This window comes from Schistocerca americana, chromosome X (assembly GCF_021461395.2).
Source record: "Schistocerca americana isolate TAMUIC-IGC-003095 chromosome X, iqSchAmer2.1, whole genome shotgun sequence".
Lineage (NCBI taxonomy): Eukaryota > Metazoa > Arthropoda > Insecta > Orthoptera > Acrididae > Schistocerca > Schistocerca americana.
In genome coordinates this window covers 180419991-181573423 of record NC_060130.1, presented here as the reverse complement: position 1 = coordinate 181573423, position 1153433 = coordinate 180419991, and the positions used below count along the sequence as shown (strand labels likewise).

The window sequence follows — 1153433 nt, the reverse complement described above, 5'->3', positions numbered from 1 at the left end:
TTTTGGCAGTTCTCCCCACCAGTGTTACAGTCAAAACTTTCTTCCCAAGAAATACTGACATGAAGTGGTATTGATGACCTGTGTAAGTTTTTTCCATTTGAAATGCATTGTAGGATGTTTTAGATTATGTGATCTGATGGCCAGTGTGAATTAGTCCTCAATGAACCAATTTTGGCACCTTTTACCTTATAAATTTAAGTTTTTGTCTAATCAAAAAATGACGCTTTTCACGATCATGTAACCTGGGCCTGTAATCTGTTGGGATCTGGAATGAGAACACAGGCATGACATGTAATTTATTACAGAACAGCTTTATTCATAACTCACTGCACAGAGAAAACACAAAACTGGTGATGTTCAGTACACAAGACTTCATGCAAATGTGATGTCATTTTGACGTCGCATACAGTTCTCAAAGACTGCAGCAACTGCTATTGACTTTCATCAGTGTTCAATGCAGGATGCTTTGGAAACACCATATGGCATGCTGGATTCCGTAATGTTGTATAGCAACTTACTTGTTACCAAAATATGCCATTTCAGTGCAATGGTATAGGAAGATCGATAAAAATAGGTCACTCTTGATACAATTTGTTATAATTAAATGTCATGTAATGGTGTATCGATGGTTAAAAGCTTCATAAGGTCAAAATTACCACAAAAAGGCCAAAATTTCGCTTATATGTGTGGTGCAATGGTCACATTACATGTAAATTTAAGGTGGAGAGGGAGAAAAAGGAAAAGAAAGGGATTACTGATATCAGCTGCCTCAGGTCATTACGTGGAATCAGTGGTGATGGGTGAAAATGTGTACAAGACCAGGATTCAAAACCAGGATCTCCTGATTTCTAGTTAGGTGGGTTAACCACTGCACCACCCAGGACACACTGTTATTGTAACTGTGTGGACTACCTCAGCACACCTCACAGCCAACCCACATTCCCACCTAGTGCCACTTATCAGCAGTCCCTGTCCATTTTCTCTATTCCTGTAGGAAGTCGGATGTACTTGTGCATGTGTAGTGAAGAAAGGTGGATCAATTGTCCATCTAGGTGAATAAATTATATGAATGTGTGGCATCTGTTCTTTCAACCATGTCCAAAAGAAGACACCATGCATCCATATAATGGTTATCACTGTGGAGTATCAAAACAAAAACAAAGTAGCTAAGAAGCTGATCTGCATCTTGCCAGATCAAAAAATATTTTTTTCCCCTTTCACATTTGTAAAACATTTCTGGGGCTTCTTTATTAATTTAACAGAAGTATGTTCTGTAAGATCCGATGTTATGTACACATAGGAGTTCTCTCTCTCTCTCTCTCTCTCTCTCTCTCTCTCTCTCTCTCTCTCTTAGGAGTGAGTTGTCATTGTCATTAATTTCAAATTAAGCATGAAATATGAATTAGAATAAATATTCAAAACACATTGATCATCTGGTAACACAAAGGAACAGTCAGAATAAGAAGAACAGAAAAGACTAATGCATTTGCAAATGAATTAAAAGGTAGCTTAGTCTCAGCCAACAACAAAGTATACAAGACAATTGAAAATCTAGTTCTTTTAGAACACTTCTTTTCCAAACAAACATGTTTATTTAACGTACATCTTTAATCACCAGTACAACATCTTTTGACATTTTACTACAACAAATTTTACCTATACCAATGCATTTTTTGAGAGAATGTCAATATATCATTGTTTTGAAACAGCATCTATTTACTGGGCATAATATAAATGAGCTGCTCCTTTAATTCATCTGCTAGAAAGGCTACCACCCTTTCTAATTACAGACCAACTCTTGAAACTAGTTTTCAGAAACATATCTTGTTGAGACATCTTGATGAACATTTGAACATATACATTATTCAACTCAAGGCTGGCTGACTTCAGCTTTTTCTTTACATGTAAATCAGTAAGTCATCTCAATTGTTGAGGTTATGAAGGTATATTATGAAATAACAGATAGTAGAACTTTCTCCGTAAGTTTCGGAGATAATTCTTACCAACGCTTTAATCTCTTCCTTATCCACAGTCCAGTCGACTTGAATGTGGGCCTTCACACATTTACAAACAATGAAATTTCAAGGTTAACATATCCTGCAGCAAAGAAAAAGCATAACCTCCAGTCCTCTATACTTGAGGTAAATGTTATTGGTTTGAACGACATGTTCGCATCACATGTTGTGAACTAAATGATCACCAAAGTCAATAGACAGCTCTTTTCATCTTTGATATAGCATGCAACGTCAAAATGATATCATAAATGCATGAAGTCTTGTGAACTGTAGGTTATCAACACAGTACTTCTAACAATTGCCTTGAGAACATACGGAGAGCAACATTTATAGACACCAAAGATATTAAATAGTGATAAAATTTGAATCTCAAGCATCATTATTCTTGCCAGTTTTTAATTTTTGCACATGTCCTTCAAAACATATCAAACGGTTTTATTTAACTTAACATATACTATCACACTTGTATTATCATTTGCTTGAAATTCTCACCTTGTCTTTAATGGTTGCTTTGTTTTATTTTGGATTTTCTCATCATTTGCCTTCTTTATTTATGTAACATCTTGTGCTGTTTGGCTAGTCAGTTTTGTTACATAACTGTTACTTCATCTGCATCGGTACAACCACAATTTTCTAACATGCTAAACTTACTGCTAAATTTATCTTTCTTCTAGCTCTGTATCCATTTATTTTCTCTGTATCTTTTGATTCAGCAGTCACTTGTATCGGAGTTCACTGAGATTTATCAGTTGCTATAACTCTTTGCAGAAGGCTTCAACTTCCTTATCAGAATATGGATATGTTAGTGCATAGATGAGGATGATTTTAATGAAATATCTTTTAATTATTTTTACAGTGATGCATAACAACCTAAACAAAGACTATGCTATTTACTGCTAAAAAAAATACAATAGGAACATGATAAATTATGGAGACCCGAATTTCAGTATTATTAAATATGGAGTTACTATGAAATCTATAACTAGTAATAAAATAAAGAATGCTTTTTAAGATGCCATATTGGGCGATCCTTCTTGAGCATTTGCTCTAATGTATGAGCAGATATTTGGAATTGTGTCTCCATGGAGCACAGATGGAGGGAAAAAAACTGCTCATCTTATGTTCCATGCAGGAGTCAGTATCAACTGAGAATGTCAACTTGTTTCTCCATAGAAAAAAAGTTTTTAAAGTAGAATGTTATGTGACCATTCAGTAGCCTAGTGCAATATTTGGTTTAACAATATTTATTAACAGTGGCAGAAAATCACAAGAATAACCAATACTCCAGCAGCAAATGACTAGTGGTAATTACGGAAATTGAAACAGAAGGCCATAATGTAAGGAAGACATTTTGAAACTGACCCTGTTCCATCAGAATTATTACTGCGTCTACATGGGTTACTCTCAATCCGTTGGTAGTTCACTTGATAATAATAAGAGATACCAAAAGTTCGAATAAGATTTGTTCACCATGTCTTCCTTGCTCAACTTGCCCCATTTCATCTGTCTGCTACCAGAATGCAGCAGTGCCACTCCGTGACTGCTGGAGTACTGGTTATGCGCCATGTTTTGCTATGCCTATCAACACATATTGTTAAACCAAATATCACACAGTAGTCACTGTCATGTAACCAGACACTCACAGCTGCATGTGTTGGCCCCTTACGCCTTGCCCTGTTTTGTCCCTTTTTCAGAGGTTGTAGGTGGTAGTGCTGTCTTCTATTTACTATGAAGTGGATATAAATGGGGAAGCTGATTTACTCAGATGGATGACTTTAATAAAAATAAAAAATAAAAACTGGTCCACAGGACTGTGTTAGAATACTATAATAGAGGGAAGTATCCTCCAGCCACTTAAGAGTCCATGCCCAACTACAACACAAAATTGGGTATGTCCATCCTTTGCCTTATAAAAGTATTGGTTTTAACTTCAGAAAAATTGAAAATGGATGCAAATTTCTTATGGGATGAAGGAATAGTGCCACCTTGGGAGCTACATTTTTGAGGAATATGCATTATTTTGCACGTGGAGGACGATAGCCCCATGGTTTATTTGGATGAAACTTGGGTTCACAAAAACCTTATGAACAAATATATTTAGTACAACTCCAAGGGAAATGGCAGCCTGAAAGTACCTGCAGATCTGCAGATACTTTCATATAGTGTATATCAGACTTTGGGGAAAGTACAAGTATGCTGTGATGAAGAATCTGTAACAGCTACAAATATAATGTTTTCACGAGGTAAGGATCTATTAAGGTGAGTCCTCAGAACAAAAATACTTGTGGTGGGATGCAAGCCCCCATGAATTTCCATACACAGAGTCTCTCATAAATAAATCATGTTTAAAGGTGACATGATAGAATAATGGTATTTCAGATCTTACCAAAATTAATTTTAAGAATGTAGGAAAAGATATATTGCTACTTTCCATAAAGATGACATGTTAAATTGCAAACATGTAAAATTAAAAGGCACTTACACATAAGGTTTTGGCCACAGACTTCACCAGAAAAAGAAAGAGAAACACACACCATTCATTCATACAAGCAAGCACACCTCGTGCACATATGACAGCCAACTCTGGCAGACTGCCACTACAATTCCACGAGACTGTTGCATTCTGGTCCAAGCTGCAGGGAGTAGGTGTTCATGTGTGTTTGAATTGTATTTGCTTGTGTGAATTAATGGTGTGTGTTTTTCTTTCTTTTTCTGATGAAGCCTTGTGTCCAAAGGCTTATGTATAAGTCTTTTAATTGTGCCTGTCTGCAACTCAACATGTCATTTTTATGAAAAGTAGCAATCTGTCTTTTCGTACATTGTTGATATTCCAATCTGGAGTTTCCATTGTATCAAAATTAATTTTAGAAATTTCTCAGCAGCTTTCAAATTGGAAGTTTCCAAAAGATCCAACACAATGCAAATTCATCAGCAATGACATTGTTCATTGCACACATGAAACAGTTTCATGCCTCTTACAGTATTTTATCTTAGAATACTTTTATGCGTTCATGGCAATATATGTATTGCATAGTCTTTAAATTTTGAAAATGTTCTTATCGTTTTTTCAGTCCAGTGCTTCAGGCTTTTTCCACAGGCTGGAGCAAATAAATATTTTCCTTGAAAATTTCTTGTAATGTTAGTTTTTTGTGACTGGCAAGAGTTTTCTTTTGAAAAGTACTCCATCATATTCTAGACTTTTTTTTTCAGAATTTTTACTGACATTGCAGACTATCACTAATTGGCAATACCTTAGTGGTATGCCCTTTACCTGCTTAATTCCATGAAGACAGTTACTGGAAAATTTAGGATTAATCTAAAGGCTGAGCATGTAAAATTCCACTTTAAAATGTATTTGTGTGTAACAAGAAAGAAACTAATGATTTTCACTGATATTGCATAATGCATAAAGCAGGCAAAGAGAAGTACCTGTTTGGTCTGTGTATCAACACAATGCAGAAACAAAACTGCAACTATCTATCGAAACACCACAGAAAACACACCTCACAACTCATAGCAGAGATGCCTGACACAAGCTCAATATTTGGAAAGAAATATTAAGAGAAAAGACTATCAATATTAGACAAAAGACTATCAATATTACAGTTTGAGTCTTTCCAGATGAAATACTTACTTGACTCCTTTGAGCATTGCTTCTTTGCCTGCTTCAATAAGTGGGTATGGACGACCATGACACTTGCCTCTGAAATCATCATTGTCAATAGCCCAAAACATAATTCCTCCAAGGCCATTGTCATTCACATACTGTGCCTAAAAATTTACAGAGTCTCATTAAAGTGATGAATTTTGAAAACTCCCTCTCTGATGACACTTTAGACCCTGTGAAAAGATTGACTGAGAGAAATACAGGCACAGAAGGAAATTCATGGATTAGTCACTTCTGTACAACTCCTGAAAAATAATAGTATCCTGTTCCACATTGCTAACAGTACTGCATAAATCTAAAATGGAATAATTGTGTTGATTGTATATTGCACTCCCTCATTAATGTAGAGACAAATAGTATATTTCCAATTTTTCAGCAGAAATATTGTGCTGTACAATGGACTGTCAGTTCTGCAGGAACACTGAGCCTCCTTGTCATCATTTTCATGTAATGCCCAAAATTACTTCATTTTCTGTCCTCCATTTTCTTCTTTCTGAATATCTTACCTTCATCATGCCTATATATGCATCAGTAAAATAGGAGACCTACATGCCATGGAATTTTACTTCATTCTAATTACCATTCAAGATGAAAATAGTTATGAGCCATATTTATTTTAATGAAGATCTCAGTTATCACACACTCACAGAATTTCCCTGATCCAGCATTCTAATTTGATCAAAATTTCCCTTCAAAAGCTGCTACTGACTGAATATTTTTCCTGATAATTGTATTTCCCTGCTCCTTTTGTTAAGTGATACCCAAAAATCCATGAACTAAAGAACTCTAGACATGATAAAAAGGATTCACTGTACACAACAAACATTACCTTGCCTTTCTGAACCATCATCATAACACAAGAACTAAGAGAAATCCTTTATCATGTGAGGAGGTGAAGAAAATGTATGTCTGCCATCACATCCAGAGCACCATGTGATGCTGACCAGCAATAACGAGAGCAGGTTCAAATCATGGACAATGTAATTAAGTGTCTGTTCCTTTAACAAAGAATATCAGGCAAATACTTGAACCAATTATTTTATCAGTGTGACATTAAAAGCTAATGACAAGAAGAGAAAAAACTCTTTTTATCTCCAATGTGCAAAACATTTTATGTGATTCATCCATGGCAATAACATCCACGAACCTGACTCATCTTTCTTCTAGAGGCCAATGAATAATGTATGGAAATTGTAGTCACTTGTGAGAAACAGCTATATCATTTATCAGCTATGGTGCAAATATTACTCACCCCTCTTTCCAGGACAAACACCATCTAGTATTAGCATTGTGGTTTATTTGATACAACCCATCAAAATATATCATCTCTATCTCCCCTACAGCCTTGTATTTATTGCAATGAATAAAATTACATTCAATATTCAACAGGTTTCAAATAAACTTTGTACATTAAAACCATATCCTTAATCTGTTCCATGAATAAATTTCAAAGCCCAGATAAATGAACCCACTGTCACCAGCACTACCATAATTCAAGATGAACTGAATGACGGTATGGATCCATTCAGATTCTAATGAATGACAGACATTATAGGTAAAGCACTTATTATTCATAAACAAGTGAAACACTTACATTGTAAAACACTTGTTCATCCTTTATCATATAAAGCCATAAAAAGTACTTATTCATTTGGGGATGTGTCGACTACACCTTTATGACAAAGCACCTGATTGTGATAGTGTCCCCTACTGTTGCCTCATAGGGATGTAGGTGGATCCTTGGCTGAGGTTCCCTGCTGATTAATGTCTCTCATGTAAACATAACTTCTAAAGAGGGCAGCCACCTCAGGTGGATTGATTAAATTTAGTAACTGAACAACATATAAAAACCACTTGTATTCTCAAGATCAGTGTTTCACCCTTGAGACAATCCATATAACATACTATTATGATCTTCACAATACATTCCGTTCCAATCACCTTCCTCTTTGTTCATGTACTTGCTGTGCAACATACGTTGTGTGAATGCCCTCTACACTCCAGACATTGCATGTTCATTTCAAAATCTATGAAACGTATAATCACTTGTGATAACATCTGTCATTTACTAGCTATGATACAAATATTACTCAGTTTTCTACTCTATATGAAAGTAAACCTATGATATTCGACTTAACCTTAGTCAGTTTCATGCTCACCTACATTTCTTTACTTTCTGAGTGCACACAGCCATGGTAATCTGCCTCAAAGTGGCTCTTCATGTCAAAGTGGCTCTTCATGTGCTAATGTTTTCATGTGTCATTTAAAGAAGGTTCTTGTTATGACCACAAAGTATCACTTCCTCATTTGATATCAACAAATTGGCAATGTTTACACAACCTGGAGCTACAGTATCTCCTTAGCTCCTAGTCTGCAGTGTTCTTGTCAGGCAAACCTGTTTGCTTACCAAACTGTTTATATCTGTGAGATTGTCTGAACTGCAAATATTGGCCTAATACAGGGTTACTCGTAAGCCCGTCCACAGTTTCAGAAGATGACTGTGTGAAAACTGCATGTCAAGTACAAAAATGAGATATATCAGAGTATAGAGCACCCCCCCCCCCCCCCCCTCACCAAGCTTTGGTTCACAATACGCACTGTGACATGATGGCAGAATGAACAGCAATGCATGCATTTTTGTGTCCTCAGATTTGCTGTGATGATTCAGTGACATTTTTGTACCATATCTCAGGTAAGTACTTCAACATACAAAACATTCAAAAACGACACATTCTGTGAAACTCGCTGCTTATGTGGTGTGAAGAAAACAGGCCAGCCAGGCCCGGCAGCAAAGAAGGTGAAGTGTGTGAGGGAGTCATTCATCAAAAGCCTGAAGAAATTAATGACACATGCTAGCAAGTAACCGCAGAGACCACAGTCAGCTATTTGGGTAATTCAGTATAATGTCTGCATGTAAAACTACACTGGTTGCAGTTGTTAGATTCACTGACTACCTGGGACAATGAGCTTTGTTCTGACTTTTGTGTCACAAAAAGTACCCACCACCTGTAATGTGAGTTAAAAGACTCAGAGAGATGCTCCACTGGTATGTGTCTGTTTTCTGTACAACTTGCAACTTTTTCACAGGTGTCTTCTGAAACCCTGGAGGTACTTATGAATAGTCCTGCACCTTCCTAGAGCTGCCTGCCAATGCACTCTCTGGCTCTTCACACCTGTATTACAACACTAAAATGCTAATGACTGACTACCCTTTTCTTCATATATATTTATTTAAAGTATTTTACTATGGTTTACATTCAGTAATTTCTCATGTTGTTGTCATTGATTTCTTCCCCTCCATTTAATTCATCTCTCATTTTCATCCATTGATACCTATTTCTGTGATGTCAGTGTATCACTTTCCTTGACACTGATTAGAATGCATGCCACTTTCAAATCTGGCTGTGGTATTTCATTGCACCTTGTTCTGCTCTTTTTCTGTGTCTCCCTTGACACAGGACAGATAAGAACTTCAGTTTCAAGCCAGTTCATTTCCTCCAGATGAACAAAATTGGCACCAAAAGCCAACACTTGTGTCACATTTTGTTTCTTTTGGCAGATGGTGATTAGCGATCTTTTTTATAACTTAATGCAGTTATGACCTCTTCTTGCGGAAAATAATGTTGCAGAAGTCCTTCATGTTTTGTACATGTCTGTCAATCTGCTGACATCTGTTAATTAGGCTACACTTTTCTCTGACATTATTTTTGCATTTTAAACAAAAACACAGTAGGAATCAAGGCTAAAATTCACATAGAAGGTTACAGAAACTAACCTGACAACCACACAAGGATTCCATGATGCAGATACTGCAGTCTAATGCACTCTGTCAGGTCATTACCAATTTTAGCAACTGAGGATGTGTTGTACTCGATAATCAAAAGTCTTGAAATATAACTCATTCCAATTTGCAGTAAATTTTTAATCTTCATAGCTACAGTAGGAATGATCTTTTAAAACTAATGAAAGTAAATTAACTTTTCTCAGTCACAGATGTTTTATTTTTAGATTGTTTAGACAGTGAAAAATTTCTGCCAGACCAGGACTTCAACCCTGATTTCCCATTTATCTTTAACTATTATGCTACCTGAACATGTCTGCAGGCCTGGCTCAAACTTTCACTGTGAGTAATGTTTCCACCTTTGATTTCCAAACACAGCTACCTGTCATTCCCCCATGTGGTATGTTGGAATCATACCACTGAGGACTGGAGTTGATTGAGAACCATGGCTTACCCTGCTACAAGAGATGTACACAAAATGAACTAAATGTACAGAAATTAAATTAATGCATCAATGGTAATTAAATCTGTGAAGACACAATCATATAAAATGATATCAGTGCAGACCATTCAGATAGACTGAACCTGCAGGAAAAGCCATGACCCTCCACTGATCCATTCCCCAGTAGTGCTAATCCCACATACCACACAGGAGAACCCCTGGTGGTACAGGTTGAGCAATGTGGTGCAATGGTCAGGCAAACATCCAGATTTAAGTTTTCTACAGCTTCCTTAAATGGCTTAAGGAAAATATCAGGATTATTTCCTTGAAAGGATATGACCAATTTCTTTCCCGGTCCCTCACCAATTTGAGCTCATCCTTTGTCTCTAATGGCCTCTTTGCCAACAGGCTGTGGCCCAAATCTTACTTCCTTTTTGTAGTAGTGTTTGGAAATCATAGGTGGAAACATCATTGATAATAAAAACTTGAGTCAGGCCTGGAGGTGAGTTCAGACAGTGTGAAATGGTTAAGGATACTGCTTACAATAAGCAGGGAGTCTCGATTTGTGTTCAAGTCTGGCACAAATTTTCAGCTGTCACAAGATATTCATTGTACTGCATGTTCAGCATATCTGAATAGTTATGTACTGACATTATTTCATTGGATTATATTTTCAATGATGTCATCCTCATTGATCCAGTCACCTCATTTCAATTCATATCATTTAATTCTTCTCATATATATCCCTGACAAGCCACAGCCCTCTGCTGATTCCATTGTCCCAGTAGTGCGATCACCATGTACCCAGTGTGACAACTCTGGCAGTAGTGTCTGGAAACATCAGTGGCAATGAAAGTTTGAGTCAGGCCTGAGAGCATAATCAGATAGTCTAATGGTTGGGAACTACTTACAATAAGCAGGCAATCTGGGCAGGGTCTCAGTTTAGAACTAATTTTCAATACCTGATGTAACTTCACTCATGATGTGCACAATTACAGAGAGCATGCATCCATATGGTTCACAGGCTTGCATCACCTGGGTCGGTCCCCTGGTGCACTCTAGTGAGCCACCAAAGAAACAGCATTATTTAAGCAGTTGCAAACAAGTGCTCAGTCTACTCTTTATGCTGTATTACTGTTGTCCAGTCAATGTGTTCATTGCTATGCACAACCTGTATGTCATGTGATGCTTTATAAAGTACTTTGTTTCATACATCGTTGCTATAACAAACTTGGTGACAATTAAGGGTTACATTTTCTCTCTGTGTTAGTGTCAGTGCTAAGTCACCCAACAAACATTTCAATGGAAGAAATACTCCAATGTCTTATTGCCAAACAGCAAGCTTACGTGGAAAAACAGCAGGCTCTTGTCACCACTCTCAATGAAGTGGTGTCTGTATGTTCATGGTAGGTTACTCTCCTGTCAGTGCAACTGTTGCCCTTCTGGCATGCTGAAGACTGGGACTCCCATGAGACATGGTTATACCAACATTTCCAGGTTTTTCATGTGGGCGATGCAAACCTGAGTAGGGCTTTCTTTCTTTCTTTCTTTCATTGCGGATGTATCAGTTGTTGTACCAACTTGTGACTTTGCAAGTAATGGCCAGCTTATCATTTAATGAAATTTGCAAGCTTCTCTCAACTTGTTACTGTGGCAGAAAGAATGTCACTGTGATGTGTGTAGAATTTTGCCATTGTCAGCAATGCCCAAAACAATCTTACAAAGCCTTGGCTGCAATTTACATGTGTTGAGCTGTCATAAATTTGTCACTGGTACCCATCATAAATCCTATGCCATTCACATAGTGCATGATGTTATTATTTGTCTGGTCCCAGATAAGTAAGTCCTCAAAAATCACACCAGTGTGAGAATCTGACAATCACAGATGTGCCCACTATAGCAAAGTCTTTTGAAGTGTCACAGGCCACAGGTGATCAGATTGCTGCATGGGAGAAGGTATCGGAAGTTGTTCAGTCAACTCCTCTTAGGCATGCTGCTAAGTGTTCAGGATGACAGGGAAATTGCTGCAGCAGTACAACCTTCAACTCAGTATTGCATGGGGCAGCATTGGTTATGGCCACAGCAGCAACAGGCCACACCACAGCAGCAGCTGCATGTTTCTCTTCTGTCTTCCTTGTACTGCTTCATACAGCATGAGTGTGCTGTGTGCCCTAAGCATTGGGTGGTTTGCAACAAGTGTGAAAAGAAATGCCACATTGCATTGGTATGCAACTCCTCTTCAAATGTGTCAGACATAGTAGTACCGATGAACATAAACTGTATCTTTATAGTGACTCTTTCCCCAAACAAACTGTTTATTGAATTGCATGTGTTTAATAAACTGCTAAAGACACAAGTGAACACAGGAGCTGCAGCAACTTTAGTAAACACACAAACATATGTGGGCTTGGGCTCAGCTCCCCTCCCCTCACACAGGTTTCACAGAAGTTGGTTAGCTACAATAAACAGCAGATTCCGATCCTAGGTCAGTTCTCTGTTCCCATATCTTCCAACTATGTTTTTGCTCTCTCACCTTCTTTGTTAAGGATAATTCCCATGCTGCAAACCTGTTTGGATTAGATGCATTTAAAGCTTTCAGTTTCTCCAGTGCCGATGAGGTCAGATCAAGTTCTGTATCAGCAACTGGAGTCCTTCTGTTTTCCCCTGGGCTGGGTTATGCTAGTAGTTTTCAGCCCCCCCCCCCCCCAATTGTTTTTGGACACGACAGGTGGCTGTTGCATTGCACAACTCTATCAAACTCAAATTAGACCGTTTGATGTCACTCTACATCATTGTTCCAGTGAATGGGCTACACCACTGGTCATCATTAAGAAGCCAATAGATAAGCTTTGTCTCTGCAGCGACTTCAGTTTCACCATTAATGCACAGTCCATGACAGATACATACCCTTTGCCCTACCCTGACGAGCTACTTGCAAAATTCTCAGGCGGCCACTAGTTTTCCATGATGGATTTGTTGGAAGCATACCTTCAGCTGCCCTGTCAATACACCTTTCAGCCTACACCAATATCAGCACTTGCCTTTGGTGTTGCTAGCACGCCTCCAACTTTTCACCATTTTTTAGAACAGCTGACAGTCTCTGTACCCTGCTGCATCAATTACCTTGACAATATCTCTGTTTTGGGTCCTCCTGCTGAAGACCACCTTGGCAATCTCCGATCGTTGTTTTCTGTTTTGCAGTCTGTGGGTCTCAAGTACAATCTTGCCAAATCTCAATATTTTCAGCCATCAATTGAGTACCTAGGTTTTGAGGTTTGTTGCACAGGGGTCAAGCAATTATGTCACCATGTTGACGCAACTGTGGCTTTACAACAGACAACCTCCATTAAGGAACTGCAAGCATTTCTATGTAAAGCTGCATACTACCGCAAGTTTTTACTGGATGCATCCACTGTTGCTTAGCCATTGCATGTGCTTTCGCATAAAAATGTGCCTTTTTTCTGGTCTCCCACTTGTGACTGAGCCTTTGCTTTGCTTAAATCAGAGTTCCAATCTGCTCTGTGCCTGGCCACTTTTCAGCTGCGTCAGCATCTCATGTTGGCTACAGACGCCTCTCAGCACAATGTCGGCATGGTGTTGGCACACAAACATGTGGACACTACACTTTAACTCCCACTCAGCAGAGGTATTCTCAGATTGAAAAGGAGGCTTTACTGATTGTGTTCGCCCTCAAGCAATTTTACGTCTTCTTGTATGGTTCTAAGTTCCATTCAATCATGGATCACAGGCCGTTGGTTGCTCTTTCTAACCCTTCAGTTTCCATGCCGGACAAGGTAGCACATAATTTGCAGCTGTGGGCTCTCTTCCTCTCTCATTATCACTGTCAGATCCATTACTGGCTGATGGCACAACACACCAACACCAATGTCTTATATTGCCTTTTGAATGGGCCAGGCTTATGGATCATGATGAGTTGCTTTGTTTTTATTAAGAAATTGAGAACCAGAATACAGTTGATGGTTTTCCCATCACTAGTGCCACAATGGCATTAGCCATCGCAGTGGATACCGCACTTAGTCGGTTCCTCTCTTTTGTGCAGCACAGTTGGCTGGAAAACCCCCCGAGCTGTGCCATGGATCCCTTGCATAACTACTTCTCCCTTCAGCACCACCTTTCTGTGTTTGAGAAGGTTCTTTTGTTAGCTATGGAGGACGCTGCTTCCCATGTTGCGACTCCCGCTTCTTTACGCCCTAATGTACTGTGGCTTCTGTCATTGGGGGACCTCTCACACCAAAAAACAGGAAGTCAAATTAAACACCTTACAGCCATCAAATTTTCAACCTTATTTTATTTGGCAACCAATGTCAGCATTTTACTATGCCATCTTCAGGCCCCTGACAGATGTGTGGGTTTAATCTACTTCAGTTCTGATCAAAACAGGGGCCAGCAGTACTGGTATTAGTAGATTGTTGCTACAGTGATCACTTCAACCATCACCTGCTGACTCACAACCGAGGTAGATTATTCCTACAAATTGGTCAGGGGCCTGAAGATGGCATGGTAAAACTCTGAAACTGGCTGCCAAATTAAATAAGGTTGGAAACTTGACAGCTGTAAGGTGTTTGACATCCTCTATCAAACAGCTGTGTCCCACAATATCTCTAAAAAGATGGACATACAGAGTCTCGCACTAAAGGTTTGGGCCACCAGCATGTGTATTCGCTGGGCATCGATGGGGACATTACATAGCTTATTGCCACTTGCACTCACTGTGTTCAGCAACAGGTGGCCCTGTGGTCATATTTTTTCTCCCTAGCCGATGCTGCAGTGCCAGTCGCAGTATCTACATGTCAATTTTGCTGTGACCTTCCTAAATCAGTATTGTCTCATTGTAGTGGACACCTATTCCAAATTTCCCTCCATTGTGCATTGTCTGTCTATGACCATGGCAACCACTGGTTTGGCCTTGTCTAAGATTTTTGCAATTGAGGGACTTCTGTATACCGTGGTTACCAATAACAGCCATCAGTTTGTTTCTCGAGAATTTGAATCTTTTTGTCAGCATAGTGGTTTTTCCCATTTCACAGCTTCTCTGTTTCATCCTCAGTCTAATGGTGAGTTCAAAAACATGGTTCACACATTTAAAACTCAGGTATGGAAGTATGTATCTGGCAGGACCACTAAAGCTGCTTTAGACCATTTTTTGAGTTCATACCAATTCACACTGGTGGGGGCAAGAGCAGAGCTGCTACATGGACACCAACCACAGACACTCCTTTACCTGCTGCATTTGATGCCACCATCCACCGGCGTTACTGGCACCATGACGGTTCCAGCTGGGTGCACCTGTTTGGGCTCGTTTCAGCCACTGGCCAAACTGGGCTCCTGCCATCATCAAGCATCACCAGAGCCGGTGCCTGTGCATCGTGCACACTCCTGATCGGCAGGCATGCTGGCACTTTGACCAGCTGTGCCTGCACATGGTGGGGCATGTTCTGGAAAGCCCACTGCCTCTCCTAATCCAGTTGCAGCTGGTGCCTGTTCCTGTGTCACAGATGGTCCACTACATGTCACGAGGACATCGCTGCCTGGCAGATTGCTGCCTGAGGTTCTTGCCTCCACCCGCACTCCTCAACTGACATTGCTGATGCAACCCCCACTACGTCTGACGCCACAACGGCCACCACCACTTCCAGTGCTGTATCCTGTGAGGCAGTCATCTATGATACCTTTGCCGACACCTCTGGTGCCAATTTCTCATCTCAATGAGGAATGTCACTATGGAAACACGGTCCTGCCCTACAGCCTCTCATGAGTGGGGAAATGGTGCACCAACTTGCCCCCTCATCACCTCTGCCCCTACTGGCCCCTACTTGCCAGCACCTGCCTGCCACATGCAGCAGCAACCACTGTTGTCGGGCAATGAAATGGATGTCTGTGCCATCATTGGTGTTCTCCATGATTCATCAATCTCAGTGCCTTGTGAGATTGGTGTTTTCTCCTCCCATGGTACCACTGCTATTTCAGTGCCAGTTCTTTTCTTTCTTTACTACGCATTTTTCTATGCCTAGTGTTTTTATGTATGTATGTGGTTTTCCAGCCCCATAGAAGGAAGGAGTGATGTACCTGATGATTTCAGAGAGCGCTCAGCCATACAGTTCACAGGCTCGCTTATAGAGGCCATTCTAGTGAGTTACCAAAGAAACAGAATTTTTTAAGTGATCACAAATGAGTGCTCGATCTATTATTCTGTATTACTTTTTTCCAGTCAATGTGTTCAGTGCAGTGCACAACCAGTATCTTATGTTTTGCACCATAAAGTACTATGTTCCATACATTGTGGTTGTTCTTGCTATAACAACAGCCACAACATATTCATTACTCTGCAGGTTCACCACATCTAAATGGTTTACACTGATATCATTTCATCTCACTGCATTTTCAACAGTTTCCTCTGTGTCAATCTATTCTTTTCATTTTGGTGCATTTAATTCACTTCGTACAATTTTTTTTTCTTTTGAAATTACCTGAGAATTATTCCGTTTCATGAATCATACCTTTGTCAATACAGTTAGAGTGATTTACATCATAAAATTAGTTGTAACCAAATTCTAGAGTATAAAAGCAAAATTACTTAAAGCCCAAACCTTCTTCTTAATGATATCCATATCATCATAGCTAACCCATTGGTTGCCTTTATATGCATAAGGTCCCATAGCACTTGGATTTGGTTGTACCACTTTCCAATCATCAGACTGCAGGTTTTCACAGATCTGTAACAAGACAACCAGTAAAAAAGAGAGAGCTACTTTTAAAGCATCATGTATATTGAAAAAACAGATAAACAAAAATAGTACACTAAAATTATAGATTAGTTTTTTAAATGAGTCAGTACATACACTGCAGGCCTTAAAATTAAAGCTTACCTCATAATATGCAAGATATCCTTTTTCCCTGGTGGAGTCTCCTTGTTCACCTGGGCCATCTGCAGGTGATCCTAACTCTGTAGCAAGGGGGTTGAAAAGCGTGTAAGAGCGGCCATAAGTTGGGATTCCCAGTACAAGCTTGTTGCGATCTGCACCAGACTTCATGTAATGGTTCACCGTGTGATCCTATAGTATATAATTAGCACTGATGACTCTGTTTCCATAAGTAGCATTACAAATAAAATTATTTTAACTATATTTACAGTTATGTTACACATTTATTGTAGTTACATAACAAAGAGAATAATCACATAAAAATGGTTAATACAAATGTAGTGGTGTGATGCACAATAAAGTATAAAAAGCAATATTTATCAAAAGAAATGTATTGTTATGCTCATAGAGTTCTGAATATCTGGTTGTTATCGTAGTTCTTTGATAATTCTTAACTGGAATCTGTTTAACCAGTCAGTCAGTGGAATCAGGTCAAGCGAATGAATGATCTACAGTGCAAGTTATGATGGTGACTAATTTAGCATTTCTAAAAGTTATTTATGTTATACCTCCAAATAAAATTTTGTGTTGGGTGCACAATTGAGTGGTTGCCATTATTTGCAGCTGATGTAGCAGATGAGTTATATGAACAATGCAAACTCCAGGATGGAATGTATCAATATTATGAAAAGGATAGTTGCTACGCTGAGTCACAGATGGGCACAACAAAAAGACTGCCGCAAAATAAGCTTTCAGCCTAGATGGCCTTTGTCCAAAACAAAATAGACGACACACACACACACACACACACACACAAACACACACACAGTTATGCAAACACAATTCACACATGACCACAGTCTCTTGCAGCTGAAGCCAGACTACGAGCAGCAGCACCAGTGCACGATGGGAGAGGCAACTGGGTGGGGGAAGGAGGAGGCTGGGGTGGGGAGGGGGAGGGAGACCATGGTAGGGGTGGGGGACCGAAGCACAGCTGGAGAGTGTGCAGGGACGAGGTGAAGACAGGGTAGGGCAGCTATGTGCAGTCGGAAGATTAGATGGAGGGCGGGGGAGAGAGGGGAGGGGGGTAGCAAAAAAGGAGAGAGGTGAAAAGACTGGGTGTGTTGGTGGAATAGAGGGCTGTGTGGTGCTGGAATGGGAACAGGAAAGAGGCTATATGGGTGAGGACAATGACTAATGAAGGTTGTGGCCAGGAGGGCTACGGGAACATAGGATATATTGCAGGGAGAGTTCCCACCTGCATACTTCAGAAAAGCTGGTGTTGGTAGGAAGGATCGACATGGCACAGGCTGTGAATCATGGTGTGCTCAGCAACAGGGTGGATCAGGGTGGCCACAGTTCGTCAGTGACCATCCATGCGACAGCTTGTTGGTTGTCATGCCTACATAGAATGCAGCACAGTGGTTGCAGCTTAGCTAGTACACCAAATTACTGGTTTCACAGGTAGCTCTGTCCTTGATGAGATATTTGATGTTTGTAACCAGACTGGAGCAGGGCTGGTGGGAGGATGTATGGAACAGATCTTGCATCTAGGTCTATTACAGGGATGTGAGCCATGTGGAAAGGGGTTGGGAGCAGGGGTTGTGTAGGGATGGACGAGTATATTGTGTAGGATTGGTGGAAGGTGAAATACCATTTTGGGAGGAGTGGGAAGGATAGTGAGCAGGACATTTCTCATTTAAGGGCATGATGACAGGTAGTTGAAACCCAGGAGTACCAACACCAGTCCTGGGTGGTACTGAGAGACAAGGGGAATGCTCTTCTGTGGCCAAATGGTGAGACTTTGGGAGGTGGTGGGTGACTGGAAAGATAAGGCATGGGAGATTTGTTGTTGTACAAGGTCGGGAGGATAACTATGGTTTGTAAAGGCCTCAGTGAGATCCTCGGGGTATTTTGTGGCAGACCACTTGTCACTGCCGATGTGACGTCCATGGGTGGCTAGGCAGTATGGAAGGGACTTCTTTGTATGGAACAGGTGGCACCTGTTGAAGTGAAGGTATTGCTGGTGGTTAGTAAGTTTGATATGGACAGAGGTACTGATGTGGCCATCTTTGAGGTGAAGGTCAACACCTAGGATTCAGTAGAATCAGGTCAAGCAAATGGGGGAGAAGGTGTTGAGGTTCGGGAGGAATGTGGATAGGGTATCTTCACTTTCACCCTCACTCCAGATTGCAAAGATGCCACCAATGAATCTGAACCAGGTGAGGGGCTTAGGATTCTGGGTGTTTAGGAAGGATTCCTCTAGATGGCCCATGAATAGGTGGCATAGGATGGTGCCTATAGCCATACCCTGGATTTGTTTGTAGGTAATGCCTTCAAAGGAGAAGTAATTATGGGTGAGGATATGGTTGGTCATGGCGACTAGGGAGGTTGTTGTCTTGGAATCTGTCAGGTGTTGGGAAAGGTAGCGTTCAATAGCGGTAAGGCCATGGACATTAAGGATTTTAGCATAAAGGCAGGTGGCATCCATAGTTGTAAGCAGGGCACCATGTGGTAAAGGAACAGGAACTATGGAGAGTCAGTGGAGGAAATGGTTGGTATCTTTTAAACAGGAGGGTAGGCTAAAATGGTTCAAATGGCTCTGAGCACTATGGGACTCAACTGCTGAGGTCATTAGTCCCCTAGAACTTAGAACTAGTTAAACCTAACTAACCTAAGGACATCACACACATCCATGCCCGAGGCAGGATTCGAACCTGCGACTGTAGCGGTCTCGCGGTTCCAGACTGCAGCGCCAGAACCGCGCGGCCACTTCGGCCGGCAGGAGGGTAGGTTCCAGGTAATAAGCTGAAGGTGTTGGTCTATGAGAGCAGAGAATGGGGTGTCCTGGGTGGTTGGGATTATGAATTTTAGGAAGCATGTATAAGGTAGGAGTGCAGGGAGTGGTAGGAGTGAGGAGAGATATGGACTCCAGGGAGATGTTGTGGGATGGACCTAAGGATTTGAGGAGAGACTGGAGATCCTGCTGGATTTCTGGAATGGGATCGCTGTCTGTAGGTGGATGTATCTGACAGCTACCACAGTCCTTCTGCCAGGTAATCCTTGTGGTTCAAAACAAATGGTGGAGAGCCTTTGTATACCGGTAGGATTATAGGGCCAGGATTAGGTTTTATGTGGTGGACTGCACTTCTTTCTGCAGATATAAGATTCGTTTGCAGGATGAGGGATTTGGAGAATGATGGTGAGGAAAGGTTCAAGGTTAAGAAATTCTGTAAAGTTAACAGGGGGTGATTTGGGGGCAGTGGAGGTGGATCACGGTTGGATGGAGGAGTGAACTGAGACAGGCAGGGTTCAACATTGGTCTTTGGTTGAGTCTGACTGGTAAGGTTTATGGCAAAAAAGTGTTTCCACTGTAGGCACTGGGAGAAGGAGAACTGACAGACTGTGGGCAAGAAACAACCAGACCACCCTGTTGCTGAGCATGCCACCCAACACGACATTCTTCATTTCAATGACTGATTCACAGCCTGTGCCATATGGATCCTTCCCACCGACACCAGCTTTTCTGAATCACACAGGTGGGAACTCTCCCTGCATTTGAATATCAATGTACACAAGTGTAATGTTCTATGAATACATAGAAAGAAAGATCCTCTATCATTTAGCTACAATATAGCAGGTCAGCAACTGGAAGCAGTTAATTCCATAAGTTATCTGGGAGTGGGCATTAGAAGTGATCTAAAATGGAATGACCATATAAAATTAATTGTCGGTAAAGCAGATGCAAGATTCATTGGACGAACCCTAAGGAAATGCAGTCTGAAAACAAAGGAAGTATGTTACAGTACAGTTGTTTGCCCACTGCTTGAATACTGTTCACCGGTGTGGGATCCATACCAGATAGGGTTGATAGAAGTGGTGGAGAAGGTCCAATGGAGAGCAGTGCGCTTCATTACAGGACCATTTAGTAATCGCAAAAGAATTACGGAGATGATAGATAAACTCCAGTGAAAGACTCTACAAGAGATATGCTCAGTAGCTCGGTATGGGCTTTTGTTGATGTTTCGAGAACATACCTTCACTCAGGACTCAATCAGTATATTGCTCCCTCCTACGTATATCTCACAAAGAGACCATGAGGATAAAATCAGAGAGATTAGAGCCCACACAGAGGCATACCGACAATGTTTCTTTCCACAAACAATACAAGATTGGAATATAAGGGAGAACCAATAGAGGTACTCAAGGTACCCTCCGCCATACACCGTAAGGTGGCTTGCGAAGTATGGATGTAGATGTAGCTGTAGAATATATCCTACATTCCCCGAACCATCCTGGTCTCAACCTTCATTAGTCATTGTCCTCACCCATCTAGCCCCTTCCCTGTTCCCATTCCAGCACCACACAGCCCTCTATTCCACCAGCGCACCCAGTCTTTTCACTTCTCTCCTTTTCCGCTACCCTGCTTCTCTCCCCCACCGTCCATCTAACCTTCCGACTGCATCTAGCTGCCCTACCCTCTTGTCCCTTCACGCTCCCCACCAGCAATTCACTGTCTCCCACCCCTACCCCACTCTCTCTCCCCCTCCCCACCACAGCCTCCTCCTTACCCCCACCCAGCTGCCTCTCCCATCATGCACTGGTCCTGCTGCTCGTAGTCTGGCTTCAGCTGCCAGAGACTGTGGACATGTGTGTGTGGGTTGCATCTCTGTGTGTGTGTGTGTGTGTGTGTGTGTGTGTGTGTGTGTGTGTGTGTGTGTGTGTGTGTGTCGTCTACTTTGGACATAGGCCATATTGGCCAAAAGTTTATTTTGTGACAATCTTTCTGCTGTGCATGTCTGCGACTCAGCATCTCCACTATAAGATAATTTATTTGCATGCACTTTTGCCTTAGAGATGTAACAATTTATTGGATGAAACCTTAAATTAAGTATTTTGTCCATGGAGTTAGTCCAGAATGCTTAAAAAGTCTGTGATCCTCAACAGCCTGATTTACAGCATAAGTGCAAAAAAAGCACAGAAAAAATTTTCACAGCCATATGCAGTAGCCAATAAGAGATGATTCCAGTAAGAGATCTGAAATGGGAAGACATATGAGGTTATTAGCAATTATGAAGGATGTACCACAAATATATTATGTGATATTGTTGTTTTGGTTCATGTTAATATCTTGTAGAATCCATTTGCTAAAGTTCACTAATTTCACCCATGCAATGCATTTGTGTGCAAAATAGAGCTAATGTTGACAATTCATAATCGTTTCAAGTTGGAGAGAGCCAATGAGAGCTTGTTATGTAGCAGGCAATGGCAATCTGTTAACCAAATACCTGGAAATATTAATTATGTGGATGACCTTTCACTTCCTTAAGCACAGATTGCTACTCACTGCACAGAGGAGGAACTGAGCTGCAGACAGGCACAACAAGAAAGAATACATGAAACATTTAAGCTTTTGGATAAGTCCTTCTGAAGTAGTACTCTCACACATTCACGCAACAGCTCACAAACACAAGGCAACTGTCTCCAGATGTGTGACTCAGTGCCTTCTCTATGTGGAGAGTAGCAATCTATCCGTATTGCTTTTATTCCATCCTGGACTTTCCATTATTTCATTTTGTCTACCAGTTTCCCTTCCATCCCACAACCCACAGCTGTCACCTCTGTTGCTACTCTCTTCGCATTATATTTCTAAGTATCTGTTGCTTTCTTTCTCTACTTCCATGTGTTTTATTGTTATCTCCTGAACCACACATGCTGTGACTTCAGAGCCACCATGTATCAATGGTCACATCCATGTACAACACTCTGTTACATGACTGCACAGATTGTAGATTTGTAGATGCAGTCTCTTATGTCCCACATTCTTCCTGCCAACATAATTATTCCTGAATTTTCACCCTCATGTATTTTCAAGTGATTTCCTGTACCCTTCTGTGCCACACATACTTCATCACACCCTGTGCCTAAAAAACCCTCTTCCCTCAGTCAAGCACACAGCTTACTGACCTTTTTATCTGTTATTATGGTAGTCAGAACTTAGTGCCTGGGTGATTATAATTGAACTTCCAGTTTCGAAAAGCTGTATAAAAATAACCTCTGCTGAGAATGATCAAATTTGAATGGAATATTATCCTAGAATGGGGAAATGTTATGGAAACAGAAAAACTTAACGAAAATTTTACCACTAGACGGTGCTTTAGGCAGCAGAGTGTGCAAAGTAAAAGATATGAGGTACACAGTTGTTCCTCAGTTTGAATCTGAGATGCTCAGCATGACTGTCTATCTCAATGTGGGATAACACACTGCTGGTAAATCTCTTTTAGAAGAATGGTGACTGTGCGCCTAATAGCTCTGAAGAAGTACTGGGCACTCAGGGGTAGGAAAAAAGGCACTGGGCCAGTGTTTACCAAGGGTCTGGAGTAAATGGTTACAAAATTCAAAAACACAGGTTTGAAGTGCAGTGTGACAGGAGGAGGAAAACAATAATGATCCAATATCAGTAGATGGGGCCACTGCATTGCAGTAGGGATCGAGCTGTGGTGCGCAAAAATACGGTGCATGGGGAATTGCCCAAACTTTGAGCACAGTGCATAAAATTCTACAAAACAGCCTGTATTGCTCTTTACACAAAGTTAACCATGTTAAGGAGTGGTTCATTCTGCGGTATCAGCTACTATCTGGTTGCCGCACTTTCAAATACGCATGCCCTTAGTTACACAACCACGTTTCCTACAGCTGCAATTGTGGCATGCTGCCACGAATGATTACACCACTGGCAATGAGATGCAAGCATCGCCTCTCTTGAGCTCCAGCAGCGGGTGTAGTTAGGTTTGAACAGTCCTGCGCTGAGCCCCTTTTTTGTGTGTTTGCCAGCCAAATAACATTTGCAGACTCCCATAGTGACCAGGGTTCAACATCTTCTGAATAGACATTGTACTGAAGAGTGAGAAATTTATAAATCTTTTTTCTCTGGATATAGTATGTCTATGTTCAGATATATTAATAGCAACTGACACTGTTAATATGGCAACAAAGTTCTGTATTATTTTTACTATTTATATTAGATGTGAACTAAATTAATATTTGAATTCTGTGTTCACGAACGGCTTCTGTTGCTCATTTTTGTATTCATTAAAGAACCACACAGAGTGCAAAGGAAGACATAACACATGCTGACCTGCCAGTAAGACAAACGTTTGCTCTAGGATGCCTTGCTGACATGGAAGAGGACAATGAATGGTCATGGAATGTTCTGCGGAAAGACAAAAGTCTATTTCCATTTCCAAGGATGTGTCAATACACAAAATTGCAGAACACGGGCAATGGAAAATCTGCTTGCACATCAACTGGTACCGCGTCATTCTGCAAACATAAATGTGTGGAGCGCCTTAAGAGCATGGTTTACCGTAGGGCCACAGTTCTTCGAGGAAATGGGTCCTGTTACCTGTACTGTGATTAGAAAACATTATGGGAGTCTTTTCTGCACCAACATCACTTCAACCCTTCAACAGTGTCGATGCGTGAGTAGGATCATTTCTACGCAAGTTGGCGCTCCTCCGCACATTGGACAGCCAGTGAATCAGCTGCTGCAGATAAATGTTGGAAATGTTGGAATTACCAGCCGTCATTTTCTTACAGCCTGGCCGTTCAGTGCTCCGATTAGAAATATAGCTGAGGTGAAGGCAACATTGCGCAGTGCATTCTGAACATGAGCCTGAGGCACTCTGATATGTTGAGGAACATGCTGTTTCTCAATTTCAGTTTGAGGCAGAAGACGGTGGACAGCATATTGCATATGTCTTGTGTCAGTTTCACAACAAATAAAAACCGATTTCATTTTCGCTCTTTAAGCGGTTTTTGGCCTCAGGACAATTAAAAATCAATGTAATTGTTGCTTTTTATGCGATTTGTGGCTTAAGGACACTTAAAAAACTGATTTTCCCATCCGATGTGATACGATGTTGCCGTGATAGATGGAATTACCTTACTACCAGTGCCACAACAGTTGAATACCGAGCTTCTGCGGTCATTTAAACGGCTAGTGAAAAGTGCAACTCACACCATAGCCCTCATATTGTTATTCATCTGTCATTTGTGACCGAACCCGTTTACGTTGTGAAGATTCAGCACCATCTAGTGGGAATTTTATTTTATTCGTTTCTATAATGTTTTCTCCTTCTTCGATAATATTCCGTTCAATTTGATGTCACTCTGAGTGGCAATGTATATACAAAGGGTGTGTCATGTAAGATGTTACACCCATTTTATTTCATGAAATGTTCCAGATATCAAAATGAAGTTTTCGGCAATTGATAGTACGTTAAGGGGCATATACTTTTCTTATCTGATGAAGAGTCTTCACTTTTGTATCGACTAAGAGGCTCAAACAAGTTTTTTTTTTTTTTTTTTAGTAGAATGATATACCGTAGGTTTTTCACGGTATTCGAAAGCGCTTAAAAGGCGTCCACAGTGGTATAATGTTCGTTAATTTTGAGGTTGAAACTCTTCGCGGAAGAATGCGAGAAATACTCTATAATTGAAAGGCAAATCGTCCAGAATCGGCAACAGCGTTGCAAATTAGCTAATGCCAGGCTACGCCGTTGTATCAAGCCTTTCGACTGGTTACTTGTCTGCACTGCACAATTGACAGGAACTGTGCTGTCTATCGGCAAATCATTTGTGCTTCAATTTATTTTTTTTTTTGCATCTGGACACGTACACCAAAGAGCAGAAGTTGGACATGCTATTTTGATTCGGCGAATGACACAGAAATGCTACAGAAACAGTACGGCAGTATGAGGTTATCTATCCTGAACATCGCTGTCCGCCGTCCCAGGCACTTGCACGAATTATTACGTCACTAGTGCGAACAGGCAGCTTCAACATCTAACGGATGATGAGGACAAAGACTGCGACTGACTGAGCACACGAAGAAGCTGTTTTTGCTACAACACTTATCAGTCTGGATGATGGCACGAGACATTTTGCCAAGGTATGTGTCATTCGCATCTTGCATCAGCTAAATTCCACCCGTATCATACCTCTTGATTTCGGAAGTCGTGTAGAATTTGTTGGTTTGCTGTGCAGCGCCTTGGAGACGACTACATGATTATCCAACGTGTGCTCTTTACCGGCGAAGCAATGTTCTTGAACCAAGATAATGTACATGTCTGTAACATGCACTGCTGGGCAGTTGAAAATCCACGCTGGCTTCGTCAGGTGCAACAACGACGGCCTTGGAGCGTAAACATATGGTGCGACATTATAGGAAATTCCATTGTGAAACCTTACTTCATCCCAGGTGTGTCAAATGTAAATAATTACCGGTATTTACACTTTCTTATGAACACTCTAGCTGTTCTTCTAGAAGAGGTACGGTTGGACACTGTGTATATAGTTCCAACCAGGGCTTAATTACTAAAATTTTGTGTACCAGAACGCACCACTTCAACCACACAACCCCCCCCCCCCCCTCCCTCCCTTCGCCATAAAAATCGCAAATTTCGATTTTTGAAAACTTGTGATAAGACGTACAATATCAGTACTTTTCAGTTCTTGCACGACTGTCACTTTGTATGGAAAAAGTTCTAATTTTTTCCTTACAGCTGTGTGGGCCGTTCCGACACTAACATCGATTTCCTGGGCGAGTTTTCTTACTGACTTGTTCGGACTTATGGACACTTTACCGGAAATATCGAGTAGTTTATCCTCAGACAAAACGCTAGGACGACCACTTCTCGGTGCATCTGTCACTGAACCTGTACTTCGAAATTTGTTAATCAAATTTGGCACAGTATCGCGATGTGAGAATTTTGTCTCAGGGAAAACTGAATTAAATGTTTGACGAACTGAAACTGTGTATTTACGCCAGCTTTGAACACTTGTTCGGCCAAAAACACACGTTCTTCAATGGTTAGCATTTTAACATTGACAAAAACGAACAAAGGAACTGTTCTTAAACGTTCACGTCAACACGTAACGACACATATCAACGATACTACTGACACTGGCTGAGATAAACGAATCAGTGGAATGGTGGTAGAGTTCACTTGAAGGGAAGTAACCCAGACAGGCGAACAATCATACGTCACGCGCGGCTATCATACGGCACTGCGGAGAGACTTTTTGAACACCCGGCCCACAGCACATGACTGCCACTGGAGCACAGATAGTGCGCTTTTTGGTTGCAGGTACATAAGAGTGACGTTGATCTGTGTCGTATTTTCTTTCGATGGAACACGTATGTTTCATCATGGCGGAAGTAGAATAAACAAGAATGCAACTATTTTGTTTGCACTGTACAAACTACGTACATTTTCCGTGTGCAGCGTACGAAACAGCAACGAACTTTTTCCACATGTCACTCTTTCTCTTCTAGAGCACGTTCGAAATTACGTACACTCTATCGCGCAGTTTTCGTTCTACATCCTCAACAGTATCAGAAACCACAGCTTCGTGGCAGTCGGTCATTTTCACCCTGTCAATGCTACAAAACACAGCAATGGCATGCACTCAACTTGTGTATTATGTCACGGCTAGACTTACACTCCTGGACGCTTCAGGAAGTGGGAAAGAGCCGATGAGTATGAAGCGACCGCAGTGCCACCTTCTCAGACTCATCGTCTTCGCGGAACGAGGAAAGTAAGTTCCGATTGGTCGCTAAATGGAAATCGCAGTGAAAATCAGAAACATATTATTTGCAAGAATTAGCTCCACCTTCCAGGTACTTCTCTACATAGTCGCCGCTCCGACTTAGACATTTGTCAGAGCGTTACCAAATTTCCAGCAATGTCGTCACGGAAGGCAGCCGCCTGTGCTTTCCGATAATTCTCTACGCTGGTCTATAGCGCGTAGCCTGCGCCCAAGTGTTGTCTTCGTATCCAGTGTTTCATGTGAACTGAGATGATACTCAGGACGAGCAATTAGGGCTGTGTTGTGGGTGATCGAACACTTCCCATCGAAAAGGCTGCAGGAGCGTCTTCACTGCCCCTGCAGAGTGCGGCTGAGAATTGCCATGAAGAAGGAAGTGCGTGGCAGTTGTGTTAGGTGGGTTGCATTCAGTAAGGCGAAGCCTGTCAGTTGGCCCTTCTACTTGGCGGAAGACATCGTTGCTCTAGGCACCTTTACTCGCTCACAGTGCGCTCACATCTGAAAACAGCGCCTTAATACGATCGACGGTCATACTAAAGACAATACCCAACACATCTGTGAAAGCTTCATCGGGTTTTCACTGTGGTGTCCATTTCGCGACCGATCGGAACTTACTTTCTGGACAACCCTTGTACTTTGGCAACAGAGGTAGCGGGGATAGCAGCGGGGCCTCAATTTCTAGTATACACAACCTGCAATGTTGGATTCGTACCCGCTGTTTCTCATCTCTAGTACCCGTCACAGCTTAGAACACAAATACGCTCGTAGTTCAGTGTTATCTTACAGTGCATATTGTGTAGGGTCGTACTAGACAAACAGAAAATGTGTTGGTGTCAGGGATATCACTAATAGTTTCAGGTACAATAGATTTTGAGTCCCCTTACTCCCTTACTCTCATGGACTGTGTGGCTGGTCCCGGCGGAGGTTCGAGTCCTCCCTCGGGCTTGGTGTGTGTGTGTTTGGCCTTAGGATAATTTAGGTTAAGTAGTGTGTAAACTTAGGGACTGATGACCTTAGCGGTTAAGTCCCATAAGATTTCACACATCTTTGAACATTTGAACTCCCTTACTCTCTAGCCCCTCCCCCCCGCCCCCAAATCCCCCTCCGCCAGTCCCAAACAAGTAAGCCAGTTGAATTTGCATTTGGCATAGTCCTGGAACTGTATTGCAACAAGACAATCTATTGATTACTATACGGTTGGCTCATGTCTGCAGTTGAACATACAGTATACGATACACTGGCATGCAGTAACGAATCACTTTCTCACTGCTGTCATACAACACTGTGAATTTAGATTAAGGTAATCTATCCCACACCCAATGCTCCTTTTATTCTATTCGTCAACATAGATTCGCTCTGCTTTGCAGCTTGAGAAAATATTTACATAGCTTATTATTAGAAACCATCCCACGAAAGCCCACTTACAATGTCGAGAACCAGTATTATGTGACGAATCTAGGAAGATACTACAATCTCCTCTGCATTGTTCTCATACGCACCGTGTAGACAATTTTAGACTAATTACAGTACGCTCATAAGCACTGAAACAGTCATTCATCTCGCAGTCCAGATGTGAATGGGATGGGAAGAAAACCTGATATGTGTTAGGGTCTGCAATGGCAAGTAACCTCATCTATGCACGTCACACTGGTTTTCAAAGTATAGATATAGTTGCAGTGTTACTAGACATACACTTCGTTGATCTTTTTGTCTCTTCTGTGATGACAAAAGTCTTATAAACTTTACTCTTAATGAGGAAGAGTTCTGATCCAACAAAATCACAACTAGACTGTCGTTGAAATTCATTCTATCCAGAAACTAATAGGTCTGTTGAGGAAACACTACGGAGTATAACAGAAATCTGACGATTCTGAGGCTTAGTGCCACAAGACGATAAATTGTTACTTACAATCGTCAACTGTGCATCAAAGTTGTATTCATCATCTTCTTCCATGGAGTAGAGTGGTGAATGATGATTGACTGCTGGCTCAAATGCGGAATGATAGTCGTAGCTCAGGATGTTCATGAAGTCCAGATGCCTGTTGGACAGATATTTTATGATGTTGTGCTGGCTTTTAAAATATTTTTATACATCACTTCAAATTCTTACACTAGTAGGTGCTTCTCAAAGTTCTTTATGACTACAATTTGGAGATGACAAGAAATTTCTTTCCTACTGTTAACTGTAAACAGAGATTGTTCTGCATACATAGATATGGAAATTATTTTACAGCCGCGTGAGCAATGATTCTCTCCTCTCGAGCGCTAGACACGTGGGACCCTGCACAGTGTTAAGGATGGCCCTCCTGAATCTGCCGAGCGCATATTCGTGCGATACTCACGGCACCATGACTGATCCGAGCAGTAATATTGCAGAACCACTAACTGCACTCTAGACAGACTACTGTAAAATCCTGTGTGCTGGTAGATGTTTCTCCTTGTTACATCAGGCACAACATGATTTTATCACAAGCAACCAACATTCGAATGCGATTACTGAATGAGAAACCCGCTACATAATCTTTCTTTATCTACAGAGGCCTACTTTATGTGGTTGTACTGAAAGGATAATCATTTTTATACCTCAGCATGTCAGTTTGACATTTTTCGCATACCGTCTTTATGGTATTGCAATTTTAATGCCCAGCTGTATATATTAAGACCATTATAAAACATAGTAACAGTACATTTGGACATATATAGCATATTGGTGAACATACTTCATACGATAATATGACAATGTGTTGCAGTGTCAAATACATTTTGAAAATCTATGACTAATTACGTGTATTTTGCACAACCTAACTAAAAGATTGGATTCATAGTTTTCAGATACTCTCGGTTGCAAGGAAAGACACGGGGTCGCAACTGTCGAATGTTTACTCCTTAAAAATTAAAGAGGATCCTGTAGAGGCGGAGATCCTGAGATTCAACACGGTAACAGAAAATAATACTTTACACTAATTGTATGTCGTTTACTTATAGCCTGATGGCTTCACCTGATACTGTCAGCACCCAGGTGCACATTCAGGATTCGATTCCGGAGGGGTTGGGGAACAGTTATTCATTCTATCCCATCAACACCCCAAAAGATGTGTAAAGACAGAGTACTGCTCTGTATGCATTTAGAATTCGGTTTTTGCTTTTAAAGTCCTATCTCATCCATTTACATTCATGGCTTGCACTACACATTTTAAGTAATGACTAATGCAATATGGTGGTTTAAACAATTTTAACCCTTCATCCGTGAAGATGGTCCAAGACCAAAACCGGTAGAATTTGATTATAAATAAAAAAATTAAAAATTAAAACAGCTGATGGTTCCAATGTGCATTTTATACACCACAAATATAATTTGCCCTTGACCCTACACTTAACATGCCATAGATGCCTCGGATTGTAATAATGACAACAATGAAATATATTTAATGCTTTGATATAATCATAACAATTGGTTTTCAACAGTGGTTGGTACAGTACTTCTGATCTTTTATGATCCCTACGACTCCCCCTCGGAACGACGACTGCTAGCACCACGGTACAATCGTTTTGTAACTTAATGTAGACGTTAAGTACACCACTGGCCATCAAAATTGCTACACCACGAAGGTCACGTGCTACAGACGCGAAATTTAACCTGCAGAAAGAAGATGCTGTGGTATGCAAATGATTAGTTTTTCAGAGCATTCACACAAGGTTGGCGCCGATGGCGACACCTACAATGTGCTCATATGAGGAGAGTTTCGTACCGATTTCTCATACACAAACAGCAGTTGACCGGCGTTGTCTGGTGAAACGTTGTTGTGATGCCTCGTGTAAGGAGGAGAAATGCGTACCATCACGTTTCCGACTTTGATAAAGGTGGGATTGTAGCCTATCGCGATTGCGGTTTATCGTGTCGCGACATTGCTACTCGCGTTGGTCGAGATCCAATGACTGTTAGCAGAATATGGAATCGGTGGATTCAGGAGGGTAATACGGAACACCGTGCTGGATCCCAACGCCCTCGTATCACTAGCAGTCGAGATGACAGGCGTCTGTAACGGATCGTGCAGCCACGTCTCGATCCCTGAGTCAACAGATGGGGACGTTTGCAAGACAACAACCATCTACACGCACAGTTCGACGACGTTTGCAGTAGCATAGAATATCAGCTCGGAGACCATGGCTGCGGTTACCCTTGACGCTGCATCACAGACAGGAGCGCCTACGATGGTGTACTGAACGACGAACCTGGGTGCACGAATGGCAAAACGTCATTTTTTTTCCTTATGAATCCAGGTTCTGTTTACAGCATCATGATGGTCGCATCCGTGTTTGGCGACATCGCGGTGAACGCACATTGGAAGCGCGTATTCGTCATCGCCATGCTGGCGTATCACGCGGCGTGATGGTATGGTACGGAACACTTATTATGATGATTAAGTAAGTGGCCATTTTACCGAGTATTACGTTCGTGACACTATGCTGGTTTATCAAACTAACAATATATCGTCTTTTAATACTCAAAACTTGGTTCAGAATAATTAGTTTTGATTGTTGTTCAACTGCCATCCTTTGCTTCCCTGTGCTCCTCTATCCTATAAATTGGTCATTAAATAACTGAAGACTCAACGGAGACAACACACTAAAAGTAGATTTTGATAACGTAGAACTGGCGACATTTAGGCAAAAGGTTTGTTACGAATCAGTATCCTCGACAACTTCGAGGTTTGAATGTGGTTTTTTGACTGTTGTGTATTCGCAGAGTTTAAGTGTGAAAAAAACGAGTGTCAGAAGTAAACAGTGCTAACTGACTCATTATTTCTATAAAACACCAACATAAACATGTGAGATTTATCCGTTCGAGTGTGACATAGATATTATATATCCACCATCGTTATAAAAACAAGAATCTTAATTGTTTTTCACTGTAAAATGTAAGGAGAAGGAGATTAGTGTTTGACGTGCCGTCGACAACTAGGTCATTAGAGATGGAGCACAAGTTCGGATTAGGGAAGGACAGGGAGGGAAATCGACCGTGCCCTTTCAGAGGAATCACCCGGCATCTGCATGAAGCGATTGAGGAAAATGGCGGAAAACTTAAATCAGGATGGCCAGATGCGCAATGAACCGTCGTCCCGAATGCGAGTCCAGTGTGCTATGTAAAGACTAGTCCGGTGTCAAACTCTTTCTGGGGTATTGGTTGATGTGTAACTCGTAACACTCTGTGAAGGATATGGGCCATAATATGGAAGTTTTTATCATTCCACGGAAAGGGAGGTTACTCGTTGATGAGAAGACACTGAAAACGGTCGTAAGAAGAACAATGCGACAGAGCGAATCCTGAACGAACAATGAGAGTTCAGTCAGAATCTTAATTTTAAAGTTCTTCATTAATTGCCCCTGACAATGAATATTGTCGTATATCTGATTCAGCTAAAGAACTGAGCAAGTTTCGGCTGTAGGTCGTGCGAACTACAGCTAACTCACACGAATCTCAAAGAACATTTTACTAAAAGCGTTTACAGTTCTACGTATGTAAATTACCAAGTTTCTCAGCTTACTTCCGGGAAATAAAGTGTCTCAACAACGATAAGGAATCAAAATCTCGCGAGCTATGTTTAACTCGGGATACTTTTCAGCTGTGCGGCTGAGGCTGTGCTTGCTGCATGACCGCCTGCACAGAACATTCCAGACAAGAATATGCGCACCAACAGCAAATCCGACACGATTTGTAAAATTACAAGAAGCTGCGCAAAGCAAGACAGAAAGGAACAAAAAGTGTCTCGGAGGGAGAAACCACTCAAAGAACCGAAACCCCACCCCAGTACACGCTCAGCCACAATTACGTACCGAGCTGGGTGGCGCAGTGGTTAGACACTGGACTCGCATTCGGGAGGACGACGGTTCAATCCCGCGTCCGGCCATCCTGATTTAGGTTTTCCGTGATTTCCCTAAATCGCTCCAGGCAAATGCCGGGATGGTTTCTCTGAAAGGGCACGGCCGACTTTCTTCCCCATCCTTCCCTAATCCGATGAGACCGATGACCACGCTGTCTGGTCTCCTTCCCCAAACCAACCAACCAACCAACAATTACGTGAAAGTTATGGGGCTCTGTTGCTATTACAGTCCTTAAGTTAATTACTCCACATGTGACCTTCTCAACTTGTCGGTCGAATTCTTTCAAAGTGATGTATTTTTCGGAATAACAATTTATTGTGGGTTATGCTGAAACAATATACGAGGGTGAGTCAAATGAAAACCTTAAATTTGTAATAACAAATCGAAATTTCGCGCCGTTATCCTGTAAGTTGGTGAGCGTGCTACAAACAGCCTGCAGAATGGCCTGTAGGTGGCAGCATAGTGCATATTAACACATACCGTCGCAGTATCAGTATAAAGATGGCCGCCCCACTTGCGACTTGCACCAGGGAAGAACAGCGTTCTGTTATTCTGTTTTTGCGTACTGAAGGTGTGAAATCTATTGAAATTCATCGACGAATGGAGGTTCAGTACGGTGATGCATGTTTGTCACAGCAGCAAGTCTACGAATGGAGTAGGAAGTTCGCAAATGGTGTGACTTCAGTGGAAGATGCTCCTCGTCCAGGTCAGACACAGCGAGTTGTGACTCCACAGAACATTGGAGCAGTTGAAGCCATAGTGAAGGAAAACCGCCGAGTGACACTGAACGACATTGCAGCATGTTTACAGATTAGTCATGGGTCAGCACACCACATTGTGCATGATGTGCTCCAGTTTCACAAAGTGTCCGCAAGATGGATGCCACGGCAGCTGACTCTTGAAATGAGGGAACGACGTGTTGATGCTTGTGAAGAACTTCTTCGGCGCTTTGAACGAGAAGGTGATGGCTTCCTTGCAAGAATCGTTACTGGGGACGAAACCTGGGTTCACTTCCACCAACCGGAAACGAAGAGAGCGAGCAAGGAATGGCGTCATTCCTCATCACCACGTGATTTCCACATGTTTGGACCACTCAAACACGCAATGGGAGGAAAGAAGTTCCGTTCTGATGAAGAGGTATGCCACACGGTGCGTGAGTGGTTGCGCGGACTACCAAAATAATTATTTTCTAAAGGAATTTATGCACTTTGTAAGCGCTCGAGCCGGCCGGAGTGGCCGTGCGGTTCCAGGCGCTACAGTCTGGAGCCGAGCGACCGCTACGGTAGCAGGTTCGAATCCTGCCTCGGGCATGGATGTGTGTGATGTCCTTAGGTTAGTTAGGTTTAATTAGTTCTAAGTTCTAGGCGCCTGATGACCTCAGAAGTTAAGTCGCGTAGTGCTCAGAGCCATTTGAACCATTTTAAGCGCTGGAGGACTTGCATTGAGCGTGGGGGAGATTATGTTGAAAAGTGATACAGCTTTGTACCACATCTGCACAGTAAATAATATTTTAAAAAAATATTTAAGGTTTTCATTTGACTTACCCTCGTACTAACCACTAATGTAAACAAATAATACTAGAACATTTTATACGTTTTTGTTGTTGTTATTAATTAAGTCCTAGGTATCTGTGGTATGTTAAAAGTGGGGGATGACCGCCAATTATATTGGAGAGGCAGGGGGGAGCAAGTAAAAAACTGTGACGCACTACAACTTTACAGCTTCCTCAATATACAGATCGAGTAGCATTGAAGGTAGCCTATAATCATAAAGTAGGTATTACAAAATGCATTTTTCGAAACATATTGAATGACAATTGCAAAAAAATGTTGCGTGAGATGGCTTTTTACTATCGTGCTAAGATTCAGTACACTAAAACCCCAAGAATAAGCTACATTCATTGAAAATGCCGTTTGATTATCGACCTTTGAAACTAGACTGAGAACTTGTGTACCGTGTATCTGAGACAACTCACTTGTTCATGGAAGCGATGTCGAAGCCCTTGTCGATGTACTCGATGCCCGCCGGCACCGCCATTGTCAGCAGCAGGCGAGGACGGCCCGTTTTCTCGGACTCGCGATCGAACTCTTCTCTAAGTTCCTGCAACAAAGCAAATCACACCAGTAATGACATACAGAGTGATTCATTTTAGTACTTATATCAAAAGACAATAAGCAACCCGTATAAAAAAACCCCGCTTCTAGCTTGGATAATGGAGAGGAACTGATCCACAACTTTCTTCTTTTTTTCCATATGCAGCTGAAGCTGGGATGTTGTTTGCTACATTTCACTTGCTGTTTCAAATAATACCATACAAATTGTATTCTATTGGTAATGTAGCGGTCTAGTAAATGTGCGACGTGACCTTTCAGGCTGCTCTGTGAACACCGCTGTCATCATCTCTGAAGACGGAACTGTCTACAGCACACTCACCACGAAGATTTATAAGCGCGGATAACAATTCGTTGAAATAATCGTCCTTGTTAATCAAACGATATTCTGAATGAGTCGCCCAAGCCACGGGACGAAGAAGATACCTAAAACGTCACAAAACCATGTTCAGGTTAAACCGCACCTTGCACCGTTCCAAAAGAGGCAAAATTGCGACTCATCAGTCCACACTTCACGTCTCCAGTCAGGTAACGCCCACTTTCTGTGTCGCTAGGCCCACTGAAGGCACGTAGCTTCACGTGCCCCTGTGAGCAATGGCGTTATTCGGAGTACATAGCTAAAAATGTCCGTCGCATGCAGACTCCTTCGCTTCGCTCGGAAACTGGTGTAGTGGACCTACATTCCCTGGCAGCAACAATTCCTGTCGGGTTGGAAACCGACTGTCATTGACGAGGTGTAACACTCGTCTCCGAATCACGTCGATTACACTACTGACTATTAAAATTGCAGCCGGCCGAAGTGGCCGTGCGGTTAGAGGCGCTGCAGTCTGGAACCGCAAGACCGCTACGGTCGCAGTTCGAATCCTGCCACGGGCATGGATGTTTGTGATGTCCTTAGGTTAGTTAGGTTTAACTAGTTCTAAGTTCTAGGGGACTAATGACCTCAGCAGTTGAGTCCCATAGTGCTCAGAGCCATTTTTATTAAAATTGCTACACCAAGAAGAAATGCAGATGATAAACGGGTATTCATTGGACAAATATATTATACTACAACTGACATGTGATTACATCTGCACGGAATTTGGGTGCATAGATCCTGAGAAATCAGTACCCAGAACAACCACCTCTGGCCGTAATAACGGCCTTGATACGCCTGGGCATTGAGTCAAACAGAGCTTGGGTGGCATGTACAGGTACAGATACCCATGCAGCTTCAACGCGATACCACAGTTCATAAAGAGTAGTGACTGGCGTATCGTGATGAGCCAGTTGATCGACCACCATTGACCAGACGTTTTCAGTTGGCGACAGATCTGGAGAATGTGCTGGCCAGGGCAGCAGTCGAACATTTTCTGTATTCAGAAAGGCCCGTACAGGACCTGCAACATGCGGTCGTGCATTATCCTGCTGAAATGTAAAGAGGTGACCGAGACGTGTAACCAACGGCATCCATACCATCACGCTGGGTGATATGCCAGTATGGGGATGACGAATACACGCTTCCAATGTGCATTCACCGCGATGTCGCCAAACACGCATGTGACCATCATGATACTGTGAACAGAACATGGAGTCACACAGAAAAAATGACGTTTTGCAATTCGTGCACCCAGGTTCGTCGTTCAGTACACCATCGCAGGCGCTCCTGTCTGTAATGCAGCGTCAAGGGTAACCGCAGCCATGGTCTCCGAGCTGATAGTCCATGCTGCTGCAAACGTCGTCGAATTGTTCGTGCAGATGGTTGTTGTCTTGCAAACGCCCCCATCTGTTGACTCAGGGATCGAGACGTGGCTGCACGATCCGTTACAGCCGTGCGGATAAGATGCCTGCCATCTCGACTGCTAGTGATACGAGGCCGTTGGGATCCAGCACGGCGTTCCGTATTACCCTCCTGAACCCACTGATTCCATATTCTGCTAACAGTCATTGGATCTCGACCAACGCGAGCAGCAATGTCGCGATACGATAAACCGCAATCGCTATAGGCTACAATCTGACCTTTATCAAAGTCGGAAACGTAATGGTATGCATTTCTCCTCCTTACACGAGGAATCACAACAACGTTTCACCAGGCAACGCCGGTCAACTGCTGTTTGTGAAGGAGAAATCGGTTGGAAATTTTGCTCATGTCAGCACATTGTAGGTGTCGCCACCGGCGCCAACCTTGTGTGAATGCTCTGAAAAGCTAATCATTTGCATATCACAGCATCTTCTTCCTGTCAGTTAAATTTCGCGTCTGTCAGCTAAATTTCGCTTCTGTAGCACGTCATCTTCGTGGTGTAGCAATTTTAATGGCCAGTAGTGTAGCATCTTTTGATGACCACTGTTTTTTCGCCATGTCACGCGACTGCGAGTGCAGATACGTTGGACATATCGGGTAACTTCATTCACTGTGTGGTCATGGTCACGTCTAAACTCGATAGAATATTTCTGCCATTCTATCACGTCCCTACACAGAGCCATGTTACTGCTCTAGTTCCATACATGCGACTGGTTCATATCAAGTGAGCGGTGGAGGGCCACACGAGCACCTGTTACCAGGGGTACACTTCCATCCCACATGCCTTAGTCAAACAACTGACTCTAGAAACTGACTATCCGCTTATGGCAGAAGGCTTTCCTCGTTCAGGTTCCATATACACTCCTGGAAATGGAAAAAAGAACACATTGACACCGGTGTGTCAGACCCACCATACTTGCTCCGGACACTGCGAGAGGGCTGTACAAGCAATGATCACACGCACGGCACAGCGGACACACCAGGAACCGCGGTGTTGGCCGTCGAATGGCGCTGGCGCTAGCTGCGCAGCATTTGTGCACCGCCGCCGTCAGTGTCAGCCAGTTTGCCTTGGCATACGGAGCTCCATCGCAGTATTTAATACTGGTAGCATGCCGCGACAGCGTGGACGTGAACCGTATGTGCAGTTGACGGACTTTGAGCGAGGGCGTATAGTGGGCATGCGGGAGGCCGGGTGGACGTACCGCCGAATTGCTCAACACGTGGGGCGTGAGGTCTCCACAGTACATCGATGTTGTCGCCAGTGGTCGGCGGAAGGTGCACGTGCCCGTCGACCTGGGACCGGACCGCAGCGGCGCACGGATGCACGCCAAGACCGTAGGATTCTACGCAGTGCCGTAGGGGACCGCACCGCCACTTCCCAGCAAATTAGGGACACTGTTGCTCCTGGGGTATCGGCGAGGACCATTCGCAACCGTCTCCATGAAGCTGGGCTACGGTCCCGCACACCGTTAGGCCGTCTTCCGCTCACGCCCCAACATCGTGCAGCCCGCCTCCAGTGGTGTCGCGACAGGCGTGAATGGAGGGACGAATGGAGACGTGTCGTCTTCAGCGATGAGAGTCGCTTCTGCCTTGGTGCCAATGATGGTCGTATGCGTGTTTGGCGCCGTGCAGGTGAGCGCCACAATCAGGACTGCATACGACCGAGGCACACAGGGCCAACACCTGGCATCATGGTGTGGGGAGCGATCTCCTACACTGGCCGTACACCACTGGTGATCGTCGAGGGGACACTGAATAGTGCACGGTACATCCAAACCGTCATCGAACCCATCGTTCTACCATTCCTAGACCGGCAAGGGAACTTGCTGTTCCAACAGAACAATGCACGTCCGCATGTATCCCGTGCCACCCAACGTGCTCTAGAAGGTGTAAGTCAACTACCCTGGCCAGCAAGATCTCCGGATCTGTCCCCCATTGAGCATGTTTGGGACTGGATGAAGCGTCGTCTCACGCGGTCTGCACGTCCAGCACGAACGCTGGTCCAACTGAGGCGCCAGGTGGAAATGGCATGGCAAGCCGTTCCACAGGACTACATCCAGCATCTCTACGATCGTCTCCATGGGAGAATAGCAGCCTACATTGCTGCGAAAGGTGGATATACACTGTACTAGTGCCGACATTGTGCATGCTCTGTTGCCTGTGTCTATGTGCCTGTGGTTCTGTCAGTGTGATCATGTGATGTATCTGACCCCAGGAATGTGTCAATAAAGTTTCCCCTTCCTGGGACAATGAATTCACGGTGTTCTTATTTCAATTTCCAGGAGTGTAGTTACCAGTATTGTAGCGATAAGAGATGCAGCCACTCCATCATTAGAGGCTCCACGTGCATTTTTATGGTGTTTTGGTAGATATTTGTAATCTCGTTTCTGCACTTTGTAGCTGGATTTAGGCCAGTCAAATACTGATCATCACGTCTTTCATGCGACGATCGGTGTCGATGGAAAGCGCCGGTTTCTTTCCCGTTACGAACAAAATTATTTTAAAGCGGAATTTTATATGCTCATTCGATAGTGCAGTCCCAAATTAGTGTAGTGTGATTTTCGTTTAGTCAGTGTGTCTTAACAGGGCATTAAACATGAAGAACAGCCAGTGCAGCAGTAGAACAAGTTTAGATATTAACACCCCATGCCACTAATATACCCATGTCAGCTAATATCAAATAAGATCGGATGTGTAATACGGACGGCATCCAGTCCATTAGGAGTACATCCTCTAGCTATTTGTGGATTGTATAGGAAACTTAAGTTAAAGTTGTTATGTGGTACTGCTTTTACCTACATTGTTGTTACAGGGTGTACATAAAGTCCGGGAATACTTTCAATTATTTATTGCACAAGAACGAAACGTTGTACAGATCTCATACATATTGCATTCTGAAGAGAAACTCTGAAAGTTTTTTTTTTTTTTTTTTTTTTACGAACATTCGATATGCGGACCATGACTGACCCGGCAGAAGTCAATACGGTAATCGAATTCTTGCCATACTCACTCAGCATGGCATCGTCGACTGTGGCAGCCGATTCCCGTAGCTCTGCTACATCACGTGATAGAGGCGGTACATACATCAGATCTTTAATGTGTCCCCACAGATAAAAGTCACACGGAGTGAGATCTGGTTATCGGGGAGGCCATTTCATGAAACAACTGTCCCCTTCTGTAGCACGGCCGATCCATCGACTAGCGCTGACTATCGGCAAATTACCAAACTACGCTGTGGCGGTATACATGGAAAAAAAAAAAACTTTCAGGGTTTCTCTTCAAAATGAGATATATATGACATCTGTACAATGGTTGGTTCTTGTGCAATAAATAATTGAAAGTGTTCCCGGACTTTATGTACACCCTGTATTAACAAATATTCCACTAAAACTTTCATCATCCTGAATTTGAAAAGCAGTTCGACTATTATTGCCGTCAGCGCTTCTCTTTCTGCAATTGTTACATCACAATTTGGTAATAGTCCAACAGTGTATTCATCCATCATTATTTTTCTATAGGGTTAAACTGCTTCAACAAGTACGAAATTGAGAGGTTCCTGTGACTTATGCACGACAGAAAAGAACGACTATATATTATGAAAGTTCATTCGCACTCAATACTAGCACCAATATCACTGCCAACGTCAGAGCCCTCAGGTGGAGCACTACCCTCTTGATGAGGTACTACCCCTTCCCTGATTTAAGTTCCAAAATGCTAACACTATTGTAGCAGATATAGATACAGTGTGTTCCTCCTAAGAATCGTCAGATGCATTTTCTCTAATGTTTTGGCATATATTTGCAACTGTGTTTTTACAATTTGCAGCTGGAGTCAGCACAAAAAAATTCTTCTCATTACATCTTTAATGCATCGCTTACTGTCTAAGGGAAGTGTTTCTTTGATGCTTGTTATTAAAAAAAAATTAAAGTGGAATTTTACACGGTCATTCGACAGAGCTGTCCCAAATTTGTCTAGTACAATATTCATTTAATCGATATGTATTAACAGGGACATTAAAAAACGTACAATAGTCATTACTCTAGCATACTTGATAGTGGTCACCACACAATCTCTGATATTAACAACCACATCACTAATCTACCACTGTCAACTAAGCACCATATGGTATGGGATGTGTAATACAGATTTCCACAATTCCATTAACAATATATCCTCCCATTAACAATGTCTCATGCAGTAAGTTGAGTTAGTTATAATTATACAAAGCTTATTATAGTATCTGCATGTAATTGAATTCGATTAGGGTATGGATACTGCAAATGACAGGCTTGATAGTGCACTGTGTGATCTGCAGGAAGCATATACTATCCGATCAAAAGTATCTAGCCACTTATTAGCGAAGATTAATATTGGGTGTGTTTTCAACCTGAAATTCAGACCGTATTTGAACAAGAAAATCGCAACTGACAAGTCAGTTAGTTACCTATCCCATAACTCATTTGAACGATTCTTTTATCGAAATGATTTAGAACGAGTCACTTCACGGGATATTTGTAAGTGAATAGTGTTAATATTCACGAACACATTATTTGTAGTCCTTTTTATGCCGTTACACTTAAAAACAATTTTTTCGCAGACTTCAAGTTTTCCAGTAGAAACTCGTCAATGGAATAGAACTAGTTGCCCGGGAGAAATGGTGTTAAATTGGATTTAAAACTGGCTTCACTACCTGTCAGAAATTGTATTGTATAGGGCAAATGATCAAAAAATTGAGCTGTTCACAGCTTTAATAATGGAAAATAAAGGTTATATTTTTCTCCAGTGTTGTTGGTATGTACATCATTGTTCTTCTGAAATTGATGTGGACCATTTAGGACGAATTTCATTAGTGAATATATTTGTTCTGACGGCACTGTTAAAATGTCTAGCTCCTAGAAGATGTACCTACATGACATCTGTTGTGTGAACACCACATTTAATTCTTACTGCTAAGTTTTGCATTCTAAGTGAAGAGTTGCCCCCAAAAGTTATTCCATAAGACATTATTGAGTGGAGATGTGCAAAACATGTCACGAGGTTAATTCCTTTGTTTCCAACCTGAGCTTTTATGTGAGAAGCGAAAGTACTTAGTTGTTTCAGAAACTGAACTACTCTAGTTCAAGTTTTCATCAATACCTACATCCAAAAAAATTGGAGCATTCCACCCTACATACTGACTCTTGCTCATGTGCTACATAAGTTGTTAGTATGACTGTATTTATTGTACAGAATGGAATTTAGTGTATTTTTTAAAATTTATGGAGCATTCATTTTCTGAGAATCACTTTACAATTTATATTTACCATCTCTTCTGTTGCTTTATCTCCAATGGGATTTATTATAACACTAGTATTGTCTGAAAAAAGTACTATCTCTGCTTGTTGAACGTTAAGTGGAAGGTCATTTACATATATAAGGAATAGGAATGGACCCAAAATTGAACTCTATGGGACTCCTTTCATGATCTTTCATCAGTCACTATAATTTTCTACTCTTCCAACACTGAGTTGTTTAGCACCTTTTCTGTTCTGTTTGTTATGTAAGGTTCAAATGAGTTGTGCAAAAAACAATTAAAGCCATAAAATCTGAGTTTTTATGAGAAACTAACATGATCTACACAATCAGATATCTTGGAAAGATCACAACAAATATCAGTTGGTGATATTTTATTATTTAAGGCTTGTGCTATTTGATGAGTAAATGTACAGATACCCTTCTGTCAGGCAATCCTTCTGGTATCCATACTGTGGTATGCTAAGTAAATTGTTTTCACTTAAGAATGAGACTAGTCTTGAGTATATTATGTTTTCGAATATTCTGGAAAAAGAAATCAGTAAATGAAATTTGATGATAATTGTTTAAGTCTGTCTTGTTACCTTTCTGGCGAAGAATTTCAACAATAGTATATTTTAACCTATCTGGAAAATTCTCTGTGCTAGTGATGCATTACATATATTACTATGGACATTACTTATTAATTTGGAACTACTTTCCAGAATTCTGTTTGAAATTCCATCAACATCCATCACCTTTTTTTTTTTTTTAATTTCTATAATACAATTAATTTCAATGAACAATCTTGGTGCTACTTCTACTTGCTTGAAGTTTTCGGAATGCCATTTTTAATGTGTTATCTTAGTTCTTCCACTGAACCATTTTCTTGCGGCTAAATTTAGAAAGTGATTGTTGACAGTACTCACAGGTTGTGCGTTATCAGCCACTACATTGGCATTTAGTTTAATTGTTATGGTATTTTGTACACTGACTGGCTGTCCTGTCTCCCGTCTGACAATATCCCTTGTAGTTTTAATCTTTTTATCTGCATTACTTATTTCTGTCAGAATGTGCACATTTCTGTACATTTGAATGAATTTCCTTAAAATACAACAATATTTGTTGTAGTATACAACAAGGCTAGGACAAGTGTGCAGAATTTTTGACCGCTGGTCTTTTACATAATACAGGTCGACTTGACAGTCATTTTGACATACACATATGCAGTTACTGAGGCTGGTTTCTCATCTCTCGATTATAAATATTCTGGGTGATTTAAATCATGATGCAATAGTGTCATTCCAATCATTTAACATAGCCACTATATGGAGCGTACTTTGTATCACTGCTGTCACGCCTATTCATCTCACATGAGTCAGTGCACATGCACGTGGCAGAAGCTTAAATTAAAATACATTTCCATTGTACAGTTGGTATGTCTCAGAAAGCATGGAACAGAAGGATTACGTTTACAACTCAGTTGTAACGGATACCACACAGACACACCAGAATACCTACAAAATATAATTTGTGACTGTTAGGAACTATACATGTGCATATTATAACACTGTACACCAGGTTTACGAGCAATATTCAAAAATCTGTCAAACAAGCGTTTTGTAAGTCACTTCCTCATACTGGATGAAATATATTTCTCTAAGACTTCTCTCGGCCAGACATCTCTTTTTGGTATTTACTGTTCCACCACGCACTATGTAAATTGTCGTATAACTTAGAATGCTTCGACTTCCCTGCATTACAGTATACACATGTGGCGTCATCTCCCTACTACATCTAGTACTTATATTAAAGCTCCACAGCTTCTGCTACAAATTCCGACTACTTTCTTTGTATACCGATTTTTATAAGTGTATTTATAAATCACGTTAGTATGAATTATGGATGTAGGCAACGAATGACAATTGTATGTTAAGGGGGGTGGGTATCGAAGTCTAATACTTTTCCATACAGTTCGCTTTGATACAGCATCAAGTCGTTTCTAGCTTAGCATAGTGCAGAAGTTGCCTTTGGAGTGCTATTCATGTATTGCAAAGCACTTGTTAATGGATGATATGAAACTGTGTAGGACAGGTTAGTTTTATCGAAAGAAGTGTTATGATCATGGCGTAGTCCTAACCATCATATTAAGAATTACCTTTCCCAAAATAGTATGTCAATGTATAGTGTTCCACTTAACAAAAACAGGACCATCCATTGTATAATTATACAGCACTGTTTGCTAACTCTATCTTAGGATTTATGACTGTGGATTATTAATGCAGAATATCCGAAAAGTTTACTTATCCTGTATCTTTCCCACGTTCAATGTCTCATTTCAACTAATGCGTATTGGCACATGTGACAGTAGTACCACATTTTGCTACTAGAACAAGTAGAAGATGTAGCAAAACTGTTAAAGAGAGACAGCGTACGCTATGCTTACCATTGTATGCATACTGTCACTACCCCAGTGGTGCCAATAAGTGAGCTATTGGTATTTTTTACTGATATAGGACAACTGATTGTGATAGATGACGCTGTAATAGTCACAAACATATGGCTCACAATTTTAGACGAACAGTTGGTAACAGTTAGGTTATTTAAATTAAAATACAGAACGTAGGTACGTTTGGACATTTTATTTCGGTTGTTCCAATGTGAGATACGTACCTTTGCGAACTTATCATTTCTGAGAACGCATGCTGTTACAGCGTGATTACCTGTAAATACCACATTAATGCAATAAATGCTCAAAATGATGTCCGTCAACCTCAATGCATTTGGCAATACGTGTAACGACATTCCTCTCAACAGCGAGTAGTTCGCCTGCCTGTTACCAACTGCCAGCCGAGCGGTTCTTGGCGCTACAGTCTGGAACCGCGCGACCGCTACGGTCGCAGGTTCGAATCCTGCCTCGGGCATGGATGTGTGTGATGTCCTTGGGTTAGTTAGGTTTAAGTAGTTCTAAGTTCTAGGGGACTGATGACCTTAGAAGTTAAGTCCCATAGTGCTCAGAGCCATTTAAACCATTTGTTACCAACTGTTCGTCTAAAATTGTGAGCCATATGTTTGTGACTATTAGAGCGCCATCTATCACAAAGCGAAAAAAGTGGTCCAACTAAAACATTCATATTTCTTTACGTACTACACGAATATGTAATAAAAATGGGGGTTACTATTTAAAAAAACGCAGTTGATATCCCTTTGACCTATGGCAGCGCCATCTAGCGGGCCAACCATAGCGCCACCTGGTTTCCCCGTTCAAGCTAGACTAGTTTCGTGCTTTGTAGTTTTTTCGTTTGACGCTTATTTCGTGAGATATTTGGCCCGGTCACGATCGGTGGACCACCTTGTATACAACTTATATCGTTTCTGTTGGAGTCTAAGTTAAAAATCTCTGTGTACTTTATAGGTAATAATTAGAACTGTAGGTTGACAGAAAATAGTTTATAACCTCCTCAGTCTTGTCTGGAAAGTTTACTTGCACACCATTCAAATTCCATGTGTTACTGCCGCAGCAGATAAATTGCAAAACCCTTTTAAATGTAGAACAGCAGTAGTTTTGTAATCTAGGGTCAAACATGTACAGTGCATTCCATAGTTATAAATCGCAGCTTAAAACAATGTTCTTTACCTGAGGAACCTGTAAAAGATTCTGCACTCACGGAAAAAGAATCGCAACTCCAAAAAGTAATTAATGTAGAGTAATGAAATTTTGTGAGTACATTTGTCTAGGTAACATATTTAAGTGATTAACATTGCAAGATCGTAGGTTAATATAAGTACGAGATAAGTGATTGCAAACGTGAAATTCTGGTACTTTAATAACTGGTGTAACCACCAGAATGTTGATTGCAAGCAAGCGAACATGCATTCATTGTGTTGTAGTACAGGCGCTGGGTGCCAGTTTGTGGCACGGAGTACCATGCCTGTTGCAAGTGCTCGGTCAATACAGGAACGGTTAATGTTGTTTGTGGATGAGGCTGGAGTTGTTGCCATATGATGTCGCGTATGTGCTCAACTGGAGACAGATCTGCTGATCCAGGGCAACATATCGACACTCTGTTAAAAAAAAAAAGCCACAGGTAGGCTAGAATTATCCTGTTGGAAAACACCCCGAGGTATACTCCTCGTGCATGGCAACAGAACAGATCTAATCACTAGACTGACTTACAATTCTGCAGTCAAGGTGGACGGGATAAACACGAGAGTGATCCTGCTGTCATATGAAATCGCAACCCAGGTCATAAATTCCGGTGTAGGTCCAGTGTGTCTAGTACCCAAACAGGCTGGTCGTAGGCCCTCAATTGGCCTCCAAACCAACACAAGGGCCATTACTGGCATGGAGGCAGAACCAGCTCTCATCAGGAAACGCAGCAGATCTCCACCCAGCCCCAAATGAGCTCTCGCTTGACACTACTAAACCTGCAAATAACTGTGGTTTGAGGTCGGTGGAATGCACACAACAGGGCATCTGGCTCGGAGCTGTCAAACAAGTAACCGATATGTAACAGTTCGTTGTGTCACTGTGGTGCCAACAGCTGCTCAAATTGCTGCTGTGGAGTTAGCGAGAAATGCTCTATAATTTTATATGTCCAAAAGATCCAGCTGCTTTTCGTAAAGTGATATACCACACATAAACATCCTATATTGAAACAGATAGGACCTAGTTAGGACATTTCTAAATATGATTACATCCTGATCATAACACTTCCTTGGACAAAACTGACCAACAATAAAGGATCATGTTATAAGTGTTAAAACATAGAACTGACAGACAGTACCACCAGTTGTCGAGTTAGACAGATCTCCAAAGGTTTAAAAAGAACGCCATTTCATTCCCTGCAGACTTATTGTTAAGTCCTGCAATACACAGTTCTGTATAATTTTGTAACAAGTGCTTTCCGCTGTGGGAATAGTATGTTGAAGGCAGCCTGTACACTCCACTAACCTAGTAATGACTTGAGGCTGCAGCGGGAAACATACCATGGGAAATATCCGACTCCATTATGTAACAAGTATAATTCGTTTCCTAAACCCATATGTCACGTCTGTACTACACAGTTTCATGTCATCTGTTGACGAGTGTTTTGCAAGTGGGAACAGCACTCTAAGAGGCACATTGTACACTTCACTACGCTAGCAGTGACTCAGTGCTGTATTGGGGCATATCGTACTGTATGGAAGAATATTCAGTCCGTTAACACACAAACCATCCATAGCATACCAATTATAATTAGTTGCATGCACCTGTATGGTACATTACTTTAGTATTACTACATTGATTTTATAGGTACACTTACAAAGGAATTATTCAGTGGAGTTTGTGATAGAAGCTGTGGGTAGTAGATACAAGATCTGCATAGAAAACGATACATTATAGAGATATGGTGTCAAGATGAAACTACACTCCTGGCCATTAAAATTGCTACACCAAGAAGAAATGCAGATGATAAACGGGTATTCATTGTACAAATATATTATACTAGAACTGACATATGATTACATTTTCACGCAATTTGGGTGTATAGATCCTGAGAAATCAGCACCCAGAATGTAGTAACCAAAACCAACTGCGTGAACGCCTTGGGCTGCGGATCGGAGCCGCCAGGCGGAGAAGCAGCCGGCGGTGGAGCACGCACCACCGGGTAAACACAAGGTGGAGTCAGTCGACAGAGCAACGACAACTGACAACAACCGACCACGACCGACTATAACCGATACAACAAGGAAGAGATAAACAACAGAGGCTTGTGGAAAGCACAACACCAAACACCAAATACCAACAGTAATCCACTCGGAACCAGAGCCAGGCAAATGTCAACACCGAGCAACGACCAGTATGCAGTACCACCGAGGTAGAAACGAAATCCAGAGCGAGTACCAGCCTGACTGGACTTGGGCAGAGCGGGTCTCTATTTACGAAACTGGAGGGAGCGGCTATTGGCCGCTGTCTGCACGTGGCGTAGCGGTGGCGTCCTCGCTGAGCGAGAACCGCTGCGCGGAATAGCCGCCGCGGAGGCGGAGGCCTCTATGGGCTGACCACATCCATTTGTTCTGGCGTGTGTTCGACTTCCGCGACGGAAGGTACTAGACAGAACAACCACATCTGGTCGTAATAACGGCCTTGATACGCCTGGGCATTAACTCAAACAGAGCTTGGATGGACGATACCACAGTTCATCAAGAGTAGTGACTGACATATTGTGACGAGCCAGTTGCTCGGCCACCATTGACCAGACGTTTTCAATTGGTGAGAGATCTGGAGAATGTGCTGGCGAGGGCAGCAGTCGAACATTTTCTGTATCCAGAAAGGCCCGTACAGGACCTGCAACATGCGGTCGTGCATTATCCTGCTGAAATGTAGGATGGCGTGTACAGGTACAGCTGCCCATGCAGCATCAACACGATACCACTGTTCATCAACAGTAGCGACTGGCGTATTGTGACGAGCCAGTTGCTCGGCCACCATTTACCAGACGTTTTCAATTGGTGAGAGATCTGGAGAACGCGCTGGCCAGGACAGCAGTCGAACATTTTCCGTATCCATAAAGGCCCGTACAGGACCTGCAACATGCGGTCGTGCATTATCCTGCTGAAATTTAGGGTTTCGCAGGGACGGATGAAGAGTAGAGCCACGGGTCGTAACACATCTCAAATGTAACGTCCACTGTTCAAAGTGCCGTCAATGCGAACAAGAGATGACCGGGACGTGTAACCAATGGCACCCCATACCATCACGCTGGGTGATACATCAGTATGGCGATGACGAATACACGCTTCCAATGTGCGTACACCGCGATGTCGCCAAACACTGAGGCGACCATCATGATGCTGTAAACAGAACCTGGATTCATCCGAAAACATGACTTTTTGCCATTCGTGCACCCAGGTTCGTCGTTAAGTACACCACCGCAGGCGCTCCTGTCTGTGATGCAGCGTCAAGGATAACCACAGCCATGGTCTCCGAGCTGAAATTCCATGCTTCTGCAAACGCCGTCGAACTGTTCGTGCAGATGGTTGTTGTCTTGCAGACGTCCCCATCTGTTGACTCAGTGATCGTGACGTGGCTGCACGATCCGTTACAGCCGTGCGGATAAGATGCCTGTCATGTCGACTGCTAGTGATACGAGGCCGTTGGGATCCAGCACGGTGTTCCGTATTACCCTCCTGAACCCACCGACTCCATATTCTGCTAACAGTCATTGGATCTCGACCAACGCGAGCAGCAATGTCGCGATACGATAAACCGCAATCGCGATAGGCTACAATCCGACCTTTATCAAAGTTGGAAACCTGATGGTTCGCATTTCTCCTCCCTACACGAGGCATCACAACAACGTTTCACCAGGCAACGCCGGTCGACTGCTGTTTGTGTATGAGAAATCGATTGGAAACTTTCGTCATGTCAGCACGTTGTAGGTGTCGCCACCGGCGCAAACCTTGTGTGAATGCTCTGAAAAACTAATCATTTGCATATCACAGCATCTTCTTCCTGTTAATTTTCGCGCCATAGCACTTCATCTTCGTGGTGTAGCAATTTTAATGGCCAGTAGTGTAGATCACACAGGACACTGTCAAGCAACTAATGGGGGCCAAGTTTCTCCACCCGCAATATCCATATGTGATGAGATACACTCTACCCTAGTCGAAATCCGATATCATGCAGATACTATAATAAACACTGTATAATTATTAGTAACTGGAGTTATTACACAATAAATTATTAATGAGAGTATGTACTCTTAACAGAATGATGGAATTCTATGTTACACATCCAGTATCATGTGGTACTTAGTTGACAGTGACAGATTAATGGTGTGGGTTGTTAATATCAAAGATTGTTTGTTGACCACTATCATGTGTGTTGGAATACTGGCTCTTATTCAATGTGGCAGAAATGCACCCCCCTCTGGAAATTGCCGCAGATTTCAATGCTGATAAGTGTCAGCAAGCGAACCATTCAATGAAACATCATCGATATGGGCTTTTGGGGCCAAAGGCCCACTCGTGGCCGGCCGGAGTGACCAAGCGGTTCTAGGCGCTACAGTCTGGAACCGCGCGACCGTCAATGTGTGTGATGTCCTTAGGTTGGTAAGGTTTAAGAAATTCTAAGTTCTAGGGGACTGATGACCTCAGATGTTAAGTCCCATAGTGCTCAGAGCCATTTGAACCATTTTTAACCTATCCATTTCCCTTTCTAAATTTTCTAACCTACCTGCCCGATTAAGGGATATGACATTCTACGCTCCGATCCGTAGAACGCCAGTTTTCTTTCTCCTGGTAACGATGTCCTCCTGAGTAGTCCTCGCCCAGCGGTCCTAATGATGGACTATTTTACCTCCGGAATATTTTACCAGCCGCGCGGGATTAGCCGAGCGGTCTTCGGCGCCGCAGTCATGGACTGTGCGGCTGGTCCCGGCGGAAGTTCGAGTCCTCCCTGGGGCCTGGGTGTGTGTGTGTTTCTTCTTAGGATAATTTAGGTTAAATAGTGTGTTAGCTTAGGGACTGATGACCTTAGCAGTTATGTCCCATAAGATTTCACACACATTTGAACATTTGAATATTTTACCCAAGAGGACGCCATCATCATTTAACCATACAGTAAAGCTGCATGCCCTCGGGAAAAATTACGGCTGTAGTTTCCTCTTGCTTTCAGCCGTTCGCAGTACCAGCACAGCAAGGCCGTTTTGGTTAGTGTTACAAGGCCAGATCAGTCAATCATCCAGACTGTTGCCCCTGCAACTACTGAAGAGGCTGCTGCCCCTCTTCAGGAACCTCACGTTTGTCTGGCCTCTCAACAGAAACCCCTCCGTTGTGGTTGCACCTACAGTACGGCTATCTGTGTCGCTGAGGCAAGCAAGCCTCCCCACCAACGGCAAGGTTCATGGTTCATTGGGGGGGTGGGGGGGGGGAGAGACCATACAGATATCATACCTAAATCATTTTTAAATTGATGTTGATCTTCTGATTACTTTACCCTGAGGTATTTCACAGTGCTGAAACACAATATATGATCCAAAATCCCGAGGCAAATAGTAATCAATGATAACCTGTGCAACTTTCCAGTCTTTAGGTGCGGATCTCTCTTTGAGTGGGTGCTTGTATAGGATTCGTAAATTGTGAGGTATTTCATCAGAATACTTCAAAAGGAACCTAAATGTACGCAGTCTGGACCGAAAGACTTTACTGAGCTAAGAATGCTGTCTCTCTCTCTCTCTCTCTCTCTCCCCTCTCTCTCCTGTGTGTGCGTGTGTGCAGAAGGAGTGAGACAGTTTATGTGTTGTGCTGCAGCCGTTTACACGCTTGATAACAGGAATTCAAATCTTCTGTCAACTGGCAGAGCAAACAACGAGCTCGCATTTGTGCAAGAATAACAAGGAATACAGCTGTGTGCAGCCAGGGAGAGAGTGGGGAAATTATTAATTCCACAAAAGCACAGTGAGTTGCCATGTAGATTAGATAGCTCTCAATCTGTGCAGTTTGTCTGACTGTAGTAACTGTAAATACTAGTACTAAAAATCAGTGCGTTATGTTGCAATTTTTTTTCATTTCATATCTTTTTAAGGCGTAATAATTATTTCTGAACTGGCAGCAGTGTAATTTAATGTAATACTTTTTTCATGTCTGACTGTGGCAATTGTAGACAACATAAATTCAGAGTTTCACCATCGGGGATGACTTTCACTACCCAGCATAGAACACGAGCGATAGTTAATGTGCCTGGATAAGTGGTGAGAGTAAAGCGACTGCAGCTTTCTCGCCATTTTTTAGTACTCAATTGGTCTAAAAAGGAAGGGGAGTGGAGGGGGGGGGCGATTTGGCAACCATTCTTGACTAATAGGAAAACACATTTTTTCATTTCCTACCATATTTTAGTCACCCAACTGACCTAGATCGAGTGGTGGTAGGGGAGGGGTTTGGGTGAACTCGACCCTTGACTTTTTCAATGATCTGCCAACACTGCAGAGTGAGTTGAAAACTGCCCGCTCACGACATGATAAAACCTTTTGCCAGAGACGGATTCGTCTGCTCGTATCAAACTTTCTCATTCTATTACAAACCATTCTTTGACGTCAACGTGGAAATTGCTTTCATCCTTCTACATCTCTGACTTTTCTTGGCTGCTTCAACTTCCGTATCTACATCTATACTCTTCGAAGCACTGTGAAGTGCACATTAGAGTGTCCGTCCCATTCTAACATGTATTAGTTCCTCTCAGTCCATTCGTAATGGAATGCGTGAAGAATGAGTGCTTCAACGTATCTGCGTTACTCTAATCTTGTTTTCGCTATACCTACGGGAGCACTACATCGAGTGTCAGTAAAGTGCTAAATTCGTTATGAGCACAAAGTTGGAATAGTATCGATTTCGAATTCTTCCAATTGCACAAAGAGGGCACTACAAAGCCATGCTCCTACGAATTCCTTCATTTATTGCTGGTGCAGTATTGTATACACGATGTTTTATATTCCACCAGCCACTGTTAGCTGTGTTTCTGTGGTAGCGAGGTAACATCTTCGTGAATGCCGTGTTGAAAATACCCGCCTTCGAACACAACTTGTTTATTATACACTACTGGCCATTAAAATTGCTACACCAAGAAGAAATGCAGATGATAAACGGGTATTCATTGGACAAATATATTATACTACAACTGACATGTGATTACATTTTCACGCAACTTGGGTGCATAGATCCAGAGAAATCAGTACCCAGAACAACCACCTCTGGCCGTAATAACGGCCTTGATACGCCTGGGCATTGAGTCAAACAGAGCTTGCATGGCGTGTACAGGTACAGCTGCCCATGCAGCTTCAACACGATACCACAGTTCATCAGCAGTAGTGACTGGCGTATTGTGACGAGCCAGTTGCTCGGCCACCATTGACCAGACGTTCTCAATTGGTGAGAGATGTGGAGAATGTGCTGGCCAGGGCAGCAATGGAATATTTTCTGTATGCAGAAAGGCCCGTACAGGACCTGCAACATGCGGTCGTGCATTATCCTGCTGAAATGTAGGGTTTCGCAGGCATCGAATGAAGGATAGAGCCACGGATCGTAACACATATGAAATGTAACGTCCACTGTTCAAAGTGCCGTCAATGCGAACAAGAGGTGACCGAAACTTGTAACCAATGGCACCCCATACCATCACGCCGGGTAATACGCCAGTATGGCGATGACGAATACACGCTTCCAATGTGCGTACACCGCGATGTCGCCAAACACGGATGCGACCATCCTGATGCTGTAACAGAACCTAGATTCATCCGAAAAAGTGACGTTTTGCCATTCGTGCACCCAGGTTCGTCGTTGAGTACACCATCGCAGGCGCTCCTGTCTGTGATGCAGTGTCAAGGGTAACCGAAGTCATGGTCTCCGAGCTGATAGTCCTTGCTGCTGCAAACGTTGTCGAACTGTTTGTACAGATGTTTGTTGTATTGAAAACGTCCCCATCTGTTGACTCAGGGATCGAGACGTGGCTTCACGATCCGTTACTGCCATGCGGATAAGATGCCTGTCGTCTCGACTGCTAGTGATACGAGGCCGTTGGGATCCAGCACGGCGTTCCGTGTTACCCTTCTGAACCCACCGATTCTATCTTCTGCTAACAGTCATTGGATCTCGACCAACGCTTGCAGCAATGTCGCGATATGATAAACCGCAATCGCGATAGGCTACAATCCGACCTTTCTCAAAGTCGGAAACGTGATGGTACGCATTTCTCCGCCTTACACGAGGCACCACAACAACGTTTCACCAGGCAACGCCGGTCAACTGCTGTTTGTGTATGAGAAATCAGACCGCGAGACCGCTACGGTCGCAGGTTCGAATCCTGCCTCGGGCATGGATGTGTGTGATGTCCTTAGGTTAGTTAGGTTTAACTAGTTCTAAGTTCTAGGGGACTAATGACCTCAGCAGTTGAGTCCCATAGTGCTCAGAGCCATTTGAACCATTTTTTTGAGAAATCAGTTGGAAACTTCCCTCATGTCAGCACGTTGTAGGTGTCGCCACCGGCGCCAACCTTGTGTGAATGCTCTGAAAAGCTAATCATTTTCATAGCGCAGCATCTTCTTCCTGTCGGTTAAATTTCGCGTCTGTAGCACATCTTCGTGGTGTAGCAATTTTAATGGCCAGTTGCGTACTTATGCTAGTTAAGTACTTGTATATTTTACATATTGTATGAACAAGTATTATGTGCACTGTTGTGTTTGCATTGTTCTTAACCATGACAACTAGGCCAGCACTCTGAAGTATTTACAGTTTGACCTCCGAATACGCGGAGAGCCGGAGGAAGGCAGCGTTACGTGGCGTGTTTGATAAAACCTGTCACCATCACGACTCAAACGGTGGGAGAGGTGAGTACCAGTTGCACCGCGTGTACTGTCTTGCTTGATGTAGTCAGAAAGGGTGTTGCATTATTAGAAGGTACTCAGCCGTCTTTGGCTCAGTTATTGCGTCTGCACGCGACGATGGACCACGCTGCCAACAGGGTTAGTGACCTCTGTCACGCGTACAAAGGTACCAAGGCAATTTTAAACATACAGGCACAAAAAGGCGAAGTCATTTCTGTGCAAAAGCAATTAGCAGCCTTGAAGTGGCAGAAAGGAAGAGAAGTTGATGGCGAGATAATACCTACAGAGCAAGTAGTCCCAAGTAAAGGAGATAATTTGTCAAGGCAATTTAATAAACTTTCGAATACTCTGCTGGCAGTTATTCAAGGTATTAGTGTTCGGTCAATCAAAAAAACTGTGCGTATTAAAGGATTTATCCTTTAGCTGAAGGGCAAGTAAGGAGATTAATTGCTGATGTAATGAAACTTCCTGGCAGATTAAAACTGTGTGCCGGACCGAGACTCGAACTCGGGACCTTTGCCTTTCACGGGCAAGTGCTCTACCAACTGAGCAACCCAAGCACGACTCACGCCCCGTCCTCACAGCTTTACTTTTGCCAGTATCTTGTCTCCTACCTTCCAAACTTTACAGAAGCTCTCCTGCGAACCTTGCAGAACTAGCACTCCTGAAAGAAAGGATATTGCGGAAACATGGCTTAGCCACAGCCTGGGGGATGTTTCCAGAATGAGACTTTCACTCTGCAGCGGAGTGTGCGCTGATATGAAACTTTTGGCAGATTAAAACTGTGTGCTGGACGGAGACTCGAACTCGGGGACCTTTCCCAGGAAGTTTCATATCAGCGCAGACTCCGCTGCAGAGTGAAAATCTCATTCTGCTGATGTAATGGTTGAAAAAGGGTCCTTAGTATGGCTAAGAGAGTGGATTTTAAGTGAATGTTTGTGTCCGCAGAGGCGTAGAGATGGGGTTGAAGAATGCTATTATAGGGTAGAGGAGAACATGAAGCACTGGCCGATCATATTGAGCGAGTAAGAATCGCTATGGTAGCTGTATGTGTGGATATTTCTGAAGAGGAGGTGGTGGTCACTATACTTGCAGGAATGTGTCTGCAAGATCGTTCACGGATCATGTTTATGGACCAGCCAAAGTCATTTACCGGCCCTTCTAGGTTATTAAATTAATACTCCGTTGAGAAATTTGTGGTCCATCGACGATCTTTTGCCTGCACGTAATCGTGGACGATCTCACGGACAAGTGGAGGGCCGCATGAAGGAATATTATCCATGCCCATCAAAGGGAAGCTCGAAGGTAGAACTAAGGGAGATGAACGGTATCCTTGACGATGGGTGATACGGTGTATGTCCGGAATGTCTGGGGTCAGAGCAAAAAGGAACAGGGAGTGACAGAAAAATGATTGCCACAGTATGTTTGTCCATGCACCATTGTCAGAGTTATGTCCCCAGTCAATTTCTTGGTTGAGGACCTGCAGTCACAGTGGTGGATTAGAGGTCATTTAAGCCAGATTCAGCTTGGTGGAAAGGAAAGGGTGGGTGTGGTAGGGGAGTAATGGCAGAGTTCTTTACACCTTTTTTCACCTCCCCCCCTCCCCGGGTTAGATTTTTTGGGGGGATGTAGATAGGTGTTATCGATTGGACCTGACAACCATCCGTATAAGTGTATCGATGTGGCTAGAGTCAGAGATCACACTCGTTCCGAGCATATAGAAAGAGCCCCTGCTTGGGCGCTTGAACAGTGAGCTGTGGGCCGTCAACGGAAGAGGCTTCTTGCAACTAGGTCTGACTCAATCAAGTGAGGTTGACGTGGCCGCACCTCGGCAGTCGGTATTTGGCAGTAGTTTTGATGTACTGGAGATGGTTCAAATGGCTCTGAGCACTATGGGACTTAACTTCTATGGTCATCAGTCCCCTAGAACTTAGAACTACTTAAAACTAACTAACCTAAGGACATCACACACATCCATGCCCGAGGCCGGATTCGAACCTGCGACCGTAGCGGTCGCGCGGTCCCAGACTGTAGCGCCTAGAACCGCTCGGCCACTCCGGCCGGCTGTATTGGAGAGCAGCGACCGCGGGACAGAGAGGTGCCTGTGTTCGACTGGGATAGCACCAAGAGTCTGAGTTGGTACTGTGTTCTACTTCGATCCAGCGCATTAACTGCATGTTGAAAATTTTATTGCTCATGCTTTGAGGTGTGTGGCGGACGTCTTTCATGCTCCACTGTGGATTAACTTTTCTTTCTCCTATCTGTTGAAGAAGCAGGAACGTTTGTATGTAAGCAACGAAACGTCCTGAGTGTGAAGCTTGCTTAACGTTAGCAGCTGATGGGTTGTGTTTACCGAAGGTCGGTTGCTATGCTGACAGCAGAGCGCGCTGGCAAACCGTCTGCAATGGTGGGGGTAATATAATTTTGATTCTCGAGTGGTGTAATGTAAGTGATCACGTATTCTTGTTTCATCATTCCCATGAGTGAAGTTGTGGGTTATTCTATTGGTTGATAAGTACGTAAAGTTCAAACTTGAGTGCTTAAATTTTAAAAGGAACAGACAGTCGACTCTTTAATGACAAAAACTCAAAGCACCAACTGAAGTGTTAAATTTTAGGGGAAGCGACAGTTGTCAGTGTTGCTCAATGTGGCTGCTGATTTCAAACTGAAATTATCTTTACTCTTGTTACTCACGTAATAGTGCTTAAGGAAAATTGGCCTATTAACCAGTAGTAGGTCATTTACAGTCCGCATCTATAAGTGCGTGCTGTAATTTGTCTTGCTTCAATATTGGTCATGTGTATTGTAATATTAAAAGGGTTGGATCCCAGGGTCATTTCTGAAAACTTGCTAATTTGAGACTTAAATTTTGGGTCGTTAATTCATGCAGTTTGGTGTGAAATTTCATTTGTCCTAAGCAAATTGTCTTTAAACGTCCTATGGCTTGCTAAAGGGGCTTATGCCCATGTTTTGTAGTCCACAGATTTTGCTCAGTAAAATAATACATTTTAAAGATGTTACTGTTTGGCATTGTTCAACCATTGCAGTGCATACTTATTATCCAGTTCCGTTCCCTAATTGCTGTTCTCTTTGTTTTAGGTTGAAGATAATACAGCGGGTGGCCATCTCGCAAATCTGAACCTGTACCCATTGGATTTAGTCGACCTTGTTTTTCTAAATATACACTCCTGGAAATGGAAAAAAGAACACGTTGACACCGGTGTGTCAGACCCACCATACTTGCTCCGGACACTGCGAGAGGGCTGTACAAGCAATGATCACACGCACGGCACAGCGGACACACCAGGAACCGCGGTGTTGGCCGTCGAATGGCGCTAGCTGCGCAGCATTTGTGCACCGCCGCCGTCAGTGTCAGCCAGTTTGCCGTGGCATACGGAGCTCCATCGCAGTCTTTAACACTGGTAGCATGCCGCGACAGCGTGGACGTGAACCGTATGTGCAGTTGACGGACTTTGAGCGAGGGCGTATAGTGGGCATGCGGGAGGCCGGGTGGACGTACCGCCGAATTGCTCAACACGTGTGGCGTGAGGTCTCCACAGTACATCGATGTTGTCGCCAGTGGTCGGCGGAAGGTGCACGTGCCCGTCGACCTGGGACCGGACCGCAGCGACGCACGGATGCACGCCAAGACCGTAGGATCCTACGCAGTGCCGTAGGGGACCGCACCGCCACTTCCCAGCAAATTAGGGACACTGTTGCTCCTGGGGTATCGGCGAGGACCATTCGCAACCGTCTCCATGAAGCTGGGCTACGGTCCCGCACACCGTTAGGCCGTCTTCCGCTCACGCCCCAACATCGTGCAGCCCGCCTCCAGTGGTGTCGCGACAGGCGTGAATGGAGGGACGAATGGAGACGTGTCGTCTTCAGCGATGAGAGTCGCTTCTGCCTTGGTGCCAATTATGGTCGTATGCGTGTTTGGCGCCGTGCAGGTGAGCGCCACAATCAGGACTGCATACGACCGAGGCACACAGGGCCAACACCAGGCATCATGGTGTGGGGAGCGATCTCCTACACTGGCCGTACACCACTGGTGATCGTCGAGGGGACACTGAATAGTGCACGGTACATCCAAACCGTCATCAAACCCATCGTTCTACCATTCCTAGACCGGCAAGGGAACTTGCTGTTCCAACAGGACAATGCACGTCCGCATGTATCCCGTGCCACCCAACGTGCTCTAGAAGGTGTAAGTCAACTACCCTGGCCAGCAAGATCTCCGGATCTGTCCCCCATTGAGCATGTTTGGGACTGGATGAAGCGTCGTCTCACGCGGTCTGCACGTCCAGCACGAACGCTGGTCCAACTGAGACGCCAGGTGGAAATGGCATGGCAAGCCGTTCCACAGGACTACATCCAGCATCTCTACGATCGTCTCCATGGGAGAATAGCAGCCTGCATTGCTGCGAAAGGTGGATATACACTGTACTAGTGCCGACATTGTGCATGCTCTGTTGCCTGTGTCTATGTGCCTGTGGTTCTGTCAGTGTGATCATGTGATGTATCTGACCCCAGGAATGTGTCAATAAAGTTTCCCCTTCCTGGGACAATGAATTCACGGTGTTCTTATTTCAATTTCCAGGAGTGTATGTGTCTTGTGCCTCGAAGTAATTAAAGAAACATTGCCAGTTTTGTTAAAAACCTTCTAAGTGGTGTAGTGCCCCCAATCGCTAATGTTTACTGATTTTTTTATATTAGTAAAAGAGATCATGAGTTGGAATCACGATATAAGAAATCCTGCTGAATGCTTTTAGTAGCAGTGTATGTTCTTTAAATGATCTTGATAAATGTTTTGTAAGTCTCTCATCCAGTGGCTTTCCACTCAAGGATCACAGTATCCAAGCTATCCCACACTAAAGGTTTTATAAGGCTCATTAGCTCCAAAGTAATTCCATCTAGCTCCACCAAGCTCGACCGCCCCCTTCTTGTCAGACACCTTATGTGATCCTGCGGCCATGCAAACACTGTTGAAAGAATTTAGGCACCAGGATGAATCAATGGTAACAGGTGAAAATTTGTGCCAGACTGGGACTCGAACATGGATCTCCCATACAACACAAGCAGTTGGTTTAACCACGTCGCCCATCCCAGCACACTTGCCAGCTGGCCTTAATTCCCAGCCTGTTAGGCATCTCAGCATACCACCACAGTAACTGTGATATACAGGGTGGTCCATTGATCGTGACCGGGCCAAACATCTCACGAAATAAGTGTCAAACGAAAAAACTACAAAGAACGAAACTTGTCTAGCTTGAAGGGGGAAACCAGATGGCGCTATGGTTGGCCCGCTAGATGGCGCTGCCAAAGGTCAAATGGATATCAACTTCGTTTTTTTTTAATAGGAACCCGCATTTTTTATTACATATTCGTGTAGTACGTAAAGAAATACGAATGTTTTAGTTGGACCACTTTTTTCGCTTTGTGATAGATGGCGCTGTAATAGTCACAAACATATGGCTCACAATTTTAGACGAACAATTGGTAACAGTTAGGTTTTTAAAATAAATATACATAACGTAGCTACGTTTGAACATTTTATTTCGGTTGTTCCAGTGTGATACATGTACCTTTGTGAACTTATTTCGCAGAACGCATGCTGTTACAGCGTGATTACCTGTAAATACCACATTAACGCAATAAATGCTCAAAATGATGTCCGTCAGCCTCAATGCATTTGGAAATACGTGTAACGACATTCCTCTCAACAGCGAGTAGTTCGCCTTCCGTAATGTTCGCACATGAATTGACATTGCGCTTACGCATGTTGTCAGGCGTTGTCTGTGGATCACGATAGCAAATATCCTTCAACTTTCCCCAGAGAAAGAAATCCGGGGACGTCTGATCCGGTTAACGTGCGGGGCATGGTACTGTGCTTCAACGACCGATCCACGTGTCATGAAATTTGCTTTTCAATACCGCTTCAACCGCACGCGAGCTATGTGACGGACATGCATCATGTTGGAAGTACATCGCCATTCTGTCATGCAGTGAAACATCTTGTAGTAACATCGGTAGAACTTTACGTAGGAAATCATCATACATTGCACCATTTAGATTGCCATCGATAAAATGGGGGCCAATTATCCTTCCTCCAATAATTCCGCACCATACATTAACCTGCCAAGGTCACTGCTGTTCCACTTGTCGTAGCCATCGGGGATTTTCCGTTGCCCAATAGTGCATATTATGCAGGTTTACGTTACCGCTGTTGGTGAATGACGCTTCGTCCCTAAATAGAACGCGTGCAAAAATATCTGTCATCATCCCGTAATTTCTCTTGTGCCCAGTGGCAGAACTGTACACGACGTTTAAAGTCATCGCCATGCAATTCCTGGTGCATAGAAGTAATGGTACTTGTGCAATCGACGTTGATGTAGCGTTCTCAACACCGACGTTTTTGAGATTCCCGATTCTTGCGCAATTTGTCTGCTACTGATGTGCGGACTAGCCGCGACAGCAGCTAAAACACCTACTTGGGCATCATTATTTGTTGCAGGTCGTGGTTCACGTTACACATGTGGCTGGACACTTCCTGTTTCCTTAAATAACGTAAGTATCCCGCGATCGGTCCGGACACTTGGATGATGTCGTCCGAGATACCGAGCAGCATACATAGCACACGCCCGTTGGGCATTTTGATCACAATAGCCATACATCAACACGATATCGACCTTTTCCGCAATTGGTAAACGGTCCATTTTAACACGGGTAATGTATCACGAAGGAAATACCGTCCGCACTGGCGGAATGTTACGTGATACCACGTACTTATACGTTTGTGTCTATTACAGCGCCATCTATCACAAAGCGAAAAAAATAGTCCAATTAAAACATTCATATTTCTTTACGTACTACACGAATATGTAATAAAAAATGGGGGTTCCGATTTAAGAAAACGCAGTTGATATCCGTTTGACCTATGGCAGAGCCATCTAGCGGGCCAACCATAGCGCCATCTGGTTTCCCCCTTCAAGCTAGGCGAGTTTCGTTCTTTGTAGTTTTTTCGTTTGATACTTATTTCGTGAGATATTTGGCCTGGTCACTATTAGTGGACCACCCTGTATCTCCCATGGAAACCTGACACTCATTTCAGATACCTGCAAGAGATTGGGCATTGTGGGCATACACACTGAAAGAATGGATTGTTGGTCATCATACTTGGCTGATACAGAGCGAAACAAAATTAAAGGGTCACTTTTTCGGAAACCCCCGTTAAAACTTTACATGTCAGGATCCTCCACCCCAAAGAGGCTTGTGGCTGCTCTAACACCTGAGGATTATGCAACCCCTTCGACACCCCTTAAGTGTAGTTTGCCTTCTTTCAGGCGCTAGAGCAGCCGCGAGACTAAACTTGTGTTGAAGTTGTCGAGGGGTACATTTTTAAAATGGTTAATAAAGGTGCTTCGTTGGCACTGAGGCTGTTACCGAACACGGCCATGATAATTAATCACCCGCCCCTCCCCCTCCTGCCTCTCCCTCCTCCCCATGATCTAGCCATAGTAGGGCGTGAATCAGGAGTGCTGAAAAAGCGTAAAACCTCTTTGCTGTTTCAGATCACGTTCAAATTCCGTTGAATTAATGTGAATGGTCCCTAGTGGTTCCATTCTGCATACCAGAGGAAAATTTATGGTCACAGTACGCTCGAAAGGGGCCAGACCACTTTAAATGGGCCTGCAGTCCCACGACGTCCTTACAGCTAGACTGAAACGCAGAGGGGGTGGCAGCAGCGTCTAATGTTGTCCTGTTGCGAGTTGTCGTTTTCGACCGCGATATGAGTGGAAATCAACGTCCCAAGGAAAGGGCTGGTTTCGTTGACGCCCTTTATGCTACCCGATGAGGCTTTGAGGCTTCTTCTTACAGTGCAACCGAAATGTATCTCAGTTGTTGGCAACTAATACCATCTGCGATGCACACAGCAATGGGGAGCACAAAACCCTTTTTGAGCCAATAAATGAAAAATATTATTTTGACACTGTCCTTTGCTCCTGTAAATGTTTGTTTCTTAGTGTTCAGCTGTAAATCTCTTCTTAAGAAGTTGACATAAACGCATCATAACTCGCCACCACTTTATTTCTTTTGCTACTGCCTTTATCCCACATTGTGCGCAGGGTCGGCAGGGTTAAGTACGGAATTGGCATGGTTAATTTTAAGGGGTGGCCAGATGCCCTTCCTGCCGCCACCCCATACCCCCCGGGACTGAAGTAGTGTACCCCATACTGTCTGCGTCTAGCGTAAATCGTGAAATAGCGTGAATGTGTTCCAAATGTCTGCGAGTCGTGTAACTGAGGCGGCACGTGGGGACCAGCCTGGTATTCACCTAGTAGGATGTGGAAAACCGCCTAAAAACCACATCCAGGCTGGCCGGCACACCGGCCGTCGTCGTTAATCCGCCGGGCGGATTCGATCCGGGGCCGGCGTGCCTACGCGAGTCCAAGAAGCAGCGCGTTAGCGCTCTTGGCTACCCTGGCGGGTTAACTCGCCACCACTAACAGTATTGTATACCAATGCTCAATCAGCGAACTAATGACGTTCAAGATAATATGCAGTAATATTCACACGTTCAGTTTTTGTTGCTTTGCATTAGTGCCTGCAGTACTCCTAAACCAGTCTTCTAAATCTTGCCTATTAAATTCAAATGTGGCGCGACGGTTAAATAATCCCTGTTCATCACGTATGCCAGTCGAGACTTCCTAAATGTTGAGAATCATTCGTGCCAGAACGATCTTCCTTGAAATCACAAATCCTTTTCTGACGTGTTTTGCCCGAAAGGACTCGCCCCACACGCAATACAAACGATTCGAGCTGATACCGCCCGTGGCTCTACCCTTCATTCGATCCCTGCGAAACCCTACATTTCAGCAGGATAATGCACGACTGCATGTTGCAGGTCCTGTACGGGCCTTTCTGCATACAGAAAATGTTCGACTGCTGCCCTGGCCAGCACATTCTCCAGATCTCTCACCAATTGAAAACGTCTGGTCAATGGTGCCCGAGCAACTGGCTCGTCACAATACGCCAGTCACTACTCTTGATGAACTGTGGTATCGTGTTGAAGCTGCATGGGCAGCTGTACCTGTAGACGCCATCCAAGCTCTGTTTGCCTCAATACCCAGGCGTATGTATCAAGACCGTTATTACGGCCAGAGGTGGTTGTTCTGGGTGCCGATTTCTCAGGATCTATGCACCCAAATTGCGTGAAAATGTAATCACATATCAGTTCTAGTATAATATATTTGTCCAAGGAATACCCGTTTATCATCTGCAATTCTTCTTGGTGTAGCAATTTTAATGTCCAGTAGTGTATTTGGTGAGTCGACTTTTGAAACCTGAAGTTGAAACTTTGAATTGTCACCTTCACAAAGCCTCTGTTTGACAGGTACCAGAGCTCGAGATACTACCCAATGGGGGTCCACTGGGAAGTTGTGACCTTCCGAAAGCCCACTTTAGATTCCTACAGCAGAGGTATAGGTGTAGACATGCTCAGTGCCATTGCCCAGCATCCACCACCACCGCACCGCACTGCAATCCTAACCATCGGGGCAGCATGTGACAAACACCAACATAGCATCGAGTGTACTGCATTACATTGTTATGACCTGACGAAACTACAGTCGCCATAACTATGCGTTCTTTGATTGCTCTGGGAGTCAGTTGATCTGAACTACAACGTATGAAATATTATTCTTTATTACAAGAATGGCCGCCCGGAGTGGTCGAGCGGTTCTAGGCGCTTCAGTCTGAAACCGCGCGACCTCAGCTGTTAAGTCCCATAGTGCTCAGAGCCATTTGAACCATTTACAAGTATGATAAAAAGATTTACTTTGTACAATCCATTGCCACAGGAGTGTCTTTGAATATTAAGGCGTCACTTAATGCACACATTTACTAAACTCTTCTCTCGAATTACAAAGTTCAAGTACAGCTACATCTAAGACACGAGAAACTCACGAGCGTTAAGTACTCGATGTTGTCTGCTGGAGCAGAGGTTTCCTCATATCGGCTGTATATCTGCAGAGCTGGGAGCGAGGGTGTGGTATCACCAGCACCTCCCATTCATCACTGACGATTGCAGTGAGACGTTGCTAGCTCATGTGGTATCGATGCGAGTTGCCGACTTTGGACGACACCTGATCTTTGGACGATACCACTCAAATGATTAGCTTTATAGCACAGCCGCACAAAGTAGGTACGAGCAACATCAACTACATACCACACATAAGGAAAGATTATGTAGACGGTTTCTCGTTAACAAAACGATTTTGAATGCTAGTGGTTTTTGCAAAGATCGTGTCTACTAACATGTATCAGTATGCGGCAATGGCAAGATAGTGACCTATCGATCCTGTGGTATATTGTTCCACGATATTGTTGCTCGTTTTAGTCTGAACTGTCATGCGAATATGGCTCTTACAGGTTCAAGAGGGCCACACTTAACGCCATGCACGATTCCAGCAGCCCCATGCATCTAACACTTGAAAATACAGACTAATATTCACTTGGATGTGCAGGATCATACAATCACATGACTATCTTGAGTCAGGAAAGAAGCTTGTTTGCAACAAGGTAAGTATCTTTCAGCTATTTATTCATTCATATATTACATTATAGCCTATCACTTGTAATGTAAACGCTGGCTGTGTTCATTCGTACTCCAATTCTACTGAAATATTGCCTGTCGGCTTGTCTTGGGATCTTCATCTGTCATTTGTTTAACGATTTTACTGACGTTTCGCTAGCACGAGTGACTGATACAGTCAAACCTTCACCCTCCAAACTATCAACAGTCAGTTCCTTCTTACAGAGCGGAAACTAATGATACGCATTCTATTGACAGCGTAATACCATCTGGAACACCACAGACTGTTTGCATGGTGGCCACTGTTGTGGATTCCCCCGATGGGGCAGCAGAATTAGGGCCATGACAGTGGTGAGCCTAATAACAACACTAGACGCAGCAGTGGCACCACTTCGTCCTTTGAGATAAGCCCGAACTCTGTGTACAGCCTCACAGTGGATGTACTGATGTGTGGAGGCCCCATGGAGAATGAATATTGCCAGATTGCATTCGTCCTATTTGTATGGACCCAGCACTTGGCATCAGGGTACGGGGTACCATCGGATTTGCAATACGATCACATCTCGTACGTATAGCCTCTATACATCACACGAGTTCGGATCCACTCCACCCCCAGAAGGGGTAAAGTCGTACTAAAGTGCACACACACCCGCATTACCTACAAATTTAATCTCGTGTCGTTTGTGTTATACTTTATCAGCACAATAAATAAATAAGTAAAGCGTCATTACTTGCTATACTTCATGGTACTGCAATTTTAATGTCCTGACACTTCACTGGAATAAGTGTTAGGAAAATTGATTCACGAAAGGAAAGGGATACATAATACTCATTCGATCAGTTTGTAACTGTCACTCTTCAGTTTGGGACAAAGATTGTACTCGAGAGAGCTGCAAAAACTGCTAGCTGTTTCAACCACATTACAAAGATAATAAAGAAGAACGGGTTAAACGTAGCTAACTTTCGAAAGCTTCACTACTTCGGGAGAGATGCGAACTAAGGAGAATATTGTACGCACTCTGTCTTCAGGCCACAAGTGGCCCATCGGGACCATCCGACCGCCGTGTCATCCTCACTTGAGGATGCTGATAGGAGGGGCGTGTGGTCAGCACACCGCTCTCCCGGTCGGTATGATGGTTTTCTTTGACCGGAGCCGCTACTATTCGGTCGAGTAGCTCCTTAGTTGGCATCACGAGGCTGAGTGCACCCCGAAAAATGACAACTGCTCATGGCGGCCAGAATGGTCACCCATCCAAGTGCTTCGGTGATCTGACGGGAACCGGTGTATCCACTACGGAAAGGCTGTTGCCAGAATATTATATGTTTAAGTAATATTGACAAATGAGTCCTCAGCGGACTGACACATAATTTCCACATGACACGCATTCCCTATTTCACACTGACAGTACCGTAATAAGTGACTTTATTCGCCATGCACCCTTTTTGCCCTTATTTCGTTTTGGGAAATTTCCCTCCGGCAGCCCCAAATCGGAATTGTTTCATTTTACTTGATCCTCAGTTCGTGCGGCTATTTCTTTCTCTGTACGCTAGAGAGAAACTATTGCCTCTGAATGTCTATATTTGTCAAATTATCGGTTGTACTGTTGTAACCCATTTGCCGCGCGGGGTAGCCGCGCGGTATCGGGCGCCTTGCCACGGTTCGCGCGGGTCGCCCGTCGGAGGTTGGAGTCCTCCCTTGGGCATTGGTGTGTGTGTGTGTGTGTGTGTTGTCCTTAGCGTAAGTTAGTTTAAGTAGTGCGTAAGCCTAGGGTCCGACAACCTGGTCCAATAGGAACTTACCACAAATTTTCTAACCCATTTACACGAACATTACCAGCCCTTGTTAATCAGCCACCATTACTGGATATCCAGTTGGAACACACTTGCCGAATAACTGGCACCACACAAGGAAGCTGTACCGTACACCACATGCAGAGAAGCTCCCCCCCCCCCCCCCCCACACACACACAGTGAGATGATCTATGGCCGATCTCCCACTAATATATAACGACCCTGATTGTTCCAGGAAGGCAGCGGCTGCAGCAAACTTGGATACATCGCCAGCCACGGTAATGATGCATCGTACCCATACTAACAAAACCAACCTTGCATGAACTATCGCAGCTAGTAAGCCACCACTGTTCTTACTGTTGAGTTGGCAGAAGAGCCAACACCGTGTTACTAGTGGGGGCCAAAATGCACGCGTTTTAGCTCACGCAGGCTGGCGTGAGGAGGGAAGGACTATACTGACGTGACGTCTGGAACATGACAAGGAATTAGAATTCAGAAAGCGGACGTAATTAATATGATACTTAACTTTAATCCATTAATGATGAACGTCGCTCTTGACGGTACATGAGTCACAATATCATCTGTCCAGAAGACATAGTAACTGAATATGGCGCCTTGCTAAGCCGTAGCAAATGACGTGGCTGAAGGCTATGCTAAACTGTCGTCTCGGCAAATGAGAGCGTATGTAGGCAGTGAACCATCGCTAGCAAAGTCGGCTGTACAAGTGGGGCGAGGGCTAGGGAGTCTCTCTAGACTAGACCTGCCGTGTGGCGGCGCTCGGTCTGCAATCACTGATAGTGACGACCGCGGCCGATTTAAAGGCTACCACCTAGCAAGCGTGGTGTCTGGCGGTGACACCACACTTACTACCCATCCCACTGTCGCAGAGGTTTCTGTCCCACGGCACGAGCCTTGGCACTTTTTTCCCTCTGCTCTTCAAATCGCTACCCTCATTCGCGTTTCGTCCACTGTCACCTGATGGACCGTGTTAATGCGCAGTCTTACCCAGACGCACGGATAACATCACAGCCCAGCATCCTGTGATCCACCTATTAGATAACTAACATGTTGACGGAGATGACAGTAGAACTTTTGGTTTGGTCACCACGTTGGTGTGGGCGTGGAGGGGCCCCATCTCTATTTAGACAGCATTTCCCCTACGGTGCTATGACTCATCTCAATGGGGCCACCCACCACTGCCGTCGCCCCTCCCCTACTCCGCCGCCTGCACTATTTTGTGCGCACTCTACTACAGTTGTGTGCGAGAGAGCAAAATCGGTGACCAGTCGGAAGCGCGCTTCGCTCGGGAGACAAAGTCGCTGGTGAGTAATACTTGCCTTGACGAGGAGCGCATAGTTGTCCCGGTCACGCGACTTGCCGCCGTCGCGAAAGGCGGGGTATTCCCAGTCGAGGTCGAGGCCGTCGAAGTGGTTCTGCCGCAGGAAGCGAAGCACGTTCTTCACGAACTCCTTGCGCCGCTCCGCGTCCGCCACCAGCGGCGAAAAGCGCGTCGAACCCTCGTTCCAGCCGCCGATTGCCAGCATTGTCTTCAGGTCCTTGTTGTACGTCTTGAGGCCGGTGAACTTCGCGTAGCCACCTGAAACACCAGCAGCCGCCGCTACTATCGAAGTTCTCTACGCTGCAGTCTGTCAACTCGAATGATGCTGTCCCAGGGTCCATTTCTTGGGGAACCAGCAAGAGATCCGCCAATAATGAAAAATTTATTATTAACAAAGAAACAGAAGAGATAGAATTCCTCAGACAAGGGGAGGAGAACACTTCAATTTTTTCTTAATGTAAACCGAAGATTTCTGATAACATACACTACTGGCCATTAAAATTGCTACACGAAGAAGAAACGCAGATGATAAATGGGTATTCATTGGACAAATATATTATACGAGAACTGACATGTCATTACGTTTTCACGCAATTTGGGTGCATAGATCCTGAGAAATCAGTACCCAGAACAACCACCTCTGGCCGTAATAACGGCCTTGATACACCTGGGCATTGAGTGAAACACAGCTTGGATGGCATGTACTGGTACAACTGCCCATGCACTTTCAATACGATACCACAGTTCATCAAGAGTAGTGGCTGGCGTATTGGGACGAGCCAGTTGTTCGGCCACCATTGACCATCCGTTTTCAATTGGTGAGAGATCTGGAGAATGTGCTGGCCAGGGCAGCAGTCGAACATTTTCTGTATCCAGAAAGGCCCGTACAGGACCAGCAACATGCGGTCGTGCATTATCCTGCTGAAATGTAGGGTTTCGCAGTGATCGAATGAAGGGTAGAGCCACGGGTCATCTGAAATGTAACGTCCACTGTTCAAAGTGCCGTCAATGCGAAGAAGAGGTGACAGAGACGTGTAACCAATGGCACCCCATACCATCACGCCGGGTGATACGCCAGTATGGCGGTGACGAATACACGCTTCCAATGTGCGTACACCGCGATGTCGCCAAACACGGATGCGACCATCATGATGCTGTACACAAAACCTGGATTCATCCGAAAACATGACGTTTTGCCATTCGTGTACCCAGGTTGGTCGTTGAGTACACCATCACAGGCGCTCCTGTCTGCAATGTGCCGTCAAGGATAACTGCAGCCATGGTCTCCGATCTGATAGTCCATGCTGCTGCAAACGTTGTCGATCCGTTCGTGCAGATGGTTGTTATCTTGCAAACGTCCCCATCTGTTGACTCAGGGATCGAGACGTGGCTGCATGATCCGTTACATCCATGCAGATAAGATGCCTGTCATCTCGACAGGTAGTGATACGAGGCCATTGGGATCCAACACGGCGTTCCGTATTACCCTCCTGAACCCATCGATTCCATATTCTGCTAACAGTCATTGGATCTCGACCAACGCGAGCAGCAATGTCGCGATACGATAAACCGCAATCACGATAGGCTACGATCCGACCTTTATCAAAGTCGGAAACGTGATGGTACGCATTTCACCTCCTTACACGAGGCACCACAACAACGTTTCACCAGGCAACGCCGGTCAACTGCTGTTTGTGTATGAGAAATCGGTTGGAAACTTTTCTCATGTCAGCACGTTGTAGGTGTCGCCACCGGCGCCAACCTTGCGTGAATGCTCTGAAAAGCTAATCATTTGCATATCACAACATCTTCTTCCTGTCAGTTAAATTTCGCGTCTGTAGCACGTCCTATTCGTGGTGTAGCAATTTTAATGGCCAGTAGTGTATTTGAGCAAAGAAGAGGACCGGTTCGCTATCTTTCTGCCCATGGGCCATATCTGGATACAATAGGTAATAGGGAAACAACCAGCTGTTACTGTAACGAAATCAGCACACCAGATCGTTAAAGATAAACCGAGGACTGCTAGAAAGTCTTTAAGAGGTAAAACTGTTTTCAACATAATTGAGTAAAAGAGGAATTTAATATCCCAAACCTTCCAGCTAATACTGTCTCAGAAAAAGCAAGACACCATAGCACAGACGAGTTAGATCTGTAGATGAGTCTGTTCTTGTGGTCTTCAGTCCAGAGACTGGTTTGATGCAGCTCTCCATCCTATACTACCCTGTGTTAACTTCATCTGAGAGTAACTGCTGCAACCTACATCCTTCTGAATCTGCTAAGTGTATTCATCTCTTGGTCTCCCTCTACGATTTTTACACCCCACGCTTCCCTCCAGTACTAAATTGGTGATCCCTTGATGCCTCATAACGTGTCCTACGAACCGATCCCTTCTTCTAGTCAAGTTGTGCCACAAATTCTCCCCAGTTCTACTCAGAACCTCGTTATTAATTACGTGATCTAGCCATCTAATCGTCACAGCATTCTTCTGCAGCACCACATGTCGAAAGCTTCTGTTCTCTTATTGTCTAAACTATTTATCGCCCATGTTTCACTTCCATATATGGCTTCACTCCATACAAATACTTTCAGAAAAGACTTCCTGACTCTTAAATCTATACTCGATGTTAAAAAATTTCCCTCTTTCAGAAATGCTTTCCTTGCCATCGCCAATCTACATTTCATATTCTCTCTACGTCAACCATCATCAGTTATTTTGCTCCCCAAACAGCAAAACTCATCTACTACTTTGTCTCATTTCCTAATCTAATTCCCTCAGCATCAGCTGATTTAATTCGGCTACATTCCATTATCCTCCTTTTTCTTTTTTTAATGTTCATCTTATACCCTCCTTTCAAGACACTGTCCATTGCGATCAACTGCTCTTCAAGGTCCTTCGCTGTCTCTGACGCAATTACAATGTCATTGGCAAACCTCAAAGTTTTTATTTCTCCTCCATGGATTTTAATTCCTACTCCAAAATTTTCTTTTATTTTCTTTACTGCATGCTCAATACTCAGATCGAATAATGTCGGGGACAGAAACGAAGCCCAAAAGCTCTACGATCTCTCGGCCCAGTAATGGAAGAGTGAAGCGAGGTGGCCGTAAGAATATCCAAGAAGAACGAGAAGAATCAGTGAAATATAAGTGATGTGCTCTGATCCATTGCCATACTGTCTGGAGGCAAAAAAGTCTTGCTCTCAACCCAAAATGGTGGCAAATCTGTTACGGAACAACGAATCTAGATACTTTCCGATAGTAGTAAATTGTGTTTTGTGTGTGTGTGTGTCCATCGCAGGCTGCAGTAGCGAGAAACAGTGAAGCTGCATAGGAGAATATACTTCTTCACTGTTCTCCAAAGGTTAGTGATCCTAACATTATCATATGTTACTATAGTAGAAGTATTAGTATTAATGTTAGTGAGAACATAGGTAACTTACATTTAAATATCCTCTGTGTAGCGAAGGAGCTTAAAACATTTAAGAAAGGCAAGACCTCCGCTCCACATTGAATACCAGTCAGGTTCCTTTCAGAGTATGCTGATATAACAGCTCCATACTTAACAATCATATACAACTGTTTGCTCTTAGAAAGATCCGTACCCGGACACTGGAAACTTACGCATGTCATACCAATACACAAGAAAAGAAACAACGGTAATCTGCTGAATTTCAGACCCATATCAGTAACGTCTATTTACAGCAGGATTTGGGAACACACGAGCGTACTGAATTACCTCGAAGAAAACGATTTATTCACAATTAGCCAACACGGATACAGAAAACATCATTCTGGTGAACCACAGCTAGCTCTTCAGTATCAAGAAGTAATGGATGCTATCGACAGGGGACGTTAAATTAATTCCATATTTTTAGACTTCGAGAAGGCTTTTGACTCCGTTCCTCAGAAGCGACTTCTAATCAAATTGACTGCCTATAGAGTATCATCTCAGTTGTATGACTCGATTTGTGATTTCCAGTCAGAAAGCTCACAGTTCGTAATAATTCACGAAAAGTTAACGAGTAAAACAGAAGTAATATCTGGCGTTCCCAAGGATGTTATAGGCCCTCTGCTGTTCCTGATCTAAATAAACGACTTAGGAATTAATCTGAGTAGCCCTCTTACAGGGTGTTTCAAAAATGACCGGTATATTTGAAACGGCAATAAAAACTAAATGAGCAGCGATAGAAATACACCGTTTGTTGCAATATGCGTGGGACAACAGTACATTTTCAGGCAGACAAACTTTCGAAATTATAGTAGTTACAATTTTCAACAACAGATGGCGCTGCGGTCTGGGAAACTCTATAGTACGATATTTTCCACATATCCACCATGCATAGCAATAATATGGCGTAGTCTCTGAATGAAATTACCCGAAACCTTTGACAACGTTTCTGGCGGAATGGCTTCACATGCAGATGAGATGTACTGCTTCAGCTGTTCAATTGTTTCTGGATTCTGGCGGTACACCTGGTCTTTCAAGTGTCCCCACAGAAAGAAGTCACAGGGGTTCATGTCTGGCGAATAGGGAGGCCAATCCACGCCGCCTCCTGTATGTTTCGGATAGCCCAAAGCAATCACACGATCATCGAAATATTCATTCAGGAAATTAAAGACGTCGGCCGTGCGATGTGGCCGGGCACCATCTTGCATAAACCACGAGGTGTTCGCAGTGTCGTCTAAGGCAGTTTGTACCGCCACAAATTCACGAAGAATGTCCAGATAGCGTGATGCAGTAATCGTTTCGGATCTGAAAAATGGGCCAATGATTCCTTTGGAAGAAATGGCGGCCCAGACCAGTACTTTTTGAGGATGCAGGGACGATGGGACTGCAACATGGGGCTTTTCGGTTCCCCATATACGCCAGTTCTGTTTATTGACGAAGCCGTCCAGGTAAAAATAAGCTTCGTCAGTAAACCAAATGCTGCCCACACGCATATCGCCGTCATCAATCCTGTGCACTATATCGTTAGCGAATGTCTCTCGTGCAGCAATGGTAGCGGCGCTGAGGGGTTGCCGCGTTTGAATTTTGTATGGATAGAGGTGTAAACTCTGGCGCATGAGACGATACGTGGACGTTGGCGTCATTTGGACCGCAGCTGCAACACGGCGAACGGAAACCCGAGGCCGCTGTTGGATCACCTGCTGCACTAGCTGCGCGTTGCCCTCTGTGGTTGCCGTACGCGGTCGCCCTACCTTTCCAGCACGTTCATCCGTCACGTTCCCAGTCCGTTGAAATTTTTCAAACAGATCCTTTATTGTATCGCTTTTCGGTCCTTTGGTTACATTAAACCTCCGTTGAAAACTTCGTCTTGTTGCAACAACACTGTGTTCTAGGCAGTGGAATTCCAACACCAGAAAAATCCTCTGTTCTAAGGAATAAACCATGTTGTCTACAGCACACTTGCACGTTGTGAACAGCACACGCTTACAGCAGAAAGACGACGTACAGAATGGCGCACCCAAAGACTGCATTGTCTTCTATATCTTTCACATCACTTGCAGCGCCATCTGTTGTTGAAAATTGTAACTACTGTAATTTCGAAAGTTTGTCCGCCTGAAAATGTACTGTTGTCCCAAGCATATTGCAACAAACGGTGTATTTCTATCGCTGCTCGTTTAGTTTTTATTGCCGTTTCAAATATACCGGTCATTTTTGAAACACCCTGTAGTTTGGTTTCAGATGATGCTGTAATTTTCGCCTTATAAAGTTATCAGATGATCAAAAGGAATCGCAAAATGATTTTTCCAAATAATGAAAAGCGTGAAGCCATCCACATGAGTACTAAAGCGAATCCGTTATATTTCGGTTACAAGATAAATCACACAAATCTAAACGCTATAAACGCAACGAAATGCTTAGGTATTACAATTAGGAATAACTTAAATTGGAACGATTATGTAGATGATGTTGTGGGGAAAGCAAACCAAAGACTGCGATTTACTGGCAGAACACTTAGAAGATGTAACAGATCTACTAAAGAGAGTGCTTACACTACGCTTGTCCGCCCTCTTCTGGAGTACTGCTGTGCGGTGTGGGACCCACATCAGATAGGCTTGACGGAGTATGTCGAAAAACTTCAAAGAAGAGCAACTCGTTTTGTATTGTCGCGAAATAAGGGAGAGAGTGCCATGGATATGAAACACGAATTTTGGTGACACTTATTACAACAATGGCGGTTTTCGATGCGGCCGGACCTCATGAATTTCGATCACCAGCTTTCTCCTCAAAGTGTGAAGATATTTTATTGGTGACCACCTGCACAGAGAGAAATGATAGTAATTACAAAATAAGAGAAACCAGAGCTTGCACGCAAAGACAAATTTTCGTTTCTCCGCGAGCTGTTCAAGAGTGGAACGCCAGAGAAATAGCCTGAAGGTGGTTCGATGAACCCTCTGCCAGGCACTTAATTGTGAGTAGCAGAGGAGCTCAATGAGGCCGTTTGCCGATGAACTGTGGTGTGTAGAGAAGCCGCAACGCTACGAAATTGTAACGAAAATTGTAACTAAAAGCAAGAATAGTCTCTCATATCGGCATCCACGACAAGCGAAACCGTTACTTCTACCAGACTAAGACCACGTCAAATAAATACGAGGCCTGTTCAGAAAGTAAGCTCCAATTGATTGCCAAATTGAAACCACGGTGAACATCAAAAATGTTTTACTTGTAACAATTAGCTACACCTTTCAGCTACTTCTCTACATAGTCGCCGTTCTGACTTAGACTTTTGTCATAGCGTTGTACCAACTTTTCAATAGCCTCATCATAGAAGGCAGCCGCCAGTGCTTTCCGCCAATTCTCCACGCTGGCCTACGCCTCGTTGTCTGTGTCAAAATGTTGTCTTCAAAGACAGCGGTTCATGTGACCAGAGATGAAACTCAGGGGGAGACAATTGCGGACTGTATTGTGGGTAATCTAACATTTCCATGTGAAAACGATGCAGGAGCATCTTCATTGCCCCTGCAGAATGCGGCTGAGAATTGTCGTGAAGACGAAACAGCACGACAGTTATGTAATGTTAGCTGCATAGCTTCAGGCGAAATTTCTCACCAGGCCCTCGTACTTGGCGGCAGACACTATTTTCTAGACATCTTTACGCACTCACTGCGAGCTCAGAAATGAGAAGAGCGACGTGATGCTAACTGGGGTTATACTAGAGACACTACCCAACACATCTGTGCAAAGCTTTATCGGATTTTCATAGTCGTTTCCATTTTGCGACCGATCGGAGCTTACTTTCTGAACGCCCCTCGTACTAATAAAACGAGACATATGTTAAAATTAATCCCCTCTCCATGCTGTGATTCCGTACACATTGACGAGGTACTGTACATAAACTAACAGATTATCATAAACACAAATACCCAAGAACAGTTATACTGTGCAATACTTTAAAAATTAAAGAAAAAATGGTTCAAATGGCTCTGAGCACTATGGGACTTAACTGCTGTGGTCATCAGTCCCCTAGAACTTAGAACTACTTAAACCTAACTAACCTAAGGACATCACACACATCCATGCCCGAGGCAGGATTCGAACCTGCGACCGTAGCGGTCGCGCGGTTCCAGACTGTAGCGCCTAGAACCGCTCGGCCACAACGGCCGGCTAAAAATTAAAGACTACTTTTCTCTCAGGATAGCTCTTATTTTCATGAAAAGGTCCGCTGCCAAATGTATTTGACATTTGATCCATGTCTGTGAAAGGGAACTTTAAAATTTGAGGCTCCTATCTTATTTTTGATTAAGTATGTACATATACGCTGAAGAGCCAAAGAAACTGGTACACCTGCCTAACATCGTGTAGGGCTGCGCTAGCACGCAGAAGTGCCCCCACACGACGTGGCATGGACTCGACTGATGTCTGAAATAGTGCTGGGGAGAATTGGCACCATGAATCCTGCAGGGCTGTCCATAAATCGGCAAGAGTACGAGCGGGTTGAGATCTCTTCTGAATAGCACGCTGCTCCAGAAATAGGGGGTCCATAGAAGCATCCGATGACCATATTTGATTCATTTTTAACACTTGTCTTCGTCCAAATTATTATGGGTTTGAAATCTGTGCAAGCGCCACAATACAGCGTAGTATTTTTTACGGTTATAAATACGATTTCATCGCCGGAACTCAATCTTTCTTTGAGACGTACATTCCAATCGGAATTCAAAATTTCATTGCTGTGAACATGTGATTTCAACCAGCTTTCTGTTAATAGTACTGTGCGTGGGTATTGTCACCGTTCATAAGCGAAGTTAGTTCTGGGACCTTTCCATAGACGCTATTGCAGTACTGTATTAATATAGTCTTTCTCCCAACTGCCGTAGCGAATGCCATTGTCTTTATTTAATACAAGTATTATTATTCTCTATCTAAAATCTGAACTTATCTTATCGGCCCTGTGGAGAGATTTCTCCATCCTAAAAAAAAAAAAAAAAAACCACATATGCATGCCATACGTATTTTGCTAGTCTAGTAGTCACTTTCTGCGTGTAGTGCACGTCTGACCTAGTAAGGTGAGTCCTAGAATACACTACCCGATGATGGAGGTTGAGAAATCTGCATTCGAGATAGTAACAGAATCGTCTGAGAGTTTGGTTTAAATACTCGTATCCTACTCGGCTCCAAAATAGAGAACCGCCACAGGTTCTCGGAACGATGCTGCAAAATATGAGCTCTCTTCCATCCCAACCACCGCCTAATGACCTCAGAACCCTGGTGGCAGGCGTCATGAGACACAATTTGCACCCATTGCCCTGCCGACAGAGCCTCCTCCACATCTCTTGACGTGACCCCCGGTAAGCAATATTTCCTTAACCCATTACTGGCCAAAACTGTATCGGATCATTTTTTGCAAACTTTTATACATAAATACGTTACATTGAGTGATTAATTGAATAAAAAGTTGTTTTGAAAGTTTACAGTTTATTAGAACAAAAACTATACACCGACCCATTTTTGGGACATCGGCCAAATGCGCTATCCAAATTCACAACCTTATTCTCCATGCATGATATTGTGAGAAACAACACAAACAATAAATAAAGAATGTTTTAATATTATTGAATGTCTATTCAGTATGAAATGAAGCAAAACACTTGTGTACACCAACATTGCACCTATCACAATTTTTTTTTCTTGCAGTAAGCACATCTCTTCTGTGTTTTACTTGGCCCAATGAAATGATTTCCACGATCTAGTCGTACAACTGTGCTCACCAGTCCTCCCATCAATTTGCTTCCTTGTGGTCCTCTGAGTTTTGGTACTGATCCTGTTTCCTTTGATAGGTAAAACATCACTATTCTCCGTCGGACATCCAAAAGTGAGAGCTTCTCATTAGTTTTAGCTATTTGGTATGCACGCCACGCGTTTACTATGCAGATATCTATCATCTGTGTGAATAATGGCCACCACCATTTCTTTGACCTTATCCTCGTCCTATAAAGTGATATCTGCTTGTCCAGTAGCTCCACGCCACCCATATGGTCACATCAACAATAAATGATAGTGATTAATTGGCACGCATAAAATATATCGATACTGCACTTACTTGAAAAAATCTGAAGTATACGTAATCTTACACGGACATCCACATCGCATTCGGGAGGACGACGGTTCAATCCCGCGTCCGGCCATCCTGATTTAGGTTTTCCGTGATTTCCCTAAATCGCTCCAGGCAAATACCGGGATGGTTTCTTTGAAAGGGCACAGCCGGCTTCCTTCCCTAATCCGATGAGACCGATGACCGCGCTGTCTGGTCTCCTTCCCCAAACCAACCCAACCCCAACATCCACATGTTCATAACAAACACGCCCAGACAACTAAATCACAGCTCATTGTCGTCTAGGAACTACCAGCAGACATACAGTGTTGCCAAGTGCGACAACAAAAAATCGGCAAGTTTATAAGTTTCCTGGCATGAAGTACTTAGAAAAAAGTTATTTATTTTACATTTACAGGCATTATAACAGTTAGTTGAACCTACAGGTGCCACAATAAAGGCTAAAATCTCCATTGATTACGTATAAATAAGTAAAATATACGCGTCCCAAAAAAGGGACAACGGCCAGTAATGGGTTAAGGTGCTCCATCACCCGTCTCATGCTGGAGCTCCCAATGACAAGGAGTCCCACCCTCTGCGCCCGTTTGAACCCTTCGCGGTGATTAACACCAGCCAAAACAAACGTCGCATCCCGTGCTGGCTCAGACGTACTTTCAACAGTGAGCAGTTCTTCAAATCTGGTTTGGAGGCGATAGGGCGGCAGCCGTGCGGCCAGTGCTCACTTTCGCCTTCCGCCCAGAGTTTCGCAATCCCGCCACTTTTCGCCGTTCACCGTCCGGGGTCCTAGGTGACGCTACGAGCTCCAGGGATGCCAGAGCATTGGTCTCGGGACCTCCGGCACCACCGCAGCCCGAGCCGACAGCCCGACGCCCGTCGACTGGGGCCGACACAGCTTCCAGCTGTTCATGGACAGTGGCCAATTCCTCTCGCATCTGTAAAAACAGGCGCAGTACCTACCAATCCTTAAGCAGTTTTCGTTTGTACGAGAAGTAGTATAATACTAACCCGAGCAGTCGCTCTCTGCAGTCCAAGTTCTGCTGCTAAGCTCCTTGTGGTTTTTATTGGACTCCAAGCTCAGGTCACAAGATACACTACTGGCCATTAAAATTGCTACACCTCGAAGATGACATGCTAGAGACGCGAAATTTAACTGACAGGAAGAAGATGCAGTGATATGCAAATGATTAGATTTTTAGAGCATTCACACAAGGTTGGCGCCGTTGGCGACAGCTACAAGGTGCTGACATGACAGAAGTTTCAGTCCGACTTCTCATACACAAACAGCAGTTGACCGGCGCTGCCTGGTTGTTGTGATGTTTCGTGTAAGGAGGGGAAATGCGTACCATCACGTTTCCGACTTTGATAAAGGTCGGATTGTAGCCTATCGCGATTGCGGTTTATCGTATCGCGACATTGCTGCTCGCGTTGGTCGAGATCCAATGACTGTTAGCAGAATATGGAATCCGTGGGTTCAGGAGCGTCATACGGAACGCCGTGCTGGATCCCAACGGCTTCGTATCACTAGCAGTCGAGATGACAGGCATCTTATCCGCATGGCTGTAACGGATCGTGCAGCCACGTCTCGATCCCTGAGTCAACAGATGGGGACGTTTGCAAGACAACAACCATCTGCACGAACAGTTCGACGACGTTTGCAGCAGCATGGACTATCAGCTCGGAGGCCGTGGCTGCGGTTACCCTTGACGCTGCATCACAGACAGGAGCGCCTGCGATGGTGTACTCAACGAGGAACCTGGGTGCACGAATGGTAAAACGTCATTTTTTCGGATGCATCCAGGTTTTGTGTACAGCATCATGATGGTCGCATCCGTGTTTGGAGACATCGCGATGAACGCACATTGGAAGCGTGTATTCGTCATCGCGAAACTGGCATATCACCCTGCGTGATGGTATGGGTTGCCATTGGTTACACGTCTCGGTCACCTGTTCTTCGCATTGACGACACTTTGAACAGTGGACGTTTCATTTCAGATGTGTTACGATCCGTGGCTCTACCCTTCATTTGATCCCTGCGAAACCTTACATTTCAGCAGGATAATGCACGACCGCATGTTGCAGATCCTGTACGGGTCTTTCTGGACACACAAAATGTTCGACTGCTGCCCTGGCCAGCACGTTCTCGAGATCCCTCACCAATTGAAAACGTCTGGTCAATGGTGGCTCGTCACAACACGCCAGTCGCTACTCTTGATGAACTGTGGTATCGTGTTGAAGCTGCATGGGCAGCTGTACCTGTACATGCCATCCAAGCTCTGTTTGACTCAATGCGCAGGCGTATCAAGGCCGTCATTACGGCCTGAGGTGGTTGTTCTGGGTACTGATTTCTCTGGATCTATGCACCTAAATTGCGTGAAAATGTAATCACATGTCAGTTCTAGTATAATATATTTGTCCAATGAATACCCGTTTATCATCTGAATTTCTTCTTGGTGTAGCAATTTTAATGGCCAGTAGTGTAGAAATGCACTAAAATTTTCGCACAATCTTAACAGTGACAGTGGTACGTCAGCCATTCTCTGCCACGCACCCAATGTTGTGTATATGTAGGCTTGAGATCAGCAGAGGTCTTCTGAAATTAACTTACTCATATAGCTCTTCTCACTGTTATGAAATTTCCTGCTGTTTCATTGTATGGCTACTTAGTAGTGTCCCATAAATCTCAAAAAGAGAAAAATAAAATAATAAATCGCCGATTTAATATACTCTAAATAAAGGTCGGCGCATTAGTTAGCTCACTGGACCACTGTGTATAAGCGAAGGCAGATGTATTCGACAGAGGAATGATGTATGTCGGCGAATAATGTTGTTGTTGTCTTCTCACCGTACTAGTCTATCTTGCGCAAGTCTCTTTATTTCTGCACATCTACTGCATCCTACATCCATTTGAAGCTGTCTGTCTCTGCAATTTATTTTATCTTATTTATCTACAGCGTTCACGCAACAGCTACAGTTCATTGTTGCGTCGTTTTCTTCAGCAATCTTCCATGTTTTCTTAACGCTGTCTTTTGTTTTTAGGCCTTTTTTTGTAATCTTCTAAATCGAGCATTTATGTCAGACAGGAGTTTCAATCTGTTGTTTCTGATTTTTCGATGTTGTTTGTTTCCAGCACTTCCCTTATGTCTCTGAACCAGGATGTCGTCTGCTTCTTCTACTAGAAATACAGGAAATTTTGTTTCGTTAGCCTTTCCTCTTTCTTTCGGTAGGGATATCAAAAAGGATGTAATCTGCACGTTGCTATAATTTCCGGTGTTTCATATGTTTTCCGTAGGTTTCTTTCTTGTTACTCACGTTCCAAACGCCGTTCTGTCTGTATTTCACCCATTATTTTTGTAATGATCCACTTTTCAAGTATATCTAGTCTATCTGTGTCTTGTTTTTTAAAGTAAAATAATGTTGTGACAGCACCAGTGTAAGTATGTAACTTAAAGAGTTATGTAACAGCTTTACGGCAGAAGTAAAGCTGTGAGTACCGGGCGTGAGTCGTGCTTCGGTAGCTCAGATGGTAGAGCACTTGCCCGCGAAAGGCAAAGGTCCCGAGTTCGAGTCTCGGTCGGGCACACAGTTTTAATCTGCCAGGAAGTTTCGTTACTTGGTAGCAGTTCGTAGCCTAATTTGTATGCGGGGCTGTTCCTACAGTTGACAATAAGCTACTTGGGACAATTTTCGTTATTGGTTGTGTTGTGCAACTGGATTCATAAAGATGTAGTCGCGTGTTATCCATTTCATCAGAAGGAAGTTGGAGTTGCCAAGTACAATTTTTTAAAATTTTGGCTTGGATCGAAGTCTAATTAGGTTACTTTGTTATTGTTCAATATTTCATGACCTTGTCAATATAGCCTTTTTCAATTCAGTTTTGACTAATAAGACTTTGCTTTTAGAGGGCTTAGAATTAATTCATTGCCGGCCGGGGTGGCCGAGCGGTTCTAGGCGCTACAGTCTGGAACCGCGCGACCGCTACGGTCGCAGGTTCGAATCCTGCCTCGGGCATGGATGTGTGTGATGTCCTTAGGTTAGTAAGGTTTAAGTAGTTCTAAGTTCTAGGGGACTGATGACATAAGAAGTTGAGTCCCATAGTGCTCAGAACCATTTGAATTAATTCATTTTAGAGATTTATGTTGTTAGGTGACTGTTCTTTCGGAAATAGTTCCATAACATATGTAAAATCAGAATGCAAAGATCCATTACATCGGAATCATTAATCGACACCGAGTAATGTGATACATAACAGTACTAGTGATCGTCGGTGGCTGACTAATGTAAATTACTCTTCACTTACTCATTTATTCGAATTTGCATGCCCTATTTAAATAAAAGTGTACGTTGAAAACAGACTGGGACAAAGCAACAGAGCCGTGGAGCCACGCAGGCCGCCACCCTTGGAGCGGTTCTCCAAGCGAGCGCTGGGAAGCACGCAGGTGAATGGCTCGCAGGCCACTGGACAGTCTTCTGTAGCGCTGCCGCTGGTCGCCCAAACCATTACAGATAAGATCTCCTGTGGCGTAAGGTCCCGAGCCGCAACCACTTTTACAACCCAGAAGTGGAATGAAAGGAAATGCTGTTTTTAACCAAGCCACTATTGTGTGCAAAACACAGAAAGCTGTTTTCTCCGGAAAATGTTGGATACCATAGATACTATCTCTATAATGGAGTGGGAATCTGCATTTTTTGGACCCTCTGGAGGCGTGAGACACTGCTGGACGTTGATTTCACAAAACCAACTGTTTTCGCAACACAAGAACTACCATAGTTGGCTAATAAGAATAAACTGGAGGTTAGCCGAGAGCGCTAATGCGCTGCTTCCTGGACTCGGGTAGGCGCACCGGCCCCGGATCGAATCCGCCCGGCGGATTACCGTCGTCGGTCGGTGTGCCGGCCAGCCTGGATGTGGTTTTTAGGCGGTTTTCGGCATCCCGCTAGGTGAAATCTCTTCACTGTCTGATATTTGCCGGCCATTGTGGCCGAGCGGTTCTGGGGGCATCAGTCCGGAACCGCGCGACTGCTACGGCCGCAGGTTCGAATCCCGCCTCGAGCATGGATGTGTGTGATGTCCTTAGGTTAGTTCGGTTTAAGTAGATCTAAGTTCTAGGGGACTGATGACCTCAGATGTTAAGTCCCATAGTGCTCAAAGCCATTTGAACCATTTTTGGAACTCGACTGTGCTGACAAGGACCTACGTCACTGCCCATAGAGAGAGACAGAAAGTGAGTGAGGTGCCTTTTTTCAGTATTAAATGGTAGGACATACATTCAGAAGGAGAACTCTGCAGTGGAGTGTGCGCTGATACGAAACTTCCTGGCATATTAAAACTGTATGGCGGATCGAGACTCAAACTCGGGACCTTCACCTTTCGCGGGCAGGTTCTCTACTAACTGCGCTACCCGAGCATGACTCAGAACCCGTCCTCACAGCTTTACTTACGGCAGTACCTCGACCCCTACCTTCCAAACTTCACATAAGCTCTCCTGCGCAGGAGAACGCCGGCACGGCAGCTCAGGGTGTTCGATCAGAAGGTTTAGCTGCCCTCCGCAATAAAAAAAACCTGAGTTAATGGATCACCGATAAACTTGAACAAGCGTCATGGGACGTCCGCCACGAACAAATAGAACGAACAATCACGAACAAAATGAGATTACAAAAAAAAGTTGGTAAAGCACTTGCCCGCGAAAGGCAAAGGTCCCGAATTCGAGTCTCGGCCCGGCACGCAGTTTTAAACTGCCAGGAAGTTTCAGGACACACATTACTGGCTTACCACCTAAAGAATAGCCCAGGGAGGGGAGCAGCGTTTTCTGTTGAACGCTTTTATGGTCGGCGCTCCGAATTTCCATATTCCAGCCAATCTGAATAGAATAAAGAGCAAAAAAGTAGAAATGCGAGTTTTCTTTTAGTGAACACTTCTTTTGACGTCTTTCGAGAGAGACTTCTCACTTATTCTCCGGAGCGAGTATCGACCACCAGGGTCCACAGCCAGAGCAGATGTCTCGAGGAACTTACATTTCCTGCTGATTCGCAATTAGCTGTCGGCGAGTCATCAGTGTGCCACCAATAACTGATTCTACACCCACTTTGGCCTCCACCTACAGTTTACTACTGTGAGATAGAGCCGCCAACGTGAGACGATGTGTTGTGACATTAAAGCCATTTTATAGAATTTCATAACTTCGCGCTTCACTTTGAAGCTTTACATTCAGATTCAATGACCACCTCTCTCTTTACTCTGCCGACAGATTCAAAACATTCTCCTCTTTAGTACTCTCTGTCTTTTCTGCTAACATCATGATAATCACAGTACCACTTTACGATTGCAGTTGTTACACTTACGCCATTATTTGAATCTTATCCCAGCTCGTTTGTCAGACGTGTCAAACCTTTACCAGAATAATATCATTGCTGTTTAAATGTTTTCTTTAATGAGATACACCGAATTAACTGTGATTCTTATTTCATTTAGTAATCATTCAGTTCCAAAATAGGGTGAATAATTAGCATATGTCAGATACAAGGCCAAATTTCGTCACCTCCAACATTGAATCACACGACCGTATCCTAGCACTGTTCATTGTTGTAATGGGAATTTTTATAATTTTTATGCCTCGTTACTGGTTCTGAAACCTAATGCGCTTTTATGCATATTTTAATTTGCCAATTACATTTTTATAATGTGGGTTGTTCTATATTCGTACTTCTAGTGACCTGATTTAATTTTTTTCTAATTTTACGACGAATTCAAAAGTATATATTATTTTCCTGTGCTCTTTGTATACCCGTAGAGTACCGAAACAGCTGCAACGATCTCTCGCGGAAACAAGATACGCTTATAAACGACAATTCAGAAAGTGCGTCAAGGAGGAAATGTACATCCTCCATTACGACATAATAATTCCACACTGTTAGAGCTCTGTCTCTGGGAAATATCCACTGGCCATTAAAATTGCTACACCAAGAAGAAATGCACATGACAAACGGGTATTCATTGGACAAATATATTATACTAGAACTGACATGTGATTACATTTTCACGCAATTTGGGTGCATACATCGTGAGAAATCAGTACCCAGAACAACCACCTCTGGCCGTAACAAAGGCCTTACTACGCCTGGGCATTGAATCAAACAGAGCTTGGATGGCGTGTACAGGTACAGCTGCCCATATATCTTCAACACGATACCACAGTTCATCCAGAGTAGTGACTGGCGTATTGTGAGTTTGTGACGAGCCGGTTGCTCGGCCACCATTGGCCAGACGTTTTCAGTTGGTGAGATATCTGGAGAATGGGCTGGCCAGGGCAGCAGTCAAACATTTTCTGTAACCAGAAAGGCCCGTACAGGACCTGCAATATGCGGTCGTGCATTATCCTGCTGAAATGTAGAGTTTCGCAGGGATCGAATGAAGGGTAGAGCCACGGATCGTAACACATCTGAAATCTAACGTCCACTGTTAAAAGTGCCGCCAATGCGAACAAGAGGTGACCGAGACGTGTAACCAGTAGCACCCCATACCATCACGCCGGGTGATACGCCAGTATGGCGATGACGAATACACACTTCCAATGTGCGTTCACTGTGATGTCGCCAAACACGGATGCGACCATCATGATGCTGTATACAGAACCTGGATTCATCCGAGAAAATGACGTTTCGCCATTCGTGCACCCAGGTTCGTCGTTGAGTGCACTATCGCAGGCGCTCGTGTCTGTGATGGAGCGTCAATGGTAACAGCAGCCACGGTCTCCGAGCTGTTAGTCCATGCTGCTGCAAACGTCGTCGAACTGTTTGTGCAGATGGTTGTTGTCTTGCAAACGTCCCTATCTGTTGACTCAGGGATCGAGACGTGGCTGCACGATCCGTTACAGCCATGCGGATAAGATGCCTGTCATCTCGACTGCTAGTGATACGAGGCCGTTGGGATCCAGTACGGCGTTCCGTGTTGACCTCTTGAACCCACTGATTCCATATTCTGCTAACAGCCATTGGATCTCGACCAAAGCGAGCAGCAATGTCGCGATACGATAAACCGCAATCGCGATAGGCTACAATCCGACCTTTATCAAAGTCGGAAACGTGATGGTACGCATTTCTCATTACACGAGGCATCACAACAACGTTTCACCAGGCAACGCAGGTCAACTGCTGTTTGTGTATGAGAAATCGGTTGGAAACTTTCCTCTTGTCAGCACTTTGTAGGTGTCCCCACCGGCGCCAACCTTGTGTGAATCCTCTGAAAAGCTAATCATTTGCATACCACAGCATCTTCTTCCTGTCGTTTAAATTTCGCGTCTGCAGCACGTCATCTTCGTGGTGTAGCAATTTTAATGGCCAGTAGTGTAGTAGTTCTGTTCGTTTCATGCGATAAATCATCGTAATCAAGCACCGTACCGCCCCTCAGGACGCAGTAAACTTTCCCTTTCACTGGTGGTTTGAAGACAGGACGACGGCGTTACTCGCAGTTCACTAAGACGCTCCAGTCGTAATTTCAGATCTTCGTGTGGAGATGCTGTCTGAACATGGTCGATAATTGCTCGGAGCGCGATGACACTAATTTTAGCGCTGTATTCAGTGGAAAGCACGGGGTGCTGAGACAATTTCACGAGTAGAAACAGAAAACAATGACTCAAATACAGAAACGAGGTTCAACAGACACGACATTTACTTGAACTACTTAAAAAAACAACGCCATAAGTATTGCACTGGACAAAAAATGAGTGAACACCAAAGACATCTTGCTAATACCATCTGTAGCCGTCATAATGGTCACAAATCGGCAAAGAAGAGAGTCGACAAGTTTCCTCAGGCAATGCATGTCCAGCGCGAGCGACTAATTCATAACTGGATCCTGCAGAGCTAAGAATTTGCGGGGATGTTCCACTCGGTATTGTGAACAGTTCCAGACATGTGTAGGGAATTGAGATCTAGTGATTTAGGGGCCAGTCGAAGTGAGAAAAAGTGCATGAGAATTCGTCAAAAGGGAACGTTTGAGTGCAGCTCTTATCTTCGAAGACGGGAGTGTCCACAACACACACATATTATGAAGATGTAGAAAGAAGGGCAACCCTTGATCACCGATTGTTATAACCAGGAATAACACAATAACCTCTTCAGCCTGGTTTATTAAATTACAAATCACTTTTTAACAATTATGTTAGCCAAGCGTCTACCCAGGCTCACACTCAGAAGTAATGCAGAATTAAAGTTTGGTTATACCAATGTCCGAATGTGTATGGTGGGGTGCACGTCCCGTAATTATTCCCAAGTCCAGCGAAGTTCAGTCTCTCCAAGTGAAGTCGCAAGATTTTCCGCCGAGCAGCCAGGTAACCTCGAGTGGTGCGGCGAGTCATCCACAAGCAGCTGGAACACGGCGTACTGCACTTCCCGATGAGAACTGTAGTTTGCGGCGGCGGCCGGGTTTATATATGGCTTGCTAGTTAATGGAGCCGTCGGCTGGGGTCGCTGTTTTCCAGGGAAAACCAATCGCAATGTTTCCTGGCGTAGCCAATTGCTGTGTGCTGACAAACGCGCGCGCGCGAAGGCGGCCAGCGATGGTAGCCGCGAGCCGCCCGGAGAAGTGCGGCCAGCGATGTATTTCTCGGCCACGCAAGGGAGCGTGCGTGTGAAGACGGCCAGCGATGGAAGCAGCGGGCCGCCCAGAGACGTGCGGCCAGCGATGTATTTGGCGGCCGCGTACTGGAGCGCGTTGTTCGGTGTTTGTTAGAAGTGGTGTATACCACACCGATAATGTTGATACAAACACTCATGTACCTATTCGCAGTAAACTACATGAGTGGATCGTAGTGAAGGTACGAAAAACAGGCCGAATCCCCTCCGTGCTGACACTCACTGGCTCGTCGGTGCGATCAATGTCTTGTTACTTTAGAAAAGAGGCAAAACTGCAGGCGACCCAGTCTGCGGGATGAGTTCTTATACTTGCAAATAACTTCTGCACCCCGCCCTCCCTCCCTCCCCCCCCCCCCCCCCCCCCCCACTACAACACACAAAATATAACAACGCCAGGCTCTACAGTGGACAGCGGGTTCGCAGTGGCGAAGGGTGGCATATTTTTGTAGGGTAGTCTGAGAATTACGGATTTCGAAAAAAGAAGAAAAAACTTAAAACAAACCTTGTAAAATAGAAATAGTGCAAAAGTAACTTAGTTACATATTTCTACTAAGACTGAAACAACTACAGAAATTGTTAAAAATAAATGCATAAAAATATTACATAGTTGGAAATGAAGTCCAATGCATCTTTACAGAGCGTAGGGGAACGATGCGGGAGACCCGCACCGCTTTACTAGGCAAGGTCCTAGCGGAGGTGGTTTGCCATTGTCTTCCTCCGACCGTGATGGGGATGAATGATGATGATGATGAAGACGGCACAACAACACCCAGTCATCTCGAGGTAGGAAAAATCACCGACCCCGTCGGGAATCGATCCCGGGACCCCGTGCTCGGGAAGCGAGAACGCTACCGCGAGACCACGAGAAGCGGACGTTACATAGTTACACATTCATAAAAATGTAACTCATAGTAACGCACCTTACATCTTTTTATAAGTTTTTTTCTATTCTCCTGTCCCTTTTCTGAGCGTAAACATCGATGACACGAGATATGATAGACTGACGATTGGTTGATTTCACAGTTACCTTCTCTATAGCCAATATCGTCAAGTTTGACAGTCTGTTCTTTGTCATTGTGTGGCGAAGATAGGCTTTAACGCGTTTTGATGTACTCACGCTTATTTTGCAAGACGCATTGGTTGCTGGAATTGCAAGAACCAACGACAGTAATTTCATACACTAAGAGAACACGTATTTTAATCCATTGTTTATAATTGATTGAAGGAGGTCCTGACGCTCTAGACGTTAATCCTTACTGCTGTGAATAAACGTAAGTTCGCTTTTTCAGCTTTTCATTGTCAAAAAAGGATATACTTTAACTAATTTTTCAACTTCACGTATAGAGAAAGTGTTTGGCTTACTATAACCTGAGAACTTCCCTCATTTACAAGTTTTGTAGAGTCTGTTTCATGGAAGTCTTTGAATCTAGTTTCGATATTTACTACTACTGTGCCAATTATTTCGAATATTAACCTTCTCAATTTCTGAATACTTACTTTTGTTCCGTTAATTTCAGATGCTCCTGCAGAATTTATAAGGCTCTTAGCTTCCACTATGAATTTCAGAACAATTTCCTCACATCTTAGTCTTTCAACAGCCTTAATGCAGTTTTCAGTTTCAAGCTTACAACGTTTTATTTCCAGAGTTTTACTTTGCAGGATGTCAAACAAGATACTTGTATGCTGGAAAATCGATTTGTACAGCTGTTGCAGAAAAAGAAAAGTCTGGGCACCCAGTGTACTTGTATTAAGCCCAACTGCTTGATGTGAAGAATTATTACCCCACCCTTCACTGCTTATCACATCATTAAATGCTGCTCTCAGGTCTGCATAGTGAAGAATAATGGTTTGTACAGCGCGTGAATGAAGTTCAAATCCCCTTTCCACCAGAAGTTCGCTTCTTTTATAGTAACGGCAAAAAACAGCGTGGAATCCTGATAGATTTGCCGAAAATTTTAATTGCAAAAATTTTTTTTACAAACTTAGAGCAGTACTAGGTACAAACTGCTGTGCATAGCAGTGGATAAGAGAGCGTGAGGATACGCTTGTTTGACAACAGAATGGGCACCATAATTTTTCCATGCCATTGCTCTGCAGCAGTCGTATGTTTGCGATACTAATTTGTTTTTATCATTATTCCAACTGGTTAGCACTTGCAACAAAACAGTGGCTATGCCTTGTGCACTCCGCTCTTTAGATAGTCAAGAAACTCTACGAATCTCTCACGCATTTCTCCTGACTCGTTATTTGGAAAATGAAAAATTACACTCATTTGACTTCTAGTTGAGACATCCGTTATTTCGCTGGCTTGTACTGATATAAAAGGACTATTTTGAACATCACTTGAAAATTGTTCTTTAATAACATCCGTAATACAAGCTATTCATTCATTCTGTGTATCAGAGGAGGTGCCTTTAAATACTCCATACGATGAATATTTCGCTCATAAGAGATGGCATTATGAGGGCTGCTACTGTTGATTCATACAAATAAAACAGTTACTGCGTCAGTCACTTACCAGATGCTAAATGATTTTTCGTGTATTGTTGCTTCTGCGTTACCTTTCTTAAGCAAAGAAGACAGATTAATGAATTCCTGAATAAATACAGTCTTTTAAGCGAATCACAGTTTGGTTTCCGAAGTGGCAAAAATACGGAGTCAACCGTAGTAGAATTCACAACAGTTGTACTTGATGCTGTTGACAAGGATGAGTGTGTCACAAGCATATTTTCCGATCTTTCTAAGGCGTTTGATACAGTCGCCCACAAGATTCTATTAAATAAATTAGAAGCATTAGGAATAAGAGAGGTAGCTAATGACTGGTTTCGTTCATACCTAGCAGATAGGGTACAAAGAGTAGAGACAACACATTCTTCAAATAGATCCAAACATTTAGTAAAACACTTATCAGAACCAAAATACATTAATATAGGGGTTCCGCAAGGTAGCATATTAGGACCAATGCTGTTCCTGATACACATCAATGAATTTCCCAGTAGTGATGCTCATGGTGAAAAAATCCTCTTCGCTGATGACAGCAATATTATAGTCACTGAGAAAACAAGAGAACTCCTTGCAGAGAAAGCAAATGAAACTCTCAAGTAAGTCTACGATTAGTCAATAAGCATTGAAGTGACATTGAACATAAAGAAAACTAATGCCATGAATTTCAGTTTGAAAAGGGAAAATGACAATGTTAAATTAAATTTAGATGGCACCTCTATAGACTGTGTAACAAATGCAAGATTTCTAGGAATGAATATTGATTCTCAGGTGAAGTGGTGTGAACACACAAAGGTACTTGCAAACAGAATGTCATCAGCATGTTGTGACCTTAGAGTCCTGTCATCAGTGTGTAGCATGCAGTGTCTTTTAGTTACATTCTATTCATATGTACACTCAGTTCTTAGCTATGGCATTCTTTTTTGGGGAACAAATGCACAAAATATGAACACAATTTTCAATCTCTAGAAAAGAGTCATAAGAATAATAACGAAAAATAGTAGTTGAGCTTATTTTAAAGATCTGTTCCAAACACAGTGGATTTTAACTGCTCTGTATGAATACATTCACCAGTTAGTTGTAGACATCAAAAATAACATTGGTAACTACTGCACAAACAGCTTTGTCCATGACTATGGAACAAGAGCTAGACTCAGCTTACATTTCCAAGAAAAAATAAACATGAAATTCAAAACAACATTTCAAATGGCTCTGAGCACTATGGGACTTAACATCTATGGTCATCAGTCCCCTAGAACTTAGAACTACTTAAACCTAACTAACCTATGGACAGCACACAACACCCAGCCATCACGAGGCAGAGAAAATCCCTGACCCCGCCGGGAATCGAACCCGGGAACCCGGGCGTGGGAAGCGAGAACGCTACCGCACGACCACGAGATGCGGGCAAAACAACATTTTCTAACAAGGAATAAAAGTACAATAAATTACCAAGAAATTACAAAAGCACGTAAAAGGCAGCTAAAAAGTACCTATTATGCAATACATTTTATATATTGAAGGATTACTTAGATAAAACAGAGTAGTGGATTGGTAAAAAAAATGTTATACAAATAATAATTACGATTATAAGACATCCAACATACCACATAAAACACTATGTTTTTTTTTCCTAGAAAAACTTACCCCCAAACTATTCATAGCAAAATACTACCTCCTCTTCCTCTTTCCGAGCTCAACTTCTCACTCATTATAAAGGGATGCTGACTCAGTTTTTCGGGATAACAAATAGGAAGTTGCGGTACAGAAAATGGCCCAGAGATCACCTGTGTGTGTGTGTGTGTGTGTGTGTGTGTGTGTGTGTTTGTGTGTGTAGTGAGTGAAGTGTTGTGAAACAATGTGTGTATAGTGTGTGCAGTGACTGATAGTGAGGTTTGAGTGAACAGTGTGGTATTACATTATTCAATAAGTTATTTGTAAAAAAAAATATTGTATACCAGGAGTAAATCTAATGATTGTCTCTAAGTAGAAGTCTGTAAATGTACAGGGCTATTACAAATGATTGAAGCGATTTCATAAATTCACTGTAGCTCCATTCATTGACATATGGTCATGACACACTACAGATACGTAGAAAAACTCATAAAGTTTTGTTCGGCTGAAGCCGCACTTCAGGTTTCTGCCGCCAGAGCGCTCGAGAGCGCACTGAGACAAAATGGCGACAGGAACCGAGAAAGCGTATGTCGTGCTTGAAATGCACTCACATCAGTCAGTCATAACAGTGCAACGACACTTCAGGACGACGTTCAACAAAGATCCACCAACTGCTAACTCCATTCGGCGATGGTATGCGCAGTTTAAAGCTTCTGGATGCCTCTGTAAGGGGAAAACCGATGGATCGGTCGTGGTGGAGATCATGATCAGCAATTCATGTCATGGCCTCCACGCTCTCCCGACTTAACCCCATGCGATTTCTTTCTGTGGGGTTATGTGAAAGATTCAGTGTTTAAACCTCCTCTACCCAGAAACGTGTCAGAACTGCGAGCTCGCATCAACGATGCTTTCGAATTCATTGATGGGGACATGCTGCGCCGAGTGTGGGAGGAACTTGATTATCGGCTTGATGTCTGCCGAATCACTAAAGGGGCACATATCGAACATTTGTGAATGCCTATAAAAACTTTTGGAGTTTTCGTATGTGTGTGCAAAGCATTGTGAAAATATCTCAAATAATAAAGTTATTGTAGAGCTGTGAAATCGCTTCAATCATTTGTAATAACCCTGTATGTATACAGGGTGTTACAAAAAGGTACGGCCAAACTTTCAGGAAACATTCCTCACACACAAAGAAAGAAAATATGTTATGTGGACATGTGTCCGGAAACGCTTACTTTCCATGTTAGAGCTCATTTTATTACTTCTCTTCAAATCACAATAATCATGGAATGGAAACACACAGCAACAGAACGTACCAGCGTGACTTCAAACACTTTGTTACAGGAAATGTTCAAAATGTCCTCTGTTAGCGAGGATACATGCATCCACCCTCTGTCGCATGGAATCCCTGATGCGCTGATGCAGCCCTGGAGAATGGCGTATTGTATCACAGCCGTCCACAATACGAGCACGAAGAGTCTCTACATTTGGTACCGGGGTTGCGTAGACAAGAGCTTTCAAATGCCCCCATAAATGAAAGTCAAGAGGGTTGAGGTCAGGAGAGCGTGGAGGCCATGGAATTGGTCCGCCTCTACCAATCCATCGGTCACCGAATCTGTTGTTGAGAAGCGTACGAACACTTCGACTGAAATGTGCAAGAGCTCCATCGTGCATGAACCACATGTTGTGTCGTACTTGTAAAGGCACATGTTCTAGCAGCGCAGGTAGAGTATCCCGTATGAAATCATGATAACGTGCTCCATTGAGCGTAGGTGGAAGAACATGGGGCCCAATCGAGACATCATCAACAATGCCTGCCCAAACGTTCACAGAAAATCTGTGTTGATGACGTGATTGCACAATTGCGTGCGGCTTCTCGTTAGCCCACACAAGTTGATTGTAAAAATTTACAATTTGATCACGTTGGAATGAAGCCACATCCGTAAAGAGAACATTTGCACTGAAATGAGGATTGACACATTGTTGGTTGAACCATTCGCAGAAGTGTACCCGTGGAGGCCAATCAGCTGCTGATAGTGCCTGCACAGGCTGTACATGGTACGGAAACAACTGGTTCTCCCGTAGCACTCTCCATACAGTGACGTGGTCAACGTTACCTTGTACAGCAGCAACTTCTCTGACGCTGACATTAGGGTTATCGTCAACTGCACGAAGAATTGCCTCGTCCATTGCAGGTGTCCTCGTCGTTCTAGGTCTTCCCCAGTCGCGAGTCATAGGCTGGAATGTTCCGTGCTCCCTAAGACGCCGATCAGTTGCTTCGAACGTCTTCCTGTCGGGATACCTTCGTTCTGGAAATCTGTCTCGATACAAACGTACCGCGCCACGGCTATTGCCCCGTGCTAATCCAAACATCAAATGGGCATATGCCAACTCCGCATTTGTAAACATTGCACTGACTGCAAAACCACGTTCGTGATGAACACTAACCTGTTGATGCTACGTACTGATGTGCTTGATGCTAGTACTGTAGAGCAATGAGCCGCATGTCAACACAAGCACTGAAGTCAACATTACCTTCCTTCAATTGGGCCAACTGGCGGTGAATCGAGGAAGTACAGTACATACTGAAGAAACTAAAATGAGCCCTAAGATTGGAAATTAAGCGTTTCCGGACACATGTCCACATAACATCTTTTCTTTATTTGTGTGTGAGGAATGTTTCCTGAAAGTTTGGCCGTACCTTTTTGTAACACCCTGTACACGAATTAGGTTATTTTAAACTGGCGTAAACTTGTAAATACTTTGACATGTCCAATATCCTTGAAAAAAGAGATCTAGAGATGAATAAAGCTGCTACTACTACTACTACTACTACTACTACGTGATGCGGTCATACGGGAAAATCCCCACTTCATCGCTACCTCGGAGAAGCTGTGCCCCATCGCTCGTGCACCGACTATAATTCCATGTTCAAACTCACTTAAATTTTGACAACCTGCCAGCAGTAACCGATCTAAAAAGTACGCCAGACACTTGTCTTATATAGGCGTTGCTGCAGCGCCGTATTCTGCCTGTTTACACATGTCTGTATTTGAATACACATGCCTATACCAGTTTCTTTGGCGCTTCAGTGTAAGTTCAAACGCAAAATATTTGAAAACATACATGAGGTTATGTGATCACGACGAATTATTTTGGAATCTTTTGGGTACGCTCAGCCTTAGAGCCTTACTGGACCTTCACCACTGCGGGTGTGATCTTCTGTACTTTGGCCAGACGACACATACTGATGGACGGAATTTGCGGCTCTTACTGCCCAGTAATTCATCCGACGGGGAGCACTGCATCGACACTTTATCATTCCATGCCGTGTGACAACTCGAAATTGTAACCTCGGCTTCATCATTCTGGCAGACGATGGAGAAGCAAGCAGTGTAAATTGGTTTAAGGAAGGATTTAATTAATAGCCCCAACGGAGCATGGAATCCGAGGTATTCTTCGATCGCTTCACAAAGAGTGTACCTTCTATTGATATATCGATGTCTCAGCACGGATCGAGCGTCGAACCACAGATTCGATTCAAACAAAGTTTTTACCGTCGAAAAACATCTCTCGCTCTTGTGCAATCTGTGGTGACGCGCCTCTCATGACAGATGCAGCTCACTTGTACGAGGGGCGTTTGAAATATCCGTGCAAAAATAAAAACTACTTACGTGTCTGGGGTAAACCTTTTTTATTTTTCGACATAGTCTCCTTTCAGACTTATACACTTCGTCCAACGTTGTTCTAATTTGTTGATCCCTTCCGAATAATAGGAACTGACCAAGTCTGCAAAATAGCTATTAGTTGAAACTTCCTGGCAGATTAAAACTGTGTGCCCGACCGAGACTCGAACTCGGGACCTTTGCCTTCGCGGGCAAGTGCTCTACCAACTGAGCTACCGAAGCACGACTCACGCCCCGTACTCACAGCTTTACTTCTGCCAGTACCTCGTCTCCTACCTTCCAAACTTTACAGAAGCTCTCCTGCGAGAAGGAGAAAGTTTGGAAGGTAGGAGACGAGGTACTGGCAGAAGTGAAGCTGTGAGTACCGGGCGTGAGTCGTGCTTCGGTAGCTCAGTTGGTAGAGCACTGGCCCGCGAAAGGCAAAGGTCCCGAGTTCGAGTCTCGGTCGGGCACACAGTTTTAATCTGCCAGGAAGTTTCATATCAGCGCACACTCCGCTGCAGAGTGAAAATCTCATTCTAGCTATTAGTTGCTGCAATAACCTTCTCGTTAGAATAAAATCTTTGTCCCGCTAGCCATTTCTTCAAATTGGGGAACAAATAGTAGTCTGAGGGAGCAAAGTCTGGAGAATAGGGGGAATGTGAAAACAGTTGGAATCTTATTTCCATTAATTTTACGACCACAACTGCTGAAGTGTGTGCTGGTGCATTGTCGTTATGGAAAAGGACTTTTATGCGGACCAATCGCCGGCGTTTCTCTTGCAGCTCGGTTTTCAGACGGTCCAATAACGATGAATAATATGCACCTGTAATAGTTTTACCCTTTTCCAGATAGTCGATGAGGATTATCCCTTGCGAATCCCAAAAGACACTTGCCATAACCTTTCCGGCCGAAGAAATGGTCTTCGGCTTTTTGGTGCAGATTCTCCCTCGGTAACCCATTGTTTAGATTGTTGTTTGGTCTCAGGAGTATAGTAATGTATCCATGTCTCATCCACAATGACGAAACGACGCTTAAATTCCTACGGATTCTTCCTGTACAGCTGAAAACCATCCTTGCAACACTTCACACGATTCCGTTTTTGGTCAAGCGTGAGCAATCGCGCAACTCGTCTTGCGGATAGCTTTCTCATGTCCAAATGTTTATGCAAAATATTATGTACCCGTTCATTCGAGATGCCCTCAGCACTAGCAATCTCACGCACCTTAACTCTTCTGTCAGCCATCACCAAATCATGGATTTTATCAATGATTTCTGCAGTTGTAACCTCCACAGGGCCTCCAGAACGTTCAGCATCACTTGTCCCCATTTGGCCACTCCGAAAATTTTGAAACCACTTATAAACTGTTCTAATCGAAGGAGCAGAGTCACCGTAATGTTTATCAGGCTTCTCTTTAATCTCCTGAGACGTTTTGCCTTTCACAAAGTAATGTTTAGTCACCACACGAAATTCTTTTTCGTCCATTTTTTTAACAATCGCTCGACTTCCTTGATTCACAAGAATTCCAAGCACAAATAAATAGACCAATATGGCTGAAACTTGGTGTGCGTTCTTTCCAAAGATGCTACTAACTAAACATGACCTCGATACGCGACGGTGGTGTCATCTCTCGGAGTCTGGATGGACTTTTCAAACGCCCCTCGTAAGACGGCCGAGAATTGGCTGCACAACCCAAATCTAAGGATCAATGAATACGCCAGGAAAACATAAAGACCGTACGACAACTCTTTTCTGCCATTCTGTAACGTCTTTTCGTTGGGCTAGCTTAATGCACTGATTCTGGGACATTCACACAACTTCAGTCATAATGGAGGATGACATGAGCGCCTCGTACCAGTTTTACGCCACCTACAGTGCTGAAAAGGAACCGTTGTGCTCTTTCAAAGGGGTAATTAATATTTTATCCAGTGAACGTGTTTATACAGAGTGTTTCAAAAAGAATATACGTATTACAAAGTTGATGTCAAAACTAACGACTGCTGAGCCACAGCTCGGTTATTGAGGAACGAGTAGATCGTTTAGTTTATATTCATTGGCGCTAGATGTCGGTTGTCTTTTCTTTGCTCGTTTACCGTCACATGTTGCAAAATGGCTACTTCGCAGCAGAAATCTTTTGTGTTTTCGAGTTTTCAAAGTGTGATTCCTGGATTATAGTGCAAATGTAACAGGACGAGGCACCAAACTGAACCTCCAACTGGATGGAATACTCGCAGAAGTTATCGACAGTTTTTAGGTGCGTGATGTGTATGTAAAGGGAAGAGCCCTGGCCGTCCTCGTGTTTCTGACGAAAATGTCGCACGAATTCAAATCACTTTCGAAACCAGTGCCACAAAACCAATTCGTCTGCCAGTCTTGAATTACAACTGCATACAACAATAATTTGGCGTGTTTTGAGACGTCGGTTGGTTATGAAGACGAACACGTTACAGCTGTTACAGGCTCTACGTCATGACGACAAATGCAAAATGTAATTTTCTGATGTCCTTGAGGTAACTATTGACAATGATAACACTTCCACAAAACTCATCGTGTTCAGTGATAAAGCAACTTTCCAGATAAGTGGGAATATTAACAAATACAGCGTTCGAATTTGCTGTCTCCAAAACCCAGAAGCACGCACTGAACATGTATGAGATTCACTCAGTGTCAATGTGTTTTGTGTAATATCCCACTCATCTGTTTACACCCCATTCTTCTTTGATGAAACACGGGTAACGGTCGCAGTTTCGAATCTTGGCTCGGGCATGGATGTGTGTGATGTCTTTAGGTTAGCTAGGTTTAAGTAGTTCTAAGTCTGGACCTCAGATGTTAAGTCCCATAGTGCTTCGAGCCATTTGAACGGGTAACGGTCATAAGTATCTTGCTATGTGACAGAACTGGTTGTTTCCGAGGCAGTAAGAGGACAACTTTATTTTTCAACAAGATCGAGCACCCCCCCCCCCCCTCCCCCCAACCTTGGACAGCCGACGACTTAGCATTTCTCAGCCGGCCTCCAAGGTCACCGGATTCGACGCCCTGTAACTTCTTCCCGTGGGTTTCATTAAGGACAACGTTGATGCGCCAACGCTTCACAGAACCTAGAAGAGTTAAGAGTTGGATCCGTACTGTCATAACATCAGAGACGATGGACATTCTTATCCGAGTATAGGAGGAATTCAAGTATCGATGTGATATTGTTCGTGTCACTCTTGGAGAACATAACGAATATTTGTGATCTAAATGCCGGCCGGTGTGGCCGTGCGGTTCTAAGCGCGTCAGTTTGGAACCGCGTGACCGCTACGGTCGCAGGTTCGAATCCTGCCTCGGGCATGGATGTGTGTGATGTCCTTAGGTTAGTTAGGTTTAAGTAGTTCTAAGTTCTAGGGGACTGATGACTTCAGTAGTTAAGTCCCATAGAGCTCAGAGCCATTTTTTTGTAATCTAAATTTGAGAGATTAGTAAATGTGTCTCCCGAGTTTCATAGTTGTATGTCTTATATGCGTTCGAAATCCGTATATTCTTTTTGAAACATGCTATCGAGCATAATCAAATAATAGTTCGTTTGCGACCATCATTCGCACATAATTTTAATTTGGACATAAGTGTATCCCTTTGTTATTTGTCCGTGTCAGTTATTAACTACAGTTAATAAAAATTAACACACAGTGTCTTTACTGAAGACTATCAGTTTTAGAGGTTTAATCCTTCTGACATTTTAAGTTAATGCCTGCATCAAACTGCCCATTTTAAAAGGCGGGACCAATCCTCCGAACCCGGTAGCACGTAACAAATGGCATTTTGACCGTCGTGGAATTTAAATTACTCTCATTTTGTCGTTATATTCGTGAAGAATGACAACTTTCTGCTGAGCATCGTGGTTTAATAGCGCCACTAACAGTTTTCATGGGTTCTTTGCAACAGAATAATACACGCCCACTTACCGCTGTCGTAACCGAACATGCCCTATAGTGTGTCGATATGTTGGCTTGACCTGCTCGATCGCCATATTTGTCTCCAATAGGGCGCAATTGGACATCACTGGGCGACAAGTCCTGCATCATTCAAAGACATCATTAACCGGCCCTGTATTGACCGACCAGCTGGAACAGTTATGCAACTCATCCCACAAACGGACATCCTTCACCCGCACGAGACAACAAAAATGGCTCTGAGCACTATGGGACTTAACATCTAGAACTTAGAACTACTTAAACCTAACTAACCTAAGGACATCACACAACACCCAGCCATCACGAGGCAAAGAAAATCCCTGACCCCGCCGGGAATCGAACCCGGGAACCCGGGCGTGGGAAGCGAGAACGCTACCGCACGACCACGAGATGCGGGCGCACGAGACAACACTTTTGCATGCTTGTATGCAACACTCCGGCGGTTACTCCGATTGTTAATGTACCAGCATTTCGCATTTGCAAAGAGTTATCTCTCGCTTACATTGGCCTGTGGTCTTCCAATATTAATCACTTAAATGTGTTACCTAGGCAAATGCATTCCCGAGATTTCACTACTTTACATTAATTACACTACTGGCGATTAAAATTGCTACACCACGAAGATGACGTGCTACAGACGCGAAATTTAACCGGCAGGAAGAAGATGCTGTCATATGCAAATGATTCGCTTTTCCGAGCATTCACACAAGGTTGGCGTCGGTGGCGACACCTACAACGTGCTGACATGACGAAAGTTTCCAACCGATTTCTCATACACAAACAGCAGTTGACCGGCGTTGCCTGGTAAAACGTTGTTGTGATGCCTCGTGAAAGGAGGAGAAATGCGTACCATCATGTTTCCGACTTTGATAAAGGTCGGATTGTAGCCTGTCGCGATTGCGGTTTATCGTATCGTCGAGGTCCAATGACTGTTAGCAGAATATGGAATGGCCGGCCGAAGTGGCCGTGCGGTTAAAGGCGCTGCAGTCTGGAACCGCGAGACCGCTACGGTCGCAGGTTCGAATCCTGCCTCGGGCATGGGTGCTTGTGATGTCCTTAGGTTAGTTAGGTTTAACTAGTTCTAAGTTCTAGGGGACTAATGACCTCAGCAGTTGAGTCCCATAGTGCTCAGAGCCAGAATATGGAATCGGTGGGTTCAGGAGGGTAATACGGAACGCTGTGTTGGATCCCAACGGGCTCGTTTCACTAGCAGTCGACATGACAGGCATCTTATCCGCATGGCTGTACGGGTTGCGCAGCCACGTTTCGATCCCTGAGTCAACAGATGGGGACGTTTGCAAGACAACAACCATCTGCACGAACAGTTTGACGACGTTTGCGGCAGCATGGACTACCAGTCGGAAACCATGGCTGCGGTTACCCTTGACGCTGCATCACAGACAGGAGCCCCTGCGATGGTGTACTCAGCGACGAACTTGGGTGCACGAATGGCAAATCGTCATTTTATTCGGATGGATCCAGGTTGTGTTTACATCATGATGATGGTCGCATCCGTGTTTGGCGACATCGCGGTGAACGCACACTGGAAGCGTGTATTCGTCATCGCCATACTGGCGTATCACCTGGCGTGATGGTATGGGGTGCTATTGGTTACAAGTCTCGGTCACCTCTTGTTCGCATTGACGGCACTTTGAACAGTGGACGTTACATTTCAGATGTGTCACGACACGTGGCTCTACCTTTCATTCGATCCCTGCGAAACCCTACAATTCAACAGGATAATGCACGACCGCATGTTGCAGGTCCTGTACAGGCCTCTCTGGGTACAGAAAATGTTGGACTGCTGCCCTGGCTAGCACATTCTTCAGATCTCTCAACAACTGAAAACGTCTGGTCAATGGTGGCCGAACAATTGGCTCGTCAGAATACGCCAGTCACTACTCTTGAACTGTGGTATCGTGTTGAAGCTGCATGGGCAGCTGTACCTGTACACGCCATCCAAGCTCTGTTTGACTCAATGCCCAGGCGTATCAAGGCCGTTATTACGGCAGAGGTGGTTGTTCTGGATACTGATGTCTCAGGATCTATGCACCCAAATTGCGTGAAAATGTAATCACATGTCAGTTCTAGTATAATATATCTGTCCAATGAATACCCGTTTATCATTTGCATTTCTTCTTGGTGTAGCAATTTTAATGGCCAGTAGTGTATTATCGTGACAGGTGCAGCAGCTGGAGAGGTCTGTCTCATATCCCATATAGCAGTGATACTAACCATTTTTACATGCATTTTAAGCGACTTCAACTCCCAATCAAGGCTTCATTTACAAGAACAATAGAGAAGGCTCAAGGTCAGAGATAGTGTCTGGAAGGGAAGATGGACACAGAAGGGTAGGAAATGAAGGTAGAGAGGGGGCAGGAGGAGATGGACAGAGATAGAGGGAGGAAAAAATGGAGAGAGAGATATGAGGGATGAGGAGGAGGAGGAGGAGGAGGAGGAGGAAGAGGGGGAAATAGAGAAGGAGATGGGGTCAGTAGGAGATTAGAACTTTTACGCTATTTCCGTACATCTTTAGCAATTGAAAATGTGGCTGGGTTCGGTAGTGCGTAGTAAAGTTAACGACTTGAAAACAAGATGTTAACGTTCAAATGAAACAACAAAGAATATTAATTAGGAATGATTACTTAATAAACGACAAAATGGTATTAAACAGTCTGTAACAGCGATTATGAGAAAAAATTACAGTGGCGCAAGTGATTGTGGTCATATGTGGAACCAAAAGACGCCACTAGGTCTCTGGCCGAGGGAAAGCTCGATAATTGGACTAAATCGTGATTGTGCCCTTTTATTTGTTTTTATATATGACCTGCACAATAGAGCGCGAAGTGCCCTGAGCTGTGACGTAGCCAGCACGCGTTGGAGAACGAGGCCGGTAAGCTACGTAGCAAGGCGGTGGCCGTCTGGCATTTGAAGGCCGCCTGGCAACGCTCCACCAGGCCAGGTCAAAATACACTCCCGCTGCGCACGCCAAGGGGCTGGCGGTCAACTGCCACTGTGAATGGGTCACTGACGTCAATGATCGAGTGCCTGTGGAGAGTGAAGAGTTCTAAAATCCTCAAACAGGGGGCTATGGCGTCGTATGTCAACATAGGACGCCACGGTCATTCCCGATATCGTAATGGATTTTGTGCTTTTGTGTCTCCTTAATTAGTATGTTAGTGTTTGCTTTATTTTCGTGACACATTACAAACGTTGCACGAATACTCAATATTTTCTCTTGTAGTGTTCTCTCCTAAATATCTGCACGTGGAAAGGTATTTGGATTTTACAATACCTGGCCAATACTGTATGTAAATGAGAACATAAGCAGGTGAAAAACGTTTTTTAATGATAATTGCTTCCGCAGTAAAAAAAGTTCTGCCTATCGATTGAGAAAAACAATAGTCGATATTATTTGTCACTTGCAAAGAAGAAATCTTACAAAGGATAAAGTAAAAAAGGCGCTACTTACTGCTTTCTAAATATTGTTTGATATGTCTGTATGCGTATATTTTCTCAACTAAATTTTGATGTTTCTAATTGTTTGGACGACACCTTTCCCTGGCCTTTCATTTCTCAGCAGTGTGGAGAGTTTACCATACGACCTTTTTCGAGAATATCTACTGTAAATTGCGCATTAATTACTAATAAACTCTGTTGTCATTGCTAGTTCCTTTATTTCAATACTACATGTCGCCTTTTTGTAAGAAGACTGGCCCTGTTATAACCATTTCCACGGTTCAGGTGCAAAACAGCACACCAGACAGCTCTAACAACAGACGCATTTGGGTGTCGACTTGCAAACAAACACAAACTCGTCACAACCGAGATTTAGTAAAGTAAGAACACGCCAGGGGCGCTGCAGTAGACTTACTTGTCACAAGTAGTCAATTAAGACACGAAAGTCGCTCGAATAAACGACGCTTACTTCTCTCTCATCATGATGCTGTAAACAGAACCTGAATCCATCCGAAAAAATGACGTTTCGCCATTCGTGCACCCAGGTTCGTCGCTGAGTACACCATCGCAGGCGCTCCTGTCTGTGATGGAGCATCAAGGGTTACAGCAGCCGTTGTCTCCGAGCTGGCCGGCCGCTGTGGCCGAGCGGTTCTAGGCGCTTCAGTCTGGAACTGTGCGACCGCTACGGTCACTGGTTCGAATCCTGCCTTGGGCATGGATGTGTGTGATGTCCTTAGGTTAGTTAGGTTTAAGTAGTTATAAGTTCTAGGGGACTGATGACCTCAGCAGTTAAGTCCCATAGTGCTCACAGCCACTTGAACCACTTGAATCTCCGAGCTGATAGTCCATGCTGCTGCAAACGTCGTCGAACTGTTCGTGCAGATGGTTGTTGTCTCGCAAACGTCCCCATCTGTGACTCAGGGACCGAGACGTGGCTGCACGATCCGTTACAGCCATGCGGATAAGATGCCTGTCATCTCGACTGCTAGTGATACGAGGCCGTTGGGATCCAGCACGGCGTTCCGTATTACCCTCCTGAACCCACCGATTCCATATTCTGCTACCAGTCATTGGATCTCGACCAACGCGAGCAGCAATGTCGCGATACGATAAACCGCAATCGCTATAGGCTACAATCCGACCTTTATCAAAGTCGGAAACGTGATGGTGCTCGTTTCTCCTCCTTACACGAGGCATCACAACAACGATTTACCAGGCAACGCCGGTCAACTGCTGTTTGTGTGTGAGAAACAGGTTGGAAACTTTCGTCATGTCAGCACGTTGTAGGTGTCGCCACCGGCGCCAACCTTGTGTGAATGCTCTGAAAATCTAATCCTTGCATATCACAGCATCTTCTTCCTGTCGGTTAAATTTCGCGCCTGTAGCACGTCATCTTCGTGTTTGTAGCAATTTTAATGGCCAATAGTGTAGATTTAATGAAAATATTTTACACAGTTTTAATCTGCATAAGGGTAAGATTAGAACATTTCAGATTCTGTAGTAGTATTGCAATCTTAAGTCAATGAGCAAGAAAATCTCTTTTCCTATTTTCTGTTAACACTTTGCCATCCGCATGTCTCGTACAAATTTATTCGCTTGGCGCCGGCAGCGCTAAGTAGGATTACTTGGCTCGTCACCGGCCGCTTGTGACCTTTCCGTTGATGACAAGCTTCAAAGGCACTAAATTTTGCTCGCTTTAATCTGCCGGAAATCCTCTATTTTGCCGTACCGTTCCACAAACTCGAATTTTCATTTCAAGTAACTTCACTGCAAGTTCTACATTGTTATAATAATTATTCATGCAGAGGTGATGCCACTTTCCATCAGAAGGTGTCAATAGTTCCGTCACTGTTTTTGCTAAAGGTTGTCCAGCGCCGGAATATATCTTGAACGAGAAAATGTATCCCGTACTCGAATCGTACAGCATCCAAATGAGTATGAGGTATTTCGAAATTTTCGACGGATTGTGAACTTTAAAATTTAACCGTCCACGCCACGGTATCATTCCTTCATCAACTGAGATGTTTTGACTTAGATTAAACGTTTCTTTAAACTTTTTGGAAAAATAATGAATTACGAATTGCACTTTGGCAAGCCGGTCGGCACTATCCAGTTCCTTATTGCTGTCGGAAAAATGATAATATTTCTCTGAATCGGTTACAGGACATCGTTTTGCGAAATATCGGTCTGTCTGTGAACGGATTCGTTGACCAATAATCACTGATCCCATTTTCTAAGATCGAGTCTCGTAACGTCCACAAATTTCACATTTTTAAATCCAGTTACCTTGTATTGTAATTTTGACTGTAATACTTTTTGGTTTCGTTGCTAATATATTCAAAAAGATCGTGTATCTTTGGGAAATGTGTTTGGACCCGGGCATCCATCAAATTTATTATTGGTCCAAAAATGGTTCAAATGGCTCTGAGCACTATAGGACTCAACTGCTGAGGTCATCAGTCCCCTAGAACTTAGAACTACTTAAACCTTACTAACCTAAGGACATCACGCACATCCATGCCCGAGGCAGGATTCGAACCTGAGACCGTAACGGTCGCGCGGTTCCAGACCGTAGCGCCTAGAACCGACGGCCACCCTGGCCGGCTATTATTGGTCCTCAGGAAATCGAAGTCTGACCTATGTGCACTGTCTTTTTCGTCTGATTCAGCCGAATCAGTTGGCAATCGTAGCATTCGCCGAATTCTTCTTGGACGTATTTCACTATCGTCTACCATGATGAAAGGGCAAATGTACTTATAAAAACAAAACACTTGTTCACGTGTGTAACTTATTGTTACCTAAACAAAACACCAACTGAATGCAAAAGACACTAACATCCTGTCGCCGGCCCCTGCACGATACCATGCTCACGATATCACTGTGGTGTCGCCGGCCACTGCGCGATATCATGCTCACGATACCACTGTGGTGTCGCCGGCCACTGCGCAACAGCATGCTCACGATACCACTGTGGTGTCGCCGGCCACTGCGCAATAGCATGCTCACGATACCACTGTGGTGTCGCCGGCCACTGCACGATACCATGCTCACGATACCACTGTGGTGTCGCCGGCCACTGCGCAATAGCATGCTCACGATACCACTGTGGTGTCGCCGGCCACTGCGCAATAGCATGCTCACGATACCACTGTGGTGTCGCCGGCCACTGCGCAATAGCATGCTCACGATACCACTGTGGTGTCGCCGGCCACTGCGCAATAGCATGCTCACGATACCACTGTGGTGTCGCCAGCCACTGCGCAATACCATGCTCACGATACCACTGTGGTGTCGCCGGCCACTGCGCGATACCATGCTCACGATACCACTGTGGTGTCGCCGGCCACTGCGCAATAGCATGCTCACGATACCACTGTGGTGTCGCCGGCCACTGCGCGATACCATGCTCACGATACCACTGTGGTGTCGCCGGCCACTGCGCAATAGCATGCTCACGATACCACTGTGGTGTCGCCGGCCACTGCGCGATACCATGCTCACGATACCACTGTGGTGTCGCCGGCCACTGCGCAATAGCATGCTCATGATACCACTGTGGTGTCGCTGGCAGCTGCGCAATACCATGCTCACGATACCACTGTGGTGTCGCCGGCCACTGCGCAATAGCATGCTCACGATACCACTGTGGTGTCGCCGGCCACTGCGCAATAGCATGCTCACGATACCACTGTGGTGTCGCCAGCCACTGCGCAATACCATGCTCACGATACCACTGTGGTGTCGCCGGCCACTGCGCGATACCATGCTCACGATACCACTGTGGTGTCGCCGGCCACTGCGCAATAGCATGCTCACGATACCACTGTGGTGTCGCCGGCCACTGCGCAATAGCATGCTCACGATACCACTGTGGTGTCGCCGGCCACTGCGCGATACCATGCTCACGATACCACTGTGGTGTCGCCGGCCACTGCGCAATAGCATGCTCACGATACCACTGTGGTGTCGCCGGCCACTGCGCGATACCATGCTCACGATACCACTGTGGTGTCGCCGGCCACTGCGCAATAGCATGCTCACGATACCACTGTGGTGTCGCCGGCCACTGCGCGATACCATGCTCACGATACCACTGTGGTGTCGCCGGCCACTGCGCAATAGCATGCTCATGATACCACTGTGGTGTCGCTGGCAGCTGCGCAATACCATGCTCACGATACCACTGTGGTGTCGCCGGCCACTGCGCAATAGCATGCTCACGATACCACTGTGGTGTCGCCGGCCACTGCGCAATAGCATGCTCACGATACCACTGTGGTGTCGCCGGCCACTGCGCGATAGCATGCTCACGACACCACTGTGGTGTCGCCGGCAACTGCGCGATAGCATGCTCACGATACCACTGTGGTGTCGCCGACCACTGCGCAATACCATGCTCACGATACCACTGTGGTGTCGCCGGCCACTGCGCGATACCATGCTCAGGATACCACTGTGGTGTCGCCGGCCACTGCGCGATACCATGCTCACGATACCACTGTGGTGTCGCCGGCCACTGCGCGATACCATGCTCACGATACCACTGTGGTGTCGCCGGCCACTGCGCAATAGCATGCTCACGATACCACTGTGGTGTCGCTGGCAGCTGCGCAATACCATGCTCACGATACCACTGTGGTGTCGCCGGCCACTGCGCAATAGCATGCTCACGATACCACTGTGGTGTCGCCGGCCGCTGCGCAACACCATGCTCACGAAACCACTTTGGTGTCGCCGGCCACTGCGCGATAGCATGATCACGATACCACTGTGGTGTCAACGGCCACTGCGCAATACCATGCTCATGATACCACTGTGGTGTCGCCGGCCACTGCGCAATACCATGCTCACGATACCACTGTGGTGTCGCCGGCCGCTGCGCAACACCATGCTCACGAAACCACTGCGGTGTCGCTGGCCACTGCACGATACCATGCTCACGATACCACTGTGGATTCGCCGGCCACTGCGCAATAGCAAGCTCACGATACCACTGTGGTGTCGCCGGCCGCTGCGCAACACCATGCTCACGAAACCACTGTGGTGTCGCCGGCCAATGCGCGATAGCATGCTCACGATACCACTGTGGTGTCAACGGCCACAGCGCAATACCGTGCTCACGATACCACTGTGGTGTCGCCGGCAGCTGCGCGATACCATGCTCACGGTACCACTGTGGTGTCGCCAGCCACTGCGCGATAGCATGCTCACGATACCACTGTGGTGTCGCCGGCCACTGCCCAATAGCATGCTCACGATACCACTGTGGTGCCACCGGCTACTGCGCAATACCATGCTCACGATACCACTGTGGTGTCGCTGGCAGCTGCGCAGTACCATGCTCACGATACCACTGTGGTGTCGCCAGCAACTGGGCGATACCATGCTCACGATACCACTGTGGTGTCGCCGGCCACTGCGCGATACCATGCTCACGATACCACTGTGGTGTCGCCGGCCACTGCGCAATACCATGCTCACGATACACTGTGGTGTCGCCGGCCGCTGCGCAACACCATGCTTACGAAACCACTGCGGTGTCGCTGGCCACTGCACGATACCATGCTCAAGATACCACTGTGGTGTCGCCGGCCACTGTGCGATAGCGTGCTCACGATACCACTGTGGTGTCGCGGGCCACTGCGCGATACCATGCTCACGATACCACTGTGGTGTCGCCGGCCACTGCGCAATAGCATGCTCACGATACCACTGTGGTGTCGCCGGCCACTATGAGATACCATACTCACGATACCACTGTGCTGTCGCCGGCCACTGCGCAATAGCATGCTCACAATACCACTGTGGTGTCGCCAGCCACTGCGCGATAGCATGCTCACGATACCACTGTGGTGTCGCCGGCCACTGTGCGATAGCATGCTCACGATACCACTGTGGTGTCGCCGGCCACTGCGCAATACCATGCTCCCGATACCACTGTGGTGTCGCCAGCAGCTGCGCGATACCATGCTCACGATACCACTGTGGTGTCGCCGGCCACTGCACGATACCATGCTCACGATACCACTGTGATGTCGCCGGCCACTGCGCAATACCATGCTCACAATACCACTGTGGTGTCGCCGGCCACTGCACGATACCATGCTCACGATACCACTGTGATGTCGCTGGCCACTGCACGATACCATGCTCACGATACCACTGTGGTGTCGCCGGCCACTGTGCGATAGCATGCTCACGATACCACTGTGGTGTCGCCGGCCACTGCGCGATACCATGCTCACGATACCACTGTGGTGTCACCGGCCAGTGCGCAATAGCATGCTCACGATACCACTGTGGTGTCGCCGGCCACTATGAGATACCATACTCACGATGCCACTGTGCTGTCGCCGGCCACTGCGCAATAGCATGCTCACAATACCACTGTGGTGTCGCCAGCCACTGTGCGATAGCATGCTCACGATACCACCGTGGTGTCGCCGGCCACTGCGCAATACCATGCTCACAATACCACTGTGGTGTCGCTAGCAGCTGCGCGATACCATGCTCACGATAGCACTGTGGTGTCGCTGGCCACTGCACGATACCATGCTCACGATACCACTGTGGTGTCTCCGGCCACTGCAGGATACTATGCTCACGATACTACTGTGGTGTCCCCGGCCACTGCGCAATAGCATGCTCATGATACCACTGTGGTGTCGCCGGCCACTGCGCGATACCATGCTCACGATAACACTGTGGTGTCGCCGGCCACTGTGCGATAGCATGCTCATGATACCACTGTGGTGTCGCCGGCCACTGCGCGGTACCATGCTCACGATAACACTGTGGTGTCGCCGGCCACTGCGCGATAGCATGCTCACGATACCACTGTGGTGTCGCCGGCCCCTGCACGATACCATGCTTACGATACCACTGCAGTGTCGCCGGCCACTGCGCAATAGCATGCTCACGATACCACTGTGGTGTCGCCGGCCCCTGCACGATACCATGCTTACGATACCACTGCAGTGTCGCCGGCCACTGCGCAATAGCATGCTCACGATACCACTGTGGTGCCGCCAGCCACTGCGCGATGCCACACTTACGGCACCACTGTGGTGTCGCCGGATGGCATAGTGGTAAGACCACCTGCGAGCAAGAAAACTAAACACTACATTGCTGTGTATACAATTGTTGTTTAAAATTATATATAAAGAGGAAGAATATATTTTAGAGAAACCATTTGTCTTATGGTATCGTACCAACTGTTATCTTAGTTAACCTGACTGTGAAAAAGTTAACGAAACTGCATATTTTCACAGGACAGCACAATCTTTTCTTTCTCACAGTCAGTTTAAACAGAAAATCTGTATATCGTTGTTTAAAAAATATGTAGTTTATGTCAGTATGAATGATTATTTGAGCATTGCGTAAAATTTTGAAGTAAATTGGTCAATCTCTTTTCAAGGTTTCTACTAACAATGTATCCCTTATATACATATAGGGCATGTCCATCCAAATGTTTATTACAGTATTGCGTAAAAATCGGCCAATAGTTGCTGATAAAATTTCCTGTTTTTATACTACATATATATTTAGAAAAATATAGCCCATTTCAATCTCATTTATTACAGTATGGTGAAATATTTGGATTAATCGGTCAAAAACTTCCTGAGATCTTTGCTAACTATGTCTACCTTTTATATATTACATGTGCAAATTCATATACACTCCTGGAAATGGAAAAAAGAACATATTGACACCGGTGTGTCAGACCCACCATACTTGCTCCGGACACTGCGAGAGGGCTGTACAAGCAATGATCACACGCACGGCACAGCGGACACACCAGGAACCGCGGTGTTGGCCGTCGAATGGTGCTAGCTGCGCAGCATTTGTGCACCGCCGCCGTCAGTGTCAGCCAGTTTGCCGTGGCATACGGAGCTCCATCGCAGTCCTTAACACTGGTAGCATGCCGCGACAGCGTGGACGTGAACCGTATGTGCAGTTGACGGACTTTGAGCGAGGGCGTATAGTGGGCATGCGGGAGGCCGGGTGGACGTACCGCCGAATTGCTCAACACGTGGGGCGTGAGGTCTCCACAGTACATCGATGTTGTCGCCAGTGGTCGGCGGATGGTGCACGTGCCCGTCGACCTGGCATCGGACCGCAGCGACGCACGGATGCACGCCAAGACCGTAGGATCCTACGCAGTGCCGTAGGGGACCGCACCGCCACTTCCCAGCAAATTAGGGACACTGTTGCTCCTGGGGTATCGGCGAGGACCATTCGCAACCGTCTCCATGAAGCTGGGCTACGGTCCCGCACACCGTTAGGCCGTCTTCCGCTCACACCCCAACATCGTGCAGCCCGCCTCCAGTGGTGTCGCGACAGGCGTGAATGGAGGGACGAATGGAGACGTGTCGTCTTCAGCGATGAGCGTCGCTTCTGCCTTGGTGCCAATGATGGTCGTATGCGTGTTTGGCGCCGTGCAGGTGAGCGCCACAATCAGGACTGCATACGACCGGGGCACACAGGGCCAACACCCGGCATCATGGTGTGGGGAGCGATCTCCTACACTGGCCGTACACCACTGGTGATCGTCGAGGGGACACTGAATAGTGCACGGTACATCCAAACCGTCATCGAACCCATCGTTCTACCATTCCTAGACCGGTAAGGGAACTTGCTGTTCCAATAGGACAATGCACGTCCGCATGTATCCCGTGCCACCCAACGTGCTCTAGAAGGTGTAAGTCAACTACCCTGGCCAGCAAGATCTCCGGATCTGTCCCCCATGGAGCATGTTTGGGACTGGATGAAGCGTCGTCTCACTCGGTCTGCACGTCCAGCACGAACGCTGGTCCAACTGAGGCGCCAGGTGGAAATGGCATGGCATGCCGTTCCACAGGACTACATCCAGCATCTCTACGATCGTCTCCATGGGAGAACAGCAGCCTGCATTGCTGCGAAAGGTGGATATACACTGTACTAGTGCCGACATTGTGCATGCTCTGTTGCCTGTGTCTATGTGCCTGTGGTTCTGTCAGTGTGATCATGTGATGTATCTGACCCCAGGAATGTGTCAATAAAGTTTCCCCTTCCTGGGACAATGAATTCATGGTGTTCTTATTTCAATTTCCAGGAGTATATTATATTTATTAAAAATATGTAGCCTATTTCTGTCCAAATGTTTAAATGAATATGTGAAAAAATTAGAAGTAAATTGGTCAAGATTTTTTTCGACATTTTTGGAAACAGTATTTTCCCTTAATAGATTTAATATTTATCTTTATATTTTATAAATATTAGAAAATTTATAGCCTATGTCTTTCTGAATGTTTATTAATGTATCACGCAAAAATCTGAAGTAATGAGTTAAGAACATTTCGGATTTTTGGCAATAACACTAAGCACCGTTATATATATATATATATATATATATATATATATATATATGTATATATATATATACATATAAAATTTAAATGTTGGTATATACAGGGTGGTCCATTGATAGTGACCAGGCCAAATATCTCACGAAATAAGCATCAAACGAAAAAACTACAAAGAACGAAACTTGTCTAGCTTCAAGAGGGAAACCAGATGGAGCTATGGTGGCCCGCTAGATGGCACTGCCATAGGTCAAACGGATATCAACTGCGTTTTTTTAAATAGCAGCCCCATTTTTTATTACATATTCGTGTAGTACGTAAAGATATACGAACGTTTTAGTTGGACCACTTTTTTCGCTTTGTGATAGATGGCGCTGTAATAGTCATGTAATAGCCGCGTGGTTCCGGACTGAAGCGCCTACAAACGCTCGGTCACCCCGGCCGGCTTTCTGCCATTGTTGCAGCAGTAACCGATCTAACAACTGCGCCAGACACTCGTCTTATATAGGCGTTGCCGACCGCAGCGCAGTGTTCTGCCTGTTTACATATCTCTGTATTTGAATACGCATGCTTGTATACCAGTTTCTTTGGCGCTTCAGCGTATTTCGAGGTCAGCTGGTACTGCGTGGCTTAATACGCAACATTTATATACAGAGTAGTCGAGCTGCCCTAATTAAACTTTCCGCTGTAGCAACTCTGAACTAGTATTACAAAAATGGCGCGTACTTTCAATCAACGAATTGGGTGTTTCAGCAGGCCGAGATAATGTAAGCCGTTGTCAAATCGTCAGCAACAGCTAGCATTTGAGCGCAAGTTTCCACACTTGTTTACCGTAATGAGCTTGTGACTGTGAACTGAGACCAAGGAAGCTACTGTTCCATTACAAAAAGGAGGCGCTCTTCATCTACGTCTAAATCTATACATATACTCTGCATATAACAGTCAAGTGCGTGACAGTGGCTACTTTTCAATTTGCCATATATTATTAAAATTTAGTCCCGTTCAACTCACGAATGCGTAGAGGGAAGAATGACTTCTTGTACGCTTGTGCGAGTTATTATTCGGGCATTTAGTTCTGGAAGAAATATACACTACTGGCCATTAAAATTGCTACACCACGAAGATGATCTGCTACAAACGCGAAATTTAACCGACAGGAAGAAGATGCTGTGAAATGCAAATCATTAGCTTTTCAGAGCATTCACAAAAGGTTGGCGTCGGTGGCGACACGCACAACGTGCTGACATGAGGAAAGTTTCCAACCGATTTCTCATACACAAACAGAAGTTGACCGGCGTTGCATGGTGAAACGTTGTTGTGATGCCTCGTGAAAGGAGGAGAAATGCGTACCATCACGTTTCCGACTTTGATAAAGGTCGGATTGTAGCCTATAGCGATTGCGGTTTATCGTATCGCGACACTGCTGCTCGCGTTGGTCGAGATGTAATGACTGTTAGCAGAATATGGAAACAGTGGGTTCAGGAGGGTAATACGGAACGCCGTGCTGGATCCCAACGGCCTCGTATCACTAGCAGTCGAGATGACAGGCATCTTATCCGCATGGCTGTAACGGATCGTGCAGCCACGTCTCGAGCCCTGAGTCAGCAGATGGGGACGTTTTCAAGACAACAACCATCTGCACGAACAGTTCGACGACGTTTGCAGCAGCATGGATTATCAGCTCGGAGACCATGGATGTGGTTACCCTTGGCGCTGAATCACAGACAGGAGCGCCTGTGATGGTGCACGAATGGCAAAACGTCATTTTTTCGGATGAATCCAGGTTCTGTTTACAGCATCGTGGTGGTCGCATCCGTGTTTGGCGACATCGCGGTGAACGCACGTTGGAAGCGTGTATTCGTCATCGCCATACTGGCGTATCACCCGGTGTGATGGTATGGGGTGCCATTGGTTACACATCTCGGTCACCTCTTGTTCGCATCGATGGCACTTTCAATAGTGGACGTTAGATTTCAGATGTGTTACGACCCGTGGCTCTACCCTTCATTCGATCCCTGCAAAACCCTACATTTCATAAGGATAATGCACGACCGCATGTTGCAGGTCCTGTACGGGCCTTTGTGGATACAGAAAATGTTCGACTGCTGCATTGGCCGGCACATTCTCCAGATCTCTCACTAATTGGAAACGTCTGGTCAATGGTGGCCGAGCAACAGGGACGTCACAATACGCCAGTCACTACTCTTGATGAACTGTGGTATCGTGTTGAAGCTGCATGGGCGGCTGTACCTGTACACGCCATCGAAGCTCTGTTTGACTCAATGCCCAGGCCGTTATTACGGCCAGAGGTGGTTGTTCTGGGTACTTATTTCTCAGAATCTACACTCCTGGAAATTGAAATAAGAACACCGTGAATTCATTGTCCCAGGAAGGGGAAACTTTATTGACACATTCCTGGGGTCAGATACATCACATAATCACACTGACAGAACCACAGGCACATAGACACAGGCAACAGAGCATGCACAATGTCGGCACTAGTACAGTGTATATCCACCTTTCGCAGCAATGCAGGCTGCTATTCTGCTGGATGTAGTCCTGTGGAACGGCTTGCCATGCCATTTCCACCTGGCGCCTCAGTTGGACAAGCGTTCGTGCTGGACGTGCAGACCGCGTGAGACGACGCTTCATCCAGTCCCAAACATGCTCAATGGGGGACAGATCCGGAGATCTTGCTGGCCAGGGTAGTTGACTTACACCTTCTAGAGCACATTGGGTGGCACGGGATACATGCGGACGTGCATCGTCCTGTTGGAACAGCAAGTTCCCTTGCCGGTCTAGGAATGGTAGAACGATGGGTTCGATGACGGTTTGGATGTACCGTGCACTATTCAGTGTCCCCTCGACGATCACCAGTGGTGTACGGCCAGTGTAGGAGATCGCTCCCCACACCATGATGCCGGGTGTTGGCCCTGTGTGCCTCGGTCGTATGCAGTCCTGATTGTGGCGCTCACCTGCACGGCGCCAAACATGCATACGACCATCATTGGCACCAAGGCAGAAGCGACTCTCATAGCTGAAGACGACACGTCTCCATAAGTCCCTCCATTCACGCCTGTCGCGACACCACTGGAGCGGGCTGCACGATGTTGGGGCGTGAGCGGAAGACGGCCTAACGGTGTGCGGGACCGTAGCCCAGCTTCATGGAGACGGTTGCGAATGGTCCTCGCCGATACCCCAGGAGCAACAGTGTCCCTAATTTGCTGGGAAGTGGCGGTGCGGTTCCCTACGGCACTGCGTAGGATCCTACGGTCTTGGCGTGCATCCGTGCATCGCTGCGGTCCGGTCCCAGGTCGACGGGCACGTGCACCTTCCGCCGACCACTGGCGACAACTTTGGTGTACTGTGGAGACCTCACGCCCCACGTGTTGAGCAATTCGGCGGTACGTCCACCCGGCCTCCCGCATGCCCACTATACGCCCTCGCTCGAAGTCCGTCAACTGCACATACGGTTCACGTCCACGCTGTCGCGGCATGCTACCAGTGTTAAAGACTGCGATGGAGCTCCGTATGCCACGGCAAACTGGCTGACACTGACGGCGGCGGTGCACAAATGCTGCGCAGCTAGCGCCATTCGACGGCCAACACCGCGGTTCCTGGTGTGTCCTCTGTGCCGTGCGTGTGATCACTGCTTGTACAGCCCTCTCGCAGTGTCCGGAGCAAGTATGGTGGGTCTGACACACCGGTGTCAATGTGTTCTTTTTTCCATTTCCAGTAGTGTATTTACCCAAATTGCGTGAAAATGTAATCACATGTCAGTTCTAGTATAATATATTTGTCCAATGAATACCCGTTTATCATCTGCATTTCTTCTTGGTGTAGCAATTTCAATGACTAGTAGTGTACGCACAGGGCTAAAAATGGTAGTTCCTTAGCTGAAGTTTTCTCTGCCAGTTAGGATTTTTGAACGCTTTCTCGTCAGCTAAACGTACGCATTCTCACTGCTTTTTTACAAAAGACGGAAAAACATCGCGTTCAATTCTTCGCCATGCGATCCCCATGCAGTATACTTAAACCTACATCCATACTCCTATTTGGCACAAGTTGAGAAATATTCTAGAGTGGATCGCATGACTGATTTGTAAGTAATCTCCATTTTAGATTGATTTCATTTTCCTTGTAGTCTATAATGAACCGTTGTTTGGCACATGCTTTACCTACCATTGAGCCTAAGCGACCATTCCGTTTAACATCCCTACAAAATGTTACACCAAGGTATTCGTTTGAGCTGACCGATTACAATTGTAAACCGTTGATACTGTAGTCATAGAAAGCTACAGCTTTATGTTATGTGAAGTGCACATTTTTACATTGTAGAATGTTTATAGCAAGCTGCCAGTCTTTCTACCTCCCTGAAATACTTTGTATTAACAACACCGACTGCATATCTGAGCAGCTTTTTTCGACAGTACTTCTTACAGATAACTGCATCATCTACGGAAAGTCTGAGGTTGCTGTTAATATAGTCTGTACGGTCATTAACACCGTCCCAAGACGCTTCCCTTGGGCAACCTGAAAATAATTCATTTTTCGATGACTCTCCTTCCAAGAAAATATGTGTCCTCCCTACCAAGAAATCCACAATCCAGTCACAAATTTCGCTTGACACCCCATACGATCGAATTTCGATAATACACAATGATGTGGTACTGAGTCAAATGCGCCTACCTGACTACCTTGATCCATGGCTTTCGCGACGTCATGGGAGAATAGTGCGAGTTGGATATCCCATGTTCAATGTTTTCGAAGCACATGATGTTTGTCATAGAAGATCTCATTGTATTCGAGATACCTCATTACGCTCGAACTAAGAATATTTTGAAGATCCTACAACAAACAGATGTGAAGGATACTGAACATGAGATTTGTGGATTACTTCTGCTACCATATGCATAGACGTGTGTCACCTGCTTTCTTTCAATTACTGGGCACTGTGTTTTGCTCGAGGCCCTATGTTAAATTATAGTTGAAAGAGGGGCTACGTCTCCCGCAAATTCGGTATATAGTCTGATAGGGATTCCATCGGGCTGTGGAGCTTTGTTCAAATTCAGAATGTCAGATGTTTCTCAACAACACTGATACTAATATCTACATCACTACTGTTTGCAAGGAATAAATTGGAACAATAGCTCTGCATTTTACTTTGTAACGGAACGTTTAAAAACGAAGTTAGATATATCTGCTTTTGCTTTGCTACCCTCAACTTCACTCTCATACACGTCCATGAGCGTCTGTACACAAACTGTGATGCCACTAACAGCCTTTAGATATGAGCAGAATTTGTTTGGGTATTTTGGTAGATACTTCGATAATATTATGTTACGATTGTCGCTGAAGGCTTTGTTCATTGGCCTACTCACAGCCAAAAGTGTTTCATTCAGCATCTGCCTATAGCCCCTTCCTTTGTTTTACACCTCTTATGCAATATCCTCTGTTTCTTTAGAAGTTTCTTTAGAGTGACTGTATAACATGGAGGGTCCCTTCCATCGTGTAACTGGACCCGAGAGTGCAGCCGATCTGATACAGAACGTACACAGGGTAAAAGCGAACTCCATCCGTAAAATGTCGGAGGTTGTTGCGAAATATCTCTTAGTATTTTGGTTTAAGGGGCCAGTGGTCTCTAGTGGCTCGTTACAGGGTAATCATGTGATTATGATTTATTCGGCTTGTTTACCCAAATACCTTTTTCTCTGGGAAAATACCTGCACAGCAGTGAGGAAGCCTATAATATGCACACACCAAAACATACAGCACAAACCTTATAGTAATGCGATGTGACTGCCGTCACAGCGGAGTCAGTTCAGCATTGCGACGTTGTGCCACTCTTTCAATGCAATCAGTGAATGTCGGGTCTCTTGGTACAGAGCACGCCTGAACACCAAAAGGCCGCGGGATCGAATCCCGATCGGACCACAGAAGATTTAAGTCTGCCCTTAACCTAGCCTTCATCTGTCAATGATGTGAAGATTCCCCAAGAACGACACATGGTACGGGTTCCACGTTAAACTGCAGGTCCCTTTTCCCCGGCAGGAATACTGAGGTATACGAGATGTGATTGGAAAGTTTTAAGAACGGGCTTGTAATTGTTCAATGGTGATACTTACATGCTACTGTGATACATCTTCATCAAAATAGTCCCCTTTTGACTGAACACACCGACTTCAACGGTATTTCCACTTTTGGAAATATTCCTGGAATTTTTTTCTTTTCCTGAAGTGTGTTAAGGATGCTCTACGTATTTGCCTGGATGCCTTCAATCGAGTAAAATCGCTTCCCTTTCAGTGAAAATTTCAGTTTAGGAAGCAGGTAGAACCCCGCAGGGGCCAAACCAGGGGAATATGGCGGTTGTGGAAGCACAGGAATTTTGAAATTGGTCAAAAATTCAACGATGGAGAAGGCACGATGGTGTAGCACACAACTCCTGTCTTTCCAAAATGCAGGCCTTTTCTTCCGCACCTTTTCGTGTAAACACTCAATGACACATTTTTAGTATTCCTGGTTAATTGTCTGTCCTCCAGGAGTAAATTCATGATGCACAATACCGGTAGAACCGAAAAAAATCACCAACATTGTCTTCACCTTCGACCGACTTTGCCGTGCTTTTTTTGGTCTTGGTGAACCTGGAGTTCTCCACTGCGAATACTGCACTTTGGTTTCAGGATCATATCCATATATCCATGATTCGTCACCTGTAATTACCCTATTTAACAAATCTGGGCCATTTTTAGTCCGATTAATCATTTCTTGGCACACATCAAGTCAGTATTTTCTCTGGTCTCTTGACAACACTTTTGGAATGAATTTTGTGGACACTCGACGCATGTTCAAATCTTCAGTTAAAATTTACTGAACTGCATAGAAACTTAAATTAAGTTCATCAGCCATCTCCATAATTGTAAGTCTACAATCAGATCGCACTAAGTGGCGAACTTTCATAACATTTTCATTCGTTTTTGAGGCGGAAGGTGTGGCCGTGCGGTTCTAGGTGCTTCAGTCTGGAACCGCGCGAGCGCTACTGTCGCAGGTTCGAATCCTGCCTCGGGCATGGCTGTGTGTGATGTCCTTAGGTTAGTTAGGTTTAAGTAGTTCTAAGTTCTAGGGGACTGATGACCTCAGAAGTTAAGTCCCACAGTGCTCAGAGACATTTGGAAAAGGGGGAAGCAAGAAGGTGCTTAAAACATCAGTGTAGGCCTGTGCTGTGATAGTGCCACGCAAAACAACAAGGGGTGCAAGGCGCCACCATGAAAAACACGACCACACCATAACAGTGACGCCTCCGAAATTTACTGTTGGCACTTCACATGCTGGCAGATGACGGTCACTGGGCATTCACCATACCCACACCCTGCCATCAGATTGCCACATTGTGTACCGTGAATCGTCACTCCACGCAACGTTTTTCCACTGTTTGATCATCCAATGATTACGCTCCTTACACCAAGCGAGGCGTCGTTTGGCATTTACTGGCGTGATGCATAGCTAATGAGCAGCCGCTTGACCATAAAATCCAAGTTTTCTCTCCTCCCGTCTAACTGTCATAGCACTTGCAGTGGATCCTGGTGCAGTTTGGAATTCCTGCGTGATGGTACGGATAGATGTCTGCCTATTACACATTCTTCAACCGTCGGCGGTCTCTGTCAGTCACCAGACGAGGTCGGCCGGTGCGCTTGTGTGCTGTACGTGTCCCTTCACGTTTCCACTTCACTATCACATCGGAAACAATGAACCTAGGGATGTTTAGGAGTGTGGAAATCACGCATACAGACGTGTGACACAAGTGACACCCAATCATCTGACCACGTTCGGAGTCCGTGAGTTCCGCGTAGCGCCCTATTCTGCCCACTCACGATGTCTAATGACTACTGAGGTCGCTGATATGGAGTAACTGGCAGTAGGTGGCAAATGCACCTAATAGCGAAAACGTATGCTTTTGAGGGTATCCGGATACTTTTGATCATATAGTGTAGCTAGCCACACGGTCCATGTGAAGACTACAGACGCAGAACACTGTGAAAGGGTCATAGCCTCAACGGAAAGACGATTTAAATTCAACCATTGTGAGTGGAATGTGGAGGAAATAACATCTGAAATGGCGGGATTCGGGATCAAACACGTGAGGATCTTAGAACTACTTCCTTTCGAAGTGACTCCAGAGCAAATCAATTTAATTCTAAATGCTTATAGAGGAACACAGCGGAAAAATGAACGATTTTTCAAACCGTCCCCGTCCTAAACGTTGTCGGACAAGTTAAGATTGACCTCCAGCGACATGTCTCCTCATATATTGACATCTACGGATACAGAGCGATCGCAGTGTACGATGGGCAGCCCCGAACGTGTTCAAGGATGTGGGAAGGAAGGACATGTACGATATGAATGTGTGCGCACGAGGGTGACCCAATTACCGGCGGGAGAAGCAGTTGGCCTCTCGCAAATGTCGACACTACCAGTGACTTAACGTTGTAGCAGTTAGGGGACAGCACTAGATCCTTCACAGGCCTAGGAGGAGGCTCTAAAGTGCGCGTCATTTACGACGGCGCCCGAGTTTAGGTTCGTTCTGCGCATCTGACGTCACAAAACACAGTCAGCCAATGAACAGAGAACGACGTTGCCAGAGCTCGACTGCAGTGCAGAGCACGGACGAGTGTCTTCAGTTTTAGAAACGTTCAGTCATAAATAAAGTAATTGAACAAAAGCAATGTCTTGATAGCAGACTTTCTATGAAAGAAAGTTTGGAAAAAGCATTCTTTATACTAATTGCTTCATATTCTATTAATAAATTAAAGCAAACAAGCAGTAAGCCTCCTAATTCAGGTGATAGGAGGGAAAGGCGTTCGTATCATTCTCACTAACCGCTTTTTCGCAATAAAGAATAGCGGTATTTGTTTATTTCCTGTTTTACTTCGACGAAACGTGAGTAATTCACAGTCATACCAACAGTATTTGTCGGTATTTTGCGTGATAATTTAAAGTCTTTCGGGAGATTATTGTACGACAAGTTGCGTTAGCGTAATAGTTAAAGTGTTTGAATGATAAGCAAAAGATTCTAAGTTCAAACCTTGTTCTGTGCTTAATATTTTCTTTATTTAAAAACAATATCGAAGTGTCTTACTTCATGAATTTTATTCATTTGAATGTGATTTTTTGAAATTTCTAGTGGCAACTAAAATTGACCATACGGAAAGTATACGCTTTTGACTGTTACCTCTGCAAACTCTTCAAAATTTCCTGCAATGGTTTACTACATCTAATGCTGCACAATAACTGCGTTGAACACCGAAACAAAATTAAGTAAGTTATGGGGGGAAGGTATCCGTCAAGAAGATGTGTAAAAACCAAATTTTGGGGGCAAATAGTTTTTGTGAAATCGAATGATAAAGTGTGTCAAAGCAGTCGAAACACCATTTGTCTGCACAGGCGAACAGTGCAATGATGACAAAATCGCGCACATCGCGGAATGCGGGGAGCACGTCTCTGTAGCAGCGAGAGCGTTAATGCGGCCGTGGTGGCTTTACTTCATAAATTGCGCGCTCACCCCTAAACATAAGTTTGCGAACTATACTATGGCGCTCCTTCTCTTGGCGCGTACAACTGGCAACGCAGCAATCTCCCGCGTCTGGGCGGGCATGCGCGAACCGCCAAGATAAAAGAATTGAGCTATAGCAATAACAGCTACTGGGGAACGTGTCACGCCAATGCATAGGGATGAGAGATCGCTGTCGAACATGACGGGCGACAGGAAGTGGAAGACCCGAAGCCGCTGGAACCGAGAACAGTCTCAGATGATGACACGGACAGACAGTGGCACCGACCACGAAAACACAAATAACAACGGACCCCTAAAAGCGGACCAAAAAGCGATGGAAATGCATGAGAGACTGCAGAGGATCTCCCGCACCCTGAGAGGCACATCGAATGGCCACCAAACGGAATCCACGTGATGCCTCATCCGGCGGCCATCACTGAGTCGACCGAGCCATCAGACAGAAGTGGACGAGACACAACCGGCGACACTGAACGGGTTAATCGCGAACTGGCGCGATGGTGGGATGGCGTCGAGCTGCCACAGGACGACGGGCAGCTGGGCAGATGAAGTGGAACGTGGTGCGTTGAATGAAGAAACGGCGGTAGGTGTCGGGAGAGGGGAAGTGCACGGAGTCACAGGTGCACGGATGGGCAATGACCCGCCTGTGTGAGTCAAAATAAGCAGGGAGCTCAGCAAAGGGCGAGGACACTGAGCCTTCCCTCGAAGAATGATTCCAGCACAAGCATAGAAACATGTTTACGCCGTCGCGTTAGGTGAAGTCCTACTGCAAGAGGTGTCGAGCATAGACCTTCGTAAGATTAGTGGATATACAAGGCGACCCACTGATCGTGACCGGGCCAAATATCTCACGAAATAAGCGTCAAACGAAAAAACTACAAAGAACGGAACTTGTCTAGCTTGAAGGGGGAAACCAGATGGCGCTATGGTTCGCCCCTCTAGATGGCGCTGCCATAGGTCAAACGAATATCAATTGCGTTTTCTTAAATAGGAACCCCCATTTTTTAATTACATATTCGTGTAGCACGTAAAGAAATACGAATGTTTTAGTTGGACCACTTTTTTCACTTTGTGATAGATGGCGCTGTAATAGTCACAAACATATGGCTCACAATTTTAGACGAACAGTTGGTAACAGGTAGGTCTTTTAAATTAAAATACAGGACGTAGGTACGTTTGAACATTTTATTTTGGTTGTTCCAATGTGATACATGTACCTTTGTGAACTTATCATTTCTGAGAACGCATGCTGTTACAGCGTGATTACCTGTAAATACCACATTAATGCAATAAATGCTCAAAATGATGTCCGTCAACCTCAATGCATTTGGCAATACGTGTAACGACATTCCTCTCAACAGCGAGTAGTTCGCCTTCCGTAATGTTAGCACATGCATTGACAATGCGCTGACGCATGTTGTCAGGCGTTGCCGTTGGATCACGATAGCAAATATCCTTCATCTTTCCCCACAGAAAGAAATCCGAGGACGTCAGATCCGGTGAACGTGCGGACCATGGTATGAGGCTTCGACGACCAATCCACCTGTCATGAAATATGCTATTCAATACCGCTTCAACCGCACGCGAAATATGTGACGGACATCCATCAAGTTTGAAGTACATCACCATTCTGTCATGCAGTGAAATATCTTGTAGTAACATCGGTAGAACATTACGTAGGAAATCAGCATACATTGCACCATTTAGATTGCCATCGATAAAATGGGGGCCAATTATTCATCCTCCCATAATGCCGCACCATACATTAACCCGCCAAGGTCGCTGATGTCCCACTTGTCGCAGCCATCGTGGATTTTCCGTTGCCCAATAGTGAATATTATGCCGGTTTACGTTACCGCTGTTGGTGAATGGCGCTTCGTCGCTAAACAGAACGCGTGCAAACAATCTGTCATCGTCCCGTAATTTCTCTTGTGCCCAGTGACAGAACTGTACACGACGTTCAAAGTCGTCGCCATGCAATTCCTGGTGCATAGAAATATGGTACGGGTGCAATCGATGTTGATGTTGGATTCTCAACACCGACGTTTTTGAGATTCCCGATTCTCGCGCAATTTGTCTGCTACTGATGTGCGGATAAGCCGAGACAGCAGCTAAAACACCTACTTGGGCATCAACATTTGTTGCAGGTCGTGGTTGACGTTTCACATGTGGCTGAACACTTCCTGTTTCCTTAAATAACGTAACTATCCGGCGAACGGTCCGGACACTTGGATGATGTCGTCCAGGATACCGAGCAGCATACATAGCACACGCCCGTTGGGCATTTTGATCACAATAGCCGTACATCGACACGATATCGACCATTTCCGCAATTGGTAAACGGTGCATTTTAACACGGGTAACGTACCACGAAGCAAGTATCGTCCGCACTGGCGGAATGTTACGTGATACGACGTACTTATACGTTTGTGACTATTACAGCGCCATCTATCACAAAGCGAAAAAAGTGGTCCAACTAAAACATACATACTTCCTTACGTACTACACGAATATGTAATAAAAAATGGGGGTTCCTATTTAAAAAAACGCAGTTGATATCTGTTTGACCTACGGCAGCACCATGTAGCGGGCCAACCATAGCGCCATCTGGTTTCCCCCTTCAAGCTAGACAAGTTTCGTTCTTTGTATTTTCTTCGTTTGACGCTTATTTCATGAGATATTTGGCCCGGTCACGATCAATGGACCACCCTGTATAGCCTTCACTCGTCCAAGAATTGCACACAGCTCTTGGGACAGCAGTACTTACAAAAGAAGGAATTGTCGTGAAAGACCTGAAGTACCTGGCACCAGTCCGAGGTAATGCGCTCACCATCCCAGGACACACGTTACATTAACATACCTTCAGGCTCTGGTAGTAGACGTACAAGGGCGGAATTTTTCAACGAAGAAGTGGCCCCCTTACTCTTTGGCGCTTACGACCGCATTATCTTGGGGGGGTGACTACTGTGGCGTCTGTCCCCGAAAGATCGAAAGACCAGATATCGCATAACAATAGCCAGGAATTAGCAACTATCATCGAGACGTGCGTTTGATTGATACTTGGGGGCACGAAAACGGCGATCTGACAAGATTTAAGCACATCACCAACCATTCAGCAAGCAGACTTGACAGGAGTTACGCGACACCAGTCTTAAGTCACGAAATTTTACAGCCAGAGATATGCTTGACAGTTTTTTATGATCACACGGCGTACATTTGTACAGTCAATCTGCAAAGACAAGAGACGTACCGTGAGAGGGGATACAGAAATTTGAACGCCTCGCATTTGGACGAACCGGAATGCCATGAAATATTTCACACGACATGGACAGTTTGTGAAAGGAAGTTTCCTCAGTATACATCAGCGTTAGGGCGATGGTTAAATTGTGTAAGATCCGGTCGGAGGCTCGAGACCTCCCTCGGGCATGGGTGTGTGTGTTTTTCCTTAGGATAATTTAGGTTATGTAGTGTGTACGCTTAGGAACTGATGACCTTAGCTGTTAAGTCCCATAAGATTCCACACATTTGAACATTTGAACAAATTGTGCAAAACTGCCGATCAGGAAGGTCCTCATGAGACATTCCAGTGAGAGAATGGATTGGTACAAACGAACAGTGAATTTCTATATTATATTTACAGGTCCTTCGTGACTTATTCCGGCCAGAGGCGTCGGTCGTCGACACTCACCGGAAAATACAACGGGTAAAGGCCACGATTACAATGTTAACACGATAAAAATTATAATTGTGCCAGATTACAGAGCGATAACGAAACGGTGTCTCAACCGAACAACCATCCATATGTCAGGCGATTAAGGAGTGAATGGGTAGCCGCAGGAAGCTCGTCACCGAATTACGAATGGCAGACGCACGAATCCCGATGCAACAGCAAGAGCTTAAAGCTGAGCTGAAGCGATATTATGACACGCTCTGTTCTGCTACGCCTCTGTACTGGGCGGCGATGGAAGCCTACTGTCGGGTATAACCTGCACGATCGACCAGGCAGAGGAAACTACACTACTGGCCATTAAAATTGCTACACCACGAAGATGACGTGCTACAGACGCCAAATTTAACCGACAGGAAGAAGATGCTGTGATATGCAAATGATTAGCTTTTCAGAGCATTCACACAAGGTTGGCGCCGGTGGCGACACCTACAACGTGCTGACATGAGGAAAGTTTCCAACCGATTTCTCATACACAAACTGCAGTTGACCGGCGTTGCCTGGTGAAACGTTGTTGTGATGCCTCGTGTAAGGAGGAGAAATGCGTACCATCCCGTTTCTGACTTTGATAAAGATCGGATTATAGCCTGTCGCGATTGCGGTTTATCGTATCGCGACATTGCTGCCCGCTTTGGTCGAGATTCAATGACTGTTAGCAGAATATAGAATCGGTGGGTTCAGGATGGTAATACGGAACGCCGTGCTGGATCCCAACGGCCTCGTATCACTACCAGTCGAGATGACAGGCATCTTATGCGCATGGCTGTAACGTATCGTGCAGCCACGTCTAGATCCCTGAGTCAACAGATGGGGACGTTTGCATGACAACTACCATCTGCACGAACAGTTCGTCGACGTTTTCAGCAGCATGGACTATCAGTTCCGAGACCGTGGCTGCGGTTACCCTTGACGCTGCATCACAGACTGGCGCGCCTGCGATGATGCACTCAACGACGAACCTGGGTGCACGAATGGCCAAACGTCATGTTTTCGGATGAATCCAGGTTCTGTTTACAGCATCATGATGGTCGCATCCGTGTTTGCCGACATCGCGGTGAACGCACATTGGAAGCGTGTATTCGTCATCGCCATACTGCCGTATCACCCGGCGTGATGGTACGGGGTGCCGTTGGTTACACGTCTCGGTCACCTCTTGTTCGCATTGACGGCACTTTGAACAGTGGACGTTACATTTCAGATGTGTTGCGATACGTGGCTCTACCCTTCATTCGATCCCTGCGAAACCCCACATTTCAGTAGGATAATGCACGACCGCATATTGCAGGTCCTGTACGGGCCTTTCTGGATACAGAAAATGTTCGACTGCTGCCCTGGCCAGCACATTCTCCAGATCTCTCACCAACTGAAAACGTCTGGTCAATGGTGATCGAGTAACTGGCTCGTCACAATACGCCAGTCACTACTCTTGATGAACTGTGGTATCGTGTTGAAGCTGCATGGGCAGCTGTACCTGTACACGCCATCCAAGCTCTGTTTGACTCAATGCCCAGGCGTATCAAGGCCGTTATTACGGCCAGAGGTGGTTGTTCTGTAATCACATGTCAGTTCTAGTATAATATATTTGTCCAATGAATACGCGTTTATCATCTACATTTCTTCTTGGTGTAGCAATTTTAATGGCCAGTAGTGTAATTTGCAGGTTGAATTGACGGACGAGGAAGTGGACGATGAGCTGATGAAATGCCAAAGAACAACTCACCCGCGCCAAATGGTACACTGGTGTTCTATCGCAAATTAAAACATCAAGTGTTACCGAAACTAACGTGTACATGCCATGAATTGATGGACCGAAACAACGACATCTCACAAAATTTTAGCGTGTGCATAATCATACCGGTTCCTAAAGCGCCAAAGGAGAAATCCTCACAACATTACCGTCCATTAAACCTCCTTAACAGTGACTAAAAGGTATTTGCTAAGATTACGGCTGGGAGGCTGAAACCAGTAATGAACACAGTCACAGTCCGGAAACAAACCAGTGTCGGTAAAGAGTTCCGCATTCACGATACCCGGAGTGGTTATTCCGACGTAATCACCATAACGGCCGCCTGTCGCATCCCGTGTGCCGTGGTTAAGCTAGATTTTGACAAAGCCTTTAACAGGATAAACTAAGAGTATTGGCTGAAAACCATACAGGCAATGAACTTCCCACAACGTTGCGTCACAATCATTGTACGTCTTCTGCCAAACTCGCAGTTCACAGCATTGATAAACGCTCGACTGCTCGGTCGATAACAGTCAATAGCTCAGTTAGACAAGGATGCCCCAAGGCAACTGCTCTATTTGTCCTACAGCCATTGAGCCATTGTTAACTACGTTGGACAGACAACTCCAGGGACTCTTGACGCGGAGTCATAAGTTCGTCTGTCGCGCCTACACAGATGACGTGGCCTTACTAGTCAAAATCACCACTCATATACAAACGGCGATGAGCACAGTAGAGCAGTATAGGAAGCTGGCGAGAGCTAACTCAAATGTGATGAAGTCCGGTGTCCTGAATATTGCCCACAAACTACACTACTGGCCGTTAAAATTGCTACACCAAGAAGAAATGCAGATGATGAACGGGTATTCATTGGACAAATATATTATACTACAACTGACATGTGATCACATTTTCACGCAATTTGGGTGCATAGATCCTGAGAAATCAGTACCCAGAACAACCACATCTGGCCGTAATAACGGCCTTCATACGCCTGGGCATTCAGTCAAACAGAGCTTGATTGGCGTTTACAGGTACAGCTGCCCATGCAGCTTCAACGCGATACAACAATTCATCAAGAGTAGTGACTGGCGTATTGTGACGAGCCAGTTACTCGGCCACCAATGACCAGACGTTTTCAATTGGTGAGAGATCTGGAGAATGTGCTGGCCAGGGCAGCAGTCAAACATTTTCTGTAACCAGAAAGGCCCGTACAGGACCTGCAACATGCGGTCGTGCATTATCCTGCTGAAATGTGGGGTTTCGCAGGGATCGAATGAAGGGTAGAGTCACGGGTCGTAACACATCTGAAATGTAACGTCCACTGTTCAAAGTGCCGTCAGTGCGAACAAGAGGTGACCGAGACCTGTAACCAGTGGCACCCCATACCATCACGCTAGGTGATACGCCAGTATGGCGATGACGAATACACGCTACCAATGTGCGTTCATCGCGATGTCGCCAAACACGGATGCGACCATCATGATGCTGTAAACAGAACCTGGATTCATCCGAAAATAAAATGACATTTTGCCATTCTTGCACCCAGGTTCGTCGTTGGGTACACCATCGCAGGCGCTCCTGTCTGTGATGCAGCGTCAAGGGTAACCGCAGCCATGGTCTCCGAGCTGATAGTCCATGCTGCTGCAAATGTCTGCGAACTCTTCGTGCAGATGGTTGTCGTCTTGCAAACGTCCCCATCTGTTGACTCAGGGATCGAGAGGTGGCTGCACGATTCGTTACAGCCATGCGGATAAGATGCCTGTCATCTCGACTGCTAGTGATACGAGGCCGTTGGGATCCAGCACGGCGTTCCGTATTACCCTCCTGAACCCACCGATTCCATATTCTGCTAACAGTCATTGGATCTCGACCAACGCGAGCAGCAATGTCGCGATACGATAAACCGCAATCGCGATAGGCTGCATACAATCCGACCTTTACCAAAGTCGGAAACGTGCATACGCATTTCTCCTCCTTACACGAGGTACCACAACAACGTTTCACCGGGCAACGCCGGTCAACTGCTGTTTGTGTATGAGAAATCGGTTGGAAACTTTCCTCATGTCAGCACGTTGTAGGTGTCGCCACTGGTGCCAACTTTGTGTGAAATCTCTGAAAAGCTAATCATTTGCATTTCACAGCATCTTCTTCCTGACGGTTAAGTTTTGCGTCTGTAGCACATCATCTTCGTGGTGTAGCAGTTTTAATGGCCAGTGGTGTAGGAGCTCCTGTACAAGGACAAATAAAGGAGATCACGGTCATGAAGTGCCTGGGAGTGAAATTCACTCGAGACATTCGATGCATGGTTGTAGTCAATTACAAAGATTTACTTAATAAAGTATGCGCCTGTATATGTGATCATAGCCTCTAATCCCTGGACGAACTACAACGGATGGCCTTTGTGAACGTTTATCTCATATCTAAATTAAACTTTGTCAACTGCGGCCACATTTTCAAGGTCAAATACGTTGACTCTTTCAACTGCAGTAAGCGGACTAAACCTCACTGACGTACATACAAACAAGGGCTCTGTATATGACTTCGACATACAATAGGTGGAAACTTTCGCCAAATATTATCGTCACTTTTTTGTTGAACTAAATAATGCCTTCCAACCCTGTAGTACAAGTGGACGTTCACCACATACCAAATGACCTGACCACATGCCAAATGACATCTGAAATATTGTTTGATTCAATACAGCTACACCAGCAGGGGAATGCCTGAGAGGCATCTTGCCACAGTCCGAGCAGTGTAAAAATATCTGATCACGGCGCGTGCCAAGAAAATAAGTACCTGGAGGTCGATATGCACAAGCATCCGCCGCCCAAATTTGCTAAAGAGTGCGAGAGCCTTGTGGTATTATGTGGTCAGTAGGAATCTCCCTACAAAGTCGCGATTGCAAGCAATATATTTGGCACAGTGACCTCTCTGTGCAACCTGTCACGAGCGAGATACTGATGAACATCAATTTGTATGTTCAAATGGTTTAAATGGCACTGAGCACTATGGGACTTAACATCTGAGGTCATCAGTCCCCTAGAACTTAGACCTACTTAAACCGAACTAACCTAAGGACATCACACACATCCATGCCCGAGGCAGGATTCGAACCTGCGACCGTAGCAGTCGCGCGGTTCCGGACTGAACCGCCTAGAACCGCTCGGCCACCGCGGCCGGCAATTTGTATGTAGAAGGGCGCACGAAATATGGAAAGCAGTCAGCACCTCTTGGCGTTTCTCCAACATAAGTCACCACACGCAGTAACCCTTAATAGTCCATTATTCCCGGAAGATGATCTTTACTCTAATACGAAGAGAAACGCCATCAATTGGCTGAAAGGACAGGCAATCTATTATATTCTCTCCAGTGTGGAACATAGTGTGCGGTAATTTTGATCATATCTGGAAACGCAGCACTATCGACTTAAACGAATCATATACTTGGACTTTCTCATAAAAGTAATTATGGAACCGCTAACGAACTGGAGAGCGTAGAAGTTATGGAAAACGACTGCGGGAAGAACAGGAAGGAAAACGGCACAATAACTAGACGGAAATACACCGGGGTGAAGACAAGGTAGCCTAAGAAGACGAACTTCACAGTTTCGCTGGGCGCCGGTAGAAATTACGATGCGACACCAGAAATATCAGACAAATGGTTTAAATGGCTCTAAGAATTATGGGACTTAACATCTGAGGTCATCAGTCACCTAGACTTAGAACTACTTATACCTAACTAATCTAAGGACAACACACAAATCCATGCCCGAGGCAGGATTCGAACCTGCGACCGTAGTGGCAGAGCGGTTCCGGACTGAAGCGCCTAGAACCGCTCGATCACAACGGCCGGCAAATATCAAACAGTGAAGAGACACGAAGTTACCAATGCCTGCGGAGACGGAGATTCGGAAGGTTTCGTCGAGAGAGGGGCAGTATTACATTATGTTATACATTTTCAACACAAAAAACCTAAAGCTAGCCACAGAAGGCAAAAAGCTGAGCGTATGGATGGGTTGTGAGGGTAGAATTGAGGGAAAAAAGTAGGTAGACCGTGAGACTTTTGATCTCAGGGTCTTATGTTCGAGCCCCACGTTGGGCGAACTAGAATTTTATCTCCCTGCAGATGCGAGTTACCTAACGTAACTGCTTAAGATGGAACCTAGCTCTACATCAGTATCAGTGAATGGTATTTCAAGCTGAAGTTGGTTTGGTGGCGAGTATGGCAACCACCTGGATAGAGGCCCCAGTTTTGGAGAAGCACAACAACGGCGTTACATGTACCCTGGCAAAGTAAACAGAGAAAAAAACCCATCACTTTTGCAAATAAAGTACTGAGAAAAATATATGGACCAGTGAAAGAAAATGAACAGCGAAGAATAAGGAAAAACAGAGAACTCAGACAATTATACACACTGCCTGACGTCGTAGCGAGTGTGAAAATTAAGAGACTAAGATGGTACGGGCATGTGAGGAGGAGAGGGGAGAACACGGTAATAAAGTGAGACCTTAACTTTTCCCGGCGAATGGGTATAGTGAGAGGCAGATCAAACGTGCGTTGCGCTATCAGCCTTCTGTGCAACGGGTGAGGGACGATAGCAACGAAGTGGCATCTAAGTCTACGGCCTTTTTGCCTTACGCAGGAAGCATTTCCAACAGGATTGGCCGTATTTTGCGGAAATATGATGTGAAATGTGTTTTCGACCACCTTCTAAGATTAAGGCCCTGTTGGCGTCCGTAAAAGATGATCTTGGTTTGCGTAAGGCTGGTGTATTCCTTGCAGTTGTGGCATGTCGTATATTGGTCAGACAATCAGGACTGTGGAAGACCAGTGTATTGAACATGAGCGTTACACACGCTTACAACAGCCGAGCAAATCCGCTATTGCAGAACATTGCCTTGACACCGGTCATCCTATGGAATACAACAACACGGAGATTCTGGCTTGCACGTCCAGCTATTGGGATAGTGTTATTAAGGGAGCTGTTAAAATCAAACTATCAAGTGCCGGCCGGAGCGGCCGTGCGGTTCTAGGCGCTACAGTCTGGAACCCAGCGACCGCTACGGTCGCAGGTTCGAATCCTGCCTCGGGCATGGATGTGTGTGATGTCCTTAGGTTAGTTAGGTTTAATTAGTTCTTAGTTCTAGGCGACTGATGACCTCAGAAGATAAGTCGCATAGTGCTCAGAGCCATTTGAACCAAACTATCAAGCAACCTTATAAACAGAGATGGTGGATTTTGTTTAAATACTCCTTGGAATCCGGCTCTGTCTCTCATAAAAAAACAGAGGGACAGAATTAGTGCTAACTCACTGTTGATTAACAGTCACTATCTATATTTCTGATGTTGGTTATCTTTGGTTGTGTGTTGACTCTGCGGTTACTTGTTCTGTGTGTGGTATCTTCCTTGTTTCTCCTCTGTGAACCGAGGTATTAAATTCCCTTGCACATTGCTTCCTCCTTGCAGTTGTGCGTTGAGAATGGCAGGGTGTGCTCCTGTCGAAATATCGGCGGTGGTCGACGTCGTCACCCGGCAGCAAACCCGTAAGTTATTTGAATGGTAATAAAGGATGTAATAGATGGAGACGCTGAAGAAATGAGACCACCGGGACTGCCGAGAATGAGATGGAAGGATAATGGGTCTGGGAGATGAAGATGCAGATGACAGGAAAGTGTGGGAGGCTGGACTGAGTGAAGCCAAGCTGCGGTTTGTGTCACAAGAATAAGTAAGTACGAGGGCATTTCAATAAGTAATGCAGCACATTTTTTTTCTGAAACAGGGGTTGTTTTATTCAGCATTGAAATACACCAGGTTATTCCCCAATCTTTTAGCTACACAACACTATTTTTCAACGTAATCTCCATTCAATGCTACGGCCTTACGCCACCTTGAAATGAGGGCCTGTATGCCTGCACGGTACCATTCCACTGGTCGATGTCGGAGCCAACGTCGTACTGCATCAATAACTTCTTCATCATCCGCGTAGTGCCTCCATCGGATTGCGTCCTTCATTGGGCCAAACATATGGAAATCCGACGGTGCGAGATCGGGGCTGTAGGGTGCATAAGGAAGAACAGTCCACTGAAGTTTTGTGAGCTCCTCTCGGGTGCGAAGACTTGTGTGAGGTCTTGCGTTGTCATGAAGAAGGAGAAGTTCGTTCAGATTTTTGTGCCTACGAACACGCTGAAGTCGTTTCTTCAATTTCTGAAGAGTAGCACAATACACTTCAGAGTTGATCGTTTGACCATGGGGAAGGACATCGAACAGAATAACCCCTTCAGCGTCCCAGAAGACTGTAACCATGACTTTACTGGCTGAGGGTATGGCTTTAAACTTTTTCTTGGTAGGGGAGTGGGCGTGGCGCCACTCCATTGATTGCCGTTTTGTTTCAGGTTCGAAGTGATGAACCCATGTTTCATCGCCTGTAACAATCTTTGACAAGAAATTGTCACCCTCAGCCACATGACGAGCAAGCAATTCCGCACAGATGGTTCTCCTTTGCTCTTTATGGTGTTCGGTTAGACAACGAGGGACCCAGCGGGAACAAACCTTTGAATATCCCAACTGGTGAACAATTGTGACAGCACTACCAACAGAGATGTCAAGTTGAGCACTGAGTTGTTTGATGGTGATCCGTCGATCATCTCGAACGAGTGTGTTCGCACGCTCCGCCATTGCAGGAGTCACAGCTGTGCACGGCCGGCCCGCACGCGGGTGATCAGACAGTCTTGCTTGACCTTGCGGCGATGATGACACACGCTTTGCCCAACGACTCACCGTGCTTTTGTCCACTGCCAGATCACCGTAGACATTCTGCAAGCGCCTACGAATATCTGAGATGCCCTGGTTTTCCGCCAAAAGAAACTCGATCACTGCACGTTGTTTGCAACGCACATCCGTTACAGACGCCATTTTAACAGCTCCGTACAGCGCTGCCACCTGTCGGAAGTCAATGAAACTACACGAGACGAAGCGGGAATGTTTGAAAATATTCCACAAGAAATTTCCGGTTTTTTCAACCAAAATTGGCCGAGAAAAAAAATGTGTTGCATTACTTATTGAACCTCCCTCGTAAGTACAACAACGGTGTTCCCCCCGCGTCACGGTGTGAAGCTCCAGGTCACGGATGATAGTGATTGAGGTAACTCTGACGGCTCAGTGGTACAAAATGGCTCTGAGCACTATGGGACTTAACTTCTGAGGTCATCAGTCCCCTAGACTTACAACTACTTAAACCTAACTAACCTAAGGACATCACACACATCCATGCCAGAGGCAGGATTCGAACCTGCGACCGTAGCGGTCGCGCGGTTCCAGACTGAAGCGCCTAGAACCGCTCGGCCACCACGGCCGGCGCTCAGTGGTACATCAGGATATTTTGCAACAGTATCGTGGTGCCATTTATGAACGCTGCGATGCTCGTCCACATATGCTACGTATCTCTATGCACTGTCTGTTGGCTGTTGAGGTATCCCTGTCGCCAGCAGGATCCACAACTCTGTCCGCTACAGTAAATGTAGAGGACCAAGCTCGGACATTGACTCCGTCCCAGTGCCTGCATCCAGGATATCGAGGAGTAGTTACAACAGCTCTGCATTATCTTGCGTCAGGAGAGAGCAGAACAGATAGTGACATCATTCCCAGTCGAGTCAGTGCATGCCTCCAGACTAGATGGGGTGCAACATCATGCTGATGTGTTGAGTCACATTAGCAAGTTCTTTATAAATGCAACTCGAGTTTGTATTCACAGAAATAACGTTACATACCATCTCAACCCATAAGGTTTCGTTTCCTCCTCATCTTTTGTGAGCCGCGTTTGATTAGCCGAGCGGTCTGAGGCGCTGCAGTCATGGACTGTGCGGCTGATCGCAACGGAGGTTCGCGTCCTCCCTCGGGCATGGGTGTGTGTGTTTGTCCTTAGGATAATTTAGGTTAAGTAGTGTGTAAGCTTAGGGACTGATGAGCTAAGCAGTTAAGCCCCTTAAGATTTCACACACATTTGAACATGTCCTGTGAGCTTTACTTTTTTGCCTTTGCAGCTGCAAATGTCAGATGGATCTCCACTCTTGAAATCTACCACTATCGTTTCACAATGTTCCTTTCTCGTGTTACCCGCAAATGTCGAAAATTGCTAAAAAAGTGGTGTGGACGCAAAGATAAAAAACAGAGCACCACCTTCACACACCCAAACAAAGATAAAAAAATTACACACACACACATACAGAGGGAGAGAGAGAGAGGGGGGGCGGGGGGATAGAAGGGAGGCAGAAACAGTTGTATACATAGGAAAACTCAGTTGAATAGAAGGCCTGGCACATTCGCAAAAACACAACGAAAGATGTTCACAATCCAAAAAGCTGAAACATATGAGGGTCACTCCAAAAGAAATGCACACTATTTTAGTAAACACACAGTTTTCATTCTTCATGTGTGAAAGTTTTAGAGTGTGTAGATACATTCTTCCCGCTTCTTTTCAAACTTAGTTCAACCTGTTCCCGTGAGAGGCGCAGTCACATCATGTCTTCAAGATGGCTGCTACACTTGACGTTCGTCAGAAGCAACGTGCTGTCATAGAATTCGTGTGCTGTGAAAATGAGACAGTGGGAAACATCCACAAGAGGTTGAAAAAGGTGTATAGATACGCTGCTGTCGATCGCAGTACAATTAGTCGGTGGGCAGTCAGGTTACGTGATGAAAGCGGGCACGGCAATATTGAGGGTTGTCCTCGCAGCGGCAGGCCTCGTACTGCACACACTCCAGACAATGTGCAGAAACTTAACGAATTGGTGACTGCTGACAGACTCATCACAGTGAACGAACTGTCGTGCTACGTTGGGATAGGGGAAGGAAGTGTCTGCAGAATACTGAAAGTGTTGGCGTTAAAAAAGGTTTGTGCCAGGTAGGTTCCCAGGTTGTTGACAGTGGCTCACAAAGAAACAAGAAAAACGGTATGCAGCGAACTTTTGGAACAGTACGAGAATGGTGGAGATGAATGTCTTGCAAGAATTGTGACAGGTGATGAAACATGTCTCCGACATTTTTCACCAGAGAAGAGGAGGCAATCAATGGAGTGGCATCATGCAAATTCACCCAAGAAAATAAAATTCAAAACCACACCTTCTGTTTGAAAAGTTATGGCTACGGTGTTTTTCGATTCCGACGGACTCTTGCTTGTGGACATCATGCCAAGTGGAACTACCATAAATTCTGATGTATATGTGACGACACTGAAGAAATTTCAAGCTCGACTGAGACGTGTTCGACCACATCGCTAAAAGCAGGATGTTTTGCTGTTGCACGACAGTGCACGGCCATATGTCAGTCAAAAACCAATGGAAGCGATCACAAAACTCGGATGGACAACATTGAAACACCCGCCTTACAGTCCTGACCTGGCTCCACGTGACTGTCATCTCTTTGGGAAACTGAAAGATTCTCTCCGTGGGACAAGGTTTGAAGATGATGACTCCCTTGTGCACGCTGCCAAACAGTGGCTCCAAAAGGTTGGTCCAGAATTTTACCGTGCGGGTATACAGGCGCTGGTTCCAAGATGGCGTAAGTGGCGCCAGGTACATATAGTCTGCGGCCGTGAGCTCGGCTCCAGTCCACCACCAACAGTGGAGGGTGAAGCTTTGACAGTACCAGCCACTTTTCCTCGCGAAACAACAGAAAAATCATCAGGCGAACGTCGGCAAAAGAACCTGAGACAGAAGGCAACAGGCAGTTCGTTAACATCAATGCCTTAAAGCATTCGTATACAATTACGTCTTCTGTTAATCTGGATGGTACATTGGCTAGGAAGTTATTTATTGTGCTTCAAAAAGTTGGAGGTGCTCTACCCCCTACGATTCTTTCTTTTGTGCGTCATCTTGCAAGGCCAGTGGGATATATTTACGTCAGAGCAAGAAAGAGCAGGAAAATGGTCGTAAGAGAACTACAACTATGGTACAAGTACTGCTTTTGGCCAGTAGCTGGCCAAAATAACTTGATTTTGCTTGATTCTTGGTCTTCGTAAAAATTCAGACTCTTTTAGGGCAAAATACAGAGTGTGTCAAAAAAAATGTATACACACTTTGAACTGTCATAGACAATTTATTTCCCGTTCTACAAGGTTAAATATCTGTGAGAAAGTAATGTTATGTTTCTTCAACAGGTGGCAGCAGTGGCAAGGAAGTAACTGCAACATGGCGGACGTACGTTTGAGCTTTGAAGCGCGGAAGCCGATAATTAAGTGGTACTGGAAGTTTGAGAATGAAGCTGCGGTTCGAAGACAGTGGAGAAGTGAGTATGGTACAGAACCACCTTCAAGGTTAACAATTACACACCTACGAGACAAATTCGAAATTCGTGGAACAGTGTGTGATGTGCATAAAGGTCGATCAGGGCGACCTCGTACAGCTACAAGTGATGATTCCACAACTGCGGTCTTGGAACTGTTTCAGCGTTCGCCTCAAAAATCTTCAAGGCAAGCGGCACTTGAGAGTAATGTAAGTGCTAGTAGTGTGCTACGCATGAAGAAAGGCAAGTTTCGTGTGTACATTCAAAGGCTGGTGCAACAGCTAAGTGACGACGATCCAGATCGAAGGTTAGAATTTTGTGAATGGGTTCAGGAGATGGTGAGACGTGAACCAGGATTTATGGGTAGCATAATTTGGTCGGATGGAGCCCGATTCTAACTCAATGAAACTGTCAATAGGCACAATTGTGTGTACTGGGCTGAAGATAATCCTCACATTACAGTTGAAAAGGCTGTGAATTTGCCTGGTGTAAATGTGTGGTGTGGTTTGTCTGCAAGGGGACTCACTGGGCCTTTCCGCTTTGAAGGTACTGTTACTGGAGAAACGAACCTAACAATGCTTGCTGACTCCATATTCCCTGCCATTCGTGCATTATACGGTAATGATGAGTTTTATTTCCAACAACATGGCACCCCGCCACATTATCATAGGGACGTACGAGCATACCTGGATCGCAATGTGCCAGGCCAGTGGATAGGACACAGGGGACCAATCGAGTTACCTGCACGCTCTCCAGACCTCACGCCGCTGGATTTCTTCTTATGGGGCACAGTAGAAGATAAGGTGTACAAACGTAAACCACATAACCTGGACACACTTTGGAATGAGATTCAGGCGGTGTGCGCAGAAATCTCATTGGACACTTTGGTACGATGTACGGAACCAGTGGTGACTCGTACTCAGAAATGTATTTATGCTGAAGGCCACCAGTTTGAACATTAATCACATTTGCAAAGTACATTTATTTTTCCAATTGGACTTTAGGCTTTCCATTTCCAGAAATTTAACATTGTAGAACGGGAAATAAATTTTCCTTGACGCTTCAAAGTATGTATACATTTTTTTGATGCACCCTGTATGCCTCCTGAAAAGTATGTACCGTTGCGGTTGATACCACCTGGAACCACTGAACGAATTCAGCTTCTGGACACTTTTTTTCTGTGTCTATAAAACATGTTATCGCACTATCTGCAGCTAAGCACTAAAGGACAGCCAGATTCACGATAAGCTCCACAACAGACTGTTTCTCATTCGGTTGCATGCCATTCCGTCAGATCTCATCACGCTGTTACACCAACATGATTCTACACGCATTCTTTAAGACTGGATACCTAGTTGAACGTCCTGCACGGTTTGTAACTCCCAAGAGTTCGCCTTCAATCTTGATGGTGCGAACCTTTGCAATCACTGTGGGTGTTCATGGTACAAATTAATGTTTTTTTTTGTACATTTGTTGAATTTCGACTAATGTCCATTTTGTGAAGTATAATACATACATCTCATAGAAGGTTCATCTCAGCACTTCCCAGACACTCAATTTCTGTCGCCCTACTGATGCACATGGTGAGTCATTAGCAGCTAATATTTTTCTGTCATAACTGTTAACACAATTCTTTCAAATTAGCATTAATGAAGATTGAGCTTGCGGCCTCGCACTCGATGAGTACCTTGTTATACGAGGCGTGTTTTTTAAGTAAGTACAGTTTTGAAATTAAAAAAAGACGTGCTAAGATATCTCAATAATTTTATTTTTACATGAAAGCCTATACCTTAATCTACTTTTCTACATAATTTCCGTCAATATTGAGGTACTTGTCATAACGTTGTACCAGTTTTTGAATACCCTCCTCATAGAAGACTGCCACCTGACTTGTTAACCACTGCATCACCACTATTTTGACTTCGTCATCGTCTTGAAACGCTGACCACCCAGGTGTTTCTTCAAGTGCACGAACAGTTGGTAGTCACTGGGCCCAAGATCGGGGCTGTACGGAGGATGATCTAGAGTTTCCCATCGAAAAGATGTGATGAGATCTTTGGCCTGATTCGCTACATGCGGACGGGCATTGTCTTGCAGCAAAACGATGCCCTTGCAGCAAAACGATACCCTTACTCAACCTGCCACGTATTTAGTTCTGAATTGAACGGTGCAGATTGTGCAATGTCTTATAGTAAGCTGCTGCATTGATTGTCTCATTACGATGCAGAAATTCCACAAGCAATACTCCTTTTCTGTCCCAAAAAACTGTACACATGATTTTCCAGGCAGAAATTGTTTGCTTAAACTTCACTTTTCAGGGTGAATCCGATTTCCACTATTCGATGAACTGTTGCTTTGATTCTGGTGTGACGTAGGCCACCCATGTTTCATCACCCGTAACAATTTGGCTTAAGAAATCATCACTGTCATTCTGGTACCGCTCAAGGAAAGTCAATGCACTGTCTAAACGTTTGGTTTTGTGCACATCCGTCAACATTTTTGGTACCCAACGTGCGCACAATTTTCAGTAATTCAAGTGCTCGGTCACAATGCCATACAAAACACTACGAGAAACATTAGGAAAGTCCTTCCGCACGGAGGAAATCGTAAACTGTCTGTTTTCTCCCACCTTACTGTCCATTTCCTGCACCAAACTTTCATTAACAACCGAAGGAAGCCCACTCTGTAGTTCATCGTGCACATTTGCGCGGCCATCTTTAAATGCTCTCACCCACTTTCTTACCATTCCATCACTCGTAATGTTTTCTCCGTAAACTGCACGGATCTCACGATGAATATCGATCACTTTTAGGCCTTTAGCACTAAGAAATCTTATAACAGCCCGCACTTCACAGTCGGCGGGACTCACGATTATTGGAGGCATCTTAAACACTCAGTACACAACCTAAACAAGGAAGAATCAGACTGTAATGGCGTCAGTGCGTAGACAACAGATGTAGGTACCCAGTGCGCATGCGCAGAATGCCGACCGCAGCGCTGCGGCCGCGGTGTGGCAAAACGGTACTTACTTAAAAAACACGCCTCGCACATCCCTGACTCTTTAAATGTGGGCGTGAAGGCAAGTTATATTTGTGAGCAGTAACAAACCCACCACTATAGATGGGTGCACGGAGTTTTTGGCAGAGGTGAAGAGCAGAAATGTGACGTACCTTGCTCGATGTCCTGGTACTTGTCAAAGGGTCTCAGGCCGTTCTCCCTGGAAAGGCCTCCGAAGGCGTAGATGAGATGTGTGCAGAGGTAGGGGTTGATATTCTGCGGGGTGAACTTGGCGGTGCCGGGCCGGTACACCGACCAGTTTGTGTAGTAGCACACCACGCGCTTCCCGCCGCTTGCAGCCGGCGTCCGCTCAGCCGTACTCTTCTTGGCTGCAACATGTTGTGACATTATTGATAAACAACCAGCAGGCGCTCTTAATAAAGCTAAGCAGCTCGTTACCGGTTTCTAATCAACAGATTCATCATCAGACGGCTCCTCATGTTTAAAATTACGAGGGTCACTCCAAAAGAAATGCACACTATTTTTGTAAAAATACAGTTTTCATTCTGCATCTGTGAAAGTTTTACAGTGTGTAGATACATCCTTCGCGCTTGTTTTCAAACTTAGTTCAACCTGTTCCCGTGAGTGGCGCCGTCACATCATGTCTTCAAGATGGCTGCTACACTTGACGTTCGTCAGAAGCAACGTGATGTCATAGAATTCCTGTGCTGTGACAACGAGACAGTGAGAAACATCCACAAGAGGTTGAAAAAGGTGTATGGAGATGCTGCTGTCGATCGCAGCACAGTTAGTCGGTGGGCAAGCAGGTTACGTGATGAAAGCGGGCATGGCAATATTGAGGATTGTCCTCGCAGCGGCAGGCCTCGTACTGCACACACTCCAGACAATGTGCAGAGAGTTAACGAATTGGTGACTGCTGACAGACGCATCACAGTGAACGAATTGTCACGCTATGTTGGGATAGGGGAAGGAAGTGTTTGTAGAATACTGAAAGTGTTGGCGTTAAAAAAGGTTTGTGCCAGGTGGGTTCCCAGGTTGTTGACAGCGGCTCACAAAGAAACAAGGAAAACGGTATGCAGCGAACTTTTGGAACAGTACGAGAATGGTGGAGATGAATTTCTTGGAAGAATTGTGACAGGTGATGAAACATGGCTCCATCATTTTTCACCAGAGACGAAGAGGCAATCAATGGAGTGGCATCATGCATATTTACCCAAGAAAAAAAAATCGAAAACACACCTTCTGCTGGAAAAGTTATGGCTACGGTGTTTTTCGATTCCGGAGGACTCTTGCTTGTCGACATCATGCCAAATGGAACCATCATAAATTCTGATGCATATGTGACGACACTGAAAAAACTTCAAGCTCGACTGAGACGTGTTCGACCACATCGCTAAAAGCAGGATGTTTTGCTGTTGCACGACAATGCACGGCCACATGTCTGTCAAAAAACCATGGAAGCGATCACAAAACTCCGCTAGACAACACTGAAACACCCGCCTTACAGTCCTGACCTGGCTATATGTTCTCTTTGGGAAACTGAAAGACTGTCTTCGTGGAACAAGGTTTGAAGATGATGACTCCCTTGTGCACGCTGCGAAACAGTGGCTCCAACAGGTTGGTCCAGAATATTACCGTGCGGGTATACAGGCGCTGGTTCCAAGATGGCGTAAGGCAGTTGAGAGGGATGGAAATTATGTGGAGAATTGAAAATATTGTTCCTAAAGGATGTAACTACACACTGCAAAACTTTCAAACATGTAAAACAAAAGATGGACTTTTAAAAAAATAGTGTGCATTTCTTGTGAAGTGACCCTCGTACACAGGTGTTATGTTGCGCATGCGCTCTACATCTACAGCGACACTCTGCACGCTACCTTAAGGTGTGTAGCGGAGGGTACTTCTGGTGTGTACCACCAGCTTGCCCCCCCCCCCCCTCCACACACACACACACTTTCTAGTTCTACCATCAAATGGTGCATAAATTTGTAATCTCCCAGATTTTCCCGTTGCAGTAATTTCGCGATACGTATTTTGAAGGAAGTAATACATTACTCGCCCCTCCTGGAACGTACTCTCAAGGAATTTACATCGTAAACCTCTCCGCTGCGCGGGATTAGCCGAGCGATTTAAGGCGCTGCAGTCATGGACTGTGCGGCTGGTCCCGGAGGAGGTTCGAGTCCTCCCTCGGGCATGGGTGGGTGTGTTTGTCCTTAGGATAATTTAGGTTAAGTAGTATGTAAGCTTAGGGACTGATGACCTTAGCAGTTAAGTCCTATAAGATTTCACACACATTTGAACATTTTTTTTTTAACATTTTGAAACCTCTCCGTGATATACAACACGTCTCGTGTTGTTCAGGAGAAACTGCCAGTTCCAGCATCAATACTAAACTATCGGTGGCAATTAGCTACGACCTTCTGGCGTTGCTGCCTTTTTATAGACATGAACATCAGGGTGATTCCGACGTCATCCACCAGGTTTTTTATACAGGGTGGTCCATTGATAGTGACCGGGCCAAATATCTCAAGAAATAAGCATCAAACGAAAAAAATGCAAACTACGAAACTTGTCTAGCTTGAAGGGGGAAACCAGCTATGGTTGGCCCGCTAGATGGCGCTGCCATAGGTCAAACGGATATCAATTGCGTTTTTTTTTTTAAAGGAACCTCCATTTTTTTATTACATATTCGTGTAGTACGTAAAGAAATATGAATGTTTTAGTTGGGCCACTTTTTTCGCTTTGTGATAGATGGCGCTGTAATAGTCACAAACATATAAGTACGTGGTATCACGTAACATTCCGCCAGTGCGGACGATATTTCCTTCGTGATACGTTACCCGTGTTAAAATGCACCGTTTACCAATTACGGAAAAGGTCGATATCGTGTCGATGTATGGCTCTTATGATCAAAATGCCCAGCGGGGGTGTGCTATGTATGCTGCTCGGTATCCTGGACGACATCATCCAAGCGTCCCGACCTTTCGCCGGATAGTTACACAATCACAAAGCGAAAAAAGCGGTCCAACTAAAACATTCATATTTCCTTACGTACTACACGACTATATAATAAAAATAGGGGTTCCTATTTTAAAAAAAAAAAGCAGTTGATATGCGTTTGACCTATGGCAGCGCCACCTAGCGGGCCAACCATAGCGCCATCTGGTTTCCCCCTTCAAGTTAGACAAGTTTCGTTCTTTGTAGTTTTTTCGTTTGACGCATATTTCGTAAGATATGTGGCCAGGTCACGATCAATGGACCACCCTGTATATTCACTGACTTTTCTTTGTTGCGGAAATTCCGTAGAGTGCTAGTGTTCTACAGAAAGAAACATGTAAGAAGAAGGGCTACTTTATTGTAACCGGAACAACCAATTAAAAAAAGTAAACAGTTTTCTACGATTAAAGCTGAATTAGTTTTGTATCACTTACATTGAAAGTGATGTGTCTTTTTATACCAGTGTTCACTACTATAGAAGAATTTCATTTTTAAGACGAACAGTAACGAAGATTAAACTCTTTTCTTAAATTTGAAGCACAGACAGTGTAGGTCACCCCACACACCTAAATATGACGCCACGTGGATGTATGCGAAGATGGATGTAAAAAAAGACGAAACAATTCCAAAGCATTTAAGTCGCCATCACTGTGTAAACATCCCTCAACACTTACACGGAGCACCTCACACTATTTTATTGCACTGGCTCGATTGGCACGTTCGTCACCAATCTAACATCTCGTCTAAATAATGTTGTGATTCGTTTTGATCTTATATTGAGAACACTAGACGGTAAACAGTGTCATCACTAACTTCCTGGCAGATTAAAACCGTGTGCCCGACCGAGACTCGAACTCGGGACCTCTGCCTTTCGCGGGCAAGTGCTCTACCAACTGAGCTACCCAAACACGACTCACGACGAGGTACTGACGGAATTAAAGTCGTGAGGACGGGTCGTGATTCGTGCTTGGGTAGATCAGTTGGTAGAGCACTTGCCCGCGAACGGCAAAGGTCCCGAGTTCGAGTCTCGGACCGGCACACAGTTTTAATCCTCCAGGAAGTTTCATATCAGCGCACACTCCGTTGCAGAGTGAAAATCTCATTCTGGAAACTTCCCCCAGGTTGTGGCTAAGCCATCGTGTCTCCGCAATATCCTTTCTTTCAGGAGTGCTAGTTCTGCAAGGTTCATATAAGAGCTCCGGCGAAGTTTGGAAAGTAGGAGACGAGGTACTGGCGGAATTAAGGCTGTGAGGACGGGTCGTGAGTCGTGCTTGGGTAGCTCAGTTGGTAGAGCACTTGCCGGCGAAAGGCAAAGCCCCCGAGTTTTAATCTTCCAGGAAGTTTCATATCAGCGCACACTCCGCTACAGAGTGAAAATGCCAGTCTAGAGTCATCAGTAAGTAGTGCAATTGCTCAGATTGCCTCCTAAATCATCTAAAAAAATCAAAAGCACGAAAGCCTGGAGAGAACGCCAGATATCTAACTTGGGTTTTGCTACACTATTTCCTATCAGTTGCTACATTCTGTGTGGCTGGCGTTTGTGACAAATCCAGTCGTACAACTGAGACCAGTCTCAATTATACTGAAAGGCTGTCTCATAATTTAAACACTCGTATAATATGGAGATAGTGGCCTTGGTAGTCAAGTGAGCAGAGCACTAGACTCCACCTATGGATGACCCGGGCTCAATCGCGGATACAACCACGGGTTTCTCCTCGTTCCAATCCCCACAGGACGGCCCCAGGACAACTCAGCCTGCTATCATGTGAGTTCTGGGGATCTTTCTAGGGGTAAAAGGCGGCTGGGGCGACGAGAGTCTACACAAAGTACCGTCAGACCAAAGCCCGCCCACATACCTGACCTCGGGCTCTCTCCCTCCTGGTGCCGCATCGAATAGAAAGGACGCGCTCTGCCTGCAGTGAGGCCGATAGTCCGGCTGCGGACTTGAGTTACAGCCCTTACCTTACACAGATTACACACAGTGCTTCTAACAAAACTTTACGACTTCGAAAATATACAAAAACTTATTCATATGACTATCGCACATAGTCCTGGCATAATTATGTTGAAACATAGATCAATTTTCGACTCACATTGTACCCTAGTAACAAATCACACCCCCAAGCGTTAGCACAGATGGCCACCTTCACTGATACCGACCATACTTGCAGTGTGTTTTGGCTTGAAGAATCAAAGCCTGCGACAGCTATGAAACGTAATTTTCGTATCGATTAAGGCATAGGTCCTCAAATGGTTCAAATGGCTCTGAGCACTATGCGACTTAACGTCTGAGGTCATCAGTCGCCTAGAACTTAGAATGAATTAAACCTAACTAACCTAAGGACATCACACACATCCATGCCCGAGGCAGGATTCGAACCTGCAACCGCAGCGGTCACGCGGTTCCAGACTGTAGCGCCCAGAACCGCTCGGCCACTAAAGCCGGCCATAGGCCCTCCTACTAGCCCTACAATTTATAAGTGATTTATCTGTTTTGACGAAACTGGGAACTCGTTAATCAATACACTACTGGCCATTAAAACTGCTACACCACGAAGATGACGTGCTACAGACGCGAAATTTAACCGACAGGAAGAAGATGCTGTGAAATGCAAATGATTAGCTTTTCAGAGCATTCGCACAAGGTTGGCGCCGGTGGCGACACTTACAACGTGCTGACATGAGGAACGCTTCCAACCGATTTTTCATACACAAACAGCAGTTGACCGGCGTTGCCTGGCGAAACGTTTTTGTGATGCCTCGTGTAAGGAGGAGAAATGCGTACCATCACGTTTCCGACTTTGATAAAGGTCGGATTGTAGCCTATCGCGATTGCGGTTTATCGTATCGCGACATTGCTGCTCGCGTTGGTCGAGATCCAATGACTGTTAACAGAATATTGAATCGGTGGGTTCAGGAGGGTAATACGGAACGCCGTGCTGGATCCCAACGGCCTCGTATCACTAGCAGTCGAGATGACAGGCATCTTATCCGCATGGCTGTAACGGATCGTGCAGCCACGTCTCGATCCCTGAGTCACAGATGGGGACGTTTGCGAGACAACAACCATCTGCACGCACGAACAGTTCGACGACGTTTGCAGCAGGAAAGGCAAACCTACGTTTCTAGCATTTGTAGACTTAGAGAAAGCTTTTGACAATGTTGACTGGAATACTCTCTTTAAAATTCTGAAGGTAGCAGGGGTAAAATATAGGGAGCGAAAGGCTATTTACAATTTGTACAGAAACCAGATGGCAGTTATAAGAGTTGAGGGGCATGAAAGGGAAGCAGTTGTTGGGAAGGGAGTGAGACAGAGTTGTAGCCTGTCCCCGGTGTTATTCAATCTGTATATTGAGCAAGCAGTGAAGGAAACAAAAGAAAAATCCGGAGTAGGTATTAAAATCCGTGGAAAAGAAATAAAAACGTTGAGGTTCGCCGATGACACTGTAATTCTGTCAGTGACGGCAAAGGACTTGGAAGAGCAGTTGAACGGAATGGATAGTGTCTTGAAAGGAGGATATAAGATGAACATCAACAAAACAAAACGAGGATAATGGAATGTAGTCGAATTAATTCCGGTGATGCTGAGGGTATTAGATTAGGAAATGAGACGCTTAAAGTAGTAAAGGAGTTTTGCTATTTAGGGAGCAAAATAACTGATGATGGTCTAAGTAGAGAGGATATAAAATGTAGACTGGCAATGGGAAGGTAAGCGTTTCTGAAAAAGAGAAATTTGTTAACATCGAATATAGATTTAAGTGTCAGAAAGTAGTTTCTGAAAGTATTTGTATGGAGTGTAGCCATGTATGGAAGTGAAATATGGACGATAAATAGTTTAGACAAGAGGGGAATAGAAGCTTTCGAAATGTGGTGCTACCGAAGAATGCTGAAGATTAGAGGGGTACATCACGTAACTAATGAGGAGGTGTTCAATAGGATTGGGGAGAAGAGAAGTTTGTGGCACAACTTGACTAGGAGAAGGGATCGGTTGGTAGGACATGTTCTGAGGCATCAAGGGATCACCAATTTAGTATTGGAGGGCAGCGTGGAGGGTAAAAACCGTAGAGGGAGACCAAGAGATGAATACACCAAGCAGATTCAGAAGGATGTAGGTTGCAGTAGGTACTGGGAGATGAAGAAGCTTGCACAGGATAGAGTAGCGTGGAGAGCTGCATCAAACCAGTCTCAGGACTGAAGACCACAACAACAACAATAACATTTTAGTTCTTGTGGTAGCTTACTGAAAATGGATACGGCAGAATATTGTGCGCCTTTTTGTACAAGAGTCAACGAGGTACTATCGGAATGCAGATTGGACATCCGCCTAGTATTAACTGAATGAAACCGGCTAATTCTTGGGAGTAAGCTCGTATTGTTAACAACAAACGACATTAAATAAAATACATATTGAGAGATCAGTGTCAAAATTCCCAGGCTCCTGAACAGGGGTCGATAAGAGGTTCGTGAACTTACACCATATTGCTCGAAGTGCCCGTTTCTGAAGCAACAATACCCACTGTGAATGGTAAGAGTTATCCTAGAATATAACACCGTATGTCATAAGCGAATTAAAATAAGCAAAGCAGAGTAATTTTTATGTTGAGCTATCACTTACTGCAGTTACTGTTCCAATGGCAATTATAGCAGCATTCAGGTTTTGAACAAGCTCCTGAAATAGGGCTTCCCATGGCAGCTTACCATCTATCTGATCACCTAGTAACTTTACCGAGCGAGGTGGCGCAGTGGTTAGCACACTGGACTCGCATTCGGGAGGACGACGGTTCAATCCCGTCTCCGGCCATCCTGATTTAGGTTTTCCGTGATTTCCCTAAACCGTTTCAGGCGAATGCCGAGATGGTTCCTTTGAAAGGGCACGGCCGATTTCCTTCCCAATCCTTCCCTAACCCGAGCTTGCGCTCCGTCTCTAATGACCTCGTTGTCGGCGGGACGTTAAACACTAACCACCACCACCACCTAGTGACTTTCATTATTCGGATTCACTAATGACATTACCATTCTGTGTAACAAACACGTCGGTGTCGGTTTTAGGTAAATTTTGAGTTAAAACTATAAAAGCCGAATCTTACTGCGACTTAGCATCAATTTACTTTCTACAAGCCATGAACATGTCTTGAATTGTACTATTTGATACAATGCCTATGTTGCATTCAACACGCTTCATTACTAAGCTAGTGCCATCAGCAAACAGAAGTATTTTAGAATCACCTGTCATACTGAAAGGCACATCATTTAAATGTACAAGAAGGAGCAGTGTTCCTAGCACTGACTCCTGCGACACTCCCAGTTAACCAAGCCCGAATCACACTACATGTCGTAGCTGTTCTTATTACCGTGGGGAATGACCTTTTGCTGTCTGTTCTTAAAGTAAGAGAAGAACCAATTTTGAGCTATTCCTCTTTTTCCATAATGGTCCAACTTAAGGAGCAATATTCTGTGATCAAAACAGTCAATCACCCTAGTTTAGTCAAAAAAGATGCCTAATGTTCACAACTTCTTGTTTAATACGTCTAGTGACACGCAGAGAAAAGAGAATATAGCATTTCCAGTTGTTAAGCCACTTCTAAAAGCAAAATGTACGTTTGACAGCAAATTATGTGAATTGAAATAATCAATTATCCTTATATATATACAGCCTTTTAAATAACTTTAGCAAACACAAATGGCATATAAATAGGTCCAAAATTGTCTACATTATCCCCTTCTCCTTTTTTATAAAGCGTTTTCACTATTGAGTACTTTAATCGTTCGAGGAAACTGACTGTTCCCAATAGAAACATTACAAATGCGGCTAATGACTAGGCTAACATACGCAGCACAGTGCTTTAGTGCTCTGTTACATACTCCTACAAATCCATCAGAGTCCGTAGTCTTCAGCTATTTAATAATTGTCTCAATTGCCACTGACAAGTATTTCAGATAGCCGTCTTAGAAAATCATTTTCAAACAGAGTTAAATTATTCTATGTAGAAACTAAGTTTTTATTTTGTTCACTTGCTATATTGCGAAAATTATTGATAAATAGTGTGCATATACCTAATTTATCACTAACTAAAACATTTTTACTACGAACTGGCTTTACATCCTCGACCTTGCGCTGTTGGCTAAGCACTTTCTACTTGACTATCCACATGTTTTTAATTTTTTCCTGAGAAGTAGCTTTTACATTTGCATACCACATACTTTTTGCCTTCCTAATAACATTTTTAAGCGTATTACAGTTCTGTTTGTAATGGGCTACTGCTGCTCAACTGTGACTATTTCTAATGTTTTGAAATAAATCACACTTGATCCTACATGATATCCTTATCCCACTAGTCAGCCTCCCAGACTATCTGTTAGTTCTAGTTCACAGTTTAAAATGTCCTAATGGAAATCGTCAGTGTTATCAGCACTATCAACGCCCAGTCACTCTTATTCTTTAATGAGGTTTAAAAACGTCTCAATTGCTACTGTATGAAATTTATAAATAGTTTGTAATTACGTTTAACATGTGTGGATGTACACAAATTCATTTTAGTGTTAAAATTTCTGCATCATTGTCTGAAAGCCCACTTATCCGTTTACTTGATGAACGCCCTCTAGTAATGAAGAATGAACGAAAATGTTGTCTGTCCATAGTTGTGCTATTGTTCCTCTGCATTCTGGTTTGACACAATACAGTCGGCCTAAGATGATATGGATTGAGGAGATACTGTAACGTGCACAGTTACTTTAATATTAATTTTATAAGTCACCACAAACAACTAATTTTAGTATTTTCTATAAATTGTAGTAAGAAGTGAACAGGAATGTTCTGAAGCCAGCCTTAGGGGACCTACAGATAACTATAATTGAAAGTTTAGTTTCACTAAATTGTACTGCTCACGTACAAAATTCAGTGCCTTTTCAATGCAGTGCTTTGATACGGCACTAGATTGAAATGGAAAACTGTTTTTCAAGAACATGGCAAATCTCTCACTCCGCAAAGGTGTCCTCGAAAAACAGCCAGTTAGTGCTTATTGCGGTATAGGAAGCCTCTGAATTTTCATATTGTTTACGTCAACATCTACGAGTATAAACAGTTCACTAACTTTATATCGAATACCTCTTATATTTTCTTGAAATATGCTAATTCCCCGCTTATTTAGGTGTATGACATTTTTGAAGGTGGTTTCTTTGTTAGAGAGACTTCCCTTAAGTAGTAATACTTGTCAGTTGATTTCAACTTTATGATGTGTGAAATATTATCCGTTTTGATGTAACTGGAATTTTTACGTATCCCGAAAAGGTTTAATCGGGAGTCGGGTTTTCAGCATTAAAATGGGGAAAATTGCGCCTGATTCAGGTTACTTATCAGCACAAGCGATATAAACTGAAAAGACGATCAAGCACTCGGTTCCCAGTTATGTTTGTTCACGGACTTTCTTCGCTCTCGACGCTGGCTAATGGCGGTTGCGAACGGAATGGGGACGCTTGCGTAAGTCCGGACGCCCAGTATGCGTGTGGCGGTAGTCGCAATCCAGCAGCTATAAAAACCTGTGTTTGTCTACCGTTTATGATCCTCTTTATTTCAACAGCGATAAAATGGACTAAACTCAGGAGACGTATCCAGTCGACGCGCCACCACTTAACGGAAGGCTACCACACGAGCTCTTCCACACAATTTACATTTTGGCTGGAGTTTTGAACATTTCCAGACCTCTATCTTATAATCTTATATTAGAGTACTATTGCAAGAAAATAATCGCTTTAAATTGTGTCATTTCATTACGCCAGTGCATCACGGGAAGAAACATGTGAGCAAAGCCGTCCTCACTGAAAAAAAGAGAGACTAACGAACGTCACAGTTTCTGTTTTAAAGCTAAATTGTATTTAATACCTGTGTCATTTTTGTTGCAGTTGCGCACAGAGAAAACTTAAAATCTTGTTGCGAGTATTTAATTGACAGTTCAGAAGTGAAGTTTACGTGCTTGTAAAACTGTCATCGGAGGCCAAACTTGCAAGGTAAGTCAAACTTCACAGCGCAATACCATCAGAACCAGCTCTCAAAAGATGAACTGTTTTCTCTTCATAATATCACTGGTAGAATGAGAAATGTTAACAAGGATTTTTATGTATAAAGAGAATGTGGTGTATCTAAGGTAGGCTATTTCCCCAGACTGAATGACATCCATAATAATGAATGTTATAGTTAACGACAGTAGTCCACATACGTTGTGAAGGAACATAATTTAGAAGTGAATTTAATACGCAACGCTTCATTTCGCTGTTCTGAGAGAAAGGCTGAGCCTATTTTTATTGGTTTTCGCATGAGTTCATTGTCATCTACATACATAATTATCTGAAGGAAATATATTATAATGATACATAATACACAAGTACATAATTATAGAAACTTAATAAGCAGTACACAAATGCAGCAAATGTTGTTACATTCAGATTACAGTACTAAAATCACTGCTGTACATTTCATAAATGTCTCATATAAAGTGCATATCATAATTAATAGCGAGGGCTGACATGGGTAAAAGTAAAGGATAATAGTAGCTCGTTTCCGAGATAATTACGAGTCTATGGTTACCATCCGCCACTGGTAACTACAAATGTATAAGGGTGTGCTGGAAAGTAATGCCTCCGAATGTTTTGAGTGAAAACTCGTAGAGATTTTGAAAGAAGACAAACGTATTAAGATTCAACATCTTCATTTCCATGTCTACTTATTTATTTTCCAAAATAGTCATCATGGTGACCAACACATTCGTCCCAACGAGAGACCAGTTTGTTGATACTGTCAGTGTAGAATGTTTGATTTTGTTGAAGCAGCCGCCACAATCTCACCTCTGCTTGCACCGCCCCATCGATATGTAAATGATGTCCTCGAAGGTGTTCTTTACGTTTTGGAAACAAATAAAAATCGGATGGGCCAAGTCAGGACTGTGACGTGAATGACTGATGACACTGGACCCAAGGTGTCGGATTGTTGCAGTTGTCGCAACGCTAGTGGGCGAGGTGAGGATGCTCCACGTGTGGACGAACTCTTCGAATTCGAAACTCGATTACAGCACGCTGTTGTTCGCGCACCGACGTTGTTAGGTTACAAACCGCTATCTTATACGCTACAATTCGGAGGCCTACAGCGACAAATGGTTGAAAATACGCAGACATGAAAAATAAGGCTGTACACTATTGGCCATTAAAATTGCTACACCAAGAAGAAATGCAGATGATAAACGGGTATTCATTGGACAAATATATTATACTAGAACTGACATGTCATTACATTTTCGCGCAATTTCGGTGCATAGATCTTGAGAAATCAGTACCCAGAACAACCACCTCTGTCCGTAATAACGGCCTTCATACGCCTGGACATTGAGTCAGTGCCGTCAATGCGAACAAGAGGTGACCGAGACGTGTAACCAATGGCACCCCATACCATCACGCCGGGTGATACGCCAGTATGGCGATGACGAATACACGCTTCCAATGTGCGTTCACCGTGATGTCGCCAAACACGGATGGGACCATCACGATGCTGTAAACAGAATCTGGATTCATCTGAAAAAACGACGTTTTCCCACTCGTGCACCCAGGTTCGTCCTTGAGTACACCATCGCAGGTGCTCCTGTCTGTGATGCAGCATCAAGGGTAACCGCAGCCATGGTCTCCGAGCTGATAGTCCATGCTGCTGCAAACGTCGTCGAACTGATCGTGCAGATGGTTGTTGTCTAGCAAACGTCCCCATCTGTTGACTCAGGGATTGAGACGTGGCTGCACGATCCGTTACAGCCATGCGGATAAGATGCCTGTCATCTCGACTGCTAGTGATACGAGGCCGTTGGGATCCAGCACGGCGTTCCGTATTACCCTCGTGAACCCACCGACCCCATATTCTGCTAAAAGTCATTGGATCTCGACCAACGCGAGCAGCAATGTCGCGATACGATAAACCGCAATCGCTATAGGGTACAATCCGACCTTTATCAAAGTCGGAAACGTGATGGTACGAATTTCTCCTCCTTACATGAGGCATCACAAAAATGTTTCACCAGGCAACGCCGGTCAACTGCTGTTTGTGTGTGAGAAATCGGTTGGAAACTTTCCTCATGTCAGCACGTTGTAGGTGTCGCCACCGGCGCCAACCTAATGTGAATCCTCTGAAAAGCTAATCATTTGCATTTCACAGCATCTTCTTCCTGTCGGTTAAATTTCGCGTCTGTAGCACGTCATCTTCGTGGTGTAGCAATTTTAATGGCCAGTGATGTAGAATGTTAAAACGTTTGTTTCATTTAAAAAGCCTTAACAGTTTACTCATAAAAAATTCGGATGCATTACTTTTCAGTATTTTCTCCCATTTGAAATATAAACTTTTCTATTACGTCCTCATATAATTGGCTCACATTTTACCCATGGTGTCCGCAGCTCGTGGTGTTGCGGTAGCGTTCTCGCTTCCCGCGCATGGGGTCCCGGGTTCGATTCCCGGCGGGGTCAGAGATTTCACATGCCTCGAGATGACTGGGTGGTGTTGTGTCGTCTTCATCATCATCATCATTCATTCTCATTACGGTCGGGGGAACGCAATGGCAAACCAATTCTGCTAGGACCTTGCCTAGTACAGCGGTGCGAGTCTCCCGCATCGTCCCCTACCCTCCGCGGAGGATGGGACCTCATCATCATCATTATCATCATCATCATCATCATTACCAATGGTTCCTTGTCGGAGAATGTAATTCATTTATTATGAGACAGTAGAACTTTTTGTTAGTGATGTAAGACAACAGCTAGGGCGCCAGTGCGGTCAAACGTAGATAGCGCCTACAACTTGGTCTCTAAGACCACCTGAGCTCACTCGTCTGGAGTTTTAATACTGTTGAAGGATAGTTGTATAATCTTTATGAGATGATCCGGAGTTGCTTGAAAGATTTCGTAACTCAGTACAGGGACAAGCACAATATTGCAGCCAAATCTCAGACAGAAACGTGAAACACCTCCTTCAACAGATAATAAGACCGTACAATAAATTGTAACGTAGAATGTATTGTTAAGACAGACCGTGATTGAAATCTGCGTCCAGTTACATGGGGATTTAATCGAAAAGTTTACAGTTGTTGTAACCAGGGCAATATTTGATATTAAGCCCGTAATCACACATCCAGAATTATCTTGCAAATGGCTTGTTTGAGAACTCACGATTGCTGGAACATTTTTTTCTTCTATTAGTACGTATTTCCACACGTGTAAGTATTCGCTATTACTTAAGAGAGACCCTATGAAGTTGCTTTTGCTTCAAGTAAGAAAATTACACGATATTACATACAGACCATTACCGGAAATGTATCGTTTGGATATTAAATAAGCTTGAATATCGGATCACTTTCGAATATGCCGCTTCACGGTACACAGAGAATTGGGTAGAGGGCGCCGCCAGCAGTTCCTTTTGTAATTAAGACATCATGTAACATTCTCGTCCGACTACAACAATGACAGAGAAATTGGTCGCACGCAACTACGCGGGCTGGCCGTGGTGTTCCATGGATGCGCCGGACTCTCGCCCTTGAAGAAGACGCTCTTCACCACGCAGAAGCGAACCGGACTATAATACTCTAAACATTGCCCATGCTACTGGCACACAGATCAGCGCACATTTTCTCCCCTGTGCGCGTACCGTAAGGCGGAAGGTTTGAAACTGACCCGATCTTTGAACTTATTTTACAATTAAACGTTACATTTCCGGGCATGGGTTCCTTGTCAAAACTTCGTCTACTGTTTCCCCCTATAACTTCTAGAACAGCGCTTCTCGAACTTTTTTGGAGACGGAACCCTTTTGAAGTACTAAATATTATATTGAGCCCCAAAAACCTAGTTTTACACTCCTGGAAATGGAAAAAAGAACACATTGACACAGGTGTGTCAGACCCACCATACTTGCTCCGGACACTGCGAGAGGGCTGTACAAGCAATGATCACACGCACGGCACAGCGGACACACCAGGAACCGCGGTTTTGGCCGTCAAATGGCGCTAGCTGCGCAGCATTTGTGCACCGCCGCCGTCAGTGTCAGCCAGTTTGCCGTGGCATGCGGAGCTCCATCGCAGTCTTTAACACTGGTAGCATGCCGCGACAGCGTGGACGTGAACCGTATGTGCAGTTGACGGACTTTGAGCGAGGGCGTATAGTGGGCATGCGGGAGGCCGGGTGGACGTACCGCCGAATTGCTCAACACGTGGGGCGTGAGGTCTCCACAGTACATCGATGTTGTCGCCAGTGGTCGGCGGAAGGTGCACGTGCCCGTCGACCTGGGACCGGACCGCAGCGACGCACGGATGCACGCCAAGACCGTAGGATCCTACGCAGTGCCGTAGGGGACCGCACCGCCACTTCCCAGCAAATTAGGGACACTGTTGCTCCTGGGGTATCGGCGAGGACCATTCGCAACCGTCTCCATGAAGCTGGGCTACGGTCCCGCACACCGTTAGGCCGTCTTCCGCTCACGCCCCAACATCGTGCAGCCCGCCTCCAGTGGTGTCGCGACAGGCGTGAATGGAGGGACGAATGGAGACGTGTCGTCTTCAGCGATGAGAGTCGCTTCTGCCTTGGTGCCAATGATGGTCGTATGCGTGTTTGGCGTCGTGCAGGTGAGCGCCACAATCAGGACTGCATACGACCGAGGCACACAGGGCCAACAACCGGCATCATGGTGTGGGGAGCGATCTCCTACACTAGCCGTACACCACTGGTGATCGTCGAGGGGACACTGAATAGTGCACGGTACATCCAAACCGTCATCGAACCCATCGTTCTACCATTCCTAGACCGGCAAGGGAACTTGCTGTTCCAACAGGACAATGCACGTCCGCATGTATCCCGTGCCACCCAACGTGCTCTCGAAGGTGTAAGTCAACTACCCTGGCCAGCAAGATCTCCGGATCTGTCCCCCATTGAGCATGTTTGAGACTGGATGAAGCGTCGTCTCACGCGGTCTGCACGTCCAGCACGAACGCTGGTCCAACTGAGGCGCCAGGTGGAAATGGCATGGCAAGCCGTTCCACAGGACTACATCCAGCATCTCTACGATCGTCTCCATGGGAGAATAGCAGCCTGCATTGCTGCGAAAGGTGGATATACACTGTACTAGTGCCGACATTGTGCATGCTCTGTTGCCTGTGTCTATGTGCCTGTGGTTCTGTCAGTGTGATCATGTGATGTATCTGACCCCAGGAATGTGTCAATAAAGTTTCCCCTTCCTGGGACAATGAATTCACGGTGTTCTTATTTCAATTTCCAGGAGTGTATGTTCATTCTTTAATTGCAATAATTTAATGAAAATCGTACAAAAATAGATTATTATTTACTACTGACTTCTACAGCTATATACAAAACAACGCACAATATATACAATGACACTGTACTGATTCCATTGTAAATTGAAAAGCTGTTTAATGTTAGGCCTTCTCAGAATTTTCGTGTGTCAATCGAAATTTTCGATTTCATATAAATTTTGGCCAGAATTTTCGTACTCAAACTAAATATTCAGAAGAAGATATTTTTGCCTATATTTGATCGCCAAAACACTATTTTTCTGGTAATATATTTTTATTTTTCAAATCGATTCATTTCGCAACATCGATCTTGAACTATGAAAATTAGTAATCACAGTTGTCAACAACGCATGTTGTACTATTACGGATAAAATGGATGGTTTATAATGCAGAGCAGTTATTCTACTCTGCTCAACAAAAGTTTGGAATACTATCATAAAATGTAGTCTACGAAACTAGAGGTCTCACTGACCTAGGTATTTCATGCATTATCCAATTAGAGCCCATATACTGGACGCCGTTTTCTAGCCGTTTCCCTGTCACGTGAACACTCCGCTGCCGCAGTGGCACACTGCGAGTAGTCCAGTATCAACAGCTTCATTCAGTTTGTGTTCAGCACTGCAGTAACATGCTACATAGAGCCATACAACACTTTGATGGAGTCAGGATTGTGGATTTATTTTCAGCAGGCCATACACAGCAAGATGCTGCTGGTTGGTTACATGACACGCAAAGTGTGTCTAAGGTATGGGGAAAGTACAGATAGATGGGAAACGTGAACGATAGACCTCGCAATGGTCGTCCTCGTACAACAAGACCAATGCAGGATAGTCTTCTCCAACTGTCGGCTCACAGGCGCCCAACATCAACTGCCAGAAATATTGGGAATGACAGCTCCCGGGCAACAGGAATTCATATCTCAGACCAAACAGTGCGCGCTGATATGAAACTTCCTGGCAGATTGAAACTGTGTGCTGGAGCGAGACTCGAACTCGGGACTTTGCCTTTCGCGGGCAAGTGCTCTACCATCTGAGCTACCCAAGCACGACTCACGCCCCGTCCTCACAGATTTACTTTTGCCAGTACCTCGTCTCCTACCTTCCAAACTTTACAGAAGCTCTCCTGCGAACCTATTGAAATGTTCGATTTCACATAAATTTTGGCCAGACTTGAGTTAATTTACGTACTTAAATTATATAGTCCACATCTGAAGATATTTTTGCATATATGTAATCGCCAAAACACACTTTTTTATAACAGATTTTTATATTTCATATCGATTCATTTCAGAACATCGATCTTGAACCACAAAAATTAGTAATCACAATTGTCATATTAAATGATCGAAGAATTACTTTACAGTAAAGATAGTATTATTATGCCTCAGTTTTCATTAAAAAAATTTCTACTGTCCTTTATAATTTTACTCTTGATTATATAGTCGACTGCGTACAATTGCAGGAAGCTCCTATTTTTTATATTGTAAAAATTTTCAACCTTTGTTATAGATCTTTAGGTGAAAAAGTCTTTACATAAACGATCATTTCTAGAAAACATTATGTTTGTTTCAATTAAGACAGTCGTGTTAACACTAATTTGGATTAATCCGGTTCTAGAAGGATCTGGAAGCTATGTACGTAGTATATAAAGTAATTTTGGCGCCATGCGCGCCAGAGTTGCTTTAGATTAGAGTCAGATAGCATCAGAGTTGCTTCTACATTAAACGAGGATGATTTTGAGATTTCTGTACGTCCATCCTTCTGATTGGAGGTTTGAGGGACTTCGGCCGTTCACTTCTGTAATAAAATGGAACAGCTGTCCTTACGATGTTATTATATGGCTACCAGTTTCGGTGCTTCAGTACACCACCATCAGGCCTTAACTTACCCTGAGGGGGTTCACTTCAATCGTACACACGATTCCTCTGTGGTCAACGTCTATGAACTACACTCCTGGAAATTGAAATAAGAACACCGTGAATTCATTGTCCCAGGAAGGGGAAACTTTATTGACACATTCCTGGGGTCAGATACATCACATGATCACACTGACAGAACCACAGGCACATAGACACAGGCAACAGAGCATGCACAATGTCGGCACTAGTACAGTGTATATCCACCTTTCGCAGCAATGCAGGCTGCTATTCTCCCATAGAGACGATCGTAGAGATGTTGGATGTAGTCCTGTGGAACGGCTTGCCATGCCATTTCCACCTGGCGCATCAGTTGGACCAGCGTTCGTGCTGGACGTGCAGACCGCGTGAGACGACGCTTCATCCAGTCCCAAACATGCTCAATGGGGGACAGATCCGGAGATCTTGCTGGCCAGGGTAGTTGACTTACACCTTCTAGAGCACGTTGGGTGGCACGGGATACATGCGGACGTGCATTGTCCTGTTGGAACAGCAAGTTCCCTTACCGGTATAGGAATGGTAGAACGATGGGTTCGATGACGGTTTGGATGTACCGTGCACTATTCAGTGTCCCCTCGACGATCACCAGTGGTGTACGGCCAGTGTAGGAGATCGCTCCCCACACCATGATGCCGGGTGTTGGCCCTGTGTGCCTCGGTCGTATGCAGTCCTGATTGTGGCGCTCACCTGCATGGCGCCAAACACGCATACGACCATCATTGGCACCAAGGCAGAAGCGACTCTCATCGCTGAAGACGACACGTCTCCATTCGTCCCTCCATTCACGCCTGTCGCGACACCACTGGAGGCGGGCTGCACGATGTTGGGGCGTGAGCGGAAGACGGCCTAACGGTGTGCGGGACCGCAGCCCAGCTTCATGGAGACGGTTGCGAATGGTCCTCGCCGATACCCCAGGAGCAACAGTGTCCCTAATTTGCTGGGAAGTGGCGGTGCGGTCCCTTACGGCACTGCGTAGGATACTACGGTCTTGGCGTGCATCCGTGCGTCGCTGCGGTCCGGTCCCAGGTCGACGGGCACGTGCACCTTCCGCCGACCACTGGCGACAACATCGATGTACTGTGGAGACCTCACGCCCCACGTGTTGAGCAATTCGGCGGTACGTCCACCCGGCCTCCCGCATGCCCACTATACGCCCTCGCTCGAAGTCAGTCAACTGCACATACGGTTCACGTCCACGCTGTCGCGGCATGCTACCAGTGTTAAAGACTGCAATGGAGCTCCGTATGCCACGGCAAACTGGCTGACACTGACGGCGGCGGTGCACAAATTCTGCGCAGCTAGCGCCATTCGACGGCCAACACCGCGGTTCCTGGTGTGTCCGCTGTGCCGTGCGTGTGATCATTGCTTGTACAGCCCTCTCGCAGTGTCCGGAGCAAGTATGGTGGGTCTGACACACCGGTGTCAATGTGTTCTTTTTTCCATTTCCAGGAGTGTAGTTTCCGCAGACCAACTGTAACAAAAGTGTTGTGTTTCCATTTGAGTTAATCGTTGGAGACACAACACCGTTGTTACAGTTACTCAGCGAAAACCAATTCATAGATGTTGGCAACTGAGGAATCTTGTATGAATTGGAGTTAACCCCCTCAGGGTCAGTTAAGGCCTAAAGATGGTGTACTGAAGCACCGAAACTGGTAGCCATATAATAAATAACATCTTAAGTACGGCTGTAGGTGTTCCATTTGATGACAGGCCACTGAAATTGATCCACGTGACTGACTGAGAAATTGAGTTATATGTCTTGTGTGGAAATATTGCACAATGTATTTACTTAACAATTGGGATTGTAGAAAATGTGTCGAGAATGAAAAATTAAATTGATATTGCGATAAAAATTAACAAGCGACTTATCATTGAAACATCTTGGACCCACAATTTTGGAAAGCTTATATATGATCAAAGAAGGCTCCCTAGACAACGAAATAGCCCTGGCAAGATAAGTAACATTTATCTGCTAATATATTGTACCAACCTTACTAAGTTACAAGAACAGTGATAGAACTGGAAGGAGCATAGTCAGTTGAATGTTGTAAATTTAACTTCTGTATATCCATGATCATTTAGTAGAAGGGAGGAACATTATACAATGCAGCAGATATTTCGTTACAATATTAATCGTAAGTCGCAATATAATCCTCCGATGACATACAGCTTTCAGAATAACAGGAAGCACTCTCAAGAAGAAGCTGCAAGGTCCTGATAAAGAAGTGAGGATACCTAAGCAGCTGAGACGATGAATCAGAGGATACAGTCTCCAGCTTCAGATCCGAATCGAATCCTTTGACAGGACACCCTAATGGGCACGCAAAGTATACGCTAATAGCTGCCCTGACTCAATATTAACTGAGAGTTGCTATTAACTTTTGCAGCCCTGCAAACAGTAAGACTGTGATCCTGTGAGGCGAATGTATTCCTTACCTGCGAAGACGCCGTACGCGAGGCAGAGGACTGCAAGCAGCCGAAGTAACTGCCGCATCTGGAACAAGGAGGCACACCTCGTCATTCTCAAGCCTTGCATGTTTACTCACACAGACGAAGCTGACAGATTGATGCTGTATACAAACAATCAAGGCCGATCCCCTGCCAGACACGCAGCTTCAATCTGCTAGTTACTCATTCGTACATCACTAGTGTGGTCTTCGGAGATGTGGAATGAGTGTAAATATGCGGCGTAACACAAAAGTCACTTCACACCTAACAAACTAGGAAAGAAAATGTATGCATGTGCATGAGTTTAATAGATAATACACAAAAAACCGGGGAAACATCGCAACCAGCCATGGCCATGACAGTGACAAAAGAAATGCCAGACTGGACTGAGGTAGTAAATTTAATTAAAGTCTTAAATTAGACAGCCAAAGAACAGAGTCAAACGCTCAAATTGCGACTTTAAGTGAAAAATTAGATGCACAAACTAAAGAATTCACAGCTCAAAATACTTCTATAAGAAAGGAACTAAATACAACTCTAAATGCTCAGTCCTAAATCAGATTCAGTGAACACTCAATTAAATAATAAATTGGATGTTCAGAATGAGTCTTTGGGATTGTTAAGTGCTAGAATAGATGAACAAAGTAAAGAATAAAGTCAGTTAAGTGAAGGCATGGGAAATTTGAAGACTGAATTTCACGTTTTAACTACTAAAGTAGAGAATTTTAAAATAGATTTGAGAGAGGAGTTATCTAGCTTGTTAAGTAGTCATGTAACTAACTGTTCACTGACTTGAGTCAACACAGAGTAACCAACTTCAGGACTTAGTTAAAAAGTTAGAATGTGGTGCTGAAGATAAATATAATAATGTAGAATCTGAATTTAGTGAAAAATTAAACTCCAGCAGTGTATTAATGCAGAAGGGTAAAATTTTGAGGATGGGTGGAAGTGAAACATTTGTAAGCACTTACTTCCTACTTTACTACCAAGAGAAGTACCTCAGCTCCAATGGCTAAAACAGACCTTTTTAAAAAAAAAAAAAAAAAAAAAACACAGAGATGTATGTCTCGACGTTTCCGTTTGCACCAACACTTTCCGATAGAAAAATTTTAATGCAGGTTTTTGTGTTGGGTCAAGTCGCCTTCAGAACAACTGGTGAGTCACTTCGAAAGCCGCATTTGTGACATGCTGGGGATGCATGTGTCTTCCTAGGAGAGCAGATAGTAACTGCTGTAGTGACAGCTACAAGGGGTGTGTAAGTACGTTAACGGAAGGACGCACTGGTCATAATGGTGCAGTTGCTGCAGATGTCGAATAGGTAACTACATGAATCTAAAATATTAAAAGCAGTTCACTGTTAAGAAACCAAGATCCAGAGAAGGTCTCAGTATTAATAAAAAGAAGCCACAGTGCTACGGATATCAATAATAAATACAATTTTACGGTAAAAATTGGGGATTGCATTGTAACCCGATCATCCACGAAAGTTTGCGAAGATATACGAAGAGCAATTAAAACTCATAATGATACTGATCTTAATGTGAGTCGAGTTGGGGCCTCCATAGACAGCAGATGCAATGGAGGCGAGGGATGGCTTACTTCGGAGTCGGATGCAATGTAATTGAAATATTCAGCTTTAGACGGTTAATTCTATAATCTGTGTGCAAGTAAAATCAGGCGAAAAATCTCGCATGTCGCTCTAGCAGTGCGACGATGATGATTCTGTGTATTTTATGGCTTATCTACATCTACATCCATACTCCGCAAGCCACCTGACGGTGTGTGGCGGAGGGTACCTTGAGTACCTCTATCGGTTCTCCCTTCTATTCCAGTCTCGTATTGTTCGTGGAAAGAAAGATTGTCGGTATACCTCTGTGTGGACTCTAATCTCTCTGATTTTATCCTCATGGTCTCTTCGCGAGATATACGTAGGAGGGAGCAACATACTGCTTGACTCCTCGGTGAAAGTACGTTCTCGAAACTTCAACAAAAGCCCGTACCGAGCTACTGAGTGTCTCTCTTGCAGAGTCTTCCACTGGAGTTTATCTATCATTTCCGTAACGCTTTCGCGATTACTAAATGATCCTGTAACGAAGCGCGCTGCCCTCCGTTGGATTTTCTCTATCGCTTCTATCAACCCTAACTGGTACGGATCCCACTCCGGTGAGCAGTATTCAAGCAGTGGGCGAACAAGTGTACTGTAACCTACTGTAGCCGTGCGGTCTAAGGTGCTACTGTCATGGACTGTGCGGCTGGTCCCGGCGGAGGTTCAAGTCCTCCCTCAGGCATGGGTGTGTGTTCAAATGGTTCAAATGGCTCTGAGCACTATGGGACTTAACATCTATGGTCATCAGTCCCATAGAACTTAGAACTACTTAAACCTAACAAACCTAAGGACATCACACAACACCCAGTCATCACGAGGCAGAGAAAATCCCTGACCCCGCCGGGAATCGAACCCGGGAACCCGGGCGTGGGAAGCGAGAACGCTACCGCACGACCACGAGCTGCGGACATGGGTGTGTGTGTTTGTCCTTAGGATAATTTAGGTTAAGTAGTGTGTAAGCTTAGGGACTGATGACCTTAGCAGTTAAGTCCCATAAGATTTCACACACATTTGAACTTTTTTTTTTACCTACTTCCTTTGTTTTCGGACTGCATTTCCTTAGGACTCTTCCAATGAAGTCTGGCATCTGCTTTACCGATGATTAATTTTATATGGTCATTCCATTTTAAATCACTCCTAATGCCTACTCCCAGATAATTTATGGAATTAACTGCTTCCCATTGCTGACCTGCTAAATTGTAACTAAATGATAAACGATCTTTCTTTCTATATATTCGCAGCACATTATCGCTGATACTGAACTGTCATCACCAAACGGTGCGATGCAGAGTAAAAGTGTTATCTGTAAAAAGTGTCCTATAGTCCGTACAGTAGCATACCCGCTTATCAAGCATCGTCATTCATGTATGACATTAAAGAGCAACAGACGCCGCATAGTGAGTGACAAGAACAGTGCATCGTCGTAGCGTGAGCAGTACTGTACCTGTATTCCGGTCAATAAGTCAGTAGGTGTCATTGGCGCACAGTGGCTTAAGGAATAATAAAAGCAGCGTGTAACCTTGCTAGGTATCAGGAAATTGCGATATGACGGGTGCTATGAGGATACAACAAAAAGCATCCATTACACGGACTGACGTTGTAGTTCTGTTCTACCACCCATCAACGTAATTTATCTGTAGAACGCTGTATTTATTCGTCGGTGTCTGGAGACTAACAAATCTATATATTACAGAACCACATGCCAGCGCACAAACAATGCCGTGTAACAGACACTTACCGCCACCAGATTCACAAGAATAATGAACGAACTACTGTTTGGCAGAGAGGTACATATTTGACTGAAATAATATATGCAGTACTTACAAACGCGAAACTTTGCAAATAAGTACAATGAGATCTGGTACAGAAATGATATAAGTTTGGTGCCAGAGTGCATACCCACAGACCCTGCAGTGGCATTGCAATCGTGTAGGGGGCCCTATTTAAACAGTGCATGATGGACGAGTCATACATGTGACGATCACGTCCCGACTCGAGGAGGTCGTTAGTATGCATAGAATGCCGAGTAGACGTGTTAAACGACATTTCTCACAGTTAAGCCAGTTTGAGAGGGACCTAATCGTCGGCATGAAAACCATAGGCTGGTCGACACCCCATATGTCTCGCCAGATCGATTGTTCGGAGTGCCCCATCAGACGATACTGGGAGCAGTGTACACGAGATGGCACCCGCGTGCAACGTACTGGGTCTGGAGCGACCAAAAAGACGAGGAGGAGTGAGGGTCTAAGGATCATGTCGCAAGTGATTAGGGATCCTACAATGACTCGCTCCATTATACAAGCAGATGTACGGCTGCCAGTTGGGTGCAGCAAATGGTTGTCCAACGAGTTATTAATGCTGCAATGTATTTGTCTAATTGTCAAGACATGTCAGAAAGAACAGACACCACATATATACAGGGCGAACACTAATGAAACCGACAAATTGCAGGGACGTATCCTGGTTGGAAATGGAAGAAAAAAGGTCCTATGAATATGTGTCCTGAAATGCATCGTTGCCACGGAAGATGGCGCTGATGAATGAAACTTCCTCTGACCACGTGCTGTGTGTTCCTTGCGTGTTGCAGGCTTTGTGATTGACTCAACGTACTGTACGCAGCAGAATGGTCCGTTATTCAAGTCGGGAACAAGCCGAGATGGTGTTTGTGTACGTCCAAGCAGATAGAAACTGTAGAGAGGCAGCACGGCTATACTGAAATGCCCTTTATGGGCGTTTGTGTAATCGTGGGTTCTTTCAGACTAACGTGCAGGGAGGCGGTTGACTGTGCGTACAGCAGATTTGGAGGACCGAACTAACCCTTGACAAGCTCCAGGCAAGCGGCCCGCCAACATGGTGTAAACCAAAGTACGATTATGTGTGTCCTGCATGACATTACATCCCATGGAGACCACTTTGAAGATCTGTTGTCATATGGATATGACACAGCTCTGTACTGTGTTCTGACATGATATGTTGTCGTTGCACGCACACCGTCCCTTTCTGGACACATGTACATAGGACCTTTTTTCCATCATTTTCAGTCAGGAACCCATCACTGCAGTTTATCGGTTTTATTAATGTTCGCCCTGTAAATGTGGTGTGTGTTCCTTCATGCGTGTCCAAAAGAACTGACACCACATATATAATTATGGTGAGGATGGCCAATGATCCCTTCAGTGCATTTGCACACCACGCTCGAACTCCTACGGGAATCGGCGAAACGCTGCCCGTAACGACGACAATAGGCTGGGACAATACGTCAGCAGTGTGTGGATGACTTGGAAATTTCAGTTGGTCAGGGACAGTGTTCGGATGTCTGAGGCGGTCTGTGCAGCCGTTCGCGATAAACTAAAAGTTAATATTCGGTCAGGCACACAATGACATTATTTCCTTTGGATTTGATCTTGTATGCATCTCCATCCAGCATGGTATGCTTGCTTTTATAACTAGGATAACGTAGACAGTTTTTATATTCATATTTTATTTCTGTGTGTGTGTTTTTTCTGAGCCATTTCGCCTTTGTCTCCTGAGTTTTGTAGGTTTAGAAGCACTTGGTTGCTCTTCTGTTGGTTGAATATGCATGTCTTGTTCATTAGATTCCACAAACATTGGCTATACTCTATACTACTATACAAAGACAAGTTGTTGTTTGACTTTGTACCCAAAAACTTCAAAAGTACTTGACCGATTTACTTAAAATTTTTAATGGCACTTTAATGAGCATTTGGACGAATATAGACTACATATATTTTTTAATATGCAGTGTGGTCATAAACAGTCTGGAAATAACTGTCAAGAAAAAACTTCGATACGTTGTGCCGTTTCTGAGTAAATTAGAACTGAAGTTAGCCAATCAATCCGTTTTGTGCGCACATTCAAGCGGCCCGCCAGATGCAGTTCGTGTCAGTTGTTCTCTTAGCGGAGATGATAGCGTATGAGACTACTCGGCCTTTGGCTTGGGTTCGATCCTATCTACCGTCCCATGTCCAGTTTCTGTATCGCTCTCTCGTTCGGTTTTAGGAAACCAAGCGAACTACGCGTTTGGCGACAGCGCCTTTGGCGGACCGCTTGGATTTGTACACGCAACGGCCTGAGTGCCTAACTTAAATGCTAATTAACTCGTAAATCGCAACGTATTGAATTTTTTTCTTAACGGTTATTTCTCAGCACAACCAATCTTACAACACCCTTAGAAGCTCTCCAGACTGTTTCTGAACACATATAAATATACATTTAATGTATGAAGGGGAAATGCTTTTTCCAAAAATCCGAAAAGTTTTTGACCGAGTATTCCCAATTTTTTCAAGATATTCTAATGAACATATATTATTAATAAATATAATATATAAAAATATATACATATGTATATGGCGAAAAGCTGTTATTAAAAAGTTTTTGACTGAATTTCTTCAAATTTTTACACATTACAGTAATGAAGGTTGGGACGGTCATAGGCTGTATACTTTTTAATACATATAATATATAGTCATATATGCAATATGCATATAAAGGGGAAAGGTTGGTAGCAAAAGTCTCGTAAGTTCTTGACTGATTCACTTCAAATATTTACACAACACTCTAATAAACAATGAGATGGACAAAAGGCTATATTTTAGTAAACAACAATGAGCAGGTTGTCTGTTAAAAAAGACTGCAAGAAAGAAAATGCTGTTCTCCTCTATGCTGAGAAAATGTACGGTTCTGTTTTCTTTCTCGCAGTCGTTTGACTTAACGATAGCAGGCATTTAAACCATTAAACAAACTGTTTCTCTGATACGGATTTCATAAAAACGAAAATTGTATACACAACAATATGCTGTTTTGTTTTCTTCTTCGCAATCGGTTATAATAGAAAACAGGAATTTGTAGTTGTCGCTTATCGGCCTATGATTAGAATACTATTGCGGAATCTGAATTTGCAATAACAGTAAAGAAGCCTCAAAATGTTCAGATCTGAAGATGATTGAGTTTATCAACCGAAACTCGTTATATAATTATTGTCATCTAATTGTCTAAGTTTTTAAATAATTGTGAAGAAAATTTTTGAATATAAAACGTAAGAGCCGGCCGCAGTGGCCGAGCGGTTAAAGGCGCTACAGTCTGGAACCGCACGACCGCTACGGTCGCAGGTTCGAATCCTGCCTCGGGCATGGATGTGTGTGATGTCCTTAGGTTAGTTAGGTTTAAGTAGTTCTAAGTTCTAGGGGACTTATGACCACAGCACTTGAGTCCCATAGTGCTCAGAGCCATTTGAACCATTTTATAAATCGTAAGAATCGGTGTGTCGAGTGTTGTTTAAGTCAGTTGTTTCGTGGATGAATTACATTTCCTTAACATTTTCGCAATGAATCTCAATCAGGCATCTGTTTTTCTTACAACTAGTTTTATGTGGTCATTCCACATTAGTTCGCTTCACACGATTACATAGGTTACTGGGTAACGGCCCTTTATGGTACCCCTGAATTACGTTTACCTTTGTCGATTTCGTACCGTTACGAACGACGTTTTGAGTTCTGTCTTGAAGTTCTGAATCCAATTACAAATCTGGTTAGATGCTCTGCGAGTACCAAACGGGAGTTCGGAACTGTATAGAACGGAACACAGTATTAGCGGACAAGGACAGATAACATACACGTCACGAGTACAGTATTATTTTTCCTCGCACGTGACTTCTGCTGCTACTTTAAAAGCGAATGCAGGAAGTTGAGTCCAGACGATGCGGCCCACGATTAGCGAGTGGGCAGTAAGGAATGCGGTTGTAGTCGAGAATAACAACGCAACTGCTCGGAAAGACGTCCAGCAGAACGATACGGCAAAAACGTGTGAAATAATTCATCATTAATATTTTACTTCTGACGTAGGTAAATGTTTTCTGCTAACTACATTAGATGTCACAGTCGATCTGTTCGTGAAAAAAAACTCCTCGCGATATAATTTGCGCGAGGGTGTGAGGTTCGAGCCCTCATCGAGAGCAGCCGCCTTAATCAATTAGGTTATCCGATCATGGCTTCGGAACCAAACCATGCTTTCATAGTAACTGATGTCTGTTTTTCACAATAAAAATGCTGGGGTTCTCTGCTCGGGTATAGCACCATCAGAAGGCAGGTATGATGAAGGGCCACAGGTGCAAAGGACTTGGAAGATCCGTGAAATGCAACAGACAGTGTCTTGAAAAGAGATTATGTGGTGTCACCGCCAGACACCACACTTGCTAGGTGGTAGCCTTTAAATCGGCCGCGGTCCGTTAGTATACGTCGGACCCGCGTGTCGCCACTATCAGTGATTGCAGACCGAGCGCCGCCACACGGCAGGTCTAGAGAGTCTTCCTAGCACTCGCCCCAGTTGTACAACCGACTTTGCTAGCGATGGTTCACTGACAAAATACGCTCTCATTTGCCGAGACGATAGTTAGCATAGCCTTCAGCTACGTCATTTGCTACGACCTAGCAAGGCGCCATTACCAGTTACTATTGATGCTGTAAAACATGTACCGTCAAGAGCGATGTTCACCATTTACGGATTAAAGTTAAGTATTCCAACAGCTACGTCCTTTTTTTGCTAAACTCTAACTTCCTTGTCCTGTTCCAGACCTCACGCCAGCCTGCGTGAGCTAAAACGCGTGCCTTTCGGCTTCCTCTCATAGTGGGTTGGCTCTCTTGCCAATCCACAACAGATTATATCACGAACATGAACAAAAGAAAAACAAGTGAAATGGAAGGCAGTCGAATTACACCAGGCAACGCAGTGAGAATTAAGATTACGAAATGAGACACTGAAAGTAGTAGGCGAGTTTTGCTATTCGGCTGCAAAATAAGTGATGACGGCGAAAGCAATTTTTTGAAAATATTTGTCTGTAGTATAGCCCCATGTGGGAAGTCAAACGTGCACGAAAACAGTACAGACAAGATAAGAGTACAAGGATGCTCAACATCCCCAGCACTATCTTTTCCCTCGGGTGGGCAGAACAACAGGCGGGAATCCTCAGCATCAGCTGCAGTCACCCTATCTCGTCGTCGTCATATGGTGAGACTATGCAGTGGGAAGTTATATGTTGACTGACTCTTCCTGGAACGTATTGTCTCTGGATTTCAACAATAAACGTCTACGTGATGCATAACGTCCCTCTCGTAAGGTATGCCAACTTTGTTGAGCAGCTGACTAAATGATCATGTGACGAAACGCGCCGCATTACGTTGCATCTTGTCCTGAAAAGGGAATCTGACTGACGAGCAGTACTCAAGAATGCTTTGAACGTGTGTTTTGTAACGCACTTCTTTAGTAGATGAATTACACTACTGGCCATTAAAACTGCTACACCAAGAAGAAATGCAGATGATAAACGGATATTCATTGAACAAATATATCATACTAGAACTGACATGTCATTACATTTTCACGCAATTTGGGTGCATAGATCCTGAGAAATCAGTACCCAGAACAACCACCTCAGGCCGTAAAAACGGCCTTGATACGCCTGGGCATTGAGTTGAACAGAGCTTGGATGGCGTGTACAGGTACAGCTGCCCATGCAGCTTCAACACGATACCACAGTTCATCAAGAGTAGTGAGTGGCGTATTGTGACGAGCCAGTTGCTCAGTCACCTTTGACCAGACGTTTTCAATTGGAGAGAGATCTGGAGAATGTGCTGGCCAGGTCAACAGTCGAACATTTTCTGTATCCAGAAAGGCCCGTACAGGATCTGCAACATGCGGTCGTGCATTATCTCGCTGAAATGTAGGGTTTCGTAGGGATCGAATGAAGGGTAGAGCCACGGGTCGTAACACATCTGAAATGTAACGTCCACTGCTCAAAGTGCCGTCAATGCGAACAAGAGGTGACAGAGACGTGTAACAAATGGCACCCCAAGCCATCACGACGGGTGATACGCCAGTATGACGATGCCGAATACACGCTTCCAATGTGCGTTCACCGCGATGTCGCCAAACACGGATGCGACCATCATGATACTGTAAACAGAACCTGGATTCATCCGAAAAAATGACGTTTTGCCATTCGTGCACCCAGGATCGTCGTTGAGTACACCATCGCAGGCGCTCCTGTCTGTGATGCAGCATCAAGGGTAACCGCAGCCATAGCCACCGAGCTGATACTCAATGCTGCTGCAAACGTCGAACTGTTCGTGCAGATGGTTATTGTCTTGCAATCGTCCCCATCTGTTGACTCAGGAATCGAGACGTGGCTGCACGATCCGTTACAGCCATGCGGATAAGATGCCTGTCATCTAGACTGCTAGTGATACGAGGCTGTTGGGATCCAGCACGGCGTTCCGTATTACCCTCCTGAACCCATCAATTCAATATTCCGCTAACAGTCATTGGATCTCGACTAACGTGCGCAGCAATGTCGCGATACGATAACCGCAATCGCGATGGGCTACAATCCGACCTTTATCAAAGTCGGAAACGTGATGGTACGCATTTCTCCTCCTTACACGAGGCATCACAACAACGCTTCACCAAGCAACGCCGGTCAACTGCTGTTTGTGTGTGAGAAATCGGTTGGAAACTTTCCTCATGTCAGCACGTTGTAGGTGTCGCCACCGGCGCCAAACTTGTGTGAATGCTCTGAAAAGCTAATCATTTGCATATCACATCATCTTCTTCCTGTCTGTTAAATTTCGCGTTTGTAGCACGTCATCTTCGTCGTGTGTCAATTTTAATGACCAGTAGTGTATATTTCCTTGAGATTTTCCAGTACATTTCTTCCTGGCACCTGCTTTTCCTACAATTTGTTTTATGTTATCATTTCACCCTGGACCGTCATTCCTTGCTTATTTCACAATACTTACTGTTTCCAGTAATTTGCCACCACGTGTGCAGTACGTTACATTTATACACGTTCTGGAGCAACTGCCAGTTCTTGTACCAATCAAGGACTATTTTCGTGTCTTCCTGCAAGTCTGCCGTTGTAACCTTCCTATAAAAGCCTGTGACGGGCCTCATGTTGCTTCGGTCGTCATACACTACAGACAAAGTAAACAGAAATAAACGAACAATATCCAGATCGATTTTCTATCACCAAGAGTAGGTCACCCTGAGTAACTTCGGTTTGAATGTCACCGTACAGAGACTGCATTCCGTTAAATGCATAAAAAATATGTAATGACAAATAACTCCTTAAATGACATGTATCCACCCACGTACATTGTATTTCACTGTCTGCTGTATTTGCAAACGCTTTAGTACAGCAGCTACCCCTGTCCGTGCATTTCTGGAATATGGGATCCTTAATGGATAGGTTTCACGGAAGACATCGAAAAATTTCAAAGAAGGGCAGTTCGTTTTGTATTATCTCGAAATAAAGGAGAAAGAATCACGGGTATGGTAAGCGGGTTGTGGAGACAATCATTGAAACAAAGGCGTTATTCATTGCGGCACTATCTTTTCACAAAATTTTAATCACTATATTTCTCCTCCGAATCCGAAAATACTTTGTTGACTCCCATTACATAATGAGAAATGATAACCGTAATAAAATAAGAAAAATCAGTACCCTCACAGAAAAATTCGGTTTTTCATTTTTACACATGCTGTTTCATAGTGTGACGGCAGAGAAATTGTATGAATGGGTTCCAAGAACCCTCTGTAAAACACGTAAGTGTGAATTACAAAGTAATCGAGTAGCTGTACAAATATTCGAAGGGAGAAAGACGGTATCTCAGTAAATTAATATAAGTGTTTTGGACTAAGACGAGTCACACCGGTAAACGTGTATGAGCTGGCGCAAGCTGGGTGCAGAGAGTGCCCTTGAACTGATTGCCTACATTGGCTGCAAACACTGTCCGTAGTGTGACACAACCGGCTAACATTCAACAGCGAACTTTATTTTGGCCACGGTGACGACATATCCGTCGTAAAAATGGCCTGATTGTTAACACTGGCACAGTTCCTCATTTCTGAAGTCAACGAGAAATGTTTTCTTAAAACTGATCTCGATTTCAATTTTCCGTCTTTAATACTAACACGAATTCTTTACAGACGAATGGAAAAACTGGTAGAAGCCGACCTCGGGGAAGATCAGTTGGGATTCGGTAGAAATGTTGGAACACGTGTGGCAATACTGACCTTACGACTTATCTTAGAAGATAGATCAAGGAAAGGCAAACCTACCCTTCTAGCACTTGTAGACATAGAGAAAGCTTTTGACAATGTTGACTGGAATATTCTCTTTCAAATTCTGAAGGTGACAGGGGTAAAATACAGGGAGCGAAAGGCTATTTACAATTTGTACAGAAACCAGAAGGCACTCATAAGAGTCGAGGGGCATGAAAGGGAAGCAGTGGTTGGGAAGGGAGTGCGACAGGGTTGCAGCCTCTCCCCGATGTTATTCAATCTGTATATTGAGCAAGCACTAAAGGAAACGAAAGAAAAATCCGGGGTAGGAATTAAAATCCATGGTGAAGAAATTAAAACTTTGAGGTTCGCCGATGACATTGTAATTCTGTCAGAGACAGCAAACGACTAGGAGGAGCAGCTGAACGGAATGGACAGTGTCTTGAAAGGAGGATATAAGATGAACATCAACAAAAGCAAAACGAGGATAATGGAATGTAGTCGAATTAAGTCGGGTGATGCTGAGGGAATTAGATTAGGAAATGAGACACTTAAAGTAATAGAAAAGTTTGGGTATTTGGGGAGCTATATAACTGATGATGGTCGAAGTAGAGAGGATATAAAATGTAGACTGGCAATGGCAAGGTAAGCGTTTCTGAAGAAGAGAAATTTGTTAACGTCGAGTATAGATTTAAGTGTCAGGAAGTCGTTTCTGAAAGTATTTGTATGGAGTTTAGCCATGTATGGAAGTGAAACATGGACGATAAATAGTTTAGACAAGAAGAGAATAGAAGCTTTCGAAATGTGGTGCTACAGAAGAATGCTGAAGATTAGATGGGTAGATCACATAACTAATGAGGAAGTATTGAATAGGATTGGGGAGAAGAGAAGTTTGTGGCACAACATGACAAGAAGAAGGGATCAGTTGGTAGGACATGTTCTGAGGCATCAAGGGATCACCAATTTAGTATTGGAGGGCAGCGTGGAGGGTAAAAATCGTAGAGGGAGACCAAGAGACGAATACACTAAACAGATTCAGAGGGATGTAGGCTGCAGTACGTATTAGGAGATGAGGAAGCTTGCACAGGATAGAGTAGCATGGAGAGCTGCATCAAACCAGTCTGAGGACTGAAGACCACAACAACAACAACAGCAGCTAAATGTCATTAATTCCTTGGTGTCGGGTTACGGTTTGTTTGTATTTGTTAATTCCTGCGTGGTAGGCTGTACAGACACTATTTCCAGTACGTCTCGCACAAAGTAATTCTAAAACAGATATGAGAGTACTACCGTTTTTATCATTCCACTTTTAAAGACTTATTTTGTTTCAGTTCTTTTACCACCCAGTACTCTATTTGATGCTCATCGTTAAACTAATAGCCATGTTTACCACGGCTCTCTCCCCAAAATAAAAAGCACCAGTTTTATCCATCTCAGTTTTTATTTATCCGTTTTTCTCTTCTACACTTTTGAATTCAGACTTCTCCTATGTAGGACGCCGTCAACCTAAATCATCACTTAACCACACGATTTAAGTCTACTGTTTCGCACCACTTCAACTGTTACCAGATTTTTTAATACCCTCCTGTCATTTGTTTCACAGATTAGTATTAACGTTCTTTTTCCTTACATGTCCATTATACTTAGTTGAGGCATTACGTCACCAGTAGTGCTTGCATTCCACTACGTAGATTTGTTAACAATTTTTGTTGATGCTAAGTAGCGACGAATTAAGAATGTCAGCTTTCATTCTGATAAGTGTGGGCTTTTCAATAAACGTCTCCATGCTTTATTATAATTATTAGGTACTTCGACGGAAATTTCCAGAAATCTCGTATGCTGATGTAATTTGAAACTGAACATTTTGGGGCTGGCAGGGCCGGGTAGAATAAGGCAGAACAGAAATCGTAAATGAGACGCGCAGCCGATGGGTTGTTGGGAACATTATGCGTTCCCATGGCCCCTACTCATTAAGCGCTAATTATTCATCAGCATTCTGTTTCCACATATAGATTCCGAAATCCACTGTGGCGGCGTGTACATCGTACCAATAGTATCGATTTTCATTCTTAATTCATTCGCGCATTGAACGACGGAGAAATAACTTGTATATGTGACCTCATCTCTCTCATGATATGCGGAATGGTGGCAATATCTCCCTCGAATATTCTTTCTCTACATTTACCTAACAAAAATTTGAGGAGCTCTTGGTCGTCTTTATTCCAAAGAATCTTATTTAAGTTCTAAGAGCATTTTTTTTGCAACACCGTGCTGTTGTGATCCTCGTTCGATGTCTAACAACACTCTAGAATTGGTCACAGCAGCATCTTGTTTGTAATTTCTTTTACAGATTCACTGCACTTTCCAACAAGCCGTTCAGCAAATGCACGTCTTCCGCTCGCCTTCCATAATACCTGTTTTGCGTGTTCATCTCATTTCATATCATGTTCCCACCAAATACTTTTACGATATTCACTACTAGTCTTGTCATGGCATACTGCCAGATTCTTCCTCTTTACTATAGACATTATCTTGCGCTTATCGGTACTTACAGAGATCTGTTACACTAGCCGGCCGGTATGGCCCTGCGGTTCTAGGCGCTTCAGTCTGGAACCGCGCAAACGCTACGGTCGTAGGTTCGAATCCGGCCTCGGGCATGGATGTGTGAGACGTCTTTAGGTAAATTAGATTTAAGTGGTTCTAAGTTCTAGGGGACTGATGTCCTTAGAAGTTAAGTTCCATAGTGCTCAGAGCCATTTGAACCACTCTGTTACACTACTGGCCATTAAAATTGCTACACCAAGAAAAAATTCAGTTGATAAACGGGTATTCATTGGACAAACATATTATACGAGAACTGACATGTGATGACATTTTCACGCAATTTGGGTGCATAGATCCTGAGAAATCAGTACCCAGAACAACAACCTCTAGGTGTAATTACGGCCTTGATACGCCTGGGCATTCAGTCAAACAGAGCTTGGATGGCGTGTACAGGTACAGCTGCCCATGCAGCTTCAACACGATACCACAGTTCATCGAGAGTAGTGACTGGCGTATTGTGACGAGCCAGTTGCTCGGCCACCATTAACCACAATGTGCTGGCCAGAGCAGCAGTAGAACATTTTCTGTATCCAGAAAGACCCGTACAGGACCTGCAACATGCGGTCGTGAATTATCCTGCTGAAATGTAGGGTTTCGCAGGGATCGAATGAGGGGTAGAGCCACCGGTCGTAACACATCTGAAATGTAACGTCCACTGTTCAAAGTGCCGTCAATGCGAACAAGAGGTGACCGAGACGTGTAACCAATGGCACCCCATACCAACACGCGGGTGATACGCCAGTATGCGTTCACCGCGATGTGGCCAAACACGGATGCGACCACCACGATTCTGTAGACAGAACATGGATTCATCCGAAAAAAATGACGTTTTAACATTCGTGCACCCAGGTTCGTCGTTGAGTACACCATCGCAGGCGCTCCTGTCTGTGATGCAGCGTCAAGGGTAACCGCAGCCATGGTCTCCCAGCTGATAGTCCATGCTGCTGCAAACGTCGTCGAACTGTTCGTGCAGATGGTTGTTGTCTTGCAAACGTCCCCATCTGTTGACTCAGGGATCGAGACGTGGCTGCACGATCAGTTACAGCCATGCGGATAAGATGCCTGTCATCTAGACTGCTAGTGATACGAGGCTGTTGGGATCCAGCACGGCGTTCCGTATTACCCTCCTGAACCCATCGATTCCATATTCTGCTAACAGTCATCGGATCTCGACCAACGCGAGCAGCAATGTCGCGATACGATAAACCACAATCGCGATAGGCTACAATCCGACCTTTATCAAAGTCGGAAACGTGATGGTACGCATTTCTCCTCCTTACACGAGGCATCACAACAACGCTTCACCAAGCAACGCCGGTCAACTGCTGTTTGTGTGTGAGAAATCGGTTGGAAACTTTCCTCATGTCAGCACGTTGTAGGTGTCGCCACCGGCGCCAACCTTGTGTGAATGCTCTGAAAAGCTAATCGTTTGCATATCACAGCATCATCTTGTCAGTTTAATTTCGGGTCTGTAGCACGTCATCTTCGCGGTGTAGCAATTTTAATGGCCTGTAGTGTTTTTATATCGAGCTGAAATTTTATTATGTCTCCAAAAGTGTTTTAAAAATCTTTGCATGATTGACTTGCTCAATAAACAGCAACAGACTCGCTGACCTCAGTCCCACTTATCACACTCATCTCCACAAATTTGTACTACAATATAATTGTTATACTGTACTTTGTTTCTCCACAGACTTACACAATTCGTATATTTTTTAATATCGTGTGTTGTCGTTGTCATACTATCCATCTTGTAAATTGTAATTCATCGTGTTTGGTGCATTACGAGCGACGCTTGATTTTTCACATATCTCACCTAATATTGTGTCCAGATGTGTGAGTTCACAGTATTTTTGTTTGTAATGTTTGGTTTCCCCCACGTTATTGTCTTTCGCGGATGTTATCAGTTGTTTCCTAAGGATTGCCCAACTGGTTCGAAATTAACAAATATTAGTACCGGGTGATCAAAAAGTCAGTATAAATTTGAAAACTGAATAAATCAAGGAATAATGTAGATAGAGAGGTACAAATTGACACACATGCTTGGAATGACATGGGGTTTTATTAGAACCAAAAGAATACAAAAGTTCAAAAAATGTCCGACAGATGGCGCTTCATCTGATCAGAATAGCAATTATTAGCATAACAAAGTAAGACAAAGCAAAGATGATGTTCTTTACAGAAAATGCTCAATATGTCCACCATCATTCCTCAACAATAGCTGTAGTCGAGGAATAACGTTGTGAACAGCACTGTAAAGCATGTCCGGAGTTATGGTGAGGCATTGGCGTCGGATGTTGTCTTTCAGCATCCCTACAGATGTCAGTCGATCACGATACACTTGCGACTTCAGGTAACCCCAAAACCAATAATCGCACGGACTGATGTCTGGGGACCTGGGAGGCCAAGCATGACGAAAGTGGCGACTGAGCACACGATCATCACCAAACGACGCGCGCAAGAGACCTTTCACGCGACTAGCAATATGGGGTGGAGCGCCATCCTGCATAAACATCGTACGTTCCAGCAGGTGTTTATCAGCCAGGCTGGGGATGATGCGATTCTGTAACATATCGGCGCACCTCTCACCCGTCACGGTAGCAGTTACAAAACCATAATCATGCATTTCCTCGAAGAAAAAAGGCCCGATAACGGTAGATGTGGTAAATCCAACCCATACCGTGACTTTCTCGTCGTGCAGTGGAGTTTCCACGACAGTTCTAGGATTTTCGGTAGCCCAAATTCTGCAGTTGTGGGCGTTGACAGACCCTCGGAGCGTGAAATAAGCTTCGTCGGTCCACAACACGTTACTCAACCAATCGTCATCTTCCGCCATCTTTTGAAACGCCCACATCGCAAATGCCTCCGCTTCACTAAATCGCCAGCTAACAGTTCATGATGCCGATGGATTTTGTACGGATAGCATCGGAGGGTACGCCTAAGTGCCAACGAAACAGTAGTGTATAGAATGCCGGTGCGACGTGCGACTGCACGAGCGCTGACTTCCCCGTGCATAGACGAATCCGCTACAATCTCCATTTCTTCCTGAACTGTCTCAGCAGCATTACGCCTTGTGCTCGGTCGGCCACTACGGGGTCTAGCGTCTAAACAACCCGTGGCTTCGGACTTCGAAATCATTCTCGCCACAGCTGCATTTGTCAACGGACCTTTACCCGTTCGAACCCCCTTCCTATGGCGATTGGATCGTAATGCTGAACTAGCACATTCCCCATTCTGATAATACAGCTTCACTAAAAGCGCCTTTTCAGGTAACGTCAACATGCTGCGACTGCTGGCGCATCTGATTCTCTCTCTCATTACAACTCCTTTTATACACGATTGTCAAGCGCAGTCACTGACGTTTTGCTGTCCAACGCCATCTGTCGGACATTTTGTGAACTTTGTTTTTTTTTTTTTGTTCTAATAAAACCCTATGTCATTCCAAGCACGTGTGTCAATTTTTACCTCTCTATCTACATTATTCCGTGGTTTATTAAGTTTTCAAATTTATACTGACTTTTTGATCACCCAGTAGAACAAAAACGTAGTTTGTTTTCAACCTTTTTAAAAAAGATCACTTAATAGTCCAGTTTAACCAATTGATGTTTATATCCATACAAGCGCCACAAAAGGAACCTGTAACGACGTGCGTTAGAAACAACAACCCGCAGCGTTCTGGCGGCGTCGTTCCCACACTTTCTTACAAGTAGGCCAACACGTGGGAGCGCCATCCCCAGTTTCCTTCCTGCCACTTAGCAACTGCAAGGTGGCCGAGAGCTGGACAGAAACGTATTTCTTCACTAGTGCTACTATCGGAGCTCGACTGTTGACAAATCATATTGAACAATAGAAAGAAAGAAGGAATTAGTTTTGATGTCCAATAGACGGCTAGCTCATAACAGACGAAGCACAAGCTCGGTTACGGATCTATATGTAGACCTGTACCCTGCAAGCCAGAGTACAGAGAGTGCTTCCATTTGTGCACTTTATTACGCCTTCTTTCGTTCCATTCATACACTGAGCGCGGGATGAGTGATGCCTTAAATTCCTGTGTGCCCGCTGAAATGAGTATAACCTTATCTTGTCGGAACCTATGGCAGCGAGGCGTACAGGATTGTAGCGTATTGCTGGTTCTTGAAATACAGGTTGTTTCAAAACTGATGGTCAATATTCATGGATATGACAGGAACGATCATTCGAAATAAAAGAGTCAAGTGAACATGAACTCTAAAACGCTTACCTTAAGGACTATGAGCAATTCTTGATCTTCGATGCTGTGAAACAAATCTCTTCTACTGCAAGCTCTTTGGTTTCCATATTTTGGGACGTGATAGTATGGACCGAAACAAGAAAAAAATGTCAAGTAAACATGTGCTCTTAAATGCATACCTTTAGAGCTATGGGCACTTCTTCATCTTCGCTACTTTGAAACACAACTCTTCTAATGAACCAATGCTCATAACTTTTAAGGTATGCACATTAGAGCATAAGTTTACTGGTCTTTTTTCTTTTCTTGTTTTGCTCGCATTCGGGAGGACGACGGTTCAATCCTTGAATTAGGTTTTCCGTGATTTCCCTAAATCGCTCCGGGAAAATGCTGGGATGGTTCCTTTGAAAGGGCAAATTTCCTTCCTCATCCTTCCTTAATCCGATGAGACCGATGACCTCGCAGTCTGGTCTCCGCACCCAAGCAACCGCCCCCCCCTCCCCCCTTTGTTTTGGTTCATACTACCACTTCTCAAAATATGGAAAGCAAAGAGCTCGCAGTAGACGAGATTTGTTTCACAGTACCGAAGATTAAGAATTGCTCATAGTTCTAAGGTATGTGTTTTAGAGCCCATGTTTACTTGACTTTTGGCCGGCCGGAGTGGCCGAGCGGTTCTAGGCGCTACAGTTGGAACCGCGCGACCGCTACGGTCGCAGGTTCGAATCCTGCCTCGGACATGAATGTGTGTGATGTCCTTAGGTTAGTTAGGCTTAAGTAGTTTTAAGTTCGAGGGGACTGATAACCTCAGAAGTTGAGTCCCATAGTGCTCAGAGCCATTTGAACCATTTTTACTTGACTTTTCTGATTCGAATGATCTGTCCTGTCACATCCCTGAATATTGACCATCACTCCTGCAACACCCTGTACATTAAAGAGGCGTCTGCCAAATAAGGTTCTTCAGCATCTCCGTGACCCTCTACCATGGACCAAACAGAATTGTGACCATAGATGCTACCCTTCCTTGTGTACATTGATATTCGTATTTGGTATGAGTCACATTCACATGAGGAATATTTTAGAACTGGTCGCAAGAGTGTTTTCTAAGCAATCCCTTTAGTAAACTGATTGCATTTTCCTTGAATCCCACAACAAATGAAAGTCTGCCACCTGCTTTACGTACGACAGAATTTATGCCATCACTCCATTTCATATCCTTGCAAACTGTTATACCCAGGCATTTGTGTGAGTTGACTGATTCCAATCGTGCCTCGCTGATATTTTAAGTAGCGGCATATTCGAGGTCACGATGTAACCTGATACCCCGCCCACATCTCTATGACAACCTCCGGCCGGGGTGGCCGAGCGGTTTTAGGCACTATAGTCTAGAACCGCGCGACCGCTACGGCCGCAGGTTCGAATCCTGCCTTGGGCATGGATGTGTGTGATGTCCTTAGGTTAGTTAGATTTAAGTATTTCTAAGTTCTAGGGGACTGATGACCTTAGAAGTTAAGTCCCATAGTGCTCAGAGCCATTTGAACCATTTTGAACAACTGCGTGTGGTAAATTCGAGATCACGATGTAACGTGATACCAATCAGGTGCCAACAAAGCGGTTCCATCCTTCCACCTCTCATGCCTGTAGATCAGTGGCATGACATAAAAACGGCCGTAAAAAGAAAGTCACCCATCCACTGTGGGCATATTAGTTTACTTTCAAGGTCATGCTCCCCCCCCCCCCTCCCATTAAATCCAGCCTAATTGTGTGAATTAAAAATGACGGGCCGACCGCTGTGGCCGAGCGGTTCTAGGCGCTTCTGTCCGGAACCACGCTGCTGCTACGGTCGCAGGTTCGAATCCTGCCTCGGGCATGGATGTGTGTGAAGTCCTTAGGTTAGTTAGGTTTAAGTAGTTCTAAGTCTATGGGACTGATGACCTCAGATGTTAAGTCCCATAGAGCTTAGAGCCATTTGAACCATTTTTTGAAATATGACGGGAAAATCGAGATTCCCCCCCGCCCTCTCATCGTTTCCCGCTTCTCTTTTTAGGCCGATTGTGTGTGTCACGTCATGCGAGGTCTGTACATCGTAGTGAAAGGATAATCGTGAATTGCCAGCAGAGATAAAAAGAGTAAGAAGACTGTCACATTCGAATAAAAGCGTGAGTCCATCCATATCACTCATTATCATTCATTTATAAATATTCTACGTGTTTTTGCAAATACTTAGATTTTTCGTCTTTTTTCCAACGATTTTTCAACAGCCCCTTTGATGGAGAGGAACAGGATATGATGGACCAGGACACGTAGCTGTTCTATTTTCTATTGTCTGCGCTACAGTAGCTGCACATACCTAAATTATGGGATCAGGAAACGCATCTAATGTATATACCACAGAAGCTGAAGCACAGCGATGAGCCATGTGATATACAAAGCCGCTCTCAGAGATTGAGTTCCCATTATCATCATCATCAACACAGTTCGTCAGACCACTATCGTGGCATACATTGCGTATTAAAATAATGTCATTCTCTATATCGTACGATCTGACAGTGAATGGTAGTTAAGTTCATTTGTAGGTTTGACCTTAGATCGTGCATTCAACTTAGTGGTAATGATTAAAAGTAGCCAATCTAGTGGTATGAATGTAACGATTTCACATTGTGAATGTCGCGTTGTAAGTAGGCTGTTTGGGTTTTTATGTTGGTAATGCCACGTAGCGCTCTGTATGAAAATCACCTCACTGTGCTGCTGTGCTGTGTGCAGTCTGTGGCTGGTTGGACTCATCGTTGGAACATTCGCTTGTGTAGTGTTGGGCAGTTGGATGTGAACAGCGCGTAGCGTTGAGCAGTTGGAGGTGAGCCGCCAGCAGTGGTGGATGTGGGGAGAACGATGGCAGCATTTTGAGATCGGACGATCTGGACGTGTGTCCGTCAGAAAAAGGAAATTTGTAAGACTGGTTGTCATGAACTGATATATATATAATGACTTTTGAACACTATTAAGGTAAATACATTGTTTGTTCTCTATCAAAATCTTTCATTTGCTAACTATGCCTATCAGTAGTTAGTGCCTTCAGTAGTTATAATCTTTTATTTAGCTGGCAGTATTGGCGCTCGCTGTATTGCAGTAGTTTGAGTAACGAAGATTTTTGTGAGGTTAGTGATTCATGAAAGGTATAAGTTATTGTTAGTCAGGGCCATTCTTTTGTAGGGATTATTGAAAGTCAGATTGCGTTGCGCTAAAAAAAATATTGTGTGTCAGTTTAGTGTTGATCAGAATAAGTAAAGAGAGAAATGTCAGAGTACGTTCAGTTTTGCTCAGCTGTTTGAAAATCAAATAACGTAAGAAGTTTATCAGCACAGCCATTTATAAATTTTTCTAAGGGGATGTTTCAGCGTATTATGTCAGAAATTGTCGTAAGGTAAGGAAAGGGGGTTCTTTGCTTTCAGCTACGTATTTCTAGCCACTTTTCAAGATTGTCCAACCACTCATTTTTTAATGATTAAACAGTAACTTTTTTTAAAAAATGAAGGGTATCTATGTTCGCCTCAGACAACATTATCAGCGCTAGCGATGTCTACATTTAATGCTTAAACCACTGCTGGGATAAGACAGTAAAAATTGAAATGTATTTACTCGTCTTTACTTAAGATAAACAAAAAAAAGTGAGGAGACCAATGAGTGGTAGTGTCTGGGATCACACACTCTTCTTCACGATGTTAGCCGCTGCTCCAATGCTAGTCCCATATCGTAATGTGCTGGGGACGGAAGCAGTTTTGGTTCTAAGGAGACAATGCCAGCCGCATCCATGCGTCAGCCACACGACCTATCACATGCTCACCCGTAGAACCAGCGGATCTCTGTGGGTAGGCGTGCAGCTAATCAATTCAGCGTGCAACTAGATGCTACTTGTTTAAACGCCAAGCTCTCCACAAAGAGTGACTCTGATAATTTTTATAACACAGCCATAAGTCGTAGGAGATATTGCTAGAAATGAAGCTTTATTAACACTCCCTGACATATTTTTCCGTAACAGGAGGTGTGCACATCACTTTTACATTGGCTGTAACTTTTCATTCTCTGACTGCATACATTATCTGATTAAAAGTATCTGGACACCTACTAGTGGACATTAGATGAGAGGGTGCTGGAGCTATGATGTGAGACACGTGATGATAATATGCTTTCCAGTGCTTACCTATACTGTGCTGCAGGAAGGCGATTTGGTGGTTATAACTTTCCACAGATAGAGCACCATACACTTTTTGATCAAAAGTATCCGAACGCCCTCCACTATCTTAGCGATCCCAGGATGTTGACAGTTGCTCACAAAGAAACAAGAAAACCGGTACGCAGCGAACTTTTGTAACAGTACACGAATGGTGGGGATGAATTTCTAGGAAGAACTGTGACAGGTGATGAAACATGGCTCCATCATTTTTCACCAGAGACGAAGAGGCAATCAACGGAGTGGCATCAGGCAAATTCACCCAAGAAAATAAAATTCAAAACCACACCTTCTGCTGGAAAAGTTATGGCTACGGTGTTTTTCGATTCCGAAGGACTCTTGCTTGTGGAAATCATGCCAAGTGGAACCACCATAAATTCTGATGCATATGTGACGACACTGAAGAAACTTCAAGCTCGACTGAGCCGTGTTCGACCAAATCGGCAAAAGCAGGATGTTTTTCTGTTGCACGACAATGCACGGCCACATTTCAGTCAAAAAACCATGGAAGCGATCACAAAACTCGGATGGACAACACTGAAACACCCGCCTTACAGTCCTGACCTGGCTCTATGTGACTATCGTCTCTTTGAGAAACTGAAAGTCTCTCTTCGTGGAACAAGGTTTGAAGATGATGACTCCCTTGTGCACGCTGCGAAACGGTGGCTCCAACAGGTTGGTCCAGAATTTTACCGTGCGGGTATGCAGGCGCTGGTTCCAAGATGGCGTAAGGCAGTTGAGAGGGTTGGAAATTATGTGGAGAAATGAAAATATTGTCCCTAAATGATGTATCAACACACTGTAAAACTTTCAAACCTGTAGAATAAAAATTGGATTTAAAAAAAATAGTGTGCATGTCTTTTGAAGTGACCCTTGTACATTTTCCGGTCCCTACACATGATCGTTCCATTTTTTTGTGGCGAAACGCCGCAGGCGAGCGAATCGGAAGCGAGAGGTTAGTGAGCCCGTCGGCGCAAGAACAAGATAGAAAGCGGCTTTCCTGCCACGCTCGCCTCAAGTCTGCCAAGACCGACGTGTCTCAGGGATTGCGTTCCCTCTCTGGAGAATTTATTGCGCTATGCCCTCGGTTCCAGTGCGCGGAGGTAGTAGCGTAGTAACGGAGAAGGCGTCAGAGTTTATCCTCTGACAAATGAACTGCAAAACAGCGTGTCAACACACGGTATGGAGACGCCGCAACGAAAGTGTAAACTACACGACTGCATAAATCCAATAAATAAGCGGGAGCCGGCCGGAGTGGCCGAGCGGTTCTAGGGGCTTCAGTCTGGAACCACGTGACTGCTACGGTCGGAGGATCCTGCCTCGGGCATGGATGTGAGTAATGTCCTTAGGTTAGTTAGGTTTAAGTAGTTTTAAGTTCTAGGCGACTGATGACCTCAGATGTTAAGTCCCATAGTGCTCAGAGCCATTTTTGAATAAGCAGGAGCTTTCATTGTACTGTCAGCATCGAAACGTTAACTCGCAAAGGCATATAAGCGTTACTTTTCAGTAATTTCCGATCGTTTATTTATCGCATTAGAGTTACAATTCAACTGCGGAATTAATGCAGTTGCTCTAAGTTCTGCGAAGAACTCAATGAGTCGTCCTTAGCCGAACAGGATCGACAGATGTAAAGGTAATCTAGGAGCACTCGAAATGAGTGTTTATATTAATGATTTAGTAAATAACAGAAAAGGCTCTGAGCTCTATGGGACTTAACATCTGAGGTCATCAGTCCCCTGGACTTACAACTACTTAAACCTAAGGACATCATACACTTCCACGCCCGAGGCAGGATTCGAACCTGCGACCGAAGCAGTCGCGCGATTCCGGACTGAAGCGCCTAGAACCGCACGGCCACCGCGCCCGGCTAGTAAATAACACAGGAGGCTCCGTGAGTCTATTTGCGGAAGAACGTTGCAAAGCGAAATACAGGAACACCTGCAGACGATCGACGGTTTGTGCAAGAATTTGCAGTTGACGCTGAACGTAAATAAATATAACGTACTGGGAAAATACACTCCTGGAAATTGAAATAAGAACACCGTGAATTCATTGTCCCAGGAAGGGGAAACTTTATTGACACATTCCTGGGGTCAGATACATCACATGATCACACTGACAGAACCACAGGCACATAGACACAGGCAACAGAGCATGCACAATGTCGGCACTAGTACAGTGTATATCCACCTTTCGCAGCAATGCAGGCTGCTATTCTCCCATGGAGACGATCGTAGAGATGCTGGATGTAGTCCTGTGGAACGGCTTGCCATGCCATTTCCACCTGGCGCCTCAGTTGGACCAGCGTTCGTGCTGGACGTGCAGACCGCGTGAGACGACGCTTCATCCAGTCCCAAACATGCTCAATGGGGGACAGATCCGGAGATCTTGCTGGCCAGGGTAGTTGACTTACACCTTCTAGGGCACGTTGGGTGGCACGGAATACATGCGGACGTGCATTATCCTGTTGGAACAGCAAATTCCCTTGCCGGTCTAGGAATGGTAGAACGATGGGTTCGATGACGGTTTGGATGTACCGTGCACTATTCAGTGTCCCCTCGACGATCACCTGTGGTGTACGGCCAGTGTAGGAGATCGCTCCCCACACCATGATGCCGGGTGTTGGCCCTGTGTGCCTCGGTCGTATGCAGTCCTGATTGTGGCGCTCACCTGCACGGCGCCAAACACGCATACGACCATCATTGGCACCAAGGCAGAAGCGACTCTCATCGCTGAAGACGACACGTCTCCATTCGTCCCTCCATTCACGCCTGTCGCGACACCACTGGAGGCGGGCTGCACGATGTTGGGGCGTGAGCGGAAGACGGCCTAACGGTGTGCGGGACCGTAGCCCAGCTTCATGGAGACGGTTGCGAATGGTCCTCGCCGATACCCCAGGAGCAACAGTGTCCCTAATTTGCTGGGAAGTGGCGGTGCGGTCCCCTACAGCACTGCGTAGGATCCTACAGTCTTGGCGTGCATCCGTGCGTCGCTGCGGTCCGGTCCCAGGTCGTCGGGCACGTGCACCTTCCGCCGACCACTGGCGACAACATCGATGTACTGTGGAGACCTCACGCCCCACGTGTTGAGCAAAATCGGCGGTACGTCCACCCGGCCTCCCGCATGCCCACTATACGCCCTCACTCAAAGTCCGTCAACTGCACATACGGTTCACGTCCACGCTGTCGCGGCATGCTACCAGTGTTAAAGACTGCGATGGAGCTCCGTATGCCACGGCAAACTGGCTGACACTGACGGCGGCGGTGCACAAATGCTGCGCAGCTAGCGCCATTCGACGGCCAACACCGCGGTTCCTGGTGTGTCCGCTGTGCCGTGCGTGTGATCATTGCTTGTACAGCCCTCTCGCAGTGTCCGGAGCAAGTATGGTGGGTCTGACACACCGGTGTCAATGTGTTCTTTTTTCCATTTCCAGGAGTGTATAAATTAATAAAGATGTCTCCTACTGTTCGACAAATCACAGGAAACGGTAACTACGTAAAATCCCTAGGAGTTACCATCCGGATCGACCTCAAGTCGCGCGACTACATAAAGCAAATTAGAGGAAAAGCAGACGCCAGACTGAGATTCATTGGAAGGATTTAAGGAAATTTAACTGATGACGAAAGAAGTAGCTTACAAAAAACTCGATCCACCGATTCTCGACTGTTATTTATCACTCTAGGATCCTTCCAACTACCGTACGATTAAAAGGAGAGAGATACAAGATCTAACGAAGATCGGCGCGTTTCGTCTAGGGATCCTTAAGCCAGAGCGAAAGCATTACGGAGATACTCAACAAACTACAGAGGTGCCGGGAATCACATGCAGGTGTAGTATTTATGTTCCGAGAGACTACATTCAGGAACAGTCGGGCAACAAATGGTTCAAATGGCTCTGAGCACTATGGGACTTAACTTCTAAGGTCATCAGTCCCCTAGAACTTAGAACTACTTAAACCTAACTAACCTAAGGACATCACACACATCCATGCCCGAGGCAGGATTCGAACCTGCGACCGCAGCGGTCGCGCGGTTCTAGACTGTAGCGCCTAGAAGCGCTCGGCCACCCCGGCCGGCTCGGGCAACACATTGCATGCTTCAACATACGTTTTGCGAGCTGACCATGGCGAGAAAAAGATAAAATCAGAATAGAACTCATACGGAGTTTCACCGACAATCAGTCTTCCCTCGTGCCATTCGTGAACTGCACAGGTAGAAAGAGGGAGGGGGGGGGGGCGATGGTGGTACCACATAACGTAACTGTCTTGCAGAATAGAGCTGTAGAAGTAGAAATGCAGGAAATCCCAAGGTGTGCAGCGTGGGAGACGAGAGAGGAGAAATTAATGAATTGATCAAGGATGTGAGAGTGCGAGGGTAAACGGATATGGAGACCGAGGCGGAGAGCATGGTGATCGAAAATTCGGAGGGACTGGTAGTGGAAATCTAGGCGATACTGGCATCAGAGAGAATAGATCAGCTTACGGGTTTGTAAGAGTGCAATATGGTCGAGGGATGCAATCCAGTTCCTGGACCAGTTAGTAGTTTCAAATTATTGTGGACTTTTTGTTGAACAATTAACAGGTCGGGTTTCAGTTTTAGTCTACAGTCGAGGGTTAGTACCAGGTATCTTACACTACTGGGCATTAAAATTGCTACACCACGAAGACGACGTGCTACATACGCGAAATTTAACCGACAGGAAGAAGATGCTGTGATATGCAAATTATTAGCAGCATTTCAAAGCATTCACACAAGTTTGGCGCCGGTGGCGACACCTACTACGTGCTGACATGAGGAAAGTTTCCAACCGATTTCTCACACACAAACAGCAGTTGTCCGGCGTTGCCTGGTGAAACGTTGTTGTGATGCCTCGTGTAAGGAGGAGAAATGCGTACCATCACGTTTCCGACTTTGATAAAGTTAGGATTGTAGCCTATTGCGATTGCGGTTTATCGTATCGTGACATTGCTGCTCGCTTTGGTCGAGGTCCAATGATTGTTAGCAGAATATGAAATCGGTGGGTTCAGAAGGGTAATACGGCACGCCGTGCTGGATCCCAACGGCCTCGTATCACTAGCAGTCGAGATGACATGGCTGTAACGGAACGTGCAGCCATGTCTCGATCCCTGAGTCAACAGATGGGGACGTTTGTAAGACAACAACCACCTGCACGAACAGTTCGACGACGTTTGTAGCAGCATGGACTATCAGTTCGGAGACCATGGCTGCGGTTACCCTTGACGCTGCATCACAGACAGGAGCGCCTGCGATGGTGTACTCAACGACGAACCTGGGTGTACGAATGGCAAAACGTCATTTTTTCGGATGAATCCAGGTTCTGTTTACAACATCATGATGGTCGCATCCGTGTTTGGCGACATCACGGTGAACGCACATTGGAAGCGTGTATTCGTCATCGCCTTACTGCCGTATCACCCGGCGTGATGGTATGGGGTGCCATTGGTTATACGTCTCGGTCACTTCTTATTCGCATTGACGGCACTTTGAACAGTGGACGTTACATTTCAGATGTGTTACGACCCGTGGCGCTACCCTTCATTCGATATCTGCGAAACCCTACATTTCAGCAGGATAATGCACGACCGCATGTTGCAGATCCTGTACGGGCCTTTCTGGATACAGGAAATGTTCCACTGCTGCCCTGGCCAGCACATTCTCCAGATCTCTCACCAATTGAAAACGTCTAGTCAGTGGTGGACGAGCAACTGTCTCGTCACAATACGCCTGTCACTACTCTTGATGAATTGTGGTATCGTGTTGAAGCTGCATGGGCAGCTGTACCTGTACACGCCATCCAAGCTCTGTTTGACTCAATGCCCAGGCGTATCAAGGCCGTTATTACGCCAGAGGTGGTCGTTCTGGGTACTGATTTCTCAGGATCTATGCACCCAAATTGCGTGAAATTGTAATCATATGTCAGTTCTAGTATAATATATTTGTCTAATGAATACCCGTTTATCACCTGCATTTCTTCTTGGTGTAGTAATTTTAATGGCCAGTAGAGTAATAAGAGTTCTTCCCCTGTAAAGATCTCCGGTATGCTCTTTACGATACATGTACAACTCAAATTTTCGGACGAGTGTTTCATTTTACTTTCAGCTCCTTGAAAATTGTTCTAAAACTATGAACTAAACACTGATGTGAATAAGGCCGATTAAAAATCATTTTACTATATAACATAGAAATGGAAATATTTTCATAATACGTATGTAAAATACTATTGAAGGTAACATGCATCAAAAGTCCTATTGTAATGATTGCTGATGTGGCCATTAGTGTGGAGGTTTATCTGAGACAGCTCTCCTCGCTATTTATCCGCAACTCTGTGTAACTAATGGAACCTGCATCCACTGGACCCTACTTACAATATTTGAGCCTTGGTCGCTCTCTACAAATTATACCCCTCTCACTTTCTTTCGTTACCAAAGTGACCATGTTTTTGTGTCCCACAATTTCTCCCATTAATCGATCTCATATTTTAGTCACGTTGCGCCATACATATTGTTTTTTCCACACTTCGATTCAGTGCCTCTCGTCTTTAGCTATTCGACCTGCGAGGGGCGTTTGAAAAGTCCGTGCAAAAATAAAAACTACTTACGTGTTTGGGGTATACCTTTTTTTATTTTTCGACATAGTCTCCTTTTAGACTTACGCACTTCGTCCAACGCTGTTCTAATTTGTTGATCCTTCCGAATAAAAGGAATTGTCCAAGTCTGCAAAATAGCTATTAGTTGCTGCAATCACCACATCATTTGAATAAAATCTTTGTCCCGCCAGCCATTTCTTCAAATTGGGGAACAAATAGTAGTCCGAGGTAGCCAAGTCTGGACAATATGGGGGATGTGAAACGAGTTGGAATCCTATTTTCATTAATTTTACGACCACAACTGCTGAGGTGTGTGCTGGTGCACTGTCGTGATGGAAAAGGACTTTTTTGCGGTCCACTCGCTGGCGTTTTTCTTGTAGCTCGGTTTTCAAATAGTCCAATAACCATGAATAATATGCATCTGTAATAGTTTTACCCTTTCCCAGATATTCGATGAGAATTATCCCTTGCGAATACCAAAAGACAGCCGCCATAAACTCTCCGGCCGAAGGAATGATCTTCGCCTTTTTTGGAGCAGATTCTCCCTTGGTAACCCATTGTTTAGACTGTTGTTTGGTCTCAGGAATATAGTAATGTATCCATGTTTCATCCTCAGTGACAAAACGACGCTAAAAGTCCTGTGGATTCTTCCTGAACAGCTACAAACCATCCTTGCAACACTTCACACGATTCCGTTTTTGGTCAAGCGTGAGCAATCGCGGAACCCATCTTGCGGATAGCTTTCTCATGTCCAAACGTTTATGCAAAATATTATGTACCCATTCATTCGAGATGCCCACATCACTAGCAATCTCATGCACCATAACTCTTCTGTCATGCATCACCATATCACGGATTTTATCAATGATTTCTGGAGTCGTAACTTCCACAGAGCGTCCACAACGTTCAGCACCACTTTTGCCCATATGGCCACTCCGAAAATTTTGAAACCACTTATAAACTTTTCTAATCGAAGGTGCTGATTCACCGAAATGTTTATAAAGCTTCTCTTTAGTCTCCTGAGGCGTTTTGCTATTCATAAAGTAATGTTTAAACACCACACGCAATTCTTTTTCGTCCATTTTTTGGCAATCACTTAACTTCCTTGATTCACACGAATGCCAAACACAAAGAAATATACCAGTATGGCTGAAACTTGGTGTGCGTTCTTTCCAAAGATGCTACTAACTAAACATGACCTCGATACGCGCCGGTGGTGCCATCTCTCGGACTTTGAACGGACTTTCCAAACGCCCCTCGTACCTATCTTATCTTTATGAGTCTTCTGTATTATCACATTTCGAAAGCTACTATAAATAAAACGATTCGTATTATGAAATTATAGATCATATGTTTTGTTATGACGTAAAACGAAATTTTTAAATGAATCTGTAGTAAGGAAGAAATCAGAGAATAATGTATGGTGGCATTCACGTCCATCTTTGACGGTTTCCAGGATGGCCTTGTTTAGCCCACTGTGGCGTACTTTGGGAAAAGGATACAGTTGTCCTTGACGTCATTTATTGAGAGCTGAGTACTGTTTGCGCTTGGCATTCCACATATCCAGACCTGAATGCCATGTCCGTTTCAACATATGAAAACAGCGTTCAAAAGGGACAAATCGAGAATTTAGTTGGACCTAACTGTTTTCATGTGTAATACCTTTCGATGGAGTGAAACGATTTGGTGGTAAAAATCTATCTGGCTAATATTCTAAAGTCTAAACCTCTAAGTTGCTATATCACATACTGAAGAAGATTGTGGATGACGGTAACTGTAACTACAAGCGTGGAGGATGTACAGTAAGAGTAGCCTAGACACTGAAAAAAAAAGAAGAATCTAGAGGGTGGTGCCGCAATTACTTTCATCCTTCCCCCTCCCCTCCCCCTCCCAAGAGAGACGCAGATGACAAAACTCCTGTTAAAACTAAATCAGAATTAACTGCTTTCGGAACTATATACGTGTTTGATACTCAGACAGAAGTATACCTTTAGCTCCTCAAAACCGCTCAATACTCAGTTGTCTTTAATCAGCTTTGCGATCAACGGGAATTTTTCTAGAATGCATATTTATATGTAGCATGTTCAGCGCCCTTGAATCTACTGAGATCTCTGCAGTGCTCTCTGAGATTTTCTCCATCCGTCTTCGTTAAATTCTGTTAAGAGACGATATTTAATTTCTTTAACTTGCGAAAGATGTAGAGTTGTTTTAGTGATTGTCTGATCCCATGTCCCTTTAGAGAATTGCATACACTGTGCAGAAATAACATTACACTGAATGCCCTTAAAATGGTGGTTTCTCTCATCACTGATGAACTGCGCAGTAGTATCAAAATACTTTAGTAAGACGCTCTAATTTGACCGAGAGAGATATATTCTGAGTATTCCCGTTAATTTTTCCATCTTATGAGATTGTTTCCATTTAAATGAAAATAAATTAAGTGAGCTGTGCTTCGATAAGTCTAAAACCATTCTGAAAAAATGAAAGTTGAGTGTGGCATTAGTCACGTACCTCTGTCGGTAGAAGTTACGTATAGACCTCTCTCCCCTTGTATCTTGTAATTATGAACGAAATATTTACGTAATATGCATCAAAATACTTGTCGGAGAAAATGGTTCAAATGGCTCTGAGCACTATGGGACTTAACATCTATGGTCATAGAACTTAGAACTAGTTAAACCTAACTAACCTGAGGACATCACACAACACCCAGTCATCACGAGGCAAAGAAAATCCCTGACCCTGCCGGGAATCGAACCCGGGCGCGGGAAGCGAGAACGCTACCGCACGACCACGAGCTGCGGACTCTTGTTGTAGACCGGTCCATTATTCAATATAAGTTTTGTGAATTTACCTTGCAGTTATATCTTTTATAACGAAAATTGTGTAAAATATAACAGAGAGCATTACGTATGAGGCTATAGCTGTAGTTGTCATCAGGCTAAGCAGTAGCCCAGTCTGTTTGCGCAACCTTTATTTCGCATTAAAATTTGTTGGCTTCGCCAGCCCACAACCAAATTACCACCTTCCAACCCAACTTAGAAACCTAGACCTAGGTGTACGCTAATGATCCGTCCGTCACCACAACCAACATTTCAGGCGTGTCCCCTATTTAGCTGCCACATATGTAAAATGTCTCGAAGGGACAATACGGAACATAAAAAGTTTAATGGAGCGGCCACTTCCCGCAGAAGCTTAATAAATATTCGTTTACAAACAAAAAGCCTTTTTCGCGATACTTTTTCTCAGACGCGTCTCGCCTTTTCTGTCAAAGACATATTAAGTGGGTACTGTTTCATCTTTAGCTATGTTAAGTATCGACTTAAAATAGTTCATGGCCTAATTTTTTCACGTCAATAAAATAGTATTTACAACTTTTTTGCTCGTTCTGTCGAGTTCTGTGTTTTGTCTCATAGGGTCAGAGAGTATAAGACGCACTTGTACTTCACTTACAAAAATTCGACGCCTATTCACTTAGAAGAAAAAAGAAGAAAAGAAAAGAAAAAGACGATTCTACACGCATTTAAGTCAACAAATGCCAAAAAAAAAAAGGTTCAAATGGGTCTGAGCACTATGGGACTCAACTGCTGTGGTCATCAGTCCCCTAGAACTTAGTACTACTTAAACCTAACTAACCTAAGGACATCACATACACCCATGCCCGAGGCAGGATTCGAACCTGCGACCGTAGCAGCAGCGCGCCTCCGGACTGGAGCGCCTAGAACCGCACGGCCACCGCGGCCGGCAACAAATGCCAAGGAAGCAAAGATTTCAGTTATAAAAACCACCACTTTTCGCGCGTTAAACAACCTAATTGATTGCAAGATCGTCAGTAAAGTGATCACGTCACATGAACGTACAAAACAAAGTCTGAAAAACCAATAGAACGCTCATTTCCACGTGACTTACTTCCTAAGTAAGCTGGAAATACGTGTTTCAACGTGTAAGTACGTGACACAAGGCACAGAAATGGTCAGGACGAGCAAAAAATAACTGTAAGTTCCATTTATTTATGTTAAAAATTATGACAACCATCGGTTTAGTATCAATGATTTATGTTTGTAGAAACAAAACTGTGCGCTATTCCAGAACCCCGAAGATGCCATGTACATAAAAGACGAAGCACGTCTGAGAAATTAAATACCAATATTCCTGTACAAAAATGATATGTTTTATAAAGGAATTTAAAAATACGAAAGGTTACGAAGCAGTACGATCACGCAGGTTTAGCTCCGCAGCAGATTTAGGCTGAGCCAAAGAAAGATTCTGCGAAAGTTCATGAGTGAACTGGCAGCAAATGTCAGGCGGATACAAGGAAGGCCATATGACTGAGTGTCCCTTGCCTAACACGACGCGACGTATCTGATTCACGGAACTGCTACAAGGTCTGAAATGAATACAGTTATTGTCTCACTAAAAGGTAGGAGCGAGATTCTCAAAAACACTTAGTTAAAGCCAACCTGTTTTTTTCACCGGCACTATCCATATACTATGAACACGAAATTTCACGTGGCAACACTGTAAAACTCGTTGCGCTCCACAGTGACTTTTCGCCTCAATGGCTAGCAGTGGTTCAGCCAGTACAGTCAATGTGGCCGCCGGGCAAAATTAGAATATTGATCACCCCTCGAAAGAGCGCAGCCGGCCGCGGTGGCCGAGCGGTTCTGGCGCTGCAGTCCGGAACCGCGGGACTGCTACGGTCGCAGGTTCGAATCCTGCCTCGGGCATGGGTGTGTGTGATGTCCTTAGGTTGGTTAGGTTTTAGTAGTTCTAAGTTATAGGGGACTTATGACCTAAGATGTTGAGTCCCATAGTGTTCAGAGCCATTTGAACCATTTGAAACAGCGCACTGGTCGCTCTGGAGAGCTATAGGTAGAGTAAAATTGCTACCAGTCGGGCATGTTACCCTTCATAACCGAATCAGGACTGCAAGATAGGCCGACGAAGAGACTTGACAGAGTGGTCGAAAACATCTATTGTGTTAGGATGTGCCCATGAGCATTCTGTGAACCAAGTTGCCCGATTTGTTGCTTTATCAGTCCAACATGTCTGTACAACACGCAGCCACGTAACAGCGAGTAACAAGAGCGGCCGTAAAACGTCCTAACCGACAGAGAATACGAGGTGCATTCAAGTTCTAAGGCCTCCGATTGTTTTTCTAATTAACTACTCACCCAAAATCGATGAAACTGGCGATACTTCTCGACGTAATCGCCCTGCAGACGTACACATTTTTTACAACGCTGACGCCATGATTCCATGGCAGCGGCGAAGGCTTCTTTAGGGGTCTGTTTTGGCCACTGGAAAATCGCTGAGGCAATAGCAGCACGGCTGGTGAATGTGCGGCCATGGAGATTGTCTTTCATTGTTGGTAAAAGCCAAAAGTCACTAGCAGCCAGGTCAGGAGAGTAGGGAGCATGAGGAATCACTTCAAAGTTGTTATCACGAAGAAACGTTTGCGTAACGTTAGCTCGATGTGCGGGTGCGTTGTCTTAGTGAAACAGCACATGCGCAGCCCTTCCTGGACGTTTTTGTTGCAGTGCAGGAAGGAATCTGTTCTTCAAAACATTTTCGTAGGATGCACCTGTTACCGTAGTGCCCTTTGGAACGCAATAGGTAAAAAATCATTTTTTCAGCACTGGGGGTTACCCGAAATTTTTTTGGTGGCGGTGAATCTGTGTGCTTCCATTGACCTGACTGACGCTTTGTTTCTGGATTGAAAAGTGGCATCCACGTCTCATCCATTGTCACAACCGACGAAAAGAAAGTCCCATTCGTGCTGTCGTTGCGCGTCAGCATTGCTTGGCAACATGCCACACGGGCAGCCGTGTGGTCGTCCGTCAGCATTCGTGGCACCCACCTGGATGACACATTTCGCATTTTCAGGTCGTCATGCAGGACTGTGTGCACAGAACCCACAGAAATGCCAACTCTGGAGGTGATCTGTTCAACAGTCATTCGGCGATCCCCCAAAACAATTCTCTCCACTTTCTCGATCATGTCGTCAGACCGGCTTGTGCGAGCCCCAGGTTGTTTCGGTTTGTTGTCACACGATGTTCTGCCTTAATTAAACTGTCGCACCCACGAACGCACTTTTGGCACATCCATAACTCCATCACCACATCTCTCCTTCAACTGTCGATGAATTTCAATTGGTTTCACACCACGCAAATTCAGAAAACGAATGATTGCACGCTGTTCAAGTAAGGAAAACGTCGCCATTTTAAGTATTTAAAACAGTTCTCATTCTCGCCGCTGGCGGTAAAATTCCATCTGCCGTACGGTGCTGCCATCTCTGGGACGTATTGACAATGAACGCGGCTTCATTTTAAAACAATGCGCATGTTTCTATCTCTTTCCAGTCCGGAGAAAAAAAATCGGAGGCCTTAGAACTTGAATGCACCTCGTACAAGCGAGTGTCAATGACATTGGCTGAAAACTCGACAGGAATTGACATTTTCGTTGAATGCAGGTCAGTCTCAACCAGTTTCAGACTGAACATTTCGAAAGGAACTGCACGCAGTGGATATTTGGAGTTGACTATCTCGTAGAGGCCGCTGCTCGCAGGGGTATATAAAGATGCACGTCTTCAACGGGCCAAACAACATAGAAACTGGACAGCAGTTGCCTCGATACCTGTAATGCGGTCGGGCGAATTGCCACTTTGCCTCTTAAATGATGCAAGGTGTCGGGTGCGACAACAGTTACAGCGCGTGGAAGGTGGAGATCAGGCTAGAGGCGTTTTTCGTACCATAACTCGGGTTATTGTGAATATGAACCAGGATGAATATTTTAACATTCTCAGTGAGCACGTGTTTCCTTTTCTTCTACATCTTCACGATAAGTAAGTTGTGGATCCTACCGTCTTCCAGTATGACAATAGCTGTGTTCGTAGTGGTACGCACTTACAAGGTGCATTCAAGTTCTAAGGCCTCCGATTTTTTTTCTCCGGACTGGAAAGAGATAGAACCATGCGCATTGTTTTAAAATGAGGCCGCGTTCATTGTCAATACGTCCAAGAGATGGCAGCACCGTACGGCAGATGGAATTTTACCGCCAGTGGCGAGAATGAGAACTGTTTTAAATACTTAAAATGGCCACGTTTTCCTTACTTGAACAGCGTGCAATCATTCGTTTTCTATATTTGCGTGGTGTGAAACCAATTGAAATTCATCGACAGTTGAAGGAGAGATGTGGTGATGGAGTTATGGATGAGCCGAAAGTGCGTTCGTGGGTGCGACAGTTTAATTAAGGCAGAACATCGTGTGACAACAAACCGAAACAACCTCGGGCTCGAACAAGCCGGTCTGACGACATGATCGAGAAAGTGGAGAGAATTGTTTTGGGGGATCGCCGAATGACTGTTGAACAGATCGCCTCCAGAGTTGGCATTTCTGTGGGTTCTGTGCACACAATCCTGCATGATGACCTGAAAATACGAAAAGTGTCATCCAGGTGGGTGCCACGAATGCTGACGGACGACCACACGGCTGCTCGTGTGGCATGTTGCCAAGCAATGTTGACGCGCAACGACAGCATGAATGGGACTTTCTTTTCGTCAGTTGTGACAACGGATGAGACGTGGATGCCATTTTTCAATCCAGAAACAAAGCGCCAGTCAGCTCAATGGAAGCACACAGATTCACCGCCACCAAAAAAATTTCGGGTAACCGCCAGTGGTGAAAAAATGATGGTGTCCATGTTCTGGGACAGCGAGGGCGTAATCCTTACCCATTGCGTTCCAAAGGGCACTACGGTAACAGGTGCATCCTACGAAAATGTATTGAAGAACAAATTCCTTCCTGCACTGCAACATAAACGTCCGGGAAGGGCTGTGCGTGTGCTGTTTCACCAAGACAACGCACCCGCACATCAAGCTAACGTTATGCAAACGTTTCTTCGTCATAACAACTTTGAAGTGATTCCTCATGCTCCCTACTCACCTGACCTGGCCCCTAGTGACTTTTGGCTTTTTCCAACAATGAAAGACACTCTCCGTGGCCGCACATTCACCAGCCGTGCTGCTATTGCCTCAGCGATTTTCCAGTGATCAAAACAGACTCCTAAAGAAGCCTTCGCCGCTGCCATGGAATCATGGCGTCAGCGTTGTGAAAAAGGTGTACGTCTGCAGGGCGATTACGTCGAGAAGTAACGCCAGTTTCATCGATTTCGGGTGAGTAGTTAATTAGAAAAAAAAGAAATCGGAGGCCTTAGAACTTGAATGCACCTCGTACATACCTGGGTTGACGAATTCTCGTGCATGCTGTCTCGAATAGCATCCGATGCTGCCCGATTTTAACCCCACAGAAATGTCTGGAACTATTTGGAACTGCGAGAGAATCTCGCAATTTGGTACCTCTACGAGTTCAATGGACACGGCATATATGAAACTTGTGGACACACTTCATCTCGAACTGAGGTCACTACCGGCGGTGTTACACGTTGTCAGCGTGCGCTAATTTTTTGCCCGTTGTGGTTATGCACGCTGGAGGAAGCTGTGAAGTTTTAGGATAACAATCGCAGTGACTGCAGTCCGGTGAAAGCTGGCGATCGCCGGTGACTGCGCAAAACATCCGGGACGCAAGGCCGAGCTAGCCGCTCACTACTAGCCGACATTCTCCACTCCACTGCTCAACACAAATTATGGAAGAGTCACTAAAATAGCTACATCGTACGATAGTAGCGTCGGCATACCTTAAGACGGTCTGCTAGGACCATAGGCATTTGCCTTACTTCCATACATTAATCGCACTAATCCTGTAACTGATTATGTCATACCTACTCCTGGACTCGCATTCGGGAGGACGACGGTTCAATCCCGCGTCCGGCCATCCTGATTTAGGTTTTCCGTGATTTCCCTAAATCGCTCCAGGCAAATGCCGGGATGGTTCCTCTGAAAGGGCACGGCCGACTTCTTTCCCTGTCCTTCCCTAATCCGATGAGACCGATGACCTCGCTGTTTGGTCTCTTTCCCAAAAACCAACCAACCAACCATACCTACTCATTGAATGTATAACCAGACTATATAATTTTATGTATTGACTGTTAATATGTTGTTTAAAAGTTTTCTGTGGGGGAAATATCACATTGTACGTAAAGCCGTCTAGTGGTTAAGTTCTTATGATCGTTGCGCGCCTAAATAACATCCTGGCGGCCGACCCAACAGAGGGCGCTGATCATTGATCTGTCTTTTTTTTCAGCTGTTGTATAGACATTTTATCTTTCATAGGGAATTTATAGGTTTCTATAGGCATTGTGTTACGTATATTAATTGTTGACCGTGAATTCACGTTAAAAAGGATCGATCCTATTCTATTCATATATTTTCTTTTTAATAATTTTATATGGGTAACTGTATTCGTCTTTTAATGTATCACAATTGGTTTCTATGATAGTTATCAATTTTAAAAGTCTGCTCATGTATTTTACATAATGTGTTTTTATCAGATTATGTCTTTTGCGTAAATGATGACTACATCTAAGCCCACAGTAACGACAACAAGGGAGGACGTATGCAAACAGATTTCTGGCAGCTACTGCACTTCAGTAGTCAGTTGCAATAATGACTGTGCGGACGATGTGGCCTATTCTACACCTTATTTTAGATCTATGTGACGATGCTGTGCTGATTATATTTCTATGTTTTGACGATGCCATTATGACCTTATCACTTAAGGACATGGTGTAAAAAAGGTACGTTTTACCGTATTCTATCTGTACATTTCCCTGGCTGTATGATAGTATATTGTGATATGTATTGCTGTATTATGTTGAAAGACACACTGCTCACTAAGTGTATATATTTTTATATTATAGATCTGAGGTTGGTGATTACGGACTGAAACCGGTCATCGTCTAAAGAACTGATATTGTGATCAAAGACTGGAATAAAAAACACTTAATCACTCTATCTGCATTCAGAAAAGTAGCACGAAACAACCAGAAATGCATACAGTACACTGAATTATACATGACTTTGTATTACCTAGTACTTATAAAGCTCATATTGTAAGCCAGTGAGATGTCCTGTCATATCAATAGGATACTGGACATCAAGAGAACCGACAGATATCCGTAGTCAAGAGAGTGAGTGCCAGATGGGAAAGCATATTAATAACAGATCACCAGACAACTGTAAACAAGTCATAGAGTAGTGTTATGAAAAACAAATCAAATCAAAGATATAGGTAGTGATACTACATGCATTCAATGTGGAAAATTAATAAAACATGTTACATAAAATCGACTGACTCCAGACACAGAAGTAGCATAAGTGTATAGCGCATAAGTACAAGTGAGTCGTACGCTTGTATAATGAAAAAAGGAAAACTGCTAACATTTCAGAGCCTAGATTGGACAAATGTAAAAAGGATAACAAAATAAGTAGGTATTAAGGTGCAGATAATGAAAATACGGAAGATTCGAATAGTAACATTACATGATGATTTTTTTTTTTTGTCATCAGTCTGCTGACTGGTTTGATGCGGCCCGCCACGAATTCCTTTCCTGTGCTAACCTCTTCATCTCAGAGTACCACTTGCAACCTACGTCCTCAATTATTTGCTTGACGTATTCCAATCTCTGTCTTCCTCTACAGTTTTTGCCCTCTACAGCTCCCTCTAGTACAATGGAAGTCATTCCCTTATGTCTTAGCAGATGTCCTATCATCCTGTCCCTTCTCCTTATCAGTGTTTTCCACATATTCCTTTCCTCTCCGATTCTGCGTAGAACCTCCTCATTCCTTACCTTATCAGTCCACCTAATTTTCAACATTCGTCTATAGCACCACATCTCAAATGCTTCGATTCTCTTCTGTTCCGGTTTTCCCACAGTCCATGTTTCACTACCATACAATGCTGTACTCCAGACGTACATCCTCAGAAATTTCTTCCTCAAATTAAGGCCGGTATTTGATATTAGTAGACTTCTCTTGGCCAAAAATGCCTTTTTTTGCCATAGCGAGTCTGCTTTTGATGTCCTCCTTGCTCCGTCCGTCGACCGAGCGAGGTGGCGCAGTGGTTAGACACTGGACTCGCATTCGGGAGGACGACGGTTCAATCCCGCGTCCGGCCATCCTGATTTAGGTTTTCCGTGATTTCCCTAAATCGCTCCAGGCAAATGCCGGGATGGTTCCTCAGAAAGGGCACGGCCGACTTCCTTCCCCATCCTTCCCTAATCCGATGAGACCGATGACCTCGCTGTCTGGTCTCCTTCCCCAAACAACCCAACCCAACCCCGTCCGTCATTGGTTATTTTACTGCCTAGGTAGCAGAATTCCTTAACTTCATTGACTTCGTGACCATCAATCCTGATGTTAAGTTTCTCGCTGTTCTCATTTCTGCTACTTCTCATTACCTTCGTCTTTCTCCGATTTACTCTCAAACCATACTGCGTACTCATTAGACTGTTCATTCTGTTCAGCAGATCATTTAATTCTTCTTCACTTTCACTCAGGATAGCAATGTCATCAGCGGATCGTATCATTGATATCCTTTCACCTTGTATTTTAATTCCACTCCTGAACCTTTCTTTTATTTCCATCATTGCTTCCTCAATGTACAGATTGAAGAGTAGGGGCGAAAGGCTACAGCCTTGTCTTACGCCCTTCTTAATACGAGCACTTCGTTCTTGATCGTCCACTCTTATTATTCCCTCTTGGTTGTTGTACATATTGTATATGACCCGTCTCTCCCTATAGCTTACCCCTACTTTTTTCAGAATCTCGAACAGCTTGCACCATTTCATATTGTCGAACGCTTCTTCCAGGTCGACAAATCCTATGAAAGAGTCTTGATTTTTCTTTAGCATTGCTTCCATTACTAGCCGTAACGTCAGAATTGCCTCTCTCGTCCCTTTACTTTTCCTAAAGCCAAACTGATCGTCACCTAGCGCATTCTCAATTTTCTTTTCCATTCTTCTGTATATTATTCTTGTAAGCAGCTTCGATGCATGAGCTGTTAAGCTGATTGTACGAGATTCTCGCACTTGTCAGCTCTTGCCGTCTTCGGAATTGTGTGGATGATGCTTTTCCGAAAGTCAGATGGTATATCGCCAGACTCATATATTCTACACACCAACGTGAATAGTCGTTTTGTTGCCACTTTCCCCAACGATTTTAGAAATTCTGATGGAATGTTATCTATCCCTTCTGCCTTATTTGACCGTAAGTCCTCCAAAGCTCTTTTAAATTCCGATTCTAATACTGGATCCCCTATCTCTTCTAAATCGACTCCTGTTTCTTCTTCTATCACATCAGACAAATCTTCACCCTCATAGAGGCTTTCAATGTATTCTTTCCACCTATGATGATATCACATCTATATTATTATACACTGAAGAGCCGAAGAAATTGGTTCGCCTGCCTAATGTCGTGTAGTGCCCCCGTAAGCACGAAGAAGTGCCGCAGTACGACGTGGCATGGATTCGACTAATGTCTGAAGTAGCGCTGGAGGGAAATGACACCGTGAATCCTGCAGGACTGCAGCTTGTGACACAACTTGTCTAGAAAAAGGCATCTGTTGGTATGACACGTTCTGAGGCATCAAGGGATCACCAATTTAGTATTGGAGGGCAGCGAGGAGGGTAAAAATCGTAGAGGAAGACCAAGGGATTAATACACTAAACAGATTCAGAAGGATGTCGAGTGCAGCAGTTACTTGGAAATGAAGAAGCTTGCACAGGATAGAGTAGCATGGAGAGCTGCATCAAACCAGTCTCTGGACTGAAGACCACAACAACAATAACAGTAGCCAGTGACGTCACGCTCTGCTCGGAGGCAGCAATTCCAATTCTGGTAGTAGAAGAAACTTTCACAGCCAGTGAGACACGATATCACTTCAACGTCCTGGATTAATCTGCAAGCCTCCCCGCAATGTCTCGTGAAGTGAATTCTTGTGACGTTGTTGACGGTGACGTGGCCGTTGAATGGGGCGCTAAGCACGACTGCCCCCCCTGTCGGTATTCCAGGCAAGTAAGTAGTCTTTGCGTCGGCACCGGGTTTCTCCTTTTCTCTCACGTCGTCCAACACAGATCAGGCATTACAGTACACTCTCATCCATTAGAGCCACCTACACGCAACATATACACTTAGAACGCAACTCACAAACAGCGAGGAAAGGGGACATTGAGGGCAGGAAATAAAACCCTCTTCTGATTAGGCAGGATTAGGTAGCAGAACCTACTCCTCAGGGTCTCTCTGTCAGCATTTGTAGAAATGGTAGAGGAGCGCTTGCAGTAATTAAAGAACGTTCGCCGAAACTTTCTCGCTGCAACAGGTCCCGCTTCCACTACGTTATTATGTTTTCTGCGGTGAGAGCGCATTAACATTTTTTCACAGTTTCGGTGCTCTAGTTGCAGCTTTTCTGCTCCACAGATCTGAGGAATGAATAGCGTGCTGTCGTGAATCCACTATACAAGTTTCACTCTATACTCATTTTGATACAGTTTAGCGCGAGTCAGAGATATGTGTCACTGGAAAGTGTCAAGTGCATCTGCGCAGCACAGGCCATTATCTAATCGCGTTTTATCCTAAATGATCCTCGTTAATACTTACAGGCCTTTTACATATACACGAGTACTCCGTCAACCACCGTACGGGTACGTACGAAATGTGTTAAAAAGTAACAGACCGAGCGAGGTGGCGCAGTGGTTAGACACTGGACTCGCATTCGGGAGGACGACGGTTCAATCCCGCGTCCGGCCATCCTCATTTAGGTTTTCCGTGATTTCCCTAAATCACTCCAGGCAAATGCCGGGATGGTTCCTCTCAAAGGGCACGACCGACTTCCTTCCCCATCCTTCCCTAATCCGATGAGACCGATGACCACGCTGTCTGGTCTCCTTCCCCAAAACAACCAACCAACCAAAAAGTAACAGCAGTTTTGTAATTTCGCGCGTTGTATTAGTCCTATTCCCAGCATTCTTTCGCTGATATGTTGGTTCAAATGGCTCTGAGCACTGTGGGACTTAACTTCTGAGGTCATCAGTCCCCTAGAACTTAGAACTACTTAAACCTAACTAATCTAAGGACATCACACACATCCATGCCCGAGGCAGGAGGCGACCGTAGCGGTCGCGCGGTTCCAGACTGTAGCGCCTAGAACCGCTCGGCCACCCCGGCCGGCGATATGTTGGTAATCATGTGTGAAAAGGATGTTTACTGTGGTAGTCATATCGAACATTTCGTCTGTTGACAGGTTTCGAAAAAGCTTCATTTGCTTTGGTGGCATGGTGACTATTTATTTTGTATAAAATGGATAGGAGATTCGCATTAAATTTTCGGTAGAAAGTAAACAAAATCGTTTGCAAAATAATTTCCGTTACTTAACGCACATCACCGGCCGGAGTGGTCGAGCGTTTCTAAGCGCTTCAGTCTGGAACCGCGCGACCGCTACGGTCGCAGGTTCGAATCCTGCCTCGGGCATGGATGTGTGTGATGTCCTTAGGTTAGTTAAGTTTAAGTAGTTCTAAGCCTAGGGGACTGATGACCTCAGAAGTTAAGTCCCATAGTGCTCAGAGCTATTTTTGAACTTAACGCACATCCTCGGATAAACTACAATTGATCTATTTTTAGCATCGAGATGATTACGTTACATATACTTTGAAGAAATGTATAAGTTTTTTGACACTTTTTGATTGCGAGCTCATGGAACTTCTCCACAATACCAATCAGGGGGAGGCCCTACAGTTTAATGTGGATTCCGGACCACTTCTCAGATCGCTATCTGTCACATACGCGAGTACTTGCCAATAGCGAAACCCTGAAAATATCCTAGGGCCAATAAAGGGTTGAACACAGATCATTTAGATTAGTTTTCTGCTAGCCACCGAGTCACCGAACAACGCACTGTGTCACACCTGTCCATCTTCCAGTAACCGTCCGAAATACATCGACCCGTCTTTCGTGGATTTGTGGTTCAACCGTGGTGGACCACATGCTTCGACTCTCTTAGGGCCGTATTACAGTGTAAATGCTGCAGGGAATAGGTAAAATAATGTGAACACCTGTACTTACTTGGGAACGGTTTATTAATGATGGGTTGGACCCCCATTTGTCCGTAATACAGCTGCGATTCTTCTTGGAACACTGGCATATAATGATTGTATAGTCTCCAGTGGAATGCTATGCCACTCTTCGATCAGAACCTCTTCTAACTCATGTACTGATGAGAGAGGCGTAAATCTGCTCCGGAGTCTGAGCTCCAATACCACGCACAAGGGTTCGATAATGTTTAAGTCCGGGGACTGGGATCGACAGGGAAGACGCTGCAGTTTAGTTGCGTGTTCCATATACCACGACTGTACTGTCCTGGCTGTGTCAATGGGTGCATTATCGTCCTGAAATATGGCATCATTGTTGGGGAACAACATTTGAATCATCGGGTGCACCCGATCATCTCAAATGTTCACATAATCGTTGGCTGTAAAACGGCCTATGAGAGTAACGATAGGATCAGCAAAATACCATGATACGGCCGCCCACAGCATCGCACTTCCACCTCCATGCTTAACCGTTTGAATCAAGCAATCAGGATTGTGGGCTTCTTTTGGTGTTCTCCAGACGTAAACCCGGCCCGATGTTGGAAACAACAAAAACGTTGACTCGTAGGACCATGTGACTTGTTTCCACTGATGAGCCATCCAGGATTTATGCTCCTGACACCATATTTGACGCTCCTTTGCGTTGGTTGTCGTCACTAATTGTTTCGGTATAGCAGCTCGTCCATTAATAGTCGCTTCATGGAGTTCTCGGCGGACAGTGTCGATAGATACGGGGTCTCGAAGGTGGCTATTGAGCTCTGCAGTCGCTTTAGCCGCTGTAGTTTTGTGTTGTTTTGACACAATTCGTGTTAGCATACGACGATCTCTGTCATTTAGTTTTGATTTGCGCCCACTATTACATTTACACTATGATGTCTTTCCATATTTTGTGTAGGCTGTCATGACTGGTGAAACGTGCCGTAGCAGCAGTGCGGTTCCGGACTGAAGCGCCTAAAACCACTCGGTCACAGCTGCCGGCCCATAACCTCGGTCGATTGTCTCTGAATAAAAATTTCATTTTTATTCGTCTCATTGCATATTTCTTGCAGTTACATTCTGTACTATGCTGCAGCAGTTTTTTTCTATGTATGTTCCAAGTTTCATGAAGCTACGTTACATAGCAGTTACGCATTATGCGAAAGTTACTGTCGCCCTTACGTTTTGGACACCAATCTATGGAGTTTGACGCTCGTTTCAGCACCTAGTAGTTAACGTTACAAAGCGATTTCAAATGTGACGATCACGTGAAAAAATTGGAAACAAAAGGTGAATTGTTTGGACGGCACTAGCGTAATGTTTCATTCCCCAATCAGTTGCGCCTCGTAATCCTTGCGGGAAATTTTTGCTTGTATTAGCGTATACATTCATCCGTTTCAGTTTTCGCTATAAGTTATCATACGTCCCGTGCGTGTGGAATGACACTGCATGTGGAATGACACAAGGTATGGAGTGGCTGGTGTTCGTTCTCAGCACTTTCTGCCATTTACTGTAGAGCGCGTTACGGAGGATATAAGTAGGAGATATACGAGGCGTGTTTTTTAAGTAAGTACCGTTTTGAAATTAAAAAAAGACGTGCTAAGATATCTCAATAATTTTATTTTTACATGAAAGCCCGTACCCTAATCTAAGCACTGACGCCATTACAGTCTGATTCTTCCTTGTTTACGTTGTGTACTGACAAGGGAACCTCCCCATCGCACCCCCCTCAGATTTAGTTATACGTTGGCACAGTGGATAGGCCTTGAAAAACTGAACACAGATCAATCGGGAAAACAGGAAGAAGTTACGTGGAACTATGAAAAAAATAAGCAAAATATACAAACTGAGTAGTCTATGCGCAAGATATGCAACATCAAGGATTATGCGAAATCAGTAGCGCCGTGGTCTCGTGGTTGGCGTGAGCGGCTGCGGAACGAAAGGTCCTTGGTTCAAATATTCCCCCGAGAGAAAATTTTAATTTTTTATTTTCAGACAATTATCAAAGTTCAGGTACTCACACATAATCAACTTCGCTCTCCAAAATTCCAGGACATGTTCAGATTTGCTTGGACATATGCAGGATTTGACAGTCTACACACGGAACAATTTGAAAACGTTAAAAACATATGTTTTGACAGAGCACAGGGAAAACTGTGCGACTGTGAAACTGTTGCATTCATTTGTTGCAGTTTATGTGACAAACTCTTAAGTTTTCATCACTTTTTTGGGAGTGATTATGACATCCACAAGAAAACCTAAATCGGGCAAGGTAGAAGAAGCTTTTCACTCATTCGCCAAGTGTACAAGTTAGGTGGGTCGACAACATATTCCTGTCATGTGACGCACATGCCGTCACCAGTGTCGTGTAGAATATACCAGACGTGTTTTCCTGTGGAGGAATCGGTTGACCTATGACCTTGCGATCAAATATTTTCGGTTCCCATTGGAGAGGCACGTCCTTTCGTCTACTAATCGCACGGTTTTGCGATGCGGTCGCAAAATACGGACACTAAACTTATTACAGTGAACAGAGACGACAATGAACGAACGGACAGATCATAACTTTGCGAAAATAAAGAAAGTAAAAATTCATACTCGAGGAAAGACTTAAACCAACGACCTTTCGTTCCGCAGTTGCTCACGCTAACCACGGGACCACGGCGCTACCGAACCCACAATACCCTTGATGATGCTTATGTTCCGCATGGACTACTCAGTTTGTATATTTTGCTTATTTTCTTCATAGTTCCACACAACTTCTTCCTGTTTTCTCGATTGATTTGTGTTCAGTTTCTCAAGGACTATCCACTGTGCCAACTTATAACTAAATCTGAGGGGGGTGCGATGGGGAGGTTCCCTTGTGAGTGTTTAAGATGCCTCGGATAATCGTGAGTCCCGCCGACTGGAAAGTACGGACTATTATAAGATTTCTTAGTGCTGAAGGCCTAAAAGCGATCGATATTCATCGTGAGGTCTGTGCAGTTTACGGAGAAAACATTATGGGTGATGGAAAGGTAAGAAAGTGGGTGACAGCATTTAAAGATGGCCGCACAAATGTGTATGATGAACAACGGAGTGGGCGTCTTTCGGTCGTTAATGAAAGTTTGGTGCAGGAAGTGGACAATATGGTGAGAGAAAACAGACGCTTTATAATTTCTTCCTTGCGGGATGACTTTCCTGATGTTTCTCGTAGTGTTTTGTATGGCATTGTAACCGAGCACTTGAATTGCCGAAAATTGTGCGCACGTTGGGTACCGAAAATGTTGACCGATGTGCACAAAAACAAGCGTTTAGACAGTGCATTGACTTTCCTTGAGCGGTACCACAACGACGGTGATGATTTCTTACGCCAAATTGTTATGGGCGATGAAACATGGGTGGTCTACGTCACACCAGAATCAAAGCAACAGTCCATGGAAGTTGAGCAAGGGCACCGTTTTGCTGCAAGACAATGCCCGTCCGCATGTGGCGAATCAGACCAAAGATCTCATCACATCTTTTCGATGGGAAACTCTAGATCACCCTCCGTACAGCCCCGATCTAGCGCCCAGTGACTACCAACTGTTCCTGCACTTGAAGAAACACCTGGGTGGTCAGCGTCTTCAAGACGATGACGAAGTTAAAACAGTGGTGATGCAGTGGTTAACAAGTCAGGCGGCAGACTTCTATGAGGAGGTTATTCAAAAACTGTTACAACGTTATGACAAGTGCCTGAATATTGACGGAAATTATGTAGGAAAGTAGATAAAGGTACAGGCTTTCATGTAAAAATAAAATTATTGAGATATCTTAGCACGTCTTTTTTTAATTTCAAAACGGTACTTACTTAAAAACACGTCTCGTACTTAGGTTAATTCAGTAAACATCTGTGCCTCACATAAGTGAGCTGTTGGCTTATTATGAAGCGTAGTCGTACTTACCACGCTTGTGAGGCGACTAGGCGAAATGGAGCTGGGGAATCAGTTTACGATTCGTCTAGAGGAGGGCAGTAATCCACCTTCACATACACCCTCAGGCCAGCAAGAGATCTCTTCTGCGTGGGGCGAGCCTAATCGCCTCCCAGTGATCCAAAAGTGGGTTTGCCGTGACGTGACGCAAGGAGTGAGGTAAAAGCAGCCAGACAGTGCGTGTGTAGGAATGCAGTCCTGGCCGGTGAACCACTCTCCTTAGGAAGCCCCGTTTGACCGAATAACCGCAGCGCGCGACACTCGCGACCGAAGAAAGCCAAGAGGCATGAAAGCAACTTGGCCGGTATGTGTGTCTACTTTCGCTGGCGCGAGCGTGCGCTACGGGAGGAGGTTAAACTGGTTCGCGCTATGGCTTTCCGGGCCCCACTCATTCCCAGTAGCAACGGCGGCGTTGCCGGTGCGTGACGTGGTAAGGCAACTAGACAGGGTGGTCCATTAATAGTGACCGGGCCAAATATCTCACGAAATAAGCATCAAACGAAATAACTACAAAGAACGAAACTCGTCTAGCTTGAAGGGGGAAACCAGATGGCGCTATGGTTGGCTCGCTAGATGCTGCTGCCATAGGTCAAACAGATATCAACTGCGTTTTTTAAATAGGAACCCCCATATTTTATTACTCATTCGTGAAGTACGCAAAGAAATATGAATGTTTTAGTTGGACCACTTTTATCGCTTTGTGATGGATGGCGCTGTAATAGTCACAAACGTATAAGTATGTGGTATCACGTAACATTCCGCCAGTGCGGACGGTATTTGCTTCGTGATATATTACCTGTGTTAAAATGGACCGTTTACCAATTGCGGAAAAGGTCGATATTGTGTTGATGTACGGCTATTGTGATCAAAATGTCCAACGGGCGTGTGCTATGTATGCTGCTCGGTATCCTGGACGACATCATCCAAGTGTCCGGACCGTTCGCCGGATAGTTACGTTATTTAAGGAAACAGGAAGCGTTCAGCCACATGTGAAACGTCAACCACGACCTGCAACAAATGATGATGCCCAAGTAGGTGTTTTAGCTGCTGTCGCGGCTAATCCGCACATCAGTAGCAGACAAATTGCGCGAGAATCGGGAATCTCAAAAACGTCGGTCTTGAGAATGCTACATCAACATCGATTGCACCCGTACCATATTTCTATGCGCCTGGAATTGCATGGCGACGACTTTGAACGTCGTGTACAGTTCTGCCACTGGGCACAAGAGGAATTACGGTACGATGACAGATTGTTTGCACGCGTTCTATTTAGCGACGAAGCGTCATTCACCAGCAGCGGTAACGTAAATCGGCATAGTATGCACTATTGGGCAACGGAAAATCCACGATGGCTGCGACAAGTGGAACATCTGCGACCTTGGAGTGTGGAAATCAAGCCTACAGACGTATGACCCAAGTGATAGACGATCACTCGGCCACGTTCGAAGTCCGTGAGTTCTGCAGTCGCCCCATTCTGCTCTCTCTCGATGTCTAATGACTACTGAGGTCGCTGACATGGAGTACTTGGCAGTAGGTCGAACTGAGGCCCTTACCACCGACACATGCGGGAAGCTGAGTAATATTTGGCCAGAGCAGTTCATTGTCACACTTGTACGAGAAATCATTTTAAACCGTAATTACTGTATAATTAGTATGCTTCAAAACTGTTTTAATCGTTATTTGACCTCTATTTAGTCAACTAAATTGTTATTTCATGTGTTTACAAATTACGTAATCATTTGGTAGTTTTACAGTGAAGTTTAGATACACTTATCTCTCGTTGTAATTCAAAATACCAGGCATATAAACTTTTTTCTTTGATTGGTGATATACCAGTTTTGCAATTAGTAATTCTGACAACTTGTTACAAACCCCTGTTCAATTTTTTTGGAGCCATAGCCTCTAGTACTCGTCTTGTCCCGCAAGACGTAATTTTACAGGACAACCCATAATTAATACTTCTTTTGAAGTCAACGGACTAACACTCACGTTTTTGTATTACAGTGTTTTGGGCCGCAACTTTCTGCCTGCAACTTGGTTTTGTAAAACCGATTTAAGCCCACGAACCGTTCACTTGATGGTCGATTCCAGACTCTGTCTGGATCTTCTCCTGCAGATAATTTGTTTGTAAAAAAATGGCTCTGAGCACTATGGGACTCAACTGCTGAGGTCATTAGTCCCCTAGAACTTAGAACTAGTTAAAGCTAACTAACCTAAGGACATCATAAATATCCATGCCCGAGGCAGGATTCGAACCTGCGACCGTAGCGGTCTTGCGGTTCCAGACTGCAGCGCCTTTAACCGCACGGCCACTTCGGCCGGCAATTTGTTTGTACCACGCACGTAGGAAGTCAGTATAATCATCACAGTACTGTACGGTAACCTTTAAAAACAGAAGATTAGATGCAGAAATTGACGAAAACATGCTACAGGATCAGTTTGGATTCAGAATCGGAAGAAAACACGAGATGCTACAGGTTGTTTGAAGATGACTGGACAAAGAATGCTAAAAGGTGAGAGGGATATGTGGGTAAGTTATGATAATTGGGAAAACCTGTTGAAGAAAGTGGACTGGAGTATGTTCCTAAAGCCCTTATACTGGAAGGGCACACGAGTTATAAAGAAACTCTGTACAGGATAGAGTGTGTTAGTATTAAATTGAAATGACGAAACAGGCATGACCGTTATTACAAGAGCTGGTACCCAAAGGTGTTGTCTGTCATCAACATCTTTCATTAGTTTTATTTATAGTGAGAAACTAACACGCATTAGAAAAATCATTAGGCGTAACAGTAGGAGGAGAAGGGATGAAGGCAATTAAGTACGGACATGATCAACCCGCGTTGGCTGAGTGAGTGAACGAGCTACAATTTATGATGGAGAGGATCGTAACAGGAGGAAAAGAGTACAGAATGAGGGTGAGGTATGAAAAGACCAATATGAGAAGAAACAGTAAACGTGAAGATATCACTGGAAGGAAATACTTTGGAACAAATAAAATCTGCCACGTACACAAGTTTGTTCACAGAAAATCGAAGGTGTACGGAAGAAATGAGAAGTAGAATATCTTAGTACAAAAGATATTTTGAAAATTTGAAAGGCTTGCTGACTGTAGAAAGAACTGCGACGGATTTAAGGAAGAGATTCGTCAAGTGTTTTACCTGTACCTTGATATAAGCATCAAGAACAACTATTAGGCATTTCTCAATTTCATGAATAATCACTGAAATTCTCTGTTTTGGAGAGAGACATAAATAGCTCAAACTGGCACATTAGTCTAGACTACATTTTATTATCAGCCTTATCGCTGCAGAAATAGCTTTCCGCATAATATTACCTTGCCTAGAGATACATGTTCGCTGTTTCCCAAGCAGAAAATCAAAATCCTGCTTCGACATTCTCCTGAAATTTGTAATCTAAGCGTCGCCGTCACTTCGTATTTCTCTCTGTTCTCTCTGTTGATACTGTTGTACAGGCGGTCGCCATTTCTCTTTCTGTCGCCTTACGTTCGCGATAAACACAACACAAATTGACGAACAAAGATGTGGATGCGTTGCACACTGCTCGAAGAGTGAGGTAACGTTCGGACACACAGTTACGGATTACTAAAAGTATTATTGAGTGATGGAGGAACAAAATTCCTTAAATTCCTTAATGACACCCTAAAGAGGATACGTCGTTTATTGAAGATGGAGAAGATTCAATCTTGTGCATACCATTCACAGAAGAACGGAGCACACGAAAGACCACAACGAAGACTGACATAATATCTACACCATTATATGAGAATGAAGCAAGTAATCTGGGATGAATGAATACATTCTCGTACTTTCCTACACCACACTGTAGTCATCAAATGGGTTCACTCCATTTGAGCTATTTTATGGGAGGACATGTATCATTCCTGGGGTCCTACAGTACAATCCGACCAAAGTACAATACAGTTATGATGATTAAATAACGGATCCTATTGCGGTTTATCGTATCGCGACATTGCTGCTCGCGTTGGTCGAGATCCAATGACTGTTAGCAAAATATGAAATCGGTGGGTTCAGGACGTGCTGGAACCCAACGGCCTCGCATCACTAGCAGTCGAGATGACAGGCATCTTATCCACGTCTCGATCCCTGAGTCAACAGATGGGGACGTTTGCAAGACAACAACGATCTGCACGAACAGTTCGACGACGTTTGCAGCAGCATGGACTATCAGCTCGGAGACTATGGCTGCGGTTGCCCTTGACGCTGCATCACAGACAGGAGCGCCTGCGATGGTGTACTCAACGACGAACTTGGGTGCACGAATGGCAGAACGTCATTTTTTCAGACGAATCCAGGTTCTGTTTACAGCATCATGATGGTCGCATCCGTGTTTGGCGACATCGCGGTGAACGCACATTGGAAGCGTGTATTCGTCTTCGCCAGACTGGCGTATCACCCGGCGTGATGCTATGGGGTGCCATTGGTCACACGTCTCGGTCACCTCTTGTTCGCATTGACGGCACTATGAACAGTGAACGTTACATTTCAGATGTGTTACGAGCCGTGGCTCTACCCTTCATTCGATCCCTGCGAAACCCTACATTTCAGCAGGATAATGCACGACCGCATGTTGCAGGTCCTATACGGGCCTTTCTGGATACAGAAAATGTTCTACAGCTGCCCTGGGCAGCACATTCTCCAGATCCCTCACCAACTGAAAACGTCTGGTCAATGGTGGCCGAGCAACTGGCTCGTCACAATACGCCAGTCACTACTTTTGGTGAGCTGTGTTGAAGCTGCATGGGCAGCTGTACCTTTACACGCCATCCAAGCTCTGTTTGACTCAATACCCAGGCGTATCAAGACCGTTATTACGGCCAGAGGTGATTGTTCTGGGTACTGATTTCTCAGGATCTATGCACCCAAATTGCGTGAAAATGTAATCACATGTCATTTCTTGTATAATATATTTGTCCAATGAATACCCGTTTATCATCTGCATTTCTTCTTGGTGTAGCAATTTTAATGGCCAGTAGTGTATATTGTTTCCATTCGCTCACGGTAATGTTGATGACTGCAGTAATGTCTCCTTTATCTTGGTGACCTCAAGTTTGCATTCAGTACTGCTCGGTTCTGTCTATGGTTTTGCTTCCTGGCAGAGTCAGATGTGTTTTAACTGCGATACGCAGCGGTACTATGGATAGGTTCACTGATGAAGAGTTGGCCGATATGTATCTCGTATTTGGGTTCACTGAACGTAATGGAAGAACGGCTCAACGACGCTATGCTGATCTGTTTCCGTACCGACGGCAACCAGTTCACAGCACTGTTGCATCAGAGGGTTTTGGTATTACTCTGTGTTGTGTGTTGCACGTTTGGTTATTGTATTTTACAAGATTATTCACCGTTTCGGAGCTATTTTCACAGAAACAAGGTTCATTGCGGTAAGAAGCCGAAAATTCATAATTACGTTATTAGTTCAAAAAATGGTTCGAATGGCTCTGAGCACCATGGGACTCAACATCTTAGGTCATAAGTCCCCTAGAACTTAGAACTAGTTAAACCTAACTAACCTAAGGACATCACACACACCCATGCCGGAGGCAGTATTCGAACCTGCGGCCGTAGCAGCCTCGCGGTTCCGAACTGCAGCGCCAGAACCGCACGGCCACCGCGGCCGGCTACGTTATTAGTCTGTAGACTGTGGATCCCTCAGAAGGTATCTCTGAACAACCTCTAAAAGTTTGTCGGTGAAATTCAGGTTCAGCCTGTGTAAGCGATTTGTTATATGGAGCCAGGACCATTATCAAATTGTGGCCTGTCGATGCTGTCTGTTGGAATGTATCGTCGTTGCGCTTTCGTAAGAAAATGCCATTTAACTTCGGAAACGTGTAGCATACAGAGTTCCTCACGTCGATTGGTATGATACTAACCACAAAGGCGGTAAATTATAGATTATATTTTACTCGTTATATTTTAGAAATAAATTTTTCCTTACAGAAGTTTATCATAGATCACTAGAGCAATAACTGGAAAATATTCCAGGACTTTCCTGTTTCCAAGAAGGCGTACACATAACTAAAAGCTAATATCGCTGACGTCAGTCTCTTGTACAACTATGGAATTTGTTTTAAATGCCTCATTATGACATTTTTCCACAATGGAAATGAATATGACAATGAATATGGGTTTCTCAAGCAAAGATCCTCTGAAAGTCTGCTCACTCCGTTCGTCCATGAGATCTTCTAGAGCGCCGTAGACAACACCTTCCACGTCCACACTGTGTTCCTTGACTTCAGGAACGTACTTTACGCAGCTACCTAATGTCGGTTAGTGAACAAAATACGAGTTTAGCAAGTGTTACACCAGATTTTTGACTGGACTCTAGACTATTCGAGACATTGCTGATATCTACAAGAAGATTGCTACGCTGGAAGATTGGAGCGGAATGCAGGAAGAGCTACGGAAACAGTTGGATCTGAAAGTAACTAAATGTTAAGTATTGCGCAGAAATAGATGAAGGTATTAATTATTTCTAGATTGCACCGTTGGGAACAAATCACTAGCATAAATACTTAAGAGTAACAGCCTGGAGCAACCTAAAGTGCAGTGACCACATACATCTACATCTACATGGATAATCTGCAAATCACATTTAAGTGCCTGGCAGAGGGTTCATCGAACCACCTTCACAATTCTCTGTTATTCCAATCTCGTATAGAGCGCGGAAAGAATGAACACCTATATCTTTCCGTACGAACTCTGATTTCCCTTATTTTATCGTAGTGATCGTTCCTCCCTATGTAGATCGGTGTCAACAAAATATTTTCGCTTTCGGAGGAGAAAGTTGGTGATTGGAATTTGGTGAGAAGATTCCGTCGCAACGAAAAACGCCTTTCTTTTAATGATTTCCAGCCCAAATCCTGTATCATTTCTGTGACACTCTCTCCCATATTTCGCGATAATACAAAACGTGCTGGTTTTCTTTGAACTTTTGACATGTACTCCAACAGTCATATCTGGTAAGGATCCCACATCGCGCAGCAGTATTCTAAAAGAGGACGGACAAGCGTCTCCTTAGTAGGTCTGTTACATTTTCTAAGTGTCCTTCCAACGAAACGCAGTCATTGATTAGCCTTCTCCACAACATTTTCTATGTGTTCCTTCCAATTTAAGTTGTTCGTAAATATAATACCTAGGTATTTAGTTGAATTTACGACTTTTGCATTAGGCTGATTTATCGTGTAACCGAAGTTTAACGAGTTCCTTTTAGCACTCATGTGGATGACCTCACAGTTTTCGTTATTTAGGGTCAACTGCCACTTTTCGCACCATGCAGAATTTTTTCTAAACCGTTTTGCAGTTTGTTTTGATATTCTGATGACTTTATTAGTCGATAAACGACAGCGTCATCTGCAAACAACCGAAGACGGCTGCTCAGATTGTCTCTCAAATCGTTTATACAGATAAGGAACAGCAAAGGACCTATAACACTACCTTGGGGAACCCCAGAAATCACTTCTGTTTTACTCGATGACTTTCCATCAATTACTACCAACAGTGACCTCTCCGACAGGAAATCGCAAATCCAGTCATATAACTGAGACGATATTCCATAAGGACGCAATTTCACTAAAAGCAGCTTGTTTGGTACAGTGTCAAAAGCCTTCCGGAAATCCATGAATACGGTATCGATCTGAAATCCCTTGTCAATAGCACTGAGCACTTCATGTGAATAAAGAGCTAGTTGTGTTTCGCTGGAACGATGTTTTCTAAACCCATTTTGACTGTGTGTCAAATGGCTCTGAGCACTATGGGACTTAACATCTATGGTCATCAGTCCCCTAGAACTTAGTAAACCTAACTAACCTAAGGACATCACACAACACCCAGCCATCACGAGGCAGAGAAAATCCCTGACCCCGCCGGGAATCGAACCCGGGAACCCGGGCGTGGGAAGCGAGAACGCTACCGCACGACCACGAGATGCGGGCGACTGCGTGTCAATGGACCGTTCCCTTCGAGGTAATTCATAATATTCGAACACAATATATGTTCTAAAATCCTGCTGCATATCGACGTTAACGATATGGGCCTGCAATTTAGTGGATTACTCCTACTACCTTTCTTGAATATTGGTGTGACCTGTGCAACTTTCCAGCCTTTGGGTACGGATCTTTCGTCGAGCGAACGGTTGTATACGATAGTTAAGTATCGAGTTAATACATCAGCATACTCCGAAAGGAACCTAATTGGTATACAGTCTGGACCAGAAGACTCGATTTTATTAAGTGATTTGAGTTGCTTCACTACTCCGAGGATATTTACTTCTACGTTACTCATGTTGGCAGCTGTTCTCCATTCGAATTCTGGAATATTTACTTCGTCTTCTTTTGTGAAAGCATTTCGGAAGTCTGTGTTTAGTTACTCTGCTTTGGCAGCACTGTCTTCGATAGTATCTCCATTGCCATCCCGCAGAGAAGGCACTGATTGTTTCTTGCCGCTAACATACTTCACATACGACCAGAGTATCTTAGGATTTTCTGTATACAGTACAGTCTTCCCACTAATTTTTGCAATCGCTCTCATGTTCCCACGTGTCTGTGACGAAAGGGGCTCACCAGGACACACGTAGAGTGTCTGTATTTCAATTTCCAAACGCAATACGCCACACAGTTTCATCATCCCACACGCCCAGTTCCAGGAATTGTTCTGCTGAGTTAGGAAAGCGAGGGATGTCGGCTATTTGCCGTGTCGGTTACGCGAGATACCTTGGCGCACCAAGCTTCCGGCGTTTGTCTCACATTCTACGTACACCGGCTTGTAGTCACCACAGAGCTGGACCTGTGATACTGAATCAATCAGGTATTTAGAGACATATTTTTAAAATTATCGCAAATGCAGGAGGCATGCATTTCGCGAGACATGGTCTTTGGTTGCACAATGGCGGTTTCTCTGGATAGGTACACTCCCGGAAATTGAAATAAGAACACCGTGAATTCATTGTCCCAGGAAGGGGAAACTTTATTGACACATTCCTGGGGTCAGATACATCACATGATCACACTGACAGAACCACAGGCACATAGACACAGGCAACAGAGCATGCACAATGTCGGCACTAGTACAGTGTATATCCACCTTTCGCAGCAATGCAGGCTGCTATTCTCCCATGGAGACGATCGTAGAGATGCTGGATGTAGTCCTGTGGAACGGCTTGCCATGCCATTTCCACCTGGCGCCTCAGTTGGACCAGCGTTCGTGCTGGACGTGCAGACCGCGTGAGACGACGCTTCATCCAGTCCCAAACATGCTCAATGGGGGACAGATCCGGAGATCTTGCTGGCCAGGGTAGTTGACTTACACCTTCTAGAGCACGTTGGGTGGCACGGGATACATGCGGACGTGCATTGTCCTGTTGGAACAGCAAGTTCCCTTGCCGGTCTAGGAAAGGTAGAACGATGGTTCGATGACGGTTTGGATGTACCGTGCACTATTCAGTGTCCCCTCGACGATCACCAGTGGTGTACGGCCAGTGTAGGAGATCGCTCCCCACACCATGATGCCGGGTGTTGGCCCTGTGTGCCTCGGTCGTATGCAGTCCTGATTGTGGCGCTCACCTGCACGGCGCCAAACACGCATACGACCATCATTGGCACCAAGGCAGAAGCGACTCTCATCGCTGAAGACGACACGTCTCCATTCGTCCCTCCATTCACGCCTGTCGCGACACCACTGGAGGCGGGCTGCACGATGTTGGGGCGTGAGCGGAAGACGGCCTAACGGTGTGCGGGACCGTAGCCCAGCTTCATGGAGACGGTTGCGAATGGTCCTCGCCGATACCCCAGGAGCAACAGTGTCCCTAATTTGCTGGGAAGTGGCGGTGCGGTCCCCTACGGCACTGCGTAGGATCCTACGGTCTTGGCGTGCATCCGTGCGTCGCTGCGGTCCGGTCCCAGGTCGACGGGCACGTGCACCTTCCGCCGACCACTGGCGACAACATCGATGTACTGTGGAGACCTCACGCCCCTCGTGTTGAGCAATTCGGCGGTACGTCCACCCGGCCTCCCGCATGCCCACTATACGCCCTCGCTCAAAGTCCGTCAACTGCACATACGGTTCACGTCCACGCTGTCGCGGCATGCTACCAGTGTTAAAGACTGCGATGGAGCTCCGTATGCCACGGCAAACTGGCTGACACTGACGGCGGCGGTACACAAATGCTGCGCAGCTAGCGCCATTCGACGGCCAACACCGCGGTTTCTGGTGTGTCCGCTGTGCCGTGCTTGTGATCATTGCTTGTACAGCCCTCTCGCAGTGTCCGGAGCAAGTATGGTGGGTCTGACACACCGGTGTCAATGTGTTCTTTTTTCCATTTCCAGGAGTGTAGTTCCACACTGGCGTTTTGTGAACAAAATACCTACATACCAGATTTGTGATTCAATTCGGGGCTTCCTTACAGATAGTACTCGTAACGGAACAATATCGAGAAGTTTATAGGAAATTTCTGGAGTGTCGTACGACCGTTACTGTTTACAATTTCTATAACTGATCAAGAGGAGATAGTCGTGGTTCAGCTGTTGTCTATAGGTAGCCTGCAATTGAGGAAGACCTACAGAGAACTGGCTGTTGGCCCCGAACATAAATATAGTGAATCTAATGTATTGCTCATAAACAGATCCACTACTGTTCGATTACACCGTTGTTGACAAATCACTACCGTCAAATATGTAAGAGCAACAAGTGGAATGTCCACACAGAACCAATAGTAAGAAAAGCAGATGCCAGGCTAAGATTCGCCGGGAGAATGTTAAGGAATTGTAATGCATGCACGTCTGAAGTGGCTCAAAAAACACTTGCAACACCGATTCTTGAGTATTTTGCAGCAGTATACTACTCTTAGCAAGTAGAATTAACTGAAGATTCAAATAAGAGCAACGAGTTTCGCCACGGGGTCATTTACTCAGTGCGAGAGCGTTACGTACATGCTCAACGAACTCCAGTGACAGACAGTACAAGAGAGGCATTGTCAGTGACGAAGAGTCTTGGCGTTTCATCCTTTCGGACCCGAATTCTTTCAGAAGGAGGAAAATTTTTTCTTTTATGTGGTTATGCTCTTAGCTGACTTTTTAATGATCTTACACTACTGGCCATTAAAATTGCTACACCAAGAAGAAATGCAGATGATAAACGGGTATTTATTGGCCAAATATATTATACTAGAACTGATATGTGATTATATTTTCACGCAATTTGGGTGCATAGACCCTGAGAAATCAGTACCCAGAACAACCACCTCTGGCCGTAATAACGGCCTTGATACGACTGGGCATTGAGTCAAACAGAGCTTGGATTACGCGTACAGGTACAGCTGCCCATGCAGCTTCAACACGATACCACAGTTAATCACGAGTAGTGACTGGCGTATTGTGACGAGCCAGTTGCTCGGCCGCCATTGACCAGACGTTTTCAATTAGTGAGAGAATTCGAGAATGTGCTGGCCAGGACAGCGGTCGAACATTTTCTGTATCCAGAAAGGCCCGTACAGGACCTGCAACATACGGTCGTGCGTTATCCTACTGAAATGTAGGGTTTCGCAGGAATCGAATGAAGGGTAGAGCCACGGGTCGTAACACATCTCAAATGTAACGTCCACTGTTCAAAGTGCCGTCAATGCGAATAAGAAGTGACCGAGACGTATAACCAATGGCACCCCATACCATCACGCAGGGTGATACGCCAGTATGGCGATGACGAATACACGCTTCCAATGTGAGTTCTCTGCGATGTCGCCAAGCACGGATGCGACCATCATGATTCTGTAAACAGAACCCGGATTCATCCGAAAAAATGACATTTTGCCATTCGTGCACCCAGGTTCGTCGTTGAGTACACCATCGCAGGCGCTCCAGTCTGTGACGCAGGGTCAAGGGTAACCGCAGCCATGGTCTCCCAGCTGATAATCCATGCTGCTGCAAACGTCGTCGAACTGTTCGTGCAAATGGTTGTTGTCTTGCAAACGTCCCCATCTGTTGACTAAGGGATCGAGACGTGGCTGCACGATCCGTTACAGCCATGCGGATAAGAAGCTTCTCATCTCGACTTCTAGTGATACGAGGCCGTTGGGGTCCAGCACGGCGTTCCGTATTACCCTCCCGAACCCACCGATTCCATCTTCTGCTAACAGTCATTGGATCTGGACCAACGCGAGCAGCAATGTCGCGATATGATACACCGCAATCGCGATAGGCTACAATCCAACCTTTATCAAAGTCGGAAACGTGATGGTACGCATTTCTCCTCCTTAATCGAGGCATCACAACAACGTTTTACCAGGCAACGCCGGTCAACTGCTGTTTGTGTATGAGAAATCGGTTGTAAACTTTCCTCATGTCAGCACGTTGTATGTGTCGCCACCGGCGCCAACCTTGTGTGAATGCTCTGAGAAGCTAATCATTTGCATATCACAGCATCATCTTCCTGTCGGTTAAATTTCGTGTCTGTAGCACGCCATCATCGTGGTGTAGCAATTTTAATGGCCAGTAGTGTATTATCTATAGGGCTAGATGTATAAGTGGGCTCAGCAAAATTTGCAGTTTCTGCCCTTAAGGATTGTTTATGAAGTTTCAGTTGGATTTGCACAGTCTTTAGATTTGTCACACTCGCACCGCACTTCTTTTTATGCGTCCGATGACGGTGAAAACGTTCGAAATTAAAAAAAAAAAAAAAAAACTGAATCCAACTCGGGCCACTTTCTAACAAGGTTGTGAACTGTACTAATGCAATGTCAATACACTTAGTCATGGACGGAGTACAGTTATCTTTTGAAATTCTATACTGCGTCACGGTGTAAGAAGCTAAAACAGGGAACTGATTCGTTGCGATTCCCCGTCATACAAGGCACGGTGGTTTCGCAGTATGAATATTGAATGAGCTAGAAAAATGTAAATAAAAAATTACACTCGCTACTTTAGAGTAGGAGGTGAAATAGTGGATAGCGTTGGGAGAACCACGAGGCCATTTGGTAATACTCGTAATGCTGTCATACACAAACACGCGAAATAATTGTAGCGAAATGCAGAAAAGACCTAAAGTGAATCGACGTTTGGTACAAGTATTGACAATTCATCCATGCCATAAACAAATGTAACGTACTGCAGATAAATAGGCGGAAAAATCAGTTATAGCTTGATTACACGTTGCTGAATAATCACTGGAAACAGATGCACGTATTAAACATCCAGGGGTGTGGGTACAGAGTGATTTAAAGTGGAACGAGCACATAAAACTAATCATATGAAAGGCAGAAGAATCCTCAAGAAAGCCACCCACCAAGGAGATAGATCTCGTTCGACAGGTACTTGTGTATTGCTCCTCAATGTGAGATGGGTCTGATAGAGGAAATAGAGAAGACACTATGAAGAGCAATGCGCTTCGTCGCGGATTCGTTTAGTGGGCGTGAAAGCCCCACGGAGAAGCTCAGGACTTTTGTGTAGGCTATATCGATCAGGCAGACCAAGTAGCCTCGTAACAGGCGTTGAAGAGTGTATGTGTAGGGGCAGCGCAAAATTCCGGCACTCAAGCATTGCTTTAGTTGGTAGAAACGTACATCAAATTTAAACTTTTCTATTTATTCCCCATCTAATTAGCTTCAAATTTCAAACTTTACACTGTGTCAAGTAATAGTGATGAATGTGACATCAGTGGGAAGTAACTAAAGGATGAAGTTATGATTTTGCTAACCATTCTACCTACTGGAACTTCTTCACAAAGCTCATTATCTTAGATTACAAAAAGGAAATATTATTGAAATTTTTCCCAATACTTTCGTAAAATTAGAAATCCTAAGTTTACCTATATCTGTAACAAGTGGTGCAAGGGGTTTTACGAAATTCAAGTTGATTAAGACATACCCTAGGTGAAAACTTTCTCAAGAACGATTGTGTGGTCTGTCAATTTCAGCCATTATAAGCGATACTCTGAAGCTAATAGACTCAAATTCAATTTTCAATGATTTTACTACCTTAGAGGCTAGACAAAATTCAATATAATGTTTCTATCCGAGGAAAAAGTATTTTTGACAGTACATACACCGAACAACTTTAAGTATTATATACAAGTTTATTGATGCAATATTTCTCTTTCGTATCACAGACAAGCTTGTGTTTCCTTTTGAGTGACTCCAAACTGCCAGGCGGCCTCACTTAGTTGACAGCCATGACTTCTTTCACGTCTGTTAATCTAAAAAATGTCAAACTGCACCGTGCTTCGGAAACTGTATGTCTCCCTATAACCAGCTGGGTAAGTCAGTTCGAAGCACTGCTAACAGCTTTTCTGCTACATACTGCACTGAGGGCCGAACCGCACAATAACCCTGGGTTCGGTGTGGGACGGCGTTTACAGCGTTAGGGTGGGTCGACTGCTGTGGTCTGTTGTAGGGTTGTAAACTACTGAGGGCTGCATCGGGACGAAGCCTCTCCGTAATTTCCAGGTCCCCGTTTTAATACATACACTGTATTGTATTGTATGGTTCAGTGATTAGCGCACTGGACTCACATTCGAGAGGTCGACGTTGCAGACCCGTGTCCGGCCATCCTGATTTAGGTTTTCCGCGATTTCCCTCAACCACTTCAGGCGAATGCCGCGATAATTCCTTTGAAAGAGCACGGCCGAATTCCTTCCCTAATTCGATGTGACCGATGATCTCACTGTTTCGTCTCCTCCCCCAAATCGACCAGCCAGCCAACTAACCGGCCTTAGTGACCGAGCGGTTCTAGGCGTTACAGTCTGGAACCGCGCGACTGCTACGGTCGCAGGTTCGAATCTTGCCTCGGACATGAGTGTGTGTGATGTTCTTAGGTTAGTTAGCTTTACGTAGATCTAAGTTCTAGGGGACTGATGACCTCAGAAGTTAAGTCCCACAGTGCTCAGACCCAGAGCCAGCCAACCAACCTTCCCGCGTTCCACACGCAAATGGAACGTTAAAAAATGGCTCTGAGCACTATGGGACTTAACATCTGAGGTCATCAGTCCCCTAGAACTTAGAACTACCTAAACCTAACTAAGCTAAGGACATCACACACAACCGGCCGGTGTGGCCGTGCGGTTCTAGGCGCTTCAATCTGGAACCGCGTGACCGCTACGGTCGCAGGTTCGAATCCTGCCTCGGGCATGGATGTGTGTGATGTCCTTAGGTTAGTTAGGTTTAATTAGTTCTAAGTTCTAAGCGACTGATGACCTCAGAAGTTAAGTCGCATAGTGCTCAGAGCCATTTGAACCATTTGAACATCACACACATCCATGCCCGAGGCAGGATTCGAACCTGCGATCGTAGCGGTCGCGCGGTTCCAGACTGAAGCGCCTAGAACCGCTCGGCCACACCGGCCGGCCAAATGGAACGGGAAGGAGGCTAGATAAGTCGTACATTTTAAAGTACCCTCTGCCTTGCACTTCATAGTGGTTTGCTGGATATCGATGTAGATGTGATAATCAGCGGAGCACAAGCTCATACCAATCTTCTGCGCTAGATACATAATGTTCTATACAGCCACCCTACCAAGATCTCGGTGTCGGTTTTCTCGGTGAGGTAACAAGTTCTCCTCCGCTAAAAATAACTCATTTCCACTCTGTTGCATAGAGTGAAGCGCATCGAGAAGTCGAAATGCTAACAAAACAGTAGTGAAGATCTTCTTCTTGGACGCTTGGCGCTCGGACTCGCAGCTGATACTCAATATGAGCCAATGTTTCGTTTTGGACACGAACAATTAAAATCATACATAATTTTTAATCCTATATTACTACAGTTGTTAATAAATATGTACCTATTGTGGGACAGAGTGGCAAAATGGAACTACGTAGATGTAAGAAAAACAGTTGTCAGGCAGATTCATGGGAAGAACCGCAAAGAAATGCAATTCATCACATATGCTAATCATAATTTGATTGATACACCACTATCTGAATTTAATACCAGTTTTTTAATAAAAATATTTAACAAATGTAATGATTAACCTCAGTGACTGCCAGACGAAGCCATCTAAGTCTATATTAATTCCTTTTCTTGGTAAAGGTCTTGCACGAATTTTTCTGCTGTTCAGTTGTACCACGCCGGACGGGCGATCCCCAAGGTGTTGAGGACTGCCTTCTCAGAGGACTCTAAAACCACAGTGACCGTGAGGAAGCAGGACTGGGCACTGGACCCCGCGTCTTCCTTCTGATTTTGCATAATGCTTTGCCCTCTGTGTGGAGTAGGTCTAAGTCTCCAGTCACAGAAATACTTAGCGTGGCATGACGAACACCTGTGCATGTTAGAAAGTTGCGAGATTTATGAGCAATGGCGTCTGGGCCAAACAAGTTTCAAAGGAACTTCGTTTGGTGCCAAGGACCCGCTTTCCATGAATGCTGTGTGAGCGACAGTCAGAGACATGTGATAAGTGGCTAGAGTCCTCATTATTTTCTCCTCCGGACGTCTCTCTGAGATCAGATAATTGGGAGGTGGATGACCCTGGCCTAAAACGTTGTAAAAGGTTTTCTTATTGTCTCACCTAAACAAATTGCAGACCGGGGGAAGCCGAGGCAAAAATTTGTGAGAAATGTGTATGTGGAGCAACCGCATTAGCTAGAACATCCAACGGCAGAAGAGTGAGAGAGGTTCTAACAGCTCAAATTTGACCAAAATTTTATATAAATTTTTCGATTAACCACCAAAATCGATACTTCAGGTATCGATGTTTCCAAACTGTGTTAAATGTCTTTAATGATCTGGTAAAAGGAAATGATGTACCGAATATTATGTAAAGAAACCAACAGAATAATAATGAATGTTTTAATAGTTATAATGACGGTTATATTGATAGATTATTTAAAAATGTATAACACTTTTGACAGAGCAAATAAGAAAGATAGGGATCCACTTTGGGTTTTCAGCCTGCACCTGTGTGGATGACGTTGGCGTCGAGTGGTGCAGGAAGGACGGAACAGAAAGCAAAGTCGACAGTCGCAGGCAAGTAACCTGGTGTATGCACGTAGCTGGGTCAGGTCTGGCGATGTTGATATTTTTTGAGTGCTGAAACTATGCATATTAGAGTGAAGGTTTTTGTGGCAGCGACATTTGCGTCATAAAGTCGTCTCCAGAAATTGTGTATTTTGAAAAGCAAGATTGTTGTCGTTGTGGTCTTCAGTCCAGAGACTGGTTCGATGCAGCTCTCCATGCTACTCTATTCTGTGCAAGCTTCTTCATCTCCCAGTACCTACTAAAACCTACATCCTTCTGAATCTGCTAGTGTAATCATCTCTTGGTCTCCCTCTACGATTTTTACCCTCCACGCTTCTCTCCAATACTAAATTGGTGATCCCTTGATGCCTCAGAATATGTCCTACCAAGCGATCCCTTCTCCTAGTCAAGTTGTGCCACAAACTCCTCTTCTCACGAATTCTATTCATTCTTCTGTAGCACCACATTTCGAAAGCTTCTATTCTCTTCTTGTCCAAACTATTTATCGTCCATGTTTCACTTCCGTACATGGCTACACTCCATACAAATACTTTCAGAAACGACTTCCTGACACTTAAATCTATACTCGATGTTAACAAATTTCTCTTCTTGAGAAACGCTTTCCTTGCCATTGCCAGTCTACATTTTATATCCTCTCTACTTCGACCCTCATCAGTTATTTTGGTCCCCAAAAAGCAAAACCCATTTACTACTTTAAGCGTCTCATTTCCTAATCTAATACCCTCAGCATCACCCGATTTAATTCGACTACATTCCATTATCCTCGTTTTGCTATTGTTGATGTTCATCTTATACCCTCCTTTCAAGACACTGTTCATTCCGTTCAACTGCTCTTCCAAGTCCTTTGCTGTCTCTGACAGAATTACAATGTCATCGGCGAATCTCAAAAAAATGGTTCGAATGGCTCTGAGCACTATGGGACTTAACATCTATGGCCATCAGTCCCCTAGAACTTAGCACTACTTAAACCTAACTAACCTAAGGACATCACACAACACCCAGTAATCACGAGGCAGAGAAAATCCCTGACCCCGCCGGGAATCGAACCCGGGAACCCGGGCGCGGGAAGCGAGAACGCTACCGCACGACCGGCGAATCTCAAAGTTTTTATTTCTTCTCCATGGATTTTAATACCTACTCCGAATTTTTCTTTTGTTTCCTTTATTGCTTGCTCAATATACAGATTGAATAACATCGAGGATAGTCAACAACCCCGTTTTACCCCATCCCGACCACTGCTTCCCTTTCATGCCCCTCGACTTTTATGACTGCCTTCTGGTTTCTGTACAAATTGTAAATAGCCTTTCGCTCACTGTATTTTACCCCTGCCACCTCCACTATTATTCTGTGATGAAATTGGAGCTAACACGACATCAAGGAACATGGCTACCGCAAGCAACGTAGTAGTAATAAATTAATTGCAGCTCGTAAGAGACGTGAAGAGCCTAGCCAGTTATCATTCACCAGCATCACGACAACAGCTATGATAAATAAGCCAAGAAGTTTTTATAGACCTAAGTGCGTAGAACTATGCTAAATATTACACCCGATATTTCATACAAGATTATTCACGATTCAGTTATTTAACAATATCTGTTAAAATCATTATCCTAAAGTCATAAACCAAATCCAGATTTCCTTGTCCTGTTTTTTATAAGTTGTGTAAATCGAAAAGGTCAGGAGACTGTATAAAATATTTTCAGAATCACGACAATGAAAGACTGTCACAAAAGTATTTAGCTGTGAAAGATAGCTTTATATGTATGTTTGCGGATGTAAAATTGTCTGCTCACATTGGTAACTAAATTGAAACTTTAGGTCTTGAGATTAGCTTTATTTACTTTTCAGTCATTTAATTTTCGTTAGTACATAACTTCAAAATTTAAAGATTGCAGAAATTCAGTTATATAATAATGTCACAGTTTGCATCTATATCTTTACAGCATTACAAATTAGCCGTGATACATTAAATGTATTTCAGTAACAGTTAAATAACTTCTGAAAGAATGAAGTTAAATTCCTCCTTCAGAGGTGGCGACCGCAATTCTCCATAGGATTAATATCTTTCCCAGAGCGACTGTCACACAATAAAATTATACCAGTCTACAAACTGTTCACCACGGTGATGAGGATAAAACTAGCAGGTAGGCAGTGAAGTGCCTATTGAGTGAAAAATCGTTTGTTGCGTGCCGAAATTGTTGCAAATCGAGCCCCGTTATCCTCACTGAGTTTTGGGAAAGGTCCAAGATAAAAATAACTGCCTAAAAATTAAATGTATTCCGTTAGGGTCCACATGGTCAAATCAGTGAAACTTCCTGGCAGATTAAAACTGTGTGCCGGACCGAGACTCGAACGCGGGACCTTTGCCTTTCGCGGGCAAGTGCTCTACCAGATACTGGCACAAGTGAAGCTGTGAGAACGGAACGTGAGTCGTGCTTGGGTAGTTCAGATGGTATAAAAAAGCTGGGTGAAAGGATCAACAACGAACTTCAACAGATGCCATGTGACGTCCGCTACGACCAAATATAACGAACGAAATGAAAAAAAAGGATGGTAGAGCACTTGCCTGCGAAAGGCAAAGGTCCCGAGTTCGAGTTTCGGTCCGGCACACAGTTTTAATCTGCCAGGAAGTTTCATATCAGCGCACACTCCGCTGCACAGCGGAAATCTCATTCTGGTCAAAGCAGTAATTAAATATTTTTAGAGTCAGCGAAACAGTAACGGTTATAAAGTCGAGATTAACTGCCAATGCTCAACTGAGCGACGAAAGGCTTCAGTTTTCTGGGAAGAGAGAGGGGGGAAAGCGTTAAACGATTTTTTGTTAGTGGATGAAGCAGCAGCAGGGGCGCACGCCGCGCGGCCCTATAAAAGAGCGATACAGAGACGCCTGTTCTTACACAGCGCCGAAATATTTTTCTCCAGTAGCTTAAAACATTATTTTGTACCATATTAAAGATCGTAGAAGAAAAATTAGGACATACATAAACAAAAAATATTAAGTAAGTGGGTACTGGAAAATAGCTTTAAATGAAACAATATACAATAAACGTATTTCATTCTTTGGACATCTGATGAGAACAACAGAAAACAGAATTAGTAAGGAAATAACAGAAAAAATGTCGAATAGTTAGAGTAACATGAAACGGCTGACAGAAATTGAGGAAGGAGTAAGAGAATCCAAATTACCGTAGATTAGCCAAAAAGCAAAACAGAATAAACTAGAATACTGTAAGCCACACAAACCTAACTACAAACGAAGATTAGTAAAAGGATTACAGGAAGATTGTTCTTAGGCGAAGAAAGAAAGAAAATATCTGAAATAATGCAGAAGTATTGGGCAGACAGAAGAACAAAACACCCCTCATATAATAATAAATTGTAATAATCTTTCTATAACTACCGTACTATTGAACTGTCTTACTGAATTATTATTGAACTGAATTGTATAACTGACTAACAACAACTTGTATGAACCTTTGTATGACTGACTAGAGTGGTCCAACGAAGGCCATAAAATAAAAATAAAATAATGATAAAATAAATAAACATCGTAGAAACCAAATACAGCTATTATAGTAGCTAAACATGGCTATTTTCGTAGTTACGTAGCTGCTCACTACAGTAACACGCGGACAACGGACTAGCTTCACCGTTACCGGGAATCTCATTCCAGGTGTCGGGCCATAACAATCAGTCCTTTGTCAAAGTTGCTTGTATCAGTGCATTTCCCATTTGACGCTCGAATGCGCCCCCACCGGTCTCTGCTCGGAAACGCCAGGTTCGCTGCGCGCAGCCCTCGGCTCATCACCCTGCGTTTGTAGCAGAGAAGACGCGCTGCCAGCTATTCCGTTATGAACAGGTAGGAAAACGCACCGGTGTTTAAGTGTGACTCGACTGCCAGCACCTCACCTTGGCCTTCAAGGCCTCCGTCTGTGCCGCCTTTAAATAAAAGACACTTGCCTTGACGTCTTACGGTGTCTCTGCAAGTATGAGCTCATCTCTCTGTAGTACAAGTAGCCGACTTCACCGTAGCTTCTGTACCGGAACATTTTCCTTCGCACGTGAACGTATGATAATGTAGCTTTCCATTTAATACACACGTAGACTACACTCGAAAATAAATGGAAACAACGGGTAAACCCTGCAATAAAATAAGTACAGTTAAAGTGTTAGACATTCTTTTAAACTCTCACAATGTTAATACTACAAATAAAAATAGCAGATCACCTCCAAAAGACCAGATTGTAAGTTCTAGAAAGACAGTTCCAAAATCCATTCATATTGCTTTCCAGGTAAATATAGCATCCGATAAAAGACACTTAATGCACAGACAATATACTTTTGCTATTTAGGGGGTGCCAGGAGTTGCAAGCACAGAGATGTAGAAATAAAAGTATAATGTTTAGAACGTATATGTGGGACCATCAGCTGACCGCTGAATAGCGAAACCAGGAAATAAACAACAGGTACAACGACTATTATGAAATAATGACGTTTGGGGACGAGAATCCACTTCCAGAAGGACTTGAACAATATCCATATAACTGAAATGGGGTGAGGTAAACATGTATCATATATATTTTCTTTTTCAGTTGTCGAATAAACAAGGTGATGTGCACCTTCATGTTTTCGAGGCGTAAAGACCGTTCCATAAAATTTCGGGCGTGCAGCGGCATAAATTCAGTTTCTTCTTCTAATATTTCGGATGAATACCGTCCAGCCATCTTCAGAGTGAGCCGAGGTGATTAACGCTCCAGCACTTGCTCCGGTCCTATTAAACTCGATGATCGAAGCACTATGTATGCGGCCAAAGTTACACAAGACGCCAGAGACGTTGACAGGCGGCAAAGAAATGTAACATATGCATGTAAATTAAATCTATGGCTGCGCAGTCGATCCACACGGTGATATCGATTTGTCCGATGTATGAACGGCCACACTCACATCGGACACACGACACATACAGTCCAGGAGAGATGCACAGGGCACTGCAGGTACACCTGTCTTACAATCTAGTAAATCTGCGGTGTCAGAGCATTGTATTGACACTGGGCCCTCTATGGTGTACGATATTGTCGAAATTTTATCATCGACTTCGTCTTTCTGGGACTCGGTAGTGAAAGAAGCAATTGAAATTCGGTTGGCGACGAATTTAATTAATAATGATAGCGGCTTCTGCTTGGGCAAATCATGGAATCCGGCAATTTCTGTAATTAAATCACGAAGACGTCGCAACGGTACAGCTCTCCGTGACACATCGGTATCGCCGTGTGGATCGACTGCGCAGCCATAGATTTAATTTCTATGCATATGTTACATCTCTTTGCCGCGCATCAACGTCTCTGGCGCCTTGTGTATCTTTGGCCGCATACGCTGTGGTTCGGTCCTCGAGTTTAAAAGGGTGGAGAAAGTGCTGGAGCGTTAGTCACCTGGGCTCACTCTGAAGGTGGCTGGACGGTATTCAGTAGAAATATTAGAAGAAGAGACTGAATTTAAGCGGCTGCACGCCCGAAATTTTATGGAACAAACAGGGTGATTTTTCTAAATTGGGACATACTGCAGGGAACTTTCCCTGCGACAATACGGAGAGAAAAAGGCCATACTGACATATGTCCGGAAATGTGCAAAAATTAAAGGTAGAGATAAAAGCTCCTTGACAGTGTAAATTTCAGTGATTGAAAGGACACGAGAGAACACACCAGGCAAGTGGTTATGTTCTATCTGTACTAGTGTTTTAGCTTTACACGTGGCGTGTATACTACAGGGTCACTATAGAGGTACGTTTGTAATTAATAAGGCCTGCACATGTTCTAAGTGGCAGTTGTTGTACGCAACGTTACTGCCCTCTCGAGACTGGAGCTACAGCACCAGTACAGACAGGATATTGGTTCTTGTTTGCTATGATCGCATATCTGTATACAGTCACTGAAAGCTACACTGCCGGCCGCGGTGGTCTCGCGGTTCTAGGCGCGCAGTCCGGAACCGTGCGACTGCTACGGTCGCAGGTTCGAATCCTGCCTCGGGCATGGATGTGTGTGATGTCCTTAGGTTAGTTAGGTTTAAGTACGAGGGCAGTTCAATAAGTAATGCAACACATTTTTTTCTGAAACAGGGGTTGTTTTATTCAGCATTGAAATACACCAGGTTATTCCCCAATCTTTTAGCTACACAACACTATTTTTCAACGTAATCTCCATTCAATGCTACGGCCTTACGCCACCTTGAAATGAGGGCCTGTATGCCTGCACGGTACCATTCCACTGGTCGATGTCGGAGCCGACGTCGTACTGCATCAATAACTTCTTCATCATCCGCATAGTGCCTCCCACGGATTGCGTCCTTCATTGGGCCAAACATATGGAAATCCGACGGTGCGAGATAGGGGCTGTAGGGTGCATGAGGAAGAACAGTCCACTGAAGTTTTGTGAGCTCCTCTCGGGTGCGAAGACTTGTGTGAGGTCTTGCGTTGTCATGAAGAAAGAGAAGTTCGTTCAGATTTTTGTGCCTACGAACACGCTGAAGTCGTTTCTTCAATTTCTGAAGAGTAGCACAATACACTTCAGAGTTGATCGTTTGACCATGGGGAAGGACATCGAACAGAATAACCCCTTCAGCGTCCCAGAAGACTGTAACCATGACTTTACCGGCTGAGGGTATGGCTTTCAACTTTTTCTTGGTAGGGGAGTGGGTGTGGCGCCACTCCATTGATTGCCGTTTTGTTTCAGGTTCGAAGTGATGAACACATGTTTCATCGCCTGTAACAATCTTTGACAAGAAATTGTCACCCTCAGCCACATGACGAGCAAGCAATTCCGCACAGATGGTTCTCCTTTGCTCTTTATGGTGTTCGGTTAGCCAACGAGGGACCCAGCGGGAACAAACCTTTGAATATCCCAACTGGTGAACAATTGTGACAGCACTACCAACAGAGATGTCAAGTTGAGCACTGAGTTGTTTGATGGTGATCCGTCGATCATCTCGAACGAGTGTGTTCGCACGCTCCGCCATTGCAGGAGTCACAGCTGTGCACGGCCGGCCCGCACGCGGGAATCAGACAGTCTTGCTTGACCTTGCGGCGATTATGACACACGCTTTGGCCAACGACTCACCGTGCTTTTGTCCACTGCCAGATCACCATAGACATTCTGCAAGCGCCTATGAATATCTGAGATGCCCTGGTTTTCCGCCAAAAGAAACTCGATCACTGCCCGTTGTTTGCAACGCACATCCGTTATAGACGCCATTTTAACAGCTCCGTACAGCGCTGCCACCTGTCGGAAGTCAATGAAACTATGCGAGACGAAGCGGGAATGTTTGAAAATATTCCATAAGAAATTTCCGGTTTTTTCAACCAAAATTGGCCGAGAAAAAAAATGTGTTGCATTACTTATTGAACTGCCCTCGTAGTTCTAAGTTCTAGGGGGCTGATGACCACAGCAGTTGAGTCCCATAGTGCTCAGAGCCAAAGCTACATTGTCAACGATCTTTCAAGTGTGAGAACCTCCCTTGGAACGCATTTCCGGTCATTTTTCATCTGGTCTTTTTTGCTCCTTATCCTCTGGGGGTCATTTCCTGCAGTTTTTCGCCATTTAGCAAACTCACCCTGTGTCCAGTATATCGAGTGGCTGAATTAAACTTGCTCCTCAAAATCGTTTGCGGCAGTTTGTAACAGCGTAATCCAAACATCAAAAAGATAATTAGACATCTATCGTAACCTAAAAGGAAGGAAGATTGGTGAAACTTCCTGGCAGATTAGAACTGTGTGCCGGACCGGGACTCGAACTCGGGGCCTTTGCCTTTCGCGGGCAAGTGCTCTACCAACTGAGCTACCCAAGCACGACTCACGCCCCGTCCTCACAGCTTAACTTCTGCCCGCGAAAGGCAAAGGTCCCGAGTTCGAGTCTCGGTCCGGCACACAGTTTTAATGTGCCAGGAAGTTTCATATCAGCGCACACTCCGCTGCAGAGTGAAAATCTCATTCAGGAAGACTGGTGTTTGACGTCCCATCGACGGCGATGCCGCTAGGGATGGAGCAGAAGCTCGGCCGAGGAAAGCAAATCGGCGGTGCCCTTTCGAATGAATCATCCCAGCATTTGCCTCAAGGTATTTAGGGAAACCTAAACCTGTAGGTTCGGGACACGAATTCGAACCGTCGTCCTCCCGAATGCAAGTCCAGTGTCGTACGATGGTGACAATGGCTCGCTTATCTAAGGAAGAACAGGATATGTGCTTCGAGCGAAATCCTGCGGTAAAGTCTGACAAAACTGAATTGCCTGTCAGCTGTGCAAGTCCTGTTAGCTGTAAAAGTCGTGTCAGCACATTATCGTTAAGACCCTGCGTCCTTATCTTCGTAACTTTTCTTTTGTGCATGACGTAACGCTTCAAGGTCGACTCGTGCATTTTCAGTTCTGCCCATCATATATAAAATAAGCGGTGATGAGGCGTTTGGAACCTCAGCATTTCATTTCTTCTCATTAGACCTGGTTCAAAATATCTACGTTTGTGAACTCACAAAAGACGCACCATCGAGCATTACAAAATTCATATCAGAGCGTTGGATAAGCACTGCATAATATTACAGTTCGAGTTTGGTGCATAATTCCCGCAGCAGTTCCCCACATCTCGTGGTCGTCCGGTAGCGTTCTCGCTTCCCACGCCCGGGTTCCCGGGTTCGATTTCCGGCGGGGTCAGGGATTTTCTCAGCCTCGTGATGGCTGGGTGTTGTGTGCTGTCCTTAGGTTAGTTAGGTTTAAGTAGTTCTAAGTTCTAGGGGACTGATGACCATAGATGTTAAGTCCCATAGTGCTCAGAGCCGTTTTTGAACCCGCAGCAGTTTTATTTTCTGCGGGGGTGAATCGGACATGAGGTATCACCGAACACTAAGTATTACCGTACACTGTCATTCAGTGTAAGCGTACCGGACAAAAAATTAAACACTCTTGTTTGACAGTTCTCCTCTCACACCGTCAAATGGTTCAAATGGCTCTAACCACTATGGGGCTTAACATCTGAGGCCATCAGTCCCCTAGACTTAGAACTACTTGAACCTAACTAACCTAAAGACATCACACACATCCATGCCCGAGGCAGGATTCGAACCTGCGACCGTAGCAGCAGCGGGGTTCCGGACTGAAGCTCCTAGAACCCCTCGGCCACAGCGGCCCGCCTCACACTGTGACAGTGACAACTCTGAATAAAGTATCACGTGTCTGAAAATATCGTTGGCCCTGTTAATTCTGATGCTTCAATTTTTCGTAAACATCTAGTATGCCTTCTCTGAAACTATGTCGTCGTGCTGCTGTAAGCAGTCGCCAGCACTCCGATCGGCAAAGAGGCTGCGAGAAGATCGATAGCCGGCCGGTGTGGCCGTGCGGTTAAAGGCGCTTCAGTCTGGAACCGCGTGACCGCTACGGTCGCAGGTTCGAATCCTGCCTCGGGCATGGATGTGTGTGATGTCCTTAGGTTAGTTAGGTTTAATTAGTTCTAAGTTCTAGGCGACTGATGACCTCAGAAGTTAAGCCGCATAGTGCTCAGAGCCACCATTGAAGATCGATAGTAGCCATCAGAGCAAGCGAGCCTATCAGGAAAGGCCAAAGATAAATTCGCAAGAAAGCCGCCAACGCCCTCTCGACTGCCAGTATTTAGATCGCCGCCGCCGACCGAAGGTCTCAGTCAGTCACCCAGTAAATCAGTCGCAGACCGAGTTGAGTCATCAGCCACAGCCCAGTCACTTGCAGTCGCAGTCTCAATCAGAGTCTCTGTCTCAGGCAGCCCATGACGACCTGAGTAGTGTAAATAGCGGGAGACTATTACGGAAGAGCTTGTACCACAAGACAACGACGAACTTATATGTAACTTCACTCCTGCCCATTAAAATTAACTAGACCATGAAGATGACGTGCTACAGACGCGAAATTTAACAGACAGGAAGACGATGCTGTGATATGCAAATGATTAGCTTTTCAGAGCATTCACACAAGGTTGGCGCCGGTGGCGACACCTAAAACGTGCTGACATGAGGAAAGTTTCCAACCGATTTCTCATACACAAACAGCAGTTGACCGGCGTTGCCTGGTGAAACGTTGTTGTGATGCTTCGTGTAAGGAGGAGAAATGCGTACCATCACGTTTCCGACTTTGATAAAGGTCGGATTGCAGCCTATCGCAATTGCGGTTTATCGTACCGCGTCATTGCTGCTCGCGTTGGTCGAGATCCAATGTCTGTTAGCAGAATATGGAATCGGTGGCTTCAAGAGGGCAATACTGAACGCCGTGCTGGATCCCAACTGCCTCGTATCACTAGCAGTCGAGATGACTGGCATCTTATCCGCATGGCTGTAACGAATCGTGCAGCTACGTCTCGATCCCTGAGTCAACAGATGTGGACGTTTCCAAGACAACAACCATCTGCACTAACAGTTCGACGACGTTTGCAGCAGCATGGAGTATCAGCTCGAAGACCATGGCTGCGGTTATCCTTGACGCTTGCATCACAGATAGGAGCGCCTGCGATGGTGTACTCAACGACGAACCTGGGTGCACGAATCGCAAAACATCATTTTTTCGGATGAATCCAGGTTCTGTTTACAGAATCATGAAGTTCGCATCCGTGTTTGGCGACATCGCGGTGAACACACATTGGAAGCGTGTATTCGTCATCGCCATACTGGCGTATCAGCCGGCGTGATGGTATGGGGTGCCATTGGTTACACGTCTCGGTTACCTCCTGTTCGCATTGACGGCACTTTGAATAGTGGACGTTACATTTCAGATGTGTTACGACCCGTGGCTCTATCCTTCATTCGATCCTGCGAAACCCTACATTTCAGCAGGATAATGCACGACCGCATGTTGCAGGTCCTGTACGGGCCTTTCTGGATACAGAAAATGTTGGACTGCTCCCCAGTCCAGCACATTCTCCAGATCTCTCACCAATTGAAAACGTCTGGTCAATGGTGGCTGAGCAACTGGCTCGTCACAATACGCCAGTCACTACTCTTGATGAAATGTGGTATCGTGTTGAAGCTGCATGGGCAGCTGTACCTGTACATGCCATCCAAGTTCTGTTTGACGCAATGCCCAGGCGTATCGAGGCCGTTATTATGGCCAGAGGTGGTTGTTCTGGGTACTGATTTCTGAGGATCTATGCACCCAAATTGCGTGAAAATGTAATCACATGTCAGTTCTAATATAATATATTTGTCCAATTAATATCCGTTTATCATCTGCATTCCTTTTTGGTGTAGCAATTTTAGTGGGCAGTAGTGTATGTAACTTCATGTCTCTTGTGAATAAAGAACCCTGTTAATACATGCATGCAGTTGTGTTATAGAAAGAGGATACCCGCCTCCAAACAACATCCTCTCCTAGCTTCCTACTGTACAAGCCTACAGTGACGAGACGACGCCCAAGTCATCTCATTCATACATGATCAGTCACTTACTATGGAACCTTTTAAAGCTAAGCCCCAAACACGCAACATTGTTCACGGAGTTACCTTAAAGGCCTTGACGTAAATGTCTGTGCAGTAAATCTATGAAGTATTCACGAAGTTGGTAGGTCTTTGTGTTGTTTATAATATCGTCAATGGGATTTTTTATTGTGTGCACTTCCTTTCTTCTCCTTTAGGATGGATACTCGAGAGACAATCTGCTCGGGCACGGTGCCCCTCCCACCGTAATTCGCCAAGCATCGACCTATTCAACTGTACCATCTTGATTGCACGTTGTGTCACCTTTTCCTTTCTTCTTCTTATCTTCAATAATTTTAATGACATTAAGTGTGGTGCCGTCCAAAGAACGAGGTCACATGTGAAAGTTGGTACCTCATGACGGAACCAGAAGTAAGAACAGTGAGTGTCTGCCTGATACAGCAACGAATGACTCAGCGAAGACGCGCCAACAACAGGTTCCATAGGCCACCGCAGCTGGATGCTTGCTTACGTCAGCGCGCTGCGCCGCTCAGCCCATTCATTTATCATCTCTTACGACGACAGCATCATCTTACTTCAAGTCCAACAGTGGGAGTTGTAGTAGAAGCCGAAACTGACTATCAAACTCTATGGTCAATTCCACATTGAGATATGACTATCATTCTGTACCGTATCGAATGATAAGTTATAGTGTTCAGCGACAGTAACAAATACAAATATACAATTCTGTGGACATGGGTCGATTTCAAGTGTTTCAGGTTGTTCAAGTTTTAATTATGTGATCTAATATTTTGTGTGTGCTGCAGTATCTGCTCGTCCTCCTCCAGAAGTACCGGGTGGTCAAAAAGTCAGTATAAATTTGAAAACTGAATAAATCACGGAATAATGTAGATAGAGAGGTAGAAACTGACACACATGCTTGGAATGACATGGGGTTTTATTAGAACCAAAAAATACAAACGTTTAAAAAATGTCCGACAGACGGCCTTCATCTGATCAGAATTGCAATAATTAGCATAACAAAGGAAGACAAAGCAAAGTGATGTTCTTCACAGGAAATGCTCAATATGTCCACCATCATTCCTCAACAATAGCTGTAGTCGAGGAATAATGTTGTGACCAACACTGTAAAGCATGTCCGGAGTTATGGTGAGGCACTGGCGTCGGATGTTGCCTTTCAGCATCCCTAGAGATGTCGGTCGATAACGATACACTTGCGACTTCAGGTAACTCCAAAGCCTATAATCGCACGGACTGAGGTCTGGGGACCTGAGAGGCCAAGCATGACGAAAGTGGCGGCTGAGCACACGATCATCACCAAACGACGCACGCAAGAGATCTTTCACGCGTCTAACAATATGGGGTAGTTCTAATAAAACCCCATGTCATTCCAAGCATGTGTGTCAATTTTTATCTCTCTATCTACATTATTCCGTGGTTTATTAAGTTTTCAAATTTATACTGACTTTTTGATCACCCGGTATATCTAGAATTGGTACAACACCACTCCATTAACAGCAAGGCGTCGTGGCTGCTTGAGAAGGCTTTCCAAGCTAGCAGAGTAACAAGACAACTGAAATGTTGCTGTATCTAGTTACGTGACCAATTAAGTTTCCGGTTCTACAGTTTGCTTTGTCAAGTAATACATGCCATATGGAAAAAATAGTACAACTCTCCTTCTTAGTGCAACACACGTGTAGTCAAATGCACAATGCGCTTTGAACATAGAACCATGTAAGCTGCTTCATGATGAAATAGCAAATTCGACACCGGTAATGGTGCTCTTAAACTAAAGTGTACCAACACCAAATTGTGAGCCGGTCGTTGTGGCCGAGCGGTTCTAGGCGCTTCAGTCTGGAACTGACCGCTACGGTCGCAGGTTGAATCCTGCCTCGGGCGTGGATGTGTGTGATGTCCTTAGGTTAGTTAGGTTTAAGCAGTTCAAAGTCCTAGGGGACTGATGACCTCAGATGTTAAGTCCCATAGTGCTCAGAGCCATTTTGAACCAAATTATGGTTAGTTGCTGAGCTATGTTTATAAATATTCTGTTTCGCCAAACGGATTCAGTGTTCCCAAAATGTGTTGTGCTGACAAAACAAAACAGCATTAAGTTTAGTAGGTTCAGTGTCTACACTCCTGGAAATGGAAAAAAGAACACATTGACACCGGTGTGTCAGACCCACCATACTTGCTCCGGACACTGCGAGAGGGCTGTACAAGCAATGATCACACGCACGGCACAGCGGACACACCAGGAACCGCGGTGTTGGCCGTCGAATGGCGCTAGCTGCGCAGCATTTGTGCACCGCCGCCGTCAGTGTCAGCCAGTTTGCCGTGGCATACGGAGCTCCATCGCAGTCTTTAACACTGGTAGAATGCCGCGACAGCGTGGACGTCAACCGTATGTGCAGTTGACGGACTTTGAGCGAGGGCGTATAGTGGGCATGCGGGAGGCCGTGTGGACGTACCGCCGAATTGCTCAACACGTGGGAAGTGAGGTCTCCACAGTACATCGATGTTGTCGCCAGTGGTCGGCGGAAGGTGCACGTGCCCGTCGACCTGGGACCGGACCGCAGCGACGCACGGATGCACGCCAAGACTGTAGGATCCTACGCAGTGCCGTAGGAGACCGCACCGCCACTTCCCAGCAAATTAGGGACACTGTTGCTCCTGGGGTATCGGCGAGGACCATTCGCAACCGTCTCTATGAAGCTGGGCTACGGTCCCGCACACCGTTCGGCCGTCTTCCGCTCACGCCCCAACATCGTGCAGCCCGCCTCCAGTGGTGTCGCGACAGGCGTGAATGGAGGGACGAATGGAGACGTGTCGTCTTCAGCGATGAGAGTCGCTTCTGCCTTGGTGCCAGTGATGGTCGTATGCGTGTTTGGCGCCGTGCAGGGGAGCGCCGCAATCAGGACTGCATACGACCAAGGCACACAGGGCCAACACCCGGCATCATGGTGTGGGGAGCGATCTCCTACACTGGCCGTACACCACTGGTGATTGTCGAGGGGACACTGAATAGTGCATGGTACATCCAAACCGTCATCGAACCCATCGTTCTACCATTCCTAGACCGGCAAGGGAACTTGCTGTTCCAACAGGACAATGCACGTCTGCATGTATCCCGTGCCACCCAACGTGCTCTAGAAGGTGTAAGTCAACTACCCTGGCCAGCAAGATCTCCGGATCTGTCCCCCATTGAGCATGTTTGGGACTGGATGAAGCGTCGTCTCATGCGGTCTGCACGTCCAGCACGAACGCTGGTCCAACTGAGGCGCCAGGTGGAAATGGCATGGCAAGCCGTTCCACAGGACTACATCCATCATCTCTACGATCGTCTCCATGGGAGAATAGCAGCCTGCATTGCTGCCAAAGGTGGATATACACTGTACTAGTGCCGACATTGTGCATGCTCTGTTGCCTGTGTCTATGTGCCTGTGGTTCTGTCAGTGTGATCATGTGATGTATCTGACCCCAGGAATGTGTCAATAAAGTTTCCTCTTCCTGGGACAATGAATTCACGGTGTTCTTATTTCAATTTCCAGGAGTGTATTTGCATTACTTGGATAAGTGGGTGCTAGGTAAATGTGTAGATTTCGTACGAAGAACTGATGTAATTTGTACGCAAAAAAATTGTTAATACCAAAATTAGGTGCTGTCAATGAAGACTAGTGGAGTTTGGGAGCGAGGTTAACACTGCCCTTCAGCGTCGGCTGGGGCTAGTCAGCAAATAAGCTAGACAGTCCTCTCGGGCTAGAACTGGTTTTCTGTGAGGGGAAGCACACAGTTACGTCTACCACTAGACACTGATGATTAATTACATCTCTTACACATAATTAGTCATGTCTAAGAATTTAATCACTATCCTGGAAAGTGCGATGATGCTTTTGATAGTTACAGGTTCAGTAGATGCAGTTATTTGATTTGTGAACAAAATAAATTATTCCACAAAAGGCGGAGTATTGATAAATGAATGTGGAATTGATCCTATTTACCTTTTGAAAGCTGTGTGTGAAAATATGCTTTGATGTTAGTTGTTCACGAATAATAATAATAATAATAATAATCCTCGTCGAGTGTTTGACATTTACTGCTGAAAAAATGCCTCTTGCAGAGTTATGAATGCATTACTTCAGTAGCAGGCCGTGGTGGCAGAGCGGTTCTAAGCGCTACAGTCTGGAACCGCGAGACCGCTACGGTCGCAGGTTCGAATCCTCCCTCGGGCATGGATGTGTGTAGTGCCCTTAGATTAGTTGGTTTAAGTAGTTCTACGTTCTATGGGACTGATGACCTCAGAAGTTAAGTCCCATAATGCTCAGAGCCATTTGAGCCATTACTTCAGTAATACGCATCCACGTTTGTCCCACTTATTTTGTAGACGGAAACAACAGAGGAAACTACGTCGTTCTACGTTGCTGTTTGTAAAATAATACCCCAACGGAATATTATAGATATTCCCCCCACAATACATACGAATCAACTGGTAGGTAACGTTGCAAACTCTACGAAACTGTTCGCAGGTGATTTTTATAGCGAAGTTGTGACGCTAGAAAACTTTAGCGAAATGCAAGGAGGGTGCCCGGGAGCACAAGGACTGGCAGTTGACTCTGAATGAAACTGAATCAGCGTATTGCGTATAAATGGCCAGAAAGACCCTTTACCGTTTCTTCACACCAGTGACGTTAAAACACTAGAAACAGTACCGACTTACGTTTGCAGGAGGTGCTGCCACTGTTGTTTGTTGTGTAATATTAACACGTTAATTATAAACCTGCGAATACTGGTGACTGTACCCGAGTCGGAGACGAACTGCATTCGAGGAAATAAAAATATGGCGAATGATAAAACGTAAAAAAAATGTTCAAATGTGTGTGAAATCTTTATGCGACTTCTAAGGTCATCAGTCCCTAAGCTTACACACTACTTAACATAAATTATCCTAAGGACAAACACACACACCCATGCCCGAGGGAGGACTCGAACCTCCGCCGGGACCAGCCGCACAGCCCATGACTGCAGCGCTTTAGACCGCTTTTTTTTTTAAATTCTTTGTTGAAATCATTTTGTTCGTTGTACAGGGCTATTACAAATGATTGAAGCGATTTCATAAATTCACTGAAGCTCCATTCATTGACATATGGTCACGACACACTACAGATACGTAGAAAAACTCATAAAGTTTTGTTCGGCTGAAGCCGCACTTCAGGTTTCTGCCGCCAGAGCGTTCGAGAGCGCAGTGAAACAAAATGGCGACAGGAGCCGACAAAGCGTATGTCGTGCTTGAAATGCACTCACATCAGTCAGTCATAACAGTGCAATGACACTTCAGGACGAAGTTCAACAAAGATCCACCAACTGCTAACTCCATTAGGCGATTGTATGCGCAGTTTAAAGCTTCTGGATGCCTCTGTAAGGGGAAATCAACGGGTCGGCCTGCAGTGAGCGAAGAAACGGTTGAACGCGTGCGGGCAAATCTCACGCGTAGCCCGCGGAAGTCGACGAGTAAAGCAATCAGGGAGCTAAATGTACCACAGCCGACGGTTTGGAAAATCTTACGGAAAAGGCTAAAGCAGAAGCCTTACCGTTTACAATTGCTACAAGCCCTGACACCCGATGACAAAGTCAAACGCTTTGAATTTTCGGCGCGGTTGCAACAGCTCATGGAAGAGGATGCGTTCAGTGCGAAACTTGTTTCCAGTGATGATGTAACATTTTTTCTTAATGGTGAAGTGAACAGACACAATGTGCGAATCTGGGCGGTAGAGAATCCTCACGCATTCGTGCAGCAAATTCGCAATTCACCAAAAGTTAACGTGTTTTGTGCAATCTCACGGTTTAAAGTTTACGGCCCCTTTTTCTTCTGCGAAAAAAACGTTACAGGACACGTGTATCTGGGCATGCTGGAAAATTAGCTCATGCCACAACTGGAGACCGACAGCGCCGACTTCATCTTTCAACAGGATGGTGCTCCACCGCACTTCCATCACGATGTTCGGCATTTCTTAAAACAGGAGATTGGAAAACCGATGGATCGGTCGTGGTGGAGATCATGATCAGCAATTCATGTCATGGCCTCCACGCTCTCCCGACTTAACTCCATGCAATTTCTTTCTGTGGGGTTATGTGAAAGATTCAGTGTTTAAACCTCCTCTACCAAGAAACGTGCCAGAACTGCGAGCTCGCATCAACGATGCTTTCGAACTCATTGATGGTTCAAATGGCTCTGAGCACTATGGGACTTAACATCTGTGGTCATCAGTCACCTAGAACTTAGAACTACTTAAACCTAACTAACCTAAAGACATCACACACATCCACGCCCGAGGCAGGATTCGAACCTGCGACCGTAGCAGTCGCGCGGTTCCGGACTGAGCGCCTTAACCGCGAGACCACTGCGGCCGGCGAACTCATTGATGGGACATGCTGCGCCGAGTGTGGGAGGAACTTGATTATCAGCTTGATGTCTGCCGAATCTCTAAAGGGGCACATATCGAACATTTGTGAATGCCTAAAAAAACGTTTTGAGTTTTTGTATGTGTGTGCAAAGCATTGTGAAAATATCTCAAATAATAAAGTTATTGTAGAGCTGTGAAATCGCTTCAATCATTTGTAATAACCCTGTATATGATCGGGGCGGACGTCTCATGACACCCGTTCAGGTTGTTCATTGATCCGTTCACTCAGTTTATTATTACAGTGGGTAGTTAAACTCTCTGACCGAACACGCTGAGCTACCGTGCCGGCTACCGCTCGGCTAATCCCTCGCAGCGATAAAATGTATTCAGCACTCCATGTCACAGACGACTCGGTCCGTTGAGAAACCAAACTGGGCCGCGCGGGATTAGCCGAGCGGTCTAGGGCGCTGCAGTCATGGACTGTGCGGCTGGTCCCGGCGGAGGTTCGAGTCCTCCCCCGGGCATGGATGTGTGTGTTTGTCCTTAGGATAATTTAGGTTAAGTAGTGTGTAAGCTTAGGGACTGATGACCTTAGCAGTTAAGTCCCATAGTATTTCACACTCATTTGAACAACAAACCAAACTGGTGGAATATGAAAATTACTGAGTCGGAACGAACCTGCGGGAAAGTTGGCAGGCGAATAACTAACGGTTCCGTTACTCCAGCTACGCTGAGGGTAACGATTGGAGCAATACAAAACTAAAGACTTGGTCCGAATTGGGCAGGTTCTAAAATAACATGCTATTAACGAGGTGTTTACTGCAAAAACGAAACGATACCTCCATTCTCATGCAATACATACGATATGCTACAGCCCTATACTGGGTGAAGCCTACCCGGGAGTTTGGGCTCGCATTCGGTTAATCCCGCGAAACTTGCAGCAGCAGAAACCATCCACGGTTTCCATACATTTATCCTCACCATTCCAATACTTGCCACTTACATAGAACAACCATGTCCGCCCCCGGTAGCTGAGTGGTGCCGGCACGGTAACTCAGCGTGTTCGGTCAGAGGGTTAGCTGCCCTCTGTAATAAAAAAACTGAGTTAATGGATCAACGACGAACTGAAACGGTTGTCTCGCGACGTCCGCCCCGAGCAGATACAGCGAGCAAAAACGAACAAAATGAGATTAAGAAAAAAAAGTGGTCAGCGCGACGGAGTGTCAATCCTAAGGGCCCGGGTTCGATTCCCGGCTGGGTCGGAGAGTTTCTCCGCTGAGGGTCTGGGTGTTGTGTTGTCCTAATCATCATCATTTCATCCCCATCGACGCGCAAGTCGCCGAAGCGACGTCAAACCGAAAGACTTGCAGCTGGCGAACGGTCTACCCGACGGTAGGCCCTAGCCACACGACATTTTTTATTTTTTATGGAACAACCATGACTTGCAGCATACTTCAGTTTGCTGTTCGATGTAATTATTATTATTTTCATTTCTTGTGGTAATTTTATTTCTCGATTGTGTTATTTCTTGAGTGACGTTAACATGTTAATTATAAACCTAGCTAGCTCGAAATTAATCCACACTGACGACCACGTACGTCTCGAGCGAGTCACATTTAACTCAGTTTACCTCGTTTTAGAGATCGCGTGACCAAATTCCGTTTTGGAGCAGATGAAAATAAGATTTACTGTCAAGATTTCGTTCGCATAATGCGTACAGCTATCTTCAACAACAAAAAAGTTTCTCGCTTGCCGAAAATTCGGTAACGTCGTCGGGAAATATATTTTGATTAACTTTCCGTAAATCGCATGAAAAGTTTACCGCCGTAAATAAAACTAAAATGAAACCATAGCGCATTCCTTTCAGAAACATTGATGCCAGTTCCATCTTTATACATTGAATACTTTGAAATTTTGTGCGAGTTGAATGCAATGTAAGACTTCCAAACCATATCCATATGTGGCATACAGCAAACCAGTGCTTAACAGTATTGGTTAAAAACAGTCTTCGTTGCAATTTTTTATTTTTTATTTTTCAACGACGCGTTTCACCTTATTTAGGCATCTTCAGGTTATCTTTTCTAGATAAGATCTGCATAACGCGTTCCCGTTCACAGGAGCGACTAACAGAGTAAGAAGGGGGCTCAGGTAGTAAGCATAATGCACCACAGCGTCGTGTGCTAGTACATCTAGAAAAGATATCCTGAAGATGCCTAAATAAGGCGAAACGCGTCGTTGAAAAGTAAAAAACTAAAATTGCAACCAAGGCTGTTTTTTACCAATACTGCAATGTAAGATGACACGGGTATTACGTACGGTATCTACATCTACATCTACGTGATTACTCTGCTATTCACAACAAAGTGCCTGGCAGAGGGTTCAATGAACCGCCTTCATGTTGTCTCTCTACCGTTCCACTCTCGAACGGCACGCGGGAAAAACGAGCACTTACATTTTTCCGTGCGAGCCCTGATTTCTCTTATTTTATCGTGATGATCATTTCTCCCTATGTAGGTGGGAGCCAACAGAATGTTTTCGTAATCGGAGGAGAAAACTGGTGATTGAAATTTCACGAGAAGATCTCGTCGCAACGAAAAACGCCTTTGTTTTAATGACTGCCATTCCATTTCACGTATCATGTCTGTGACACTATCTCCCCTGTTTCGCGATAATACAAAACGAGCTGCCCTTCTTTGTACTTTTTCGATGTCATCCGTCAGTCCAACCTGATGCGGACCCCACACCGCACAGCAGTACTCCAGAATAGGGCGGATAAGCGTAGTGTAAGCAGCCTCTTTGGCAGACCTGTAGCACCTTCTAAGTGTTCTGGCAATGAATCGCAGTCTTTGGTTTGCTGTACCCATAATATTATCTATGTTATCGTTCCAATTTAGGTTCTTCCTAATTGTAATCCCTAACAAGGGAACCTCCCCATCGCACCCCCCTCAGATTTAGTTATAAGTTGGCACAGTGGATAGGCCTTGAGAAACTGAACACAGATCAATAGAGAAAACAGGAAGAAGTTGTGTGGAACTATGAAAAAAATAAGCAAAATATACAAACTGAGTAGTCCGTGCGCAAAATAGGCAACACAAGGACAGTGTGAGCACAGGAGCGCCGTGATCCCGTGGTTAGCATGAGCAGCTGCGGAATGAGAGATCCTTGGTTCAAGTCTTCCCTCGGGTGAATAGTTTATTTTCGCAAAGCTATGATGTGTCCGTTCGTACACTGACATCTCTGTTCACTGTAATAAGTTTAGTGTCTGTGGTTTGCGACCGCACCGCAAAAGCGTGCGATTAGTAGACGAAAGGAGGTGCCTCTCTAATGGGAACCGAAAACATTTGAGCGCAAGGTCATAGGTCAACCGATTCCTCCACAGGAAAACACGTCTGGTATATTCTATACGACACTGGTGACGGCATGTGCGTCACATGACGGGAACATGTTGTCGACCCACCTAACTTGTACACTTGGCGAATGGGTAAAAAGATTCTTCTATCTTGCCCGATTTAGGTTTTCTTGTGGATGTGATAATCACTCCCAAAAAAATGATGAAAACATAAGAGTTAGTCACAAACTGCAACAAAACAATGCAACAGTTTCACAGTCGCGCAGTTTTCCCTGTGCTCTGTCAAAACATATGTTTTTAATGTTTTCAAATTTTTCCGTGTGTAGTTACCTCGCATCGGACGAACGGACGGACAGATAATAATTGTCTGAAAATAAAAAAATTAAACTTTTCACCCGAGGGCAAACTTGAACCAAGGACCTCTCGTGCCACCGCTGCTCACGCTAACCACGGGACCACAGCGCTTCTGGACTTAACTCTCTCCTCGGTATTGCCTATCCTTCGCATGGGCTACTCAGTTTGTATATTTTACTTATTTTTTCATAGTTCCACACAACTTCTTCCTGTTTTCTCGATTGATCTGTGTTCAGTTTTTCAAGGCCTATCCACTGTGTCAATTTATAACTAAATCTGAGGGGGGGGGGGGGGGTGCGATGGGGAGGTTCCCTTGTAAGTATTCAGTTGAATTTACAGCCCTCAGATTTGTGTGACTGTAGTAGCTCCCACGAGCTTGTGTAGAGCCGTGAAGCACAAAGTAATTTTGAGAACGGTTACAGGCGACGCTGGGCGTAGCAAGCAGGTTGAGGTTCTGTGAGCGGCAAAGCGAGTGGTCAGCGACACGAATGCTAACGGCTCTGCGAGCGTGCTGCGCCAGCCAAACTGCACAGTTGCTACTGCTACCGCTCTGCACGACGCATGGCCTTGTTTGCCGTTTTCGCTAAGGCGACACACGACAGCGTAAGAAAACGTAACAAAAGTGGAAGAGGCAGACACTGATGAGCCAGAAATTTACAATTTTTCGCTTACCAGTTTCGAACGTATTAGACAAGTCCTCGGCAGTTTTCTGGAGGTGTGTGGCGCCAGATACCTACGCACAGCTCACGCAATTCGCATAAATTACGTGGCGCTGGCTTCTGGGCCCTATAGTGTCCCAGATGTGCACTAGTGGGTTGCGATTAGGCGTAGTTGGTGGCCAAGACATCAAGGTGAGTTCACTGTCACGTTCTTCAAACCACTGCAGTTGTGACACCGACCCGAAATTGCGCTAGCCGTCGTCCGTGACGGGGTTCGAGCAGCCGATCGTGAGGATTTCGGCGTATCCGCAGACTATGGACCAATGGAGACGTGTACGCCCCGACAGCTGAATGGTCGGCGTGACGGACGGCCGACGTCAGGGGCCCGGGATCGATTCCCGCCTGGGTCGGGGATTTTCTCCGCTTAGGGACTGGGTGTTGTGTTGAGTTTATCACCATTTCAATCCCATCCGGCGCGCAGGTCGCCCAATGTGGCATCGAATGTACACTACTAGCCATTAAAATTGCTACACCATGAAGATGACGTGCTACAGACGCGAAATTTAACCGACAGGAAGAAGACGCTGTGATATGCAAATGATTAGATTTTCAGAGCATTCACACAACGTTGGCGCCGGTGGCGACACCTACAACGTGCTGACATGAGGAAAGTTTCCAACCGATTTCACATACACAAACAGCAGTTGACCGGCGTTGCCTGGTGAAACGTTGTGATGCCTCGTGTAAGGAGGAGAAATACCTACCATCACGTTTACGACTTTGATGAAGGTCGGATTGTAGCCTAACGCGAATGCGGTTTATCGTATCGCGACATTGCTGCTCTCGTTGGCCGAGATCCAATGACTGTTAACAGAATATGGAATCGGTGGGTTCAGGAGGGTAATACGGAAAGCCATGCTGGATTCCAACGGCCTCGTATCACTAACAGTCGAGTTGACAGGTATCTTATCCGCATGGCTGTAACGGATCGTGCAGCCACGTCTCGATCCCTTAGTCAACAGATGGGGACGTTTGCAAGACAACAACCATCTGCACGAACAGTTCGACGACGTTTGCAGCAGCATGGGCTATCAGCTGGGAGACCATGGCTGCGGTTACCCTTGACCCTGCGTCACAGACAGGAGCGCTTGCGATGGTGTACTCAACGACGAACCTGGGTGCACGAATGGCAAAATGTCATTTTTTTCGGATGAATCCAGGTTCTGTTTACAGCATCATGATGGTCGCATTCGTGTTTGGCGACATCGCGGTTAAAGCACATTGGAAGCGTGTATTCGTCATCGCCATACTGGCGTATCACCCGGCGTGACGGTGTGGGGTGCCATTGGTTACACGTCTCGGTCACCTCTTGTTCGTATTGACGGCACCTTGAACAGTGGACGTTCCATTTCAGATGTGTTACGACCCGTGGCTCTACCCTTCCTTCAATCCCTGCGAAACCCTACATTTCAGCAGGATAATGCACGACCGTATGTTGCAGGTCCTGTACGGGCCATTCTGGATACAGAAAATGTTCGACTTCTACCCCGGCTAGCACATTCCCCAGATCTCTCACCAATTGAAAACGTCTGGTCAATGGTGGCCGAGCAACTGGCTCGTCACAATACGCCAGTCACTACTCTTGATGAACTGTGGTATCGTGTTGAAGCTGCATGGGCAGCTGTACCTGTACACGCCATCCAATCTCTGTTTGACTCAATGCCCAGGCGTATGAAGGCCGTTATTACGGCCAGAGGTTGTTGTTCTGGGTACTGATTTCTCAGGATCTATGCACCCAAATTGCGTGAAAATGTAATCGCATGTCGGTTCTAGTATAATATATTTGTCCAATGAATACCCGTTTATCATCTGCATTTCTCCTTGGTGTAGCAATTTTAATGGCCAGTACTGTAGTAAGACCTGCAGCAAGGCTAGCAGACCTGCCCCGTAAGGGGCCTCCCGGCCAATGACGCCAACGGCTCATTTCCCTTTCCGATGGAGACGTGTCGCCTGGCCGTATGAATCACGTTTATTGTTAGACCAGGTCGACGGTCGGGGAATATGACGAGAATGAAGGGAAGCACGCGATCTGCACTGGCCAGTATTATGCCACGGGAGACAGTCACTTAGGCTTTCGTGGGATGTGTGGTAGTAATCGAAGACAGTACGACAACGGTCCATTTTCAATGGTACCTGTTTATTGCAGTAGTAGTTACTGAAGTTGTGGGGTCAACTTAGGTACACGAAGAGGTTATTGGTTTTAGGACCCCATGTTCAACAATGCAGTCCTCCGAAACACTTGTGTCTGCACCGGCATTTTACTCTGTCGACAGATCTGCTTCAGATCGCCGCCAGTCCTGCTATACACGGTGGTCAAGCCTCGGATATCCATCTTCTGAGACGAGGCGTAGTCCTCCAACACCGTATACACTTTCCTTTACGTGTCACGTGAGCGCAATATCGTGGAGGATAATTTGATTTATCAGTGTAGGCGACTGACACTTCAGGTTTCGACTGGTAAAAATTGGGGCTTTTGGAAAATACGAGGGGCGTTTCAAAAGTCCGTGAAAAGTCCGAGAGATGGCACCACTGGCGCGTATCGAGGTCATGTTCAGTTAGTAGCATCTGTGGAAAGAACGCACACAAAGTTTCAGCCATATTGGTCTATTCCTTTGTGTTTGACATTCGTGTGAATCAAGAAAGTCGAGTGATTGTCAAAAAATGGACGAAAAATAATTTCGTGTGGCGAAAGGCAAGCTTACTTTATGAATCAGGAGACTGAAGAGAATCTTGTTAAACATTACACATTAGAAGAGTTTATAAGTGGTTTCAAAATTTTTGGAGTGGCCATATGGGCACAAGTGATGCTGAACGTTGTGGACGCCCTGTGGAGGTTACGATTCCAGAAATCATAAAGAAAATCCATCATATGGTGATGGACGACAGAAAAGTTACGTTGCGTGAGATTGCTAGTGCTGTGGGCATCTCGAATGAACGGGCACATAATATTTTGCATAAACATTGGACATGAGAAAGCTATCCGCAAGGTGGGTTCCGCGATTGCTCACGCTTGACCAAAAACGGAATCGTGTGAAGTGTTGCAATGATGGTTTGCAGCTGTTCAGGAAGAATCCACAGGACTTAAGCGTCGTTTCGTTGTTGTTGTTTTAACGTCCCGTCGACAACGAGACGGAGCGCAAGCTCGGGTTAGGGAAGGATGGGGAAGGAAATCGGCCGTGCCCTTTCAAAGGAACCATCCCGGCATTTGCCTGAAACGATTTAGGGAAATCACGGAAAACCTAAATCAGGATGGCTGGAGACGGGATTGAACCGTCGTCCTCCCGAATGCGAGTCCAGTGTGCTAACCACTGCGCCACCTCGCTCGGTTGTCGTTTCGTCAATGTGGATGAAACATGGATACATTACTATACTCGTGAGACCAAAGAACAATCTAAACAATGGGTTACCGAGGGAGAATTTGTACCAAAAAAGGCGAGGACCATTCCTTCGGCCGGAAAGGTTATGGTGATTGTCTTTTGGGATTCGCAAGGGATATTCCTCACCGACTATCTAGAAAAGTGCAAAACTATTACAGGTGCATATTATTCATCGTTATTGGACCGTTTGAAAACCGAGCTGCAAGAAAAACGCCAGCGATTGGACCGCAAAAAAAGTCATTTTTCATCACAACAATGCACCAGCACACACCTCTGCAGTTGTCGTCGCAAAATTAATGGAAATATGATTCCAACTCGTTTCGCATCCCCCCTATTCTCCAGACTTGGCTCCCTCGGACTACTATTTGTTCCCCTAATTTGAAGAAATGGCTGGCGGGACAAAGATTTTATTCACATGATGAGATGATTCAAGCAACTAATAGCTATTTTGCAGACTTGGACAATTCCTATTATTAGGAAGGGATCAACAAATTAGAACAGCGTTGGACGAAGTCTAAAAGGAGACTATGTCGAAAAATAAAAAAGGTTTACCCCAAACACATAAGTAGTTTTTATTTTTGCATGGACTTTTCAAACGCCTCTCGTATATAGCGTTCCAGCATTATGAGACAGCTCGGAGATAACGTTTTATTGACACATAGCCAACACGAATTGAGATAACATCGCTGTTGCGAAATTCAACAAGTTCTTTTTTCACATGAAGTAATGGGTGCTAACGGCAGCGAATCTGAAGATGATTCCATGTTTCTAGATTTCCAGAAGACAACTGATACCGTTCCCCAGATACAGTTTCTAATCAAACTGCAGCGTGCCGAGTAGTGTCAGCTGTGCCACTGGATTTGTGATTTACTGTGAGAAGGGGCACAGGTTGTAGCAGCTGACGGAAAGTCTCCTAACAAAACCGAATTTACATCTGACATTCCTTGTGGAAGTGTTTATTTTATTCGAGTCACAAACAAATACAATACACAGTAATTACGATTACAAAGAAATGAAACAAGGAATTATCATATGGCTCTGAGCACTATGTGACTTAACTTCTGAGGTTATCAGTCCCCTAGAACTTAGAACTACTTAAACCCAACTAACCTAAGGACATCACACACATCCATGCCCGAGGCAGGATTCGAACCTGCGACCGTAGCGGTCGCGCGGTTCCAGACTGTAGCGCCTAGAACCGCTTAGCCACTCCGGCCGGCAAAAGAATTATCGAACTACGCTCCTATTGACCAACATCTTCCAGCTTCAACTGCGTTCGGAGTCGCAAGCAGAAGAACTTCTGTGCAAGATGCAGAACATAGTTGTCAATCCAGTAGGCGCTCCACGCTCTGAAGTTCTCCAGTCACGTTTGGTGGGTGTCACAGGAAGTGCCATTTCTGGAGGTTATTGCTGGATCTTCCAATTCCAGAACCAAGACGACTGAGTGACCTTCATATGATCCAGTTCTGCTCGTATCGAGGTGGAAGGGTTTCCGATGGGAGAGACCAGCTAGTGTTACTTGTTTCTTGCCGTAGCTGCTGTGGTTCGCTAGACTAAAGTGATCTTGAGAAAACCTCTGTACCTCAACCATTGGTCTATTGGGACGTGCCCATGTAATGAACAGTTTTCCTGCTGAGCCTAATTTGTTCTCTCCGCGTTGGCAGTTACTTCACGATATTAGGCATGTGTATGAGGTTTTTGGCTCTTCAGTGGAAATAGCAATCAGTAGGAGTATTGTAAAGTACGAACTTTGAGAGCAGTATTCCAAGAGAGAAAAACAGACATTGAGCTCTGGCGACGAGCGAGAAAGAGTTGGCGCCGCAACGGTATGACTGAGAACTCTGTCTGAGTACAGGGCCATGGGTTCTAGGAGTGCTGGGGCAGCGAATCCCCGTCCAATACGCATTTTCCCTCGTCACCGCTGATTCCACTTAATTTCCCACTGCAGCTGATAACAGTGATCGCCCTCAAATTTACACACAGTGTTTCACAGCTGCTGGATCTGCGTGGTGTCTGTTTCTTCCGAAGGGACAGACACCATGCATTAAAAAAAAAATAGCTAACACATTTGCCTGCTCTCTGTTTTCCTATCGTGGAGTGCCCTCGTTGTATTCCAACAGCCCTAAGTTTAACAGTGTAAAAGTAAATAAATTACAATGAAATGAACACCCTTAGCTGCTTACAGCGTTGACATACGTCAACGGGGACAGATGAAAATGTGTGCCCCGACCGGGACTCGAACCCAGGATCTCCTGTTTACATGGCAGACGCTCTATTCATCTGAGCCACCGAGGACAGAGAGGATAGCGCGCCAGCAGGGATTTATCTCTGGCACGCCTCCCGCGAAACCCACATTCTCAACGTATTGTCCCGCACTACATTAGTAGTGCCCCACCCCATTATACTCATTTACTCGCGGGGCGTTGCTGATTCCCGTAAGAGTTCGGGCACTGTTTGTGCATTCGCACAGAAGAAGAAGATGGTCAAGTGGCCGGTGAGCCTTAACTATATATATACTAATATGGTATCTGTTCTTTCGGACATGTCCGAAAGAACAGATACCATCGGTGACCATGCAGATCGTTAGAATGAAATTACAATGAAATGAACACCCTTAGCTGCTTACAGGCGTTGACGTACGTCAACGGGGACAGATGAAAATGTGTGCCCCGACCGGTCGAGCTGCATGGTCGGACATGTCCGAAAGAACAGATACCATCTTAGTATATGTATAGTTAAGGGACACCGGCCACTTGATCATCTTCTTCTCCTGTGCGAATGCACAAACAGTGCCCGAACTCTTACGGGAATCGGCAACGCCCCGCGAGTAATGAGTATAATGGGCGGGGACACTACGAATGTAGTGCGGGACAATAAGTTGAGAATGTGGGTTTCGCGGGAGGCGTGCCAGAGATAAATCCCTGCTGTCGCGCTATCCTCTCTGTCCTCGGTGCTCAGATGGATAGAGCGTCTGCCATGTAATCAGGAGATCCCGGGTTCGTGTCCCGGTCGGGGCACACATTTTCATCTGTCCCCGTTGACGTATGTCAACGCCTGTAAGCAGCTAAGGATGTTTATTTCATTGTAATTTCATTCTAAAGAGCTGCATGGTCACCGATGGTATCTTCTTAGTATATATAAAAGTAAATACGTCACCAGTTTATCACAGTGCGTCCAGTTAAACTTCTGGACATATCGTCTTTTTCCAGTTCTGCGTGCAGCGTCACGATCGACGTAGCCATCTGTACAGGCTCAGACGTAAACGAAAGTTGCCAAATTGCATTCGTCATCGACAGGCACCGGATCTGGCGTGATGGAAAGGGATACAAAATACTACCACCCCTGCTTCACATGGCCGGTAATTTGGACAGCAGCCGTTGCATTTCTGATGTATGGAGGACGGTGCGTTACCTTATCTTCGAGCTCTCCTTGGCGACATCTCTCAACAAGGTAGCACAATAGCAAACATTTCCTGTGCTGTCCTGACCTACTTCGATACAGAGGGAGTTGGACTTTTGCACTGGCCGGCACGTTCTCCAGATCTGCCATCCACTGAAAACATCCGGTCACCGGTTGCACACGACCACTCGCCAGCCGCTACGATTGATCAGCTTCTGCATAGAGTCCGTGCAGCCTGGAATGACTTACTCCAGTCTGTCATCCGGGCTCAGTCTGACTCGGTACCCAGCCACTGCTGCTGCCTGAGCTATGTTGCGCACTTTGTATGTCGCCAAATAATCCACAGATTTATCCGTGTGTTCTAACTATACTGCATTGCATAATAAATAAAATTTCGTTATTTGCTGTCCTTGTTAGTGCTGCAGTTTTAATAGCCAGGGTATGTAGAAAACGTTGTACTCCCAGCTGAGTGTAACCTTCGTGAAAATGTAAGCGGTATGGCGGCGAGAGGCAACGTAACTGGGACACATTCCACTCCCAGCGCGCCACTGCCTTTCATAAGCGTTCTGCGTACCCTTGCTTCACAGCTCCTTATGTTGTGGATTTTACTGACAGATCAGTGTGTCAAGTACTTTTTAATACTATCCATCCGTCTACAACAGATATGTGATTCTTAACGAATCATAAGTATGGGCATAAAGTAACTGCGACCAGACGTTTAGAGCACGGGTAGCAAACGTGTCAGTGGCTGAAAAGGAGACTAAATGAGTTCACAATTATTAAGGAGATAGCAGTGAACAAAGGTTAACGGTTATGGTACAGTACGGTTAATTACCTTACGAAAAAGCAGAAAAAGAGGGTAGTAACCGAACAAAACAAGGATAAAAGAAGGCTTGTCACTGCGCAATATTATGGTAAAATCACGGAGAAATTTACTAATATATCCAAGCTTTACAATATAAGGTTGGCATTCCAAGCACAAAACGTAGTGATATACAGTTTGAAAATTTGGCAATTTGTGGTAAGTTCCTATGGGACCAACTGCTGAGGTCATCGGTCCCTAGTCTTACACACAACTTAATCTAACTTAAACTAACTTATGCTAAGGACACCTATGCCCGGGGGTGGACTCTAACCTCCGACGGGGGGAGCCGCGCGAAACTGTGGCAAGGCGCCTTAAATCGCACGGCTACCTGGCGCGGGTACAGAGCTTGAAACGCGACATCTGTATAGGAAGAGTAAATGAGAACAAACGGGAGTGTACACCATACAACGATCATCATCCGATTCAAGATACATTTGGCAGATTTGGAGAACATTTTCGACTTCGTATGAAGCACATAGAGAGTGGGCAGCTACGACTGATCCGTAGCACTGAAGTACATACAGTGTGGGGCAGCTACGACAACCCACTGCAAATACATCCGGAATGAATAAAAATATCGAGGTTTGGTTTTTGCCAGGTCATAGAAGACAATATGATGAATTTCCTGACGTTCACTAGTAACTGTTATCGTTTATAGTCGCCGAATTACGACACCTACTTCCTTTTTTTTTTCTTTTTCTTTTTTTTTTTTTTTGTAATGGAACTATATACTTAAATGTGTCGCATTTGAAAGAAGCTTCTAAAGGAATATCAGCAACATAACATGAATCGGACTTGATCGAATACTATCAAGATAGCGCCACAAACTGCTGTCCTGCCGTCAGGAGAAGAGGTTCGACAAAATGTGCCCTATTATACCAAATGTAAGCAAACTCAGGTTCAAATGGTTCAAATGGCTCTGAGCACTATGGGACTCAACTTCTGAGGTCATCAGTTCCCTAGAACCTAGAACTGCTTAAACCTAACTAACCTAAGGACATCACACACATCCATGCCCGAGGCACGATTCGAACCTGCGACCGTAGCAGCCGCGCGGTTCCGGACTGCAGCGCCTAGAACCGAGTGGCCACCGCGGTCGGCAAACTCAGGTATGGTTTGCGTGTTTATTATCACGGTTATCATACCAAGTGCTTAAAATGTTGGTCCTGACCATGGGTTTTTTTTTTTTTTTTGTCATCAGTCTACTGACTGGTTTGATGCGGCCCGCCACGAATTCCTTTCCTGTGCTAACCTCTTCATCTCAGAGTAGCACTTGCAACCTACGTCCTCAATTATTTGCTTGACGTATTCCAATCTCTGTCTTCCTCTACAGTTTTTGCCCTCTACAGCTCCCTCTAGTACCATGGAAGTCATTCCCTCATGTCTTAGCTGATGTCCTATCATCTTGTCCCTTCTCCTTATCAGTGTTTTCCACATATTCCTTTCCTCTCCGATTCTGCGTAGAACCTCCTCATTCCTTACCTTGTCAGTCCACCTAATTTTCAACATTCGTCTATAGCACCACATCTCAAATGCTTCGATTCTCTTCTGTTCCGGTTTTCCCACAGTCCATGTTTCACTACCATACAATGCTGTACTCCAGACGTACATCCTCAGAAATTTCTTCCTCAAATTAAGGCCGGTATTTGATATTAGTAGACTTCTCTTGGCCAAAAATGCCTTTTTTTGCCATAGCGAGTCTGCTTTTGATGTCCTCCTTGCTCCGTCCGTCGACCGAGCGAGGTGGCGCAGTGGTTAGACACTGGACTCGCATTCGGGAGGACGACGGTTCAATCCCGCGTCCGGCCATCCTGATTTAGGTTTTCCGTGATTTCCCTAAATCGCTCCAGGCAAATGCCGGGATGGTTCCTCAGAAAGGGCACGGCCGACTTCCTTCCCCATCCTTCCCTAATCCGATGAGACCGATGACCTCGCTGTCTGGTCTCCTTCCCCAAACAACCCAACCCAACCCCGTCCGTCATTGGTTATTTTACTGCCTAGGTAGCAGAATTCCTTAACTTCGTTGACTTCGTGACCATCAATCCTGATGTTAAGTTTCTCGCTGTTCTCATTTCTACTACTTCTCATTACCTTCGTCTTTCTCCGGTTTACTCTCAAACCATACTGTGTACTCATTAGACTGTTCATTCCGTTCAGCAGATCATTTAATTCTTCTACACTGTCACTCAGGATACCAATGTCATCAGCGAATCGTATCATTGATATCCTTTCACCTTGTATTTTAATTCCACTCCTGAACCTTTCTTTTATTTCCATCATTGCTTCCTCGATGTACAGATTGAAGAGTAGGGGCGAAAGGCTACAGCCTTGCCTTACGCCCTTCTTAATACGAGCACTTCGTTCTTGATCGTCCACTCTTATTATTCCCTCTTGGTTGTTGTACATGGGTACACGCTATAAACTGGTTCTGGTGAAACGATACTGCACCGTGAATTTCATCTGGAGTTAACGCAACAAAGGTACGTGCTAGAAGGCATTCAGTGCCTTCGGAAGGCGTCAGTGGTTCCTGATAAACCTCTAATTTTGATTTTCGCCACAGATAGAAAAACAGAATGTTAAGTTTTCAGCAGTTTGGTGCAGACCATTTTGCGTTTCCTACAAGATCGTACCAATACTCTCCAAATGTTCCCTCAGAGAGGATCTGTCATTACATGGGCAGAATGGGAGAGAGATCCGTCATGTTGGTACAATACTGATTGCCTTACAGCCAGTGGGATGCTTTGTAATAACTGCGGCAGCAACTTATCTTAAGAACTAGAGATACTTGACTGTATTTAGATTCCCATCGATAAAGCTGGGACCAAAGATGCGGGTGCTGACAAACACGCACCAAACGTTGATAGAACAAGAGCGTTGTTTTTATCCACTTCTTTCCGTCAGCGTGGATTTTCAACTGACGATTACTGCATATTGGAGATTGACTTGCCATGGTTTGTTTGCAATGTTTCTTCCTTAATAGAAATTTTGCGTACATATACCACATTACTTTTACGTTTTCGTAGATAACATTCGGAGAACCCTAACCAGTTTTGAAAGTCATGAAGCAGTAGTTGCAGCGAAATGCGAAGAGAATGGAATGGGATGGAATATAGTGTCTACAGAACACCCGTTTCCTTGATTCCTTTCGTACTTCCGAGATGCCTCTTACTGACATTTGCATTGCGTGTTACTGCTGCTAAAACGTTAGTTTAATTTCTTTCATCAGTCGCTCTTCTTTTTCCTTAGTGTCTTTCATTCTCCACGCTTCCACTTTCTAGAACTTTTTCATAATGTTTGCAAATACAGACCGTCAGCTCTTGGCACGATCTGAGGGTACCATTCAGCATACAACTGTACCGCTGCTCTAAGTTAGACGAATTTCTCCATAAACGATATTCACTTTTTCGACTGTCGTAAACAATGGAATGTCTCAATAGATTTACAAGCAAGTTATCCGGTTGTTACAACAGCAAAACACAGACTGATGGGCTTCAAGCGTACGGGTAAACTCAAGAAGAAGTTTCTTTCACGTACCACAAAAAGTAGTATGTAGTTGACACAGAAAAAATCGAAGCAGGTGTCGGAATTCGGTGACTATAAACGACAAAAATTACTAACGAACGTCAGGAAATTAGCCACATCGTCCGTTATAGGTTGAGAAAAACGGCACCTCAAGATTCTGAATACATCTGTGGTGTCCTCTCTCAGCTACGTACAGATGCAAAACTACTGTGATACAGAATGAGATTTTCACTCTGCAGCGGAGTGTGCGCTGATATGAAACTTCCTGGCAGATTAAAACTGTGTGCCGGACCGAGACTCGAACTCGGGACCTTTGCCTTTCGCGGGCAAGTGCTCTACCAACTACCCAAGCACGAGACAGAACCGAGCATTACTGAATGCTAGACAGAGGACGACGAGTTAAGTGGATATTACTGTTGTCAACAAGTCTGCTGAGAGTGGTACAGCCGGCCGTTGTGGCCGAGGGGTTCTAGGCGCTACAAATGGCTCTAAACACTATGGGACTTAACATCTTAGGTCATCAATCCCCTAGAACTTAGAACTACTTAAACCTAACTAACCTAAGGACATCACACACATCCATGCCCGAGGCAGGATTCGAACCTGCGACAGTAGCGGTCGCGCGGTTCCAGACTGAAGCGTCTAGAACCGCTCCGCCACGCTGGCCGGCTCTAGGCGCTACAGTCTGGGGCCGCGCGACCGCTACGGTCCCAGGTTCGAATCCTGCCTCGGGCATGGATGTGTGTGATGTCCTTAGGTTAGTTAGGTTTAAGTAGTTCTAAGTTCTAGGGGATTGATGACCTAAGATGTTAAGTCCCATAGTGCTCAGAGCCATTTGAACCATTTGAGACTGGTACAAATTTGTTTCTAAAGAGGCCACACGACACAGAGAGTCGAAATTTGCTCTGCTATGGAGATATTTTCACTGTAAGACAGAGACAAAGATAAATGGGAGTAAGGAATCAAACGACGTGAAATTAGTTTGTAACGAGCCACGGGAGACCCGTAAGTCAAAATACTCAGAAAATATCCCTGACGAATGCCTCGGATGCTCAATCTTCCTCAACTACCGGCTGTCTAAATTTTCGCAAGAGGATTTCGGGACAACAGACTCTCATTTCTTCCACAGATTCGCATTTACGTTGTTCGAATATCTCAGTAACATTTCTGCACGAGATTTAGCGATCCCAGCAGCGGGTCTTCTGGATTCGTCTCATGTCTGCTGTCATCCCTACACGGTAACAATGAAAGAAGACAGCAGCGAGTTACCAGAGCTATGCTCTCATCGTATGGCTGCTCATGCTTAAAACATTAAACAGATGCGCCCTAACATGCTAAACAGCACTCACTAAATAAATCTAGTCGGACAAAAATCCGTCGTCTCGCATAGTAGCATTAAAAGAAAAGTGCTCCTGTTCCATTTACGTCCGTCCACTTGCGTCTTTTTAGGTGCATTACACTACCGTTAGACTCCCAATGTGCCCACAGATCTTCAGCAATGCTTCCGGCCGCATCCTCTTGCCTTTCCGGCTGAGTTAGCAGAACAGCATGTACTGGATCATAGTGTGCAGCATCATATGAATGCACCCACTAACTGACAGTCCGTTTTAATTCAAACGGAGCACAACAAATTTAATAGTTATCTCTGGAAAATATCCAATGTTTACACTGTTATTACGAAAGGTCCACGGAACACTTGAGCAATGCGTTGTGTCCGTCTCCAGTTCGTACATTAAACACATTATCAAAATTGTGGTGGTGGATTGCTATGTCGAGTCGTTTGAGCAAGTACAACTTTCTTCCCTTCGTGTAGTGTGGCTAAGGCGACTTCACTATCTTTTAGCGGGTGGACTGTCTCATAGATAGGGTGAAATAGGGAATAGAGTGTCACAGATATTGTACATGTGTTGCAATCATTAAAACAAAGGCGCTTTTCGTATCTTCTCACAACATTTGAATCACCAACTTTCTCCTCCGAATGCGAAAATATTTTTCTACGGCAACCTACACAAGGAGAAATGATCATTGGAATAAAATAACAGAAATTACAGCTCACACGTAAAAATTTAAGTGTCCGTTTTTGCCTCACGCTGTTCTTGAATGGAAATGGAGAAATAGTCGGAAAGGGGGTCGATGAACACTTTGACTGACACTGCAAAGTAGACATGTAGATGTAGAATATATCACTGGACAAGTTAAAGAATTTTGTCCGAGCGTTCGGCGTTCACCGTGTAGAGTTGTACATAGTCACTTTTTGCTTCCTTACGTACTAGATGACCTCAACGAGACAGGCTTCAGCTGCTGCGCCAAAATTTTACAATGCACAGGGAACTGAATGTGTGAATGTACACTTTTCCAGAGTATACTACTGAGGAAATGTTATCTGGGTGTCAGTGCTGGGATATGGCGACGTTTTGACGAGTGTCGTAGGTACCATTTTCTGGCATTGCTGCTATAACAATTTGGCAACATTCGCTATAAACAGAAACCACATCAACTTTTTCCACTGTCGTATACATTGTGGAGGTCTGAATAAGTTCACGAAAAAGTTATATGGTCGCTACAGCAACAGAGCACTGACTGGTGGGTTTAAGGTGAACACAGAAACACACGAACCACACCACAGTAAAGCTTACATTTGGTAAACTAAGAAGACTTTCGTGGTATCTTTCTTCCTGACTGCGGGAGAGTGGCATGCGGCGCTGTTATTTTGTTGCTGTTTGATCAATTTTTCGCACGTACTACGCCCTTCAAGTCCTTTTCGAAGGCTCTTTCCAGTGCCACAGAAAAAGAAACTCGATGTCGTAATACGGCAACTATAAACGGAAAGTCAAAGGCGAACGTCAGAAAATTCGCCACATAATCTGATGTAGCTTAGCGAAAACCCCTCCTCCATGCATTTTTCGTTCTATGTATACACTGAAGAATCGAAGAAACTGGTACACCTGCCTAATACCGTGTAGTGCCCCAGCGAGCACGCAGAAGTGCCGCAACACGACGTGGCATGGACTCGACCAATGTCTGAAGTAGTGCTGGAGGAAACTGACACCATGAATCCTGCGGGGCTCTCCATAAATCCGCAAGAGTACAAGGAGATGGAGATCCCTTCTGAACAGCATGTTTGAAGGCAGCCCAGATATGCTCAGTAATGTTCATGTCCGGGAAGTTTGGTGGCCAGCGGAAGTGTTTAAACTCGTAAGGGTGTTCCTGGAGCCACTCTATAGCTGCTCTAGACGCGTTGGGTGTCGCATTGTCCTGCTGGAATTGTCCAAGTCCGTCGGAATCCACAATGGACATGAATGGATGCAGGTGATCAGACAGGAGGCTTCAGTACGTGTCATCTGTCAGAGTGGTATCTAGACCTATCAGGGGTCCCCATATCACTCCAGCTGCAAGCGCCCCACACCACTGCAGAGCCCCCACCAAACTGAACAGTTCCTTGCTGACATGCACGGTCCATGGATTCATAGGTCGTCTCCATACTCGTACACGTCCATCCGCTCGATACAATTTGAAACGAGACTCGTCCGACCAGGCAACATGTTTCCAGTGATCAACTGTCCAATGTCGGTGCTGACAGGCCCCATCGTGGCGTAAAGCTTTGTGTCGTGCAGGCATCAAGGATACACGAGTGGGCCTTCGGCTCCGAAAGCCCATTTCGATGATGTTTCGTTGAATGGTTCACACGCTGACACTTGTTGATGGCCCAGCATTGATATCTACAGCAATTTGCAGAAGGGTTGCACTTCTGTCACGTTGAACGGGTCTGTTCAGTTGTTGGTCCCGTTCTTGCACAATCTCTTTCCGGCCGCAACGATGTCGGAGATTTGAAGTTTTACCGGATTCCTGATGTTCACGGCACACTCGTGAAATGGTCCTACGGGAAAATCCCCACTTCATCTTTACCTCGGAGATGCTGTGTCCCATCGCTCGTGCGCCGCCTAAAACACCACGTTCAGACTCACTTAAATCTTGATAAACTGCCCTTGTAGCAGCAGTAACCGATCTAAGAACTGCACCAGACCCTTTTCGTCTTATATAGGCGTTGCCGATCGCAGCGCCGTATTCTGCCCTGATATATCTCTGTAATTTGAATACGCATGCCTATACCAGTTTCTTTGGCGCTTCAGTGTATTTTGGGTGTACAGTTTTGGCTGCTCGTGAGTTTTGCTGGAAGGTTGAAAGTGTTAATTATATATCTATGCCGCTCAGAATTGCAATGAACAATAAGAAGAAAAGTCTCACAGTGAACACGGGAATCTGGCCAGTACGTAAGCGTTTCCCACGGCGGAACAACGGCCTACGTGGGATCTGGTACTGTGGCCTTGGTCGGCTTTCTCCGTATAACAACATCGCCAGCTTGCCAGGTTCACTCACCGCGAATCACAAGTCCGTGTCTGCCAGCTGTACACGATGCACTTCCTGTCGAACACGCAAATGCTCTCCATTACTTACAATGTTTTCGTTGTGGTAGACATGGGCACTCAAACGAGACATTTAAGACATAATTGCAAATGTGTAGCCACTGACCTCAGTCCCCTCTATACCTCATCTTACTGATTTTCTGATCAAACACTATATGCTGGTTATTAATATTAACTACAGTCACATGAAAAACAGGGAATGATGTTGGAGTCCTAGTGACTGGTAAAGAGTGGTGATAATGCTACATAAGCGCTAGTAGGTCACACGGGATGAAAATTTATACATAAATTGATAGAATAATGGCTTTTAAAAAACAGTGAAAGCCTTCCAGAAAAACTAGCACGGCTTTCAGAAACAGTTGTACAGAACAATAACTGAGTTAGGTCTAATCCTTAGTCCTGATCGCGAGCTTGATCAGCAAACTGAAAACAACTGAGTAACCAAAAAATCTGAAGTCTGTTAATTATAAAGTGTACAGACACGTCGAAACTACAAACAAATCCGAATCCGTAGGCAAGGTCGTCAATGACGTAGAAAACTTAAAACTGAAACTGACAGCCAGAACAGAGCCGACTTTCTGGACGGAGAGTACAGTTATTTATACAAACAACGAATATTCTGGATGCTAGTATTTATACAACCAACGATTGAACAACCCAGATATACAAACATTACAAACGTAAGATATTTCAAGAACCATCTACAACTGCCAAGTATGAAATTACAAATATAATTGCTGGTCGTCAGGTCTAGACCGGCGACCTGCAGCATGCGACGCAAACCGACACACCACACAACGTGCACTAAGCTGGCAACATTGTTCCCAGCCCTGGTCAAACAGCGACGCACGGTTTCATAAGTCCTCTTTGAAGCCGAATCCAGCACCAATCTTGGTAATCGTGTTCTGTATGGTGGTGCTCGTGAATCTTCGCATTCTGTTCGTGTTGTTACACCCTCATAATTACACTACTGGCCATTAAAATTGCTATACCAAGAAGAAATGCAGATGATAAACGGGTATTCATTGGACAAATATATTATACTAGAACTGACATGTGATTACACTTTCACGCAATTTGGGTGAATAGATCCTGACAAATCAGTACCAAGAACAACAACCTCTGGCCGTAATAACGTAATAACTGGGCATTGAGTCAAGCAGAGCTTGGATGACGTGTACAGGTACAGCTGCCCATGCAGCATCAACACGATACCACAGTTCATCAAGAGTAGTGACTGGCGTATTGTGACGAGCCAGTAGCTCGGCCACCATTGACCAGTAGTTTTCAGATGGTGAGAGATCTGGAGAATGTGCTGGCCAGGGCAGCAGTCGAACATTTTCTGTATCCAGAAAGACCCGTACAGGACCTGCAACATGCGGCGGTGCATTATCCTGCTGAACTGTAGGGTTTCGCAGGAATCGAATGAAGAGTAGAGCCACGGGTCGTAACACATCTGAAATGTAACGTCCACTGTTCAAAGTGCCGTCAATGCGAGCAAGAGGTGACCGACACGTGTAACCAATGGCACCCCATACCATCACGCCAGTATGGCGATGACGAATACATGGTTCGAATGTGAGTTCACCGCGATGTCGCCAAACACGTATGCGACCATCATTATGCTGTAAACAGAACCTGGATTCATCCGAAAAAATGACGTTTTGCCATTCGTGCATCCAAGTTCGTCGTTGAATACACCATCGCAAGCGCTCCTGTCTGTGATGCAGCGTCGAGGGTAACCGCAGCCATGGTCTCCGAGCTGATAGTCCGTGCTGCCGCAAAGGTCGGCGAACTGTTCGTGCAGATGGTTTTGTCTTGCAAACGTCCCCATCTGTTGACTCGGGGATCGAGACGTGGCTGCACGATCCGTTACAGCCATGCGGATAAGATGCCTATCATGTCGACTGCTAGTGATACGAGGCCGTTGGGATCCAGCACGGCGTTCAGTATTGCCCTCTTGAAGCCACCGATTCCATATTCTGCTAACAGACATTGGATCTCGACCAACGCGAGCAGCAATGACGCGGTACGATAAACCGCAATCGCGATGGGCTACAATCCGACCTTTATCAAAGTCGGAAACGTAATGGTACGCATTTCTCTTCCTTACACGAGGCACCACAACAACGTTTCACCAGGCAACGCCGGTCAACTGCTGTTTGTGTATGAGAAATCGGTTGGAAACTTTCCTCATGTCAGCACGTTGTAGGTGTTGCCACCGGCGCCAACCTTGTGTGAATGCTCTGAAAAGCTTATCATTTGCATATCACAGCATCTTCTTCCTGTCAGTTAAATTTCGCGTCTGTAGCACGTCATCTTCGTGGTGTAGTGTGTAATGAGCATCGAGGTAGCCCCTCCCCTCGAAGCGTCACGTTCGTCGAGTGGATTTTTAGTTTCCTTGAGCCACTCATTGTCGATCTGCGCCTCTGGACTGTAGTCGGACTCCTTACAGAGGAGATGGGCGACGTCTTTGCGCTTTCGTTTTTTCGACGAAGAGTCATTAACCTAGTCTTCATATGTGACGTTCGTCAAGCGACGAAGAATACGATAACGCCCAATGTATCGCATTAGTAACTTTTCTGACAGTCGTACTTTCCGCACAGGCATAAATATGCAAACCGCGTCTCTGGGACTGTATCCCACTTATCGGTGCTTGCAGCGGGAGTGATCACGGCCCTTCTTCTGAGCGTGCAGAGTCCACTGTATGCCAGCTGTCGTCCAGTTACTTTGCTTCACTGTGTCGTATGAGAATCTGAAGATGGGCAGTATTGCATCCCAATCTCTCTGTTTGATATCAGTGTACTATCGCTTGCGCCTTGTCCCGCAGTTACGCAGGGTCGGCCATGGTTAATCGGATTTGGCATGTTTATTTTAAGGGGTGGCTGGACGCCCTTCCTGCCGCCACCCCGTACCCACCAGGACGGAAGTAGTGTACCCCAACTGTCTGTGTCTGGAACCGCGCGACCCCTATGGTCGCAGGTTCGAATCCTGCCTCGGACATGGATGTGTGTGATGTCCTTAGGTTAGTTAGGTTTAACTAGTTCTAAGTTCTAGGGGACTGATGACCTCAGAAGTTAAGTTCCATAGTGCTCAGAGCCATTTGATCAACTGTCTGTGTCTAGTGGAGCCCACGAAATAGTGTTAATGTGTTCAGATGTCTGCGAGCTCTGTAACTGAGGCGGAACGTGGGGACCAGCCCGGTATTCACCTAGCGGGATGTGGAAAACCGCCTAAAAACCGCATCCAGACTGGCCGGCACATCAACCCACGTCGTCAGTCCGCCGGGCGGATTCGAACCGGGGCCGGCGCGCGTACCCGAGTCCAGGAAGCAGCGCGTTAGCGCTCTCGGCTACCCTGGCGGGTGTTTGATATCAGTGTACGTCGAGATCATATATGCCAAGGTCTTATTAAAATATCCTGTCAGGGCATTCCTGTGTGGATGGTAGGCAGTTGTCATCCTGTGGGTGATGTTGCAACATGATATTAATTCTGATAGCAATCTCGAAAGTAAAACTTTGTCATCATCAGAGATCATCATGCGGGGCATTCCATGCTTCAAAATCATGTCTTCTACAATGAACTTCACAATTTATTGAGCTTCGGCAGTTGGACAGGTTTAGTGACAGCAAAGTAGGTGAAGAAGTCAGTGCAGACTATTATCCACCGACTTCCGCTCCTCGACTTTGGGAATCTCCCCAAGAAGTTCAAATGCTTCAAATGGCTCTAAGTACTATGGGGCTTAACATCTAAGGTCATCAGTCCCGTAAACTTAGAACTACTTAAATTTAACTAACCTAAGGACATCACACGTCCATGCCCGAGACAGGATTCGAACCTGCGAACATAGGAGCAGCGCGGTTCCGGACTGAAGCGCCTAGAACCGCTCGGTCACCGCGGCCGGCTACGCAGTACGCACCAACCATATCAGTGTACTCACTCCAGGTGTATCGCTCCATTAATAAACAGAAACAATGCACTACTACACTGGTGGACAGCAGTTGCCTTCAACTGAAGAGCGTAATACGCCCTCCAACGATTTAAATAATCCTAATAGGAAAAAATGACATTAGGGAAAAATATTTGTTTTGATGTCCCCTACAACCTCCCAGAGTTTGTCGGTTTAAATACTTTTCACCCTGTACATGATAAAAACTGGTCAACCACCTTGGTCGAGTCTGAATCTGACTGGCTGTAACGGCGATAGCATTTCTGTGTTTGGAACGTGCCGCTTACCTGCAAGATACAGAAGGAAGTCCTTTCACTGTAGTCCCAAATATTTTCGGCATGGATGCGTTTGATTCCTTCCGATTAGACATATATGATGTGCATACCGTAGACACAAAAGTTTCCCATGCCGCAGTTCAACAACTCTAAGACAAGTATCAACATTTGTTCAACGTTACTCTAGAACGTGCAAAACATTTTCACGCTCACATTACGCTGAAAGCTAAAGCGCAACCCTAGTCTTGCCGCGCATGCCCTGTGCCGCATGCATTACGCGACGACATGGCTGCGGGAATTCCAAGACTGGAATCCGTTGGTGTCTTAAAACCTATCTCAGTAAGTCAGTGGGCATCACCCTTAGTAGTCAGTCGTAAGCCAAATGGGAAGATTCGTCTTTGTGCGGATTTCAAACGCACTGTAAATTCGTAGTCACTGATTCTCATCCGTTCCCATGTATAGAGAAAATTTAGAATCGCCTAGTGGGTGGGCAGTTCTTCTCAAAAACTGACCTACGGAAGCCTGTCTTCAATTACCGTTGGACGAAAAGGCAAAGAAAATTTTTACTGTGAGTACTCATGTCGGCTTGTTTGAATATCAACGCCTATCTTTCGGAAGTGCTTCCACGCCTGCGTTGTTTAAAAAATTTCTTGAACCAGTAATGTCCAAGGAGCCGTCTTGTTTTAAATATCCTGACGACCTTATCGTCTCAGGACAAACACCGGAACAACACCTTAAAAACATAGACAGTATTTTTCCAGTTTTAACTGAGGCAGACCACAAATGTAACTTGCAGAAATGTTCTTTTTCCAACACAACGATTGAATACCTAGGGCATATCATCGACGCAAATGGTGGTCGTCATCGACGAAATATGGGCAGGCAATTCATCTCCTAAGAATTTACGTGAACTACAAGCTGTTCTTGCGAAATTGACTTACTGCATGAAGTTCACTCCTAATGCGGCGCAAATTGCAGCGCCTATGAACCGCCTCAGAGGTAAAAATGTTCCGTTCCATTGCACAAATGACTGCGACCAAGCATGTCAAAGACTGAAAAATGCATTGTGTCAACCTTGCCTTATGCACTACGATTTGCTCAAACCATTTGTGCTTGCGGTTGATGCCTCGTTCCACGACATCGGGGCGGCTTTGTCGCACAAAATTGGCAAAACAGAACAGCCCATCGTGCCGGCTGAGTGGCCGTGAGGTTCTAGGCGCTACATTCTGGAGCCGAGCGACCGCTACGGTCGCAGGATCGAATTCTGCCTCGGGCATGGATGTGTGTGATGTCCTTAGGTTAGTTAGGTTTAATTAGTTCAAAGTTCTAAGCGACTGATGACCTCAGAAGTTAAGTCGCATAGTGCTCAGAGCCATTTGAACCTGGCTTTCGTGTCACCAAATTTCATCATTACCTGCACGGCAGAAAATTTTATCTGGTCACGGACCATGAGCCTTTGACTGAACTGTTTCATGCAACCATGAGCCTTTGACTGCACTGTTTCATCCGTCGAAATGAGTTCCCGACCGCACGGCGCAGAAGTTTCAACGTTGGCCGCTACTGTTGTCAAATTACCAGTACGATATCCTGTATCGCCCGGCGGCGCAAACGCAAACGTCGATACATTGTCTCGTTTAACTGTCGGCACAGACGCATGGGAAGCTTTTTGTTTACATATTGATTTTTCTGATTCGCAAGCACTGGATTCTTTTCCTATCGATTCACAGCGAATCGCACAAGCCACAGAGCATCACCAAACACAACGATTGCTAATAAGTTACATTCGCTAAAGTTAGCCGCTCTCTCAGAAATGTATTCCCGATCCCTTAGTGCGAAGATAATTTATGCACCGCGACTGTTTATCTCTTCTGACAGATGTGATTCCTTTTCTCACCTTTTACGGACAGAGAAGAGTGTTGATTCCTGCCTCGGTGCAACAACGGGTGTTAAGTCTTCTACATACAGGTCATTGGGGAACACTTCGTACTAAGTAGCTAGCGCGCCAACGTTCTACGTGGCTTTATTTAGATAAGAGAATAGAACGTATGAGGGCACAATGTCGCTCTTTAATCAGGCCGCTACGCGCCGGGTCTTTTTCTCCTGGTCACATTCTGATACTCCATAACAACGCCTCCATATGGACTTTGTTGGCACCTTCCGGCAAACAAATCGGTTGATTATCGTCGATGCCTACCGCAAATACTTTTTGTTATCCAAATGCAACCGACGAATGCCACCAGCATTATGAAGGCGCATGCTTCTGTATTCTCTCTAGAAAGCTTGCCACAAACAAGTGTTTCTGAAGATGGACCTCCTATTTCTTCCAAGGAATTTGCACCATTTTGCGAGGACAATGGAATACAGCATGTCAATACAGTCCAATTTTCAGCACAGTCTAACGGCGAGGCTGAACGTTTCGTTCGAACGTTCAAGACACAAATATCAAACCTTCGAGCTTCATACTCACGTGAAAATGTCTTACTGATGTTTCTGAGTTCATATCGTACTTTACCTGCTGCTGAAATTTCCCGGCAGAACGTTTGCATGTGTGACGCCATCGGACTTTGCTACATTTGCTTCGTCCTTAACGTTCTGCTCCAGCTTCAGACTTCACCACAAAGTTTCCACCCGAACGTCAGACTTCGGTATGAAGTGTACAACAAGCCACATTTATAAGAATCCGGCGTTGTTCTCAAATCAGCTGGTAGAGAGCGGAATCCTACACTACTGGCCATTAAAATTGCTACACCACGAAGATGACATGCTACAGACGCGAAATTTAACCGACAGGAAGAAGATGCTGTGATACGCAAATGATTAGCTTTTCAGAGCATTCACACAAGGTTGGCGCCGCTGGCAACACCTACAACGTGCTGACATGAGGAAAGTTTCCAACCGATTTCTCATACACAAGCAGCAGTTGACCGGCGTTGCCTGGTGAAACGTTGTTGTGATGCCTCGTGTAAGGAGGCGAAATGCGTACCATCACGTTTCCGACTTTGATAAAGGTCGGATTGTAGCGTATCGCGATTGCGGTTTATCGTATCGCGACATTGCTGCTCGCGTTGATCGAGATCCAATGACTGTTAGCAGAATATGGAATCGGTGGGTTCAGGAGAGTTATACGAAACCCCGTGCTGGATCCCAACGGCCTCGTATCACTAGCAGTCGAGATCACAGGCATCTTATCGGCATGGCTGTAACGGATCGTGCAGCCACGTCTCGATCCCTGAGTCAACAGATGGGGACGTTTGCAAGACAACAACGTTTGCAGCAGCATGGAGTATCAGCTCGGAGACCATGACTGCGGTTACCCTTCACGCTGCATCACAGACAGGGGCGCCTGTGATGGTGTACTCAACGACGAAACTGGGTGCACGAATGGCAAAACGTCATTTTTTCGGATGAATCCAGGTTCTGTTTACAGCATCATGATGGTCGCATCCGTGTTTGGCAACATCGCGATCAACGCACATTGGAAGCGTGTATTCGTCATCGCCATGCTGGCGTGTCACCCGGCGTGATGGTATGCCGTTCCATTGGTTACACGTCTCGGTCACCTCTTGTTCGCATTGACGGCACTTTGAACAGTGGACGTTACATTTCAGATGTGTTACGACCCGTGGCTCTACCCTTCATTCGATCCCTGCGAAACCCTACATTTCAGCAGGATAATGCACGACCGCATGTTGCAGGTCCTGTAGGGGCCTTTCTGGATACAGAAAATGTTGGACTGCTCCCCTGGCCAGCACATTCTCCAGATCTCTCACCAATTGAAAACGTCTGGTCAATGGCGGCCGAACAACTGGCTCGTCACAATACGCCAGTCACTACTCTTGATGAACTGTGGTACTGTGTTGAAGCTGCATGGGCAGCTGTACCCGTACACGCCACCCAAACTCTGACTCAATGCCCAGGCGTATGAAGACCGTTATTACGGCCAGAAGTGGTTGTTCTGGGTACTGACATCTCAGGATCTATTGCGTGAAAATGTAATCACATGTCAGTTCTAGTATAATATATTTGTCCAATGAATACCCGTTTATCATCTGCATTTCATCTTAGTGTAGCAATTTCAATGGCCATTAGTGTATTCGCGGCAGCGCTGGCCCGCAACAGCGACTGCACAATCATCCACGACTCCGTGAATTCAGTGACCATGGCGTAGGTCAGACTGTTGCAGATTTGTTCACTGCAGGACGTCCGGCCACTGTGACGCAGCCACATCCGTCGTCCGCGACGCGGCCTCCTACGCAGCTTACCGAGTGGGTGCCTCCACCTACCCACCTGCGATGCCGGTGCAACCAACGCCGCAAGTCGCCTCTCCCACTGACATCGACGCCGTCACCGTCGGCCAGCAGCCAGCACCCTCTACATCACCCTTATCCTGCCTGTTCCATTGGATGCGTGTCGGGACGTGGGTTGGTTGCTCTACCCCCAGCCAAGTAACCAGCCTCATCACTATCCACGGCACAGCCTTTCCCCGTGCCTTCCAAATTGGGCAGAGAGAGGTGCGGTATCGCCCGGTATCCGGTCGGCCGCACTTTCAAATACGTGCGCCGCCAGTTACGCAGCCGCGTTTCTTAATGCCGGCACAGCGGCACGAGGGCGCTCCCAATCAGATTCGAGCAGCCACTCTCCGTAGCTACAGCGGCGGCTGTATTTAAGGTTGAACATTCATGGACTAACCCCCTTTTTGTGTGTTTGCCACCTGAATAACATTTCTTCTATAGTGGCCAGAGCTCGACATCTTCTGAATCGACACTGTATCGAAGAGTGACAGATTCTACATCTGCGTTTTACCAAAGGGTCAGCATGTTGTAACTCTGTCAGAAATTCTTTTTCTGCTTGTTGCAGTCCTAATAACAACTACTGTGCCGGCCGTGGTGGCCAAGCGGTTAAAGGCGCTACAGTCTGGAACCGCGCGACCGCTACGGTCGCAGGTTCGAATCCTGCCTCGGCATGGATGTGTGTGATGTCCTTAGGTTAGTTGGGTTTAAGTAGTTCTCAGTTCTAGGGGACTGATGACCTTAGAAGTTAAGTCCCATAGTGCTCAGAGCCATTTGAACCATTTGAACAACTACTGTCATATTGAAATGTTGTGCTTGGCTGTCCATGTATGGCCTTATATCTGATATCGGTGTCGTTACCGGGTATCTCGAAAATTGTTCGATCGTAGCCAGTACATACTTATTTCCTGTCAATCTCCTGTTAAAAAGTCTTAACACATCAATTCCTACATTTGAAAAGGTTTGTCCGGTTCTGGTAAAGTCTGGAGTTGTGCCTTTGGTGGATTAAATCTGTTCACTGAGTACAAGGAACGCATTTTCTAATGTATTGCTCCACATCACTACATCACATTCTCCACCAAAATCTCTCTGCAGTTTTTTTCTAGTAGCTCTTTTATCACAGTGTCTTGACAGACCATGGTCATGTGTTTGTTGTAACACTTCAGCTTGGAGTGTTGCAGGATCAATTATATATGGCTTGTATTTTGCTGGCCTACAGAGAAACTGTGGTTACTACTGTATGATTGATGTTCCTTGTCAACCTGCCAGGGTAGCCGAGAGCAACGCCGGCACGGTAGCTCAGCGTGTTCGGTCAGAGGGTTAGCTGCCCTCTGTAATAAAAAAAACTGAGTGAATGGATCAATAACGAACTTCAATGGGTGTCAGGGAACGTCCGCCACGAACAATTGCAACGCACTAAGCCGGCCGTGGTGGCCGAGCGGTTCTAGGCGCTACAGTCTGGAACCGTCCAACCGCTACGGTCGCAGGTTCGAATCCTGTGATGTCCTTAGGTTAGTGTGATGTCCTTAGGTTAGTTAGGTTTAAGTAGTTCTAAGTTCTAGGGGACTGATGACCTTAGAAGTTAAGTCCCATAATGCTGAGAGCCATTTTGCAACGTACTAAAACGAACAAAATGAGGGTTAAAAAAAAGAGAGAGAGAGAGAGAGCGCTAAGGCGCTGCTTCCTGGACTTGGGTAGACGCTCTGGCCCCGGATCGAATCCACCCGGAGGATTAACGACGAGGACCGGTGTGCCAGCCAGTCTGGATGTGGTTTTTAGGCAGTTTCCCACATCCCGCTACATCTACATCTACATCCATACTCCGCAAGCCACCTGACGGTGTGTGGCGGAAGGCACTTTGAGTACCTCTATATCGGTTCTCCCTTCCATTCCAGTCTCATATTGTTCGTGGAAAGAAAGATTGTCGGTATGCCTCTGTGTGGGCTCTAATCTCTCTGATTTTATCCTCATGGTCTCTTCGCGAGATACACGTAGGAGGGAGCAATATACTGCTTGACTCCTCGGTGAAGGTATGTTCTCGAAACTTCAACAAAAGCGTGTACCGAGCTACTGAGCGTCACTGAATTGGACTTATACAAAGCTATGGGATAACTAATGCAAATGGGAAGAAACCTACAAAACACTCATAGCCTGCCAGCAATTATAGCAGAAGCGACTTAGTGAGAGCAATATTGATCACATAAAAATACCCATTACAATAAAAAGCACAATAAAAGATTTTTAAGGAATGTTGCTCACAGCAGCACTGACCACATTAATAAAACCCAAAATAATACCGAAATAATAAAAATTACTGATAACAAACAAAGCAATAAAAACATACTAACTTCCATTGAGGCAGCCATAAACGTGCTGCGGTTTAAAGGCCCCCCCCCCTTTCCGTAAGAACTAATTTAATTTCGAAACTGAACCAACGGAACCACAAAGTTATCAGTAGACAAGAGCAAACCCTTGTCGCACCAATAGCGCCACGTCATCAGGAATCACAACATTAAGTTTCAGGGAAGAAGAAGCTTGGCATAAGCAAACAGGTAAAATACAGAATGTATCTGTAAACGGAATATAGACTCTTGTTTGGATCTTGTTTGGTTTGTTCATTAAGTTAGAATTATATATTAATACCTTCAGCTGCTGACAGGCGTTGATATATATATCAACGCCTGTCAGCAGCTGAAGGTATTAATATATAATTCCAATTTCGTTCTAGACGGCTGCATGTCATCAATGGTGTCTGTTCTTTCGGACATCCATATGTTCATTAAGTGCTTTCTCAGGGTAATTTATTTTACATTTCATAATCCCCTCTTCTATGATGTTAAGTGTCGGGCCTTCAGGTTGTACATATAGAATATCTAGATCTTCCCTAATGTTCTGTAAACTACGGTTGTTGAGCGCTAGATCAAAAGCAGCACTTAACAACAACGGGCTTTCTTAATGGAGGTTATGTTTCTTACTGCTTTTTTGTTATCAGTGATTTTTATTATTTCGGTATTACTTTGGGTTTTATTAATGTGGTCAGTGCTGCTGTGAGCAACATTCCTTAAAAATCTTTTATTGTGCTTTTTATTGTAATGGGTATTTTTGTGTGATCAATATTGCTCTCACTAAGTCGCTTCTGCTATAATTGCTGGCAGGCTATGAGTGTTTTGTAGGTCTCTTCCCATTTGCATTAGTTATCCCATAGCTTTGTATAAGTCCAATTCAGTGACAATTTGGGATTATGCTCTCTAGTCGCGCTATACGATTTCTTGAGTGGCATTACAGAAATTATGTCAATTTACTTTGGTTGGCTCCTACTGGTCGGTTTGAAATGTATTTACGTGCAGACGCGGTAATCTGTCATTGCTGCCTCAAGGCACATGAGAGAAATTAGCATCACTTCAGCGGATGCTAGATTGTGGTTTCCTAGAGCTTTTGTTGGTGGTTACAATGATTCAAATTTTGACCGTCAGATGGCGTGAGCAGTCCACTCGCTGACGTTACGGGCACACGGCCGCTCCCGCCGGCGTTTCAACTTCGGGTTGTGTTTGGTACGTTACACCTCTGGCGAGTCGCAATATTTACTTAGTGGGTTACATTGTGTTTTCACACATGTCTGCAGGTGTATAGTCTAGATAAACCTTTTTTTTAACGTTTCAGTGTTTGAAAGACCGGCTATCTATCTTCACGTGGAGCCATGTGTGGAACGTCCTTAAGCCCAGACCGTTGTAAGTTTTTTAATGGTGATTTCGGATAGTTAATAGTTTCTATCTGTTTTAAAGGTGGTTTTCACTCCTTTAATTGGGGACTATTGTCCTCTTCTGTACACTACTGGCGATTAAAATTGCTACACCACGAAGATGACGTGCTACAGACACGAAAATTAACCGACAGGAAGAAGATGCTGTGATATGCAAATGATTAGCTTTTCAGAGCATTCACACAAGATCGGCGACGGTGGCGACACCTTCAACGTGCTGACATGAGGAAAGTTACCAATCGATTTCTCATACACAAACAGCAGTTGACCGGCGTTGCCTGGTGAAACGTTGTTGTGATGCCTCGTGTAAGGAGGAGAAATGCGTACCATCACGTTTCCGACTTTGATAAAGGTCGGATTGTAGCCTATCGCGATTGCGGTTTATCGTATCGCGACATTGCTGCTCGCGTTGGTCGAGATCCAATGACTGTTAGCAGAGTATGGAATCGGTGGGCTCAGGACGGTAATACGGAACACCGTGCTGGATCCCAACGGCCTCGTATCACTAGCAGTCGAGATGAAAGGCATCTTATCCGCATGGCTGTAACGGATCGTGCAGCCACGTCTCGATCCCTGAGTCAACAGATGCGGACGTTTGCAAGATAACAACCACCTGCACGAACAGTTCGACGACGTTTGCAGCAGCACGGACTATCAGCTCGGAGACCATGGCTGCGGTTACCCTTGGCGCTGCATTACAGACAGGAGCGCCTGCAATGGTGTACTCAACGACGAACCTGGGTGCACGAATGGCAAAACGTCATGTTTTCGGATGAATCCAGGTTCTGCTTACAGCATCATGATGGTAGCATCCGTGTTTGGCGACATCGCGGTGAACGCACATTGGAAGCGTGTATTCGTCGTCGCCATACTGGCGTATCACCCGGCTTGTTGGTTTGGTTACACGTCACGGTCACCTCTTCTTCGCATTGACGGCACTTTGAACAGTGAACGTTACATTTCAGATGTGTTACGACCCGTGGCTCTACCCTTCATTCGATCCCTGCGAAACCCTACATTTCAGCAGGATAATGCACCGCCGCATGTTGCAGGTCCTGTACGGGCCTTTCTGGATACAGAAAATGTTCGACTGCTGCCATGACCAGCACATTCTCCAGATCTCTCACCAACTGAAAACGTCTGGTCAATGGTGGCCGAGCAACTGGCTCGTCACAATACGCCAGTCACTACTCTTGATGAACTGTGGTATCGTGTTGAAGCTGCTTGGGCACCTGTACCTGTGCACGCCATCCAAGCTCTGTTTGACTCAATGCCCAGGCGTATCAAGGGCGTTATTACGGCCAGAGGTGGTTGTTCTGGGTACTGATTTCTCAGGATATATGCACCTTAATTGCGTGAAAATGTAACGAGATGTCAGTTCTAGTATAATATATTTGTCCAATGAATACCCGTTTATCACCTGCATTTCTTCTTGGTGTAGCAATTTTAATGGCCAGTAGCGTAGAACATCCCCTGCGAGAAACTTTCTGGCGGCAGAGGTTTGAAGTAGACATCTTGTTTCATGCAATGTATCAGTGATGCATTGTATTAACAAATTGTAACCTATTTTAACCTCAGTCATGCATGCTTAATGAACTCACATTTTGATGTACGTACAGGTGTTATTTGCAAGAATTTCTGTTGGTTCTCTTTAGCTTTTCTTAGGTTATCAATGTGGATAGGAGTTATTATTAACTTGTAATTTTGCAACTGCAGCTTGTAGCGGGACATCCTCCTCTAGCATTACTTTTCCTCAACAGTATTTGTCGATACCAGTATTATTTTTCGAATTTTGGACAGGTCAATATTATCTCAGTTGCTTCTCTGAAAACTTTCATGTATTCTTTTATACGCAGTATGTTATATTTCAAGCTAAAATTTATGAAAAGGAATTACTTTACAAAATGTTTTAGTTTCGATGTTATAATCGGTAAGTACTAGTTCTGAACGTACAGTTAAAATCATTTCTTAGAAACATTTGAAATTAGGAATTATTTGCACACTTGAAATTTCTATTATTAATTACGCAATCACGTACTGTTTACTATGTTTATTTCTGGATTCATTTATGAAATAATAATAGAAATTAACAATAACGAAAAATAGTAGGAATTCATTTGTTAAGATAAATTGTAAATCTTTTCGAATATTGTTATTTCCGCGAGTGTGAGAGTCGTAAGCTTGCCTCTGATGTGATCGGACGTATTTTTTACAGTAAGTGCGAACAATGTAATTTCGGCTTTGTTAATGTGAAAAATCCAGATACTATATGATATACTAAAATGTGAGAAAATATGTTTACGTATAAAATTCTGCAATAACGATCTTCCAATTCATTTAGTTCAAACCAATCGTGAGGACGTGGTGTTAGATTTTCAGCTTCTTCAAGAATCAGACCCCTAGACAAGAATAACTGGAGCCATCTCAAGATGGCAAGCTAAGTAAACTTTGAAGCTTATTGTAATCGTCACTCCTCTCAAATTTTAATAAAAGACTTTGCTTATTAATTGCTTGAACTGGCCATTGTTTAATGTAGGCAATAGATGGAAGGAGGAAGGAGGGGGGAGATTACAACCTGAAGGTGGGGCACAGGTCGTGAAGTCAGATTGTGCATTCCCCATTTAGAAATACATAATTTTTACAACTGTAGCATAATTTATAGTCTATTATTTTATATGCCATTAAGATCAGGTGGACGTGTGACTGGGTGCCTGAGCGTTCGTAAAACCAGGAACGTAAGCGTGCAGCCCTCTGAACACGGCTGTTGTCACCTCGGAAGACGGAAGCGACAGTGGAATATCTGGTATGTAGGTGTATAAGAAACAGCAACACTTAGTCTTCGAGAATGTCGAAATTAGTATCCTGGTCCCTGTTCGTGATAATATGGAGTCCAAGTCACTGTATTAACAAAAAAAAATGCCAAAACATTACAGAAACAACTGTACTATACCCTCCACACACTGAGGCTGCACTATTGTGTTGAAAGAAAGTCCTCTTGCGGACATTAATCAGTACACTCTCTGAAAAATGTGGCAGTACATCTCAAACGAACACCAAGTGCAATACAGTAGCAGCACCTACTGTCATATTAGTAAATCTTATACACATCCAGACCAAATGCTGAGAGAGAATCGTTGCTGGAGGTCTGAGGTGAATGTGGCTTATACATTTTAATCACTCCAGTGCCCGTGTGGGTCACACCTCGTAATGACGTTGATGGTGATTGACATCAGTTCCGACTGGAACGAAAGTTTAATCATTAAATATCCATTCTTTGGTAAACATCTCCGACATTCAGTGTCGGTACCAAATCCATCATGATGCTGTGCACAAAATTGGGATTTGTAGAGCCAGTCCGAAGTCCGGCGTTGTTGTTGGGTGCACTGTTGTCGGCGCACATGTCTACTACATTGTCAGAGGATGCCGTAACAATGACAGCCTTGCTGTCTGTGTGGATACGTGTCTGGTTGCAAACAACATATATGCGTTCCCCCAGTTATCCAGGAAATTAACGTCAGTGAAATTAGTCTACATTTTTGTGGGTGTGTCCTGTGACCCTTATAAACTGTAAAGACGTGAGCTTCGTTCTGGTCACCATATTTGCAGTGACCTACAGCAAAATGAGTGCAAGTTCCTGAACTCCTGGGTCAATGACCGTTTCTTTGTCGAGCTGTTTTTAATTCCACGTTCAACTAGTGGCAAACATATGATTTTCGCATCCGAGGTGATGGTCTCACACAGGCATGACGGAATGACCTTTATCGTTGACCCTGGTTCGCGAGACATAATTTAATAACACCCAAAGTCGGTGCCGTCATGGCCAGACGAACTTCATAACAGAGCTGATGTGTGAGCGCCAGCCGCTGGATATTTCTATCCCGTTACGCACACCTGTGCGCCTGCCCTCTACGCTGCGGTTGCGTGTGTGAGTGGAGTGGAGAAAGTTGTGCCAACATTGTTTTCACTTTCTCAGCTCGCAACCTACGCCGACGATAATTACCACATCTCCATACACCGCGTCGGAAAGTTCATTGAAGGCGTCGCAAGTGTAAAACTCCAACGCTCTTCTCTTCATACCACAACCTCGACAACCGTGCACCGACATATGACTGATTATTAATTTGTATGGCCATTGTGTCCGTAGTTGCGTCATAATTCTTGAGAGTATTTTTGGTCTGTCGTTCCAACTACAAAAATGCGTGATTTTTTCACCAGTTGCTTTTTGCTTTATTGAGGTAAAGCATCATCAGCAGTCTGTAATTAAGTTATTTACATTTTGATTTGCTTTTTAGATCGAAAAACAGTTCGTTAAGAATCATCGTAAGTACAAATCAACCTATTCTTAACGAACTGTTTTTCGATCTAAAAAGCAAATCAAAATGTAAATAACTTAATTACAGACCACTGATGATGCTTTATCTCAATAAGGCGAAACGCGTTTGGTGAAAAAAATTACGCACTTTTGTAGTCGCAACGACATATCAAAAATCTCCTCAAGAAATATGACTGATCACGCATAGCTGTGTGTTTGCTCAATCCGGACAAATTTATTGACTAAGTTTTGATAACTTTTTTAAAATGCGTGCAGTCTTTCGAGTATTTTACTCTGTGTTTCATCTTTCGTTGTCTTGTGCTAGTTTTTTTTTTTTTTTTTTTTTTAATTTCCACACAGCTATAACATTCAAAGTCCTCCATAATCTGCCTTGGTCTGTCCCTCCTACAGTATAGACGATACCAGGAAGGATAGCAAGTTACGAAGTTTTCCTTATTCTTCACATACAGTTTTAGTCGAAAGATTACATTATTAAATTTGTTGTAAGTGGTTTACATATACACAAATTGTGAAATTTACAACAAAGTGATGCCATCTCTGGCAGCAACAACGGCTCTAACCGAGCTGGCTTTTGAACTGAACTGAATTGGATGACAGAAACGGGTATGTCATTCCGTGCTGCTCCAACAACACGCCAGAGTTCATCAGTCATAGTGATGGCATGCCAGTCCCACCAGGGGCTGAGAGGTCAGGAAAAATGCTCTCAGTTGGACACCCTCAGAACAACATGGACAACATGCGGGCTTGTGTCATATTGTCGATAGATAACGCCAGAGATACCCCGAATGTACGGCATACCCGCAGATAACATGTCATAAATGTAACAACTGCTGACTAAATTATGGGGTACACAAATCAGAGGTGATCGTGTTGTGTACTCGATGGTACTTCATTAGCAGCATGCTGGAAGTGGTCCCGTATGATGATCACAAATGTAATCTGGCAACATTCATTCTCTTCATAGTCTCAACACAGAGAAAAGCTCATCATGATGCTGTGTACAAAATTGGGACTTGGGGTGCCAGTCCGGTTCCCGACGTTGTTGTTGGGTGCACTATTGTCGGTGCACCCCTCTACTGCAATTTCAGAGGATGCCGTGACAATGTCAGCCGTGCTGGCAATCCGTGGTGTTCCAGACATCAACGCACTGTCTGTGTGGATACTTGTCATGTTGCAAACAACATAATTACCTCACATGACATGACCGTACGATACTGAATCGATCGTGTGTTTGCTCCCTGTGCAAGACTGTTTAGGTATATATACGATGACTTGTATATTTCTTTGCATGCATTTCATGCACGGGACCACTGTTTTCGCTAGTAAAAAATAGTTCTGATTCCTGAAAAAGTTCGCCACTTCCACTTTCTTCGTTCTGAACACATCTAGGAACATGCGTCTATGCAATGTTAGTTTGTCTTTATCAAAGTCTGCCCCAAAGAACTGCAGGATTCGATCAGCACCAATCTGACCGATAGCAAAAGCTTCAAGTTGTGAAATGAGTTCCAGAACCTTTAACTCAAATCTACGATTTAGCGAATCCACAGCCACGTGAATTATTTCAAATATTTGTCTGTACATTTCGTCTGGCGTTTGATGCGTATGAGGATCACTACCTATGTCGTAGAGCTTTGGCGTCATTCTTTTTCTAGCCAAAACTCATTCATCAATGTGAAGTTCCTTGCTTTTCTCATGATTTCATTCCACAACTCAAAAAACATATCCCTTTGTGGAGCAAAACTTGCAGACAAATTTTCCACCAATGTTTTGATTTCTCGGTATGACAATGATTTCTTCTGAAAAGAAGAATGAAATTACTCAATCCTGCCGAAAACTGCAGTTATCATTTTCAGGGAAATAAGAAATCTGAGTGATGGAGGTTTGAAAAATATCCACTGACCTTCCGAACGACTTAACTTCTTTCTTCTGACAAATCTTCCAATAATTTCAAGAGACCGTCATAATTACTTTGCAACGAATTTAATTATTGTACCCTGACACAGCATCTCGTAGGACAGAATCGCTGCAAAGTCAGTCTGTGAACGTGTTTCACAACACCATCTTCGTTGTCTTCTTGTAGAAATTAGAGCACCGCTAGACTCTTTGGCGAATGTCTTACAAATGATATTAATTCACGAAGAATCACCAGAAAGCCTCGCACATAACTAGCACCTTTCCTCGAATCTTGTACTATCAAATTCATATTATGCACCGAACAATGAACAAATATAGCTCTCGGCTCCAACCGAGTAATCGTACTCTGTAATTCTGTTAAATGTTCGCTGACATTGCTTGCGCCATCATAACACTGACCACGACAGTATTTTATGTCGACGATAAACGTCGTATGACATCCTGGACGACTTCAAACAATATTCTAGAACATGTTGAAGGTACTTCATAGAAGCCCATAAAAACTTCATGAGCTTGAAGATTTTTATCGACTTATCTGAGACATCTGGAGAGTTGTTGTTCCTTCACTTATATGTCGGAACTCGCATCTACAATGAGAGAAAAATATAGTGCCTCCTTAACAGATTCCACAATGCTTTGATATATATATATATATATATATATATATATATATATATATATACACTCCTGGAAATGGAAAAAAGAACACATTGACACCGGTGTGTCAGACCCACCATACTTGCTCCGGACACTGCGAGAGGGCTGTACAAGCAATGATCACACGCACGGCACAGCGGACACACCAGGAACCGCGGTGTTGGCCGTCGAATGGCGCTAGCTGCGCAGCATTTGTGCACCGCCGCCGTCAGTGTCAGCCAGTTTGCCGTGGCATACGGAGCTCCATCGCAGTCTTTAACACTGGTAGCATGCCGCGACAGCGTGGACGTGAACCGTATGTGCAGTTGACAGACTTTGAGCGAGGGCGTATAGTGGGCATGCGGGAGGCCGGGTGGACGTACCGCCGAATTGCTCAACACGTGGGGCGTGAGGTCTCCACAGTACATCGATGTTGTCGCCAGTGGTCGGCGGAAGGTGCACGTGCCCGTCGACCTGGGACCGGACCGCAGCGACGCACGGATGCACGCCAAGACCGTAGGATCCTACGCAGTGCCATAGGGGACCGCACCGCCACTTCCCAGCAAATTAGGGACACTGTTGCTCCTGGGGTATCGGCGAGGACCATTCGCAACCGTCTCCATGAAGCTGGGCTACGGTCCCGCACACCGTTAGGCCGTCTTCCGCTCACGCCCCAACATCGTGCAGCCCGCCTCCAGTGGTGTCGCGACAGGCGTGAATGGAGGGACGAATGGAGACGTGTCGTCTTCAGCGATGAGAGTCGCTTCTGCCTTGGTGCCAATGATGGTCGTATGCGTGTTTGGCGCCGTGCAGGTGAGCGCCACAATCAGGACTGCATACGACCGAGGCACACAGGGCCAACACCCGGCATCATGGTGTGGGGAGCGGTCTCCTACACTGGCCGTACATCACTGGTGATCGTCGAGGGGACACTGAATAGTGCACGGTACATCCAAACCGTCATCGAACCCATCGTTCTACCATTCCTAGACCGGCAAGGGAACTTGCTGTTCCAAGTGCCACCCAACGTGCTCTAGAAGGTGTAAGTCAACTACCCTGGCCAGCAAGATCTCCGGATCTGTCCCCCATTGAGCATGTTTGGGACTGGATGAAGCGTCGTCTCACGCGGTCTGCACGTCCAGCACGAACGCTGGTCCAACTGAGGCGCCAGGTGGAAATGGCATGGCAAGCCGTTGCACAGGACTACATCCAGCATCTCTACGATCGTCTCCATGGGAGAATAGCAGCCTGCATTGCTGCGAAAGGTGGATATACACTGTACTAGTGCCGACATTGTGCATGCTCTGTTGCCTGTGTCTATGTGCTTGTGGTTCTGTCAGTGTGATCATGTGATGTATCTGACTCCAGGAATGTGTCAATAAAGTTTCCCCTTCCTGGGACAATGAATTCACGGTGTTCTTATTTCAATTTCCAGGAGTGTATATATATATTACAGGCAGCTTATAGCAAATAAGCAATTATTATTTTAAGAACTTTTGTTCATGTTTTTTTTAAATATGAAGTGTACAGTCATACAAACCTCTTTAGTCCATTACAATCACTATAACTTTTATACATATACGTCTAGCTAAAATAAACAGTATCTACTCTTGCTAATACCCCAGATCATATTAACATTACAACAGAAATAAGTCAACAGTTCCTCTGAAGGTTTGTTATTAATTTAAGTATAAAGGTCCTAGTCATACAGACAGCTGCATCTCACTGCAGATACAATAACTTTGTAGCATTGATTCCTGGGTATTCATGTTAATGCCAATTATGATTTTTTTAAATAAATAAAATAAATGCTATAAACTGCCTGTATTATACGTAATATACAAAGAGAAATAAGATATCAGATCACCTGAAGTTTGTTCTTGTAGTAATTTATTTATTTGTGCTCTCATGTTATCGCCAGTCTGATTAAAATATTTGCCCTTATCTTGGCTTTAATACATGTACAGAAGAACAAATTACATCTCTGTGTAAAGTAGGCCTATGCCATATCTTTCTGTCAACATCTTTGTTACAAGCAACAGTTGTCAAGCGCATGCTGGATGCTGGAAAAGTCTCGCTGTCAGAGTGTAAATTAATATAGTTTGTGTAAAAGTGTGTGTAGTGAAATAACAACTGGACATCAAAATGGAGGCAGGCAGATGGACACTAACCGAAAAAAGCCGCCTATACTGTCGCAGTAAGTAAAAAACTGAATTTGCATCCATATCGACAGATAAGCTATAGTCATGGCGATACATTGAAGTGTGTTCCATCTTTTTATCATAGAGCCAGCACCCTGCATTATGCTAGCAATAATGATGTAACTTCCTGAAACCATCTGAAGATAAACCTGAGAAGGTTTGAAAACCGGTTCACGGAATAAAACATAATTATTCAAAAAAGTGACTAGTTGCAGTTTTGTATAACTTACTTACATGAAATGGGAATCCCTGAAGGGAAGACAACCGACTTTCTTTTCGAGTAACACTCTTGAGAAAATTTAGAGAACCAGCTTTTGAAGCTGACTGCAGAACGATTCTACTGCCACCAAGGTACATTTTGCTTAAGGTCTACGAAGATAAGAGAAATCAGTGCTCGTACGGAGGCATATAGACCGTCATTTTTTCCTGGCTCTGTTTGCGAGTGGAACAGGAAAGGACATTTCTAGTAGTACATTGCGAAATATGTATGTAAATGTAGACCAAGCGTTGCCGTTTCGTTATGAGAAGGACGTGGCCCATACCGGCGTCTACATCTACATCTACATTTATCCTCCGCAAGCCACCCAACGGTGTGTGGCGGAGGGCACTTTACGTGCCACTGCCATTACCTCCCGTTCCTGTTCCACTCGCGTATGGTTCGCGGGAAGAACGACTGCTGGAAAGCCTCCGTGCGCACTCGAATCTTTCTAATTTTACATTCGTGATCTCCTCGGGAGGTATAAATAGGGGGAAGTAATATATTCGATACCTCATCCAGAAACGCACCCTCTCGAAACCTGGACAGCAAGCTACACCGCGATGCAGAGCGCCTCTCTTGCAGAGTCTGCCACTTGAGTTTGCTAAACATCTCCGTAACGCTATCACGCTTACCAAACAACCCTGTGACGAAACGCGCCGCTCTTCTTTGGATCTTCTCTATCTCCTCTGTCAACCCGAGCTGGTACGGATCCCACACTGATGAGCAATACTCAAGTATAGGTCGAACGAGTGTTTTGTAAGCCACCTCCTTTGTTGATGGACTACATTTTCTAAGTACTCCTCCAATGAATCTCAACCTGGCACCCCCCTCACCAACAATTAATTTTATACGATCATTCCACCTCAAATCGTTCCGTATGCATACTCCAAGATATTTTACAGAAGTAACTGCTACCAACGTTTGTTCCGGTATCATATAATCATACAATAAAGGATCCTTCTTTCTATCTATTCGCAATACATTACATTTGTCTATGTTAAGGGTCAGTTGCCACTCCCTGCATCAAGCGCCTATCTGCTGCAGATCTTCCCGCATTTCGCTGCAATTTTCTAATGCTTCCATGATAGCAATAGTTTTGTTGACAGGGGAACAGGTATGCGTTCCTGGTTTTACGAATACTGATACACTCTGTCGCACTTCGACTGTTCCGCTAAGGCTAAACCATCCGACCTTAATCCCATTGAAAATGTCTGAGACTGTTTGCAACAACGAATGAAACCTATCAATCAACATTTCCTCATTTCGTAACTCTACGCAGTGGCTTCAACTTGATGTGGGATACACGAAGAAACTCATGAACTTCGTTATCGAGGTAAATGTCTCGTGGGTGTCTGCTTAGCTCAGGTCCCTCTACAATATGGCTGGATATTCCAGTACAAGGCAACGGCATACCACCTCCAATAGGACTGTGTAAGTAAAGCATTGTGGGGTTCGAACAGACCTTCGGCTCGAAGACTGCTTTATTTTATTCTTTTTACGGACACAAATCGACCGCATCCTCTTCAATCGAGTCATACCAGGATTTTCTTTACGTTATTTAAGGAAATCACGGAAAACGTGGACCCAGGTGACCAGTATGTGAGCCTCCTGACCACCCTCTCAGTCCCAGTGGCATGAAGATTCTACAAATTCACCTCAAGTTTCGTTTACACAAATACGTAACAAAATGCTCTCATTTGGTTATTGTGGTTTCTGCACACAGGTGCAGAGCATCAGCGCTGCTGAGAGGTACGACTGTGCCCATTACGGCATCTCAAGGCTGTCGCGGCAGGCCAAGGTCCGGCGAACGAGTTACAAAACATTTTGCCTTCAAGGTCTCCAGAGTTTGTTCCGTGCTAAGCTCCACATTCTGCGTCTGGCGAGATGAAATTTGCCTGCAGCTTTCCGTTGTCACGCCACGAAAATGAGATGAAAAAGTTATCGTTCACGCAGGTTGTTTACAGTCTGTTCCAACAACATCTTGCCGAATTTCTTTTGGTTATACATCTACATCCACGCTACTGGCCATTAAAGTTGCTACGCCAAGAAGAAATGCAGATGATAAACGGGTATTCATTGGACAAATATATTATACTAGAACTGACATGTGATTACATTTTCACGCAACTTGGGTGCATAGGTCCTGAGAAATCAGTACCCAGAACAACCACCTCTGGCCGTAATAACGGCCTTGATACGCCTGGGCATCGAATCTAACAGAGCTTGGATGGCATGTACAGGTACAGCTGCACATGCAGCTTCAACACGATACCACAGTTCATCAAGGGTAGTGACTGGTGTAATGTGACGAGCCAGTTGCTCGGCCACCATTGAACAAACGTTTCCAATTGGTGAGAGATCTGGAGAACGTGCTGGCCAGGCCAGCAGTCGAACATTTTCTGTATCCAGAAAGGCCCGTACAGGACCTGCAACATGCGGTCGTGCACTATCCTGCTGAAAAGTAGGGTTTCGCAGGGATCGAATGAAGGGCAGAGCCACGGGTTGTAACACATCTGAAATGTAGAGTCCACTGTTCAAAGTGCCGTCAATGCGAACAAGAGGTGACCGAGACGTGTAACCAATGGCATGCCATACTATCACGCCGGGTGATACGCCAGTATGGCGATGACGAATACACGCTTCCAATGTGCGTTCACCGCGATGTCGCCAAACACGGATCCAACCATCATGATGCTGTAAACAGAATCTGTATTCATCCGAAAAAATGACGTTTTGCCATTCGTGGACCCAGGTTTGTCGTTGAGTACACCATCACAGGCGCTCCTGTCTGTGATGCAGCGTCAAGGGTAACCGCAGCCATTGTCTTCGAGCTGACAGTCTATGCTGCTGCAAACGTCGTCGAACTGTTCGTGCAGATGGTTGTTGTCTTGCAAACGTACCCATCTGTTGACTCAGGGATCGAGACGTGGCTGCACGATCCGTTACAGCCATGCGGATAAGATGCCTGTCATCTCGACTGCTAGTGATACGAGGCCGTTGGGATCCAGCACGGCGCTCCGTATTACTTTCTGAACCCACCGATTCCATATGCTGCTAACAGTCATTGGATCTCTACCAGCGCGAGCAGCAATGTCGCGACACGATACACCGCAATCGCGATAGGCTACAATCCGACCTTTATCAATGTCGGAAACGTGATGGTACGCATTTCTCCTCGTTACACGAGGCATCACAACAACGTTTCACCAGGCAACGCCGGTCAACTGCTGCTTGTGTATGAGAAATCGGTTGGAAACTTTCCTCATGTCAGCACGTTGTAGGCGTCGCCACCATCGCCAACCTTGTGTGAATGCTCTGAAAAGCTAATCATTTGCATATCACAGCATCTTCTTCCTGTCGGTTAAATTTCGCGTCTGTAGCTCGTCATCTTCGTGGTGTAGCGGTTTTAATGGCCAGCAGTGTGCGTGTGTGCACGCAATCGTTTGGAAGATGAACAAAGTCAGCGTACACTTCTATTGTGAGATACTTCCGGGATATGTTTCAGCGCCAACATTAGCGAGTGTTATACCATAGTACCTATCTCTGCAAGAACTATCGAATACTATCTAAGGACACATGCCGTTCTATATAAAAAATATAAACATAATTAAACGATTTCTATGTCTTACATAATGAACCTTGTAAATTTACGTTATATGTATTTCAAAATTATGATGAAAAACAAAGATGAACAAGAACGATGTTCAAATAGTATTGATTTCACGTACAACTTGCATCGTATGTGCTGCAATTCTTTCAGTTTAATAACTGCGTCTTACAGTGTGACAGATTTCCAAGCAGGGTTACAAATTCGTTTAGTGGCAGAACAACAACGTAGAATTTTTCAGCTTATTCTCGAAACAGAATCACTGTCGCCGTTTCTAAAAGAAGAAGAGGACATAAATTTTCGAGAGAAGCCGTGAGAGAGAAGAGATGTTTACTAACAGCTGTTGAATCCAGTCTTCCTTGTTGATCTTGGATCTCTGCACTGAGTTCGTGTTAAAACAATTGAGTGTTTTTAAGCAATAGCTGTCACTTTAAGGTTCTCTGCCGTAATTGTTTCTTTTTTATGGAGATATAAAAATATCATAACATTACACGTGGTCCGTCATTCGAGCTGCAATCTTAATTTGTTGTGAAAACTGAAAGTTTGTTTACTCCTTTCTCCACGGGCTAATAAACGGTTTCCGTAGATTTTTCTACAATACTTTTTTTTAAGACAAGAATATCTGCAGGCTAAGCTTTTCATCTGCAGAAATATCATTTAGTGTATGAGAAAAGGATATCTATATAACGAAAAATAAAAAAAATGTTTCTGCCATAGGATGTAAACTACATTCTAAATAGGAAAGTTCGGTGCAGAGTGGCCGAAAACGCTTTGCGTTCCACCTTTTACGACACAGTCAACAACGAATGACTAAATATACCTTCTCGATAAGGGGTAGGAATGAGAAATTGATATCCCCGGATGGTTAATAAACAACTGTGCCAGATGTCATGTAGAGACCATTCTCGCTATCTTAGATCACTTCTAGATTTACATTCAGTGACTCAGTTACAGCCCTATATCACACTGTTGAAGTATTCTTGCTGATCTATGGCTGGCTCAGTCTTAGGTCCCTACATCATGGTGGTCTGGTACTCTGACTTGATCCTGGTCTCGCATTCAGTGACTGAATCTTAAGATCTACACACTAGGACAGTTAAGCTTGACCTTGGACTTCGGTTCGTTCCCTAGATTAGATGACATCTAGCGTCCATGTTCAATGACTCAGTCATAGCCCTATTTCACGCTGGCTGCGAATTGTGACAGCTCTGGGATTTACATTCAGTGGCTCAATCTTAGACCCCTAGATCACTATGGTCGGTTATTCTGGCTTGTTATTGGACTCGTGTCCAGTGGGTTAGTCTTAGACATATCTACTTAATTGTCCTAGATTATTATTAATATTTATAGTATGAATCTAGATAGTGAACGTGTTCGGCAAGCACAGCTGAAAATAGGTTCTGAGAAGAGTAACTGAAATACATTACTGGAGTGTTTTGAAAGCTAAACAACGCTTTATATTATTCCTGTTGATATCAGTAATTGGAACAGTAGGTCAGTTTTCATATCCTCCCTCCGACACCACACGCTTCCTCCCTCTCTCTCTTTCTCTCTCTCTCTCTCTCTCTCTCTCTCTCTCTCTCTCTCTTTCTCTTTTTCACTATTGCATGTTGTTGAAACAATACGTGTGGATGACAAATTAATTACTGTATAGCATTCCTGACTTGGAAGTCCTACTGCCTAAACGGTGTTTCCAGTTTTCGCGCATACAGATATCTTTCCTTTCCGAAGAGTGTGTAGCTGGTACTAAGTGTCGTAGGTGACTATGGTGAGAATGACAGAGTGTAGCGTACTGTTTTCTAGTGTATGACGATGAGATGGACTCGGCCTATTCCTTTCAAGTTGTGTGATAGGGCCATCAATACTGTCATGTTGCGCACCCCGTCACAGAGGTCTGGAATTTAATCGGAGGTTTGGAATTTTATCCTCCACACTTGCACGCAATCTCGAGATCAGCTACTCCACGCTACCCAAACAGTGGTGTGAGGAGAATTTCTTATATCAGCATGACCCGTACCGGCAATCTGACGTCGGGAATTGGAGGTGTAAGCTAGAAGCTGTAGCTAGAGAAGTGAATCGGTCAGTGAAGAAAAGTGGCTAGCGAAATTTTCCGATTGACTGACGCCATAAAATGAACGGGGTTCAATTGTTACGTTCCTTCCATGAAAGAGAAACCTCACAGTCCGTGTTTTCAGTTAACTGTTCGTTGTGTTCAGAACATTACAAAAATCGAAAGAAGTACTATTCTTACTGGATCATATAAAAGGTATTGTCAATAGTTGCTTCTAAAAATTCAGTTCTCCAGAAATCATACATAGTCAGCATGATTTATTAATTATATGAAATAAATATAAATCTACGGTACAACCGTGACTGAAAGTACTTCTTCTCTTCTATACTTAGCTCGAAGTTTTGCCTTTCCTTGAAACTTAACAGGTGTCTCTTTTTTACTGTCTCAATGATCGAGAACAGCTCTCTTGAGGAAAGATATACCCGTAACTTTTCCATCATTTAAAAGAGAAGAACCAACAGTCTTAATTATGAAGACAATGAAAAAGGAAGGAGAATTAGGGTCTGATGTCCCTTTGACGACGTCGTTTTTGGCAACGGAACACAAGCCCGGATTGGGAAACGATAGGGAACGCAATCGGACGTGTTCTTCCCAAAGGAACCAACCAACTATTCGCTTTGATTGACCTGCACGGTCGGATATTTTAATGTTTCCTGAGCTATGGGCTTTTCTTCGCGAGGTATCGGTCAGTTCACTCATTTTTATGACACGGTTTCTATATGTTTCAGTTTGTGATATTTGAGTTTTGTGCTTTCTCTTTATTTCTATTTTCTAGTAGCACGTTTTACAATTGCAAATGAATGTTCTTCTGTCATGTCCAAGTCATATTTGTTGCTATCGTTGTAATATCTATAGTTTCGTCATCTTGTAAATCTTCTATAGCAATTCATTTTAGTATTATAATACTACATATTTAATGGCGACCTTTGCAATTATTATATTACAATACCAAATGATTCAGTAAATCAGTTTTGTTAGAGATTATATTTAATTGTTTATTATATCTATGGTTTCTATGCCATCGCACGCCTTTTGTACAGTATGAGGAGTGTAGCACACTGGGTGGAATCCTGCTGGAAGATGTAGCTGTGACCCGAAGAAATGTACAGTGAAAATGAGAAATAAAAGTTGTATTTGCTGAGAATTTAATCGGAAACCGTGATACTGTGATTATTATTAAAAATTAAATACACCGAAGGAAAAAAATCGCTACGGTAAGGAGTTAAACGACATTAAACGAAAGTTGGTATTCGTGTTTCCATATCTGAAAGATGATGTCCATTCAAATCTCGCACCAGTCGCATAAGATTCAAGGGTGGCGCCCTCCATCGGTAATGTTGGAATTCAATATGGTGCTGGACCACTCTTAGCCTTGATGACAGCTTCCACTCTCGCAGGCATATGTTCAGTCATGTGCTGTAAGGTATCTTGGGGAATGGCAGCCCATTTTCACGGAGTGCTGCACTGAGGAGGGGTATCGATGTCGGTCGGTGAGACCTGGCAGGCGGCCGGAGTGGCCAAGCGTTTAAAGGCGCTACAGTCAGGAACCGCACGACCGCTACGGTCGCAGGTTCGAATCCTGCCTCGGGCATGGATGTGTGTGATGTCCTTAGGTTAGTTAGGTTTAAGTAGTTCTAAGTTCTAGGGGACTTATGACCACAGCAGTTGAGTCCCATAGTGCTCAGAGCCATTTGAACCATTATTATTATTATTTTTTTTTTTTGAGACCTGGCATGAAGTCGGCGTTCCAAAACATCCCAAAGGTGTACTATAGGATTCACGTCAGGACTCTGTGCAGACCAGTCTATTACAGGGATGTTATTGTCGTGTAGCCACTCCGTCACAGGGCGTGCGTTATGAACAGGTGTTCGATTGCGTTGAAAGATGCAATCGCCATCCCCGCATTGTTCTTCAACAGTGGGAAGCAAAAAGGTGCTTAAAACATCAACGTAGGCCAGCGCTGTGATGGTGCCACGCAAAGCAACAACGGGTGCAAGCCCCCTCCATGAAAACCACGACCACATCATAACACCACCTCCTCCGAATTTTACTGTTGGCACTACACACGCTGGCAGATGACGTTCACGGGGCATTCGCCATACCCACACCCTGCCATCGGATCGCCACATTGTGTACCATGATTCGTCAGTGCACAAAACGATTTTCCACTGTTCAATCGTCCAATGTTTACGCTTCTCACACCAAGCGAGGTGTCGTTTGGCATTTACCGGCGTGATGTGTGGCTCATGAGCAGCCGCTCGATCATGAAATCCAAGTTTTCTCACCTCCCGCCAAACAAACATAGTACTTGCAGTGGATTTTGATGCAGTTTGGAATTCTTGTGTGATGGTCTGGGTAGATGTCTGCCTATTATACATTACCACCCTCTGCAACTGTCGGCGGTCTCTTTTAGTCAACAGAGGAGATTGGCCCGTACGCTTGTGTGCTGTACGTGTCCCTTCACGTTTTCACTTCACTGTCACATCGGAAACAGTGGACCTAGGGATGTTTCAGTGTGTGGAAATCTCATGTACAGACGTATGACACAAGTGACACCCAATCACCTGACCACGTTCGAAGTCCGTGAGTTGCGCGGAGCGCCCCATTCTGCTCTCTCACGATGTCTAATAACTACTGAGGTCGTTATGCAACTGGCAGTAGGTGGCAGCACAATGCACCTAGTATGAAAAACGTATGTTACACACAGTGTATTATTCTTTCAGTTTGTTGCCCCAGTCACCTTAGTTTCTGTGATAATACCATCACAACAATAACAAACCTGTAATAAACAAATATTTAAACATATACCACAAAAATCAAGAGTAATGCAACAAAGCACAGCACTGTGATGTGTTTGGCCGCCGCTGTGGCCTAGCGGTTCTAGGCGCTACAGTCCGAAACCGCGCGACTGTTACGGTCGCAGGTTCGAATCCTGCCTCGGGCATGGATGTGTCTGATGTCCTTAGGTTAGTTAGTTAGTAGTCCTAAGTTCTAGGGGACTGATGACCTCAGATGTTAAGTCCCATAGTGCTCAGAGCCATTTTAACCCTTTTGTAATGTTGTTCCTGTCGCTGCAGGAACAGTTTAGTACTCTGCTACTCTTTTGCATTCAGTGAAACTATGCACTAGGTGCATATCAGTCACCCCTTCATCAGTAAACCTATCTAGATGTACCACTGTTAGCGCACGGTAACACTGCCAAGAAACAGGCCCTTTTCACAGCCGAAGAGCACTGATGCGAAGATTCAAGTGAGCATTACTATAGTACCATGACTCGGTGGAACAAGATGATTTCAAATAAGACATCCAGCGCATACCGTCGAATTTTAAACTCTTGCACAGTACAGACATTTAGATAAATGGGGGTAAGAAGTGAGACGAAATTCAATTACTTTGTAACGAGCCACTGGAGACCGCAGGCCCCATTCACCGAAAGGCTCTCCAAGCATCCTTGGAAAAGCTTTCAAATTTTGTCGGCCTGTCTTGTTTGTTGTGTGCCTTGAAAACGACTTGGTAATGACCGCCCGAAATGTCGGCGGCTATCGAGGCAGTTACCGGGCTGAATTCCAACAATAAATACGGAAAACACAGTTAATTCATAGAGTGTTGGAAACGTAATGTTTTTGATGTCTTGAAAACGTATGCTTCAGTTTGGTTCAGCTGATCAACAACACGTAAAACGATGTATGACTGTTAATGGCCATGTCTATGATATACACTGGAAGTGAAACCTTCATCTATCTTACAAAGGTACTCTCGGCACTACATGCGTCTTGCAAGAGGATAACAACGCATATGCTTTTTGAGATTAGCGTCCGGAGGTGGAGTTGGTCACTTCATGCACCGAATTCCCATACTTGCGAAACCATTTTTCCCAGTGGAAACCCGAGTGCATTAAAATATGCTAGGTTTAAGCTTTCCGGGACGACAGAGAAGAGCATGTATATCAGTCTCAAACACTGGTCCGGAAATTACTGAGTTCAGAGTTACAAGCGGACATGAGGAAATTCCAAATTTACCATTGGTTTGTATAAAACATCGTAGGTTTCCTTGCCGCGTCACTTCTGAGTAAAATCTCAAGTTTTCGACGAAATTCTTCATCACCTTCGTCCACAATTAATCATACCAAGAAGGTGTTCCGGGGAGCAAACACGTGACTATCTACCATCTTGTGTTGCTACATCTAGCAAAATATGTAATGCGGCCATAGTGACATTCCGCATTTAACATTTGACGATGCCACTATGTCTGCAATACATTAGGACTTTGTTTTTATGAAACAGACCTGATGATGGTCATTGAAGACCGAAACCGGTAATCTGTTTACAAAAAGTCTGTGACCATAGGCGTAAATTAAAGGAAACCTATTACATATACGGGTCACTATTTTTTCGCGTCGATGTCGCAGCTTGTGAAACCTATACATTGTTGTTTAAAAATATACAATAGACAGCCTATGCCAATATGAATGTTTATTAGAGTATCGTGTAAAAATTTGAAATAAATCGGTCAAGAACTTTCCGAGTATGCGCTAGTAGTGTTGTGTTGTCGGCTATTGTGAGAGTCAAAACCGAACCAAACAAGGATTGGAGAGAAGTTACGACGGCCAGTGGCAGGAATCCAAAATGAACTGTACATAAAATTTTCAAATTAATAGAACTCTTTATTCCTAAAAAGGAAAGAAACATAACTGAACTTTTCGTCATGAGGTTGGTGTGCTTCCTGTGACTCCTACAAGCAAGTACTTTACACACTATTACTACTGACAGAACGCAGGCTAAGTATCATCTTCCTATTAATCAGTACTGATGGTCTCGAAGTCTGTGACCGAACGGGGCCCGACCAGCGATGGGCGTTGACAGAGGGCGCTGAACTCTGTATTCCCGGCAGGGTCAGGGATTTTCTCTGCCTCGTGATGGCTGGGTGTTGTGTGCTGTCCTTAGGTTAGTTAGGTTTAAGTAGTTCTACGTTCTAGGGGACTGATGACCATAGATGTTAAGTCCCATAGTGCTCAGAGCCATTTGAACTCTGTCTTCGTGGAGGTGTGCCGCTGATCTCTGTCTTCGTGAAGGAGTGGCGCTGCCCACTCTTTCCATTGGCGTGCGCGTCAGCGCTTTTTTGATGTAGTTTCGCGGCTGCGCGAGTCAATGTGCACTCGACGTTTTAGAACTGCCCAAACGGCATTTGCCCTTTATGTATGAGTACTTACTTGTTGTAGTTTACGTTAGTTGTTCGAAAAAAGCGGCCGACAACTAATGTAAGAAACACCAAATGTAATCCGTCCGCTGTGGCCGAGCGGTTCTAGGCGCTTCAGTCTGGAACAGCGCGACCGCTACGGTCGCAGGTTCGAATCACACCAGACGAGTGTAACCCCTATGTTTGCGTGGTAGAGTAATTATGGTGTACGCGTACGCGGAGGAAGTGTCTGCGCAGCGATCGCCGACATAGTGTAACTGAAGCGGAATAAGGGAAACCAGCCCGCATTCGCCTTAAAAACCATCCACAGACTGGCCGGCACACCAGACCTTGACACTAATCCGCCTGGCGAATTCGTGCTGGGGACTGGCACGCCTTCCCGCCAGGAAAGCAGTGCGTTAGATCGCACGGCTAAGCGGGTGGGCATTAATTACCTTACACCTGTGTACGCAGTAAGCGTACCGAAGCAAGGAAGGACCGACGCAATGCAAGAGGTATCTACGAGCATAATACAAACTACTGCGCTCTGTCCGCAGAGCTGCGTACCACGCTTCAGAGCACTACACGATGTCACCCACGCAAAACGCAGAATGTGCAAACTGTGATGGGGGCCACCATATTTCGTGGCGTGGATTCATAAAATACACTACTGGCCATTAAAATTGCTACACCAAGAAGAAATGCAGATGATAAACGGGTATTCATTCGACAAATATATTATACTAGAACTGACATGTGATTACATTTTCACGCAATTTGGGTGCATACATCCTGAGAAATCAGTACCCAAAACAACCACCTCTGGCCGTAGTAACGGTCTTGATACGCCAGCGCATTGAGTCAAACAGAGCTTGGATGGCGTGTACAGGTACAGCTGCCCATGCAGCTTCAACACGATACCACAGTTCATCAAGAGTAGTGACCAGCTAGTTGCTCGGTCACCATTGACAAGACGTTTTCAATTGGTGAGAGATCTGGAGAATGTGCTGGCCAAGGTAGCAGTCGATCATTTTCTGTATCCAGAAAGTACCTGCAACATGCGGTCGTGCATTATCCTGCTGAAATGTAGGGTTTCGCAGGGATCGAAAGAAGGGTAGAGCCACCGGTCGTAACAATGTGCGTTCACCGCTATGTCGCCAAACACGGTTGCGACCATCATGATGCTGTATACAGAACTTGCATTCATCCGAAAAAAATGACGTTTTGCCTTTCGTGCACCCAGGTTCGTCTTTGAGTACACCATCGCAGGCGCTCCTGTCTGTGATGCAGCGTCAAAGGTAACCGCAGCCATGGTATCCGAGCTGATAGTTCATGCTGCTGCTAACGTCGTTGAACTGTTCGTGCAGATGGTTGTTGTCTTGCAACGCCCCTATCTGTTGACTCAGGGATCGAGACGTGGCTGCACGATCCCTTTAGCCATGCGGATAAGATGCCTGTCATCTGGACTGCTACTGATACAAGGCCGTTGGGATCCAAAATGGCGTTCCGTATTACCCTCCTGAACCCACCGATTCCATATTCTGCTAATAGTCATTGGATCTCGCCACCGCGAGCAGCAATGTCGCGATAGCCTACAATCCGACCTTTATGAAAGTCGGGAACGTGATGGTAGGCATTTCTCGTACGAGGCATCACAACAACGTTTCACCAGGCAACGCCGGTCAACTGCTGTTTGTGTATGAGAAATCGGTGGGAAACTTTCCTCATGTCAGCACGTTGTAGGTGTCGCCACCGGCGCCAACCTTGTGTGAATGCTCTGAATAGCTTATCTTTTGCATATCACAGCATCTTCTTCCTGTCGATTAAATTTCGCGTCTGTAACACGTCATCTTCGTGGTGTAGCAATTTTAATGGCCAGTAGTGTATCTAGTGCTGCTTCGAAAAATTTGGAATATAAAATCCAAGACGTAGAAACAAACGGAGACACAAACATGAACGTACGTAGTGATCGTCCAGCAACTGCAGACAGTACTTTCACAAGCACGAGTCTGCTACCTGCTACACTACAACCGTCAGCTTCTCGCTCCAGCGCCGCAACTGCGAGAGGATGCCACACTACAAGAACTTTCTCGGGCGCAATCCACAACGGCCCTGGCATTCCGACATCTAAGTCGAACGACGTCAGCTACCAGACATCACAGAACATAATGCGACCGTTCTCTCAAGCACTCACGGACATCGCAGCACTGCTAACATCGTTGCAACAAAAAAATCGACTCCTTCCTAGGACTAATGGAAGGAATAATCGAGGCTTTCGTCCCACCATAAACAAATCATAGGCCATATACAGGACTCCTCTGTTTCATGAACTGGAAAGCGAATGGCGTTCGAACGAAGAGATTGACATCCGACTCATGTGGTGATGGTAATGGAAACAAAACTTACCGATTAAGTCACATTCCGCTTGTAGTATATGCAAACATACCACACTGACAGGCCTGATCGACACAGCAGGGAAACAGCCGTTTTTGTACGCAATGCGATCCTACACCACCAGGAGACATTATCACCACTGCGATCCATGGAAGCAACGGCCATTCCAATCCACACCACGGACAGGCATATATCAGCATATACAGGGTGGTTCATTGATAGTGACCGGGCCAAATATCTCACGAAATAAACATCAAACGAAAAACCTACAAAGAACGAAACTTGTCTAGCTTGAAGGGGGAAACCAGATGGCGCTATGGTTGGCCCGCTAGATGGCGCTGCCATAGGTCAAACGGATATCAACTGCGTTTTTTTTTTAAATAGGAACCCCCTTTTTTATTACATATTCGTGTAGTACGTAAAGAAATATGAATGTTTTAGTTGGACCACTTTTTCGCTTTGTGATAGATGGCGCTGTAATAGTCACAAACGTACAAGTAAGTGGTATCACGTAACATTCCGCCAGTGCGGACGGTATTTGTTAAAATGGACAGTTACCAATTGCGGAAAAGGTCGATATCGTGGTGATGTATGGCCATTGTGTTCAAAATGCCCAACGGGCGTGTGCTATGTATGCTGCTGCGCATCCTGGACGACATCATCCAAGTGTCCGGACCGTTCGCCGGATAGTTACGTTATTTAAGGAAACAGGAAGTGTCCAGCCACATGTGAAACGTCAACCACGACGTGCAACAAATTATGATGCCCAAGTAGGTGTTTTAGCTGCTGTCTCGGCTAATCCGCACATCAGTAGCAGACAAACTGCGCGAGAATCGGGAATCTCAAAAACGTCGGTGTTGAGAATGCTACATCAACGTCGATTGCAGCCGTACCATATTTCTATGCAACAGGAATTGCATGGCGACGACTTTGAACGTCGTGTACATTTCTGCCACTGGGCACAAGAGAAATTACGGGACGATGGCAGATTTTTTGCACGCGTTCTATTTAGCGACGAAGCGTCGTTCACCAACAGCGGTAACGTAAACCAGCATAATATGTACTATTGGGCAACGGAAAATCCACATTGGCTGCGACAAGTGGAACATCAGCGACCTTGGCGGGTTAAAGTATGTTGCGGCATTGTGGGAGGAAGGATAATTGGCCCCCATTTTATAAAAAAAAAAAATGGTTCAAATGGCTCTGAGCACTTTGGGACTCAACTGCTGAGGTCATTAGTCCCCTAGAACTTAGAACTAGTCAAACCTAACTGACCTAAGGACATCACACACATCCATGTCCGAGGCAGGATTCGAACCTGCGGCCGTAGCGGTCTCGCGGTTCCAGACTGCAGCGCCTAGAACCGCACGACCACTTCGACTGGCCCCCATTTTATCGATGGCAATCTAAATGGTGCAGTGTATGCTGATGTCCTACGTAATGTTCTATGGATGTTACTACAAGATGTTTCACTGCATGACAGAATGGCGATGTACTTCCAACATGGATGTCCGGCACATAACTCGCGTGCGGTTGAATCGGTATTGAATAGTATATTTCATGACAGGTGGATTGGTCGTCGAAGCACCATACCATGGCCCGCACGTTCACCGGATCTGACGTCCCCGGATTTCTTTCTGTGGGGAAAGTTGAAGAATATTTGCTATTGTGATCCACCGACAACGCCTGATAACATGTGTCAGCGCATTGTCAATACATGTGAGAACATTACGGAAGGCGAACTACTCGCTGTTGAGAGGAATGTCGTTACACGCATTGCCAAATGCATTGAGGTTGACGGACATCATTTTGAGCATTTATTGCTTTAATGTGGTATTTACAGGTAATCACGCTGTAACATCATGCGCTCTCAGAAATAATAAATTCACAAAGGTACATGTATCACATTGGAACAACCGAAATAAAATGTTCAAACGTACCTACATTCTGTATTTTAATTTAAGAAGCCTACCTGTTACCAACTGTTCGCCTAAAATTGTGAGCCATATGTTTGTGACTATTACAACCCTATGTATCACAAGGCGAAAAAAGTGGTTCAACTAAAACATTCATATTTCTTTACGTACTACACGAATGTGTAATAAAAAATGGGGGTTCCTATTTAAAGAAACGCAGTTGATATCCGTTTGATCTATGGCAGCGCCATCTAGCGGGCCAACCATAGCGCCATCCGGTTTCCCCCTTCAAGCTAAACAAGTTTCGTTCTTTCTAGTTTTTTCGTTTGACGCTTATTTCGTGAGATATTTGGCCCGGTCACGATCAATGGACCACCCTGTATATCACCCCTGGCAGTCCGCTCGTCAGAGAAGATTTTCTGGTCATCTTCGATAAATACCCAGAGACTCAGCTAGCATACGATTTGACTGTGACGCACGCCTCGTTACAATCACAAAGGAATAACCAAAAAGGGCTCGCCCTTTTTGCCTTGCAACAAGACTTTAATTGCGTCATCCATAATCCGCTGCATCCCACCAGAATCAGCTACTTTCAGGGCTAGAAGGACGATGTACTCGAAATTGCAATTACAAAAGGGATCGACCCCCATGTGCAGGGAAGGGCCATCTATGATCTGTAATCCGATCATCTGCCTGCCGTGGGACCTGTTAGCCGTGGCGGCCTTCTAATTCCGCCAATCAGCAGAACAGACGTCGACTGGGAACAGTTTGTATTATGTCCTAATAAGAACATCAGTCTGACGCTGCCCATCCGTGGCGCTGACAACAAAGATCTAAAGAGCGCATCGTAGTGTTATGGCCGTCACAGTGCTATCAGCCACGCAGTATGAAACCTTTCCCCCATACCTTCAAGAACTGAAGCTGACGTTGAGGAACCGAGCATGCAGAAGATTAATTCTCTACAGGGACCGACAGACAGGCAGAAACGGCCGGTCGGAGTGGCCGAGCGTTTCTAGGCGCTTCAGTCTGGAACCGCGCGACTGCTACGGTTGTAGGTTCGAAACCTGCCTCGGACATGGATGTGTGTGATGTCCTTAGGTTAGTTAGGTTTAAGTAGTTCTAAGTTCTAGGGCACTGATGACGTCAGATGTTAAGTCCCATAGTGCTCAGAGCCATTTGAACCAGGCAGAAACGAGTCGCTTGTCACACAAACTGCGCAAGTTGGTGGTCAAATGCTGGCAGCAAACACGAGAGGCAACCGTGGCTCAGTTCGCCCTCCAAACATGTGAGGAATGGCACCAAGTGAAGAGACTCCGAAAACATACATCAGCTAAGCTATCCATTACTGACCTTGATAGTCCAATATACGGCGCATTGCATTAAGCAGAAAAGTTCATGTAGCCTTACGTACGGCCTCTTGACAATAGCGAATGAGACCCCCCCCCTGGAAGACTACGAGAGGATGAGGAGTAGATACAGACACTTGCCACACAATTTAGATTGGACCATGTTCTGGACCAACCCACACTGACATCCCCATATCGAGCGAGGTGGCGCAGTGGTTAGCACACTGGACTCGCAGGCCGGCCGAAGTGGCCGTGCGGTTAAAGGCGCTGCAGTCTGGAACCGCAGGACCGCTACGGTCGCAGGTTCGAATCCTGCCTCGGGCATGGATGTTTGTGATGTCCTTAGGTTAATTAGGTTTAACTAGTTCTAAGTTCTAGCGGACTAATGACCTCAGCAGTTGAGTCCCATAGTGCTCAGAGCCATTTGAACCATTTTGAACTGGACTCGCATTCGGGAGGACGACGGTTCAATCCCGTCTCCGGCCATCCTGATTTAGGTTTTTCGTGATTTCCCTAAATCGTTTCAGGCAAATGCCGAGATGGTTCCTTTGAAAGGGCACGGCCGATTTCCTTCCCAATCCTTCCCTAACCCGAGCTTGCGCTCCGTCTCTAATGACCTCGTTGTCGACGGGACGTTAAACACTAACCACCACCACCACCACCACCACCATCCCCACGAGAAGAAATGAAGATCATTAGAAAAACGAGCAGTTTGGCCCCTGGAATAGACCGAATAACCAACGTCATCCTAGGACTTCTGCCGTGGACGGCTTCGCTTAGCTGGAACTGTCGACCCCCAAAGATGACATAAAAATAAGGTGCCCCGGTCCTTGATACATTGGCACCCATCATAGAATCGCCCACATGCCGAACAAAGGATACTAAGAACTCAGGATGATGACCTCGCTGTTTGGTCCCCTCCCCCAATTTAACCAACAAACTGAGAGTTCACCAGGTCGTCGAATCAACTATTCACTGCATCTTGGTCGAACCTTATACGCCACCTTGGAACAATGTTCCCTCTTTTGATGAACTGAAGATAGGTTCCTCATAAAGCGTAAATGAAATAAATAAATAAAGAGGCATGTCAATGTGTACCTTATTCCCATCAAGAGAAAACTCTGCCGCGCGGGATTAGCCGAGCGGTCTGAGACGCTGCAGTCATGGACTGTGCGGCTGGTCCCGGCGGAGGTTCGAGTCCTCCCTCGGGCACGGGTTTCTGTGTTTGTCCTTGGAATAATTTAGGTTCAGTAGTGTGTAAGCTTAGGGACTGATGACCTTAGCAGTTAAGTCCCATAAGATTTCACACACATTTGAACATTTTTGAAGAGAAAACTCTCAAAGGGGTCAGTCTTGTGGCCTCACCACCCACGAAATACTTTTCCATTTCCAAAAAATGGTTCAAATGGCTCTGAGCACTATGGGACTTAACATCTGTGGTCATCAGTCCCCCAGAACTTAGAACTACTTAAACCTAACTAACCTAAGGACATCACACACATCCATGCCCGAGGCAGGATTCGAACCTGCGACAGTAGCGGTCGCGTGGTTCCAGACTGTAGCGCCTAGAACCACTCGGCCACCCCGGCCAGCTTTTCCATTTCTACTTGTCAAGTATATTAAATCAATATTTAGCATGGTTTTAAGTTTTTGAGTAAAAAATTACAGGGTATTCTACCGAAGATTTTCGAATGAACAATAGTATGATGATTTTCAAAAAAAAGACTTTTATTCTTAGAAAATCAAAGTTTAACATCTTCTATTTGATTTACACGGGCACTTACGAAATCTTGTGTGATCCACGTGGGAGCCACTCTTTCGAATACATTTTACAGTTCTCTGCAGAGGATTCTCATAACTCAGACCAATAGGTATTGGCATATCAAACGCACTTCTTCCTTAACGGCAACTTTGAACTTAATTACTGCTTTCGGGTCTGTTAACATAGATACACACTAGCAAACACTCCACAAGAAAAAGTCGCAAACGGGAAGTCTTATAATCTTGGCGGCCCGGTTACGTCACTGAAATGAGAAATGAGGAGCCCAGGGGCAACGTTCCTCATTGTTGCACTATCATGTTTAATATAAAGACTTCTAGTGTGTAACGTCATCGCCCCCAATTGTGGCAAAGGGAACGTGTTCAGCATATGTAGGCTATGTAACGTTTCGAGTTCCCCAATAGCACATATGACACACTACACAGTCAAATGTGGAGAGTGAAGAGGTGTTTCATGAAATACACTCCTGGAAATGGAAAAAAGAACACATTGACACCGGTGTGTCAGACCCACCATACTTGCTCCGGACAATGCGAGAGGGCTGTACAAGCAATGATCACACACACGGCACAGCGGACACACCAGGAACCGCGGTGTTGGCCGTCGAATGGCGCTAGCTGCGCAGCATTTGTGCACCGCCGCCGTCAGTGTCAGCCAGTTTGCCGTGGCATACGGAGCTCCATCGCAGTCTTTAACACTGGTAGCATGCCGCGACAGCGTGGACGTGAACTGTATGCGCAGTTGACGGACTTTGAGCGAGGGCGTATAGTGGGCATGCGGGAGGCCGGGTGGACGTACCGCCGAATTGCTCAACACGTGGGGCGTGAGGTCTCCACAGTACATCGATGTTGTCGCCAGTGGTCGGCGGAAGGTGCACGTGCCCGTCGACCTGGGACCGGACTGCAGCGACGCACGGATGCACGCCAAGACCGTAGGATCCTACGCAGTGCCGTAGGGGACCGCACCGCCACTTCCCAGCAAATTAGGGACACTGTTGCTCCTGGGGTATCGGCGAGGACCATTCGCAACCGTCTCCATGAAGCTGGGCTACGGTCCCGCACACCGTTAGGCCGTCTTCCGCTCACGCCCCAACATCGTGCAGCCCGCCTCCAGTGGTGTCGCGACAGGCGTGAATGGAGGGACGAATGGAGACGTGTCGTCTTCAGCGATGAGAGTCGCTTCTGCCTTGGTGCCAATGATGGTCGTATGCGTGTTTGGCGCCGTGCAGGTGAGCGCCACAATCAGGACTGCATACGACCGAGGCACACAGGGCCAACACCCGGCATCATGGTGTGGGGAGCGATCTCCTACACTGGCCGTACACCACTGGTGATCGTCGAGGGGACACTGAATAGTGCACGGTACATCCAAACCGTCATCGAACCCATCGTTCTACCATTCCTAGACCGGCAAGGGAACTTGCTGTTCCAACAGGACAATGCACGTCCGCATGTATCCCGTGCCACCCAACGTGCTCTAGAAGGTGTAAGTCAACTACCCTGGCCAGCAAGATCTCCGGATCTGTCCCCCATTGAGCATGTTTGGGACTGGATGAAGCGTCGTCTCACGCGGTCTGCACGTCCAGCACGAACGCTGGTCCAACTGAGGCGCCAGGTGGAAATGGCATGGCAAGCCGTTCCACAGGACTACATCCAGCATCTCTACGATCGTCTCCATGGGAGAATAGCAGCCTGCATTGCTGCGAAAGGTGGATATACACTGTACTAGTGCCGACATTGTGCATGCGCTGTTGCCTGTGTCTATGTGCCTGTGGTCCTGTCAGTGTGATCATGTGATGTATCTGACCCCAGGAATGTGTCAATAAAGTTTCCCCTTCCTGGGACAATGAATTCATGGTGTTCTTATTTCAATTTCCAGGAGTGTATACAAGGCTCTTGAGGGTCCACAAACGATGGTACTCTTACGATAGTCCTCTTTTAACCAACCGATTTACGTGAAAATGCGCGTCATTGTTCATAAACTCTACTGAATTTGGGTCTCCAAATTCAATACTTGCATACGCACAGCGAAGTCTTCTCGCAACTGGAAGGTCACATCTTTGATATGGTAAACCACCAGCATTTTATTTGGACGGAATTTTAAATACAAGCGTAACATTTTACTTACAGACTACTGACGACTGGCTATCTCATATTGGCAAAGTTTCCACGTGTCTTCACTTTTTTATCAGAACTTGGCGGCTTCTTATTGAGAATGTTTGCTCTTGTTCTGAAGGAAAAATGGGCCATCTTGCTACGGCTGACATTGCATTTAGAATAACACGAGATGCTCTGTCGTCCTCTGTTCCAGTGCTACAGAAATGGCGGTCAGACTCGAAATAAATTACACATGCCCGGTATACTTCCAATACTTGTACGATGTAACGTATCTACCACTAATCTTATGATCGGATCCTTATTTTTGTTATAGGCATTATCTTCCATTTATGCACATTAAAGACAGGCACGATTCATTACAGCAAGTGGAAATTCGGTCCAACTCTTCCTGCATTTACTTACTATTGCCCAACGATAATATTTTCCTGCATCATTTGCGAACAGTCTAACCCTACCTGATAAATCGGGCATAATCGATGTTATTTTAGTTTCTGTAGAAGATTCGCTGTTCAGTATCGCGTACTGGGTTCTATTAGTCAAATAGTTATCATGCCAGTCACATATTTGCGAAGATATTTCGTACGATCAAAAACCTTATCAAGTGAGAGCCATTTTATACGTACGCTGAATTTCCATCACCCACACGCAATATTAAGCGAAAGTGTTTTCCTTAGAACTGCCTCGCATGCCGTAGAGCCGAGCGCCAGGCGGTGGGTGTCGTATTCCAACTGGATCTGCGCGTCGTGACCAAGCAGATCGAGTTCGCAGAAGCGTTGCGACCCAGGGGCCTGCCACAGATCTCGCAGTGGAAATCTTGCCCGTCTACTCCGCACATTCTACGCACACCGGGCAAAAACTAGTCACGCCAAGGAGACATCACGCCAATACCCTGCAAAACCGCCTCTAATTAGATAATGTCCTCAATTTCGCGCGAAATAGAGTCAACGTTTCTTCTGGTATGTCGTAGGCAATTTAATGATACAGCTAGCAAATCGGGGAGTGATGAATGCCACGTTTGGCCCATTGTTCCAAATATGTAATCGAGAGAGGCTGATTTAGCAGGCCACAGGAGGTCCGTAGGCTGCTCGAGTCGCTGTCAAACAAGGAACGTATGCTTGCATCCCTGTCAACAAGGCTGTTATTATCCTGGATGACACGAGTGTCCACAGCTTAGTCATCATGACGATGCAGAAGAGAGGACACTTTGTCTCAGAGAATGTTGAAATAAACACAGTGATCTGAATGAGTGAACCCAAGTAATGGTACGATAAACACTCCCCCCCCCCCCAAAAAAGAAAAAAAATCACAACACCAGTTTCAGGCTGAACTACATCGTCTAGACATTGTGAGTGAAACGTCCCATTGAAGCATCGGAGCTCTCGAGTCTTGCAGCATTTCAAACGGCGCAAAATCGTGACTCGTCATACTGCACTACACGCGTCAAGTCAGCTAATGTCCTTTTTTTTCAGTCCTCTGAAGGCATGCACCTCAGTGTGACGCTATGAGCATGACGTTTTGAGCGGTACCCAACATTGCATGCTGTTCCCTTCGCAAGTTTCATTCGGAAACTGGTTGATATGGACCTGCATTCACTAACGGGTTAAGTTTCCTGTCGGATGTGAAACAGATAGCCTGTGTCAAGGCGGTGACACTCAGCTCAGGTCCGATCCTTCTACGAGCTACGCTCTTTTATACCCTTTTATATACAGTAAATGAAGCAGACAAGAAGGAATACAAACGTCTCAAAAATGAGATCGACAGGAAGTGCAAAATGGCTAAGCAGGGATGGCTAGAGGACAAATATAAGGATGTAGAGGCATATCTCACCAGGGGTAAGATGGATACTGCCTACAGCAAAATTAGAGAGACCTTTGGAGAAAAGAGAAACACTTGCATGAATATCGAGAGCTCAGATGAAAACCCAGTTCTAAGCAAAGAAGAGAAAGCAGAAAGGTCGAAGGAGTATATAGAGGGTCTATACAGGGGTGACGTACTTGATGACAATATTATGGAAATGGAAGAGGATGGAGATGGAGATGAAATGGGAGATATGATACTGCGTGAAGAGTTTGACAGAGCACTGAAAGAACTAAGTCGAAACAAGCCCCCGGGAGTAGACAACATTCCATTAGAACTACTGACGGCCTTGGGAGAGCCAGTCCTAACAAAACTCTACCATCTGGTGAGCAATATGTATACGACAGGCGAAATACCCTCAGACCTCAAGAAGAATATAATAATTCCAATCCCATAGAAAACACGTATTGACATATGTGAAAATTACCGAACTATCAGTTTAATAAGTCACGGCTGCAAAATACTAACGCGAATTCTTTACAGACGAATGGAAGAACTGGTAGAAGCCAACATCAGGGAAGATCAATTGGAATTCCGTAGAAATGTTGGAATACGTGACGCAATACTGACCCTACGACTTATCTTAGAAGATAGATTAAGGAAAGGCAGACCTACGTTCCTAGCATTTGTAGACTTAGAGAAAGCTTTTGACAATGTTGACTGGAATACTCTCTTTCAAATTCTGATGGTGGCAGGGGTAAAATACAGGGAGCGAAAGGCTATTTACAATTTGTACAGAAACCAGCAGGCAGAAGCATGAAAGGGAAGCAGTGGTTGGGAAGGGAGTGAGACAGGGTTGTAGCCTATCCCCGATGTTATTCAATATGTACATTGAGCAAGCAGCAAAGGTAAGGGCATATTCTGAGGCATCAAGGGATCACCAATTTGGTATTGGAGGGCAGCGTGGAGAGTAAAAATCGAAGAGGGAGACCAAGAGATGAATACACTAAACGGAAACAGGAGGATGTAGGTTGCAGTAGGTACTGGGAGATAAAGAAGCTTGCAGAGGATAGAGTAGCACGGAGAGCTGCATCAGATCAGTCTCTGGACTGAAGACCACAACAAACAACATATGACTCCACGTGGTACACTATTCCTTGTAGACGTTTTGAACACTCCGCAGTGACACACCAAGAAATCGGGCAACTTCGTGTGGTAACGGATACATCCTAACACTACACACCTCTCTGCTATACCGTCACGCCGGCCTGTGTGGCCGAGCGGTTCTAGGCGCTACAGTCTGGAACCGCGCGACCGCTACGGTTGCACGTTCGAATCCTGCCTCGGGCATGGATGTGTGTGATGTCTAAGTTCTAGGGGACTGATGACCTAAGAAGTTAAGTCCCATAGTGCTCAGAGCCATTTGAACCACTATACCGTCACGTCTCCATGTCGACCCATCTTACTGAGTCGATTCCGTACATCGACTGACACATACATACCACTCCACAGCCATGTCGTATGCTAGCAGTGGAAGGTCAGTTAGCAGTTCTACACCATCCAAAGTGACCAGTGTGCTTATTTGCTATGGTGACTAACATTTTGTCCATTGAGCTTACGTACAGTCGTGATCCTTTCGCGAGCTGCACGAGGGCGGAACTGATTAGTTCCAGAATGAGATTTTCACTCTGCAGCGGAGTGTGCGCTGATATGAAACTTCCTGGCAGATTAAAACTGTGTGCCGGACCGAGACTCGAACTCGGGACCTTTGCCTTTCGCGGGCGAGTGCTCTACCATCTGAGCTACCCAAGCACGACTCACGCCCCGTCTTCACAGCTTCACATCTGCCAGTACCTTGTCTCCTACCTTCCAAACTTTACAGAAGCTCTCCTGCGAAACTGCAGAACTAGCACTCCTGAAAGAAAGGACTTGCGGAGACATGGCTTAGCCACAGCCTGGGGGATGTTTCCAGAATGAGATTTTCAATATCGCAGGAGAGCTTCTGTAAAGTTTGGAAGGTAGGAGACGAGGTACTGGCAGATGTGAAGCTGTGAGGACGGGGCGTGAGTCGTGCTTGGAAGCTCAGATCGTACAGCACTTGCCCGCGAAAGGCAAAGGTCACGAGTTCGAATCTCGGTCCGGTTGGCTGGCTCTGAGCACTATGGGACTCAACTGCTGAGGTCATTAGTCCCCTAGAACTTAGAACTAGTTAAACCTAACTAACCTAAGGACATCACAAACATCCATGCCCGAGGCAGGATTCGAACCTGCGACCGTAGCGGTCTTGCGGTTCCAGACTGCAGCGCCTTTAACCGCACGGCCACTTCGGCCGTCTCGGTCCGGCACACAGTTTTAATCTGCCAGGAAGTTTCAAATAATTAGTTACTTAACGCATCTTGCAACTTACATTCTAACGCTTACTGCACGATCCCATGTCGAAACGTGCCGTCTTCTTTGGGTCTTCTCTGTCCTACCCGGTAAGAATTCCAAGCTGACGAGCAGTACCCAAGAATCGGTGGAACGAATGTTCTGTAAGCCAACTGCGTCGTAGATAATTTACATGAAATGTATTTGCAGTTGCGAATATGGACTGCCATCAGCTGTATAACGGAATGACGACAACGAACGTTTGTGTCGGACCGGGACTCAAACTCAGATTTCCCGCTTATCGCGAGGGGTAGCCTTACAGTTTGGCTACCGGAGCAGGACTCACAGCCGGAGCCAAACTTCCGTATGTCGTTAGCCACGTGTATTTGTACATCTATTACGTATATTTTCGCATAGGGGAGGTATTTTACTTAAAAGTCGCTTATCCGCCGACACGGGGTAAGCGACTTTCATCTTCTCATCGTTGAGAGCCGAATGGCAGATTATAAACAGACTGAAAAGTTCCGTGATCGCACCGGAATTCGACGCTGCGACCTTTCGGCTTCGAAGCAGGCGCCTTACCGCTAGACCACCAGCGGCTCCAAGGCTTGGGAAATAGCCGGGAGCGGCGTGCTGACCCCAAGCCCCTCCATACCGCATTCGAATGACGCCACTGCCACAGCATCACACGCCGGCCGTTCGGTAATGAACGTTACGTCAAGGCCAGCAAGCGGATGTGGAACTACGTATGAATCGGCCACTTACGTTTTATTGATGACGTTGTACTGTGAAGATAAACTTGAACAATCTGTGGAAAAACTTAACAGAAAAAAGGAAACGATTAAGATTTAACGTCCCGTCGACAATGACGTGATTAGAGACGAAGCATGAGCCCTTTTCAAAGGAACCATCCCGGTATTTGCCTTACGCGATTAACGGAAATCACGAAAAAAACTATATTTTTATTTACTCGTCAAGTTCCGTAGGACCAAATTGAGGAGCAAATCTCCAAGGCCATGGAACGAGTCAGTACACGAAATTACAACATAAATGTAATAACAGATAAAAAATAAGTGGTCATGAACCTTAAAAAATTCAGTCCATAAGTTTAAGTAAACGCTATCAGCAATACAATAAAAATCAGCTTAATTTTTCAAGGAACTTCTCGACAAAATAGAAAGAGTGACCCATGAGGAAACTCTTCAGTTTAGATTTGAAAGCGCGTGGATTACTGCTAAGATTTTTGAATTCGAGTGGCAGCTTATTGAAAATGGATGCAGCAGTATACTGCACACCTTTTTGCACAAGAGTTAAGGAAGTCCGATCCAAATGCAGGTTTGATTTCTGCCGAGTATTAACCGAGTGAAAGTTGCTTATTCTTGGGAATAAACTAATATTGGTAAGAAGAAACGACAATAAGGAATATACGTATTGAGAGGCCAATGTCAAAATACCCAGACTCGTGAACAGAGGTCGACAAGAGGTTCGTGAACTAACACCACTTATTTGTAATTGGAATTGATCGTCTGAGGATTTTACTAGACGGTAAATTACGGTGTCGTCTGCACACAATCTAAGGGGCAACTCAGGTTATCACCTACTCACTTATTTAAAATCAGGAACAGCAGAGGGCCTCTGACACTACCTTGCGGAACGCCAGATATCACTTCTGTTCTACTCGATGATTTACCGTCTATCACTACGAACTGTGACCTCTCTGAGAGGAAATCACGAATCCAGTCACACAACTGATACGATACTGCATATGCACGCAATTTGATTAATAGTCGCTTGTGAGGAACGGTTTCAAAAGCCTTCTGGAAATCTAGGAATAGGGAATCGATCTGAGATCCCTTGTCGACAGCACTCATTACTTAATGGGAATAAAGAGCTAACTGTGTTGCACAAGAACGATATTTTCTGAATCCGTGTTGGTTATGTTTCAATAAGTCATTTTCTTCAAGGTGATTCATAATGTTCGAGTGCAGTATATGCTCCAAAATCCTACTGCGCATTGAGGTCAGTGATATGGGTCTGTAATTCAATGGCTTACTCCTATTTCCTTTCTTCAATATTGGTATGACCTGTGCAACTTTCCGGTCTTTAGGAACAGACCTTTCGTCAAGTGAGCGGTTGTATATGATTGCTAAGGAAGGCGCTATTGTGTCTGCATACTCTGAAAGGAACCTGATTGGTATACCACCCGGACCGGAAGACTTGCCTTTCTTAAGTGATCTGAGTCGTTTCGCAACATCTAAGATATCTACTTTTATGCCACTCATGCTAACAGCTAATTCTGTAATTCTGGAATATTTACTTCTTCTTCTTTCGTGAAGGAACTACGGAAAACTGTATTTAGTAACTCCGCTTCAACGACACCATCATCGCTAACATTTCCATCGCTATCGCGCAGTGACGGTATTGACTGTTTCTTGCCACTGGTGTACTTTACATACAACCAGAATTTCTTTGGATTTTCTACCATATTTTGAGACAATGTTTCATTGTGGAAACTATTAAAAGCATCTCGCATTGACGTCCGCACTAAATTTCGAGCTTCCGTGAAACTTAACCAGTCTTGGGGATTTTGCGTTCTTCTGAATTTGTCATGCTTTTTTTCGTTGCTTCTGCAACAGTGTTCTGACGTGATTTGTGTACCATGGTGGATCAGTCCCGTCTCTTATTAACTTATGCGGTTACATCTAGCAACAGATGACACGCTTGCAAGGCACCGGTCGGAACGTTCGAGAACGGCGGAATTCTAATTGCGAAACTGTCTGACAATGCCGAAAAACCGGTTCTCTCCCAACTGGTCCAGATGGCTTGGCCTGCCAAAAGGAGTTCTGTGCAGCTGCCAGCAGACACTAACAACTAAAATACTATCGCTACCGCCTTTGACGTATAAATTACGAGGTTGTGTAGTCAAAGAACGGTTTATTATTATAGTACGGGAGAAACAGTGACAATAATCAGTCGACGAATGTCTTAACTTCGACCTTATTTTTGAGTACCTTGTAGCTCTTCGAAATAGGAACACTTTTGTGATATTTAACATACTTTAAAAAGTCTTGTAATTAAATAAAACTTTTGTACATTACAGGTGTATACTGCAACTGTGATACACAAAAGTTATCACAAATAACCGATTTCAAGTCACCTAACGACTTATGATAATATGGAACAGTTCTTAGGAGCGGTTGACAGCACTGTTTGGGTAGCTGTGCAACTGTGGCAAGAGAGGTAAACATCGAAACAGATAAGTATTGAAAGTGATGAGGCATCTGGAGTTATTTAAGTTATAAATTCGTAAGGCCGGTTCGATGACATTACTTACAGTCCTAGAGCACAACGTTCGACAACTTTGTTAATTACACAACATTACACACGCTTTGATATAGGTAACAACTCCCATGTACTTTACGTAATATAAACAAACCAGAAACTGTGACTTAAGCCAGTGTTCAAATATTTTCCGTTAGCGCAGACATTTTCCGTGGTCATCTCTTGTATTTTAGAAAGCTGCGCTTTGATCTCAAATGATAGTAAACGCATAATTTAAATTACATTCATTATTGCAACATCAACGTATGATGTTTACAAAGTTTATGAAACTAGGGTTCAGAATGACATTTTTTTCTATATTTCTCGATGCTGAAATTACATTTAGCAAGTTTACTATTGCATAATTGATTATGGACCAGACAGCAGAGCTTAGCATGTTGGTGGCTCCACTTCATGAAGCATTTTCACTGAGTGAAGCTATCAACATACCAAGCTCTGATATTTAGTTCCTAATCAAGATGTAATAATTTATGATTTGACTCCAGATACCTCGTAACAGTGTTTAACTGTTCCGATCCTCTTCTGTCATGCCACAGCTCCACAACGACCTCCTCAACACAGCGAGTTATTAGTAAGAAAACTACCATCTAATGATGAGTCGCTGCGCTACTTGAAGCCGGCAATATGAAAATAAAACTTCTACCATCACGAAAAGTGACTGGTTGTAGTTATTTCTGAAAGCCTTTAAAAATCTAATGACGAGCGGGAAGTGCAAATTGGTAGCCGCAAGGTTCGTTCTTGCGTCCTCTGCTGTTTTTAATATATATCAATGACTTGCCATTCTGTATTCACGAAGATGCAAAGCTGGTACTTTCTGCCTATGATACAAGTGTAGCTATCACACCCAACATACAAGAATTAACTGGCGAAATTGTAAACGATGTTTTTCAGAAAATCATTAAGTGGTTATCTGCAAATGGACTCTCATTAAACTTTGACAAAACACAGTATATACAGTTCCACTCAGTAAATGGAATGACACCATTAATAAATATAGAATTCGATCAGAAATCGGTAGCTAAGGTAGAATATTCAAAATTTCTAGGTGTATGCATTGATGAGGGGTTGAACTGGAAAAAACACACCGAAGATCTGCTGAAACGTTTGAGTTCAGCTACTTATGCTATTAGGGTCACTGCAAATTTTGGCGATATATATCTCAGTAAATCAGCTTACCACGCCTATTTTCATTCTCTGCTTTCGTATGGCATCATATTCTGGGGTAGCTCATCATTGAGTAAAAGAGTGTTCATTGCACAAAAGCGTGTAATCAGAATAATTGCTGGAGCTCATCCAAGATCATCCTGCAGACACTTAATTAAAGAGCTAGAGATCTTCACTGTAGCCTCACAATATATATACTCATTTATGAAGTTTGTCATTAACAATCCGAACGAATTCAAAAGTACATGGCTACAACACTAGGAGAAAGGATGATCTTCACTACTCAAGGTTAAATCTAACTTTGGCTCAGAAGGGGGTAAATTATACTGCCAAAAAAGACTCTGGTCACTTACCTAATAGGATCAAAAGTCTGACAGATAGCCATATAGCATTTAAAAGGAAATTAAAAGAATTTCTTAATGGCAACTCCTTCTACTCATTAGATGAATTTTTGGATATAGTAAGTGGTTAATTTCCCCAACCCTCCCCCCCCCCCAATATATATATATATATATATATATAAAGTGTCATGTAATATTTTGTGTAATGTAATATCTTGTATAGACACCTTTTATTAACCTGACACGTTCCACATCATTACGAAGTGTCTTATTCATGATCTATGGAACAAGTACTAATCTAATCTAATCTAATCTCACACCGTCTCAGTAGGTATATTTTAGAATTTCTGTTTGGCCCGTGGGACACTGCTCCTCAACGGATTCAATTTAATCGTTGCTTTAACGGCGACAGGATTTCTTTTTTGGCAGTGTTTCAATTGCGGACGCACAACACTATCTGGGAATATCAATGTAAAAAGTAATTATGGAGCCCGCCGGTCCAAAAACTACGACTAGTCACCTGATACGTAGAGCAACTGCAAGTGCAACACTGTGCTCGTTGTTTCGTGCTTTAACTCTTTGAAGCACAGATTTTATATTTGCTGTAATATGTGAAAAGAATGTATGACTTTCGGTAACGTATCGTGTAATGTAAATTAATTCTAGATTCGGGGTTTCTTAAGCTCGCTTAAGAAAATACACTACTGGCCATTAAAATTGCTACACCAAGAAGAAATCCACATGATAAATGGGTATTCATTGGACACATATATTATATTAGAACTGACATGTCATTACATTTTCACGCAATTTGGGTGCATTGACCCTGAGAAATCAGTTCCCAGAACAACCACCTCTGGCCGTAATAACGGCCTTGATACGCCTAGGCATTTAGTCAAACAGAGCTTGGACGGCGTGTACAGGTACAGCTGCCCATGCAGCTTCAACACGATACCACAGTTCATTAAGAGTGGTAACTGGCGTATTGTGACGAGCCAGCTGCTCGGCCACCATTGACCAGACGTTTGCAATTGGTGAGAGATCTGGAGAATGTGCTGGACTGGGCAGCAGTCGAACATTTTCTGTATCTAGAAAGGCCCGTACAGGACCTGCAGCATGCGGTCGTTGGTTGGTTGTTTGGGGGAAGAGACCAAACAGCGAGGTTATCGGTCTCATCGGGTTAGGGAAGGATGGGGAAGGAAGTCGGCCGTGCCCTTTCAAAGGAACCATCCCGGCATTTGCCTGGAGAGGTTTAGGGAAATCACGGAAAACCTAAATCAGGATGGCCGGACATGCGGTCGTGCATTATCCTGCTGAAATGTAGGGTTTCGTAGGGACTGAGTGAAGGGTAGAGCCAGGGGTCGTAACACATCTGAAATGGAACGTCCACTGTTCAAAGTGCCGTCAATGCGAACACAATGCACGTTCAGCACGATGTCGCCAAACACGGATGCGACCATCATGATGCTGTAAACAGAAGCTGGATTCATCCGAAAAAATGACGTTTTGCCATTCGTGCACCCAGGTTCGTCGTCGAGTTCACCACTGCAGGCGCTCCTGTCTGTGATGCAGCCATGGTCTCCGAGCTGATAGTCCATGCTGCTGCAAACGTCGTCGAACTGTTCGTGCAGATGGTTGTTGTCTTGCATACGTCCCCATCTGTTGACTCAGGGATCGAGACGTGGCTGCACGATCCGTTACAGCCATGCGGATAAGATGCCTGTCATCTCGCCTGCTAGTGATACGAGGCCGTTGGGATCCAGCACGGCGTTCCGTATTACCCTCCTGAACCCACCGATTCCATATTCTGCTAACAGTCATTGGATCTCGACCAAAGCGAGCAGCAAAGTCGCGATACGATAAACCGCAATCGCTATAGGCTGCAATCCGACCTTTATCAAAGTCGGAAACGTGATGGTACGCATTTCTCCTCCTTACATGATGCAGCACAACAACATTTCACCAGGCAGCGCCGGTCAACTGCTATCTGTGTATGAGAAATCGGTTGGAAACGTTCCTCATGTCAGCACGTTGTAGGTGTCGCCACCGGCGCCAACCATGTGTGAATGCTGTGGAATGCTAATCATTTGCATATCACAGTATCTTCTTCCTGTCGGTTAAATTTCGCGTCTGTAGCACGTCATCTTCGTGGTGTAGCAATTTTAATGGCCAGAAGTGTATTAGTCACCCAGTGAAACAAGATGGAGTGGTCGCTTTGGAAGGCAAAGTATCTGGTAGCAGGCCGTCCACGAATGATGCCAGTCGGCTGTACGGAGAACTGAGGACACAGCGGCTGTTACACGCTATCAATGGTCATGTCTCCTAGCGGTGACTACATTTTTGACCTGTGTGCTTAACTGCGCAGAAGGGTGTCGAGGAGCGTGACTAAGCTGTTTTCCATTCTCATACAATACTGCTAGTGAACTGAGTTATCAATTATTATTCGAAGATTTATAACAGTCCTACAACTGTGACAATTCCATAGTGTTCGTTTTCGTAGCTGCCTTGCTGTTTTCATAACAGCGAGACCTCATTTTGCTTTCTTAAGAAGAATAATATCCGTTTCTTCCGCTTGCACTCTGACCCCAGTTGTCCTTAATGGTGTAGTGAATTTTGTAATAGCTGTATTCTAACACGCAGGTTCATTTAGTGCACTGTCGGAAGACGTCGACATTTGTTTCGCCCGTTACGTAAGTTTTACGCATGTGTGGTGACTTTGCCATTTAGTTTCCAATTAAATTCATAAGGTTCAAAATCCTTACGTTCTTTCGACGCTCAATAACTTGCATCAGTTATCACATAAAATTTGAAACTCGCTGCCAGGCTATAGCTGGAAATATTGCCGGAACGTTAGCGTCTGAGCTATCCGCGTACGAGTGATGCTTCAGTATCACGCCAGAACGGAAGCTCATCCTGTACCAGCATGGGGGAAGACAAATTCTTATTCGATCGAAACATCTGGCACTGAAGAGTGAAAGAAGTGCCTGAAACATCTTTGGAAGTGTAAAAATGTTCACTTCTGTCTGGTCCTCCGTTTTAAACCACCGAATCACGATAATGTAGGCTCGAATGTTTTGAGAGAAGGACGAAGAAAACGCACGATTTCAACCTTCTGAGCGTCACCTTTGACTTTAAGCGCGCAGCCTTGGCGAGGCACGCGCTTTTAGCAATGCTGCTGATGCGCTCCGGGTCTTTCGGCTGGCAGGCGCGGTGTGAATGCAGGAGGAACTCCATTCCGAGACTCATATCCACGCGCCGCACTGAAAATTATGTCCCCCTTAAACAAATCATCTGCTGCGCTTCCTGTAAGATATCTGCCTAAATTAAAGTCCCATAACTATCTCATTGCTCTTCTAACCCTTTAATTGTCGATGTTGTTCCCTAGCAACACTAATTTCCAATAGCCATTGTACTAGCAATCTGGCCCATAGTGCATTTTAACTGGCAGTGTTGCTTTCGGTCGTCCATTAGCTTCGCAAAAATAGCGGTGTCTAATAAGTGAGGCTGGGAGAGAATGAAGACAGCCTGCATTATTACCAGATGTCCTCCCCTGCTCCCTCCCCTTCCGTTCTAGGTCAGTTTGGTGAGAATTAAATAGTGGGAAGCCCAAAGGTGTTTATTGGTCAGGGAAATGAGGACAGCCTGGCTGGTTGGTCAGTTTAACCAGTATGGAGGACCCAATCTATTAATATCACTCATGACCTGGCACAGTCCTCCTCCCCCCCCCCCCCCCCTATACATTATTACCCAAGTAGTGTCTATCATGTCCACTCCCTTAGCTGAATCCTGCCAGCACGGTAGCTCGGCGTGTTCGGTCAGAGGGTTAGCTGTCCTCTGTCATAAAAAACTGAGTTATGTATCACCGATGAACTTGAACAAGCGTCATTGTACGTCCGCCCCGAACAAACAGAACGAACAAAATGAGATTTAAAAAAAAAATGCCCACCACGTCTGACTGCCACGCAAGCGGACCCGGGTTCGATTCCTGGGCTGGTCGAAGATTTTCTTGTCCTCATCATCATTTCACTGTCATCGAGCCGCAAGTCGCCCAATGTGGCGTCAGCTGAAAAGCCTTGCAACTCAGCGGCCGAACTTCCCCAGGCGGGGACTCCCGGCGGTCGATGCCGTACAATTATTTCGTTTCAGTGTATATCGAGATCACTCTACAATTTAATACCCAGTTATTGTCATTTACGACCAAAAAATGGCTGATAAGGATTTTCATAGGCGCCAGTGATACAAATGGCGCAAAATTCGAAAACAGAAGTTGGTGCACTGTCCTAATGGTTAGGGATATAAGGACAGCCTGTATGGCTGGTAGATTTATCCAAGATGCCAGAAAATTAACATATGTCATTTACAGCTACACGTTCTCTACAATTTATGACCAAAAATGGTTGCCTTCCCCCCACAAATACACTCCTGGAAATTGAAATAAGAACACCGTGAATTCATTGTCCCAGGAAGGGGAAACTTTATTGACACATTCCTGGGGTCAGATACATCACATGATCACACTGACAGAACCACAGGCACATAGACACAGGCAACAGAGCATGCACAATGTCGGCACTAGTACAGTGTATATCCACATTTCGCAGCAATGCAGGCTGCTATTCTCCCATGGAAACGATCGTAGAGATGCTGGATGTAGTCCTGTGGAACGGCTTGCCATGCCATTTCCACCTGGCGCCTCAGTTGGACCAGCGTTCGTGCTGGACATGCAGACCGCGTGAGACGACGCTTCATCCAGTCCCAAACATGTTCAATGGGGGACAGATCCGGAGATCTTGCTGGCCACGGTAGTTGACTTACACCTTCTAGAGCACGTTGGGTGGCACGGGATACATGCGGACGTGCATTGTCCTGTTGGAACAGCAAGTTCCCTTGCCGGTCTAGGAATGGTAGAACGATGGGTTCGATGACGGTTTGGATGTACCGTGCACTATTCAGTGTCCCCTCGACGATCACCAGTGGTGTACGGCCAGTGTAGGAGATCGCTCCCCACACCATGATGCCGGGTGTTGGCCCTGTGTGCCTCGGTCGTATACAGTCCTGATTGTGGCGCTCACCTGCACGGCGCCAAACACGCATACGACCATCATTGGCACCAAGGCAGAAGCGACTCTCATCGCTGAAGACGACACGTCTCCATTCGTCCCTCCATTCACGCCTTTCGCGACACCACTGGAGGCGGGCTGCATGATGTTGGGGCGTGAGCGGAAGACGGCCTAACGGTGTGCGGGACCGTAGCCCAGCTTCATGGAGACGGTTGCGAATGGTCCTCGCCGATACCCCAGGAGCAACAGTGTCCCTAATTTGCTGGGAAGTGGCGGTGCGGTCCCCTACGGCACTGCGTAGGATCCTACGGTCTTGGCGTGCATCCGTGCGTCGCTGCGGTCCGGTCCCAGGTCGACGGGCACGTGCACCTTCCGCCGACCACTGGCGACAACATCGATGTACTGTGGAGACCTCACGCCCCACGTGTTGAGCAATTCGGCGGTACGTCCACCCGGCCTCCCGCATGCCCACTATACGCCCTCGCTCAAAGTCCGTCAACTGCACATACGGTTCACGTCCACGCTGTCGCGGCATGCTACCAGTGTTAAAGACTGCGATGGAGCTCCGTATGCCACGGCAAACTGGCTGACACTGACGGCGGCGGTGCACAAATGCTGCGCAGCTAGCGCCATTCGACGGCCAACACCGCGGTTCCTGGTGTGTCCGCTGTGCCGTGCGTGTGATCATTGCTTGTACAGCCCTCTCGCAGTGTCCGGAGCAAGTATGGTGGGTCTGACACACCGGTGTCAATGTGTTCTTTTTTCCATTTCCAGGAGTGTAGTTGTTACAATTTCGATTATTTTGTAAACTGAGTCACATTTCTGTCTTTGCATTCATGTCCTTTACAGTCATGGCATGTATCTCTCAACATTTCTATGTACATTTATATCAAGTAGAACTGTCATGACTTGGTTTACATTTATAGCCGCGCGGGATTAGCCGAGCGGTCTAGGGCGCTGCAGTCATAGACTGTGCGGCTGGTCCCGGCGGAGGTTCGAGTCCTTCCTCCGGCATGGGTGTGTGTGTTTGTCCGTAGGCTAATTTAGGTTAAGTAGTTTGTAACCGCTACGGTCGCAGGTTCGAATCCTGCCTCGGGCATGGAAGTGTGTGATATCCTTAGGTTAGTTAGGTTTAAGTAGTTCTAAGTTCTAGGGGACTCATGACCTGAGATGTTAAGTCCCATAGTGCTCAGAGCCATTTGTCTTACATGTCAACGTTTTTCCTAGCCCGTATTAGACGTAGTGATGTGTTGTGATTTTAGTGTTTTCATATAATTGTATGCACCATGCCACGGATGCAGGCCGATGGGGTCAGTATTAAGCTATGGTGGACATTCACCGAGCTCCGGTGGGATCTATGGTAATAATCTAAGGCACCGTGACACCTGTGTACTACGTGAACATGCAGTCCACCCTCATCCTATCATGTTTGATGTCTTCCCCGATCGCGTTGGCATCTTCCAGCAAGATAATTGTTCATGCCACAAGGCCAGAATCGTGCTATAGTGGTTTGAAGAGCATGATACTGAACTCATTTTGATGTCGTGGCTTCCAAACACATGTGATCTGAACCTGATGGAACGCGTCTGGGAGTCAGTTCAGCGCCCATGAACTACCCACCCAGAATTTACGTTAATTGCATGGCTTGTACGTGACACTTACCTCTAAAAAACCTACAAAGGATTTTTCGATTCCCTATCACGTAGAATCTCTGCTGTACTGCGTTCCAAAGGTAAACCAATACGGTATTAAGCAGATGGTAAAAGTGTTTTGACTCTTCGTGACATCACAGAAAGACCAACGTGTGGTTGTCGTTGTTGTGGTCTTCAGTCCAGAGACTGGTATGCTGCAGCTCTCCATGCTACTCTATCCTGTGCAAGCTTCTTAATCTCCCAGTACCTACTGCTACTTACATCCTTCTGAATCTGTTTAGTGTATCTATCTCTTGGACTCCCTCTACAATTTTTACCCTCCACGCTGCCCTCCAATACTAAATTGGTGATTCCTTGATGCCTCAGAACATGTCCTACCAACCGATGCCTTCTTCTAGTCAAGTTGTGCCACAAACTCCTCTTCTCCCCAATTCTATTCAGTACCTCCTCATTAGTTATGTGATCTACCCATCTAATCTTCAGCATTCTTCTGTAGCACCACGTTTCGAAAGGTTCTGTTCTCTTCTTGCCAAACTATTTATCGTCCACGTTTCACTACCATACATGGCCACACTCCATACAAATACTTTCAGAAACGAATTCCTGACACTTAAATCTATACTCGATGTTAACAAATTTCTCTTCTTCAGAAACACTTTCCTTGCCATTGCCAGTATACATTTTATATCCTCTCTACTTCGACCATCATCAGTTATTTTACTCCCCAAATCGCAAAACTCATTTACTACTTAATGCGTCTCATTTCCTAATCTAATTCCCGCAGCATCACCCGATTTAATTCGACTACATTCCATTAACCACGTTTTGCTTTTGTTGATGGTCATCTTATATCCTCCTTTCAAGACACTGTCCATTCCGTTTAGCAGCTCTTCCAGGTCCTTTACAATGTCATCGGCGAACCTCAAAGTTTTTATTTCTTCTCCATGGATTTTAATTCCTACTCAGAATTTTTCTTTTGTTTCCTTTACTGCTTCCTCAATATACAGACTGAATAACATCGGCGATAGGCTACAACCCTGTCTCACTCCCTTTCCAACCACTGCTTCCCTTTCATGCTCCTCGACTCTTATAACTGCCTTCTGGTTTCTGTACAAATTGTAAATAGCCTTTCGCTCCCTGTATTTTACCCCTGCCACCTTCAGAATTTGAAAGAGAGTATTGCAGTCAACATTGTCAAAAGCTTTCCCTAAGTCTACAAATGCTAGAAACGTAGGTTTGTCTTTCCTTCCTTAATCTATTTTCTAAGATAAGTCGTAGAATCAGTATTGCCTCACGTGTTCCAATATTTCTACGGAATCCAAACTGATCTTCCCCGAGGTCGGCTTCTACCAGTTTTTCCATTCATCTGTAAAGAATTCGCGTTAGTATTTTGCAGCCGTGACTTATTAAACTGATAGTTCGGTAATTTTCGCATCTGTCAACACCTGCTTTCTTTGGGGTTGGAATTATTATATTCTTCTTGAAGTCTTAGGGTATTTCGCCTGTCTCATACATCTTGCTCAGCAGATGGTAGAGTTTTGTCAGGGCTGGCTCTCCCCAAGGTATCAGTAGTTCTAATGGAATGTTGTCTACTCCCGGGGCCTTGTTTCGACTTAGGTATTTCAGTGCTCTGTCAAACTATTCACGCAATATCATATCTCCCATTTGATCTTCATCTACATTCTCTTCCATTTCTATAATATTGCCCTCAAGAACATCGCCCTTGTATAGACGCTCTATGAGCTACTTCCACGCCGGCCGAAGTGGCCGTGCGGTTCTAGGCGCTGCAGTCTGGAACCGCGAGACCGCTGCGGTCGCAGGTTCGAATCCTGCCTCGGGCATGGATGTGTGTGATTTCCTTAGGTTAGTTAGGTTTAACTAGTTCTAAGTTCTAGGGGACTAATGACCTCAGAAGTTGAGTCCCATAGTGGTCAGAGCCATTCTTTGCTACTTCCACCTTTCTGCTTTCCCTTCTTTGCTTAGACCTGGGTACATTTGCGAAAGCGATGATCGTAAACGGCTGGCTTCATCAGGAAAGGTGATCACTGCAGTTGGCTGGTGGCGATCGTCTCAGACCCTAGTTTTTACGCAAATTTGACGCGATAAGTACGTGAATATTTTGTGCACAGGGAGTACCATGATTAATAGCGAAAACTGAGAGGGTTTTTGGCGGCGGCAAGTTGGCACATTGGGCATTTGAGCAGTTCAAAAGTACCATTTGTTTTCACTACTACACATCTGCGTGATGGTGGGAATAGACAGTACACAAAGAGCGTACATTGCAAGGTGATACCACAAGATATTAGGAAGCACAGAGGAGTCGTATGAAAGCAAGTATGAAAGATGCTCCGACCCACCCAACTAACTCGGAGACGCAGTTCATAGTTTGATCATTAATACCACTAGTATTTTGAAATGAGCTGGGGAAAAATGCAACAGGTGAATGCACAGAAGCAAAAAACATTTCAGTAAACATGCCGACAACGAGAAATGGTACAAATGGCTCTAAGCGCTATGGGACTTAACAAAATGGTTCAAATGGCTCTGAGCACTATGGGACTTAACTTCTGAGGTCATCAGTCCCCTAGAACTTGGAACTACTAAAACCTAACCAACCTAAGGACATCACACACATCCATGCCCGAGACAGGTTTCGAACCTGCGACCGTAGCGGTCGCGCGGTTCCAGACTGAAGCGCCTAGAACCGCTGGACCACCCCGGCCGGAGGGACTTAACATCTGAGATCATCAGTCCCCTAGAACTTAGAACTACTTAAACCTAGCTAACCTAAGGACATCACACACATCCATGCCCGAGGCAGGATTCGAACCTGCGACCGTAGCAGCAGCGCGGTTCCGGACTGAAGCGCCTAGAACCGCTCGGCCACAGAGATCAGAGACAGCGAGAAAATTGTGAATCGGTGGTTACAAGACGCCACTGATTTCAGTGTGAACTATTGCATTTCAAACGTAAGTTTTTCGATTAAGTCCCAATGTAATTGGACTCAAATTTCAGCCATGACCTACCCTCACAAAAAATACTATACTGTTTGATCACGCTGCATCGTACTCTGGTACATGTTAAAAGAGGTGTTCCAAGCGTCGTCCTTGGATTTAGATACGATTCTGCACTCGCCTCTGCATTGAGTTCATTTATTTCAGATATCACAGTATTATCTCGACAGTCTTAACAAGATTGTTCCAGTTATTCAACTGTTTTAATGGGAGTGCTGTAACAATTCACACCGGAGATGCCCCAGACAGAGAAAAACAATTGAGGTGAGGATATCTTGGACTTCCCAATACTGGCGCGTTAGATGTGGCTTACATCAGCGCAAAAATGTGCCGATGCCCCCACATGCAGTTAGCACATTCCCCAAACATAGACCACGAGTCAGATTTGATCCCAGTTAAACATGCACTTATCCGAAAAGTTTACGTGGACTATATTTAATACTGAAGTGAGAGTACACACATTCGCAATTATCTCGCGTTCTTCTCTTTTGTACAGCCATATTTACTGTAATGTTGCTGCTTCTATTCTCATATACTTTCACTCGTGTCAGTTTTCGCTATTATTTATGATACACCATTCACGTTAAACTAAATTATAGTTAGATGTGTTACTACGCAACAGATACAATACTTGACTGATTTCACAATTTTTCTATGGTGCTTCACAACTTACATGCAACCATTTATTCGCGGTCACAGGCACGTACTTCTCAGTTCCCTTACCGTCGCCACTAATGACTTCTATTCACACCTCCTTCGTCATTGGCATCTTCTCAAACAGTGTTTCCGTCTCTATTGTTAATATCTACTCTGCAGTTGTTCAGGTCATTCGCAGATGTGTTGTTTGTTACATCACTTAGCAACTCGAATACAAAAAATGGTTCAAATGGCTCGGAGCACTATGGGACTTAACTTCTGTGGTCATTAGTCCCCTAGAACTTATAACTACTTAAACCTAACTAACCTAAGGACATCGCACACATCCATGCCCGAGGCAGGATTCGAACCTGCGACCGTAGCGGTCGCGCTGTTCCAGACTGTAGCACCTAGAACCGCTCGGCCACCCCGGCCGGCTACTCGAATACATCGATATTCTAATTAACAACTGTTATTTCGCCATTCTTTTATGTACGCTCGTAAGGAACTGCAGAAAGACTTCCGCAACGTGTAATTAATGGCAGCTCTCTTTAAAATTTGAGATAACGCCTGTATAACGAGGAGAAACAGCCGTATGGTGAACGTTCTGAGCAAATCATATCGTATAAGTGTTTAGTAGTAATCTGACGATCACCTGAAAAATTTAGAGAACCTGAAGACTCATATAATAAGAATGGAATAAGAGCGATTACGGCGCGTGTAGATAGTCGTCTTACTCTCGCTCAATACTCAAATGGAGGAGGAAAAAAAAAAAAAGGATCATATTGGTACGATATACCGTCCTCCAAGCACTGTCGACTGCCCCGTGGAGTATTTTTGTAACAGTACATGAGGAGGATATTCATTTCTCTTAGATTTCATTGAATGAAACGCGCTCATTAATACTGTAGAACAATAGCAAACTAGCGCTCTTCACTTATTATAATGTTGCCCTACCAAGGACCGACGGAAGATTCAGTTAACGTACGGATTATATGACTCATTTGTAGTGTCCATCTGATGTTCAGGAGATTATGTACTCGGCGTCCTGTATTTCCACAGCTCCAATCCCGGTGTTCAGTTACGAAGACGTGACTTATTATTTGTTCTGGATCCTGAAATTTGTTGTACTTTATCTAATTTACGACAGGAAAATATGATACTGCGAGAAGAATTTGACAGAACGCTGAAAGGCAAGATACGGGGTAATGCTAAGGCTCCGTCTACCGACACTGTCGGGCCATTCAGCAACGCCCAGCCTCACCTTGCCGTTGCCAGCTTCCCATACCATGGAGCCGCTACTTCCCACTCACATAGCTCCTCAATTGGCATCTCGTAGCTGCGTGCATCCCGTTCCTGACCTCTCTCCAAGGACACACTGGAGTTGCTCCATTTCATTTTTGATTCCCAGAAATTACAGGACCATCGAGAGGAATTACAGTAATTGTTTAACCTTAAGAGCATGACAAAAAATTGCAGTGCCAGGAATCGAACCGTGATCCTTCCATACACTCACACATGCTGTCCACTAAACTACACAGGTGTATGTGTAATGTGTGTGTGTCAGGCCAAATACCCTCAGACTACAAGAAGAGTAGAATATTACTAGATCGAAAGAAGGCAGATATTGACGTTATGAACATTAGTGAACTGTTCGTTTAATAAGTTATGATTGTAAAATACCGACACGAATTATTTGCAATGAATGGAAAAACCGGTAGCGGACGCCGGAAAATATCAGTTTGGCTTACGGAGAAAAGTAGGAATACGCGAGCAACACTGACCGTACAACTTATAGCAGAAGATAGGTTGAAGACAGGAAAGCCCATGTCTATAGCATTTGTAGATTTAGTGAAAGCTTTTGAAAATGTTGACTGGGACACACTCTTTAAACTCATAAACGTAGCAAGCATAAAATACAGGGGCGAAAGATTATCTACAATTTGTGCAGAAACGGACTGCATTTTTAAAAGTCGCAGGACACGAAAGCGAAGCAGAAGTTGAGAAGGGAGTGAGACAGAGTTGTAGCCTATCCTCGATATTATTCAATTTGTTCGCCCAGCAGACAGTAAGGGAAACTGAAGAGAGATTTGGAAATTTGAGGGAGAAGATACAGAAACTTTGAGCTCTGTCAGTGACGTCGTAATTCTATCGAAAATTGAAAAGCAGTTGCAGTTGTTCGGGATGGATAGTGTCTTAAAAAGAGGTTATAAGGTGGATGTCAACAAAAAGAAAACAAGACTAATGGGATGTAGTCGAATTAAGCCATGCACTGCTGAGGAAATTGGGTAAGTGAAACACTGAAACTAGTACACGAGCTTTGCTGTTTGTGCAGCAAAATAACCAATAATGGCCGAAGAAAAGAACGTAGGATAACTATAACAAGCAAAGCGTTTCTGAAAAAGAGGAAGTTTTTAACACAGAGTATAAATTTAAATGTTAGAAAGTCTTTCCTGAAGGTAGACTAGAGTGTGCCCTTGCACAGAAGTCATAGGTGAACAATGAGCAGTTCACACAATAAGAGACTAGAAGCTTTGCAAATGTTGTACTGTACAGGGTGAAAAGTATTTAAACCGACAAACTGTGGGAGGTTTTGGGCGACATCAAAACAAATATTTTCCCCTAATGTCATTTTTTTCTATGAAGAGTATTTAAACCGATAGAGGAAGATTTCTCTGGCGGCAAATTAATTAAACCAACAAACACTTCTCCATTTTTTTATGACCAAGAGACAACACATTAACACAACCCAATTTCAATTACAGTATATTTTCAAAAATGCCTCCATTGACACGTAAACAAAGGTTACACCGTCGGATCATGTTCTGTCTGACACGGGCAAAAACCCCAGGAGTATCCGGAGTATCCTGAATTGCTCCTGCTGCTGCTACTATCCGGGCAACCAGATCCTCCTCTGATGCAACAGGAGTTGCGTAAACAAGTCCAGAGGGGACATATATGGGGATCGAGCAGGCCATGGTACAGGACCACCTCTGCCAATACACGTTTCTGGGAACCGTCGGTCCAGGAATCGACGCACACGACGACTGAAATGTGCCGGCGCCCCGTCATGTTGGAACCACATGCGTTGCCTTGTAGGGAGCGGGACGTCTTCCAGCAATTCTGGCAATTCTCTGGCGAGAAAATTGTAACAGTGTCTGCCATTTAATGGCCTAGGTAGCAGATACGGCCCAATTAAACAGCCCCCAACAACACCGACCCACACATTAATGAAGAACCGCACTTGATGAGCGCTAGTAACTGTGGCATGTGGGTAATCCTCACTCCAAACATGCGAATTGTGCATGTTGAAGACTCCATCACGCCAGAACGTTGCTTCATCGGTAAACAACATAGAGGATGGAAATGTAGGATGCATTTCACACTGTTCCAGGTACCACTGCGAAAACTGTGCTCTGGGTGGATACTCAACTGGTTCCAGGTTGTGAACACGCTGTAAGTGAAATGGACGTAACAATTGCTCTCGAAGGAGTGTTCTTACATTCGTCTGATTCGTCCCCATGTTACGTGCATTTGCACGAGTGCTGATTGAAGGATCCCGCTCCACATGCTGCAAGACAGCTTCCTCAAATTGCAGCGTTTTTACCGTGTGACGGCTTCTCTGTCCAGGTAATCTGCTAAATAACCCGGTCTCACGCAGACGTTGGTACACAGCAGCAAAGGTCGTATGATGCGGGGTATTGCTGTTGATAAACCCGCTGTGCAGCTCGTCCGTTGTGGTGCGCTACGTAGTACGCACCAACCATATCAGTGTACTCACTCCAGGTGTATCGCTCCACTAGTAAACAGAGACAATGCACTACTACACTGGTAGACAGCAGTTGCCTACAAGTGAAGAGCGTAATACGCCCTCTAACAACTGAAGAGCCTGATACGGCCTCCACCGGTTTAAATAATCCTCTTAGGGAAAAATGAGATTAGGGAAAAATGTTTGTTTCGATGTCCACTACAACCTCCCAGAGTTTGTCGGTTTAAATACTTTTCACCCTGTAGAAAAATTCTGAAGATTAGATGGATAGATCGAATAAATAATGAGGAGACATTGAATGGGAATTGTGAAAAAGGAAATTTATTGCATAACTCGAATAAAAGAAGGGATAGTCTGATAGGACACATCCTGATGCAAATGATTCAAATGGCTCTGAGCACTATGGGACTTAACTTCTGAGGTCATCAGTCCCCTAGAACTGAGAACTACTTAAACCTAACTAACCTAAGGACATCACACACATCCATGCCCGAGGCAGGATTCGAACCTGCGACCGTAGCGGTCGCACGGTTCCAGACTGTAGCGCCTAGAACCGCTCGGCCATCCCGGCCGGCTCCTGATGCATCACGGAATATTGTCAGTTTGGTGAGTGTAAGGGAGGGACCAGTACTTGACTACAGCAAGCAGGTATGTAGGCTGCGGCAGTTGTGCAGAGATGACAGGATAGACTGGCTTGGAGAGCTGTATCAAACTGAAGATCATAACAACAACATCGCCTTGCTGCCTAACCATGTTACTGCACACTAACAGAATGACAAGAAGGGCTTCTGCTAGCGTAATACTGAAGGCCTCCGTCGTCCATAGGAGATGTGCAGATCTGACGTTCCCGTCGGAAACGTATCGGTGACAGTTTAACAGCCACAGAGCAGGGAAGGCGGATTACGCGGCGCGGCCGAGAACTTTCACCGGCCTCAGCCTGACATAACGTGGCCGATGTAGGACGGCATCCATACTTTCTCCTCCGGAGTTCCAGCTCTGCGTTCCTCGCTTCACAGTGTGCGAAACTTTCTTCTGACAAACAACGATTGGACTCCGTAAATGAATCTGGAAGACTGTTGCCCACGGACGATAGGAATACCGATGCTAAGATGACGTAGTATTGAGAACCAGTTTTTGCTAAGCTCCGCGCTCAGATCCTGACGGAACGTTCTGTGCCGAATTATCCTCTGCCAAGTGGCTTCATTCAGATGCTGTGTGGAGGACCACGGAGCCAGTAGACTGCTCTGACTTGCTCAGAACGTTCACCATACGGCTGTTTCTCCCCGTTATACAGGCGTTATCTCAGATTTTAAAGAGAGCTGCCATTAAATACACCACTCGGCCATAGTCAGCTCCCCAGACTATGGAACAGCTATTTTACATTCAAATAGCTCCCCAGTTGGCAGCACGAGGTTGAATAAACCCTGATCCTGTCCTGCCACAAAGGAAAAATCTGTAGCAATGCGCTGTGGCCGAGTGGTTCTAGGCGCATCAGTCCGGAACCGCCCTGCTGCTACGGTCGCAGGTTCGAATCCTGCCTCGGGCATGAATGTGTGTCATGTCCTTAGGTTAGTTAGGTTTAAGTAGTTGTAAGCCTGGGGGACTGATGACCTCAGATGTTAAGTCCCATAGTGCCTAGAGCCATTTGAACCATTTTTGAACTCGGGTCTTCCGTATGAAGGAAGACAAGCAGACCACTCAGCTACACCTATATCTACATCTACATATCCATCTACGTGATTACTCTGCTATTCACAGTCAAGTGCCTGGCAGAGGGTTCAATGAACCACCTCCAAGCTGTCTCTCTACCGTTCCACTCTCAAACGGCGCGCGGGAAAAACGAGCACTTAAATTTTTCTGTGTGAACCCTGATTCCTCTTAGTTTATCGTGATGTTCGTTTCTCCCTATGTAGGTGGGTGCCAACAGAATGTTTTCGCAATCGGAGGAGGAAATTGGTGATTGAAATTTCATGAGAAGATCCCGTCGAAACTAAAAACGCCTTTGTTTTAATGATTGCCATTCCAATTCACGTATCATGCCTGTGGCACTATCTCCCCTATTTCACGATAATACAAAACGAGCCGCCCTTCTTTGAACGTTTTCTATGTCATCCGTCAGTCCCACCTGATGCGGATCCCACGCCGCACAGAAATACTCCAGGATAGGGCGGACAAGTGAAGACGTGTTGCACCTTCTAAGTGTTCTGAGCACTGTGGGACTTAACTTCTGAAGTCATAAGTCCCCTAGAACTAAGAACTACTTAAACCTAACTAACGTAAGGGGATCACACACATCCATGCCCGAGGCAGGATTCGAACCTGCGACCGTAGCGGTCGCGCGGTTCCAGACTGTAGCACCTAGAACCGTCCGGCCATCCTGGCCGGCTTGACAGTTCCAATTAAGGTTATTTGTAATTGTAATCCCTAAGTATTTAATTGAATTTACAGCCCTCAGATTTGTGTGACTTATCGCATAATCGAAATTTACCGGATTTCTTTTAGCATTCATGTGAATAACTTCACACTTTTCTTTATTCAGGGTCAATTGCCACTTTTCGCACCATACAGATATCTTACCTAAATCATTTTGCAATTCGTTTTGGTCATCTGATGACTTTACAAGACGGTAAATGACAGCAGCATCTGCAAACAATCTAAGACGGCTACTCAGATTGTCTCCTATGTCGTTAATATAGATTAGGAACGACAGTGGGCCTGTAACACTTCCTTGGGGAACGCCGGATATTACTTCTGTTTTACTCGATGACTTTCCGTCTATTACTACGATCTGTGACCTTTCTGACTGGAAATCACGAATCCAGTCGCACAATTGAGGCGATATTCCAAAGGCACGCAGTTTGGTTAGGAGACGCTTGTGAGGAACTGTGTCGACAGCCTTCTGGAAATCTAAAAATGTGGAATCAATTTGACATCGCCTGTCAATAGTACTCATTGCTTCATGAGTATAAAGAGCTACTTGTGTTTCCCAAGAACGATGTTTTCTGAGTCCGTGCTGACTATGTGTCAGTAAATCGTTTTCTTCAAGGTGATTCATAACATTCGAACACAGTATATGTTCCAGCACCCTACTGAAATCGACGTTAGTGATATGGGCCTGTAATTCAGCGTATTACTCCTGTTTCCGTTTTTTGGTATTGGTGTGACTTGAGCAATTTTCTAGTCTTTAGGTACGGATCTTTCTATGAGCGAGCGGTTGTATATAATTGCTATATATGGAGCTATTGTATCAGCATACTCTGAAAAGAACCTGACTGGTATACAATCTGGACCGGAGACCATGCCTTTTTTAAGAGATTTAAGCTGCTTTGCTACACCGAGGATGTCTACTTCTATGTTTCTCATCTTAGCAGTTGTTCTTGATTGGAATTCAGGAATATTTACTTAGTCTTCCTTAGTGAAGGAGTTTTGTAAAGCCGTGTTTAATTACTCTGCTTTAATGGTACTGTCATCAGTGACTTCACCTTTGTTATCGCACAGTGAAGGTATTGATTGCGGCTTGCCACTAGTGTGCTTTATGTATGAGCAGAATCTCTTTGGGTTCTCTGCTAGATTCCGAGACAGAGTTTCAAATGGTTCAAATGGCTCTGAGCACTATGGGGCTTAACATCTAAGGTTATCAGACCCCTAGAACTTAGAACTACTTAAACCTAACTAACCTAAGGACATCGCACACATCCATGCCCGAGGCAGGACTCGAACCTGCGACCGTAGCGGTCGCGCGGTTCCAGACTGAAGTGCCTAGAACCGCTCGGCCACATAGGCCGGCGAGACAGAGTTTCGCTGTGGAAATTATTAAAAGCATCTTTCAATGAAGTACGTGCTATTTTTCGAACTTCTGCAAAACTTTGCCAACCTTGGGGATTTTGTGTTCTTTTAAATTAGGTGTGCCTTTTTCCTTGCTTCTGCAACAGCGATCTGACGCGTTTTGTGTATCATGTGGGATCAGTACTATCACTTATTAATTTATGTGGTATATATCTCTCGACTGCCGTTGATATTATCTCTTTGAAATCATTCCACGTCTTTTCTCCGTTTACGTGGTCAGATCGGAAGGAGTGGAGATCGACTCTTAAAAAGGCGTTAAGAGCATTTTTATCAGCTTTCTTTAAATAGATGAACTTAGCATTTCTTTTTGATGGTTATGGGAGTTACGGTATTCAGCCTAGCAGCAACTGCCTTGTGGTCGCTAATCCCTATATCCGCTATGATACTCTCTATTTGTCCAGTATTATTTGTTGCTAAGAGGTCTAGTATGCTTTTGCAACCATTTACACTTCGAGTGGGCTCACGAACTAATTGTTCAAAATAATTTTCTGAGAAAGCATTCAGAAAATTTCGGATGACGTTTTATGCCTGCCGCCGGCTTTAAACGTACAATTTTTCCAGCATATCGAGGGTACATTGAAGTCACCATCGACTATAATTGTATGAGTGGGGTACCTATTTGGAATGAGCCTCAAGTTTTCTTTTAACTGTTCAGCAACTATATCTTCTGAATCGGGAGGGGGGGGGGGGGGGGGGGGGAGGGTGTCGGCAAAACGATCCAGCTAATAGTTTAGTCCGATTGTCACGTATTACCTCTACCCATACTATTTCGCCAGAACTATCTACCGGTACTTCAATTTCACTACAAGGTGAACTACTTCTAACAGCAACAAATACTTCACTACCAAATGTATATATACAGCATTTTACTCATGTATGTGTTCGAATAGCCGTAGTGTGTGCCGTGCGGGGTAGCCGCGCAGTCTCAGGCGTCTTGTCCGGTCGGAGGTTCGAGTCCTCCCTCGGGCATGTGTGTGTGTGTGTGTGTGTGTGTGTGTGTGTGTGTGTGTATTCGTTTGTGTCGTTCTTAGCGTAAGTTAAAGTTAGATTATGTTATGTTATGTTAACCGGGGACCTAGAAACGACGGAGAGGCTCCGTCCCCGCCGCAGCCGCAGTGGTCCGCAACCCCACGACGACTACCGCAGTCCACTTCACCCCTCCGCCACCTCACACCGAACCCAGGGTTATTGTGCGGTTCGGCCCCCGGTGGAACCCCCAGGGAACGTCTCACACCAGACGAGTGTAACCCATATGTTTGCGTGGTAGAGTAATGGTGGTGTACGCGTACGTGGAGAACTTGTTTGCGCAGCAACCGCCGACACAGTGTAGCTGAGGCGGAAGAAGAGGAACCAACCCGCATTCGTCGAGGCAGATGGAAAACCGCCTAAAAACCATCCACAGACTGGCCGGCTCACCGGACCTCGACACAAATCCGCCGGGCGGATTCGTGCCGGGGACCAGGCGCTCCTTCCCGCCCGGAAAGCCGTGCGTTAGACCGTGCGGCCAAGATTTTTTTTTTTTTTCGTTCGTTTCATCTGCTCGGGACGGATGTCGTAAGACACCCGTTTAAGCTCGTTGTTGATCGTTGAACTCAGTTTTTTTATTACAGGGGGCAGCCAACCCTCTGACCGAACACGCTGAGCTACCGTGCCGACTTCGTGATTGTTCGTTCTATTTGTTCGGTGCGGACGTCCTATGACGCTTGTTCAAGTTTATCGTCGTTCCATTAACTCAGTTTTTTTATTACAGAGGGCGGCTAACCCTCTGACCGTTTTTTTTTAAATCTCATTTTGCTCGCTTTAGTCTGTTCTATCTGCTCGGGGCGGACGTCGTAAGACATCCGTTTAAGTTCGTTGTTGATCCATTAACTCAGTCTTTTTATTACAGAGGGCAGCTAACCCTCTGACCAAGCAAGCTGAGCTACCGTGCCGGCTTTTTGTTCGCTTTCGTTCGTTGCATCTGATCGTGGCGGACGTCGTAAGACACCCTTTTAAGTTCTTTGTTGATCTATTTAACTCAGTTTTTTTTATTACAGAGGGCAGCTAACCCTCTGACCGAACACGCTGAGCTACCGTGCCGGCTATTGTTCGCTTTTGTTCGTTGCATCTGCTCGGGGCGGACGTTGTAAGACATCCGTTTAAGTTCGTTATTGATCGATTAACTCAGTTTTTTTTATTACAGAGGGCAGCTAACCCTCTGACCGAACACGCTGAGCTACCGTGCCGGCTATTGTTCGCTTTTGTTCGTTGCATCTGCTCGGGGCGGACGTTGTAAGACATCCGTTTAAGTTCGTTATTGATCGATTAACTCAGTTTTTTTTATTACAGAGGGCAGCTAACCCTCTGACCGAACACGCTGAGCTACCGTGCCGGCAAGGCAGATGGAAAACCGCCTAAAAACCATCCACAGACTGGCCGGCTCACCGGACCTCGACACAAATCCGCCGGGCGGATTCGTGCCGGGGACCGGCGCTCCTTCCCGCCCGGAAAGCCGTGCGTTAGACGGCGCGGCTGAGTTAGGTTAAGTAGTGTGTAAGCTTAGGAACCGATGAACTCAGAAGTCTGGTTGCATAAGACCTTACAACAAATTTCGAAATTTTTTCCCATAGTGTACAGACGTTAAATTGAAGCAGGTGATAGCGGGTCCACAACCGATTATTCTGAGATAGGGAACCAATGTTCGGAAAAACATATTTATTGTGTTATGCACAAACACAGAGTTCACAGCATAACAGCAACGTAGCTCATAGTAATTGTTCATAGTGACCAAGGCCAGTCTCAATGCATGCGTGGCAAAGGCGCATGCCGTTCTGCCGCACTCTCTCACAAATCCCTGGTGACTGTCGTTCTAGGAGACACACAGCATGGACCCTATGAAGCCGGTGTTCATCCATTTCTACGGGGATTTCATACATAAATGCCTTGATGTAACCTCAGACAAAAAGTTCAGAGGTGTAAGATCCGGCGCTCACGCTGGCCAAGGGATGGGATCTCCCCTTGCAAGATTACGTGTTGTTCAGGTGTTCGCGGATATTAATATCGAAGTGACTGTTGCACCGACGAGTTGAAACCACATCCTTTCGCGGACAGTAAGGTGTTCAGTCTCCAGTAACTGTGGCAGCATACTTCGCAGGAACACCAGGTAACGTGGACCAGTCGAACAGGGAGGCAGCAAATAAGGTCCTATTAGGTAATCTTGGACAATGCCCGCCAATACGCTGACAGAGAATCGTTGCTGGTGGCCACCGATGTGGGTGACTTGGAGATTGTCATCATTCCACACATGGTTGCTGCGGCTGTTGAAAAATCACGTGTGAATGAGGCCTTATCCGCGAACAATACAAGCTTTACGAAGTTCGCTGCTACATTGCTGCGCTGGATCATCCGTTGGCAGAAGTGAATGCAGGACTCAAAAGCCCGTTGGTCCCAGTGGTTTCACACGTTCTACCGGGTGATCAAAAAGTCAGCATAAATTTGAAAACTGAATAAATCACGGAATAATGTAAATAGATAGGTACAAATTGACACACATGCTTGGAATGACATGGGGTTTTACTAGAACCAAAAAAATACAAACGTTCAAAAAATGTCCGACAGATGGCGCTTCATCTGATCAGAATAGCAATAATTAGCATAACAAAGTAAGACAAAGCAAAGATGATGTTATTTACAGGAAATGCTCAATATGTCCACCATCATTCCTCAACAATAGCTGTAGTCGACGCATAATGTTGTAAAGCATGTCCGGAGTTATGGTGAGGCATTGGCGTCGGATGTTGTCTTTCAGCATCCCTACAGATGTCAGTCGATCACGATACACTTGCGACTTCAGGTAACCCCAAAACCAATAATCGCACGGACTGAGGTCTGGGGACCTGGGAGGCTAAACACGACGCAAGTGGCGGCTGAGCATACGATCATCACCAAACGACGCGCGCAAGAGATCTTTCACGCGTCTTGCAATATGGGATGGAGCGCCATCCTGCATAAACATCGTACGTTCTAGCAGGTGTTTATCAGCCAGGCTGGGGATGATGCGATTCTGTAACATATCGGCGTACGTCTCACCCGTCACGGTAGCAATTTTGCTGTCCAGCGCCATCTGTCGGACATTTTGTGAAATCTGTTTTTGTTTTTGTTTTTGTTTTTTGTTCTAATAAAACCCCATGTCATTCCAAGCATGTGTGTCAGTTTTTACCTCTCTATCTACATTATTCCGTGGTTTATTAAGTTTTCAAATTTATACTGACTTTTTGATCACCCTGTATATCTACATCTACAGCGACATGGTTACTCTGCAGTTCACGCCTAAGTGCCTGGCACAGGGTTCATCGAACCATATTCATACTACTTCTCTACCATTCCACACCTAAATCTCTCCGCCGGCCGATGTGGCCGAGCGGTTCTAGGCACTTCAGTCTGGAACTGCGCGACCGCTACGGTCGCAGGTTCGAATCCTGCCATGGGCATGGTTGTGTGTGATGTCTTTAGGTTAGTTAGGTTTAAGTAGTTCTAAGTTCTGGGGGCTGATGACCTCAGATGTTAAGTCCCATTGTGCTCAGAGCCATAAATCTTTCCATTCGAGCTCTGATTTATCTTATTTTATTATGACGATCATTTCCCCCGACGTAGTTGGATGTCAACAAAATATTTTCGCATTCGGAAGAGAAAGTTGGTGATTGAAATTTCGTAAATAAATCTCGCCGCAAAGAAAACTGCCTTCGTTTCAGTGACTGCCACCCCAACTCGCGTATCATGTCAGTGACACTCTCACCCCTATTACGCGATAACACGAAACGAGCTGCCCTTCTAGGCACTTTTTCGATGTCCTCCATCAATCCTACGGGGTAAGGATCCCATATCGCGCAGCAATATTCCAGCAGAGGACGGACAAGTGTAATGTAGGTTGTCTCTTTAGTGGGTTTGTCGCATCTTCTAAGTGTGCTGCCAACAAAGCGCAGTCTTTGTTTCGCCTTCCCCACAATATTATCTATGTGGTCTTTCCAATTTAAGTTGCTCGTAATTGTAATTCCTAGGTGTCTAGTCGAATTGACAGCCCTTACATTTGTGCGATTTATAGTATACCCAAAATTTATCGGATTTCTATTAGTACCCATGTTGATAACATCGCACTTTTCTTTGTTTAGTGCCAATTGCCACTTTTCGCGAAATACAGAAATTCTCTCTAGGTCATTTTTTAATTGGAATTGATCGTCTGATGATTTTACTAGACGGTAAATTACAGTGTCATCTGCAAACAGTCTAAGGGGTCTGCTCAGATTATGACCTAGATCATTTATGTAAATCAGGAACAGCAGAGGGCCTATGACACTACCTTGTGGAACGCCAGATATCACTTCTGTTCTACTCAATGATTTACCGTCTATCACTACGAACTGTGACCTCTCTGTGAGGAAATCACGAATCCAGTCACACAACTGAGACGATACTCCATATGCACGCAATTTGATTAATAGTCGCTTGTGAGCAACGGTTTCAAAAGCCTTCAGGAAATCTAGGAATATGAAATCGATCTGAGATCCCTTGTCGACAGCACTCATTACTCCATGGGAATAGAGTGCTAGCTGTGGTGCACAAGAACGAAATTTTCTGAATCCGTGTGGGTTATGTATCAATAAGTCATTTTCTTTAAGTTGATTCATAATGTTCGAGTACAGTATATGCTCCAAAACCCTACTGCACATTGAGGTCAGTGATACGGGTCTGTAATTCAATGGCTTACTCCTATTCCCTTTCTTCAGTATTGGTGTGACCTGTGCTACTTTCCAGTCTTTGGGAACAGACCTTTCGTCAAGTGAGCGGTTGTATATGATCACTAAGAAAGGCGCTATTGTGTCTGCATACTCTGATAGGAACCTGATTGGTATACCATCTGAACCGCAAGACTTGCCTTTCTTAAGTGATATGAGTTGTTTCGCAACACCTAAGATATCTACTTTTATGTCACTCATGCTAACAGCTGTTCTGGTTTCGAATTCTGGAATATTTACTTGATTTGTGAAGAAATTACGGAAAACTGTATTTAGTAAGTCCGCTTTAGTGGCACCATCTTCGGTAAGCCGATCGGAGTGGCCGTGCGGTTCTAGGCGTTACAGTCTGTAGCCGAGCGACCGCTACGGTCGCAAGTTCGAATCCTGCCTCGGGCATGGATGTGTGTGATGTCCTTAGGTTAGTTAGGTTTAAGTAGTTCTAAGTTCTAGGCGACTGATGACCTCAGAAGTTAAGTCGCATAGTGCTCAGAGCCATTTGAACCATTGTTGAGCCCACCGTCGGTAACATTTCCATCGCTATCGCGCAGTGACGGTATTGAGTGTTTTTTGCCACTGGTACACTTTACATACGACTAGAACCTCTTTGCGTTTTCTACCATATTTTGAGACAATGTTTCATTGTGGAAATTATGAAGAGCATTTCGCATTGACGTGTAATACCTGCGTCACCAGTATTTTACGCACTGCATCCTTCGAAATGTGCGTTTTCACGGTCAAGTTGACGGGTGCTTATTGCTGGGTGGTAGACCACAAGACCCAACCCCATCTCTTCACAGTCTGGTGTTCGAAAATGTGTCTTTAGCGGGAACGTTGGCCCACTCTTTGACGTGAACGACCCCGTCTCTCGTGAAGTTGGTAACCACGGAGAAAAAAATTTCTTCCAATTAGGATGACGCCTGTTGAAAAAGCGTCCTGTGTACATTCGTGCTGCTTTACAGCCACTACAGCCTGCCGCACCGCATATTAAATGCACGTCTGCCACCTGTCGTGACGAGTAACGTTCCATCTTTGAGTACGCTTTCATGCACTGTACACAGTAACACACCTCACCATGGACACATCACAAGCTGTCTGATGCGTCGCATTAACAACCGTGCAGTGAGAAACGGACCTACAGCCCGAGAACCAACGGACAATAACGAAGATTCCCCTAATCGGCGAGCGCATCAGAGTAGACGCTACGGACATTAATGGTTGCTTTGCAAACAGAAGTTCATAGTGATTTGTAACAAATCGTGTCTGTACATTCCTTTCTGTCATTGAACATTTTAATACATCTGGCCTTCCCCATTCCACAAGGATCTAACAGGATTTTATGGGTCTTCCCGAATTCCCTGGCGTTTGCAGTAAGTAGATTCACTTATCCTGAGAACTCGTGATCTTGCTACTTTTCCAGACTATTAACCACCCCCGTGCTTGCCAATTTCCCATACAATGGATATGTATTTGTGGAAAGCGCGGAGCAGGCACTTTCGCTGGCGGCGCATCCAGATCTCGGGCATGCCTCACTGGGCACGCAACACTGCTTTTCCCTAGGTTTCCCTTTTGCGGAATGCCAAGGAGCCTAGACTCCGCCAGCATACTTTATCCAGCTCATTAATCTCAAAGAGTGAATGCGAGCTTGTGTCTGAATACTGAGTTAAGGAACCCGTGTTCTCAAAATGTTCAAATGTGTGTGAAATCTTATGGGACTTAACTTCTAAGGTCATCAGTCCCTAAGCTTACACACTACTTAACCTAAATTATTCTAAGGACAAACACACACACCCATGCCCGAGGGAGGACTCGAACCTACGCCGGGACCAGCCGCACAGTCCATGACTGCAGCGCCTAAGACCGCTCGGCTAATCCCGCGCGGCGAACCTGTGTTCTCCAATGTAGTACTAAGTTGAAGCGGCTCTATGTGTTAGTATTTTTGCTATTTGCGTACCACATTTCCTGAGGTGGATATTGGAGACCAGCCCAGCATTAGCTTTAACGAACGTGGAAAACCGCCGCAAACCCACAATCGGGCTGCGAAGTCTATACCCGCTAAATACTCAAGTAAACGAAATAAAAAATTCACGCATGGTACTGATATCTACAATGTCTTTAAGTACGTCATAAATTGCTGCTGGTTTTAATTAGAACTAGAGTTACGTTAATTTAATTGAAACAGGTGCATTTTCCCGTCCGGAAAATACTGTCAAACAATGCTCAGTAGGAGTCGACAGCAACAGGCTGCCCCTGATGTACTGCTGGCTGGAGTAAGCCAAACGCTCGTTACAAATGCCGGCTGATCTAAATCGGTGAGTTTCTTATTCCTATTCCGCTTGAGGGGGGTAGGACGTCAAACGGGCCGACTTGGAGCAGGAGAGGCACCACAAGACATTTTAATTTCCACAGTCTATACTTTTACAAATAAATTCATAAAACTTTGTCAACACGACCAGTAAGGATTCAAACCCATAGCAAAAAATGGTTCAAATGGCTCTGAGCACTATGCGACTTAACTTCTGAGGTCATCAGTCGCCTAGAACTTAGAACTAATTAAACCTAAGTAACCTAAGGACATCACACACCTCCATGCCCGAGGCAGGATTCGAACCTGAGACCGGAGCGGTCGCTCGGCTCCAGACTGTAGCGCCTAGAACCGCCCGGCCACTCCGGCCGGCTAAACTCATAGCAATGTAAGTTCAAAAGTATAACAAAAGAAGTTTTTTTTACGTGCGAAATTTAATCATTTTTTCACTTACTATTGGCTGCATTTGTTGCTATAGGTACACTTTTCTTCACAAGTAAGAGAGATTCTTCGATGAATTTTGCACAGCATACAAACCACACTTACAGGAGTATGAAATTATAGAATTTATTTAATTAATGAAAAAATGAATTAGCTGTTACATTTTAAATTTCATGTTTAGAAGAAACTCAAATTTTACGGTTAATTATCTCAATTTTTAGCATAGTTTTTAATAGATTTGGAAAATTCTAGAGTTTCATACACCTGTAAGTATGGTTTGTATGCTGTGCAAAATTCATCGAAGAATCTCCCTTACTTATGAAGAAAAGTGTACCTATAGCAACGAATGCAGCCAATAGTAAGTGAAAAATGATGACATTTCACATGTAAAAAAAATATTTTTTTATATTTTTGATCTTCCACTGCTATGAGCGTGAATCCTGAACCCTTCCTGGTCATGCTGACAAAGTTTTATGAATTTATTTGTAAAAGTATAGACAGTGGAAATTAAAATGTCCCGTGGTGCCTCTCCTGCTCCAAGTCGGCCAGTTTGACGTCCTTCCCCCCTTAATGTACGCTTACGTGTTGATCGAATTTGCCAACCCTACGTATTTCCATTTTGTATCCGGAGATTTTCAATATTTTTCCTGAATTTTATACATATCTTCCAATCTTTTTCACTTTTTTATGTATTCTCTGTGTAAACGTACAAGAATATTTGTGCTCTTATTGCTTACCTGACCAAGTTTCTTTAGAGTCCAACAGTGATTTGGATTCCCCCACCAAACCAGAGAGAATCTACAAAAGTGTCTGCAAGATCATTTGTTCCTCTTCTTTCTCTAAATGTAAACCCAGAAAAGAACTCCCATCAACACAAAATGCTAACTGCTAAAGCCAACCCTTATATACACTAAAACACACACAGATTGCAGCAGACAGCTAACTTTAGCTACCTTAAACACAGCTTCATGTTTACTGATTCTTATAAATCCATCTCCATGATCACCTAATAAATATTTCTTCCGTTTGTATTTTCTCATGTATTGATAACACAGAATACCATCCAGCTTCGCCGGCCGAAGTGGCCGAGCGGTTCTAGGGGCTACAGTCTGGAACCGCGCGTCCGCTACGGTCGCAGGTTCGAATCCTGCCTCGGGCATGAATGTGTGTGATGTCCTTAGGTTAGTTAGGTTTAAGTAGTTCTAAGTTCTAGGGGACTGATGGCCTCAGAAGTTAAGTCGCATAGTGCTCAGAACCATTTGAACTATCCAGCTTGGTTTATACGTTAAAGATACAAGATAGGAATAATGTTCGGAATACTGTTCAATTGCAGCTACCAGAGCTTCTTAATTTCACTAAAGATCGAGGATGTGTGGGAATATAATGTTCGAGAAAGGGACTTTACCCTATTGTAGACACACATAGCCCAATTGCGCTATTTTGTGTGCGCGAGTGTATCGGTTTCTCGGAAGTATATTCTTCTTCAGTGAGGAACAAGAATTGATAGTTCTCCGCTATCATGCGGAAATCATTGAAACCCACCAATTTCGCATATATAGAATGAGTCTAACACTATACGAACTTATACAACAACCGAATGAATTGAATGTTTTCATTCGCTACATGTACTGTCTTTTGCAAAATGATCGTTTCAAATGACGCTGTATTTCCGCGGAGGTCAGTGTTCCCTCAGTACTGCATGTAACCATTTCTTTAGAAGTTCTGGACACGAGTCAGGAAACTTGAAAAGATGAACACAGTTCTGTGCTGTTTTATTTTGAAAATGAACGAGCAGCTCTTGAACATTAGCTTCGTATGGGAAGTGGAAAAACATCCCCCAGGATACTGCAGGAGGGATTTGACAGAGAGAGCGCAGTTTGAAGCGGGAAAAGAAAGTTCAATTGACAGGTATGTAGCATACTGTACATCTTTTATTTGAAAAATAAAATTATGTCAGTGGGAGCAAACATACAAGATACAGACTGGGCCTGCAGTGCCGGTGTTGTTACGTAGAAGTACGCTATCATATTCAAACGAACAGTGAAAACGGCGGGGAAATGACAAAGGAGCCACAATTCGGCGATAAGTGTGAATGGAGTTACGTTCACATACAAATGATTCTATAAAAAGCAGTGCGTTTCTGATCTGTTTGGAGCAGCACTTCTCAGTTTTCTTATTCTTGCGTGTTAAAAATAGAGTACCAAAAACTTACACTGAGGTAGGATCTGTACTCGACATGCCGACTGTAACAAAAGTATGCTCCGGTGTACCAAACAATACTCACTCTTTTGCGGAACTGCCTTGCCAACTCGTGCCGTTTCTTTTGAGTCGTTCTTTGGTAGGACGGCCATGTGTTTTACTGGTTGGTGTGTAAGAGAAGGCTACTAAACAGGTAATTTACACGGGAAATATGTACCGGTCTCTTTCGTTATCAATACTGCTGCTATGGTTAGAGAACCCTAAGGTGCTGTCGAAAGAGACACAGGAATTAATGCGAAAAACACCAAACTGACATCGGTGTTGGGACTTAGGAAGGAAAAAGGAAACGTTAGAGTTTAACGTCACGTCAACGTCGATGTCATTATGGACAGAATTGTGGCTGAGTGCGAGCAGTGTGGAGGAACAAATCGACAGCGCTCTGTTTAAGGAATCACCCAGTCTCCATTTACGCATAGAACAAGATCTGGCTGCGTGAATGGTCTTTCGAAACCGCTCAACCGGAAAAAAATTTTGGAAAATATAAATTAAGCCGTTGACCTTTTTTTTTTTTTTTTAGAGAATCTCGTGTTAACTGCTAAAAAAATTTTAAATTTTAAATGATGGTCGCTGTGTACTGTGATTGTGGTTGAACAGTGGACGATCTGTGTGGAAATTACAACTAATCGCTTTATAATACTTTTACTATCTTTCGAACCCCAAGAACTTTATCATCAGATGGTGGTTATCTGCAGGATCTTGGAATTGAATATCATTTTCAAATAGTCGCATGGACTGTGATGCTAGTGAAAATAGTTGGATTTAGATAAATTCTACCGAATTATGCATAAAAACAAAAGATTTGTTTACTTTTATGTCAGTTTCCAGTAGGTTGCGCACGTGGCACTCCAAACGGTATCTATTATACGCCAGGTTAGAAACAGTAGTTACATGCACGTGGTTCAACATATAGCACATATTGAACAATTGTTAGTCATGCAGAGGGATGTTGTAGTTATTTCTATAACTGACTGCAGAAATAGTTCTGGCACGTGTAAGAAAACGGTAACTAGATTTTAGGTGTAACTTGAAACACAAACAAACGCGTTAGCCGTACACATGGTGATGGCTGCACTGCATCGCTGCTCCTAAAAATGTTTGTGCTGTGCAGGAATAAAGAGCCACAAATTGCCAAAGTATAACTTTACTTTACTTTACACGTTGCTTAGGCCTTATCGACCATACACCTGCTCTACGAGCCTCTTCCAATTATTTCTATCCAGGGAAATTGTTGTCCAATCAGAGTTGATGCCCATCCTAGCTGCATCTTCCCGGATATTCTCCATCCACCTAATTCGAGGTCTTCCTCTTCTTCTCTTTCCTTCTAATTTCTTAGTGGATGCTATTTTGGGTAGTCTGTTCTCCGGCATCCTTGCTACGTGACCAGCCCAGTTCAGTCTTCTCTTCTTTAACATTTCCACAATGGTACTATGTTTGTACAGCTCCCGTAGTTCTTCATTCTTCCTTATCCTCCACTCCATGACATTTTCATCGAAGATTGGTCCAAATATTTTTCTTAGTATTTTTCTTTCAAATATCAACAGTTTTTCTTCATCTTTTTTCCTGAATGTAATAGCTTCACATCCATATAATGCTACTGGTACAATAGTTGACTGATAAAAACGGATTTTGAATTCAGTACTAAGTGATCTCATCCTTAAAATTTTGATACAGCTGTAAAAAGTTCTATTAGCTGCTGCTAGACGGGCGACTATTTCTATTTCTGCTCTATTGTGTCTGCTAAAAAGACCAAAGTATAAATAAAACTTAAATATTAACTTCGTTTTCGACTGGTGCTTGGCAGAATATGGTGACAACATTAAGCAGGAAATTCTTCCTGGTGTTCCGCAAAAATATATTTATTTGCTTAGGCCATCGTGAGGTGACGAGTGAATGGCATGTGACAAATCAGTGTCACCTGACGATGACGTAAGGAAACAAATTTAATTTTGCAGTCCATCAACAAAAAGTGGTGGACAGTGCTCCCACACCGGCAACAGCTGTTTGGCAGGTAAATTCAGTATCAACCAATCAAAATGTTCCATTCCCAGGAAGTTCCACGACAACAGAGAGTCACATGATGTCTTCTTTGTTCGAGTGTTCAGAGACAAGTCCAGGCAAACCATTATACTCCGGCTCGTACAGATGGGATGCTGTCGGCAACCTGCCATTTTGGTTTTAGAGCATCAGACCAGCAGTTGTAGGACATCGAAAATTCACCGAAAATTCTAGCCATTTTTCTCGTCTGTACAACAGTACTTCGAATTCTGTTTGTGATTGTTTTACGATCTGTTGTCGGATTCGAAATATGTCATGAACTTTTAGATATGTAGCTGTTCTGATTTTCCCATCTGTGCTTAGACACTGGTGTACTTTTAAAAGTGAGGAGAATAAAAAATATGAGCCTTAATGTCCCTGACTCCAGCAGCAAATATCAACTAAGCCCACTCAGCGTTTCAGAAGCGATGTAGTACACAGCAGCTGTAGCACTCAAAATTTTTCTCTCTCTGGCAGTGTCTTCAAACAAGCAGCTAAAACTCGTAAAGTTGTGTGTGCCCTGTTTAGAGTTACAGAGATATTTATTTCGACATCCGGATGTCGTCATTTTACCTTGAAAATCGAATATTGCAGTTGATACGGGTTTTGGGATCTATTTCCCACAAAAGCTTGCGAAGTGTCTTAGGGAGGAAAGCTGGGAGGTTCCACAAGTGTGCCACAATCTTTTTATACTCTGTGTCATGGCTTCTTCCAGCTCTGCTGCAAGGAGCACACCCAAAAAAGTTTTTCAGATGTGTTTAGTGTGATCTTCGACTGTGTAACTATGTGTTTCCTTTCAATATCAGAATAAGAAAAAAAAATACTGCAATTGTTTAACATCGTCTAAAGTGTTTAAAACATCAGTGTCAATTTCGTGGCGTCTTTCGATTTCTGAAATAAATAAACAGTATTCTTAAACAAATTATTTAAACAATGCCTTGTGCATGCCATATTAACCTACCATCTTGAGATCCTCCCTGTCAAGCAGAAAGATACAGACTGAGTGAATTTCCCTCCATTTTTCCTCACACCACCATCTTGGATTACGTCACGGGAGGGGGGAGGGTCAATAGTGCACTCTCGTGGTGGTGTTGTGAACTAAGTCAGTTGGCCTCTGGACCTCAAGGTGAATATGCTGGATAGAGCTACTGTCTAGTGCTTAATCAATAGCAACTCAAATGGTTAAAGTAAAGAATATACCATACTGCATACAAAATAAAGACTTATTTCCATCCAATCTAGCAGCCCAGCACAGACTGAGTCCTTTTCCCGCCATTTTCCATTTGGGGGTGGCGACGGGAGGGGAGTAGGGAGGGGGGTGTAGTTACGTTTGTGGAGGTAGCCCAATTGACCCATTTTCCTGCCAAAATTTAAATTTCCCATCATGACGCCAGTGCGACATTGCCGCATCTGTGGCCGCCACCTTGGATCTGCAATCTTGAATTAATTTGGTAACAATGCAGAGAGAGGCGACACGATCTTTGTCCCACTACTCATGTAATGTAACAGGTTGACTCGGTCATACTACTGCCCAAAAAGATGAAAACAGTTTTAATGGCAGTCTGACAGCAGTTAATCTCTATACATTACGATATGTTGCTGGATTTCCGACATCACTTAGCCGTACCTGACCAATTCAGAAAGACATCATGAAAACAAATGTGAAATAATGCTAAGCCTGGCAACCATACAGGGCTGCCTAAGCGTCTCAAGCACTAAATTGTGTTTTAATATGTTATTCAGCTCTCTCATTTCCAAATACTTAACAAGTGAATTACAACACCACGAGCGTAAATCTTGTTTTCCAGGCGAGATATGTACCATCATCATCCATTAGCAATGCGCCGCTTCTCAGCCTCTCGTCAAAACGGTCTTCCTAGATCTCTCCTTCCTTGTAGTTACAATCTGAGCACTTATCAGCGCAATCTATTATCTGATATCTTAGTAATATGTTGGTTCCATTAGGTGGTTGCGTTTGTAAATGGTTCAAATGGCTCTGAGCACTATACGACTTAACTTCTGAAGTCATCAGTCGCCTACAACTTAGAATTAATTAAACCTAACTAACCTAAGGACATCACACACATCCATGCCCGAGGCAGGATTCGAACCTGCGACCGTAGCGGTCGCTCGGCTCCAGACTGTAGCGCCCAGAACCGCACGGCCACTCCGGCCGGCGTTGCGTTTGTACATCATCCGCAATTTCTTAAAGGTTATGCCTTTCAGAGAATGTAAGAACCTAATCTGTGTGGTGTTTATTCTGTTTTTCTCACTTTGGTGTTCAATATTCACCGGTGTATAGAAGAGCCGGTTTCGATATCACTCGGCTCCAGACTGTAGCGCCCAGAACCGCACGGCCACTCCGGCTGGCGTTGCGTTTGTACATCATCCGCAATTTCTTAAAGGTTATGCCTTTCAGAGAATGTAAGAACCTAATCTGTGTGGTGTTTATTCTGTTTTTCTCACTTTGGTGTTCAATATTCACCGGTGTATAGAAGAGCCGGTTTCGATATCACTTTATTAAATCTGATTTGTGTTTCTTTTCTTATTTGTTTTCCAACATTTCCTTTTTTAATATTCCATTTAATTTACTTAACTTTGTTAAACTGTTCTCTATGTGTATTTGGTTTTTAAATTTCGAAATGTGGCTACCGGAATATATAAAGTCCGTTATTTTTCTACTGTTGTATTGTTGGCTGCAGTCTTTACTCTCGAGGAACGTTTTTTCAGTTACACCCATTGCCTTTATTTGCGAAATTTGGATATCACACTTTGTGAGAATGTTTAGAAGTTTCTATGCTGATCTCTGTAAATTATCTTCGCTTTTAGCAGTTAGTCTCTGATCGCCCACATGTAATAATGTTCGTAGCGGTATGCTTCTTCCAATTTTTACTAGAGGCAGGTTCGTTTCTTTCAATTTCTCGGTTGTTTCCTCCATATAGAGGGTGAACATAAATAAAACTGACAAACTGCAGGGACGGATCCTGGCTGGAAATGGAGGGAAAAAGGTCTTATGAACATATGTCCGGAAATGCATCATTGCACGGTAGATGGCACTGACGAATGAAAGTTCCTCTGACCACGTGCCGAGCCTTCATTCTGTGTTGCGGGTTGTGTCACTGAAGCAGCATACTCTAAGCAGCAGAATGGTCTGGTATTCATGTCGGGAAAAAGTCGAGATGGTGTTTGTGTACGACCAAGCAGATGAAAACGTTTGAGAGGCAGAACCCGGTCCTCCAAATCTGGTGTACACACAGTCAGCAGCCTCCTTCCACGTTTGTCTGTCTGAAAGGACCCATGATCACAAAAACGCCAAAAAGGACTTGTTGTGTGATGTGGTTGGTGTCTGTGAGGATACTTGTTCTGGTATAGCCGTGCAGCCTCTCGACCATTTCGATCTGTTTGGCCGTGCACAAGCACCATCTCAGCTTGCCCCCGAAGTGCCGCTTATTACAGTACGCTGCTTCAATCACACAGCCTGCAACACACAAGGAACACGCGGCATAGGGCCAGAGGAACTTTCATTCGTCAGCGCCGTCTACCGTGGCAACGATCGCTTTTCAGACACATGTTGATAGGACCTTCTTTCCTCCATTTACAATCAGAAATTCGTCCCTGGAGTTTGTCGGTTATACAATACTGGCCATTAAAAGTGCTACACCAAGAAGAAATGCAGATGATAAACGGGTATTCATTGGACAAATATATTATACTAGAACTGACATGTGATTCCATTTTCACGCAATTTGGGTGCATAGATCCTGAGAAATCAGTACCCAGAACAACCACCTCTGGCCGTAATAACGGCCTTGATACGCCTGGGCATTGAGTCAAACAGAGCTTGGATGGCGTGTACAGGTACAGCTGCCCATGCAGCTTCAACACGATACCACAGTTCATCAAGAGTAGTGACTGGCGTATTGTGACGAGCCAGTTGCACGGCCACCATTGACCAGACGATTTCAATTGGTGAGAGATCTGGAGAATGTGATGGCCAGGGCAGCAGTCGAACATTTTCTGTGTCCAGAAAGGCCCGTACAGGGCCTGGAACATGCGGTCGTGCATTATCCTGCTGAAATGTAAGGTTTCGCAGGGATCGAATGAAGGGTAGAGCCACGGGTCGTAACACATCTCAAATGTAACGTCCACTGTTCAAAGTGCCGTCAATGCGAACAAGAGGTGACAGAGGCGTGTAACCAATGGCACCCTATACCATCACGCCAGGTGTAGCAATTTTAATGGCCAGTAATGTATTAATGTTCGCCCCGTAGATAATAAATAATAGAGGTGGTGGCCCACACTTTGGTCTAAGTCTAGATAAATTTGTGAGGCTTCCGTATATATTTCGCGATCTTCTTTGAAAATGGTTCAAATGGCTCTGAGCACTATGGGACTTAACTTCTGAGGTCATCAGTCGCCTAGAACTTAGAACTATTTAAACCTAACTAACCTAAGGACATCACACACATCCATGCCCGAGGCAGGATTCGAACCTGGGACCGTAGCGGTCGCTCGGCTCCAAACTGTAGCGCCTAGAACCGCACGGCCACTCCGGCCGGCGCGATCTTCTTTAATTTGTAAAAGTGGCACATTATTAAATTTACTAAAGCATTTTGACCTTGATATCTTTCTGATACTTGCCAAAGCTTGTGTCTCTTGCCTGAGTCATACGCCTCTCTAATATCTAACTACAGCACAAATAATTAAGAGTCTCAAATTACATTTTTCGCTTTTAACTGTCATCGACATATGAACGTCTGCTCCCTACTACTGCCACCTCGCTCGAAAAATGACAGAAACAATCCGGCTGAAGGATAAACGAGAAATGTACTAGCGAGCAGTCTCGAGCGCATTTAATGCATGGCTGGACTCTTCCGCGTTCCTCTCATTATTTGGACCTCGATGTTTTTCGTTTTCATACATTTTTTTTTTGTCCTACAGAATTAAAGTTCCGTGTTAAAAGAAGTAATCAACAACGCAGTTACATAAAAGCAAGATATCGTGGACTCAGCATTTCATAGTTATCTTTCTGCGTACAGTTATATTTCTGCCGTGAAAAGGAAAAATGTATCGGAGCGAGGGAAGGAAGAAGCTCGGTTCAAATTGTGTCACGTTTTTGATAGGAACAGGGTACCTCGGAGGAAGACGCAATACTCATTTTACCTCAGCATACCCACGGAACAAATCGGATCGATGCGGTTTATTCACAGAAGGAATAGGAAAGAAGTAATAATAATAATTGTGTACGGCTTAACGGTCCGGTGCAAATTTTTCAATTGCGTGCCACTTCGGCAACGTGCGTATCCCTAAGATATCTTGTTAACCGGACCGGGGAAAGGAGACGTACAGTCTAGCGTGGAATGTCTTTCGTGGCGAATCTTCACATCGTTAAGAGATGAAGGCTATGTTGGTCGCACACTGGGATCCGATGCCGTGACATTTCGCTGTCCATGCACGAGCTCAGTCATTAGACCACAGAAAATAAGTACACTTGTTTAATCGGGAGCCGTGAATTAACCTATAAAGTTAGCATTACACTAAGAAATGTTTTCACCGAGATTAGTTTTAGGCAACTGACAAGCACAGCAATGACAACTTGTACACGAACCAGTGGGCAACATTATTATACAGCACCAATCGCCAACTTAACAATGGATCACTTGGAAGCTAGCGACATTTCTGCTGGTTTGCCTTCTGTGATTCTAAATTCCGTGCATTTCTATTTTCTGAGTGTGTGACAACGTTTAGTCAGAGTACAAAAGCCAATTGCGGTCCCTCGGCGATTTATGCCCGGGCATACAGGGGTGGACTAAAATACAGAACACCAAAACCGCAACGTATTACAATGCCTAACATGGTGTAAGAAAACTGTTGGCATTCAAAACTGTGTTCATCGGAGACAAAGGCATCGGGAGGAATGTCCCAGGAAAGTGTGAAAGGACCGCTCTCGTTATACAGGATGGTTAGCAAGAGTCTGAGAAAACATTGTTCTTGTGAAACACAACTAGCTCTTTTTTCGCATGATTTGTTGAGTGCTACTGACAACGGATTTCAGATCGATTCCGTATTTCTGGATTTTCGGAAGGCTTTTCACACACTTTTGACACGATACCACACAAGCGGCTTGTAGTCAAATTGCGTGCTTATGGAATATCGTCTCAGTTATATGACTGGATTTGTGATTTCCTGTCAGATAGGTCACAGTTCGTAGTAACTGACGGAAAGTCATCGAGTAAAACAGAAGTGATTTCTGGCGCTCCCCAAGGTAGTGTTATAGGCCTTTTGCTGTTCCTTATCCATATAAACGATTTGGGAGACAATCTGAGCAGCCGTCTTCGGTTGTTTGCAAATGACGCTGTCGTTTATCGACTAATAAAGTCATCAGAAGATCGTAACAAATTGCAAAATGTGTGTGAAATCTTATGTGACTTAACTGCTAAGGACATCAGTCCCTAAGCTTACACACTACTTAACCTAAATTATCCTAAGGACAAACACACACACCCATGCCCGAGGGAGGGTTCGAACCTCCCCCGGGACCAGCCGCACAGTGACAAATTGCAAAACGATTTAGAAGCGAGATGTGAATGGTACGAAAATTGACAGTTGACCCTAAATAACGAAAAGTGTGAGGTCATCTACATGGGTGCTAAAAGGAATTCGTTAAACTTCGGTTACACGATAAATCATCTAACCTAAAGGCCGTAAATTCAACTAAATACCTAGGTATTACAATTACGAACAACTTAAACTGGAAGGAACACATAGAAGATGTTGTGGGGAAGGCTAACCAAAGACTGCGTTTTATTGGCAGGAAACTTAGAAAATGTAACAGATCGACTAAAGAGACTGCCTACACTGCGCATGTCCGTCCTCTTTTAGAATACTGCTGCATGGTAAGGGATCACCACGATAAAATAAGGGAAATCAGAGTTCGTACGGAAAGATGTGTTCGTTCTCTCCGCGCGCTATACGAGATTGGAATAATAGAGAATTGTGAAGGTGGTTCGATGAACCCTCTGCGAGGCATTTAAATGTGACTTGCAGTTTCGATGTAGATATAGATGCAGATGTAGAGAAGTTTGTAAGGGTGTAGCAGGGTAGGTCGTGGTGAGAAATAATTGTTAAAAAAAAAAAGGAATTCGATGTGTTGCGTCGTTTCCATATTAATTAACGTTGAAGTTAGTCAATCAGGCCACTGCACTCGCTAATTCAAGCACTTGCACGAGTTAAAATGCGGAAATGCACAGACATCCGTTTGTCCACGAGTTACCGTTTGTTGAAATGGTTTACCATTTCAAATGTGCTTGTTTTGGAAGTGATAAATTTAAGCTAGGTGAGTCAAAGCTATGTTTGTTATGTTTGAGGGAACCAAACAAAGAACACGTTTGGCAACCCCGCTTCTGGCAGGCTGATTGACTTTGCCTGCACAGCGTCCTGATTGGCTAACTTCAGTGCTAAATAACTCGGTAATGGTGCAATGTATCGAATTTTTTTCTTAACTTGTGTTTCTCAGCATTACCTGCCCTGCAACACCCTTACAAATTTTTTAGACTGTTTCTGACCACCCTGTATACGGCGTGTCCAGCGAACGACGCCCTGATTTCAAAATTAAATACCTCGAAAACTAAGATCGATAGACGAGTGCAACAAACGGTACATTTATTGTGAACGCTGTAAGAATTTTATACAGAGGTTCTACAGAAATTTCAAAATATTTCTAAAAGCTGTTGAAAGATGGCGCTGAAAGCTATACAGCTCGCACAGTATCAGCGTGCATAATTAAACTCATCCTCTGCAAGCAGTCTTTGTAATCGTAGTCAATCTTTTCGAAGTACGGAAGTGGTGCACACAAAAAATGAAATTTTCCATCACACACTGTAATGTCTCAACGGATATGGATTCAGATATCACACGGATCGCCGATTCAAGCTCATCCAGTATGGTGGCATGATTCCAGTAGACATTGTCTTTCGATGTGTCCCACAACAAGTATTCACAAAGAATCAAATCGGGCGAATGTGGAGGGCAATCCACCCCTGCGCCAGTAAATTTGCAATAATCCAATGCAGTGTCTCTATTCCCGACTTATTCATCAACAAACTGGAACACCTGTCTTGTACAACACAGTCTAGCCCCATATCGCATGAACCACGTGGTGCCTGGTCGATCCTCTAATGCTTGCTGAATGGCGACAAATTGTTGCAAAATTGCAACGTAACGTTCACTACTGATAGTTTCTAACAGGAAAAATGGACTAATAATCCTTCTAGTGCATATCATAGCCCAAAAAGTTACTTTGGGAGAATGCAGTGTTTTCGCTTCACATAAATGGGGATTTCAGTAACCCCAAAATTGTTAGTTTGCTTATTCACGACTCCCTTCAGACAGAAATGTGCTTTCTGTGAACCAGATGCAGTCAACATCATATCCTTCATTGTCAATCACTGTGAGAATCTCGTTCAAAAAAACAGCCCTCTATCGCACAGCTCGTGGCTTTGGATTTCGAATGCAATTCTTCGGACGGGTTTCCTTGGATTTTGCAGAATAATTCTAGAAACCGTGGTGAAATTTTCAGGAGTAACTACAGTTTGCCATCCCCCTCTAGATCATCAGCCCTGCTGCCTAACTGTTGGAATTTGGTGAAGAGCTTGCGCACGGTATTCGCACTGAATCCCTTTGGAATATTAAAACCTGTCTGAAAACTGCACCTTGTTGCCGCAGGACTTTGTTCTAAACTGTAGTGTTCCAGAATTAGAAAAACACGCTGTTCAACGCTTTTAACCTCTTCTTTCGGTACGCTAACCTCCTTTCACGTTGCAAAAGTGGAACTGATCGCTTTGAGCTGCGGGGCACTGTTTATGGGCTCTACATATTGCATCCGTTTGCAGTTTTTCGATCTATTGCGAAACTTCCGTGTAGATTTTGTATAAAATTCTTGCAGCAGATATTTAATTTTGAAATCAGGGACTCCTTCGTTGCACACTCTGTGCATAAATGATCTGACAGGTAGGGTGGGTAAGAAACTGCGACTATTTGTACTATACGGAAAAGTGTCATTATTAAGTGGCAGTAGGGGGATACAAGAAGACTTACAGAGATTTTCTGTTTGATGTGATAAATGGCCGCTTGCTCTTCGTGTGAGCAAATGTAAGTTAATGCAGACGAACGGCAAAAACAATCCTGTAATGCTCGAATACAGTTACTGCTTCACACAGTCGTGTCTATTGAATATCTACATGTAACGTCGCAAAGCGACAATTGGCACCTTACGTCGGTAGTAGGGAAGGTGACTGGTCGACTTCAGTTTGTTGAGACAATTTTACGAGCTCATCTACAAAGGAGACCGCTTATAGACTAGTTCGACCCATTCCTGAGTACAGCTCGATTATCTAGGATACACACCAGGTCGGATTAAAGGAAGACACACAAGAATTTAAGAGGCGTGCTGCTAGATTTTTTAGCGATAGGTTCGACCAATATGCAAGTATTACAGATATGCTTCGTGAACTCAAATGGGAATCTCTGGAGGGATGACGACGTTCTTTTTGCGAAACACTATTCAGAAAATTTAGAGAATCGACATCGGTGGCTAACTGCAGAACGATGCTAGTGCCGACTACGTACATTTTGCGCACTGACCACGAGGACGAGATATGAGAAATTAGGGCTTGTATGGGGTCGTAGTCATTTTTCCCTCGCTATAATGTTTTCTTGGAACCCATCCATTTTGGTCCGTGTCTGCATAGAAAAACAGTAATATCAGAAAATGAGTCCACCTTGATGCAAAACACCTTGTTAGTCGTTTATTTCTTTATTGTCCCAAATTAGTTTCGGCAACAGATATCACCATCATCAGTGGGGTTTTTTAATCTTATTTATTGTATGTTACAGCATGTTTTAAGCAATTATTGGCGCTGTTTGTGACATATTTTCTGTGCTCTTTTTTTTCTGTTGCCGTCTTTTTACTTAGCGAACATCATGTCATGTTCGTTGGATGGTTTGTGGCTGCTTTTTACACAGAAAAACAAAACTTTTGCACTTTGTCTCTGATCCAAAGATGGCGTAATATTCTGGACTCAATTTCTGATACTACTGTTTTACCCTCGCTATATTTGCGAATGAACAGGAAAGGCAATAACAAGGTACTCTCCGTGGTGCCTTGTGGACTAAGCATGTAGATTGCGTGCATTTTATCCTAGCTTATTGGTAATGATTGGAGTTCGTTGACACGTAATCTTTCTTTCTTTACGAGTATTCCGACTATAGAAATGTAAATTTACTTTTGTTTTTTTTTGTCATGTAGATAACTCGATTTATTTAATTTTTCAAGGATGATCCATTTTTAATATTTTACATCATTTCTACGTTTTTGCGTTTATCGTTCGTTTATGACACGACAGTTTATTCTTTAAGTTTTGGCAAGAACGAACAATGCGTGTGCGTCTAGGAAAAACGTAAGAACGTTGCTCATAAATGTATTCGTACACACCGAAAATGAATTGATGTTTCATCAGCTTATTGTCATTATCGCGCCACATACTGTTGTTAACTTTGACCAGATATGGGTAATGAAACAAAAATATAAATATTTTGTATCAAACGTAACGCCCATTTTTGAAATATCACTATTCGCATGTCGATTTTTTTGATTCGTTTTTGAAACTAAAGTAAAATAACGAACTTCACGCTCCAGTTGTTTCAAAAATTATTGGAAGATTTTCTAATACAAGCACATGTTGTTCGTCAACAGATGTTCCCTCAATTTCGAGGACCTGTACATGCTGAGAGACATTAACTACAATAGCTCTAAGATGGCTGTACAACAATTTTCTTACAGCTTCATGGAATGAGATTTCTTAAACAAAACCATACCGACTTTAAATTAATTATTTTTCTTATAACTTCAGTTCCAACTGCCAACACAGTTTTTCATTATTGTACTTCATTTCACAACTCACTTTTCATATGTTTTATATCACTATGAAGTCATTTTATCGATATTTTCAGGTTGTTTTAGTGATAATTTTCGCGGTATTTTTGGTCATAAAAAACCGGGTCGTGCGGTTACAAGTCGTTTTTTAGTTTTTCATATTCGTAAACTCAATGGATTATCACTAGGGGCAACTGTCCCCACTGCTCTCCGCCCCCCCCCCCCCCCCCCACAACCACCCTGCGAGTGCCATGCTGTCAAGTGGCATAAATCTGTTTACAACATTTGTGGTTACAATCGCTGTTGACTTAGCAAACCAGCAAGACAATAGTCAAAAATACAACGGGCTTTACAACCCATAAATAAAATCAGATGGTGATTACAATCTCATTGCATCCAGTCAGATTTTGTTTATATGTCTCCCTCAATCGCTTACGACAAATGCCAGGATAATTCGTCTGAACTGGAAATGCCTAATCGCCCTCCACACGTCTCCGAATCTGAGCTCTTACTCGCTCCGTCGTCGTCAACGGGAAGTTAACACTAATCTTTTTTCCTTTTCTGATTCTCGCAAAAAACGCGCGTCTCGATTAATGCAGAGATTCGGTGACAAGACCGTAACGAGCCAGACGAACTGGCGCTAAAATATTAAGAGACCTGACGAACAAGAAGATGGTGACATTCGTAACGACTTTCTGATAATGTAGATTGCACACTTTGGGACGACGCCGTTCCATCACAGGAATGCCGATCAGAGTGCAGAGAGAAAAATTCTCAGTACAGGCACGATTTTGAAGAAACTGGTCCATTAAATAATCGCTGAAAACGGTCAAGATCTACTTCAGCATAATGCCAGATTCACACTGAAGTTTGGCGCCGCCGCAGAAATTCGTGCAAGTGGCGTGTTCACCAGATTGAAGGGTGCTGCAGATACGTACCGTGGTAGGTGAGGGCGTCACACCACAAAGCTCATGTCCCGACGGCGAACGGAATGGCACTAGGCCGCAGACACTCTTCCAGCGAGCTCTGCGCCCGCCTGGCGGGAGGGAGGAGGGGGCTCCGGTGAAAGTGGCCTTCGTAACGGTGCAGCGGCTTCCGTGAGCCTGTGCGTGTGTGTGTGTGTGTGAGCGCGTGTGTGTGTGTCGAGTCTAATGGGCCGCGCCTTGTCTTGAGGCCCCCATAGGCCCAATTCACACAGAAATGGCCTGCTGACGCTGACTTACGGCGGCCGCGAGTCAGGGACGTCTAGCGGATGGAACGTGAGCAATTCACGCAGAAGTGGGGCTGTCAGAGAGACCCGGGACGGTCGTGTTACGAATGGATTAGAATACGTCGTCTGCACCAGGAGACAATACTGATGAAATGTTTTGCGACACACTAAATGTTGAGCAGCGAAGAAGATACATCCAGTATGGTTGAGAAAAGAGAAAAAATACAGCACATTCGACCTAATGAAAGAACTGAACATGGATTCCGAACGTTTCCAGCATTTTTATAGGATGTTTCATAAGTGAAGGACAGCACTCACAGAAAATCAATGAAATTGGAATGTTTTGATCATAATTCCTATTTTTCATATGTGTTTCATTTGAACGTAGGCCTAAACATTGCTGATTTTGTGAGAGATGTTGTTGCATTCGCGCCCTATATTGAGTAAATAGCCAGCCTAAGTACAGCAGTGAATGAATTCAAGTATTTGTCTAAATCACGATCGTTCACAAATGATTTGCACCGGCAACAGTTTAGGATGAAAACGTTTTTATTTTGCTAAATCACATCCACAAAACAAACTGATGGCCACGTGATACTATGTCGGCGGCTCTTAGCCGCACCGACTTTATCGCACCGACGGACCACGATCGCAGACCCCGACCGTTGTCCCCTATCCTCTGTCCTGTGTCTTGTCACGTGACACTACATTAGTCAAACATATTATTTCTAAACATGGCCATCATGCATTTACAATGTTACAATATTAAAATACGTATGGCCATCATGCATTTACAATGTTACAATATTAAAATACGTAAAACTAAATACCTTATATTATTTTGTAGACAATCATCAGATTATTTACACATTTAAGGGCACTCCATTAAACCCCTCTTCTTTTGTTTAATCACGTCTTTTCCTAAAAGGTGTGGCATACGAAATACTCATTTTGCTCTACATAGATCGAAAACTGAACAGTACCTTCACAATAAAAGACAATAACTTATTATGCAGAGGTTCTCAAACATCCTTACAACTTAATTTTTATACAAAACATGTTCTTTAATGTCCAAAATATTATCCCTGCTACTATACTTTAAATTTGAGTTTTGGACTATTTTGAAGAGCTTCTATGTTTATGGTGTACTCCTATTTCAGTGATCAGATAGCCAGCAAATCCAATGATTAGCAAGACAAGCACACCTTACATTATTAACATACATACCAAGTTATGCACTGAGACATAGACAATTATGTAACTAAGTAATTCAATGTGGAACTGTTATATGCTGCCTCCTCTCTTTATCAAGAAGGTGACTCCATAAATATATTGACTTGTGCTTGCTACACCCTAACTGCTCTTCCACAGTAAACATTACCACATCCAGCAAATTAGTTATACTATTACAGTATCCCTTGCAACCTCACAAACAAAATATCCTTTTACCTGGAAAATTGTATTCTAGTCATTGCCAACGCTAAAGACAACGTAATACTTCAGTGCAAAATGGAACCAAAGGATTTTAGCGCACTAGACCATAGGTTGCAAGGAGGCTCAGTCAAAATAACTGAGTATGTTTGGTTACACATCTCATCTGACAACCATATTACACTAATGGGAAAAGTCAAAACATCCAACAACAATGGATTTGTCAAAGCATTGCAAAAAGCTGAGAGGTGCTGGCAAAAGGAATCTGAGGCTAGATAACATTACAGTTTTCCATACCTAGGGTGATAAATTCTGCAAGTAAAAAGCGCCAAGAAAAAATCCTTACTTGACATATGACAGTATATCACAGCTGAAGAACGGAAAGTACCATATGAATAGTGGATTTGCGCTGTACATTTTAGTGTAATTCCAACAGAAATAGTGTTAAATCTTTCCATATCTTCTGCTACTGTTTGTGCAAATTTGTATTGCAGTAATAATGTTGCGTTTTGGCCTGTATTATTGTTCAAAAATGGTTCAAATGGCTCTGAGCACTATGGGACTCAACTGCTGAGGTCATTAGTCCCCTAGAACTTAGAACTAGTTAAACCTAACTAACCTAAGGACATCACAAACATCCATGCCCGAGGCAGGATTCGAACCTGCGACCGTAGCGGCCTTGCGGTTCCAGACTGCAGCGCCTTTAACCGCACGGCCACTTCGGCCGGCTATTATTGTACTTTCTAAAAATAAGATTTGCATTTCTGCAATAGGTAACACAGAAAAACCAGGGTGGGTCAGCAGCACAACGTTGTAACGGCACAGATTAAACGTTGATAGTCCAGGAAAATAAGAAAAGATAGTGCTCTATTTTCAAAGATAATATAAATAATTCTGTAATACCTGTTAAGGAAACATACAAAATGGCGTTTTACCTCATATACACTGCCTGTAACAAGAAAGCCGAAATTTGCAAGCTTAAAATAGGTAAACATAAAACATTCATAATTCATTATATCAATAGCAAAATCTCATTTCTCATTCATTGCCCGCTCGAACACACACCATTTGTTCGACAATAAGTGAACGAAAATAGTTACTGAAAGCGTCGTCGATGACACTGATAGTGTACATGATAAAAATTTACGTGTACAGTATAAAGCTAAATCTGCCGCTGAATCAGCGATTTTGACCCTGTAGTTCTAAAGTGAAAATAACTGTTAATGCAATGTTAACTTAAAATGTGATTCTAACTGACTTCATAAACGACGTACGAAAGAGAAACACGAGCCAGAAATCCGCTTAGCGCGCGGCCATAACGTCGAGTGTTGCACCCCGTAGCTCGTCGCGGCCAAGCGTCAAAATACACTGATGGAAAAAAAAATCACAAAACCAAAAAATAATTAATGTAGAGCAGTGAAATATCGGGAATACATTTGTCTAGGTAACATATTTCAGTGATTAACAGAACAAGATCGCAGGGTAACATAAGCGCGAGATAAGACATTACAAATGTGAAATGTTGCTTCATTAATAACCAGTGTAACCGCCGGAATATTGAATTCAAGCATGCAGACGTGCATGTGTTGTGTTGTACAGCTGCCAGATGTCAGTTTATGGGATTGAGTGCCATGCCTGTAGCACTTGGTCGGTCAATACAGGGACAGTTAATGCTGGTTGTGGATGACACTGGACTTGTCCGATCATGTCCCATATGTGCTCGATTGAAGACAGATCTGGTGATCGACGGCCGAAGTGGCCGTGCGGTTCTAGGCGCTACAGTTTGGAACTGCGGGACCGCTACGGTCACAGGTTCGAATCCTGCCTCGGGCATGGATGTGTGTGATGTTCTTAGGTTAGTTAGGTTTAAGTAGTTCTAAGTTCTACGGGACTGATAACCAAAGAAGTTAAGTCCCATAGTGCTCAGAGCCCTTTGAACCATTTTTGAAGATCTGGTGATCAAGCAGGCCAATTCAACAAAATGGTTCAAATGGTTCTGAGCACTATGGGACTTAACATCTGAGGTCATCAGTCCCCTAGAACTTAGAACTACTTACAAGGGGAGGCCGTCAATTGTGAAATTCAGATTCGATTCATACTGCGCGTAATAAAAGCTCACGGCCAGATGTGTAATGTGGCAAAGCACCAAGATGCACTTCTCAGCCGTTGTCGAGAAAATCGACAGTTAAAAGAAACCATTGCGGTGAAATACTCTCTACGATTAATAATTTTCTACAGCGTCGTGGCGCAGCAGTAAGCGCTCGAGTTCGTAATCCGAAGGTCGCCGGATCGAGTCTCGCGGCGCGCAATTTTTTTTTATTATTAGTTTTTTGTAATTCAAATATATATATATATTAATGAATTGCTTATGCATGTTGGTGAAGGCGGATCGCTCTCCAATTGTACCGCCTCCATTTTTCCGTTTGCTTAACAGGGTGTACCAAAGCTCTCCCGTCCGCACTGATCTTCGACGATGTTATAAGTTGCGCTAGGGACCGCATCTACCTTCTTTCGAAGTTAGCACGCAACTACGCTGTTATGCGGCGGCTCGTTTCGGCCCATTCAACATCTGTCCTTCAAGTGTAACGAGCGAGTAACGGAGTTTATATTTCATACCTGCCACAGCAAATTTGTGTTCGTGTGGTCTCTATTCTAATTCGAACGTTTGACTTACGCTATACGTATTCGTTTCGGAATATCGTTTCTACGTCTTCCGTTAACTATACGTGGTTAACATTATGAAGACAATTAATAACATTTGTGAAATACAACTTTGTTTGCAGAAAACATAATGATGTTCGAAGTCGCCAGTTTTTCCACGACGGACGACTTTCAACAACTTATTATATGCATAATTGTTGCAACTGATTGCCGGGAATTATATATATATATATATATATATATATATATATATATATATGAATTACAAAAAACAAGTGCTAAAAAAAAAAAGTTGCATGGCGCGAGATTCGATCCAGTGACCTTCGGATTACGAGCCCGAGCGCTTACCGCTGCGCCACGACGCTGTAGGGAGGCATTACTCGTAGAGATTATTTCACAGCAACGGTTTCTTTTAACTGTCGATTTTCTCGACAACGGCTGAGAAGTGCATCTTGGTGCTTTGCGACATTACACCTCTGGCCATGAGCTTTTATTATGCGCAGTATGAATCGAATCTGAATTTCACAATTGGCGGCCTCCCCTTGTTAAACCTAACTAACCTAAGGACATCACATACATCCATGCCCGAGGCAGGATTCGAACCTGCGACCGTACCGGTCGCGCGGCTCCAGACTGAAGCGCCTAGAACCGCTCGGCCACAACGGCCGGCCAAATTCAACATTTCGTCACTCTGTGGAGCATGTGGGTTACAACAGCGGGACGTAGGCGAGCATTACAGTGTCGGTAAACACCACCTGGAATGCTGTTCATGAATGACAGCACAACAAGTCGAATCACCAAACTGACGTACAAATTTTCAGTGAGTGTGTATGGGATAACCACGAGAATGCTCTTGCTGTATTACAAAATCGCAACCCAGACCGTAACAAATTACAGGCCCATATCGTTAACGTCGATATGCAGCAGGATTTTAGAACATATATTGTGCTCGAACATAATGAATTACCTCGAAGAAAACGGTCTATTGACACGAAGTCAACATGGGTTTAGAAAACATCGTTCTTGTGGAACACAACTATCTCTTTATTCACATGAAGTGCTGACTGCTATTGACAAGGGATTTCAGATCAATTCCGTATTTCTGGGTTTCCAGAAGGCTTTTGACACGGTACCACACAAGCGGCTCGTAATGAAATTGCGTGCTTATGGAATATCGTCTCAGTTATGTGACTGGATTTGTGATTTCCTGTCAGAGAGGTCACAGTTCGTAGTAATTGACGGAAAGTCATCGAGTAAAACAGAAGTGATTTCTGGCCTTCCCGAAGGTAGTGTTATAGGCCCTTTGCTGTTTCTTATCTATGTAAACGATTTGGAAGACAATCTGCGAAGCCGTACTCGGTTGTTTGCAGATGACGCTGTCGCTTATCGACTAATAAAGTTATCATAAGATCAAAACAAACTGCAAACTATCTAGAAAAAAATATCTGAAATGTGCGAAAAGTGGCAGTTGACTTTAAATAACGAAAAGTGTGAGGTCATCCACGTGAGTATTAGAAGGACCTCGTTAAACTTCAGTTAGACGATAAATCAGTCTAATCTAAAAGCCGTAAATTCAACTAAATACCTAGATATTACAATTATGAACAAGTTAAATTGGAAGGAACACATAGAAAATGTTATAGGGAAGGCTAACCAAATACTGCGTTTTATTGGCAGGGCACTTAGAAAATGTAACAGACCTACTAAGGAGACTGCCTACACTACGCTTGTCCGTCCTCTTTTAGAATACTGCTGCGCGGTGTTGGATCCTTACCAGATAGGACTGACGGAGTACATCGAAAATGTTCAAAGAAAAGTAAAAACGTTTTGTATTATCGCGAAATATGGGAGAGTGTGCCACAGAAATGATACAGGATTTGGGAGAGTGTGCCACAGAAATGATACAGGATTTGGGAGAGTGTGCCACAGAAATGATACAGGATTTGGGATGGACGTCATTAAAAGAAAGGCATTTTTCGTTGCCACGGAATCTTCTCACGAAATTCCAATCGCCAACTTTCTCCTCCGAATGCGAAAATATTTTGTTGACCCCGACTTAAATAGGGAGGAACGATCACCAAGATAAAATAAGGGAAATCAGAGCTCGTACGGAAAGATATAGATGTTCATTCTTTCCGCGAGCTATACGAGATTGGAATAAAAGAGAATTGTGAAGGTGGTTCGATGAACCCTCTGCCAGGCACTTAAATGTGATTTGCAGAGTAGCCATGTAGATTTAGATGATGTAGAACTTCAGGTGTAGAACCAGACAAGTTGGTAGCAGGCCCTCAACTAGCCTCTCTCTAACCAACACACGGCCATCACTGGCACCGGGGTAAAACCAGCTTTCATCAGAAAACACAACAGGCATTCAGCCTGCCCTCCAATGAGCTCTCGCTTGACACCACTGAAGTCGCAAATGGCAGTTATTTAGGATCAGTGGAATACACGTTACGGGTCATCTGGCATGGAGCTGTCCTTTTAAGTAACCGATTTGTAACAGTACGTTGTGTCACTGTGGTGACAACTTCCCATTAAATTGCTACTGCAGATGCAGTACAATGCGCCAGAGCCATACGCCGATGGTCTTCCGTCTCGCTAATGCCACGTGACCACCGCTGCCAGTAATCATGTACAGTGGCTACATTCCTGCCACATCTTTCTGCAGGAGGGACAGCCAGCTTCACGTAGGTCCTACTACACGACCTCGTTCAAACCCAGTGGCATGCCGATAGTGGCCTCTTTGTCAAAGGCATTCTCGGCTAACATCAGCTCACCATGTCCAGCCTCAAAGGAGTCTAACGCTCACGACCGTTACAGCGTTTATTTAAGGCAAACCTGATTATCGTCCTCAAAGTGGTGCTAGTATCGCCACTATTATGCGGTTGGTGCGAAATCTGAATAGGCATCATTTCTCATGGTGTTGTGATTTCTTTTTCCCTCAGTGTATGTCACTTATTTACTTGAGACTGGAAAGAGGTATAGCTCTCCTTCCACCGTTGAAAACAATTTCGAAATATTAGCTGTCTTTCGTATGCAGCAACCTATGTCATAAGCCCATCGAGGTTGAACTGGCCAGCGACTACATTTTTCACTACAAACTTTGCAAAATACTCCCTGTGGTTTACTTCTTTGGGAATTATCACAATAACTATGTGCAATAAGAAAATAAAACCAGTTCGCTATCAAGCTCTGCTGTCAGACTGTTGTTGTTGTTGTGGTCTTCAGTCCAGAGACTGGTTTGATGCAGCTCTCCATGCTACTCTATGCTGTGCAGGCTTCTTCATCTCCCAGTACCTACTGCAACCTACAACCTTCTGAACCTGCTTAGTGTAATTCATCTCTTGGTCTCCCTCTACGATTTTTACCCTCCACGCTGCCCTCCAACACTAAATTGGTGATCCCTTGATGCCTCAGAACATGTCCTACCAACCGATCCCTTCTTCTAGTCAAAGTGTGCCACAAATTTCTCTTCTCCCTAATTCTATTCAATACCTCCTCATTAGTCATGTGATCTACCCATCTAATCCTCAGCATTCTTCTGTAGCACCACATTTCGAAAGCTTCTGTTCTCTTCTTGCCAAACTATTTATCGTCCACGTTTCACTACCATACATGGCCACACTCCATACAAATACTTTCAGAAACGAATTCCTGACACTTAAATCTATACTCGATGTTAACAAATTTCTCTTCTTCAGAAACGCTTTCCTTGCCATTGCCAGTCTACATTTTATATCCTCTCTACTTCGACCATCATCAGTTATTTTGCTCCCCAAACAGCAAAACTAATTTACTACTTTAAGCGTCTCATTTCCTAATCTAATACTCTCAGCATCACCCGATTTAATTCGACCACATTCCATTATCCTCGTTTTGCTTTTGTTGATGTTCATCTTATATCCTCCTTTCAAGACACTGTCCATTCCGTTCAGCTGCTCTTCCAGGCCCTTTGCCGTCTCTGACATAATTACAGTGTCATCGGCGAAACTCAAAATTTTTATTTCTTCTCCCTGCCACCTTCAGAATTTGAAAGAGAGTATTCCAGTCAACAATGTCAAAAGCTTTCTCTAGGTCTACAAATGCCAGAAACGTAGGTTTGCTTTTCCTCAATCTATTTTGTGAGAGAAGTCGTAGGGTCAGTATTGCCTCACGTGTTCCAACATTTCTACGGAATCCAAACTGATCTTCCCCGAGGTCGGCTTCTACCAGTTTTTCCATTCGTCTGTAAAGAATTCGTGTTAGTATTTTGCATCCGTGGTTTATTAAACTGATAGTTCGGTAATTTTCACATCTGTCAACACCTGCTTTCTTTGGGTTTGGAATTATTATATTCTTCTTGAAGTCTGAGGGTATTTCGCCTGTCTTATACATCTTGGTCACCAGATGGTAGAGTTTTGTCAGGGCTGGCTCTCCCAAGGCTATCAGTAGTTCCAATGGAATATTGTCTGCTCCCGGGGCCTTGTCAGACTGTAATACGTGAAAAAATCACTTTTTTGCCGAATAGTTTCCTCACAATTGAATGATAAAGACTGCATAGCAGAGGACACATGTGAATCCCGAAGCAGCGTTTTTTTTTTTAATTATAATTATCGAGTTGAGCCTCTATGGACTGCGTGGTAACAACCAAATTCATTTTAGTGTCTAGGTTTTGTTCTTGTTCCAGCTTTGACTTCCTGGCAGTATCTTCTGAGCCCACCAAGAAGTGCCTGTTTATGCTCTTTGGATAATGGTCCTCTCCGTCTTTTGGACGTTGATGCCATTTTAAAACCTTGACAGTTGTTCACCAATCTTCTAAATTTGTTCCTGTCAGAAATTTCTCTTTCTGAGATACCAATCTGCCTAAGATCTTTTTCACATTCTTCGAACCATCTTGGCCTTGTTTTCTTAGATTGGATGAAACTCCATATCCTTTTAGTTAGTCGGTCACCGTCCATCCTCATGAGATGACCGTAAAATTACAATCGTCTCTTCTTAATGGACGCTGTGATAGGTTCTGTCTTGCTCTAAAAGTCCTCATTTGCTCTCATTCGCCATTGTCCATCAACCCATCAATTACCTAGGATTTTCCTTAATATCCTACGCTCTCGCTTTTCCAGCCGCTCAGCTTGACCTTGTCTATTCATGGTCAAAGTTTCGGAAACATATGAACCCTCAAGTTTTGTAGTTGTATTGTAATGTCGGAACTTGGCCCCTATACTCATAGACTTTTTGCTATCGGTATTCTTTGTCAGTTGGCATGCTTGGTCTAACTTCCTCATCCTGGCATTAATTGCTTCTTCTTCTAATCCATTCTCGTGGATGACTTCACCGAGATACCTGAAATTCTTAACTCGGTGTTTTTTAACTTTTCACAAAAAAAGTAAATGTTTTGCTGAGAATATATCTATAGAGACGGTTGTAGCTGTGCTTCATCTACTTAAAACAGTTACATCTACTTTTACATCTACGTGATTACTCTGCTATTCACAATAAAGTGCCTGGCAGAGGGTTCAATGAACCGCCTTCATGCTGTCTCTCTACCGTTCCACTCTCGAACGGCACGCGGGAAAAACGAGCACTTACATTTTTCCGTGCGAGCCCTGATTTCTCTTATTTTATCGTGATGTTCATTTCTCCCTATGTAGGTGGGTGCCAACAGAATGTTTTCGCAATCGGAGGAGAAAACTGGTGATTGAAACTTCATGAGGAGATCCCGTCGCAACGAAAAAGGCCTTTGTTTTAATGATTGCCACTCCAATTCACGTATCATGTCTGTGGTACTATCTCCCCTATTTCGCGATAATACAAAACGAGCTGCCCTTCTTTGTACTTTTTCGATGTCATCCGTCAGTCCCACCTGATGCGGATCCCACACCGCACTGCAGTACTCGAGAATAAGGCGGACAAGCGTAGTATAAGCAGTATCTTTGGTAGACCTGTTGCACCTTCTAAGTGTTCTGCCCATGGAGGTAAGAATAAGGGGAGATGGCGCTACGTACCCTGGCCGTACTACGTTTTGAAGCCATGGGGTTCAAATGGCTCTGAGCACTATGGGACTCAACTGCTGAGGTCATTAGTCCCCTAGAACTTAGAACTAGTTAAACCTAACTAACCTAAGGACATCACAAACATCCATGCCCGAGGCAGGATTCGAACCTGGGACCGTAGCGGTCTTGCAGTTCCAGACTGCAGCGCCTTTAACCGCACGGCCACTTCGGCCGGCAAGCCATGGGGGCGTGGCTCGCTGCCATAACACACTGACCAAAACATTGCCAGTGTGCTATAGCGCTGCGTGTATTAAAGTCGCTAATTGCACCATATACGCATGTAACGTCATCAGATTGGTTGTTTCAAAGTTTTTGTTTACAATAAAATCTCGTAAAGGCGAAATTCCGCGTTTCTTCTGATTAAAAATAGTTTTTAATGTAATATTACGAATAGCTAGTCTCAATGTAAACGATACAATTTTGTTAATTCAGTAATCAACGTGTATCACAAACTAGGGTTCTTTCTTTACTTATTCTTACGATCATGTGATTGGACGAAGCAATGCCAGATTTACGAAAAGTGACGACGTCTTTTCCTATTTTCGTGACATACAAACCAAAACTTTTCAGTTGTTTGAGTTCAGAATGATGTATTGCAGCAGCTATTTACTAATGTGTAACAGACTGATTGCGGTTCTGACCACCACCTATATCTGAAGAGGTAACCAAATGATCTGTCTTTGTTGTTAATTATTTAAACAATGAAGCAGCAGATAAATAACTCTGATAAAATAACTCAATGTGAGTTAATGTTTAGCCAACAACCTGTCACATTGTACACAACTTCATTCTGTTGTCAAGTGGAATATAACTGCGGAGAATCCCAAGAAATATAAATTAGGTGTTTGTTATGCACAAAACAGGTACTTTCAGTCTGCATAACATTGACCCTGAGGAAGAAAACAAAACTCTTTGCCATACAGTTCATACACACTTCAATACATACCCACATTTCTTCTCTTAAGTGATATGAGACTAGGGCACTTTTTTTTTAGTAACTAATAAATCAACTGCAGCAGCAGCACTTAAATGACATGTCTGTTAGCCAAGGCAGTATAATAGTGTTCCAATTTTCATCTGCTATGGGACTCATTTTAATATTAGTAAGGAGTTCTACTTATTGCTTACTTACCTTAGGTTCCAACTTTTTATTTTGGTATAGAAGAGATTTCTTAACAGGGCAACCATGTCCCAGTGTTTTTAGGTAGCTTAGGCATAAACCATTCTTCATTGAGCTTTTTTTAAGTCATTCCCTATTTTATAACTTTCATTCTTTTAAATGCAAGCCTTTCTTGTCAAGCTGACAGGTATTTACAGTGGTACAAAATGAAATGATGAAGGGATTGACACAGATCATGGAGCAAAACTTTACATCTTAGTTTGAGAAGTGTGGAATGTCTCAATCAATAAGCAGAAGCTTCATTACTTGCCAATGACAAAGTTTTACTAACATTGAAACTAGGATTTGCTTTTGAAATCATTGTCCTAATAAAAATATAGGCTATATATTCCTTATTCATTCATAAAAAGTATGGGAACTGGGAATGAAATAAAGCATAAATATTAGGTACTATATTCAGAATTTTATTCCAGCAAAAAAGCTTTTCTTGATCTGTTGTTATCCACTTTGTTGAACTGCTTGTTACAGGTATACAGAAAAATTATTACAATGTGACTTTTCAGTTAACTGCCTTTTTCACAAGATTGTGGAATTTAAAAATAACACAGTTCTATGTAAAAAAATATTATATGAAATTGTAACAAAGTCCACACCATTGCTTGTTGAGAATGAAAGAAATGTCTCAGTCTCCTGACTGATACAAATGTAATACTATTTACCATTCCACATACATATGATTTATCACAGTGGTCTTGCATAAACCAGGAAAGTAGTCAAGCAAACAAACATAAGAAAATATGCAATCATTTATAAAATATGTCTTACTACAGATATAAACATTGGGGGCTGTAGTTTCTGTACAACACATGGGTTACATTTCAATGGATTAGGGGAGAGACTGCTAGAAAATTTAGTGCCCAATAAAGTAGTGAAAAACCAATAACGCCCACCTGCAAACACTACTATCTCTCATTTTTTGAGAGTAAACCACTGTTGGACTAGATCACAAAAAAATATAATTTGTAATGACACACAAGCAAAAACCATAACATACCACACAATTATGGGAATGTATTTCAATGTGCCAAAAATGAGGCAATTATATTTCTCATTAATATGTTGCCACTCGTGGAAACTTAATTAACAACACTGGCTAGAACATACCACATAACGGAAAAGGAAGAATGTGCATCATTTATTAATTACAATAAGGTTACATTCCCAGTTTGCCTCAATATAATTAGTGCTTTATACAAGATGCCTCACACACTAGACCTCTGTGTACAAATATCAGTTACTGACCTTTAAAGAGTACCAGTTTTGTATAGGTTGTCCTTATTTTATTTTCATGCAATGCATCATTTATCCTCTTGGCTGCATGTTTTTGCTGTGTCAGGAGGTATCGTGTGGCAATTGCTTTAATCAGCAGTATCATATGATTGTCCAAGGGATGCTGATTTTTCATGTGGTCTGCTAACTCCTTAAACACTGGCTTGAATATGAATTCACTAAGCACCTCAGACACACATTTGGAAAACTGATTTTTCAAAGGAACTTTAGAATTACATGTAGTATAGCACCTGAACACTTTTTCTGCACACACACACACACACACACACACACACACACACACACAGATGTCAACAACACCATTCGATGGTAAAACCAACCATCCCCTACTCTTTCTATGAATGAGAGAATAAGCAACATGGCTACCATCCCCTCTCAACACGGATAAACATGGTTCACATTTTAAGGTTTTCTCTAAGTGACGCACCACAAATCCAGCTATATATACTAGAATATGGACTGCCACTTCAGAGAGATAAATTCCAGTAGCAAAGTAATCGTGGTCGTTGTCAGTTGTCCTTGCACTATTTTCCGTGCTTAGTAACTGCCACCGTTCCGAAGTGTTATTTATGTGATCTTCAACATTGGAACTGCTGAAAGTAAGAATGGGAATATCTTCCAAAGTTATACAATTGCCTCTTTCTGATCCACGGATCTCACTATGAATTAGTAGCCTCTTGTATGCTGCAACAAACTGGCGAGCAGTGGGGTTGTTATTCCAACCACCACGACTTCGGATGGCACTAAAAAACATTTCCAAGTGGTCCTGAGAACATTTGTAAAGAGGCAAAAACTTCAATAGAGGAGCATGAGTTTGCTGCTACACACAAAAGAGTTGGGCGTGATGATTATCTACGCGTATCATAAATTAAAGTTCTCGCCACGTTTTTATGTCAGTAATGGTGGGACGATCTCACGAACTGCTGTAGGAATTTTCATACAGTTTACACTAATATATAAAATGAGTCAAGAGGAAGATTTGTGTATTTAATTTATTACCGATAAGCCAGAAAAGTCTCCCAATCATACACTACTGGCCATTAAAATTGCTACACCACGAAGATGGCGTGCTACAGACATGAAATCTAACCGACAGGAAGAAGATGCTGTGATATGCAAATGATTAGCTTTTCAGAGCATTCACACAAGGTTGGCGCCGGTGGCGACACCTACAATGTGCTGACATGAGCAAAGTTTCCAACCGATTTCTCATACACAAACAGCAGTTGACCGGCGCTGCCTGGTCAAACGTAGTCGTGATGCCTCGTGTAAGGAGGAGAAATGCGTACCATCACGTTTCCGACTTTGATAAACGTCGGATTGTAGCCTATCGAGATTGCGGTTTATCGTATCGCGACATGGCTGCTCGCGTTGGTCGAGATCCAATGACTGTTAGCAGAATATGGAATCGGTGGGTTCAGGAGGGTAATACGGAACGCCGTGCTGGATCCCAACGGCCTCGTATCACTAGCAGTCGAGATGACAGGCATCTTATCCGCATGGCTATAACGGATCGTGCAGCCACGTCTTGATCCATGAGTCAACAAATGGGGACGTTTGCAAGACAACAGCCATCTGCACGAACAGTTCGACGACGTTTGCAGCAGCATGGAGTATCAGCTCGGAGACCATGGCTGCGGTTACCCTTGACGCTGCATCACAGACAGGAGCGCCTGCTATTGTGTACTCAATGACGAACCTGGGTGCACGAATGGCAAAACGTCATTTTTTCGGATGAATCCAGGTTCTGTTTACAGCATCATGACGGTCGCTTCCGTGTTTGGCGACATCGCGGTGAACGCACATTGGAAGCGTGTATTCGTCATCGCCATACTGGCGTATTACCCGGCGTGATGGTATGGGGTGTCATTGGTTACACGTCTCGGTCACCTCTTGTTCGCATTGACGGCATTTTGAACAGTGGACATTACATTTCAGATGTGTTACGACCCGTGGCTCTACCCTTCATTCTATCCCTGCGAAATCCTACATTTGAGGAGGATAATGCACGACCACATGTTGCAGGCCCTGTACGGACCTTTCTGGATACAGAAAATGTTCGAATGCTGCCCTGGCCAGCAAATTCTCCAGATCTTCCACCAATTGGAAACGTCTGGTCAATGGTGGCCGAGCAACTGGCCCGTCACAATACGCCAGTCACTACTGTTGATGAACTGTGGTATCGTGTTGAAGCCGCATGGGCAGATGTACCTGTCTGTACACGCCATCCAAGCTCTGTTTGACTCAATGCGCAGGCGTATCAAGGCCGTTATTACGGCTAGAGGTGGTTGTTCTGGGTACTGATTTCTCAGGATCTATGCACCCAAATTGCGTGAAAGTGCAATCACATGTCAGTTCTAGGATAATATATTTGTCCAATGAATATTCGTTCATCATCTGCATTTCTTCTTGGTGTAGCAATTTTAATAGCCTGTAGTGTATCAGAAATATGTCCTCCAGACGCCTGCTGCTCTGAAAATATCAATATCTATACCATTCTTATGACTGGTGACAATTTTCCATGTCAAATCTTTCATCCCCCTTATGGCTACCGATGCACTGAAATCGCAATCTTCCATGTCAAATCCATACCTGTCTTATGACTGGGGATAGTCATTTTCTTTGCACATGTTGGGACAATGACCACAGTAACTTTACACCCCAACACAAGCTTTACAAGTCTACCGATTACAGCGAATCTGTCACACATCCACTATTAAGTATAATACTTTGTCAATGACTGAATATTGGTGATACCAAACAATACTGAACGAAAATGTGCGACGGACAGACATGCCTCATTTTTTTTCTTGCATGTGGTATCATTGCTTCCGTCTTATAATCGACCAGACGTTAAAAACACGATCGCAACGACCAAGTTATTGTTACCCTCCATAAGAAGCAGTCTTGCCTATACAGGCACACAGAGGTATCGCTAACGATATCCGTGTTAAAAACTACACTTGCTTTATAAATCGAGGTATGGTATTGCATCTGGATTAAATGGTCTTCACACAGATTTCACGACACTGAATATAGACGGTGACCACAGGGTGTGTATTAACAAGCTGAGACTGCGAGTGCACAGTGCCACTGGTGTAAGCTCGTAATAAAATTACACTTATCACCGAATTTAGAGAGTTATTCGCCTAAGGAACGTGGTATTAAGCCCATATTTGCAACTCCCTATTTCTGCTACTAGATATGTAATTACTAGATTTGTTTATAAATAAATAAATCTTCTGCTACCAGTCACGATTTTTCTTTATTTTACTTTTCGCACGACGCGTTTCGAGAAATAATTCCCATTGTCAAGTGCGTTTTTTGTGTGTGTCAAGCCATTTCTTTTGATGTCAGTGTGTGTGAGTCTGCTTCATTTCGTTGACTTTTACTGCAATACATAAGAAACACGCGATTTTTTAGTTGGGTATAAATTCTTTTTGTGAAGTTAGTGGCGAAATTTAGAAGAATTTGTACTTACAGTTTTCTAATGGTCCATTTGTGCAGAGTCTCACACACACTAAACATGACACACAACTTGTTGTACACTTTAAACATCGAAAATATCTTATATAAACAAAACAGTTACAAAGATCTTCTTACAGGTAGTCCACAGAGATAACATTTTAGGTCTTTCACAGATTATGATATGCTTTGGTACAGAGGTTATTTATCTTAACAATTTGGCTCATAAATTACTTATATTGATTTTACAATTTTGCTTATTTCTATGTTTTACTATTTTTTATTTAAGTATATTATGGAAACATCTGAAGAAATTCACTCATTCACTTTCAAGTTTTTCATTTAATAATATATCTTCATATTTTCTGTAATGTGAATATATCTTCAGTTCTTCAAGCAAATCCATTTTATGTCCTTTATTTAGTTGGTGGAGTACTTTGACATTTCGCTCTATTTTTCCAAATGGGTTCAAAATGGCTCTGAGCACTATGTGACTTAATCTGTGGTCATGAGTCCCCTAGAACTTAGAACTACTTAAACCTAACTAACCTAAGGACATCACACACATCCATGCCCGAGGCAGGATTCGAACCTGCGACCGTAGCGGTCGCGCTGTTCCAGACTGTAGCACCTAGAACCGCTCGGTCACCCCGGCCGGCTACTCGAATACATCGATATTCTAATTAACAACTGTTATTTCGCCATTCTTTTATGGCCCGATAATTCGATCGTGCAATAGCGCGCACCAAACATTCACCTTTGGACTGCCTCTGGTGCACTCCATGACCTCGCCAGGGGGTTGTGAACCCCCAAATGCGCACATTATGGCGATTCACTACTCCACTGAAAAAAAACGTCGCTTCGTCGGAAAAGGCAATTCGTTTGAGATAACCATCATCGTCCGCAATACGTGATAGCATTTCGACCGCAAAGTCATATCGACGTGTACTGTCATTGGGCAACAAGTCCTGAACGATTTGCACTTTGTATGCACGAAACAATAAACGCTTGTGTACAATGTCATGGAGAGAGCTTTTTGGCATCTGTAATTCACGTGAGGTCCTGCACACCGATTTCTTCGGACTTCGCAGAAAAGACTGCCTTACAGCTTCCACCCTGTCTGCTGAGGCTCTTGGTCGACCAGACCTTGGACGGTCAGCAACCGATCCTGTGTTCTTGAACCAGGCTTTAATTGCTCTTGACACCAGGTGGATTCCTTCCAAATGTTGTCTGGAAGTGTCTCTGTGTCTCTGCACTGCGGTTGGTGATCGTGTCTCATGGTACCACAGGACACACTGTGCCTTCTCCTGACTGGTTAACATGGTTTCTTGGGCACTGCACCTCATCCACTTCTTACATACTGCGAACCTAAAACAGAAAAAAAACTTTCATAGTTGTAAACAATTCGATACAAGTTTCATATTTGTATCTAACTTCTAGCCTTAGTTATAAATTTATGTAATCAGGGAAAGGCTTTTCGGACACCCTGTATAGTTATAAATGTTGAATCCTGCCTTGACGTCAAATATGTGGGGTCTAGGAAGCCTGCCTTCTCGGATCACTAGACAACATTCTAAGAAACCGTATTAATGAGTTTTATTACAAAAGGAAATGATTACCGTACTTAACTTTGACTATAACACAGATGTGTCGCAAGCACAGGGCAACAAACAAAATAAACAATGTTCTTCAGTATATACAATTCCTAAGTCGCTGGTCTTGAAGTGCCTTATCTCGATAATGCTGTAGAAGTGCGCCGCGACCAGACGGCGCGGCACTATGTCCTCTTCGTATAGAGGTCTCTGCTGTCGCGTTGTCGTCCTGGAGGGGAGTCGGCAGCGTGCAATTGGCTGACGTCTTCCTCACAGCCCTCTCTCCTCTCTCGATTCCGACTGACGCGCCGGCGCTTGACTTCACGCCGTACCAATAAAGCTTAGCGTCTAGTCTCAAAATACCAAGGAAGATGTAAAAGTTTCTGGAACACAAGTATCAGGGCACTTTATAAAATTGATAAGATGATTACCAACAACTTCCTTCACTTTTGGTCTTGTGATCTGACATATAAGTTATATATAGTCTGTCTGTAAAGTCAAGAGTGAGCAGCGCTTTTGGTGGGGGAAGTGGCCTTTCCCGGAAGAACCCTGCCACTGGCCTACAGGGCTACCCAAAATCTGTTGCCCGTTACCTGTGTAGCGGTGTAGTTCGGCGTGCAGTGATATACTTCGTTCCTGTTCGTTGGATCTTAGTTGCCAGTGTCAGTCAGTTGATTTTGTGTACTCACTGATATACTTCAGTATCCGGATGTGTGGATAATCGGCCTGCACTGCAAGAAAATGTGCAGAATACGAAGAAGAGGTATTTGCGGAGTAACGAGCGTTCGATCGTGTGTTAAGGAGGCGACACGAAAAGAACTGTCCCAATCAAAGGACTGCAGTTTATGCAAACGTCAGCCTCGCCACAGTAGGATGCATAAGGAATGAACGCGAAAACAAGGCGCGCGTTTTACTGGAATCGCCGCGAAGGAAAACTAGTTTAGGGAGGAAACCCATCGTTATAGACGGTTTCACAAAATCGGTCATTCGACAAACGACGGAGGACTTTTACATAAACCAAAGAATAGTGCCCACATTACGGAAATTACTTACTGCCGTGAAACAAAAAATACATTGCGTGAAATGGGATTCACCTGGAAATACTTTTCAGACGTGTTTACTGTTGTGTCTAGACAAGACAGCCTAGACACAATGAGAGGAAGCCGACAGGCACGCGCTAAGCCAAAGAGGGTGCGTGAGGTCTGAAACAGGATACGTAATGATTGCTATAAAGAAAAGTACGTAGCTTCTGTAATACTTAACTTTAATCCATCCTTGTGGTACATTGTGGCGATACAAGTGAGACTCTTTAGTAACATGCAATGTTACTAATGGCGCCTTGCTAGGTCGTAGCCATGGACTTAGCTGAAGACTATTCTAACTATCTGCTCGGCAAAGGAGCAAGGCTTCGTCAGTATAGTCGCTAGCTACGTCGTCCGTACAACTGGGGCGAGTGCTATCCCGTATCTCGAGACCTGCCTTGTGGTGGCGCTCGGTCTGCGATCACACAGTGGCGACATGCGGGTCCGACATGTACTAATGGACCGCGGCCGATTTAAAGCTACCACCTAGCAAGTGTGGTGTCTGGCGGTGACACCACATTTACGAAGACAGTGAAAAGAAAAAGCAGTGCGAATCGAACTAATACAACACACGAAATTATAAATTTCTGGTTACTTCTTAAACACTCTTCGTGTTGCAAGAATTGTTAAGTTTCAATGCAGCCCTTCAAAGAAAACTTTTACCTTTTAGTAGAAACACACAGTAAGAACAAGCCTTAAATTCTATTTTTTTTCCTTTATTGTAATATTAATCACCCATACAGGCGGGCTGTCAGCAGCAAATTACGCTGCTCTTCAGCCTTACGTGGAACAATAACATGACATAGAGGTGATACAAAAAAAAAAAAAACGGCGGGCAAAAAATGGAGATACAAAAAAACACGGAGGACGGCGACGGCACATGTGAACAGTGGAGTTGGAACTGCGAAAGAACGCGAAACACAAAACGAAGCACACACACGAGACACTGATGGCGATGATATCCGGTGTGCGAGTCCGGGGACCTGCCAAGAGAGGAGGAGGAGGAAGGGGAGTGGAAGACCAAGAGGGGAGAGCAGAGATGCCATGGGCAGGGGAGATAGGGGGGAGGGAGGAAGGGGGAGGGGGAGCCCGGTGGAAGAGGGGTGGAGGGAGGGGACGGGGGAAAAGGAAAGAGAAGGGAAGGGAAGAGAAGGGAGGGAGGGTGCCTAAAGGAAAGGACACCAGAAGTGGGGGGTGGGGCAGAGTCAAAGTTGATAGGAGGGGTAGATGGAGGGGAGGAGGACATCATCAGGGAGGGGGAGCTGGCGGAAGCCACCTTGGGAGAGGGTAAGTAGGGTGGAGAGATGGAGACCGGGTGGGACGTGGGAATACAGGTGCGGCTGCGGGCGGGGATGAGAGAGGATCGGGGAGATGAGCGCGTGAGGAGGATCGAGTTTACGGGAGGTGTATCCTTTCAAGGAAAAGGAGGAGGTGGGGGAAGGGGATGAGATCGTACAGGATCCGCGTAGGGGAGGGGAGACGGATGCGATAGGCGAGGCAGAGAGCATGGCGTTCAAGGATTTGGAGGGATTTATAAAAGGTAGGGGGGGCAGAGATCCAAGCCGGATGGGCATAACAAAGGATAGGGCGGATGAGGAATTTATAGGTGTGGAGGATGGTTTAAATTCTACAGATTGATTGCACTTTATCTGGTTCGTTTTACGAATAGAGGAACATACATTCACATGAATAGGCATTCGGTTCTATGTTTGTAGTAGAATCCTGACTTCCGTTAATATTATTATATGTTAATCTTATTTACTCTATAATGTTTCGTTTCGAAGAAGCTATCGTCTTTTTATTCCTTATATTCTTAACGCATTTCTCTAAAAATAAACGGCGTCGTCTCAGATTTAAAGCGCGCGCTGCGGCAGGGACTGCACTACGTTGTAAAACAGCCTGTAGAAGCGCCCTCTGACGTAGCAGGGTAGGCAGAGTGGGGACTCGCTCGCTCGCTCTTCAGTTTACCGACAGACTATACGAGGCGTGTTTTTTTTTTAAGTAAGTACCGTTTTGAAATTTAAAAAAGACGTGCTAAGATATCTCAATAATTTTATTTTTACATGAAAGCTTGTACCTTAATCTACTTTTGTACATAATTTCCGTCAATGTTTATTAACAGACTGGGGGCTCTCCACTTAAGTAGTTCGGATCTTCTAGTGAGTTTTGATGTAGTTTCCCTTTTCACAAAAGTACCTCATGCGGATTCCTTGATTCTAATTGGTCAACAGTTTGAATCGGACACTACTGCCTTCTTTCGACATACTCTTTCCTCAACTTATTTTATGTTTAACCAGGAATATTTTGAACAGTCTGATGGTGTCGCCATGGGCAGCCCTCTGTCTCCTCTGGCGGCTAACCTCTTTATGGAGGATTTTGAGGAGAGAGCACTTGAATCAGCGGTCTGAAAACCAACTGTTTTTTTGGAGATACGTCGATGACACTTTCATAGTGTGGCCCCACGGAGAAGAAAAGTTAATGGAGTTTTTTCATCATCTTAACTCCATCCATGAGAATATTCGATTTACTATGGAACTAGAGAAAGATGGCTGCCTTCCATTCCTGGATGTTTTGGTTAAACAGAAGAGTGACGGCACTGTGGGACATTTTGTATATCGCAAGCCTACTCACACTGATTTATATTTACATTCCTCAAGTTGCCATCACCCATCCCAGACCTGAGTGTACTTATAACCCTTGTACACAGGGCACACACAGTGTCGGATGCAGAGAATTTGCCTAAGGAACTGGCACATTTGAGGGCGGTGTTCAGAGACAATAGGTACTCGACCCGGCAAATTAACAGGGCCTTCTCAACTAGAGCCAGGAACCGGGAAGTGGATAAAGAGGAGGACGCGGCAGCCAAGTCCCTAGCTTTTCTTCCCTTTGTCGGAAATATCTCCTTCAAGATAGCAAGGATTCTTAATCATTTTAATGTGAAAGTGGTTTTTCGTCCGCCTTCTAAGATTTCGGATTTGCTGGGATCGGTGATGGGTGATTTGTTACTGCGGAAGGCGGGAATCTACAAAATACCGTGTCAGTGTGGTATGGCCTATATAGGACAGACAACGCGTACAGTGGAAGAGCGTTGTACAGAACATCAACGTTGCACTCGCCTACCGCAACCCAGTAAGTCTGCAATTGCGGAACATTGTATTTCTAACGGACATTCAATGGAGTACGACAAAACTTCGATTGTGGCCACTCCAAAAACTCTTTGGGACTCTATGATCAAAGAATCAGTTGAAATACGCATTGCAGGAAATCTAATGAACGTGGTTACCAATTGAATAACGCATGGAATCCCGTCATCTCCGAAATTTGCTCGAGACGAAGACGCCAGAAGACTTCGATAGCTGCGGCCAGCGAGAATACCGACGGCAGCTGAGTACTGTAGTTCCACCAGCGAGGGCGCTGCCGCTGGGCGGTGTGGGCCTTCTGTCTCCGCAATTGCAACGCATGCGCGGCAGTACTATCAGCGCACTATATAAGCTGCAGCGGAGAACGGCTTCGTCAGTCCTCGTTCGGCTCACCTGAAGATGGCTGGCAGTTGTCCAGCCGAAATATCGTCCAATGAAGTTTACGACGACCGCCTGCAAACCCGAAATCTTTTTGAACCATTGAGGCACTTCTCATAACGTTGTACCAGTTTTTGAATACCCTCCCCATAGAAGTCTGCCGCCTGACTTGTTAACCACTGCATCACCACTGTTTTGACTTCGTCATCGTCTTGAAGACGCTGACCGCCCAGGTGTTTCTACAAGTGCAGGAACAGATGCTAGTCACTGGGCGCAAGATCGGGAATGTAGGGAGGATGATCTAAAGATTCCCATCGAAAAGATGTGATGAGATCTTTGGTCTGATTCGCCACATGCGCACGGGCATTGTCTTGCAGCAAAACGATGCCCTTGCTCAACTTCCATGGACTGTTGCTTTGATTCTGATGTGACATAGGCCACCCGTGTTTCATCGCCCGTAACAATTTGGCGGCCGGCCAGGGTGGTCGAGCGGTTCTAGGCGCTTCAGTCTGGAACCGCGCGACCACTACGGTCGCAGGTTCGAAACCTGCCTCGGGCATGGATGTGTGTTATGTCCTTAGGCTAGTTAGGTTTAAGTAGTTCTAAGTTCTAGGGGACTGATGACCTCAGCAGTTAAGTCCCATAGTGCTCAGAGCCATTTGAACCATTTTTGAACAATTTAGCTTAAGAAATCATCACCGTCGTTGTGGTACCACTTAAGGAAAGTCAATGCACTGTCTAAACGTTTGGTTTTGTGCACATAGGTCAACATTTTCATTACACAACGTGCGCACAATTTTCGGTAATTCAAGTACTCGGTCACAATGCCATACAAAACACTTCGAGAAACATTAGGAAAGTCATCCCGCAAGGAGGAAATCGTAAAGCATCTGTTTTCTCTCACCTTATTGTCCACTTCCTGCACCAAACTTTCATTAACGACCGAAGGACGCCCACTCCCGTGTTCATCATGCACATTTGTGCCGCCATATTTAAATGCTCTCACCCACTTTCTTACCATTCCATCACTCATAATGTTTTCTCCGTAAACTGCACAGATCTCACGACGAATATCGATCGCTTTTAGCCCTTTATCACTAAGAAATCTTATAACAGCCCGTACTTCCCAGTCAGCGGGACTCACGATTATCGGAGACACCTTAAACATTCAGTACACAACGTAAACAGGGAAGAATCAGACTGTGATGGCGTCAGTTCGTAGATTAAGGTACAAGCTTTCATGTAAAAATAATATTAATGAGATGTCTTAGCACGACTGTTTTAAATTTCAAAACGGTACTTACTTAAAAAAAAAACACGCCTCGTATTTTTACTGTGAAACTGGAGCTTGTTCACGTTAAACAGTACTGTCATAGTTTACAACAACATTACGCTTTCCCTGGTAGCCGTCTTCTGCCACACAGAAGTGGTGGTTTGATGTTGGTCTGGTATCCCAGCTCGACGGGCTTGAAAGCCCTCCAGAATGCATGCACCTTGACGTCGCCTCAGTGATATGTGCAGACCATGCCCTTTTGCGGCCGCGCTATAAAGCTAGCAGCGCAGGGTCCAGACCTCAGTTGTGTTCCGACTACGCTCTCGTATTGTTTGTTGTACTCATCGTTGTTTGGTTGCTGATATTGCTACGTCTAGGTACGCTGTTTTGTTCAGTCTTCATACACTACTGGCCATTAAAATTGTTACACAACGAAGATGACGTGCTACAGACGCGAAATTTAACCGACAGGAAGAAGATGCTGTGATATGCAAATGATTAGCTTTTCAGAGCATTCACACAAGGTTGGCGCCGGTAGCGACACCTACAACGTGCTGACATGAGGAACGTTTCCAACCGGTTTCTCATATACAAATAGCAGTTGACCGGCGTTGCCTGGTGAAACGTTGTTGTGACGTCTCGTGTAAGGAGGAGAAATGCGTACCATCACGTTTCCGACTTTGATAAAGGTCGGATTGTAGCCTATCGCGATTGTGGTTTATCGTATCGCGACATTGCTGCTGGCGTTGGTCGAGATCCAATGACTGTTAGCAGAATATGGAATCGGTGGGTTCAGGAGGGTAATACGGAACGCCGTGCTGGATCCCAACGACCTCGTATCACTAGCAATCGAGATGACAGGCATCTTATCCGCACGGCTGTAACGGATCGTGCAGCCACGTCTCGATCCCTGAGTCAACAGATGGGGACGTTTGCAAGACAACAACCATCTGCACGAACACTTCGACGACGTTTACAGCAGCATGGACTATCAGCTCGGAGACCATGGCTGCGGTTACCCTTGACGCTGCACAGACAGGAGCGCCTGCGATGGTGTACTCAACGACAAACCTGGGTGCACGAATGGCAAAACGTCATTTTTTCGGATGAATCCAGGTTCTGTTTACAGCATCATGATGGTCGCATCCGTGTTTGGCGACATAGCGGTGAACGCACATTGGAATAGGGTATAAGTCATCGCCATACTGGCGTATCACCCGGCGTGATGGTATGGGGTGCCATTGGTTACACGTCACGGTCACCTCTTGTTCGCATTGGCGGCACTTTGAACAGCTGACGTCATTTCAGATGTGTTACGACCCGTGGCTCTACCCTTCATTCGATCCCTGCGGAACCCTACATTTCAGCAGGATAATGCATGAGCGCATGTTGCAGGTCCTGTACGGGTCTTTCTGGATACAGAAAACGTTCGACTGCTGCCATGGCCAGCACATTCTCCAGATCTCTCACCAATTGGAAACGTCTGGTCAGGCCGAGCAACTGGCTCGTCTCAATACGCCATTCGCTACTCTTGATGAACTGTGGTATCGTGTTGAAACTGCATGGGCAGCTGTACCTGTACACGCCATCCAAGCTCTGTTTAACTCAATGCCCAGGCGTATCAAGGCCGTTATTAGGGCCAGAGGTGGTTGTTCTGGGTACTAATTTCTCAGGTTCTATGCACCCAAATTGTGTGAAAATATAATCACATGTCACTTGTAGTATAATATATTTGTCCAATGAATACCCGTTTATCATCTGCATTTCTTCTTGGTGTAGCAATTTTAATGGCCAGTAGTATACATGTCATTCTGCTACGTTGCTTCGTTTTCTGTCCACTGCTGTTGTTTTCTTTCCATAGTTATTGGCGACTCTCCTTCGGCGCCCTAAGCTGTTCGACCAGTGTCCCCTGGTGATGGCTGATTGCGGTTACTACACTTAGGTAGTCACATATCCTTTCTGCTAAAACTATCAGCAAGATCTTGTATTATATCCACGTCCATAAGGTAATAGTTGTCTAAACAAGGTTGGTACAATAGTCCTGGCAGTTGGATCATTAGAATGTCCACTATAACGACTGCCAATTTCACTTTTTATGGTACAGACACAAGACTTTCATACTTCCTCGAAATGTTTTCAAGTCCTTCCATGCCATATTTTTCCGATATGCCTCTTGCTGCCACATTGTTGCTCCTGTAATGGAGTAAAGGTAGTTTGATCTTGACACAGTGTCTCTAGAGTGTTACGTTTTTCCTGTATTGAAGTACACTTATATGGTCTTATACCTAGTGCTTATATTAAAATTCTATAGCTTCTGTTGCCAATTCTGGTTAAGTCCTCTTTACACTGCTTTTTGTGTTTGTGATGAGCTGTTCCTGATTTGCTTTAATTGGAGTCGAATGGCATATTGTTCTCACTCAGCAAAGTACATATTAACAAATAATATGGAAGTGTGTAGGCCAGAAAGTCTTAACAAATTTTATTCTGCAGAGAATAAAATAATGTTTTCAACTCTGTGGAACACTGTCTATATAAACACATCAAAAAAAGTTTTGCGTCAACTCGATTCCGAGAGTTCCGGAACTTGTACAGAAAATTGGAACAGAGATCAAATTCAACATCATTTCCGCCCTTTTTATTGCTCATGAAAACCACACATTGCATGTTATACCACCATACAGCGAGGCATTTAGAGGTGGTGGTCCAAACTGCTGCACACGCCGTTACCTCTAACACTCAGTAGCACATCCTCTTGCATTGATGTATGCCTGTATTCGTCGTGGCATACAATCCACAAGTTCATCAAGATACTGTTGGTCCATATTGTACCACTCCTCCGCGGCGCTTCGGCGTAGATCCCTCAGAGTGTTTGGTTGGTCAAGTCGTCCATAAACAGCCCTTTTCAATCAATCCCAGGCATATTCAATAGGGTTGATGTCTGGAGAAGATGCTGGCCACACTAATCGAGCGATGTCATTATCCTGAAGGAAATCACTCACAAGATGTGCACGATGGGGGCGCGAATTGTCGTCCATGAAGACGAATGCCTCGCCAATATGCTGCCGATATGGTTACACTATCGGTCGGAGGATGGCATTCACGTATTGTACAGCCGTTACGCCGCCTTCCATAATCACCAGCGGCGTACGTCGGCCCCACATAATGCCACCCCAAAACATCAGGAAAACTCCACCTTGCTGCACTCGCTGGACAGTGTGTCTAAGGCGTTCAGTCTGACGGGGTTGTCTGCAAACACGTCTCCGACGATTGTCTGGTTGAAGGCATGTGCGACACTCATCGGTGAAGAGAACGTTATGCCAATCCTGAGCGGTCCATTCGGCATGTTGTTGGGTGCATGTGTATAGCGCTGCATGGTGCCGTGGTTGCAAAGATGGACCTCGCCACGGACGTCGGGAGTGAAGTTGCGCATCATGCAACCTATTGCACACAGTTTGAGTCATAACACGACGTCCTGTGGCTGCACGAAAAGCATTATTCAACATGATGGCGTTTCTATCAGGGTTCCTCCGAGCCATAATAGCGGCCATACATTGCAGTAGTAGCCCTTGGGCGACCTGAGCGAACTACGTATCATGTAAAGGGTTAACCTACTTCGGTACTATCTATCGCAGTATACGAGGTGCAACACCATCGAAACTTTTCTCAGAACTGGAAACAGATAGAAATATGCGATTTGTTTTAAAATACGCATCCATTCACTGTGAATATGTGACAGAAGTGAAAGCACTGTACGACACACAGGACTCTAGCGACAGCAGCAAGAGTGAGGGCTGTTTTTGATACTTAAAATGGCGACGTTTCCATTATATAAACAGCATGTAATCATTCATTACCTCAATTTGCTTCTCTTGACGCCAAATGAACTTCATCGCCAGGTGAGTGATAAATGTGGTGATGGTGTTGTGGATGTGTATAATGTGTGTTGTAGGGTCCAACAGCTCAAAGAAGGCAGAAAATCATGAGCCAACAAACCAAGACATTCTCGGCCTTGCACCAGCTGGTCTGAAAGTGTGATCGAGTCGTTGCCCAATGAGTGTGGAACACATCGCCTCCTAAGTTGACATTTTCATGCAATCTGTGTGAAGACCTGAACTGCGTCTTCCGGGTGAATGTCATGAATGCTGGTGCATGATCACATAGTTGTGCATGTGGCATGTTGTCGGTGTTGACACATGATGTTGGTATGGATGGGAGTTTCCCTCACTGGCTGTGACAATGGATGAGACATGTATGCCGGTTTTCAATCCTGAAATGAAGCACCAGTCTGCTCAATGGAAGCAAAGCAAACACAATCATCACCACAAAAAATATTAGGGTAATCGCCAGTGGTGAAAAAGTGACGGTGGCAATTTTCTCGGACGGAGATAGCGTAATCCTTACTCATTGCGTTCCAAAGGGCACTGCGATTACAGATGCATCTTACCAAAACATTTTGAAGGACAAATTCCTTCCATTATTGCGTGAAAAACGGCTGGAAATTACTGCATATGCGCTCTTTCACCAAGACTATGCACCAACGCATTGGGTGAACGCGACGCTGCACTTTCTTCGTGGCATTAACTTTCAAGTGGTTTCTCGTGCACCGTAGTCATGTGACCTGGCTCCCAGCGAATTTTGGCTGTTTTCAACGATGAAGACACTCTCCGTGGCCGCACCGTCAAGTAGCCATGCTGCTGTTGCGTCAGCGATTTTCCAATGGTCGTTTCCTAAAGCAACATTCCCACTGGCCGGCCGAGAAAAAAAAAATCAGAGGTCATATAACTTCAATGCACCCGTAGAATGTTGATGTGCAGCACATCATTTTAACAAACAAAAAGCCACATCCTTTGGGCGTATATTATTATACAGCATTCTGCTAACTCTACCGTAGTATTTGTGACTGTATCTATAATGCAACGTAAACGATGCAGAATATGTAAATTACAAACAGTCTACTTATCTTCCACGTTTCTCATGATCAAAGTGTCATGTAAACAAATGTGCATTGCTATGTGTCACAGTAGTACAGCGATTTATTACTGGAATGCATTGAAGATGTAAAAAACCTACCAAAGAGATGGCATACACTACACCTGCGAATAACCTAGAGAATTTGGAGGGTTTGATTTTGCTTTTACTTTGGTGCATTTTTACTCAGATCCAAGGAGAAATGAGTTTTAGGAAAAGATTTTTTTCTCATCTCGTCTAATTTAGTGATCGCCGTCCACCCCCTCATTTTTGGCAAGTACACCAAAGTATGACTAATCTCCATTAGTATAGAGCAGATATTCATTTTTATGATTTTCACTTTTTCATTGATTTTGAAAGCTTAAAGATAATCCTATCAATCCATGTTAAAAGGGCAGCAATATCTTAATTATAAGTAAGTTTAAAATTCCATTATTTCCTTCGTATTTTGTTAAAAGGTCAAATGTCCTGGACTCTGCCTTTTTAACAAAATACTTCACGTTAGCTTGTTATTTTGACACTTGTCAGTGGAGTGCTCAACAATGCTATATAGTATACAATACTTGGCCTCTATGAGCTCAGAGCACAAAATGCATTATCAGATCTGCTTTATTGTATATGAATTTTGCTGTGTGAAAGCACATTAAGCACGCTGGTTTCCTCAGTAAAGATGAATGTGTTCTTGGAGGGAAAAGAAAATCAAACCCCCAAAGCTATAAGAGAAGTATAATAAAGCAAGAACCTTATCAGACCTGCTCTGGAAAGAATGTAGACGGTCATCGACGTGGCGCAGTGGTTAGCACATTGGACTCGCATTCGGGAGGACGACGGTTCAAATCCACGTCTGGCGATCCAGATTTGGGTTTTACATGAATTCCCAAAATCGCTCCAGGCAAATGGCGGGATGGTTCTGTTGAATAGACACAGCCAATTTCTTACCCCAGTCCTTGAAACAATCCGAGATTGTGCTTCATCTCTAATGATCTCGATGTCGACAGTACATTAAACACAAATCTTTTTTTTTTTTTTTTTTTTTTTTTTTTCCTAGGTGTACAGACTAATACAAAGGATGAACAATACATTTTTCTATAGGGTTTGGATGATGTAGAAGATGTAGAAACGGTAACGACTATGACAGGGAGAAAGAAAACTGGATAGGTCAAATACATATTAAAATGTCATGTGTCAGTGGGCGCTGAAAGGGATGAGGCATTTTTTAAGTCATTTCTCTCACTGTATGCTGTGACAGAAAAGCAAATTAAACGACTGAAGAATTTAAAGTTAAGGGGACAAAGCCCAATAGACAGTAGAAGCAAACACATCAATATTTTCTTACTTGTGGCTTCAAAATTAAACTTACATGAACATACAAATTCACTCCCATTGAAAGAAACTCATTGCGCTGGAAAAGTACATCATTATCTAACTACAGATTTAAATCTCAAAATTATGTACTACATGTTTGGGCAGAAATATCTTGATATGAAAAGTCAGCTACAGTGGCTTTTGTAAAATATTTGCAAAATCATGTAGAATGTGGAAGATAGCTGCAGTAAATTTTATGCGGACATTTGAAGGACACTTTGGCCGAAGAAAATACCGACTTAGAGAACTAATATGAACTTTTACACATGTTTTTCTTTCTGATTTCCTTTTCAAGCACAATAAAAAAGTGGGGTTATGTACAACCATTTAAAAGTCAATAAAATAGCTTTTTGTGATTTATATATCATTTTTTCAAAATTTGTGAAAAGGGCACAAGTCATGAGTTTTTGAAATGTAACAAGATTAGAATTCTGCTAAATATAAGCGATTTTGCCTCAACTGTCCTCATAAGAGTGGTAGTAGTGTGTTCTGGAATGGAAAATTCGGAGGAAACTCATGAAATATAGTAACAAATAAGTTTTTTCTTCATACCCGAAAATTCATTCTGATGTACACTCAAGTGACAAAACTCATGGGATAGCGATATGCACATATACAGATGGCGGCAGTATCGCGCACACAAGATATAAAAGGGTAGTGCACTGGCGGAACTGTCATTTGTACTCAGGTGATTCGTGAGTTAAGGTGTCCGACGTGATTATGGACACACGACGATAATTAACAGAACAGACTTGAATGAGGAATGGTAGTTGGTGTTAGATGAGTGGGACGTTCTATTTCTGATATCGTTAGGGAACTCAAGACTCCGAGATCCACAAATTTCAAGAGTGTGCCGAGAATACCAAATATCAGGCAACACCTCTCACCACGTACAATGCAGTGGCCAATGGCCTTCACTTAACGACCGAGAGCATCGGCGTTTGCATAGAGTTGTCAGTGCTAACAGACAAGCAACACTGCATGAAATAACCATAGAAATCAATGTGGGACTCACGATGAATGTATCTGTGAGGACAGTGCAGTGGAATTTGGTGTTAATGGGCTATAGCAGCAGACCACCAATGCGAGTGCCTTTGCTAACAACACGACATCGGCTACAGCACCTCTCCTGGACTCATGACCATATCGGTTGGGCCGTAGACGAGTGGAAACCGTGGCCTAATCAGATGAGTCCCAATTTCAGTTGGTAAGAGCTGATGGTTGGGTTCGAGTGTGGTGCAGACCCCACAAAGCCATGGACCAGAGCTGTCAACAAGGCACTGAGCAACTGAGCAAGCTGATGGTGTCCCCATAATGGTGTGGGTTGTATTTATGAATGGACCGGGTCCTCTGATCCAACTGAATCGATCACTGGCTGGAAATGGTAATGTCCAGCTACTAGCACACCATTTGCAGCCATTCATGGACTTCATGTTCCCAAACAGCGATGGAATTTTTATGGCTAACAATGCGCCATCCACCAGGTCAGAGTCGTTTGCGATTCGTTTGAAGAACATTCTGGATAATTCGAGCAAATAATTTGCCAACGTGAATCGCCCAACATGAATCTCATCGAGCATTTATGGGCATAATCCAGTGGTCAGTTTGTGCACAAATTCGTGCGTTGGCAACATTTTCGTTATTATGGACCGCTATAGAGGCAATATGGCTCAATATTTTCCAGGGAACTTCCAACGACTTGTTGAGTTCATGCCATGGCGAGTTGCTGCCGTAATTCAGGCAAAAGAAGGTCCAACACGACGTTAGGAGGTATCCCACGACTATTATCATCCCAATGTACAGTTGCCCTTTTAACAAATGACTGTTCAAATGTGGAGCCTTGTATTCCACATTTGCATCCAGATTTTTCCCAAACCCTCTTTAAAGTGATACGTAAACTTTGCTTGCACATTGGCAATGACCTGCTCTTTTGCAAGCTGCAGTTTATTTATTTCTTCATGGCAGTTGTTCTTGCCAAATACGTGAGTTCTCGTTTTTTGATCTCAATACCTTGCATTTACAGTTTTCCTAATTAATTGCACATAAAGGAGTAATTTATTTAAGTGCTTCTTTTTCTTAAGACCTGTGGAACAACATTATGTTCTTCTTTGTTAAGACTTGTGGAATAAAAGTTGCAATATGTTCTGTCCAGCTCTTGGTGATATATTTTTTAGTCAGATTGAAATGTGAATAAACACATCTTTTGTATACACCCTCCGGTCTATAATTTTTTACCAGTGCACTAAAATGTGACAACTTTCCATTAGCATTTAGAGTAAATACAAATATTCTATATTACCCATTCACATCCAGATTTATTTCATATTCTGTGTATAAACTTATATGCAAAATTGTAAAAACCACCCCTTATATACCCTAAAACACATCGACTGTAATGGAGGAGGAGTTAGTACATATAAACAGCTGTTTTGACTTTAGTTGTCTTAAATATATATTTATGTTCACTGATTCTTACAAAATCCAACTGTGTTCTACCTTTCTCCTATGTTGATAACACAGAATACTATTAAGATGCAAAATTGTTGGAAATAATGTTTGCCAAACAACATAAGATGGCTGTGGAAGGGAGGGAGACACTCCCTCGCAAATGCAGCTGTAACCAGCACGGCATAATCCCACTGCTGGATTTGGGTATTGCACCTCAACAAGTAACAGTCTCACATCCGAGACAGTACAGTACATTAGGCAAACACTGTAGTGTGGTGATGTACGTCAATGTAATATACAGAGAATACAGTATAGCGCATTAACCTGATGTTGTAGGATGATGCTGTACCTTCATGTGATAGTGGGATTATACCGTGGTGGTTAGGCTGCTACTCACAAAGGACAGTCTCCCTCCCACCTACGGACATCTTGTACTATTCCTCGAACGTTATTTCCATCTGCTATATACATCTTGGGTTTTTAAAGTATATATGAAATTTTTCGCAGCTGCAGTTGACCAGTTCATGTGTTATCAACATACGAGGAAATAAAAATGAATGTCATAATTGTTACATGCTCATGGAGGTAGATTTTGAAAGAATTAGTAAGCATAAATCTGTATTTAAAGCACATAAAGTGTGCACAACTGCATATGATGTGTTAACTAACATTTCAGCACACTCGACCTCCGTATCAATCCATGTGTTTCAGTATACACAAGGGGTGACGTTGACAACTAGCATTGTATTGACATAGGTCTTCCTGGGTAGACATTCGGAAGAAACAGAAGAAGTGACCTTGCAAACAGTTTGTTGATACTCTGGCTGACTGGGAGAATATGAATAACTCTTGTATGCTAAAGAATCCAACACACAACAGGTAGGGTAACGATTTAGAGAACAAATAGTCTTGTACAAAAAAACTGTATGAATATACATTCACACAAAATATGGAAAACGTCTGGATACTAATGGTGAATAAGAGATATATGTATGCACTGTACACACTAATGCAAAGTGGTCACATTAAGGCATAGCGCCATATACCGATCCTGCCTTGGAGGCGGTTAAGTGGGAGATGTGTCTCAGAACTGGATAGTGACAGATGGTGACGCGCGACTGGACGCGCATGTAGTTAATGTATCAGCCGATAGAGGACAGTATTGGATAGGGGACTGTGATTTAGTTTCGATTGTGCCCACTCGAGTGCACTAAAGTAATACAATGTTTTTCATAAAATGTTCTAGTAACTTCATAAAGTATTATTATGTCTTTTTGTGTATGTAAAATGTTATAAATGTGTTTTAGCAGTATGAATGGTGCGTGAGTGTGATTTAAGGTTAATATGAAGATAATTGTATAACGAGTTATGTAGTGGGATTTAGTATGGGAACATTTCGAAGAAGTATGGATGTGGACAAAGGGGATTTTTGTATAATAGATTTGTAAGGTAAGTTTATGGTAAAGGGAAAGTTAATTCAGGTATAAATAACAATAGTAAATAACTTTATGCATAAACAAAACTTCAGCATATTAGATAATTACGTCGGTAAAAAGTGTAATCGTAAGCTTTACTATTTTGCGATTGGTTATTGATGAAAAGCGCGGACTGACGCGGGAGAATGTTGTTATGCTATGGGCTGTTGAGTAAACTGACCAATGGTAAAGCAATATTCATCGCGCGCCTTTCTCTGCTGGTAGAGAAGACTTAGAGTATTCTAGAGAGGAGTCGGGGCCTAGCCGTGAAACAGTTCGGACGTGTGTAGTAGTAATTCCGATGGAAGTGATAAGCTGCCGGATCTAGCAGTGTTTCATACATCAAAAGTGTTGTAAAGTGACGTTATAATTATTCCGAAGCGTGTGTAGAAATTTCGGAATTTTTAAGTGAATTTTGTGGTGAGCAAAGACATAAATTCCGCGTGGCGTATTGCGCAGGTCGGTAGCTAAAAACTGTGACTACATTAGGTACCGACAGTCTTAATATTTGTCGAGCATTCTCAATCAAAAAACAATCCGTATTTTTGTAGCTATTACGTTTTCGGGAAATGCAACACCATAAACTTGCTAACGTGAGTGAAAGGGAGGGGAGGAGGAGATTAGTGTTTAACGTCCCGTCGACAACGAGGTCATTAGAGACGGAGCGCAAGCTCGGGTGAGGGAAGGATGTGGAAGGAAATCGGCCGTGCCCTTTCAAAGGAACCATCCCGGCATTTGCCTGAAGCGATTTAGGGAAATCACGGAAAACCTAAATCAGGATGGCCGGAGACGGGATTGAACCGTCGTCCTCCCGAATGCGAGTCCAGTGTGCTAACCACTGCGCCACCTCGCTCGGTGAGTGAAAGGGATTGTGAGTAACTGTGTTAAGACTACCATGGGTTTGGCAGTGGTACTTGTTCACCTAAGTTTCGGAATATATTAATTAAGGACAAAATTTCCAACCTTTCATTTCGTGTGAAAACTTTCTCCCGAAATATAGATCAGTGACTTTAATTGCAGCCTGGTTCACGTCGAAATACAGTAGGTTTCGCTCGGCTTCCCTACTGATGATCTGCTGAGACAATGTTCACAGGTAGGTGCAGGTTGGTCGCAAAGGGACGGAAAGAACAGCGCCATCGAACATGGCAGTATACTTGCAGAAAATGATGGTTTCGAGGAGGTTTAGCACGTTGGCGGATGTACAAAAAGTCTGTTTATAAATCTGAAATCCTATATGGATCAGTTCAGAATAGGCTGGTGATATTGAACCAACATCTAGTGCAATGGGCACTGTGTGCCTTGTTATTCCACAGGTCTTATAAAAAAAAAAAAAAAAAAAAAAAAACATTATAAACTTGTTCTTCTCACAAATAATGTTAGTCCTCATCAAACAGACTTGAAACTGGTCCCTGTTAAAGAAAATACTCCTTCAAATGCAGTCGCTGAAGGAAACAGGAAATGCAAAGGTGTTGAGGTCAAATAACGTGAACTTGAGTATCTGGCAAAAACATTTACCATGACAGAAAACTACAAACTTCAACTCGCAAAAGAGCAGGTCATTGTCAATGTGCAAACAAGGTTAACAAATCACTTTAAAGTTAATATATGGAAAAAATATAAGTGCAAATGTGGAATACAAGAACCTGAATTTAATGTAAATACTTACAGAGAATGATGACACGTTGGTGTACTTGCCAAAAATGATGGTATTGAGGGCGTTTACTGCATTAGAGAATATGTGAAAAAAATATGTTTATAACATGCATTTCCTGTTCAATCCGCTTAAAAAATGCACTAAATGAAAAGCAAAATTAAATTCACTGAATGCTCCAGCTTAATGGCAGGCAGAATGTATACAGTCTCCAGTAGTGGAGCAGAAGTGGTACAAAGACAAAGGGCTCAGTGTTCTCTTTACATAATCAGACCGGCCAGTTAGCCTACCATCTTTATGCAAATTTGTGTAATTTATGACCCTAATGAAAACAAATAGATATGTATCTCTTAGCTGTAAATAAAAAAGTTTTAGTTTATGACCAAATGTTTTAGTCAAACCTTAATGACCATAATTTATGACCAAAAACGGCTGCCTTCCCCACGCCTCTCCGAGTAGCACTCTTATGTTTTTTCATGTCTAATCTTAATTACCATAATTTATGTCCAAAAGTGACAACTCCCAGTCCTGTAGTCTGGGGTCATTCTCCCACTGATGGAAACTGCCCCCTACCACCAGTCCCACTCCCTACCACTCTTCGGGTTATGGTAGCCACCATCATGAAATGGACCCACCAATCATTCTCTGCATGCCATTTGATCACCATGAAGCACCAACTGACAGCAGCTGCTCCCAGACGGTACATTTGTGAAATTCAGGTGATACTTGTAAATTTGTTTTGCAATTTGTAGCAGAGTATTGTGGCCAATAGCATTTTCTGCAAGTGCTGTAATATATGAACATCTACCATTGCTATTTGCAGTTTCGGGGGAATTTGTTACAGTTGTGTTAAATTTTTTCTCGGTAATTCATATACTCACTTTTGAACAGCTTCATCTAAATACACACCACTGGCCATTATAATTGCTACACCACGAAGATGACGTGCTACAGACGCGAAATTTAACCGACAGGAAGAAGATGCTGTGCTATGCAGATGATTAGCTTTTCAGAGCATTCACACAAGGTTAGCGCCGGTGGCGGCGCCTACAACGTGCTGACATGAGGAAAGTTTGGAACTGATTTCTTATACACAAACAGCAGTTGACTGGCGTTGCCTGGTGAAACGTTGTTGTGATGTCTCGTGTAAGGAGGAGAAATGCGTACCATCACGTTTCCGACTTTGATAAAGGTCGGATTGTAGCCTATCGCGATTGCGGTTTATCGTGTCGCGACATTGCTGCTCGCGTTGGTCGAGATCCAATGACTGTTAGCAAAATATGGAATCGGTGGGTTCAGGAGGGTAATACGGAGCGCCATGCTGGATCCCAACGCCCTCGAATCACTAGCAGTCGAGATGACAGGCATCTTATCCGCATGGCTGTAACGGATCGTGCAGCCACGTCTCGAGCCCTGAGTCAACAGATGGGGACGTTTGCAAGACAACAACCACCTGCACAAAAAGTTCGACGATGTTTGCAGCAGCATGGACTATCAGCTCGGAGACCATGGCTGCGGTTACCCTTGACGCTGCAACACAGACAGGAGCACCTGCGATGGTGTACTCAACGACGAACCTGGGTGCACGAATGGCAAAACGTCATTTTTTCGGATGAATCCAGGTTCTGTTTACAGCATCATGATGGTCGCATCCGTGTTTGGCGACATCGCGGTGAACATACATTGGAAGCGTGTATTCGTCATCGCCATACTGGTGTATCACCCGGCGTGATGGTATGGGGTGCCATTGTTTAGACGCCTCGGTCACGTCTTGTTCGCATTGACGGCACTTTGAATAGTGGACGTTACATTTCAGATGTGTTACGACCCGTGGCTTTACCCTTCATTCGATCCCTGCGAAATCCTACATTTCAGCAGGATAATGCACGACCGCATGTTGCAGGTCCTGTACGGGTCTTTCTGGATACAGAAAATGTTCGATTGCTGCCGTGGCCAGCACATTCTCCAGATCTCTCACCAACTGAAAACGTCTGGTCAATGGTGGCCGAGCAACTGTCTCGTCACAATACGCCAGTCACTACTCTTGATGAACTGTGGTATCGTGTTGAAGCTGCATGGGCAGCTGTACCTGTACACGTCATCCAAGCTCTATTTGACTCAATGCCCATGCGTATCAAGGCCGTTATTACGGCCAGAGGTGGTTGCTCTGGGCACTGATTTCTCAGGATCTACGCATCCAAATTGCGTGGAAATATAATCACATGTCAGTTTTAGTATAATATATTTGTCCAATGAATACTCGTTTATCATCTGCATTTCTTCTTGGTGTAGCGATTTTAATGGCCAGTAGAGCATGGAAATACAAGGCTTTAAACGTTTAATAGTTACCATTTGAACAAATACGCTGATATACCAGTAGTTGAATGTCTACAATTTCCATAGTGCATTGCTTAAGAAAACACTATTGCTAAGCATTAAGTCCATGTATAATTGCAAGGAAACTTGTTCCATAATGATTAGCGTGTTAAAAACAATTTTCTGCACACTATGACGTCACTATAAGGCTGTGTAAGAGGTATCTAACACCATGATAGTATTGTGAATATGAATTATTGTTTGCTGTCTTCTACGAGAGTCTGAAAACTATTTTTGCGGTAAACCAGAAAGCAATGGCGAATATACTGACCATAATTTCCAGTCTGCAAGTCCACATTCTTCTTGTGCTCACTGAAAGAAATGTTTCTACACTCTGTTTACTCAGAGGAATCAGGAACTTCGATGATAAAAGTTTTCAGTTAAAAGTTTCACACGCACAATGTAGTTATGTTCCTGATAATAATACTAATAATAATGTCTCTATCATAAGCAGCACTATGAGCAGTTCGGAGGCGATCTCTAAGGTAAGTCCCAATTAAAATGGTCTTTCGCCCTGACCTCAAATCATCAAAGTTAATTGCTCGCCACAAAAGTGTAAAATAATCTCACCACTTCCTACGGGCGGCACACAGTTACTTCCGCGAAAACTAGACGATCAAGGACGGTGTACATTCCTCGCGATTTCACTTGCTATTTGTACCGAAAACATGCATTTAGCAGCAGACTAACTTGACGTCATCCAAGGCAGCGCGTAAGCTGGCACTTGACTGATGCAGACAGAGCGATTGATAGCTCAGTGCGAAGTGAAGCCTTTGTGAAATTTATACGATCCAGGACGGTAGACAGTCCTCGTGATTTCACTTTCTACTCTTACCGAACACGCGTTTAGTAGCAGCCTGGCTGTGACGTCACCCAAGGCAGCGTGTAAGCCGGCATTTGACGCGGACCGTATGATAGCGGGTTGTGAAGTGTGTCCTTCACTGCCTCTCATGCCGTATTTGTATAGCGGCGCAGCGGATGGCCAAGTAGCAACATCTAAATGGCAGCTTTCTCGGACACATTTTATAACACTGCTGAGTATCAATTTACAATCCTCGTAATTTTTCATTTGAATGGAGTTAAGTTGGCTTTCATTACAGAAAATGTTTTAACTCCTTGCATTTAAACTTGGCCAGCTAGAATATTTAGAACAGAACTGAACTATATCTTTAAGAGACCTTGTATTGATTCTTATTTACATTAACGTCTTGAAACTTGTTATACCTTTACTATTTAATAGATGTAATCAAATGCTGTAATCAGCACCGCCTATCATTAATTTAACTGATACTTAATCTAGTACAAATGGGGACGTTTTTGTTTCAAATCTAGTTTCCGGTTAGTTACTTGAGAACTATTGGAGGTAGCTTAATGGGGTCACATAATTAAAATTTTTATATCAATCTGAAGCTTCATACGAATTTTCATCTTTCTAAGTGTGGGGTCCTGCCCACCCGTCTCTTCTAGGGTGCCTAAAGGATGCTGCCTTCTAGGGTAGCTCTACAACAGTTGAAGCAAATCACACCAATAGCTTTTATTACAATAACGAAGATTGACGATACTTAACTTTGGGACTTACAAGGAGTAGTCGCAAGCGAAGGGCGACACACAAACAATCAAAGTCCTTTGCTGTATACAAGGTCCATGTAAGCAATTGATAGGGATCACACGTCACTGCTATCGTAGTGCTCTCCTAGTACTGTGCGAATACTGTGCGGCAGAGGCTGGCAGGAGCAGCGCCTATATTCTCTTCGGCAAGGGGCATTCTTGTCGGGGTTCGATCCTTGTCAGCGGGCGCTACAGTCTGGAACCGCGCGACCGCCACGGTCGCAGGTTCGAATCCTGCCTCTGGCATGGATGTGTGTGATGTCCTTAGGTTAGTTAGGTTTAAGTAGTTCTAAGTTCTATGGGACTGATGACCTCAGCAGTTAAGTCCCATAGTGCTCAGAGCCATTTGAACCATTTTGTCAGCGGGCTGTTGCCTGACGTCATGTCACAGGCCCTTTTGCTCTTGCGTTCTTTATCTTCGTGCCTTACTGTTATGCCGGAACACTAAGTATATTATTTACTGCCTTCAATTTTTCATAAAAACGCCGATTTTGAGCAAAATATAGCTCCGATCAAGTTGATACTTGTAACAGTTGATTATGACATACATTTGCACATCCTGAACAAGTTTTGGCTTTCTACCTTTATTGTTTAGCGCCACTTGTTTTTTATTTGAAACGATGTATTCATGGAAACATATTCACCTGATCACTCTGAGATTTAACTACACTCCTGGAAATGGAAAAAAGAACACATTGACACCGGTGTGTCAGACCCACCATACTTGCTCCGGACACTGCGAGAGGGCTGTACAAGCAATGATCACACGCACGGCACAGCGGACACACCAGGAACCGCGGTGTTGGCCGTCGAATGGCGCTAGCTGCGCAGCATTTGTGCACCGCCGCCGTCAGTGTCAGCCAGTTTGCCGTGGCATACGGAGCTCCATCGCAGTCTTTAACACTGGTAGCATGCCGCGACAGCATGGACGTGAACCGTATGTGCAGTTGACGGACTTTGAGCGAGGGCGTATAGTGGGCATGCGGGAGGCCGGGTGGACGTACCGCCGAATTGCTCAACACGTGGGGCGTGAGGTCTCCACAGTACATCGATGTTGTCGCCAGTGGTCGGCGGAAGGTGCACGTGCCCGTCGACCTGGGACCGGACCGCAGCGACGCACGGATGCACGCCAAGACCGTAGGATCCTACGCAGTGCCGTAGGGGACCGCACCGCCACTTCCCAGCAAATTAGGGACACTGTTGCTCCTGGGGTACCGGCGAGGACCATTCGCAACTATCTCCATGAAGCTGGGCTACGGTCCCGCACACCGTTAGGCCGTCTTCCGCTCACGCCCCAACATCGTGCAGCCCGCCTCCAGTGGTGTCGCGACAGGCGTGAATGGAGGGACGAATGGAGACGTGTCGTCTTCAGCGATGAGAGTCGCTTCTGCCTTGGTGCCAATGATGGTCGTATGCGTGTTTGGCGCCGTGCAGGTGAGCGCCACAATCAGGACTGCATACGACCGAGGCACACAGGGCCAACACCCGGCATCATGGTGTGGTGAGCGATCTCCTACACTGGCCGTACACCACTGGTGATCGTCGAGGGGACACTGAATAGTGCACGGTACATCCAAACCGTCATCGAACCCATCGTTCTACCATTCCTAGACCGGCAAGGGAACTTGCTGTTCCAACAGGACAATGCACGTCCGCATGTATCCCGTGCCACCCAACGTGCTCTAGAAGGTGTAAGTCAACTACCCTGGCCAGCAAGATCTCCGGATCTGTCCCCCATTGAGCATGTTTGGGACTGGATGAAGCGTCGTCTCACGCGGTCTGCACGTCCAGCACGAACGCTGGTCCAACTGAGGCGCCAGGTGGAAATGGCATGGCAAGCCGTTCCACAGGACTACATCCAGCATCTCTACGATCGTCTCCATGGGAGAATAGCAGCCTGCATTGCTGCGAAAGGTGGATATACACTGTACTAGTGCCGACATTGTGCATGCTCTGTTGCCTGTGTCTATGTGCCTGTGGATCTGTCAGTGTGATCATGTGATGTATCTGACCCCAGGAATGTGTCAATAAAGTTTCCCCTTCCTGGGACAATGAATTCACGGTGTTCTTATTTCAATTTCCAGGAGTGTATTTAGACAGTCTTCCACAAGGCCAAACACAAACTATCCATTCTATAGTTATAAATCGAAACTTAAAAGTATAGTTTGACTGCGATGCTGTCTCACCAATCTTTTTCAGTATCCCTGTTGATGCCGCAGTATTGCTCCTGGATAAGAGAAATGGCAGTTTTGTCTTGACATCATGTTCGTAGATTGTTTAATCTTCCCCCTATTAATGTAAAGGTATGTGTTGCCATCGCTCTTCTACATCAAGTGCTCCCAGCATCTATCGCAAATTCTAATTACTTCCATTGTATAATGCTTTCTTCTAAGTGTATCTATAAAATCGGTATAACGTTTCTAAAGTAAGATGATGTATTGATATAGGCAACGAATTATAACTGATATACTGTGGATGGTTTATGTGATGACAGAATCCGATTATTTTACATGTAATACACTCTGATATAGCTTTGTGTCACTACTAGTTTAGTGGAGTGTACATGTTGCTTCTGAAATAGCCTGCAAGGAATTCAACAATGTCTCTAACCCCATAGACTACTGTCTGCATCAACTACCCATGGTATTGCCTGTCAATTCTCTGTTTTGACACTAAAATCACGATTTTTTATTGCTGGTCAGTTTTTGTTTAAGGAACTGTTAAGATCATAGTGCTATCATAGCCATCACGTTAAGAGTTCACCTATCTAGGTATTACCTGTCTCAATACACAATGCTGATGTGAAGTACATCGTCTTACCAAAAGAACAGCTTTTTGCTAACTCTGCCATAGAGTTTGTTACTGTTAATCTCTAATGCAACGCAAACTATGTAGAATATCCTAAGAAACATCCACTTATCTTGCATGGAATGACAATATTTGTGGGAAACAGTAGAAGTTTATAGTGCTGTTTTTTTTAAAGATGTACTTAATCCAGTCCACCACATGCTGGTAGAGTATAACCATCCTTTTTAAGCAGATTAAAATGGGAATGGACACTTATAAACCAGTCTATCATATACCTCTCATGTATCAGTAAACATCATCACATCATCGAGTCCATTATTTTCGAGTAAAAGCAAATTTGTTGTATCCCCATTCATACCCGAATTTTATCCATTACTCTGTTCTTGTTCGACTAACAGTTTACAGTTGTCTTTCATGGCAAAGTTTTCCACATTAACTGCACTTACAGGCATAGTTTCTTTAATAAGAATTGATGTTAGTTTTTTTTTTTGTAAGCTCTGTGTAATAACAGTATGCACAATGTCCAGTACACCATATACTGACATGATATAACCACCCCTTTTTGAAGCAAATCCAAATGGGGCACACCAACGTGTGACCACTTTCCATTAGAATATAGAATAAATGATGATATGTTGTATTTTCTGTACGTGCTTGAGCATTGTCCTGCAAAATGATGGTCATGTCCTGCAGAAAGTGTCATCACTTCTGTCACTAAGCTGGTCGTAGGTTGTGTGATGACACTTTCTGCAGGACATGACCATCATTTTGCAGGACAATGCTCAAGCACGTACAGTGTAAGCTGTTACTGTTACTGATTTGTTTGACTGATAGAGCTGCTAAGTGCTATACCACCTACTGCACTCCCCTGACTTAAGCCCTCGTGAGCTCAACCCTATTTATTAACTGAAGGAAACACTTCACTGCATTCGCTGCAGAAGTGCTACAAATTGGTCGGGCAATAGACCGCGCCGCTCCAACTGTCAGCACAACTGGCACTGCTAAGAGTATCCTGCGACTTCCACATCGCTGGCAACGGGTTATACACAATGCTGGTGACTACTTTGCAGGTCAGTAAAACTTTGAAACACGTATCTATTTTGTATGAGCTGTAAATAAATAGTTGCCACTATTAAAGTTCCAACCCTCGTATCTGTTAGAAGCCTCTGTGCCCATTTAGATATGCTTAAGGTATTGTATCAGCATATGATGCTCTGGAGCATTTTGTTATTCCACAGGTCTTAAGAAAAAAGCACCATAAAATATTACTGTGCCCCACAAATAATGTTATCCCATAGCAGATAAGCTTTTTTTTCTGCATATTCTATGCAGTGTAGGGATCGCCCACTCCTGGGTGGAAACTCCTACTGTTTGTCAGGATGAAGGCCAAGGAACCTGTATGGCGTTACCAGATGCAATAAAACAGGACTAAGAAGCAGCTTATCACTTAATAAAGGAAAGACCTCTGTTCAGATTGTATACCAGTCAGGTGCCTTTCAGATACAATAGCTCCGTACGTAACAATCATATACAACCGCTCGCTCCTAGAAACAATTCGTAGCTAAAGACTGAAAACAACAATACCCAAGAAAGGAAATAGGAGTAATCCGCAGAAATATAGACCCATACCACTAACGTCGATATGCAGCGGTATTTTGGAACATATACTATGTTCGAACATTATGGGTTACCTCGAAGAAAACGATTTATTGACAAAGAGCTAATACGGATTCAGAAAACATCGTTCTTGTGAAACTCAATTAGCCTTTTATTCTCATGAAATAATGAGTGCTATCGACAGAGGATGTCCTAGAAACCTAAAAGTATGGAAGTAAGGCCTTTGACACCGTTCCTCAAACTCGATTTTTAATCTAAAAACGTGTCCATAGACTATTGTCTCAGTTGTGCGACTGGATACGAGATTTCCTATCAGAAAGGTAATAGTTCGTAGTAATTGACGAAAAGTCATCGAGTAAATCAGAGGTAACATCTGGTGTTCCCCAATGAAGTGTTATAGGTCCTCTACTGTTCTTGATCTACAGAAACGATTTGAGAGATGTGGTGGGCGTTCTGTAAGACCTTCAGTACACACACCATCAGATTATTTGACCTGTCACTCTGACGAAGTAAGCGAGTGTCAGCAATATGTCTCGTGGTCTTATCGTGGCGTGTTTATCTTCTGCCGTTTGGTCAGACGATAGAAATGCCACTTGCACGCTTCGAGTAGCAGATTGACGGTGACCAACTTTAAACAGAACTTGATTAATTTTCACACACATTTATTAAAATAATAACAAGCATAAAAATTACTTAACTTGGTTCTGGATGCTATTTACAATTGGCAATCTGAAATTCCTTTGGTATTGGTACGTTAATCTTATTCTCACATATATCTCTGATACTTGACAAAAGTGTCCATAAATTTTTCTTCATGGCTATGTACAGGAATATGGTAATCTTATTAGGCGCAGACTGAAACTTGACTATAGACTGGTACAGACAAATGTAGAACTCGTACAGACTGGTGCACACAAATGTAGACTGGTACAGACTGATGCAGGCAGACTAATCGGAGGTCTGTACACTCGTTATAATACCTCACGCGTTCATGTATCACTGCGCTAGTGTGATCCGCGAGGAGAAAAGGTTCTACGTTAGCAGCAATCTCATTGGCTGCGTTACATATTAATACGCGGATCGGCGGAAGCAGAATTTGGTCCGTCTCTATGGCAGCGCCATCTCGTAGTACGGAGACAGACGAGCGCTGCGCCTGCGCTGTTGTGCTTAGCGGGGCGCGCTCTAGTGGGAAAGTTGAGTACGCGCTGACTACGCGGAACTATGTACACAACAAGAGACAAACTGATAAGCCCTCTTAGATTGCTTGCAGATGATGCTGTCATTTACCGCATTTTAAAGCCATCATATGATCAAAACAGATTGCAAAACGATTTAGAAAAATGGCAATTGACTCTAAATAATGGTAAGTGTGAATCATCCACTTGAGTACTAAAAGAAATCCAGTAAATTTCGGTTACAGGATAAAACACACAAAACTAAAGGCTGCAAATTCAATTAAATACTTAGTGATTAAAACTATGAATAACTTAAATTGGAACGATCACATAGATGACGTGGGAAAGCAAACCAAGGACTGCGGTTTATTGTCAGAACACTTAGGAAATTCAACAGGTCTAGTCTGCTTACACTATTGTTGTCCACTCTTTTCTGGAGTATTGCTGTGTGGTGTAGGATCTGCATCAGACAGGACTGATGGAGGACAACGAAAAGATCACAGAAAGGCAGCTCGTTTTGTAATATCATGAAATAGGGGAGAGATAGTAACGAAAATCACCTTTGCTTTAATAGTTGCAACCCCAATTCATGTATCATATACGTGGCTCTCTCTCCCCTGTTGTTGTTGACGACCACAACAACAACAGGGGAGAGAGAGAGCCACGTATATGATACATGAATTGGGGTGGCAACCATTAAAGCAAAGGTGATTTTCGTTGCGGCAGGATTTTCTCACGAAATTTCAATCAACAAATTTGTCCTTTGAGTGTGAAAATGACTTGTCCATCTATATATGGAGAAATGATTATCATAATAAAATAAGTGAGATGAGAGCTCGCAAAGAAATATTTAAGTGTTCGTTTTTCCCGCGCACTGTTCAAGAGTGGAACAGTAGAGAAATAGCTTGAAGGTAGTTCGATGAACCCTCTACAAGGCATTTAACTGCGAATCGTGTTGATATTTCCTTGTGCTTGAGCAATGCCATTCTGTTTGCAGTTAGAAAATTTCACTCCCCCAATTCATTACTTTCTTGATGCACAACACTCCCCTCCACTTTAATAAAATTTGTCCCAAATTTTACACTTTCCGAGCCTACTAGTGAGCTATCTTACATATTTACATTTGCTCTAAACCTATGATCCGTTAAGCAGAAATTTTTTATCCCAGTTTAATATTATTTTCCTGGGTTGCTTCTTCATACATTGTGTCCTTAAAAATCTCTCATTTACTAGTACAAATCCACTCCATCGGAATTTCTTGAAGCATTGTTTCTTTTGCAAAATGGCTTTTCCTCCTTAGTCAAGAATGTACTGCACAAATAAATCATAGAACACCGATAAGACTAGTGATTGATACAGTGATTGTAATGACATTCAATCTACATTTGTCTTGATATTTCCATACATGCTGTTGGATCTACCAAAAGTTTTCCTTTCTGTGAAATGATTAATTCATCTATTGCTTGAGTCAGGTTTTACGTGGGTAACACACATGGAGGTTTCTGCGGACAATACAACATAGGTCGAGTACCTGTATCATCCTGGAACCTATAATTCTACCAGGGAGATGAAACTGATCTCCAACCGCATCACACTTGGTTCCATTGACTAATAATCCTCTCTGACTTAACTCTAGCTTTGTCATACCCATAAATGTTTTATTTTTGTAGCAATTTACTATTACTGTTTCTTTTAGTGCATTTAACAGATACATTGATTGTCAAGCCACTGAATGTGGGGTAGAGGAATTGACACTACCCTTTTTCACTCTGGTGCATCCATACTTCCTAGGAATAATTGGAGTTCAGACAATCGCTTGTCAGCATACGCTGCTAAAGCCGAACAAATGGTGACTATCTCTTTGATGCAATTATTAAGATATCTCATTGACATAACAACATGTGTATCCCTTTGTTCCAAAACAACTACCGCTTCACCAGTTTGAACCAAACACTCTTATTGATAAGATTCCATTTTAATGATGTTAATGGATTGGTAACGACAGTTTCGCCCTAATACTGGAAATTGTATGTTAATGTATACATAGCATGATCTGAATAAATAATAAATGTAGAAACATTGCAGAAAAATGTTATATTACTTTTTACCAAAGGGTCAACATGTTGTAACTCTGTCAGAAATTCTTTTTCTGCTTGCTGCAGTCCTAATAACAACTACTGTCATATTGAAATTGCTGTGCTTGGCTGTCCATGTATGGCTTTTTGATCTCGTATGGGTGTCGTTACTGGGTATGTCGAAAAATGTTCGATCCTAGCCAGTACATACTTATTTCCTGTCAAACTTCTGTTAAAAAGTCTTAACACATCAATTCCTACAATTTGAAAAGGTTTTTCTGATTCTGGTAAACGCTGGAGTTGTACCTTTGGTGGATTAAATCTGTTCATTGAGTACAAGGAAGGCAATTTCTAATGTATTGCTCCACATCACTACATCACATTCTCCACCAAAACCTCTCTGCAATTTTCTTCTAGTAGCTCTTTTATCGCAGTGTCTCGACAGTCCATGGTCATGTGCTTATAGTAACACTTCAGTTTGGAGTGCTGCAGGATCAATGATATATGATCTGTATCTTGTTGGCCTACAGAGAAACTGTGGTTAGTACTCTATAATTGATGTTCCTTGTCAACCCGCCAGGGTAGCCTAGAGCGCTAACTCGCTGCTTCCTGAACATGGGTAGACGCGCTGGCCCTGTATCGAATCCACCTGGCGGGTTAACTACGAGGGCCGGTGTGCCATCCACCCTCGATGTGGTTTTTAGGTTCAAATGGTTCAAATGGCTCTGAGCACTATGGGACTTAACATCTATGGTCATCAGTCCCCTAGAACTTAGAACTACTTAAACCTAACTAACCTACGGACATCACACAACACCCAGCCATCACGAGGCAGAGAAAATCCCTGACCCCGCCGGGAATCGAACCCGGGCGTGGGAAGCGAGAACGCTACCGCACGACCACGAGATGCGGGCTGGTTTTTAGGCAGTTTCCCACATCGCGCTAGGTGAATACCGGGCTGGTCCTCACGTTACGCCTCAGTTACACGGCTCACAGACATGTTAACACGTTTATACTATTCCATGGATTACACTAGATGCAGACAGTTGGGGTACACTACTTCCTCCCTGGTGGTACAGGTTGGCGACAGGAAGGGAATCCAGCCACCCCTTAAAATTTAACATGCCACATCTGATTCACCAGCAGACCCCGCAAGTCGGGATTGATGCTGGAAAGAGAACTGATGTTCCTTGTCAGCTGCTTGTACCGTCTGTCAAATGTGACCTGGATATAATTGCGTAGGCTTCCGCAGCCAGAGTCAGTCGACATAAAAGTTTTCTGGGTTTGGTACCGCGTCATAATGTAAAAACTACTGCTGCTATAGAAAAACCAACGTTTCGGCCACGATTCCAGCGGCCTTCTACTAGGTCTAATGCCTGGATAGTTACGACACCGTAATTTTCCTACTGAGCATGTCTGCATTTGTATGTTTGACCCCAGGCTTGTGAACTACTTCATACTAAAACTCTCTCTGTTTCAGTGCCGATCTTCTTAGTCGACTTGAAGGGTCTTTTAGTCCCAAGAACCACTCAAGGGCACATGATGTGTAAGTACTTTAAATTTATGATCAGACAAATAACAACAAATAAGCAAAATACTATATATTAAGTCTAACATCTCTATCTCTTTATTTGAATAACTGTGGTCAACCTTGTGCATCTGGTGAGACTCATGCTACTGGGCGTTCCTGATCATCTACATTTTGCCTTAAAATGGCGTCTAAAGCAGTATTGCTTGCATCATATAATAATAAAATTCTTTGGTAAAAACAAGAAAAACTAATACAGAATCTGCAGTTAATATCTCTTTTAAATTCTGAAATGCTGTATGATACCCTGATGTCTAATGAGACGTAATTCCTTTTTTTAATAATCAAGTCAATGACTGCACAATTTCTGCAAATTCTTTGACAACTTTTTGGTAAGAAGTTGCTAGTCCAAAGAGTGATTGTAACTGTTGTACTGTCTGTGGAGCTGCGAAATCATGCACAACTGAAATGAGGTGAGGATCTGTCCTCACTCCCTCTTGGCTAATAATATACCAAAGGTGATTAACTTGTGAACATGCAAAATAACATTTGTCAATGCTCAATGTGAGACAAGCTGTTCTTAAAAAAATGTTCAAATGTGTGTGAAATCTTATGGGACTTAACTGCTAAGGTCATCAGTCCCTAAGATAACACACTACTTAACCTAAATTATCCTAAAGACAAACACACACACCCATGCCCGAGGGAGGACTCGAACCTCCGCCGGGACCAGCCGCACAGTCCATGACTGCAGCGCCCCAGACCGCTCGGCTAATCCTGCGCGGCAGCTGTTCTTAATCTATCAGTTACTTATGTATTTATTTGAAGACAGTAACTCGTTTTTTTTTTTTTTTTTCGAAAGAACAGTTACTGCTGATGACCATGCAGCTGTTCCCTGGAATAAATTATGACTAACTGACAACCTCAGCTGCCGACAGGTGTTGTTGTTATACCTCGATGTGGACAGCTGTAAATGTGTGCCCCGACCGGGACTCGTACCCGGGATCTCCTGCTTACATGGCAGACGCTCTATCCATCTGAGCTACCGAGGACACAGATGAATAGCGCGACTGCAGGGACTTATCCCTTGCACGCTTCCCGTGAGAGTCACATTCACAACTGTCCACAATTCTACATATGTATTGTACCTTATAGACATTTGCTTACCCACTCATTACTCGCGCACGCTTTGGCGATTCCCGTAAGAGTTTGGGCAACCTGTGCGCATTCGCACAGACGAAGGTCAATGGCTAGGTAGCCTTTAACTATATATTTGAAGACAGTAACTTGTTTTTTTTTTCTCGAAAGAACAGTTACTGCTGATGACCATGCAGCTGTTCCCTGGAATAAATTATGACTAACTGACAACCTCAGCTGCCGACAGGTGTTGTTGTTATACCTCGATGTGGACAGCTGTAAATGTGTGCCCCGACCGGGACTCGAACCCGGGATCTCCTGCTTACATGGCAGACGCTCTATCCATCTGAGCTACCGAGGACACAGATGAATAGCGCGACTGCAGGGACTTATCCCTTGCACGCTTCCCGTGAGAGTCACATTCACAACTGTCCACAATTCTACATATGTATTGTACCTTATAGACATTTGCTTACCCACTCATTACTCGCGCACGCTTTGGCGATTCCCGTAAGAGTTTGGGCAACCTGTGCGCATTCGCACAGACGAAGGTCAATGGCTAGGTAGCCTTTAACTATATATTTGAAGACAGTAACTTGTTTTTTTTTTTTTTCGAAAGAACAGTTACTGCTGATGACCATGCAGCTGTTCCCTGGAATAAATTATGACTAACTGACAACCTCAGCTGCCGACAGGTGTTGTTGTTATACCTCAATGTGGACAGCTGTAAATGTGTGCCCCGACCCGGACTCGAACCCGGGATCTCCTGCTTACATGGCAGACGCTCTATCCATCTGAGCTACCAAGGACACAGATGAATAGCGCGACTGCAGGGACTTATCCCTTGCACGCTTCCCGTGAGAGTCACATTCACAACTGTCCACAATTCTACATATGTATTGTACCTTATAGACATTTGCTTACCCACTCATTACTCCGCACGCTTTGGCGATTCCCGTAAGAGTTTGGGCAACCTGTGCGCATTCGCACAGACGAAGGTCAATGGCTAGGTAGCCTTTAACTATATATTTGAAGACAGTAACTTGTTTTTTTTTTTTTTCGAAAGAGCAGTTACTGCTGATGACCATGCAGCTGTTCCCTGGAATAAATTATGACTAACTGACAACCTCAGCTGCCGACAGGTGTTGTTGTTATACCTCGATGTGGACAGCTGTAAATGTGTGCCCCGACCCGGACTCGAACCCGGGATCTCCTGCTTACATGGCAGACGCTCTATCCATCTGAGCTACCGAGGACACAGATGAATAGCGCGACTGCAGGGACTTATCCCTTGCACGCTTCCCGTGAGAGTCACATTCACAACTGTCCACAATTCTACATATGTATTGTACCTTATAGACATTTGCTTACCCACTCATTACTCGCGCACGCTTTGGCGATTCCCGTAAGAGTTTGGGCAACCTGTGCGCATTCGCACAGACGAAGGTCAATGGCTAGGTAGCCTTTAACTATATATTTGAAGACAGTAACTTGTTTTTTTTTTTTTCGAAAGAACAGTTACTGCTGATGACCATGCAGCTGTTCCCTGGAATAAATTATGACTAACTGACAACCTCAGCTGCCGACAGGTGTTGTTGTTATACCTCGATGTGGACAGCTGTAAATGTGTGCCCCGACCCGGACTCGAACCCGGGATCTCCTGCTTACATGGCAGACGCTCTATCCATCTGAGCTACCGAGGACACAGATGAATAGCGCGACTGCAGGGACTTATCCCTTGCACGCTTCCCGGGTTCGAGTCTCGGTCGGGGCACACATTTTCAGCTGTCCACATCGAGGTATAACAACAACACCTGTCGGCAGCTGAGGTTGTCAGTTAGTCATAACTTATGTATTTCATGTGTTCGTCTAAACCCTCAGCAATAACTATGATGTTGTACAAATAGACCATGAATTTTTTCAGTTTTAAACCTTAAAGTTCCCCATCTAACAAGTAATCGAACGTTTCAGGAGAATTTTGTGATATTGGTAGTGACTGGATGATGCTGTAAACTCCGTCTTATGCCTATCTTCTGGACATACTTCAATTTGGTGATTAAATCTGTTGTGGAAAAAATTTACACTGACCCAGGGTTATCCAAAGTTTTGATTATATTAGGGATTGGATGTTGTTGTGGTTTTCAGTCCTGAGACTGGTTTGATGGAGCTCTCCATGCTACTCTATCCTGTGCAAGCTTCTTCATCTCCCAGTACCTACTGCAACCTACATCCTTTCGAATCTGCTTAGTGCATTCATCTCTTGGTCTCCCTCTACGATTTTTAGCCTCCACGCTGCCGTCCAATACTAAATTGGTGATCCCTTGATGCCTCAGAACATGTCCTACCAATCGATCCCTTCTTCTAGTCAAGTTGTGCCACAAACTTCTCTTCTCCCCAATCCTATTCAATACTTCCTCATTAGTTATGTGATGTACCCATCTAATCTTCAGCATTCTTCGGTAGCACCACATTTCGAAAGCTTCTATTCTCTTCTTGTCCAAACTATTTATCGTCCATGTTTCACTTCCATACATGGCTACACTCCATACAAATACTTTCAGAAACGACTTCCTGACACTTAAACCTATACTCGATGTTAACAAATTTCTCTTCTTCAGAAATGCTTTCCTTGTCAGTTACTGTACGTTCATTTGAAAATCTGTAATCACAGTAAAATCGGTATTTCTTTGTTCCATCAGGTGACGTTTTTGGTACAACTACTATACTTGCTGACCAAGGGCTATCACCGTTTTATGTTGTGCCTTCCTCAAGCTTCTGATGTATAAACTGTTTAATCAGTGGCTGGAGGTTCTTTAGTAACCTGTATTGGTTTCAGTACACTTGTATATAAGAATTTTTAGCATATTGCAGACCCGTCAGCAACTGCGATAGACTAATATTTTGAGGAATCTACTGTAACCAATCTGAAACAACTTTTAATGCCGCTGTGCACAGTTTATTTGGCTCTACCTTAGTAATAGGTTTACTTTAATTTACGTCTATGGTCACAAACTTTTTGTTAACAGATTACCGGTTTCGGTCTATAATGACCATCAATAGATCTGCAGCAAAAAATGGGGAAAAACATAAATACACTCGCAGATTGTCTACAACTTAAAAACAAGTAACAGAACATAATGAAAAGTACTACTGACATATATATGCATTTGTGCGCTTTAAGTATGAAGAGGCAAACCTGTTTTATAAAAACAAAGTCCTAATGTACTGCAGCCTTAGAGACATCGTCAAATGTTAAATGCAAAGCCAGCACCAACATCGTCAAATATATATAAGTAGCATCATATGCACGAGTCATGTTGTCAGTAGCACTACTGTTCAAAATAAGTTGCCGTGTAGCAGCCACAAGACGTTTGTGTTGTAGGTTCACCAGATTTCGCTAATGTTGGCATACACTAGTTTTCAATGATTAATTGAACAGCGTAAAATAAAGGGAGGTACAATAGTTGAAGTCTGTAATGAGCTTATAACGAATAAAATGCATTACAGTAATAAAAAGCGATGAAATAGAACACGACAAAAGTGAGATTGTTAAAAAGTGGAAGAGTTAAGAGACAGTAGTTGACATAAGCTCAGGTGCCAATATTCTAGTTAATGACATAAGTAATAAACACCTTTGATAGTGCACAGAACAATATTAAAAAAACTATAAAACAAATCGCTAAAGAAGCCACAATGAAAGGAAACATAGTGCTGCACATAATCAGTAATGGGTGTACTTTACATTTGCAACTGTTGCACCCAGCAGAAGCGAATTCCTGTTGAGTTCAACTGTTTGTTGCCAAAGATCGAGTTTAGCATGATGCCTAACCAGAAAGTCTAATCCAAGTACTGCAGGAAATCCTGAGCCACAGATGGCAACACTTTCATTTGCCCACGAAAAGATGTGTTTTCAAATTTAAGCTCGAACTGAGTTATTCCAACTGAATCTATCCTGTTATCCCCTACTGCGTGTAATCTGTGCCTTTGATTTGCCAGTCTCCTCTTGTGCACAAGGTCCAGACCCAAACCGATTCGTTTGCCCCACTATCCACTAGAAATTTGTACTTATTCATCCAAGCTATCAATCACCAATCCGCCTCTGTGAAGGCTTTTTCAGTGCTGCGGTTTACTGGGAACATTTCCCAATCTACACCTGCATCATATTTCTCAAGAAACCTTATGGTATGTGGCGGATGGTACTTTTCGTACCACTAACTGAGCCCTACAACCCTGTTCCATTCGCGAATAGCGCGTGGGAGGAATGATTGCCGGTAAGACTATGTATTAGTTTTAATTTCTCGAATTTTCTCCTCATGGTCATTATGCGAGATGTTTGTCTGGGGAAGTAATATGTTGTCCGACTCTACCCGGAAAGTTCTCTCTCGAAATTTAAATAGTAAATCTCTCCGTTATGCACAAAGCCTCTCTTGTAACGTCTACCAGTGGATTTTGTTGAGCATCTCCGTAACGCTCTCGTGCCGACTAAACGATTCCGTGACGAAACGTGCCGCTCTACGTTGGATCTCCACTATCTCTTCTATCAGTCCTGTCTGGTAGGGATCCCAGATAGATGAACAATAACAAAGAATGGGTCGAACAAGCGCCATATAAGCCACTTCCTTCATGGATGACTAGCATTTCCTTGAGAATCTTCCTATAAATCTGAGTTTGACATCTGTTTTTCGCACTATTTGTTTTTTACGTTCATTCCACTTAAGATCGCTCCAGATAGTTACTCCTAGATATTTTACTGTAGACACTGTTTCCAGCGGTTTGTCATCAATAGTGCAGCCATACACTAGTGGTTCCTTTTCCTATGTGTGCGCAATACGATACAGTTATTTATGTTCAGGGTCAGCTGTCAGACCCTGCGCTATTCATCAAATCTCTGGAGCACATTCTGCAAATCGTTACTACCTTCTGGCGTTGTTACTTTGTTATGGACAATCCCATCAACTGCGAACAGTCTCGGGGAGCATCCGATGCTTTCTGTTATATCACTTATATACACTACTGGCCATTAAAATTGCTACACCACGAAGATGACGCGCTACGGACGCGAAATTTAACCGACAGGAAGAAGATGCTGTGATGTGCAAATGATTAGCTTTACGGAGCATTCACACAAGGTTTGCGCCGGTGGCGACACCTACAACGTGCTAACATGAGGAAAGTTTCCAACCCATTTCTCATACACAAACAGCAGTTGACCGGCGTTGCCTGGTGAAACGTTGTTGTGCTGCCTCGTGTAAGGAGGAGAAATGCATACCATCACGTTTCCGACTTTGATAAAGGTCGGATTGTAGCCTATCGCGATTGCGGGATATCGTATCGCGACATTGCTGATCGCGTTGGTCGAGATCCAGTTAGCAGAATATGGAATCGGTGGGTTCAGGAGGGTAATACGGAACGCTGTGCTGGATCCCAACGGCCTCCAATCACTAGCAGTCGAGATGACAGGCATCTTATCTGCATGGTTGTAACGGATCGTGCAGCCACGTCTCGATCGCTGAGACAACAGGTGGGGACCTTTGCAAGACAACAACCATCTGCACGAACAGTTCGACGACGTTTGCAGCAGCATGGACTATCAACTCGGAGACCATGGCTGCGGTTACCCTTGACGCTGCATCACAGACAGGAGCGACTGCGATGGTGTACTCAACGACAAACCTGGGTGCACGAATGGCAAAACGTCATTTTTTCGGATGAATGCAGCATCATGATGGTCGCGTCCGTATTTGGCGTCATCGCGGTGAACGTGTATTCGTCATCGCCATACTGGCTATCACCCGGCATGGTGTTATGGGGTGCCATTGGTTACACGTCTCTGCCACCTCTTGTTCGCATTGACACCACATTGAACAGTGGACGTTACATTTCAGATGTGTTACGACCCGTGGCTCTAACATTCATTCGATCCCTACGAAACCCTTCATTTCAGCAGAATAATGCACGACCGCAGGTCCTGTACGGGCCTTTTTGGATACAGAAAATGTTCGACTGTTGCCCCGGCCAGCACATTCTCGAGATCTCTCACCAACTGAAAACGTCTGGTCAATGATGGCCGAGCAACTGTCTCGTCACAATACGCCAGTCACTACTCTTTATGAACTGTGGTATCGTGTTGAAGCTGCATGGGCAGCTGTACCTGTACACGCCATCCAAGCTCTGTTTGACTCAATGCCCAGGCGTATCAAGGCCGTTATTACGGCCAGAGGTGGTTGTTCTGGGTAGTGATTTCTCGGGATCTATGCACACAAATTGCGTGAAAATGTCAGTTCTATTATAATATATTTGTCCAATGAATACCCGTTTATCGTCTGCATTTCTTCTTGGTGTAGCAATTTTAATGGCCAGTAGTGTATATTGTAAACAGTAGGGGTCCTATAACACTTCCTTGGGTTGCACCGCAAATTACCTTTATATCTGTCGATTTTGTCACGTCTAGAGCGACGTGTTGAGTTCTGCCTGCAAGGAAGTTTTGAATCCAGTCGCAAATCTGCTCCGATATTCGATAAGCTGGTTTTTTATCTTATTTTAATTTTAATAAACCGCAGTCCGGGACGGTGTCAGATGCTTTTCTGAAGTCAAGGAACAGGGCATCAACCTGAGCGCCGTTGTCTGCGGCGCTGAGGATCACATGGTGGAACACAGCGAGCTAAGTTTCACAGGATCTCTATTTGTGGAATCCATGTTGATTTTTATAGAGCAGATTTTCCTTCTCCAAGAACGTCGTAATTCTTGAGCATAAAACATGTTCCATAATTCTATAACATATTGACTTCAACGATATCGGTCTATAGTAGTATGCATCTGTCTTACGGGCCTTCTTAAAAGCGGGAATGACGTGCGCTTTCTTCCAGTCGCTAGGAACCCTCCCTTCCTCAAGCGATGTACGATAAATTACATCTAGAAGAGGGGCAAGATCTTTCGCACAATCTTTGTAGATTCTTACAGGTATCTCAATTGGTCCTGACGCCTTTCCACAACTAAGGGACTGTAGCTGTTTTTCTGTTCCACGATCGGTTATATCCGTATCTGCCATTTCGACGTTCGTACTACTGAAAGGATGGACTTCCACCGTAAAACAATTTCGGAAGACCGAATGCAGAATCTCGGCCTTCTCTATTTTCTCTTCCGTTTCGGTGCAAGTATGGGCACTGACAAGGGAACCTCCCCATCGCACCCCCCTCAGATTTAGTTATACGTTGGCACAGTGGTTAGGCCTTAGAAAACTGAACACAGATCAATCGAGAAAACAGGAAGAAGTTGTGTGGAACTATGAAAAAAATAAGCAAAATATACAAACTGAGTAGTCCATGTGCAAGATACGCAACATCAAGATTATCGTAAGCTCACGAGCGCCGTGGTCCCGCTCAGGCCATGGTGAGCATGGTCCTTGGTTTAAGCCTTCCCTGGATTGAAAAGTTTAGTGTTTTTATTTTCAGACAATTAATATCCGTCCTTCTGATGCGATCACTTTTTTTGGAAGTGGTTATCATATCCACAAGAAAACCTAAATCGGGCAACGTAGAAGAATATTTTTACCCATTAGCCAAGTGTACAAGTTAGGTGGGTCGACAGCCGGCCGAAGTGGCCGTGCGGTTAAAGGCGCTGCAGTCTGGAACCGCAAGACCGCTACGGTCGCAGGTTCGAATCCTGCCTCGGGCATGGATGTTTGTGATGTCCTTAGGTTAGTTAGGTTTAACTAGTTCTAAGTTCTAGGGGACTAATGACCTCAGCAGTTGAGTCCCATAGTGCTCAGAGCCATTTGAACCAAGCCATTAGGTGGGTCGACAACATATTCCTGTCATGTGACGCACATGCCGTCACCAGTGTCGTATAGAATATATCAGACGTGTTTTCCTGTGGAGGAATCGGTTGACCTATGACCTTGCAATCCAATGTTTTCGGTTCCCGTTGGAGAGGCACGTCCTTTCGTCTACTAATCGCACGGTTTTGCGGTGCAGTCGCAAAATACAGACACTAAACTTATTACAGTGAACAGAGACGTCAATGAACGAACGGACAGATCATAACTTTGCGAAAATAAAGAAAGTAAACATTTCACTCGAGGGAAGATTTGAACCAAGGACCTCTCGTTCTGCAGCTGTTCACGCTAAGCACGGGACCACGGCGCTCCTTAGCTTACACACTCCTTTATGTTGCATATGTTCGACATGGACTACTCAGTTTGTATATTTTAATTTTTTTTCATAGTTCCACACAACTTCTTCCTGTTTTCTCGATTGATCTGTGTTCAGTTTTTCAAGGCCTATCCACTGTGCCAACTTATAACTAAATCTGAGGGGGGTGCGATGGGGAGGTTCCCTTGTGAGTGAATGAATAGATGGCTTCGACCCACCTACTGATTTTACATACGACCAAAACCTCTTAAGGTTTTTTCTCAGATCGGTTGACAAATTTGTGCTTTCAAAGTCACTGAACGCATCTCTCGTTGCTCTCCTCACGCTCATTTTCGCTTCGTCCAGCTTTGGTTTTTCAGCTAGGTTTTTACTTGTGGGTGAACTTTTCTAACGTGGCTATTATACTATGGTGGGTCTTTCGCATCCCTTAAGATCTTATTCGGAACGTATTTGTGTAGGGCATATTGCACGCTTTCTTTGAATTTTTTCCATTTGTTTCCCACATCGTCGTCCTCATCACCGAATATTTTATGCTGACTGCAGAGGTAGTCTGAAATTTATATCCTGTCTTTCTTTGTAAGCAAAAATATCTTCCTACATTTGTTAACGTTCACTGTCAGACCCGTTGTCATAGATGCTGTCACAGCCTGATGATCACTGATACCTTCCTCTACATCAACTGATTCGATAAGTTCAAGCCTGTATGTTGCCAGGAGGTCTAAGACGTTGCCCTCGCCTGTTGGTTATCTAAACTGTTTGCTCAAAGTAATTTTCGGACAAGACATACAGAACAATGTCACACGAACCCCTGTCTCTGGCACAGTTTTGATAGCATGACACTCCCAATTTATTCCCGGCAAGTTGAAGTCACCCCGTACTACAAGGGCTTGATCAGAAAAATTGTTGACGATATTCTGCAAGTTCTGTCTCAAGCGCTCTATCACTAGGGCTCCTGATCCTGGCTGTCTATAAAAGCACCCGATTACCATTTTTCACCGATCTTTGATACTTAGCTTCACCCAGATTAATTCAAAATCGGAATCCGTGATAACTCCGCTAGATTTTATCGAATTCTTTACTGCAGTAAACTCGCCGCCACCATTGGTGCCTAGCCTATCTTTGCGAGGTGCCGGGGCTATCAGTGTACTTAACACTAAATTCTTCTAGAATCTTCATATGGAAATGATGCTCTAAGCCCCCCATTTTCTAACTCCGACTTTTGCTCTTGCGCATGGATTAAGAAGAAACGGGAACTGACTGTAATCGACCCTGCAACTGGAGTAGAAAAGAGTCTGGCACCTGCAATAATTTAATTTGATAGAAATTAATTTGATAAAGGAAAGTTTCATTAGATTAGTGAGAAATAAAAGGGGTGCTCTACCGATCTACAGAATGAAAAAATGGTTCAAATGGTTCTTAGCACTATGGGACTTAACATCTGAGGCATCAGTCCCCTAGAACTGAGAACTAATTAAACCTAACTAACCTAAGGACGTCACACACATCCATGCCCGAGGCAGGATTCGAACCTGCGACCGTAACGGTCACGCGGTTCCAGACTGTAGCGTCTAGAACCGCTCGGCCTACAGAATGAAAGTTCTGTCAAAAATAACAGTTTGATTTATTATGACTAAACTCAAAGTAATATTCAAAACACATGAAACATTTACAGTACGTCAAACTGGATACTCAAATAAATGCTGTGAAGGTGATGTTGTCCATAAACTAGCATGTAACATTTATGACCAAGTGGCATGTGGAGCCAATTCCTTGCAACTCAAATCTTAAGAGAAACATCCAGCCAACCCAACATTAATTGCTGCTACAGTAGTGAGAACTCAGACAATGGACACCCAGGACAGAACCACGTTAGAAAAGATGGGAACAGGCGCACTCTGCTGAGCACTGATTATCACATAGCAAAATTCCCTAATCTGCTGGTGCTGCAGACATACATTACCAAGCTGTCTTCTTAACTGCAAGGACATGATCTGGCGTACCGGAGGCGATGGCTGGTTGCATCGACGTCCCATCGTGTTGATGATAATGTCGCGAGTATAGCCCGAAAAAAATTATCCTGGTCTGGTTGTTCCAGACTAAAGACTTCCTAGCAATTCAAATGCGCCTCTGAGGGAGACGAAGAAGGCTGGCCACACAATCACTGATGGTACAGTGATTGATTTTAACAAGCGAAGTCACACAGTAACTCCGATACAGTCAACTTTAGCCAAAACTGCTCAAGACGGACAACATTGGCCGCTTGTGCGCAGGACGCTTAATTGCCAACTGTACTCGGAAAGTTACGTTGAACTCGAAACTTCAGCAACTTCGTCAAACAGTTACAATTAAATGAATGTATATTAGACAGCCAACGGAAGGTAGGCTGCCCAGAGCAGCGAGAGCTCAGACTTGTAACCTACCCCGTCCGAAAGGCGAGACTCGACTCTACCAAGAGCACCCATACAAGACGAACACAGAACATTACCGCCCTCACGACAGTGACCGTGGTTAAACGTGCCAATCAGCTACTCGAAAACCGGTGGAAAATTCCACTCCATTGCCGAAGCGCTACTATTCCACCAATGGAGATACTTGGCGCCAATTTCTGCGCCGATTTTGCTACATCACGGAGCTATTCCCTGAGCAAGCCAGTCCCGCAGAAAACGCGGGAAATTGCCCGCCAAGACTGCTTGTGAACACAAGTCATTCCCACGCCTCACTGGTAGCCCGTCAGAAAGTGTTTTCGCTAAGTTTCTGCGAAGTAACGGAATCTCTAACCTCAGCCTCTCCTTCAGGCCCTTTTGGCGTTTCGCCCCCGCTCTTATGAAAATTTCGGCGTCTGGACAGCATCCACTCGACTCCCTCACACCCGTCGGCATAACCCTTTCAAGATCAGCTGTACCCGCCTCTCACCAGACCATCCGGGTGACGAGAGACTGTGTGTGGGAAGTCCGCGTGTGAAGGAATAGCAACTTTTCACTGCATGCAATTAGAGAGGAAAATATTCATATCTTCTGAGTTCTCAGTACTAGCCTTGTAATGACCATACTCGACTATACTTCCCCAAATCGAATTACTCAGAGTAAGATATAAATATGAGAGGGGGCAAGTCACTGTGTGCATCGTAAAGGCATACCACCTCTCATCTTTACGATAATTACTCCAATCTGAACTTAAGATTTTGTTGTCATTAACGTCCGGTTTCAACCAGCTTTTAGTTCCTAATTCTATCTATGCTTTATAATCTTCAGGAAGCGATAATAATTCTGCTACCTTTCCTTGGATGCTCCTGCAGTTTACTAAGATTTTGCTATCTCTGATGTGCGACGACGAACGTTCTTGAGGACATTCTGGCTAATTTATCAGGGAAATCTTCTCTGATCCAAAGGGAAGGTTTCTCTAACCGTAAAACGTCCTATGTGAAAGCCACACATACTCCGTCACGCCTTGCCTATTAAGGGGAACCCTGAAATTCTGCATCCGATAGCGGAAGGCGCGAAATTCGCATCCGATACCGTCGATTAGCCTTGGGGGAGCCAGGCTTAACAAAACTCTACCATCTAGTGAGCAAAATGTATGAGACAAACGAAATACCCTCAGACTTCAAGAAGAATATAATAATTCCAATCCCAAAGAAATCAGGTGTTGACAGATGTGAAAATTACCGAACTATCAGTTTAATAAGCCACGGCTGCAAAATACTAACACGAATTCATTACAGACGAATGGAAAAACTGGTAGAAGCCGACCTCGGGGAAGATCAGTTTGGATTCCGTAGAAATATTGTAACACATGAGCCAACAGTGACCCTACGACTCATCTTAGAAAATAGATTAAGGAAAGGGAAACCTAGGTTTCTAGCATTTGTAGACTTAGAGAAAGCTTTTGACAATGTTGACTGGAATACTCTCTTTCAAATTCTGAGGGTGGCAGGGGTAAAATACAGGGAGCGAAAGGCTATTTACAATTCGTGCAGAAACGAGATGGCAGTTATAAGAGTCGAGGGGCATGAAAGGGAAGCAGTGGTTGGGAAGGGAGTGGGGAAGGGTTGTAGCCTATCCCAAATGTTATTCAATCTGTATATTGAGCAAGGAGTAAAGGAAACAAATGAAAAATTCGGAATGGGAATTAAAATCCATGGAGAAGAAATAAAAACTTTGAAGTTCGCCGATGACATTGTAATTCTGTCAGAGACAGCAAAGCACCTGGAAGAGTGGTTGAACGGAATGGACAGTGTCTTGAAAGGAGGATATAAGATGAACATCAACAAAAGCAAAACAAGGATAATGGAATGTAGTCGAATTAAGTCGGGTGATGCTGAGGGAATTAGATTAGGAAATCAGACACTTAAAGTAGTAAAGGAGTTTTGCTATTTGGGGAGCAAAATAACTGATGATGGTCGAAGTAGAGAGGATATAAAATATAGACTGGTAATGGCAAGGAAAGCGTTTCTGAAGAAGAGAAATTTGTTAACATCGAGTATAGATGTAAGTGTCAGGAAGTCATTTCTGAAAGTATTTGTATGGAGTGTAGCCATGTATGGAAGTGAAACATGGACGATAAATAGTTTGGACAAGAAGAGAATAGAAGCTTTTGAGATGTAGTGCTACAAAAGAATGCTGCAGATTAGATGGGTAGATCACATAACTAATAAGGAGGTACTGAATAGGATTGGGAAGAAGAGAAGTTTGTGGCACAACTTGACTAGAAGAAGGGATCGGTTGGTAGGACATGTTCTGAGGCATCAAGGGATCACCAATTTAGTATTTGAGGGCAGCGTGGAGGGTAAAAATCGTAGAGGGAGACCAAGAGATGAATACACTAAACAGATTCAGAAGGATGTAGGTTGCAGTAAGTACTGGGAGATGAAGAAGCTTGCACAGGATTGAGTAACATGGAGAGCTGCATCAAACCAGCCTCTGGACTGAAGACCACAACAACAACAACAACAACAACAACAACCGTCGCAGAGTGGCCTGAGCCTCTAGTTTAGACCTTCCACTCTGCTCCAGACCAGAGGACCGCAATCAGTCCTGGGAACGATGGTGCAAATAGACAGCTTAGCCTGCATCCCAGCGTGCGGAAGGAACATTCTCGCTGGTGTTTAACTTCTTCCTTTTCCCGTTGTATTTCCCCTACTTTCTAGATTCACAATCATGAGCCTCACGCCCGAATCGTTGGTAATTAAAGCATTGTGGTTGGCCACATTGTGCCTTCAGACGCCCCTGCTGGCCACAACTGTAACAATCCTTACCAGACGTAAATGTGTTTTACTCACTACGCATTTTTGCTGCACTATCCATTGTTTGGAAATGTGTGGCAATGCGAAATGCTGAGGTTAAGTCCTCAGGATGTTCCATTCGCACCTCTTGCTGGGAGAATCCCTCTCAGGAGAACTCCTAATGCCCTATTCTCTGCTTCTTTTATCATGATCCAGTCCGCATCTGGCTTCTGCGTCAGTTCGTATGCCTGTGCACTTACCTTGCGTAGCCTGTCAGAAAACGACTCAACCGTTTCATTCGCATTCCGTGTTAAGCTGTTGATTTTCTCCCCAAAAACCAACCCGTGTACTATTTTTTTTTACCTTTGCGGTAAACACTCTGCTAATTCTCCAAGTGAGGATACTTCATTAAGAACTTCATGATAAAAGATATAGGTCTTAGCCTCGCCTGCAATACGTAACTTGGTTATTCACAAAAATGTTTTGTCTGGCCCGCTACTTAACTCAGTTGTAGCTTACACGTCGTTTATAGACACAGCCACATCCTCTGTTGTTTTCCGGAAGAAAGGGGTAATGAGATTCAAATGGTTCAAATTGCTCTGAGCAACATTCTGAGCAATCATCCACGGTATCTTCTACACGTAGTACATGTTGCAGGTATAAATTTATCACATGGTGCATTTTGATCCCTTAAATTACAAATTTTACAGCGTCTCGGAACAAGGTATTATTACTGACCATTACCCTTCAATTGAGATACATCAGCCGGCTGACTAGACCTATAGAAAGTAACTTCGTAGTCTTGAAGTGCTACCTTGGACATGGCAATAAATACAATTCCTCTGAGAACAATTAACGATGTTTCTTTTTCTGTCTCACCCAATATGGCTGTTGTGGACTTTGGTGTGTCGGACCAGAAATGGGTCCAAAACTGTCGTCATCCATTTTCCATTGGTCTTGGGCTGGAACACTTCTGACATCCAATTTTAGAGCCCGCCCATACTCGGACCACAAACTCCTACTATTTGTCAGAATGAAGGCCGAGGAGCCCGTGTGGCGTCGCCAGACGCAATAAAATAGTCTAAATATTATTTCATTTATTTTTCTGAATATACAGAGTGGTCCATTGATAGTGATCCGGCCGGCAGGAGTGGCCGAGCGGTTCTAGGCGCTACAGTGTGGAACTGCGCGACCGCTGCCGTCGCAGGTTCGAATCCTGCCTCGAGCATGGATGTGTGTGATGTCCTTAGGTTAGTTAGGTTTAAGTGGTTCTACGTTCTAGGGAACTGATGACCTCAGAAGTTAAGTCCCATAGTGCTCAGAGCCATTTGATAGTGACTGCGCCAAATATCTCACGAAATAAGCATCAGACGAAAAAACTAAAAAGAACGAAACTCGTCTAGCTTGAAGAGGGAAGCCAGATGGCGCTATGGTTGGCCCGCTAGATGGCGCTGCCATAGGTGAAACGGATATCAACTGCGTTTTTTTACATAGGAACCGAAAAAAATGGTTCAAATGGCTCTGAGCACTATGGGACTTAACTTCTGTGGTGATCAATCCCCTAGAACTTAGAACTACTTAAACGAAACTAACCTAAGGACATCACACACATCCATGCCCGAAGCAGGATTCGAACCTGCGACAGTAGCGGTCGCACGGTTCCAGACTGTTGCGCCTAGAACCGCTCGGCCACTCCGGCCGGCACATAGGAACCGCCATTTTTATTACATATTAGTGTAGTACGTAAAGAAATATAAATGTTTTAGTTGGACCACTTTTTTCGCTTTCTAGATGGGGCTGTAATAGTCACAAACGTATAAGTACGTGGTATCACGCAACATTCCGTCAGTGCGGATGGTATTTGCTTCGCGATACATTACCCGTGTAAAAATGGACCGTTTACCAATTGCGGAAACGGTCGATATCGTGTTGTTGTATGTCTATTGTGATCAGAATGCCCAACGGGCGTGTGCTATGTATGCTGCTCGGTATCCTGGACGACACCATCCAAGTGCCCGGACCGTTCGCCGGATAGTTACGTTATTTAAAGAAACAGGAAGTGTTCAGCCACATGTGAAACGTCAACCACGACCTGCAACAAATGATGATGCCCAAGTAGGTGGTTTAGCTGCTGTCGCGGCTAATCCGCACATCAGTAGCAGACAAATTGCGCGAGAATCGGGAATTTCAAAAACGTCGGTGTTGAGAATGCTACATCAACATCCGTTGCATCCGTACCATATTTCTATGCACCAGGAATTGCATGGCGACGACTTTGAACGTCGCGTACAGTTCTGCCACTGGGCACAAGAGAAAGTACGGGACGATGATAGATTTTTTGCACGCGTTCTATTTAACGACGAAGCGTCATTCACCAACAATGGTAACGTAAACCGGCTTAATATGCACTACTGGGCAATGGAAAATCCACGATGGCTGCGACAAGTGTAACATCAGCGACCTTGACGGGTTAAAGTATGGTGCGGCATTATAGGAGGAAGAATAATCGGCCCCCATTTTATCGATGGCAATCTAAATGGTGCAATGTTTGCTGATTTCCTACTTAATGTTTTAACGATTTTATTACAAGATGTTTCACTGCATGACAGAATGGCGATGTACTTCCAACACAATGGATGTCCGACACATAGCTCGGGTGCGGCTGAAGCGGTATTGAGTAGCATATTTCATGACAGGTTGATTGGTCGTCGAAGCACCATACCATGGCCCGCACGTTCACCGGATCTGACGTGCCCGGATTTCTTTCTGTGGGGAAAGTTGAAGGATATTTGCCATCGTGAACCAACATGCGTCATCGCATTGTCAATGCATGTGCGAACATTATGGAAGGCGAACTACTCGCTGTTGAGAGGAATGTCGTTACACGTATTGCCAAATGCATTGAGGTTGACGGACATCATTTTGAGCATTTATTGCATTAATGTGGTATTTACAGGTAATCACGCTGTAACAGCATGCGTTCTCAGAAATGATAAGTTCACATAGGTATATGTATCACACTGGAACAACCGAAATGAAATGTTCAAACGTACCTACGTTCTGTATTTTAATTTTTAAAACCTACCTGTTACCAACTGTTCGTCTAAAATTGTGAGTCATATGTTTGTGATTACTACAGCGCCATCTATCACAAAGCGAAAAAAGTGGTCCAATTAAAACATTCATATTTCTTTACGTACTAAACGAATAAGTAATAGAAAATGTGGGTTCCTATTTAAAAAACGCAGTTGATATCCGTTTGACCTATGGCAGCGCCATCTAGCGGGTCAACCATAGCGCCATCTGGTTTCCCTCTTCAAGCTAGACAAGTTTCGTTCTTTGCAGTTTTTTCGTTTGACGCTTATTTCGTGAGATATTTGGCCCGGTCACGATCAATGGACGACCCTGTATTTCGTTGTCGCATCCTCTGCGGCAGCTGGTGGCTTAGCAAGCCGACAGGATATCTGCTGAACCCAGAGGCTGTCACAGACTGCCGTATCTCGCTGCATCAGCCCTCTTCTCATGCCGGTGACTTCTAGTAATCGGGTCACCGCCCGTGATATGGAAGGCGCGCTTGTAGTTGGCGATGACCAGGGCCAGTGTGTGTTGTGTCGCACATACGGTTCTGGGAGTACTGTCCCTTCCACGTCACTAGTCGTCTTGGCCCAACAGATCGACCACAATGCCTGATGCCGTGAAATTGTATGGAATGCTAATCCAGGCTCACCAGTTTGGTAGGCAGAAGTGAGGCTGGAGTTAAGAGCAGTTTGTGCCCCTGGCTGTCAAAGTATTGTAGGGGCCTTGGAATATCCATCAGTGGCGTCTGGTACTGGAGACTGACTTTTGTCACCCATGGCTATGGAATGGTGGTCATCTCGTAAGGCAACATGAGTATGACTGGTACTGGAACAGTGTCATACACAAGATGTTATGATACAATAATGAGAGAATCAAGTGCAGGTGACATGAACGCCATCGAGCCTAATGATCGACTGACTCAAGCTTAGCGAGGTGGAGTATTTATGGCACCGAGGAGAGGCTCCACATGTTCTACATCTACACCTACATTCATACTCCGCAAGCCACCCAACGGTGTGTGGCGGAGGGCACTTTACGTGCCACTGTCATTACCTCCCTTTCCTGTTCCAGTCGCGTATGGTTCGCGGGAAGAACGACTGCCGGAAAGCCTCCGTGCGCGCTCGAATCTCTCTAACTTTACATTCGTGATCTCCTCGGGAGGTATAAGTAGAGGGAAGCAATATATTCGATACGTCATCCAGAAACGCACCCTCTCGAAACCTGGACAGCAAGCTACACCGCGATGCAGAGCGCCTGTCTTGCAGAGTCTGCCACTTGAGTTTGCTAAACATCCCCGTAACGCTATCACGCTTACCAAATAACCCTGTGACGAAACGCGCCGCTCTTCTTTGGATCTTCTCTATCTCCTCCGTCAACCCGACCTGGTACAGATCCCATACTGATGAGCAATACTCAAGTATAGGTCGCACGAGTGTTTTGTAAGCCACCTCCTTTGTTGATGGACTACATTTTCTAAGGACTCTCCCAATGAATCTCAACCTGACACACGCCTTACCAACAATTAATTTTATATGATCATTCCACTTCAAATCGTTCCGTACACATACTCCTAGATATTTTACAGAAGTAACTGCTACCAGTGTTTGTTCTGCTATCATATGTATAATCATAAAATAAAGGATCCTTATTTCTATGTATTCACAATACATTACATTTGTCTATGTTAAGGGTCAGTTGCCACTCCCTGCACCAAGTGCCTATCCGTTGCAGATCTTCCTGCATTTTGCTGCAATTTTCTAATGCTGCAACTTCTCTGTGTACTATGACGTGTTGACGTCAATTGTCATGGCTGAATCGGTTCTGCTCTTTATGAGTCATCAGCAGTCTTCCATTCTGCTACATTTGCTCACCAAATTTGTTTCAGTGTCTTAACTGCTTTGTCAAATCCGTGATGGGTGTTGTTGCATCCTCCTTAGCCTTTCTTACGTAATGTTATGAGCGTAATGCAGGCAGGTTGGTCTGCACTCATCCAACCCATTCCGATGAGTTTGCTTGCACTCACACACAGAACCGCTAATGTCCCTTTCTTTGTGACCAACTAACGAGTCGTTATGTTTATGCCTAGCGCTTGGTTCGTGTTGATATTTCCATTTGCTTGAGCAATGCCATTCTGTTGGGAGTTTATAAAATTTCATTCTCCCATTCGCTTACCTTCTTGATGCATAACAATAGTTTGCATTACATTACAGATTTACAATCAGAAACCCTACGGTAGAGTTATCAAAAAACTACTGTATAATTGCACAGGGTTCAGAAAAAGTGTGTCAAGAAATTTTAACCCTGGTTACCTGATTCCAGTAGGAACAAAAATTAGTAATGTTGTGTAGGTCGACAACGCACCATTTTTAAACTACGGAAACTTGGTGCCACGTGCTCCGGTTGGCCGTGGGATTGCGCTTCTGCCGTTCGTCGGTTGACGGGCAGCGCTATGTTTGTCGGTTCACACAAACACACGTCCCTCACCCGGTCACTGCCTCAACGTGATACGCACACGTGTCGAATAGGTCTTGCTGTTTGTCTCCATCTCACGTCAGAGGTATTCAAAAATGTTCAAATGTGTGTGAAATCTTGTGGGACTTAACTGCTTAGGTCATCAGTGCCTAAGCTTACACACTACTTAACCTAAATTATCCGAAGGACAAACACACACACACACACACACACACACACACACACACACACACACACATGCTCGAGGGAGGACTCGAACCTCCGCTGGGACCAGCCACTCAGAGGTATTAACACGTAAGCTTCGCTTCGAAGAACACGGACGTCACCTGCGATTTAATCATACGATAAGCATGGTGGTACAGTATTCGTTTGAAGAACGATGTGATATGGTTTTTGTTTATGGACTAGCCGACGATAATGCGCATGAAGCTCAACGGTTGTATGAGGAACGGTACCCAGCAAGACGCCACCCACACCCGCAAACGTTTACAGCAATTCACCGGCGACTTGACGAAAGAGGCTCGTTAGCGGAATATCATGGTGATGCTGGAAGACCTCGAACACGACGGGATGCTGCGTTTGAAGAGACTGCTCTCGAGCGCTTCGAGGAAGCACCTACAACGAGCACTCGAGTGGTTGGACACGACATGGGGGTCACTCATCGGTTAGTCTGGGAGGTTTTGAGGTGTGACGGCCAGCATCCATTTTGTTTCCACCCTGTCCACGACCTAAATTCTGTGGCAGACTGTGACCACAGACTAGGGTTTTGCCGGTGGTTTCTGCGACGTGTTGTACGAGATCTCGACTACCCCGCCATTGTGTTGTTTACCGACGTGTGCACCTTCCTTCGGGATGGCCTTTACGAAACTCGAAACGTTCATTACTGGGCAAGGGGAAATCCTCACGTCACGTACGTCCACAGACACCAGGAACGATTTTCGCTCAGCATTTGGGCAGGCATTGTGGATGACCATCTGATAAGGCCGGTCTGCCTACCTCCTCGACATACCGGTGCAAATTACCTTCACTTTTTGCAAGAAACTCTACCCGACCCGCTGGAAGATGTTTTCCTGGACATACGACTACAGTGTGTAAACTTTTAGATGGCAGACCTCTGCCAGTCATGAATCGGTAGAAGTCGGTAAACGTCGGGAGACTTCGGTAGGCACGCAGTTTCGACTGCTGCCAACATTGTGTAGCTGACTGTGTTTTGCAAGGTAGCCATTGTCTTCTGCTTCGTTATTGTTTTGCGCTGTACTGTTCTGCGTGTTTTTATTGTGCAGTTGTGCTAAACATTATCAAAATGAGTGAAGAGGCAGTTGCTGGCCCATCTCAGGAGTCGCCAACAACCCCTACCGGTAGACCTACGGTTAGAAGGAAACCAGTATTACGTAGCGATGCTCGCAAAATTATATTGCGTGAGACTGAATGCTGCGAAAGGGAAAGGGAGCGGAAAAAATTGCTTCACCCCATTTACAAATCTTCAGTGAGAGCTGCTACATACACAGGACAAAGCATGTGTGGCATTGGAAGATTCAAACAGTTTTCCAAGAATCATCCTGGTGTATCACCACAAACGCCTGGCAAGAAAAGGTGAGTTTCCATTTCAGATATTTTGTTCGCAATCACTTTGAAGGAGCCCTCTATTTCGTCCTAATTACCTTATATTTCATTTTTCCTTGCTACCGTATTGCTTTGTATGGAAACACCACTGGTTACTGTATTATTTCGAAACTCATTCATATTACAGTACATTTCCAAATGGTTTGTGAGCGCATAGTAGACAAACATACATACATTCATTTTTATATAAATAGATTTTAATGTACATGACGATTTCAGTTTCGTTTACGAACAACATTTAAAGCGAGTTTTACTTCCAAGCCTTTCGTCTGCTTTCGTGTAAGCATGACGCGCAATTTGTAGTGCCAGCACTGCAACTGGTAGCCGTGCCTTGCCTCCCCCCCCCCCCCCCCCCCCGGCAAATGCTCCGCTCCCCTCACCAGCCAATGCTTGCTTCCTCCTCTCCCCGCACTCCCCTCACATCTCTTCCGTCTTACAGTTAACACACTGTACGCATGTGGTTGCAGTATAATGGGGCGCCCGCACATAACAGTCGTGCTGTGCTCGGATATTAAAATGAGCTCTTCGGCGGCCGGGCAATAGGCAGAGGTGCCCGTAGGATATGGCTCCCGCCATCACCAGACCTCACGCCACCAGACTTTTTGCTGTGGGGATTCTTCGAGGTTCCAGTTCACCCACCCAGACGCGAACCACTCAGAAACGAAGAGGAATTAATGGATCGCGTTCAACATGCCGCCAATCACATCAGGGCAACGCTAGGAATCTTTTAAAGAGTTCGGCAAAACACCACTCGACGTTACCAAGCTTGTGTCGCGTCAGAGGGTCGCCAGTTCGGGCACCTGCTTTAAGTAAACAATGTCCTAGCTACAAAAAAGGCCCTTTTCAGGGCCGACACAATTTGTAAAAGACTTTCTGTACGCAAACTAACAGCTGTTGACGGGTTTATTCCCGGTACGTTTTATCGTGAAACTACAACGGATGTGACGGGACCCTAGCGGTTTCGCCCCTAGAGTGGAAGGCTGGCGCGCTACCACCAGGCGTACATGGATACATCGCGATCTCTGGCAGGCAAAGCATTTTCGGTCATGTGTTGTCCAGAGCATCCGGCAACAGGGCAATCCCGCAGCTAATGGGAGCACGTGGCGCCAAGTTTCCGTAGTTTAAAAATTGTGAGTTGTCGACCAACATAACATCAGTAATTTTGATTCCTATGGGCATCAGGTATCTAGGGTTAAAGTTTCGTGACACAGTTTTTCTCCAACCTGTATGTGCCCAAAGGATACAGCTGTTTTTGTTAAAGTGATACTCTGCACATCAACATTCTATACTGAGACAGATAATGCCTAAATAGGTCAGCTCTTTATGTGATGGATATGATTACACTATGATCCTCACACTTCCTTCAAAAAAACTGACCAGCAATAAAACCTTAATTTTAGTGTCAAAATGTAGAACTGACCATGGTTAGTTGATGTAAGCAGTTTTCAATAGGATTAAAATATAATTTTATTCCTTGCCGAGCACTGCTGTTAATAAGTGTACTTATCATCTGATAACAAGTGCTTTGGGGTGTGATTACAGTACTGTTTAATGTGAACAAGCTACAATTTTAGAGTACAGATACACGGGGTGAAGCGAAATTCGCGCACTCGGGCTTCGCAGTGCGACTCCTCATGTTGTTGTTGTAGTGGTCTTCAGTCCTGAGACTGGTTTGATGCAGCTCTCCATGCTAATCTATCCTGTGCAAGCTCCTTCATCTCCCAATACCTACTGCAACCTACATCCTTCTGAATCTGTTTAGTGTATTCATCTCTTGTTCTCCCTCTACGATTTTTACCCTCCACGCTGCCCTCCAATGCTAAACTTGTGATCCCTTGATGCCTCAGGACATGTCCTACCAACCGATCCCCTCTTCTAGTCAAGTTGTGCCACAAACTTCTCTTCCCCCCAATCCTATTCAATACCTCCTCATTAGTTATGTGATCTACCCACATAATCTTCAACATTCATCTGTAGCACCACATTTCAAAATCTTCTATTCTCTTCTTGTCCAAACTATTTATTGTCCATGTTTCACTTCCATACATGGCTACACTCCATACAAATACTTTCAAAATGGTTCAAATGGCTCTGAGCACTATGGGACTTAACATATGTGGTCATCAGTCCCCTAGAACTTATAACTACTTAAACCTAACTAACCTAAGGACATCACACACATCCATGCCCGAGGCAGGATTCGAACCTGCGACCGTAGCAGTCCCGCGGTTCCGGACTGAGCGCCTGATCCGCTAGATCACCGCGGCCGGCCAAATACTTTCAGAAACGACTTCCCGACACTTACATCTATACTCTATGTTAACAAATTTCTCTTCTTCAGAAACGCTTTTCTTGCCATTGCCAGTCTACATTTTATATCCTCTCTACTTCGACCATCATCAGTTATTTTGCTCCCCAAATAGCAAAACTCCTTTACTACTTTAAGTGTCTCATTTCCTAATCTAATTCCCTCAGCATCACCCGACTTAATTCGACTACATTCCATTATCCTCGTTTTGCTTTTGTTGATGTTCATCTTATATCCTCCTTTCAAGACACTGTCCATTCCATTCAACTGCTCTTCCAGGTCTTTTGCTGTCTCTGACAGAATTACAATGTCATCGGCAAACCTCAAAGTTTTTATTTCTTCTCCCTGGATTTTAATACCTACTCCAAATTTTTCTTTTGTTTCCTTTACTGTTTGCTCAATATACAGATTGAATAACATCGGGGATATGCTACAATCCTGTCTCACTCCCTTCCCAATCACTGCTTCCCTTTCATGCCCCTCGACTCTTATAACTGCCATCTGGTTTCTGTACAAATTGTAAATAGCCTTTCACTCCCTGTATTTTACCCCTACCACCTTTAGAATTTGAAAGAGAGTATTCCAGTCAACATTGTCAAAAGCTTTCTCTAAGTCTACAAATGCTAGAAACCTAGGTTTCCCTTTCCTTAATCTATTTTCTAAGATGAGTCGTAGGGTCACTGTTGGCTCATGTGTTCCAATATTTCTACGGAATCCAAACTGATCTTCCCCAAGGTCGGCTTCTACCAGTTTTTCCATTCGTCTGTAAATAATTCGCGTTAGTATTTTGCAGCTGTGACTTATTAAACTGATAGTTCGGTAATTTTCACATCTGTCAACACCTGCTTTCTTTGGGATTGGAATTATTATATTCTTCTTGAAGTCTGAGGGTATTCATATGCCAGCGATAAAAAAATGTGTCACAAAATTTCATCCAGCGAGTACATCCGGCAGAAAAAGAGTGGCAATCTGGCAACACTGTAACAACATGCATTGTAACTACCTCTATCAACACAGAAAGTTTGTGCTGTACAGATGATGCAGTGGATAGAGTAATGGGTTGGCATGGAGGAGGTCGAGGGTTTGATCCTGGGTTCAAGAGTATGTTTTTTATTTGGTAAGTATAGTTCAAGTGGTACGGTATGTCACATCTTAATCGTCAACAGCGATTGCAGCGAGTCCTCTGGAAAACATTTGCACTTACATACGACAATCGTAGAAATGGAAAATTGGTCAGCTTTGAAAGATGCCCTTTCCACGTCGTATGCTCGAATTTATTCGCACCACTTCCTCTACTAGAAGCGAAACCTGTTTTCTTTGAACTCTCCTCTAATGGTCACATAGATTAGTACCAACTATTATTCTTGCCTCATTCAGGTCCACTACATTTCATTAGGGCCTTACGTTACCAGTAGGACTAGCAACGTGCTTTGCGAATAATGTCCAAATTCGGTTACTATTTGTATGTGTTATCACCATGGTCCCATTAATTATTCGAACTGTCTATTTCTTGTTTGTCTAACCATGTATTTGTTGTGTTCAGTGTTACAAAATGTTGTAAATTTAGCGTACATGCGACATAAGAAACGGTGTATATTACAGTATGAAATGTCAGAATAAAATTAGAAAATAAAAAAAAAAAAATGCACCCCAACCAAGAACTGAACCCTCGTCTTCCTGCATGCTAACCCAGAACTTTATCCACTGCGCACACTGTGCAGCACATTGCAAACGTGCAGTCATAGGTATTTACCATACGTGTAGTTACAGCGTTATCAGATTGCCACTCTTTAATGTCCTTTTTCTGCCGGATATACACGCCAGACAAAATTTTGTGACAGACATTTTTTTACCTCTGGCATGTGAGGAGTCGCGCTGCGAAGTCCCTGTATAACAAATTTGTATGCCATTATCATATAGCTTCCAAAACAGCAGCTGTGTTGGCTTTAACAGTTGTGGCTGGGCGGCTTGGTCTTAACACTATTTTTTAAACAACCAGTCCACCTACCTGGATATATTTTAGGTTGTCTGCCACTTCACTCTGCTATCGTAGATACTGGTTTAGCCGACAAAAGCAGCGTTGACGAAAATTCTACTAAATACCTACCACGCAAACGGCACATAACTCCACTTCATGGAAGGTAGCTGAAGCTAGTTAAACCGTTCGGGATTCTTGCAGGGCTCGTCTGAAAAAAATGTTTAAAATTCCCTTTTAAGTTGGTTTGTTGTCCTTAAAACACGGAAAATGGCTATCAAATCCGTATTTAATATCCCGTCATCAATTATGCAATGCTACTGACTTTCTCTGTTACACGTTCACACCCAAAAACAGCTAGTAGATATTTAGTCCGACCCGATATTCTGAACGTCCTAAACAGCCGCTGACCCACGATTACTTGTGAGTTAACACATTCAGTCGTCCAGTAGGCTTCTAGTAAATAAGTGCTCGCCATAATGTCCCGTAATCTGCACGAAACACGCCACGTGGAGTTTATGTATGACATGAAATGTTCACAGGCGAATATCTCCTAAAATAAACAAATCACGAAGTTCAAACTTTCAAAAAATATTCAATATTGTAGTCTTTTTCATCAAAGGTGCAAGAACCGATCAAATGCGCAAATTTCTTCAGTTTGGTACAAATTTGATCAGCACGGTTTCACATAGGATACATTTAAATAGACAATTTTCTGGATTTCATTGGCTTTACACAACCAGTAGTAACATTACTCCCCTAAAGTATTATTTAGTATAAATTTTTCTTCAGAAAAAATATTCTTCGGTAAAAATTGAACTAATCTTTACTAATAAAAAGTAAATGTTACTTCCACTGTCCGTATCTTTACCCATCCCATATTCCAAAATAGCAATCATTAAAAGGCACTTCAGACTCCAAATCCGCTCAAGCGTGTTACAGTCGAAAAACATCTCTCTTTACTATGCAAGTTGTTGACTTTTGATCATAAATCTTTCCACTCTTACTCTCAAATACTAGTAAACACATTTCTCAACTTTATAAAATCTTTACATATTATCGCTAACACCTACTGTTTCGTAAACTTTACATAATACGTATGAATACATAATGAATGAAAAATTACTGAATACGTTTACAATAACTGGCTCAGTTTGCAGTTGTCATAAAATACACAACCTCTTCACCTTCATCTCAAGCACATTTCATCACAATTACATTTTACATTATCTTATTCTACAAAACTTTTACATATTCTCCTCACTCGTTCCTCATCCACTATTTACTATGTTAGCACAGTTCTTAGTACAGAAATTTGGTCGAATATTATTTCTCAATAATTCCTATAAAACACTATGTATGCTGTATACACAAAACAATGAAGAAAGAACAGACGATAGCAAAAGTTCTGAATGAAGAAGAGGTTGACAATACGAAAACAAAAAGCAAATAACATTGCCAACAACTTGGAATGCCTGGTGTTCATCAAACATATGACATCGCGAAGAATGCAGGTCCTGCAAGGGCAGTTAGTTACTACTACCTTCATTATCTTTCTGTATATACTTCTTTAGGTCAATAATGTTGCGCAGTAATAACGGTTTGTTTGTCTTAACAAAACTCTAGCTTATAGGCATTCACATGAGGCTTGTCCATTATTCTAAAAGGACCCATATATTTATCTGTGAATTTCTTGGTTTGTGCAGACAGCTTTTTTGACTTTCCCTTAGTTTTAACGAGTACCAAGTCTTCATATTCATTCTACTCGACTATATCCTCTTTTCTCCTGCAGCAACATATAGGTACACGACATTCCTCACTTCCCAGATATCGCTTTCTGCCTCCAAATGGTTCTATTAAACACTTTCCATCTACGGTAATGAGAGCTTCGTTATTCGCAAAATCGACCTTCCCTTTGTAATTTTGCAAAAAATCTGCTCCAATCAACATGTACACACTTAACCCCAAAATTATCAGGAAGTTCTGGTACAGTTGTTCACCCTGAATCTTTACAGGTAACATGACCTCGTGAGTTACTGCTTTCTTACTTTTATCTATGGCTATTGCAATGTTTACTCTGAAGACAGACATAAAAACTATCTCTATCCGATTACGAATAGCATGTACAAAATTTTTTGACACTGCACATTCATCTGAACCACTATCAAGTAAGCAAAGAACTTTTTCACCTCTATTATTTGTTGTCCTGATGATTGATCAACAGGTTTAGGATTTGGTCCTTCCAATAAATCCCGCATTACCTGTCAGTCGAATCCTATACCTTCTGAGGAAATAACACACATATTTATGAAGTCTTCTTCTTCTTTAATTGTGGCAGCTTTAATTAATCTGTCTATCAGTGACAAGTCAAAACATTTCTCCGAAAATTCACCTCCTCTAATCCTCTCAGATTCTACAACACTTCTTTCGATGTTGTCAGAATTTTCAAAATAACCCTCAGCTTCTTCTACTTCTGTAACTGCATCACTATCCGATGAGCTTTCTTCCACTCTTCTTACACCTTCTTCGACATCTCAAACTCCTTCATCAGTATCAGAGAGAATCTCCTCTATTCTACCTAAAACTTCATCTGCCGGTGTATCTTCCGCCTCCGCTATACCTTTTTCCATATGCATTGCTTTCTTCCACGTTCCATGTATTATCCTCCTTAGTACTGCAGTGCTCAGTTAGACTATGATCCTGCTCCAAAATCTCTTCAGATAACTCCTGTTCCTTCTTAACCTGGTTCCTAGATTCCAGATTTTCATCTAACTTTTCACAAAATTCTACCACGTTTTCCTGAGAAGTGAATATTCTCACTTTCTCCCTTTCCTCCGTTATGTTTATAGCACCTGACCACTACTGTATTGTTGTGTTGGTTGCTGGCTTACAATGGGCTTTGCTACATTCTGGTCGTCTGCTAGCGTTACCAACCTAACAGACTGCTACTAGTTTTCCTCATCGCCTACTCTGCCATTATCCGTAGCAGTCTGCACATTCAGCTGTCTGTAAGGGTGTTCTGCTCTCTCAACTGATTGCTGATCTTTATAACTGTGATTCCTGTTACTGTCGTAATTTCTGTTTCCAGTAAAACTCCCTCGTCCTCTGGACCTACCTCTTTGATTGTTAGATCTTTAATATCTATTCTGTTTACTTGCACTTTATTTTGCCTAGCAGGAGCCCTATAATCTCTAATATTATTTTCTTCTTCAGAAGATTGTCTACCCTGTCCATGTAAGCAATGAACTTGCTAATGTCCTCTCTGGGAGCAGAAATTCTTTTATTTCGCCAGTACAACGACAACTTGTTTTATAATCCCATTATAACTTCTTCTGTTTCTAACTTCGTAGTCATGGAGGACAAGTACACTACTGGCCATTAAAATTGCTACACCACGAAGATGACGTGCGACAGACGCGAAATTTAACCCACAGGAAGAAGATGCTGTGATATGCAAATGATTAGCTTTTCAGAACATTCACACAAGGTTGGCGCCGGTGGTGACACCTACAACGTGCTGACATGAGGAAAGTTTCCATCCGATTTCTCATACACAAACACCAGTTGACCGGCGTTGCCTGGTGAAACGTTGTTGTGATGCCTCGTGTGAGGAGGATAAATGCGTACAATCACGTTTCCGACTTTGATAAACGTCGGATTGTAGCCTATCGCCATTGCGGTTTATCGTATCGCGACACTGCTGCTCACGTTGGTCGAGATCCAATGACTGTTAGCAGAATATGGAATCGGTGGGTTCAGGAGGGTAATACGGAACGCCGTGCTGGATCCCAACGGCCTCGAATCACTAGCAGTCGAGATGACAGGCATCTTATCCGCATGGCTGTAACGGATCGTGCAGCCACGTCTCGATCCCTGAGTCAACAAATGGGGACGTTTGCAAGACAACAACCATCTGCACAAACAGTTCGACGACGATTGCAGCAGCATGGACTATCAGCTCGGAGACCATGGCTGCGGTTACCCTTGACGCTGCATCACAGACAGGAGCGCCTGCGATGGTGTACTCAACGACGAACCTGGGTACACGAATGGCAAACGTCATTTTTTCGGATGAATCCAGCTTCTGTTTACAGCATCATGATGGTCGCATCCGTGTTTGGCGACATCGCGGTGAACGCACATTGGAAGCGTGTATTCGTCATCGCCATACTGGCGTATCACCCGGCGTGATGGTATAGGGTGCCATTGGTTACACGTCTCGGTCACCTCTTGTTCGCATGGACCGCACTTTGAACAGTAGACGTTACATTTCAGATGTCTTACGACCCGTTGCTCTACCCTTCATTCGATCCCTGTGGAATCCTACATTTCAGCAGGATAATGCACGACCGCATGTTGCAGGTCCTGTACGGGCCTTTCTGGATACAGAAAATGTTCGACTGCTGCCCCATCCAGCACATTCTCCAGATCTCTCACCAATTGAAAACGTCTGGTCAATGGTGGCCGAGCAACTGACTCGTCACAATACGCCAGTCTCTACTCTTGATGAACTGTGGTATCGTGTTGGAGTTGCACGGGCAGCTGTACCTGTACACGCGATCCAAGCTCTGTTTGACTCAATGCCCAGGCGTTTCAAGACCGTTGTTACGGCCAGAGGTGGTTGTTCTGGGTACTGATTTCTCAGGATCTATGCACCCAAATTGCGTGAAAATGTAACCTCATGTCAGTTCTAGTATAATATATTTGCCCAATGAATACCCGTTTATCATCTATATATCTTCTTCGTGTAGAAATTTTAATGGCCAGTAGTGTAGTTACCCACTTCTGGACAAACCTCTTAATAGTGTGTTTCTATGGGTTAAACGTTTCACTTGAAGAAAAGCTATTTAGTACTTGTATCTGTTTTCTTCTTCTCCAGTATTCCTCAAAGAAAGCCTGTTAAAAACTTCCCATACACTCATACTTGTCTATAGCTAAATTTCCGAAAACACAGGCTTCTCCCATAAGATTATATACCACAAGGCCTATTTTCTGTTTTTCATTCCAGGACCTAGGCAACAAATCCTCAAAATTACTCCAGAACTCTTTCGGATACACCTACTCTTTTTGAGATCAAATCTCAAAAACTGTCTGTGGATAATATAGGCAATTTCAAATGGTTCTTCAACACTGTTTATTATTACATGACCACTACTGTCAGTAATTCTCTGATTTACATTTGTTAGTCTAGTGTCGTGCTCTTGCAGGTTACCACTTACTGCTGTACTAAATTCTGGCAAGTTAGTTTCTAAATCAGTTATTCTTGCAGACACTTGCCCCCCAAACAACTCACATTTGTCACTTTCTTCTTTAATTTTATCGGCCAGAACTTTTTGATCCTCATTACACTGTTTTTTAACATGATCTGCTTGGACCTGTATTTTATTCAAGTCAGCACTTAACTGTTCACCTTGCTGTTTACTATCGTCAGCAACTTGCTTGATATGGGTAATTAGCGCACTTTTTATTGTTACAGTATCATTCTTACATTCTTGTTCCGAGTGGCAGATTTTTCCTTTCATGGTTTCGTTAAGCTGTGATACCTCGTATTTTACAGAATCACTTAAGCCTGAAATTCTGTGATCCATTTCGCCATGAATTCCCTCTTTAAAATTTTTCAATTTATTATCAAACTGTTCTGACTGCTTTATGAACCCCTGATTAATTTCAGAAACTAATCCACTTAGATTACCATGCACATCAGACCCAAGTTCATTTATTTTTGTATTATCATTATTTATATCATTACCCAGTCCACTTATTTCAGATTTCACTCCCTTCATGCTACTGATGCTAACACCACCCATATGTTTCATAAAGTTTAAAAAAATGGCTACAATGCTAACTTTCTGCTCACCAGCCTCCAATACTGGCTATATTTTCGCTTCAGTAACAGTAAATGGTACTAATTTAACTTTAGAACCAGGTGTCTGTTCCCTACTTATGTCTTGAATAGGAGTACTTATACGCTGTGTGATCAAATGTATCCAGACACCTGGCTGAAAATTACTTACAAGTTCGTGGCGCCCTCCATCGGTAATGCCTGAATTCAATATGGTGTTGAACCACCCTTAGCCTTGATGACAGCTTCCACTCTCGCAGGCATACATTCAATCAGGTGCTGGAAGGTTTCTTGGGGAATGGCAGCCCATTCTTCACGGAGTGCTGCACTGAGGAGAGGTATCGATGTTGGTCCGTAAGACCTGGCACGAAGTCGGTGTTCCAAAACATCCCAGAGGTGTTCTATAGGAATCAGGTCAGGACTCTGTGTAGGCCACTCAATTACAGGGATGTTATTGTCGTGTAACCACTCTGCCACATGCCGTGCATTATGAGCAGGTACTCGATCGTGTTGAAAGGTGCAATCGCCATCCCCGAATTGCTCTTCAACAGTGGGAAGCAAGAAGGTGCTTAAAATATCAATGTAGGCCTGTGCTGTGATAGTGCCACGCAAAACAAATGAAAAACACGACCTCACCATAACACCACCGCCTCCGAATTTTACTGTCGGCACCACACACGCTGGCAGATGACGTTCACCGGGCATTCACCATACCGGTACCCTGACATCGGATCGCCACATTGTGTACCGTAATTCATCTCCCCACACAACGTTTCTCCACTGTTCAATCGTCCAATGTTTATGCTCCTTACACCAAGCGAGGCGTCGTTTGGAATTTACCGGCGTGGTGTGTGGCTTACGAGCAGCCGCTCGACCATGAAATCCAAGTTTTCTCACCTCCCACCAAACTTTCATAGTACTTGCAGTGGATTCTGTTGCAGTCTGGAATTCCTGTGTGTTGGTCTGGATAGATGTTTGCCTATTACACATTACGACCCTCTTCAACTGTCGGCGGTCTCTGTCAGTCAACAGAGGAGGCCATTCTGTACGCTTTTGTGCTGTACGTGTCCCTTCATGTTTCCACGTCACTATCACATCGGAAACAGTGGACTTATGGATGTATAGGAGTGTGGAAATCTCGCGCACAGACGTATGACCATGTTCGAAGTCCGTGAGTTCCGCGGAGCGCCCCATTCTGCTCTCTCTCATGATGTCTAATGAGTACTGAGGTCGCTGATATGGAGTACCTGGCAGTAGGTGGCAGCACAATGCACCTAATATGAAAAACGTATGTTTTAGGGGGTGACCGGATACTTTGGATCACATAGTGTATTTTTCTCATCGACTTGAAAACCTGATCCCATTGTTTTCCTTTCATAATACCAGCTGCCAACTTAACATCAGCTTCCACCGTGTCTTGTTCATTAATTGACCCGTAAGTATCAGATACTGAATTTGGATAACCACTGTCATTAAGCTGAGACACATCAAAACTAAAATTTCCTCTCATACTCGTACTATTATCTGCAAGTAATAAATCTACACCCACCTTCCTTTCACTTATTACAGATTATCACTTTTCTCCATACTCATAAGTTTCTTTCCACACACACACACACACACACACACACACACACATATACACACACACGCACGCACACCGAATGAAGTAATACATTACTTAGCTTTTTCTCCACGTAGTGTGCATAGTGAGATGTTACTGACAGTCAGTCCGCCAAAGACTGCCAGCTCCGGTCCAGTTTCTGGGACCCACAGCACCGTCCATGGCTGCCAACTATTCCCGCTGCCGCTCTGCTACGGCTCGCTGCTCCAAGTTGCTGCCGTCGGCGTTCCTATAGTTCACTGACCTCTCTGCCTGCTGTGTCCTGACCCTAATATTGTCCACAGTTCACAATATATGCACTGGGTATAAGTCTTTCTACTGATGCTTCAGTTCAAATGTTTATCTGCACACGCTTGGGTCTTTCTATCACAGATATTATACTGTTACTTTTAAAATTCATTAGACGTGAACTTTACTTTTCTCAGCCGCTAAATGCATCAATTGCGGCGGGGCCGGTTAATCTCTCTCTATCCTTTAAACAATTAGTCCACCTACCTGAATAGGCTTCAGGTTGTCTGCCCCTTCACTCTGCGATGGTAGATACTAGTTTAGCCGACAAAAGCAGCGTTGACGAAAATTCTATTAAATGCCTACCAAGCAAACGCCACATAACTCCAGTCCATGGGCAGTAGCTGAAAGTTAGTTAACCCATCGAGCGTTCGGGATTCTTGCACGAGTTGTTTGAAAAAATGTCAACAATTTCCTTTTAGTATATTTATTGTCTTTAAAACACGGAAAATGGCTATCAAGTCCGTATTTGGTATCCCGACACCAATTATAGCAATGTTACTGACTTTCTCGGTTACATGTTCACACCCAAAAGCAGCTAGAAGATATTTAGTCCGACCCGATATTCTGAACGCCCTAAACAATCACTGACCTACGACTATTTGCGAGTTAACACATTCAGTCGTCCAGTAGGCTTCTGGCAAATAAAGTCTAGTTTACAAGACGACATTAGTTTGCGCCACTCGTTGCGTGGAATGAGTTACACGCAAATGGTTTCATATTTGACTGTCGACACGGCGAAACCAGTATACACTGCAGTTTCGTCGTTTTGTGGGTTCCTGAGTCGTGTCTGAAATGAAAGTTTTGGCAGCTGCACGTCGCAACAGTTGTGATGAAGTTAAAGCTTGTTGCGCGGAATCGCTGCATAATAAAACAAAAAGAAACGTGTTTCAGTTCGTGACTGGATGAAGAAAAGATATCAGCTCTGTTGCTCAGCATCCTTGCTAAAATAATTTGTAAAAAAAAAAGGTTCTAATGGCTCTGAGCACTATGGGACTTAACATCTGAGGTCATCAGTCCCCTAGAACTTAGAACTACTTAAACCTAACTAACCTAAGGACATCACACACATCAATGCACGAGGCAGGATTCGAACCTGCGACCGTAGCGGTCGCGCGGTTCCAGACTGTAGTGCCTAGAACCGCTCGGCCACACCGGCCGGCAATAATTTGTAATGGCAGACCCAAGAAGTTCTTTTAATTATCTTCGAATGTCGTCAGAACTGTTCACGTTTATCCTAAATAGAGTTAATTATGCGATAAGGAATAAAGATATTGTAATGCATGAAGCACTGTCGCCAGAACTGAAACTACATATCACATTGCATGCATTACAATCGAGAACTATCGGCATACTATAAGATGCGGTTTTAGTTGGTGATTACGCTTTTTCATTAACGCCAATAATTATTAACAGTAATAATTATTAACATTAACAGCAGTAATTATTCGAAGCAGGCCGCATTAAGAAGAGAATGGTTTGCAAACTACTCTCTTGAAGATGGATCTGTACAGTGGCAATATTTCAAAATTCTAACATATGAGTGGGGGAGCACTGCTTCGACGTTCTAAATAGACGAATATTGAATGAAGAATGTAGCTTCTTGATTTGTGTAGCCTTCCCTCCTGTCAACAATGTCCCTTAAAAAAAAGGGTCGGCCAACTCGAATGATAGGATTTTAGTCTTGTAGGCAATACCATTTCTACAGCTAGAATTACATTTGCTTGTATTTTTCTTAATTCACTTGTATATGTGCTTCTAATTCAATAAATTTTGTCCTGCAGCGCAGATATTGTCAAACTATCTATGTTCTGATCGCACATGAGGGCTTCAGGAGCAGCAATATGTTGCTTATTTTTGTGATCAGCATCAATGAAATCCCACAAACACCTATGCAAAGCAAAGATATCCAAAAAGCGAACATTATTCTCCGTTCCCCACTTCATATTTCAGTTTGTCTACACTTTACGAACACACATAACCTCAAAACTCATGCAACTAGTGTCGCCAAAGTTGGAACACGCCGAAAGTGTTTAGTTTCACTGACGAGTTGCGCAAACGCGCGGAGCGCATGCGCAGTGGCCGGTCGCGCAGCTGCCAGCAACCCAGTGCCGTCGTGTAAACTAGGGTTAAGTGTTCGCCACAATGTCTTGTGATCTGCACGGAACACGCCACACAGAGTTTATGTGTCTCATGAAATGTTCACACGTGAATATCTGCCAAAATAAATCAAGCACAATGCTCAAACTTTCACAAAATACTCAATACTGTAGTTGTTTTTCGTCAACGACACAAGAACTGAGCAAACATGCGAATTTCTTCATTTTGGTGCAAATTTGATCAGCGCTTAGCAGAAGACGGCTCGCGAGCGACTATATCGAATCGTGGAGCTGAGGCACAAAGCCCTACTCAAACCTGCGGGAAATAGTGAATTCCTATTGGCTAGCATTTTAAGTAGCCAATCAGATCGTCTCGAGCACTTCTATACTCGCTGTATTTGTAATGACAGCCAATCAGATTACCACAAGTAATTTAGACTAGAAATCTCGAAATTCTGAAACTAAATAAAATTTAATGGAAACAAAATACGATTCGTTTCCAAAAAATAAATTATAAAAAAAGATTACTAATAAATTTAGTATTCAACTCTCCTTCTGGCTGCCTTTTACAACCTCACTCTGTCATGCGTCACAAAATCCCCTATTGCACAACAACTTTCTTACGCATAAATTTACATACTTTTAATAAAATACCACATTTTCACTTAACGTATTTCCTCCATTCACTCTCACTCTCTCCAAAACACTCACACAGCAAAACAACGATGATATAACAATTTTCCAAAGCACTGTCAACTATGACAGAAATCTGTAGTAATGAAACCATAGAAAATTCCAGAAAATTGGATTACATGAACCTATCCTCTTGGTTGTAGTCTCAATTGATACTATTGATGAATACATAGGGTCCCTAATCAGTTTCATAATTCCAGCACGGTTATTATGTGTTTTAGGTAAAAATTTATATCTCTGAAGTATTGAAGTTATTAATTCGAAATTTTAACAGTATGGTTGTATTATCTACAGAATCTGGCATACTAAGTACGAAAAAGACCGATTAATTTTTAATAGTATTTCTTCAGATTCATAGAGTGTTTGTGTAACGTATTCGACACAGCTTCGGGCAAGTACATGGCTCGCTCGGCCCAGTAGCCAGCGTCAGAACCAAAATCTGCTCTTCTCCCAGCTTCACAGCAAGCTACGCTTTCATTGCAAGATGACAACTCGCAATAATTTGCTACGTTACGCAGTATTCTGCAATTTACCTACTAATTAATAAGAATACATTAAAGTTGAATGGTGTTCATGTAAATCTTCCAGCCAACCAATAACAGGAAAAAGACTATGTTCTGTCTGCCTGCAATTTAATTATTTACCTGTAAACTACTTGGAGATTGTTAAAACAGATTCCAACAACGATGATACAACTATTATACAGAAATGTTATGTCAAAGCTGGAGAAAGATATTTTTCTCAACCCATGACAATATTCTCAACATTTCTGTCAGATAGAGATATTATTGAATTAGGTTTGATTTGCGCAAGTAATGTTATTCCGCAGACATTACGAAAAAGAACCGATGTGTCAGGCAGAGTTGAAACATTCCCTGTTAAATAAAGTACTCGTCTAAGAAGAGTTAACATTACTTGTGTACTAAAATAGTGCTTGGAAATAGAACAGGTTGAAGCCAAAAAACAGGAAACAGGAGTATATGGCAAAAACAACTGCCATGAAGGAGGAATCTGATGTGATACTAGAAAAAGAACAGACCACTACAGAAGTGCAAACATGGCTTACAAATTACTTTAAACCCAGAGCATGGAAATAGCTGGGCACAACAAGAGAATGCAAGATATTTGCATTTACTGTAAATAGCAATCTGATGTGATCATACGTTGTTTTCTTCCTAAGTAGGTGCTTTGGTGCGTAGAAGAACACTATACATAAAAATGACACATGCTTGTTGCATATTGTCGTAATAACTAATCGTAGTTATAGATCTCTGTTTGAAAATGAAAAAATACAATCCTATGACCAAAACTAAAAATCTGTATTATTTTAAAAGGTACCCGTGTTTTGGTTCAAAACCTCTTGTCTCTGTTCCTGATTCTTACTGATATTTGTTTTATTATTTTTCAGATCACACATTTTGTCAAAGGTAATGGCATTATGAAAACCACAATGATTCTTACTAACATGGGGGAGTCACACTGCATTCCAGTTACACCACGAGCAATGTTATGTGAAGTCTATCTAAGTTTACTTACATTTGGCCCAATGATTTATTTGAAAAGGGTAAGGGAAATTAACATTGAGACATCAGCACGACGAAGAAGTGAATGGGTTTTAATTCGAGAGCTGTTCAGTGGACAATGATCATACTTTTAATGGCAATGTTTCTCTGCTCATCAACATAATTTTGATGGTCTTTCTCAAACTATTCTCTTTTGGATGTGATGCACTTATTCAAAAGTTTCTGTGAGTCGACAAAGATACGGTGGAAACATTTTTTTTTAATTTCTTCGGAATCGCCTGCACAACCTTCACTATTGCTTCTGATAATGGAAAATTACTCCCAGAAAGATGTTACTTCAGGTTAAAGGAAAGAAAGAAGTCAAGCGGAGCTAAATACAGACTATAGGGAGGGTGATGGATGCACTTCCCATTCATTTTTGGAAGATATTCAGTAGCAACATTTGCAGTAGATGACCATGCATTATCGTGGTGCAGCTTCCAGATTGTTTCACAGATATGGGGGTTTTAGCGCCTGCAACAAAGTTTTCAGAACATTCCTGTAGTATTGTCCAGTTATCAACGTGTGTACAGCTACAACGTGCTGAAAAACCACTCCAGGAACAGCAAAAAAATGAGATGACTAAGACCTTCCCAGAAGAAGCAACCGCTGCTGCTTTTTTGGAGGTTGATGACGGAGATTTCCACATAGAGCTCTGCTGTTTGTTATCGGGATCAGAATAACGCAGCCAAGGTCCATCAGCAGTGACTGCCTCTGCAAGAAACTCCGGATCTTCCTCTACCATCAACTTCAACTGCACACGAATGTCCTTTTGTTCAGGAGTCGCCGGCCGGTGTGGCCGAGCGGTTCTTGGCCCTACAGTCTGGAACCGCGCGACCGCTACGGTCGCAGGTTCGAATCCTGCCTCGGGCATGGATGTGTGCGACGTCCTTAGGTTAGTTAGGTTTAAGTAGTTCTAAGTTCTAGGGGACTGATGACCTCAGCAGGTAAGTCCCATAGTGCTCAGAGCCATTTGAACCATTTTGTTCAGGAGTCAGTAGTCTCGGAACCCACAGCGCTCAGACTTGTCTTATGAGTAAATCTTCTGTCTTCAATTCGTGGCTGGCATCCAATGAAATTTTCAATTATTGCGAAATTGTTAGTACGGTTATTCGTCGATCCTCACTGACGAAGACAGCAGTGGTGTTTATGTGTGTCAACAATGAAACCAGTATGGCATCCTTGTTACACACTAAGCTAACAGAATAACGTAAGCTTAAATTCTAGAGCGAGAATTTTGTATTGCAAAAAATTATCACATTTTTATTGGACAACTGTCGTAAATACTTGTTACTCATTTCCCAAACGTGTCTCTTACCGTCCATGATTTCGTAGTGGAATTTGAGGAATGCACATTGGGACAGAGCGAAGAGTGAATTACATTCCATGAAACAAACATTTATTAGCTTGGCAGATCTTAACTCTCCATGCACACATCGTATACCGAGATCGATCTTATTAATATGATTCGTTAAGGGGGGGGGGGGGGGCTGGTGGATTTCCCTTAAACACACTTTATATTTGATATCAGCAGGGGATCTTCGTTCAAAAATGATTATACATTGTTATTCTGCGGAACCCAATAACATGCGAACATTGCTAAACACAAAACTCACGTGAGTCTGAAAAGAAAATACTATGGGAGAAGATTGCACTGGATTTTTATCCCAGCATGGACTCTCATTACAAATGGTTCTTGAAGGAAACAAGAAGCTAAGTCAGCCATTCTGACTAAATGTCTAATAATTCAAATATATCTCCACCTGTCACCATCTCCTCTTGCTTGTGAGTATTCCTTCCGATTAGGCCGAAGTGGCCGTGCGGTTAAAGGCGCTGCAGTCTGGAACCGCAAGACCGCTACGGTCGCAGGTTCGAATCCTGCCTCGGGCATGGATGTTTGTGATGTCCTTAGGTTAGTTAGGTTTAACTAGTTCTAAGTTCTAGGGGACTAATGACCTCAGCAGTTGAGTCCCATAGTGCTCAGAGCCATTTGAACCATTTGAACCTTCCGATTAGGAAATTGAGTAGGATATGTCTGTGGAGTCCTTTTGTGGGTGGACACTAATTTCAAAGTCAGTCGTTCAAAATATACTAAGACAGTTGAAAAGATAAACACATATATTTCGAGGTACGTCCATGTATTTGTTCGCCTCGGCAGGAATGGCAGTTATTGATTATTAGTTATTAGGATGATAATCAGGGCCGGTTGTAGGGGTGACGGGGGGGGGGGGGGGGCGAACCGTGCCGTAGACGAGGACGGCAGATTGCAGATTGTTGGGGGTAGCAAATTCATCTTGCATAAATACAGAAATGTGCCAATAAGTTGGAAATACAAATTATTCATAAAATAATTACTGAAAATTATCTACGGTACTGAAACAGTGTGCCCCGATTTACGAAAGAAACGCTGACTCCCACAAAAAAACTGGAAATATTTATGGCTGAACACATTGATACAAACAATAGTTTTATGCATATATAAAATAAATATGCGTATATAATCACATTATATTCTAGATAATACTGTTGCTCAAAAAGAGGTTCTCGTAGAACACCGGTGGTTGTTGCCTTGTTCCCATAACGGTATCATGAAATAGGTAACAGCCGGATCGCGCCGATGTTCGCGAATTAAAAAAAACGGACTTGAAGTTTTAAGTATTTGGCTACTATTTAGTTACAGTATTTGTATGAATTTTCCACGGACTTCCACAAGTCTGTGTATGACATGGAGCTATTATAAACGGAATAATACGTTCACTGTGGAGTTCTTCATTTTCAACAATACGATGACGAAGATGTTTCAAAATATGGCCTCTCTTTTTCTCTCTAGTTTGTACTAGATTTCTTTATAACAAGTTTAAATGCCGGTATTTGACGCACGTTTCATATCTACATTATTGTAAAAATTTTTTTAAAAAGCTATGAAGCAGGTTGTACATTGAAATGCCTAAGACGGTTTTGATGGGTCATATTTCTCTGCAACAAAATGTAGATCTTGTTATTACACACAGTGAAATGATAAGTTTGTTTGACATTAGCATTAAAACTTCGAATGCTTCATAAAAAGCTGAAATTATGTTTGAAATGCTGAATAATATGGAAATAAATAAGTAAAATCGACAGCAAAGTATGGATATTTTCCACGAGGTTTTAGATGATGAATACTGAGTCTTAGGGATGTTTCGACTTGAGTTTGCGCGGCAAATATTTTTCAGAGTTGGCAGCCATGCTCAGTGGATACGCCGCTCTCAGTTGGTACTTTCATTATATAGCAACAACGGTCGCTTGCCCTATTTTTTAACACCTAAGTAACGAGTTAAGTGTTTGACATAATGGTCGAACTGTGGATTGTGGCGCTAAAATAAGTCTGTGTGGGGTGCACTTATTAGAAACACATTTTATTTGCCAATCACAATTCATTTTCGTCGATTTAATTTCGAAGAATAATGATGCAGGTAAAGACATATCCAACACCAGCCGTACTATTTTTGGAGGCTGTTCAGTAAAGATAATAACGATTGTGTTAAAAGTTGATAGCTGTACATTCAGCTGGCAGTGCCAACGTATTATTGATTTTGTGTGTAAACGCTTTCTCACTGTGATGCGATGTGTTTTCATTAGGCTATAAGTTAGTGCAAATGTTGTAAATTGTTGCAATGTCTGACGGCAGGAAGCACCTTTCAGGCAGACAGTATAGGAAAAGAGGAGTGGAAAGAGAAAATGACGCAAAAATTGAAATTTTCGTTATATAAATTTTTCGAACCTAAAGAAGATTTTGATCAGAATGATCCAAGCACAAATGCAGATCTAGACGTAAATCAGGGTAAGCCTTCGGTAGATGGAGATGTACGAGGGCATTTCGAAAAGTAAAGATACAATGGCTCGCAGTCCTTAAATAGAACATTTATTTATAAAACGTCAGTTACATCTTATTAACTGGATTATTTGTTATTTTTCACATAATCACCCTCATTATCCAAACATTTGTTAAGTCAGTGCACAAGCTTTTGTATCCGACAGTCATAGAAGATTGCCGCCTGTTGTCGGAACCACATTTCAACTTCATCTTTGATCTCTTCATCGTCATGGAATGATTTTCCACCAAGATGTGACTTCAGGTTACGGAAGACATGGAAGTCGGTGGGCGCAAGGTCCAGGCTGTATGGCGGATGGTCCAGTACGTCCCATTTGAATTGTTTGAGTAGTGCTTTGGTTACGAGTGCTGTGTGAGGCCGAGCGTTGTCATGAAGCAAGCGGACTCCACTTCTCACCATTCCCCTGCGTTTGTTTTGAATTGCCCTTTGAAGACGTTTCAAAGTTTGGCAATATGCAGCAGCATTAATTGTTGTTCCAGGAGGCACAAATTCCAACAAAAGAATGCCTTGTCTGTCCCAAAAAACAGAAGCCATGATTTCCTTCGCTGAAATCGAAGTTTTGCATTTCTTGGCTTTTGGTGAATTCGAATGGCGCCATTGCATTGGTTGTTGCTTGGATTCAGGTGTATGGTGATAAACCCACATCTCGTCACCTGTCACAATGTGATCAAGGAACTGATCACCTGCTTCAGCATTGCGTGTGAGGAAGTCGAATGCAAAGCCCATCTTTTTCTTTTTGTATTCTTCCGTTAACTGTTTTGGAACCCAGCGTGCATACAATTTCCTGTACCCTAACTTCACAGTCACAATGTCGTAAAGAGTTGTCATTGACACGTCCGGTATGATCTGATGCAATTCTTTCAATGTGAGACGTCTATTCGCACGAATTGCTTCCTCTGTTCTCCGAAGAAGGGCATCAGAGATCACAGATGGCCGACCTGTTCTTTGTTTGTCATGAACATCGGTCCTACCTTCAGAGAAATGACAACACCATTTAGTTACATTTAGTCGACTCATAATGTTCCCATAAACAGAAAGAATTTCTTTGTGAATATCCACTGGTCGCTGACCTTTTGCATGAAGAAAACGTATGACGGAGCGCACTTCGCATTTGGCGGGATTCTGAATCGGCGTAGCCATTTTAAACACGCCCTACTCCAACCAGAAGCAACGTTCAACTACCGAACGACCGCGAGGAGAAAGATAACGGTTCAAGGTTAACACCAGTGTTGCCAACTTGCTCGCCAAAACTCTTCTGTTCCTCTGGCGTACGGTGTATCTTTACTTTCCGAAATACCCTCGTACCTTCAACGTCGCACGGTAAACATGACATTGTATGCAAGCTCTCTGATGCATGTGAAACCATTCTGGCTGATTCTAGCAACTGATACTCAAAATGTCAGTGATGTAGTTGATTCAGATCCCGCAAAATGGCCCGTCAAAATAGATGATTTTGTTAGGACGAGGTTAGTGAAAAGATGGCCCTCAGAATGGATAAAGGAATTTGAAAGCTGTCCTAAGCATGATTCTAATCGTCGCTTTACCTCTAAAAATTACAAATGGCTCTGAGCACTATGGGACTTAACTGCTGTGGTCATCAGTCCCCTAGAACTTAGAACTACTTAAACCTAACTAACCTAAGGACATCACACACATCCATGCTTGAGGCAGGATTCGAACCTGCGACCGTAGCGGTCGCGCGCTTCCGGACTGTAGTCTAAAAATTACAGTTTCAGTTTGTGGAATGGTGAAATTGTTCAGAGGAAATGGTTAGTTTATTAAAAAAGTGCAAATGCTTTTATTGTTTAGGTTGTAACTCTTTTCGAACATTAGAATATTATTGATTTCTGGTGGTTATAATAACTGGCGGCACGTTTCTGAGACATTAGCTAGCCACAGTATGTCCCAAGTGCACTTAGAAGCGCACCGAAAGTGGGTGGAGCTCACCAAAAGATTAAAATCTGGCAATACTGTCGATGCAGAAACCCTGCAGATATTAAATGCAGGAACCTGGCATTGGAAAGGTGTAATCCAACCCCTTATAACAGTTATCTAGTTTTTGGCTAGACAGTGTCTTCCCTTAAGAGGAACTTCAGACAAACTGTTCAATCACAACAATGGGCATTTCTTAATATTGATAGAATTATTTGGTACATTTCTTTCAGTTCTCTTCGAATATACACTGAAGCGCCAAGGAAATTGGTACAGGCGCGCGTATTCAAATACAGTGATAAGTTAAACAGGCAGAATATGGCGCTGCGGTCAGCAACGTCTGTATAAGACGAAAGGGTCTGGCGAAGTTGTTAGATCGGTTACTGCTGCCACAATGGCACGTTATCAAGATTTAAGTGAGTTTGAACGTGTTGTTATAGTTGGCGCACGAGCGATGGGACACAGCATCTCCGAGGTAGTGATGATGATGGGATTTTTCCGTATGACCATTTCACGAGTGTACCATTAATATCAGGAATCCGATAAAACATCAAATCTCCGACATCGCTGCGGCCGAAAAAGATCCTGCAAGAACGGGACCAACGACGACTGAAGAGAATCGTTCAGCGTGACAGAAGTGCAACCTGAAATATTACTGTATCTAATTGCTACCTATCAGAACCCCTCGGAGAGCATTAAAGATAAACACCAGTCTTAATTGTTCAATTTTAAAGTGACCTGTTTCCAAATTACATACAAAAAAAACACTATTTCAGTATACATATAATTCGAAAACGATGCTTTGCTGATTAACATTGTTCTTATGTGAGAAACATAATATAAATGTGAGATTAATACTGTAACTAATCGAAAGAAATGTAGCACATGGTCAGGATGTACCAGTAAACCTATCAGTATAAAATTACTACAGCTAATTAAATAGAACATACAAATAAAGCATGTTAATTGAATCTCCGATATATGTTAGCACTAAAATTCAGGCACTGGTTGATTTGTTATAAAGAAATTTAGAAATGTAATTGTTACCTGTAACATAATTAGTCAGAAAATGTTATATTAACTCGTAACTAAGTTGAAAATAGGTTCACCTTGTTCAGCACTGAGATTGTAAATTTTTAGCAATGTGTATCTCATATTCGGTTTAACTTTTAATTGTGTTTTTACATAAAATTGTAATTTTCATTGTCTGTAATTGTTAACAAAAGTATAAATAGAGGTCAAGCAGGCGCCTTGGGGCACTCGTTTTTTGGCTAGGGTTGCGAGCAAATGTATTGTAGGCTCACTCGTTTGTTGATTGTTGCGAACTCTGTGTCGTTTGATGCCAACTTTGGATACATGTGATGTAACCGGTACAGTTCACCAGGCTCGGACACCAGAGTCCTGGAAATATATTGGTATTAAAACTGTACTGTACTTTGGAATTTATTTGGGAGTCTTCCGCAATCCTTTTCATAGGCTACACAGCGACGAGACATGAATTCAGGAATTTTACAAAACCCCGAAAACTAAACAACTCTGAATGTTGGTAGAATTGACATGAAAACAATAGCGCATCGACTGGGCATTTCGCTCAAAACATCTGCAACGTGGATGTGGGAAAATATAAACATTTCAAACCCTTCCGCAAATTGCTGCAGATTTCAATGCTGGGCCATTAGCAAGTGTCAGCGTGCGAACCATTCAACGAAGCATCATCGATATGGGCTTTCGGAGCCGGAGGTCCACTCGCGTACCCTTTGTGACTGCACGACACAAAGCTTTACGCCTCGCCTGGGCCCGCCAACACCGACATTGGACTGTTGATTACTGGAAACATGTTGCCTAATCGGACGAATCTCGTTTCGAATTGTATCGACCGGATGGACGTGAACGGGTACCTCATAAATCCATGTACCCTGTATGTCAGCAGGGGGCTGTTCAAACTGGTGGAGACTCTGTAATGGTGTGGGGCGTGTGCAGCTGGAGTGAGATGGGGACCCCTGATACGTCTAGATACGACTCTGGCAGGTGACACGTACGTAAGCGTCCTGTCTGATCACCTGTATCCATATATGTCCATTGTGCATTCCGAGGGACTTGCACAATTCCAGCAGGACAATGCGACACCCCACATGTCCAGAATTGCTACAGAGTAGCTCCAGAAACATTCTTCTGAGTTAAAACGCTTCCGCTGGCCACAAAACTCTTCAGACATGACGGATCTTCACCCCCTCGAACTCTTACGGATTTATGGACAGCCCTGCAGGATTCATGGCGTCAGTTCCCTCCAGCACTACTTCAGACATTAGTCGAGTCCATGTTACGTCGTGTTGCGGCACTCCTGCGTGCTCATGGGGACCCTGCATGATATTAGGCAGGTTTACCAGTCCCTTTGGCTCTTCAGTGTATAAGGAGAACAACGTGTGGTGAAAATATGTCTACTCATTATCTAGGTAAAAACATACAAAATGAAATAATTCACATTCTGCATCAGAAAATTAAAAACGAAATATTGCCTTTATTGAGATCTGCTAAATATTACACTTTAATTTTGGAATGTACACCAGATATTTCTGGTGTTGATCAAAGGACAATGACAGTGCATTTTGTGACTGTGACTTCTATTGATCTCGACACGTGCAATGTAAATATTAGTGAACATTTTCTTAGTTTTTTACCTGTAAGAGATATGTCTGGTTTGGGGCTCACAGAGGTAGTCTTAAAAGAGTTAGAAGAAGAGAAAATACCTTTGGCGGTCATGAGGAGTCAGGGCTATGATATCATGAAAGGCAGGAACATAGGAATGCAAAAGAGAACTTTAGATATAAATCCGAAGGCATGTTATGTTCTCTGCAATAGTCATTTCTTAAATCTAATTGTGAATTATGCTGCATCAGGATTCTTTTGTCAGGTGAGAAAAATATATGATTTCTATTCTGTATCTATGCGACGCTGGGCAGTCCTGAATGGTCATATATCTGCACAAACGTTGAAGCCTCCAAGTACGACAAGATGGGAAAATAGGATCGATGCAATCGCTCCTCTCAACTACAACAAAGGGGAGGTCTAGGGTGCCCTAGTTGAAATAAGCGAAGACGAAAATACAGACATAATGGTTGCACATGATGCCTGTAGTTTGGCAGCCGGCCGTTGTGGCCGTGTGGTTCTAGGCGCTTCAGTCTGGAACCGCGTGACCGCTACGGTCGCAGGTTCGAATCCTGCCTCGGGCATGGATGTGTGTGCTGTCCTTAGGTTAGTTAGGTTTAAGTAGATCTAAGTTCTAGGGGACTGATGACCACAGATGTTAAGTCCCATAGTGCTCAGAGCCATTTTGAACGTGTAGTTTGGCAAACTTTATTCGGGATTTTACGTTCCTTTGTTCATTTACCACTGAACAAAGGAACGTAAAATCACAACTAAAGTTTGCCAAACTATGTATGATGTATTACTCCATGTCGGTGTTGTCAGCAAACAGCTACAAAATATTACCACAGATATATCGAAAGCTGTTGACTTACTCGAAAAAATAACAGAGCATTTCACAAACTGCATGGAGGACTCCAAATTCCAAGATTATCTGCTTCACGCTAAGGAACTGGCAACCCAACTCGATATAGTAGTAGGTGGTACAGCGCAGATACGAAAGCGAAGGCAGAAGAATCAGATCCAATATGAGGGAGAAGATGAGAAAATTGAAGATCCAGAATTGCAATACGAAGTAGATTTTTATTTTAAAGTATTGGATGTTATAATCTGCGCTCTCAGTGAGAGTTTTCAACAGATCAAAAGTCACAGTGAGCTTTCTGATTTCTTGTATGACATTAGTAAAATTAAGTACATGTCACCTGACGTTCTAAGTGAAAAGTGTTCCAGCTGAGCGACAGTTTTAATCACGCACAGGCCAAGGATATCAGTCTTGTCGATTTTAAAGGTTAACTTAAAGTAGTGTCAACGTTGGTGAAGCCTGGTAGAACGCCAATTGAAACGTTGTAACTCATGCAAGAGTATGGCTTTGCGCCCAATCTAAGTATAGCACTACGAATTTTGCTGACGCAACAAGTGGCAGGTGCGAGCAGAGAACGAGGTTTTTCGAAGCTTAAACTGATAAAAACGTACCTGAGATCAACAATGGGCTAGGCACGAATGACTGGGCTGGCAACGGTGTCGATTGAACATGAGCTAGCTGAAGGGTTGGATCTGAACGGAGTCATACAGGAGTTCGCTAGTGCCAAACTGAGAAAAATATCAGTCATATAAGATAAGTGTTTCATACATGTTTGTCATTAATTTTACGTTTGATTGATTTATGTATGTCATACTTTTTCAGTCATTTGCATAGTGTAGATTTGTTGTAGGGTATGCCTACATTTGTTTTATCTAATGGCGAAATAAGTTGACAAATGTCGTCTACCTGTGCAGACTAATTGCTTGTTGGAGGTTGCACATACTACAGTCCCTTTATTTTTATTGTTCCCTGAGATATTTTTAAATCGATTAATGGTTGGTATCGATATTCACAATAACAATAGTAGATTATAGCGACTATAAATATTTGTCTTTCGATGTCCTGGCCTTAGTTCAGTGCGCAGTGAATAGACGTGCTTTTGTTTCTTTGTATTAAGTATGTGCTGTGACGAATGTGTGCCGTATGGGAAGATAAACGTCTCTGTGCAAAGTGCTTCCAGGAACCTGTGTTTATACAACAGTTAATCAGTAAGACGCTCATTCTTTGCTCAAGGAACTACTATAATTGAACAGATTTTAGTTTTTGCTGTGCCGGTGACATAAATTAATCTTAGTTGACATTAATTTTGGAGTTATGGCTTAAAATGTTTTGCACCGCAAATGGGTCACTTACTGCTGCTTTGATCTTAATGACATATTCACAACAAAGGGACGAATGAGTGTGATATGTGAAAATAAGGCGTCATGTATGAATTATATTGTGAGAAAAGTTGACTTTCGAAAAATGGGGGAAGTGGGGGGGGGGGGGGGGGCGCTTGAAATTTTCGCACGGGGGGAAAAATACCTGCGGCCGCCCTGATCGTTTGGTCTCTCCTCAGAGTATGATACTGAAGGAGTTAATTGAACAAATGTTGGAACAGATAATTATTCGACCGTCCAGTTCTCTGTACCAGATCTCCCCAGGTGATATGCTGTAGAACTTACATCAGTAGATTCTCTGACGTCTCAACCGGTGGCTGCACATGGCCCTGGGTGATAACCTGCACTCCCCTCTGGTTGCTACATACCCCAACAGTATTTAGACAGTCTGGTCCTTCAGTGGAATAGTAACGGATTTCTTCACTACCTGGCTGAGCTACGGCAGCTTCTACGCACTTATCCTGCATTCTTTATTGCCAACCAGGAAACATCGTTTCCAGCAACTCGGACCTCTGCCCTTTGTGGCAACCGAGATTATTTTAAGAATCATACCTTCTGTGAGAGGGTATCGGGTGGAGGTTTCGAATTTCAATTTAACTGTGATTTAAATGCTTTGGTCAGCACTGCCAATGGGGTCTGTCTTAGTATCTCAAGAAGACTGACTTGTCAGAAATAGTTGATAGAAAAAAGAAAGTTGCTCCCGCAAAAGGGACTTTGAAATTTACAATCGCCTTGCTCCAATAGCACCGAAGACCCCAACGCTAACATGTTTCGCTAATCCAGAGGAGGAGCTGGTTGCAGGAAACACAGCCCACATGCAGATATCCACTTCCCACGTACCCAACGCAACTTCCTCTCACAGCTCACCGCCATATCAGCTCCCGGGAGAAAACGTGAGAACCTCGAAATTCCTCTCGGTGCGTGGGAATACACACAGCTTGTTACATGAATTAATTGACCATGCCTCGTTAATGAATGTTTAATGCTGTATCTTCAAAAGGAGTTTTTGCCTTTAAAATTCTGTTCCTTCTCCATGAGACACTGTTCCATAACTTTTGTTGTTTTAGAGTAACGACAATGAATATCCAGTGGACGGGTGTACTTTGTGGATTCTAGCAATAAATCAAAAATGAGTTACAGTGTAAGAATCACCTTCAGCACTCCCTGAATCACACCTGCGTACATAAAGGGCTGACGTCCGTCTGTTGCAAGATCTTAGAGAATATTCTAAGGAAAAAAAAACTTCTCTCAAATAATTAGTATGGATTCCGCCTCTCGTGCGAGACACTACTCGCTTTTCTGATACCGACAACAGACCCAGTCAAATGGTTCAAATGGCTCTGAGCACTATGCGACTTAACTTCTGAGGTCATCAGTCGCCTAGAACTTACAACTAATTAAACCTAACTAACCTAAGGACATCACACACATCCATGCCCGAGGCATGATTCGAACCTGCGACCGTAGCGGTCACGGGATTCCAGACTGAAGCGCCTAGAACCGCACGGCCACGCCGGCCGGCCAACAGACCCAGTTAAGAGGTAGATTCCGTAAAGCGTTGGTCAATGCATATACGGTCATACCGATTATAGTGGCAAAATGTGATTGGCTCGAGGAATATTTGACTACTCCAGTACGTTGCACTGAACGATGAATGCTCTAGAATACTCTACAAAAACGATAGTAACTTAGCGTGTGCTCCAGTAACAGGACTTCTGATGTGCGGGGGGATATACGTAAACGATTTAGCGGGGGGATGAGTAGTGCGGTGAGATTGTTTATTGATGGTACATTTGTATGAATATCAATAGCTCAGATGGAAACCCAGTTCTAAACAAAGAAGGGAAAGCAGATAGGTGGAAGGAGTATTTAGAGGGTCTATACAAGGGCGATGTTCTTGAAGACAATATTATAGGAGATACGATACTGCGTCAAGAGTTTGACAGAGCACTGAAAGACCTGAGTCGAAACAAGGCCCCGGGAGTAGACAACATTCCATTAGAACTACTGACAGCCTTGGAAGAGCTAGGCCTAACAAAACTCTACCATCTAGTGAGCAAGATGTGTGAGACAGGCAAAATACCCTAAGACTTCAAGAAGAATGTAATAATTCCAATCCCAAAGAAAGCACGTGTTGACAGATGGGAAAATTACCAAACTATCAGTTTAATAAGCCACGGCTGCAAAATACTAACACGAATTCTTTACAGGCGAATGGAAAAACTGGTAGAAGCCGACCTTGGGGAAGATCAGTTTGGATTCCGTAGAAATGCTCGAACACGTGAGGCCATACTGACCCTACGACTTACCTTAGAAAATAGATTAAGGAAAGGCAAACCTACATTTCTAGCATTTGTAGACTTAGAAAAAGCTTTTGACAATGTTGACTGGAATACTCTCTTTCAAATTCTGAAGGTGGCAGGGTTAAAATACAGGGAGCGAAAGGCTATTTACAATTTGTACAAAAACCATATGGCAGTTATAAGAGTCGAGGGGCATGAAAGGGAAGCAGTGGTTGGGAATGGAGTGAGACAGAGTTGTAGCCTATCCCCGATGTTATTCAATCTGTATATTGAGGAAGCAGTAAGGGAAACAAAAGAAAAATTTGGTGTAGGAATTAAAAGACACGGAGAAGAAATAAAAACTTTGAGATTTGCTCATGACATGGTAATTCTGTCAGAGACAGCAAAGGACCTGGAAGAGCAGTTGTGTGGAATGGACAGTGTCTCGAGAGGAGGCTAGAAAATGAACATCAACAAAAGCAAAACGAGGATAATGGAATGTAGTCTAAATAAATCGGGTGATGCTGCGGGAATTAGATTAGGAAATGAGACGCTTAAAGTAGTAAATGAGTTTCGCTATTTGGGGAGCAAAATAACTGATGACGGTCGAAGTAGACAGGATATAAAATGTAGACTGGCAATGGCAAGGAAAGCGTTTCTGAAGAAGAGAAATTTGTTAACATCAAGTATAGATTTAAGTGTCAGGAAGTCATTTCTGAAAGTATTTGTATGGAGTGTAGCCATGTATGGAAGTGAAACGTGGACGATAAATAGTTTAGACAAGAAGAAAATAGAAGCTACAGAAGAATGCTGAAGATTAGATGGGCAGATCACATAACTAATGAGAAGGTATTGAATAGAATTTGAGAGAAGAGAAATTTGTGGCACAACTTGACTAGAAGAAGAGAAGGTAGGGCATATTCTGAGGCATCAAGGAATCACTAATTTAGCACTGGAGGGCAGCGTGGAGGGAAAAATCGTAGAGGGAGACCAAGACATGAATACACTAAACCGCACGGGATTAGCCGAGCGGTCTGCAGCGCTCCAGTCATGGACTGTGCGGCTGGTCCCGGCGGAGGTTCGAGTGCTCCCTCGGGCATGGGTGTGTGTGTTTGTCCTTAGGATAATTTAGGTTAAGTAGTGTGTTATCTTAGGGACTGATGACCTTAGCAGTTAAGTCCCATAAGATTTCACACACGTCATTTGAACTTCTTTTTTTCTTTCTTCCTTCCTTTTTTTTTTTTTTCAAATACACTGAACAGATTCAGAATGATGTAGGTTGCAGTAGGTACTGGAAGATGAAGAAGCTTGCACAGGATAGAGGAGCATGGGAGAGCTGCATGAAACCAGTCTCTGGACTGAAGACCACAACAACAAACAACATTTGTGTACATTAAAATACCGCCGTCGGACGATAGGAAAGACTTGGACAAAATTTGCAGTCGCTGTAGTCAGTGACAGCTCTCTTTGATCGTAAGATAATGCCAAAGAGAGAAAACAGTATGGCAGTGGTAATTTAATGAACACTATTGTTAAGTAATTTCCTCGTTACGTTTTTGTCGAATGACTACAACCACATTAACACAAATATGCACTCTAAGAGAGAGAAAAATGAAGCGCCACGAACAAATTATCTGAATGGGACGCAAATCGGTAGATGTGATGTACATGTACAGCAAACAAATGTTTACAATCTTAGAAAAACTGGACAATATTTTCAAGAGAAAGGGCTTCACAAACTGAGAAAGTCAATAACACCTCTAGCTCTTATGCAAGCAGTTACTCAGCTTGACGTTGTTTGACACAGTCGTTGAAGGACCTCCTGAGGGATATCACGTCAAACTGTGTCCAGTTGGCGCGTTATACCGTCAAAATTCCGATCTGGTTGGAAGGCCCTGCCTATATGTCCTAACGGCCTCAAAAATGGTTCAAATGGCTCTGAGCACTATGGGACTTAATTTCTGAGGCCATCAGTCCCCTAGAACTTAGAACTACTTAAACCTAACTAACCTAAGGACATCACACACATCCATGCCCGAGGCAGGATTCGAACCTGCGACCGTAGTGGTCGCGCGGTTCCAGACTGTAGTGCCTAGAACCGCTCGGCCACCCCGGTCAGCCTAACGTCCTCAATCGGGGATAGATCCGGTGAACTTACTGGCCAAGGTAGGATTTTGCAAGCAGAAAGACAATCAGCATAAATTATCGACATGTCGGGAGGGCATTATCTTGCTGGAATGTAAGCCCGGGATGCCTTGCCATGTAGGGCAACAAAATGGGGCAGGAAATATCTTCGTCGCACCGCTATCCTGTACGTGTGCTGCAGATGACAATAAAAGAAAATGACACCCCAGATCATAACTTCTGGTTGTCAGGCCATGTAGGGGGCGACAGTCGTGTTGGTATCTCACAGCTGTGTAGGGCGTCCCAGACACCTCTTCGACCTGGAATCTCACGACTGGAGTAGAACTGTCTTCAGTTATGAGCCCCACTTAGAACACAGCAATACGTCTTCGCTATTCTATGCCCCGTTTTGTTGCCCTTCATGGCAAGCCATCCTAGACATACATTTCAGCATAATGATGCCCGCCCACACACGGCGAGAGTTACTACTGCTTGTCTTCGTACATGCCAAACCCTACCTTGGCCAGCAACGTCACCGGATCTCTCCCCAGTTGCGAACGTGTGGAGTGCTATAGCCAGGAGCCTACAGCCAGCTCGGGATTTTCACCATCTAACGCGCCAATTGGACTGAAGTGGGCACGATATCCCTGATGAAGATATCCAACAACTCTATCAATCAATGCGAAACTGAATGACTGTTTGCACAAGGGTCAGAGGTGGACCAATGCGCCGGCCGGAGTGGCCGAGTGGTTCTGGGCGCTGCAGTCTGGAACCGCGCGACCGCTACGGTCGCAGATTCGAATCCTGCCTCGGGCATGGATGTGTGTGATGTCCTTAGGTTAGTTAGGTTTAAGTAGTTCTATGTTCTAGGGGACTGATGACCTCAGAAGTTAAGTCCCATAGGGCTCAGAGCCATTTGAACCAGTTTTGGACAAATGCGCTATTGACTTTCTCAATTTGTTAAGCCCCATCTTTTCAATAAATTATCAATCTTTTCTGAAAATGGGAAATTTTGTTTGTACATGTACGAGAGGCGTTTGAAAAGTCCGTGCAAAGTCCGAGAGATGGCACCACCGGCGCGTATCGAGGTCATGTTTAGTTAGTAGCATCTTTGGAAAGAAGTCACACCAAGTTTCAGCCACATTGGTCTACTTCTTTGCGTTTTGCATTCGTGTGAATCAAGGAAGTTGCGTGCTTGTCAAAAAATGGACGAAAAAGAATATCGTGTGATCAGTAAACATCAATATAAAGGCAAAACGCCTAAAGCTAAAGAGAAGCTTGATAAACAATATGGTGACTCTGCACCTTCGATTAGAACAGTTTATAAGTGGTTTCAAAATTTTCGCGGTGGCCATATGGGCACAAGTGATGCTGAACGTTGTGGACGCCCTGTGGAGGTTACGACTCCAGAAATCATTGATAAAATCCATGATATGGTGATGCATGACAGAAGAGTTAAGGAGCGTGGGATTGCTGGTGCTGTGGGCATCCGGAATGAACGGGTACATAATATTATGCATAAACATTTGGACATGAGAAAGCTATCCGTAAGATGGGTTCCGCGATTGCTCACGCTTGACCAAAAACGGAATCGTGTGAAGTGTTGCAAGGATGGTTTGGAGTTGTTCAGGAAGGATCCGCAGGACTTTAAGCGTCGTTTCGTCACTGTGGATGAAACAAGGATACGTTAGTACTGAGGCCAAAGAACAATCTAAACAATGGGTTACCAAGGGAGAATCTGCACCAAAAAATACGAAGACTATTCCTTCGGCCGGAAAGGTTATGGCGACTGTCTTTTTGGATTCGCAAGGGATAATCCCCATCGATTATCTGGAAAAGGGTAAAACTGTCACAGGTGCATATTATTCATCGTTATTGGACCGTTTGAAAACCGAGCTGCAAGAAAAACGCCGCCGACTGGACCGCAAAAAAGTCCTTCTCCATCACGATAATGCACCAGCACACACCTCAGCAGTTGTGGTCGCAAAATTAATGGAAATAGGATTCCACATCGTTTAAAATCCCACCTATTCTCCAGACTTTGCTCCCTTGGACTACTATTTGTTCCACAATTTGAAGAAATGGCTGGTGGGACAAAGATTTTATTCAAACGAGGAGGTGATTGCAGCAATTAATAGCTATTTTGCAGACTTGGACAATTCCTATTATTCGGAAGAGATCAACAAATTAGAACAGGGTTGGACGAAGTGTATTACTCTAAAAGGAGACTACGTAGAAAAATAAAAAAGGTTTACCGCAAACACATAAGTAGTTTTTATTTGTGCACGGACTTTTCAAAAGCCCCTCCTACATCACATCACCGATTTCCGTCCCATTCGGATAAATCCTTCATGGAGCATCTTTTTTTTTGTTGAGTGTATATGTAGCAGTATAGAAAGAATCAAATAATCGTATCTGGATAATAACTTGACTGGTCTGCTGAGGAGTATAAAATAATCGGTAAGTTTAGCTGATGAGATTGGAGAAAGGATAACATAGATAGGAATGGACAGAGTTAGCAGTGTGGCAGATGTACTGGCTCGCTGGTGGACGTAAGGTCGGCAGCTCTGACATGCTCAGAGTGAGGCTATGCCTATGGTAACAAGTAATGCTTTAATCTCCTCTAGAATGGTAAGCGGTTATGGATAAGATGCAGATTGCTGTATAAGTTTTTCCAGAATTGTAGAGCTCCACTGAAAAAGGAGATGGAGAAGGTTTGATGTTACACATAGGAACAACCGAAATGTTGGACATATCAGATATGTTATTACATTTATGCAGTGACAGTAGATATTCGAAATGTGAGGAGAGGTATCGGTGACACGGGCGACTGGGAAACCTGTCACCCGTTTGATCATATCCATTCCAGTATTGAATGCAGATATATTACGCAAAAATTTGTTGTTAGCTCGACTCGTCTTGAGTTTTCGCTATTTTCACAGTGTTAAACTACATATCACAGTAGCAAAGATATGGTGGGGCTAAACACTGGACTAATTTCTGTCAATTTGAGAAGGAAATAAATGGTTCAAATGGCTCTGAGCACTATGGGACTCAACTGCTGTGGTCATAAGTCCCCTAGAACTTAGAACTACTTAAACCTAACTAAGCTAAGGACATCACACAACACCCAGCCATCACGAGGCAGAGAAAATCCCTGACCCCGCCGGGAATCGAACCCGGGAACCCGGGCGTGGGAAGCGAGAACGCTACCGCACGACCACGAGATGCGGGCAAGAGAAGGAAATATTCTTCTGTGTATTTTGATTACACATATGCAAGAGAGAGATTTAACGCATACTGTGACAGTTTGTTCATCTCAGTTCAAATACTCATCGAAGATTATGCTAAAATCGTTCATTTTTTTCCGATGTGAGTGGATACCGTCCAGGACTACATGAAGAACTGTTTGACAAAAATGTCAGCCGATACCTTTAAATGTGACATGAGGATGTCCTGTGACTTCGTAGGGTTTAGTTTAAGTCCTAGGCTTGCTCAGTGCCGTGATATTGAAAAAAGCTATAATTTGTGCCTGATAGAGCAGGTGCAATGTTCTCAGTGCTGGCATTTACAAGAAGGCCTCATAACAATCAGATTTTTTTTCTTACATTTATGGTACACGAAGGTTATTTTTAAACAAAGGTGCTTGTTGTAGGAGCATTTCTGAGTAGAGTAATATACCCTGCAGAGCTGAAACTGGTACACCTGCCTAATTCGTGTAGGGCCCCCGTGAGCACGCAGAAGTGCAGCAACACGGCGTGTCATGGACTCGACTAATGTCTGAAGTAGTGCTGGAGGGAACTGACACCACGAATCCTGCAGGGCTGTCCATAAATCCGTAAGAGTACGAGGGGATGGAGATCTCTTCTGAACAGCACGTTGCAAGGCATCTCAGATATACTCAATAATGTTCGTGCCTGGGGAGTTTGGAGGCCAGCGGAAGTGTTTAAACTCAGAAGAATGCTCCTAGAGACACTCTGTAGCAATTCTAGACGTGTGGGGTATCGGATTGTCCTACTGGAATTGCCAAAGTACGACGGAATGCACAATGGGCATGAATGGGTTGCAGGTGATCAGACAGGATGCTTACATACGTGTCACTTGTCAGAGTCGTATCTAGACGTGTCAGGGGTCCCATATCACTCCAACTGCACATGCCCCACACCATTACACAGCCTCCACCAGCTTGAACAGTCCCCTGCCGACATGCAGGGTCCATGGAATTATGAGGTTGTCTCCATACCCGTACACGTCCATCCGCTCGATACAATTTGAAGCGAGACTCGTCCGACCAGGCAACATGTTTCCAGTCATCAACATTCCAAAGTCGCTGTTGACGGGCCCAGGTGAGCCGTAACACTTTGTGCCGTGCAGTCATCAAGGATACACGAGTGAGCCTTCGACTCCGACATCTCATATCGATTATGTTTCGTTGAATGGTTCGCACGCTGACACTTGTTGATGGCACAGCATTGAAATCTGCAGCAGTTTGTAGAAGGATTGCACTCCTGTTACTTTGAACGATTCTCTTCAGACGTCGTTGGTCCCGCTCTTGCAGGGTCTTTTTTAGGCCGCAGCGATGTCGGAGATTTGATGTTCACGGTACACTCGTGAAATGGCCATATGGGAAAATCTCCACTTCATAGCTACCTCGGAGATGCTGTGTCCCATCGCTCGTGCACCGATTATAACACCACGTTATAACTCACTTAAATCATGATAACCTGCTATTGTAGCAGCAGTAACCGATCTAACAACTGCGGCAGACACTTGTTGTCTTACGTAGGCTTTGCCGACCGCAGCGCCGTGGTCTGCCTGTTTACATATCTGTTTTTGACTACGCATGCGCATACCAGTTTTTTTTTGCGCTTCAATGCACATAAAGATGAAAAAATAATTTTTTTGTTTTTTTTTTATCTAAATGATCTTTATTAACAATATTTTACAAAAAAAGTTGCTGTTATTGGCCTTGTTTATCTATGGCTCAATCTGGTTAAATGGAAAAGAAATAAAACAGGAAGCACATGTTTCTGACATTTTCTGGACTTGGAGATATATCCTAATCTCCTTCTCCCCTTCTCTTTGTCGTTCTCCTCCTCCCCCCTTTCTCTATCCATCTTTTCCTGAATCCTCTCTCTCCATCTGGTCCTGTCCCCTCTCTCCCCCTCTTTCTGTCCATCACCTCGTTGCACCTTTCATGTCCATCTTCTCCCCCTCCTCTCTCCATTTCCTCCTCCCTCCTTCTCTGTCCACCTCCTCCTTTACGCGTTGTATTTCTGTTTTCTCCTATCCACCTGACCATTTCCTGGCCCCCTCTCTCTGACCTAGGTCCTTGTTTGTTGTTACACATATTCAGATTCTGTAGTAGTGTCCTCATCATGAGGCAGAAAGACACAAATACAACATTTCCTGTATGCTAAGGATGTTGCACTATTACATATACAGGTTTTCACTAAAAACAGACAGGCATTAGTGACAGGTTCCTTACACCAAAATAAGAAAAAAATGTCTAGTAAATATAGGCTCTAAAATGCATACACCAAAATAAGAAAAAAATGTCTAGTAAATATAGGCTCTAAAATGCATACCTTAAGAATTATAAACACTTGTTCATATTCAACACTATGCAACAGATCTCTTCTACCACAAGGATTTCCCTTTCAATATTTTGGGAGACGGTAGTGTGAACCAAACAGGAAAAAAAGTCTAGTAAACATGGGGTCTAAAATGCATACCTTAAGAGCTTTGAGCGCACGTTCGCCTTCGCTAATGTGAAACACATCTCTTCTACTGAACAACTGCTCGTAGCTATTAAGGTATCCATTTTAGAGCCCATGTTTTCTGACATTTTTCCTTATTTTGGTGTAAGAAACATGTCCCTAAAGCATGTCAGTGTTTTTTGGTACACCTTACATATATAATTATATATAACCTCTGTCCATCCGATTGTTCATTAGAGCATTGTGTAAAAATTTAAAGTAAATTGGTCGAGAACTTTTCGAGATTTTTGATAATAACATTTCCCCTTTATATATTAAATACGTATTTACATATATTAAAGAAAGGTGTATAAAAGAACCCACACGTTCGAGTGCAATGTTCTGTCAAAATTCCAAAAAAAAAAAAAAAAAAAAAATGGTTCAAATGGCTCTGAGCACTATGGGACTCAACATCTATGGTCATAAGTCCCCTAAAACTTAGAACTACTTAAACCCAACTAACCTAAGGACATCACACAACACCCACTCATCACGAGGCAGAGAAAATCCCTGGCCCCGCCGGCAATCGAACCCGGGAACCCAGGCGCGAGGAAGCGAGAACGCTACCGCACGACCACGAGCTGCGGACTCAAAATTCCAACACAATCGGTAAGGAAGTTCTAGTGATTTAAGATTTTGAATACACGAATATTTACATACTTGTTTCTGTACATATAAATGTTCATTTGTACAAAACTGCGAATCTCTCAAAGTTTTTTACTGATTGCTTTGAAATTTTGACACATTGCATCTGAATGTACACATGTTTTTATACACCTACGGAAGTGCCATAAGTTGCTTGCATGCGTGTATTCGTGCATATATATTCCTTTGAAACTTTGACAATGTTACATTTGAATACACACTTGTTATTACATAATTGCCAGAGTATATATACAGTACTCCAGTAGGTATACAAAAACACACGTATGTTCAAATACAACGTTGTGACAAAATTTAAAAGCAATCCCTGAGTCAACAGATAGGGACGTTTGCAAGACAACAACCATCTGCACGAACAGTTCGACGACGTTTGCAGCATCATGGACTATCAGCTCGGAGACCATAGCTGCGGTTACTCACAGACAGGAGGGCCTGCGATGGTGTACTCAACGACGAACCTGGGTGCACGAATGGCAAAACGTCATTTTTTCGGATGAATCCAGGTTCTGTTTACAGCATCATGATGGTCGCCTCCGTGTTTGGCGACATAGCGGTGAATGCACATTGGAAGCGTGTATTCGTCATCGTCATACTGGCGTATCACCCGGCGTGATGGTATGGGTGCCATTGGTTACACGTCACGGTCACCTCTTGTTCGCATTGACGGCACTTTGAACAGTGGACGTTACATTTCAAATGTGTTACGACCGGTGGCTCTACCCTTCGTTCGATCCCTGCGAAACCCTACATTTCAGCAGGATAATGCACGACCACATGTTGCAGGTCCTGTACCTGCCTTTCTGGATACAGAAAATGTTCGACGGCTGCCCTGGCCAGCACATCCTACGGATCTCTCACCAATTGAAAACGTCTGGTCAATGGTGGCCGAGCAACTGGCTCGTCACAATACGCCAGTCACTACTCTTGATTAACTGTGGTATGGTGTTGAAGCTGTATGGGCAGCTGTACCTGTACACACCATCCAAGCTCTGTTTGACTCAATGGCCAGGCGTACCAAGGCCGTTATTACGGCCAGAGGTGGTTGTTCTTGGTACTGATTTCTCAGGATCTATGCACCCAAATTGGCTTGACAATGTAATCACATGTCACTTCTAGTGTAATATATTTGTCCAATGAATACACGTTTATCATCTGCATTTCTTCTTGGTGTAGCAATTTTAATGGCCAGTAGTGTAGATGCAGATTGAGACAAGTACATGTACTTGCTATAGCACGTTCAATGGGTGACTTCCTGCAAACAATTAATTGCTCCAAAGCAGGTACAACTTCCAAACCAGAATGTTTAATCTCAGTAACAAAAAAAGAATATTCTTGTTCGCGCAAACTGAACCATCTCCAGAGGGAATCTGAGTCAAAAGCTGGCCAAAGCCAAAGAAAATTGTATTACAACAATAAGATTGCCAAGAGTGAAGACAATGTTGTCGATATCTATGTCCCCATGGAGGAAGCAAAAAGTATGACTGTGATATTTCTTCTTATCTTCTGCTACACATTTCCACAGGACAGAGGAAGTGGGAAAGAAAACCCTCACTCACTGGTATCTCCCAAAATTTATTGTGATGTGAATGGATTCAAAACTCACATGGAGGAGCTCAGATTCCTAGCACAGTGAGGGGGAGAGAGCAGACACTTTCTGTCTCCGTGTGACACACACTTTAAAACTTCTAACGCCATGTGCTTCCAGCCTACTCTGTCTCCCAGCAAAGATGACCAAGCAGTGATAGACCCAAGGACGAAATGGTGTTTCCATTACTAATACCTGCCACACCTCCCATATCCCACTAACCCTTGGCTTCCAGACAGTAACCATTGCCTTCCATGTGCTGATGAACATCATGTGACCACTGGTATAGAACTTTTAAGTGTTACAGGGTTTAGGTTAGCATCTCACTATTGTAGATCAGAAATGGAGAAAGGAGGAGTTGCCACATTCATCAGGAACTGTCATAAATTTAAGAACATAGACATTCATAAATTTTGCCTAGAACAGCATATGGAAGCATGTGCAACAGAATTAGATTTTCACAAAAAATCTTTCATAATATTAAGTGTATATCGAGCACCTGCAGGTAACTTTAATCTGTTTGTAAACCACCTTGAAGCTGTACTGGCCCATTTAACAACCAAAAACAAAGAAATAGTGGTTGCTGGTGATTTCAATGTAGATTTCCTTAAAGACTCTCCCAATAAGAACCTATTTGAGTTAGTAACACTATCATTCAACTTAATTCCCACAGTAAAGTTCCCCACTAGGATAACCACTTGCTCACAAACAGCCATTGATAATATCTTTATAGAAAAGTCAAATGAACAAAATTATATTACAAAACCAATAGTCAATGGCCTCTCAGACCATGACATGCAGTTCCTTCTGTTAAATGTTAATACTGAACAGGATATAAAATCTGTTAAATCTGAGCTCAAGAGGGTAATCAGTAAGCCAAAAATTGATTATTTCAGGACACTCCTCAGAGACATTCACTGGACTGATGTTTACAGTGCTCATGGCATGAATGAAAAATATAACATTTTTGCTAATAAAGTGCTTACCTTATTTGAACACTGCTTTCCCCCAAAACTTACCAAGGTTAGAGCAAAGTCTACAAAGAAGCCATGGATTACTCGAGGAATAGGGGTATCTTGTAAAACAAAAAGAAAACTGTATCTGTCAATCCGAAACATTTCCAATGTTGATGCTATAGCACATTATAAGAAATACTGCAAAATATTAAAGACTGTAATACGGATGTCAAAGCAAATATATTACAAGGAAAAGATAGTCATATCAGATAACAAAATAAAGACAATATGGGATATAGTGAAGGAGGAGACCGGTAGAACCAGACATGAAGAGGAACAAATAGCATTAAGAGTAAATGATGCATTGATGACAGATGTGTATAGTGTTGCAGAACTTTTTAACAAACATTTTATAACTGTTACTGAAAAGATGGGGTTGTCAGGTTCGGTAGATGCTGCTATGGATTACCTTAGACCAGACATTTCAAGTAACTTCCATAATATGAATTTGACCCTCACTACCCCAACAGAAATAATGTCCATCATAAAATCTTTAAAATCAAAAACATCTAGTGGGTATGATGAAATATCAACAAAGTTAATTAAAGAATGTGATTCTGAGCTAAGTAACATATTAAGCTATCTGTGTAACCAGTCGTTTATCAGTGGAATATTTCCCGAATGGCTGAAATATGCTGAAGTTAAGCCACTGTTTAAGAAGGGAGATAAAGAAATAGCATCAAATTTCCGTCCAATTTCACTGTTGCCAGCATTCTCAAAAATTTTCGAAAAAGTAATGTACAGTCGTCTTTATAACCATCTTATCTCAAATAACATACTGTCAAAGTCACAGTTTGGATTTCTAAAAGGTTCTGATATTGAGAAGGCTATCTACACTTACAGTGAAAATGTACTTAATTCATTAGACAAAAAATTGCAGGCAACTGGTATATTTTGTGATCTGTCAAAGGCATTTGACTGTGTAAATCGCAATATCCTTTTAAGTAAACTAGAATATTATAGTGTAACAGGAAATGCTGCAAAATGGTTCAAATCTTATATCTCTGGCAGGAAACAAAGGGTGTTATTAGGAAAGAGACATGTATCAAGCTATCAGGCATCATCCAACTGGGAACTAATTACATGTGGGGTCCCACAAGGTTCCATTTTGGGGCCCTTACTTTTTCTTGTGTATATCAATGACCTTTCATCAGTAACATTACCAGATGCCAAGTTTGTTTTGTTTGCTGATGATACAAACATTGCAATAAATAGCAAATCAAGTGTAGTCTTAGAAAGATCAGCCAATAAAATATTTGTAGACATTAATCACTGGTTCCTAGCCAATTCTTTGTCACTAAACTTTGAAAAAACACACTACATGCAGTTCAGAACTTGTAAGGGGTGTCCCAAGAGTATATGTCTAACATATGATGACAAGAAGATAGAAGAAGTGGACGGTGTTAAATTCTTGGGATTACAGCTTGATAATAAATTCAACTGGGAGGAGCACACCACAGAACTGCTGAAGCGTCTTAACAAATCTCTGTTTGCAATGCGAATTTTGTCAGACATAGGGGATATAAAAATGAAAAAGCTGGCATACTATGCTTACTTTCATTCCATAATGTCATATGGGATTATTTTCTGGGGTAATTCATCAAGCCAAGCTAAAGTTTTCCGGGCACAAAAACGTGCAGTAAGAATTATATGTGGTGTGAACTCAAGAACATCCTGCAGAAGCCTGTTTAGGGAACTAGGGATACTAACTACAGCTTCCCAATATATTTATTCCTTAATGAAATTTGTCATTAAAAATATATCACTTTTTCAAACCAACAGCTCAATTCATGGAATCAATACTAGAAATAAGAATAATCTTCACAAGGATTTAAAGTCACTTAGTCTTGTACAAAAAGGTGTGCATTATTCAGGAACACACATTTTCAATAACTTGCCAGCAGCCATAAAAAGCTTAACAACCAATGAAATTCAGTTTAAGAGAAGCCTAAAGGATTTATTGGTGGCCAACTCCTTCTACTCCATTGATGAATTTCTGAGGAAAACCAACTGATTTGTATATAAGTACAACATAACTTCTGCACAATTTCAGTGCAGTAATGTGTTCACTGAAAATTTGTGTGTGTGTGTGTGTGTGTGTAAGTATAATCTAACTTCTGCACCATTTCAGTGCAGTAATGTGTTCATTGTAAATAAGTATTACAGTAGTTGTATTACATGTTTCTTACCTTATAAATAAATATAAAACTTTTTTATTTTAAATTCAGTGCAATAGTATTTGTAAAATGACTCTTAGTGTTCATTAAAAAATGACGATCATTCCACTTGGGACCTGTGGAATGGTACATTAGCTTATTTGTTTTAGTTTAAATATTTGTCATGTATTGTTGTTTTTCTGACATGTTCCACATCCTGGAGGACCTCCTCACTACGGATCAATTGGAATGAAAGTAAATCTAATCTAATCTAATCTAATCTAAACTTTGCACAGTCACTGCAATGCATATTTGATAGAGATGCTCTTATACGTGTTTTTAAGTAATTTAACTCATCATTGCCCAACACTGAAGATCTTAATATGCATAATATATGTTGGGATTCAAATAACATGTACCTCAGGGTGAAGTTCTAGAGAATTTCGTAATATTAAACGTCATCTGTCTTCTGACCAGAGACTCCCAGGAGGACCACAGCTCTGTTGCGTGTACGTGTCTTGTGTCCATGGTGCCCTGAGTTATTGCAGCCTTTCTTCTCTCCCAGGCTGCATTCCCTTCACCATATCCACTCTTTCCCATCCTAGCTCCTCCCCTTCTTTCCCCTTTGGTGTTTTCCTTTATGACGACCCGGCTATGCCATCGGTTCTGCTATTCCTTTTTGTTCTTGTGCCTCCTGTTTTCACTCTCCTTTTCTTCGGTTTTTGTCCTCAGGAGCCCAGCATTTGTTCCCTGGGTCCGGGTTTAACGAACATGGGGCTCCCAAGATGGGGACTGGTAAGTGCCGCCAGTCTCCTATCACCATAAGCTCTGCCCATGCTTCAGTCACCACTATGGTGTGGAAGTGGAAGGTTGCGTGTCACAGGGAACTTGGATCTTGGCTTGACCACCCGTATTTTGAGGATGGTAAAAAACCTCTATAAAAAACTTTCAATCTCAAGATGTGCTGCACATTGATGAGATGCATGACTGTTGAAATGGAACAGACATTTGTGGGCAACTTTTCAGGAACCTCAGTTGTATAGGGCATACCTAGGCACAAAGTGGACTTTTATCGCCCTACCTGCTCATGGGACTGAGGTACAGCCCTCGAAATTTCCTCTTCTTCCTTCCAGTGTAATGGGTGGGCTAACAGGAGAGCTCATGTACCCAGTCCTCCTCACTCAGGCCTCAGAAGCTTAACCTCACATTGCCTGCTGTGTTCCCAAGAGGTGAGAGCCCTTCACTGCTTTGGCTTTGTCCAGAGGTCTGCGTTCACCTGGGACTTAGTTCAGTTTCCAAGGACACTACTCCAGACACCGTTTATTGCTGTAAGTTTCTCGAACCTTGCACGCAACTTAGAGATGGGAATCTTGTAAAATCCAAGTCATTTATCCTGACGTTCAGTAGCACAAAAGTTCCTGAGCACTGTAACGCAGGTTTCCTTCGCCTAAGAATGTGGCCTTCTGTCCTGAACCTAATGCACTGTTTCAAATGAAAGCGCTTTGACCATACTACTTTTGGGTGGCAAATGTGGCAAGGCCAAATGGGTCTGGTTACTCCACTCCTCCAAAGTATGTAAATTGCTCCAGAGATCGCCCTGTCTGGAGTAGGGACTGCTGTGTGTTCCTTGAAGAAAGGAAGAGACAGGAAATTAAAACAACAAAGGGCATCCTGTATGCTGAGGCAGAGACGATCTGTAAGGGTATGTAGTGTCCCACGTTCACTACACCTTTTGCTCCGGCCCTTAAAGAGCCTATTTCCACAGCACACGCTTCTACACAAATGGTGGTTGCTAGAGTTGGCACTAGTACGCACATTTTTCAGTGCACATGTCAAGCTGCTGTTGTTTCAGAGCCCATAGTGCTCCCAAGAACACCAGAAAAAGACACAGTTGGCACCACAGTGGAGCGCCCGTTACTTCCAAAGGCAGAGCTCAGTAAAAAATCCAGCACTGCCTCCACTGATCCTACATTAGCTCCTACAGAGGCTTCCCAGACCAAAAAAGCAAGTGGGAAGCTTCCAACTGCAGGCGAAAACAGGTGGTAGACTGTCAGGCCATGCCAATTAAATTCGACTTAACAGGTCTCCTGCTCCTACTTCAGATCTGGTGGAATGCGAAATCTCTGTGGGGCAACCATCTTCTCCCAAGGCTGATCCTTATGTTGTGGGCTCCTTATCCCAGTGGAAAGACAGGGTTAAAGTGCAACTCCCAAGATAAACGACTCCCATATTATAGTGGAACATAAATGGATTCAAGACTCATGTGGAGGTGAATGCTCTGAAAAGCTAATCATTTGCATATCACAGCATCTTCTTCGTGTCGGTTAAATGTCGCGTCTGTAGCACGTCATTTTCGTGGTGCAGCAATTTTAATGGCCAGTATCGTATTAAGGGGAACCCAACAATTCTCCACCCAATTGCGGAGGTCGAGAAATTCGTATCTGCTACCTCGGTAGAGTCATCTGTACGTCTGGCTTGGACCTTCCACTCTGCTCCGAACCCGAGGACCGCAGTCCACACTGGGAAGCTTCCAACTGCAGGCGAAAACAGGTGGTAGACTGTCAGGCCATGTCAATTAAATTCGACTTAACAGGTCTCCTGCTCCTACTTCAGATCTGGTGGAATGCGAAATCTCTGTGGGGCAACCATCTTCTCCCAAGGCTGATCCTTATGTTGTGGGCTCCTTATCCCAGTGGAAAGACAGGGTTAAAGTGCAACTCCCAAGATAAACGACTCCCATATTATAGTGGAACATAAATGGGTTCAAGACTCATGTGGAGGTTCAAAATGGCTCAAATGGCTTTGAGCACTATGGGACTTAACATCTGAGGTCATTAGTCCCATAGAGTTAGAACTACTTAAACCTAACTAACCTAAGGACATCACACACATCCATGCCCGAGGCAGGATTCGAACCTTCGACTGTAGTGGTTGCACGGTTCCAGACTGAAGTGCCTAGAACTGCTTGGCCACATTGGCCGGCTCATGTGGAGGAACTGAACTCCTGGCACAGGCACACTCCCTGTGCTTGTGTTTACAGGAAACACATTTTAAAGCCACTGAAACTCCTGTGCTAAGGGTCTATATCCTATACCAAAGGATGACGTGACTGAGGAACGAGCTGAATGAAGGAGAGGTTGCTGTGTTTGTAACAACACACACCACTCCTGTGTACTCTCCTTGATTACTTACCTACAATCAGCAACCATTGCTGTTCATATGGGTCAGAAGATCACTATCTGCTCCCAGTATTTACCTCCACATGATGAAATAGACTCTGAAGCTCTCGCAGGCCTTATTGAACAACGCCCCTGCTCATTTCTCCTACTGGGTGATTTCAATGCCCATAATATATTTTGTGGCTCGAGCTATACTTGCACCAGGGGTTGAGTCTTGGAGAACCTAATGATGTCTCAGGAGCTGTGCATCCTAAATACGGGTAGTCCTACTCATACATACCTTGGCTGCTACAGGACCATCCTCAGCCATTGACCTCTCTGCTCTCCAGCATCCGCAGACTCTGCTCAGTGGGAAGCAACTTATGACCTTAATTTTGTGACCACTTCCCTTTGTTTATCCACCTACTGGATGGAAGATAGCTTAAACAGACGCCACTGAAATGGATGGTCAGCAGGGCTACCTGAGCACTGTTCAGCCACCTGACTGTGTTTGGACACCACAGCAGTGTCCACATATGGATGAACCACATCACACAAGTGATCCATCATGGTGCTGACTTATCCATCCCAAAGTCTTCAGATCATGTTAGGGAGCCACCTGTACCTTGTTAGGCTAATGAGCGCCATTCAGCAATCTGGGACAGGCGTGTGGCTCGTTGACAGTTTAAGAGGCGCCCAACAGCAGTCAACCTCACAGCTTTCTGAATCACGGGAGCCAAGGCTCGATGTGTAAATAAGGAGAGCAAGGGAAGATCACGGCAAAATTATGGGAAGCCATCTGAAGAATTTCCTGTGAACACAGTCATTTACTAATAGCAGCAGTGTTCACAGAGGCATCTTCCAGACGGTGGCAGAGCATTTTGCTGCGACTACCGCCAAGTGCCAGCAGTGCCACTGCCATACAACTGCAGAGAGGGTTAAGCTGGACTTCAGCTCCAACAATTCTGAATATTACAGTTACCCTTTCTCTATGCGGAAGCTGAAAAGTCTCATGATACTACACCCAGTCATGACCAAACTGGGTGCTGCATGCTTCGACATTTGCCAGCAACTTCCAAGAAAATCCTCCTTCAACGTTTTAATCTGATATGCCCGACAAATCACTGTCCCAACTAGTGGAGACAATTTTGATATCTCTCCTCAAACCAGGAAAAGGACCCCTCACGTCCCACTAGTTACTGAAGTTTCGCCTCAATGAGCTGTGTTTGAAAGACTCTGGAGTGAATGATTAACCATTGCATGGTGTGGTTGTTAGAGACGAGGCAACTTCTTAGCCGCTCTCAGTGTGGATTCTGGAGATTTCGCTCCACTGTCGACAACCTGACCATACTAGAGAGCGCTATTCAGCAGGCTTTTCTACATCAAAATCACTGTCTAGGTATATTCTTTGACGTCAGAAAAGTGTACAATACTACTTGGAGACACAGTATTCTCGTGCAGATCCATCAGTGGGGCTTTCATGGCCACCTTTCCACCTTCATCCAGTCTTTCCTGTCTCTGTGTTTTCTTTTTTTTAGGTCACATCTTGGTGACACACTGTTGGATCGTTTTGAGCAGTCGAACGGCGTCCCTCAGGACAGTGTTTTAAGTGTTACCCTCTTTGCCATGGCCATCGACAGTATCATGTCCACAGTAAGGGGTCCTGTACAGTGCTCCTCATTTGTGAACGACTTTGCAATTTTCTGTTCCCCCTTCAGTGTTGCATCGGCACAGTGCAGAGGATCCAGGATTGGGCTAGAAACACGAGTTTTCATTTTCCTGCAGATAAGTGTGTGTGGATGTGTTCATTTTAATTGCTCTCGTCATGTTTTTTATTTATTTGGTTTACATATGATGGATACCATTCTACATTTTAAAGAGTCAGTGAGGTTTCTGGGCCTCTTTTTTGACTTCAAACTGTCGTGGTTACCACGCCTAAGAGATGTGAAAGCCTGAACCCAGAAGGCACTGAATATCATAAAGGACCTTAGCCACAGGTCTTGGAGAGCAGACAGGGGATGTCTGCATCAGTTTTATAGGGCTTTTTTGCATTTGCGGCTAGGCTGTGGGTGCACAGTGTACAGGTCAGCGAGATTAGTGATATCTACCATGAGGATATTAGGCTGGCCACTGGTGCCTACAGGACCAGCCCCATACGCAATCTCTGTGCTGAGGCTGGGGAACCAGCACTCATCATACAGTGGAAGCTCCTCATGGTGCGTCAGGCATGTAAATTCCTCACAGCTCCGACTTCACTCGCATACAATACTGTTTCTAGTCCACCTCTGGAATGCCTTTTCTTCAGGTGTCCACAGCATTTGCTGGAGTCACTTGGTGTTGACCAGGTACAACCCAAATCCAGCGATTTAACCACCTGCCACCATGGTTACTGCAGAGCCCCAGAATAATTTCAGATTTAGTGCAGTACAGGAGAGATTGCACTCCTTCATATGTTTTGCAAGAAACGCTATCATGAATGCAACAATGCATATCAAGACCTTTTATGAATTAGTCCTACACTAAACAAACTGGTTAAGCGAGCATGGCAGAGTGAGAATCGCTGATACCTTTGTAAAGGGAAGACCTATGTGGTCATGACAAATGATGTCGGATAAAGGTTAGCCACTTGGGCTCTGAGCACTATGGGACTTAACATCTATGGTCATCAGTCCCCTAGAACTTAGAACTACTTAAACCTAACTAACCTAAGGACATCACACAACACCCAGTCATCACGAGGCAGAGAAAATCCCTTACACCGCCGGGAATCGAACCCGGGAGTGGGAAGCGAGAACGCTACCGCACGACCACGAGCTGCGGACGGTTAGCCACTTCTCTGCTCCATAAATGCCTCAGCATTTTAGCTCACTGAACTGATGGATTGATGACATGTATGACGTTCACACTTGACTATCTGATTTCAGTGAAGTGACACATGTCACAAGTCTGGTGTAGGTTTCCTGCACACTTCTGAATAACAACAGCTGCAACTGGGAGAGACAGCTACCTCAGAATAATCACCAATCACGGAGTTCAACGCCACATTCTGCCACTGTCGCAGCTGGTGGACACGGGTTTGCCTATCGTCCCAGATCAGAACACCTACGTTCCCGATATTGCTCTGGACTGGCCAGGGCCTACCTGAATGACAGGCCAAGATTAGCACACTGCATCGCTACACACCACCCGTCATCATGGTTCAGCAGATAAAGAACGATGGTGAGCGGGAGGAGACAGTGCATCTCCCAAACCGGCGTCTGTACTCTGTAACTCCAACACACCCTAGTCTGATTCAGAGCTTTACGTTCATTCCGCCAGAGAGCAGTCAAGTACAGGATGTTAGAATACATCGGGGCGCAGACTTATTGTAATCCAGAATGAGATTTTCACTCTGCAGCGGAGTGTGCGCTGATATGAAACTTCCTGGCTGATTAAAAATGTGTGCCCGACCGAGACTCGAACTCGGGACCTTTGCCTTTCGCGAGCAAGTGCTCTACAATCTGAGCTACCGAAGCACGACTCACGCCTGGCCCTCACAGCTTTACTTCTGCCAGTATCTCGTCTCCTACCTTCCAAACTTTACAGAAGCTCTCCTGCGAACCTTGCACTCTTGAAAGAAAGGATACTGCGGAGACATGGCTTAGCCACAGCCTGGAGGATGTTTCCAGAATGAGATTTTCACTCTGCAGCGGAGTGTGCGCTGATATGAAACTTCCTGGCAGATTAAAACTGTGTGCCCGACCGACACTCCGCGAGAACTTCAGAAACTTCCTGCAGATTCCACTGCAGACTGCAATCGCCATAGTCCCTCCCAGCCTGTGACCCTCAGCACCGCCACCAGCCACCTCACCACACTCACCACAAGAAGAACGTGTGCAGTGATAGTGAACAAGTGCAACACAAAAGATAAAGTGCTTTCTCTTCTCGCATCAAATAGTGAAGTATAGTAGTATAAAGTGTTTCTTCTTAGTGAAATCAGTGACACAAAGTGCTCCTTAGTGGAAAGTGCCAACTACTCATTATTATTATTAGATATTTTTTTAAATGATTTCCTTTACTTTGAGCCTATAAAATTCTATTGATTACTCACACTATCCTTTATGCTTCTCTTATGTAATATGACAAAAATATTCTCTCTTCTTCAATTTAGGTATATTCTGTAGTATGTGTAAAAAAAAAGTTTCTTCCACTTCTGCTCCACCTATCATGGTGACGTTTCCTTCATTCTGTCCCACGTAACAGTGTAACTAGAGGAAGAGATCAAACCAGAATACACAATGTGCCTGTGGCATCACAAGTGCATCACATACAGAAACATAAACTCAAAATCAATGCATCGATGCCAAATATAAACTGTTATGCCTGTCCTGCAATGTCCACCCCCCTAAAAAAAAGACGACAAATGGCCATGTAAAAGGGTTTAAGGAACAAACAATTAGAGAAAAACGAAAAAGGAAAATATAAAAACGAAAACATATAAAATGACAGTAATATTAACCATCACTAGGAATATAATAGATTAATAGAATAAAATGTCTTTTTTTTAATGTATCGTTGTTAATATATTTAAATAAATATATATGGTTACAAAAAAAAAAAGTTCGAGTCTCGGTCGGGCACACAGTTTTAATCTGCCAGGAAGTTTCTTATTGTAATCCAGTTTTATGATCTTTCTGCAAGTTAATGCTAATGCATCCCTAAACGCTAATTAATGCTTAATCAAACTGAATACAGAAACAATACACTTAAATATAGTTATAAATAGCTGTATGTAATTTGATTATAATTATGGCCTTAGATTTTGTAATAAGAGGCATTATTCCAATATTGGTATATTTCGCAACAGCAGAGCTGTTGCTACAGAACAAAAAAACTAACGTATTCACCATCTGTCGAGCATTTGTTTTCCAAACAAAGGTGTAGTAATTTCTGTTTATACTCGTTACGTTCGTCTGACACAGTTCTGTACAAACAGGAGGCCTTCGCCACACATTTTTACGTTGTAGATATTGTTGGATCAGGTAATTGATCATATGTAGCTGTCTGCACAGCGTTAACTGCAAGGGAAAATTCAGTTGGTAGAGCACTTGCCCGCGAAAGGCAAAGGTCCCGAGTTCGTGTCTCGGTCCGGCACACAGTTTTAATCTGCCAGGAAGTTTTAAAATTCAGTTGACTGTGAAAATAGGAAACATGAACAAAGTAAATGAGTAATTAAAAACGTCATTTAGCGACAGGAATCTCAGACAAAAAACACTAGGTAGGCCACTCACGACTCTGAATCTGTAGCAGTAACCAAAAATCGATGCCGTAAATTCAATCCAGAAATTTACCAAAACAAGAAATGGTTTTGTGGTTGTGAAGAAAGCAACGCTGTTTCTTTTTTGTTTTCCTTGTGTGTTACTTGGGGGGGGGGGGGGGATGTTCGTTGGTGTAAGACAGGAATAACTGATATCGGGCAGATTTCGTCTAAAATGAAAGTACATGAAATGTCAAAGCGACACATGAAGAGTGTACTTAGTCTTTCATTTCTAGCCAAAACCACAATTCAGCAGAAATTAGATTCTTAATATAGACAAAAAATTGACAGCCACAACAAAAGTGTAGAAAAGAATCCAAACTACATCCGTTGTTGTGGACTTCAGTTCAACCTTACGTCGAAGGCGGCCTCTGTCAATCGCAAATGCCCCATCTTTTTCGCACACCTTTCAGATAGTTTTTTTGGCACCACCAATGGAATCGCTCCGCGGCCGCCACTGCTAACTCATATCGGTCTATTTCAAGGGATAAAACTATAAACATTCAGCATGTACCCATGTTTATATATTAATTTGCTATGTAACTGTAACATTACTTGTTCCACATCATTACGATTTACCGTACAGAATGATCCATGGAATATGAAACTAACCAACAGTGATACGTAACGTCCATTCTGCGAGTCTCGCCGTCTATTTAATAGCTACGCGTTGTTGTCGTATTAAATGCCCCGCTTGATGTAGCATAAGCTATGATCAGTCTAACTTTAAACGTAATAGACCTTGGCTACGATACAGTCGACTCAAGTAAGCGTTTATCATTGCAGAGATTATCGACGCTATCATTGTACATCTCTGGCCTAGCAGAAAACTTTGTGGACATGTCGCGATAAGTTTAAGATGCCGCAAAAGTTTTACTGTTGTGTGAAAGTCATTTACGTGTTGAATAAATGAGAGATTGTGTGATGTGTAATGTGGTGGCCGAACTATAGATTATTATGTGTCTAGTGACAATATTCAGACTTCCAGAAATAAAGTGTAGTTGTACGCATCGTTTTGCCTGACTATGATGTTTCGGACAGAGAAGAAAGCAGGTGACTGAGTAAGTGTTCACTGATTTCAACCACAGAAGTGTAATGTAATCGTCTATATCCTAAGAAGAAAGTTCTTCATAATTTCTGAATACATCCGCAATCCTCATTCGAATAACTGTAGGATACTCAGTCCGATATGTTAAGTACTAACGTACAACAATTGTTTGTAATTATTCTGACATGTTAAGAATATGTCAACTGTGTGATAATTGTCCCACGGACATTGTGATGAGTTGTTCTGCGCAGTTAGGTTACTTAAGGAAACTACGACTTAAACCGAATGTACCAATTCCCTTTGTTTTACTATCATGACATGTCTCTTCATCTGGAAAGAGAATTTAAATTCTAGCACACGTAACAGAAAAAGATTTTATATTTAAATTTTGATGCTGTGATTAACAGTTCAGAGTAAAATTTTGAGCAGGAATAATCAAAGTCTAAAAAATGGGACATCTCAGTAATTTGTGAAGTTGATCCAAATACAGGATAATAAGTGTATAACTAACAACAAATGGTGCATAAATCTGGCTGCAGTTATGGATCTAAGTACATAAAAGGGAGCCGATAGGTAAGGTAGTTCATTTTATTCAATCTATACATTGAGAAAGCTGTAGAGGAAAGCAAAGAGGAATTAATCCACGGAGAAGTGTGTTCTAATGTACCCACCTTGAAATCTTGTTTGATCTGTGGCGTAGCCCGAAGTCTGTGTTAAGTTTGGAGGTGATAATTTAGTTGAGTTGGCGAAGTCAACGGATATGGATGTGAAATAAAGATTTTTGTAACAAATTGATCTATGTGGTAACCTAATTCATTGCCTATTTATAGTTTAATATCATCATTAAAACCACTGTTATTGAACTCAGTGAGACATGTTTTAAGTGGCTTTCATTAAGGTATTGAACAGTTTCATTCATCACATTATTTCAATGGATCTATGGTTTGTTAAATAATTCCTTTTGACACGTGATGGATATATCATCCACATACAGAACTACCTTGGAACTTTCAGTGCAGTATTTTGTCATTTACATAAATCAAAAACAGAAGAGGACTGAATACCGAGCCATGAGGCAATTGATATTTTATATTAATGGTTTTGGATTTGTGAACACCACTTTCAGTTTGAAGCAATACAAGCTGTTTTTGGTTACTCGTGTAGCTAGCAGGATAGTCGCATTTGTACATAGTCAAAAGCTTTCTCAAGGTCAAGGTACATACGTGCAACATATTGCTTGTTCTTTGTCACTTATTACCTCTTCAATTAACTGAGCATCTGGTGTGCTAGTTGATTTACATTTTAAGAATCTATTTTGATTTTCATAGATTAAGTTTTTTGTGTTGAGAAAACTTATATATATCTTTCCGAAAAGACAAGAAGTAGTGGTCCATAGTTTTCTATTTTGTCTTTGTCTCCTTTTTTAAAGATTGATATTACCTGGGCTATTTTAGTCTGTCTGGGAAGGTGTGTGATTCTATTATATTATTTACTGCTCCAGGCAGAGGTACGGGCACATTTTGTCTGCACACTTTTAATACATTGATATTGAATCCATCCTGACCTGCAGAACTGGAAGATTGGAAAGAGCCAATGATGATTATTATTTCTTTGCAATTTGTGATGGCTAGATAAATGCTATGCTCAGATAGATTGCCTTTAAAATTATACTGCAGGTTATTATTTTTGTCATTGATAGCTTCCCCCACTGAAGAGATATATTCACTGAAAATATTCACTATTTCAAACTGGTCTTTCACAACCATCCCTCTGTGGTCAGTAATAAAGTCCATGTAGGATTTTTTTGCCTATTCTAAAACTGTTTCAATCCCCAGTCACAAGTAGTAACACAGTTAGTATCCACACCATTAAATATTTGTCTGTTACAACCATTTTGCTGTAGTTATGTTGTGCAGCCATCACAACTGAGGTATTTTACATTTTGAAGCAATGTGGGTCGGCATAAGTTAGCAGCTCACGTACCTCTGTATATCTTCGTAGAAGGAACAGTCACTATACCAGATAATGCAGGTACATATTTAACTTATTTGTTTTGCACTGGAACATTTCATTCTTAACACAAGGCACCATAGAATAATTCATGTAACTGAAGCAATGGATTATCATGAAACTGCTAGTTAAGAGCTGTAAATGTTACTTAGGACTGAACCACATGGAAAATGCATGGGATGCTTGCAGGGTTCTTAATTATATGGCCTTTACAATATGTATGGTACTGGGCAATAAATATTTACTGTTTTCCTGTCAAAATTGGCAGTGTTTTCACTTGCTGTCTTATGTGAACATGCAATTCTGTTTTCACATATCATACTGGTAGCTGTAGTGTGTGTGTCTGCAATACTAATCTATGAGAATCACATGTAAAGTAATTAATACAGGACAGGAAAAATAACATATGTTAGAAAGCATTATGTGTAGCTCACAAATGCTAGTGTTATTCTACAGATAGTGACTAAACATGTTACATAAATGTACTTACTACAAGCGAAGTTCTGTTAATTATTCTAGTTTGGTACAGTGTGGTGAGCACGTGCGCGCGCCCACACACACACACACACACACACACACACACACACACACACACACACAGTGGTGGGTTACTAGGTCTGTCCATCTTGCTATGAAAAGAAATTTTCCTACATAATATGCAACTGAATTTACGATAACACAACTAACTATTAATTGAGATCTAGTGGCATTGCTAATTTAATAGATTCAGCTTCAGTAGGTTGAGTTATTGCCTTTAAATGGTTATGTGCCAGTAGTTGCACCATAAATTTATTTTAGAACATGATATGGTCTGTTCTCCCCACACAGGTTACACCAGTTGCTGTAGCAAGTAGCTAGAGCAGAACAATTTTTTTTATGTAGACGAACAATTAAATTGAGATATTTTACCCAAATGTAGTCAGCAAATTTCTCCCATTGTGAGACATAAGAATGCAAGCAGATAATAATTCTTGAATGTCGGAAACATTACAGAAATAATATATACATGTGAATCAGTAACAAAGCAAGATAGGATAAGGTGAGGATAGGCAGGAAATTGGTCATGGCTTAATCAAAGAAACCTTCCCAGCAGTCACCTTAGTGATTAGGGGAAACTGTGGAAAACCCAGGTGAGAATGGTTAGACAGGGAGTAAACCCTATTACACCCAAATGCCAGTTCAGGACATTAAGACTAGAATAGCCACCTCGCTCGGTACATGTTTGGAAGAGGAGAATCACAAAATACATCATCTACATTGTAAGTGCAACATGCACAATAAGTAAATAAATCAAAGAAATTTTGAAAAGAAAACACTACTAAAAAATTGAAATTGCACGGACAAATTACATAATCCATGCAATTACAAAATACACAATTAGTCAATCAGTGACGTATGTGGAATGAAATGGAATGAAATTTTCACTCTGCAGTGGAGTGTGTCCCAATATGAAACTTCCTGGCAGATTAAAATTATGTGCCAGACTGAGATTGAACTAGGGGCCTTTGCTTTTTGTGGGTAAGTGCTTTACCCAGTGAACTGCCCAAGCACAACTCATGACCCGTCCACACAACTTTGTCTTCATCAGTACATCTCATACTTTGTAAATTTAACAGAAGTTCTCTTGCGAAACTTACAGTACTAACACTCCTGGAAGAATAGTTATTGCAGAGACATGGCTTAGCCACAGCCAAGGGAGTGTCTCCGGAATGAAATTTTTGCTCTGTGGTGGAGTGAGGTAGGAGACATACTGCTGGAAGTAAAGCTGTTCTGACAAGTTGAGTCATTCTTTGGTAGCTCAGTTGGTAGAGCACTTGCCTGCAAAAGGCAAAGGTCGCAGTTCAAGTCTCAGTCCAATAGACAGTTTAAATCTACCAGAAAGTTTCAGTAATCTACGTAACTCGTGAAACTTTGATATGATATGAAACTCTTGACATGGCCACATTATGTAGCACTGCTAAAAAGTATAAAGCATGATCACACAAAAACCTGCCAAAATTATAACCATCACAATTAGACTAGCACCAGATCCCATGTCAGCAGAGGTGTGTCTCACTGCACTGAGAGGAAACAGAAATCCAACAGCAGACATATTCTTTCCAAAGACAAACACAGCACCGATTGTACATCAGTTAACAATATTAAAACAATGAATTAGGGCTTAGTAATATTAAAAGCTAACATACTCATTTACATTGTAGAAACACTTTTCAACAAGAAATGATATTAATGCTAATCTAAAATCCATTTCTGTCTTCAACCTCTTTAGCTGGACAAAATATTTAGACCTATTTTTGGAGTGGTTTTCAGTTTGAAGGCTGGTTTTATGCAGCTTAAGACACAGGTATATCATGTGCAAGCCTTTTCATCTCTGCATAACTCCTGCAACCTACCACCACTTAGTAGTTAAACCTCATGCCAACCACAGGTAACAACAGGCTACTGTCCATTGACAGACAGTTTCCTCTTCCAGCTGGAACATCGACCTGTTTCTGAAGTGTGTAGTATACCAATTTCAGTACATCATGTTTTAACTTCTTGCATTTTATATGCAGGCATAAGGCCAATCCTGGGTTTATGTGGATTCATTCCTACCATTCCTGCCTACAACAGCAGTGCAACAATTTTAAAATCCTGTGAAATGCCACCAATCGCCCCTAAAATGTTGGAGAGGAGTCAATGAGCTCTTGAGTAGATAGCTTGACCAGGAATGTAGCATTTTTACAAACTGATGTATGTTTCATTCATATCACTTCAGAATCAATATTCATTCCTACAAATTTTGCATTTGTTACACAGTCTATGAAGCTGCAATCTTCATTAATTTTAAGTGTTACTTTCCCCTCTTCAAACTGAAATTTGTGGCATTAGCTTCTTTATTTTCAATGTTGCTTTATTCCCTATTGACCAGGAGTAAACTTTCTTGAGTGTTTCATTTTCTTTCTCTGTGAGGAATTCTCTAGTTTTCTCAAAGACAACAATATTTCTGTCATCAGCAAAAAGAGAATTTTTTCCCCGTGAGTGACACTACTGTGAAATTCATTGATGAATATTGCAAAAAGTATTGGTTTGTATATATTACCATGCAGAACTCCTATATTCATGTGTTTTGGTTCTGAAAAGTGTTTTACTAAACGTTCAGACGTACTTCAGGTAGATGATACCTCTAATCTTTGCACCTTATCTACTAGACATGATGGGAACCAATTCGCTACCACTCTCATTCCTAATGCTTCTAGCTTATGTAATACAATCTTGTGGTCAGTGGTATCAGAAGGCTCAGAAATCTGTACACATAAGCCAGTGACACAATCATATTTGTCTAGAGCATTAAGTACCAATTTTGTGAATTCTACCATAACTGAGAGCCTGTACTTCAACCATTTCAAACCCTCGGTGGGGAGGGGGGGGGGGGGGGGTGTCGCAGTCTTTTGTGTGTTAGTGCTTTGCTACCATGAGGCACCAGCCTTTGTAGCATCTGTTCCCTTTTGTGCTGCATATCTATCCTCTTGCTCTTCCTTATCCCCTCCCTCAGGGAACATGTCTGGGGTGTCCTTGGGAATGTGTTCCACATTTTGAGTAGCTGACATCTGATCAGCCTCACCACTGTTTTTCGTCCCTTTTTTCTTTGTACGTTCACCTTCTCTTATCCTTTCTCTGCTTCAGTGTTTGAGGTTCCTCTTTTTCTTCTTCCTTTCTGTGTGCTCCCAAAGGCCGGCCCACGCGTCTTACGTATAACAGGTGACTGGGTATCACATAATTCCCAGCCCAGGGTTGACAGGTAGAGTTCGCATGTACCCCTTATTGTAGGCCAGCACCAGGGAGGGGTGATTGCCTGAGTTGCTACCTTCCCAAATTGCCGATTGGTCCCTTCATCAGGTGTTCGGGAGGTGTGACCTGAGGTGTAAACAGTCACCTAAGGCAGGTCAGCCTCACTCTGAGGGGAGGTGAGGGGGGGGGGGGGAAGCTGGAGGGAGCGCACCATCGGAGACACTGGCAATCGTGGGGATTTTCCTGCAATGAGCTGATCATCATCTTCATAGTAAACGTCTACGAAACGTAAACAGAATGAAGCTCCTGACTCAAAGACCCTCCAAGCTGGATCCTTGTCGTTTTACGTACTGAAGGCGGCCAGTCATTTGCTATGCTAAATCCATTTCTTATTCAGGCTGGTGTTGATGCAATTGCTGGCCCTGTGAAATCCTGCACTTGTTGACGCAATGGCACTTTGCTTTTGGGGACTGCTTCTGATTATCAAGCACAACAACTGTTTGCCACTTCGCTTCTCCATGGGTATCCTGTTGGTGTTGAGGCCCATCGAATGCTGAATTCTTCTCATGACATTATTTACACTAGGCTGCTGGAAGGTCTGACCGATGAAGAAATCCAAATACACATCTCTGATCAGTCCATTGTGTGATGAAAAATGTAGATTGCAGTCCATCGGGTGATGAAAACGGTAGATACATCCTCAGTACAGACACACACCTTTTTTCTCACTTTTGAAAGGGTGCTGATTCCGTCAAAGATCAAAACAGGTTATGAAGTTATCACAGTCTGACTGTACATTCCAAACCTGATGTGCTGTTACCAGTGTCATCGTTCCAACCGCACTCAGATGTCCTGTTGCCACCCAGCCAAATGTGTAACTTGTGGTAGGGATGCTCACGAGGGTAATTGTCCACTGCCTCCTCCCCGCTGTATCAACTGCAATGGTGACCATGCAGCCTTCTCTCGAGATTTCCATGTGTATCTTGATGAGCGGGCTGTTCAGGAGATCTGGGTAAAGGAAAAAGTGCCTTACCCGGTCATTCCCAAATTATTGGCTAGTTGCAAGCCCTGCATTCTACCATCTGGCACTCTCTGTACTGTTCTTGCTATTTCTCGCTCCATGAAGGACATGGTCACATGGATGTGCAACCTCAAATTCAGCACCGTGGTTGTAAAATAATCCAGTGTCGTGGGGTAGCATCCCTGTCTCTTCCTCCAGCTGTGCAAAAAGCCACCAAACTTTTGCCTCACAGGGTGAAGTCACCTGCTACACAAGAGACCTGGCAGAGTGGAAAGGACAAGAGGAATACTCCCGCGAAGACTTCCTACACCCCTCCAGCAAACACACATCTGAGTCTTCCTCTGCCAACCGGAAAGGCTCCAAGACGTCAAAAAAAGGCAAACGGTCTTCTCCTTCACTGACTCTGGATTCCTCTTTGACGGTCTCACCACATGATACACTCACCAAGCTGACCCCCATGTCGCCATTGCCCACTGCCAACCACTTTTCTGTCCTGGACTCCATAGACAGGCAGAAGGAGAATGTCAATGCCTCTGTAGATCTCATGGAACAGGATCTTCTAGCTTCTGCGCCTTGTAGTAGTGAGTCTTCGAAGGCTGGCACTCGGCAGCTGCTGAGGTGACACCCCTTCATTTTTTCCCTTCTCCCCTTTCACTGTCGTGACTCTCCTCCACTGGAATGTTTGCAGCCTTTGATTCAACAGAGGACTTGGGGCTGTGCTTACAATCGCAGTGCCTGCTTGTTCTCTGCCTCCAGGAAACAAAATTGCGTCCTCATGGCCTCTTTGAGCTCTTGCATTCCTTCCGTGTCTATTTTGGCCTTCATCCAAGGAGGGCATCACATCTCATGGGGGAGTCACACTGATAATCCAGGATGACGTTCATGGTCAACCCATCTCCCTGACTACCAGGCTTCAAGCTGTTGCAGTCTGCATTTTCCTTCCTCACTTGACCTTTTCCCTTTGTACGTTCACATTCCTCCGTCCTTAGATATCACCAGGGCAGACTTCCTCCAGCTTACAGGGCATCTCATTCACAGGTTTCTAGGTGATGTGGTCCATTTTTTTTTACTTTATCCTCCCCCCTCCCTTATCAGTATGTTATGCCTTTGTTTGTCTGTCCCTGTTTCCTTTCTTGTGACATCTCTGTGACCCCCTTTGCTTTTATTCTCTGCATTGTTAGTTACATGTTCCAGGGATAATTTTGCATCATAGATTGTAAATTAATTTGTGCATATCATTACACACTAATCTCTTCTAAGTCAGTCTCTCTCTCTATCTCTTATCTCTAACTCTCAAGAAGATATACAGATGTTGGGAGTTACTAAGTCCTACCCACCACCTTTTACATGTTACACTAATAGTTTTTTCTTCTTTGGAATAAAAGGAGTAGTTTCCACATTTTTCTTTGCTGTCTTATTGTAATTATGTACATCATTGTTCCTTTTGAACTGTAGTGGATAATTTAGAAAACTTTCTTTTTTAAAGATGAATTACCCAAGAACATTACTCTACATGGCATTATTGAATGTAAATCTGAAAAATATGTTGATTTACTCATTTGTCCCTCCCCAAGATTTGTAATGATTCTAAGTTGTTTTAGAAATTCCAAAATGTATTTTTTCCAGTTTAAATTCTCATTGATATGCACATCTAAGAAAATTGAAGTTTCCATCCTATTTATTGTTTCCACATCATGTGTTAGTTATCATTGGTGTAGTATCCCTAGTGTGCAGAACTGAATATGTTGTGGCTTTTTAAAACTGAGGTGAAACCATTTTCACAAAACCAGCCAATAATACTTGTAAGAACATTATTTACTGTTTCTTCTGTTTCTGTATGTATGCTTTGATTGAGTACTATACTAGTGCCATTTGCAGAAAGAACTAATTCTGTTTGTTGTGCTCTAGTCGGAAGATCGTTTTCGTGTTTGGGGAATGATAGTGCACATAAGACTGAGTCTTGGGGCCCCATATGTGATTCCTCCCCACTCAGAGTATATTTGTTGAATTATTAAGTACAACTTTCTGCATTATTTTGGTTGGATATGCTATTATCCATTGGTTGACCATAAAACTTCAATTTATCTATTAGAATTATGTGACCCACAGAATCAAATGCCTTAGATAGGTTGCAGAAAATATTAACTGGCATTATTTTATTGTTTAATGCTTGTAAAATCTGGTGAGTGAAGATGTAAGTGGCATTTTCAGTAGAGCAACCCTTCGGAAACCCAGACCGTGATTTGCTGAAGATACTATTATTGCTAAGGTGGGATAATATTCTACAATACATCATCTTCTCAAAAATTTTGGAAAATGTCTGCAGTGAAACAGGTCGATAGTTATTGACAGCTCTATCACCTATTTTAAAGAGGGATGTAACAACAGAATGTTTCAGTCTCTCTGGAAAAATGCATTGAGTTAGTGATGAATTACATACGCTAATCAGCCAGAACAATATGACCATCTACCTAAAGGCAGTATGTCCGCCTTTGGCATGAATAATGGCGTGGAAGAAATGTGGCCTTGGTAGGTTGCTGGAGGAAGTTGGCACCACATCTAATTCTGGAAAATTCTTGGGTGGGGTGGGGGGCAGGCAGTAAGCTCTGACACCACGTCCAATCGCATCTCAGATGTGTTCCATTGGATGCAGATCTGGCAATTTGGGGGCCAGAATATCAATTGGAAATCATCACTGTATTCTTTGAACCATGCCATCACACTCCTGGCCCTGTGACATGGTGCACTATCGAAAAATGCCGCTACCATCAGGGAAACATTGTCATGAAGGGGTGTATGTCATCTTCAACCAGAGTACGATAGTCATTGGGTGTCATGGTGCCTTGCACGAGCTCCACTGGATCCATGGGTGCCCATGTGAATGTTCCCTAAAGCATAATGGAGCCACGGCTAGCTTGTCCCCGTCTCGCAGGGCAGGTGTCAAGGAGCTGTTCCCCCAGAAGGTGACGGATTCGCATCCTCCCCTCGGCATGATGGAGGAGGTATCGAGATTCATCAGATCATGCAATGCTCTGCCACTGTGCCAACGTCCAGTGCTGATGGTCACATGCCCATTTCAGTCGTAGTTACTGATGTCGTGGTGTTAACGTTGGCACATGCATGGGTCATCGGCTGCGGTGTGCCGTTGTTTGGAGTGTTTGGTATACTGTTAGTTCCACCAGCCTGCCACCTGTCCTGTTTTACCAGTCTGCTTGCCTACAACATCCCAACAGCTGTAGTGAAAGGTGGCCAGCCGCTCAACCCCACAACTTCTGGATGTTATTTCACCTTGGTTGCACCACGCGTTGAAGACACTTGCCACGGTACTCCTCACACCTGGGAAATCGTGCAGTTTCTGAAATGCTCGTGCCAAGCCTCTGGGCCATCGCAATCTGCCCTCGGTCAAACTCGGATAGATTGCATGCTTTCCCCATTCTACACATGGACAGCATGCTCACTGATACTACACGCATCATACATTTGTCTGCGTAGCAGTCATTACTCATCAGGTTACGCTGCTCCCACCTGGTCAGTGTTTATATTGATAGTAAGTCAGTAGTCATAATGGTGCCCCTGTGAGAGTGAAACACATCACAAATTAAATAAATGAAAAACCGTTTTGCAACAGAGACTACCTATTCTCTGTTGAACATATCAAGAAGTTGCTGTATAATTAGCTGAAAGATGGAGTGGTCAGATTTTCTAGCGATCTATGATTTTTTTATGTGGCCGTTTAGTGTCCTTTTTAATTAGTTTATGTGAAAATCTGTTTTCAAATAATGATATGAATTTATCATGGCGTAGATAAATTTTATGTTAAAATTTGGTTCATTATGAATTTTGTCCCATGTCATCTCCTGTAAACTCTTCGCAAAAATATTCATCCTGGAATCATTAATTATTCCAGCTGATTTCCAGTGTGTAGTATCCAAACTGTAAGGCACTATGTTATTTATCCTAATAAACTGTGCATCACAATCAGAGAGAACACTTGTTACTGGGTAAACAGTCATTTTCTAGCTTTGAGCTTCACCAAAGAAAACATGATCGGTTAGAGTACTACTGTCTTTATCCACCAATGTGGGAAATTTAATTGCTGAGATCAAGTTTTAGGATCCAAATAATGGTTCCAGATCCTTTTTCCTATCAGAATTCTTTAGAAAATCTACATTGAAGTTACCACGGGCTATTAACTGCTTGCTGTTGTGTGACAGGCAGCACAGTAAGGAATCCAGATTCCTCATAAACACTTCAAAATTTCCCTGTGGATCTATATATAGTTACAATTAAAAGGGAACTATTTTTCAGTATTAATTCACAATCACATAGTTCTACGTGTGTCATTTAATGAATTTTGCTTCAGTCAGCACCTTTCTATAAATATGTCTGTACCTATGATAGAAATTTTCGGAATCTGGCTCATTATGACTTTTTTAATGGAACTGAGGCTTGGGAGGACTTCTTAGTACCTAGTTTTATCCATTTGTTTTGTGAGGCATTGATAATGATGTGGGTTCTTTTAGAAATCTCTTCTTGAAGTTCAATGTAAATAATGTTGTGAACTTGCACACTTTCACATTTATGTTGCTTTCTCTATACACTTCCTCCCAGTTTTGGTTTGCTACTTCTTGTGAAAAATTTGTACTTTGATTTTAAATAATTCTTTTATAGGCGTGCAGTTTAGATAATAGTTCAATGCTCGATTTTTACTGTTGTTGTTTGGCTGAAACAGTGTGATAGACCAAGATATTTTATAGCTACATCACACTTTCCCCTATCCATATATACATTGCCACATGGTCCATCACTGATGCAGTCATTGTAGTAAATCTTGTTGCACTAGTGACCAACAGTGACGTGATGAAGCTGTGAAGGGTATTTATGAGGGTGTTAGTAGTTTCATTTGTGGTCGTGTGTCTCCACACAAAATTATGCTAACTTTTGTACTGCATACTTTATCTAGAAAAGGTAATACATACGCAAAATGATTAATATCATGCTGATTTCAAGCACTGTTAATTCAAAAGGTGATATTTCAAAGAGTTTGTCTTCACCAACTGTATTGAGGTAATGTCTTGCTCTAACTGTGTTCTCTTTGTGATGTAAATCCATAATCTTCTGCCCTTTGAAGTAGTCCTACAATAAGTCTGTCCTTTCATACAACGATAACACTACGTGTTGGACTTTGTGTCTCTATATCATTACTCAGTGACACAAACTACTGTGCAATTCAAAGATTAGAACTCAGCTTTAGAATGTTGCATTTTATTTTTTAATTGATTGCATGTTTTGGTGAGGGACTGTCAAGTATGTGAAATGTCCCATGTTAGTTTTTCCAAAGATTATCTTTTCTTTGATGTATAGTATGTGTGTCATGTGGTGTGTTAGGATCTGTCTTGTGAGTGATTGTTTCAGAATTTTTTAAGCTGCTGGACATTCTCTTCAGGCAGGAAAACCTGTCTGGGTTTATCCTAATAGAGACATACTTCTCCTACACATGACAACAGGTATTTGACAATGTGTGGCCCGAGTTCCACCCCCAGTACTTTCATGAATCAGCTGTACCAATCTTCCCTTTCCAGTCCTGTTTAGGTGCAAACCTTGCCTAGTTGAATCTGATATACTGATAGTCCCGACAGGCACGATAGCAACATGTGCAAAGTTGGCTGCCATCAGTGCTGTCTCTAACACTACATTAATCCACCTAATAGCTTCAGTAAGGTGTGGATGATCATAATGCTGGAGCAGCTGACTTTGGTACCATGAGTCAGTGAAGCTATCTTTTCCAGGCCACCACCTGTCATATGCCTCATCTCTGTCCAAACGGCTTCCTGTGCACCCACTTTCACTACATGGTCCTCTTTAGGAACGTCCTTACATAATGTCCTCCATCACATCACTTGACCTTGCACCTGGTTTTAAAATGCTAGTCGCTTGGTATGCTGCTCCTAAGCTTTCTTGTAACTGAGAGCCTACACTTTGCACGTGTCTACTACCTAGCAACAGCACTTCCTTCTTACTAACACTTTGCATATTCCTAGGCTTCCTAACATGGATTGAAGTGTGCTGCACATTTCCTACTCTTAGTTCTACTGAGGCTGTTCTCCACTTACAAACACACATTTACATTAGATGCTGACATTTCTATTTTTCCAAAAACGCTTTCCTTGCTATTGCCATTCTGAATTTTGTATCATCTCTACTTACACTATGTGATCAAAAGTATCCAGACACCCCCAAAATGAACGTTTTTCATATTAGGTGCATTGTGCTGCCACCTACTGCCAAGTACTCCATATCAGTGACCTCAGTAGTCATTAGATACCTCGAGAGAGCAGAATGGGCCGTTCCGCGGAACTCATGGTCTTTGAACGTGGTCATGTGATTGGGTGTCACGTGTGAGACTTCCACACTCCTAAACATCCCTAGGACCACCGTTTCCAATGTGATAGTGAAGTGGAAATGTGAAGGGACACGTAGAGCACAAAAGTGTTCAGGCTGACCTCGTCTCTTGACTGGCAAAGACCGCCAACAGTTGAAGAGGGTTGTAATGTGTAATAAGCAGACATCTATCCAGACCATCACACAGGAATTCCAAGCTGCATAAGGATAAACTGCAAGTACTATGACAGTTAGGCGGGAGGTGAGAAAAATTGGATTTCATGGTCGAGCGGTTTCGCGTAAGCCACACCTCACTGGTAAATTCCAAATGACGCCTTGCTTGGTGTTGGGTGTTGGGTGTGGGTATGGCGAATGACTGGTGAACGTAATCTGCCAGCGCGTGTAGTGCCAACAGTAAAATTCAGAGGCGGTGGTGTTATGGCGTGGTTGTGTTTTTCCTGGAGGGATCTTTCACCCCTTGTTGTTTTGTGTGGTACTATCACAGCACAGGCCTACATTGATGTTTTAAGCACCTTCTTGCATCCCACTGTTGAAGAGCAATTTGGGGATGGTGATTGCATCTTTCAACACTATCGAGCACCTGTTCATAATGCACGCCATGTGGCGGGGTGGTTACACGACAATAACATCCCTGTAACGGACCGGCCTGCACAGAGTTCTAACCTGAATCCTATAAAACACCTCTGGGATGTTTTGGAACGCCAATTTCATGCCAGGTGTCACCGACCAACATCGATACCTCTCCTCAGTGCAGCAATCCATGAAGAATGGGCTGCCATTCCCCAAGAAACCTTCCAGCACCTGATTGAACGTGTGCCTGTGAGTGTGGCAGCTGTAATCAAGGTTATGGGTGTGCCAACACCGTATTGAATTCCAGCATTAGTGATGGAGGGTGCCACGAACTTGTAAGTAATTTTCAGCCAGGTGTTTGGATACTTTTGATCACATAGTGTGTGGTGTTGTCAGTTTTTTGCTCCCTAAATAGCAAAACACATCTAATATTTTTAGTGTATATTTCTTATTCTAATACCCTCAGCACCACTTGATTTCATTCATCTCCATCCCATTAACCTTGTTTTACTTTTGTTGTTCTTCATCTTTATAACCTTTTTACAAGACACTATCTAGAACCAGGATTTTCAGTGAATTTTAAATGCTGCCATTTTTATCATTCCATGTGGACATAGAAAGGTCAGAAAATGTGAAAATTGTTGCAAAGTAGTCTAGGGCACAAAACATATTTTTAACCTGTGCATTAATTATTCTGAAAGTCCTTCAATCTGGCACTGAGATTACTCGGAGAACATGGAGGAAAAAGCAGTACAGTAAATTCAGACTGTAAAATAGCTCTCACAATGTGAAACATTGATTTTTTTTTAAGGATAACAACAACCTACATTTTATACAGAATTTTAATACCAATGTAAAGTCAACCTGCCAAGTAGTTACTGGATGGCTGTCCTCAGTAGTAACAGAGGGAGATCTGGGAGTAAATGGCAACCCCTATAGTTTCCTGCATCTTTATTTACGCTGATAGTCTGCAGTCCACTTTATGGCGTGTGGCGGAGCCTACCTCGTACCACTACTAGTCATTTCCATTCCTGTTCCACTTGCAAATGGAACAAGGGAAAAATGACTTTCTATATGCCTACATATGAGCCCTAATTTCTCGTACCTTCACAGCTGTTACATGCAATGTATGTTGGAGACAAGAGAATTGTTCCGCTGTCAGCTTCAAATGCCAGTTCTCTAAATTTTGTCAATAGTGTTTCTCAAAAAGAATGTCACCTTCCATCCAGGGAATCCCATATTAGTTCACAAAGCATCTCCATAACGCTTACATGTTGTCTGAACCTACCAGTAACAAACCTAGCAGCCCACCTCTGAATTGCTTCGATGTCATCCTTTAATCTGACCTGGTTTCAGTATTGTCTCGAGACATGTCATTTTGCCATTGCAGGCGTGACCTAATTGTACGGTTTATATAGCAGGCCGTGAAACCTACAGTACTATAGCTCAAATAAAATAATGGCTGTGTTGACAGCATGCTGTGAACCATGTGTGACAGCACTCTGCACATAGGTACAAAACTGGCAACTCAATGAGCATGTGATGCTAGAGGAATAACTGAGATTAGCTGGTGGCTGGCACATACCACTGAACTTTCTGAAATGTCAATCACAGATTTATGTTAAAACCTGCCGGCCGGTGTGGCCGTGCGGTTCTAAGCGCGTCAGTTTGGAACCGCGAGACCGCTACGGTCGCAGGTTCGAATCCTGCCTCGGGCATGGATGTGTGTGATGTCCTTAGGTTAGTTAGGTTTAAGTAGTTCTAAGTTCTAGGGGACTGATGACCTCAGCAGTTAAGTCCCATAGTGCTCAGAGCCATTTGAACCATTTTTGTTAAAACCTGAGGCATAATATTTGCAAGCATATAAATGAATGCAATGTCATCCTCCATACCTTCATATTATGCTGTTTAAGTCCTCTTTTCATTTTACTATTTATCGGGAGCTCCAATGTTAGGCGCGTTACAGAAATCCTTAGGGAAGTAGCGCCCAGGGCCAGAAAGAATTCCAATGTGCACTCGGTAGGGCTGCCAGGGGGCCTCATCAGAAAAATAGAGAGGAGCCTGCCTGCAGCTATCAAGGGTGCAGGGTGCAGCAGTCTGCAAGTTGTTCCTCATGTTGGCGTCAGTGGTGCTGTTGCTTGGGTTCTGAGGGCATCCTCAGGTCCAACAGGTGGCTGGCAGAAGTGGTGAAGACTGCTGGCCTCGTGCAGAATGCAAGCGGAGCTTGCAATTTCCAGCGTCACACCCAGTCAATAGGGGTCATTTGGTGTGGAGCCGAGTGGAAGGGTTCAACTAGAGGTTCTGTCAGTTCTGTGATGGTGATGGCTGCAGATATTTGGACCTTCGTATGGAGTGGAGGGTTTTAGAACTCCATGTGATAGGTCAGTACTTCTGGACTGCACATGGAGCTTTTTTAGGCTAGGCGGTAGTTCGAGGTCCTCATTCACCAACTGATTTGCAGAGAGCGAAATCAATCACATACAAAGTGGAGGCTCTTTGACTCTCAAAATGTTTACAATAAATTGTTGAAGTATTCGTAACGAAGTTCCTGAAATTACGTCTCTAAGAAAAGGTGTCACATGCAAATTATTCTCGTAACCAAGAGCTGGCTGAAACCAAAAGTAGGAAGCTTTGAAATGTTCAGTGAGGCATGGAATGTATATCGAAAAGACAGATTAGTTGCCATAGGAGGGGGGAGTTTTCATTGCTGTTGATAAAAATGTTGTCTATAGAGGTCAAAATTGAGTCTGACTGTGAAGTTATCTGGCTACTAGTGGCAGACCTAGGTGAACTCAATATAATTATCAGGTGTTTTTACCAGCTACCTGATTCCCTCATAAGGAGAGTCTACGTTCAGTAGTGCAGAAATATACAGCTCATACAGTGTTAGTTGGAGGCAACTATAATCTACCTAGTATCACCTGGGACGTATGTGGATTCACTGTAGGTGGTATGGACAGACAGTCTTGTTAAGTGGTTCTTAGCATTTTGTCTGAAAACTTGCTAGGGCAGCTAGTTCGGCAACCTACACGCAATGGAAATGTTCTAGACTTTGCTGCTATAAACTGGCGTAACCCTATCAGCAGTGTCAGTATAGAGACAGGAAATAGTGATAATTTCATCTTAGCGACAATGGTTACTAAAATTAGTAAGTCCATCAAGAAGGCTAGGAGAGTATTCATGCTAGGAAAAGCAGATAAGTAGTTGTTAGCATTCACCTACGACAATGAGTGGACATCATTTAGCTCCAATATGACAGACATAGAGGAATTATGGGCAGAGCTTGTACTTACTGTAAATCACATTCTGGACTTGTAAGTGCCAAGTAGGTGGACTAAGGATGGAAAGGACCCTCTGTAGTTTAATGATGTTATTCGGAAAATGCTGAGGAAGAAGAAAGTATTGCACACTTTGTTAAAAAAATATTGCACAAATTTCGACAGGCAGAAGTTAGTAGAAATTCTTGCATCCCTAAGGAGATCAATGTGTGAAGCATACAACTACTGCCATCATCGTAGCGAAAGATCTTGCCAAGAACCTGAGAAAATTCTGATCATACGTAAAATCACCGAGTGGGTCAAAGGCTTCTATAGAGACACTGGTCAACTGGTCTGGAATGGCAATGGAAGACAGCTGAAGGGAACATGAAGTTTGAAATTTCACATTTAAGAAATCATTCATGCAGGAGGATCCTACAAACATACCATCATTTGACTGTTGCACAGACTCCTGCATAGAGGACGTGGTAGCAATAGGCATTCCTGGTATAAAGAAGCAACTGAAAAAGTTGAAAACAAAGAAGTTGCAGCTCCAGATGGAATCTAAATTCGGTTCTACAGCATTGGCCCTTTACTTATCTTGCATTAATAATGAATCTCTCACCCAGTGCAAAGTCTAAAGTGCCTTAAAAAAAGCAGTGGTGACTCCTGTATATCAGGAAGGTAAAAGTATGAATCCAAATAATACAGACCAATATCATTAACATCGATTTGCTGCAGAATTCTTGAACACATTCTGAGTTTGAATATAATAAATTTCATAGAGACGGAAAAGCTTGTGTCCACAAATCAGCATGGATTTGGAAAACATCACTCATGTGAAACTTGGCTTGCCCTTTTCTCACATGATACCCTACAAACCATAGATGGATGGCAGCAAACAAAGCCCATATTATAAGATTTCTGGAAAGTGTTTGACTCAGTGCCCCACTGCATACTGTTGTTGAAGGTCCGAACATACAGTTTAGGTTCCCACCTTTGCAAGGGGCTTGAAGACGATTTAAGTAATGACATGCAGTATGTTGGCCTAGATGGTGGGTGTTCATCAGGCACAAGGTATCATCAGGAGTGCCCCAGGGAAGTGCGATAAGAGTGCTCTTATTATTTATATACATAAACAGTCTGACTGACAGGGTGAGCACCCCCTGCAGGCCCGGGGGTTAGAAAAGACCCAAGGTATTTCTGCTTGTCGTAAGAGGGGACTAAAAGGAGTCTCACACTTTTCAGCCTTTGTGGTGGTCCCCTGTGGGGTTTGAGCTCCATTTTTCAAAATTTTCCTGAATACCGAGCTAATTGGGGAAGGGTGCCTAACATGGTGCATTGTGTCCATAGTGCATTGACATATTTAGCTCACTTTCTCGTCGTGGCATTGCAGTCCCACTCATCCTCAATCTCTTGAGTGAGGACACCCTCCTGGGTGCATTTTCCTCCACCCACTATGCAGTGTCATTTCCTGTGCCGATGAGGACCATGGCATTCTTTGCACATCATGTCCATCACGGTAGCCAGTCAGTTGTGGTGGGGCCACCATGTACCCTGTTGGTTGTAGCCCCCTGACAACACAGGGATCGCTCTGCTGATGCCTGCATCGTTAACTCCACACATATGCCCTGGAGTAGATGCCCATCTCCCTGGGGCATCGGGACTCCCAGCAATGGCCATCCTGCCAGGTGGCCCTTGCTGAGGCTGGGTGGTGCCCATTGGGAGGGTCCCTGGTCGGAGTGGGTGGCATCAGGTTGGATGACACGCCGTGAAGTGTAGTACATCATCTCTTGCTGGTGGTCCACTGCCAGCAGTCTCTAAGCAGGCAAAGTCTAACTTCAATGCTAAGAAATATAACTCCAAATCGTTCCCCTCCCTGGCCACACCATGGGAGGAACGCCAGGCCAAGGATGGCAGTGAAGCTTATTTGCCCCGATACCTCATATGTATGAGAGTTGGTGGGTAATCTTTCATGTCCATCAAGCCTCAGTTTTTTGTGGCCCATTTGGAGGGCAAGTTTGGGGAGGTGGAGGGCTTGTCCAAAATGCGCTCTGGGTCAGTCTTGATAAAAAGAGCATCCTCTGCCCAATCACAGGCATTACTTGCTTGTGACAAGTTGGGGGATGTTCCTGTTACCGTCGCGCCCCATAAAAGCTTAAATATGGTCCAGGGTATTATATTCCTCAGGGACCTTCTTTTGCAGTATGACGAGCTGCATTCCAATTTAAAGCGGCGATGTGTTCATTTCATCCGGCACGTACATCGGGGTCCGAGGGATAATCAGGTTGCCATCGGTGCCTCCATCTTGGCCTCCATGGGTGATACATTGCCCAAGAAGGTCAAGGTGATAGTCTACTGCTGTGATGTCAAGCCATATATCCCTCCCCCGATGCGGTGCTTTAAGTGCTAGAAGTTGGGCCATATGTCTTCCCGCTGTACTTCCAGTGTCACCCACTCAGAGGCTGAGCATTCATTTGCTGAGTACAGGCTTGGTGACCCCGTGGTTCCTGAGCTGGGGACTGGTAAGTGCCACCTGTCCTCAGTCACTGTAAGCTCTGGTCATACCTCAACAACCACCATGCGGTGCAGCGGTGGAATGTTGTATGTTTCGGAGAATGGGGGTCTTGGCTTCACTGCCTGGACCGCGAGGAAGGTACACACTTCTATAAAATAAAAACCTCAACCTCAAGGTGTGCTATGTGCTGAGGAGTGAATGGCTGTTGAGGTAAAACAGTCTTTAGAGGGCAACCTCTGGGGCACCTACTGCCCCCCTAGTTGTACCAGGCTTGCTCAGGCATGCAGGGCTCTGTCTGGGTTGACAGTTGTTTCCCTATCGTCTCGTGGGATCCTTATGGAACTTTCTCACAAAACTCCTACTCGGACAGCTGTGCCGTCAGGCAGCACGTACACCCACTCCTCAAAGACAGCTCAGTTGGTCAGTCCTCCCAAAAGGAAGCCTCAGAGTTATAGTATCAGGGCATTAGTGTGCCATAACATTTCATTGTAATCTAGTAAAACGGAGACGCTTTGAGAAGATACCCCTTTCTATATTCACAAGGCATTGGAAGGTACTGCTGGTTCTCTGAAAAGTGTCAAAGGACTTCGGTAATGGAACGCTTTTAGTTGAAACTGCTAATTCCAACCAAATATCTAATCTTCTGGGATGTAATGCCTTAGGTGACTACCCAGTCGAGGCTGAACTGCATAACACCATTAACTATAGTAAGGGTGTGGTTACCTGCTCCAATATAATCGAGTCGACCCCACGGAGTTACGTGAAGAGTGGAAGAATTTGGGCATCGCGGAGATGCAGAATTGCATGAGGGGAGTCAATGGCAAATTGGAAAAATCGGCAACGTTTATTCTAATGTTTATTACTCCCGAATCACCGGAACATATCGTTGCGGGCTGTATCCACCTTAAGGTTTTCCCGTTTGTTCCTAACCCCATGCGATGCTATAAATGTCAAAGCTTTGGCCATACCACTGTGGTATGTAATGAGAAGGCTACATGTGGCAATTGTGGAGGCTCCGCTAACGAGTCAGGGATTTCTTGTACGCTTCCTTCGAAATATGTAAACTGCTCTGGGGATCACCCAGTGTGGAGCAGAAAGTGTGGGGCTTACGAAGAAAAGAAAATACAAGAGTTGAAAGTAAAGGGATGCATACCCTATGGTGAAGCTAAAAAGGCTTACAAAGCCATGCAACCACTAGTTTTTGCTGCGTCTTTTGCATCAGCCCTTAAGACACCAATAGCTAAGTCTGATGCCTCCACACACTCAGATCACAGATTCCAGTACGAGCACATGCACTTGTCGATGTACCTATGGGGGAAGTGCTCCACTTGCAACTTACGTCGTTCTGAAGCTGTCAGATACCAGTGGTTACAGGTGTTGGAGCAGCACCTTTTTTAGGATAGGTAAGACAGAAAGATGTCAAGTTCTACGAGAGGTCAGGATTGAAACAAATCTTCAGTTTAGGAAAGAAATTAAACAGCACAATTCTAGCACATTGGATCACCAATCACAGCTATCAATTATAAATTTTCACCAATCACCAGAAATTTTATCTCCACCAAGTTGTATCTCAGTCCTAGGTAATTCCATTGATGAATTAAAGTCACCCAACCCAGTTGACATAATCTGCCTCTCTGAACACCATGTGACCACTGGTATAGGAACTAGGCCTAAGCACAATGAGAAACTCAGACAGGAGAGTACTGCAAATGTTAGAATAAGGAAAGGTTCTCATAAAAGTATAATTAAAAATAATGTAAGTATATTTCATCAAAATATTGGGAGTTTAAAGAATAAAGTAGATGAGCTTCTGGTTTGTTTAGAAGATTTAGAAGCTGAGAATGAAATACACTCCTGGAAATTGAAATAAGAACACCGTGAATTCATTGTCCCAGGAAGGGGAAACTTTATTGACACATTCCTGGGGTCAGATACATCACATGATCACACTGACAGAACCACAGGCACATAGACACAGGCAACAGAGCATGCACAATGTCGGCACTAGTACAGTGTATATCCACCTTTCGCAGCAATGCAGGCTGCTATTCTCCCATGGAGACGATCGTAGAGATGCTGGATGTAGTCCTGTGGAACGGCTTGCCATGCCATTTCCACCTGGCGCCTCAGTTGGACCAGCGTTCGTGCTGGACGTGCAGACCGCGTGAGACGACGCTTTATCCAGTCCCAAACATGCTCAATGGGGGACAGATCCGGAGATCTTGCTGGCCAGGGTAGTTGGCTTACACCTTCTAGAGCACGTTGAGTGGCACGGGATACATGCGGACGTGCATTGTCCTGTTGGAACAGCAAGTTCCCTTGCCGGTCTAGGAATGGTAGAACGATGGGTTCGATGACGGTTTGGATGTAGTGTGCACTATTCAGTGTCCCCTCGACGATCACCAGTGGTGTACGGCCAGTGTAGGAGATCGCTCCCCACACCATGATGCCGGGTGTTGGCCCTGTGTGCCTCGGTCGTATAAAGTCCTGATTGTGGCGCTCACCTGCACGGCGCCAAACACACATACGACCATCATTGGCACCAAGGCAGAAGCGACTCTCATCGCTGAAGACGACACGTCTCCATTCGTCCCTCCATTCACGCCTGTCGCGACACCACTGGAGGCGGGCTGCACGATGTTGGGGCGTGAGCGGAAGACGGCCTAACGGTGTGCGGGACCGTAGCCCAGCTTCATGGAGACGGTTGCGAATGGTCTTCGCCGATACCCCAGGAGCAACAGTGACCCTAATTTGCTGGGAAGTGGCGGTGCGGTCCCCTACGGCACTGCGTAGGGTCCTACGGTCTTGGCGTGCATCCGTGCGTCGCTGCGGTCCGGTCCCAGGTAGACGGACACGTGCACCTTCCGCCGACCACTGGCGACAACATCGATGTACTGTGGAGACCTCACGTCCCACGTGTTGAGCAATTCGGCGGTACGTCCACCCGGCCTCCCGCATGCCCACTATACACCCTCGCTCAAAGTCCATCAACTGCACATACGGTTCACGTCCACGCTGTCGCGACATGCTACCAGTGTTAAAGACTGCGATGGAGCTCCGTATGCCACGGCAAACTGGCTGACACTGACGGCGGCGGTGCACAAATGCTGTGCAGCTAGCGCCATTCGACGGCCAACACCGCGGTTCCTGGTGTGTCCGCTGTGCCGTGCGTGTGATCATTGCTTGTACAGCCCTCTCGCAGTGCGCGGAGCAAGTATGGTGGGTCTGACACACCGGTGTCAATGTGTTCTTTTTTCCATTTCCAGGAGTGTAGATATACTATGCCTGTCTGAGCATCACATTGTTACTGATATGGATAAGGTAAATGTAAGTGGTTATAAGCTCTCTGCACATGTAATGAGAGAAAATATGGAGAAAGGAGGAGTTGCCATATATGTCAAAAGTTATCATTGTGCAAAAAGTATAGAAACAAAAAAGTTTTGTGTAGAGAAACATATAGAAGCATGTGCCTGTGAGCTTAAATTAAATAAAGGCACATTTATAATTGTAACTGTATATAGGTCCCCATCAGGAAATTTTCATCTATTTCTGAAAAATTTGGACTCCTTGTTGTGCTATCTGTCAGCCAGGGGGAAGCAAATTATTATTTGTGGGGACTTCAATGTAGATTCTCTGAAAGAGGGTAATAGGAAAAATGACCTTGAAGTATTACTCGGTTCTTTCAATTTGACACCCATTATTGATTTTCCTACTCGGGTTGTAAAGGATAGCAGCTCACTGATAGATAACTTCTTTATAGACCAAGATAAGTTTAACCAGATAAATGCTCAGCCTGTTGAGAATGGTCTTTCTGATCATGGTGCACTGCTAGTTACAATATATGACATAGCTCCATTCAGCAATACTAAACAGTCCTCCAAAGTAGTACGTTCAGTCAACGATTTAACAATTGCAAATTTAAGGGAAAGCCTACAGCAGTTAGACTGGGATGAGGTGTACCGTGAACCTGATGCCAATTTAAAATATAATTTATTTCATGACATTTTTGTAAATGCATTTGAAAACTGCTTCCCCAAGAAAATAGTTAAATATACTCGTAAGAAACCTTGTAACAAACCGTGGCTTACTAAGGGTATAAAAATATCTTGTAACCGGAAAAGGGAAATGTATCTGACAGCAAGAAAGAGTAGTGACCCAGAAACTATCAAAAATTATAAAAACTACTGTGTTATATTAAGAAAAGTTATTAAAAAATCCAGGAGTATGTGTATCATGTCTGAAATCAACAACTCTGATAATAAAATTAAAACAATTTGGAATATTATTAAATGAGAAACAGGTCAACCAAGAGCAGAGGAAGACAGTATTACCATCAAATTGAATGAAAACTTTACGAACAAAAAGTCAGAAGTTGAAAATATTTTTAATAATCATTTTCTAAATGTTGTGGATATAGTAGGATCCAGGTGTTCATTAGAAGATGCTAGGCTGTTAATGGAAGAGGCCATACCTATGCAATTTGATGCAATTGAAATCTCACCCACTTCTCCCTCTGAAATTAGGAAAATAATAAACTTAAAAGCAAAAACTCACATGGAATTGATGGCATTTCCAGCAAAATACTAAAAGCTTGTTCTCAACAGATAAGTAAGATTCTCAGCCACCTGTGTAGTAGCTCTCTGGAACAGGGCATTTTCCCTGATAGACTGAAATATGCTATTGTTATACCTTTGCATAAAAAGGGGGATAGATCTGATGTCAACAATTACCGTCCAATCTCCCTTCTAACAGCTTTATCCAAAATTTTTGAGAAAGTAATGTATTCAAGAGTAGCTTCACATATCTGTAAAAATGAAGTACTAACAAAATGTCAGTTTGGTTTCCAGAAAGGTTTTTCAACAGAAAATGCCATATATGCTTTCACCAGTCAAATTTTGAATGATCTGAATAACCGAACACCTCCCATTGGGATTTTTTTGTGATCTCTCAAAGGCTTTTGATTGTGTAAATCATGAAATTCTGCTAGACAAGCTCAAGTATTGTGGCATGAGTGGGACAGTGCACAAATGATTTAATTCGTACCTAACTGGAAGAGTGCAGAAAGTTGAAATAAGTAGTTCTCGTAACATGCAGAGATCAGCACATTCCTCAAACTGGGGAACTATCAAGAATGGGGTTCCACAAGGGTCAGTCTTGGGTCCTTTGTTGTTCTTATTATATATTAATGACTTGCCATTCTATATTCATGAAGAGGCAAAGTTAGTTCTCTTTGCTGATGATACAAGTATAGTAATCACACCTGAGAAACAAGAATTAACTGATGAAATTGTCAATACTGTCTTTCAGAAAATTACTAAGTGGTTCCTTGTAAACGGACTCTCACTGAATTTTGATAAGACACAGTACATACAGTTCCGTACAGTGAATGGTATGACGCCATTAATAAATATAGACCTTAATCAGAAGCATATAGCTAAGGTAGAATATTCCAAATTTTTAGGTATGTCCACCGATGAGAGATTAAATTGGAAGAAACACATTGATGATCTGCTGAAACGTTTGAGTTCAGCTACTTATGCAATAAGGGTCATTGCAAATTTTGGTGATAAACGTCTTAGTAAATTAGCTTACTACGCCTATTTTCACTCATTGCTTTCATATGGCATCATATTTTGGGGTAATTCATCACTGAGGAATAAAGTATTTATTGCACAGAAGCGTGTAATGAGAATAATAGCTGGAGTCCACCCAAGATCATCCTGCAGACATTTATTTAAGGATCTAGGGATATTCACAGTAGCTTCTCAGTATATATACTCTCTTATGAAATTTGTTATTAACAACCAAACCCAATTCAAAAGTAATAGCAGTGTGCATAACTACAATACTAGGAGAAAGGACGATCTTCACTAGCCAAGATTAAATCTAACTTTGGCACAGAAAGGGGTGAATTATACTGGCACTAAAGTCTTTGTTCACTTACCAAATAGTATCAAAAGTCTGACAGATAACCAACAAGTATTTAAGAAGAAATTAAAAGAATTTCTGAATGACAACTCCTTCTACTCCATAGAGGAATTTTTAGATATAAATTAAGAAAAAAAATATTAAAAAACTAAAAAAAATAAAAAAAATAAAAAAAATAAAAAACACAAAAAAATAAAGTTGTTATATTAACTTAAGTATGTTGTTAAATTAACCTAATTATGTCATGTATTTGAAAATTCGACTCGTTCCACATCATTACGAAATATCGTATTCATGATCCATGGAACTAGTATTAATCTAATCTAATCTAATCAGCAGTAGCCCTACCACCTAAGCCACATGCCACTCCCCAACATCAGAAGACAAATAAGCCATCCCTGCAACCTAGGCAGCCGCCTCCTCCTGTCAGTAAAGAAAAACGTCCTTCGAACAGTAGTTGTAAGTCCCAGAAAGCGGTAGGTAAGCCTTTGTATCGGCGAACACTCTCACTTTCTGATGGCGACTATGCTTATGAGTATATGGACTTCCAATTAGAGGAACCAGAGAGCACGGAACCGGCTAATGTTCGTCCTGACTCCCCCACCCCGCCCCCCCCTCTCCTCCCGCCGTAAATCACCGCCTCTGAGGGAAAAAGAAAAGAACAGCCCTTGCTAATCATGGCTTCCGCAGGGACGTATGTGTTGCAGTGGAATTTGAATGGATATCGCTCACATTTGGAATAATTTCAGCTGCTGGTCCAGGATATACCTTTTTGCATCTGCTTACAAGAGACGCATCTTAGTCACAGACACACCTGCATTACGGGGCTACGACATACACAGGAAGGACGATAGTACAGGAGACAGGGCTGAAGATGGAGTGGCTATTTTCCTTGGTGACAGATGCCACTCCTCTCCTGTCCCTCTTACCACGACCATGCAAGCAACTGCTATGAAAGTTCTCGCACCCTTTACTATCACAGTGTTCTTTGTACCTGACGCCCCCCCCCCCCCCCTCCCTCTGATGATGCTTTGGATGCAGACGCACTGGCAGACTCCTTCCAGGCACTCCCACGCCCATTCCTCCCAGTGGGGGACTTCAATGCCCACAATGTGCTGTGGGGCTCGGCTACTACTTGCTCCAGGGTTCATATGATCAAGCGACTCATCCATTCTGAGAATATCTGCCTTCTGAACGCGGGTCAGATGACTCACTTTTCCACAGCTACAGGGTCTTTTTCGGCTATTGATCTTTGTTTTTGTTCCCCAGCTATTGCAGACTCAGTTCAGTGGGAAGTGGCTCCAGATTTACATTCTAGGCCCACTTCCCAGTGTGGATTCGTCTGCCGCCCAGGACGGTGGCAAGCAGGAGACCATGCAGGTGGCTGATACAAAGGGCAAATTGGTTACAGTACAGTCGACAGGCTATTTTTGAACGAAAGGATTGTGCACAGAAGGCGGTGGCCCATATCACACATTAGATCCAACTGACTGCCGCAGAGTCCATCCCCACGTCTAGTAACCACCTCAGACAACGTCCTGTACCTTGGTGGAGTGACGACTGTCAATCAGGGCCAGACAAACAGCTCTGCTTTCAAACACATACAAGGAGAGTGATCAAAGAACGGAAGAGGGCTTCCTGGAGGGAGTTCACAACTTCCATTAATCGGTCCACTTCCGCTGTGCACGTTTGGGAATCAATAAGACGGATTTCAGGCAAGGGTAGTCCACATCCCCTTACGGCCTTGTCAAATAATGGGGTCTTGGTGGACACGGCAGAAGTCATGGCTCACGTTTTAGCTGAACACTTCTTTACTGTTACTAAGTCATCCAGACAAGCTCCTGCTGTTCAGGTATTCCGTTGGACTGCAGAGATGAGGAAGCTCAGTTTCTTCTCGCGTAATGAAGAAGTCTACAACCTTCCATTCTCCATGTGGGAACTAGAATCAGTTTTATCTGCAGTCAGAGACACCACTTCACGACCTGATGAGATTCATTATACCATGCTTCGTCATCGGTGCCCTGAAACGAAATGTCAGCTACTCTCTTGTTTAAATCAGATCTGGTTTGATGGACAGTACCCCACGACTTGGAAGGAGGCAATATTAATTCCATTGTGGAAACCAGGCAAGGGCCGTAGCGCCCCTAACAGTTATTGGAGTGTCACCCTTACCAGTTGTATGGGTAAGACTCTTGAACGCATAGTCAACCACCGTCTCGTCTGGCTGCTCAAGCCCCGAGGTCACCGGAGCCGCTTCCAGTGCGGTTTTAGGCGCTACCGTTCCACTCTTGACAACTTAATTCTACTAAAGACTCCGATACAGGAGTCCGTCTTACGCTGAATCATTTAGTTTTTGTGTTTTTTGACCTCGAAAAAGCATATGGCACTGCTTGGATGTACAACATCCTTTCCCAACTTCATGAATGGGAAGAACGTGGACGCCTGCCATTTCTGATCCAATCCTTTCTCGAGGACCGGCGTTTTCATTATCGTATTGGCGATGCCATGTCTGATTGCTTTGTTCAGGAGAATGGTGTGCCCCAGGGCAGTGTGCTGTGTCACATTGTTTGCCATAGCTATCAATAGCATTTCCTCTGCAGTCAGGAGCCCTGTCAAATGCTCTTTGTGAATGACTTTGCAATCTTCTACTCTTCCTCTGATATTACGATGACGAGGCAGCTACAGCTGACCATTAGGAGGCTGGAAACGTGGGCCCAGGCAACTGGTTTTCGGTTCTCACGTGAGAAAACTGTGTGTGTCAATTTTAATCGTGCTCGTGGGAGTTTTAACCACCCAGAGCTTACAAGGGGGGGACCGTATTTTACGTTTTCAAGACACTGTACAATTTTTGGGTTTATTATTTGACTCGAAATTAACATGGCTCCCACACCTGAAAGACCCACGAACAAAGGGCTTGTGGTTGTTGAACATTTTGAAATGCCTTGGCGGAAAAACATGGGGAGCTGACAAGTCCCGGCTCCTGCATTTTTATAGGGCATTTGTTCGATCACGCTTAGACTATGGCAGCGTGGTCTACGGATCGCCCCATCCTTCCTACCTCCGGATGTTAGATGCTATCCACCATGAGGGCATTCGGATATCGACTAGAGCCTTTCGGACCAGTCTGTGTGCAGAGGCTCGTGAACCACCACTCTGGATTCGGCGACGTATCCATTTGGCTCGACAGGCGCTGAAAATCTCAGCGTCACCTCAGTCATTGGCATTTAGTTCAATAATCCAACCCACCTTCGAACGACTGTTCAGGAATTGGCCCCAAGCGGCCCAGCCATTTGGTATACGCGCTATCGACTGTCTCAAGGATCTGGATATCTTGGGCATTTAAATACACACCCAGGGATGGAACACACTGCCGCCTTGGTGTCTTCAGAGGCCCAAAGTGATTTTAAGCTTGACACAGTACACGAAAAGTTGTACTCCAGATATGGTTTTTACAACTTTGTTTTCGTCTATTTTATGTATACCATAGTTTTACCGTTATTTATACAGATGGATCCCAGCAGGAGAATGCTCTCGGTTGTTCTGTGGTTTTCCCTGATAGGGTTTATAAAGTGCGTTTTCCAGAACAATTTACAAATTATGATGTTGAGTTATGACATTCTGATGGCACTGGAGAGGGTTCACAGACGTCACCATACGAGTTTTCTTGTCTTTTCTGATTCTCTTCGTGCACTGCAAGCACTTCATCATATGTTTCCGGTAGACCCACTGATTCAGCTCATCCATAACCCCTTACAGCAGCTCCAGCGCCATGCCAAGGTGGTGGTCTTTTGCTGGGTACGTGGCCACATTGGGATACAGGGTAACGACATGGCTGACAAAGCTGCCAAGGAAGCATGTTGGGATGGTGCTGTCCCTCAATGTCCCATCCCGTTGCACGCCATTATCGCATTTTCTGACGGATGCATCATGCCTCAGTGGGAGACTGAATGGTTGCAGGTGTCAGACAACAAACTGTGGTCGCTCAAATCGACCACAAAGGCTTGGCAGATTTCGTGTCGGCCTCTGCTGGAAGGAGGTTTTACTTGCCAGATTGCGCAGCAGGCGTAGCCCCTTCACACAAGGCTTCCTCCTCTGGTGGGAGGATCCACCATTCTGTGAAATTTGTGGCGTGCTGCTTTCAGTTCAGCATATTGTGGCTGTGTGTGTCCTGTATACTGATATTAGGGCAGCCCTCGGTCTCGCTGGAGATCTGCCCACCATCGTCACAAATACTGATACAACTGTTAGCAGAGTGGTGAAATTTTGTGAACTGTCAGGCTTGACCCCTAAACTAGTGCGGAAGGGCGGCAGACTTTAGTACGTTACCAACTGCTCCGCATGTGGGGACAGCCTTCGTCCCCACACATGAGATTTCATGTTGACTTTTAGTCAGGACGCTGATGACCATGACGTCAAGCGCTCCCTCAACCGAAATCCATCATCATCCTCCAGCGTCACATATCGAGATTGTGGACGTCCATCACATCCCAATACTGCATGTGCCCTGTCTACTATCTGTGTCAACTGTGGAGAGGATAATTCACCTCGCTCGCCAGACTGCAGGATTTTACAGAAAGAGAGGAAAATCATGAAATACAAGACGCTGGACCGACTGACCTACACTGAGGCTAAGAGGAAATTTGAGCGCCTGCATCCTGTGGCTATGACCTCCTTTTACGCCGCCACAATGAGAACAGTTGTCTCCCCATCACTTCCTCGCATTCCTGTCACCTCTCAGAACCAGAAGACTACACCTGCCCCCTTGATGTTGGGGGGGGGGGGGGGCACTTCCCTCCCTATTGCTCTCACACCACCTACTTCGGGAGCAACACCACCCCAACCATCAGGGATATCAGTCCCCAGTTCTGAGCCAGAGAAGCGTAAGTCTTCTTCAGCTCCTCTCTCCAGGAAGGAGTCCCTTGATTCACTCCCTTCCCAGGTTTCTGCTAGTGAGAAAGATGACATCCACCAGTGGCTGAAGAGCCCAAAAGCAGCTGGTCGTAGGGCTTCACGCTCATCCTCAGTCCCAGAGACTGAGCCAGTGAAGTCCTCCCAGCCAGGGAAACACAAGGAGCAGCGAGAGATATCCAAAAAGAAGGTCCCCAAGACCAAGGGAATTGCAGTGGCACCCACACCACCGCTACCTACAAGCTTTGCGTCTGCGGATGAGGTGGAGATTCTGGTGTCTGCTGAGGACCTAGATTTTGCCGGACCCTTAGACACAATGGATACAGACTACTCGGGCAAAAAGTCGGTGGCAGCACGTGACCCTGAGGCGTAAACTGCCTCATTGAATGTTCCACGCTTTCCCAGTGTTATGATGTCATCCTCCAGTGGAATTGCGGCGGTTTTTACCACCGCCTGGCTGAGCTATGGCAGCTGTTGAGCTTTATGCCTGCTTTCTGTATTGCCCTCCAGGAAACCTGGTTCTGGCAATGCGAGCCCCTGCCTTCTGTGGCTTTAAGGGATACTACAGGAACCATAGTGACTATAATCGAGTGTCAGGTGGAGTTTGTGTTTATGTCCTAGACTCAATCTGTAATGAAACTGTTCCCCTTCAAACCCTTCTTGAAGCTATGGCTGTCAGAATAAGGACGATGCAGGAAATAACTGTCTGCAATGTAAATCTTCCTCCAGATGGTGCAGTATCCCCGAATGTATTAACTGCGCTGATTGATCAACTCCCTAAACCTTTCTTATTTGTGGGAGATTTTAACGCACATAACCCCTTGTGTGCTTATTGGCCGAGGCAGAGATGTCGAAACTTAACTGTCTCAGTTCGTCCTGTGCCTCTTAAATTCTGGGGCTGCCACACATTTCAGTGTGGCTCATGGTAGCTACTCGGCCATTGATTTATCATCTATCCATGGGAGAGCACATGACGACCTGTGTAGTAGTGACCACTTCCCCATCTTCCAGGCACTGCCCCGGTGTCAGGCCCATGGACGTCTGCGCAGATGGACTTTAAACAAGGTTGACAGGGAAACTTTCACCTCTGCTGTCACCACTGAATCTCCCACACATGGTAACATCGATGTGATGGCTGAGCAGGTGACTACAACAATCGTTTCTGTGGCAGAAAAGCCGATCCCTCGCTCTTTATGGTGCCCCCGGCGAAAGGCAGTCCCTTGGTGGTCGCCGGAAGTCCTGAAGCAAGTAAGGAGCGTTGGCGAGCTCCACAGCGGCGTAAGCGGCACCTTCCCTGGAGATCCTCATAGCCTTTAAACGGCTCCATGCCCGCGTTCGCCAGCATATCAAACAATGGAAGCAGGAGTGTTGGGAAAGGTACGTCTCGACCATTGGGTGCCATACGTCACCTTCCCAAGTCTAGTCAAAGATCAAACGTGTTTTCAGGTACCAGACCACAACAGGTGTTACCATAAATAGCGTGTTATCTATCGACGCAAACCCGATTGCTGACCACTTTGCCGGAGCCTCTGTGTTGGAGAATTACCACCCAGCCTTCTGCACCCTGACGGCGGCTGGAAGGGAAAGTCTTCTCGTTTACTACACCCCACAGCGAATCCTATAACGCCCCATTTACAGAGTGGGAGCTCTTCAATGCCCTTGCACATTGCCCCAACACATCTCCTGAGCCAGGTTGGATCCACAGTCTTCTCCTCTTCAACCAGATCTAGTGCGATGGCGTCTTTCCATCACAATAGCGGGAGAGCACCATCATCCCGGTGCTTACACCCGGTAAAAACGCGCTTGATGTGGATGGCTATCGGCCCACCAGTCTCACCAACGTTCTTTGTAAGCTGCTGGAACGTATAGTGCGTCAGCGGTTGTTTTGGTTCTGGGAGTCACATGGCCTACTGGTTCCATGTCAGGACGGCTTCCGCCAGCGTCGCTCTAACCACTGATAATCTTGTGTCCCTAGAGTCTGCCATCCGAACAGCCTTTTCCGGACACCAACACCTGGTTGCCGTCTTTTGATTTACGAAAAGTGTATGACACCATCAGGCGACATATCCGTGCCACATTATATGAGTGGGGTCTCCAAGGCCCGCTGCCGATTTCTATCTGAAATTTCCTGTCGCTTCATACTTTCCGTGCCCAAGTTGGTGCCTCCCATAGTTCCCCCCATATCCATGAGAATGGGGTCCCACAGGGCTCTGTATTGAGTGTATCTCTATTTTTAGTGGCCATTAACGGTCTAGCAGAGCTGTAGGGCCCTCTGTCTTACCATTTATGTATGCAGACGACTTCTGCATTTCGTACTGCTCCACCAGTACTGGTGTTGCTGAGCGGCACCCACAGGGAGCCATCCACAAGGCGCAGTCTTGGGCTCTAGCCCACGGTTTCCAGTTTTCTGCTGCAAAGTCGTGTGTTATGCACTTCTGTCGGCATCATACTGTTCATCCTGAACCAGAACTTTACCTTAATGATGACGACTCACCGTAGTGGAGACATATCTATTCTTAGGACTGGTTTTCGACACCCGGTTGACTTGGCTTCCTCACCTCCTTCAGCTTAAGTGTAAGTGCTGGCAGCACCTCGGTGCCCTCCGCTGCCTGAGCAACACCAGCTGGGTGCAGATTGCTCTGTGCTGCCGCAGCTCTACAGAGCCCTTGTTCAATCCCACCTTGACTGTGGGAGTGTGGTTTATGGTTTGGTGGTAGCCTCAGAGTTGCGTTTACTCGATCCAGTGCACCACTGTGGCGTTCACCTAGTGACAGGGGCTTTTAGGACGAGTCCGGTGACCAGCGTCCTTGTGAGGCCGGAGTCCCTCTACTTCAGGTTAGGCATGCGCAACTGCTGGCCAGTTACGTTGCACACGCTCATACTTATCCTGTGCATCCGAATCACCATCTCCTTTTCCCACTCACGGTGGTTCATTTCCCACATGGGCAGCCCAGGTCAGGGCTTCCAATTGCAGTTCATGTCCGATCCCTTCTTCCTGAACTGGAGTCCTTGCCTTTACCACCTATATTTGAGGTCGGTTCATGTACACCTCCATAGTTTACACCTAGGCTGAGACTTCGCCTGGACCTTTCACATAGCTTGGTTGGCAGGGAGGGGGGGTTGGGTTGTTTGGGGGAAGAGACCAAACAGCGAGGTCATCGGTCTCATCGGATTAGGGAAGGATGAGGAAGGAAGTCGGCCGTGCCCTTTCAAAAAACCATCCCAGCATTTGCCTGGAGCGATTTAGGGAAATCACGGAGAACCTAAATCAGGATGGCCAGACGCGGGATTGAACCGTCGTCCTCCCGAATGCGTTTCACATGGCCCTAAGGACTCAGTTATCCCCGTGGCTCTCCCTTACCACTTCCTCTCGATTCTTGCCATGTACCGAGGCCATGAAGTGGTTTACACTGACGGCTCGATGGCTGATGCTGACGTCGGCTTCGCATATGTCCATGGAGGACATATTGAACTGTGTTCCTTGCCCGATGGCTGCAGTGTTTTCATGGCTGAGCTGGTGGCTATATCTCGTGCTCTTGAGCACGTCCGTTCGGGCCCTATGTACTGACTCCTTGAGCAGCCTACAAGCTATCGACCAGTGCTACCCTCGTCATTCTTCGGTAGCGACCATCCGGGAGTCCATCTATGCCCTGGAATGGTCCAGTCATTCAGTGGTGTTTGTCTGGACCGCAGGTAAAGTCGGAATCCCAGGCAGTGAACTTGCTGACATGCTACGTGGAAACCGCTTATGGAGATTGGCTTCTCTGAAACTGCCCTGAGTTCAGTATTACGCTGCAAGCTCTTTTTGTTATGTTCTGTTGTTTACATTTGGAGAATTGGCATTTGACGTCAAATGCAGAACGATTCTACTACTGGCTATGTATATTTCGCATGAGGCTCATGAAGATAAGGTGCTAGAAATTTGCACTAATATAGAGGCTTTGACAGTTTTTTTTCCCTCGCTCTATTTGAGAGTGGAACAGGTAAGGTTGTGGCTAGTAGTGGGAGGTGGCACCCTCTGCCATGCACTGTACAGTGATTTTCAGAATGTTTATGTAGATGTAGATTGACACAAGTACGTGTACTTGCTACAGCACCTGCAATGGGAGACTTCCTGCAAACAGTTAATTGCTCCAAAGCAGACACAACCTCAAAACCAGAATGTTTAATTTCAGTAGTAAAAAAAAAAAAAAACATTCTTGTTCATGCAGACTATACCACCTCCAATGGAAATTTGAGTCAAAAGCTGGCCAAAGCCAAAGAAAATTGTATTACAGCCATAAGATCACCAAGGGTGAAGGCAATGTTGTGGATACATATGTCCCCATGGAGGAACCAAAAAGTATGACTGTTGATATTTTTTTCTATCGTCTGCCGCACGTTTCCCCAGTTCAGAGCAAGTGGGGAAAGAAAATACTCATTCATGGGTGTCTTCCAGAATTCGTTGCGATGTGAATGGATTCAAAACTCACATGGAGCAGCTCAGATTCCTAGCACAATGAGGGGGCAGAGCAGATATTTTCTGTCTCTGGGTGACACACACTTTAAAACTTCTAATGCCCATGTGCTTGGAACCTACTACCTTTCTATGGGCAAAGATCGCCCAGTGTCGACAAGACTCGGGACAAGGTGGTGTTGTCCATTGCAAATACATGCCACACTTTCCATGTCCCCCTAACCCTCAGTTTGCAGGCAGTAACTGTTGCCTCTCGTGTTGAATATTACTTTGGACAGTGTATTTCACACTGCAATGCATATTTGATAAAAATGATCTTGTAGATCATAGCAAGTAATTCTTCTGATCGTTGCTACTTGTTGCATATCTTAATATGCATAGTATGCTTTGGGATTCAAGTAACCCATGCCTTAGAGTGGCGTTCTAGAGAATTTCATAGTATTAGAAGTCATGTCGTTTGGGCCCCCCAGGGGGGCCTCACAGCTCTTTCGTGTGTACGTGTGTGGTGCACATGGAGCCCTGAGCTATTGCAGCCTTTTTTCTCTCTCTCCCGGGTCGCATTCCTCTCCTCGTCCTAGCTCCTCCCCCTCTCTTTATCCCTTTGTGTTTACCTTTGACGACCCAGCTGTTCCGCCAGTTCCACTATTCGAATGACAGCAAGTTTCGTCTCTAAGTCAGCTATGAAGTTCTCTACAGCATTGTCTATCATCGGCAGCCGCTGTACACGTTTACGTGACGTAAACTTGGTAATTTTGCGACTTCCTATTCTGTACGATTTCTTGAACCTGCGTAACCAACTCGACGAAAACTGGAAATTAGCAGTGTTCGTGTCAGATGCAATTCGGAGGGCCCAGTCTCGCAGATCTCCATCGGTAACTGCATAGCTTCTCCCGAGCAGTTCTAAATCTTTCGAAAAGTTTTTCATTCAGATGATTTTGGGTTTCCGTTTGTCGCATATTTCTTACTTCATGTAATTCATTCTTCCATTTGTACAGTTCACGCCCCGATTTTACGAAACTTCAAGCGTTTTTTCCCTCCGTCCTGCAACCAGTATTTCACTGCCTTTGCTTTGTCGCAGAAAGCTCTTGCAATACCTTTTTTTAGGCTTGGAAGGTATTCTTCAGAACTGTTGCTGCCACAACTGACATCGCCCGAACCACAATTTATGGAATCGTCAGTTATTTCCTATTTCTTCTAAGGTATTCACGATTTCAAACCAAATGTCGATATCATTCGAATAAATTTCAAGAACATCAACTAACAAATGACACATATGTACGTCGTCAGGAGAAGTAGGTGATTTCGACTGGAAACCACGTTCTTTATATTGCATCATTACTAAATTGGGAACGTTAATTGGATTCTACATTGCTGTAAACTGGAAGAAAAAAAAGGTACTATTAGCAAGGCATACCTTACGAAAGCACAATAAATGTTAATTCAGCTTTATCTGTATTGTCAATACGTACCAATATTGCAAAAAGCAACTGATAATTTGTAAATGTTACTTGAGTGACTAACTCGAGAGAATAGTAATTGTGTACTGTAGTGTCACAGAAACTATCAACGAACGGTAACCTGAAACGTCCTTGACTAATTACGATCGCGTTGTGTCGTGTTTCCTGTTTACAAATGTACCGCCGACCTCGGCTGTGTGTGTGTGTGTGTGTGTGTGTGTGTGTGTGTGTGTGCGCGCGCGCCCTAGTTTGAGCATGCGCAGTTACTACAGCGCCAGTAGGGATGTAGGGGTGTACATTTCTACCGCCGCGTGGCGCGTTACGAATTTAGCAATTTTCAGCAGTTTTTTTAAATGCTGGCAGTGCCTCTTAACAGCTAAAATTTTGACAGCGCATTTCTTTCGGTCTCTTCTCCTGTGTAAAAAATTTCAGGGTAGGTTTCGACATGTCTTATTGGAACGTTCCCTTGTTAGTACAACGAATCCAAGAATGCTTCCACTCACTCGCTGATGATTGACCCAAAGTGATGTTCCTGTGGGCTCCCTGGTCACATCGGAGTGTCAAGAAATGAAACTGCTGACGCTGCTGCCATGGCTGCAATCAGACAATCTAGGCGTTTTAGCTATTCTGCCACTTCAGATCCATGTGCTCCTGCAAGCAGGCACATTGTCACTCTGGCGTGAACACTAGCCTTCTCTATGCAGGAACAAACTCTGGAAACTGAACATCTCCCAATGCCTTGGATGACTCCCTCTCACACCTCTCGTCGCAAGAAGGTACATTTAGCTAGGCTGTCGTTGCAGTCACCATCATTTAAGTGGAGACTCGTGTTACTGCAACAAACCATTCACAGTCCGCCATTTTCTGACCCGATGCCCAATTTTACAACGTTTTACACTTTGTCTGTCTGCCGTCTGAATTACCAGATATTTTAGCAGGTACAGCATGAGCTGTAGATTGCATTGTACCCTTTATTCGTCATAGTAATATGTTGTTGTTGTCTTCAGTCCTGAGACTGGTTTGATGCAGCTCTCCATACTACTGTATCCTGTGCAAGCTTCATCTCCCAGTACCTACTGCAGCCTACATCCCTCTGAATCTGCTTGGTGTATTCATCTCTTGGTCTCCCTCTACGATTTTTACCCTCTACGCTGCCCTCCAATACTAAATTGGTGATCCCTTGATGCCTCAGGACATGTCCTACCAACCGATCCCTTCTTCTAGTGAAGTTGTGCCACAAACTTCTCTTCTCCCCAATCCTATTAAACACCTCCTCATTAGTTATGTGATCTACCCATCTAATCTCCAGCATTCTTCTGTAGCACCACATTTCGAAAGCTTCTATTCTCTTCTTCTCCAAACTATTTATCGTCCATGTTTCACTTCCATACATGGCTACACTCCATACAAATACTTTCAGAAACGACTTCCTGATACTTAAATCTATACTCGATGTTAACAAATTTCTCTTCTTCAGAAACGCTTTCCTTGCCATTGCCAGTCTACATTTTATATCCTCTCTACTTCGACCATCATCAGTTATTTTGCTACCCAAATAGCAAAACTCATTTACTACTTTATGTGTCTCATTTCCTAATATAATTCTCTCAGCATCACCTGATTTAATTCGACTACATTCTATTATCCTCGTTTTGCTTTTGTTGTTCATCTTATATCCTCCTTTCAAGACACTGTCCATTCCGTTCAACTGCCCTTCCAAGTCCTTTGCTGCCTCTGACAGAATTACAATGTCATCGGCGAACCTCAAAGTTTTTATTTCTTCTCCATGGATTTTAATACCTACTCAGAATTTTTCTTTTGTTTCCTTCACTGCTTGCTCAATATACAGATTGAATAACATCGGGGAGGGGCTACAACCCTGTCTCACTCCCTTCCCAACCTCTGCTTCCCTTTCATGCCCCCTCGACTCTTATAACTGCCATTTGGTTTCTATACAAATTGTAAATAGCCTTTCGCTCCCTGTATTTTACCCCTGCCACCTTCAGAATTTGAAAGAGAGTATTCCAGTCAACTTTGTCAAAAGCTTTCTCTAAGTCTACAAATGGTATAAACATAGGTTTGCCTTTCCTTAATCTACTTCTAAGATAAGTCATAGGGTCAGTATTGCCTCACGTGTTCCAATATTTCTACGGAATCCAAACTGATCTTCCCCTAGGTCGGCTTCTACTAGTTTTTCCATTCGTCTATAAAGAATTCGCGTTAGTATTTTGCAGCTGTGACTTATTAAACTGATAGTTCGGTAATTTTCGCATCTGTCAACACCTGATTTCTTTGGGATTGGAATTATTATATTCTTCGTGAAGTCTGAGGGTATTTCGCCTGTCGTATACATATTGCTCACTAGATGGTAGAGTTTTGTCAGGACTGGCTCTCCCAAGTCCGTCAGTAGTTCTGATGGAATGTTTTCTACTCCCGGGGCCTTGTTTCGACTTAGGTCTTTCAGTGCTCTGTCAAACTCTTCACCCAGTATCATATCTCCCATTTCATCTTCATCTACATCCTCTTCCATTTCCATAATATTGTCCTCAAGTACATCGTCCTTGTATAGACCCTCTATATACTCCTTCCACCTTTCTGCTTTCCCTTCTTTGCTTAGAACTGGGTTTCCATCTGAGCACTTCATATTCATACAAGTGGTTCTCTTCTCTCCAAAGGTCTCTTTAATCTTCCTGCAGGCAGTATCTATCTTACCCCTAGTGAGATAAGCCTCTACATCCTTACATTTATCCTCTAGCCATCCCTGCTTAGCCATTTTGCACTTCCTATCGAACTCATTTTTGAGACGTTTGTATTCCTTTTTGCCTGCTTCATTTACTGCATTTTTATATTTTCTCCTTTCGTCAATTAAATTCAATATTTCTTCTGTTACCCAAGGATTTCTACTAGCCCTCGTCTTTTTACCGACTTGATACTCTGCTGCCTTCACTACTTCGTCCCTTAAAGCTACCCATTCTTCTTGTACTGTATTTCTTTCTCCCATTCCTGCCATTTGTTTCCTTACGCTCTCCCTGAAACTCTGCACAACCTCTGGTTTAGTCAGTTTATCCAGGTCCCATCTCCTTAAATTCCCACCTTTTTGCAGTTTCTTCAGTTTTAATCTACAGTTCATAACCAATAGATTGTGGTCAGAGTCCACATCTGCACCTGGAAATGTCTTACAATTTAAAACCTAGTTCCTAAATCTCAGGCTTACCATTATATAATCTATCTGAAATCTGTCAGTATCTCCAGGCTTCTTCCATATATACAACCTTCTTTTATGATTCTTGAACCAAGTGTTAGCTATGATTAAGTTATGCTCTGTGCAAAATTCTACCAGGCGGCTTCCTCTTTCATTTCTTAGCCCCAATCCATATTCACCTACTACGTTTCCTTCTCTTCCTTTTCCTAGTGTCGGATTCCAGTCACCCATGACTATTAAATTTTCGTCTCCCTTCACTACCTGAATAATTTCTTTTATCTCATCATACATTTTCTCAATTTCTTCATCATCTGCAGAGCTAGTTGGCATATAAACTTGTACTACTGTAGTAGGCGTGGGCTTCGTGTCTCTCTTGGCCACAATAATGCGTCCACTATGCTGTTTGTAGTAGCTTACCCGCATTCTGACATTCCACGCTCCGATCCGTAGAACGCCATCTTTCTTTCTCCTGATAACGACGTCCTCTTGAGTAGTGCCCGCCCGGAGATCCGAATGGGGGACTATTTTACCTCCGGAATATTTTACCCAAGAGGACGCCATCATCATTTAACCATACAATAAAGCTGCATGCCCTCGGTAAAAATTACAGCCGTAGTTTCCCCTTGCTTTCAACCGTTTGCAGTATCAGCACAGCAAGGCCGTTATGGTTAGTGTTACAAGGCCAGATCAGTCAATCATCCAGACTGTTGCCCTTGCAACTACTGAAAAGGCTGCTGCCCCTCTTCAGGAACCACACGTTTGTCTGGCCTCTCAACAGATACCCCTCCGTTGTGGTTGCACCTACGGTACGGCTATCTGTATCGCTGAGGCACGCAAGCCTCCCCACCAACGGCAAGGTCCATGGTTAGGTCCATGGTTCATGGGGGGGGGGGGCATAGTAATATGGTGAAGGAAATTTAATTTTCAACCATGTGAGCAACCTCCTCAAAGGAAGAGTGATCATTTTTAGCTATCCTTCTCCAGTTGTTAAGACTCTGAGTATTATCGACTTTAAATTCATTCACTAATTGACCATTGTAAGTAATGACGTGGGCGCTTATGACGTAAGTTGTTTTGCACCCTAAAGCAACAACAGGCTGACGCCTAACCCAGAGATTATTCAGTGTTCTTCAGTACCCAGTAACAAAATGCATGCTGCTGGCCAGAATGTGTTTCAATTGTGAAGTGGATGGCGGGCAGCTTTCAGAAGGTTTTTGCCTTTTTATACTCAAAAAGTTGTAGAGGGCTTCACAGGTACATTGAAATTAGTGAAGGAGTTGCGTAATGAAACACTGTTGGTTGAAACTGCTAGCGACCAACCTATGGAAAGCTAGGGGACTATGCCATAGAAATGGAATTCCACAACACCTCGAACTTCAGCAAACAAGTTGTCATGTAGAAATCTGGTTTTCGTTCTGAAGGAGGAATTGAAACATGAGTGAACTCAAAAAGGGATCGTTATGTGGAATATATACAGGGTGATCGAAAAGTCAGTATAAATTTGAAAACTTAATAAACCACGGAATAATGTAGATAGAGGGGTAAAAATTGACACACATGCTTGGAATGACATGGGGTTTTATTAGAACAAAAAAAAAAACAAAGTTCACAAAATGTCCGACAGATGGCGCTGGACAGCAAAACTGCTACCGTGACGGGTGGGAGGTACGCCGATGTGTTACAGAATCGCATCATCCCCATCCTGGCTGATAAACACCTGCTGGAACGTACGATGTTTATGCCGGATGGCGCTCCATCCCATATTGCTAGACGCGTGAAAGATCTCTTGCGCGCGTCGTTTGGTGATGATCGTGTGCTCAGCCGCCACTTTCGTCATGCTTGGCCTGCCAGGTCCCCAGACCTCAGTCCGTGCGATTATTGGCTTTGGGGCTACCTGAAGTCGCTAGTGTATCGTGATCGATCGATATCTCTAGGGATGCTGAAAGACAACATCCGACGCCAATGCCTCCCCATAACTCCGGACGTGCTTTACAGTGCTGTTCACAACATTATTCCTCGACTACAGCTATTGTTGAGGAATGATGGTGGACATATTGAGCATTTCCTATAAAGAACATCATCTTTGCTTTGTCTTACTTTGTTATGCTAATTATTGCTATTCTGATCAGATGAAGCGCCATCTGCCGGACATTTTTTGAACGTTTGTATTTTTTTGGTTCTAATAAAACCCCATGTCATTCCAAGCATGTGTGTCAATTTGTACCTCTCTATCTACATTATTCCGTGATTTATTCAGTTTTCAAATTTATAGTGACTTTTTGATCACCCAGTATGTAAATGGATGGTTGGGGATCTCGTAAAGTCTGACTTCTTCACTCTTAATTTCAAACACATGAAACTCTCGGAGCATATCAAGGTAGGTTTGTTTCGCCTAAATGTACGGCCCTATGTCCCCAACCCAGTGCGCTGTTTTAAATGCCAGCACTTTAGATACTCGACTTCAGGAAGGGTGAAGCCCCTTATGGTAAATGTAACAAGGACACCCACATGGGAGTTGGTTGATCCACTCGTCCAGTGTGTGTAAATTGCTCAGGGAATCACCTTATCTGGTGTAGGGAGTGCTTCCTTGAAGAAAGGAAGACACAGGAAAGTAAAACAACAAGCACATCCCATATAGTGAGGGCAAGATCTGTAAGGGCATGCAGCCTCCCACATTCAATACACATCTTGTTTCGGCCCTTCACACAAATAGAGTCTGCTAGTGTCAGCGCTAGTGCCTGCATTTGTCAAGCTGCAGTTGTTTCAGGGTCCACAGCCCTCCTAAGAACATCAGATAAAGTTACATTTGCCACCATTGTAGAGCTCCTGTTACATCCAAGGGCAGAGTGTGGTAAAAAATCCTGCACTGCCTCCGCTGGTGCTGTGGTAGCTCCTACAAAGGCCTCCCAGAACAGAAAAGCAAACAGGAAGCTTCCAACTGCAGGCGAAAGGAGGTGGTAGAGCGTCAGACCATGTCGATTAAATTGCTTGATGGGTCTACTGCTTCTGCTTCTAGCAGATGGAATGTGCAGTCTCCAAGGGGCAACCATCTTGCCCCAAGGCTGAACCTCCACTGTTGCGGGTGACCAATCATGGCAGAAAGATGGTGAATTGTGAAACTCCCATGATACAGGTCTCCCATACTATATTGGAAGATAAATGGTTCAGCACTAATGTAGAGGAACTGAAACTTCTGTCACAGGTACACCCCCATCTGCTTGGGTTTATAAGAGACAGATTTTAAAGCCACTGACACTCCTGTACTCGTCCCTCCCCCTGTGTGGTGCTTCAAGGGCGGGAAGTTCGGGCACATGTCTTCCAACTGCACATCCAGCGCCACATGTCGAGACTGCGGAAGTCCACTGCACCCCGATACTCCATGTACGTCACCTTCCGCGTGCATCAGCTGTGGAGAGCACCACTCCCCCTGCACACCAGACTGCCCAGTACTCCAAAAGGGGCGAAAAATAATGGAGTAAAAGACCCTGGACCGGTTGACTTACACAGAGGCTTAACGTAGATTTGAAAGATTACACCCCATTCAGTTGACGTCAACATACGCTGTAGCTACATCACCATCACCATCGCCGTCCCAATTGCCAGTGGTTTCTCACTCTGTGCCGCGAACAGTGGGCCCTTTAGGCCACCTGAATACACCTGCCCCCTTGGTGGTAGGGGGCAAACCTTCCTCCAAAAAATTACCAAACATGCAGCAACCAGTCGCAAAATCATGTTTTATTTATTCACTTTTACAAATCGATTTCAACTGATTAACAGCCATCATCGGTGCTCTCAGCCAATATGTGCCTTTAGTAGTAATACTGGCTTAAGCAGAGGACAAACATAAAGTGATCTTTATGTTTGACCTCTGCTTGAGACAGCATTACTACATCTACATCTATACTCCGCAAGCCACCCAACGGTGTGCGGCGGAGGGCACTTTACGTGCCACTGTCATTACCTCCCTTTCCTGTTCCAGTAGCGTGTGGTTCGCGGGAAGAACGACTGTCTGAAAGCCTCCGTGCGCGCTCGAATCTCTCTAATTTTACATTCGTGATCTCCTCGGGAGGTATAAGTAGGGGGAAGCAATATATTCGATACCTCATCCAGAAACGCACCCTCTCGAAACCTGGCGAGCAAGCTACACCGCGATGCAGAGCGCCTCTCTTGCAGAGTCTGCCACTTGAGTTTGTTAAACATCTCCGTAACGCTATCACGGTTACCAAATAACCCTGTGACGAAACGCGTCGCTCTTCTTTGGATCTTCTCTATCTCCTCCGTCAACCCGATCTGGTACGGATCCCACACTGATGAGCAATACTCAAGTATATGTCGAACGAGTGTTTCGTAAGCCACCTCCTTTGTTGATGGACTACATTTTCTAAGGACTCTCCCAATGAATCTCAACCTGGTACCCGCCTTACCAACAATTAATTTTATATGATCATTCCACTTCAAATCGTTCCGCACGCATACTCCCAGATATTTTACAGAAGTAACTGCTACCAGTGTTTGTTCCGCTATCACATAATCATACAATAAAGGATCCTTCTTTCTATGTATTCGCAATACATTACATTTGTCTTTGTTAAGGGTCAGTTGCCACTCCCTGCACCAAGTGCCTATCCGCTGCAGATCTTCCCATAACTCTCTCCTGTGGCACGCCAGAGGTTACTTTGTCTGTAGACGTCTCTCCATTGATAACAACATGCTGTGTTCTGTTTGCTAAAAACTCTTCAATCCAGCCTGGTCTGATATTCCGTAGGCTCTTACTTTATCAGGCGACAGTGCGGAACTGTATCGAACGCCTTCCGGAAGTCAAGAAAAATAGCATCTACCTGGGAGCCTGTATCTAAAATTTTCTGGGTCTCATGAACAAATAAAGCGATTTGGGTGTCACACGATTGCTGTTTCCGGAATCCATGTTGATTCCTACAGAGTAGATTCTGGGTTTCCAAAAACGACATGATACGCGAGCAAAAAACATGTTCTAAAATTCTACAACAGATCGATGTCGGAAATATAGGTCTATAGTTTTGCGCATCTGCTCGACGACCCTTCTTGAGGACTGGGACTACCTGTGCCCTTTCCCAATCATTTGGAACCTTCCGTTCCTCTAGATACTTGCGATACACGGCTGTTAGAAGGGGGCAAGATCTTTCGCGTAATCTGTGTAGAATCGATTTGGTATCCCGTCAGGTCCAATGGACTTTGCTCTGTTGAGTGATTTCAGTTGCTTTTCTATTCCTTGGACACTTATTTCGATGTCAGCCATTTTTTCGTTCGTGGAAGGATTTAGAGAAGGAACTGCAGTGCGGTCTTCCTTTGTGAAACAGCTTTGGAAAAAGGTGTTTAGTATTTCAGCTTTACGCGTGTCATCCTCTGTTTCAATGCCATCATCATCCCAGTGTGTCTGGATATGCTGTTTCGAGCCACTTACTGATTTAACATAAGACCAGAACTTCCTAGGATTTTCTGTCAAGTCGGTACATAGAATTGTACTTTCGAATTCACTGAACGCTTCACGCATAGCCCTCCTTATGCTAACTTTGACATCTTTTAGCTTCTGTTTGTCTAAGAGGTTTTGGCTGTGTTTAAAAACTTGCAGTGAAGCTCTCACTACTGCACTACTCAGGGCACATATTGGTTGAAAGCACTGATGATGGCTGTTAATCAGTTGACATTGATTTGTAAAAGTGACTAAATAAAACATGATTTTGCGACTGGTCGCTGCATATTTGGTAATTTTATGGTTTACGGTCGCTGCACTACTTGGGAACCACATGGAGCCCATCATTCATAAGTCTTCCTCCGTTGCTCCCAAAGCACCTACTTTGGAAGCAAGCCCCCCACCCGCAAACGCAGGGGAAAACTGTCCCCTCCCCCCTGCTGGAAAAGCAACAGCCTCCTCTGGCTCCTCTCATGCGGAAGGGGTCCATTGGGGCCCTCTCTCCCAAGGTCTCCACTAATGTCACGGCGGACACTCGCCCATGACTCGAAGACCCAAAAGCTGCAGGACGAAGAGCTTCACGGTCTTCCTTCATGCCTGAAGCTGCTTCGGAGAAATCTTACCAGCAAGCCCTCAAAGAGAAGCGAGAGCGGAAGAAAACTAAGTAGTAGTATACGAAAAAACAAGACCCTCTGGTGGCCCTAACACCACCACTCTGTCAGTACTGCATCTGAGAATGCGGTGGAAATCTTAGCATCCCCTGCGGATCTGGATCTCACTGATGCCTCACCGACCACAGAAATGGCTACAAATACTCAGTGTTATCTACCCTGAGGCATAACCTGCCTCCTTACGCGCTTCATGCCTTCCCAGCCTCACGATAATGTCATCCTCCAGTGGAATTGCGGCGGTTTTTTTCCACCGCCTGGCTGAGCTAAGGCAACTCTTAAGCTTTACACATGCTTTCTGCATTGCCATTCAGGAAACCTGGTTCCCGGAAATGCCGACCCCTGCCCTCCACAACTATAGGGGATGTTACAAGAACCGTAGTGACTATAATAGTGTGTCAGGTGGAGTTTGTGTCTGTCCTGAACTCTGTATGCAGTGAACCTGTGCCCCTTCAAACCCCTCTTGAAGCTGTAGCTGTCAGGATAAGGATGACATAGGAAATAACTGTCTGCAACGTATATCTTCCTCCAGATGGTGCAGTAGCCCTGAATGTATTAACTGCACTGATTGATCATCTCCCTAAACCTTTCTTGTTTTTGGGAGATTTTAACGCTCATAACCCCTTGTGGGGTGGCACCATCCTTACTGGCTGAGGCAGAGATGTCGAAAATTTACTGTCACAACTGGACCTCTGCTTCTTAAATACAGGTGCCCCCACACATTTCAGTGTGGCACATGGCCATATTCGGCCAGTGATCTCTCGGTTTGCAATCCTAGCCTTCTCCCATCTGTACGCTGGAGAGCACATGACAACCTGTAGGGTAGTGACCACTTCCCCATCTTCCTGTCACTGCCCCAGCGTCAGGCCCACAGACGCCTGCCCAAATGGGCTTTAAACAAGGAGACTGGTAAGCCTTCACCTCTGCTGTCACCGTTGAACCTCCCCCACATCGTAACATCGATGTGGTAGTTGAGCAGGTAACCACAACGATCGTTTCTGCAGCAGAAAACGCGATCCCTAGTTCTTTATGGTACCACAGGCGAAAGACAGTCCCTTGGTGGTCGCCGGAAGTCGCTGAGGCAATTAAGGAGTGTCGGCGAGCTCTACAGCGGCATAAGCGGCACCCTTCCCTTGAGCGCCTCATAGCCTTTAAACGGCTCCGTGTCCGCGTTCGCCAGCATATCAAACAACGGAAGCAGGAGTGTTGGGAGTCGCTCCATTGTAAGTCAGGCATGCACAACTGCTCGCCAGTTATGTTGCACACGTTCGTAGTTCCCCTGCGCATCCGAATTACCGTCTCCTTTTCCCACCCCTGGCGGTTCATCTCCCGCATCGGCGGCCCACGTCCGATCCCTTCTATCTGAACTGTACTCCTTGCCTTTACCACCTATACTTGAGGTCCATTCACGTACACCTCCATGGTGTACACCTAGGCCGCGGCTTTGCCTGGACCTTTCACATTGCCCAAAGGACTCACTTCACCCGGCGGCTCTCCACTGTCACTTCCTCTCGAGTCTTGAGATGTACCGAGGCCGTGAAGTGGTTTACGCCGACGGCTGATGGTCGCGTCGGCTTCGCGTACATCCATGGAGGACATATTGAACAGCATTCCTTGCCCGATGTCTGCAGTTTTTTCACTGCAGGGCTGATGGCTATATCTCGTGCTCTTGAGCACATCCATTCATGCCCTGGGGAGCCGTTTCTTCTGTGTACTGACTCCTTGAGCAGCCTACAAGCAATCGACCCGTGCTACCCTTGTCATCCTTTGGTAGCGACCATCCAGGAGTCCATCTATGCCCTGGAATGGTCCGGTTGTTCATTGGTGTTTGTGTGGACCCTTGGACACATCGGAACCCCAAGCAATGAACTTGCTGACAGGCTGGCCAAACAAGCTAAACGGAAACTGCTTATGGAGACCGGCATTCCACAATAGCTGACCTGCGTTCGTTTTTACGCCGCCAGGTTTTTCGGCTTTGGAAAACGGAATGGCAGAATCTCAGTATGCACAACAAACTGCATGCCATTAACGAGACTCCAAATGTATGGCAGTGCTGCATGCGGGCCTCTCGCAGCGACTGTGTGGTTCTCTGCCGTCCCCGCATTACCACGATTGGGTGATCCACGGCTGTCTCCTGCACCGTGAATACCCGCCTCAGTGTCGATGCGGCACCCCGTTGACAGTGGCTCATATTCTGGTGCGCTGTCCAACTTTGACTGCCATGCTACGAAATCTTCGGTTACCGGACTTGTTGTTGCTAATTTTATCTGACAACGCCTCATAGGGTGATTTAGTTTTACGTTTTATTCGTGACGGAGGGTTTTATCATTTGATTTAAGCTTTAGTGCATATTCTTTATCCTTCTTGTCCTCCACCCTAGTGCTTTAAGGGTGGAGGTTTTAATGTGTTGCAAAGTGGCTGGCTTCTCCCTTTTATTCTCATAGTCAGCCAGACATGGTAATGTGTTTTGTCGTTTCAATATCTTCTACCTGTTTCTTCTGCTTCAGCGGTTTTCTTCTCCCCATTTGTCCGTTTAAGTGTTTGTTGTGGTTCCGTCGTTCTTGTGGTTTTTCCTTTCTCTCCGTTTTGTGTTGTGAGTCTCGCTTGTTTTATTCTCACCCTTGTGGCATTGTTATATTCGGAACAGGGGACCGATGACCTAGCAGTTTGGTCCCTTTACCCCTCTCTTAAACAAACAAACCAACCAACCAACCAACCAACCAACCAACTCCTGTACTACAGGGCTATACCCTACACCAAAAGGATGGCCTGACTAGGGAATGAGCCAAGGGAGTGGTTTCTGTGTTTGTCGATGATACACACTATTCCTCTGCTCTCTCCGTGGCCACTGACTTACAAGCAATAGCTGTTGCTGTCCGTGTGGGTGAGATCACTATCTGCACTTTGTATTTACCTCTGCAGTATGCAATAGACTGTGGGGCTCTCACAGGCCTTATTGCAGAATCCCTTGCCAATTTCTCGTACTGGATGATTTCAATGCCCATAATGTATTATGTGGTTCGAACTATACTTGCCCCAGGTGTTGAGCCTTGGAGAACCTCATGATGTCTCATGAGCTGTGAATCCTAAATACAAGCAGTCCTACTCATCTCTCGGCTGCTACTGGACCATCCTCAGCCATTGACCTTTTGGTATACCTTGGGATTTTCTTCCACTGGGTTTTGTGTGGTAGGCCATCTCTGGTGTACAGTCGCGTATGCCTGTGTGTTTCAGAAAGAGAGACTGATGACCTATTAGTTTGGTCCCTTTAATCGTCCTCCCTGCCCCTCCTGGCATTCCTGAGTTTGTTTCCTTCCTAGCATTCATAGACACTTAATAATCTGCTTTCTTCACACTAACTGCATCCAACTCGGAACATGCCATAAACATATTTTTCCCAGGTTGTATGCCCACCTTTCGAAGCAGCCTAACTCTCCCTGTATTGCCATTGTTAAAAGAAATGGGTTGTATATGCCCCGGGAAAAACCCGGAAATTTTTCCGTCTGGAAGAAAACCTTGGAATTTTATAAAATTTTTGGAATTTTCGTTGTTTTAATTTTCAAGCGAATTTTTGTAATTTTGTATGGTAAGAGCTGATACTCTAACAGCTACTGCAAAATAATACTACCGCAATGAAACATAAACGAGTGAAGGGTACCAAAATAAAACTGTAGTTGGAAAGAAAGTGCACCATTCACAACTAAACACAGTGCACACAACAGTGTCTGCTAACAGCAAAATGTGTCAAGGGATGTAGGACTATGACTGTGCAAACTAGTACTTTCTATGAGTGTGCCATTACAAATGTTAACACTTCTAACAGGTCACTGGAAAATATTGCGAATGGTGGTTTTAGAAGCGTTACTTTAAAAGTAAATTTCCTTTTATGCAAAGTGAATTATGTTACGTGTGAGAATGTAGAAAGATTTTGGGCTCAGAAAAACTAGTGATTTATGTCATTATTTAAAATTTTACTGTCGCATTTGTGCTCGATATATCATAAAGGGGAACACACGCAAAGGAAAGACCAATATTCTACGAGAAAGCTTAGCTTTTCTTGTAGCTATACTGTATGTATATTAATTTAAACTTTTAACTTTTCATATTTGTATGTTCGCACTACTTAACACTGATGTTGCTCTTAGCTAACGAAAATACCTGTCCTATAATAGCTAAGTACAACACATATCCTATACTCTGAATAGCTCCTGTCTTGGCTGGCGAGATGATGTGACGTGAGCTGTTGTTGGCTGGCAGAAGTGCATCTCGATTTAGATTTCCTTTGGAAACTAATATGCTGTGTCTGGGGAATTCATATTTGTACTTCCGTAATATGAAAATATGCAGTGTACATGTAGCCGTGCATGAAAGATCTTTCCAAAATGTTACTTTTGTGGATTTAATTTTGTAAAGTGCTGGGACAGGGTTTTTACGACCCGGGACAACTAGGAGATCCGGGAAAACCCTGGGAATTTTTTCATCCGGGAGAAAACCGGAAGAAAACAGGGGAATTTTTTAGAATTCCAGGAAATTTTTAATTGTTTTAATTTTCAGTTAGATTTTTTGTGATTTTGATGGGTAAGAACCAATATTCTAACAAAGGATATTACTGTATCCAGGTACTGCAGAATAATACTGCATCAATAAAACATGAACGAGAGAAGAAAGACGAAAATAAAACTTAAGTTGCAAACTAAATGCGTCATATTCAAACAACAAAACACAGTGCTCACACAAGCGTCTACCAACGGCAAAATGTGTCAAAGGCGTCAGGATTACTATGCAATGCTTCAGAACAACAAATTGCCTCCGATGAGCGTGACGTCACAACTGTTTACATTAGATTCGTTTGAGCAGCTGCGAGCGGGCTCGTGCGCAGTTGAGTCGCTTCTGGCTACTGAAATGTGGAATGTGGCTGTTAGCTGTATAAGCAATAGCAACAAGCGGCCAGATGCTACCGGGAAAAATTTTACTGGCGCGCCCAAGCTACCAGTTTCACACATGCGCAACAGGCTCGTATCTAAGGGGCGGAGGCAAACCGGGATATCTACCCCGGGTGGCAATTCCAGGGGGAGGGGGCGGCAAATTCATATTCTTGAGGAAAAAACATTGTTTACAAAGCGCCTAGCGTCCAACGCACGTTGGTCTATTGTTTATTAATATGATTTTGAAACGCATCCCTGTTAGTTTTTCAACACATTTTAAGTTGATTTCTGAATGAACCATAAATTGATTTTTGAATGCGTGCACAGTGTACGTGATGTCTCTGCCAGGGGAATCCCCGTCGCATCTAGAAATAATCTTTCCTGCAGACAAAAGGCGACGGGTGAATGCCAATCGCTGTTTATGTGGTTGACTGGGTCTGCGAATGATAAGCGTTGTTATAATTACTAGCGAAAGCCATAGATTCAAACTTCCAGAGTGGAAATAAATGATTAACAGGAATAACAGGTAAGAAAGATTACGTGTTATCTTCTCGGTGTATCCAAGAAAATTAAATTTAGACAGTTTCTAGCCAGACCGCTACGCTAGTAAGGGCCAGTTGTACAGTCTCCAGTCTCCAGTTCTATTCTGGGAGTAGCGCGGAAAACGCGTACGAACATGTAATAACGCGTAACCGGAGAATAAACGCTGGATAACTAAACCGGTGATTTTGGCAGGGTTGGTGAAGTTAACCGGAGAATTAGTTTTGACACTGGCAGAAATAGTTACAGAATTAGTGATGACAAGATTGTTTGTTAGAACGAGGAAGGAGAAGAAATGGGGAAATCACACAAATTGTGGAAGAATATGACAATACTAAATTTATAGAAAAGTTTAGTACCACTACTTTTCGAACTCATGCTTGAGAAGCTGGCGTCTATGAATGAAATATGAAACTATTTCCTAACATAAAGCTTTTTGCTTGTAGTAGGCCTTGGCATTTTGTATTGCTACTTCGTGAATTATATGACCATTTGTTCCAAAACAATCTCGTTTATTTGGTGTGTATTACAATGGCTGCAATATTAGACAGGCCTATTTCGTTTTATCTAGCAGACAGTGACAAGATACACGTAATCAGCCCGAGAAACCACACCAGTCTTGAGTACTATTTGAATTAACAGCTTTTTCAGTATTAGACAACGACATTTCGTTTTCTCGTGTAACAAAACTTTGACGAACTTTCATGAGGTAATAGATTCTTTCGGAGAAAGGAAAGCATCCATGTAAAGCTGTAGCAAGAATAGGGAGACAAATATGCTAGGATTGAAGAAATGTGTACTGTCTTGCTTGTCTCTTGTCTTTATTGGTTTTTTGTGTCCTATGTTTAATTTTATGTCACACAAAACAGCAAGTTATTAGCTAATAGGCAATAAAAAGTGCAGATTCTCTGAAGAGTTCTTGTTCGCCCGGTTACAAGTAATCCCATCTAGTATTAATTGCTAATTATTTATTTTTTAAATTTTTTTAAAGAGGTACGAGATGTCAAAACGGCCGACTTGGAGCAGGAGAGGCACCACAGGATATTTTAATTTATACTGCCCTGAATATAGTTTGCCGGCCGAAGTGGCCGTGCGGTTAAAGGCGCTGCAGTCTGGAACCGCAAGACCGCTACGGTCGCAGGTTCGAATCCTGCCTCGGGCATGGATGTTTGTGATGTCCTTAGGTTAGTTAGGTTTAACTAGTTCTAAGTTCTAGGGGACTAATGACCTCAGCAGTTGAGTCCCATAGTGCTCAGAGCCATTTGAAATGAATATAGTTTGATCGCATCCGTTACAAAATATACACATTTGAATTCGACAGAGCGAAATACAGTGATGTGCGATAGAAGAATGCTGTGTGAAGGTGCGTGGCACTGTACTTTGGCACACTCAAGACCAAATAACATGTCTTACAGTTCCATAAAAGTTCGGGCGTGCAGCCGCATAAATTCAGTTTCTTGTTCTAATATTTCGGCTCAATACCGTACAGTCATGTTCAGAGTGAGCCCAGGTGACTAACGCTCCAGCACTCTCTCCCTCTTTTAAACTCGGGTCAAAAGGACGAAGCCAGTGCTGGAGCGTTAGTCACCTCGGCTCACTGTGAAGATGGCTGTGCGGTATTCAGCCGAAATATTAGAACAAGAAACTGAATTTATGCGCCTGCACGCCCGAAATTTTATGGCACAGTCTTTACGCCGCGAAAACATGAAGATGCACATGTCTTACATTTCCTCGAAGACATATGTTTTATGTATCAGACTCTTCAGAAGGATGTGCGCTACAAAATGAACGTTTTTTGAAAAGTCGGTTTAATTTTTGGCGTCGTACCTCAAACGCTGGAGGGAGCGGGTAGGTGGGGGGGGGGGGGGGGGGCACTATCTGGTAATGTTCCTGTTCGGAAATATAGTATATCCGGGACTGATACACAGAGCAGTGTGCCTTGTAGTGGGGAGGTGGATAGTCTCCACTTGACTCGTATTTACGTTTAGTTGCTGTTTCCTCTTCGTTTATTGCTCTCACGTCAAATGAAAACAAAACAGATTTCTGTGGCCAGGAGCTATCAAGTAAACTAAAATACATTCACATATGATTTCGTAGACTTTCCCGGCGCAGTAACTTCTGATATTCTTCACGGGTTTGCAGCCGGATCATGTCGTCCAGACACAATATTTCGGCGGCCAGCTGGCCACCATCTTCAGGTGAGTTAATTCTAGTGTACTGCCTCGCCGGAACTGAATTCCAGCCACAACGACGGGAGCCTTTATACACCATGAAGAGAGCACCGCGCGTGCGTGACATGATGGGCAGCGCCTCCAGGAGGCAAGTAGACATGCAGCGCGACGGTGGGAGAAGACGGCAGAAACGATAAACGAAAAAGGTTTAAGTTTTGCACCTACTCCTAAGAGGACTCCTATTACGGATTTTATTTGTGCGGTGGAACAAGCTGTGGCCCGCCTTCCTGAGAACAGGACAGGAGAGATCAGGCAGGAGGTTGCCTATAAACTTCGTCGAGTTCCCACTCCACGGAATAATATACCATTTTGTGAAAGGGCTGCTATTCGGTCTCTGAGAGAAAATCGGGATCTAATAATTCTTCCGGCTGATAAAGGTAATGCCACGGTTATTCTCTCACGTGAGGATTATGTCGCCAAAATGGATCTTTTGTTATAGGAATCGGCCTATCGAAAAATCAAAAATGATCCCACGGATTGTATAAAACGGAAGACTCTCTCACTTTTAAAGAAGAGCTCCTTACCTAGTGATGTCATCAAGAAACTTCATCTTGGTGCGGCGGTTCCTCCGAGATTGTATGGTTTACCCAAAATTCATAAGAGTGGTATTCCTCTGCGTCCCATTGTCAGCAACTTGGGCGCCACTACCTATAATTTGGCCAAATATTTAGCTTCAGTCCTCAGGTCATATGTGGGGAAAATGTGAACACCACATATCAAATTCATCCGACTTTATTCGACGATTAAAAAGTCTGTACTGTGGTCCTTCTGACTTGCTCGTTAGCTTTGATGTTATTTCTCTCTTCACTCAGGTTCCTCTTGAAGAGACCCTGTTACTTATCGGTGAGAAATTAGATGAAGAAACTACCAAGTTATGTCGTCATGTGTTGACTTCAACGTATTTTCTTTTTAATGATGTATATTTTGAGCAAACTGACGGGGTGGCTATGGGGAGTCCACTCTCCCCCATAGTCGCCAACCTTTTTATGGAAGACTTTGAGGACATGGCACTCAAAACTTCGTTTCTTGAACCAAAGTGTTTTTTGAGATATGTTGACTACATTTTTATGGTTTGGCCACATGGAACTGATGCTCTGAATCGTTTCTTAGATCATTTTAATTTTCTACATCCAAGTATTAAATTTACTATGGAAATTGAAAGAGATGGTAAACTTCCATTTTTTGATTTTTTAGTGCAAAGAAAGGATGATGGGACTTTTGGACATAGTATATTTAGGAAACCCACTCATACTGACCGCTATCTTCATGCGACCAGCTGTCATCCGCCACACCAACGTAGTGGAGTTCTGCGGACTCTCGTCAAAAGAGCTTATGCCATTTCGGACGACGAACATTTGAAAGAACAACTTGATCATTTGAAGATTGTTTTTAAACAGAATGGATATACGGAACAACAAATATGCCGTGCTCTTCAGTTTGGTCCATCACGCGAGCCAATAGAGGATACTTTTGAATCTGTTGCTTATTTACCCTTTGCGGGAAGTATATCATCCAAAATTTCAGGAATTTTAAGAAAACATAATATTAAAAGTGTTTTTACGCCGGTGTCCAAGACTGGGGCCCTTGTTGGCTCAGTTAAAGATAATTTGGGCTTGAGGAGGCCCGGGGTTCATGAAATTCCGTGTCACTGTGGAAAGAAGTATATTGGTCAAACTATTCGAACTATTCAGGACCGGAGCGTGGAACATCATCGGCACACTCGGTTGTTCCAGCCTGAGAAGCCGGCAGTGGCGGAACATTGCCTTAACGAAGGACACAGGATGATGTGTGATAAGACACAATTGATCTCTCCTGCTTCTCGCTGTTGGGAATGTGTTCTTAAAGAATCCATTGAAATTAGGTTATCCAGTAATATTATTAACAGGGATAAAGGTTTTCCTCTAAGATATGGAATCCGATTTTGTCCGACATTAAACAACAACGGTCTTCTTTTCGATCATTGGATTCTTCCAACTAGTGCTGGTGCGATTTATCGTTTCTGCCGCCTTCTCCCACCGGCGCGCTGCGTGTCTACTTGCCGGCTGGAGGCGCTGCCCACCATCACACGCACGCGCGGTGCTCTCTTCATGGTGTATAAAGGCTCCCGTCGTTGTGGCTGGAATTCAGTTCCGGCGAGGCAGTGCACTAGCATTAACTCACCTGAAGCTGGCGGCCAGCTGGTCCGCCGAAATATTGTGTCAGGACGACGACATGATCCGGCTGCAAACCCGTGAAGAATACATTCACATAATTACGGAAGGCTAAAATAAGTTACTAGTTTGTTTTTATTTTACTTCCACCTTTCTGACAGTCAAAGATTAATCGCCTTGCAGAACAATGAAGTTATTTTTGGCGGTTTGCTAAAGAAATTTGGCTTTTATTAATCTTTTTCGCTGAGGTAGTCCATTTATTTGAAAGGAAGTGTTTAATTCCGCACTATTGGCTAGTTGTAACTGTTCGCTGCATTTCAAGTGCACGTTTTCATCTTCTATAAATCTAGCACGTATGGCATTATGCCATAATAAAGAACCAAACATCAGATAATTCAGTACTGGTACTGCAAGAAAATTTGCACCCGAGTCTGGGATACAAATGTGCACTTTAAGCCAAATTATACGTTTTAGTATGGTTCACGAAATTCCGATGCTCTTGGAGTATCCTCTGATGTCTTGTTTCTTTTGTGATGTAAGATATTTTAATGTTTTACACGTACAAACACACAGACTTCGTGCGGCGTCGTAGCTGCGCAAGCGCGGTGGCGCCTGTTATCTGGCGCTCTGTGGCAGCTGCTTAAACCAACATATTCCTAACAGTCGTGGGAAAAATGTTGCGAATGGTGTTTGAAAAGCGTTACTTTCAGAGTCAATTTCCTTCTACGCAAGATGAAATATGTGTGAGAATGTACGATGAATTTCTTAAATCACAAAGCGTTTGACTCTCATTTAAAAATCGACTTTTTGTGGACGAGTATTTGAAGAATTTCGAGCCCAGATGATCAGATTAGTGATGGAGAGCTCGTGAATGAGTCGTTCAAATGAACGCTTCACTCCAGTGAAGTGTGAACTAACCACTCAATTTCAATGGACTGGTACTTCAAACTCTACACAGATAGCACACTCCACACTTCTTTCTAGCCGGGCGCGGTGGCCATGCGGTTCTAGGCGCTGTAGTCCGGAACCGCGCGACTGCTACGGTCGCAGGTTCGAATCCTGCCTCGGGCATGTCCCTAAGTTCTAGGGGACTGATGACCACAGATGTTAAGTCCCATAGTGTTCAGAGCCATTGGAGCCAACTTCTTTCTAGTTCACTCACTCTCTTCCACTACATCGGCGCTACGTCACTTATTCTCCCTTCACTTCAATCATCCCTCAACTGCCTGTCGACGAATCCCGCGGTGTTTGTGGGGAACGATAGGTTTAGCAGTGGTTGGTGGGTGAGCGGCGTGGGGAAGGCAGCGTCAGCTGCTTCCTGCAGTGCTGAAATCATCACCCGTGACTATTTGTGAAGTTCAGTTATACTTCGCGTCTACGGGTAGCGTTGGCAGCGCTTGCAGACAAATGAATATTAAAGATACAAACGAAGAGGCTGGCTGTGTGAGCACGCATAGCCAACATGAAAATAGAATGCTTACCTTGTGAGTCTGGAACTGAAGGATGCGTGGAATCCACGCTTGAAAGATAATCATTCATGTAGGAATGTTTATCTCGTACACATTATTGAAATAGTTTCACTAAATGTCAATTTGAGGATTCTCCTTGTTGTGACTTGGCGAGACAGCCAAGTCACTAGGAGAGGAAGCCGAAAGGCACGCGTTTAGCTCACGCAGGCTGGCATGAGGTCTGGAACAGGTCAAGGTCTTATAGTAGCAAAAATAGTCCGTGATTTCTGGAATACTTAACTTTAATCCATAATTGGTGAACATCGGTCTGACGGTACATGCATCACAAGATAAATAGCAAATGATAATGGCGCCTTGCTAGGTCGTAGCAAATGACGTAGCTGAAGGCTATGCTAACTATCGTCTCGGCAAATGAGAGCGTAATTTGTCAGTGAACCATCGCTATCAAAGTCGGCTGTACAACTGGGGCGAGTGCTAGGACCTCTCTCTAGACCTGCCGTGTGGCGGCGCTCGGTCTGCAATCACTGACAGCGGCGACACGCGGGTCCGACGTATACTACCGGACCGCGGCCGATTTAAAGGCTACCACCTAGAAGTGTGGTGTCTGGCGGTGACACCACACTCCTAATTAAATTAAAAAAAAACACATATATATTTATGAATAAGCATCAACGGATTTGGTGAATGTTCAGAGATTTCCGTTTAAAAACACGATTTGTTCCACTTTTTTCCTGTCAGGCGATTTCTTCTGTCAGTTATAAGGTGTCCTGCCTTCGAGAACACTCTTTCACACGGCGTGGAGGTTGCAACAATACACAGTCAAAGTTCAAAGAGCGAGGGGTATACTGACAGCCGTTCAGACCACCACTGAAGTGGATTGCCTTGTCTCTGTAGCAGGGGCTCTTGTAAATATTTGTCCACTTCCACTATTGCAGCAGCTCTCGGGTGTGGATTACTCTGCAGCCTGGAAAACACTTCATCAAATTCGTGCCAGAGACTAGAAGTATATTCAGTGGCTTGAACTGAGATTGTTGCAGTAGCAGTGGATGTTTTCGCCACAAATTTCTCACAGTGCCTGATCAGGTTTAATTTCCCCTTCTCAGCAGAATTTTTATCAGAAAAAAGATGTGATTTGAATCGAGGATCTAATGAAGTTGCTTCTGCGAAATTGAAATTTTCGTCTATTTCGAAATCGTCGTTTTAGGTCTTCAGCTAACTTTTCGACCATCTGTTGCACGTCTACATTATTATTAACAAACCTGCAACACCATTTTTTCAACGAGCGACTAAGGAGTATAACTTCAGAAGCAGTGACAACATTTTCTCTTGAAGTTTCCTCAGTGCAGTCTTTGAAGACTTTCAACTGGTCACAGGCTTGTGTTACACTTGCAATGTCCTCTGCAGTCAGATTTGGAAGATCCGGATAATTCAGAGTGATAACTGTCATTAGGGAATTCTTAACCTCGATTATTCTTCGCAGCATATCATAGGTTGAATTACATCTTGTAACAGTGTCCTGTTTTAGTGTCAGAACTGACTCTTTTAACTGTTCCTGCATCTTTTTCAGTTTCGTGCAGGCATGCGAACTTCTTTTAAAAAATTCAACAATTTTTTTACTTTATTCAGAATGGGTTGAATGTGCGTAAGCCCATTCTGAACAATTAAATTGAGTGTGTGTGCAAAGCAGGGGATGTGTTTCCAGGCTGAGAGTCTTATAGCTGCCACAACATTAGCAGCATTGTCGCTAACAACACACACGACTTTTTCTTGAATGCCCCATTCCCTTGTGACTTGTCGCAGTTCTTTGGAGAGTTTTTCTGACGTGTGCCTTTCGTCGTATTTAAAGCACTCCAGTAGGTCTTTATCGTAGTGTGCTGTCACCGACAAATAACTCTCATTTGTGGTTGAGGTCCACCCATCCATTGTCAGCACAACCGCTTCCACAGAATTAATTTTGACTCTCACAGTTTCTTTCATCGTGGCGTACTGTTGTTGTAGTAGTGTATTGGAAATGGTCTTTCGAGCTGGCATTCTGTAAGCACCATCCAGTTTGCCTACAAAACTTTGGAAATGTTTGCTTTCCACTATGTTGAAGGGCAAATTTTCCATTACCACAGTCTCCAGAAGTGCGAAATCTATCTCCTGATTTCTTTTGTTCGAAAGAGGTTTCGGAAAATACATAGGTAAAGTTCCGTGATATTGATGTCTGCTGTCTGATAATGCAGTGATACTGTCGTTTTCTCGCACCGACTGCTGTTCTCTTATGGCAATTGCTGATGTTGCTTCCGGATTGTCCGGGTTATTTGTCCAAGAAATATCGGAAGATGCAGGAGCAGGGGGCGCTAAACGCCTGACTGACAATGACACTGTTGGATGCAGCACTTGAACATGACGCGCTAGATTAAATGTATTTCCTCCTTTATATGGAATACACTTAGAACAACAGTTGCACTTTGCTTTCCCATCACCTAAATCGGCGAAGAAACCCCAAATTTCACTACTTCTACGCGATCTCGAGTTACTAGCCATTGTATAAGAGTGAACAGACACACAAACTGCTTTCCGAATAAAATAAAGAGGGATTTTACCTGAAATCGTACCAATGACGACAGGTGACTGTTTACGTTTTGAATTTGGAGGGTTATTATTCTCAACAAAAATAAAATCTACAGGAAAACTTCTGAATAATTACTTAACGCGGGTATATAGACTTTGTGACAGTGGTAAACATACTCATCCTATTTTGGATTAAACTTTAAAAGGAACATAAAATTGGACTGCATTTCGTAGGTATCCCTAGTTTTCAGTCCATGAATACAACAAATAAGGTTTCACTTGGCAGATAGACTTTTTTGGGCGCTTCATGAGAAAATGTCGAGCAAGATTAAATGTAATACCTTCTTAATATGTCACAGGCTTCTCTGTTTATCTTTCCTTTGTCCCCTTCGACCATGCTCTATTTACGTTAACTCAGACGCTGTAAGAGCGTAAAACGTTGGGTGCACGTTACTGCATAGTTCGGCCATCTGTAGGTAAAATGAAGTATTACGAAGCTTTATTGTACGAGCGAGGCGAAGCGAGCATAGCCTCGTCCGAGCGGCGAACTGGGCAACTTCGCCAGGCTTCCGTGCTTCATGAATGAACTGCTTCATTTGAACGCTTCACGGCAAAGAGTGAAATGAATGAAGTAGTTCACGGGAATGGACGAGTTCGACCCATCTCTAGATCAGACATATATGTCGTTATCAAAAATTTTACTGGCACATTTGCGTGATGTATATTAAAGTGCAACACGCGCAAAAAAGATCAATATTATATGTGAAAACTTAGATTCTCTTGCAGCTTATTAGTCTTAGAGACCAATATCATATGTGAACGCTTTGCTTTGCTTGTAACAACACCATGTATATTAATTTTAACATTAACTTTTCCCATTTGTGTAGTCGCGCTGCTGAACAATGATGTTGCTATTGGCTGACTACATCACATGTCCTATACGATGAATAGACGCTGTCATCGGCTGGCGAGATCACGTGGTATGAGCTATGACTATCTGCACATCGTAATCTCGATTTCAATGCTTCGGAAAGTAAAATCAGGTGTTTCAAGGAATTCGAATTTATACTTTCGTCATACGAAAATATGCAGCGTACATGTTGCTGCGCATCACAGATGTTTCGAAAATGTGTTTTCCCCCCTAAGTTTCGTTTTCTAAAGTGCCGAGAAATTCTACACCGGTGTACAAAACCGTAACGATTCAATGGATTGATAAGTGTTACAGTTCCGAGAAAAAGTATAGTGTCACTTAACACGGAAAAGTATATTTTTCACCCGGGAGAAAGGGTATTTTTAACCGGGAAATCCAGGGAATTTTTTTTTTCCTTCTCTGTGTATACGCCCTGTGGGAAGTTTTACACTGGTGTATAAAACCTTTTCCATTAAAATTTTGGTAAATTTTACAGCTCCGCTGTCACTTAACTTGTAAAAAATGTATTTTCACCTGGGAAATCTGTGATTTCTTGTCTGTGTATACACTCTATGACAGAAATGCGTCGTGAACGCCCTGATTAAATTTATCCTTACATACATACACTGTTTTAGGAATTATAGACCATATGACGCTGTCAAATGATTCATCTGGGTTGTGTGTTTTTTGATGCAAACACTTTCACAACAGGTTTGATCAGTCATACTTCTAAAAACTGGTTTTATTACACTGCACACTTCAACATTCAATGGGTGCCTATAACTATAGCGTTGACCAGCCACTAGAGCCCGGTTATATGTACACCATGTGGTTGGTCCTTTTGGCCATAAGGCATGACAAGGCTTCTTGTCAGTTGATAGTTCATGAAAATAAATTGCCCAGATATCCTGCTTCACTTTCCTCTCACTGTCGCAGTTACTTCTAATTGCCATACCATAATAGTTCTCAAACTGTCTTATTTCCTTGTATGTGAGCCTACCTTTACTATCCCATTCATATCTTTCCTAAACTTGCAAAGGTGGGTTCCCATTCCTTTCTGGACACCACGTGCTTGAAACTCTCAATGTCTCCATTCTCTAAATAGTTTACATACCTTATTCCAAACATATCAACCGACCTGGATAAAATGTTTACGGGACCTGCAGCTTCCATGTTCCCATTGGACCCTTCAAAATTTACACTATGTTCAGAACTTTATTTATGAGATTTGAGTTTTTCTTTACCCTTTATAAAGTCACACTTATGACAGTACTTACTCTGTACCTCTGCATCTAGCGCTTTGCCATTATCCATGCTTGTTACAGTTACTACACCATTCAGACTGGTATCCCTTCTATGCTGCCACGGCCCATCAATAGCTACAGCAACACCTGTAGAATTATCATTAATTTCAATTGCCTCATTGACTGCAACCTTCATAGAGGCAATGACACAATGCTTAGCAGCTTCATATAACGTACCTGTATACTTATGGAATCTTGTCGGACCACTTGGGAGATTCATAACTGCACATAGTGCCTTACCAGATAATTCACCTGTAGCCATAGTACGCAATCCACACACAAACCAAATATTAGTTTCATACCCACTGTCAATCTTTCTACTGCTACAGAATAAATACTGAGCTTTACAGTTCCTACATTTCAGAAATAGTTTATTAGCAAGTCCGTATTTTGCAGTGGTTTCTTCATAGCAAAAAAGTGTCACTAACAAGACATACTTTACAAGCTGCAAATGAAGATATGGCATAGGATGACAATTTAGTATCTTTGATAACATTGACACTTGTCTGTTCTTTATTATTATGTTTAGTTCTTACAAAATACCCTACACTTAATCAGTGTTCAGCTTGCTTCTGGAAGGACTGGTACTAATATTTTCATTGCTAGAAATACCACTCACAGTCACTAAGGAAGTTGAAACACATGTTGATTCTAACCTACAACAGCCTGCAGCACTCTCACTGACCAAATACCTGTTATTTGCACTATTATCATCGTTAACTAAATTTTCTTTTGGCTTCCGCCCAGGCCCTCTAGTGCATTTCTTGTATGCTCTTCCAATTACAGAAATGTTGTGACAAAAAGAAAACATTCAAATGTAAAGATGTATAGAAAAAACATTAGAAGCACGAGGAACAAGTGGAAGTTGCACACGAACAGGGGAGGCAACAGTGAGCATGGAACATCTTCATAAATCAACAAATAAAGTATTTTAAGTTCAAGTAGTTGACAGAAAGCAAAAAGGAGTTGGCAGTTTGTGCTACCCTTAAAGTAAATTAATATTTAATGCCTTTAATGGCTAGAATGCCTTTAAAAACATATTTATTTAGCAAAGTACACTCGAAGAAATGTTTATGAGCAAAAAAAATGACATTCTGCCCCCTATGAAAGTACAATCTTCCCATAAATTGGACTTAAAGTCCAACATTCTGAGTCTTACATTTATCCTTTCGCGATGTGGGAGCTGCAGTTGGAACTTTCTAAGACTTATGATACTACATGCGGTCATGACTAAATCGGGTACTGCATGCTTCGACATTTGCCAGCCGTGTCAAAGGGAATTCTTGAATGTTTTAATTTGATATGGCAGACAGGTCGCTTTCCCAACTAATGAGGAGAGAGAATTTTGATAGCTCTCCACAAACCAGGAAAAGGACAATTCATGTCCCAGTAGTTGCTGGAGTGTCACCTTAAAAAGCTGTGTAGAAAAGACTCCTGGAGTGAATGAATGGTTAACCGTCGTCTGGTGTGGTTGTTAGAGACCAGGCAACTCCTTAGCCGCTCTCATTGTGGATTCTGGAGATTTCGGTGCACTGTTGACGACCTGACTCTACTAGAGGTGGCTATTCATCAAGATTCGTGTCAACGTCGCTGTCTGGGTATATTCTTAGACATTAGAAAGATGTATGATACTTCTTGGAGACACAGTATTCTTGTGTAACTCCGTCTATGGGGATTTCGTGGCCACCTTCCCATCTTCATATGGTCTTTCTTGTCTCGCTTTATTTATTTATTTATTTATTTTTTTTTTTTTAAATCTCGGGTTAGTGACATGCTGTCAGATCGTGTTGAGCAGTTGAATGGTGTGCCTCAGGGCAGTGTTTTAAGTGTCACCCTCTTTGCCATACCCATCAACAGTATCATGTGCACAGTAAGGAGTCTTGTACAGTGTTTCATACACATGAATGCCCCATTTTACTAGACTGTGTTTTATTTTCGGACCAGAAAGCAGCGGCAGATTTGTCCTCTTATTTTACGTTACATTGAAACTAATTTGGTTAAAGTTTTAAGATTTTGTGATCTGTCAAACTAGTTTCTGAAAATTTTGGGATGATATTCTTAATGTATATTAATCAGTCACATATCCCTGTGCTATTGGTCCCATTGTTTTAACTCCTCTGTGGCGTTACTTCTGTTTTCATCCCAGTTGTAGCACCTTTTTCTATATCCCCCGTTTTATAACATGTGATATGGAGTGATTGTGTGGGTCAACATGAGTGAGGCAGCAGTGAGTGGAGTGAGTGGATTGATTGAGCGATTAATTGGGCGATTGATGATTGGGCGATTGATTGTGCCAACGTTTTTAGCTTTTTCACCCATATTCATTTCGTTGAATATTTGTAAAGGCGCTAATAGCTACACCTTTGAACGCCCGCGCACACCAAAACCAGCAGCAGCAGCAGCAGCTGCAGCAGCAACAACAACAACTGCTACTACTGCCACCACCAACGCAGACACCTTTCAGGTTTTTCTGTCCCCTATCGTCTCCGGCATGGGTTCCTCTTCCCCCCATCCCCACTAGGTCACCAGCTGAGCATTTTGCTCAGGCCTCAGTGTTTCGTCTTCTCAAACACCAACTGGAACAACTCACTTTATCTTTAGTTCCCTGCCACCTGGAGCCTTATAATAACCCGTTTAGTAAATGTAAATTCAGAAATGCCCTTGCTCTCTGCTATGACATGGCTCCTGGACCAGATCGGGTGCACAACCAAATGCTTCAACATTTATCGGTGGCTAGCCAATGTCATGTACTTGTCCTTTTTAATTGTCTCTGGAGCAATGGGGAATTCCTCCCCCAGTGGTGAGAAAGTGTCATTATTCCAGTTTTTGAACTCAGTAAATCGTCTCTTCCGGTGGACAACTATCGTCCAATCAGCTTAACGAATGGCCTGTGCAAGTTACTTGAACATATGTTGAGTTGAAGGCTGTGTTGGCTCATTGAATCCTTATACCTTCTGGCTTTGTCCCAGGGTCGTTTTCTCAAAGGCCACTCTAATGCAGATAATTTAGTCACCCTGGAGTCTATCCGAACAGTGTTTGCCCTGCCTCAAGACCTTGTTGCAGTCTTCTTCACTCTGCATAAAGCTTGTGATACCAAATGGCGCCACCACATCCTTGCCATCTTACAACCGATCTTCTGTACTGTCATTGTGGTGCCCATTTGACAGTGGTCCACATTTTGCTTGACTGTCGTGACATAGCCACACTACGGTGGACTCATAATCTTCCTGACTTGCAACCTCCTGGTGTTAGCGAATGATGCCTCAGCGGCTGACCTGATTTTACAGTTTATTCGTAAAGGGGGCTTTTACCACTCTCTAATAGAGGATGCCTCGGCCTTGTCAGCTCATTGAGCGATTGGCAGGACACCCTGTTGCCTCCTCTACCTCAAACGGCCGGTGGCTGTCTTGGGTTGTTTGTCTGCCTTCACACGTGTTTTGACTTGGTGCTCATCCTCTGTTTTCCTGTGCTTCTCTCGCCCTGTCCATGTCGCCAGTCTTTTCTGGGTATTGTAGGGTGGGGTGCCTCTGATAAGTGGCAGTGGGTATGTCCATCGGACTTACTGCCGTTCGGGGCCTCTGGCTGCTCCTTGACCGAGACATCTCTCCTACCTTTCTTCCTTTCCCCCCCATTTACTTCTTCCTTGTTCCTTTATCTAGGCTTTGTTGTCTTTCTTTAGACCTTTGGGGTTTTCTTGGCATGGGTTTCATGCACTGTGTACTTCTGTTGACTTGCCTTTTCCAGGTAGGGGGGACTGATGAGCTCGTAGGTGGTCCCTTTAATCATTAAACCAACCAGTCTTCTGCTTAGTCGTTCAGTCATGTATTTGAACTGAGCCATTAACCTTTCTTTTCGTTTGTCTGCTGTTTCACATGTTGTAGAGAGGGAACTGGACATTGATCTTCATTTACGTGGTCATTTAACTTTCTAGATACACTTTCCAGACAGAAGGGAACATAAAAGGAAGCAACCAACATAGTTAAACAGCAGAATGAAATAGAAGATTTGTGGTCAAATAACAATTTTTTAACATAGAAGTAGCATCAAGGTTTGGATAGCGCATGTAACAAATGTAATCCACCATACTGCTCGGGCATTTGTACCAGAGACTTCAGAATACTTCACCCCTGATGGGTTGACAAATATTGCTCTAAAATAACGGACAGACAGGCGAAGCCTTGAGAGCAGGCCATTGGGAAAGAACTTGGCAGCATTTCAGGTTACTAAGGCAAAAGCACAGTAAATAATGGTAAGAGTATATAAATTACACTAATTATTCCTCACCAGCTGCAAGAGTTTGCAAGTCCATCAGGAGGATATTTTAAGTTCTCCACCTGACAAAGTACAGACAGTGGCTTATTACTTGCCTAACACAATACGTGATGGCAACAATCTCAGATTTTTTAATGACAGAATGAAGCTACTGAGAGAGTGCAGCTGTATTTTAATTCAGACAACCAAAAACCACGTAATCATCTGTTACCTGTGTGAGAAATGGAAAATGCCTTATCTGCTACTGAGTGCTTATCTCGAGGACCAGGCATTTTTACGTACAGCATGTTGTGTGTAGTTTATCTGAGGCAACCTTCTTTCTTCTTTTTTCTCCCTAGCATCAAATGCAATTTGACACACCCTACCTTCCTTCCATCCATTGTTTCTGTGATGTACCTCATTTCTTTCTCTTTCCAAGGATCCATTTTAAAGTTATTTTCCTCTGTGACTCCTCTTGCGACCACACCATATTAGTTGCTTCTCGTTTATAGTACCACAAAGGGTTTTTTTGTGTTCTACACTTGGTTTCATTTACCATAATTTTATCTCATAATGTCACGTTTCATAATCATCTAAAAATATTTCGTATGCTGTTTATTTTATTTGTTAATTGAGGCCGGCCGGGGTGGCCGAGAGGTTCTAGACACTACAGTCGGGAACCTCGCGACCGCTGCGGTCGCAGGTTCGAATCCTACCTCGGGCATTGATGTGTGTGATGTCCTTAGACTAGTTAGGTTTAAGTAGTTCTAAGTTCTAGGGGACTGATGACCTCAGAATTTAAGTCTCATAGTGCTCAGAGCCATTTGAACCATTTTTTTGTTAATTGACAACCCATTCTAATAAATCATAGGTGACAGTACTCACCTCTTATGAACTGAACACCTTGATATTTTTCCTGGTATTAGTATTTCAGAAGGTAGAATTCCCCCTCCCCCTTCCCCAGCGGTCTCGCCGCCCTTTGGCAGGCTTGTGCTTGGCTACCGTGGGGCACCAGCCTTTGCAGAATCTTTTCCCTTCCGTGCTGACTGTCTATCCTCTTAGTATTCTTTTTCCCCTGCCTGGAGGAACATGTCTGGGATGTTTTTGGAAATGTGTTCTGCATTTTCAGTAGCCGCTATCAGAACAGTCTCTCCACTGTTTGCTCCCTTTTTTCTTTCTTTGTTCACCTCCTATCTTTTCTCTGCTTCGGTGTTTGTGGTTACTTTTTTCTTCTTCATCCCTGTGGGCTCCTGAAGGCTGTCCCACGTGTCTGATGTATAACAGTTGACTGGGTAATGCGTCATTTCCAGCCCCAGGATGACAGGTAGGGTTAGCACGTACCGCCTGGTACAGGCCAGGCTGAGGGACAGGTGATTGCCTGAGCTGCTACCTTCCCAAATTGCCGATTGATCCCTCTGTCAGGTGATCAGGAGGTGTGACCTGAGGTGTGAACAGTCACCTAAAGTGTGTGCACGCCCCCTCTGAGGCGCCCCCAGTTGTGGAAGGAGCATGCCAACGGAGACCTTGGCGATCATGGGGTTTTATGCTCGCAATGAGCCAATCATCTTCTTCCCAGTCAACGTCTACTAAACTTAAATGGAATGAAGATCACGTTTCATAGACCCTCCCAGCTGCACCATGGTTTTTCATCATTTCACATACTGAAGGTGGTCAGTCCTGTGCCATGGTAAACCTGTTTATTATGCAGAAAAGTGTGATTGCTGGCCCCGTAAGATGGCCACGAAGGACATGGCTGGCCTCGCAGACATGCGACCTCAAATTCACCACCATGGTTGTAAAATCGCCCAGTGTCACAGTAGCATCCCCACCTCTTCCAACTGTGCAACAAGTCACCAGACTTTCGCTTCATGGGGCTATACAACTGGCAGGCCAGGAAGGACAGAAGAAATACTCCTGTGAAGAACCTTTACGTCCCGCAAGCCAACAAACATCTGAGTCTTCCTCTGTCAACCGGAATGGCTCCAAGAAATCAAAACAAAGGCAAACGATATTCTCCTTCGCCAACTTTGGAATCCTCTTACACAGTGTCTGCACGTCATACCCTCACCTGGTCGACCTCCGTGTCGCTGGTGCACACTGCCAACTGTTTTTCTGCCCTGGACTCGGCAGAGCGGCAGAGGGAGCATGCCAACGCCTCTGTAGATTTCGTGGAGCAGGATCCTTCAGCCTTTGTGCCCTGTAGCACTGAGTCTTCAAAGGCTGCCACTCGGCAGCTGCCGAGGTGACATCTGTTCATTTTCTTGCTCCTCCCCTTTCGTCACGACTCTCCTACAATGGAAAGTTCGCAGCCTTAGATAGAACAAAGAGTGCTTAGGGCTGATGTTGAAGTTGCAGCTGCCGCTTTTTCTCTGCCTCCAAGAAACACTATTGTCCTCACGACCGCTTGAGCTCCCGCAATTCTTTCTGGTCTGCTTTGACGTTCCTTCCAAGGACGACATTCCATCTCCTGGGGGAGTAATGCTGCTCGTCTGGGATGATGTTCATAGTCAAACAATCTCCCAGCAACCCAGCTTCAAGCTGTTGCAGTCTGCATTTTCCTTCCTCACTACACCTTTTCTCTTTGTACCATTTACATCCCTCCATCATTCGGTGTCACCAGGGCAAACTTCCCAGAGATGCCATCTTGGCTGAGAAACCAACTTAATCTCATCTGCTTTAACACACAAGCACACACGTTCCTTTCAGACTCAGTGCACACCTATTCCCCTTTGGATCTCTTCTTCTGTACTGTCAGCTTGCCCATCGTTTCCAGTGGTCCGTTCTGTTTGACACATACTCGAGCGACCATTTCCCGTGTGCTATCCGTTTGGTGACTCCTGCCCCACCTACGTGCACACCCAAATGGCAGCATTCTAAGGCCGACTGGAGGCTTTACTCCTCCCTGGCGACTTTCGATGAACATTTCCCCAGTTGTGATGACCAGGTAGAATGTCTTACAAACGTTATCCTTATTACCACAGAACGTTCCAATTCTCGCACTTCCTCTTTACCATGCCGTTCCCGGTCCATGGGTGGACTGAGGCGCGCTTCAACGCAATTCGCGTGCAGTGACGTGCTCTGCCTAAACCGTTGTTATACGATGGCAAACTACATTGATTATAAACAGTTGTGTTCACGGTGTCTTCACATTCTTCGGGATAGCAAAAAAGCTAGCTGGATTCCATTTACTAATTGTTTCAACAGTTCCACTCCCTCTTCCGCCGTGGGGGCCAACCTCCGACGGCTCTCTGGGCCAAGGTCCAGCCCCCAATTTCCGGCCTTACCGTAGCAGATGATGTTATAGTGGACCCTATTGCTGTTTCCAGCACTCTGGGTCGCTATTTTGCCGAGATTTCAGCTCCACCCACTATCACCTTGCCTTCCTCCATTGGAAACGAGTGGAGGACAGCGTCAATCGTTAATGAAAAGGGAGCCTGAGATGCCCAGTGGGAGACAGGCTATAACAGGGTTAATGGCGATAACAAAGAGTACAACTGCAGCTATTCCATCAGCAGCAAGCTTAGGTATCCCTACTCCTCGCGATCCCCACCCCCCCTTTTTATAAGACAGTACCTTGGTGGACTCCATAAATCGCTCTGGCTAGTAGAGATCAGACAGGCTGTCCAGTGCCATAAGACAGCCATTATAGACAACATCATTGCCTTTAAATTGCTCCAGGCATGGGTCCACCATTTAATAAAAGGACACAAACAATAATGCTGGGAATGGTATGTTAAAACCATTGGATGGTGTACCGCTACTTTGCAGGTTTGGGCAAAGATTCAGTGCCTCCATGGATTTAATGCCACAGGCAGACCTGGTGTCTACGTAAATGCTGTTGTCTACTCTGTGCCAGATGCTGTCACCAAATATTTTGCTCTGTATTGTACTTGCACCTCTATGTAAGAGGATCATCAGCTTGCATTTCGCGTCCTCAAACAGTGGGTGGAACAAATTCACTTCCCTTTCACTACACATCATCTGGAACCATATAATGCTCCATTCAGTGAGTTGGAATTCCTCAGTTCCGTAGTCCTTTCCGTGACACGGCTTCGTGGCAGACTGCATCCACAGCCAAATGCTCAAAACATTTACTGGTGCATTACCAGCCTCATGTGTATCTGGAGCAAGATTGAGTTCCCATCCCACTGGCGAAGAAGTGTGATTTCCCCGATACTGTAACCTGTTGAACACACCCTTGAGATGGACAGCAATCACCCACTTAGTCTCACTAATGTTCTGTCCAAGCTGTTCGAACTTATATTGTACCAACAGCTTTTTTGGTATCTTGAGTCTTGGGGTCTTTTGGTTGTGTCCCAGAGCAGCTTTCGCAAAGCCTGTTTTACAGCTGACAGTTTGGTCTGTTCTCCAATTAGCTTTTGCCCGATGTCATCACCTTATCGCTGTTTTCTTTGACTTGCAAAAATTTTGTGTGGCATTACGACATCCTCGCTACCCTGCATGAGTGGGGTTCGAGGACCCACTCTCGAGTTTTTTCTGAAACTTCTTGCCACACTGTACTTTCTGGTGCTTCCCACAGTACTCCCCATGTACAAGAGAATGTTGTCTCTCAGGGGTCTGTATTGTGTTCCCTTTTGTAGTGGTTATCCATATTTCTAGCTGCAGCTGTAGCGTATAAAATGTCGCCCTTCTTTTAGGCTGATGATTTTTGCCTCTTGTATTGCTCATCACCTGTGGTGGGTGTTGCAGAACGCCAGCTGCAGGGTGGTGCAATATGGAAGGCTTCCAGCTTTCAGCTGCTAAGTCATGCGTCATGCACTTCTGTCGCCATAGTACTGTCCAGCCACACTCTACCTCAGTGACCAATTGCTCGATGGGGTGGGGTCTGACCATGCAGGTTTCGCACTATTGATGCCTGTGCTGGAAACTCCCTACATATGTCAAGGAATATGTGCCCATCATTGCAGGAGCACAGGAACTCCAGGCAATGGTCAGCAAATGTGCTGGTCACACCTTAATACTTTGCTTTGTCTCAGTATCACCAGCTAGGTCACAGACTGCTCTACACTTTTGTGGCTTTACAAAGCTCTGATCCTGTCCAGTCTTGATTATGGGAGTCTAGCATATGACCCAGCATCGCCTCCTGCATTGCAGATGGTGGACCTGATACATTGAACTTGTGACATGCATTTTGGACCAACCCTGTCAACAGCCTACTCATGCAAGCTGGGATCCCTCCCGTACAGATCAGATGCCAACCACTGCTCAGCTGTGCAGTAAACATTCGTTGCTCCCCTGAGTGTTTGAACTACTGTGTCCTTTTTCCTGGTAGGGAGATCCACCGCTCACAACAGAAGCCCCGTCATGATCGCAGTTCGCTTACACTGTCTCTGCTCTGAAATCCAACTTTCCCCACTGCCACCACTTGTGAGGGGTCAGTTGAGTGTGCCCCATGGTGTGTACCCCATCATCAGATATGTCTCGGCCTCTCATTTGGATCAAAAGACTGTGTTGACATCATGGTTTTCTCCGTGTTCCTGGCTGTGTTGATGCAGTTCCAGGTTTAGAAGTGGTATACACTGATGGCTGTACACTGGTCATACGAAATGATGTTGCCTACAGACGTGCAAGGTGTAGTGAAATACACTCCTGGCCGAATGGATGCCACATTGAGGTTCCGGGGAGTGAGCAAGCTGATCAATTGGCCAAGTTGTCTAGCAGGATGCCGACTTTGGAGGTATGGGGTACCAGAACAGGACCGTCAGTCAACTGGATGCTGTCAGTTTTTGGGGGCCTGGAACTTGTGATAGTGGGCTTTGGCGTCTCAGAATTAACAGTGAACAATAAAGAGGACCACGGCCATGTGGTAATCTTCCTTTCGGGCTTCTGGGGACTCTATCATTCTGTGGATTTATATTGGCCACACTTGGCTGACCATGGTCACATCCTGTAAGGTGAGGATTCACCGCACTGTTGGTGTGGCATCCATCTGATGCTGGCCCATATCATTATGGACTGCCCTAATTTGGCTATCATACGGCAAAATGTTAAACTTGCTGATATGTTCCCTCTGATGCACTTGACACCAAAGTGGCTAGTCTGATTTTACTTTTTACCCATGAACCTGGTCTCTACTCCTCTCTGTGAGGTAGGGCACATTAGCCTCATTGGCTGCTGGAGGGATTGGAGCAGTGCCTCAGCCTGCCTCCCAGCTGTTCTGACTCAGGGAGGCTGTGGCTATCTTCGGTCAGTGTTCCAGCCTGCCTCCTGGCCTTCCCTTTGTAATTCTTTGTATTCTCTTACCTCTGTCACTGATTTACTGTCCCATCACCATCATTCTCTTTACTGAGATTTTATCAACTTGTCTTCATTGGTAGTTTTCTTGTGGTAATGGAGGGTGAGGAAACATTGGCTGGATGCAGAGGATGAATCTCCCATCAATAACATGTCCTGGGGGCCTCCTACTGCTTTCTGGGGAGAGTGTTTCACTCATCTTACACCTTTTTACCCTTCTCTCACTTCTACTTCCTTGTCTCTCTCCATTTTATTGATTCTTAGTTACAATCAGGTTCATCAGGATTTGTGTTCTGTTCCCTTTCTCTCTGAGGACTGTTCTCAACTTGAGACGTATAGGATGGAGGGACTCATAGTTTAGTCCCTTTTACCCCATCAATCCAATCCAATCCAATCCAATCCATAACCCACCTGGCATCATTTTCTCTTAACCCACTGCCCCCCCCCCCTACTCTCCATCCAATAGTTTCCTCTTCATCTGTTTCTCATCTCCACGTCACCTTCATTGTGTGCTATTCCCCACTGGCTCTAGCAGCAGTGCATCACATGCCTAGCCCATACACCTACCATCAATCTATCCCACATTCCTTGCCAGCAAACTGGCTGCCTCCCTCAGTCAATAGCAATCCACTCCAAACCCCTCTTGCTGCCTCCCGTCTCTCCCCCGTGTGTGTGTGTGTGTGTGTGTGTGTGTGTGTGTGTGTGTGTGTGTGTGTGTGTGCGTTTTCTCTAGCTCGAGAAAATACTGATTCCAAAAGCTCGCAAGTTTTCTTCCTCTTTTGGGTGTGCTTGTCTACTACTCAACACTTCTGCTATTCGGTGAGTGGTCTCCTTTGCTCCTATTATTATTATTTTTTTTTTTTTTAATTTCTATCATTGCTTCTCTATTAGACAGGTTGTACAGTGGAAGGGAGAGACTGTGTCCGTGCCTTAGCCCTTTTCTTTTGGTCTTCCTTTTTCATTTTGTTTCTCTGTTGTGTGTACGTATTCTGTATTAGCCATCTTCCCCTAGAGTTTATACCTACTTCCTGAGAAGATCAAACAGCTTGCATTATTTTCGTTGTAGGATGCTTGTTATAGAGGGAAATATTCTATGAAAGTGTCATGCTTTTCATTAAGTCTTGCCTCCATTATCAAGTGGTATCTCAATTTTTTTCTTCATTTTGTGGATATTGCAGAAGTCAGCTCTATAGCGTCATAGATTCTACTAACTTACTTGAATAATTGTTTGGTCATCACTTCCCACAATTATTTTAGTAATTCTGCAGGAGTGTTACCTGTCCATTGATAGCAATTCTTTCATAGCTCTATGAAACTCTGACTCCGGTGGTTGATGCCCTATGACATCCTAATTGATGCCCATTTCATGTTCTTTCATAGTAACGAAAGATTCCTCCTCCTCATGTACTCTTTCGACCTATCTGCTCTATACTCAGCATTTAACAGTGGAACTCTTTTGCAGGCTTAATGTTTATGCCTTTGTTTCTTTAATTTCACCGAAAGTTACTTTGACTTATCTGTCAACTCTGTCCTGACAGACCTTTCCTTTCCGATTTCTTCACATTTTTGCCAGTGCTATTTCAGTTTAGTTTCCCGGCAGTTCCTATTGTTGCTATTCCAAACTTGTTAATATTGCCGCCTTGCTTTCCCTGAACGTTATTGTATTTCCTTCTTTCGTCGATCAGGTGGAGTATTTGTACTGTTGTCCAAGGTTTCTTTGCAGATATCGTTCTTGTACCTATATTTGTCTGCCCAATTTCTGTGACTGCACATTGTTAGGGATGCCCATTCCTTATCAACTGAACTGCATACTGTGGTGTTAATTATCACAGTATGTACAGCCTCAGAGACTTTCAAATACACATAATCGCTTCTCAGTAATTCAGTATCCCACTTCCTTGTATACTGACTGGTACTAAGTGTTATGTGAAGCTTGAGCCTACTCTTTGTCATTACTTACTTGTGATTTGAGTTCATGTTTGCTCTTTGGAACATCTTATTATCCAATATCGGATTTTGTTCTCTCTCTCATTGTGATGTAATTCAGTTAGTGTCTTTCCATATTGCCGTCTCCAAGTCTGTTACTCCTATTACTCCTCTAATTTGCTATTACTAACAGAAATTTAATGCAGAACTTAAGGAATCTCCTCCCATATCTCTGTTTTCTAACCCTGCCCCTACTACAGCATTCCATTGATTCCATGACTGAGATTTTAATCTAAATCTACATCTTCATCGATACTCTGCAATCCACCATACAGCGCATGGTGGAGGGCACCCTGTACCACTACTAGTCATATCCTTTTCCTGTTGCACTCTCAAATAGAGTGAGGGAAAAATGATCGTCTGCCTCTTTGTGAGCCCTAATTTTTCATATCTTCTCTTCATGGTCCTTATCCACAATGTGTGTTGGAGGCAACAGAATCGTTCTGCAGTCAGCTTCAAATGCTGGTTCTGTAAATTTTCGTATTAGTGTTTCTCGAAAAGAATGTCACCTTCCCTCCAGGGATTCCCATTTGAGTTCCCAAAGCATCTCTGTAACTCTTGGGTGGTGGTCGAACCTCTCAGTAACAAATCTAGTAGCGCACCACTACATTACTTTGATGCCTTCCTTTAATCAGACCTGGTACGGATCCCAAACACTCGGACAGCACTTAAGAACAGGTCGCACTAGCGTCCTATATGTGCAGATGAACCACACTTTCCCAAAATTCTCCTAATAACCCAACATCGATCATTCATGTTTTCTACTGCAATCCTCATAGGCTCTTTCCATTACACCCATATTTTTAAATGAGGTGTCTGTGTCAAGCAGTACACTGCTAATGCTGTATCTGAGCATTACATATTTGTTCTTCTACTCATCTGCATTAACGTACTTTTTCCATATTTAAGGCTAGTAGCCATTCATCATAACAACTGGAAGCTTTGTCTAAGTTATCTTGTGCTGTCCTACAGTCACTTAACTTTGCCGCACTACCATACACTATGGCATAATCAGCAAAGAACAGCAGACTGCTCCCACCCTGTCCGCCAAATCATTTATGTATATATAGTGGTCCTATCGCACTTTCATGGGGCTCTCTTGATGACACCCTTGTCTCTGAAGAACACTTGCTATTGACGACAACATACTGGTTTCTGTAACTTACAACTCTTCAAACCACTCTCATAGATGTGAACCTATTCCTTATGCTCGTACCTTCTTTAACAGCATGCAATGGGGCATCATGTCAAATGCTTTCTGGAAAGCCCATTGCACACCAAAACTGGATGTAGTCGGTATCATGGCCAGCCTCGGGACTTGGTTGACTGGTCCTGTGTTGGTACGGATGAACACCAAGAAGGAGCAGAAGCACCAGCAAATGTGTTTGAAGAACCGTATCTTGACAGCGATGTAAGCAGCTAAAAGTGCTGTGAAACATAAAGGACCAATTAAGGCACCCAGGGTTCTGTCGATACCAGAGACATCAGGTGGAATTATCCCCTTCCTCATTCCTGCCCTCGCAGGTCTCTCAGCAAAGGGTTCACTGCTGGTGGTGTTGTGGCTATTGCCAGAACAGTGAAGAATGCCCAGTACTCCCAGGAGCAGGTAGAGGAAGCAAGAAGACAAAACCGCATGATGGAAGTAGCAGCAATTGGAAAGGACTGTACCTGAAGCCATGCAATAAAGCCATACAAAAAAGCTCATTAGCTATTCTACTGGACATATTGCTTACAAACACAGATCTGCTCAACTTTGCCAGGAAAAAATTCAGCACTCCAAGATTCCATGGTGTGTTTATGCGGGATACATTACCGAAGACTATGTGGAAATTGGGAGAATGTGGAATTGCGAATTTAGATGTAGCTGGGGGACCAGGAACCCACTGGATAGCGTATGTTAAGAAAAATACAAATGACTTCTACTGTTTCGGCTCATTTGGAGACTTGCAGCCGCCAGAAGAGTTAAAACGATACTTTACAGACAGAAAACGTGTGTTCTACAATTTTCATTGCTGCAAAGACTTCAATACTGGGCATATGTGCATCATGTATCCAGCAATGTTTATGAAGAAGCATGTATATAAGGAGATGCATTAAACATTCACCCATGAGTCAAGGTTCAGGTTACAATGTCGTGTATTATGACTTTAAAACACTGATTGTCAGTATTACGCGCGAATTACTTCCCACAGATTGATTTCAGCAATGGTGTGTGGAGTATTGCGCTGTTTTTTGAACTGGAGACAAACAACAGCATTCAGAATATCACAGAGGCTAACAATAAACATCGTCTGGAAACTTATGTTGGAAAAGAAATTTTGGAAATAGAACCTGGTGCGTACAATATTGACATTTAAACGAAATTTTAAAATGGTCCGGAAAATGGATTGTGCTTTGTGGAGACATCAATACACTTAAATTGGTCATAAAGACGAATGCAGCAGTTGACTTTAATCAGAAAGGATCAACATGATGGCTACTAGGTTTCAGAAAAAGATAGATTTTGAAGAAGGAGCCTACTAAATTCTACAGATCTGACCACTCAGTGGATATACTCCCTATCAGTGCAATCCACCTCGAGTGTAACATTGCGACAAACTCATATCTCAACAACAGATTGATTCATACAATATACAGATTCGTCCCATCAGTGGGAACAGGGTATTAGATCGTTGAGACGCTATTTACTTCCCAGTAACAGTTCATGCGTTGGACTGTCTGGTGCTGGGTATTGTGTGACAGGGTAAGAAACTTGCTGATGTTTGCGGTGAGTAAAGCATTGTACAGCTACATCTAATGCAGAACCCACAGTGATTTTGAACGTGCAGAGACCTAGAAACATTGGCAGCCTTAAATTGGCAGGGACTTGTTGGAGGCAGAATCAGTGACCTTCAACTTTTCAGACGGGAAGCATAGGCAGCGAGCTTCAACTAGTCAGGGATCAGAGCAGCCCCGTATTGTCAGCGAAGACAGGATGGACGTAAGGTATAAAACCAACATGCACAGCGCACAGTGTGGCACTTCACAGCAGTACAGCAAGGTGATAACACAGACAAACTCAAGAGTTCTTAAATCTGTAGATCTGAAACTGCGCAATGACGTTGTTTGATATAACCATCCCAGTGTGATATGAAGAGAGTATTATGTGCCAGCAATACTCGCATAAACCTTATGCATCAACCTTATTTAAAGAGAGCAATGAAATTCGGATTGTCATCCGACACCAGGATGCTTTAAGCCTCCCATGCAAGAGTTTCATATATCTTGATGGAGGGGTGGTACTGCTACCGTGGCATCAAACCTTATGCATAATGCTTTAGCATTCCTGTTTGATGAGATATTGTATGAACTTAATGGGGTCGAGATTGACTGTACACGCTATGTTGCTGCAATGCAGCTCTTAAAACATATGTATCTGCTTCTCCCTCAGATTTGAAGGATTTAGAAACTGCTGGATGGTCCAGTGACAAGCAAGTGGATAGAACAGTGGAAGAGTACAAGAAATTTACTGCGTGTATACCTTTCAAACTGCTTATGGGATACTTAGAGGACGTGTGGCGAACTGTTCTCGATGCTAAACAGGAACTTACTCTTGTACAGGGTGCAACAGATGGTGACTCATATATTGAAGAAGCTCAAGAGGAGAATGAGAGCACCATCAATAAAATAATGTCAAAAATGCCACATCACTGTATTGGACAAGCAGTGCTGGAAGCTCTTAGAAGCTCAGAATGCCGGTGTACTTGTACCGTTACCTTTCCGTTCATGGAAGGTTTTCGAGTACTCAGTGCTGCTGACTGCTAGCAGATAAACATCTATTAAAACCTCTGCTCAGCTGGAGATGCCTGGGTTCATCATTCATGTGTTTCACACCAATAGTACAGGGAATACAGCAAATGATCCCACTGTATTCGAAAACAGCAAGTCAACTAATGCCAGAGTCTACCTGAACTCCGAACTCTAACCATATGATAATTTACACTTGCATTGGGATCAAAATTTATGCAGTCTAGCATATGACATGTATTATGTGAGGTTCTGTTCTTCTACTATGAAGAGAATCGCTGTCTACTCCATACACGGAAATTCAAGGAGGTGGTGCCAATTATTCTAATAGACTGGTCAAAACAGACAAGACAATTAAATCTGGGCCTATAGACGTCCGAATTGAATTTAAATCTTCAGTAAATTTCCCAGGACACACTGTAGCATGTACTCCAGTTTTACAGTTACATATGATTAACTACTGCCTGCTCACTGGTGTTATGCAACAAGCTGTGTAAATGAACAGGTTCTGCATCATACCAAGGGCATTCTACAATGGTATCTCAAAATGTGAACATCATTGCAGATGCCCAGGGTTTCTATGATGATGACTGTAGACAGTTCATATTTAAAAATGTCGCACTCATAGTGTACACATGTGGTGCCGGAATAATACACACATTCTCAGGAAACATTACATCGCTGAGGTCTTTTTAGGATGTGAAGTGTGCTAAAACATGGAAGAGTGCAAAGTGGCTAATACATTTCTACCATGGTCAGTGGGATGATCCTGACATACCCTGTAAAGATATGGTGACCATGCTTTGATTATTCGACCATATGTGTACCATCATCTATGTGAAGGGGAGGAGAAGATCTCATGGATACATCGAATCTTCAAGTTTTCTGCTATTAAAGACCTGGAATTCTACGTGTGCCCTGCTTCCATCGACTCGAGAAGAAGATGGGTGAAAATAGTGTTGCAGTGTCTGCTTGTGAAAATTTAAAATTACTTTCAAGTTGTATGAGAAATAAATGAATTTTTATCTGTGTATACTTGTGTACTGATTTCACCCTGTCACCATGTGATAGTATACAGTGTTGGCGACTGATGACCTCGCAGTTTGGTCCCTTCACCACCTGTTTTTTTTAAGTGTTGGCCAGATACTATGTCTGTGGTTTGCTTCAAGCATAGGAGAAATAATTTTAGACATGTTTGCTATATGTCTTTGGAAGCGGACACAGTCACGTGCCTCCTGCTCACATAAGCCAATTCGTGCTGCATGATGGGCATAATCCCATGAAACTGTTCTATGTATGTAGTTATTATCCATCTTAAACTTCACTTCCTTAAGAGCACTCATCTTCAGAAAAACTCATTTATGTCATGCACAACCTTTATATACACACGGAAGTAGGGGGTATTTTTTATTAAATAGCAACAACAAAGACGTATATTAACGAATTTTTACATTTATTGAATTCACACAGATACAGTTTAATTTATGAGATAGAATTCAGATCTTGAGATACAATTTGATATTTTGATGCAGAGAGATGTTTAACTTACACGCTAGAAACAGTGACACTGGTTGAGAATATTTTTTATAATTTTTCTCGGTAGCACTGGATGAGAATGTTTACATTCTTTTATAAATCTATGCTACAAATTAATGAGGAAATTTTTTTTTCCACTGCTACAACTAAATTCTACAGTTCCAGTAGCAGAGGCTGAACAGTAGTTTGGATGGACTCTGTACACTTAGAAACTAATCAGTCTTGGATAGCTAGTGGCAGGTGACACACACACACACACACACACACACACACACACACACACACACACACACACACACACACCCTTCTCTCGCTACAAGGGCATAGTGTGAGTAGGGGAGAGTTCGTCCTACCATCACAAATGACCCTTTTATTGTCATGAGGCAACAGGCCAATTTTTGACTGCAGCAGAGAGTATACCTCATGTCTCTCGGTTGAATACTAGTTTCCTGTACCATACGCAGCAGGTGCGGTGCAGCACTGTGAACAGTCTTTGATGTAGAGGACTCTCAATGCCATATGACACACACTCTTACATTGCCTCTGGGTGGTACCTTCCAATGTGTGATAAGCTACATTTTTGATCACAGGTCTACAAACTGTATTCGGCAATCCATTCGCCTCATATTTCATAAGGCCGATAACCTTCTCATTTCGTGGAACCATAAGGATTATCGGCTGTGTGTGAGGACGTGTCTAATGCATTACTGTGGTACCTCAGTACTTCATATGGATTTCAGTTCTTTACCCAGTTGATGACACTATCTGTATCCTTATCAAGTAATTTAAGCTCTGTGAAATGAGTTTTCACAAACTCGTGATGAAAGTGGTACGTGTAGAGTTTGGGTAGGTCTAGTATGCACATCCCCACACAAATGCATTTCATAAACTCTACAGCAGTCTTCGCCATCTCCACAGCAACGAAGTTCTTATGGAATACTGTGACCCACTTAAAATTTGGGCTGTTGATGCATTTTCTTGGGCCTCAACGCCTATCCTATTTGGTTCTAATCAAAATTTCATGCTGTTCCCTCAAATTCTTAATTGTTTTGTCGAAAATTGAATTATTCATAAATTTATAAAAATCTTTCTCAGTCGCACATCATGGAAGCTCTCTGTCTCGTATTTAAATGAATATACTCCTATAACTAGAAGAACTGCTTGAAGGAAAAGCACGGATGATTCTAACCAACTTTATCTACAAGCTGAGACACTGCTGGAGATAACGATAATGAATAATGTCTCTGCTTATTCCCCAGCGTTGTCATCAGTTTTGGCATGGAATCTCCTTGTGCAAGTAGTTGCTCTGGACACAGTGGCAAATCGGCATGTGTAGTATGCCTACTAATAGAGTGTATGAGTTGTGCCTCCAGCACATACCCCACATCAGAATCAGCCACCATATCCCCTTGATTTTTTTTAACCTAATACATCGTTGGACACCCATCAAAACTCGCCAGTCGGCAGTGATTGTTGCATGACATGCCTGTATACGTTATTTACAGCCAAGTACATGATGTAATCAAAGGATGTGTTGAACATGTCACCCAGCCATTTGTTATTTGCCTTGGCATGCCTATGGACTCACGGGGTCCCGGGTTCAATTCCTGGCCGGATTGGGCATTTTCTCTACCTGGGGAGTGGGTGTTTGCATTGTCCTCATCATCTCTTCATCCTCATCATTCGTGACTGTGGCTAAATTGAATTGTGAAAAAAATTGGATTGTGAAAAAATTGGGACTTCGTACGGGTGCTGATGACTGCATAGTTGAGTGCCCCACAAACCAATCATACTACCACCACCACCACCACCACCACCACCACCACCACCATGCCTATGCGGACAATGGCAGACGCCACCCACCTCCCCTTCCCCACACTGGATCCGTCGCTCAAAGAAAAGAAGCATGTCAGCATCAGTCAGTAATTCAATGATGAACTTACGTTGTCTTGGGCTGTTGAAGGAAACACAGTGCAATGTAATGAAAGGTCAGATCTAGAGAATATATGGTCATGCATAGACTCAGGAATTTCTCAAGAACATCCAGAAGCAAGTGCATGTGTATGTCCATGTTAAGCTGTGTGTACCCTCCTAAAGTGGAGATGTTGAATTCCCACCAGACAGTAACGGCATGCTCGTACTCTGCATCTATTATGGCATCGTCTGTAAGGTTGCTGGAGAATGCAGTAATGTCAGGTGGCCTGGTTTATACTCATATGGGAAAACCTCCTTCCTAGTCATAAGTTGAAACTTTTCCTCGCTTGGAAATGCGGCACGAGTGATAAGCATATCCTCCTTGAGGTAAGAGTTTTAATGCGTGTCTGGAGTGGTGCCTGCATAAAACATAGCGTGTCAAGGAAGCAGAACGTAATTTTTGGGGTCTTTCGTTTGGAGAAAAAATGTATTTCTTGATGCTCTCAGGTAGAGCACTGACCTGATTTCTCTCCCAGCTGAAATCAGCCAAGTGCTGAGCGAGAAAGTGAGCATTATACCCACTTAAATTATGTAAGAAAACCGGTATATGCCATTGTAACTGGTACTTCAAATGGCACATATTGTGAGCTGTGCCACTGGACATCCCTGTGGTGTGACAATGGACCCTACAAGGAGTTTCTGCTTTTCTGTCTAACGGCAGCACACAAATACGACAGTCAACCATGTTAGTGTACAAATCTGTATTCTCCTTAGATTTGGTCATGGGAATGTTGTTGCTGTGTAGCTGATCAGTCTCCCAAGGATGTTTTTCAAGCTCGGTGAGCAGCCAAACTGCAGGATTATCCCTCATGTAAGATTTATAGCGGTGGAGACTTGACTCATTGGATGAAACAGTTTGGTATAGTGCATCATATGGAACATGTTTTTCTGTAAATGTAATGTGTCAGGCCGTAGGGTCACTTTTATAGTGGATCACAGAAGCGAGGAGGCATTCGAAGTCGGCATATGGTACAAACAGGTGTCGCTCCTGTTTGTGAGCATTTTTAATTGAATTTGTTTTCCTCAGTAGGCATAACAACATGTACCAGGCCCTTGGAAGCACAAACTACTACGTGCTTTGCTAATAACATGTATGAGGACAAAACATTGAGACATCTTAAACAAACATGCCATTTACCGTCATGCTTACTCAGTTGAGCAGAAAGGAGTTGGGGCATGTCTTTGATCCTAAAATAATGATAATTATCACCTTCAGATAATGTTTACATGCATCTTTCACTCACCGGCAAATTTTGAAAAATGGTGGGGGCTGACAACTGAATGCTCGTTCTGCTCGACTGACTTGCTTTTATTCCTCAGGCCATAAGCACGAACCGGGATACTGATTGAATACCATGAGCATCTCTGTTTCCATGACAGGAAAGCACGCTCTTAGAAACCCAACAGGGTCGAAGTACCCTCCTACCGGATTCTCAACTGTTGCAAACGAGATTCGCTCTTCAAATGCATCTGCAGTGACTGAGTATTCTAACTGCAGTAAGGTTTCACTGAGCTAATGCCCCTCACTAAAAGGACGGGAGAGGGAACTGCCACTAGCAACAGGATTGTTGCTATTACTAATACTGTAATTACAAGCAGATAATGCCTGCCAGAGGGAGATCTGCCCATAGCCACCAGAGTGGGGCTGGTATGGGGGCAGCGGCAGTTGCTTCTCATATGGTGACTAGCAGTGCCTTTGGTTGCAAGGCAAGCCTCACCAGGTGCCACTTCAGCAAATTAGGCTTCACCATCCCCCGTACCCGAGCCACAGCATATTGCATGAATAGTGACACTGTAGAAAAAGAATAATGAACGCACGTACAATCTTCCAGACATCGCCAGCTGCTGCAAAGAAAGAAAGAAAGAACACAGATTGTTATTATTATTATTATTATTATTTGTGAGCAGAGTGAATATGTATTACCTATGTTGCTCTACCGAAAATCAAATAGACCACATAGTCATAAGCCACAAGTTCCGACACTCTCTGTTAGATGTCAGAAATAGAAGAGGAGGAGGAGGAGGAGGAGGAGGAGATTAGTGTTTAACGTCCCGTCGACAACGAGGTCATTAGAGACGGAGCGCAAGCTCAGGTGAGGGAAGGATGGGGAAGGAAATCGGCCGTGCCCTTTCAAAGGAACCATCCCGGCATTTGCCTGAAGCGATTTAGGGAAATCACGGAAAACCTAAATCAGGATGGCCGGAGACGGGATTGAACCGTCGTCCTCCCGAATGCGAGTCCAGTTTGCTAACCACTGCGCCACCTCGCTCGGTGAGAAATAGGGGCAGACGTGGAAGTAACCACCACCTAGTTTTGGCGGAATTCAGATTGAAGATAGTGGCAAATAGAACCAAGCTCAATCACAGGTGCAAGAAAATAGATGTGGCAAGATTAAAAGACCAACAGATCAAAGAAACATTTGCCCTTGAACTACAAAACAGATTCCAGGTCCTCTCTGAAGAAAACTTTATGGAAGAGGGAATTGAAACATGCTGGCAAAAAATCAAAGACGGTTATTTAGATGTGGGAGAAAAAATCTTAGGATTTAAGGCACATCAAAGGAAGGAATGGATCTCCGATGCTACATCGAATGAAATCAGCCACAGGAAAGAACTAAAACTTAAGTTAAATTTTTGTAAGACAAGAGCGCAGAAGAGCGAAGCGCATAAAGAATACATGGAGGCGAACAAAAAAGTGAAAACATTGCTACGTCGAGATAAAAGGAAATGGATAGATGAGCAAGCAAAATTAGCAGAAGAGGCAGCAAGACAAGGAAATATGAAAGAGCTCTACAATATTACCAAACGGTTGTCAATGAAGAACTTCAGACATGAAGGACCAGTTAAGAACAAGGATGGGGTGATGCTTACAACTCAACAGGCACAGCTACAGAGATGGGAGGAGCACTTCAAGGAACTGTTAAATTGTGGAAACCAAGAGGAACAAGTAAGAGACGTTACAGAGGACGTCGAAGAAGATCAAGATATAAATTTGCGCTGCCCCGCAATGGACGAAATTAGGATTGCCGTGAAAACACTAAGAAATACAAAGGCTCCAGGCCTAGACAACATAGCACCAGAGCTCTTAAAAGCTGACACTGAAAGTACTGTTAAAATGCTCCATCCTTTGCTGAAGCATATTTGGCTTGAAGAGAGATCTCCAAAGGAGTGGAAAAATGGTTTGGTGGTAAAGCTCCCAAAAAAGGGAAATTTGTCAGACTGCAACAACTGGCGTGGTATTACATTGTTGTCAGTGCCCAGTAAGGTCCTCACCAGAATTATTTTAAACAAAATTAAAGAATCCCTTGAAAAGCGACTGCGTAAAGAACAGGCCGGTTTTAGGGCACAACGCAGTTGTGTTGATCTTATTAACACTCTAAGGATCATTTTAGAGCAAAGCAAAGAATTCCAAGCAACCATGTACCTGGCATTCATTGATTCTCAAAAGGCCTTCGATTCCGTGAAACAAAGTGTTCTGGCAGGTATTGCGGAAGTATGGCATACCACAGAAGATCTTAAACATCATAAAAGATCTATAAGACGGCTACAAATGCTGCGTACTCCACAAGGGAAATATGACAGAGCCCATAAAAGTAACAACTGGAGTCCGTCAGGGTTGCATTTTGTCACCAACACTTTTTCTACTCGTTCTAGACTCTGTTATGAGAAGAGTCACAGCAGGCAGGAGACGAGGAATCCAGTGGGGGATCCACGAACGTCTGGAGGATTTGGATTTTGCAGACGACATAGTTTTACTAGCTCCAAGGCTGACTGATATGCAAGCTAAATTAAACTTGCTGAAAGAAGAAGCAGAGACTGCTGGCCTCAAGATAAATGTAGGCAAAACAAAGGAAATGAGAGTAAATTCAGGGAACATGGAGGTGCCATTGTTAATAGGTGAGCAGCGGTTGGAGACTGTCAACTTATTCCTGTATCTGGGTAGTATTGTGGCGGAAGATGGTGGAGCTGGAGATGACGTGAAAAACCGCATTAAAAAGGCAAATGCTGCCTTCATACAATTGTATCCAATATGGAAAAATAGAAATATCACGTACAAAACAAAAATCCGTATTTTTAATACAAATGTGAAAGCTGGAAAATGGATAAAAAGATAACATCCCAGTTACAAAGCTTCATAAATAGATGTCTTCGACGCATCATGAATATCTGGTGGCCAGCAAAAATATGTAATGAGGTGCTCTTGCGAATAACAAACCAGATACCTATAGAAGACCAGATACGCGAGAGAAAGTGGGAATTGTTGGGGCACACCTTAAGAAAACCAGATGGAGCCATCGAGAAAAAAGCATTGTAATGGAATCCCCAGGGAACAAGGAAGAGAGAAAGACCAAGGGGCACATGGAAGAGGACAGTGGAAGGGGAAGCAAAAAGAGTTGGCAAGACCTGGGCAGAATTGAGGCAAATGGCCAAAGACAGAGACGGATGGCGAGTTCTCCTGGATGCCCTATGCCCCCATAGGGGCCAAAGGAATTAAGTAAGTCAAGTATGTTGCTCTGGCTCCTTGGCATCTCCCTGGAGTCATCTGGGATCTCTTGACATTGACGGAGGTCTCTCTCCATCTCCTCCACCCATGGTGGTATTTTGTCCTCGGCTGTATTGGGAAAGAGCCATGTCTCCATCTCACTGATTTCACGTATAACCACATACTTATTTATTTAAATATGAAAGCTTACACACACATGAAGATTTTTTATAATACTCAGTTGCAGGAGACTTGTGATAGCTCCTGCTTATCTCTGACACACACCCCATCCCTGTTTCTCTTCTGCTTCTACCAGGAAATCGTCTACAACAACAACAACAACAACAACAAAAAGGAATATCACCATATTACATACAGAACGAAAGTTTGTCAAAAGCAACTTATTACATGTACATAGTATTACAAAGAGTAAAAATATTTGTACTACTTGCAATGCTGATGCCACTGGCGATGTTACTGGCTTTCAGCAGCCAGCTCACCAATTGTGTGTTGGCCACTCCTGAAACAATAGGGTGACATGTATTCGTGAACCATGGACCTTGCCGTTGGTGGGGAGGCTTGCGTGCCTCAGCGATAGAGATGGCCGTACCGTAGGTGCAACCACAACGGAGGGGTATCTGTTGAGAGGCCAGACAAACGTGTGGTTCCTGAAGAGGGGCAGAAGCCTTTTCAGTAGTTGCAGGGGCAACAGTCTGGATGATTGACTGATCTGGCCTTGTAACACTAACCAAAACGGCCTTGCTGTTGTGGTACTGCGAACGGCCGTAATTTTTACCGAGGGCATGCAGCTTTACTGTATGGTTAAATGATGATGGCGTCCTCTTGGGTAAAATATTCTGGAGGTAAAATAGTCCCCCATTCGGATCTCCGGGCGGGGACTACTCAGGAGGACGTTGTTATCAGGAGAAAGAAAACTGGCGTTCTACGGGTTGGAGCGTGGAATGTCAGATCCCTTAATCGGGCAGGTAGGTAAGAAAATTTAGAAAGGGAGATGGGTAGGTTAAAGTTAGATATAGTGGTAATTAGTCGAGTTCAGTGGCAGGAGGAACAAGACTTCTGGTCAGGTGAGTACAAAGTTATAAATACAAAATCAAATAGGGGTAATGCAGGAGTAGGTTCAATAATGAATAAAAAAAATAGGAATGTGGGTAAGCTACTACAAACAGCATAGTGGCCAAGATAGATACGAAGCCCACACCTATCATAGTAGTACAAGTTTATATGCCAACTAGCTCTGCAGAGGACGAAGAGATTGATGAAATGTATGATGAGATAAACGAAGTTATTCAGATAGTGAAAGAAGACGAAAATTTAATAGTGATGGGTGACTGGATTCGATAGTAGGAAAAGGAAGAGAAGGAAACATATGGAATGGGGGTAAGGAATGTACAAGGAAGCCGCCTGGTACAATTTTGCAAAGAGCATATCTTAAAACATAGCTAACACTTGGTTCAAGATTCATGAAAGATGGTTGCACATGGAAGAAGCCTGGAGATACTAGAAGGTATCAGATAGATTATATAATGGAAAGACAGAGATTTAGGAACCAGGTTTTAAATTGTAAGACATTTCCAGGGGCAGATGTGGACTCTGACCACAATCTATTGGTTATGAACTGTAGATTACAACTGAAGAAACTGCAAAAAGGCGGGAATTGAGGGAGATGGGACCTGGATAAACTGACAGAACCAGAGGTTGTAGAGAGTTTCAGGGAGAGCATTAGTGAATGATTGGCAAGAATGGGGGAAAGAAATACAGTAGAAGAAGAACAGGTAGCTTTGAGAGATGAAATAGTCAAGGCAGCAGAGGATCTAGTACGTAAAAAGCTGAAGGCTAATAGAAATCCTTGGGTAACAGAAGAGATACTGAATTTAATTGATGAAAGGAGAAAATACAATAATTCAGTAAATGAAACAGGCAAAAAGGAATATAAACAGCTCAAAAATGAGATCGACAGGAAGTGCAAAATGGCTAAGCAGGGATGGCTAGAGGACAGATGTAAGGCTGTAGAGGTGTATATCACTGGGGGTACGATAGATACTGCCTACAGGAAAATTAAAGAGACCTTTGGAGAAAAGATAACGACTTGTATGAATATCAAGAGCTCAGATGGAAACCCAATTCTAAGCAAAGAACGGAAAGCAGAAAGGTGGAAGGAGTATATAGAGGGTCTATACAAGGATGATGTTCTTGAGGACAATATTATGGAAATGGAAGAGGATGTAGATGAAAATGAAATGAGAGATATGATACTGCCTGAAGAGTTTGACAGAGTACTGAATGACCTGAGTCTAAACAAGGCCCTGGGAGTAGACAACATTCCATTAGAACTACCGATACCCTTGGGAGAGCAAGCCCTGACAAAAATCTACCATCTGGTGAGCAAGATGTATGAGACAGGCGAAATACCCTCGGACTTCAAGAAGAATATAATAATTCCAATCCCAAAGTTGCAGGGGTTGACAGATGCGAAAATTACCGAACTATCAGTTTAATAAGTCACGGCTGTACTTTACAGATGAATGGAAAAACTGGTAGAAGCCGACCTCGGGAAAGATGAGTTTGGATTCCGTAGAAATATTGGAACACGTGAAGCAATATTGACTCTACGACTTATCTTAGAAAATAGATTAAGGAAAGGCAAACCTACGTTTCTAGCATTTGTAGACGTAGAGAAAGCTTTTGACAATGTTGACTGGAATACTATCTTTCAAATTCTAAAGGTGGGAGGGGTAAAATACAGGGAGCGAAAGGCTATTTACAATTTGTACAGAAACCAGATGGCAATTAGAAGAGTCGAGGGGCATGAAAGGGAAGCAGTGGTTGGGAAGGGAGTGAGACAGGGTTGTAGCCTATCCCCAATGTTATTCAGTCTGTATATTGAGCAAGCAGTAAAGGAAACTTGGAAGAGCACTTGAACGGGATGAATAGTGTCTTGAAAGGAGGATATAAGATGAACATCAACAAAAGCAAAATGAGGATAATGGAATTTAGTCGAACTAAATCGGGTGATGCTGAGGGAATTAGATTAGGAAATGAGACGCTTAAAGTAGTAAAGGAGTTTTGCTATTTGGGGAGCAAAATAACTGATGATGGTCGAAGTAGAGAGGATATAAAATGTAGACTGGCAATGGCAAGGAAACCGATTCTGAAGAAGAGAAATTTTTTAACATCGAGTATAGATTTAAGTGTCAGGAAGTCTTTTTCTGAAAGTATTTGTATGGAGTGTAGCCATGTATAGAAGTGAAACGTGGACGATAAATAGTTTAGACAAAAAGAGAATAGAAGCTTTCGAAATGTGGTGCTGCAGAAGAATGCTGAAGATTAGTTGGGTAGATCACATAACACTTGAGGAGGTATTGAATAGAATTGGGGAGAAGAGGAGTTTGTGGCACAACTTGCCTGGAAGAAGGGATCGGTTGGTAGGACATATTCTGAGACATCAAGGGATCACCAATTCAGTATTGGAGGGCAGCGCAGAGGGTAAAAATCGTAGAGGGATACCAAGAGATGAATACACTAAACAGATTCAGAAGGATGTAGGTTGTGGTCGGTACTGGGAGATGAAGAAGCTTGTACAGGATAGAGTAGCATGGAGAGCTGCATCAAACCAGTCTCTGGACTGAAGACAACAACAATAACTACTACTACTACTACTACTACTATTACTACTATGAAATTCTTAGTGAAAGAGTTACAGTTACTGATTTTGAAATAATGATACGAAATGTATTTAATACCAGAACAACAAAATTCTTAGACAAAGAAAAGTAAGTGTTTTAATATGAATATAAACTTACAGGTAATTCCCATTGGATTGGGTGTTTGCCATCACTGGCAATGCTGATGCTGCTTAATTCTACTGATCGCATAATTTTTTGCCAAATAAACTGGTAGCACACACACGAGTGAGAACAACACAATCGAGCTGACCCCGCCATAGACGATTGCAGGATGATGGAGGAGGTATGGTTTATATACCTTCATTGATTCAGCATTAGCCAGTAGGAACATAGTATCCTGAGGAGGTGGTGAATCAGTGAATGTATATAATCCATACCCTATGCACCCCCGTCGTCATCCTGCTATCGTCTGCAAGAGGTCAGCTCAATTGTGTTGGTCTTGCTTTTATGTGTGTGCTACCCAGGTATCAAAAGGTTGCCTCCACCTGACGCTTTTGTTTGGAGGTTAGCAGGACTTCTGTTCTGTGTGCTGCACGAGGCGACTGGCACATGGTGAGGCTGCCAGTGGTCACGGGGCCCGAGTTGGCTTACTGTTCTCTCTTGGCATGTGGTACGGCCTGGCAGATGGCACGTGTTTTATAACCGAAAGATTCTTAACAGTGAAATTACGTGTGGTGTTTCATGACAGTATTCCTTGCACGATCAGAATAAAAAAGCGATCGATTTAATTTCTTCTTTTCGATATGTTGTTCAAGACCTGCATCTTCTCAAACAGCAGAGAATGGTAAGCAAGAGATCCAACCACTGCGAATTGAATTTTATAAGTAAACAGTATATCCTTTGCTGTGTAACTGAATTTCCAGTCATGAGATCCTCCCTCTCGAGCACGGACCCACCAGTTTCCAAATCAGGAGTGGGATGGGGGGGCTGGGGGCTCTCTGAGATGGCATCAGTTAATTAATTGATGGATTTAATTAATTAGTCAATCGAATCGATTGAGTGGGAGGGGATATTCGAATAACTAAGGCCTGAAAGTTTACTTATATCTGTGAGGGGGAGGGAAGGAGGAGGGGGATGGGTGGGGGTTTCTGAGAAGGGTGGATTATCCCCAGGAGGGTCATAAATCAGGGTTGCCACAACTTCTGGACATCAGGGAATTTCTAATGTCAGGAAAATCAGGGAAATTTGAAAAAACTGGAAAATCTTGTTTTTTTTTCCCTCAGTAGATGAAATTGTTTGTTTACTGAGATGTAATGCATTGTCACTGGCTGGGCGCAGCTTACCTACTCCCTCATTCTTACTGCATCTCCCCTTCCTACACTGCCCCCAGCTTGCTGTCAGTGCTGCCATCACTTCTTGCAACTAGCCTAGCAGCTACGTATGAGAGACAGAGCGTGAGGAGTCGTTTGTTTGGATCTGATCCTCAGAAATTGTTAATGCAATGGTCGGAGACAGGGGTCGTGTGTGTATGAGTGAGTGTGTGAATGTGTGTGCGAGTGCTCTCGTTTTCTGACAAAGGCTGTGACCGAAAATTTAGTTGGGAGAGTGTGATTGTCTTTTCTACGTGCCTGTCTGTGGCTCAGCGATCATCTTTATGGTGAGTTGCTACCTACCCTCATTAGTATTGATTCTCAGAGTATTTGCGCATGTTATCTGTTGCGTGGATTGATCACCACAGTCTCATTTGATCAATGTAGTGTCTGTGACACGTTAATGGCTGGTAACATGATTGCACCTCCATGATGGGCCAAAACCACAGGCCATTTCTGCCGAGTATCTCTGGGTCGCCGATCTGAAGCCCATTGTGCCACAATGCGCTCTTCTCTCCAATTCTGTTCAGTACTTCCTTATTAGTTACGTGATCTGTCCATCTAATTTTCAGAATTCTTCTGTTGCACCACGTTTCGAAAGCTTCTATTCTCTTATTGTCTAAACTAGTTATCGTCCATGTTTCACTTCCACACATGGCTACACTCTATACAAATACTTTCAGAAAAGACTTCCTGACACTTAAATCTATACTCGATGTTAACAAATTTCTCTTCTTCAGAAACACATTTCTTGCCATTGCCAGTCTACATTTTATATCCTCCCTACTTTGACCGTCATCAGTTATTGTGCTTCCCGAATAGCAAAATTCATTTACTACTTTAAGTGTCTCATTTCCTAATCTAATTCCCTCAGCATCACCTGACTTAATTCGACTACATTCCATTATCCTCGTTTTGATTTTGTTGATGTTCATCTTATATCCTCCTTTCAATCCACTGTCCATTCCGTTCAACTTCTCTTCCAAGTCCTTTGCTATCTGTGACAGAATTACAATGTCGTCGACAAACCTCACAGTTTTTATTTCTTCTCCATGGATTTTAATTCTTACTCCAAATTTTTCTTCCTCCCCCCCCCCCCCCCACCCTTTTCCTGCTTGTTCAATATACAGATCGAATAACAGTAGGAATAGGCTACAACCCTGTTTCACTCCCTTCTCAACCACAGTTTCCCTTTCGTGCTCCTATAACTGCCGTTTGGTTTCTGTACGAGCTATAAATAGCCTTTCGCTCCATGTATTTTACCCCTGCCGCCTTCAGAATTTGAAAGAGATTTCCAGTCAACATTGTCGAAAGCTTTCTCTAAGTGTACTAATGCTAGACTTAGGTTTGTCTTTCCTTAATCTATCTTCTAAGATAAGTCGCAGGGTCAGTATTGCCTCGCATGTTCCTACATTTCTTCTGAATCCAAACTGATCTTCCCTGTGGTTGGCTTCTACCAGTTCTTCCGTAAAGAATTTGTATTAATATTTCACAACCATGACTTATTAAACTGATAGTTCGGGAATTTTCATTCCTGTCAACAACTGCTTTGTTTGGAGTTGGAATTACTACATTTTTCTTGAAGTGTGAGAGTATTTCGCCTGTCTCATGCACCTTGCACACCGGGTAGAAGAGATTTGTCGTGGTTGGCTCTCCCAAGGCTATTAGTAGTGCTGACAGAATATCGTCTACTCTCGAAGCCGTGTTTTGACTAAAAGTATTTCAGTGTTCTGTTAAATTCTTTTCGCTGTATCATATCTTCCCCCTCATCTCCATTTATGTCCTTTGCATTCCTATAATATTGCCTTCGAGTTTATCTCCCATGTATTGACACTCCATATACTCCTTCCACCTTTCAGCTTCCCCTTCTTTGCTTACGACTGGTTTACCATCTGAGCTCATATTCATACAGCTACTTCTCTTTTCCCCAAAGGCCTCTTGATTTTTCCTATAGATGGTATATTTTTCCCGTAGTGAAATATTCTTCTACATCCTCACATTTGTCCTCTAGCTATTCCTGCTTAGTAATTTTGCATTTTCTGTCAATCTCATTTTTTAAACATTTGTGTTCCCTTTCGCCTGCTTCATTTGTTGTATTTTTAAATTTTCTCCTTTCATCAGCTAAGTTCACTATCTCTTGTGTTAAACAATGATTTGTATAAGACCTTGTCTTTTACCAATTTTATCCTTTGCAATCTTCACTACATATTTCCTGTCCCCTGTTCTATCGGACTGTTGCCCAGTGCTCCCTCTGAAGTTCTCAACAACCTCTGGTTCTTTCAACTTGTCCAGGTCCCATCTCCTTAATTTTCAGTTTTACTGTGCAGTTCATAATTAATACATTGTGGTCAGAGTCCACATCTGCCCCTGGAAATGTCTTACAATTTAAAATATGTATCCTAAATTTCTGTCTAATCAATCAGTCTGAAACATTCTCGTGTCTCTGGGTATCTTCCAGATATACAGTCTTCTTTTATGATTCTTAAACCAAGTGCTAGCGATGATTAAATTATGTTCTGTGCAAAATTCTACCAGGGGACATCCCCTTTCATTCCTTTCCCTCAGTCCTTATTCACCTACAGTTTTTCCTTCTCTTTGTTTTGCTGCTGCGGAATTCTAGTTTTCTACTACGGAATTCCAGTCCCCCATCGCAATTACATTTTCGTCTCGTTTAACCAACTGAATAATTTCTTTTATCTCTTCATACCTTCCTCCAATCTCCTTACCTGCGGAACTAGTTGTCATACAAACTTGTACTACTGCGGTAGGTGTGGGCTTCGTGTGTATCTTTGTACGTTAATGTGTTAACTGTGCTGTTCATAGTAGGTTACCCACATGGCTATTTTGTTATTAGTTATTAAACCCACTCCTGTATTACCTGTGTTTAATTTTGTATTTATAACCCTGACCAGAAGTCCTATTCCTCCTACCACCGAACTTCATTAACTCCCCCTATATGCAGCTTCAACCTATCCATTTCCCTTTTTAGATTTTCTAACCTACCTGCCCGGTTAAGAGATCTAACATTCCTCACTTCATTCCGTGGAAGGTCAGTTTTCTTTCTCCTGATGACAACATCCTTCTGAGTAGTCCCCGCCCGGAGATCCGAACGGAGGACTGCTTTAACTCTGGAATATTTTACCCAAGAGGACGCTGTCATCGTTTAACGATACAGTAGAGCTGCATGTCCTCGGAAAAAATTACGGCTGTAGTTTTCCGTTTCTGCAGTTTTGGTTGACGTTGCGAGGCCAGGTCAAGTCAACCATCCAGACTGTTGCCCCTGCAATTACAGGAAAGGCTGCTGCCGCTTTTAAGGATCTGCTTATTGACTTTATAGATGACCAATACTTCTAAAGAATTTTTTTGCCAACAGATATGACCAACATCTGTAGAAGTTCTGGTCATACGTGAAGTCAGTAGGCAGATCGAAATCAGCTACAGTTACAGAGACACCATACTGGTACTGAAACCGTAGCAACATAGAGAAAGCCGAAATACTGAATCTGATCTTCCGAAATTGTTTCAGTGCGGAAGGTAATACAGATCCTCGCTCAATAATCACACGAGCAATGGAATGGCACGTGAGAAGTAATGCGGAATAGAAAGTTGACTAAAATCACTCGACAGTGGAAAGGCATCTGGACAGGGTTAGACACCTGTGATGACCTGCACAGGTTATATGAAAGAACTTGCTTCTCTTCTTACGGCAGTTTGTGGTAGGTCGCTGGAGCAAGCAAGAGTACTTCACAGTTTAAAAAAAGTGCAGTTGATTTCTATTTTGAAGAAGGGGGTATTGGACAGATGCTCATAATTATAGGTTTACATTGGTGATGTGGATCATTGTACAGTTATGGATCATTTTTATGCTCTCACACTATTGCCGTTTAGGAGAAAGTAAATCCGACCTATAATAGTAGACACGGGTTCCGCAAACAGATTTCGTGAAACTCTGCTTCATGTAATTGTGCACGACATCCAGAACGCCGTAGATGGTGTCCGGGTCGATTCCAGGTTCCTCGACTTTTTTGAAGGCATTCGATACAAATGCACGTTTCAGCTTAGTGAAGAATATACTGCGTTTCGGGCCAGATTTGCGTCTGGATACGTTACATCTTAGCAGGCGGAACTCGATACGTTCGTAACGGGACAAAATTGACAGAAGCTAATTTTGGAGACACCGTCATAATGTTAAAAGACAATTACATTTTGCAACATACATAAATGATCAAGTGCATAATATCAGAAGCTCTGTTGGACTTATACGTGGGCAGTGCTATTAATTGTAGGAAGGTCGTCTGATCACCGAGACCGTAGTGAAATTTGAGAATTCTGCAGAAGGTCGATAAATAATCGGTGCAGAACGTATTAATCGATTCCGAATACAAATGAAAGTAATATATTGCACTTAAAGAGGTAAAGATACTTGTTACTTTTAGATTATACACCGAAGCGCCAAAGAAACTGGTATAGGCATGCACGCATATTCAAATGCAGAGATAAGGCAATACGGCTCAGTCGTTAGATAGGTTACTGCTTCTGCAACGACTGGTTATCAAGATTTAAGTAAGTTTGTACGTGGTGTTACAGTCGGTGCACGGGCAATGGGGCACAGAATCTCCGCGGTAGCGATGAAGTGGGGATTTTCCCATACGACCATTTCACGAGTGTACCGAGAATATCAGGAATCAGGTTCATCATCAGATCTCCGACATCGGTGCGTCCGAAAAGGATGCTGCAAGAACGGGACCAACGACGACTGGAGAGTATCGTTCAACGTGACAGAAGTGCAACCCTTCCGCAAATTGTTGCACACTACCCGTGGTCTAGGGGTAGCGTCTTTGATTCATAATCAAAAACGTCTTCGGTCCCGGGTTCGATCCCCGCCACTGCCTAAATTTTGATAAATAATCAGCATTGGCGGCCGAAGACTTCCGGCATAAGAAGTCAGCCTCATTCTGCCAACGGCATTGTCAAAGAGGGCGGAGGGGCGGATAGAGGTTCAGGGCACTCTCTTGTCCTAGGGGTGGGAAATTGCCCCTAAAGGCGGAAGAATCAGCAATGATCAACGACATGAGGATGCAGAAGGCAATGGAAACCACTACATTAAAGACACGTAACGTGTATCCGCAGGACATGTGGCCTGTAATTGAAGAAGTGTCATGATGATCTCTCCGTTCGCAAAAGATTCCGGAATAGTCCCCCATTCTGATCTCCGGGAGGGGACTGCCAAGGGGGAGGTTACCATGAGAAAAAGATTGAATAATCAACGAAGGGATAACGTTCTACGAGTCGGGGCGTGGAATGTAAGAAGCTTGAACGTGGTAGGGAAACTAGAAAATCTGAAAAGGGAAATGCAAAGGCTCAATCTAGATATAATAGGGGTCAGTGAAGTGAAGTGGAAGGAAGACAAGGATTTCTGGTCAGATGAGTATCGGGTAATATCAACAGCAGCAGAAAATGGTATAACAGGTGTAGGATTTGTTATGAATAGGAAGGTAGGGCAGAGGATGTGTTACTGTGAACAGTTCTGTGACCGGGTTGTTCTAATCAGAATCGACAGCAGACGAACACCGACAACGATAGTTCAGGTATACATGCCAACGTCGCAAGCTGAAGATGAACAGATAGAGAAAGTGTATGAGGATATTGAAAGGGTAATGCAGTATGTAAAGGGGGACGAAAATCTAATAATCATGGGCGACTGGAATGCAGTTGTAGGGGAAGGAGTAGAAGAAAAGGTTACAGGAGAATATGGGCTTGGGACAAGGAATGAAAGAGGAGAAAGACTAATTGAGTTCTGTAACAAGTTTACCTAGTAATAGCAAATACCCTGTTCAAGAATCACAAGAGGAGGAGGTATACTTGGAAAAGGCCGGGAGATACGGGAAGATTTCAATTAAATTACATCATGGTCAGACAGAGATTCCGAAATCAGGTACTGGATTGTAAGGCGTACCCAGGAGCAGATATAGACTCAGATCACAATATAGTAGTGATGAAGAGTAGGCTGAAGTTCAAGACATTAGTCAGGAAGAGTCAATACGCAAAGAAGTGGGATATGGAAGTGCTAAGGAGTGACGAGATACGTTTGAAGTTCTCTAACGCTATAGATACAGCAATAAGGAATAGCGCAGTAGGCAGTACAGTTGAAGTGGAATGGACATCTCTAAAAAGGGCCATCACAGAAGTTGGGAAGGAAAACATAGGTACAAAGAAGGTAGCTGCGAAGAAACCATGGGTAACAGAAGAAATACTTCAACTGATTGATGAAAGGAGGAAGTACAAACATGTTCCGGGAAAATCAGGAATACAGAAATACAAGTCGCTGAGGAATGAAATAAATAGGAAGTGCAGGGAAGCTAAGACGAAATGGCTGCAGGAAAAATGTGAAGACATCGATTAAGATATGACTGTCGGAAGGACAGACTCAGCATACAGGAAAGTCAAAACAACCTTTGGTGACATTAAAAGCAACGGTGGTAACATTAAGAGTGCAACGGGAATTCCACTGTTAAATGCAGAGGAGAGAGCAGATAGGTGGAAAGAATACATTGAAAGCCTCTATGAGGGTGAAGATTTGTCTGATGTGATAGAAGAAGAAACAGGAGTCGATTTAGAAGAGATAGGGGATCCAGTATTAGAATCGGAATTTAAAAGAGCTTTGGAGGACTTACGGTCAAATAAGGCAGAAGGGATAGATAACATTCCATCAGAATTTCTAAAATCATTTGGGGGAAGTGGCAACAAAACGACTATTCACGTTTGTGTGTAGAATATGAGTCTGGCGACATTCCGTCTGACTTTCGGAAAAGCATCATCCACACAATTCCGAAGACGGCAAGAGCTGACAAGTGCGAGAATTATCGCACAATCAGCTTAACAGCTCATGCATCGAAGCTGCTTATAAGAATAATATACAGATGAATGGAAAAGAAAATTGAGAATGCGCTAGGTGACGATCAGTTTGGCTTTAGGAAAAGTAAAGGGACGAGAGAGGCAATTCTGACGTTACGGCTAATAATGGAAGCAAGGCTAAAGAAAAATCAAGACACTTTCATAGGATTTGTCGACCTGGAAAAAGCGTTCGACAATATAAAATGGTGCAAGCTGTTAGAGATTCTGAAAAAAGTAGGGGTAAGCTATAGGGAGAGACGGGTCATATACAATATGTACAACAACCAAGAGGGAATAATAAGAGTGGACGATCAAGAACGAAGAAGGGCGTAAGACAAGGCTCTATGTAGCCTTTCGCCCCTACTCTTCAATCTGTACATCGAGGAAGCAATGATGGAAATAAAAGAAAGGTTCAGGAGTGGAATTAAAATACAAGGTGAAAGGATATCAATGATACGATTCGCTGATGACATTGCTATCCTGAGTGAAAGTGAAGAAGAATTAAATGATCTGCTGAACGGAATGAACAGTCTAATGAGTACACAGTATGGTTTGAGAGTAAATCGGAGAAAGAAGAAGGTAATGAGAAGTAATAGAAATGAGAACAGCGAGAAACTTAACATCAGGACTGATGGTCACAAAGTCAATGAAGTTACGGAATTCTGTTACCTAGGCAGTAAAATAACCAATGACGGACGGAGCAAGGCGGACATTAAAAGCAGACTCGCTATGGCAAAAAAGGCATTTCTGGCCAGGAGAAGTCAACTAATATCAAATACCACCCTTAATTGGAGGAAGAAATTTCTGAGGATGTACGTCTGGAGTACAGCATTGTATGGTAGTGAAACATGGACTGTGGGAAAACCGGAACAGAAGAGAATCGAAGCATTTGAGATGTGGTGTTGAAAATTAGGTGCAAGCTGTTCGAGATTCTGAAAAAAGTACTTGAAAATTAGGTGGACTGATAAGGTAAGGAATGAGGAGGTTCTACGCAGAATCAGAGAGGAAAGGAATATGTGGAAATCACTGATAAGGAGAAGGGACAGGATGATAGGACATCTGCTGAGACATGAGGGAATGACTTCCATGGTACTAGAGGGAGGTGTAGAGGGCAAAAACTGTAGAGGAAGACAGAGATTGGAATACGTCAAGCAAATAATTGAGGACGTAGGTTGCAAGTGCTACTCTGAGATGAAGAGGTTAGCACAGGAAAGGAATTCGTGGCGGGCCGCATCAAACCAGTCAGTAGACTGATGACCAAAAAAAAAAAAAGTGTTGGGCCATCAACAAGTGTCAGCGTGCGAACCATTCAACGAAACATCATCGATACGGGCATTCGGAGCCGAAGTCCCACTCTTGTACCCTTAATGATTGCATGACACAAAAGCTTTGCACCTCGCCTGGGTCCGTCAACACCGACATTGGACTGTTGATGACCGGAAACACATTGCCTCGTCGGACGAATCTCGCTTCAAATTGTATCGAGAGGATGGACGTGTATGGGTATGGAGACAACCTCATGAATCCATGGACACTGCATGTCAAAAATGGTTCAAATGGCTCTGAGCACTATGAGACTTAACATCTGAGGTCATCAGTCCCCTAGAATTTAGAACTGCTTAAACCTAACTAACCTAAGGACATCACACACATCCATGCCCAAGGCAGGATTCGAACCTGAGACTGTAGCGGTCGCGCGGTTCCAGACTGAAGCGACTAGAACTGCATGGTCACAACGGCCGGCTCATTGCACGTCAGCGCGGGACTGTTGAAGCTGGTGGAGGCTCTGTAACGATGTGGACGTGTGTAGTTGGAGTAACATGTGACCCCTGATACGTCTAGATACGACTCTGAAGGTGACACGTACCTAAGCATCCTGTCTGATCACCTGCATCCATTCATGTCCATTGTGCATTCCGACGTACTTGGGCAATTCCAACAGGACAATGCGACTCCCCGCACGTCCAGAACTGCTACAGAGTGTCTCCAAGAACACTCTTCTGAGTTTAAACACTTCCGCTGGCCACAAAACTCCCCAGACGTCATCATTGTACGCCTTGCAACGTGCTGTTCACAAGAGATCTCCACCCCCTCAGACACTTACGGATATGTGGACAGCCCTGCAGGATTCATGATATCAATTCCCTCCAGCACTACTTCAGACATTAGTCGAGCCCATGCCATCTCGTGTTGCGGCATTTATGTGTGCTCGTGGGGGCCCCACACGATATTAGGTAGGTGTACCAGTGTCTTTGGCTCTTCGGTGTGTTATTGGCAACATATCACTGCAAACAGTAATGAGTTTGCAATACCTAGGAGTGATTATCTGGATTTTATTTTATTTCGTGTTCCATGGGTCTAACTGTGTTGGGTTCACAAGGACATGGAACGAGTCAGTTTTTTACAAATACAATATGATAATCTTATAGCATATATAGGCATTTGAGTACATAATTATATAAAAATATATACAGTAAATTCTGTGAGCAGCAGTACAGAAAAAGACAATACAGATTTTCTTAGAATCATCAAAGCACTACAGAAGAAAAGATACATAGCACAAACAGATACAGAGCTCAAGTTAAATAACATTCTTTTTTGGCATGATGTCAACTTGTATTATATAATATTACAATTTTTCAATGTATTTATTTAAAAATTCATCTAGACTGTAGAAGGCTTTTTCTGTCAGAAATATTTTTAGTGGTTTCTTAAACTGTCTTGTTATGAATCTCTGGCTTTATTTGAGGAGGAAGAGCATTGACGAGTTTTGTTCCAGTGTAGTGGACACCCTTTTGCGCCAAGCTGAAATTTCTGTGCTCGCTTTGTGTCATTCTTCCTCCGTGTATTATGCTCATGATAATTACTGTTTGGTTGAAATATCTCTATATTTTTACAGACAAAACACATGAGAGAGAAAATATATTAGAATGTGGTTCTGTATGTTTTAAGTTTTCGAAACCTATTTCTACATGAGTCTCTTGGCAGCAATCCACACGCACATAACTCTTAAAGCTCGCGTCTGAGCAGTGAACACTTTTCTTGCTAATGGCTGGTTGCCCCAAAAAATTATACCGTATTCAATGAGTGAATGAAAATAGCCATAGTATGCCACTTTTGCAGTGTTAGGTTCAACACATGTAGTGACAATCCGTAAAGCATACGTAGAAGAGCTAAGCGTCTTACAGATATCTATTATATGCGAAGACCAGTTCATTTTCTTGTCAGTGTGCACTCCAAGAAATTTTGTTTCCATTCCTTCTGTTGGCTGATTACCACATATCACACTTATCTGTCTCTCTTTTTCTGTTTTTGTACAGAACTGAATAAAGCTGGTCTTACGGGAATTTAATGAGAGACCATTCACCTTGAACCAATTCACCACATCTGAGAGTATGTGATTAATGGATTCCTCAAGATTACTCTCTGTTCTACTCCTCATAAAAATTGTGGTATCAGCAGCAAATAATTTAAATTTACACGGCAGGCTTGTACATGATGATAGAGCGTTTATAAAAATCAGGAATAATAGTGGCCCAAGAATTGACTCCTGAAGCTCTCCACATGTAATGGAACTCCATTCAGAATGTGAGGAAACATAACATACTCCACCTGAGCTATTCAAGACAACTTTTTGTTTTCTGTCTGGGAAATATGACTGTAACCAGTTCCCTGCAACACCACTTATTCTTACTAATTTTGCTTTTTGCAAGAGAATCTGGTGATCAACACAGTCAAACGCTTTAGACAAATCTCAGAAGATACCAACTGCTAGCATATTCTCGTTAAGGGTTTCCAGGACTTCATTTGCAAGTGCATAGGTTGCATCTTCTGTTGAATGGCCCTTATGAAAGCCAAATTGTCTCTTGCTGAGAACTCCATTCATCATGAGATGATCAGTAATTCTTACATGTATTAGCTTTTCTAGGATTTTAGAGAAAGCTGTCAGGAGTTACCTAAAATGGAATGATCACATACAAGTAGTTGTAGGAAAAACAGGTGCCAGGGGGGTCCATTGGAAAAGTCTGAAGGAAGTGTAATTCATCCACAAAAGAAGTGATTTCACAAAATACCAGATTTATTATGGGATCATGTAGTAAGTGCAAGGTAGTTACAGAGATCATCAACAAACTGCAGTGGCAAACACTATGAGAGGAATGGTGTGTCGTGGAGAGGTGTTGAAACGCCAACTGTAAAGTGGATCGTAAGCGAAACATATGAAATATTTTGCAGGCATCTGTCTAGTAGCACATATACTGGGTGATCCATTGATAGTGACCGGGCCAAATATCTCAGGAAATAAGCGTCAAACGAGAAAACTACAAAGAGCGAAACTTGTCTAGCTTGAAGGGGGAAACCAGATGGCACTATGGTTGGCCCGCTAGATGGCGCTGCCATAGGTCAAACGGATATCAACTGCGATTTTTAAAATAGGAACCCCCATTTTTATTACATATTCGTGTAGTACATAAAGAAATATGAATGTTTTAGTTGGACCACTTTTTTCGCTTTGAGGTAGATGGCGCTGTAATAGTCACAAGCATATGGCTCACAATTTTAGACGAACAGTTGGTAACAGGTAGGTTTTTTAAATTAAAATACAGAACGTAGGTACGTTTCAACATTTTATTTCGGTCGTTCCAATGTGATACATGTACCTTTGTGAACTTATCATTTCTGAGAACGCATGCTGTTACAGCGTGGTTACCTGCAAATATCCCATTAATGCTATAAATGTTCAAATTGATGTCCGTCAACCTCAATGCATTTCGCAATACGTGTAACGACATTCCTCTCAACAGCGAGTAGTTCGCCTTCCGTAATGTTCGCACATGCATTGACAATGCGCTGACGCATGTTGTCAGACGTTGTCGGTGGATCACGATAGCAAATATCCTTCAACTTTCCCCACTGAAAGAAATCTGGGTACGTCAGATCCGGTGAACGTGCGGGCCATGGTATGGTGCTTCGACGACCAATCCACTTGTCATGAAATAAGCTATTCAGTACCGCTTCAACCGCAAGCGAGCTATGTGCCGGATATCCATCATGTTGGAAGTACATCGCCATTCTGTCATTCAGTGAAACATCTTGTAGTAACATCGGTAGAACATTACCAAGGAAATCAGCATACATTGCACCATTTAGATTGCCATCGATAAAATAGGGGCCAATTATCCATCCTCCAATAATGCCGCACCATACATTAACCCGCCAAGGTCGCTGATGTTCCACTTGTCGCAGCCATCGTGGATTTTCCGTTGCCCAATAGTGCATATTATGCCGGTTTACGTTACCGCTGTTGGTGAATGACGCTTCGTCGCTAAATAGAACGCGTGCAAAAAATCTGTCATCGTCCCGTAGTTTGTCTTGTGCGCAGTGGCAGAAATGTACACGACGCTCAAAGTCGTCGCCATGCGATTCCTGGTGCATAGAAATATGGTACGGGTGCAATCGATGTTGATGTAGCATTCTCAACACCGACGTTTTTGAGATTCACGATTCTCGCGCAATTTGTCTGCTACTGCTGTGCGGATTAGCCGCGACAGCAGCTAAAACACCTACTTGAGCATCATCATTTGTTGCAGGTCATGGTCGACGTTTCACATGGGCTGAACACTTCCTCTTTCCTTAAATAACGTAACTATCCAGAGAACGGTCCGGTCACTTGGATGATGTCCAGGATACCAAGCAGCATACATAGCACACGCCAGTTGGGCATTTTGATCACAATAGCCATACATCAACACGATAATGACTTCCGTAATTGGTAAACGGTCCATTTTAACACGGGTAATGTATCACGAAGCAAATACCGTCCGCACTGGCGGAACGTTACGTGATACCACGTACTTATGCGTTTGTGACAATTACAGCGCCATCTATCACAAAGCGAAAAAAGTGGTCCCACTAAAACATTCATATTTCTGTACTTACTACACGAATATGTAATAAAAAAAAGGGGGTTCCTATTTTAAAAAACGCAGTTCATATCGGTTTGACCTATGACAGCGCCATCTAGCGGGCCAACCATAGCGCCATCTGGTTTCCCCCTTCAAGCTAGACAAGTTCCGTTCTTTGTAGGTTTTTCGTTTGACGCTTATTTCGTGAAATATTTGGCCCGGTCACTATCAATGGACCACCCAGTATACCTGCCACTAGACAGATGCCTGTCGAGTCAAAACAGTCATTAGCAGGCATCGTCAGTCACCTACTGTGCTCCAGTTGTTAGGCTATCTCAAGAATGCACAGCCCTACCTGGACAGGTTTGTAACTGATACGGCAGCACCGAAAAGTAATTAATGTAGAGTAATGAAATTTCCAGAATAGATTTGTCTAGGTGATATACAGGGTTATTACAAATGATTGAAGCGATTTCACAGCTCTACAATAACTTTATTATTTGAGATATTTTCACAATGCTTTACACACACATACAAACACTCAAAAAGTTTTTTTAGGCATTCACAAATGTTCGGCAACGGCCTTGCCGCAGTGGATACACCGGTTCCCGTGAGATCACCGAAGTTAAGCGCTGTTGGGCGTGGCCGGCTCTTGGATGGGTGACCATCCAGCCACCATGCGCTGTTGCCATTTTTCGGGGTGCACTCAGCCTCGTGATGCCAATTGAGGAGCTACTCGACCGAATAGTAGCGACTTCGGTCAAGAATACCATCATAACGACCGGGAGAGCGGTGTGCTGACCCCACGCCACTCCTATCCGCATCCTCCTCGGAGGATGACACGGCGGTCGGATGGTCCCGGTAGGCCACTCGTGGCCTGACGACGGAGTGTACAAAAAAAAAAAAAAAAAATTCACAAATGTTCGATATGTGCCCCTTTAGTGATTCGGCAGACATCAAGCCGATAATCACGTTCCTCCCACACTCGGCGCAGCATGTCCCCATCAATGAGTTCGAAAGCATCGTTGATGCGAGCTCGCAGTTCTGGCACGTTTCTTGGTAGAGGAGGTTTAAACACTGAGTCTTTCACATAACCCCACAGAAATAAATCGCATGGGGTTAAGTCGGGAGAGCGTGGAGGCCATTACATGAATTGCTGATCATGATCTCCACCACGACCGATCCATCGGTTTTCCAATCTCCTGTTTAAGAAATGCCGAACATCATGATGGAAGTGCGGTGGAGCACCATCCTGTTGAAAGATGAAGTCGGCGCTGTCGGTCTCCAGTTGTGGCACGAGCCAATTTTCCAGCATGTCCAGATACACGTGTCCTCTAACGTTTATTTCGCAGAAGAAAAAGGGGCCGTAAACTTTAAACCGTGAGATTGCACAAAACACGTTAACTTTTGGTGAATTGCGAATTTGCTGCACGAATGCGTGAGGGTTCTCTACCGCCCAGAGTCGCACATTGTGTCTGTTCACTTCACCATTAAGAAAAAATGTTGCTTCATCACTGAAAACAAGTTTCGCACTGAACGCATCCTCTTCCATGAGCTGTTGCAACCGCGCCGAAAATTCAAAGCGTTTGACTTTGTCATCGGGTGTCAGGGTTTGTAGCAATTGTAAACGGTAAGGCTTCTGCTTTAGCCTTTTCCGTAAGATTTTCCAACCCGTCGGCTGTGGTACGTTTAGCTCCCTGCTTGCTTTATTCGTCGACTTCCGCGGGCTACGCGTGAAACTTGCCCGCACGCGTTCAACCGTTTCTTCGCTCACTGCAGGCCGACCCGTTGATTTCCCCTTACAGAGGCATCCAGAAGCTTTAAACTGCGCATACCATCGCCGAATGGTGTTAGCAGTTCGTGGATCTTTGCTGAACTTCGTCCTGAAGTGTCGTTGCACTGTTATGACTGACTGATGTGAGTGCATTTCAAGCACGACATACGCTTTCTCGGCTCCTGTCGCCATTTTGTCTCACTGCGCTCTCGAGCGCTCTGGCAACAGAAACCTGAAGTGCGGCTTCAGCCGAACAAAACTTTATGAGTTTTTCTACGTATCTGTAGTGTGTCGTGGCCATATGTCAATGAATGGAGCTTCAGTGAATTTATGAAATCGCTTCAATCCTTTGTAATAGCCCTGTATTTAAACTGATCGATATTGCAAGGTCACAAATTAATATAAGCGCGAGATAACCATTGCAAATAAGAAATGCTGGTACGTTAATAACTGGTGCAACCGCCAGATTGTTGACTGCAAGCATACAAGTGTGCATGCATTGTGTTGTACAGGTGCTAGATGTCAGTTTGTGGGACGGAGTTCCGTGCGCGTTGCACTTGGTCGGTCAACACAGTTCGTGCTGTTTGTGCATGACACAGATTTCGTCCGATGATGCCCCTTATGTGCTCGATTGGAAACATATCTAGTCGAGCAGACCAAGGCAGCATGTCGACATTCTATAGAACATGTTGGGTGACAACAGCGGTATGTGGGCGAGCGTTATCCTGGTATAAAACACCCTCTGGAATGCTGTTCATGAATGACAGCACAACAGCTCGAATCACCAGATTGAAGTGCTGATTTGCAGTCAGGGTGCGTGGGCTAACCACGAGAGTGGTCCTGCTGTTATACGAAATTACACCCCAGACAATAATTCCAGGTGTAGGTCCACTGTGTCTAGCATGCAGACAAGTTGGTTGCAGGCCCTGAACTGGCCTCATCCTCGCCAACACACAGCCATCACTGGTACAGAGGCAGACCCAGCCTTCATCAGAAAGCACAACAGACCTCCGTCCTGCCCTCCAATGAGCTCTCGCTTCACAACACTCAAGTCACAATTGGCAGCGTTTTGGGGTTAGTGGAATGCACGCTACATGGTGCATGGCTCATAGCTCTACCTGAAGTAACGTATTTGTAACAATTCGACATCATTGTGGTGACAACTGCTGCTCAGATTGCTGCTGCAGATGCAGGTCAATGCGCCAGAGCCATACACCGAACACCATGGTCATGCCTCTCGGAAGTGCCACGTGGCCAACTGGAGTCCTGTCGTCTTGCGACTGTGCATTCTCGTGGCCACCACTTCCAGCAGTCATGTACAGTGGCTACATTCCTGCCAAGTCTTGCTGCAAAAATCACAGAAGGAACATCCAGCTTCTCATAGCCCAATTACATGACCTCGTTCAGATTCAGTGAGGTATTGATAATGGCGTCTCTGTCGCCTTAAAGGCATTCTTGACTAACATTAGCTCTATGTTCCCCCCAGGGCGCTCACCACTCTATAATAGGCTTATACTTGGCTACCACTGGGCCCCAACTTGGGCAGCCCCTCTTCCCTTTCCGTGCTGCATGTCTGTCCACCTGCTATTCTTTTTCCCCTTCCTTGGGGAGCATGTCTTGGGTATTTTCTGAAATGTACTCTGAAGTTTCGGTAGCTCAGAACTGGAACTGTCCCTATCTTGTTGTTTTTTCTTCTTCTTTCGCCATCTCCTCCCCTTCCTCCACTTCGCCTTTTGTATTCTCTCTTTGTTTCATCCTCCTCCCTGTGTGCTCCCGAAGGCTGGCCCAATGTTTTATGCATAACAGGTGACTGGGTAACGCGTAATTCCCAGCCCCTGGTCGACAGGTATGGTTCACATGTACCCCCCTCGTACTGGCTAGGCCCAGGGAGGGGTGATTGCCTGAACTTGTCAGACACCTTTGGCCAGGACAATGCGGTGCCTCAAGGCTGTGTCCTGAGTGTCATCATCTTTGCTGTAGCCATTAACTCTAGTATGGACTGTCTCCTGCCAGGAATCTCAGCTCCCTTTTTGCCGATGACTTGCCATCTATTGCAGCTCTCCACGGACTTGTCTCCTTGAGCAGTGTCTTCAGCATTGCTTTGATCGCTTTTACTCGTGGAGTATCGACAGTGGCTTATGCTTTTCCACTGACCAAACTGTTTGTGTATGAATTTTTGGCGGCACATTGGGTGCCTTTACATCTAGGGCATGTTGCTCTTCCATTCACTGTAACTACAGAATTCCTAAGGCTCATGCTTGGTAGGACACTTTCTTGGTCCTCCCATGTGTCGTACCTGGCTGCACCATGTACCTAGTTCCTCAGTGTCCTACATGTCCTAAATGGTACTTCCTGCGGAGCGGATCAGACCATCCTTCTCCATTTACACCAGTTCCTTCGTCGTTGTGAACTGGACAACGGGTATTTCGTTTATTCATATGCATGTCCGTCCATCTTATACTGTCTTAACACAATCTACCATTGTGGAATACATTGGCCACCAACACCTTTTGCAGTAGTCTGGTTGAGTGTCTCTATGCAGCAACTGCTGAACTATCACTGTCATACCAGCATCCACATGCCATTTGTCTTCCATGCCAGGGCACTCATCTTATGCCCCCTTTGTCGATGACTCCCTTCTTCTCTGTTACCTCTTGGAATTTGCTTTTGGCTATTGCTCCTACAGTTTAGCTTTGAGATACCTGCCACATTCCCAGTGGGCGTGAGCCCTTCACTGCCTTGGCTTCACGGGGCAACTTTTGTTCACCGTGGACTTCATTTGCTTCCCAGGGACACTACTCGAAATTCAACCTATTGCTGTAAGTTTCTCGACCTTCACCCGCAACTTAGTGATAGCACCTTTGTGTACACTGATTGTTCTAAGACTGACCGTGATGTTGGGTGTGCCTTCGTTATTGACATCGACCATTTTCAAAATCGGCATCCAGAACATTACTCGATTTTTACAGCAGAGCTTTTCACCCTCTCTCAGGCCACCCAGTACATCCAGCAAGCCAGGCTTTTTAATTGTCATATTCTCCAATTCTCTCAGCGCCCTTCAGAGCCTCTGTGTGCTGTACACAGTCCATCCCTTAGTGCAACGGGTCCAAGAAACCTTGCACTTGCTCACTGTTGAGGGAGCCACCGTGATGTTCATCTGGGTTCCTGGCCAAGTCGGTCTGATGGAAAATGAAGCCACTGATGATGCTACCAAGGCTGCAGTCCTCTTACCTTGCCCTGCTAGCTCTTCTGTTCCCGTGGATGATCTCTGTGTTGCTGTCTGTTGACAGACGGTGTCACTTTGGCATCACCACTGGTCTTCTCTTCATGGGACCAAGCTTCAGGGAATTAAACTTCCCCAACAGTTTGACTGACCACCTCTCGGCTCTCTCATCGCAAGATAAAAAAAATGGCTCTGAGCACTACGCGTCTTAACTTCTGAGGTCATCAGCCGCCTAGAACTTAGAACTACTTAAACCTAACTAACATAAGGACATCACACACATCCATGCCCGAGGCAGGATTCGAACCTGCGACCGTAGCGGTCGCTCGATTCCAGACTGTAGCGCCTAGAACCATACGGCCACTCCGGCCGGCATCGCAAGATCATTTTAGTTAGCATTTTGACTATTTGTGTCAGAAGAAGGTACAATAAACAGTGTATTATGTTTATTTCAAATATTTGTGAATTAAACTGTTTCCAAATTTTGGCCGCTTGTCACTGATGAACTTCTTATTGGACTGGAGCACGCACTAAATCACTACACACTGCCTGGAGCACCCATCAACATTAAGTCAATAACCCCAACAGAATTATAAAAATTAATTTTTTTTTTTCACAAACATTCGATATGCAAACCATGAGAGACCCGGCAGACATCAATATGGTAATCGAATTCTTGCCATACCCGTCCCAGTATGGTATCGTCGACTGAGGCAGTCGCTTCCCGTATTGTCTCCCGCAGCTCTGCTACATCACGTAGTAGAGACGGCACTTACACAACATCTTTAATGTGTCCCCACAGAAAAAAGTCACACGGAGTGAGATCTGGTGATCGGGGAGACCATTTCGTGAAACAGCTGTCTCCTGTAGCACGGCCGATCCATCGATACGGCAGCTCCGTGTTGAGGTACCCACGAACTTCACGATGAAAATGGGGTGGAGCCCCATCCTGCTGAAAGATGAACGGACAGTCTCATTGCATTTGAGGCATCAGCCATTGCTGCGACATGTCTAAGTAGGAATATCAAGTGATAGTGCTCTCAGCGAAGAAGAATGGCCCGTACAGTTTTCGACGTGACAAGGCACAAAAAACATTTACCTTTGGGGAATCGCACTCAAATTCAATGCATTTGTGTGGATACTTTGTACCCCAAATTTGACAATTATGCCTGTTCCCTTTCCCATTAATGTGAAAAGTGGCTTTGTCGCTAAAAATTAAACAATCAATAATGCCATCCCCATCGTTATTCAATTGTAACTGCGAACAAAACTGAAAACATTTGTCTTTGTCGTCGTCATTGAGCTTCTGCACTAGCTCCAATTTGAATGGTTTCATAGACAGCTTCTGTCGCAGGACTTCCCACATAGTCATTGGAGCCATTTCGACTTCACGGGATGCACGACGCACCGATTACTTTGGACTACTTATGAATGTCTCTTGTACGCGCTCCACATTCACTTAACCCACACTAGGACTTCCGCATCTCTTTGCCGGGCACAAGCAACCCGTCACAATGAATTTGTTGTGCCAGTGGTAAATGGCCTTCCTTGTTGGTGGCTTCTAACCCTACTTGGTTTTAAACATCCGTTGAACAGCTGTAGCACACTTGTTTTGTCTAACTCCAACAACATAAAGCTCGCTCCGCACCTGAACCCGCCATGTTTGCGACTAGCGCTGACTATCGACAAATTACCTAACTACGCTGGAAAAAAAACACCTTTCAGGGTTTCTCTTCAAAGTGACATATGTATGGTACCTGTAGAATGTTTGGTTTTTGTGCAATAAATAATTGAAAGTGTTCCCAGACTTTATGTACACCCCGTATATCAACTATTATATAGACTGCCCAAATACTTATTAAACACTGTAATTTGAATTGCCAGCTATTTGTATGAGGGGACTTCCAAAAGTAAGCTACATGACATCCCATGCTTACTTTTGGTCACAGTGTGGCAGTGAAATGACGTGGAAACAAGAAGTGTACTCCATATTTGAAGTATGTGGGACATGCAAACAGATACAATGTGAGCCGGCCGGGGTGGCCGAACGGTTCTAGGCGCTACAGTCTGGAACCGCGCGACAGCTACGGTCGCAGGTTCGAATCCTGCCACGGGCATGGATGTGTGTGATGTCCTTAGGTTAGTTAGGTTTAAGTAGTTCTAAGTTCTAGGGAACTGATGACCTCAGAAGTTAAGTCGCATAGTGCTCAGAGCCATTTGAACCATTATTTAGATACAATGTGAAATTCTGGCAGTATATGGACGAAATGAAATGTCCCATCCAGTCATAGGGAAATGGTGCCGACAATTCGACCAAGACCGAACAAATGGAGTTGATGCCAATCGCGAAGTAAGGCCAGTAACGTTGACCACAGATGATAATGTGGAGGCATTCATGGGTCCGATTTCCAGCAATCGTTGGTTTTCCAATGATGAGCACTTTAGTGGCTCAGCGACTGAGGAAAGCATTTCTGTTGTCGAGGAATTGAATGGTTTGTAGAACTTCCTGGCTGTTCTTTACAGAGACTTGTTAACTATGTTGAAAAAATAGCCCCATATATCTGTGTCACTTTGAAGTATAGTGCAGCATTCAGGAAAAGTTATTTGGCCTGCCTTATTAATGTAGAACTTACTTTTGGAACTCCCTTCATAAATATGCGAGTCAACCCTCTCCACTGCCCCCCCCCCCCCCCCCCACTTTCCATTTGACCCGTAACTCGTGCTAGTCAGGTAGCATGCTAAGAAGAGAGTGTTCCCTCCCCCGGCCCCCTCCCCACTCCCTACTTATAGTTCCTTTTTCTTCTCACAATGTTTGCTAATGTGAAAATGCTGGTTGACTCCATTAAAATGTAGGGCCGCATATTGTGTCCACTGGTGTAATGAGGTGCATGAACACACTAGAAAACATCAAACACTATAGAGGGATTAAAACGTAAGCGTATTTTATTTACAATATATTTGATATAAAACATACGTAACTTTGTATCCTGTAGCCAGTTTCTCTCTCTCTCTCTCTCTCTCACACACACACACACACACACACACACACACACACACACACAGTATGTTCACCTGGCCTGACCTTTCAGTTGTCCCAGAAGTTCATCTCATCATCGCAAAAAAGCGATGTTAAAAAATCTAAAAAAAAATATACTTTTACGCAGAAAAAAAATTTGGATCTGTCATGCGATGAACACCCATACTCACTAATACAGTCAAACATGTAAAGTTTAAATTTTTTAGTCTCTGCTTGAAATAAGTTCATGCAATAATATAGAGGCAGCAAAGAAAGTTAAAACAGTTATAGAGGAAATTGTGAAGTCAGAAAGCGGCTAGATATTCTCCCCAAACGTTTTCTTAACTCTTTAATATTAAATAAGCGTAGAAAACAAATTAGTGAAAACTGTTGTACATTCATGATACAAAGATTTTCCATGTCTGTTAATGTTGCCGTTTGTTCATGTTACATGGCTCAGCCCGTGAGCAGTCCCAACCATGTCCTATACTGAGCTCGAACATGGTTACCAGGGGCTGAGAAATTCAAGGAATCCTCTTTATTGCGAAGAACCAGAAGGTGCCGGCGGTGGTGGTGCTGGTGGTGGGGTTGGTGTTGGCGTTGGTGTTAGTGCTGGTGGTGGAGTTAGAGCTGTGAAAACGTGGGTAAGTGTCAACAATTTTTTTATTGTCGCAATACAATTAAATATATAATAAATAGTAGATAAGTAATTGTTATGAAGTTAGGAATACCTCATGGAATTACTGAACATTTTATGTAGAATTTAAATGTAATGAATGCATTTTTTTATCTGAAAGTTGTTGTTAATTACTTGTTATTCCATCTTCCTATTGGATGCTTCACAGGTGATGACTAAACAGCTATTTCAAATCTAGACATTTATCAGTGAAGGGAATTTAATAAGTAATACAGTGAAAATCATGTAAATCAACAGAGTAAAATAAGAAATAGAAACTAATATTTGGGTAGAAGGCTTACTAACGTGAGTAGAGTACAATGATTTGTAGTTGGAAAATTATGTATGATATTATTGAACAGCAAACTCTGCTGTAAAATGATAAACTGTATGGTGACAGTTTTGCTTCTTTCTACTTTCAGCCCTTCTTGGGACCATGAGCCAATTTCAAATATTTATCTTTCTTTGTTCCTTTCTTTTTTTATCCTTCATTGTTTCACTCTGATTCTTTTTCATTTTTTCAGACCATTTTCTGTATGATTTCTAGTCATTCTGGCCTTTTAGACCTTTCATTTTTGAAACTTCCCCCCTAAACATTTCTCTCCATTACTATTATATCTTCATGTACGTGTATACTCTGCAGGTCACTATACAGTGACACTGTTAGACTCAAATTAAAATTACTTTGCGACTGACATTTCAGCAAATAGAATGGTAGGGGCCAGCCGCCATCCAGTCATAGTTCGTTCTCGAGCACCATGTGCTAGCTGTGTTGCCATTTTGCAGGTACGAGGTGGCTGTATTTAAAGTGCAGATACTAACAGAGGCCCCTTTTGCACTGTAATTGTCGTATAGCAGCAAAAAATGGTAGGTATGCTAATTGTTACTCTTGAACAGATTTAAGCTGGAAGAAAATTGGTTCCACATTTGGGCACCAGGTGCAAATCTGGCACTGCGAGTGCAGGAAAAATGTTTCCCTACGTAATAGATTAGGAACTAGTTGTGGGCAGAACAGGTCAAACAACTGAAAAAGGCATAATGTTGATTTTAATATGAACCCTCTTGCATGAAAACAATGGTTTCTGTACAGTTGCACTCTTCCAAAGCAGGAATCATATGCTGTACAACGTCGTCTTGAGAATGTGCGGATGTCACAGGACACCTCTAAGTGTGTTCTCTTAAAAGAAGATCGGACTGAGAATAAAGTTAGTTACGAATCCACAACACAGAGTCACATACTGTGAGTGCAGTGGCTCTTCATGCATAACACGTGCTTTGACAGTACCCCAGCATCAACTGTTCACTGTATTCACTGCACCATGTAGTGTACAATGTACAGTCGTGCACAAAACGAGCGAGATCCCTCGCCTTTTCGTTATGCTGATCCGCACAGCTTTTAAGTCTTCTGCACAGCATAACAGGCAAGGCGACGAAGTGCTGCCAACATACTATGCACAGGCGTGAAACTGCAAAACTATCTGAACTTTGTCAGACTATTTTCAGTCATGCGTAAGACTATATTAACGCTGATTAGTGTGTTAAACACAGCACGTAAATATAAGATATAAATGAAAGAAGAAACGCTAATTAGTATGGACTGTACTAATAAAAATGAATTTCAGCTTATCGAGATAACATAACTGTTGTAGTAAGGCAAAGTACCCCATATCGTTACGAAATAGCAAGATAATATGCGCATTCGGTGGCGAAACGGTCTGTGTCAACATTCAATACGTGAAGATTCATAAGAAAATTTAGTTAAAAATCATTCAGTGGCACACGTAAGTCAATTCAATTATTGACAGAAGCGGAAAAAGTAGGCAGTAAAAAGCATGAAATTTTACAAGTGTTTCATATTGATATCCACAGGGCGCCGGAGAGAATAAAGGTAGCAATAAAACGTATTGAGGGCGCGAGAATTTCTTAAAATTGCTTTACTGATAGTCTATCTGCCTCCATCGAGATTAGAACCGAAAACAAACCAGACCCCCCTTGCAGTAGCAAACACCTTTCACTACGCTAGCAGACAACCCAGGCAAACAGCCCTCTATTATTACCCCAGTCATGAATACGCCGGCAATTTCTCAATGAAAATGGCAAAATGATCTGCGGTTTCTGTTGCACAGAGCTTTCTGGACTCAAAAAACATTAATTTTCTACCTTTATGTCACCGCTTATGTGACAATGAAAGATTAGCGTCAAACCTCCTTGCCTAGGGACGTCTGATGAAAGTTGATGTCGTCAAGCCCTGAATGAAAATTGCGCAACGGATAACTGGGGAGGGGAGCTTGAGAGCGCTACCTAGAGAGCGTGCCCTTTCTGTACGATACTAGTCAAGGGGCTTGAGGGCCCACACGCTGAAGTGTGGGTCCCTGCATTCTGTATCTTTTATTTTAAATGAATTCCTTTAATTTGAATCATATGTGATTTTTTAGGGTATGTTAAAGATTGATGACAATTGATTACCTATTTATTTTAAACATTGTCACTCGACTTTACAGCGATTGCAGCAATTGTTCCAGTTTACAGATATTACAATTTTACAACTTACAGCTCGGGTATATTATATACTAATCTGCACGCACATTTCTACGGGCAAGACGGAATTGCGTTGGCCAAATATATGCCACCAAAGTCTCCCAATATTTTACACGGGACATCCACTATGTGAGGAGGATAACGGGCAAACTGAGGACCAGATACATTAACACAGGGGGTCAAATTTCCGAAACTAAACGAGAACATTCATTTCCTTGCACAATCCGAAGCTGAAAATAAAAGAATTAGTGCAAATATTCAAATACCTCTCTTCCACGCGTGAACATCGAGACAGACGCACTGAGGGCATGTCTGCTCACTTACCCGTCTCCTGTAACACTCCCAGAATATGGCGGGCACCCAGAGGTCTTCCTGGGCCCCAGTGGAGGGGATGGTCGAACCACTTGGCCGTGACCAACCTCTCCACCCCAAATCTTGTGACACTGGAACGTCTTTGACTTTTACCTGCCTGTGCTGTCTCTCTGATCCCCTACCCAGGAGTAAGGTTGGCACTACTATGCTGCAGAACTACTTCCAACTAAGATTTGGCCACGCTTTATGGAAAGGTGTAAAGAGGATTATGAAAGTTCATGCGCAGATTCACATTCACGTACAAGAAATGCATAATACACGACACATATAAACATGTATTATGAAGCCTGACACATTTCTTTCCACCCGTCCACATGGATTCTGTTGCGCCGCGACCGGCCGCGTCGTGCAATAAAATTCGCGGCGGAGCCGCCTCTGTTTGTATTTCCTGGTGCGAGCGAGCATCGAAACCTGCTGCTTATGGAGCGGAAACTACTGTACCGTTTCATCACCCCATGCGTGGATGGAAAGAAATGATCCGTAATGTTCTTCTCATGGGAGGACAGTTCTGGTTCATTTCTTTTACCACTGTTATGTTCTATGCTTACGTAAAAAGAAAAATGGAAACAATTCCAAACAATAGTTTGTGCTATAGAAAAGATTAAAAAAAATTGCAACGTCGTGCTCTCTGGCATGAACGAATATTCTCGCCACGAGCGGAGCAAATATGGGACCACTTGGCATAAGGAGGTGACATTTAAACAACATAGCAAGTGAGTAACATAGGAAATGTCTAAATTAACATCCTAGCCAAACAGGTGATGGCCATTCAAAATCATTCATCTTGTGATGAAAATTTATGTTAAAATGAACCACAGAAATGTCATTTGTAAAATCAGATGGTGCTGCCTTGGACATGTAAAAATCTAAGTGAAAAGCGCAAAATCAACAAATAATTGCGATGATACTAAAATAATTAAATAATGCCTGAAATTGAGAGTGGTCATTGGAAAATCATTAATGTAGTAATGATAACGTCGTAATCTGTCAATAAACCTGTTGTTGACTGGTGGAATTAGACAAGAAAGCTGTGCATCTTTGTCCTTGATTGGAGGAGCTGACGTGTCTGCTTCCCATTAACTTATACTGGAATTTCCCGAATCGGACTTAAGTGCAATGTTGACAGGTTAACTCAACTGCTAAAATGCAGAGTCCATAGACAGCAGTGTAACTGACAAAAAAGTTTTTATTATTGCTATTATATTGTACCTCGTCAAACACTTTAGCTCCTCTCTGGGACCCTTATTTCACTCGTCAACACGTAAATAACCACATATACAAAATAATACACAAGTACACAAACACACATAGAAATGAACTCGTTGACACCCTATTATTCTGCAGTTTTGTCACACGGTAGTTTCACTGGGTATTGGGTGCTGGTGTGGACGTCTCTTCTAAAGGCGACTTGGAGGATAGGCTACTAGGGAACCACAACACTGAAATGGGGAGCTGGCGGCGGCGTTGAGTGTAACGTCCGTTGTCTCGCCCAGGTTGTTTTCTCTATACAGCAGCCCGCAACGTTGCCTCTCGCCCAGTTCCATCTCCTGCTGTACTGTAACGACGCGTATGACTCAATGATTTTTTGTTGGAAATATGACCATATGCAAACTTCGTCGCCTACGTCGTTTACAAAACACTTCAAAACAAATTATTTAAATTCTTTTAAAGTTCTCTATAAAAGATTCTTGAACGAAACTGTAATTAAAACGCCTTCAGTTGAGTCGTTTGTGCAAAATTACGTCACTCAGTCCAGCTGGTTTGCGCAAACTTTTGAAATTTAGATGTCGTTTGTTTCTTCTTGGAAATTATATTCTTTCAAGTTATCTTATTTTTCCCATATTAAAATCAGAGTGTAAAACCTCTAAGATTCAAAAAATCGAAATCAAACTCTTCTGAAAATTAATATCTTCGAAAAATTCAGTAATAGTTCTTCCTCAGTATAACTCTTCATAAATAATTCTCGAACGCGCATTTAAGCTTTAGAGCATACAGTGTTTTATTGTCTTCGTATATGCTACATACAGATGTGAACACCAGACTCGACAAAACAGAACTGAACAAAATACAACATGAACTAAACATTCTGTGACGTCATTACAATGGAAAAGTACAGATTTTTATTTGAATGTAGGAGGTTCGACGCAACAACCCGGTCAAGGATCTTCTGCTGCCCTTTGGCCGTTGACCGGCGACGTCTAGTGGCCAGCAATTTTCTTTCTGGTTCCGGCAGTGAAGATGCTGTTTCCGCGAGTTGCGCTGCTCTCTCCTAACATGAAACATACAAAACAAAAATACAAAACTTTAAATATTTTACAAACATAACAAAATATTTCAAGTACATAAACGAAACTTTAATTTCGCGTCCCATTACACTGTGTCCATTCAATGGGGGCGGTTCGACGTTGGAGATTTGCAGGACATCGCCGTTCGTCGGCCCTGTCTCGTTATCGACAAGCCAGCGTGGCAGTTGTCTGCATATTGTGGAGGGATGCGTCTGACGACACACGCCCCCTTCTTTGCCGCATCGTCTCGTGATTGGTATCAGCCGGTGCGTGTGGTATTGGCGACACGCCCCCTTCTGCTGGTACGCGTCGGTGGTGAGACACGCCCCCTTCTGCTGGTACGCGTCGGTGGTGAGACACGCCCCCTTCTGCTGGTACGCGTCGGTGGTGAGACACGCCCCCTTCTGCTGGTACGCGTCGGTGGTGAGACACGCCCCCTTCTTCTGGTACGCGTCGGTGGTGAGACACGCCCCCTTCTGCTGGTACGCGTCGGTGGTGAGACACGCCCCCTTCTGCTGGTACGCGTCGGTGGTGAGACACGCTCCCTTCTTCTGGTGCTGCGTGCCAGTGGTGAGAGGCGCTCCCTTCTGCGTCGCATCATTTCGTGGTCGCTGCCAGCTAGAACGTATGGAATTGGCGAGACACGCCACTTTCTGCTGGTGCTCGTCAACGGCGAGACACGCCCCCTTTTTCTGGTGCTGCTTGCCAGTGGTGAGACGCGCGCCCTTCTGTGTCGCATCATCTCGTGGTCACTGTCAGTTGGTGCGTGTGGTATTGGCGAGACACGCCCTCTTGTTCTGGTGCTGCATGCCAATGGTGAGACACGCACCATTCTGCGTCCGGCGGCGTCTAATGTTGGTGCGGCGCACGTATGTGTCTCGTGTACCGTCAGACAGCAATTGGACGCACTATTTACTGCGCGTCCCCAGTTTGGCGCAGGTGCGCAGCGTTATTCGTTGCAGGGCGCCGTTGTGTGGACAGTGGGCGTTGCCTTACTGCAGCGGCCGTCTGGGCGAGAGCCGCGTTGGGTTCGGTGACCTAGCTCGGCATGCGTCACGCGTTCCCTTTCGCTCGTCAGGCGACTGGCGCGGGGGGGATGCACCGGCTCTCAGCTGGCTACTGCGAGGGTCTTGTGGTGCCGCCGTTGCCGCTTGTCAAATGTCGTCTAATATTTGATCAAATCTAGGGCCTCGCTGTAGGTTTGATCAAAGAAATCGCTTGTCTTCTGTTCACTGCAATGTGACATGTTACCACATGGAGCGCTAGCAAAGCTACAGCATTCTGTCGTCTGTAGTGTTTTTATAAACATTGCGGGTAAATACAATTGGTGTGTGCCGACAACTACAAAATTAATAGAGATGTATGAAGCTGATGAGGCACCCTGAATACAAAAATAGATTAAGAAGATTGGAGACCTGACCTAACCTAACCTAACCTAACATAACCTAACCCTCTCTTGTAGCAAGGGATCGGAGTGTTACAGTGAGCCTGTCTTCTGAAGATGTAGTAGCTCTTGAGTGAATATTGTGCTTTGTGAAATGAGGATACACTTCACTGAGCACATGCAGAAATGTATGCTCATCCATTCTTAAGTAATTAATGTACGAATTGACGTCTTCCACTGTAAGCTCACGTAACAAGTTTTGTTGAATGCTTTTATCGTGTCGTCGTAAAACCCACGGCTTCACCCAGATTAGATTAGTTTTTCGTTCCATAGATCCGTGCTGAGGAAATCCTCGTGGATGTGGAACACATCAATTTTTTTAAGCTGAAATAACAATACTAATAGTATGAGTAAATACAATACATCATTTGTTTCTATTAAAAATTTCGTCAGTGGAGTAGGAGGAGTTGGCCACTAGTAAGTCTTTCAGGCTTGTTTTAAACTGATCTTCATTTGTAACTAAATTTTTTATGTTTGCTGGCAAATTATTGAAGATGAGTGTTCCTGAGTAGTTGACCCCTTTTTGAACTAAAGTAAGTGCTTTTAAGTCCTTTTGCAGATCATTTTTGTTCCTGGTATTGTATGTTTGAACTGAGTTGTTTGTTGGAAAAGAAATATATTATTTAGGACAAATTTCATTAAGGAGTAAATATACTGAGAGGCAGTAGTTAGTATACCTTGTTCTTTGAAGAGGTTTCTGCAGGGCGTCCGTGAATTTACTCCACAAATAATACGTATTACACGCTTTTGGACTCTGAAAACTTTTGTTTGACTTTACGATTTCCCCCAAAATATTATACCATACGACATTATGGAATAAAAGTAGGCAAAGTACGCAAGCTTTTTCGTTTTTATGTTGCCTATGTTTGCTAACACTCGAATTGCAAAAACAGATTTGTTAAGGCGCTTCTGCAGTTCTGTGGTGTGCTCCTCCCAACTGAATTTATTATCAAGTTGTAATCCCAGGAATTAAAGACTGACAACCTTGTATGTATGATTCCTTTCCCCCCACATCTTTTCCGCAACGGAATATTTGATCACATCTTTGATCAAATCTTTGACAAAAAAATTTGATAGTGTAGTACCGGCCTAACCGCCTGCGCTGCTGGACTCGCGGCGTACTACCTCCGCGGAGAAACTTGTGACATCTTTCCACAAAGTTTACATATCTTATTTTCTTATATACACAACAAGGTCGTCCAGGCAAGACAAAATTATGTGACTATTCCTAGGTTCCTAAAGCTACAACATTGACCCAAGATAAATATGAACTGATTTCTCTATTGACAATAAGCACAGCTATAGTTGAATTCTTTTATCTTGGCGGCTCGCGCATACCCGCCCAGACGCGGGAGATTGCTGCGTTGCCAGTTGTACGCGCCAAGAGAAGCAGCGCCATAGTATAGTTCGCAAACTTAACGTTTAGGGGGGAGCGCGCAGTTTATGAAGTAAAGCCACCGCAGCAGCATTAACCCTTTCGCTGCAACAGAGACGTGCCCCCCGCATTCCACGCTGTGCGCGATTTTGTCATTACTGCACTGCTCGCATGTGCTGACACTTTGTGCCCCGACTGCTTTGACACACTTATCATTCGATTTCACAAAAACTATTTGGCCCAAAAATTTGATTTTTACCCATCTTCTTGACTGATACCTTCCACCCATAAATGACTTAATTTTGTTTCGATGTTCAACGCAGTTATTGTGCAGATTAAATGTAGTAACCATTGCACGAAATTTTGAAGAGTTTGCAGAGCCAAAGTCTATAGCGTATACTTTCCGTATGGTCGATTTTAGTTGCCACAATGTTGAGAATGAAATGTGGACAATCTACCTAAATTTCATATAAAAGTTACTGCATAACAATATCTCATTTAATTTAAGTACCAGATAGGTGTCTTATATAATACTGAAAAATATTCCGTCTTTCGCGACTGTAATAAAAGTTCTATTTATACCAGAGTCATTTCGCTTTTTTCTAAAAAGTTCTGATTAAAACAAAATTGCCGAAGTACACAAAATTGAATTGTGGACGTAATAAAACATAGAAACTATATTATATTGTCAGTGAGGCGCAATGCGCAAAAAAAAATTTGTGTTTGTCACAACGGACAGCAAATACTTGCCAAAACATAGATCAGTTGACGAAAACATTGAATATGATGATGATGATGATGATGATGATGATGATGATGCCAAAGCAACGAAGCAAAGAATTGCGTCAGACAATCAAGCAGCTCGGCAACAGACAATCAAGTAGCTCGGCAACGTACAAGCCGAAATTCTGCTCTAAATAATACTTTTAATACTGTCGCAAAGAATATATTTCAATATGAATAGTAAAACAGCGACTGCGGAAGAGAAGATATACAAACAAAACAGATAACATGAATATTTTATGTGTGCCTTTTCATTGTTTTTAATTGCTGTTAAAAGAAATATTGGAGGACAAAATTAGAAAAACCGAAAACTTATTATGATTATAACGAAGAGACAAAGAACTAGAAATTTCAAAAAATTGCATTAAAACGAATAAAATTCTTAAAGTAAGACACTTCGATATTGTTTTTAAATAAACAATATATTAAGCACCTAACAAGGTTTTAACTCAGAACCTCAACCATTACGCTAACGCAGTTCGTTATTAGAATAATCTCCTGGAGGACTCTAAAATGTCACGCAAAATACCGACAAACACTGTTGGTATGATTATGAATTATTCACGTTTCGTCGAAGTACAATAGGAAATAAACAATTACCGCTGTTCTTTATTGCGAAAAAGCGGTTCGTGAGAATGATGCAAACACCTTTCCTTGCTATCGCCTGAATTAAGAGGCTTATTGCTTGTTTGGTTTAATTAATTAATAGAATATGAAGCAATTGGTATGAAGAATGCTTTTTCCAAACTTTCTATAAAAGAAAGTCTGCTATCAAGACATTGCTTTTGTTCAATTACTTTATTTATGACAGAACGTTTCTAAAACTGAAGCCACTCGTCCGTGGTCTGCACTGCAGTCAAGGCCTGTCAACGTCGTTCTCTGTTCATTGGCTGACTGTGTTTTGTGACGTCAGATGCGCAGAACGAATCTGAACTCAGCCGCCATCGTAAATGACCCGTACTTTAGTCATGAAAATAATGAAGTGAAAATGGTTCTAGTTATGACCGGTGTCATAGATGTACAATAATAAATACGTCGTTGAAGACACATAAAACAAAATACTTCTACCAATGTGGCATGACATTGTTGACAGTTAAAACACATATATTGGAAATGAGATCAAAATGGTGTCAGGTGGTTTTGGAAAAATTCCGTCACCAATCTACTCTGTGTTTAGTTAAAAGTTACTCCCACAACTACCAAGAAATATTGAACTGAGCCAACTACTTCTACTGTACTCAACGTAGCATTTAGGCGTGATTACATGAAAAATGCCACTGCCTAATACTTAGGCCGAGTTCATCGTGTTACTACACACATGTAATACAAATCACCAACTTGTCTACATGTGTCTAAGATACGTACATGGAGTTACTGTTAGAGGATAAATTAAGCATAAAATTTACACTAAGGGCAAAACAAAACAACATACTGTCATGGAACGACACAATACTATACCAGCTTTACCACGGTTGTTCTATGTTGGCCTCTTGAAGGTTTCCAGCCTGTAATTACATGGTTACCCTTACTTTGTTTCGTCAGTGGGATGTTGGGAATGAATTGCCGATGTTTTAGCAAATCTTTGTGTCCTGGATTCATTTATTCGCTCTTTTCTTTGGCTCTGTAGGTGTATTTCAGACACACACAAATATGTATTCTTATTAGGTGTATTAGATCACCAACATTTAAAGGACACGGTTCTAACAGTATATTAGCTTACACTCATCATTTAAAAGGTAATTACTTTTTGAGATGTATGTATATTTCTTGTTCCATTTATTTGTTTCTGGTTTCTTTGCGCAGATTATTGGCGTTGTTAATCGCCTGCCTCGATTCCTCTTTTACTGCGGTCTTGATTTTATCCTTCTATACATCGGTTGTCTTCATCGTACACTCCTGGAAATGGAAAAAAGAACACATTGACACCGGTGTCTCAGACCCACCATACTTGCTCCGGACACTGCGAGAGGGCTGTACAAGCAATGATCACACGCACGGCACAGCGGACACACCAGGAACCGCGGTGTTGGCCGTCGAATGGCGCTAGCTGCGCAGCATTTGTGCACCGCCGCCGTCAGTGTCAGCCAGTTTGCCGTGGCATACGGAGCTCCATCGCAGTCTTTAACACTGGTAGCATGCCGCGACAGCGTGGACGTGAACCGTATGTGCAGTTGACGGACTTTGAGCGAGGGCGTATAGTGGGCATGCGGGAGGCCGGGTGGACGTACCGCCGAATTGCTCAACACGTGGGGCGTGAGGTCTCCACAGTACATCGATGTTGTCGCCAGTGGTCGGCGGAAGGTGCACGTGCCCGTCGACCTGGGACCAGACCGCAGCGACGCACGGATGCACGCCAAGACCGTAGGATCCTACGCAGTGCCGTAGGGGACCGCACCGCCACTTCCCAGCAAATTAGGGACACTGTTGCTCCTGGGGTATCGGCGAGGACCATTCGCAACCGTCTCCATGAAGCTGGGCGACGGTCCCGCACACCGTTAGGCCGTCTTCCGCTCACGCCCAAACATCGTGCAGCCCGCCTCCAGTGGTGTCGCGACAGGCGTGAATGGAGGGACGAATGGAGACGTGTCGTCTTCAGCGATGAGAGTCGCTTCTGCCTTGGTGCCAATGATGGTCGTATGCGTGTTTGGCGCCGTGCAGGTGAGCGCCACAATCAGGACTGCATACGACCGAGGCACACACGGCCAACACCCGGCATCATGGTGTGGGGAGCGATCTCCTACACTGGCCGTACACCACTGGTGATCGTCGAGGGGACACTGAATAGTGCACGGTACATCCAAACCGTCATCGAACCCATCGTTCTACCATTCCTAGACCGGCAAGGGAACTTGCTGTTCCAACAGGACAATGCACGTCCGCATGTATCCCGTGCCACCCAACGTGCTCTAGAAGGTGTAAGTCAACTACCCTGGCCAGCAAGATCTCCGGATCTGTCCCCCATTGAGCATGTTTGGGACTGGATGAAGCGTCGTCTCACGCGGTCTGCACGTCCAGCACGAACGCTGGTCCAACTGAGGCGCCAGGTGGAAATGGCATGGCAAGCCGTTCCACAGGACTACATCCAGCATCTCTACGATCGTCTCCATGGGAGAATAGCAGCCTGCATTGCTGCGAAAGGTGGATATACACTGTACTAGTGCCGACATTGTGCATGCTCTGTTGCCTGTGTCTATGTGCCTGTGGTTCTGTCAGTGTGATAATGTGATGTATCTGACCCCAGGAATGTGTCAATAAAGTTTCCCCTTCCTGGGACAATGAATTCACGGTGTTCGTATTTCAATTTCCAGGAGTGTATTCATGAAACACACACTGCAGGGCTTTCCTTATATCAGGGTCCCTTCTACAAAATCACATTGCAGTGTAAAATTCATGGCGCACTTAGGCGCAGACAGCCTCGGTTACGGGCTGTTCATGCTCAGTAGACTACTGCACAGCGTCTTTATCGACGGGCAATGGCGCTCTTTGCGGCGCAGCTTACTGCATTAACTAAACCACACTGCATATGTTCATTTCTCCGTTTCCCCTCTATTAGAGTATCTATGACAGTGTATCCCGTTCCTGCGTGGTTCCAACCTATTTGAGAGTACTTCTATCGCAAGCCTGTCTAGATTTAACTTGGAGGCCGAAGACTTATTACGACAAATCTTGTCGGAGCACAACCAAAGAAACAATCGATTCAGTGGACCACTTTACTTGCCAGTGATGGACTGTTTATGATCAGAGTGTTGTATTAACTGTGACCTTCGCTGTTTACGTTTGACATTGCCAATTGCCTACGCTATCAGGAGATGCGTTATTACTTTTATGCTATCCACAGCTTAATGTTCGTGATGTGGTGCAACCCACGACTCTTCGTCGTTCGTATTGTTTCTATTTGCACCGCGTTCGGATGTACGACGCTTCGTACACGGAATGGTCCCACATGCAAATTAAAGAAAACTTATCAAGGTTAAACAGATCTGTGACATCTGTCTCGCCTGGTCCACGTTCGAAATCTAGGTTCACATTCTCTCCTTCGAGAGTGAATGTTACGCAGTTTAGGCGGAAATCTATGCACGCCTGGTGTGCACACTGAAAGTCGATCCCGACGATTACTTCCACAGCAAGCGACGGAGTCACCAAGAAAACTACTGTGAATGATCGTGACTGACATGTAAAGTCGACCAGTACCTGTCGCTTTACGTTTCTACCTTGCACTGCGCCACGTCCTTTCGTACGCTGCAACGGCAGTGGCGGCCACTCGCGTTCTGTGCTTCGGGATGTTTATCGAAATAACAAAATACTGTTATTAGCCAGTACATTTAGTAGGATAATAAACAGCGACATAACTACCAAATGAATTCTACAATGTTTCAAATTCTCCATTAGACTCGCCACAGCCAGAAAACGTTCATTAGCCGAAGTGTTTCTTAAGCTAGCTAACAATGGGAATGCTCGCACTTCTAAAACGCGGTGGCATTAATACTGGGATGTGAATTACCACGTGTATGGGCAAATGGATTTTATTTGCATTCCTGTAAACGTGATTTGGATCGAAACTGTAGCTACTATTAATATGCTGATGTATCGACTGCAATTAGAACATTTCGAATAAAGAGTGGGGGGGAATTATTTATGCGGCCCTCCTCTTCAGTAACTGTTGTAGCTATTTTCGTTGTTAGGACTTCGTCACCTAAATCGGTAAAAATCGAACGATACTAGTCTCCCTTTCTTGACCGTCTATCTGTCTACCCAACCCTTAAAACACGTTTACCTCGATTACGGGTAGACATAATAAGCGGAAATGTATCGCACTTTCTGCGGTATACGGTCCATTGGTGGTGTAAAAAAGTGAGCTACTGTAACGGCCGTTGTATGGTGACAGTTTTGCTTCCTTCTACATTCAGCCCTTCTTGGGACCAGATAGGGCCGTTTATGTAAAGAAAATTTACGCGAAAGGTCAAAAAATGGTTCTAAGAACTATGCGACCAAACTGCTTAGGTCGTCAATCCCCTGGACCTAGAACTACTTAAACCTACCTAACCTAAGGACATCACACACAACCATGCTCGAGGTAGGATTCCAACCTGCGACTGAAGCAGCCGCTCGGTTCGTGACTGAAGCGCCTAGAACCGCTCTGCCACCCCACCCGGCGAAACCCCTTTCACCTCATGTATAATGATAATATATACTGTCTAGTGAGGATAAACTGTATTCGCCAGCAACTCAGATCGTTTGATCACGGAACTTATACGAAACTACATTCAAATTTTGTTCGAAGTCGTCTGCAATATCTACAGGATTTCTTTGCAATCCAGACTTACGTGCCTGGAAGAGGGTTCATCGGACCACCTTCGGACTATTTCTCCACCGTCCCACTCTTTAACAGCGTGCGGGAAAAAGGACCACATAAATCTTCCCTCACGAGTCCTGAATTACATTATTATTATGGTCATTTCTTCCTGTGTAAGTTCCCGAGGAAATAATGTTTTGTCGGCCGAAGTGGCCGTGCGGTTAAAGGCGCTGCAGTCTGGAACCGCAAGACCGCTACGGTCGCAGGTTCGAATCCTGCCTCGGGCATGGATGTTTGTGATGTCCTTAGGTTAGTTAGGTTTAACTAGTTCTAAGTTCTAGGGGACTAATGACCTCAGCAGTTGAGTCCCATAGTGCTCAGAGCCATTTGAACCATTTTTGAAATAATGTTTTGGCATTCAGAACATGTTGGTGATTGAAATTTCGTGAAAAGATCTCGCTGCAACGAAAAACGCTTTTGTTTTCATGAATGTCACCCCAGCTCGCTTATCAAATCTGGGACTCACTCTCCCCTATTTCGTGACATTACAAATCGTGCTAACGTTCCTTGGACGTTTCTGGCGTGCACCGTCAATCACGTCTATCAAGGATCCCTTACCGCGCAGGAGTACTATAGCAGTGGATGGACAAACGTAATGTAGGCAGTTTTTTCAGTAGACCTGTTGCGTATTCTTAGCGTGCGGCCAATAAAACGCAGTCTTTTGTTTGCCTTCCCCACAAAAGTATGTTTGCGATCGTTCTAGCTTAAGTTTTACTGGGTACTGAGATGGTTCAAATGGTTCTGAGCACTATGGGACTTAACATCTGAGGTCATCAGTCCCCTAGACTTAAAACTACTTAAACCTAACTAACTTAAGGACAGTACACACATCCATGCCCGAGGCAGAATTTGAACCTGCGACTGAAGCAGCAGCGCGATTCCAGACTGAAGCGACTAGAACCGCTCGGCCACAAGGGCCAGCTGTACTGAGATGAATTGACAGTATTTCGGCTTGTGTTTTGTCGTATAACCGAAAGTTAATTATTGTTACTGGATGCAGCTTTCGTGTTTAATGCATTCCTCATTCAACAGATTACACTCCTCGTACACCACACGTAGCTGTTTCAAAGTATTTAATTGTAACCGTTCTTACCAAGCTGCAGTAGTCATCTAAACTTGCCGTTTTGAAACAAAGGAAAATATGATAGCGAAATATGGCGACTAAGAAGCGGACTATCCAAATAAACATTTCCGGTTCAAGTCGTTGCACTAGGTCTGCTACACAGTAACGTAAATTAGGAGCAAAGTCCATTAGTAGATTGTTATCAGGAAGACCAGCCCTCATAATGCAAGCTGCCACTACAAGAACGAAAGTTTCCAAACATGTCAATGAGTAGTCTAGGAAAGTGGACGCATTCTGTTTACTGAATCGCAACGCATGCCACTTACGAGGGAACCCGCCAGGTGTCATACCCCGATCTTGCTGAAACTTCGCTCAGTGACAGAGGGGACAAAATAAGCGAACACGTGTCTCGGCTTATCTGCATACACTCGACCGCTTCTGAGAAAACGGCGGTCAAAGTTTTCAATGCGCTGTTGCTATAGTATAGATACCGTTTAGCGTGTAAGGATTCAATTGAAGCGTTGGCGCCGGCCGGAGTGGCCGAGCGGTTAAAGGCGCTACAGTCTGGAACCGCACGACCGCTACGGTCGCAGGTTCGAATCCTGCCTCGGGCATGGATGTGTGTGATGTCCTTAGGTTAGGTTTAAGTAGTTCTAAGTTCTAGGGGACTTAATGACCACAGCAGTTGAGTCCCATAGTGCTCAGAGCCATTTGAAGCGTTGGCTCAGCGGCTACCGTCGCGGCTTCAAAACTTTGCGCTGCGAGTTCGAAACCCGGTTGTTCCTTTTTTTCTCCCCTCACTCTGAATTATCTACGAATGTTTATTTCAATTTATGTTTTTTTCCAATTTATGCTGAAACAATGTTGTCGTTATTCGTTAATTAATTTACTTTGTAATGAAAGAAGTAAAAAAAAAAAAAAACGAATGTGAAAATGATGTGAAATATTTGTGAATGTCCTTGCAACCTTACAGGAGGTTCAAAATATTTCACATTAGTTTGTAATTCGTTTATTATTTTTTAATTCATTAATTACACGGAAAGTTAATTGACGAATAACGACAACATTATTTCAGCATAAATTGGAAAAAAAACATTCGTAGATAATTGTGATAGAGAAGGCTAAAAAAAATAATAAAAAACCAATATGGTCTCGAACTCGGGAATCAAAGTTAAGAAGGAACGACGATAGCCACTGAGCCACCGCTTCAATTGCATTCTCGGGCGGAAAAGGTATCTACTCTATAGTAACAGCGCGTTGATAACTTTGACCGTTGTTTTCTCGGAAACGGTCGAGTGTCTGCAGATAAGCCGAAACACATGTTCGCTTATTTTGTCGTTTCCTTCACTGAGCAAAGTTTCCGGACAATCAGCTTATGGCACCTGGCGAGCTCCCCTCGTTAGTCGAGTCGCTTATTACGCCCGGCGAGAACTATGTATGCCTCAGAGTAAAATGCGCCACTTGGAAACACGGAGAGCGAGGATAAACACGTTTTCCTTCTTATAAGACAACCTTCTACAGCTAAAATTCACGGAGTATTCTTCAGGTTGCCTGAGATTTTTCAGAAATGTTTCTTGCGTTAGGCCTGTCGTATATGCAAAACGTAAACATTTCATTTCATGTAATATTTATCAGGATAAGACATGACAAGAGAGGACCAGTCCCTTCTGAGATTACAGATTCAAAGTTGCTCCACTATGTAATGACACGGGTACGGACTTGCGATCTCTCGTTTATGCCATCGATTTCCGTGTTACACATACTTGGCCACTGCGTTGTGGCTGCGGTCGTGGAGGAGGCAGTCTGTTTCCTACTAGCACTGTTTCAGCAGCAGATATTAACCACGACGAATCATTCAGTCAGCGCCAAATGGCCCATCTGGCTGAGGCAGACAAGAGCGCTATAACAGCAGTCCATACAGAGGGATGTTCAAATGGCTGTATAGCAAGAACTATGGGTCATCACAAGTCGATGGTAGCCAGGTGAATTAGACGAAAGGAAGAGGGTGGTAACCTGAATGGAAGGCCTCATGGCCGTCGCCGCAAAACAGCAGCAGCTCAGGATCGGCAGATACGCCGTTTCAGTGAGAACCACCGATTTGTCAACGCACGACAAATTCAGCAGACTTTGGGTCTCAATGTTAGCAGCAAGACCGTCACTCGTCGTCCAAGGGAAGGTGGACTGAGAGCAGGAAGCGCTGCTGTGAAAGAGACATTGACTTTCCCACGGAGAAGCCCACCTTGCTTTTGCTGCTGAAAATCTCGACAAACCTCTCCAGTTTTGTCAAAATATCCACGGGTGTGCTGCCGGTCTATAGTGTCCAACGGGCACAATATTTCGGCGATCATACATGTCGCCATCATCAGGTGAACTGACGGACTGAGCTCCTGTGAACGTGCCGGCACGGAGATCCGTACGCTATGGCTGCTCAGAGGGAACTGGGTTCGGTCGCGGCGGCGGCCGATTTAAATACCCTCCGCCCGCGGCGCACTCCCTCCGCCGTCCGCGCCCCGCGCCACGGTCGCGCGGTGGAACAGATTGCGACGGCGTCTGAGATGACGTCGGAGTGATGGCTCTGTCCGCCGTGGTCGTCACAACTATACGTTTGCTCGATTTACTCTTTATTAACCCGATCGCTGGTTCCCAAGGCGGAGGCGAGTGATTTTCACGGACGAAAAAGTTTTCTCTACGGCATCAACCGGAAAAGTACTTGTTTACCGGCCAAAAGGTGCTAGGTATAATCCAAAATATATTTACAGTTGCCGAAGGAGTGTCAGGGAGTCGGTAACGGTATGGGCATGGAGATCGGCCGAAGGGTGTGGGCTCCTGTGGGAAGTGGAAGGAAGACTCGATGCGCGCAATTACATATAAACTCTGGAGAACGTGATGTTGCCTTCTGTGACAGCAAGATTTGGCGATGATCAGATCATGTTCCAACAAGATCTCTCGCCTATTCATATGGCACGTGTGGTTAAGGGGTGGTTCGACGGCCATAGTAATATTACTGTAATGGAATGACCACCTAAAGGAGCTGACATGAATCCCATTGAGAATATTTTGGCAGAAATGGTCAGAGAAATACGGGAAAAGGGACAGTCACCGTCGATTCGCCGACAGCTTTCTGATGGGATTCGTGACGCGTGGAATGAGTTACTTGAATCTCCTAGCTATGTGGCTAGAGTTGTGGGCTCAGTGCCAGACAGACTTCGAGCCGCTGTGGAAGCTGAAGGAGGCTATACGCGATACCAAGCAGCATCAGCTGAGGTGTCTTTTTTTTTCAGCCCTTAACCAATCTGTCTGCAGCTCGTGGTCGTGCGGTAGCGTTCTCGCTTCCCACGCCCGGGTTCCCGGGTTCGATTCCCGGCGGGGACAGGGATTTTCTCTGCCTCGTGATGACTGGGTGTTGTGTGATGTCCTTAGGTTAGTTAGGTTTAAGTAGTTCTGAGTTCTAGGGGACTGATGATCATAGATGTTAAGTCCCATAGTGCTCAGAGCCATTTGAACCTTAACCAATCTGCTGCAACAGATGTTTCAAGTTATTTTTTTTTACAGAGGTATATTTTATATAATTTTAAGGAAACGCAGTCATTGGAATCTGGACAAAAAAATTAATTCACAACAAGATATAATTTGCTAATAGAAGAAATACTCACGTTATATATTCATGCAGTCTCTAAGAAATACATGAGACACGTGTATATGCAAGAAGGGTAAAAAGCAATTCAGCACAAATGAAAAATATTGAGGAGAAGGTCGCCGATGAAGGCGTAATTGGAGAGCAAAGGTTGGGCTAGAAGGGGAGGTTAGGAGGCCCGAAAAAGAAGAGAAAAATCAAATACCCAATAGACTTGGAGCCGTTGTCGCATCAGAGGGCGGTTAGTATATGCGATTCGGAGCAACAGTAGAAGAATAGTTTTATTTACTGATTTTTGAAGATTTATTTTGTGACCGCTAAACAGTGCTGCAACCTGAGACCCACTATTTGTCCACATGTGGCTAAACATCAGAGGTGTAAAAAATTTTGAGAGGTGCCGAAGTTCTCTGGAACAGTAACGTGTTTTAGACAAGAAGATGATTTTTAGTTCATTTCATTTTAACCATTCACAGTATGCTTTGAGATTCTAATCTATGATTTCATTTTATTATTACGTATCTTTTCTTCAGTGAAAGTGAACGGTAGTAAGTGTCAAGATATAAACAATGACTGGAAGTTTTTAATTTATGGAATAGTGTATTTAACAGTTAATACTTTCAACAAATCTGTAGTTATAGGACATATTAAGAAGCAAGTAAAAAAATGGCATTGTGGAAAGATTAGGTTGGTCTCTAAAGGGTGACGACGGTCAAATAGCAAATACAAAACTATGGGTAACGACTATTGTTGATGGTGGGGAGCCATAATCGATATCCCACCATTCTGTAATTGTATTTCTGAAGTTTATCGTCGATCTTAGTACTGAGACCGATACCCTGTTTTACGTAAAGAATATAACCTTTAAAGTTTTACGTAGCAGCGCAGAATATTAATACACAGGATATAGATCAGGAACCTAATCCCACTGCCTTTAATTTTATTCTCACGGAAGACACTGAGACAGTAAATAACAAGAGGAATAACCAAACTCTCACAATCAATATAGAGAATTCATGTGTCCAGTGGATTCAAAAGTTTGCTATAATAGCGAATAATTGCTTTCATTGACTCCTCCATGCCTACGTTTTCTCAGTCAGACAATGTTTGAAACTAGAACTAGCAAGTTACATAAATTACGATGACAGCAAACAGTTTTCAAGTAGACTGATCACTACAGACATCCAACGCTTTTATCGTGTGTTACATGCGCAGTATGCAAACTGGCAACGCCACCAACACACAATACCACTAAGCTATGAAACAATTATAGCAAAACAGAGCAACCTCGTTGTCCATGTGATGGATAAGACGACTAATTCGCTACATAAATGTCAATGTAAGCAGCGGTTTCTGTTGGAACGTGCTTCCTGGATCAAATAACATTTCCCACGTCTTCAGTGCGAATCATGTAGCAATTGTAATTTAAAGGACGTAAAAATATCGAGTGGATTTATTAACATAATTGCCGGCCGGAGTGGCCGTGCGGTTCTAGGCGCTTCAGTCTGGAATCGCGCGACCACTACGGTCGCAGGTTCGAATCCTGCCGCGGGCATGGATGTGTGTGATGTCCTTAGGTTAGTTAGGTTTAATTAGTTCTAAGTTCTAGGGGACTGATGACCTCAGATGTCAAGTCCCATAGTGCTCAGAGCCATTTTCTAACATCACAAATAAAGACAGGGGGAAATGAATTAGGCGTGCTTCCACTTCCGTAACATCAAATATATTTTAGTTATTCTTTCTTAAATGAACTGCGCAGAAAATCATCAACCAGAAGTGAATAACTTTCTAGCAACACCAGATGATATTAACAGCTTGTCGGCGCGGGTTACCCGTGCGTTCAGCGGCGTCATATCGCGGACCGCGCGGCTGCTTGCGCCGTCAGTTCGAATCCTTCCCCGGTCATGGATGTGTGTTAGGTTAGGTAGGTTTAAGTAGCTCTAGGTCTAGGGGACTGATGACCTTGGCAGTTTGGTCGCATAGTTCTAGAGCCATTTTTTGACCTTTCGCGTATTTTCTTTACATAAACGGCCGTATCTTTAGACTGCGTTGACATATCTCACTTTTTTACGCCACCAAGGGACCGTATACCGCAGGAAGTACGATACATTTCCGCTTGTCTACCCGTACTCGAGGTAAACGTGTTTTAAGGGTTGGGTAGAAAGATATACGGTCAAGAAAGGGGGGACTAGTACGGTTCCATTTTTACCGATGTAGGTTACGAAGTTCTAACAACGAAAATAGCTACGACAGTTACTCAAGATGAGGGCCGCGTAAATAATTCCCCCTACTCTTTATTCGAAATGTTCTAGTTGCAGTCGATACATCAGCATATTAATCATAGCTACGCTTTCGATCCAAATCACGTTTACAGGAATGCAAATAAAATCCATTTGCCTATACACGTGGTAATTCAGATCCCAGAATTAATGCCACCGCGTTTTAGAAGTGCGAGCATTCCCATTGCTAGCTAGCTTAAGAAACAGTTCGGCCAATGAACGTTTTCTGGCTGTGGCGAGTCTAATGGAGAATTCGAAACATTGTAGAATACGTTTGGTAGCTATGTCGCTGTTTAGTTCCTGGGGTGGTGCAGTATTATCTTACTAAATTTACTGGCTTATAACATTATTTTGTTATTTCGATAAACATCCCGAATGACTGTCACATAAGCGGTGACATAAAGATAGAAAATTCATGTTTTTGAGTCCAGAAAGCTCTGTGTAACAGAAACCGCAGATCATTTTGCCATTTTCATTGCGAAATTGCCGGCTTATTCATGTCTGGGACCATAACAGAGGGCTGTTTGCCTGGGTTGTCAGCTAGCATATTGAAAGGTGTTTGGTACTGCAAGGGAGGTCTGGTTTGTTTTCGGTTCTAATCTCGATGTAGGCAGATAGACTATCAGTAAAGCAATTTTAAGAAATTCTCGCGCCCCCAAAACGTTTTATTGCTACCTTTATTCTTTACCGGCGCCCTGTGGATGTCAATATGAAACTCTTGTAGAATTTCATATTTGTTACTGCCTACTTTTTACGCTTCTGTCAATAATGGAATTGTCTTAAGCGTGGCACTGAATGATTTTTAACTGAATTTCGGTATGAATCTTCACGCATTGCTAAATTTGCACACATTCATGGTAGGTCAGCAACGGCAATGCAGTATGACTGGTCTGAACGTTGACACATACCGTTTCGCGGCAGAATGCGCGTAATATTTTGCTAATTCGTTACGATCTCGGGTACTTTGTCTTACTAAAACAGTTACGTTATCTCGATAAGCTGAAATTTATTTTTATTAGTACAGTCCATACTACTTAGCGTTTGTTCTTTCATTTATATCGTATATTTAGGTGTTGTGTTTAACACAGTAATCAACATTAATATAGTCTTACACGTGATTGAAAACAATCTGACAAAGTTCGCATAGTTTTTCAATTTCACGCCTGTGCATAGTATGTTGATATCACTTCGTCGCCTTGCCTGTTATGCTGTGTAGCAGACTCTAAAGCTGTGCGGATCAGCATAACGAAAAGGCGAGAGGTCTCGCTCGTTTTGTGCACGACAGTACCATTTCACTCCATAGAGTATTGCCTACCTATATGGCATTAACTTCAGTCTGTGCCAGAAACTATCCACTCAGCCAATTCAGAGCAAATTCAGAACACTGCTGTGGATCATGAGGTTTCACTTGCTACACAGTCTGGATCTTTCATGGGTACCAGTGTAATATAGACCACAAAGCTTTCCATAGTGTTGACCGTGGTATGGACAATCCCATGGCACTGCACAAGCACTAACAGTACCCGGGGCATGTGCTGCATGGTCAGCAATGTATTCAGTAACTTCCACTGGATAGGACGCCTTCCTCTCCCAGGAGTTACACCAAGCTCTCCTGTATTTTTGAATTTCATTATCATCTTATTTAAACCATTTAATGACCTCAGGCTTCTCCTCAGACCTTTCACTTGGCAACTCTCGTTATAATTGCTACTGTTCACATGAAACAGTTTCACTAACAGTGCTTGGTCTCTCTTCTCGATAGCCATACGACTCACTCATGTTAAAGCTTTTTGAGTGATGCCGTGGATGTCACACACTAATACAAACAGTGTACAGTGCCATATTTGTACCTGGGTGCCAAAATTGGAACAAATTTTTTTCCAATGTAAATTGGTTCAATGCTAATACATTAGCATATCTGCCAAGTTTTGCTGCCATATGATAATTACAGCCCACACTGGACCTCTGTGAGTAGCTGCACTTTAATTATAACCACCCAGTACATGCAGCGCCTTGTGAAGTATGGTTGGCTGCAGATCTGCAAGACTGCCACCCCCCCCCCCTCCCCCCACCACTGCAGTGTAATCTATCAATTACAAAGTAATTTTAAATGGTGTATAACCATTAAAAATGACTGTTTATAATCTTTTTGTATGAGCCCTGATTTCTCTTACCTTGCCTCTGGTGTTCTTGTGTGAGATGTGCAATGAGAGGCAAAAAGATTGCCCAGAACAAATGATTTAGAGTCTAAGAACTGAGTGCTGCACATGCCCAAGTTCAGTAGTGCCAGGGTTCACAGCTCTAGCAGTCTGTGGAGCTTCAGCTTGTTGTTTACACCATCAAATAGAAGCAATATAACAATTAGAATACAGTATGTGTTGAGATTCATTGCAATTTAACTCATCATCTCATTTCTTTTGAAAATGATTATTCGAGCACGTAGAAATGGTGAAATATAAGAACTCCACATCGGTAGAATTACTACGATGACGAGTGTTGCACATGTGTTTCAATGGCTGAGTGTATAGGCTGACGGTTTGCAAACGTAAAGGATGAGCATTTGAATCTGACTGGAGTCAATTGTCTTTTTTTTTTATTTAGACCTGTGCAGGCAATATTTTAAACCTTAATTCGCTACAAATTGTGCAGTTGTAGGCTTTTCTAAGTTCCACATTCTTTAAGAAGATTCTATTTTAGTCTAATCCTTAAACAAATAGTCATAGTAAAAATATTGAAAATGGATATATTTATTTGTAATTACAGCAACCACCATCTGGTGTGTCTATAGTTTTTAGCTAAGAGAAATGTATCAGCTGATTGGCGTACCTTGTAGGTGTGTTTCAAAGTGGCTGATGTGAAAGTTTGTGAGAGGATAATTGGTCCCTTTGAAAATGGTGTTAGTGTATCTGAGGTAGGACATTGTTATAGTATTGGTGCTTCTACAGCAAGGAGATAGACCAGAAGATTTAGAGATAATGGTAAGGTAGTGACATGTCCAATACCTGGAAGGCCACTAGTCTGTACATGGAGATGAGAGGAATTGGTCAGGGCAGCCCACAATACTCTTTTGTACATTGAGAACTTCTCTCAGAAGATTTAAAGGACCAGGGAATCAGGTCCCATCATGCTCATATCAAAGAACCGTTGTCTGAAGAACAAGCTGTGGGTAGGATCAATAATTGTGAGTTCCTGGCAAGATGTCGATTGGAGGAAAGTCATTTTCTCTGACGAGTGCACAGTTGAGTCCATGAGCAGAGGCCCAACTCTGGTTTACTGTTCAGATGGGGAATGATATGATGCGCACTTCATGGCCAGATGTGCTAGAGGTAGACGCATAAGTGTGAAATGTTGGAGCTGGATGTCTTACATGGGTGCAGGAACTTTGGAACGTATCCAAGGCAAGTTCATTTCAGCATGCTATGAACATTTCCTTGAAAATTTAATCATCTCTGGAGCTTGACTTTAGTACTCTTTAAGGACATCTCAATTACCAACAGGACCCTCCCAGGGGACACCGCCTTATAGTAGGCACCTTCAGTGCCGGGCGGGAGGGTTTGCGTGCTTCGGTGAAGTCGAGAGCTATGCCGGTGGTAGCATAGCTACTGGCAGGGTCTCCCAAGCCGGACTGGTCTCGACAGAGGAGCCAGACAAAGTGTGTCCCACAACATAGGGCAGGGAGGGCTCTAGAGGCGTAGTGAAGCCAGCTTCCCTAGAGGAGTAAACCTCATACAAATCCTGGTCCTCCAGGTTGGGGGTTGGGCATGGGGCTAATAACCCCATACTGTAAAAAAAAGAATATTACGGAAATTCAACAGAAGCCTCGGAAACTGGATGGAAAGCATGTATACCGACCCCGGCAAAGGAAACGGATAAAGGATCTAACAGTAGCATCGTGGAATGTGAGGACAATGCTTCAGCCTGGAAAAATGAAAGAAATAGCCAATGAAATTTTAAAATTCAAATATGATATTGTAGGGCTACAGGAAATAAGATGGCAGGGGAATGGGCAGATAGATAAACCTGAGTACTCATTGGTATATAGTGGACCAGAAGAAAGAACAGGCCAACTTGGAACAGGGTTTATAATAACTAGGGAAGTTAGGAAAAGCCTTCTAGAATTTGAACCTATAAATGAAAGGATGTGCAGACTCGGACTAAAAGGTAAATTTAGGAATATATCAATAGTTAATGCACATGCACCAACAGAGGAAAAAGAGGATATAATTAAAGAACAGTTCTACGAAGACTTGGAAAAAGTATGCTGTGCAGTACCTAAATATGACCTGATGCTAGTAATAGGAGATTTTAATGCAAAAATAGGGAGGAATGAACATCCGTATGGAGTTTCTGGAAAATATTCACTACATGAAGAAAACAATGAGAATGGAGACTTACTATGCCAATTCGCAGCAAGGAATAATATGATTATTAAAAGTACCTGCTTTCCACATAAAAGGATCCATCTGGGTACTTGGAAGTCTGCAGCCAATGGAGTAGTCAATCAGATTGACCATATTTTAGTGATTGCACGCCACTCCACGTCAGTTACGGATGTACGGAGCTGCAGAGGACCAAACTGTGATTCAGACCACTTTTTGATAAAATCAGTCTTGAGAGAGAAACTGTCACTAACAAAGGGCAACAGAATGGGAAAGATGATGAAATGGAATACAGACAAACTGAACATCCCTGATGAAGTAAAAAAATACCAAGTAACACTAAGCAGAAAGTTGAGCAATGAAGAGACCACAGTAGGAGTAGACGAAAGGTGGAACAGGTTTGAAAAAGCCATTAAGGATGCTGCAGAGGAAATAATAGGCATAAGAAGGAACAGAAGAACCCAGGAGTGGTTTGATGAAGATTGCAGGTCAGCAATAGAGGAAAAGAACAGGGCAAGAACAAAAGTGCTACAGAGAGAAACCAGAAATAATGTGGAACAATATAGAGAATTAAGGAGAAGAGCTAACAGACTGTGCAAGAGAAAGAAAAGAGAGTGGAATAAGAAGAAATTTCAAGAACTAGAAGAACTAAAGGAACAGAGTGAAATAAGAAAGTTCTATCACGCCATAGGCAAAATGAAGAATAGATTCCAACAAAAAACAACGGCCTGCTCCAGTGAAGATGGGAAAATGATAAGGGAGGAAGAACAGATAGTGGGAAGATGGGCAGAGTATTTCAAAGATACACTAAGCACCAGCCTAGAAGATGAAGAGACCTCTGCACAGGAGGGAAGAGTGGAGCTGGAAGTAGACAATGAAACCAATGAGGCAAGAAAGCCAACACTACAAGAGGTCTCCCAGGCTGTGCACAAGTCAAAAAACAATCGAGCCCCTGGGGAAGACAGCATAATTGCTGAATTAATAAAAACTGGTGATGAGGTTGCAATAAAGGAACTGCACACACTAATATCAGATACATGGGAAACAGAAACTATGCCAGATAATTGGAAAATTGGAATAATAGTCCCCATTTATAAGAAAGGGGACAGAACAGCATGTGAAAACTATAGAGGTGTAACACTCTTAAGTACAGCTTATAAGATCTTCACAAGTATATTAAACGAAAGGATACAGAAGTGTGCAGAAGGCATACTAGGGGAATACCAGTGTGGCTTTCGACCAGGCAGAGGAACAACTGATCAAATATTTGTGATAAGGCAAATGATGGAAAAGTTCTATGAATATGATATAGATCTGCATTTCTTATTCATCGATTTCAAACAAGCCTTTGACAGCATAAATCAGCAAGAACTATACAGAGTACTGAAAGAAGTTGGAATATGTGCTAAATTAATAAGACTAATCAGATTGACAATGACAGAGACAAGAGCAAAAGTAAAGGTCCTTAGAAGAACAAGTGATAGCTTTGACTTTAATAAAGGTGTGAAGCAAGGGGATAGTCTCTCCACTGTCCTATTCAACATAGCCCTGCATAGTGCAGTAAATAAAATCAACAAAAGAGGCACCATATTTATGAAAACTAGCCAGATATGTGCATACGCTGATGACATTGCTACAGTAGGAAGAAATACCAATACACTCCTAGAAACATATCGGGCAATGGAAACAGAAGCCTTAAAAATTGGCCTCATAGTAAATGAAAACAAAACAGAATATATGGTAATGTCACAATCTGAGGCCAGAAGAACCCCTAAAAACCTAAACATCAATGGGAAATGCTTCAATGGAGTGTCCTCTTTTAATTACTTGGGAGCCCTAATAACAAATGATAACAGTATTGGAAAGGCTATAAGAGAAAGAATACAAGCAGGAAACAGAGCTTACTTTGCAAATATGCAGCTTTTAAAAAATAGCCTTGTTACAAGAAAAACTAAACTGCTAATATATAATTCCCTAGTCCGCCCAGTTATCACATACGGCTCAGAGGTATAGACGTTGACAGAACACGATAAAAATGCTCTAAGAAGCATTGAGCGGAAAATACTACGCAAAATCTATGGGCCAATAAGGGAGGAAGAAGGCTGGAGAATACGCTACAATGCCGAATTACAAGAGTTAATACAAGGCAGGGACATAGTAAGATTTGTGAAATCACAGCGAATACAATGGCTAGGACACTTAGAGAGAATGGCAGAGGATAGAATTCCAAAGAAAATGATGAAAGGTATGATCCATTCAGTTAGGCGAAAAGGGAGACCTAGAAGAAGATGGATCAATGAGGTAATAACGGATATCACCAATATGGGAGTCCGGGGGTGGAAAAGAGCAGCAAATAACTGAGAAGTGTGGAGGACGATTGTTGAAGAAGCCAAGGCTCACCAAGGGCTGTAGAGCTACTGAAGAAGAAGAATTACCAACAGGATAATCATCCATGACACACTAGCTTCTCGATCGAGAACTGGTTTCAAAGGAGGCAGAATATTATTCAGTGCCTACTGTGGCCCCCAAAGCCCCCGGATCTCAATCCCAGAGAGCAGGTATGGACTCAACTTGGAAGACGACTTTGTGGGACGATTGGCCAGACCTTCCTCCAGGAACTGTGAATGCGCTATGGGATTTGTTTCATTCTTCATGGGAGACAATTGCCATGGATGAGGACTTTCTCCATAGTCTTGTCAATTCTATGCCTTGAAGCATCCAAGCTGTTCTTGATGTCAATGGCATGTGGTCAAAATGCTGAAGCCATACATAGCCTACTCTTCATTTTATTTTGTTCCTTTTTTCTGTAAAAGGACTACATAGTTATTAGGCCAACAATATTAATTTCAAAATACGAATCTATTTGCTACTATATTATTTGTATTTTTATGGGAAGTCGGATGAATATCACCCTCCAAGGAATATTATTTTTATTTTTATGGGATTTCAGATGAATATTACTTTCCAAGGAAGATTATTTTTAGACACCAAATTTACAAACCATAATTAGTTATTTACTGAAGAGAATATTGAAAAAAGTGAAAAAAAGAAAATGTAATTTAATAACAGAAAGTAATAAAGCACGAAACATTATGGGATGTGACAAAAAAAAAAAAAAAAAATGCTGCAGTGGGATTTGATCCGATAAATATTACAGCTACCAGTACAGTAAGCTGAAACACTATCAAGGTGCAACCGATCTCTCTTCTTTTTAGTGTAATGTTGAATAGGCCTATTGTAGTTGAAGCACGGATATTAAACTGAAACAACAGAGACTGGAAGGCACATCCACTCACTCGTGTAAAGTGCACTTAAGAACTTAGAAAAATATGCCAGTCAGCTGATACGTTTCTCTTAGCCAAAAACTGTAGAGATATCATGTGGTGGTTGAAACAATTACAAATAAATACATCCATTTTCAATATTTTTACTATGATCATTTGTCTGTTTGTTTAAAGATCGGACTGTTATAAAATGGAATCTTTTGAAAGAATGTGGAACCTAGAAAAGCTTACAACTGCACAATTTGCAGCAAATTAAGGTTTAAAATATTACCTGCATAGGTCTAAATAAAAAAAAGACAATTGACTCTTGTTAAATTTGAATGCTCGTCCTCTATTTTTGTAAACTGTCAGCCTAGCCACTCAGCCAGTGAAACAGAAGGGAAATGCTTTAGTAATTATACCGATGTGGAGTTCTTGTATTTCAACTGTTTCTATGTGCTCAAATAATGATTTACAAAAGAAATGATACAATGAGTTAAACTGCAATGAATCTTGACATATACTGTAACAAAACTATTATAGTGCTTCTATTTGGTGAAGCTCCACAGTGCATTCGCAGTTTCAGAAGTGTCACTGTCCACAATTCTAGCATCCTAAGTTCTGTTCTTGGACTCTAAATTATTCAGGCAGGCCAATCTTTTTGTCTCTCATTGTACACTGGTGGCAGTAGAATTGTTCAGCAGTCAGTGGCAAATGGAGGTTCTCTAAACTTATTTAGTAATGTTTCACAAAAAGATCATCATCTTTCCACCATTGATTTTCATTTGAGTTCACAGAGCATTTCCATTATGAGCATGTATTGATCATGTGTTCCAGTAGAGAATATAACAAGGCACCTCTGAACTACTATGATGTCTTCCTTTAATCCAACCTGGTGGATATCCCTAACATTGGAGCGATACTCAAGAATGCGTTGTAACAGTCATTTAAGGATGGGGTACACTTTCCAATAATCATCTTTATAACTGAAGTTGACCATTTGTCTCCACTGCAGTGAACTTTATTTGTCCATTCTATTTCATATCACTTTGCAACATTATACTTGATATTTAATCACCATGACTATGTCAAGTAACACACCACTAATACTGTATTCGAATATTACAAGATTGTTTTTCCTACTCATCTGCATTAGCTTAAGTTTTTCAACATTTAGAGTGAGCCAACATCACACCAACTAGAAATATTGTGTAAGTCATTTTGTATCCTCCTACAGCCACTTGATGATGACAATTATTGTACCCTACAGCATCAGCGGCAAACAGTTGCAGATTGCTGCTCATTCTAGCAATCAGATTGTTTATGTATATCGAAAACGAGAGATCCTACCATGCTTCCCTGGGGCACACTTGAGGATACCCTTCTCTCTGATGAACACTCGCTGTACTGTGTTCTATTACTTCTTCTAATCTCACACGTTTCTTTCCAAGACTTTCTTGATATCTTGACTCTAAGTGGTTGTTGACCTTTTTTCACCAATGATATTTTAAGATCCTGTTGGTTCCTCTAGTGCCAGCTGTTGTGCAGATATGTCCAAAAAGTAGCAATGTCGTGTTTCTCATTGTTTCTGATGTTATATGTTTCCTATGTTCTGATAAATTTAGTGTTCTTAGTTTCCAAAATTCTAAAGTTCTTATAGTACCTAATAGCTTCATTTATATTCTTAAAATTCATAATTCAGAACTAAATAAGTACTGGCATATAGACCTCCTGGTTTCACTACTGTATATAGTGCTTTCTTTCAAGAGTTTTCGGTTTTAATTATACCGTAAGATCTTCTCATCTTGTGTATCATGTCCTGTACAGCAGATCTTTCTGTTACTTGTTTTGGACTGTTACCCCCCCCCCCCCCTCCCCCCACATATTTGAATTCCTTTACCTTTTCTATTGGATCAAAATCTGTTCTTAAAAGTTTTCACTCAGTCCTCTTGCCATAAATTTTGATTTTTCTGTGTAGATTCCTTTAAGCCTGTCAAGTTTGCTATCTTTTGGAGGAAACTGACTTGTGTTGCTGTATTTGATGGTCTTTGAGAAGGTACAGGAAAATCATTGGCAAATGCCAGGCCATTGTAATGTGACATCTTTATTCCCAGCATGAGCGGTAGTATTTTGTGTTTTAAAGTTTTTCATTCCAGAGCTTTATATTTTTCCAAGATTTGGTTGAGAAGGAATGGAGATAAGTCATCACCTCGTCTAACACATGTATTACTTTATAAGTGTCAGGGTACCAGATCCATAAGTTTTACTTTAGAGTTTCTCTCTTTAAAGGTTTCACAGATTAGGTTTGGCAATTTAGATTTAACACTAATTTACAGATTACTTTATCAAGGGTTTCTGTATTGACAGAGTCAAAAGGCATTTTTGAGACCAGTAAATATTATGACTATGTCTTTTGAGTTGATGGATCTGTGACAAGTTAAAGACTTCAGGTTGAAAATATGTTCAGAAAATTTCCAAACCGATGTCATTATTCGCCCAACTGTCCATTGAGAAGAATAGTTCTCTGTCCAGTAGTATTTTAGATAATATTTTATAAGCAATTGTTAGAAGAGATGTGCCTCTATAATTGTCAGCATCTTAATCTTACCTTCTTTTTGCAGTGTTTGTACTAGGGTTACTTTCCATTCCTCTGGGCTCTCTCTTTTTCCAAAATTCTTCAAAGATCATTTGCAGATTTTAAATGCTGATGTTATTGATTTTTCTGTCCTATTCCATTCACATATCGAGTGAGGAGGGGAAAAACAACTCCTTACATCCGCATGCATCCTAATCTCTCGTATCTCATTCTAGATAACCATATGTAAGGTACACATTGGTGGGAGCATAATATTTACACATTTTTCTTTAAATAAAGGTTCTCTAAATTTATTCAACACAGTTTCATCTTTCATTCAAGAATGCACCAAGCATTTCTTTTACACCTTCAAATGGGCTATACCAACCTGTTACAACCCTTGAAGCACGTCTGTGATTTTGTTCGATGTCTGTCATCATCCTGCTTGATAAACACTCCACACATTGCAACAACTAACTAGAATTGGCCATACTAATGTTGTTAATGTGATTTTCTGTGCCAATGCACTCTACTTTCCCAGAACCCCTCCAACAAATCTAATTCTTCCATTCAACCTCCCTGATACTGTAATTACATGATTGCCCCATTTAATATTGCATCTTAGTATTATCCCAAAATACTTACACAATGTAATTTGCTCAGGATATTCATATCTAATTTGATACTGTACAGTTCTTTGTCCGAGTTACAGGCATGATGTTACTTTATCCACATTTGCAGAGAGCTGCCATTACGCTAAGTGGATTTTTTTTACCAAATTCAATGACGATACTTTCCTATAGACAACAGCATCATCAGCAAACAGTCTTATAGTGCTGCAGATCCTATGGGATAAACAGTTTTTGCACATTGAAAACATTAGATGTCCTCCTATGATTCCTTCATTTTTGTGGAACATTTGCAGGCCCTTATAAGGAACTGAGTTCTTGTACACAAATACTCCTCAAGCCATTACATATTTGTGAAATTAATCAATTTGATGATATTTTGGTTAATAATCAACAATGTGATACAGTGTTGAACGTGTTTCAGAAGTCTTGGAAGATGGAATCGATCTGTTCGTGCACATCTGTTATTCACAAGATGTTGTGCACTAATAAAGTGAACTGTTTCCATATTGTAATTGTGGAACCTCATAGACAGTAGCTCAGATACTGCTGGAATGCACCCTCCTTGTGGTTCTCCATACTAAACATGTTCTTCCAGATTCTTTACCTCTAATAGTGCTGGATGACTCGTGGACAGCTGAACTGGTTCTCAGTTTTCTTCCTGAAAGTGGTTTCTATTCTCAGACGTAATGTTTCAAACTGTTTTCATGGCAAAGATAGAGCGGTTGAGGTCGGTGCATCTCACACTGCGTGCTAGGTCTGGGGACCCCCGACCCTACCTCCTTCGCCAGCTGGGCGGCAAGCACTCTTATTCTAATAGCTTTTAGATGCAGCTAGCCCCTTTTTTGTACCTGATCCCATTTTCTGTTTTAGTTGTAGCACTACAATAAATAGTGTGTACTGTTCCCCTCTTGAACACTGACTATAACGGGTAAGAGGTGGGACTGCTGTTTTAGGAGCAGCCCCCATTGCATCCAAAGCCCAAGAGGACACTCACGTGCCCCATCCACCTACTGACGTTGTTATTTCTCTCACTTCATTTGTTATCATCAGTCCAATTGATAGCCATTGCTTTTCTATCATTCTCAGTTTTAATGTTACAAACCTCCCAGGTAGAAGTTACTTACTGTGTAACAGTCTTTGCCTTTAATCAGGTAAGTGAGAGGATCAAGTGTTGATGGGGTTCCTCTTGCCACACGTGAGGCCTACTATCTGATTTCCATACTGGTCTGATCCATGTAAATTTACTTCTCTTTAAAGTATTTCGCAGCTCTTGCATAAATATTGCTTTCAATGCCTAGATACCACTCCTACATACTTCAATAATTTGATGAAATTTCTGGTGGGCATCATTAACTCTAGGTGAAATACACACTAAGACAATGAAAATGACATACCGTGAAGCAGTTTTCTGAATGGGACAGAACTCAATAGATGTGATGTACATATATGGACAAACAAATGATTAACATTTCAGAAAAATTGGTTGATTTACTCAAGGGAAAGAGAAGTCAATAACATGTTGGTCCACCTCTGGTCCTTATGTAAGAAGTTGTTTTGCTTTTCTTTGAGTGACAGTTGTTGGATGTCCTGAGGGATATCATGCCAAATTCTGTTCAAATGGTGCATTAGATCATCATAATCCTGATCTGGTTCGATGGTCCTGCCCATAATGCTCCAAATGTTCTGAAGTGGGGAGAGACAAGCAGTAGAAACTCTTGCCGTGTGCAGGCGGGCATTATCTTGCTGGAGTGTAAGCCCAGGATGACTTGCCATGAAGGCCAACAAAATGTGGTGTACTGCTGTACTTCAAGGGTGCTGCAAATGGCAACCAAAGGGGTCCTGCTACAGAATGAAATGGTACCACAGACCATCACTCCTGGTTGTCTGGCTGTATGGTGAGCAACAGTCAGGTTGCTATCCCACTACTGTCCAGGGCATCTCCAGACACATCTTCGCTGGTCATCGGGGCTCAGTTCGTAGTGGGACTCATCACTGAAGAGAGTTCTTCTCCAGGCAGTGAGATTCCAAGCTGAAGATGTCTCTGGAGACACCCTGGATGGCAGTGTAGCACCAACATGACTGTCGCCCACCATATGGCCCGATAACTGAGAGTGAGTGTCTGGAATGTCATTTCATTTCATAGCAGGACCCCTTTGGTTGTATTCCGTGGCTCCCTTACAGCACAGCAGTACTTCAATGATACTCTGCACCCCATTATGTTGCCCTTCATGTCGGGCCATTGTGGGTTTACATTTCAGAAAGGTAATGGCCACATACATCTGGCCAGATCTTCTATTTCTTGTCTCCATGCCTGCCAGATTTCTCCCCAAATCAGAAAGTTTGGAGCATTATGGGCAGCATCCTACAACCAGACTGGGATTTTGATGATGTAATGCACCAATTGGACAGAGTCTGGCACAATATCACTGAGGAGGACATGCAACAACTCCTGTCGATCAATGCCGAGCCAAATATCTTCTAGCGTAAGGGCCAGAGTTGGACCAGAGTTGTTACTGACATGCTCAATTTGTGAAGCACTTTCTTTCTAATAAATAATACAGTTCTCTTGAAATTGTAATCTATTGTATGTGTATGTCACATCTACAGATTTCTGTCCCATTCAGACAATTCCTTCTTGGTGCAATTTTTTTTTCTTAGTGTGTCTGTCAAGAGAAACAAACTGATGACCTTCCTGTTTAGTCAACCAACCAACCAACCAACCAAGTTCCTGAGGCATGGATGCCTTACTTCACCTCAAAGATCAGGCAAGGATGCCTTGCTTCACCCCAAAGATCAGGCAAGGACCAGTTACTCGAGTGGCATCATCCGTCGTTGAGAGCTTTTTAGAGTTAACCTTCTCATTTGGGGAGCAAAATGGTGACGTATTTTCTGTGACTGTGGCTGTGGCTGTGTCAGCAAATAGTAACCATAAAATGTTGGTGGTAGACTCAGAGGGGCTGGGATTATAAGGTATCCAGACAGGGTACAACCATGCTTCTAGAAGGGAAAGAAAGAAGCTGATACACACATTCTTATTGCTTATTCCAATTTGAAGTATGCAAGCAGAAATAGCCATTGCAGTCCACAGAAATAAGTTATAAGAGTGAGACACAAATAATAGTATTTATGTAATATTAAAGGCAAATCCCCTTGTTGTGTATTGTCAAGTTCTTTAATAATAATAATAATAATGATAATACAATGACGATGACAATGGCAGGCTGTGGAAGTTTATTATTATTGTTGACCAAATATCTTGCTCATTCCAGGTATTATTTTAGTACAGTATCAGCAGTCTTTCAGAAATTACTCATTTCATTGAGGAAAGTTTTATTTTTATGTTGTTAAGTTATAATTCTGTGCTTAAAGCCACAGTTGTAACATTTTTTGTATGTATCTGTAGGTGTATACGACTGACTGCAATTTCAGAACTCTGTCTCAAGACAAACTGTTTAGTGCAGTCTGCAATGGCCCAAGTACCTGATGTTTACATAGTTGATGTAGACAGTGGGGCAGAACCATATTGGGAGTTTATGGTATTATACTACAAGCCTTTGTTGTTTGTTATTTTGTCTTGAATGAAGTTTGTTTAATACAGTACCTCTAACATGGCATGTCGGGTACTTTTCAATACAGTTTGTCCTACTGACACCAATCTGTGATGTGATATGAATGGTCAGCTGTGATCTTGAGCCTGATGAATCTGCTGCTGAAAAACTGTGTTTTTCTTTGCATGTGATAATAGCTTTTGTGATATTTTTCTATCACTTTCTGATTGTTTCTCAGTTATGGTCAGCTATATTGAAGCAGTAACCCCATGAGTTCATCCTAATATTTCTAACCATTTTGATGGTTGTGTTCACGTATTACTTCTGACATATTTAGGAAAAAATTTGACTGATGGATGTAGTGATAAACAGTAGTCAGCTGAAATTTTTTTGCATGATTTAATTAACTGTTCCTGCCAGGAACATTTGTACAGGAGGTATACAGGTAGTAAAAGTTAAGTCAGTTTGGTTTACCTTCTGTGCATATTTTTGTCTGCATAAACCAAAATCTGATGCTGTTGCTGATTCTACTTGTCTTGTTTGTATTTTACTCATCCTAATAAGATTTGTTGTTTGGTTCTTGGCTATCTGTGTTCTGTTGTGTCAAATAATCTGCCCATTGAGTACATTTGAGTACAGTGGGCTTCTTTGATCATATTTACATTTCTATTAAACCGTAGGTATTCTTGTCCACTATATCTCAGGTGATTCAGTGTAACTAGTAGTTTTATCCTAATGCATACCTGCCAACTGTTCTGATTTAGGCAGGAGTCTCCAGATTTTCCCCTCAAGTGATTCAGTATCTGCAAATGGAGAGTGCTTTATGACAACAAAACCATTATTCTTTGTGAAAAGATTGAGGATAAGCTTGGAGGGGTAGCCACAATAAGAAAAGGTGATAAATTGATTTCAACTGATTAGTGTCAGCTTGGAATCAAATGATAGTACCAGTTGCAGTATGACTGGTTTGCCCCACCAGAGCGATTTTCTATGGCTACATGAACAATACTGAAAAAAACATGGTACAATGGAAAAAGTTTAATGAAAAATTGTTCAGGTTGCCACTGGAAAGTGGCCCCGGTGGCCAAAACTGGCCATGGTAATAAAAAATAAAAATAAAAGTACAACTGATGGTGTCATTTGATACTAAAAGTAATGCCTCTGAATTTTTATGTAAAAACTCTTAAAACTTTTTAAATAAAACAAATGTTATTCACATTCTAAAGCTTTACTCTTCACAGCTACATATTTATTTCACAGCATAGTTGCCCTGACAATGAACACATTTCTCCCGAAAGGAGACCAGTTTGTTGATAGTATAACAGGAAAATGTTTGGCTTTGTTGACCAAGCCACAACCTCACCTCTGATTGCACCACTTAATCACTTTCAAAGTGAAGTCCTGAAAGATGTTCATTAACTTCTGGAAACAGATGAAAATTGGATGGGGTCAAGATGAGACTGCATGGAGGATGATCAATTACAGTGAATCCAAGGCGCCGGATTTTTTTCAAATGTCACAGCAGTGATGGTCTGGTATTGTCATGCTAAAGGAGAGGGTGCTCCATGTGTGGAAGTCCTCCTTGAATTCAAAACTCGATTGCAGTATGCAGTTACTCAAGCACTAACATAGTTGCGTTACATGTTGCCATGTTACGCACAATAATTCAGAGCCCTCTAGTGACAGAGGGCTTGCAAATGTGTAGACATGAAAAATAAAAGTGTAGAATATTAATAAAGTCTGTTTTATTTAAAAAGCTCTAAGAGTTTTCACATAAGAAATTTGGAGGCATTAATTTTCAGCATTCCCTCATAAAATGTTAGCTGATAAAATATGATAAATTCAGAGACATAAGAATACCAGTTGCTCACACCCTCCAGCTCTCCAACTCAACCTTCCCTCCCCAATGAAAGTGTCAATATGATTCAAAGCATCATTTCACTGAGATTTTGTGCCTTGTACTAATCAAGCCAACTTGGAATGATTAGGAATGGTGTTAACATTTTACCCAAGAAGGACAAAGACCTGCTTTACAGGCGATGAGATGTTTTCAATGTCTGTGTTTCAAGCACATTTCTTTGTGCTGAATCTGTCTGTTGAAATTTCAGAACAGTGCTGCATGAAAATTAAGTGTGGCACAATCCTGTATCAGCAGCAATACAGTATTTGAGATTATTCAAAAACAGTGTCCTTTACATTAGATAATATCACTTATCTTGTGAAAATTGATTCAATACTGAGGGATATTGGGAGCCGTATGCACCCTGGTAGATCAAACACTTTCAATTTGCAAGTGGTACTTAGCACTACACCAGAAGCAGTAACCATCCATGCCCAAATATCCACCCAAACAACAGTATGCAACATCTGCTTTCCATCCAAGGTTCTCTCTTTCCATGAGATAGCAGGCATTGTGGAACAATTACCTCTATATACATCTACATACACACTTGGCAAGCCACCATATGGTGCATGGTGGAGGGTACCCCTTGTACCACTACTACTCATTTCCTTTCCAGTTCCACTCTCAAATAGAGTGAGGGAAACACGACTGACTGTGCGTCTCCTTATAACCCCTAATTTATGTTTTCTTGTCTTTGTAGTCCTTACGCAAAATGTACCTTAGCGGCAGTAGAATATTTCTGCAGTCAGCTTCAAGTGCCTGTTCTCTAAACTTTCTCAGTAGTATTTTGTGAAAAGGATGTCATCATCTGTCTAGAGATTCCCATCCGAGTTTATGATGCATCTCCATAATATTCACATGCTGATTGAACCTACCTGTAACCTATCCATCAGTATGTATCTGAATTGCTTTGATGTCTTCCTTTAATCTGACTTGCTGGTGATCACACATGCCCGAGCATTATTAGAGAGTAGGATGTACTAATATACCATACATGGTCTCCTTTATGGATGAGATGAACTTTCCTAAAATTCTCACAATGAACTGAAGCTGACCATTCATTTCCTATACTACCTTCCTTATGTGCTCATTCCATTTGATACTGCTTTGCAACTCCCACCCTTTTTATTGCTAAGCAGTTTTGGCACACAATTCCTTCACAGGCAGCATTAAGACCAGTGGAAGACAGTTAATTAGAATGAAAAGATTTGGAATTTAAACACTGTTTGATAACAACAGGAGCCCAAACATGTCTTAGTGTTGCTTAAGGTACCTAATCTATTGTAGACCTCACCATATGCAATGTTAGCTTCACTCCAAACAACCAGGTTGAATGTTCATGGGAACATTTATGATAGTGGTCACTTGCCAATTGTATTATTCCCGAAGCTTCCTGGCAGATCAAAATTGTGTGACAGAATGGGTCTCGGGTCTGGGACCCTGATTTTCATGAGCAAGTGCTGTACTGTCTGAAATATCCAAGCATGACTCATGACTGCCATTACACCATTACTTCCTCCAATACCTCTTCTCCTACCTTCTAGTTCGAGGTTTGAGTCCCAGTCCAGTATGCATTTTTAATCTGCCAGGAAGCTTCAAATCAGCATGCACTCTGCTGCAGAGTGAAAATTTATTTTCTATTATTTCTACTGAACCAAAGAACTAACAGTTTTTTACCAGATCGGTCTCTTAGATAAGCTAACAACCCCACAGTCATGAAGTGCTGTTTAAAAGCAAGCAGGAGAAAGGAATGAATGAGATGGTAAAAGTTGCTGCTGCTGCTGCTGCACTGCAGATGCAATACCCTTTCCTTCATGCTCTTCCCAATGGAAGCTCATACCTTGGTGGTCTAGAGAAACAGTTGAGGCCACGCATGTATAAAATACCATAAATGCCATCTCTCTCTCTGACCAGTGCAGTTAAATAAAATACCAAAAGGGAATCATTATTTAAATAATGAAGCACTGCAACAGTTAAGTATTTTTTTACACTTGGCACAATTCATTTTGAGAATTTATTCTGACTGTCAAGTGCAAAATTCACACGAAAATCATGTGTCATGTTTTCATGTGTTTTCCTGGCCTATCTTTGTAACATATTTAAATTTAAAAAACAAGCAGAGCAAGTGATGATATGCGTGTGTGTAGTGTTCTGCATAATGGAACAGGCACAGTACCTTATTACCTCAACACATATGCAAACATCACTCAGTACTCATGTAAATATTTGAACTGGACATTGAAAGTGAATTTTCAGAACACGTTGTGCCAAACCTGAAAAAATACATAACTGAAGCATGAATGACATAGTTGCAGGTTTTCGAAAAACATTGGTTATGGTGAATGAAATTAAGTGAAAAAGAATGTTTGGAACATAGTGCCTCATCTATGAGGCTGCACACATGATCTTCCCAGTTATGGGCTAGGATTTAATCCATCTGTGTGCATTGACCCAGAGAAATCCCTGGAATATTACTAATGAAATCAGCATTGAATCCTTGATATTGCTGAAATTCAGCTGCATGCTTTTGCAGATATGTCTGTGTCCAGATACTGCCATCCTTCTTTTAAAAATTACTGACACCTGGCAGAACACTTCAGCTTTCTGGTTGCAACATCTAGAGGCTTATAATGTCCATTTTTAACAAATGGGAATCTGCTATGTTTTACCTTTGTCAGTGTACATCCACAGGAACTGACGAAACATGTAACTTTTTTAATTATTAAAAATGAAATTCCTCCAGCTGTACTTAAGACTTTTTATTTACTTTGCTACTAGTTTCGGCGTTGTGTCAATGCCATCTTCAGGCCCGTACACTTTGCTGAAATCAGTTGTGTGTGGCTCAGTCTAGAAGTCTGCAGTGAGATCAACATGTGTTGATCTCACATGGATTTCTAGACTGAGCCACACACAACTGATTTCAGCAAAGTGTATGGGCACGAAGATGGCGTTAACACAATGCCAAAACTAGTAGTGAAGTAAATAAAAAATCTTAAGTACAGCTGGAGGAATTCCATTTAAAAAAAAATATATATACCAGCTGTGTGGCCCACTTTCATCTAAATTAAATATGTAACTAGATGCTACAACATTTCAGCAATAACAATAACGCAGGTATTCTGCAGATTAATAGAATGTGGCAGGACAATTTCACTCCTAGTGGCAGGAGTATGTGATAATACACATCATAAAACACAATAATAGAAAATTGGTTTGACAACTAGTTCACTCGGCTGATCCACAGCCACATCATCTGACATTAGGATGCACACCACTGTCGGTGTGGCGCTCATCTGAAAATGGCCCACATCCTGCTGGACTATCCTAATTTGGGCTCCTTACAGCAAAACCTTAAACATGCTGACATGCTACCTCTGGTGCTAGTGGGCAATGCAAAAGCGGCTGATCTGGTTTTACATTTTACCCTTGAAATAGGGCTCGTTAGCCTCGTTGGCTAGTTGAGGCATTGGAGGGGTGCTCCATCAACTGCTCCAACCCAGGGGCCCCATGGCTGCCCTCACTCAGTAGTCTGGCATGGCTGTGCTGCCCTTCCCACCTTTTTAATTCTTCTTATTATCTTACATTTGTCATTGATTTACTGTCATGTCATCATCCTCTTTCCTGAAATTTTATCGGTTGCTCCATGTTGTTAGTTTCCTTCTGGTAATGGTGGGTGTGGAAGCACCCAGTTGGATGCAGAAGGTGTGTCTGCCATCACATAACATGTCTCAGGGGCTGCCAGCTACTTTATGGGTGTGACAGTGCTCCCACCTTCACTCATTTACCCCTCTCTCACTTCTACTTCCTTCCATCTCTTTGTTTCCTTGATTCTTTGATACAACTGAGTTCAGCAGGATTTGTCTTAGTTTGACACACACAGAATTTAGGTACCAATGACCTCATAGTTTGGTCCCTTTAACCCCATCAATCCATGCATCCATTCAGTTCTAAGTTTTGTATTTCATTGACACAGCATTCCGATTTCAACTTGATTGTGGTTTTGACCTGGCAATATCATTGTGGTGCTAAAAGAGGCAGTTGATCATAAACAATAAAATGTGTGGAGGTCCTTAACAAGTTTAATAAAAAAAATCATTAAATTTCAGTTATATGATAAATTACACAAATTCAAAAGTTGTTGAGTCAACTAAATACTGTGGTATTACAATTACAAACTACTTAAACTGGAACCATCACACAGCAAATGGTGTTGATGAGGCAAACCACAATGGCAGAATACTTAGAACATGCAACAAATCTATTAAAGACACTGCTAACACAACCCTAGTCAATCTTCTTCTGGAGCATTGCTTGCATGGTATTGGATCCTTACCAGATATAATTGACTGAGAACATGAAAAAAATTCAAAAAAGTGCAGCATGTTCTGTATTATTGTGAAAAAGGGGGGGGGGGGGTCACAGATAAGAGATGGAAGTTGGACCCTCAGGGGCTCAGTATTCATTTCCTGTGTACTGGTTTGGTGACCCCAGGGCTCCTGAGGTGGGGACTGGTAAACGCCATCAGTCTTTTTGTCACCGCAAGCTCTGAGTGTGCTTCAACGACCATTGTGCAGCACGGCAGTGGAATGTTGTGTGTCACGGGGAATGGGGGGTCTTGGCTTGACCACCTGGATCACAAGGATGGTAAAAACCTCTGCAACAACGCCCTCAATCTCAAGGTATGTTGTGCACTGATGAGATGCATGGCTATTGAGGTGGAACAGTCATTAGCAGCAACCTTCAGGTAACCTACCAGACCTCAGTTGTATAAGGCTTACCTAGGCATGCACAGCTCTGTCTAGGTCTAGCTGCTCATGGATCCAAGATGGAACTCTTGAAATTTTCTTTTCTTCCTCCCAGTAGAAAGGGTGGGCCACTGGTACGTACTAGCACCCAATCACAAAAGAGGGCTCTTGAAGGAAGTCCTCCTGATTCTAAATTTAGGGTCTAGTAACAGAACACATATAAGTAATCAGAAAATGTTCTTAATAGTGATAAGGAAAGACGGCAGCTTTGAGAAAGTTTCACCTTTCTATAGTCAAAAAGGGTTAGAAGGCATTGCTGGCACTCTAAAATCAGTAAAGTGATTGCATAATGGGACACTGTTGGTGGAAACTACTAGTTCCCAACAAGTTAAGAACCTCCAGAAAGCTGAATGCCATGGGGAATATGCCCTCAAAACTGGACTGAACACCACTTCGAATTACAGCAAAGGTGGTGTGATGTGCAGGGATCTGGTGGACATTCCAAACGAAGAATTGAAAGATGAGTGGGCTCCAAAAATAATAGTCAATGTGCAAAAAATAATGGAGAGGGTAGATGGGGATCTTGAAAGGTCTGAGTCATTTCTCATGATACTCAGTAGCACGAAACTTAGTGGGCATGTTAAGTCAGGTTTCCTTTGCCTAACTATGCGACCGTATATTCTGAACCCAATGTGCCATTTCAAATGCCAGCAATTTGGCCATACTACTTTTGGGTGTAAGGGAGAAGCCATTTGTGGCAAATGTGGTAAGGCTGTCTATGAAAGAGTCGTATGTTCTTCTCCTTTGAACTGTGTGAATTGCTTCTCACCCTGTCTGGAGTAGGGACTCCAGCCTATATTTTGAAGAATGGAAGATACAAGATCTTAAGATTGCGAAGCACATGTTACATGGTGAGGCCAAAAAGATGAGTAAAGCCACGCTGCCCCCAACATTTGCTACCTCATGTGCTACAATTCTTAAACAGCCAGGGTAAAAAGCCTATGGTGCTGCACAAATGGAGGTTGCTGGTGACAGCACTAACACCTACATTTGTCAATGAACTTCTACTGAAGCAGTTATTTTGCCACCTGTACTCCCCTCCAGAACTACAGAAAAAGCTGTGGTTGCTGATGTTGCATAGCTTCCTGCCCATCCAAAGATCCAATCTGGTACACTGACCAGTGCTGCCAGCACCACAGCCATGGTTTTAGCTCCAAAGTCTACACAGGACAAAAAATCAAAAGTCAAGCATCAACCACTGATGGAGAGCTAATGGACCTTGATTTCGGTCTGGGGCAATCATCTTGCCCCAAGAGTGAGCGTCCACCTGTTATGACCTCCTCTCTTTAGTTAAAAGACAAGATAAAAGTGCTAGCCTCATGACTGATGGCTCTGATATTTCAGTGGAACATAGTGGGTTCAGCACACACATAAAAGAGCTGAAACTCCTGTGACACACACACACACACACACACACACACACACACACACACACACCCTGTGCTTGTATTTACAAGAAACAAATTTTAAAGCCACCACTGACTCCACTGTCCTATGGAGCTATTCCCTCCACCCAAAGGATGACCTGAGAGGGGACAAGGCCAAGGGAGGGTTTGCTGTGTTTGTCTATAACACACACCACTCCTCTGCTCTCTCCTTGGTTACTATTTCTTATATTCCGTCCAATGACCTCTGTGTTGCTGTCTGTCAGGAGGTGGTGTCACCTTGACATCACCACTGGTCCTCCCTTCTTGGGAATAAGCTCTGGGTTGTTAAGCCTCTCCCAGCAGCTTGGACAACCTTCAATTGGCCCTCCCACCATTAGAAGGTCATTTTAACTACGTTGCATATAGGGCACTGCCTTTTTAGTCATCACCATTTCTGCCCAACTTTTAACTATCTGCCAGTTCCTGATGGAATGATCCTTTTTTTTTTTTAACTGTTTATGTTCCCAGTTGGGTTTGCCGTCTGAGTTATCGGACATTTTAGCGAACGATGTGAGGGGTGTCAACCGTGTTTTACTTTTTGCCCATCATAGAAATATGGCAAAGGCCACTTTAGTCCTGGGCCTCCGTTCCTCTATGGTGTAGTTTATAGACCTTTCTCCACGTCCCTGGTTTTAGCTATCTTATCTTCCGTTGATTGGGATTAACATGTAGTTGTTTTTAACCCCTCTCTTTGTATTTGTGTTCCACATTTTTGAAATGAGTGAATATGAAATTAGTTGTTTGTTTTTGCACCCTAAAACAAAACAAACAACAACAACAACTCTGAGGCTCTCTCATACCTTGTTAAACAACTGCCCAACCTATTTTTCCTACTGGGTGATTTAAATGCCCATAATGTCTTACGAGGCTCGACCTATACTTGCCCCAGGGGTCAAACTAAATACAGGCAGTCCTACTCATTTCTCAGCTGCTGCTGGATCACCCTCAGATTCTCTTCAGTGGGAAGCAACTGGTGACCTTAATTGCAGTGACCACTTCCTGCTGTGGATCCACCTACTGGATGGAGCATTTCCTGAATGGAATCCAACAGAATAGATGGTCAACAGGGCTAACTGGACAGTGTTCATGCAGCTGGCTGTTTTTGAACACCGTGACAGTGTCGAGGAATGAGTGGACCACATTATGTGAGTGATCTATCGTGCCACTGACTAATCCATCCCAATGTCTTCATGTCACCTTAGGAGGCAGCCTGTACCTTGGTGGACTGGTGAATGCCGCTCAGCGGTATGGCACAGCCATGTGGCTCTTTGACGGTTTAAGTACTGCCCAACAGCAGACAACCTCACAGTGTTTTGGGTCACAAGAACCAAGGCTTGATACGTAATTAATGGGAACAAGAAAAGTTCATGGCAAGTGTTCCGGGACTGCATCAACCATTTCACTTCTTCTACAAAAGTATGAGAAGCCATCACGAGGATTTCTGGTAAAAACAGTCATTTACCCAGTAGGAGCAGTGCTGAAACAAGACTGTATCCAAACAACATTTGCCTGTCCCATTGTTTAGCTCCTCCATTGTTTTACATGTGTTTTACTCACTGGTGTGGCACTGTCCACCCTTTCTCTGTTGCCTTAAGGCATGTGAGATAGAGTGATTGCATGAGTAAATGTGAGTGAGATGGGAGTGAGTGCTCATGGGTTTGCTTTGTAGGTTTCATCCTCACTGTGTGCAACAGTTTTAACAGAATGAAATTTTTGCTCTGCAGTGGAGTGTGCACTGATATGAAACTTCATGACAGATTAAAACTGTATACTGGACTGAGACTCAAACTTGGGACCTTTGCCTTTTGTGGGCAAGTGCTCTACTGACTGAGCTACCCGAGCACAACACATGACCCATCCACCAGCTCACACAGGAGATGAGGTCCTGAGTTTGATTCTCAGTCAAGCACACAGTTTTAATCTGACAGGAAGTTTCGTAACAATTTTGGCGATTTTATCCACAGTTGTTTCTTTTACACACACACACACACACACACACACACACACACACACACACACACATATATATATATATATAATAGAAGGGAAAAATTCCACGTGGGAAAAATATATCTAAAAACAAAGATGATGTGACTTACCGAACGAAAGCGCTGGCAGGTCGATAGACACACAAACATACACACAAAATTCTAGCTTTCACAACAAACGGTTGCTTCGTCAGGAAAGAGGGAAGGAGAGGGAAAGACAAAAGGAAGTGGGTTTTAAGGGAGAGGCTAAGGAGTCATTCCAATCCCGGGAGCTGAAAGACTTACAGTAGGGGGAAAAAAGGACGGGTATACACTCGCGCGCGCGCGCATACATACACACACACACACACACACACACACACACACACACACACACAAGCAGACATATTTGAAGACATGGTCTTCAAATATGTCTGCTTGTGTCTGTATGTGTGGATGGATGTGTGTGTGTGTGTGTGTGTGTGTGTGTGTGTGTGTGTGTGTTTGTGTGTGTGTGCGCGAATATATGTGGTTTTTTTTTTCTTTTTAACTATTTTTCCTCATATATATAAGGCGAGTTGGGGTGGCAGTCATTAAAACCAGAATATTTTTCGTTGTGGAGAAATCTTTCATAAAATTTCAATAATCTTCTCTCTTCTTCAAATGTGAAAATATTTTGTTGACTCCATGCCACCTATGGAGAAATGACCATCCCACTAAAATAAGAGAAATTGAGCTTGCACAGAAAAATTTTGGCCTTCATTTTGCCATTGTGCTATTCAAGAGTGTAACAGCGGAGAAATAATCTGAAAGTGGTTCTATGAACCCTCTGCCTAGCACTGGAGTGGAGTCATGTAGATGCAAACACCAACTTAAACAAAGACTACTTCTGAAGGTGTTAGGACAGATTATGACTTGTGCTGGGATTTTTCAGTTGGTAAAGCACTTCCGCACAAAAGCAAATATCCCTGGCTCGAGTCTTGGTGCAGAAAACAGTTTTAATCTATCAGGAAGTTTCACAGGTACATTAAAACACTGTTAGTACACACTATATAAACAATGTCATATTGCTGGCACTATTCTGATGATCTTTCAAACTGTGCTGCAGGAGGGTGAGGGGGTGTAATGCTTCCCTATGGAGTACTGAATGACAAGCACAGTAGGGAGCTCAACCAGAGCTGCTGGTTTTACCTTTGTCGAACAAAAGATGCCTGAGCTGAAGACAGGTCAGAGCTGTCAATATTGTATTACCAGAAGGTCTGTCCATACTTCAGTGACTACTGTTATATACAGTGGTGAATGTTGGGTATAACAGATAATTAAGATTTTGGCATAATAACCATCTGTATCACAAGGATGATAAAGTAAAGGAAAAGCAGTCATCAACTTGAAGATTTGTTTTAACACTAAAGTACTTCACTAATTAAGTCCTATCATTGGAAGTGGAATGCCCTCATCTTCTCCCAACCAATAAATTTACAGGAGGGTGGGGCCAACAGTTTAATGTAGAATCTGAACTCTGTTGCAGTTGAAATGCCTTGAATGTGGTTAGTAAAATGATTCTGTCTCCAGCAGAATGTATTAGATAAACTATTAATGTGAACTGCAGTTAAGACATATCTTGTCTGTGCAGTTCTTACAGAAGAGGGATGTAGGGGGTTTTAATGTGTGTGTGTGTCTATATTAACGATTTTACATATGGGTCCCACACACTTGAGCAATATTTTAGGATTGGTCACACAAGTGCTTTGTAAGCCTCTCCTTTGTGAGCTGAATGCATTTTCCAGTGAACTGAAAACTGGCACCCGACCACTTTAGTGACACATGCAATTAGCTACGGCTTGGGCTTAACAACGTTATTAAAGTTGACATTATTAATAACTGTACATTGATGTTACAAAAGTTGTGGGATACCTCTTAATATCGTAATATCATGTTGGACCTCCTTTTGCCTGGCGTAGTGCAGTAACTCGACACGGCTGGACTTGACAAGTTGTTGGGAGTCCCCCCTCCTCCAGAAATATTGGCCTGTGCTGCCTCTAGCCATCCATAACTGGGAAAGTGTTGCCAGTGCAGGATTTTGTGCACAAACTGATATTTCAATTATGTCCCATGTCAGGCAGTCTGCATGGCCATATCACTCTCTCTAATTGTCCAGAATGTCCTTCAAACTAATCGTGAGCACTCGTGCCCCGGTGACGTCATCGCTCATTGTCATCTGTAAAAATTCCATCATTGTTTGCGAACATGAAGTCTGGGAATGGTTGCAAATGGCCTCCGACTAGCTGAACATAAATATTTCCTGTCAATGATTAGTCCAGTTGGACCAGAGAACTCAGCCCATTCCATGTAAACACAGCCCACGTCATTATGGATCCACCACTAACTTGCACAGTGCCTTGTTGACTACCTGGGTCCATGGTTTCTTTGGGTTTGCTCCACATTCGAACACTACCATCAGCTCTTACCAACTGAAATTGGGACTCCTCTGACCATGACATGGTTTTCCAGTTGTGTAGGATCCAACTGACGTGGTCACGAGCCCAGGAGAGACATTGCAGGCAATGTCGTGCTGTCAGCAGAGAAACTCATGTCAGTCATCTTCTGTCATATCCTGTTAATGCCAGATTTTGTTGCACTGTCCTAATGGGTATGTTCATCACATGTTCCACATTGATTTCTGCAGTTACTTCAGTCAGTGTTGCCTGTCTGTTAGCACTGATAACTGTAGACAAATGACGCTGCTATCGGTCGTTAAGTGAAGGCCATTGGCCACTGTGTTTTCTGTGGTGAGAGATAATGCCTGAAATTTGGTTTTCTCAACACACCCTTGATGCTGTGGATTACAGAGCATTGAATTCCCAAATGATTTCTGAAATGGAATGTCCCATGCATCTAGCTCAAACTGTCATTCCGTGTTCAGATTGGTAATTCCTGTCGTGCACCCATAATCCTGTGAGACACCTTTGCACATGAATCACCTGAGTATAAATGACAGCTGTGTCGGTGCGCTGCTATTTTATACCTTGTGTATGTGATACTACTGCCATATGTATATGTAGATATCAGCATCCCATGACTTTTGTCACCGCAGTATATAACATTTGTGCATCGATAACATGCACAAGTCAGTCATATCAAGTAGATTTGTGACATTTGTGAGACTTTTCAGCTTGGAAGACACTTTCAGTAAAGCTGCATTTCTTATTATGATGACAAGCAAACAGCCAAACCTGGTTGTTAAGCAGCGTGTGCTGTAATACCATCTTTTGTGTTCATTCAGAAACATCAGGAAAGAACAGCATTCATACCCTATTGCTGTTAACACTGTTGCCTTTCAGCCAGAATTATTTGTATGCTATGATGTCTGTCACTGCTGGCAAAACACTAGGGGAGTATAACAGTACACCCACAAAATATTTTTTATCTTAGGAGTGTTGATTGTGAATATTATGCCATTGGGCAGTATTGAGTGAAGGTATGCATTGGCGTACTAGCAGCCCAGGGATGTAGCACATCAAGCCTCATCAAGCGTGTACCCATTGATCTATACTTCTACTACATGTAAGATTTTTTAAATTGCGTAACAAGATTCTTTGTAAGATTTAGGCTTAAACTGTTCACTGTGAATCAGTTGTATGTATATTCCATATTTTCTGGCTGTGTGTGATATGGATGTGTTTTCACTTTGTGACAGTATAGTCACAGTTTTTTAAGATACCTACAATGCCCCTGGTAAATTGTCAGTCACTGAAGTGCAAGTTTTCTTCCAAGCAAGTGGAGTTTGGTGGGTCAAGCAGTGCGGTTTTGTCCAAGTATTTGGACGCTGCTGCTGTGGTCATGTTACTGCATAATACATTTTTTGTGATGTGTATGTTGTACTGTATAGTGACTGTTACCATGAACAGTTGCACTAACAGTGAACTATCATTCACATTACTTATGCAGCATGAGATTACAATGCATTTTCTAAACAGTAGGCTACCAGCAGTCAACATCTGTGCTGCTCGAGACAAATAGACTAATGCATGAGGGCAAAGAACAGTGCAGACTCCTGAATTTCATAAATAGGTGCGGCATCATTTCAAAACTTTGCTTTTAACCAGCAGTGAACTCAATGCCAGTCTTGTTTGAGCTGCCACAAATACAACCAGTTTGCATCCTTACTTCATCCAAAAGGCACATGCTTCAAAGGTAGATTATCAAAGGTGAACAGATTCTTGTGCATTGGTATCTTGTGCAGTTACTGTGTCCCAGCAATGTGAACCTTCTGAGTTTTTTGCTGTTCACAGTTGAGGCTATTTTTATATGGAGGGGAGTATTTAATGTCCACAGCTATGAGCAAAAGGCATATGAAAATCCCCATTACATTCAAAAGGAAAGGAAATAATTTTGTTGTGTATCTGGGCAGGTAATGTAGATGATAAATTTAATTTAATCTCCTTATTTAAATGGACAGAATTGTTCACAATTTGTACTAGTGATATCAACCACACTACTGGAGATATTCATCTCTATCTGCAGAAAAATTGTATGAAAATGATGGCACTCCACTGCAATTTGCACTCTGGTTATCATCCGACATTTGATTAAGGCACAGTGGTCCCCAAGAGCAACAACCCAAATTGTTTGACTTAACACTATTAGGATTTTTTGGGTGGGCTTCTGTGAAAGACTGCATTTAACAAATACCAGTCAACATCTGTAAAGAGCTCATCACAAGAATTTTGAAGCTGATGGCAATAATTTACAACACACAATGAATAAGAAAATGAAGATTTCAAATTTGATTTCCTGTTCATAAGTGTTCTAGTTTACAGTACCAATTTACTTGTAAGAATGAACATTCATTTGTGTTGTCCATAAATACATACATAAAAAACATTGTATTTAGATTTCATAATTAAAAACATTGCACTTGACTGTAAAACTTGTTGACAACCTTGCTGCAGTGCTGTTTCTGTAGTGCAGATTACTGTCTTAACTAATTGATGACACTTTGGTACTTCTAGCATAGTTCAGTCAATTGTAAAGTTTCACATCCGTAATCAGCCATAAATTAGAAATTAAAGATTGCATAACTGTCACAGTTCAGTTTAAATGATTATGTACATGCTGTAGCTCCACAATGGTACATGGTAAATTTTGCTTAATTCAACATCTGTTGCCCTGCTCTGATCTTATCATCAGTTTTTTCTGCATTCTTAAATTATCTGTGAGAATACTCTTTCTGATGAAAAATAATAGTTATAAAGCTAAATTTTTTACTCAAGTAGCATCCAAAGTTTGTTGTTAAATTACTGTCAGAACTAGCAATTTAATTTTGCCATGGTTTCCTCAAAATATTAAAAAAACCAAGAATGTGAAATTAATAAACATCACTGTGCAAATAAGGAGGAGGAAATAGTCATTATAAGCATAATCTTAAAGAAATTAATCATCATTCCAAAGATGATACACGATTGGTGCTTAATTAAAGTCTCCCCCCCCCCCCCCTTTTAACGTGAGAGAAAAAGGAAGAAGTATGCAAACAGTTGCATGAAGCGCATGTTGCAGTAAGAGATTAATGGAAGCTAAATTGTAGAAATGAAACTGTCTGTCCTCAAACAGCTGAAATTCTTGTCACCAGTCAATCGCATTGCAGTGCGTTCTTACTGAGTCTGAAATGTATCTGCATGATGTTGCTCTACATTGTGCTGTCAGCTGGCGTAGGGCAGACTGTTGTGGCTGTGGCCATGGGATGCAGTCATCATCTCAGGTATAATCACAAGAAATTTATGTAGGTCCTGTGAACTGTTAAATCAAGCTCTGGCGATTCAGCATAAGTAGAGGTCTATATCTGCTTATCAAACTTGTGGTGGTCCTGAGAGTAGTGCCCAATGAGAAGTCTCCATGAGTCTCCCTCAGAAAAACTCCTCACGTCCCATCAAATCTCAGTGTCTCCACTTGGAGCACTTTATTCACCCATTTGTTGAAAAGGCCTAATGGTCATACTAATGAGGGGACTGGAATTGAGCCTGTTGTCTCCCACAATCAATTTAGATACCGAAATGCTAATCAGAAATGTGCTTTCACACCTGGGAAAGATTCAAAATCAATTTCTCATGGCGAGGCAAGTATTCTGGGACCTCTCATGAATTTGTCTAACTTTCGGACTGTCCCTCTCGTGGACAACTGAAAGTGGAAATTTTCTCAGGCACAGCTATTGCAATGTATCAGAATTTGGCGTCTTTCAGTCAACAGGACAAAACAGTAATTTCTGCAAGATGTCGCTTAGACCACAAGGAGCAGGTTGGGAACTCGAGTGATTTCCCCTATTTGTATTCCTAAGCCTGCCTTCCTGTACTGTCTGATCTGGTCACTCAGTCCACCTGTCCAGCAAAATGCTTTTCTTGTGCCCAAACCATGGATTAGGCTGGCAGGGATGACTTGTGTTTACTCCTGCAGGTGCAGTGAACTCCGTTTCTGATTTTCCATGAGTTTACCTGGCCCATGGGAAACCCTGTTTTTTTTTTTTTCCAAAGCTGGAGGTTCCCATGAGCCAAAAGCAAAAAGATACAAAATTCTGTAAACTTAAGTAATGACAGATTTCCCGACTAACAGAGAAGAGTTGAAATAAAACTGCATTGCTGCCCCTGACTATTCATGTAATTAAGCGCAAAAACAATTTGATCAAGGAAACCAAAGAAAGAACGAAGGTGAAAGGCAAGTTGTATGCAAATTAGTATTTAAGTAAGAATAAAAATGTGAGAGGAAAACATGGTACAGACCGACATCTTTTTTAATATGTATAAAATGAATAACCTGCATAGATTTTTGTTTCCATGTGTGTACCTACCAATCATCTTAAATCACCATAAAAACAAAACAACATCTGTCATTGTTCTCACAGTCATCATCATTGAGTTCCACAGTCAGAATTTATGTCCATTAGAGCTTTATCAATTTGGATTGTGTACACTCTTATTTACTACTGCTATAATTTTTAAATATTAAAAGATATATGTGTGCCCTGATGAAAGGTTTAACATGTGATTACACTAATGTGCCTAAGTATTATATTTTTTGTTATTTATTTTTACAGTATGTAATTTTCTCTCTTAAAGTTCATCAGTTCTTTAATTGACGATTTCTCTGCTGTAAACTATTGGGCAATTGTGAGTTAATAATTTGGATTGTCAGTTAGGATTTATGTCCACAACCATTACCTGTACCTGTACAAGTAGATATCATCTCAGATAATCTTCCTCAGATAGGCACTAGTTGTCAAAGAGAATAAATGTTGTGTGTACTATTCCTTCTGCTGTCAACTCCTGTATGTGTTACTCCCTGTTAAGGCTGATTCCATACATTTATTCCACTTTCTCTCTGCATAGCATTACTCTCATGGGTATTACATTCCTGTATACATGTCCTACATTAAGTTGTCAACAAGTGATGGTACGTAATTGTAAATAGCAATTTAATTCCAGTGAAGGTTTCAACTGTCACTATACTGTCCATGTGTACTCTGATTTTTTGGACATTGTACATTCTTCTGAATATTGTGAGGATCTCATTGTTTTAGTGTTATTTTACTTTTATATTTTTGTTATTAACAATATGTAAAGGAAGATGTGTCAATTGTGGTTGTGGTTGACTAAGTATTTTTATGTCCAAGCCTTGTGACCATGTGCAGTCAGTCCAAATTATTATTAATGTACACTTCCTTTTGCGTAATGGTTGTTGTATTTTGCTACTTAAACGTTTTAGAATTATACTACTGTGAGATTATGGAAAATGGATGTAGTTCATGTTTAGTGAAGTATGATTTAATGGTTGTATCTTGTGTGCTTAATGTTGAGTCTATGTGGTCCCAACCAAATCTCAGTTCCTAACTCCTAAATGTATTGTATGTTACTGTAAATCTGTTTTCTTGTGACATGTATCATTACTTTCTGTTTACATTTCTTTCAAGAGGTATCAAACACAGACATGAGTAATATTTATTAGCACACAACACTGAAACTGCCACTAATGTTTGTTAACCCTTCTTATAGTGTTTTTCTCCACCTTGTTTTTCTCTAATATTGTGTTCAGTCATGATGTGTTCTACTGTTTCATTGTCAAAGGTTACTTTAATTTGTACAAAATGACAGTCTGTAATGAAAAATGAATATATTGAAACATGTGATGTAGAAATGCCTTATTTGTGTGAGCTAATACAGGCCAGGAACAGTAATTATTCAGTATTTCATGCTGTGAATGAATTGGAAACCACATAAGGGACACAAAAACAGTAAGCTCATATTGATTGCACTTCACTTGTTAAAATAGTTTTCTCTGTTTTTTAAATATAATCTAATTGGATGGATAAAAAATCTACTCACCAATTGGCGGCAGGAGAAAAGACATATAAAGGTACTGAAATTCCAAGCTTTCGGAGCCAGTGGCACCTTCTTCTAGCAGAGGAGTTGAAATGGAAATGAAGAGGGGTGAAGGAAAAGGATTAGTGCGGTTTAAGAAATGGGGTGAGTTTGGAAAAGTTGGCCAAAACTGTAGATGAGGGAGACTTACTGGATAGGATGAGATGGATATATGTCTCTGATTTGTGGATCATACTAGCTTGGTAAAGATTGTATCTTGGTGTCTCTTATCACAATTCATGCAGTTAAAATCAATTTAACTAAGACTGTAGTTATGACCTGTCATAGAACTCTCCGGTTTGTTACACTGAAGTTTAGCTCCCAATCGGTGTCTTACTGGAGTCCAAAGAAGCTGACTGTGCTCACAATCTCAGTTTCGAATGGTGTCAGCATGGAGACTGTTGCATCAGATGAGCAGCTGTAACCAGATCCAACAGTGAATTTAACACAAATTAGGACAAATACTGTACCTAGTCAGTCTGCAGGAACTGTGAGAAATTGTTTCTCAGAATCTGCACTACAAACAAATGTGCTGCTTGGCAGGCTTCCTTCCCCCATTAGCAGCATTCAGCCTACCTCTGGTGCTGTAGTGAAAGATGAAACCAGAGGGATGAATGGCACAATGTTGTTTTTAAAAATGTGTGCAGATTCTGTCTTAATGTCTCTTAAGCTTGTTTCTGAATTCAGCATCTGCAAATTGTAGTAATTAGAGAGCAATTTCTGCAGTATTATGGACACTACAAAGAAAACTATCTTTGCAAAAATTCACAGATTTTGTCACATGGTACTGTGGACTTTCAGGCTAGCAAAGAAACTGAGATACACTGTTCTACCTATGAGATTTGAATTTAGAAGGTCCCTGAATGAATGCATCTTTGTATGCAGACAAAAGAACATACTTCCAAAAAAAGCATATTACATTAATTTTTTTTAATGAAAAAATGACTCTTTAGAGTTAAAGCACTCCGTGGTTTGTTTAGATGAACTGTGGATTCATGTGCACTACACTGGATAAATGCTGCGAAGTGACAGTGTGTAATGAGTATTGTCAAACAGTCCCAGACAACATTTCTTTGTTGTGAATGCAGAGTTTTGCTTTGTGGTCACTTCTCTCTAGCTGCAACAGGAAAACTTTGGACTACCATGTAGAAAGGGACAGAAGAAAAATTTAAAGTCCATAGATGAGAAAGCCACACATTCGACATTAAGGAGCTCCAACCTTCTCTTTATTCAGTTGATGAAATTTTGCTAGAAGATTGTTCCTCCATACTGCTGCTATAATATCTAGACTTAAATCCTATAGAACTTGTCTGGAATCTTGAGTCTCATTTTCCAGCTGGAAAAAATAGTGCTGATGCATTTGCTGGTAGTAAATAGACATCACGTATTACCTAGCCTGGTGCAAGTATATCGACTCAATGCCACTTCAGTGACTTAGGCGTCAATTTTACTTCTTTCATATTTGAGTAGTTCTTCATTGGCCTCATAAGACAGAGAGAACTTCCACCTGAAAAAATGTTGGAAGTATTTGTCGGGAATTAAACCTGGAGCCTTGATGTTACAAACTGAAAACACCAACCACTAGACTGCACAGTCAGGTTGCTGATGCTGCTGTGACTGTATCTTTTACTGCTGTGACTTGAAAAGTTAACACCGAAACAGTGTGCAATAATATAATCAGCCACTATTATCATCTGTGACTGAAATGGCAGACGAGAATCGACAGACATCGGTATGGAAAATAGCAATGTCACTGGGGAAGGTAATTATATGGATATTTCCAGAGAAGTGTCATTAGTAGATAAGGTTAGATATGCTAGACATTGTGTTTCTATTCTTGTTATAAATTGGCGCTTCAGTCAGTGGCCCATGCAGATGTGTAATGTGTGACAGCACTTCATTTGTAAGAATACTGCAGTTTACGCTATCACTGCCTCCCATCCCTGTAAACATGATGGTGCCACCTCCATGTTCAGGTGGCTTTGCAAGTAACATATCTATTCCACTGGATAAAATATTGGGGCTATCAGCAAGGGGGGAAAAAAAAAAAAAAAAAAAAACACTCACTATTTTAATACAGGGTGACACAGAAAGAACACATTTTTAGAACAGGTAGTATTAAGGTTAAGGTAGTAGGAGTGGGTGGACTGATGTGGTCTTGTGTTTGGTAGCTCCTGGCATTTTTTTAGTCAAGGTCATGGAGCTGTGGACCATACATCATGTCGTGTTTGCTTACAATAGTTTTTTTTTGTGTAATAATGAGTCTTAGTATTCCAGTTCAGCATGAGTTTAAACACCATTGCAATCTTGCGAGACGGGATAGTGTTCCCACTCATAACAACATTTTATGCTGGACTGAATCATTTCATGTACGAGGAACAGTGATGAATATAAAACTGTCAAGGCCTCCATGCTCAGTACCCACTACAGAAAATGTTGAAAGAGTTTGGCAAGCCACACTCAGTAGTCCTGGTCAATCCGCTAGGGGATATTCCATTGAACTGCACCTCAGTAATCGTTCAGCCAGGCATATTTTGCATATTGGTCTAGGATATCGTCCCTACAAAATAGCCATGGTGCAACAGTTGAGGCCTATAGATTATGTACAGCAGCTAAATTTTGCTCGAGGAATAGAGGCCGTATTTGAGCAAAATGACATTCTTTTGTTTATGAGTGATGAAACTCATTTTCATTTGAACCATGTGGTAAATCAGCAGAACTGTTGTTATTAGGCCAGTGAAAATCGAAAACCAATGCATGAGAGACCATTACATAGCCCCAAGGTTACTGTTTGGTGTACTGTAACCAGTACAGATGTTGGTCCATACTTTTTCCAAGATGATAACAGGAGCACTGTAACTGTAACGTTAGAATATTACGGAGAGGTGATCACTGAATTCTTCCTATCTGGACTAAGAAGAAAACACATTCCTATACAGCAAGTTCGGTTTCAGCAGGATGGGGCCACAGCCCACACAACATGAATGTCAATGGAAGCAATTTGGACTGTTTTTCATGGTTGTGTCATTTCCCTGTTTGGTGACATTATTTGGCCTCATCGTTCCCAAAACCTGTCCATGTGTGACTACTTTTTGTGGGGTTATCTCAAGTCATGTGAATACGAGCATAAACCACATACACTTGAAGAATAGAAGGAAGCAGTTCGTGTGGAAGTCATTCAGATTGACAGAGCAATGTTGGAGAGAGTGGGAGCCAATGTCAAAGAGTGGCTCAAGAAGTGCATCGATATCAAAATTTGATTACATCCTGGAACTGCAACTAAATATTGGCTAGTTGCTGGACAAGTTAAGTGTGCAGTCTTCTATATTACACTACTGGCCATTAAAATTGCTACACCAAGAAGAAATGCAGATGATAAACAGGTATTCATATGGACAAAAACATTATACTAGAACTGACATCCGATTACATTTTCACACGATTTGGGTGCATAGATCCTGAGAAATCAGTACCCAGAACAACCACCTCTGGCTGTAATAACGGCGTTGATACGCCTGGGCATTGAGTCAAACAGTCATGGCGTGTACAGGTACAGCTGCCCATGCAGCTTCAACATGATACCACAGTTCATCAAGAGTAGTGACTGGCGTATTGTGATGAGGCAGTTGTACGGCCACCATTGACCAGACATTTTCAATTGGTGATAGATCTGGAGAATGTGCTGGCCAGGGCAGCAGTCGAACATTTTCTGTATCCAGAAAGGCCCATATAGGACCTGCAACATGCAGTCGTGCATTATTCTGCTGAAATGCAGGGTTTCGCAGGGATCAAATGATTTTTGTGGTCGTCTTCAGTCCTGAGACTGGTTTGATGCAGCTCTCCATGCTACTCTATTCTGTGAAAGCTTCTTCATCTCCCAGTACCTACTGCAGCCTAAATCCTTCTGAATCTGCTTAGTGAATTCATCTCTTGGTCTCCCTCTACAATTTTTACCCTCTACACTGCCCTCCAATACTAAATTGGTGGGCCCTCGATGTCTCAGAACATGTCCTACCAACCGATCCCTTCTTCTCATCAAGTTGTGCCACAAGCTCCTCTTCTCCCCAATCCTATCCAATACCTCCTCATTAGTTATGTCATCTACCCATCTAATCTTCGGCATTCTTCTGTAGCACCACATTTCGAACGCTTCTATTCTCTTCTTGTCTAAACTATTTATCGCCCACGTTTCACTTCCACATATGGCTACACTCCATACAAATACTTTCAGAAACGACTTCCTGACGTTTAAATCTATACTCGATGTTAACAAATTTTCCTTCTTCAGAAACGCTTTCCTTGCCATTGCTAGTCTACATTTTATATCCTCTCTACTTCAACCATCATCAGTTATTTTGCTCCCCAAATAGCAAAACTCCTTTACTACTTTAAGTGTCTCATTTCCTAATCTAATTCCCTCAGCATCACCCGACTTAATTCGACTACATTCCATTATCCTCGTTTTGCTTTTGTTGATGTTCATCTTATACCCTCCTTTCAAGACACTGTCCATTCCGTTCAAGTGCTCTACCAGGTCCTTTGCTGTCTCTGACAGAATTACAATGTCATCGGCGAACCTCAATGTTTTTATTTCTTCTCCATGGATTTTAATTCCTACTCCGAATTTTGCTTTTGTTTCCTTTACTGCTTGCTCAATATACAGACTGAATAACATCGGGGATAGGCTACAACCCTGTCTCACTCCCTTCCCAACCACTGCTTCCCTTTCATGCCCCTCGACTCTTCTAATTGCCACCTGGTTTCTGTACAAATTTTAAATAGCCTTTCGCTCCCTGTATTTTACCCCTGCCACCTTCAGAATTTGAAAGAGAGTATTCCAGTCAACATTGTCAAAAGCTTTCTCTAAGTCTACAAATGGTATAAACATAGGTTTACCTTTCCTTAATCTATTTTTTAAGATAAGTCATAGGGTCAGTATTGCCTCACGTGTTCCAACATTTCTACGGAATCCAAACTGATCTTCCCTGAGATCGGCTGTTACCAGTTTTTCCATTCGTCTGTAAAGAATTTGTGTTAGTATTTCGTAGCTGTGACTTATTAAACTGGATAGTTCGGTAATTTTCACATCTGTCAACACCTGCTTTCTTTGGGATTGGAATTATTATATTCTTCTTGAAGTCTGAGGGAATTTCGCCTGTCTCATGCATCTTGCTCACCAGATGGTAGAGCTTTGTCAGGACTGGCTCTCCCAAGGCTGTCAGTAGTTCTAATGGAATGTTGTCTACTCCGGGGGCCTTGTTTCGACTTAGGTCTTTCAGTGCTCTGTCAAACTCTTCACACAGTATCATATCTCCCATTTCATCTTCATCTACATCCTCTTCCATTTCCATAATATTGTCATCAAGTACGTCACCTTTGTATAGACCATCTATATACTTGTTCCACATTTCTGCTTTCCCATCTTTGCTTAGAACTGGGTTTCCATCTGAGCTCTTGATGTTCATACAAGTGGTTCTCTTTGCTCCAAAGGTCTCTTTAATTTTCCTGCAGGCAGTATCTATCTTACCCCTAGTGAGATAAGCCTCTACATCCTTACATTTGTCCTCTAGCCATCCCTGATTAGCCATTTTGCACTTCCTGTCGATCTCATCTTTGAGACGTTTGTATTCCTTTTTACCTGCTTCATTTACTGCATTTTTATATTTTCTCCTCTCGTCAATTAAATTCAATATTTCTTCTGTTACCCAAGGGTTTCTACTAGCCCTCGTCTTTTTGCTTATTTGATCCTCTGCTGCCTTCACTATTTCATCCCTCAGAGCTACCCATTCTTCTTCTACTGTATTTCCTTCCCCCATTCCTGTCAATTGTTCCCTTATGCTCTCCCTGAAGCTCTCTACAACCTCTGGTTCTTTCAGTTTATCCAGGTCCCATCTCCTTAAATTCCCACCTTTTTGCAGTTTCTTCAGTTTTAATCTACAGTCCATAACCAATAGATTGTGGTCAGAGTCCACATCTGCCCCTGTACCTTTTAGTATCTCCAGGGTTCTTCCATGTATACAACCTTCTTTCATGATTCTTGAACCAAGTGTTAGCTATGATTAAGTTATGCTCTGCACAAAATTCTACCAGGCGGCTTCCTCTTTCATTTCTTAGCCCCAATCCATATTCACCCACTATGTTTCCTTCTCTCCCGTTTCCTACTCTCGAATTCCAGTCACCCATGACTATTAAATTTTCGTCTCCCTTCACTACCTGAATAATTTCTTTTATCTCATCATACATTACATCAATTTCTTCATCTGCAGAGCTAGTTGGCATATAACTTTGTACTACTGTAGTAGGCGTGGGGTTCGTGTCTATCTTGCCCACAATAATGCGTTCACTATGCTGTTTGTAGTAGCTTACACGTACTCCTATTTTTTTATTCATTGTTAAACATACTCCTGCACTACCCCTATTTGATTTTGTATTTATAACCCTGTATTCAGCTGATCAAAAGTCTTGTTCCTCCTGCCATCGAACTTCACTAATTCCCACTATATCTAACTTTAACCTATCCATTTCCCTTCTTAAATTTTCTAACCTACCTGCCCGATTAAGGGATCTGACATTCCACGCTCCATCCGTAGAACACCAGTTTTCTTTCTCCTGATAACGACGTCCTCTTGAGTAGTCCCCACCCGGAGATCTGAATGAGTTACTATTTTACCTCTGGAATATTTTACCCAAGAGGACGCCATCATCATTTAATCATACAGTAAAGCTTCACCCCCTCGGGAAAAATTACGGCTGTAGTTTCCCCTTGCTTTCAACCATTCATAGTACCAGAACAGCAAGGCCATTTTGGTTAGTATTACAAGGCCAGATCAGTCAATCATCCAGACTATTGCCCCTGCAACTACTGAAAAGGCTGCTGCCCCTCTTCAGGAACCACACATTTGTCTGGCCTCTCAACAGATACCCCTCCGTTGTGGTTGCACCTACGGTACGGCTATCTGTATCCTTGAGGCATGGAAGCCTCCCCACCAATGGCAAGGTCCAAGGTTCATGGGGGGCACAGATCATAACACATCTGAAATGTGACGTCCACTGTTCAAAGTGCCGTCAATGCAGACAAGAGGTGACCGAGACGTGTAACCAATGGCACCCCATACCATCACGCGGGTGATACGCCAGTATGGCGATGACGAATACATGCTTCCAATGTGCGGTCACCGCGATGTCGCCAAACACGGATGCGACCATCATGATGCTGTAAACAGAACCTGGATTCACTCGAAAAAATGACGTTTTGCCATTCGTGCACCCAGGTTCATCCGTTGTTGAGTACGTCATTGCAGGCGCTCCTGTCTGTGATGGAGTGTCAAGGGTAGCTGCAGCCATGGTCTCTGAGCTGATAGTCCATGCTGCTGCAAACATTGTCGAACTGTTCGTGCAGATAGTTGTTGTCTTGCAAACGTCCCCATCTGTTGACTCGGGGATCGAGACATGGCTGCACGATCAGTTACAGCCATGCGGATAAGATGCCTGTCATCTCGACTGCTAGTGATACGAGGCAGTTGGGATCCAGCACAGCTTTCTGTATTAACCCCCTGAATCCACCGATTCCATATTCCGCTAACCAATGCGAGCAGCAATGTCGCGATACGATAAACCGCAATCACGATAGGCTACAATCCGACCTTTATCAAAGTCGGAAACGTGATGGTACACATTTCTCCTCCTTACACGAGGCATCAGAATGTTTCACCAGGCAGTGCCGGTCAATTGCTGTTTGTGTATGAGAAATCGGTTGGAAACGTTCTTCATGTCAGGACGTTGTAGGTGTTGCCACCGGTGCCAACCTTGTGTGAATGCTCTGAAAAGCTAATCATTTGCATATCACAGCATCTTCTTCCTGTCGGTTAAATTTCGTGACTGTAGCACGTCATCTTCCTGGTGTAGCAATTTTAATGGCCAGTAGTTCCTGGTTGGACATTGTGGACTGTCAAAGTTTGAGAATGGAATGGATATAGTGCTAGGTTATTGCTTTTCCATTTCATTAAGAAACCCAATAATAGTGTCACACCATGCAGGATGCAGTGAATTATGAAAAGGACTCAAAATTTTGACCTCCAGCTAAATTTGAGTGTGTACGTCGGTGGCAATAGACTGATACATGCAATCAGATAAATGCACTTAGTATTTCAGTCACGGGATGGATTGGCGTGATAAGGCTTTGATCTGATACCTCAAAATTAGCATACATGATATTCAAATTAGTACCCCACAGAAAACAGTCAAAAAGCGTAAGACATTAAAACTATGGTAGCCACAGAACAAGTCCTCCTCTGCCAACTGTCAATTTGTTTATTTGGGGCCTAGATGGTACTTGTTTGCATCCAAGTAAGCTGATATTCCATCATTTTGTCACCAAATTGTATGTATTCATCCGATGGCGTAGGTAGAAGATCTACAAAAATGTGATACATCATTCCCATATTTCTATTAGTCTACTTGACAATTCAATACAGATCAAGGACTCGTTCACAAGTTATCCCACCTCATCTGTATACACTGCCGATTGCATCCAACTGCTTGCACACATGAGTTTTCATTTGCTCAAGTATATGTTGAAATATTTCACAATGATTTTCGAGTCAATGTGCATTGCTCATTGGACAGCACCAAAGTCAAGAATTGTGGCTGGAGTGCATAGCGCAGTAAATTGCATTGTGGAGACTAATCATCATGGTTTGCTATCAGCTACTACTGTCTGCACTTTCTGTAGATGGTATGGGTGTAGTTTTTCTTATTAGATGACACTCTACAATTTGCATGACATGAGGCCAGTGCTTCTGCCACATTGTGAGTGGTGGCCAGTTATTATTACGAGGGTGTGCTGAAATCTAATACATCAAAATTTTGTATTCTATTCTCAATATCAGCTGAAGTAGTAAGTGTCATGTGTATTACTCAGTCAACTTTTCTGCTTCACTGATGCAATGTGCATCCCTTTGGTGCTGCTAGAGTGCTCCAAACTGTAGCATGTAACGTAGTGGTGTGTAACATAACTGTGTTGGTGGATGAGAAACAGCATACTGTAATTAAGTTTCGCTTCAAAGAGTTCTTCCACATAGGGAGCACCCTCCCCTTCAGCATATTAATGCCAGACAATACATGATTGCTGTGATATTTGCAACAATCTGACACCATCGATTCACTGTCATCGATCATCATCTATACAGTCTCAACTTAGCCCCATTTGATATTCATCTTTTTCCAAAACTTAAAGATGATCTTCGAGGACTTTACTTTTATAGTGATGAAGCGGTGCAAGCAAAGATGAGTTTGTGGCTCCATCAACAAGGTCAAACATTCTACAGTGGTAGTATAAATAAACCAGTCTTTCATTGTGAGAAATGTGCTTTTGCCAGGGTGACACTGTTGGAAATAAATACGTAGAAATGAGGAATAAAGATGTAGAATAAACCATAAAAATTTGGAGGCATTACTTTCCAGCATGGCCTCATGAAAGCGTTTAATAACTTCCTCCTCAAAGGCAAATGTTAAAACCGGGTGTGGATGGCTAACATATATTTTGACACCTGATACCTGACAGAAATCCAGAATAGTTGGTACACTTTAAAACTGTGTGCCAGACCAAGGTAAGTGTTCTACCAACTGAGCTACACAAGCATGATTCGTGACCTATCCTCGCTGCGTATTGCTTTAAATAGTTGGGAAGGTAGGAGATGAAGTACAGGTGGAAGTATCGGTCTGGCACACAGTTTTAATCTGCCAGGAAGTTTCATATTGGCACACTCTCCACTAGTGCGTGATAAATTCATTCTGGTAATCTTGAAAAGTTCTTGACCGATTTACATGAAACTTTTACAGAATACTCAAATACATATTCAAATGAACATAGGCTATGTAAGTTTTTAAACAATAAAGTTCCTGTGAAAATATGCGGTTTCATTTTATTTACTGCAGTTAGCTTTTAACTACAATAGCAGGGCAGTTTACAATTGAGCACAGTATAATAAAAATTGTCAATGTTTTCCTTTTTTCCTTCTATTTGCCCTACATAAAACCACTGAACTGGCATGAAGATAAGATTTAAAGTCTCTGATGCAGTCGTGCAGTAGATGATCTGAAAGTACTTAACAGCTGAGTTTTGATTACTTGTGTGAAACTAGTTTTGGTGCCAGAGGTGATGTCTCATGTGAGAGTGAAGGTATTAGGAGTTGAGATGTATGTATATGTATAGGTTGTGACAGTTTCAACTGTAACTATAAGTTTATATGTATAACCACTTGTACTAATGTTAATAAAGTGGTCTGTCAAATAAGTGAAGGGCTTTTAGACTACCCATGTAAGTAGTTACTAATTAATAATGTATTCTTATTGGTGCTATACAAGAATGCTGAAGATCAGATGGGTAAATCGTCTAACAAATGGAAAGGTACTGAATCAGATTGGGAGGAGAAGAAATTTATTGCACAACTTGACTGAAAGTAGGGATTGATTGATGGAACACGTTCTAAGGCATCAAGGAATTTTCAGTTTGGTATTTGAGGCAGGGAAGGGGGGGGGGGAGGAGGAGGAGGTGGTGGTTTTGTTGAGGGCACCAAGGCTTGTCTTCAGTAAGCAGGTTCTGATGGATGTAGGTAGCAGAAGCTATGCAGAGGTGAAGAAGGTTGCACAGGCTAGACTAGTGTGGAGAGCTGCATCAAAACATTCTTAAGACTGAAGATCACTAGAACATTGTTTGCTTACTACCTCATGCAACTAAAAGAACTGTAAACAGAAACTGTGTACAACCAGAATAAAACCATATTTCATCAGAAACATAGTAAAAATATAATATTGAGCATTTATTTGTTGTACTGTTTTACAAACTGATATTCAACATGTAGAGGTACACAGATAAATATTAAATTGTGCTGCATATACATTGGTTCCTTCTTTTAAACTCAATGAGATTGGAGATAGGGAGTGCTGGGAGGAGACGCAGATAGTGGTGGTGAAGGAGGAGAGATGGTGGTTGTGGTTGTGGTTGTGGCTGTTAGGGAGAGGGAATATGGGAAATGATCCTAGCCAATAACAATAATTAATTTTTGCAATAAGTATATTTTAATGAAAAATTGGCATGGTGTACTCTAAAACCATCATTTTGGTAGTCTGATTATATAAGCTTATTCAATACTGTAAATACAACTTTGAAAACTGTGCACTGAATGTGATCAAATTGTTACTCATCATGGAGGCTGCATTCCTCATAACTCAGAAATCCTTTCAAGTTTAAAGTGCTTATTATGATGGAAAAAGTAGGTAAGCTTCAGTTATCCAAAATGCAGTTAGTAATACTGTTTATGTACTTGAAAGTTTATATAGCACTCTAATTTTGAAGTTATTTGTTTCTGTCTGGCAACATGAATATACTTACATAATCCCACATTTTATAGTTTAAAATTTGTGGCTATACTACAAAATTGTTCACAAAGAAACCGCAAAAACAGATAACTGTTCTACAAATTCTGATGTTTTGTGTATTCATGTCTTTGTTCTTGAGTTTGGGGCAGACTTTCTGCTCATATTTGTATTATAATTGTATTGTACTAAGTGTTACATTCTAATTTTCCTGATGGACATCTATGAATTGAGGTATATGTTATGAGAAGGACATGTATGTAAAAAAGACACTTGCAATAGTTTTCCATTTGTAAACACAAAATGATGACTAGGACTATGATTTTTATGACAAAAAAAAAAAAAAAAATCACCAAATATGCACAAAGAATGCTGTTATGAAAAAAAAAAAATTACAAAAATATACACAATAACATAATACTATGACCTAACAATATTAAAATGATGTAAAATAAATTTGTAACTCATTTTATGGTAATGGACTATTTACTTAAGAATATAAAAAACACTTGAGAAGCAAGTTAAACTACGGAATTTGATGTTATGGTGTATGCTTTTTATTAACGTTATCAGAACATAGTTGAGGTATGACTTTTTTCCCCCCATACATCCTCACTTTTAATTCAGTTTATGAGTTCTGAATTGCAATATACAATGAACTACCTTGTGTAAATTTTCAAATAAAAATGATTTCCTACTGTCAGTGAAGAAAGGATTGTTCTTCTAGAAAATCATTTGCATCTAACTCTAAATGTTTAAAAGAGAAGTTTTTACCCAGTAAAATCTTTGAAATGGAACACTGTATGATTCCTTTCATGGTTCTTTTCCCTATATTCTTTGATACTTCGTGTTCCACTTTACCAGAACAGCTTCTGATTTATTCACATTTTTATCACTTGTTCTACCTGCATCACTGGTGGCACTTCTGATTGCTCCAAAGCAGTTATGGTGGTAGGAATAAATCCAAAATTTTATTTTATAGATGGAAGTTTGTCTGAAATTTTAACATTATACTTTAATTGTAGTCCAATTGAAGAGGCTTCACTGCTGTCGACTGATTCAATGATGCTTTTCACAACATTGAATAGTGGCAGTAACAGTGGCAGGCGTTAACCCAGAACCCCCGTGTGGTCAAAATGGGAAATGGTTGGTAAGGAAATGTCTGGAGCTACCAACTTAAATGCTGCAACACATGAAGGGGCTTTCAAAAATACCTTCTTGATACACTCAATAAATTTGTCAACATCACTGAATTTACTACAAATCTCTTCTGCAACTCTCCTTCAGGCATCAGCTAAACAAGTCACATATACTATTTTACTGTATAATGGTTTTAATGAATTGGCATCTTTCTCCATATAAGGTTCAGCATCCATTACGAAGAGTGATACATCATCATGCTTTATACCTTCCGGCCACATGGTATGCGTAGGTCTGTCAAACAATTTACTAATCTTGGAAAAAAGTAATTTTTTTCTAAATTTTTAGTTTCTGATAAACTTTTCACATGGACTACCTTCTTCCGAAGTTTCCACAGTGACATTTGCGATATATCTCCACATAGAGTCTGTGCTTTTAACAGTTGATACCCATATTTTATTATTCACGACCTTTTGTCTGAATTCTTGCATTGTTTTCTGGTAGCTTCTGCTGACATAGTCACTTCTTAATGTGGAAGAATAGGGAAAAAATTTTCATGTGCATTTTTCTAAGAATTCATGATATATATTTGATGGTTCAGGTTACTGAAGGGAATGTTAGCACACAGGAAGACTGTACAAAGTTCTTCACATAATGGTGAATAAGATTGGTGGGATTCCCTTAGTAGCATTTACAGCAGTGTTTTTCCATTTTCAATCTGTTGTACACCAAGTTTCTTCTGTTGCCACAGGCTGCTGAACATTAAATGACTTCTCTGCAGTTACTCCTATGTTTACAATACAGAATTTTTACCAAGAGTCAGAAATGCTTTCTCACTGAACTGAGACATGTACTGTTGTAATACTGTTGAATACTTTGCTTCTTATTAGACATTTTTTTCTGAACTAAGTTGCACACACTTCTGACTTCAAGACTGGATAACAAAATGAGACGCTTGTCTGCAGTCCAGGGTCCAGAATGTCTTAAGCACCTACCTATTCATAGAGTAAGGCTAAAGTCCATATTGTGAATTAAAAGAAAATAGGGGAGGAAGGTATATATTTGCCAATTTTCAGGAAACAAATAGAGGTGACATAGAAGAAAGATATTACATGATAAATGTTCTTCTTGAAAGTGTGAATATATAATGAATATGATCATTTACTGTCTGAAGTATGCCCAACCTAAGAGAAATGGCCATATATCCATAAGTATGACTTAACAAATTACAGTAATTCATTTAGTTTTTTCATAACAATCATTTGTGTGTATTTAAGGAAAATGGTGGTCATGCTGAAAATATATGCCCTATTATAAAAATCATAGCCTAATGATGACTATGCCATAGTTTTTACATTTGATTTTGTTTATCCATTAATTGTAGTTCATTTCTCAATATTTTTTTCTCTTGAAATTGTGCAAGGTTCTAAAAATAATTTTATTAGCTCTTAATTTAGTGTAAATGCTGAAGACAAAAGCTGCAAGTAAATGATTGGAGAGAATTTGAGAGTAGCCTTTTTTATGGTCTCCAGTTGTCAGGTGTTGTAAATGAATGCTTAAGTGTGAAGTTCATAAATGAAGTGCTAATTAAAGTAAATCAGTCAAACATTTGTGATAAATGGTTGCTTACATGAATTTCAATGTCACATCTGTAGCATTTAACGAACGGAGAGTGATGGACGAGTGGTTATGGTGGAAGGATTGGTGGAGACTCAGAGAGTGGATTGTCAGGGATGACAATCTTGTCTACTGTCAAGATGAAGTAGGTGCTGTATTTAAAATATTTGTATTTGCTCTTTGGGTAGTGGGTTTTGGGTATTTGTAAGAAGTTAGTGGTGTAGTGTAATGTAAGCAGAGGTCACACGAACGTTGTACCTGTTCTCCTGTATAATATGCATAAATGTTGCTTATCCAGAAGAACATTTGTGTACATACACCTACTCATTTTATTTTTATTTAGAGTTGTTACCTGTAATGAAACATTTTGTGACTGTATTTTTAAAAACAGTGGACCCCACATATTGTGTTGAAGTTAGTTTTTTAATAATTTAATTATATCCACTTGCCTTGGTTGTTGTTTATTCATGTGTATCCCTCTTGATGTTGTTCCTTTCCAATTCATTATTTTTTGTGTTAGTGTTAGATTTTGCCAGAGTATGTTGATATACATGTCATTTAACACAATAAGAGTTGAAATCTTTGAAACTCCCTGGAAAATTAATACTGTGTTCAGACTGGGACACAAACTTACATTCTTGCTTTTGTGGTCAGTTCTCTTATCACAGCTTCTACTCTTCCAATACCTGTTTTGTGCCTGGACAGCCATTCGATAAGAGCATTGCTTGCCTGCCAGGGTTTTCAGCTCCTCTTCCCAGTCTGACACATGGTTTTAATCTGCCAGGGGAGTTTCAAAATTTTTCAAAACCACATACACATAAATTTGGCTGACAAGTGAAAGTTTCATCCTGGACATTAAAGTTTATTCTATAGAAGTACACCTTAAGGTAAAATGTTGTAAGTGTTTGAAAACATCTAAATTATTGAAGGTTGTCAAATGAGATTATAAACATGAAGTACAACAATACTATAAGCACTGTTATTTTGTCAGCAGATGACGTATTCTTGGTAACAAGGCTTGTTGGTCAGGCAATTGCAAAGTAGCTGGCATCCATATGATATTAAAATGATTTTATTGTTTATTGTCATTATTGGTTTTGTATGCCTAAGGTTTATCTTGAGATAGGTCTTGTGTATGTATAAACATAGAAGAGATTACCCATCATTTGGTGTGGGTTCTTAGTACCACAGCATCATTGAGACAATCTGGTTTTGCTGCAGACCATATGGAGCTGTATGGCAAAGAAACATTAAAATATGATGCTGAATCAAGTTTCATTGCACTCTCCTATTTCAGCAACACTGCCCAAAATTTTTAGGCAAAATGTCAAATGAAGCTTCATTTAAACACTCAATAAAGCATTGCTATGTTCAAACCAATCCTCCGGTTGAGGACTGCTTCATTTTACATGTTTTCATAGAGCCTAGAAAAAAACTAGGATGAATTCATTGGCACCATACACCAGGTGTGATCAAAGATTGTTTCTTATGCTTATAAGCATCTTAGAAACATCATGAGATTAATGGTAAGTGTTTGAAGTTTGTAGTTGCAGTGGGAAATAAGACGATTTAAATATCTCAAAATTTCTTTTGTTAGCAACTGTTTCACAAATACTTGATGTTAAATGCTGTGTTAATGGCCTGTCTGATTGCAGACAGGTAATGAAGTCATGTTATTTCTGTTGAATATTTTGATAGAGATTTTACATTTTTACACAAATGTATTAAAACAGTAACTGTAGAATGTAGAAATAGAAATGAGGTAGTTTTGTGCAGTGGGATTTCCATAGAACTATTCTGTATATTTGCTGCTCCTTTTTTGCATAGTTATGAAAAGCAAATTATATATAATTCTGCTTAGCATATATTTCTGAAGCTGACACGTGCTCCCTAACCAACACACCTCCATCTCTGACTTCGTCTTGTGCCTGCCATTCAACTATCTTTGTTATCCTACCGTATATCTTAGAATGACAGTTTCAGCATTCTGCTGCCTCTATCTGTAGGTCCACTTCCTGTTGTCCTGCCATCTGTATCACTGAATTACCACTGCTCTGCCTTCCTAATTTCCATTCTTTGTTGGCCTCACCAAATAACATGCTTGCCACATGTTTGATTCCTTGTCTCATCTCCATTATGTGTTTTCCTAAGGGATGAGGCAAAAGGGAAAAAAAATCAACAAATATGAAAGCATGTTAAAATAAATACAATGTTACATTGTATCTTATGGGGTGCATATTCCATGTGTTGTACAAGCGCTGTATTGTTTGCATTAAACAGAAGAGTGAGGGATCAGTAGACCAGTAGTTAAAACTTTATTGTTAGTAATGAAAAGATTGTAAGAAATTAAGAAATCATGTTTGTCATTAGTTGATTAAGTAAGATTCTTCTGTATCTTCGTAGTTTTCATGTAAATATTAAAAAAGAAAAAGTCTGTCTGAACTGGTGTTCACACACTTACAATGTATAGTGTGTTAAACTAAAATATGAAGAACTCCCAAACTGAGAAGGAAGAAAAAAACACTTATAAATGGTGTCATATTTTTATTAGTATTCAATGATTTATCTTTGTTGTGAAAGAAAAAGAGCAAAAATGAAAATAGGCATCAGAAAAGTTGCTTATATAAGAATGTATTCTTTATCTGAACAAGACTTTACCACTCATATAGACTGTAAATTGGCACAATAATTATAACACAGCATTCATATTCTATTATCTTTGCGTGATTATTGTGGATTTGGATTTGTTATTTCATATAAACACTTTGGGCAAATTTCAGAATGAGTTTTTCAACATAACTGTTTTTGTTGTCATACTCCAAATTTGCCCATCTTAGCAGCTAGTTTCCAGTGTTGGTTACACTCACAGGTATTTAATACTGAAATAAAACTAGAAAGGATGTATAAATAGGGTGTTAAAAAAAGTATTTCATATTTTGAGAGATAGTAGTGTGAACCAAAACAAGGAAAAGAGAATATATAGACTAAGAGCTATGAGCAATTTTTCAGTAGAACAAATGTGTTTAATAGGAGTGAAGATGAAAAATGCTCTGATCTATTAAAGTGTGCATTTTAAAACCATGTTTACTGGACATTTGTCATGTTTTGATCCATAATACCACCTCTCAACGTTGTGACAGATGGTACTGCAAGACTGCTTATGATTTCAGTAATCATCTGAGAGAGGTTTTAGATGTCTTGGCTGATGGGTAGGAGCCAGTGGGGACGTTTTCATGTACTGAAAAGAGGGGGGGCACAGGGTAGAAGACTAGTAGTTGTATATACTGCACTTTGGGTGATAGAATATATAGCAAGTTTAAATTAATCTGTGGAAATACAGTGTCCAGTCACATTAAGGTGACCACTTTCCAACTGCTGTGACTTGGCGAGACAGCCAAGCTACTATGAGAGGAAGCCGAAAGGCACGTGTTTAAGCACATGCAGGCTGGCGTGAGGTCTGGAACAGTTAAAGGAATAGAGACTAGCAAAAAAGGTACGTAGCTTCCGGTATACTTAACTTTAGTCCATAATTGGTGAACGTCAGTCTGACGGTACATGCATCACAAGATAAATAGCAAATGATAATGGCGCCTTGCTAGGTCGTAGCAAATGACGTAGCTGAAGGCTATGCTAACTATCGTCTCAGCAAATGAGAGCGTAATTTGTCAGTGAACCATCGCTATCAAAGTCAGCTGTACAACTGGGGCGAGTGCTAGGAAGTCTCTCTAGACCTGCCGTGTGGCAGCGCTTGGTCTGCAATCACTGATAGTGGCGACACGCGGGTCCGACGTATACTAACGGACCGCGGCCGATTTAAAGGCTACCACCTAGCAAGTGTGGTGTCTGGCGGTGACACCACACCAACAATCCTGAATAACCACAAAGAGTTAGTGAGGTTCTGGAAGGTACCGACAGGGGTGTGGAGCCGTGCTGATTACAGTGCCTTTGCCAGCTTTTTCAGTTGAGAATCTAAGGCGTGAGCAGGCCGATCGAGGTGGTCACACAGATTCTTGATTGGGTTTAAATCCAGAGAGTTTAGTGGATGGGGAAATATGATAAACTGATCCTAGTGCTCATGCAACTATGTCTGTACACTGCAAGCTGTGTGACATGTTGCATTGTCCTGCTGGTAGATTCATGGTACTGAGGGGAGGACGACTGCATTTTGGGATAAACATGGTTTCCAGTGATAGATGGGTACTTCTGTTGATCGATTGTGCCTTCCAGAATGAAGAAAACATTCCACAAACCATAATGCTCCCTGCTCTGGCCTGGATCCTTCCGACGATTGTTGTTGGGTGTTTGCTTTCAGATGGTTCACCTCATACACTCCAATGGCCATCTATCCAATGGAGCATAAAATTTGATTCATCTGAAAAGGCCATCTGTCGCCACTCAGTGGACATTCAGTTGCAATATTGACATGCAAATTCCAACCTTCATTGCTGATGAATAGCAGTCAGCATGGGCGCGTGAACCAGGCACCTGTTGCGGAGTCACGTACACAGCAATGTTCCTTGGACGGTTGTTGAGGAGACACTGTTGGTAGCCTCTTGGTTCATCTAGGCAGACAGTTGGTCAACAGCTGTGTGTCTATTCACATGTACACAACTCCATAGCTGTGATTCTATCCTGTCATCAATGGCCCATGGTGTACCTCAGTTGCCTCAGCTCCAGTTTTGGATAGAGCCATTTTGTCATGCACAGTTTAATTTTAACCATGCAGCAGGCAAACTTTTCACAAGCTTAGCCATTTCACAAATGCTTCTACCCTTGGCCCTAAAGCCAATGATCATGCCCTTTTGGACAGCAGATATATTGCTCCTTTTCTGCATTATAGCAACTACTGCACTGTTCTCCATGTTCCCCTGTCATGCTTTATATACCTTCAATGCTAATGCTGCCATCTGTGGCTGATTATTGCATATTGATGTCAAACATAGGCAGTAGTCACACTAATGTGAGTTAAGGTGTCATGGACTACACAGAAAAGAATGTTACATAAGTTAACTCGTGTGATAGGCAGAAATGCTGGAGTTGAAATGCAATCAATCTTGGGTTATGTCATGAAACACTTGTTTAAAATTACAGTTTATGAAACTATAATTTAAGGAAAATGCTGTTTTGTGTGATGTAATTACATATTTGTGGGTGAACATTCACAAACATACTTTTTGTGAATATTTAATTGTTATCAATAGTTTTAATGCTGCGTTAGAGTTAATTTTTTCTTTGTCAAATTATGTTGTTCATGCAGTAGGTTGTACAGGAACTGTCAAATTTAATGATAAATTTATATGCCTGTATTTTTTTGTTAGGCCCTGTTGTGTCTTACAGATTTCCGTCACCTACAGATTTCATATTTCAAAGACATGTTAGGCAAAGAGCTGGTTTGAGTTTTGTATTTGCCATAATAGTAGGAATTCCTTAAATAATTATTTGTTTGTAAAAGATAAAACTGGTAATGATGAAACTTAAGTGGAACCTATATTTTACTCAATATATTCTGTGGGCATGACATTGTGGTGAAGACAAAACTCCCTGCTATATCCACCCTCAGAGGTAATAGTCAGGCGGCATTGCATGAGAGCTTCTTCAGAGATAGTAAAGAATGGATGGGGACTGTGAAAAGTTGAGATTTGAGTCATATATGTGGTATGCTTGGATTCCACAATGATGAAAATCATATATTTCTATGTGAGAAATTCCTCACTGGCTCCTACCCATCACCCAAGACATCTAAAACCTCTCTCTGATGGTTACTGAAATCAGAAGCTGTCTTGCAGTACCATCTATCACAATATTGAAAGGTGGTATTCAGTTTCTTCTGGGTGAGCACCACAGCTTCAATAAACTTGTGCAGAAGGCATCATCCCACTGGAATGTGTTTCAGAATTTGACTTGATCCAGCATTGTTAGTTTTGGACATGGACTATTTTCTAGTGCACTTGGAAATGAGCCATAACCATGCCTGAAACTAGCAGTGTTGAATAAAAAAACACTTTTAGAGTATTCCAGTGGAATGTGGAATGATGTCTGTTTTCAGATTTGCATATATCCCTGTGTGAGGCCTGGTCTGGCACACAGCTTTAGCCTGGAACATAATAATTTTTTTAGTAGTAGTAATAATAATAATAATAATAATAATTGAATGTTATTCCTTCAGGTGAATAGTTCCAAAGGGTTTCAATTCCTCCAGTTCTGCAGAAATAGCTGTAGCTATCAGTGTGTTTTGAAGGTGCTTTGACAATACAAATGCTGTCCTTCTACAGAATACTTTAATAGCATTCAAGAGACTTCAAACAAAATCATGGTTTTTAATCATAAAGAGAAAACAGGAGTGTTGGGGACAGTATTTATCATCTGTAAGAGCCCACAACCTGTCATCTCAAGTATGGATTAAACTCTGTCGCACTTGTGGTCACCCATGACCCATGGTAGTTATGGGCATCTGCTTGAATGGCAACCTATGTACTCATCCCAGGGTCATCGCTGTGTGTGTTTCGTGGCACACTTCACCGAAGTATCTGCATGTGGTACGAGGTGCATTCAAGTTCTAAGGCCTCCGATTTTTTTTCTAATTAACTACTCACCCGAAATCGATGAAACTGGCGTTACTTCTCGACGTAATCGCCCTGCAGATGCACACATTTTTCGCAACGCTGACACCATGATTCCATGGCAGCGGCGAAGGCTTCTTTAGGAGTCTGTTTTGACCACTGGAAAATCGCTGAGGCAATAGCAGCACGGCTGGTGAATGTGCGGCCATGGAGAGTGTCTTTCATTGTTGGAAAAAGCCAAAAGTCACTAGGAGCCAGGTCAGGTGAGAATGGAGCATGAGGAATCACTTCAAAGTTGTTATCACGAAGAAACTGTTGTGTAACGTTAGCTCGATGTGCGGGTGCGTTGTCTTGGTGAAACAGCACACGCTCAGCCCTTCCCAGACGATTTTGTTGCAGTGCAGGAAGGAATTTGTTCTTCAAAACATTTTCGTACAATGCACCTGTTACCGTAGTGCCCTTTGGAATGTAATGGGTAAGGATTACGCCGTCGCTGCCCCAGAACATGGACACCATCATTTTTTCAGCACTGGCGGTTACCCGAAATTTTTTTGGTGGCGGTGAATCTGTGTGCTTCCATTGAGCTGACTGGCGCTTTGTTTCTGGATTGAAAAATGGCATCCACGTCTCATCCATTGTCACAACCGATGAAAAGAAAGTCCCATTCGTGCTGTCGTTGCGCGTCAACATTGCTTGGCAACATGCCACACGGGCAGCCATGTGGTCGTCCGTCAGCATTCGTGGCACCCACCTGGATGACACTTTTCGCATTTTCAGGTCGTCATGCAGGATTGTGCACACAGAACCCACAGAAATGCCAACTCTGGTGGAGGCGATCTGTTCAATAGTCATTCGGCAATCCCCCAAAACAATTCTCTCCACTTTCTCGATCATGTCATCAGACCGGCTTGTGCGAGCCCGAGGTTGTTACGGTTTGTTGTCACACGATGTTCTGCCTTCATTAAACTGTTGCACCCACGAACGCACTTTCGACACATCCATAGCTCCATCACCACATGTCTCCTTCAACTGTCGATGAATTTCAATTGGTTTCACACCACGCAAATTCAGAAAACGAATGATTGCACGCTGTTCAAGTAAGGAAAACGTCACCATTTTAAGTGTTTAAAACAGTTCTCATTCTCGCCACTGGCGGTAAAATTCCATCTGCCGTACGGTGCTGCCATCTCTGGGACCTATTGACAATGAACGTGGCCTCATTTTAAAACAATGCGCATGTTTCTATCTCTTTCCAGTCCAGAGGAAAAAAATCGGAGGCCTTAGAACTTGAATGCACCTCGTACTGCCATCCTAATTTCATGACCTGTAAATGTCATGCAGAGCAAAATTACTTACTCTTATGTGCACAAGGCTTTGTATTGTACAGTGTTCCATTTAGTGAATGTGAGTTCTTCAGTGCTTTAACAGTGTGTTGAGGCCCAGTCCATGGACCCAATAAAATCCCAAAGGAGATGCTTAAATGCCTTGGCAATGACAGCCTAAAACACATCCTCGAGTTTTTCAATCGCATTTATCTGGAAGGAGTGTTCCCCTCTCAGTGGTGGGAGGATGTTAGTTATTCCTATCTGGGAATGAGGAAAAGACCCTCAAATTTTGACTAATTAGTGATCAATCTCTCTAACAAACAGACTGTGTAAACTATTTGAAAGAATGCTCAACTGACAATTGTGTGGCTGCTTGGAAGCCAAAGGACATTTATCACAATTTCATAGTGGGTCTTAGGAATTTCGGTCGACTGCAGACCAATCGATTTGTGTAGAATCTGCAGTGCACAACGCTTTTGTGCTCACCAACATCTGTGTGCTGTGTTTTTTGACCTGCAGAAGGCATACAGTCCCACTTGGTGACATCACATCCTGTCTACGCTGCACGAGCGGGACTTCTGGAGTTGTTCACCCATTTCATACAGAATTTCTCATCCCTCCAATTATTCTGAGTCTGGATAAGTTCAACACTCAACAGCCAATATGTACAGGAAACTGGGGTTCATTGGAATTGGTTATGAACATAATCCTCATCGCCATAGCAATGAATGGCTCTCACGGTATCATAGTCACTGTATGTGTAGAACCTTATAGCCTGTATTTTACAGCTCTCCATCATTGCATACTGCAGAATGCCAACTTCAGGGATCCATACAGAAAGTACATAACTGGGCCTCGAATCATGGGTATCAATTTTCTCCCTCAAAAACTCGCGTCGTGCACTTTGCAGAATCAGGACTGTACATCGTCACCCAGAACTGTACCTTGGTAACCAGCTACTTAGCTACTTGAATTTATTGAAACGTCAAATATTTAGGCCTTTTATTTGACAATACACTATGTGATCAAAAGAATCCGGACACTCCCAAAAACATACATTTTTCATATTAGGTGCAATGTGCTGCCACCTACTGCCAGGTACTCCATATCAGTGACCTCAGTAGTCATTAGACATCGTGAGAGAGCAGACTTCGAACGTGGTCAGGTGATTGGGTGTCACTTGTGTCAAACATCTGTATGCGAGATTTCCACACTCCTAAACATCCCTAGGTCTACTGTTTCTGATGTGATAGTGAAGTGGAAACGTGAAGGGACACATACAGACCAAAAGCGTATAGGTCGAACTCGTCTGTTGAGTAACAGAGATCGCCAACAGTTGAAGAGGGTCATAAAGTGCAATAGGCAGACATCTATCCAGACCATCACACAGGCATTCCAAACTGCATCAGGATCCACTGCAAGTGCTATGACAGTTAGCCGGGAGGTGAGGAAACTTGGATTTCATGGTCGAGTGGCTGCTCATAAGCCACACATCACGCCAGTAAATGACAAACGACATCTCGCTTGGTGTAAGGAGAGTAAACATTGGGCGATTTAACAGTGGAAAAACGTTGTGTGGAGTGACGAATCACGGTACACAGTGTGGCGACCCGATGGCAGGGTGTGGGTATGACGAATGCCCAGTGAACTTCATCTGCCAGTGTGTGTGGTGCCAACAGTAAAATTCAGAGGTGGTGGTGTTGTGATGTGGTCATGTTTTTCATGTAAGGGGCTTGCACCCCTGGTGATTGGATTCTTCATCACGATAAAGCACCTGTTCATAATGCACAGCCTGTGGCGGAGTGGTTACATGACAATAACATCCCTGTAATGGACTGGCCTGCACAGTCCTGACCTGAATTCTATAGAACACCTTTGGTATGTTTTGGAATGCTAACTCCATGCTAGGCCTCACTGACCAACATCGATACCTCTCCTCAGTGCAGCACTCCGTGAAGAATGGGCTGCCATTCCCCAAGAAACCTTCCAGCACCTGATTGAACGTATGCCTGCGAGAGTGGAAGCTGTCATCAAGGCTAAGGGTGGGCCAACACCATATTGAATTCCAGCATTGCCAATGGAAGGCGTCACGAACTTGTAAGTCATTTTCAGCCAAGTGTCTAGATGCTTTTGATCATATAGTGGAAGTTAACATGGTGAGTACATGTACACCACCTCAAGCCAAATTGCATGAGAAAATTTAATACTCTGATTTCTCTGCAGTACCTCCCGTGTCACAGATTGCACAGTTTTTCTTATATTCTGCAAAGCTTTAATTTTGCCCCACCTGGACTGTCTGTGTCTTGCCTACTGGTTGGTACCATCCATCAGTACTGAGCCTGTTAGAACCTGTCCGCCACAGTGGTGTGTGTTTGATAACTGGAACATTCCTTACGAGCCCTGTAAATAGCCTCCTGGTGGAAGCTGGTTTCCCAGCTCTGAGGATCAAACACCAGCAGGTCTTGGCTAACTCGATCACAATTTTTCAGCTGCCTAACCATCATCTGTCTTCCACAGCCAACAGTTCAGACTGAGTACAAATCATCCAAAAATCCAGCTGATGTAAGACTGGAGACTATGCAAGGTCACAGTCCTACGATATGAACCCCTTCCATGGCTCTAACAAAAATGCAGACCTCAGTAGTCTCAGCTGCCTGTTCTGTTCAGTTCTTCATGACTGCCTCAATTTGCTATACCATGGGCTCTGCAGTACATTGAAACTCTTTCAACAAAGGACTCCGTAATTGGTAATGACTCCATGAACTGTTTACAAGCTATATCTCACAAAGGAGGGCCATGATGTTTGGATCATGAATGTAATGCAAACTTTGTACACATTTAGTAGTCAATTGGGGCAACACAATGTGCATGTAGTAAGGTGTACTACTTAGGTGATTTCGAAAAAATCACCAGAGAAGTTTTATGCATCAGTAATGTAGTGGTGTGTTGTGACCCTGAGCAAGAGTGTGCTTTTGTCATGGGCTTAGAATTGAATCTGCATAATCAGTGGATCACTGGATCGAGTCCCTCTCATGTTTTTGTCTTTTAATTTATAATTTTTTCAACACTGGTCATATTATTTCATACATATTACATTTGAAAGATAATATGACAAAAATACACTTGTATTTGCATGAAGTTTTATTGATTTTCCAATGTTATTTGGCTGCTCGCTAATTTTTATCATCACAACAGATACTATATTTATGGTTATTGATAACTAAACGACCAAGTGCATAAAGTTTTCTTGAAAATGTATGCCTGTCATGATCTCTGAAATCCCATGTACCTGCAATCAGGTAAAGTACAGAGAACAGCTTTGCACTGGGATGCTTCAATCTGCAGACACAGGTTTAGAAGATGAGGGTCAGTCTCGAAAGTCCAAGTCAAACATCAATAAATGAAGGTTTAAATAACTTTATTCAATAACACAATGAGTTACAATATTCCAGAGTATGAGGGTAATGTATGATTAATCATCATATGTGCTTTTGACAAGTTGCAGGATGATATTTTTCATAAACGCACACAAAATATAAATTAAAATGGCATGTACTCCATCTAATGAATGCAGTTTTCCTGGATGCATGAGAAATCTTAAGTGTTTCTAAGGAAAAACAAAACTCTTCCACATTTTGAAAAATTTCTTTGTTCTGACAAACTGGGTGCAAACCATGTGCAACACAACATTTTTGTAAATATTGGTGCTGAAAATTGGTGATGTACGATGGAATGTATTTTAATAGTATCTTCACAAGACACTATTTCTCATTCATTGTCAGTCAAATATGAACAGGTTTGAAGACACTTGATAAAGTTTTTAACTTGCCTATAGAAATAAAAGTTACATAATATTTGTTGCAACAGTAAGAAATTAGTTAGCAGCCAAATAAAATTGGAAATTCAGTAAGAGTACAAGCAAATACCCATGTATTCTCAACATATTACCTTTCAGATGTAATATATACAAAATAGATTATATTAGATTAGATTTACTTTCATTCCAATTGATCTATAATGAGAAGATCCTCCAGGCTGTGGGTATGCCAGAAATAGAAGCAACCACTGGTGAGAAACTTAAATTTGGATTACAGGGCACAGACCTATGACTGCAACTGCTACACCAAATTTTGAAAACCTGGGATATAGAATGGCAGGCTACCACAATCCTCAACAAGTGGAGCAATCAAGGGCACCTCCAAGGTGTGGCATATGTCTCTCCAAGCCTCACAGAAAAACACAATCATACTGTACTGACTACTTACCCTCCACACCAGACTTACCCATGCGTTCCTTCTATATCATGAGACCTAGAATGAAATTTTCACTCTTCAGCAGTGTGTGCACTGATATGAAACTTCCTGGTAAATTAAAACTGTGTATCCTTTCTTCCAGGAGTTCTAGTCTTGCAAGTTTTGCAGGAGAGCTTCTGTAAAGTTTGGAAGGTAGAAGACAGGGTACTGGCAGAAGTAAAGCTGTGAGGATGGGTCGAGAGTCGTGCTTGAGTAGCACAGTTGGTAGAGCAGTGATCTACAAAAGGCAAAGGTCCTGAGTTGGAGTCTCAGTCCAGCACACAGTTTTAATATGCCAGGAAATTTCATCGAGAGAACTCTTTCCAATGCTGCTGTGGTAGTCATCTCACAATAGCCCAGATTCTCAATGCGCACCCTGGTGGCTGATCTGAGGCAAACCATCGACCTTGCTGCTCCCTATCCAAGATACTTGAGGACGATGGGATAACAGCTTACAAAGTCATGTGTTTCCTGAGAGCAAGTGGATTTTATAACAACATTTTATGGAATTCAGTGTTCAACGTCGGTTCGACATGTTGACGTGAGGATGGGAAGAGTAGTACCTCTAACCATCACGTGTGCCCTGAATAGCCTCAACCTAATTTCTCCCACTGCAGTGCCATGCATTTTTAAATTTCTCTCTATGTATTTTATTACTCATACTGTTTAAGCTAATTATCTCTCTAGTCCTTATAGTTTTCATTTTTTCACTCCATTTTACTCGTACTGACAATGATCGCCTTTCTTGGTGTATACTTCGATGAATGGCTACAGTTTTCAGCTATGTGGGTTTTGCAACCACAGACCCTGGAGCTGCTAATTATCCTTTTGTCATTTCACATTGTTTTGTATGAATTTCCTGTGAAATGAGGGATAGATATCCAAGCTTTTTAGCAGCTTCAAACCCTTCCCCACCATTATTTCCTTGTAATATTTTCCTTAGCTAATCTCTGTTCTTGCTTAATGTCAGTCAGTTCTTCAGTATACTTGGCTTCCAGAGCTTCATGCCCAGCCACACATTGCAGGTGCACCTAAATTCACAGATCTTCTAGAGATTATTTAATTACTGTACACAACTCTTCTACCTGTTTGTGCATGCTACTATTATCATTGCCAACCTTTCTCATGTGTTCATTACAGTAATACTCCATTATTGAAATTGTGGTGGACTTCCCTTATATGTATAAGGAGATGTATTATAAATGTAAATGACACAATATACACACATCATAAAAAGTTTTGGATAACCCTGGTTCCCAGAACTCCTGAAGATAGACATTGACTGTGGATATTGTATCACAGATACTGTCCCTTTGACTGTTCAGAGATGTCACTAAACCCACCCAAAGATCTAAACAAACACACATGAGCAGTGCCTATTAGACGGAGGGAGTCCGACAGCCAATCAGTTCCAGTCATTCCACCAGGAAGGAGGTGCACGGCTTGTGCTGTCCGTAGTTCAACCATGCCTAGAAGGTCAATACTGCGGTTTGATCGCATCCACGTTCTTACTTTGTGGCACGATGGGCCCTCAACAAGGGCAGTATCCAGGTGTGTCAGAGTGAACCAAACCGATATAATTCGGACATGGAGGAGATACAGAGAGACAGAAACTGTCAATGACGTGCCTCACTCATGCTGCCCAAGAGCTATTACTGCAGTGGATGACGCTGTCATCCTAAGGATTATGGCTTGGAGGAACCCTGACAGCAACACCACCATGTTGAATAATGCTTTTCATGCAGCCGCAGGATGTCGTGTTATGACTCAAACTGTGTGCAATAGGCTGTATGATGTGCAACTTCACTTCGACGTCCATGGCGAGGTCCATCTTTGTGACCACAACACCATGCAGCATGGTCCAGATGGGCCCAACAACATTCCAAATGGACCGCCCAGGATTGGCATCACATTCTCTTCACTGATGAGTGTCACATATGCCGTCAACCAGACAATCATCGGAGACGTGTTTAGAGGCAACCCGATCAGGCTATACGCTTTAGACACACTGTCCAGGGTGTGCAGCAAGTTGGTGGTTCCCTGCTGTTTTGGGGTGGCATTATGTGGGGCTGATGTGTGCCGCCGGTGGTCATGGAAGACGTCATAATGGCTGTACGAAACGTGAATGCCATCCTCCGACTGATAGTGCAACCATATTGGCAGCATATTGGCAAGACATTCGTCTTCATGGATGACAATTCGCACCCCCATCGTGCATATCTTGTGAATGACTTCCTTCAGGATAACGACATCGCTTGACTAGAGTGGCTAGCATGTTCTACAGACATGAACCCTATCAAACATGCCTGGGATAGATTGAAAAGGGCTGTTTATGGATGACGTGACCCACCAATCACTCTGAGGGATCTACGCCGAATCGCAGTTGAGGAGTGGGACAATCTATACCAACAGTGCCTTGATGAACTTGTGGATAGTATGCCATGATGAATACAGGCATGCATCAATGCAAGAGGACATGCTACTGGGTATTACAGGTACCAGTGTGTACGGCAATCTGGACCACCACCTCTGAAGGTCTCATTGTATGGTGGTCCAACATGCAATGTGTGGTTTTAATGAGCAATAAAAATGGTGGAAATGATGTTTATTTTGATCACTATTCCAATTTTCTGTACAGGTTGATGAAAGCTCGGAACCAAAGTGATGCTAAAACTTTTTTGATGTTTGTAGTGTAATATACCTTTATTATCGCAGAGCACAATACAACACAAGGTTAACACACTGGACTCACATTCGAGAGGACGAAGGTTCAAACTTGTGTCCAGCCATCTGGATTTAGGTTTTCTAGGGTTGCCCTAAATCACCCCAAACAAATGCTGGGATGATTCTTTTGAGAGGAGAATAACTGATTTCCTTCCCCATCCATGGCACCATCTGAGCTTGTGCTCAGTCTCTAATGACCTCAATGTCGACAGGATGTTATACCCAGTCTTCTTTCCTTCCTTCTTAATACAACACCACCATGTTATATCAGTTACTAGACCAAACTGTCTCACTCTCGCTCATCACAGGTACTCAACAGCTCCGTGGAAGCTCTCTGATCAGCAGTATCACTGGCATTGATGTCCCCACAAACTCTATTGTTACAATAACATCTTACTGAAATTCATCATACTCTACATCATATTCTAGCTTATCGCCACCAACATTAACTCTTTTGTTAAGTTTGTCTGTCAGTGAAGATATTTTATGGCCAGTGTGAATTTTAATGTCTGTAAACTTTTCATCTATAGTTGAAATCGTCTGGTTGGAGTATTGTTTAATGCTATGAAATTTCAGTTCATGGCTTGCAAGTCTGATTGTAAACTTGTGTCCTCATTGGATTGTACATATTTTCTTCACTTGCAGACCCTACATCTTTCATTGTCTCTTCTTCTGCTTTACAGTCCAGCTGAGCACTACTCTCTAATGCAGAGCCTAGTTGTCCTTCAGAATTATCAGGTACTCTACCTTGGGGGTATTCTACTTTGATTGTTAACAATTGGGCTATTTGAAACATTTTCAGACTAACTTATCAGGGTCTGTCCTTTCTATACAAAACACAAATGGATTAAAAAATATACAAGGTGTACAGCTTTGCTTCCACCGTTTGCCGATAGATGGCAACAACAGTAAGTAGCGGTCCAAAGAAACAGATCACAGACGTCAGGCATTTAGCTTGGACCTCAGTCAACATAACCTCATTCAAACATTAGTCAATTTGTGTCTGCATCATAAAGTTGTTCTCGATTGAAAATATCAGCTTAAGAGCCTAATTCCTGTTGTTTGTGGGAGGTGTTACCGTTTTGTTTCGATATGAAGAAAACAGCAGCTGAGTCTCATCAGATGCTCTCAAGTATGTATGGTAAGGATGCTTTTAGTGAAAGAACATGTCGTGAGTGGTTTCAACGCTTCAAGAATGGTGTTTTTAACGTCGTAGCCCAGCATAGTGGTGGAAGAGAGAATGTTTTTGAAGATGCAGAATTGAAGAAATTGCTGAGTGAAGACTCGCATCAAACTCAAGAAGAATTGGCACAATTAGTGGGAGTGACACAGCAAGCCATTTCAAAATGTCTCAATGCTGTGGGCATGATTCAGAAAGAAGGAACTTGGGTCCCGTGTGAGCTGAAACCAAGAGACGTTGAACGGCGTTTGTGTGTTTGTGAACAGTTGCTTCAGAGACGAAAACGGATGGGATTTCTGCATTGCATTGTGACCGGGGATGAAAAATGGGTTCAGTACGATAACCCTAGATGCAAAAAATCGTGGGTATAATCCGGCCATGCTTCCACGTCGATGGCCAAACCGGATATTCACGGTTCCAAGATCATGCTCTGCATTTGGTGGGACCAGCTCATCATCGTGTACTATGAGGTGTTAAAACTAAGTAAAACAATTACAGGTGTTCATTATCAAATGCAATTAATGTGTTTGAGCAGAGCATTAATAGACAAATGGCCACAATACAGCGAGAGGCATGATAAAATGTTTTTGCAGCATGACAACGCTCGACCCTATGTTGCAAAAGAGGTCAAAATGTACTAGGAAACATTAAAATGGGAAGTCCTACCCCACCCGCCGTATTCTCCAGACCGACTATCGACTGTTTAGATCAATGGCGCATGGCCTGGCTGACCAACACTTCCGATCTCATGAAGAAGCCACAAATTTGATCGATTCATGGATCGCTTCAAAAGATGAACAATTGTTCCGACTTGTTTCATTAAAGCCTCAAATGTTGGGGAAAAAACGGCGGGAGCAAAGTTGTACACCTTGTATAAACTTCTTTTATTGTTTTCCCTTAGTCCACCATCAGATTATATACAGCTGTGAGGCTATATAATCTGGCCACAGCCCTACACTTTTTTGGGAGAGCTTGTTTGCGTAAGAAAGTTCCCTCAGCCTCTATACTAGTAAAGTTATGTGGTGCCATGTACTGCTGTGAGTTTGTTGATATTAACTCACTCAAATGTACTGAAGATGGCTATTTATAGCTGAAATCTGGATGTGCAAGAATAATAATAAAAAAATTAAAAAAGAAACAGTGGGATTGTGACTGATTGCTGTGTTTCTATTCTTCCTTAATGGCTCTACAGTCATTGTGCACAATGGCTCCTTCTGGAATCAGAGTTGGTAAGAGCTAGTTTGCACATGAATACTGTAAACAAGTGACATCAAAATGAAGTAGCTGACCTATCATGTCATACGTTTGAGGTTGGTTTGGGTGGAAACAGTCTATCACTGGGAGAGGCCATAATGCATTTTCCATTTAAACTTGAATATTGTCATGTCAAGGCAATGGTGCATTGAAGAGTGCCCAAAAACCTCATATCATTCTTAGTGTAATTTACTGTAACCAAATGTCAGTTAATGCCATATGAACACTTAAGCCATTTACTTCCATTCACATTTCTGAAAGATTCTCTGACACACTTGTTGATGTAACAGAAATGTGTACTGTAATATTTAAAGTTTTGTATACATGTAAGAGCGCTTTCTTAGAAGTGTGTTAGTTTCATTTCATGAACATGCTTTGGAATATGGACCAACAAATTGCAAACATGTTCCTCTGAACATCAGCATAAACTACAGAGATAATATGGTAATGAATGTAATAAATGAAGTGCTGGTATAAGTAGTTTCACATATTCAATAACAAAGACAGGTTGTCCATACCTTTTCGGTCAACTTGAAGGGGGTGGTAGTGGGTCTACAACTATTTTATTGAGATATGAAACCAGTGGTCAGAAATGCATATTTATTGTGTTATGGACATACACAGTGTACACAAAATATCAGCAAAACTTCTTTAAAGTCAGTACCGCCATCAGACTGTTTTTTATTTGCAGTGTTACATTTACACGATCATGATTTCAGCTTTTAAAGTGCCATTATCAAGTGTTTTAATGTTATACAGTGCCTAAGATGGCATACTGTCATATTAGTGTATTTAATAGTGTATTTTAAATGTGACTTTAAAGAAATATATTATGACTGTGGCCCCACATTATGAAAAAATTATTATATATCAGCAAAATATCTTACAGTAACTGTTCAAAGTGACGGCCACCAATCTAAATGCATGCATGGCAAATGTGCATGAAGTTCTGATACACTCTCTCAAAGGTCCCTGATGGCTGCTGTACAGGCAGCTTGGACCTTAGCAAGCCAGTCTTCATCCGTTTTTATGGGGTTTTGTACACAAACATCTTGATGTACTCCCAGAGGAAAAAGTCCAGTGGTTTGAGATCTGGCAGTCAGGGTGGCCGTGGGACAGGACCTCACTTGCAATCCAATGGTGAGGTTACATGTTGTTCAGGTGCTCACAGACATTAATATTTATGTGGACTGGTGCACCGTCATGATGGAACCACATCATTTCACAGACAACAAGGATTACAGTCTCTGGCCAAGCAGTTCTAGGCGCTACAGTCTGGAACTGCGTGACCGCTACGGTCGCAGGTTCGAATCCAGCCACGGGCATGGATGTGTGTGATGTCCTTAGGTTAGTTAGGTTTAAGTAGTTCTAAGTTCTAGGGGACTGATGACCTCAGCAGTTGAGTCCTATAGTGCTCAGAGCGATTTGAACCATTTCAGTCCCCAAAAACTGTGGCAACACATCTCACAGGAACACCAGGTAATGTGGACTGGTCGAATGGGGAGGCAACAAATAATGTCCTATTTGGTGATCTTGAACAAAGCCTGCCCATATGTTGACAGAGAATCGATGCTCATGGCCACCAGTGTCAGTAACTTGGGGATTGTCCTCACTCCAGACATGGCTGTTGCGGCTGCTGGAAACACAATGATGGGTGAATGAGTGCATTTCGTCTAGTCAGGGCTCCTTATTGACCAATTTCTTGAGGACCATGATCTGTGACTTCTTAATAATGATTTCCCTACTCATTTTAGTGTGACCTATGGCACTTTCTCTGCCATTGATCTTTCATTTACTCCCCTTCCCCCTTCTGTCTTGCCTACACTGGTCACCACACAATGACCTTTGTGATAGTGACCACTTCCCCTGGGTTCTCTCATTCCCTTCCTCCTCCTGATGGCTGGGTTACTGTGCTGGACTTTCCAGCATGCTGATTGGCCTGTATAGATTTCCCAGGTTGTGTTTACACCTTTTTTGTCAGATTGTGTTGAAGAAGTTGGTAGAGAGCTCTCTGATAAGATAATTCATGGTGCCAGAATAGCCGTTCCCTGCTTGATGGGCCCCGTTTACTGCCGATCAGTTCTATGTGGGAGTATGGCCTTTGCTACCCTGCATCTGTGGTCATTGTCACGCTTTGCAACATCTTAAGTGGCACCTATCCTCCACCAGTCTCATTAGCTTTAAATATCTTTATTCCATAGCCTGTCACTCAATCAAGTCGAGAAAGCGGGAGTATTGGGAACACTTCGTCTCCTCCCTAGGTTCTTCTGTAGCTATGCCACAGGTGTGGGCTACACTCAGCATTGTCAGTGGCAGTCTTCTACTCTAGAAATTGCTGTTACTGGTGGCCTTTGAATGGATCCATCAGTTCTACCCCTTCCATTTTGCAATGGAATTGGCCTCCTATCCAGCTGCCTTCCTCCTCTGGAAATAGCAGGCTGAAGCTTCCCAGTTATGTTTTACACCATGCCAGGCAGAATCCTGCAATGAATCTATTACTGAATGAAAACCTCTTTTGGCTCTTTCTTCTTCCCATGATTCAGCCCCTGGCCCTGACCCCATCCACAACCTACTGCTTCAGCACCTCAGTCCTCCACAACATCAATATCTCCTCTAGGTGTTTAAACAGATATTTGAAATTTGACACCAACGAATTTTCCTCTTGGAGTGGAGAGACCGTATTGGGGTTGCTGTCCTTAAGTGCACCAAGGTTCCATAATCTCTTGATAGTTACCAGCCAATCAGTCTGACCAACATCCCCTGTAAGTTACTTGAACGGATGGTGGCTCATGAGTCAGTTGGGTCCTTGAATCTTGGGACCTTTTATCTCTGTAGCAGTGTGGGTTTTGGGAGGGACAGTTTCCAACCAGTCATCTGCTTCGATTGGAAACCACATTTTGTACGCCTTTTCTCAGTCCCATCATCTTGTTGCAGTTTTCTTTGAAGTTTGTAAGGCCTATGAAACAGCTTGTCACCATCTTATCCTATTTACATGCCATGACTGAGGTCTTCGGGGGCCACTCCCAATGTTTATTCACCAGTTCCTGGGCCACCTGTCATTCAGAGTTTGGATTGGCACCATTTTCAGCTATCCACCGATGCAGGAGAACAGCATTCCACAAGGCTCCGTATTAAGCGTCCTTCTTCTTCTTCTTCTTCTTCTTCTTCATCTCATTGCTATTAATGGACTTGTGGCCTCCATCGGACCATTTGTCACCCCTGCTTGTATGTGGATAATTTCTGTATTTGAGCTAGCTCCAATTCGGTGGCCTCTGTGGAGCAAGAGCTCCAGATACCATCCAGCATGCTTCCACATGGACAGTCCCGCATGGTTTTCAATTACCTCCCCTGAAGTTGAGGGTGGTGCATTTTTGTCACCATACCAAGGTCCGTCCTGATCCGGAGCTCTACCTCAACCCCAACACCTCACCGTGGTCCCCCAGTTCCATTTCTTTGGTCTTGACAACAATCTTACTTAGTTACCCCCCTCCCCCCCCCCCCCCCCCCCCCCCCCTGCGGGTCCGGGGTAAGAATAGGCCCGAGGTATTCCTGCCTGTCGTAAGAGGCGACTAAAAGGAGTCCCTCCCCCTAAAGGGGGTAGTTTGCACCTGCGTCCGGAGACGGACGGTTCAACGAATTACATTTGTGATCATTTTGGTTTTTCGTTTATTCTGGTTTCTTCCTTCCTTTGTTTGTTTCCTTTCTTCTTCCTTCTCCTTCTCTCACTATCTTCCTTATTTCTTACCTTGCCTTCTTCTCCTTGCCTTCTTCTCCACCCTATGGTCTCTGCCTCGGCGTTTGAGACAGTCTGTCCTTTCTCTCCCTCTCCCCTTTTTTTTCCTATTCTTCTTTCCTCCCTGTGCGTGCCTGAAGGCCGACCCACGCGTTCGCACGCGTAGCCAGTGACGGGGTAATGTGTAATTCCCTGCCCTGGGCAGACAAGTAAGGCACGCACGTACCCTCTGGTAAAGGCCAGGCCCAGGGAGGGGTGATTGCCTGAGCTGACACCTTCCGACCATGCCAGTTGGTCCCTCTGTCCATTTCTCGGGAGATGTGACCTGATGTGTAAACATTCACCTAAGGTGGGAGCACCCTCTGAGAGGGTTCCAACAAGGAAGGAGCATGCCATCGGAGACGCTGGCAATCATGGGGGATTCCTCCGCAATGGATTTCTCTTCTTCTCTCTCGACTTCTGACCAAAAACGGAAACTTGACCAGCCATCAGTGACAAGAGTACTACCGCCTGCCCCGAATTCCTCGTAGTTTCTAGATCTGAGGATGGAAAGGATTTTTCATCTGTCAACCCTTTCATTATTCAGAAGGGCGTAGATGCCATAGCTGGGCCTGTCAAGTCTTGTACCAGGATGCATAACGGTACCTTGTTGTTGGAAACTGAGAGCGTCTTTCAGGCACAAAAACTCCTTAGAGCCACACTCCTGTACACATTCCCTGTCTGGGTGGAGGCTCACCGCACTTTGAATTCGTCACGTGGTGTGGTGTATACTAGATCACTCGACGGATTGACTGACGAGGAGATTCAGTCTTTCCTCGCTGAGCAGGGCATGACGGCTGTCCATAGGGTAGGGAGCTCCCACTCCCGGCCATCTTACCATGGTGGCCGACGAACCTATTGAAAAAATGGTCGCTGACTCTCCGCCTATTGATAGCGGCGGCAGTGCTCGCTCGAAGCCAGGCCCTCAGTGGCCTTCGAGGTGACCCCTTCTTGCTTCTCCTTTTTCTTTTTCTTCTCACAATGGCGCTTCTTCATTGGAATATTCGCGGCATTCGCTCCAACCGAGAGAACTTAAAGTTGCTGCTATGCTTGCACTGTCCGCTCATAGTAGCTCTTAAGGAAACGAAGCTACACCCATGCGATCGAATTGACTTGGCACACTATGCCTCTGTGCGTTTTGACCTACCCCTTGTGGCAGGAATTCTGGCTCATGGAGGGGTTATGTTGCTGGTCCGGGATGATATCTACTAAGATCCCATCACATTGCACACCGATCTGCAGGCAGTTGCCGTCCGAATTACTCTCCCCACTTTTACATTTTCCATTTGTACCGTTTACACTCCATCGTCATCTGCCGTTACTAGGGCAGACATGATGCAAATTATTGCTCAGCTACCTGCACCATTTTTGTTGACTGGCGACTTCAATGCCCACCATCCCCTTTGGGGCTCTCCAGCATCCTGCCCGAGAGGCTCCCTGTTAGCAGACCTTTTCAACCACCTCAATCTTATCTGCCTCAATACTGGCGCCCCTACTTTTCTTTCGGACACAACTCACACCTATTCCCATTTACACCTCTCTATATGTACTACCCAACTTGCACGCCGGTTTGAGTGGTACGCACTTTCTGACACGTATTCGAGCGACCACTTCCATTGTGTTATCCATCTCCTGCATCATACCCCATCTCCATGCTCAACTAGTTGGAACATTTCCAAAGCAGACTGGGGGCTCTTCTCTTCCAGTGCAACTTTTCAGGATCAGACCTTCGCAAGCTGCGATAGACAGGTCGCACAACTCACGGAAGTCATTCTCACTGCTGCTGAATATTCCATCCCTCATACTACTTCTTCTCCACATCGCTTACTGGTCCCCTGGTGGACCGCAGCATGTAGAGATGCTTAATGTGCTCGTTGACGTGCTTTACGCACCTTTGAACGCCACTCTACGATGGCAAATTGTATTAATTATAAACAATTACGTGCACAGTGTCATCGTGTTATTAAAGAAAGCGAGAAAGACAGCTGGGCTGCTTTCACAAGCTCCTTCAACAGTTTTACTCCTTCTTCTGTTGTCTGGGGTAGACTGTGCCAGCTCTCTGGCACTAAGGTCCACTCACTAGTTTCTGGCTTGACGGTCGCGAATGACGTCCTTGTGGCCCCTGAGGATTTCTCCAATGCCTTCGGCCGATTTTTCGCAGAGGTTTCGAGCTCCACTCATTACCACCCTGCCTTCCTCCCCTGAAAACAGGCAGAGGAAGCAAGACCACCTAACTTCCGCTCCTTGAATCATTAAATTTATAATGCCCCATTCACAATGCGGGAACTCGAAAATGCACTTGCCCGGTCACGGTCCTCCGCTCCAGGGCCTGATTCTATTCATATTCAGATGCTGAAGAACCTTTCTCCTGCAGGTAAAGGTTTTCTTCTTTGTACTTATAATCGCATCTGGATTGAGGGTTATGTTCCCACATGCTGGCGCAAATCTATTGTTGTCCCGATTCCAAAGCCGGGGAAGGACAAGCATTTGCCTTCCAGTTATCGACCCATTTCCGTTACCAGCTGTGTCTGTAAGCTGATGGAACGAATGGTTAACTCTTGTTTGGTTTGGCTGCTCGAATCTCGACGCCTACTTACCAATGCACCATGTGGATTTCGTAGGTGCCGCTCTGCTGTTGACCATCTGGTTACCTTGTCGACCTTCATTATTAATAACTTCTTGCGGAAGCGCCAGACCGTGGCTGTTTTCTTTGATTTGGAGAAGGCTTACGACACCTGTTGGAGGGCGGGCATTCTCCGCACCATGCATACATGGGGGCCTTCGCAGTCGCCTCCCTCTTTTTATTCGTGCATTTTTAATAGATCGACAGTTCAGGGTACATGTGGGTTCTGTCCTGTCCAACGCCTTTTGCCAGGAGAATGGGGCTCCATTTTGAGCATCGCTCTCTTCGCCATAGCAATCAATCCAATAATGGATTGCCTCCCAGCTGATGTATCAGGCTCCCTTTTCGTGGACGATTTTACCATCTATTGCAGCACGCAATGCACATGTTTCCTGGAGTGCTGTCTTCAGTGTTGTCTTGACCATCTTTACTCCTGGAGTGTCGCCAATGGCTTCCAGTTTTCTGCCGAGAAGACGGTCTGTATTAACTTCTGATGCTACAAAGAGTTTCTCGCACCATCCTTACATCTCAGTCCCATTGCTCTCCCATTCGTGGAGACAACAAAATTTTTAGGTCTTACATTTGACAGGAAACTTGGCTGGTCTACGCATGTATCATATTTGGCTGCCTGTTGTACCCGTTCTTTAAATGTCCTCCGTGTTCTCAGAGGTACGTCGTGGGGAGCAGATCGAACCATCCTACTTCACCTATATTGGCCGATCGTCCACTCAAAGCTGGATTATGGGAGCTTTGTATACTCCTCTGCACGGCCGTCCATCTTACGCCACCGTAACTCTATACAACATCGGGGGTTACCTCTTGCGACTGGAGCGTTCTATACTAGTCCCATCGAGAGTCTTTGTGCTGAAGCTGGTGAATTGCCACTAACCTACCGGCGCGATATACTGCTTTGTCGGTATGCCTGTCAGCTATTGTCAATGCCCGACCACCCGTCTTATCATTCCTTTTTTGACGACTGTCTCGACCATCAATACGGGTTGTATGTATCTGCCCTGCTACCCCCTGGAGTTTGCTTTCGTCGCCTCCTTCAGCACCTTGATTTTTCACTCCCTGCAACCTATAGAGTGGGTGAGAACCAAACGCCACCTTGGCTCCAGGCTCAGGTTCGCGTTCACCTTGACCTCAGCTCACTCCCAAAGGAGGTTACCCCAGCTTCGGTATACTGCTCATTGTTTGTCGAACTTGTTCAAAGTTCACTAGTACAATCTTCATTTATACAGATGGCTCTAAGACCAATGACGGTGTCGGGTGTTCTTTTATTGTCAGAGTACACAGTTTCAAATACCGGCTCCATGGGCATCGTTCAGTCTTCACAGCTGAGCTATTTGCTCTCTATCAGGCTGTTCTTTACATCCGCCGCCACTGACATTCTGCTTATGTCATCTGCTCTGATTCCCTGAGCGCCCTCCAGAGCCTCAGTGATCCGTATCCGGTTCACCCCTTCATGCACCGGATGCAACACTCTCTTCAGCAGCTGGCGGACGATGGTTCTCTGGTTACCTTTATGTGGGTTCCTGGCTGTGTTGGTATCCCTGGGAATGAAGCTGCAGATGGCGTGGCCAAGGCTGCGGTCTTCCAGCCTCGGACAGCTTCTTGTTGTGTGCCTTCATCTGATTTTAGCAGGGTCATTTGTCAGCACATTTTATCACTGTGGCATGCCGATTGGTCTACACTTACTGGAAACAAGCTTCGGGCCTTGAAACCTCTCCCCATGGCTTGGACGACCTCTTCACGCCATTCTCGGTGGGAGGAAGTTGTTTTGGCCCGGTTACGTATTGGACACTGCCGGTTCTGCCATCACCATCTGCTGACGGCTGCGCCAGCACCGTTCTGCCCATGTGGACAATTGCTGATGGGGTGTGCCACATTTTAATGTCCTGTCCGAATTTTGATACACTGTGCATTGATCTTGGCCTGCCATGTACTCTGGATGACATTTTAGCGGATGACCCAGGAGCGGCGGCTCCCGTTCTTCGCTTTATCCACTTGACAAACCTGTCTAAGGACATTTGATTATGCTGTTTTCTTTTAATCCTTTGCCTGTTAATGTGCCTTTTATAGTGTTGTCCTTTTTAGTTGCTGTTTTAACCTTGTGCCTCGCAGTGCATTCATAACTTAGTCTGGGCGCTAATGACCACTGTAGTTGTGCGCCCTAAAACCACAAAAAAAAATAATAATAATTACTTGGTTACACCATATCCACCTTCTTGGCTGTTTTCGTAAACTCGATATCCCCTTCACTTCCTTGCTCACACCACTTTGGGTGCAGATTGCTCAGCCTTTCTCCAGCTTTATCATCCAATAATTCTTACTCATCTGGACTATGGTTGTAAAGTTTATGGTTCAGTTGCCCCTTCCATGCTTCTTCTCTTGGACCCAGTTTACCATCGTGGTATCTGTTTAGCAAGTGGCACCTTTGGCACTAGACCTCTCGATAGTCTTCTGGCAGATGCTGGTGTCCCTTATGTTTCAGTTCAGCAGTCCCAGCTCCTAGTTTCCTATGCCACAACTGTCAGCTCTTTCCCTGCTCACCCCTCCTATTGTTCTATTTTTGGGGCTTCTGGACGTTATCTGCCTGCTGACTGCACACAGGTTGGTTTACTTGTTGGTCTATGCCTCTCTTCACTGTGCTGTGTTATCCATCTCCCCTCCTTGTCCACTTCCCCATGATCTCTCTCAACCATCTCCCTTTGGTTAGTTCCTCAGCCCTGGATTTGGATGGATCTCTTCGAGGATCCGAGAACCCCCATTGCTCAAATGATGTTCCATTGTTTGTTCCGCGCACTCTTATGGGAGTTTCAGGACACCATTATTTTTACACTGATGGCTCTAAATCTGATGATCATGTGGGATATGCCATAATGTCTTCTGTTGGATCAGTACCACTCCATCTAATAAACTTCGTGCAGCCATGAAGAATTCTACCGTGTGGCATTCTTCTCTCTGCCTCTCCCGATTGTCTTCATGTCGACCAGGCTAGATTGACCCATGGTATTTTACTCCACAGTGAGTTGTCCCCTCCCCTCCCTGCACCCTTTGTGGTTGTGCCCCCCCTCCCTCCCCTATCCCTGCCCCCCTCATGGTGGTCCATACTTTGGTTCACCAGCCCCACCCTTTGGCCCTTTACACTAAACACATCCTCCCCCCTTCCTTGTCCCAAGTGTTAGGTGATGGTTATGTCTGTTCTCAGTTTCCTCCACGAACGTGGTTTATCCATCCTCCCAGGATTAAGTCCTGAATCTCACTCTGGAATTGGTGTTCCTTGGTTATGAAGGCCTTGGCCTTGCCTCCACACTGACCTGGTTCCACTTACCCCCTCCCTTTCCCCTACATTTTATCTAGTCATCTTGTGCCATTCTGTTTCTCCTTTTCTTGTGTCATCTTCCCCTGGTGTTGTCCCAGTTGTCGTGATCATGATACGGTGTGGGGATCGGAAAGGTCAGTGATGGTGATGGTAATGGTGCTGGTGCCCCAACACATGTAACATTTGTTGTTCCTTTTACATCTTTGTTTGCCTTTTTTCCCTTCCCCTTGACTGGATTGTGCTGTTTGTGTTGTTCCTTCCTTGGTTTCTGGCACCTTAAATCATGGGACTGATGGCCTCTCTGTTTGGTCCCCTCCCTCAACCAACCAACCAACCAACCAACCAACCATTGGAGAGATTCTCTCTAAACTTTATATGCCAAATTACTTTTTAGGGTGTGTTTTACCCCTTAAAAAGTGAAATTGGACAGAACCAAAACAATAAATATTGCATTATTTTGACCCCTCTATTTACTCACAAACTTTCATCAAAATAGTTTATTTACACCCTGGAATGTTCCCTTGTAAACATAAATCACACTAAATGCATGCTCATAACTATCCAGATAGGCATCTGTGGAAAGCACAAGGATATTTCACTGTGAAATGTGATTGCAGCTACCAGTAGGATGAAGAAGGGGAAATTGGTGTCTGAGGCAGTCATACCAGAACAGACAGTGGCAGTGATGATTGTTTCAAAGACCATGTACAACGTCTGTCTGGGGTAACTCTTGCATCCTTTAATGTCCTCTACCATGGATTGCAGGCCCAGTACTGCAGAAAGAATGAATAAATGAGGGAGTAACCATGCTATTAGCATGGTTCCCAAATTGCAGTAGAAGTTTAATAGATTGAAAACTCATACAAAGAGACAAGAGTTCCTTATGGAGATAATGCACTGAAGCGCCACAGAAACTGGTATAGGCATGTGTATTCAAATACAGAGATATGTAAACAGGCAAATTATGGCACTAGGGTGGGTAACACATATATAAGACAAGTGTCTGCCGCAGTTGTTAGATTGGTTACTGTTGCTACAATGTCAGGTTATCAAGATTTAAATGAATTTGAACATGGTTTTATAGTCAGCACTCGAGCGATAGGACACAGCATCTCTGAGGTAGTGATGAAGTGGGGATTTTCCCGTATGACCATTTTGCAAGTGTGCTGTGAATATCAGGAAACCAGCAAAACATCAAATCTCTGGCATCACTGTGGCCAGAAAAAGATCCTGCAAGAATGGGATCAACAACAACTGAAGAGAATCTCTCAGCGTGACAGAAGTTCAACCCTTTCGCAAATTACTGCAGATTTCAGTGCTGGGTCATCAGCAAGTGTCACCATATGAACCATTCAATGAAACATCATTGATATGGGTTTTCAAAGCTGAAGGCCCACACATGTAACTTGATGACTGCATGATGAAGCTTTATGCCTCACCTGAGCCCATCAACACCAGCATTGGACTGTTGATGACTGGAAACATGTTGCCTGATCTGATGAGTCTTGTTTAAAATTTTATCGAGCAGGTGGACATGTACAGGTATGGAGACAACCTCATAAATCCATGGACCGTGCATGTCAGCAGGGGACTGTTCAAGCTGGTGAAGGCTCTGTAATGGTGTAGGACATGTACAGGTGGAGAGATATGGGACCCCTGATACATTTAGATACAATTCTGAATGTGCCACGTACGTAAGCATCCTGTCTGATCGCCTGTATCCATTGTGCATTCCGACAGAGTTGGGCAATTCCAGCTGGATAATGTGACATCCCATCATATGTCCAGAATTGCTACGGAGTGGCTCCAGGAACACAATTCCGCTAGCCACCAAACTCCCCAGGTATGAACATTATTGAGCATATTTGGAATGCCTTGCAGTGTGCTGTTCAGAAGAGATCTCCACCCCCTTGTACTCTTATGGACTTATGGACAACTGTGCAGGATTCAGGGTATCAGTTCCCTCCAGCACTACTTGAGACATTAGTCGAGTCCATGCCACGTCGTGTTGCGACACTTCTGCATGCTTGTGGGAGCCCTACACAATATTAGCAGGTGAACCGGTTTGCTTGGCTCTTTAGTGTATAAAGGACAATCATATAATGATGGGACTAAGTGTGGGATCCTTTTCTCTTTCAGGGGCCTTTGCTGCCACTTAGCTGCACAACATAGAGCGTAGTTTACTGCAGAAGAGTAGTAGCGACCAATATTCACTCTTTGGGATATTGGTTGTTGACATGCTGAAAAATGATTGATTGTAGTAATAATTGGTTGCTTATTAACCTCCAGTTCCTATTGGCAGCTGGCTCACCATTTTTATCCCACTGAAAATAATTGTAAATTTTAGAGTTTAAAAAAAGGAGTTATAAGATTCAAAGGTGTAACATAGTTAGCAATAGTTTGTTCTCTCTCGTGTTTATCACTTATTAGAAAAAGTAAACTTAACGATCTTGTGTGACTCTTCTTGTGGACATAGTAATTCACTATAGTGTGTAACTGAATGTCTGTAATTTCCTCTGAACCATATGAGTGATCATAGACTGCTCGAAAATGTTTTATACCACCCTTATGACTCCCATAGTGCAGTTAAAGCAAACCAGTGTAGTTAGGTGTTTCCAACCACAAAGAGAATTCAACCACAAAACATAGAAGGTCTGACTAGTAAAGGTTGCTTGTGGTCAGCAACACTAGCTGATCACAGCGATTTCCAAATTGTGGCTTTTAGGTATCTCGAGGAAAGTGCAACAGAACTGCACACAGCTTCTTTGGAAGCAGAAGTTTGGGGTTGTCGACTTGGACACTACTCGACAATTTTCATAGGATCAGTTTCACTATTGAGCATCCATTACAAATGACAGTTTAAACTCCCCACCACTGTGGTATGTGAAGCATTTGACCAAGAGAACAGCAGGAATTGAAACTGGTTATGTAGCACAGAGTTTTGCTCACCAACAAGTTCAAGATTTGTCTGATGCCAATGATCATTGTAGAAGACTGGAGTCAACCATGTGACAATACAGCTCTCGGGCATAGTGTCAGATTTGCACAAAGTGCAGGTTTCGGCATGGCCAGCCCGTGCCTTGCAGGCTGCCCTGTGTGGCTGGTGGGGCTGTGCATTTGAGTTTACAGGGCTGAACCACACTGACCAGGTCAGTGCATCTCACCGGCCTGACCCATCACTTTCATGCCAGCTTGTGTACTGTGATTACTTGCTGGATCAGCCTGTCACCTCTGCCATGTTATGGCCCATAAAGCCTTGCATTTATTCCCATTTATTGTTATTTTGATCATCTTTACAGTGTCGGGTTTCAAGTGATTTCAATAAATGTGTCACTTTTCATGCTTCACTGTAGTGCCAGTTACTATAGTCATTGCATTCAACATTTTACAGTATTCCTAGAGGTATTTCTTTAACAATTAGAAGATTACAGGACACCTTTGCTGTGGATAGGTTCGTAATTTCCGAGTAGTGCAAATTGAGCATATGGTGATGGAATTAAAGGCATTGAATTCTTGTTGGATGGAGTCACTGAACATCACAATGTAACAATGTTTAGACACAAAATATCACATAGCACAGTGTCAAAGTCATATGTTTAGTTGGGAGTTTTAGGATGTTGCAGATCAACGGAAGACGTTTCGTAGCAGGCTGAAGCACTGAATAGCGTGAGTAGAGGGTACATTGCAGTGTGCTGCAGTGCGACAGTGTGGCTCTGTGTCCAGGTGGGCATGTATGGGCCAGCACATGACACACGGGTGAGCCTGAAACCTGCACTGTGTACAAATCAAATGCACTACCACAGGTTTGGCATGGAAGCGGATCAGTCACATTTTGGGCTCGGACTGTGTGCATGTGTTACGTGTGTCTCGTCACTGCTGAGGGTAATGTGAAGGCTGTGCTCTATTGGGCCAGAATCCTCCAAACTATGATCCATCTCTATAACCAACATTTCGGCACTAGGTTTGTCTCAGTATATGATGATGCTTGACAACTCTACACCCAGGTCATCAGTTCCTTCCTCGGTGAGGTGGAAATCAACCAAATAGAATGAGCTGTGGTATCTGCTGACATAAACCCATTTGAGTATCCTTGGGACCATTGGAAACATGGGGTGCATCATCTCGGGGACACTTTTAAAACACAGGATGATCGCAAGAGGATCATTGTTGAAAAGTTGGACTGACTCGAGTAGCTACATCTCAAACACATTTTGGACAGCCAGCTGATGAGTATGTGGGCCTGTTTTAATGCTTGGAGTCAAGCAACACACAAATGTGACTCTGGAAATTTGTATTTCAGAGGTTTGAAAAGATAGGCATTTCTGAACAGACTGCCTTTATTTTGGTTATTGTTTTGTTTAATTTCACAGTAAAGCTATTTTTTTCATGAGGCTTACTCTTTTATTCCCTTCTCATTGATTTTTGTAGACTAAGGAGAACATAAAAGGATTAACAGAAAGTTTTGTGTGTTACCACAGCAGTACTTTCAAGAACACCAATTGCAAATAAGTGTCATTACAGTACTCTGTATCGTGTGTGTACACTAAACAACTGTATATTTGAGAGGAGGACAACAAGAAATGCTATGCAAGTGAGAGAAGAGGGCAGGTGTAACATGCTCACTCAGATGCGATTCAATCAATATCTAATGGCTAGACAAATGGGAAATGTTCAAATAAAGTAAGCAACAAACACAGCTGAGTGGAAAAAAGCTTGTGCACTCCAAAACAAATTGTTTATCTGGGTGTTTATTTATATCCTAAAAGGAATATGATAATCACCCCATCTGAACACTGTCATAAGATTGGTATCAATTTGTACCATGCACAAGAGCCTCTACAAAGGTGTGAGGCATGTAAGGTAGCAAGCCAGAAGGAAGTGTTAATAGTGTACATGGCTGCCTGTGCAATGAAGTGCAGATTGATGGAGGTCTGTTCCCTTCACCGATAAGTTGTTCTTTAACTAGCGGAGTGATTGCAGACTGATGTGAATTTTGTGAGAAGGCAGAAGTTACTTATCATCTGTGAAACATACAAGGAAGAGATGCCTTCGGGTAAAGCAGTGTGTTATGTGAGGTGGCACGTCTTTAGATAGATGCGCATTGTGGAGCTGTGATAGTCTGGGTCTGTGTAGGTGACATCCTTGATGCTTACCTGCATCTTTGTGCTGCTGTGGTAAGTAAAGAATTCTTTGTACAAATGATAATTTTAGACTGTTCACAATCTGTTCCATTGGTGAATAAATATAACAGTAAACAGTTCACTGCGTGAACAATATAGAGCACTCCTGTGGTAACATAGGGAGGCGGGATGTTGCTCACAGGCTTTTGTCACATTCTGAATAGCCTTGCAAGAGGAATCGCAGTCATTTCCTTTGGACCCCCCAGGGGGCTCGCAACTCTTTTTTGAGTATGTGCTTGACTACCATGGGGCCATAGCCTTTGCAGCATTACTCCATTTCAGTGCTGCTTGCTTATACTTCAACTATCCCTTGCTCCTTCTGCCTCTTCATCAGATGGTTTTCTTGGTGGCAACCCTGCTTCGTCCTGGCTTATGATTGGGCCTCCACTTCTGGCATATTCCACAACTTTTCATCAAATAATCATATGGTTCCCATTGTTGAGTTTGGCCTGCCACCAGTTTTCAAAATTCTCCAGAAGTGCGGATCATCCAGGGAAGATCACCCAATGTGGTGTGTGCTCCCCCCTTTGTACCTTTCCGTGTGTGCACCCTTCCCATAAATATAGTAATACACCCAAAACCCAGCACTGTAATCATCTTGTGGTGGGGCTTCATCAATTACCTGCATGGTGCTAGCCCCCTAACCATGCACGGATTGCACTGTTGGTGCCTGAGCTGAAAACTCCCCATGCTTGCCAAGGAGTATATGCTCATTGTAACTGGGCACAGGGACTCAAAGTGACAGCTTACTGGCCAGGTAGCCATAGCTGAGGATGGTTGGCACCCATGGGGAAAGCCCCCGTTGGCAGTGGATAGAACCTTGATGATTCAGCTGCAAATGAAGCGGATGACATTATCTCTTGCTGGTGGCCATATGGCCCCAGCAGTCTCTGTGAAAGGGCAGTCCTCCTTCAGTGCAGAGATATATGACCCTAACCCTTCCCTGGGTATGTCGTGGGAGGAACATACGGCTAAATGGCAAGCAAAGCAATACTCCCCACAATACTTAGTTTGTACTAGGACTGATGATGATGATTCCTTCTTGGCCACAAAGCCCTTGTTCTTTGTGGTGAACATAGGAGACAAGTTTGGGGAAGTGGTGGCCATCTCTAAATGAAAAGTGGGCCAATTCTCGTGAAAATGGCATCTCCTGCCCCGTCACTGGCAATGCTCGCTTGTAACAAGGCGGGTGACACCTTATGACTGTCACTTCACATAACAGTCTAAATTTAGTTCAAAGTATCGTTTTCCACAGAGACCTGCTCTTGCAATCTGATGATGGGCTACCTGCAAACCTTATGTGATGGGGTGTACACTTTGTCCATTGTGTACATAGGGGGCCAAATTACAGTAGGGTTGCTACCAGTGCCTTCATTCTGGAATCTGAGAGTGATTCATTACCTGTTGCCTGAAAAAGTCAAGGTGATGGTATACCAATGCGATGTCAGGCTGTATGACCCCCCACCCTCCCCGTCTCCCATGTCGTGCTTCAAGTGCTTGAAATTTGAGCGCATGTCTTCACATTGTAATGTTTACCCCATATGTAGAGATTGTGGATTGAGTGTTACGTGTAAATGCTCCCTGTGCATCTCCCCCCCCCCCCCCCCCCCCCCCCCAATCTGTGTTACGTGTGGAAATCACAATTCTCCCTGCTCACCAGATTGCCCAGTTTTCCAGAGAGAAAAGAAACTACAAGAATACAAAACTCTGGACAAATTCAGTTACCAAGAGGTCAAGAAGAAATACAAGCACTTGCATGTGGCATGTCAAATAATGTCATATGCTACAGCTATGATGACGTTCCCCCTTTGGCAATGGTACTCCCACCTGTTACACCTTGTACAATGAGCTCTCCGGACTGCTCAACCATGCCTGCCCTCTTGATGGTTGGGGGCTCCGCTCTTGCTGCTTCACGCAGCCTAATTTGGGATTAGTGCCTCCTACCCACCTGGGACATTGGTCCCCATCTCCCAGCCAGAGACAAATAACCTTCCTCTGGCTTCTCTCGCCAGGAATGGGTGTCTCCAGACAATTTCTTTGAAGGTTTCTGCTGGTCTACAACTGAGCATCAGCCGGTGGCTGAAGAAGCCACAGGCTACTGGTTGCAGGGCTTGATGATCATTCTCTTTACCTGAAACTGATTCAGAGAAACCCTCACAACCATCGAAACCTCTCTAAGGAGATGAAAGAGAAGAAAAAGTCCTTCAAGAACAAGTACATTCTGGTGCCCCCACACTACCAGATCCTGCTTGTTCCACTCCTGTGGCTGAGGCAGAGAGCCCAACAGCCCATGAGGCCGGTTCGCAACACACAACAGAACCAGGAACATGGGAATATTGATTCCAAAACAGCTCAACCAGTGGCTGAAGGTGACCCTAAAGCATAACCTGCCCCCTTGGTCCCTTCATGGCCTCACTATACATCACCAACATTATTCTCCAGTGGAAATGTAGTGAATTTTTCCACAACCTCGCTGAGATATGACATCTTTCAAGCACATCACCTTTCTTCTGTATTGCCCTTCAGGAGACTTGCTTTCCAGCAATGCAGACCCCCAACCCTTTGTGGATATCAGGGGTACTATAAGAAATTTGCTGCCTGTGACAGGGTATCAGGTGATGCTTGCACATATGTTGTAGACACTGTATATTGTGAACTTGTGACTCTTAATACCCCTTTGGGGTCTGTGGCTATTCAAGTAAGGGCATTTTGGGGTATTACCATCTGCAATGTTTACCCCTCTCTCAATGGAGGAATGTCTCATAACATACTGTTTGCACTGGTTTCTCAGCTCCCCATATCTTTCCTAATCTTGGGTGATTTCAATGCCCAGAACTCTTTGTGGGCTGGAACCCTGGTCACTGGCCATGGTAAAGACCTCAGAAATTTCCTGGCACAACTTGACCTTCACCTCTTGAATACTGGCACCCTCACACACTTCATTGTGGTGCAAGGAACCTTCTTGGCCATTGACCTTTCCATCTGCAGCCCTTGTCTTTTCCCATCCACCCACTGGAGAGTCCACATTGACCTGTGTGGTAGTGACTACTTCCCGATCTTCCTGTTTCTCCCTCAGCGTCACTCCCCTCGATGCCTCCCCAGATGGGCTCTCAACATCTTTTACCTCTGCTGTCGACCTTGGTTCACTACCACATAGACATATCAATGACACAGTCCAGCATTCAGCTATAGCCATTCTTTTGGCAGCTGATTTAGTGATCCCGTTTTCCTCAAGCCTGCCCCCTTTTAGAACAGTACCTCGGTGGTCCTTAGAAATTGTAGAGGCCATTCAAGCTCGTAGGTGGGCACTCCAGCTCTATAAGTGGTACTCATAAGTGGAGCACCTCATTGCCTTTTAAGTGGAACTGTGACCAGGTTCGCCACCTAATAAAAAGATGGAAGTAAGAATGCTGCAAACAGTACATTTCAACCAGCAGACCATGTACCTCTCCTTCACATGTTTGGACTAAGATCAGATGTCTGTGTGGCTAGCAGGCACCTGCAGGTGTACCTGGTATTACCTTGAATGGCGTTGTCTACACTGACCCAGACGCCGCCGTCAAACATTTTGCTTTGCACTATCCTCAAATGTCAGCATCCGAGAATTATCAGCCAGCCTTTCACATCCTAAAACAGTGATTGGAGCAAAAGCTATTAACTTTCTCTACACACCACCTGGAGCCATATAATGCTACATTCAATAAGTGGGAATTTGTCAGTGTCTGAGCCTACTTTCCTGACCCTGCCCCAGGGCTGGACCATGTCCACAACCAAATGATCAAACACCTGCCGTGGATTGTCAGTGTCTTACCTTTGCCATCTTTAATTGCCTCTAGAACAAGAGCGAGTTCCCATCGCCATGGTGAGAAAGATGGGCAGTTACCGACCAATAAGTCTCACCAACATTCTCTGTAAATTGCTTGAACACACCATAAGCGTGCAGGTGTATTGGTTCCTTGAGTCTCAGGGCCCTCTGGCTCCATCCCTGGGTGACTTTTGCCAAGGCCGTAGTCTGCAGTGTGAACAACTTTTTCTTGAGGTCAACACCTTACAGCCGCCTTCTTTGACCTTGAAAAGACTTATGATGCCACATGGTGACACCACATCATAGCTACCTTACACGAGTGGGGGTCTCTGGGGTGCGCTCTCTATTTTCATGCAGAACTTCCTGTTACACCCTACATTCTGGGTTTGAGTTGGTGCTGACCAGAGTTCTCCCCCCATATCCAAGACAATGGGGTCCCTCAGGACTGTGTACTGAGTGTCCCACTCTTTCAAGTAGCCATCAATGGTCTAGCAGCAGCTGTGGGGTCCTCAGTGTCACCTCCCTTGCATGCTGACAACTTTTGCTTCTACTATTCCTCCTCAAGTGTGGGTTCTGCTGAACATAGAGTGCAAGGTGCCATACCAAAGGCACAGGCATGGGCCCTCACAAATGGCTTTTGATATTCCACAACCAAGACTCATGTCATACACTTCTGTCAATGTTGTATCACTCGCCCACAACCAGAACCTTACATCGATGACCAGCTACTCAGCGTGGTGGACACTTATTGTGCTTTAGTACTGGTTTTCAATTCTTAGTAGATGTGGATTCCCAATCTTGGCCTGCTTAAGCAAAAGGGCTGGCTGCACTTTAATACACCTCTCTGCCTGAGCAAAACTAGCTGGGGTGGAGATCGCACTATCCTTCTGCACCTTTACAAAGCCCTGATATAATCTCACTTCGATTATAGGAGTCTGGTTTATGATTTGGCATTGCCCTCAGTATTGTGGATGTTTGATCCAGTGCACCATTGCTGGGTTTGACTTGCAGCAGGAGCCTTTCGAACTAGCCCTGTGGACAGCTTACTCATGGAGTCTGGGGTCCCTCCATTGGGGATCAGGTGCCAGTAATAGCTTGTCAATTTTGTTACCCATGTTCGCAGCTCCCATAAGCATCCAAACTGATGTCTCCTCTTTCCAAACACGGTAATCCATCTCCTTCAATGGCGGCCCTCATCAGGGATAACAATTGCAATCCACATCCAGTCTATCCCCTCTGAACTTCTGTTGTTTCCTCTTCCACCTTTCTGGTGGGCCCACTCCTGTACATCTCCATGGTGCATCCCTTGGACACAGCTTCATCTGTCATATCACAAGATCTGAAAGATTCTGTTCATCCCAAGGCCCACAACCACCAGTCCCCCCCCCCCCCCCCATGCAGGATTCTAGGGTTCAGAAATAGTGTGCACTAATGGCTTGATGGTTGCTGGTCATTTCTTACACTCATGGAAGGCATACTGAACTGCTCTCCTTGACAGATGGCTTTAGGTTTTCCACTGCAGAGTTCGTAGCTCTCTCTCTCATGCTCTTGAGGATGTCTGTCGCTGAACTGGTGCCTCTTTTCTCTTATGCAATGACACCTTGAGCAGTTTGCAAGCTCTCAACCAGTGCTATCATCACCCTCCCATGGTCATTGCTATCCAGGATTCTTTGTATGCCCTTGAACAGTGTGGACAATCAGTGACGTTCGTCTCGGCCCAGACCATGTCGAGATCTTGGGCAATGAACTTGCTGATAGCCTGGTCAAACTGGCAACCAGTAAACCAACTCTTCAGATCGGTAATCCAGAAACAAACCTCTGATCAGTATTATGCCATCAAGTTTTAGGTACCTGGAATACGGAATGGCTCACTCTGATGTCACCAAACTAACCACAGGTGATAAAGGAGACTACGAGCCTATGGAGGTCCTCCATGCAGGTCTCTACCAAGGACTCTACCATCCTTTGCTGGCTCCACATTGGCCATACATGGCTGACTCATGGTCATCTCCTCCATAGCGAGGACCCACCTCACTGTTGTTTTGGCTCCCATTTGATGGTGGTCCACATTTTACTGAAGTGTCCCAACCTAGCGACCCTGCAGCCTCTTAGTCTCTCTACTCACTGCACCTGCTGTTGGGAGATGATGCCCCCAGGGCTGGCTGATTTTTACATTTTATTCGTGAAGCTGGCCTTTACCACTCTCTTTAAGGGAGGACCCCCTTAGATTATCAGCCCATTGAGGGTTTGGCAAAATGCTCTGTTGCCTCCTCTGCCCAGACCAGGCTGGAGTTTGTGGTCCAGCCCTGCCCTCACCCTATCTGCTCTTCTACTCTTCTCTCCCCCCCCCCCCCTTCTCCCCCCCCCCCCATGTGATCTGTTCAATCTGTTCATCTTTTGTCTCTCTGTGCTTCTTTAGCCCTGTCCATGTTGCTAGTCTTTGCAGGGCAGTCTCAGAGTAAAGTACCTCTGGTAAGTGTTGGGGGCTGGGGGTTGTATGTCCCCTCATTGCACTCCGCTTTCAGGGGCTTCCAGCTGCTCCCTAGATGGGGCACCTTGCTTGCCTTTCTTCCTCTTTCTTCTTTTTGTCCCTTACCTCAGCTTCACTGACATTTGTAGGCCTAGGGGTTTCTTCCCATGGGTTTTGCATGGTGGGCAATCTCCAATGTACAGTTGTATAGACCTGTCTGTTTGACTGGGACTGATGACCTAATAGTTTGTCAAGTTTTTGCTAGGTCTGTGATATATCTCAATTTATGTAAACCAATCTTGTGTTGTGTACATTGTGCATTTTGCTGTAAGACAGTGTGTCAGAAATGAAATTAAAAGAAAAAACTCTAAATTTTTTAACAAAAAATGTATCTGCCTAATCTGAAGTTTGCTGGTGTGGATGACCAAATACTGCATAGGAGTGTGCTACTATGTTGTTTCATGTCTGCCATATTATTCTAGTTTCTGAAAATCAATGAATTGGGTCTGCAAAGTAATTGAATAGATAACAAATGTACTCACCAAGTGGCAGCAGGAGAACACACATACAAAAAAAAAAAAGTCTTAGATATGCAAGCTTTCAGAGCCAGTGACTCCTCCTCCTGGCAGAAGGGTTGAAGGATAAGGAAGAGGGGTGAGGGAAAAGGAGTGGAGAGCTTTGGGAAAAGGGGCAGTGTTCGAAGAAGTCACCTGAAAGCCAAGGTCAGGGGAGACTTACCAGACAGAATGAGGGGGAAATTGGTTGTGTTAATGGAGACACTATAAAATTCAGAACAGAAATTTATATTTTCATGAAACATTAGAATTCGCTGTGTGAAGTTACTCTTGTATCTAATACTGCCATTGCAGAGGCATTGTTTGAAGTAAGGGCTGGCACTGATATTCTGAACCAGTATTGATACTGCTGAGTATGTTTCATAATTAAGCAGAAAATCATTGATAGCTCGCTTATAAGGTTTAAGAACTATGGAGTATAAAATAATTGTTCTACTACTGTGTAACTGATTCAAGATTTTAAAAACAAAGATAGTATAATACAGATCATCTATGAATGTGTTTATCACAGAGTAGTGTTGGTGTTTGAAATGAGACCATATTGTCAAGCTATCAGTCTTTACTGCAAATTCAAGTGATGCACAGCACCAATGTATTTGTGTGTGTGTGTGTGTGTGTGTGTGTGTGTGTGAGAGAGAGAGAGAGAGAGAGAGAGAGAGAGAGAGAGAGAGAGAGAGAGACTATGTTCTAGCTGTAAGTGTTATTCATTTTTCAGTGCAGTTTCTCCTTCAGAGATACGCTTTTATTTCATTTACTTTAAGTGAAAGTAATTTCATAATTATATTATGAAAAGGATAGTTGCTACTCACTATTTAGGGGAGATGCTAAGTCACAGATAGGCACAACAAGAAAACTGTCACATAATGAGCTTTCGGCCAACAGGGCCTTTGTCAAAAACACACACACACACACACACACACACACACAGATGCTACTCGCACACACAGGACCACATTCTCTGGAAGCTGAAGCCAGACTATGAGCAGCAGAGCGTGATTGGAGAGGCAGCTGGGTGGGGGTGGGGGAGGGGCTAAGGACAAGTGTGGGATGGGGAGGAGGAGGGATAGCAGGGTAGTTGTGAGGCACGGTAAAGTGCTGCTAGTGGAAGTGTGCAAGAAAAGGTGGAGAGAGGGTAGGGCAGCTAGGGTGCAGTTGGGTGGTTAGAGTGGGGGTGGCTAGCACAGTGGTTGCAGCTTATCTTGTAGACACATGACTGGTTTCACAGGTAGCCCTGACTTGATGGAATAAGTGATCTTTGTGAGTGGTCTGCAGTAGGTGGTGGTGGGAGGATGTATGGGACAGGTCTTCCATCTAGGTCGATTACAGAAATATGAACCATGAGGCGAGGGGTTGGGAGCAGGGATTATGTAGGTGTAGACGGGTATATTATGTAAGTTCAGTGTGTGGCAGAATACCACTGTTGGAGGGATGGGAAGGATAATGATTAGGACAATTCTCATTTTGAGGCATGGCAAAAAGGTAGTTTAAACCCTGGCGTAGAATGTAATTCAGTTGCTCCAGTCCTGGGTGGTACTGAGTCACATGGGGAACGCCCTCTCCCACCACCCTCCATCTAATCTCCCAACTGCATGTAACTTCCCTATCCTCTTTGCACTTATCCCCTACATGCTCCTACTAGCACCACTTTGCTGTCCCCCTACTCTGCCATTCCTCCCCCTCCCTGTCCCAGCCTCCTCCTTATCCTCCTCCCAGTTGCCTCTCCCATCGTGCACTGCTGTTCATAGTCTTGCTTCAGCAGCCAGAGACTGTGTTCATGTATGTGGGAGTAGCTTTGTGTGTGTGTGTGTGTGTGTGTGTGTGTGTGTGTGTGTGTGTGTGTATTCTGTTGTCAATTTTTGACAAAGGCTTTATTGACCGAAAGCTCATTTTGTAACAGTCTTTTTGCTGCGATTATATGTGACTCAGTGTCTCTGCTATATAGTGAGTAGCAACTGCCTTTTCCATAATATTTTTACATTCCATCATGGCTTTTCCCTTGACTGAGTTTGCCTAATGGCTTTTCTTCCATCCTTCACCCAGAACTGTTTCTTTTGTTACTATTTTCTAATGCATTACTATACTCAATGTCCGTCCGTCTTCAATCCCAAATCCCTGGATCCTATAACACACACTTAAACTCTAGCCCTCCAGAAACTACAACAACATGCACAATGCCACCTTAAAAAACTCTCCACACTGTTCAATTTCTAATTCCACCTTGGAATACCACTGTCCACCACCTCTACAACAACTTATATACCTCCCTCACATCCCCTTATAGCTGAAAAACCCTGTCTTGCAGAACTACTATAGTCACCCCACCCTTCAAAACTCCCCTCACCACCACAGAGATACATACCTAAACAGACCTGAAACAGAGCCATGGACCTTTCCTCCAAAAGGCTTAGGCCTGCAGATGTATCAGTCCTTTCCAAAGGCCTCACCTTTTGCCCCATTTCCAAATTCAATCGTGCAAGAATTGTTAAAGACCTTCTCTCCTTCTCCCGGCCCCTACAGTGGGAACACTTTTTGCCACCAACAACCCTACCAATCAGACTTAACCAAAGACTAATGTTGAAACCTGTGTGACTCAGTTCACTCCTCCATCCAACCGTCCCCCCTCCCCCTGCCCTCAAATTACCCCATGTTAACTTTACAGAATTTCTTAACCTTCAACCTTGCCTTACCTTTATTTCCCAGATCCCTGAAAGTGCAAACTAACCTTACACCATCAGAAAGAACCATAATCCACCACCTCAGAACTGGTCCCGGCCTTATAATCCTACCTGCTGACAAAGGATCCACCACTGTTGTTTTGAACTGCAAGAGTAACCTGGCAGAAAGACTCCACCAGCTGCCAGATTCATCCACCTACGAACCCTGCCACACTGACCCTATTCCAGAAATCCAGCTGGATCTCCAGTCTCTCCTCAAACCCTTAGGCCCATCCCAGAACCTCTCTGCAGAATCCATCTCTCTCCTCACCCCTACCACTCCCCCCACTCCCACCTTTTTTATGGTTTATGAACTCCATAAAGCCAACCCCTCAGGTTGCCCCATTGTGGCCAGTTACTGTGCCCCCACTGAGAGAATCTCTGCTCTCATAGACCAACACCTTCAGCCTGTTACCCGCAACCAACTGTCCTATATAAAAGATATTAACCATTGCCTCCACCGACTCTCCACAGTTGCTGTTCCTTCACCACACAGTGCCCTGCTCATCACTATTGATGCCACCTCCGTTTACATTAACATCCCTAATGCACATGGCTTTACCACTATTGAACACTACCTTTCCCAACACTCAATGGATTCCAAACAGCAACCTCCTTCCTAGTCACCATGGCCAACTATATCCTCACCCACAATTACTTCTTCTTTGAAGGCATCATCAACAAACAAATCTGGAGTATGGCTAAAGGGACCCACATGGCATCATCCTGTGCCAACATATTCATGGGTCTTCTAGAGGAATCTTGTGTAAACACCAAGAATTGAAACCCCTCATCTGGTTCAGATTCATTGATGACATCTTTGCCATCTGGATCGAGGGTGAGGACACCCTATCCACATTCCTCCAGAACCTCAAGACCTTCTCCCCCATTCACTTCACTTGGTCTTACTTAACCTAACAAGTCAACTTCCTCGATGTGACCTCTACATCAAAGATGGCTACATCAGTCCCTCTGTCCATATCAAACCTACCAACCACCAACAATACCTCCACTGCGACAGCTGCCACCCAGTCCATTTCAAGAAGTTCCTTCTATACAGCCAAGCCACCCATGGTCATCGCATCTGCAGTGATGAGCCTGGGGTCTCACTGAGGCATTTACAGACCATAATTACCCTCCAAACCTTGTACAAAAACAAATCTCCTGTGCCTTATCTTTCCAGTCATCCACCATGTCTCAAAGTCGCACCGTCTGGTCACAGAGGAGCATTCCCCTCATGTCTCAGTACCACCCAGGACTAGAGCAATTGAATTATATTCTCTGTCAGGGTTTTTTCTACCTCTCGTCATATCCTGAAATGAGAAATGTCCTACCCGCTACCCTTCCCACTGCTCCCACAATGGTATTCCAATGTCCACCGACCTGACACAATATCCTCATCCATCCCGACACAACCCCTGCTCCCAACCCCAGGCTTCATAGCTCATATCCCTGAAACAGACCTAGATGCAAGACCTGCCCCATACATCCTCCCACCAACACCTACTCCAGTCCACTCACAAACACCACCTATCCCTAAAAGGCAGGGCTACCTGTGAAACCAGGCATGTGACCTACAACCTAAGCTGCAATCACTGTGCTGCATTCTATGTGGGTATCGCAACCAACAAGCTGTCTGTCCGCATGAATGGCCACTGACAAACTGTGACCAAGGAGGAGTGGACCATCCCATTGCTGAGCACGCTGCCCAACATGATTTTCTTGATTCCAATGACTGCTTCACAACCTGTGCCATCTCCATCCTTCCCACCAACACCAGCTTTTCTGAACTGAGTGGGTGGGAACTCTCCCTGCAATATATCCTTCATTCCCATAACCTTCCTGCCTCAACCTTCACTAGTCATTGTCCTTATCCACCTAACACCTTCCCTGTTACCATTCCAGCACTACACAGCTACACAATCCTCTGTTCCACCAACACACCCAGTCTTTGTATTTCTCTCTTTTTCCAGACCCCCCCCCCGCCCCCATCTAACCTCCTGACTGGACCTAGCTGACCTACCCTCACTCCACCTTGTCCCTGCATGCTCCCAGTAGCAGATTTTACCATCTCCCACCCTTGCTCTGCTATTGCTCCCCCTCTCCGCCCCAGCCTCCTCCTTAATCCCACCCATTTGCCTTTCCCGTCATGTGCTGCTCCCCTTAGTCTGGCTTTAGTTGCCAGAGACTGTGATCATGTGTGTGGAAGTAGCGTTTGTGTGTGGAGTGCTAGTTTTGCTTTGGGTTTTTCTGTATGAAACCTCTAATGGATGAATATTATTGTTTATTTGGCATAAAATTGTAATTATTTTTTCTTTTTCCTTTAAGGGCAATCTGACAGAATACAGAGAAGATGGCAGTGGAGACACTAAACAAGTTGTTGTCGGTGTATGTGCCATGGCAAAGAAATCACAGTCAAAACCGATGAAAGAAATCCTGACAAGACTTGAAGAATTTGAATTTATTAAAATTGTGATAATACCTGAAGAAATTATTCTAAAAGTAAGTGTTAATAGTATATCACTCGTAGTTAACAAGCAGTCAGTGCTTCACATCTCAACATTAAATCAATATTAATGACAGTATAATGAAAAGGATGGACTGAACTCAACATCTCCACTGTATGGTGAGTAGCAATGTATCCTTTTCATAATACTGTCTTGACTCCATCCTGCATTTTCTGTTGTGTAAAATTATTATTGTTTTTATTATTATTATTATTATTACTACTACTACTACTACTACTACTACTATTACTGTCATTGCCATTGCTGTTGCTGCTAGTGTGCTTTGTGCTGACAAGGTTGAAAGAGTGCTAAGTCATTAATTTTTGTGAAACAGTAAATATATTTAGTACATTTTAGCAGGTTTGTATTGCAGTACTCACAACAATTTCTGATACAGTTAGTAAGTCTATCCATATTGTTGATGTTTTCAAGGAGATAAACTATTATGGTTTGTTGGGAACGATGAGTAGCTTTTGTTTGAAAAGAAATGCATAATGAGACTGTGTGAAAATTTTTACTTTCATAACTGGCAATATCAGTCATGTACTGGGGACTTGAACACTGCCACCCCCTTCACCCCCCTGCTCTCTCTCTCTCTCTCTCTCTCTCTCTCTCTCTCTCTCTCTCTCTCTCTCTCTCTGTGTGTGTGTGTGTGTGTGTGTGTGTGTGTGTGTGTGTGTGTGTGTGTGTGTGTGTGTGTGTGTGTGCAAACACCTGTCACCTGTATGGCTACGTTGTTATGACTGACGACATTGTGCCAGCATCGCTGCTTGATGATGAGGGTTTGTGTTGGGTGGAGCAGGCAAGGGAAAGAGATGAGTTGTGGAATGGGAGAGTGGCTTATGATGGGAAAGGGAGGCAGAAGGTGCACAAGATAACAATGTGCCACCAGTGAGCTTGTTTTTGCCTCAAATGGGGGAGAGTTTTGTACAGCTGAAGAAGGGGAGATAGAACAGAGGAAGGGGAGACTCGATGGAAGAGGGTGTGGTACTGAATGAGTGAAGTTCTAGTAGTGGGGCAGGAGTAGATGTGGGTGTAGGTTGTGGGCAAGGTTGAAGTTGTGTTGCAAGGGCAACTCCCTTCTGTGTAATTCAGAGGAAATATTGTTGGGAATCCAAATAACACAGGTTGTGTAGCAGCAGTTGAAATTGAGAACTTTATGCTCAGCAGCATGTTTTTCTGTTGGGTGGTCATCACTGCTCTTGGTCGCAATTTGACAGTGGCAATTCATTTGGATGTAAAGATGACTGGTGGTCATGCCCACAAAATGCTTCTAGTGGTAGTCTTCTCTATGATGGGATAGGATAAGCCTGTGACACAGTGAGTGTATTAGTGTGCTGGGTGAGTGTATTAAATGGGTCTGACATGGGCCTCTTAACAGATGTAAGACTCGTGTGGCAGTGGTTTGGGAGCAAGTGTGGCATAAAGCCGGACCAGGTTATTGTATAGATCAAATGGTGTTCTGCCACCCAGCTAGTTTATACGATGTCATTTTCTGTCGTTAGGCCCTACCTATACCCTGGGTTACATTATTGGTATGGCAATGGATACTTCCATATGCAAACAGTGACTGAGATGTGGATGTGTTACTATTAAAAATTTATGTTATTCAGTTCAAATGGCGCTCAGTCTGAGTGATATGCAAAGGGCTTCATAGTATTTGTAGAGTGCCAAGTTTTGTGCACAAATCAAAAAGGCGGCATAATTGAGGTGAGATCAGACTCCCTATACTATGTGTGGGCAATCTTTGGTGATGAGTGGGTCCAATTCACATACTTACTTAAGCTTGTGGGACAGCTTGTCATGTTATGCAACAGCAGCACTCCTAGTGCAGAAGGTCAAAACTGTAGTACCCGTGATAGTAATGTTTATGGAGTAACACACTGATATGACTGGTACTCTGTTCCCAAATGACATGCCAACAAATTGCACACCAAAACTTGCATTTTTTTTACATTCACCACTTCTTCATATATTTCTTCACTTACAATATTTTAGAATAGCTGTCTTATACACTTTCATTGTAAAATTCTGCAACACCATTAGTAAAGAAAACAATGTTCACGGCACATACATAAATGTAAACATCTAAAGGTGGGATGTCAGGAAAACTGAAACATCATCATTGAAAAATAAATGTCTGCAAAAGAACTAACTGCAGTTAATTCATCGTAAATTGCCTTCAGTTTCAACAGTTTACAGTGTCCTAATATATCCACAGTGGACAGAAATTGTTTACTCATGTAAATACAAGAAAAAAATAGGAAAGCAAAATACAGAAATGAGACAGTCAGTCTCAGTCGGCAAACAATCAGGATTAACTTGATGATTTTTGGCCAAGGGCAGATGTGTTTGAAATTTAGTACATTGATATCCACAAATGCTGTTGTCAAGCATTTTTTAAAAACATTTGTCCAAAAATACTTTTGATGACTAATTGCATAGACGTGGATTGTTTCTGTATTGCAAAGTAAATTGAATCATTATTTCTTTGTTCATTTTAAAAAGATTAAAAGTCTGACTCACTTAAAATTAGCATATATCGGCTGCATTGCACCAAAGTCAAAGTAGAATAGTGCAAACAACAGCATGGCGAATATCTGAAAGTGTGTCACGGTCAGAGTAGAATGTGAGCGCCTCACTCTCTTCTCCATCAGTTTCTTCCATTGGCCAAACTGGAACCAGTCGTGTGCGAGATCCAGCTCATGGGTTGCCGGTTGCTCACCTGTGCCCTGTACTGACATGGCTAATTTCTGTCAACAGTTAACCCATTACATCTGTAACTATTGATGATAGCACTACCAAATTTTTACCTACACATTGGAAACTGAATTACAATTTTTATGAAAAACACACACACACACACACACACACACACACACACACACACACACACTAGCAGAGTAATCGTCATTGGCCAGATATGTATTTATTCCATTCTTCTATTAGTCCATCTTCTCCTTGGTCTCTCTCTCTCTCTCTCTCTCTCTCTCTCTCTCTCTCTGTCTCTCTCTCCCTCCCTCCTCCTCTTCCTCCTCCTCCTCCTCCTTCTTCTTTCCCTCCCCTCTCTGTTCATCTGCTCCTCTCCCCCCTCTCTCTGTCCATTTCCTTCTCCCCCATCTGCACCTATTTCCCCCTCTTGTCTGCCCATCACCTCCTTCACCATCTTTGTCTGTCCATCTTTTCCTTCCTCCTCTTTGTGTCCATCTCCTGATCCCCTCTTCTTTCTCCACATTATTCCATCCATCCCAATAGGACGCTGGTAGTTCTCACTACCACAGTGTTCTTTCCAGATAGTAACTGTGGTGTCACCGCTAGACACCACACTTGCTATGTGGTAGCTTTAAATCGGCCGCGGTCCATTAGTACATGTCGGACCCGCGTGTCGCCACTGTGTGATCGCAGACCGAGCGCCACCACAAGGCAGGTCTCGAGATACGGACTAGCACTCGCCCCAGTTGTACGGACGACGTAGCTAGCGATGCACACTGACGAAGCCTCGCTCATTTGCAGAGCAGATAGTTAGGATAGCCTTCAGCTAAGTCAATGGCTACGACCTAGCAAGGTGCCATTAGTAACATTGCACGTATCTATAGAGTCTCACTTGTATCGCCACAATCTCCAGATGTACCAAAAGGATGGATTAAAGTTAAGTATTCCAGAAGCTACGTACTTTTCTTTATAGCATTCATTACGTATCCTGTTTCAGACCTCACGCTATCCTGCTTTAGCTTAGCGCATGCCTTTCGGCTTCCTCTCATTGTGTCTAGGCTGTCTTGTCTAGACACAACAGTAACAAATATGTTTAATCAATTTGGTTGAAATCATTCCATTGCTTTAAGATTAGCTTCCTACCCATTTCTTTGCACACATACACAAAAGTCAAATATATTTAATGTATTTCACTCGCATTTGTACACATATTTCACCTGTATCTTTAGCAAATTTTGTCCTGCAGTTTTTCATGCTGCTCGATTTTTATGATGTCATACCTCATAAACTGTGCGATATCCAATGATATATTTTTCTAGGTACATTCAGAGGCATATACAGATATTGTCTGTGAAATGTGTCGTGAATAGAGGCAGTAGCAAAGAAATAATGAATTAAAACATCATTCATGATACAGTAGCATTTCAGGCATTTTTGTATTTGATACCATATCTCCTGAACTACGTGTTGTACAATGATATATGTCTGTAGTTACATTCAGTAGAATATGTAGATACTGTCTGTGAAATGTGTTGTGAATACAGTGAGTAGTAAAAAAGTAATAAATTTAAATGTCATGCTTCATGCAGCAGTTTTATTGTGTGAACAGCAAAAACACAGTAAGCAATAAACTTTTCGCTTTCAGCATTTTGTGGGAGGTTGTCAGTAAGGAAATGTTTAGTAAAGGTTTGAAATTATGTTTAAAGTTTGTTGCAAGTCACTAAATGCTCTCATTCCCAACTGCTGGCTGAATACAGTCTGGGTATTCATGCTTTGTGAGCTACACTTATTTTTCACCCAATGATCTCCAGACAGTAAGAGAGGGATGAGAATTCTCAATTCGCTTAAATGACAAGTACTGTATATTTGCTATGAAACAACATTTCAAAACTAGGCAGAAATAATTTAAAGGTTTAGTTTACAATGAAAGAGCAAAAAATTACAATGACAGGATTCATTGTTCTGTGTGTCAAAAAGGACTTTTGCTAAATTTGCAGGCTTGGAGCACGTGAAGAAATTGGTGGTATGAATAGTAAAATTTCTGAAGTCATGCACATTATTCCATTGTCAGTTGCAACAGTTTTCAATGGAAATGAATGAAGTGTATGGAGACTTTGTATGTTACTCCAAAGTATGTTGGTTAAGTAAAGGGGCATGAATGGAATGATTTTTTAAATTTAAAAGTTGCTGTTGTTGAATTTATGAAGGAAAAAGGATGCAGGAACAAAAATTAGAACATCCAAAATGGAGAGCAGACCTCACATTTTAAGTGGACTGCACACTGCCCATAGTAAGACATTGTAAGGTAAGGTAAGGGATCACAAAGTGAGCCCCACAGGACTCAATTTTGGGGCCTCTCCTATACCTTGTATATGTGAAAGACCTTCCACTTGACATTCAACAAGCAAAATTAGTACTTTTTGCAGATGATACTAGTGTTACAATAACTTCCGTTAGAGGGACATAAACAAAAGAGTTGGTAAATGATATTTTCCAAAGAATTATTAAGTGGTTCTCTGAAAATGGACTCTCCCTAAATTTAGAAAAAACACAGTGCATTCAGTTCTGTACAACAAATAGTCATATCAACAATTGATGTAGCACATGAACAGGAGTCGTAAACAGGATAGAATGCTCAAAATTTTATGTTGTACACATTAATGAAAACTTCAGCAGGAGGAAGCATATTATTGAGCTTCTCAACAATTAAGTTCAGTTGCTTTTGCCCTTCATATAATTGCTACTTTTGGAAACAAACAAATCAACATAGTGTCATATTTTGCATATTTTCAACCACTAATGTCTTACGGAATAATTTTCTGGGGTAACTCATCACATAGAAAGAAAGTATTCCTTGCACAAAAGCAATCAGTTACAATAATATCTACTGTTCATCCACGGACGTCATGTAGGTTCTTCTTCATGAAGCTAGGCATATTAAATACGCCATAACAATACATGTAAGAAGAAAGGCATTTTAAATGCATCATAATGATACATGTATTTGCAAATGAACAATACATATATTTGTTAATGAAATTAATCATAAATAAGCCATCACAATTTGGGACTATGAGTAGTATCCATATGTACAAATACAGGGGGAAAAATGATGTTGTGTCTCAGAAGGGAGTAAAATATGCAGCAACAAAATTATTTGATCATTGGTTAATAACATAAAATATCTGACAAATAGCAAAGCATGTTTTAAATGTGATTTAAAAATCATTTCTCCTGGACATCTCCTTCTGTTCTGTTGATGAGAATTTCTACTTAAAACTGGTAGCAAAAAAATGAACATTGTATTTGTGTAAGAAAGACTAAAAATAATATTATGTTCAATAATGTTAACACTATTCTCGTATACATATCCTGTAAACTGACTCATTCTGCATCATTTCAATAAAAGAATCATTAAAATGATCCATGGAACATGTAGCTAGCTAGCTAGCTAACTAACTTAACTAACTAACTAACTAACCAACTAACTAACTAACTACATCCAGGATCCTCATGCGAGCCAGCTGTCTGGTCTTTTCGGTCCTAGTGATGAGGTGTTTCACATAGTGATCCTGCGCATTGTCTAGTTTAAATGGGAATAGCATATTCATTGCTGTTGCAGCATTGCAACAGTGGAGTAGAAAGAATGGGGTGAAGCCTGTAATGTCTTCATTTGCTGTGTTGTATGTGAATGACAAGGTGGGCAGTATTGTATTCCAGTCTCTCTGTTCAGCATCAGCAAACATCAAGAGCATACCTGCCAGTGTCTTATTCAAGCATTCTGTTAGGCCATTCATCTGTGGGTGGTAGGCAGTGTGGAATTACCTCTGGTACTAGTCTCTACTGGAAAACTTTTCTACAATAAGAAGTCATCACACAGGGTTCTCCGTGCATCAGAATGGTGTTTTCCACAATAAGCTTTGTAATTTCTGGAGCTTCAGAAGTCAGAAAGGTTTAGTGACAGCATAGCAAGTGAGGTAGTCAATGCAGACTGTTATCCCCCAATTCCCATTTGTCGAATTTGGGAAGCTGCCCAAGAGATGAATTCCATTTTGGTGGAATGGTACCACTGCAGGGGGGGAATTGGACCCAGGATGCCCCAGAGGTAATTTTGGCATGTGCTTCTGTCTTTACCACTGCTTACAATGGCACAGTTCCACTCCCTCTTCCCTCATGTGGGCCATCCTCCGACAGCTCTCTGGGACCCAGGTCCATTCCCCAATTTCCAGCCTGACAGTAGCAGGAGATGTCATAGTGGACCCTATTGCTATCTCAAACATCTTGGGCCACTGTTTTGCGGAGATTTTGAGCTGTTTACACTATCACCCTGCCTTCCTCCATCGGAAATGAGTGGAAGAGGCACGGGTGATACCCTTCTCAGAATCGTGAGTGCTACAATGCCACCTTTACTATGAGGGAGCTAGATCATTCTCTCACTTCATCCTGATCCTCCATCACAGGACCGGACGATGTTCACATTCAGATGTTGCAGAACCTTTCTCCTGCAGGCAAGCACTTTCTGCTTCATACGTACAACTGCATCTGGGCAGAAGGCATGTTTCCCAGATGCTGGCATGAAGCCAATGTCATACCCATATCTAAGCCTGGTAAGGACAAACACATTCCTTCTAGTTACCATCACATTTCTTTCACCAGCTGTGTTTGCAAGGTTATGGTACATATGATTCATGCACGACTGGTGTGGTGGTTCAAGTCCCGCAATTTATTAACAACTGCACAGTGTGGATTCCGAGTACACCGTTCTGTAGTTGACCATTGCATCACTTTGTCCACCCGTGTTGTGAATGGTTTTCTGGAGAAATCCCAGACTGTGGCCATGTTTTTCAATTTGGAGAAAGTGTACAACACCTGGTGGAGGACTGGTATCCTCTGTACTCTCTACACTTGGGGCTTCCGTGGCCACATTTTTAAAAGACTGAGTTTTCAAGGTCAGTGTGGGTTCTGCCTTGTTGGACGCCTTCAGCCAAGAAAAAGATTACCTCAGGGTTCTGTCCTGAGTCCTGAGTGTCATCCTCTTTGCTGTTGCCATGTCCTACAATGGCCTGTCTCCTGCCGGGCATCTCTGGCTCTCTGTTTTTGTTGATGATTTTGTGATCTATTGCAGTTCTCCATGGACTTGTCCCCTTGAGCGGCATCTTCAGCAATGTCTTGACTTTGTATATGCAATGGAGCATTGACAACGGCTTCCATTTTTCCACTAACAAAACCGTTTTTATGAATTTCTGGTGGCGCAATTGGTTTCTTTCATCATCTTTACATCTTGGGCCCGTTGCGCTTCCATTTTTTGAAACTACAAAATTCCTGGGGCTCATGCTTGATAAAAATCTTTCTTGGTCCTCCCACGTTTCTTACCTGGCCACCCGCTGTACGAGGTTCTTCAATGTCCTACGTGTCCTCAGTAATACTTCCTGGGGAATAGAGCAGACCACCCTCCTCAATTTGTACTCGTCCCTTGTCCATATGAAACTATACTATGGGTGTTTCGTGTATGCATCTACACATCTGTTTCTCTTATGCTGTCTCGATACTATCCACCATCGTGGCATCCGTTTGGCCACTGGCACATTTTACTCTAGCCCAGTTGAGAGTCTGTATGCAGTGGTTGCCGAACTATTGCTGATAAACCACTGTGGCTTTCTCCTCAGTAGATATGTGTGTCGTTTGTCTGTCATACCTGGCCACCGATCCTATGCCTCCTTCTTCGACGATTCTTATGCTTGCCAATATGGGGCACATCCCCCTTCTCTATTACCTCCTGGAGTTCACTTTTGGCTCTTGCTCTAGCAGCCTAACTTCACGCTACCTGCCATTTTCCTGATAGGTCTGAACCCTTCACCACTTTGGCTTTATGTGGCAGCCTGTGTATACCTTGGCCTTCATTCCCTCCCTCCAGACACTACTCTAACCTTACTCTATCACCGTAAGTTCCACGACCTTCGCATGGAACTTAGAGATGGTACCTTTGTGTACACTGATGGCTCTCGACCTGTCTGTCATTTTGGGTGTGCCTTCATCATTGATACCGACGTTTTTCAGTATTGGCTTATGGGACACTGCTCAGTATTTACAGCAGAGCTCTTCGCTCTGTAGCAGGCCATGCTGTACATCTGGCAAAACAGACTTTTCAATTGCATCATCTGCCCCGACTCTCTCAATGCCCTTCAAAGCCTCTGTGTTCTGTACACCATCCATCCCTTAACCCAACGGGTCCAGGAAAGCTGTTGCTTGCTTCATCTTGATGGAGCCACTGTGATGTTTATGTGGGTTCCTGGTCACGTAAGTCCGACAGGAAACAAGGGCACTGATGCAGCTGCCAAGGCTGTTGTCGTCGTACCTCAGCCCGCTAGTTCTTCCATTCCCTCTGATGATCTCTGTGTTTCTGTCTGTCAGCAGGTGGTGTCACTTTGGCATCACCACTGGTCCTCCCTTCATGGGAACAAGCTGCAGGGCATTAAGCCTCTCCCAGCAGCTTTTACAACCACCTCTTGACCCTCTTGCCGTGAAGAGATCATTTTAACTAGGTTGCGTATTGGGCACTGTGTTTTTAGCTATCGCCATTTGTTAAGTGATGTTCCCCCACCACTTTGTGCTCATTTCACTCAACCTTTCATGGTTTACCTTTTCCTGATGGAATGCCTTTTTTTTAACCTCTTATGTTCTGATTTGTGTTTGCCATCTGAGTTATCGGCCATTTTAGTGAATGGTGCATGGGCTGTCAATCACTGTTTCTTTTTATCCATCATAGCAATATGGCGAAGGACGTATAATATTTAGTTCAGGACCTCAGTTTCTGTATGGTATATTTTATAGACCTTTCTCCATGTCCTTGTTTCTAGCTGACTTTCCTTCCTTTAATTGGGATTAACGTGTAGTCATTTTTAACTCCTCTTTTGTCTTTGTTTTCTACAGTTCTGACATGGGTGCACATGACCCTGCACACTAAAACAAAACAAACATGGAGAAATGTCTAATGAACAAATAATATTACAAAACCTCTCAGACCATGACGTACAGTTCCTGTTGTTAAATGTTGCTGCTGAACAGAATATAAAATCTATCAAGTCTAAATTCAAGAGAATAGTCAGTAGGCCAAAAACTATGTTAGGACACTGCTCAAAGACATGAAGTGGAGTGATGTATGCATTCTCATGACACGAATTAAAAATACATTGCTTTAGTAATAAAATTATATGAATGTGTGGTGTCTGTTCTTTCAGACATGTCCAACACCACATATTCTTATAATTGATTTGCAACAATGGGCAATGAATTCATGACCTATAGTGCAGATGCTCATATATGTTGAACCTCCAGTGGGACTCTAAAATGAGCAAGCATGGATGGGGACTGTGGATAGGCGGCAGTAGGTGGGAATGTGAGTTGGCCAGGGAGCATGCCAAGATAGTCCACAAATTTGTGATAAACACTGTGACCAGATGGCACAGTGCTTAATGCAACTCCCTAGTAAGCAGGAGATCCTTGTTTCAAGTCTCTGTGTGACACATTTTCACTTGTTGCTGCTGATTCTGCATAAAGTCACAATGCAGCTGATATCATTAGTTCCTTCCTTTTTCTTTCCTTTATTCCCCATCCACCTTCAATTTACATAATTAGTAATAAAAGTTTGTACCTTACGTGAATACTGTTTTCCGCCAAAACTCTAACCCAGATTAGACCAGTGTGTACAAAGAAGCCATTTATGACTCAAGGGATAAAGGTATCTTGTGAAACAAACAATACACTCTTTCTGTCAGTCATAAACAGCTCTGATGTTGATGCTGTAGCTATTTAAAAAACATGTTATGAAATATTAAAGAAAGTAATATGGATGTCAAGGGAAATGTATTATGAGGAAATGATAATCACATCAGGCAACAAAATAGACAATATGAGATATAGTAAAGGAGATGACTAGTAGAATCAGACGGGAAGATGGGCAGATGGCATTAAGAGTAAATGATACATTGGTACCATCTATTTCTTCATGATTTCTGTGCAATTCACAATTAAGTGCCTGGCAGAGCATTCATTCCTTCATGCTATTTCTCTACCACTTCGATCTTGAACAGTGTGTGAGTAAAATGAACACTTAAATTTTTCTGTATGTGCTCTGATTTCTCTTATCTTATTATGATCACTTCTCCCTATGGAGGTGGGTGCCAACAAAATCTTTTCACATTTGGAGGAAAAAGTTGGTGTTTGAAATTTCATGAGAAAATCCTGCCGCAACAAAAAAAGCCTTTGTTTTAATGATTGCCATCCCAATTCACGTATCATATCTGTGGCACACTCTCTTCTTTTTTGTGATAATACAAAAAGAACTGCCCTTCTTTGAACTTTTTTGATGTCCTCTGTCAGTCCTATCTGATGTGGATCCCACACCACGCTGAAAACACTCCAGAAGAGGGTGGACAAACATGGTGTAAGCTGTCTCTTTAGTAGATTCGTTGCATTTTCTAAGTGTCCAACAGTCTATGGTTTCCTTTCCCCACAACATGATCTATTATTCATAATATGAATCCTTAAGTATCTAGTAGAATTTGCAACCTTTAGATTTGTGCGTTTTATCCTTTAACTGAAATTTAGCAGGTTCATTTAAGTACTCATGTGGATGACTTCACATTGCAACCTTTCGCGACACACAGATATCTTGTCTAAACCATTTTGCAGGTGGTTTTAATCATCTTATGACTTCACAAAACAGTAAATACGGCATAATCTGGAAACAATCTCAAGAGGACAGCTCAGATTGTCACCTAAATTGTTTATGTAGGGCAGGAACAGCAGAGGGCCTCAGAACTTTCTTGGGAAGCTCCAGATATTTTAGATATTACTTGTGTTTCACTTGATGGCTTTCTGTAAGTTATTACAAACTGGAGTTTTCTGACAGGAAATCACAAATACAGTTGCACAACTGAGGTGATAGTCCATAAGACTTGCAAGATTAGAAGTTGCTTGTGAGGGACGGTGTCAAAAGCCTTCAGGAAATCTAAAAATATGGAATCAGCTTGTCATCTCCTGTCACTAGCACTCATTAATTCATGAGAATAAGAAACTAGTTGTGATTCTCAAAAACAATATTTCCTGAATCTGTATTGGCTGTTTGTCAGTAAAATGTTTTCTTTGAAGTAGTTCATAATGTCCGGACAGTATGTGTTCCGAGATCCTGTGCAGATGTGTGGAGTGTTGCAAAACTTTTTGACAAGTATTTCATAACCATTATTGAAAAGATGGGGTTGTGAGGTTCAGTGGATGCTACCATGGGATACTTTAGACCAGTTATTACAAATAACTTCAGTAATATGAATATGACCATCATTTCACCAGAGTAAGTAATATCTGTAAAATCTTTGAAATCCAAAAAATTCCACTAGTTATGTTAAAATACCAACAAAGTTAGTTAAAGACTATGTTTCTGAGTCCATTAACATATTAAAGTTCTTTCTATAACCAGTTGTTTATCAGTGGGACATTTCCTGAATGGTTGAAGTACACTTTAGTTAAGCCTTAAGGCAGGAGATAAAGAAAGATAACCAAATTTTCATCCAATTTCACTTTTGCCAGCATACTTGAAAATTTTAGAAAAGATTTTATACAACTTTGGCTTCTTAATCATCTGACAGAAAGTAATATATTGTCAAAGTTGGTGTTCAGATTTCTAGAGGGTTCAGATATTGAGAAATATGTCTACATATTCAGCAAGAATGTACTTAATTCATTAGACAATAAATTACAGGCCAATGGTATTTTTTGTGATCTTTCAGCTGATGAAGAAATGCTTGCTGAAGAACCTAAACAAATCTGTAATTGCAATGTGAATGTTGTTGAACATAGATGATATAAAAATAAAAAAGCTGGCATGCTACGTTTAATTTCATTCCACGTCATAAGGGATTATTTTTTGGAGTAACTTATCAAGCCAAGCTAAAAAGTTTTTCAGGTGCAAAAATGTGTAATGAGAATTATTTGTTGCATGAACTCTGGAACATCCTGCAGCAACCTGTTTAGGGAACTAGGGATATGTGCTACTGCTTCCCAATATGTTTATTCCTCAATGAAGTTTCTCATTAAAATATACCTCTTTTTCAAAACAACAGCTCAGTTCATGGAACCAGTACTAGAAATATGAATAATCTTCATGAAGATTTAAAGTCACTGATTTTGGTCCAGAAAGATGTCCATTATTCAGAAACTCATATTTTCAATAACGTGTTAGCAGCTGTAAAAAGTTTTCACTCCTAATAAAGTGCAGTTTAAGAGGGGCCCCAAAACATTTTTTGGTGGCCATCTCCTCCTATGCCACTGATGAATTTCTTGGTACAACCAACTGATGTGCATATGTTACTAATAATGTCAAATAATGCAAGAACTAGTACAGTCTGACTTCTGTACAAATTCAGTGTACTAATGTGATCATTGTAACAAATGTTGTAAAATTATACCTCTATCTGATGATACATGGCTACATGTAGACTGAGAATTATCATGTGTACCTCAGTGTATCGGACATTTACATGTTTTGTGGCAGGTTAGTTATTACCTTTTAAATGAAAATATTAGAATTTGAGATTTTTTAACTTATTCCACATCCATGAGGACCATTTTAATTATCGTCTGTGGAAGGTACATTCACATATTTGTGTTTCTTCATAAATATTTAATGTGTATTCATGTCCTTCTGGCACATTGTATATCCTGGAGTATCTCTTCGCTGTGGATCTATTGAAATGAAAAGTACATCTAATCTCGAAACCAATTTCTGAGAATAAATAAAATGTGACTTGGACTGTGTTATTATTTTGATACTCAGTTGCCGTGGTTCTGTACACACACTGATACACACATGCTTGACATAAAAGAAATAAAAAAAGACAATAAAAACAATCCAGCTTACCAATTAAGCAATAGAACAGGGACTGTTAGTGTGTGGCACGTCCCGTAAAATTACAAAGTGGCATTTGGAGATAGTGGAAAGAAAAGTGAATGAGTTAGTATAAAAAGTGCTTTGTCATTGTGACTTTTCCATTACTTTGTGTCTTGTGCTGCGTTACCATAGTCCTTTCATTCTGCTGTCTTTTCTTTTGGTTCCTGTCTGAGCAAAATGTCCAATAATCATTCTTTTCTGCCTTTAAATTGTTGAATATTTGCAGTTTTGTGCAGATGTGAATGACTGTAAAAATTATATCTTAATTATAAACAATGATCTGTAGCATGATGACCTGATAAGTTTATGATATTAAGCCAAAAAAATGAAACCTGGAACAGAACTGAGAAAAACTGGTGACAGGGTTCTCAGGCAAAGGAAAAATCATTCTAATATAATTGACTCTTGGCCATTTTATTGATACTTTACTATGTGAAACAGACCATTTTGTCTATCTAGTGAGAACAAAGCTGCACTAATTCTTTTAGTTAAAAAAGTAATGCTTGTTGATTATGTTGTCATTGCTGCTGCAGAAAATTTAGAAGTATTGTGCATATAGTTACTATTATCAGCATATTTTATCATTTGTCAATGGTAGTCAACTTGCAGTCAAATTTTTATTCTTGTTTTAGTTTATGCACTGTGAGCTAGTAGCATGGTGTCAAGGGAGGGGAAAACTTCATTTTGGGACATCTATGTCTAAACTAATTATTGACATCAGTGTCAGATGGTAAAAATAAAAGATAGTAAAGGTAAAAAGTAATGTCAATTTAACATGGGGAAATATTTAGTGTGTTGGCACTGAATGTTAAGCGGAACTAAAACAAGAAGGAAATGTAATTTTTTAAGCCATGTCTGTATGTTTGTCTGATACAGTCATTTGATATCTACCAGTGTGTTAACATGCTGTTTTTTGCAAGATGTGCATGCTTCTGCTTTCCAATGCTGTTATTTATTTATGATGATCTTTATTCTGAAGGCTGAAACTGTGCTAATTATGCTTTCTTGTTCTTTCTTTCTTACAGACATCTGTGGAACTTTGGCCAAAGTGTGACTGTCTTATTTCCTTTCATTCGAAGGGTTTTCCATTAGATAAGGCTATTCAGTATGCTAATTTAGTAAAACCCTTTATAATTAATAATCTGCATATGCAATATGATATACAGGTGAGTCACCGCCATGTTCTATAATTTTGTGTTGAGTTTGTATAACAATATTTGTTTTTTTCTCTTGTAGGAGAATTTCCCATTGTGTATAACTGACAAAGACTTCTGACATTTCTCATGGACAGAATGACAATTAAACCTCTTCAGTCTTTTGGTGTTATTTGAACAGTTATCAGTTCTCCTCTCTTGCCAAGGAACCTGGGAACTCTTCATCGATCATTTCTTTTTTATTACATCTGTGCAGCTTCTCACTCTTTGACAAAATATTTGACATAACTTTGGTGTTTAACTTGAATTCTTGGTGCTCTGCAGCTTTCAGATATTTATTAAAGTACATCTTCTATACACCGTGAATTGCACTAGAAATGTTTATTTGCCAAAAAAAGTTTTCAGATTAATAACTCATATTCAGTGATGTATTATGTACCTCCGTGGCAGTGACATGTTTAACTTTGTAGGATGTGAACAGGAATATCTTTCAAAACTGGATGTATAACTGCTGCTGTGTGAGCTTGCCATTCAAAGAACCTTTGTATAATGTTGCATTTTTATTGGTCTTGTAGGCTACAAAAACAGCTTATGAATAAGAGATAGGACAAGTCAATTTATATGTTTACAGGTGAACATGATTTCTGTGCATACGTATTAAAAATTATAAATAATACACTTCTAACATTTAAATATGTTTTAATGGAGTAAAGGCAGTGATGCTGTAAATATGACTTCAAAGATTGTCCAAAGCTTTTGACCTGATTATTTGTCTTGTGTTTTGGGAAGTTTATAATAACTTCAACTCCCATGTGGAAAGTATCATTTTAGAACACCAGTGTTTTGATTTGGTTCATTTGCAAGGTTTTGTTTTATCTCGGTAATGTGATTGTGAATATCACAGTTTGTTTGCAAACTACTGTCCATAGATATTTTATTTATTTTAAAGTTTCCATAATGTAAATATGTGATAAAGGAGAAATATCTACATCTACATCCATACTCCACAAGCCACCTGACGGTGTGTGGCGGAGGGTACCTTGAGTACCTCTGTTGGTTCTCCCTTCTATTCCAGTCTCATATTGTTCGTTTACCAGAGATCTTAGATAATGCTTTACAGGAGTCTCCAAGTTTGCATCCAGATATGATTTTAATGGTCCTTTTTTACATTTTGAATGTGCTGCTTTAGTGTGTGCCCATAATGCGTCCTCATGTTGGAGGTGAGAATGAAAGTAGACATGATATGTACTCTTTCTGTTTTCTCAGTACAGCAGAATTTTAGTGGGCAAAGTAGGTAGCAGATCATCTCAGTTTTATGTAACATATAGTATACGATTATTCCATTTTACATTGTTTTGCAACCATAATCCCATCAATTTTGTTTCTGTACTGTTGCCAACTGGTTCATCATTGATACAGAGAAGTGAGATGTACTCTCTTTGACAAAAACCTGGCAAGCTGCCATAGTGTCTGTCCTTGCTGATTGCAACATGGGACTAATATATGGCCACAATGATAATGCTCTCTGGCTATATGCACAATCTGGCAACACTGTGGGATGTGGCAGTTTCTGGGGGAAGTCTTGTTTTCTATTGGAGCTGTTGTGTGATTTCAGTGTCCATGGTGTAGTAGTAAAATCACGTGTTGTTTGAAAATAGTGTTTGGCAGTTGAGACTGATCGTTGTCTAAATTTTTATAGTGCCTTTCATCTGAATACTGAAGTCTTGGATGTAATGATAACACAACCACAAACCACTTCACTTTCTGACACACCAGTAATAACAGTTCCATTCAATAACATTTTTTTTGACAGATTTCTTGGCAGACTATCTGCCTGTGTCACATGCACGAGAGCTCACCGGAGCCCATTAGCTGGGAACTGGTAGTGGCTGCACTGTTGTCCCTTGCCCTTTGTCAAAAGCACCAGCTACCACTCACCACTCTGGATATTATAAAATGCATTACTATTGTTGAGGGATCCTCCACAAAAAATGTTGATGATTACTATTTTGAGCTCAATAGTAACAGAGGCAGCCAATCGGTTTTAATATGATGAATATTGTATTACACTAATGTGTTAGACAGGAGTATGGTTCAAAGTTAATTATATACACTGGTGTCCAAAATTAAAGCAACAAACCACTATTACCCTGTTCTGAGTCTAATTCACGATACGATCATACAAACTGTCAACAGATGTCCATACGATTGTCTCCTGCACAGAAGATGGAATTCTGGTCGACGGACAACTGCACCAACGATGACGTCATGGCACCTGTCAAATGGGATGGTCTTTTCCAGGTAGTCTGACATCTGCAGTTATTGTGTACACAGTCACAGAAGGTCCAATATGGCACAGAGAAGATGCCTACCAGGTTCTCTGTGGTGGAGCACCATGGGAAGAATGGAAGCAGGACAGTCGCAAACTGATGTGGCCCGGTGGCTTATTATGAATTGTTCTGTTGTTTTTCAGATCAAAACTGTATCCCAAAGACCAGGGCAGGGCAGGCCATGTGTAACATCAGTAACAGAGAACCGTTATTTGGCTATAAGGGCATGTCAGTACTGGCTTATTACTGCATGGCAACTGGCATCTGGCCTTGCAGCATCCACTGGAAATGTTGTAGTGAGACAAACAGTGTACAGAAGGCTTCATCAGAGTGGCCTTTATTGTTGGAGACCTGCTGTATGTGTACCTTCAATGCATCTTCACAGGAGGGAACGTCTAGAGTGGAATCGCCAACATGCCACCTGGACCGTCGAATAATGGGCCAATGTCCTTTTCACAGATGAGTCCCGACTTAGGCTGGACACTGATTCTTGATGGATTCACACCTGGAGAGAATGTGAAACATGATTTTTGGACCCAACCATTATGGAATGAGTAATATTGAGGATGATCCCTAACGGTGTGGGCAGGGAATATGTTGACCTCTCACACCCCTCTTCATGATATTGTATGGTTAAATTGACAAGGTGTAACTGCTATCAGGTATTGTAACAAGATCTTGGGACCACATGTGTGGTTGCGAGGTCATGTGGGCCCGGACTTCATATTGCTGGACGATAATGCTTGACCTCATAGAGCATGTTTGGTTGATGGTTTCTTGGAAATGGGATTTATTTGCACGCATGGCGTGGCCTTCTTACTCTCCCCATTTGAATAACACAGAGCATGTCTGGGATGCACGAGGCACGTGGGTTACATATCATCAGCATCCACCAACCACTCTCCAAGACTTGCGAGCAGCGCTGCAGGAAGGATAGGCGTTATTACCACAATGTGAGACTGATGACATCATTCATAGCATACCCCATCATTTGTCAGGCCTGTACTGCTGCCAGAGGGGGCCATACCCCATACTGAGTGCATTAACCAGTTGTCGGAAAGTGTGTGTAAATCCATTAAGTTGGAAGAAAACAGGGAATATCTTTGTCTACTGATATGCATGTTGCAGTTGTTTACATTCTGTATTTTTTATATTGTGTCTACTATACTATCACATGATTATACTGTTTTGTGGCAAAATAAATGCAACTTTGCAAAATTTCGGTTTGTTGCTTTAATTTTCACATCACTGTAGTTAGTGATCCAATCAGAATACCTCACTACATTTTTTGATGTTACAACATCCAGTCACATTAATGTGACCACCAGTGAAAAGCCTGAATAATCATGTTTTGGAGTGCATTTTGGAGTGCAGACTGGTGTAAGATGTGCAGAAAATGTGTCGGTGAGGTTCTGGAAGGTACCAACAGGAATATGGTGCAATGCTGGTCCCAGTGCTAGTTCCTCAGTTGATGTTCTATGACACAAACAGTCTGATCAAGTTGGTCACACAGACTCCCATTTGGGTTTTAATACCGGGAGTATGGTGGCCTGGGGAGTACAGTAGACTCATTCTGGTGCTCTTTGAACCACGTACATACACAGCAAGCTGTGTGACATTTTGCCTTGTCCTCCTGGTAGATGCTATCATGCTGAGGAAAAACAAATTGCATGTAATGGTGCACATGGTTCCCAATGTTGATCCATTATGCCTTCCAGAATGATGAGAACACCCAGGGAATGCCACAAAAACATTCCCCAGACCACAATGCTCCCTCATCTGGCGTGGACCCTTTCAACAATTGTTGCATGGTGTTTGTTTTTAGATATTTCACACTGTACTTGCTAATGGCCATCTGTCTGATAGAGCATAAAATGTGATTCATCTGAAATTCCAGCATTCATCATCAATAAACAGCAGTCGGCATGGGTACATGAACCAGGCATGTGTTGTGGAGGCCCATAGCCGGCAATGTTCATGGAACAGTCATTGAGGAGAAACTGTCGATAGCCCTCTTTGTCTATGCGGGTGGTCAGTTGCTTGGCAGCTGAATGTTTATTCACCTGTACACAACTCTGTAGCTGTCGTTTGCCCCTGTCACCTACAACCAGTGGTGCACCACAGTTGCTGCAGTGCCAGTTTTGGATAGCATCTTTTGCCATGCATGGTATACTTTCACCACAGTGGTACACAAACAGTTTACAAACTTAGCCATTTTGGAAATGTTTCCACCCTTGGCCCGAAAGTCAATGACCATCCCTGCCCTTTTGACGCCAGATAAGTTACTCCATTTCTCCATTGCAACAACGACTGCACTGTTCTCCATGTATCCCCTGGACACATTTTATGCATTCTTCAGTATTAGTGCTGCCAGTGGCCATCTGTGATTGGTTACTGCATGTTGATGTGGGACATAGGTGGTGGTCACATTAATGCAACTGAACCATGTGTTCTTAATGCTTTATATCTCTTTTCTTTTCTTTTTAGAACTGATTTCTTGTCAGGAATTTGTATGTTTTCATCAAGCCGCAGTAACTGCTAAAGCGACTGCCTAAAGCGACTAGGTTCAGCAACTTTTGCGATCAGAATAATTGCCAATTTTGAGAATATAGAAATTAGTAAGCTAACATACTTTGCATACTTTCACTCTCTGATGTCATACGGAATAATATTTTGGGGTAACTCAACATTTAGACAAAAAGGAAGTGGTTAGAAAAATGTGTGGGGTTCATAGTTGCACATCTTGTAGGCATCTTTTTAAAAGATTGGGAATTCTTACAACAGCCTCACAATACATCTACTCACTAATGAAATTTGTTCTCAACAACATGGACCAGTTTAAAAACAACAGTGACATTCATGATTATAATACCAGAAAAAAGAAAGACTTACACTATCCTTTGCTCAACCTATCTTTGGCACAGAAAGGGGTAAAATATGCTGCTATAAAAATTACCAGATGAAATGAGGTGTCTGACAGACAGCAGTAATAGCTTCAAAAATAAATTGAAATAATATCTCCTTGACAACTCCTTCTATACCATAGATGAATTCTTGAATAGGAATAAATAAATCTATAAATATAGTATATGCACTTTGTGCCATTTAAGGGAATGGGGTAAATAATAGAAATATTAATCTTTAACTCTGCGTGCAATCATGTGCAGCATACAAATAGATTATCGTGACTGTCATGAGAATGCACGAATATGTTGGTGAGGATGGAAACAAGAAGGGACAGAGTTAATTAATTATTGATGCCATGAAGTAATCAATTCGAGGTTTCAGTAGAGAAGAAACTGAAAATTATGTTCATTAAAACAGAAATTAAACTGTAGATGTGGGCAATGTGCAAGTGCAACTGTACACTGTCATACATTTTTCATAAAACATGAGGGGGAACATTACAAAAGCAATGAAAGATTTTTTTAAAAGTTGCCCATTCCTTGCTTTTGTAATGTTCCCTACTCTTGTTTTGCCCCTAACTGATGTAAATAATCAAAATCCTTGTCACTGATGGTCCCTTCAAATCTTTCTAGCAACTTTTGGTGTGTGTGCTGTGACTTGGTGTTGGTAAAGCAGACCTCTGTTCCTGCTCCCATGAGGTACTGGATCCAGGTTGCCAGATAGCTTATGAATTGTATTTGAAATCAAAAGTCACAAGTGAAACGTGCACTTGATTATCCAGAATTACCATGTTAGAGTCTGTAGCTATGTAAATATAAGCAACAAAAACGCTAATTCATCCATCACAATAACTCACTCAAACAACAGTGGAACAAAGTTATCCTATGTAGTCTTCCATATACAGTTGTAATATTACAACCAGTAGTTGAGACAGTGGTAAACCATGATCATGGTCACAAATTTGTAGCTATCCATAGCTTCAATTGTTGAGTAATATAAAGTGACATGAATTCCTCTGTTATCGAGGTGTTAAATCAACAGGAATCGTTACACAGTTCTGCCTGCATCACCGGTCTTCCATTGTTGACTTTCCTTATTGGGCTTTTCCTGTTGCTCTGAAAAATGAGACACAAGGTAAATGTGTATATTCTGTCTAGGAAAACGTCCAACATTCCATTCTTCCAGAAATACTGCTCATGTACATCATACCAAATACTGATGGGAGTGGACTGTATCTACTTCCGGTCTTGTGTCATACACAACTAGAATATTAGGAATACCACCAATACATTGAGGCACTGTTGATAATAGACTAATACATCCATGCCATGGAATAAGAACTCACATTGTGGAGTCACAAGAAAAAATTGAATGTATGACTGTTGAAGCACAAACAAAACATAAGAAATTGGCAAATGATGATAAACAAAATTCAGATTCGTGTCACTGACAGTTGCTTCAATTCTTTTCAGAAACTTTCTTTTGTTTTGCTGGTGATCTAATTTGGTATTTGTGAAGCAGATAACTATGACATCTCCTGCAAGGTTGCCAGGACACATACACTGACGGGGAAAAAAATCACAACACCAAGTAGGAGTTGTGTAACAAACAAAAGTTGTTAGATTCGTTTCTACATTTCAAAGAGGATGTCTTTTAAAATTCGATTCCCACTTGTGACAGCAGCTCAATTATTGTAGCTGATGTCGAACATCGGCGGTTGTCACATTAATGTGGCTGGACCATGTATAAAGCATTAATAAGAACATTAAATGATGTAGTGAGGTATTCTGATTGGATCACAAACTAATTATTAATGTTGAGCTATACTATGTCTTGCATATTAGTGTAATACAATACTAATCACATTAAAATGGGCTGTTGCCTCCGTCACTATTGAGTATGAAATGCAGAGGATTGGCATTTTTTGTGGCGCATCACTCTATAACAGCAAAGCATTTTATACTATCCAGAGTGATGAGCAGAAGCTCGTGCTTTCAACAAAAGGTGAGGGAGTGCAGCACTGCTGCTGCAGCCTCTACAGGTTCGCAGGTAAGGGGCTCAGGTGAGCTCTGGTGCATGCATTGTTGGCAGGCAGAGTGTCTGCCAAGAAATCTGTTGCAAAAATGTTTTATTGGACAGAGCTATTGTACCGGGTGTGTCAAGAAGTGAAGTATATTGTAACTATACTGCCATTACACTGGTATCTTAAGTATTATGATGAAAGGCACTATGAAAATGTAGGCAACGAATGGTCTCGACTGCCAAACGTTGCCTCGAGATGACATGCAGTTTACCGCTAGACTGTGGGTGTGGAAATTGCACAATAATTCTAACAGAAGACAAGACTTCCTCCAAAACCTGCCACAGCCTACAGTGTTGACAGATTGTGTAGGAAGCTGAGCTTGAGGTATTATTAGTGTGGCCACATTATTTTTAACATGTTGTGATTTGCATTGGCCTGGACTCTGCAGTGGCCAGCCAGGTTTTATGTCAAAGAGTGTACGTATCTTTCTTCAGAGCATTGTGAAATTCTAGTGTGATATACTATGTGATCAAAAGTATCTGGACACCCCAGAATACATACATTTTTCATATTAGGTGCATTGTGCTGCTACCTACTGCCAGGTACTCCATATCAGCGACCTCAGTAGTCATTAGACATTGTGAGACAGCAGAATGGGGCGCTCCGCGGAACTCACGGACTTCGAGTGTGATCAAGTGATTGGGTGTCACTTATGTCATATGTCTGTACCTGAGATTTCCCCACTGCTTAACATCCCTAGGTCCACTGTTTTCAATGTGATAGTGAAGTGGAAATCTGAAGGAACATGTACAGCACAAAAGTGTACAGGCTGACCTTGTCTGTTGACTGACAAAGACCGCCGACTGTTGAAGAGGGTTATAATGTGTAATAAGCAGACATCTGGCCAGACCATTGCACAGGAATTCCAAACAGCATCAGGATCCACTGCAAGTACTATGGCAGTTAGGCGGGAGGTGAGAAAACTTGGATTTCATGGTTGAGCAGCTGCTCATAAGCCACATATCATGCCAGTAAATGCGAAACAACATCTTTCTTGGTGTAAGGAGCGTAAACATTGAGCAATTGAACAGTGGAAAAATGTTGTGTGGAGTGACGAATCACGATACACAGTGTGGCGGTCTGATGGCAGGGTGTGGGTATGGCAAATTCCCGGTGAAGGTTACCTACCAGCGTGTGTAGTGACACCAGTTATGGTGTGGTCATGTTTTTCATGGAAGGGGTATGCACCCCTTGTTGTTTTGCATGGCCCAATCACAGCATAGGCCTACATTGATGTTTTAAGCACCTTCTTGCTTCCCACTGTGAAGAGCAGTTTGAGGATGGCGATTGCATCTTTCAACACAATTGAGTACCTGTTCATAATGCAAGGCCTGTGGCAGAGTGGTTACACAATAGTAACATCCCTGTAATGGACTGGCCTGCACAGAGTCCTGACCTGAATCCTATAGAACACCTTCGGGATGTTTTGAAATGCTGACTTCGTGCCAGGCCTCACCGACAGACATCAATACCTCTCCTCAGTGCAGCACTCCATGAAGAATGGGCTGCCATTCCCCAAGAAACCATCCAGCACCTGATTGAATGTATGCCTGTGAGAGTGGAAGCTGTCATCAAGGCTAAGGGTGGGACAGCACCATACTGAATTCCAGCATTACCAGTGGAAGGCACCACGAATTTGTAAGTCATTGTCAGCCAGATGTCCGGAAACTTTTGACCACATAGTGTAGGTTTCTTACTGTTTATTAAAAGCTGATTATTCTGTGCACAGTTCCTAAGTTGTTTTGTGATAGTGTTTAATAATTGGGTTTATTCTTTCCCACTTTCCCCTTATAGTGGTATTGTGGCACCATCTGCAAATATAATAATTTTAAGAGGATCCACATTTAAGCTTAGATCATTAATGTACTAAAGGAACAGAAGTGGTCCCACTACAGTCCTTTGAGATACACCACATTTAATGGTATTATACTCTGAGAAGTGTTCAGAAATTGTTTGAAGGTTTACACAGGGTGCCTGATGCTTACTATTTGCATATGATTGTTCAGAGGGAACCGATTTCCAACTGTTGGACACACCTTGAATACTGTACTTGTCAAGCTTTGACAGCAAAATCAGAAGTTTTTGATAGGTTAGTAAATACTTGTGTTGATTCCTGTTTCATGTGTAACAGGCTTGGTAAAAATTCATGCACTCTTACATGATAGTTATTATTGACTTCTTCTTTCTTGATACATGTTGTTTGTTATGTAGAATTTTGTTTTCATTTATAAATTCCATCAATTTGCCTTGCCAAAACTTTTCTAATATTTTTGAAATGCAAGAGGAAATTGTGATAGACCTATAGTAATTTACATTCTGTCTCCCACCTTCATGGAATTATGTGGAGTTTTCAAAAGCAAAGGTGTGAAACAACACTGTGGGTTTACTTAAAGTCTTAATTAAAAATTAATCATCAGATGCCTGAGCACAACTGTCCCACTATTTCACAAGCTAAAGAATTCCCTGTTCCCAGAATTCCTGTGGCTGTGAAAGGAACAAGTCCTCCATTGTGTCATTCTGTTTGGTGCCAGAGTTGAAGTGCTTCACTTTGTGATATTTTTTTACTGGACCAAACACATGGAATTCACAGGGTGACATGTCCAGACTGTAGGGCGAATGCTCAAAATGCTCCCACTTGAACTCGACCATTACACTTTGTGTGACATTGGAGACATGTTGACGGGTGCTATCGTGGAGCAGAATCCCTCCCTCCATGAGGAACTAGGGCCGTTTGCTCTTGATAGACTTAGGTAGGCTGTGGAGTGTCTCACAGTACATGTTACTGTTAATGGTTTTTCCATGCTCAAGGAATTTAATGAGTATTGGACGTCGGATCTCGATAAAGACAGTGAGCATCACCGTGCCTACTCAGGGCGCAGCTTTGCATTATTTAGGGGGAGGTGACGACACACATTTCCACATCCCTAGATGTCCCACTATGTTATCCCAAAGCAGCATATGCAAATTTCAGCTGGTTTGGTTGTTACAACATTTTGTACCTTTTCATTTGAACAGTCCTTAGATGTTTTCAGTGCATCGGGAAAAGTACCTGCTTGAAATGATCAGTCATTTAAGTGTATAAGTAGTTCAACTAGGTATGAACCACTTTTCTTTAAGATTGTTGCAGGGACAGCATCAGTGCCTGCATAGTTGGAATTTAGAAGTCCTTTTATTGGCTTTGCTACTTCAGATTGTGCGACAGTGCTGATGTACATGTGCTCATCAAATACTACCTTGCCCAATGTCCTTCAGATTCCAAATCCACTGCCTCATTCCTCATACATCTTACCAGCTATATCCTGGCACACTACTACTTCTCCTTTGTTGAGAAGGTGTATAAACAAATCTGCAGCACAACTATAGACACTTGCTTGGCATCCTCCTTTGCCAACCTTCTTATGGGCCATCTAGAGGAAACCTTCATAGCCTCCTAAAACCCCATTGCTGATATCTTCACGATCTTGGACTCGAGGCTGAGACACCTTACCTTCATTACTCTAAAACCTCAACACTTTCTCTCCCATTCGCTTCTCCTGGCTCTCCTTAACGCGACATGCTACCTTCCTGGACATTGGCATCCATCTGTCTAATGGCCCCATTCACACATCTGTCCCTATTAGACTTACTAACCCAAGTATGGGGGTTGCCAAGCTGGTTGGATTGTGTCACTGCGTAACATCACAAATTCATAGTCTTTTAGAGCCTTGTGGTGGCATACCTTAGGTGCAGAATGAGGAAGGCAAGGTGGTACAGGAAAGTGGGAGATGTGGCGGTTTACTTGCAAAGCAAAGTCGGGCAAGTCAGGAGGCATAGTTGATGATTCTTGGAATACAGTCAATGGGCAGGGAGAGTACTTTGCAGTTCAAAATTTCGGCAACTGATGCCCCAGCATTGCATTTGTAGGCCATATACTCTCTCAGGAGTACCCATGCCAGTGCCTCTGTCCAGCTTCCGCTGTGGCACATGAGACATTTTAGGGTGTGATACCACTGTTCAGTGAGCCCATTGCTCTGTGGATGATATTCTGTTTGAAATTGATGGGTGTCACCCATGTTGTGCAGCTCAAGGAAAAGACCCAATTTAAACTGCCAACCTCGGTTGGTTGTTATAGACATGAGGTAACTGATGCTTTGTCTGTGGATTCTGCTGTAATGTCCTAAAGTGATACAGCTTCTATCCACCAAGTGATGCAGTTGGACACTGACAGGATCTACCAATAGCCATTGGAGATAAGTAGTGGACCCAGGAGATAGACATGCACATTGTGAAAATGTCCTTTTTGGACTTGAAAGCGACCTAGGGTGGCTGAGTGTGGCATAATACCTTGCTATTCTGTCACAGAATGTACACACATTTCCAGAGCTTACAATTCTTCTTCACACTAAGCCATACAAAGTGATTTTTCAATGTTGGGTACTTGGTTAAGTGGCAGAAGCTGTTTCGTAAAGTGGACAGCTCCAGTGTTAAGGCCCGGAGAGGGGGCATGGCTCGTGACATCTGTGACAGAGTGCCCATTAGAAGTGTGAGTCAAAACACCATCATACAGATCAGGAACCAGTCAGAAGTTTCTAAGGAAGTCTCTGCTAAGTACTGGCTCACTAACATTTGCAACAATGGATGTCATCAAAACCCAGGTCCAGCGTGCAGGTCTTAGGTCCATAGAGTCAGATTATTGAGTCATTTGCCCTGCAAAGTTAGGTGGCTGAACCGGCAGGCTTTGGGGATGGAGAAGAGGGCAGCGAAGTACTTACTTCTAATCCAGAATCAACAAGAAAGCATTGGCCACTGATGCAATTGAGAATGAAGAGTATTTTTTTTTTCCCCTTGACTAGAGTGAGGCAGGAGACAGCCAACATCATCATTCCAAGGGTTTAGGCAGCATAGATATCCACCGCAATTCAGTGCACCTCTTGTGAGCCGTACCTTAAGTTTCAGTAGTTGCATGGTGGACAACAGTTGCAAGCGGTGTCACCAAATCGTGTATGGTACCAGTAGAAGTGCTTCTATGAAGGTGTGGCACAGTTGTTGGGTGGGGTGGTGTTTGTTGTGATGGTGCATACATCATCAGTCTGGCCAATCGTGGTGATGTCAGGGTTGGCAAAGGGCGCGTGAGATTGGCTCGACTTGTGGTAGGTGAGAAGTTGGCAAGATCGGCTTGAATCATAGTAGGTGAGAGGTTAGGAGAGATGAGCTTGTCTCATGGTAGGCAACAGGTTGGTTGTGCACCCATTGTGGTTCCAAATCACACTCAATGCCAGTGTCGTCTGCACTATTAACACATTGCATATGTTGAATGATGGAAAATAATCTCTACACAACTTTGATGTCTGTGTTGAGCAACCTTTGCTCATTGGCAGCCGTGACCAGTTGAACTGGCAGGAGAGGCTCGACAACCCCTAATGTCCATAATATGTGGTTTGGCATGAAGTGCAAATCTATTTTAGTGCGTAACCAATGCCATAATTTTGACAGAGTCATGTGCTTTAAATCTCCATTGGAAATTATGTGGTGTAACTGTTCTTCCAGAGTGTGGGTGAGATGGTGGAGAAGTGCAGCTTTAGCAGCCTTTGGATGACATCGCATGCAGAAAATATGTTCTCGACAATGCCAGACCACAGGCCTAGTTAAACTGTCCAAAAAGGTGGCAGCTTAAGATGAGTCCCTAGTCCAGTAGGTTGCTGTGGTAACGTGTAGAGTAAGAACAGCAGTGCATTTTGACTCTATATGTGGAAAGACGTGATGTGCAGCATGAAAGTTTGAAGACAATGCAGCCGGCTGCATAAAGCACAGAGCAAATGGATTTGTGCATGGCATGGACGACACCTCAGCCAAAGTGAAAAATGTGATTCCGACCGGTTGCATTGGTGTGGCATAAAAGTAGCCCAGTCTGCGAGCGGAGTGGAGTCCATTGTGAAATCAGTGAGTAGGTTATCCAGAGCACTCCAATTTTCAGGGTTTGATCACTGTTGTGAAGTGTGTCATTATCACTTTTGGTAACTTGAGGTGTCTGGAGGATGCTATGTATAACGCCAGATACAGTAGCTCAAGAACTGCTCTCAAGATGCGTGAAATGCACAGCACAATGGGAGACAATGGCAGCATTGTAGCTGTGCAATACCTGTAGATGTTCTGAAATAAATGCAAACACAGTCATCGTGGGTCAGCAACGTAGCATTCTAATACAGGTGGTACGTGGGATGTGGAATGTACGATAACACGACTTATATCTGAAGGAGAGTGCACTGTATTGTAGTTAAATCAGTACAACAGAGCTATGACTTCAGTGGTTGAAACCATTTGCCGAACAGTCTGTCTGAGATGCATGTGGTCTTGGTTGACTGCCAGTGATATTGATTGTTGTTGTGGAGTTCCCACATATGCCTTTAGATTCAATTCAGATTGCCAATAGTGTTGGATTTTCTTTCTTCTTTCTTGTTCCTGTTTGGATACCGATCCATAATTATTGCATGTATGATATTTTTAGCCTGTAAATTAGCGTGATGATATTTATGGAGTCATTTAAGGGAATAGGCTCTGATTGTGAAGTTATTCTGTTTTCCTTTTTCCATAATTGGTGCATTTGGAAGAGTGCCTAATATCTTTTTCCCTGGCCTGTTCAGGCACATCCTGTGGTTTGTATGCAACTCCCAACTGCAATTATTTACTTCTGCAAAGTGTTACATTAAAAAGCTTGCAAGTCTTTGTTAGTTTTAGGTTGTTTATGTGAGAGCCTCATTGACAGAGGACTGTGGCATTGAATCATGTCTGTCTGAAATATTCGTAACAAATATGTTGGAATGATGAAGTGCTGCAAATTTCTCCTCGATTGTTTGTATAACAACATAATCTTCATTGCAACCTATGCTGTTAGTACCACCTATAATGAGCACATAAATGGTTTTTACATTTTCAGGATCATGGCCTGCTATGAGTTCTTGAGTTTAACACCACGTGTAACGATTCCACACACTTCAACATTGCTAAAATTGCTTTTTACAATTTTGGCCATACCTCTCATATGACTGTCTACAACAATAGGCACACATTTTGTGGCAGTTTTGTTACAATTTTCACATCTAATTGTTGAAAATTTACTTTTTTGCACATCAAATGTAACTTCTTTTTAGAACTTCTGCTTGTTGACAGTGGAATGTTAGCCATGATCACTTTAACACCTGAATTGAGCTGTGGTTCTGAGACAGTCACTGGGATATTATTACTAGGAGAAAGGACATTAACAAAGGGTTCCTCTTGTGGTATTACTGCAACTGTACAAGTTTGTTTTGTTAAATCAGGAAACCACACAACAGTTGCTGAATGAACAATATTTTATATCATACACCAGTGTATGCAATAAAATATTTTTCATTCAGCAGCTGTTCATTTATTGTAGGTGACATTTTTGTACCTAATGCTTTGCACATATTATTTGCTTTCTTCCATTCTGATGATCTATTGGCTCTGTCGTGCGACAGTTCACACATGTGTTGTTTTGATCTTAATGCATATATTTGTACATCAGGCTGTTGTTTGATCTTTTTTGGCTGTTGATTACCTTTCTGACTGAATCAATGTAATTCATTTTAGCAGTAAAATTGAGTATCCTTATGAGTGTTGTATGGAATAAAATACTTGGGGTCACCATGTTGTTGTTGGACAAGAAATGAAGTGTTACTTGACTATGAAAGAAAATACTTTCCAGTTCTGCGCCCACATTTAACTTTTACGTAGGATATTCCAGATTTCTGGAAGAGAACTAGCTGAACCATTTCAAACAGGAAATGGTGGCTGTTCATGTTGTACCACTTGAAAACTTGAGTGTGATTCAGACATTGATAGGCTAACTAGGAAATTGATTATGCTTTGTTCACACTTATGTTGTATTCATTCATTCAGTTATCATGTGGAACAGTGCCATAGGATTAAGTAAAATTGACCTAGATCATGACTTATGGGGAAAGGGGAATGGTGTTAGGGTTACATTGGGTTGAAAAATTTCAGTGTGCAACCATTGCGTGTGATCTTGATCTCTCTTGCTTGCCTACATTGTTCTTACACTGATGTCATCTAGAGCAAATTAGTGCTAACCGGGCTTGGAATTGCTAAAGGGAAATATTCATGGGCTGTCAATGCATTGTTAGCTACTGTGACTTGAAGTGGAAAGAACAGATTCACAAATCAAACTAAAGGTATTACTCTATTAATCCTATATTGCTAAACCCTCATAAAATTTATGTTTGCAGTAGGGTATAAAACGCGACATTTTGTGCTGAATTTGGTATGTAACATACCATTGGAGAGCTAATAATGGCAATTAACTAGTGTGTAACCTATAAATTTGGACTTCCTGTGAATAAAAGGTGGAGTAGTAAACTTCACAATGGTTTAGTAGCAATGTAACATTCCCCAGTTTAGTGTTCTGTTGTTAATATACAATGCTGTGTGACGCAGCCAAGCCCGCACAATGTCTACCTCTCCCATATCGAAAACAGTTCTTCTTAATGAGTGCCAACATATGGCTCACTAGGCAGGTTTTAGTAGTAACCATTACAAACTGGAAGCTCTCCCAGCATTTACATTTTATACTAATATGTTGTTAAACAATACATTTGAACATGAATCTAAACAGATATTTAGTAAAAGGATTTTCCATGTATCCTTCCCAGTGGTAGCTGATTTCTAGTGACATTATTAGTTATAAAATTTGCAGTCTTATCATGTGAATTGTAGCGGAACTCTCACATTGTGAGCTATGCATGTTGAATAGTTCTCATGTTCTTTAGACGTTATGATAATTCATGCTATGTACTGCTCGACCTACTTGATTCCATTGTGTGAATTTACAACTGATAACAGATCTTATTCTACCTAGTGATATTTACAGTCTCAATTATTTTATGAAGTTCAGAGGTCCAGGATAGCTGTATGATTGTCAAATCAGTACTAAAAAAAAAGAACAACTGACAGTGTCAGGTACGTTGATGCTTTCAAACTGCTCAGTTCTGTTAGTGGTGTTCATATACCAACAAAGGTAAAAATGGTAGGTCACAGTCTTAATCTTGGCATTTGTCACATTTCTCAGTTAGTTTTCAAAACATTTCAGGGTAAATTTTAATGTAAATGGTATTTTTTACATTGCATTTTGAGTGCCATATTAAAAAAGTAGCTTATTTCATGTAATGCATCAATGGAAATATATATTATGTAATATATTATGAAATATATATTATGTAATTGGATGGATACACAAGTGCTCTAACCAAGCAGTTGCAGGAGAACAAACCAATATAGATACTGAAATTTGTAACCTTTTAGAGCCCGTGCCTCCTATTTCTGGCAGAAGGGTTTAGGGGGAAGGAAGAGGGGTGAAGGAAAAGGACTGGTGAGGTGTAGGAAAGTACGAAATAGGGAGAGTTCAGAAAAGCAATAATCTCAGAATTAGTACTCAGCAACAGCAGGTTAATAAAACTCCATCAACTTATTAACATATAGTAAATTTTGACAGCACCAGTGATAACAATGTTTCAGGGACAAAGTACTTCCAAATTGTAATCCAAAAATTATAACTTAATTTATAACTAATGAAAATGTACAAAAATTTTGTACCAACATTTTATATGTTTTGCAGATAGCTTGAAAATGATCGTGATGTCAAGATGAGCTCATAATCATAAGAAAAGCTGAAAAAATATTATTATGGCAGGATTAATGGTTAAAATTATTTAATGTCTTTACAAGGGATTTAAAACACAGCAGGCCTTGAGAAATAAGACACATTTGTGGCCGTCGATTTGCTTTGGATGAATGTGTGCACATCTGGGTAAAATCGTGGTTCTGCAGCCGACTGCAAGCATTTTCCTGTGAAGGTGCTGACTGGCTTGTCTCACATTGGGATAAATATATTAACAGTTATGGCAATTAATTTTTAAATAAGAAACAGTTTACTGATTTTTTCCATCTGTCTATTTCTTATTTGACCGCCACTTACAATAAGTATCTTATGTGAAGTACAAGGTGTTATTACAAAGAGAGCATACTACAATAGACTCTTTAAGGAAAAATAGTGTCAATACTCACACAGGCAGTGGTTCATTTAGATGACACTAGAATTCACATCCATTCAACAGTGAATAAATGCTGGCAAAGGACTGTGAGCAAGTAGTTTTGTCAAACGAAAGCGCTGATAACAGTTTAACTATCATTACACATTGATTGTGCAACAGCACCACACTTGTAATAACACTGCAGTGTGCACAGTTGCAATCTCCATTTAACTCTTTGTCAAAGACAAACATGACATAGGTGACCCACTGGCTGTTACTTCAGCTGGCTTTGTTGAGCATTTCTCACCTTTTTTGCATACTATCACTGGACAGATTACTTTGTTTCTATATCTTTATCTGTGTGTGGACTATTAACATCCATTTTAGCCTGGATATCCTGCATACCAGCATCCAAAATGCTGGATCCCTATTGTTTTATTTTTACAAACATCTCCTGCACATTTTGAGCAATATGTTTAAAAGCCAATGCATAGCCTCGTATAATTTGCATAGTTTTGTAGATGCTGCGTCATCTACATATTATACACATAAAGTGCACTCAGTTTTTTGTAGAATTTGGTACATGTTCACACCCGCACTCCCCTTCGAACATGTTCAAGTATATTAGCAAGATTTTAACTTCTTTTTTTTAGGATCGGAGAAAAGTATATTCCATTTTAGAGAAGGAAGGAATTGAAATACCACGTTATGCTGTCCTGGATAGAGATTCCCCTGATCCAAAACGTAAGTTACTTTTATTATAGTAATTTCAGCATAACCCTTGTACTGTTAAGTTTTAGGATCATTAGTTAAAAGCATATTTTTGAGCCCGTCATTTTTTATGACAGAAGGGATGTTGTTTGTTAAAATTTGGTAGTAGTGGTATGGAGAAATACCACTGTACACCTTAAAATGTAAGACTGATTTTTAACTTCATAAAATTTAATTATAACTGTCTTTCACTGTTTTTGTGCCCTTATAACTATTTAATTCTATGAAAGTGTGTTTTTCTTGTGTCTCAATCAAACATTTCCTCTTTGTTCTTGCTTGCCAGATCATGAACTTGTGGAATCCGAAGACCATGTTGAAGTTAATGGGATCATCTTCAATAAACCATTTGTTGAAAAGCCAGTTTCTGCTGAAGATCATAATATTTATATATATTATCCAACTTCAGCAGGGGGAGGAAGTCAAAGACTGTTCAGAAAGGTATGCAGTATCCATTTTCTCTTCTGAGACTTATTGTAAACAGTGGAGTATGTACAGCTTAAAAATAGTAATATGTGACTGTCAGAGAACTTAGGAGGACTGAAATATAAACATAGCAATAGATAGATAAATCTCAAACTTAGTTAATTTTTCAAGATGTATATTAAATTGTAAGATTTTCAGGTTTAATAATTTCTCTAAATAGAAAATAATATTACTTCCTTGTAGATTGGAAGCAGAAGCAGTGTATACTCAGCAGAATCAAGAGTCCGCAAGACAGGTTCATACATTTATGAAGACTTTATGCCAACTGATGGCACTGATGTGAAGGTGAGTTTTATAGATTATATACAAAACCCTTATTTCACTGGCTTGAAGGAAAAGTTACTTGTCTAGATGTTAATACATCTTCAGATTAACAATGTTGTTGTTGCTGTTGTTGTTGTTGTTCTTGTGGTCTTCAGTCCGAAGATTGGTTTGATGCAGCTCCCAATGCTACTTTATCTTCTGCAAACCTCTTGATCTCCAAATGACTACTGCAACGTACTTCATCTCTTGGGCTACCTCTACAGTTTTTGCTTCCCGGCCCACTCCCTCCAGTACTAAATTGGTCTTGCTTGATGTCTCTGAATGTGGCCTATCAACTGAATCATTCTTCAGGGTGTAGACGACCCGTGACAACCGGAAGATCCGGGGAAAACCCGGGAATTTTTTCATCCGGGAGAAAACCGGGAATTTTTTAGAATTCCGGGTATTTTTCATTGTTTTAGTTTTCAGTTAAAGTTTTGTAACATTGACTGGTAAGAACCAATACTCCAACAAAGGATATTACTGTATCTCGCTACTGCAGAATAATACTGCAGCAATAAAACATGAAAGAGAGAAAAAAAACGAAAATAAAAAGAAGTTGCCAAGGAAATGCGCCATATATAGCAACAAATCACAGTGCTCACATAAGCGTTTGCCAACAGCAAAGTGTGTCAACGGCTTTAGGAAGACTATGCATTGCTTCACAACAGCAAATTGCCTCCGATGAGCGTGACGTCACAATTGTTTACATTATATTCGTTTGAGCTGTTGCCAGCGGGCTCATGCGCATGCGCTTGCGCAATTGAGTCGCGTATGAGTAGCAAGGACCTTCTCCCACTTCTGGCTAAAGAAGTGTTGCTGTATAAGCAGTATCAGCAAGCAGCCGCGCCCAAGCTGCCAGATCCACGCATGCGCAACAGGCCCAGGCGGCAATTTTTGGGTGGCCGGGCTCTTGAGGAAAAAAACCCTTTTTCACAGTTTCGGTGCCGGGGGTGGGGGAAGAGATGCAAATTAGCTAATACTCTTGAGGAATAAACCTTTTTTCACAAAGCTCCTAGCATCTAGCGCACGTTGGTCTATCGATTATTCATATGATTTTGAAACGCATCCGTGGGTTCTTGAACATTTTTCAGCACATTCTAAGTTGATTTCTGAATGTATCATAAATTGAGTTTTGAATGCGTGCGTACTTTACATAATGTTTCTGCCAGGAGAATCACCGTCGCATCTAGAAATAAACTTTCCTCCAAACAAAATGGGACGGGGCTATGCGAGCTGAGCGGAATAAAACCGAACTGGTGAATGCCAATCGCTGTTTATTTATGTTGTTGACTGAGTTTGTGAATGATCAGCGTTGTTGTAATTACTAACGAAAGCCATAGGTTCAGACTACTAGAGTGGAAATAAACGATTAACACGAATAACAGGTAAGAAAGATTACGTGTTATCTTCTCGGTATATCCAAGAAAATAAAATTTTCGCAAAGTTTTTGGCCAGACCGCTACACTAGTAAGTGCCAGTTGTACAGTCCCGGTTAGCAGTCGCGTAAGTTCTATTGTGGGAGTAGCGTGGAAAACGCGTTGTGCGAACACGTAATAACGCCTAACCGGAGAATAAACGCGAGATAACTAACCCGGTAACTGTGGCAGGGTTAGTGAAGTTAACCGGAGAATTAGTTTTGACACTGGCAGAAATAGTTACAGAATTAGTGATGACAAGATTGTTTGTTAGAACGAGGAAGGAGAAGAAATGGGGAAATCACACAAATTATGGAAGAATATGACAATTCGAAATTTATAGAAAAATTTCGTACCACTACTTTTCGATCTCATGCTTGAGAAGCTGGCGCCTATGAATAAAATATGAAAATATTTCCTAACATAAACCTTTTTGCTTCAAGTAGGCTTTGGCATTTTATATTGGTACTTCGTGAATTATATGACCATTTGTTCCAAAACAGTCTCGTTTATTTGGTGTGTATTACAATGGCTGCAATGTTAGACAGGCCTATTTCGTTTTATCTAGCAGACAGTGGCAAAATATACGTAATCAGCTCGAGAAATCACACCAGGCCTGGGTACTATTTGTATTAACAGCTTTTTCAGTATTAGACAGCATTTCGTTTTTTCATGTAGCAGAACGTTTGACGAACTTTGATGAGGTAATAGATTCTTTCCCAGAAAGAAAAGCACGCCATGTAAAGCTGTAGCAAGTTTAGAGAGAAAAAAATGCTAGGACGTAAGGTTTGAAGAAATGTACACTGTCTTGCTTGTGTCTTGCCTTTACTGGTTTCATGTATCCTATATTTAATATGTCACACAAAAGTTATTAGCTAATAGGCAATAAATACTGCTAATTTCTGCGGAGTTCTTATTCTCTTGGTTACAAATAATCCCATCCAGTATTGATTGCGATGTTTTTTTTTTAAAAAAAAGAGGGGCAGTATGTCAAACCGGCCGACTGGGAACAGGAGAGGCACCACGAGACGTTTTAATTTCCACTGTCCTAAGCATATTTTGATGGCATTCATTACAAAATAAACACGTTTGAATTCGACAGAACGAAATACAGTGACGTGCGATAGAAGAATGCTGTGTGAAGAGGCGTGGCACTGCAGTTTGGAACACTCAGGACCAAATAACATGGCTTAAATTTCTTCGAAGACATATTTTATGTATGAGACTCTTCAGAGATATGTGCGCTACAAAATGAACATTTTTTTGAGAAGTCGATTTAATTTTTGGCGTCCTTGAACTCAAACGCTGTAGAGATGGGGCGGGGGGCCCTATCTAGTATGGCCACGGTTCGGAAATACCGTAGATCTGGGACTGACTCACAGAGCAGTCTGAGTTGTGGTGCGAAGGTGGGTAGTCTGCAAGTGACCCGTGTTTACGTTTAGTGATTTTGCTGTTTCCTCTTCGTTTATTGATCTCACGTCAAATTTCTGTAGCCGGGAGCTATCAAGTGAATTAAAATACATTCACATAATTGCGGAAGGCTAGAATAAGTTATTAATTTAAGATTTTATTTTATTTCCACCTTTCTCATAGTCAACCATTATTCACCTTGCAAGACAGTGAAGTAATTTTTGTCCGTTTGCTAAAGAAATTTGGCTTTTATTAATCTTTCTGTGAGTATCCTCTGATGTCTTGTTTCCTTTATGACTTAATGTAAGATATTTTAATGTTTTACACGTACGTACATACGGGCTTCCTGCGTCATTGTAGCTGCGCAGGCGTGGTTGACGCCCGTTATCCGGCGCTCTCTGGCAACTGCTGAAACGAATCTATTTCTAACAGGTCGCAGGAAAATATTGCGAATGGTGGTTTGAAAAGTGTTACTTTCAAAGTAAATTTCTTTTACGCAAGATGAACAATGTGGGAGAATGTACGATGAATTTCTTAAATCACAGAGCGCTTGACTCTCAAAAAAAAAACTTTGAGGACGACCGTTTAGAAAAATTTCGAGCCCAGAAGATCAGACATTTATGTCACTGTTAAAAATTTTACTGGCACATTTGTTTTATGTATCTTAAAATGTAACACGCGTAAAAAGATCAACATTATGTTTGAAAGCTTAGAATGTCTTTAAAGTTGATTAATCTTAGAGGCTAATATGATATGTGAAAGCTATGCTTTTCTTGTAGCAACGCTATGTAATTAATTTAAACCATTAACTTTTCCTATTCACCGTGCACATGACAATGGCAAATTTGATTGTGATGTTGGCACTGCAAGCCATCTGGACCTGAAATGAGACACATGCAAGGCCAAGTCAACAGATGATCTTGCTTCGCACCCACCATCTGCTGCTGTAAAACACAATATCATGTGGCGCAAAATGATACTTGTGGCTTTCCGTTGGCGCTGGATTCTGAGGAGGGGGGAGCAGGTGGAGCAGTGTCTGATGGTGGTGGCCGTGAAGCAATTCTGCCGGTGATGGTCCATCTCATGCGTGCGAACTATAGGTGAGAAACAGTTGCCGTGCGTGATCCCTGGTGTGTGCGGAGTGAAGTTTGGCTGTCTGCTGCTTGAAGGTTCTGACAAAATGTTCCACTTTGCCATTTCACTGTGGACGGAATGGTGCACTAGTTAGATGCTGTATGCCATTGCATTCACAGAATGTTTCAAATTCATTTGACATGAACTGAGGACCATTGTCCGACACTGACTTCAGGTAAACCTTCGAGGCAAGAAATAGAGGACAACACCTGAATTGTGCTGCGTGACATTGTCGAGTTCATCGGCACGGCAAAAGGAAATTTACTACACGAGTCAATCATAATCAACCAACGAGTGTTCCTAAAAGGTGGTGATTGCAACTTAGGCCAAGCAGAGAACTTTTGTGGTAGAGTGGACTGATTTGCCGCACATGCGTGACACTGTGCCATCATCTGTTTTATTTGGGTGTCCATACGCTGCCAAGTACAGTGTCGTTGCACTAACTGTTTCATACAAACAATCCCCCAGAGTCCTTGGTGAAGTAACTGCAACAATTCATTTTGGGATCAGCACACGTGACTGTCCACTGTAATTTTGAACAAGAATCACACCTTTCTGTACAGTAAGGCTATGCTAACGTGCAAAGTATCAGTGCACTACAAAGTTCTTTATGGTATGCAAGGAACGAGGCCAATGGTGCAAATTATGTTAGCAAAATGTTCAGATCTGAATAATCTCCGTTATTACTTGTTGTGAATGTTTTTACTTCTTCAATAAAACAAATCTGCCTGTATAGCTTCACATGTTAGCATGCGACATCTGGGGTTTGTGGAGGTATGTTGCCCCTGCACTGAATACATCACCAAGCGAGGTGTCACAGTGGTTAGCATGGCGGACTCTCATTATGGAGGATGATGGCTCAAACCCGCATCCAGCCATCCTGATTCAAGGTTTCAATTTTTTCCCTATATTGCTTTAGCTAAATGCCAGCATGGCCAACTTCCTTCCATCTCCTTCCCTAATCCGATGGGACCGATTACCTCACTGTTTGGCTCCCTCCCACAAATCAACCAACCAACCGAATACATGTGGCAGATTAATTGTGAGGGCCTGTGTGTTGGCCAGCTGAGGTGTGTTTTTTAGGCAGTTTCCCACAACCGAAAAAAGGATACTGGGCAATGCATCTTGCATTGAAAAAAATGAAATGTCGTGTGGCTAGCGCCTCCCGTTGGGTAGACCGTTCGCCTGGTGCAGGTCTTTCGATTTGACGCCACTTCGGCGACCTGCGCGTCGAATCTTGCATTGCAGTTGTATTGCTTAACAATTATGTTTAACGTACCTACAGCTTTGCAGTGTATTGGATATCTACCTTTTCAGATTTTACAGCTTTTCGAAACACGTAAGCAGTTCACTTGCTTTGTTAGAATATCCCTTGATGAAAGAGTAAACTAATTTTTTTTAATGGTACATCCTCATAAATTTAGTGTGAGTGCTTTGTTTAATGACTTTTTTCTAAATTACCTTCCTGAACCTTGAATCTGTCTGAACAAAACATGTCCCACTGACTTCAGTAACCATGTGGAACTAGCCATGTGTGAGGGTGGTTGCTCTCGGTGTATGGTAGAAGAATTTTTTTGTGTGAAAAACATATTTGGTTTGGGATTCATTTCTTCGATAACCTTTGCTGATTATTATTATTATTGTTTAAGTTGCACAGAAGTTGATCAAAATAATTATAATACACCAAAGAAATGACCCAAAACTATTTAGCTACAAGTACTTGGTGAATCATTTGAACCAAGATTATGATCAGGTGTATTTTGTCAATCCTTATGGTAATCTGCTATTGTCATGAAGGTTACTGAAGAATGAGTAAGAACAGAGAGGACATTTTATACCCGTGTCCACCTATATTTGGAGATAGGGATCAATCCATCCATGATTCTACTCGGACTACACTGTTCAGAATTTTAATTGTGAATGTAGTTAACTTCATGCATTGAAACATCACTTGTGCCTTTTAAGTAAGTTCTTTTAACAGATAATATTTGTAAACAGATTTTGCCATTTTGCTGTAACATAGTGGAAAAGGAATTGATTTATTATTAATGTTCCTTTTTTGTTCACTTAGGTGTATACTGTTGGCCCTGACTATGCCCATGCAGAAGCACGTAAATCCCCAGCTTTGGATGGCAAAGTTGAACGTGACAGTGAAGGAAAGGAAATTAGATATCCTGTGATATTAAGCAATGCAGAGAAGCTGATATCAAGAAAAGTTTGTTTGGCATTCAAACAGACTGTGTGTGGATTTGATTTGCTGAGGTATACCACAAGTTTATCATTATAAAGCAAGTAATTTAGCATACATCCAAGCATTACTGCATATTTATTATGTGATACTTTTATATAAAACATTTCTTAGTGTGTCTTATGTTCCACCTTTTTCACTCTTCTGTGAACAAGTTAACTGTCAGTAGGATACTACTACAGCAATCGGAAAAAATATTTCCCTAATAATTCTCTCATGATACTGATTAGACACAGCCTTTCCATCTTTCTCCATTTTGATAGGACCTGAAATTAAATAAAATTTTCACTGTGATATACAGATGGAACCATATTCCAATATCTTTGTTAGAAATGAGTGAATGTTTGTGTATCAGTTGTTATGAGATAAGAACACAAGGGGAACACACATTCTGTAGCCACAAGATAGAAATATTGATAAGATTCTTTACCCACCTGTGTTGGAGCAGTCTGCTTGTGTAATTTATGCTGAAACTTTTCAGGTTATCATAGAGGTCTCAGTGTGATTATGTTTACTTTTTAAGGAAAATTACCAGTCAGTAAATAATGATGAATTGTATAGCTTCATCTAGAAGTGATTGAAAGTTGAATATCCTAACCTTTCATGATCAGTAGTGAAAATGAAATTTTTTATTAATATCCATTATTCAAGAGAGAATTTGGTCACCTGTTGCTAACTAGAAACATTACAATTAATGATGTGCAGAGTAATAATTTAGAAGTAGAAGTAGTACCTATGAGCTGCTTGAGCACAGTGTCAGGAACACAGTTAATTATAACAGGTTGGTTAGTAGACTGTGTAATTTCTTCCACTAAAATAAAAGGGTAGGCTGTAAAAGGAAAAAGGGGGCTGTTTCAACATATTTTGCTGGTGCTGCAAGGTTGCAAAATCACCACAGAAGTTTTGAGTATGTTTCTCATTCCTGAATTACTGTTCATATGGTCAGTCAGCTGAACTGAAAAACGGTGGCATAGAGATACTTGTGCGCAGTACTACAAAGCACTAAATCTTAAACTGAAATCAGCACACCTGGACGTACGGAATTCGTATAGGTTCATACATGTGTGTGTGTGTGTGGTGAAACTGGTGTCACATCTAGCTTTTATTTGAAGTATTAGTTGAATAACATAATGTGAACTTCATAAGGGCAGGACAGTGTTTTAAATGAGGAGAAAATTGAATTTATTACCAAGGACAGTGTTTTAAATAAAGAGAAAATTGTATTTCTTACCAATACATAGATCTTCACAGAATTTTGTAAATTTCCAAACTGTTTAATCACATTTTCCTAACTGGAATGCCAGCCAATATCCCACTATAATTTTCAACTCTTCATTTTCCTTACTTCACCAGAATAATTGAAATGCAAGAACATAATGAAAGAGGATGGAGGCATTGTGATAGCTCAGAACTTGATTCAAAATTTAAATATGTGGACACTTGCTAGGAGCAAGTGTTAAAATTCACACTTAGGTTCAGCACCAGTGATTTAGTGGGTAAAACAAAATAAGCTTACTGTATGTGGATGTTGTCAGAAAACATATGCAGTCTCTATTTTCATGTGCACTGTGCATGCCATTTATTTCTGAAAATTCATTTCAAAGGCCACAGACTGTAAGGTGGCAATTTCTATGCTTTAGTCTAGCATCCAGTAAACAGCCACATTGGATGTAGCACAGTTTCTAGACTTCTTACAGTGAACCTCCAAATCTACTCCTCAATACATTGTATTCCATTTTCTTACTTTTCCTTCACTTGTAGTAGTAGATCTCTATCTTGAAGCTTTCAGGATATATTGCAGTCTTGTGTGAAATCTAATTACTGACTGGACTTTGCTAGCTGCAGGGTTGGTTTAGTACATTCACTTTCTCATGAAAGCAAACAGTACCACTATAAGAATTAAAAATCTGAGTGTACAATGAGGCAATTGGTGTTACTGAACATGTGGGATCTGATCATTGTTGCCATTTTATCTTTATAACAAGGAAACTTTTTTTTTTTTGGTAGTGCTTAACAAATTTTGTTTTGAAGGTGCAAATTCTATTAATTTTCCTTTTCATATTGCCCCCTGTGGTGTCAGGGGATAGAATAGACCTGCAGCCCTTCCTTGCCTATCATAAGAGGCGACTAATAGGAGTATTTTTTATTTGGTCAAGCTCTTTACCTTGGTCTTGTGATTGTTCTTCAGACTTTTGAACATTTTTGCTCTTTTCACTTTTTTAATGCTTTTTCCTCCTCATCTTGTCTGGCATTTTAAATTCTGGTCCCCTTTTTGGGTTTGACCTCCACTTCCCAAATTTTACTGAAGTTTGGGCTAAATATCAGTTTGGGGATGCTGCAGCAATAGAGAAGATGGGACATGGATCTTTGCTGATCAAACCATCCCAAGCCAACCAATCACAGGCACTTCAGGCCTGTGTCGAGTTAGGAGATATACCAGTCACCATTTCTCCTCATAACAAGCTCAATAGAATTCAACATGCGATCTTCCATTGGGACCTAATGCTACAAATTGATGAAGAGCTGCATTACAAGCTGGCAGAGCATGGAGTCCATTTTGTTTTCCACATCCAGAAGAGACCCAAGGGTGATAGAGCAGAAGCTGGAGCTTTTATGCTAACCTTCGACTGCAACATTTTACCAGAGAAGGTTCAGATCATGGTTTACAGGTGTGATGCCAGGCCTTTCTTTCCTCCTCTGATGCGATGTTTTAAGTGCCAAATGGTTGGACACATGTCTTCCTACTGTTGTAATGATGCTGTCGGTAGGGCGTGTGTGGATGGGCATCCCACGAGGGTAGCCGTTGTGACTAACCGTCTCAATGTGACAACTGTCCAGAACCGCACTCTCCTCGTTCTCTGCAATGTTCAATGTTTAAGAGGGAGAAGGAAATTCGAGGGTATAAAATGCTTGACTGCCTATTTTCACAAGCTACAAGGAAAAAAGTTTGAAAGACTTCATTCGACTAATATGGTCTCCAATTTTGTGACTGTCATGTCACAGTCCACACTTCACACAGCGACAAGGGCTCATGTGATACCTTGTGGTCCTGGTCATATTCCAGGGCCTGCCTCACAGTTGGAGAAGGGAACGTGAGCTCCATCGTCCCCTATACCTATAGCACCGGTCACTACCACATCATCGGTGCGGCCAGAGATGCCTAAGCATCCTCTGGCATCAGGGATGAGGACACCTATCAAGGTGGCCACATCTCAGGACAAGGACCAGCAGCCACAGGCTGCGGCCTGAATAAAAGTACAGTCCTCTTCTCTCCTGGAAGATAAAATGGGGAAATCTTCACAGAAATCAAAGTCTCAGAAGGATAAGCAGAAAGATGAGCTACTTTCTGAGTCTTCAGATGTTCTACTCGCCTGCCCTGCAGCAGTCAAGCCTATGCATATGGACAACAGATCACGCAATCAGGTGGAACATGACCTGGTAAGCGAAGTAATCACACCCATATTTTCCATTCACCACTTTCTCTGACCTGACTCTAATGTTTCTTCAATGGAGCTGTAATGGCTAGTATTGCCATTTGACTGAACTCTGTCATTTAGTGGCTACTTACTCTATGGCTGGCATAGCACTTCAGTAAACATGGCTTATGGCAACATACCTGCTTGCTCTGAAAAACTTCAAACCTACTGTACCAGTTGTGTTAATGTCGAGAGAGCACCCGGTGGGATCTGTACCCTCATATGCTCTGACATTTTCAGTGAGCAGGTGCCCCTTACCACTTTCTAGAGGTCATAGCTGTTAGTTTCTACCTGTCAGTTCACATGATAATACCTAATGTTTATTCCCCAAGATGAATGTTTCCATTATCATGAGCTGTTCAAATTAATGACATGTCTCCATGCCCCCTCCTCTTATTGGTGGGACTTTAATGCCCATAAGCCTCTGTGGGGTGGCGGCACTATGTCTCACAGAGGCCGACTACTAAAACACCTCCTTTCAGAATTGGACGTCTGCCTACTCAACACTGGAGCTGCAACCCATTTCAGTGTGGCCCACGGAACGTTTTCAGCTATTGATCTCACAGTTTGCAGCTCAAGTATCTTCCCCCTCATTCAGTGGTACGTCCATGGTGACCTCCGTGAGAGCTACCATTTTCCTATCATTCTGTCCTCCTCCACTCACAGACATCTAGAACATGCTCCACATTTGTTGCTTCCGGAAGCTAATTGGCAAGATTTCTCCTCTACAGCCACTTTTGCAGTCTGTCGTGTGGCTGATATTGACAGATTGGTACAGGATATTATCAATACTATTACTCACACTGCAGCAGCAACGATACGCTACAACTGCAGCTCATCCTGTCGAGTGGTGGAATATATAGCCACAGCTATCAGGAGGTGCTGCAGGGCACTTAACTGACACACATGCCATCCCTCTATCAATAATTTAATAGCATTCAAGAGAATCCAGGTGAAAGCACAGTTTTAATAAAGAAAAGGAAGCAGGAGTGTTGGGAGCAGTATGTCTCAACTCTGTGATCCTATACCCTGTTGTCCCAAGTATGGACTAACTTCTCTGCATTTGTGGCCAACCACCACCCACAGTGCTTCCTGGCATCCTTGTCAATGGTAACATCTGCACTGATCCTGTGGTACGTGATGAAGGTTTTACAGCACACTTTGCTTAAATGTCCGCTTGCAGTAATTACCATCCTCATTTCCTGACGCAGGAACACTTTATTGAATGCCGCGTGCTATCATTCCGTGTACATGGTTCTCTATCATACATTGTCCCTTTTTGTGAAGGGAAGCTTCACAGAGCTTTGGCAGAGCATCGAGATATGGCCGCTGGACATGACAAAATACACAACCAAATGCTCAAATGTCTTCATGCCAACAGCGTGAAACATACCTGGTGGCACCACATCCTATCTACACTGCATGAGTGAGGTTTCTGGGGTAGTTTACCCATTTTTGTCCATAATTTCCTATCTCTCTGATTTTTTTCATCTGTCAGCACCCAATATATACCGGAAACTGGAGACCCTTGGGGATCGGTTCTGAGCATAGCTCTGTTCACTACTGTCATCAGTGGTATCGTAAATGCAGTGGGCCCCACAGTCTCTCTGTCACTGTACATGGATTATCTTTGCCTATCTCTCTGCATCACTGCACGCCACTGAACACCAGCTTCAGGGGCTGTCTGCAGAGTCCATGGCTGGGCCATGAATAATGACTATCAGTTTGCTTCTGAAAAATAATGACTTGTGCATTTTTGTTAATTGGCCGTGCGGGATTAGGCGAGTGGTCTAAGGCGCTACAGTCATGGACTGTGCGGCTGGTCCCAGCGGAGGTTCAAGTTCTCCATCGGGCATGGGTGTGTGTGTTTGTCCTTAGCATAATTTAGGTTAAGTAGGGTGTAAGTGTAGGGACTGATGACCTTAGCAGTTAAGTCCCATAAGATTTCACACACATTTGAACCAGTCACTTGAAGCCATTGAAACTTTCCAATTCTTAGGTGTTTTATTTGACAACAAGCTTACTTGGCTGCCACATGTCTGCCGGCTCAAGGCAACTTGCATGAAGAAGCTGAGTGCTCTCCATTTTCATAGTCACTCCTCATGGGCAAAGTGCTGATTTGATCCTGCTTGGACTATGGATGTGTTGCCTGTGGGTCAGCTGCAGCATCTGTACTGAGCTTGCTGGACCCTGTTCACCACACTGGCATGTGGTTGGCAGTGGGGGTCTTCCATATGAGCCCTGTTGTCAACCTCCTGGCAGAAGCCGATGACCCACTGCAGCGGGTTGGATGACAGCAGCTTCTGGCAAGTTACTCAAACACAATCTGTCAGAAGCCTACCCTCCTAGGTCACTCAACTCTGTTTCACAAACATCAGTTCCGACAGTTTGCACATCACCCAAAAATGGGTAGATCAGCTGGAATCAGACTCGATATTCTGCTGAAGGACCTCCAACAGCCTTTGTTAGTCTGTGTTCCTTGGGCTCCCTCTTGACACACCCTGTGGGCTGTACCCTGTGCTGTGATATGCATGGACCTCTTTTGTGGCCCCAAGGAGGATGCTGATCCTACCCTTCTCCATTACCTGTTTCTCTCTATCCTCCACAATTATTCTAATTTGGTATACATCTTCACAGATGGATCGAAAGTGAATGACAGGGTCAGTAATGCTTTTGCACATGTAAGGAGACATGAGAACGAATCTCTGCCAAGTGCCTGCAGTGTATACACTGCAGAGTTGGTTGCCATCTCTCAGGCTTTGCGGTATGTCAAATTCCAGGCCACGACAAACTTTCTGAACTGTAGTGACTCCATGAGTTGCTTAAACGACATAACCGCGTGCTATGCCAAAAATCGTTAGGTTGCCAACATCCAGGATCTACTAGCTGACCTCTACAGCTCTGGACACCAAACCACATAGGCATTCCAGGAAATGAACTCGCCGACCGTCTAGCTAAAGAGACAACTACAGGAGGTCAACATGACTTCTGGGTACCGGGCATAACTTATAATTATAACTTCAGTGCAATATTTTGAGGCTCTGGGAACTGGAATGGCAGGCTACTACAACCCAAAGCAAGTTGAGAATGATTAAAGGTTCCACTAAGGTGTGGTATACATCTTTCCAGGTGTCTCGGAAAGATGCCATTGTGTTGTGCCAACTACGCATAGGCCGCACAAGACTCACCCACAATTTCCTTCTGCATCAGGAGGGTCCTCGTCACTGCAGCTGCGGTAGTTTACTGACGATAGTGCACGTTCATGTTGAGTACGCTCTGCTGACCGATTTGTGGCACGCTCTCAGCTTGCCTACCTCAGTTCCTCAGGCACTTGCTGATGACATAACAGCCACTACCAAAGTGTTGCATTTCCTGAGGGAGAACTGATTTTACTCCAACCTATAGTATTCCTCCGTTTCCAGCGTTAGGGGCAGTTATGAGGGAGAGAGCCTCCCCTGTGGCAGGCACCTCCCAAGTGACCACAAATTACTTTCTTCCCCCCTCACATTGTTGTACCTTCAGGCCCTTTTGCACAATATGTTGCCTGAGTTTTCTCTATTTTTCTTTTACCTATTGTGTTACGACAACTGTCATGCCCTTTTAAACTCCTTGACGCACTTATCTAGTTTTAGCAGCCAATTCCCAAATTTTTTTCTCGCTTTTTACCTATTTGTTTCTCTCAAGATGATGAGTGACTGATGACCCAGTAGTTTAGTCCCTTCAAACACACATCATCATCATAATCTTTTTCATACTTGAATGATTGCAGCAAATCACATTATTCATGGACTAACATCTTCCCAAATTTTAATTTCATATAACTTTTTGCCGTACTTCTGCCAGTCTCTCTCTCTCTCTCTCTCTCTCTCTCTCTCTCTCTCTCTCTCTCTGTCTCTCTCTCTCCTCTCTCTCTCTCAGGCTATTACCTGACAATTTCTCAAGTGTTGTCAGGTGGATCTATGTATATCATATGATGTTTTACAGGGACCTCACACTGTCTAAATAACAATGTGACTTCAATTTGACCTTCTGTAATGCCTGGGAACCAATTTTATTTATAATAAACTAGCAATTATTTAGGGGCAACAGCCTTGCCACAGTGGTAACCGGGAATTTTTTCATCCGGGAGAAAACCGGGAAAAACACGGGAATTTTTTAGAATTCCGGGAATTTCTCGTTGTTTCAGTTTTCTGTTAAATTTTTGTAGTGTCGACTAGTAAGAACTGATACTCCAACAAAGAATTTTACTTAAGCCCGCTACTTCAATGTAATGCTGCAGTAATAAAACATAAATGAGGAACAAAAAACCTAAGTTGCAAAGGAAATGCGCCATTTATAGTAACAAAACACAGTGCACACACAAACGTCTGCCAACAGCAAAACGTGTCAAAGGCTGTAGGATGAAGACTATGCAATAATTCGTAAAAACAAACTGCTTCCGAGGGGCGTGACATCACAACTGTTTCACTAGGTTCATTTGAGTAGTTGCGAGCGGGCTTATGCGCATACGCAGTTGAGTCACGTGCGGCTATTGGCTGTACCCAAGGTAACTAGACACGAGCTGTACCAGCAGTAGCGACAAGGAACCAGATGCTACCCGGAAACATTTGTCTTGCACGCCCAAGCTGCCAGATTTGCACATGGGCAGGGCAGTTTGAGTTGTTGTGGGATGAGGGGTAGTCTCCATGTTAACCTTATTTACGTTCAGTGATTTTGGGTCAAATGAAAACAAAACGGATTTCTTTGGCCGGGAGCTATAAAGTGAATTAAAATACATTCACATAATTATGGAAGGCTAAAGCTAGTTTCAGTTTTCTGATTTTATTTTATTTCCTAGTTTTTGGCAACCGGGCGTTAATTGCCTTGCAGAACACTGAAATTATTTTTTTCGATTTGATAAAAAAAAAAATGGCCTTAGTTAATCTTTCCCTCAGAGGCAGTCAATTTATTGGGAACACTATTGGCTAGTGTCAAATGATTGTGGAATTTCAAGAGCACGTTGTTATCTTTTGGGACGTATGACATTAAGCCGTAATAAAGAACTAAACATGAGATAATGCAGTACTGGTACTCCAAAAATATTTGCATCACGAAAACCACACTGAAAAGTTTGGTATCAGCTTGAGGCGTACGTCTTTGTGAATGTGGACAGACGTATGTGCTGTTTAAGTCGAATTATGCATTTTATTATCGTTTGCGAAATTCCGATGCTCTCGGGGTATCCTCTGATGTCCTGTTTCGTTTATGGCATAATGTAAGTTCTCTTAATGTTGTTTACATAATGGACATACGGACTACCTACATCATCGTAGCTGCACAGACAGAGTAACACCGTATTCTGGCGCTTTCTGACAACTGCTGAAACGAATTCTAATAGGTCGCGAGAAAATATTGCAATTGGTGGTTTGTAGCTTTTCTTGTAGCTACACTATGTACATTAATTTATACCATTAACTTTTCCTGTTTGTGTGTTCGCGCTACTTAACAGTGATGTTGCTATAGGCTGACAAGATCACATGTCCTATGCTCTGAATTGCTAAGGTATGTTTACACGCGACACATCTTCTGAAAGACGAAAACCGAATTTTGGAAACCGTCTTTCGCTGTCTGAAGCAGATTATGCTAGTCCAGTTAACTACGGCACCTGGAAATCAGCAGATCTAGTGTATGATTTAGTCAGCACAATCGCTATTCCTTTTCCATTAGACGAGGTATAAACAGCTTCAGTCTAACATTTCTACTTACCCTTCACTGTACAATACGACACTTCGTCCATATTAGCCGAAATTTTTTAAAACAAAACAAAACCTTACAGCCCAAGCACGTTTCAATACCGGCTGCGTTTACATGGGAGCGAAAATCGATTGCGGAATTGGAAAACAGGCACCAGAAGCGGATTTACAGAACTGATTTTGAAGTGTTTACATGTCACCCAGAAGCGGTATTTGGAGATCGGTTTATGAAATCCGGTTTTGGGCGCCCCATGTAAACGCGATGAATATGTGCTACCGTCGGCTAGCGAGATCACGTGACATGAGCTACGATTGGCTTACAAAAGCGCATCGTGTTCTCGACTTCAATGCTTCGGGAACTAACTTTCTGTATTTAGTGGAATTTGATTATATAAATTCGTAATACAAAAATGTGCAGCGTACATGTTGCTGCAAATCAAATATGTTTCGGAAAGGAATTTTTTCTGAGGTTCGTTCCCTAAAGGGGCACTGGCATACAAAACCTTGACCATTCAAAGGATTGATAAGTTTTCCGATTCCGAGGGAAAGTATTCTGTCACTTAACATGGAAAAAAGTGTATTTTCTTCCGGGAGAAAATGTATTTTTTAACCGGAAAATACCTAATTTTTTTTTTCCTTGTCCACGTATTTTTCAGTTTAACAACACAAAATGCTATATTCTCTTTTCTGTGTGAGGTACTGGATGGGTTAAACAAAAGGTTTCGAACACTAGTTTTGATTTAACTAAGGCGTTTGATTGTGTTGATCACAAAACATTGCTCCAGAAGCTGGACCATTACAGAATACGGGGTGTAGTTCACAATTGGTTCACCTCTTACTTTAGGAACAGACAGCAAAAGTTCGTTATTCACAGTGTTGAGAATGACTGTGATGTGGGGTCTGAGTGGGGTACAGTAAAATGGGGGGGGGGGGGGGGTGTGCTCCAGGGATCAGTGTTGGGTTGGGGTCACTTCTGTTCCTTATTTATATAAATGATATGCACTCTAGTATTATGGGTATTTCTAAAATATTTCTTTTTGCTGATGACACTCTAGTTTGGTAGTAGAGGATGTTGTGTGCAACATTGGCTTGGTTCAAATAATGCAGTTCAAGACATAAGTTCATGGCTTGTATAAAATAAACTAACGCTATATCACAGTAAGACTCAGTTTTTACAGTTTCTAACACACAATTCAACGAAACCCGACGTTTTAATTTCACAGAATGAGCATATGATTAGTGAAACTGAACCATTCAAATTTCTAGGTGTTCCAGATAGATAGTGAACTGTCGTGGATAGCCCAGATTCAGGATCTTGTTCTAACACTTAATGCTGCCATTATTACTATTAGAATGGTATCTGAAGTAAGTGATCATTTGACACAAAAATTAGCCTACTTTGCTCATTTTTATTTGCTTATGTCATATGGTATTATATTTTGGGGAAACTCTTCCCATTCTAAAAGTATATTTTTGTCTCAGAAACGGGTGGTTCGGGCAATAAGTGGTGTAAGTTTGCGAACCACTTGTCGACCCCTGTTCACTAGTCTGGGTATTTTGACATTGGCCCTTTCAATATATATATATATATATTCTGTACTGTCATTTCTTGTTAACAATTTCAGCTTATTCCGAAGAATAAGCAGCTTTCACACAGTTAATACTCGGCAGAAATCAAACCTACATTTGGATCGGACTTCCATAACTCTTGTGCAGAAAAGTGTGCAGTATGCTGCTGCATCCATTTTCAATAAGCTACCACAAGAATTCAAAAATCTTAACAGTAATCTATGCTCTTTCATATCAAAACTGAAGTGCTTCCTCATGGGTCACTCCTTCTATTCTGTCGAGGAGTTCCTTGAAAAATTAAGGTGATTCTTGTTGTATTGTTGATTGTGTTTATTTAAACTTATGGCTTGACTTTTTTGGGTTCATAAACATTTTATTTTTATCTGTTCTTACTTTTATGTTGTAATTTCATGTAGTGACATGGTCCATGACCTAGGAGATTTGCTCCTCAATTTTATCCTACAGAACTTGACATGTAAATAAAAAAATAATAAATAAAAACTGACTGGGAACTGCTTCAGAAACTTTCCTTGTTCCACAGTATGACCCCAGGCCTTTATTACATTGATAATCAGATGATACAACACTTGAAAGTTACTCAAAGTCTGCATCTACTCCGTGTCTTCAACCATACTTGCTCGGAGGTGCCTTCCCTTCCTGCTGGCATGAGAGTATCATTTCCCATTCCTTAAACCCAATGACTGACCATTTAGCTGCACCAATTTGCTCTGCAAACTGCTTGAAAGGATGGTTACCCATAGTTTATGGTGGGTTCCCAAATCCCTGGGCCTTTTGTCCTCCTATCAGTGTGGTCTCTGTGAGGGTAATCTTCAACTGTCATTTGGTTAGGTTGGAAACAGTAATCGGCAGGCTTTTTCTAAATGTCAACACACCATCACAGTCTCTTTTGACCTACATAAGGCATACGACACCACTTGGTGTCACCACATTATACTTACCCTACTTGAGTACGGCTTTCGAGGCTCCTACCAGTTTTTGTTCATCAGTTTTTATCCCACTGGTTATTCCAGCTTGGAGGTGGTGCTTCACTACGCTGTCCACAGATCCAAGAGAATGGAATCCCACTGGGCTGTGCACTAAGTGTCACATACTTCCTCGTTGCCGCTGATGGGCTAATGAACTCTGTCATTCTGTTGATCATCCCTGCACTGTATGTTGATGGCTGTTGCTTTTGGTACAACTCCCACTTGATAGACTCAGCGGAATGCCAGCTCCAGTGTGTCATTCAAAGGGCCTCCATGTGGACACTTTTGTATGATTTCCAGTTCTCTTCTGCAAAAATGTGGATCATGCATTTCTGTCATCACATCGTCCATCCTGACCCAGACTCTAGTTGAGTACCTAGTGCTTGGATATTATTGCACAGTCCACTTTTTTTGGGCCTCCTTTTTGATGAAAAGCTGACTTGGCTGACCCATAAAGCCTAGCTGCATGCGGAAGCTTAACACTCTTTGCTTCCTTGTTTGTATTTCTCGGGTTGCGGATTGTGCTACTCTTCTTCTCCCCCCTCCAGTGGGATAAAAATTTGTCCCACAGCCCTCTGCCAGGACCGATTCATTTCAGTATTGTAAAATTCCAGATGCCCCCATAACCTTTCAGCACCTGTTATGTTCAGTTCCACAGAAGCTTTGGGTTCTGCCCTCTTTTAGACTGACAGCTCTAAAACTGTAGATAGGATGGGTTATGCTTTTACATCTCCTGCTGGTCAGGAACACCATTTCTTGCCAAGAAAATACAGTATTTTTATGGTGGAGCTGATAGCTCCAGTGTATTAAACAGGCACCCTGTGACCACATTTTAATAGATAGTGATGCAGTGAGGAGTCTCTGGACCATTAACTGATGTTACTCTTATCACCCTATGGTCTCTGTTATTCAGACCTTTTCACTGAACTTTGCCATACTGCCTGCTTGGTTGTCTTTCTCTGGGTCCCAAATCATATAGGTATCCCAGAGAATGAAATGGTTGACTGTTTGCCTAGAGGATTGATTACTTGCCTCCCTCCCAGAAATTCACTTTGACACTCCCAGGTGCAGAATAGACCTCTCTTTATATATATATATATATATATAATATGAAGAGAGGTCTATTTCCACTTGTAAATCTGCACCTGGGATTGTCAAAGTGAATTTCTGGGAGGGAGGCAAGTAATCAATCCACTAGGCAAACAGTCAACCATTTCATTCTCTGGGATACCTATATGATTTGGGACCCAGAGAAAGACATAGAACAAAGTCTGGTGGGATACTCCCCTCTCTAATAAACTCTGCACCATCAAGGAGAATATGGCTGCATGACTCTCTTCCTTCCATTCCTCCTGGAAGGAGTCCAGCATTCTTTGTTTCTCTAGATCAGTCATACCAGACCAACCCATAGTTTTATCTTATGTAACGACTGACCTACATATTGTGGCTGCAGAGCCTTAGAGAGAGTAACACATGTAGTGGTGGAATGCCCTCTCCTCCTGGCCCTTTATGCTGAACATGGCCTTCCAAATTGTTTGCCTCTAATGTTGGTGAATGATTCATGTACGGTTGAATTGGTTTACTGTGTTATTCTTAGATATAAGGTTTTAAGCTACTTTCAGGGTGGGAGGTTATGGCTGGCGCATCTCCTGCCGAATGCTGGGTGTGGGGGACCTCTGACCCCATCTCCTTGACCAGTTCATTCTTTTCATCCCTCTTTTTCTCTGTTTTAATTGCTTTAAATGTGGTTTGCCTCCTTTTCTGCTTCACTATGTTTTCCGTTTTAGGGGCAGCACTCTGTTGAATAGTTTTCTTTAATGTCTGGTTCAGAGGTGGGACGGCTGTGGGTTGGACACCTCCCATCACATGTAGAGCCCTGGGGATGTCCACGTGCTACCTTACCTATTTCTCTTATCTTGTTTTTATTATTGATGGTTCAACAGCTGTCCACTATGTTTTTAGCCTTCTCAGTTTTACTGTTCTGAATCTGTCAACTAGAAGGCTTTCTTTGCTATGTAACTGTCTTCACCCTTCATTAGGTTGGCTGGGTAAGATACGGTGTATGGTTTCTCTCACCATGAATGAGCGCTGGGAGACCCCTTCTCTATTCTGACCTACTTATCAGCCCAACCCATATACTTCTCTGTAAATTATTTCTCAGCTTTGGTATCAGTATTGACTTCAATGCCTCGATTTTACTGCTCCTGTCTACTTCCATAATCAGATCATGTTCCTCGTGGACATCACTAACTCCAGGTGAACTACCGCAGGACTGAAGGTCTTGATGACCACTGAGCAAGGTGGCGCAGTGTTTAACACACTGGAGTTGAATTTGGGAGGATGATGCTTCAAACTTGCATCCGGCCATCCTGATTTAAGTTTTCTGTGATTTCCGTAAATTGCTTCAGGCAAATGCTAGGATGGTGCCTTTGAAAGGGTACAGCTGACGTCCTTCTGCATCCTTCCCTAATTTGATGGGACCAATGACCTCACTGTTTGGTCCCCTCCCCTAAATCAAACAACCAAGCAACTAACTTGATGAACTTGCTGTTTAGTCCCTTAACACACAATCTACCAACCAAGTTACCATATACTAGGTTATTGCCCTGGGCGGGGCTCTGATACACAAAAATGAAAATCAATGGCAGAAACGTCATCCTTCAGCAAACTGTAGCATTAAATTAAGATGGTAAACCACCAGATGGTAAACCAACAGAATAGGCCTGTCCCAGCTGGTACAAATCCACCAATGCAAAGCAAGTTGATGAGGCACTTTATGAAATGTGCAGACTGGTAACAGACTGACTGAAACCTACTCCCATGAATAGTGCCTACCACGTGATTGTAATCACTCCACTGACAATATGGCAGAATCCAACTGCCTTCAAAGAAAGAATAGTCCTCCATTTCTCATCAAAACTCAATATACAGTATTAGACCAGCTGCCCAAAGGCTTAAATCTGGAAGTAGTTTTCTCAGAGAAATCGAGAACTAAGATTGTCAGACTCAACCTAAAGTGGGCATGTGGTGATGTTGCTAACTTTAAAAGATTGTTATGGAAGGAACCATCAGAACTAGCCCTTGGCCATAATGAAAACATACCTGAAGTGACTGCAGACATAAGCAACACGACCCAAAGCAAATGTTTTAAAATGTAGACACCCAGTACCTTCTAACCTGTGAGATCCAAAAAATACATGTGTATTCCTGCCTTGATAACAACACTCAGTGTTGCTTCAAGAACTTCATCTCAGCAGCTCTTAATATAGCTAATCTAAAAAATGGTTCAAATGGCTCTGAGCACTATGCGACTTAACTTCTGAGGTCATCAGTTGCCTAGAACTTAGAACTAATTAAACCTAACTAACCTAAGGACATCACACACATCCATGCCTGAGGCAGGATTCGAACCTGCGACCATAGCGGTCGCTCGGTTCCAGACTGTAGCGCCTAGAACCGCACGGCCACTGCGGCCGGCCAGCTAATCTAACCTGGTCCTGCGAACCTGATGCTTTCTGTAATATATGTACATTTTTTTCTGTTAGTTGCTGTAAATATTAGAAGTGCTGTTAGTGTACTTGTCTGTTATGTTCCCATAAACTTTAGTTCTTTTTATTTTTAATTTGTAATCTGATGCTTCTGACAAGAAAAATCCAAACAATAGAGCCCCTATTAACAATGTGGATACTGGAAATAGAGCTGACATTATTATAAATTATGTAAGCAGAGTAGTTGAAGTTATGTAATTGGCATATGCAGGCTGCTCTGTTTCCAAAATTAGCATAGTAATGTTGACATGTGTGAAATGCTAGTTGCAACATGTGCTGTTTAAGGAACTCACACCACAGATAGAAAATAGCCTGTCCTAAATGATGCAATATCTCAGTGTAACAACAAACTCTTAAGTACGAGAACAGCTGTTTAAGACATTAAGCGGCTGATTTGAGCAAAATGGTTTTGCCATTTCTGTAATTCACTCTAGCCTCATGCAGCACATTTCACTATGCATTATTACTATTAACATTTTCCCATTCAGTAAGATAAATGTGAAATGGACCTTGTATGGTGACCATATTGGCACCAAGGCATCACAGTAAAAAAAGATTCAAAAACCTTTTTAACAGAGCTGTCTTGCAAAAAAAAAAAAACTAATTGAGCCAGTTAACATAATGGCTCATATTGGAGAGCAGAAGGCTTAAAATCTATTTTATCATCCTCATTTAGGTTTCCCATTGTTTGAAACAAATAAAAGATAAATGCCATGGTGGGTCCTTGAAAAATATCACACTGATTTCCTGCCTCATCCTTTGGAACAGAGCTTTTTCTCCCTCAGTAGTGACCTCAACATTGTCTAAGCTCTCTCCCTCTTTTATTTGGACTATTTGTATACTTAAGAGAATGATGTGGATGTTTTTATTTTTCAGAGCCAATGGAAAATCTTTTGTTTGTGATGTGAATGGATTTAGTTTTGTCAAAAATTCTAACAAGTATTATGATGACTGTGCCAAAATATTGGGCAATATGATTCTTCGTAAGCTTGCCCCAACACTCCATATACCTTGGTCTATACCATTCCAACTTGATGATCCACCAATTGTGCCAACAACTTTTGGAAAAATGTGAGTAATTACCTTATATTGTACTTTGGCATATTAAAGTATTAATTATATGTTTGAATGTTATGTTTACTCTTATTGTTTTTATGTATATGCTGTAGAAATCAGTGCTCAGGGGCTAAGAATTTATTTGGCGGGTACAGGTTTGCTGAACCCGGAGTTTCCGAGTTGGGGGCTGCCAAGCACTACCAGTCCTATGACACTGTAAACAGTGGACATGGTTCAGCAACCACTGTACTGCACGGGGGTGGAATGTTGTGTACCACAGGGAATTGGGACGTTGGCTTTACCACCCAGATTTCGAGACTAAAAGAAACCTCTGTAAAAATCCTCTCAATCACAAGATGTGCTGCATGCTGATGAAAAGCATGACTGTTGAGATGGGACAGTCATTAGTAGGCAACCCCTAGGGAGTCTACCACACCTCAGTTATATAAGGCTTACTCAGGCGAGTGGGACTCTGAGTGGACCCTTTTTTCTCTAGCTGCTCGTGTTATCGAGATGGAATACTCAAAATTTTCTCCTCGACCACCCAGGAAAATGGGTGAGCCTGTGGTAGGTACCAACACCCAATCGCTCTAGAGGCCCCATGTGTCGAGTCCTCTAGAGTCTGGATTTGTTCAGGGCAGTTCAGTTTTTAGTAACAGAATGCATGCTGTAGATCAGAATGTGTTTTTGATAGTTACAAGAAGAGGGGGAAGCTTTGAGAAAGTTTATCATTTCTACATTCAAAAGGGTTGAGAGGGCATAGCAAGTACATTGAAATTTGTTGATCTGTTGCACTTGTTGAAGCCTCTAGTTATCAACAAGTAACAAACCTGCAGAAAGTGAAAAGCATGGTGGAATATACCATTGAAACTAAACCTCAAACTACAGTAAAGGTGTTGTGATGTGCAGGGATCTGGTGGAAATTCCGAAAGAAGAACTGGAAGTTGATTGGGCCCAAGAAGGCTTTGTTGACATGCAGAATGTCATGAAAAGGGTGAGGTAATATGGTCAAATCTGTTCGTTCATCACTTTCAATAGCACGGAGCTCCCAGAATATGTCAATGCAGGTTTTCTTTGTTTAAATATGCGCCCTTATGGCCCCACCTAATGCACTGCTTTAAATGCCAGCACTTTTGGAACACTAATCTTGGATGTAAGGGAGAAGCTACTTGTGGCAAATGTGGTAAGGCTGCCCATGACAGAGTTGTTTGTTGTTCTTCTTTCAAGTGTGTGAATTGCTGTGGTGATCATCCTGTCTGGAGTAGGGACTGCAGCATATAATGTGAAGAACAGAAGATACAGGAGCTTAACACTATGAAGTGAATCTCGTATGGTCTGCCAAAAAGATGTACAAGGCCATGCTTTCCCCCCCCCCCCCCCCCCCCCCCCCCCCAATGTTTGGTGCCACATTTGCTTCAGTTCTTAAACTGCCCGTTCAGGAAACCAGTGCTGCTACATAAACAGAAGTTACTAGTGTTGGCACTAGTACCTACATTTGCCAATTCAGTTGTGCTGTTACATTTAGTTTGAAGCCCTTACCTCCACCCCAGAACATCAGAAAAGGCCATGGTTGCTGATGTTGTGGAGCTCCCTGCACCTTCAAAGGTTCAGTGTTGTCCACTGTCCAAGTGCTGCCACTACTACTATCATGCTTGTCTCTCAAGCCTCCACAAGCCCAAAAAGTCCAAGGCATCTGCTGACAGATGGGAAGTGAGCAGTCCAACAATGTTAAAGTCACTGTCTCTGACATCTCGTCTTCAGAGCCAGTGGACTTTGGTGTCTGCCTGGGGCATTCATCTAACCCCAAGAATAAGCCTCCACCCATTACAGGCTTCCCTCCCTGGTGGAAAGGCAGGGTAAAACTGCTACTCCCCCCACCAGCCACAAATGGCTCCCATACTACAGTGGAACATGAATGACTTCAGAACACATGTGGAGGAACTAAACCTACTAGCACAGGAATGTGTTTGCGGGAAACACATGTTAAAGTGTCTCATGCTCTAGTACTAGCGGCTACACACTTCATTGGGAGAACAACTTGATTGGGAAAAGGCCCAAAGAAGGGTTCACTGCATTTGTCAATAATGTGCACCACTGCTCTGCTCTGCTCTTCCCTTGGCTACTAACCTGCAAGCAGTTGCAGTTGGAAGTTGTGTGTCTGAGGGTACTGTTTGCTCACTGTATTTACCTCCACAAGGTGCAATAGACTCGGAGGCTCTCACAAATCTTGTATAACAACTCCCCTGACCATTTCTCATACTATTAGACTTCAATGCCTATCAGGTATTGTAGGACTTTATCAGCACCTGCCCTCAGGGGGTCAGATTTTGGAGAGCTTGGCGATGTTTGATGAGTTGTGCTTCCTCAACACAGACACTTCCACTCATTTTTGTGCTGCTACTTGGTCATCCTCAGCCATCAACCTCTCTTTCTGCTCCCCAGCCTTTGTGGTCTCTCTTCAGTAAGAATTCATTGATGACCTTCATTCCAATGACCACTTCCCACTCTAGAAACAGGGGTGCCCCAAACAACATCGCAGACAGTAGCAGAGCATTCTGCACTGCTACCGCCACTGCCAGCCTGTTCCGTCATCACCATTATACCATGGAGAGAATTGAGTTGGACTTCTGGTCACTATTTCAGAGTCTTTAAACTGCCCATTCTTCATGTGGAAGTTCGGTGTGGCACTGCCTGATGATCAGTGCCAGGTTGTGACCAAATCCATTACAGCACCCTGTAGCACTTGCAAATGTGTCAAAGGAAATCCTCTTTAATTCTCTAGGGCTGACAGGCCAATATCTTGACTTGTTGTGAGAGGCAATTTCAATACCTCTCCTCAAAGCAGGAAAGGACCGAACATTTACCAGCAGCTATTGGAGTGTCAGTTTCATCAGCTGAGTAGGAAATACTCCAGAGTACATGGTCAACCGTTGTCTGGTCTGGATATTAGAGATGAGGCAACGTTTGTATGTGCACGCCTGTTTTAATCATTCTTGCCAGATATTTACTTTCCATGAACTACATATTTGGGACATCATTCTCCCTATCAAAGACTGTGTGACGTTTCTGGACCTTATTTTTGACTTAAAACTGTCATGGTTACCACACCTAAAGGACAAGAAGGCAAGGGCCCCAATGCACTAAATATCTTGAAATGCCTTAGTCACGTTTCTTGGGTAACAGAGAAGGTGCACCTGCTCCAGTTGTATTGGGCCTTCGTGTGGTTCCAGGTGGACTATGGGTGCACAGTGTACAGGTCAGTGAGGTCTTCTTGCATGAAGATCATTGACTCTACACACCACGAGGTGATCAGCCGGGGCACTTACAGGACCAGTCCCTATAACACCACTTACAAACTGCTGGCAACTGCTCATGGTGCATGAGGCATGTGCATTCCTCATTACCTGAACTTCCCCATCATACCGTACAATTGTTTGTCCAGCTATGGAATGCCTCTTTAACAGTCATCCGTGGACAACCAGGCCATTTGGGATCTGTGCAAAGTATGTGCTGGCGTCCCTTGGTGTGGGGCACAACAGGCTCAAATATGGGATTTTAACTGACTGCCACCCTGGTTACTGTAGAGGCCCAGAGTAAGTCTAGATTTAGTGCAATACAGGACAGATTGCACTCTTGCTTATGTTTTTAATACAATATTTTCTGATACTTTAAATGAGCATCATCACAAACTAAACTACTAAGCTCTGTCCAAACAGTCCTTGAAAGGCCCAACAGTATCGATAGACCACTGTGTCATCATCGTCATCTGATAGACATTATTAGATGCAGATCTGGAGGGGCACATGCACAGCACACCAGTCTTCCAGTCATTGTCAGTTTTTGTAACCTGAGCTGCTAATTCTCACTTTACTAGCTCCTTAATTGGCCCCACAAGGGGTGAGTGCACCCCACTTGCTGACAGCACGTGGCAGATCTAGATGATCACCCATCTGAGTGATAGCCAAGCCCAACAGCGCATAACAGAGCTTAATTTCGGTGATCTGATGGGAACCAGTGTTACCACTGTGGCAAGGATGTTGGTAGCACCACAACTAGGTAGCTGTATTCATAGATAGATCTAAGCAGGGCGATTGCATTGGCTGCTCTTTTGTTTTCTCTGGTTGTATCATCAAGATTTGATTGCCTCCAGACTTCACTGTCTTCTATGTTGAATTAAGAACATCACCCTAAAATCTTATGAAACAAGTTGAGCGTATCACAAAACCTTAAAACTTTCACTACATTCATTTGTCTGTCACTTAAAATAGAGGACAGATCTGTCAGCAAATCTGCCACTGTTATTTGGTTGTATCATCAAGATTTGATTGCCTCCAGACTTCATTGTCTTCTATGTTGAATTTTCTGCGATCTTATTGCTGGAGCAGATGAGATGCAGCGTGCCTGTTAAATTTCTTGTCTGTTTAGACTCCGTGAGTGTGCTTCAGTCTCTGTAGTGCTTGTATCCAGCTGATAAAGTAATCTGACATATCCTGTCTCCAAGTACAAAGGCTGAGGAGGAGGTGTCTTTTTGCTGGGAGCCAGGGCACATGGGGTTTGTGGGGCATGAAAGGGCAGATGTAGCAATGAAGGAGGCACATCGTGATCCACAGTTGGTTCAGTGTGCTGTGCCCCTGCATAATATCACTTGGCTGTTTCAAAAGAGTCGCATGTTGACTGGAAGATAAGGGGCTAGAAGTGATGTGTAGGTGGCATGAGATGCTCCTTATTTGTCTTCACATAGGCCACAGCCCTATGATGTGTGGCTTCTTGCTCCAGCGAGGGGACCCTCCAGTGTGTGGTGATTGTGGTGTACAGATCACTGTGTGCAACATTATACCTGACTACGTTTTATTTTCAAACCAAAGAACAGTGGCAGATTTGCTGACAGATCTGCCCTCTATTTTAAGTGACAGACAAATGAATGTAGTGAGAGTTTTAAGGTTTTGTGATACGCTCAACTTGTTTCATAAGATTTTAGGGCGATGTTCTTAATGTGTTAACTGAGTAATTGGCTCACCAATGGTTTTTGTAAGTGGTCTGCCAGTCACATTTCCCTTTGCTTTTATTTAAGCTCTATCATTTTAATACCAGGTATAGCAACTTTCACCCTTTCTCCGTTGTCTTACAGCTTGTGGACCAACGTGAGTGAGATAAGAGTGAGTGACATTTTGTAGGTTTGCTTTCCACTGTGTGATAACATTTTTAACCATTTCCTGACATTTGTTTGTGTTAATATTTGCCAGGGCACTGATGATCTCACTGTTGGGTGCCTGTAAACTAAACACACACACACACACACACACACACACACACACACACACACACACACACACACACACACACACACACACACAAACCAACCCTGTAAAATCCAGTATTTGAATTGTGCAGGTAAATATTGTAGTAATATTATCATCTCATACACTCTGTTTTCCACCTGATTTGTTCAAAGAATTTTCGTTGAGAGGTCAATGTAAACAGGAATCTTTATTTATTATTTTCGAGTTGTCTTGGCAGTGAAACATTATCTTACTACTATACTGCTTTAGTAACTTACAAATTTTAATACTTAACTCAAACATCTTCTAATTTTGTAGGATGGAGCTGAGATGTGTTGTTGCTATTATTAGACATGGAGATCGGACTCCAAAACAGAAAATGAAGGTTGAAGTTCGACATCCAAAGTAAGTTCCATTTTAAATTGTGAAATTTTGCAATGTGAACATTCCTGGTCCTGTTCTAGGAAAGAATTACACAATGTGCGTTACTTACTTTGGCACTAAATTAAGTTATTAACATATAATTTCCTTGCCATATTATTAATTAGTTAATTTGTCTTAAAACAATGTTTTCCCATTCTTTTTTATTTGCACTGTTTACAGGTTTTTTGAGATATTTGAAAAGTACGATGGTTATAAAGATGGCCATGTTAAATTGAAACGCCCAAAACAGCTGCAGGAAATACTGGACATTGCTCGATCTCTTCTGAGTGAGATTGAGCTAAGAGAAGCTGATCCAGAAATTGAAGAGAAACAAGGAAAATTAGAACAACTGAAGAGTGTTTTGGAGATGTAATTATGAATTCGATATTTTTTTGTAGAACAATATTTTGTGTTTCAGTATGGCTGTTCATTACTCCTTGATTGGTCTTATGCTTGCCCATTTGTATACATCTGTTCCCTTCTCTGTAAAGACCTCCAAGGGAAGCTGCACGCTAATCTCTTAGACATTGTATTTTGAAGGCCCTTTCTCCATCATTTGAGCTTTGTTTCTCTAGGTCTCACTGTCTGAGAGGTTACACCCTACCCTTCCTTGCTATACCATCTGATCTTATCATTTTTCTATCTCAGTAATTTTGCAGATAATAAACAGTTAAAAAATCTTCTCAAAATTTTGATACTTTCTGTAGATTTTCTGCAGAAGGGCCTTATGTAACTGCTAGAAGATAATGGACACCATCAGTGTGCTGACTCATTGGCTTCCCTGGAGACTCCAACGAAGAACAGTTGACATTCAGACTGTGACATACTAATCATTATGTATAAGCTTCACTTCTTGAGATGATGAAGATTTATGTCAGTTCACTAAAGTTTGCATGAAGTTAATAGTACTTAGTAATATTTAGAGGTAGTGAAATAATAAAAGTTATAGTAATATACTAGGGACTAATTGTATAAGCAGTACTGACTGGAATTTGGCTTTAGTTCAGAAGCTTAATTCCATTCATGGCTCTACTCTGTTCCATAATACTTAATTTGCATCAATTGAATGAGGTTCAGTGTTGATCTAAATTACCATGAAATACACTTGGCAACACCACTAAAATAAGCTATCAACATGATCATTGTGCTCCAACTGCCGATATTAATTATATATCATAAATACACAAAATTTATTATTGAAGATTTGGTGTTGCAAAGATGGCGAAAAATAAGCAGAAAAAGGTGCTGTTCAAACTTCCTTGCCACTGATAAAGATTTCTGCTGGAAATTATTTTGAGTCAGTATAGAGGCGCAGTAGAAGGCAAAAAAAGTGATAATGTTTCTGTGCCAACAAAGAAAAGTTATGGAAGTAAGTTGCCATTGATTGTAATTCACTGAAAGTCAGGACAAATCATGACTGGAAAAGTTTAATGTGTTTTGACAATATAAAGAAAGGGATCAAGAAAGCAACTTGGCAGTTTGTACACTAACAAACATTACCAGAGGCAAAATAAGTGGTAAATGGGAAGAAAAAAATCTGAAAAGTGGCCTGGGACCAAACTTCAGACCTTTTGTATGATAGTCCAGTGTGTTACCACTGAGCCACCAGTAGCATCTTTGTATCACCACTGGCTGATAAGTTTGATTTTGCTAATGGAATTACGTATTTTTACTGCTTTTGTTCATTGGGGTGGGGGTGGGGGGGGGGGGGAGAGGTGGGCACACGTGCGCAGTTTTCATAGTAGTTCAAGCACGGATAGTTAAAAAATTTGATATAAATTTATGCTATTTGAGCCTAGAGAGCTTTTTTCTTTTAGATCCTAGAGAGTATATTTGTAAGAAATGTCCAGTCACTATTGGCTGTTGTCAAACATCGTGCACTTTACTGTTCCCTGCAAATAGTTTGGATTTCACCTTACTACTTTGCTGCAGAGTGTCTGTGAAATGCTTTTAAACTAATCACATTAATTACAAATCATCTACGTAAATTTTGAGGCATGAGTTACTATCTGCACTCATTACCTACAAAGGTCACAGTTTCCTTAAGTGAACCTTAAAAATTGAAACATTTATTTTGAGCTACAGCAGTGTGGAAGTGGCATATCCACATATTTACTTACTTTTTTGTGTTAACAATTACCTCTTTATTATTTATTTCTTTTCAGTATATTTTTGTGCTAAACAAAGTCAGTTCCTCTGTAGCGTTACTAGGTTAGTTGCAGTTGAACTTGAGTTGATCTGCAAAATTTTGTCTTTCAAAGATGATTGAAGTTCACAGTGACATAATTTGAGATTGCTGTTTGTAGAATGCATGTTTCGAAGTTCAGTTTGATTAGAGTTCATTTTTTCTGCTCATCTGAGATCAATTGCTTCACCCCTAGGTGTGTTAAGAAATGACACACATTTTAGTTTTTTGGAAGTAATTTTATTTATTCATATACATCACTGTCATCCACTTCAAAATAGTCCTCATTAGGCATAATTCATGTGCACCAGGACATTGACCAATCTTTGTAACATTCCTGGAACTCGGTCATTAGATAGCTTTTAGTTCTCTCAACTGCGGTAAAATAACAGAAATTTGGACTTGCACAGAAAGATTTACATTCTCATTTTTCCAGCATGCCATTCAGGAGTGGAACACTTGAGAAATAATCTAAAGTGGTTCTATGAACCCTCTGCCAAGTTCTTTTAAGTGTGAATTGCAGAGTAATTGTGTAGATTTAGATGTAGGGGTGGATGTATTATGATAGTCCTTTAACATAGTCTTTATTTTTGGGAACAGAAAATGGTCTTAGGGTGCCACATTTAGTGAATATGCAGGCTTGGCCATCTTTATTGTATCTGGCCAGAAATTCCCAAAGCAGCAACGAAGTGTGAGCTGATGCTTTGTCATGGTGCAGAAGCCTTGAATTGTTTCACCTCAGATATAGGCTTATTTTCTGGTTCTTTGACACACACAGCACTGAACTTGTAAGTAGTAGTTCTTATTGATCTTTCAACCTTGTGGTTCTACTAAAGGACATAACATCTGAATTGCTTGTCAGTCCCGCCAATGGGCAGCCATTAACAGCACAGTTTCACTGAGTTTTATAAGTTATTCTACCAGCTGAACTTTCAGGGAATTGTTGTCAGAGATGTGGCTCAAACCCAGCATCTCATCAGACTCTGTCTTTCCTATTGATGCTTCTAAGGCTTGAGTGCATAACTCGTTTGGGGCACTGTGGATCCATATATTTTCTCTGATTTAAAACTAGATATCAAATACATCATGCCAAGTCATTGTTACTCAAAAAAAGCATACAGTCATTCAATTTTAATTAGAGTTATCTATAAATAACTCAAAATTGATGTAATATAATACTTAGTATAACATTCATGTCACAGTAAGAACATATAATTGTTATGGATGATACAAAGATAGAACTGCAACTAAAATCCTGGTTTTCAGAGTATTTAAGGCTGTTGTTTCCCCGTACATCTGGATCCAGTGCTTCTTGTGACACACAGCTACATCCTGATAGATATAATAGCATTTAAGAGGGCAGATAAATTAATTTGCATCAGTCAGAATTCTGCTTGTGGTCTTTCTGCAGATGTGATGATTTTAATGTATGCCATGCAGACAGAGAGAGAGAAATCTCACCTAACACTTTACAGAAACTTAAAATGGGTCAACCATGATGCCTTACTTAAGGACTAGTTACATAACCCACAGCAGATTACAGGGTGTAAAACTGGGCACTGCAAATGAAGTGACTGCTCTAAAGAGCTTCCCAGAACTCTGCTCTGTACCAACATATCAAGACTTTAACGTTACCTATTGCCCTTTGTAAATGAGTTTGTAATGTTTTAACACCACTGAAGTCCAGACCCAAAAGTGTGGGGTCGTCAATGAAACACAACACTTAGCACTGAAGGAACATTGAACTGAAATCTTGGCCAGATAGTATTACATTTTATCCAAGCATAGAATATTGCAGAATATACAAACATTACTAACGTGTAAGATATTTCAAGAACCTTCCAGAAATGTAAATACTAAATAAAAAATAATTGCTTGGGGCCAGGTTTCAGCTTATGACTTGCAGTGTGTCAGCCAGCATTGCTAACCACTATGCCACACTGTACGTACCACATATTGCCACATTGATTTCTCTTCTGGAGGAACAGTGACCAGCTGTTTCAGAAGTTCTCATTGGAGCTGACTACAGCACCCGGGATGTAGGTCTTGTCAATAGTCATCAGTATGGTGGGTCTGGTAGATTCTCACATTCTGGTTATGTTGTTACATTGTCTTCACTATGGTGAGCATCAAATGTAGCCCCTCGTAACAAAGCTTCATTATCATCGAGTGGGTCTTCACTTTCCATGAACCTCCCATTTCGATATACACCTCTGGACTGTAGTAGGGCTTCATACAGAGGACATGGATGATATCTCTTGTGCCTTCTTGATGAAGGATCGTAATCCTCGACTCCATATTTGATGTCTGACAAGTGATGAAGGAAATGATATGGACCAAAGTAGGGCCTTAGTAATATTTTCAATATTCCCACTTTATGTGTGGGCATAGAAATCCATACTGAGTTTCATGAGCTGTGTCTCACTGGCTGGTGCTCGGTATTATAGTGCTCTTTGGGGGGGGGGGGGTCTTTATCGGGGTCATCCATGGTCTGAATGTGAGGCAACAGCTTTACTTCTTTGGGCCTGGTTGTTAGGTGTTTTGTTTACTCATCCTGAGTATCGTGTGGTTGGCACAGGAACAGTGTATCCCTTGTTTTGGCCTTGTGACCATGGAGCAGAAAGAATGGTGTGAAGCCTCTAATGCCTTGCTTCACTGTGTTCTGTGTGAATGTCACAGTCGGCAGTATTGTATCCCAGTCTCTCTGTTCAACATGAGACAGGGTTCTCTGTGCCTCAAAGTGATGTCTTTTACAAGGAACTATGCAATTCGTGGAGTGTGTCATGGAAAATAGTCAGTGCGGATTAGTATCCATCAGTTCCCATTTGCCAACTTTGGGAGCCACCTCAAGAGGTTGATTCCAATTTGTGGGAATGCCACTGCTGCAGACAGAGAAGGTGCCAGAATCTCTGGAGATAACTGCAGTATATGCTTCTATCCATCACATTTCATACAGTGGATCGTTTAATGTGTAATGGACTGGTAGAGACCTGGCCAGTGATTCCTGTGTCTTTCTGTGAAAAGTTTTCATGAATACCAGGTGACCAGAACTTAAAGCACCATGGAGAAACTTCAGGATAGCTGACCATACATGAACAGGGATGAAAAACAACAATCTCCACTTCATTGGACCATAGTTTCTCTTACACAGTGTTTGCTTATTAATTAGAATTCTCCTTCTTTGCTTCTGTGGTTTTCAGCATTGCTGGATCTTCCCTCTGTTTAGCAGCAAGGTCATTCATGCTGGGATGAGATTTTATTCATGCACCTGTGTTCCATATTCCTTGTAAGGCCGTTGGCATGCCTGTTCTTGCATTGTTTTTGAATACCATTGTGATACTCCTGAAACCACAATGCTCGCCTCACCAGTCATCTCGATGGTTCCATCAGGCTAGTCAGCCAGCACAGAGAATGGTGGTCCATCACAACAATGAATTGTTTGCCAAATAAATATGGTGAGAACTTGCTAATTATCCAAATAACTGCATGACATTTGTTTCTGGTTGTAGGGGATATCATCTTAGATGACTTGGAGACTCCTCTGGAAGCATATGCTGTCACATTTTGAGCGTGTTTCTGAATTTGCACTAGAACTGCACTTAGGATCAGTGTAAAGTTCTGTCTCAGCATTCTTGTCGTATAATGCTAGTACTGGAAATAATGTTAACATCTCCTTAAGGATAGGGAAAGATCTTTTTTGTACATTATTCCAGGGACATGCCGTGGTAATGAAGTCCTTTATGGAATGCCTGTAACATTAAGACATTTTAAAAAACAGCTCATGCCATGAATGTACTGAAGAGTCAGAAAATCTGTGACTGCTCTTATTTTCATGATTTGGTGCCTCTGTATGGTGATATAGAATGGGCACATTCAAAACTTGATGCCTTTTTCTGCAGTAGCATAAAAATGCAAGGACGTCCACAGTGGGAATAAACTGGTATGTTGTACTGTGTCCTCCAAGTGTCTGTTCTTCTGTGGGACCATAGATTTTATATAAGAGTTAGTTGCACCTCTGTTATTGGGTGCTGGGTGGTTGTTAGATTGTTGCAGCTTAAATCCATTTTGGCTGAGTCCATTTTTCCTGATGCATTCAATTGGTGGTTGAGATTGGTGTTAAAAATCAATATACGTCTTCTCAAATATTCTCTATTACCTTCTGATGTGTGGGTATAACATTCGTAGAGGCTATCGCCTGCTTACTTAGTCCAACAGTTCTGGTGACAATAAACTGCTGTATCTCTTCTCTTGCTGGATGATGTAAGAGAGAAGCAAAGTCATAGTAGTCTTTCACAGTTGCCATATGGACCACAGACAGGAGTTGGTCATACTTCTTTCATCCAACTCTTCTTCTGTTGGATTTCCATGATGAGCTAACATCACTTGATGAATTCCTTGGTTGCTGTGAAATGCTTTACTAAAAGAGCTTGGTACATGTGTTGTGTGACCATTTTCATCGAGTGTGAGATTTTACCAGCTTCTGCCATTTTCAAATTTACAATGTGGCATAGGGCAAAGCATCCTGTATGTAGACCTGAGTTTCTCTCAGCGTACATAGTGTTCAAATAACTAAGACAATGCAGCTGGATGATTTCGTCAACAACTGTCGATATTTTGACAGGAGCACACCCAGTCATTTTCAAGGCAAAACTGGCAGTGCATATGGGAATATTGGTGGTCGTCGATGATGTCTCCCGGCTGCATTCTTGTAAGTTATTTGAATGTCCTGTGCATAGGATTATGTCATTTCCTCAAGACAGTCCCTATTTTTTAATTGCTCTTCCCCTAAGCGGATTTGCTGTTGATTATCACCTAATATTTACTTCACTTTTGTATGGAATTTGTCCCAGCTATTGAACTTTTCTTCATGGTGCATGAATCACTGATGAACTGTGTCATCCAAGTAGAAGTACACATTTGCCAAAAATATCATGTCAACCTACATATTGTATTTGGGTACTCAGTTGAATCCTTTCAGCCCTTTAATTGGATCCTGACCAGCAACTCTGGCAAACACTGATGGATGCGTGATGTGCTGCTGAGTTTTTGCTGTTTTGGAATCCATTAGCTAACTGAATATATGGACATTTGGAATGATGTACTGCTTGTATTCCAATCCAAGTTCATTTTGTGTAACATAATTTGAGCCTTGGTGTTTTAGATGTCTTGAAGTACCTACTGTTCGCACCGAATAATGTCACATGATAATCACACCAGAGTCCAGATCTGAAAATGGGATTGTCAGTAAACTACAACACTTAGCATTGAAACCATGTTATTACAAATGCAGTCATATAACCAGAACAGGACTGAAATACTGGACAGAGAGAGCAGCTATTTTTACAAACCTCAAATGTTCCAGAACAAAAATGAAGAATGCTCAATGCTCCTATCATAGCACAAAAAAGGTGAATATGTATTGGGCAGAGTTAGGCATATAAAAGAAGGGAACTAGTTTTTCTACTTATCTGGCAGCTTTGACATTTGAATCAAAACATCTTGACATATTGAAGCTCTTTTCCTTGTTAGTATTCGTACCAATGTCATGTAACATAATGAATTGTGTCAAGTAAAGTAACATGGTTCGTGACGTCATGTTGTACAACATGATGCACGCCATTATGTCATCCAGCGTGGCACTTATCATGCCATGTAGTACGACACAGCATGTCATTAAAGTTTAGGATGCATGTATCCCTTCTCTGGGATGGTTCCTATTGTTATAGATACACTCCCACTCTCGAGAAGTACATAAATTTGTGGCTTTTTGTTCTTACACCCCTCACCATGTGTATAACAGGAGGTAGGTCTAACAGAGCTCAGTGCACTGAGCAAGTAGGGCTAACTCGAAAAAAAAGCATGAATATGTCAAGATGATGTGATTTAAATTCCTTTGAAAGTGCCAGATAACTTGAAAAGCTAGTTCCTGTCTTTTACATCCCTAACTCCACCCAGGATCTATTCATCTTTTGTTGTGCTACATTAAGAGCACTTTATGTTCTGGTTCCCAACTTTTACTCCATCATAATTCTGACAGTAGACCGCCTTAGCTTGGCAATCGATGTAGGCTTTTGTTGACTCGAGTGACAAGTGATCTAGTATAGGTTATCTTGAATCTTGAAAACCATGTTGCTTACATTGTGGCAACAGATAAAGCTTCACAGAACAATAGGACAACCATTATTTGTCTATGCAAAAATCAAACAATGGAAAATCCAGGATGGAATGTAACAGTATTAGAGAAGGAATGTTGCTACTCACCATATAGCGGAGATGCTGAGTCACGATAGGCACAAAAAAAAGATTCACACAATTATAGCTTTCGGCCATTAAGGCCTTTGTCAGCAACACACACACACACACACACACACACACAATCACACAATGCAAACGCAACTTGCACACACATCTGCCGTCTCAGATAACTAAGTGTGGTTTCAGTTATCTGAGACTGCAGACGTGTGTGCAAGTTGCATTTGTGTGTGTGTGTGTGTGTGTGTGTGTGTGTGTGTGTGTGGGCACGCACGCGCGTGCATGTGTGTTTGTGTGTCTGTTGCTGACAAAGGCCTTAATGGCCGAAAGCTATAATTGTGTGAATCTTTTTTTTGTGCCTATCGTGACTCAGCATCTCCGCTATATGGTGAGTAGCAACTTTCCTTCTCTAATATTATTATTTGTCTATGTTGTTACAAAATTTGAACTGATTCACACAAGTCTGAAAGAAAGAACTGGCACACATAAAAAACTCACAAAAACATGGTTTTTACTTATAAAATTTGAATGTGGCTAGATTGTTGAAAGCGAGTTTTCAGTTTTATCATAAGAATGCTTTTTTTATTTGTCTGACTTACTTTAAACTGTTTCTGCACATTCATTTCATGTAAGAATCAATTTTACATGCTGCATTTAACTTGACTTTAAACCATCATTTCTTGACAATGGATGAAGATTACTGGATTAAAAAAAATTGCGTTTTAGCCTTATCCATTTACCTTTTGCAAAGTTTGAGCCAATTCATACAAGTTTAAATTATAGAAGTGGCACACTTCAAAAATTTCCATGAAAAACCACTGTATCTTGACAAAAATCGTTGGATAAAAAATTTTTGTTTTGACTTTATCCATTTATCTGTCTTCATGCAAAGTTTGAACCAATTCGTGCAAGTTTAAAGTATAGAAATAGAACATGCTTCAGCTACCTCTCAGAAAAGCATGTTTTTTGGACATAAAATCCAAGTGAAGCAAAATTTTTCAGATGTTTAAAATTTGTCTTAGACAAGGTCTCATACATCGGTGGATTGGATTTGCACTGTCAGACTTGCTCGTGTCTGGTATTACTCAAGAGTGACTGTTTTTGCATGTAAAACTTGAACAGTGCATATGCAAATGCTACCATTAGCTGAGCATTAATTTCAGCCCAATTAAATATTTTGTAGAAGGAATTAGTCAATTCGAACAGTTTGCCTGGGTGCCAGCTCCTGTTCACCATTCAAGCCTTGTTTAATATACTGTTCGAATACAGTATGGCAGATGTTCAAATGGCCACTGGGTCTGGCTGAACCAAAAATTTTTTACTTCTTGTTCCTTGCTCATATAGGAATGAAGCACCAAGGCTATCTTCCCCCGGTCCCGCCCCCCCCCCCCCCCAAACTACAATTCTGTTTGTAGCCTTTTCATACATATTTGTTTTTTGTTGCAGCACTTCTGTGCTTTAACGATATACAAACATAAGGATTTGAGAACCTATCAGAAATGATTATTACTAAATAACAGATTATTCATAGGGGTTGGGTTTGAACCAGTGGCGGATACATATGGGGGGGGGGGGGGTACCCCCTCACCCCCCTCCCCTTTGTGGAGCCGCCCATATTGCCACCTGCATCACCCCCACACACTATTTGTTCATTTCTTTTGTCAGTCGACTCGACTGAATCAAATTATCGAGTAGTTCTACTCTCCTATGTTTTTTGAAGAAAAATCACTCTTTGTGATTAAAAAGAGACTAATAGGAGAGATTCTTCAATACAAGCAAATGAGCATAAACACACTTAATGACCGTGATTTTGTTATGCAAGTGTTATGTGTTTGTCCTAGATCTGACTCTCCTACTTTGCACACGCTGTACAAAATATTTGCTTGTCTACCTGCATCTATTGCTACAGTAGAAAGAAGTTTTTCAACATTGCAGGATGCAAAGAATTGGCTGAGGTCGACAGTGGAGGAGGATGGAATTAATGGCTTAGCTCTGTTGAACACTCACCCTGACATTGATTGTCCTATTGACGATGTAATTAACCAATTTGAGGAACAATAGGTGCATAGAATTCTAAGGAAGAGAACCACAATTATAACTTTTTATATCATAAGATGGCATTGTCTTGTATATGTGTACAATCAGTTTAAATAAAACTTTCTTAAACTTTGCAAGTGTCTTGATTATTTTTATCATGGTAAAAGTAAAGGCAGCTCAAGATATCTTTAGCTCCCCCTCCTTGAGTCTGCCACTGGTTTGAACTGGTGACTTTTAGCATGCCATCCAGTGATTCTTACCACAATGCCACACTGCATGCACCGCAGTTCATACTGAATTGAGACATGGGAAGCTAATCCCAATAAAGAAATTCCATAATGTCCCTGAAGTGTGACTAATCCTGCTGACTGTGATTGAATTGGTTGAAAATAGATACAACACTAATACACACAGATTTAATGTGTATAGAATAGTGTAATTTTAGCAGCAATATGGATGGTCACATTGGGCACCGAAATAAAGTGGCTCTGGCTGTAATTGCTACCACTAGAGCAACTTCACAAAAAACTTTGAGAATAAGAAGAAATTTCATTGTGAAAATGTATATTGATTTTTCATTGACTTTATTTTACTGATCATGTAATTATATGATTTTTTTAGTTACTATATGTGCTAGAGACTACATTAATTGTTCCCAATTGTCACTGTGCAATGATTACCTTCTGTAAATCACTGTAGTAATTCATTCTTGTTATTGTAGTGCTTGTGTAGGTAATTAGTATGGTTTTCTCTTCAGGTATGGGCACTTCTCAGGGATTAATCGGAAAGTGCAGATGAAATACCAACCAAAAGGGAGACCACGAGGCTCAAGCTCTGATGATGGTAAATTTCTTTGTAATTGTAAGAAGTATTGAAAGTTTACAGTGTGACAAGTGAAATTCAAGTGTTGTGTAGCTTGCACCATTTGCTCATCTGAGGATTTCTGATAGATTTTCAATGTCAATAAAATTCACCAACAGCCATGTACTTGAAGTATTTTATTCTGAAAGCAACCTGTTTCGGCATTTCATTTTGCCATCTTCAGGCCCCATATGCTTCTATCCAAATAAATGAATGCGTCATATAGCGCCATAAATCATTGGATATTGTGAATTCCAATCGTTACACTATTGCTTCATACGAAGACATGACAGCACTTGAGCTAGCTTTTTATACTGTTTAATTATTTACTGATTTTTCATAAGGCCTATATACCGGGTGAGTAACTTAATGTGTAACACAATTTCTGCAATGTAACACAATTTCTGCAATAGATAGTATGCTGAGGAGCATGTAATATTTTGTATAGATAATTCTCTGAACTTTGTTGTCAGCTAAGATATTGAAACAAGTACAGTTTTTTATGCAGAAAGGCAGGGCTATGCTACTAAGACTACCTCATGTCTTATATGACATAGATATTGGGTCAATTATGATATTTAGATATGAAATTACAGCATATGCTGACTTCTGGTGCCATCTGGTGCATCAGATGGGACTTACGAAAACTATTTAAAATGTGTGTACATTTCCATGTTTTTGTGGAATTAACTACAATTTCACCAGACACTTTTCCATTCAGGTCGTCCCCCTTGCTGCTTACTTATAAAAGCTGAAACAAAAATTACAGTTGCTCATAAATTATAATGATAAACAACCCTTTTCATGACACAGTTGGGTACCTTTTGTGTTCAAACAATAGAAAATCCAGGATGGAATAATGACAGTATGATAGAAACGATGGGTTGCTACTCACCATGTAGTGGAAATGTTGAGTTGCAGACAGGCACAACAGAAAGGCTGCTAGTACAAGTAAGCTTTCAACCAAACGGCCTTCTTCTGACAGACAGACAGACACACACACACACACACACACACACACACACACACACAAAAGGGGAAAAAACTGCCTCTGGCCATCAAGCCCAGACTGCAAGTCACCTGGACGGGGAGGGGGGGAAGGAGGAGCCTTCAGTGACAGGAAAGGTGGAATGGAAGACTGTGTCTAATGCTCAAGTCGGAACAAGGAAGGGGATAGGTGGGTGGCGGACAGTGGCTAATGATGGTTGAGGCCAGGGGGGGTTATCGGAATGTAGAATATATTGCAATATATCCTACATTTCTGTAAACCCCCTGGCCTCAACCTTCATTAGCCACTGTCCCCCACCCACCTATTCCCTTCCATGTTCCCACTCCAACTCTACACAGCCTTCTAATCTATCAGTGTACTGACATACTTTTTACTTCTCTCCTTTCCCACTCCCTTCCTTCCCCCACTATCTGTCTAACTTCCTGACTGCATCTAGCTGCCCTGCCCTCTCTGCACCTCATCCCTGTATGCTCCCACAAGCAGCACTTTGCTGTCCCCCACCCCCTCCTTGCTATGCTCCCCCCTCCCTGCCCCAGCCTCCTCCTTATCTCCCCCCTCCCCCCACCCCCACCCCCACCCCACTCAGATTGCTTCTACCATCATGCGCCATTGCTTCCAGTCTGGCCTCAGCAGCAAGAGACAGTGGTCATGTGTGTGTGTGTGTGTGTGTGTGTGTGTGTGTGTGTGTGTGTGTTCTCCACTTCAGGAGGAGGCCTTTTGGTCAAAAACTTACTTGTTCTAGCAGTCTTGTTTGTTGTGCATGTTTGTGACTCAACATCTCCACCATATGGTGAGTAGCAATCTATCCTTATCATAATATTGCTATACTATTGTATTAACTTGAAGGAGGGGGCACTGACCTGTCTAATACTGGAGATGCCTGAATGCTTCTTAGATGTGAAAAATTTCTTATGGGGGGGGGGGGGGGGGGGGGGGTGAGGGAGGAAATGTGTCTGTAGATACTACTAAAAATTTTATTTAGGCATAATACACATTAAATAAAAAAAAAAAACATTTTATTCAAATTGGCTGATGACATGTAACCCACAACATAATTACTTTATATAACAAAATTTAGTTTGATGCTTCACTTAAGCGTGTACTCTAACCACTTACTATTGAGTACAAGGCCCATTTCCAGTCACCGTTCAAAGACAGATGATAGTACATTGAATGACATGCCATTGTATGCTGTGGTGATTTGACAACACGTATATTCTGGCATAGTTGGGACTTCACGATAGACTCCATCTTTCAGAGCTCCCCATAGTAAGAAATCCAGAGGAGTCAAAGAAGGGGACCTGGACAGCCATTATACTGCAGCATTCTGTTCTGTCCAACACTTGGAGAACTTTTTCATTCAGTATTCGTGTTTTAGAATGGGGAGAGCGAGCTGGGCAGCCATCATGTTGGAACCACATACATAGTCGCTTATCCAGTGTACCTTCCGGAAGAACAAGTAGAATGTTCATAAGAAAATGTGCATACGTATTTCCTTTTGATGCCCCATTACAGAAGAAAGGAGATCAAACTGATATAAATAATCACAGAGGGATTTCATTTCTGCCGTTTACTTACAAAATTCATTCAAAAATCATACTTAAAAAGCCTGAAGCACAAAGAGACCATTTTATTGGTGAATATCCAGCAGCTTTTAGGAAATGTAGATCCTGTGTGTAACATAGTCTCAATCAGAAGACGCTCTCTCAGATCCACAAGAGCAGACAAATGGTTATTTCATTTGTAGACTTCAAAGAAACATTTCTACCAGCTGATGCAAGTACACTGTTTAATGTACTACAAGAGTTTAAAGTGGATAAAAACACAAGACAGTTGATTAAACAAACAGTAGCTGATACCATCTCACAAATTAAATTAAATTTGAAGGTGAAATGTCTGAAGTTATTGATATGAGAACGGTGATGTGACAGGGATCCATAAAATTTTTAGCTTTAACAGACAATCTAGCAATATTCTTAAACAACAGATAAGAGGTGATTAATTCTCTTGAAAAAATCCATGAAATACAAGCTAAATGTTGACTGAAAATTTCTTATGAGAATCCCAGTACATGGATGGTTCTCCTTGATACATAGGTGGACAGCCCATGTGTTTACAACTAAGCAAAGTGTCTCAAGTATCCAAATTTAAATACATCAGAGAAATCATACAGTGCTTTGGATTAAATTATGAAGTAAACAAAGAGAGAACCATTAAATTACAAAAAGCTTGTAGAATTACACAGAATAGGTACAATAAAAAAAATCAGTGTCTCATAATACAAAATTGAAACATTGCGTCACAGTAGTCAAACCTGACGCATTATATGCATCAGAGATGTTAATCATTGGAGATGGATCTTTAACTAAAGACCCAAAAAAAAGAAGAAAGGAAAGTACTAAGGAAAATTTTTTGGTTTGGTTTGTATTGACAGAATCTGATGAGAAAGAAGTATGAGTTATATCAAAAGTTGGAGAAAATCTGGCACTCAGAAAAAGAGGAAATTTTACAGCCATATTCTCAGAAAGAATGATGATACACTGACTAAAAGGATTGTCTCCTTCACCTTCTCAATGAGAGCTAAAAAACTGAATACTTGAAATTGAAATTTTTGCTGAACTGACCTAGACGTTCTATGCAGCGAAATTGTGTCCCTTAATACGCCTTTGGAGGCTATAGCTGTTCAGTTAAGAGCATTTTGGGATATTACCATCTGCAGTGTTTACTCCCTCCCGATGGTGAAGTGTCTCGGAACAGATTGGGTGCACTGATTTCTCAGTCCCCCCACCTTTCCTGATCTTGGACGATTTCAACATTCATAACACTCTGTGGGGTGGAACCACAATCACTGGCCACAGTAAACACCCTGAAAATTCACTGGCGCACCTTGACCATTGCGTCTTGTGTACTGGTACCCCCCACACATCTTCTCCCATCCATCAACTGGAGGGTCCACGTTGACCTGTGTAGTAGTGACTATTTCCCGATCTTCCTGTCCCTCCCTCAGCATTACTCCCCTGGACGCCTCCCCAGATGGGCTCTTAACAGTGCTAACTGGGATGCTTTCTCCTCTGCTGTTGACCTTGACTCCCTGCCACATGGAGATATCGATAAGACAGTGCAGAATACAAGTACAGCCATTCTTTCGGTAGCTGGTTTAGTGATCTCCTGTTCTTCTGGCCCGAACTGATATAATAGACTACCTTGGTGGTCTCATCAGAAATCACAGAGGCCATTAGAGTTTGAAGGCGGGCTCTCCCAACACCATAAGCAGCACCCATCGATGGAGCACCTCATTGCCTTTATGCGGATCTGTGCCTGTGTCCACCACCTAAGACAGAAGCAAGACTGCTGGGAACATTATGTTTCAACCATCAGACCTTTGCAGGTTTGGGCTAAGATCAGACATCCCTACAGATGCCAGACACCTTCAGGTGTACCTGGTATTACCTAGAATGGCACTGTCTACACTGGCCTAGACCCCGTTGCCGAACATTTTGCTTTGCACCGTGCTCAAGCATCACCGTCCGAGAATTATCAACTTGCATTTTGTGTTCTAAAACAGCAGGTGGGGCGAAAGCAGTTACTTTTTCTACATGCCACCTGGAGTCATGTAATGTTCCATTCAGTGAGTGGGAGTTTGCCAGTGTTCTAGTGCACTGCCCTGATACAGTGCCAGGGCCATACCACAACTAAATGTTCAAGTCAAGTGGACTGTCAGTGTCATAGCCTTGCCATCTTTAACTGCATCTGGAGCGAGGATAAGTTCCCATTGCGATGGGAAGAAAGCATCATTGATCCAGTACTAAAACTGGGTAAGCACCCTTTAGAGATGAACAGTTATCGCCCAGTCAGTCTTGCTAATGCTCTCTGTAAGTTGCTTTGAATGCATGGTTAGCTGGTGGCTGTGTGATCTCCTTGAGTCTTGGGATCTTGTGGCTCCAGCCCAGAGTGGTTTTTGCCAAGGCCATTCCCCTACTGATGATCTGGTTTACCTGGAATCTGCCATTTTCTTCAACCTGCAAGGGGCTAATGACCCTACATGGCAACATCACATGCTTGCTACCTTACACAAGTGGGGTCTCTGGGGTCCACTCCCTTCCCACTGTAACCCCCCCCCCCCCCCCCCCCCCCCTGTAAGGCTCTATACTGAGTACTGAGTGTCCCTCTCTTTCTAGCAGCAGATGTGGGGTCTCCTTGTATACTGACGACTTTTGCCTCCCCTATGGTTCCTCTAGTGTGAGAGTTGCTGAAAGTCAACTGCAAGGTGCCATACGAAAAGTGCAGTCATGATCCCTCATCATGGCTTTTGGTTTTCAGCCGACAAGACTTGTATCATGCACCTCTGTTGCCATTGTACTGTTCATCCACAACCAGAAGCTTATCTTGAGAACCAACTACTCAGTGTGGTGGAAACTTATTGCTTTGAAGGACTGGTGTTTGATTTTCAGTTGATGTGAATTCTCCATCTTTGCCAGCTTATGTGAAAGTGCTCACTGCACTTTAATACATTTCGCTGCTTGAGTAACTCCACCTGGGGTATAGATTGCACTACACTTCCGCAGCTTTACAAAGCTCTGATACGATCCTGTCTTGAATCTGGGAGTCTGGCATATGGTTCGGCATTGCCCTCAGCACTGCAGATACTGGATCTACTCTACTGCGGGGATCAACTTGTGACATGAGCCTTTCAAACTAGCCCTGTGAAAAGCTTACTCATGCATGCTGGGGTCTCTCCATTGTACATCAGGTACCAACAACAGCTTTTCAATTATGCTATCCTTGTTTGCAGCCCTCCGTCACCAATTTTTGTCCATCCTTGCCATCCTTGTCACATCCCAGGTTGAGAAGCAGACTATTCTGATGGCTCGATGGTTGCTGGTCATGTACACTTTGTTATACTCATGCAGGACGTACTGAACTTGACTCCTTGCTGGATGGCTGTAGTGTTTTAACTGCAGTGTTGGTAGCCATCTCTTGTGCTCTTGAGCATATCCATTCTTGCACAGGCGAGCCCTTTCTCATCTGCAGCGACTCCTTGAGTAGTGTTACTCTCGTCATCCCTTGGTCATTGCTATTCAGAAATACCTGTATGCCCCTGAACAGTGTGGACACTCAATGACGTTCATTTGGACCCCGGACTATGTCGGGATCCCGGGGTATGAACTTGCTGATAGCCTGGCCAAACTGGCTGCTAGTAAACCGTATCTTGAGATTGGTATTCCCGAAACAGACCTTCAGTTAGTATTACGCCATCAAGTTCTAAGTATCTGGAATGTGGTCTGATAGACTTGTACATCTTTCATCTCACTGTGCTGCTCTTGCCCTGTTCATTCTATTGGTCTTTCCAAGGCAGTCCCTGAGTGGTGGAACTCTGTTAAGGGAGGGGGAAGGGGGAGGTGATACTACGCTATGCTATGTATGTTCCCTCATTGTTCTCATTGCACTCTGCTTGTAGGGATTTCTGGCTGCTCCCTAGATGGGACACCTTGCCTGCCTGTCTTCCTCTATCTCACTTTCTTCTTTTTGTCCCTTATCTCACCTTCATTGACCTTAGAATTTTCTTCCCCTGTGTTTTGTGCGGTAGGCTGTCTCTGTTCTAGACTCGTGTAGATCTGTTTGTTTGAGGAAAAAGGGACTGATGACCTTGTAGTTTGGTCCCTTTAATCATACAACTAACCAACTATGAACATGACCTCTTGATCATGTCCCATAAATGTTCAGTGGAATTCATGTTGGGCAATTTGAGTGGCCAAATCATTTGCTCGAATTGCCCAGAATGTTCTTCAAACTAATCATGAAAAATTGTGGTCCAGTTGTCATCCATAAAAATTCCATCATTGTTTGGAAACATAAAGTTGATTAAAGGCTGAAAATAGTCTCCAAGAAGCTGAATATAACAATTTCAAGTCAGTGATCCAGGTGAACACAGTGTACACCTTTATGGAGCCACCACCAGCTTACATAATGCGTTGTTGACAACCTGGGTCCACAGCTTCATGGGATCTGCACCACACTGGAACCTTACCATCAGCGTTTACCAACTGAAAGTGGGCCTCATCTTATCTGTCGACAACTTAGCAGTTGTCTATGGTCCAACAATATGGTCACGAGCCCAGGAGAGGTGCTGGAGACTATGTCGTTCTGTTAGCCAAGGCACTTGGTTTAGTCATATGCTGCCGTAGTCCATTAATGCCAAATTTTTCCGCACTGTCCTAATGGATACATTCGTAGTACATCCCACATTGATTTCTGCAGTTATTTCACACAGTGTCACTTACCTGTTGGCACTGACAACTGTTTGCAAATGCTGGTGCTGTTGGTCATTAAGTGAAGGCTGTCAGCCACTGTTTTGCCTGTTGTGAGAGGTAATGCCTGAAATTTGGTATTTGTGCCACTCACAAGACAATGTGGATATAGGAATATTGAATTTCCTAACAATTTCCAAAATGGAATGTCCTGTGCATCTAGCCCCAACTATGGGACCACTCCCAAAGTCTGTTGATTCACGTTGTGTGCCCATAATCACATCAGAGTTCTTTTCACATGAATCGCCTGAGTACAGATGACAGATATGCCAATTCATTGCCCTTTTATACCTTGGCTAAGCAATATTACTGCTGTATTTGTGCATCTCGCTATCCTGTGACACTTGTCACCTCAGAGAGGTGATAATTACTGGACTCGATGAGAAGGAAACACTGATTTTTGGGGACTGCACCTGATGGGATTTGAAATTCTGAGTGCTTAATATGGAAGACATTGATTACTTCTAAAACAAAATACATGAGTTAATAAGAGCAAAAAGCTAAGTGCATTGCATGTGATAGAAGTGGGAAGATAATGGCCAGAAATAAACAGGCCAGAAAATGAAAGATGTAGAAAACTAATGGAGTGAAGAAAGGAATATTTTCTGTGCAGAAATGTTGAGACCGAAGAAATGGATGTAAATTAAGGCCATATAGTTGGGAGATTTGAGGACATGTTGTATTACTGGTTCACACCTACAGAGTTCTGAGAAACTAGTGTCTGGGGGAAGAATCCAGATGGCATGTGTGGTGAAACAGGCACCAAGATCACAACTGTCAGGTTGTTGTGCATGCTCTGCAACAAGATATTGTGTGTTGGTAGTATACACCCTCTGCCTGTGCCCACTCATCTTAACTGATAACTTGGTCGTAGTCATGCCGACGTAAAAGACCGAACAGTGTTTTCCGTAACAACTGGTATATGATGTGTCGTTTCAAAGATTGTTATCCCTTTGATAATATATATTTTGCCAGTTGTAGGACTGGTGTAGGTGGTGGTAGGAGGGTGCATAGGGCAAGTCTTGCAGTGAGGATGGCAACAAGAGCAGGAGCCATAGGGTAGGGAGATGTATTCAGAAGGAGCATAAGGTCTGATAAAGATATTGCAAAGATTGGGACGTTGATGAAGAGCTATTACAGGAATGGTGGGCAAAATCTCAGACAGAATGGACCTCGTTTCATGGCATGATTTTAGGAAGTCATGGCCTTGCTGAAGTAGCAGATTAATAAATTCAAGTGACAAGTGGTGTACTCTTAAGCTGTTTTTTGGAGGGATCAGCAGTACTCATAGTGAGGCTGACCTGTTAAAAATCCTGGACACTCTAAATATATTCTCCCAATTAAATTTCACATGTTCCTATTCTGAATCCCATGCTGCTTTCCTTGATGTTTATCTCATTCTCACCGAAGGCCAGCTACACACTTCTGCCCAAAATAAACCAACTAACAAACAGCAACAATTATATTTTGTCAGCTGCCATCCTTTCCGTATCAAACATTCCCTGCCATACGGCCTTGGCATTCAAGGCAAATGCATTTATTCAGATGCAGACTCTTTGCAGCAGTACACCACCATCCTCACCTCAGTCTTCACTGGCTGTAATTATCCCACCAGCCTAGTTCAAAAGCAGATTTCCTGGGGCATCACATCCAATCCTACTACTGCTGATCTCTCAAAAAAAAAAAAACAGCTATATGAGTACACCACTTGTCACTTGAATGTATTAATCAGCTACTTCGACAAGGCCATGACTTCCTAAAATCACGCCCTGAGATTTTGCCGACCACACGTAGAATAGCTTTTCGCAACATCCCAATCTCTGCAATATCCTTACCAGACCTTATGCCCCTTCTGCACCCATCTCCCCACCCTACGGATCCTACTCCTGCAACCATCCCCACTGCAAGACTTGCCCCATGCACCCTCCTACCACCACCTATACCAGCTGTGTAACTGGCAAAGTATATACTATCAAAGGGGAGCAACCTGTGAAACGACACATTATCTACAATCTTTTATGTAAACACTGTTTTGCCTTTTACATCAGCATGACTACCACTAAGCTACAGTTAAGATGAATGGGCATAGGCAGACGGTATGTACTAGCAACACACAATATCCTATTACAGAGCATGCATGCATTACAACCTGACAGTAATGACTTCAGTGCCTGTTTCACCATGCGTGCCATCTGTGTTCTTCCCCCAGATACCAGTTTCTCACAACCATGCTTGTGGGAACTGGTGCTACAACATGGTCTTGGTTCTTGCCACCCATCTGGCCTTAATTTATGTTGATTTCTTCTGTCTCAGCATTTCTTCACAGAGATTATTGCTTTCTTCACTCTGTTAGTTTTCTACATCTTTCATTTTCTCACCAGTGTGTACCGATGATCGGGAATTACATACCAGATTACTATGTAGAATGAATGGAAATTACGAATTTTCACTATTATTTAAATGGCAGTTGGACTACATCATTGTTTCCATGCCCAACAAAAGTGTTGCAATAAAATACATGTTCAGCCTTATGCTGTCTGCTGGCAAGTAGCTGGTTTTATAGTTCGGAGAATGGTAGCTGCACTTGCAAAAACCTGCATGCAGACATGCTGAGTTTATTACACCAAGGAATCAGCTGTGAGCGAATTGGGTCACTATATTGGAGCATACATTGTCACAATTAGTTTTTAGACATGAACTGAAACTACTCAACATACTCTAATGCACTCTTTACATAAATACCACCCAGAACTGACTACAACTTTTCAATGTGATGAAATGCAAATACATATCAAATTTCATTGCAGTTGAGATTAAAGTCAGTATTATTAGGGTGGTAACACTTGTTGAAGACAGTGCAATTCCTTGATTTCCAAGTTATGGCTTGGCATGTTATTGTGGATAGATATTACTTTTCATTTTGTTTGTTGCTGCTGTTGAGTGAGTTTCATTTTGTGGTTCTTTTTCCACAGATGTGCCCAAAGAGCCATCCCTTGTCCTAATTCTAAAATGGGGTGGTGAATTGACACCGGCTGGTAGAATACAAGCCGAAGAGCTGGGAAGGATCTTCCGCTGCATGTATCCAGGAGGACAAGGTAGACATCTGAGTGGTTCGTATCTCCAGATACCCTCATGAATGGTAGCAGTTGTTATTAACTACAAAGTCTAACCATGGAGGGTGGTGTATGATTAGGCGCTTTATTTTTATTGTTGTTAGATAGTAATTTTCTTTCAGTTTATGTTCATAACCGTATTTTTCATTTTGAATATTTTCTAAATTACTAACATTTGTTGTAATGAAATTTTATTAAAAAATAGCTTTATGCTATAGATAGTGAGAACTATTCTGACATGTTTGGTGCTACTAAAATATGTTTAATCTGGCCACAAAAGTGAACTATTCAAGCTGGCTGTTATTGCCACTTGATTTTGACTAAAGCTATTGTGGTAATAAGAACACAAACTGTGATCACAAGTATTCACAAAACATCACTTTAGTGTTCTTAATTGCCGGCCGGAGTGGCCGTGCGGTTCTAGGCGCTGCAGTCTGGAGCCGAGCGACTGCTACGGTCGCAGGTTCGAATCCTGTCTCGGGCATGGATGTGTGTGATGTCCTTAGGTTACCGTATTTACTCGAATCTAAGTTGCACCTGAAAAATGAGACTCGAAATAAAGGAAAAAAAAATTCCCGAATTTAAGCCGCACCTGAAATTTGAGACTCGAAATTCAAGGGGTGAGAAAAGTTTTAGGCCGCACCTCCAAATCGAAACAGAATTGGTCCATTGTAATATGAGACACAATTTAGGTCGAATGAATGACGATACAGGTACAGTAGTTTGGTTCGAGCCGTAAGCTTAGTAGCTAAACTTTACCAGGTAGCCATTGCTATGCATCAGGCGCTCCCTCTGTATTTATACGTGTACCCTTCGTTTTTCACGTGCTTCGTCTGGTTTGAATTGATTGCTTATTTTTCTTTGATGTGATAAGTGCCGTTCTCTTTGTTATAGGTGTTTAAGTCACTCTCTCTGAAAATGCATTACTGTACTATGTCATGCATTGTTTGTCGCATTTTGATGATGAGTGTTTACAACCTGTCGCCGCTCGCGGCATGGCTTGCTTTTGTGCGCGCTACCGCCGCTTACAATAAAAAAAAGGGAGGAATTGTCTCAGTTGCGAAACAATGGCAAGAGACTGCTATTTGTTGTTATTTACACTGCTGCTTTCTTTGATAATGATCAACAAGAACCAAATAATAAACTGCGTATGATAGAAGATGTTCTGAATGAGAGTTCAGCGAAAGTTTTTCTCCGTTTGAAAATCTTTGCAGACGCCTCTTTAGTACATTACTTTCTGCACAGAAATTAGAGTCATCTTTGATGTAAAAATCTAGTCAATTGCCGTGCTTCATTTCTGACTGTATCACTATTAGGCATAAGAATAATATGAATATAAACATGACATGATATGTGTATACTCCCGCATTTGCTGGTGTCACACTCTAGTTTCGTAGTTTATTAGGCAGACAGGATTTAAATGAGATAGCAGCAAACACGAAAGAATACATGGCAAATTGTTTATATTCGTATTATTCTTATGCTGAAGAGAATACTGCATGTGAGTCACAATTCATAGAAGTTCCCATTAGCAACCATCTCTTCTTACAGGTAGGAAAAAATTCAGAACGTAGAATTGGCCATATTGACAAACATCGCAAACAATCCTGCCAGTCGGATTTTCGTAGTACATTGAATAGCTGGTACATTCGAAGATGAACAATACAGAATTTGTATTTACTTCATTGGATAATGTATGAAATGCAGTGGTCGAAATTCGGGGCGGAGAAAAAAAGCTCGTCTTCCACCTTTTTTTTTAAATTTATTTACTGACGCAGAGGTTTTGGCGCCAGTATTTATCTTTGTGCCTGCATAGCATGCCTGTGTAGCGCTACATATATTCGACGGCAGAAGTTAGTTATGGTGGCACCTACCAACATATTTCAGAACTTCCGCTTACTTTGCACTCGATTCTAAGCCGCAGGCGGTTTTTTGGATTACAAAAACCGGAAACAAGTGCGGCTTCGATTTGAGTAAATACGGTAGTTAGGTTTAATTAGTTCTAAGTTCTAGGCGACTGATGACCTCAGAAGTTAAGGCGCGTAGTGCTCAGAGCTATTTTTTGTTCTTAATTTCTCAAGTTGCTTTATATTTTTTGGTGGGATTCTGTATTTTTTGTTAGAATTTTGCTTTGAGCTGATAGATTAGATTTGATTTGGATGTGTGGAGCATTGAAAGATAGAACTCTAGCAGATATCACTAAAGCTATGCATGTCCTATGTTTGGCATATAATAAAGGCTGGAGAATATAGTTATTTTAACAGTGTCTACAAGACATGAATGTTGACTCATTTTACTGATATTCAGAAGTTATACCCATGAAGAATTGTTACTAAATCATGACAGCTAGATCAATAGTTCAAGTTACTGTTTGGTGCTCCAGTTGAAATTCATTTGATACTTAAATAGAAATTTACCACATAATTTCTTTTTTATGACTATTGAAGTGGTCTCAAAATCATGTCATCTGTTGTCTTGGACCTGAAAACTACACTGCAACAAAATTTTCTTCTCTTACTTACAAAGTGTGCACACTTTGTTCTTATTCTGTGTGACTGTAAATTAGGGTATTTTGTTTTTAGCTTGTTTGCCATTAGAAACACTGATATCGATAGGATGAAGATATTAAGGGGGAAAAAAGGCTGCATGTACGGTATTTATCCAAGCATAAAACAGACCTGAAGTTAAGATGAGCCGCCCAATTTTTTAGGGGCTCTGTGAGAAAAAATACTTATTTTTTAGTGTATGCTGACTAATCAAAATTATAAACTTTCATGCATGTATGATATCTGCCTGAAAAGTTAACAATACACCTGTTCTAGACTTACACCATTTATTCACTGTCAACATTTTGGTAATACAAGGAGAAATAAATTAAACAAAAATAAATCATTTACATTAATTTTTGTCGTCACTGTCTTTTTGTTTACTGTCATCTGTGGTGTCACTATTTTTGGTCATCATCATCTTAATAGGACAGTTGTGAAACTAATATCTTCGTTGTCACAAATATTTGGCTACTTTCTCAGAATATGTTGTGATTTCTGAGGTTGTGGTTATAGTGGGACCTGAGAACAAAGACATGTTTAAATACATAGGAGATGTCTCATCTATACTGATGTGAGAATGTTACAATTTCTCTTGCTTCCAAACAAATTGTCTGCCCACTTCTCCCTCTTTGATTGTGCAGAACCAGCAGCTGACACACCCCCTATCGTTCCCTTCATACCTCACAGTGAGCATCGAAAACATTTCTAAACAAAATTCATAAGTACGCCACTTGCCCCAGTCTAGAATATTGTTGCCTGCTTGCCACTGACCTCTCCACACTCATTATAGTTCTCAGCCAAGACAGTGTCATTACTCGCCCTCCAACCCTTCTGTGCTGCTGTGCTCGAGCAATAGTGAAACACGGATGGCAATATCTTCTAGTGTGCTTGTCATATGCAACAACAGCAACTAAAACATAAGTAAAAGATTGCAATCATGATTCAGTCCATTTCTTGCACTTTTGGTCATCCTGCGATCTAGGGACATCTGTTGGTACCATTTTCACAACAATCGTGGCACTGTAATTTATTCTTATGATAACAATTGTAGTCAGTTTACTGTGATTTATTTAGTTTTTTAGACATTAAATTACAGATAATTTTCTTTCTTGTTTCTTCTGAGTTTCACCAGCTTGTTCTAAAGCCGGGTAACAAGATGGTGATGTTTTTCCTCCGGTATTCTAATATGTCAACAACAACCTAATTTCTCATTTGCAACTCACTTGGGAAATCATTAAATGTCTCATAACCAAATGAAATATTGACTTGGGTTCAGAATCAAATAATGATTTTTGAAGGAAAATATTTTCGCCTTTGAATGTTACCTTTACTTAAAAAGCGGCATACGTGTATGTATACAGTATCCATACATTTATGAGAACTTTTATTGCAAACCTGTTCAAATACAACAATTTTTTTTAAGTTTATAGAATTTAATCCTATTTCCTCCTGTGTTCCACAAAACTGTCAATTTTTAAACAGAACATTAGATAGTTGTAGCAGCTAGTTCATAGTTTCTCGCTTATCACTTGCACTAAAGCCATGAGCCAATTGTCACATGACTGGTTGAGTGAGGTCGATACCACATTGAGTGCTTCAGCATCTCGGGAAATCTTGAGCTATTCAAACGAATTCACTACTATGCTGTACTCTTTGTTTGGAGTTCTTCAAAATAAATTTGTGTGAAACCTTAGTAGCCAAAGCATCATTTGTAAATTTAAGATGACATCTATATTAATCTGTTAGCAATGTAAGAACATTGACCTCAGCAGCAATAGTTTAATCTGTGAATGTAAGATGACGCCAAGTTTTTGAATGACAAATTTGGGAAAGAAAACCTCGTCTTATAATTTGGTAATTATGGTATATAGCAAACTCAAAAAAATTACATTTTCAGAAATTCATACAAATGAAATGGTTCAGCTTATTCACTTTAAACCTTATCCTGTTAAGAGATTATTTTTGCAGATCACAGGAACTCGATATCTGCTCCTCGAGTCATACGACGAACATCAAGAAGGTATACAGACTCTTCCAAAAACTTGTACAATATGTTGATGGTGACAGACTCTAGTGCAGCAGCAATTCACATGTTTAACTGTGGCAGGTATTGTGAGGGATAGGACAAATACTTCGTCTTTCACATAACCCCAGAAAAAAGTCACAAGAGGTTACATCTTGTGATCATGGTAGGCATCTACACCATACATCGTCATCAGTATCTGCACAGCCAAGCCATCATCCACAGCCGAGTGAAAGAGTGAAGGGGGCGCCATCTTGTTGCAAGATGGAGTTGTGGAAGTCTTCTTGCAATTTAGGCAGAAGCTGCAAAAAAAAAACCATATCAAAAAAGCAATTGTCTGTGACAGTTTTCTCCTTAAAAAAGGAGGGGTTGTAAATCTTATCCACTGACATTGCACAGAATATTTTGACCTCTTTCATTTTCAGTGGAGAAACAGGGGTCTTGTGTTCCCAAAAAATGAACATTTCACCAGTTAACTTTACCATCAGCGTGAGATGTTGCTTTTTCACTGAAAATAAACCTTTTTTAGTTATTGTTGCCATTGTCCATCCTTGCCAACATCTTGGTTCAGAAGTCAGATCATCCAGGATAATCTACTGGAATGAGTGCATGGACTATCTGCAATCTGTACAGTTTTAAGCCCAGACATTCATGCAGAATTTTGGAAGAGGTTGCTTGCACGATCTGAACCACGTGACTTGCTTCAAATTTTCATTTGTGTGGCCTTTGCAGGAATGCTGGTCAGATGCGATAAACATTTTTCTCTCATGCAGGAGGGGAAATGTGACTTTAGGCTTCACAAATGCAACCTTTTCCTGCAAACAGTTTGTACCACATATAATTGGAGATCTGGGCAATTCCTGATGAAAGTGTGTGCAAAATGCTCGTTAAATAGCAGTTACAGACTACCTTTTTGTTAAATGAATAGCACACTAGCTCTTCTGTTGTCATGTAGTTGAAATTTTCTACACTAGCACTGTCTGATGGGTGCAGCCTGCAACAAAAGAATTGTGCCTATATGTAGGGAAAAAAACACGAGTAATAAAAAGTAAAATATTCCAGAGAGACTATATTAAAATGTTAATGCTTGAAGTGAATAAGTTGTGCTGTTTAATTTGTATGAATTTCTGAAAATGTAAAGTTCTTTTCTGCTCATTCTGTATATGTATATTTTCTTAGCAGGCCGCATTCAAGATTACAGTTGTTTGTAGCTGATGATATACCTTTATTATCACATGGTTTTATTTGATGATATACCTGTATTATTGCATAGACGGGTGGCAAGATGAATAGTTAGGTGACTTGATTAGTTCTGTATATGGTTTGACAACTAAAATCCATTTTCCATCTAGCCAGTTATGTGTGACGTTAAATTTTTCTTCTGCCAGTTAAACTCAAACAATGATTGTTAGCTTCTAACAATAAAATCAATAATTTATGTTATTGTTGAGAGTTGCTGTAGTATTATTCATTTCTTTCTTCTTTTTAAACATGTATGAGAGCTTGGTGCTTTTCATTTCTTGTCATTAAAAACTAGTTCAAAATAATTACATTAAGCAACTTGTAATAAAGACAAAGGCTTATGTTTCAGGAATACTCATCTTATAAAATATTGTTACAGATTTGTGTAATTGATATATTAAGAGCACTAAAATGGTGATTACAAAGTCTTTGACATAGAGCATGTAAAGTTGTTTCATTCAGATTGTAGTGGCTTGACAGTTACCATTTGAGTCGAGATGCAAGGTTCGGTCTCTTAATAAAACCTCATCCTAATCACATATCTGTCTGGTTATACATAAAAAAGGACCATATCTATTGAAATGTTGTACTGCAAACTGCTTGTTCAAATCATTTGACATTTGATGTTAAAGCACTGCCAAGTATGCCTATCAGAAGTACTAGAAAGGACACAATAATGTTGAAACACACTAACAAATTTTGTTGCATTCACTGCTTCATGGAAGGGTAGTCAGAGTAACAATAGTACCAGCTGTAGTTGTTGTAATACTAATTGCAGATGTGCTTCAGTAACACAGGCATAAAATGAGGGGGGGTTTATGCCTTGAAGCTGAACATTTTGAATCTAATCTCGATGTAGAGATGAAATGCTTGATTATGCAATCATTGTAAAGGAATCAGTTGCAAAGAACTAAGTAGATTTGTCGCACCAGGCTACCGGTTAGTACTACAAACATGGGTTAAGCATTATGCCTTAATTAACGGGGAAAAAAATCAGTCATGTGTCCATGTGATTGATGAAGTCTTAAATATGGTTAGATGTAATATAGAAGTATGTGACATACACTTTTGAGTGCATTTATGCGAGAGTCAGTAAGGAATGAATGTAGGTTTATTAGGGTTTAATGTTCCATTGAGGATGAGGTCACTAAACACAGAGTGCATTCTTAGATCAGGTTAGGCCCTGGGAAGAAAATTGGCAACATCCTTTTCAAAGGAACTGTTCTACCAATTGCCTTAATCAGGAAAACACAGAAAACTTAAATGTTAAATGTGAGTGGCCAGATGTAACTTCAGCGTCCATTCTTCCTCAATATCTAGTTGCACTGCCAGTCAGTATGGGTCATAAAAGGCGGTCTCATTTCATTAGTGTCAGTTTTAGGTTAATTCTTGGACATATTAACATGATTTAATGTGCAATTCACTATTTTAGACTTTTATTGACACTGATTCATTGGCTGAAATAGAAAGCTCTGCAGTTCGATTCATTTATCTGTCATTTATCAGATACTGACAGTGTTTGTTACTGGTGAAAAATTCTGAGTTGCTCCATGGATTGGAATCTGTGTTAAACTGTAGAGACCCCTATAACTAGCTGGGTAACTCAGTTGAAAGGTTGGAGGAACTTTTTCCCAAAATGAAGTTTCATGCCAGAGATTGTTGAGAAAAAATTAGCACATGATTCAGGTGCCTCCATTTGTATAGTGTTATGTGTAGATTTAATTCTGCTTGTTTCTATTGTTGGCAAGAGCAAAAGATAGAACTGCAAATAGGGAAAAGTGCCACTTCAATAATCCTGTGGTATGAGTAAGCTTTGTTATGCATGTAGGAGTAAAATAGTAACATTCTAGACCTGTATAAAATGTCTCCTCATTTGAAGCAGAGCAAATAATTTTATAGCAAAAAAATTATCTGGAATGTAGAAACCAGTAATGGAAATATAATTTATTTATCTTGTTGCAAATTGATTTCGACTGATATCAGTCATCATTGGTGCATTTTTCTAACCGTTACATGCCATAAGTAGAAGTACTGTCCTTGGCAGATTTTTATGTGCCGGTGCCAGCACATAGCATACACCTCACAAATGTTGAATAGAACCAGCTTAACATCCCCATCCGACTGGTGGATCACTATCAAAAGTGTCACACGCCCTCACTTCATCAGACGCTGCGGAGAGGTTTGGTATTTTAAGCACAACATTTGCAAAAAGTCTGGTGGTCAGGAATATTACCCCACCACCTCTCCTCTGCTTGCCGGCCAAATACTGGCAGTGAAAATTTTCTCCACTACCAGGATTCAAACCAACTTACCCCCAGGTCAAGCACCACCATACAAGCATGCATTAGCGAACTCGGCCATGGAAGTGGGTTCGAGAATGTGGTTATGTTTACATTTTAACTTCTTTTACCGACAACTGGTACCACATTGCCTTTTGTGCCCCAAGGTAAGTCATGTATATGTAAAAAGTTTTGCCCAAACATTTTGCAAGTAGTGATATGCATGAAAATTAGGGGTAGCATAATAAATTATAGTCACTTAGAAAGCCCAACAAAGAGTAGTAGATGGCAGCAGAAGACTGAATATTTTCTACAGTTTCATTGATATTTCAAATGCTGATTAAACAAATTGCATGAACCCCAAGTATAGAACTCTGAAACAGAGACAATGAGAAACAGAAAAATAGTACCTACATATCAGCAACATCAGTGTGACTTCATTAGAGCCCCTAAGTACTATTTGTAAAGTAGTTATTTTCTTCCTCACTCTTTCATATTTATGGATATTAGAACCAAATGGAGTAATATATTTTGCAATTTTTGGGCTAAAAATACAATATGAGGCACTTTGATTTTGATATTAGCTGTATTTGGGGAGAAAACTGGAACTAAGATCAATATTGAAAGAAAAAGGTGTATTATTTTCAAGTCAAGGGAAACCCTTTTTAACCCTCAATCAGGCGCACCTATGTATAAAGTGTGCCAACCACAAATAGTGCTTTCTTGTACCATTCCATTGCTGTTTTACAATGATGCGCCAGTACCTATTCCTTCATTATTGCTTCAGCTAACACAATGATAAGTTGTTGTCATATGACCAACTGAGCAGCACTAATATAAAATAAACAGTAAGCTAGGTGAGAAAAAATTTATGATCCACGCAAGGAACTGCCCCAGATTTCGAGCTATCGGCACAATGCCACAGTGAGGCAGTTACCTATGAGATAATTATAAATCAAATAAATGTTTGGCTGGAATCTGATGTAACTGCACTGTTTAATACTTCAGGTGGGTCATTACTGTGAGGTGGTAATATTTGTATGCAGTAACAGAGTAATATACTGAAAGTTTATTTTATTATTATTTAAATAAACAGTGATTGAGCTCAATATATTATCAGTTTATTTTATCTTTGTATATTTAAACTAAGATTAAACTTTAATATTGCTCGGACATCTTTATGGTAACATACAGATAGCTAGTCCTTACATGTGTAAAAATTACACTGCACGCCCGCTCATGTTACAAAAATCGGCACGCCCACTTCAGGGTTAATATACAATATTGAACACTTGGTAATACTTGAATGTTGATACATGAATTCAAGAGATATTGTGGCTCAGTCGTAATTGGGAAGGATGGTTACTACTATGGCAACATGTGATCGTAGTACTGTATGCAATAACAGGTAGTCACACAACTGACTGTGCTTTTGTGCTAAGGAATATGGTATTAGCATCCATCTTCCAATAGATAACAGAGCTAAATCTGTCAAGGACAAGAAGACCATTTAATATTCTTGATGTGGGATTCTATGGGGAACCATGTGCTCAGTGACTGCAATATTAGTATTTTAAACAAAAGAATTGGAAGCAGGGATGCTAAGAGGTTTGAAATCATTTATTACAGCAAACTGATTACAGTCACTTTGTGAACATCTTCAGTATTAAAAAAGTGTCAGACATAAAATCGGACATGAAGCCCATATTATAAAACATAAGCATAAGTCACATAGTGCAGATTACAATTATGATGTCTAGTACATTCCAGATATTAAGGTCTTGATTACTTGTGTAAGAAAAGCACATATTACAACTTCAACATGGTTCAATGCAGAAGAACATGGTAGCTAACAAACAAATTGTGAACTGAGCTTGCACCTTACAATCATATGCAGCAAAACTCAGTACATGATGTAGTCATCACTGTGCCCTCTTTATTCAAATAACATAAGGATATAGTTTATTAAAAAAGGGGACAAAGATTTTATACAAAGGAACAGTAAAAATGAATTAAAAATTAAGAACACCATCTTTGTAACATGAGAAATAAGGAATATTAATAATGTAGAAATACAGCAAGAAGAGAAATTGCACCTTTTGATGTACCATTCATAGAATCATCAACAGGCATTAACAAAGTTAATATGACTTCAGTTCAGTTAATAAATGAAGAAATCCAACAATTAATAAGTTTGCACAGCACCATTTTACATTAATATCCATTTTTGTTTTTGATTCACCTGTAAATGGGACGATCTTGCCTGGTCGGCGGTGTGGGTCTCCCGCATCGTTCCCTACACTCCTCTGAGTATGGGACCTCATCATCATCATCATCATCATCATCATCCATTTTTGTTTTTGCTTCACCTGTTAATGGCAACTTCCAAACCAGTGAGTGACTTCAGCATGTTTCATAGAAAAAAATATCAGAAATGTCCATAATTGTACATAAGAAACTCATTGTATAGTTTGATCTTGTGAGACATGTAGAACAAGATACAAACAAATATTATTAGAGGAGAAGCTTAACAGATTGATTATAACATGTATACTAATATTGTGAGTAATCATGTGGTACTATGTAAGGGCTCACTTTAAGATGTTAATCATCCTATTGATTGACTGGTGGATGTGTCATTTTTCTCAAAGGAGTCAGATAGCATTCGAAGTATTCCCAAAAATACTAACCAGTAACATATATCAATTTAATTTTCTTCACAAATCGGATGTATATAAGTTACAACGTTCTGAGTGCAATACTTTTTATATGGAACAGACAGGGAGGAGGCTGGAAGTGAGATTTTGTGAGTATGTGGCTTTAGATAGGAGAGCTATAGCTGACAAGTCCAGTTTTGCAGCACACTCGGTTAATGCGGGTCATACTCCTTCAGATCTTACCTTGCAACTTAAATTATTGCGTAGAGGAGAAAAGGGCAGATATCTCGATCTCCTGGAGGAGACTGGGATGTTCTGTAATCAAAAATCTCCCAGTTACATCTTGATTAATAAGCAGACAGCAATGAAGAGCCCCCATTTTTGGGAATAGTTTGAATTATATATGACTGCATTGACAAAAATGAGACATCCACCAATCAGTCAAAAGGACAATTAACATCTTGAAGCAAGCCCTTTTATAATGCCACATGATTACTCATGATATGAGTACGTGTGTTATAATCACACTCAATCTGTTAAGCTTCCCTTCTAGTAATTTTTGTTTGTATCTTGTTGTACGTGTTTAATAACATCAAACTATGTGATGAATTTGTTGTGTATAATTATGGATATTTGTAGTATTCTTTCTATGAAGCATGCTGCAGTCACTTGCTGCACATGTTTGGTTTGAAAGTTGTAATTTGCAGAGGAAGCAAAAACAAATATGAATATTAATGTAAAATGGTAGTGTGCAAAATTAATACTTGTTGAATTTCTTCAATGGTTGATTGAACTACACTAATGTAAACTTTGTTTATGCCTGTTGATGGTTTTTTGATTAATATGTCTAAGAGTGCAATTTCTCTTATTGATGTATTTTTACATTATTAATATTCCTTATTTCTCATGTTGCAAAGATGGTGTTCTTAATTTTTAATTCGTTTTCACTGTTCCTTGGTTCCCTTTTTTAATAAACTATATCTCATGTAATGTGTTATTTGAATGAAGAGGGCACTGTGATGTCCACATCACGTACCAAGCTTTGCTGCATGTGATCCTTAGGTGCAAGCTCAGTTCACAATTTGTTTGTTAGCTACAATGTTCTTCCGCATTGAACCATGTTGAAGTTGTAATATGTGCTTTTATTACGCGAGTCTTCAAGACTTTAATATTTGGTATGTACTGTACATCATAATTGTAATCTACTCGAGGTGACATATGCCTGTATTTTATAATATGGTCTTCATGTCTGATTTTGTATGTCACACTTTTTTAGCACTGAAGGCTGTCACACAGTGATTGAAATCCATTTGCTGTAATAAATGATTTCAAACCTTGTATGACCAATGCTGTCAGATTTGTTGTTTTCCATGTGATATTGACATTTTAACTTTGTGTGTTGCTGTCTGTTGATGTCTACTCCATTTACATACACATTCCTTGAGTAAAGTACTATTTACTCACAGTATGTTGAAGGTCTCTGTCGGGCCAACAGAGTTCTCTGGCAGAGGTAGATGGGCAGAATTAATCATAGACAGTTCGAAGGCAGTTGAGACCTTTAGTACAGGAGACTCGTAGTCACAGACCATGGTGCATGATGGGAAGAAGACAGCAATTGCTATGTCTGACTCAGTAGGAAATGGGATGATTTTGTGATGCTTGCATTCGAGGGCAGCTGGCAGGCTCATCTGCAGATGATGCAGTTTGGCCAGGCTAGGCCAAAGGCACCTGGCTGGTGAACAACTCAGTTGTGTGGTGGTGGAGGCATTTGGGTATGAACCATGGATCTGCATGTGGCTGGTGGTGTCTGATGCTGGTGGATGCCCAGTGTGTCATTGTCAGGAGGGGGCTCAATTCAGCCCTCAGCCCATCATTACTGCTCTGGACCATCAGGCAGGCGGACCTGTCAGGGTGGTGTTTGAACAATGACAGCACCATGACAAAAGTTCACATCAGTGGACAATGTCACAATGACCCCCCAGCTTCGCGGGTGGTGAATATTTGTACATGGCAGGACAAGATGGTTGTTAAATGGCCACCCGAGGTATCATGTTTGCCATTTGTTGCAATGCTACCAAAGCTTCCCTGGTCATTGACTGGACAGCTGCATTGTGGCACCTAGGTGGGCAATGTTGTGAAATGCTGCACAGGTGGGCTACGGCAGGTAGTACAAATAAGACAATGGGCCCTTGCCTCAGTTCGCGCTACACTATTCCCCTCTTAGAATGACTTGGACCTCCAAATTCTTTGCTGTGGGTGAATGTGAAACTAATAATCTTTTTAAACAGTTCATTCTAGAAACATTCTGTTGAGTCTTTGGTTTATACTGTTTACAGTAGTTCAGTCACAACTTTATAAAATGTAAGCTGCTTCTTCTTTAGTGCCGCCACTGTTGGTATAGCCCTTCAGGTTGAAGGATAATAGTGGCAGGATAAAAGCAATGCTGTGCTTGAGTTAGCAATAGACAGCACCTATTATCAGCAAGATTAAGAGTGCAACTGGCATGGAAGTTTCTAACACAATGAATCTGTGCTGATGTCTGTTGCAGTACTGCCTTATGTGCCCAAGTAATTGTTATATTGAAATCTGACCATTTTGGACAGCTAGCTTTTGGTCCAGAGAGGCAAGAAGCATTGAATCCTGGCTGATATTCAGGTAGTCAGATTTTCTCGTTGTAAAATTTTCAAACGGAGGTTGGGTAGGCACAGTAGTGAATGGATGGTATTTAAGGATGTGGTTCCAGTAATGGTGGCCCGGAACAAGAAAAAGCAGAACTCAAATACGAAAATCGGAGACTAAAGTCAGAAAATAAACTCCTCTCACCTTCATTTGCAGCAGTTGTGGCTGCCAGCCCGATTGCAAAACCTAAAAGCAAAGTACAAGAATGCATTCAACAAACAAAAGCTGAATGGCGCTGAATAGTCCAGCACACTTTTCTTAAAATCAGAAACCAACCACGATGCGAGAACATTAGAGAAACCACCACTAAAACAATTAACCCCAAGCAATTAAAAATAAAATCAATCAGGTCAACAGCAAACAATATAATAATTGAAACAGAATAACAAGTAGACAAGAGAGAGATAATAGAAAAAAACAGCACAGATTTAAGGACATTAGGTGTGAAGAATCCAAGAAGTTCAGACCTCTGCTGGCAGTGCACAATATCTCAACATATTTAACTGACCAGTAATTCTTAGACAAACTCTACTAAATAAACCTGAGTGAACACCTCACTAAAGACGAGTTTCATAGTGAGGTTAAAATAAAATTTAAAACAGGACCGAAGGGCAAAAGGACAGTAGAAATATTTTAGAAGTGTCACCAAGAGTATGTTTACTTCTGCTTCAAAAAGAAAGGGTTTTTATTCAGTTTGAATCTTTTTATATCAGTGACTGTGTTGCTGTACAAAATTGTTTTAACTGCTGGGGCTTCAGTCACCCAGTATGCGGGAGATGTGCAACACCAGGACACAAAAAGTCAGAGAATGCCGGCAGGAGAATCCTGTAGGCTGTATAAGATGCAAACACAGAAATAGAACATGCGATAAGGCAGGGAGGCCAAACTGTCCTACATATAAACAGCTCTATGAAAGACAAATAGAGTGCACCAAGTACGATGTTCTGGGAAATGTCCATTAATAAGGAGTGCTACCATAACTGTCAGAAACACACACAGGGTCAGACATAACTAATAACACAAACAGGCAAAGGTACGAATCACCATCGACTAGGATGAGAGGCAGGCGGCGAGCCGTTGCCTGGCAGCAACACATGGGGTTATTACCATCACCAAATGCAGATACTAATACTAATGTAGAGCCTCAGTTCTGGGATACAATACAGTTTAGGTACTTCAGCATTACCGACTATACAGACGATATGTGCATGCAGGGAGCAATTGAATATGAAGTGGCCAGGTACCTGAAACATCACATGTTTGATTGAGCCTTCTTCCAGGCTGGTATCCTTTTGCAAGTTGATGAACTGGAAGACAAAATACTACAAGATAGCTCAGAGAAATGTAACGATGTCCTTGAACATCCTGAGAATGAAGATTTCATGGAGTTCACAAGAAATCCAACACAACAGGCAAACACAGAGACAACTGTTCACTACCTGCACAACAAATAGAATATGATACAACCAAATGTAGACCCTATATTGTACCAGATCGTTTTGTTTATGGAGGTAGCACACACAGTCACTACGAAAAACAAAACAGTAAGGTAGCTGAACAGAAAGACACATCCTGCACCAGCACAACACCAGACACAACCAGCCCAGAAACAGACATACAACAGTCACCTTTCATGAACAATTCCCCAGAAGAGATCAAAAACAACAAGTCACTATCAGGGGAAATGTTCAGCAGAAACACATCAAACTCCACACTACCTGAAACCATAAAGCAGGAAAAACATGCTGCACTGCAAAATTACTCAAAATTGGAGCAACAAACTAACAGTGAAGAACACCAACCAGGCACAGTCAAGGACCCAAAGCTGAATACCGTTATGTAAACTACAAAAATTTAGAAGCTAACCTCCGGCTTAACAGACTAGAAAACAAGGATATATTTCAAACAGCTCTTCGCGATGTAATACAAACTAAGCATGAAAACGGGGATATAATCTGCTTCCCAACTACAGAACGAATTGACAGGATGATCCTAAGAGTTGAAAATCTGCCAACGAACCCCAAAGAACTATGTAAGCTTTTAGGGTAGGCATGTGTGCGAAGGGAGAGGGCCTAGACATAGGGATATTTTACAAGGACTTCGTGAGAGCACATGGATGTGTGTTTCTGTATTTTAAAGAAACCACATCCAAGTGTTTTTCTTTCACTAGATATCCCTGATGAAGGTAATAAAACTAAACTGCCGGGGCAGTGCCCTAGTAAACATTAAACTAGGTGGGCTCATAGGAGAAACAAAAGCAGACATCATCTCCGTTCAGGAACCTTCTCTGCGAGGCAGAAAGATTTCAGGGCTCCCCTTACATTACATCACAATAGCAGGTACACCAAACACAAAACCGAGCGAGGTGGCACAGTGGTTAGCACACTGGACTCGCATTTGGGAAGATGACGGTTCAATCCCGTCTCCAGCCACCCTGATTTAGGTTTTCCGTGATTTCCCTAAATCGCTTCAGGCAAATGCCGGGATGGTTCCTTTGAAAGGGCACGGCCGATTTCCTTCCCAATCCTTCCCTATCCTGAGCATGAGCTCCGTCTCTAATGACCTCGTTGTCGACGGGACGTTAAACTCTAACCACCACCACCACCACCACCACCAAACACAAAATCTGCAATAATAGTAGTTAGTAAAAACCTTACAGAAACACACATCACCCAGTTTTACTCTGAACACATCGCCCCAGCAGAAATAAGACGCACAGGATGTATGGCTCATGTCGTCTATTTACGCTCAGTGCTCGTTTGATATAGAACCTTTCTTAGACAAAATAAAAGACATTGCACAACACTCATAAAAGAAAAGACTGCTCATTCGAACCGATATACACGTGAAATCCCCCTTGTGGAACTCAAATAGAATTGACGGCAGAGGACAACTAGTGGTTGACGTGGTGAATGAATGCAACCTCTTCGTACTGAATAGGGAGGGTCAGCCACCTACCTACCTCAGAGACACTGATGGTGTAAGTAACATAGACCTTTCCTTTGGAAGTATTCAGTTTTACTTGTTACCACTTCCCACAGACACTCATACAAGGGTTTGTCCATGCAGAACACATGGAGCTGCAAGACCCTGGGACCATATGTACTAGTTTTGTAGGATGTGCAGTGACTCACACGGCTCAGCATTGAAGCAGTCCTGATGCAGAAAGTAGTGTGTGAGACTTCATGTCAGGTGCAATCAGTAGTATGTCATGCACTGTCAAGCGTACGAACTTCTTCAGAGCCCCACATGTTAACAGGTAGGAGTCAATGGCATAGCACTCGAACTGACTCCCTCTGCACATCAGGGATATTTGTACCTGAACATGTAACTGGGCTCCATCCTGGATGATGTCAACATTGCCTGTATGATAATACAAGAGTAAGCATCTGTCCGCTGATGTTGCTAGCTATTCTGGGGTGCCGATAGTGCTTCCTGAATCCTCCATAATCCTTTGAGAGACAGTCCTGGTCGTAAGAGTGCTGGGATCAAGGTGCTCACAGACAGCATGAATGAATGCTCCCTGCAGTTTGGTAGCTCAGTTCAGGCATCAGTTACACAGTCTGCAATAGTCCAAATCAGTCTAAGTCTGGTCAGCTGACTGTCAGTAACATCCGGGTGTGCCCTAACAGTGACCAAGTCTTAGTTAACCAACCATTGTCTCCTGGATGTGAAACATTAACATGATGGCCATAGTATGAAGGTGATGAATATTGTTTACTACATCTTTCTCCACACTTGATGTGTGGTATGAAAGCCCTGTGGTTCTTTGATTGTTCTCTAAATCAGTCTTTACTTTTCTCAAAATGGAGTTCTCTTTTCCAAGGTCATCTGCATCACCTGTACCAAAGACTGTTTTCGAAATCTGCCCTTGCATTTCTCTTCTGTTGATGCCAGGCTTATGGTAAAAGTCCTGTAATTGAGGGATTTGCATCTGAAGACATTCAAATCATTCGTGAGTGGACTGTAATAGTTGATATTCTGTTTAAGAGTCATTCAGCACCAATATGCCCCAAACAGTAAGATGCAGCTTCTCAAAAGTATCATCAAAGTGCTCTATTTCATTTTTCACTGCCCGAGCATTGTAGTCCATCCTTAATGTCCGTCGATGATCAGACAGTATCACATCTGATTGCTGGGAGAACAGTACTCCACTACTCAAGGGGCATGTCATAAGAGCCCCTGTGATCCTGCAGCTTGCAAAACAGGCTCAACCATCACTATGGCTATTCCTATTCCACTCCCAATTCCCATTCCTCAGTACTTTGTGGCCGGAGTCGTGCTGGCACCTGTCATCTTCAGAGGATTGACCCTGAGTTGGGTATGGATCACATCCAAGAGGAAAAGGAAATCTACAGTTAGTTCACAAGGCCACCCCATGACCTCAAGACGTATGGATAATTTGGAGTAACTGTAGAGGCAATTCACTCATCCCACCAAGTCTTTCCTTTCTTCTCTGCCACTACTCTCCCCCCTTTAGAGGAAGCCATTGGTAATTGAGCCAGAGCTTCAGGGGCTTTAAATGATGGGCTTCTCTCGTGTGCATCACAGTGGTATGAGTTGGGGGTTGTAACTTTTAATTGCCAGAGACATCATTTTGACCACCTGATAAGGCCCCTAGTATCTCATGATGAATTTCTTTGTCTTTCCTTTCAGAACATTAGGTTTGTTCAACATTAACTTTTGCCTAGTCTGCTACTAGGATAACTTGGCTCTGTCTTTTTGTTTGCTTTGTTGCCACTTTAAGACTTTTATATTTTCTTTCTGGACCTGGCACCACATGCTTCTCAATGTTTTACAAAATTATTTACAACTGACATGCCCTCCCATGCCACTGGTTTACCTAGCTTGAAACGAGGAAGCATTTTCTGTCCATAAACCACCTCATATGGTGATAATCCCCTACTCTGATGCACGTTCAAATTGCACACTGCTGCCACATGTGGTAGTAGATGGCCTCAGTTGCTGTGGTTACTATTCACATAATAACATTTTTGCTATGGTTCTGTGCCCTCATTCGGTCCTCCCATTCACTTGTGGGTGCTACACACTGGCCTGCTGTTATTGTGTCCATAAAAATCTACATAACTATTCCATAGTTCAGCCTTAAAGTTAGTGTCCTCATCGGTTATTACAGTGCCAGTGTCCCATACTTCAAGGCCAAGTGGTTAACTAATACCCAAGCTACTGTCTCCACTTGCTAATTCAGCATCGCCGTCGTGGATATTAAAATGAAAAATGATCAGTTGTTGTCGAAACATATTGATTCCCCAACAGGTTACCATGCATAGGATCCAAGAATATCCATACCAATCATTTGGAATGATTTGTTGGCCTTTGGTAATCTCTGCAATGAGATTCACACACAAATGATTAAGATCAGTTCCCTGTGCACATGGTATGCAGTTTTTTACATATTGTTTCATATCCTGCTTGTGTGTTATCCAGCAGTAATCCTCTGTGATACATCGTTAAGTATTTTTACGGATGGGTCAAAACGGGGATTCTGTCAGTTGCTGTGTCATTTTCTGACTGCCTCAAGCCTTTACTGCCTTTGATACAGAATTATATGCGATCTTGCAGGCATTGTAGCAGGTGAGACATTCTTTCGGTGCTAAATTTCTTGTCTGTTCTGTTTCTCTAAGTTCCCTTCACATGCTGAAATGTTTGTACCCAGCAGATATAGCAGATATAGTAGTCCAGACTATCCAGGATGCCCTTCTCCAACTACAATGACTGGGAAAGGAGTTGCCTTTCTGCTAGGTACCAGGGCACATGGACATTGCGGGGAATGAAAGGGCATATCTAGCAGCCAAGGAGGGGTGTCACAATACTCGGGTATTTCAGTGTGCCATCCCCCTACGTGCTGTCACCTCACTGTTGAGTCATATATCAGTGGAAGGCTGAATGGCTGGAAGTGACCGACAAGAAGTTCCATATAATCAAGCTCACAACTCAGCCATGGCATACCTCCTTTCAGCCAAGTTGATGGGACGAGGTCCTCCTCACTTGTCTTCGCATAGGCCATAGCCCTATGATGCATAGCTTCTTGCCCAGCAAGAGGACCCTCCAATGTGTGGCACTTTTGGCATGCAGATCACTGTGCGCCGTATTTTATTGGAGTACATTTTATTTTCTGAACACCGGGCTGCGGCTGATTTGGCAGTGGATCTGAAATCTATTTTAGATAATGATCAAATGAATGTGGTTAGGGTTTTAAAGTTTGTGAATTGTCCAATTTCTTTTACCAAAATTTTGGGGAGAAGGTTTTAATTTGTTCACAGGGTGACTGGCTCATCCATTTTTTATGTAAGTGGCCAGCCAGTGACATTTTCGCATTTTCGTGTGCCTTGCTTTTAGCTCTTTTCTCATTTCACTTGTGTCTTAGTCACCTGTATAGCATCTTTAATTCTTTCCCATTGTCTTAGTGTAGCTGATACATTTCACTAATTTTTTCCACATTTGTTTCTTATAATGTGTGTAAGGGCACTGATAACATTGACATTTTGTCCTTATGATCTTCTTTATTGTGTAGCTACTAGTTTTGGCACTTCAATGCACTCTTCAGGCCTTATTTGATGCTGAATGGGTTATCATGATCCATATATACGTGCTGCATCAGTGGCAAACAGGTTTATACATACTATCTGTAACTGTGATGTCAGCACTCCAGCCATCAACTGCCAGCTGACATAAATATTTATAGAATACCTTTGTTGATACTGCAGCAGTTAAAGGCAACCACCTTGTAACCACTATCATGTCCGAGCTTTTTACTTGAGCTTTTCTCATTGCCACTGTTATTTATTTGATAACATGATTTTTTTAGGCTCACTTAACAGCAGTTTCCATTATTATTGTGTGGGTGACATTTGACAGCCTTTTTCTTTACCTACATTGGCCACATAATTTGACTGTATTTGGGATCTTTCATTGTTCCTTATGGGAGTGTTTATACAGGGTGTTTGGATTTTTCTGTCACAAACTTCTAGACTTGTAGAGGGGAGTGAGTACATAATATTTTGAATATGAACCCATGTCTTGAAACATACCATTTTTATTCTATCGTGGTTTCATTTCAGATGTTTAACTCATTCTGTTTTGCTTCAAGAACTGAATTAGGTATGACACAGTAAAATTATTAGTCAACAATTCAAAAGCAAACATAGTGAAACACCTTTTTATCATTTGAGTGCATTTGTTTGTATTAATACTAAACATTACATGCTTACATTATTCTAAAACAAAAAAGTATCCAGTGTACTGTACATACAGAACAGTACTGATGCATTACAACAGTGGCTTGATGTGGCACTCTCCATCCCACTTGATATTTATAGTGCAGTGGCCAGAACTCATGCCAGCAGATCTTCCTCTGTCTCTCCACAGCAGATCTTCCTCTGTCTCTCCAAGAGTCTTGTAACTTAAACTTTGTACACGATTCCACAAGTAGTAGTCTATAGGAGCTACAGCTGCAATTGCAGTGGACACATGGTTGGACCATCTTGGCTTATCCATCTTTCACCATATCATGTGCTGAGATGTCTCCAAACCACACGTGAGAAGTGAGGTGTTGCACCATCATGCTGGAACCAAACTTAGTAGCACAGCTTTCAAGAATGTGGACAGACAGATTGTTGATTATCATTCCCATGTGCAATGTGGCACTGTGGGTACAGCTTGGCTTTTAGACCACATGACTGGTTTCACAGGTAGCCCCATCTTAGATGGGATAGGTGATGTTTGTGATCAGGGTGGAGTAGGTGGAGTAGGTGGTGTTGGTGGTGGTGGTTGTGGTGGTGGTGGTGGTGGTGATGGTGGGAGAGTGTATGAGACAGGTCTTACATCTAGGCCAATTACAGGGATTTGAGCCATGAAGGGGTTGTGTCAGAATGGACAAGGATTTTGTGTATAGGTCTGGCGTGCAGCAAAATACCAATTGTTGGTGGTGAGGGACGAGGCAGGGGGGGAGGAGGAGGGAGGATAGTGGGTGAGACATTTCCCATGGGAGGGGGGGGGGGCAGGGGGGAGGAGAAAGAATAGTGGGTGAGACATTTTCCATTTCAGAGCATGACAAGAGGTAGTTAAAAACCTGGCAGAGAAGGTAATTCAGTTGCTCTAGTCCTGGGTGGTACTGTGTCACAAGGGGAATGCTCTTCTGTAACTGGATGGTGGATGACTGAAAAGATAAGGCATGAGATATCTGTTGTTATACAATGTTGGGAGGGTAATTATGGTCCATAATGGCCTGAGTGAAATGCTCGGTATGTTTTGAGAGGGACTGCTCGTCATTGCAAATACGACGTTGACAGATGGGCAGGCAGTATGGAAGGGCTAGCAACTGTTGAAGTGAAGGTCTAATATGGACAGGTAGGTCTAATATGGACAGAGATACTCATGTAGCCATCATTGAGTTGGAGGTCAACATCAAGGAAGTGGCTTGTTGGGTTGAGTAGGACCAAGTGAAGCAAAGGTTCTGGAGAAATGTGAATAGTGTCTCCTCACCCTCAATCCAGATCACAAAGATGTCATCAGTGAATCTGAACCAGGTGAGGAGTTAGGATTCTGGGTGTAAAGGGAAGATTCCTGTAGATGGCCCATGAGTAGGTCAGCATAGGATAGTGCCATGCAGGTGCCCATAGCCATGCCCCAGATTGGTTTGTTGGTGATGCCTTCAAAGGAGGAGTAATTGAGGGTGAGGATATAGTTGGTCATGATGACTAGGAAGCAGGTTGTTGGTTTGGAATCCATTGGGTGTTGGGAAATGTAATGTTCAATAGTGGTAAAGCCATGGGCATTAGCGACGTTAATGTAAAGGGATGTGGCATCAATAGTGATGAGCAGGGCACCATGTGGTAAACAAACAGGAACTGTTGAGAGTCGGTGGAGGAAATGGTTGATATCTTTTATATAGGACAGTAGATTGTGGGTAACAGGCTGAAGGTGTCAGTCTACAAGAGCTGAGATTCTCTCAGTGGGGGCACAGTAACAGGCCACAGTGGGGTGTCCTGGGTGGGTGGGTTTGTGGACTATAGGAAGCATGTAGAAGCTAGGACTGCAGGGAGTGGTAGGGACAAGGAGAGAGATGGACTCTGGGGAGTGATTTTGGGATGGCCCTAAGGAGTTGAGGAGAGATTGGAGATACTGCTGGATTTCTGAAACAGGTTCACTGCAGCAGAGTTCATAGGTGGATGAATCTGATAGTTGGTGGAATCCTTCCATCACGTAATCCTTACGGTTCAAGACAACACTAATGTAGACTTTGTCAGCAGGTAGGATTGAAAGATCAGGATCAGGTTTTTGGTGGTGGATTGCAGTTCTTTCTGCGGATGTAAGGTTAGTTTGCATGTTGAGCAGATTTGGGGAATGATGGTGAGTCAAGGTTTGACTTTCAGAAATTCTGGAAAGTAAACAGGTGGTGGTTTGTGGGCAGTGGGGATGGATCATGAGTGGATGGAGTGGTGAACTGAGTCAGGCAGGATTTAATATTAGTCTTCAGTTGAGTCTGATTGTTAGGGTTAGTGGCGAAAAAGTGATTCCACTGTAGGGGCTGGGTGGAGGATAGAAGGTCTTTAACAAGTCCTGCATGATTGAATTTGGGATTGGGTAAAAGGTGAGGCCTTTGGAAAGGACTGATATTTCTATAGGGCTAAGTATTTTGGAGAAAAGGTTCATGACTGTGTTTTGGGTGTGTTTCAGTTCTGGATTGGGTGTTGGCAGGAGGGAGTTTTGGAGGGTAGGGTAAATGTATTAGGTCTGTGAGACAGGGTTTCTCAGCTATGAGGGCACATGGGGGAATTTTGGAGGTTGTTGTAGAGGTGGTGGACAGTGGTAGTCCAAGGCGGGAGTAAGAAGTGTGCAGGGTGGAGAGGTGTGCAACATGCTCAATACAACCTCAAAAACTCTCCATCCAGCTCACTTCCTACTCCCACCTTGGACTACCACTGTCCACCATCTCTACAACAACCTACAAACCTCCCTCACCTCCCCTCAGAGCTGACAAACCCTGTCTCGCAGACCTACTACATTTACCCCACCCTCCAAAACTATCCCCACCACTACACAGATCCAGAACCTAAACAGACCCGAAACACAGCCATGAACCTTTCCTCCAAAAGACTTAGGCTGACAGAAGCATCAGTCCTTTCCAAAGGGCTCACCTTTTGCCCCACTCCCAAATTCAGTCATTCAGGACTTGTTAAAGACCTTCTCTCCTTCTCCTGGCCCCTACAGTGAAACACTTTTTCGCCACTAACCTTACCAGTCAGTCTCAATGAAAGACCAGTGTTAAGCTCTGCATGAGTCAGATCACTCTTCCATTCAATCGTGATCCACCCTCACTGCCCACAAATCACTACCTGTTAACTTTCCAAAATTTCTTAAAATCAAATCTTGCCTCACCATCATTCCCTAAATCACTCAACATGCAAACTAACCTTACATCCACTGAAAGAACTGCAATCCACCACCTAAAACCTGATCCTGATCTTTCAATCCTACCTGCTGACAAAGTCTCCATTAATTTTATATTGAACTTCAAGGATTATGTGACGGAAGGATTCCACCAGCTGTCAGATTCATCCACCTATGAACCCTGCCGCAGTGACCCTGTTCCAGAAATCCAGCAGTATCTCCAGTCTCTCCACAAATCGTTAGGGCCATCTCTCCCTCACCCCTACCACTTCCTGCACTCCTACCTTCTACATGCTTCCTAAAGCCCATAAGACCAACCACCCAGGGCACCCCAATGTGGCCTGATTCTGTGCCCTCACTGAGAGAATATCTGCTCTCATAGACTAACACCTTCAGTCTATTACCCGCAACCTATCCTCTTATATAGAAGGCCGACTCTCCACAATTTCTGTTTCTTTACCACACAGTGCCCTGTTCGTCATTATTGATGCCACCTCCTTGTACACTAACATCCCTAATGCCCATGCTTACTGCTATTGAACACTACCTTTTGGAATGCCCGATGGATCCCAAACCGCCAACCTCCTTCCCAGTCTCCATGACCAACTACATGCTCACCCTCAATTATTTGAAGACATTACCACCTGCAAACGAATCTGGGGTACGGCTATTGACACCCACATGGTACCATCCTATGCCAACCTGTTCATGGGCCATGTGAAGGAATCCTTCCTTAAAACCCAGAATCCTAAACCCCTTACCTGGTTCAGATTCATTGATGATATCTTGGAAGGTGAGGACACGGTATCCGCTTTCCTCCAGAACCTCAACACCTTCTACGTCTACATCTACATGGGTACTCTGCAAATCACACTTGTGTGCCTGGCAGAGGGTTCACTGAACCACCTCCAAAATAATTCTCTCTTATTCCAATCTCGAGCAGCACGCGGAAAAACAAACACGTATATCTTTCTGTGTGTGCTCTGGATTCCCTTATATTATTGTGATGATTGTTTCTCCCTATGTAGGTCAGCATCATCAAAATATTTTTGCATTCGGAGGAGAAATTTGGTGACTAAAATTTCGTGAGAAGATTCCACTGCAGTGAAAAACACCTTTGTTTTATTGATGTCCCCCCCCCCCCCCGCCCCCCCCAAATACTGTATCATGTTAGTGACACTCTCTTCCCTATTTTATGATAATGTAAAATGTGCTGCTCTTCTTTGAACTTTCTCGATGTGCTCCATTAATCCTATCTGGAAGGATTCCGGACTGCACAGCATACTCCAAAGAGGACGGACAAGCTCAGTGTAGGCAGTCTCTTTAGTAGATCTGTTACATTTTCTAAATTTTCTTCCAATAAAATGCAGTCTTTTGTTTGCCTTCTCCACAACATTTTCTGTGTGTTCTTTGCAATTTAAGGTGTTCATAATTGCAATTCTTATGTATTTAGTTGACTTTTCAGCCTTTAGATTTGACTGATTTATCATGTAACTGAAGTTTAACAGATTCGTTTTAGCACTCATGTGGCTGACCTCACACTTTTCATTATTTAGGGTCAATTTCCAATTTTTGTGCAATACAGATATCATTTCTAAATCATTTTGCAGCTTGCAATTTCCTAGATGATAAATGACAGCTTCATCTGCAAACAACTTAAGACGGCTGCTCAGATTATCTCCTAAATCATTTATACATGTAAGGAACAGCAGAGGGTCTATAACACTACCTTGTGGAATGCTAGAAATCACTTCTGTTTTACTCAATGACTTTCTGTCAGTTACTACGAACTGGAAATCCAGAATCAATTTGAAATCCCTTGTCAGTAGCATTCAACACTTTGTGTGTGTAAATAACTAGTTATCTTTCACAAGAACGATGTTTTCTAAATCTGTGTTGACTGTGTGTCAATGACCATTCTCTTTGAGGTAATTTAGAATGTTGGAACACAATATATATTCCAAAATCCTGCTGCATTTCAACGTTAATGATATGGGCCTGTAATTTAGTGGATTACTTCTACTACCTTTCTTGAATATTCGTGTGACCTGTGCAACTTTCCAGTCTTTAGGTACAGATGTTTCGTCGAGCAAGCAGTTGTATACGATTGTTAAGTATGGTGCTATTGCATCAACATACTCTGAAAGGGACCTAATTTGTATACAGTCTGGACTGGATGACTTGTGTTTATTAAGTGCTTCACTACTCCAAGGATATCTACTTCCAAGTTACTCATGTTGGCATCTGTTCTTGATTCTCATTCTGGAATATTTACTTCATCTTCTGTGGTGAAGGAATTTCAGAAGGCTGTGTTACGTGATTTTCCTTTGGCAGCACTGTCGTTGATAGTATTTCCATTGCTATCACGCAGAGAAGGGATTGAGTGTGTCTTGCCACTAGCATACTTTACATACAACCAGAATCTCTTTAGATTTTCTGTCAGGTTTTGATATGAAGTTTCGTCATGGAAACTGTTATAAGCATATCACAGTGAAGTCTGCTCTAAATTTTGAGCTTTTTTGAAAGATCGCCAATCTTCGAGATTTTGCGTTCTTTTAAATTTGACATGCTTTTTTTCATTGTTTCTGCAACAGTGTTCTGATGCTTTTTGTGTACCATGGGGAATCAGCTTCATCGTTAATTTATTTGGTATAAATCTATCAGTTGCTGTCGATGCCATTTCTTTGAATTCAAGCCACATCTGGTCTACATTTACATTATTAATTTGGATAGAGTGAAGATTGTCTCTCAGGAAGACATCAAGGCAATTTTTTTTTGTTTTGTTTGAATAGGTATATTTTTTGTTTATTTTTGGATTTGGGGGTTACAATATTCAGTTGCGCTACGACAACCCTGCATTCACTAATCCCTGTATCCATTTTGATGCTCATTATTAGTTCAGTATTATTTGTTGCTAAGAGGTCAATTGTGTTTTCACAAACGTTTACTATTCGTGTATGCTCATGAACTAACTGTTCGAAACAATTTTCAGGGAATGCATGTAGCACAATTTCAGGCGATGTTAATGTGCACCTGAAGATTTAAACACATATTTCCGCCAACATATTGAGAGTAAATTAAAATCACCACCAGCTATAATTGTATGACTCAGCTACGTGTTTGAAATTAAACTTCTCCCCATTTGCTTCACTTGGTCCTACTCAACCCAACAATCTCCTCAGGGTCTCAGCATTAGATTGTTGAGTACAGCTTCATGACCCCAGGGTTCCTGAGCTGGGGACTGGTAAGTGCCACCAGCCCTATGTCAATGTAAGTTTTGGCCGTGCTTCAGTGACCACCATGCAGTGCAGCGGTGGAATGTTGTTGTTTGGAGAACGAAGGACTTAGTTTCATCACCTGGACAGCAAGGAAGGTGCACATCTCTATTAAAAAAACCTCAACCTCAAGGCGTGCTGCATGCCAATGAGGTGAATGACTGTTGAGGTAAAACAGTCTCTAGCAGCAACCTCTGGGTCACCTGCTCATCAAGGAGAGCTCAGTTGGTCAATTGTCCTGACAAGAAGTCTCAGAATCATGGTAACTGGGCGTTAGTGTGTCATAACACTTTCATTGTAATAAAGTGCACAGAGGGAACCTTTGAGAAGATATCCCCTTTCTATACTCACAAGGCATTGCTGGGTCTCTAAAAAGTGTCAAACGAATTCGTAATGGGACACTTCTAGTTGAAACTGCTAATTTCAACCCACATACCTAAGGTCCTGGGATGTAAGGTCGAATCTGAGTTGCATAACACCCTTAAGTTTAGTAAGGGTGTGGTTACCTGTTCCGATATAATGGAGATGAACCCCGTGGAGTTACGTGAAGAATGGAAAAATGTGGGTGTCACTCACGAAAGTGCAGAACTGTATGAGGAGAGTCAATGGCAAATTGGAAAAATTGACAACATTTATTCTAATGTTTAGTACTCTGGAATTACCTGAACATATCCTTGCAGGCTATATCTGTCTTAACGTTCACTTGTTTGTTTCTAACCCAATGCGATGCTACAAATGTCAAAGATTTGGCCATACCACTTTGGGGTGCAATGGGAGGGCTAAGTGAGGCGATTGTGGAGGCTCAGCTCACAGATCAGGCAATTCTTGTACACTTCCTCAGAAATGTGTGAACTGCTCTGTGGATCACCCAAAGTGGAGCAGAAAGTGTGAGGTTTACGAGAAGGAAAGGAAAATTCAGGAGTTGAAAGTTAAAAGACGCATACCCTACGGTGAAGCCAAAAACGCTTTCAAAGCTGTGAAACCTCTGGTTTTTGCTACTTATTTTGCATCAGCCCTTAAGACGCCAATCACTAAGTGTGATGCCTCCACACAAACTCAGATCACAAATTCAAGTACGAGCACATGCACTTGTCAGGGTACCTGTGGGGGAAAATGCTCCAGTTGAAACTGAAGTCATTCGGAAGCTGTCAGCAATGGGCTTACCGCCTAAGCCACACATCACTACCCACCATCAGAAGCCAACTCAGACATCTCTGCAACCAGGCAACCACCTCCTCTCATCAATAAAGAAAAACTTCCTTCGAAAAGTAGTTCCAAGTCCAAGAAATCAGTAGTTAGACCATCAGATCGGTGAGCTATCTCCCTCTCTGATGGGGACTATGCTCTGGAGGATATGGACTTCCAGTCAGAGGAACTGGAGAGCTGGAAACTGGCCAATGTTCCCCCTGACGTCCCCATTAAATCACCACCTCCGAGGGAGAAAGAAAAGAACAACCATTGCTAAACATGGCTTCCACAGGGACTTCTGTGTTGCAGTGGAATTTAAATGTATATCGCTCGCATTTAGAAGAATTACAGCTTCTGGTCCTGGAGAAACCGTTCTGCATCTGCTTACAAGAAATGCATCTTAAAGTTTCCGACACACCTGCTCTATGGGGTTACCACTCATACAGGAAGGACGATACTACTGTAGACAGGGCTAAAGGTGGAGTGGCTGTTTTCATTGGTGACAAATGCCACTGCTCTCCTGCCCCTCTTACCATGACCATGAAAGTTCTCACACCCTTTGACAGTGTGTTCTTTGTACTTTCCAGCTTAATGATGCATTGGATGCAGACGCACTGGCAGAGCTCTTCCAGGCACTCCCACACCCATTCTGAGAATATCTGCCTTCTGAATGCGGTCAGATGACATACTTTTCCACAACTAGAGGGTCGTTTTCAGCCACTGATCTTTGGTTTTGTTCCCCAGCTATTTCAGACTCATTTTAGTTGGAAGTGGCTACAGATTTACAGTCTAGCGACTACTCCCCAGTGTGGATCCATCTGCCAACAAGGACAGTGACTGACAGGAGACCACGCAGATGGATGATACAAAGGGCAAATTAGTTGCAGTAGAGTTAACAGCCTATTTTTGAACAAAAGAATTCTGCACATGAGACGGTGGCCCGTATCACTTGTGAGATCTAGTGGGCTGCCGCAGAATCCACCTTTCGTTCTAGGAACCACCTCAGATGATGTTCTGTCCCATGGTGGAATGACGACTGTCGATTGGCAATCAGGGCCAGGTGAACACCTCCACAGAACTTCAAGCAATGTCCAACTACAGGAAACCTTCACGCCTTCAGACCTGTGAGAGCACATGCGGGGTGAGTGATAAAAGAACAGAAGAGGGCTTCCTGGAGGGAATTCGTGACTTCCAGTAATCTATCCACTTTCACTGCGCAAGTTTGGGAATCAATGAGACAGATTTCGGGCAAGGGCGGTACACATCCCCTGATGGCATATTTAAGTAATGGGGTCTTGGTGGACTTGCCAGAAGACATGGCTCAGGGTTTAGCTGAACACTTCTTTACTGTTACATCAGCCAGACAACCTCCTGCTGTTTAGGTGTTCTGTAGGACTGCAGAGATGAGGAAGCTCAGTTTCTTCTTGCATAATGAAGAAGTCTACAAGCTTCTCTTATCCATGTGGGAACTGGAATCAGTTTTATCTGCAGCCACACACACTGCTCCAGGACCTGGTGAGATCCATTATGCCATGCTTCATCATCTGTGCCCTTAAGTGAAAGGAGAGCTCCTCTCTTGCTTGAGTCAGATCTGGTTTGATGGATAGTACCCCATGACTTGGAAGGAAGCAATATTAATTCCATTCTGGAAACCAGGCAAGGACCATAGTGCCCCTAACAGTTACTGTAGTGTAGCTCTTACGAGATGTATGGGTAAGACTCTTGAACGCATGGTCAACTGCTGCCTCGTGCTTGAATCCTGAGGCCACCTGAGCCACTCCCAGTGTGGTTTCAGATGCTACCGTTCCACCCTTGAAAACTTAATTCTACTGGAGACGGTGATACAAGAATCCTTCTTACACAAGATCCATTTGGCATGTGTCTTTTTTGACCTCAAAAAAGCATATGACGCTACTTGGAGGTACAACATCCTTCGCCATCTACATGGACACTTGCCATTTCTCATCCAACCCTTTCTCGATGACAGGCATTTTCAATATTGTGTCGGTGATGCTTTGTCTGACTAGGTTCAGGAGAATGGGGGGTCCCCCAAGGCAGTGTCCTCAGTGCCTCAGTGTCACATTGTTTGCCATTGCTATCAATGGCATTTCCATGGCAGGCAGGAGCCCTGTCAAGTGCTCTTAGTTTGTGGGTGACTTTGCAACCTTCTACTCTTCCTCTGATCTTATAACAACAACAAGGAAGCTACAGCTGACCATTAGAAGGCTGGAAACCTGGCGCAGTACAACTTGTTTTCAGTTCTCACCCGAGAAGACTACATGTGTCAATTTTAACCATGCTCATCAAAGTTTTAACCAACCAGTGCACACAATGGGAGACAATATATTACGTTTTCAAGAAACTGTGTGCTTTTTGAGTTTATTATTTGACTTGAAATTAACTTGGCTCCCACACCTGAAAGACCTATGAACAAAGGGCTTCCAGTCATTGAATATGTTGAAATGCCTTAGTGGAAAAAGATGGGGAGCTGACAAGTCCCGCCTCCTCCAATTTTATAGGGCATTTATTCGATCATGTTTAGTTTATGGTAGCATGGTGTATACATCAGCTCATCCTTCCTACCTCCAGATGTTAGATGCTGTCCACCACGAGGGTATTTGGATATTGACTGGAGTCTTTCAGACCAGCCCAGTTCCGAGTCTGTGTGCAGAGTCTGGTGAACCACCACTCTGGCTTTGGCGACGTATCCTTTTGCGTCAACAGTGCTGAAAATCTCAGCATCACCTCAGTCATTGACATTTAGTTCCGTGGTCCAACCCACCTTTGAATGGCTGTTCAGGAATTGGTCCCATGTGACCAAGCTATTTGGGATATGTGCTACAGACTGTCTCAAGAATCTGGATCTATCAGGCATCAAAATACACAGACAGGGATGGAACACATTGCTGCCTTGGCATCTTCAGAGAGGTCGAAAGTGATTTTAAGCTTGACACAGTACAAGTAAACTTGTACTCCAGATTATGTTTCTACAACTTTGTTTTCATCCGTTTTAAGTACATATCACAGTTTTATCGTTGTTTATACAGATGGATCCCAGCAAGAGAATGTCCTTGGTTGTTCTGCTGTTTTCTCTAACATGGTTTTTAAAGTGTGTTTTCCAGAACAATTTACAAATTACAATGCAGAAATATATGGCATTCTGATGGTACTGGAGGGGGTTCACAGACATCACCGTACAAAGTTTCTTTTCTGTTCCGACTCACTTAGTGCACTGCAAGCTCTTCACCAACTATATTCTGTAGACCAGCTGACTCAGGTCATCCACGACTTCTTGTGACGGCTTCAGCAGTGTGGCAAGGAGCTGATCTTTTGCTGGGTACCTGGCCACATGAGGATGCAGGGCAACAACATAACCAGCAAAGCCATCAAGGAAGCATGATGGGATGGTGCTGTCCATCAATGTCCCATCCCATTGTGCACACCATCATCTCATTTTCTGACAGGCACATCATGCGTCAGTGAGAGACTGAATGGTTGCAGGTGACAGAAAATAAACTATGGTCACTCAAATTGACCACAAAGGCATGGCGGACTTCAGGTCAGCCTCACCACTGGAAGGAGGTTCTGCTTATCAGATGACGCGTTGGCCGTAGCCCTTCAAAACATGACTTCCTCCTCTGGCAGGAGGATCCACCATTCTGTGGAATTTGTGACGTGCCACTTTCAGTTCAGCGTATCGTGGCAGTGTGTGCCCTATATACTGATATTAGGGCAATATTAGGGCAGCCCTCAGTCACAATTGAGATCTGCCCATCATCTTCACAGATACTGAGTCCCATGTTACAAGGGTGGTGAAATTTTGTGAACTGTCAGGCCTCATACCTAAATTTGGAGGGGAGGGGGGGGGGGGGAAGGAGGCAGACTTTAATACATTATAAACTGCTCCACATGGGGGGACAGCCTTCGTCCCCACCCATGAGATTATCTGCTGACTTTTCGTCAGGGGGCTAATGTCCGTGATGTCGAATGCCCCTCCCTTAAAATAATAACAACAATAATAATAATAATAATAAACAACAACAATTCAACAAGTCACTTTCCTTGATGTTGACCTCCTCCTCAAAGATGGCTACATCAGTAGCTCTGCATATCGAACCTACCAACCACCAGCAATACCTCCACTTGGACAGCAGCAACCCATTCCATACCAAGAAGTCCCTTGCAGCCTAGCCACCCGTGGGCATTGCATCTGGAGTGACAATTGGTTTCTCTCAAAATAAACTGAAGGTCTCATCACTGAGGCCATTACAGCCCATAATGTCCCCATTCCCCCTTCCCAAAGCCTTGTACATAACCAGCACGTATCTCAAAACTTGTACAGAACTAAATCTCACTACACAAACATTGGCACATGAATGTTGTAGTAATGAACTGCATGTAGTGCATGGAGCTCTCGGAGTGCTGTGGCGGTTGACTGCAGTGAAATGTTGTCGCAGAAATAAGATATTTGTATTTATAAATTTAGACAAAACATATGTTTATTTATGCCTCGTGTGTCTTGTGGAGTCTAATTGCTTCACCAGGCTAACTGTTCCATTTTCCCTACAGGTGAATATGCTGGAACACAAGGCCTTGGATTACTGCGCCTGCATTCAACTTTCCGTCATGATCTTAAAATATATGCATCAGATGAAGGACGGGTGCAAATGACAGCAGCTGCTTTTGCTAAAGGCTTATTGGCACTTGAAGGAGAACTCACACCAATCTTGGTCCAAATGGTGAAAAGCGCAAATACGAACGGTTTATTAGACAATGATTGCGAATCAAGCAAATACCAAAATATGTAAGTAATTGTTTATAATGTACAAAATTTCAGTTTATAAACGTATCAGACTCTTTGTTATTGTATTTGGTTGTTATGTAATTGACAAGATAAGTCTCAGATGATATCGTCTAGGTTTTGTAACACTGAGACTCAATTGCTGGAACATATAACTGGATGAATGTCTACTAAGTTGCCTGAATAGAGGAATTAGCAAAATGCAAAATAAGAGGATATAAACACCCTAAAATATTTGCTCTTTATCTATTTAATTCATGACTGCAAACTTTGTTGCCCGTCATTTACAAGGGTCAGCCAAAAAATTATGCCTTGTGTTTTTATTTTTATTTTGTAAGAAAAATAATTGCCATATACATAGGATAATGGCTACAACATTCACGATTAATTTGTCATTTTTCAATACCAGTGTGGTAAATACCAAAGTCCTGCTTGAAAAAATCTCATCTTCAGTCACAATGTTTGCCAACATCTCCTCTCGTTCCTCTCTGAAGTGATAGAACATATTAGATGCAAACATTTTCGTAGCTTTTTTATTCTGGTCGATCAGCATGTTCAGTACTCAGTCTGTGAATATCTTGAAGTAGTCAGTTTTTCAACAATGCCCATCACACTGACTTTCCTGATAGGTAAACAGTGACACAATCTGTTGTTACCAGACAGTCACGATGATTCAGTTGACACACTCGATGTTCTGTGAAGTCACTGCAGTCACTGACTTGCTGCTCTTCTCTGGATTGCATCAGCCAACTGTGTTTGCACTCCAGCTTCTCTACTGCATTGAACACATCATCTAGTGATGCTGAGAACACAGTTTGGCATTTCACCTTCTGCACTAAGGAACTCAATCGCTGATAGCTGTGTTTGTGTCATCCATTTTCTAAACTTATACCGTTCTACCATCTTTTGATGTAGGATGCTGATATTGGAGTAGACTGTAGAAGAAAGATTGAGGAGGTGTGCAAAATTCATGATTACTACATTACAAACTTAATTATGGAGAAAAGAAGAGGCATTACTTTATATACTTTGTATACATAACCTGGTATTCCATCATCCATATCATGTTTCCAGAGTGTTACAATTTCAGTGTTTTGTGTTTTTTAGAATTAAAGACATTTCAGTATCTAGTCATGTGGTACACGAAACGTCTTTCTGTAGTCTGTCCATGCCTCACCTAAATATCATGTTGTTTGTCATTTTTCTGTATTATTTTATTTTATTAAAAGGTAGTACAGTTTAACACTCTGTGTGATTTCTGAAGAGCCTTTGTGATTCACTGGTAGAAGAGCTCATAGTATATTTCAAATTCTGAGTCAAAAGCTTATGCTGATGGCAGAAGTTGTACCACTTCTTGTGCCTCCTAATTCTCTGTGCATGTGCTACAATTTTCTCTTCAATGTTTTCAATGATAGTGAGTAGTAGTAGTGGTAGTGGTAGTGCTGGGAGGAAGGTTCTGCAGAAAGATTAAAAAGTGTCTTTGCCATTGACACAAACCTGGAATGTTTAGCTACTGATTTTGAACCAGATGACCTGAATTTTGGTAAATGGAATGGGATGTTCTTGATGCCACTAGAACAAATAAGTGCTTGAATTTGTGTGTGTGTGTGTGTGTGTGTGTGTGTGTGTGTGTGTGTGGATGGATGCATGGGGGCAGGGGAAGAGGGGTTGAGGGGGGGGGCGGGGTGCACGTGGAACTACTGTATGTTTGTAGTGAAGCGCTTTCTGTATATGTTCTGACCTATGCTTTTTCCATATAATTAAATGCAGGGCCAAAGCTCGTCTCCATGAACTTATGCAAAAGGATGCTGACTTCACAAAAGAGGACCGTGAGAAGATTAATCCGTGCAATGCAATAAGTATCAACACTGCATTGGACTTTGTGAAGAACCCTGTTAAGTGCTGTGAGCATGTCCATCAACTGATTCAAAAACTGATGAATATTGTAAGGATTAAAAAAGATGATGTGAAAACTAAAGGTGAGCTTCTTAATTGTGTCTTTATCACTCACTAGAAATGTGATACATTGGCTTAGTCAATAGTGAACTCTAATGACTGCTGACATACAGATTGCTCATTGTGAACATTAGTTTCCAGTCACTGCCATTCTTTTTAATGATTTACTGAATAGGTTTCTCAAACCCTATGCATGAGAGTGCATGTAAAATGAATCTACCATGGCTGTGTGAAAATGTAGAGGTGCTTCACCCAGTGAGAGCTGCTTTTAGTCCTAATGGGAATATTTTAGACCTGATAGCTACAAACAGATCTGACCATATCAAGAGCATCAGAATAGAGATGGGGATTAGTGATCAAGATTTCATCATAACCACAATGGTTACTAAAGATAATAAATCCGTCAAAGAGGTTTGGAGAGTTTTTATACTGAAAAAGCTGATAAGTAGTTATTAGCATCCCTCTTAGACTATGAATACATGTCATTTAGTTCCAGTATGATGGAAGTATGGGACTTGTGGACAAAGTTTAAACTAATTACAAATCACACTCTAGAGAAGTATGCCAAGTAAGTGGTTAAGGATTGGAAAGACCCACTGTAGTTTAATAACCAAATTCAGAAAAGCTGAGAAAATGAAGATTGTTACTTTCTAGGTTCAAATAACAACACAAAAATGTTGACAGGAAAAAGTCAGTAGAAATATGGGCATCTATAAAAAGATATCAATGCATGAAGCATAAAACGTCCACCAGCATAGGTTAGCAATTCTTGCCAAGAATCTATAAACTTTTGGTCCCACATAAAGTAACTGAGCGAGTTGGAGGCTTCTATTCAGTCACTTGTCAACCAGCCTGAAGTGACAATAGAAGACAGCAAAAGAAAAGCTGAAGTTTTGAACCTTGTGTTTAAAAAAATCATTCAAAAAATCATTGCTACAAATATACCATTGTTACACCATTGCACAAACTCCCATGTGGAGGACATAGAAAAAGAAATCTGTTGTGTTAAAAAGTAGAGGTAGGAATTGAAAGCAAATAAGTCATGAGGTCCAGATGGAATCACAGTTCAGTTTTGAAGAAAGTAGCCTTTGGCTATTGTTCCTTACTTATCTTGCACTTACTGTGAATCTCTTGCTCAGTGCAAAATCATAAGCAACTGGGAAAAAATCACAGGTGATTCCTGCATATAAGAAAAGAACAGACCTGCACAATTACATGTGAATACCCTTATGCCAATTTGCTGCAGAATTCCAATGTAATTAATTTCCTTGAGGGCTTCTATTCACGAATTAACACCGATTTAGAAAGCTTTGTTTGTGCAAAAATCAAATGATCCGTGGATGAAGGACAATTGGAAGATTCCATATCCCTAGATTAACAGAAAATGTTTGAAGATTCTATATCCCTAAATTTATGGAAAATGTTTGACATAGTGCCACACTGCAGAGTGTTAATGAAAGTCTGAGCATATGGAATAGTAAACAGTAGAGGTTCATTATGTGAAATAAAAAGCAGATTTGAAAATTTTGGAATTTGAAAATAATTTCTCTGATCAGTCAGTGTTAGATTCATGGCACTAAATCTGTTTTCACATTCAGTCATAGATTTAGGTATAATTTTGTCTGCTTTCACAAGTTCTTTCACAGAAGTGGGACTGTGTTGTGGCTTTGATTCATAGGTTGTAAAATCTTTAAGTAATGATGTACACGTGCTTTCACGTAGTTGAAAATCCACCTTCTTACATAAATGAGGAATTTACATGTCACCGTAACACACACATTCATTTCTGAATTTATTATTACTACACAGGTACTGCAAAATCATATTGATCCACTGACAGTCAGTAAGCTGCTTTTATTTAAAAAGTCTCCCCTGTACGGGAATATAAATGACAGATGTATGACCACAGGTTGTAGATACATGCTTGACAACATATCAACATTTGTATCTGGCCCTGAAGCATGCTCAAATAGCCCAATGGTAACACAGCCACTCATGATAGATGGGAACTTGCATTCGAGTCTTGGTCTGGCATAAATTTTCTTTGGCATCATTCCATTATACAGTTCATGGTTGATCATATTTGCAACTGCAATTACATTTCATGTCTTTTACTATCATCTGAATGTGCAGTGAGTCACCTCTTTTCAGGTATTCATAACCACGTTAAGGACTGGAGAAGTTCTGTTTTCCGTAAAGCATGGTAATACTTTGCAGAATTTCTAGGCGCTCATAAAGCACACTAATTCCATTACAAGCAACCACTCGTCATATATTTTATCAAATTTAGATTTCTCAAGAATTGACCGGGAACCATTATGACTCAGTTTTTCAAAATGGTGGGCATTAGATTTTTCACTTTAACAAGAGATCGAACAGCAGTAAATGATGAATCAACTCAGCATATGTGAAAAATGTGGCCTAATTTTAATAGCTGAGAGGATAATACTTGTGAAATACCCTTTAGAAGTCTCTGATTTTTGGGACTGTGAAGAAACACAGAATATAAAGAGTCTAAGAAAGTCCATATTTGGCACACATCTGTCACATCATTCACAATGTCATGGGCAGCTAGATCCATTTTGTGGTTAATACAATGCACAACTATTATGTACTTATGTAAATGATAGTGCACTTAGAGTGGCTACACCTTTGTAAGATGCAAGCACATTGTTTATGTACCACCTGACACAATACCTAAAAGATGGTTTTTAGTACATTATACTTAATGTTTTTATTTTAAATAGCTACTAACAGTGTACTGAAAAAAAAAGTTTTCCTTTCCCGCATTATAATTCAAAAACATAAAAAAAAAAAAAATTGCAGGCAATACCCACAAAGGACATACCTGCATATATTATTAAACAGGTTTAATTGGAAATTGTTGTACTTTCATACATCATGATACTAAAGTTTGTACCCAATTCTGTAAGGTAGTTTGCAAGATTCTTTTTTATTTCTTTTCATACAAATGTTTATATTTTGGTTTGCATGGTCAGAATGAAATGTATTACTGGCTGAAAACCATTAAACCGTTTTCTTGATATTGCTTTCCCCACAACTTTACACTTTTACTCGTGCATTTTTCTTTGTCTTTGTTATGTATTATTTCTATGTAGTTCATGTGTGATGTGCACTTTGCATAGTCACGAATTTTATCACTTAGGTTTTTGGCATTATTACCAGCTAAAAACACATTTTTGACATGTGCACATTTTGTGCTATCCACCTTAAGTTTGCAAATTTTTGAAAACACTGTTTTAGTGTCATTTACAGTCAGCCATGGATTAGTCTTATGCAGTTTTTGAAAACTTGATAAAGCAACATAATTTCTCTCTATAATTTCAAACCTACTGCTACTCCCATTCCTACCATAAGACTTTTCACAGTTTTCAGTCACCAAAGATTCAATATCTTTCTGTTTGTTAACACTATAAGTACCATTTTGTTTTTACATTCACAGTCTGCTTTAACTCTCTTAACACCATTGTTAGTATCCTGACAATCAATGTTTGCACTAGTTTCCAGTAATACACTGCTCTTATGGACCAATGAAATTTTATTTTGTTTGAAAGACATGATGAAATTCCATAGTTCTTACAGACCTGCTCACACATAACGGACATTGGAGCTGACAGCAGGAGAACGACAATTCAGTTTGAAATTTTTAAGTACGTAACACTTTTTCCAGAGCAGGCATGTTAATTTTAAAATAGTAATACTCAAATGGGAATTCCTGGAGGGAAGATGATATTTTTTCCACTTATCTCTAATGAGAAAATTTAGAAAACTAGCATTTGTGACAGACATTCCTGCGGCCATCACCACAAATCTAGCCTAAGGACTGCAGATACATGGTAGGGGAAACAATGGCTTATACAGAAGCATATAAACAGTTGTTCTTCCCCCGCTTATTTCAGAAGTGGAACAAGAAAGACAATGACTAGCAGTGGCAGTAGATAGCCTCTTCCATGAACCATATAATGGCTTGTAGAATGTGTATGTGATGTATATATAGAACTATGAACAGTGAATGACATATTCCTTGTTACTGGAATTTAGTTGCCCGGACAGGCAGGTGGTAACGGTTGAAGGGGATGTGGGGGGGGGGGGGGGGGGAGTGAGACATTTATGTAAAATATCTTACCTCCAATGTGTGGCATGCCAGGTTCAGAAATTGTGGAAATGGTATACTAATATTTGTCACATGATTGTTTTGAAATCGTCAGTGTCTTTCGGCTGTTTGAGAGTTCATAGATTTTATTCTGATGCCAGGTTTTACCATCTGTCTGTCTTGTGTTCATTTATTCACCAATACACAAATACTTCACTAAATGTCATGAGTATACTTCTTGCATGCGATCTGTGGAATGGAGTGGGAAAGATGGAAAATTATTCTGGTGCACTATTCATCTCCTCCTCTACAGGAGCATGTGGCCTATTCATTACAAATATAGATGTATATATATGTTACAGTCTGAGTGAATGTACTCTTTGTGATGTTGACCCACCTGACAGATTAAAGCTGTATGGTGTAAGTTACTTATGAAGAGGGAAGAGACTGGAGAATACTTCATCGACAGGGTCATTTGAACAAATCTAATGACCAACCAATAGTTTAAATTTGCCAGCCTTTTCTTTTTTTTTCCTTTTGCTCCTAACACAAAATTAAATTGTCTCAGCTGACATATTACTGATGATTGTAGTGTTACTTAAATAAACAATGTTGTCCCATTGTAGTAATCTTCAGAACATTCATCTCAAAGGATAGATGTACAAAGAGTATACATGACTTTATTGGACATTTTCTTGGGCTGTGCCCTTGGAGTTACTGTACGATCAAGTGAACATTACATTGTAAAACTGATGACATGCTTGAGCAGTTGATAGTTGTGGTGGTGGTGGTGATAGTTGTAGTTGCAGATGCAGCAGCTGTAAAGACTGTATTGCATACAGTGTACCATGAGTACTTGATTGAAGGTGAATTACAATGTTAATGCTCACTCTGGCATCCTTTGATAGATTAGCAGAATCATTTCCCCCATATCTGTCAGCTGGTCTAAGTGACGTACCACAGATATCTTGCACAAGAAGAATTTCCTGAGAGTTCCACCACTAAGAACAGGCTGATGGTTAGAGAGTGTGTAACCCTCTGCTGATGTGCCCAGTTCCAGTAATGTGTCAGAGATGCTTAGCTCAGTTGCATAAAATCTTGGCGGTACCTGCCACTAATATATTTCTACAGATTTTCTTCAGATATCAGATATTGTCTGAACATATTCATTTGTCGATGGGGACTAACATCATAACATCATTGTTGTTTACTGTTTACTAGGTGGTTATAATTAAACTAACAGTTATAATTAACTGACAGTCTTCCAAGTTCTACAGTGGGGGGCTGGTCCTACAAGCACCTGTGGCCTGCCTAGCCCCCTCATTGTGGATAGTGTCAGTAATCTTCAGATAAGAGAGCTTCATTGATCCATGGGGTTGTCCTCAGCCGTGGACCTCACTCTCCACCCTCCAGCCCTTGCAGACTGCTTGGTGGAAAGCAACTGATGACCTTAATTCCAGTGACCACTTCTCACCGTAGATCCACCTTCTGAATGGAGCACTACTTAAACAGAAGCCATCAAAATGGGTGATCAGCAGTGCTAACTGGATGCTGTTCAGCCAGTTAACTGTGTTGGAACTCTGCAACCACATGCAGGAATGGGTGGACCACATCACACCAGTGATCCGTCATGCCACTGACTTATCCATCCCAAAGTCCTCACGACACCTTAGGAGGCAACCTGTACCTTGGTGGATCGATGAGTGCCACACAGCAATCGGATACACGTGTTTGGCTCTTCGGCAGTTGAAATACTGCCCAACACCAGACAATTTCACAGCCTTTTGAGTCCTGAAAACCGAGACTCAACATGTTATTAAGGAGAATAAGAAAGGGTCATGGCAACCATTCCCGAACTCCATTAATCATTCCACTTGTTGTATAAAAGTAGGGGAAGTCATCAAGAGGATTTCTATTAAAACACAGTTGTTTCCCAATAGCAGTAGTGCTGAAACAGGACTATCAAAACAACACTCGGAGACATCACTCAGATGATGTCAGCATTTTGCCGCTGCCATGTGACTGTAGAGAGGAGCAAGATGGAATTCTGATCCAGCTATTCTGAGTGTTACAACTGCCCTTTCTGCACGTGGGAGCTGGGATCGGCTACCAGTCACGACCAACTCCTGTATTGCATGCTCCTACATTTTCCAACAGAATGTAAGGAAATTCCTCTTCAATGTTTTAATTTCATGTGGCAAACAGGTCACTTTCCCATCTTGTGGAGAGAGGCAGTTTTGATACCTCTCCTCAAACTGAGAAAGGACCACACAGGTCTCTGTAGTTACTGGAGTGTTACCTTAAGTAGATGTGTAGGAAACACCACTGAGAAAATGGTTAACCATCATCTGGTCTGGTTATTGGAGACTAGGCATCTCCTTTGCTGCTCTCAGTGTGGATTCTGGAGTCTTTCCTATGTAAACATCACTGTTTTGGTATATTCTTTGACATCAGTAAGGCCTATGGCACTACTTGGAGACACAGTCAGTGGGTCTTTAGTGGCCGCATCCCCATCGTCATATGGTCTTTCCTGTGTAAGCAATTGTTTGGATGCTGAGTTGGTGTCTTGCTGTTGGATCATTTTGAGCAAGAGAATGGTGTCCCTCAGGGCATTGTTTTAAGTGTTACCCTCTCAGCCATAACCATCAACAATATCATGTCTATGGGATGGAGTTCTGTACAGTGATCCTTATTTGTGAATTATCTTGCAGTTTTCTGTTCCTCCGCCAGTGTTGCAACAGTGACTCGTCAGTTGCAACTTAAAAGTGCAGATGTTAGTGGAATCGGCTGCAAGGGTAGTAATTTTAATTTACCAGACTTGATTCTGAGGGTTGCCATTTTATGTTTTAAAGACTCAGTGAGGTTTGTGGGCCTCAGTTTTGACTTCAATCTCTTGTGGTTACCAAACCTGAGAGATCTGAAAGCCAGAACCCAGAAGGCACTTAGTATCATACAGTGCCTTAGCCATATGTCATGGGGAGTGGACAGGGTGCGTCTGCTCCAGTTTCATAAGGCTTTAGTGCAATTGCAGCGACACTATGAGTGCACATTATATGGATCAGTGAAGCTCTCTTATCTGAAGATTACTGACACTATCCACAATGAGGGGCTAGGCAGGCCACAGGTGCTTGTAGGACCAGCCCCATATCCAGTCTCTGTGCTGAGGCTGGAGAGCTGCCACTCGCCATGCTATGGTATCTCCTCAATGCACGTCAGGTATTTAAGTTCCACACTGTGCCAAATTCACCAGCACACCATACTGTTGCTCATCTGTCTCTGGAATGCCTTTTCTCCAATCGTCCATGTGCAACAAGGCCACTTGGGATCAGCATGCAGCATGCACTGGTGTCACTTGATGTGGAGGAAGTACAACCTCAACTCCAGGATTTTAACTGCCTGCCATACTGGTTACTGCAGAAGCCCAGAGTGATTTTAGAGTTGCACACCTGCATATGCTTTCAATACATAGTTTTATGACATTTTCACCAAACACTACTCCTCTGCAGCTCTATTTATGGATGGTTCCAACAGGGGGAGGGGGACTCTGTTGCTTGCTCTGTTGTTTTTCCCAATTGTAGCCTCAAGACCTGACTGCCTCAAGACCTTGCTACCTTTGATGCAGAATTATACACGACCGTGCAGGCACTGGAGCAGATTCAGCATGTTCAGAGTGCTAAGTTCACTGTCACTTCTGATTCCCTGAGTGTCCTCCACTCCCTACAACAATTTTACCCAGCAGATAAAGTACTCCAGAATATCCAGGACACCCTCCTCTGACTACAAAGGCTGGGAAAGAAGATGTGTCTATATAGACAGGGCACACGGATATAGCAGGGAACGAAAGTGTGGATTTAGCAGCTGAGGAGGCATGTCACAGTCCTCAATTAGTTTAGTGTATCATCCCCCTGCATGGTATTTACTCGCTGTTGAGATACAAGAAGAGTGGCTAGAACTGACGGATAATAAGCTGTGTTTCATTAAGTCCACAGTGTGGTTGTGGCATACCTCCTTCCAGCCGCACCAAGAGCATGAGACCCTCCTAACACGTTTTCATGTAGTACACAGCCCTACAATGCATGGCTTCTCACTCTGGAGAGAAAACCCTCCAATGTGTGGTGTGATGGCATACAGATCACACTACATTTTACTAGACTGTGTTTTATTTTCAGACCAGAGGGCAGCAGCTCATTTGCCGACAGACTTGACATCTATTTTAGCTGACAACAAGTTTGTTATGAGTTTTAAAGTCTTGCAAATTGTCTGACTTGTTTGCTGAAATTTTAGGTTGCCACTTTAAATGTTTTATCGGGGTGGCTGCCTCATCTGTGTTTTTGGTAAGTGATCAACCAGCCTCATATTGCTGTGAATCTCCTTTAATTTTCCTCTAGTCTTTGTTATGTTTTATTTAACAGTTGATGCACATCTCCCCATTTGTGGTATTGTTTTCCATGTTGGCAGCTAGTGTGATTGAGCAGGTGGTTGTGGGTGTGATTGGGAGTGTGTGTGTGTGATTTTATTTCAATTTGTCTTTTAGTTATTTTGTCAGGTTTTCTACATTTTAACCATCTTTATTTCAATCGATCTCCGTACAGGTGCCGATAACCTCATATCCCCTTCTGGCCATCCTGATTTGAGTTTTAGTTAATTTCCGTGAATCACTTAAGGCAAATGCCGGAATGGTTCCTTTGAATGGGCATGGGCTATTTACTACCCCATCCTTCCTTACTCTGAGATTGCACTCAGTCTCCAATGACCTCATTGTCACCGTAACTGTCAAGGCTAATCTTCCTTCCTTCCTTTTTATTTACTGCATCGATGGCTGAGATTTTGTGCTCGCCTCTGTGATTTCCTTAAAGGCAGTCCTCATATATGTATTTGCATTTGCTTTTTTATACCACTACCCACTTGTTCCATTAGGCTAGTCAGCCAGCACAGAGAATGGTGGTCCATCTGTCACCCTCCTGAATTTGTAGTAGAAATGCACCTATCCTGTAACCGCTAACATTGGTATGAAGTCCCATCTTGGTATTCTTATCCTGTGATGCGTGGACTGGAGAGGATGTTAATACTTCCTTAAGGTTGAGGGAAGACCTTTCTTGCACCTCATTTAAGGAAAATTAGTCCTCTCTCTGCTCTAGTCTTCACAAGCGAAGAACCTTGATACAGGAGACTTTTCATGCTAATCTTCCTTCCGTCCTTTTCATGTACTGCTACGACAGAGGTTTCATCCTCGCTGCTGTATTCCACCTAAAGAGTCCTTAAAAGGCTGCCCATACTACAAGTACATTCCAAGAAAACTGCTGTGATGAGGAGTCAGAAAATCTGTGACTGCCATTATTTTCTTTGCACTGGGACAGACTCAGTCACCATTTATTAGATGCCCGGAGGTTGTTATTTATTGGATGACAAATAAGTGTTTTTCCAGATTCATGCACAGGCCTGCAGTCTAACACATTTCAGCACTGTTGTCAGGTGGCTTAGACATTCTTCAGATGTCTTTGAAAAAGTGACATCGTTATCCAGATACTGAAGACTCATTGTCCAATTAAGGTGTCGAAGCAGATTGTCCATTGTATTTTCAAATGTACTAGAGGATTATACTGTCTGAGCAGTCATAAGCATAAGGCAGTCTGTTTCTCAGTCAACTTCATCAAGATTAAGTCACAAGTAACCTGTCTCTGTGTCCATAGTTGAGAAATACTTTTCTCCTTTGATGCAGTTTAGGATGTTATCAGTAGTTGACACAGGAAAGCCATGCGCCGTCCTTCTTCTTCACGAGGATTGCCAGGAGAAGGCCAAGCACCTTCTGAAGGTTCAGTGCTGTCATGTACCAGCATCTTCTCCACTTTGTCCCTAATTAGACATTGTTCAGCTGGTGGCACCCTACACACATACTTGCTAATTGGGGTGATCCCTATTGTTGATGCAGTGTTTTGCCACGGGCCACTTGGTCTGTGTTCTCTCCACGCCAGTTTTGAAGCCAGCTGAAAATTTGTGTGGAACATCTATCATTTGCTGACATTGTTCCTCGGTCAGGCCAGATCCTGTTGGCATTTCAAAAGTGGTATCATCCCCTGCATGGTCTGTGGTGGTAGTGGAGCATGCTTCTTTGACACTGGCAGTAAGCTGCCCTTTCTGGACTGGTTCAGCTGTTTCTATGCTCATACTTTGAGGGATGAGTTGTGGCTACTTGTGACAGTGATCCAAAGTTCTTCTTGACCACTTAGAGTGGTTATGATTGTCACTGGCATGCAGCTTTTTGCAATTGATGAATGTTTTACAGTTTAAATGAGCATCTAGACTGACAACTTGAACTCATCTCATTGATGATGGCTGGATAACATCATCTTCAGTTACAGATAGTCACTCAGAGCAATATTTTTTATGTTGCGTGTTGTAATAGCATTGTTGATTAGGATCTCTGATCTCCCACAGTATATGACTGCTTGTGATGCCTACATGAAGTTGTATCTAAGAATAACATTGTGGCTACATCCCACTGAAAAAACAAATTCAGAAGGCTGGGTTCTGTCATTGATAATTATTCATGCAACACATGTACCTATCACTTGTGCAGATTTCCAGTTTTTGACCCTCAGCACAATCAGTTTCATATCACAGAACATAGTCTTCCTTAGCTGGCAATGGTAAGCATTCACCATTACAGAAAAAGATGCTCTGGAGTTGACTAGCCTTGGACATCTTGATGACTGTTGTCCATGGAGGATTTTCATCTGTGATGATGTCACCTCTATAGATGGTCCCTTGCTTAGTTTCTCTGAATCTCGCTGGTAGATGAGAGGCTGGTACCTCTGTATGGCTACAGGAAATATGTAAAGCTTGTTGGGGCATGATCTCATCCAGTGTATCATGATTTGCTTCACCCCACATAACAACTATAATTGTCTGCAGTTGATGGGTGTCAATAGAACTACAGTGATGGTATTCATTGACCACTAGTCTTCTTTCTCTGTAGTAGCGTAAAACATGTCCAGGGCACCTACCAAAACAAAACTACTGGCATGTGGTTCTCTGTCCTCCTAACATCTGTTCTGCTGGGCGTTTGTGTAGGAGTTGATAGTACCTACACTGATCAGATGCTTGGTTGTCGTTTGACAGCTGTATTGTACATCCTAGTGAAATACGCTATCCCGGCTAAGACACAAGTTGAAATATGGTCACTACTTTTTTTTATTTACTTAGATTTGGCATATTTCGTGACAGTACCTTTTCCGTTAAATGTTTACAAGGCGATATTTGTCCTGGCTTCAGTTGTCTATTTGGAGTAAGATTCCACAATGCGTCTTTGTCGGCTGCAGAAATGACCTGGTTCAATGTGTTTCATCATTTTTGTTGCTTCAAAATACCATTTCTTTGAATGTAGTTTCTTCTTAAAGTTTGTATAAGAAAAAATAGTAACATAATTCAAAATTATTTATGACGGCGACCTGCACATTCTTCTACCGTCAACACACACACCAAGAGTTAACTGCCGACTGACTATAGTCAAAGACGACTCCAGCGTCAAAGACATTTTACACAACACACAAGCTTCCACTTGTAATCAGTCTCTTTGCTATTCTTCGATACATTTACTAATAGGAATCAATATGCTTTCACTCTCATAAATATAAGTAAATTAACATAAGCTAAGGCAAATTATAATAAAAAAATTCTGACAAAAAATATAAGAAAACATTTACAATTTGGTATCGATAAATCCGGTAAAAAAAATACATCTCCCAGATCCATTACACTAGTCAACAGTCTTCTTCGTGGCAGGTTCGATTGGTAGTGGAGAGTCTTGTTAAAGACTGATACACTGATCAGCCAGAACATTACAACCACTGACCTACTAATACTATAAACACATCCATGCAATAGAAGCATTACCTGGTAAAGAGTGACTGCTAGAGAGAAACATGCATGGTGCATGTGGTATCTGTGAGTGTACTGTCTGTGTGTCGAATGGGGGAGGCACACAATCTGTTTGAGATGGACTGAGTACAGACTGTGATGGCCTGAAGGCTCAGCATGAGCATTTTGGAAACTGCATGACTTGACAGATGCTCAAGGAGTGCTGCGGTGAGTATCTTCACCACATGGCCAAACCATGGTGAAAACGTGTCCAGACATCTTGGTTTTGGGCGACCACCCCTCATTACAGATTTTGAGCATTGTAGGCTGGACATAATGGTAAAACTAGACAGGCAGCAAACTGTGGTGGAACTAACATCAGACTTTAATACTGGACAAAGTACAAGTGTGTGTGAACACACAGTGCGCCGAACACTTCTAACAGCATGTCAGCTGATGATCTGTGTGTATGCCAATGTCAACACAGTGACATCAGCAACTGTGACTGAAATGAGCACATGACCATTGGCATGGCACATTGGTGCAGTGACAGAGCTTTGCATGGTCTGATGAATCCCGGTACCTTCTTCATCATGCTGATGGAGGGTGCAAATCCATCATCTTCCAAGGGAAGAGCTCCTCGACACCTGTACAATGGGATGGCAGTGGCTCGATTATGCTGTGGAAAATGTGCACGTGGGCATTCATAGGTCCAGTGGAGCTCGTGCAAGGCACCATGATGTCAAAGGGGTATCTTACACTGGTTGCAGACAGCGTACACCCCTTCATAATGATCACATTTCTCGACGGCAGTGGCATTTTGGAACGAGATAATGCGCCGTATCGTAAGGCCAGGAGTATGGTTCAAGGAACATAGTGGTTAATTCCAATTGACATGCACCCCCCCCCCCCCCCTCAACTCACCAGATCTGAACCCTGTCAAACACATCTGGGATGTGATTGAACATGCTGTCAGAGCTCATCATGTCCCTCCCCAGAATTTACTGGAATTAAGTGACTTGTGTGTGCAGATGTGGTGCCAACTTCCTCCAGCAACCTACCAAGGCCTCATTGCTTCCATGCTATGACATGTTGCCGCTGTTACCTGTGTCAAAGGTGGACATACTGGCAATTAGGTAGGTGGTCATAATGTTCTGGCTGATCAGTGTACATCTCTTCTTCAACATTGTCTATTGCCCCCTGACATATGGGGTTTGACATTCATGACTGCTATCTCTTGTATACTCGGTGTGACAATTCTGCAGCCATAAACTGCTGTATTTCTTCTCTCACTACCTGGCGTATGAGAGGCAAGGTCATGATGGTCTTCCACAACTGCCATAGGAACCACATTTGGGAGTTGATCATATTTCTTTCACATAATTCTTTTCTGTTGCATTTTCTTAAAATGCTGGCACCACCTGATGAATTCCTTTGGTTGTTGTGATGATATCCTTTACCAGAAGAGCTTGGTAGATGTTTTCAGTGACTCCTACCACCAAATGTGAGTTTTGTTGGCTTTTTTGTATTTGGATCCACAATATGGCATAGGACCAAAACATTCTGTGTAAAAAAACTGTGTTATTCCCAAGGATTTTGGACCCAGTTCTTCAGTCGTTCTTCCAATAAGTGACCTTGCTACTGGTTGTCGCCAAATGATTTCTTCAGTTTGGCCTAAAATTTGTCCCAACTAATGAGCTTCACTTCATTGTTCTCAAACCCATTATGTCATCCCACTTGTTGTATTCGGTAACTCAGTCAAATCCTATCAGCCATTTCGTTGAATCCTGACCAACATCTCTGGAAAACACTGATGGATGTCTGATGGGCCGTTGACTTACTGCTGTTTTGGAATCCATTGGTTTTCTGAATGTACAAACTGTGGGAGTGATGTACTGCATGTATTCCAGCACCTGTCCATGTAGGCAACAGTTTTTATGTTGCCTAATTGGAGCCACAGTGATGTAGATGTTTTGGAGTACCTTGTGTCTCCACCAGTGTCTCGTTCTCACAGTAAAGTCCAAATCCAAAAGTGTGGTCATCAGAGTGTACAAAGACATACAGTTTGTTAGTGTGTTAGCCAGTGATGCTAGCTAGTGATGCTAATTGCTACACCATATTTCTCAGAGCACAGTTTGTGGCAATATTTTTAAATGCGCCAAATACAGTTCAGTCCATGTCTTCCAGCTAATGAAGCCTAAATTACTAGTAGTACATAGTTGACCATGTCTACACAACAGGCAGACAGACTGAACTACAAGTATTTCTACCATGGTAGAATCCCTGTGGTCTTAAACAAAATTAAAGCTTGAAACTGAATGCAAAATATTTAAGAAACTGGTGTCAAAGGACTTAAACTACTGGTCTTATTTTTGTGATAAATCTGATGACTTTCCTAATGACACAATGGACTAAATCTGTCTGAGGGAACCAGTGAGCCACTCATCCAATCCCTCATCTTTCATAGTTTCCCGATTGAGCATAGGGATAAGGAGCAGAGGACGGAGAAGGAAATACGTCGCCATTGAGATGCAATGCTGAGTGTTTGGGGAAACAGTTTGAGAAACTAAAACTCTAGGCATAGAGGTGATTTTATTTTCTTCTTCTTCTTCTTCTTCAACTAATGCATATTAAACTCTGAAAACCATCTACTTAGGTATTATAGCATACACTGCGTGGATGGTATTGGAGTTAGGGCCAAAGGTGGAGTAACTGTCTCTGCAAATAACACATACAATGCCTCTTCTGTCCCCCTAGTTACATACTTTGATACAGTTGCTACTGCAGATATCATGCCATAATGGATGAAAGTATCTTCCTTCTAGATACTTCCACAAGAAACTGTAGACCAGGAGGCTCTCATTGATCCTGGAACACAACTCCACTGTCCACTCCTCTTGGTAACAACTTCAACACAATAGATCATGGGGATTATTGTCTACTTGCGTGAAGAATCAAGTTTCCTAAAAGCCTTGCGATATCTCAAGGATATCTCAAGAGCAATGTATGAGGTCAGTTCATAAAATTCCAGAACATTCATAATTTTTTGCCAGTAGTGTGTTGGAGCAAAATGCGATTGGCATGCCTGCGCACACCTGTGTTTATTGTGTAACTGCTGTAAGTTTCAGTGTTGCATGTCTGTCAGTTATTGTTCAGTGCCATATTGAGTAGAACATTGTGTAACACAATTCATGAATTTCGAGATGGCAAAGTTAGAGGAGCAATGCGTCTGCATTAAATTTTGCCTGAAACTCAAGATAACATTTACAGAGACACACCAAAAAGTGCAGGGAGCCTATGGTGAAGAGTTCTTAAGTCAAACTCGGTGTTAAGAATGGTTCATATTGTTTAAAAATGGCCAGATGGAAGTTCAAGATTATCCTCATTAAGGACACCCCTCGACATCTACTGACAATGCTCATGTTAGGAACATAAACAAAATTGTGCATGCCAGTCAAAGACTGACTGACTGAGAGATTGCAGAAGAAGGTAGCATTTCAGTTGGATCATGCCATGAAATCCTGACACAGAAGCTAGGAATGCGTCGTGTTGCCGCCAAGTTCTGCCCACAGCCCTTGAGCTGGGACCAGAAAGACCTTCACCTTGCAATCTGTGAAGAGCTTTTGGCTCACACAAATTAGAATGAGATGTTACTTAAGAAAATCATAACTGGTGATGATGTGTGGTTCTACAGCTATGCTGTTGAGACCGAGGTTCAGTCTTCACAATGGATCGGGAAAGGTTCTCAGAGACCAAAAAAAGCTCATCAGGATAGGTCTGGTCAAATGTCAAAGCTATGCTGATAGTTTTCCATGACTTTGAAGGATTAGTTCAGCACGAATTTGTGTCACAGGGACAAACTCTTAAGCGATGGTACTATCAGGATGCATAGCGATGCCTGCAAGAAGAAAACACCCTGAAATGTGGCTCATGCATCACGATAACACGCACGGACGTTCATCCCTGTTGGTAAGTGACTACAGCACAATAAATGAAATCACTGTGCTGCCAAATCCTCCATACTCTCCAGACCTGGCCCCTACAGACTTTTTTATATTTCCATGTTGAAAACCCTGTTGAAAGGGCGAAGATTTGCAATGATAGATGAGATAAAAGAAAATTCACAGATGGTGCTTTAAGCTATCCAGCAAGAGATGTACCAAGACTGTTTCCGGAGGGGAAGTGGCACTGGGAGTGGTGTATCAGTTGTGGAAGGAAGTGTTTTAAAGGAGACCTTGCACAATAAGTAAAAGATAAGCATAGAAAAATTTTGTGGACGAAGTTCCGGAATTTGTTGAACAGACCTTGTATTCATAACACAAGTTTCAGTCTGCATCAGCACTGCCATAAGGTCACATTCTGCTATTGACACCTCATGATCTTTAACTCTTGTAGATTCTGATGAGTTGGGAGTTGCAGCTGATCTCCATTCCAGTCATTACATGCCAAGTGAGATTGCATCTACCAGACAGGAAATCCCAAATCAATGTCCCTAAGATCGTGGATCAGCAGAGCAGTCTGGGCATTGTAATATCAGTTGGATAGTATTTGTCAGGAAGCTATCCAAGACTAACTGAATCACATCACATGCATTATCCATCCATTCCAAAGTCCTCAGGCCACTTTTACCAAGCTGTGTGATGCAGGGGCTAAAACATCTGTCTTGCAGTTGAGATGATGTTTCTGATCATCATCCAGCTATATGTATTTAGGTGTACCTAAACCTGAAAATGCCTTATCCACTCTGTGTGGGTGTAGGAGAGATTGGTTGTATAATTCAACAACTTGACTCGCATGAATTTTGCTAGCAAAAGGTTTTCCTATTAAAGACAATGTGAAATATCTTTGTGCAGCTCTATAAATGAGGCTTCAGTGATTGTGTGCCATATCCACATGTTTGTTCCTATCCAAAAACTATTTTAGGTGCCAAATAATTGAAAATCTGTCAGAGATATTTGAACAGGATGATGAGTCACTTTAGGAAGTATTCCAAGTGCGACCTTTTTTGTCATTCAGTAGTATGACACCTGTTGTACAATGCTCCTTATTTGTAAGTGATTTTTAAATCTTTTGTCCCTTCTCCAATCTCTCTATTGCAAACTCGGCTACAAATCACACTAAATTGGTTAGATGAGTACACTATAGGTACTGATTTAGAATATTATGATTTATCTGACCTGTCTAGAAGGACACCTTCCTAAGTGTGAAAAATTTTGTGAGTCTGATGTTTGATTCCAAGCTGTCATGATTACTGGATGTAATGTCCCTGAAGGTAGTGGATATAATGTACTGCTTTAGTCATAAGCTTGGCGAACAGGCTGGATGCATCTGCTTAAGTTTAGTAAAGTTTTTGTCTGATTCAAATGGGATTGTGGTTGTATATTGTGTGGATCAATAAGGCCTACATACCTCAAGACCACTGATGCTATACGTCATCAGTGGATTAGGCTTGCACCATGTGTGTACAGAACCAGCCCCACAACTAATGTCTGTACTATATTTTTGGAACCATAAAATAACATGTAGTGGCAGCTCCTTGTGGTGTTTCACAGATGCAGGTTCTTTGCTGTTCAAGAATTACTAGCTTTGCAAACTGTTGTTCACCTCACCATGGAATCCATTTCATGAGTTACCCATGAGTGATGAACCATTTGTGTTGAATGTGGTCACAACGTAGTGGTGCTTGATAATGTCCACCACCACTACAATGCAGTACTTACAGAGTAGTCAACAATCCCGTCTCCAGCCATCCTGATTTAGGTTTTCCGTGATTTCCCTAAATCGCTTCAGGCAAATGCCGGGATGGTTCCTTTGAAAGGGCACGGCCGATTTCCTTCCCAATCCTTCCCTAACCCGAGCATGAGCTCTGTCTCTAATGACCTCGTTGTTGACGGGACGTTAAACACTAACAACCACCACCACCACAGAGTAGTCAACACAGATCACTTGCGCCAAATGCCAGGATTGTTCCTTCAAAAGGGCATGGCCGATTTTCTTCTCCATCCTTCCCCTGTCTGAGCTTGTGCTCTGTCAGTAATGACCTCATTGACAGGACATTAAACCCAAATCTCCTCCTCCTCAGTTGAGTGGAATCTTGATAGCATTGGAGCAGGAGATATGTATTTGTGCTATGAAATTCATCTGCTCTGCCTCCTTCAGTGTCCTTTAAAACTGTGTAGCAGCTATATTGATTAGATAAATAAGTTCAGAAAAACCACACTCCCTTGTACATTTACACAGGCTGAGGAAGGGGTTTTGTTCTTCTTGATACCAGGGCACTTTGAGATTCAGGAAAATGAGTTAAGCAGTTGTTACAGCTAAGGAAGCATGCACTAAAAATCCTGTGACGCCATGTGCTGTTTTGCTGCATGCTATCTGTCTGCTATTCAGGTACAGTGCCATATGTTTGCAGGAAGAAGAGTGGTTGGAAATGATGGAGAATACACTGTGACTGGTAAAGTCGATCAGGAGATTTCCTTTTGGGCACTCAGAAGAGGTGTTTACCTGCAATCAGAATTTAGTTTTGCTTTTGATGTACATCATATTGTAATTGATTGTTTCATATTCTGATGAAAGGGCTAAAGCTAGTTCATCAATTGTGATCTGATTATTAGGGAGGAGATTATGTGGTACCAAAATTTCCATCTCATCCAATTATTTTAGTTACTGATTTGTCAATCCCTGAAATTTGTCAATCAATGAGAGATTTTAACAGCTGCAATTCCCCCCCCCCCCCCCCCCCCCCCACACACACACACACACACACACAATTTACTTAAGACTTGCAATTGTTAGTGCCATAATGATATTCATAGTGACTTGAATGGAAAGTTCCTCGATTATACCAGCTATATCTTTGTCTTTAGCAATCAACATTTTAGAGCTTGCATATTAGGGGTAGTAGTTGCACTTTTCTTATTTCTTGGTTCTTCATAATGTGCTGTATATTTCTTCATTTTTTTCAATCTAGTTATTAAATTGTTAATGATTCTACGAATTAGTTTCACATTCTGCATAGATTGTTTGTTCACTTTCCCACAAAAATAGAACTGCAAAGGACCAACAGTATCAAAGTAATGCTTGATAAACAATAGTATGAGGAAGAGTGAACACTGATTGTGTTCAGTTTCTGAATTTTCATTCCTTGTCAGAAGATGTGTATGCATAAATGTACATACATACAAATTGGTTGAGTAGTTGCCATAGGTGAAGTGGATGGGCCAAAAAGGGACTACATTAGAAATAAGAGTAAGAGGGATAACGAGAGGGTCCTGTAGAGGAAGAGGAGGATTAGACTGTGTGTACAACATCCCCCACAGGTATAGACTAGGATGGTCACAGGGAGAAGTACATGACTTCTTGGAGGATTGTGAGACTAAAAATGTAATTAAAGTAAGATACAGAGAGACTTTCAAAGATAGTATGGAAGATGAGGGAATGAGGGTAAATACAGAGAGACAGAGGGACATTCTTGGAACAACAGCTGAGAATGGGATCACAGTGTTTTAAAAAGTGTTAGAGAGAGCTTTTCATCTGTGCAGTTCAGAAAAGCCAGTGCTAGATCAGGACCGGCACCATTTAGCAGCTCACACAGGGCGGCACTTGGGCTTGCGCCGGCCCTGTGCTAGGTGCAAGGTGAATACTAATTGAACAGGTCAGGAAGTGACTGTCGAATTTCAGCATATCTTGGCAGACAGCAGCAGTATGTCATAAGTCTGCCCATACTTTTAATTACACTGTTTGAAAATGGCCTTTTATAAATGTTGAAGCAATTGGATTGTTGGAAAAGTATGATACTGAGGCAATAAAGGTAAAAGAGAGAAGTTTGATATCTCCACGGCTTTAGCCTCGTGGTAATGAATAGTTTTTCAATTTTGTGTATAGCATTTTGCAGTAATAGGTATACATCTGTTTGAGATGTTTAATCATAAACATGAAGCAATTTTTTTGTTGTATTACTTTAGCCTCTTTAGATTCAAAGTAGATCGACTCTGTTAGATGTGCTGTTTGCCTCTGCAGAAAAGAGAAATCAATTTCAATATGTATTGACTGTTAATAATTATACCATATTTAGGAGTCATTTCAGACCAAATAATCAAGCTGTTTAAAATCACAGATATCAGGATCTGCTTAAGGAAGGAACCAGTTCCTGACGTCTCACAACCAACAGAGAAAACTGAGCAGATCAAAAATTTGTAGACTTATAGGCAGTCATGACAACAAACACTATATAGGCCAGATGGACAGAAATTTTAAAAGCCACTTTAAGGAGCACACTGACTGTTTTAGACTTAAGAAAACTAACAATTCAGCTAAAGTAAAACATATTGATGGCATAGCACCCAGTGTTGGAATAGGCAATGATCTTAAAGTACTGTAACTTAAGAAAAGAGCTGAAAAATGGAAATCTTGCAGATAATCAAAGTTTTCATCCATGGTCAAAAGTACAACAGTGAGATCCTAAACGAAATGATGGAGTATAAGATTTTCACATTTCTTCACCAACTTTAATATTCTTAAAATAAAAAATACATAAAAATTAACTTTATATACGAATAGCCCCAGCATCATCTTTCTAATATATTAAAATAATTTTGTATACAGTCATTTTAATAGAAAATTGTCATAGTCACTCATGTGTAATGTATTTCACCAATGAACATCAGTGATTTGACAGCAAAACATGTAGAAGATGTGGCATGTGACTGACAACACGAAGATCAAAATATCGTTAGTTAAATCAAAACGAGCTTTGCTCTGACCCCAATCTTGTTTTTCTGCATGTGTTTCATATTGCCATTGAGCAGATCAACATACAGAGAGACATCACCTCTTATTAGGTTAGTCTTCTCTTCCTCCACAGGATGAACACAGCACTTTCCAGGACTCTACAAAAAATCTTGTGTTAAACACTTATTGTACTGCCACTGTAACATGATGATGAGGTCTAACTTCAAAACATATTGCTAATTAAATAATTTAAGTGGTCAACATATATTGTGACTAGTAGTGGTATTTGTAAAACCTGTTCATAAAGAGAGGAAAACTGAATTGTGTGTCATTGTTGATTGGGAGAATTTTTAGAATGAAAATGTGTTAACATTTTATTAGAATGTTAATAAAGGTAAGAACTCAGCGAATCATCACCAGACGCACAAAGGAGGCTGAACACTAGGCTAGCTTTCAAACAAACCCTGAAGTGCAAACATTCTGCCACAACTTTCCATACCATATTTATTTCATGTACACATTCGAATACGTATGTATTTTGTGCATCCCAAAGAAGCACACCTTTTTGTCAAACTTCATGTGTAAAGTAGTATCTTGTTTCAGCCATTTTTAGATTTACAGATATATGGAGGATAAGAAACATTTATTAGATTTGACACTGGTGGAAAGGTTTCTAATGGCTTAATTTTTTTAAAAAATATTTTCGAAATAAAGTATAATAAATCTGATCAGAAAGTGTATATGTTAGCTCTTTGAGTATGTAAAGGAATGGTGGAAAATTTTTATGATGAACAGATTTGTGAAGTTTCTCTCTTCTCTCAAACTTTGTTCTTTCCAGATGCTGTCCTTTACCACGGTGAAACATGGGAATTGATGGGTCGTCGCTGGGGAAAAATAGAAAAAGATTTTTGTACAAAAAATAAAACTTTTGACATATCTAAAATACCTGATATTTATGACTGTATAAAGTATGATCTGCAACACAATCAACATACTCTGCAGTTTGAGCAGGCTGAAGAACTTTATATATATGCAAAGTATTTAGCAGACATTGTAATACCACAGGTATAAATATACAGTTGATGGTACTGAATGTACTCTATTTGTCTTTGTTTGCTAATTCAATTAAATCTTTGTCCCTTTTCTTTAAAAACAGGAATACGGCTTAACAGTCCAAGAAAAACTTACCATAAGTCAAGGCATATGTACACCGCTCCTCAAAAAAATACGTGCAGATCTGCAAAGGAATATTGAGGAATCTGGCGAAGAAACTGTCAATCGTTTAAATCCGAGGTAATACTATGAAATATATATTCAAAATTATAAAACTGCTCATCAGTATTTGAATGGTGAAAATTACCAGAGTCATCAAGCTGAATATTTGTGTGAACACCACATTGCAGTTAGTTACCCAGAAGGTGGGAAATTAAGTGGAAGAAGACCATATGAAATGGATAGAATGTGTTAATGTTGTGGAGGAATGAGGACAATGTTTCATAACACTGGGTTAAGTTGTGGAGATATTGTCAATGAAACTGAACAAGTTGAGGGAATCGGGATTTGGATCTGGATGGGTTGGAAAAATTCCTGTGTGGCATATAAATAGGTTTGCAAGCATGCATGTGGCTGTCTTTGCAATACATACTAATAGTATAATGTCAACAGTCATGCAGTGGCATGCAGGTGTCCCCGATCATCCTGCAAACTGATATATTCAAATTATTGTCTCAAGGGATGCAATTCTTGAGAACTCTGTGGTGCCTGCACCCTGAAGTTATCTCTAAACACCATGTTTGTAGACAGTTTTTACCTCTCTTGTAGTCTCTGCATGATGGACTGAAAACTGCAGTTAACATTAAGAAGGCACATAATATGGGAAAAAACTATATACTTCAAATTCTCCCTCAAATATATATGTGTACATAATTTTTATTGCAAATGTAATGTTTTAATAAGTCTTAATTGCAATTGGGGGATACTGCCCTTAGATTTAAGGAATCTGTAAAGTTCTTGAGCCTCATATCAGACCAGAAACACATCTTCCCACATATAAGAGATATGAGGGCAACTGCTCTTAAAATGATTCAGCAACAGCTCATGGGGGCTGACAGATGCTCTCTGACCATTTGTCAAATCTTGTCAGTAGCCCTAATGGTGCAAAGTGTAGAAAATATCCTTGACACTATACAGCAACAAGGAAAGGAAGTGTCATGCAGCTCGATACCTTGTTTTTTGGGAATCCAGGTAAATGAGCAACTCAGCTTTATCTACTTTAGAACAGCAAGCATGTGTGTGTCTCTCTGAACCAGACAGACAGTAAAAAATAGTTTGTGCTAATGATCCAGCTGTTGTGCACCCTTAATACAAATGCACCACCACCATTATGTATATCTTCCCTTCAAATAAGAAGTATCGGAGAGTAAATATATAATTACTGACCTGTTTAAGAAGTAAGATGGAAGTTTTATATTGAGCAGGACAATGAGAGAGGTAGTTCTACATGGTGGAAAGGCCATAGACCAGGCAAACATTGATATGCAGGGAGCTAGCTAAAACCATGACAAACAGGAAATCATGTCATATTGGGGTACAAGTAAAGGAATCAGTGTAAGAAACTGATGCTATCCCTAATTTTTTTAAATAGTTATGGAACCTCTAACTAACTCATTTGAATGATTATTTAATTTAATTTAACTGGAACGAGTCAGTTAACAGGATATGAATACATGTTTAGTGTCAATTTTAATGAACATAGAATACACTTTTTAGTCATACTCACAGAACTGCACTTTTTATTTATTATTACAGCCACCCATTTTTAAGTAGAAATTTGTCAATGGAATAGGAGTAGTAGTCCATGAGAAATGATTTTAGGTTGGTCACATGATTTTAGGCTAGCCACACAGGGGATGATCCCTGCGGTTAATGGGACCAGGCAGACAGGTTGTTTAGGTTAAAGCCAAAGTCCAGACAGACAACATTCAAGAAAAATTGAATGAAAGAAGCTTCATATACACTAAATAAGGATAAAGCTAAGGGTAGTATCAATTTATTTCATCAAAACATCAGGGGAATAAAAAATATAGTAGATGAGCTGTTAGTGTGTTTAGATGATCTCAAAAATATGAATGCGATTGACATGCTTTGTCTGTCTGAACACCATGCACTGTGGGGGTTCAAAGTGTCAACATAAATGGGTATAATTTAGCATGTTACAATTTCAGATCTAGCGTGGATAAAGGAGGAGTTGTCATTTACACAAAACAGGGTTATGAGTGCAAAACTGTAGAAGTAAGCAAACTTTCTGTTGATCAGCACTTTGAAGTTTGTGCATGTGAACTGCAGCTATATAAGGTAGTGTTGATATTAGCAACAGTGTGCATGTCCCCATTGGGAGATTGGGAGTTATTCATAAAAAAGTTTGACTCCCTATTGTGCTGTCTGCCAGACAAAAAGAAGAAGTTATAAATCTGTGGTGACTTCAGTGTAAACTTTCTTAGCAATTCTGATAGGAAAAGTGAACTAGAAGTGTTATTAATGACATATAACTTAGAATCACTGATCAACTTCCCTACACATTTAGCTCAAGACAGTAGCATTCTAATAGATAATGTATTTGTACAGCAAGAGAATGTAAAACTGACACATGCTTTCCCTGTGATAAATGGATTATCAGACCATGATTAACATACAAAACCTACCAGGGTGTACAGTTCAGAAAGCATTGAGTAAAAGTGTAAGGCTGGTGAACCCAGTATCTGTAGTGCACTTCAGAGAAAGTTTAAGAAATGTTAATTGGGGAGATGTATATAATGAGCCAAGTGCTAATGATAAATGCAACATATTTCTTGATAAATTTATATTCCTTTTTGAACATTGTTGCCCCAAAAAAATTGCTAAATGTAACACGAAACAGTTTTCAAAGAAACCTTGTATTGCTGCAGGTGTTAAAGTGTCTTCAGAAAGAAAAAGAAAATTGTATGAGACAGCAAGAATTAGTAAAGACTGAGAAGTAACTGTACGCTATAAAAATTATTGTAACGTACTGATAAAAAGTTGCCAGAAAATAAAGAAATATGTATATTAGAGATGAAAGTAACAACTCAAGCAATAAAATCAAATCAGTATGCAATGTTGTTAGAAGAGGGACAGGACAAGTAACCACTGGGGTAGGTAGTATTACTATTAAAGAAAATCAGGCCATCTTAACCAGCAGTAGACAAGTAGCTAATGTATTTAACAACCATTTATTAAGTGTAGGTGAGAAAAAATGGTGCGAATAGTTCAAAAGAAAAAGCCAAGCAGTACAGTGAAGAGCCAGTTTTGAGAAATCCTAGTCAGATTAATTTTCATCTAACAACCTCTTGTGAAATAAGGAAATCTTTGAAAAATAAATTTCTGTGGGAATAGATGACATCTCTAACAAGATATTAAAACAATGTGAAGCAGTTACAGCTGATGTTCTGAGTCACATCTGTAATGCATCACTAACTCAAGCTACTTGCCCAGACAGGTTAAAATATGCCATTGTCAAGCCTCGATAGAAAAAAGCAGACACCACAGATGTCAATAATTACTGGCCAGTACCCTTGCTTACAGCATTTTCAAAAATCATCGAGAAAGTAATGTACTCAAGAGTGGTTTGCCATACTTAGTAAATCACAGTTTGGATTTCACAAATGCTGTAATACTGAAACAGCAATATACAGTTTCACAGCCCACATAATAGAGTCTTTAAATAGTAAAATGTTACCAATAGGAATTTCTGTGACTTATCCAAAGCATTTTACTGTGTGAACCATTACATTGTTACAGAAATCACAATTCTGCGGTATAAATGGAACAGGTTATGAGTGGTGTAAGTCATATCTACCGAACAGGAAGCAAAAAGTTTCTTTATAGAGTTTTGGTGAGTTAAGGAAATTTCCCACTTCATCTAACTGGGATGAAATTACATTAGGTGTTCTACAGGGTTTGATCGTGGGTCCACTTCTGTTCTTGCTATATGTGAATGACCTCATGTCTCATCTGAAACAAGGAGCTAAACTGATACTGTTTGCTGATGATACAAGCATCATTATTAATCCAGTAAAAGGAAATCCAATAGAAAATGATACAAATAATGACTTTGGAAAAATTATTGATTGGTTTCCTGCGAAATGGGCTTGCTCTGAACTTTGAAAAAACAAAGTACATCCAGTTTTCTACAGCAAGGAGCAGATTTCTTTCAATAAATATAACACATCAACAGAAGTAAGTAGCCAGAGTAGAGCATACTAAATTTTTGGATGTACATATAGATGAGAATTTTAATAGGAAAATTCATATTTTGGATCACCTAAAGCGAGTAGGTTCAGCAACTTTTGCAAACAGAATAATTGTTAGTTTTGAGGATAATAAATTAGCAAGCTAACATACTTTGCTTACTTTCACACTCTGATGTCGTACAGAGTAATATTTTGGGGTAACTCAACACTTAGCCCACAAGTATTCATTGCTCAAAAGAAAGTGGTTAGAATAATGTGTGGGGCTTATAGTTGCACATCTTGTTGGCATCTGTTTAAAATGTTAGGAATTCTTACAATAGCCTCACAGTACATTTACTCAGCAATAAAATTTGTTCTCAACAACATGGACCAGTTTAAAAACAATAGTGACATTCATGATTATAATACCAGAAGAAAGACTTACAACACTACCCTCTACTTAAGCTATCTTTGGCACAGAATGTGATAAAATATGCTGCTATAAAACTTTTATATAAATTACCAGATGAAATAAAAGTCTGGCAGACAGCAGTAATAGTTTCAAAAATAAATTGAAATCATATCTCCTTGCTAAGTCCTCCTATACCATAGATGGATTCTTGAATAGGAATAAATAAATCTATAGGTATAATATATGCATTTTGTGCCATTTAAGGGAGTGGGGTAGATAATAAAAATTTTAAACTTAAAAAATCTTGATTCATGTGTGCATTTCTTATGCACTTGACATATTCCTCATCATAACGGTTACTGTGAGATTGATCAATGGAATACATAACTAACTAACTTAGATTTAAGGCTTCTTTTACTACCTGTGAGACTTTTATGTTATTGGACAAATAACCAAAATTTTTGTTGCTGCATATTGAACTCCTGTGAGCACTGACAGCTTTAATAATGGGTAATTAAGGTCATGTTTTCCTCTAGTGCTGTAGGTATAAACATCACTGTCCTTATGAAATTATGATAAATTATTTATGATGCATTTCATTAACAAATATGTGTATCATGAAGGTGCAGTTAAGGTGATTAACTCCTGGATGGGGTACTTGCATGATGACTCTGGTGTGAACACCACTTATTATTCTTACTGCTCACATTTGTGCAATTGATAATTTCTTCCTAAGTGACAAGTTACCCCATGAAATTATTCCATAAGACGTTAGTGGTTGAAAATATGGAAATATGTCAGGATGTTGATTTGGTTGTTTCCCAGACTGCCAGTTATACAAAGAGCAAAAGTAACTGAAATTATTGTTTGATAATCTCAATAATATGGATCTTCCAGTTCAAGCTTTCATCAACATGTACACCCACAAATTTGGAACATTTTACCCTATTTACTGTCTCCTGCTCATGTGCTACATCACTTGTTGGTATGACTGTTTGTTGTACAGAACTCAGTATATTATTTTTTCTGAAAATTTAGTGAGAGTCAGTTTTCAGAAAATCACTTTGGGGTTATTTGAAAAACATCATTAACAATCATTACTGTGGCATTCACTTCAATGAGATTTATTAAAAACTAGTGTTGTCTGCCAAAAGTACGTATTCTGCTTGCTGAATGTTAAGTGGAATGTCATTTACATACATAAGGAATGGGAGTGGGCCCAAAATTGAACCCTGTGGGACTCCCTTTGTAATTGTTCACCAATCATTAAAATTTTTTACTCTTACAACATGATTTGAATTATTGTGCACAACCTTTCGAATTCTGTCTGTTAAGTATTATTCAAACTTGAAATATGCTAAGTGTGTAACATTATCTACATAATCAAATTATTTGAGTGAGTGTGTAAATATCATCCTTAGTCTGGCAACCCTTCTAGAATACTAACTCTGATACATGAAGTAAATTGTTTCTACTTAAATGTGAGACCATTCTTGAGTACATTAATGTTTTGAATATTTTGGAAAAGGATGTCAATTTGCCTTGTCACCCTTCATATGACGAGGTTTAGCAGTTGTTATTTTAATCTCTCTGGAAAAATTCCTTGTGCCAGTGATGAATTACATAAATCACTAAGGACAATAATTATTAAATTGGGAACAACTTTTGATAATTCTGTATTTGTAGTGTCTGTGAAATGTAGTAGTAGAGAAGTAATAAATTCAAATGTCACACCTGATGTGGCAGTTTTACTGCATGAACAGTGAGAATGTAATAAGTGATAAACTTTTTTCCTTTCATTATTTTGTGGTGGTTGTCAGTAAGAAAAAGTTTCATGAACGTTTCAAATTATGTTTAAAATTTTTTGCAAGTTACTAAGTGATCTTGTTCTCAAATACTGGATGGGAATTTAAGTCTCATGAGCTTCACTGTGTTTACACCCCCACCTATTTGATACGTATGTTGTACTTACCCTCACATTCACTCAATTGTCACTGCAGTACTGTCTATTCTTTGTGTTTTACTGTCCCTATTAATACATACTGATAAAAAAATAAATAACTTACCAGATATGTGTACTAAGTTTTGGTGAAATCAGCCCTGTGGGTTAGGTGGAGATGTGGTACATACATACGTAGATCCATCCATTTTTATAAATATGTATGGATTCTGTTAACATCAGTGAAGGATGGTGTTGCTACATCTAGCTGATTAAAATTTTATTGAATGGTATTTTTAATCTATTTCATTCCTTGTTTAAATTAACCATTTAAACCAATTTTTGCTGCTACATTTAAAAAGTGATAATTAAAGGTACTCACAACTTGTGAGTTATTGGTAATGATACTGTCATTTAGTTTATTTGTTACAATATCTTGTACACTGATTGGTCGTCCTATGCCCCATTCGACAGTATCCCGTATTGTTTTAAGCTTATGCTCTGCATTATTAATTTCTGTCATGAGATACATTCATCTTGACTTTTAATGACTTTCCTTAAAATATTACAATATTTTTTGTAGTATCCAAGTAAATTTGGATCTAGACTTATTCTGGCCTTCACATAAATTTCACCCTTGCTCTTAAATGAGATTTTAATTCCCTTAGTTATCTATCCACGTGTTGTTTGCTTTTTTAAATGGATTTTCTAGATAAATTTTTAGGAAAGCAACTTTCAAATCTTAATACAGATTTACACTAGAAGAATTTTAATTTGACATTAACATCTATTTCTCAATATGCCTCATCCCATATCTTAGAAGATATATTATTATTGACAGGTTTGTTTATACTCAGGGTTCCACAGCATTGTTATTTTAGTGTTGGTGTTTGCAATGCTGGACTGTGGGTACAGTATTCAGTCCCAAAAACAATGTCATGATTCCATTTGTTCTAAAGGTTTAAACAGTTGCTGAATATTTACAAGTATTGTTTTTTTCTTCATGTACAGATACTCCCATGGTGTTTCAAGTCCTGGTCGCCATGTTAGAACGAGGCTGTATTTTACCAGTGAGAGCCATGTACATTCACTTCTAACCGTTCTGAGATATGGTGGTTTACTTGATGTAAGTATTATTGTCTTCCTAGATTAATAAATTTGCAAATTTTTTTTTTTTTTTCTTTTCTTTTGCTGCTAGGAAAAAATCACTTAGATGTTGTACTGCAGCCATACTGAATATGAGTATGTGACATACATTATTTCTTATGGATAACTGAAGAGTATGTAGTGTGAGCTACTCCACAATAAAAACTCTGCAACAATTTGTTGTCCATGTATTTATCACACGCTCACACATTTTGGACAGAGGAGCCAGTACGACATGGACTCCATCATCTTTAAAGTAATGTAAAAAGAATTCACCATTTGTCCCATAATACAGGGTGATTCAAAAAGAATACCACAGCTTTAGGAATTTAAAACTCTGCAACGACAAAAGGCAGAGCTAAGCACTATCTGTCGGCGAATTAAGGGAGCTATAAAGTTTCATTTAGTTGTACATTTGTTCGCTTGAGGCGCTGTTGACTAGGCGTCAGCGTCAGTTGATGCTAAGATGGCGACCGCTCAACAGAAAGCTTTTTGTGTTATTGAGTACGGCAGAAGTGAATCGACGACAGTTGTTCAGCGTGCATTTCGAACGAAGTATGGTGTTAAACCTCCTGATAGGTGGTGTATTAAACGTTGGTATAAACAGTTTACAGAGAATGGGTGTTTGTGCAAAGGGAAAAGTTCTGGACAGCCGAGAACGAGTGATGAAAATGTAGCACGCATCCAGCAAGCATTTGTTCGCAGCCCAGGAAAATCGACTCGCAGAGCTAGCAGAGAGCTGCAAATTCCACAATCAACTGTATGGAGAGTCCTACGGAAAAGGTTAGTTATGAAACCTTATCGTCTGAAATTGGTTCAAGCACTGTCTGCAGCTTAAGATTAAAAGAATCGATTTCTGTGATTTTATCCTTGCTCAAATGGAAACAGATGAATCTTTCGTTCCAAAGATTGTGTTTAGTGATGAAGCAACTTTCCACACTAACGGGAAAGTCAACCGTCACAATGTCTGTATATGGGGCACTGAGAATCCGCGGGAAACAACTCAGTATGAACGTGACTCACCTAAGGTGAACGTTTACTGTGCCATTTCAGCCAATAAAGTTTTTGGTCCCTTTTTCTTCGAAAGTGCTACTGTAACTGGACTACAGTATCTGGAGATGTTAGAGAATTGGCTGTTCCCTTAGCTCGAATAAGAAGCACAACAATTCATATTTCAGCAGGATGGAGCGCCACCACATTGGCACTTATCTGTCCGTAACTACCTGAACGTCAACTACCCGAGGCGATGGATCGGCCGCCAGGCAGCCCGTGACAGAGCACTTCATCACTGGCCTCCAAGAAGCCCTGATCTTACCCCCTGCGACTTTTTCTTATGGGGGTATGTTAAGGATATGGTGTTTCGGCCACCTCTCCCAGCCACCATTGATGATTTGAAACGAGAAATAACAGCAGCTATCCAAACTGTTACGCCTGATATGCTACAGAGAGTGTGGAATGAGTTGGAGTATCGGGTTGATATTGCTCGTGAGTCTGGAGGGGGCCATATTGAACATCTCTGAACTTGTTTTTGAGTGAAAAAGACCTTTTTAAATACTCTTTGTAATGATGTATAACAGAAGGTTATATTATGTTTCTTTCATTAAATACACATTTTTAAAGTTGTGGTATTCCTTTTGAATCGCCCTGTATTGTCACGTAGAGGAAGGTGTAAGTAGATGAGTGACGAACACTAACTTCACTTAATGAAGGTTTATTCAGCACTTGCACATAAAGAGCATGGAGCAGACTGCTTCTGGCCAGACCACATGCAGTATATATACAGCTAAAGAACATTCCAGTACAATGATGCTTGCCATTTGTGGATACTTCTAGAATGTACTCAAACCGAGTATAGAAATTAAAATTTTTCAGTTCAGGTGAATTTTAAACTCACAACCCTCCATGCATCAATCTAGTATCATAACCACTACTCTGCTTCTTCTGAAACATTGATCCCTCCTTAAGAGAACAGCGTCTCGGTGTTACATCCTCCTAGTCTGAGAATGAGTCATCAGTCCTGCATACCCCAACTCCCGATGACTGATGTTCGCCCCGGTGGTGATCTTCTTAGAACGTCCCTTGCCACTACATTCTTCATTGCCTTTCTGCTTGTTGCCTGTCGCTGGAGCTTCGAATTTACCCTGGTTTGCAGGACCCTTATAAGGCTTCATTTAAAGGATGTGGACCGTATCTCTGATCTTTCATTGTCTTGTGTCGGGGTCGAAATCTTCAACTTCGTAAGTAACATCAGACAACTGTCTTACAACCTTATACGGTCCAAAGTAGCACCTGAGGAGTTTCTCAGAGAGACCAATCTTCCGGACAGGAGTGAAAATCCCGACGAGGTCACCAGGCTGGTAGACAACAGGGTGGTGGCTTGCGTCATACCTTCGGTGATCGTTTTCTTGGGCCTACGGCGTGTGGAGTCAAGCTAACTGCCGAGCTTCCTCAGCTCTGGTTAACACCTGGCTGATGTAGTCATCGTCCACGTCATCAGGGTGTAACGGAAATGCAGTGTCCATCGTCATCTTAGTTGCCTCACGCCCATGCACCAGGAAAAATGATGTAAATGCTGTGGTGTCTTGTTTGGCGGTGTTGTAGGCAAATGTCACGAAAGGTAGCATCTCATCCCAGTTGCTCTGCTCAACATTGATGAACGTTGATAGCATGTCGGCCAAGGTCTTATTAAGGTGTTGAGTGAGCCCGTTAGTTTGTGGATGGTAGGCAGTTGTCATGTGATGAGTAAGGTTGCACCAACGGTTTATCTCTGTCACAAGATTCGATTGAAAAACTTTCGCTCGATCCATAATTAATGACCTTGGGGCACTGTGTTTTAATACAATGTCTTCTATGATGAATTTTGCTACCTCGAATGCTTTGGCTGTTTTCACAGCTTTTGTAATGGCATAGCGTGCCAGATAATCAGTACAAACACTAATCCGTCTATTGCCACTAGCAGACGTTGGAAATTGTCTGAGGAGGTCAATCCGAACACGCTGGAAAGGCATTTCAGCTGGTGGAATTGGTATGAGTTGGCCAGGTGGTTTCTGAGGAACTGCCTTTCTCCTCTGGCATTCTCGACAGTGCGACACATAGTGACAGATACTCCTAAATAAACCTGGCCAGAAAAATCTCTTTTGGATCCTATCGTATGTCTTAATAAATCCTAAATGTCTGGCCTCAGGTGTGTCGTGGAATTTCTGTAGAACATCTAAGCGCATGTGTTTAGGAATCACTGGTAGCCAACTCTTTCCAAACGGATCAAAGTTTTTATTGCAAAGTAATTCATTAACTACCTTAAATTCTCCTTTCAATTCCTCTGACCGATTTAAGGCAAGCACAATTTGAGGTATCTTGGCATCCTTCTTCTGCTCAGCAGAGAGATCCTGGAGGGCAGCGAGACAGTCACTATCTTCATCAGAGTCTTGATGGTCTTGCACAGGGTTTCTTGAGAGACAGTCGGCATCTTGGTGTTTTCTTCCACTTTTGTACACTATGGTAATGTCATGTAGTGCCCACCTGGCGAGTTGTCCTGTTGGATCCTTAAGATCTGTCAACCAACAAAGTGAATGATGGTCTGTAACAACTGTGAATGGCATTCTATAGAGGTACTGTTGAAATATGCACATGGCCCAGATCACAGCAAGACATTGTCTTTCTGTAATTAAGTAGTTTCTCTCGGCTTTTGTAGGTGTCCTAGAAGCATAGGCTATAACCTTCTCTTTTCCATCTGAAATCTGCACCACAACAGCACTGATCCCATACCCACTGGCATCTGTGTGTAGTTCTGTAGGTGCTCTCTCATCATACAGACCAAGTACAGGGTCAGTCGTCGGAGATTTTCGTGGCGCATCGAAAGAATCTTGTTGAGCAGCACCCCAGATAAATTTATCATTGGCTTTTAACAACTCTTGTCTCTGATACAAAAGTCTTTGATAAAATGACAGTAATAAGAACACAATCCTAGGAAGCTTCTCGCATCTTTAATACTTTTAGGAATAGGAAATTCTGTTATAGCTCTCACCTTTCCTGGGTCTGGCCGCACACCTTTGTTTGACACAAGGTTCCCAAGTATTTTGATTTCTTTTGCCCCAAAGAGACACTTTCTTGAATTAAGTTTCAGTTCGGCTTGTTGGAGACACTTAAGAACAGCCCTCAGTCTTTTTATGTGTTCATCAAATGTCTCTGAAAACGCTATAATGTCATCTAAATAACAAAGACACATCATCCACTTTAGGTGCCTTAGAAGATTATCCATCTTTCGTTCAAAAGTTACTGATGCATTACACAAACCAAACAGCATTACCTTAAACTCATACAGGCCCTCAGGGGTGATGAATCCAGTTTTCTCATGATCAGCTGCATCTACTTTGATTTGCCGGTATCTCGAGTACGTGTCCATGTTTGAGAAAAACTTAGCCCCCTTCAGAGACTCTAGTGTATCCTCAATTTGTGGAAGAGGGTAAATGTCCTTTTTAGTTATCTTTTTAAGCTTCCTGTAATCAACACAAAAGTGCCAACGGCCATCCTTTCTCCTGACAAGAACCACTGGTAGTGACCAAGGGCTCTGCGAAGGCTGAATGATGTCATTCTTCATCATTTTCTCTACCACGTCGCGAATTATTTGACATTCCGTTGGTGACACATGGTATGCTCTCTGGCTTATTGGTTGATGGTCTCCAGTGCTAAATCAGTGGTTCACTGTTGATTTGACCAATTTCCTCTTCACCTGGGGATTGAAGCATTGAGAGAACTCTTGAAGAATGGCAAGTAGCTTCTTCTGTTGTTCCTTAGTGAGATCTGGTGATAGTCGAGCTCGAAGATCTTGTCTCATAGTGGTAGTGCTAATTACGCCCACAGACTCAGCATGGGAGGTTTCTATGATGCTCAGCTGTTCTGCAATTAACAGCTCAGCATTTGCTATGCACATGCATCTTGGAAGGATCTGTGGTTCTCGGCGACAGTTAACTATCCATAATTCACCAAATCCATTCTTAAATGAGATGACAAAGGCTGGGATGACCAAGTTGTTCTTCAGTGGTATGTTTCTCTTACATTGCACTACAAGATCCATGGGTTGATGCATGGCATGACACATGACAGCTACCTTTTGAGTGCTGACTGTGGGAATGATCACTTCATCCAGCACACACAGTCTCCACACATGTGGGTGCGCGTCTTCCTGTCCACAGTATCTCGTCTCATCTAGCATAATCTTCGAGTGACCACACTCTATAATTGCTTGAGAAACTTACAAAAAGTCCCATCAGAGAATGACGTAATGACTACACTTTTGTAAGACCATGAATACTAAGGGCTGTGTATGACCACTTAGACCCACATGAATGACATCTTCCTGTAGGTTTTACATATTTCCCATTAGCCTCCTTCAGCAGAGATGTTATGTTGAAAAGAATACGGTATTCTGCAACTGGCGATGGTACTTCCCCGAAATGACTGAATATGATGCTCCAGAGTCCACAAGAACTTGGGCTGGTCAGCCATCCATGAGGATATCAACATAGTTTCCTATCATGTTTGTGTTGATCAACAGCAGAGGATTTTTCTCTTCGGTGCCCTCACTTCCCAGGAAGGTCACACCCTTTAGTTTTCCAGGTTGTGGCAGCTAGATGATAGGCTGGAGCTTCTAAACGGTGGTGGAGACCTTGATCGGTGTGTTGGGGAGCGTCCTGTCCAGCGGCTAGCTTGCGGTGATGGAGACCTACGTCGTCCTGCACCCACATCTTCTTGTTTATCTTCGTCATCCTGGAGTTGACGTCAGCTGTCTTCTGGTGTGGGCATCATCAAATACACGCTGCCTTTCTCGACAATAGTGCACCACATGTCCCGGTCGTCCGCAGTGGAAACACACTGGTTGGTTATCCTGGGTCCTCCAGATATCAGTCTTCCTTGGTGCCCAAACAGGTTCCTCATGTGGAATTGTAGGAAGGTAACTTTGCCTGGGTCTTGACTTTTTTAATGTCTTAAAGGGAAATGAGGGATGAGAGATTGTGTTCAATGTCTGTTCCACTTCCTCCCTTATGACCTCTTTAAGCATCTCGGTTTTCTGCTCACCGTGCAATCCAAGTGCCTTCAGAAGTTCCTCTCTTGCTATCTCACAAAGAACAGTTGTGAAATCAGTTTCTTCCTCCATCACAGGCACCAATATGACATTTGGAAACCATTTAAACTTCTCGCATGTAATTCTTTTTTGATGCATTGTCTCGATATACTGGCACCATTTTATGAAGTCGTCTGCTGTCAAAACCCCCTTCAGGAGTAGGGCTTGGTACATGTCCTCAACAACACCCGTCATGAGATGTGCAACCTAACCTTCCTTCTTCATTCGAGGATCTACTATTTTACACAGCTTCAAGACGTCTTGAATGTAGGATGTTGTCGTTTCTCGTGGACGCTGTGGCCTGCACTTTAATTTATCTTCAGCCTTGCACTTCTGTCATTGTGTGTCCCCAAAATACTTGCGCAGTTCCACCTGGACTACTTGTGAACTTCTCCTCGATGTTCTCATATCATCACTTGGCAGTGCCCTCCAAGTAGAAAAATACATTAGCCAAACACACGGTGTCATCCCATTTGTTAAATTTGGCTATACACTCATATACCTTCAGCCACTTGTTTGGGCCTTGGCCATAATCACCAGAGAACCCGGAAGGATGTCTCATGTGATGGCACACAGTTGCTGTCATCGTGACGTCCTCTTCTTCTTCTGTCTCTGATAGATTGCGATCTGTTGAATCTGGTTCGAATTTGGGTTTCTCGCCACATAAACAGCGACTCTGTTGTGGCCTGGTGGGGGCCACTGTGTCGTCGATAATGCACAGTATCACAAGTTCCAATACCCAGCGTCTCCACCAGAATAATGTCATGTAGAGGAAGGTGTAAGTAGATGAATGATGAACATTAACTTCACTTAATGGAGGTTTATTCAGCACATGCACATACAAGAGCACAGAGCGAACTGCTTCCCCCCGGAACACATATGGTATATATAAAGCTACAGAACATTCCAGTACAATTATGCTTGCCATTTGTTGATGCTTCTAGAATGTACTCAAACCAAATATAGAAATTAAAATTTTTTGGTTCAGGTGAGATTTGAACTCGCAACCCTCCATGCAACAATCTAGTATCATAACCACTACACTACGGGGACTGCACTACACTGCTTCTTCTGCGACATAATATTGAGTGTAAACTACACTCATTTGCTGTAAACAAATATTATTGCAGTGAGTCATTGAATAGTACACTTTTAAGTAAATTAGAATATTACAATGTAACAGGAAATGCTCCAAATTGGTTCCGACAGAAAACAAAGAGTGTCAATATGAAAGAGACATATATTAAGCTGTCGGGCATCATCCAGCTTGGGAAATTTTAATATATGGTGTTCCACAACACTTCACCTTAGGGCCCAAAACCTTTTCTTGAGTATATCAATGACCTTTCATCAGTAACAGTACCAGATTCCAAGTTTGTTTTGTTGGCAGGTGATACAAACATTGCAATACATAGTAAATAAAGTATAGCTCTAGAAAGGTCACCTAATAAATTTTCATGGACAGTAATAATGGTTTGTAGCCAATTCTCTGTCACTAAACCTTGAAAAAGTGTACTATATGCAGTTCAGAACTTGTAAAAACCTTTCTGCCAGCATATCCCTACAATATGATGATGAGCAGATGGAAGAAGTTGACACTGTTAAAATTCTTGGGATTACAGCTGGACAATAAATTTCACTGGGAGGAGAACTGCTGAAGTGCCTAAACAAATCTCTGTTTGCTATGCGAATGATGTTGTCAGACAAAGGTGGTATAAAAATAAAAAAGCTGGCATAGTATGCTTACTTTCATTCCATAATGTCATACAGGATTATTTTCTGGGGTAACTCATCAAGCCAAGCTAAAATTTTTTTGAGGCCAAAAATGTTCAGTATGAATTATATGTGGTATGAACTCAAGAACACTCTGCAGATGGCTGTTAATGAACTGGGAATACTGCATACCACTTCCCAATAAATTTATTCCTTAATAAAATTTGTCATTAAAAATAAATGTTTTGTTTTGAACCAACAGCTCAGTTCATGAAATCAATACTAGAAATAAAAATAACTTGTACAAAGATCTGACATAACTTTCTTTGGTTCAGAAAGGTGTCCACTATTCAGCAATAAACATTTTCAGTAACATGCCAACAGCTGTAAAAAGTCTGACTAATAATAAAGTTCATTTTGAGAAGAGTCTAAAGGATTTATTGGTGGCCAACTCCTTTGACTCCATTGATGAATTTCTTAGCAGAACTGATTGATATGTCTGTTATTAATAATACAAAATAATGTGAATATTGCGTACAATCTGACTTCTGGATCAGTTTTGTGCAATAATGTGAGCATTGTAAATAAGTGCTGCAAAATGTTTTTTTTTTTTTTATTATTTTATTTCTTTTTTTATTGATGATATGTGGCTACAATAGCCTATGAATTATGATATGCACCGAAGTGTATTGAACATTTAATATTAAGTGACACTTTTTATATCCTATCAATTCCACATCCACAAGGGAAATTTCATTTTGGAACGGTGGAAGGTACATTAGCATGTCTGTTCATATTTTGTAAACATTTATCGTGCATTCTTCTTTCCTGAAATGTTCCACTGCCAGAGGATCTGCTAACTATGGATCAACTGCCAACTGAAAGTGCACCTAATCTAATCTTATTTAATAAAAAGAATATTGTTAAAATGTGCTTGTCTCAGTGCCACTGAACTGAACCTCTAAATATGTTGTTGTTCTCATAAAAAATACACACACATTTTGTCAGTGCAGCCAACTAACAAAACTTTTCAGGTTCCTCCTTTTAGGTATGTAAACAGGACTGCAACAGTAACTTCAGAGGTAAGAGTGAAGTTTTTTCAATATATTCCAGAATACTCTGCATGTCTGGTCAGCAATTCAACTTATGAACGTAACTGTGTTGTAATTAACCTTCAGTGTCATTGATACATTTTTTAAAAAACATAAGGACGTCATATATATGTACCTTGAAATGATTTCTGCTGTTGTAGGTTGAAAAAGATGAACAATGGCGCCGGGCAATGGAGTATGTTAGCATGGTCTCGGAACTGAATTATATGTCCCAAATTGTAGTTATGCTGTATGAAGATCCAACTAAAGACCCATCTTCAGAAGAAAGGTAATACTGCTCTCTCTCTCTCTCTCTCTCTCTCTCTCTCTATCTTAGCTTGTCCTTAAATTTAATTTGTTTCCTCTTGAACAGTGTGCAACTAACAACTGCTTCAGTCTCAGTGTTGCTTATTTGTTTTACTTTGTTTATTCATAATATTTAAAGATTTAGTAGTTTGGATTCATGAGTTGGGTTTGTAATGCAGATAAATAGCCATAAAGTTCCTTTTGACTCTGAATAATGTTTTTATTGTATGGAACATAGTCTTATTTTGGTGTTAGTGATCTACACAGCAGTACGTCTAGTAAGAAATGAGAAAATAGGAGTGCAAATTAACTGCTATGAACCACATAGTGAATGAATTATTGTAACCAAGACCCACAGTCAGAGATACCGTAAGACCACAGCAATACAAATATACGGGGTGGTTTTGTGATGATGTTACAAACTTTTGGGGATGATAGAGAAGGGTAACTGTGTCAATTTGAGGTAAGGGACACTTGTCCAGAAACGACAGAGTCAAAAATTGTTCTTATACCTCTGACAGTGGAATACTTGTACAAGTACTATTCTTGTTAAGATTGTAAGGTAGACAATTTCCATAGATGATAGTATAAACCAAAACAAGGAATAAATGTCTAGTAAACATAAGCTGTAAAATGCATACTTTATGAGCTATGACCACTTGTTCGTTGTCAGTACTGTGAAACACATATCCTCTACTTCAAGATCTTTGGTTTCCATATTTTTGGAAGAGGTTGTATGGACACAAACAAGAAAAAAATGTTCAGTAAATATGGACTCTAAAATGACTACCTTAAGAGCTTTAGTCATTTATTCAGTAGAAGAGAGGTTTCACAGTAACAAAGATGAACATGTGCTCACAGATCTTAAGGTATGCATATTAGAGCCCATATTTACTAGACATTTTTTTCTTGGTTTGGTCCATACTACCACCTCTGAAAGTTGCCTGTCCTGCAATCTTAGCCATAACAGTACCGGTACAGGAATTCCAGTGTCGATGGTATCAGAATGATTTTGGCTTATAACTCAGTTGTTTCTAGACCAGGTTCCCTTACCTCAAATTGATGCATTTACTCTTTGGCATTATCCCTGATAATTTTTAACATCGTAACAGAAAACTGTTCTAAAAGATATTATTGAATGGAAATGTGCAAAATTTGTCAGGAGGTTGATTCATTTGTTTCCAAGAGCCCAATTATATCAAGAACAAAAGTAATTCAACTTAATTGTTTGAGAGTGGCAGTAACATGCATCTTCTAATTGAAGTTCTCATCAAAATGTGCATAGAACAGTGCTGAACAGATGGCATTATCTTATAGGGTTCGCGTTGTGTGTAACAAAAGCAAATTATACATAAATAAAAGAGCACAATTACAATTCAGTCTGATTCTTGAACTTTTGCTCTTCCTGCAATATAATGGTATCTGTTGGTACTATCACCACAACAGGTCTTTCTGCTGTAAGTTATTCTTGCGATAACAGGTGCAGTCAGTTCATGTAATTTGTTTCATTTTATATTTAATCCCGGATTAATTTTCTTTCTCATTTTGTGTGTCTATCACCATCATATCCTAAAGCTGATTAAAAGCTGGCAACATTTTCTCCTGGTATTCTAATATGTGAACGCCATATGAATTTCTCATTTGCAGCCTATTTGGCAAGCCATTAGTTCCTTATAACCAAATGAAGTAATGACTTGGATTCAGCATCAAGTAATGATTTTTGAAGCACAAGTTTTTGCCTTTCACCTGCACCGCTTCCTCCATGCACATCATATACATTCACCGATAGGGTGCACAGTCAATAGGGAATACTGTCAACCACAGAATGTATTGCTTCCACCTCGTACTGGCAGACATGAGAAATGCTTCTGCCGGCAAGCACAAAAACAAGACATGCCACAGACACTCAGACAGTCAAGAACTAGCAGCTGGACAGTTCAATTCAGACTGCGCACCACTCGGTATGGTACTGTGAAGACTTATCTTCTGACTTAGCAGACACTATTTATGGAGAACTTGGAGCAACGCAGAGTGTCTTCAACATTACATTCAATGATACTTACAATATCTTAGATTGCCAAGGGACAGCAAAGTTGTTTGGATATCATTTTATCTGGTTTAGGTCGTCTGGTGCCATACGTCAAATTTAAGTACCATTTTGTAATATACACTTAATAAATGTTGTTTGTTATTTCTTAGTCTGTTGCCATATTTCTGTTTTAGTGCATCCTGTGAAACAGTGTTAATTAGCAATTGTGTAATGGCTAAATTATGAACTACGGCAGTTTTCTGCTACTGTGGAGGGTTGGGTTGAATCAGTAGCAGCATTCAATTACTACGTTTACAACATTTTGGTGCTGATGAAAATTTTTGCCAGTCAACATTTTGGCGATGTGGAAAACTTTAAAGATTATTGACAATTTTTCACCAATACTCAATGTTTGGTGACAAGACAAAAAACTGGAAATTAATGATCAGTGGAAACCCACAGTATTCTTATCACCGTTTGGTGATTCTTTAGTTTGGTATTTGTGGCATCACTGTGTATTTCTACACGATGATTCTTCCTTCCCAGGAAGATTTTAGTGAATTTTGCAAACTGTCCTCGGCATATTTTTCAGACATGGCCAAACTAGTGTTTGTCCTACAACCAGTCCTAAATGTACTGCTACAACTCTCAGCAACTCAGGAGCTCTTGACGACATTCTTGACCTGACTTAAAGGACACAAGTATGACAACCAAATTCAACCACCACGCTTTCTGACATTCGATCGCAATGTGGAGTCTTGGAACAGCTTATCCAGTGACTAGAGCAACACTGTGCTACACGTCAGATATCTGATGATGAGGATTGGCATATGCAGGCCCCACTGTATTTCAGTCTCTTCAGAAATTGTCACATACTTGTGAACCAGTGACTACCTCTCTTACTTTGACATTTAAGACCTGCTTGTGAAATATTTTGACTTACAAGTTCATGTTGCCAGACACAAATTTTTTTCAATGTTTCAAGAAGTCAAATCAAAGATATGTAGAGTGGATTACTCAATTACAGAAACTGATGCAGGAATGTAAATTTCATTGTAAAAATGAACAGAGTAAGGAATCTTACGACGACTCACTAATTATCATGCCCTCTCCTGGCAATAAATTAAAGGGTGACCTGTTTATTCTAACAAATTTGTCTCTGCAAGGCTTCTTGCCTTTGATTTGGACACATGAACAGTTGCATGTATCTGCAGAAGCAATACATTGTAAAGATGCTGATGAATTCATTACATGTAAACAGCCAGCCACTACCAAGCAATCATTGGGACCAGACCTGGAAATAACAAGGCATGCACATTCCTCAATTGACACAGTGAGAAAACAAGTTTTGAAATACAAAATTGCAGTCTTGTTCACACTGTGGCGTAAACCACAAAAGGAACAATTTTTTCTATCGTATTGGATGTTGTAATTGTTGTAAAAAGACCACGTGTAGGGCTGAGGTATGCAAAATGAAGCACAACTGACAAAAACAGGAGACACTTAAGCATACCGCATTGGTTAATAGCAAAAACTTAATTATTTTTCATAAACGAACATGTCCAAATCCAAAAACTTTCATATATGAAACATCATGTGAATGCTGTCTTTAAAGCCAATAAGAAGTCACTATTTAACTCTTAGATTATCAAAGTGTCACTGAGTTTTCAAATTGACACAGGGTTTTCAATTTCATTTCTTAATCTGCAGGCATACTGAAGGTTAGGAATGCCATAGCTAATAGACTTTAAAAATTTGGTATTCACTTATGTATAAATACTTTACAAAACAGGGTACAATCATTGGTGTAAATTCAAATAAACTAATGAAAGGATTGGATGTTATGACTGCTTTGGGGTTTGCCACTAACAAGGGAATGAACAAAATTCAAGCTGAATTCTGAATGGAAAGTAAAATCAGTTGTTGCAAAAATATGACAACTTTTTTTTCCAAAGCAACAAGTAGTATCAAGTGTTACAGGGCACACATTACACTGAAGCTGAATGCAGTACTGAAATCTTGCATAGCACACAACATTCCTTTTGCATTAAAAGATAAAGTAAAGCAGGAACTCAACCCTCTTGAACAGAATTAGGTTATCAAAGCTATAACCAATAGCCAAAGGGTAACTCCAATTCTAGTTGTACAAAAACTGATTGGCTGACTTCATATCTGCAGATATTTAAAATTGATGGTTAATTGTCAGCCTATTATTGATTCACATCCTATTCCCAAGCCAACATTGGCTGGTACTGTGTACTTTGCCAAACTGGATCTTACAGAAGCATATTTGCAAATCTCCACTCAGACACACAGAGATTTATGGTAGTAAATACTCTGTTCATTCTCTACCATTACAGACAGCTAACCTTCAGAATAGCCAGCCCACCAAGTTTGTTCCAGCAGTATTTAGAACAATTAATTCAGAAGCTGTGAGTATTGTGAACTATCTTGAGGACATTCTTGTCCGAGGTACAACTCAACAGGAACTCTTGCAGAAATTGGAATCTGTTTTCAAAATTCTGCAAGCTGAAAATTTGAAATGTAATCAAGATACGTGAAAGTGAAGTGAAGTACTGTCTCTACTTTGCATCAAGCTGACATTGTAACTCACTGATGCCATTAAAATCCCTCTGTCTCCCAAGGACATCAAGCAGTTACATTCCATATTAGGGCAAATATATTAATTTGAGAATTTTCTCTCTCACATAGCTTCTATCAGTGCACAAGTGCACAGATTTTTATGTAATGATAGCAAACAGAAATGGAATAGTGTATGCCTATGTGTATTTAACAAATTGAAGCAATGTTTTCTTTACGCCAAATGCCTTACACCATATGACGTGAGCAAAGTACTCACAATTGCCACGGATACTTGAGACTATGGCATAGGTGACATTCTTTTGCATCAACATTGTGGTTTTCAATGACCAGTTGTGTTTGCTTCAAATACTCTCACAGAGGTGCAAAGAAGTTACAGTCAGATTGAGATGGCTGCTCTTGCAATTATAATTGCAATCAAGAAGTTTCATGATTAAATTTATGGATGTAAATTTATGCTCTTTAGAGGCACAAATATTTAGCAGCCACATTTGGTCTGAGCAATGCTGTTCATACATGGACAGCTCAATGTTTGCAGTTCATGGCACTTCTTGTGCGGAATTATGACTTTGAAATTATATTAAAGTCCACAGCACTACAAGCAAAAGCAAATTTGCTTTATTTTCTGCCAATAGGACAAAACAAAAAGTTTGACTCATCAGTTGATGTATGCTTTCCAGTAGATGTCAGTAGGCAGGACACTGGGAAATTTCCCAATAAACTCCAATATAATTGCCAAGTTTGTCCACAAGGATCCTGTTTTGTCTAAGATCAACAGTATATTCAGAGTGTCCTAATGATAAGAAATTACTTAATCAGCTGAATATTAAAGTGTTAATGGAACATGAGATGTCATTTTGATACATTCAGAATCAGGTAAGACACACATAATTATTCCTGCAGTGCTTAGATCTAAGGTACTACAGATACTACATAAATGCCATTGGTCCAAAGTTTGATCCAAACACAACGCCAGAGAGCAGTGCTGCTGGAAAAAGTATTGACAAAGACACTGAAATTATGTTGACCAAATGCCACATCTGTCAGAAATATGTCAGTTCTGCCTCAACATTATTTCCATGTCCACAGGCATCAGAACCCCAGTCATGAGTGCATATTGATTTTGCAGGACCATTTCTCATCAGTGATTTCTCCAAAGTTACATTTGTGATACAAATGTCATAGATATCTTCAGCTAAGACTATTCAGGCTTTATCAAAGATCCTCTGTATTGATGGACTGCCAAAATCTATCATCATTGGCACACAATTTTCTTCCTAGGAATTTAAACTATTTCATGAAACCAACACTTCAGGATTGCACTGTTTCATTCTGAAGCTGATGGACTCGCCGAAAGATTTGTAGAAACTTTCAAAATCATATATGACAAAGCTGGTTCAACAGTACAACAAATGCAATGCTTTATCAGTCTTCCTCTCTCAGTACAGAGCCACTCCACATGATGCACAATCTCTGGCAGAGAAACTCCATGGAACAAAACACTGTCAATTTATAACCACTTGTGAATTCACATGCTGAGCCTCAACAATAGTCAAGAGAAAATTTTGTAAAACTGAATGATCTGGTACCCATTTCAGTGTACAGGCATGAGAAAATGACATGGGCACCAGCCATAATCATGGAGTGGCTTGGCAATGCTATGTTCAAGATTAAATGTCTACATGGAATTGCAACATGCGATAAAAATCATATTGAGGTGTACCGCATGCATGTGTATACAGCCAGAACTCGTACACAGTTTTCTTTTACAGAATCAGAAAACCCATATGGTACTGTGCCATGCTGCGTTAGGGTGTCATCAATGTACACATCACCACGCTACTGTTTTCAATAGCATTATTAACATAGAAACAAAGAGTGGCACTGGAGTGAGTGTTGCAAAGAATAAAATGAAAGGCATTGCCAATACCTCTATCACTGATGGTCCTTGTGTATTTGTAGGCTGTAATTTTAGTGTCAGTATTTTTAGTAATTATACTTTGTAATGGTAATGGTTGTCTTAATATTGCTTTGTAAGACAGCTTATTGTACAAGCGAGGTAGCTAATAAAGATGCAGTTGCCGGCCGAAGTGGCCGTGCGGTTAAAGGCGCTGCAGTCTGGAACCGCAAGACCGCTACGGTCGCCGGTTCGAATCCTGCCTCGGGCATGGATGTTTGTGATGTCCTTAGGTCAGTTAGGTTTAACTAGTTCTAAGTTCTAGGGGACTAATGACCTCAGCAGTTGAGTCCCATAGTGCTCAGAGCCATTTGAACCATTTTTTTTATCCAGTTCTTTTTTACCCGTTTATGGAATGGCAGTTACTAGGTTATGTAACTCCTCTTTGACTTTCTCAGTTTTATTAGAAAGTTCAGTTTTTGTCATCAAAATTCATTGGTCTACCTCCTTAAAGTCTTTGTTTCTTTCTAAAATTGTGTTATCTAACATCTTAATGTTTTTGTTTCATTTAGAACTTTTTTTTTTTCTATGCTCAGATGTCTGTCATCTTATTTGCAAAGTTCTTTGGAAACTCAACCATTTGACTCTGAAGTCATGTTAATCTGTTTACACATTTACACTAATACATTTTGTAAACTTAATTCCACATTGCTTTCACTTTGATCTACACCTGCTTACACTAAAACTGATGCATTGAGTGTTATTGTTTCTGTAGTTACTTGATGTGGTTCTACCACAAACCCCTCATCCAATTCCCTTTTAATGTCTTCTAATGACATTGGTAGGTAAACCACATCCAAAGATTTGGCTGCCACTATCTGTAAAAATTAAAATATAGACATATACAGTCATGGACACTGTTCCCTACTTTCACAAAGCACAGCACTGAAATATGGAAAAATATTAGAAGTGTACTTTAATTGTCTCTTTTAAAACAGATATCCATATTTCAGGCTTCACTGTTAATCTTTTTAAAGCTGCCATTTCAGCTAGCTGTCCATGTTGGTGCTGTTAATAACCCTCATTGCTCTTGATGACAAAATTAAAAAAAAAAGTCTCTTCTGCAACAGACAATGGAATTTATTAATGTCTACACATTAAAATCATGGTCACAGCATCAGTTAAACCATCATTCAGCTTTCTTGTCCGGAACCCGCAAGTGCACTCACAGGTCATGGAATTTGTATTACATTCTACATTGGTGCAAGGTTAGCTAATTGGATAAAAGTGAAATATTTGTACATGTTTTTCATTGTGTTGGTCTCCCCCCAAGTTGAAAATGCATTGTGTGTTTCCCAGGTCATATAAGATTTCGCATAGTGTATATTAAGTATCTTCTGCTGCCTTTCAAGTAGAAACACTGGCTGTGAAGTTTGTCATAGTATCTGTAGGTATTCACTGGTAGACTAAACTCTACCCAGTGTAACACATTCCACAGTCTTCAACAATGTTGCACATCAGTTGCAAATACGGAGCAATTATAAATATGTCCTTTCATTAAGACACTCACAGTACAAGTCACTTTTGCCTCAGGAATGTCTAATACTTCCAGTATCACTATATCTGCTATAACATGATCTCCTTAGACAGATGTTTATCAGAAAACAGTATTAGTGTTAAAATACATCAAATGTTAACAATTCTTTTGGATAAAATAAATTTTGTTCTAGTGCAATTATACATATTTAGTTTGGGTCATTAATAGTTAGGTACTTTGGCTAGAAACTACTTCTGACACTTGCTCTACAGAGCATATTACAAAATTAGTTTTCTTAAAAATGTGACTTTTTGAGCGCTGCCCAGTTAATTTAATGACATAAGAATGTAAGTAGAATTTTGGTGTTAGAGGCCATACAAAACAGTTGTGTTTTGAAGTTGTAAATTATGACACAAATTTAATATTACTTATTTCAGTAAATTCTCAATCTAACAAGTTTGACAAAATGTGGGAGGTCTTTTGGAGTCTCTGTCACCTATGATTTCCATTGATATGTCTGCGTCCATATTTGAGTGATTCATGTGGCTGAATGCCATGTGAAGAGAACTGGGTTTGATTCCTGGCCAGGTCAGAGAGTTTCGCCACTTGGGGGCTGGGTGTTGTGTTTTCCTCATCACCATATCATCATCATCAACACGCAAGTCACCCATGTGGCCTCAAATAAAGAAGACTTGCAGTAGGTGGCCGAACTCCCCGAAAAGGGACTCCCAGCCAAAATATTCCTTATGCACATTTCATTTTTTGTAATGAGGTACAAACTCTTGATAAGGTAAATACCTTTTGCAATAAAATGTAGCTATCCATGTGTTTCATGAATATTAGTGTTACTTATATTTTCTGGGAAATTTGAGGACTATTTGAGTATCCCAGGTGCAAATATGGCTTTGTGACCAAAAAACAAACATTGAGTTAGAGCTGCCCTCGTGTACAAGTTATCACTATCTATCTAATGCTTTATCAATCAGGCCACAGAAATAGCTCTAAGACTTTTAAAATGAGGTGGGAAAATTGCATGTGGTTGTAAAGATGGCCATGTCTTCAACATGTTGGGTTGCAAAACTGGCCAAATTCTAATTGGTTGCAAAAGAGGCCAAATCTTAATATATCATGGCTGCCGGCAGTGGATATGCATGCAGATCTGGATATTACACTTTATAAAAGTTGTGGTTTAGAGCATTGTGATTAAATGTTTAGGTTGGCAATATTGGAGAGTATGAGAAGACATTGTTTTATGAGAAACTGACCAGCCAGTGCGCTCTTTCCACTGCTGATTTTAGAAGGAATTTGTGGTCAGTTTTACTGAAGGACAGTCTAAAATGTATGAGGATAGTGAAGAGGAAACTTGTACTGTCGAACAACATGTCGACAAGCCCAATGAAAATAGTGCTGAGAGTGATATCAATCGTGACAGGGAAGAGGCCACAACAAACTGTAGTTCCAGGAAGAGATGAAGTAGTATAGAGCAATAGTAACAAAATGATGAGTTAAAGAAGCGGTAAGGAGGGACACTTCTTATAGTAATATTCAAATATTTATTAGTTGAAGATTTAATATTGTAGGAATTAATTACCTAGTCACATAAATTATCCTCTTCTTAACCTCTTCATTGCTGGGTAACCTCTGCTAATCTAAAATATAATTTTCCTTTCAAACACCTTTCTCATTAGTTCAGTGTTCTTGAAATATAATCCTGAACTTTTCATTGCTTTGACATACAACTAGTATCAGTTGGGTTTTAATTAATTTTATTTTACATCTATCTTTATGTACCAAACGAAAGGGTTTCCACAGATGCTGAACTGTAAATATCCTGCTGGAAAACTGAAATATAAGGAACTCACTATGCCAGATGTATGGCAGATCCATGAAAATTTTTATGAAGAAAGTAACTGAGCCTGGCAGAAGAACTATATTTGACAACAGTCACCATATCTTCTTCTTGAAAACTGAGCTTAGAGGGGACAAAGTGTCAGGAAAGCAACTAATCATGAACTTTGTATTCCCAAAAAGATGTGAAGGAGTTTCTGAAAGAATTTGGGATTGTAGGGTGACTTTCATGGGGATTTTGCAGAAAAAAAAGGAAAACAAAGACTCAACAAAATTTGTCAGAGTACCATGAACAATTTGTCACCTGCAACCAAAGAAAGAAGAGGAGATGACAGAAGAACAAAGTCATACAAAGATAGGAAAGGTGCAGTTGTCAGACACATTGAACATTTCACATATATTGAAAGTTACTGCTCCAGAGGAAAAATGCTTCATCACCAATATCTGCCAGGTGATACACAAGATTTAGATAGCATTGTCACAAAGTGCCAAAAAAGCTTTCCGAGCCAGTTCTCTCTCTCTCTCTCTCTCTCTCTCTCTCTCTCTCTCTCTCTCTCTCTCTCTCTGTGTGTGTGTGTGTGTGTGTGTGTGTGTGTGTGTGTGTGTGTGTGTGTGTGTGTGTGTGGTGATCTTGCTGTGGTTAGTGATAGAGCTTCATTGCATATTCAGATGAAAATTAATTGTAGGAATTTGCATTAAAACCCATGCTTAAATTTATTTCAGGTTCCACGTGGAATTACATTTCAGTCCTGGTGTCAATTGTTGTGTTCAGAAAAACTTGCCTCCAGGCCCAGGGTTCAGGCCACACAGCAGAAATGAGACTGGGAGCACACCTTCAGTGGTGAGTTGTTCTCATTGAATGTTGAAATGTTTAGCACTGTAACAATAGGAAATAGTAAACTAATTTAATGATTAAAAGCAGTTTCTGAAGTAATGATCAAGTCACTACAATAACACAAAAATAAACTGCCACAATTGCACAGTTTATGTTTGTGAACTCCTTCCAAAAAAGAACTTGCTAATTAAATTTAGAAACAAATAGTCATTTGTTCAGGTTACATTATGTGCTTTCAGTTATTCATGTGAAAAAAAAAATGGAAAGGATAATTGGAATCATTCAGATTTTTTTGTATTCATCAATAAATGCAATTTCACTCATGAGCAAGCGACTGAATTACAGATAGCCATTGTCTTGAAGAAATTCTGCTCATAACTCATCAGCAAATAGAATAGTTTCATTTACCATGTGAGTGAGGTGACATTAGACCTTTTACTGGCTGTCAACCTGATCGTTGACTGCAGGGTGGGCAAGGTACGCAGTATCAGTACATCTAATTGTGGCCAGATAGTGTGCGGCCATTGCAAGGGATACTCCAATGTCAAGGTTGGTAGGTGTTGGGCTTTCTGTATGCCACCATGTCAAGAGTATACTTAACTTAACCTGAACTGAGCTACTAATATTGCGATCAGTCAGCTTCGAGGTGCAACAGTGTGTTGACAGGAATGGTTACCATTGACTGTCAAAGCCAGTAGAGGTATAAACATGCTACAGTGAAGCAAATAATTCACTAAAAAAATCTCCTACAGGAGGCTCACAACTCTTTTGAGAATGTGCATAACAACCATTCTGCCCCAAACCATTGCAGTACTTCTTTTTTTTTCTGTGCTGCAGTTTCACACACTGACAATATCTTTTCTCTGACTTATTCTCTAGGAAAGATTCGCTGCTGACAACTGAGATTCCTCATTCAACATAGAGTTTGGCTTCTCCCACTTCGTTCCCCAATTTTACACCACATATTTTGGTTAACTTACGTTCAGACACCACATCTGGATTTTCAAATTTTTTTGTACAGATCAAGCAAGCCATGCAGCGAAGGTTGCCTGACACACATCTCAGTAGCCAGTTCATGTTGGGGGATTGTCAGGTATCTGTATGACCCCACAGTGATCGCGCTATTGATGCCCGAGCTACCACCTCCTTGCGTGTACTGAGATGTCAGTGCCTGTCACTTTGGGGCACCAGGTCTTTGGGCACTTGTCATCATGCCATGTATCCCTTGCTCTAGCTGGGTGGGGCCCGTGGGGAGAGACCTTGTTAGAGTAGGCAGCATTGTGGCAGATACTTTGTATCATGAAATGACCAAAATTGTTAGCTCCCCTCAATGGCTACGCCATGAGCGGAAAGCAAAACAGACCGAGTTGCAGACAGTTACTCCCCTCAATTCCTGTTCTGCATCCAACCAGATCTAGGAGCCTTTCTCTCTACTACACCAACGTTTTGTGTAGAATACTGAAAACATATTTAGCAAACTCTCCTCCATTAGAAATTGTGAAGGGGTTCTATCTTAATTAAGATGGAAGATCCTACCCAGTCCTAGGTGGTGGTCTCTTGTAAACAACTTGGTGATGTACCTGTTACCATCACATTCCATAAGATGCTCAGCACATTACAGGTATTAATTTTATGCCAGTACCTAATGCTGCAGACAGATGAAGAACTGCACCAACATTTGGAAAGGTGAGGGATCAACGTCGGACATTGTGTATGTCAAGGCTCACTAAACAATGATGTGGGAAGTGGAACACTCATCCTCACGTTTGGAGGGGGGGGGGGGGGGCGACATTTGCTTCCAGTAAAGGTAAAAACCATCTGTTACGACTGTGATGTGAAGCCATATTTCCCACCCCTGATGTTGTGTTTTAAATGCCAATACTTTGGGCATATGTCTTCCCAGTGAACATTCAATCCAGTTTGTGGAGACTGTGGCTGGCCACTTCATGAAAATTCACATCTGTGCAACCACCAGTCTTTGTCATTTGTGGGAATGACCACCCTCCATGATCACCAAATTGTGCTAACCTAGCCATGGAACGCAAGATCCATGAACTGCAGTTATAGATCAACTATCATATTTTGAAGCTTGGAAAAAAAAGAAAAAAAAATGACAGTTTGTATCCAGTCTCAACAGCATCGATCTTTGCACTATTGTGGTAAGGTTGTGAGCAGTACCTGGTGTATTTATAACCTCAATGTCAAAATCTGGTAGTCCTGCAAGTATACCAGACAGGGGGTAATAGACCCTCCTCTCTCATGGTTCCTGCAAAAATATCTTTGGGAAACCCTCCCTGTACCCGTATAGAGAAGCAGAATTCTCCTCCGATGTTTACCTGCGACAGTGCTCCCTTTCGAGAACTGTCTCCTTAGAAATCCACAGATAAAAGACCTGTCACTAAACAGTGGCTGAAGGAGTTTTTGTGTTACTGATTCGAGTTGTTTGTTATTTGTGAGTATGCTTGCACAGTTCATTGAAGTATCAGCAGTGTGTTTACATTTCAGGGCTTTGGGTTGCAGCTGTAGCGATTCTTAAGCTAAGTTCTGACAAAGTTGTTTGTGCACTGTTATTCAGATATTAAATTCAGTAGTTTTCAATGGTGTCTCATGCTGTTTCTGGTGAAATAATGGTATAATAAACTTTCAGAAACTTTTGTCCACTGTGTTTTACAGAGTTGTTTGTGCGTTGAGGTCATTCATTCAATTTAGCACAGTAGTCTTCAGCTGGAATTTCGTATTGTTTGTAGTGAAATGTTTCAATAAAACTTTTGTTCATTGTGTTTAATTTTGTTGAGTGTTCCAGTGGTCATTGAATTTTCAGTTTTAATACAAGAAATTGTGTGAAGTTTTTGTGGTATTGGTATTACTTGGGGTTTAGTAGTACTAATAAATGTAGTTGCTTTCTTAGTAGAGAGTGAAATTCGAGATCACTATTTTTAGTTCTTTAAATAGTTTTACTGTTGTAATTGATCTTAGGTAACATAGGCATTTAGTTTTTATCTGTAACCATTAACATTTTACCATGAGTGAGAAGTGTGGGCTTTGTTGTGGGTTTGTGAGCAGTGGGCTACAGTGACAGAACTGTTCAACGTATTTTCATTGGGGGGAATACAGTGGGGAAGCCAGTGGAAATTCTAGTGAGATCCTCTCCTGGAAATGCAGAATTTGTAGCAGAAATAAGTTGATAGAGGAGCATGAGTAAAAGATCTGTGCCCCTTAGGTGCAGTTACAAAGTTCAAAGGAGGAACTAGATGGGTTGAGGAGGGTGAAGGGCGGTGGGAATGAGAACTGGCAGTTGGTAAGAAGACATGGAGGGGAGGAGGAGGAGACATTCAGACAGTTGTACTTTATGTATAACCAATAGGTTTGACCAACTGTCATAATTTAGTGGAGAGGAGCCTCTTGTAGCTGTAGGTGTAGGAAACATGCAGCAGTCCTCGGCAGTTAGGGAGCCTAAGTCAGTTGCAAATTCTAACAGAAAGAAGAAAGTTCTGCTGCTAGGTAGATCACATGGCAGAGGTGTGGGCCAGCAGTTGCAGGAAGTGTTGGGGAGTGAGTACCAGTTCACCAGTATTGTGAAGCCTAGTGCAGGGTTGGCTCAGGTGTCTGTTAACGTAGGGGAGTTATGTAGGAATTCATTAAAGAGGATCAGGTAGTGATTGCTGGTGGGGCTGGGAATAGTCTTGATAGGAATTGGGAGCGTGATGTAGGGGGTGACCTGGTAATAGGCGTGTTAACATGGGACTAGAGAAGGTGCTGATGGCTGAGGACATGGCTCATATTGCAGTGGTGCCAGTCGAGTCTATCAGTAGATTGGATTTCAGTAGGCATGGCCTGCACCTCAATAGGTATGGGAATGGGAGGCTGGCAAAGCTTATAGGTGACAGTGTAGTGGGCGGTGGTGAGATCACTCGCGGGAAAATTCCTGTAGTAGTTGGTGTTAGAGCTGCACCTTCTTTAGACTGAAGTCAGCTGTTAGATATCCTTACTTCAAGGAAGTCTCTCTAACAAAGGAAATGCCTTCAAAGGAGGTCATGTATCCATATAGTTAAGGAATTAGCATATTTCATCATAATATAAGTGGTATTAGAGATAAAGTTAGTAAATTGCTTATAGGTGTTGTCTCTGACATTATCAGTTTATCGGAGCACCACTTAAATAATTTGAAAATTGACAGGCTTCCTTTACCAGGATACAGATTAGCTGGCTGTTTCTAAAGGAGTTCTTTGCAGAGTGGGGGAGTGGCCATGTACGTAAAAGAAAAAAAGTGTTTAATTGGAGTACGCAGATGTATCATGGCACTGCAGCGAACAGGTATTTGATTGTTGTGCAGGGGTAGTTGAATTTAGTGAAACTAAACTTCTAATTGTTGTTATTTGGAGGTCCCCAAATCGTGACTTCAGATAATTTCTGCTCAAGCTAGAGAGGGTTCTAGGTTCACTTTATAATAAGTACCAAAAATTAGTTATATGAGGTGAGTTCAATATTAATTTTGTATGTGATAGTGCAAGAATGGGAATTTGGAAGATCTAAATTCATATGCTCTGATGCAGGCTGTATTTTTTCCAATTAGGGTGCAGGGGAACAGTAGCACAGCCATAGACAATATTTTTATTCATTCCTCAGTACTAGATAGCTTTTAGTAAAAAGGTGAATGGCCTTTCAGACCATGGTGCACAAATTTTAAAATAAAAAAGGTTTTTGTACTCAAACAAATATTATATATAATTACAAACTATGTAGAAAAGCTAATCTAGTGGCAATAAAGAGTTTTTGAAACCTCATTAAGGAACAAGAGTGGCAGAGTGTTTATAGTGCCAATAACATAGGTGACAAATATAATTCTTTCCTTAACACATTTCTCATGCTCTTTGAAAGTTGCTTTCCATTAGAATGTTCTAAACAACATACTAGCAGTAAAAGGCAGCCTGGGTGGTTGACTGGTGGGATAAGGATATCATGTAGAACAAAGCAGGAATTATATCAAAATGTTAGTAGTCACTATCAAGCTACAGTAACCCATTACAAACAGTATGTAAGATGCTTAAAAGTGTTATTAGGAAGGCAAGGAGTATATGGTATGCAAATAGAATAGTTAATTCACTGGATAAAATTAAGCCATGACGGAAGTATCCGGTCAGCTGCACAAGGTCGATGATATAAAGTAAGTTTGTAGTAAAAATATTTCTGTTATTGATAAGTCAGATATATGATAAGTCAGATATATCTACAGTATTTAAAAATCACTTTCTAAGCATTGCTGGTGAATTAAATAAAAATCCAGTTTCTACAGGGAATCATATAACTCTCTTGGAAAATGTCTTTCCGAGACTGATGTCTGAAATACTCCTCTGTGACACTGGCAAGGGGGAGATTGAGTCAATAATTAAATCACTGAAAACTTAAGGACTCCCATGGATATGATGGAGTGCGTAGCACAATATTAAATTACTGTGCTGCACATGTTAGCCTTGTACTTAGCCATATTTGTAATTTTTCCGTTAAGAACGGTCAGTTTCTTTAACGATTAAAGCACTCAATAGTAAAGCCACTTTATAAAAAGAGAGAAAGGGATAATTCAGACCATATAAACCAATTTCTATGCCATCAGTGTTTGCTGAAGTTATTGAAACTGCTGTGTATGTATGGATAATTGATCATTTTATTTCACATAATTTGCTATCAGATGTACAGTTTGATTTTAGAAGTGGTTTAACAACTTAAAATGCTATATTCTCTTTTCTCTGAGAGGTACTGGATGGATTAAACAAAAGGTTTTGAGTGATAGGCATCTCTTTTGATTTAACTAAGGCGTCTGATTATTTTGATCACAAAATTTTGCTCCAGAAGTCGTATCATTATGGGACACAGGGAGTAGCTCACAGTTGGTTCACCTATTACTTTAACAACAAACAACAAAAGGTCATTCTCAATGACTATGACACTAGCTTGGTAGTAACGGATGTTGCATGCAGCATCGGTACTGTTTCAAATAGTGCAGTTCATGCCATAAGTTCATGGTTTATAGAAAATAAACTGATGTTAAACCACAGTAAGATGCAGTTTTTACAGTTTCTAACACACAATTCAATGAAACCCAATGTTTTAATTTCACAGAATGGCAATATGATTAGTGAAACTGAACGGTTCACATTTCTAGGTGTTCAGATAGATAGAAACTGTCGTGGAAAGCCCACTTTGAGGAACTTCTTCAAAGACTTAATGCTGCCATTTTTATTATTCAAATGACATCTGAAATAATTGATAGTTCGACACAGACAGTAGTCTACTTTGCTTATTTTCATTTGCTTGTGATGTACGGTATTTTATATTGGAGAGACTCTTTGCATTGTCAAAGGATGTTTTTGGCTCAGAGATGGGCGGTCTGGCAATAAGTGGTGTAAGTTCGCAAAGCTCTTGTCGACCCCTGTTCATTAGTATGGGTATTCTAACATTGGCCTCTCAATGTGTATGTTCTTTATTGTTGCTTCTTCTTAACAATATCAGCTTATTTCCAAGAATTATCAGCTTTCACTCAGTTAATACCAGGCAGGAATGCAATCTACTTTTGAATCACACTTCCTTGACTCTTGTGCAGAAAGGTATGCAGTATACTGCTGCATCCATTTCCAATAAGCTACCACAAGAATTCAAAAATCTTAGCACTAATCCACACACTTTCAAATCGAGATTGAAGAGTTTTCTCATGGGTCACTCCTATTCTGTTGAGGAGTTGCTTGAAAAATTAAGCTGATCCCTGTGTTATATTGTTGATTGCATTAACATAAGCTTCTTTTTGTGTCCATATACATTCATTTTATCTGTTACTACTTTTATTTTGTAATTGCATGTACTGACACGTTCTGTGACCTAGGAGATTTGCTCCTCAGTTTGATACAGAAGTGGACATGTAAAATAAAAAATAAAAATCCAGTCTTCAATACTTTGTAACTAAAAGTGTAAGAAGCTGACCTTGCCTTGAGTATTGGACAGATCGCAGGTGGCAGATAACAAAAGTTCCATCAGATATGGTGGACAGCTGCGAATACAGTATAAGCAGTCCCGGACCTAGACAAAACAAAACCAAATCCACTTTTTGTCTGTCTTGTAGCAAGCGGCAATGTGGTCATTATGTGTTCCCCTGTGATGCAACTGAAATGTGTATTCTGGAACTAACTGTTCCAGTCTTAACTCTGCGAGTTCCCCTGTGAGTCTACTCAGCCCCACCTGATTCCAGGTATACAATCATCATGGAGCCTTTTGATAATCGTAGTATTACTCCAGATGGTCAATCCACTGCCAGTATTACTGGTGCAACTGGTCTTTCAAATTCTGGGTGGCTAGATTAAAATGCAATGTAATTCAACAGAGGTAGGTGGAGTTCTCTGGCCAACTTAAAACCGAAGCAAATACAATTTTTGGAACACTTAACATACAAACACTTTTGCAACCAAGTAAACTTCATAAATTGGGAGATGCATTAAAAGAACAGAAGATTCAAATTTTGGCACTTCAAAAAACATGAATGATGGACAGTGACACCACTGATTTTGGGAATTATTGTCTTTTAAAAAGTAAAACTGATGAAAGAATACTTAATAATACACCACATTTGGGAGGTGCTTTTGCAGTCTCCAAAAATATTTTAAATCTAATAATGAGGGTAAAACCCATTGATAAAAAGACTAATGACAGTTTCTTTAAATGTACTTTAATTACCACCCATATGCCAGTCAATGAGGATAACCATAAAAAAACCTTAAGAAGTTAATAAACTTTGGGAAACATTAGAAAGCATTCTCTCAAACAATGTTAAAATTTTAAAGGGTGATTTTAGTGCTCAATTAGGTAAAGAGAAAAAATATAAGAAAATGGTGGGTGGGTTTCCTGCACACAAATGGACAAACCCAAATGGCTAAATACTTGTTGAAACGTGCAAAAATTTTAACCTTAAAATTATGTCACCACATTTTTAAAAGAACCCTTATAAACAGAAAGCTTGGTGGGCACCCAGTACATTTATTGGGGAATTTTAAATTGATGATGTAGCAATTTCATACCGTAACTACAAAAACTTTTAAATATCCAAGTTAGGAAAGGGGCTAATATTGATTCTGACCATTATTTAGCATGAATAAAAATAAAACTTCAACCTCAAAAACTCTTCAAAACAAAAGTGTTATCTCAAAATTTGACACTGCTAAAATAAGCCCATCTCTAACAAGCAAACTTGACAAAAAACAATTCAACAATTGACATAGTGTAAAAGAAAAGTGCATCAAAACAGCACAAAATTTATTTCTGCTACGAAAGAAACAAAAACGCCCTTGGTGGAACATGGGTTGTGAAACAGCAGTTAAGTCTAGGTATGAGGCATTCAATAATTGGAATAGTAACAAAACAGAAAATATGTACAACATCTTTATAATTCTAAGAAAAGAAACATCTAAATTAATCAGACAGACTAAAAGGAACTATGAAAATGCCCAACTTTTGGAAATTGGAAAAAGACTTCCAAAAGAACAAAACAATAAACTTTTATAAAACTTGCAAAACAAAACTAACTGATTACCAACCTCAAAGTCTTTGCTTCAAAAATGAAAATGGCAGTTTGACTAATAACAACCAGGAAAATTGTAAGGTACTGGTTAATTATTTTGATAAACTATCAAACTGTCCAGAACCAGCGAATAAATTCCAACCACAGCAAACTAATAACACCAACCCTAACTCTAAAGAACCTGATGAAATCAAAATAACTAAGCAAATTAGGAGACTTAAAAACATTAAAGCATCCAGAGAAGACTGTATAATTGGAGAATTACTAAAATCAGCTTTCCCTAACACTGTAAAAGAGATCACTCAACTAACAGGACATATCTGCAAAACTGATAAAATACCTGAGGACTGGAAAACTGTCCTAATTCATCCATTTAATGAAAAAGGGGACAGAACCAATGTTAATAATTACTGAGTGATCTCTCTTCTCCCAGTAACATACAGGATTCTATTGCAGTGTTTACTTGAACTAGCCCAAGAACAGTTAGAACCTAAAGTTCATGAGTACCATGAAGGCTTTAACCAAACAGATTGTGTCCAGAGCAAATTCTTAATTTGAAACTAATCTGTAGGTGCCAAAGGATTTCTAGTAACAATATTGTACGTACATTTGTGGATTTTAAAAAGGCCTATGACTCAGTTGATTGTGAATCTCTTTTCCAGATTTTAGAGAAACAAGGGCTAGATAATGAAACTCTAAAGCTGATTAAGGAAACATTAACCGGCACTAACTCTAAAGTTACATTCATGGGAGAAATTTCTGAACCATTGATACAAAGACTGGTGTTAGACAGGGAGATGAACTCTCCCCATTAGGTAATTACAGGATGGCGAGAGCAAAAGTCAATTCAAAATATAGGTCAATCAATCAAGTTAGGTAGAAGTAATATTAGAGTAGATTCCCTCACCTTTGCAGATGATCTAGCCATTTTCACTAGGGATATTATCATATTGAAATTCTTGAAGGAGTTGCAGGAAGAATATGGGACTACAAATATCATAAAAAAAAAAAAAAAAAGGGAATATATGACATGTAGCAGACAAGCACCAAAGGGGTACCTTTAGAAAAGCACTATCCATAATCAACAAACTTAAATACTGAAATGCTTAGATACTAAAGCACGCACTTCTTATACTGAACATTTCACTTCAAGAAAACCTCTTTTGTACTGGAATTTACTTTCAAAAGCTATTGCTCTTTGAGCTAACTCTGTATAGTCATTTAACATATTTTAGTAACTTGGCTTCACTCCGATTGAAATTTACATAAGCAGACTTTTACTATAATACTTTGCAAAAGTTAAGAAAACTTTCTCATTATTTACAGAAAACCAATTTAAATGGTGCATCTGTAAAACAGGATGCTCAGATTAATCAAACACCAGGAAGGAACCCTATATAGTTGTATGATTAGGATGAAATAACAGGGTGAACCAGTTTCTTTAAAGTTCAAGAATGATTATTAAAACACAGTTTAAATTAATGGTTCATGCTGTACAAAAGTAAAATACAAAAAAAAATCTTATCTGGTGGCTGTAGGCTTGAGGGTGGCAAACAGTTACGACGGATACGCTACCCACAGTACAGGCTGCAAGTATTTTGCTGTATGCGCTCAATTTCTCTTCTTGGCTTCATTCAATTTTATGTACAGTAGCCCATCAACTCGCAAGTATGGTGCAAGCTGTTTGCAGTCTCCATCCGAGGCGATTTTGTGCAAATTTGCAGGCAAAGCTTCTCCTGTTCCACAAGGGTGTTGCACAATCACTGCTGCCTACAGACTGTATGACTTACTCCCCACACTTGCTTTAGGTAGCACCCCAATTTGCACTTGCCACCTTTTCCACTCCCCAGAGCCACTTCTATTTTAAATAAAAGCACACTGGCTTTTACATAACACCTATTTCTTACATTGTTCCTAAGCGTGACCATTTCTTACAATTGCCATATTTACATCAACATGAATAGTTTATACACACAAATATTTTTAAACACAAAATCTCATCAGAAAATTATTTAATCTAATAAAAAATTTACATAGTATTTTACATACAGTAGTCGCATGCAATACAAACAACTTCAACTTTCAGTATAGTACACTTTAGTTTACATGTATAGAAAATATAGTACCAATATGCAAATATTTTAAAGCAAAAAAATTATAAAATTTAGATGAACCATAAACAAATATTGTTATTAACTCTTGCATGCTTGACACTATATTGACCTCAGTGACAGGGTGCTGATGTTGCCAAGAGTGAGCCCTTGCTAATGTCTATGGTATTAATTCTCATTGCTGACTTTGCTGTAGCACTGCAGTCTTTGGGCGATACCACAGGTTGCTCATGGGTATTACATGGCAGGGATTGCCAGGAGGTGGTTTCAGAGACAGCTTTGAGGAGTACAGGCAACTGAAACACTCGTATGAGAAAGATTATGATATAACGTAACAATAATCCGTACTTTTTAAGAATTCAGGGCTTTTAATTGCTTTTACCTTTTTTAATTAGTCAAGAAAGTGAATGATTGATTTTTAGCATTACTAGAAGACTTAATGGATCCTATGTATACGGAAGTGCCAAAGGAACTCTTATCGGCATGCATATTCAAATACAGTGATATGTAAACAGGCAGAATATGGTGCTGTGGCCAGCAATGCCTATATAAAACAACAAGTGTCTGGTGCAATAGTTAAATTGATTACTGCTGCTCAAATGGCAGGTTATTAAGATTTAAATGAGTTTGAACATGGTGTTGTAGTCGGCACACAACGTATGGGACAACCGAGCGAGGTGGCGCAGTGGTTAGACACTGGACTCGCATTCGGGAGGACAACGGTTCAATCCCGCGTCCGGCCATCCCGATTTAGGTTTTCCGTGATTTCCCTAAATCGCTCCAGGCAAATGCCGGGATGGTTCCTTTCAAAGGGCACGGCCGACTTCCTTCCCCGTCCTTCCCTAATCCGATGAGACTGATGACCTCGCTGTCTGGTCTCCTTCCCCAAACAAACCAAACCAAAAAACTTATGGGACACAGCATCTGCGAATTAGCGATAAAGTGGGGATTTTCCCATATGACCATTTCACGAGTGTACCGTGAACATCAGGAATCTGGTAAAACATCAAATCTCCAACATCTTTGCGACCAGAAAGAGATCCTGCAAGAACGGGACCAACAATAACTGAAGAAAATCATTCTGTGTGACAGAAGTGCAACCCTTCTGCAAATTGCTGCAGATGTCAATGCTGGGCCATTAACAAGTGTCAGCGTGTGAACCATTCAATGAAACATCATCAATATGGGCCCACTTGTGTACCTGCACGATACAAAGCTTTATGCTTCATCTGGGCCCATCAACACCAACATTGGACTGTTGATGACTGGAAACATATTGCTGATCGGACAAGTCTCATTTCAAATTGTGTCGAGCAGATGGACATGTATGAGTATGGAGACAACCTCATGAGTCCAGGGAACCTGCATGTCAGCTTGTCAGAATTGCTACAGAGTGGCTTTAGGAACAATCTTCTGCTGGCCATCTAACACCCCAGACATCAACATTATTGGCATACTTGGGATGTCTTGCAACATGCTGTCCAGAAGATATCTCCATCCCCTCATACCCTTGCGGATTTATGGACAGCCCTGCAGGATTCATGATGTCAGTTCCCTCCAGCACTACTTCAGACATTAGTCGAGTCAATGCCACGTCATGTTGCGGCACTTATGTGTGCTCGCGGGGGTCCTGCATGATATTAGGCAGGTGGACCAGTTTCTTTGGCTCTTCAGTGTAGTTTCTAATATAATACGAGCTGTGCGATGCTGAAAGGCCTCCTCATCAGACAAGTCAGGCTGTCGCAGAATGATGTGAGCGCAGTGCCCAACATCCTTGCAGTGACCGAGTAATTACCAGGGTGGCATCATTTGTTTGCCAGTGTGACGATGTGACGATAACCCAGGATCAAAATCGTGAAACATAATTTTGTAACACGACTGTGTGTTCTAACTGTTATCAGGAAGTGTGAAAGTATTTTAAGTCAAATTTATTTCGAGTTTGCTAAAACCACCAATTACATGTTGTAATTAGCATTGTAACTATATAATTGACCAAATAACAGTTACACAAACTGAAAATATGTTAATGTGTGGAAGGCACCAAGTCAACTATTTGAGTAAATATTTTCGAGCATCAACCAGAATGATGTATCAAATTAAATACGTTGGACTAATAAAACTATAAAATAACTGCAAAACATGGCAATTTTCATTATATTGATGCATCTTATAAACAAATAATAAATTACTTACAACAGATGCATGAAGGGTGTTACCTTCGATGTAAGTTTACTTAATCACAAAAGCAAGGCGATTAAGTCCAGTTAAACTGAATAGACAGATAGTAAAAAATAACTCATGACAATAAAGCAGTATCAAATGATCAATAGAGCATGATGATAAAAAAACAACTGTCTCAACATCACAAAAGTAAGCAATTCATTAGACAAGTACAAAATAATAATTTTAATTAAAGAAAACAATTCTTAACTGAGAATACAAAATCGCAGTTCATGACAGTCATCATAACTTTTGTACTGGAACTTGGCTAAGGCACGTGGGCAGATCGAGTAGCTTTGTGTATTGTACAACATAAATTTTGTTCAAAACATCAGAAATGCTCATATACTAAGTGAAATATGGCGGAATACCAGAAGGGGGGGAGGAGCTCGATCTTGTGACATTTTTTGTCGGTGCTCCTGTGCCATAACTAATCGGAGGATGTGAACAGTTCAGTGTTGTTATTATCTTGAAGAACTGATAAGGTAGAACATGCACTGGCATGAAAGCGAAGTTAAGTTCAAGGATGAATAGCAGGAATGGTTCGATAGTGGCAAGGAAAATTTTTTTTCAACTGTGAGGAGAACAGAAATTCTGATCCACGACATTGTGTTGGAATTCTTTGAGTAGAAGTCCGCTATTATGTAGCGTTACTCGGTATGTGTGAGTAATTAAATTCCGATTTGAAGACAGGTGGCAGATACAATTGGGGGAGTGCCCCCTCCCCTTGCAGGGCCGTTAGGGGGATACATAAGCACCGTCCCCCCCCCCCCCCCCCTTGTGGGGCCGACCGCTTTGCTACCCGCACTGCCCCAGCCAGTCAGCCTGCACGCTATTTGTTCGTTTCTTTCGTCAATCGACTCAACTGAATCGAGTTATCAAGTAGTTGTACTTTACTATGTAGCACGCGTGTCCACATCATCAAATTTTATACGTTTCTGTGTGGCACATATATGGCTAACATATACCTACGAGGAAAGTCACAGCCATTCTAGTGATCTTGATACGTTATTCTGCCTGGCATTTGTTTGAGGAAAGTCATGAATATTCTACTGTTTTCTTGTATAGAGAGCCTTCGATATGTAGCGTTATAAATACAGACTATTTGCCAAATAGGAAGCTAGTTTACGTTCAGAAGCAGAAATATGAAGATTGAAGAATGAATAAGTAAAAAGTTCTAGTTGTAGCAACTGTAAGTGTGAAGATTAGTCAAGAGTGAGAGTGATCAGTTGATTGTGAAGAATTAATAATAGTAATTCAATGTGTATATGGTTATAATCAGTTTAAATAAAACTTCCTTAAACTTTGCTTGTGACTTGATTACGGTAAAAGTAAAGGTCTTCTTCTTCTTCTTCTTCTTGCCATACACTTGTAGTGCGTCGGCTGCTCACTGGTGGTGTTCCTTTGCTTCTTGAACCAGCTCTTTCAGAGTTGATGATGCCAGTCCATACCTTGATATTCTGTGACCATGATTGCTTCCTTCTACCTGGTGGGCACTTTCCTTCTATTCTGCATTCTAGAATTAATTGCAGAAATTTATATTTCTTTCCTCCCATAATGTGCCCCCTTTTAATTGTCCCCATTAGTTCTCTATCCACCCCGCCTCTACACAGCACTTCAGCATTGCTCACTTTCTCAATCCATGGTATTTTTAGTAATTGGCGCAAGAACCACATTTCTGTTGCTTCTAATCTCTTTACAGAAGCTGCTTTAATTGACCAAGTTTCCACTCCATAGAGTAGGACGGGGATAACATAGCATTGTACCACCCTTATTCTCAGGTGGAGCGGCATGTCTGTGTACATCAGCACATTTCGTACCTTTTGGAACTTTTCCTTGGCAATCCCACAGTGACTCTTATTTTCCTCATCACAATCAAGTTTCGAGTTTATCACAGATCCTAGATTTTTAAATGTGGTTAGATTATCGATTTTACTACCATTAATGACTAGGGACTTGTTTTGACCAGGGGTTCTTTCAATTGACATCCATTTAGTTTTTTTGACATTTATTCTGACACCAAAATGCTGACCAGCTTTACGAATTTCTGTTAGTATTATCTGTAGCTCAGCTATGGATAACACAAACAAAGCTGTGTCGTCAGCATACTGTAAGTTCCAGATCTTCATTCCATTTACAGCAGAGTCCCGCTAATCCGAACCCTGACAATCCAAACGTTTGCTTAATCCAAACATGAAAAATGTTAGTCTAAGTATGGAAAACTGTGCAGTAAACTGCTGTACATACACACTATTTTAATTTACACAGTACAGTAAACATGTATTAGAAAAATTAGCAAGAAAACATTAGGTTTAAACAATGCATATCAATGAAAGAAAAGCAGTCAAACTCACTAAAATACTCTGGACATTTTATCCCTACTTTTTAGATGACAAAAACTCAGTCATTGTTTTTTGGCGTAATGAAGATAGTCTTTTATATGACTCATAGTTGTGCCATCGTCTCATAAACATCAAATCACCAGGTGTAGCAGTGGGCTGTTGCTCCAAATAACGTAGTGCGAGGTCAAGGGCTTCTGCTGCATCACTGTGTGGCACCAGCTCTCCTTTGTTGCTTTCAGGTTCATTGTCACTTCTGTCACAGCAGTCCACTTCTTCCTGGTCTTAAGTCACAGCAGCAACTAAATCAGTGTCAGTAAGGTTTTCCACACATGCCCCATCTGCTGCCATCCACTCATCTACATCTCCTTCACTAGCTTCTTCTCATCCAGTAATTGTCTGTATTATTTGTAGTAAATTTTCCTCTTCATTTTCAACTAGGTTGCCCTGAAATTAAAGAGATGTCCACAGTTTGCTTCATGATTTTCTCAGAGTATTTTCTGAAATATTCTGCCCTGACTCAGTAGCCCAATAAACAACATCCTTCACATTGGTCTTTTTTATTTTGTCCACTAAAGGAATGCTATCATCTTGGATCGGCATTCTTAAAAATTGGTTTCTGTAAATCAGTTTTAATGTTTGCAGTACACCCTGTTCCATTCTGCACAAGTGGTGTAACATTCGGTGGCAAAAACTTCAGCACAATTTCTCCATCACATAATTCCTCAGTGCTGGGGTGAGATGGCTTGTTATCAATCAAAAGGATTGTACGAGAAGACAAATTATTTTCCTTAGAAAACCATCAAACAGAGGGAACAAACTGGTTGTGAAACCATTCTTTGAACAGCTTACCATCCATCCATGCTTTTTTCTGGTTGCAATAACATACAAGCAGGGACTTCATGTTGTAGTTTTTAAAAGCTCTGGGCCTGGCAGATTTGCCAATCAGCATTAAAGGCAGCTTTTAATTACCAGCACCGTTGCTGCATGCTTATAACGTCACATGATCTTCGCACATTTTAAAACCAGGAGCATGGTCTTCTGCTTTTGATGTCAGGCTTTATGTTGGCAGTCACCTAAATTAAGGCCAGTCTTGTCAGCATTATAAATTTGTTGCGGTGAATACTTTCCCTCTCTCTTCATTTTTTCAAACTCAGTGAAATATTCCTTTGCTGCATCACGGTCAGAAGAAAGCTTCTCTCCAGTAACTGTTAGCTGACGGATCCCTTGACGTTTTTTGAATCTGTCCAACCAACCCTTACACACACTAAAAGACTCGTCACCTTTCTTTAACTTGTTCAGGTGAACAGCCTTCCCCTGAACCAGTGCTCCACTCAGAGGAGTTTCCCTTTCTCTTTCCTGCACAAACCAAAGGAAAAGAGCTTCATCCACTTTATAATACTGGGACTGTTTCAAAGTCTACCGAATTTCGAGTGCTTTTCTGGGAGACGTTGCACAGGACTGTTCAATCTTCATGTGGTTCTTCTTCCAATCACAAATGGTTGCTTTACTAGCACCCAGTTCTGTTGCACCCCAACAAGGGCAGGGAGTGAGAGTAAGCCATTGTTTCCACACTTGTTCCCATTTGTTACCATGGTGTACCTGCTTATCTGCTTCGTATACTTCATTCTAGAAACTCATCACCATAACTCCGGCTAACCGGAGCAAATCGGTAATACAAATAAGGTCCAGTCCCAATTAGTTGGGATTAATGGGACTCTACTGTACTTTTATACCAAATAATTCTGAGTCTTGACTGGATTGAAAACTCTTGTACAGATACAAATTGAACAGTAATGGGGATAGTGTACAGCCCTGGCGGACTCCTTTCAGTATTTGCACAGATTCTGTTTTTAAATTTTTATTAATTCTGACCTTTGCTCTTTGATTCCAGTATACATGCTGAATCATTCATATGTCCTTACCATCCAACCCTATTTCTCATAAGATTGTGAGAAGGGGGTCATGCTTGATGGTGTCAAATGCTTTCTCATAGTCAATGAAGCATATATGGATATCCTGCTGATAGTCATAGCATCTTTGCATAAGTATCTTCATTCCAAATAGCACTTCTCGGGTTCCCATTCCATTCATAAAACCAAACTGCGTTTCTCCACAATGCTCCTCACATTTAAGATAAATTTGGTTATGTATAATTCTTAGAAAAGTTTTCAGAGCATGACTCATCAACAAGATCAGTCAAAATTCTGAGCACGATTTTGCATTTGCCTTCTTCAGTAATGGGAAAAAGGTTGATTTCAGCCATTCACCTGGGATCTGGCCTGAGCTGTAAATATCATTAAATAGGGCTGTCAGCATTTTTGGGTCTATGCATTTTAAAATTTCAGTGGGTAAGTTGTCTCCAACAGGTGCTTTTCTGTTCTTTGTTACTTTCAGTGCATATTCTACCTCCTTATTGTAAGGTACATGGACCAGATTCTTCATTTTGATTTACTGTCATGTCTCTTTTGTTGCGAAACAGAAATGATATGTAATTCTCCCAGTGTTGTGCCATTTTTTCCAATTCGAGAATAATCCGATTGTCCTCATTTCTTAAAGCAGTTAGATTTTGCTTCTTAACGTTTCCAGTTATAACTTTGATCTTATTGTGGAAACTATATGAGTCATGTAGCTTCAGCAAAAGTAGCACAAGATATCTTTAGCGCCCCGTCCTTGAGGGTTTTCTGTATCCGCCACTGACCTGAATGGGGTATGCGACAGCATACAACTAGGTGATTCTTATATGCCGTGGGACAGAGGTTGCGCTAATTCGACCAGTTAATTCAGGGACCAATTGAATTTGTTGCATATGAGAAACTGTCTTCAACATGTTTCAAGAAGGAACGGAGTTCACAAAAGATACCAAGGTGAGGTGCATCACCAGTGTCGACTCAGGGGCCAGGCACATGGAACAGTGCACTTATTCAGTGGTGGTTGAACAATGGATAGTTCAGTTTGGCTTAGAGTGGGACTTTATTTCTGTGATTTATTTCTGTGGATTCCTTCAAAACAATTTGACAGCCTTCTCCCCGATGGTACCTTGTGATCTGCACGTTTGTAGCGCAAGTTTTCAAATTCCATAAACTTTGAACATAACTTTGACATACCAGACAGCGGTGAAAACTACGTAGCGACCATGTTTCAACATAGTGAAATAATGCAAACATATAACAAAACCATTCAATAGTAGAGGCAGAAAATAAAATATGTAGAAATAAGTAAAAGAGTGAAACGAGTCTGAAAAGGGTGTACCAGTTAATTTTTGGATAACTTAGAGCATGTAACATACAAACGTAAAATTAGTGACACATTAATTGCACAGTGCCTGCTAGTCATGTAGAACCAAGGTACAACCAATATCCTTAACACCAGTTTGTTGCAGGATTCTTGAACATATTCTCAGTTTGAATATAATGAATTTCCTTGAGACAGAGAAGTTGCTGTCCATGCATCAGCATGGCTTTAGAAAGCATCGCTCCTGTAAAACACAACTCACCCTTTTTACACATGATATCTTGCAAACCATGGATGAAGGGTATCAGATGGATGCCATATTCCCTGGCTTCCGGAAAGCATTTGACTCAGGGCCTTATTGCAGACTCCTAACTAAGGTACAAGCATATGGGATTGGTTCTCAAATATGTGAGTGGCTCGAAGACTTCTTAAGTAATAGAACCCAGTATGTTGTCCTCGATGGTGAGTGTTCATCGGAGGTGAGGGTATCATCTGGAGTGCCCCAGGGAAGTGTAGTAGGTCCGCTGTTGTTTTCTATCTACATAAATGATCTTTTGGATAGGGTGGATAGCAATGTGCCATATGCTGATGCTGTGGTGTACGGGAAGGTGTCGTCATTGAGTGACTGTAGGAGGATACAAGATGACTTGGACAGGATTTGTGACTGGTGTAAAGAATGGCAGCTAACTCTAAATATAGATAAATGTAAATTAGTGCAGATGAATAGGAAAAAGAATCCCGTAATGTTTGAATACTCCATTAGTAGTGTAGCGCTCGACACAGTCACGTCGATTAAATATTTGGGCGTAACATTGCAGAGCGATATGAAGTGGGACAAGCATGTAATGGCAGTTGGGGGGAAGGCGGACAGTCGTCTTCGGTTCATTGTAGAATTTTGGGAAGATGTGGTTCATCTGTAAAAGAGACCACTTATAAAACACTAATACGACCTATTCTTGAGTATTGCTTGAGCATTTGGGATCCCTATCAGGTCGGATTGAGGGAGGACATAGAAGCAATTCACAGGCGGGCTGCTAGATTTGTTACTGGTAGGTTTGATCATCACACGAGTGTTACGGAAATGCTTCAGGAACTCGGGTGGGAGTCTCTGGAGGAAAGGAGGCATTCTTTTCATGAATCGCTACTGAGGAAATTTAGAGAACCAGCATTTGAGGCTGACTGCAGTACAATTTTACTGCTGCCAACTTATATTTCATGGAAAGACCACAAAGATAAGATAAGAGAGATTAGGGCTTGTACAGAGGCATATAGGCAGTCATTTTTCCCTCATTCTGTTTGGGAGTGGAACAGGGAGAGAAGATGCTAGTTGTGGTACGAGGTACCCTCTGCCGTGCATCATATGGTGGATTGCAGAGTATGTATGTCGAACCACCTTAGAACACACAGTGGCATGCAGTGGACAAAAGGCGACAGTTGTGTGGTTGGCATTGTTTGACGAAGTTCAGAAGTCCATAACGGACTGGCCATTTACTGTCGATAGCAACAATCCAATGGAGAAGAAGTGTTTTACAGGTAGTAGAGATAACAACCAACATGTTTAATAAACTATAAGGCAAGAACAACACAAATGCAATACTTAAGCAAAGTTATATAAATGCGTGGTGACCACACATTTATGCAATTGACTTGCCTTGATGGCCAACAAATCCACCTTCATTGCTGATGCACGATTTGGTCTAACCTCCTGCAGGAATCTCACGTCCTCAAACAGACTCGACACCGTTACTTTGTGTATCCTGGTGTTATACAGTGAAATACAAATGGCAATAGCCAATGCCAATCTGACTGTGAGCTGTTCATGTAATAAGACAACATTGTCACAACTGTTTCATGAATGGGTTCAACCCTGTCATTGCTCGTAGGCAAAGCTGACATAGTTCGCCACTTCTTTAATTTAAATAGTCAACACACCTGAACCATAAGATGGGACATAAAGTTTCTCTTCGGTCTGTTGTAATAGCCTCTGGACATCCAAATGATAGTACTAAATGATTGACAAATGCTTTAGCAACTGTCTCTGTGGTGATGTCTTCAGTAGGTATTGTAATAAAATATTGAGAGAAATGGCCAGTGGTAGATAAAACAGATCTCTTATTTTGGGCTGTTACAGGGAACGGTCTGGTTAAATCGAGTGATAGGATCTGAAAAGGCCCCTCTGCCTCAGGCAAAGTTTGAAGAGGTATATTTGGTCTTCGTCCTTGCACTCTTAGCGCATGGGAGACAATGTTGAATGTATTCTTTGACATCTTTATTTCCCTGTGGTCACCAGTAATCACCTGTGATGTGCACTTGCATAGCACTTTTCCATTGTGACATGCTTGTGTGCTATCATGCCACTGTTGTGATATGTTTTTACGGATAGCCTTTTCCAGTACTATCCATTCTCCAAGAAGTTTTTTCTTATATAAAATTTCGTCTCTTGCAATAAAATCTAATGAGGTAGCCGATTTCATACATTCAGTATCGGATTCTTGTGACCCTTTTAATTCCTCAATAAGTACCTCGTCCACCTGCAGGATCTTAATTTCCCACTCAAGGCATCTACATTCTGATCTAACTTACCAGGCTTGTACTTGATTGTGTAGTCATATTCACTAAGTTTTAAGGTCCATCTAACAAGTCTGTTGCTGGCATCTTTTAAACTCAAAAGCCTTTGTAAAGCCGCATGATCTGTAATTACTGTGAACTGTCATCTATATAGGTAATACGAAAAGTAATGGGTGCCAAGGCCAAGTGCCTGAAGTTACTTTTTGGTGGCACTGTAATTTTCTTCAGCTTGGTTTAGCTAAAGTGATGTGTAACCAATTGGTTTTTCCTCGCTATCTGTATTTGACTTAAAATGCAGCTGCCAGCATCAAACAGGAAGCTAAAAGGAAGCACAAAATCTGTGTAATCCAAGACAGGTGAACTAGTAAGAATTTCTTCCAAATTAGTTATGGCACTCTTGGAGTCCACTGCCCAAGCAAAAAGAGTTCACTTCTTCAGTGATTTTGTGAGTGGTTTCATGGTGGCTGCATAGTTATCCGCAAAATGACTATAGTAATTTGTTAGTCCAAGAAGTGACTGCAATTCTCTAATGTTCCATGGTTCTGGAAAATTGTTCACTGCATTCTTTAACTGCAAATCTGGTTGCACATAATCTGCCGCAATTATGTGCCCCAAATAGTCCACTTGTGACTGTGCAAAAATGCATTATTCTAATTTCAGATTTAGATTAGTATCGCTGACATTAGTTACCACATTTCTCAGTCGTTTTGCACATTCTGTCATCATACTTGAAAAGACAGTTGAATTATACGAGTATATTGGACACATTATTGGCTTAAAAGTAGATCAGCAAAATGTTGAAATATAGCAGGAGTGTTTCAGAGGCCAAAGGGCATGCTTAGGTACTCGTAATGCCCAGAGGGTAGAACATAAGCTGTCATTTCCCAATATTTTGTAGCTATAGGAATTTGGTGGTAGCCAGAGCGCGTATCTAAGGTGGTGAATAATTTTTATTTTCCAAGGTGATCCAAAATGTCGTCAATCCTTGGAAGGGGATAAATATCTGGTTTCGTGATCATATTGACTGCTCACATACCTACACAAATGCAACAAGCTTCTCTCTATTACTGGTTTTCTTCAGGACAGTCACTATGGGTGAAGATCAGGGGTTGAAAGGTGGTTGAATTACACCTGCTTCTAGCAAATCTGAAATATTTTTCTCTACTATGGGCTGCAAGTTATAAGGTACCGGTAAGTGATTAAGTTTCCAGGTTATAGACCCTGTAAGAATCTCATGACACGTTAAGGAGTGTTCCGGAAGTTGGTTCTTTTCTTAAACAAAATCACATATTCGGCTCGTACGGAGTACAATACATTCCGATCTGCTTATACAGGTGTTCCAAATTTCTTTTCTATTTCCAATTTGCTGGTTGACGTAACTGAGGTAGAGTTTATGTAAACTGTTCTTTCATGCTGCTGATTTTCTTGCTTTGCCCTTACCTCATCAGTATTTACTCCATGAACTTTGAAGAGCATGGTACCCCGCGGAATTTTAGCATGTCTCCTTCCAAAATCATCTGTGGTCACTGGCAAAAATGTACCCCCTTCTGTTATACTCATTCAGGATGAACTGTGTGCCACATCCATTTGTTTACCATCTAACATTTAATTTCTTGTTAATGGGCCAACTAAGGAAAATACCTCCTCTTAAAAAATATCTTTCTTCACTTCTATAAATAGGATTTTCCTGGTGCCACTTGATATTTTCTTGGTTTTGTTTAACTTCAACACTGTGGTACTGGTTTAGTGGGTTGTCAGAATGTGTCCATTTGTTCTGGACCCTCTTGTGTCTTTATACTGGGAACACTGCCAGACTGGTGGAGATTCCCCCCCCCCCCCCCTCCCCCATTTGGACTTCTTGTGTTGGGAAGTTAACTATGCCTTGAAAATGGCACAGGAAATCATTTCCTAAAGTGGCATAAAAATTTTGATCGTGCTTCCAGACCACTTCGAATATGAACTGGTACTTCCATCCATCCATTTCCAGTTTCACATAAGTAGGGTAACAAGCTTCATGCAGGCACAGTCTGCATAGTTGCCAAATTTATCCAAGATAGTGGCTCTTCTTGGGTGGACCCACCTCCTCTCCATGGGGATGTAGATTAGGACTGTTGATATTTTTAAAAATAACTGGAATCTGAGACATTGATATTTAAATAAAAATATCATTATGGACCCTTGCTATATCGACAAAAGTATAGGTATATCAATACATTGACGGAAAAAATAGTGGCTGCACATTGTAAGTATACTGCTGTATATTTAAGTATTTATTTATTATTAGATACTCTGTACATCAGCAAGCTACCAGCCTGCTACTTCCCTTTAGAGCAAGAATTGAAAGTAAAATGATGTACATTTACACTTGTCAATAACCACGTTGCTGACAATGGTGACTCCATGCAAGTGGCACAATGAAACGTGTCTGATAGGTTCATTGTTCAGCTTCATCATGCATCAGATTTGTCCGGAACACTTCATGTCAATTTCCCAGATTTTTCATTTCTGCAAACACTACCAACCTGGCAGTTATTGTGTCAAAATTGGGTACTGTAGTTAAATATTGGAGTTACTGTTAGTAGCGTCGAGCGTCAGTTACATCAGCATTTCCCCTCACATGACTACACTCACCAAAAAGGACATCTTGTCATTTAGATTTTTGTTCATCATTTTCTATAACTTTTTTGAAGAATGCTGATGTAAAGGAATAGCACACTATTTGCATTGAAAATTGTTTTATAATGCAACTGGTGTTCTATCTCTTCACATTGGAAATTTTGTTATTCCATTCAGACTGCCACCACCTAGCACAATCGAACTTCTTCTTTGTGCCAACCCCACTTGCTTCACACAGTCAAAGAGAAAGACTGGACATTATGAAAGCTCAAAAAGAAATAAGACTCCTTCACACAGTGAAAGTAAAGTAACATTCTACTTCAATTTCAAAAGAACAATTTCAGACATTTACGTGAAATTTTTTGTGAAAGAAATATAAAATAAAAATATTGGCACTTGAAAGTGCTGTTTTGGCAGCGATGTGTGGGGAAGATATATCGCACACATGCATCGGTACCTCTTTGTACAAAATATCGATATAGTATTAAATTTTGAAAAATATCAATATATCAGTATTTTATTGACATCCCTAGTATACAGGGTGTTACAGAAAGGTACGGCCAAACTTTCAGGAAACATTCCTCACACACAAAGAAAGAAAATATGTTATGTGGACATGTGTCCGGAAACGCTTACTTTCCATGTTAGAGCTCATTTTATTACTTCTCTTCAAATCACATTAATCATGGAATGGAAACACACAGCAACAGAATGTACCAGTGTGACTTCAAACACTTATTTACAGGAAATGTTCAAAATGTCCTCCGTTAGCGAGGATACATGCATCCACCCTCCGTCGCATGGGACCCTGATGCGCTGATGCAGCCCTGGAGAATGGCGTATTGTATCACAGCCATCCACAAAGCGAGCGCGAAGAGTCTCTACATTTGGTACCGGGGTTGCGTAGACAAGAGCTTTCAAATGCCCCCATAAATGAAAGTCAAGAGGGCTGAGGTCAGGAGAGCGTGGAGGCCATGGAATTGGTCCGCCTCTACCAATCCATCGGTCACCGAATCTGTTGTTGAGAAGGGTACGAATGCTTCGACTGAAATGTGCAGGAGCTCCATCGTGCATGAACCACATGTTGTGTCGTACTTGTAAAGGCACATGTTCTACCAGCACAGGTAGAGTATCCCGTTTGAAATCATGATGACGTGCTCCATTGAGCGTAGGTGGAAGAACATGGGGCCCAATCAAGACATCACCAACAATGCCTGCCCAAACTTTCACAGAAAATCTGTGTTGATGACATGATTGCACAATTGCGTGCGGATTCTGTTCAGCCCACACATGTTGACTGTGAAAATTTACAATTTGATCACGTTGGAATGAAGCCTCATCCGTAAAGAGAACATTTGCACTGAAATGAGGTTTGACGCATTGTTGGATGAACCATTCGCAGAAGTGTACCCGTGGAGGCCAATCAGCTGCTGATAGTGCCTGCACACACTGTACATGGTACGGAAACAACTGGTTCTCCCGTAGCACTCTCCATACAGTGACGTAGTCAACGTTACCTTGTACAGCAGCAACTTCTCTGACGCATCTGCCAACTCTGCATTTGTAAACATTGCACTGACTGCAAAACCACGTTCGTGATTAACACTAACCTGTTGATGATACGTACTGATGTGCTTGATGCTAGTACTGTAGAGCAATGAGTCGCATGTCAACACAAGCACTGAAGTCAACATTACCTTCCTTCAATTGGGCCAACTGGCGGTGAATCGAGGAAGTACAGTACATACTGACAAAACTAAAATGAGCTTTAACATGGAAAGTAAGCGTTTCTGGACACATGTCCACATAACGCCTTTTCTTTATTTGTGTGTGAGGAATATTTCCTGAAAGTTTGGCCGTACCTTTTTGTAACACCCTGTAGATGTGGCAACATTGCAATTAAATTGATACGCAAGTTAACTAAATTCAAAATGGTGGAAAATTCAAAAATTGTTGGAATTTCAAATTTTGAAGTCCTAATTCATAATGCTACTACCAGATGGCGCTGTCGGACTTCCTCCCCACTCCCCCTCCCCACTCCCCCTCCCCACTCCCTCTCTTTATTTCAGAGAATTTGTTGAGGAGGGGGCGGGGGGGGGGGGGGTTATGCGGCCATTGAAATTGAGGATGTTGTACTCAGCAGCATGTTTCCCTACTGGGTGGTCAACTGTGCTGTAGGTCGCACCTTGGCATTCACCATTAATTCTGTTGGACAGCTAATAAGTGGTCATGCACAAGTAAAAGGCTGTTTAGAAGTTACAGGTGAGCTGTGTGGCTGCATAGGTCAGGACCCACACCTGGGTCATTTGTTGGTGTATGGTCTGTGTGGTAAGAGGTTAGGAGAAGTTGTGCCATAAGTATGAACAAGGATATTTCGTAGATTGGGTGGTGGAATACCTCTTTTGGAGATATGAGTAAGATTTTAGGTAGGGAACAGCCTGTTCTTCCATCCGTAAGTATGTTCTCAAACTCTAAATGAATTTCAGATTTTGTGATGTAATAATTTGTTGGTGCAACTGACTGACATGAATTATTTACAGAAAAAAATTAAAAAAAAAAAGGTAGAAACAGGCCTGTAGGGAAAATCTGTCTGGTTTCAGAGAAATGGAGACACACTTGAGGCAACACTTTACACTACAGCTTATCTTAGAAAATAGGTTAAAGACAGGCAAATCTATATTTATAGCATGTTGCAGATTTGGGAAAAGCATTTGGGAATGTCAGCTGCACAACACTCTTTGACATTCTGAAGGTAGTAGAGGTAAAATACAGGGAGCAAAAGTTATTCAGAACCTGTGTAGATACCAGACCGCAGTTTTCAGAGTTGAAGGAACTGAAAAGGAAGCAGTAATTATGAAGTTTTGTAGCCCATCTGTGGTGTTACTCAGTCTGTACATTGTGCAAGTAGTAAAGGAAACTGAGGAGAAATTAAGAAAGGGAATTAAAGTTTGTGAAAAAGAAATAAAAGCTTTGAAATTTGATGATGGAATTGTGAAACTGTCAGAGATGGGCAAAGGAGTTGGAAGAGTAGTTGAATGGAACATGAACAAAATTAAAACAAGAGTAATTGGGTGTTCTCAAATTAAATCAAATGATGTGCAGGGAAATAGATTAAGAAATGAGGTACCAAAAGTAGTTTTGCTGTTTGAGCAGCAAAATAACTAATCATAGCTGAAATACAGGAGCTATAAATTGCAGAGTGGCAGAAGTAAGGAAAGCCTTTTGAGAAGGAGAAATTTGTTAACATGTAATGTAAATTTAAATTTTATGAAGTCCCTACTGAAAATATTTGTCTGGAGTGTAACCTTATACAGAAGTGAAATGTAGATGACAAACACTTCACACAAGAAGACAATAGAAGCTTTTGAAATGGGCAGAAGTGTGAGGGGGGGTTAAATTTGTAAAGGGGGTCCAAAGCTTGAATACAGTAAGCAGATTCAAATGTATGTAGGTTGTGGTAGTCATGCAGAGATGGGAAGGCTTGTGCAGTACAGACAGACAGACAGGAATGAAGAGCTGCATCAAACCAGTCTTCAAACAGGTCACAAAGGCAATTGCACTGCTACATTTAGTGTCAGTTTTTGCATTAGTGTGAATTTTGCTCTATGTTTGATAGAGAAAGTGTTGAGAAACAGTATATATATATATATATATATATGGGGGGGGAGGTGGGGGGGGGGGGGGGGGGGGCACGTGCGAGAGAGAGAGAGCAGTGCATCAAATTTGCAAAAAAAATCCCTTTATCAACCGACACAATACGTAGCTTAGCTTTAAAACATACCCATCTACAAAAAGAAGAGTAGAATGAATGCACACAACTATTGCCATATATAAATGAGTGTTATATTTTGGAAGTGCTAAGAGTTCAAACATATGTGTTGTACATAAGTCAAAATGGTCACCTCTACAAAAGCCGTAGTTTATTATGAAAACACTGGACATGTTTCCATCAGTCTGTGCCTTTTATTTGGTATCTTAAAAGCCTTAGAGATTATAGCATTAGCTATAGGAAATTATAAGCAGCAGCTAATATCATCTGGCATGTTACTAATGTATATTGTGGATGGTAGTGATTGTTGCATGCTTCACTGAGGTGTAGTTGAAAGTTTTCAGTGTGTGTTAAGGTTTCTTGTATTCTGAATAGCATGCTGCATCCTATTTGCAAAGAAGTCTCCAGTAAAGTCAAAGATCTGGATGGATATCTCATATGAACCATATATCCTGTAGAGGGGTTAATGTGTTGAATCAGAACCTTATAAAAACTCAGGAAACACTGATATGCATTGTTTTCTCACTTCAAAACTTTTAAAATATCATGTGGAGAGCATATTTTGAAGTTAATATGCCCAATGTTCTCAGAATTCATGCTGTTTTCCACAGAGATGATCATTTTGTTCAATGTAAGACATTATATTTCTTCCAGTATGTTCTAAATTCTGCAATACATGGGTCACTTGTATATGGAGATGGCCCCTTGTGTTCAGTTTACAGCCGTTTTGCAGAAAAGTATGGCCTTTTACTATCTTCTAGGAAATAGAGTCAGCTTTCAGACCAAGAGACTTATTGTAAATTTTGGTTAAAAAGAGTACAAAGCGAACTTCAAAGTCCATAGGGGAAAACACAGATTTTGGTAGGCTATATTACATGTTACCTTTTCACTGTAGAACAATTGATTGGTTATTATTTCATCATTTTGTTTGTGCATCATTTTACATTCCTTAATTTTGTAGTGTTCCCTCATATAATTTAAACAGAAACTGTGAACATCACATGGATGATGTTGAAGGATGTTATGTTTAATGTGGTAATTGGATGTTGTGTTAAAAAATTATCTATGACATTTAGTTAGATAACAGTGAAATTTTGAGAAAAATACTTGCAATCGTATGAAATCTGATGTTTTTGCAGACAGATGAAATGCCTTCTGCTGGAAATGGTACCCCAGGAACACCAGGAAGCCCTTCCCAAAGCAGCTCAGTTGAAGAAACTGCAATCCAGGTGCCAGAGTATGAAGCACAGCCAGTAAGTGTATCCCGCACGTGTGTGTGTGTGTGTGTGTGTGTGTGTGTGTGTGTGTGTGTGTGGTTTTCATGGTCATAATGAAACTGATAAACTCTTGTTTTCCAGGACATTTCATCGGCACATAGTCCACCATCAGAAAAGGCTGATGAAGAAGAAGAGAATTACAACTCAAAAGCTACTTCATCTCAGCCGATACCTATAAGGTATTTATTTCAGACCACTTTGGTGAAGTACCTAAATATTTTAGTGCTTCATTGTTATACAAAATAAATAAATAAAGAAATCCTGAGAGAATTTCCTGTATCTATACAGAAAAATCAGACTTTCTCACTTTAAGACCCACTTCTTTCCTCCGTAAGTAGTGAACAAATTTCTCTAATGTACCCTGAAAGGTACAAATAGAGTGTGGCAAGGAAGCAGCTTAGTGGGTATTCATTCCTAATGAATATTGGGAATGCACCTATTGCTGCATGTCCTCCCCGATAGCTGATTTGTCAGCGTGATGGATTGCCGTCCTACGGGCCCGGGTTCGATTCCCAGCTGAGTCGTGGATTTTCTTGACTCAGGGACTGGGTGTTGTGTTGTCTTCAACATCATCTCATCCCCATCCTGCCTACAGGTCACCCAATGTGGCGTAGAATGTAATAAAACTTGCACCAAGGCAACCGGACCTGCCCCTCAAGGGGCCTCCTGGCCAGTGACACCAAACGCTAATTTCCATTTTCCATCTATTGCTGCATAAAGACCATATCCAGATCAGGATGACAAAATGTCAGAGCTATTTATTTATGGGTCAGCTGCCATAGCAACAACCAATTGTAGAAAGAACTTGTCCATGCGTTCGATTCTGTTTACTGTTGTCATGTGTCCCTGCTTCCTCTGGTGATGTTTACCACTGTCAATACCAGATGATATTTTTGGCTACTAACTTAATTGTTGCAATTCATTTTTTATATAGATGTGTGCAGCTTGTTCACTTTGTGCAACAGAATTTCATATACTAGCAGCAGTTTTGAACAAGATTGTTGTGCATACATGTGGACTGTGTGGTGATATTCCAATACACTAAATCAGTAATAGTAATTCAAATATAGCTTTCATTATTTTTAAGTGAGAATGTTAAAGTAAACATTCTGTAAAAGTCTTGTTACAAACGACCCATTCACAGACCCTCTGATGGGTTGCCTACTGTATTTTCTTATTACATAAGCACATGTTCAAACACCAATATGATTATTCATTTTGGTTTTCTAGATATATATTTGTGTTTCATTGATGGGATAGTATGGCAACTGTTTAAAAGCACCAAGCAAAATGGTTGTGTGATAAGACACTGGGCTTACATTTAGGAAGGTGGCAACTCCAGACTTTGTGCATCTATCCAATGATTCCTTTTCTTCTTCAGCCTTCTTCATTAGACCATGTACTCCATTGCTAATGATTGTGTTATTGACAGAATATTAACTCCTAATATTCATTTTTTCCTTCTTGTTTAAAATTTGTATCTTAGTTGTGAGTGACAATAGTGGCTCAAACTGAAACTCCCTTACAAAGACGTTGTCAGGCTTGGTTTGTAATGCCATTGTTAACTAAGTTTACTGTATTTCTTTACAAAGAGAAGATTTGATATATTGTGTAGGAACTCAGCCACGAAGGTGTTAACTGGGGTTCACCGACATTGTCTCGGCACAAGGGAATGGTCTGATTGTCCATACATAGCTGACACGTATTAGGTGTGGCATTCAATTGAAGAATTTTGTAAACTGTACCAGTACCTTGTAAATCATTGTTTGGTCAGAAGGCAGATAAATCTCATGATAAATAGACACAACCAGTGAGAACATACACTGAACGAGGTATATAATCTTCATTTAAGAGTTCATTTTTCTTGGGAAATAATCTTAGTTAGTTACTTAGTTTCGTGTTCTGTGCATAATTTTGCAAAATAAATTGTAATAATGTAGAATGAGTCATTTTACATCCACACCACAAATTAATTTGTAAACAGGGCTACATTCTAAACATTTTTAACTTTTTAAATCTTTTTAAATATACAGATGTAAGTTAATAATTCCTACCCAACACCTTTTATGCTTCACAATAGAAATTATTCTATTAATGTACACACAATAATATGTTTACAATAAAAAAAATTAGAGAAGTAATCCAAAAAATATAACAATCTGTAGCTGTCCATAATGGTGAAAGTGTTGGATGGTACAGAATCATGTGCACAAACTGACTCCTTGATTATGTCCTATAAATGTCAGTGGTATTCATGTTGGGCTATCTGATAGCTACATCATTTACTTGAATTGTCCAGAATGTTCTTCAAACCAATCGTAAACAATTGTTGCCCAGTGACATTGCACATTGTCGTCCATGAAGATTCCATTGTTGTTTGGGAACATGAAGTCCATGAATAACAGCAAATGGTCTCAAATATCTTGAACTTAACCAGGACCCAGTCCATTCCATGTAAACACAGCCCACACCATTATGGAGCCACCACCAGCTTGCACAGGCCTTGTTGACAATTTGGGTTCATGGCTTCATGGGTCTGCACCACATTCAAACACTGCCATCAGCTCTTACCAATTGAAATTAGGACTCTTCTAACCAGGCCATGGTTTTTCAGTCATCTGTGTTCCATCCAGTATGGTCAGAAGCCCAGGAGAAGTGCTGCAGGTGAAGGTGTACTGTTAGCTAAGGCACTCACATTGGTTGTGTGCTACTGTAGCCCATTAACACCTGTTTTCATGACACTGTCCTAATAGATACATTCATTGAATGTCCCACATTGATTTCTGTGGCAATTTCTCGCAGTGTTGCTTGTATGTTGGCACTGACAACTCTAGGCAAACACTGCTGCTCTCGATTGTTAAGTGAAGGCCGTCAGCTGCTGCATTGTCAGTGGTGAGAAGTAATGCATGAAATTTGGTATTCTTTGCACAGTCGTGGCACTGTGGATCTTGGAGTACTGAATTCCCTCACAATTTCTGAAATGGAATGTCCCACGCATCTAGCTCCAGCTACCACTTCACATTCAAATTCTGTCAATTTTGGTTGTGCGGCCATAATCATGTTGGAAACTTTTCACATAAATCACCTGAGTTCAAATGACAGCTCTGTTAATGCACTGCTCTTTACACCTTGTGTACATGATTCCACCACCATCTGTATATGCACATATAGCCATCCCATGACTTTAAGTCACCTCAGTGTATTATTCTTGAAGAATCAAGTTTTCCAAGATCGCTAGTAGTTCTTTGTATTACTGTTACTGATTTCGACAGATTTATGCTGTTATCATCAGTTCTTGTAACATTATTAGGTGTACATGCTTTTTACAACACTGAAGGTTACGTGGTGATGTTATATCAAATTGTAATTAAAAAAATGGTTGCATCAACATTCCACAAATAAAGTACTGCACAGTTTAAACATATAAATGTTGTGCTGATGTTCCAACATACACTAATGAGTATCTAAGCACATTTGCAAATTTGAAACAATTTATAGCATGTAAAGAGAATCTAATGATAGATGTCTTGAAAAGACTGGGCCCACCTACATGTTGCCAAGGTTGTATTGACTTCACTGCAGAAGTTTTGCTGGGAAGCCCTTACACAGCCCCCATTCAGTTCCAATCTCTCCCCTGTGATTTCCATATTTTGGAGTCCTCAATAAAGACATTTGTGGCTGTTGGTACACTTCAGATGAAGAGGTGCACACCTGGGTACAATCATCATTCAGTAGGCAAGTACAAACAGTTCTTCATGTACACATTGACCATATTGTCTCACATTGGGATTAATGTATATACAGTTATGGAAATTACCATTGAAATAATAAACAGTTTACTTTTTTCCCACCTGCTTTGTTTTTATTTGACTGCCCATTATATGAATGGCATTCAATAAGTAATGCAACACTTTTTTTTCGGCCAGTTTTGGTTGAAAAAATGCAGAATTTGTTGTGGGACATTGTAGAATATTCCTGCTTCATCCCCTATATTTGTGTGAAGCTCTGATATGTGTCAGTGCTGTACATAGCCTTCAAAATGGCGCTTGTAACAGAGGTGCGTTCCAAGCAGAGAGCTGTCTTTAAGTTTCTTCTGGCAGAAAATGGGAGCATCATAGATATTCGTAGGCACTTGCAAAAGGTCTGTTGAGACCTGGCAGTGAAGAAAAGCATGGGGAGTCACTGGACAAGGCATCTGTCATCTTTGCAACTAGGTCCTGCAAACCTGTCCAATTTCCCAGGTGCTGGCCGGCCACACGCAGCTGTGATGCCTGCAGTGTTGGAGTGCGAACACACCCATTCAAGGTACAAATGAAGTTCACCTTCTCCATAACAATGCAAGGCATCCCACGAGTCTGCACACCTGAGAGGAGTTTACAAAACTTCATTGGACTGCTCTATCTCACTTATCCTACATCTGAGATCTCGCATTTTCTAACTTTCGTCTGTTTGGCCCAATTAAAGATGCATTCAATGAGAAGCAGTACGTGGATCATGGGGAGGTTATTGATGCAGCAAGACATTGGCTCTGATGTTGGCCAGTAGAGTGGTTCCATGTGGGCTTACAAGCCTTCCTAGTAACGTGGTGTAAGACGGTCACATTGAATAGAGATTATATTGAAAAATAGATCTATGTAGCCAAAAGAATGGGGAATAATATGGTGTATTGGAATCATGAATGAAACCAACCTGCTTTCAGAAAAAATGTGGTGCATTGCTTATTGAATGCCCCTTGTGTTATTATTATTGTCATCATCATCATCATCATCATCAGTATTACTGTTGTTGTTGTCGTCATCATCGTTATCGTCATCATTGCCGTTGTTGTTGTTGTTGTTGTTGTTGCTGTTGCTGCTATGCATCAAATAGTGAACACTGCAAGGAATTTAGCCAGTCTCAGTGCTTTATAGATCTGATATGCTTCCCTATCTGGGCTGTCTTCCCCCATGAACCATAGACCTTGCTGTTGGCGGGGAGGTTTGCGTGCCTCAGTGATACAGATAGCCGTACCGTAGGTGCAACCACAACGGAGGGGTATTTGTTGAGAGGCCAGACAAACATACGGTTCCTGAAGAGGGGCAGCAGCCTTTTCAGTAGTTGCAGGAGCAACAGTCTGGGTGATTGACTGATCTGGCCTTGTAACACTAACCAAAACGGCCTTGCTGTGCTGGTACTGTGAACGGCTGAAAGCAAGGGGAAACTACGGCTGTAATTTTTCCCGAGGGCATGCAGCTCTACTGTATGGATAAATGATGATGGCGTCCTCTTGGGTAAAATATTCTGGAGGTAAAATAGTCCCCCATTGGGATCTCCAGGAGGGGACTACTCAGGAGGACGTCGTTATCAGGATACAGAAAACTGGCGTTCTACGGATCGGAGCGTGGAATGTCAGATCCCTTAATCGGGCAGATTGGTTAGAAAATTTAAAAAGGGAAATGGATAGGTTAAAGTTGGATATAGTAGGAATTAGTGAAGTTCGGTGGCAGGAGGAACAAGACTTTTGGTCAGGTGAATACAGGATTATAAATACAAAATCAAATAGGGGTAATGCAGGAGTAGGTTTAATAATGAATAAAGCAATAGGAATGTGGGTAAGCTACTACAAACAGCACAGCGAACGCATTGTTGTGGCCAAGATAGACACGAAGCCCACGCCTACGATGGTAGTACAAGTCTATATGCCAACTAGCTCTGCAGACGACGAAGAAATTGAAGAAATGTATGATGAAATAAAAGAAATTATTCAGATAGTGAAGGGAGACGAAAATTTAATAGTCATGGGTGACTGGAATTCGGTAGTAGGAAAAGGGAGAGAAAGAAACGTAGTAGGTGGGGGTAAGAAATGAAAGAGGAAGCCGCCTGGTGGAATTTTGCACAGAGCACAACTTAATCATAGCTAACACTTGGTTCAAGAATCATAAGACAAGGTTGTATACATGGAAGAAGCCTGGAGATACTAAAAGGTATCAGATAGATTATATAATGGTAAGACAGAGATTTAGGATCCAGGTTTTAAATTGTAAGACATTTCCAGGGGCAGATGTGAACTCTGACCACAATCTATTGGTTATGAACTGTAGATTAAAACTGAAGAAACTGCAAAAAGGTGGGAATTTAAGGAGATGGGACCTGGATAAACCGACTAAACCAGAGGTTGTACAGAGTTTGAGGGAGAGCACAAGGGAACAATTGACAAGAATGGGGGAGAGAAATACAGTAGAAGAAGAATGGGTAGCTTTGAGGGATGAAGTAGTGAAGGCAGCAGAGGATCAAGTAGGTAAAAAGACGAGGGCTAGTAGAAATCCTTAGGTGACAGAAGAAATATTGAATTTAATTGACGAAAGGAGAAAACATAAAAATGCAGTAAATGAAGCAGGCAAAAAGAAATACAAACGTCTCAAAAATGAGATCGACAGGAAGTGCAAAATGGCTAAGCAGGCATGGCTAGAGAACAAATGTAAGGATGTAGAGGCTTATCTCACTAGGGGTAAGACAGATACTGCTTACAGGAAAATTAAAGAGACCTTTGGAGAAAAGAGAACGACTTGTATGAATATGAAGAGCTCAGATGGGAACCCAGTTCTAAGCACAGAAGGGAAAGCAGAAAGGTGGAAGGAGTATATAGAGGGTCTATACAAGGGCGATGTACTTGAGGACAATATTATGGAAATGGAAGAGGATGTAGATGAAGATGAAATGGGAGATACGATACTGCGTGAACAGTTTGACAGAGCACTGAAAGACCTGAGTCGAAACAAGGCCCCGGGAGTAGACAACATTCCATTGGAACTACTGACGGCCTTGGGAGAGCCAGTCCTGACAAAACTCTACCATCTGGTGAGGAAAATGTATGAGACAGGCGAAATACCCTCAGACTTCAAGAAGAATATAATAATTCGAATCCCAAAGAAAGCAGGCGTTGACAGATGTGAAAATTACCGAACTGTCAGTTTAATAAGTCACAGCTGCAAAATACTAACGCGAATTATTTACAGATAATGGAAAAACTGCTAGAAGCCGACCTTGGGGAAGATCAGTTCGGATTCCGTAGAAATATGGGAACACATGAGGCAATACTGACCCTACAACTTATTTTAGAAGCTAGATTAAGAAAAGGCAAACCTACGTTTGTAGCATATGTAGACTTAGAGAAATCTTTTGACAATGTTGACTGGAATACTCTCTTTCAAATTCTGAAGGTGGCAGGGGTAAAATACTGGGAGCGAAAGGCTATTTACAATTTGTACAGAAACCAGATGGCAGTTATCAGAGTCGAGGGGTATGAAAGGGAAGCAGTGGTTGGGAAGGGAATGAGACAGGGCTGTAGCCTCTCCCCAATGTGTTCAATCTGAATATTGAGCAAGCAGTAAAGGAAACAAAAGAAAAATTCGGAGTAGGTATTAAAATCCATGGAGAAGAAATAAAAACTTTGAGGTTCGCCGATGACATTGTAATTCTGTCAGAGACAGCAAAGGACTTGGAAGAGCAGTTGAACGGAATGGACAGTGTGTTGAAAGGAGGATATAAGATGAACATCAGCAAAAGCAAAACGAGGGTAATGGAATGTAGTCGAATTAAGTCGGGTGATGCTGAGGGAATTAGATTAGAAAATGAGACACTTAAAGTAGTAAAGGAGTTTTGCTATTTGGGGAGCAAAATAACTGATGATGGTCAAAGTAGAGAGGGTGGAGAGCTGCATCAAACCAGTCTCAGGACTGAAGACCATAACAACAACAACATCTGGGCTGTGGAGTGTGTGATTAGTACAGCCAGTACATAAATGCATTAAGCTCTATCGAGCTTTGAGAAACAATTTTGGCTACAGTAGTGGAATTTTAACATCACATAGTTGAGAGCCGTGTTTTCTTGTCTGGTTTATGAGATTCTCAAAGTCAGTATGGTTTTAGGTGTGGAATGGCATTGTTGCAACATATTTCTTAGCATGCAACATGTGGGACAACTGCCACACCCAGTTTGTCAGGTACATACAGGTTTACTTATACAGGTTATATAGTTTTTTTAATTGCTCTTAAAGCTGAAATGGCTTGTGTGAAGAATGTGCAAAATAAATCTGTGTGTCAGGGTTCTAAGAACGGTTACATTTCAACAAAGATGACTTTTACATGTCTTAGAGATGGTTAGCAGTTATAAAGAATACTGTTAATCTAAATATGCAAATTTACTCCCTTTCTCATAGATGAAGCAAAGTACTTTGTGTGAGTTGTATTCAATAAGAAACAGCATATGGTGTGTATTAGGGAATTAGCTATTCATTCTGTTCCTAACTTGGCCGCATTAGGAGGCAGTAACTGTGATTTCTCTGTTTTAGCTTTTTTTACCAGCTGATCTCCACCCAAAGATGTGCTGAGTTTCCTTCCTTTCTTCAGTTCATTTGGCTTTCAGGACAGTTCATAAGATGAACATGCTTTAGATTTTATAGCTGTGTGTGAAGTCCCGGCCTCTATGTAAACTAGTTAGTGGACATTTTTTAGGTTGTTACATTTTGTCTGGTTCATTGTTTTCAGGTTTGTTAGCCATCCATCATTATTTTCTACCTTTACAAGTATATTTTGTTTAAGATGCTAGATTTTGTTGTTGTTGTTGTTGTTGTTGTTGTTGTTGTTGTTGTAGCAGCATACAATCTGCTGAACATTTGTGACAAGTTAAAACTATGTACTGGACTCTGACTCAAAGGGACAGGTAGTGGACCGCTAACTGTTGTTTGAGCAATACTTATGTACAGACTCAGTTTCAATTCTTAAGTTTTAAGTTACTGGAAATGTTCATTGGAGCATATATTGTGGGAGAACCACAAGAGAGTTTGAAACATGTATCAAGCTAAAATTTTGATGACATTATGTGGATATGCACTCAATGTAGAGATGTTCTTCCATTTTAGGAATGCTTATATTACCTATCTTGGACTATGCGATTATATCCTAGAAGTTAGTTTCATCATGTTGATGACATGCACTGAATCGTTTAGACTACCAAGTGAGATAAAGCATGAATAAGAAGTTCTCAATTTCCAGCAGTGTCAAGTGTCTAAAATTTCATGAGCTGTTGGTCAAGCACCCCTTTGCCATAGTCAAGTAGTATGATTGCCAGTGGACTGCTGGTGTGCCCTTATATATGCTAACTGCTGGCTGCGACATCATTGGTGTTCACAGCATCAACATATATAGGCATATCTTGACTCTGCATTCAGTGCATCTACCTTATCTTCACAGTCACTGGATCCCCACACATGTTGCGCTGGTCTGCAGGCCACTGTCTCTATTAAGGGTCTTGTTGGTGATTTTTATCTCAGTGGCTTCTTTAATTACACAGTCCCAGAAGCTATTAGTGCAAGGCATGATACAAGTTTTGTTGAATTTTATCTGATTATTGTTTTCTAAAGTAACCTCAATTTAAAGGAGTTTTTTTCAGAGTAGCACTGGTGATAGAAACTCTTGTGCTGCTTCCTGCATTGTTCTATGATGTGTACTGTTTGTCTGACATAAGGCTGGCCACACTTGCAAGGTATTCTGTTGACTCCAGGTGTTCAAAGACATGCTGCATCTTTAACTGGTCTCAGTAATTGTATTTTTATTGAAGGCATGAAGATCAATTTGATATTGTGTCTTTCCAGGAGTCAGCTTGTCTTGGCTGACACAGAGCTACAGAATGGCAAGAAAGCAGGTTTCTTTTCTGCACCTCGTCAGTGGTCTTATTGAGATTTTTGCTTGAAATCCCTTCATTTATTTTATGAACGTTGTAGCCACATTCCTGAATACCTTGCATAGATGGCTCAGCTCGTGGAGCAGGTTATCAGTATCTGGTATCATTGTTGCATGATGCATCAATATTTGTAACACAGTGTGGTTCTGTGTCAGGTGATGATGGCTTTTGGCGTGCAAGTACAGAATTGTGTGGCTAGGTTTTGTATAGACGCTGTGGCCAAAGCATCCATTTTGTTTGTGGCAGAAGCTTTTTGAAATAGAATGCACTGACAGTCAAACCACTTCACAATGGCAAAGGAGGGCTTGGCTGAACACTTGTGGAGTTTTAATGGCTTGATGTGGCTAGAAACTAGAGAAGTTTTTATTCAATATCACCACCATGAGACTCTGCGTTCTTCAGAGATATAGCATGGAGTCTCATGTAGGAGTAGTGAAGTTGTAAAACCTATTCCAACCTATCAGGTTTAGGTATTCCATGGGGTCCTCAAATCACTTCATGCAATTTGCAGGATGATCTACTTTGACAGCCCGTGGCAAAGTTCCTTCCCTGTTCTCATCCAACTGAGCAAATGCTCCAGGTCAAAGACCTAAACATTGGTGAGATGTTAAATTCTGTTTATGTGACCTGTGTCATCCTGTTTTTGATATTTTTTTTCTGCTCCCCAGTTCCAATCTTCTGTAATGAGACCCAAGAAGAGTTTTGGGATTTAACACTGGGAGATAATATGGGGATGCAGAACTGTAGGTTTCTACATTTCCTACCCTTAGAGTCCTAAATGTATTCCCTCATAAAGATTCCAACTACTACCTCCAGGTTGAGTTGTTCCTTCCAGAACCAGTTTGAGTAGTGCTTAATTGATGTATTAGCTAATGTTCCATTGCCCCTTCCCTTCTTGAGCTGTAATTTACTACAGACTTCATCTGTATGTCAAGTATGTTTACACCTTTGGAAAACACAGTATGTATGGATTTCAGATATATGTAGAAAGTGTAATACATCACTGTGCACTATGGTCAAAAGCCTCTGAGACACAAATGCACACTTACGCATATGTATATGTACATACATATAAGTGAGAGCTGGCTCTCAAGGACATTCTCCAAAAGCTTAAACATTTATTGTCTTTCCTATGTGCATGTCTGCTGCTCAGAAAATTTTGTGAATTACAATCTCCAATATTCATAATTTCTCCTACCCCTCAATTTCATACCTTCTGTCCAGTTAATTCATTACATATTTGTGTTATACTATTCATGATTTTTCTCTTCCTCATTGGTTTTAACTCAAGTTCAGTGCCATGCTCCAGAGGTGTAAATCCAGAAACATCTTCAGTTTTGTGCCGATGTATGATACCCTAGGGGCATTTCCAAGAATATTGCTTATGTGACCTGTGTCATCATGTTTTTGATATTTTATCTGCTTCAACCATCTTGTGTAATCTTGCTTTCCAAACAGAATACCTGTTTAGCTACTGTGTCTTCCCTAATTCTGGTGCTTAGTAGGTAATTATCTTATTTCTACCATACAGTTACTTTCATCTTTGTTTGTTCTTAATCTGAATTCTGTGTTTAGTAGCCTGATCACTCCTTTCATCAGTTTGAAATTGCCCCTACTTGCAATAACTGTGTAGTTTGTGAACCTCCACACTGTTATCTGTTGCTCTTTGACTTTTACTCCAGTCCTCATGTTTTCTTTCAATACAATCTTCTGTGACACAAAAGGTGAACAGTAGTTACAGTATCAATAAGCTGCAGCTGTGCTTTGCCCTCTTTCTTAACACAACTCACTGTATTTTTGTATTTATTCCTCCTAGGATTTAGGCTTTACACAGGTTCACTAATTCCATGAAGATATCTTGGTTTTTCTTTATTTTTCCATTTATAATTGTTTCCCTGGTATCATTTTACCTTTCTCAAATTGAAAATGACCTTCATTTCAGTTCTGTATATTACTCCATCTGGCAGCTTACTGGCTGAGGGGCAGGGCTGATTGTTCAAAAGTTCTCACATTTATCCACTTTTGTTCTCTTCATTTGTGTGATACATTTTCTGAATTTTTTATAAATTCTATAGAATAGATTTTTGGACATCGGTTCATAAAATTTGCTAGTTACTATGGTTTCAACTGATTGCAGAAACTCTAAAAGCATCTTGTCAAATCTGGCTTCAATTATTGAATAATGTAATGCTCTATGGAACTGTAATTACCTTACTGGCTTGCACGTTTATTGTGCATGAATCTTCCCATTCCTTGATGAGACGATGTGTCCATTTTCCTTCCATCTACCTGCATATCCCCCAAATTCAGTGAGGCTTTCCTTCATCACACAGTGGATTAACATTTTGTTTATTATATATTTATATAACCTGATCTGATTAGAACTATCAAGCCCTCTCTTACATCAGAACTGAGTTTCACACACACAATACTGTTTTGCATCATTGTTACCTAAGAAATAACAGTTTCAGTATGACAAAATGGTATTCAAATGTTTTTGGGTGTCAATTGTCACAATGTGAGTATGTAATATTGACTGTGAACTAATACAGTTAATACTGGCAGTACTTGTGCTGCTGCTGCTGCTGCTCTCACTAACAGATGATGATGATGATGATGATGATGATGATGATGATGATGATGATGATGATAGTGGCAGATATAAAATGTATTTATAGGTTTACGAAATAGATGCTTTTTGATATTGTGAGTTCTGGGGAAAGGAAATTTAAGGAGACTGCACCAGCTAAGAATACTCGGAAATGAGAAAGGTATGGTTGGAAAGAAGAATGTACAAGGGTAACAAGGGCATACAAAGACAATGGTAATCGTTATTGTTGCTACAATAGAAATGTTATTAACTCCCTTCTGAAGCAGGAGACATTATTTAGTTCTCTAATATAGTGTGGGAGGTTATTCCAGAATCAGGTTCCTGCTCACAAGAAGGACTTCGAGAAAGTGGCTAAATGGTGGAGTGGGGCAGCAAGGGTATTACTCTTACAGGAATGGGTGTTTACATGTTTTTCATGTAAAATTGCCCGTTTACCTCACTGTACCCAAATGGCAGGTTTATCTGGTATATCTGACATTGAATGTATTTCGTAAATGAGACTCTTGTGCACTTTGATTTTGCTTCTTGGTATTTATTAGACTTAATTTCAGATAGAAATATATTACTTCCATCAAATTTCATCCTTTTAATTCTTCTTTACTTCTTTCACATCATCACTAATCTGGTGTATCTCACAAGGTGTTAAGGATACCCATTATAAAAAACTGTATCTTCTCCCTCAGCTTTTGTTACCAGTCATGTCTTTTGCTGTCTCAGTTACTTCCTTCTGTTATCTAGCACTGTCGTGCTAGTTAAATGCCCGCATACTTTTAGCTTTCCCAGGGGTCACTGCTATTTATCTAGGTTAAGATTATGATCCATGTCCATACAAAGTATCTGGTTATGTTTTAAGTGTAATGCTTGATTTCTTAATTTTAACTTACTACTATATTGTCCTTCTGTTTGTGTGTGTGTGTGTGTGTGTGTGTGTGTGTGTGTGTGTGTGTGTGTGTGTGTGAGAGAGAGAGAGAGAGAGAGAGAGAGAGAGAGAGAGACACTTAGCTTTTCTATACCTACTTACCTTGCTCTTGATAGTATCAGAGTGAAGAGTTAAAGTTTCTGCAGAAAATCTGTTTTTTCATCTCCTGTTACATATTTTATTAATTTATGATTTCCCTCATGTATCAACTTTTGCAATAATCAGTTTGTGGCCTAGGTGTGCAAATGTGTACACTAGTAGTTGGTATTAGCTCTGTTTCATTTGAGAGAGTAGTAATTAACTCACTGCACAGCTCATAGTAACCTACTCTGTTAAATGCTTTTTTGTTAATAACTGTGCCGATGTTTGTTATACAATTTTCTCATGCACTTGTTATTGCACTGTTGTTACCTGAATAAGAACTTGCATATGCATCCACAAACTATCCATTGAGGTTATTTCCATTGTGTCTTCAGTCAGTTGAAGATGATTCATTATGATGAATTTTCACTGTGTAAAGTAATAATAATAATAATAATTAAGTGATGGTTACTGTTGACTGCAGTTATGTATTTTCAAAATTCATAAATGATGCAGGTCACCATTGGCAAAAGGAATCAGCAGTACTGAGGCTTCAGAGTTGGCATTACGTCTGGCATGTGAAGTTTATGGCCAACAGAGCAACAGGAGCTCATCATATGGGGGTGATGAACCACCGAGTCCTGATGGTGAATTCCGCTCAAAGAGCTATGAAAATAGGAGGAGAGAGAGAAGTGCAGGTAGTATTTCATATACACCAGGTTTTGTGGTTTGTGTGTGTGTGTGTGTGTGTGTGTGTGTGTGTGTGTGTGTGTGTGTGTATACATGTACATGTACATGAGTGCCTTGGTTATCTCTCAGAACATTCCTCTCATAAATATTATTAGCAACACTGTTTTTCATAGACATAACATGCATGTATTTCTGTAAGTTGTGCACAGATATCCTCCTGTCAGTTCAGAGAATTTACTTAAACATTGCATATGCATGATGCATGATATACTGAGAACTATGGATGAAGGCCGACAGGCAGATTCCATATTTCTAGGTTTCCAGAAAGCATTTGACATGTTCTTTTTACATTGCTGCCCTGGCTGACACTCTGCATGCCACAGCATGCAAACGAAAGGTGCAAACTGTTTACCATTACTCTGAACTGCAGAAATAGGAGCAGAATCAAAATCACCCGCTCTTCCATTGTACAAGTCCTGACGTTCCACTAATTCCGAAATCTGTTGCAAGCTAGAATCAGGATAATGAAATCATCTTGGTTTTCCATTGGGTTAGCTGCGACATTTCGATGAGTGTCATTCTCATCATCTTCTGGCAAAGTTTCTAACATTTCAGTTGGACCATGTCATGAAATCCTGACACAGCATTGTATTGCCACCGAGTTCATTCCACAGGAACAAGAAACATAGCACAACCACTAAACAGTGCTGAAAGGAAGTATGAATGAAAGTCACCAGAAAGAACAGCCTCTGCAAAGCACAAGAAACACAGTCAGTTGCAGAGCTAATGGTCTGTAACACACATGCACACTGATAAAGAAGCTGGCGAGCACAGCAAATGGATGCAATTCTGCAAGAAATACACAATAAATATCATCAACAATTGTTTGTATGGTGAGAGTAGAAATGAGTAGCAACCAAATGTAGTTTTTGCCCTTGTCGCCAGATGTGTGGTCGTTCAGCTGACGGATGCTGAGGATTCAGTGGGTTCTGTGACAGAAAATCAAAAGAATGAGATCCACACAGTGTTCGATTAACTACCTCTACTTGAATAAAAGCAAGTGCAGATCAATATCCAATGTGAGTCCTCGAGACAGGCCAAGTCAGATATCTGTAATAGTTGCAGAGGCTGAATAATAGTTCTTAGACTTGACTGACAGAGCCGTGAGACTAGACTGGGTGAGGACTGGTCAGTGCGGGGTCCTTCACACTGGCCGTGCAGGCTGAGGAGGATGTGTCTCTTGGAGCTGGAGCTGGTTGCAGAGGAGGTCTCTTGGAGCTGGAGCTGGCCGCAGAGAATGTCTCTTGGAGCTGGCCACAGATTGACAGTGCAGTCACATGGATCACTATCAACTTCTAGACGTGGGCTGGTGTGGTGTGGTACCAATAGCACACAATACCACACATACGAGGTCTCTTCAAAACATTCCAGAACATTTGTAATTTCACACCAACGGTGTGTTGGAATGAAATGCAGTTGCCGTCCCCGCACACACCTGTGTCTAATGTGTAACTGCCAGAAGTTTCATTGTTGTGTATCTCTTAGTTATTGTTCAGTGCTGTATTGAGTAAAACGTGCTTGCACAGTTTGTGAATTTTTGCGATGGCAGAGTTACAGGAACAGTGCATCTGCAGTAAGTTTTGCGTGAAACTTGAGAAAACCTTTACAGAAACACACCAAATGATCCAGGAAACCTACGGCGATGAGTGCTTAAGCCATACTCGGTGTTGCAAATGGTTCACACGGTTTAAAAATGGCCAGGCAGAAGTTAAAGATGACCCTCATTCACGACGCCCTTTGACTTCTACCAGGGATCCTTGTGTCAGGAACATCAATGAAATTGTGTGTACCAATCCAAGATTGACTGTCTGAGAGATTACAGAAGTATCTAACATTTCAGTTGGATCATGTCATGAAATCCTGACACAGCATCTTGGAATGCATTGTATTGCCACCAAGTTCATTCCACAGCTCACGAGTCAAGACCAGAAAGACCTTCACCTTGCAGTCTGTGAAGACCTTTTATATCGCACAAATGAGCAGGAAATGTTCCTTAAGAGAATCCTAACTCAAGATGAAATGTGGGTCTATGGTTATGATGTTGAGACTAAGGTTCAATCTTCACAATGGGTCGTGGTAAGGTTCTCCAAGACCAAAGAAAGCTCATCAGATCAGATCAAATGTCAAAGCCATGCTGATAGTTTTCTTTGACTTTGAAGGATTAGTTCATCATGAATTTGTGCCACAGGGACAAACTGTTACTCAATGGTACTATTGGGATGAGTTGTGATGCTTGTAAGAAAATGTGAGAAAAATAAACGGCCTGAAACATTGTGAGAAAATTCATGGCTCTTGCACCATGATAGTGCACCTGCACATTCATCCCTGTTGGTGCGTGACTATTGCATAGAAACTGAAATCACTGTGCTGCCTCATCCTCCATACTCTCCATACCTGACCCCTGCAGACTTTTTTTATTTTGAAAGTTGAAAACCCTCTTGAAAGGCTGATGATTTGCAACAATAGATGAGATAAAAGAAAATTTGCAGCTGGTGCTTGGTGCAGTCCAGCAAAAGGCGTACCAAGACTGCTTCTGGAAGGGGAAACAGCATTGGGACCAGCGTGTCAATTGTGGAGGAGAATATTTTGAAGGAGACCATGCACAATACAAGGGTAAGTGTAGAAAAATTTTGTGAACAAAGTGCTGGAATTTTTTGGACATACTTCGCATATTATTATTGTAATGAACAACATCTGGGACAATGTGAACTCCAGTAGAGAGTGCCAAGTCAAGAAAGAAGCAAGTTGAATTGCGAGATGAATCAGTAAGTGAGGAGTGGTGAGTGCTACCATAGCAGAGAATGGTGAACAGCTGCCAGGAACAGAATTGGTGACTGAGGTGAGAGAGCAAAGAGTGAGGCGACTCGTGTGTCGGGAGTAGTAAATCAGTTTCTTGTGTCTTGCTCAGTCCCAGGTGAGCTGCAGAGCACTTCCGCCCTGCAGAGCATCATCTCTCACAGTAAAGTGTTGAATGGGCTGACATGGCAACTTCTTGCAAGCTGTCTTTTCAAATCGAGGGAAGAAATATGAGGTGAGAGAGTCTTCTTTGTGTTAGTGCTGAGGTCTAAAGGACTGATCTTTCTTTGCTTTCTGTACTTTTCGAGGCTGACAAAACTACTCAGAAGAGTAAGGTATATAAACATAGACTTACACATCACCGATGACGTATTTTTTTACAGCAAGGTCTGCGTCATAGTGACTTATTCAGAATGTTGCAAGGGATGCTGTAGCAACATCCTGTTCTAGAATTGTTGTTCCTCTCACTGACAGCACTGGAGAGCCATTTCAGATCCAAAGAGCTACTGCTCCTTTTTTTTCTGAGTTGCCAATCACTCACTCCACTCAAGAGTCAAGCTCTTCAAAACAGTCTGCAATGTCTAACCCTTCATAGCCATTAATAGGTAGTGCATCAGTTTCAAACCAATAGGAAAAAGATGCCAAAAAAGTGATCTCCCACTTTCACCAGTTGTCGCCATCATTTATATGGAACAGTTTGAGGAGGAAGGGTGTGAAATCAACCCATTGGAAACTATCTGTTCTGTAAGATATATTGATGACACTTTCATTATGTGGCCACATGGAAGAGACAAGCATGAATTATTTCCTCATGCATCTCAAGTCCCTACACCAAAACATCCATTTTACCATGGTAGTCAAAGTGGATGTAGTGATCCCCGTTCTGGATGTCCTGGTAAAAAGAACAGTGGTCAGCACATTGGGTGGCAGTATGTACCGTAAGAAGATGCACACTGATCTATACTTACATGTGGTCAGCTGCCACCATCTGGTGCAGAGGAATGGCATGCTCAAGACATCGGTACATGGCACTCACAGCCTCACTAAAATCCTTAAACATCTGAGGATGGTGTTCCACAACGACTGCTACACAGAGTGGCAAATTGAGAGAACTCTACCTCCTAAACAAACTGTACAACCAATAGAAACAAAAAAGTAACCTCAGGAGGATGCAGCCATTGAATATATTCCATTTTGTGGCACCTTATATGTAAACCTATATCGAATTCTTTGGAAACATCAAGTGAAACTGCCTGCCATCTGCCAAATAAAACACAGGCACTGCTGAGTAGTGCAATCACTACCATGAACTATAAAAATCTGAGATGTATCAGGTTCCCTGCCAATGCGGCAAACATACATAGGTTAAACATTGCATATTGTTGAAGATTGTTGCCGCGTACACCAACAGCACGCCAGACTAGTCGGCAATCACAGAACATTGCCTATTGAAATTACATGAAGTGCATTACACCCACGCTAAGGTTCCAACACAGACATCTAACTTGTGGGACTGTGTCATTATGTCATTAAAGAATCTGTCAAGACATTATGTCATTAAAAAATCTGTTGAGATTGAGGTAAGGGAACTGCTGATCAGTTGAGATCATGTCTACATCCTCCAGAGTGAGGTTGGGAGAAGATACAAACCATGCTCCAGCTCCTAGGCAAATAATTTGTCATTGCATCTGATGATGGCAATGTGGTCACTTGCTGAAATATTGTACCTGTTGGATACTGACATCTGGCCATTCACTCATGAACTATTACACCATAGATTATACTGGTAGAAGTTGAAGAAACACTTAACACATGTTTTAAACCACATATGTGAAGCAGAATAACTGATAGCATGTTTAGTTTCAACAAGCAGGTTCTTTCTTTGAGTAATAACAAACAAGAACGAGAGTGAAGCTTTGGGAAATTTGTAGACCAGGTGTCACAATAAAAAGAAAAAGGAAATGTTGCTTCTCTCTGCCTGCCATCATATTTTAATAAAAAACTGTGGGTGTCTTAGATAAAATGGGAAGAGTGTTAATAGATGGAAGGTGTAAAGACACATGTTTTTTTACGTGCAAGCAAACACAGAGTCATCAATTTCACTTGCTTATGGTAAGTGAAGGCAGAAGAAAGACCATAAGCTTCAAGTAAAGAATTGTGATCACAAATACAGTAATAAACATATAATGATACTGAATGCACATATTTATCAGCCACAAAGTTGTTTGGAAGTAAAGGATCAAAGGTCTTCAGTGGATTACTTTTTGGAGGGTCACTCAGTTTGGAAGAATTGGCAGTGTCTGGATGTGGTGGTGGTGGTGGTGAATTTGTCTTGCTCATTGTTGCATTGATGGAATCTTTAAGTTGGGAGTCACTTTAGTGTCTTTCAAACTCTAGTGTACTTCGTATAATGTAAAACCAGGGAAACGTTAGTGTGATGGCTGCTATACTGTGGTGGGTTTTGGGTGCAGAGAACTAACATTCTGGATTCAGAAATCTCAAGGCTGTTTGTATTCCTTAATTCTGATTTACACATAATGGATGCTTGTGCTGAAATATCATCTACTCTAATAAAGGTTTGAACCAGAATCGGAATTTATAGGGTGCTCATGCTTGTAGTTATGTGCTAAATAGGCATAATGATTATACAAGTTGTGAAACAGGTGTCATATTGTAACATTACCAACCTGTTACCTCACTTCATGTCTTGTGGATGTTCATCTTCACCAGTCTTCTTTCTGGACACTGAATAACATAGTATCACATAGGTGTTCACATTTTGACTACATAAATGCAGACTGACTGAAATCTACATTATGAGTCATAGGCTGTTTGAATAACGCATGCTAGCTACTGACTGACGGAATCAAACAAATAACGTAGTGTCTGAACTGGTTGAATGCTAGCCCACAACTGATTCAGGCTTTGTGCATGATGCCTATTTGTAGATGTGTGTATTTTGTAAAATTACAAATGGATAAAATGCTACGCAGTTCCATGTTAGATATTAACATAAAAGACAGAAAAATTAAAAGAGAGAAGGGTACAATAGGCAATGAAGAAAGTTTGAAATGCTGACTTGTATGAGTAGAAAATGGCAAAACTGCTCTTTAATGGGAGAGCAGTTTAAGATGCACAAGGATTCCCAAAATCCGATACTTGTTAGGAAACTGAAAAATGAGGGCTACAAAATTGTACACCTAGGTGTAGGAAAGAAGCATGTTTTAAGGTTTGAACATACTAGAATGGGAAAATTTTGAATATGAATAACTTTTGAAAAATTATGTATCTGGAAAAAGTGAAATGTTTATCGAAAAGTGGAAAATAAGGGATTTTAAATGAGCTATGTTTATCTCAAAATAAACAGGTTTTAGCATCAGTGAAATTTTACATCCACATAGTTTGCAGGTATAGTAAATCATGAATATTTTTGCAAATAACATGTTTTTGTATGAAACCTACTGTTTTCATTGACAGTTGTTGAATTATTAAGTCCAGTAATAAAGTTTAATGAATTAATGCTTGTACAAGGATGCAGTAATTTATTGTAACTATCATATTTGGACTACCAGTGAAAAGATGTCAGAAAAAAAGTAATATTGGCGTCAGCAGTGACATAAGAACAAGTAGGATAATCTCATCTCTGTTACATCATATGTTCTGTATCATATTGCTGTGTACTACTATAGTCCTGGGCCATTCATTTATGTCAACTATTGTGTTTATTGTGCCCGTACAGTCTGTAGAGAAGCATTTTTACTAGAGCAATTCAGTGGGTCTGGTTAACCACTGAGTAAGTTGGAAAAATGTGTAGTGCATTTCCTCTGATTATCACTGGTAACCCTGTAGGAACTGATGAACAATAGTAGTCCAACCAGAGCAAATGGCGGGGGCACTCGTGTGAGTGGAGTGTAGCTAGTCACTGGATCCAAAATGTAATCAATGAGTAAATTGAAGCATCCCACTAGTGTAGTTATCTACAGTGTTATCGTTGGAGGCAGTGAGGAAGCACGAGGGGTGGTCATTTGACAAAATGTGGTGGACATACATTGACACACTGTGTTCTGATAACTTTGTATCATACAGAGAAGCAGGCATGTTGAAGTTTAGATAGATCCATAAATTACACTCCTCGAAATTGAAATAAGAACACCGTGAATTCATTGTTCCAGGAAGGGGAAACTTTATTGACACATTCCTGGGGTCAGATACATCACATGATCACACTGACAGAACCACAGGCACATAGACACAGGCAACAGAGCATGCACAATGTCGGCATTAGTACAGTGTATATCCACCTTTTGCAGCAATGCAGGCTGCTATTCTCCCATGGAGACGATCGTAGAGATGCTGGATGTAGTCCTGTGGAACGGCTTGCCATGCCATTTCCACCTGGCGCCTCAGTTGGACCAGCGTTCGCGCTGGACGTGCAGACCGCGTGAGACGACGCTTCATCCAGTCCCAAACATGCTCAATGGGGGACAGATCCGGAGATCTTGCTGGCCAGGGTAGTTGACTTACACCTTCTAGAGCACGTTGGGTGGCACAGGATACATGCGGACGTGCATTGTCCTGTTGGAACAGCAAGTTCCCTTGCCGGTCTAGGAATGGTAGAACGATGGGTTCGATGACGGTTTGGATGTACCGTGCACTATTCAGTGTCCCCTCGACGATCACCAGTGGTGTACGGCCAGTGTAGGAGATCGCTCCCCACACCATGATGCCGGGTGTTGGCCCTGTGTGCCTCGGTCGTATGCAGTCCTGATCGTGGCACTCACCTGCACGGCGCCAAACACGCATACGACCATCATTGGCACCAAGGCAGAAGCGACTCTCATCGCTGAAGACGACACGTCTCCATTCGTCCCTCCATTCACGCCTGTCGCGACACCACTGGAGGCGGGCTGCACGATGTTGGGGCGTGAGCGGAAGACGGCCTAACGGTGTGCGGGACCGTAGCCCAGCTTCATGGAGACGGTTGCGAATGGTCCTCGCCGATACCCCAGGAGCAACAGTGTCCCTAATTTGCTGGGAAGTGGCGGTGCGGTCCCCTACGGCACTGCGTAGGATCCTACGGTCTTGGCGTGCATCCGTGCGTCGCTGCGGTCCGGTCCCAGGTCGACGGGCACGTGCACCTTCTGCCGACCACTGGCGACAACATCGATGTACTGTGGAGACCTCACGCCCCACGTGTTGAGCAATTCGGCGGTACGTCCACCCGGCCTCCCGCATGCCCACTATACGCCCTCGCTCAAAGTCCGTCAACTGCACATACGGTTCACGTCCACGCTGTCGCGGCATGCTACCAGTGTTAAAGACTGCGATGGAGCTCCGTATGCCACGGCAAACTGGCTGACACTGACGGCGGCGGTGCACAAATGCTGCGCAGCTAGCGCCATTCGACGGCCAACACCGCGGTTCCTGGTGTGTCCGCTGTGCCGTGCGTGTGATCATTGCTTGTACAGCCCTCTCGCAGTGTCCGGAGCAAGTATGGTGGGTCTGACACATCGGTGTCAATGTGTTCTTTTTTCCATTCCCAGGAGTGTATTCTTGCAGTAGTGCTTTGTCAGAGAATATTACTACATTTGTAATTGGATTTATTTATTTATCTATTTATTTATTTTTATTTCAAAACAGAGATTGGATATGTAGTGTGTTTCTGAAAGAGTGGAGTACCAAAAATGAGCTGTGTTTCACTTGTGTGGGTTGTAGTATGCCACAGGTGCAAAATGTCTATATATGTATTTTTAATAGGGTTTGTGGGGGTTGAACTACAGTAGTTTGCTGAAATATGAGATAATTACTTGTAGATTACAGTTCTGATTTTCTAACAGTAATGGAAATTCCCAGATTGAGCAATATGTAAAATAAGGGAATGGCAACCACTCGCCAATAGGAGATTGATGTGTGGAGCACAGAAACACACAACAGAAAACAGCATTCATACTAGCTTTCAAGCAAAGGCTATTTTTCAGGCAATAGTACACACATTCACACACACAACTACATGGACACCCAAATGCACACTCCCCTGGCCATGGCGAGTGGCCCCTGGAGTGGGCATGTGGGTATTTGTGTGTTCAAATTTGTGTGCTTGTGCTTGAAAAAGAGCTAGAACTCAAAAGACAACATGAATGATGTTTTATGTTGCGTGTTTCTGTGCTCCATGCACCAACTTGCTATAGGTGAGTGGTTGCATTTCCATTATTTCACATATAGTTCTGAGTATTTAAATGAATTACAGGTGAATAACAATCAGTCTTCATCGACCAGGCACAATGAATGGGACATACGCCGAAGTTCTTAAGTTTTTGATATTTGTTAAATAGTTAATGTTTTTACATTGCTAATTTATAATTTTTTTAGGTATACAATGATTTTGAGTAGCAAAGAACTAACTGACAATGTAATAACTTATGGAGAATGTGTAAAGAGCAGCACAAAACATGTAGGACTACTATTCTGGATTCAAACAAACACAGACCTTTATTAAAAAGAAAAAGAAGGTTAACTACATCTCAGTGGTTAATATGATTAAGATCACATACTTTTCACTCTGTATGAGGCTGCAGTGACTATTTGTCAAAGTAAAAATAGCTTAGATACTTTTTGATACATTGAAGATATGTGACTAAATTGGGAGAAAACAAAAAACTGAAGTAAAAAGGATATAAAAGAAAAAGATGCCTCATCCTATATCTGGGATTCAAACAAGAGACACTACCCAGAGACTACAAAAGCCACCTGTTGAAAATTCCATATCTTCCTATTCAGTTGCAACAACTTTTAGGTATCGATTTAAATACTGTGAAAGCTGGGTATCTGGGAAAATGGCTCTCTGGCCAACAGTAGATTGCACAGATGATGATATATTTCATAAGAGTAAATAGAAAAAGAATTAACTAAGGAAATGTAGCCCTAGATGACAGTCTTAAATTTCCCTATTTTGTATAGTCTCCTCCATTGCATTGGATTCCATTCCAGTGACCATTATTCAGTGGGTATCCTCCTGAGTCTGTCATGGGTGTTGTTTCTTTAAGAACCTCCCTCATTTCCAAAAGTGTCCCCTTTCACATTTCCTCTCTTCATGTTTCAAACAAGTGTTTGTTGGTGAATTGTTGACACTCAAGCATGTTATTTGTGCTCAAATCAGCTTATGAATTTGGTGAGTATCAGCTTCCATTTTCCTTTTTCAATAGACTCCAATTCCTCAATAAGAGGTGTAAAAATCTGGGTTTTGTGGTATGTCACTGTTTGTATTACCATTGTTTCTGTGCAGCAATAGCCATTTATCATTTAAGTTAGTCATCTTTCTATGGTCTAACTTTCAGATATCTCTGTGATTGATTCAGTAATGTTTTTATCTTCTTTTGACTTTCATGAATTAAGTGCAGAAGTCTTTGTATTTTTAATCTGATTTTGTTTCAAATTTTCATATAATTCTAAACATAACATATGTGTTTCCCTTTCCCCTATTAATGTCTTCATCCCTACTAATTTTCCTTATTTATGTTGATTTACATTTTTGGACCTCATAAAAAAATTTAATACCCTTTGATTACTAATGGTCTCACTCTGCTTTATTCCCATTCTCATAATTTTTTGTTTCTCACTCAAATAAAACTTATAATGCGCAATTTTCTCGTGTACCTATATGTCTTTACTCCCATTCTCTGTCATTTTGTTATGTTTTCATCTCTACTCTTTTCTGGAACTCTTACTTTTTTGTTAAACATGTAAGTCAAAAGAGCATCTGCAAAATTCACAAATTTTGGAAAACATTGTTACCTAACACTTCCATCGCCTTTATCGCGTTCAAAGTCTTCCCCAAGCCTTATGCCTAAACCCGCACCTGTTGTAGAAACAATCCCTACACCATCTTTTTCAGATCGTATTGCATCATGGCGGCACAACGCACAGAAAGAGACCTGTTATCTTAGGATGCTGGGATTCCCTGTTGAAGGTTCTGGATTTAAACTGCAGAGGAAAGTGGGTGCTTCTACAAGGAGCCTTTTCAGCACTGCAGTCATTAGTGGGTCATCTAGTGCTCCCAATTTACGAGTTTCAACTGTTTCTAATGTTTCTGGTGAGTCACTGCTTCACTGCTGAATAGTTCATTAATAATTTTGTCTGTGTTATGGGCAAATGAATAAAATTTGTTAAGCGCAAGTACATATGTGCAAGTTCAGGGGTTGTCAAAAGACTTGTTTCATTTCCAAACATTATTCTTGGCTGGTGTTTTAGCAGGTGTCAATTTTATTGATGGTTTTGTATTTTAGCATTGTCTGACGTTGTATTGGTTGCATTTGTTATAGTAGCAGATTGAAAAAATGATAAACTATTATGTTCCTGTTATTGAAAAAAAAATATAATTGTGAAAACATTTAATCAATGTATGAGTTTTTTAAAGATTGTCTGTCTGTTGCTTTGTTTACAATTCTGAAACCATTTTGTACCTGAGAGAAAGTCATTCCTTGAAGGATACGACACTTGATCAATTTCGGGTGCACAGTGTGGCATAATATGCTACCATAATTTGTATAATGCTTCATATGTTGATTTTATTTAGTGTATCATGAAGCTCTAAATAGCTGTAACAGTCTGCAGACATCATTAAAGGTTACTTTCCATAACGTGCAATAGACAGAAAGACAATTTGCTTCTCAGTCTTACAGTTATAGTTTGTAGTCAGTCATGTACCCTTCAGTTGAAAACTTCATTAGAACAACAAAATTTCATTTTTGTGAATCATCAAAGACCTGAAGAGCATTTTATTTCTGGTTTAGATAATCATTAAAAGATGTTATCATAATAGTGTTAAGGCTGTATGTTGAGTTTTTACTTTTGCCTAGCAATGAGAACTGGATTATATTTTCCTTTGAAACACCTGGAGAGCTGTATATGAAGCCATCCATAATACTGTTCATTAGTGAAACATTGTGATGATGTTTGTGGTTGCATGTTACAATGTGACAAAGAATTTTGGTATTCTCGCTGTGCAGTATAATGTTACAGAATCATGAGCACATCTGTGTTGTCCTACAAATACTCCAGAAACACTGGACTGTTAATGGTTGAGACGGTTTTCTGTTCTATTCCAGTTGTATACTAGGTGGGGGTGGGGGTGGGGGTGGGGGTGGGGGGGGTGGGGGCGATGACTCACTATATTCCTAAAAAATGTACCTAAATCCCTCTTTACCTTATTCTCATGACCCCTATGTGGTGTGTACGATGTACACAGCAGTTTTCCTCAAATAAAGATACTTTCAATGAGAATAATGCCTCCTTTCTTCCAAAGATGCCCATGTAAGTTCCTTGAACATACACGTTAAAAGTTTTCTATGTGCTATGCTGAACTGCTGTGACCCTAGCACACCTAACATCTGAATTAATGTAGTGTCTGCTGTCATACTTGCTAGACAAGAAAACTAAACAGTGGTGCATAATTGGGTGTGTTAGAATCTTCTATGCAGTTTTCTTTGCTGATGTACTGCATTTTCTCAAAATTATCCAACAAAGAAATCTTTCATGCACTTCTCTATTACTTATTTTATATTTACATGCCGTTTCATATTGTTTCTGAGTATTACCCATAAATATTTAAACAATGTTATTGGCTCTGTAAGTTAAGTACTACTCTCATATTTGGACACTGTGGGGTTATCTATCTTTGTTATATGCATTATGTTGCATTTATCCACATTTAAGCATAACTGTCATTCATTTTACCAAGTGGAGTTTCATTGTCAGGCAATCAGAGTTTCTCTACAACTGTTCAGTGACAATACCTTCCTGTACTGAACAATCTGATTGGGCCGCACTTTACTTGGGCACACTTTGATGTTACAAACATTTGCCATCCAGTATAAGAACTCAGTTCTATTAACCAAAAAATGTGATCAAACTACTGTGTTTTTCTGGTTCATAGGTAAATTTGTGCAAATGTTGCACATTTTTAAGATGGTAACAGCTATGTAAAGAAGGAAGAATAAATTGAATATTGGAAAGATCACATAGACAGTAGTGTTGCTATGTGTCTACAAATTTATTCCATTGAATGTGACCAAGAGTGGTAGATCTTTTTAATTTTTACATACTACATACATGCATCTCAAGATGATAAATGGAGTGTGCTAGGAGAGGTTAGTTAATCATATACTTCAACAAATGCAAAAGTGGAACTATGAAAGGAAGTTTGTAAATATATGTTGCACATTTCTCTGTTGACCAGTTCTGTTTTTCTGTCAGTGTTTGTCTATTTTTATTAATTTTTGAATGATACTTTTGTTTTAATGTACCTGCCTGTTTTGATGGAGTCACAAAGTTGTCACGTCCTAAAAGTACTTATCAAATGTAACTTAATGGCTTAAATGTAAATCAATCTTGTAATTTATTTTTTCACTTAATGATTGTGTATTGTATCTTCAATATTGAACATTTAGCAGTCTTCATGAAAAGGAAAGATGAGCAGTAATTTATAGGCAGATATGCAATGGTCTAACTAAGGTTACATTTAATGAGAATCAAACAAAAATCATTTTTCTTTTGCACTGAGGAAAAGTTTATTATTATAGGCCCCAAGAAACACAAGAAACCGGAATGCTGTTTACAGTTATTATTTTCTATTTATAAACTTTGTAAAAAAAGACAATCTTCTGGGACACAGATGTCATAAGAATAGAAAACAGTGGGAGCTACAGTTTTGGTTGTGATATGATAGGAATTAAAGTGAGAGTATGGAGAGTTACAATCTTTGTATGGGGAGGTAGAAGACAGTGATAACTGAAGAGGAGCAGTCACTGCATGGTCTTATTAGTGAGAGTATTATGAGGACACACAATCTGACTCTTGCATAATAAGGAATGTGAAGAGGGAACACTGTAAAATAATGATTATTTTAACTGTTCTCAAGCACTTGATGCAGAAATATTTCTTTTATTTATTTATTCATTGTTACTTTTCAGGCTTTCCTTGTGGATCTGCTTCAAATGCACTTCTCAGGTTTGCAGCCGGGTAACGTGCAAATCCCATACTATTTCATTGATACAACTGTTTGGCATCTTCAACTGGTGGTTGTTGTTGTTGCCACTGCTGTAAGAGGCAACTAACCATACCAACAGCTGAAATTGTCAAGTAGTTATGTCAATGAAATATTGTTAAATGTGCACGATGTTATCCTGTGGCAAACCAGAGAGGTGTGTTTGCATTTATTCATTGGTTGGAAATTAATTGCAAATATGCTTACTGAGAAATGTCAATGAAATATTGTTAAATGTGCACGATGTTATCCTGTGGCAAACCAGAGAGGTGTGTTTGCATTTATTCATTGGTTGGAAATTAATTGCAAATATGCTTACTGAGAAATGTCAATGAAATATTGTTAAATGTGCACGATGTTATCCTGTGGCAAACCAGAGAGGTGTGTTTGCATTTATTCATTGGTTGGAAATTAATTGCAAATATGCTTACTGAGAAATGAACTGAGGTAGATTTTCAAACAAAAAGTAATTTGATATGAAATTCACAAAATCAGTATTATGAGAACGTTAATGACAGTCCACATGTTATTGTTGATAACTATTGGTTTGGCAGTATTGATTTTCAGGAAATAAATTATGTAAAACAGTATTTGCTATTATTATTATTTATTTATTTATTTATTTTCAGCAATTGAAGGGTGTGGTGGAGTGCCCCCCATACGGCCTCTGGAGACTTTACACAATGCTCTGTCATTGAAACAACTGGATTGTTTCCTAGAGACTGTTACATCTGCACCTCTGTTTCGCTCACCGTCATCTTCACCTCCAAATTTTCCATCTACACCACATTCGTCACTGGTTCTTCATCACTTGCCATTGCAGTCTCCAAGCAGTAGTAAGTAATGCTTCCATTTAAGACCTGTACTTAGTAAATAGTCCACAGATTTTAAACAAATAATTTGTGGTGCCTAGTTCATTGAAATTGGTGAGTTGAGTGCTCATCATTTGAACATTTGATGGCAATATGTAGAATCTTGGCTATGGTATAAATATCAGTGAGTAGAATTGAAATAAAGATATTAATTCTCCTTTGGAATTGGTTTGTTATGGGTTAGTTACATTGCATAAAAATGTACCCATTGATTTAGTTTTTCTAGGAGAGTGTCTTACAAATAGCCATGGCTGAAATGCCTTTGTATGCCTGACATAGGTTATCATAATATTTTGGCACAATATTAAATGGATGGCAGAGAATTCTAAACCAAGTATTTTGAGATAAGGAATCAATGATTGAGAATAAGTATACCATCTGGCATGAGATCTCAAATGAGCAGTGTTTGTGAGGCATGTGTTTGGAAACATAAATAGTTTCATAATAAACAACAGCCTGCTTCATTGATGTTCATAGAGCTACCTTGAAAAACAATACATATGTGTCTGTGGTGAGTCCACAATAGAGTTTATCACTGTTAACAGTTCTGACTGGTTATCAGAGACAGAGAATTACACATTACAGGAACTTGCAGACATTCATTTAATGTATAGTTTAGCAGCATGGATTGCTTTTTAAATGAAAGTAGTACTGTTCGATATTTTAGGTGAGAATTTTGTTACAGGTAAGCCAGATGGCACGGGAAAATCTCTTCGAAAACCTAGTTTGTGTGCTAATTGTTTAGGAATTTCTGAGTAATATTTATAAGAATACTCTTCAGGAAGTATTCATGTAAAGATTTCTTCTGCCATTGTTCAGAATGATTCCTATGTCTTTTATTCTGAATATCCACTATTATTTTAAAACACTGTGTGTTCATTCAACTAACTGAGTTTGATAACTCTATTTCTTGATTGTCTGCAGTTCAATGAATTTGGATGGCTAGATTACTAAAACATATGAGATAAAGAATAGAAAACAACAGATTATATCAGAGCCGAAAGTAAGCTTTACACAGAAGCACGTATATCCTAATGATTCACAGCCACTTGAGGGTGGGACTGCAAAAGTTAGGCGGCCATATAAAGCCATCTATTTCAGTAATTTTAGCTCATCTCTGGATTAGGTGTTTTTAACTAATGAGAAATGGGGGGGGGGGGGGGGGGGGGGAGAGGAGGGGGGGGAGGAGGGGGGGGGAGGACATCTATATGAACTAGTACTGTTTGATATTTTAGGTGAGAATTTTGTTACAGGTAAGCCAGATGGCACAGGAAAATCTCTTCGAAAACCTAGTTGGTGTGCAAATTGTTCAGGAATTTCTGAGTAATATTTATAAGAATACTATTCAGGAAGTGTTGACGTAAAGATTTCTTCTGGCATTGTTCAGAATGATTCCTATCTGTTTTATTCTGAATATCTACTATTATTTTAAACAATGTGTGTTCATTCAACTAACTGAGTTTGATAACTCTATTTCTTGATTGTCTGCAGTTCAATGAATTTGGATGGCTAAATTACTAAAACATATGAGACAAAAAATAGAAAACAACAGATTATATCTGAGCAAAAAGTAAGCTTTATACAGAAGCACATATATTCTAATGGTACACAGCCACTTGGGGGGGGGGGGGGGGGGACTACAAAAGTTAGGCATTAGGCAGCCATACAATGTCATCTATTTCAGTAATTTTAGCCCATCATTGGATTAGGAGTTTTTAACTAAAGAGAAACGGGGGTGGGAATTGGGGGGGGGGGGGGGATATCCATATGAACTAGGCTGCCTTTTCAAGGATATGCATACATCTTCCATACAAACAGCAGAAACCACTTTCAAATATGAACAGGCTGATTCTGAAGTATTATCACACTGACTGAACCCAGCAGTTATGAGGGGTAGTAATAAAGTTATAATTATTACCTCAACAAATTGAACTCAACAGTGAAACTTGTTGATCAGCTTAGTTCCTCTCTACATATTCACCATTCTAGGTGACACTGTTTCCAGTGATAAATGACTTGGTGGAGACCTTAGTTCTCAAAATGTGTTTTTGACTGTTCAGTAAATGTTCTCGCTTAAAATTCTTCTGTGTCATTCTGGAAATGAATCACACACTGTGGTTTCTTCAGTTGAGGAAAGAGGAACAAGTCACTGGGTGCCATGGCATGAGAATTAGAGGGAGGGGGAATACAGAATTTGATAGCACAAATAAGCTGTCTGTCCTATGCGGAATGAGTTGGGGCACTGTCACAGAGAATGAAGCACGTCACTTCCCCACAATGCTTCACCTTAGTGCCTCCAACTCATGGTGGGAACAATCGAATGAAAACAATCAATTCATTCGAATGTTGCAAAACTGTCATGTCATTCAGTTATAGTTTTTACCTATTGGTTGTATTATTTACACATTCTTTTCAGTGAAACCAGTCAATGGGAACAATTGAATGGATTCAATCGATGTCGTCGGCTCGACTATTCATACATTCTTTCCAGTGAAACCAATCTGTGGGAGCAACTGAATGAAAACAATCATTCATTTGGTCAGACTTCTCATTCATTATTTTGAATGCAACCAATCTGTGGGAGCAACCGAATGAAAACAGTCGAGTCAGTTGTTTGTAGTTTAACATTTCAGTTGGATTATTAATCATTTCCTTTTTTTGAGTGAAAGCACCCTATGGATGCAACCAAATTGAAACGTTTGATATCTTTGTAGCTTTGAATATTGGTTGTATTGTTTATTCTTTCTTTTCAAATGAAAACAGTCAGTTGTTTTTCTGTCAGTTGAACCATGTATTCATTCTTTCAAGAGAAACCACTCATTAGTATTTTTGCTCATTAAACTATTCATTCATTCTTCTAAGTGAAACCAGCCTGCAGTACTTTCATTAGTTGAACTAAAGCAGTCCACAGTACACTGCCATTCATTTAATTATGTGCTGAATGGAGTAATTTTTATTTTCACCATTTAAAACTTACCCATATATTGGTGTGGGTCTAGTTGTTCTATGTGCCATTAACATGTAACTACTGGGACAAATCTAATTATTCACACACGCACCCCATGGAGCAGGGGTAACTTGAGAGGGGGAATGTTTCCTCGTTGCATTTCAGTACTGAAAACACCAGAATGCCTCCTGCCAATCAGTAGAGATAAATTACACAAGAGATTTACAAGGATTTGTGAGAGAGCATTATAGATATGTTCATGTTCAAACATAGAAGTCATTTGCAGTAAAGAGTATGAATGCAAATTAAGTCAGTTTCAGTACAGCTCATTAGTAAAAGTTAAGTGACGTTTAAAACATTCATTCGTCTGATGGCATTGCAGTGCACGCGATTGCCAATTGTCGGCAGCTTCTCATTGTCTCCATAAACCAGAATTGAAAATGTAGGGCATTCCAAAATAATCTTTACAACTTTGATCATATATATTTCAGAAATTGGGAGAGGTAGAAATGTGTAGGTTGTGGTATAGTGTTCAGACACACCAAAGGTGCTAGAAGCCGCTTAACAGAGTTCGTAGTGTTAAGGTGACCATATTTTAAGGTGACCATATTTTATAGGCCCAAATTTGGGATACATTAAAAAATTTTGATACTGCAAGAAAGTCGTAGTCAAATTTAGTAAATGCAAACTATCACTTTAATTTGTTAAAAAAAGTACATTAATTTAAACTTTATTTGTATTAGATGAAGGAGTGCAGGCAGAAATACAGTATTTATCAGTGCTGTAAATTTTCTACAGCATGTCTGTATTCTTCAACAGCATATGAAGACATTCATGTTTCATCACAGTTCACTCTAGACATCAACAATGCATGTGTAGCTTCTACAACAAACTGTGTTTTGTCTGCTCCATAAACTGCTTGCTTGGGAAAATACTTCATTAGCAGCATACCAATACAGGTGAAATGAGCCTCTAATATGGGATAAATCATTTCACAAGATATCTAAGGGATATTCCAGTGCCATGTCCGAACTGGTGTGTCCTCGTTGCTGCAGTGGTGGGAGCTCAGAGTTCCTGGAGATCCTGCCGAAAGAAAAAAGTGTAATGTGGTTTTGCAGCACCTGGGTGTTAGATCTGGTCTTTACTAACCAACTGCTGAGGGGTGGCCAGTCACTAACTAAAGTGGGGGGGGGGGGGGGGGGCAGCTTTACATGTGTGTGAACATTATGCCAGAAACAGCATTTCTGAAATATATGTGATCAAATTTGTGAAGATCGTTTGTAATGACCTTTAAGTGTATAGAAGGGTGTCCAAGCGTTCTTGCCTCTGGATTTTTAATAGGCTAAATTGAAGAATCTTCTGGTCCTCTAATCAGCTTAATTTCCCCAGACATTTAAATAGGTCCAAGATTACCAAGGACAGTTGAATAAAGATCTAGTACATCTCTGGACACCCTCAAAATCGGAATCAATCTGGGGAAACCCAATGTTACACAATTATAACTTTCCCTAAGCTAATTACCTGAAATGTATTTGTGCTCATAGTAACATTGAGCGAATATATGCTCAGCTTATTTGAAAATGGATACAGGATGTTATAATCTCATTCAGCTGAGCAGTTTTGAGGTATTATTCTAAAAATGTGTCTGTGTGTCAGATTTGGGAAGGTATGCACCATCTTGCTTTTGCCAGCCATCCTGACTGTGGTTTTTTATGCAATTTCTCCACACTCATCTAGGTCAACACTAAGCTGGTTGTGCGGACACATTACAACACACAATACTACCTCTAGACGTAACCTTGGGTTGGATCTTCAAGATTATTCTTGTTTGATAGTTTTAAGAAGTTGCAAAGCTCGAAATTTATGAATGTACTTCGTTCATTTCTACCTCTTAAATGGAAACAGATAATACTACAGATGATTCTGATGTACAGTCTTAGACATAAAAACTGACCGCCGGCCGGCCGCCACACAGACTAAGTCCGAGTCGTTCACTTCAGGTGGCCATTAAACCTGACCGCCCCTGACAACTCTAAGTCCAGCCGTCTGCACAGTCTGACAACACTGTAAGATGCGGAAGTGTTAGGACGAAGTGTTGTCTACTTCCGAGCTAATATGGATGGAGTGAGCCTGTGGTCTTGCGGAAATCATCGTGCACTCTAAACTTACAGTCACATGTTCGCATCCAACAGATTTTTTTTTTACCACATTTCGGTCTAAAGTTATGAGTCTGATTGAACATCAAAGACAATTCACTTAACATTTTACCCACCGGCAATAACAAGTATTCCAGAAACAATTCCGCAGTACAGCTCGTGGCTGCGTCGCGATCATAACAGCTTAAGCTCGAGCGTTTCCTCACGCTGCAGCGGCTACCGGCCACCGGCCAGACGCCACCCGCCGCCTGAAATCCGGCGCCGCCCATGTGAAGGCGGCGCCACGCTGTCAGTGTATGTATCAATACCATTTTCGAATTTGAAGTTCTAGTTATCATCTTGCAGTTAAGCATTGGATTTTGCATACTTGAAAATCACGAACTACAGTTAAGCATTGTAAAATTGAGTCGCAAGTGGAAAAAGGTGTAACATCTGCAACACAACGTTTACTTTTGGTATAACAGAGGGGTGAATGTAGATGAGGCAGCTAGAAAGATTTGAACTGTGTGTGGAGCGAGTGCTTTTGGGAAAAATACGCCAGAAAAAGATATTCTTGTTTCAACAAAGATTGTTCTGGCGTGAATGATTTTCCACATTAAGGAAGTCTCAACTACTGATATATGTGACAGATTACCATTTTACCATCATGCGATATTTGCATTCAACAGGCAATGTTCAGAAGTCTGGTGTAGGAGTACTGCATGCTCTAATTCGAAACAACAAAAATCAACGGAGTGACTATTATTGAACGTCGTCAGGTCGCTCATTGAGCATTCCTATGCAGTACTGTTACTGGTGATGTGTTGTGATACCCATATCGTTAACTTCCTAAGAAAGAAATGAAAGGCTGAGCCCCACCAAAAGACGTAGACTAGAGCAAAGAGTAGTGTGAACATACATCTGATAGCTCCAAAAGTGTGTTTTGGACTACGAATTCTGCCCCAAGGGGTGTGTGAAACACAGCTGGAATTTGTTGTCAACAACTGAGACACTTTTCGGTTGCAGTGTAAGAAAATCGAGCAACAAAACTTCATCACCTATGCTACTGCATGATAACTGACTCTGTTGATTTGAGAAACAAAACTATCCAGGAGATTGATAGGAAAGTCGTCTCTCAGGCACTTGTATTGATAGGGAAGTCCTCTCTCAAGCACTTGTCCCTATCGTCATACATTGGTAAAATTTTATCTTTCCCGCTTTTGATCAATCAACCGTCAAGACAATTCATTTCTAGACGAAAATACTCTTAAAACTACACTGGTTTAATGACATCGTTGGAACCAGTGGGTTTCTACAGGCGTAGAATTTGTAAACAACTTTAGGGTTGTCAGATTGTTTTAGATACCATGAAAGAAAATTCAGCTGCTGATTATTTTCTCTTTGATGATTACTGTTGCAATTAATAAACTAATGGAAAATGCAATTAAAATATTCACTGCACTAATACAAATTAAATTCAGCTTACTACAGAAACATCACAACGGCAGTCTATCATAATAAAGCATTAAGTGTCTGTGAGATGATTGAACCTATTTTAACACAAATTAGTAGGATATTACCGACTTTTGACTTCGAAAATATCTGTATTTACTTCATTTCCTGTATCATTCGCAAGTGTTATGAAAATGTGGCATTTCAACGATAAAATTATGTATTCACAACAACAAAAAATATCTCGGCAGAAAACAGAAGTGGCATTATGAAATTGGCAGTACCGTAAGGTTTTCGCTCTGACACTAAGGGTTACTGTAAGTAGCAAGACGAATTTTGCTCGAGCGTTATCTTACGATTCCCTTATTGAGTTTGTATCTGCCTGCTTGTAGCTCTGCTACAAAAGAATTAAAAATCTGGCTTTCATCGAGTCTCGAAAGGCGAACAAAAGCACCTTGCACCTGGTAGCCAAGCATGTTACCTAGGAACTGGTTTTTTCCTAAAGGGGGAAGACATCCTTTTGTGGTTGAATTGTTGGCAAATGTCAGTCAGATGTGTGCCGTTGGTCTAAGCGTTTCGGTATGTTGAATTTGTACCAATGATTTTTCTACAGGTTTTTTCTGTTCCAAATAGAGAGTTGAAGTCTCCCATTAGTATTTTCACGTCATCTTGGTGTATTTTGCTCATAGTATTTTTGAGTGTGTCAAAATTTTTCGACATTTTTGGTGTTTTTCTTATTTTCAACGTTGCTGGGGGCATGTGCATTGATGAGTGTATATTTTCACTGGGGCTCTGAACGAGCATAGTCATAAGTCGATTGTTGATGTGTGTGATTTCTTTGGTAGAGATAATAATAGATCTGTGTTCGAGAAAAGCAATGCCAAAGATTGGTACGCCTTTCACTACTTTTTGTTGTATTTTGCTCTTGAAGATGCAATGGTTTCCGTAATGCAAGGTTTCGCTGTCAGTTAGTGGTGTTTCATGAAGAGCACGGATGAGAATTTTTTGATGGTCGATTTCTTTTGTGAGATTATTTAGTATTCGTGCTTGGATCAATGTATCGATGTTTAATTTTCAAATGCATGTTTTCCGCTTGTAGGGAAATTTACCAGAGATCTTCGATATTCTCTGCCATGCTAACCTGGACTCCCCAGAATCCGAAAATCCAGCTGCCGCCTGTCGACAGCCAGGTTGTGTACCACCTGGGGTAAAGTTGACTTTGCTTGAACAGTTCATGTTTGCTTGTGTTTCGTCGGTTTGGCTTGGGTGATACTAGGACTGGACAGGACCAGAGGGTGTTGAAGCCTTTGGAAGCAAATATTTTCAGCCGAGCTCATTGAGCTAACAGACGGTGACCAGAGTAACGGTGATTTTCACTCAGACGTGCGTGCATTTTGGGTTCAACGGATTGAGTAGCCGTTCAGGGTTGTGTTAGTATTTGGTTAACCCCAAGTATTTGATTTCCTCTGTACCACCCATATGAGCGAGGGTTTCCCCTATCGGCCCCACGGTATTATTATTATTATTATTATTATTATTATTATTATTATTGTCATTATGTCATCAGCAAATCCGATATGGTGCATCTTCCCACCACTGAAATAGAAGTGCATTGCTCGATTCAGTATTTCCATCACATAAATATGGGTTATAATTACGTTACATTGCTGTTAGTAGACATATTTCTCACTTTTTCTTAGGCAGTTGCTACCTGTTACTCCATCATAGGAATTTATGTGTGCAGCATTGTTGCAATACAGACGTTCAAATTATCCGATTTCTGTAATTTCATTTCGATCTCAGATCGTTCGAATTGGATTCACCCAGTCAGGCTTAATGTGGATATCTGAATATGACTCTCATCATTTGATAGACTGGGTAAACCCCATTCTTAATCAGACGGTTGAATCTACATCACTTATTTATGGCAGGGCCTGAATTCTTAAACACTGTGGAAAATAATAATACAATGTGATTATTACTAATATGTTATTTAAATATAAATATATGAACGAATGAGATAAGTTTATTTACAGGAGCAGAGCCCCATCCATCATAGCAGAGCAGTGCGAGATTGGTTTCAGAGCCAAGAGAGGATAAAGCTGTTGCCGTTTGTTCCACGATCACCGAGCATCAACCAGATAGAGAATATATGAGCAGAGGTAACAAGGTCATTGCCATGTGGACCTACAAATGCAAGCGACCTTTGGACGAATATAGAAAACGTATGGTGGGAAGTAAACCATCACGCTACACTGTCGACGACTTAATGAAATCAATGCCCCTACGCCTTCGAGAAATCGTACGTAATGATCATGGGTGGGTTGGTTACTAGAAGTATACTCGTCCACAAAACCCATGTAGACAATTATCTGATAGTCGGTCAAGCTTCGCTTTGTTGCAGCTCTTTAGATACAAGTCCATTTACTTTCAGTCTCCTCCTCACAATTCTTGCAATGCAAGGTAATTGAAAAATCTCATCCATTCGACGCCAACTGAGGAATTGACTGGTGCATGTGTTGTTCAACACACAGTAGTCGTCACCCTCACTGGAATCAATGACTGTGTGTGTGTGTGTGTGTGTGTGTGTGTGTGTGTGTGTGTGTGTGTGTGAGATGTATTAACTCCATAGTATCGTTAGGAGACACAGTGCGCTCTTGTTGTCGATGTTCGTGACAAGTGCACCAATTAGCAGTGCCCAATGCCGCCGCGATTTGTTTGTGTTGCCTGAGCGTGGACACTGCAGCAGACGCTTCGCCATAAACAGAAAGAAATCACCTTGGCTCTGACTGCAGTGAGCGGATATCACTGCCTGCGTGTTCTTATAGTAACCAATGTGAGACTCTACTCACAGGTGCCATGGAGCAATTGCAACGGGTATCATGTCATTAGTCATCAGAATATTAACCAGTTATGAAATGTCCACTCTGTTTGAATCCCAAGAAAATAGGAACCTTCTCACAAAGGAATGTGAGGTGATATCAAAATTTATCCAACATACAAAAATTAACTGCTGGGCTTTCATGTATGCAGTAGTACCCTTGTTTTAGTATGAAGTAAAAAAATAAACAGTTTAGGTTTGTGAAGCATAATATGACACCAGATTCTTATCGTAGGCGCTATCTGAAACGCAAAAATCAGGGAGCTGTCCATTCTTTTGTCCAACAGTCTGTCTCCTTCCATGAATTACTCCCGCTAGGAAATTCTTATTTAAGGACTTGTGGCCATCAAGTTCTTCAACAGAACAAGCCTTATGTTATTGTGCTAATTACGGTATGGAAAAAATGCAACAAAGACGATTTCTCTTCCAGCAGTGGGGATTTTTGCAAATGTCTGTATTCAGCAATGACTGCCAGCTGCCACAACCCTGCACAGAATCCATTGAGCAATCAACACAACTGTGCGTGCACTTCAGACTTCATTCAGAAAGATGTCAGGAGGTGGATGGAAACGTCAAATTATTGTTGCTTTCCGAGTCTATTCAATCCAGAATGAGGTGTTAATAAGGTAGTTGAGCTTTCTAGCAATTACACTTTTATAAATTTCATATGAGTATTCCCATAGCCAAAAGAACCCGTTAGTGTGAAACTATCGGGAACTGCATTAGTATCAAACTGCAAGAACTTGAGACAATACGTGGACTCTTCTCTTCACTGGGTGACCTATTACTGTTATTTAGGATTCTCTCCATCCTAGGCGTAATGGAAATGGAACTTCAGGGCCGCTTTCCGTTATTCTTGACAAACATCAGCAACTTGTAATCACTGCGAGTTACAACTGCGTGATGATATGGCTCAGGTTGTCAGTAGTTGTGGTGGTGTTATGCTCTCAAACTGCTTACAGTAACGTTAATGGTGGCACACATAATTTAGAGCTGACTACCTATTTAAGTAAAGATAGTGTTGTGGTGTCATCGCTTCTCTTTATTTGGCCTCAGCTTGAGTAATCCAATTTAATGGACATAGTACAGTGTGTAAACTTTTAGATGGCAGACCTCTCCCTAGTCCTGAATCGGTAGAAGTTCGTAAATGTCGGGAGGCTTCGGTAGGCACGCAGTTTAGACTGCTACCAACATTACGTAGCTGACTGTGTTGTACAAGGTAGCCATTGTCGTCTGCTTCGTTATTGTTTTGCGCTGTACTGTTCTGCGTGTTTTTATTGTGTAGTTCTGCTAAACATTATCAAAATGAGTGAAGAGGAAGAAGCCTTTCATCTGCTTTCGTGTAAGCATGATGCGCAAATTGTAGTGCCAGCACTGCAACTGGTAGGTGTGCCTTGTCGCCCCCCCCCCCCCCCCCCCCAAAAAAAAGGGTCCACTCCCCTCCCCTCGCCAGCCAATGCTTGCTTCCTCCTCTCCCCGCACTCCCTTCACAACTCTGCCGTCTTACAGTTAACACACTGTACTCCATTCATGGGCTGCTAATGCTACAGTATGACTACAGAGATCATCGTGTGGGTATTACATTAATTCTGCAATGAATTGCTTAACAAATATTACCCTCAGCTATGCAGCTGGAATGACTCATTACACAGGTACTCTATGTTGCACTTGGTTAAGGGATCAGTTCGCTGCAATCCTGCTTCTACTGTTTGTAAATCCTTGTATACTTCATAAATGGTTCAAATGGCTCTGAGCACTATGGGACTTAACTTCTGAGGTCATCAATCCACTAGAACTTCAAACTACTTAAACCTAACTAACCTAACGACATCAGACACATCCATGCCCGAGACAGGATTTGAACTTGCGACCGTAGCGGTCGCATGGTTCCAGACTGAAGCACCTAGAACCGCTCGGCCACCCGGCTGGCATACTTGTATACTGACCATTCGTTATTTGACTAAACATGAACTGCAATCTGATTCGCATATATATATGACATGGGTTAGCGCCGGCACAAAGCAATCACTAACGGTTGGAAGCCGTTGAAGTCCCGTTACACTGATGGCAAGACAAATGTTCGCAAATCACCTCTATTGCCTCAAAAAGCACTTGCATCTTAAATATCGGACCGACGTCCACACTGTCACAGCGCGTTGAAATACAGCTAAGACGGGAGATGAATATTTGTGACTGACAGGGCTTCGAACCTGGACCTCCTGCTTACTAGACAGACATGCTGATCACTGCAAAAAAAAAAAAAAAAAAAAAAAAAAAAAAAAAAAAAAAAAAAGAGAGAGATGACTTTCAGGTAGGCGGTGGCAAAGAGGGCAGGTGTCGAAGATCCGAGGCCTGGCCTCAATGCCTCCCCCGTACCTGTCACTGAGCAGCTGCATTATTCCCATGTATTCCATGTTTGCACCCATATATACCTCTAAATTGTGGAACAAAATTGAAGTAGTAATTAAGGTAAAATGAATTACAGATTGCCGCCTCCAATGGCGTGCGTTCCTTGTAGAACATAACTTATAACAGTGAAAAGGGTGACGGAAAAATACATAACAGACATTCATTCAGAAATCTATTCACAATTTATTTTGCACTGGATGCATATGAGGTCTGTAAGGGAGCCATATATTTTTCAACAAATGAAAAAAAATTCATAGCCGGAGTGGTTTTGCCAAATTAGAACAGCTCTGATTTTAGAACCAACGTAAAAGAATATTCCAGGAATAAAAAAAGTGAAAGAATAGTATTCTGCTTCTAATCAAAAAAACTTTCTACCTCTTCGTAGCCCACATAAAGCAATAGATAAAAAAGATTTGAAACCATTCCTTATATTTGTTATTCTTCTCAGTGTAAAATGTTCTTCTGCAATATAAAACATGTACTCTTCTAAGTTCTGTTTGTTACGACGTAAAACACAAACTGTCCCAGAAGCCATGAGTAACTGTATTCATTGCGGACAGGTAACATTTCCAGTCGGGTTGTAAAGCTTCAGTTATCGGTATAGGACTTTCTGCGGTTCTGTTGATAGTGCTAATTTCTTCCTAGTCCAGTTCCAAATTCTGATTCTATTTTCACATAAGGAGATGTGCGGTACAGTTTCTACAAGCCGACATTTGTCGCAGTATGGAGATGGTCTCAATTTGATTTTCCATAATCTTTCCGCTGAGGGTATGGTTTCGTTTACAACGTCACACCATACGGCACTGACTCTAGTTGGTAGAATTTTACTGTTGATATTTTTCCAGACGTTCATCCAGTTTTTTATAGGTTAATTTACCGGAATTGGTTTGTGAAGACGATGTCTGCTAATATAATCATAGACGCTTCTAGTGTTGGTTTGTGCTGGTGGAAGTCTTATACAGCTCCAATCGCCATAGTACTTTCGGACGTAATCTAGGCTGGCATGCTACATTAACAGGAGCGTTCCTATCCCCAGGATCTAACGAGAGGAACAGAAGTTTTGTGATGCCTATCTTAGTGGCATGTATTTGTTTAAAAGCACGTCTTTAATTCCAAGTCCTCTGTTTTTGCCTCTGCAAATTCGCCGTGTGGAGGGATACTTTGAAGATATTTTGTTTCCACACATACCAAGAGGCTACAGCTAATATTTTATGAGTAGTGACCTGCAGTATCGGTATGACTGTTGCGACATGATATATTATGCTAAGTATGTATGTATTTATAAAGTGAACTTTATGCAGTCGGTCTAACAATCGCATGTTATGGTCCTTCAACAAGGTTCCGATGACATTAAGCTTCCACTCCCAATTGTTCGTGGCCATGCACTTGGCATTCGCCCTTAAACTCAAGCCGAGTTTGAATATCTCTTCATTTACATCTAACCAGTGCGCACCTGTTGCACTATCGTAAGAACCGAGATGCAGGTTCATTTGGCTACAAGAATGCATATGTTCCTCCAGCATGACGGGGCTTTCTAGCTGTCAGGGGACACATTATCCAAACCTAACATTTCCCGGAAGATGGATCATTAGATATGGGCACTTTTCTTGGCCTTCTAGGTCCTCAGACCTTATCTCTTTGGATTTTTGCCTGCGGGGATGGTTAAAGATGAAGTCTACAAATAAAAAGTAAACCCAAGAGCTGATTTGATCGTTCGGGTTATGAATAGTGCAGCCCTCATAAAAGAACACAAAGACGACGTCAGTAGAGCTACACGGGGTGTTATCAAGAGAAGTCAACTGTGAATTGAAGTTGGTTGGTGAATTTTTGAAAATCAACTTTGAATGTCCTCATTTGCCTTTGCTTTGAGTTTGTTAGTGTTACGTACTAACAGCTGTATCTCTGTACTCAATAAAAAGTGGACGCATTTATATGGAATTTTTTTTGTCTGTACTACCACCTGCTAAAATATCTACTAGTCCTCCTGAAACACCCTGTATATGGATATATGTGTGGTGTCTGTTCTTTCGGACATGTCCGAAAGAAAATGCTTCACGGCATTCTGCAACGACCTTCGATCTAGTTGCAGGGGCTGATACAGATTTCAGAGCTGCTTGGCTGTCTGAATAAAAGTAGATGCTACGATTTTTGTAGGGTCTACTCTAATTTTCCTCCGTGCACATGCTGACAGAAAAAAAAACGTGTAATACTGTGGCCATCTTCCCTAAAGAGATTCTAGGTAGTACACCACACCTGGTACTTTTATCTGTTTTCAACCTGTCAGTAAACCACTATATTATGTCTCCTGCACGGTGTTGTGGTTCGCTTTTCCACTGCTACCTGCTTCCAACTGTTACATGGTAAAGTTTATTGAAACAGCTAGAAGTTATTGTGTAGTTAGTCAGCATTTCCCCAGCCATCGCCTTACTGATTTGGAATTCCGCATATTCTAACTATATCCAGTCATTTCCAGTTTTTAGCCTTGATGTCCCTGCCGCTGCCTCAATTTTAAGCCACAGGTGTAAGGCGGGCATGTCTAGCATAATATCCATTCCAAGAGTGGATGTCCTGCTAATTCCATCTGTTTGTGAAAGCAGGCCAGTCTCTGCACTTCGCCAGACTCCCTAGCAGCCACCTTTTGTTCGACTTTGTTCATATTATAGGCCAATAAATTATCATTGGTCTTTTTGCAGGGACGTATATCCAGTACGTACTGGGTTTAGATCTCAGTTTACCCTACAGCAGCTTCTAGTGCTTATAAGATTATCTTTCTCAGTGGAAAATATTCTTTATGTGAGGTGTTCATAATAGTTTTCCATCCAGGGCTACCTCTAGATACACTACAACCCTCTCTAAAGTTTCATTGAGAAACATAATTTTTCAGTCTGTGTGCTGGACATGCTTCCCCATAAATAATACTACACCAATTTTCGTGGGGCACGTCTTTAAATACTTTTCCACAATGTTCAGTGCACGTAGGTTTAACAGTACTAGCAAATTTTCTTACTGTGAAGAGATCGTCTACTTATTCTTTTCAAGGGTAGTCTCCTGCATTCAGCTCATCTATGAGTTCATTCACCACTAGGTTCTTCATCTCTAACCATTTACTCGAAGGTTGTATTACTCGACATCCAGGAAGATACAGAGGGCATCCAGAAGGGATAGTGCTTTTTCCACATTCCCAGCACGTTGGTGAAGTGTTACTTCACATGATTTGCTTCGCAAGTATTATGGAAATGTGGCAGTTCATAGATAAAATTATGTACTCACAACAACAAAAACTATGTCGGCAGAAAACAAAAACGTGGCATTATGAATTTGGCAGTACCTCAAGGATTTTCGCTTGGACACTAAGGGTTACTAAAAGAAGCAAGGCGAATTTTGCTAGAGCGTTGTCTTAAGATTCCATTATTGAATTTGTATCTACCTGCTTGTAGTTCTGCTACAAAACAATGAAAAACCTGGCTTTTTTTTAAATCTCATTTTGTTCGTTATAGTTCGTTGCACTTGTTCGTGGCGGACATCCCATGACGCCCATTGAAGTTCGTTATTGATCCATTCACTCAGTTTTTTTATTACAGAGGGCAGCTAACCCTCTGACCGAACACGCTGAGCTACCGTGCCGGCTGTTTTCGGTGAGGTTCGACAGGCGAACGGAGGCAGCATACACCTGACAGGCAAGCATGTTACCTAGGAGCTAGCGGACAGGCACGGTGTCTTCCACTTACTTATTGACCCAGTAAGCGCTATGGCAGATAAACCGCAACATAAGAGGCGACAGTGGTTGTATTTCCCATGTAGAACGGCTTTCATGGACTCAAAAGGATTAACTGATATTCTTATGTCACTCAGTGTTAAATTGAAATGACACGATAATATCAAGTGAATTTAGCAGGATAGTTCTTTGCTATCAAGGAAGTAAATTGTCGGTCACAGAGTTGCCAAACATATTCTGCGCTGTTGCCAAGTTTCAGTTATACCGCCAGGAACGATACCAGCTGATGTGTTCTGTGAGTGACCTTGGAAGTGACTAATAGCTTCGTTTCGCAGTTGTGGGTGACAAGGGCTGCAAGATCCTCATTATATGTCAATGAGTCTTATTCGCATTTCTGTAACTAGTTTTAGGGGCTAGAGTGCAATTACTTGTAATACATCGATGCACTGAATGCAAACTAAATGTCATAAATTAATAACTGTGGCACTTATTTGTGTTTTACTGACTTAATCGGACCGAAACCTTGAAAGCGTATTTACCAGACGCGATTCACAGTTTTGGAGCTTCTCCAGTGGTTGAGTTGGCAATGTATATTTGCTGTACAATATTGTTATTGAGATCACTGTCATTGGCACATCCACCAGAAGACAGGCATGGCCTGGCTTATTGTTTTCAGCTTTCCTAACGGATATTCTGACTTTATTCGAAACATGAGGACTTAGGGTGAATTTGAACATTCCATATGGCGAAAATTTTATGTTTCCATTCTTCCAGCTCTGACATTCAAATAACAGTTACAATAAGCGGCAGAAAAGCGCCTGTGAATCAACAGATAATAATGTAATCATAATTTAGTGAAATATGACAGATTCCATCTGTCATCTGATAATTGTGAAAAACTACTTTTATCATCTTCACAGCACCACAGTATGAACTCAAGGGTTTCATAGGATACCTATACTTAATTTCGTTGTGATCATTTTCAATGACAGTACGGGAGGAGCAAAACCATCTGACTTGAAACATACTTTTCCAGCGGGATTTGAATCTTTGGCTACAGTTGCAGTAGCACATCCAGGAGGTATCAAGAATGTGAGCAATCACTCATTGCTATAGTATAGGCTAGGGCATAGAGAAGCAGGTTTCCGACAAAGTAAACAATGAGAGACACTGTCACTGTCACTTATTAAACAGGAATTGTTCAGAAAATGACAACTATATCTACTGAAATAAGTAGATTGATGTAGCTCCAGTCTGGCACTATCAATTAGTTGCCAAACATTTTCCGAATAGCACTTAAGATAAAAATGTGTGTGTGTGTGTGTGTGTGTGTGTGTGTGTGTGTGTGTGTGTGTGTCTGTTCTTTCAGAAATATCCGCAAGAACAGACACTACGAATCGAAATAGACAGCTTTGTTAATCAATTAAAGATTGAAGGACGGTGTCCAGGCTGTCATGAGCATTAAAACAGAACAACGGCATGAGATGAAAATTTGTGCCTGACCAGTTTCGAACCCGGATTCGTAGTGTCTTTTCTTTCGGACATTTGCAAATATCCCCACTGCTGTAAGGGAAATAGTCTTTGTTGCATTTTTTCCATACCGTAATTAGCACAATAACATTAGCGGGAGTAATTCATGGAAGGAGACAGACTGTTGGACAAAAGAATGGACAACTCCCTGATTTTTGCATTTCCGATAGCGCCTACGATAAGAATCTGGTGTCATATTATGCTTCACAACCTTAAACTGTTTATTTTTTTACTTCATACTAAAACAAAAGTTATGATGCGAGGAGAGGAGATGACTGATATGCTTCTCAGGAACTTTAGTTTTTCGTGTTTATTTTCTCACTTCGTACTAAAACAAGGGAGTTAACATGAGAAGAGGAAATGAAATATATGCTTCTAAGACATAATATTTCCTTGTGTGCTACTACTGCATACATGAAAGCCTGCAGTTAATTTTTGTATGTTGGATAAATTTTGATATCACCTCACATTCCTTTGTGAGAAGGTTCCTATTTTCTTGGGATTCAAACAGAGTGGACATTTCATAACTGGTTAATATTCTGATGACTAATGACATGATACCCGTTGCAATTGCTCCATGGCACCTGTGAGTAGAGTCTCACGTTGGTTACTATAAGAACACACAGGCAGTGATATCCGCTCACTGCAGTTAGAGCCAAGGTGATTTCTTTCTGTTTATGGTGAAGCGTCTGCTGCAGTGTCCACGCTCAGGCAACACAAACAAATCGCGGCAGGATTGGGCACTGCTAATTGGTGCACTTGTCGCGAACATCGACAACAAGAGCGCACTGTGTCTGCTAACGATACTATGGAGTTAATACATCTCTCTCTCTCTTTCACACACACACACACACACACACACACACACACACACACACACACACACACAGTCATTGATTCCAGTGAGGGTGACGACTACTGTGTGTTGAACAACACATGTACCAGTCAATTCCTCAGTTGGCGTCGAATGGATGAGATTTTTCAATTACTATGCATTGCAAGAATTGTGAGGAGGAGAGTGAAAGTAAATGAACTTGTATCTAAAGAGCTGCAACAAAGCGAAGCTTGACCGACTATCAGATAATTGTCCACATGGGTTTTGTGGACGAGTATACTTCTAGTAACCAACCCACCCACGATCATTACGTACGATTTCTCGAAGGCGTAGGGGCATTGATTTCATTAAGTCGTCGACAGTGTAGTGTGATGGTTTACTTCCCACCATACGTTTTCTATATTCGTCCAAAGGTCACTTGCATTTGTAGGTCCACATGGCAATGACCTTGTTACCTCTGCCCACATATTCTCTATCTGGTTGATGCTCGGTGATCGTGGAACAAACGGCAACAGCTTTATCGTCTCTTGGCTCTGAAACCAATCTCGCACTGCTCTGCTATGATGGATGGGGCTCTGCTCCTGTAAATAAACTGTTATCTCATTCATTCATATATTTATATTTAAATAACATATTAGTAATAATCACATTGTTTAAGAATTCAGGCCCTGCCATAAATAAGTGATGTAGATTCAACCGTCTGATTAAGAATGGGGTTTACCCAGTCTATCAAATGATGAGAGTCATATTCAGATATCCACATTAAGCCTGACTGGGTGAATCCAATTCGTACGATCTGATATCGAAATGAAATTACAGAAATCGGATAATTTGAACGTCTGTATTGCAACAATGCTGCGCACATAAATTCCTATGATGGAGTAACAGGTAGCAACTGCCTAAGAAAAAGTGAGAAATATGTCTACTAACAGCAATGTAACGTAATTATAACCCATATTTATGTGATGGAAATACTGAATCGAGCAATGCACTTCTATTTCAGTGGTGGGAAGATGCACCATATCGGATTTGCTGATGACATAATGACAATAATAATAATAATAATAATAATAATAATAATACCGTGGGGCTGATAGGGGAAACCCTCGCCCATATGGGTGGTACCGAGGAAATCAAATACTTGGGGTGAACCAAATACTAACACAACCCTGAACGGCTACTCAATCCGTTGAACCCAAAATCCATGCACGTCTGAGTGAAAATCACCGCTACTCTGGTCACCATCTGTTAGCTCAATGAGCTCGGCTGAAAATATTTGCTTCCAAAGGCTTCAACACCCTCTGGTCCTGTCCAGTCCTAGTATCACCCAAGCCAAACCGACGAAACACAAGCAAACATGAACTGTTCAAGCAAAGTCAACTTTACCCCAGGTGGTACACAACCTGGCTGTCGACAGGCGGCAGTTGGATTTTCAGATTCTGGGGAGTCCAGGTTAGCACGGCAGAGAATATCGAAGATCTCTGGTAAATTTCCCTACAAGCAGAAAGCATACATTTGAAAACTAAACATCGATACATTGATCCAAGCACGAATACTAAATAATCTCACAAAAGAAATCGACCAATAAAAAATTCTCATCCTTGCTCTTCACGAACCACGACTAACTGACAGCGAAACCTTGCATTACGGAAACCATTGCATCTTCAAGAGCAAAATACAACAAAAGGTAGTGAAAGGCGTACCAATCTTTGGCATTGCTTTTCTCGAACACAGATCTATTATTATCTCTACCAAAGAAATCACACACATCAACAATCGACTTATGACTATGCTCGTTCAGAGCCCCAGTGAAAATATACACTCATCAATGCACATGCCCCCAGCAACATTGAAAATAAGGAAAACACCAAAAATGTCGAAAAATTTTGACACACTCGAAAATACTATGAGCAAAATACACCAAGATGACGTGAAAATACTAATGGGAGACTTCAACTCTCTATTTGGAACAGAAAAAACCTGTAGAAAAATCATTGGTACAAATTCAACATACCGAAACGCTTAGACCAACGGCACACGTCTGACTGACATTTGCCAACAATTCAACCACAAGAGAATGTCTTCCCACTTTAGGAAAAAACCAGTTCCTAGGTAACATGCTTGGCTACCAGGTGCAAGGTGCTTTTGTTCGCCTTTCGAGACTCGCTGAAAGCCAGATTTTTAATTCTTTTGAAGCAGAGCTACAAGCAGGCAGATACAAACTCAATAAGGGGGTCGTAAGATAACGCTCGAGCAAAATTCGTCTTGCTACTTACAGTAACCCTTAGTGTCAGAGCGAAAACCTTACGGTACTGCCAATTTCATAATGCCACTTTTGTTTTCTGCCGAGATGTTTTTTGTTGTTGTGAATACATAATTTTATCGTTGAAATGCCACATTTTCATAACACTTGCGAATGATACAGGAAATGAAGTAAATACAGATATTTTCGAAGTCAAAAGTCGGTAATATCCTACTAATTTGTGTTAAAATAGGCTCAATCGTCTCACAGACACTTAATGCTTTATTATGATAGACTGCCGTTGTGATGTTTCTGTAGTAAGCTGAATTTAATTTGTATTAGTGCAGTGAATATTTTATTGCATTTTCCATTAGTTTATTAATTGCAACAGTAATCATCAAAGAGAAAATAATCAGCAGCTGAATTTTCTTTCATGGTATCTAAAACAATCTGACAATCCTAAAGTTGTTTACAAATTCTACGCCTGTAGAAACCCACTGGTTCTAATGATGCCATTAAACCAGTGTAGTTTTAAGAGTATTTTCGTCTAGAAATGAATTGCCTTGACGGTTGATCGATCAAGAGCGGGAAAGGTAGAATTTTACCAATGTATGGCGAGAGGGACAAGTGCATGAGAGAGGACTTCCCTATCAATACAAGTGCCCGAGAGACGACTTTCCTATCAATCTCCTGGATAGTTTTGTTTCTCAAATCAACAGAGTCAGTTATCATGCAGTAGCATAGGTGATGAAGTTTTGTTGCTCGATTTTCTTACACTGCGACCGAAAGATATCTCAGTTGTTGACAACAAATTCCAGCTGTGTTTCACACACCCCTTGGGGCAGAATTCGTAGTCCAACACACACTTTTGGAGCTATCAGGTGTAAAATATTATGTTCACACTACTCTTTGCTCTAGTCTACGTCTTTTGGTGGGGCTCAGCCTGAAAATAGTACTTGTGAATTTTTAATAGCTATGAGAATACTTGTATAATTTAAATGGAAAATGTGGGACATGTGCAATAGGTTATTGATACATGAATAGTGCACATAAATTGCTAACAATTTTATTGCACTTTAAGAATTTGTCGGTAATTTTACTCAATGACATTTACTCTCTACGTTCCTTACTATTATCTTATGTATGCACCCCACATTTTTCATTTTCAATTTTCAAGTATTTTTATAGCTATTAAAAATTGACAAGTACAAATTTTCAGGTTTATCTGTATGGCATCAGGAATCTGTATGGGGTTAGGAGAGATTATTTGACACTTTTTTGTCAGTTTTAAAGACATGTTATGTTAAAAAGTTTTTTATTTAAGTAGTTATTTTCTGTCTTTTAGTTTTGTGTTTGTAAAGTACTTCAATTTATTTCAAAAATTATGATGAGTTTACAACAGAGATATGTTGTAATTTTCACGTTTATATCAGTTTTTCTTCAGCTGAGTCAACCAATATATCACTTCCTCCTCCATATATCTCACAAAAAGACAATGAATGTAAAAATTAGTGAAATTCGAGCTGACACGGAAGGTTAGAAGTAATCGTTCTTAACTGCCGAACATTCACAACTGGAATAAGAAAACGGGGAAATAGCAGTGGTACACAAAGTATTCTCCACTACACACCAGAAAAAAAGCGAGTTAATATTGCATTGTCATTCAGTTCTTATGTAAGTTGGAAGTTTCAAGTCTTTACCTTATTGGGAAGTTTGAAACCAGCAAAATTCGTACCGAACAGACAGACCGAAAAACAAAGTACCCACCGACACACTCTAAGTCTCAGTGTCATCCAGTTCTGAGCTATGTTGAAGGTTTCAAGTGTCTGGCTTATTGAGAAGTTAGTTTAAAATCAACTGCAAAATTTGTACCGAACAAACAGGCAAGAAACTGACATAACAAAAAGTTTTAAAAAAGGATTGTTCATTTATATATACATAAATTTACAGTTCAGCACCAGATATTAAACTACTGAAACCAAACAAAAACTGATATTTAATGCCGCAAGTGCAAAAATTCCTATTTAAGTAAGTAAATACACATATTTTGAAAATATTTTTAGAAATATACTTTTTATTCACATCTCCTTGTGATACAAAACTTTATTTGTTTGTAAAAAAAATTGTCAGTCCTTGTCATAGTTCATGTTTAACTGAAAGGGCTGAAGAAATATGTAAATAAAATCACTCAAAACAGGAGATTGAGTGAAACATTCATATAACTGCCATAACCAACAGAGGTCTGAGTCAGTCATTTGTCTCGTATTGAATGAAACCACTCAAACACAGTGGGTGAGTGAAAACAGTCATATAGCTGACTGAAAACACCAACTGAATGAAAAAACAAATGACTGGCCAATCGGTTGTTAAAAACAGTTGGTTATCCCATCTCTACCTCCAACAACCTTGTCAGGAAATTTTAGTAGTATGCTCCTGTGACTGTTTATCCCTTATGAGCATAATCCATTAGTGCTGCGCTGTATCAGTCCCAAGAAACACTTTGCATCACCTTGTATAACGATGGTCGGGTCTCTATCCTTTCTCAGAGTTTTATCCACAAGCTTCCACTGCTTACTTTGCTCCTGTCTATTGTAGTTGTAAAGGTACAGTCAGTACTTGTCCATTGTGATTCAGCAGTTAAAAAAATCATCAAGATTGGTGTGCTAGCTGCAGCATTGTTTGGTGGGTAGGCTTCTCAATTGCGTGTGAGCTGTTCGTGGAATCCCTGTACGGCAACCTGTTTAATGTTCAAAAGTCGTGTAATATGTGGAAGTTGGTCTGTGACTGATTTCCAATTTTTCCATTATCACCTTTAATGTGTTTCACTAGTCTTCCTTCATAGCCAAGTGGTCAGTGCATTTGACTGCTGTGCAGGGGACCTGGGTTCAATTCCCAGTACTGCCAGGGCTCTTTCCTCGGTGAGCAGACTGATACAGTGCACGTACCCTCATGAGCCCAACTGAGAAGCTATTTGACCGATTACTAACAGTTCTGAGTTTGAGAAACCTGATGATGACTGGGAGAGTAGTGTGCTGCACAGTGGTAGGTCTAGGACCAGAATGCAGTACTCTGCATTTTTACTATTTTTTATATTACTATTTGAGTCCAGCTCTCTTGCAGTTCGTGTTTCTTCACAGAGAGATGATGTGCCACGTCCTTGGTTAGTCAGACTCATTTGACCACACTGGAAGTGTCTGCACCATCTATCTTTTGTACTGTAGGACGATGCATTATTGCTATACACTTTCATCATCTCAGTATTGATTATTGCAGTGTTGTTGCCTTTCAAATGTAGAAAAAAAAAATTACCACACAATACCCTACTTTATCAATGGTCTCCACCATTTGCTTTTGGCTCCTCTAGCAGCACGCTATGGTATTGTGGCATTTGGATTTCAGTGTGTACCAAGACTTCAGACATATACGAAAAATTTAGAGAGTGCAGTCATTGTCTGTGGGGGAACAATGACCATTAGAAATGAAAATAGCAGAGCAATTACAAATCATATGTAACTTTTTATTTATTTTGGCATGTTTCACTCGACAGACCTAAACATCTTTAGAAATCGAGTAGCTGAGAACCACATGTTACAAAAATAATACTGTGTATTATTGTATGATGGTGGCACTGACCTTTGGCTACATAATTTCTGAAGCTGTTTATATTAGTTGAGTGAAACATGTCAGTATAAAGAAAAAGTTACATGTGACTTGGGGCTGACTTGCAATTGAAATTGAACAAAAAATTTACTATATATTGGAGATTTGGATCAAGCTCAGTAAATCTCTTAATTCACACAGGCCAGTGAAAATTCTCATGTGCATATTTCAGCAAAAAAAGACACAGAGAAAATCAGTATTTATATTATAAAAGTAAGTGTACAATGCGCATGCCGCTAAAACTCAGAAGTGAATCATGGTACAATCAAGGGAGTTATATGGTGTGGTGGTTCTCTATCCCCAATCCATTAAGGGTGTGCTTTTGAAGATATAAGGGCTGGAATGTTTCACTGTCTAGAAATTTCGAGAACATTCCAGAACATTTGAGAGTATTCAAAAACATTCCACATCATTCAAGAGCATTCCATAACATTCCAGAATGTTCTGGGATGTTCTGGAATGTTTGGGAATAATCTGGAACATTCAGGAAGAGTAGAAAATGTTCAGAAACATCCTAGAAAATTCTAAATCATTGCGGAACATTCCAGAACACACTCAGATGTTGTGGAATGTGCTGGAACATTAAAGACTATTCGAAGCCTTTCTGGAATTCTCCACTGGTGAGGCTCCCCTTTGATAGGGGTATATAAAGCAATACCTGTTGTGGGTTCAAACATCAGTTTCCTATCAGTCGCAAAGGGAGGAACCAAAAAAGTAGTGCATTGAGTGAATAAAGACAAACAGTGAAGTGTGAGTAGTCAAAGTAATAAAGAGACTGAATATAAATCAAAAATAAACCGTGGAAAGTGTGTAAAGTGTACTTAGTGTATTTATTAATAAAAAGGTGATTTGATTTATATTTTAGACAGTGCCCAAACATAAAAGAGGAGGAGACCTTACCAATTCTGAAGCAAAATGATGAAAACAAAAAGAATAGTGAGAAAATGAAATAGACAAAGAGCACGAAGCACGTTTGTAAGTTCCCAACAAATGAGAATGAACACTATTAGAAGCAGAGAAACTGAAGAACGATGAAATGAACAGATTAAAGACTCAAGAATTGTGACACTATCTTATAATAAAAGACTGCGAACTCAAATAAGCCACGCAAATATCACCTTACGAGAAACACCTTGAAAAGATCACCCTACAAGAAGTGCGGACCTAACAAATGAAGCATTTCACGTAACAAGTATTATAAATGTTTAGAATATGTTTTCAATAAAAATTTTTACCTATTACACTTTATAAAGAGTTTATACTTTTATTACAACTACCACACAATGTCATACCATCTACCTGAGTGAAACAGGGTACCTTAGCTAGTATGTAAATAAATATAGTTGGAAAACGTTGACATACAAGGAAAAGCACAAATGTGAAAGTGATTTAATGAAGCAGGCCTAATTTCTTGTTATTTATGTCTCCATGTTGAGCAATGTAGCAACTCTGAATTGTGATATCAATGTTCACCCTAGCATCCAATCTCGGCAAGTGAGCAAAAATTTTAAGTATATCATTAACACAAAATAAACCAACCTCAAAAATAATAATAATGACCCTAAGAAACATTTCATAGGGTTATAATTTATGCTGGTACGAACTCTATCCGAAGCAGGAGCCAGATAGAAATAATAAACAAAATACAAAATATAATTTGCTCAGCCAAAAGTGTGTACACAAGCTCATGTTTGGTAATCAGTGGAATATTACACACAAATTCATTGAGTAATGCTTACTCAGATGAAATAAACAATAGCATTTGGGAACAGTGCCACGAACTTGGAGCAGTATTCATAGACCCTAATAAATTTCTAAGTTACAAATATCTGGGAAGAGATGGTGTGCACTTAAATAGACTAGATACAATGACTTTTAGTGAAATTCTTCTGGAAATATGTAAAATAATAAAAAATAAGGGAAACTGATATGGTCCGAAGGGGTTGATAACTCAAAAATGTCTTTTGGGGGAAACACGAAATTTAGTAGTAGTAAATTAACAGTTGTTCACCAAAATATTCAGTGTTTAACAAATAAAGTGCAACAGCTAGACGTTGATCCAGAGCATATAGATAGCTGTGTTTTTGTATCACATAACATTGGTGAAGAGAGTCGCAAATTAATCATGTGCTCTTAAAGTATCACAATTTAGCATGTGCATACAACAGAACATCTACAAGGTGTGAAGGTGGTTGTATTTATGAGAAACAAAGTTAACAATTATGAGAAACAAAATTAACAGTGTAGGAAAAGATAGATTGCTACTTACCATAAAGAATGTAAGTGTCTTGTAATTGTGGCTGTCTGCAACTTGACATGTCCTCTTTGTGGTAAATAGCAATCTGTCTTCCCCTGCACTGTTGATATTACTGCCTGGAGTTTCCATTGTTTGAGAAACAAAATTACCCATTTAATGTCAGAAATAATCTGTGTGCAGTCAGTGAAGAGAAACATTTTGGGTTGGCAGCAATACAATTAAGGGGCCAATATGAGTGTAGAAAACTAACTATTCTATGTTTATATAGATCTCCTAGTGGAGATACGAATATGGTTTTTATCTAAACTAAATAATGTTCTTGACATGACAGAAACACCAAAGGGCAACATCCTCGTATGTGGAGACCTAAATATAAATACAGTGAATTCTAATGCTACCTGTGACTTATTATTAAGAAGCATTGTTCAGTTTCAATTTAGTGTCAATAGTTAACAGTGCAACAAAAATAACAAACCAGTCAATTATAACTGTTGACTATGTGTTAATAGATTTAGACAAAGAAAACTGTAGTGTGGGTATAGCAGATCTAGGATTATCTGACCACTTCAGTCAAATTGTAAATATGAAAGTGGCTACAGTGAAAACAAAGCAAATGCGTATCTGCAGATGAATATTTTCTAAACCAAAACAGCACAAGTTTGTCAAGAGCACATCAAGCATGGGGAGTAGTATACACAGAGGTAGATACAAATGAAAAATTAAAAAAAATAAATGACTCTGTTCAAACTACAATTTGAAGAGACTTTTTTTAAAGTATTATGTCCATAATCAAAGTGGAACAAAATGTGTAGGTGACATAGGTATTTTAAAAAATCATCTCAAACACTGAAGTATCTCAGTTTCATAAGAGACAGCCAGTCTAATCCATCTTTCTCACACTTCTATAAACAGTATAGGCAAACATACAGGAAAGTGTTGCTTGCAGCAAAGTGGTCTCATAATTCCAAACTGATACTATCTGCAAAAAACAAAAACAAACCAGTATGGAAAATTGTAAAGCTGGAAATTGGTAGCAGAATGATGAATCAGTTAAACATAAAAATAAAAGATAAATGGTCTCTAATAAAAAATCCAAAAGGTTTGCCGGCCGCGGTGGCCGAGCGGTTCTAGGCGCTTCAGTCCGGAACCGCGCGACCACTACGGTCGCAGGTTCGAATTGTGCCTCGGCATGGATGTGTGTGATGTCCTTAGGTTAGTTAGGTTCAAGTAGTTCTCAGTTCTAGGGGACTGATGACCTCAGATGTTAAGTCCCATACTGCTCAGAGCCATTTGAACCGAAAGGTTTGGCAAACTATATAAACAACTACTTTAGCAGCATGAAAACAAAATTACTGTAAATATTTCAAACAGCCCCTTATGTCAAAAACGTAAATAAATGCATACGACATTGAGTGCCATTAGTGCCTACAACAAAGGATGAAGTCTACAAAACAGTTTGTAAACCAAAAATTTCAGCAGGTTTGGATGAAGTACCAAGTTATCTGATTAAGGACTGTATTGAGAGCCTAATATCACCGTTAGTCAGGGTTGCTTTCCTGACTACTTAAAATATGCTAAATTACTGCCTCTCTTCACAAAGGATGACACTGAAAATACTAAAAATTATTTTGCAACAATAATAGAAACTGTTGTGAAAGATAGACTTATGAACTATTTAAATAAACATAAACTCCTTCCAATCAACAGTTTGATTTTCAGTCAAGGAAAGGCACTGGATCAGCAACAGCGTATCTCACAAAACAAGTCCTAGAATCATTGGATAAAGGGAACTGTACAAAAGATATATCTCTCAATCTAACTGAAGTGTTTGACACAGTGGACCATACACAACATACTTCTGACCCTAAATATATAAACAGAGGCATTTTGCAGGGTAATGTGCTTTGTCCAGTACTGCTCCTAATATACACTGATTATTTCTCACAAAGTATCAAGCACGGGCAAACAGCGTTGTTTGCAGATGCCTCTAACATACTGATCACTGTCAAGTCGTCAAATGTAGTAAGAGAGAAAGCTGAAGAAATGCTTAGCAGTATATATAAGTGGACAACAAACAATAAAGTCACATTTCATGTAACGAAAACAAGTACTGTGAACTTCTACTTAAACAAAAAACCAGATCACAATAACCTGAAAACAAATAATGGATACTCACAATGTATAGAAAGCACAAAATTTCTTGGAATGCATGTTTGACTGTCAATTAAAGTGGGTAGAGCGTGTAAAAATACTTAGTAACAGAATCTCTACAGCATACTTTCCCCTCCAAATTCTTTTATCAGTATGCAATATTTCATGTAACATATCATTATATTTTGCTTGTATTCATTCTGTTATTAGCCATGGCATATTTTTTGGGGGAGTGAATAGGAAAAATATTCAAGCTATATTAACGCTGCAGAAAAGGTCAATGTGTATAATGACCCACAGTGGCAGTATGGCTCGCTGTATCAAACTTGCTGGAAATCTTAACTGTTCCTTGTGAATATATTTTTTGGTGTTATGTATGTAAAGATATATTGACTACTATGTTAAAAATTGTTTAGTGCATGATTATGAAACAGCTGTAATTTTCATCTGGACAGAACAAAAATAATGTTAAAACTCAGCAGAATTTATTGTACAGTGCCGTAGAATTATATACTAAGTTTCCATAACATATAAAACTAAAAGATTATTTACAAAATAAAACTTTTTATATGGTGATGTAATACCTGAATTAAAACAGATTACATAATATAAGAAGTGCTTTATTATAATATATACAGAAATCATAAGCATTTAAGACTAAAAAACACATGTAATTAGATTAAAAGAAAATTCATTGTCAGTTGTTATGTAAGAAATTAATTTTAAGCTATTGATTTTTTCAGTGTTTTCAACGACCAAATCCATACAATGTAAATTGTTTTTGATATTAGTGAAGAAAACAAACAGACAAACCATACTAATGATCATTAAGCTGCTATGTGGATTTGATCTAGGTCTGGGTTGTGAACTAGTATATTAAGTATTCATCTGTATGGGTGGGTCAAAGACTTCACAAATAAGTGTACTAAAGTATTTTTTATATTTCGGGATAAGAGAGAAAATGAGAAAGACTTCTACTTCCCCCCAAAATGAAATTGGATACATTTAAGCATTATCTGCATCAAATCGCAAATGAAATCATGGACGAGAGAAGTGGAAAAGCTAGGAATTAATGACCAAACTATGGGTAACAGAAATGTAGAAAATGACATGAAGAAGACAAAACTCTGCCTTCAGCAGTTAACAACAAAAGAATGATAAGTTAAAGGGTCGTCAGAGAGAAACCTACTTCCTTTTCTGAAGGAAAAATATAGGACTCTCTCAGGAAAGATGCATTCTTTGACATAAAACCTTCCCAGTGACTGACCACCACAGAGTCTGTCACCTCCGATTGTGATGTGGGACAAATAACATGGGCACACTGATAATTCTCTAAGTCTGGCTGTCTGCACAGACTGGCGACACTATTGGCTGTGGCAGTTTCTGAAGGAAGTTTTGTCTTTTGTTTGAGCTTTTATGCGACATCTAGACCTGTGGTGTAGTGCTAATCCACGTGTCGTCTAAGTGCAACTGGCGAGTGAGACCACTAATTGCATAAATTTTTATAGTGCCTTTTGTCTGAATATGGAGGTCTGGAGTGTAAGGGTTGCACAGCCAGAACATACTTCACTTTCTGACACATTGATAACACCAGTTCCATCCAATAACATTTTTGTGACACAGTTGTTGGCAAAGTGACTACCTTTTAACAATGGATGCACGAGAACCCTTTGGGACCCATTGGCTGGGAAGCGGTAGTGGCTGCAGTCACAGCCCAGCATTTCGTCACCTGTCAAAAGGGCAAATACATTGAGTATTGTATTACATTTAATGTGCAAGGTGTAGGTATGACTCAAAATCAATTATATAGTTTGTGATTCAATCAGAATACCTCATTATATAGTTTAATGTTATTGTCAGTTATTTATATCTCATTTCTTTTCCTTTTAGGAGTGATTCTTCATGCAATATTTTCATCAGGAATTCATTGTAGCATGTTGGGCACACTGGAGGATGAGTGAATGATGGTGAGAGACTGTAGCACCTGGGGCAAAAACTGTTAACAGTTATGAAGAACTTATTGATCTCAGTACATGGCACAGTGAGGCAGGCAAGCCCCTGCTGGTTGATCTTGGCTGGGGACAATGAACGGTTGGCAGCTTCTGCCTGACACCTTGCATTTCTGAGACCAGCAGCCTGTGTAGGTTACGGTATGGCCCCTTGCCTACGCACGCAACTCAGCTTGCGGCATGAGGATACTGATATACACTGCTTCCCTCGGCGTCACGTAGGCCTCGTGGCCCCTCACCCTACTGGTGTCACCGCAACGGAATGTGAAGACAGTTGTATGCTGGGTACAACTCGCTGTCCTCAGACAGTAGTTAGGTGGCACTGATGTTTCACTGAAACCAGGCACCTTGTCACCTTTGTGAAAACAAGAGACATGCTCTGGTGTGATGATACCACCCCATTTGCTACACAGTTACGGCTGTGCAACTCCACTTACCACAGAGCTCGGCTATCCTCACTGTACAATCCTCTGGCACATCTGTTATTGTTACCCACAGGTCACTACACTTGCACCTACCAACCTGCGGCTCTTAAAGCAATGCTCTATGGCACTTCCCTACTACTTTTCAGTACTTTTGTTGAAGTATAATAATTTTACAACCAAAGACTGGGTCACAGCAGTACAGCATGATTTCATGAAGCCACAGTGAGTAACTGGGCTGTAGTGTGTTTTACGTTCATTATTTGAGTCCATATGATAAATATGTGTGATAACCTGTTTGAATACCTTTCAGTGCATGCTCTATAGCACTACACAGTTTGAGGTCCATGTATGGATTCATAGAGAACTTAACACTGAAAGTGATACTGGTATTTAAAGTATTCAGTTAGAGTTAAAATGATATCATTGCTCGTTTTTGAAGCTATCCAGGAAGAAAGGTGCCAATGCTGGTGTAGGCGAACATCTGTAGGGGTGCTTAATTAGTGTTACTGAGATTTAGCACAGGAGGACAATTTTAATCAATATGTTCACTTCATGACTAATCCCTTGATATGTGGGTCCTACATGCCAATCAAAACTCAAACTAGTCACATCAGTGGTAGAGTTACAGGTCTTCAGAGACTCTTGTACAGTGATGCATCATGGTATTCATAAAGCAGACATCTGTGATAATTAACTGGGCTTAATGAGTCATGCTTATGAGAAGACTAAATTTGTAAAAATTTTCTTCAGATGTTGTTAGATTTTTTCTAGCATAAATATAAACTTTGGGTACATTTGTCTACACCACAATGCACTGACAATTTACACTGACCTCCTGTTGCAAGACATGTGCAGAACCAATGACCAGATGACTCACTGCTGGGAGCAGGTACCTCTTATTGCAATACTGGTCGCTGAGTCTCATAACTAGAGACCAGAAAATGTAGCATCTATTTTTGGGAACATTCGCTTCTGTTGTGTTTTGATCAGATGCACTAATGTAAAAGTTTGTCCCGCTACATGAGTGAAGATGAACAAACCCTTAGTGCTTTGAAACAGACTTTTAAAAAATGTGCTGATTGGAAACTTTCTGACTGAACTGTTTGCTTTTGTAAAGTCTTCAACACTTTTTTGTTCGGAAATTGATTGTATTTTCTTCATATTGCAGTATTTAAGATTTCAAGAATGATTGTTGTGTTGAAAAGCAGCAGCATTTTCCTGCCAGTGAAGTGAATGTGTCATCAAATCAAGGTGTTTCTGTATATTACTAGTCTTTTTTCTTCCCAATTCGATGATTAAAAAAATTAGCAGATTATTAATTTCAACCTTTTGTGGGCATTCATAGCTGTGTGACTGATGCTCGATAATGCTATAGATTGAACTGACAAGGTACTTAGGATGGAAGTAAAATCGAACGTACGGTTTTTTATGTCAGGGGAAAGATTTTGGCATAGTCAAAAAAAGCTACAGATTTCATTTTCGAGCCATTATAGCACAGAGTGTGAGCACTATATGCTACAGTGGCAGATGGCCGTGAGTGTAAACAAACCAAAATTCTGACTGCCAGACAGGAGAGGAGCAGTGTAGGGAAACAAGCCCTGCATCCTTTTAGCAGCGCCCATTCTACGGCAGAACTGACACATTGCTACAGGATTGACAATCTCTTTTGGTGCTGTAAGGGTGGTAATTGACATCCATGATAGACCAGGATTAGTCGCTTCACTTATTTCAAAATTAAGAAAGAAAACAATGAGCAACGCACAAACAAGGCATTCGGGGATGGCTGCTGTGCAGTTGCTTGTTAAGTTTAGCAGAGTATTGTTAACAGCGTAGTTCAGGCTCAAACTCTAGCGGTATTCGCTGTGACCACAGATCAAAACATCCACCATGTGATTTGCCATGTTAAAAGTGTCCATATTGTACCATCTTTTCAACTTTAGCAAACAAACAGATGTACTCATTTCTTTCCTGCAAAATACTTATTCTCACAGCTGATTACTACTGCATAGCATTATGCAGCGTGTATTTTAAATAGATCATTCAACCTTACATAGTTGACATAGCCCCAAATCATTGAGCATATTGATACATTATTGCGTTTGTACACTTTTTACTTTGCAGACATGTTCTTACACACATTATCTTTCCAAATTGGGCCTGCACATGAGGTACAATACTAATAACTGAAAATTGGTTACATTTTTGATATTTATATGCAGAAAATAAAGCTATTTCAAACTACCTCAGATAAAATAATTCCTGTGGATACAGTTTTCTATGAAATAGGGTCTATCAAATAGTCTCACATTTTGAGGCAGAATACACATTTTAACAGGTTGTGGATTCCTACACAGACTACTGTAAATCATGTAGCCGACAGGTGCCCAGTTGTGTGTCACAGTACTTTAATTTCACTGTTCACAACCCCCCAATACTACATAGTTATATGGCCAGTGCACTATTGTTTAAACTTTCCATAAGCCTTATTAATAGTTTGCAGGCAAAACTCCACAGACTGCTATGATAGTTTACTGTTGAACAGCTACCAGCAGTAAAACCTAACCACAAAGTTCACAGTTCTTGAAGAATAATCAGGTACGTATGGAGCACACTGTCACTGTTTTTACACACGATCTAATAGTTTAACACTTATTTCACAGTTAAATTGAAGCATTGTTGTTGTTCTAACCAGCATGAGTTACTCATCAGTAACTCGGCCTTGGACTGACTGTCTCGTGACCAAGAATCGGGCCCTTATATATCATCACAGTAATCGGTACTGAAACTACACATTATTCGAAGTTAAATTTACAGAAATTACAATTAAAACTTAACTTATTAAATTAACTGAATACATCGAAAAATTGGTTCTTTTTTAGCAGTTTCTTCTACTATGAGCGTTATGCCAAATTATTTGTTTAAATTGTGAAATTAATAAACATAGTTATATAAACAATTGTCCGCTGCTCATGGTCTCGCAGTAGTGTTCTCGCCTCCCGAACACGAGGTCCTGGGTTTCATTCCCGGCGGGGTCAGGGATTTTTCCTGCCTCAAGATGGCTGGGTGTTGTGTTATCTTCATCATCATCATCATCATCATCATCATCATCATTCATCCCCATTACGGTCGGAGGAAGGCAATGGCAAACCACCTCCACTAGGACCTTGCCTAGCATGGCGGTCCGGGTCTGCTGCGTTGTTCCCCTAAGCTCCGTCACGGAGTATGAACTTCATCATCATCATCATCATCATCATCATCATATAAACAATACTTTTGACAAAACTGTTAATTACTTTGGAATTAATGAAGGGCTGGATTTGCTAACATGTTTCTGACTAGAGCCAAAGAGATACTTAAAGATTGCTAGCATCTCGTCTTCCAAATATTTATAATTAGTACAGAATTTATATTTGTTTATATGTCAACAATAGAATTTATGTTATGAAACAATTACTGATTTCACCCTATAAGAAAAGATACTAACTACGAATAGTCAAAATAAATTAGAACATCAATTACATACATAAAACTAAGCACAAAATTGCATCTGGTGTTATATTCCTTAAAACTGAGGGCCAATCTTTCTCTTTTGTGGAAATGCGGATTATATTCATGTATGCTAATGGTAAATAGTTAAAAAGTAACAAAACTAATTTAAGGAGGCAGATGGCAAAACAAGAGGGGAATTAAAATTATCCCAGCTTGCTTCATCACAAGTGACATAGATATAGATTCTTTTAGTTAACTCTATTTCTTCATGCTTCCATACAAACCAACATACTTCTGCATTCTCATGACACTGTGAACGTATTTGTATGTGCCACAAGACTACACATAGACACAAAGTGTTTTATTTGTTCGTTTTTTGGGAACACTATAACCGGGATGGAAAATTATATACATTAGTATTTCTGAAGAAAACTTTTACACATTTAGTCTTCACAAAAGCTCAGCTTAGTAAGCTCTGTTAATGGTCACAGATGTCTGCTTTATGAATAGCTTGCTGCAGCACTGTACAAAAGTCTCTGAAGAGCCCTGGCTCAACCATCAATGTAACTAACTTGAGTTTTGATTGTCATGTAGGTCCCACATGAAAGGGAAATATTTATGAAGTGAAAAAACTTATTAATAATGTTCCTCTGTGCTAAATCTCTGTAATAACAATTAAGCACCCCTGTAGATGTTCACCTACACTAGCATTAGAGCCTTTCTTCCAATCTGGGTAATTTCAAAAATTGGTAGTTATATCATTTAAAATCTAATTGAATACTTCAAATACTGGTAGCACTTTCAATTAGTCTTGAATTCTCTATGAATCCATACAGGGACCTCAAACAGTGTAGTGTTCTGTGTTGCTATAGAGCATGCACTGCAAGATATTCACACAGTTCATTGCACACATTTTCTGTAAGGATTCAAACAATGACAGTAAGACACACTACACTACACTACACTTACTGTGGCTTGACAATGTCATACAAATTCCTGATGGAAAAAATTGCATGAAGAATCACTTCTAAAAGAGAAAAATGAGATATAAACCACTAATAATAACATGTAACAGTGTAGTGAGGTATTCTGATTGGATCACAGACTATATAATTAATTTTAAGCCATACTTGTATATTGCATATTAATGGAAAACAATACTCAGTGTACTGAAATGGATTGTCTGCCTCCATTGTTATTGTGCCTGAAATGCAAGTCATAGATATTTTTTTGGAGCATTATTCAGCAACAGTGAAGCATTTTATACTAGCCAGTGTGATGAATGTTAGCTAGGGCTTTTGACAGATGGCGAGGAGTGCAGTGCCTCAGGCACATATGGCAATCAGAGGCAGTCAATCTGTCAAAAAATCTATTGCAAATTGTTATTCGACAGAAGTGTTGTTATAGATATGTTAGAAAGTGAAATATGTTATGGCTATGGTGTAGCCATTACACTCATAACTTACATATTCAAATGAAAGGTTCTATAAAAATGTAGGCTATGAGTACTCTCGATTGCCAGATGTTGCATTTAGGCAATATGTGGATTACCACTAGACTGCAGGAGGAGTAGATGTCACACAACAGGTTGAACAGCAGACAAGACTTTCTTCAGAAACTGCCACAGCCTACAGTGTTTCCAGTTTATGCAGATAGCCAGACTTAGATAATTATCAGCATGGCCATGTTATTTGTCAGCTGTCATGATTGATGTGGATGCAGACTCTGTGGCGACCAGCAACTGGACAGGTTTTATGTCAAAGAGCATACATTTGACATGTTGAGCAAGTCATCAGCATTATGGAGTGTGTACATGGTTAATACACATTCATATACTTCTGTCTTTGTCTGTTATATCTCATCACAGAAAGTAATTGTTCCCACCCTGCAGTCCTAACTGAGGTTTTTGCGAGGTTTCCGTTCAGTGTAAGGCAAATGCCAGAACTTGTAATCCTCCCACCCTCCCTTACCAGCTGGCCTGGTATATGGCTAAAGTGACCCTGACCCTTCAGTATCTCATTACTTCTCTCTCTCTCTCTCTCTCTCTCTCTCTCTCTCTCTCTCTTTCACAGAGTAAAATGGAGTTCATAGTTTGAAAGCTTGGGGGGGGGGGGGGGGGGGGGGCGAGGGAGGGGGTAGGAAAGTAATTTTGTCTGTAGAGGTAGTTGCATGAGAGAAAATTGTTCTGCGAAAAATTCTGGTGTGGTTTCACTCAAATCAGTTATTGAATAAGGGTGTCATTATATTTGTGATTAGCAAACTGTTCCAGGAAGTGTATCAGCACAATATCACCAATTTTCCTGATTTGTTTTCTTTTTTACCCGTATCACTACCTTGTTAAAAATTTTTCAGGCTCAATAATGAAGTTCAGAATGGTTAACTTGATGGCAAATTACCATTTTTGTGTGCCAGCATGTTTTTTACTTTTGGATCTCTTCTCAGTTTTCATTATTTTTTGCAAACAAGATTTTTAATACTAATTAATATTGATTAATCTTCGTGTAAATGGTTCATCTTCACAGTATTCACATCCATAAATGTGCCACTTCTTATCGATATAATAGTAACATGTTCCCCAAGTCCTCATCATATAATTTTATATCTTGCTACCAAATTCCATTTGCCACAAACATAATAATGTTCCAATGCTTGGACTGATTTTTACATGTAAACCTTATACAAAACTAGAAAGTGATTGTGTTTAAGAAATTGAAGCTATTTTACAACAGGTTTATACCACACTATATGTCTTGGAATCAGGGAGAATTTGTTTCTAAGTTACCAGCTGTTAAACATGTGTGACATAGATTTAACACAGATTGTTAAAATTTTTTGAATTTTTTTAATAATATTTTTATCCAACCTACATTATCATGCTTCAAAGTGCTCCAGCTCATCTATTCACACTAGTGCCTCAGTAGCCTTGCCACTTTGCCATTCAGTGCTCAGAAGTTTCTTTTTGAGTGTCTTTCCATGCCAGTGATTAATCCACTATAATTTCATCAGTGTTGTGTAAAGGGGCAGAACTTCTTTATTGCCTTAATTGAGGTTTTCTTTTTCTCTTTTTTAGAATTGGCACTTGCAATGTATGCAAAAAGCTTGGGTAGTAATGATTGTTGACTGTTCAATATGGAGGCAAAAATTCCAAATCCACAACTCCATTGATATTGGGAATATAGTTGTTAGCTTTATCTTTGTGCTACTTTGGGATGTAAAAATACTTTCCTGACCCACTATGATGCCTGGACACCAGTCTTGGTGTTATAGTTGTAAACCAAAACCTTGTGCCCCATGATCATCCTTTGCACTGGTGTTTGATCATTGCCAGTTTGTTAATGTTTCTCAATTTTATGAATGTGAGTGCAAAAATTTGTGCTGGGAAGCCTTCCTTGTTAAGGGTCATCTACAGTTGATTGATGACAAATTTTGAATTAGGAGATACTTTCATAACACTGCATCCTGACTAGATCATCATCTTGGTAAGCTTTCTTCAAAAGTGCTATTGTTTCTCTTAATGTTTTCGCAAGTTTCACGCAAAGTTTCATGTTGCATTGGTGCTCTCATAAATCATAAATTTCAGAAACTGCAACAAAACTGTATATTTTACTGCCATCTGGAAGCAATTTATTCATTTTTTGGCAGAACCATGTGTGCTGTATTCATGTATTGGAATGTGCTGTTATCCTAAATTTTGGTGACTGATATTGAAGTAAAAGGTGCTGCATTTAGTTATAGTTTAATCCAGTGACTGATGAGCCATTCACCACTGGCTTATATCTCCTGCCTCCATAGTGTCTTGAAATTGCAAGAAGAGATAGATGGTTCATTGTGATTGTAGCAAATTAGTAAGGAATATTATAAAATCGTGACCAAGAATCAAGGCAAGAAATTTTAAATATTATACAGTGAAACAAGGTTGTCTACGTGCTGCCTAATATGCTGGTGTATCTGAACAATCTGATACAAATATTAAAAAAGTCGGAATTTCTCTCTATGCCTGGTAAAAAGTGTCCAAGATATCAAGTATGTAAGTTTCACTTTGATTTCTTGGATATGGATTTAAGAGGACACACTATCCTACATGCATGTGGACATCACCTTCTCACTGTAAGCTAGAAACAGTTGAGAAACCCCTATGAATGACAATGTTTTGATTGACACAGTGACAAGAAAAAGCACTTCAGTGTTTGCATACATGATATAAGCAACAGTATACTTGTCATAAAACAGGCTACACTAATAAGGATGTGCTTAGTATTATTCTGAAAGTGTCAGTATCATGAAAGAGTATGGTGATCTGATATATTTAATGTGTTGAAATGTACTGGGTGATTCAAAAAGAAAGAACAGATTTCAGTTGTTTATTACAGACGAACTATAAAAGATGGAAACACATTGACCATGGCATTAGATAGAGGAAGGTTCAAAGTTTTGACACACCTGTACTGCTGTTTGTTTGTAGCAACATGGCAACTACACCACAAGAGAAATCAGTTTTCATGTTGGAATTAGCGTGAAGTCAATCCATTGCTTAAGTGCGACATACATTCTGCCATCGATCAGCAAGAAGCCACGTCTGCACAATCAGACTTATACTGGCATACAAAATTTGTGGAAGTTCATTGGATATGCAAATGGAAGAGCACTGGTCAGCCATGCACATCTGATGAAAATGTCAATCATACGCGAAACATGTTCATATGGAGCCCTCAGAAGTCCACAAAATGAGCAAGCCAGGAACTTCAACTCCCTGAAAACAATGGTGTGTCATGTTACAAATTTTGCGTTTAAGTTCCCCAGTATATGACGGGGGACACTTTTTCCAAATGATTCGTCTTTTCAAACAAATCAACGTTTCGTCTGTCGTGTAAAGTAAAACACCGTAATGTAAGAAATTGGGGATCACGAGAGCATCAAACATAAGAGACTCACCTAAACTGAAAGTGTTTTGTGCTGTTTCTGTTCACATATTCTATGGATCCTTCTTTTTTGCGGAGGGAACTGTGACAGAAATGTCATAACAGGACATGCTGTAAAATTTGCTGTTTCCTCAACTTCACAAAGGTTCCAATGATTTGATTTTTATGCATGATGGCACCCCACCTCACTTTCACCTGGAGGTGTGGCATTATGTTAACACCACCATCCCACAACATTGGATTGGGAGACACTGACAACAAGATCTTTTTCACTGCTTTTAGCGTACCAGGTTGCCAGACCTCAGACCTTACGATTTTTTCTTTGTGGGCATACATAAAATATGGAGTCATACTCCCACCTATGGCATCTACTCTTCAAGAACTGAGAAATCATATTGTTGAAGCTGTCAATTGAATAAACAGAGACCTGTTGATTTGTGTGCAGGATGAAATGGGCTGCTGTTTCAATGTTTCTCAATCAGTGTATGGTGATTATGTCGAGTATATGGTATAGTGTCTGTGATAACATAAAACTTTGAGCCATCTTCTATCCAGTGATACGTGCAATGTGTTTCTGTCTTTAATCCATTTTCTCTAATACACCAAACCACTGAAGTGTGTTCTTTCTTTTTGAGTCACCCTGAATTACTGACAAAGACAGTCCTGCATTCATGACAGAGCACACCTGGTTAGCTTCCACATTCCTGCTGTGCGCATTATTTCCAGCTACTGACAGTACACTGACCATCATGTTTTGTAGTGGATCAATTGTTTACTTTCTCAACAATGACTCTTTTATTCATGAATCACACATTGTCAGTTTGCCAAACCATTGTCTGGCATGTGCACATCACCCCATCCGAAGGGCACACTCATAATTATTTTCATACTTCTCAGATGAAGTACAGAAAAAAATCCTTTAGTAAGTTTCCATTCTAGTCATTCACTGTTAAAAATACAATGAGTTATGGAGATTCTGCCAAGATTGCAACAGAATTTGTGATTTATTTTTGGGTGAATTATTAACATCCTTCATTTGAGGAAGTGTAATCGTTTATGAGTAATGGCTACATTTCTCTTGCCGGCACATTTAATTGTGCTTCTTTTGCCAAAATACATTAGAATTGGCACAAACTCTCCTTGCAGTAGCTATTTATGACAGAATCCTGAAATAGTGTGTGTCATAAAACAAGAAGTTGGTGATCAGAACCTCACTGTGTTGGTTTGCAGCAACGTAAGAGAAGAAATTTTATGTTTATTTTTGTACTGAGAAAGTATCTATTCAGTAGCTATCAATGACTCTTAGAAATTATAGTACTGGATTGAAAAAGTAAAATAAAAACTATAGCTTCTGTTGTGTTACCTTAGATAAGAAAGTACCATGTAGAATATATCTTTTAGGCAGAACATGCTGTGCTAATTCTGGTAAAATTCTCTCCTCCTTGCGTGCAGTCATTTGATACAATTTCATTTCAACATCTCGATCAGTTTTGGAGATATTAGGGCTGTTCTGAATTTTTCGTTCTCACATGCAAGTGATCAGAAGCACACATGCTACATAAATATCATTTTCTCAAGATTGGAGACAGAGAGAGACCTCCTCCCAAGTCTAATGAAAAATTCAATATGACAACAAAAATAATCAATTTTTGCCAGCTTAATTTGATAGATAAAATTCTGCTCATCAAGGGGTGGCAGGGGAACACAAATGTAAAAGAAGGTTATATTTATGCAAAATTGAAGGGGAAGGAAGCGAGTGAAGGAAGAGGACTGGAGAGGTTTAGGAAAAGGGGTAGATTTCGGAAAAGTCACTCAGAACTTCAGGTCAGGGGACACTTACCAGATGGGATGAGAAGGAAAGACCGATTGTCAGAGACTGCACTGGACAAGATTTGAAACCTGAGAGCTTAAAGGTGAAAGGCAGGGTAATACACAACATAGAGGTTACTTCTAAAACATCATGCATGAGTTCATAGGAGTGAAAAGCTAAGTGCATTGTACTTAACACAGGTGGGAGGGGTATGGAGAAAAATAGACTAGTCAGAAAATGAAAGATGTAGAAAACTAAAACAAAGTGAAGAACATATACCTGCTGTTATGTTGACACTGTTCAGCCTTTTACGTCGGCATGACTACTGCCCGAGTTATCAGTTAGGATGAATGGGCACAGGCAGAGGGTGCATACTGGCAACAAGCAATATCCTGTTGCCGAGGCATGCTTTGCAACATGGTAGTTGTGACCCCGATGCCTGTTTCACCACACACGCCATCTGGATTCTTCCCCCCGACACCAGTTTCTAAGAACTCAGTGGGTGGGAACTAGCATTGCAACATGTCCTTGGTTCTTGCCACCCATCTGGCCTTAATGTTAATTTCTTATGTCTCAGCATTTTTTCACAGTAACTACTCGTTTCTTCAGTCTATTTTAGTTTTCTACATCTTTCATTTTCCAACCTGTCTATTTTGTGCCGTCCCCCTCCCACCTCTGTCATGTACAATGCACTTAACTTTTCACTCTTACTAACTCATGCACAGTGTTTTAGCAGTAATCTCTGTCTTCCGCCTTGAAGCTCTGAGGATTGGAAATTTTGTCCAGTGTAGTCCCCATCAATCAGTTGCTCCTTCTCATCCCGTCTGGTAAGCCTCCCCTGACCTGCAGTTTTGGTTGACTTTTCTGAGATCTACCCCTTTTCCCAAACCTCTCCACTCCTTTTCCTTCACCCCTTTTCCTTCCCCTTCAACCCTTCTGCCAGAAGAAGGAGCCACTGGCTCTGAAAGCGTGCATAAGTAAATTCTTTTATGTGTGTGTTCCCCTGCCACTACTGGGTGAGTAAATTACTTATCTGTCCAATTATGAGAAATTTAATATGTTACCTAAATTTCATAAACAGCAACATGTGGTGTAATAAGCACCAAAAGCAATATCACAATGACTCCTATTTTTCAATGCAAACTTTTTGAAATTTGCACAATGTCTTACTTAAATGCAAATGTCACAATTATTGTGACCATTAACAAGATGACATGTTCTGCATCAGGAAGCTGACACATACAGCTAATGTAAAAATTAAATTTTTTACTGAATAGTTTCTGTTGAATTCTTTGAGAGAGATTACTGGGCATGCACCTCGATTCTTTCAGTGCAGTGCATCACCACCTGGTATGAGCAAGGAATGTCTAAGCATCTCAAAATATGGAAGACCTGCATGACACATGCGGAATGTGCATGTCTTGCTCTAGTGTTGTGTCACTTCAAATGTGCTGTACATGTCTCAGTTTGTGCTTAGCCTTAAACTTCTCAAGTGTCACTCACAAAACCTAACAGTCATCATGATACATTGATTTTATTTATTATTATTTTTTTAAATTTTATTCATTCATTCATCTATAGAAAAATTTCTTTGTGTGGATGACACACACACACACACACACACACACACACACACACACACACACACACACACCAAAAAAAGTTTTGCATCACCCCGGTTCCCAGAACTCCTGAAGATAGACTTTGACTGTGGATACTGTATCACAGACACAGTACCTTTGACTCTTCAGAGTTGTCACTAAATCCGCCCAAAGAAGTAAACAACCATGCATCAGCAGTGCCTATTAGACGAAGGGGGTCCGACAGCCGATCAGTTCCAGTCATTCCACCAGGAAGGAGGTACACGGCTCGTGTTGTCTGTAGTTCAACCATGCGTAGACAGTCAATACCATGGTTTGATTGTGTCCGGATAATTATTTTGTGCCAAGAAAGACTCTCAACAAGGGAAGTGTCCAGGCATCTCGGAGTGAACCAAAGCAATGTTGTTTGGATATGGAGAAGATACAGAGAGACAGGAAGTGTCAATGACATGCCTCGCTCAGGTCGCCCAAGGGCTACCACTGCAGTGGATGACTGCCACCTGCAGATTATGACTCAGAGGAACCCTGACAGCAATGCCACCATGTTGAATAATGCTTTTCTTGCAGCCACAGGACGCCGTGTTACAACTCAAACTGTGTGCAATATGCTGCATGATGCACAACTTCACTCCCGACGTCCATGGCGAGGTCCATCTTTGCAACCATTACACCATGCAGTGCGCTACACGTGGGCCCAACAACATGCCGAATGGACTGCTCAGGATTGGCATCAAGTACTCTTCACTGCTGAGTGTCGCATGTGCCTTCAACCAGACAATCATCGGAGACGTGTTTGGAGGTAACCCAGTCATCCTGAACACCGTGGAGACACTGTCCAGTGAGTGCAGCAAGGTGGAGGTTCCCTGCTGTTTTGGGGTGGCATTGTGTGGGGCCAATGTACGCCACTGGTGGTCATGGAAGGCGCTGAAACAGCTGTACAATACGTGACTGCCATCCTCCGATCGATAGTGCAAACATATCAGCAGCATATTGACAAGGAATCCGTCTTCATGGACAACAATTCGCGCCCCCATCATGCACATCTTTTGAATGACTTCTTTCAGGATAACATCATCACTTGACCAGTGTGGCCAGCATGATCTCCAGACATGAACCCTATCAAGCATGCCTGGGATTGATTGAAAAGGATTGTTTATGGACGACGTGACCCACCAACCACTCTGCCTGATCTATACTGAATCACCATTGAGGAGTGGGACAATCTGGACCAACAGTGCCTTGATGAACTGAGGATAGTATGCCACGACGAATACAGGCATGCATCAATGCAAGTGGATGTGCTACTGGGTATTAGAGGTACTGGTGTGTACAGCAATCTGGACCACCAACTCTGAAGGTCTCACTGTATGGTGTTACAACATGCAATGTGAGGTTTTCATGGGCAATAAAAAGGGCAGACATGATGTTTAAGTTGATCTCTATTCGAATTTTCTGTACAGGTTGCGGAACTCTCGGAACCGAGGTGATGTAAAACTTTTTTTGATGTGTGTGTATGCATCATTTGTGATAGATATGCATAAAATGGAACAGGATGTATGTAAGATATTCATAAAATTATAACACACAGGTGCATGTGCGTGAATGACACACACACACACACACACACACACACACACACACACACACACACACACACACACGCACGCACACACAGAGGTATTCATCACTGAGTCACGTGGGGCAGAAAGAGCCTGCTTCTAACAAGAGAAATGAATCATAACACTCTGATAATACACTTGGGTTTTACATTGCATGGAGTGAATTACAAACTACAATGCCTTGTGTTTCTTACAAGCTTATTCCATCCTCTTTGTCTACTTTGTAATTGGTCAACCTGGTTACTTATTTGAAATAACTTGATGTAACATAAACTATGTAATGGAGTAAACTATTTTAGTAAATATTCTTTAAGATGCTTTTTAAATTTGTAGAGTTCCTTTATGTCTGTAATCTCCCTTGACAGTTTATTATACATCTTAACTGCTTGGTAAAACATAATGGTTTGGGTCTGTGCCCTGTTCATTCTATCTAGGTACAAGCAATTACCATATCTGATTTGATGATCATGTATGGAGTTGTTTGCTGCATATTGATGTGTTCACTTGGAACTGTCAGAAGACCCTTTTTTGAACAGCTCAATGCAGTGGACCCTTTTATGACTCTTGCTCATTTTTCTGATGGCTCATTTTTGTAGTTTGAACACACTTTCCACATTCTGTGCATTTGCACCCCAGAATATATCTTTTAGGCAGAACATGCTGTGCTAATTCTTTTTCCAAGTATTCTTATACTTTCATCTCATTTTAATTGTTGGTCAACATATATACCTAAAACTTTTGTGCCAGCTACACATTCCGTGGTTTCATTATGTACTTTAAGTTTCATTATACTAGGTTTTTTATGTAAAAGTTACTTTTTCTTCTTTATCTAGGGCTTCTAAAACCTGCTTTGTAAATTTTGCTATAGTAGTTTCTGTTCCCTTTTTAGACCTGAAACCAAACTGTTCTTTACATAAAGAGCTACTTTATTGTTATTTGACCAGTTGTAGACCACCATAAGTGCGTTTTCAGCTTTTACTTCTAACATTTCTGCTGTCTTATCTGTAATTATTATATTGCTGTCATCGGAAAATAACTTGGGTTCCTCCTTGTGTGACTTATTTTGGGAAGTCTTTAGTGTTTATGAGAAACAGTATTGGATGTAACATGCTCACTTGAGGGACTAAAAAGTTCAAATATTCTTGAACTGAAAGATGTTTCACCACATAATTTGAGCCACTTGAAATTTGGGATATCTTTACCCCCTGCATTCTGTCTTCTAGGTAAGATCTAAACCATTTATTTACAACCCCCCACCGAGCGAGGTGGCGCAGTGGTTAGACACTAGACTCGCATTCGGGAGGACGACGGTTCAATCCCGCGTCCGGCCATCCTGATTTAGGTTTTCCGTGATTTCCCTAAATCGCTCCAGGCAAATGTCGGGATGGTTCCTTTCAAAGGGCACGGCCGACTTCCTTCCCCGTCCTTCCCTAATCCGTTGAGACCGATGACCTCGCTGTCTGGACTCCTTCCCAAAAACAACCCAACCCAACCCAACCCTTACAACCCCCCCTATTCCTAGAGCTTCAGGTTTACCTAGAATTATTTCATTATCAACTGTGCCAAATTCTTTTCTGAGGTCAAGGAAAATGCCTGTTACTTTTTCTCCTTTATCTATGGCTTCTAAAAACCTGCTTTGTAAATTTTGCTGTAGTAGCTTCTGTTCCCTTTTTAGAGCTGAAATCAAACTGTTCTTTGCACAGATGTTGTCATTTATGCAAATAATCCACAAGACTGTGTTTCGGAATAATTTCTATTATTTTTGGATAGGAAGACAGTAAGCAAACTGGTCTTTAATTCCCTATATTATCTGTATCATCTATTTTGTGATTGGGAAGAGCTTTTGCATGCCTTAGGTAATCATAAAGCAGCCTGATGAGAATGACTCATTTATAACGTCTGTTAGGGATGCTTTAATGCTGCTAATGTAGTCTTTTGTAGATCAATTGAAATTTCATATAGACCTGTGGTCATTTTACTCTTAAATGTGTGAGGAATCATACTGGTTTCCTCCCCAATGGTGGGTACCGGCAGCATTGTGTAAGGCATATAGTTTTTATAGCTAAATGTTGTATTTTTGGAAGCTTTTCTTGCAGTTTGGTTGCTACATTTCTAAAGTAGTTGTTTGCTAAGTTGACCAGGTCCTTGGGATTATCTGTTAAACTATTTTTATGGTATTCCAAATGGCTTTGCTTTTATTGATATGAGTTCTGTATGGTCCTATCATTTTAGATTCTTTTTGCTTCCTGCAGTAATTTCTGTTATCCTTTAGTATCAGAGAAAAAAACTGTAAGAAGGCTAGGTCACTATTATTTTCTTACCTTTTGTTACCCAATTCTTTGTGTTAGATTCTCCAACATAATATACTATCTTAGGAATTGCCTCCCCAAAGTTTAATTTGAATATATTTATGAATATGTTAAATTTTTCATTTAGATGTGTTCCGGAATATACTTCTGGCTGGTCATCTACATTGCAAATTTGCACCTTTTTGATTTCAAAAACACCCTACTGTAGCTAATCAGCTTGATTATCTCTTTTTAGATATTTTAACTTCTGCAGTTTGACCAAAATGGTCTGATACCCCAAGGTTTTTAACAGCTACCTTACAACAGTTATGGTTGATATCTGTTAGAATATGGTTACTTATTGAAGACGAGTGTTTAGTTATTCTTCTGGCTTTTGCTACCCATTGCGAGATACCATAACTGTACACGATATTCAAGAATCTATTGCTGACTTCTCCACTTTCATCATATTAATATTTACATCTCCACAAATAATAATATGTCCTTTAGGATTACCTGTCTTGTCCTGCACTTATATTAATTTAATGAAAAAGTTTTCAATTTCACCATTAGGAGACCAATATAAGCACAGTATAACAGATTTTTAAGTGTATTTTGTTCTTTTAACTCTACTCCTGAGAGTTCAGAATGTTTTTCTTCACTCAAAGAAATCATATCACTTCTAACTATAAACTGAAGTCCGCTTTTAACATATATACATGAGCCTCAAACCATCTTTAAATGTTCTGCTGTAGTAACAAGCCAATTCATAAGAAGGCAAAAATATGTATTCAATTCCATTTCCTTTGTACCAGTGTTCAGTAACACAGACAACCAAGCTATTGTGGCATCTAGTTCAGTTTATAGTTGTTGCACTTTGTTTTGTATTGACTTACTTTTCTGGTGAAACACTGTTAAATAACTAAACTTATTTATATTGTCCACTAGTTTGCATGTGTATAAAAATTCTGTATGCACTTTGCAATAGTTTCCTTTCTTGGAACTTCATTTCTTTCCCTCCGTCATTCACAACACACACCTGCTCCTGTGCATAATTGCAGTATACGCTTCAAATAGTGTACATTAGTGCTTTTGTTTGCCGTTGTGATTATGAAATACACACGTATCTGTCATGCTGAATACAGTGGCTCTTTGAAAAACATACTGGGCTTGCAGTAGATAGAAGCTGAATTCAACCTCCCCTTGGCCACACAGATTTAGGTTTTCTGAAATTATTGAACAAATTTCGGGATGTTTACTTCTGAAAAATCAGATACCAATTCCCTGCCGTATCCTCATCCAATCAGAACTTACAATATATAAAGAATAGACGTCTCTTCAGAAAGATTTACACGTGCGCACACACACACACACACACACACACACACACACACACACACACACACACACACACACACACATATATATATTCATGGGCTACAGTGCTTGTATGTATATCTGTCCATCTGTTTGTAAAAATGACTGAATATGAAATCTCATATAGTGTTAGTTAATTAATATGTGCTTTTCTTCGTTTGCTGATCCACATAGATAACTGAACAGGGTAAATACTTCATGAATCTCCCAAATCTGCTAACTGTTATATAGAAAGGACCAGGAGGACACAGACAAAATGTATATACCATCATTTGCTGATCTGTCAGCACTCCCCTTGATAGACCACAGGTAGACTACTCAAAGGAAGTAGCTAATCGGGTAGCATAGTACTTCTGGAGTGCATATGAGCATTTTTGTTTTTTGGGTAGGTGTAGATAGTTGAAGTATTTGTAACAAGGTTCTTGAATTTACTACCCTCCAGGAAAGATGTTGTATTCAAATTATTCTTGGAACCAAGAGTTGGTCGAAATGTGGCATAGAAAGCTCTGAAATATTTAGCGAGGCATGTTACATGTATCGTAAAAGACAGATTTGATAATGCAGGATGGGAGGGGGTAGTGTTCATTGCAGTCGACAAAAATATTGTCTCTATCAGGCTTGGAACTGAGTTCAGCTGTGAAGTTAACTTGACATGTGTAACAGATCTAGGTGAACTCAATTAATAAATTTTTTTATGGGTCAACCAATTCTGCCTTGACAGTTTTAGAATCATTCAAGAAAATTCCGTGCTCAGTAATGAAGAAATACCCAGATAACGCAATATTATATGGAGGTGATTTTAACCTACAGAGTATAAACTGGGAATGTCGATTGATTCATTGCAGGTGGTATGGACAGACAGTCTTGTGAAGTAGTTGTGGATGCATTTTCTGAAAACTGTGTTGAGCAGCTAGTTCAGTAACTGTCAGTGATTCATCTTCATCATAATTACAATGGTTACTAAAGTTAATAAATCCATCAAGAAGGCTATTACTGTATTTTTGCTAGAAAGAACAGATAAGCAGTTGATAGCATCCCACCTAGAAAATGAATGGACATAATTTAGTTCCAGTATGATGGACATAGAAAATTTATGGGTGAAGTTTAAACACTTCCCGGCAGATATCAGTGCACACTCCACTGTAGAGTGAAAATCTCATTCTGGAAAGTTTAAACAGATTGTAGATTGTGCCCTGGAGAAGTATGTGCCAAGTAAATGGATTAAGGTTGGAAAAGACCCATTGTGTTTAATAGTACAATCCAGAAAATACTGAGAAAGCAGAGACTGTTGCAGTCTCAGTTCAAAACATAATGCACAAATGATGAAAGGCAAATGTTAGTAGAAGTTTGTGCATCTGTAAAAAGATAAGTGCACAAAGCATACAACTTTCATTTTCATACCTTCGCAGCTCAGGAAAATTATGGTCCTATGAAAAATCACTAAGCAAGTCGGAGGCTTCTATTCAGTCTGGTGTGGCAATAGAAGACAGCCAAAGGAAAGCTGAAGCTTTAAATCTCACATTTAAGGATGAATGTACAAACATACCATCATTTGATGACTATAGTGCAGACTGCGTATGGAGGTCTGGCATAGAGAGGCAACTGAAAGAGTTGAAAACAAATAAATCATGAGGTCCAGATGGAATCCCAGTTTGGTTTTCTTCCTTAGCTTGCATTAATGTAAATCTCTCACAGAGTGCAAAACCCCAAATGACTAGAAAAAAAGGCCAGGTGACTTATGTATATGAGAATGGTAAAAAAGCAGACCCACAAAATTACAGACCAATATCCATAACATAGGTTTGCTGCAGAGATTTTCAACATATTTTCAGTCTGAATATAATAAATTTATTCTAGGCAGAAAAGCTTCTGTCCACAAATAAACATGGTTTTTGAAAGCATTGTTCATGCAAAACTCAACTTGCACTTTTCTCACATGATAGCCACCAAAGCATGGAGAAGGGGTATATTCTGTATTCCTAGATTTCCTTAAAGTGTTTGACATGGTGCCCCACTGCATATTGTTAGCAAAGTTACAAGCATTTGTCAGATAAGTGAATTGCTAAAAACCGAGTTAAGTAATAGAACTCAGTATATTTTCCTCAATGGCAGGTATTCATCAGATATGAGACTATCATCAGGAGTGCCCCAGGAAAATGTGATATTTGAGTGACAACAGGAGGATTGAAGATGACTTGGATAAAATTTGTAGCTAGTGTGACTTATGGCAGCTTGCTCTAAATGTAGAAAGATGTAAGTTAATGCAGACGAGTAAGAAAAACAATCCTATAATGTTAGATTGGTTGGTTGGTTGTTTTGGGGAAGGAGACCAGACAGCGTGGTCATCGGTCTCATCGGATTAGGGAAGGAAGTCGGCCGTGCCCTTTCAGAGGAGCCATCCCGACATTTGCCTGGAGTGATTTAGGGAAATCACAGAAAACCTAAATCAGGATGGCCGGACGCGGGATTGAACCATCGTCCTCCCGAATGCGAGTCCAGTGTCTGGCCACTGCGCCACCTCGCTCGGTCCTGTAATTTTAGAATACAGCATTAGTTGTGTACTGCTTGACAGAGTCATAACAATTAAATATCTAGGCATAACATTGCAATGTGACATGAAAGGGAATGAGCACATAAGGACAGAAGTAGGGAAGGTGAATGGTCAACTTTGGCATATTGGGAGAATTTTCAGAATGTGTTGTTCATCTGTAAAATGCAACCCCTCTCTCAAATACTGCTAGACTGTTTGGTATCCCTGCCAGGTTGGATTAAAGGAAGGCGTTGAAGCAATTCAGGGATGGCTGCTAAATTTGTTAGCGCTAGGGTCAGTTAAGATGCGAGTGTTACAGAGGAAAGGTGATGTACTTTTCAGGGAATGCTATTGAGAAAATGTAGAGAACTGGCATTTGAAGATGAGTGCAAAACAATTCCACTGCTGCTAACATACATATTGTGTAAGAACCACAAAGATAATAAAAGAGGAATTAAGGCTTGTATGGAGATAAAGAAAGAGACAGTCATTTATCCCTCACTCTATTTGCAAGTGGAACAGAAAGTAAATTACTAGTAGTGGTACTAGGTAACCTCCATCATGCAGCATATGGTGGCTTGCAGAATATGTATGTAGAGGTAGATATCACTGTTGATTGTGTAAACAGAATAATCACAATATTTGGATCAATTCCCTCCTTTCAAGTTTTACACAATTTGCATGTTTTGAATGGTTGTTTATTGATGAGGAATAAGATTAAACTAAAGATATTAAATTTAATTTATCTGTAGAAGCAGGTAGTGATAATAATTGGAGATAAAACTTGTTTTGTTTAGTAATTGCTAACATTTTACGTGTGTAGGTTGTTTATTGTTTTGAATCCCACAGGTTTACAGTGGAGTGGTCCACCTTCATTTGTATCCAGCAGTGGAGCTTCCTCACCAAATGGAGCTGAGTTTTCCATGCGAGATGCAATGACTGTGGAAAACCGTGATAGACCTGAGAATGTAATTACTACTAAAGGGTAAGTATTTCAAGATCATTTATTCACCTTACAGATGTGACATAAAGACCTGTAGAAAATACTTGATACTAATTCTTGCTGAGCTTCTTTTCCTAACAAAGTCAAGAAGATATGTCCCACTAATATTTTGCAACATTTTGTAGTATAAATAGCATAATTTTTAGTAGTGTTTAGTAGAATGTGACTATTAAATTAAACACTCATGAAGTACATAACTTTGTTTACTATTTAATGACCCAAGAAAAAAGAAACTGCTTGAGATGGACTCATGTTCACACTAAAATCTAATGCTCGGCAGTGCTGAGTAGAGTGAGTGAGGGTAGCATGGTAATGATGGTGGTGTTCGTTTGAATGAGTCAAAGGAGCATGTCCAAAATTTAAAGCTACTGTCACTAAATTCTTGCAGATGCGATGTGAATGAACTGTTATAATCCCAGAGTCTGTGTTTACACTTTTAGCTTCTCACTGTACTACCATGAACCTCCCAGCTAGAAGGAATTATTTATTCTGTTACTGTCTTAGGCCTACTGCAAGTTTGTGGGGAACGGTATGTGGGTGAGGTATGTGTCACCACAGGTGAATCCTGGGGGAGCTCTGGTCTGCCTACTGGTCCAACCTATACACTTTTCTCTCTCTTGTTTCATCTCTGGCATTAATACTGTTTTCACCCTTGATTCTACCACTCCTACATGCTATTACAATTCAGTCAAATTTCTGGCTGATGTCACTGACTCCAGATGAACTCTCTCTTGAACTATTGACTGATGACCTCACTATTATTCCCGTAACTTAACCAACCAACCAACCAACCCAGTGTCTGTGCTGGAACAGGAACATGGACACACACACACAAGTAGGTATCTTGTGACATCCATTGTATAAGGCATGAGATATAATAAACATAATAGTGGTGGTGGTGTTGGTGGTATAGTATAGTATAGTATAGTGTAGTATAGTATATTACGACCAGACACAGTGTGAGATGGTATTACGTTGAACAGACTGGACTTGCATTTGCAAGAATCTTTGTTAAAATCCAGTATGAAACCCTGATTTGAGTTTTCTGTCATTTCACTAAATTTCTTCCATAAACACAAAATGGAAACCTATTCATTCCATGATTCTTGCCCAGTTTGTACAAATACTGTATCACAGTTTTTGTCTGCTTTGCATTAAACATATAATTATTTCTGTTACCACTATGCCATCATTATAATCTGTCACTGTTAAAAACACTAAATTGTTTAAAATATCTTACAATGAAATACAGAATGCTTAAACTGTTGATAGCTAAGTCAGTGTTTTCTCAGAAATAATTATTGCTAGAAACACTTCTCAAAACATGCAGCTCTTTATATGCAAATTTTGATACTCGGGCGCCACTCAGTGGGCGTCCCTCCATTTTACACCATTTCTGGAAGATTTTGAATACAGCAGCTCCTTTTTGTTTTGTTACACCCTATTTACCATAATTTTACATGTACATTTGTATTAATTTTGACAGGTCGTTAGTGTGTTCAGATATGTTTCACATTCCATCACTATATGAAATTTCATTAGAGCTACTTTGTTCTTGGCCCAATAATCCTAATTTAATAAGGTTGCTCTATGATATCTCGGGTACAGTCTTTACTGTAAAGATATTTCTTACGTTCAGTTTTGTTTCTGTAGGTGAAAGCATATAAATGTCTTTCATTGTACTACAAATCAATAATTTGAAAGCACGAATAAGATTATTAGAATTGCTATAACATTGTTTCTCTTCTTTACAAAAAATTTCATTTGTTCTGTCTTCTTGTCTGAGAATGGTTTTGCTAATGACATCAAAAATATTTGAGCATTACTTATCCTGTAACAGTTGCCATCCAGAATGCTTCATATTTAATCAACACAATATGATTCAGTCTTTACATCAAAGATGGTATTTCTGTTTGAAGCTGGTTGATGCACATGGACAGTGAGGAATTCTTAACATAACTTATGGTTACTTTGATGCAGTTTTTGAGACACCTATTTCAGTGATTTAATTGTTCTCTTTTTCAGATCAAATTTTGTACCAAACAAGAAATTCAAACTAGGTTAGTCCATTGTAAAGTGTCAAAGTGGGGGCAGTTAAAAAGAACAAAAAAATTTTTTGCTGTGAATCATCATACATCTGGAATGTGAAGTAGTGATATTGTGATGTGATGTGAAGCACAGGGATCATAAATTTATGATTGGTATATCTTGCAGTTTTCATAACACTTTGGTGTGCATAGACTCAGTTATTTCTGATAATATCTGTGCAAAAGACATCTTATCCTGCAGTGTGCAAAGGAAAATTTTGTTTAAAATAAGATATACATTCAGTTGACAGTTTGAAACTAGTTATTTAAAGGCTAATGTTTTTAATTTTCTGAGAAGTTGCAGCAAGTGTGTTTTTATAAATTCTTAAAAGCATCATTTGTTAGCTAAGCTGAAAAAATATTACTGATTTTTTTAAAAAGAACTATGGTAACTGTAGGTATGTGCTTTTAAATTTCTTTTTTTTTCATTTAATTAAAATGGTGCAAACAGTATTGAAGTTTGTTTAGATAAAACTGTATATTTTATCTGTAATGCTACAAATTTTTGTGTAAAATTTGGAACTGTTTTTTGCTAATTACAGTAATTTGTTTTCGCCCTCCCTCCCCTTATATCTGTTAAATGTAAATTGTATTTTTCTGTCCTTTTATGAATAATTGAAACGGAAAGGTTTTCTGAAACCAACAGTGGAACTCTTGTGGTATTCAGTTTATGGGATGTAGCTTTTTACTCCCTATCTCCCACCCACATCACTTATATGGGTTTGAAGTAAAATGAGTATTAGAAGAGACATTTCTCTCAAATGAGTCCTAATCTTAGAACTTCGGTTTCAGTGCTTCCACTGATTTTTATTCAAATTTGTACAACTTGTTGTATTGACCTAGGCATGGGACAATATTTACCATCTCACTCAAAAGATTTATGGTCATTAATTGTTTAGAACTATAAATTCAAAATAGAACTATTTAAATACCTATGCCAAATGTGCTGTGAGATGTGTCACAATCAACACACAGATTGTTGAAGTTGAACTTCTTCAGAACTACCCACTAGAGTCAAATAATTTCTGCCTAATATGTGGAAATTGAAATGTTTTAAGAATGAAAACATCTGAAGTGAACTGTTGGTTGGCAATATGAGAACGTTGGCAATTTATCTGGTAATAAATATGCAACCAGTTGCCTTTTTACAATTTATTCAACCATGAACATGTTTTTGAGCCACTTCAGGCTCATCATCAGATGGAGGTGTTACAAGAACATTATGTTGTTGACCAAGTGTAGCTAGATACAATGCTGGTGAGTGCACTGCCTTGTGGTATCCATGTCAGATCTCTTCCTATAATGTACATTATTAAGCTATGTACACAAATATACACAGTATTTAGCTGCACTTGGTTTTACACAGATTCACAGAAAGTAAACACGACGAGATCCATTTAGAATATTGGAAATATAATTTGTATGTTCATTTCCAATTTTTTTTCACCGTTCAAAATATTGTAAGGATCAACTTCCTTTATAGTATTAGGATTGACTGAATTGGAAATAAATTATTTTTGTATGACTGTTGTAATATGTGTAAAATGGATAATTTCCTGAAGTTATTTTGTATAAGCTGTCATTTTTATATTAAAATGCTATACTTTTATACAACCTTAACTTAATCTAAAAAAACTATGATTTTGGATATCCATCCTTTCATATTTTGTGTTCAGAAAAAACTCCATGACACAAAGTTTATCAATATTTTAATTTATTTTGGTGGTGAACTGAAATATGTCTCACTGTTTCACCACCAATCCCATTGTAATAGTGCCCTAGAAACCATGGTATCTTATTTACTGTTTTGTGCTATCCACATGCACTAACAATAAATAATTAATGTGTGAAGTTACAACAATCAGAACTATATTACAATGATGATGATGATGATAATTTGTTGTTTTATGGGACTAAACTCCATATTCATCAGTCCTGAATACAATGATATTTTCAGCTCCAAACCAGACTTTACAGTGCAAGTGAACAGGGTGATTTCATTACTTCACAATAGACTTCGAAATGTTTCTATTTCATGTTGCGATTATCCTAGCCAGTAATGAAACAACTTAATATGTTAGAATGTGTAATCTATATACATTTTATTTGCTACTCCATTGGATTTTTAAAAACTGTATTGGTGTATGTGTTACATGCATCATATTTTAGCTGTTAATATTATGTCCAACTTGCTTTACATTACAAAACTTTTTTTGATTCCAAGTTCTGAAACACTCTGTATGGATTTGATACCCAGGGGGTTCTCTTCCCACAATGTTAAATTAGTGAAGGGGAGAGGGAAAAGTTCCTTATGGTTAGGAACACAGAACTACTTTAGGGTTTGTGAGAGACTTTACTAGGTAGCAAAATGTATCTGACACTTCAACAATATTAGGAAAAGAAAAAGAATAGATTGCGACTCACCATAAAGATGACCTGTTGAGTTGCAAACAGGCAGAGAGAGAGAGAGAGAGAGAGAGAGAGAGAGAGAGAGAGAGAGAGAGAGAGAGAGTGTGTGTGTGTGTGTGTGTGTGTGTGTGTGTGTGTGTGTGTGTGTTTTTTTTTTCTTCACTGAAGAAATAATATATAACAGTCTTTTTGTTGTGCCTGTCTTCAACTCAATGAGTCAGCTTTACAGTGTGTAACAATCTATCCTTTTCCTAATATTGTTGGTATTTCAATCCAGAGCTTCTGTTGTTTGCCATCTAAAACTTTATTACTCAAAGGGTTGATTGTACAAATGTTGCTGACTGAAGATTAATTTTGTCTTTAGTTAAGAAACTGAACACAGCTCACTAATTTGCTATATTGTATAACACTAAACTTGTCTCATCTGAACAAGAATCAGTGTCGATCTAAATTAGCGTGAGAAACATTTGGTGACTACTAAATTAGCTATTGGCATGATTTTCATACATGACCGTATTTTTTAATTGTACATTGTAGATAAAAAGTATTTGTTATTGAAGGTTTCATGTTGTAAAGCTGGCAGAAAATAATTCAAAATAAGTTCTTAACCTCCTTCAACAAACTTCTCTGCAGCCAAAAACATTGAAATAGTCACATAACTGTAAAGCAAATGAAAAGAAACCATATAATTCTCAGAGATTAAGTCTTTTTATCACATAATTCTACCCATTGCAGTGGCCCAGAACAGTAGGAAAACAGCAAGTACACAGCTGGTATGGTTTCAAAACATAATGGAGTCATCATTATCTTTATAACCAATGCCATAGAGGAAACATAATTTGTCAGGTGATAATTCATGCCCACCTGGCATTGGCTGTTAGGTGGTTCAAGCAGTTTGGCTTTGAACACAAACTATAGACGACTGTGATGTCACCCTGCATCTGGTCTCAGCCATTAGCTGAGGATGGTGAAAACACAAATATTACTCATGAGCCATGTATTTTGGTGACTTTTTGTGTGAATGCAAATCTGAATATTTTACAGGTATAAAGCCATTGTTTCTGACAAAGCAGAGAGCAACAGAGGTACACACTTGCATTGTTGGTTTGACTACCAGAGTGAATGACTAGAAATGGCACTTTTGGAGATGGTATGCTCCTATGTTCCAAAGACCTTTGAATAGACTTACCCATCCAGATATATGGGGACCTACAGGTTAACGTTGACTCCAAACCACGGTGCAACTCAGCATTTGGCACATTAACATAAATACTGCCACAGGAGAAAGAAATTCCATGTTAAAAAGAAAGTCATAGGATTTACCTAGGACTGAACTCCAGACCTTTGGATTTATACTCTTCTCCATAAACAGTGAGCCCCTGAGACACAAGTGCATTTCACTGTTGGCTGATAAACATGACGTTACTAACTGTCATACATGTGCTTACTATTTCTATTCACATGTTTGCAGTTATCACTGCAGCACTTGCAGGCATTAGATAGTTAATGCATCATCTTACTGTGACCACTAGTTTTCCCAGAATTTAATATGGATTATGTGGTTGCTGCTATTCAAGCCTAGAGAACATTCTTGTGGGAGATGTTCAATAATTATTGGCAGCTGTCAGTCTCCATATACATACTGTTCACAGCAAATAGTTCAAATTTTCCTTTCTTACTCTGCCATGCAAAATTTTCGTGCATTAGTTATGTATCATCTCTAACAATTTTTATGGAAGCAATTGTATATGCACTCATTACTTACATTGCTGATGTTAACGTAACCTTACCGACAGAAAAAAAATTTCAAATTTCAGCAGTGTGGTAGTGTTAATATCTTTACTCCTTAACTAATTTATATTCCGCCAAGGACTGTACATTACCAAATTGAAATTCAAAACTATTTATACAGACTCAGTAGGGTCACATGTATGTTGCTGAAATGAGTCCAGAGTTGCTTTAAATGTGAACCAAGGCACAACTTAGCATGAGTCATCTTTTACAGTGTTACTTTCAACTGTCTTTGAGTCAGCTTGATTTGATTTAAATCATGATTAGACTTACACTCTCTCTCTGACTGCTTTTCTGGTTTGTCTCAATTATTTGTGAGGGGGTACCCAACAGAAACTGAACTTATTTTTGTAACTTATTTATTCACTTTTCAAGCACAATCCTACAATCCCCTTCAAAGTAATCTCCACTTGCACTAGTACACTTGTATAATGTTTCATTAGGTTTTCCAAAATATCATTTGAATTAATCTTGATTGGTGCTTGGCAGCCCCTCCATCTTTTTTCTTCACCTCAGGAACATCAGCAAAACACTTTCCTTTCATATTTCTTTTTCATTCTAAGAAACAAAAAAAATTTGCATGGGGCAAGGTTGGGTGAATATTTGGGGGGCGGGGGGGGGACAGGGGTCATACCATTTTTGGTCAAGAATTGTCATAGTTCTATGTTAGCAGGGGGATTGTCATGACGGAAAAACCAGTCGCCTCAATCAGTCTGCTTCCGCCACACACTGTGTTGCGTAATCTTTTCAAAACTTCTAAGTAGAAAGCCTGGTTAGCTGCCTGACCCTTCAGGATGAACTCTAAATGGACAGCTCCTCTCACATCAAGAAAACCAATCAGCATTGTTTTAATGTTTGATTTCACCTGATGAGCTTTCTTGGGTGAGGCGAACTTGGAAGTCTTCCACAGGTTTTATTGTTGCCAGATCCAGGCCTGGACCCAATCACACACTTCATCGTCCGCTGTGAATTGATGACTGCAAGTAGCTTGTTTTAGAGGTCCAAACACATGAAAGTCACATGATGAAAGGTCAGGACTGTATGTTGGATGTTCCAGCATTTTCCACCGAAACTGCTGCAATGTCATCTTCACCGCATTGGCATTGTGTGAGCAGACATTATCATGCAGGAGGATAACGCCACTGGACAACATGCCTCGGCATTCCGACTTGATGGCTCGTCTAAGATTCTGTAAAGTGGCTTGATAATCTTGGGCATTGATGGTGGTTTCCTGTTCCAGGAACTTGACAAGCAGTGGGCCCTTGTGGTCAAAAAAGGAGAACATCATGACCTTACCAGAACTGGTGTGCATGGCCTTTGACTCCTTTGGAGGTGGTGAAGTCACACGTTTCCTCTGCTTGCTCTGACACTTGCTCTCCGGTTCAAAATAGTGACACAGGGTTTCGTCACCTGTGACAATACGCCACAGAAAGCTGTATTCCTCCTCATTATAATGTTGCAGATGACTCAAAGACAGTGCCATTCGAGTGAGTATTGCGCTGTTTGGCGGTCAGTTGGTGGGGAACCCACTGCGCACACATTTTTCGAAAGTTCAAGCGTTGATGCATTATGGTGTGGACAGAGCCCATGCTAATACCCAGTAAGCAATGGATCTTGTCCATGGTGATTCTGCAGTTGTCCAAAACTAAAGCATTCACTCCCGCAACGATTTCCAGCGTGATGACACAATGAGCCTGTGCAGTATGAGCATCATCTTCCAGTGACTTGCGCCCCTCAGGGAATCGTTTGCACCATTCCACAACACTTGAACGACTCAGACTGTACTCACCATACACAACCTTTATCCATCCATACGTTTCATGGCCTCCAACTCTCTCCACTGCCAAAAATCAAATCACTTCTTGTTGTTCCTGCTTACTCTCCAGCATGTTCAGTAGTGGACGATAACTTGTGTGACCACCTTCTCTTCGGCATGAAACCACCCTGGCACTACGCAACATCATACGGTGCACACGCGTCAGTCTCTCTACCAATAGATGGTGCCACCATAAGACCAGGTGTGTGTGTGTGTGTGTGTGTGTGTGTGTGTGTACACACAACTTTACTAGTGTAAAGTAATGGTAACTATTTTATTAACCCAAAAATTTAGTTATACGTAGTACCCATACCCAAAAATAGTCACCAAAACTGTTAGCACATTTATCCCATTGTGACACTTGCCGGTCGATTCCATCCTTGTGAATTCTGTTGGGACACGTGTTGCAAAGCAACTCAACAGAAAAAAATTATATATATAAAAAGATGCTGCGACTTACCAAACAAGAAAGTGCTAGTAGATAGACACAATAAAAAACACACAAACACACACACAAATTTCAGCTTTCGCAACCCATGGTTGCTTCACGGTGGCTTCATATTTTTCCCATGTGGGATGTTTCTTTCTATTTTATATATTTCTGTTGAGTTGCTTTGCAACATGTGCACTAACAGAATTCAGTGTTTCTATGTCACAATGTTGTATTGTCTTGGATTGGATTTAATGTGTGACAACTGCTGACCTCTCTTACTCATTGTGATAATGCTGAACAGATAGCAACTTCCTCACATGTGAAAAAAGATAGTAATTGCTGCACAGTGTGTCTGTTAATGTGAGATACAAGTGTATTAACATTGTTGTGGATTAACACAGTGACCATTTTGCATTATGGTAGTTGTATGACATTTGTCATTCTGCTCATTGACTCCCAAGATACAGGTGAAACAGTGAACTCTTACTGTTGCTGTCATCACCCAAGTGACCCCCCTCCCCCCCCCCCACACACACACACACCTTCTACATGCTTCCCAAAATGTATAGCCCAACAATCCTGTATACCCTATAGTTGCAGGTTACTGTGCTCCCAATGGAATAATCTCCACTTTTGTGAACCAAAATCTCCAACCAACTATCTATAACCTAGTCTCTCATATGAATGATACAAACCACTTCCTTCACTTTCAACCATCATCACCCCATTACCCCCTGGCTTTGACTCTCTATCATTGTGCATGGAAATTAGGGGCATCATCACCATGATCCCTCTCACCCCTCCTAAAGTGGGATTTTGCTGCCCATCCAACATATACAACATTCTGGACAATCCCTGTGTCACTCCCACTCCCAATCTTTTGTCACAGGGGTGATATCCCTGTGGAAGACTCAAGTGTAATACCTGCCTGATTCAGCCACCCAGCACTTCCTATGTCAGCTGTAGTATCAGCCATGTCATATATCAGCTCTGCTGAAACTTCTCCACAGCATCGTATGTGGACACAACCACCAAATGTCACTACCTCCCAATCGTCATGTTCCAGTCATCGTCATTGTGCATGGAATGAACTCACCAGCTCCGGTGCCCGTGTGTTCCATTCCTATCCCTTACACCTGCTGCTTCTGTCTGAGCTGCCAGCTACCACTCCTCTTGTGTGTTTACAATCCACTATTCATATTTGGTGAGTGTTCTCTTTTACTCCTAAATTATTTACATTAACTAAGTCCCATATTTCCATTTGTGTTATTTCTGAAAAGTGAAAACTTATCATCAATGGAAAATGCACTGAAGCTAAAATTTGTTTCCAATAAACATGGGAAAATCATCTTCTGAATTTACTTGTGTGGGTTTACATGTTATTTAAAAGGCTAAGTATGAGACTACTTAGAGTTCATCTACTTTATCTACAGGAATTACTGTAGGTTTGATTTAAGTTTAGTTTATATAAGGCTATTCGTTAATAGAAGGATTAAAGGTAACAACTCACTGTGTAGCTGAGGCATGTTCAACAGTCAATACACACAGACCAAGCTGAAAATGTTGCTAAGCTTTTGCGTGATGTCTTCCTCCAGATCTAACTAGTACATGCACACGCGCCACACCTTCCCTCCCCCTCCCCCACCCCTACCCACCACCCACACACACACACTGCCATATTGCCCCAACAAACACTATTGTAGTGGTGCTGTAATTTGACTTGGGTGCAGGGGAGCATAGAGTGAAGTGGATTGGATGAAGGGAGAATCAGGGCACCAGAGGTGATGACTAATATTGGTGCAGAATACCCTCTGCCACGCGCTATATAGTGACTTGCAGAGACTGGATGTAGATATAAATGCAGATTGGAGGGAAGGTGCCTGCTGATGCCTGGGAGAGGGAGGCAGCAAGTAGACATGATAGGGATATGGCAGTGATGAGCAGTTCATGGTAAAGGCAAAGGCATTTGCATGTGGTGTACAGAGATGTGGAAGATGGGATTTGCGGGGGGAGAGAGGGGGGGGGGGGAATAGCATGTAGAATGAGTGAATTGGGGGCATTGGGAGAACGGTAGAGACTAATGTGTCACAGGGAGTAGAAGACTTAGAGCACAGGAGGATTGAAAGATGTGTTGTAAGCACAATTCCCATCTATATAATTCAGGGGGGACAGGGATTCAGGTGGTAGGGGTTATGAAGCAGCCATTGATCAGTTTGACAGTAGCCATTCATTCTTGTGGACCGGTGGTTCATGGTCATTTCTACACATAAGGCTGTGCTGAACTTAGAGTTGAACTGCTACATACAGGATGAGACCATGTTGATGTTACAAACTTTTGGGGATGATAGAGAAGTGTAGGGCAAATGGATAAATTTCAGCTAAGGCACCCTGGTCCAGAAATGACAAGAGTCAAAAACTATAAGTGAAAACCTTCTAGTGCAAGCTCTTTGCTTTTCCTGTTTTGGGAAAAGATAGTGTGGGCCAAAATAAGGAAAAAAAATTGTCTGGGGAAATATGAGCACTTGCTCATCTTTGTTGTCAGGAAACACATCTCTTCTCCTGAACAAGTGTTCGTAGGTCTTAAGGAATGCATTTTAGAGCCTATGTTTGCTAGAGATTTTTTTCTTGTTTTTATGCATACTAACTCCTACCAAAATGTGGAAAGCAAAGAGCTTGCAGTAGAAGAGGTGCACTTTCAGAGGAATTAAAATGATTTTTGTGTGTGTGTGTGTGTGTGTGTGTGTGTGTGTGTGTGTGTGTCTGTGTCTGTGTCTGTGTCTGTATCTGTCTGTCTTCACAGATGCCTGTAATAGGATAGGATATTCCTGAGTTGCGATGGACTGGAATATCTACATCTACGTACATACTCTGCATGCTACCATATGATGCATGGTATCAGGTATTTTTTACCACTGCTAGTCATTTCCTTCCCTGTTCCACTCACACTCCTTACGAGCCTCAATTTCTTGTCTTTTAGCTTTGTGGTCCACACACGAAATATATGTCGTTGGCAGTAGAATAGTTCAGCAGCCCGCTTCAAGTGCTGGTTCTCTAATCTTTCTCAATAGTGTTTTGTGAAAAGAACATATTCTTCCCTCCTGGAGTTCCCATTTGAGTTCACGAAGCATCTCTGCAATACTTGTGTGTTCATTGAACCTACCAGTAATGAACATAGCAGCCCACCCTGAATTTCTCCAACGCCTTCTTCCTTTAATCCACCTTGGTGGGGATTCCAAACTCGAGCAGTACTCAAGAATGGGATGTGCTAGTGCTCTATATGTGGTCTCCTTTACAGATGAATCACACTTTTCTTAATTTCTCCCTATAAACCAAATTTGACCGTTCACCTTCCCTATTACTGTCCATAAATGCTCATTCCATTTCATGTTTCTTCACAACATTACACCTAGATATTTAATTGATGTGATTGTGTCAGGCAGCACACTACTAATGTTTTATTCGAACATTATGGAATTGTTTTTCCTAAACATCTGCATTAACTTAGATTTTTGTACATTTAAAAAAAGCTGCCATTCATCACACCAACTAGAAAGTGTGTCTAATTCATCTTCTGTCCTACTACAGTCACTCAGTGATGACACCACACTGTACGCCATAGTGTCATCAGCAAACAGCCATCTATTGCTGGGCTTTGTCCATCAGATAATTTATGTATACAGAGAATGAGAGCAGTCTTTTCACACTTCCCTGATACCCATGTCTCTGATGAACCCACAAAATCGAGGACAGCACACTGGGTTCTGTTACTTACGAAGGCTCATACCTTCGTTAGCAGTCTGCAGTGAGGCACCATGTCAAACACTTTCCCTAAATCTGCCTATTGCTTTTCATCTACCTGTTGGTTCACAAGATATCATGCGAAAAGAGAGCAAGTTGAGTTACGCACAAGTGATGCTTTCTAAATTTGTGCTGCTTTGTGGGCGGAAGCTTCTGCATCTCGAGGAATTTTTTTTTATGTTTAAAGTGATTATGTGTTCAAAGAGTCTGCTGTAAATGGATGTTATGGATACTGGTCAGTAATTTTGTGGGTCTCTTCACTTACACTTCTTATGTACAGGAGTCACCTGTGCTTTTTTCCAGTCACCTGAGACCTTGTGCTGGGTGAGAGATTTGTGATAAATACAATCTGAGTAAGGGGCTAGATTTGTAGAGTACTCTCTATAATACTGAATTGAAACTCCATTTGGATCTGGTGACTTCTTTGTTTTCAGCTCTTTCAGTTGCTTCTCTTCACCAGGGGTGCCTATTATTATGTCCTCCACACAGGAGTCGGTGCAAAGAACAAGCAATGGTATATTTGTATAATCCTTCTGCATGAATGATTTCTTAAATGTGAAATTTAAAACTCCAGCTTTCCTTTTCGTGTCCTCTATTGCCACAACAGACTCTCAGTGAGTGACTTAATAGACGTCTTTGACCTACTTAGCGATTTTATGCAAAACCAGAATTTTCTCGGATTCTTGGCAAGATATTTTGCTAAGGTATGACAGTGGTATTTGTTGTAGATTTCATGCTTCTATCTTCTTACATATGCACGAATTTCTACTGACTCTTGCCTGTCAACATTTGTGCATTCTATTTTGAACCAAAAGTACAACAGTTTCTGCTTCCTCAGTATTTTCCAGATTTTGTTTTTAAACTACAGTATGTCTTTCCCATCCTTAATCCACTTACTCAACACCTATTTCCAGAGTGTAATTTACAATCTTTTTAAACCTTGCCCATAATTCCTGTATGCCCATCATATTGGTACTAAATTATGTCCAGTGATCATCTAAGTGGGGTGCTAACAACTGCTTATATGCTGTTTCTAGCATACATACTCTTCTAGTCTACTTGATGGATTTATTGACTTAATATCATTGCCTTATGTCATTGTGGTTACTAGTCCCTGTCCCTATACTGGCACCATCAATAAGGTCAGGCATGTTTGTAGCTACAAGATCTGCTATATTTCCATTGTGCTCTAGAACTAGCTGCTCGGGACATGTTTTTGGAGAACATGTTCAAAAGTACTGGGTGGTTATAATTAAACTGACAGTGTTCCGAGTGCTGCAATACAGGCTGTATACATCGCAGGATGCTGAAACGTCATAGGTATGTTCATTAATTGGTGCGCTCATGGAACATGCTGAAAAAAATATAGTTCCACTCTCTGCCACGAGGTAAAAGTATGGTGTTGTAAGCAGTCAGAGTGTGATGTGGGTGCAGGAAGAGGGAAGAAATGATCAAGCACTTGATAAACGGGGATTCTGCCATGTTTATTAGGTTATGATCACAAGCTACATCATTGTTAAATATGATTTCCGGATTCAGCAACATGGTCCATCCATAACACAGCATGATTGAAAATTTCTCACAGCATATCCAATGTAATCAGAGTGATATGTCATTGTATGCTCTCCTTCAGATCAGAAAGAGTCCAGATACATCCCTGATAGACATGTTTTCAGATATTGTCACATCCAGAAGTCTCGTGGGTTTAGGGTGAGGATCTGGAAAGCCACACATCTTGAAATTTCCTTGATATGATGTGGTTGTTACTGAAGTTTTCTCGAATCAAAACTTTCACCTGGCAAGTGACATTTGGTGTCGCCACATCTTGCATGAAAGTAGTCATGTGAACACAGTTGCATTCTCGCAAAGCTGGACTCGTGTGTTTAACAAGGAGGTCCTTATAATGTGCAGGTGTCACTATACACCTGACAGGCCCATGAGGTGTTGTCTTCTTCAACAAAATTGGGCCGAGAATGAAAGAGCTCATGAAACCACACCACACAATCAGGTAAGCTGATTGCAGTGTATGTTCCTACACAACATGTGGCAGAGTAGAGCCCCATGTGTGACATTTCTGTGCATTCATGGCACCGTGCAGAGTAAAATGTGTGTCTTATATCCACAGAATACTTCTTGGTCACATTTCATCCATTCCCAGGTGAGCCAAAAAGTGAAGACCAAACTCATAGAGTTGTAGCCTGTCTTGGGGGCTCCATTTGGTGCACATTCTGAATCTTGTTGGGATACCAGTGTAAAACACACTGAAAAATCTTATGAACTGTTGACAATGGGAGAGGCAATTCCTGTGACACAGCTCGAGCAGTGGCTGCAGAATTTGAGGCATGTGCTGCATGGTTGGCTATAGCTACAGCAACTTCATCAGTAACTGCTGTGGGAATGGGCCACCTCCCTCTCTGTTTCTTCAAATCTCTTTCTCATATTTGTTAGCCATATTCCTACACTACAGAGCTGCTGTTGTTGCCATTCTGATAAAAAAATCTTTACCAGCCATGTGTTTCTCAATAGCCATAGCATTTCATACAGGAAACTTCAACCTTGTTGACTCTATCCACCAACAGTCACTTCACAAAAGAAATAAACATGCATCGTCAAGCAACAAACAGCATACTGAGATCAAAAAAGGAAATATTTCACATTCTGATGCTTATACTGCCATATTTTCACATGGTGGCAGAATGTGGAACTATTATCTTTCCAGCATACTCCACAAGCACATCAATTAATGAACATGTCTGTGATGTTTCAGCTTCCTCTGACGTATACAGCCCACACTGCAGCACTCAGGTTACCATCATTTTAATTATAATCACCTGGTGCTTCATGAGACTGCCTGTGTGTACCACCTGCAATGAATTCAGAGATATCCCAGTTTATATTCGGTAGGTTAAAGTCGTCTCCAATTAATCTTGCATGACCGGAATTTTCTGCATTAATGGTCATAGACATCCTTTAAATGATTCTAAAATTGTCATGGCGGAGTCAGGTTATCAGTAAAAAGCTCAATAATTAACTAGAGTTCACCTAGACCTGTTACACAGGTGCATGGGACAGGTCTTGCATCTGGATCTTCCACAGGGGTATGAATCATGTAAGATAATATTGGAAGTAGGTGTAGTATAAGGAGGGAACAGGATATTTCTTACATTAGATGGACAGTGGAATACCACTTTGGAAGAAGTGGAAACAGTTGTGGGATGTTCTTCATTTACACTAATATGTACAATCACATGAATCTTTGTAATTATTCTGTATTGTGTGTCTTTGTGTGACAAATGTGCATGGCGCCACAAGTTAGTCTACAGCATGTGATTGGTGTGTGGTGATAGGGCAGTATGGTTTCACTGGAGTAGGTGCAGTGGGGCAGAAGAAGGGGTTCCCAGTGAGGTTCTCACTTGGGTATCTAGAGTGTGCTTAAAAAGCAGGAAGATGGCAGAATAAGAGGTGAAGATTGGTACCCTCCAGGCACAGAATGAGGCCTCAAATACTGAACTAGAACAGTTGAGGTGGAGCAGGGGATTGTGGAGAAAAGTAAAAGGAAAGGGCAAAGTGGAGGTAGTTATGACATTTATTTATTTACTTATTTATTTATTGTATGGCATACATTAAGAGCTTTTGAATTGTAAGAATAACTGTACATAATCAGAGATTACTGAACTACTACATATCTTCTCGGGTCCGGTCTTCGATGCCCAGTTGACACGGCTCCCTCACCTTTGCCAGATGAAGAGGACGTGCTGGTCCCATCTCAATGTTCTTAGGTGTCTGTGCAATACCACCTGGGGTGCAGATCGCTCTGTTCTCCTACGATTGTATCAAGCATCGGTCCGGTTTCATTTAGACTATGGAAGTCCTGTCTATGGTTCTGCATCGCCTTTGACACTACAGATATTAGACCCCATCCACCACTGTGGGGTCCGACTTCCGACTGGTGCCTTCCGGACTAGCCCCGTACTTAGCCTTCTCACAGAGGCGAGGATTCCGCCACTGTGAGTTTTGTGCCAGCAACAGCCAATATCTTATGTGCTCCGCATTCACTGCACCCCAAAGCACCCTAATTATGGTCTCCTTTATCCAGACACGGAGATCACCGTGCCACAGCGGCAGCCACCATGGCTGTCCACATTCAGTCGCTCTTTTCTAAGCTCCAGCAATTGCCTTTACCACCTCTCTTCTCTGCTCATGCACGTACCTCTCCACGGTGCGTCTTTTGGCTGCAACTCTGTCTTGATCTCTCAATTGATTCAAAGGGTTCTGTCCCTCCAATGGCTCTTCACCACTAGCTCTCCTGTCTCCTTAGTTCCTTTCAGGGTTCAGACGTGATCTATACTGATGGCTCCACGGTTGCTGGCTGCACTGGTTTTGCTTACACCTATGCGTGATGCACGGAACTTCGCTCCTTGCCAGATGGCTGTAGTGTTTTTACTGCAGAATTGTTAGCCATCTTGCGCGCACTGGACCATATCCGCTCCTGCTCAGGACTATCCTTCACTAACTGTAGTGACTCATTGAGTGGTTTGCACACTATCGGCCAGTGCTTCCCTCGCCACCCATTGGTCATCACTATCCAGGACTCCCTTTCTCGCCTCGCTCAATGTGGATGCTCAGTGGTTTTCATTTGGACCCCAGGCCACGTTGTGATTCCTGGCAATGAACTTGCCAATCGACTGGCTAAATTAGCTACTACCAGGTCATCTCTCACTATTGGCATTCCAGAAATAGACCTTTGCTCGGCATTACGTCATCAGGTTTTGGGCCTTTGGGATGCAGAATGGAGCACTCTTTCTTTGCCGAACAAGCTCAGGGCTATTAAGGATTCTACAATGCCGTGGCGGTCCTCCTTATGGGCCTCTCATAAGGCCTCTGCCGTCCTCTGCCGTCTCCGCATCGACCGTACTTTTTTGACTCGTGGTTACCCCCTCCGTCATGAGGACCCCCCTCTCTGTCATTGTGGATCGATGTTGACTGTGGCTCACATCATATTGGACTGCCCCAACTTAGCCACCCTACGATGGACTTTTCGCTTTCCAGAATCGCTACTCGTGGTGTTGGCTTACGATGCTTCAGCGGCAGATGTCGTTTTACGTTTTATTTGTGATGGAGGTTTTTATTGCTTTATTTAAGGGAGAGGCCTTCCACCTTATCGGTGAGTGGAGGGGATGGCAGGCTTTTGTGCTCTCCCCCTTCACCCCGACTGGATTGGCTTCGACTGGGGTGGTTCACCCCAGCCCTCTGCCTTCCCACTCCTTTCCTCGTGGGGTCTGTTATGTCCTGAGCATCTCTCTTGTCTCCTGTGCTTCTTCCTTCATGCCCCTGTCATTAGTCACTTTCTTTCCCTCACCTCATATTCTGTCCTTTTCCTTCCTTCTCTGTAAATAGTTTATCATTTTATGGATATTGTCGTTCCCTCTTTTAATGTGGGATTTTATCAGTTTTAGTTAATCTCAGGTCGTAGGGACTGAAGACCGTGTAGTTTGGTCCCTTCTACAACCAACCAACCTACCAACCAACTACTACATATCAACATATCAATGCAGCTCTCAGGCATAATGTAACACATATCACAATAGCTATAGCTTAATGTCAATATCTTTTATATAGTTTACCTCATCACTCATCACTGTCAGAAAATCTTGGAAAGGTCCCTTGCAGACACATGCAGACTTGTAGATACAACACGAGAAACTGTCTGTCGTTCTGGACCACAGTCACATGGCGATACTGAGTTAGAAGAAGAAAAAGAAGAAGAAGAAAAAGATTTGTCTCACTTGTGGAGAGTGTTTGCCCATCTTCCATGGCCCATTCCGATATGATTCAGGGTAGTCAGAATTTCCCGAGGTGGGTCAATTCAGAAGTTGTACTACACTGTCAAATGCCAAGTGCATTGAGACTAGTATTTTGATACAAAGTACTGTTTGCATTTGTCGGACACACAATAAGTATGAAAGAAAAACCAGGATCTACAAACATTCAAACAAACATACCTCTGTCTGGTCAGGCACAACTACTCAGCTCATAGAACTATAACAAAACAAACTAAGTAGTGTGACATTTCCCATCTTTGGTAGCTTTTATTCCTTCTCTGAATGACACCAAAAAGTCAGGAGTTCTCTTGCAGTATCATTCTTGTAACAGCAGAGTTTTCAGTGGCCCACTTCTCCACAAGCTAGGTAACTATTGACTGCAGATAGCAAATAGGCAGCTCCACTTACTCTTCGTTCCTTGCTCCAAGCTCATATGCGCAATGTATTCAGTCGTGTGTAGTACATTACTGTCATAGCTCACTGACAAAATTTTAGTCATCCCTTGAAAAGAGCACATTGGTCTCTATGACCCCACCCTGAATAAAATTGCCTGATTTCTTGGTGTATCAAAATAGACAGCCTATCATGTCTTAAAGGAGTAGTGTACTGTTCCCAGCCATGTAACAATGCGTAAAATTGGTGCACATAAAACGATACTGTCGGATGACTGAAGACAAGCCCCATTTTGGTAATGACAACCTGTAAAGTAGGGGTGCCAGGGTACCTATTCAAAGACAATTGCTCACTGTGCAGCATAAAGCTGTACATCTATTGATCGAACAACACAGCAGCTGACAGGAGGTGGGTAGTTTTCTAACGATTTCCAATTTTGTCCCTTTTTGGGTGATGCAAGGTGTAGATAGCACAGACAACTCAATATATTATTTAACCTGCTGCGTATAAAGAGTGTGATTCAGGTGACAGGTGGTTGTGCAATGTTTCGTGATGTTTTTCTTATACAGACTGGGGCTGACTCATTCGGGTTATCATGAACATGAATTTGGATGTTAAAATAAACTTTCCCAGTGACTGAGGATTGCCCTTTCTTTTACATCTCTGTAATGAGTATACTGCATACACTTCTGTCTTCTGAGGTGACAATTGTTGTGTTCATAGGGCTCTGTGCATATGTTCTGGGTTGGACAAATACTCAGGCACTTTATTTCACATTGGCTGACCTACTAAATCGTGCACTCATCATCCTATAGAAAATGTCTGGGACTATTTGGAACAGTGGGTGAAATGTAACAGTCGTCACATATGCTGTTGGGTAGCTAATCGTTCACAGTATATCTAAAGAAACACTTCGTCTAATTTTTTGTCTCACATGCCTAATAATACAGTACTGTTTGTAAAAAGTGAAACACTCAGAAGCAGTGGTCTGCAACAGTAAGAGGATTTGTATAACAGTGGAACCATAATAAGTAATTTAAATGGCAGGAAGGTGGTGTGTACATAGGCCTAACAGCGTCCTCTTTTGTGTGACTGGACAGGTCAGTAATATGCATGCTCAGTTGATGATATGATATTCCTGTCAATACAACCACAACAGAATTCAGAATATGGTATTCTGTTTCATTCAATGATCTATCCTAATCCATTACTTCTAATAGTGTGATCATGCCTTGTAGAGTACAGCACTGCATGTACTGTGTTATTTCCAGATTCAGTTAAACTCCATTAGCAGAAAACAATGTGGAAATGTCTAACCAAATGCCACTATGCCTTGCTGACATCATAAGGTGGAACATGAGCATGTGAGTGTGATCAAACGGGGCAGAAGGATGGGTCTCCAGGACACTGCAGCTTGTATAAGGCACCCTGCTTTGACAGTGAAGCGTATGTGGAACCAGTGCAGAGAAGAGAGCTGTACACAGTGCTGATGACACAATGTTACCACAGCACAAGATGACTGCCATATTATCCCCTTGGCCATAATGGGTAAAACAGCTTCACCCATAGTGTTGGTGCGACATTGGATAGCTGCGACAGGTGTGGACATATCTGCATTGTGGGCATATCTGCAGTGGGCATTTGAATGCCAACACTGGTGTGCTGAATGGTAAAATGTAGTGTCAGTCCCTTCAACTTGTCCTACAGTCACGGCCGCATATGCGTTCGATGCCACCGTGGTGAATGCAATCAGACAGACTGTATTGTTAGGCAGCGTAGCGGACAAATGTGAAGTATAATTATCTGCTCGCTATCTTGCCTCCTACACCTAAACAGCTACTGCTATGTTAGGGAGATTTTACAGCCTGGGGTGCTGCTCCTCCTGCAGGCCATTTCACATGCCATATTTCAGCAGAGCAGCACTTGGCCACATGTGGCAAGAAGTGTGCAAGCCATCTTTGAAGAATGATGTATACCTCGGCTCTCCTGGCCTGCCCGTTTGCCTGACATGTTGGCCGTTGAACATGGCTTGTATATGATCAGTTGGCGACTTGTTCGTTCAGGTCCTTCTAGAGCCACAAGTTGTGCTTTTGGACACACCTAAAAACTGTCTGGCAGAGTATTCCCCAACAGCATGTTCAGATGCTCTATGATTCCATGGCTCTGATTGCAGCACATGGTGGCACTACTCTGTACTGAATTTCCAGTCAAAATGCATATGCAGGTCTGTAATACTAATCATTTGTGTACTGTCATGCCCCTAATCAGTGGAATAAATTTCATTGTGATCACATGTCTTGGTTTTGGTGTTTCACTTTTTCCAAACTGTACTGTAATTATCATACCTGAAAAAATTATGAACATGAGAGCACCACCGTACCTACCTCAGCATAAGCAATTTAGTCTCCATTTGGATTCTGTGAGGGTCTCTCCACAGAACATACCACTTTTTATTCTACTTAACTGAAAGGATGCAGAGTGTCGCATTAAGTAACTCGGACAATCTACATAATGAAACTTGAGCTTCAAAGTGGGGAATAATCATTATAAGTGTACCACAGGGATCAATTTTGTGTCTGCACAAGATTTTGTTTTATATAAATTATGTGTCAGATATCTGAAAAGCAGAAATGGATATTGTTGCTGACAATGCAAGTTTTGTCATCAAGACTAATGGAGAAAAGTAAAGACCTGGAAATTTAAATAAAATTTTCTTAAAAATTAATGACGGGTTTTCTGCTAATGGAGTTTAACTGAATCTGGAAATAACACAGTACATGCAGTGCTTACTCTACAAGGCATGATCACACTATTAGAAGTAATGGATTAGGATAGATCATTGAATGAAACAGAATACCATATTCTGAATTCTGTTGTGGTTGTATTGACAGGAATATTAACTGGAAATCAGGTGTTACAAAACTTCTGAAATGTCAAAAATCTGTGACTTTTTGCATTATGCACTGAGGTGACAAAAGTCTTGGGATAGCTCCTAAGATCCTGTTGGACTTCCTTTTTCCTGGTGTAGTACAGCAACTGGATGTGGCATGGACTCAACAAGTCGTTGGAAGTCTACTACAGAAATACTGAGCCATGCTGCTACTATAGCCATCCATAATTGTTAAACTGTTGCCAGTGCAGGATTTTGTGCACGCACTGACCTCTCGACTATGTCCCATAAATGTTCGATGGGATTCATATTGGGCAATCTGGATGGCCAAACCATTTGCTCAAGTTGTGCATAAAGTTATTTGAACCAACTGCGAACATTTGTGGCCCTGTGACATGCGGCATTGTCATCCATAAAAATTCAATCATTGTTGAATGGTTGCGAATGGCTTCCAAGTAATCAACCGTCCAGAGTACCAGTCCATTCTATGTAAACACAGCCCCCACCATTATGGAGCCACCATCAGCTTTCACAGTGCTCCAGTGACAACTTGGGTCCATGGCTTTGTGAGGTCTGCACCATAACATCAGCTCTTAGCAACTGAAATCATAACTCATCTGACCAGGCCATGGTTTTCCAGTCATCTACAGTTCAAATGACATGTTCATGAGCCCAGGAGACGTGCTGCAGGGTGATGTCATGCTGTTAGCAAAGGCAATCACATCAGTTGACTGCTTTCATAGCCCATTGACACCAAATTTCACCACACTGTCCTGATGGATATGTTCGTCGTACATCCCACATTGATTTCTGTCGTCGTTTCATGCGTTGCTGCTTGTCTGTTAGCACTAACAACTCTACACGACCATTCGTTAAGTGAAGGCCATCGGCCACTGTGTTATCCGTGGTGAGAGGTTATGCCTGAAATCTGTTATTCTCGGCACTCTGTTGACACTTTGGATCACAGACTGCTCAGTTCCCTAACGATTTCTAAAATGGAATGTCCCGTGTGTCCAGCTCTAACTACCATCCTGCATTCAGAGTCTGTTAATTCCCATCGTGCAATCATAATCACATCGGAAACTGTTCACATGACTTACCTGAGTACAGATGACAGCTCTGCCAACGCAATGCCCTTTTATAGATTGTGTACATGATACTACTGCTGTCTGTATATCTGAATATTGCTATCCCATGTCTTTTGTCACCTTTGTGTATGTAATAACTGATTGTGGAGATAAAAATGTCAAAGTTAAACTTTTCGTGAATGAGGTTTTCACTCTGCAGTGGAGTGTGCTCTGATATGAAACTTCCTGACTGTGTGCCGGACCGAGACTCGAACTCGGGACATTTGGCTTTCACCTTTGCCTTTCGTATTTCTGTTCACTAATGGCTTATGGCATCATATTTTGGGATACTCTTCATTGAAGGAAAAAAAAGTGTTTGTTGCACAGAAACTCTTGTAGACAGCTCTTGAAGCAGTTGAGCATAGTGACAGGCTCACAGTACGTTTACTCTTTTATTAAGTATTTTGTCGACAACTGCAATTTTTAAAACAACAGGATTCATAAATATAATATTAGAAGGAGAAATGACAGCAGGTGGCCATATGTTAAAAGTGTAAATGGATTTGTTGCAAATAATAGTGAGAGGTCTCACTTATTATCCATTGAATATGAAAATAACTGCGGTATAGAGATGTCAAAACAGCTGTTAGTTTCAGGTATAAAAAATTTGGTTCCATGCTATAATTCAAATGGTGAATATGTTGAGAAGTTACTGAGAAATTACTGTGTATGTTGCAACAAATATTAGCAGGTCACTATGTTTACTTTTTGTTTATGATTCTAGAAAAGCTTAATCTCTGGGTGAGCTGAGTGCTTAGGCCTCAGAAAGCTGGTGACAGTTGGTGTGCCCCAGTTATAGATATGCAAACAACACTCCAAGCAGCACACAAAAAAAAAAAATATTGTAAAAAAAAGGTTGCAAATTTGACACACACGTGCCCCTCCTCTCCCTGCCAAATACACACACACACACACACACACACACACACACACACACACACACACGACCATTCAGAGATAAAACAAGCAGTAAAAGTTGCGAGATAATACAGTTTATTTATTTTTATTTATTTATATACATACTAGCTGGCCACCCAGCAATGCCTGAGTGTGGATTTATTCCAAACTTCCATTAGCCCATCTCATCCCCCTCTCCTCCACCCCACTCTCTGTCCATCTTCTCCTTCCCCCTCTCTTTGTCCATCTCCCTGACTGCCCTCCCTCTATGTCCATTTCTTACTCTTCCTCTTTCCTTTCTGTGCATTTCTCACTCTCCCTCTTTCTGTCCATTTCCTCCTCCCCCCATCTGTGGCAATCTCCTTCTCGTTCTATGTCCTTCCATCTCCTACATCTGCCCTCCTCCCTTTTTCTTTCTCCACACTAACACTTCCATGCTAATACGAGGCTGGTGGTTCTTAACCCCACAGTATGACTTTCCAGATCGTAACTATTCCATATGTATTTAACATATTTGTAAACACAGTTCACATGTATCTGTAGCGAATTTCACCCTGCAGTTTTGTTTTCATGTAGTTCAATGTTTACAACATCTCATCTTCTGAATTGTGTGTCATACAATGATATAATTTTGTAGGTGCATTCAGCGGCATATGTGGATACCTGGTAAAAGTCATGTATGATGCAGCAGTTTTTCACACATCTCAATGTTTATGATGTCATATCTTCTGAATTGTGTGTCATACAATGATATAATTTTGCAGTTACACTCAGTGGTGTATTTGAATACTGTCTGCAAAATATGTCTTAAATACAGTCCCTAGTAAAGAAGTAATAAATTAAAATGTCACGCGTCATACAGCAGTTTTACTGCATGAACATTGAAAATGTGGTAAGCGATAAACATTTCCTTTTCATCGTTCTGTGAGGGTAGTTGATGAGAGGAAGTTTTATAAAGCATTGCAATTACGTGTAAATTTTGTTGCACATCACCATTCTCAAATAATGGGTGAATAAAATCTGAGTACTTGTGTGTCATGGGCTACACTCCTTTTCCATCCTCCACGCCCCTTCCATAGGTAGGCTGTTACACTACAGTGATTCTTTGCAGGCAGTAAGTGATGTGTAACGAGTTTGGTTGAAATTGGGCCACTGTTTTAGGAGGAGGTTTGGTACATAGATAGATATCTACATACAGCATTTATGGATTTTGTAGAGCCTTTTATGTGTGAGAGACTCTAGGATCTGGAACAACTTACAGAATTTATACTTAAATGTAGATTACATAGAACGTAGTAGTCATTTTACAAAACAGTTACAGGGAAAATACAAAATATGAAACCAGAACTAAAGAGAAGCAAAGTGATAAAGATGTCATGGAAGAATCAACACATGTACAAAACTTGATAAACATGGAGGAAATATATATGCATACAAAGTCTATACTTCTCTGTTGAAAAATTCATGTAATGAATAAAAGGCTTTTTCAAGTTAATATGTCTTTATTTTATTTTTAAATAATACTCCATTACTACCTAGGCCTTCGATGAAGTTTGTCAGGGAATTAACACTGAAGCACTGTACATCTCTCTGTACCTGAGTTAGATTTTCGAGATCACAGTGGAGGTTAACCTTCCTTCTTGTGTTGTGATCATGGAAACTTTCATTGGTTTTATAGTGGATAAGCTTGTCAACCATGTAACTCATAATCAAATAAACATATTAGGAAGTTGTAGAAAGTATCCCAATTTTCTTAAAGAGATTGTGGCAGGAGGTTCTCGGGAGTACTCTGCACATTATTCCAGTGACTGTTTTGTGCAGAAAGAAACTTTTCTCTCATGTGAGTGAATTACCCCAGTAGATAATTCCATAGTACATGATAGAAGGCAAGTACCCAAAGTAAGTAGACTTTTTGATGCTGATATCTGCAAATTGTGAGATTGTTCTAATGCCAAAAGTAGCTGAGGACAATATTTTTATGGACTGGAGGACATGATGCTCCCAGCTGACACAACTGTCTGTGTGGGTGCCTTAGAATTTGGTGCAGTATACACTTTGTATTTGCTGACTGTTATGTTCAATAGGATTCTCCTGTGGGAATCTATGGTCGAAGCTGAATAAGATGTAATTAATTTTGCTCAGACATTGAGTTTACTCTGAATCAGGTTAAGAGTTATGAAAGTAATTTGTTGGTATCAGCTTCTCTATCACTGAGCTGTTGGTTGTTTATCACAATGCTAGTATCGTCAGCAAACATACTTAACTTGCATGTTATGTGTAACAAAGGTAAGTCATTTATGTATATGAGATACAGCAGCAGATGATGACAGATCCCTGATGAACACTATGGAATATTATGCCCCAGTCGGACTCCACGCCTTCCCACCCATACCCCCATTGCTTTGCTGCTCTCATTGAGAACTGTGTTAGAGGTAGGATTTTAGCCAGTTTCCCACTGCCCCTCTGATGCCATAGTGACATGTTTTGTTCAGAAGAATTTTGTTATGCACACAGTTGAAAGCCTTAAAAAGATCACAAAATAACCTAATAGGCTTAATTTTTTTTAATCTAGGGATTCCAATACATTGTTTGTAAATGAAAATATGGCTTCAGTTGTGGACATACCTTTTCGGAAACCAACTGTCTACTACTGATGATGTGAAAGTCTTCGATGTGCTTCGTAATCCTGGAATGAAGTACTTTCTCAAGGACTTTTGCAAATTTGATCAAGAGAGAGGTGGAATGGTAGTTAGTGACTTGTATTGTACACTATTGGCCATTAAAACTGCTGCACCATGAAGATGACGTGCTACAGACACGAAGTTTAACCTACAGGAAGAAGATGCTGTGATATGCAAATGATTAGCTTTTCAGAGCATTCACACAAGGTTGGCGCTGGTGGCGACACCTAAAACGTGCTGACATGAGGAAAGTTTCCAACTGATTACTCATACACAAACAGCAGTTGATGGCCGTTGCCTGGTGAAACGTTGTTGTGATGCCTCGTGTAAGGAGGAGAAATGCGTACCATCATGTTTCCGACTTTGATAAAGGTTGGATTGTAGCCTATCACGATTGTGGTTTATCGTATCGTGACATTGCTGCTCGCATTGGTCGAGATTCAATGACTGTTAGCAGAATATGGAATCGGTGGGTTCAGGAGGGTAATATGGAACGTCGTGCTGGATCCCAATGGCCCCGTATCACTAGCAGTCAAGATGACAGGCATCTTATCAGCGTGGCTGTAACGGATCGTGCAGCCACGTTTCGACCCCTGAATCAACAGATGGGGACGTTTGCAAGACAACAACCATCTGCACGAACAGTTCGATGACATTTGCAGCAGCTTGGACTATCAACTCGGAGAACTTGGCTGTGGTTACTCGTGACGCTGCATCACAGACAGGAGCACCTGTGATGGTGTACTCAACAATGAACCTGGGCGCACGAATGGCAAAACGTCATTTTTTCGGATGAATCCAGGTTCTGTTTACAACATCATGATGGTCGCATCCGTGTTTGGTGACATCGCGGTGAATGCACATTGGAAGCGTCTATTCGTCATCGCCATACTAGCGTATTACCTGGTGTGATGGTATTCGGTGCCATTGGTTACATGTCTTGGTCACCTCTTGTTCGCATTGATGGCACATTGAACAGTGGACATTACATTTCAGATGTGTTACGACCCATGGCTCTACCCTTCATTCGATCCCTGCGAAACCCTACATTTCAGCAGGATAATGTGCTACCGCATGTTGCAGGTCCTGTACGGGCCTTTCTGGATACAGAAAATGTTCGACTGCTGCCCTGGTCAGCACATTCTCCAGATCTCTCAACTATTGAAAATGTCTGTTCAGTGGTGGCTGAGCAACTGGCTCGTCACAATACGCCAGTCACTACTCTTGATGAACTGTGGTATCATGTTGAAGCTGCATGGGCAGTTGTACCTGTACACGCCATCCAGGCTCTGTTTGACTCAATGCCCAGGCATATGAAGGCCATTATTACGGCTGGAGGTGGTTTTTCTGGGTACCGATTTCTCAGGATCTATGCACCCAAATTGCGTGAAAATGTAATCACATGTCAGTTCTAGTATAATATATTTGTCCAATGAATACCCGTTTATCATCTGCATTTCTTCTTGGTGTGGCAATTTTAATGGCCAGTAGTGTATATCCCTTTTGTGGATTGGCTTCACAATAGTGAGCTCCATTCCATCTGCGGAGATACATTAATACATAGAGACATTACATATGTGGGCTAAAACTTTGCATTACTGATCAGAGCAGGCTTTTAGTAGTTCGCTGAATGTATTATTTAAACCTGGTGATCCTTTGCTTTGGATCGGTCACCCCTCAGGTCAAGATTTTTAGTGGGCACAAAAGCTGAACAGTTGAGGTGGTGATGCTGTGACGCAGAAGACTAACCTTGGGAGCTTGTGTGGGTGCCTATCATTTGCCTAAGGGGTGAATGAAACACCATTGTCTGGAATCATATTTACTACAAGTAATTTACAGTATGGATTGTCTTCCCCAACAAGGCAGAAAGCACACTGATTTGCACACTTCTTTGCGACAAGGAATATGGAAACAGCACTTAATCAGCTCTGGCTGTTGTGCAGATCAGGACCAGCAGTGGTGTTGTGCAGATGGCTGGGACAGGAGTCTGTAAGTGCAAGCCTGCCGCAGTTCACCAGCAGCTAGTGCAGCCCGCCTCAGCACTCTTAAAAGAGACGTACGCTTCATCAGGTGCCAGCAGCTTATCACAGATGGCGGATGTCATAAAGGTGGAACGCGAGGACCCAAGTCAGTGACACAGGGTGCAGCCATGGAGGCGGTACTACACACACCCTGGGAAGCAGTACTCAGGTGTCTTACCCAACAGGCTATAGGTGGTAGTTTGCAGTCAGTTGCTACAGCCCTTCATCAAGGGAAGGACCAGGCTCATCCACATCTTCTTCAAACACGGCAGCGGCCATGCAGCAGTGGCAGCTTGCGGCAGTTAAGTCCCACTGCAGCTAGCTGACTACAACCTCTGAGGCAAAGTCTTCTCTCGTCAGCAGGCAGCACATCACAATTCGTCAGTCAAGTTATCCTGTAACAAGATAAATTGTCATTCCATAAGAATCAGAGAGACAGATGGGATGACCAAACCCTGAGATTGAGGCTTTGATAAGGTTGTATTGATACTAGACATGATATCATCACAGTCGGCAATGCAATCTTTTGCTCTTATTATCCAGAGGTGTCAGACTTGTCTCCACTGTTTTGTCTCAATTATTGTCAATTCCCCTTACCTTCACACTTTGCTTCAGTGCTAGGACACTGGACTGGCTGAGCTAAGAGGTTACATGTTATGCCTTCATCTTGCAAGGCTTGCAGAATGATGCATTAGATACTGCCATACTGCGCAATTTGTGCATCTTGATCACAGCTCGGCTTGAGGAGGAAAGGTATCATGAACAGTGTCCTGCCTTCTGCAACATTGCATACTTTGTGCACTCCAGATGCTGGTTGTGTCACACAACGTGAGCCAGATCTGATTCTCTTCCGTCGGTGCCAAATTATAACTTCAAAAATTTCTAAGTGCAAATAGATATTTGCTGTACAAGAATCCTTCTGTCGTCAAGAACATCATCCCAAACTCCACTTTGGGTTACCCATAACAACTGCAATTTACATAGCTTACATTGACACTAGTTTATACCATGCAGTCGCAGTTAACATCTCATGATAGTGAGTTGCATTATGCGTTCCCACTTAAATCTAAGTTTTATTCTCTAATATGGTCAAAATCTCTCTCATTTTACTTTTCTATAATTTAGTAACAGGTATTGACACAATTTGTTTCTGTTCCTACTACTTAGTTATGATGTCAAGCCATTCTATGGGGCTGTGGTGCAAAGGTAGGTCTGGAGGAATGGCAGCTTTACACCTCAAGCATAAATAGAGTATACAAGTTGTTATAAGAAACACAGCTATGCTAGCAGTAGAAGCACTTATAGTAATGATCATCTGACACTGTTTTTCCTGGAAACATTGGCAGTGTTCGAACATATGTTTGGTAGTAATACACCCATTTTCTTAGGCAGTTAGATCATCTATTGGTTGTACTATTTCCAGATTCAATGTGTCGCTATGAAAGATTAGATTTTGAATAAGTAGAATACTGAAATGCTTTTCTGGTCAGTACAACATTGGTGTCAGTATTCTTATCATGGTCATACTGGTAATGGTTGCAGGTTACTGATAGTTAGCGCCAGCTATATCACAGTTTGTTATCAAGATGCCGCTATTCTGAAGGTCCATCATTTCCAGGCCACTTGCTTCCCATCTTTGTACAGTCTGTGGTGCAAAGACAGGGTAAATCCAATGGGTACAAACTTTCTGAAAATGTAATTGCATTTCCAGCACTTCTCTGCATTATTTTATTGCATCAGGTTCGTGTCTTAAGAACTGAACTTTGCATGAATGCACATCTGTTCAGACTATTCTTGTCAGACAAATGGTAACATTTCCTGTTCTGCACCCTTGCAGTTCCTCTAATGTCATAAGAGCATGTGCATCTTCTCATTCCGAAATCACCAACACTTGCTTACTCTGTAGTTGCACCCTCTTATTCATGGTTTTCCATTTCATCAGGTACAGGTGGATTGTGTAATATTGATAATGTGTGATTCAACCTACTACTGGGAGTCGGAATGATATAAGCGGACTTGCTCTAACCGTCTTTACTTCAACAGTTGCTACATGATAGAAAAGAGCTAAATCCTCTTCTGTTAACCCAACTACATGCTGAAGCTCTGCTGGGAAGTTCTTCTGTGCTTGGTGTAACCATTCTCTAAATTACCATGGTGGTATTAATGCTGATCTGTCCATGTATTACGTGATGTAATGCTTGTTGTCCCTCCTTGAAGTCTTGCATCATTAATGCTGTCTGCCAGTATCTTTAATAGTCCAGTGCACTTTATCATTTCTGAATTATTGCCAGCTCATTATTTGCTGTTGCTACCATATTCCATGCACACTCCGTGGGTTCCATAGGCATCTCCCATATTACTTTACTATGGTTCAACACATTTCACTCAAAATTCATGAGTTTTGTGGTGTGCCACTGTACTGCAGTTTTAGTACTTCCTACTGTGTATTGCACCAGACCTATCATTGTTTTCAGTTCATGCACATGTTCTTTGTTTTCTGTCCCAAGCAAGTTTTTAACAAGCTCCCTCCTCCATCCCCTTTTACTCCATATCGCTGTTTGCAGCATTACATCTGTTATCCGCAACAGGTATGCTCTTAGCTTTTCATAAGACAGTCTCAATTCTTGATATTTGTCACTAATTTCAGAGAAAATGGACTCTTTCTGCACCTCCTCATGTAACCACGCAAATCTATCTTGCAGCTACAAATCTAGTTCCTAACTTTGCATATCTCGAAAGCCAGTCCCAGTCCCCAGTGGTGATACATCAACAGGACATCAGGTTGCTTGGTAACAGCAGCAATAGGTGGTTCAGAACTGCACCTCCTACTCCTTCTTTCCTGATGCACGGTAGCATCAGGACTGCAATTATTCTTTGAGGCGTCCATGCTGCTATCCTACCTGAGGGAAAATAACTCCCATCACCTCCCTCCCTCCCTCTTCCCAAAAAGAGTGCCCAGACAGTAACATAAATGGGCAAATGACTTTCACGAATGTCATGCTAGTCCCTAACACACAGTATAAGTGTAATAGTATGCAACAAAGGGAAGAAAAATTAATCAAATATGGAAAATACACTGCAACAATATGTTATTATGAACTACTAGTTTCAAGACTTCTGTGTGTATGGTGGCTTGTGCTCAGCACAAATGATGGACAGCACATTCCGCTTAACTTTCATTGGGTGTCTGCTCTGGTGTGGCACTGGTTCCAGAATTTGTGATAAGACATTGACTGCACCATTGAACAGTGTTACTGTACTGATAGGTACAATAGAAGTTTTAATTGGTAACTGAATCTTAATATAGAATGGGGAGTTAATTTATATGACTTGATATGGACCATTGTATTTCATCAGATATTATCTAGCTTTCCCTTTCAGTGCAAAAGGATTGGTAACTGACACCAGTTGGCCAACTTTGGAATGTGGAAGTTGACTCACATGCTGTCTCATACATTATTTTCTCTCCAGAGTTTTCATATTTGTTCATATGACACTTTGCCAAACTTCATGTACCCTTTTTGCAAATTCCTTTGATGACTGAACATTGAAACATAACTTAGGCTGTAACACGTCGAAGGGAGATGGCATTTTCCTTCTGTAGACAACTTCATATGGTGAGAGACCAGCATAACTATGGAGATGTGTATCCCAAACTGTACGTGGCTGTTAACATAATGACTCATCATAGTAGAGATTATTCTACCAATGCGTTGCTTTTGCCTGTATGCCTGTGGTTGAAAGGAACTGGGCCATAATTTGTGAATGGGAAGTACATGGCATGGGTTTTTCATCAAATCAGATAAGAAGTTTGTACGTTTATCAGTCAGTAACATGTCAAATTTAAGAATCCAATTATTCACTAATGATGAAACACCCTTAGCAGCCTTCTGGGTAGGAATTGCTGTCATAGATATAAATTGTGTAAAATGAACATTAATCATTAATATATACTTATTAACAGCTGGGGTTCTGTTAAATGAACACAAAATATCAAGCTATTTTGTTTGAAAAGATTTTGACACCTCTAGCAACTTTTGAAGAGGAATTTTTTTGGACCATTGCACACACAGTATGCAGTTTCGTTCATATTGATCCACGCCCTGTTTTCTCATCCTCCTCCAAAATTTTTCAGCTGCTGTTCTATCCATCACTCTTTGACCACAGTGACCTAAGAACACACAGTTGTATGCTGTTTCAGTAACAAGGAGTGAGGTGCCGCACTGCTAAGAACTCTGAATTTGCATTTGGAAGGATGATAGTTCAGATCCACGTGCGGCCATTCTGATTTAGGTTTTCCATGATTTACCTAAATTGCTTCAGGCAAATGCCAGGATGGTACCTTTGGAAGGGCACAGCCAATTTCCTTCCTTCCCTAATTCAAGCTAGCACTTCACCTCTAATGACCTCACTGTTGACTGAGCATTAAACGTTAATCTCCTCTTCCTCCTCCTCCTCCTCCTCCTCCTCCATTGCAATATTTTATTCCTCAGTGACAACAGAATCACTGTATGTGGTCTGCATTTTGCTGAGTTGCATAGTAAGCCCTTGTGCATTGTGAACTGTTGTTGTGACCTACACTCCTGATGATCTGTGTCATCTGCCTGCAGTCTCTGCCACTCACTCACCCATTTCCCAAGTGCTTGTAGCACTGTCACCTTGTGGCTCGAAGTATTCGCTTTTGTGTATTCTTCCCAGGTTTCTAAATGGCTTTTTAGTCGAAGTCACTCAGCTTAAGAGCCCATCTTGTCAACCTGATAGAGGGATCCTTCAAACCCAACAGCCATTGCGGTGAGGCATGGCCTGATACAACTTTTAAGTTCTGCCAATATAGATAACATCGAAAGTAAGTGATCCCATAGATGACTGTCAACATTTCATTCTCTGTGGTAGAGTAATTTTGTTCTGCTCTCTTTAGCTGTTGAGATGCGTATGGTACAGGATGCTCTTTACCACCTGTATTATGACTGAAAATGTAGCCAAGAGCACTACTGCTCGCATCACCAGAAAGGAGGAAGTCTTTGTCATAATCACGAAAAACCTGTACGAGGTCTTCAATTAATACTTTTTTCAATGCCTGAAAGGCACACTCACATTTCAATGACAATTTTGAGGGGTTGAAAATTCATAAACTGCTAACGCCAAACTGGGAACTGTTTGTACATCCTCTTCACTAACAACATTGCTTAAGTACTTGACTTGAGTCTCCAAAACTACATTTCTCAATATGCAGCTCAATACGTGCTGCTGATAGTCTAATGAATACTTCATCCAACTTTTAACATGTTCATAAATATCTTTCAAAAAAACTGTAATACTCTGATGGAAAAAAATGTAAAACCAAAAAAATAATTAATGTAAAATTATGAAATATGGTGAATGCATTTGTCTAAGTACCATATTTAAGTGATTTAACAATGCAAGATCACAGGTTAATGTAAGTGCAAGATAAGCCATTGCCAATGTGAAATGCTGGTACATTAATAGGCAGGATAATGGCCAGAATGTTGAATGCATTAAATTGTGTTGTACCGGTCTTGGGTGTCAGTTTGTGGGATGGATTTCCATGCCTGTTGCACTTGGTCAGTCAATAATAAAACCAAAAAATTCCTCCCGAACAGGCCACGAAGGCCCAACGGTTCTGACCAGCCACCGTGTCATCCTCAGCCCACAGGTGTCGCTGGATGCTTATGTGGATATGGAGGGGCATGTGGTCAGCACACCACTCTCCCGGCCGAATGTCAGTTTCCGAGACTGGAGCCGCTACTTCTCAATCGAGTAGCTCCTCAGTTTGCCTCACAAGGGCTGAGTGTACCCAACTTGCCAACAGCGTTTGGCAGATCGGATGGTCACCCATCCAAGTGCTAGCCCAGCCCAACAAAACAACACTTAACTTCAGTGATCTGACAGGAACCAGTGTTACCACTGCGGAAAGGCCATTGATGGTCAGCCAATACAGGGACGGTTAATGCTGTTTTTCGATGATGCTGGAATTCCTGTCTGATGTTGTGCCATTTGTGCTCAATTGGGAATAGATCTGGTTATCGGGCAGGCCAAGACTACATGTCGACACCCTGTAGAACATGTTGGGGTACAACAGCGGTATGTGAGTGAGCACTATCTTGTTAGAAAACTCCCTCTGGAATACCATTCATGAATGGCATCATGACAGGTTGAATCACCAGACTGATGTACAGATTTGCAGTCAGTCTGGGTGGGATAACCACAAGAGTGCTTCTGCTGTCATACAAAATTGCACCTCTGTTCATAACTCCACATGTAGGTCCAACGTGTCTAGCACACGGACACGTTGGTTGTGAGCCCTCAACTGGCCTCCTCCTGTCCAACACATGCCCATCACTGGTGCTGAGGGAGAACCAGCCTTGATCAGAAAACACAACAGACCTCCACCCTGCCGTCTAGTGAGCTCTCGCTTGACACCATTGAAGTTGCAGATGGCAGTGGTTTAGTCAGTAGAATGTGCACTACATGATGTCTGCCTCAGAGCTGTTCTTGAAGTAACTGCTGTTTAACAATTCATTGTCATTGTGGTGCCAACTGTGCTCAAATTGTTGCTGCAGAAGCAGTATGATGTGCCAGAGCTATATGCTGAACGTGATGGTCTTCCCTCTCGGTAGTGCCATGTGGTCTCTGGAGCCCAGCCTTCTTGTGACCGTACATTCTCATGACCACTGCTGTCAGCAGTCATGTGCAGTGGCTACATTCCTGCCAAGTCTTTCTGCAGTACTGCAGAAGGGACATCCAGCTTTCTTAGCCCTATTACACAACCTCATTCAAATGCATTGGGGTGTTGATAATGGCGTCTTTGTTGGCATAAAGTCATTCTTGACTAACACCAGTGCACAATGTCCAATCTCTAAGCTAACACCCATGACCATTAAAGTGTGTATTTAAAGCAAACCTGATCCTCATCCTCATAGTGGTGCTACTAGCACCACTATTATATTACGGTTGCAAAATTTGATAGACATCTTTCAGATGTAGGAACATGCCTACCAACTTTTGTTTATGTTGCCCAACTCCTTGGTGTTGTGATTTTTTTTTCCAACAGTGTTTTTTGTGCTCATGTATTATGACATTTCTAAGACTGAAAGTCTCCTCTGTAGGAATCAACTTTAGTTCCAAAAACAGCGATAGTGTCAAGTCAAGCTCGCTCTCTTTGTCGACAAGCCCCAGAAATCAGTAGATACTGGTTCCCAGATTGACTGCAGTGTTTCTTACTTCCAGAAGGTATTTGATACAATTCTGCACTGCCACGTAATGAACAAATTATGAGTGTGTGGAAAATCAGACCAGCTGTATGTCTGGATTGAAGAGTTTCTAGTAAACAGAACACAGAATGTTATTCTCAGTGGAAAGAAACATTGGAAGTTCCATGAAACTTCTTGCAGATAATTCTGTTGTGCACAGAGAAGTCGCAATGCTACAAAATTGTAATGAAATACAGGAAGACCTTTGTCACTTGGTGCAGGAATTGACAATTGACCGTCAATGCAAAATCATGTATCGCACATAAATAGGCAGAGAGACCAGTTATTACACAATTTCAGAGCTATCACTGAAAGCAGTCACAGCCATAAAATATCTAGGACTATGCTTATGAAGTGATTTAAAATGTAATGACCATACACAACTAATTGTCAGTAAGACAGAGGCCAGACTGAGAGTCATTAGGACGATGCTCGGGAAATGGGGTCCACCCACAAAGGAGGTAGCTTACAGAACTGTCATTTGAATTATACTTGAATATTGTTTGTCAGTCTGGGATCTGTACGAGATAGGACTGAAAGGGGAAATAGAGAAGATTTGAAGAAGTGAAGGGCATTTTCTTACAGGTTAATTTAGTAAGCATTAGTGTACAGAGGTGCTCAGCCAACTACAGTGGCATACTCTGCAAGAGAGATGTTGTGCATTATGGTGTGCTTCACTGTTAAGTCACATTGTCTCAAGTGTCAGTTATGTTGTCAAAGCATTGACTCATTGTGTGAATTTCTGCACTCTGTCATTTTGTGATAGGTTCGTATTGATAACACTAACTCTTGCCACCCGTGATAATTTTTTCCAGAAAGGAATTGTATGCAGTTTTCATTTCAATCAGGATGCAGCTGATGTACACATGGTTGTTCTTTTTCAGGAGGGAGGATGTCTGGAGCAAACTTTGCACACACTTTTCTCTTCTTCAAAAAATTCTGGAGAATGTCTTTGAACATTTGACTTAGAGATGTTGCTCCATTGTAATTTTTGACACTATGATATCGACACATGACAGACACACTGCCTTTACTTAACATTGCATGCACACAACTGCCTGGTTGAATGCATATCTGTTGTTTACAGCTGTTTCAAGTTGACACCATAGGTATTGTGCTGACATCAGTTATGTGTCAGAAATAAAATTAATCTCGAAACTATTTGGACAGACAATGTACGTGCCTGGAAGAATCAACAGATATATTGCATCCTCCTAAATATGGCTTTCAAAAAGACCTAGAAGGTAAAAATTAGGGAGATTCAAGCTCAGGTGGGGGCTTACCAGCAATCTTTCATCCCATGAACCATTCCTAACTGGAACAGGAAAAGTGGGAACTGACAGTGGTACACAAAATACCCTCCACCACACACCATAAGGTGGCTTGCAGAATATAGATATAGATGCAAACTGACAAACACAAGATTTAATGGATGTAAGAGGTTCACTGAATAACAGTACACACTATACACTAGTCAGACAATGGAGGAACACTGCTGAATTCAGAGTTGGTTTCTGGAGTGGAACTGTTGGTGGCACGGCTTATAGTAACAAATATAATTACATCTTTGACACACTGTTGTAATATATCTGCATTATTTCATGCTTCCTGCATCACAGATTTCACATCTTTTTGCAAGTCTTTTGGTGTCAATTTTTAAGTTGCCTCCTTCAACAGGCATCAGCTGTAAGTCAATGTAAATTTTTATTCTCTGTAGCAGTATGTCATTTTAAACAGTCATCATTCACACACCTTGTTATGAAAGAAGTTAAATTAACAGAAGACGTCTACAAATGGCTTAAAACTGCATGGAAAGCATGGCCAGCTTGTTTTGTAAGAATATTAGAAGATTGAGTAATAAGGTAGAAGAGCTTCTTGTCTGTTTAGAAAATTTAGAGAGCTCCAGAAAGATAGACATCCTTTGCCTATCTGAGCACTAATAGCATCAACGGTAGAGAAATTAAATATAAAAGACTACGTCCTAGCATTTTACTCATCTAGAACTAATACGGGAAAAAGAGTTGTTATATATATTAAGACAGAAACCAAGTTCAGAATCATTGAGACAAATAGATTTTGTAGTGATTGGCACTTGGAAGTGTGTGTGTTTGTGAATTAATATTGAAAAAAAGTTCATTTTTAATTGTAACAGTATATTTATCCCAATGGGAAATTTTGAACTGTTCATGAGGAATCTGGATTGTTTACTACGTTATCTGTCGGACAGCAGCAAGCAATTAGTAGATTATGGTGATGTCAATGTAGATTTTCTGATAGGAAAAAAGAGCTGGAAACATTTGTATCCTAAAACTTAATCTCAGCAATTAACTTTTCAACATGGATGGATAAACACAGGAGTACCCTAACTGATAATAATAACTGTTTACCCAGTAACAAGTGCTCTCTCTGATTGTGATACACAGTTTGTCAGGATAAATAACATAGTGCCTTACAGTATGGACACTCCTCAGTAGAAATCAGTTGGAATAATTAATAATTCCAGGCCAAATGTTTTTAAGAATAGTTTACATGAGCTGACCTGGATTAAATTTGTAATGAACCAAATGCTGACATAAAATTCAATCTATTCCATGATAAATTCACATCATTATTTGAAAATAGGTTTCCTCATAAACTAATCAGAATGGACACAAGTTTAGCCACATAAAAACAGTAAATCACTAGAGGGATTAAAGTACCTTCTGAAAGGAAAAGGAAAATGTATCCATTGGCAAGACCAAGTAGAGATCCTTAAGTAATTGCACACTACAAAAACTATTCAAAATTACTAAGAAAAATTGTTAAAAAAAAAAAAAAAAAAAAAAAACAAGGAACATGTACATCATGCAGAAATCAGCAGTTCTGACTACAGACTTAATGCTACATGGAATGTAGTGAAATGAGAGACAGAACAACCTGCTACATAACAGGATAACAACACTATTGAAGTGAATTGAAGGGCTGTAAATGATGATGTGTGGGTAGCAAAGATATGTAATGATAATTTCTGAAATATGGTAGGAAGTATAGGCACAAACAACTCAAGAGAAAAAAAAACAAGCCAGTTTATTTATTTATTTATTTTACAGCGTTCCATACGACCAAATTGAGGAGCAAATCTCCATGGTCTTGGAATGTGCCAGTACATGAAATTAAAGCAGAAAAACAGTGGTAGAAAAAAAAGTATTTATGAATCATAAAAAGATGACAAGCTATAAATTTATATAAATCCAGTCAACAATGTCACACAGGAATTAGCTTAATGTTTCAAGGAAATCATTGGCAGAATAGGAGTGACCCATGAGAAAACACTTCTTTCGGATTTGAAAGTGTATGGATTATTGCTAAGATTTTTGAATTCTTGTGGTAGCTTGTTGAAATTGGATGCAGCAAAATACTGCACTCCTTCCTGCAGAAGGGTCAAGGTGGTGTGAACCAAGTACAGATTGGATTTCTGCCTAGTATTAACTGCGTGAAAACTACTAATTCTTGGGAATTAGCTGATACTGTTAACAAGAATTGATGTTAAGGAATATATAAATATATTGAGAGGCCAATGTCAGAATACCCAGACTACTGAACAGGGCTCAACAAGAGGTTTGTGAACTTTTACATCAGTTATTGCCAGAACCGAGCCAAAAATACCCTTTGAGAGTGGGAAGAGTTACCCCAAAATATAATACCATATGTCATAAGTGATTGAAAATAAGCAAAGTAGACTACTGTTTGTGTTGAACTATCACATACTTCAGATACTGTTCTAATAGTAAAAATTGCAGCATTAAGTCTGTGAGCAAGATCCTGAAAATTCTGTGTAATTAGAATGTCAGGTTTTGTTGAATTATGTGTTAGAAACTGTAAAAACTGAGTCTTACTGTGATTTAGCATTACTTTATTTTCTACAAGTGATGAACCTGTGTCTTGAACTGCACTATTTGAAACAGTACCAATGTTGCACACAACATCCATTACTACCAAGCTAGTAATAACTCTCTTGGAAAATGGATTTCCGAGATTGATATCTGAAAGACTCCACGATACTCACAAGGGGAGTAATATTTGAGAATCACTTGTAATACTAGAAGGCATATCATTTATATAAATAAGGACTAGTAGTGGCCCCAGCACTGATCCTTGGGGCACCTCCCCCCACCCCCCCACCCCCCACCCCCTCCTCAACCGTGCCCCACTTGGACCCCACATCATAGCCACTCTCATTACTGTGGAGAATGACCTTTTGCTGTTTGTTAAAGTAAGAGGTGAACTAGTTGTGAGCTACTGCCCATGTTCCATTATAGTCTAGTTTCTGGAGCAATATTTTGTGATCAAAATAATTGAATGGCTTAGTTACATCAAAAGAGATGCCTAGCATTCAAAACCTTTTCTTTGATTTATCTAATACCTCACAGAGAAAAGAGAATGTAGCATTCTCAGTTGTTAAACCACTTCCAAAACCAAACTGCACGTTTGACAGCAAATTACATGAAATGAAATGATCCCTACATACATAGTTTATTCAGTAACTTTAGTAAGCACTGATATCATAGAAGCAAGTCTAAAATTTTCTACATTGCCCTTTTCTCCCTTTTTATAAAGTGTCTTTACTACTGAGTTCTTTAATTGTTCAGGAAATCGACCATTCTTAAAGGAAAAATTACAAATATGGGTACGTACAGGGCGAACATGTGCACAGTACTTTAGTACCGTGCTAGGTACTCCATCATATTCATGAGAGTCCTAAGCCTTCAGTGATTTAATTATTGACTCACTGTCCCCCTAGTCAGGAATGGAGGAAAAATAGATAGCTACTTACCGTAAAGAAGACACATTAAGTTGCAGACATGCACAATTAAAAGACACTTGCACAGAGCTTTTGCCCACAGCCTTCATCAGCAAAAGAGAAACACACACCATTCATATACACAAATGCTCCTTGTGAGAATCATGGAGGAGTATTTCAGATATCAGTCTCAGAAATCCATTTTAGATGAGAGTTATATGATTCTCTGTAGAAACTAAGTTTTAGGTTAATTCACCAATTATGTTCAGAAAGTCATTGTCAAATATCATACATGTATATGATTTATCAGTAACAGAAACATTCTTACAATGTACAGACTTCATATTGTTGACCATGTGCTGCTGGCCAGATACTTCCTTATGACTGATCCTACAGTTTTAATTTTATCCTATGAATTATGTATTCTATTTGCATACCACACATTCTTTGCCTTCTAATAACATTTTTAAGCACCTTACAGTACTGTTTGTAATGGGCTACTGTAACTAGATTGTGACTACTTCCAACATTTTGATATAAATCCTACTTTGTTCTACATGATATCCTTATCCCACTAGTTAGCTACCAAGTATTCTGTTTTTGATGTTCTTGTGGAAAGCAGCTTTTGAAGAGGATGAAAAATGTATTAAGGAATGCATTATGTTTGTCATCTATGTTATCAGCACTACAAACATCCTACTCCCACTGTTGTTCCTTAACAAGGTTTAAAAAACTACCTATTGCCATTGGATTAGCTTTTCTACATAGTTTGTAATTATATGTAACATTTGTTTGTGTGCAGAAACCTTTTAGGATTAAAATTTGTGCATCACGGTCTGAAAGGCCATTCACCCTTTTACTAAGAGAATGCCCATCTAGTAATGAAGAATGAATAAAAAATTTGTTTATGCTTGTGCTACTGTTCCACTACACCCTGCTAGGAAAAAATAGAGTGTGCATCAGATCATATGAATTTAGGAGATCTTCCAACATCCTTTTTCTTGCACAATAATATACAAAATTAGGGGACCTACAAATAAATATAATTCAACTGCCCCTGCACAACGTTCTAATACCTGTTCAGTGCAGTGCTTTGCTACATCTATGGACTCAAATGGAATACTGTTTTTTATGTACGTGGGCGCTCCCCAACTCCGCACAGAACTACTTCAAAAACAGCCAGCTAATCTGTATCCTGGTAAAGGAAGCCTCTGAATTGTCTTATTAATTAAGTGGTGTTCTGATATACCAATAATGTCAGAGTCAACACCTATAAATATATTGCTAAATTTATCTCTTATAGATCTTATATTTTGATGAAATATACTTAACACTTTGACACTTGGATACCTGACCACCTTTCCGAAGGTGGTTCCTTTGTTAAAGAGACTTCCTTTAAGCAGGGATACCCATAAACTGACATCATCTAAAAAAGGTGCAGCTGTAACACCATCTACTACAGTAATTTTCCCATGAGCAATCCCACCACTGCCCACTACACTGTCACCTATAAGCTTTGCCGACCTCCCCTTCCCATACCTATTGAGGTGCAAGCAATGCCTAGCGAAATCCGATCTATTTATAGACTCAACTAGCACCACTGCAAAGTGAGGCATGCCCTCCATCATCAGTGCCTTCTCAAGCCCCATGTTAATGTACCTAATGGCAGCATTAAGATGAGGCCAATCATGATGCTGTAACACTGTGCATGAAGTGAATATTTGTGCCACTGGTTTGAGTAACTCATAACATTCAATTGTATGACAGCATCACCAACTTATCCCTCTAAAATTAAGAAAATATATATGAGGGTTGGAACTTAAATAGTGGCAACTATTTATTCACAACTGATACAAAAGAGTTACATGTTTGCACCTGTTACTGTCCTTCAAAGTAGTCACCAGCATTGTATAGAACCCATTGCCAGTGATGTGGAAGGCATAGTATACGGTAAGCAGAGCCTGTTCTGTTGATGGTGTGAATGGAGCGATCTACCGCCTGTCGAATCTCTGGAACAGTTCTGAAGTGAATGCCACGAAGTGGTTCCTTCATCTTCGGAATCAAATTAAAGTCACAAGGACTTAAGTTTGGGGAGTATGGTGGATGGTACAGTACTTCCCAGTCCCATCGACCGAACAGAGCAGCCACAGCTTGCGTTGTATACACCCATGCATTGTTGTGCAAAATGGTGGGTGGGTTGTGCAAAAATTGTCGCCACTTCTTTCGCAAAGCTGGTCGCAGGTGATGCTCCAATAGTGAACAGTAATTTTGTGCATTGATGGTCTGCTGTGGAGGAATGTAATGTGTTAGGATAACACCATCACAGTTGTACACGAGAATCACCATAACCATTCGCACCATCAACAGAACAGGCTCTGCTGACTGTATAGTACACCTTCCACATCACTGGCAACGGGTTCTACACAGTGCTGGTGACTACTTTGAAGGACAGATGAAAACATGTAACTCTTCTGTATCAGTTTCAGTTGTGAATAAATAATTGCCACTATTTAAGTTCCAACCCTCGTATATTGTCTCAAAAATCTCATCTGGATATTATGGTGTTTCCAACAAATTACTAAAGATTTGTCCCCATATAATAAGTCCTGTATTATATGAAATATGTAATGAATCACTAACTTTTGTCATTTTTCCAGGAATATTGAAATAGGCAACTGCTAAAACCCCTCTATAAGTAAGGTGATAGGAGAGATTCCAGTAACAAGCCATCTTTTTTGCTACTGACATCATTTTCCAAAACTTTTCAGAAAGTGATGTATTTTGGGACAGTATCCCACCTGCACAACAATAATATCCTCAATAAATAACAGTTTGCATTTCAAAAGACTTGCTGTACTAAGAATGTCATTTACAGATTCACTCAGCAAATTTTACAAGCATTGAATAACAGAATAGCATCTGATGATATTTTCTGTGATCTATCTAAGGCATTTGACCATGTGAGTCACAGTGCTCTCCTAGATGAACTGAGGTTTTATAAAATTTGCTGTATAGCCAACCAATGGTTAATACACATCTAACCAAAAGAGTACAGAAAATTAGACTCAGTAATTCAACCAATATAATCAGGGGAGATTCTACTGACTGGGGAGAAATCTCACATGGGGCTCCCCAGAGCTCACTCTTAGATCCACCATTATTCCTCATATATTTAAACGATCTTCTGTCTAATGTACAACAAGTAGAATTAATTTTTTATGGATAACAGTAATACTGTAATCAATCCAAGCATACATGACACAACAGAAGACGTGATAAACAGTGTTCTTAAAAATGTCATTGACTGGCTTTCTGTGGATGGTCTCTGATAAATCTGACACATAGTGAGGAAATAATAAATAGGGTGGAAACATCAAAATTTTATGGTGTCCATGTTGGTGAAGATTTAAACTGGAAAAAGACCATTTTTGGAACTCCTAAAACAACTTAGTTTAGCCACATTTGCACTTAGAATCATTGCAAATCTTGAGAAGAGACAAATAAGTAAGTTGACATATATTTATGTGTTTGCATTCAATAATTTCTTATGGAATAATTCTGTATTCTGAAGTAACTCATCTTTAAGGAAGAACATCTTCTTTGCTCAAAAACTTGCTGTTAGAATAATATGTGGTGCTCATCCACAGTCATCTTGTAGACATCTGTTTAAGGAGTTGGGCATTTTGACTACTGCTTCACAGTATATTTATTTCCTCATGAAGTTTGTTGCCAGTAATCCACTGCAGTCCAGTAGGACCATTGATTTACATAATTACAATACCAGAAGAAAAGATGACATGTATTACACCACGTTAAGGTTGTCTTTAGCACAAAAAGGGGAGCACACTGTTGCAACAAAAAATTTTGATCAGTTATCCAGTGATATAAAATATCTGACTGCAAAGTAAAATTTGAAAACAAATTGAAAATGTTGCTCCTTGACATCTCCCCCTATTCCGTAGAAAGTTTTCTACTGTTATAATGTGTAAAAGATGATGGAAAGGAATTACTAATGCACATCTGTATACGTCAGCCTGTAGCCAGATTTACAAATTAATTTGTTGTTTGAATGTAAAATGACTGATTCCAGATTTGCACCAGGCCAGTGAGCCACACAAAATTATTACAATATCTGCATATCTGCAAGATAAACTGGATACTTTGGCCTGTGTTGTGACTTGAGTACTAATAATTCTGCCCTTTTCGAGCTACTGTCGGCTAGTATGTTACAGTGTCTCTTTTTTTTTCCTCAATGCCTTTGTTGTGGGGCCCTCATATTGTAGCCTATAACTCAAGAATATGGAGTGTTATTGGCAAGTTTTTTTTCGAAGCACAGAATCTTCAGATCATTTCACAGAAGTACTGTAGTTCATCTCTTTGTGTTAGTCACAAATCTTACTCGAACTGAATAACAGTGGATAGTTAGAAATGAAACTGTTTGAAGTTCCAGCATGCACTACAATTATATTATTCTCTCTGCTGATAGGAGCTGCCCTGACAGTAACATCTGTCCAGCCTTTTTGTAAAATGTGTTCTGCATTAACCCACATTTCATCAGGTCAGTTGATATGATTGGAATTTGTCCTACTAATTCACTCAGAAAACGGTGGTTCCAGATCATAATTTTTTGGTATTCCAGTAATAACTTATATCCACAAATAGATTTATAGCAGGATCCTAACTCTTTTTCAACTCTTACCACCTCAAAACAGGTCAGCTGCTACAAGGGTGGTATTGGTGTGTTTCTTTTTAAGACTCCTGTGCTCCGTCTTTGAATAATATGCACATATTTCACAACAAATTGCATCTTCTTGAAATGAATTGAGACTTGTGACCTTCCAGGCACCTCTTCCTCCCAGGCATTGCGGATTTAGATGACTTGCCTATTTCATCTTTGTATATTTCTACTTGCCAAGTCATATTACTGATTGTTCTCTGATGTTTAGAGCAGCTGCAGTGCGCTCCACCAATTTGCCCAAAGCAATGAGAGGTGCTCCTGCATTGCTCTATCTCTCAAGATATTTCCTCTAGGAACACACAAACTCATGTGACTGACTGTGCATAGTCACACCACATCTAATACTTTTTGGAAGTGATCTAGGAGTGTGCAGCCCACCGCTTCAGCCCACTGCCTGTCAAGTGACAACTTGTTTTAATCAGACTGTAAGCCATAACAACTTGGTACTCAACATGGCCTGTAGCAATTACATCTGCAGCAGTCAAAGGTTTGGAGGTTGGAGGAGTAGACGACATGGAGGCATAATATTCTCAGTAGGACAACTGGTGTCTGTGGGCTTTCACCAGTCGGGAGATGTAAATAGTCCACCTGTTCTGTTCTGAGCATGAATGTGTCAGTTGGGTTTCTAGGCCTCCTACAAAATTACAAACTGACACGGATAACCCATCTGAGGGATTTAGGAACTGGGTTTCTTACACTAAAAACTTGAAGTATCTTAATCATGGGTCTTGGGAAGCAGGCAGATTATGTCTGCTCCAATACTAGAAAGCTCTTTTGTAATCCTGGTCCAATTATGGGTGCTAGCTTTATTGATTAGCTAGGCCGATGGGCATCTGAAGATCACAGAGATGTTGTTCACAGTGAATCTGACCAAAGCTGCTAACAGAACCAATTTCTTGCACAGCCCCATTGTTGAGGCTGCTGAGCTGTCATTAACCATCTGCTGTCAGCTCCTTCTAATGTGTCAGGCTAGTATAGCCTGCAGTTGCCAGCCTTTCCTAAGGTTTGGTGACCATCTGTGGAAAGGGCATTCTCAGATTTCTCATTAACAACAAATACATTTCGAATATGTGCAATCAGACCTAGTAGCATGTGAAGTGAATCCAATATCTGTATTAAGTCAGGGTTGGAGCTGACACCCATCCTGCTTGCTAAGGAGACCCAGAATTATTTTAAATTTAACAGAGGACAAAAGCTACTTTACCCAATGTTGCGTTTTTAAAATATTATTTTATATTAGCATTGAAGTTGTATCCTAACCTACAGTGATGGGCTGAAGCAGGGGAATAACATTGGTTGCTCTGTGCTGTGCCCCAGTTGTACCCTCGAGATCCACTTACGTGCGAGTTCCTTGTCTATGATATGAGTGTGTATGCAATCTTTATGGCAGTGAAACAGATGAGCTGTATTCAATTTCACATCAGCTCCAACTCCCTGAATACAAAAATGTGTCACCGAGCGCATGTATGCAGCAGAAAGGCAAGTATAGTCCATTCATAACTCTCTGCAACATGTAAATGATGTACCCGGACATGTCGGAATTTGATGCGACAGAGCAGTGGATGGAATAGCAGAGGAAGACTGAACAATATCTTCAGTAGCACAGTTACAGTTACTGGTACCTTACAGAAAGAGACCTCCCTGTTGAGGCAAGGTACTGTGTGTCAGTGGGGTGAAGAGTGTGTGGAAGTAAAGGACAATCAGTAGTGTTGAGTGAAAGATAGTATCCAGCCATTGCTTGGCTTCCTTCCTTCCTTCTGGCCACAGAAATGTGACAAGTGTTCTCCCTTCTACCCTGAACTGGGCACAGCCCCATAACATGCAAGTTCCTTCTACAGTGAGAAGATCCACTGGTGTGTGGCGCAGGTGCTGTACCGTTGTGGTGTACTGTATTGTAGTTCATTGTATTTTATTTGCTGGCACTAGGGCAGTCCTAAACTTTGCTATAGGCATGTGAAATTTAAAAATTTCCCATCATGTAGATGGTTCCATGAAATTTTGGACAAACCGGCAGATTTCAAAGCTCCTTACAATGAAATATTGTGGCAACAAGTTACTGGCATCCATTTTGTGAGTAAGCTATAGGCTTCCTTTTTATCTTAACTGATAACTGAATGAGTGTAGCATGAGTTTAAAAAACATTCTGTAGAGAAAGATAAATACGAAACAGACACTGAATTCAAAATAGTGCCCGAGGACAGCTTCCCACATGATGTGACATGGTTTACTGCCACTATATAAAATACATTTACTCCAAATGGAAGTGAGATAATGGCTCTCCCTACAGCTCCCAAAAGAATTTTAATTTGTTATTGACATTAAATATACAACAACAAAATGAACTAAACCATACTAAATGAAAAGTACTCATTGGCCACATTTTTATCTGAAAACCCTCCAAAAGACCTGCTGGTGCTGAAGAAAGTACTGTGATTGATTGATAGCTAGCTCCTACTCTTTGACTCACTGAAAAATTAATCAGAAAGTTACTTTAAGCAAAGTATAATTACTGCTTCACAGCCTTCCTTCTAACATTATTGTCAATATTCGTAAGTAATGTATTTAAGGATCCATTCACCTCTTCTGCTGCATTGACATATTCAGCAGTTTAAATTTTGAATTTTAGAAGGAATATGCTATTAATACAGATATTTACACTTCCATTGACCACATAATAGAATTTAAAAAAATTGAATACACAATTTGGGATTTGCTGTTATTTATTGAGGTAAATGAAGACATATTCTTGAAGAAGTTACATACAGTAATGGAAACCAGTATAAAGGCAGGGTTTCCATGATATTAATAGTACAATGTTTGAAGCATACATGTATCAAATTTAATACATGTACAACATAAACACTCATGACAGAATTACAAGAGTAACAAAATAAGGCATTTAATTGGATAGATAAAAAATCCACTTACCAAGCAGCGGCAGAACACACACATAAAAGACTGTTGTGATTGGCAAGCTTTTGGAGCCAGAGGCTCCTTCTTCAGGCAGAAGGGTTGAAGGGGAAGGAAGAAGGGTGAAGGAAAAGGACTGGAGAGGCCAAGGAAAAGGGGTAGATTTCGGGAAAGTCACCCAGAACCACAGGTCTGGGGAGACTTACTGTACGGGATGAGAAGGAAAGACTGATTATTGGGGACTGCATCGGACAAGATTTGAAAACCTGAGAGCTTAAAGGTGGAAGACAGGGTAATATGCAAGATTACTATGAAAACATTGCACATGAGTTGGTAAGAGTGAAAGGGTAAGTACATTGTTTGTAACAGAGGTGGGAGAGGGGGGGGGGGGGGGGGGGTGAAAAATAGATGGGAAAGAAATAAGAAATGAAAGATGTAGAAAACTTAAATGGAGTGAAGCAACTACTCTTTGCTTCACTTTGCTTTATTTTTCTACATCTTTCATTTCTTTCCCATCTATTTTTCACCACCCCCCTCCAACCTCTGTTGTGTATAATACACTTACCTTTTCACTCTTACTAACTCATGCATGATGTTTTAGTAGTAATCTCTGTCTTGCAAATTACCCTGTTTTCCACATTTAAGCTCTCAGGTTTTCAAATCTTGTCCGATGCAGTCCCCAACAATCAGTCTTTCCTTCTCATCCTGTATGGTAAGTCTCCCTTGACCCATGGTTCTGGGTGACTTTCCTGAAATCTACCCCTTTTCCTAGACCTCTCTAGTCCTTTTCTTTCACCCTTCTTCCTTCTCCTTCAACCCTTCTGCCTGCAGAATGAGCCACTGGCTCCGAAAGCTTGCCAATTACAACAGTCTTTTATGTGTGTGTTCTGCCATTGCTTGGTCAGTAGATTTTTTATTTATCCAAGTAAATAATTTTATCAATAATTGATTGTTTTCATTGTTATAAAATAAGGCATTTACATTTCCTGGATGGAAATTGGTATAAAGACCGTCATTGTCCTGTTGTGCTATTGCATTGTTAGTACTTTGCCCAACTTCCATTCTTCCTAATTATGTAAAAATCCTCTTTCGCATTGATGTTTGAGGGTTTGTAGTTCATGCAGTGAAATTGTAGGTCACACTTCTTGTATTTTTCTTTTCAATGCTCATATGCCTAAAACCCCTTTCCTCTGTGATATGCCTTGAAAGTATTCCCCATAGGTTTTCTGTGGGGTTCAAATCTGGGCTACATGCAGGCTAGGATAAGACAGGGATATCTTTGTATGCAAACCACTTTTTGGTTGTAGCAGAAACATGCACAGATGCATTATCATGTCAAAACATTAGAACTTTATCCCCTAGGTCCTCATACTTTCTTATCAATTCAGTCTGTAGCATCTAAGTGTGCATGTTAAGAGTTTATTCTAGTGTTCAGGCAAGCAATGCTTGATTTACCTACAGTTCTGAAGGCAGCCAGAATCATAAAAGTTCCACCACCAAAATTTCTGATCATTCTTACCTGCTGCTCTGTTCTCAGGTCATACCAATAATACTGAAATCCATCTGGCCTATATAAAGCGAGCTTCTTCTCATCACTAAAGATCACTTTTTCCTATTCTAAAGTTGATGACATAGGCTTTTCAGCAAACTCCAATCTAGCTTGTTTATGTTTGGGTGTTACAGCAGTTTCTACAGTCATTTCTTGAATGCGAGATATTTGTCATGTGACAAAATTCATTGTCCATATCTGGCAGTTAATGGCAGTTGTAAATCAGCAGCAATTTGAGAAGAATAACGGTTTGTGGACCTTACTTTGCACAAATGTAACTTTTCAATGCCTCAGATAATTTTCTACTTCACATATTTTCCATTCTTTTGATAACATGTGCTCAATCCAACAAAATTATCAATCACTTTGCTCGAATTGTTCAACTTCTCGGCAATCATTTTTACTTTTTCATCACATGATAACTGTTTTCCCCGTGGCATTGTCGCAGTTGTGGTTTATGTTGACAACATGCACTTTTACTAATGGTGCCCATTTCCTATATGTGGTAAAGGCACGTATGGGCACACTACCACTGATCTGAGCTGACTGCCTTCATGCTGAGTTCCATCCTCTATCACATGACTCATCGATTTCTTGTTTTATACTTTATTACTGACATCAAATGCAATACCATTTGACTGCATTTGTCAGTATACTGTATCTCATACTATTGCATATACACTGTGCACAACAGTTCCAAACAGTTATGTTAATTTTCCTACAAATATCCATGCCCGTATACTCATTTCCACTACTTTATTTGTTGAATCAATGGTGCATCTCTAAATACTGTTTAGTTCTCATGAGGAAATTTCTGTTAATTGATTCAAGTATGCAACTTGGGGCCTCCCTCCATATCATATACCATAATTTTAAAGAGTATTCCTCAAGTTTAAACGTCTGTCCTCTTTTGTGTTACCAGATATAAGTCACCAACCATTTAATTTGTACATGAACCTGAATGAATTTTTCTTGCTTATGCTACTAATACAATGCAAGTGTTTTAAAAAAATTAGTCTTTGCTTTAGGTGCACTTAGAGTCTGCAGTAGATTTTATAATTTCTCAGATCTAACCAATGACAAGTTAAGTCAGTGATTTTGATGAAATCACACTGACATGAGCACTGATTTCTCTCACATCCTACAGTAACTTCTCTGTATTAGTACCTCATGTACTGCCTTGAACTACCCAATAACTCTGTAACCTGAATACCAATTTCTTTCTCATAACTATCCCGTCCAGCATTTCATCTTGTCCCTGCAACTTCTCATCGTGGAATCTTTGAGTATAAAATACATTTTTATTACATTTGGGTATTCCTTGCTAACTGTGCTCTTCATTTTGACAAATTTGGCAGCTTTGTTTCTCTTTGATGTTTTTGGATTTGATTTTTTTAACTTGTGTTATCAACTATTGCAGAGCCTTTAAAACATTGCCATTTATACTGCAATGAGTGTTTTAAATACAAACCTGAACTATCCCTGAATTCTGAATACGTGTAGTATAATGATATTCACATTTACATGCCTTTTATGTTATTAAGCATTGCTTTTGGTTTCAGATATGACTTCACTGCTGCAATGGCACAAATTTTTCCAACAGTATTTGATCAAGATTTGTGTGATATAAATATATCAGACCATGGAAATGCAGATACCTCCAGAGCCATAATGAGGGACACTTTTAATGTGAGTGGAATTTACAGTTGCCGAAATATGGGGTCCTTCAGTGGGAGTGAATGCCTGTCTGGCCTCGATAGTCGAGATGGTGCTGACAGTGGTGAAGTAACTCCTGTTTCTGTCTCTGCAAGTTCTGAATTTGAATTTGATGGGTACTTCTCTAATATTGAATTAGATACTTCAGATTCTACTGTAATAGAGAATGTACCCAGCACTGTAAGACAAGATAGTGTACAAGAAACTCAGGAAAATGCTGTAGTGAGTTTCTCTGCAAAGTCAGTAGTAGATTCACTCGGAACCTTTACTATTAAGGACACTATTGCAAGCAAGAAAGATAGAAGTATAGGACTTGATGGGGCCAAGTTTTTATCTTGGCTTGAAACGACTGATGTTTCAGAAGCTCGTGAGAGGCAGGGACCTGAGGAGTATACATTGGATGCTGAAAATATGGTAGATGCTGAAATTGATGTTACAGATGAAGAAGACAAGACAATAACATCATCTATGACCTCCACCTCACCTGCAAGGAAAACTATCTTTCAGGTGTTTGGTGACAATGCACTACGAGCTTCATGTAATCCGGCAGAATCAGACGCTATGGCGGGGGGAGAGCCTGTGCCAGAACATAACACTGAGAAAAAATCTCCATTTTCCGTACACTCCAGACTGTATGTGTGGCCTAGTGATTGTGGAGACAGTTCTAGATCCCAGTCAGATAATAACATTCATGTGTGGGACTCTTCTTTAGCCATTGAGGTACCAAGTGAGAAAATAATGTCAGAGCCAGCTTTATCCAAGGCTGTTGTGGAGCAAGCAGCTGCAAGCTGTGAACAGTTGCATTCACTTCCTGATAGTTTAGATGTAAGTGAAAAACAAGATGTTGTTTAGATGACACAGTTTTCATTAGATATGCAAAGAATATGAGTGAGATATTCACTTTGTGAAACCTAACTGATAATACATGAATTAAACTCTTATGCTTCCATGAATTTAAGCAGGAAGTATACATGATGTGTGATTGTAAAAGTAATAAAAAATCAAAATACAGTTCTTGAGACCTGACAGGATGAAGTTTTGTTAGTTTTCTTAGTGTCTTCAATGCATTCCGGTCTGTCATTAGCTGGAATGATACTGGCAATTCTTGCTCATTTCATTGATGATATGTAAATAGTGCAATAATATATACAAGCACAGTGTGTTTGCAAGCTGATGTTCATTTTTTAAGGCTCCTCTTTTGATTCAGTGTTCTGTCATTAATAGAAATTGTAATCATAGTGATTAGCTCTATTTTATTACGTGGAACTGAAAGTAAAGAACATTGTGTTATTAACAAGAGATAGTTTAGCTAGAATTATTAGAAGTAAAATGTTTCTACAAATTTTGTCTGTGGCACCATTGACAGACTGATGATTCATGTAGTTGCTTTATTTTTATGTGAGCTACAGGAGTGTATGGTGAAAAATGTTTCACAATTATTTTGAATAATTACCTATGTGAGATGGATAACCAACATCTCATTTATAAAGGTCTCATAGAGGGGGACAGTGGGAGTGAATGTTTGTCAAATAGCTACTGAATTCTCCCAAAGTAAAAGAGCAATGCATGAAAGGTGGTTTTTAGAGCCACTTCTTTCTCCCTCTTCTCTCCCTCCTCCCTCTTCCCTTTGCTCCCATTCAGTCTCCTTTGAGCACAGTGACAACTGTGTTCAACACACAACATTCATTTTGGATAGGAATAGGGTTCAACTCCTTGTCTGGCCATCCTGAATTAGGTTTCTTGTCATTTCCCTAAATCGATTTACATGAATGTTGGTATGGTTTCTTTCAAAACATGTGGTCAACATCCTTGCTCCATCTCTGATGACATCATTGACCCCTAATCTTCCATTCTGTCCTCTTCCCTCACACTTCAATTCTTCTTCCATTTCACTTGCTCTCCTCCTTTCTGCTCTATCTTTCTCTGCCATTTCATCCTCCTTCCATGTTCTTCTTTCTTCCTCTCACCCTAATGTCACCCCCCCCCCCCCCCTCTCTCTCTCTCTCTCTCTCTCTCTCTCTCTCTCTCTCTCTCTCTCTCTCTTACTGAAAAAAATCTCCATTGAGAGGTTTGCTAATTTTAAGTATTTATGATTTATGTAAGGCTGTTTTTTTTTTGGGAAAAACCTGCCAAAGTGTAAATGTTTTGTTGTTTGTGATTATTTTATCTAATGCTCACAGAATTGTTGTAATATTATGGAAGAGGGATGGAGAGGGATAGAGAGAACAATTTTGTTACAATCTGGTTAAGTAAGCAGATGCGGATTATATATATATATAATTGTTGTATGGAACATATATGTGATAAAAGTGCTGTGTGTGTATCTGACATATAATTTTTGTGGATAAACACTCTCAGTTAGTAGAAGGAAAGAGAGTGACAAAAACATTTGACTGTGTGTATGTAATCAAGTGAGTATTAAGACAGATATTGAAGGCTTAACTTTGAGTTTTATGTGCAAATAAAATTTCAGTGAAATTTAATGGAGAGATTATTATATTTGCAAGCTGCGAAACAATTCACTTGGGTGTCATGAACATGTTTGTTCTTGAAAGTGGGACAATTTTTATGATGCAAAGATTAAGATTATAATTATAAATCTTCTATGGAAAATATTGGTGATAAAAGGGCTGTGGTATGTATAATTTTCACAGAGAGGTGCTATGAGTTAGTAGAAGGAAAGACTCGTGAACAGAAAAAAACCTGACGGTATTTAATGGCTTCAGTGAAATGTAGTAAGTAGTGCAGTAGTGCAGAGTTGTTATTTAATGGTGGGAGTTAGACAACTAGTTTTAACTTTCCTATACTATGTGACAGTTTCCTCTGAAATGTAAATAATATATGATTGTTACTGTTGTTTGTTCAAGATATTTGAATAAAGCATACAGACAGCATTATCTAACAGTTTTTATATTTCAGTTGCGAGGTGTGATAAAAAAAGTAATGAGAATTTTTTAATTTTACGGGGTATATACTTCCAATTTTCTAATTTTTTTTGTCTTGTTGATACACATGTCCCTGATGTATGTTTGCATTTTCAGTTGTTTTTAAATTTAGTTTATTGTTGACAGTCAAAAGGGTTGTATGTGGTTATGAGTACTTCATGAATTTTTACTTTTTAAAAAGATGGATCAAAGAATTTGCATTACATTTTGCCTGAATAATAGAGCAAAGTGCAGCAGTGCATTTGAAATGTTGACAGTGGCTTTTGGCAAATCTAATATGAGTAAGACAGGATTCTACAAGGGGTATAAACATTTCAAAGAGGACCAAGAAGATGTTAAAGACAATGACCATCCTTGACACTATAGCACTTTAATTACTGACGACAGTGTGTAAGAAGTAAAGAAAATGGTTATGGAAAATTGCAATATTACTATCAGATAGGGTTCTGATGGTGTCATCATATCCTTTGTCTTATGCCAAGCAATTTTTTTATAGATATTTTGGGCATGAAACATTTAGCAGAAAAGTTTGTTCCAGAAACAACATTGCGTGAATTGCTAAATGAAGTCAGTGACAATCCAGAACTTCTAGAGAAGGTTATAACAGGTGACAAAATGTGGGTATATGGATGTGATGTCGAAACCAAAGCCGGATGGTGTGGCCGAGTGGCTCTAGGTGCTTCAGTCTGGAACCGCGCGACAGCTATGGTCACGGGTTCGAATCCTGCCTGGGGCATGGATGTGTGTGGGATGTCCTTAGGTCAGTTAGGTTTAAGTAGTTCTAAGTTCTAGGGGACTGATGACGTCAGATGTTAATTCCCATAGTGCTCAGAGCCATTTGAACCATTTTTTCGAAACCAAAGCCCGATTGCCCCAATGGGAACTGCCTGAAGAGCCAAGACTGAAAAAACTTTGACAAGTTTGATCACATGTGAAGGTTCATGTCACTGTTTTCTTCAATTCCAGTGGGATCATGCGTCATGAGTTCCTGCCTTATAGTCATACACTCAATAAGAAATACAGCCTGGAAGTGAGGCACCATTTGCATGAAGTAGTCCAAAGTAAATCATGAAATTGTGGCAAAACCACTCATGGAAATTGTGTCACAATAATGCTCCTACTCACACCTCAGTGATTTTTAATGATTTTTTGGTAAAAAACGAAACCGTTATGTTGCCTCAGACACTGTATTTGCTGTACATAGCCCTCCATGACTTCTGTCTATTCCTGAGGCTGAAGAGAACCATGAAAGGAAGTCATTTTTGCCACCACTGATGAGATAAAAACGGAATCGCTGAAGGAACTGACACCTTACTAAAAAATGAGTTCCAGAAGTGCTTCCAAGATTGGAAAAAGTGCTGGCACAAATGTGTTATATCTGAAGTGGATTACTCTGAAGGGTACAAAATTGATGTTGATGGATGAATAAAGATTCTGTAAGAAAAATAAAAATTCCCACTAATTTTTGATCACACACTGTATACACAAATGACCCTGTTCTATACTTCTAATAAACTGGATAAAGTGTTAGGTCATAGTTTCTGTCTTTACCTCCTTAGAGATATTAAATGTGTTACGGGATGATTACAATAGGTATGCTAGGAACTAAAAATAAATATTATCTGCTAAACCAGAGTGAAACTAGTACTGATACAGTTCTGTGCTGCAGACATTATCATTGGTTGAAAATAGCACAAAGCTTGAACTTAATCCCAAAGCTTACAAATTTTGTGGAAGTGTAAATAAGACAAAACAGACATTTATGCTGGACAGACAAGAGACCACAACAAGTGTCAGTTTGGGCCAACTTTAAGAGCTTTTCCACATGTGCATGGTTTCTGCTAGTGGCCCTGATAGGTTTCGATGCTGCCATGTGAATATCGTCAGACGTGTCTCACACTAGTAACTGCCATAATTGTGTCAAAATGTCTAAAGGTTGATTTGAAAAAATATTGTCAGACTTACTTAATGTTTTTCAGCAGAAAATAAGAGAACTGTATTTGGAACAGGTCTACTGTGAGAGCCTGTAAAGTCACATATGAAATTTGTTTGAAGATATCTTTGAAAATTTGTATAGTTCATCTAAGGAAACAAATACTCAGATGATAGACTGTGAGAATAAGTGCATTCTGATAGTACTACCAGAAGAAATGGGAAAAGCAATTTGATGCATAGAAAGAGGAAAACATCTGGGAATGATGGGACAACAGTAGAAATGATAAGAGTAGAGGAAGTAGTGGTGGAAGCAAAACTTGTACAGGTTTTCATAGAATGTTTGCATTATAAGGTGATACCAGATATCTGTAACAATGATGTAATTGTTGTAAACCACAAGAAAGGGAGCGGAGAAAACGTTTAGGACTGCAAGCCTATTAATTATTTATCAGTGATATAAAAGATTTTTAAAAAATCTTAACAGGTCATATAGAAAAGCTTTAATCTTTATTGAAGGAAAAGAAGAAGCTGGTTTTGGAAGTGTGTATAATAAAATGGACCATCTTAGGGTTGTCAACAACGTCATATAAAGAAACAAGAAATATCAGTTTATAAATTATGAGGAAGTGTTGGACTCGTAACATTTGTGCTGGCAGCACCTGAGAACTGAGGAATAGAGTCCAACAATATCAGATTGTTGAAGAATGTATACAAGACTACAGCTTCTGTTCCATTACATCAATAGGATTAAAAGTTCAGAATGGGGGAATGATTTAGGTAAGATTACTCCATTTCACAAAAACTATTTTTTGCTGTCGTGGGAGAGTTCTTAAAAATCATTAAATTGAGATGAAGAAGGAATACACATAAATGAAATTTATACAAATCACTTTCAGTTTGAAGATAGTATTGTTTTGTTTGGTTGGGATCCAGAAGAATCTCAGCAGTGAATAGAGGAACTGAAGACAGCAGGTCTGACAGTGGCCTGAAGATTAAGTACGGTAAGATTACAACAATGTATGGTTTGCCAAGAGGAATGTATCAAAGATTAACTATGAAGTTATAGTAACATTTGATGAAGTTGTACACTTAAGGTGAAAAAAAGTTGGATGGACACATAAACAAATAAACAGGACAGTAAAAATGACTTGGAGTTAATTTGGGAAATTAGGTGCCGTATTCAGAAGTAAACTTTCATTGTGCTATAACAGAAGGTCTATAACCAGTTTACACTGTGAGTACTAACTTATAGAAGTATAAAATAGACATTAAATCTGCAAACAGTTAAAAATAGGGTTGCCCAGTAAGCAGTGAAAATACTCAATTTGAGTATACTAAGAAAGACACAAAATAAAACAAATGGATAAGAGAAAAGATAGGAAATGAGGGCGGGATGGTGACTGTTATGAAACTGAAGTGGAGGTGGGCTTGTTGGATGATTCATGATGAGAAGGGGTGAAGATGATAATCTAATAGAAAATGAATTAAAAATGTAAAGAAAAGAGCAGGATAAACTAGAAAGTTAAAAGCTGAAGGTCATAACGTTGGAGACGTCTGGAAGAATCCTATATCGAGCAGTGAATGCTAAATAGCTGTTGCTAGTGATGATTATGATATGGCATGTTATTGACAACACCAGTATTTTGTCTGAAATAGTTTCTCTTCAGCTGTAATTAATGGACATATTATGATTAATAGTAACGACTGTTCACTGTAACTGATTTTAAATAAACTTGGAACACCTGCAGTCCATCTAGTGATGAATCATTGTTTAGGTTCAGCAGTTTGTCAATAATTTGTAGTCTATGGCAAGTTTATTATAAGTTTACACAGACCTAAGAGAGGCATTTTTATCCTTCAACATATGACAATTGTTGAATGTATCAACATACAAATAACTGTGCATTAGTATATATGAGGAGCGTTTCATCAGAATATTCATACTTGAAGACATATTTACACCATATCAAATTATCTACTCATTGTTCTGATCACCTTTCAGATTTATTATACATATTATGTAAGTTTCAGATGCACACACTGAATTGTAAGAGTTTTTTGTATGATAATGTGGAACCACCACACTCGTGCAGGATAAATATCATCATCGGAAAAAAATTATTGCTATCTTCAAAATGGCCCTAAATAAACAATTCTGTACATGAAAGACTAAAACACCAATGTAAAGTTAGTACATGGACAAGAGTTAATTACTAAGTCAAAATCTTCAATTTTTTGTGTACAGATTGGTGAGTATCTAAACTTGAAATAACAAATTCTGAATTTTATTTAACAATTCAGAAATTCTGAATTTTATTTAACAATTCAGCTCATCAAATTCTGTCGTTTATGACATTACAAGTCTTGTGGCAATAGGAAGGGCATTGAGTTTCCCCTTGAACTAATTGTGCCATATCCATTAATATCAATGCTGACCCTGGACTGATGCATGACAAATGCACAAGTAGAAGAAGAAGAAGAAGAAGAAGAAGAAGATTACATTTCAAATCTTGAAGAAAAAAAAAATTGTTAACTCAGCATACTTTGCTTATTTTCATTCAATAATTACCTATAGAGTATAAAATCTTTGTTGTAATAATAAAGAATAAGGCAGTCAGTTAATACGTATCAAGAATCACACACTTTCTTCCTCCGGAGAAAAATGACAGGCATCATGTGGCATTCCTAACACTTAATTCCCATCAACGCATGACTGCTTAGATTCGCTGGAATGATCTGCAGTTTCAATTATTTCTGCTTCCTCATCGCTGTCAGAGAAATCTGCGTAATCTTCTTCGTCAGATGATTGCAGAAGAAGACGCTCAATTTCAACTGGTGTTAGTCCTTTCCTTTGTGTGGGTCTGGGAGACAATAAAATAATTCTAATTCCAAAGCAATGTTGATAACTAAATCATCATTCACCCACAGAGTTGTAAAACAAAGCTTCTAATCATCAAAACATTCAACAGTGGTACATGTACTTACATTACCAGGCGCGTGCGGTACGCAGTGCCTTCTCGATGCAGTCGTCCACTTCACAGGTGAGTCACAGCTCTTTGGAGGATATAATGACGGCGCAGTAATGCAGTTTGGCGCGCGACTAAATAATCGAAGCACATCTAGCACCAGTATTGTGTACTCTGTGCGGTGACATAATTATTGAACGAAAACAAAATTGGCGGCACTGTATGCCGCCACACGCCTGCCGCAGGGTTAACAACTGATAAAGTAAAATATTTAATACATATGACTGGGTTGTGGTCTATTATTGCACTTCCAGAAAGGTAACAGTATTGAGTCTAATCTGCCATCCAAATTGGGAAAACGTAACAGTATTATAACCTAGGAGAAGATCTCCATCATTATGCTGTGCACCATACTGTCGTGGACAGCCATGAAGCTAATACATAACAATTTCTTTCTGATTATTTTCTGTGATTTAAAAGTGTATTTGAATGCCAATATACCTGAGTGAGTGTTAAAAGATATGCCTTTCAATAGGTCTGTGTCAGTCAGTGCTTTGAGCAATAGCATTTGGCAATTCTTCTTCCTCCACTACCATAGTCTCTTATTGTTTCTACAAATTTAGGCATGAAAAATCCTCTCTTGAAGGTGAACTTTGATCTGAACCCAATGAATATTTCCTGGTGTTCCTTATTCTACAACAGTGAAGAGAGCAACTGTTGATCAGGGACTTTTATTGGTGCAGTTAGACACATCAACACAAGCACACAGGAAGGAGGTATGTTAACAACCAGCAACTGCACGGTATGCTCAAGTATTGACTCCTAAACTTTTTGAAAATGTCATAGCCCTCACTTAGGTTCAACAACATTTATTGAACACAGTTAACTCTTATAACAAAAAATTAAAATTGTCTGTGAAACCATGAACAAAATACTCATCTGAACCACAATATGAAGTAGTTCCTGATTAATTAAGTTCAAGAACTACTTAGCTGATAAGCATGTTTAGTAGTGAAAGTTCTATTAAGCCTTTAGGTAGTGGAAACCACAAGTTCATAATTTGTAGCACTGTGCACACAGTAAACAGTTGCAGCAGTCAGAGTTCCCAGGTTCGCACAAGTTGGACAACAGCAGTTGAGGAAGAAACTGGTACTGGGCAGCCCTATATATGCCCACTATGGAAATTCACCCGACTGGCTGGCAATATAAGTACTGCTTCCCTGTGAGCACCCTTGCCAAATAAAGTGAAATTACACATATTGATATGTCTGTATCTTCAAATTGCACGTCTAGCAGGGTTACTAAATCCCTCCCCTTTTATACTGGTACATAGGACTGGAAACTGCCCAATTGATGTTGAGGTGGCCAGTGCCTCAGGAGCAGATAGGAGGGCAAGTGATGGAAGGCTCGTGGATGATGTCCAAGGCAGCTGGTTTCAGGGCTTCTTGCATATGGCTGGAGACTTGTACAGCCATGTCCTGCAGCTAGTGAGAGGGAGGAGCACGTGGCCATCCTTTGTGATGTGGGAATGGAGAGAGCTACAATGTGTCAGTGGTGGGAGGCTGCTGACTGAGGTGCTGGAAAAGAAGTTGGCTCCAGTGCCGGTGCAGCATCTCAGACATTGTATCTGCAAACACAGCCTGGCACCCCTGTTCTGCCACGGTCCCCCAGGTCGACCTCAGATTCTGCCCAGCTGCACATGAGGACACTAGGGCACTGACACTGAATAGTTCACCTACATCTACTTTGTGTTCCAGGCATGGTCAGAGTAGGTCCAGGTGTGTCCTGTGAGGATGCCCACGAAGGAGCTCCATCAGGCTGTGGCCATTGACAGGCTTGAATCTGTAAGAAGCTAGGAAAATGTTAAGCACTGAAGCCAATTTAGCAGCAACTGTGAAGTTTTCAGCATTTGGACTTTGAAATTGTGAACACAACTTTCTGCCAATTCGGGTACAAAACCTTGTAAAATTGGTTGCTGTGAACTGGGGCCTGTTGTCAGTTACCAGCATGTGGGGAGCACTCTCTATTGTGAAGAGACACTCCAAGAAAGATGACATACAGGAAGTGGGAAAAGTCCACAATGATTAACCACATGGACCTCAAGAAAGGGTCCGTAAAGTTGGTATCAAGTCGGTCCCATGTCTGCGTCAGTGTTGGCCACAGCAAAAATGACTACAGCGGGACTAGCTGGTGGGCCTCGCAAATGGGGCACTGTTAAACCATCTGTGCAACTTTGTCATCTATACAAGGCCAGCAGATATAGTGGCATGTCAGTTACTTCATCCTGGAAATCCCCTAGTTGATGCATGAGCTAAAACACCAGACAACCCAGGGAGGATGGCACCATCACCTGGCACAGTTTGTCAGTTTCTGTAAAGAGCACCACCCGTTGCCAAACCTGAATTTAGTGCCATTGATGAAAAAGAAGAATATACTGAAAGGCAGATGGATGGGCACTGGAGAGCTTGGGAGGCCTGTCTGACCAGACATATTGCATGACCACTGAAGAAGCAGCTCATGCTATAGCAATGTCCCAGGAATCATTCCAGTTGGTTCTCTAACTGAAAATAAACTGTTTCCTTGTAGTCATATTCAGAATATCATGCTGTATCAATGTTCGAGCAATTGTTCCAGTTGCTTCTGTAACTGAAAACAAACTGTTTCCTTGTGGTTACATTCAGGATATGAACCTACTGGAAGGTGAGACAGAACATCCACATTATAATGTTGAACAGAAGTGTGATAGTGAATGGAATATTGGAAATTTGTCCAATATAGAGCCCGTCAATGGTGGGGAATAGCTGTACACTGTGGCAATTTAGCAGTTAATGATTGGTGGTTAGACGAAATATTTGGCCCTACAAAAAATGCAGAGTTTATGCACATCAGTAATGATGGCCAACATTTCCTTTTTGATCTGTGCGTACTGTTCCTGAGCTGGAGCTTTGACATTGACAAGATTGGCCTCTCCTCGCCAACCTCCAACCTTTGAGAGAGAACAGCCCTGATGCCTTGTGGGGATTCATATGTTGCCAACACCAGTGGTAAGTGGGGGCTGGCGTGTCACAAGGCAGGATGCTGACTGGAGGGCCAATTTTAACTTCTTAAGGGCTTGATGGTATTCTTTTAAGCATTGGAAAGTGACTCCAGTTTTACGGAGTCAGTTGAATGGAGGGGGTACAGAGGTCTCTTGAGAATAAATCACACACAGTAATTAATTTTTTCTTGAGATAGTTGGAGGTCCACAATGTATGTAGACGCAGGCTTTCTCTGAATAGCCTCTACATATCCTGTGGTGGGCCAGGCCCCCTCTTCACTGAGGATATGACTAAAATAAGTAACCACTGGCTGAAAGAAGAGCCACATTCAAACGATCTCTCCCCCCCCCCCCCACAATGCGCCATCCACCATAGGTGAGAGTATTAAAATGTTAGTAGTTAACTGTCAAAGCATTCACAACAGAGTGCAAGAGTTTCTTGAAGAACTCCTAAAAAGCAGAGCAGCTCACATCAGACTAGACTAGACACAGAAAGTTGGTTAAAATCTAATTTGTTAGCAGTGAGATTTTTAGAAAAATTTAAGCTATACTGAAATGACAGTATGATGGGAAACTGAGGTGGTGTATTTGTCACAGTAGCCCGGAAACACAAATACACTGAGATAGAAATGAAGCTGCATTCGAGACTGTTTGGGAAAGGCTCAGTATTAGCGGTGGGCATAATATTGTACTTGGATCCTTTCATCAACCATTTCACTTACCTTCTGGTGTAACAGAAAATTTCAGAGAAAACCTCAGTTTGCTTGTATGTTAAGTTTCCCAATCATACTGTAATCATTGGTGGTGACTTTAATCATCCAACAATCAATTGGGAAAATTACAGTTTTGACAGTGGTGCGTGTGACAAGACATCCTGTGAAACATCTCTAAATGCCTTCTCTGAAAACTACTTAGAACAGTTTTTTTTTTGGAACCCCCCCTCAAGATGAAAATATATTAGATCTAATAGTAACAACTAGACCTGACCCCTTAAAGGATGTCCACATCAAAAAGCGTATCAATGATCATGAGGTGGTTGTGGATACAATGTTTAAAAAACTACAGTAAGACCACGATAATACATCACTCAATAATCCAGCACACCTGATACTCTGGCATGCGTAAGCAATTTTCCCATATTTTTAGCTCAGCACAGTTGGCCATACAGAAGGGTGTCTTCTACAAATATCTTAACTATTCAGTGCATCACCTCATCAGTAACAATTATCTACATCACTCAGCGATTATATTCTCACCAAGATAGTCAATTTGTGTGTTAGCTCTGTGGTAGTATCAATGACTCTCCTTTCACTAGACCTAAATGTACAGTATTTTCTTACTTGATCTTTCCACATCAGTGAAGCTTATTTCATTTCACAACTGGCTTACAAAAATTATTTATGTGTATTGAACTTTTCTAAAAGTTTGGCAATTAAACTGATTTAATAGATTAGTACAGAATTTTCCTTTTAATTCAGTTTTGTTTTTGTACAGAAAAGTAATACATACTTTTAATTTTTTTAATACTGTAACATCTTCTGTTGTCTTTAATGAATAAGAGTTAGCGTAGGTGAGGTCAACAAATGCATTTTTGGTTTTATTAGGTATTAAAAAAACTTGCAGCAATATTGTATCAGTTATGCATTCAACACCTAATTTGAAATCTTGGTATACTGCGTAAAAATTTTGCTGTCATCCAATTATTATTAGAGGAGTAATAAAAGTGTTCCTAAAAATTTAATTTTGCGTGCTCTTAGCCTATGCTGTGAGGTATTAGTAATGGACCTGGGGAAAGAGTACACAGTGCATACTTTCACCACCAACTGAAGACAATGAAAAGGGTTACAAATAAATATGTGGAGAAACAAATTAGGAACTATATTACAAGAAGGAAAGTTGCTTCTCACCATATAGCAGAGATGCTGAGTCGCAGATAGGCACAACAAAAAGACTCCCACAATTAAAGCTTTCGGCCATTGGCCTTTGTCAACAATAGACACACACACACACACACACACACACACACACACACACACACACACACAAACACAACTCACACACACAACTGCAGTCTCAGGTAACTGAAACCACACTCTGAGAAGCAGCACCAGTGCATGATGGGAGTGGCAACTGGGTGGGGGTAAGGAGGAGGCTGGGGTGGGGAGGGGGATGATTAGTATAGTGGGGATGGTGGACAGTGAAGTGCTGCAGCTTAGACCGCAGGCAGGGGAGAGGTGGAGTGGAGGGGGGGGGAGGGGGTAGTAACAGAAAAGCAGAGAAATAAAAAGCCTGGGTGTGGTGGTGGAATGATGGCTATGCAGTGCTGGAATGGGAACAGGGAAGGGGCTGGATGGGTGAGGACAGTGACTAACGAAGGTTGCGGACACGAGGGTTATGGGAACATAGGATGTATTGCAGGGAAAGTTCCCACGTGCACAGTTCAGAAAAGTTGCTGATGGTGGGAAGGATCCATAATACACAGGCCGTGAAACAGTCATTGAAATGAAGGATATCATGTTTGGCAGCAATATGCACAATACCACCTCAAAACGCTCTCCATCCTGCTCGCTTACTACTCCCACCGTGGAGTACCACTGTCCACAACCTCTACAACAATCTCCAAACCACCTCCACATCCCCTCATAGCTGACAATCCCTGTCTCGCAGACCTACTACACTTATCCCACCCTCCAAAACTCCCTACCACCACCACACAGAATCCAGAGCCTAAACAGACCCACAACACAGTCATGAACCTTTCCTCCAGAAGCCTTAGCCCCACAGAAATATCAGTCCTTTCCAAAGGCCTCACCTTTTGCTCCACTCCAAAATTCAGTCATGGAGGGCTTGTCAAAGACCTTCTCTCCTTCTCCTGGTCCTTACAGTGGAAACACTTTTTCGCCACCAACCCTACCAATCAGACTCAACCGAAGACCAATATTGAACCTTGCCTAACTCAGTTCACTCCTCCGTCCAACCATGATCCACCCTACTGCCTCCAAACCAGCCCAACATTCCCCAAAACCCTCAACGTGCAGACTAACCTTACATCTGCAGAAACAACCACAGTACACCATCTAAAAACTGATCCTGATCTTATAATCCTACCTACGGACAAAGGCTCCACCACTGTTGTCTTGAACCACAAGGAAGGACTCCACCATCTGTCAGATACTTCCACCTACACACCTTGCCACAGTGACTCCATTCCATTAATGTATCGGGATCTCCAGTCACTACTCAAATGTTCAAATGTCTGTGAATTTGTAAGGGACCAAACTGCTTAGGTCATTGGTCCCTAGACTTACACACTACTTAAACTAACTTAAACTAAGAACAACACTCATACCCATGCCTGAGGGAGGACTCCATCCTATGCCAACCTGTTCATGGGCCTTTCTAAAAACCCAGAATCCTAAACCCCTCATCTGGTTCAGATTCATTGATGACATCTTTGCTATCTGGATCGAAGATGAGGACACCCTATCCACATTCCTCCAGAACCTCAACAACTTCTCCCTCATTTGCTTTACCTGGACCTACTCAGCCCAACAAGCCACCTTCCTAGATGTTGACCTCCACCTCAAACATGGCTACATCAGTACCTGTGTCCATATCAAACCTACAACCACCAGAAATACCTCCACTTTGACAGCTGCCACCCATTCCATACCAAGAAGTCCCTTACGTACAGCCTAGCCACCCGTGGTCATTTCCCATGCCTTATCTTTCCAGTCTCCCACCGCCTCCCAAAGTCCCACCGTCTGGCCACAGAGGAGCATTCCCCTCATAACTCAGTACCACCCAGGACTGGAGCAACTGAATTACATTCTCTGCCAGGGTTTCGATTGCCTCTCATCGTGCCCTGAAATCAGAAATGTCCTGTCCACTATCCTTCCCACCCCTCCCATAGTGGTATTCTGCCATCCACCAAACCTACACAATATACTCATCCATCCTTACACAACCTCTGCTCCCAATCCCTTACCTCATGGCTCATACCCCTGTAATAGACCTAGATGCAAGACCTGTACCATACATCCTCTCACCACCATCTACTCCATTCTGGTCACTAACATCATCTATCCCATCAAAGGCAGGGCTACGTGTGAAACCAGTTGTGGTTTAAAAGCTAAGCTGCATTCTATTTAGGTATGACAACCAACAAGCTTTCTGTCCACATGAATGGCCACCAACAAACTGTGGCTAAGAAACAAGAGGACCACCCTGTTGCTGAACATGCTGCCAAACGTGATCTCCTTCATTTCAATGACTGCTTCACAGCCTGTGCCTTATGGATCCTTCCCACCAACACCAGATTCTCTGGATTGCACAGATGGGAACTTTCCCTGAAATACATCCTACGTTCCCGTAACCCTTGTGGCCTCAACCTTGGTTAGTCACTACCCTCACCCAACCAGCCCCTTCCCTGTTCCCATTCCAGCACTACACAGCTGTCATTCCACCACCACACCTAGTCTTTTTATTTCTCTCCTTTTCTGCTACTCCCCTCCCACCTCTCCCCACCCTGTGTCTAGCCCGCAGCACTTCACTGTCTGCCACCTCCCCATACTATTCCTCCCCCTCCCCACCCCAGCCTCCTTGTTATCCCCACCCAGTCGCCGCTCCCATCGAGCACTGGCCTAACTTTCAGCCCTACCCCCAAATTTAACCACGATGGACTTGTCAAAGAAACACTTCTTTGCCACCAATCTCTCCAAAGCCAACCTAATCCCAACACTGAACCTTGCCTCTCCCAGTTCATACCACCATCCATTTGTGACCCCTCCCCCTCACACTTAATCATTAGCTAGTCAGCTTCCAGGAATTCGTTACCACCAAACTTGGCCTCACTATCCTTCCCCAGTAGAGGTGGCAAAAGATAACTGATAGAACCATTTACTGAGAAGCAGAATTTACTGTAATAACTGCTCACCTGATACCACCAGTTATTTTAATAACTGCCAATATTGCATCGCGCCATCTGTTGACCAAAGATCATACTATGCTTTCTTGTTATGTGAAATGTGGCCACAAAGGAGAGGAACGGGCCATCTAGAAGGTGTTCTATAGCTAATGGAAATAACTGTGAGACTGCAAGCTACTGTTAATATAAGTGTGTGCTAGACTCTCATGCACTCCACTACTGTCTGTAAAAACTAAGTTGGTGGCGGTGCAGTGGTTGGTGGGAGTGACCGTAAAGGCATTTCACATGTACAGTCATACCCCTCAGCCACCATGCCATGTGTCAACTTACCCTTAGTTTGGGCAGGTGGCACAAATGGAGTGACCATAAGGGATTTGCATGACTATGGAAATAACTGCTCGACATCAGTATTTTTCTGTGGCTATTATCATATTCGCTCATAGTTCTTGTTCTCTGGGAATTAACAGGCTACCATTGCAGGTAATCTAGAAGTTGGTGCTATGTTCTGGACTACAGTTGCAGGTTGTAGTAGCCAGTGATATTTCCAGAGAGGGTAGTTACTGAAGTGAATAAGTATTTTCATACTGCTACAGAAATGGCCACTGGCCAGAAATCACAAAGCTGTGTAGTAATTTTGATAATATATTGTGTTAATTTTGGGCAGTATAGAAAACTCATGGCAGCAATAATACAAGATGCAGCACATCTCCAATCTTCTCAAAAAATGTGTGTAACAATTTGTGGCATTACTGTGAGGAAAAACTCTCACTGTGTTTTATCTGGTATGTAGTACAGAAAACTACTAACAAGGGAACCTCCCCATCGCACCCCCCTCAGATTTAGTTATAAGTTGGCACAGTGGATAGGCCTTGAAAAACTGAACATAGATCAACCGAGAAAACAGGAAGAAGTTGTGTGGAACTATGAAAAACATAAGCAAAATATACAAACTGAGTAGTCCATGCGCAACATAAGCAACATGAAGGATAGGCTGAGCTCAGGAGCACCGTGGTCCCGTGGTTAGCGTGAGCAGCTGCGGAACGGGAGGTCCTTGGTTGAAGTCTTCCTTCGAGTAAAAAATTTGATTTTTTATTTTCAGACAATTATTACCTGTCCGTCCGTCCGTCTGATATGAGGTAACTGTGCTGTAGTATCGGGCAAGGTAGAAGAATCTTTTTACCCATTTGCCAAGTGTACAAGTTAGGTGGGTCGACAACATATTCCTGTCATGTGACGCATATGCCGTCACCAGTGTCATATAGAATATATCAGATGTGTTTTCCTGTGGAGGAATCGGTTGACCTTTGACCTTGCGATCAAATGCTTTCGGTCCCCATTGGAGAGGCACGTCCTTTCGTCTACTAATCGCACGGTTTTGCGGTGCAGTCACAAAACACAGACACTGAACTTACTAAACTTCTTACAGTGAACAGAGACGTCAATGAACGAACGGACAGATCATAAATAAAAAAAAGCAAACTTTTCACTCGAGGGAAGACTTGAACCAAGGACCTCTCATTCCGCATCTGCTCACGCTAACCACGGGACCATGGCGCTCCTACGCTTACACTCTCCTAGATGTTGCCTATCTTGCGCATGGATTACTCAGTTTGTATATTTTGCTTATTTTCTTCAGTTCCACACAACTTCTTCCTTTTTTCTCGAATGATCTGTGTTCAGTTTTTCAAGGCCTGTCCACTGTGCCAACTTATAACTAAATCTAAGGGGGGTGCAATGGGGAGGTTCCCTTGTAAGTATTGTAAAACATGTTAATATTTTTAGAGATTTTACACTTAGTGAAGTATTTTGAGTATTTTAGGTAACATCAAATGGAAAATGGTTGACTATCTTTTCAGAGTATACCATATCTCTAATGCTTAGTGGCATCATTATGGTGAGTGCCAGTGCTCTGGCACAGGTCAATCTCAGTAATTTGGTGATACTTAGCTTTGTGGCATTAGTAAGCAGAAAATGAGTTTTCTCAATTTGCACATATCCGAAGAAAAGACAGCTGTACACAGCCTGAGAACAGATCCAGACCTAGTAATCATTCTTGGAGACAAAGGTGCCACCAACATTGTGATGAGTCACATTGACTACCTGACAAAGGCCTCCACTACAAGCTGTGCCACAGTGATCCTATCCAGGAAGTCCAACATAACCACCAACCCCTATTGAAATCCATATGCCCTGCTAAAACCTCTCACTTGAGCCCATCTCACTCCTCAACCCAACAAAACCTCACACACCCACCTTCTACAAGCTGCCCAAAATCAACCCCAACAATCCTCTATGCCCATTGTAACTAGCTATTGTGCTCCCACTGAACCAATTTCCGTCCTTGTTGACCAACACCTCCAACCAGTTGCCCGAATCCTGGCTAATAACTACTTCCTTTGCTGACTTTCCACCATCCCCACCCCTTTACTTCTTGGATCCCTACTTGTCACTGTTGATGCCACCTCCCTATACACCAACATCCTCATGTTGTCACTATTGACTAATACTTCTCCCAATGTCTTTCAGACTCTAAATCCACCACCTCATTCCTTATACACCTTACCAGCTTTATCCTGAGCCACAACTACTTTTCTTTTGAAGAAAAGTGTTAGAGGCAAATCTGCAGTGCAGCCACGGGCACCAGCATGACTCCTTCCTGTCCAAAACTGTTTATGGGCCATCTAGAGGAAACCTTCCTAGTCTCCCAAAACTCCCAATTTCTAGTCTGGTTCAGGTTCATTGATGATATCTTCGTGATGTGGGCTCAGGGCCAAGAAACCCTATCCATACTCCTTCGCAAGCTCAGTATGTTTTCTCCCATCCTTTTCTCCAGGTCCTTCTCTACCCAATGTGGCACCTTCTTGGATGTTGACCTCCACCTCTCAGATGGCTCCAGCCACACCTCTTTCCCAATTCATGTCCCCATGTTCCCTTCAGCGTGTACCATTTCCCACTGGTCGCAACAATTGCGTCAGCCCGTATACCTGCCACCACTGTCTCATGCATTCCTAGCTGGCAAAGCGACTGCCTACCTTGAAGCCGCTAACCAACCAGCCCCAGTCCCTCTCTTCTTCCTGCCACCCTCTCTCTCTCACACCCCCCATTCCCTCCAATGCTACCCCCATCCCAACCACTCCACCTAGATGATAAACGGGTATTCGTTGGACAAATGTATTTACTAGAACTGACATGTGATTACATTTTCACGCAATTTGGGTTCAAAGATCCTGAGAAATCAGTACCCAGAACAACCACCTCTGCCCATAATGACGGCCTTGATACACCTGGGCATTGAGTCAAACAGAGCTCGGATGGCGTGTACAGGTACAGCTGCCCGTGCAGCTTCAACACGATACCACAGTACATCAACTGGCATATTGTGAAGAGCCAGTTGCTCGGCCACCATTGACCAGACGTTTTCAATTGGTGAGAGATCTGGAGACTGTGCTGGCCAGGGCAGCAGTTGAACATTTTCTGTATCCAGAAAGGCCCATATAGGACCTTCAACATGCGGTCATGCATTATCCTGCTGAAATGTAGGGTTTCGCAGGGATCGAATGAAGGGTAGAGCCACAGGTCGTAACACATCTGAAATGTACCGCCCACTGTTCAAAGTGCCATCAATACGAACAAGAGGTGACTGAGACGTGTAACCAATGGCACCCCATACCATCACGCCAGGTGATACGCCAGTATGGCGATGACGAATACACACTTCCAATGTGCGTTCACCACGATGTCGCCAAACACGGATGCGACCATCATGATGCTGTATACAGATGCTGTCTGTGATGCAGCGTCAAGGGTAACCGCAGCCATGATCTCCGAGCTGATAGTCCATGCTGCTGCAAACGTCGTCCAACTGTTCATGCAGATGGTTGTTGTCTTCCAAACGTCCCCATCTGTTGATTCGGGAATCGAGACATGGGTGCACGATCCAGCCATTCGGATAAGATGCCTGTCATCTCGACTGCTAGTGATACGAGGCCATTGGGATCCAGTACAACGTTCCGTATTACCCTCCTGAGCCCACCGATTCCATATTCTGCTAACAGTCATTGGATCTCAAACAACACGAGCAGTAATGTCGCTATACGATAAACCGCAATCGCGACAGGCTACAATCCGACCTTTATCAAAATCGGAAACGTAATGGTACGCATTTCTCCTGCTTACACGAGGCATCACAACAACGTTTCACCAGGCAACGGCCATCAACTGCTGTTTGTGTATGAAAAATCGTTTGGAAACTTTCCTCATGTCAGCACGTTGTTGGTGTCGCCACCGGCCCCAGCCTTGTGTGAACGCTCAGAAAAGCTAATCATTTGCATATCAGAGCATCTTCTTCCTGTCGGTTAAATTTCGCGTCTGTAGCACGTCATCTTTGTGGTGTAGCAATTTTAATGGCCAGTAGTGTAGTTTTGTGTGTGTATGTGTATTTACTCTAGCTTGTGAATGGATAATTGCGAAAGATAGCAAGTTTTCTTTCTTTTGTGTGTTCCTATTGACAACTCAATGCTTTTGCTTTACAGTGAATGGTCTTGTGTAATCCTAAAGTATTTATCTTTTACAAGAACTTATCTACAACAAAGTCAATTTATTATCTCTAAGGTGAATAATGAGGCATCTAAGGTACATAATCACAAACGAAAAATTCTTGAATACGATAGAAGGAATTACACAAGAGAAAGTACAGATTATGGGGAATAAGTCCGCACATAGTTTTTTAATGGTGTAAAAGTACACACCGCGAACTTCTACCCAATTAGATCCGCATACTTTTAGCGCATTTCCCCATTTTATTTTTCAGCAAACTATGAGCAACACATACAACTAAACTCATGGAGATCAAGGTGGATACTGGAAGTTTACCGCCGCCATTTTCGGTATGGAGTTTATCTAATTCTTAAATAGATCGAGGTCCACCAAAAACTGAATCAAAATTATACATATTTTGCAAAGAAATCGTTGAAAACTGACTTGAAACATTTTCTACAGCTGTAGGCGCCCGACTACCAAGAGGTTCCGGAACAGAACTGAGGAGATGATGACGTATCTGTTGCCTTGTAGGAGAATGGTGACCTTCTGCTTTATGGGCCTGAAAGCTTGATGTGCAATTTTGCCCCATGAGTAATTTTACCCACACGTACCCTGTTTGTCTTTGAAAGTTACAACTTTAGGTTCCCGCTTATATTCCTTTTCCTAAATAAGGTTTTGAAAAATGACCGTGGTAATCTGGCACATTTGATAATCTGGTATCGATAAACCCGAGCAGGCCAGATTACCAAGGTCCTGCTGTACAAAGGGCAACTAAACCAAACAGAATAGCATACAGGGTGATCAGAAACAGTATAAAAAGCTTGCAGGGTTGTTACAGAGTGGTTGTGATGAGAAATAACTGTTAAGGGAAAATTCGATACATTGCGCCGTGTATAAGTTAATTAGTATTGAAGTTAGCCAGTCAGGTCGTTGCGCATGCAAACGCAAGTGGCTTGCCAGGTACTGTTATTAGTGTTAGTTGTTCTCATAGCGTAGGTAATAGTGCACAAAACTGCTACGCCTTTGGCTCAGGTTCCATGTCCACCTTTTGTATCGCTCTCTTGTTCAGTTTTACGCGTGCAGTGGTCTGATTGGCTAACTTCAATGCTAATCAGTCGGAAACGGTGCAACGTATCGAATTCTTTCTTAACAGTTATTTCTCAGCACAGGCTACCTTGCGACAACCCGACTAGCTTCTCAGACAGTTTCTGACCACGTAATGTATGAATGCAGAGTCTCGCGGCGATAACATTAAATAAAATATTCTCGGGTTTCCAACCGCGTCAACTGCTTAAAACTACACGATTTGGTCACACGGACGCGAGAAACTAGACGAGTTTTTGGAACAACTCAATGGCATCAACAGTAATATCCAGTTTACCATGGAGGTGGAAAAAGATAATGCTTTGCACTTCCTCGACGTCCTTGTCCACCGTAAACTAAATGGGTACCTTGGCCACAACGTCTACAGAAAACCCACCCACACAGACCTGTACCTGCACGCCACCAGCCATCATCATCCAGAATAGAAGCGCACAGTATTACAAACATTGGTGTATCGTGCAAGAGTAATATCTGACGACGACAACCTGCCTCATGAACTGAGCCACCCATGCAAGGTTTTCAGGAATAACGGCTACAGCGCCTATCAAGTGAAAGAAGTGATTTCTGCGAAATATCAGAATAAGACCACCGACGAAGAGCGGGAAAATAAACTTGCTTTGCTGCCATTCTCTGGCTCTGTGTCGGGCAAGAAAAGCCGCCTGTTGAAAAGACACAAGATCAAATCAATCTTCAGGCCTCCAACGAAAATCTGTCAATTACTGAGACCAGTTAAAAACATAGTAGGTCTCAGATCACCTGTAGTCTACGAAATACCTTGTGAGTGTGGCCAGAAGTACATCGGACAAACAGTGCGCACTGTGGAACAACGCAGGAAAGAACATCAGAGGTATTGTCGCCTACGCTATCCAGAGAAATCTGCATTAGCTGAGCATGCGTTGGAAATCGGTCACCACATAAAATTTGACGATACCTCTGTCGTGGCTCGCACTAACGGCTTCTGGGACAGTTTAATGAAGGAAGCTATTGAAATAAAAATTACCGCAAACACACTCAATAGATACGGTGGCTTGCAGCTCAGCCCTGCGTGGGATCCAGCGATCGCGCGGTTGAAGAGGGCACATCGAACGCCGACTCAAAACATGCCCATATATGGCAATGTCACGGGCACCAGTGACGTCACAGCCGGCAGCTAGCGTATAAAAGGGCGCACCAACAGCCCACTGGCAGTCATACCACTAGACAATGGCCAAGGAGTGCTTGGCCGAAAGCTCGCGTAGTTTTAAGCAATTGACGCGGTTGGAAACCCGAGAACTTTTATTCAGGTTCTGACCACGCTGTATATCCATATATTCATACATATTACAAAAAATGTATGTATGTACATTTGAATGTGTGTGCACTGGAGGCCGGACAGGGTGGCCGAGCGGTTCTAGGCGCTACAGTCGGTCGCAGGTTCGAATCCTGCCTCGGGCATGGATGTGTGTGACGTCCTTGGGTTAGTTACGTTTAAGTAGTTCTAAGTTCTAAGGGACTAATGACCTCAGCAGTTAAGTCCCATGGTGCTCTGAGCCATTTGAACCATTTTGTGCACTGGTGTCCAAAATTAAAGCAAGAAACGGAAATTTTGTAAGGTTGCGTTTCTTTTGCCACAAAACAGTGCAAATAGGTGATAGTAAAGTAGACACAATGTAAAGAACACAGAACGTAAACAACTGCAATGCATAACGGTAGACAAAAACGTTGTTCGTTTTTTTCCAACTTAACGGATTTGCACACACATTCCGATAACTGGTTAATGTTTTCAGCAAGGGGCGTTACCACATCTGGGAGGCTGACAACAACGGGACATGCTGCGTGTGATGTCATCAGTCTCATGTTGAGGCAATAACGCCCATTCTTCCTACACAGCTGCTTGCAAGACCGGACCGCGCAGAACACGATTGTACGGAAATCTGTTGACATTGTGCATGGTTAACCGTGAATTAGACGTGACACGGGGAAATAGTTGCTTTAATTTTGGACATCAACGTATGTTGCACATCTGCTCCTAGACCAGTGGACCAATTTCAGTCAATGTCTGGAAAGAAGCAGGATAATAAAAGCTTGTTCCCAAGAGATAAGTGGGATTCTTAGCCACATATGTAACAGCTCTCTGAAGCAGGGTATTTTCCCAGATAGACCGAAGAATGCCATTGTTAAATCACAGCATAAAAAAGGGAATACATCTGATGTCAACAAAAAGGTTTTTCAACGGAAAATGCTATATATACTTTCACTAATGAAATATTAAATGCTCTAAGTAACCGGAAGTCACCCGTTGGGATTTTTTGTGATCTCTCAAAGGCTTTTGATTGTGTAAATCATGGAATACTTCTAGATAAGCTCAAGTACTGTGGTATGAATGGGAATGCGCTCAAATGGTTTAAATCACACCTAACTGGAAGAATAACCAGTTCACATAATATGCAAAAAACTGGTGATTTCTCAAACGGGGGAACAATCGAGAATGGGGTGCCGCAAGGTTCAGTCTTGGGTCCTCTGCTGTTCTTAATATACACTCCTGGAAATGGAAAAAAGAACACATTGACACCGGTGTGTCAGACCCACCATACTTGCTCCGGACACTGCGAGAGGGCTGTACAAGCAATGATCACACGCACGGCACAGCGGACACACCAGGAACCGCGGTGTTGGCCGTCGAATGGCGCTAGCTGCGCAGCATTTGTGCACCGCCGCCGTCAGTGTCAGCCAGTTTGCCGTGGCATACGGAGCTCCATCGCAGTCTTTAACACTGGTAGCATGCCGCGACAGCGTGGACGTGAACCGTATGTGCAGTTGACGGACTTTGAGCGAGGGCGTATAGTGGGCATGCGGGAGGCCGGGTGGACGTACCGCCGAATTGCTCAACAGGTGGGGCGTGAGGTCTCCACAGTACATGGATGTTGTCGCCAGTGGTCGGCGGAAGGTGCACGTGCCCGTCGACCTGGGACCGGACCGCAGCGACGCACGGATGCACGCCAAGACCGTAGGTTCAAATGGCTCTGAGCACTATGGGACTCAACTGCTGAGGTCATTAGTCCCCTAGAACTTAGAACTAGTTAAACCTAACTAACCTAAGGACATCACAAACATCCATGCCCGAGGCAGGATTCGAACCTGCGACCGTAGCGGTCTTGCGGTTCCAGACTGCAGCGCCTTTAACCGCACGGCCACTTCGGCCGGCCCAAGACCGTAGGATCCTACGCAGTGCCGTAGGGGACCGTACCGCCACTTCCCAGCAAATTAGGGACACTGTTGCTCCTGGGGTATCGGCGAGGACCATTCGCAACCGTCTCCATGAAGCTGGGCTACGGTCCCGCACACCGTTAGGCCGTCTTCCGCTCACGCCCCAACATCGTGCAGCCCGCCTCCAGTGGTGTCGCGACAGGCGTGAATGGAGGGACGAATGGAGACGTGTCGTCTTCAGCGATGAGAGTCGCTTCTGCCTTGGTGCCAATGATGGTCGTATGTGTGTTTGGCGCCGTGCAGGTGAGCGCCACAATCAAGACTGCATACGACCGAGGCACACAGGGCCAACACCCGGCATCATGGTGTGGGGAGCGATCTCCTACACTGGCCGTACACCACTGGTGATCGTCGAGGGGACACTGAATAGTGCACGGTACATCCAAACCGTCATCGAACCCATCGTTCTACCATTCCTAGACCGGCAAGGGAACTTGCTGTTCCAACAGGACAATGCACGTCCGCATGTATCCCGTGCCACCCAACGTGCTCTAGAAGGTGTAAGTCAACTACCCTGGCCAGCAAGATCTCCGGATCTGTCCCCCATTGAGCATGTTTGGGACTGGATGAAGCGTCGTCTCACGCGGTCTGCACGTCCAGCACGAACGCTGGTCCAACTGAGGCGCCAGGTGGAAATGGCATGGCAAGCCGTTCCACAGGACTACATCCAGCATCTCTACGATCGTCTCCATGGGAGAATAGCAGCCTGCATTGCTGCGAAAGATGGATATACACTGTACTAGTGCCGACATTGTGCATGCTCTGTTGCCTGTGTCTATGTGCCTGTGGTTCTGTCAGTGTGATCATGTGATGTATCTGACCCCAGGAATGTGTCAATAAAGTTTCCCCTTCCTGGGACAATGAATTCACGGTGTTCTTATTTCAATTTCCAGGAGTGTATATTAATGACTTGCCATTCTACACTCCTGGAAATTGAAATAAGAACACCGTGAATTCATTGTCCCAGGAAGGGGAAACTTTATTGACACATTCCTGGGGTCAGATACATTACATGATCACACTGACAGAACCACAGGCACATAGACACAGGCAACAGAGCATGCACAATGTCGGCACTAGTACAGTGTATATCCACCTTTCGCAGCAATCCGGGCTGCTATTCTCCCATGGAGACGATCGTACAGATGCTGGATGTAGTCCTGTGGAACGGCTTGCCATGCCATTTCCACCTGGCGCCTCAGTTGGACCAGCGTTCTGCTGGACGTGCAGACCGCGTGAGGCGACGCTTCATCCAGACACAAACATGCTCAATGGGGGACAGATCCGGAGATCATGCTGGCCAGGGTAGTTGACTTACACCTTCTAGAGCACGTTGGGTGGCACGGGACCCATGCCGACGTGCATTGTCCTGTTGGAACAGCAAGTTCCCTTGCCGGTCTAGGAATGGTAGAACGATGGGTTCGATGACGGTTTGGATGTGCCGTGCACTATTCAGTGTCCCCTCAACGATCACCAGTGGTGTACGGCCAGTGTAGGAGATCGCTCCCCACACCGTGATGCCGGGTGTTGGCCCTGTGTGCCTCGGTCGTATGCAGTCCTGATTGTGGCGCTCACCTGCACGGCGCCAAACACGCATACGACCATCATTGGCACCAAGGCAGAAGCGACTCTCATCGCTGAAGACGACACGTCTCCATTCGTCCCTCCACTCACGCCTGTCGCGACACCACTGGAGGCGGGCTGCACGATGTTGGGGCGTGAGCGGAAGACGGCCTAGCGGTGTGCGGGACCGTAGCCCAGCTTCATGGAGACGGTTGCGAATGGTCCTCGCCGATACCCCAGGAGCAACAGTGTCCCTAATTTGCTGGGAAGTGGCGGTACAGTCCCCTACGGCACTGCGTAGGATCCTACGGTCTTGGCGTGCATCCGTGCGTCGCTGCGGTCTGGTCCCAGGTCGACGGGCACGTGCACCTTCCGCCGACCACTGGCGACAACATCGATGTACTGTGGAGACCTCACGCCCCACGTGTTGAGCAATTCGGCGGTACGTCCACCCGGCCTCCCGCGTGCCCACTATACGCCCTCGCTCAAAGTCCGTCAACTGCACATACGGTTCACGTCCACGCTGTCGCGGCATGCTACCAGTGTTAAAGACTGCGATGGAGCTCCGTATGCCACGGCAAACTGGCTGACACTGACGGCGGCGGTGCACAAATGCTGCGCAGCTAGCGCCATTCGACGGCCAACACCGCGGTTCCTGGTGTGTCCGCTGCGCCGTGCGTGTGATCATTGCTTGTACAGCCCTCTCGCAGTGTCCGGAGCAAGTATGGTGGGTCTGACACACCGGTGTCAATGTGTTCTTTTTTCCATTTCCAGGAGTGTATATTCACAAAGATGCAAAGCTGATACTTTTTGCCGATGATACAAGTATAGCTGTCACACCCAACAGACAAGAATTAACCGGTGAAATTGTAAACAATGTTTTTCAGAAAATCATTAAGTGGTTCTCTGAAAATGGGCTTTCATTAAACTTTGACAAAACACAGTACATACAGTTCCACACAGTAAATGGAATGACACCATTAATAAATATAGACTTCGATCAGAAATCGGTAGCTAAGGTAGAATATTCAAAATTTCTAGCCGTATGCATTGATGAGGGGTTGAACTGGAAAAAACACACTGAAGATCTGGTGAAACGTTTGAGTTCAGCTACTTATGCTATTAGGGTCATTGCAAATTTTGGCGATATACATCTGAGTAAATTAGCTTACCACGCCTATTTTCATTCTCTGCTTTCATATGGCATCATATTCTGGGGTAACTGATCACTGAGGAAAAGAGTTCATTGCACAAAAGCGTGTAATCAGTATAATTGCTGGAGCTCATCCAAGATCATCCTGCAGACACTTATTTAAAGAGCTAGAGATCTTCACTGTAGCCTCACAATATATATACTCACTTATGAAATTTTTCATTAACAATCCGAACGAATTCAAAAGTAATTGAAGTGTACATGGCTACAACACTAGGAGAAAGGATGATCTTCACTACTTAAGGTTAAATCTAACTTTAGCTCAGAAGGGGGTAAATTATGCTGCCACAAAAGTCTTTGATCACTTACCTAATAGCATCAAAAGTCTGACAGATAGCCGTATAGCATTTAAAAGGAAATTAAAAGAATTTCTTAACGGCAACTCCTTCTACTCATTAGATGAATTTTTGGATATAGTAAGTGGGTAATTTCCCCAACCCCCACAAAAAAATTAAAAATAATAAATATTAAGTGTCATGCAATATTTTGTGTAATGACACGTTCCACATCATTACGAAGTGTCGTATTCATGATCTATGGAACATGTACTAATCTAATCTACTGTAGGGGTAAGAAAAACGTATCTATCAAATGGGTGGAGTGGGGGAGGAAAAGGAGTGTAGCTCATGACGTGCGGATTCCCAGACTTCATTCACCCGCTATTTGAGACTAAGAGCACTTAGTGACTAGCAACAAACTTTACACATAATTTCAAATCTTTGTGAAACTTCTTCTCGCGGACAACTCCCACAAAAGGATGAAAGGTAAAAAGTTCATCGCTTACTACCTACTAGCTACATGCACAACACATTTTGCAGACGGTATTCACATATGCCACTGAATGTACCTTCAAAATTATATCACTGGACGACTCATAGTTCAATTGACATGAGTTCATAAACACAGACGTATGTGAAAAACTGTCATCTTATGTATGAAGTTCAAATTTATTACTTCTCTGTTACTGTCTCTATTCGAAACACATTTCACAGACAGTATCCACATAAGCCGCTGAAAATATGTACAAAATTATATCTGTGCACGACACACATTTCAGGAGACACAACGTCATAGACACTGAGCTGCATGGAAACGACAATGTTGGGCAAAATTCACAAGAGATAAAAGTGAAATATGTTTGCAAATATGTGTGAAATATATGTGATATACATGTGACGTTCATATACAGACAAAGTGGAGGATAAAAAACATCTGCATCGATTTTAGTCAAACTTCGTACACACCCTACTTACTATATGGAAAGAAATACTGGGGGGTTAAGAACCAGCAACCTTCTATTAGGAGAGTGACACAGGTATGAGGGAGGAGGGGGAATGGCCTGAGGTAGGGAAGAGGATGAGTTGGAGAGAGGGAAAGGGAAGGAGGGGATGGACAGAGGAAGGAGGAAGAGATAGAGGAGGTGAGGAGGAGATAGATGGGGAGAAGCAGATGGACAGAGAGAGGGACAGGAGGAGATGGAGAGAGTGGTGGGTGGATGGGGTAGACAGCAGCGGGAGGTGCATGCAATGGACAGAGAGGGGGGGGGGAGGAGGAGATGCATTAATACGACGTGTGTGAGAGAAGTAATGAGACTGCTTTTTTATCTACCAAAGTTTTCATCTTTTTCAAGCGACGTTATTGTCCCTTTCAAAGTACACTCGTGTCCAAAATTAAAGCTACAAACCTCTATTTCCCCGTTTTGTGTCTAATTCAAGGAATAATCGTACAATATAGCAACAGATATCTGTACAATCGTGTTCTGCACGGAAGATGGCATTCAGGTTAATGGACAACCACGTCATCGATGACGTCAGGACACCTATGAAATGGGTAGTGTTTGCTGGGTAGTCCCACATCCACAATCGCTGTGTATACGGGGTGGTCCATTGATAGTGACCGGGCCAAATATCTCACGAAATAAGCGTCAAACGAAAAAACTACAAAGAACGAAACTTGTCTACCTTGAAGGGGGAAACCAGGTGGCGCTATGGTTGGCCCGCTACATGGTGCTGCCGTAGGTCAAACGGATATCAACTGCGTTTTTTTAAATAGAAACCCCCATTTTTAACTACATATTCGTGTAGTCCGTAAAGAAATATGAATGTTTTAGTTGGACCACTTTTTTCGCTTTGTGATAGATGGTGCTGTAATAGTCACAGACGTATAAGTACGTGGTATCACGTAACATTCCGCCAGTGCGGACGGTGTTTGCTTCGTGATGTATTAACCGTGTTAAAATGGGCCGTTTATCAATTGCGGAAAAGGTCGACATCGTGTTGGTGTATGGCTATTGTGGTCAAAATGCCCAACGGGCGTGTGCTCTGTATGCTGTTTGGTATCCTGGACGACATCATCCATGTGTCCGCACCGTTCGCTGGATAGTTTCGTTATTTAAGGAAACAGGAAGTGTTCAGCCACATGTGAAACGTCAACCACGACCTGTAACAAATGATGATACACAAGTAGGTGTTTTAGCTGCTGTCGCGGCTAATCCGCACATCACTAGCAGACCAACTGCGCGAGAATCGGGAATCTCAAAAACGTTAGCGTTGAGAATGCTACATCAACATCGATTGCACCCGTACCATATTTCTGTGCACCAGGAATTGCATGGCGACGACTTTGAACGTCGTGTACAGTTCTGCCACTGGGCACAAGAGAAATTACGGGACGATGACAGATTCTTTGCACGCGTTCTATTTAGCGACGAGGCGTCATTCACCAACATCGGTAAAGCAAACCGACATAATACGTACTATTGGGCAACGGAAAATCCACGATGGCTGCGACAAGTGGAACATCAGCGACCTTGGCGGGTTAATGTATGGTGCGGCATTATGGGAGGAAGGATAATTGGCCCCCATTTTATCGATGGCAATCTAAATGGTGCAATGTATGCTGAGTTCCTACGTAATGTTCTACCGATGTTACTACAAGATGTTTCACTGCATGACAGAATGGCGATGTACTTCCAACATGATGGATGTCCGGCATATAGCTCGCGTGCGGTTGAAGCTGTATTGACTAGCATATTTCATGACAGGTGGATTGGTCGTCGAAGCACCACACCATGGCTCGCACGTTCACCGGATCTGTCGTCCCCGGATTTCTCTCTGTGGGGAAAGTTGAAGGACATTTGCTATCGTGATCCTCCGACAACGCCTGACAAAATGCGTCAGCGCATTGTCAATGCATGTGCGAACATTACGGAAAGGGAACTAATCGCTGTTGAGAGGAATGTCGTTACACGTATTGCCAAATGCATTGAGGTTGACGGACGTAATTTTGAGCATTTATTGCATTAATGTTGTATTTACAGGTAATCACGCTGTAACAGTATGCGTTCTCAGAAGTGATAAGTTCACAAAGGTACATGTATCACATTGGAACAACCGAAATAAAATGTTTGAGCCATATGTTTGTGCCTATGACAGCGCCATCTATCACAAAGCGAAAAAAGTAGTCCAACTAAAACATTCTTATTTCTTTACGTACTACACGAATATGTAATAAAAATGGGGGTTCCTATTTTAAAAAACGCTGTTGATATCCGTTTGACCTATGGCAGCGCCATCTAGAGGGGCCAACCATAGCGCCATCTGGTTTCCCCCTTCACGCTAGACAAGTTTCGTTCTTTGTAGTTTTTTCGTTTGACGCTTATTTCGTCAGATATTTGGCCCGGTCACGATCAATGGACCACCCTGTATAGTCACAGACGGTGCAGTATGGCACAAAGAAGACGCCTACCAGACACTCTGCGGTGGAGGGCCATAAGAAGAATGGAAGCACGACAGTCGCAAACTGATGTGGCCCGGTGGCTTAATGTGAATCGTTCTGTTGTTTCTCGGATGTGGCGACAACGTATAGAGACCGAAACATTATTCAGAAGACCAGGGCAGGGCCGCCCCGCCCACGTGTGGTATCAAAAAGAGACGACCGTTATGTGGCCGTAAGGGTACGACGGTACCGCCTTAGCACTGCCCAGCAACTGGCATCTGACCTCGCAGTATCTACTGGACGTGTATCGAGACAAACAGTGTACAGAAGCCTTCGGCAGAGTAGCCTTTATTGTCACAGACCTTCTGTATGTGTTCCTCTGATGCATCTTCACAGAAGGGAATGTCTAGTGTGAATCGTCAACATGCCACCTGGACGGTCCAACAGTGGGCCAATGTCCTTTTCGCAGATGAGTCCCGATGTGGTCTGGAGAGTGATTCTTGACGCATTCGCATCCGAAGGGAACACGTAACACGATTTTGGAATCCAAACATTGTGGAAAGAGAAGGATATCAAGGAGGATCCTTAATGGTGTGGGGAGGGATTATGTTGACCAGTCCAATACCTCTTCATGAAATTATACAGGTGAATCGGCAAGGCTTAACTGCTGTCAGTTATCACGGCGACATCTTGGGACCTCACCTGCAGTTGTTGCGAGGTGGTGTGGACCCAGACCTCGTATTGATGGGCGATAATTCTCGACCTTATAGAGGATGGGTGGTTGATGTTTTCTTGGAAACGGAAGGCACTGCATGCATGGTGTGGCCTCCTCGCTCTGCCGATTTGAATCCCATAGAGTATGTTTGGGATGCGGTAGAGAGACTGGGTGCATCACGTCAGCATCCATGAACCACTCTCCAAGACTTTCGAGCACCTGTGCAGGAAGAATGGGCGTTATTTCCGCAACATGAGACTGATGACATCACTCACGTCAGCCCCCATCGTTGTCAGGCCTGTATTGCTGCCAGAGGTGATCACACCCCATACTGAGCACATTAACCAGTTGCCAGAATGTGTGTGCAAATCGGTTAAGTTGGAAAAAACAAAGAACGTTTTTGTCTACCGTTTAGCAAGTTGCAGTTGTTCTGTGTTCTTTACATTGTTTCTACTTTACCATCACCTGTTTACACTGTTTTGTGGCAAAATAAACGTAACCTTGCAAAATTTCCGGTTGCTGCATTAATTTTGGACACCAATGTAGTTCCCTTCAGCAGCCATATACCGGTGGAGTCGTTCCCAGTCTTGTTAGCTGCGGTTAAAGGCTTCAACTGTTAGGGTCTGTAACATGTCGGTCACATTCCTTACAGTGTTCTCCAGAGTCGCAAAAGTAACGTCCTTTTAAGACATTTGTCAATTTCAGGTAAAGCAAAAAGTCACAAGGACTCAGCGTATGAAATTGAAATTCCCTGATGGAAGTGGCCATATGACATAGAGCGTTGCCATGATGCAGCATCCACTTGTCTGTAATTTCCAGTCTTTTTCGATTCATCCTCTTCCTGAGCCTTACAAGGACATGTTTATAAAACACTTGGTTGACAGTTTGTCGTGGAGGAATAAATTTTTTACGGGCACCTACTGTCAAAAAAGCGAATCAGCATTGTTTTGATATTTGATTTGCTCATTCGAGCTTTTATCAGTCGAGGACATGTCTTAATATGCCACTCCTCACTTCGCCGCTTTGTGTCAGGATTGTACTCAAAAATCCATGATTCATCACCTGTCATCACACAACTGAACTATTCCTGGCAATTGTCAACCCTCTGAAGAAGTTCAATGCACTCATTTCTTCATCTGTCTTTCTGTTCAGTTTTGGCACAAACTTTTAGCATGTGCAAAACTATGGTCAAAGTTTGATGTACAGTGAACGTGTTTTAAGAGATTACCCGTCATCCTTGTTGTTAAACGTCGGTCCGATCTCACAAGTGCACGCACACGTTCGACTTATCGTCGCTTCTTGAAGTTGTAGGTCTCCCAGAGCGAGATTCATTTTCAACGTGTTCTCGGCATTTCCAAACGTGATTTATGTTTACGAAAAAATTGTGCTCTCTATAAGAAATGTTCCCCATACGCCTGTTTCAACTTTTCAAAGTTCACACTCGCGGATTTCCCAAGTTTAACGCAAAACATGATGACGTATGGTTGCTCTAAATTCCGATATTCTATTTTCGTAGCACACAACAAAACCACAACTTCACTGATGGCGCTCCCAGAAATCACGTGATGGCTATAAGGAGCTGTAACTCGGACTGAAAACCAGAAAGGGATCACAACGCTGATCTACACAAGCAGAACAACACAGCTCCGCCAGATCGCTCGCAGTGTTGTCAACCTCATTACTGTGATGTCACCACCAGACACCACACTTGCTAGGTGGTAGCCTTTAAATCGGCCGCGGTCCGTTAGTATACGTCGGACCCGCGTGTCGCCACTATCAGTGATTGCAGACCGAGCGCCGCCACACGGCAGGTCTAGAGACATTTCCTAGCACTCGTCCCAGTTGTACAACCGACTTTGCTAGCGATGGTTCACTGACAAAATACGCTCTCATTTGCCGAGACGATAGTTAGCATAGCCTTCAGCTACGTCATTTGCTACGACCCAGCAAGGCGCCATTAGCAGTTGCTATTGATATTGTAAGGAATGTATAGACAAGAGCTACGTTTAACATTAATGGATTACAGTTAAGTATTCCACCAGTTACCACCTCTTTTTCTAAGTTCTAATATCCTTGTCCTGTTCCAGACCTCACGCCAGCCAGCGTGAGCTAAACGCGTGCCTTTCGGCTTCCTCACAATGTAGTGGGTTGGTCTCCTGCCAGCCTACAACAATTATGGCGACGAGGTTTTCTGCGTTCTTAACTATACTGCCCTGATCTACTTGTGTAATGGCTTCGACACCATCTCCAGATGTACTGTCCGAATTTTATCGCTTGCAGAATCAGCAGACGCAGGCCTTGCTGGATGCCCTTGGGCAGCTCGTTCAGGGTCAACGTGCAATGCAAAACGATGCGGTGGCCGCCGCTCCACCGCTACCGCAGCCACAACACGCTGTTGCACCAACTTTTCGTCCTTTTGATGCTGCACTGGAAAGCTGGACAGAGTGGTCACGCCAATTTGGATTCCATCTCGCCGCCTTCAGAATTCAAGGTAATGAGCGGCAGCCTTTTCTCCTTTCCTCCGTAGGCGTCCAAACGTACTGTGTGATGGTGAAATTATTTCCCCGACGCAACATAGCAACTCTGTCCTACGACGAAATTTTGTCTGCATTAGATGCATATTTCAAAGAATCAGTCAATGTAGTTGCAAAAAGGTATACCTTCTTTCGTACAAAACGTACGGCAGGTCAGACTAATAGGGAGTGGGTTGCAACCTTGCAAGGCCTTACTAGGGATTGTGCTTTTGAGTGTCAATGTGGACTCCCTTATTCAGATACTATGGTACGTGATGCAATTGCACAGAACGTTTCTGATGTTCGTATAAGGGAACACATTTTGAAACTAGTCAATCCCTCCCATCAACAAGTGATGGACATATTGGATCGACAGGACACACTTGACTTTGCTCAGGAATCATTTGAAACTTCCCCAGCCGTGTGTCACGTTAACCGGCTCGCCGGGCGAGCTGCACGGAGCAGTAAACAGCCCTCGCTCCCGGCCGCGCAACGGCCGCCTGGCTCTCAGCCATGTGTGCCGCGCGGGCACGCCAATGCAGTGCTAAAATCATGCCCGCGGTGTGCTACTAGACATTCGCGTGAGAATTTCCCGTCACGCCAAGCTATTTGCTTTTTCTGTAATAAAAAAGGAAATGTTCAAAGTGTTTGCCAGAAAAAGCTCAGATCAGACACTCACAACCATTCCTGGCCCTTTGCTTCGCGTCGGAATCGGAATCAAACCAAGGATACTCCGGCTCGTGAAACTTCGCCCATGGAAATTCATGTAGTTCATTCCACTCCGCCCAGTGCCACTCTAACAGTGACTGTGTTCATCCCACAAATAGTGTGTGTCGACATCGACAGAAATCCCGTCATATCCCAAGTGATTTTGTACCAGTGTCAGTTCACGTTGTACGTGACAGTTGCTCTTGTCGTCAACAGGACAATAAACTTTTTGTAGACTTGGACATTAACAGCAAAGTCATACCACTCCAGCTCGATACCGGAGCTGCAGTTTCTCTGATCTATCACGACACGTACAAACAGATGGGCACACCTCCGTTGCGTGCCGCAAATGTTAAGTTGAGTAGTTATTCAGGACAAGCGATCCCTGTTAGGACAGTGCTGCCTTCTTGCAACATACAAAGGACAAACAAAACTTGTGTCATTTTACGTCCTTCGTTCTTCTGCAGTGAACTTGTTTGGTTTGGATTTATTTCAGTTGTTTAACTTGTCTATAGTAAATCAGGTCCTATCAGTGAACCTTACTGTGCCTTCAGACAGTGTTTCTCGTCCATGTGAAGAGTTTGAAGACATTTTTGCACCGGGCCTTGGTTGCACCAAGAACTATAAAGCACATTTGGAACTGAAAGTCAACGCGCAACCAAAATTTTTCAGAGCGCGCAATGTTCCCCACGCCTTGCGTGATGAGGTCGCAAAAACATTACACGATTTGGAATCGCAAGGTGTAATTGAACGTGTGCAGGCTTCTCTCTGGGCATCACCCTTAGTAATTTTGCCAAAACCTTCCGGAAAATTGAGACTTAGTGTGGACTTCAAGGCAACAGTGAATCCACAACTAGTGATTGCAACTTTTCCTTTACCCCACCCGGAAGATCTTTGACAAACTGTGACCGAGTAAATATTTTTCGAAGTTGGATCTAGCAGATGCGTACTTGCAAATACTGGTGGACGAAGAATCCCAGCGCGTTTCGGTGGTTAACACGCATCTTGGTTTGTATCGATTCAAACGACTGCCATTCGGGTGTGCATCCGCCCCTGCATTGTTTCAGCAATATCTGCAAACTGTTTGTGCGTCGGTCCCTACTGCAGCAAACTATCTGGACGATATAGTGATCTCCGGACAGACGGAAGAAGAACATTTAGCCAATCTCAGAACATTATTTCAGGTCTTGCGACAAAATGGTCTTTGCTTGCGGAAGGACAAATGTGTGTTTTTTGCTCGTGACTTACCCTACCTGGGACATGTACTCAATGCCAACGGCATACATCCTAGTCCCGAGCACTTCCATGCCATACAAGACTTGCCTTCGCCGCACAATTTGAAGCAGCTACAGAGTGTGCTGGGAAAAATTAATTATTATAACAAATATGTGCCGCACGCCTCTTCCATTTCAGCTCCGCTTCATCGCTTACGCCGTAAAGGTGTTCCGTTCGTCTGGACGACGGAATGCGAACGCGCCTTTCGCCATTTGATATCGGCGTTGCTTTCCAATACTTGCCTTACGCCATTCGATCCCCAGAAGCCCCTTTTGTTGATGGTGGATGCATCGGATGTCGGGATCGGTGCTGCGCTTGCGCACACAGATGGATCGCACCATCGCCCTATTGTCTTTGCGTCCAAATTGCTCTCGTCTGTGCAAAGAAACTATTCACAGATCGAGAAAGAAGCATTGGCTCTCGTATATGGTGTTACTAAGTTTCATGATTTCTTGTATGGTCGTCACTTTACCATAATCACAGACCACAAACCTTTGACATCGGTTTTTCATCCGGACAAGCCTATACCTCCACGTACAGCGCAGAAATTCATTCGCTGGTCTATTTTCCTTTCGCAGTACCGCTACGATATCTTGTATCGGTCCACTGCTAAGCACGGAAACGCCAATGCGTTGTCCAGTTTGCCTGTTGCTGAGGATAGAGCATTCGATTCCTCCGAACTTGCTTGCATGTTCATTGATGCGGAAACCGATGACGTGGTCGAATCGTTTCCGATTGGTTTTCGTCGTGTAGCTACAGCCACAGCTGCCGACCCTGTCCTTGCTACCGTTCTGCGTTTTGTTGCCACGCAATGGCCCTTCTCAAAGTCACAGATCGAGGATCCGTTGGTTCGCCGATTTTTTGCTCACAAGGAGAGACTTTTTGTACGACGTGGTGTTTTGCTGTTGCGTTCTGATAATGATCAGTCCAGGGTCGTGGTCCCACGTTCGTTACAGTCCTCTGTCTTACGGCTTCTCCACCAAGGACATTGTGGTATAGTGAGAACGAAACAACTTGCTCGTCAGCACTGTACTTGGTTCGGAATCGATGCTGCGATTACGAATATGTGCTCTTCTTGCATGGCGTGTGCCGAACAACAGTCCGCACCACCGCGGAAATTTTTTGCATGGCCAAAAGCCACTTCCCTTGGCAACGCTTACACATCGATCTTGCTGGTACATTCTGGAATGCTCGGTGGTTGGTTGTGGTAGATTCATTCAGTAATTTTCCTTTTGTTGTCCGGATGTCTTCCACGACGTCATCTGCCACCATCCAAGCGTTATCTGCTATCTTTTGCATTGAAGGTCTTCCGCAGACTATTGTTTCCGACAATGGCCCACAATTCAGGTCCGCAGAATTTGTCATTCTGCAAGGCCAATGGTATTCAACATCTGACAACCGCGCCGTTTTCGCCACACTCAAACGGTGCCGCTGAACGATTGGTCCGGACTTTCAAGTCACGGATGTTGAAGTTAAGAGTCGCATTCTCGGGAGGACACGTTATTGCTCTTTTTGTCCTCGTATCGCTCTCAGCCCCAAGATGGTCACTCGCCGGCTGAGTTGCTCCACGGTCGCCCTCTTCGAACCTTGATGTCTTTCCTACATCCGCCGCATCAGGTTCCTGTGCAGCGGCAGACACCTGCTCTTGCTCCGGGCGACGTTGTCTACTATCGTAACTATCGAGGTTCACGGCGTTGGCTCGAAGGGCGCATTCTTCGCTGCCTCGGACGCGCTCTGTATCTGGTTTTGGGTGCGCCGGCATCTCAATCAGCTGCGCCTCTGTCGTCGCACGGGATCTGCCGCTCGCAGTCTGCTTTCAGCGACGGTGCCGTCCGGTCAGCCCCAGGTGTTACCGACGCTGCCTTCCATTTTGCCCCATGGCGACGCGCCGCCGCCGCTGCCTGTTCTCCCGCCGGCGACGCCCGCAGTGGACGCGTCGCTGCAACCGCCGGGCGCCTCCCTGGGTCACGCGCCGCCGATCGCTTCCCGTGACCAGTTGTCCTCGGACATGGACCTCTGGCCCGCTCCGGACCATATGGCGTCTTCGCCCGGCGGGTGCCCCGGCCCGACGGAGGTCGATCCTTCGGCCCCTCCTGTCTCTCTACGACGCATACACCGCATGTTGGCGTGCACCCTGGAGTAGGTTTTCAGGCGTTTCCTAGCTCCCCTCGGTCCGAATGGCAGGGTGCGGGTGGCACAGCCTCGCCTGTTGTTAGGCTCCCCACCTTGTCGCATACGTCAACATGAGGTCCTCCCCACGGCGGGTGGAAGCCTTATAACACAACCGTACGCCGATTTGCGGGGGAGGAATGTGGTGTTTACCGCTAGACACCACACTTGCTAGGTGGTAGCCTTTAAATCGGCCGCGGTCCGTTAGTATACGTCGGAACCGCGTGTCGCCACTATCAGTGATTGCAGACCGAGCGCCGCCACACGGCAGGTCTAGAGACATTTCCTAGCACTCGCCCCAGTTGTACAACCTACTTTGCTAGCGATGGTTCACTGACAAAATACGCTCTCATTTGCCGAGACGATAGTTAGCATAGCCTTCAGCTACGTCATTTGCTACGACCTAGCAAGGCGCCATTATCAGTTGCTATTGATATTGTAAAGAATGTACAGACAAGAGCTACGTTTAACATTAATGGATTAAAGTTAAGTATTCCACCAGTTACCACCTCTTTTTCTAAGTTCTAATATCCTTGTCCTGTTCCAGGCCTCACGCCAGCCTGCGTGAGCTAAACGCGTGCCTTTCGGCTTCCTCACAATTTAGTGAGCTGGTCTCCTGCCAGCCCACAAAATTACTTTTCTCACACACGTCGTAGCATTGGAGCAGATACATACCCAAGCAATGCTGGGTATTCAGCTAGTAATTAATAACCTATATTATAAAACAGTAGTGTCATATCCCAATGACGAATTAGAAACTTTTTACACTGGACAGGAGCACGTAGAGGAACTATGGATCAGGTTTAAAAAAGCACTTGACCATGCAGTGGATAGATTTGTACCCAGTAGAACAGTTAATAATGGGAGAGACCGTCCACGTCCTTAGTGTAGTGTTATTGTAAAGAAACTTCTAAAGAAACAGACTACTGCAAATAGGTTACAAAATGTCTCGTTTTGTGCGAAGGTATATGGGGTACCTCTACTGAGCTTATGCTCCAGAATATTCTACAGCACAGAAGCACCCTTCAGTTACACTATTGTGAAATTAAAGGCAACACGATATTTACACGCAAATGACTACTTTGGACTGCTAGCAAAAAAATGGCTCTGAGCACTATGGGACTTAACATCTGAGGTCATCAGTCCCCTAGAACTTAGAACTACTTAAACCTAACTAACCTAAGGACATCACACACATCCATGCCCGAGGCAGGATTCGAACCTGTGACCGTAGCAGTAAGTGCCTAGAACCGCTCGGCCACCACAGCCAGCACAGGTCGCCAGCAGTGAAGTTGATACAAGGCATAAAATTCCGAAATAATAACTAGTATCTCCCATATAAATGAATGAAATTAATAAGTTCCCAAGGAGTGGTATTTGTTGAAATAACAGGTGACATTCAAGATAACGACAGATAAAAAAAAACAAGAATTATATTGGACATGAATAGGCAAAAACAAGATTGATTACACACAAGCACCTATTTAATGAAATGAAGTATGAACTTATGTATGGCTCACAAAGTTGGAGAGTGGTGGAAAATGAACTTCGACTATGGATAATGCAGTTTGACTATCTCGCCTGACTGTGATTGTGAACTGCAAACCTGTAACTTCCTTGCCTAATCCGATGAGACCGATGACCACGCCGTCTGGTCTCCTCCCCCAAAACAACCCCAACCTAACATGATATACGAGGGTGAGTCAAATGAAAACCTTAAATATTTTTTTAAATATTATTTATTGCGCAGAAGTGGTACAAAGCTGTATCACTTTTCAACATAATCTCCGCCAAGCTCAATGCAAGTGCTCCAGCGCTTACAAAGTGCATAAATTCCTTTAGAAAAAAATTCTTTTGGTAGTCCGCACAACCACTCATGCATTGCGTGGCATACCTCTTCATCAGAACGGAACTTCTTTCCTCCCATTGCGTCTTTGAGTGGTCCAAACATATGGAAATCACTTGGGGCAAGATCTGGTGAGTAGGGTGGATGAGGAAGACACTCAAAACGGAAGTGAACCCAGGTTTCGTTCCGAGTAACGATTCTTGCAAGGAAGCCATCACCTTCTCGTTCAAAGCGCCGAAGTAGGTTCAAATGGCTCTGAGCACTATGGGACTCAACATCTTAGGTCATAAGTCCCCTAGAACTTAGAACTACTTAAACCTAACTAACCTAAGGACATCACACACACCCATGCCCGAGGCAGGATTCGAACCTGCGACCGTAGCAGTCCCGCGGTTCCGGACTGCAGCGCCAGAACCGCACGGCCACCGCGGCCGGCGCCGAAGTAGGTCTTCACAAGAATCAACGTCTCGTTCTCTCATTTCAGGAGTCAGCTGCTGTGGTACCCATCTTGCAGACACTTTGTGAAACTGCTCCAATGTTCTGTGGAGTCACAACTCGTTGTGCCTGACCTGGACGAGGAGCACTTCCACTGAAGGCACACCATTTCCGAACTTCCAACTCCATTGGTAGACTTGCTGCTGTGGCAAACATGCATCACCGTACTGAACCTTCATTCGTCGATGAATTTCAATAGGTTTCACACCTTCACTACGCAAAAACCGAATAACAGAACACTGTTCTTCCCTGGTGCAAGTCGCAAGTGGGGCGGCCGTCTATATTGATAATGCGACGGTTTTGTGCATCTGCACTATGCTGCCACCTACAGGCCATTCTGCACGCTGTTTGTAGCACGTTTACCAACTTAAAGGATAACGGCGCGAAATTTCGATTTGTTATTACAAATTTAAGGTTTTCATTTGAATCACCCTCGTACATACATTAGATAGTGAGTGCTGCTGTTTTAAAGAGCACGCCGTGGATGGTGAAACTTCACTTTAAAGCTTCCTACAGTGCTGGGGCTGTGAAATGCTGACCTTACACTTCTGGGAGTTTGCAGTGCAGTGACCAGTACACCTCTACGTCGACTCGAACTATGAACGTTTATCTCCTCTCGTCCCAGGATCCGCGACCATTTCTCTGGATCGAGCGCGAATATAAGATCAGACTCGCCTCGCGGTCCAACCAGTGGCGGATACATATGGGGGGGCGTGCGGGCCGCCCTCCCCCCTCTTGCGGAGCAGCCATCATTGCCACCCACGCCGCCCTCGCCAGTCAGCCCGCACGCTATTCGTCCGTTCCTTTCGTCAGTCGACTCGACTGAATCGAGTTATCGAGTAGCTGTACTTTTCTATGTAGCATTTTCATTCAAAATTCAACATACTTTTGCCCTCACAACTACTGAAACATGACGGTAATGATCTGGCACATAAATTGAATCAGTGTTTGAAGTACTGTTCTTTGAAGAAGAATCAGACTAATGGGAGAGATTCTTCAGTACAAGCAAACGAGCATAAACGCCCTTAATGATCGTGATTCTGTAATGCAGGCGTTGTCTGTTTGTCCTAGATCTGACTATCCTACTTAGCACTCAATGTACAAAAGACATGCTTCTCTACCTGCATCTATTGCTACAGTAGGAAGAAGTTTTTCAACATTGTGACGTACAAAGACATGGCTGACGTCGACAATAAAGGAGAATGTACTTAAAGGCTTAGCTCTGTTGAACACTCACCCTGACATTGATTGTCCTACTGACGATGTAATTAACCAATTTGCCAGGAAGAATAGGTCGCATAAAATTCATAATTTAAGAAAGAGAGCCAAAACGGTAACTTTTTCATATCATAAGATGGCATTATCTTGTATATGTGTATAATCAGTTTACATAAAACTTTCTTAAATTTTGCATGTGACTTGATTAATTTTTATTATGGTAAAAGTAAAAGTAGCTCAAGATATCTTTAGCGCCCCCTCCTTGAGGTTTTTTTGTATCTGCAATTGGGTCGAACACCCGAACAAATGAAAACACCATGCCTGTGCCTGAATCGATATACTTGTGGCCAGAGCCCGGATCTGTCTCCCTAATGTCTCAGCCTTTCCGCTATCACTTCCGAAAAGAATCCACGTGGAGTACTCTTGAAAAGCTACAACAACAAAGCACAATGTGGCAGCACTTCCTTACGCCAATAGGACATTTCTCCAGTCTCAGAACAGCCCCCCTCCAAAAGATGGGCAAATACCATTCCTCCAATCCTGTCGCTTTCTATGACATTGAACAGGCGCCCCTCTCCCTCCCCCCTTCCCCCAGTGCATCTTCTAACGCCACCATCTGCGTCCAAATCCAGACCCTGTTTCTCCACTTGCGCAGGAAGTGCGGGTGCCTATGTGACTCTAAAAAAGTGCAATGGCTGTCCTAGGAACATTGTGTCGTGCTTCCTGCCATGTTGCACCATTTCAGCCACCATTGCAAAATGTTTATCATCCTAACGGATACGAGATAAAGGAAGGTCCGCAGGAAAACATACACTACTGGCCATTAAAATTGCTACACCAAGAAGAAATGCAGATGATAAACGGGTATTCATAGGACATATATATTATACTAGAACTGACATGTGATTACATTTTCACGCAATTTGGGTGCATAGATCTTGAGAAATCAGTACCCAGAACAACCACCTCTGGCCGTAATAACGGCCTTGATACGCCTGGTATTGAGTCAAACAGAGCTTGAATGGCATGTACAGGTACAGCTGCCCATGCAGCTTCAACACGATACCAGACGTTTTCAGTTGGTGAGAGATCTGGAGAAAGTGCTGGCCGGGGCAGCAGTCGAACATTTTCTGTATCCAGAAAGGCCCGTACAGGACCTGAAACATGTAGTCGTGCATTATCCTGCTGAAATCTAGGGTTTCGCAGCGATCGAATGAAGGGTAGAGCCACGGGTCATAACACATCTGAAATGTAACGTCCACTGTTCAAAGTGCCACCAATGCGAACAAGAGGTGACCGAGACGTGTAACCAATGGCACCCCATTCCATCACGCCGGGTGATACGCCAGCATGGTGATGATGAAGACACGCTTCCAATGTGCGTTCACCGCGATGACGCCAAACACGGATGCGACCATCATGATGCTGTAAACAGAACCTGGATTCATCCGAAAACATGACGTTTTGCCATTCATGCACCCAGGTTAGTCGTTGAGTACACTATCACAGGTACTGCTGTCTGTGATGCAGCGTCAAGGGTAATCGCAGCTTGGTCTCCGAGCTGATAGTCCATGCTGCTGCAGACGTCGTCGAACTGTTCGTGAAGCCGGCCACGGTGGCCGTGCGGTTCTGGCGCTGCAGTCCGGAACCGCGGGACTGCTACGGTCGCAGGTTCGAATCCTGCCTCGGGCATGGGTGTGTGTGATGTCCTTAGGTTAGTTAGGTTTAAGTAGTTCTAAGTTCTAGGGGACTTATGACCTAAGATGTTGAGTCCCATAGTGCTCAGAGCCATTTGAACCATTTGAACTGTTCGTGAAGATGGTTGTTGTCTTGCAAACGTCCCCAACTGTTGACACAGGGATCGAGACGTGGCTACACGATCCGTTACAGCCATGCGGATAAGATGCCTGTCATCTCGACTGCTACTGTGCTAGTGATACGAGGCCGTTGGGATCCAGCACGGCGTTCCGTATTACCCTCCTGAACCCACAAATTCCACATTCTGCTAACAGTCATTGGATCTCGACCAACACGAGCAGCAATGTCGCGATACGATAAACCGCAATCGCGATAGGCTACAATCCGACGTTTATCAAAGTCGGAAACGTGATATTACGCATTTCTCCTCCTTAAATGAGGCATCACAACAACGTTTCACCAGGCAACGTCAGTCAACTGCTGTTTGTGTATGAGAAATCGGTTGGAAACTTTCCCCATGTCAGCGCGTTGCAGGTGTCGCCACTGGCGCCAACCTTGTGTGAATGCTCTGAAAAGCTAATCATTTGCATATCACAGCACCTTCTTCCTGTCAGTTAAATTTCGCGTCCGTAGCACGTCATCTTGGTGGTGTAGCAATTTTAATGGACAGTAGTCTAAAATGGATAACTTTCGAATCTGAAGAATGCTCTTTCCTCGACAGAGAAAAATCATGAGACAGTGGTCCCTCAAGACTCGGATAAAGAAGTTGTAAGAAACTCTGCTGTGAACCTCTGGGATAATGTACTGCGGGCCAGCGAGAGCACATCTCTGCCTATGGTTACGTGACCCCTGCTGCTCACACCATGTCTGCCCACGTGCCGTTTTTCTGTGCGAAAGTAGTGACCGAGGCTGCCAGGCCTAGTCGCTATACCTGTGTCCATAACCCTTCCTTGGTCTCCCAACTGACGGCTAGGAAGGGGCCTTTTCACCATCTACCTTCAGCAAGCTTCCCTTCGGCCAGTCGTAGCCGTAATTACCCAACAAAACATAAACTCAGTCCAATCGCCTCGAAGTTACTCTGTGCAATTAGCTACCAATAAACTCAGTACAAAACCATTGTCAACCTTCTTTGATAAACATCTTATCGGACACAATGTCATCCTAACTTGATAAAAGTTCACAAACTGAAATTGCATACATCGAAAAGAACTGAATAAATGAAGAGGAAGGAAAGGCGAGTCCAAAGGTGTAAAACGATGGTTGCGGCTATAAATAGAAATCCATTTAGCCATAAAGAGAACCATGCACGAAGCCTTCAATGACTATTGAATATCGTCAAATGATGTTTCACAAAACCCAAATAAATTTTTGTCGTATGTAAAGGCTGGTACTGGCATCTAAGTTAGCTTCCAGTCATTCACGACTGAAATAGGAACTGAAACTGGGGGTAGCAAAGCAAAAACAGAAATACTTAACTCCGTTTTTAAATGTCCCTTTACAAAGGAAAACCCAGGGAAGTGCCCCAATTGAATCCTTGTGTCACTGAAAAGATGAGTGAAATAACTGCTAGTGCCAATGGCGCTGAAGAACAGTTGAAATCATTAAAACTGACGAAGCTCCAGAGCGGATTCTATACCGAATTTGTTAGCCCCTCTTTTAACTATAATCTATCGTACATCACTTGATCAAAAACCCATGCCCAGTAGTTGGAAGAAAGAACAGGTAACACTCATTTACCAATAAGATTCGAACTCCTCCATCTCCCCCTTATAACCAGCTCAGTTGTGTAGGCCTCTTCAGTTGAGAGCTGTGCATCGTGAGAGGTATAGGTTTCTTACGTGGGTGAGTCAAATGAAAACCTTAAATATTTTTTAAAATATTATTTATTGTGCAGAAGTGGTACAAAGCTGTATCACTTTTCAACATAATCTCCGCCAAGCTCAATGCAAGTGCTCCAGCGCTTACAAAGTGCATAAATTCCTTTAGAAAAAAATTCTTTTGGTAGTCCGCACAACCACTCATGCACTGTGTGGCATACCTCTTCATCAGAACGGAACTTCTTTCCTCCCATTGCGTCTTTGAGTGGTCCAAACATATGGAAATCACTTGGGGCAAGAGTTAGCATAACCTTCCCTGCTGATGGTTCTGTTCGAAACTTCTTTGGTTTTGGTGATGAGGAATGGCGCCATTCCTTGCTCGCTCTCGTCTTTTTCGGTTGGTGGAAGTGAACCCAGGTTTCATCCCCAATATCGGTTCTTGCAAGGAAGCCATCACCTCCTCATTCAAAGCGCTGAAGAAGTTCTTCACAAGCATCAACACGTCGTTCTCTCATTTCAGGAGTAAGCTGCCATGGCACCCATCTTGCAGACACTTTGTGAAACTGGTGCACATCATGCACAATGTGGTGTGCTCAGTCATCACTAATCTGTAAACGCGCTGCAATATCATTCAGTGTCACTCGGTGATTTTCCTTCACTATGGCTTCAACTGCTGCAGTGTTCTGTGGAGTCACAACTCGTTGTGCCTGACCTGGACAAGGAGCATCTTCCATTGAAGTCACACCATTTGCAAACTTCCTTCTCCATTCGTAGACTTGCTGCTGTGACAAACATGTATCACCGTACTGAACCTTCATTCGTCGATGAATTTCAATAGGTTTCACACCTTCACTACGCAAAAACCGAATAACAGAATGCTGTTCTTCCCTGATGCAAGTCGCAAGTGGGCGGCCATCTTTAAACTGATACTGCGACGTTATGTGTGCATCTGCACTATGCTGCCACCTACAGGCCATTCTGCACGCTGTTTGTAGCACCCTCACCAACTTCAGGATAACGGCGCGAAATTTCGATTTGTTATTACAAATTTAAGGTTTTCATTTGATGCACCCTCGTACAAACAATAATTCTGTAGTGAAAGGGTTTGGAAATAATAACAATAACATAATAAATTAAATCTCTGGTTTATTATTAACAATTTCTGCTTCCAAAATACAATTTTTTGTAATAATTTTTGGTTGTTTATTAACAACTTTTAATTTGCAAAGCTATTTGTTTCTAGTGAGTTATCTCACAGTAATTCCTTTACAAAGCTATTTCCTTTCTTATATACAATAATTGGCAAAGCAAACAAAACAAAACTTTCCATCGACGCTAGGCGTCACAAGAGGAGTAACATTTGTTTGGGCTGGCTCCAACTACACTTTCAGGAACAAAATGGCAAATATCTGCAGAAACATTAGAGAAAATGCTCCTGGCGACTCTTTGTAGAGACATCCTGTATATACACTGGTTTTATTTTCAAAGTTATTTCTTTATTAATGACTTGTGACTTCAGATACGTTTATTCATACTAAAACTAGTACAGAGAAGAGGACCTTACATATATAACCAACTTTTGCAGCCTAAACGTGCAGAAAGAGTGTCACTGAGGTTCTGGAACGTACCGACAGGGATCTGGAGTCATATCTCCAGCGCCATGACCAGATCTAAATTTCATGGTTGGGAATCCATGGCCCCAACATCCCAATCAAGGTAGTCGCACATCCTCCCAATTGGGTTTACGTCTGGGTGGTTTGGTGGCCAAGGTGCTATTCAAACCATATACATACACTATGAGCTTTGTGACACGTTGAATTGTCCTGCTGGTAGATGCCATCATGGCGAGGATAAACAGCGTGCATGTAGAGGTGGAAATGGCCCCCAATGATACGTACATACTAGTGCTGATCTATTGTGCCTTGCAGAATGACGAAATCATCCAGTAAATGCTACAAAAACATTCCCCAGACCATAATGCTCCCTCCTCCAGCCTGGACACTTTTGATGATTGTTACAGGGCCATACATGTCAGAAGCCATCTATCTGATGGAGCATAAAACGTGATCTGTCTGAAAAGGCCGGCCGGAGTGGCCATGTGGTTCTAGGCGCTACAGTCTGGAACCGCGAGACCGCTATGGTCGCAGGTTCGAGTCCTGCCTCGGGCATGGATGTGTGTGATGTCCTTAGGTTAGTTAGGTTTAAGTAGTTCTAAGTTCTAGGGGACTGATGACCTCTGAAGTTGAGACCCAAAGTGCTCAGAGCCATTTGAACCATTTTTTTGTCTGAAAAGGCCACCTACTGTCACTCAGTGGACATCAACTAGCAGTACTGGCGTGCAAATTCCAGCCTTAAGTGCCGATGAACAGCAGGCAGTGTGAGTGCATGAAACAGTTGGCTGTTGCAAAGGCCCATATGCAGCAACGGTCATTGAGAAGACAATGTTGGTAGCACCTTGGTTCACCTGGGTGATCAGTTGCTCAACAATTGCACATCTGTTCGCCCATACACCTTTCCGCACTTGTCGTTCACTCCTGTAATTTATGGCCCTTGGTGCACTACACTTGTCACAGAGGTTGTTTTGGGTAGCGCAGTTTTGCTAAGCACAGTATACTTTAACCATGGTGGCACACGAACATTTGTTTCGGAAAAGCTTCTGCTCTCGACCTGAAAGCAAATGACCATGCCCTTCTGGATGTCAGATAAACCACTCCATTTCTGCATTACGACAATGACTGTACTGTTTTCCGCATTCCCTAACACACTTTATATACCCTCAGCTGCTTGTACCGTTACCTGCCGTCTCTGGGTGGTTATTCCACGTTGACGTAGAACATTCGTAGTTGCCACGTCAATGTGACTGGACCATGATAGGGGAAACAAGGACTAGCAGCAGCATGTGAAGAAAAACACACACATATATCAAACGAAAAACTGCAATGAACTAAACTCGTCTAGCTTGAAGGGGAAACCAGATGGCGCTATGGTTGGCCCGCTAGATAGCGCTGCCATAGGTCAAACGGATATCAACTGCGTTTTTTTAAAAGTATTAACCCCCATTTATATTACATATTCGTGTAGTACGTAAGGAAATATGAATGTTTTAGTTGGACCACTTTTTTCGCTTTGTGATAGATGGCGCTGTAATAGTCGCAAACCTATAAGTACGTAATATCACACAACATTCCGCAAGTGTGGACGGTATTTGCTTCGTGATATATTACCAGTGTTAAAACGGACCGTTTACATCTTCGGCGGTAATCCGGAAGGATACCGCCCTTAAGGCGATTGACCTTTCGGTTCTAATCGAAGCGTTAGGTGTATTGCAGGTGCCAGCCAGCCAGCCAGTGAGCCAGCCAGCAGTCCAGCAGCAGCAGCAGCAGCAGCAGTAGCGGTCCCGGTCCCGGTCCCGGTCCCGGTCTGCAGCGGCGGTCCAGCCGGCAGCAGCCAGCCAGTCCTGCAGCAGCAGCAGCAGCAGCAGCAGCAGCAGCGGTCCAGCCAGCCAGCCGGCCAGCCGGCCAGCAGCAGCAGCAGCCCCGGCCCCGTCCGCGGCAGCCACAGCTGCGGCGTTCCTGCCACCCGCCGTCGCCGTCGCCGTCGCCGTCGCCGACCCTGGTGTTCGTCCGTCTTCGTCTTCGTCTGTCCCCAGTTTGTGTCCTTTCTTTTTCGTCCTGTGCGTTTTTGTTTCTCCCCGTCGTCATGTCCGCCCCCACCCTCACCACCACTACCACCACTACCACCACAGCCATAGTTTATACTTCCCCTTCCGCCACCACCACCACTATAACATGGTGTGCCCAGTCACACCCCCCTCCTTCCATCCCACCTCTTCTCACTCTCCCTTCGCCCTCGCTCTTTGTCGCCCCCTCTCCAGCTTCTTCCTCCCGCTCCTCTCGATCTGATCCTTTCCCCCCACTCCCCCAGCCTGTCACTGCCGCTCCCGCTAGAGTGGTGGCCCGTCGGGCCACTGTCCGTGCCCAGCTCTCCCCCTCGCCTTCGCCGTCACCGCCGCCACCACCGCCACCGCCGCCACCGTCGCCGTCGCCGTCGCCTTCAACGTCACCATCTCCGGCGCCGACTGCTGCGTCCACACCGGGACCTGTCCCTTCCCACCACCTCCCTATAGCTCCCGTCCCTCATATCACCACCCGCCCTTCTGCCGCTATAAAACGCCCTAGTGGCACCACCACCTCCTCCGCTCCCAAAAAGGCCCTGCCCCGTCCTCCTTCTCCCCCCCCCCCCAGGGTGCCATGGATGTCTCCCCACCTGGCCCTGCTCCCTCCGCCTCCTCCTCCTCCTCCTCATCCTCCTCCCCCCCTCTTTATACAAATACCTCCTCTCCCGTCCCGATCCTTCCCTTCTTGAGGCCCGGAATCTCTCCCTCCTCCTCCGCCAACACTTCCCTGGTGCCCCCATCTCTCTCCTCACTCCCAGACGGGATTCTGTTCTCATCTCCTCCCCCAGCCCAACCCTCCATACTGACATCCTCTCCCGCCTCCCCATCACCCGTTTTGGCCCCAACGCCTCCCTCACCCCTGCTCCTTCTCCATCTCCTACCTGCCAACCCCAACCCCCGCATCGCCCGCCGACCCTCACCGCCGTGATCACTCGGCTCAGTCCGTCGATCACGGAGGAGGAGGTGTTGGCGGAGCTCGAGGCGCATCCCACGCTGGAGGTGCGGGCGGTCCTCCGCATTTTCAACTCGGCCGGCCCCACTCGCCTTATGCGGGTTTTCTCCGAGGATGCCCCCTCCGTTGACCATCTCCTGAAGGAGGGTGCCCTCCTCTTTAACCAGCGCTACAAGGTCGACCCTTCCCGTTCCCCTCCTCAATCCCTGCGCTGCCAGAGGTGTCTGCGCTATAATGCACACCCAACAACTGAGTGCCGCAAGGCCCCCACCTGCCCGCATTGTAGGCAAGCGCACTTCCTCCGGCAGTGCCCTAACCTTCAATCCCCTCCCTCCTGCAATACCTGCAATCTCCCCCATCCCACCTACTCCCAAAAGTGTAAAGCTCGACCCCCTCCGACCACTCCTGAACTCACCGTCCCTGTCCGTCCTCTGGACACCCCCACCCCTCCTGGCAATTCCCTTCGTCCCCCCCCCCCCCACCGCTGAGGACATCATCAGGTTCCTCACCATCGTCCTTCAGAATGTTCATCCCTTTCAGCGCCCCCACACCCTCCGACAGATCTCCCTCGCCGCCTGTTCCATTTTCCAACTCAAAATGTACGCCACCTACTCCAACAACCAGGCCCATTTCACCTTCTCCCGTCTTGACACCCTCGTCTAAATCCCTGTCATGGCGCGACAGCAACGTATCCTTTTCAACAATATCCGCTCCCTTCCCGCCAACAAGAATCTCTTCCTGCACACCCTTGCCACCCACCGCGTGGATGCCTTCCTCCTCAATGAAACCTTCCTCCAACCCCACCACTCCATCCACACCTCACCCTATCTCCTCCACCGCTCCGATAATCCCCTCCCAATTGCATGTGGCGGAGTTGCCATTGGTCACCACCGCCAGATCCCCGTTCGGCTCCAACCTCTCCTTCCCAATCCCACCGAACACCTGATCCTTAGTCTCACCTTCCCCGGCCTTACCATTACCTGCACCACCATCTATGTCCGCCCCAACGCCCCTATTCCTTTCGACTTCCTCTCCCACATCGACCGTACCTTCTCCTCCTACGTGATCGCCGCCGACCTCAACATTCATAGTCGTTCCACTGCCCAGTTACGGCCGTGGCATCGGTTCCTCTCCTCCCTTCAAGGCGACCTCATCCCCATCCCCCAGCACACCCGTCCCGAATCCAACTCCACTCCTGATGTTATTCTCTCCTCCCCCAGCCTCCTTGGTCGCATAGTCCTGGATCCTATTGGTAGCGACCATCTCCCTGTCCTCCTCACCGTTTCAGACATTTGTCGCCCTCGCCCCGACCCTCGTAATGACCCTCCCCCTAAGTACGTCCATGACTATTCCCGTGCCAACTGGAATGCCTACCGGGATACCCTTTCCACCCAGGTCAATAGCCACCCCTTCACCTACCACCACCTTGACAATGTCACCCATGCCACCTCCTTTCTCCAGCAGACCTTGTCTGAGGCCGTGGAGGCTGACGTCCCTACTGTTGCCGTCCACCCCCACCGTCCTACCTTACCCCCACAGGCCGTCCTCCTCCTTCGTGAATCCCGTCGTCTCTACCGTGCCTTTCTCTGCACGCGTGACCCGGACACACTACGACGCCACCGGCAACTCCAGCAACACATTCGTAATTTACTCGCTGCTAAGAAACGCCGGGACTGGCGACAGACATGCACCCGTTTAAATGGTGCCCTACCAATCAACTCGTCCAAGTTCTGGTAGGCCTTCCGTTGCCTTACCGGAACTAAACCCTCCCCCTATTATCCTCTTCTCCATGATGATCACCCTTTCCCTGACACCCTTAGTAAGGCCAATCACTTTGCCTCCTACCTCTCCGATGTATTTTGCATCCCCGATGATCCCCAGTTCGATTACTCCCTCTTCCCGGACATCCGCGATCGAACTGACACCTCTGTCACTCCCCTCGCTCCTGGTTTCCAGTACTTGGACAACATTACACACACGGAACTCAATGCCCCTATCACTACACAGGATCTCATTGATACACTCCGCACAAAACGCAACACCGCTCCTGGTCACGGATGTGTCACCTACCGTCACCTTCGTGAAGCTCCTGTCTCCTTCCTCTCCACCCTGGCCAGGCTCTACAATGTAGTCCTGTCCACCGGTTACTACCCCGACCTGTGGAAAACCTCCCGTATCCTCATGTTCCTTAAACCTGGCAAACCGCCTTCCGCCGTCTCCTCCTACCGTCCCATCAGCCTTACCTCGGTCTTCAGCAAGGTCCTGGAATCTATCCTCACCCGACGCATCTACCAGCATCTCCGCCAGCACCGCCTCCTTCCTGTTACCCAGTGTGGCTTTCGGCCGTCCTTCTCTTCCGACGACCTTCTCCTTCACCTCACTCATCTCCTTTCCGAACAGCTTAATTCCCATCACTCTGCAATCTTCCTCTCCCTGAACCTCAAACTTGCTTATGACCGCGTATGGCATTCCGGTCTCCTCTTCAAGCTCCAAACCTTCGCCCTTCCCATTAACTACGTCCGTCTGATCGGCTCCTTTCTCTTCCGCCGTCCTTCCTATGTCACCATCCATAATACAGATTCCTACACCTTTTTCCCCTCTGCCGGTGTGCCCCAAGGCTCCGTCCTCTCCCCCCTTCTGTACCTTTTGTACACAGCGGACATGCCACCTCTGTCAGCCCCCCTCCACCTTCTCCAGTTTGCCGATGACATCGCCTTTCTTGCCCTTGCCCCCATCCTACAGCGCTCCCAACACCTTCTCCAATCCCATCTTGACCAGTTCACCGCTTGGTGCAACCAGTGGTTGCTCAAGGTCAATCCCTCCAAAACCCAGGCGATCATTGTAGGCAAAACCACCCCTTCCTTCCGCCTCCTTGATTTCTATATCACTATCTATGGCCGTCCTATCGCCCTCACTCCCACCCTTAAGTACCTTGGCGTCACCCTCGACCGCCGCCTCTCCTGGACTCCCCACCTCCGGACAGTCCAAGCCAAGGCACGCTCCTGACTCGGTCTCCTCAAGCTCCTCTCCAGCCGTACGTGGGGTCTGGACCCCTCCACTATCCTCCACACCTATAAATCCCTCATCCGCCCTATCCTTTGTTATGCCCATCCGGCTTGGATCTCCGCCCCCCCTACCTTTTATAAATCCCTCCAAATCCTTGAACGTCATGCTCTCCGCCTCGCCTATCGCATCTGTCTCCCCTCCCCCACGCGGATCCTGTACGATCTCATCCCCTTCCCCCACCTCCTCCTTTTCATTGAAAGGATACGGATCCTGTACACCTCCCGCAAACTCGATCCTCCTCACCCGCTCGTCTCCCCGATCCTCTCCCACCCCCGCCCGCTGCCGCGCCTGTATTCGCTCGTCCCACCTGGTCTCCATCTATCCACCCTCCTTACCCTCTCCCAAGGTGGCTTCCGCCAGCTCCCCCTCCCTGATGATGCCCTCCTTCCCTCCATCTACCCCTCCTAACAACTTTGATCATCCCGTCCTCCTCCTGTGCTTGCTCCTCTGGGCACCCTCCCTCCCTTCTCTCCCTTTTCCCTCCCTCCTCCCTTTCTCCCCCCTCCTCCCCTGGGCCTCCCCTCCCCTGTCCCTCTCCTCCTGCCCCCGTCTCCTCAGCCATTGGCATCCTTTTTCTCCCCTCTCCCCCACCTCACCCCTGTTCCCCTCTTGGCAGGTCCCCGGACTCGCACACGTTCAGTGGATATTCGCGCGCCGGAGATCACCGCCATCAGTGTTTCGTGTGTGCCGTCATGTTTAGTGTTCAGTGTTTCACCGTCACACTCCATCGTTCACCAGTGCCATCGTCTTCTTCAGTGTTTGTGCGTCGTATCAACAGTTTGCAGTGTGGATTATCGTCGAGTGTGAACGGCTCCGTGTTTGTCTTTGTGTGTCTACTGTTTTATTGCCCATCGTTCTGTAACTTATGTGTCTTCTCAGTGTTTCTTCTCTTTGTGTATCCTCTGGCTGAAGAGCGGCGTAGAATGCTGCTGACAGCCTGCCTGTTGTAAAGGCTTAAAATAACAATAAAGAAAAAAAAAAAAAAAAAAAAACGGACCGTTTACCAACTGCGGAAGAGGTCGATATCGTGTTGATTTATGGCTATTGTGATCAAAATTCCCAACAGGAGCGTGCTATGTATGCTGCTCGGTATTCTGCACGACATCATCCAAGTGTGCGGACCGTTCGCCAGATAGTTACGTTTCTTAGGAAACAGGAAGTGTTCAGCCAAATGTGAAACGTCAACCACAACCTGCAACAAATGATGATGCCCAAGTAGGTGTTTTAGCTGCTGTCGCGGCTAATCCGCACATCAGTAGCAGACAAATTGCGCGAGAATCGGGAATCTCAAAAACGTCTGTGTTGAAAATGCTACATCCACATTGATTGCACCCGTACCATATGTCTATGCACCAGGAATTGCATGGCGACGACTTTGAACGTGGTGTACTGTCCTGCCACTGGGCACAAGAGAAATTACGGGACGATGACAGATTTTTTGCACGCGTTCTATTTAGCGACGAAGCGTCATTCACCAACAGCGGTAACGTAAACCGGCATAATATGTACTACTGGGCAAAGGAAAATCCACGATGGCTGCGACAAGTGGAACATCAGCGACCTTGGCGGGTTAATGTATGGTGCGGCATTATGGGAGGAAGGATAACTGGGCCCCATTTTATCGATGGCAATCTAAATGGTGCAATGTATGCTGATTTTCTACGTAATGTTCTACCGATGTTACTACAAGATGTTTCACTGCATGACAGAATGGCGATGTACTTCCAACATGATGGATGTCCGGCACATAGCTCGCGTGCGGTTGAAGTGGTATTGAATAGCATATTTCATGACAGGTGGATTGGTCGTCGAAGCACCACACGTCCACCGGACCTAACATCTCCGGATTTCTTTCTATGGGGAAAGTTGAAGGACATTTGCTATCATGATCCACCCACAACATGCGCAGTGGTTAGCACACTGGACTCGCATTCGGGAGGACGACGGTTCAATCCCATCTCCGGCCATCCTGATTTAGGTTTTCCATGATTTCCCTAAATCGTTTCAGGCAAATGCCGGGATGGTTCCTTTGAAAGGGCACGGCCGATATCCTTCCCAGTCCTTCCCTAACCCGAGCTTGCGCTCCGTCTCTAATGACCCCGTTGTCGATGAGACGTTAAACACTAATAACCACCATGCGTCAGCGCATTGTCAATGCATGTGCGAACATGCAATGGACCTATCCAGTTTCCACAGGTACCACATATGAGTTTCAATATCAGTTTGCGAAGCCAAATTTCTCCGATCCCGTGAAACTTTATATTGATACAGACAGTTTCATTTACTGGGTGAAAGGCTGTGATCCATATGAAGTAGTTAACTGCGCCATCTATCACAAAGCGAAAAATGTGGTCCAACTAAGACATACATGTTTTCTTACGTACTACACGAATATGTAATAAAAATGAGGGTTCCTATTTTAAAAAACGCAGTTGATATCCGTTTGACCTATGGCAGCGCCATCTAGTGGGCCCACCATAGCAACATCTGGTTTCCCCCTTCAAGCTAGACAAGTTTCGTTCTTTGTAGTTTTTTCGTTTGACGCTTATTTCGTGAGATATGTGGCCTGGTCACGATCAATGGACCACCCTGTGTATATATATAATATTTGCAGACATAGAAGGAGTGGTCGTATTAATGTGACTGGACCATGTATATAGGAAAGGAGGACTAGCAGCAGGAGGTGATGAAAACACACACACACACACACACACACACACACACACACGCACACACACACACACACACACACACACAGCGTGGGATTAGGAGCGGTCTAAGCCGCTGCAGTCATGGACTGTGCGGCTGGTCCCGGCGGAGGTTCGAGTCCTCCCTCGGGGATGGGTGTGTGTGGTGTGTGTTTGTCCTTAGGATAATTTAGGTTAAATAGTGTGTAATCTTAGGAACTGATGACCTTAGCAGTTAAGTCCCATAAGATTTCACACACATTTGAACTTTTTTTTTCACACCTTAGATGCACACATGGTGTGCAGTCATGTCTCTAACGGTCGTATATCCAGACATGTCAAATGTTGTGGGATTGCAGTTAACTACTTCATATGGATCACAGCCTTTCACCCAGTAAATGAAACTGTCTGTATCAATATAAAGTTACACGGGATCAGAGAAATTTGGATTTGCAAACTGATATTGAAACTCATATGTGGTACCTGTGGAAACTGGATAGGTCCATCCTACACACATCAATATAGACAGGCTTCATGAACTGTACTGAAACTTTGCCAATCCCCACAGTGACTAGTCGTTTATTGAAGACGATGACCTGTTTAAAATTTCGCCTGGTGATGTAATACCTAGCTACGGGATGCTCATACAACTGATAAACTAAATGAATTTCACTGTATTCTCTAATATTTCGTGTGATTTTTCCCAAACTGAATTGTTCATTAACTTGTAAAAATCTTATTTAAAATTACACATTGTGAGAGTCCTCTAGCTGGTGTTAACATTAATGTACTCTTTCACCCAGCAATGTGGCTTGAAGGAGATTCCATGGTTGATACTAAGAAGTCCCATCTCCAAACTGAGATATTGCTGGAGATTTCTGTAGTGAATAATATAACACTGTTTGTTCTCCAGCGTTGTGAACAGCTTCACAATGGAACCATATCGTGGGGCCCCGGTGGTCCTGGACGCCTACGGTGTACTGGAGGCCGAGTGGTGACCTCTCCAGTTGACAGGAAGCTAGGAAATGACTGTGAACGCGTCAGAAACGCCAAAGAAACGTTATTAATTCATGGCACCTTTATTCCTGCCGAGTACAATGTAGCCCGCGTAACACAGGCTGGCTGAGCTCGGTGATATCAATTACCTTCCCCGAGTCCTCACTGGCTTGGAGTGATTACACCAGCTCCGGGCCGCACCAGTCTTGCTAGCACAGCGCCGCGTGCAGTGACGTAGTGTGGAATGGCCTTACTTTGGCCGCGCGTGGCTGGCGGCTGGCTCGGCAGATAGCAGGCCGCAGCACATAGGAGGCTCCGGGTTGGAGTCCTGGCGCTGTCGGCACGAGAAGCGTTCTCGTAGTGCAGAGTGTACTCTATCTCACCCCGTCTTCTTCCCTGCTCCTCCTGGTGGCTTTCCCACGGTGGACAGGCGGAACGGGCTGCAGTTCCCCAGCGTCGTCAGCTCACTCGGTTGTGACGGCGGATGCACAGGGCCTAGGCCCCGCACGATCTCGACGACGGCTCACTGATGTGGTCAGCATTGGCGGCGAGTGAGTCTGCCGCGATGTCTGCTAATCCTGGGTTGATGATTGACAGCGGCAGCAGAGAGGACCAGAGCTGGTACTGTCCCCTCACGTCTGCTGCTGGATGGGCCGCCCTTACTGCAACATCTCCTTAATAAAGATTAGCATGTCGATCACCGAGCTGAGCGCTACGCAGCGACCCAGTACACATCTAACTGCAAGTCTAACTGCGAGTGCGAGTTGCTATCAAAGCTGGCGTATTTAAAGGAAGCACGAGCGACGTCCTAACGTCATGCTCGTTTGTAATGAACGCATTCGTTCCACTCATACTGCTGCTACATCTATCGTAATCGCCCCTTAGGTGTTCTTGCGATAGAGTTACGTGTTGTTACGGCAGACTTACGCGGAGTTGTGAAATGCAGTACAGCTGACGCTATACCTCTGTCTTACACTCTACGAAACTCTCCGTCTAACACAAACCCGCGTGCTAAGCAATTCTCTCTCGCCTGTTGTGTGTAACCAGGCCATTGCCCCTGCGTGACGACACATTCAGGTACATGTGCAATCCTCTTACCTCTTGGCTAACCTACTGCCTCTGGCTCTAAGCATAGGCAAAGAAACTTTGACAATATTCCACGTTTCCAACTCCTTTCTATTCCGCGACACTACAGTACTCCACACATAGCAGCAAGTATATATGCTCATCATGCATATTTGTGGGGCATATCAGTTCTATCTCCAGAGCATATCCCTCACCAGCTCCAACTAGACTTGGTTGCATGGTGTACCTGTAGAGGTTGTTTACAACCACATGGACGATATCACTTTAATCGTCAGATTGCCTGTACTCCTCAGTCCCTCATGGGTTATTCACCTTGTCATACTTGTGCACACACTAGCAAAGTCCACAAAAAAAAAAAATGGTTCAAATGGCTCTGAGCACTATGGGACTCAACTGCTGTGGTCATAAGTCCCCTAGAACTTAGAACTACTTAAACCTAACTAACCTAAGGACAGCACACAACACCCAGCCATCACGAGGCAGAGAAAATCCCTGACCCCGCCGGGAATCGAACCCGGGAACCCGGGCGTGGGAAGCGAGAACGCTACCGCACGACCACGAGATGCGGGCGCAAAGTCCACAATGGACCCCACGTTCAAAGAACGGTATGTCAACATCAGGCAACAGTTCGATGCTGACATGTGTCCTTCTCAAAATTGTGTTCTATGAAAACCCTGACACACTGAAACAGGAGACAGGATCCAGACAGTATGTGCCTAGAGATGCACTCCGTAAATTCTCAAAAATGTTTGCGAGCAGGTGTACATTGGTGTTTATGTATAATCTCGCATATTCTCCTAAAGCAGAGATGCCAAACTCCTGCCAAACATTCACTTAATGCTCATACTCTTCATCCATTATGGCAATGCCTGTTAGTTTTCTGGAGAATGCTGTTATATCAGGTTGTGTGGTTTCTTAGAGTCTCTTCATAGTATCCAGGTATTTGTATGGAAAGACCGCATTCTTCGTCACAAGCTTTAACTTTGCATCATTGGAATATGCGGCTGTGGTGATATGCATGTCCTTCCAACACACTGTCTCAGTAAGTTTCTGAAGTGAAGCGAATCCAGGAATTACATTCTACCCAGAATCACCCAATAGCTGAACGAGAATGTGGGCATCATACCCACTCAAATTGTGTAAGAAGATGTGTATGTGCCTTGGCAGTTGGCACCTAAGTTGCATGCGTTGTGACCTCCACCACAGAACTTTCCCATTAGCTGACAATGATCTCTACATGAGAGTTTCAGCTTTGCTATCCAGCAGCAGCCCATAAATATAACACTCAACTGCCTGCTCGTACAAAGCATGATTTGCCTGCGAGTTGCTCACTGGAATTTCTTTGCAATTAATCCCATCAACGTCCCATCTAAGTTTTTTGATCTAAGAGAGCAACCACCTTACAGGATTATAAGATTCATATTTGTTGCGACTAGAGCCATATGAGCATGCAAGTGATACAATACCACATTCAGTACATTCCATTCTATGAATGTAGTATAGGAGGAAGAGACGTCACCTTCACAATGTGCCACGGAAGCTAGGAAGCAATCGAAGTTAGCATAAAGAATTAAGCAGCATCACTCCTGGTCGTGAGCGTTCTTAAACTTGAAGAATTGTTTATCCTTAGTAGTCATTTCCACATGTACCAGTTCCTGGCTCAAGCAGTCAATGAGATGCTTTGCTAGATACCCACTTCCACTTGCGGTAAAAGAGTTGAGGCATATATGGCAAAAAACATTGCCCCTTTACTTTTTGACTTTTGAGTGTAAAGTAGGTGGGACATGATTTTGATCCACGTGTAGTGTTGCTGGTCACCCTTGGAGACTAGCAACAAATCTGCATGTCTGGGGCATGACTAGCTAATTTTGAAAAGTAGAGGGGGTCGAACTACGTTATACTTGACTTCATTGTTCTGCACAATATGCTCACGGCCATCGTTTGGCGTGCTATCGCCAACATCCAGGGTGTATATGTGAATTGAATACTCAGGTTCTGGTTCTTGAACTTTGGTAGGTCCTGGAGTCTTATGGGAAATGATATTTCTTCGAAATTGTAATGCTATGGACATTAGATGTATCATATTTAATTGCATGCTGTTCATCTGTCAGGCAATTTCTATCATAAGCCGGAAGCGACCATGTGAAGAAAAAGGGATGAAACTGGAGCCCTCATTAGGTGGATTGTAGACCTGTGAGAATACATCGAAATGGAGTACATGGCTGAGTGCCTTACCTGACCCTCTTTCCTACATCTCAGAAAAATGACGAAGTACTATACTCTTGACAAAATTTCTCTACAACTTTGCACTGAATAGCTCTCTGATATAACATAACTACTTCTTCAAATCTGGATGATGCTCTTCTCCTCACCACCATCACTGCTCTCTTTTGGAGGATGTGTGAGCTCATAGTGTAGAGCTTTGTTATACTTAATGGCAGTATACCATGAGTCCTTAACGATTTCGGGGAGTATACTTTCTAAAACGGCTTGGCAGGCTTTCAGAAGACTGGCAGAATCTGAGTAGCCCGCATTCGAGATATCATAGCAGACTTGTGATGTCCTGTCCTCAAAAGCGTTAGTATCCACAGTGCAGTCCAACGCAGGTTCTGAACTTACTTGATGATCCATAACAGAATGGGCAGGGGCTCCAGCTGCTAGGCCTAGAGTGAAGTTGAAGAGATGTCCTGTGCTGTGAAGAGCCATAATGATTGCACGATGGTCCAGAGTATGGCTGCAATGGCAAATGAGCTTGTGCCATCAGCCCATACCATGATGACAATGGTGGTGCTGCTCCTGATGATGATGATGATGATGCCAGACTCAGAGGACAGTGATGTTTGTGGGCGCAGTGAATACATTGCCTACGAACTGGTCTACGGTGATGAATGTATCATAGCTGGGTCAAATGGTGGAGTAGCTGCAGGTGGAAGCCCATGTCCGTATATGGTTTGCATCTAATTTGCAAAGAAATAAAAAAAGTATGCATAAGTACAAAGAATGATATATTCAGATGTATGTAGTAGTTTACTCAACTTCAAAATTAGTCCAAGAACACCCCTTCACATAGTTTTTTGCAGTGATGTAACATCATATCCTGCTGATACATTGCAATATTATCATTGAGTACATCTAGAAATGAAGGTCCATCGCACAGCTGCGCTAGCAAAAGGTCTGGTGCCATCAACTGACACCACAATGGTGATGGTGTCTGCAGAGGCAGTGAATACATCGTAGACACCATTTTGGCTGGTCGTGGAGTAGTTGTTAAATGCATTACCAAGTTCACACACATCCATCACATTTGCAACAAGAGAAGAAGATATGAATAATCAGAATTCAACTATAATGAGCACCCACAAATATGAAAAAAATCGTCGTCAATACATACCTGTAGGATCACTGTAGACAAATCAGTGTCATTTTTAGCCCCTGATGAAACACTATTTCCACTATGGCATTTCATATCTGGTGATTCCATCGGCGCTCTTGATGTTGCTGCTATCAAGTCTCAGACTGGAATGACTTCTCGCACCAAAACGACTATCTATAGCTGGAACCCATACTCCTTTGCCTATTTCACCCAACAGGAAATGTGTACTCTAATCTCTAGTCACATGGTTTTAGGCAAGATGGCATCTGCTCACAGCTGTATGTAGGCGCCGCTATTAACCCCACTTCTTATGTAGTGGATTATATTTTATTGCAGGTCCATGCACTGGTCCATTACCAGATGTCGCTTCCGCTGTTAAAGGAGAAGAAGAATTTACTAACGCTTTTGAGTCTCACTGCATGCCATGACTATTATCTACAGCCCATTACCCACACATCAGATGCCAGTGTCAAAGAATACCATACATATTTTAATAACGCAGGTATTTTCCAGGCATGTGCCAGCCTGGAAGCCATTGATGTAAGCATCAAGTATTGCTCAGAGTTGGATAGCTCTCACATCATGAACAACATACACAATAATAATAATAATAATAATAATAATAATAATAATGGATGCTAGTGAGAATAATTTCTTACTCCGCAAGTGAGGGCTCATTAGATCCTTACAGGCCATCCAGAGACATTAGGCGGCTGCTAATTGTGCAGAGCCCACCTACGACCCTGCTGGTGCTATCTGGAGACACATGACTGTATCAATCCATTACCAGCTTCTGACATGTGTTTTGAGAAAATATAAAAAAACCTTTAATTTTTTTACCAGTAACACTCTGTGAAGCGTATTGATAAATAGTTCTGTAGTATTTTATACGAGGATGAATTTGTGTAATCGATTTTCACGTTAAATATCCAGAATTATACTCTGATGTAGAATATAGTGCATAAGGCTCCCACAAGTCAAACACAATTTAATGGATTACCCATATCTGTTTGCAAGAACCTATGAGTAAAGATCTGAGATGACAACGCTTTCGGTCATAGTCTCCAAGTACGCATGTAATTAAGCTTTTTTTGGTATGCATAGTGTTACCCAAAATGCGTACCAACAGAAGAAAATAATTTTTTAACGCCATAGCTTACTGTAGCGTTGGACAATAAAACCATATGAGACATTGGTGTCAGTACTGCAATGCATCTGAGTAAGCTTGGATTTACTTCTGAAGGAGTTCATGAAGGTACTGCAATACACACGGAATATTAGATCACTGTATTAAAACTTGAACAATCTAAAACACTTAACTTGGAAACAATCCAGTTCCACAGGATGTCTTTGTTGTGACTTGGCAAGACAGCCAAGCCACTATGAGATAGCCGAAAGGCACGCGTTTGAGCTCACGCAGGCTGGCGTGAGGTCTGGAACAGTTAAAGGAGTTGAGTCTAGTAAAGAAAGTACGTAGCTTCTGGAATACTTGGTGAACTTGGAATAATTGGTGAACATCGGTCTGATGGTACATGCATCACAAGATGAATACCAAATGATAATGGCGCCTTGCTAGGTCGTAGCAAATGACGTAGCTGAAGGCTATGCTAACTATCGTCTCGGCAAATGAGAACGTAATTTGTCAGTGAACCATCGCTAGCAAAGTCGGCTGTACAACTGGGGCGAGTGCTAGGACGTCTCTCTAGACCTGCCGTGTGGCGCCGCTCGGTCTGCAATCACTGACAGTGGCGACACGCGGGTCCGACGTATACTAACGGACCGCGGCCGATTTAAAGGCTACCACCTAGCAAGTGTGGTGTCTGGCGGTGACACCACAGTCATTGTATTTGTTACTGTCACTTAACGTTATAATTTATCACATGATACAATACGGAATGATAGTCTGACTTCACTGTACAATTTACTGTAAACTTTGACATACAGTTCTGGCTTCTAAAACAACTCACGCTGCTGTATCTTAAGTAAGATGTTGCAGACAATGATTGCAGGCTGGACTGAGCAGCAGTTTGCACTGAGAAAAATATCCTTCCAGCAGCAACGACATACAGAACATCTTGAGGGCACGCCTACGCCGACATCTTTCATTACTAACTTTGACATGGGGCTTTGTTCTTTGGAAGACACCACACACCTCCCCCTGAAACTTCTGCACCATCATCGTGTAGTGCTGTGTCACATGACGATGATGGGGGGCGGGGGGGGGGGGGGGGGGAGGCCTGAATGCAGACGCAGATGAGGAGACGGGGAGGGTAACAACGGCTGGTGCCAGCTTCCTATCGGCGCCCCAGTATCCCCCTTGTGAGTGACCAGTAACACCGGCCAAAAACTAGCCACAGCGTGCACACCCGGATCCAGTGATATAGATGCTGTGGTCAGGCTGACTGCAAGCGGAATTCCAGGGGCATCATGGTGGCTGTCCAGAGGCTGCACCTCCACAGACATCAGCTCGGGATGCAGGACCATCGCTGGTGTCGACGATGGCGCAACTTTGATCTCCATTGGCAGCACTGTGAATGATGCCGACTGCAATGGACAGAGGTGCTGGGCCTGTAGGCAAAAATTCTGCGTGAAGATCACTGATGTAAGAGCTCTGCGGCTGGTTCTGGTGATGGTGATGCAGCCCAGAGGAACCTTAACCGTCCGCAGCTCGTGGCCGTGCGGTAGCCTTCCCGCTCCCGGGTTCCAGGGTTCGATTCCCGGCGGGGTCAGGGATTTTCTCTGCCTCGTGATGACTGGGTGTTGTGTGCTGTCCTTGGGTTAGTTAGGTTTAAGTAGTTCTAGGTTCTAGGCGACTCATGACCATAGATGTTAAGTCCCATAGTGCTTTGAACCATTTGAATTTGGAGCCTTAAGTGACGTAAAACGAACGACCCAAGAGAACGGTATGTTTTAACCATTTCTTTACAGATTAACGTTGCTGTAACGATTTTGTATCATAATAATGAGTTACTTATTATTTCCAATTAATAAAATACTTGTATGTGAAATGGTAAACTAAAAAAACAAAACAAAAAGTCATGAATTTAATACATTAAATATCAATTTAAAAAATAAAACAAAAATAAGTAACACAAATAATTAGAATACTAATGAACGTTTAGATATTTTACTTAAGTGTCTTGCGAAGACTCCAGTACCACAATGTGTATAGCTTATTTACCAAAAATGGTGTGTCAAAAACCAGTTTTATTATGCATGGATGAATGTGACGTGAAATCTTTTTTAATCTATGATGGAACAAAAGTTTTCAGTTTTCTTGATATTGGTACAGTATATTGCCAAATATCAAATTTTTACAAAAGTTGGTTATACAGTTTCCAATAATGTTAAATACTTTATATGAAACAGATTTTTTTATACATCATGGTTTGGAGGATTTTCCCTCTAAACCTAATGTATCAAATTAGCTTTCATGATGTGTTTCACCTCTTAGAAGTGAAACTGAGAAAGAGCGAAAAAATACATATTGCATTATTTTAATCCCTGTAGAGACCGGCCAAATTTCATCAACATCGTTTATTTATGGCTAGGAATGTTCCGTTGTTAGCGACAATCCCTAAACCCGGAATCTATTACGATTTGCAGGTTGCCTAACTAATGGCTTCTAGGTGCAACAATAATTTAAGTTTCAGTATTCCGCGTTGACCGAATAAAGATTTTAAATGCTGTCATAATCTACACATTAAGAGGCATACTTTTAAATTAAAAGTTTAACGCAATGAGAAAATAATCCAGTTAGAAAATGTGTGTTTGCCTTGAGGCAGTGTACAAACCTTACACCACATAATTTCTAAGCTTTACGAAATTTTTTCTCGCTGACACCTCCCCCCCCCCCCCCTTAACGGTCAATACATTTTCGAAGTTCATGCAGTAATACTTCAGCATCAAATATGACTTTTTAATTTAGTAATTCTTCATTACCGACTCCATTCACTCCACAGTTTATCTACAGTGTCCACGTATACTACCGACTGTACTTACAAAATTATATCATTGTACGGCACATAACTCAGGAGATATGGTGACATAAACTTACTTGTTTTTGCTTAAAATTGAGTGCAAAATTAATCAGCCTATATTCATCCTGTGTCTCATAATGAGAGCGCTGTCCGCCTTCCAACACACTTTAAGCATAATTTCAAAGCCTTTTCTAAATTTTTCTCGTTTACATGCTTAGCAACAAATATTTATCACATTAACTCATTTTTAAAGTAATCAGACAGTTGATACTGATTTATACAGGCAATTTCAGTTCATTAAACAATCGGGAGTTTACTAGTAAAATACTGATGTGAATGTAAAAGGAGATTTGCTCTGTTATGGCTATACAGTGACATGGGCATAACATATCTAGATGTCACATGTAAATACAGGTAGCCAGGCGCAGGTGTGCCAAAAAACTTCCACACAGACATGGAAGAAAAGGAAATTCTCAGAAAAAGGGAAACGTTCAATGAAGATACATCTGTTTTCGTAAGTAAGTGAAGCTGTGTTTATGACGGTTATGCAAACAGAATCACATACGTACGCTGTATTAAACGATGTACGGTCATATAGAAGGAAAGATAGGCTGTAATCTGGTGAAGAGGACTCATTACATCAAAAAGTACGTCCATCCGCGAGAGCTTTGTTTTCGCTCCCTAAGCAAATAAAATTAATGTACTTTGATCAATTAGTTTAATTCATTTACCACGTGAAGATGATGGATGGCCAACAAAATCCTTTCTGCTCATCAAGTAAAACAATTAATGCAATAATACTTTCTACTTTATAAAGTGCCTTTATAGATGCAGTGCAAAAACCAGTCATCTATGAACGAGAACGTGTAAAGAGTGGTAAGTAATCCCAAATAACGTTACTAAATTCATAAATTAAGTAACACAGGAACAAGAAACGCTGGTCCACATAATACGTAAGAAGCCACTTACATGTCTTCTGTTTTTCAGAGAAGAAAGATGATATTTCTGAAACTGCTATCATGACCAACAAAACTGAAAAACTTGACACTTTCACGACGAACTGTCTGGATACGCTACCGAATTATGGGCGTGCATACTAACAGTAATAGCAGTGTCAATGATGGGGGCAAAGCAGTTAATGCCGTAAGGGCGACACGGTGCCTGCACTGCTGTGCCAGATCGGCGGTCAAATTTGAGAGCCGGGCTCTGACTTACGAAATTCAATGTGGATGATTTAAACCACAATTCACCAATGATGAAAACTAACCCTTCTGAAAATCCAATTTCAGGTATTTTTGAATGAGTATCGCTTGATAAAGGTAAACGAACTATTATTTATTGTCTTCTTATTCCATACTAATTAATTAATAGAAAAAGTAATCCCCGATCTACATAGAATGATTTTATTTTTTTAATCTGTGTGTAATTTCTAATTCTCACCCATAAAGAATGTGTTCCTATGAATGGGGATCGTTTGATGGAAATGTTCACAATAGCTTCAAGTTTTTTCATCTCGTTTATGTACCAGTACATGCATGACAACGTTGTCGTTCGTTTTCACTTGCGTCAGCATGTTGCGTAGGTAAGTTTTAAATCTTCGAAGATTGAAGAAGAAATTTTCTGTGGTAATGTAGAAAGTGAGATGGTTAAAGCGATCTTTATGAATTTCCTCACTTCTGGAACCAATTCGCCGACGTGCATATTTGAGGAACAGGTGCGAACTAAATATTCTGTACTGCCAACGAAATGTTTTTCATAAACACATCAAAAAAAGTTTTGCACCACTTCGGTTCCGATTGTTCCGGAACCTGTACAGAAAACTGGAATAGAGATCAACATAAACATCATTTCCGCCCTTTTTATTGCTCATGAAAACCACACATTGCATGTTGTACCACCATACAGCGAGACCTTCAGAGGTGGTGGTCCAGATTGCTGTATACACCGGCACCTCTAACACCCAGTAGCACGTCCTCTTGCAGTGATGCATGCCTGTATTCGTCGTGGCATACTATCCACAAGTTCATCAAGACACTGTTGGTCCAGATTATCCCACTCCTCAACAGCGATTCGGCGTAGATCAGTCAGAGTGGTTGGTGGGTCACGTCGTCCATAAACAGCCCTTTTCAACCTATTCCAGGCATATTCGATAGGGTTCATGTCTGGAGAACCTGCTGGCCACTCTAGTCGAGAGATGTCGTTATCCTGAAGGAAGTCATTCACAAGACGTGCACGATTGGGGCGCGAATTGTCGTCCATGAAGATGAACGCCTCGCCAATATGCTGCCGATATGGTTGCACTATCGGTCGGAGGATGGCATTCATGTATCGTACAGCCGTTACGGCGCCTTCCATGACCACCAGTGGCGTACGTCGGCCCTACATAATGCCACCCCAAAACAGCAGGGAACCTCCACCTTGGTGCACTCGTTGGACAGTATGTTTAAGGTATTCAGCCTGAACGGGTTGCCTCCGAACACGTCTCCAGCGAAGGTCTGGTTGAAGGCATTTGCGACACTCATTGGTGAAGAGATCATCATGCCAATCATGAGCCGTCCATTCGGCATGTTGTTGGGCCCATCTGTACCTCACTGCATGGTGTCGTGGTTGCAAAGATAGACTTCGCCATGGATGTCGGGCGTGAAGTTGCGCATCATGCAGCCTATTGCGCACAGTTAGAGTCGCAACACGACGTCCTGTGGCTGCTCGAAAAGAATTATTCAACATGGTGGCGTTGCTGTTAGGATTCCTCCTAGCCATAATCCGTAGGTAGCGGTCATCCACTGCAGTAGTAGTCCTTGGGCGGCCTTAGCGGGGCATGTCATCGACAGTTTCTGTCTCTCTGTATCTCCTCCATGTCCGAACAACATTGATTTGGTTCACTCCGAGGTGCCGGGATACATCCCATGTTCAGAGCCCTTCCTGGCACAAAGTAACAATGTAGATGCGATCGAACCGCGGTATTGACCGTTTAGGAATGGTTGAACTACAGACAACAAGAGCCGTGTACCTCCTTCCCGGCCGTCGGACCCCCTCCGTCTAATAGGCGCTGTTCATGCATGGTTCGGTTCGGGCGGCTACCCCCGTCGGAGGTTCGAGTCCTCCCTCGGGCATGGGTGTGTGTGTTGTCCTTAGCGTAAGTTAGTTTAAGTTAGACTAAGAAGTGTGTAAGCCTAGGGACCGATGACCTCAGCAGTTTGGTCCCATGGGAACTTACTACAAATTTCCCATCTTCCATGTTTGGTTGTTTACATCCTTGGGCAGGTTTATTGACATCTGTGAACAGTCAAAGGGACTGCGTCTGTGATACAATATCCACAATCAACGTGTATCTTCAGGAGTTCTGGGAACCGAGGTGATACAAAACTTTTTTTGATGTGTATGCTTTGAAATGAGATATAGTGAATTTAGAAAATCGGTGCTCTGAACACTCAATCAAAATATATAAGGCCTCAGAATAAATTCTCCAGTAACGAAGGTGGTCGTTATGTTATGCTGTTTTTTCTCCAGGAACAGTACGACTGTCTTCAGTGTGTATCAGTGGGTCATTTAGTAAATGCACAGTCAAAGTGGCCTGTGCAAAGAATCCAGCGCCAAAAGTAGACTGAGCAATGCTGGTTAATGCAGTTCTCAGCCAGGCCGTATCAAACTCCACAGTCTTGTGACCTTATGTTCGTACGGCATTATCATTACCAGCCATTAAAGAGGCCGTATTCTGTACTTTGACTCCGGGTAGAACGTGGCGGCAGGGTTCAGAGGTCTGATTCCGTGTCGATTAAAACAATAAGCCTGAGAAGTGGTCGGTTGTTATTTAGCGTTTAGTGATTAGCAGGACCAGAGTCATGTTGCAATAAGCGGTACGGCACCATTTTGACGTAGTGTGCTTACTGTTCTTAAGTGTTAGGCGCTGTAGGTGGCTCTCATTTTGTGTTGCGCCTGATTCAGATCACGTTTTGGAGTTTGGGTGCGAACATGTCTCATTGTACTTCGTAAACAGGTCACAAAAATGGCTGTGGAATTTGCATACATTTGCTAAGTGGTCTCTTGAATACTAGACTGTGGTGGGGATGTGCAGGAGCGCACGCGCTATCACCTGTTGCGGTCTGTAGGTGCAATGTTTCCACCTGCGAAGGCATCCTCTCGACAGTAGCGCGGAGATTTCATTAGCCCTCGGGAATGCTCGGTTGTCTTCGGGAGGAGGCAGAGTTGCAGCGAAGCAGAGGCACATGCGGCTGGTCCGGGATCATTCAGCTGTCTTCAGAGTGAACAGAAGTTGCTGTGGCATCCACTTCGGCGCGCGAGTCGGAAACGTGTACACTCTATCGGCAACTTGAAGCAACTTGCATAATGGCTGCCGTTTGTGAGCAATTAAGGTTAGCATCTCTCGTGTTAGCGGTTGTTATTGCCTAATCTGTAATAACAAAGCTTTCGAAATAATACTGGTATCAATCTCTCCGTGAAAACGTCTCCACAAATCAGGTAGTGTCTCGTCGTCATGTCTCTCGTGGTACAAGATTTACATGAGCCTTTGATCAATAACTTTTGTACAGTGCGAAATGAGCGCCATGTTCAGAGTGTGCCGCAGGGGGGTCGTAATGCAATATCCGACACCAATGAAGTACCACATTGAACGAGATTACTGTCACTAATTTGCTGTTGCATGATAACGGTTGAAATGGCTGTAAGCAATGTGGAACTTAACATTTAAGGTCATCAGTCCCTTAAACTTAGAACTACATAAACCTAACTAACTTAAGGACATCACACACATCCATGCCCGAGGCTGGATTCGAACCTGCGACTATAGCAGCCACTTAGTTCCGGACAGAAGCGCCTAGAACCATCCGGCCACAGTGTTCTCATACATAGGAAACTAAATTTCCAGTTGATCGGGCGAAAATAGCGAGGCCCGATTTCGCAAACGCGACGTGGGAGGACCGCGAGAGCCAACGAGGGAAAATTCTGTTGCTCTGGCAAGTAGTACTGGTACCTGTGAATGGAACAGGAGGATGTCTGTTCTGTGTTTGATGTCAGACGACACTGTTGTATGGCTGTGCGAAGCGCTCCTCTGACGTAGCATTACTGTGTCCGATGTTGAAGCACAGGAGACAGGCGCTGTAGAAACTCGATCTCATGTTTTATGTCCTGGATAGTGTCGTTGATGACGTGCACGAGGTTACGTGCGAGGGTCATGATGGTACGTGTCTAAAATATGCGAATCTCAGCAGATAACCTAACCCCAGGTTCCTCTTCGGGTCACCAGTTATGCATGGTCATCATCTCCTACATATTAAGTATGTACATAGAAAACTGTGTAAGAAACTCCACTTTACTGTGCAGGGATATGAAAATCACATGCATACACATTAGCGAACAAAGCAGAAAAGGAAGCAGTAAAGAATATGAGAAATTAAAAGCACACTGCACATGTCACATATCGATTAGTCGATTATACCACTCCCACATCGTGCTTAAAGGTGAATATTTACACTTGTGTTTATGAATAGTTTCAACGACAGACCACATGAAAGGTCTCTCTGAAACAACTCCACGTCATTTTGAACAAGAATCACACCCTTTTGTACAGCGAGGCTTTGCCGACGGGCAAAGAATCGGCACACTACAAGATTCTGTTTGCTATGCAAGGAACGAGGCCAAGATGTGTGAATGTATGTTAGCAAAAGCCGGCCGATGTGGCCGAGCGGTTCTAGGGGCTTCAGTCTGGAACCGCACGACCGCTACGGTCGCAGGTTCGAATCTTGCCTCGGGCATGGATGTGTGTGATGTCCTTAGGTTAGTTGGGTTTAAGTAGTTCTAAGTTCTAGGGGACTGATGACCTCAGATTTTAAGTCCCATATTGCTCAGAGGCATTTGAACCATTTTTTGTTAGCAAAATGTTCAAATCTGGATCAGCTTCCTTTGCCTGTGCACTTTTCTTATAGTTCAGCGGAAAAGACTGAAGCAATTCAGAATTGTGAGCACCGATGTCACAAGTTGAAGCAGGAGCGTCAAAGTCTGTATCAGGGCCAATCGGAAGACGTGAAATTGCGTCCGCATTACCGTGATGATCTGTCGGACGATACACAATCTCGTACTGGTATTGAGACAACAACCAAGCCCATCTTTGCAATTTTTGTGCAGTTCGTACAGGAACCGATTTCGTCGGATGAAACAAGGACTGCAAAGGCTTGTAATCCGTTACTAACAAGGGAACCTCCCCATCGCACCCCCCTCAGATTTAGCTATAAGTTGGAACAGTGGATAGGCCTTGAAAAACTTAACACAGATCAATCGAGAAAACAGGAAGAAGTTGTGTGGAACCACGAAAAAAATTAGCAAAATATACGAACTGAGTAGTCCACATGCAACATATGTAACTTATAGGGTATTGAGCAGTCAGGCTCGCCGTGGGCCTGTGGTTAGCGTGAGCAGCTGCGGAATGAGAGGTCCATGGTTCAAGTCCTGCCCCGAGCAGAAAATTTACTTTCTTTATTTTCGCAAAGTTTTGATCTGTCCGTTCGTTCATTGACGTCTCTGTTCACTGTAATAAGTTTAGTGTCTGTGTTTTGCGACCGCACCGCAAAACCGTGCGATTAGTAGACGGAAGGACGTGCCTCTCCAATGGGAACAGAAAACATTTGATCGCAAGGTCATTGGCCAACCGATTCCTCCACAGGAAAACACGTCTGATATATTCTATACGATACTGTTGACGGCATGTGCGTCACATGACAGGAATATGTTGTCGACCCACCTAACTCGTACACTTGCCGAATGGGTAAAAAGATTCTTCTACCTTCCCCGATTTAGGTTTTCTTGTGGATGTGATTATCACTCCCAAAAAAGTGATCGCATCGGACGGACAGACGGACAGATAATAATTGTCTGAAAACAAAAAATTAAAATTTTTAGTCGAGGGAAGATTTGTACCAAGGACCTCTCACTGCACAGCTGCTCACGCTAACCACAGGACCATGGCGCTCTGGACTGTATATTGCCCTTAAAGTTGCATATGGCACATGGACTACTCAGTTCGTATATTTTGCTAATTTTTTTCATAGTTCCACACAACTTCTTCCTGTTTTCTCGATTGATCTGTGTTCAGTTTTTCAAGGCCTATCCACTGTGCCAACTTATAACTAAATCTGAGGGGGGTGCGATGGGGATTTTCCCTTGTAAGTAGAATTTCCTGCCATACAAATAGTGGTGGAATTTGGTGACACCATAAACAATAGCCAATGCTTCTTTCTCTATTTGTGAATAGTTACTCTGAGCTTAGAACAATAGTTTTGATGCGAAAGCGATAGGCCATTTTGTTGCAGACTTGGAATATACTGCATTAATGACATGGAGCTTGTGACGAGATTTTTGTGAATGGGCCGAATTCTTATATTTGACCTGTTGCGAACATACAGATTGTATACCTCCTTTCCTACTACAAGCATAACGCAGAGCTTGTTGGGAGGGGCAGTCTTGGCGTTTTTGCCGTGAATAACACCGAGGGCAAGACTTAATTCTGTTCACCTATGTAGCGAACTGCTTATGCGGCGTGGAAGGTTGTTTACTCGACATGGTGAGCTGCCGCCGTCGTCGAATGGACCGATCGCAACTAAGGGATTCAACTCTACAAATAGCTAGCCACTCAATTTTATGAGCCGACAAGGCACCTGAATCGAGCTGATCTAGTATTTGCACTACCTGCTGAAATGATGGATCGGACTGTTTAAAAATTTGTCCCGAGTTTGACATCAGATACATTGAACATGATCGCATCACGCAACATAACATCTGAATATAAAGAACTGCAAGTACATTTGAATTTGCATTCCCTTGTCATACCCTGCAAATCTGTTACCCACTCGTGATAAGTTTGTTCTGGCCGGTTTTTTTTTTTTTTTTTTCAATTAAAGAATTCATACCTAGCTACTTCCACATTCACGTGTTGGTGATAATAGTTAGTTAGTGCCTCTACTACCTGTTCATAACTAAGTTCACTCATAGTGGCGTGAGGAAAAACTTTGCCGGCCGGTGTGGCCGTGCGGTTCTAGGCGCTTCAGTGTGGAACCGCATGACGGCTACGGTCGCAGGTTCGAATCCTGCCTCGGGCATGGATGTGTGTGATGTCCTTAGGTTAGTTAGGTTTAATTAGTTCTAGGCGACTGATGACCTCAGAAGTTAAGTTGCCTAGAGCCATTTGAACCATTTTTGAAAAACTTTGTTTATTAGGCGAAACACTGCACTTCCTACCTTGGATAATAGATATGAAAAATTCACAGTACCTGGTACACTGTGAGTTAGTAGGTGTACCTCTAAATGGGCCGGCCGGTGTGGCCGTGCGGTTAAAGGCGCTTCAGTCTGGAACCGCGTGACCGCTACGGTCGCAGGTTCGAATCCTGCCTCGGGCATGGATGTGTGTGATGTCCTTAGGTTAGTTAGGTTTAATTAGTTCTAAGTTCTAGGCGACTGATGGCCTCAGAAGTTAAGTCGCATAGTGCTCAGAGCCATTTGAACCATTTGAACCTCTAAATGGTACAACCACTCGAGCCATTTCTCGTCTTGTTCACAAAACCGTCGAGAAGGCGGAATGGCAGTAGGTGTTGCTGTAGGTTGTGCTTGTTACATCAGGTGCGGAGGGTTGGTCAGTAGCTACTACCCCGTGTTGAGTAATGTAGAGATTTGTTGCATCTGGGAGTGAAACATCGCCGGCCTTAGTGGCCGAGCGGTTCTAGGCGCTACAGTCTGGGACCGCGCGACCGCTACGGTCGCAGGTTCGACTCCTGCCTCGGGCATGGATGTGTGTGATGTCCTTAGGTTAGTCAGGTTTAAGTAGTTCTAAGTTCTAGGGGACTGAAGACCTCAGATGTTAAGTTCCATAGTGCTCAGAGCCATTTTTTTTTACTGAAACATCTGCATTAGCTGTGTGGCATCTAACGCTTACGGCTGTGGCGCCTCAGCAGGGGGTGGGATAGGTTGGGTAGGCATGCTGGAAGTGAGAAATGCAACAAATAGACAAAGCAAGCAAGCAAAATATGTACACAAGCAAAGAAAATTTCTGCAACTACCACCTAAAAACAATAATTAGCGAAAACGACAAGTAACTGTGAAAACAATAAGGGCCCGTGCACACTAGAGACAAGAGAGAATTTAGGCGCCAGCAAAAAAAAAAAAAAATTCTCCATGGCCGTCAGGCGTGGGGTTTGGTTGTAACTCCTCGTCATTAATGTGAAGTCCTGCCCACTCGTTGCTTATAGGGTGCCCAAAGGATGCTGCGTTCTCGGGATGCTATACAAAAATTCAAGCAAATCACATTAATAGTTTTATCACAAATAAGAAGATTGATAATACTTAACTTTAGATTTACGAGGGTCACTCCAAAAGAAATGCACACTATTTTTATTTAAAATTCATCTTTTATTCTACATGTTTGAAAGTTTTACAGTGTGTACATACATCCTTTAGGATCAATATCTTCATTTCTCCACATAATTTCCATCCCTCTCAACTGCCTTACGCCATTTTGGAACCAGCGCCTGTATACCCGCACGGTAAAATTCTGGACCAACCTGTTGGAGCCACTGTTTGGTAGCGTGCACAAGGGAGTCATCATCTTCAAACCCTGTTCCACGAGGAGAGTCTTTCAGTTTCCTAAAGAGATGGTAATCACATGGAGCCAGGTCAGGACTGTAAGCCGGGTGTTTCAGTGTTGTCCATCCGAGTTTTGTGATCGCTTCCACGGTTTCTTGACTGACATGTGGCCGTGCATTGTTGTGCAACAGCAAAACATCCTGCTTTTGCCGATGTGGTCGAACACGACTCAGTCGAGCTTGAAGGTTCTTCAGTGTCGTCACATATGCATCAGGATTTATGGTGGTTCCACTTGGCAAGATGTCCACAAGCAAGAGTACTTCGGAATCGAAAAACACCGTAGCCATAACTTTTCCAGCAGAAGGTGTGGTTCTGAATTTTTTTTTTTTTTTGGGCGAATTTGCATGATGCCACTTCATTGATTGCCTCTTCGTCTCTGGTGAAAAATGATGGAGCCATGTTTCATCACCTGTCACAATTCTTCCAAGAAATTCATCTCCACCATCCTCGTACTGTTCCAAAAGTTCACTGCATACCGTTTTTCTTGTTTCTTTGTGAGCCACTGTCAACACCCTGGGAACCCATCTGGTACAAACCTTTTTTAATGCCAACACTTTCAGTATTTTGCAAACACTTCCTTCCCCTATCCCAACGTAGCTTGACAATTTGTTCACTGTGATGTGTCTGTCAGCAGTCACCAATTCGTTAACTCTCTGCACACTGTCTGGAGTGTGTGCAGTACGAGGCCTGCTGCTGCGAGGACAATCCCCAATATTTCCGTGCCCACTTTCATCACGTAACCTGCTTGCCCACCAACTAACTGTACTGCGATCGACAGCAGCATCTCCATACACCTTTTTCAACCTCTTGTGGATGTTTCCCACTGTCTCGTTTTCACAGCACAGGAATTCTATGACAGCACGTTGCTTCTGACGAACGTCAAGTGTAGCAGCCATCTTGAAGACATGCTGTGACGGCGCCACTCACGGGAACAGGTTGAACTAAGTTTGAAAACAAGCGGGAAGGATGTATCTACACACTGTAAAACTTTCACACATGCAGAATGAAAACTGTTCTTTTAGAAAAATAGTGTGCATTTCTTTTGGTGTGACCCTCGTACAAGCACGTGTCGCAAGTGTTGGGTGACATGATAATAGTGTCTTTCTCTATATACTATGTCCATACAAGCAATAGATATGGATCACTAGTAAATGCTATCGTAGTGCTCTCCTAGTGACAGTCTAGTACTGAACTTAAACTGTGCCGTCTAGTACCGTGCGGGATGGCAGGTTCGGCGCTTATATTCTCATCTTGTAGAGGTCGCTTCTGTCGTGTTGCGGTCCTTGTCAGCGGGCTATTGCCTGACGTCGTGGCACAGCCTTCTCAGCGGTTACGTTCTAAATCTTCGTGCCGGCGCTTTCCTTGCGCCGGAACAGTCAGAGCCAACAGGAAGAGGGTAATCGAATGACAATAATCACCAGTGGGTGGTCTATTACGATATTACGGAAATTTACTTCACCCGCCGGCAATATAAGTAGTGCTCCCATTGCAAGCGCCCTCGCGACATTACGTCCGTATTTTCCATTTGCACATCTGGTGGGTTGCTAACGAATGATTCCAGAAGAAGCAGTCATAAGTGTTGTGGCGTAACAAGCTAGCTACGCCACACTGAGAAGGGAGCCGAAAGGCAAGCGTACACACACGCCGACTGGCGTCAAGTCTGGAACAGGATAAGTAGTGAATTCTAATAAGAAAAGTATGCAGCTCCTCGAATACTTAACTTTATTCCATGTTGTGGTACATCACTGTTGATAATACAAATAAGACTCTCTTCAGATACGGTTAATGGCGCCTTGCTAGGTTGTAGTCATGGACTTAGCTGAAGACTATTCTAACTGTCTCTCGGCAAATGAGAGAAAGGCTTCGTCCGTGTAGTCGCTGGCAAAGTCGTTGTACAACTGGGGCGAGTGCTATTCCGTATCTCGAGACCTGCCTTGTGGTGGCGCTCGGTCTGCGATCACACAGTGGCGACACGCGGGTCCGACATGTACTAAATGGACCGCGGCCGATTTAAGCTACCACCTAGCAAGTGTGGTGTCTGGCGGTGACACCACAATAAGCAATTTCGAAGTACTGTTCTACCAGTGATGCACGTCCGCAGCTCGTGGTCGTGCGGTAGCGTTCTCGCTTCACACGCCCGGGTTCCCGGGCTCGATTCCCGGCGGGGTCAGGGATTTTCTCTACCTCGTGATGACTGGGTGTTGTCTGATGTCCTTAGGTTACTTAGGTTTAAGTAGTTCTAAGTTCTGGGGGACTGATGACCATCGATGTTAAGTCCCATAGTGCTCAGAGCCATTTGAACCATTTGCACGTTAGAAACCCCTACTTTCTGGGTGGCCAATACCTGATCATTTCTTTAGGGGACTGAGACGAAACATTTCTACATTCGCCTTATAGCCTATGTGATTAGTGTCACTTTCTTAAAGTGAAAGAATCTATCTGTGGGCATCATTCTGTGTCCTCAGACGCAACTGTTTGCCAATAAAGCGTTCTTGTGGACATTCCTATGCAGTAATGTTGTGTATTTTTAGTTAAGTGGCTTCATAGGATACAGTAATGCCCAATATTTGGATGAGAGAACTTTGAAAAATATAAGTATTAGATATTGGAAAAGCCATGAATATTCATCACTTTCTCAAAAGACAACATAAGTCTCCCTCGTGTTCACAGAAGTTCGTCATTATCATCAAATAATTTTCAAACTCTGTCACTACTTAAATTTTTCAGCATCTTTAACTTAACTTACATCTTTCCAATAATTTTCGTTTGTACAAAAGTGAGAAGTTAATGTCCACATCCTCAGTTGGGTACTCAAAACGTACGGAAGTGCTCGGAGCATGAGTACACTGACAGGTCAAAAACTATGTATTAGCTAACCAAATACTGTACAGAACTGCCACTAACTTCACAAAATTTAGCAACCTTGTAGGTAAAGGCCTCACAACATTTTTTGTGCAGTGAAATTTAATAATTGTTTACAGCTCCTAAATTTTTTTGCTTGAAACTTTTCTTAGACTTGCGCCTTCTGCAACTATACAGTTGTTCTGAATATGTTCTACTAATGACATATAGAACAAAAATGATACATAAGGCAAGCGACACATTCATGTCATCACACTTGCCATTAATGTAGCATGTTCTCCAAATTGTACATAGAAACAAAGCAGCAATCTGATTTGAATCTGCCTGTCATTTCAGTGTGGTGTTAATAAATTTTTCTTCACAACATGCCCTGCTGTAAACATATGCGACTTTATTCGTGTACCCCTTTTCTGATGAAGCATTAGTGATGCAGAACCATGTGAACCAACACAGTTCCACATGGTGTTCAGGATGCCCTTGCTTCTTTCAGGCCGACAGGTGAGACTTCTCTCTTATGTCTATTTTCCAACCATGTTACTGGCTTTAAATATCTGTCTTAAGCTCAGTCAATAATGGTCTCTTCAGTGTATCTGATAAAAGTTTGTACATATAGCTTATTAATCATGAAATGAACTACGTAGCTAACTAGTATTGTATGTGCTGAAAATAGTCATGCTAATAATCAGTTGTATTGACATCTTCAACTTTTGTGGTCCTGTCCTCCTCAGTTGCGCGTAATACTACGATATATTGATAAGTTTCACTTATGGACCGTCTGACAGCAACTGAATAAAACACAATTTTAGTGCCATACGCGTTTCGCCTTTATTTTCTGCAAGGCATCATCAGTGGCCTGGAATATGTACATATGTTAGCTATTTAATTTACATTTTTGTCACTGTGCCTATAGGTTATAAACAGTTCTGGTGGTTGGTATTTCCTATTAAGTAGCAATGTTTTGAACTGTACTTACAGGTTGCGTAGACAGTTTCTTACATATTACGCTCCTGTTGCATTTTTGGTGTTGTTCTTCTTCCTATGAGTGCCAATTTGCTGTTTTTTTCCACATTCCACAGCACTATGCACTGAACGCTTGTTTTACTGCAATGTTTTGGTTTCTGTTGCCGACTGTCAAATGTTTTTGCCAAAGATCGAATATTACTGCCAAACTTGTGAGTGTAACTATTGAAGTATTAGTGGTCTGTTCCAAATATATATATATATATATATATATATATATATATATATATATATATATATATATATATATATACAACACCAAAATACAGACACACACACACACACACACACACACAGACCCCCCCCCCACAAAAAAATACACGAACAGACCACGGTATAGGTTTGCTAGTGGCAAGGCGATTGTGATCAGATGCAACATTCTTGATACAGCCAAGAAGATTTGACAACAATCATAACTAGAACACACCAAACATTATAAATGTTGAAAATAAAATACAACCGTATGAGCTTGCTGCTTCTGCGTTGTGAGTTAGCTCAGCCTTATGGTATGCCCACTGGGCGAACAACTAATAAAACAGTTACACATATTCGTTTTATAAAAACAGGCACTGTCATCAAATGTACTAGATCATTAGCCAATCATGTTCTAAGATAAACAAGAGCAAATTTAGTGTAAAAAATCTTATAAAAAAATACAAACAAGAAAATTCACTGAAAGTGACAACTCTTCAACCATTACCTCACACATGTAAAATCAGTTAGTTACATTCTCAGAAGCAGTAATGACCACACAAAACAAGAAACTCCTTACATAAAGTCCATTGGTGCCTAGGTGAATAGTGAACTGAAACATAATCAACTTATAGAGAAGCTAATCAACAGACTCATTTTGGCACATTCCCATAAGATGCTCTGATATTTAGATGAATAGTGAACTGAAACACAGTCAACATATAGAGAAACTGAACAAGAAACTCAGTTTCGCTTACTTTTACATATGACTATACCTATGTGTGCTGGTCTGCAAACATATACACTACTGGCCATTAAAACTGCTACACCACGAAGATGACGTGCTACAGACGTGAAATTTAACCGACAGGAAGAAGATGCTGTGATATGCAAATGATTAGCTTTTCAGAGCATTCACACCTACAACGTGCTGACATGAGGAAAGTTTCCAACCGATTTCTCATACACAAACAGCAGTTCACCGGCGTTGCCTGGTGAAACGTTGTTGTGATGCCTCGTGTAAGGAGGAGAAATGCGTACCATCACGTTTCAAACTTTGAAAAAGGTCGGATTGTAGCCTATCGCGATTGCGGTTTATCGTATCGCGACATTGCTGCTCGCGTTGGTCGAGAGCCAATGACTGTTAGCAGAATATGGAATCGGTGGGTTCAGGAGGGTAATACGGAATGCCGCACTGGATCCCAATGACCTCGTATTACTAGCAGTCGAGATGGCAGGTATCTTATCTGCATGGCTGTAACGGATTGTGCAGCCACGTCTCGATCCCTGAGTCAACAAATTGGGACGTTTTCAAGACAACATCTATCTGCACGAACAGTTCGACGACGTTTGCAGCAGCATGGACTATCAGCTCGGAGACCATGGCTGCGATTACCCTTGACGCTGCATCACAGACAGGAACGCCTGCGATGGTGTACTCAGTGACGAACCTGGCTGCACGAATGGCAAAACGTCATTTTTTCGGATGAATCCAGGTTCTGTTTACAGCATCATGATGGTCGCATCCGTGTTTGGCGTCATCGCGGTGAACGCACATTGGAGGCTTGTATTCGTCATCGCCATACTAGCGTATGACCCGGCGTGATGGTATGGGGTGCCATTGATTACACGTCTCGGTCACCTCTTGTTCGCATTGACGGCAGTTTGAACAGTGGACGTTACATTTCAGATGTGTTACGACCCGTGGCCCTACCCTTCATTCGATCCTTACATTTCAGCAGGATAATGCACGACCACATGTTGCAGGTCCTGTATGGGCCTTTCTGGATACAGAAAATGTTGGATTGCTGCCCTGGCCAGAACATTCTCCAGATCTCTCACCAACTGAAAACGTCTGGTCAATGGTGGCCAAGCAACTGTCTCGTCACAATACGCCAGTCACTACTCTTGATGAACTGTGAACTGTGGTACCGTGTTGAAGCTGCTTGGGCAGCAGTACCTGTACACACCATCCAAGTTCTGTTTGACTCAATGCCGAGGCGTATCAAGACCGTTAATACGCCCAGAGGTGGTTGTTCTGGGTACTGATTTCTCAGGATCTATGCTCCCAAATTGTGTGAAAATGTAATCACATGTCAGTTCTAGTATAATATCTTTGTCCAATGAATACCCGCTTATCATCTGCATTTCTTCTTGGTGTAGCAATTTTAATGGACATTAGTGTATTACCATAGTTTGTTCACGACATCATGACTGAATGTTTAGATGGTCGCGGATACCAGAGGAAGTGAGCTGTGTCTACCAAGACCCAACGCGTGTACAGCTTCATGGGTAAAAAGCTGCGCTTTCCTCATGTAGTGCTGTCGCTACTCGTGTGCTTAGTGTTTTGTCATGGCAATTACTTCGTAACAGTTGCAGTAAACACAGGTATAATATATTAGCAGCAGCCAGACAATAACCATTCACGGTCCGAAGCCTGACTTCTACAGGCTTCAACTGATCCAGAAGTAGGGAGCCCCCGTTCAGCTCATGGTGAACAAACTAATGTGAACTCAAACATCCTGTGCGGCCTCAGAGGGTACAGTGGGGTTAGCTGAGTGTGTGTGTGTGTGTGTGGGGGGGGGGGGGGGGGTAAATGGCATTCACGCGCTCGGCTTACTCGCGAATGGATCTCAAAATGACTCCTACATGTCCAACAGCACATTTCGAGTAAGCCGAGTGTGATAGTGAGACCAGATGCTCTTGTAAGTGAGTGGATCCTTGGAAATTGCAGAACCAATAGCTAAGTAGCAGCTGTCTTCTTAGGTTCCTGCCTAGCCACACCTTCGTGAACCGCGACATATTCGTAAGTAAACGACCAAATGTTTGTGGCAAGCAAGAACACTAATGTCATTGCTGAAGTTATAATACGAAACCAGCGAAAGACAATGAAACCAGTATGGCATCCAGCCATGAAGCTGCAGGTAGGCGAAGAAGTCCCGGTAGCTGGGTAAGGTGAGGCCCACAGCCATTAAGGTTAGTAGAGTAGCACTGCTGGTCTTGACGACCTTGACATTTTCGCACTCAAAAATCGCTAATATCAACACTTTTTCCGATGTCAGCATCCTGTGTCAGATTACAGCTAAGGCAATTGTTCTTGTTATATTCAATGTTACCTTCCCTCCCCTGCCTCTGTATGAGCTCTAATTTCTCGTATCTTGTCTTCATGGTCCTAACACGAAATGTATGTTAATGGCAGTAGAATCGTTCTGCAGTCAGTGTTCTTCGAAAAGAACGTCGTCTTCTTTTCATGGCTTGCCATTTGAATTCCTGAAGCATCTCTATAATATCTGCATGTTGTACTGGTAACAAATCTAGCAGTCCACCTCTGAATTGCAGTGAGCCTTCCTTTAGTCCGAACAGGCGCGAATCCCAGACATGTGAGCAGTACTCAAGAATAGCTCGCACTAGTATCCTATATGCGGTCTCCATTACAGGTGAACCACACTTCCCTATAATTCTTGCAAGAAACAGAAGTCGACCATTTTCCTTCCCTACCATAACACTCACAGGCTTGTCTATTTCATATCGCTTTGAAATGTTCTGCACGGATATTTAAGTGACATGGCTGTCTCAAGTAGGATACTAGTAATGCTGTATCCGAATATTACAGGTTTGTTTTGCCTACTTATCTGCATTAACTGACTTTTTCTACATTTAGAACTGGCAGCCATTCGTCACAACAACTAGAAATATTGTCTAAGTAATTCTGCATTCTCCCAAAGTCACTCAACTTTGACATCTTCTCCTACACCGCAGCATCACCAGCAAAAAAAAACCGCAGACTTCTGCCCATCCTGTCTCTCAAATCGTTTATGTGTATGGAGAACAACAATGGTCCTACCGTGTGAGGCTGGTCCCGGCGGAGGTTCGAGTCCTCCCTCGAGCATGGTTGTGTGTGTTTGTCCTTAGGATGATTTAGGTTAAGTAGTGTGTACGCTTAGGGACTGATGACCTTAGCAGTTAAGTCCCATAGGATAAAAAAAAGGTCCTACCACACTTACGTGGGGCATTCCTAACGATACCCTTGTCTTCGATGAGCAAAGTATCGTAAGGCGTGCCTCAGGGAAGCGAGACAGGACCGCTGTTACTTTCTATGTACATAAATGATCCGGTGGACATTGTCCCTGTACACACTCGTTACTCCTGCACATCCTTCTTTCCAACCAGATCTTCCTCATTTCCCGCTATTCTTAGGTTGTGTAGTCTCCTTAAATTTCCTTTACCCAGAACATCCTATATCAGAAAATACAGAGGGACCCAAAATAATGTATCCACTGTTTAAAAGTCCATAACTGGCAAACTAATTGACGCAGTTGTCTCATCTGTGGTAGTGTAACAGTTTGTAGTTCCGGCAATCGTCACACAAGCGTTGTGTTGTTTTGTTTTATCCAATGACAGTCGCCAGCTAGTCAGTGTTTTGTTCTTAGTTGCACCCAGTTACTCGAGTAAACATGGCTGGCGCAAGGTTTACATTCGATGAAAGGAAGTGTTGTGTCTAGACAAGACAGCCTAGACACAATGAGAGGAAGCCGAAAGGCACGCGCTAAGCTAAAGCTGGATGGCGTGAGGTCTGAAACAGGATACGTAATGAATGCTATAAAGAAAAGTACGTAGCTTCTGGAATACTTAACTTTAACCCATCCTTTTGGTACATCTGGAGATTGTGGCGATACAAGTGAGACTCCATAGATACATGCAATGTTACTAATGGCGCCTTGCTAGGTCGTAGCCATTGACTCAGCTGAAGGCTATTCTAACTATCTGCTCGGCTAATGAGCTATGCTTCGTCCATGTAGTCGCTAGCAAAGTCGTCCGTACAACTGGGGCGAGTGCTATCCCGTATCTCGAGACCTGCCTTGTGGTGGCGCTCGGTCTGCGATCCCTGACAGTGGCGACACGCGGGTCCGACATGTACTAATGGACCGCGGCCGATTTAAAGCTACCACCTAGCAAGTGTGGTGTCTGGCGGTGACACCACAGGAAGATAGTTTTGAAATGGTATTTTAAGTACGAGGTTCAACGGCAATGGCGAAATGAGTATCAAACAGAGCCACCGACACGTTTAACGATTCGTCGCATTCGAGACAAATTTGAAGCTGAAGGCTGTTTTAAAGATGTACACAAACAACGATTTGGACGACCTGTAACAGCAACAAGTCCAGCTAGCTCCCATCGTGTGTTAGAACAATTCACTCGCTCACCACAAAAGTCTGTGAGACAGTGTGCCCGTGAAACTGGAGTGAGTCGCTCAAGTGTTCGGCGAATTTTGAAGACAGCGAAGTGGAAGTGCTACATCCCACGATTGCTACACGCAATGAACGAGGACGACCCAGATCGTAGAATGGAGTACTGCGAGTGGTTTACTAACATGGTGCGCAACGATGAAGAGTTTGCAGAGATGACTGTGCGGTCTGATGAGGCACAGTTCAAACTCAGTGGTACAGTAAATCGCCACAATTGCATCTACTGGGCCGCCGAAAATCCGAACGTCCATGTAGACAAAGCCGTGAATTTGCCAGTAGTAAATGTGTGATGTGGGTTGTCTTACTGGGACTTGATTGGACCATTTGGACTTTTAAACAGTGGATACATTTTTTTGGAGCCCTCTGCATATACTTCGTGCACCTATCATTATTATTATCGTCATTATCATTATCAATATTATAATTATTATTATTATTAGCGGCTGTGACAGCAGTAGCAGACATACTGACATGAATAAAATGATGCATACATATACTGCTCAGTATGCTCTCACTCTTGTCTGGAAACATTGTTTACAAGAGGCAACCGGTAACTTTGGTCCCTGAGATCTAAAAACAGTAAAAGAAAATGAGCAAAACTATAAAAACATTGTAATAACGTCTGGGAAGCTAACGAAAGAACTGTACACTGACCTTCTTGAGTGGTGTTTGAAGTCTTATGTGGGTCGAGAATGGTTTCTGTTAATTATTTACTGTTGGAGTGGACAAGCAATGCATTAATAATACAATGAAATCTTTCAGGATGATGAAAAATCACCTACTTGTACAATTAAAGTGATTCCTCCGAAATGTACTTCACTTGTTGAACCACGTCACGTCTGTTTTTATAGACAAGTAAAAAAAATCTGATAGACCGTATACAGAATTGCGCTTATGTTATTGAAAATAATAGAGAAATAAATTCTTGTAAACACTGTACAAAAATACAATCAATAGTCTATCATCAGATTTCATCGCCAACTTTTAAGGAATTGGAATTCTTACAGGCTATCTGATGAAAGAGAAGTTTTCAGAAGTGTCACCGAAGTACGTCTTTTAAAAAACGTTCCTCCTGTAAACAATCATCATTCATAAATTGTGCAAGATGCCAAAATAATTTTGGTTTTCAATGTTTTTATGACACTCATTCTTCTGGTGCTTGCACATAAAATACAAAATTGACAAATGAATATGATATTGTAAAAACAAAATTATGTAACTTAAACTCCACCAAGAACTTGGTGACAGTGGTAACTAATTTACTCCATTAAAAATGCATTTGAAATTATTCAACTTTTTAAAAAGAAAATTCTGATGACTGTAATTCGCATTTTAAGTATCTGTTTCAGCCATTCCATAAATAAAATAAACTTGTTTATGATTTAATTGATAATACTTTAGTTGTTAACTTTATTTAACAGTTGCTATAATTTTTAAAACAATTAAAAAAATGAAACCAACCGGCATGCAGGTAGGATCATACCCAGATTGGTTGACAGACATTCTAGCACTCTACTGACTGAACTACTTCACTTATCTGCTGCCTGGCTACTTACGACCCACACTACTGGCCATTAAAATTGCTACACCACGAAGATGACGTGCTACAGACGTGAAATCTGACCGACAGAATGAAGATGCTGTGATATGCAAATGATTAGCTTTTTCAGGGCATTCACACAAGGTTGGAGCCGGTGGCGACACCTACAACGTGGTGACATGAGGAAAGTTTCCAACCGATTTCTCATACACAAACAGCAGTTGACCGGCGTTGCCGGGTGAAACGTTGTTGTGATGCCTCGTGTAAGGAGGAGAAATGCGTACCATTACGTTTCCGACTTTGATAAATGTCGGATTGTAGCCTATCGCGATTGCGGTTTATCGTACAGCGATATTGTTGCTCGCGTTGGTCGAGATCCAATGACTGTTAGCAGAATATGGAATCGGTGGGTTCAGGAGGGTAATACGGAACGCCGTGCTGGATCCCAACAGCCTCGTATCACTAGCAGTCGAGATGGCAGGTATCTTATCCGCATGGCTGTAACGGATCGTGCAGCCACGTCTCGATCCCTGAGTCAACAGATGGGGACGTTTGCAAGACAACAACCATCTGCACGAACAGTTCGACGACGTTTGCAGCAGCATGGACTATCAGCTCGAAGACCATGGATGCGGTTACCCTTGACGCTGCATCACAGACAGGAGCGCTTGCGGTGGTGTACTCAACGACGAACCTGGGTGCACGAATGGCAAACGTCATGTTTTCGGATGAATCGAGGTTCCGTTAACAGCATCATGATGGTCGCATCCGTGTTTGGCGAAATCGCGGTGAATGCACGTTGGAAGCGTGTATTCGTCATCGCCATACTGGCGTATCACCCGACGTGATGGTATGGGGTGCCATTGATTACACGTCTCGGTCATCTCTTGTTCGCATTGACGGCACTTTGAACAGTGGACGTTATATGTCAGATGTGTTACGACCCGTGGCTCTATCCTTTATTCGATCCCTGCGAAACCCTACATTTCAGCAGGATAATGCACGACCGCATGTTGCAGGTCCTGTACGTGCCTTTCTCGATACAGAAAATGTTGGACTGCTGCCCTGGCCAGCACATTCTCCAGATCTCTCACCGATTGAAAACGTCTGGTCAGTGGTGGCCGAGTAACTGGCTCGTCACAATACACCAGTCACTACTCTCGATGAACTGTGGTATCGTATTGAAGCTGCATGGGTAGCTGTACCTGTACACGACATACAAGCTCTGTTTGACTCAATGCCCAGGCGTATGAAGGCCGTTATTACGGCCAGAGGTGGTTGTTCTGGGTACTGATTTCTCATGATCTGTACACCCAAATTTCGTGACAATGTAAACACATGTCATTTCTAGTATAATATATTTGTCCAATGAATACCCGTTTATCATCTGCATTTCTTGTTGGTGTAGCAATTTTAATGGCCAGTTGTGTATATATAATCTATGTGTGAGATTCGGTTAAATCTTTGGAGCCCTATTTTTTTAAATTTTCTAGATAGAGTGCTTTAAGACTTCTACGAGCGGATACCCTTGAGGTATACTACTAACTTGTGAAGTCTCATCCTGAACTGAATTCCCGAGACTGGAAGGTCCCCTTGTTAGTAGCACTATCTATTTTTTGCAGATAAGTCACTACATACAGCATTGCTGCTACATCTTGTGGATTTCCCATTCTGACTCTGTGAGAATATTCCGCAGAAATCCCCCTTGGGAACTCATCTAGAACCCTATCCTCAGCATCTCTCGGTAAAACAGCATCAGCATCCAGTTTGTTAGTCAACTCATAGGTTTTGTCGTACAATTTGCGTATCCTGTCTGAAAATGCTTCTACGGTCTCATTTGGCATTCGTCTCAAATTGCATAACTTTTCTCGAAAGAAATGAGCACTATTTTGTTTTGTATAATGTTGCTTTAAGCCATTTGCCAACTCTGTAAATGCGATTACCTTATTCAGAACCTCATGATTCATGACAGACATCTTAGCCTCACCCAGCAAGGCAGTCTGGCCATCTGCAGTGGTGTTTGATCAGACCAGTTGCACAGTCTGGCTGCAGATAACCTGTCCTGAATAAAAGCAGTGACTTTTCTAACGTTTTGCCACGAAAAGGGAAATAAGGCAAGCGGCTACAGGATTCATGGAAGAGGAGGGTTCTGCCATATTGATTTAACTTCACTATGACCTGATAGTGAAGGATCTTGCATCTGACTACGTAGCTGCTGAGCCATTTGCTCAATCTGTTCCTTTAATAATTTAACCTGCTCAATCAGAGCTGATACCATGTCCCCCGTAGTAGTTGCTCATGTTTGTGCCATATTCTTGCAGGTCCCTTTTCTATTATAGTATTACACCACACACAATATACGAGGGTGAGTCAAATGAAAACCATAAATATTTTTTTAAATATTATGTATTGTGCAGAAGTCGTACAAAGCTGCATCACTTTTCAAAACATAATCCCCCTCACGCTCAGTGCAAGTCCTCCAGCGCTTACAAAGTGCATAAATTCCTTTAGAAAAAAATTCTTTCGGTAGTCCGTGTAACCACTCATGCACGGCGTGGCGTACCTCTTCATCAGAACGGAACTTCCTTCCTCCAATTTCGTTTTTGAGTGGTCCAAACATATGGAAATCACTTGGGGCAAGATCTGGTGAGTAGGGTGGATGAGGAAGACACTCAAAACGGAGGTGAACCCAGGTTTCGTTCCGAGTAACGATTCTTGCAAGGAAGCCATCACCTTCTCGTTCAAAGCGCCGAAGTATGTATTCACAAGCATCAACATCTCGTTCTCTCATTTCAGGAGTCAGCTGCTGTGGTACCCATCTTGCACACACTTTGTGAAACTGCTGCAATGTTCTGTGGAGTCACAACTCGTTGTGCCTGACCTGGACGAGGAGCATCTTTCACTAAAGTCACACCATTTGCGAACTTCCTACTCCATCCGTAGACTTGCTGTTGTGACAAACATGCATCACCGTTCTGAACCTTCAGTCGTCGGTGAGTTTCAATAGGTTTCACTAGACTTGGCCACTGTTTCTATGTTTCGATACAGTGTATCGATACCTGGAACTGTTACAGTGTTTCGGAACGGCTATGGTTCGCTGTTTCGAAACAGTGGTGTTTCATTCCGCCCCTGTCTCGGATCTCGAGCCAGACACAGAAACTGTATCGTTGTTTCAAAATAAGACTGTTTCAGTCCACCTGCGCCTGGAACGGACTAATTGTATCGAAACAGTGATGTTTCATTCCGCTCTGTGTCGGACGAGATTCGGGCTCGGCACAGGTACTGAAACACAACATACCACTTCATGAAACACTTTCAAGAGTGTCGAAATCTTTTGACAAGCAATAGCATGAAACTTAAGATATCCGAAAATAAAGCTTCGTTTCTAGCTGACTGTCCTATTCCGAAATGGCGTAACATCTGTTTTATAAACACTAACCAAACAATAAAACAACGCATACTATTCGCATTCAAAATAATAAATATGAGAAAATCATTCAGTTAAATTACACTTTTTTTACAACATACGCTTCTCTGTTCATGTACAGTAATCATATCAAGAAACGCAAGTAAGACTACAACATTTTAAATAAAAAAAGGCGTAGAGTGACAGTTATTAGACACGTACATAAATTTGATGTAGGTATAATTGCAAGCAATCTGTCTAACATATCACTGATAGTGTAATGGTGAACGGGAAGCATCGTAAATTTATAGTAACGGTTCTAAACACCTTGAAACACAAAATTTTTTTTCTGTTATATTTTATTATTTGTTCGAATTATTTGGGGTTATTTGTGAGTCTATAGTCACTGTGTCTATTATCCACAATGATTCCCTTTGTGTGCATGGAAATTAGCAGGATGGGTATATTAGCCATACTAATGGAATGTGGGAATCCCAGTAGCATATCTGTTGTTTCTGCAGTTTGCTCCCACCTCCAGTTCCGTTCGTGGCGGTTCTTCTGCCTTCAGCTAAGGCTTTCCTCAGCCAATTGAAAAGTATGATAGTCACATGACACAAAAGCAGCGCATTTGCTGCAGGAAATACGAAACTGCCAAGACGCCTAAGTGATAGTTTCATACTTTTTGCGATATGATTAGCGCTCTCGCACCTCATTTGTGTTTATATGGACATACTTATACAGTGGACATTCAAGATGATAAAATGTGTAGGTTTATTAGATTACAAAACACAAACTGTTTCACTGTTTCGAAACACCGTATCGAAACATTACATTGTACTGTTTCATTTGTTTCGAAACATTTACGTGTTTCAGTTTGCCCATCTCTAGGTTTCACACCTACTACGCAAAACCCGAATAACAGAACACTGTTCTTCCCTGGTGCAAGTCACAAGTGGGGCGGCCATCTTTATACTGATACTGCTACGGTATGTGAGCATCTGCACTATGCTGCCACCTACAGGCCATTCTACACGCTGTTTGTAGCACGCTTACCAACTTACAGGATAACGGCGCGAAATTTGGATTTGTTATTATAAATTTAAGGTTTTCATTTGACTCACCCTCGTACACTATCATGAATACCAGAAATTAAAAAATGGTTCAAATGGCTCTGAGCACTATGGGGCTCAACTGCTGAGGTCATTAGTCCCCTAGAAGTTAGAACTAGTTAAACCTAACTAACCTAAGGACATCACAAACATCCATGCCCGAGGCAGGATTCGAACCTGCGACCGTAGTGGTCTTGCGGTTCCAGACTGCAGCGCCTTTAACCGCACGGCCACTTTGGCCGGCACCAGAAATTACTTATTACTTCATCTCATCGACATCCAATGACACGTAACACAGTCCTCTTTTGCATAACCATACTTCCCACAAGTAGAATACATTACAGGGATAAACTTATCACAAGGCACACTGTGGCTAGACAAATTACAAATTTTACAATCTACTGGTACTAAATACACTTCACTATAATTCCTCTTAAATTGAGATACATCGATGGGCTCACTACGGTTTGTAAAAGTAACTCTTAACTCACTGCAACCTATTCTGGTCTTGATCGTAACCAAAACATATTTGTGTGAACAACAAAGTATGTCAGCGACTCACACAACAATTTTTGTAGCTGTTGGTGTGGCTCTGCGATGAAGCACTTCATACAGACTTCTAAACCTGCTGTTGCAAGCATCAGAAGCACGACCTTTTTTCTGACATCAGTTTTGAAAGAGTGCGCCTGTTGGGAGGGCATAACTAGAGATCGTTCTTGTCAGGAGGCACTCCCTAGTTCACTCCTTGCCAGTTTTTCTCAGAAGTATGGCGGTAACCTGTTGTCAGTGGCAGGCACAGCGAAAGAAGATTCAGAATTAGTTATAATCAGTGTCTTGACTCGCTGTTGACATCGGCTGTCGATGCCTGTTGAGGATTCTCGCCATACACGGCCTTCAGCCCACTCGAGGTAGCTGATGCCGCATTTTGCATTCTTGGTTGGCTTCTGCTATGGGAGTTTGCTGCCCGTGGAGGATCTGCCACTGGCCATATTGCGGTGCTGTGACTGCAAGTGAAGATGGCGCATGTGTTAGACTTACACAAATCGATTTGGAAGGTGCTCTGTCCCCTCCTGTTCACCACTGTTCTTCTTCATCTGTTGAACCATGACGACAGTTGTCATGTAGCTGTGTAATATAATGAGCCTGGCCTGCCATTCAGGTAAGCCCTGGTCAGTTTGCCAAAGTATCAGGAATGCTGATGTCCTTATATAGGATGATAGGGAAGACTCCTGGGTCCACCCATCTGTGACAGTGGCTGGCTGTGATGTTGAGCTCGCGACTGGTGATTATGGTGATGCAGCCATCTTTTCCAGTACCATGCAGGAAGTCTACAACAGACTTATGCCAGATGTCACTTTACTGTAATCAGGGAATCAATTGTGAACGTTATGTATGCCATATTGCTGTGCTGTGTCTGCAACCGCTTGTGTTGCGCTTACACAAATCGATTTGGGAGGTGCTCCGTCACCTCCTGTTCACCTCTGTTCTTCTTCATCTGTTGAACCATGACGAAAGTTGTCATGTAGCTGTGTAATATAAGGAGCCTGGCCTTCCATTCAGGTAAGTCCTGGTCAGGAATGCTGATGTCCTTATGTAGGATGATAGGGAAGACTCCTGGGTCCACCCATCTGTGACAGTGGCAGGTGTGATGTTGAGCTCGCGACTGGTGATTATGGTGATGCAGCCATCTTTTCCAGTACCATGCAGGAAGTCTACAACAGACTTATGACAGACGCCACTTTACTGTAATCAGGGAATCAAGTGTGAACGTTATGTATGCCACCAGTCTGTCTGAAGACTGCATTAGAAGCGAAAATGCTGGGGTATTTATGGAGTGCATTAGTGGCTAATGTTCAGCAGACGTCACTTGTCATGACTGCATAGGCCTTACTGTTAGACAGTATCAACAGTTCCCACTCTGCTGTGCTTACTTAACGAGTTTAGTATAGTATAGAACTGGTTCATAAAAGCTCTTCGACATGTTGTTGCAGGAATAGGATTTCTTTCATCAAGTAACAACATCGGAAATTTTAACGCCACGTGGAGTGGCCGCTTGGTTTGAGGCGTCCTGTCACGGACTGCGCGGCCCCTCCCGCCGGAGGTTCGAGTCCTCCCTCGGGCATGGGTGTGTATGTTGTTTTTAGCATAAGTTAGTTTAAGTAGCGTGTAAGTCTAGGGACTGATGACCTAAGCAGTTTGGTCTCTTATGAATCCACACACAATTGAACATTTGAAAATTTTAACCATTAGCTCCCTTGTATACTTGACAGCAAGAAAAGTGGGCCACTGCTGAATGCAACCAACATAATGTAGATGTGTCGCAGGTCCTCTAAATGCCGAAACCCTGTGGGGTGCAGTCATCTGACTATACACAATGGTTACCACAAGAGACCACTAGAGAGCACTGCTCGTTACGTTAGTCAGTCCAGATGTAAACTAACACTGGGATGCAACAAATATTAGAAAACACGTTATTAGAGATGAGACAATTCCTAACGCTTGTAAATTAAACTTCATTACAATAAGTAACACTTCAGAAGTCTGATCATACTAGGGATAAAGATACGTCAAATATCGAAGTTTTCATCAGTATCAGTTTAAAAGGCCGAATATCTGAACCTGTAAATAAATGACGATACATTTAGCGTTGTACCCGGAACCCCATGAAACTTATATTGCCTCTGACAAGGGAACCTCCCCATCGCACCCCCCTCCGATTTAGTTATAAGTTGGCACAGTGGATAGGCCTTGAAAAACTGAACACAGATCAATTGAGAAAACAGGAAGAAGTTGTGTAGAACTGTGAAAAAATAAGCAAAATATACAAACTGAGTAGTTCAAGGAAAGATAAGCAACAATATGGACAACAGGAATGCAGCAGTGCCGTGGTCTCGTGGTAACGTGAGCAGTTGCAGAACGTAAGGTCCTAGGTTCGAATCTTCCATCGAGTGTAAATTTTAATTTTTTATTTTCCGTTTATGTGACAAACTCTTATGTTTTCATCACTTTTTTGGGAGTGATTATCACATCCACAAGAAAACCTAAATCGGGCAAGGTAGAAGAATCTTTTTACCCATTCGCCAAGTATACAAGTTAGGTGGGTCGACAACATACTCCTGTCATGTGACGCACATGCCGTCACCAGTGTCGTATAGAATATATCAGATGTGTTTTCCTGTGGAGGAATCGGTTGACCTATGACCTTACGATCAAATGTTTTCTGTTCCCATTGGAGAGGCACGTCCTTTCGTCTACTAATCGCACGGTTTTGCAGTGCGGTCGCAAAACACAGACACTAAACTTATTACAGTGAACAGAGATGTCAACGAACGAACGGACAGATAATAACTATGCAAAAATAAAGAAAGTAAAATTTTCAGTCAAGGGAAGACTTGAACCGAAGATATTTCGTGCAGTAGCTGCTCACGCTACCACGGGACCACGGCGCTTCTAAGCACACCTCTTCCATGATGTTGCTTATCTGGCCCATGGACTACTCAGTTTGTATATTTTGCTTATTTTTTCACAGTTCCACACAACTTCTTCCTGTTTTCTCAATTTATCTGTGTTCAGTTTATCAAGGCCTATCCACTGTGCCAACTTATAACTAAATCTGAGGGGCGTGCGATGGGGAGGTTCCCTTGTGAGAGGTAACCATGAAAGGTATGCAATAAAGTGTAATGCACAAGTGTGAAACGCCATGAAGTAAAGTTGTAGTGATGGACAGGGAGTAGAACCCAGTACCTGTGTGAATTGTTAACTAAGCACAACAAGACATCAGATATTAAATGTGATTACCAGCAGCGTGTTCCTGAAACCTAAAATGATGATAAAAATGATTTTAGCCTGCCAGGGATTCGAACCTACTTCACTGTCGCTCCTTGAGGTGGCTGCACTGTTCCTTTGCACATTATCCTGTTTCATTAGTTTTGCTAAATTATCCCGATTCCTATGATTAACGTCTTCCTGAGCTTGCTTAAATTGTAGTGGCGATTGCACCTCTTGGCTGTCACTAATCGCTATTGGCTGTGTCCCATCGGATTCTGCATCTACTCACAATATGGTTTCCTCGACTGCTCTGGCTAAAGAATATATCATACCTACAGCTTTGTCAGTCTGATTCTCTTATTGCGCCACCTGCCCACAAACTTTTTCCAGCAGTTCCGACTGTTCACCATACGAGGATCACTCCAAAAGAAATGCACACTATTTTTGTAAAAATACAGTTTTCATTCTGCATGTGTGAAAGTTTTACACTGTGTAGATACATCCTCCCCGCTTGTTTTTAAATCTACCTCCACAAGAGTCCGAAAAAGGTGTATGGAGATGCTGCTGTCGATAGCAGTACAGTTAGTCGGTGGGCAAGCGGGTTACGTGATGAAAGCGGGCACGGCAATATTGAGGATTGTCCTCGCAGCGGCAGGCCTCGTACTGCACACACTCCAGACAATGCGCAGAGAGTTAACGAATTGGTGACTGCGGACAGACGCATCACAGTGAACGAATTGTCACGCAACGTTGGGATAGGGGAAGGAAGTGTTTGCAAAATACTGAAGGTGTTGGCGTTAAAAAAGGCTTGTGCCAGGTGGGTTCCCAGGATGTTGACAATGGCTCACAAAGAAACAAGAAAAACGGTATGCAGCGAACTTTTGGAACAGTACAGGAATAGTGGAGATGAATTTCATGGAAGAATTGTGACAGGTGATGAAACATGGCTCCATCATTTTTCACCAGAGACGAAGAGGCAATCAATGAAGTGGCATCATGCAAATTCGCCCAAAAAAAAAAAAAAATAATTCAGAACCACACATTCTGCTGGAAAAGTTATGGCTACGGTGTTTTTCGATTCCGAAGTACTCTTGCTTGTGGACATCATGCCAAGTGGAACCACCATAAATCCTGATGCATATGTGACGACACTGAAGAACCTTCAAGCTCGACTGAGTCGTGTTTGACCACATCGGCAAAAGCAGGATGTTTTGCTGTTACACGACAATGCACGGCCACATGTCAGTGAAGAAACCGTGGAAGCGGTCACAAAACTGGGATGGACAACACTGAAACACCCGGCTTACAGTCCTGACCTGCCTCCATGTGACTACCATCTCTTTAGGAAACTGAAAGACTCTCCTCGTGGAACAAGGTTTGAAGATGATGACTCCCTTGTGCACGCTACCAAACAGTGGCTCCAACAGGTTGGTCCAGAATTTTACCGTGCGGGTATACAGGCGCTGGTTCCAAAATTGCGTAAGGCAGTTGAGAGGGATGGAAATTATGTGGAGAAATGAAAATATTGTTCCTAAAGGATGTATCTACACACTGTAAAACTTTCAAACATGTAGAATAAAAGATGGATTTTAAAAAAAAACATAGTGTGCATTTCTTTTGGTTAGCCGAGCGGTCTAAGGCGCTGCAGTCATGGACTGTGCGGCTGGTCCCGATGGAGGTTCGAGTCCTCCCTCGGGCGTGGGTGTGTGTGTTTGTCCTTAGGATAATTTAAGTACGATGTAAGCTTAGGGACTGATGACCTTAGCAGTTAAGGCCCATAATATTTCACACACATTTGAACATTTCTTTTGGAATGACCCTCGTAGATTTCATTTATTACCTCTTTCATTAGATTTCTGTCAGTGACTCCATTCTCCTTAGCCGAGATATCGTGTTCAAGTGCAGCTACTCGAACCTCTGTCCTTTCACTAAGGTCAGATACATTTTCATGAATGTCGCATACCTCAATTTGCCGCGGTTACGGCATCGATTCGGCTGCCAACCTCTTCAAATCGTGCGCCGATTGCTTTCTCCTGATCCTCGAACTTCTTACGAATCAATTGTTCTTCCTCATTCAAGTATTTCTTTATTTCGGCATGCACTGCATTAAATTGGGTACTTTGCTCGTCAAAACGAGTATTAAACGCGGTACTTTGCTCTTCAGAACGTTTATTAAGTTTATCGTTCGCTTCTGTTAGTTTACTTAGAGCTAGACTAAGACAATCTGAAGTTTTACTGCTGGGATTTGCGCCCTTTTCTCCGGTTGTAGCCACGCCGGCGACAGCCGAGCAGCGGTCATTTTTATCCGCCTGCCCTTGCGCGGCCTCGCATAACGGAACGCCTGTCCTGGCTGTGGAGGCCCATTCATTGTTCAGCGGCGCGGGCGGGATACCCGTCGCCACTGCCTCGCAAACACGACCCTCGGAGCCCGGTTCAAGGTTATACCAGAACAGTCGCGACACTTCGCCTCGATTTTGTTGCCTACCGCGGCAGCAGCACCCCAAGCGGCCAGTAAGCTAAACTGTGAGTTCGGCGCGATCGTGAAAGCGAACAGTTGTTTATTTTGATTTCTACAATGGTTATTACAAGCGGAAGCTTTTGTAGCGCAATAAATTGCAGCAACAACAGGAAGAAGACACCACAGCTGTCTTTTTTTTTAGGTTTCCTAAGGATCCTGAGAGGTATATAACATCATGTTACTAAACTGGATCGTGCGGTAGCGTTCTCGCTTCCCACGCCCGGGTTCCCAGGTTCGATTCCCGGCGGGGTCAGGGATTTTCTCTACCTCGTGATGACTGGGTGTTGTGTGATGTCCTTAGGTTAGTTAGGTTTAAGTAGTTCTAAGTTCTAGGGGACTAATGACCGTAGATATTAAGTTCCATAGTGCTCAGAGCCATTTGAACCATTTGAACTAAACTGGATCGTCAGGATTCACTCGCAAACTACATGTGTATTGACGATTAATGTTTTGTTTTAGGAGCAGAAAATGGCTAGTTGATAGACGAGAAGACCTAATGAAAAAAGACTTAGTTTACCTGTATAATAATATTAGGTTTTGTTCGCTACATTTCGAACAAAACCAGTCCATGAACGCAGACAATAATAAACTCGTGTGGAATGCAGTAGCCACACTGTTTGACATCCCAAGTAATCCACCTCAACTGACGATGAAGAGGAAACTGCCACAAAGACTCGACAAGCCATCTAAAGCTGTAAAACACTCCTATGATACAGAAGCAGCCAGTTCAACTCTACATGTATCAGTGCCAGATTTATGTGAATCGTCAACACAGACCTGCTTTGACGATGAAGCAGTTAGATTAAGTGTGTGGTGTCACCGCCAGACACCACACTTGCTAGGTGGTAAACTTTAAATCGGCCGCGGTCCGTTAGTATACGTCGGACCCGCGTGTCGCCACTGTCAGTGATTGCAGACCGAGCGCCGCCGCACGGCAGGTCTAGAGAGACTTCCTAGCACTCGCCCCAGTTGTAAAGCCTACTTTGCTAGCGATGGTTCACTGACAAATTATGCTCTCATTTGCCGAGACGATAGTTAGCATAGCCTTCAGCTACGTCATTTGCTGCGACCTAGCAAGGCGCCATTATCAATTGCTATTTATCTTGTGATGCATGTACCGTCAGACTGATGTTCACCAATTATGGATTAAAGTTAAGTATTCCAACACGATACGTACTATTTTTGCTAGTCTCATATCCCTGACCTGTTCCAGGTCTCACGCCATCCTGCGTGAGCTTAAACGCGTGCCTTTCGGCTTCACCTCGTAGTGGCTTGGCTGTCTTGCCAAGTCACAACAAAGTGCTTGGCAGAGGGTTGATCGAGCCACCATCATACTATCTCTCTACCATTCCACTCCCGAACAGCGCGCGGGAAAAACGAACACCTAAACCTTTCTGTTCGAGCTCTGATTTCTCTTATTTTATTTTGATGATCATTCCTACCTATGTAGTTTGGGCTCAACAAAATATTTTCGCATTCGGAAGAGAAAGTTGGTGACTGAAATTTCGTAAATAGATCTCGCTGCGACGAAAAACGTCTTTGCTTTAATGACTTCCATCTCAACTCGCGTATCATATCTGCCACACTCTCTCCCCTATTACGTGATAATACAAAACGAGCTGCCCTTTTCTGCACCCTTTCGATGTCCTCTGTCAATCCCACCTGGTATGGATCCCACACCGCGCAGCAATATTCTAACAGAGGACGAACGAGTGTAGTGTAAGCTGTCTCTTTAGTGGACTTGTTGCATCTTCTAAGTGTCCTGCCAGTGAAACGCAACCTTTGGCTCGCCTTCCCCACAATATTATTTCGTTGGCACCTTGTTCACTGACATTGTTTGAAAATTATTCAAATATTTGGTTTTGCGTGAAATGTAATGTAATCAGCTCATTATAATGTTTTCAACGTATTTCTCTCACTATTTGGCTGTTGCTTGTCCCACTTAGAATAATATAAAGATGAAGGTCGTACTTGTGGCAAGAGGCGACAATGACAAATACAGTAGCCCTACAGAACGATAAATGAGCTGTCGATCGCTTTTGCATTTAGAGGTATATGTCTGTGCTTCTTATGTGTGAATCTCTATGTTTATTTTCTTTTGATATCAACGTGGTAAGCTGCAATTCTATCCAACGTCACAAGTGGTTCTTCACGAATGTGTGGTAGCTTGCCACTCGCTTCACAGTTTCTGTCCATACTTGCGCTTATTTTAGAATCTTTTTTAGGAACATATATGCCTTCTGATACTACACAAGCCCTTTGAGGCAAGAAAATAACTCAAATATTTCATAAATTACGTATGACATTGATTCAAAACAAACATTATGCATACGACGCGTCTGTCGTTCACCTTACTCACCACTTGGAGCGCTAGTGTCGTTCCACCTGTCAAGCGGTAACAACTTTTGCAGCATTGAGTGTCGCAACTGTTAGACTGTGGTTGTACTCGCTCGCTCCTGCCTGCTCAGACACTTCGCACATCTCACCCGAATTTTCTTCCGCCACGTTTATACAACTTTTTGCCCCTGTGATTACACTTATGCCACTGAACCAATTTTAGACCCCCGTAAAAATACTCCGCAGAATACAACCAAAATTAATCCCTTACTATTAATTGAATACAAAAAGAAAAATTATCCTCCAAAATTTCACAGCAACACAACGCTGAGTATAGAAAGACAACAACGCCGAAGATCATGGACACACATAAATTCACAAATAATTTCCTTTAAAGAGCAACAATAACGAGGGTAACCCCAAAAGTAAGGTCACCTATTTTTTTATAATTACATAGACTTGTTTATTTCTACAATGGTTTACACCAGTTTACAGCTTGAACATTTAGCTATTTTTCGACATAATCACCATTTCTGTCGATGTATTTTTGTAGACGCTGTGGCAGTTTTTGTAGGCCCACGTCATACCAGCTCGCCGCCATGCTGTTCAGAAAGTTATGAACCTCTTCTTTCACCTCGTCGTCATAGCTGAATCGCTTTCCGGCCAAATGTTCTTTTAACTTAGGGAACAGGTGATAGTCACTGGGCGCCAAGTCAGGACTATACGGTGGGTGGGTGATTATGTTCCACTGAAACTGTTGCAGGAGAGCAACGATTTGCCGAGCGATGTGTGGGCGAGCGTTGTCATGGAGAATGTGTACGCCCTTGCTCAACATTACACTTCTCCGGTTCTGAATCGCCCGTTTGAGTTTTTCAGACTCTCACAGTACCTGTTAGCGTTAATTGTGGTCCCAGTGGGCGTTAAGTTGACCAACAACACCCCTTTCCGATCCCCAAAACGGTTGTCATGACTTTACCGGCAGACTGTGTTTGTTTGAATTTCCACAGCTTTGGCGAGGAAGGATGCCGCCACTGGCGTGATTGTTGCTTGATCTCAGGTGTAAAGTGGTATGCCCACGTTTCGTCAACTGTGACGATTGAGTCCAGAAAGTTGTCCTGTTCGGCTGCAAGGCGGTGAAGAAATGTGCGGAAAGCATCAACTCGTTGCCGCATGTGGTCCTGTCATCATGAGTGACACCCATCTTGCGCACACCTTCCGGTAGTTCAATGCTTCCGTTAAAATTCTGTGAGCGGTCCTTCGGGAAATCTCAGGAACCAACATGCAGAGATCATCCAGGGTGATCCGCCGATCTTCACACATGCTTTCCTCAGCCTTCAACACTGTCTCCTCAGAAATTGAAGGTCTCCCGCTCCTTTGTTCGTCGTGAATTTCGGTCCGACCAGCTGCAAACTCAATACACCACTTACGACCATTGACATCCATGCACGACTCACCATACACTTGTGCCAATTGGCGATGGATTTCAATCGGCGCAGCGCCCTTTGCGTTCAAAAACCGAACAACTGTGCGCAATTCGCACTTGGTGGTAACATCCAATGGGAGGTCCATTCTCAATGGCTGCCAAACAAAGACTGAGCGCCTCAGAGCAGCGTGCGCACGTTTACACACAGCACGTGGAGCAAGCACTCTTCATAACAGCGTGACCAACTGCGACACAAACATAGTTCTGTACTTATAAAAAAATAGGCGACCTTACTTTTGGGATTACCCTCGTAGTAAAGTAATGTCCCTGTCTCTAAAAGATACCTCTCTCTCTCTCTCTCTCTCTCTCTCTCTCTCTCTCTATTCGTTTAGTCGGTTCCGACTCTTCGTGACCCCATGAACCAAATCACGCCACTTTTCCCGTCTTACACTTTCTCCCGTAGACCTTCCAGGTTGGAACACATTGCTTCTTTGATGCCATCGATCCATCTCATCCTCTGACGTCCTCTTCTTCTAGTTCCTTCAATCTTCCCCCGCATTAATGTTTTTTCCAGCGAGGCATGCCTTCGCATTGTGTGTCCAAAGTGGGTCAACTTTTGTTTTGACACTAGACCTTCCAGGGAGAAATCTGGTTTTACTTGCTCCAATATTGATTTGTTGGTTCTCTTTGCAGTCCATGGAACTCTAAGAAGTTTCCTCCAGCACCACAATTCGAAGGAGTCAATTCTTCGCCGTTCAGCCTTTCTAATGGTGCAGGTCTCACATCCATACATCACAACTGGAAAGACCATAGCCCTCACAATACGGAACTTTGTTGCTAGTGTTATATCTCTGGACCTTATAACCTTGTCAAGGTTTGATATCGCCTGTCTACCGAGCAACAGGCGTCTCCGGATTTCATGGCTGCATTCGCCATCAGCAGAGATCTGGGAACAGAGATAACTGAATGTGGTCACTACCTCCCTGGTTTCTCCTGCTATATCCCACGAATTGGTAGGTGTCGTTGCCATAATTTTCGTTTTCTTCACATTCAGCCTAAGACCGGCCTTTTCACTTTCGTCTTTCACCTTCAGCAAGAGTGTTCTCAATTCTTCTTCACTTTCTGCCAACAGGATCGTGTCATCCGTGTACCTGAGGTTGTTTACATTTATTCCAGCTATTTTAATTCCTGTTTCTCCTTCATCTAGCCTCGCATTCCTCATATTATGTTCTGCATACACATTGAATAAGTATGGTGACAGTGTGCAGCCTTGCCGGAACCCCTTTCTTAATCTTTATCCATTTCGTTGTTCCATACATAGTTCTCACCGTGGCTTCTTGGTCAAGGCATAAACTCCGTATCAGATGAATGAGGTGATCTGGTACACCCATGTTTTTCAGTACGTTCCATAATTTGTTGTGATCGACGCAGTCAAAGGCTTTGGCGTAGTCAATAAAGCAGAGGTACACATCTCTCTGGAATTCTCTTGCTTTTTCGATAATCCACCGAATATTAGCAATTTGATCTCTAGTTCCTCTTCCTTTCCTAAACCCAGCTTGTTCTTCTGGTAGCTCTCGATCTAGATATTGGCGAAGTCTATTTTGTAAGATTTTCAACATGACTTTGCTAGCATGTGAGATAAGTGCGATTGTTCGGTAATCTGAGCATTCTTTAGAACTTCTCTTCTTTTGAATGGGGATGAATACTGATCTTTTCCAGTCTTCTGGCCACTGCTGCGTGATCCATATTTTTTGGCATATTGAGTACAGCACTTTCACTGCATCCTTTCCAGTGACTTTAAACAATTCTGCTGGTATTTCATCATGTCCACTAGTTTTGTTATCAGCCATATTTTCAAGGGCCCACTGCATTTCGCTCTCCAAAATATCTGGCTGTAGTTCTAAATTAACATTAACATCAGCAGTCGGAGCCCTGTCATTATGCAGTTCTTTCTTGTGTAGGTTTTCTACATATTCTGCCCATCTTTCCTTAACATCCTCTGCTTCACTCAGATCTTTCCCGTTTCTATCTTTTATTATTCCTATTTTTGCCTGGAATTTTCCTTTAATTCCTCTAATTTTCTTATAAATATCTCTTGTCTTCCCCATTCCGTTACTATCTTCAACTTCCTTGCACTGTTCATTAAAGAATATATTTTTATCTGTTCTAGCTAATTTCTGAAAATCTTTATTTAATTCAAACATAGCTGATCCATCTCCCTTGATTTTTGCTTTCCTTCGTTCTTCTGCAACTTGCAGTGCCTCAACTGATAGCCATCTAACCTTCTTGCTGTTCCTTTTGTTGGGAATGTGTTTCTCTGCGGCCTCCTTGACAGTATTAGCTACTTCTGTCCACATCTCTTGAGAGATTTTGTCCTCCAGCTCTAATACATTGAATCTGTTTTGCACCTCTACAGTTTAGTTGGAGGGTATAAAGTTAACGTCGTATCTGCGAGTTGGGATACTTTTTGCTACATTCTGAAGTTTCAGCCGAAATTTTGCAATCAGGAGCTCATGATCTGATCCGCAGTCAGCCTCAGGTCTTGTTGTAGCTGACTGAACCGCGCTCTTCCACCTCTGATTACAAAGTATGTAATCAATTTGGTTCCGGTGTTGGCCATCTGACGAAGTCCGGGTATATAGGCGTCGTTTTGGTAGTTGAAACAGTGTATTAGTAATTATCAATGAATTTTCTTGGCAGAATTCTAGGAGTCTCTGTCCTGCTTCATTTGTTATACCAAGACCATATTTCCCTGTTATACCTTCTACAGCTTGATTTCCCACTTTTGCATTCCAATCTCCAACTATGAAGACGATATCCTTTTTTGGTGTTGACAGTAGTAATTCTTGTAAATCTCCATAGAACTGGTCAATAATTTCCTTTTCAGCATCGGTTGTAGGCGCATAAACTTGAATTACATTCTATCATTTTTATATTTGCATCCCATTACAGCTTTTCTCACTTTATCACTAACTATGAAGGCTACTCCATTACTTCTGTTGTTATCGTGCCCAGAATAATACACCATATGGCCATCTGAAGCAAATTCTCCCTTGCCACTCCACCTCATTTCACTTATTCCCAATATGTCGATGTTAATTTTCTCCATTTCTCTTTTCACTATGTCTAGTTTCCCTTGATACATGGATCTTACATGGATCTTCTACAGCTGCGTGAGTTGACTGTTGGTGATGTGATTGTGAAGTGGAAAGCAAAGGAACAACAGTTAAACAAAGCCCAGGCAGACCTCATGTACTGACAGAGAGAGACCATTGAGCACTGGAGAGAGTGGATGTAAAAATTTGCAAAAAAACAATGGAAAGTATGACTTGTGAGTTGCAAAGTGCTATCAGCAGTCCAGATAGCACCATAACTGTGCATAGGGAGTTAAAAAGAACAGATCTTCACAAGCCACTAATTTCTGTAGTCAGTACTAAGTTACACTTGATGTGATGTAAGGAGTGACACAACTACATAATGGATGACTCAAAATGAGTGATGAATCATGCTATGCCCTGTGGCAATCTGATGGGAGGGTTTGGGTTTAGGGACTGCCTGGAGAACATTACCTGGAATTATGTGTAGTGCTAACAGTGTAGTAGTAAAATGTGGTGGTGTTATGGTATTGGGATGTTTCTTCTGGTTAGTGTGTGGTCTTCTTATTGTGCTTAAGAAAATGCTAAATGTGGAAGGATATGAACACTTTTTACACCGTTGTGCAGTGCACACAGCAGTTGTTCAGTTCAGAGGTGATGACGTTTGCAGAAGCACGATAATGCACCCTGTCACAAAGCAGCATCTGCGAGACAACAGTTTATGGATAACAGCATTCCTGAGATGGACTGACCTGCCCAGAGTCCTGACCTTAACCCAATGGAACACCTTTGAGATGAGGTAGAGCACCAACTTTACTCCAGACACCAGCATCCAACATCACTACTTCCTCTGGTTTCATACCATGGGGAAGAATGGGCTGCCATTCCTACACAGACATTCAGACACCTCACTGAAAGTGTACCCAGTAAAGCTTGTGCCATCATAAAGGTGAAAAGGGTGTGTACACCCCATATTAATATCCACTAGTAAGTGTCCAGACAGTTCTGATCAGATAACATATCACTTAAAATTTGCAATTGTAGCCAAGCATTCTTACAAAGCTCGTGATTAGAGAACATTTGCACTGAGTTCTCAATACTCAAGATTATTATTTAGAATAACTGATTTACACAATTTCCTACTTAAAGCAAGAATATAAGGAAAACATAAATTGTTACTCACTGTAAAGGTGACACGTGAATTTGCAGACAGGCAGAACAAAAAGACACTTGCACATAGCTTTCAGCCAAAGCCTTCTGCAATAAAGGGAACACACAGACATTCATTCACAGAAGCAAGCGCACCTTCTGTACACATTACCACCATGTCCAGCTGCTAGGACCAGAATGCATTCTGAGCTACCAGAGATGGCGGTCGTGTGTCCATGAGGTGCGCTTGCTAGTGAGAATGAGCGTCTGTGTGTTCCCTTTACTGAAGAAGGCTTTGGCCGAAAACTTTGTGTAAGTGCCTTTTCATTGTGCTTGTCTGCAACTCAAATAGTCATCTTTACAGTGAGTAACAATCTATGTTTTCCTAATTTGTTGATATTCCAACCTGGATTTTCCACTACTTCAAGAAAGGAAATTTTACCATGGGAAAGTTGATGGATTTACAATTTCTAGCTTACCCTAGATTTTATGTTGTGTGTTTTCATAAGAATATGACCTACAGTTGCTACATTTATACAAATACGTGTAAGTTTTCCTTGTGGCTTTTTGTGTAATACAGCAAACAAGGAAACAGAGTCGCTACATACAAGAAACGGGAAGAGGGAAACTTTATAGGCTATGCCAGCAACATGGCAGCCTTCTTGGAAGCCGCCATCTTGGATTCAACTCCAAAATTCCAAATGGGAATGTGGTCATGTGACATATCAAACAGATAGAGAATTTCGCCAGAAAAACAGTGGCGTTGTTATTTTAAACATAGATTTATTCATTCTCGGGTTATAGCCAGTTATGTGTGGCTGCAGTGGGATGCTCGGCAGCACGTGTGTTATGTGCCGAAGAGACATTACGCCGATGTTACACAGTCCCGAGAGACCACCAACAGTCATAGGAGTGGCTCGATATGTTGTCCATTATGTTGGATTGTTAATGCTACCCTCCTAACCCAGTCCTGACGAACTTTGACCAACACATCTGACTGAATTTGACCACACGCATCAAAAAATGCGCTGCTTTAGATGATGCAAATCCCGTATTTTCACAGAATAAACCAGTGCTTTGACATGAAAGATAAAAATCCAAAGGAGTCAAATCTGGTGAACGTGGTGGCCACTCCACAGAGCCCCTACGACCAATCCACTTTTGAGGGAACTGCACATCCAGGTATGCTCGCACATCGTGCCCGTGATGTGGTGGGGCTCCATCGTGCTGGAAGAATTCCGGAAATGTCCCGTCCTCTGTTAACAACGAGGGAAACACTTCTTCATCCAATACCCTCAGATAACTGTTGGCTGTTAAGGTACCATCAATAAAAAAAGGTCTAACGACTTTGGTACCCCACACACCACACCAGACCATCACTCTTTGTTAGTCGACCATTTAGGAAGCATTAATCCAGTGCGGATTTGTGTCGGACCATTTTCTGTGATTCTGCTTGTTCACTTCACCATTGATAAAGAAATTGGCTTCATCGCTGAACAGCACCTGATAGGGGAAATGTGGGTTTATATGCAGCTGTCGTCCATTCTGCGAACTGTACCCGATGGTCTGGGTCATCCTCGTTCAGGTGTTGGTGCAGCTGAATTTTGTACGGGTGCCATTTGTGCTGCGATAAAATTCGCAGTATGGAGGTATGGCTAACCCCACATTCTTGCGACAGGTGACGAATACTCTGATGAGGACTCTTGCTAAATGATGCCAACATGCTCACTGTTGTTGCTTCATCGGTGGCAGATTTAGGTCATCCAGCCTTAGGTTTATCTGCAACAGAACCTGTTGTTCGGAATTTGGCCAAAAGCTTGGCAACTGCGCTGTGAGTGATGGGATGTCTGGTTGGGTGAAGACTGTTGAAATCCTCAGCAATGACCCGTGTGCTTCTTTCTCCTGATATCAAGATGATTTCAATGCGCTCTTAATGTGTTAAGGGCATTTTGTAACCTGTAAATAAGGAAACAATGATTAAACACATGTAACATATCAGGCATGGGATAGTCACTTTGCACCGTTTCAGACTCCATTTGATGACTTCTCAGTACGTAATACGCTGCCGAGCGTCCCACTGCTGCCACAAGTAATTGGCTATAACCTGAGAACGAATAAAGCTATGTTTAAAATAACAATGGAATTGTTTTTCTGGTGAAATTCTCTATCTGTTTGATGTGTCGCATGACCACATTCCCATTTGAAATTTTGGAGTTGAATCCAAGATGGCGGCTTTCAAGATGGCCGCCATGTTGGTGGCATAGCCTATAAAGTTTCCCCCTTCCTGTTCCTCGTATGTAGGGGCTCTGTTTCCTTGTTTGCTACTCCATTTGGATTTTATCAGGGTGTTTCCGTACTTTTGGACCACCCTGTATTTCTAAGTCTGCTAATACCTAAATGAGCCCTGCATTGTGATTCTACATTTACATCTGTGTTATGAGTATCACTATGAAGTGTATGGCAGATGGCACAATTGGTTCTAAATACTGGAACAATTATTTGGAAACGGTTTTGTTTGCATTATAAGTCTGTCTCTAATATGGCAATATCTAAGGGGCTAAAGAATTCTCAGAGATTCCACACTAAAAACTGCTTATTAGAATTTTCTGAATAGAAATTAGGCATCTTTCTTTTAGTCACTGCTAACTTAAATTTTTTGGTACATGCTCTCTCATGAGCCAAGTAACTCTCTCGGAGTTGTGCTACTACTCTCTTTATGAAGTCAAAGTACTACAATATTCCTACCCAGTATGGATGCTGTATACTTGAGCAATCACAGTAGCCTGTAGGCCCTACAAGCATTTTGTAAGCAGTCCTTTTAATACAAAAATTATGATTTTCCATTATGCTATCAATAAATTGCAGCCTATCATTTGCTTTATCTAAAGCTGAGCCTCAGATTCCTTTATGAAAGCTGGAATGAACCATTATTACAAGGTATTTTCAGACAGGTGGTTCAATACTCTGTGGTAAGCTACCTCAGAAAATTATGGGAAATTAGGAAGCAGTGAAACGGGCCCTAATTAGAGTAATTTAATTATATTCACTTTTATATGTGAATTTTTGAATTTTTCTTTGAGGACATACACTTTAGCTCACTGACATTAAAGAAGGCAGCTGCTAGCTTCAGTAGTATCTACTCTTGTACCTAATAAAAAGTTTGTAAATCATATTTCTCACCACATTTCATATTGTTTACTAGTTATGTAGAAGCAATGTAGGCCTAAATTTTCCAAGTTATAAATGTTTACAAACCTATCCAAACAATATTGGTAATGTAAATTCTCTAAAAACAGATCAGTAATTCATTCTTCTGTCATTATACCTCTAAATCAGAACAAAACAGCAGCAACAGCAAAAAACACTTTTACTGTCATTTTTGTTTACATACAGCAAATTTCCTTGACAAACTTGATACATTCTTGATAGGGAAGGCGAATGGTCGACTTTGGTTTATTGGGAGAATTTTAAGAAAGAGCGGTTCACCTATAAAGGAGACTGCATATAGGAGGCTGGTGTGACCTATTCTTCAGTACTGTTTGAGTGTTTGGGATCATACTAGGTGAAATTGAAGGAAGAAATCGAAGCAATTCAGAGGTGGGCTGCTATATTTGTCATCAGTTAAGTAGAAATAACAGGTAGGTGTTACAGAGATGCTTCGGGATCTCAAATGGGACTCCCTTGAGGGAAGGCGATGCTCTTTTCGAGAAACACTGCTGAGAAAATTTAAAGAACCGGCCTCTGAAGCTGAATACTGAACGATTCTACTACCACCAACATACACTGCGCATAAGGCACAAAAATAGGATACAAGAAATTAGGGCTCATACGGAGGCATATAGATGGTCATTTTCCCCTTGCACTATTTACAAATGGAACAGGAAAGGAAACGACTAGTAGTGGTACAAAGTACACTCTGGCATGCACCATACAGTGACTTGCAGAGTATCTATGTAGATGCAGATGTATCTGATGGCAGACAATGCTGAAACCATTGTCAGTACATCTTCTACCCCCTGGTGGCATATATCATCATCACATCAAAACTGATGTTGTCTTTCCAGGTGTGCTAATGTTTTTTTTTTTCAGGCAGTGTAATAATAGTAAAGGGCTTTTGCAATTATATAGATTAGCTTATCACATTTGAAAACATGTTTAGTATTATAAGAAGTGGAATGGATACAGGAAAAGACTGAAATAACAGTTACAGTAGCTGTTAGTAAAGAACAGAATATAAATAGAGAACTCTGCCAACAAGGCATAGGGAAAAGTTGTGTGCGGGACTGATGAGAGTCAAGAACTGCACATAATGTGAGACAGATGGCTATTGTGATATAAGGTGGACCATTAGCTGTATTTTGAACTTTGGAAGGAATTTAATTTCTCTGGTAATTTGAGGCAGACAGTTCCAAAGTCAGGTACCTGATACAAAAAGTTATTTAGAGAACATAGCAGTGTTATGTGGTGGTAAAGAGAGAATTTTACTTTGTTAAGAATGAATATTTCTGCTGCACTGTTCAGCTAGTAGAGTAAGAATTGAAGACAAATAAGAGGGAGTGCAGTGATTTGGAAGAGCAAACATAATGTATGGAGTATGCTTACTGGCATGTAGCCATGATAATTGTATAATAATAATAATAATAATAATAAAGGTATTGTACACAAGCAATCATCACCAGTTCCAGCCTGCATGAGCTTTTGTCCGACAGTCTTGCAGAATGGGTCACCAAAGTCAAGTATGGGGATTACTAGTGCCTCTATGAGCTATTTTTTAAGCTTGAAAGAAAATGCCTTTTTACATTTCTGTAATGAGTGAAGTGACCCTGTCACCTTGTAGACTTCAGGTGTGTATTCAGTTCAGTCTAATTGATGGTTTAGAACCATTCCCAAGTACTTTACAGAAGGAAAAAAAGGGGTTATTTCTGTGATGTTTAGGATTAATGGTGGATGAGATTCCCTGAACTGAGGGTAATAAGTCTTTTGTGAATGACTAAGATTGCTTGCATTTTAGATGGGTTAAGCTTTAAACCTATGCTCTGCACCCACTTGGACGGGGCAAGTAAATCTACATTTTCCGGAAGCCAGTGCTAGGTTTGTTAGACATATGTACAGCACTTGGAGAAAAAAATTGACTTGTTATTTTAGCAAGTAGAATGTCAAAGTCAACAGTGTTGAAAACTTTGCTGCAAACCAAAATGCACATAATAATCACCTGTTGTTTGTCCATACCTTGCTTCAGCTCACCACCTTTATAAGAGCAGTTACTGTGCTGCAATTTTGGTGGAAACCAGACTGGTATTAATCTAAAAGGTTCTTGTTATTGTTGTTGTTCCTCTTCTTACCACCACCCTGTTGGAGCATGGTCTGCTTTTTGGGTAAATGCATGCCATTTCTTACGGTCTAACACTTGCTGTGGATTTAGATCTGCATTTATAATGTCTAGCCTCTGTAATTTAGGTCTTCCATGTTGTCTCTGGTCTTTGCCAGTGAGATGATAGGCTGAGCTGATGGCTGAAGTAGGTTACTTGATGTTAAATAATTAGTAAGCTGTGATTCTTGAGTTTCTCCCGGCGTATTTGATAATCAAAATATCCACGGGTATGCTGCCGGTCTATAGTGTCCAACGGGCACAATATTTCGGCGATCAAACATGTCGCCATCATCAGGTGAACTGGCGGACTGAGCTCCTGTGAACGTGCCGGCACGGAAATCCGTACGCTATGGCTGCTCAGAGGGAACTGGGTTCGGTCGCGGCGGCGGCGCCTGATGATGGCGACATGTATGATCGCCGAAATATTGTGCCCGTTGGACACTATAGACCGGCAGCATACCCGTGGATATTTTGATTATCAAATACGCCGGGAGAAACTCAAGAATCACATCATACACCTTTACGGGGAGGAGATGTATCGCAGCATGAAGAAATTTGAAAAGTTGCGCCACCGTAGATGTCGTTTGCTAAGTACTCTTACCTTTCTAAAGAGATGTCGTTCCGAGAATGTCGTTCCAAATTTTGCTAAGGTTATGCATCACATCGATTCTGCAGCAGCTAAAAGAATCAAGAAACGAGCCAGCCTCGCATTGGTACGTGAGAGAGTGCAATTCACCCGCCGGAGCCTTGAGTTTATCTCACAGGAATTACTCAAACTACATTTGCAACTGGCTAGTAAGTTCACTTCTTGTTCCTGGGATTGGGTTGATGGTGTCACCTGGGTGTCAGCTGATTCCGCCCATAAGAAGGCTACGGGACGTCAAACAGCTAAGTTCTCACGTCTCCTTGACAAGCCATCCCTGCAGGTTCCGTGCAAGACTGTCATCAATTTGAGTGGCATGGTGTTGAGTGATGATGCGGTCTCGGTTTTGCAGAGAGGTCTCAACTTCGCTCCCACCCCCAAGTTCACTCCGGTGGCAGAAATTGTTAGTGCTGTTGAACAGGTTGCAGCTCGACTTCCGCCAGAATCAGCCGAGGAAATACGTCGTGAAACTTGTCGTGCGTTGACGAAATCCAAGCCGATGAACTCAAATATCAGCAGTAAAGAGAGGGCGGCCATTCGTGATCTGAGGGAGCGCTCTGAAATTGTTGTCTTACCGGCTGACAAAGGCAATGCTACAGTTGTTGTCTCCCATAAGGACTACACTGATAAGATGCAGAGCCTGCTAAATGACGATTCCTACCGGAAGATCAGCGTTGACCCTACAAAGAAGGTGGAGAACAAGACGAGGGCGCCTCTCAAGGACGCAGATTTACCGGAGGGTGACGCTAAGAAATTGTTACCCCAAGGTCCGGTACCGCCTAGACTATATGGACTCCCGAAGGCTCACAAAGAGGGGGTACCATTACGCCCCATTGTCAGCAACATCAGGGCACCTACATATTTGTTGGCCAAATACCTGACGGGAATATTAAGTCCTTATGTGGGTAAATGCCCTCATCACATCCGTATTTCCGTGGATTTTGTTAAACGCCTTGATAGCTTCAGGTTGGATGAGTCAGATATCATGGTGAGTTTTGACGTCGTTTCCTTGTTTACGAGGGTACCCCTGCGAGAGTCACTAGAATTGATTAGTCAGAAGTTTGACGAGAAGACCACTGAACTTTTTAGGCATGTCTTGACTTCCACGTATTTTCTTTTTAATGGAGAATACTACGAACAAACGGAGGGAGTCGCCATGGGTAGCCCACTCTCACCGGTGGTAGCGAATTTGTACATGGAGAACTTCGAGGAGGAAGCCCTGTCGTCATCCGTATGGAAACCTACTTGCTTTTTCCGTTACGTTGACGACACGTTCGTCATCTGGCCACATGGTATGGATAAACTCCTTGACTTCCTTACACATCTAAATTCCATACACCCCAACATCAAATTCACTATGGAGACTGAAACGGAGGGTAAATTACCTTTCCTTGACGTCTTGGTCAAGAGAAGGGCTGACGGCACCCTAGGTCATGGGGTGTATCGGAAGGCTACGCACACTGATCTGTATTTGCATGCAGACAGCTGCCACCACCCTTCACAGAGGAATGGGGTACTTAAAACTCTAGTACATAGGGCGCGCACTATCTCTGACGCAGAGAGTCTACCCCAGGAATTGGAACATCTGAGAACTGTATTTCGAAAAAATGGGTACTCAGAGTGGCAGATTCAACGTGCTCTCCGCCCAACCACTGCAGCACAACTTGTTGAGATGGATGAAGTCACGAGGGAGGAGGTAGGCACTGCATTTATTCCATACACAGGCGCACTTTCGGAAAAATCGCCCGCATTCTGAAGAAACACCGGGTCGGAACTGTGTTTTGTCCTCCAAATAAAACTCGTGCACTGGTGGGGAGCGCCAAAGATGACCTCGGTTTGAGGAAGGCCGGCGTGTACCAGATTCCGTGTCAATGTGGCAAGTCGTATATTGGTCAGACGATGCGTACCGTCGAGGATCGATGCCGTGAACACCAGAGGCACACTCGACTGATGTATCCGAGCAAGTCGGCGGTCGCTGAACATTGTTTGTCGGAAAATCACGCCATGGAGTATGACCGCACGAGGATTCTGGTACAGACGTAGAGATACTGGGACAGCGTTGTTAGAGAGGCCATCGAAATTCGCACCAATGACGACCTCATAAACCGTGACTGTGGCTATAATCTTAGCAAGGCTTGGGAACCAGCGATCGGGTTAATCAAGAGTAAATCGAGCAGACGTATAGTTGTGACGACCACGGCGGACAGAGCCATCACACCGACGTCATCTCAGACGCCGTCGCAATCTGTTCCACCGCACGACCGTGGCGCTGGGCGCGGACGGCGGAGGGAGCGCGCCGCGGGCGGAGGGTATTTAAATCGGCCGCCGCCGCGACCGAACCCAGTTCCCTCTGAGCAGCCATAGCGTACGGATTTTCGTGCCGGCACGTTCACAGGAGCTCAGTCCGCCAGTTCACCTGATGATGGCGACATGTTTGATCGCCGAAATATTGTGCCCGTTGGACACTATAGACCGGCAGCATACCCGTGGATATTTTAATTAGTAAGCTGTTTGTGAACTACATAATCTAAATCCTTGGGTAACACTGTTAGAATGAAAATAGGCCTATAGTTGGAAGGCTGTAAGGCATTTTCCTTCTTGGGTAATGGTTTTACAAGTCCCTGCTTCTAAACTGTTGATAATATGCTGGTCACGAAATGGTTAAAATGTCCATATTTAAGGTAGCAGGGATTGCAAGAAAACTGATCATTTGCACTGTTATAGTATCACACCATGCAGCTGCCAAATGAATTCATGCAGTTGAGTTCCTGACCATGTTAGGGATTACCAGCTGCAGAATTTTTTTTTTTTTTTAATCAGCCACTGATACTTTAATGGAATCAATAATTTGCACCCCTATGCATTATTCAAGTAAAGATATTGGTATGGTGAAATACTTCTTTAGATCCTCAGTAGGAACTAGAGTTTCAGCTGCAGTTTGGGTTTGCCTATTCGTAAACCTCAGATTTTTCCTCAGTACAGCATGTCTGTTACAGTCCTGTTAGCAAATGGGCATACTTGAGTTTTCCATTCCTGACAGGTTGACTAGCTCAGCTGTGTAGTTGCTTGTAGATGAGATAATTATCAGAGGTTGGGTGATATCTGTATGTCCTGTGACCTGTATCTCTGACACTCATAAGGTGCTTGACATGGTCTGTAAGATATGGTGCAGGTTTTCTTCTTACTCTTGCTGTTTTTAGAGGAGTGTGTTTATCATATAAATTATGAAGTCTCTAAGTGAATTTAGATACTTCATTATTTACTGGTACGTCAAAGTTATTGCCAGCCATTATCTGGATATGTGGGTTTGGGTGTGGAAGCTTTACCAAGTGAGTGAGGTGGAAAAAGCATTCAGCAAAACAGGTTTTCTCATACACATACTCTAATCTACAACTGTAGAATCAAACAGAGACTAAAGAACACGGTAATACTCTCTCTTCCTGTAGATATTACACCTTTTTTTATTATGTGCTGAAACTGAATGTTAAATATCCACTTACTCCTCTCTAACAGCATTTTCTTCTGATAGATTTAAAAATACGTAGGTGCATAAATTTATTATTTTATGACAAATATTGTATTTTTAGTTAGTTCTTTCTTTCTTTCGCGTATGCCATAGTCCCGCATTGATCGCAGGGTCAGCGTGGTTACAACGGATTTGGCAATTTTAGTGTTAGGGATGGTCGGATGCCCTTCTTGCCGCCACCCCGTACCCCCCAGGATGGAATCAGTGTACCCCAACTGTCTGCCTCTAGTGTAAATCGTAAATAGTGTGGATGTGTTGCAAATGTCTGTGACGCATGAAACTGAGACGGAACGTGGGGACCAGCCCAATATTCACCTAGCAGGATGTGGGAAACTACCTAAAAACCACATCCAGGCTGGCCGGCACACCGGTCCTCATCGTCAATCTCCCAGGCAGATTCGATCCGGGGCTGGCGCGCCTACCCAAGTCTACGAAGCAGCATGTTAGCGCGCTCGGCTACCCTAGCGGGTCATTGCATTTTTAGTTAGTATGCAATATATAATACAAGTATTGCATTTTACAGTTCTGCCTTACAGTATAGTTTCTAACTTAGCATTGGAATGATGGTACACACAATTTTCTGTTTATGTGGTCTATGAGAAATCTTCTCAAGCCAAATCTCACCTTACTCCCATCATCAGACATATAGATGATTGGGTCAGAAATGTGATTCAGACTTCTGAATATAACTGTGTTACACAAAAATTTGAATACAGAGACAAGTGATAGACATAAATTGAGTGTGTTTTTCTGTGGAGAGACAGATGGCTTTTCCTAAACTTACAGAGGAAAGGAAACTCCACATTAGACAAGGAGAGATAATAGACCAAGGGACTAACTTCATCATTTCTTTCTTTAAGTTGATTTTCCTGACCCAGCATTTATTCACTTTTGCCTATTTATTTTTTGCTCTGTGACTTATGAAGAATACATATTATTTCCTTTTGGGAATAACTGTGTGAAAATTCTGTTGCACTTCTGATATGCTTATTTAAGAATGTTTCACGTTCATTTATTGAAATCATTGCCATTTAAATGAAGTTTTACTTAAGAGTAATGGCCACTAAAATAATAGTCAACAGCAAAACCAGTTTGCTGCAAGGAATAATACTCTTATGTGGTTTTTGCAAATATTTTCATTGTAAACTATTAACAAATCTGGATTTCAATTTTTATTGTGTGTCTAGTGTATTTCTCAGGAATGATACTACCATGTAAACATGAAACAAGAGTTCTTTTTCAAATCTTCTATTTATTTTGCATTACAAATAACAGAAACTATTTTCATATGCCCTTGTTTATGCAGAGTAACCCATCACCAAAAGTATCTACATTGGTGTGGAATATTCCAGTACAGTATTGTGGAATCTAGAATGAATATCACAAAATATTTAATTCAATAAAGACTACTAATGATATATTTGTGAAGCTTTGAGAACTGAATTAATAGGGAAAGACACAAATTCTTTAGTACATAGTCTATCTACAGAGATCACTTCTGTTGAAAGACTAAGAAATACAACAGTTAATCACAACATATATATAGCTAATTATGTTAATATTTTTACTAGTAACTTGTTTTATGGTTTTCTTTGAATAATTCTAGGATTTTACATTTAACAAATCAATCTTATCTTTCACAATGGTTACATGATTGCTTTCAGACAGTACCTGTTGAAAATAATGAACTACTTAATAAATGGCAAAGTTTGTTTGCTCTCACACTGCGCTGTTGTCAGTACTCAAAATTAGATACTCATATATCAGTATCAAAAATATTTTGTTCCATTTTCCTTTGTTTTGTAGCTTGGAATATTAAACGTCCTTTAGTAGCGTGATCAGGTGTAAACAACATGTCAGTGTGAGTTTAATCAATAGAATTTATTAAACTGCAAACCTGAGAACTAATGAGGCTGTGTACAGAATAAACAGAAAGCCACAAAAAACAGCACTAATGAGACAGTATATTTTTCAACACATTAAAGCTCTGCACATCTGAAATGAAATATGACTAATCACCATGTTAACAATTATGGAATGGATAGGTTGCTACTCACTGTAAAGATGACATGTTGAGCTGCAGACAGGCACAACAAAAAGACTGTTGCACATTCCACTTTCAGCCAAAGCGTTCATCAGGAAAGCAAAACACACACGCATTCACACAAGCAAGCACCCGCTGCGCCCCCCCCCCCCCCCAAAAAAAAAGAAAAAAAAAATCACAGTGCAGCCAGAGATAGCAATCACGCGGTTTTTTTCCCCTGGCGAAGGCTTTTGGCAAAAACTTAAGTGTGTAACAGTCTTTTCATTGTGCCTGTCTGCACCTCAATATTCCATGTTTATCGTGAGTAGCAATCTATCCTTTCCATAATTGTAGATATTCCAATCTGGATTTTTCATTGTTCAGTCATAACATTGGCAATTTTCACTACTGTGCTGTCAGCACTTTTGTCTGAGCTGCTCATTTTGAAAATTGTTTACTCTTCTTCTGTTTGTTAATTCTGACACATACATTCTGAACAACCCAAATTTAATGGAACTACATAGTTAGTGAAAAAGCCTTCTCCTTTCAGTGCAATATGTAGCACATTTTCTGCTATAAATTGTTTAAAAAATGCTTCAGGAAATAAAAAAGAAGAATACTTATTTCTGTAGAAGATAAAAGTCAGGAAACTGATTTCTCTGCTGTTTCTGCACATTTCTCTACAATTTCATTCTCTATCTCACTGTTATAGATAGCAAAGCATTTGTAATACAATGAGCTTCGTTTAACATGTTTTGTGGTAGTTTTTATTAGCTTACTTCCTCCTGAATTTTATTGGATCTTAATATGTTCCTGACATGTACTAAAAATGTAAACATATGTTGATCTTAAAATTTAAATGGATACATGGTAGTCATTAAATGCTAATTGGGTGCTCAAGTGCTAAAATATGCGTCAACTGTACATTTCAGATGTGGAGCTCTGTGCACTAGCAGATGCTAATTTCTTTTCTGATGTTCTTATGAATTAGTGCAGTTTCAGTGCTGCAAGAAATTTAAAAATAGCCAATATTGTGTCATCTATGATTTCAATATTCTGCATTCATTGCTTGAATGAGAAAACTAAAGTTCACCATGCAGGCAGGCCCTGCCTAGATTATGTCCTGCTGTCTAGATTAGTTTCTTATCTACAAAAGAGGTGTATACCTTTTTGTGATCATACTATCCTTCAGGTTTCCTTAATTATCACTAACACGACAGTGTCTAGAATAAGAGAAGTCAGAGCTGCAGGTTGAGTTTTGAAGCTCTAAAGCGAGTCAGTACATCATGCACCAAACTCTGAGAAGGTTATCAGGTTCCCAGTAACTGTCCTGTGGCAATTTGGGTAAAACTGAGCTAAAAGGAAGTGTCTACTCCTACTCAAATTGAGACCAACACCTTCCAGTCCAGTGCTCTGAACCATTCATCCTAAGCCACTTCGTGCCATTTTGCTTAATTAGAGATTTTATGGCTACTGTTGCTTCCAACAGACACTATTTAAGCTCTATGCTATGATTACTGTGTTAAAAATGCAAATTACTTTTAACCTGCACTCTTATAATCTCTGTTGATGTTTGATGAGTTTGTGGTAGTTATGTGGGAAGTACCACTGTGAATTCAGAAATTGCGTTGGTAATCTGGTAATCCTTTCTATTGCCATAGAAATTTACCCACATCCAAAACAAGGCACAGAAATGTGAGAGTAATCATATCCTCTCAAAGAGGTATCTTGGACAGATTTTCTTAAAGCAGGAAAACTTCATTCTTGGCTACATGTACAATGGAAAAACATAGCATGTGCAAGTAAATGAAGTATGCACATATATCAGCTTCATCGAGCTGTTAATCCTTGCTGAAGCCTTTGCCCTTGCACGCTATTTCTGTGCATTACATCAATACATTCCGAACTCGGTATTTCACATATTTCGTTTATTCATGAATTAAATTTCGTCTAGGTCACTGTTTTAATGTAGAATACAATAAAAAGTACAACAGTTTTCTTTGTGTTACCAGTACTGGATGCTTTTCTTGGACTAACTTAGCAAGCTGTGTCATTAAAAGTTCTAAAGGGGCTAGATCTGAAATACTTTCAAATAAACTTCTGCCAATGGCACAATTCGACTGATAATTGGTAAGCATGTCACAGATGTGAGGCTTATTATAGAAGAATCCTATTCAAGAACAGTAAATTTTAGTTGAAGAGCACTGCTTTACAACACAGATTCATTACTTACTAGCAGTTACTAATAAGTTAATTCAGAAACGTATCACAGAAAATGAATTCATATATAAACAAAAATGATAATGTGTACTACATCCTAAATCATTAAATTGTTTCAGACTGTAGCCAGTTTCAATTCTTTGTTTGACTTTCGTAGTTAAGATATTTATTGAATCTGTGTACATATCTACTCTGTAAGGACTAACAGATGTGATAATCTTGTAGATTTGTGCCAAAGAGCAACTTACATGTATGGATGAAAAAGTACACTTTCTTCTACTTGAACATCTGGATATGATTGAGAGACATGGCCAAATAATTGTGTTTATACAAAATCCAGTTTGGAAAACAATGATAACTTTTGAGAAATAGCTACTACTCAGATACAACTTCTTTGATGGATGGTGAATATATACATATAAAATCTGAAAATGTGCATTGAGGGAGGAGGAGGGGGCAGGGAGGGAGAGGGGGGAGGGAGGGAGGGAAGGAGAGGGAGGGGAGGGGAGGGAGGGAGAGAGAGAGAGAGAGAGAGAGAGAGAGAGAGAGAGAGGAGAGAGAGAAAGAGATTTTTTTATCATTAGTGTATATCCCTCAGCTATCTTCAGGTGATTGAATGCCCTTCATAATTTGTATTTGTTGTTTCTAATCTGGAATTTCTATTATCGCAAAAATTCAGTTTCATTTTTATATTCATTTTCATTGTATTTTATGTCAAATATTTATTGTACTTCAAAGTCCATTAATTTTCTCTGGGAGAAGATTTTCATACTTATTACTCTGAATTCTCTACGGCTACATACCTTACTGCAGCCTGCATTTGGTGTTCTCATACATCCCACAAATGAATAGAATATATATAACATTGTTACATGTTTAGGTATGAAAGAAACAGCTCCTTTCTAGAATTACAATACACTATGAAAGTTCTTCTAAAGGTCAGTGGGTGGTATCTACCTCATTTCCCTCATGGAATTTGAGTGTTGGTTTTGT

At 42.5% G+C, this 1153433-nt stretch overlaps 2 protein-coding genes and 1 non-coding gene across 8 annotated transcripts in view; 1 reads left to right on the top strand and 2 right to left on the bottom strand.

Annotated features, from left to right (window-relative positions):
• LOC124554754 (serine-rich adhesin for platelets-like) overlaps nt 1-358138 on the bottom strand; it is a 482463-nt gene extending 124325 nt beyond the window's left edge. Inside the window, exons 1-9 of the mRNA XM_047128406.1 lie at nt 358054-358138; nt 161235-161292; nt 140720-140935; nt 68527-68786; nt 35256-35380; nt 29307-29436; nt 16793-16978; nt 16514-16639; nt 5650-5786 (exon numbers count right to left, since the gene is read on the bottom strand). Coding sequence (XP_046984362.1) covers nt 5650-5786; nt 16514-16639; nt 16793-16978; nt 29307-29436; nt 35256-35380; nt 68527-68786; nt 140720-140935; nt 161235-161292 — 1238 coding nt within the window. The 5' untranslated portion in view covers nt 358054-358138. The remainder of the gene's footprint in view (nt 1-5649; nt 5787-16513; nt 16640-16792; nt 16979-29306; nt 29437-35255; nt 35381-68526; nt 68787-140719; nt 140936-161234; nt 161293-358053) is intronic.
• Nucleotides 358139-408364: 50226 nt separating this feature from the next.
• On the bottom strand, nt 408365-408438 carry Trnat-ugu. Its single transcript has one exon. It is a non-coding gene; the product is annotated as a tRNA-Thr (tRNA).
• Nucleotides 408439-480357: 71919 nt separating this feature from the next.
• LOC124555786 (inositol hexakisphosphate and diphosphoinositol-pentakisphosphate kinase) lies at nt 480358-1036782 on the top strand. Of its 6 annotated transcripts, none has more exons than XM_047129846.1 (27): nt 480358-480803; nt 593048-593231; nt 705551-705724; nt 720412-720552; nt 738557-738647; nt 738958-739112; nt 739341-739442; nt 745494-745684; nt 761858-762052; nt 767635-767721; nt 767920-768108; nt 778971-779056; nt 789364-789501; nt 822379-822613; nt 824381-824589; nt 846106-846332; nt 846424-846560; nt 853876-853990; nt 863097-863224; nt 873877-873994; nt 902545-902658; nt 902764-902861; nt 916530-916711; nt 927304-927648; nt 931230-931436; nt 982603-982738; nt 984782-986463. In XM_047129846.1, exons 2-27 carry the CDS (start codon nt 593067-593069, stop codon nt 984819-984821), a joined length of 4005 nt encoding a protein of 1334 aa, XP_046985802.1. In that variant the 5' UTR covers nt 480358-480803; nt 593048-593066; the 3' UTR covers nt 984822-986463. The 6 variants fall into 6 exon arrangements, with proteins under 6 accessions (XP_046985802.1, XP_046985798.1, XP_046985797.1 ...); XM_047129842.1 differs by lacking the exon at nt 984782-986463 and adding an exon at nt 1033732-1036782 and having other exon boundaries at nt 480360-480803; nt 789364-789486; XM_047129841.1 differs by lacking the exon at nt 984782-986463 and adding an exon at nt 1033732-1036782 and having other exon boundaries at nt 480361-480803.
• Nucleotides 1036783-1153433: the final 116651 nt, after the last annotated feature.

Bases quoted from the DNA above. Each gene is read 5' to 3' on its own strand.
- LOC124555786 (XM_047129841.1), top strand. From the start codon at position 593,067: ATGTCCTATACTGAGCTCGAACATGGTTACCAGGGGCTGAGAAATTCA. The intron at 846,561-853,875 runs GTAATACTATGA...CTTCATGTACAG, and splicing joins GTCAATCGTTTAAATCCGAG to ATACTCCCATGGTGTTTCAA. The intron at 916,712-927,303 runs GTAGTATTTCAT...TAAACATGTAAG, and splicing joins GAGGAGAGAGAGAAGTGCAG to TCAAAAGAGCATCTGCAAAA.